This window comes from Peromyscus leucopus, chromosome 16_21 (genome assembly GCF_004664715.2).
Source record: "Peromyscus leucopus breed LL Stock chromosome 16_21, UCI_PerLeu_2.1, whole genome shotgun sequence".
Classification (NCBI taxonomy): domain Eukaryota; kingdom Metazoa; phylum Chordata; class Mammalia; order Rodentia; family Cricetidae; genus Peromyscus; species Peromyscus leucopus.
The window spans coordinates 56,615,518-57,761,478 of NC_051084.1; the positions used below are offsets into that span (position 1 = coordinate 56,615,518).

The following is a 1,145,961-nucleotide window of genomic DNA, read 5'->3' on the forward strand; positions in this document are numbered from 1 at the left end:
ATTACAGTAGGACAAGAATATAAGCTTGGAATTCAAATGGGTTGAATTTACTCCGGGGTTGTAAAACAAACCAGAACTAACAATAAGAACCAAAATAATGGCTAGGACCACCACAATTGAATTATCTTCTCCTCTGTATTGCCACCTAAGGGAAAAAAATAGAAAAGTGCTGTACCATAGGACAGTCTTTCTTACACATTGTAGTGGAATTTTCAGGGATCCTTCCTTCATGACTCATCCTTAACTTCATCCTGCTTCCTTCCAACCATGTCCTCTGACAGCTTTTCTTCAATAAATATCATAGATACTCATGTCTCACTTGATATCTTTAAGAGACCCCACCCGCAAAGAAAACACCTGTGTCTGTATATGTCAATTTCTCCCAACACTTTCCACTTGTTCAATGCTTTTAGATAACTCAGGAGGAAAAAGTTCTATGTGAAATAAGCAGTGCTATGATTTGAATGTGAAATGCCCTGCTACCCTTCACAGACAGACAGACAGACAGACAGACAGACACACACACACACACACACACACACACACACACACACACACACACACACAAACACATGTTCATATGTTTAATGCTTCAACATCGATAATGATGCTGTTGGGACAGCTTCTGGTTGAGATAAGACAAGAAATAGTTCATTAGGAGCATCATTATAAAGTTATACATGGTCCCTGGTACCTTCACCCCTCCCAGTCTATACTGAGATAAACAGTCTCTTTTTCAGAGTCCAGAGTGCTAACCATTACACGATGGAACCCACAAACAGTCTCTTTTTCATATGCTTCAGCATTTATGTTGAATGCTTCTAAGAATTACACTAAAAGATTCTAATTATGTGCTGGAACTTCTGAAATACCGAGTTAAAATGAATTTGTTGTCCCAGATAGTCTGCTCACACCTATGTAAAAGTAAATAATAAAGACATGAAGCTGTATAGTTGAATGAATGCACTGTAATTATAGACAATTAAGTATTAAATCATAGTCAATATGGTATAAACCTACCTGAAGTAAAGACTTCCATAAAGAATTAGAAAAAGATTTAGGTTATTCTCCTAATTGTATTAAAATGCTCAAGACTTTCTTATTAATCTCTAATCTCCAACACAAACAACGCCTGAATCTGTGTGGGGAAATATTTTTATTTAATAAAATGATGCCTAAATTATGTAAAAACCTATGAAAAATAAGGTTGACAAGTCACGGCCTGACATAACACCATTTCTTCTCCTGTTTTTTATTCCAAGCATAACAATATGTTTAAGAAACCTCTTTCACATTAAAATTTAAAATTATGTTTTAATGTATATCATAATAGAATCCCGCTTATGGAAATATGAACATGATATTTCCCATCTATATTAATAAAAAATAATAATGTATTTTCTGTACTATAGCCTGAAAGAGAGTATCTCAAGGCATCTCAGCTAAAAATAGAATGTGATTTTGGCACAAAACTTTTCTTAAGTTACACAGCATAGATATGCTTTCTAATTTAAAATTTCAAAACATCCATTAACATTTTTCTAAGCCAATATAAGAAGAAAAAAGTCTGAGTTCTTTTAAATTTAACATGAAGCAATTAAAAGGAAAATAAATTGATACAAACTTACTTGGCCATTTTTAAATTATACCTTACATTGGGAATTTTTAAGGTGAACAAGGTTAGTTTAAAATATGGAAAAATATTTAAAGCAACCATCCAGAAGAAGTTAATGTATTTTGTGCAAAATACAGACAGTATGAGGAAGCATATGTGTATACACACAGAGACATACATTCACATGCAGACATAGACACATGCACAAACAAATGCACACATGCACACAAAAACTGTTCTGTTTTGGAGATAAATGAGACATATCAAAATGGCTATGCATCCTTAAGTAGAAAATAATCAGATATGAAAATAAAAAAGAGTCAAGAAAGAAAAGAGAATTCCTTTCCAAGCTCATCATAAGAGCATTTTAAGTAAAATTGATTACCATTATAATGGATGTATAAGTAAAGCATTCCTGGTTTTTGTCATATCATGCTATCATTTAAAAGTGTAAGTTTTTTATATAGTAGTACACTTCTTTTTCCTAAAGAGAGGTCACTGATCCCTCATAAAGCATTAATTATTGGCATATTGCTTGAATAATTCTCTTATGCCAAGAATTTTAAAGCAGAATTAATAATACTAACATTGGGAATGTAATTGTGAATAAACTCAAAATTACACACACAATTGCATTTATTGAACAAATAGTAATTATTATTAATGGCATTAATTATGCTTTATAATGTTCTTCCTTTCTTGAGTACTCACATTAATTTGTAACACAGTGGCAGAGCTTTGTGTACACTCTTCAGTAACTTAGGAGAGCAGGTTAAAAAGGTTAAGATTAGTCATGCTGCTTTGGAAATCTGTGGTTATTATGGTAAGAGGCAGTGCTTTGGTTGCAAAATTACAGAAGAATTACAAAGTGAAAGAAATAAACAACAATGAGAAAAGGCAAAATTTTTATTGGTGAGAGCATTGAAATGAGAATTTAAATAAACCATACTGGCCAGGTAAGCTATATATTGACATTAGGAAATGAAAAGACTGAATTAGAATGGTAAAAAGTAACCATGAATTGAGAGACAAATTGTCAGGCTGTTGCTGCTTGGAAGAACAAAAAAATCTGAAATCGACTGTTTGTAATGTCTAATTACAGGAGGATGGGGCAGCTGCCAATGCAAACATCTATTGCTCTGCGGTATTTCAGTGACAGGCTCTGGGAGGCCACACCTGCAGACAAAGTGAAAAGCTGAAGCGCCACTGGGCCTTGAATAAACAAAAAGATTTCCCCTGTCATGGCTTTGAGAGAAAATTAATGAATGAAATTATGCTGAAACACAGCAAATAAGACTCTGGAATATATGTGAAGCTACAAAATTAGAGTATTTTAAAAATAATGTTAAGCATGAAATGATGGATGCACCTGTCTTCACATTTCATATTAAACACAGTGTCTCCAGTCAGAATCATCATGGCTTTGAGAAGATTTGAAAGCAAGTGCATTTTCTGGTGGATATTCTCTTAGAAATAATTTTCTTGACCACATCTCACGCAGATGGATAAGGTAAAATTTTTGCAATGAATTTTATAAAAGATCTTCATGATATTTACCGTTTGGCCTTCCAGAAATGACTTCATTTGGTGTTATAAGTAAAAAGAAATTAGTTCTAATGTGCAATACATCAATTATAGAAATATGTAGGTACTACTCTTAAAACGTTTCTTAAATTGTATTCTCACCAATGAAAACCATACGCATGCAATGAGAAAGCAAATATGTACATTCATGGTGATGCAAATTCAAAACAGGTTTCTGAAAGCATAATAAAATCCATGTGTGACTGTGTCATATTTCAGTAAATGTATTGCAGAAATTGTATTTTTCTTGACTTTAGACTACAGTTTATATTTTGTGTTTATCCATTTGTTTCTTGAGACAGTTTCATACACTACAAGTTTCTCTGGAACCTTCCATGCATCTGAGACTGGCCTTGGATTCCTGATCCTCCTACAATGCCTCGCAAATGTTGAGATAACAGGACCATCATACTAGTCCTGTGTTTTGTAATGTTTACTACATTAATGTGGAAATCAAGAAACTACATTAAAATTCAAAACCTGGGCTGGCAGTAATGTCAGTAGGTCGAGGTACTTAATGCCAAATCTAACAACAGAGATAGTGGAAAAAGAAAATTAACACCTATGAGCTGTCTGTAACCTCTGCACACATGATGTAGTCTTTTCCTACATATGCATGCACACACACACACACACACACACACACACACACACACACACACACGCATGCAGAAACAGAGAGAGCCAAAAATTCTGCTTTTCTACAAAGACATTTATATCCATACACACACACACACACACACACACACACACACACACACACACACACACTGTGGACTGTAAGCCAATGGGAAAAAGTATTAGTGAAAACTTCTTTCTCTCCTTCAAATTTAGCAATTTTATTTTAATTTGAACATTCTAAAAATGGTAGAGACAGGCAGCCACTGAACATACCCTACAGATGGGACTGTAGCCATGGCAATCAAGTATGGCTTATAAATAATTGATCATTCAAATTTGGGTAATGCAGTCCATCCAGGAAAGAAAGCTTTGTGACAGGAGGTCTGTACTTTTCCTCCTACCAACACCAGTCTCCCCCTGCACACTTCTTTCCATCTTTCTTTTAAGCTCCAAAGACAGACAGAAAAGTAGCCACAGAAGAGCAAGCCTGACCTCATAACAGTTTTAGAAAAAGACTGGAACTCACCAGCCGGCAAGCACCAAGATAGTCAGATTAATCATTAAACATTTGGAACATTCCATTGCTTTACATAATACCTTCTTAATAAATAAATGAACTTATTTGACAAAGCATCTATCACTGACTTACTTAGCCAGGCCTCCATTGAGGCACTATGGGTACTGTGGGAGCTAAAACACAACACCTACAATTATAAAAGCCAACAGTGTGGCAAGAGATATGTTTAATATACTAAGCTATATAGTTTCAGAGAATAATAAATTATCAAAAACATATAACAAATTAAAGGAGTAGAAGAATATTCACACTTCATACTTAGGTGGGAAGATTTAAGATTAAAAAATAATTCTCGAGTGGAGTTCATGTTCTTGAATGTTTTTAGAAGTGTGGCAACATATTGCCAGTATGGTGAGGTAATGTCACCACGGTACCAAGTCAAAGAAAAGGAGCCAAGATTAGATGGCTTTGTGCCTCAAAATAACCTTCAGTTTTTTAAGCACCCATGAAGAGCCTCTGTTAGTGTCTTAGAGTTTCAATTGCTGTGATAAAACATAATGACCAATCTCAAATTGGGGAGGAAATCTTTTTTTTTTTTTTTCATTTTGTTCTTTGAGTACCAGTCTATCACTGAAGGAAGTAAGGGCAGGAACTCAAGGCAGGAACTGAAGCAATAGCTATGGAGGAGCACTACTTCCTCGCTTGCCCCTCCATTGGGTGCTCAGCATGCTCTCCTATACCATCAAATGACTAAGCCCTCCCACATCAATCATTAATCAAGAAAATGTCCTACAGAGTTGACTACAGGCAATCTGATGAAGGCATTTTTTAATTGTCTCTCTTTCCAGATAAGTTGAGGTTTGTATTGATAGAACCAACCAGCACAGCTGCTCTTTTTGTCACTGTGACCAGACACGTGACACAAAAGTAGCTTAGAAAAGAAAGGGTTTCTTTTGTCTCACAGTTCAGAGGAATCCAGTTCATCATTGCAGAGAAATCCTGGTATTGGAGATATAAGAAGCTGATCTCCTAGAGTCCCCATTTGGAAAGTTGCGATAAACAAATGCTAGGACCCTGCTCACCTTCTCTTTTTTTTACTTTTTTGTACAGTAGGTGTCCCCAGCCTGTGAGTGGGTGTTACTCACATTCAGAGTGTGTATTTCATCCTCAGTTAATGCTTTCAGGGCTGGCAGATTCGTGTGTGTGTGTGTGTGTGTGTGTGTGTGTGTGTGTGTGTGTGTGTAAATGTATTGTATAAAATTGTGGATCTCATAAACACTTAAACCTCAGGGTACTACACAAAATTTAGAGTCCTTGCAGTTATATAAACAAATAGATAGTTTTTAAAAAGAAAGTTTTTAAAGAGACAATAAAGGTAGTATAAAATAAGCCACGTAAAGATGCATATTACACAGAGAATCTGGATTGTGTTGTCTTTGGGATTCTTAACTACAGAAAAACATTTGATTGTAAAAGCTGTTGAGTTAAGCCAATATGTATATTTTAAAGGTACCTTGACTTCAAAATTTGTATCTAAGGATATGTTGCTTTGGAAAGGAGGCTCTTCTTTTGTTTCCACAGAAAGCCACAGGCTATCCATTTCTTCCAGATTAAGTTATATCAGGTTTGACCAGCCAAGACCCACTGAAAGGTCTCCGATGACACCATGGCCCAGATGATCCAACATCCACAATGGTTTCAAGACAACTGGCTCAGACAATACAGCCTCACAGACTACCCCATAAACCTAAAATTTTCTTTGTGTCCCCATAAGATACAGCACCCTTCCCATCCAGCAGGAAGTAGTAAGAAAAGATACGCCCAAATTCCCCAATATACGTAGCTGGCTTTGAAGATGGAATTGGCTCACTCCTTCTCTAAACCCAAGCATATTATTAAAAGAAAAAGTTAAGAGATTCTTGTGTCCCATATCAAAAGAGCCCTCTGATGTGGGACAGAGAAAAACCAATATTTTTTATTTAAAACAGGTTGATTATAAATGCAATCTCTTTCTAAGAAGAAAAGGGGATATGATATAGATATGATGGAATGAAAGGGTAGATTATTGAACATACTTTTAAAGAACAACAACTTGTTTAGAAATGTTTTACATTGCTATAGATTGTAGTTTATTGATACAAAATTAGAGTTGATTTTGTTATACTGTATATATTTCTACTCTCATTGGAGGTATTATGTTTATGTAACTAATTTAAATTGCAATACATAATTATAATTAGTCTCCTATGATAATCAAAATTATAGTCATGTTAGTTTAGTTTTCTAGGTATATATAGATATATTTCAAACAGATAGATGGTCTTCAAACACTTCAAAGACCTACAGAATATGGTATTTAAAATGTTTTAAAAAATTTAAGCTCTCTGGACAATGAGACATGTCTGCTCCTGGCAGCACTGATTTACTTCAGAGAGGAGGATGAGCATCGAAGACACTCTATATGGAGTTTATCTTCTTCTTGGCAAAAATAGCCATTTGGGCAAAAAAACTGTTCTTGTCTGGACTGCTTGATCAACTGGACATGCCAGACCCATGGGAAGGTGACCACTGAACTTTGCTTGGCAAAATGGTCCTTCAGGTTCCTGCTTCATAGAGGAAACGGCCAGACATTCTACAGGACACAGAGAGAAATGGCTGAGAGACTCTAAGCCTGTGGGCTGAAGACAGATGCCCCAACTTTACAAAAGAACATTAGGTGACTGTCCAGGCTGCCAGCTGTCTCTGCCTACTCTCCCAAGACTCCTGAAAGTTGCTTGCATCCTTCTCCCATTTCTCAGGTAATATTATATCCTTCTGAGGTTTTGATGTAGTTGAGGACTAGATAGTTATAATTTGCTTAGTTATGATAAAAGATAAATTAGATATAAAACCTTAGACTCACAAATATAGGGTAGATAGGATATCTTCTTTAATTTTGACAAATACAAATAGACTAGATGTTGTAGCTGTGATTCTTGCTTGATAATTTTTTGTTGTATGTAATTTTACTATGTTGAAGTTGAAACCTTCCTTTTTGAAAAAAGACAAAAAGGTAAAGTGCTATAGAGGATTGATGATTAAGTAAAGCACTGATTTGCCAGTAGCCAGGCAGGGAGTATAGGTGGGACAAAGAGAGAAGAGAAGGGGGAAGTGGAAGACTGGGACAGAGAGAGATACTACCGGCCACTGCCATGAGAAAATGTTAAGATACTGGAAAGCCACGAGCCACATGGCAACTTATAGATTAATAGAAATGGGTTAATTTAAGATGTAAGAACAGCTACCTAGAAGACTGAGCCATTAGGCCAAACATTTTGAATAATATAAGCGTCTGTGTGTTTATTTTATAAGTGGGTTGTGGGACTGTGGGGTCTTGGCGGTACCCGGAGAGGAACCACCAACTACAAGTCCTTTCTTTTAATGTCCCTTCAATAAAACTAGATAGTCATGTCCCATCAAAAGGAGCTTCCTTTTGACACAGATGCTCCACATTGGGCTGGTAACTGGTCACCAGATAATGTGCTGGCTGTCAAGCCTACACACCTGAGATCATCCTTGCAACCCAAATGGTAGAAGGAGAGAACTAAATCCTACAAGTTGTTCTTTGATGCACTTCATGAAAGTGTGTGCAACATGTGTGCAACACACTCACGCCCTCTCCACATATAACATGCATACAAATAAATAAACATAATAAAAACATATTTAAAAATTTTTAAGTTAAAAAAATCCAAGTATCTTCACGTTGGTTAAGGATATGATAAAACCATGACAAGGCAAGGTATTATCTACAGTTTGAAGTTTATCATAAAATATACACTAGGTGGGAAAAGAACCAAATATTTATTCTTTAAAGTTTTAGAGGAGGGAAATGTAAGATTAGAGTGCCATGGTCATGTTCTTCATGATGACCTTCATTCTGGGTGTTACATGGCAGCCTGCTATGTATTCCCACTTGGAAATGAATCTTTTGTCATCTGCTTGTATTCCTTAAGTATATGAGTTACTATTCTGTTGCTGTGACAAAATAGCATGATTAAGGAAACTTGTAGAAGAAGGAGTTTATTTTAACTTACGGTTCCAGAGAGATGGCATTCACTATGGCTGGGAACATGACACTGGGCAAGGCTGCATTATAGAACAGGAAGCTGAGACTTCACAGCCTTAATTACAAGCGTGAAGCAGTGGGGAGGGGGTCCTATCCTTGTGGCCTAAGTAGACAACAAAAGCTCTAAATTCCAGCTCATTTGTCATCAGGGCTTCAAGTCAAGAAAAATAGAATATTTATAAACATGAATTTAGAAATGCATTTTTATTATTGTATGATTTTTGCCTTGTTTAAAATACGTAGAACATAGTGGAGGAGAGATGACTTAGTCCTTTTCTAGAAGGCCTGTACTTGATTCCCAGCAAAGCACACAATCATCTGTTTGTCAAATTTCAAGAAATCTGACACCATTTGAGCTCTGCTGGCACACACATGGTACACAGATATCCATGAAGGCAAAAACACACATATCACATATCTATAAAATATAATAATTATTTAAAGAATAGTGTAAAAACACAGAATATGACTTTTCATCATGAATATATTTAAATAGATTAAACAGCTATATTAAGTAATAGAGTATATATTTATATATACATATATACTAGTTATGGTGTATCATTTATAATATTTTCTACTTGTTCAGATCTATGTACTGATGGCCAAATATAAGTACAAATCTATAACTTGCATGCATTTACATAGCCATTAATATCATTAGTTTAAATTATATGTTAATTAATATTTCCTTCTAATTTTATGTTGATAATAATTTATAAAAATGATATAAATATGAGATAACATTTGTCAAATAAGTAAATATCTATAAGCATATTCATAGAGTTCAACAAGGGGGAAATGACAATAGAACCTTAGCAAACAGTTCAGCTAAGATGGGGAAAAAAACCAAGCAAGATGAGAAAATTATTCTCATTGTTCCTACAATGCAGGATCAAACCTCTAGTGGGATTAAGGGGAAAGCTGAGTGTTTTACATTTTTCTTGGAGAAAAGAAAATGAAGTCATTTAAAATCCTTGGAAATACTGCCTGGTGTCTTAGCTCCCTGGGCATTCATTGGGATTACTTTATTGAGCTACATAAACTCTAAAAAGGAATTGAAAATGGCAGGTCCCACAGACCACCACACTTTAACAAAATACTTGCTCTTAAAATACATTTTAAACTGCATCAAAGAGATGTAGGCAGATAGCTCTGGCAAGATATCATGGCAATGATTTAATCAACTTTCTTTTTGAATATTTAAATTTTAAATAGGGTTAATTGATAGAACTTTTATATTTTATATTAACAGACAAATTCATCAGGAAAGGAGAATTTTATCATTGGGGCTACATTAGGTAAGCATGTTAAAGCTCTTGCTCTTCATGAGGTGTTCCAGTTAACCATACCTAGGTTATGCTTTCCTAATATTAAAGAGGCCATTCAAAGTGCCAATTTGGAAGCACTGTTGAGAAACAAAACTAGATGAAAAAAAAAGAAAGAAAGAAAGCCTGGCCTAGAACAAGAGCTCAGTCCTTTACTAAAGTGCTTAGAAGCAGGCAGGCGTGCACCTGATCCCCTCAACCCACATAAAAACACTGGGCATAATGGCTTGTGCTCAAAGTCCCAGCACACGGGGGAGACAAGTCAGGCAGATTCCCAGGGCTAGAGCCCAGGGCAAGGAGATACTCTTGCCTCAAAAACAAGGTGATTGGATTCTGCAGAATGACACTTGAGAATGATTTCAGATTGCCACATGCGTGCACATACATCTGCACATATGAACACCCATAGGAACATATACACACACATACATGCCCACACACCTACATGGACACACAAAATTTAAAAAATTAAAAGCACATAAGACCTTCCCCAAAATCTTTCTAGCATGTATATAAATGTAGCATCTAACACAAATTGAGACAAATTCCAGGCAGCGTGTACATGCAAATCAGTAATTTGTTGTACAGACATGTTAGAGCAGAGACTGCATATGGTAAAGGTCAATGTCAGATGAAGTGATATAGATCCCATATTACTTGTTTCATTGGCCCTGTGTTTTCTTTAACCACATGAGCTCATTTTATAGAGGAGGACGGGGATGGATACCTCTGTTCTTTGAAAATGAACAGGAAAGCCATTGCTTTGCGTCAGAGATGAAGGAAATAGATTAAGATTGAGCTCTACTTCAGCTTAAGAATTCTTGCTTGCACTTTCCTTTCTCTGTACATAACTCCATAAAGCCATTACAACTTTGAAGATAATATGTAACTCAACCGAAGATGAATATCAAAATCCAAAGGGCATTTTGATCACAGCATCATTAACTATGAAAAATTCTGCTATAGTAGGACACATTGTCTAATTTTTATTGAAGTTCTGACAGTATGTGATTATTCTACAAGGAGCCTCTTGTAGATCACAGACCTTTATATTTAAGGAAGGTCTAAGAACAGGTGATGTAATTAAACATGATCTCTCTCTAACTTTTGACCATTAATTCCAAGTTCCAGGTGCAAAATCTTTAGAGTTGATTCAAGTTTATTGTAATAAAAGCACCTCCCAGGAGAAAGAACTCTCCTACTTAGATGAGATTGAAGAAAACAGTTCTATTCAGACTTAAAAATAATTCTTTGTTTTATAAGTACCATAATTAGTGCTTAACTAATTAATATCTTTGCATATAATTTATTTCCTAGAATTTCTTCTACATGTGGATAGCTAGTATGCAAAAGGCTGCTAGTTTTATCTTTCAGAAAACAAGGGCAGAAAGTGGTTGGGCATGACTTTAAAGGTGACTTTTTCTGTTAATATTATAGAGGTCCTGGTGGACTGTTTTCTCCTTCCCATTTATTACTATAATTAATAATAGCTGAAGTCTTCATATAGTATTTCTTCAGGGGAATTCAAAGCACGATAGTATTGTTTATGCCTCTTTCAAGAAGCAAAAATATTTCCTCAATAACTTAAAATATTAATCATCCACAACCTTATCCTTTATTCAAGGACACTAGTATTAATCGGTGTTAAAATTCAGGACTGTGACCAACTTTCTTGTTAATATTGCACAAAATGACATCACATTCACTATCAATGTCTTTAGTCCATGAAAAGAAATGCAGGGAAAAACCAGGGCTGTGTTTTTGTGACAAGGAAAGCATTATTTTTTCCTATTTGAAAGGTATGATGAAATGCTCACCACAAGTAATAAAATCATTATTAAATACAGAAATAAATGAATTAAAATAGCTAGATAGACCTTTGATGATATTTCTACTTAGCGCATTCATTTCCAATTACCTTCCTTTGATTTGGAATCAGATCCAAACAGAACAGATGATGTAGATCAAAAGCATGCATTTCTCCTGGGTGTTCTGTTTCTAGATAAGTTGGAAAATTCTAGCAACACCCATAGAAGGACTAAAATCCGTGAAGAGATGATGGCCCTTGTTTCCTTTACTATTCAAAACAATACTGACAATGACTCAGCAGGGACACAAATGAAACATCAGTACTCCTAGATTCAAATAACATCCACAAAAAATAATAATAAAATAAATAGCATATAAAGGTGTGGTGCCCAACTTTACGTTGCTAAATCCTGCAAAGCAGTAGGCAACCTTGACTAGCACAGTCAAAACAGACAAACCCAAATGACTTTGCCTTCAACAACTTGCGAATGGCTCAACTATCTTTTCATTGCAATTTCTGAAGCTACTGGATTAAATAACAAATTCCTTCAGACAAGTGTAGCATAATGATGCAGCAGTGGCAGTATCAAACAATTTAAAATACTACAAAAGCTCTTGCAACCAGTTTTAATTAGGGGGACTTTATGTTAACTGACTTAGCAACACTATATAAGTAATAAAATTTAAAAAGTTAAAAAGTAGCTATATTGAGTCAAAAACAGGACTCTTCCTATACTGAGTATTGATGATAGCATCACTTAGGAAAGTAAATTTTACACATAAACCCAAGAAAACTATTATATTTCTATATCCACCTCAATCTTTAAAGTGTAGGTAATAAGCATAATAACAGATTTTATATTAAAATGGAGAGTTATGAAAGAGCAAAACACATCACACAAAGCAAATTATAAAACTATAAGTGAAGTTTCCAGGAGTTCCCAAAGATAACCCCAGCTTAGACTATTAGCAATAGTGGAGAGGGTGCCTGAACTGACCTACTCCAGTAATCAGATCAGTGAATACCCTAACTGTCATCATAGAGCCTATCTCCAGTAACTGATGGAAGCAGATACAGAGATCCACAGCCAAACACCAGGGGAGCTCCAGGAGTCCAGCTGAAGAGAGAGAAGAGGAATTCTATGAGCAAGGACATCAAGATCATAATGGGGAAACCTAAAGACAACCAATCCAAACTAGTAGGAACTCATGAAATTTAGATCAACCGCTGTGGAGCCTGCATGGGACTGGACTAGGCCCTCTGCATAGTGAGACAGTTGTGTAGCTTGATCTGCTTAAGGGCCCCCCTGGTAGTAGGATCAGGATCCATTCCTGGTGCATGAGCTGGATTTTTGGAGTCCACTACCTATGATGGAACACCTTGCACAGCCTTGAGGCAGGGGAAGGGGCTTGAATCTGCCTCTACTAGATATACCTCCCCATGGGAGGCCTTACCTTCTTATAGGAGGGAATGAGGGGTGGGTTGGGAGGAGGAGGCTGGAGGAGCAGAAGGAGGGAAGAGGGGGATCTTTGATTTGTATGTAAAATGAATAAATTTTTTTCTTAATAATATGTAAATAAAACTATAAGTAAATTTGAGCATCTCTCTGGTGATCACAACGTTGGTAAAGCACAGTATTTTCAAAGTCCTTTCTCTTGCTGGATAAAATTCTGTTTTTTTTCTATTGTGTAGTGAGTCTTCTCCTCTTGCTTCGCTCCCAGCCTCTTGTTCTATTTTCCTAGATCAGAATCATGTGTATTTCACACTGTGAAATCAGAATTAAGGTAAGCTCTTGTGTGTCGTGATTTTTGCTTAACAAAGCACATGTTTCTAATTACTTCACTGCAATGTAATACAAGGCAAGCAGATGCGCAAGACTGGCTTGCAACTAAAATTAACCTTCTTTGCAGCAAGGGAATATGTAATACAACCACGTACACTGTTCAGTTTATCTGAAGACTTGTCCTAACAGTGGTATTTGCCACTCATGTCATAAAACCATATAAAGAAAAATAATTTGACTTTTTTAGAATTGAGACATCTTGTAAATGTCATTGTATTTCTGAGATTGAGTTTATTGTCTTATCAATTTTACTTATGACTCAAGCAATATTGCTGAGGATTTTTAATTAATAGAGGTATATAGTATGTGAGTCTAAAAACTCATCTCAACTAATTATCTTAGTGTCAGTCAATAAATAACATCAACTTCATCTGAGCTTTACAATACTTTAAAACTTTTTCAGTTGAGCACACTGGAACATAGTACTTTCAACTCAGTCTTTCCTTTTACATATAAAATGAATTGTAACCTCAGTAATACATTTCAGATGATTAAACCCAACATCTAAAAATAAATAAAATCATTTTAAAATAGTCTAAAGCTAAAAGCAATGGCACAAAAAGTTGAATTATAAAACTGAGAAACTGTACCTGCAGGCAGTGTTTCCTGTTTTTATATATTTGGAAATGCTGTTTTATATTATTTTCTCTAGGGAGGTAGCTTTAGAGGACGATGATTCCATCCACATTTCCCTTCTTTAGAGATGGGTATGGCTAGAATTAGGGAGCAGTTTGAGTAGGGCCTAAGGTCTCACTTCTTATGTGTTTAGAAATAGGGCTCTTTCCTCTTGAGTAAGTTCCTTGTGTACTGTGTTCTAGTAACCACACTGTTCCCTTAAGTTCCGTAGGTGGTATTGACTTCCAGGTTTGTAATACTGGGTGATACTTACCCCAACTGCCATCACTGGGTAGTATTATCCTCCAGGAGGTATTCCTTGGTGGTACTAATGTCAGGTGTTAGTCTTGAGTACAGGTGGTTTCACTAGATGGTATTGATTCCATGTGGTAGGATAGGTGGTATTTATTTGAGGGAGTATTAGTGATGTGCTTCCAGGTGATGTCACTGTGTAGTATTGATTTCCAGGTAGTATTACTTCCTTGTTCTATTATCATTCCTTAACTCAGCACTTGATAAAGAGTGTCATATCCCTCTTGAGGAAACTGTAATTTATACTCTACTTCAATTCAGTCTTAAAGGGAATATAAATGCAGTGTCTTCAGAATATGCATGGGAGATGTGATGCAATTATATTTATTGTCATGTTCTCTCAACTTTAGTCTCTATAACACTCCTTTTTTTTTTAGGACAGTCCCTGTTTTGGTAGTTGGTTTACTTAAAGCTAATGATAAGTAGCTAACATTTACCAATTAAAAGAGAGATATAGACTCAGCATAGCCATAGTACAGTTTACAAAAACAATTTATGTGTTGGAAAATTGCTTAGGAAATTGCTAATATTAATTATAACCTTACACATATACAACAAATTTCTATATCTTGGGAAAATAAAGAAACATATTATGGGAAAACACATTCATCTCATTGTAATGAGATTGTGCACAATTAATAATTCTGTGCTCCCAAATGAAATTTGAATTGACATTGTTTTCAAATCATTAATTTTACTTGTTGATAATAATAATGAGACAACTAAAATACATGCTTACTAACTTAACTCCCCAAACTGCAAGGCATCAAAATTTAATAGATTATTAAAGGTAGAATTGGTATGTATAATAAAATAACATTTTATTAATTCTTTGAGAATTTCATGCAATTCATTTGGATAGTATTAACTCTCTATCCCAAACTCCTCTGAGATTCCGCACCACCCCACTACCAAACAAATTTCCTTTTCTCCTTTGTCTTATTTTCTTGATCTTTTAAAACTCATGTAGTCCAATTTGAGCCACTCAAATGCTCTTGGATGTGGAACCTGCCCTGATAAGCGGCCAGGCTAACAGTGGTCATTCTATTAACAAGAAGATGGCTCTCCTTTCCCAACAGGTATCAAGTGTCAGTATTTCCTCAGAGAAGAGCAGGACTTTGTACCCATCTTTCCTGATCTATGACAGGATTGTTGTCTGGCATGAACTTGAGCAGCTCTTGTACAAAATGGCACAACAACTCTGAGATCATATGTGCAACTACCTGATTGTACCCCCCACCCCGCCCGGCACAAACATTTTTATTTCTGATTCATAGTCTTTCATCCTCCCTCATCCTCTGTGACACCTGAGACTCACAGGGAGGGCTGTGAGATAGAAGTACCATTTAGGGCTGATATCAGTACATTGACCAGTTTAAGATTTCTGTGCTAGTTCCCATAAGAAGCTTTTCTTTTTTTTTTTTTTCTTTTCTCCCTTCGATATATTTTTTTATTTTATTTTATTTTACAATACTATTCAGTTCTACATAACAGCCACAGATTCCCTTGTTCTCCCCCTTCCTGCCCCCTCCCCTTCCCTCCAGCCCACCCCCCATTCCCACCACCTCCAGATCAAGGCCACCCCCAAGGACTGAGATCGACCTGATAGACTCAGTCCAGGCAGGTCCAGTCCCCTCCTCCCAGACTGAGCCAAGCGTCCCTGTATAAGTCCTAAGTTTCAAACAGCTATCTCATGCAGCTTTTCTGATGAGGGTTGAGAGATGCCCTAACCTGTGGGTAGAACAATTAGAAGTCATTTTGAAACTGTGCCCACTTAAAAGATTAATAGTCCTAGGTTGTTGTGGGATATTATTTTAAGGTGTGTTGCTTTTTCTATGCTGTAGAATATTTGTTTAATGATGCAAAGATGTGTTGCATTCCTTTATGTTGCATTTGTTTAATTCTATGAAATTGTGTTACTTTGCCTGTCTAAAACACTTGATTGGTCTAATAAAGATCTGAAAGGCCAATGGCTAGCCAGGAGAGTGATAGATGGGGCTGGCAGGCAGAGAGAATAAATGGAAGGAGAACAAGAGTAGAAAAAGAAGGAGCAAGAGGACAAGGAGAGGAGGACACCAGGGGGCAACCACACAGCCAGGCATGGAGTAAGAGTGAAAGTAAGATATACAGTAGTAAGAGAAAGGTAAAAGCCCAGAAGCAAAAGGTAGATGTGAGATAATTTAAGTTAAGTAAAGCTGGCTAACAACAAGCCAACCTAAGGCCAAGCATTCAAAGAAAGAATAAGCATCCGTGTGTGATTTATTTGGGAACTGGGTGGTGGGCCCCCAAAAGGGCAAATACCAAAGAGCAAAAGAGTGGAAAAAAATAAATAACCAACACTAGGTTCTTCCTAGGACCTATAATTCATCCAGTTACATGTTCTTGGCCCCGACAACAGTTCTATATAGGGGTTCTATCCCATAGAGCCAATCAGAAAGCGTTTGGTTGCTTTCATGAAACTTGTGCTACTATTGTGTCAGTGGTCATGTCTTGCCAGAACATATATTATAATTCACAAGGTTTTCAGCTGAGGGGATTGATTATGACTTTTCTCTTCCTGTTGTGTGCATAGCACTATAAAAGCTAGCCAGCAGGAATGGAGCTTCCTGATCAGTAGCAGCTTTTTATCTTCATTCTTTGTGACTCAAGAAAGTGGTGTCTTCCATAACAGGATCTTACTATCAAGTTCTGGAAGGTCACCAAGAGCAATGAGAATATTCTGTAATGTTTGGGGTCTATGAGACCTCACTAGCCAAAACTCTAAAGGAAGTAACCCATTCCTTTTACTGGGGGTTTTATTTACAAGCATGTGTTATCTAGTAAAGGCATTATTTTTTCCCATAATAGACTAACTCCATTTAAACTCTTGCTGTATCTGAATATGCATATATTTAGTAAGCATCTATGGTAGTAGTTTTCCACATGTCTTTTTTAAAAAGCCTTTCATGTCAATTGTCCTTCCCATTATTCCCTCCTCTACCCTACCCTTCCATCCACCACCCAAGGACTCCTCCCTGTTCCATTGTTCCCCTTTAACAGTTTATATAACTGTTTTGTATACCCTCCATTGAAAGACCATGCTCAAGGGCCAAGTACTAGTTCCCTAACATCCAAGTATTCCAAATGAAACACACATTTCTAAAGATTCAAAGCTAACATCCACTTATGAGAAAAAAAAATTTAATATTTGTCAATATGTCTCTGGTTTGCCTCATCCAGGATAATTGTTTCTGGCTCCATCAATATTCTATTGTATAAATGTACCACAATTTTATTATCAATATATCATCAGTTAATGGATATCTATATTATTTTTATATACTGGCTATTGTGACTAGAGCACAATGAACAAGTATGAGCAAGTACCTCTTTAGTAGGATAAAGAGTCCTTTGGATTTATGCCAAAGAGTGCTATAGTTTCATCATATTGATAGATGTATTTCCAGCTTTTTGAGGAACCTTGTTTCAATAGTGACTGTCCCAGTTTGTACTCCAACCAGGAGTAATAATGCCAGTTTCCCCAAATCCGTATCAGCCAATAGGGTCATTTGTTTTGTTTACCTTAGCAGTTGTGACTGGGTTGAAATGAAATTCCAAAGTACTTTGATTTAAAATTCCCTGATGGTTAAAGATGTAGAACCTTTAAAAAACTATTTCTAAGCCATTTGCATTACATCTCTAGAGAATTCTGTTTAGTTCCTTGCTCCAACTTTTACTTTGGCAGTTTGTCTCTAGATGCTTGGTTGGGTTTTGTGTTTCTTTTTTTTAAGTTCTTTATATATTCTAGAAACTAACTTCCTGTCAGACGTAGAGCTGGTAAATACTTTCCCCACTTAATAAACGGTCTCTATACATGAATGGTGGCATCTTTTGCTGCACAGAAACTTTGTAGTCCTTTATCCATTGTTGGTCTTAATGCCTAAGCTGTCAGAATCTTTTTCAGAATGTTCTTTCCTGAGCCAGTAATTTCAAGTATATTTTCTATTTTATTCTCCATCCTGTTGAGAGTACCGAGTCTTATGATGTTAAGGTTCTTGATCCACTTAGAGATGAGTTTTGTTCAGGGTGAGAGAAAATGATCCATTTCATTTCTACATGAAGCTAACCAATATGACCAGCACCATTTATTGAAGAAAGTAGCCTTTATCCATTGTCAATTGTTTGTCTCTTTGTTGAAATTCCGGTGGTCACTGGGATGTGGATTTATTTCCGATTCCTCAATCTATTCCCATGACTAATGTGCTGTTTCTGTGTCAGTACCATGCTAATGTTACTACTTCAGTTCTGTAGTATAATATAAAATCAGTGATGGTGACACTTTCAGCATTTTTTATTGTTCCAAATTGTTTTGGCTATAATGTTTCATTTTTGTCTTTTTTTTTTTGCTTGTTTGTTTTGTTTGTGTGTATGTTTCCTTCAGAAATTTAAGATACATTTTCAATTAATAAATAATTGTGTTAGAATTTTTATGATGATTGTGTTGCATCTGTAAATAAATTTGGGTAAGATGGTCATTTTTATAATATTGTTCTATTAAAATATGAGCATGGGAGTTCTTTCCGTCTTCTGTCATCTTGTTTAGTTTCTTTCTACAATGTCTTAAAGTTTTAATTATTTAAGTCTTTCAATTCCTTGGTTAGATCTATTCCAAATTGTTTTCCCTTGAGACTATTGTGAATGGTACTGTTTTCCTGATTTCTCTCTTGGTATGTTTGTTGGTGGTACACAGAAATGCTACCAATTTTGGGGTGTTAATTGTGTATTCTGCTACTTTTGTGTGTTTATCAGCTGTCAAACTTTGCAGTTGAAGTCTTCAAGGATTTTTATGCATAAAATTATATCATCTGAAAATAAAGATATTTTGACTTCTTTCTTTCTTATTTGTATCATTCTTATCACTTTAATGTGTTATTACTCCAGCTAAGACTTTAAGTACTATGTTGCATAAAAGTGGGAAAAAAATGGACATCCATGACTTATTCCTCATTTTAAGGAAATTGGTTGGGATTTTCTCCATTTATGATAATGTTGACTATGGAATTCATGCAGATCGCCTTCATTATTCTGAGGCACTACTACCCCTATTCTCTCCATGACTTTTTATCATGAATAGATGTTGCATTTTGTCAAGGGATGATGGTGTGGATTCTGTGATGTAGCCTGTAGACTTGGTGTATTACATTTATTGTCTTACATATTTTGAACCATCCCTGAAACTGTAGGATGAAGCCAGGTTCATAATGGTAGAAAATATTTGCCATTTGTTCTTGACTGCACTTTGCAAGTGTTCTGCTAAAAATGTTTTACATCTAGGCTCTTCTTAGAGACTAACTTCCATTACTCTTTAATTATTGATTCTTCTTTGGTTTGGGTATCAGAGTAATGAGAGTTTCATACAAGGAATTTGGAATTATTTCTTTTCTATTTTATATTAAGGAGTATTGATGTTGGTTCTTCTTTGAAGATGTGGTAGAATTCTGTGCTTCAAATTCATTTACCCTGGGACTTGTTTGGTTTGGAGAATTTTTTTTAATTACTACTTCTTCTTATCTGTTGTTATGGGTCTACTTAAATTATTTACTTTATCTAAAATGTATATATTATTTATATAAGCATCAAGAAAGAGGAAGAGAGTGAATTTATTCATTTTATATTTTCTAGATCATAGGAATGTAGGTTTATTTGATAATGCCCTACCTTCATTATTCACATTATTTCCATCCCTCATTCTTCCCCCTCTGACACCACCTGTGTCCTCCAATGCCCTTTCAAACTCATGACCTTTCCTCTTTATTATCATTACATACATATGTATAATATATGTTTTCTCTCTATATAAAACCTGCATAATCCATGTAATCATGTATGTACGTGTACATGTTTAAGGTTGATTACTGGGGTTGAATAACCTATTAGGGCTCTCTTCTCTGGAGAATACTGTTTCCCTCTTTCTGAAAACCTTGTTTACCTATATTTCTTCACTTAGGGCTGAGGCTGTATGTGATTTTATATACCTGAGGTAGTTTATCTACTCATGTTATACTCGTCAATAGGAGGGACTCCTACCTGGTACTGTAAACCTATCCAACTACCCAGAGCTGGTGTGATCATAGAGATTTAGAGGAGAATATACTACTCTTACTTCCTTAGGGCAGTATAATTTTTAACTACATTCTAAAATCTTATCCTTATGTTTATTGCACTGTTTAGCTATTTAAACTTGACACAACTAGAAGGAAGAAGGGAACTCATCTAAGGATTGTTGAGGTACAGCTTCAGTGTCATATATAAAAGATACTGTCTCCAAGCATATGTCCTAACTCTCTGGCTCTAATAATCATTCTACTCTATAGTTGATATATTGTGCACCCTAATAAACTTATCTGGAGTCAGAGAACAGAACAACCACTAGATATAGAGGCCAGAAAATGGTGACACACGTGCCTTTAATCCTAGCATTTCAGAAGGAGAGATCCGGCTGGATCTCTGTGAGTTTAAAGCCACACTGGAAACAGCCAGGCTTGGTGACTCGCACCTTTAATCCCAGGAAGTGATGGCAAAAAGCAGAAAGGTATATAAGGCTTGAAAACAAGGAACTAGGACTGGTTAAACTTTCAGACTTTTGAGCAGCACAGTTCAGCTGAGATTCATTCTGAATGAGGACTGAGAGGCTTCCAGTCTGAGGAAACAGTATCAGCTGAGGAATTGGCAAGGTGAGGTAGCTGTGGCTTGTTCTGCTTCTCTGATCTTCCAGCATTCACCCCAATACCTGGCTCCAGGTTTATTCTTATTAACAAGACCTTCTAAGATTCGTACTACACTACCTCCTCTTCCAAGATGTTCTGTGGGCTTCAGATGTAGGGGTTGCATTGTGTATTTACTGATGTGTTTGGCAACCTCATAGTCTATTGTGTTTTGCATCTTGGGCATTGGTGGATTTCTGTAATAATGTCTATCTGTTTTAGAAAGAATTATATTTGATGAAAGGTAAGGTTTACACTTATTTGTGGGTGTTTTAGTTTGTTTTGTGTAAAACTGACATGTAAAAATGTCTAGGGAGCATTTTATTGACTAAAGATTGATGTGGGAGTGGGCATCCCCTGTAGGCAACACTACCTCTGGGCAGGTAGGCTTTAGATTTACAAAGATTGAGCAAAGAAAAGCAAGCCAGTAAACAGTGTCCCTGTGTGGTCTCTGCTTTGGTTTTTGCCTATAGGTCCCTGCCTTGAGTCCTTACTGTGAATCTCCTCGATGATGGTCTGTAGTCTGTAAGCCAAATAAATCTTTTTCCTCCTCAAGTTGCCTTTGGTCAGTGTTTTATCACAGCAACAGAAGGCAACTTAAAGCACCCACAAATAAGTATAAATCTCACCCATCGTCAAAGACGGTTCTTTTTACAACAGATGGTCAGTATTACAGAAACCAACCAATGGTCAAAGTGCAAAGAACAATAGACTGTGGGATGCCCAACCCAATTAGTACAAGTATAATGCAACCCCTATGCTGAAAGCACAGGGAGGAAGGAGTAAAAAGATTTTGAGAGCTAGCGAACCAGGACACCTACTTGGAGACAGTATTTTTTATATAGGACACTGAAACAGCACCCATGAAATCCCAACCATGTTGTCACCTAAACAAAACCTGCATGACGAAATATAGAATTTTTTAAAAGTATATCCTTTTGATTCACAAAATGTCCTCAGTATTTACTGTATCATTTCCTTTCTTATCTCTAATTTTATGGCTATGGTTCCTCTAACTCTTTCTTTTTGTCCATGTGCCTAAAACATTTATCAATCGTTTTTATCTATTCAAATAAAATACTTGTCATTTCAATGGTTATTGCATTGTTTTTTTTTTGTTTTTGTTGTTGTTTCTATTTCATTAATTTCATTCTTTATTTTGATTATCTTTTACCATATACACTTTTTTGAATTCTGTTTGTCCTCCACAAAGATTTCAGGTATATCATTAAACTATTAATATGAGATTTCTCATTTTATGGAGGTAGGCACTTATTGCTATAAATTATTTTCTTAGGAATGCATTCATTGTGCCCATATATTTTAGTATGCTGTTTTCATTTTCATTTAATTATACACATTTTTCTTGATGTTTTTCCCTTGATCCAATTTTCATTCAGTAGTCTATTGCTTAGCTTTCATACATTTGTGTACTTCTTAAATTCTCTATTGCTATTAATATATAGCTTAATTCTTCGTGATCAGAAAGAATGCTGGATGTTATTTCAGTTACTCTAAATTTGCAGAGACTTGCTTTGTGTCCTATCATATGATGAATTCTGGAGGAATTTATACAGTCTTCTGAGATGAAAATGGATTCCTTGCCATTGAATGTAATGTTCTGGAAATGCCTGTCAGATCCATTTGATTTATGGCATCATTTAATCCCAGAGTTTCCCTATGCAGTTTTTGTCAGAATGGCCTGTTATGTTGGTGAGAGTGGTGTACTGAAGTCACCAACCATCATTATGTTGAGATCAATCCATGTTTTTAGATATAATAATATTTGTTTTATAAAATCGGGTGAGACTGTGTTTGGTGAGTAAATGTCTATAATTATAATATCCTGCTAGTGACTTTTTTCTTTGACAAATATGAAATGTCAGAAATGCTTCTGACTAGTTTATTTTGTCAAAATATTAGAAGTATTTCATTTGCTTGGAATACCTTTCTCCATCCTTCAAGCCTGAAGTGGTGTCTGCCATTGATCATCTTGTGTGTTTCTTATAGGCAGTGAAAAGATGGATCCTATCTTCTAATCTGTTCTGTTTACCCATTCCCTTTTATTGATGAATCAAGGCTATTAATATTTATAGTTATTACTGAATGTTTATTAATTTTTATGTTTATTGTGCTGTTGGATTCTTAGACCTCTTTAATTAACTGTCATGAAATTGTTTATTCCTTGTATGCTCTTGAGTGAGCACATTCAGTCTCCTCTCAATAGCAAAATATTCCTTCTAATATCCTCATAAAGGGTGGCTTACTGGACATATATTACTTAAATCTTTAATATCATAGAAAGTTTTTTCTCCCTTCTTTTGTATGACTGATAGTTTTCTGAGAATAATAATCTAGTTTGGCATCTGTAGTGTTTTAGAACGTGTAGAACATCAGACCGAGCCCTCCTGAATTTCAAACTCTTCATTTGAAAGTCAGGTGTCATTGGCATGTGTCTACCTTGCTGTGCCCCTAGCCCTTCTTTCTCTCTCTGCTTTCAATATCCTTCCTTTGTTTTGTGTATTTATTCTTTTGATTATCATGTGACAAAGAGAGTTACATTTTTGGTCCTGTTGATTTGGTGTTCTGGATTCATCCTATACCTTGATAGGTATCTTTTTCTGTAGATTTGGGGGATTTTCCTCTGTGTTTTTGTTGAATATATTTTCTGTGTCTTTGGCCTGGGGACAACCAAGAGTAAAAAGTAATAGCTTACAATGTTTTGTGAGTCTCTAGGACAATCCTGAACAAAAAGTCAGCAGAAGGACTTTTCATACCTGGTGTTGGGATTTTTGTTAGATAATCTATGGCTCATGAGGAAAGCATTGTCAGCACAAATGGAAAATTTTCATTTATATCAATCTATATAATTAATTTATTTATTATTAATTTAATTTATATATATGCAGAGAGAGATACATATATGCATTTTGAGGTAGAGAGTTTATAGTGTGATTCCTTATGACTTTTTCAGTCATCTTTACTGTTATTTTACTCCCCTCCCTGCTTCTTCAGAATTTATCTCCTCACTCCATAATTAAAGCCCACCACTTTTCACATTGCCCGCATCAGATCACTCATGCCCTGTATTCCTGTATCTATTGCTCCCTCATCTCCCCACATCAATGGTCACTTTTTACTTTCCTGATTTCTGGAGTTACTACAAGTTATTTATTCACATCTGAAGATTTAGATCAAGTAAAATCAGATGAGAGATACCACATAAATTTGTCTTTCTGGGTCCAGTTTACATCAATCAAAGTGATCTTTTCTAGTTCTATCCATTTACCTGCAAATTTCATCACTGCATTTTTTTAACAAGTGAATAGTTTTCCACAATGCACATGTATCACATTTTCATTGTATATTATGGACTCATAGAAATAAAAACAGTGTGGTATTGAAAGAAACCAGATATCTTAACCATCAGAACAAAATCAAAAGTTTAAACATGAGTAAACATAGCTACAGCCACTTAATATTCAAAAAAAGAATCAGAACACTGGAGAAAAGAAAGCATTTTCATCAAATGGTTCTGGGAAAACGAGATGTCCATGAATGAAATAAAATCTGTATATATCACATTGCACAAAAACTAAGTCCATATGAATCAAAGAGCTAAATGTGAAACCTGAAACACTAAAACTGCTATAAGAAAATACAGACAATAATCTACATGATATAGATATAGGAAAGGATTTTCTAAATAAAATACCATTTGAACAAGAATTAAGGCAAGGAATCGACCTGTGAGACCTCATAAAACTAAGAAGTTTCTGTACACCTAATTAAGTATAGAAAAAGTCCATATAATTGAAGAAAATTTTTTCAGTTACACATCTAATAGAAGATTAATATGCAGAATATATAAAGAGCTCAGAAAACAAAGATTCAAAAAAGCAAATAAACCATTTGAAAAAATGTACTTTAGATCTGAATAGAGTTCTCAAAAGAAGAAATAAAAATGGCTAAGAAATACTCAAGAAATGTTCAATATTCCCAGCAAATAAGGAACTGAAAATTAAAACAATTTTGAGATGTCATCTTACTATAGTCAAAATGGTAAAGATAAGCAAAAGAACCAACAACCAATTCTGGAGGAGTTGAGGGAGAAAAAGGTAACATCCCTCCATTGTTACTGGAATTGTAAACTAGTCCATCAACTCTCAAAATCAGTGTGGAGAATTCTGAAACAGCTTAAAATAAACATACCATTTGAGCAAACCATACCACTGTTCTGCATATGCCCAAAGAATGCAACATCCATCAGTCAATAGACACTTGCTAGTCATGTTTATTGCTGTTATATTCATAACAACTAGGAAATGGAAACAATGCAAAAACTTTCTTAAAAATAAAATAATAGTGAAAGTTTTACTTCTTTCTTTCCAATTTGTATCCCCTTGATCTCCTTTTGTTGTCTTATTGCTCTGGCTAGAACTTCTAGTACTATATTGAATAAATATGGGGAGAGTGGACAGCCTTGTCTTGTTCCTGAATTTAGTGGTATCGCTTTGAGTTTCTCTCCATTTAATTTGATGTTGGCTGTCAGCTTGCTGAAAATTGTTTTTTATTATATTTAGGTATGTTCCTTGTATTCCTGATCTCTCGAAGACCTTTATCATGAAGGGCTGTTGGATTTTGTCAAAGGCTTTTTCAGCATCTAATGAGATGATCATGTGTTTCTTTTTTTCTTTCAGTTTGTTTATATGAAGAATTACATTGACAGATTTTCATATGTTGAACCATCCTTGCATGTCTGAGATGAATCCTACTTGATCAGGCTTGATGACATTGATGTACTCTTAGATTCAGTTTGCCAGTATTTTATTGAGATTTTTGCATCAATGCTCATGAGTGAGATTGGTCTGTGCTTTCACTATTTGCAGATGATGTGATAGTATACATAAGTGACCCCAAAAATTCTACCAATGAACTCCTACAGCTGATAAACTCCTTCGGTAATGTGGCAGCTTACTCAAAAAGATCAGTAGCTCTCCTATATATAAATGAAAAATGGGCCAAGAAAGAAATCAGAGAAATATCACCCTTTATAATAGACATAAATAATATAAAATACCTTGGGGTGACTCTAACAAAATGAGTGAAAGATCTGTATGACAAAAATTTTAAGTCTCTGAATAAAGAAGTTAAACGAAATATCAGAAAATGGAAAGATCTCCCATGCTCATGGATAGGTAGAACCAACATAATAATGGCAATCTTACCAAAAGCAATCTACAAATTCAATGCAATCCCCATCAAAATCCCAGCACAATTCTTCACAGACCTCAAAAGAACAGTACTCAAATTCATATGGAAAAACAAAAACAACTTGATATTGGCATAAAAACCGACATGTGGACCAATGGAATCGAATTGAAAACACTGACATTAATCTGTACACCTAGGAACACTTGATTTTTTACAAAGAAGCCAAAACTGTACCATGGAAAAAAGAAAACATCTTCAACAAATGGTGCTGGAATAACTGGATGTCAACATATAGAAGATTGCAAATAGATCCATATCTGTCACCATGCACAAAACTCAAATCCAAATGGATCAAAGATGTAAACATAAATCCAGCTACATTGAACCTGATAGAGTAGAAAGTAGGAAGTAACCTAGAATGCATTAGCACAGGAAACCACTTCCTAAATATAACACCAGTAGCACAGACACTGAAAGCAACAATTAATAAATAGGACATTCCTGAAATTGAGAAGCTTCTGTAAGGCAAAGGACACAGAAAATAAGACAAAATGACAACCGACAGAATTGGAACAGATCTTCACAAATCCCACATTTGACACAGGGCTGATCTCTAAAATATATAAAGAACTCAAGAAACTAGACAGCAAAATACCAAATGATCCATTTTAAAAAATGGGCTACAGATCTAAACAGAGAATTCTTTTTTTTTTAATTTATTTATTTTTATTTATTTTACAATACTATTCAGTTCTACATAATAGCCACAGATTCCCTTGTTCTCTACCTTCCTACCTACCTCCCCTTCCCCCCAGCCCACCTCCCATTCCCACTGCCTCCAGATCAAGGTCTCCCCCGAGGACTGGGATCGACCTGATAGACTCAGTCCAGGCAGGTCCAGTCCCCTCCTCTCAGATTGAGCCAAGCGTCCCTGCATAAGTCCCAGGTTTCAAACAGCTAACTCATGCAACAAGCCCAGGACCTGGTACCACTGCCTAGATGCCTCCCAAACAGATCAAGCCAATCAACTGTCTCACATATTCAGAGGGCCTGATCCAGTTGGGGGCCCCTCAGTCTTTGGTTCATAGTTCATGTGTGTTCCATTCATTTGGTTATTTGTCCCTGTGCTTTATCCAACCTTGGTTTCAACAATTCTTGCTCATATAGACCCTCTTCTTTGTCACTAATTAGACTCCCAGCGCTCCACCAGGGGCCTAGCCGTGGATGTCTGCATCCAGATTCCTCAGTCCTTGGATGGGGTTTATGGCACAACTATTAGGGTTAAACAGAGAATTCTTAACAGAAGAATCTCAAATGGCTGAAAGACATTTAAAAAAAATTCCTCACCATCCTTAGTCGTCAGGGAATGCAAATCAAAATGACTCTGAGATGCCATCTTCCACCTGTCAGAATGGCTAAGATAAAAACACTGATGACAGCTTATGTTGGAGAGGATGTGGAGCAAGGGGAACACTCCTCTACTGTTGGTGGGAGTGCAAAGTTGTACAACCACTTCTCAGTAAAGGTGTAATCAATCTACCTCAAGACCCAAGGATATCACTCTTGGGCATATACCCAAGGGATTCTCAATTATACCATAAGGACACTTGTTCAACTGTGTTCTTAGCAGCACTATTCATAATAGCCAGAACCTGGATACAACCTAGATATCCCTCAACTGAAGAATGAATAAGAAAATGTGATACATATACACAATGGAGTATTATTATTCAGCTTAAAACAACAATGAAATAATGAAATTGCAGGCAAATGAATGGCACTAGAAAATATCATTCTGAGTGAGATAACCCAGATTCAGAAAGACAAAACATGGTATGTACTCATTCATAAGTGGATACTAGATGTAAAGCAAAGGATAATCAGACTACAGAGGAGACTTCCATGAGTAAACTGGGAATGAGGGAGGCAATAAAGGAGAGGGAATGGGGGATGAGAACATGAGGGAATGGGATGGTTGAGCTGCGGGAGAGATGGAGTGGGAAAGTAATGAAAGAGATATCTTGATAGAGGGAGATACTATGGGGTAAGGGATAAACCTGGTACTAGGGAAATTCCCAGGAACCCACAAAGATGACCCCAGATTAGACTACTAGCAATAGTGGAGAGGGTTCCTGAACTGGCATCCCCTGGTAATCAGATCAATGATTACCCTAACTGTCATCATAGAGCCTTCATCCAATAACTGATGGAAGCAGATGCAGAGATCTACAACCAAGCACTAGGCTGAGCCCCAGAAGCCCAGTCAAAGAAAGGGAAGAGTGACTATATGAACAAAAGGAGTCAAGATTATTGGTGAAATTATTAAGGCCACTCCACGTAGTTAAAAGGAAGATTTATTTAGTGGGTAACTTACAAATGAAGGGATAGGTAGGTCACAGGGTCTGGGGAAGGTATATTGCAGTCCAGTGGTGTTCTTGGGAGCTCTGCTAGGTCCACCTCCCCCATCCAGGGTCAAGGAACAGAGAGAGTGCTGGCCCATCCAGCTCTCGGGTCTCCAGGCACCTCCCTTGGCCCTGCCTTGTAGGCGTGACAGTTGCTGAAGCCTCAATGGGAGTTGGAACTTCTAGATCAAAGCTGGAATGGCTACCCACAACATCTCCCCCTTTTTGTCTAAATAAGAAGGTTCTAACCTAATACAAGACTATATACAAAGAATGGTTATCAAATATTATCCAGGAATAATGAGGGATAATGACCTAGATAAGATGGAACTACAACCAATGCGAACAAAATCAAGCAAGTAACACATACTAAAATCCAGAGAAGTCTAGATCATGGGTAAATGACCTGTTATAAAGATCATTTCAAAAGGTGTCCTATCCTAAAGAACCTGAATCTAATACTATCTAAGATTTTATATATATACTAAGTTGTAACTATAACTGCTAATCTGGATTATGTTGTCTTTGATATTTGTAACTAAAGAAAAACATTTGATTGTAAAAGCTGTTGAGATATGCCAAAATGTATATTTTAAAGGTACCTTCACCTCAAAATTTAGATATAAGGATATTTTGCTTTGAAAAGAGTCTCTGCTTTTGTTTCCACAGAAAGCCAAAGGCTATTGATTTGTTCCAGATTAAGATACATCAAGTTTGACCAGCCAAGACCCCCTAAAAGGTCTCCAGTGACACCATGGCCCAGATGATCCAACATCCAGAACAGTTTCAGGCAACTGACTCAGACGATACACCCTCATGGATTACTCCATAATCCTAAAATTTTCTTTGTGTTCCCATAAGATACAGTGCCCCCCTCCAGCAGGAAGTAGTAAGAAAATCTACACCCAAATTCCCAATATACCGAGCTGGCTTTGGAAATGGAATGGGCTCACTCCCTCTCTAAACCCAGGCGTATTACTAAAATAAAAAGTTAAGAGATTCTTATGTCCCGAATCAAAAGAGTCCTCTGGTATGGGACAGAAAAAAAAAACTTATTTTTATTTAAAGCAGGTTGATTGTAAATACAATCTCTTTCTAAAAAAAAAAAAGGGGGGGATAGTTTAGATATGATAGGATGAAAGGGTAGATTAATGAAACTACTTTTAAAGAGTAACAACTTGATTAAAATGTTTTATATTTGGTATAGATTTTAGTTTATTGATACAAGTTTAAACTTAATTTTGTTATACTGTATATATATTTCTATTCTTGTTTGAGGTATTATGTTTATGTAACTCATTTAGATTAGAATGGATAATTAAGTAGATTAATAATTAGTCATCTATGATAATCATACTTATGGCCATGTTAGTTAAGTCTTCTAGGTATACATAGATATATTTCAGATAGATAAGTAATCTTCAAACACTTCAAAGACCTACAGAATATGGCATTTAAAATGTTTTAAAAATTTAGACTTTCTGGACAGTGAGACATGTCTGCTCCAGGCAGCACCAATTTACTTCAGAGGAGGATGGGCATCGAAGACACTCCACATGGAGTTTATCTTCACCTTGGCAAAAATAGTCATTTGGGCAAGAAACTGTTCTTGCAGTGGACTGCTTGATCAACTGGACATGCAGGACCCATAGGAAGGTGACCACTGAAATTTGCTTGACAAAATGGTCCTTCAGGTTCTGCTTTGCAGAGGAAACTGCCAGACATTCCACAGGACACAGAGAAAAGTGACTAAGAGACTCTAGACCTATGGGCTAAAGATAGATGCCCCAACTTTACAAGAAAACTTTGGATGACTGTCCAGGCTGCCAGCTGTCTCTGTCTACCCTGCAAGACTTCCAAAAGTTGCTTGCATCCTTCTCCCATTCCTCAGGTAGTATTATATCCTTCTGAGGTCTTTGATGTGGTTAAAGACTAGATACTTAAAATTTTCCTTAGTTATGATAAAAGATAAGTTAGATATAAAACCTTAAACTCACAAATATAAAATAGATAGGATATCTTCTTTAATATTGTAACTGTAATTCTTGCTCAATAATTGTTTTGTTATATGTAGTTTCACTATGTTAAAGTTAAAGCCTTCTTTTTTGAAAAAGAAGAAAATGGGAAGTGCTGTGGATATTGCTCTATGTAAATAAACACTGATTGGCCAATAGCCAGACAGCAAGTATAGGCGGGACTAACAGAGAGGAGAATTGTGGAAGGAAGAAGGATAGGGGAGACCACCTGGAGCGCCGCCAGGATAAGAAAGATGTAAAGTACTGGTAAGCCACAAGCCACTTGGCAAAGTAAAGATTAATAGAAACGGGCTAAATATAAGAGTAAGAGCTAGACAATGATAGGTCTGAGATAATGGCCAAGCAGTTTAAATAATGTAAGAGTCTGTGTTTATTTTATAACTGGGTTCTGAGACTGGTGGGACTTGGCGGCGGGAGCTGGAGAGAAATTCTCCAGCTACACAAGATCATGATTATAAAATCTTCAGGGACAACTGGATGAAGCTCATAGTAACTTTCAACAAACTTTAGACCATGATCTGTGGAACCTACATGGGATGAGACTAGATCCTCTGCATATGGGAGGCAGTTTTATAGCTGGGTCTGTTTGAGGATCCCCTGGCAGTGTGAGCAGAATCTATCCCTGGTGCATGAGCTGGATTTCTAGATCCCATTGCCTATATTGGGACACCTTGCACAGCCTTGATGCAGGGGGAGGGGCTTGGTCCTACCTCAATTGAATGTATCACAATTTTCTGTCCCCCCATGGGAAAACTGTGGTGATATTGTGTTCTCCAAAATATTGTGCATCCTAATAAATTTATCTGGGGTCAGAGAACAGAACAGCCACTAGATATAGAGGCCGGAAAATGGTAACAGACACATGCCTTTAATCCCAGCATTCCAGAGGCAGAGATCAGTGTGGATCTCTGAGTTCAAGGCCACACTGGAAACAGCCAGGTGTGTTAGCAAGAGCCTTTAATCCCAGGAAGTGATAGCAGGAAGCAGAATGGTATAAAAAGCGTTGTTAAAACCAGGAACTAGCCTGGTTAAGCTTTTAGGCTTTTGAGCAACAGTTAAGCTAAGATTCGTTCTGGATGAGGACTGAGAGGCTTCCAGTCTGAGGAAACAGGATCAGCTGAGGAATTGGCAAGGTGAGGTGGCTGTGGCTTGTTCTGCTTCTGTGATCTTCCAGCATTCAACCCAATACCTGGCTTCAGGTTTGATTTTTATTAATAAGACCTTCTAACAATTCGTGCTACAGAAGACTTACCCTTTGGGAAGAGGGAAAAGGGGATGGGTTAGAGGGAAAAGTGGTGGGAGGGGAAGAGCAGAAGGAAGGATGAGATGGTGATCTGTGGTTGGTATATAAAATGAATAAAAACGTTTTTAAAATAAAAAAAATGCAAAAAAATAAAACAATACTAAAATATAGTAAAGGAGCAAGAAAAGAAAGAGTTCAACTTGGTGAGCCAATGAGTTTTATTTGTATTATTTGCAGGAGTATGGGTGAGGGGTTACATAGCAGAGCAGGAATCGCTCACAGACAACTTCATCACCAAAGCCTACCTCAGCATGAGCTCCTCAAAGCTGGAAACCCAAAGCATGCTGCCCAACTTGCAGGCAGCCCAACAGACTAAGACTGTCTCTTTCAGGCCACTCTGATTAGCCCCTTTCAGGTAGCTCAGTTGATCTCGGCTTCTTGTAGTCAACTTCTACTGTTTACCACTTCTTCCAGAGGCTTGGCTGGTCTCTAGTTCTTCTGGGTAGCTGAGTTGAAATTTCTTTAGTGACTCTCTTCAGAGTTAAAAATGTTAAATTCCAATACAACCAAACACAGAAAAGGAAATGTTTTGATTGCACTCTCTTTTGGGTATATTTATATTTATATATGATCTATCAATTATGTCAATAACTGATTCCAAATTCAAAAAATGATGGCTAAGTTTTCAAGATATAATAATATTTCAGATCTTGGGAATAAGTTAAGCCTTGAAGGTTCTGTGATATTTTGTTTGTGTTCTGACAAATAAAAGTTGCTTGGAGTCAGAGGGCAGAGTTAGTCACTAGTTAACCATAGAGGTTTGAAGGTTGTAGAGAAAGAGACAGGAAGTGTTAAGGAGAGGCTGAGACAGGATCTTGGCTCTTTTGGACTGGAGGAGCAGAGGAGGTAGAAAGTGACTGTGGCTGCACCCCTGCTTCTCCGATCTTTCAGGTTTTTACCCCGATACCTGACTCCTGGTTTTTATTAATAAGATTAATTAGAGTTATGCTTCATTTGAATGTATTTCAAATATCTCAGCTTCTTGAGAAAATAGTTTGTTGGCAGACTCAAAATCAAGTACTCAGTGTTTAGTCCCCAAATTCCAATAATCAACAAAGCAAATACCAGACCTCTTTTTACAGTAACTTTTATTTGAGTTCAGAGACAGGAGCCTGCTGTAGATATGTCAACAAAGGAATTCTATGCAGTAAAGTAAAACACAGAGGCAGCAGGTCTTTCAGTCAGAAACAAATAGCTGAGAGTGGATTATAAAAAAAGTATGGTTGTTATTATTCCTATACCTGCAAATTAAAATAAATAGTACCGTGACTATCAGGGGCATGTAAGAACACCACAGAGTTGAATTCACTTGCAGAGACAAAGTGTACCTTATATCAACACTGAAAGAAAAACATTGACTTAAAATTCAATAAAAGTTTACTTATCTCAATCCAATTTATCCAAAATATTTCTACTATAACAAAATTATAGCCCAATCATACATTATTTCTATTAAAAAGAGGAGTCTGGTCAGATTAGCTCTACATATAATTTGTAATTTAAGTCTCTAAATTGAATCTTATATTATATGATTACTCAAGCAGGTGTGTACTAAAGTGAACAATGATGTGCAGACTAATAAGCATTAGAGTTTGAATTAATTTCACTGATGACCATATAGTTGATGTAATATTAGAGTTTGTATGGCAAATTAAGTTAACTAAAAGCAATAATTTCTAATATGAACAATTAAATTTAGAATTAAAGTCAATACATATTTTCCTATATTAATCTGCTATATTAGGAAAACCTAGACAAAACACCAACTCTTGTTAAATGAAGTTGAATCTTAACCATAGAAACACACACATATACACATACATACATATATACATAAAAATATATAATGTTTTATATGTATAGTTATATATATAAAATTTTAAGGCATGTTTATTCTTCTTATGGTTATAATCACTTATATAGAAATAAATAATCCAATATTTATATAACAGAAAAAAATTGTTAAAATGTAAAAACTGCATACTTTAGGCCCATTTGCTTGGTATCCTACTAATTAATCTCACAATTAAACCAGAGTCACTCTTCATAGTACTTCAGTGTAGATGTAATTCTGAATGGTCTTATTAATTAAGAAACACAGAGCCAAATGCCGAGTTAAAAGCCCAGAGATCGAGCAGCAGCCAAGAGCTAAGACCACATTCTTAGCCCTCGCTGTCGCTGTCACCTTCCCTTCAGAAAGAGATCTACTTCCTATGTGTCTGTATTTTTATTGACTTTCTGTTCTGTCTTCTCATTGGTTGTAAACCCAACCATATGACCTCCTTCCTCATCACTGCCTGTCTATACAGACCTCCAGGTCTCTATGGTTGGTATTGAGATTAAAGGCGTGTGTCTCCATGCTGGCTGTGTCCTTGAACACACAGAGATTCTGCCTGTCATGTGATTGGGATTAAGGGTGTGTGCTACTACCACCAGACTTCTGCTAAATGGCTTGCTATTAGCTCTGACCCCCAGGCAACTTTATTTATTAACATACAAATAAAATCACATTTCAGCACAAATAAAATATCACCATACTTGAGGATCTCTATAGGTGATCAGCATTGCTGCATATACATTTCAACATGGATGAGAATGAATCATGGCTGTGGGCTCATTAGCAAATAACTATAGCAATAAAAATAAATACAATGGTAGTTGATTATCAAAGGCAGGGAAAGGATGAAAGAAGCTGGTGTCCAAAAGGCAATGCTGCTATATAAATGCAACAACACCCATTAAAAAACGAGCTGGATTTCCATTTGGTACTCATTATGTTTTATTGAACCTTAAACATGTAGACATAAAGAAATGTGTCTGGATTGTTCTGAGAGGTGTGACACCTAGAAAATGGCAGGGATATTTTAACTCCAAAAATAGTGCCAAACACACAAAAAAAATAAACTAAAGGAATCAGCATCAGAATTTTCAGAAATCGATTCTCAGCTTTCCAGTAAGCACAGGAGTATTAACTAGTACACAGGTCATTAGTTTTTATATGACTCTTGTAGTTTTGCTCACTTGCTGGTCATTTCTCACTGTCTAGCATATTGGCCAGCACTCCTGATACAGGTACTGTCCACTTTAAGGTATGTGCTTTAACATTCAATTAGCTAGATTTCAGGGGGAAAGAACAGTATTTCTATAGTTGCTGTTTTCCTTCCTTAAAAATTTTATTTTAATTAATAAGTCTCCCCTGAATGATTAATGATAATGTTAATAGCCTGAGCAAAAATGAAGATTCCAAAGTCGGTTATTCCGTATTGCTTCGGTCTCTACTTTAAATCTTACGTTCATTTAGTCTACCAATGTAAGCATCTTTGTAAACATGCTTCCCTTTGCAACTCTGTTCTCTTTCATGTTTTTAACTTCTTTGATTTTAATGACTGCAGGATCCATATATTCACTTGAGCACTCATTCCAAAGCACCTCACTAATCTAACACTTCAGATTTACAATCACTTCAAATTTAACACAATCTATTCATTTGTCAATTGAACAAATAGCTACTAACTTCCTACACAGTGGGCATGATGCCAGTCACTGAGTTTGCTGATCAACGTAGTTGAGAGATGGTAAGCAGAAGTTTCCTGAGTCCCACAGCTGCCTAGTCATATTCTTTTCAAACTTTCTTCTGCTAAAATCTGTACTTGTTATCTTCATGCAGAAGTCTGGGAATTATGCTGTCTTCTACTCTTTATCATATTTCACATGCATTTTAAACAGAGTGACTTCAATTTGTTTCCTAAGGATTTCTTTGACTGCCTTTTCCATCTTGTTCACTGCTCATTCCTTTGCCGTCCACTTTTGTCCTAAATTGCTACAGATTGCCTCTGGGCTTCCACAGCATCTTTGGAATGGATTTCATCACCCATACTTTACCCTAGTATAAATCTGATTTGTATGCTGTAGAACAACTTACTAATTTTGACTAAAAGTTCAATCATATCCACTTGTAAAAGTGATACCTTAAGTCCATGTCATCTTCAGATGCTGGGGCAGAGTGCTTCAGGATTGCAGGCTTGCACTCTACAGTCTAACACAGGAGGGGCTAAACCTATAATCTTGTCAAGCTTTGAGATGAAGAAGAGAATCATGTGTCTGAGACCAACCAGGAACATGGAGTGAGTTTCAGGAGAACCTGAGCAACATAACAAGACTCTTTTTCAAATACATATATTAAATTAATTAATAAACACATATAAATATTTACAGTTTTATTAACCTCTTTAAAATGTTCCCACACAAGTGTGAATTTCTTAATTATATCTTTTCTAGCTAAAATTTATGAATATTTTCACCCAGTGCAAATTGTATCCTTGCTCACTTTATCACTTAGCTTAACTCAAATCAGCTTACTTGAAATTTATAATTTACCAGTCTATCATAATTTGCGCCATCTTCTCTAATGGGTTTATTTTATGAGTAAATGAATCAATTTATCTCTATTGGTCATTTCTGAATCCCCAATGTTTATATCTAATGATTGGTATATGATAAGTATTCAATGCTTATTACGACTGAACGAATTCCAACAAGATTTTTAATTATAAAACCTGCTTTAAATAATAGCCAAAGGAGCAATTGTGGTTCTTGGAGTTAAATATGTCCCCTCCTCCTTTGAAAACTTGTGGTTCTGTGGTATCTGTGAAGGACCTTAAAACCACTCAGAGTTTATTACTACAAGGCCTCATCAGGCTGACATCTCCCAATTTATCATCTTACTTCACTAACTCATAGGGTAGACATGCCGAGCTGCTTATTCACCCGATCTAAAGTATTTTATTATAGCATCAGGAAAGGATTGAAAGACTCATCCTGCATGAAGTTATTCCCATTTTATGGGTGAGGGGACCTAAGCACATATATGTTTCAGAAAACAGAAATTATAAGAAAGAAGTAATTTCTAGAAAGTTAAGAGGCAATTTAACATGACCTCAAACACAAGGATACTCTTGGTTCCCACTTTGCTACCTTGAATCATGATTCAGACATTTACGAGTCTAAATTTGCTTAATGATTTCCCCGGAACGTTCTATGTTCTGGTACTTCATATATTACACAAATGTGCATTATATAAATCCTATAGAAGAGTACATATCACATGCCACCTAGGGAGATAGATAAAAATATGCCAAACTAACAGAACTCACAAAAGAAACACATAGGAAACATTTTTAATGAGACTGGTTCTTTTTAAAATATTTTTTAACTTATTTTTATTTTTAAGCTATGTAGATGTAACCGACCATCTTATTAAATAAGAAACACAGAACCAATGCAAAGAAGCAAGCCAAGAGATCAGAGCTAAGAGCCTTACCCATCTGTTGCACTAGCCCCTTCAGCCAAGAGACCTACTTCCTGTGTTTTTGTCTTTATGTAGACTTTCTGTTCTGCCTTCTCATTGGTTGCAAACCCAACCACATGACTGCCTTGTCACTGCCTGTCTGTACAGACCTCCAGGTCTTCTATGGTTGGTATTGAGATTAAAGGCATGTGTCTCCAATGCTGGATATATCCTTGAAGACACAGAGATCTACCTAGCTCTGCCTACCAAGTGTTGGGATTAAAGGCGTGCACCACCACCGCCCAGCTTTTGCTATGGCTCTAATAGCTCTGACCCTCAGGCAACTTTATTAACATACGAATCACATTTTAGTACAAATAAAATATCATATAAAGCTATATGTCTTTGTTTTTGGGTATGTATAGAGACCAGGGGTGTCTGCCCCCTCTAGAGATGTATGTATAGGTACCTATGAGCCACAGAATTTAGGTGCTGGGAATCAAACTCGGGTCCTCTGAAAGAAAAGGACATGCTCTTGACAGGTGAGCTGTCTTTCCAGTCCCAAACTGAAAACCATTACTTTAAAAAAAAATCTATGAATATAAGTGTATAACAACTATTTTGGACAAGATTCTGATAATTATTAGAAAAATCTACTAATTGAAGTTCAGTTTTTAACTAGGGTAGTTGAAAACTTTAAAGTTTAATCTGGTCACTCTTTCTTTGATTTTGATTGATTTTTGTCAGTAGAAGTTCAAGTTTAGAGAACAAGGGAATAAATGTCAACCAGAGGTGAAAAAAGCAGGTTACATTCAAGAAATGGAAGCTCTCATTATCCAAAATTGCATTATTAAAACCATTAATATAATTGCATTCATTTGAGGAATGCTACAGTGTAGAAATACAGGAAGAGGGATAAGTTACTGGTTCTCCACTGGAACCAATGATGATAATGGTGTTCCACTATAGGTATACATGAATTTAATGTCTTCCTAAAATGTCATGCTGATAATCTTATTATATTAAGATAATGTTAAATGTGTCATGCATTTCTCTCAGAAAAATACGTTTTTTTTAAAAAAAAGACATTTATTTGATTATCCCAGTGCATCAAAGCATCAGGCATCTGTAAACAAAGAATGCTGCAGGCCTAGTGGGCCCAATTTAACAAAAATAAAGAACTCCATCTCTGTGAATACCTTGTTGTTAAGCACGATGATGATCTGAGGCATTTTCCCCAGCAATAGAAAATTAAGGAAAATTAACTCATTGTCGACAGCATGCGGTTCGATACATTTCTCAGATAGAAAAACAAAACAGTATGACATGCTATCAGAGTATTTATTTCTTCTAACAAGACATCTTTTAAGCACAGCCAAAAATGTACTCAGCTCCCAAAGCCTGAATTTGTGTGACAATTTGCATATATGTGGAAATACAGACAAAATTAGCTGGATAATAGAACTGAGGTCTGTTGCTTCGATGTTTGTTAGGCATGTGCAGTTGTATGAGTTTATTAACCTCTTTAAACTCAATTTCAGTTTTCCTTTTAAACAGGGACAATAAAAGACCCTGACTTGGCGACAGCCATTGGCTTCAGTAAGTTGATCAGTGTATAATTCTTAGATTAGGCATTTGGCAGCTGACAACTATTGTGATTATTATATCTTTGCTCTGTTTTTAAGCAGAAAAGTTCTTCCCAGTGACCTCAATTTCTGAAACTTCATAACCACAAAATAAACTTACCCTCAAAATATTAACTTTCCAGAAACTTACAGATGACAAAGCAAAGTTACCATTTACCTACAACCAAGGAAACATACAGGTTTAAAAGAAGCCAATAAATGCCCTTACTTTATAGGGTGGCACACTTTTTACTATTAAGATTAAGTCATCCATCAGTCTGACCCTCATGGGTGGTTTGGACAGATTTATCTTCCCACCAATTTACATTATTTATCTTCCCACCATTGTACAGAGTCACCCTGAGTCTGTGTTTCTACTCAAAATGCAGTCAAATGCTGCTTATAAAATGAAGTCTATCATGCCGAGGCACAGCCTGAAGGACTACAGTTTTACACAATGTACAGTAATTTAGACTGGGGCACAATGCCTTTGACTCAGAGTCTGGATTTAAGCAATACTTTGAAGAATAATCTACTATTTAAGGCTGAGCTACCTGATGGCCTTAGAACCAGGAGCCATCAGAACTCAGGGATCCTTATCTCAACATGCCATAACCCTGGTGGAGTGGGGCAGATGTGGAGAAGGGGATAACTAGATGCTGACTGTCAAGTAGTTCAAGCAACAGAAAGCTCCACTCGGGCAGTGATGGGTATGATGGGGTAGTGGCTTGAATGATTATGGCTCCCATAGGATCATATATTTGAATGATACATCACTAGTTGGTGGAGCTGTTTGTAAAGATATAGGAATTGTAGCCTTGTTGGAAGATAGGTGTTATGGGGCAGGCTTTGAAATTTCAAGAGTTCATGCCACTCCCAGTTACCTAACTCTGTCTCCTTCTTGCAGATAAGGAAGCAAGTTCTCAGCTAGTGTTCTGGCACAATGCCTGCCTGTCTGCTGTCATGCTCTCCAGCAAAATGATTATGAACTGTAACCATCCAGAATCTAGAGCCCCAAATGAAGGAGGCTCTTTTATAAGTCACCTTGGCCATGGTGTGTTATAACAGTGATAGAAAAGTAATTATGATAGACAGGTATTAGCCTCATTCTCACCTGCTATGAGCTGAGATCATTACCTGAAGAACACTATAAAACCAGATAACTACAAGTCTGAAGTCAATGGGTACATTAACCTGTACAGATCAGTAGAACTAATATTGTGAAAATTACCATTATATCAAAAGCAATTTACAGATTAAATACAATACCAATCAAAATAACCATGGACATATAGACCAATAAAATTAAAGCCAAAAAAACCCTTCTCTTTCTTCCAGTAGGTTGTTTAGTTTTCAATGGTGAGTAGGTTTTGACAGTAATTTTCAGCTTGCACATTTGTTTCCACAACTCCAAACACACTTGACAGACATTCACCACCCAGAGCTGTAGTCCCCCCCCCAAGAGTATATGAAATTGGGAATTTCAAAAGTATTTTATTCTAAATGGAATACTCAAAGCAAAGACAATCCCATTAAAATCAGAAACGAGGCAGGGCTGTCCACTCCCTCTACTCTTTTTCCATATAGGGCCAGGAGAACTACCTGAAACAATAAGACAAGAGAAGAAATGGATTAATGGATACAAATAGGAACAAAAGATGACAAATTATGTCTATTTGTAGATGATATGATATTAAATATAAGAGATCCAAAAAAATTCCACCAGACAGCTTCTAGAAACAATTGACAATTTCAGCAAAGTGACAGGGTACAAAATCAACTTACAAAAATCAGTAACTTTTCTTACAATAAAACACACTGAGAAAGAGATTGAGGACAAACTCACATATACAGTATCATCAAAGACAATAAAATATCTTGAAATAGGGAGCTGGAGAGATGACTCAGAGGTTAAGAGCATACTGGCTGCTCTTCCAGAGGTCCTGAGTTCAATTCTCAGCAACCACATGGTGCCTCACAACCATCTAAATAAATAAACATTTTTTTTTACAAAATGTCTGTATAGGACAAAAAATATATAATTCTTGAAATAAATCTGACCAGGGAGGTTAAAGACCTCTACAATGAAAACTTCAAATCTTTAAAAAAAGACACTAGAAAATGGAAAAACATCTCATGTTCTCAGATCAGTAGAATTACTATTGTGAAAATGACCATTATACCAAAAGCAACTTACAGATTAAATGTATTACCAATCAAAATGGCACAGCATTCTTTCCATACATAGAAAAACATCCTAAAGCCCATATTAAACCAGCAAGGACACTAAATAGTTGAAGCAATCTTGTACAAAAAGAATTCTGGAAGGATTACTACTCCAAACTTCAAAATATATCATAAAGATATACTGATAAAAACAACCTTGGATTGGCACAAAAACAGACATATAGACCAATGAAATAAAATAGAAGATGCAACGATGAGTACTTGTAATTACAGCCATCAAATATTCAACAAATTGACAATAGGCATACATACACTAGAGAAAAGAACACTGTCATCAAATGATACAGGGGAAATTAGACCCATATCTATCACCCCACACAAAAATTGTATTCAAGTAGAACAAAGACCTCAATTTGAAATCTAAAACATTAAATTTATAGAAGAAAATATAAACAGCATCCTACAAGATATAGGTGTAGGGAAGGACTTTCTCAATGAGACTCCATTTGCCTAGGAATTAAGGCCAACAATTGACAGCAGGGACCTCATGAAAATAAAAAGCTTCTACGCGGCTAAAAGGAAAAAAGAAAGAAGGAATAAAAGAAAACAACAAACCACAGTTGAGTGAAGAACACCACAAAAATAGGAGCGTGTACCAGAGGACATAGCTGACAGGGGATCAATATCCAGAGTACACAAAAAACAGATTCAAGTGAGCAAATGACCCAATTTTAAAATGGGCTATGGATCTAAACAGAGAGTTCCTAATTGAAAATGTAAAAATGGCTCAGAAATACCTCAAAAATGTGTTCGTAATCCTAACTTTCAGTGTCCATTTTACCCCAATCAGAATGGCCAATATTAACAGAACAACAAGCTGTCCACTTGAGACTTGGGAGGCATGGGAGGGGCCAAAGGAAGATAAGTAGGAAGGACTGAAGGAATAAAAGAAAGGAAGGTAAAGAAAAAAAACATGCAAAAATTAAAAAAAAAAATTGTTTGCATAAGTAGTCTGACATGGTGGCACACAACCATAATCCCTGCCCACAAGGGGGAAAAGCAAGAGTTAAGTGTCAGCTTCGACTACTCCATGAGTTTGAGGCCAACTTGTACTACCAGGGACCTTGTCTAAGAAACAGCCCAACAGTGAAAACTAGTTCATTTAAGTGCTATATTGTTTTCATGAATACACTTTGTAATTATAAATTAATTAAATTAAAATGGGTTCTCTCCCCCCTGCAAAAAAAAAAAGTCAGGGTCTCACTTTAATGTATTTCAAACTAGTGTGGAACTCACTATGTAGCCCAGGCTACCTCAGATTACCAACAATCCTCTTTCCTCAGCCACCTACCTGAGTACTTTTTTAACATGTAAGTTTACAATGTATGATTTATATTTAAAACATCACATAGTTTGCCTGTCTCATAGGTTATATTATGTATTAAAATACTTAGCACAGCTATCAATTTAATCTGTCTTTTTTAGTATTTAAACTTCTAACTTAGTGTTTATACTGCAGATTAGATAGTAGGTAGGTAGGTAGATAGATAGATGATAGATAGATAGATAGATAGATAGATAGATAGATAGATAGATGATAGATACATAGATAGATAGATAGATAGATAGATAGATAGATAGATAGATAGATAGAGAGATTTACTTTAAAAAATTATGTGGGAGAACCTGGACAGCCCACAGTCCACAGAGCTAATTGGGGCCAGCAGAGGCTCTTGGTACATGCAGAAAGAAGATAGTAAGCTGAGGAAAGCCATGGTGAGAACATGACACTACTCCAGCCTGTGCACAGCAGGAGCCTAAATAGTAGGAAAGACAAGAGTCTCCAAGGTCAGTTGTCACACATCTCCACATGGTAGACACTTATTTTTAAAGGACCAAGAAATCACCCCACACACTTCATCTTTTTAGAACTACTTCCTCCTCTTTCTTCTATGTTTGGGAGATTGCTTTTGCTTGTCATCGGAACTGTCATTGCAGCGTTGGATACACAAACAAGATTGGATATGTGAAAGAGTTCTGTCAGCAGTGGACATTTGGCTTCATGTAGAGGCTGTGACTCTGGCAGTATTACCTCTAGGCTCTATCTCCTCATTCCTGCTAGCTGTAAACAAACAGGATAGCATGATATGGACTCCTGGCTTAGGGCTGGGTGGGCAGCTGATCTTTCAGTGGTGCTCTACAAACACATGTTCCTGATTTGAAGCTATCATTGAAGTTATCAGACAGTCTTATAAATTAAGATGATACTCTGTCTTCTGTCATAAACTTTATGATACTTGGGATTGTGGAGAGGGTAAAACATGCCTATAAATTGAGTTTACAGTTTCAGAAAAGTTTGGAGAAAGTGAACCATATTGAGCCCAATTCTCTAGTGGTGGTGTCTAGACTTTTCTAAGAATAACTAGGCTCAGATGTGGTGTTTAAAGCTATCACAGTGCGTGATGTGCTACTGCAGAAGTCCACCAGAAGAGATATTCTTGTGACATGCTCAACTGCTAGCTGGGAGGAGAGTTGAACAGTTTGTGCCAGGGAGTAGACTCAGAGCCATGAATCCAGAAGTTGAGAGCACATATGTGGTTCAATCCTTAATGATAACATCATTGTTAGGAACAGGAGGAGAGGATGTGGATCATCTCATCACCTGCACTGAAAACAAGCTGCTAGTCCCATCTTGTACATGACAGCTACAAGAAAAGTTCAACAGGAGGCAGAGCAGATGGCAGGGCTGTAAAACGATGGCCCCAATTTGCCTGGCACAGGGGTTATGTAGTATGAATGTGCTAATGATAATTCATATAGTTTGAAATCAGATACAGAGGTGGGGGAAATATACTGTGGAGTTCTGAAAAAATTAAATGAACTAGAATTTGACATTACATCCAAACTGGGCTCATAGCATAATGGCTTAAATGTAATTACATCAACATGGCAGGTTATGATATAGATGTTTCTATGCTAGTAGAGACCAATGGAGTCACAGACTGGGAAGTAAAGGGAGTTCAAGGCTTCTGGGAAACATGACAGAAGTTACTCACAAAGGAATGCAAGTTTATGTTCCACAGAAGCAGACAGAAGAGGAACGGCTTGAGGAGCAGACAGGTGTATGGTAGACTCTGTAGTAGGGTCCATGCTGAAGTGATTTTTCTCTAGTCCAAGCTCCACAAAATGGGAGATGTTTTAACTTAGAAGCAGGTTCCCTGGAGTCCACAGAACATAGTATGTCTACAGAATACAAAGTATGGGAGGGTTTTGTTATTGTTTTGTTTTGTTTTTTATTCTCAGCCTGGGAGAGGCAGCTTCACTGGCTCTCATTTCTGAGTGGGGCCTGAGGTAAAACAGAGCCACTGTGGTTAAAAACTTGTCACAGGTCACAAGCATGTTTACTTCAGCCTTTACTAAGTAGTGCAGCATAGCAGATTGACATTAGACTCTTCATGGTATCTTCTAGATAGTTTTCAAATAACAACAACAACAATATATATATATATATATATATATATGTATATATATATATATATATATATATATATATATATATGTGATGCTTGTAGGGTCTCCTCCAAGATCCATGCATGGTTTTACTAACCCTGGGTGGTTGACTAGATTTTCAGTACCAGGCATGATTTTCCTCTTGCCCCCACTTCATCAGACACTCACAACAGAGGTCCAGACTGGAAGCCTTTTAACTAGCCCTGAGAGGCTCCTGGGCTATAAGACATTTTCCTGAATTAGGTAAACACTTGTCTAGGAAGCCAGAGTACAGCAGCCTAGAGGCCACCTGTCTTCTGCAGCCACATGAAGTTCCCACACCACAGACCATCAAACTGAGGTCTTGTAGAGCAAGGCCCCGTAGGCTGGGGATGACTGTATGAGTAGAATATCAGAGAATTAAAGATGAAGTTCAGTGTTACCTTTGAGACTGTGCTAAATCTTGTTTGAAGGGAGATAAAGTTATGTTGAAAATGTGAACTATGCAACATAGTAACATGAGAGAAATTGCAGGTATTTGTGAAGTAGGGCCTTTAAGCATATACTTGCCTGAAAACCAGACTTTCTAGTAGGTCAACTGATGATTTCATGTGTAAGTAGGAAAACAAACCACTTACTCTCATCTAGTCTGGGAATGTTATTTCTCTATGTTACCACAAACCCTTTTTGTTAAGAGAACACTTGGATTGCAAGTGTCTGCCACTGGAAACACTTGCAGTCTTTCTTCTGAGCAGAAGGATAAGTGATCAGGTTGCACAGTGATTGTTGGAAAAGCATCTCATATCAAGACTCTCCTGGTTTGCCTTTGTATTCAGACTGGCTTAGTGAGTATGATGTATAGTCAAGTCTGGCAGACACCTACCTTAGTTGGTACCAAGGAATGGGTTTCAGTTGTACCAGGAGTGTCAGAGGCTGTCTCTAATTATGTTTTACCTGGAGACTAGGTCAGACCTGTTTCAAATGAACATGACAGAGCTACTAATGAAGACTCTCCACTTCTAAAAATCTTTTCTCCATTTATACATAACTTTACAAACAAATTTAAAGACTTATCTTTTAGAGCAACTGCAAAAATCTCTCCTTCACCACATGTGTGTATTATTAAATGTTGCTAAAGCTTTTAAATTGGCACCCAAGTACACTCTGTGCTGGGTGTTTTAAATTTCTTTTTTATTTATTATAATGCAATTGCATCATTTCCCACTCCCCTTCTTCCTACCAAACTTACTCACCTTCCTTGCTGTTTTTCAAATTTATGGCTTTTGAAAAAAATCCTACAATCCTACCCAGTGATGATGCCTATGAACCACAATGACTGGCATGAAATAACATTCCTAAGGTTGCAATATTGATATATATAACTTGGCAGTAACCAACACCTCTCCAATTGGACATAAGACCTGCCCAACAAGAAAGAAATCATGCCTGGTACTGGAAATCTAACCCAGGGTTAGTAAAATCATGGATCTTGGAGGATAACCTACAACTAACACTCATGTCTTTTATTTGTTTGTTCATTTGGGGTTTTTGGTATTTGAAAGCTTTCTAGAAGATACCATGAAGAGTCTAACACTAATATACTATGCAGTACTACTTAGTAAATGCTAAAGTAAACATGCCTGTGACCTGTGATAAGTTTTTCACTACAGTGGCTATATTTCACTCAGGCCCCACTCAGAAACAAGAGCCAATGAAGCTGCCTCTCCCAGGCTGAGAATGAATTTACAACCCCAACCCATTTCTATTCCCCAAAACAGGGCATCACCTTTTGGGTGTTAACATGTGGCCCCTGTGCCTTATCAGTCCCCCAAAGTCAAGCAATGGAAGAATGGGAGGTGCTGGGGTTTCATACTAGGTTTATAGAATGTAGTATTGAAAGCATTAGTTGTTACCACATGAAGCCTGTAATTACATTGACTTAGTGTGAGTTTTCAACATTTGCCAGTTGTCAGATTTCACTTTCCCTCTTTATGTTACTGGAAGCGATTATTTGGTGCAATGAAGTATATCAGATAATAGAGGGGAGGAGTAACTGTCTCTTTTAACAAGATTAACTTTTAACTGTTTTTATATAATTGAAACTGTTAAATTGGTTTTATTTCAACAGAGTTTTATCCTTAAGATACTATTTGAATGATGGATTAAATGGAAAATCTTGAAACTGAAAGTCAGCATTATGAATTAATGTTAAATACAGCAAGAAAATTAAGACCTTGGAGAACAGCAACAACTACAATTGTTGGAAATGAAACATCAACTCATTAAATCAAAATAATTATAGAAGGCATCAGTAAAAGCCTGCATCAAGCAGAAGAATACCAGGGATGAAAATAATGACTATGGAAACACTATGTTGTTGAGATGTCAGAATTTTTGAAGGTGCCTGTTCACAACTTTCAGGAACTCTGAGACATGATCCAGAGACCCAACCCAAGTAACCTATGGGATAGGAGGAATGAGATAAAAACTAAAGACACAGGAAATCTATTCGTGGATTTAGAAAAATTCCCAGTTCTGAGATGCTCAAATGGCATCTAACTTGAATGGATGTTTTGAACCATAAATAGATATGACCAGAGAATAACCTCCATATCATGCATGACAATCAAGTAGCCAAAACTAAAAACAAAAAAATATTAAAGCTTAAAGGAAAAAAGCAACATTATTGCCAAAAAAATTCAGGAAATCATTGAATAATAGATTTCAAACCATGGGAGTAGATAACTGATTGCCAAGATTGTTATACCTTGCAATGCCATCACTTAAAATTCACTGACAAATAAATACATTTCAATACAACTATGTCAATTCATGACCACAAATCCAGTGTTACAAAAAGTAGTTTGCAGACTTTTATACATAAAGAAAGAACATAGCCTCAATCACAGAAATGATAAATTTTGTGAGAGAAATAGTTAAACAAAGGTTAACTAAGAAAGACTTAATAATGGTTAGCACATTAAATGAGCATGCCCATTTCAATAATTACCTCCAATGTCAATGACCTTACGTGTTCATTATAAGAAAGCAGAATGGCTGATAGAGCTAAGAAAAATGAAAAAGTTGCATAAGATGCAAGTATTTCTCATCTACAATAAATGTGCCTTATTGGTAAATATACACACAGGCTCAGTGTTAATGACAAGAACTCAAGGTTCCAACAAATAGAAGCCAAGCCAATAAAAGATAGCCATACTTACACCCGATAAAGTAAATTTCAAGTCACAGCTAGTCATAAGAGAGGAAGTCAGAGATCATATATTCTAAATGGAAAAAATTCTATGAAGATGATATAAAAATGGCAAATATATGCAGAATGGGTGGTTATAGATATGATTTCATAAAATAAATAATAGACAAAAGCTAGATCCCATATATAATATAGTAATAGTGGATAACTTAAAAACCCTATTCTCAATTAATAAATCATCCATCTGATTCATGACAAAGTTGTCAAAATCAGACATTAGAAATGATTTTGCCTCTTTAACAAATGGTTCTGGGAAACTCAGATGTCTAAATGTAGAAGAATGAACTGGATCCCTATCCATCACCCTGTAAAAAATAAATTCAATATTTTATCAAAGATCTCAGTGTAAGATGAGAAACTGAAATGACTAGAGGATAATATAAATGAAATACTTCAAGATCTAGTCATAAGCAAGGGTGCTCCAAAACATACTCCAATAACTTGGGAAGTGATTCTAATAATTGACAATGGGTTGGCATCCTGTTAAAAAGCTCTGGCCATCTGAGGAGAAAAGAATCAGAAGGAATAGACTGCATGCACAACAGCAGAAAATGTTTGTCAATGATACATATGAAAAGGGCTTAATACCAATATTCTATTACTGACTTAGAAATTAAATACCCAAACCAAGTAAGCAGATACTTGTCAAAGTAAGAAACAAAAATGACAAATGAATAATGAATTTAGCTGGAGTTATCTCCCCAGTCCTGCCCAGGCCCACAGCTGGTCAGACCCAAATAAATACACAGATGCTTATATTATTTAAACTGTTTCATCTAATGGATCAGCTTCTTGCTATCTAATTCTTATATCTTAAATTAACCCATTTCTATTAATCTATGTTGCCATGTGGCTCATGGCTTTCTGGTACTTTACACCTTGCTTTTCATTGTGGCGGCTGGCAGCATTTCCTGACTCAGCCTTCTACTTCCCAGAATTCTTCTCTCTCTTTGTCCCACCTAGACTTCCTGGCTGGCTACTGGCAAATCAGCACTTTATTTATTAACCAATCAGAGCAACAAATTCACAGCATACAGATATCCACAGCAAAATGAATATATATTTTTAAGAGTTTAACATTCATTTACCATCAGGAAAATGCAAATTATAGCTGTATTTGGATTTCATCTCACTCCAACTGAATTGCTATCATCATGAATAAACAAAAACAAACATACAAAAGTAAAACACTTAGTGGTGAAGAATATTGGGATTAAATGAACCCTATACTGTTCTGTTGGTTATGCAAACTGGTATAGCCACTATATTTAAGTATATATTAAGTATTCAGTATTTAAATTATACAAAGAATAAAATAGATTTACTATATGATGCAACTGTACCAGTCCCAAAGGAATCTTAGTCAGTGCATCACAGAGGTTCATGTTCCCAATCCATTAAAAAAGAAAATGAACTAAATGTCCATAAACAGATGAATGCATAAAGAATGTAGAAAATACAGTATATGTACATTTGGAGTAGAGTTTTATTCAGCCTTCAAGAGAAATAATAATAACTAAATCATTTGAGTTAAAATGATTATAAATGAAGGCCATAGTATGAAGCAGAATAATGTAGACTTAAACATATACTGCATGCTATATCTCACACGTGGAACTTATATTAAAACACATAATATATATATATACATATATATACTTTAGGCAAATATATATATATATATATATATATTAGGCAAACACAAATAGATATAGACAGATGATAGACACACACACACACACACACACACACACACACACATATAATGTGGACAAATAGAACCAAATCACAATGATATGCATACATGTATGAAAATAACAAAGAAAACACTTGTTTTGTATGCTAACCAAAAACAATAGTTTAAAAAGGTATGTCAATTTTATTACAATTTATTTCATTCCCAGACTGTCTCCATATGCTGCCCTGCAAGAGCCTGAGGAGTAATTTTAGCCAAGAAACAAAAAAAAAAAAATACTTTGTTAACCTATGATATAAATTCTAAACTGACCTATCACATTTTGGCATCCCACTATGTTTTTATTTTTAGAGAATCTTTATTGAGAGACTTTTGTATATTTCAAGTCAGTGACACAGTCCTCATAAGAAGTCAAAACATTAGGAAGAACAGGGAGCTCTGGAAACCAGTACTTCTATCTTAAGTTCTCCAAGTTCAGAAAGATATTGAGAATGACAGACAGTTCTTGAAAGAAAATGGTACCCAAAGGACATAGCACTATTAGGAGGTGAGGCCTTGTTGGAGTAGGTGTGGCCTTGTTGGAGGAAGTGTGTCACTGTGGGGGCGGGCCTTGAGGTCTCTTTTTCTCTTTCCCTCAGTGTGACAGTTTAGTCAACTTAATGTTGCCTCTGAGTCAAGATGTAGGACTTTCAGCTCCAGCACCACGTCTGCCTCAATGTTGCCATGCTCCCTGCCGTGATGATATTGGACTGAACCTCTGAAGCTGTAAGCAAGCCACACCAATTAAATGCTTCCTTTATAAGAGTTGCTGTAGTCATGTTGTCTCATCACAGCAATAAAAACCATAACTAAGACAGTTCTCTTCCACCCCACTAGTATTTCTAACCATACACACACACATAATATATATATATATATATATATATATATATATATATATATATATATAAATTTTTTAAAATTTATTTTACTTTTAATTCAAACATAATTACATCATTTCCCTGGGTCTTTCTCCTTCCTTTAACTCCTCACATAAAATCTGCTCTCTCAAATTCATGGGTTCTTTTTATTTAAACATTCTGCACACACACACACACTTTTATATTATATTTATGTATTACAACCTGATGAGTCCATTTAGTGTTACTCTTTCTTTTTTCCCTAAGACTGATTATTTCAGGACTGAACATTTGGTGTTGGATTACCAATTAGGTGACCTAACACTGAAGAAGACTAATTGTCCTTCTCACAGAAGTTGTTAAGTGCCTGTAGGTCTTCATCTTAGTGTTGGTCCTCTTTAGATTAATTCTATCTACTTTGGCATGTCAACTAGAGTCAATGTTCACGTCTTGTTTAAGTTTACCATATTGTTAAAACTTCATGGGTGCAGCTTCCAGGCATGTCTAGAAGGTACCCTTTCTGCAGAAGTCCTTGAGTTCTTAAGGATTACCCCCCCTCTCTTCTATGGTATTCCTTGAGTATTCGATGTTGGGATTGTATTGAAGGTGTATCCATTTTGGCTGGGAAATCCATAGTCTGGCTTTGTTTGCATTTTGACTCATTCTACCTTTCTGTAACAGTCCCTTCTACTACAAATACATACATACACACACATATATATGTGTATATATATGTGTGTGTATGTATGTATATACAAATATCCTTGATGAGATGTAAGAGCTATACTTTTCGGTGGGTAAAAAGATGAGAAAAATAAAACTATTGAAAGGAGGTTTAAATCAATTTTAGTGACTTCAAGTAACATGCTTTTAATGATGCATTTCATTTTATAATAATTTTGCAAAACATAACTCCACTAAAAGAAGTAACTGTTTTTAGCACCATTTCATTTTCTCGGTCTTTATGGATTTTCATATATGTAAAGTTTTAAGTTTATGCAACATATTATTCCTTCCTAACATTTAATTGCTACCTTCTACTGTCAATTCTAAAAGGTATGTTTCCTGGCTTTAAAATATGTTATGAGCCGGGTTTGCTGACTCATGCCTTTAGTCCTGGCACATGGGAGGCAGAAGTAGGTAGATTCCTTGTGAGTCCAAAGCCAGCCTGGTCTACATAGTAAATACCTTACCAGTCAGAGTTACATAGTAAAATCCTGTCTCAACAACAACTGAAATTATAATATGAATTTGTGCAATTTTGTCCATGTTTTGAATGACTGAAGTATATCAAATATGTTCAAATGTTGCACTTGTTATTTATAAAGTTAATCTATGCTATTATTTTTTATACAGCTTCCAAATGTATGTTCAAATTTGGATCTATCAGAAGATTTAGCTGATCAATTAAGTCAGAAAATTTATGATCTTATTTTCTCTGGAAATGCCCTCACCCAGATATGTACTTTATTAATCTCCTAGTATTTTTAAACGAATATATATGACAATCTAGATTACAATCACAAATATTGCACAAGGACAGTTACCTCACTGAGTAGTAGACAATGACTTTACTTATATCAATATATATTTAATATTTATTTATTTATTATGTATACAGAGTTATGCCTGCATGCCTGCACGCCAGAAGAGGACACCAAATCTCATTAGATGGTTGTAAGCCACCATGTGGTTGCTGGGAATTGAAATCAGGACCTCTGGAAGAGCAACCAATGCTCTTAACCTCTGAGTCATCTCTCCAGCCCCATAAATATGTATTTTTAAAGCATTTATATTCTAATTCAAAAGCAATTAATAGAATATACTCTGATTCCCCATTGTCATATTTATAATTTTTCTTGCCTGTCCTTGAGAAACCAACATCTTTCTATTATATGAACTTCTTTATAAGTTCTAGGATATTTGAAACAGTCTCTGAACTGCTGGAACATCAGGGACACCCATGTGAGTGTGGAACTGACCATCAGGCACAGCTCCATGCTCACAGTGAGTTTCCATTTGCCACAGGTCACCTTCTTTTTTTCATTTTTTATCCTTTTATTGAAAATAGTTTCTTTTCCCACACAATATATCCTAATTATCATTCAGCCTCTCTCTACCCCTCCCAGTTCACCCCACCTACCCTCACCTCTGGATCCACTCCCTTTATGTCTCTCATTAGAAAAAAAACAGGCTTCTAAGAGATAAAAACCAAACATGACAAAATAAGGTATAATAAGATGAAGCAAAGACTGAAGAACGTGAGAGCCAGAGGGGATGAGGACACCAGAAGAAAAAGGCCCTCTCAGTCAATTAAACAAAGCACATATGGGCTCACAGACACTTAGGCAGCAGGCCACAGGTCACATTTCATGTGGGATGGGAAATATCCATAACAGTGACATTCTGACAGAACTGTTCCTTGGAGATGAGGACATCATGAACAGTTGACTTTGGCTCCTTTACAAATAACTTTGACAAGGTTCTTTTCTTAGTCCACACAGCAACCAAAGTAGATTGAGTCTCTCTGTCTTTTTCTTTCTCCTTCATTAGTGATCAAGAGAGACTGTAGAATAAAAAAAACATATCAAGCAAAATTATCTAAGATGAAATCTCACAAGAAAAGGAAGAAAAGCCAAGGCTCAAAGATATTAAAGAATATCACTGAATTGTGAAGTAACTAAAAGAAAGTAATGAAAATATAAACAAAGTCTCCAATTGACAGGAGAGACACAGACAAAGGTGTGAAAAACTATCCATTCCTCTGATGAGGGACATCTAGGTTGTTTCCAGTTTCTAGCTATTATGAATAGAGCAGCTATGGACATTGTTGAGCAAGTGTCTTGTGGTAGGATGAAGCATCCTTTGGGTATACACCACAGAGTGATATAGTGGGTTCTTGAGGTAGATCTATTCCCAGCTGATTTCCAAAGTAAGTGGCTATACAAGTTTGCACTCCCAGTGTTCCCCTTGCTCTACATCCTCTCCAGCATGAACTGTCACTGTGTTATTGATCTTAGCCTTTCTGACAAGTATGATATGGAATCGCAGAATCATTTGGATTTCCATTTCCCTGATGGTTCAGGATGTTAAGATGTTCTTTAAGTGTTTCTCAGCCATCTGTTGAGAATTCTCTGTTTAGATCTGTACCCCATTTTAATTTGGATTATTTATTTTGTTGATGTCTAGTTTCATGAGTTCTTTATATATTTTGAATATTAGCCCTCTGTCAGATGTGGGGTTGGTGAAACTCTTTTCCCATTATGTAGGCTGCCATTTTGTCCTATTGACAGTGTCCTTTTCCTTACAGAAGCTTTTCAGTTTCATGAGGTTCCATTTATTGATTGTTGATCTTAATACCTGTACTACCAGTGTTCTGTTCAGGAAGTTGTCTCCTGTGCTAACATGTTCAAGGCTGTTTTGCACTTTCTCTTTGATTGGGTTCAGTGTATCTGGTTTTATGTTGAGGCCTTTGAGCCACTTGGACTTGAGTTTTGTGCAGGGTGATAGATACGGATCTATTTGCATTCTTCTACATGCTGGCATCCAGTTAGGCCACCACCATTTGTTGAAGATGTTTTCCTTTTTTCCCTGTTGTATATTTCTGGCTTCTTTATCAAAACCAGGTGTCCATAGGTGTTTGTATTTACATCTGGGTCTTCAATTTGATTCCATTGATCAACCTGTCATTTTTTACCATGTGGTTTCTTTTACTATAGCTTTGTAGTAAACCTATTGCATTAGAAACTCTCTGCAATCTATGAGAGTAACCCTAGAGAATTTTCCTATTATTAGGGGATACAGAACCCAAACCAGTCAGCTTCTATAACCGGGCAAGGTTCCCAGAAGTAGAGCTGGGATATGAATCCAGGCAAAAAGCCTTTGATCTATAAACTGTCCTGCTTATAAGATGTCCTGGGGCAATAGTGGTAAAGAACTGTGAGAGTGGCCAACCAATGACTGGTCCAACTTGAGGCCCATGCACTTAGATGGAGCTCATGACTTACACTGTCTGGGAGAGGCTAGACAGCTCAAAGACACAGGATAGGGTCAAATACAACTGGCAAAAAAGTCCATTAAATGATTTCTAATGATATTCTGTTATACTCATATATCAGTGCCTAACCCAATTGTCATCAGAGAGATATCATTTAGCAACTGATGGGAGCAGGTGCAAAACCCACAACCAAACACTAGGTAAAGCCAGAGGAACCCTGCTGAAGATGGAAAGGTAGGATTGAAGGAGCCAGAGGGGTCAAGGACACCATGTGAACACAGTCCACAGAATCAGCTAATAAGGACTTACTCAGAGGGGCTCATAAGATATTCAAGCAACAGTCTGAGGTATAGGTCTGAGGTATAGGTCTGAGGTATAGGTCTGAGGTAGGTCCTCTGCATATACCTTGTGGTTGTGCAGATTTATGTTCTTATGGGGCTCCTAACAGTAGGAGTGAGAGGATATCTCTGACATTTTGCCTACTCTTGGGACCCTTTTCCTCCTACTGTGTTCCCTTGCCCAGCCTTGATGTGAATGCTTTGTGCCTAGTCTTATTGTAATTTGTTATGACATATTTGGTTGATATCCCTGGGAGGCCTGCTCTCCTTTTCTTTTTTTAAAGGAAATGGAGGAGGCATGTTTCTGTGGGAAAGTTGGGGTGTGTGTGGAGGACTGGGAATTGAGGGAGGGGAAACTGCAGTCAAAATGTAATGTATGAGAAAACAATAAAAAAAAATACTTATGAAGAAATAATGTCCCCAAAGTTACAACTTAGGTAACAAAAAAAAAATGAAGACAAGAAAATGAAATAAGGAAGACACTAGGACTCTCATAGAGTTAACAGCAATAGAAAAATAGTGTATCATTATAAAGATAGACAAAAGAAAGGAATATAAATGAATCTAGACAAAGGCAGAGATATGGATAGGCAACTTATTTTAAGCAAAGGTAATTTTGTGGAGAGTTATCTTTTCAATATTCTTGAAAAAATTCTATATCCACAATCAAAAGTGAATTTATAAGTAAATTCTGATGCATAGAAACTATATGTTAAAATGAGTTCAAAAGAGATTTTTTAGAATATTACCAAAATACAGAGAACACCATTATAGATTTTATCTTAAAACTAGTTTCTTTCTTTATTTTTTTTTCTTTTTAGTTTTTCAAGACAGAATTTCTCTGTGTATTTTTTGGTGCCTGTCTTGGATCCTGCTCTGTAGACCAGGCTGGCCTCGAACTCACACAGATGTGCCTGGCTCTGCCTCCCAAGCGCTGGGAATAAAGGCATGCACCACTGCCGCCTGGCCTAAAACTAGTTTCTTTCTTAAGGAAATATTGTGAGAAGCCACAGGGATCCTCCTGGCTCCACTTCTCTGGTGCTGGGATTGCAGGTGCACATCATTTTCAGCTTTTTCCAATGGCTCTGAACATTTGGACTCAAGATCCACATACTTGTAAGGCAGAAGACTGACTGGCTGAGCCATCTCCTGAGCTATCTATTTTTTTAATGGATGGAAGAAATATGAGCATTATCAATTATCTTCAGATTTTCAGAACACAATGCAAATTTTGTTTGTCTCTAAAAAGTTTCTATTTTGCTGTTCTGTTTAGTAACCTCTACCTTTCTGCCCTGTACCCCATGGAAATAGTATTCATTTATAAATAGTGTGTGAAGCTATATAGTGCTTTTTGTTTGTCTCTAAAACATTTCCACTTTGCTGTTGTATTTATTAACCTCTACCTTTCTGCCCTGTACCCCATGAAGATAGTATTAGTTTATGAATAGTGTGTGAAGCTATATAGTGCTTTTATGTGCTTTTAATAAAATTCAGTTTAGGCTTTTCATATTTCTTACCAATTATTGAGTTTCCCAATCACTTTTAGTGTAGTCCAAATGCATATTACGGTGCTAAAGGTGCCACTTACATTAAGGTTTAATGTTAAAATGGAACAAATCTCTGATAATACGACTCTAAAATAATGGCACTTATGCTACCATACATGTAATCTCTGTATTCAATTTCTAGCTAATCTGAAAGAAAGGGAAAAGCAGAAAGGTTGTTTTGATGGCTGCAACTTCTTCCAACCAGTTTGTATTTGGTTTACTATAAGAGCAGGTATGTAGTGTACTGGTATCCATGGAACAGAGGATGAGAACTCATGTCTCTGAGGATTTCTGCTAGCTATGAGCATTACATATTTAATACAGAAAAGAGATAAGAAGCAGGGACTTGTGTGAAGAACTAAGTGTAATGCACACAGCTCAACACTCAAACATGTTTTTTCTCAGTTTTTCAATATGCATTTTTTCAGTTTTTCAATATGCATTTCTTCGTTTTTTTCTATATATATTTATGTTGAGGCAACAGTAAAAACACAGCTACTGGAAGGATAAAAATGTAATTTAAACTTGATTCTAAATTACCTTGACAAGTCCATATAAAATTACTTTTTAAATTTTTTCCTTTATTCTGTCTGTTATACACACACACACACACACACACACACACACACACACACACACACACACACCATGCACTCACATCAATATAAATACATTTAGTAGACTTTCTGTCTTGGCTAACAAATTCTGAAAATCTACATCTGCTTTTCTGTCTGTATTAAAACAAAATTTTGATTGATCTAAGCAGCTGTGTCTCTTCATTAGCACTTCAGATAAAATAGTATATGTCATTGAAATATGCCAGGCTATTTTGAGTACTACTACTGATCTTCACGAAAATTACACGGAGATGTGATCCCAGAGTGATGGACCTGCCACATTGGGGCTCGTTTCTTGTGAATTTCAAAGCAGAGTACCACACCACTTTTCATTTCACATGTCTAATATTTTGGAGGAGCTAATAAAAAGAAAACAGGACCAGCCAATCATTCTTTTCCATAGTGTTTTATGTGTTCTAGGCATCATAGGAAATGAGCTGTTTTATCATGGAAATGTACTGATATGAATAATAATATGTTTTATTCAAAACTGTGATATCTATATAGCCACTTTATTATTTTAGTTAGACAATCCCCTTAAAACATAAAGACTAAAGAGGCATGGGGAAAATAAAAGTCCTCCTCTTTATTCACTCATATTCATTGGCCACTAATGATATAAGCATATTATGGAGGTCATTTTGCAATTAAGTTAAAGGAAAATCCAAGTATGAAATAAACTATATAACTCATATATGTCATCTAATTTTGAGTGCCTTGAAGAAAATTAGCTTAAGTATTTAATGTCTTTTTCTTCCCCATGTGGAATAGACACTTACTGAGCTCTGAATATCTGAAAAACGCCGTAACAGATGTTAACAAATACTTGAATATATATTCCCAATAACTATTCTCTTGACTGTGTTTTTGCTTTAGGTATATTCAGCTTTGCTTTTTCATTGATTGACAATTTTTATAAAAGTTAATTAAAGGTTGTACCTTTGTCATATTTCTTAATATTCTGACAGTATATAAGGTTATTGGTATATTAAAATTCTCATTGTTAGCATAAGAAACATGAGACTGAGACTAAGAATGGGCTTCAAAAGTCAGAGTTTCATGGCTCATACCTTCTGAAGAATAGTAAAGAATTGGTACGTGGAGCCTCAGAAAGCCAGTATACAATGCAAAACTTTCCCCAGAATTGTAGGGAGCCATACCACCCGCACATTTCTCCAAGGTAAACTTGAGCAGGAGCAGCATGAAATATTAGATAGACGACTAGAGAAAAAGAGAGAAAAAACACAGTATAGCCTCAGGAAAGCCTGGATCCTAATACATTGGGCCCAGACTGTCTCTGCCAAAGGGCTTTTAAAGGAGTGCCAAGGGGTGGAACAAAAGACCTGCCCCCAGCACAGTCAAGTACAGACCACTCCAGCCACCTGGTGACCATGCACTTGGTCAAGCCATTCCTTAATACAGCCCTGCTGTGTAAAGCAAACTCAGATCTCACTAGGAAAACTCTGTGGACCCCAACACAGGATCATGGATACATGAGTTATTTTATATATACAATGCAATATTATTCAACCTTATAAATGAAGAATATCTTACCATCTGGGACAATATGCATAATTCTATAGGATATTATACTAAGCAAAATCAGCCACAGCAGAAGAATACTCTGAAAACTTGAAGAATACTAAAACATAAAAAAAACTGTTATCATCCTGCTGGGAAAGAGAAATTGATTAAAAGATACAAACTGGCTATGATGTAGGATGAATAGATATAGATGTTAATGGGCAGAAGGCAAACACAGGGGTTATAGTTAATACCATTTTATTATGATGTGAGTACTTATCAAGAGTAGATTTTACATACTCTTAACAAAAATTAGCTTTCACTTTTCCAAACCAGCATAATTCCTTACTAAATCTTATTCTTTAATAAATCCTTACTAAATTCCTTACTAAATCTTATTCCTCAAATTCCTTACTAAATCTTATTCTTAAACCCACAGAGAAGTGGGGTTAACATCCTCAACTAAGAAGCTTGTCTTTAAAGCAAATGGCAACCATCATAGAAAGTCACAAGTGGCACAAAACAGAGATCAGCTGCTCGTGGGGATCCCAGCTCCAATAGATACATCTACAACACAGTTCCTGCAACTATGGCTCAGGGAACATCAGGCAAGAGGGGGTAAAAGGGTTATTAGAATAAGAAGACCAGGAAGTTGGCCATGAAATGGTCTTTCCTGGAAATAACTGGAACCATGTCACTATCCCTTAGAAATTAGTCTTTAACATGGAATGAGGCCCCTTTTAGGTTACATGTATACACTAATAACTACAACAGAGAAGTTTTATTTATTTGTGTATTCATATGCATGTATGTAACAATAATAATAAAAGGAAAAAGGCTTTCAAATTGAGGGAATCATGGAAGTTTTAGAGAAAATATTCCTGGGAGGGGATTGAGGGAGAAAGAGATGGAGGAAACTGGTATAATTCTATTTTAATTAAAACTGAATAAATATAAAGATGACTATTAGATAGGAACCAATACACAGACTCACACTGGACAGTGTACAGGGAACGACAGTCTTTAGGACACTCAGTCCTAAATGAAAAGTCTTCATCTAACCCCTCCCCTCAGACTTCAGGAAGCTGTGAGGAAGAAAAGCCAGAAAGATTTTGAGATCCAGTGGGGGATGGAAGAAATCAAGGAAACAGTGTCTCCAAGATACAACAAGACTGACAGACATATGAACTCACTGAGACTGTAGCAGCATGAATAGGGCCTGCAAAAATCAAAACTAGATAGGATCCTAGCTCTAAGAGAGTAAAGTAGACATGAGCCCCATCCCTAACTAAGAAGGACTCTCCATTTGACAACTAATCTCTAAGAAAAAAATTAGGTTTTTCTGATGGGGTCTCACTGGGTATATTAACCACACTTATGAGTAGGACCCATAGCATGCAGTAGGTGGTCAACACAAAATGAACTCAGTAGTGTTTCTGTAGATTTGGGGGGGGGGGTCCTCATAATGCTTTGTTTAGGCTTTTTTTTTTTAAGTTGCTGGGTTTGCTTCTACATTATGGTTTCTGATTCTCTGTTTTTATGATGTTTGTGTGTGTATGTATATGTATGTGTGTGATTTTTTCTTTTCTCTTTTTTATTGTTTGTTTGTTTGTTGTTGTTGTTGTTTACCTATGGCTTTCTGAAGAGTGTAAGAAGACATGTACTTTGAATGTTGGAGGTGGGGAGGATCTAGCTAGGGGAACGGAGGGGAGAAGTCATGATCTGAATATATTGTATAAAGATAATTTTCAAGAAGAAATAAACAAGAAAATTAAATAAATAAGGAAAATTTCCAAAAGAGAAATGTAATTACCCAAGATAATAAGCAACCTACTTTTCTTGAATACGAAAATAATTTCACCATATGTAAAAGAATGTCATCATTATTGAATTATCACATTTTGTGCCTTAGTTACATATACAGGAAATTATTTTAACACTTAATTGATATATACACCATATTCATGAATTAAAATCATAATCTGAATAATTAAATAATTTGAAATTTTCATAATGTTATTATATTAGCCTATAGATTCAAAACAATATCAACTACACTGCTAGCATTTTTGGTTTTTTACAGATAAAGCAAGGCTGGATCTAAAACCAGTACAGAAAGCAAAAAATGTAGAGTTTTTTTAAAAAAAATAAATACAAACAGGCTCTCTGCTCCTCCCTGTTTCAGAGACAGCCGCATCTTTCCATGCATTGCCAGCCTCGCTCCTGAGCCACCATGGTGAAGGTCGGAGTGAACGGATTTGGCCGAATTGAACGCTTGGTTGCCAGGGCTGCCTTCCAGTCTGGCAAAGTTGAAATTGTTGCCATCAATGATCCCTTCATTGACCTCAACTACATGGTCTACATGTTCCATTATGACTCTACCCATGGCAAGTTCAACGGTACAGTTAAGGCTGAGAACGGGAAGCTTGTCATCAATGGGAAGGCCATCACCATCTTCCAGGAGCGAGATCCCGCCAACATCAAATGTGGTGAGGCTGGTGCGGAGTATGTTGTGGAGTCCACTCGTGTCTTCACCGCCATGGAAAAGGCTGGGGCCCACTTGAAGGGCAGGGTCAAAAGGGTCATCATCTCCGCCCCTTCTGCTGACGCCCCCATGATTGTGATGGGTGTGAACCATAAGAAGTACGACAATTCACTCAAGATTATCAGCAATGCTTCCTGCACCACCAACTGTTTAGCCCCCCTGGCCAAGGTCATCCATGACAACTTTGGCATTGTGGGAGGACTCATGACCACAGTCCACGCAATCACTGCCACCAAGAAGACTGTGGATGGCCCCTCTGGGAAGCTGTGGCGTGATGGCCGTGGGGCTGCCCAGAACATCATCCCTGCATCCACCGGTGCTGCCAAGGCTGTGGGCAAGGTCATCCCAGAGCTGAACGGGAAGCTCACGGGCATGGCCTTTTGTGTTTCTACCCCAATGTGTCCGTCGTGGATATGACATGCCGCCTGCAGAAACCTGCCAAGTATGACGACATCAAGAAGGTGGTGAAGCAGGCCTCGGAGGGCCCACTAAAGGGCATCCTGGTCTACACTGAGGACCAGGTTGTCTCCTGCGACTTCAACAGTGACCCCCACTCTTCCACCTTCGATGCTGGGGCTGGCATTGCTCTTAATGACAACTTTGTGAAACTCATTTCCTGGTACGACAATGAATTTGGCTACAGCAACAGGTTGGTGGACCTCATAGCCTACATGGCCTCCAAGGAGTAAGAAGCCCGCCCTGGACCACCCACCCCAGCAAGGACAGCAAGAGAGACCCTCAGCTGCTGAGAAGTTCCTGTCCCATATCAGTCCCCGATACTGAGCATCTCTCTCACAGTTTCCATCCCAGACCCCCAGAAAAACAGGAGGGGCTTAGGGAGCCCTACTCTCTTGAACACCATCAATAAAGTTCACTGCACCCATAAAAAAAAAAAGAAAGTATTGAAAATAAAGAATTTAAAATGTTCTGTATTATTGCAAAACTTACAAAACATTGTTCAGGAAATAAAGTAGTCAGTCTCTTAACAATGGAGTAAAGAGATGCAGTGGCTGAAAAAAGCAAGTACCCAACCTTTACCAGTCTTTTGGACGATTACCTAAAACCAATAGGAATCCCTGAACATCAATGAAGGAACAGATCCAAAGCTCTGGTGTGACACTGCTTTGAAATAAAGCTTACTACCAAAAAAGAATAAATTCCGAGAAGACGTGAAAAACTGTCTGAGTGGAGACACAGCTCAGCCGTGGAGAGAACTTACTGCTTTTTCATGGGATTCAAGATTGATTCCAGGCACTCACTCAGTGCCTCACAGCCATCTGGAACTCCAGTTGGGGGGGGGGGGGATCTGGTATCTACTTCGCCCCACACGAAGCATGCACATGATGCACAGACATACATACAGGCATATGTATGTATAAAAACATATGTGCAGGTGTCAAAATCATTTTGCAGTGTAAAGAGTTTTTTGGTTCTCTTTTGCATTATCTGAATTATTTATCTTTACCAAACAAATATAAAAAATATGATAGAAAAAGTTCTGGAAAGAGACCACTAACTGTGGCTATCCTAGAGAGTCGCAGAAGCAAACATTTTAGGTAATGGTAATGAGCCAGGCACTACAGAGGTTTGGCAAAATTCATAGAAACATGCACATCTTACTCATACATATTACTTTAATTTGATTCTCAATGTAAGAATTGCAAATAAATATTGAAATATATCTGATAATACACATACCAAAATATTTATAATGATTTATTGATATTATTGATTAATTTTAAATTCTACAAAATAATAAATTGGATTGACAGGCCAACAATAAGTCTATACTAGTAGCACATTAGTAACAGGAGTAGACCAGTGACTGTATAGAAATTCAATAATTTTGGCTATTTGACAATTTTTAGATAATACAACACTGGAAAATCAAGTTTAAAGACTAATAGCAATACTTATAAAGATTATTTGGAGAAGTTTGGTTCTGAAAGCTGAAAGTCAGAAAGCAGTCTAAATTTGATTAGCTTGTGAATGAGAAACAATTTGTGGTGTTTTTTTCAAAAAGGACAAATCAATGCTAGACATGCAGCAACAATAACAGACAAACTCAAAAAGCAGCTTGCTGTGCAAATGAAGCTGGGTACAGCAAAGTGTACTGTGCTGTTCTGTTCACAGAAACATCTAGAACAAGAGAAATCCAACCTATTGTGGCATACAGCCAATCAGTTTTTGAAATGGGGGGATTTTACTATAAAATAAATAATATCACTTTAGGATGTGACAGACATATTCTGTAGTTTGATCCTACTATGAGTATATGCATGTTTTAATTCAAATTCACTTCAGAAACTGGTAGATTATACTTCAATAAAACTGATAAGGGAAAACTAAATACTTGTGCTGATAGTCAGTACAACTTGTCTGAAGGTATTATAAGATATTCCCTTCTTGGTGAGAACTTCAGTACTCCATCATGTTGACATTCTCTCAAAGCTAGCCATCTCTTTGACCTCAAGCTGTGTGTCAAATATCCTCTTAAACCAAGTGCTTTGCTCCTTTGTAATAAAAACTCTTAACTCTTCAGATCGGCTGATGGGGTACTCACTGCCTCCTCTAACTCTGCATCCCTCAAACTGACAGTTTTCTCAGACACAAGTGACAAGTTATTCACTCAAACTTTAAAAGGAAATACATTGGCTTATGAGACAGCAAGAAGTCTGAACAACACACATGTTCAGTGGAGGATTGGGATACCAGCTTACACTCAGGATGACTGAAAAGTATATACACTAGGTAAATCTCCTATCCTCAAAGGCTCTTTCAGCATCTCCATTTTTTATTATTTACTTAATATAATTTAATTTATATTTCTGAGGAAAGGACTCTCTATGTAACCCAGGATTGCCTTAAATTCATAATCTTATCACTGTCTTTCAGGCAATGGGGTGTGGATTGTACAATGTGCCCCCATGTCCAGCTTATCTTATTTTTTAACTTTTAAACAGTTTAAAAATATTATAATTATTTTTGTTTTATAAGTGTTTTGCCTGCATGTATATTTTAGTATACCAATGAGACTGCGGTGCACACAGAGGTCAGAAGAGGGTGTCGGATTTCCTATAGCTGGAGTTATAGGTGATGATGGGCTGGGAATCAATCTAGGTGCTGAGAATCAAACTCAAGTCTTCTGGAGAGAGAAAAGCAAAAAGTGCTCTTAACTTCTGTGCTGTCTCCTTGGCCATTTTGTAGAAAAGGGGAAAAAAACTACTTAAAAAGATTCAAGTTAATTAATTTATTTTTTATGTGTATGAATATTTTGTCTGCATCTACTCTTATGCACAGTGAGCTTGGCTGGTGGCTGACAAGGTCAGAAGAGGGCTTTGGATCCCATAGAATGCCATTACAGATGGTTGTGAGCTACCTACCAAATAGGTACTAGGAACTGAATCAAGGTCCTTTGCAAGAGGAATAAGAGCAATTAACTTGCTAAACAGACTCCCCATGGCCTAGCCCTTCACTGTTTATTTGAAAAGTTTCCATGGTTGGTTTGGTTCGCTTGGTTCAGCTCTGCAACCGCAGACTCTTTCTGCATTTCGAAGCTCATGACAAGGTTCCTGAATTGGCCAAATCTGCGTTCTATGACTTCACTAACCAGGAAAATTAGTTTGATGTTGTCCTCAGTACTAATGGCAGTTCTTGCAGAAAGGGCATCCTCGGCCTAGGTTAGTTGATGAGTTCACAGAACAGTGGATGACTCATTCTTCCATGTGACTCTCTGCTAATCACTGTTGTATCCACAAACTGAAGAACGTGCAATAGACAGTCTCTCGCCTCCCTATCATGAGAGGTCATTGGCTGTCACCTTGTCCCATCTTCCTTCCTTCACATAATCAATGTTCAAAGATAGATGTTTTACCTGCCAATGTACAGAAAAGGAGTAAAATTTAGATTATAAAATGATACATTCGGTGATAAGATAAAGGTTCTGTAGTTCAACTTCCAAAGCATAGATAACATTGAATGCTTATACTATCATAATTATTCTCTTTATTCTTTTTTATTTCCCCAGCCATGCTGTGAGTGATGCTAGTACAGAGTATTTTGTGGGATAATACTACACAAAATTAAACTGAAAATAAAATATTCAGTTAATGGAGCATTTATTTAATTATATAATAATTATAAATTATTTAATTATTTAATTAAGTAAAATTATTCTATTGCCTAGATTAAATGACTGGGGTTGTACTAACTAATACTTTTGCTGAGATTCTTTTATAAACAATTAACATAAAGAAAGTACTTTTTTGAAAGTATAATAATGAGTGATTTGATAGTCTCAGCAAGTTTTACTAAAATCTTGATTCAACATATTATGTCAATGTAATGAATCTAAAGATTCATTAGAGATATATTTATGTAATTTGGGGGGTTTGGTTTTTAATTCAATTACTTGGGGGCATCTCTATAAAAGTATGAATAGCCCAAAGTAAATATTATGAGATGTATTTTCACAGCAATGCACATTTAATATAGCACATAAGTTATGTATTTTGTATGTACAGTAAATATATTTTAATCAAAATGTTATGGATCACACCTAAACTCAGTACTCATAAGGCAGGTGTAGGGAGATCACCAGGACTTCAAAGCCAAACTAGGCTGTACAGTGACTTCCAGGTAGCCTGGAATGCAAACTGAGACCCTGACTCAAAAAACTGAGAGCAGGAGTGATTTTTTTTTCAAATAAATATATGTAAATTCATGCTGTTTGTTGCCTAATTCCAGTATAAAGTGGGAAAAAACCCACACATATCCTTTCCAGTTTTTACATTAGGTTTGTGAACATTCTCATTTATTTTATAATATTTATTTTCTTTTTAATTTTGATTTAGTGTGTGTACACACCTGTGAGCATGGGTGCCTGAGTGATCTAGATGAAGGAGTCACATCCATGAAGCAGCATTTACAGCTCATTAGGAGCTGCTGACATGAATTCAGTGAACCCAACTTGAGTCCTCTGCAAAAGCTGTCTACATTCTTAACTTCTGAATCATCCCTCCAGTTCCTTTAATTATAATTTTTAAACACACTGTTATCAATATTTCTATTATTTTAAAATCTTCATTCTATTTCCGGAATGCAGCCTTGACCTTAGAATGTGTAATATTTTGCATTACATTTTACAGTAATCAAATAGCAGGTATTTACCCTTGGTATCCATTAAGCTACTATCCAACATTCAATATTAGCTTTTGTCCTTCAAATTAATCTTTACCTGAACTTTTGAAACAGAAACTCTGGGGCTGGAGAGATGGCTTAGCGGTTAAGAGCACAGGCTGCTCTTCCTAGATGGACCTGGGTTCAATTCCCAGCTCCCATATGGCATCTCACAACTGTCTATAAACTCCATTTCCAGGGGATCTGACACCCTCACACAAACATACATGCAGGCAGTACACCAATGTACATCAAACAAAAATAAATTATTAAAAAAAAAAAACAGAGTCCCTTCAAGGCTATAGAGAAGTAAGTCGGTCTTCAATTATCAAAATTCAATCTAGAGATAGCTGTTTGTTAATAGATTGATATGCCAGATTATAACATTTCAATGTACGTTACCCCATAATTTATCTAGCAAAAATTCACAAGTTGTTCCTCTCATAACCCATAAGAGTCCTATAATCACTAAAGCACAGCACTCTTTAAATTGATGGCTGAGAGCAGAGTTTCCCCCAGTGTCATTTGGAGCAGACAGCCCAAATGCTCTCAGTTGAATAGGTCCTGTCAGCTACAATGGATCATTTTCTCAGAATGAAATAAATGTTCTGAATTTCATGGTAAATTTTCTGAGCATTATCTTTCAGTGTTTATGGATAGCATTTTTGACATTTAATTTTAAGTGTTCTAGCTACTCAGAAATTAATACTACCTAGAAATGGCAAAGTACATGAAAATTCATGTACGGAATTAAATGCTAAGATGAGTGTTCTACAATACAGAGATTTAGAACATAACTCCAGAGTGATTAGCTTTGGTGTTATAATCAGAGAAAATTATAACTCTTTGATCTTCCAATAAGCATTAATTTGCAAGGAAATTTACATAGTCATGTTGTGAAAATATTCTTTTGATCTTGGTAATGTAATGTGTGGACAAAATTTTGTTTTCTAATTACAACTAGTTAGCTGCAAATAGTGAAAAGAACAGTAAGTTATAGGAATAATTTCTTTATCTATTACCTACAAGAAGATTGGAAATAATAGAGTATCCCTCAGCATCTAAATCACACTTCAGAGCAGGTATCATGCCCAGCAGTACATGGTCAACAAGAATGAACTTAATGGTATTTTTGGAGATTGTTTTGTCTCTATCATTTTGTTTGGGCATTTTTTTAACCTTACTGATCTTTTGCATATATATTATGATTTCTAGTTTTGTGTTTTTATGGGATTTGTTTGGTGTAAATACTTTTCTTTCTTCATTCATTTTTACTTTTTGTTTTGTTTTGCTTGTTTTATTATAGCTCTTATTGTTTTTAATCTGCCTGTTATTTTTCTAACATAGGAGAGATAGTAGGCATGGAGTTGGAAAGGTGGGCAGTGAGGAAGATCTGGGAGATGAGGGAGGGGAAACCTTGACCAGATTATATTATATGGAAAAAAAAAAACTTTTATTTTCAATTAAAAGAAAATCTTGGAAGAAAAGATTTGTAGATGAACTAAGATAACTTCAACTGAGCCATCAGTGACTGAAATATTTAATGTTGTGATCTATCATCAAGGCTGACTTGCTTTCTCACTATTACCTCATAATCCAAGATGGGGTCTGCAATTCCAGCATTAGATGAGAACTTTGTGGATGAGAAGATGGGATGGAAAAGACTCTGAGCTAAGAGACACCTCAGCTGACAGAGCTCTGTCTTACAAGAAAGAGGACTGAATCTGATGCCCAGTGCCGACATTAATAGAAAAGAATGGTGTGAGGTTGTACATCTGCAATTCCCGTACTGGGACAACAGAACAGGCAGAATCCTGTCCCTACCCCCCACCCCCGCCACCAAGCCTCAGCAGCCAGCTCAAGGTCCCATAAGAGATTTGTCTCAAAAACCAAGGGTAATGACTCTTGAGATTTGATACCCAAGCTTGATCTTTGACCGCCATGCACACATATATACATTTGAACACACATTAGTACATACACAGGCATCAGCGCACGCGCGCGCGCGCGCGCGCACACACACACAGACACACACACACCACATGTGCAAACAGAGAACTGGAAAAAGAAATTCCTCACAATTAAAGTGACTGTGACTACCATTACTGGAAATTTCTTCATGCACTTCTCTCTTTTATTTCTTGAAAAATTTCTCATGCATCTCTTTTTCTCTTTTTCTTCTTGAAAAGAAAATGTTTTAGGAACCATTTCTCTATGTGTATATGTATCACCATTTTAAACCATTAGTTTATTTTTCACTCAGTATTTTTAATGGCAAGAAACTGATCAAAAATCTGTTACATTATTTTGATACCCATTAAAAGAAAGTTTAATGAAAAAAAGCTCACTGTAATTGACATTGTAATTATGTATATTTATGGAGTACAAGGTGACATTTTAATACACATATGATCTATGATGATAATATCATAGGACTCATACATATCAACTAAGACATTTATTATTTTATAATTTATGTGGGTTTTTTTCAAATTCTCTTCATGTATCACTTGGACAATCAGAATTATCATTGCTTGGAATCATTGTATTTTTCCATGTCAGTATTAAAAGTAAGAATATTTCTGGATTACAGAGACATTTAGCTATTAAAAGCACATATTGCTCATCCAGAGGACCTGAATTCACTTACCAGAATCATTGTAACACATGCTTCAGGGAATTTCATGCCCTCTTCTGGCTTCTTTGAGCAAATATACTTATGTACATATATACCCCCATATTTACACGCTTAAAGTTATAAAAAAAATTATTTTTAAAAAATATAATGATGGACAAATACAGATACGTTTGAGTTTATACTATTCTATGCTTTCATTATTACCTATCATAATTTATTGTTTGAGAATTTCACACATGAATACAAGTTATGATCTGTATGCACACCCTATTCCCTGCCCTCCATATCTTTCATATCTCCTCATTACTTTCCTTCTCAACTTCATCATTCTTTTTTTTTTAAACCACTAAGGCCACTTAGTGGTGCCAGTATGAGTATGGGTTTAAGGCCATCCATCAAAACATGGGTAGCTTATCAGGGGCTGTATCTGAAGTAAATGAACTCTGTCTTTCCCAGAAGTCATCTCCTAAGCTAGGAGTAGAACATAGCAAATACATCCCCATCCAATGCTGGAATTGAGGATGTCTTCAATTTAAACTGCTCTTCTGTTGTTATCACGGCCACTGTGACATCATGTGTGCAATGGCCTCTTGCACACTGCTTCACATGAGTCCTCTACTTTGGCTCTCAAAATCTTCCTCCCCCTCTCTTCTATGAAGACTCCTGAGTTTGGAGGTAAAGAGTTTTAAATAAGTAACGCATTTCAGGTTGAGCACTCCACAGTCTTTTGTTCTTTGCATATTGAGCAATTGTGAATTTCTGTATCAGCTTTCTTCTCCTACAAAAGTGAGCTTGTTTCATGAAGGCAAAGCATTAGACTAATAAATAAATATAAAATATTTTTATAATGTAAGCATATGTATGTATTTTATGTTTTCATTTATTAAATTTTTGAATTTTACTAATAATTTAAATTATCTAGGGACACACATGTGTATGTACATCCTATATTTTGAAAGATAAATGGATTCTATATTTCTTTTCCAAACTTTATACATTTGGTATTCATATTTTACTACCTTATTGTGTTGACTAAGACCTGAAGTAAACTATCAAATAAAAATATGAACTGCAGTTAGGAGCATGCTTTGGTCTTTGTCTTACAGGAAACAATCAATAAATCAGAATCTAGGATATAAGCTGGAGAAAATTAATAATTGCCTTATCATATTATAAGAATTCTCTCCAGTGTCAATTTATTTAAAATTTTATTGATAATAGATATTGAATTTTGTTAGCTATTTACATTGGGATGTAACAAAGTAACCATACAGTATTCTCCTTAATTCTTTGATTGTAATGATTATTTTCTTTGCTTTCTCAGTATTGGAATAACCTACATTTCATAGGACAAGCCACTCTTATGGACATTACATGCACACATATATAGAGAAAATTATATGTAAAGATACATATAGTTGAAAATATATAGCATTCCTCAACAATGCATTAAGATGCATATGTGTATGATTATTAAAGATTTTGCTTGGCCACCTTTGTTCTTCTGGATTTTTCATATGTTTTTCTTTGCATCTCAAACTAATTCTTACACCACAAAATGAGTGTTCTCTCTGATCTATTTTAATGAATTTATATATGATTGTTATTTTAAGCCAGACGTGATAGCATATGCCATTAATACCAGCATCCACCAATGAGGCAGAGGGAAGTGGATCTCAAAGCCAGCCTGATCTACATAGAGAGTTCCAAGACAACTAGGAATATACAGAGAAACACTGTCTCAAAATAAATAAATAAATAAATAAATAAATAAATAAATAGTTATTTTATTCTTATTGTTAAATTATTTAATACATTGGGTATATTTTACCAATGAAACAATACAAAGTTTCTTTGTAAAAATGGTTTCTTTAACTTTTCAATAAATATGGATTCACAGAAAGCAGCAAAATAGTAGAGACTGTATGTACCCTTTTTTCTGGTTTCTACTAATTGATTGCATTGTTTAGTAGCTATAGCAAAATATTAAACCAAAAAAGTAAGATTTGTAAAATTTGTATATGCAATTTTCTACTGTCTTATCACATATGTAGATCCATTTAAAACCATTCTAATGATTAAAAAATGAACAATTTTGTTGCCACAAAAATTTCACCCATACTTCTTCATTATAATTACACCCACTCATCATCTCTACCCTCTAGTAACCACTAATCTCTCTTCAACATCTATAATTTTGTCATTTCAAGAATGCTATATAAATTGAATTGTACCACATATGACCTTTCAAAATTAGCTTTTATTCTCACTCAGTGCAAGGCCTTGAAATGCATCCAACTTATTGAATGTGTCAGCAACTTGTTCAGTTTGTCATTGAGAAGTATTGCATAGAATAGACTCAAACAAGGAAAGCCCTGTAATTTCCCCAGCTACATTCTGTAGTTAATTTCCAGGCACATTGTACAGAGTAGCATGTAAAATGAAGCTGGCATCTCACTGAACACAAGTTCCAAATACTGAAATCCAACAATGCTGAGGCTGGGAGGATTGGAGCAGAGTACATCTGTCAAGCCTTTGAATGAGTGATGTGTTCCTGGCTTGAAACTCCCCATGTAGGAAGAAATAAATAGACCCAAGTGACCCCATAGCTCACACACTCAATAGTTATTCAGCTTTGCTTAGAAAAGAGAGATCTTCTCATACAGGAAACTAAATAATACTCTGTAGCAGACAATTGTTTAGTAGTCAAGCTAAATCAGAGCCAGAACAATAGTTTATCTGGATTAGGGTTAGCAAGCAAAGATTACTCTCAAACTTCAAAAATGTTGAATTGTTTCTCAAACAACATGAATGCATATCAGAGCAAATCTAAACTTCTTTAAAGGAATTCAGCAAGGACCATTTCATAACCATAAAGTACGAACAATTAAAATGTAACAAATATGCAAAGAATCAAGAAAAATTAATCCACAATCAGGAAGAAAACCTATCATAGGAGTAAAAGTAATAGAAATAAGGTAGACGATACAGATTTTTAGTCTAATTTTCATTCAAAATAAACTTTGATATATAAACAGCATGAAAAATAATGATAGTGTGAGGAGTTCTGAAAACTGAAATTAAACTGGGAATAAAAGTACAGTGTCTACTGTAGAAACTGATAATGTCCATCAAAGGAAGAATGGAAAGGAAACTTGTATGCTGTGTAATCAAGAACAGATCCAGCCTTCATTACAAAGGAGAGCCTGTCATTTGGCAAATATGGAAGGCTATACTAGAGAACATCACAATAAATCAAGAAATACAGACAAAGAAAGGAAAATATTGCAAGATCTCACACACGTATGTGTATCTGAATACAAAATGCATTAAGTTGAAGAATAAAAGTGGGAATTAGTGTCAATAAAGGGGTACCAGAGGAGGAGACATTGAGATAAATAATTCACAAAGGAGTATAATCAGGTAAAGAGTCTAATGACCTTATATAGACCACGAGAGCTGTAGTTACTAATAGACTACATGAAAACTTGCTAAATGAGTGGAATAGGATAGGATAGGAAAATAGGCATCTATGCTGAGCGGTAGATCCATTAATTTACTTCATTACCAGTATTATATATATGGTATTTAATCTATAGATATAACTCTATACAACTAATAGGACCAATACTCCAAAAAGTGCTTGTCATTATACAAAAATCTATGAATGTTCTAAAAGAACTGAATTATATCCACTAAGGGATAAACAACATGTTGTAGAAATTGTGTCTGTAATGATGAAAGTATCAAAATGGAGTATCCTAAAATGATATTTGATTTCTGATTGATTACACAGTACATGTAACAATGCAGTGAGAAAAAGGCATAGCAATAATACTTATAAAAACAGAGAGAATGCAAAAAAGCTTGGAGCAATATTAACCAATATAACATACATGTTATTATAATATCAGGATAAAAGGTAGAGATAAAACATGTATACAAATGTTGGACTGTAGTGTTTGCCCAAATATGATAATATTTAGAAACTCATGTAAGAACCCCTCATGAATTCAAGCAGGATAATAAGAAAACCCACTTACATAGATCATGACAAATTCCTAAAACCCACTTGTAAAGACAAAATTTTTAAAGCATCAAGGATTATAAAGGACACACAAAACAGGAAGAAATAGCAATAAAATTTTCATTTGTATGTATATTAGTTGAAAAAACAGTAGACTGATACCAATGGAATGTCAAATTCACATTCATCAGTAAGTATTTTCTGGGACTGAAGAAATGGCTCAGTGGTTAAGAGCATGTACAACTCTTGCAGAGGACCTGAGTTCACTTCTCAGCACCTACATCAGGCAATTCACAATCACCTATAGATCTATCTCCAATGCTTGTTGGTTCTATGTGTGTCTGCACTCATGTGAACACACCCACAGATATTCAATCATATACATAATTACAAAATAACAACTTTTCATATTTTTCTTTAAGAAGCATAATGAAATCAAGAATTTAAAAAATCAGAATATGTTTAGAATATTTATCAGTAGCAGATACAATTTACAAGAATTTTAAAATAGAGGTTTAAGTAGAGGGAAACTATATAAAGTAAATTTTAGTCTATGAAAAGTAATAAAAGCTGAAAATAACGGTAAATATATAGATAAATATAATATATTCCTTTAGTCCAAATATATGGACATATGTGTGAGAGATAGAGTATATTATTTGAAGTGTCTAGAGATTTGTATCAAGTGATGCAATTTTATTATTGCTTAGAATGGTGATAATAAGGAAAAATCAAACATTAAAAATAATTGATGATAAGTATTGATATTGTTAGGAATGTGGCCTAATGTGAGAGCATTTGTGTAGCATGCACACGGTCAATCAAATACTGAGCCCCATAAGGAAAAAAATATCAGTGTAAAACAAACAAATCAGTTTATTCAAAGAAGACTAGAAAGAAGCAGCAAATAATATCAGACACGGAAAATTGGTACTTTTAGCTCTAATCACACCTATAATTACAGTAAATATAAGTGGTTTTACTATTGTACTTGGTAGATAGTGTTCAGAAAGCATCACGCTTCAAATATATAGATGGAGATGTTTCTCAAAGACAGAAAAAAGGTCTCCAGGGAGCAGTAATCATAAGACACCAGATTGGCTCTAATAGTATCAGATGTAGACTAAAATGTAGGTTGTCCTGTGGTAAAGAGTAATGCTTCATAATGATACAGTATGTGATTAATAGAGAAGTCATAACATTGTATGGGTGAATGTATAAATTAACAGGTTTCCTCCAATGGTAAAATATAAATTGCACTGGAAGGAAAAATCGAGGAAAAATGGTATCATAGAAGATTAACTACTCTTCCTTGAGTTATTGAAAAGCAAATTTTTGAATTACTTGGGACATTGACCTTATTTAAAAACCCTATCTACCAGGTCAGCCTAAGTATCATTTAAAGAACACTTACTCCCCTGGTATGCATACATCATTGGAATAAAAACCAATATTCTGTGTAGTAGGACAGGCCCATAGAGTGGAGGAAATTGGTTCAAACTAGTTGCCAAGTTGTACACAAAACCTACTTCCTTATGAGCCAAACTGGAGTCTGCCTGAGAGCCTAGCAACAAGCACTGTAGGAGTTCCTGATCATGCCCAGTCAATGAGGGACAACCATACAATGCCAGCAGATTAGGACATGGCTTGGGTGCTGGGAGGAGGCTATATAAGGCCTTCCCTGTTACTGAATGAATTGAGTCTGCTGTTTGCCTTCAACAGACTTCTGGTGTCTGTGTCATTGATGGCACGCCTTCTCACTCCCTTCCCCCAAAGGAGCCATTAGAATCCAACAACTATTCTGAATTTCAAAGGAGTTAAATCATATAATATGATATGTTCTCTAATTGTAGTGAGTTAAAAGCAAAAATCAGTATTCAGAATATATGTAGAAAATGCAGGAATTAGAAAGACAGCTCTGCAGTTAAAAGCACTGATTATTCTTCCACAGGACTTGGATTTGATTCCTAGAACCTACAGGGCAGCTAACAAGGCTTCTAACTCCAGTCCTAGGAATGTAACATCCTATTCATACCTCTAAGGGCAGTGGAGACAGGCATGCAGGCAAGACATCCATACACATAAAATAAAAATAAACAAATCCTTTACCAAAGAAAATATACAAATATTAGGAATATGAACAATCTACCTACAAATAGTTTGAGAAATTTCTAAACTATTTTGGCATGGAAATATGAAATGAAATAATTTGTGAATAAATACAGTAGTTCCTGGTAAAATAAAGAATAGCAGTTCTTGAGAGAAAATCATACCAATCAATATTTATATATTTAAAAAGAGGTAAAACTTAATTATTTTGGCATTTCCTTCACAATCTAGGAAAAGAAAATCAAATGATACCAAATATAAATGGGAAGGGAAAAATATCAAAAATGGAGCAGAAATTAGGAGATAGAGAAAAATCAATAGAGAAAAATCCAATGAAGCCAAAATTACCTGCTTGCAAGGCTTATCAAAATTAATCAGCTGCAACAAGACAGCCTTGCCAAAATTAGAAAATTATGTTCTTATTTTTTGTAGCCTAAGTGACTGGAGGTCACATACAAGGTCATACTATTTTACACAAATGAAAAGATACCTTAATAAGCCTCATTTTACATTCAGTGCAGCACACAAAAGTATTTTTAAAAACTAAACTGTAATAAATACAAATCCATGCCGTCACCAAACAAATGGTACAGAAACTGGGCGTTTTAAACATTTTAAAAGGGTGAGGTGATGCGTTAAGTGCTTTTATTGTCACTGAGACCAAACTATTTGTCAAAAGCAACTTATGGGAAGAAGTTTATTAGGATTCACAGTTTCAAGGTATACCGCAAAGGTATCCATAGTGACAGGAGTTTCTGCCATGCCTTGCTCACATTGTAGCAGATCATAAAAGAGACCTCAGACTAGATCCAAGAATGATATCACCTTCAAAGGAGCAAACTATTGGTGAAATTATTAAGGCCACTCCACGTAGTTAAAAGATTTATTTAGTGGGTAACTTTCAAATGAAGGGATAGGTAGGTGGCGGGGTCTGGGGAAAGTGTATCGCAATCCAGCGGTGTTCTCTGGAGCTCTGCTCAGTCAACCTCCACCATCTAGAGTCCAGGAACAGAGAGAGCGCCCAGGCGCAACCAGATCTCGGGTCTCTCTGTGCCTCCTTTGGCCCCGCCTTATAGGCGTGACAGTTGCCGAAGCCTCAATGGGGGCTGCAACTTCCAGATCAAAGCTGGAATAGCTAACCACTACAGCTAACCCCAGAGAAAAATTCCTTGGAGCTAGGCTACAGTCTAAAATCAGCCTTTGAAAACAGAATCATAAAAAAAATAAAAAATAAATAAAACAGAATCATAAGCCGGACATCAATTACTCAAACACTTTAGCCTATGGATGACCTAACCCATCAACACCATAGAAAACAGAAGTTTAAGTGAGTTGCTGATAACAGGAATAGTAGCTTTGCTCCATAGCTACTAAGAGCGTGGATACTGTTCCTGAAAGAAAACTAACAGAGACAGTTACAGCCTCCTCAAATGCAGATGCATCTGACTCCTCAGAGCATTTAGTTTCTTTTTTTAAATTTATTTATTAAATTTAATTCTACATATCAGCCATGGATTCCCTTGTTCTCCATATCCTCCCCTTCCCCCCAGCCCACCCCCCATTCCCATCTCCTCCGGGGCAAAGACTCCCCTGAGGATTGAGTTCAACTTGGTAGATTCAGTCCAGGCAGGTCCAGTCCCCTCCTCTTTCTTCCAAATTGGACTCCTGGAGCTACACCTGAGGCCTGGCCATGGATCTCGGCATCTGGATCCCTCAGTCATTGGATGAGGTTTCTAGCATGACAATTAGGATGTTTGGTCATCCTATCATCAGAGTCAGTTCCGGTTGTCTCTCGACCATTACTAGTAGACTATTGTGGGGGTATCTTTGTGGATTTCTGTGGACCTCTCTGGCATTTTGCTTCTTCCTATTCTCATGTGGTCTTCATTTATCATGGTCTTTTATTCCTTGTTCTCTCTCTCTGTTCTTGATCCAGCTGGGATCTCCCGCTCCCCTAAGCTCTCTTTCCCTCCACCCTTGCCCTTCATTACTCCCACTCACATCCATGTTGTTCATGTAGATCTCATCCATTTCTCTGTCATTGGATGATCCATGTGCCTTTCTTAGGGTTTTGTTTTTTAGGCAGCCTCCCTGGAGTTGTGAGTAGCAGTCTAGTCATCTTTGTTTTACATCTAGTATCCTCCTATGAGTGAGTACATACCATGTTTGTCTTTCTGAGTCTGGGTTACCTCACTCAGGATGATTTTTTTCTAGATCCATCCATTTGCCTGCAAACCTCATGATGTCATTGTTTTTCTCTGCTGAGTAGTACTCCATTGTGTATATGTACCATGTTTTATTTATCCATTCTTCAGTTGAAGGGCATCTAGGTTGTTTCCAGGTTTTGGCTATTACAAACAATGCTGATATGAACATAGCTGAGCAAGTGCCCTTGTGATATGATTGAGCATTCCTTGGGTATATGCCCAAGAGTGGTATAGCTGGAACTTGGGGGAGATTGATTCCCAATTTTCTAAGAAAGTGCCATATTGATTTCCAAAGTGGTTGTACAAGCTTGCATTCCCACCAGCAGTGGAGGAGAGTTCCCCTAGTTCCACATCCTCTCCAGCATAAAGTGTCTTCAGTGTTTTTGATCTTAGCCATTCTGACAGGTGTAAGGTGGTATCTCATAGTCATTTTGATTTGAATTTCCCTGATAATTAGGGATATTGAGCAATTCCTTAAATGTCTTTCAGCCATTTGAGTTTCCTCGTTGAGAATTCTCTGTTTAATTCTATAGCCCATTTCTTAATTGGACTGTTGGACATTTTGATATCTAATTTCTTGAGTTCTTTATATATTCTGGATATCAGTCCTCTGTCAGATGTAGGGTTGGTGAAGACTTTTCCCATTCTGTAGGCTGTTGCTTTGCCTTGTTAACCATATCCTTTGCCCTACAAAAGCTTCTCAGTTTCAAGAGGTCCCATTGATTGATTGTTTGTCTCAGTGTCTGTGCTACTGGTGTTATATGTAGGAAGTGATCTCCTATGCCAATGCATTCAAGACTACTTCCTACTTTCTCTTCTAGCAGGTTCAGAGTAGCTGGATTTATGTTGAGGTTTTTGATCCACTTGGACTTAAGTTTTGTTCACAGTGACAGATATGGATCTATTTGCAGCCTTCTACATGTTGACATCCAGTTATGCCAGCACCATTTGTTGAAGATGCTTTCTTTTTTCCATTGTACAGTTTTGGCTTCTTTGTCAAAAATTATATTCATAGGTGTGCGGATTAATGTCAGCATCTTCAATTCCATTCCATTGGCCCACATGTCGGTTTTTATGCCAGTACCAAGCTGTTTTTATTACTGTAGCTCTAAGGTAGAGCTTGAGGTCAGGGATCATGATGCCTCTAGAGGTTGTTTTATTGTACAGGATTCTTTTGGCTATCCTGGATTTTTTGTTTTTCCATATGAAGTTGAGTATTATTCTTTCCAGGTCTGTGAAGTGTAGCTAGAGTTTTCCTGTGTGGCCCACAGTCAGGACAAATCTCTGTCACCCGCCAGTCCCACAGCCGTTCAGACCCAACCAAGTAAACACAGAGACTTATATTGCTTACAAACTGTATGGCTGTGCAGGATTCTTACTAAATGTTCTTATATCTTAAATTAATCTATTTCTATAAATCTATACCTTGCCACATGGCTCGTGGCTTACTAGCATCTTCACATGCTGCTTGTCATGGCAGCAGCTGGCAGTGTCCCAATCAGCCTTCCACTTCCCAGAATTCTCCTCTTCTTGTCCCACCTACTTCCTGCCTGGCCACTGGCCAATCAGTGTTTTATTTATACAGAATGATATCCATAGCACTTCCCCTTTTCCTTTTTTTTCTTAAGGAAGGTTTTAACTTTTACACATCTCCAAAGCCAGCTTGGTATATTTGGGAATTTGGGCATAGCTTCTCTTACTACTTCCTGCTGGAGGAGGGCACTGTATCTTATGGGGACAGAAAGAAAATTTTAGGATTATGGAGTAGTCCGTGAGAGTATATCATCTGAGCCAGTTGCCTTGAAATGGTTCTGGATGTTGGATCATCTGGGCCTTGATGCCATCGGAGACCTTTCAGGGGGTCTTGGCTGGTTAAAACTGATGTATCTTAATCTGGAACAAATCCATAGCCTCTGGCTTTCTGTGGAAACAAAAGCAGAGCCTCCTTTCCAGAGCAACATATCCTTACATCCAAATTTTGAAGTCAAGGTACCTTTAAAATATACATTTTGGCATAACTCAACAGCTTTTGCAATCAAATGTTTTTCTTCATTTATGAATAGCAAAGAGAACATAATCCAGATGGTAGCCATCTTTATGTGGCTTATTTTTTTTTATATTACCTTGAGACTATTGCTTTAAACTGCAGCATTCTAAGACTGAAACAGCACTGTGGCTGCTGGTTCCATCCACTTCAGCTTCCCAACATGGCTGTGGTACGTTTTCCCCCTGCTCTGGGAGCCATTAACTCTCAGAAATAGTGGGTCTATGCTTCTTTCAAAGCAGCGTGTAGCCCAGAAACCTCTTTTTGTTTTGTACTAGCAAAGGCTAAATCCACCACACTATGTAATATGCTACTTGCAGAGACCTCATTCCCACCATACTACAGGTCCAGTACACCAGGAACCCGCCATAGTAGATAGTAGCTCAAACACGCAGGCTGGCACTAACTTGAAAGAGACAACTAGGAACTATTTTTAGCTGTGTTTTAGAATATTTTTAGTCAGGTTTTAGGTGGAAACTCTTGCCAACACATTGGGTGCCATTTGTAGCTAGTTTTCCTGTATGGCCCACAGTCAGGACAAATCTCTGTCACTGGCCAGTCCCATAGCCATTCAGACCCAACCAAGTAAACACAGAGACTTAAATTGCTTACAAACTGTATGGCCGTGGCAGGATTCTTGCTAACTGTTCTTATATCTTAAATGAATCCATTTCTATAAATCTATACCTTGCCACGTGGCTCATAGCTTACCGGCATCTTCACATTCTGCTTGTCATGGCAGCAGCTGGCAGTGTCTCTCCCACTCAGCCTTCCACTTCCCAGAATTCTCCTCTTCTTGTCCTACATACTTCCTGCCTGGCCACTGGCCAATTAGTGTTTTATTTATACAGAAGGATATCCACAGCAGTGAAGAATTGTGTTGGTATTTTGATGGGGATTGCATTGAATCTGTAGATTGCTTTTGGTAAGATTGCCTTTTTTACTATGTTAATCCTGCCTATCCATGAGCATGGGAGATCTTTCCATTTTCTGACATCTTCTTCAATTTCTTTTTTCAGGGACTTAAAGTTCTTGTCATATAGGTCCTTCACTTGCTTGGTTAGTGTTATCCCAAGGTATTTTATGTCATTTGTGGCTATTGTAAAAGGTGATGTATCTCTGATTTCCTTCTCAGCCTCTTTGTCAATTGTATATAAGAGGGCTATTGATTTTTTTTGAGTTGATCTTGTATCCTGCTATGTTGCTGAAGGTGTTTATAAGCTGTATCAGTTCCTTGGTTGATTCTTTGGGGTCACTCAAGTATATTATTATGTCATCTGCAAATAGGGAAAGCTTGACTTCTTCCTTTCCAATTTGTATCCCCTTAATCTTATGCTGTCTTATTGCTCTAGCTAGAACTTCAATTACTATATTGAATAAGTATGGGGAGAGCAGACAGCCTTGCCTCATTCCTGATTTTAGTGGAATCGCTTTGAGTTTCTCTCCATTTAATTTGATGTTAGCTGATGTTGCTGTAAATTGCCTTTATTATGTTTAGGTATGTTCCCTGTATTCCTGATCGCTCCCTGACCTTTATCATGAAGGGGTGTTGGATTTTGTCAAATGCCTTTTCTGTATCTACTGAGATGATCATGTGGTTTTTTCCTTTGAGTTTGTTTATAAGGTGTATTACATTGACGGACTTTCATATGTTGAACCACCTTTGCATCCCTGGGATGAAGCCTACTTGACCATGATGGATAATTGTTTTGATGTGTTCTTGGAGTCTGTTTGCCAGTATTTTATTGAGTATTTTTGCATCAATGTTCATGAGAGAGATCTTTCTGTAGTTCTTTTTCTTTGTTGTATCCTTGTTTGGTTTAGGAATCAGGGTAATTGTAGCCTCATGGAAGGAGTTTGGTAATGTTCCTTCTCAGAGCACTTACCTTCTTGAAGACTAACGCCCTTTGAGGAAACCCACTCTCCAAAAGTTGAACAAATGTGCCACTTATTTTTTTTCCTGTGGCATCTTATGGGGCACTAAATTTTGTATTGTCCAATGTTTCTTACAGATTTTGTATAAAAAGGAACTACATAATGCCCCCACTATTGTGGGAAAGAAAAAAAGGGGGAAGAGAAAGAAGGAAGTGACAGAAAACTGTCAGTAACTCAGTTACCCTCAAGAGAACATGTAAACACAATCTGGATGACACTTCTTCAGATTTGTCACTGAGGATGTGGAAGGGGTCATGGAGGTTGTTTCCATAAATGGATGTTTCAAGAGATGTCTTCTGGAAAGCACCACTGCCTAAATCTCACCCTCATTCTGTAGCTCATTTGCAGCTGTGTATCATCAAGATCTAAAGAGACAAGGCATAGAAATGAGGAAACGGAAGCATATGATTATTTACAGCAATTGAACATGTTAGTTTTAGGCATTTGAATCCAAGTACAGCTAATAGTTGGCCTTTGACTAATCTATTCATATTTTAATTGTAAGAGTATCCATCCACACAAAGAATGATTTTTTTTTAATTTTCTATTGATAATTTAAAAGTCCTTCTACAGAATTATCATTTCACCCAAAACTATCATCCTGTAACTTTGCTATGACAAAATTTATTTGGGAATATTTTTCTCTTACAACATAGAGATGTACAATGAAATATTAAAGTCTATCTGTATTAAACTTTTGCTACTAGTTGCATTAGGAGGCTAAAGGCTGATTTACATGTTTTCTTTAAGAAGTTACAGGAAAAAAATTCCCCAAAAATGTATTTAGAATTACATGATATGGTAGCCATGATCAAAATCTGAAATTTTAATGGTCCTATAGAAATATTAACACAACTTTATTTCTAAAATGTATTCCATGTATTTTTATTTAGTGACAATAAAAAGAACATTAGATCTACCCTTTTAGCAAAATTTCAAGTGCACAATATAGTATGGCTAACTATGGGCACCATAACATACAGTAAGCTGTAGAATTACACATCTTGTAAAACTAGAATTGTGTCTAGAAGAGCAGCTCCTCTTTACCCCACACATTGACCACTACCACTCTTCACTTTCTTTGTATTAGCTTGAGGTTTTTTGATTATTCATGAAAGAAAATCATAAAATATTTGTCTTTTAATGACTTAATCCACGTGGAAAATTTTTCTTCTGTTTCATCTATGTTGTTACACGTGGTAATTTCCCATTTATTTTAATTATTTTAAGTGTGTGTGTGTGTGTGTGTGTGTGTGTGTGTGTGTGTGTGTGTGTGTGAGAGAGAGAGAGAGAGAGAGAGAGAGAGAGAGAGAGAGAGAGAGAGAGAGAGAATATATACATGTATGTGTGGATGCTTGCTGAGCCCAATAGAGGGTGCCGGATCCCCTGGAGCTGGAGTTATAGGTTGGTGTGAGACCTCTGATACGGACACTGGGAACCAAACTCTGGTACTCTTCTGGAGCAGTATGAAATTGCAACTGCTGAACCATCTCTACAGTCCCAATCTTCCTCTTTGATTAAAGTCTGAATATTAACTATTGAATACAATGTCAAGACTTCCATCCATGCAGAGTTTGCTTCGGTGTGTTGGTTATTATGCTCAGTGATGCAGTAAACCTAGAAGTACAGTTGCCTTTTCAATATCCAAATTTCAATTAGCTTAGAGGCTATTCTTCTGTAATCAGATGTGATACTGCTGGATGACATGACTAGTCTAGTTTTCATTTTTAAAGAATCTTCTACTTTCAGTAGTGACTATCATTTTCCTATTCTTATCAATAGTATAATTTAGCAGAAAGGTCTCCACATTCTCAGATACATGTCCTCTATCTATCTATCTATCTATCTATCTATCTATCTATCTATCTATCTCTATCTCTCCTCTCTCTTCCACCAAAATTTATGAGAGAAAGAGAGAGAGAGAGAAAGAGAGAGAGACTATCTTGGGTTGATTTCTGTTGCTCTGATGAAATGATACTATCAAAAGCAACTTAGTAGAGAAAAGTGCTTATTTCACCTTATATTTCTAAGATCCAGTCCATCAAGCAAGAACTCAAGCAGGAACATGAACAGAAAATGTAGAGGAACACTGCTCTAGTGGCCTGCTCACTGGCTAAAACTCAGTTAGACTTTTCATACAACTCAGACTCATCTGCCTAGAGATGGTGCCGCCAACAGTGGGCTTGGCGCTCCCATATTAGTCATCAATCAATCAAGACAATCTTTCACAGACATGACTACAGGTGAAACTGCTGAAGAAAGACCTTCAGTTAAGGTTCCTCTTCCCAAGTGTCTCTAAATAGCTTCAACAACAACAACAGAAGCTAATCAGGACAGATAGAGATGTAGATAGATAGATAGATGACATAGATATGGATAAAGATGGTACAGGTACATATAGCCACCCTAGCATGTGTAAGATTATAGCACATTTTTGTTTTATGTAAGATGAAAAACCATAACGCCGATTAAAAAAATAATAGTGAGAAAATTTCATTACACAGTTGTAAGCACTGAACTATTTCTCAGCTATGACAGCAAAGCTGTAAGCAAATAGATTTAAAGAAAAATCAGAGAAATTGTCATACAATAAACTAAAACGTTTTGCTAGCAGTGGAAACAATCAACAGAGCAGTAACACATCAGATGCAGTAGTGAAGGCATTTGCCAGCCACCAGAAGTGGCGTAAATGTCTAAATTTGTAAAGAATGTCTACCTCCCAAAGACAAAATAACAACCTAATTACAAAATGATCATAGAACCTGGAGAGCCATTTCTCCATAAAGGACATGGTGTAAGACAGTTCTCATCATCTCAAAATAAAAAGAACTTTCAAAATCCCCACCATTGAAATTAGCATCTGTGACTGAACTGGTGTTTTGTTGTAATTTTTATTACATACCCAAAATCCATTACTTCTTCCTTTAAATAATAAGCAGGTACTAGTTATATAGAAGAAAGGAATTATAAAATTCATTTTATATGTAAATGTAAAGAGAGGTAATAGGTTTAAAGTATGCCACCATATACAGAAAAATATCACATTGCTTCTTAAATACAATATTGCTTCTTAAATATTTCTGGGTAATAAAGTGAATATATGAACTTTGTAATGATGAAGTAGATCTTGTTAGTTTTTTTGTCTAGTTGATACAACCTACAGGCACCTAAGAAGAGAAAGGCCTAATTAAGGCATTGTCCAGAGGAGATTGGTTTGCAGCTAAATGTCCGGGGAAATTGTCTTGATCTTTGGTTGATATGGGAGTGGTGACACCTCGGGTCAGGTAGTTCTGTGTTGTAAAGGAAAAGTAACTGATCCCATGCCAGGGAGTAAGCGACGCAGCACAGTCCACTGCTTCTGCTTGAAAAACTGCCTTGACTTCCACAGGGATGAGCTGTGCCCTGCGGATGTGAAAGAAAACAAATCTTTCCTCCCTAAATTATTTATTATCATGATACTTACCATAGCACCAAAAGTAACTAAAGTTAGTATACATGCATTTGCCATTTATATATAAAATAGTTTTAAATTCAATTTTTAGATGAAACCACTTGTAATTCCTTATTTTTGGCTGTGCCAAAGATAGAATCCAGAGCCTTGGATATGTTAGCAGCCATTCTACTACTGAGCTCGACCCCCAGCCCCCAGTCTAAAATTATTTGTTATTAGTGTCCTTTAAAAAACTGTTCTAACATCATTGCTAGTGAAATGCCTATCTACGATGATAGTGTCTGGTTATTTTTATATTTTCATTCTGTTTCCTTGGGATGATACTAACAAGAAATTAAATGAATGTTCATTTCTGAAATTTGATTTGATTTTAAAAAAATAGGGAAATAGGAAGCCATTGGTATAATGCAGTTTTCCCTAATTTCAGAAATTAGCAAAAGGTAAAAATATCAGAAAGTATTCCCCATCCCACAGATTGTCTTTCCCTCTTCGGAAAGCAAATATTAAAGTCAAGCACTAGAGCTCATGCTGGAAGTTTGCCAAATCAATTAAATAACTATGCTAATAATTGAAAACAATACTTTATTCTGACCTACTAAACAATGATCATTTCCCCTCTTTTCATTTTTTTATTAGATGTGAAAATGTTCTCATGTGTGGACATATCTGATTTCCTTTTCATATTTATTTCAACTGGTAAAGGCAAGGAAATTAAGGACCAAACTCACTCTGAACTTCATATGGTCTATAAATTATTCTGTGACATGATCATTTGTTTTGTTCTGACTAACTTCAATCAGTTTGTCTAACTAAACATACTCTTCTGACTTCAGAAGCCCTGGCCTGTAACTGGATAAACCAAACAATCTTGCTTGGGTTTTGGGTTTGCTGATAGAACAAAGAGATTTCAGGAATTCAAGATGCAGAATCACTTCAACACTGGTAAACTTGGATAACAGCATATTTGCATTTATTTAGGAAGCAACTGTATTTTCTCATAGAAAGTAAGTCTGAGAAGCAGTAATGTGTGAGTTGAGTTATACTGTAGAACTCACTGTAAGGGAACATACTCAAGACTCAAGTTTCCCAGAAGAAACAAGACAAATATTACAGAAAAAATGGTTAATTGTGTATTAAAAGAAGACAAATGGCATACTAGTGACATGGGCCAATGTATCAAACAGTGGGATCTGGAGTGCAGGAATCGGAGGGGAAGGAAAATGTCCATGGAGTTATGTAGGTCCCAGGTTCTTGTCTTCATTCAAACTATCTTCCTCCTGGTCTTCAAGCCTTTTCCATTCAGTCTATGGTTGAAGGAGCCAAATATTGCCAGGGATTTTCTGTTAATTCATCTGATGGAACCTCAAATAGTAACTGAAATACTGTTACTGTACCTAGAAGAGATGAGGAAATGTATGACAACATCGAATCTTTTACAGATTTTGATATTCCTCTTCAGCATCCTGGACATGAAGGTAAAATCACCTAGTGATGTGAAACATTGCACGTAATGTAGTATATTATGCATCTTTTTATTACATAATTCTCATTATTAGTATTTTCGGTATTCACCATTGTTGCATCAAATAATTTATATGTAATTATCATTCAAGCACTCTGAGTCATGTTTTCTGAAAAATGTAATTTTATATTACGTTAGGACTATTATACACACACACACACACACACACACACACACACACACACACACAATCCTGCACATCATGTTTGTGGGTGATTGTGCATGTGAGTTTGGATCCACCGCATCCTGGCCATCATTGTGCTTCATTTGTATTTCTCACATTTATATATTCCTAGGTTTTGAACTACAATCAATAGCAGCTATTGTTTCAATAAAGGAGCATTGCTCCAAATACCTACATTTATTCTAAATGTGAATTTACTACAATTCTAACTAATTCACGATGAGAATATGTCTGAGACTTTTTTTGTTTGTTTGTTTTTGTTTTTTGTTTTTTGGTTTTTTTTTTTTTTTTTTTTTTTTTTCGAGACAGGGTTTCTCTGTGTAGCTTTGCGCCTTTCCTGGAACTCACTTTGTAGACCAGGCTGGCCTCGAACTCACAGAGATCCGCCTGCCTCTGCCTCCCAAGTGCTGGGATTAAAGGCATGTGCCACCACCGCCTGGCTTGTCTGAGACTTTTGTAGGTGTTTTGGTCTTCCTGCATTCAATGGTGAAAATTGGCTGTACACTAGTTGCAATATTTATGCAAGTACATAAAATTCTCTAAAATTGTGTTTTGTAATCATACTGTTTCTGTAATTTCAGTATATCCAGCATTTCTGGGGGGGGGGGAATGTAGAGTATTAGGGGTCCTGTGTTAGGATTCTGGAATTTTTGGCTATTATCACCTACTGACTTGAAACTTCTACTAAGAGGCAAGTGATGTCAGGTGAAAGATTCCAAAATGAAGGGAATCACTTTCCAGCATGGCCCCAAAGCAGTGTCATGTAGAACTAACAAAACAGCAGAAGTCCCAGAGAGTCATACACCGGTTTAGATGCAGAACCTGGAACTAAGTCCTGTTTGAATTTAGAACAGGAAAGAAGCATCAAGAAATTATGTTAAAATCTTTTTGAATTTATTTTCCTTCTGTTTTCTTCATTTAAATAGCTTTATTTATCATGTGTTTGTCCTCTGGTTCAAAATTACTTTAGAAAGAAAAAAGTTTAAGACAGAAAAATAAAAAATAAATATCCAAGTATATAGCTACAAGAGTGAAATCTTCAGGGCAAAAGAGATAAGACTTCTCTGGATGAAATACTAGTTAGTCAACATTTTTTTTCTTCCGTTTCTTTTTTCCGCTTGCTCCTTTGGTCTCTAGAGAACTGAAATGATATGTCAAAACTTCAGCAATGATTTTATTTTTACAAAGAAAAAAGCGTACATTTCAACTTTGTGAGGAGAAACGGCTACATACACCATCAGGAAAGGTAAGTTCCTTGGACAGAAAGAGATTCCAGGCAGCATATGCTTCCCTCAACAGCTTTGCCCTGAAAGTCTGCTTCTGCAGCTAAAACAGGCTTGCCATTTAGAGCAGGTGGATTCTGCTATTGTTTTTAGACTTCTTCCCTTTAACACCTTTCAGGAATAAGAACTTAGGTGCTGCCAATCTACCTTCCTTAGACAGTCATTTCAGTTCCCTTATGAAGACCTCTAAAATCATAGAAGAGACTTCTCAAGGTGTGGTCGTGTGTTAATAAACATCGTATTTATTTCAGTTCACATACAAGGAATTGAAAGAGCAAATAAAACAAGGAGTTCTTGCTGTAACACAAACTAAAGGGGTTGTTCATAGATATGTCACAACTTCCAAAGCTATATTAACTTTTAGAAGAAATTTCCTTAAGAACAATGTAGTGAGGTAGATTGCCCGAGCATAGATATTGTCTATTTATTGGTGTTTGGGATGTATAATGTGTGAGAGTAGTCCTGAAGATGATATTGTGAGTAACCCAGCCACTGCACTCATTTGAAGTGTCTATTTCCCTCATAGACACATAAAATCATTACCTCGTCACATGGACCTGGAATCCTCCCACACTCCCTTCATTCACATGTGCAAGTCTCTCTACTCCTTTTCTGCATCGCCTTCATCTTTGACAATCTCCTGTCATTACCAAAATAAATAAATAAATAAACTCCCAAAACCCTAGTGCTTGCCAAGTTGACAATCTTGTTCCAGTCCATTTTAAAACCCACTTATTAGTCAGACTATAGCAGATAAGTAGAGTCCATGTCAAAATTGAAGCCTATAAGCTTATTTCTTTAAGACACACACACACACACACACACACACACACACACACACAAATATATATATATATATATATATATATATATATATATATATATGGGTGTGTATTGTGTATATACATACATGTATGTGTATACATATTTGTGCATGTGTGTGTGTGTGTGTGTGTGTGTATGAAGCACTATATCAAATTCTATATATTAGGAAACTGATTTGGGGTTAAAAATTTTTTCAGTAGGTAGAAAAGCAATTCACTATTATTGTCTGCTCAAAAGTTAAGCTCCAAATGCAGTTTGCTCTCTGGATCTTCAAACAAGCTCTTTATACTTTAGAAATGCTGAAAATCAGAGAATATAGCATTCTCTGTATGATAAGACTTGAGGAAAATAGATAGTTGTACAGAAATTATTTCTCTGTAAAGGACAAGGAATTTGTGTTTGGGACAAGGAATTTGTATTCTGGTAAGACATAATTTGTATTCTGGTAAGACAGAGTTTGTACAACTGGGGTCAGGGATTAGGGAGACATGAGGGATGCTAGGAGACTAGCAAAGGATGAGCAAGCCTGGGAGCTACTGATGGAAGGGCATGATGCCAGAAAAATGAGATATGTCTGTGATGGATAAAAGGTCATATTGCTTTCAGAACATTCTAGAAATTGTTAACAGAGATACAGAAAATAAGAAAAGCAAACCAGTAATAAGATCAAATACAGTACTTGTATTGGAGTAATTAAAGTATCCTTCAGGCATTTAGGAATGAGGAAGTACACATGGATCTACCTGAAATGTCAGATAGAGTTTATTACTGGAAGTAAGACCACACCATAAAAATGCAGGATAGGTTCAATTCTCAATAGGATTACTTACCCTGTTTTTAGTGTTTAATATTTCCACTTCATACATTCTTGGTGATTTTCCCAGTGAAACAAGGCAAGTAAATTAACAAAATGTGTAATCCATATAGATAATGGCCCTGTATTTCAAAAGGGTGGGGATTCCTTAACAGAGAACACTATTGAATTTATAGAAAGTTACCAGAGGTATATGTCAACTGAATAACTATGAGTTTATTATGTAAAAACAAATTACATTTAACATTTAAAAACAAAATAAGAGGCTTTATAATATACAATATAAAAAACATAATAAAAATGCAATGCTTTGCACAACAATGGATATATAAGACAGAGAGACCACCAGAGACTCTTTTAGAACACGAATAAGATCCAGTTGCTCATCTGTATATCATGCAATGGTTCTTCCATTTCATTGGGTGTCTTCACAATGTTCTGTATGCAGACGATTAGACCTGGGTCATCTTTAACTGCCCCTAGCTCCTCTCAGGACTTAGTTCCTCACTCAGGATAGCCTGGCCACATTGCTGGCCTAGATCATCTCAAATACCCTGCCTCAATAGATAGGTACCCTTTTCCAAGATAGCCTCCCCAAATTTCCTATTTCTAGTTTGTCTAGACTAGTTAGTAAAACAAATCCCTCACCATTATCACATCCAATATCTCTTTTCTGTCTCAATTATCCTTTTTCCATTGCACTCACACTATTTTTAAAATACATAATCTTGCACATCATTTTTTATCATTTGTTGTCTCATTTATGTAGAAACATAAGCTCTTCAGTGCAGTAATTTCCCATGGATATATTCCAATTGTTGAGAACAGGGCCTGCCTTAATCACTCAATAAATATAAGTATTAATTGAAAGAATTATTTAATAAATGATCATCTTATTATTCAGGGTAAACTAGATTCTGTATTTAAGGAAATGATGGTGTCTGTACACACGCATTAGTTGACAAGAGAAATGCAGACTATAACACTATTTTGTGCATTAATTTTTCAGAATTTTCCATTTTTTTCAGTTTTTGATTGGGCTGGTCATTTTTAGTACAAAAAAGTGGCGTACTTCTCAAGACACTGCCATTAGCAGGGGCATCTTTTGAAATTGTATATGCAGGGAAAACAATCACGACCACTTCCTTCTACAATTCTAAGCCCAACTCTCTCCAAACTTTTCTAACCTAAGAAATTATTAAATAGCTGTCTCAATCCTAAAATAGCTAATTCCAAGAGTTTTCACTAACTGGAAGAGTAGGTTAAAATATGAAGAAATAAATGACTCAACCATTTACTTATAGGATCCTGGAATAAACAAAGTGAACCAGTGAGATTGAAATTCCTTCAGGGAAAGCTGTCAGAATTAAAAGAGATTTCAAGGCTCTGCAAAAGAAAAACAACAGCCTTTAAAATTCTGTTCTAACTCAATATGAAATCAATATATTACTATAACTCTACTAATATTATTTACATATGAATTAAGACATAAAATTCACATGATTGAAAACATTGCTTTATATGATCTTTTCCCATTTCATTTTAAATGAAATTCTTAAAATACATTTTTTGGTTTTTTTTCCAACACAGGGTTTCTCTGGATCTCGCTCTGTAGACTAGGCTGGCCTCGAACTCACAGAGATCTGCCTGGCTCTGCTTCTTGAGTGCTGGGATTAAAGGCATGCACCACCACTGCCCAGCCCTTAAAATACTTTTTAAGTGAAGGAACTGTGAAGGAATTACATATAATGGTGTCACAACACAGATTGTTGTCATTGGAGATTCTAGAATAATGTCTTCTCAGAAATATGCACTATAAGCATATGCTATCTTTGTATTTCTCTGTGTGTTGCATGTTGCATATATGGAACTACCCACAAAGCTGCTGTTCAATAAATATGTATTAAGTAATGAGAGGACAAAGTTAGTTACCATGAAATATGCTTGAATTTCTTAACCTTGAGGATATTTCTCATAAATTTTTGAGAAAATGAGATTTTTTTCAAGTAGTTGCCTTAAATGGGTATTACTCAAAAGCTATTTACATCAGTTTCAATTCCCATAAGCATTTGGATTAACCCAATTAATACTTTATCCATCCATTATCCCAAATTGTATTTCTCTTTTATCAAACCTATAAAGGCAAGTACAGTAAATGGCTCCATGCATTTATATCAATTTTATACACTGCTCAGACTTTACTGAATAAAATGCAGTCTCACTGTTTAATATTTTAATAAATTTTGTAACAAAAAGACTCACTGTTGCTTAAAAGTAGAAGCAAAGTATCTTAATGTTTGATCACATAATTATCAGTTTAAGGTGTCCCTAAAAAGGAATTATAACATTGAAAATGTGGTTTATTGTGCTAGATTGAATAGTACCCACCAAAACTCTATGTCTTTCCTGGAATTTTAGATTGTAACTCCACTGGGGAAAAAATGTGATTATAGAGTAATTAACATGAGGTCTTTCTGGACTAGGGTGAGCCCTTAATTCAAATTGGCTATTATCATCCAAAGAAAGAAAAAGGAAAGGAAAGGAGTAAAGATACAAACAAGGAATACAGCCATGTGAAAATAGAGGTATCAGGCATGATTCCCCTATAAGCTAAGGAAGGGTTAGGCTTGACTGCAGCCAGCAGTTAGAAGGAAGCAGCAACAGCACCTTGCCTGAAGAAGTCTTCCATACTAAGCTAGCCCTGCAAACACTTTCACGTTGGGCATGCAGACTCAAGAATCAGGCAAGAAAAAAAAATCCTATACTTTTTAAGTCACTATTATTTACTATTTTGTAATCATTTGTTTTATTCAGGACTCTGGCAATCACAATCACTCACTCACTGACAAGAGCATTAACATACAGCATGTTCTTAAATTAATGAATTCTTGGTTATTAAAAATATCGGTGGACTGTTGTGACCTTACTAATTCCACAGCAACTCCTTATAAGAAATATTGTTTTCATTTTCAAGCCTGAACCACACCAACTTTTTCTCATGCAATATAATTTATGAAGTTTATGCACTTATAAACATGTAACAATGATAATTTTTTCTAAAAAGGCCATTAGTTTGAGAGGTGTTGGGGTGACATGGTAAGAGATGGAGGTAGGAGATGTAGGAGGGCTTGAAGAGAGGACATAGAAGGGAAAATTGATGCAATTGTGTGTGTGTATACATATATATACGTATATAATTCTTCTCTCACATATTACATCCTGACCTTAATTTCCCCTTCCTCAGCGCCTCCCAGTTCTCCCCACACACCTCCTCTCTTTCCCAGAACTACTCCCCCATTTTCCTTCAGAAAAAGAGCAGACATCCCAGGGAGATCTAACAAACATGCCATAACAAGTTACAATAAGATTAGGCACTAAATAAAATTTCTATTAAAAATATTTATAGGCACTAGAACCCAGAAATACTAAAATTGTAAAATATGATGTCTTATGTGTTTAGATTACTTTGTTTCATACTTCTTATGTTTGCCTTGAAGGCACTTTTCTTTTGTGTTGACAGCATAAATTAATGTCATACATTGAACCTGTATCTAGAAACAAGTCACTTTTATATTAGAATTATCTCTATATTATATTTATTTATATCGACCAAGAAATTTTATATTTTTACTTATTTAATGGCAAAAATTATGTAAATTATGCAGGCTATAACATCAAGCTATAAACACACACTAAATTGTTAAGAAATATCCACCTTGTTTGGAGACCACAAAGTCACTCTTCCCTTTACCCATGCACATTTTTGCTGAACAAAACACATAAATATTGTAGCTAATTGTGGCCACTATAAAAGACACCAAAGAATGTTGAATGTGCTACCGAAAGTGAGGTAAGAAGGTATTTACATATTAAAATGTTATCTTTTGAAGGACCTTATAGTATTGTCCCTAAAGGATCACATATATAAGGCTTTGTAAAATGTATGATAAAATTTGTCACAATTAGTTTTCCGTTGCCTGAATCAGCATCTGGGTTAATTCTTGTAGAATAATTATTATCTTTAAGCAGACAGGCTTAAACTCAATAATGAATTAATTGGCAACAATAAAGAAATACCATTTAATTATTATGAAGTGAAGTTTTCCAGATAAAATTTTTACAATTTTGAGAGAAATATTCTCCTGTAAATTTTATTTCTAAAAACATTCTTAATAGTGTATGAGTGCTTACTTCAACACCATAGACTTAAGATTTAATTAGTGCATGGTCAGATTCTCCTTGCATTGTGGGCTTATTTGACAAAATTCTCAGCACTACCAAGTTTTTATACTTTACGAATTAAAGGCAATTGGACAATTTTTAAGAAGTTGGGATTCCTCCAAGGGGAAATGGTGTCTAGAAGAAGCACATTTTTATACATTAGACTGTAGCCATTAATCTCATACAGAGCAGACTTGAGAAGTTCTCATTAGATTTCCTCCCTGCCCCATGGACATGATGATTCTCAAAGGTTAAACTGAATCACAAGCCCTAGCCCACAGAACTTCCTCAGATTCTGCTTCCTCAATGTCATAACTGTCTCTCCCAACTAATTAGGTCTCTGTTGTGCATCCTATTTTTAATTCATGGATAATATGCAGTCTTGCCTTGGCAACTTACACTTCTTTTCTAAAATCAAAGCTTCCCTCTCCCTCAGGCAGGAGAATTATTTCCACTCATTGAACCAAGGCCTCTGCATTTCTTTCTCTGACCTCTACATATTAACTCTTCATCTAGGACCTAACATGTCATTACTCTATACTTTCTAAGTATCCGAATGTATCTGTCACTCTGAACAAGTATGTCATTGGAAAAATGATACCCTTTTTCAATATCTACTTGCCAGGGCATCTCCAGTGCAGACCCATCATGTGTTCTATTATATCTTAAATGAAAGCTGATGCTAGATTATGTTGTGCCTTTACATTCCATTGTTGTTTGTGTTGATCATGTACCAACCCTAATGACTGTATTAGGAACGTGCTCAAGCAAACAGATTATAGCAAGATTATTGCTATTGTTTATGACAAGATTATAATCTTGTTTCCAAGAACGTCTATTACGGCACAACAAATATCTGTACCAACAAGAACTGCTCAGTAATCTCTTGCTGCCTGGAGGAGCTGTCTCTCAGAGTGAGAATACTAGGAACATATGAATCCAAATCAAAGCATGAATCTTGGAAATTGCATACAGACAATAAGTGATAAAAATCATATGAAGTTTAAAGCAGATGAATAGGTTAGATTTTCTTATTTAGTTCCTATGGATATAGTAGAAATGGGGGAATACAGTAGAAATTTTGAAAAAGAAATTTGAAAAGTCTAGATTATGGGCAAAATTGATGTCCACTTGTACAACATGGCCAACAAAGACAGTTCAGCAGAGATACTTACGTACAAGAAAGGCTTTGTCCTAAGGTGCACATTTTGAGGAAGTGACATAGACTAGAACTTCCTGTATGCATTTCTAAGTCTTTTGCTAGTTTCTTTGCCTCAGTCAAAATTGGATTCACAGGAGGTGAATGGCCAACCCAGTGCTGAATAGAGAACTGCTAAAGACAAAGGAAACCAGGCAGGGGCTGACAAAATTTATCATTAAATATGGGCAGACATAAAAGAAGCAGCAAGCTTGAGGGCAAGGAATAAAGGTTAGAGCAGGTTATAAAACGGTTATTGCTGGTTATGTCGAGTTTTAAATATTGCAGGCCTTTCAGGTAAGTGCTGGCAGGCAAGTCCAACCTTTTGGCATTACGACATGATATGGTTGTCAACAAAGTTCACACTTGAGGACTGTATTATGGAGTTATAAAAGAAAATCCACCCAAAAATCTCATAATGTTTTAAATAAGTTTATGATTCTGTGTTGGGTCACATTCATAACTCTTCTGGAGCTCAGTGGAGCCTGAAGCCTGCCAGTTGAACATACCTGTAGAAAAAAGTGAGCTCATGAATGTGGATTTATGGAGAACAGGGTAGATTAGATGCCATAGAGTCATGAATACAACAGAAAGGAAGATTCCAGATGGAAGTGAGAAGCAGCTTTGTCTCACAAATTGCAAAGGTTTCATGGCATAAAGCACAAAGGCCAGCCACTGATTGACAAGCAAGAGGTTCCTAGTGGCCTTTTACATGCTGTTCCTATGGTATGTTGTGAAGAATGGGAGACTAGCTCTGAATGTTAATAAAGGGAGAACAAAATCAAATTGACTTAGTCAATACTTAGGAGAAATTTTATATCTTGGGAAAAAGTTTAAAGATTTTTAAAATATATTTTTTTAGATTTGAGTAACTCAAGAAAATTAATAAGCTATTTTTCTAATAATTAAAAAATTATTCAGAAACGTTTGTGTACTATCTAAAAGTAACTTAATAATATGATCTATACTATAAATAGTAGTATATTGCAGTACTCCCTGGATTCACTCCTAAATACATATTTAGATCAGGTCAGAAAAAAGACGTATAAACACGTGTACAAGAATGTACTGTAAATGGACAAATTGGAAATAGTTTTAAGAGTCGTGATACCAACACTGAATTATTTATGTGTGGACTTTAAAAACAAACTCAGAAAAATAGAGAATAGATTTGAGGTTACTAGAAGCAGTTTCGGGAGAGAGGATTTTGAGACATTGATCAAAGATACAAATATTGAGTTAGCAGGGTGTACCAATTCTGACTATGTATTCTATGATTATGATATTGTCTAGGGACTATAATTAATAATAATGTATGTTCCAAAATTGTTATGAGAATAAGTTCTATGTATATTCTGCCTCCATAAAAAAAAGTTTCTTAAAGTGTAGATGGGTCAACTTATAATAATCAAATCAATACAGAGAGAGAGAGCACATTACAATGTACCCAATAAAACATATAATTAAATTTGCCAAGTAGAATTACAAATAATGTTTTTAAAGTTGGGTACAGTTGATTTTGAAGACTGTATTTTCTAAAAATTAGAATTCTTAATCAGAACCATATGTATAACCTAATAAGGAAAATCAATGTATATAAATTATGGCAATGGATGAACACAGGAGTGTTAAGTCAGCCTTGTGTGCATTTTTATTTGAAAGAACTAATTTGAATGTATCACAGATAAAGGTTGGCAGGAAGGATGCATAAGCATGCTTGAGAACAGTTAAGAGAGCCCTGGCTACTAGATATTTCTGGGATTGGCTTGCTGGTGGTAACAACAGGGAAGAGAAAACCAACTTTAAAACATTTGGAAGCTAATAGAATTTCATGAAATAAGGTAAATGAGATGAAGCTATTAATTATACTTATTGCTTTGGCTCTTGAACAATAAAAATAATCGGCTAATTGTGATCACTAACTGCAATCACAACAACAAACATTCTTATGCTTCCTCCCTTGGGTGCATAACTGCCTTGTACATGTAGACATATTCACACGCGTATACATATGTTTGTGCTAGTGCACACGATTATGTGTGGAAGCCAGAGGTTGACATCAGGTGTTTCCTCAGTCATTCTCTCCATGTTTTTTTTTTTTTTTTGAAACAAAGTCTTTCACTGAAGCAGGAGTTTGGTTATTGGGTTGGTTAGCTAGGCAGCAAGTCTCAAGGATATTTCTGGCTCTAAGTTCACAATGCTTGGGCTCAGACATTCACATCTATTCTTGGCTCCTTGCATGGGTACTGAGTATATGAACTCAGATCCCCATAACTGCACTAGCACCTCACTGACTGAGTCATCTCCCTAGCCCCTTATATTTCCTTCTTAAGGATTCAGAAGTAGCCTCAAGATTTTTGCAGCATTATTAGTGGCTATATGATTTTAGGATCTCATCTTTCTTATATCATTATTTCTTCTCAACCTCCTTCAGAGACCTCTGCCATACTATCAATATAACAGTATTAGTATCAGTAGTTTAACTTCCACAGTCAAAGTCCCTAATTGATATACTCTTTCCAGGTCAATGTCATTAAAATTTTGTACTGTGACCAATAGTAAAGTAATTTTAAAACCTGTATTGCAGTATGGAACATATGCATGTTTTATATATAATTTAAACTAAAGGTTTGTAAGATAATTCTTAACTGTATTCATGTAGTATATGATATTTTGTACAATATAAAAGTATATTTTTAGTCCTTTCAATTTCCTTATGGCTTACAAACAGTAGGTTGCCCATTATGTGAAATCACAGTTTGAGAAGTAAGTTCTTACCCACTCCAACAACTTCAATTTTTTGTTGATTAAACACAAATTTGAATCTTTTATAAAAAGTGTCTTCTCGAGATGAGAAATTATCAACTTCCTTATTTTATAACTATAGTAAAGGGGATTACAGATCCTTCAAGTTCAAAATCATTACATATGAGCCTACATATTCCTCTAAACCTACCCCATGCCAAATAATTCCTACCTCAGCGAGTCAGTAGCATCTGCACATTGTACAGAAAATAGAGACTTCATGTTTGTGGCATCTGACACATCCTTCTTCATATTCAGCTGTTTTGAAAGTACCATCTATTACACCTTTTCATTATTTCCTAAATGTGTACTCATCTTCAAACCCCTATAAATATAGGAACTTCTTAGACTACATCTATGGATTTTCTACCTTAAACCAAGCCCATGTTCTAATATACTGAACCCAGACAAATTTTGAAAGAAAATTATTTGAAATATTTTTCCATATTTAAAATACTGAATATGTTTATGAGTCTAGTAATACAAGTTTCTTCATATGAAGCTAATTTCTCCCATTATCACACTTAGCTTTTTCTCTCTCCTGATCAACACATTTCTCCCTGTCCCTTTGTCCTCAGATTCTCTTATGTGTGTGGATTCCACAGTGATGTTCATGTAACTACTCTTCCTTTCCAATCCTCAAGGACTCATCACTCAGGATCGAGGAAACATAAATGGAAACTTAGTCATTTCCTTTGTACTTGGTACAGATTATTGCTCAAATTCCAATCTCCAACCTTCTTCTTACAGAACTAAATATACTGTCTATGCTGTCCATTATTAAACATCTCTTTTTAGTGAACATAATTATTATTACAATGGTCTTTTTCATCACCAAAAACCCAGGGCATGGCAGGCAGTGATGATCACAATGTGAAAATATTCCCTGGCATATCATAAAACGAGTTATCAAAAAATATTGAAACAGTGACATTTATGTCTAAGATGCACATGAAATTAATGCCACATTTCCCAACATTTTATTAACATGCTCATGATGATGTGTCAAATCAGAAGAGGGATCTAATTTTACATGCCTCTTGACACAGAGTATAAGACTAATAAGAAGTATATATGCACTAGCCATGGGAATAAATATATTTACTCACTTATTAATGTAGGAAAAATAGTGTTAAAATTATGCAAGACAGGCTATAAATGAGGGTATGACATACTAAAAAGTTATAAAATATGAGGTTAATTTGTAAAACATGAAATTCATGATAACATAAATAGAACTTAGGATAATCATGACAAGTTTTATCATGTCCTCTTCTTCGCTTAACCTAGATCAGTGTATTTTTCTGTTACAGAATTTCTTTTTCTTTTTTTTTTTTTTTTTTTTTTTGGTTTTTCGAGACAGGGTTCCTCTGTGTAGCTTTGTGCCTTTCCTGGAACTCACTTGGTAGCCCAGGCTGGCCTTGAACTCACAGAGATCCGCCTGGCTCTGCCTCCCGAGTGCTGGGATTAAAGGCGTGCGCCACCACCGCCCGGCTCTGTTACAGAATTTCTATTTAACTCTTGCTTTTGTATTATCTCCTGAAAAATCTCATTGTAGCATTTATTTCATTGTGCATATTAAGCATTCAGGTCTTTTTCTATCAGCTCCATTACCTGAATTCCCCATGGTTCTGTTTTAATTAGCCACTATTTGGTATAGCTTAAAATTACATTGTTATATTTCTTGACATGTCTGGTTAATTTTGATTGAGTGGTGAATATTGTATGAAAAGATGGAGAAAAAAATCAGACTTGTATAATGTTATTTTCCTCGATAGAGAATTCACTAGGCATTTGCCTGGCTCCTGGGAAACATAATTCTGGAAGAGCTGTGATCCAGCTTAGCTCACTAAGATGATTTAAAGCTGAGATACAGTCCCTGTTAAGTCATTTCTACTCCTGGATAACCATTATTCCAAGAGAGCTGCCTTTCCATCCAACACTCAAAGAGCATATTTGTGAGGATTTGATACTTGATCGTAGCCTGATTTCACTATTCTTATCTTTAGCTGTATGTGTTAATTGCTTCAGAATTTTAGTTTCCTCCAAAATAGACAAGGTCTCCCGAATAGAAATCAGTCCTTGTCCTGGTCCTGGGTCTCTGTCTGTCCTATCTTCATCAAGTACTTCTCCACTGTCCTTCTGCTATTCTCTATCTTCATGTAAATGATTCTACATCAGTATCAAGCCAGGTCAAGCCAAAGTCTGCACTGATCCCACTTTCTCATTTGTTATGTGCCAGAAGATTCATCAGGCTTAGAGTTCACCATCATCAGAAGCATGAATTTCTTGAGTTAATGTTGAAGAAAGTGATCCATGGGAAATCCTACAGAAACTGAATGGATCCTGTTCTCTTTATGATTCTTCATACTTATAAGGTGCTTGCTGGGAGACATATATTTTACCTAATTGCCAATTTTCTTGCTTTGTAGTCCATAGAGGTTTGAAACCTAAACATTTTTCCTCTGAGTCGGAATCTAAACAGAATGTTGAAAAGCCTCATTCTGCTGGCACTGAGAACTTAATGCCTGGTGTACTGGTATTACTTCTTTTTTCTCCATTACGTTCTATGGATTCATGTAATGTTTTGTTCTTTCTCCCAAGAAGATGTTAAAAACCAAACGTGTTATTTTCAGAAAATAACTGGGTAGAATGACCTCACCTTTATGTCAGGTACTCCACCACTAACATTCTAGCCCTTTATTTTATCTGCAGACTCTGAGTTTCTTGTTCCTTGAAGTCTCGAGTGCTCATTATTAAACATTTCATAAAATTTATCTAGTGTCATCCAGTGCTTTATAGCAGACACAGTCACATTAGTTTCTGAGACATTGATAGAATTTTTTTCATTGAAAATTTACATGAACAGTATCGCTTTCATAACAAAATGAACAGTAATAACTCACATAAATAGCTATGAAGATTCACAAAATATCATGTCATGGTAGCATTGAAATGCAGTTATGAGTTAATTAATATGTTCTAAACAAGGAGTGACTTCAAGAACTTACCTGTGACCAATGTCTCCTTTAACTCAAAACTAGATTATCTGGGTAAAACAAGCTTCATGTTGAGTTTATACTGATCTTAGTTTTAACTGGGTCAAACATGCTTCACGTTGTGTTTGTATTGATCTCAATATTACCAGTGCATCTTGTATAACAATGCATCTTGTGAGAATTACACTGAGCTCAGTTCTTAAGACTGATGACTAGAAATTCTAAGAGCCATTCTAGATTAGAGAAACAGCGATCACCCCCTTCTCTGTGGGTACCCTCTGACCACTCTCCACTCTTCTGTTTTGACCACATTCTGAACCCACTACTTCTTATGACTGCTTACATGCTATAAATGCTTCCATCACTGTACAGTGAAGAGAGCCAGCATTCAAGGTTTGCTGCATCTGCAACTGAGTGAGCCTCACAGGTGTAAGACTTGCTTGCTCATTCTTCGGTATCTGCAGTAAAACATCTCTATCACTGAAGACTGAGACTGTCAACTATGGTGTTTTCACAAACTCATTTTAGTAATAATAGAAATAAGAATTGCATATTATTGCACAATAATTTGTTTTCACAAAGAAAACGAGTGTTTCAGACACTCCTAAACTACACAGTTTAAAACTGAAAAGCATTTCAATCCCACTCAGCCTAATGTTAATGTATATCAAAGAAAATTTACATTTTGTCTGTGGGCCAACATCAGTCCCTATGTAGAACTATCCTACTTTAAGATGAATAAATAAGAAACAGCCTGGAAATGGAGAAAAAATAATAACATAATCTGCAATATAAGAAGGAGAATTGTCTGAAAGAACATGACACAAATATAATAAGTATTTTTACAGGCAATAGAATAAATATTTGGAAAGCTTGTACTTCATACAGCTATAAGACAAACATAAGATATTGTATTCACTGTGAAATATGATTAAAGAATCTTTCAAGATATATAAATAAAGAGATTTCAATGAATACAGAAAAGGAATTAAACCTATCTAAAATGAGACTTAAGAATTAAGTTTCCAGCAAGTTTTCATTAAAAAGGAAATTGAAATGAATGAGTGACAAAGTGAGGAGCCTTCCTAAGAATCTAAGAAAAATCAAACACAAACAAGTGAAGAAATTAAATACATATATAATACATTTTTTAAATTACTTTAAAAATTAAAGCAGTAACACTTCAGAAGACATGAGTTTATGGAAGAGAGAGATATGATACAGAGTTTGGGAGTCTGGAGAAAGGAAGTGTGGGATGACAAGACAAGGGTACACTGTTTACTGCTCTTGAGGCAGTGGGAACTGGGACAATAAAGCCTAAAAATCAGGTGGCCTAAAGTCTCATGCAAGAGCCAACTTTATTCAGAGAATCAGACAATTTATACTCTAAGGGCTAAGAAGAGTCACGTGAGTAAAGCGCACAGTTACAGGGACTAGCAACATGCAGCAGCGAAAGTATATTTTCCCAAAGAGGCATGTAAACAAATAATGATAGGCAGTTCTCATGAATAATCTGAAGTAAACTCACTCCATCTGCTATACCTGAGAGGCACACCAAACAGTTCAACAACAGTTCAGTGGGTTTTTGAGGGGACGGGGGTTGAGACAGGGTTTCTCTGTGTAGTTTTGGTGCAGAGATCCACTTGGCTCTGCCTCCTGAGTGCTAGGATTAAAGATTTGTGCCACCACCGCCTGGCCCAGTTCTGTGTTTTTTAAAAAACTGAGATCATGAGACTCTTGTCTGCTTTTCTTGGAGTTTTCTAACAAACACCCAGAATTCTCAAGTGACTCCATTCTTGGACCATGTTCCATATATGTAAGGCATTTTCAAAACTAAAAAAGTGAAGAAAAAAAAAAGTCCACGAAGAAGATAAACAACCCATGAATTATAGATTTTGTTGAAGACTGAGAATAAATAGAGCAAATGCAATAACCATTAGTAAGATATAAATAATGTTTTCTAATAATATAATAAATTGTTCCTGTGTGGGGTGAATTCTTTTTGCACACTGTTGTGACCACAATATTATGAGAAATTACACTTAGTCTAGGATTACATAGAAATAACTTTGGAATTTTAAAAAAAAAAACTTAAGCACAAACTGCTTTTGTTTTTTAAGTAGGTAAATAAAAATATCTCTACATTACAGAAAACAGGAAGAACATATTTCATAACAAGAAAACAGTATTAGTTCTGTATGCATTCACTTCTGTGCCTCACTATGTCCTGAGAACTTTAAACATAACTGTATTGACTTCTCACAAGAACTGTAGGAGCTAGGAGTTCTGAGTCCTCTTGAACACAAGAGTGTAAAGTGATGCCTGCATTCACACAGACAAGAAATGATGAAGTAAACTTTTTTATGAAATTCTTTCATTTATTTTACATACCAACTACAGTTTCCCTTCCCTCCTCTCCTCCTTTTTCCCTCCCCCAACTTCCCATCTATACCCCAATCCATTCTTCCTCCATTTTAAAGTTAGCCAGATAGTACCTGGAACTGCACCTAAACCAGTATAAAATATCATCTGTATTTATTTTTAAATATTATAAAATTTCTCAAACAAATGTTATAATTGACATATTAAATAGGTAAATATTGATTAAAAGAAAAATTGAAATCAATTTCTTCAGATTGAGAGTTTAAAATACATCAACACATGTCATCATTTGGGTCAGGACTCAAATCTCCTGACACATACAATGAAAAAGGAAATGTAACGTGACTGTTCTCCATATGAAGAGATCCAGGGATAAGAGGATGCCCCGGAAAATGTAGTTTCTCTTATCATTATCACTTAGTGTTGACTTGACTCATCATAATCTTTAGATGGTGACCAAGATGTGTGAAACTACAGCCATAGTTTTTAAAATTCTTAGTCATTAAAGAGTCCCCCCAAAATCACCAATAATTATATATCTTTTTCTGAACAAATCACTAGTCAGATCTGTGGAATCACAAGTGCCCTCCTGTGGCAACATAATAACAATAATAATATAATATAATTAATTAATTAATTAAAATTAAAGTGCCCAATTAATGGCACCTGAAGGTGAAATGAGCCACATTTTAAAAAGAAAGATAGACAAATCCATAAAAGATGTCTTTAACCATTGTTTATAATGGCAAGAGAATATTATAAAAAGGTTGAAACAAAAAGAAAATATACAAAACACATAAAGCATAAACAAAATAACATTTCAAAACTAACAAACTTTTAAGCAAAACCTACCAGCATAATAAAATATTTATACTAGTGAAGGTTAAATATATGAGAAAAACATAACATTAACACATTTGAAAATACAAATTGAAATATTGTTCAGGGAAAATAAGATGTTGCCATAATGACAATTATAATAAGTGAAATAATAACAAGAATTTTTTATAACAAATCCTATGAAAATTGATAGATATAACATAATAACAAAGAAAATAATAAGTTTAAACTTTATAGCTTAACAAATAAATTTCTTTTTTAATTCTTTATAGCACATTTTCAAAAGTTGGTCATAAACTGGCACATACAGGTAAAATTTTAAATTTCCAGAACATAAGTTATATTGGCTAGAATTACATATTAACAATAAGTTTTATGTTAATGAATTCAAAATAAATGAAAAAATGTAAACATCTTAAAAATTGCCAACCTTATATGTCTGTTTCCAGGATTTGCTGAGGTGAAAACTAGGAATGTGGATACATTAAGTTAATGAGTCCTGTGATATTTAGATTAAGTGAAAAATTATCTATATTTAAAATTAATAACCAAGCCAACAAGTAAAAAATATGAAGTGATTGTACTGAATTTAATAAAATTTACTTTAATCAACTTAATTGTGTGCTTTTAAGGTCCTAATTCAAGTTTCATTCTATTCCACATAGTCAATACACCAAGTATTTCATCACAGCTCTTCAGAAAAGATTAATTTCCTTAGAAGATATCAACCATACCTACCCAATGACACAGACAATAAAATTTGGCTAAAAGCCTGCATCCAATTTGACTCCCTGCTAATTAGATTTTATACTGATTATTAAAATGCAGATGATGGAAAATTTTTTTATCAAAAGTCATCTTCAACTTTAACATATTTCAATTAATCTTTACTCTTCAATACTAACACTTTTTTTTTTACCCCTGAGATTCACTGAAGTTCCTAAATAACAATTAGATTTCCAAATGAACTTGGCAAAGCCTGTTACTAGAGGGCGGTGAAGGCTTGCTCTATGCCGGAAGATCACCGGCACAATTAGCCCTCGCAGGACATGTGCTGAGCTGCATGATGCAACTTGCAACTTTGCTTCCTGCCAACTACTGAAGTCTTTCTGCAAAATCAATTTGATTTTAATATTTGCACTTTTTAAGCAAAACCCGATCATTTGAATCTGCTCAATTAATAAATGGTAACTAGCAAGCCAGCCACTGAAATAAGGGTAAAAGTAGGCTAAAGTGGTCTATTCTTTGCAGAGTATCTCACGCAAACACCTTCCCCAAAAAGCTAGCTGCTCAATTTATTTTAAGATTTCCATAAATGATCCCAAACGAGCTAAACAATTATCTCCTTTAAGATGCCCTGAACATTTACTATAGAATAAGCAAATTTTTAATATTTAATTATCCATTGCATAGACTCAATAGAATTATGGTACTCCAAAGAGTATATGTAAAAGGAATGCTTTAGTTGCCTAGCAATTCTCAAAAAACATTAGCTGAGACGCTTTGTATACTGTTCAGACATTTTTGTTAAATGTATTCCTGCGGTGCAGCGTATTAGGCCAGTGAGCCTTGTGAACAGGATTTTAAGAGTCAGGAGATGTGACTGTGTTTAAGATTCCTTTTTCCAGTCACTAGTTCATTGTCAGCAGCAGCTACAGAGCAGCTTGCTGTGTATTCAGAGACCGCCAGGAAGTTAGTTCTGCATGACTGAGTCAGCGCGGCCGCCCAGAGAAGGCGGATCGCCTGCTTCCTTTAAGCCATTGTGTATTCTTTGTTGTGGTAACAATATTAGATAGTGTAACTGCGAAATAACGGTCATGTCACTACACTTCATGGAAAAACTAAGTTACCTGTGAAAGAGTGACCCAAGACTAACAAACTATGTGAAGTTTAAATGAAACCTGTGGGCACGTTTCTTCCCTTCCTGCTCCCTTCCTAAGAGCTAAATGGCTGTGGGTGGTTTGTTTAGTGTAGGCAAGTCTTCTCAACTACGAAAGGAGAGAAATAATATGTCAGGATAGCAACTGCAAGAAAAATGAATATTTCAACGAGCAACATCCAGAATTCAAATAACATTTAAAACTTAGTCAAATGTTTTTGTTTCCATGGTTTTCAAAAAAAAAAAAAAAAAAAAAAAAAAAAGTATGTTGCAAAGATTTCCAGTAGTCCCAAATTAAACTAACATTGGTCTCATGTGCTTGACTACTTACCCCATCACTGTTCACAATTCATTCTCATGCCCTATTCCCTAAACCATTCATGTTTTATCATTTATTTAAAAGATAACAGAAACTGTTCCTATGCTCAAAGCTATTACTAGCTATTGTTTTGATTCAAGTTCTTTTCTTTCTTTCTTTCTTTTTTTTTTTTAAGACTTGTTTACTACATATACAGTGTTCTCCCTGCAAGTATCCCTGCAGGCCAGATGAGGGCACCAGATGTCAATACAGATGGTTGCGAGCCACCACGTGGTTCCTGGGAATTGAACTCAGGACCTCTGGAAGAGCAGCCAGTGCTCTTAACCTCTGAGCCATCTCTCCAGCCCCTCAAGTTCTTTAAGAATGTTCTTGCACATGTTTAAGATTGAAAAGGATAACTTTTCTCATTATCATAACTATATATAATGAATTCAGACATAACCCTGAATTCTCTTAGATATTCTGTATACTGTATACTTTCTACGAATATAATAATGTGTCCATAATTTCAGAATATTTTATTTACATAAATATGCACAGAGGCACACAAACTTGATGGGTGATGTTGCTCAGTATGCTGAGAATGTGTTGCTCTGATAGGTTGATAAATAAAATGCTGATTGGCCAGTAGCCAGGCAGGAAGTATAAGCGGGATAAACAAACAAGGAGAATTCTGGGAAGAGGAAGGCTGAGTCAGGGGAGATGCCAGCCCTCTGTCCAGGGAGCACACAGGGAAAGCCACGGAACATGTGGCAACATACAGATTAACAGAAATGGTCTGAGTTTAAATGTAAGAGCTAGTCAGTGGTAGGCCTGATCTAATAGCTTAGCAGTTTTAATTATTATAAGCTTCTGAGTGATTATTTTATAAGCGGCTGCAGGGTCCATGGGGCTGGGCAGGGCCAGAGAAAACTTCAGCTATACAAACTTACCTGAATTCATAGATATGATTAAAGCCTAACAATTTGTGAGTCAATTCTAGATATTTAAGACCAAATTCCTGTTTTCATTTTTCATTGTATACCATGCATACATCTGCATGCACATACTCTTATGTGTGTGTGTATACTGCATGTATCATACACGTATGTAAAGGGTAAATATACTTGAACCTATTTCTAAAGTTCCAACAAAAATCATTAGCTGTCACTTTAAAGCCTGGCAGAGTAGTATGAAAGTATAATCAATAAAGTAGCTCAAAACTTCAGTTCAAAAGAAACTTACTAAGCACACACTGTGGATGAGACAATTGCTAATTCCAGTGATAAGCACAGAAGCTGATGACCCTGTTCATATTTTGAAAGCTGTCTCCATAACAACACGAAAGATATCAATTTATCTGTCAGTAACAGTATCTTTATGTGAAAGAACATGGCAAACAAAGCAATTTATAAAAATGTTAGCAGCCTAGAGTACACTTTCATAATTTTTTCAGATTGACCAAATTTCCAATTCATGATGGAATGATGGGCTTCCCAACACAGGGAAAATAGATGTGTATATTTGTAAGACTCAGTGACCTTTCACCACACCATCAAGTTCAAACTGTTTATTTATGTTTTCTAGAGCTAAAGATACTAACAGTGCCATAAGTTGCTCAATTACCCTCTATTCTGTAAGCTCTAAGTACTCAACTTTCTTTGCTCATGGAAGACTTGACACTTAATCTTTAAGCTGTAAGCTTACATGAGTTTTCATTCATTATCCTATGTTGTATTTGATACGTGAAATAATGTTCATGTGATAGGGTTATCACCCTTGAAAGAATTGGTGGGAGTCTGCACCAAAACTGGTTGGAAAACTACAGAACACATTTTATATATGATCTCTTGATTGTTGTAAAAGACACACATTGCTTTATTAAGAATTAACAGGCCTTAGGCTATTCTGGCGTTTTTACTCAGAAAAAAAGATAAGACTGGGAATATAGCCCAGTGGTGAATGCTTGTCTAGCATTTGTATTAATCCTGATACTGGGCAAAAACAATAACAACACACATTTAAAAACTACAATATAATAAGAAAATAGGGCAAATAAATGAATTCAGTTGGTAAATGCACTTACCACCAAACCTAGAGATCTGAATTGACCCCAGAAACCACAGTAGAAGGCTCTCTTGTGTTTCCTGCAAGTTGTCCCCTGACTTACATACAGAGATGATGGCATGCAGTCACCCACAAAGAAAATAAATGAATTTTTTTAAAATTTAAAAGAAAGTAAGAATTTTGAAATATTACAGAAATGTAAAAGGAAAATAACTTTCTGGTCAAATGGACAGCTTAACACAAAGGTGCTCCAATCTAAATACTGGATGGTGAAGAACCAATCAAAGAATGTTTTATTCCAATGATATATCAAGAAGATAATTATAACCATGATTGCATACTCAACACAAGAAATTGTTCCTACTAAATACTATAGAAATTATTTAGCATGTCTAAATACCTTCAAATGAATCAGCAAAGTGGTACCCTACTGTCCCTTCACTTTAGATAGCTATAAAATCAGGAAGGATAAGCATTACTCTGACTGAGTCATACTATATGCTCAGGCTTCATGAGCTCTTATGTTCTGAATTATACAAAGACTTCAATTCAAATCAGATTTTTGCCTTTATTGTTCTTTCTGTTTTACTGGAAGCATGGAATAATTGCTCGTGAGACAATTGCCATATATTTTATTACCAAATATTTGACCTATGAATGGTTGGATAAGTTCTTCTTTTGTGAACTGTTAGCAGAAGGGAAGATGAATAAGGTAATTCCACAATGCACATTTTCTACACCTCCAGGGAAAATTGGAGGTTTTCACTTAACTTCCTCAACTTAGCAATTGCAATCTAATTGACTTGCTCTCCACTTACTGCCATATTTTTTACTTTTCTCAAATATTAATATTTTGTTTTTAATCGTTTTCTAAAGACTACACAGGGTGTTATATCTGTGATCCAAATAAAATTCCACTATCTCACAAATTAAATTAAAAAAACATGTGTTTATCTAAAAGCCATAGAGTAACAAAGAACAAACAAATTCTATATTTAATGGCCCTGTAAGATTCAAAATAAGACTACACGCACAAAGCATCTTTGTTGCCAAAGTCATTTTCACTTTTCTTCATTACACTAACTTTCACAGAACTAAAAATAGTCATGACATTGAACAGTTAGACTAAGTTATTTTTAAAAGATCACCGGGTAACAAAAAAGGAACCCAGTGATGAAGCATTATAGTATAAGAAAAAAGAGAATACATTAAAAGTGGGTAGTGGTGTTGTGAATCAGTGAAGAATATCATCAGATAATGAGTAAAAAAATGATTGAGGACTTTGGAAGTGCATAAATTAATAGCAGAAACATCCATACTGTTTCATTATCAGTGTCCCTCAAAAGTGGGGAGAAATCATGGAAACTTAAAGTTGTTTAAGGTGCCTTAAACAACTTTAAGAGTCAGATATACTATAGTAATGACTTTTTGTCATGTATAATAGTTGAAAAATGTGTTTTTAACAGAATAATATAGATTGGAATCTTGCTGTTTACTTAATTCTTCTGAACCTAGATTTCTCATGTTAAAATTGAAATAATAGTGTTTACTTTGTAATGATGTTGTAGACTAAATGCTTAGAAAATCATAACACAGAAGAAAAGTGACACTTGACTCTAGCTATTTTACAATTTGGTCAATAATTTCTCTTGTGCTAAAGTTTTCTCTATCGGAACATTAATTCTGACTCATTCGGATCTGCCCTGGTAACTTCATTGGCAATCACTAATAATGGACTTGCACAGTAACAGTAAGATGGAATAAAGGGGGTGGGGCCAAATAGATTGGAGTCATTTTTAACCTTTATAAATCCATGGAAACTCCTAACAGGACTAAATATACAGAACTATGGAGGATAATGTGGGTTTAGACAGCAGTGTCAAGAGCATTAAGAAGAAGCTGAGTAAAATGATATTAAAAACGTGAGAAACCACAGTAGAATTGCAAAGAGATGAAATAAGGTGATATGATATCTCTAGCATTATTATTTTTGTTCAGAATTGATTGGTTTTTAAGATTTAGTTGTTTTATATGTATGGATGTTTTGCCTGCATGTGTATGTGAGCATCCTGCAAATGCAGTTCCTGTGGATGCCAGAAGAGGGCAACAGACTCCCTGGAAGTGGAGTTACAAATAATTGTTAGCTGACATAATGTGTGCTGGGAAGCAGACCCTGGTCCTCTGTAAGAGCGGTCAGTGCTTTTAGCCCCTTAACCACTAGACCATTATTCCATCCCCAGTCTCCTAGCTTTCATAGTTTCTGCTGAGAAATCTGTTTTACAACTGGTCCTGCTTTGATAGATGGATTGGTGTTTCTATCTTGCCACCTTTAATATACTTTCTTATTCTGTATGTTTAGTTGTTTAATTATAATATGACCAAGGGTCCTTCCTTTTCTGAGAGCATCTGAATGCTTTCTTTATCTGTACTGACATCCCTTTACCTAATTTTCTGTACATTTCCTTCTGTGATTTCGTTGAAAATGTCCTCACCTCTTTTCTTATCTGTGTGCTGTTATTTCATTCTTCCATAAGACGCCAAGAAGCTGGAATACTTAGTTCCATACCATTACCACAAACAACAGTCTGTGGACCAGCCAGATGGAGATGAATTCTATCTTTTCTCACCACTGAAAAATGTCCTATTATTCCCCGATTTTCCTTTCCATTCTGATATCTATGGCTGGGCTGGTTGACAGACCCAGTGATGATACAATGTTACTACCTCTTTGAAATTTCTGCCTTTCTTTCCCCACCACAATGGACTGTAACTTGAAATTGTGACCTAAAGTAAAGAAAACAAGAAAGCAAACAAAACGAGTAATCAGACAGAATCCTCTTCTCCTTGGCTCTTTCACCCAAGACAGAGAAGGTAACCATGGTGAACTGAAACTTAAGTAAGGGATGTTTTCTCTGAGCCATCAGCAAGGTAAAGTGAGCGTTTGTGGTCAATAGATTTTTACTGTCATCCAAAGATTTCTTTCTTAAACACTGTTCCAACTGCTCTCCCCTGAGCACAGCTTTCCTGCTCCTTCAGCCTCATCTGTACTCGAGTCTAGGGATGAGCCCTCCTAGATTTTGAGACATCAAACAACCTTTAGCCTCCAAGGGTAAAAATGTCATGTATGGCAATCTTGAAGAACTGTGAACTAATGTTCAAAGTGGTGGTGTGGCTTTTGTTAAGGATTCCACAAGGCTGACTGGCTGATAAGAACATCTGTGTTTGTAAGGAGCTAAAATGCTACAGCTTTGAAGCCAAAATTTATTCTGAGATTTTTGACCTTCTAAAATAGTCATTATTACATACTTCTGTTTGTGACTTAACATTCTTATGGTTATTATGTAAATCCTTTTCTGCTGACAAATCTTAAAAGGCCCAATACATTCTAAAAAAATATTGTCCAGAAAATCAGATTCAATTGATATCCTAACAATATACTTTTCACATCAAAGCCCTTGGGGAGTTCCTGTATGCTCGATGAGTCTCTTGGTTACTCTTGGTCCTCTTGTTCTCAATAGTTTATCCTAGCTATTATTTCTCAATTCTCACTCTCCCATTCAGGGCTGTTCAACATGTCAGGTGAGAGCCAGCACAACAGTTTCATCTATAGGTAATTTTTTCACCAACAACTGCCAGGAGTAACAATAGAGAAGGACATTTATGTGGCTGTGTTCAGGAGAAAAGTCTAGTACACCCTAGACCAGAATACTAAGTAGTTTTATAGATGCTCTCCAGTGAGGCCCCTGGAGATAGCACAGTTTATGGACAGACCAATTTTTAAGGATGCACTATTGTTTTTTCCTACCCAGTTCTATGTCCTTACTCAACATGAAGCAATTCCAGAGAGACTGGCCTGCCTTCAACAACCCTAACCAATTCGGGAGAAAAGCTTCTCAGGGGAAGTAAATATGGGCTTGAAGAGATAATAGTTTGGCCCCCTGGGACTCTACTTGGATTGGGCTATGCACACACCCCTCTCCCAATAACGTACTTGGCAGTCTGAGCTCTTTGCCTGCAATACTATGCACATATCTATGCATCCTAACAATGGATCTGGCAACTTGCTACTAGACCCTGCTTGCATCAATTGGCAGATGCACACTCTCTTTGAACAACAGAGTGAATTTCTCCTCCCTTTAATGACCATTAAACTGTGAGTCTATTTAATTGTACTTCACTTATGTCCAAATATAAGAATAGGAAAACCAATGTAGTCTAAACAATACTTTGTCTCAAGCACCATAAGACCAAATTGTTCCCCATGGTGAGCTTTTAAAGACAATCCCCTATTTACTATCTTAGAACATGTATCATGCAGCTTTCACAGGATTAAAACCAGATTAGTTATAAGAAGGGAAATGCACAATAGAGAAATATTTATGCAACTTAGTCTGTCAATCAAAATAGAGGACCACCCTAACCAGGTCTCTATTTTTAAAAATCCATCCTTCCTGACCCCAACTTGGAGTGCTGGCAGCAGTCTAGAGGGTGCCTGGACTGGTCTACTCTGGTGACCAGTCTAGTGAATACCCTATCCATCATCACAGAGCCTTTGTCCAGTGACTGATGGAGGCAGATGCAGAGATCCATGGCCAGGCGCTAGGCTAAGCTCCAGGAATCCATTTGATGAGAGAAAGGAGGGATTCTACAGGAGGGAGACATGGAGATCATGATGGGAAGATGCCAGAGATGACAGGCCACACTAGTGGAAGCCCATGAACTATATAGACTAGTGTCTGTGGAGCTCCCATGGGACTGGACTAGGCCCTCTGGATATGGAAGACAGTTGTTTGGCTCGAACTATTTGGGGGGCACAAAGGCAGGATTGGGATCCATTCTTGGTGCATGGGCAGGCTTTTGGGAGCTTGGAGCCTGTGGTGTGACACCTTGGGCAGCCTAGGTGCAGTGGGGAGGGGCTTGGACTTGCCTAGGCTTAGTGTGCTAGGCTGTGCTGACTCCCCATGGGAGACCTTGATTTGGGGGATGTGTGGATGTGGGATGGCTTGGGAGGGAGGGTGGGAGGGTGGGAGGAGGGAGGAGGGGGTATCTGTGGGTGGTATGTAGAGTGAGTAGAAAATTTCTTAATAAAGAAAAATGAAAAAAAAAAAGAAACAACAAAAAAAATCCATCCTTCCTTTAGACTCCATAAAAGAAACCGCTGAGGGCCTTGGGAACTTTTGTTCATGTGGCTCATTGTCAATCTTGGCAGTATATTCCTTTCTAAACATTAGCACTCTACTTTGCATAAAGTTCTCTGGTTACTTTGAAGTTTGTGTGCCTTCCTTTCATCCTTGGAGAAGGTGCCAAGAACGTGGAAACACACAACCATGACCAACAGAAACAGACTGACAGAGAAAACGTGGAGGGAGAAGTACATATGGGAAAGGAAAAGATAGTAATAAAAGGGATGCAGTAATAAAAGGAGCAATTTGACTGAAGGATGACTTCGTAGAAGAACAGATAAGAAAGTATGATGGAAAAACACAGAGCATTCCCAATTCTCAGGAGACTGAGAGGCCAAGATTTCACATATCTGATGAGCCTCTGTTCTCCGGGGGAAGTGAATTTAAAAGAGGAAATATAATGGGTAGGAGGGAGATAGGACAAGAATAGAGAGGAATGGAGTTGGCAGGACAACTTAACACTGGGTATTAAATAAAGGAAGAATAATTGTAAAGAAAAGAGAGCTGGTGTGGTTGCAGTGTATGAATGCCTTCTGGCCTGTCTACTGCTTTGCTTCCCTCTGTCTTAAATTTGAGTCTCCGGGAATGCTTTCCCAAGTTCTCAGAAACCTATCTCTCACTGGAAAATCTTGTTCACCTCTCTGGACCTTGCTTCAGGAGATAATCTACAGATGTCATATGGTTAGTAGGCAGTGCTTCACAGGTAAAGTTGCAGATGTTATGAAATTTCTGGGTGGTCTTTCAAGTATATGGTTGCTGTTGAAGGCCCCACCCTTATATGATCCTTCCACTGGGATGGGTTTCTTATAATCTGTCTTGGAGTTCCCCTGGACGCTGCAGCATCTGTGAAGTTTTCACCTCATGAATTACTCACTCGAGGACGTTTTGCAGCTTTGCAACAGACTTCTGCTGACTGAATTCCCATTATGATCCAGTGTCACTTGCTCTGAGTTTCTCAAAACTTGAAGCATTTTTCCCCATAGGATGCAAAGCCCTATGCTAACTCAGCAGGGTTCCTTTCAAAAATTGACACGGATACTTGTTCCAACCAAGTGGCCAGATATCTCCCTTTACAACGTCCACTGGCTATTACTTGTCTGGATTATCTCTCTTTACAATCTTTAAAATGATCCTTGCTGGGAGCTGGAGAAACGGCTTAGCAGTTAAGAGTCCTTGCTTCTCCTGCAGAGGGCTTGGATTCAGTTGCCAAGGATCACATGGTGTCTCACAACCCCCTGGGACTCTGGTTTGAGGGGAACCAATACCTTCATCTGACCTCCGCAAGCACTACACACATGTAGTACCCATGCACAGATGCAGGGAAACATTCACACACATAAAATAAAAATAAATCCTTAACACCGAATATACCTTACTGAAAGTGCCGAACAGATATCTGACCCAGTCCCATGTCCTGAAATTAGGGGTTTACACTTCTTTCTGTGAGCAAGGATCCCACAAAACCAAGCTGACCTCTCTGGAATTGTCTGATTGAATTGTCTCACTTGCTTTGAAAGATACTTTCACATTGTTATTAAAGCTAGAAATATCCAAATACCATCTATCTGTTCTAATAGCATTTTTTCTATCGTTCTCCAGATTATTCTTTGGAAATTCTAAAAGCACACGCCTGGTACCATTCACTAACTTCCTTTGACCTCGGGGCTTTCTTGTGTTATTGATTTTTTTTTTGAACTTGTTTCTTTGTATGTTTCTGAATGTCCTGTTGTTTCAACCTTTTCCTGCATTCCTGAAATTCACCATTCTCTTTGTTTTGTCTGTTGATAATTCTTTTCACAGTGTGTTTCATTGGGTTCATCAGTTCTTATGTTTCCAGAATTTATTAGGTATTATTTTTCATTATCTGAGTTTTCTTACTCAATGCTTTTGAATTTCTCTGCTAAGTTACTCTTCACTTCCTTCACTTTTGTAACTTCTTTGTCCAGGTACTAAATTGATTTCCCTACTTCCTTCATCTACTTATTTGAGTGTTATTTATGGTCACTTATTAATCCATTTTAAATGTAGAACTCTAAAATCTTCCTCTGACATTTCAGCTTTATTATCTTTGGTTTCCAGTTTGAGGGAGTTGTAAGCTGAATAGCTGGGTAAAGGGTTCTTATTTTATATATCTGATAGGGTTTTTTTCTTTTTTATCATCTATAAAGATAGTTGTATTCTGATTTATGTCTTCTCTCTCTTTCTCTCATTCTTTTCCTTTGTTTTATTTCCATAAGTCTTCCTGGATTTATGTTCTGAACTGTGTTTAGAAGGAAAGTGACTATTCAATAGATAGAATGATTTAACAACAGACTAATGCTTAATTACAATAGAAAGCTATTGTCTATTTTATCATGTCTTGAACAAAGTTTAGGAATGGCACTTTAGTACTTGGCAGAGAAAATTTAGCGTATCAGTCATTTATAGAGCTAATACTATCAGTGTGTAAATAGTGAAATGAAATAATAAAAACAAGGATGTAGGGAAGTGAAATTAGAATTAAAGAGAACATATATAGGTTATGGATACAAGAGTGGTGCAAATAAAAAAAATCTATTTTAAGTGTAGAAAAAAACATTTTATTATTTTTATTAAGAAATATTTTCCATTCATTTTACACACCAAAGATCCCCCTTTTTCCTCCTCCCGCCCCCAGCCTCCCCCTCCCAAACCACCCTTCACTACCCCCCACAAGAAGGCACGGCTTCCCATGGGGACGCACATCCAATAGAGGCAAGTCCAAGCTCCTCCCCCTGCCTCAAGGCTGCATGAGATGTCCCATCATAGGTTATGGGCTCCAAAGAGCCTGCTCATGCACCAGTGATGGATTCTGATCTCACCGCCAGGGGGCCCCCCAAGCAGATCAGGCTACACAACTGTCTCGCCATATAAAGGGCCTAGCCCAGTCCCATGCAGCCTCCACAGCCCCTGAACCAACTTTCATGAGTTCCCACTAGTTTAGTTTGGTCATCTCTGCAGGTTTCCCCATCATGATCTTGATGCACTTGCTCCTGGAATACCTCTGAGAGACTGGACTCCTGGAGCTGTCTGGTGTTTGGCTATGGATCTCTGCATCTGCTTCCATCAGTCACTGGAGCAAAGAAAGCTCTTTGCTGACTGTTAGGGTATTCACCGATCTGGTCACTGGGGCAAGCCAGTTCAGTTCAGGCACTCTCTCCACTATTTCCAGTAGTCCAAGCTGGGGTCATCCTTGGAGATTTCTGGGAACTTCTCTAGCACCTGGTTTCTCCCTATCCCCATGATGTCTCCCTCTATTATGGTATCTCTTTCATTGTTTTCCCACTCCAACAGGATGGTTGAAAAAAATACAAGTGAAGAGACTTAAAGTACAGCCCAAAAAAATGTTTTCTTGGGTATGAAATAAAAGTTTGAAAACAATCTGACAAAGTAAAATTTGCAAATAACAGTAATAACAAAACAATAACCATAACAATAAATGAAACTAAGAAATAACATGAAATAAAAAGTATTATACCCCTGTTACTGGAATGGCATGCTTTCTCCCTCCCTTGGGCTGTCGTTTGTCCCAGACCCCACAGATGTTATTGGGGAGGCTAGTAGTCTCAATAACTCAAAAGATTTAAGTTAATACTCCCTTCCAAATGAGAAGGATTTCTGTGACCAAAGTCCACTTTCTCCCAGAATTTCCTCTTCTGAGCACCCCCTCCATGCTCCTTATGGTCTCTCTGCTGTGTGGTAGATCTTCTTGCCTAGGACTTTCATTGACTAAGGAAGTAAGGGTACGTGGAAATCCCACCACCACACACACACACACACACACACACACACACACCTGGAGTGTCCATATATTGTATTATCTGGTGATGTCCCAGGTTTGCAGCACATTTCTATTGACCCCATGGGTTTTTATGTTTTGAATCTTATCCAGAAGTTTCTTTTTATATCTTATTTTCATAAGATGTGTAAGATCTTTAACTATATTTATTGGGGTATGCAGAGTTTCATATATTGAAAATACCATACTTACATAATTATATCACTATTCACTATTGTCCCTTTGTCCAAAACTAGTAAACTTTAATTTTGTGAGTCCATTTTGGACTTCATTTTACCCAAATGTTGTAACTGTCAATTATTTTGCCAATATCATACTCTATTGAGCAATGTAACTTTATATTGCATCTTCAAGTGAAGTAAAATTACTTCTTCAATTGTTCTTCCTTTTCAATATTGTCTTGGCTATTCTGGTATTTGGGCTCCTCATAGGAACTATAAAGTGAATTTGTTGATATCTAAAAATAAGTTGCTGTGGTTCTCGGTGGCTCTGTGGCTTACATGGACTCTATCCATTAAGTTTGAAAGAACAGACATCTTGGTACCACTGAGTCTTTTTATCCATGATGTCTGCTTGTTGTCGTTCCATCTTTTGAGTTAGAAAATATTATTATCATAACTTCTGTTTATATTCTCATGGAAATTATGCAAATATTCTTGTTTGGTTTGTACTTATGTACCAGTGGAAGTGTTTACATGAATGGTACTGAGCTTTTAATTTCAATATTTACTTACTTATTTGTGGTATATAGGAAAGTGTTTGGCTTTTGTATGTTAAACTCCTATCTTTCACCTATATCAAACATATATGTGTATACATGTATATGTATGTGTGTGTGTGTGTGTGTGTGTGCATAGACACTTATCCATATATCCATTTGGATTTTCTACAAATATGGTTGTTGTTCATGCACCATCCAAAATTCATATTGGAACATAATACTCAGTATGATGATGTGGAGAGCAGTATCCTTTTGAAGTGATTAGAACCTTTAGAAATGGTTGGGAAGGATTAAGCTGAGTTTTCTCCTCTTCCATATCATGTATGATCTGGAGATACAGGAGCATTCATTCCCTATGGAGACTGCAACCACAAGGTAGATGCTTAGACACAGACTTGCTCCTCACTAAACAGCAACTTGCCACCATTTCAGCCTTTGACTTTCAGCCCCCAGACTCATACAAAGTTAATATCTGTTGTTCATCATTTCCAAATCTGGAATAGATTGCTATAACATCAGAAACATGTATGTTCTTAGTCACTGTTCAATTTCTGTGAAGAGATACCATGACCAAGGCAAATCTTATAAAAGAAAGCATTTGTCTGGGGGCTTATTTACTGTTTCAGAGGGCAGGAAACATGGCACTGGAACAGCAGCTGAGAGCTACATCCTCATCTGTAGAAAGAGAGAAACTGGACTTAGCATGGGTTTTGAAACCTCAAAGCTCTGGATATTTACACAGAAATTAAAGAAAATACACTGAATACTGTTTTGTTTTGTTTTTCTTATTTTTATCCTGACGTGACCTGAGGGCCTGGGAATTGAACCCGGCTAGTCTTAAAGCCCAGGTGCTCTGGCTGAATATTGTTTTTAACGAAATTCAACTTAAGACCTACCTTTTTTTCTCTACACATAGCTGTGAAATAGACTCATAATTTCCCCTAATTTTTACCGTTGGCCTTAATCAAGTAAGTCACTATATTTTTTTATTACTTGCACTTTTGGACACATAATCAATAAATGCATTACTAAAAACTACCCTAAATGACCTTCCTTTAAGGAGATTTGGATCGAACAGTAACAATCAGAGTCTATCTAAAGTTCCCTATTAAGTTCCAACCCTGGATGGAAGCAGATACCTTGTAATTTATTCAAAGCATATTCTCAGCAGGAACCTCTAAGGGAATGAAGGGAATCATAGCAGAATAAAGACATAATTTCTAGTGAAATCTAGATTCATCACGATCCCACAGCGCATGATAGAACTCCAGTGTTTTCCAGAGTCTGTCTCAGCAACAGTTGGCCTTCCGCCTGGTGGCTGGGGAGGCAATTCCAGGAGCTCAAGATAGATCTTAAAGGAAAGTTTAAGTAAATCGAGGCTTCAGGAACATCCAGAGTTGGTTTCCAAGGGTTCATCGTGAATGTGGGTAAGGCACCAACTATTGTCAGTTATAGACCTCTGTGATTGGAACTCTTTCCCTGAATATTAAAGTGAAATCATTTTGGATGCATTAGACACAAGGGACGCATGAAAAGGAGAGATGGCATCTATCTGGTGTCTCCAAGGATTTTTTTCCCCTTTTCTTTCCAACGCTGATTTCTCACAAATATAACTTAGCAACTTCTGTTAATCTTTTAATAAGCGAGAAGACAAGACACATTCTGTAGATTTTTCTCTCATATGTGGAGAGCTTTTCTGGCCTCTGCATCCAGCTCTGGATAATGTATCTCTAAGAATATGACGCTTATTCTTGGCTCTCCAAATGTTCCTGAAACAAAACTGGAGGAAGTACTTATCACAGCTTCATAAATGAGCAAGCCATGATCTAGGGAAGATAGACTAATGCCAATCACATTTTCCCCTTGGTCTTTTCAAAACGTGGACCCAAATTTAATTCCTGATCCACTGTCTTTCCACCCTGCTGCAACCTCCAATTAAAAGGATAACTCCACTTTTGAAACGTTGTCTGCCTAAAATACTCCAGCATTAAACATATGAAAAGGGCATCCTTTTAAGTACATTATGAGATGACTTTTAATGACATAAAGAAAAGCACTTAGAATCGGGAACATTTAAGATCTACACATCACTTACTATGTGACCACAGACACTTCATGCTGAGTTTCCACTTTCTCCTTAGAAAACTGACAGGTAATAAAAACACCTTAGCTGTGAGGTTATATGGTTATATTTGCAAGAGATTAAATGTATATGTATTATAAATATTATCAAGTATTTTCATTATCATTACCTTCACTTGGCAAGACAAAATGATACATAGTTGTTCCCAGATGACCACTATACCTAAGTTTTAAATTTATCACTTAGAAGGTCTTAATATTCACAAATAGTAGGTTCCTAGACATGAATTTATGATCAGGGAATATCTTGTCCATCCTAATGCCTCAAAAAGTTCACTCTCCTTTCATTGCCTGGAGTTTAATGTCACTTTGATGTCAGGTGTCCTGCAGAGCTTGAAAAATGTACAAACACTTTCCCGATGATTTGCCTTCTTTTTTATGTAAGTGTATCATTTACTGACTGAGTACCAGATTTTGTCAGTACTGTGAGGCTGTTTTGGAAAGAAAAATCTTTAAAGTCTACTGTTTCCGTTTCCCTGTGACCTCAATTAAAACTTTGAATAGAATTCACAAGAGCAGTTTGATCTATAAAAGATGAAACACTATATGTTTTTTCTTTCAAAGGAAAATTCCAAGGTTTTAAAAGGGGTCTGTAACTAGTATTTTTACAACATGTGCCTAATGCAAATTATTTTTCACCCTGGACGGTTAGTTAATTGGAGGTTCTTACAAGAGCTAGATTACAATATGGACCATCTATGTCTCCATCACATATCCACCAGAAACTCTGGAGATGGGAGTAGTCACACCAGCATTCTCAACAACGTTAATCTTTTCACTATTAACACAGGATTCTGTTCAAAGCTAATCAAATGCCATCATAACTTGAGTTTTTTTTTTTTAAACCCAACTGTCCTGACTTGAAGAAAGCACCTAAATAAATTCCAATATCTATATGTGATGCACTTTGTAATAGAAGAAAACATTTCCCTAAACATGTAGCCACTGACACTTGACCATCTATGATTTGTCTTTTGTTGATCTGTAGAGGTGAGTTGGAACCAGCAAGGGATGGCTATGTGCGGGCTAGTGATGTAAAGGACACGTTTATACTAAGTGTGTGCCATGTTAACTGTTCTTGTTGATTATTCCAACTCCAATACTACACATAATTCAAAAGAAAAGAAAATGGATGGAAAAAAGACAGGAAAGAAAAGAGAGGGAAGATAGGAGGCGGGGGAGAAGATGGTATCCTGGAGATCTTGGGACCTTCTGCCACTGCTTCATGAAACCTACAGTGCCTGTGCCACCCCCAGGAAAAAACACCACCCACACAGCGAGGGTCAAGTCCTTCAGTTTTGTTTGAGAACAGTAAAAACAGAGCAACCGGACTTTTATATGAAATTGAACTTATATTTGAATACTTGTGTATTTTCAAAATTTCATGTCAAGCTGTGAGATAGAAAACAGTACACTAGGTCAGGCAGAAGATTCTCATTTCCTTCCAATTATTTCAACACAGGCTCTACCTATAGTCCCAGAATTAGCTAATTATGCTGGTTCTCTAAAGTGCCATAATCACACAACTCTGTGTTCACTGGCCTCACTAAAGTCCACATCGATTCCTAATAAGGCCACTATCCTAGAACAACTAGCTCAGGATGTGTTGACTCCTTCACCATGATACACTTTAAACATTTCAAATCCATTCAGGCTATTTTTAATTAATTTATAGTTCTAAGCTATATGGCATTATATGCTTTGATTTCCATAAATCAAAAACAAATGTTTCAAATAAGGTGGTAATTATTAACTATTGATGAAATGGAAAGGTTTTTTTTTTTTAATTTAATTCTTATAAACCAAAAGGTAAAAGAATATAACAGCATCGAAAATGGAGTTCGTTAAACAAAGAAATAGGTTGTGTGATTCTCTGTTATAAATCTCAGCCTTTGGCATTGTAAACAAGAAAATCATTAGTGTCTACTTTTCTATTCTCTTTTATAAGTCTTAATTTAATGAGGAAGGAAACAATATTTTATTTATTAGTAGACATTAGATAGTCATATGGTAGCACCCTCTTTGCTTAGGTAATAGTAATTCCATCCATTCATGTGTTAAATGAAAGTTAAAGACCTTTCACTTTCAGGTCCTCATCCTAGTTACATAGATAAAAGGAACTTTTGCAGTAATTTATCACATGCAAACCCATACTCAATCATCCTAAAGACTGACTGAAGACCCAGACTAGACTGTATTTCAGGTGACTTCTGAGTGACCCATACTCCACTACATCAATTACATCCCATATATGATATATTAATTCATTTTAAAAGAAGACAACAAACAAAATAACATTTTATTTGTGGTACTGGAGACGGAACACCAGAGCATTCTTTTTTATTCATGTCTTTCGGTTCTTTATTTCACTTTAACCTTTCTGCACAGGCTACCCTTAAACTTTTGACGGGTTGTGGTCTTGTTGAATGCACATTACTATTTTGGTATGTTTGCATTTTTAGTTTTCATAAAGTTAGGGCATTTATGAATTGATATCTCTTGGACTTTTCTAGCCGCTTATGTTTAAGATGTCAAGGTGCCACAATAACTGTGAGGTCTATTTAATATTTTCTCATGTCTTGGCCACAAAGATATTTCCCTCTTATTTTATCTTGTTAACTGTATTCCTCATATCGCACATGTGGATGTTCAAAACACCTCCCATACACATATGAGTGATTCCATGTATCAAAAATAATGCACTCAGCTCTCCGAAAAGAGCAGATAGGTGTAAAATGTGGGAAGGTGGCATTGAGAAAGCACACGTTATAATAACTGAAAAGAGAATTCATTCACATTGGAAAAAGTCAAATTGGTGACAATTATTTTTAAAAGTCACCTTCTAAAGTAAGTCTATTTTCAGACCTTCACTGATGTAGTCTCAAATAAACACAAAGGTAAAGACATTTTGCAAGGAACTATATGTGAATTCAAACAGGCATCAGCAAGTTCTGCATAGGAATGTCATTGAAGATAGGTTTAGTATTACAATCACAGGTATGCTCCTTGGTATGAACACAAAATCAAACTCTCTAGAAGTTCTCTGCACTTACAGAATTAGACAGGTTGAGAACCACTGCTCTAAATCATCTTTCTATTACCAAATTTATTAATTTTTTTTTAGAATTCTGTTAGGAAAAAATTACCAAAATAACTTAAAAAAAAAAACCACATTCACAGAATGATTTCCTCAGTGAAAAAGGGCTAACAGTGGCTAATACCCTCGTAGGACTTGTAAACAAAATGAAAAGACAAACAGCAATCAAACAAGACCAAAGGAACCAAAGGCCATTTGCTTTAGTTTCACACTACTATTTGGAAAAACTATCAATGGTGGCCTAGCAACATAAACGTATCACAGTAATACAGATCAGAAATTTAATATGGATCTCACGAAGCTAAAATTAAGTCACCATTGTGATGGCATTGAAAGAGTGCACTCTTTCACACAGACTCAGAAAGCATTTTCAATATTTTCATCTTCCAGAGGCTGCCTGCATTCATTGGCTTGCTGTTTACCTCCCTGTATCTTCAAAGCTAATAAGGACAGTCAGTTTCTTCAAATTCCGTATTACTAATATGTTAAACGCTAGGCATTAAAGCATAAATATTTGTGAGTATCTTCATTCTATATCTGGTATAAATAACAGAACTAATACTCAGGATATTTGTAGGCACTTGCTACAAAAGAGTTAATCATATCAATGTCATGGTGATGGGGATTTTTTAGTTCAGCAAATTTCATTGTGGAATGTAAGAAGTGGGCAAATTTTAACAATACAAAGCAAAATAAACATTATTTTCAAATTCTCTTGAATTTGTTCATTTATATTTTGAGAATTTCAGGCACAAATACTCTTACATCATTTCTACCTGTTACCTCTCCCTTGTCAAATCCTTCCCAGTGCTCCAATGCCTTCTCACATTCATGAGCTCTTCTTATTTTCATTACTACGTGTATGCCGTACAAAGTCCGTTTGCTCAGATGTACATGTGTTTAGAACTGACCAATTGATATTGGATAACCCATCATGGAAAAACTGATTGTCCGTCTCCAGGAGACTGTAACTCTTCATCTAGGGATGGATCCTTGTGAAATTTTCCCCAACCACTTTGACATATCAACTAGTATTGTCATTATGTAGGTCTTGCTTAGGTAGCCTTAATGTTGAGATTCCATGATTATAGCTTTCTCTTCATATATAGAAGTAATTAGCAGTAGATGTTTGGTCCTCTGGCTGTTACAGTTTTCCAAATCTCTTCTGTGATGGCGCCTGAACTTTATGTGTTGGAGTTGCATTGCAAATATGACAGTTAAGGAGAGGCACAGAACAGTGGCTTATCCACTGCATTTTAACCAGTTCTAGATCTCCGTCAGAGGCCTAGTCTGCTGCAAAATGAAGCGTCTTTGAAAAACAGTGAAAGCTACACTTTCCTGTAGCTTTGAAGGGTCTTTGGGTTGTAAGGATAAGTATTCAAAATGCATTTAAAAATTGTATTGGTTTAGGAAACTGGAAGTAGTAGGTTCTCTTTTAGGGTCTCTGACCTTTCCAGCCACCATGTTTCCTAAATGAATCAACAAAAAATTAACACGTGACAGAATAAACACGATTAACAAAAATATAGTTAGGCAACCTGGACAAATTATACTTAAAATCGGATGTGGAAATGGGAGACATGACAGACAGATTGGAAGTGCAAAAGGCATTAGGAAATTAATAATTGAATAATCCCATGCCAACAAACTGAATAAGCTAGAACTAACTGATAAATGTGTAGACCTAATGTACCAAATGTGTAGACCTAATGTACCAAAAAAATTATAAAGAAACATAAAATTTTCACAAGTGCATGATGACTAAGAAGATTAAAGCCTGAGGAATCTGGTGACTTCATTCTACCCAGCTTTCCAGGCATTCATAATACTTACCTTCTAAATTTTTGTTTAAAAAACTGAAAAATAAAGTAAAATAAAGTAAAATTCTATATTAATTTTGTAAAGCTGACATTGACCTTATAATAAACCAAGAAAGATACTATAAGAAAAAATATCACTGGTTGTGTTAACCATGAATAAAAAAAATACTCTAGAAATCCTTTAGTCAATCATGTTAGAAGGAATCATTCACCAGGAACAAAGGGAATTTACCCATGCTTGTAAGGACAAATCACTGTATGCAAATCAAGGAAAACCACATGACTAACTCAATATATGGAAATGACTCCGTATATATGGAAATAAACAATTACTCCTTCAGTTTATTGTTTGTTTGATTCGGAATTTTTGTTTGGGAATTATTTTATTTTTTATTTTTATTTTTGCAAAATTTTTCAATGTAAATATCATGAATAACTTTGGATGGTCTCTAGAACTCAATGGGAGGAAGAGAAGCTGTATCATTAGCTCAGGAGTTAAGAAGAGCACTGGCTGCCCTTCCATAGAACCTGGGTTCCTTCCCCAGCACCCATATAGTGGTGGTGTGCAATTATCCAGACTTCTCTGGGGATCCAACACCCTTTTCTGAACCCTGTGGGCAATAGAAATACATATGGTAAATATAAACTCACTCAGACACATACACACACATATAGAATATTTAAGAAAATAATAATAAAAAAACTCAACGGGAAAGTTATTGGATCCCCTGGGCTTTTCACTTTTAGATTTTTTTTTCTTTCTTAATTACTGATTCAATATCTTCATTTATTATGGGCCACTGAAAATGTGTTTTTGGCACAACCCCATTCTTTCATGATAAGATCTCTCTCTCAACAAATCAGGTGTAGAAGAAATGAACCTAACAGAGACCATCAATAAAAAGCTCACAACTAGCATCAAATTGACGTTGACAGTGATGCATATACTGCCAATTGTGTTCAACATATTATGGGCGGTAGACAAAAGACAGAAGTCAACCAGGATGTAAATTCTTACTGGATGAATTTAAATTCTCCTTGTATGAGGGTGATCTTATATCACACACACACACACACACACACACACACACACACACACACACACACACAAATGCATGCACACACCTACACATGCCCAATAATCGTCTATGAAGAAAAAATTTTAAAGAATCCACACATACAAAATAACCACTAAAATAGGTTCATTTAGTTAAGTAGTGGTGTATAAAGTCAGCGTTAAATATTTTAAGTGTTTTTATTTATTCAATTTTTTATTAAGAAATGTTTTTATTCGTTTTTACATGCCAACCACAGATCCCACTCTCATCCTTCCTCCGGCTCCCCCACAACAGCCTTCCACCCTTCGACCCACAACCCAGCCCCCATTCCTTCCTCCAAAAAGGTAAGGCCTCCCATGGGGAGTCAGCAAAGCCTGGTACATTCTGTTGAGGCAGGTCCAAGCCCCTCCCCACCCCACCCCCACATCAAGGCTGTGCAAGGTGTTCCACCATAGGTCACAGGCTCCAAAAAGCCAGCTCATGCACCAGGGATAGATCCTGATCCCACTGCCAGCAGCCCCTTAAGCAGACCAAGCTACACAACTGTCTCACTTATGCAGACGGCCTAGTCTAGTCCCGTGGAGGCTCCACAGCTGTTGATCTAGATTTCATGAGTTCCCACTAGTTTGGTTTGGTTGTCTCTGTAGATTTCACCATCATGATCTTGACGTCACTTGCTTATAAGAATTGCTCTTCCTTCTCTTCAAATGGACTCTTGGAGCTCTGCCTGGTACTTGGTTGTGGATCTTTGCATCTGCTTCCATCAGTTACTGGATGAAGGTTCTATGATGACAGGATATTCACTGATCTGATTACTGGAGTAAGCCAGTTCAGGCACCCCCTCCACTATTGCTAGTCGTCAAAGCTGGGGTCATCTTTGTGAATTCCTGGAAACTTCCCTAGTATCAGGTTTCTCCTTATGCCCATGAAGTTTCCTTCTATCAAGATATCTTTTTTATTGCACTCCCACACTATCCCTGTTCCAGCTCGACCATCCCATTCTCTTATGTGTAGCAGGAATTCTAAAAGTTCTTATTAATAAAATCAAACCCGAGGCGAGTTATTGGGGTCCATGCTGGTAGATCAGAGAGACAGAACAAGCCACAGCTATCTCACCTCGCCGGATCCTCAGCTGGTCTTGTCTCCTCAGACTGGAGGCCTCTGAGTCCTCATCCGGAATGGGTCTCAGCTGAATTACTGCTCAAAAGCCTGAATGCTTAACCAGCCAAAACCTTCTAGTTTCTGGTCCTCACGCCTTATATATCTTTTTGCTTTCTACCACCACTCCCTGGGATTAAAGGCTGGCTTTCTGGGATTAAAGGCGTGTGTCACCATGCTTGGCTATTTCCAATGTGGCCTTGAACTCACAGAGATCCAGAGGGATTTCTATATCTGGAATGCTAGGATTAAAGGTGTGAGTGCCACCATTTTCTAGCCTTTGTATCTAGTGGCTGTCTGATCTCTGACCCCAGATAAATTTATTAAGGTACACAATATTTTGGGGAACACAATACCACCACACTTATGTCCTCATCTCCCACATCCTACCCTCTATTGCCCTCCTTTGCCCCCAGTTTACTCAGGAGATCTCCTCTGTTTCCCTTTCCCAGGGCCATTGATGCATCCCTCTTAGGGTCCTCCTTGTTAGCTAGCTTCTTTGGAGGTGTGGGTTGTAGTCTGGTTATCCTTTGCTTTACATCTAGTGTCCACTTATGAGAGTACATACCATGTTTGTCCTTCTGAGTCTGTGTTTTCTCACGCAGGATATTTTCTAGTTCCATCCATTTGCCCGAAAATTTCATGTCGTTTTTCTCTGCTGAGTAATACTCCATTGTGTATGTATACCACATTTTGTTCATCCATTCTTCACTTGAGGGGCATCTAAGTTGTTTCCAGGTTCTACCTATTATTTATAATCCATATATAAATGTAGTTGAGCATATGTTCCTGTGGTATGATTGAGTATTCCTTTGGTATAGTTGAAGAGTGGTATCATTGGGTCTTGAGGTAGATTGATTCCCAATTTTCTGAGAAACCTCCATACTGATTTCCAAAGTGGCTGTACAAGTTTTTATTCCCACAATCAGTGGAGGAGTGTTCTTGCTCCAAATCCTCTCCAGCATAAGCTGTCTTCAGTGTTTTTGATCTTAGCCATTCTGACAGGTGTAAGATTGTATCTCAGAGTCATTTCAATTTGCATCTCCCTGAGGACTAAGGATATTGAGCAATTTCTTAAATGTCTTTAGGCCATTTCAGATTCTTCTGTTGAGAATTCTCTGTTTAGCTCTTTAGCCCATTTTTTAATTGGATTGTTTGGTGTTTTGACGTCTAGTTTCTTGAGTTCTTCATATATTTTGGAGATCAGCCCTCTGTCAGATGTAGGGTTGGTGAAGAACTTTTCCCATTCTGTAGGCTGTTGTTTTGTCTTATTTACTGTGTCCTTTGCCTTATAGAAGCTTCTCAGTTTCAGGAGGTCGCATAAATTAATTGTTGCTCTCAGTTTCTGTGCTACTGGTATTATATTTAGGAAGTAGTTTCCTGTGCCAATGTGTTCAAAGCTACTTCCTACTTTCTCTTTGAGTTTCCATTTAATTTGATGTTGGCTGTCAGCTTGCTGTAAATTGCCTTTATTATGTTTGTTTATGTTCCTTGTACTACTGATCTCTCCAAGACCTTTATCATGAAGAAGTGTTGGGTTTTATAGAGGACTTTTTCAGCATCTAATAAGACAATCATGTGACTTTTTCCTTCAGTTTATTTATATGGTGTATAACATTGACAGATTTTTGTGTGTTGAGCCATCCATGAATCTCTAGGATGAAGCATACTTGATCATGGTGGACATTTTTTGATGTGTTCTTAGATTCAGTTTGTCAGTATTTTTTTTCCCTTTTATTTTATTTTACAATACCATTCAGTTCTACATATCAGCCATGGATTCTCTTGTTCTCCCCCTCCTGCCCCCCCCGTTCCCCCCAGCCCACCCTCCATTTCCACCTCCTCCAGGGAAAGCCTCCCCCGAGGACTGAGATCAACCTGGTAGACTCAATCCAGGCAGATCCAGTCCCCCTCCTCCCAGACTGAGCCAAGCGACCCTGCATAAGTCCCAGGTTTCAAACAGTCAGCTCATGCAATGAGCCCAGGACCCGGTACCACTGCCTAGCTGCCTACCAAACAGATCAAGCCAATCAACTGTCTCACCTATTCAGAGGGCCTGATCCATTTGGGGGCCCCTCAGCCTTTGGTTCATAGTTCATGTGTTTCCATTCGTTCGGCTATTTGTCCCTGTGCTTTCCCCAACCTTGGTTTTAACAATTCTTGCTCATATAAACCCTCCTCTTTCTGTTAGTCTGTGTCTTTGTATAGATGAATTCAGTTCATTGATATTAAGAAATATTAATGACAAGTGATTGTTAATTCCTATTATTTTTTGGTGGTAGTGTGTGTAGATTTCCCTTTTTTGGGATTTGCTGCTATGGGAATATCTATTGGCTGTGTTTTCATGGGTACATCAAAGTTCCTTAGGCTAGATTTTTCCTTCTTATGCCTTCTGCAGGGTTTGATTTGTGAATTGGCATTTTTTAAATCTGGTTTTATCTTGGAATATATTATGCACTCCATTTACGGTGATTGAAAGTTTTGCTGGGTATACTAGTCTGGGATGGCATCTGTGGTCTGTTAGTGTCTGCATAATGTCTGTTCAAACCTATTGGCTTTCAGAGTCTCCATTGAGAAGTCAGGTGTTATTCTGATGAGTCTGCCTTTGTAAGTCACTTGGCCTTTTCTCCTTTGTAGCTCTTAATATTCCTTCTTTAGTCTGTATGTTTAGTAGATTTATAATTTTATGGTAAGGGGGAGGGTCTAGTGTATTTGGTATTCTTGTATCTAGGTTTCTTGTATCTTTATAGGCAGTTCCTTCTTTAGGTTGGGAAAGTTTTTTTTTTTTTCCTGTGATTATGTTGGATATATTTTTCTGTGCCTTTGAGCTGGTATTCTTCTTCTTCCATCCCTATTATTTTGGGGTTTGGTCTTTTCATGGTGTTACAGATTTCCTGGGTATTTTGTGTTATGACTTTTTTGGCTTTAGTGTTTGTTTTCTTTGATGGACGAATCTATTTCCTCTATTATACATTCCATGAAAGAGATTCTCTCTTCCATCTCTTGTATTCTGTTGTTTATGCTTCCATCTGTAGTTCTTGTTGGTTTACTCAGATTTTCCATTTCCAGCATTCCCTCAGTTTGTATCTTCTTCATTGCTTCTATTTCAATTTTCAGGTCTTGAACTGTTTCCTTCACCTTCTTAGTTTTCTTGACTTTCTTTAAGATATTTATTGATTTTTTTTCCAATTTTTTGTCTATACTCTATTTCTTTAAGAGAATTTTTTAATGGCCTCTATCATCTTCATAAAGTGATTTTAAAAGTTGTTTTCTTCTACTTCTTCTACTTTGTGATGTTCAGGTCTTGCTGTCATAGAACTGCTAGGTTCTGGTGGTGCCATATTGCTCCCTATGTTATTGTATGGATTCTCGCACTGACGTCTACTCATCTCTTTCTCCAATAGATGCAAGAGGTGTTTGTGTCTGAGAGAGCTTCTCTTGGTCCAATCTGTGCTGGCTGTGTCTATGTCTCAGGGAGCTGCTCTTGGTCCATTCAGAGCTTTTGGTCCAATAAGAGCTGGTGGATTGTGTGTCTCAGGGAGCTGCTGAGGGTATCTAAAGTATTTTTATTCATTAAGAATTAACTATATAAAAATAATTTAAGAAAATGGTACTTGTCATAGCTATAAAAGAAAATTAAATAATTACAAACAAATGTAATCCTGAGAGAAAGTTTTTAACAGAAAATGACATTTATAAAGAAAAAATTGAAAAGAACTTAATAAATAATAAACACAGCCCTAAAATGTACTAGGAAAAAATATGCTAATTTCTAAAGAAATATTAAGAAGTATTAACAAGCTCAGAAGAACAAATCCTACTTTACATAGTATGTACTACAATGTTCTAGTAACAAAAACACATGCAAGTACACACATAGATCAATATATCAGATTAGAGAGTCCAGAAATAAATCTACATTTTTATAAAGAGCCAACTGTTGATAATATGTTCTTAAACATGCATTAAGAGGAAATTATCTTTAAAAAAATGGTGCAGGTAAAACTGAATGCATTTAGGCAGAAAAGTAAAATTCAGTAATTATCTCATGCATTATAGGAACCAAAGATAAAAATGATTAAAATATTAGATGCAAAAGCTGAGAGTATAGAACTACTAGAAGAAAAATATAGGGGACAAATGCTAAAGTCTATGAATAATGTTTATCATAGTCTGTGAATATTAAAGTCTATGAATAAGGTCTATTAGCCTGAACAACTTTTTTGATATGGCAAAAAAATTAAACAACAAAAGCAATAATAAATAATTAATTATAAATTAATTAAAAATAAATAATTAATAATAAATAATAAAATTGGCCTATTAAATAAAATTCTATTGTATATTTAAAAAATATCGGCAGAATACAGAAATCACCTATGGAATAGGAGGAGAGTTGTGTAAGACAAGTGTGATGGCTCATGCTTGTAACTATTTCATCAAGAAGCTGATCAAAGGGATTCCTGCAAATGCAAGCCTACTTGGACCACATGTTGAGACCTCATCTCAAAACAAAAATTAAAGAAAGAAAAAGAAATAACAAAAAAATTTAGAGAAAAACAAAAAGTAAAATATTTTAAACAGTTCATCTAATAATGAGTTGATATTTACAACATGTAACAGGTTCAAGCAATTCAGTAACAAGAAAATAATCAGATTGAAAATTAGCACAAGGGCTATACAGAAAATCTTAAAAGGGGCATATATGATCAATAAGCATAACAGAAAAATGATCAATGTCTCAAATCACCAAAGAAATGCAAATTAAGCCACAGTGGGATGTGAACTCAGACCTATTAAATGGCTACTACAGAAACATAAAAGATATTCACAGTTGTTGAAGACACAATAAGAAGGACCCTTGTAAGTACTATTTGTGGAAATGCAAATTAGTAAATTCCTCATGAAAAAGCCTCAAAACTAAAACAAACAAAAATAAAAATAAAATAAAAAACTGTGGTATGATCCATCAACTCCACACACACATACACAAATGAAAAGTGAATTAAAATCAGTCTTTTAAAAATAAATCTATTTTCCGTATTCACTACAGCATTATTCACAATAGCCAAAATATGGAGCAATCAAAGTGTTCCTCCATGGGTAAATCAATAAAACATGTTGGATATAAACATAAATATTATTTGACCATAAAATAAGAAAATTCTGTAATTTGCAACAACATAAAAGAATCTTGAGGGCATTTTGTTATGTGTAATAGGTCAGGCACAGAAAGATCAATGCTGCAGTAAATTATTTATATGTAGAATCTCAACACTGTTGAACTCATATAGACAAATAGCTCCATGGTGGTTAGCAGAGGGTGAAACTGGAATGGGAAGATGGAGAAATTAGAAATAGTGGATATAGTATACATAGCTTCAGTTGGACATGAAATGTAATTGATAACCTCTTGCTCAGCATGATGACCATGATTAATTCTACTGTATTGTATATTTCAAACCTACTAAAATAAAATGCATATATTGAGGAATGGGTTCGAACATACCACTGTGAACACAGACTCTTTCTAGCTTGGATCACCACAGAAATAATGATATCTGTACACACACACACACACACACACACACACACACACACACACACAATATCTGGTGCCATATTTTGAATACTTAGTACCTATTGTCTAAAAGAGGAATAAGAGAGGGATTACAGGATAACTAAGGAAATCCAGAATTGTACTCTTCAAAGCACAAGTTAAGGGGCTGAAAGATTGCTCAGCAGTTCCAGCAGAAGGGAAGTTTAGTTTCCAGGACCCACATCAGGCATCTTACAACCACCTGAAAATCCAGTTCAGGGGAATCTGACACCCACTTCTGCCTTCTCCTTGGGCATTGCATTCACATGCACAAACCCACACTCAGACACAAACATATTCACATAATTTAAAATAATTTTATTTTTTTCAGCACAAGTTTTTAAGCCTAGAATATACAGTTGCTATGCAACAAGTTCTTAACACAAGAAGACAAAAGACGGCTTGAAGGAATTCCTCCTGATGGTCGGGTTTGGAACACTTTGATAACCAAAAATAATGACTGTAATGGATCATTATACATTGAATGTATGCCATAAAGCATGCATGCATAGTTATCAAATGTGTGTGTGTGTGTGTGTGTGTGTGTGTGTGTAAAACTTAAATTATTAAAGATAACAGAACACAATGGAATCTGCAAGGAAAAGTGTTAAATGTAGAGCATAGAAGAATGTGTGAGGAGGGAGGTGGAAAATCCTTTTTTTTTTTTACATACAAGGTATTTAAATCATGCTTTCCCTTCCTCCAACTTCTCCAAGATCATCTCCATCTCCCTACCCACCCTATTCTATGTTCTTTCTCTTTTGCTAAAAGAACAAAACAAAATCCAGCAAAAGAATGAAAATCAAAATAAACAAAAAACCAATAAAGGGACAATATGCCAAAAACACACAAAATGAAACAGAAAGCGCAGAAACAAGACAAAACAATAATGAAGTTAACTGTGTTGACCAGCTACTCCACTACATGGGCCATAGTACAGATGACCTAAGATAGAAACAGTGATTCCATTGTTCATCTTGGTATCTCACATTGTGTCTTATAGAGAGAGCAGTTTAGTGCATGTGCATATCAATCCCAGGTAAATTTATGGCAAGTACATATCCTGGCACAAGAAGGGGGAAGAAAAATATCGTGATGTAATTACTGGTTAGAACAACAAATAATTTTCCTCCAAAGAAGAATAATTGCATTTGAGTGGATAGGGTGAAGAAAAATGATGAAGCATCTGAAAAGATTAGTCTATTTAATATTGTATGTAGTTAAAGTTGTCTTGATTGGAGACTGTTATTTTAAAATAATGCATTGGGACAAACACTCCAGAAAATATGAACAGAATTAATTAGAGAGCTAAAAAGAGGATGCCATCAGAAGCTGTAGCATTATCTAGATATGCAGCCCTTCATTCAGCCCAACAGCCTTCTGTCTTTGATTATTTCCCTTGCCATTTTCTGGCTTTTCTGCCTCAGAGTTTGAAGACCATGAGTATAGTCCAATTCCAAGAAACTTTTTTTTTGTTTTGGTAAAATGAGAGCTGATTATCTTTGTTTTTCACCAGAATCAACCCTTTCACTTTAGCAACTGACCTTTTCTGTTGTTTATTTTTGAGATTGTTAATATAATTCTGTATTGATTCTCTGGGAATTTTGCAGCATGCACACTAACCCCGTTCTCCACCCAGTCTCTCATTATCTGCCCCTCACCCCTGCAGAATGCCCAACCAAAAGAAGCTTCCCACCCAGAGTTAATTAAAAAACGAAACAAACAAAGAATAAAACTTCCTGGATCCTCCATCTTCCCAGCACCTCTGCATTCATCCTAGTGGCACTGGAAGCTGCGGTGTGTCACACAGTACATACCCTTTTGTTCAATCAGCCCCACATGCAAAATGTCCATTGCAGTGAGTCATTGGTCTGGATGAAGGCCTCTGGCACACGATCATCACTGGATCCTCACTGAAACTCCTCCTAGATGTCCCACTGCTGCCCTGAGTCACAGACATCCTGTGGTTATCATTCCTAAGAACCAGTCCCTTCATGCACTCCAGCAGGCTGAGATGGGGTAGATGTGAGGGTGGGCCAACCCAAGGCCCAAAATGTGGGTCTGGGTGGTAGCTGAGCTCATCAGTCAGAACCACTGGGACTGCCCCCCATCTCAAGTGAGGGGCAGAGCCAGTTCTTCTAGGCCCAAGCTTTTGAAACAAGCTCTGTGATAGGGGGTGCAGCCAGCTATTCCAGGGCAGAGTCAGCTCAACACAACTCTCGATTTCAACAGGCATGGTTCCTATGACCCCTACAAACCCCATATTCCAGCTACAGCAGGAACAGGGACCCAGACATGGCCCTAGGCAGCAGCTTTGGCCAGATGTCACCAGGGCCCAGCACAAGCCACCCAGATCAGTATCACCTGGCAGCAGTAAGGCCCTCTGTAGTGGGTTCCAGCTTTGACCTGGAAGTACTACCCACATTAAGGCTTCCAGTAACTGTCACACTTACTAGGCAGGGCCAAGAAAGGAGCCTTTAAGAACTGAGTTCCAGATGTACCAGCTCTCTTGGTTCCTGGATCCTGGATGTTGGAGGTAGACCAAGCAGAATTCTCCAGAGAACACCGCTGGACTGTACTACATCTTTCCCAGACCCTGTTACTTATCCCTTCACTTGTAAGTTACCCCACAAAATAAACCTCCCTTTTAACTACATAGAGTTGCCTTAAATACTTACATCAATAGCTCTCAAACACCAACATGGTTTGAGACAGTATTTTAATTACATTTTTCCCTTCTCTTTCTTCCTTTCAAACCCTGCCTTAAACCTTTCCTCACTCTCCTTCAAATTCATGACCTCTTTTTTCAGCAATTATTATTGCATGCATATATGTATTTGTATACACCTATTCATTTCTAGATATAACTTATTCAGTCCACATAATTATAGATGTAATTCTAAACAGTTCTAGTAAATAAGAAACGGAACCAAATACAGAGCTAAAAGCCCAAGAGATCAGAGCACTAGCAAAGAGCCAAGACCACCTTATCCTACCACCTGGCCGCCGTCACTTCTCCAGAGAGAGAGAGAGAGAGACCTTCCTATGTGACTTGTCTTTTTATTGCCTTTCTGTTCTGCCTTCTCATTGGCTCTAACCCCAGCCACATCACTTCCTCATCACTGCCTGTCTATATAGACCTCTGGGTTTCTATGGTTGGTACTGGTACTGGTTCAGGTCACCACACTTGGCTGTGTCCTTGACCACACAGAGACTCTGCCTGCCATGTGATCAGATTAAGGCATAGGCTACCACCACCTGAATTCTGTTCCTGGCTTGCTAATGACCTCTGATCTCCAGGCAAACTGTATTTGTTAACATACGGATAAAATCATATTTCAGCACAATTAAAATATCACCACACATAATATTATTTGTGTGTATGTTTTCAAGGCTGACCATTTGGGACTGGACAACTGATTGGTATACACTTCCCTGGGGAGAGTCACCTGTCCCACTTCCAGCTTTTTCTGTTACCTGTTGTTCATTGTGTGGAGTTGAGACCTCTTGTGCTTTCCCCATGTAGTGTGACATGTTCATGGGTGTTCTTGTTTAGCTCACATCTGGGTGATCATGCCGGTGAAAAATCATGAGTGTAGCTTCTAATGTTACAAGGAGATGCAATCTTACAGCAAATTCCCTGGTCCTCTGCCTCTTACAGTCTTTCTTCATCCCCTTCTGCAATGTTCCCTGAGCCTTAGGTGCAGGAATGTGGTATGGATGTGTCACTGGGACTAGGCTCCACAATGCTGCATATTGATAGGTTGAGGTTTTCCATATTGCTCTTTTGTCTGTTACAAAGAGAAGTTTCTTTGGTGAGTGATAAAAATGTTTACAGATGGTTACTAGGGATTTTGCTGGTTTGATAAATTAATGACTGTAGAGTGACCTCCAATAATCATGAGTTCACTAGCAATGAATAGTATCTACTGTAGCTGAAGCTTTCTTGTGTCCCACCTGGCCTGCAGTCAGGACAAATCTCTCTCACCCACCAGTCTTGCAGCCACTTGGACCCAAATAAACACACGGAGGCTGATATTAATTACAAACTGCATGGCCTATTGACTCAGGCTTCTCAGTAGCTAGATCTTACATCTTAACTTAACCTATTTCTATAAATCTATACTTTGCCACATGGCTTGTGACTTACTGGTATCTTTACATCTTGCTTCTCATGGTAGTGGCTGGCAGCATCTTCTCTGTTCTGCCTTTCAACTTCCCCCTCTCTAGTTAGAATGTCCTGCCTAACCCTATTCTGCCTCATCACTGGCCAAACAGCTTTATCAACCAATCAGAGCAACATATTTTCACAGCATACAAAAAGACATTCCCCATCACTTCCCCTTTTCTTTCTAAACAAAAGGAAGGTTTTAACTTCAACCTAGTAAAATTATATATATCAAGCAAGAATTACAATTATAATATCTAGTCTATTTGTATTTTGTAAAAATTAAAGAAAATACTCTATTCTATATTTGTGAGTCTAAAGTTTCATCTCTAATTTATCTTTTATCATGACTAAGCAAAATTATAACTATCTAGTCTTCAACTACATCAAAGACCTCAGAAGGATACAATATTCTCTAAGTAAACAGGAAGAGCACAGTAAACAACTTTCAAAAATCTGTAATGACAGAGACAGCTGGCTGCCTGGACAGTCATCCAAAATTCTGTAATGTTGGGGCATCCTTCTTCAGTCCACAGGCCTAAAGTCTCTCAGTCACTTCTTGTGTCCTGTAGAATGTCTGGTAGTTTCTTCTGCAAAGCAGAAACCTGAAGGACCATTTTGCCTTGCAAAGTTCAGTGGTCACCTTCCTATGGGTCCTGTGTGTCCACTCCATACATATTTTCAAGCAGACAAGGAAAGAACATTTTCTTGCCCAAATGGCTATTTTTTTCCAAGAAGAAAATAAAGTCCATATAGAGTGTCTTCAATGTCCATCATCCTCTCTGAAGTAAATCAGTGCTGCCAAGAGCAGACGTGTCTCATCACCCAGAAAGTCTAAGTTTTTAAAACATTTTAAATGCCGTATTCTGTAGGTCTTTGAAGTATTTGAAGATTACATAACTAACTGAATTATATCTATGTATACCTAGAAAACTTAACATGACTATAAGTTTGACTATCATAGAAGACTAACTATTAATCTGTATTTTTTAATTATACATTACAAATTTAAATGAGCTGCACAAACATAATAACTTAAACAAAAGTAGAAATGTATATACAGTATAGCAAAATGAACTTTAAATATGTATCAATAAACTAAAATCCATAGCAATATAAAATATTTTACACAAGTTGTTGCTCTTTAAAAGTAGATTCAGTAATCTATTCAATAATCTACCCTCCCATCCTATTATACCTATATCCTACATATCTATATCGTATCCCCCTTTCTTCTTTTAGAAAGATATTAACTATGACCAATAACAATTTGTAACCAACAACCTAAACAAAGATAAGCATCCATAATCCAGTTTTTGGGAATGTGGGCATAGTGTTCTAGGCTACTTCCTGCTGATAAAGGCGCTGTATTCTTATGGGGATCCTGAGAAAATTAAGAATTATGGTCAAGTCCTGACTGGTGTAGTCTGTGAGGCTGCATTGTCTGAGCCAGTTGCTTTGAAGCCATTTTTGGACGTTGGATGATCTGGGCCATCGTGTCATCAGAGACCTTTCAGGGTGTCTTGGCTGATCAAATCTGATCCATTTTAACCTGAAACAAATCCATATCCTCTTGCTTCCTGTGGAAACAAAAGCAGAGCCTCCTTTCCAAAGCAACATATACATAGATCCAAATTTTGAAGTCAAGGTACCTTTAAAATACACATATTGGTTTAACTGGGCAGCCTTTACAAACAAATGTCTTTTTGCAGTTAAAAATCACAAAGACAATATAATCCAGATTCTCTGTGTAATATCCATCTTTACATGGCTTATTTTTTAATTTACTTTTACTTTTTCTTTAAAGACTTTATTTTTTATATACTTTTTCCCTTTTATTTTATTTTACAATACCATTCAGTTCTACATAACAGCCACAGATTCCCTTGTTCTCCCCCTTTCTGCCCCCCTCCCCTTCCCCCAGCCCACACCCCATTCCCACCTCCTCCAGGGCAAAGCCTCCCCCAAGGACTGAGATCGACCTGGTAGACTCAGTCCAGGCAGGTCCAGTCCCCTCCTCCCAGATTGAGCCAAGCGACCCTGCATAAGTCCCAGGTTTCAAACAGCTAACTCATGGAATGAGCCCAGGACCCGGTACCACTGCCTAGATGCCTCCCAAACAGATCAAGTCAATCAACTGTCTCACCTATTCAGAGGACCTGATCCAGTTGGGGGCCCCTCAGACTTTGGTTCATAGTTCATGTGTTTCCATTCATTTGGCTATTTGTCCCTGTGCTTTATCCAACCTTGGTTTCAACAATTCTCGCTCATATAAACCCTCCTCTTTCTCGCTAATTAGACTCCCGGCTCTCCACCCGGGGCCTAACTGTGGATGTCTGCATCCAGATTCCTCAGTCCTTGGATGGGGTTTCTGGCACAACTATTAGGGTGTTTGGCCATCCCATCACCAGAGTAGGTCAGTCCTGGCTGTCTCTCGACCATTGCCAGCAGTCTTTTGTGGGGGTATCTTTGTGGATTTCTGTGGGCCTCTTTAGCTCTTTGTTTCTTCCTTTTCTCTTGTGGTCTCCTTTTCTTTGTTCTCCCTCTCTGTTGTTGATCCAGCTGGGATCTCCTGCTCTCTTTCCCTTGCCCTTCATTGCTCCCACTCATGTCCAGGTTGTTCATGTAGATCTCAGCCATTTCTCCATCACTGGGTGACCAACAGTCCAATTAAGAAATGGGCTATAGAATTAAACAGAGAATTCTCAACAGAGGAAACTCAAATGGCTGAAAGACATTTAAGGAATTGCTCAACATCCCTAATCATCAGGGAAATGCAAATCAAAACAACTCTGAGATACCACCTTACACCTGTCAGAATGGCTAAGATCAAAAACACTGAAGACACTTTATGCTGGAGAGGATGTGGAACTAGGAGAACTCTCCTCCACTGCTGGTGAAAATGCAAGCTTTTACAACCACTTTGGAAATCAATATGGCGCTTCCATAGAAAATTGGGAATCAATCTCCCCCAAGATCCAGCTATACCACTCTTGGGCATATACCCAAGAAATGCTCAATCATACCACAAGGGCACTTGCTCAGCTGTGTTCATATCAGCATTGTTTGTAACAGCCAAATCCTGGAAACAACCTAGATGCCCTTCAACTGAAGAATGGATAAATAAATTGTGGCACATATACACAATGGAATACTACTCAGCAGAGGAAAGCAATGGCATCATGAAGTTTGCAGGCAAATGAATGGATCTAGAAAAAATCATCCTGAGTGAGGTAACCCAGACTCAGAAAGACAAACATGGTATGTACTCACTCATAGGAGGATACTAGATGTGGAACAAGGATGACTGGACTGCTACTCACATCACTAGTGAGGCTACCTGGAAAACAGGACCCCAAGAAAGACTTTATTCTTTAAAAAAAAAAAACTTATTTTTTTAATATAACTGTCTATATCCCTTTCTCTCTCTCTCTCAAGCCTATGTACATTTTTACACACAGTGTAAACCATTTAGACGTTTATTTCATCTGAATCTATTATATTGTGAATCTATTGCTTTAAACTGCAGCATTCTCCACCCACCTCAGCTTCCCAAGATGGCAGAACTACATTTACAGCCAACTCTGGGAACCATGTTCCCACCGACTCTGGGAAGCAGTGGGTCTATGCTTCCATCCAGCAGCGTGTAGCCCAGAAACCTCTCTCTCTCTCTCTCTCTCTCTCTCTCTCTCTCTCTCTCTCTCTCTCTCTCTCTCTCTGTGTGTGTGTGTGTGTGTGTGTGTGTGTGTGTGTGTGCTAGCAAAGGCTAAATCCACCACACAACTAATGTGGAGGTCAAGCCCGCATGCCACAAACCCGCCATAGAGTAGCTTAAGACCGTATGTGGCAGCATTTCACCACCAGTATGAGACATGAAACAGGAACTTGGTTTTGGCTCCGTTTAGAATTAATTATTAAGTATTAACAGGTTTGTGGTGGTAACTCAAGCCGTTGGGCACCATTTGTAGCTGAAGGTTTTCTGTGTCCCACCTGGCCTGCAGTCAGGACAAATCCCTCTCACCCGCCAGTCCTATAGCTGCTTGGACCCAAATAAACACACAGAGGCTTATATTAAGTACAAACTGTATGGCCTATTGGCTCAGGCTTCTCACTAGCTGGATCTTACATCTTAAAATTAACAAATTTCTATGAATCTATACTTTGCCATGTGGCTTGTGGCTTACCGATATCTTTACATCTTGCTTTCATGGCAGTGGCTGGCAGTGTCCTCTCTGTTCTGCCTTTCAACTATCTACATTTCCAGTACCAGGTGTGGAATCTGTTACAGAGACTGAACTCCCTCCATTGCAATATTGTTTCCCATTTTTAGCATGGTGGAAAACAATCTCTTCTCTCTCTCTTTTTTTTAAAAAAAATTAATCCCCCTCCCCTTTAAGAATTCCCAGTTGTCTCACCAAATCTGATGATGATGACAGTGAAGTGTGAGGCTGGCTGTCACCACATAGCACAGTGGGGCAGAGAACACAGGATGTGCACAGCCTGGCTGAGGACAGCTGCAGCTGCTGTGTAGCTGTGAGCTGAGAGTGTGTGGTGGTTGCAACAATAAAAACCCAAGCAGGTGTCAAGCTGGCTACATAGTGTGGCAGCAGCCCAAGGAAGGGGTCCATAGAAAGCCCACAACCCACAGGGAGGAGCCAGCCATCTGAAAAGTGGACATGGGAATGTGCAGAAGAAGCACGTGTGGCAGGAACTGCCTCAAGGCAGAGGTGGCCGGTCATGGGCAGATAACTCCAGTGCTTGGAGCCCAGGTACCTGTGGAGTTTGGGGCCTGTGGAGTTTGGGCAGCAGCTGGAGAGTGTTGTAGAGAGGCTGTGATAGAAAAATCCCAGACTCCCTCAAAGGGCTTGGAGTAGAAAAGGAAAAGCCAGAGCTGGCTAGTGTGGCTCCAGCAGCTGCAAGCAAGGAGCAAGGAGCTATCTGGTGATTTCATGCCCCAAGTTGGATGCCTGGTGAAGTGTTTATCTAATTCTTTATCAATAAAAAATTGGGAGTCAAATATCTAGGTAAGAACCTGAATGATCAAAGAGGCAGAGAAGCCACCAGCAACCTCCTCTCTTTTCCATTCCTCAGTCGATAAGGGCAGAGATCCTCTCTCAGCCCTGCATTACTACTCCCTGTCTCCTATATGTCCTCAATCTCTCAGGACCTCTATGGTTAATTTTGGTAAGCTAGTGGCTAGCCCTGCTCTCTGATTCAAAGCAAATGTTATTGTCAGAATGTGATCAAAATATTACACAACAACACATGTTATTCCTCTTGTTAAGAATGTCTTAAGTTCAAATAAGAGGTTATCATGCCATGCCGGTTGTTGATGTGGTGGTTCATAGGCATCATAGCTTAATGGGACTGTTGGTGGCCTTTCTCTTTTGTAAGTTTGCCTGGTTCCTTCTGGTACCATGAAAGCTAGTCCTCAGGAAGAGAACATTTAAATCAGTTCAAGCTCAGGGACCTCTGGGCTTTGGTCTGAAGTGCATGCTGTCTTCAGCAATACGGACTTACCTTCCACTCTGGCAGGTAACAAAGGGCAATTAGCTGTGTATTTTGGGAAGTCTCTCAAACAATTGTGGCTAGCAACTCAAGAGAGGGCTCTTATATCTGATTTGGGGATTTTGATTAGGTGGTCTTATGTTCTTGGAGTGAGAAAATTGGCCCTAATGAGAAAAGTTAATTAAAATTCACTGTAAAAAAAATATAGCTATATAGTTTTAGTGATTTCCCTGTCCTTTTTCAAGCGTACTTGCTATAGGCAGAATTCTTTGCTTGACAATTGAACTGGGAGAGGGGTCAGGGAGGGAAGTTCTTCTGCTAGAGGCAACCTACTATTCCTTGAATAGATTGTTTCTTACTCAAAACATTTCTATTTCTCCCAGCCTTCTTCTTTTCTTTCATCTTTGTCTTCTAGACTTTTTATCAAAGTACTCATTTGATTGGGTTGGTTCTATTCAGGATAATCTTTTTTATTATCGTAAATCCAGTTAATTGTGCATAAAAATTATGTATGCTTCTTGCCTTATTACCAAATCTAGTGATTGGGATGATATCATTATATCTGCAGGTAGTACAATGGAGGCTATGGTAATATAAGATTTATGCAATAGTGATTAAGAATTAAACTTCGAAAATACTAAATGAACATAATGACAAACATTTCCTTTATCCCAGTGTGATGATGGATATTTCCTTATATGTAAATATCAAAGGAGAGGGAATATTAGGGCTGCAAATATGCAAATCCAGTCCTTACATTTGAGTGCAAGCACTTTTTCTACTGATCCCTCTCCACAACTCCAAGTACTTAACAGCCCTCAGAAAGAACAAATGGCATTAATACATTGATTTTGAACTTCTACCCTTTGCGACTGTACCATGATAAATTTATATTTTTAATCACCCAGTACTTTTTTTTACTGCAGCCATTCCAAACTAATAATTTACCTCTGTTCATAGAAGAAAACATGGGTCATATAGTTCTCTAGATTGCATCTTCCATCAACTCTTCCTCTTCCTAAAGACTATTTGTTTTTTTCCAAAAATACAGTAAGAATATTTTTATCCCAAGCCTTGGTAATCCAGTGTCCGTATATCCTGGAAAACTTTGGGTTTCAGATGTATGGTGGACTCGGTTCCCTGCTGTGGAGCAGATTTGCATGGTCTCACTGATGTCCATCTACTGCCTTTCATACAGTAAGATGGAGCATTTATGAGTCAAAACTGTGTTCAACTCACAAATGAACAGTAATGAATAATAGAAGCCAAAGAGTCATGGAAAGCTGGTTCTCTAATTCCTGGAAAGCTAATTCCAGAGGATATTTGATTTGCTCTGTGTACAGTTTACATTACAGCTTTCAGACTCCGAACCATTAAACCCTGGGGTTTACACCACAGGGAAACTTAATATGTGGGCATGGTTATCCTGTTCTCAAAGCAAAAGAGTTAGACTAGACTCTTCCAATTAATTTTACCTCATCTATGGGTGTTGCTTTTATTCCATAGTTACTCTGAAAAGAACAAGCAATAAAGGATGGAAGGAAAAGTTGGGTTATCCAAGACTCCTTGGAAGCAATTCCACACTCACTGAAGAATGTTTGGATTCTTTTCAAAGAATGGAGACACTTTTCTTCATCACCTGTATCAATCTTTTGCTCCATCTACTCCACCCTTATTTATTCCTGTGGCTAGGTTTCTTTTAAGGCACGAGACCCATCATTACATCATATAAGCACTTGCAGAGAAAGGAATTCTTCTACACTGCGCAATACATCATCTTGAGGTCTGTGAATAATTCTTAGAGTATAGTGGGTGCTCAAATGGTATTATCAAGTGAGAGATTATATGTGATAAACAACAGTAAAGAGCATGAGATTCTAATTCAGATTTCAGGCTATTGTAATTCTATCCTTCACTCTCATGCTGAAATTGCTGTTTACAAAAATAATTAATTTCATTCTATTAATGTATCCTCTTTAGAATTTTAATTGTATAATGTAAATTAGAAGTAGTAAGACAACTTGAAACACTCCTTAACTTTTTATCACTATGCCAACAATGCCAAAATAACAAATGTGCCATTTGTTTCACTTTATGTTTTCAATAGTATTTATGAATTGAAAAGTCCTTTTATTGCTAAATCACAATTTCATGACAAATTAAGAGTCATATCAATGCTTGAAGGAATTAGAATGTGACAAATTCAAGAGGTTGACTGTAGCAACAATATACTGTTAAAATCCTAGTTTACTTCACAAAGTATAAGTGCTACTTCAATTACCTTATAAAGGGCATTATTATCATTTGCATTTTTCAAAACAGAGAAAAACACCTCTTTGGCAGATACAACAATGATGGGTTTTGTTCACAGTATAATGGAAATATCTCTAATGGCACTTATGATCCAAGCAGTCAAATAAACAAAAAAATTGTCAGAAGAGAAAGAATACAAAGCGAATCTTTGTGCTAGAGCTGTGTCACTGCCCATCTCCAGTGTGTACTTAGAAGCTGAGTGATACAGACATACATGGATCTCTTGCTGCATAGTGGAGCAGAGTCCCAGCATACTCTCCCACCAAAGTATTTCTTCCCTTCCTCTACTTTCTTACCTCCAGCTGGGCTTTGTCAAAGTTGGGGCTTTGAAAAAGCTGCATGTTCCAATAGGGTAAATAGTATAGAGTAGAGTGTGATATCCTTAGCCTGCTGTCTAGTCCTTAAAGATTTTAATTATAAAGCAGATGTACATTCAAATGGACTCTGTACACTAGTATCAAATACAAATATATATCATAAGGATTTCCATTACTGATAGATTTGTTTCCTGATAATATGTGTATGACACTAAAGAGAACATAACCTTATTTTTAAATTCTAAATACTTGGATTTCCAAGTGATCTTGTATATATAATAGCTCACAACTATAAACTAGAACATTAACCACACACATTCTGCATTTTACATCATGCATCTTTAAAAGATCTATTTATTTTTATGTTGTGGGATTATTTGTCTGCATGCATGGATGTAAACCATGTGTGTACAGTGTATGTAGAGGTCAAAAATAAGACTCAGATCCACTGGAACTGGAGTTACAAAAGTTTGTGAACCTCTGTGATGTCCGGGGAACTGAATCCAGGTCTTCTGGAAGAGCAGCAAACATATCTTTTCAGCTCCATTCTTTAGGCATTTCTAGTGAGGGTTGGCAAACTTTCTGTAATAGATCCAATAGTAAATGTCTGGGGCTTTGTGTGCTGTACAGTTTCTGTCACAACTGGTCAGCTCCACCCTTACAGCTCTTATGTAACTATAAAATGTATATAAATGGCTGCAGCTGTGATCCAATAGAAATTTTATTTATACAAACGGGTCACTGGTTATATTTTTACCACAGGATCTAGTTTCCAATTCCTGACCATTAAAAGGAGAATAGTGATGCCAATGCTGGCATTTTTACAGAGCTGATGTAGCTGATCAAGTTCTTAGAAAGGAACAATCTCACATAATATAAACTGTAACAGTTGTACATGTTATTAATATTTTTATAGTCTTAGTTCTCACTCCAGGAGATACCTTTATCTAAAAACATCATATGATGATCCTTCAATACCACAGAAAATAACTTCACTTGCTTCCATGAGTAACCTGTTTCTAAAGCTGTCCATAATATTGAAATGCAGAACTTTGGGCAATGAAAGTTATCTTTAAGCATCAAACATTAATGATTCATCTATAAAGAATATAGGACATAAATGCATCACTGTATCTGATTTGCTTAGTGAAAACTAATGAAAACCCAGGATTAAATCATGAAAAGAAGTAAGATTGATGATACAAAATTAAGGGTGTGAAATTATGACACTCTTTTTCAGTGTGTTACCTTAAGGACATAGAATGTTCTAAAATGGATTTACATCAAGAGTACTAAGGGATGATGCTATCCATTTAAATAGATTTTAATTCATTTTAAATTATACTTGAAATACAAAGCACATGAGATGACCACATTAAAGAGTCATTGTGTAGCAAGTCAGAGCTGGAAAGCAGTTTCCCTCTCTGCCTGGGAATGCTGAGCAGAGACAATGGCACTTTTGCTATGGAATCTGGGAGAGCACGTTTTATGGACATCTCTGAGGAGCAATTAAACTAACTGAATTCAATTAAAAATTGGCCTTCAACCAAGAGGATATGAACTTGGCCAGGAGAATAAAGCCATGTATTTAAAAAAAAAAAACTGTATGTGAAATCAAGACACAAGGATCTCTATGATTCTTTCAGATGCTTTCGTGAGTGAGATGGCATTATGGCCATAATAGCAAATCATTTTAATAAGCAAGAACCTTCAGAAGTTATCTCCAGGTCACTGCTTCAGAAGCTGAACTACGGAACTGAGTAAAACTCTAGCCACATTATTTAGCTAGAAATTGCTTTTACACCTGTCTTAGTTAGGATTTCTATTGCCTTGAAGAGACACCATGACCATGGCAACTCTTTTTTCTTAATTTATTTATTTTACATCCCAGTAGCAGTTTTCCCTCTCTCCTCTCTGCCTAGTCCCCTCCCATCCTGCCCCTCTATTCCCCCCCAATACACTCCTCCTCCATTTCTGTTTAGGAAAGAGCAGGCCTCCCATGAGTATCAACCAAACATGACATATCAAGTTGCAGTAAGACAAAGCATCTCTCCAGTGTATTAAGGCTGGGCAAGGTGACCCAGTATGAGGAGTAGGGTCCCAAAAGCCAGTCAAAGAATCAGAGATAGCCCCTGTTCCCACTGCTATGGGTTCCCACAAGAGGACCAAGGTACACAACTGTAACATGTATGCAGAGGTCCAAGTCAGTCCCATGCAGGCTCCCTGGTTGTCAGTTCAGGCTCTGTGAGGCCCTATGAGACCAGGTTAGTTGATTCTGTGAGTTTTCTTGTGGTGTCCCATACCCCTCTGTTTCCTACAATATTTTTCCCATTGTCTGCAGGATTCCCTTGGGCTCTACCTAGTGTTTAGCTATGGGTCTGAATCTGTCTCCATCAGATACTGGATGAAGCCTCTCTGATGACAATCTATGAGTACAGCAGAAGATCATTAGGCATCATTACATTGACATTTTGGGGGTTTTGCCTCCAGTCATGTTTAGTTCTATCTTAGGTCTCTGGGTTATTCAACCTGTGGATCTTGGTGCTCCAGACAGTATTATGGGTGGACTCACTCTCCTGGCATGGATTTTATTGGCCACTCCCCCAATCTATAGTCCACCCTTGTCGCCATAGGCAAAAGAGACTGTAGATTGAAGGTTATATGGCTGGGTTGATTTCCCTCTCTCTCTACTTGAATTCTTGCCTGGTCACAGGAAGGCCAATTCAGGCTATATATCCACTATTGCTAGGAGTCTTATCTGGGCTTATCCTTGCAGATTCCTGGGAGTTTTCCTTGCACCAGGTTTTTACCTGACCACCACAGCAACTCTTACACAGGAAAACATTTAATTGTGGTGGCTCACTTACAGTTTAGCACTTCAGTCCATCAGCATCATGGTGGAACATGGTGATGTGCAGGCTGATATGGTACTAGCTATATCTTGATATATAGGCAACAGGAAGTGGACTCCATGTCACACTGAGGGAAGCTTGAACAAAAGAGACCTCAAAGCCTACCCCCACAGTAACACTCTTCCCCAAAGGAGGCCATACCTATTTCAACAAGGCCACACCTCCTAATAGTGCCTCTCTCTATGAGATTATGGGGTCCAATTACATTCAAACTACCACAACACCACTCAATTTATTCTTTTTTCTGATTACAATTTAAGAGATGCTACATATATCTTAATCTTCTTATATGATCTATACTTATTTAGGATAAATATTGGAGTTTGATGTGTGTGTGTGTGTGTGTGTGTGTGTGTGTGTGTGTGTGTGTGTGCGCGCTTCTGGTGTTGGAAAGTGAACCCCAAGCTTTAATACTAAACAAAAACCTCTACTACTGAGCTACATGCCTGATCCATGAGTGTTTATTTTTTATCTCATTCATCTCTATATTAATATTAATGTAATATTAATAAAGATACATTTTAGTATATACTTAATGTGTGTGTTATATAATATACAATAGTAAACTGTGAAAATAATCCATAAAGGAAAAGCATTCTGTAATATGCACTGAGAAGTAAACAACATGCATCATAAATTATCTGATTTGTTCAAAGAAGTTTTGCTCTTAAATAATAGTTTGAGAATCCAAAGTCATGAAATGGAGGGTATATTTTCCTTCAACAAATTTTTCTGTTTATTTGTCTATTTAAAAACATTAATGTTTTGTTTTGAACCTGATAATACAATAGAAAGGTCTGGCTTTTAGGGTTATTAATTATAAACTCTTTTTTTTATTTGTTTATAATATATTATTTGAAACTATCTTAAATAAAGACCATTTATTATAACTAATTGGTGATTTATTCAATAAACACTGTACATAAATAAAAACTGGTGTTGGATTGTTATTAATTGTAGCAGAAACAAGAGATGTTGTTTACTAGCATGTTACATGAAATGTGCTAAGCATTTGGAGTTTGGTCTTTTAGATTTAACATCACAATGACTTCATGGAGCAAGTACAATTATTATTTCTATTTTATATTTAAGGTACCTAAGTGCCTTTGATAAAATGTGGGCAGCCAGCAAGATCAATACTTTTTACAGCTAATGTCATAGCAAATACACAAGGACTGCATTATTCTTCCATTTCTACTGAAGAAGAAACTGGGGCTGAAAACAGTCAAGAAATGTAAGCAAGTGAGAGTACTATCAATTCAAATGAAGCCCCGAATTCTGCTCACAAAATTTACTCTATTAGACAATTCAATGGGCAAAATAGAATTACCAAAATCAATACTAATGTTGATATCAATCTTGCAACTGAATATTTAAGTAATAATTAATCATAGAAAATGTACTTATGTTAACTATAACAGACACCAAAACATTTCTCAGAGAAGACCTACACTTAGAAACACACATTTGAATGATTTCGAGGTAAGGCTTCGAAGTAGGGTATAAAGAATCTCCAAAAGGCAATGTTGTGTTTATTATTTGTGGAGTGGGGAAGAAACTCTAAGAACATGGAAAGGGGAGCTAGCTTTGGATAGAGGACTGTGACCATCTCATAGATGAACTGGTTTGTGAAATAATCACTCTTGGGTATGAAATTGGCATCCTAAAGCATTCTTATTAAGGTTTTCTGAGATGGAAGGATCCTAGAGTCATCAGATCTTCCTAACCTACATTGATTTACACAATCAAAGCTTTGGAATCAAACCTCCAACTAGCTTCCTTAACATGTTTTCTTAACACTGTGACTCATTCTCATTACTCACAGTTTCATTCATATATTTCATACGCATAAGCCAGTTTTGATACTCTTTTAATCTTATCCAACAAGCCCATCTCTGATATCAGTTCATAACTGAGCAAATTAAGGAAGAAAAAAATCAATGTCTCAGTCTGTAAAGTGCTGGCCTCACCAGCATGAAAACTTGGGTTTGCCAAACAGAACCCGTGTTAAAATAAAGGCAGACAGGACAAGATGGTGTGCACTTGCATGTCCACTGCTGTGGAGGCAGAGACAGGAAGATCCCAGGAGCTCAATGACAAGTCAGCCTTACCTCCTTGGTAACCTACAAGCCAATGAGAGACTGTCTCAAAAACCAAGATATAGGCTGGGCGGCGGTGGTGCATGCCTTTAATCCCAGCACTCAGGAGGCAGAGTCAGATGGATTTCTGTGAGTTCAAGGCCAGCCTGGACTACAGAGAGAGATCCAGGACAGGCACCAAAACGACACAGAGAAACCCTGTCTCAAAAAAACAAAAACAAAAGCAAAACCCAAGATATACAGAAACTGGGGGATAAAATCTGAAGTAATCCTTTGGCTTCTACACACATGTGCACACAAGTGCATGTGCAAGTTCACACAGGAGCAGGAACACACAAAGGGTCAAAGTAAAATATCTCTATAAGATAAATATCACATGTTTTACATAGGGAACCTAACCTTGAAAATACACACATACTACATGAAAGCCAAAAGGTTTCCGTGGGGAAGAAGATGGGAAGACAGGAGAGGGTTATGGGGATATGAACAAAGTACAGTGAGGTACATTGTACATGAGGTCCATTAATTTGTACACTTACTCGGAAGAGGTTTTCTTTCTTTTTTTTTTTTTTTGAAGAAATAAAAGTGTCAAAAGTGACAAAGAGATGACACAATAGTTTAGTAAAACCTTCAATTTTTTAAAATCTAAAACCTGTTTCCAATTTTCCATTCCAACAGAGATGAGTGGAAAGTACAAAGTGGCCAGAGACTCCATTAGATTGTTGAACTGAATTTGACACACTATTCAAGCATCAGGTTCATTATTATGTAACAGGGATCTAACCGTAAAATCCCCACTGAATTTCAATGGAATTTCCCAATGACATGAGCTCCTTGAACATTGGTGTAAGAATCAGACTTTTTTTTTTTTTTTTTTTTTGCTAAATGCTTATTTATTTAAAGACTATGAATATAATACTTTACCAATCCGCACAATGTTTTACCTTCAAAATAGTACAGATCACCCCTCCAAAGACTCAGGGAGAATTGTATAAAAGAGAGCAGAATGATTGTCAGAGCCAAAAGTCAGGGAGGATGAAAGCAAAACTGTCTTCTGGACATGATGAGGCCATTCCATGCATGAACACACAGCACCTTTGTGTTGTCTGCAGAAGATCTGTACAAGATCGATTGGGTCAATATTCTGACATGGGAAGAAAAAGGGATAATGATCCTCCACCCATACAGTTGTGGACAGTTGGTGGCTTCCAGGGAAAGATAGAAACTGGGCTTTTAAAAAATGTGGACACTTGTAGGTTTACCATACTCCAATGGAAGGCCTCATACCCGTGGGTATATTGGCAGCATAACTGAGTCATTAAAGAAAAGCACATGAAGTTGAGAATGAGTCAGGCCATGTAGAGCAGATCAGGGAAGAGAGGGGGATAGAATCAAATTGTGTTGTGTGATGTCCTCAAATAATTGATAAAAAAATTATATCTTAAAGTTCCCTTGGGTCTTCCCCCTTTTTTCATTAAAGTAATTGATGTACTCAAGAAAATATTCAGAAAATGAGAGTGTTGGTGTTGTATTAGATTAGTTCAGTATACCTGGTAATTTCTTGCAAAGAACATAGCAATTTAGAAACTCCTAATAATGACCCCCAAACACTACTAAATACCTTTTATACAACTTTAATACCTGTATCAGCTAGAGTTTAACCTCAAATTTTAATTCATGCAAACTAAGTTTCCAATGCATATTACAATCTGCCTTTTACTGCAAGCACAGAATGGAAACTTAATTTCCCAATTACTTGTACCTTATAATGGAAGCGCTCAATTACCCTGACAAGTTCTGCTCTTTGAGTGGCTTTCAGAGACTATAAGTAGTGTAGCATTACCTGGAGATCCTCATCTTAGAAGCAAATGTTACATTCAATGCCTCTTTCAATAAAATTTTTAATCACACAAGTAAAAATATAATGAAAATTATTTTAGTTAGCTTATATCTTGCATCTATTTTTGTGAAACTTTTAAAAATTTAAAATCATTACTATTAAATAATCAAATATATGAGGTGATCTTCATAAGTGTTCAAAGTGCTGAGAATAAGGAACTGTGAGTGTTAAGCCCTAAATGGAATATCTCTATCATACCACAGGGAAGGTGAAAAGAGAAGATGGAAAGAATGCTTACAGATGGGGAAGACCACTGTGAAACCCTACCTTCTGGGCATAAACACAGATAATGTACTCATGAACCCACAGCAGCTGCATTTGTCTACATAAGACCTACAAAATAATCAAGCAAGCAAAAATTCTAGCCTAGATGAGGGAAACCTACCCTGAATAGTTTTTGGCAATTGGTAACTGCTAAGATTCAATTTTTCTCTGGGAGTATGACCACTTGTGTGTCCATGTCTCAACCGATAGCCACAACCAATGTACCTATGGATAGCATTAAATGTCCTTGGTGGGTTATTTAAAAAGAGAGAGGAGAAGAAGGAGAAAAGAGAAGAGGAGATAAAGTTGAGAGGTGAACCTGTGTGGGAGATCCAGGGAGAATTTAAGGGTGGATATGGCAGGTTATATCATCAGATTTCATTGAATGCACATAAAAAATTCCCAAAGCATCACACAGAGAAACACAAACTCACACACATGTAGAAGGGGAACAGGGAGAGGCTTGAACTATTTTCTCACATATAGTATTTTAACATTTTAGTGTGTATTAAATAGTTTATTATGTCTTCTATCTTCACATACACAACCTAAAATTTGAGAATAAATACTAACAGTGTTCCTGAATTGTGAACTAATTGTTCATTACCCTAACTGATTTAATAAGATTGTTCAAAACCATGAGGGATATATTCAAATGCTGATTTCAAATGTCACAAATAACTAAAGTTTATATTTATTTATACATGAGGATAGATTTATATTTTAGATATAACATAGAAAATAAATCAGTCATATGATATAGATATTTTTTTTGAAAAGAGGCTGAATTTATTAGTAATCAGTCAGACTCCAAAATTTATGATACTCGCAGTTTGTTTCTACATCTAGAAAACCAATTCAAACAAGAAACCCTGTTGAAATCTGTGGTCTATGCTGCCACCAGAAATCATAATGAGATCCATGGTCCTTGATGCTACCAGAGACCATGTGGTTGTGTGTGGTCCATGAAGTGCTGTGGATATTGCTCTATATAAATAAAACACTGATTGGCCAGTAGCCAGACAAGAAGTATAGGTGGGACTAACAGAGAAAAAAATTGAGGGAACAGGAAGACAGAGGGAGAGACTGCTGGAGCAGCCGCCCCCAGGACAAGGAAGATGTAAGGTACCAATAAGCCATGAGTAATGTGGCAAAGTATAGATTAATAGAAATGGGCTAAATATAAGAGTAAGAGCTAGACAATGATAGACCTGAGCTAATAGCCGAAGAGTTTAAATAATGTAAGAGTCTGTGTGTTTGTTTTATAAGTGGGTTCCGGGACTGGTGGGACTTGGTGGGAGCTGGGGAGAAATTCTCCAGCTACAAATGGCACCCAACATGGAGCACGAACCCACGACCCTGAGATTAAGAGTCTCATGTGCAAGTCCATGATGCATGCTGCCTCTTGTTGTTATAGGAAAAAAGACATTTGTTACAGTGTTATTGATGACTTCGGACGCATAATTGAGAATGAGAGACATTGAAGGCTTCTGCAATAAACCTCTCTCCCTCCTATCACACCCCTAAAGAAAAAAGAAACAGTCTGGACAGGCAGCCATTGAGGAGAGTTCTTAAAAATTGTGATAAAGGTGCTGAAGTGTAGCTCTTCACAGTTGCTGGCTTCTGATGGTGGGATGGAAAAGGACTCGGTTATCTTTAAAGGGCTGGCCACTGGAAGTTTTATGATGCTCAGATGAGTATATTGGCAACATAAATTGTACTTGGTGTATTGTGGGGGGAAGCAAGGGTGGGTGGGGTGAACCTGGGAAGTATGGGAAGCAGCAAGTGTGATCAGGATACATTGTATGTATTTCCCAAATATTCAATATAAACATTATGTTGGAAGGGAAAAGGGGAAAGAAAAGCATGTATGAAATTCTCAAACAATAAAGAAAGAAGAGAACAATAAAAAAAACCTGCATTTATCTTGATGTTGTGATGTTACATGTCTCAACCTATTTGCCTCCAAATAAGTAAACTATTGTTGTAATAGCTAAGCATTATTTTCCATGTTCCACTCTTTTTCTACTGTTCTGTAGAGAACAACTCTATGAATTACCACACATACACACTATGTAGTTTGCTTTGATATATAGTATGGTTTATCTGCTGAACTGTTAGTCGATTAAATTTGTCTAACATTTGATCCTAGCCATAACACATTTCAATAAACACATTATGTTATTACTCAAAAAAAGAAAATTGAATCAAAGTATTTTTCATAGGCACATTTTATTTTAATTTTATGGAAGAATATGTAGTAAGGAAATAAGTAAGCTTTGTCATCAGACTTTCTTGGAATACCAGTCCACAAATAATGACAAGGAGACTAATTGTTAATTATGAAAGGTCAGTCTTAGCTTAGGCTTGTTCCTAACTAGTTCTTATAACTTAAATTAACCCATGACGTTTGATCTACTTTCTTCCAAGAGGCTCATTACCTCATCTCTGTACTGCTCATCCTGCTTCCTCCACGTCTAGCTGGTGACTTTACCTTTTTCTACCCAGGGTTCTCTCTGCCTGGAAGTCCTGTCCATGCACTCCTGCCTAGCTATTAGATGTTCAGCTTTTTTTTTTTTTTTACATCAATCACCACAATACATCTTTACACAGTTCAAAAATATCCCACGACAGACCTATAATATGCAAATCATTTATCTAGTCCTAATAGCTCCTAGTCGGATTTCCTTAGGTTATGCATCCACCCAAGGCATCTGTAGACCTGTCTTATAATCTTATGTACTAGTAGAGAAAAAAAAAAGATGGGAAAAGATTCCTTTGCAAATATTTGAGATTTAATTGGGAGCCATCAAAATGTAATACAGGAATGATGTTGAGACGTTTCATTACAACTCTCCCCTGAGAAGTCACCCCAACATTAAAGAATGTTTTCTGATTCCCTTTTTCTTAACCCTTTTTCTTAAAAGTCTTTGCTAAAATATCTTCAATAAGTCTCTAACTCTCTTTCATACTGGCTATTTTTGAAATTCCTTCCTTCACGAAATCCATGAGTCTCAGTTTGTTCTGAGTCAAGGTCCGAAAAAGGTTACAGTAACTATCACTTAGGGTCCTGAGATTGACATTCTATAGTGTGCCTCTGTCCCATTCATGGCTGACAGGAGTAATTTGAGGGCACATTTTTTTCTTTTAATGGGAAAACTCAGCTTACTTTTTTGTAAATCAAGGATATGAAAATCAGGAACATTTTATAATTAAAAATTGTGAACATTTATAATTAAAATTGTAGTTCTGAGACAAAGTACGATGGACAAAACCTAGATGAAATGAATGCTTGATCAAAGCTAATATTTGAGCTAATTTAGCCTTTTTTCTTAGTCTTAAAAATTTAGTTCTTACTTAAATTTTTTAATGTGTGTGTGTGTGTGTGTGTGTGTGTGTGTGTGTGTGTGTGTGTACAATTTCACATGCAGGTGCATATGTACCAGATGCACTTGAACATGAGGAACAGAAATTGACATCACGTGTTGACATCAGGTATCTTCTATTTCCCTCCATCATATATTTTGAGTATATCTCTTTTTGTTTGTTTATTTGTTGTTTTTGTTTATTTGTTTTTTCTCTAGATAGAGTTTTTCTGTGTGTAGCCTTGGCTGTCCTAGAACTCAATCTGTAGATCAGGCTAGCATTCAACTCACAGAAATCTACCTGCCCCTGCCTCCCAAGTGCTGGGATTAAAGTCATGTGCCACAAAGCCTGGCTTAGAATATATCTTTTAATCAACATGTGGTTACCTGCTTGGCTGGGCTAGCTGGCCAATAGCTTTAATAAATCTGTCTGGTTTTGTCTATGATGGGATTATGTCTGGCTTTCTATGAGGGATCTGGGGATCTTAGATTAGATTTCCATGTTTCAATGACTAAGACCAAGCATTTTACTAAAAGAGCCATTACCCAACCCTATATTTTTTTAGTTGAGATACAATCCCGGTCTCATTTATCATACTCTATGTTAGCAGAATTTTCTGTCCCTCCAGCCAGCTCCCAAATAACCACACAGAGAATTATTATTAATTATAAATGCTTCATCCATAGCTTAGGCTGTTACTAACTAGCTTTTACAACTTAAATTATCCCATACATAGCTCAGTACCTTTTTTCAGAAAACCCAGTTCATCTTGCTTCTCCCTGCATCTCCTGTAGTTCTGCCCTTCTTCTTCCCAGTGACTTCTCTCCATGTCCACAAGTCCTGCCTAACCTCTTTCTACCTAGCCGTTGGACATTTAGTTCTTTATTAAACCAATGAGAGCAAAATATCTTCACAATGTAAAAAAAGATTGTTCCCCCTTTTTGTCTAATTAAAAGGGAAGTTTTAAAATTAGAAATAGTAAAACCATATAAACAAAAGCAGTTATCAAGTAAGAATTACAGTTACAATATCTATTCCATTTGTATTTGGCAAAATGAGAAAAAATACTCTATTATTTCTTATCTTTGTAAGTCTAAAGTTAAATACTTAATTTACTTTTTATTATAACTATGGAAAACTATAAGTTTAGCTATTTAGTCTTTAACTCCATCAAAGACCCCAGAATGATGTAATATTACCTAATGAGAGGCACATCTGGCTGCCTGGACAGTCACCCAAAGTTCCTCTGTAATGTTGGGGCATCCATCTTCAACCTATAGGCCTAGAATATCTGACAGACATTTCTGAGAAGCAGCGAATTTTGAAGGATTGTCCTACCTTGTCTTGGCAAAGTTAGGTATTAGCTTTCTTTTGTGTTCTGTTTGTTCAATTTGGACAGCAGACTATGAGCAGTTGAGGCAATGGTAGTTTCTTACCCAAATATTTATTTTTGCCATGAAGAAAGTAAACTTCATATTGAGTATTTTTTGATGTCCATCATCTCCTCTGAAGTAGATTGGTGCTATGAGGAGCATACATGTCTTACTGTCATGAAAAGTCTTGGGTTATTAAACATTTTAAATACCATATTCTGTAAGTCTTTTAGTGTTTGAAGACCATCTATCTATCTAAATATATCCGCTCTACCTTGAAAAACATACCTAATATGACTACAAATTTGATTATTATAGATAACTAACTACTAACTTGTATTTTTAATAATACAATAAACTTTTAAATGACCTGCATAAGCACAATACCCTGAAACAAGAGTAGAAACATACATATAGCATAACAAAAATAACTCTAAATTTCTGTCAATAAACCCAAATCCATACCAGTGTAAAATACTTTGAGATTAATAGTTGCTTTTTGTATTAAAGTAGACTGAATAATCTACCCTTTTTTCTCATCATTTCTATACTGTATCCCCCCTTTTTCCTTCACAAAGCTAACTTCTTTTTCCTGACCATGACCAATATCAGCTTGTAACCAACCTCCCCTTAAATGATAACAAACATCTATAACCCATCTTTTGGAAATGTGGACATTGTTTTCTCTAGACTGCTTCCTGTTGTCTGGGGGCTCTGGAATCCTTGTGGGACTCTGAGAAGATCAGGATAATGATTAAATCCTGGCTGTAGTAGTCTTTGAGGCTGGACCGTCTCGGCCAGCAGACTTGAAGCAGTTCTGGATGCAGAACTATGAGAAAATTGTAACAGAGTCATTTTGAGAGCCTAGAACACCTAGGCCACTCATTTTCATTGATGTCTGGTCTCATTGCTCTGGAAATACATAAACTTTCATATATATAACCATACATATTTGCATTAATATAATTATAGATTATGCATCATACGTAAGTCAGCCAAAAATGACTTTTTGTTTTATGTTTGAGCAAGTAAAATATATATCACCTGCCCTGGAGGGTTTTGTTTTTGTTTTTGTTTTTTTTTTTTTTTTTTTTTTGGTTCATTTCTTTATGTCTGTAGGATTTTTCAAGAGGTCTCCCCTGATCAAATCTGATCTTCTTCAACCCTGAATGAATCCACAGCCTTTTGTTTTCTGTGGGAACAAAAACATAAACTGTTCCCCAAAGCAGCACACCCTTTGACTTCTATTTTGAAGTCAAGAGACTTTTAAAATATATAGGTTGGTTTAATCCAATAGCCAACACAACCCAATGTCTCTCAGCAGCCATCACTCATTCATTAGCAATCATAAAATTTAAAGTCAGTACAACACTATACAGGATCCAGAATCCCTATGCAATTCCCATCACTACATGGCTTATTTTTCATTATTATTATTATTTTACTTCCTTCTCTAAAGACTTTGCTATTCTTTGTAAACTATTTTTTCCTGTATCTATATCCTTTCTCTTTTTTAAAGCCTAATTACATTTTTAAACACATTATAACCTCTTTAGAGGTTTGTTTTTTTTCCCATCTGTATCTGTCTTTACTGAGCACCTGTAGTGTTCTCTGATTAAATGAGACAAATCCTAAACTGCTATGTCAGCTGCCAGCATGACTCAGCTTAACAGGTGGTACTGGCAGCTGGCTCCCCCCTCCCAGATTGGTTCCCTGAGAGCCTAGCCTCATGGTGGAGGTACCAGGAGGAGCCATGTTTATTTGCCCAGCTCTGGGAAGTTTTTGGGTCCATGCTGCTCTAGGCATTTCTACCTAGTCTCATGCCACCGAGTAGCCTGGCGCCTGCTGCTCATAAATCCCATACAAGTGCTTGGTAGCAAGGCCTCTTAAAAGAGCCATACCTCTGTTTGCCACTGGTACTTAGCCTACTCAAGACAGTGGGGTCACTAGCAAGCTGACTCCATGTTCTGAACTTTTTTTTAAAGCTTATTTTGGGTTTTATATGGATATATGTGCCCCACATTGGGCATTATTTGTTGGTAGAATTTTCTGTCCCACCAGTCAGCTCTCAAATAATCACATAGAGACTTATGATTAATTATAAATGCTTGATCAATAGCTTAGACTTGTTACTAACTAGTTAAATTAATCCATACTTTTAATTTATGTACTACCACCTTTTCAAGTATAGCAAGTTCATCTTGCTTCTCCCAACATCTCCTGCAACTCTGCCCTTCTTTCTCCAGGTGAGCTATCTTCCTGTCTGCAAGTCCCACCTAACCTCTTTCTTGCTAGATATTGGCCATTTAGTTCTATATTAAACCAATAAGAGCAACACATCTTCACAGTGTACAAAAAGACTGTTCTATAAAAAGCCTGAACTTAAACTCAATGGTGTGGCCAAGGATGACCTTGTAATTCTGATCATCCTGCCATTTCTTCCAGTCTTCATATAATACCATGACAATTTTTTTTTATTTTACAATACCATTCAGTTCTACATATCAGCCATGGGTTCCCCTATTCTCACCCCTCCCACCCCCTCCCCTTACCCCCAGCTCACCCCCCATTCCCACCTCCCCCAGGGCAAATCCTCCTCTGAGGACTGCGATCAACCTGGTAGACTCAGTCCAGGCAGGTCCAGTCCCTTCCTCCCAAACTGAGCCAAGTGTCCCTGCATAAGCTCCAGGTTTCAAACAGCCAATTCATGCAATGAGCACAGGATTTGGTCCCACTGCCTAGTTGCCTCCCAAACTGATCAAGCCAATCGACTGTCTCACCTATTCAGAGGGCCTGATCCAGCTGGGGGCCCCTCAGCCTTTGGTTCATAGTTCATGTGTTTCCATTCATTTGGCTATTTTTTTCAATAATTGAGTAAAACCGAAATTTATTATAAGCCACAGTCGTCCTAGGGACCTCCATGCTATATATATAGCCTCCATGGTTCTATAGGTTGTGGTCTGATTGTTCTTTATTTTATATCTAGAATCCACTTACGAGTGAGTACATACCATGACTGTCTTTCTGGGTTTGGGTTACCTCACTCAGGATGATTTTTTCTAGTTCCATCCATTTGCCTGCAAATTTCATGCTTTCATTGTTTTTCTCTGCTGAGTAGTACTCCATTGTGTATATGTACCATATTTTTTTTCATCCATTCTTCCGTTGATGGGCATCTAGGTTGTTTCCAGGTTCTGGCTATTACAAATAGTGCTGCTATGAACATAGCTGAGCATGTATCTTTATTATGAATCAGCATTCCTTGGGTATATGCCCAAGAGTGGGATGGCTGGGTCTTGAGGCAGTTCAATTCCTAATTTTCTGAGCAACCGCCATACTGATTTCCACAATGGTTGTACAAGTTTACATTCCCACCAACAGTGAAGGAGTGTTCCCTTTGCTCCACATCCTCTCCAACATTGGTTGTCATTGGTGTTTTTGATCGTAGCCATTCTGACAGGTGTAAGGTGGTATCTCAGAGTCTTTTTGATTTGTGTTTCTCTGATGATTAAGGATGTTGAGCATTTCTTTAAATGTCTTTCAGCCATTTGTGACTCTTATTTTGTGAATTCTCTGTTTAGCTCTTTAGCCCATTTTTTAATTGGACTCTTCAGTATTTTGATGTCTAGTTTCTTGAGTTCTTTATATACTGTGGCGATCAATCCTCTGTCAGATGTGGGGTTAGTAAAGATCTTTTCCCATTCTGTTGGCTGTCTTTTTGTCTTATTGACTGTGTTTTTTGCCCTGCAAAAGCTTCTCAATTTCGAGAGGTCCCATTTATTAATTGTTGTGCTCAGGGTCTGTGCTGTTGGTGTTTTACTTAGGAAATGGTCTCCAGTACCAATGCATTCAAGAGTGCTTCCTACTTTCTTTTCTATTAAGTTTATTGTAACTGGATTTATGTTCAGGTCTTTAATCTACTTGGACTTGAGTTTTGTGCATGATGACAGATATGGATCTATTTGTAATCTTTTACATGTTGACATCCAGTTATGCCAGCACCATTTGTTGAAGATACTTTCTTTTTTCCATTGTATAGTTTTGGCTCCTTTGCCATGACAAATTTTTATGAGGGTAAGAATCAAATCTAGGGCTTCCTGAATGCTAGGCAAAAATTACCTGTACCCTAGTCTCCTTAATTTATTTTTGAGTCATTAAAAATTGCTTTTTACTTAATAAACTAAAGATTATAATGCCATGTGAGCCTTTACTTGCCATCTGAGAGGCCTCAACTTCACAATATTGTTGACTTGAATGTGTTCTGGATCATAGAAAAATTCATTCAGATGCTGACATTGAAGGAATCGTTAAACGTGGGCATGTGGCTTTTTGAAAGACATAAGACTTCTAAAAGAACAGTAAAAATGCCCAAGATTTAATTGCCAATAGCCAAAAGAAAATATTAATTTTATTTAACAAAATGCTTTTCAATGAATTAGAAGTCTTAAATTCTCTGTAGTAGAGCTGGTAAGATGGTTCAGCCCAAATAATGCTTACTGTGGAAGCTCTATGACCAAAGTTTGATCTCTAGATCTCGTGACAGAAGAAGAGAACAGACTTCTGAAAACTGTCCTCTGACCTCTACACATGTGCTGTTGTATGAAAACACACACACCAGCCAACCCCACACACATACCCACAACTAATAAGTGAAAAATTTAAAAAATAATGTTCTCTATACTATTAAAATTTTGAATGCATATAAGGAATATTACAAATTGTCCTGCAAGAGTCTTGAAATATCTAATAAAGTAATTTATTACTGAATTAAAGATTAATATGAGAGAAATAAATTGTTGTAAAGTAATTATATATAAATTGTTGTCAATTAAGACCAAAGCAATGGAAGATTTTCAACACGTGGAACATAAAGGCTAGACAAAAAATAAATACATTAAACATTAAAAAGCAAGGCTATAGAAAGAAGGATTAAATGAAAACAAGAATTTTAAAATTAGAAGCACAAGAGTCCTAAAAATTTCTTATTGCCATGGCACAGAAGGCTTTGTGGTAATAGAAGGGAAAGAGAGGTATTATTTCATTTCCTCCTTGAATACAAAAGGGAACAATTTTTGATATTAAAAATATGGGCCAGCAATGGCTATGAGTAAAATGATAAGCAATGATTCATTTTTAAAAATCCCCTTATTCACTTCACGTTAATCCTACTATCTGTCTTGGTCCATAAAATTGCATCAAGCTTGAAGAAATTAAATGTTCCTCTGAAACTTTTTAATAATCTGAAAAAATCTTCTAAAATAAGTGGGACAGATGGAGATGATAGATGCTATATCTATTTTAAAAAGACACACTGATTTATTCAAAACATAGTTTAATAAATTCAGAACTGGCATCCAAATTATGGAGTAAATTTCTGAATGTGTGATTTGTGAATTTACAGAAACCAAAATGTTGACCCACAGAAGTCAAAATAGTTATGCCAAAAAGCCATACTGTTACCCTGAGACCCACTGCTGGTAATAGAGAAAAGAATTCGAGGCACCATGAATACGCTTTTTATTATAATGAATTTATCATATTTTTTCATATTCCTGGACAAAAGGAAGTAAACATAGGCTAGTTGGTTAACAACATTCTGCCACATTTACAAGACTCCCAACTGGTAAACTAGAAGGAAAATACTTACTCAGAACTGTCCAAAATGCCTGGGTATATCAGACAATACTGCTGCTTCTAGAAATTGGCATTCTAATGAGAAAATGTTCTGCTTTTGTTGTTGTCAAGGTGGCAGAGCCCAATGCACTTAAAGCTGGCCATTGACATGGGAAGCATATCAGCTATTCAGGCAATACTGATTATGGATGATACCATCATGAACAAACAAATCAAGGATTCACTGTAAACCATACATTTTAGCTTCCTCCCTTCCGTTGATAAAGTGATTAAATGAAGACATAGAGGCATAGCTCCCCTTCTCTGAAGTTCTTGCCCATTTTCAGTATTCTAATTTATGGAAACTTATTGACTGACAACTTCAAATGTGATGCTGTACCAATTTTTAGACAAAGCCTTTAAAATACATACATATCTTTCCTCCTTTATTTTGTAGCCCTTGCTGCTGGAGGACGGTGACACTAATATTAGAAAGCCAAGCATCCCAAGGGCAGGCCCAAATGAAGAAGTCCTAGCACATCCTGTGTTAAAGGTCTTACTGGTCCTCTAGAGAACAACTAGCACCAAGAGAAAGTTAACCAAGGAGCCATCCAGGACATAAACACTCAGATGTCCCAAGACAAGCCAGTGCATCAACAAAACCCTTCTTGATTTGCATATTTGAGATAAAAACAAATGACTAATGTTTTAAGTCAGTCTTCTCACACATCCACACATCCACATCCACACACATATATATTTATTACAAAGAACCCTCTTGTACAAGGAAGCAAGTTAACCACCATGTTTTACCTGTTTATCATTTCAATATAAACCAGCAATAAGCTACAAATAAAGTTTTGATTTATTGTGTTTCTATGAGAAGTAAAATTAAAAATTCCATTTGTTTCAAATTCACTCATTTTCCTCCTTGGATATAACTTATTAGAAGTAGATTAAGAAAGAATATAGAACATCAGGTAGAAGGGCCAAAGTAAAATCTATATCATTTGAAAGAAATAAAACAATGAAAAAGGAAACAATTCATAATTAGATTTGCATTTTTTGTGTCAGAGCTATACTACCTTGGCTTCATTTGAAGAGGCAACAAGAGATTAAATGGGCAAAAGTCTATAATTTAATTGAGTGGGAAGGAGGAAGGGAGGAAGAGAGGGAAGAGGTCTGGGAAGAAGGGGAGGGGCTGGGAGAGAGAGGGAGGAAGGGAGAGAGAGAGGGAGGGAGGAAGAGATGATAGATAGATAGATAGATAGATAGATAGATAGATAGATGATAGATAGATAGATAGATAGATAGATAGATAGATAGATAGATAGATAGATAGACAGACAAAATATTTAAACTAATCAATTCTATAGGTACCAGTGGGGTTTTTGTTTGTTTGTTTGTGTTGACTACAAGCCTTCAGCACCATGAGTGATAAAACAATATTGAAGGCAGCAAGTCTTTGGGAATTTACAGCAGCATGGAAAATCAAATCATGACAGAACAGGTAACACTCATCATTGAAAAGATATTGGCTGGGCGGTGGTGGTGCAGGCCTTTAATCCCAGGACTTGGGAGGCAGAGCCAGGTGGATATCTGTGAGTTCCAGGCCAGCCTGGTCTACAGAGGGAGATCCAGGATGAGCACCAAAACAACACAGAGAAACCCTGTCTTGAAATAAAAAGAAAAGATATTGGAGGTGAATAAACATATTTTCATTATTAGCTAGGTAGATACTGGTCTTATTAGGGTTTCTATTGCTGAGATGAAACACCATGACCAAGAGCAAGTTTGGGAGGGGAAGGTTTATTTGGCTTATACTTCCATAGTACTTTTCATCATGGAAGGAAGTCAGGACAGAAACTCAAACAGGGCTGGTACCTGAAGGCAGGAGCTGATGCAGAGGACATGGAAGGGTACTGCTTACTAGTTTGTCCATCACGGCTTGCTCAGCCTGCTTTACTGTAGAACCGAGGACCACCAGCCCAGGGGAAGCACCACCCACAATGGACTGGGTCCTCCCCGATCAATCACTAATTAAGAAAATGTTTTACTAGCTTTCATACAGCCAGACCTTATGGATGCATTTTCTTAATTGAGGTTCCCTCCTGTCAGGTGACTTTAGCTTATGTCAAGTTGACATAAAACTATACAGCACAATAGGTATGTTATTTCTTGAAAGAATTAAAAAACAAAAATAAAAACAAAAAAAAAAACATTTGTTTCCAGTGGTGAGTTTTTCTTCTTACTGTAAATCTTTTTGTTGTTGTTGTTTTGTTTTGTTTTTCTAGATAGGGTTTCTCTGTGTAGCCTTGGCTGTCTGGGAACTTGTTCTGTAGACCAGGCTGGCCTCGAACTCACAGAGATCTGCCAGCTTCTGCCTCCCAAGTGTGCCACCACCACTGGACTCTTACCCTAACTTTAAGACAGCTGTGATGCATGTTTAGAAGAGATGTTAATTAACTTACCATTTAAACATCAAGGGTTTAGAGGGGGGAATGTGGCTGAAGAACTATATGTGACTAGCACACACACACATCAATACATGTATGTATATCAATATTCTTGTCATGATCTTTAACATTAATAAATGTATTTTACCCATGTGCTGGTTTGAACAAGTCACTTCCCAATGTGTTCAGTGTGATTCTGGCTTTAGAAATCTAAGGTATCTCTCTTCAAAAATGAGGAAGTTGTGGATTCTTCTACTGCAGTTTCAGAGAGCTGCTGAGACAGTGCAGTGTGTGGAAGAGGCAAGAGTCCTCAAGTGGATGGTTCATGAAGCTAACCCCAAGTGCTGTGGGATGTTCTGTATGCTAAATGTGTTGCTCTGATTAGTTAATAAATAAAACACTGATTGGCCAGTAGCCAGGCAGGAAGTATAGGCAGGACAAGGAGACAGGAGAATTCTGGGAAGAGGAGGGCTCAGTAGGGAGATGCTGCCAGCCGCCGCCATGGAAAGTGTCATGTAAAGATACCAGTAAGCCATGAGCCACATGACAATTTATAGACTAATAGATATGGGTTAATTTAAGCTATAAGAACTAGATAACAAGAAGCCTGCCATGGCCATACAGTTTGTAAACAATGTAAGTCTCTATGTGTTTACTCGGTTAGGTCTGAGTGGCTGTGGGACTGGCAGGTGAGAGAGATTTGTCCTGACTGTGGGCCAGGCAGGACTGGAGAAATCTCCAGCTACACCCAAGTTATTGGAGGTTCTGGAGCCATGCAATGTCTGCAAAGGAGTAGTGCATACAGAGTGTAGAAGCAACTCCAGAGCGAGATGTGTGTTTCAGACTGCAAAGCTAGAGAGGAGAACTGTCTAAACCATTAGATGCCTGGCATGAAGTTATAGGATTTGGTGTTTGCTCTGCTGGGTTTTCATCTTCCCTAAGTCCACTATTCTTCATGAAACACATATCCCTTCTTTTGGGAATAGTAATGTATAGCTTGTGCCAATACATATTGGAAGTGAGTAATTTGCTTTATTTTACAGAGGGTTAAAATGATTATATTGTTTTAATCTCAGAGGATACTATAGAATTTTGACTTTTAAACAGTTTTTTTTTAAATGTCAAGGCTGTGGAGGGGCTTTTGGCGTTGGATTAAATGCATTTTGTATTATAGTTTGACCATAAGCTTATGGGGTCCAGGGATTGGAATGCTGTGGTTCGAATGAGAAATGTCCCCCGTAGGTTCAGGCACCTGAACATTTGGTCTCAGGTTGTGGCACTGTTTGCAGAGGTTGAGGAAGCATGGGAACTTGCTGAAGGAAGTATGTTGCTGAGGGTAGGCTGTAAGAGTGGATAGCCTCACCCTACTTCCAGTTTGCTCTTCTCTCTGCTACATGCTTGCTGTCAAAACTATTATCTCCCAGCTTCCTGCTCTAGTTGCCTGCTGCCATGCTGGCCCTGGCATTATGGAATCTAACCCTCTGAAACTGCAAGCCTAGATAAACTCTTCCATAAGTTACTTTCGATTGTGCTATTTTAACACAGCAACAGAAAAGGAGTGAATACACCAAGGAAATGATAGTAGAGAAACACTGGAAGTTAGAGCTAACACTTGTCCCTTCAAGGTCACATGGCTTAGAGACTAACAAAGGAGACTGGGCCGTGGTCAGGTAGATGAAATTATACCTGGAGGAAGGTGGTACAACAGAAATCAAAATCGAAATAGTTTTCAAATTGGAGCTCAGGACGGGTTTTAAACAATGCTGACAGTGGAAGATGAGGCAAATTCATTCAACTTTGGAACAATGTCCTTAGTGACCCTGGCTATGAACTTTCCCAGTGGAATTATGAGAACAAGAAGGGAGTCAGGTGAGAAATTTGAGGGAAATGAGGAAGTAAAGTGAATGTGGTAGCTACTGAAAGGAAGATTCATAATGAAAGGGAAATGTGAAATGCAAATTCTTGCTTTGAAGGTTTAGGACATTCATTACTACTATGAAATCTGTAAACTGATAAAAACAGTCTAGAAGTACTATTGCTACGAAAGTCAATAGGAGGAAGAACTGAGATGGCTCATTGCGTATGATGGTGCTTTCCACCAAGCAGGATGACCTGTGTTCAATGCCTGGGACCCAAAGAGTGGAAGGAGAAAATGGACTCCCTCAAGATGTTCTCTGACATCCACTTGCATGTAGTGGCATCTCTCCTTTTAAGATGAATAAATGTAATAAAAATAAAATAAAAATTTTAAAAGTAATTATCAAGTTACTTGTGGAAGACTCATAGGGAGTGGCACTATTAGGAGTTGTGGCCATGTTGGCGTAGGTGTGGTCTTGTTGGAGGAAGTATGTCACTGGGGGTTGACTTTGAAGTTTCAAATGCCCAAGCCAGGTCCATTGTCACTCTCTTCCTGCTAAACTCTCAGATACTTCTCCAGCATCATATCTGACTACATACCACCATGCTTCCAGACATGATGACAATGGACTAAAACTCTGAAACTGTAAGCCACCTCAATTATATGTTTTCTTTTATAAGAGTTGTTGTGGTCACAGTGTCTTATATTTGTTTTGTTGTTGTTTTGATCTTTACTCTTACCCTTTGGGGGCTCACCACCCGGCTCCCAAATAAATACACAGAGTCTTATTCTTACTTATAAATGCCTAGTTTTAGCTTGGCTTATTTCTAGCCAGCTTTTCCTAACTTAAATTATCATATCTACCTTTTGCCTCTGGCCTTTTATTTTTCTTTATTCTATATATCTTTCTTTACTTCTCACTCCATGGATTACTGTGTAGCTGAGTGGCTGGCCCCTGATGTCCTCTTCTCCTCTTTCACTCCTTGATTTCCTCTTCCCAGATTTCTCCTCCAACTTATTCTCCCTACCTGCCAGCCCTGCCTTTCCTTTCTCTTGAATAGCTATTGGCCGTTCAGCTCTTTATTAGACCAATCAGGTCTTTTAGACAAGCAAAGTGACACAGCTTCTGTTTGTTTAACACAGTTAAACAAATGCAACCTAAAAGAATGCAGCACATATTTGTATCATTAAACAAATGTTCCACAGCATAAACAAATGTAACACATCCTCAACTAATATTCCACAGCAGTGTCTCTACAGCAATAGAAACCCTAAGACAGAAGACTTCTGATATATGGACAATTATCGTTCTGAACACAGGAAGAAAAAGTATAGTTGAAGACATAGTAAAATTAATAAATCTACTATGTAAGTGGAAGGAATTCTCACCTGATGATATCTGTTTTATCTCTCTGAAGAATTAAGAAAAGTTTTAATTTATAATTGAAGGGTTGAAGGAGAAGTAGGGCTATAATTCCATGGTAGAATGCATACCCCAAGTCCCAGTAGTACCAGAATAAAAAGTTGAATAGGCTGTAACCAGTGTTGTGAGTCCATTCACATCTGGTTTTGGAATGGCATAGGTATGTCAAACTATCTAAGAATGCTCTCTACATATGTCCTTGATCAAAAGGGCTGTTACACAGTACAATATCCATCCAGTAAAGTATTATTGTACTTTGGTGAACATTGCTATGTTATTTATTGTAATCATGGGCATTGAATTCATGGAGTGTACATTACATATCTATTGTTGCTCAGAAGATAATCCTCAAATAAAGAAATTATAAATAAACATTTATTTTCTTATGTTTTTATAGGTCATGAATCCAGGATCATCTTAGCTGGGTGGCTTGTCTCAAAGTCTCCTGTATAGCTGGTGACCTAGGTATTAGCCAGGTGGCAATTATCTCAAGACTTACCCAAGGAATACTTCTGATCAGACTCGGAGGCTCATTATTTATAATCAAATTTAGACGTGCCTTTCTAAAGCATTGCTGGACAACGTGGTAGCTTGTTTAGCTGAGGAGATGTAATCTACAAGTAAGGACTTCCCAAGATAGAAAAATTATTTTTAGCTGGGCGTGGTGGCACACGCCTTTAATCTCAGTACTTGGAAGGTAGAGGCAGGTGGATCTCAGTGTGCTTGAGGCCAGCCTGGTCTACAAAGTGAGTTCCAGGACAGCCAAGACTGTTATACAGAGAAACCCTATCTCGAAAAACCATAAAAAAAAAAAAAAAGAAAAAGGAAGTAAAGAAAAGAAAAGTTTGTTTTTAATCTTTAAATTTGCAAGTGACATCCCTCTACCTTTGTCATATTATAGACAATGGAAGCAAGTTTCTAATTTTATCCCACATTCCTGTTATTGCTAGTAGAATGGGACTTTACTCTAACCAAAAATTAGCCTGAATGGGAGGAGAATTAGAATGGAGAGAACTTTCTTTCTTTTTGTTGTTTTTGTTTTTTTTTTTTTTTTTTTTTTTTTTTCCCCGAAACAGGGTATCTCTGTGTAGCTTTGCACCTTTTCCTGGAACTCACTTGGTAGCCCAGGCTGGCTTCGAACTCACAGAGATCAACCTGGCTCTGCCACCCGAGTGCTGGGATTAAAGGCGTGTGCCACCACCGCATAGCTTTCTGTGCAGGAGTAGATGAGAATAAAGAGTGGAAAGTTAAGCTTGCAAAGATCTGATGGTTTCAGAAACTGTGGTGGACTACAGAGACATTTCCAGGATGTGAGTGGAACAAATGTGATTATATCTAGCCTGGAAATTAGCTGCGTTTTCTCTTCTAGTTTCCATTTCTTATAAGATGCTCATGTGTAGCTATTTTCTCCAAATTGGAATGTACTGTTCAGGACAGAGGAGGGAGGTTCATGAGGCTCACCAATTAAAGGCGACTTAGAGGATTCAGGAAGCTCAGAAAGGTGCAAGAATTTTGTTCGTATTCCTCTATTTCCTTCTCTTGTTTACTCTCTAAAGAAGACTTCACACATCGCATTTAATAAGCGTGCAGAAAGTTGACCCCCTTGTTGACATCATTTGTTCCCAGATAAGTAGAAAAGCTGAGAGAGTTCCTTACTTAGTATATTATTTATTATAGCTTTGACATGCAGCCTTCATGATACAGAAATTTATTCCCTATATTCCTAGTATTTTCATGGCTTTTATCATGACCTGATGTTGGCTTTTGTCTAGCTTTCCACATTTATTGATATAGTAAATGGAAATTATTTTAGTTTTCTTGAATTGGGTTTGCAAGTGCTTTGGGAATTTTTGCCTCTATGCTAATCAGGCAGGAGTGTTATTCTATAATTTTACTTTTTTTCTTGACTGGAAAAAAATTCATATAGTATATTATGATCATGGTTTTCCCTCCCCCAACTCTTTCCAGGTCCTCTCACCTTCCCATCTACTCAACAATATGTCCTTTCTTTCTCTATCTTTAGAAACCAAAAGATAAACAACAACAAAAACAAACCAATTAGACACACACACACACACACACACACACACACACACACTCAAAACAACCCACAAAAGTCAAACTTAGAAACTTTAAAATGCAAGCAAAAGACAAGCAAGAAAAAAAAATATTCAAGTAAAGCAAAAAAAAAGACAAAAATTCTACAAAAATAACTAGGAGGAGTTCCTTTTGTGTTGGCCGTCTTGGCCGTCTATTCCTGGGCATGGGGCCTTACTCAAGTATGGTTAATATACTGGCGTAGAACACATGATGACCATTGCTGCTTGACAAAGTTCCAGCATTTCAACTTTGCAGATCACAAAGTTGATCTCTAGCACCTTTCATTTTCTTTTTTTTTCTTTTTTTTTGGGGGGGGGGTTTCGAGACAGGGTTTCTCTGTGTAGCTTTGCGCCTTTCCTGGAACTCACTTGGTAGCCCAGGCTGGCCTCGAACTCACAAAGATCCGCCTGCCTCTGCCTCCCGAGTGCTGGGATTAAAGGCGTGCGCCACCACCGCCCGGCTCTCATTTTCATTTTTAATGATTCTCACCATGTGCTATGGTAGTTCCCTTTTCCTTTGGGAAATTTTTTGTGTGCTTTGAAGGATGAAAATGTATAAAATGGTGGCCTCTCTAAACAAAATAATTTGTTGGAGAAAATCCCCAACTGTGGAACCATACATCATGATACCTCTGGCTACTCCCATACAAGTTAACACCAAGCTGCTAGAAAATTTAGATTAAGTAACTGAGAAGTCTGCCTGACTCCATTTTGAAGGCAGGAGCCTTTATTTTTTAAATTATTATTTTTAAAATTAAGTTTCTATTTACTATGAGAGTTGAGTTGATCTCTCTTTCCTGGAACTTGACCTTCCCCAACCCACAACCTTGATTTGTTTTACCCCTTAAAAGGGGTCCCAGAGATGGATTCAGGACTGCTTTCTTTAACCTGACTTTGGAGGCAGTTGCTGTTCAGCTCTTTGTTGCACCCCAATAAAAAAAAATCATGCTTGCTTGAAATTTGGCTCAAATTGTGGTTGTGGTCTTATTCTTGTCCTTGAGATTGTCATATCACATGCTTGATAAATAAGGTATATTTGATAAGATTTACAAATTCCTAAGGCCTGCTCAGGTTCACTCATAGTAATATTTGTCTAGCTTCCTCTTTGCTCACTTTAAGCTTTAGCCACGTGATATAAAAACAGCAATATTCTGTAACAGAGTTTTTGATCCCCCCAAAAAAGTTTTTTTTCCCAAGGCCAGACATTTAGACAAAAGTCCCCATTCCCTTGGGGGCTTGAGGAAAGTTTCTGCTTGCTAAAACGGGAATCATTACCTCTATGAAGAGGAACTTGTGGCCCTCCATTAATATACCACTGGTGCCTATTGGCAAGGTCAGTGTTAGCATCCTCAACCCTTGATCTCAAGCCACACCCCAGTCACATACCTCCTTTCTCCTGTTTAATTCCATGTATAACTATAGAGTATAAAAGGTGTGTTCTTTTATCAGTAAACTCTCATCCCTATTCACCATCAGACTGTGTCTGTCCCCAATCCCAGAACTCCCCCCCCCCAACTCTACACATCCTCTTTGGGACTTGAACCCCACCAGAGCTGGTCTCCAGCAATATACCCAGTGAAACTCTATTGAGAAAAAAAAATTCCTTTTTCCTTTGCAAGCATATGTCAGTTTCAGATAGCTTCTCGATTAAAGATGTCCACTGCCCATGTCCACCGCCCTGTCACAGCACTGGGACCGTATCTGGCATGAATCTGTTCAGCCCTGTGCCTGTTGCTGATGCTGTGAGCATCATTCCTGTAGTGTCTGGAAGATGCTTATAATCTCTCTCTGCCTCCTCTTCAGCACAGCTCCCTCAACCCTCAGGGGAGGGATTTGATTAAAAAAAAAAAAAAACATTCCATTTAGGACTGAGTGTTCCAGAATCACTCAGTACTCTCTGTACATTGTCCACTTGTGGGTCTCTATGTTAGTTCTCATGTACTGCAAAAGGAAGCTTCTTCTTTTCTTTTTATTTATTCTATGCATCTTTTATGTCTTGTATCTTGAGCCCATTCAATTCCCCATCCCTTAGCATCCTCTCTCTGCCCCTGCACTGCCCACTCACAACCCAAATATTAAGACAAAAAAAGGGAAGAAAAAAAGGGAAAAATTAAAAATCTTGTCATGGAAACTGCAGTGTGACACAGGGAGTTGTGTATCTCTACTGGCAAGTGTTCATTGCAAAGAGTCATTGGTCTGGTTCAAGACCCTGGTTTCTATTACACTATTGATGTTGGGCCCTCATTAGGACTCTTCTTGGATATCCTGTTGTTGCCCTGTGTTGTGGAGATCCTGCAGCTTTGGGTCTTCCGGACCTTGCACACTCCAGTAGAACATAGATGGAGTGGGTTTTAAGGTGGTATAGTGGTATTTGCTCCGCTTATGACCTTGGGCTATATGGCCTGAAAGAGGTGGTGCTTCTTGCCTTTGCACTTGACCTTTTAAAAGGAAAGAGAGAGGGGTCAAGTTTTCCTTCTTGAAGTGATCAGATAGCCAGGTGCATTTCCTCCTGGACAGAACAGAGGGTGACTTCAGCTGTTTACTCGGTTTTGTATTTGTAAGTGTATTTCCTCAATTTATATCTTTTTTTAAAAAAAGATTTATTTATTTATTATGTATACAGAAGAGGGCGCCAGTTCTCATTACAGATGGTTGTGAGCCACCATGTGGGTGCTGGGAATTGAACTCAGGACCTCTGAAAGAGCAGTTGGTACTCTTAACCTCTGAGCCATCTCTCCAGCCCTCAATTTATATCTTAATGTGTTGTTGGAGGGCTTCTCTCCAGGTTCCACCAAGTGCCACAGTCCCACAATCCACGTATAAAATAATCACTCAGACGTTTATATTACTTACAAACTGTATGGCCGTGGCAGGCTTCTTGCTAACTGTTCTTTTATCTTAAATTAACCCATTTCTATAAATCTATACCTTGCCACGTGGCTGGTGGCTTACCGGCGTCTTTACATGTTGCTTGTCCTGGCCATGACTGCAGTGTCTCCCTCCCCTTCTTCCTGTTTCCCCAATTCTCTTCTCTCTTTGTCCCGCTTATACTTTCTGCCTGGTCACTGGCCATCAGTGTTTTATTTATATAGAGTGATATCCACAGCACTTCCTGTTTTCTTCTTTTTTTTAAAAAAAAGGAAGGTTTTAACTTTAACATAGTAAAATTACATATAACAAAACAATTATCGAGCATGAATTACAGTTACAATATTAAAGATGTCCTGTCTATCTTATATTTGTGAGTTTAAGGTTTTATATCTAACTTATCTTTTATTATAACTGAGGAAATTACAACTATCTAGTCTTTAACCACATCAAAGACCTGAGAAGGAACATAATGGTACCTGAGAAATGGTAGATGGATGCAAGCAACTTTCAGGAATCTAGCAAGAGTAGACCAAGACAACTGGCAGCCTGGACAGTCACCTAATATTTCTCAGCATTGTTGGTGCATTCAAACTGGCTACAGGCCTAGAGTATCTGACAGACCATTTTTAGAAGCAGGAATTCTGAAAGACCATTCTACCCTGTCTTGGCAGAGTACATGGTCACTTTCCTTGTGTCCCACTTGTCCAGAAAGGACAGCATTGCATTCGTACTGTTAGCCATCAAGGCAAGGGCAGTTCTTTGCCCAGTAGGCCATTTTGTGCCAAGAAGACAAACTTCCAAATGGAAATGTCTTAGAAGCCCAACATTCTCTCCAGATCAAATTGGTGCAGCCAGGAGCAAATGTGTCTCACATCAACAGAATTCTAAGTTATTTAAATGCCATATTCTCTAGGTCTATGAAGTGTTTGAAGATTACCTATCTATCTGAAATATATCTATGTATACCCAGAAGACTTAACTAACATGGCTACTAATATGATTATCATAGATGACTAATTATTAATCTATTTTTAATTATCCATTACAATTTTAAATGAGTTACATAAACATAATACCTCAAACAAGAATATATATATATATATATATATATATATATATATATATATATATATATATACACACACACATATATATATAGTATAACAAAATTAACTTCAAGTTTGTATCAATAAACTAAAATTTATACCAATGTAAAACATTTTAAACATATACTAAAATCTATACCAATGTAAAACATTTTAAACAAGTTGTCCTTTAAAAGTAGGTTCATTAATCTACCCTTTTATCTTATATCTCTATATCCTATATATCTACATCATATCCCCTTTTCTTTGTTAGAAAGAGATCACATTTATAATCAACCTGTTTTAAATAAAAATATTGGTTTTATTCTGTCCCACACCAGAGGGCTCCTCTGATTTGGGACGTAAGAATCTCTTAACCATTTTTTTTTTAATATGTCTGGGTTTAGAAGGGGAGTGAGCCAATTTCACCTCTAAAGACAGCTTGGTATATTTGGGAATTTGGGTGTAGCATCTCTTACTACTTCCTGCTGGAGGGGGGCGCTGTATCTTATGGGGACGCAAAGAAAATTTTAGGCCTATGGGGTAGTCCGTGAGGCTGTATTGTGTGAACCAGTTGCCTTGAAACTGCTCTAGATGTTGAATCATCTGGGCCATGATGTCATCAGAGACCTTTCAGCGGGTCTTGGCTGGTGAAACCTGATGTATCTTAATCTGGAACAAATCCACAGCCTCTGACTTTCTGTGGAAACAAAAGCCGAACATCTTTTTCAAAGCAACATATCCTTAAATCCAAATTTTGAAGTCAAGGTACCTTTAAAATATACATATTGGTTTAATTCAACATCTTTTTTGATCAAATTTTTTTTTTTGTAGTTAAAAATCCCAAAGACAACACAATCCAGATTGTCTGTGTAATATTTACCTTTACGTGGCTTTTTTATATTAATTTATCTTTTTTGTCTCTTTTCAGCCTACGTATTTTGAATCTATTGCTTTAAACTGCAGTATTCTAAGACTGAAACGGCGCTGTGGCTGCTGGCTCCGCCCATTTCAGCTTACCAACATGGCGTTTTTCGATATTTCTGTGAGTCATCAAGTCTCAGAAATAGTGGGTCTGAGCTTTTATCAAAGCAGCGTGTAGCCCAGAAACCTTTTTTTTTTTTTTTTTTTTTTTTAATACTAGTAAAGACTAAATCTACCACACAGCGTAGTGTGCCGCTGGCAGACACCTCATTACCGCCATACTGCCGGTCAAATGCACACGCCAGGAACCTGCCAGTGTTCAAACCCGCATTTTGCAGAGTCTAGCTGCCTTATGAGACAAGAAGCAGGAACCTGGTTTTGGCTCTGTTTAGAATTGGTTATTAAATATTTTCAGGTTTAAGGTGGAAACTCGAGCCATTGGGCACCATTTATTGCTGGAGGGCTTCTCTCCAGGTTCCACCAAGCCCTACAGTCCCACAAACCACGTATAAAATAATCACTCAGACGCTTATATTACTTACAAACTGTATGGCTGTGGCAGGCTTCTTGCTAACTGTTCTTTTATCTTAAATTAACCCATTTTTATAAATCTATACCTTGCCACATGGCTGGTGGCTTACCGGCATCTTTACATGCTGCTTGTCCTGGCTATGGCTGCAGTGTCTCTCCTCCTTTTTCCTGTTTTCCCAATTCTCCTCTCTCTTTGTCCTGCCTATACTTCCTGCCTGGTCACTGGCCATCAGTGTTTTATTTATATAGAGTGATATCCACAGTAATAATGAGTCCCTGTTGCCCATTAAATAGACTCATGTGGATTGACCTTAACAGGGTGGGCCAAGTCATAATCCTAGTTCTGGGTCTGGGCAGTGATAGGAATTCCAACCACGCCCCATGGTTGTGCTTGCCCAGCGGCACACTTAGTCATCTCCCCCTAGTCACTTCCGGGTCATACGTCCTGCATGCCCCATGCCCCATGGTTACCCGGTCACGTAGTTGTCCTGACATGACTGCACATGGGTCTGTGTGGGCAGGTGTGTCCTGGCCTTTATAAGGCAGCACCATGTTCCCCTGGTCTCTCTCTCCTTCTGCACCTCTCTATCTGTGTTTCCTTTCTGCCAGGCCTGGCTCTCCTCCCTCCCCCTCCCCCTCCCTCCTTCTCCTAATAAAGCTCTAAAAGGTACCACTGGGTTCTGTCGTGATCTTGACCTTTCCACGCGGTAACCAGCGCCAGCCACCAGCGCCCTTTCTCCTTTCAGGCAGCTGTAGGGATGGTCTGCCAGCCAGTTTTCCAGTCCTCACCACCAGGGTGAGATCTCCAGCATTGCCTCAGCTGATTCATCTCTTGTGTGAATGAGTGAGTGAAGGGTGGGGCCGGTTCTCTGCCCTCACACCCTCAGGGTCAGCTCTCCCATACCTATACCATTAGGGCCAACTCGATTGTGCTGTCCCAGCGAGGTACAAGGGCCACTCTTCTCAGTGCTGCACCTGGTGAAGGGTAGAGACAGCTCTCCCACTCCTATGACCCCAGAGCCAGCGCTTGGGTGGCAGCACCACCTCAATCCCTAACACCCTGGCATCTCTACACCCAAAGAGTCTGGAATGTCCTGGTGGAAGATCCACCTCAACTCCCCTCCCCCATCTCGTTCCCTAAACTCGTCCCTTCAAAGCCCACCAAACACAGCTCCTCCCCCAAAGAGGCTCAAGGCCACTCCCACAGGGTATATAAGCTGCATCCTAGAAAACATGCGTGTGGTTTTCTGGTCTCCTATCCCTGTCTCCTCTCTGGGGGCCTTAGAACCACCCGGGAACGCTTTACCTATTAAACTAGGGCTTTACTAATTTGGTCTTATTTGGTTTGATTTGGATTGCTGTGTTGGTGGAGAGGCTTATCAGCAAAGACAAAAATTATCAGGCTTCTCCTCCACCTGTCTCGGGTGTTGATGGTCGGGATGTGGAGGAGAGCATCTCTCCTCTACCCATGCTACCACATGTCTGAGGAGTAATGGGGACAGCTCTCCTTGGCTCAAAACATCAGACTGGGTCACCCTCACCTCTGCCTACCAGGCAGTTCTGCTATGCTGCCTAGACGAGGGGCAAGACCAGTTTCCTGAGTGCTGCAGCTGGTGAGGAAGAGGGGTAAAATGGAAGCTTCCTTGTTGACGGTTGAACAAGGCACTGTTCTGCATCCTAGCCCAGTGTGGCCACTCTATGGTTTTACTTTTGTGTTGTACTTTTAGCTTTGATATCAGAGTAACCCTGGGAATGCTTAGCAAGGATGTAGACAAGAGGGGAAGTGTGCACTCTGCCTGTGTTGATGTAAACTAAGTTCAGCAACCGTGGAAGTCAGTTTTGTGCGATCTCAACATGAAATGGCAACATCAGCAACAACACCCCACATATGCATCCCATCCTTCACTTCTGGGGATTTACCCAAAGTATTCAGGTCACCACATCACAGGGATCCTTGCACATCAATGTTTATCTACAGCACTATTTACAACAGCTAAATTGTGGGACCAACTGTGGTGTCCAATAACCAAGGAGGAGATAAGGAAAAGGTATTGTACATGAATAATGTTTTGTTTTTAGCAGATAGAAAGAAGAAAATGTTGTCATTTGTAGGAAAATGGGTGCCACTGGAGAAAACCATATTAAGTGAACTAAAACCATTCCAGAAAGACAAATACATCAAATCATGCATGTATGTGGGGCATGAGAGTAGAAGGGAAACTGTTCAGGGAAACAAAGGTTGATGGTGGGAGGGTGGGAGCTTCAAAGTGGAGGCGAGGGAACCTTAGAGGGGTGTACTGAACTTACATTCTATACTTTAACAACAACATGGAACACGAATACATTGTTGTTTATAGTTTCCAATGTTTATCATACGGACATGTGTGTGTGGCTGTGTGTGGCTGTGTGGCTGTGTGGGTGTGTGCCTATGTGTTCAAGCACAAATCATGGTGGATATGTAGAGGCTGGAGAACAACTTTTGGGATAAGTTTTTTCCCTTCTACCGTGTGGACTCTAGGGGTGAACTCCAGACATCAGATTTGAGTGGCCAGTGTTTCACCTGCGGAGCCCTCTCACTCATCCCAAAGGATATATTTTATATATTTTATAATTATTTTATATTAAAAATTACACTGGATTATGATCAGAGACTGGAAACTGACATTTTACACTTTCTGAATGTTTTACTTATGGACAGTGCATTTATTATTATTATAATCCATCTATCTTAAATATAAACTAAGCTGTTTTTCCTCTCAGTGTGTTAAACATAGTGTGGGCTGTAGAGAAACATACACAAAACCCAGAGTTGTAGTAATATTCTTCAGTCTCTGCACTTGCTTATTTCTCATCTATAATATCTGTGTGAGTCTTGAGTATGATGTCATCACTATTAGTCCATGATTTCTTTCAAGGAAGAAAGAAAATTACAGATTGACAAGATGGATGCTGGTAAAGAGCAGTAAGTGATTCAGGGATGGGGAGACTTCCACCGGAGATCCCTGAAGCCCCAGTTCTGGTTTACAGACAATCAGCTTTCTTGAGGCATGGGCTTTTGGGTGAGGCTGCTGTTTTTGAGTCACCTCTGCTCACATAAGTCACCTTTCACCCACGCTCCTGTAAACCACCCTAGTAAGATACTTTGGCCCACAAGGCTAGACTTGGTGGAGACTTCTATTTGTTTTGCCACTGATGCCTCAGCTGGGGATTTATTTATTCATGGCTATTTATTCACCTCTCGTGAGGAAAACTACTTAAACAACAGACACATTTCCTTACTTAGAAAATATTAGAATAAGTAGCAATTACTTATCCATCCCCTTCCCTGTGAAGTAAGTCTAGAGAGGCCACCCACAGCTTCATGTCCATAACCAGGTAAATTATTAATGTCAACTTCATGGTTAAAATAGCTTATTTCTAGGGAACTGAATTTGCACAGGTGAAAGATAATGTCATAATTACAATAACTTCAGGGCAGAAAAAAATTCAGTAACTGACAAGAACTTTGGGGTGAGCTATTTCACTGAAAACTTATATTCTGAGTTTCTAAAGCCTATATTTTCTGAATGACTCTGCAATACATTCATGAGACGACACGTGTGTTCCCTGAATACGATGGCTGAAACTGTAGAAATTGACAGTCAATAACTACCAATGCTCCAAACTTCTTACTTGGGTTACTATACTAGGAAACACTAACACAATTGAAAAGTGATACAAGGGGGTTCCCGGGGCTAATGCAACTCTGGTGGTCCCTACATTGGCCGAAGCTTTGCCCAACAAAACCGGAAAACTCTCTTGTTGCATCTTACCTCTCTCACTCTCTTTTCCTTCCACTGCTTTGGCCTGTGCTTTCTTTTCAGGGATATCTGAGAGGAAAATGACCAATTTATATTCGTATTGAGACTAAATCCAGCTTGGTTACCCAGATACTTTGTTATTTAAGAAAAAAAATAATTAAAAAAAATAATGAGGAGGAGAGTAAACTTGTCTCTGTTTGTGCTAGATATATTAAGTTTTAGCATAGCAATCCAAACTTGTAATATTTTAACACTTCATCATATGACTATTTAAACATTTGTTGATTTAGGTATGCAAGAAGATGATTTGAGTTCTGATCTCAGGAGATCCCAGACAAAAGAAAAGGAACCCAGGAGGAGAAGGCTGAGGAAGGGGATTAGTTTCCAAATCTTGTGTGTACTTCAGTAGAGACACCAGTTACTGAAACAAAAAGTGCATGGAATGAAAAACGAATAAGCTACATACAATGTATGCTTCATTTAATCTTACTAATAATGATAAGCTACAAAATTTGGAATGTGGCAATATAGTATTACCTAAAATACTATATGAGAAAGGGCAAGGAAAAGCTTTTTGTAAAATTGAGGTTGGAGAGATGGCTCAGAGGTTAAGAGCACTAACTGCTCCCGAGAAGGACCCAGGTTTGGTTCCAAGAACCTACTTGGCAGCTGACAAACTTCTGTAATTCCAGTTCCAGGGGAACCAATGCCTCTGAGGGCTCCTGCATGCTTGTGATACGCGTATGTCCACGAAAATATACACATAAAAGAAAACAACACTTTAAAACATATTCTGAAATGGGACAAATGTGTTCTAGAAGTATATTCTTATTAATTGATGAGAATTATTCAGATGGACACTGAATTATAGGCGATAATCCAGGAGGATCCGGGTTATTGTCAAATGTAGAAAGTTTAAATTTAGGGGAAAAAAAGTCAATTTAAAAATACTATAAATCAAAGCTGGGCGTCAGTGGCACATACCTTTAATCCCAGCACTTGGGAGGCAGAGCCAGGCAGATCTCTGTGAGTTCGAGGCCAGCCTGGTCTACAGAGCAAGATCCAGGACAGGCTCCAAAACTCACAGAGAAACTCTGTTTCGAAAACAAAACAACAACAACAAAAACCCAACTATACTTCGAAACATCATTTCCTTGGAGTGAACTTAATAAAACTGATAAATAAATAATAGGAGACATAATTGTGAAGATGTTCAACTTTAGATACCCTGGCCAATTTGAATTATGGTAATGTCATAAAAATACCAGTTGAGATTTGGACATGCTAACACTGATTTCTCAGTATTCCTTGTGAAAATCAACAAGGATATGGATAAAATCTAATTTCACAATTAATTTGATAGCTTTTGTGTAAAACACACTATTTGTTATAGATAATGAAACCTTTCCAAACATGACCAAATGAGACACATGTATACATACCATATAGACATATTTGTGCAGATAGACTAGAAAATAATTGATGCATGTGAAAACATATGTATGTATAATAGATGTATGTATGAAATGTGAAATATATACAAAGATGTACACACGTGAACTAGATAGTGAAATCTGGTAATTACCATCTGAGGACACAGAGCCCAGGGTGTGCTGTGCCCTGCTTTTTGCTGTTGGGTCAATGACAGCAAAGCTTTCCCACGGAACTCCACGCAGGAGGCATGAAACCAAGTAATGTCTTCCTGGGTTGGCTTGGATGGTGTTGCCGTCAGGGCCCAGAGACCAGATCCTCCTTGTATAGTTCCTCTTGTTATTCTTGATTGTGACCCCCCGAGGAAGTCAGATGAGCCCTGGGTTACTGTAGCTGTGTCTTGCTTGGCATATTTATCATCTACAAATCATCTGCTATAAATATACCTCAGCAGGATCATCATCAGGCCGGCTCAGTAGCCTGCAATTTATGAAGGTTATGGGAAACAGTGTGAAGGGTGAAGCGCTTTATTAAGAGTGGCTTTCCTTTCTGACCCAGACCCGCATTCTACTTGAATTAAAATGATCCTGGGAAAGAGTGCTCCTTTCCATTTAGGATTAAGCCTTTTTAAATTGTCGCCCTAGGCTGTTATTCTTACTCCACGGTGCCACGACTGTAGGGATTTCCAAGAAACATCAAAATCACAATGCTAAATGATAATCAAGAAGACACTACTGTGTGAGGATTATAATGAACTTCACATTATTTTTATGTATTTATGTGCAAACCATGCAAAGTATATTTTAGTCTCCATTTTTATTGCATATTTATTATGAATATTTTTGTTCTGGGTTAAATAACAGACTGACCCAAATGTCTTGCAAATATTATGACCGTTATGCCAAAAGTTTAAATAAATGAAACATTTCCTTCTTTTGTACTGCAGAATAGTCTTTCTTTTTTTTTTCTTTCTACAAGAAAATGTGTTCACTATATAGACTGTGTTTTGGGTTTTTGCATTTGACATATAAGACTCATTTTCTTTTCACATTCCCTTAAATGAATAAAAGCATTGTAACGAACTAAAAATGACACAAAACCAAAATGCCACCCAGGCTGCTCTCCCTGGTGATTTGTTCCTGGGAACATAGTTGAAGCCGGCTGGAGAGTGATTAACTGTTTCCTTTACAGGGGGTTCCTTCAATTCTTGTCCTAAAAGAAAGAGCCTCGAAGAGGGTCATTCTATTAATATGCATTAAGATGTAAAGAGCCAAAGGGCTAATTTTAATATTTCAAACAATTCTGGTGCATAAGCGATCATCAGCACCTTCCTGTTCTCATGATAGCCCTCCTTTGAAAACCGTGTTCTTGGCGATGCAGTTGCCCCAGGGGAGATGAACAAGAGGAGGAATAAAAAAATGCAAATGAGAGAGTAGAGCAAATGATGGAAAATTGCTTCATTCAACTTCACCTGGCGCTCAGGCAACTCACCCTTAGGAAGGCTCCGCTGCTCAAATGCATGGCCTATTATGTCTCCTCCCACCCCGTCACCACACTATTCAAACACTTGTTTTGCAAACCACCAACCGCGTCTACAAGTAGAGACAAAATTAGATGGCGAATGACCAGTTGCAGCCTGCATCTGAAGCCTACCAGATACTTCTTCAGTTGTCTGTACAGGAGGCAAAATAAACAACACGTAAATAAAACGGTGGAGGCGTGTAGACATCCTCTTTCCCCCTTCTCTATGGACAGCAACTGTAGCTTTTCCTCATTTCTTCCCATCACTTACCCAAACTTGCTACGAGGGGAAACTTGACAAGGAATAAATGCATTAAAGAAGGCAGAACGAATCAAAAGTTTAGAACCCGCACTATTGCCCCATCGCCATGCAGGAGGCAGTGCAGGAAGCCTGACCTCGGTAGCCCGCACAGTGGTCCTGACAAAGCCTGTTTCGAGCCTGAACAAATAAGATGCTAATTGCAGTCTGGCTCTGATCAAAAACAAAAACAAAACCAAACAACAACAACAAAAAAAACCCAACTATTGTTCCAGCGACTAGCCAGAAGCAAGCGGCAGCGGGAGGTGAGAGGTGGCCCCTCAGCTGCAGACTGGATCAATGCTAAATCCCGGTGCTGAATGACAGCTCCCCCGCTGCGTCAGGTCCGCACTGAAAGGCCGAAAGAGAAGGACGATCGAGTCCGGCAGTTTCCTTCCTACCCCTCCGAGTCGCCTTCCCGTCCTCCGCGCCCCCCTGCCTCTCCTCCTGGGGACTTTCTCCTACAGTTGGTGGCCACCAAGCCTCAAGCGGTGGGAACTGAGGATGAGAAAACCTCCCAGACGAAGAAAAGACCGGTTTTCCGGACGTGCTCGGGTTTCGAGTAGCGGGGCGCGCAGGCACGGCTGGGAGCCCCGGGAAGCCCGCTCCCGCCCTCCTCGCTCCCGCGCCCCGTCCGTGGAGGGGGTGGGGAGTCGGGGGTGGGGGGGTGGGGGGGGAGAAGGGAGGCCGGACTCCAGCCCCAGCGCAGCGCTCCGCCGGGGACGGGCGCGCGCCCCCACGAGCACGCGCCTGGGGCGGCGGGAGGGGGGGGAGGTTTGCCGGGCGGAGGGTGCGCGCCGAGGAGCGCGCGGCCCCCATCGCGCGCAGCCCCGGGGAGAGCGAGCGCCGCGCGCCGGCGCGCACGCCCGCCACCCAGCTTTACTATATCGCGCCCTCGCGCGCCTCCCTCCTCGCCGGGCATTCAAACAGCTTTCCGACGTCGCCTGGCAGCCCAGGATTTTCGCCCCAGCTCCTCCGCTGCGCTCCGTCCATCATCAGTACCTGGCGGGGAGGAGGGCCAGGGAGAAGGGCGCACCGAGCAGCCGGGCTCCAGTTCCAGCCTCGCCACCGGCCGGGAGCACTCCTGCCATCAGCCCGCCGCCCAGCCCGCCGCCTCGGCCGCCCGCGGCGGCCACTTCTCAGCGCTTTTTGGGCTCCTTGGCCAATCCGTTTGTTGGGGCGGGTGGTGGGTTTGGGAAAACACATCTGCGCTCTTAATCCACTTCCATTTTTTTTTTGTTTGGTTTTTTTTTTGTTTTTGTTTTTGTTTGTTGTTTCTGTCGAGTCTCCCTTCAGGGGGCCTCTCCCCGCCTCTCCTTTGGAGGCTTCATTCACTTGGATAAGGCGCAAGGCTCTGGCCACTGGGTACCCCCCCTCCTTTTTTTTTTAATCTCCCCCCTTTTTTTGCTTCTCTTATGCGTGCATTTTTTTCCCCAATAATAAATCCTGATATTTGAAGCTGAGCCGAGGGAAAAATGGGCAACGGTGATTGGGACCGAAGGGGAGTCTCTCCGTCACTGTTGTTGGGACGTGTGCCTGTGCTGGTGTCTTAGATCAAAAGCCTCCCGGAGCTTTCGGAGTGGAAGGTAAGGAAGGGGGCCTAGGGGTCACCTCTGCCTTCTGGGGTCGCCCTGGAGAGGCTTGGGCTCAGTTTTGGGGGGAGGGAAGTCAGGGCTGTTGCTGGTGGATGGAGAGATTCTGAGCTTACTTAAACGCCGCAGTTGAAAAGTTAAGAGAAGTCTGGTTTTGAAGAGGTGTGCTGGATAGAAAGGAATAGGGAGAGAGACCCAGAAAATCTAGTAACTCGTGCGTGATTGAGATAATTTTAGCGGTGGTGGTGGTGGTGGTGGTGGGGTAGGTTAAAAGGAAGTTATGATAGAGTAGGAAAGGGTCTTCTAGTGGGGGAAAAAATCAGTGGAGTGATGGCGCCGTCTATGTTCGGCTAAACTCAAGTGTCGCCCAGAAGATCAGTTTTGAGAATAGCTAAACTCAGTGCTGGTTTACCTCTCAGCAAGAGCCACATAAATAAATAAATAAATAAATAAATACAACGTCCTGGAAACCTCGGTGACCATCCCTTAGCCAAACCCCTGGCCCATTATTTTCCTTAGACAGACAGACAGACATTTGTTTGAACAGGCCCTGCAGTGGAGGTGGGGGGGGGGAGCAGCAGTTCAATGATTCATATTTATTATTATTTAGAGGGAAAAAAAAAATCAAGACTTCGCACACCAAGGCTGATTAAAAATAAAGAGCGTTGCAGGAAGGGTGCCTGCTCAGGAGAGATGTGCCAGCAGCTGTTTCCCACTTTCCGATCACTGATAAGCACAGTATTGCAGACATTCATTGTCAAATAAATGGAAGCAGAAGTATCGATTTTATAAGGAAAAGAAATACGACCTCCTTTTGAGTTCCTGATTATAAAATGAAGCCCCCTTTCATGGTTGGAATTCCTAATTTAGACACTTACTGTCACATTGGCTTTCAACGCCTACACTATCCTGAAGAACACTGCGCAGACCTGCATTGCCTGCAAAGTGCTACAGCACACACACACACACACACACACACACACACACACACACACACACGGATGACATTGTTTCCAGATTTTTGTAAAAGCACACATTTTTAAGCTCTAAAAGATCATTGCCTTTATTTATTTATTTCGACTGGAAAAGGCATTACTCATTGAGCTGTGTGTTTGAAAGAGAAAACGCTATTCCGGTAGTCCTATCAGCTCTGGTGTTATTTTAAACTGCTGCTGTATAGAGATTTACACTCGGGGCTGTTTAGCCTCTCTCAAGACATAGTATGTGAATCATAATCTGTAAAATGCAGATCTGTTCAGGGACTCTGGCCACCGGATTGGGAGTGCATGCGTTGGTGTGTTATGCAATGGTAAAGAAGGTTTTATGCTTTGGTTCAAAGAGGTCCAGACAGAGAAGGCATGAAAACTCTTAACTGTCTATATGTCTGTCTGAATATCTGTGCGTAGAGAACAGTGGAAGAGACTTCAGCCGAAAGCCTTTTAAAATTAAGTTGACATCACTTTAATCAGCTCAAAGGCTGGAGAGAGAGAGAGAAAAAAAAAAAAAAAAAGCACTGTCATTTATTCTGAGAAATATTCTTAAAGGTTAAAGCTGAAAAATATTTAAGTTATTTTTGGATAACAACTTATAGAGGTAAATATAATTAAGGATGCTTTGGTTGTGGGTAGAAATAAATAAAAAAGAAGAGCTCTGGAGCACTTGTTTGAAAGGCAGAAATTCAGTAATTGAAATCAAGTAGGGGGAAAAAAGATGCTAATTTTTTTTCATCTACCATGTGTAAATCCTCATTTACAACAGATAATATTAGATAAAACAACCACAGTTTAAAAAGAAAATCCAAAAAACTGAAGCAAGCTCAGTTACTGCAGTTCTGGGATTTTTTCCCCCCCTGACATCGCCTTTGGATACAGATACTAATACAGTGATCCACTTTATGCATCCCAGGAGGGCATGTCCTATGAAATGACTGCCTCAAATCTGGTACTCAGTGGTGATGCTGAACATCAAGACTTTCCTGTGTATCTACCCATCCATGCTCTTTCCCAGATGATGGCTTTAAAATCCTATGAATCCACAGGAGTGCCCACGTTTTTGCACAGGAATTTCTCATCAGTTCTCATGGTGGCCCCCTGCAAAGGCAAGTAGGGGCATTTGGGAGACAATGTTCCATCTGGAGCAAATGATCATTTGTGCTTTAAAGTGCTGGCTATAATTTATCATGATTACTTTTCACATTTAAGAGAAAAGAAATAATGTGATGACAGCTGCTTCCAGATTATCAGATTAGATTCTGTGTGGTGGTGTTTACTGCAGGCAGCAGATGAGGGAGAGGAAAGGTTGGGTATCTTGAGTCAGTATCTCAGCAATTGACATGTAGGTTACTCAGGAAAAAAACACATTTTCCCACTTCACTTGATAGAATGATAATGGATGTGCAGGAAATCCTGGTGGATAAATTAGGACATAACTATTAATAATCTATTAAATGTTATTTTTAAATTGAAATGTTGAGAATTTGTCCATCACCAGTAACCACGTGAGGGCGCTGTTCACACAGCAACTGATAATTTCCCAGCGTTATAAAATAAAAATCACCTGCCCTTCTTTTAAAAAGGGCTTTTTACGGAAATCTTGAAAACAGCTGGCTGCAATATTGGAAGGGTTTTGTTTTCTCAATGCCTGTGGTCCTCTGCTTGCATTTCACTTCCGCTGCCATTTTTACAGGCCAAATGACATAGGATGAAGGCTGTTCGTACCCTGCTGATTTATATATTTTCCACCTATCTCCTGGTTATGTTTGGATTTAATGCTGCCCAAGACTTCTGGTGTTCAACTTTGGTGAAGGGAGTCATTTATGGATCCTATTCTGTAAGTGAAATGTTTCCCAAAAACTTTACAAACTGCACTTGGACGCTGGAAAATCCAGATCCAACCAAATATAGCATTTACCTGAAATTTTCCAAAAAGGACCTTAGCTGCTCTAACTTTTCCCTTCTGGCTTATCAGTTTGATCATTTTTCCCATGAAAAAATAAAGGATCTTTTGAGAAAGAACCATTCTATAATGCAACTCTGCAGTTCCAAGAATGCTTTTGTTTTTCTACAGTATGATAAAAATTTTATTCAGATACGTCGGGTATTTCCAACTGATTTTCCGGGATTACAGAAAAAGGGCGAAGAAGATCAGAAATCTTTTTTTGAGTTTTTGGTACTGAACAAGGTGAGCCCAAGCCAGTTTGGTTGCCATGTCTTATGCACTTGGTTGGAGAGTTGCTTAAAATCGGAAAATGGGAGAACAGAGTCCTGTGGAATCATGTACACAAAGTGCACCTGCCCTCAGCATTTGGGAGAGTGGGGGATTGATGACCAGTCGCTGGTTTTGTTGAAGAACGTCGTGTTACCCCTGAATGAGCAGACAGAGGGCTGCCTGACTCAGGAGCTGCAGACTACTCAAGTCTGCAATCTGACCAGGGAGGCCAAAAGACCACCCAAAGAAGGTAAGTGCCCAGAGAAAGGGGGGAATGGGGGCTGGCAGGTGGGGGAGGCTTTGCATGGAAGTAACCCTTGCTGGTTCACTACTTAAGCCTAAATAGTGGCTCCTTTATTCTGTCAACTTTGAAGTGATTTGATTTGTGGTCTTCACTGTGGAAGGGCTCTTAAGCTAGGTTTAGCCTTCATGGCATTAGAGACGAGCCTAGATGGGCAGCTCAGCAACGTGCTCCAGAAGTATCGGTAGAATATTCAGAAGAGAGATACAGGAATGAAGCCAGTTGGTGTTGGGGGTTGGTAAGGAGGAAAAAGTGTGCTTTTATTCAGGCTTGCAGCCTAGGAAATCTACACATTCTCCTAATGTGAAATGCGTATGCAGACTTCCTCCTGATCAGCAAATGTCCTCTTCCCTTCCTTCCTCTCACCTGTTTCTTAGCCTCTCTCCTCTCCCTGTGACTCCAGGAACCACTCAACAGAAAGCCTGTGTGGACTTGGAGACTGCCTGTCTCCGAAGTCAAGAGAGACCATTTTCACCCAGCTCCTTGTTTTTGTGCAGAGTGTTTTGCACAATAAATAAATCCCTGTGCGTGGTGTTTGGCCAGGCGAGAGAAACACATTGGAAGCCACAGCTCCCTGGGTCTCTGCCTCTGAAGTCAGCAGCAGAAGGGAGGGGGTGGCGGCAATTAAGGCACATGCAGATTCTGAACTACGCGAGGTGCTTCTTGCAAGTCTTTTCTCATACTTTCTTGGTCCTTTGTTGATATATTCAGAGAGAGAGAGAGAGAGAGAGAGAGAGAGAGAGAGAGAGAGAGAGAGAGAGAGAGAGAGACTCAGAAATGAGCTAAGTAGGGAAAACAAAACAGTGCAACGGAAATGCAGAGGAAGACTCCCAAGTATCACCGTGACTTGTAGCGTTCGCCCATCCTCAGTGGGGGAGCTAGCCAAAGATTTAAGATTGTGGATTTTTTTTTTTTTAATAATGTAAGAAAGCAAGGCATAGTTTGGGAAAATGACTTTTGCTTGGAAGGTTAATGGCTCTGCTCCGTTCCTTAAAGGACAGAGCCAGTACATACTCTTCCTTGTCTTCCAGCCCTGCAAACCAGTGAGTGTGTTGATTTCTTATGCAGGAAATGTTTTCCGATCACCACAAAGATCCCAGTCTGTGGAAAGGGACAGCCAAGCTCCAGGCCCCCTTTCCTCTCCCTCCCCCAACAGAAGTTGCCTTTGTGGCCAATATAAAATCGACACGTTGTTGGAGAATTTTCTTTAGGGGTAGCCAAGGCTTTGTAGGAGAGTGGAGCCAGCAAGGGGAAAGGGGAGGGGTAGAGGAGCCTCGACAGCTTAGTGCTGTTTCTCTGCTGGCTGCAATTTGGGGGATGGGAATTATGGAAAAGCAATGACACCAGCACCCCCCCCCCAAAAAAAAAAATGAAAATAAAAGCAGGCTCATGGCAAGGAGAAGAGGTGGAACCTTTTCAGATTTCCACAGGTCAGTGTTTGGCTAACAGCGGTGACTGAAGAAAACAAAGTAGTTTTAAATTACAGGAGTTCTCTTCTCTAGTAAAAAATCCCAGAGAAGCACTTACAACTGCAGGGATGGTATTTAACACCATTTAAAACTAATTAGTGTCCCCTGGAATAAGAACTACAGTACACACAGAAACTGACGCCACCAGCTCACTAAGGAAACAGTGAACATCATCAGAAACTGAGCTTGGTGTGTGTCTCCTCGTTGTTTAAATGGGAATTGTAAATGTATTTCCGCCATTGTTCAAATTTGCTAGTCAACTTCACCCCTGATCCTACTGAAAGCAGAGAATCAATCCAGTTTTGCAGCCTGTTTTCAAATGAAAAGTGGCAGAAGAAAAAGTTGTTTCAGGGATGTGGCTGGTGGCAAGCATGGGCTGTGGGTGAAGACAGTGCCGGATGTGTCGAGGCTACAGGAGACATATATTTCATTTGTACATGAGTGGGTTGTAGGCACTGTATTATGAAGCATATGTAAAATACATATTTCTTATTGCTGATCAGCTGTAGAAATGAGAAGGAAATAACTTGCATTGGCAAATACATGTTTATCTTGGAATTTTATGATCTTTATGGAGCCAAACCACTAAGTTTATATAGTAGAGCAGTTTTTTATGCTGTATCAATAAAATTGCACAGTTATGGTTCTTTGTAGTCTAAATTTATGCTTTTTAATCGTCCAGGTGCTTGGAGTTAGGAAGGCCAGGAGAAGTAGTTCACTGTGACACGTTGTGGTTGATGCATTTATAAGTAATTCTTTAAAATATGTATCATAACCTTCCTGGTCTTATTCAAAGAAGGCTTTTTTATTTAGGGTGCATTGTAGAAAAGAATGAAAATTTAGACTCTTAATTCTGTACCCTTTATGTAAAGTATATTAACTCTTAAATATTTTATATAAGTGACATAAAATACTATGCTAAGAATGATTTGTTTAATATTATTTCAAGTAAATCATATAACTGCACCCAGAGATTTAGGTTAATAATTACATACTGAATTGCTGCTCATATTTAATTCAAGATTTCTTCATTTTATGCGATAACTTGTAATTCTAGTTTATAAGAGGAGGTTTTAAAACTTTCACCTAAGCTTACATTATTTGACAATCATACTTTCTATGGAAGAAAGTGTTCGACTCTGCTGAAGATGTAAAGAGAATTAATACAACAGTGTCTCCACCACATTCATTGTGTATGTAGTGACGAAGGTCAGTCCTGAGCGGATCTACCCAGATTGCATCGTAGAAGCGGCACAAAATTTGTCAGGGGATTCTCCAAACTTAGCAGACACAACTCCAGACTGTTTTGCATGGTACTGATGTTCATGACAAAAGTATGACAGTTACTACTGTGAATGTGCCCACTTTGCTTAAAAACAAAAAGGAGTTAGTACTGAGCAAAGAGTAGACTCTCAACAGTGGATGTCTACTCTGGGAGAGGTGTTTAAAAAAATAAATGTAATTCACCCACATGCAGAAATTGTTCCCCTTTCTTGTGATACCAACAATTAGAAACTAGACACACAGCAGATTTCCTGCACTGGTGTATCACTGAGCATCTCATCTGAGTACATTTAAGAACATTACTATTTAAAGTTATTTTTGACATAGTTGGGAGTCACATCTGCTTAGAACGTTAGCTATCATTCACTCCTGTTTTTTTTATTTGTTTTTTTCTTTTTGAAATCATGAGACTAATTTTAAAAAATGACTTTTTGAAAACAGTGATTTGACAGTTTAGACAGCATTGGATTTCTAAAACTATATCACACACACACACACACACACACACTTAATATTGGTATTCACCTGATCTTTGCATGGAATTCTGGGAACAGATTGGCAGCTATTCACAAAATCATTTTCACATTTTCAGTAATATGCTTTATTACTGAAGATGACTCTGGACTATATAGTTAGGATGGACATTTGGCCTCAGATCTTATGTCAGTACTTCATTTAAAATGACAGCATTAAAATAGTTTGGATGTCCAAGTCATATAAGAAGCCTTAAAGGAATCTTTGTTTGCTGCTGACATCAATGGCTCTACTTATGTGAAGGGAAGTCAGGGTCCCTGTATAGATTCCAGGAAATCTGCACACACTTACCCATTTGTTTTTCTAGACTGGCTATGCTAATACTGAATATCCCAGCTCCCAAGGGAAGAGTCACAATGTGCCTGGGTAAACTCTAGACTCCCTCTTTGTGTGTGTGTGTGTGTGTGTGTGTGTGTGTATGTTCGCACATATTTGTAATCTTGAGGGATTTTCATCTTGGGCACCTTAATTCTTCTCTTGTCCGGGTTGCCCTTACATTACTTTTTGACCCACCTTTTCTCTTCTTTACTCCTTGGGTCTTGAGTATTTTGTGAATTATTGCTATCATTGAACCTTCTTCAGCAGAAGATAGAGTGCATCCATCTTTCCTTGAGGAAACAGATCTTGAAGTTTGCCTGTCTTTGGCTGAATACCACAGCACTTTGCAAATACTGTAGTTTTGTTCTAGCACTTAATTGCCATGCTGTGAGATTCTTCCACTTATATTTTCTTCTCCTTCTTTGGCAGATTTTGAGTTGAGTAACAAGACTGGGCTTTTGAAATTGTAGCTCAGTCTACAGTTTCAATTGGTGACTGCAGGTTGAAATGAACTATAAGTGAATGAAAGAATAAAGTTCTAAAAATGAAAGATATTAATTGCAGTCAAGAAATACTGATGAGTCACTTTGGAAAAGCAGTCACCTTCTACTTTCTCTTCTATGAGAAGATGAATACCACTCATAACCTTTCCTATTTCATTAATGTATTGTTGATGTCAGAGACTGATCTCCAGGGCATTCTAATAATGCTTTGAAAAGAACAAGAGGAATACAGGCAACTTACTTAGTATTATTATTCCACCATTTTTATGTGGACATATGAACGGTAACCATGACTTGTTAGGTATTACCATCTAGAAGATAATGATAATAAAATTGTACGTTTCTCTGCTCATATCTCTGTGCATCTCTTCAACATCTTGCTATAGTCATAGCATTTCCAAAAAACTTTCCTTGCAGAGCTTGATAACACACACACAAAATAATGCTTACTTGTATTTTAACTCTAAATTAGGAACTATACATATTATAATGGCAGAAAATTATGAAAAAATGAAAAATGCTAGCCCATAAATGCTGATTTTTTTTCCTTTTTTCAATTTTAGAAATTTACCAATTTAGGAAATACTTCACATATGCAGTGTTTATGAAAGAAAATCTTGCAGTGTGGTTTTTATAAGCAAATGGTTCATGATACTGAGAGACTTGAAAAGTAAGTGAAGTGTGCCTTCATGTCAGGCTTGCACATATAAGGCAGGCAGCATGCGATTCAATAGGTCTTTGTGACTGCTGCAGATAAATGTATTAAAATTATGTTGCCTCAGAAATTAAGGTAGGCGTTTTCCCTAATGGTTGAGCTCCATGCATCCTTTAATTTATTGTATTTCTCAGTTTAAGGGATTATATTGTTAGTCATTTTTTGAGATAGTTATTTTGTGAAATACAGTTTCTTTTAGAATTAACTTGGTCTGTATTGCCTATAAAAGTCAACTGGCTCTTGAATCAAGAATTAGTGTAATTAAAAAACAAATTTCCTGGGGTTTGGAGATAGCTCAGTCAGTAAAATATTTGCCACATATGACCTGAATTAAATCCCCAGGAACCCTAATAAAAAGCTGGGTTTGGGGGGGTTTTAAATCAAGAACTGGGGAAGTGGAGATCTAACGATTCCTAACCTACGTGGAAAGTTTACATGCCAATGAGAGATGCTTTGTCAAAAAAATAAAAAGATGGATGACTGTCTTGATGAATAACATCTGAGGTTGACCTCTGACCTCTACATGCACATATACACATGCACCTTCCCCAAAAATTACACACACACACACACACACACACACACCCTCTTTTTAAAAATAACATGTGCTAGGCTTTCAGATTATGAATCCAAAAGATCATAATCTTTTAGCTATCTTTTCATCTGTCCTTTGACCTGAAAATGATATCACTAATATATTTTTAATTTAATTTATTTTTACATTTGTAATACTTTGTAATGCTTATTTCTCAGGATATAAGAAAAAATTATATTGAGTATAAAAATAAGGAATGAGACTAATGATTGAGTATTTTAGTTTCTATCAATATGAAAAGTTCTCAATTCAGTTTCCCAATGTATTTTTAATGTATCAGAGGTATATTTTCTTTAATTAATATTAGAGATACATTAAAATGTCTAGATTTGTTGCTTCATTGAAGTGAAAGCAGAAGTTTGATGTGCATGGAGCTGAGTTTATAGAATGACTCAGTCATCTTTGACAAGTAACTAAACTTGACTCATTAAGAAGCTGGGAATTACACCTGCGATAATAGAGTTGTATTCAATGAGATTGTACCTATCGATACTTAGCACATTTTTCACGTTATGTTAGAACATTAACAAGTGTTAGTATTTTTTTTCTCTGTCAATATTCTCCTTTTGGTGGTTCAAAACAGAGGGTATTTTTTTTATTGAAACTCATATAGTTCAGAGATTTATGATTGTAATAAAATATTCTTCTAATGTGATTAACACATTTTATAATATTTTTATAATTGTGCACAATAATAGACATGATGATTTAGGTGCAAGATAAAGCTAACACCCAGTGTTAAACTGAATCTGCCTATTGGTCCATATGTTTTCTTTTTTTTTGTTTTGTTTTGATTTTACCTACATTGGTGGTTTGCATTGGTGTTGGGTCCCGTGGAACTGGAGTTACAGATAACTATGAGTTGCCTTGTGGGTCCTGGGAACTGAACCCCAGTACTCTTGAAGAGGAGTCAGTGCTCTTAACCACTGAACCATCTCTCCATGCCCCTGGTCCATATGTCTTCATTGTTGGTGCTGCCTTTTGTCTTTTAGTGTCTATAGAAAAGGCTGGACGACACTTTACTGATTGTTCTTACTAGGAATATCGAGTAGACACTAGGAAAAGTGATAACACCTAAGATGTTAGGCAGGCTGCAGCTGGGGCATCAGCTGCCATCTTGCTTCGTGTGTGTGTGTGTGTGTGTGTGTGTGTGTGTGTGTGTGTGTGTGTGTAAAAGAGTAATACCATTGGTTTAGAAACATTCTTTCCTTAGTTATTTATTGACGTACAAATATTTATTTCAAGGCTACGTGTATGCTGAGTACTTGACTGTAATATGTTGTGTGTGAAATTCTTTCTTTAGTGAATGTAGCCCTGTAAGAAAAAAAAACAAAAACAAGCACACAAACAACCCAAACAAGCAAGGAATTCTGTTGAGAATTTTAGGAAAAGTTTCTATTATTTCTATGTGGATATGGTTGAAATTCTGAATGAGCAAAACACAATTCAAACAAATACTGTGAATTCTAATGTATAAAGTACAGCAGAGGAGTTGCTTCCCTTTATGATAAATAGGCCATCAACATGTACAGCATGGAAGTCTTACAAACTATGCATTGTAAGTGAAATAATTTTTCACTGGGACACATTTTCATTAAGGTTTAAAATCTGCTTATAGTACAGTATTGTTCCTTACAGCTGCAGTGGTTTTGATTGTTGAGTGCTATTTATATAACATCAGCATGTGGAATTCTGTTTATCTGGTTGTTTATCCTATCTTTAAAATTTTCTTGTTACACATTCATTTCAAAGATTCTCTTTAAATCATGGAGATTTTGAAATCCCTTAAAACTCTTATTCTTTAAATAATCATAGGGAATTGGTAATATTTTAGATGTAATTATTTGAACTTGTCTATGAATTTAGGACATTTAATAAAGGACCATTCAGCCTCATGAGTGTGTATACATTTTGAATTCAATGAAGAAAAGACAGCATCTTTATATTTCTGCATTGATGGAGGCATGACTAATACTTCAAATAGATCAAGCTAGCGGTGTATGACTCATCTCAGCCTGGAAAGCTGTCCTTTGGATATCTTTGCTTATAAGCAATCAAGCTATTTAAGTTAAATTGTTTCCAAGTATTTTAAATTTTGCTGCATTGTACAAAATGAAAATTATATTTGGAGGTTTGCCTTGCAAAGGAGCTCTCTTCAAATGCCAAAGGATTCTCTTTCAAATCTGTTTCAAATCATTTAGAGGGAAAGTATGGCTTTGTTGGCATGACTTTTACTGAAGTATGACCAGTTTTAGTAGGACAATGAGTCCCTCTCCAACTTCTTACATATTCAAATATTTTTAAGAAATAAAGTGGATTGTTTTAAGTTTTTTTTTTTTTTTAAGACAGGGTCTCTATGTAGTTTGGAGACTGTTCTGGAACTCTCTCTGTAGACCAGGCTGGCCTGGAACTCACAGAGTTCTGCCTGCCTCTGCCTCCGGAGTGCTGGGATTAAAGGTGAGCACCACCATTGCCCAGCTTGTTCTAGTTTTTATTTGAAGATTTTCAACTTTTTTTAAAAGGAAAATTATAAAATGTTCTCTGTATAATTCCATTACATGCTCCATTTATAGTTAATCTTTAAGTTGTGATCCAAGAGTTCTATCATTATCCGAAAATAACCCAGCTTCCTAGTTATAAAAGATTGATCATTTATCGTCAGTTAGTAAATACAGTTCATGAAATAACAAATTCATAGGAAATACAATGTTTAAAACCAGTTGAATAGATAAGAGTTTTTTGTTAGGTCATACATGTTTGCTATAATCCCTCCACCTCAATTTAGCACAAACTAGAGTCATCTGGGAAGAGGAAAGCTCAGTTGAGGAGTTGTCTCCATCAGGTTGGCTGGTGGGCATGTCTGTGGGGGTATTTTCTTGGTTAGTGATTTATATGTGATGTCCTAACCCACTGTGGCTGGCACCCAACACTGGACAGGTAGGTGGCCCCAGTTGTGTAAGAAAGCAAGCTAAACAAAGGAAAAAGAAGCAAGCAAGCTGAGCTACCATCGGCAGCGAGGCAGCAAGCCCATATGGAATGCTCCTTGAGGTATTCTGTCTCCAGATTCCTGTTTGCGGTCCTTCTTGCCTTGACTTCCCTCATTGATGAACTATAACCTGGAAATATAAGAAGAAATATGCCCTGTCCTCCTCAAAGTTGCTTCTCTACAGTGTTTTATCGCAGCAATACAGAAAGCAAAGAAGAACACTGTCATTTAGTTTTGTATTTGAAATTACCTTATCAAATGGATGGTAAACAGTGTTTGCATTATGTGAAATGAAATCACTAACTGAGTGACCTAATCCTAAAATATAATATTCCCAGACTTTTTTTTAGATCATAGGTTTCTTTGGAAACTGAAAATTGTTTGGAAAAAACAATGGAAACTTGGGCATGGAAATGGTATTTGAGTGCCAATGGGACAAGATTACAATGTTTTAAATACATGTAGACATTAATCACAAAGCAAAGGGAATTTGGACTCCAGCAGAGAAAGTTATAAGGGTGAAAAGACTTTTTGAAAATTAATATGAGTAAATGGTAAAGTGACACAGAAAAGCTTGCCCTTCTGAAAAAATTTTCCCAATGATCCTTTTCAGGCAAATTTTTGAAAACAAACTGATAAATTTTGGAAAAATACCTTCATTTCCACACTTGCATGTCTAAAACATAATCATTTTATTTATGTTATACACTTTGAATGTTTAAAGACTCTTTGTTTGGCTGAGCCTTTAATTGCAGCACCCAGAAGGCAGAGCCAGGCAGATCTCTGTTAGTTCGAGGACAGCCTGATCTACAGAGCCAGATCCAGGACAGGCACCAAAGCTACACAGAAAAGCCATGTCTCAAAAAACAAAACAAAACAAAACAAAACAAAAAAAAAAAAACAAAAAAAAAAAAAAAAAACAAAAAAAAAAAGAAAAAAGAAATAAATAAAAGGACTCTTTGTTTACAGAAATAAAGAAGTAAAGTGAATAAACATTTCATGTGTTAAAAGAATACAGCAAGCCCTCCCAATCAAGAAGTACAAGCTTATAGCTCTCTCTTGCAGGCACTGCCTATTTGGGCAATGACAGTGTGAGGTGCATCCTATTTATACCAATATTGTGTGGCCTAAATAATATGATTTATCAAACAGGTAATATAACTGAAGAAAATGTAATGCACAGGGACCTGGAAGTCTTAGTAGTTTCTCAGAGTTTTTGGAGCACTTGAATCTAAGTCTCACATTCCCAGAATTCTAAGAAACTTTCACCATTGCCTAATTAATAAAACCTTCCTTTGAAAGTGTGTAATGGGAAGAATGCTTCAATTGACCATCACCATTGTCAGAATGTGCATCCAATAACATCTCTGTATCATGAAACAGCACAATCCTGAAGGCCTCTGATCAGACAATGATTAGAATCAGAATTACGATAGGACTGCCATAAAGAATTCATTGGTTCCATTCATTAGATTACGGTTCTGTTTTGGCATGTATTTAATTTTGGTATGGATGGTGATATATTTACTGAAATACATTTTTTAGTATCAATTTGAGTTAAGCAAACTACGTATAAGAGAATGTGTCTCAGGTTCATTTTGTCTGTGTGTCTAGGTTTCCTAAGATGATCTATCTAGTACAATTAATTTTCTATTAGTATCTGAGAAAATCTGTGGTTTGGGGAATCCTGCCTTTTCAGTTGTTTTTCTTTTTTTAATCTAAGGAGACCTTGAGGAATGACCACTCTGAATGGGAGATTGGGGAGGTGAGGGTGAATGCTCTTTCTTTGTTCCTGGTTTGGGTTACTTTGGGTGGGCTCCGTGCCTCAGCTGAAGACAGCAGTGACTGCTGGGTAGCCTCTCCTCTTGAGGTTGTGTGGTCCCCGTCTCCTTATCACTTAGACCTACTGTTAGTTATGGCCTTGTCATTGTCTAGCATGACCTGTGCCTTCCTTGCTTCTCACATTACCTTACCAGAGGACAGGCTGTTGCTTCCTGCAGCTCTTCAGAGGTGGTGCACAGCTGTGGTAGTGAAGTGGTCTCTTAAAGCCTCTGAGGTTGATGGGAATCCAATGCTGACTTTTCATCCTTCCCTTCAATGTGCTAAAGGATTAATAAAATAATTAATCCTTTGTGGATTGGTACATTGATCACTCAAAGTGCATGGAGAAATAATAATTGTCATTTAACTGCTTTTTTTTTGAAAGCTCAAATGCATAGTAATATTATAATCATACAATTATTAGTTCAACCTGAGCATCTTTTATATGTTATTCTTAATCACTACTCTTATATTCTCTTAATGTCTTTCTGTATTTATCATCTGGTTTGTTGATTATCTAGCTCACGTATAGACAGTTAAGAATAAGTACCATTTTGTGTGTTTTAGTGTATGGGATGTGTGTGTGCATGTGAGCTAGGGCACACACATGCTGTGGTGCACTTGGTGGAGGTCAGAAGGCAGCTTTCAGGACTTAATCTCCTTTTACTGAAATCTGAGGATGGAATTTAGGTAGTTAAGCCTGTGCAGCTACTGTGATTTCCCGCTGACCATCTCACCCAGCCTCGGTGTTTTAATGTTAGCGTGAACGTGGGACATTTAAAGTTTCACAGACATTTGAAGAAGACATTTCTGGGGATGACAAAGAAAATCAAATTGCTTCAAGATTTCAAAATGAAATGAAATTGCTGAAATAGGAAATCAGTTCTAATGTGATGTCATTGAGAAAATGGAAAGATAAAGTGAAACCAGAATTTCAGGTGTTAATTCAGTTTTATTTTGCACCTTGGTCTTACTGTGGCCCTCAGAGTACCACAAAAGCAAAAACACAATTTCCTAAACTTCTTGGTTATGTACAAAGCTACAATAAAACTTCCTAGTTTTCCCTTAAAGTTTAGTAAGAATAGCATATTTATTGCTTCTTTCATGTTTAGCCATTAACCCTTTTTCATATATAGTAAGGGACATGAAAAGAAAAATAATTGACTTTTCTTTTTCTAAGTTTACTCATACAGCTTTATGAGTGTTTGTGAATTAGAATAGACTACATACTGGGAAATATTTTTAAATTGACTACTCAAAAAAATAATGGTGATATGGAAAGGAGGGCACCTTGGGAGTGCAAAATCTGTTTACTTTATGTAATCTTTCCACATTAATCTGGCAAGCTTTCAAAAACCTGCTAGTGCCCCGCAGACTGAGGAATTTCTGTTGACTTTGGCTTCCCAGAGAGGTCAGCCTCCTTCCAGATCTTTCAGCCTGTGGTCAGCCACTTTTGGCTGGCCTCAATTTTTATAATTTAAAAGCTAAACAGTGTATATGGCTTAAGTGACAAAGAATGCCTAAGAAATTAATACAGTATAGTGGACCTTTATTTTTAAAAAGCTTTAATTTCAAATATGTAATAAAATAGCTAGAGAGCAGCTTTTAAAATTGTATGTATATTAAAAATCTACTCACCTGGAAATATGTGACTTTTTATCCCTTTGTGGTTTCCTTGGAATTTTGTAATGACCATATGTTGGTGTTGAATTGCTTGTAAAGGGCATAAATGAATTCTAGGCATAATAAATAGTTCATGTGGTGGCCTCTGGTCTCTGTCATGAGACCACAGAAACCACAAAAATGGAGCAATGATATTATAGAGTAAAAGTAGTTTCTCTAACTGACAAAACCAATGAAGGCAAGAGAAAGAAGTAACGGCAGACAGTGCTGTCAGACACAATTTTACCTCAGCATCAGCAATATGCACTTTTCTTTAAATAAAAGTCAACATACCAAATATTAAAGGAACAACCAAAACAAGTTGTTTAGTTGAAGCAATTAGAAGGCCTAGAGTCCTGCTAGTTAGTCCCTCTCAGCTCCCTGTGCTGGTCCCAGAAGCAACTTCATTTGAAAAGGTATTGCAGTGTCTCAGCCTGCTTAGGGCAGAATTTGGAAGGGTTAGTACTGTGCACATCTGCACATCTGTAAAACTACTTCCATGTCACAATCACCAAGAACACGTAAGAACCGCCATTGTGTTTTATTATGCTCTGTGTAGAATAGAATCCATAATCTACCTAGGATCCTATGACCCACACATCTGTTCTGACTCCTTTCCATACATGTTTCTCCCCACATAATGTGCTTGCTACTCAGGTTTATCTGAGACTAACCTCCAGCAGTTGCACCACCCTGCAGCCCCGTGTGTGTGTGTGTGTGTGTGTGTGTGTGTGTGTGTGTGTGTGTGTGAGATGATGTTTAGACCTACTGAAGGGTGTGACATCAGTGTTCTGTCACGTCTCCACCAAGTGTCATCTAGTCTAATTGTCCCTATTGTCTCCTCTCAAGCATCAGTCCACCAAGTCATTTCAAGGTTTGCTTGGCAAAGCATTATGGTGCTGTGGGATGGTCTGTATGTCAAGTCACACTGATTGGTCAATAAATAAAACACTGATTGGCCCGTGGCCAGGCAGGAAGTATAGGCGGGACTAACAGAGAGGAGAAAAGAAAGAACAGGAAGGCAGAAGGAGTCACTGCCAGCTGCCGCTATGACCAGCAGCATGTGAAGATGCCGGTAAGCCACAAGCCACGTGACAAGGTATAGATTTATGGAAATGGATTCATTTAAGCTGTAAGAACAGTTAGCAAGAAGCCTGCCACGGCCATATAGTTTGTAAGCAATATAAGTCTCTGTGTTTACTTGGTTGGGTCTGAGCGGCTGTGGGACTGGCGGGTGACAGAGATTTGTCCAGACTGTGGGCAAGGCAGGAAAACTCTAGCTACATTATGGGATAGAATCCATGGGAGGTTTATGTCAAAGGTGAGATCCCCTCTTTACTCTGTTTCATTGTAGTCAAAGAAATAACCTCCCGTGACCTACATGCCATGAGACACTGCTTTTAGAGCAGTGATTCTCAACCTGTGCATTGCGACCATTTGGGCAGCTCTATCTCCAAAAAGATTTACATTAAGATTCATAACAGTATCAGAATTACAGTTATGAAGTAGCAACGAAAATAATTTTATGGTTGGGGGTTACCACAGCATGAGGAACTGTAGCTGAAAGTTTTCCTGTGCTGGCCCAGCACCAAGGTCCTACAGCCAATTATAAAATTCCTGTGTCCAGTGTGGTCCCGCAACTGCTCAGACCCAAGTAAACACATAGAGGCTTATGTTAATTACAAACTGTATGGCCTAATGGCTCAGGCTTCTCACTAGCTAGCTCTTACATCTTAACCCATTTCTATAAATCTATACTTTGCCACATGGCTCATGACTTACTGGTATCTTTACATCTTGCTTCTCTTGATGGTGGCTGGTAGTGTCTCTCTGCTCTTCTTTTTCCTTCCTCTTTCTCTAGTTGGAATGTCCCACTTAACCTTATTCTGCCTCACTGCTATGGGATGTTTTGTATGTTAAATGTGTTGCTCTGATTGGATCAAGAGATGCTACCAGCTGCAGCCATGAGTACCAACATGTAAGATACTGGTAAGCCACAAGCTATGTGGTAAGGTATAGATTTATGGAAATGGGTTAATTTAAGATGTAAGAACTAGATAACAAGAAGCCTGCTACGGCCATACAGTTTGTAAGCAATATAAGTGTCTGTGTGTTTATTTTATAAGTGGACTGTTGGACTGCCAGGGCTTGGCAGGACCTGGAGAGAAAATTCTCCAGCTACAATGTCACTATTGGCTAAACAGCTTTATTTATCAACCAATCAGAGCAACATATATTCACAGCATATAGACTGACATCACCCATCAAGGAACTGTATTAAAAATTTACAGCATTAGGAAGGTTGAGAACCACTCTGCCTTAGCATATGGAGCCTGATAGTCTGTATTTGAGAGAGGACACTATGGTTGTCCATTTTTCTAGTTATCTAGATTTAGGCCTCTTCTCACACGACTTCCAGCCATAAATCCACCTGAAAACTTACATTACTGTAAGCATTTCTCTTGTTCACGTACTGTTTTTCTGTGACAAACATGAATACTCATCTCAGACACATTTAACTCTAATATAACTCATCATTTTATTATCTTTTTGTGCATTCCTGTCCTCAGTATGTGGATGTACAAATATGTGTGAGTATGTGCATGTATAGGCCACAGGTTGATGCTAGGTATCTTCCTTGATTGCCCTTCCCCTTATACATTGAAGCCAGGTCTCCTGTTGACCTGTGAGCTCACAAATTTTGATTGGCTATCAAGTCAGCTTGCTCCAAGGATTCCCTGTTTCTACCTCCAGAGGACTAGGATTGTAGCCGGGCTGCTTGCTGTTCATGCTTGACATTTACATCAGTTCTGGGAATTGAACTCTGAGCCTTGTGTTAAGTGCCAAGGCTTTTATGAGATGATTTATCTCCTCAGCCCCCAATTATTTATATAAAAATCTATAAACAGATTACATTGTGGTAGATAACATTCTGACTTTCTTTTATATTATTTTGTTAAGTTTCAGTTAGTTGCAAACTGATATTTTTAGTTCTCTGATTATTTACTCACAGTGCCTATCTCTGATTGAAGACATTTTATTAAAGCAAAACCAAAAACATTATTAGTACTGCAATTCCATTGATACAATTAGATGATTGGAATATCATTACTGTTCTACTCCACATAGTTCCAGACATAGACTGTTTGGGCATGTTATTGGAATTGTATTTATATACGACTAGTTTTTGCATGGGATTATTTGAATAGCTCTATCCAATCACTTATAAACAAAGGTAATAGCATTGATTTCTTTGCTGGAGTAAAGCTATGAAGTCTCTTACTTCTGGTATGCAAACTTGCATATAGTGAAGGGGCTGTCACATCAGCCCGAGTTATTAGTGGGTGAGAAGAGATCTCACTTTGAACCTTGATCAATCTGTGATGGCCAAGAATCATGGAATTGATCTTTGTGGCTTAATACACAGGGTCCGATTGGTGTTGTAGCTTAACCTGACTATTACGATTCAGGTAATGACCATCTGAAAAGGACTGTGGAAAAATCATGGTGATTGTATTCAATGGTGCTTTGACTTCTTGTTAATGTGTTAAATAATCCAAGGTAGTTGTGTGATGACCATGATCTTGTACAGTATTTGAGGGAAGGATCTAACACATATGTAACACTGTGTGTGCTCTGGAGGTGGCTGTGTTTGCCCTTTATGTCAATGTCACTCTGAAATTCACTTTTCATTTATCAGAATAGTCTTTCCTAGCTTTTAAAGAGCTAATCTTAAATTTGCTATGAAAAAATCTTGTCTTCTAAAGAAACCATTCGTTAATTGTTGTATATTTATTACGCATGGTACTGGACTTCCTAAGAACATCCTCATAAAAGTACTTAATGCTCTTTAGTCATACATGCCCCTCAAGCCACAATTCTTTTTCCTGTTAGGCCCCTGATTCCTGTAGACAGGGTGACTTATTTTATGTCATACACATGCAAGATTTTATGTATCTATATAAAATGTAGGAACCACAAAGGAAAGAAAACATGGTTTTTGTCCTTTTGATACTGACTTAATTTGCTTTATATGATAATTTTCAGTTGCATTTATTTTTTGAAAATTATGTAATTTTCCTTCTTCATAGTTGAATATATGTCATAAATGACATATGAAATAAAATGCCATAAATGACATTTTGTATTTATACCACATTTCCTTTGCTGATTTTTCTACAGATCGATGCTTAGTTTGAGTCCATGCCTTAGATATTGTGGATAGTGCCTCAGTACGTATCAGTCTTCAGGATTTGTTGATTTAGAGTCCTTTGGGTAAATATGTGGGGAATGGTATAGCTAGGTCATATGGTAGATTTGTTTTTACTTTTTTGGAGGACTCTCTCTACTGACTTATCGTGTGTGACTCGTATTTGAAAAGTTACTTGAAACTGTCTGTGTCTTAACACTAAACTAAGCAAAGGATATTGTTATCCTTTGATGAGTCATTATCGCGGCCTAGTCAAGTGAAAACTGTTCCCTCTAGACTGGTGGTTTCAGTTGCAACTTGTTCTGTTCTCTGAACCCTTTCTTTCTGCTCATCTTCCTTTCTCCACCTTATTTTCCCTTCCTCCCTTTGCTCATTCTCATTCCTTTCTCTCTCTGTTCTTTGACTTTTCAGTAAATACGCAGCGGAGGACCTAGAGATGTTGATCCATCGATTAACCATGGTGACAGTTTACACAGCCTCTGTTATTAATAAATGTTGATGGTTTTTGTACACAAATATTTCTATAGAGGTTCCCCGGGAGTTGGTAATCACTTAGCAAGCACTGCTTCATTAATCCTAGCAATTTTCGTGTGAGGCTAATTATGTAGCGTTAATTAACCACCCCTTTGAGTAGGTGGGTTTTTTGTCAGGGAAGTATTCTTACCTCCCCTGAGAAGTGGGAGCGAAAGAGGAGGCTGGTGTGAACTTTTAACAAGCCTAAGGGTTGTTTCTTGGGAAGAGAATAGTTCTCACTTGATAGCGGAGTGTTGTCAAGCTCAGGTCTAAGGTCTGCTCCTCCTTTTCCTGGTTTTCATATTTTCAAAACATGCAGGTTATGATATACTCATTAATTATAAGAGGGACACTCCAGGGGTCAGAGGAGAGTATATAATCCACTGGACAACTGAGAAATTAAAATAGAAAGCAAATATATTTTGCTTTTCCCCCTTGATGTTTTCTGAAGAAAATCCAGGGGTGGAGCCAAGTGCTTCTGTTTTGACATGTGAGTGCATATGTGATACACATGAATACACATGTGTTCACATATATTTTAAAACTGTGTGGCATCGCCTGCATCTGTATAATAAGAAAAGACTAACATTTTCCAATAGTTTGAGTATATCCTCTGTGAAGTTGCACTTACTGACTTCTAAATATACTCGCCTTTAGAGAATGTAGTGAAGCTAGACAGAAGTGAAAATAATATTTGAAAAATTTTGAAAATTCTCTTAGAGTCTTTCTAATAAAGAAAGAAAAAAATAGTTCATGGATTTCCTTCAATATCAAAGATGATAGATTTTACTTTGGACTTAAAAATCTGCCTTTTGTCAAGGAGTTTCCTAAAATCTGAAGACTGTTCTCTGTTTAAAACCACAACCACCTCCATTGAGAGTTCAGAAGAAGTCACACATACCGTGTATGGAAAATCAGAGAGTATCTAATTCCCTTCAGCCATTGGTTGTTCTGGAGGAGAATTTTATGTTCTAGAGTGCACAGACTCCAAATCTGTACTCTCAGGTTCATGCTTTAGCTCTTCCTTATCAAAGTTGATTTCAATAGTAAGCAAAATTTGTGCAAGAGACGTTTCATAGTGTTCAGAGTCAGATTGCCCCGATTCCACTCCTGCTTCCTCATTTCTGGCCCTGTGCACTTCAGAGTATTATACATCTTTCTAAACTTCAGGGTTTCTTACCCTCCGTGCTCACAGCGGATAATCTTAGTGTAGAAGTCGGGAGATGGAGCGAGGCAGTTCTTGATGCTTGACTGTGTGCACATGGGATGCTGTCAATGCCTGAACTATGCAGTGCAGACTCAGTAAATGTTATCAATTAGGTGATCCCAAAGCACTTTACTGTGCTGGAGATTTTGCTACAGCAAATGAAATTTTGATTCCTAATAAAAAGTAATCCATTTATTTAACAGGCCCCAGAGAAATTAAAAGTGTCTCCTGGAGTGTTCAGTATATGGAAATGTGTTGCTTATATTCTTTCTTTCCTCTGTTGCTGAGAAAGCTGTGAGTTAAATTGACATACCTGTTTTCCATTACTCCTCATTTGAAAGAGGAGCTATTCTGTTCACAGCATCACTATTCTTTTCCTTTGAAAATGAATTAGTCAGTGATAATTACATTAGCCCATGAAAGCAACTTTATCTTCTGAGTACTTTTCCTGTCAGGTGTATGTCCAACTAGTCTAGGCCTTTCTTGATAGTGTTTGATTTAAGTGGGCCATTTTACTGGTTCTATCAAGGTAGAATCTCAGGACTAGTACACGTCTTAACATGAAGCCAGCTGTCACTTCTGTCTCTGAGTTCCATCCATCTTGATCTTTCTGAAGAGTGAATTTCCCTTGAAAAGTCTCTTATTTCTGCCTCTTCCCTAACATTTGTTCTTAGGCTTAATTAAGGAAGATAGTAATAAAATGTAACTGTGCATTTGGTTTCCCAAGTGATCAACTCGTTTGCTTCCTATTTAAAAACAAAACAAAGCAAAAACTTTATTTTTGTGTGATGTCACAAGCACAAAATCCAGCCAGAAACACATCACCAGCTTCTTAATTCTCTGGTCTTTTAAGAGCTCCTGGTTAGAAGCTGAGAAACTGCCCTGTGGATGAGGCCTTGCCTATGGCTGGCAGCTTTCAGCAAGACCTCTGTGACTCATAGGATTCTATGACATGGAGACCAGAATGCACATAAATGCCATTTGGGAAATTTAAATCAGTGTCCAAAAATGTTGCTATTATTATCATCATTACTAACATAAACCTGTGTATTTCATTTCATGTGTTTGGTTCATTGGTGTGCGTACTTTGAACACAATAGCCTTCTCCTGTGATGGTATCATAAATTGCATGGTTTTCAATATACTTGAGACTCTTCAAGAAGATTTATGTGTTGTTAGGACAGTTTTAGTTTCTTTATATCAATGTCAGGGGGTAAGAATTTTGACTTCACATGGAGACATTTAACTGTGTGCTTGCTCTATCTCTGGGAATCAGGACAGTGTGTTTTATATTAGTGCACACTTTCTGTCCTTTCAAAGCAGGGTCACATGTATGTACTTTCCTTTTTTTTTTTATGTCTATACAAGACAAAACACAGTTAATGCATAGGTATTCTCCTAATTTATTTTTAAGCAATGTAAACCTTAAGATTTAGGCTTCTTCCAGTAAATGAGGCATGATGACTTTGGTTTTATTCATGTTCAGCTTCCCTCCCCGGTAGAGAAAGATCGGAAATTTAATGAATCATTTCACAATGAGCTTCCACTCTTACATAAACCAGACAAGCAGCTGAAAAATAAAGACGTCCTTTCTTTCCTTTGGATTCTTCACAAAGTCAAGAGTTAGTACTAGAGGAGAGTGAGTATAGACGATCTCATCAAAATTCTGTCCTGACTACTAGGAATTGTAATGTTACAGAAATACATTGTCTAGGAGGCAAAGACTACATACTAAACACCAATCTCTGTGCCATATGAAGCAATGAAAATTTATATGTGTCTCTGTTTAAGGAATATCAATTTGGTAAATTAGAGTCAAGCTTCATGAAATTTGTGGAGTATTGTTTTTAGAAGTTAGTCCTCAAAAGAGTACATACAAGAATCTGTTTTCTAAAGGACAAAAGTAGGACTATTTTAGAGAAATAATTTGAACTATTCATACTAATTTAATCTATTTATTGATAGAGTAACAGTAAATTTAGAAGCTAAACAGAACATCTGCCTCTTTCTACTGTTGGAATGCTCAATTTTTGAAGAGTTTTAACAAACCTAATCACTTCATAAACATCTTGTTGAAGCCTGTAGTTTTATGCCTTTGAACACATGCTGCAATATTAATAGGTGTGTTTATGTTCAGCATTTTTCAAAGACAAATTTGAAATGAACTATTCTGTTTTCTCTCAACTTGCTGAAATCAAGCAATATCAGCTTAACATTTATTTTGACTAACTAGAGATACAAATAGGTGATACAGCTGTCCTTTTGTGCAATAAATGTTTATGTTTACCAGGCAGCACATGAGCGATGGTTAGCACAGTGAATCTGTTAGCAGAAATTTCTTACTTGCAGTGGCTATTGTAAAGAGAATCTAAATGAAAGAAAACGGTCCCCTAAGCCTGTTTATTTCTTTGAAAAACTGTCTACTTATATGTTTTGCAATATGCCCGTGAATCCCTTCCTGTGTGTGGGAGCCCCATGAGAGGTACTTACTAAGTTAACTTTTATTGTCCACATATGAAAACCGTGACACAAAGAAGGGGCAGAGCTGAATTCAACCATATGTTCTTAATCTACCCTTCTGTGGAGATAAATGCAGTCTAATACTTTAATAATTCAAAAGGTGCTCAACTTCTCAACCCTTTGTTGCTATGGGAAGTTCAAAAATGCAATGAAGTTTTGTTCTAAGCTTTCTAGAGTATATTTCTTCAACCATGCACAGCAGCTTTGGATTTCTAATCCTTCTTCCATTTTTTTTTTTCTTTCCTAGTGTGTAGGTTGTATTCCTCCATAGTAATAAAGGTGAAAGTGATTAAAATTTTGACCTGCTATTAGCATACAGAGCTCATGAATAGGTTTTAGTCATTTATATGAATTTTAAAGACTTTAGGTTTTTCATTAATGTAAATATCCACTTAGGTCTAAATGCAATCTATTTTGAATATTCTGTACTAGAAAAATATGAATGTTTTATGTTACGGGGGCAAAGACTTTGCTGTTTAATTGCTTTGAACTCCACTTAGCACCACATTAACACAACTAGGTGCTTAATCTGTTCTATAATTATAATTATAGAAGATGAAAATAAAATAGAACTACAATTACCTCTTCTTGTATAAAGTAATGATTTTAAGTTGTTAATATGTCATTTATAGTCGACAAAAATATAGTTAGTTCAGCATCTGTAATGGCAAAAGAAACAGGATATCTATAAAAAGAAATAGAGGTAAAAAGTTCATTCCTTAGCTGAGGGAATAGTTTATTTAATTTTTCTCTTTTAAATAATTTGTTAAGTTCATTTTACATCCCCAGCTTTCGTTTGGCTGGATACTGAAATTGAATACTATCTTATTGTGAAGAACAAAATAATTTTGGGTCATTCTTAATGTCAATTTAGGGATGGTCTTAATTGTAATAGCATTCAATTATTGGAAACCAATTTGATTCAAGCTCTCTACTTTAAATGTTAATGATTCACTGTGGTAGGGATATAAACATTTAAGAGAAAGCAATCAAAACAGTTATTTTTCTTCACAGAAAGATAGTTACTTATTTTATTTTAAGATTTTTAGAGACCATTTGTAGACCTTTGGCAGGCAAAAACTAAAATCATTATTTGAGAAGTACATTAGAAAAAGTTTTTATTTCCACTTCATTAATTTTATGTCTTTGAATATCTTTTCTATTTACACATGCTAAAAAACATATCCTCCAAGAAGTAAAATCTATTTTCATTGTAATTCAAATTTAATGTAATTTTGTATTCTATTTGGATGAAAACAATAACATATATCAATGATAATAATTATTTGTATATTTCATCATCAGAAGAAAACCCTATTTGAATAAATTCAGAATTCTTGTATCATGTTCATTATGTATAAAAATTTTTAGGTACATGCTTAAAAATATTTCAGCATTTGCAGAATTTAGCAGATTAAGAAGAATTTAGAAAACTATTCCAGAGCAATTTACTTGCTTTGAACATCTGGTTAACAGCTGGAGTAATGAAAGTCAACACAGCAGCGCCCATCTTTTACACTGATTCCCCCATGCACACACAAGCTCTGGGAAGGATTAACTACTGTTAAGTCTTGCTTCCTCTTTCCAGAGAGATTTCTTTACTAAAGGAAAGATTTTAAATTCTTAAGCACATCAGCTAAAATATATGGGAATTATGAATAATACTGATTAACCCCAGATTTCAATTTCATATAAATTCCTGGGAATGCTGTCTTTTAACAGGTGACATTAGCATGTTATGCTTAACTCTCTCTCTTTTCTTTTTGGAAAGTAATTTTTTTATTTTTTTATTATTAAGAAATTTTTTTATTCATTTTATATACCAATCACAGACCGCCCTCTTCTGTCCTCCTACCCCTCCAGCCTACCCCTCCAACCTACCCCCATTCTCTTGGTAATTCAGTGAACACACTTAACGCCCAAATGATATTGTGTCAATAGTTCCTGATGTATTCGGCTGCATCTACTTACTGAATTGACTAGTTGGTAAAGCCTGAGCTTACCCTGCTAAGGTGTTTAACATATTAGTTAGATTATAACTTTTGGGATGGGTAATATGTACAATTATCTAAATTCCAACATTTTACATTTTTACTGTTTCATGTGAATCTATATTTTATTGTCAATTATTGTTTTCATTTAGTGTGCTGATAAATCTGCAATGCATTCAATTGAAAATGTTGAAGAGATTCCCCCAGCTCAGTTCTCACTGAAAAACACTTCATTTTTAAAATAAATGTTATATGCACACTTACACCTCATATGGAATGTTAGAAACAGCTTATATGGATCAGCCCTTTAATTCACTGGTCAGCCAAAGTCACCCAAAGTGGTATTCCTTCCATTTAAATTGTGTTCCTGCTATTGAAATTTGTATGACTAAATAGGCATTTTGTATGACTAAAAAGTCATACTTAAAGATAGGCCTGAAAACCCCATGAAACCGAACCATGGTAGTCTTTCTGCCATGTGTCATCTCCAGTGATAAAACAAGCACAGATTGTTTTAGAATTGCACTTCTGTACTAATGCCATTTTGTAAGTGTTTTTCCAGGGGACTGGAGTGAGACGGTAAAAGCTTAGCAGGAAGTTAATTCAGTCAGGATGAGTCATAAAAGCTGTAGACAGAATATATGTACACAGTTTATGAAAAATGATGCTTGATAAGCAGCTGAAAGATCGTGCTTCTTGGTGCTTTCTTTTTTCCTAACCTAAGATTATTCTGTAAAGAACTATGTATATCTGCATGTAACAGCTCACAAAGGAACAGTTCTTGGTATGCAGACACTGTAGGGGTTCACCTTGACCTGGCTGCAGCCACCTTCAGTGATAACTGTCATGATTACTCTGGGCTGATTTTCCTGGAATAGTTTTTTCAGCGTGCTATATGCAATAAAAGGAAGAGTGGTATATGGAACTTTGTGACCAGACTCTGAAGCTGCCCGTGTCAGAAATATACTGCTGACACCTTTAACATTAGCGTGAGATAAAGCAGGTATTTAGTGGCCTGGATATGGTCACTTTAGTCCTGACTACTAGCTAAGCTCCCTCCGTTCTGAACTCCTAGCTGCATCCTGGTCTTGCCTGGGAGAACTATGATCTTTCACCGAGTGTCCAATGAAGGCATTTGTGATAGAAGTCGGAAGGAGTAGATACAAGTCATAATGAAGAGGGCAGAGATTGGATGCAATGTAAGCAAGCTGAATTGAAGCATCTGTGCTAGGGAGTAGGGATTCAGTAGACGTTGTGAACAGAGACTATTTCCCTTTATGTGATTGGTACTTAAAAATTTTAGAAAAAAGTGTGATTCAGCTGAGTAAGTGGTTAAGGTGATAGAAAATAAATATTTCATATTATTAAATAAGTTTTCTATGATGAAGAAAAACTTGAGGTGAGGCATTGAGTATACTTCAGTACAACCCTAAAACGAGAGGCTAACTCTGGGATCCTGAGAATTAAATAAAGAATGTTTGCTGAGAAATTAAAAGCTATGGCTTCCATGGCCAGGCCCCATGTGGAGCTCTGGGAGTCCACTGAGAGGGGGGGGGGGAAAGGGAGGGAGGGAGGGAGGGGGAGGGGGGGGGGGAGGGGGAAGGGGGGAGAGGGGAGAGGGGAGAGGGGAGAGAAAGAAAGAGGAGGGATTGTATGAGCAAGAGATGTTGAGACCATGATTGGAAAAAGCACAGGGACAAATAGCCAAACTAGTGGAAACACATGAAATATGAACCAATAGTTGAGAAGCCCCCATGGAACTGGATCAGGCCCTCTGGATAAGTGAGACAGCTGATCAGCTTGAACTGTTTGGGAGGCCTCCAGACAGTGTGACCTGGACCTGTCCTTGGTGTATGAGCTGGCTGTTTGGAGCCTGGGGCCTGTGCTGGAACACTTTGCTCAGCCTGGGTAAAGGGAGGAGGGGACTGGACCTGCCTTAACTGAATCTACCAGGCTGAGCTGAATCCCCAGGGGAGTCCTTGCCCTGGAGAAGGTAGGAATCAGGGGGTGGATTGGGGGGAGGGGGAGAGGAGGGAGGACAGGGGAATCTGTGGCTGATATATAAAATTAAATTAATTATAAAATTAAAAAAGAAGCTTGAAAAAAAGAAAAAGTTGAATTTTGTTTTGTAAACAAGTTGTATTTTCTGTTCAGTATATAATTTTTACTGCTGTAATTCATCATTCCTATTTTACAATCTTGTAAGAGTGCTTCCTGATTTCTGAACAAAGTTTTCTCTCTTTTTAGATTTTCAAAAACTCTATGGTTTACCAAATGCTTATACACTTAATTATAAATGATACAGAGTCCATTTCATTCCTTGAAAAAGTCCATGTGCGTGGTTTTTTTTTTTTTTTTTTTTTTTTAACTATTTTTGGAATTTTAAATTTGAGGTTGATCAGATAAATTTTTTTTTCTGGACCAAGAAATCATCCTCGTGGCTAATCAATAGTACAACTAAAAGTAATAAATAAATGAATAAATTCATCTAAGTCATGCAACTCATTTTGTGCCTTTCAAAAATGCTCGTATTTACTAAAATCTACCTAGGATCTTTGTGCATTCTGCTCATCATGGGTTGCATCTCAAAATTGTTCTTCAGCAGACAGTAATAGCAGTTTTTTTTTTTGTTTGTTTTTGTTTTTGTTTTTGCTGTTGTTGTCTTTTCTTTTGTTTTTTCGAGAGGGTTTCTCTGTGTAGTTTTGGTGCATGTCATGGAACTCACTTTGTAGTCCCCCAGGCTGGCCTTGAACTCACAGAGATCCACCTGCCTCTGGGATTAAAGGCGTGCGCCACCACCGCCCTGCAAGAAGCAGTTTTAAAGAGCAGAAATTTTACACCTCTCAGTGAACAAGTTCCCTTCGTTTCAACAGCAGTTAAAGACTGGGTGGACACGTCAGTCAACCTTTTACTGTCTCTTCTTTGTCTAGAAACTATTAGAGTTGAGAAAGCCAAAGGGGATTCAAGCATTTTAGTATAATAGAGACAGTGAACTTAGGGTAAAGTTAGCTAGGTCACGTGTATTTTGTAGAGGAAATTGTCTGCAGTGTTGTGATTTCCATACAATTTAATTCTCCCTAAAAGCATCATAGTCAATAGAAAAATCACTATGTCAGCAAAGCTTGAGTATGGAAATTCCCTTCATAGGATAAAAGGATTAGTTTTAAGTGGAAAGAAGTATCACAAGTGAAACTTATCTTTTAATGGTGAGTGTGCTCCTTTGTCCTGTCATTTTTTCCGAGTGTTTCTTAAATGTGTAGAGGATAAAGAGTGATTTTTAAACACATTTTTTTGCATCATCATCATAACTCCTCAGGAGTCATCACTCTCAACAACTGTATTTGTGAAAAATAAAAATTTTAGGTATCTTTGATGTTTGGGTTAAATATTTGTATGATCTGTTTTGTTACACTAAAAATTTACATATTAACATCAAACCCACCCCTATATATATAATAGACATAATAGTGCTGTTGAGAAAACTTAGTATAAGTGCTTGTAAGGAAAGCTCTAGCACTTGACTTTAATCTCCAGAACTTATTTTTAAAAGGTCAAGGTAGGCATGCTGTTTTTGCTCTTATTCCCAACTTTTCAGAGGTAAAATGGGCAGATCACTGGGGACTCACTGGCCAGCTAACCTAGACTGTGTGACGAAGTACCTTGGACTCCCTGACCAGTTGACCTAGACTGTGGGACAAAGTACCCTGGACTCACTGCCAGAAAGCCTAACCTTTTTGGCTAGCTCCAGCCAGTTTAATAACACATTATGAAACATTAAAATTAACATCTGAGGAATAATACCCAAGGTTCTCCTCTGGTCTTTACATCTGTACACACAAACTTGAGCTTGTGTCCGCATTCAGGTGAACACACACACACACACACACACACACACACACACACACACACACACACACTCACGCACACGAGTGAATATGAAAGAGACAGAGACAGAGAGATTACAAATCTGAGTGTGCTAATATTTGGGGTAGGTGGTTCAAAGGTAATTAGGTTTAGAATATAACCCTTAAGAGGGGCGATTAAAACTGGGCGGTGGTGGCGCACGCCTTTAATCCCAGCACTTGGGAGGCAGAGCCAGGCGGATCTCTGTGAGTTCGAGGCCAGCCTGGGCTACCAAGTGAGTTCCAGGAAAGGCGCAAAGCTACACAGAGAAACCCTGTCTCGAAAAACAAAAACAAAACAAAACAAAACAAAAAAAAAAAAGAGGGGGATTAGTTGCCCTTATTTTAGTGAAATAGAGCCCAGGGAGCTAACCAATTCTATTTCACCATTTGCGAATTCAGTGACAACCTGGTAGTCTACTGTCTAGAAATGACCCTTCTCCATAACATGCTGCTGCTGGCACCTTGATCTCAGACTCCAGGACCTCAGAACGGTGATAGTAAGATTTCTGTTCTTTATAAACTAGCCAGGCTGTACAGTTCTGTGACAGCCACTTGAATGGACTCAAACACATATTTATCATTCTCACGTTTACATGCTGTTCTGGCTTGAATGAGGAAGTTGAGGAGGAGCTGTGTGTGTTCAGGATTCAGAGTGCCAGAGACGTGATTTGATTCCAGGCTCCCTGTGGACAGAACATGTCCCTTTCTCTGCCATGTTGTTTTTCTTTTAAATACTTGCTAAAACTAACATAAACAACAAGGACAACCTTTTGTGGGATGGTAGGGATGTGATGAGGGTGTGCTTGCAGGTGATTTAGCTGGGGAAGCTTCTATCAGAGGGCATGCACTTTTACCCATTTGTAACTAAGTTCTTCTTTTTTGGTGATTGGTTTGGAGCGTATCTGTCAATATTTGGTGTTCATATGCCTAGTGGCTAAACAAGATTAGAGCTTTTGATTCCCAGTTTTTCTTCCTTTCTACCGAAATCTGGCCTAACTATTGCCCTCCTTATGGACTAGGCTTTTAGGGCACTTGACCTGCCTATTGCAAGGAGAAAGCCATTCCTTATCATTCCACATTTATGCATGTATAGGTTCTCTGAACTTTGTGTTTGGGGCAGATTTTGGTTTGATTCCTTTGCTGTAAATGGAAAACTTGTCCTTCCCTTTGCATTGGCTTTGCTTGCAAACTCTGGGGGCTTCAGATACAAGAGACTTATTTTTTGAGGTTTTTAACTGCACTCTAAAATATTTGCCCCAAAACAGTTTCATCAAAACTAAAAATTTAAACTTTAGGGGTCTTGCATATATAACTTGCATACCTATGGAGGAGCACAGGGGAAAAATGTATGATAGGATTCTGTTGGGTTTAAAGGACTAGTAAGTATGCTGAATTTTTAGCTAAGTAGCAAAAACAGTGGTAATAGCACAGTGCTGGCCAGTTGTTATCCGCATCATCAGCATCATGCATTTATGCTTAATGTTGCTAATACTGTGTGAGATTCTGAATTAATTAAAATGCATGTTATTATCAATGCAGTATTACTGAAATAAGATAATCTCCATAAATTGTAATTAATATTTTGAGTATAATTGTGCATCATTGTGTTTATATAATGAATTTTATATTGTTTTAAAGTGTATATATTGTTGTTAATTAATGTCACATAAACATCATTGTTATCTAATTCCTCTGAACTCAATTTTGACAGAACAATCTGGTCTATTAAAAGTTTCTTTGACTTCAAATGATAAAGGTGTTGTCTTTAATATATTATCATTTAGTTATTTGCATATGTATTTTAGCTAGAGTTCTATTTATTTATTCATCTACTCTTGACCTCAGTTAGGTAGGGCATGTTCTTTCCTAGAATCTTAGGTTCTTTATATTAAAATGTCTCAGAGACATGTCTTACATTTAGGAAGAAGCAGATCCGAATCTCCCTTGAGAAAAGGGGGATTTTAAAATTTCCAGTGTCTCTATTGAATTCTGTCTTTTCCACCCATTACAATTAGCTTGTGTGTGGTCACTTTGTACTTTTATATTAGATATGTGACTACCGCAGGAGCCTGAGTTTTTGATTGTGGAACCTACCTTCCTAATGTGGCTTCCAGCACTGAAGTTGTCAGCATTCATGTGAATCTGACTCTTTGGAGGAAATTTGACAAAGCAGTTTTTATTGGCAGCTCCTGCTCCTGTCTCACTTTTAGATGAATAGCAGCAATTGTCATTTTTCTCCCGGGAGGAAAAAGCTATTTCTGTTTTGTTGCTGTCTAAATCAAGCATAGGCACCAAAGAAGAGCACAGTTTCACTCATATTCATGATTTTGCTGTCTATAAAGATACTTCGAGAATCAAATAAATATTCTTAATTTTCTGTGAATAACATAACAGATTGAAGTGTTATCTTACATTTTCAATTATTATATTGGCTAATTTCGTTTTTGAACTAACTTTTTGAAATATCAAAGTATAACATCCCTTTAATCTCATAGACATAGTTGGATGATTACCTCAAAAACTGATGATAAGTGATGGTGATTTAAAAAGTCTTATAAGTTTGACAGCTAATGATCAACATAGTCATGCCATTTTAGAAAGAAAATCATTTGTATTCTTTGGGAAATATGCCATACTGAAGTCAGTATGTTTATTTTTAATATTTTAAAATATAACACCAACTTACTATTACTAGTGTTTGGAAAACTGGAGCTACATATGTGTACCTCTCTTGGATTATTTTGTAGTCAAACTGTTTGCTATGCAATGGCAGGCCTCTACACAGAACTGGAGCATTGCTTTAACCTTGTATGGTAAAAGATGTAAAATTAAAGTATGTTAAAACTTAACGAAGTTCAGCTTATAGCTAAAAGGTAGAACCATGAAGTGACTGAGAAAATTTATTACTTAAAAGAAAACTTTGATAAAGCTTTGAAGTGAGTATTTGCTAATGGCGCAAGGCTACTGGAGTGCATACATTGTACATTTAAGACAGATATCAAACCACTGCCTTCACTTTCACTAAATTTGAATTTGTATAAGAATGTGCCAACTTATGGATCTTCCTCTGCTTGGATGTTATAGACTCTGTTTAACCCAAAGTAGCACTCATAGACAAATTTCAGGAACCCTGAACTCTGAATTTATAACCATAGAGCTCTGGAGAGTAAAATAATGCTGAGAATAATCACATGTTCTGGATAAATATCCTTTAATCCCAGCACTTGGGAGGCAGAGACATGCAGATCTCTGTGAGTTTGAGGCGGGCCTGGTCTACAGAGCAAGACCCAGGACAAGCACCAAAACCACATGGATAAGCCCTGTCTCGAAAAAACATTTAAAAAAAAATTCAATACCAGTGTAGTAATGAATAGTAGAATCCCATAACTACCTCCTGTCATAGCACAGTGTTGCAGGGCTCCAAAGAGCATTTGCAGTAACTGCAAGACCTTTTTATAGTTAGAGTCCCAGACTGCCTGTTATGGTGCCATGTCCTATTTGTCAAAATAAGTAATGAAACCAGCTGAGATTTAAGCGTGAGAGAAACAAGACTCTTAATGGGAAGACCTGTAAAATATTATTGCCATGTTTTCAATGAGTTATGTCATAGATTTTTGCTTTAGCTAATAGAACATTGGGAAAAATATGCAATTAGGGCGGACTTTTGGAAAAATAAAAGATCAGAGAAGTCTGTTAACTGTAAATCTTGCTTGGTAACTGTTCTATTATATGTAATTTTACTATGTTAAAGTTAAAACCTTCCTTTTTGATTAGACAGAAAAGGAGAAGTGCTGTGGAATATCATTCTGTATGCTGTGAATGTGTGTTGCTCTGATTGGTTGATAAATAAAATATTGACTAGCCAGTAGCCAGGCAGGAAGTATAGGCGGGATAAGCAGACAAAGAGAATTCTGGGAAGAAGAAGGCTGAGTCAGGAGTCACCAATCAGATACAGAGGAAGCAAGATGACTAGGCAGAACTGAGAAAAGGTACCAAGCCATGTGGGTAAACAAAAATAAGAATTGTGGGTTAATGCTAGTCAGTAATAAGCCTGAGTGAATGGCCATATAGTTCATGTGTTTATTGGGGTCTGAGCGGCCATGGACCAGTCAGGACACAGGAAAACTTCCAACTACAGAAGTTGGCCCTTGTAATCCCAGTTGTCCTAACTAAATCTTGTGATCTTTTCCCTACTACCCATGATCCCCTAAATGTGTCCATCCTGCTGGAACTGTCCATAGATGAGAAGAAAAATCTATTCAAGCCACACAATCTTGAAAAATTAAGAACAATTATTGTTTTAAGCCACATAGGTATAATCAACTAAAAATGAAGCTATCACCACCTTTTTACTGTGGAAATTGGTATTATTTCTATGAATTAAAAATAAACTTTCAGGGGGCTGGAGAGATGGCTCCAAAGTTAAGAATGCTTGCTGCTCTGGCAGAGTATCTGGCTGCTCTTATGGTTTTCAGTACCCATAATTAGCTCAAGGGATCCAGTAGTGTCTGCTGGCTGCTGCTAACACCTGCACTCATGTCTATATACTTGCACATAGACATGACACACACAGAAATACACACATTGTTACAAATAAAATAAATCTTTAAAAATGTAATTTTGTATGTAAAATTTCTGATAGTTTTTAAATGAAGGAATGATACCATTTTCAAATGTGGTCTGTTTCTAAGATAAAATTCCCTTTCATTTTCTTTACTTTGGAGTGGTAGGAAAGTCTCACCCTTTGTACAGGTCTCATTATTGCCACATTTTAAATTAATACTTCCAAGATCATACACATGTTTTCTTTTCATCCTGTGCTATAATTCCCTATATAGTTCCCTATAGCATAACTCTAGGGAATTGGATTTGACTATGGAAGATAGGGAATAAAGAAATAACAGACAGACAGACACACAGGAGTAGTAGCTGGAGCTGGGTTCTGGAACTGGGCTGTCGGATATTGGACACCTCAGCATCTGTAAATTCAGCTCATTAGAATTGAATGGGGATGTGAGGTTAGGGTATACAGCTGAAAAAGGATGTGGATTATTGTATTACAGGCTTTTGGGTTTATTTTATACAGCTGAGTCAAGGAAACTGTTTTAACTAATCTCAGTAGGAGGAGTATATGTAGAGAAGCAGTCTTTAGGCCTAAACACGCCTAAAACAGGCAAAGAAAGTTATGATGGATCTTTTCTGCACACACTACCAACTTTACCATGTGGACCAGAGAAAAGGTTTTACACCATCTGAGCCTCGCTCAGGGAGGTGTGGGTGGGATTTGACACTCTTCCATGGGTCTGAAATTAATGTAGTCCGGGATACAGCCTTGCCGATGCCAACAGCGATGGCATACATTCACTGAGGTCTTCACTCACACAGGGCTTCCACAATCCTTACCACCACGACCTCTTTCCTCTTTCTTCTCTCTACACCTACACTTGCCTTCCCATCTGAATACTCTTTCTGAAGAGAATTTCTCAGAGTTCCCAAATGATTAACTCCCTTTTTACAGTAAGAGAAGCCAATTATAAAACAAGCTTTCTATATAGATTTTTATTTCCTCCTAAGTTCTGGTGAAAAGAGACCGATAAATTTATTTTAGCGGGACAATATTTAGCACAGAGGTAGCAGTAAGGACATATTGCATAAATATAGCTAGATTAATGGATAAGACTTTATATCCTCAGCTCTCTTAATATTCCTGTCTGCATTTTCCAAGCGACACAAACACCCTGATAGACAAAACGGATAAGGGAGATCTGGGTTGAGCTTGCCTTGAAATATGGTTGGTGCCCTTTGTATTGGGTGTGATGTTTAATGTTACGTGTATACTTGGCTTTGCCACGGGATCCAAATTTTGGTCAAAGACCAGCATACTGGTCACACTAAAGATAGTGTTTAGGGGTGATTGATACTTAGATAAACATTTTACAAAGAGTATTATTCTTTATAATCATTTGAAGGCCTTTGAGAAAAAACACATTTCCTAAAGAAGAAAGTTTTTCTAGATTACTTTTAATGAAGCTACATCAACCCTCATCTCCTCCCACAGCCCAGAGGAGTGCCCTGCATGTCTGAAACTGCCATCTACAGCTGCTTCCTGACACTAAATGACCTCACTTCTCCCTCTGGTCTCTACTTCTCCCTCTCTTCTCAAACCTATCCCACTTTTTATACTATCTGCTGATTCTGTTTCTTTGATGGGCCCTGTCCGACTCAAATACAGAAGAATTAAGCTACCAAGTAGAAAGATCTCTACTTACTAATATCTTAACTCTAAAATAAACTCATCAAAGTGTGTTTAATTTTTCTCACTGACCAGGTTAAACTGAGTCTCTGAGAAGATAAAGGTATAATTCTATATCGTGTGAAACTATGCTGAGAACTCAGGCACACCACCTTCATAGACCTCAAGTTATTTATTAGGAACCCAGTATAACTCTCACTGCTCTCACTAGGATTTATTATCAGTGGTTTTTTTTTTTTTTTTTTTTTTTTTTTGTGTGTGTGTGTGTGTGTTTGTGTTTGGGGGGGGGTGTTGTTTTTTTGTTCATTTATTTATTTTCTGCTACTGTTGTGGACTGTGAGCTGCCGAGTCCATTCACAGTTCTGTTTATCTTCAGACCTTTGTATTTTTTTTTAATGCATCAATGACTTTAGAGATATTTTTATTTTCTTTCTTTCAAAATGATTACTATTTTTTCTTAAAGGGAAGAGGAAAATCATTGCTGTTGGATATTGTATTGGGGCTTGCTTTATCAATTACTTTTCGCACTGATGACACAAAATACTTGAGAAGGAGCAATTAGAAGGAGGGAGGGTTTGTTTTGCCTCTTGGTTTGAGGATGTTCATGAGAGGTTGGGACATGAAAGTGGGAGCAACACTCAGCTGTGGTGGGAGGAGAGTGCAGCAGCTGGTTGGTCCCTTTGTGTCTGGAGTCAGGAAGCAGAGAGCGGTGAATGCTGGGACTTTGCTTGCTTTCCCTTTTTATTTAGTCCAGGACCCCAGCCCACAGAGTGGTTGAGCCCACATTTAGAGTGAGTCTCCTCACTTCAGTTAAACATTTCTGGAAGTTACCTCACAGATAGAAAGAACCATGTGTGTTCTAGATGATTCTAAGTCCAGTCCAAGTTGACAATGAAAATTAGTCATCACAATTGTCCTCGCACAGCATCTCACTACTGCCCAGTCTGCTACACATATATGTCTTTGAGTAGGAAAAAAAAATGGAAGACTAGCCTAAACTACATTACCCCTGAGGATAATGAAAGGAGATTCAGAATAGTCGGATTCTTTATGTTATAAAATAAGGGACAGCCTTTAATATCCAAGATAAAGTTATTTCAAAATAACTTAAGTATTTAGAAAGCTTTTGGAAAGAGTCATTACTCTGTTTTTAGAACTGTTAGCACGATATGACCTTAAGGTGTTGTACTAGACAACATTTTTCTTAGTGTGTCTGAGAGTGACTCACTTAGATAGAGGAAGAGTTTCCTGACATTAATAATGTACCTTTTATGATTGGTTTTGTTTACATTTCTACCAAAATAGTCTAGGTGGGAACATGAATTAGTTGCAATATAACATGGTTCTAAAAAGTTCAATATCTAAAGAAATAAAAATGCAAGACTTAGTAAAAAGGATATTTTCATTACCACAAATGCATAAAATAGAAAATATTAAGTATAAAAATATCTTTATATAAACATGTATAAACAAATACACCTGTTTTCATGGGAAATTCACATGTACATTATATTTTTCTATTACTGTGACTTCATACGGTAGGGTAAACAGTTAAAAAGAAAATGTTAAAAAGCTAGAATTTAAGTGCAGCGGAAGGAACTATGAGCATGGTATTATCTTGTTTTATCATGCAAAGATAAAAATGGTTTAAAGGGTAGGTGTTCACAGAGCCTGAGCTGGGAGAGGACGCAGAGCTTCAGTGAGTCCATCCTGATGCCACTCCTCCTCAGTGGAGGTGCCACCAGGAAGAGGGAGGGGACTGCATTCATTTGACTCTGACATGAAGGAGTAGCTCAGCTAGTAATTTGTTCAGAACACCACAATCAGTTCAGTAAAGGCAAAATTAAAATCAAGTCCTTGTAGCTCTGAATCATAAGGAACTTTCTATGGGCTCATAGCTTAAGCTGTAGCTGAAATATAAGACGGCATCAGAATTATAGAAGGAAAGCTAAAGTTTGGACTCTCTCCTGAGAGTGTCTTGATTGTAGTTAACTGGTACATGATAGACGTTTCCTCTAATGTGCTTGCTAATGCTGCTCTTCTCAGCAAAGGAAATTATTGACAGTCAAAGAGATCTTATAGAACAGCAGAAAAGTCGTCGTAGTTATACATCTGATGGGAATTATAACCAGAATATATAAAGTAGTGACAAAGTACATTTCCAAACAACCTAATCAATCAGTTGGCAAAAGAACTGAACAGTTCTCAATGTCTAACATCCTTTGCCACCAGTGAATGCAAATCATAACTACAAATCAAACCCCAGTCATAATGGCAATATCAAGGAATCACACATTGGTAAGGATGGGCAGCTGATAGTTAAAGACTGGGTGGCAATTGAAATTACTGTAGCCATTTTGGAAATTAGTGTGTAGGTTCTCCAGAAAACTAAAAAGAGAACAAGTCTATTGTGATGGCTCCTTTTGATTGTCAGCTTGGCTACCTCTAGAATCAGTTAAAACCCAAGCCACTAAACATAACTCTGAGGGTATTTTCCTGATGGGATCATTGTAAGAGGGGAGATTGGCCCTAAATATGGATCATGTGAGGTCAGAAGAGCCACCTGGAATTTGGGCCAAGACTTCAGGTGTCAGCCCACATAAAAGGACATGGAAGAAGAAAGCTTCTGCTTTTCATCTGCTTGTCCTCACTCTTGCTGGCAAGCTCCTTTGTCTGAATGCGGAAGCCTCCCTTAATGGTATTAGAAGTACTTCTTTGGAAATCTAAAGTATAATGAAAAAAATCGGAGTCTTCCAGCCTCATGGCCTCAATAGCCATCAGATTCTTGGCCTTTCTGTCTGGAGACAGCCATTGATTGACTAGCTAGAGTACATGCTGTAAGCTGCTCTGTTAAATCCAACACACACACACACACACACACACACACACACACACACACTCTATAAGTTCTCCTACTATTAATCCTTATAGACTAATGCTTATATCATCCAGCAATACCTTATGGTATTAGGTATAGTTATACCTATTCTAGCATTCTGCTGAGATTCGTGCATATTCATTTTATTGATATAGTATTCATAACAGCTAAGATACGGAAAGAGCTTAGATATTCACCAACAGATTAGTAAAGAAAAGGTGGTGTCTGATGCATGGGTGTGTATGTGTGAATGAGTGTGTGTGTGTGTGTGTGTGTGTGTGTGTGTGTGTATGTATGTATGTGTGTGTGTGTGTGTGTATTTGTGTGTGCACACAATGGAGGTTAGTTTACCCACAAAGAAGAATGCAAATATGCCATCTGCAGGAAGATAATGGAATTGGATATCATAATGTAAAGTAAAATAAGCCAGACACAGACAGGTATGCCATGCTATCTTTGATATATGGAATTTAAATCTCTCTCTCTCTCTCTCTCTCTCTCTCTCTCTCTCTCTCTCTCCCTCCCTCCCTCCCTCCCTCTACCAGTGTATATATATGCCATGAAGGTAGAACAGGAACTACTTAGGGAGAGAGGGAGGTGGAAATGAAGTCATAGACAATACAGTGTAATGGGGATTATTATGATCAAAGCACAATGATAAATATGTATGACAGTGTCATAAAGAAACCTATTGATTTGTACCTTAGATATACTAAAATATGTTTGCAAATACTGAAATTGACCCATGAGTCTTAACTTGGATGCAGTTCAGTTGGGTGCAGTTGGTATTGTCAGGGCAAATTATTTTTTCTTCTGCCCCCAAAGTTGGAAAGCAAGAGGGTAGCAGAAATAACAAGTTGGAAGTGTGTCACTTAGCTGACATTGGTACTCCTTCTACCCATTCTTTCAAGCTTGAAACTTGGTGTCTATCAATACATCAACAGAGTAAACCAGGGAAAAATAGTAAACTGGCAAATGACTGCCACAACACTGAAGTTCAGTCTTAAAATCAATTTTTAAATAAAGTATAGTAGTTTTAGGGTAGGTGAGAGGAGAGGCTAACGGGAAAAGGAAAGAAGCATTACAGTAGGAGTTATCATCCAAATATGATATTTTGTGCTAAGAAATATTAGAAGAAAAATAACTTGAAATCAAAATGAAGAAGCTGAACCATATGTAAAGATGAGGAGAAACAGCTCACAGACAAGCTGAAGGGCTCAAAGATTTGAGATGCGGAATGAAAAGAGGAAGCAAAAGGAATAGGAAGAACATTTCCAGGGACGTGGGCTTCCTGGGCAGTTTTTCACAGGAGCCTCCCTATGGCTCAGTTCCCAGCTGTTTGTGGAAGAGACTGAAGAAAAGGAGGCTCTGAAAGACTCTCGGTATCTAGTGATTTCCCAGCTTAGCCTTATCAAGGAAGCTATCACAAGATCTTTGTAATTTAGTACAGGCTCCAAACTCCAGATAAGTCAGGTGCTAATTGAAGAAAGTATACTTGATGATTGTATTCAGGATATTCATATTCTCTCTCTCTCTCTCTCTTTCTTTCTCTCTCTCTCTCCCTCCCTCCCTTGCCCCTCTCCTCCCCCCTCTGTTTCTCTGTTGAAGATTGAACCCAGCAGGTTAAGCTAACATTTTTTTATTCAAAATATTTTGACCTAAATAGTGTTCTTCTTCAAAGGAAAGCTTAAAGCCCATCACTCATGAAGCTGAGGCAGAAGGAGGGCAAGTTCATGCCAGCCTGAGCTAAATAGGGAACACTGTCTCGAGGATAAATAAACAAATAAGCATAAAGTCATCCTGCAATATTTTGTTTGTTTCTTAAGTGAAAGCGTGCCACTGTGTGGAAGCTGTTACGTTTCTTGAATGCTAATGCAGCCATGAAGCCATAATGAAGCTAATCCATGGCAAGAGGCTGTCTTTTAAGTATCTACCTATGTTGTGAATCTCTTTCCCGCTGCATTTTTATGTACTTGCTTTGGTTTAATAATATTTCTAGAGTCTTGTGTTCTTAGATAGACTGTAAAATCCCCCAAGACAGGGACAGTATCATATTGCTTTTATGACCTGTGCAGCTTTGAGGATAGTGCTAAGTAAAATGTGTTTTTCAATGAATGTATGTTGGATTATTTACCCAGTGCTTGCATCATACAAAGAATCTTGTGGCATTTCCAGGTTACCAAGGCTTTCAAGTTAACGTGCATTTATTGAAAGCATCTAGTTTGATTAAAAAAGATGAGATTTTTCTAAATTGTGATCATTCCTAATTCAATTTGAAGGGGAAAAAAAGAATGGCAATACCCTTAGAACAAACATTTTAGAATGTTGTCATAATTACATTTTCCAGCTTGGTTCTAGAAATCATAATACATCCTACTTTAAATGCATCCATTTTCTTTTTCTGGCAGTGTGAGCACACCATCCATTAATTAAACCAAGACAAGGATACATAGGATATTGGCATAGTGTGGTGGTTTTATTACAGTGTTTGTATTTCTTAGAAGATCCACAACAAACCAAAACAATACAGAAAACACATCCTCTGGAGTCCCTTCTTTATGCTGCTTGTGTGTTTCTCTCCTGCCTCATGAAAGATGAGCTGTGCTCGCTGCAGGGCTTCTGGCTTGGGCGCGGACCCTTTTGATAACTCCGTTTCTGAAGTAGTGTTGCAGGTTTTTCCTTCCTGTCAGAAGGAACTGTAGGAAGAGTCTTTTTCTTGAGATCTCATTCATTACTTTCTTATTTCATGATTTTTTTTCCACCTGCAGCCTGAATGTTTCATCAGAACATTCAGGATTTGTTGATATAAAGAGAATCATAGGAACTTCCAGAACTTTCTAATTGCAGAGGGTCTCATGGAAAAAAAAAAAAAAAAAAGATGCATCCAGGTTCCCTTTTTTTCCTTCTAAAATGTGGTGACATACATGAACTGTGAACCAAAGGCTGAGGGGCCCCCAACTGGATCAGGCCCTCTGAATAGGTGAGACAGTTGATTGGCTTGATCAGTTTGGGAGGCATCCAGGCAGTGGTACCGGGTCCTGTGCTCATTGCATGAGTTGGCTGTTTTAAACCTGGGATTTATGCAGGGACGCTTGGCTCAGTCTGGGAGGAGGGGACTGGACCTGCCTGGACTGAATCTACCAGGTCGATCTCAGTCGTAGGGGGAGGCTTTGCCCTGGAGGAGGTGGGAATGGGGGGTGGGCTGGGGGGAAGGGGAGGGGGCGGGGGGGGGGGAGAACAAGGGAATCCGTGGCTGATATGTAGAACTGAATGGTATTGTAAAGTAAAATAAAAGGAAAAAAAATGTGGTGACATATAATCTTGGTGGGGAGGAGCAGTGTTGAACTCTCAGTAAAGGAAATCACCCTAGAAAATAATTTCTTTTTGGCACAGTAAGTCAAATGAGACACCAAGTATCTTTCTTGTACTGAAGTATAAAATATTAAAATCTATTTTATGCATATGAATGTTTGCTTGTATGTACTTTGGTGGTGCATGTGCATGCCTGGTGCTTATGGATGTCAGACCCCCTGACCTGTAGTTTTGATGGTTGTGCGCCTTGGTGTGGGTGCTGGGAACTGACTCTGCTCATGCTGGAAGAGGTGAGCCATCTTTCCACCTCACCAACCGACTTTCTAAAATATGATGTCTTCACTTATGTCACCCAAACACACTCAGTCGTTCATAAATAGGGCTATCTTTAGAACACAGGTCACAAATTGTATGTAACATATTTTGAGTGCCTCTCAGGGTTTCAAAATCTAACCAGTTTCACATTGAACTCTAGATTTTATATTGCTCTCAAGAGATTTACAGGATTCAAAAGCAACAAGACAACAATTTCCCCCAACTTATTGGCCTCCATAGCCCTTCCTATCAGCATTTATGAGTGCTTTCATTTGAAAGTTTGGTCTGCTCTGGGCCGAGTAGCTCTCATAAGCAGCGAATCAACCTATTTCCACTGGCAAAATGAGTTAAAAATCAATTTGGGGGACACAGCCTCCTGTGTTTCATGACAACTCCTACCAAGCCCAGCGAGTATAACCCATCTGCCACTCTGTGGACCTCAGTGAGCCTTTGCAATTGTGATATTTGCTCTAGAACTTATGAAAGATGGATATGTGAATTAAAAAAAAAAACCTAGTTTGAAGTTGACTTTGTTTGCATTAATAGTAGAAGTGTAATCAGAGTAGCATGGCAACATAAAAGGTCCAACTGAGGAATGTGTCCTGGTTTTAGGGACTCTTTTTTTTGTAAAGGCATTTTTACATATGTTTTTTTCATGAGATGCTCAAATTCATTAATTGTGTGATTGTTGATATGCAAGATTGTAAGTATTATCACCATTATAAAACTGTAACACTTCATTAATTCTGAGAGTCAGAATTAAATCTAGGATTTACAAATTAAAACAATAATACTAATGTTGCTACTAAACATCAGAAGAATATCATCATAATAAAACATTTCAGTAGGGTTATTACTTTGAGTTGTCTAATGACTTAACCTCACAGATGTTTTGATATTATGTACATGTATGCAAATGCTGGCTTTCCTTCATTTTATTTTAAATTGCTTATTCCAATTTAAAGATTTGAAAAGAATTTTACTCTCTATTAGTTCTCGTTAAAATATTTATCTTGTGAAAATTTCTAAATAGTATTGCTTTTCTTGCATCAAATTAAATACTTGCTAATTAATATGAAACGCAGCACTTTAGATCATGCATAATGTGTTAGTTTTGGCAAGGTTTACTGGCATTACAAACTACAGTTTTAATGGTTGAACCCAATAGGATTTCACTGTTCAGGTAACCAGTTTGTTGAAGGTAATCCTGACTAGTGGATGGCTTTCCTTTCTGAGACAATAGAATTCAGAATCAGTCCATGAAGATCTGTATATTTCGGGGCTATAAAGTCCTGGGAATCCACACAGAAAAAGGAGAAAGTGCAGAGATGTAAATTTGCTTCTTGTGGACCAGAAATTCTTAGCCCACATTTTCCTTGGCAGAATTTCATCAGCTGTCAACATTTAGACTATATAGTCCATGGTTGAGGAGCAACTACTGGGAACACTCATGTTATATTTAAGGAGAGTCACAAATTTTGTCAATGTGTTGCTTCTCATAGGCACCCTTGCCTGTGATCATTAATGCATCCTTCCTTTGAAACTTAATTCCTTACTGACAAGAGTAACTTTGGTGAGCACAGAGCTCAATCGTTCTTTTTTTATTTTCTTCTTTTTCAACAGAGAATGAAGTAAACAAAATTCAACTTGAGTCATATGTTCAAAAAGAAAGCATTATTCAAAGATGAAAAATTATTTTTTCCTATAGAAGAAAAAGTTGATCATTATAAATAAAACACTTAAAAATATTGTAGTATGAGGCCAGCCTGGTCTACAGAACATGATCCAAGACAGGAAACAAAACCACACGAAGAAACCCTGTCTTAAACAAAAACCAAAAAAAAAAAAACAACAACAACAACAAAAAAATTATAGCAAGCTTAGTATGGTATCACATGTCTGTATCTTCACACTCAGAATGCTGAAGCAGGAGGTTTACCCTATGTCCAAAGCCAGACAGGGCTATCTGTTAAGATCTTGTGTCAAAAACACACAAGGAGGTCAGGCATTGGTGGCGCATGCCTTTAATCCCAGCACTTGGGAGGCAGAGCCAGGTGGATCTCTGTGAGTTCGAGGCCAGCCTGGGCTACCAAGTGAGCTTCAGGAAAGGCGCAAAGCTACACAGAGAAACCCTGTCTCGAAACCCTCCCCCCCCAAAAAAAAAAAACACAAGGAAACAAAAATAAACAGTAAAAACTAAAACATTGCAACAAAATTTGAAAAATATGCTTCATTTATTGTTATCACTTAAATGTTTCATCCCAATGAATTTAAATAGAATTGAAATTTAACATCCAAGGTGATAAACTGAGAAGGCAGAACCTCTGAGAACTTGGTGTGTGGAAATGGGGTCTATCAATGGCATTACTGCCTAACACAGATACTTTGTCCCTTCTGGTATATTTAGAAAAAATTAGGAGGCATTGTCTATGAAGCAGAGAATATTATCAAGTATATATAAGTTTTGTCTTCAGTGTGGATCTTAGCCCTAGAAAAGTGAGGAATGAGTTTCTGTTGTTTCTAAACTAGCCAGTTTATTCTGTAGCATCAAAAAGGGATAGGTAATTTGTCAAGTGAATATAGGAGGAAGAAAAAAATGTAACCACAAGAAAAAAATTCCAATAAAATTAAGCAGAAAAATGCTGTGGATATCTGTATGCTGTGAATGTGTTGCTCTGATTGGTTAATAAATAAAGTGCTGGTTGGCCAGTAGCCAGGCAGGAAGTATAGTATAGGTGGGACAGAGAGGAGAATTCTGGGAAGTGGAAGGCTGAGTCAGGAGATGCTGCCAGCTGCAGCCATGAGAAGTAAGATGTAAAGATACTGACTGGTAAGGCATGAGCTATGTGGCAAGATATAGATGACCAGAAATGGGTTAATTTAATATATAAAAACTAGATAGCATGGCCATACAGTTTATAGGTAATACAAGTCTCTGTGTGTTTACTTGGGTCCGAGCGGCTGTGGTACTGGTGGGTGACAGAGATTTATTTGTCCTGACTGTGGGCCAGGCAGGACCAGGAAAACTTCAGCTAGAGAAAAAAGAAGTGGGAAGGAGAAAATAGCACAAAGAAAACCATACAGACTAAGTGGGGGAAGAGACTGAAAGAGCCCCACAGCAGACAAGTACAATAAGGCAAATTTTGCGGCATGTGCTGGAGGTTGGGCTCCGTTAAGCTCTTTATTAATGAGCTTTAGAACATCCTGGACTCCTTCTAAAGGGTTGTAGAGCTGGTTAACCTTACAGAGAGCTTTTCAACCCCTTTAATCCTAAAGCCTTTCAAGTCTCCTACTGAATGGAATAACTAGAGGAAGCCAACAGGATATGGATTAATTTTCAAACCTTGGGATCAGGAGCCAGAACTGTGTGCAGTCAGTCACAATTGGGTCACAGCTCCCCCTTACTCAGAAGCGTACAATCAGGTATCAATGCATAGCGCTTTCAATGAATAGTTTAGAATAACTGGGAAGGGAAAGAGGCATTAAGATACTTCTCCGTCTTACTCATTGAATCTTTGCATTTCTCCTTGTCTACCTCTACCAGCTAAAATGAGATACCCATTACTTGAAATCTGTACACTTAAATAGCTCCTTTTCAGTCTCACTTTATTACCCAATAAGGATTAAGCACCACACAAAGTTATTGATATTATTTTTTCTGGTTTAAAGGGTAAAATTTCCGAGTGACAGAGTTGGAAATACAATTAGGACATTTTACAAAAGGACAAATTATAAAATTAAAATTTCTTTTGATTTTACGCATGAGTATTGTATTTGCATTATTTCTACCCCTCCCATTTCCCACTTACATCTCCGACCATCATGTCCCCCCACATCTGTCTCTCAAATTCATGACCTCTTTTTCTTTAATTATTGCTACATGCACACACATGAAAACACACACACAAACACACACACACACACACACACACACACACGAACATATACACACATTATGGAATCCATTTAGTGTTGCTCATTTTGGCATGTGTTTAGGACTGACCACTTGGGCCTGGAGAACCTATCAGGGGGCCTTGTTCCTGGAGATGGAGAATCTCAGAGTTCTCCCAGAAGCTGTAGATTGTCAGTAGCTTTTCACCCAGAGATAGGGTCCTATCAAATTTCCTCTATCACATTGACTTGCAACATGTATGATCATTATGTAGTTTTTGCTTACCCATATTGTTGAGATTTCATGGTTGTGGCAGCCATGCCATGTCTAAAAGACATCTCACTGGTGTCCTGGGCCACTGGCTCTTAAAGTTTTTCTGCCCCCTCTTCCCTGATGTTCTCTGAATCTGAGGTATAGGAATTGTGTTGTAGGGGTACGTATTGTTGCTAGGCTCCTGACAACCACTTGTTCTCTGCCTTTTGATCAATTGTGTATGTTTGTAGAGAACCTACTTGTGGGCACCCACAGAGGTTTCCTAGTGAGATCTGAGCTTGCTTTACCCCGCAGGGCTGCATAAGGGGATGGATTGACTATGTGCATGGTTACCAGCTGTTTGGAAAGTTGTACACTGGACTGTGCTAGGAGGGAGGGCTTTTGATGTACCCCTTGTCATTCCTTTAAAAAGTCCTTTAGAAGAGACAGAAGGAGCTGGGAGATAAGGATTCAGGCCCTGCTGAGGCTATCCTCTCTCTCTCTCTCTCTCTCTCTCTCTCTCTCTCTCTCTCTCTCTCTCTCTCTCTCTCTCTCTCTCTCCCTCCCTCTCCCTCTTCTTCTCCCTCCCTCCCCCCCTCTCTCCCCCCTCCCTACTCTATATTTCTATCTAAATCTCTTATCCCTCACTCCTCAAGAGTACCTTGGAGAATTAAGGTGGGGGAGGGTCCCCCACACCTACCACTGCTATTTTCTTAACCTGATATAGTCTCTAAATATATTTTATACACTTACCCTTAGACCCACAAATAAGTGTAGCTTTTACCCCTCACTTCTATTTTACACTTGCTTTTTATTTCCTTTTATCTGAAAGACAAAAATCTCTTCAGTAACTTGCTACTGCTTTCAACTATTAAAATAACCTTTCCAAAATAAGTAAAGATGGAACAAACTAAATTTAATTTATTTCTGTTAATGAAGCCAGATTTATAAAAATTTCAACTCCTTAGCATCAAGATATTTGGATTCTGGGGTGAAAAAGTTAATGAAGTTAGGGAAAGTGCTGTCACAAAGATTCTTCCATTTATTATTATAAGACATTTTTAGACTGAGCATGCTCTAAATTATAGTCATACCAGTCATTGTGATATTTTGGATTTTTAGACTGATAAATGTTCTTCTGAGCTGTACAGCACTGCTATCATTTGGAAGTGATCAGACCTCTTATCAAGAAAGCTTGAAAGCTACAATTTTATATGCTATGGTAGATATTATATAATAGTATCTATAATCTTCTCAAAGGACTACAGTAGAACAATATACATTGCTCTAACAAGTTGCCCAAGGGTAGCATTAAAGCACTTCAATTTCAACAGATTTATTAACCTTGCCATTTTAGTGACTAAGTCCAAAGACCAGCTCTGAGAAGCCCTATGTCACCGTAAATAATGGTGTCACAAACACTGGAATATGTAGAACAGAGCACATGTCAAGGCAGAAAGCCAAATTGTAGGAAGAATCAGGGTCACTTTTTTTATGGCTACTTGGAAACTCTTAGGAACTTACCAGTCTCTGAGAGAATTGCTTTTCTTCTTCTGAGTTGGGTACTCTAAGCATTTCTCCCTGGACCTTACCACAAATACTCCTTACCACCACTTGATTTCTATACTAAGGACCAAACATCCAACATATGAAATGGTGGAGAACAAGCCACATCAAAACCATAGCATAGCCCTAATACTAGGTATGATGCTCTTTAAATATTTCTAAAGGGAAATCTGGACTTTACCAAAGGAAAAAGGTTTTTCTGAATTTCAGAATGGATCTTGAGTTAAAACCAAGTAGTGAGTGAGTGCACTCATGACTTATGTGGCCTCTGAGACATAACCCCAGAGGAATAGTTACCTGCCAAGTTAATTAATTGTAGACAGGAAAACTATGAAACTTTGGAAATGCCTTACTTTTATCCTTATTATAAATTATATATTGATGAGTATTATTGTCTTAGTTATGGTTTTTATTGCTATGAAGACACATCATGACCACAGTAAGTCTTACAAAGAAAACATCTAATTGGGGTGGCTGGCTTACAGTTGCAGAGGTTTAGTCCATTATCATCACTATGGAGAGCATGGTGGAGTGCAGTGAGACATGGTACTGGAATAGCTGAGAGTCCTACACATCTTTCAGGCAACAGGAAGTCAACTGCCAGCCACAAGGAGGGGAGCTTGAGCAAAAGAGACCTCAAAGTCTGCCCCCAGAGGACACATTTTCTCCAACAAGGCTAAACCTCCTAATAGTGCTACTCTCTTTGGAGGCCATCTTCTTTCAAACCACATTATATATGATTTAATAATTACCTTAGGAGCATGTGTATTTACTGATTCTGATCTCAGAATTGAATTACAATGTTGTTCTGAGTAGAAAGTAGTCACTACTAGGGCAAATAGAGGCAAGAAGTCCAATGCTAAGAAGCCTAGGATAGTCTGTTGTCAACACTGTACATGAATCCAAGGATCAAAGGAAGAGATGTTAGGGGTGGAATGATAGACATCATCCGAGTCAACACTGAGAAGTGAGTCCCTGCCAAACCTATTATGTGACAGGTATGTCCTTAATAAGAATTTAGCAAACTTTCACATGAATCATTTGAACTTTGTATGATGAAGTACTTCAAGTATGTAATTGATACAGTCTGTTTTTATTTGAAGTAATTTTATCTTATTTTGTTTTCCTCAACATAAGGGCGCATCTTGTTTGAAGATGAAAAGTAAGAAAATATCACAGTAGTCGAAAGGTAGAAATCAAAAGAAAACAAATTTAATATCTAGAATACTTTAATTAATTTTTGTTTTGATAGATTTTCCTGTCAGTCATGTAATTTATGATATGTTAATTATCAGGAAAAAAAAGTTAGCTTCGAAACTCAGCCCCAGTATAAAGTGATCAGTTTTCAGAACTGCAAGTTTTTTTTTTCCTTTGAAAAAATTATGGAGATCCATAAATTTATTCCAGTCTACAAAATTTAGGAAATTTGTATCCAATACACCATAAATATAATAAATAACAGAGGCTACATAAGTAGTTGAATCAGTTGAACAAGCATTGTCAAACAATAACCAGTCCTAGTTAAATGAAGATAACTTTTATACTACTAGAGTAATGTAAGGAAGGTAAGTTCATTTGCACGTGAATTTTAAAATATGTAGATTTATAATTTTGTTACCTGCTGTGTATCCCACAATCTATAATGTTAATCAAACATGTAGTATAGCTTATTATATGCTCTTCTTGAAGTCAAATAATCAAGTTACTAATAAAGTAATATAAGAGAGATTTTCAGTACTTTTCTGATATTGCAAATTTCTATCATTATTGCCTATCGTATTTTTATAAAGTTGATTTGAAAATATTCTATGAGTTAATTAAGCAAGTAGATTAGAATGGAATTATTTTACCCCTTATGTTTTATATTTTGCATGCATTCTACAGTATGTATTGCTTTGTGTTAAGAAAATGCTCCTGGGCTCAAGTTTATTCTGTGCTATGGTATTTGGAATTGTGTCAACATTACAACTTTGATTCAATTTGTCTTGAGATGTAGGAGCAATGGCCAGTTTGGAGCAAATAAGTAGCATTACCTGACTTACATTTATACATTCCTGGAGTAGATTTTTCATGAAGCCCTTAAGGCGGTTCTCTCTGTGCATGTGACTCCACTAGGTGATGGTGAAGGCAGTGGGCTACATAGATTAGCAATGTAAATAAAAGGAAAATGGGTGTCAGGGTAGCCTCATAGGAATGACTACACCGAGTTCATCAGTAAACTGGAGGACACATGTGCTGCCCAGATTCACAGGACTCCTGCCCTTTGTAAGTGGAATCAAATTTATCTGCTCTGACATGTTATCAAGAAAGTTTAAAGCTCCATTTTTATAAGGATTCTTAAATGTGAGATATATGGCACCAGACATGGAATAATTCTCCCTTTGAATGTTGGCTTGAAGGCTGTCATTTTCTCCACCGTGCTCTCTGATACTATTTGGGACAGCCCAGAATAATCTGGATATCTGCATATCATATCTGCCCTCCAGTTTTCATGTCACACTGGAGTTGATCTGTGGTTTTTTCTAGCTGCCTGACTATCTTATTTGTTGGTCTGTTTTGTTCCACAGAAAGCCTTCCTAGCCATTCCCATCTCAGTCTTTATTCTGCTGTATTCTCAGTTACAAAGTCAGTTAAATAGAAAAAAACAAATAGACCCCAGTTCCTGGATTTTTTAATAATCTTGTTAGCCTAGAAGCATAAGAGATTTTTTTTTAAGTTGTAACTTTTGGAGCCCTGACACTATGAAATGCAGAGAATGACTATTTCTTGAGATTTAATCTCACATTTTATAACGGGGTCACAGAAATCTGAATAGAGATGTCTGGCCTACTTTTAATTAGGCCTTCTCTTTTAATATATCCTTTATTAAGGGGATTTGATTTCCATTGGGAGAAAGTTGTGAGCAATATGATATAAATTGCAATTATGAGAGATTCTAATGTTAATACAAGGGACATTTTCCAAAGAAATTTTGAGTGTGGTTTTATGACATGCCAGTTGCAGTTTTTAAAATTTTTTTAATAAAACTGGAGCCATATTCAACATAGCAATTGAACTTAATTTAAAAATTCTTCCTATTTAACTTACCATATGTATCTGATCCTTAAAAAGAAGTCTGTGCTTTGGCATTAAAAATATAAGAAATGTGGAACTGAGAGAATGTTTAGACTGGGCTCGACAGAATCACAGGAAGGGGGAGGGACATATTAGAAACTCTTACAGAATGAAATGATTCGTAGTCACGGAGGCAGCACTTCTCTTTTCTTCTCAGCCAACCCCAGCATTGGTGGCACTCCCCTTCAGGGAAATACAACGTAGAAACTGAGTCAAGCCAGGCCATACGTGAATGTTTAATGCCTCCAGTGAAAAAGTCGTGTTTCTCTAAAACCCATCGACTAGGCACAGCATGCACTGATGGGCAGCTTCCAGTAAACTCCTTCAGTGCTTTGAGGAAAAATAAGTCCAGAAAAACCTACTATTAATAATTTAAACCAAGTAGAAAAAAGAGGAAAGGCAGATATTCAGAGAATAAAATATCAAAGGCTATAAATGATTATCTCAATTAAAATAAAAATATACATTGCATTTCTGAAACAAAAACAGTTTTGTAGTTTTCTGGAAGAATTCAGAGAACAAGGAAGATCTACTGGCAAGTCAAAATATGGGAGTTTAAATAAAAGTTCAATATACAAAGTTAAAATGCAAAATTAAAGTAAGAGAACATAACAATGTGATAAGCTCTAGAGTCCGAAAGGCAAAATTAGAAACGCAGTTGTCTTCTGCCTGCCTATAAATGATGAAGTAGAGACACCTGAGAGGTGCAAAGGTCACCACAACCAGAGAGTAAATAAGTACACTTGCAAAACCCATCCATTTCCATGTGATACTGAGGATCAGGGTATAATAAGAGAAATATGAAATCTGTCAGTTAAGAAATAAAGATAGAAATAGTGCTCCCCTGGTCCTCTCTGTGGTTGGAAAAATGAATTTCAAGGAGTGCCTGCTCCCAAAGATGTAAAAGTGAACAGTCAGGTATCATCAATAGGAGTATGCATGGGCTTTGGATGACGATTTGATTGACAGCAGGAAAAGTCTGGTCAGCTTTACTGTAGCCCATCAGATCAATGTTAGTAAATAGTGCATTCTGTGGTAACACAAATCCAAATTCCCGAAACATCTACAAGATCCAATGTGTAAAAGGCACTTGAAACTAGGAAAACACAGTAATCAGAAAGTAGAATACATTCTTATAAATGAGGACAGATGGGCACAAGTAACCAAATTCGATCTCACTACCCACACAGTAAATTGGATCTGTGGAGGAGGTATTTAATTATTAATTCCTGAGATAAAAGACAAGACATTGAAACCTTCCAGCAAAACAAAATCAACAACAACAACAAAAATACAAAGCTGGTAATCTCATAAACCTCAAGAACAATCTAGCTGGGTCGTCACTTCATGCCACACTGTAAACAAGCACATAGTGAAAACTAAAATGAGTTTTCCATCCAGCATTCTAATTCCAACTCAATAATCAATCAAGCTTGGAGGCTGACTGAAGGTATTTTCTGACTGGAAAAAGCACAAAAGTTTGTCTTCAAGCAGTTTATCTCAGGAAGCAGGTAGGTGATGAACAGGAAAATGAAGTAGATACTAAGGAAGAGGGGGATATGAGGTCCAGAAATTAATAGTCAGAGGAAAGAAGGATTTTGTAAAGTCTCACATTGTAATATGTGCCCAAACAAGGAACATGCAGTCCAGAAACGTCCAAAATAAAGCCTGACTCTAAGAGCAATAAGCAAATCTCAGATATAGTAGCATATCTACCAATGTGGCAAAATCCACACTTGCCAGATGGTATCCTAAATATATTTGTTTTCTGACTTTATGTAAAATAGAAGCAAGGCCAGAACAGATCCATCCATTTCTCATGCACCTATTTCCCTGTGCTTATTCACATGGGTTCTCTTTGTTGTGGTGGGTATCCGCAGGGCTCTGGGTGCATGGCTCCCTCCACTCCGTCTCTATTTCTGTCTCTGCATCTTTTACTCCATCTCTGTCTGTTTTTCTGTCTTGCTTTGTATGTGTGTGCAATCTAGTAGATTGTGAGGGGTTAGAGGCTTTATTTAAAAATCCATACATCAGGCCGGGCGGTGGTGGCGCACGCCTTTAATCCCAGCACTCTGGAGGCAGAGCCAGGCAGATCTCTGTGAGTTTGAGGTCAGCCTGACTACAGAGTGAGTTCCGGGAAAGGTGCAAAGTTACACAGAGAAACCCTGTCTTGGGGAAGGAGAGAGAGAGAGAGGGAGAGAGAGGGAGAGAGGGAGAGAAGGAGAGAGGGAGAGAGAGAGAACAAGAGAGTTACATCTACTCCAGATATCCCTGCCCTAATGCCATGGTATTTCCGTCCCCTTAAGCCTATATATAAAATGAAGATTTTTTCATTTCTCTGATTTTTTTTTTGCAGTCATGTGTTCTAGTAAATAACTGTGGAAATACTCTTGTGAGGTTTTTGTTTTGATTTTCAGTTTCTCTCTGTATTAATTTTATTCAAAACACATCTATAGCCTGAGTGTCATACAGAAGTAATACATGACATGGAAATGGAGCTGTATTTAAAGACTTTTAACTTTATTTTCTAGTTTTAGTATTATTATTCATTCTTTTGTTTTTAATACTAATTTGATGTTTATCTACTCATTTTGTATGTATGTGCATGTGAGTGTGAGAGAGGGAAGTAAATTAATTTAGCTGAATAATCTCTAATTTTATTGTTACCCAGTCTGAAGTTTTACTTGATTCTAAATACCTTTCAATGAAAGAGAATGTAAGAATAGCTAAAAGAATAAAAGTTTATTTAAGACAAACAGTTAAGATCTGTTGTTTTCTGAAGGAAAACGGAGGAAGGAAGAGTTGATCTAGGGGAGAGGGAGTGTGGAGGGGGGACTGGGAGTAGAGGAGGGAGGGGAAACTGCAGTGGGCATGTACTATATGGGAGAAGAATAAATAAATGATAAAAATAAAATTCATAGTAATTTTGGTATTTATAATAGTTTCTTATTTCAGTCTTTAAAACACTTTTCTCCTAGTTTTCAATGTTTTATCCTAAGGAATTGATTTTTTTTTGTTATTTCCCCAAAGAAAATAGAAAGACAATTTAGTTTTTTCCTATAACATGTATTTTATTACCGGCTACAAGTTTCCCTTTTCCAGGACTGCTGCAGGTTTATGCTTTACAAATCCCATGGTTCTGATAAATTCTACACCGTGAAAGAGTCAAGGAAAGAGTGTGGCGTGTTTATGAAGTGTGTGTGTGTCACTGGAGGAGAAAGAGAGCCGCTCTGCTGATTTTTTATTTGAATTTTTAAACTTTTATAAGCCTGATGATCTTAGTTCTCCCAGAACTCACTTCTAGTTCTGCGTAGCTCAAGATCTTTTTTCTCCTGCATTCCTGAGTATGGGCAAGAGACATTCTTAGAGTGAACCCTTCATTCTGCTATTTCCATGAGTTGATCAATATAAAGATTTCATGGACCTATTTCTATCCTGAGAAGAACAGGACTGAGACATTTATGAATAAGGCCTGTGTATATATGGGATGATTTTTACTTCATAATAGGACCCATAAAATCCAAATAGGTCCCAACTTTTTCTCACTAGACCTGGATGTCAAACTTTGCCTGGTCATTGAATTTTCAGCCTATATAATTGTGCTGAATAGTTTGTCAATTTGGCCCAAACTATGGTCACCTGGGGAGAGGGAACCTCAATTAAGGAATTGCCTCTTCCGATTGTCCTTTGTATCATTTTCTTCATTAATGCTTGATGTGGGAAGGCCCAGTCCACTGTGGGAAGTTCCACCATTGTGGGAGTGGTCTTGAGTTGGGCACCACTCCTATGTTATAGATTATATAAGAAAACAAACTGAGCAAGTCATGTCATCTGTAAAAGAAGCCAAGAAAGCCTGTAAGCCAAGTACCTCCATGGTCTCCGCTTCAGTTCCTGCTTCTGGGTTCCAGCCTCGAGCCTTGAGTTTCTACTCTAGCTTCTGTTCTGTGAAGTGGAAGTACAACATATTAGCCCTTCCCTCCTGATGTTGCTTTAGGCCAGGTTTTATCACCACTCAGAGAAGACATCTAGGACAACTGTAGGGACAAGGGACAGCTAGTTGATATATTGTGTGTGTGCACATTTTCGGTAAAATTGAGTCCAAAGTTAAAATGTTGCTAGTTCTTCTGAGACTTCAGGGACCTTGGAAGGTCCATGCAGGTAAAGCTATGGAGCAGAGAAGGCTCATTGTCTTTGGGTAAATGGTCGCCTGACCTCTGAAATTTTAAAGCAAATACATAGCCACCCTTTTAACTGGCCACAATATCAAACTGGAAGCTATTTTGAAGCCTTAATTTTTCCATTAAATGGTTTATGATTGTGTAATTTTTTTATATGACAATATCATGATGAATGCCCCCCCCCACGACAAAGTACATAAGGATTCTAGCTGGAAGCTAATGACACTCACCAAGATTATCTTTTGAAGTTTAAGGAGGGACCCATTTACCAAATTCAGAAGGCACTGTCTAGAGACAAATGAGAGTAGGGATTTCTCAGGTGAGAAAGAACAAGTAGAGAACACTGTGACATTGGAGCCTGGAGAAAACTCAGGGTTCTAAATGGAAGGGGAAATTCGTCAGGGCAGCCGCAGTGAAGGAGGGCACTGATGAGTCACCAAGTTCAATGCCTGCTGCTTGTATTTACAAGAGTATGAGGCCATCCACGGGAGCATGGGAGGCGTACCAGGCCACAACCACAAACATCATGATGTTTTTCCCTCTGTAAATAGCTTGCATGTGCCCATCGATCCTTGGTAAAGAGTGAGACCTTGAGTGTACTCCCCCTCTCTATGCCAGGACTTTGGCTGACTCGATCTTGTGCATAGCTACTGTGAGGTCATGAATGCTATAACCACAGCATGTCCAGAAGAGACTATTTTCCAGCGTTTCTCTCTGTCCTCTGACTCTGACATTTCTTCTGCAGCCTCTTTGGTAACATTCTGGGTGGGGTTGGGAGTGTGGGGTGGTGTGATTTGATAAAGATGTCCCATGTAGAGCTGTATTTCATCGTAGAAATGATTGAAATTCTGCAGTATTTTAATTTAATAAGAAAGACTGTAGTAACATAAGCTAACTTCAGGGTATCTAACACTCTAATCCTGACGAGACCTTCCAGGTGACTGCTGCCAATAACCAGCTAGGGGAGGGATGCAGAGTGTAGCCCAACATCAGAGTGAAGTAGAGGATTGCAGACCGAGGAGCTGGAGTGTGCGCTGGGGCAGGTGTCACCAGTACAACCTTTGGTGGCTTTAAGATGGATCTGTGGTGAATGTTGATCACTATTCCAAAGCTGGTACATGTAGATATGAATTTATGAGATGATCCATAAATCCTTTTACTGGTAGTTAAACATCCATGGATAATAGGAAAAAAGGAACATAGTCATTTTTAAAAGTCCATGGGGTTCGTGCTCTGAACTTTTCTAGGCATGAGAGGCTTAGTGACACTATTGAGCATTCTTTGTGAAGTGTATATTTTATCAAGAGTGTATGAAGGGTAGCTAACGCACCAAATCCATTACTCAGCAAACAGAAAGTCAGGAAATCACGAAATAAATTACTTTTTTTTTTCCAACAAAAATTCACTGTCAACATTTGCAACCCTATCTTGTGTATGGTGTCTTCCTGTTCTCAATATGCTTAGCTTCTTGACGGTTATAGTCACCACTTCTGTATCAAGGTCATCCTACACACCACTCTCTATAGAAATGTAGGCTGCTCATAGACTTGAATGGGTGTGAAATGAAGCATTTCTTTTACCCCTTGGCTGAAGCGCTGGCGCAGGCCTCACAGGAAGTGAGTGGGAGGCAGTCTCTTCTTGCCTCTCCCTCCCCTTCTTGACCTTACTGAATGAAGTTTCCTCAGAACTGCCTCTTCACAGGAATTACTTAGCAAGCTGCAGGAAGTACACTTCAGGACTCACTGCAACTCTGCGTGTGTCTGTCCCTACAAAGCTTAGAAATATAATGAACTTTTGCTAGTTTGTGTACCTCTGAAGAGAGCTTAAAATATGTCTAAGGGTTGTAAGGTTTTTCTTCACAGAAGGTGAAGTCAACAACAATAATTACTCTTTTGTGTGACATTGATACTTTTGATCATGTGAAATGAATGTTTCTGCCATTCTCATGTAAGTTCCAGTGTATCTTAGATTTACAGTAAAACTAAACAAAAAACAAATAAACAAAACATCTGCAGAGATGGCTCAGTGGTTAGGAGCGCAGACCGCTCTTCTAGAGGACTGGACTTCATCTTCTAGTATCCGCATCAGGGAGCACCTGACAGCGTGTAACTCCAGACTCAGAGGGTCGCTCATTTTCTTCTTCACCCCTTGGTCATCTGCAGTCATGTGCACATGAACACATGCACAGACACATCCACATACAATGTTAATAAAAGTAAATCTTAAAACTAAGAAGAAGAGTTTGTATTTCCAGCCCTTCAACCGTTCCGTTACATCAGTTCCCCCGATGTAGAAAGCACAGACTTTGGACTTGATGAATTTGATTCGGTTTTCCAAGTTTGTGAGATGAGCCTAGATTCCCTCATCCATGAAATGTATCAGAAAGCAATACCTACTATAAGCATTAAATAAAATTCTATAGCTGAAACCTTTGACATCCATCATTTGGTTGGCAGCAAAAATATAGCAGATCTTTGATTACTCTTTATATGTTTTATTACTTTGTTTTATTTATTTCACAGAGAACCACACTAGGTTGCAGTTTTCCAAAGGAAAAAGAGACTAAACAGTTTTAAGTGCTAATATTAATTTTATAAACAACTAGAATGTTTTCCCAGAGAGCCACATGCTTTAATGACAGTGCCACATTCTTTGACACATACAGCCACAGTAAATGCCTTCTATTGGTTTTAGTTCATTTGTTTTGACTATAGACTTTAGGATAAAGCAGGTTAAACGACTTCCTCCATTGTGGTCTTCGGGCAGTCGGTTGGCTCTTCGGGTTAATCGCAGCATGTCTGCTCTGCAGAGCACATGCACTACTGTTTCTTTCACTGAATTGTGCCAGACATTGTGCTGGATTCTTCACCCTGTGTCCGCTCTTCTCAAAAAATGGCTGCTGACTTTGTAAGAGTGCTAAGTCCCATCTCCACAGTTATGTAAGCGGCACAAAACAAGGACCAGACATTTGCTTGACTGACAGAATATTCAGTGTCTGGGTTCTATCCCTCTCAGGGAAATTTTGAAATTGATGTGGCTGTGGCTAACAGCAGTGTGTCCCTGATGTCTGGGCTTCTTTAATACTAAGTATTTTAGCTCACTCCTTAATTTCTGACAGTAGATTTAAACTTAGGAACCATCATGTAACCATGTAAATGTAATGTGTTTGAATGCATTAATTCTTTAGTTTCCACTCTCTTGCCCATCAGTGTTTTAAATGATGGGAATCATGAAAACACAGACCTTTAGTTAGTTTATATTTTCATACCACTGAGATACATTTTTAGGGAATGACCATCAGACCTTAGATTGTTTCACTTGGTAGTACTAACTACAATGGGTATTAATAGAGACAGCTAATTGATAGTATTATAATAGATCATACTATAGTTAGTGTCAAAGTTCCAGTTACTATTTCTTCTCTACCTAGGGTAAATATAGTATTAAGCTTTCACTAAAAGGATCTACCTAGCATCTGTCCACATACGTATGTGGATTTAAGTCCCATTAAAATTGCTATCCTGGTTGATTGTAAATTGCAAATGTATACTATGTTTTTTTTTTTTCCTGAAGAGATCCTAAGGAATTCAATGGAAGACACTCCATCATGTATTAAGGTGTCAGCATCTTGCTGTCTTGCCCAATCTGGGCTCAAACTACTTGGCACAAGTGGTCCTCTTGCCTCATTTGCTGCGTTGTTCAGACTGAGAGTGCATTCCTGCTCCGCCAGCTAGAAGCTGAACGTTAATTCATAAAACAGTGCTAATGTATAAAATACTGACCAGAGCTGCCCTGTGTCTCCAGTGTATGTTACTGGGTAGATACAAACACTGTCTTAGCTTATATGCACTATTATACTATATTATAATCACGAAAATATTCAATATGTATAACTAAAATCGATGTCAAATATGATCACCAGAAAAGTTATAGAAAGACAATTTTTTTTTTAACATTGAAATAACAGTGTCAGATCTCTCGGAATCAGTTTTATGACCTGTTAACTTTGATGCTATTCAAAGTGATGTTTATATATGGGATGATTCTCTGATTATCCCTAAGTTAGTTTTGTGTTGAAAGCAACAATGGCTTGTTCTTTCCACATTTGAAATCACGCTGGGGACGTGAAGTAAAGGACAGAGGTACAGCAGGCTGCTGTGCTGAGCCAGCAAGAGCTGTCCATCTCAAAGTGTGTCTCGTTTGTCATCTTCAACTCTTGCCATTTTAATTTTTTTCTTTCCTATTTCGGCATAAGGAACATTAACATAAATATTCTGTGGGTTATGCCATCTCTGTACTTGGTTTGAAAAGTAAAGTAAACTATCACAGGATTTCCCAAACCCTATACTGTAGGCACCCCTGTGCCCTGGAAATACATGCATGGCAGCCACGTGCCTTACCCAGTGCCGAAATGGAAGCAGCAATGAAGCCCTCGGATGCTTCACCGTGGGTGTTTGAGACCAACATTGTCTGCCGAGGGCTCCTTCTCTGTTGTGTTATGTTGTCGTAATTTTGAAATTGATTGAATTTTGAAACTCAGTATCACTGATTTTAGAAGTTTGCCTTTTGACTCTCTGTTCTGTTTAGAGAGGTTGGGAAAATGATTTTTTTTTTTTTCCTGCAGCATGGGGGTTGTAAAGAGAAATGAAAGCGCTAGCTATTAGTGTAGAGAGAGTTGCCTCCCTGAAAAATGTCAACATTGAAATAATGTGATGGCAAAGGCACGTGAAACCACATACTTTGTAGCAAAATGAACCTTTAAAGCCATCACTGAGACTTTTCAACTGTACTCAGCTTTATAGAACCAACTTAAACTCAGAAGCTGAATATTTATGTTATTCAGTTCCAAAGCAATATTAAGTGATTGAAGTAATAGGATAAGTGATAGGGTGAGTGATTGAAGTCAAATTTTTAAAAAATGTATTGCTTTTGTTGATTCAATGAGTGGTATTTTCATCTGTGTGCCCATGCGATCTCAACTGTGGCTTTTAAACTTACAAATATTAATTGTAAAACTGGCTATGAATAAACAGTTTATAAAGCCATCTACTAAGGTGTGCCTTTGAATGAGTACATCGAACCTTGCCTTGTTCTGAGTGTTAGTGATGATTTTCCATGTTTTGAAAAGTTACCTCTATAACTTTGCAATTTTCTCAGACAAATCAGTTTCCTAGAACATGGAATAATACTTTCTTTTTTTTTTTTTTCATATCACTAATGGCTTATAAAGGATTTTGGTTCTTAAACTTAAGTATGCAAGATATATTTTATTTTTGACACCCTTTCTGTTATGTATATCGTTCTTGTTTTTCACACGTATTTATATCCATGAGTTGCCAAAACAAAATTGTCATCCGATCTTATCATATCAGGGACAGGATGTTCTATACTAATTGACAGATTAGATGCACATTAATCACCAGGAACACATGGCATCTACCCCCAAATTTGGAAAGCACTCAGAAGTGTCATTTGTGAATTGGGGATCGCTGACAAAACGGGCAGTTTTTCTTTTCAGAGGGCTGGATGCCAGGGCTCTGGTGAACTGATGTATTGAACCCTCTTTCTAAGAGACCATAAAGATCATGAGCATCGTTCCCTTTACCAACTTGGGCAATGAGACAAAGAGCCATTTAGAATGACCATTTCTCAGTGTAACAGAAACCTAGTAATGTGAGTTTCTTATGTACCTCACATCTCTTTGCTCAGATTTAGCCCCTTTCCAGGGGCTGCCTGGTGTCAAGGCATTGCCAGGGAAGTTGGTTGAGGAAATGTGTGAAGGAGACTAATCCATCCTGTTCTGAGGTCCTCTGCCTGTGCATACACAGATGTCTGCTCAAATATCCACCATCCCATATGGCCCTGACTTATTTTTCAGATTGGTTGCTTCAGATGCATGCTGTTTCCCCAGTCCAACTCATAAGGTCAGTTGCTCTCTCCCTTTGCAAGCTTGGTAGTTTTTTTGTTTGTTTGTTTTTTGATTTTGGTTTTTTGTTTTAGACCACAATAGGCTGAAAAGGTAATGTGAGCTTTTTTGAAGTCCCAGCAACTGCCCCTCCTCCCCCATATCTTTACTCTGTTTCTTTCCAATCATCTCCTGGGTCATCACATCAGAAGCTCCTGGTTGTAGAGAAAGCTTCAGTTTCTGTAAGTTCCAGCTGCCTAGATGTTGAAGCTTTCCCTCAGATTCCTGTCTTTGTCCCTTCATGGCTTCAAATAATTGAGGAATAAAGCATTGTATATTCTAATGTGTGAAGTCCCTTTTTAAAAATGTTATAAACCTCATTGCTAAAAAACAAAAACTTGCACATACATGAGAACATCGCACATCAAATTGAACCCGACCGGGGCTATACAACTCAATGAATGTCTGCATCGCTAGAATTGGCATTCAGAATTGAAGCTGTGAAGCTTCCTGTCAAATTTTACACTGAATTTTACTCTATAGGAATGCAGAGTGTAGTCCTTTAGTCAAGAAAATTGCCTTTTATCTTTCTACTAGAGGAGGTCAGCTTTAAACAAAGCTAGAAAAGTGTAGTTTGCTTTCTGTATGAGCACTTGCATTAAGAAACATCTGGGAACCCCAGATTTCATTGGTAATTAAAGGACTTTTCATTCCCCTGCTAATTGATCCTATTGTGCAAATCTCTTACAGAGCAGGACGTTTTGCTCTTCAGAGAATTATCACCTGTGCTGTTGAGTCAGATCAGAGAATAAAGAGACTCCAGGGAACCACAGAGAATCCTTAAAGGATGCTGGCAGGAACCCTGTGGGATGGATCAAACCTGAAATAAAATGTTTGGTCCTGATTTTGTGCTGAGAAATGTGACATCCCATAGTTTTGTTTGAGTAATTTTATACTATCTTTGGTGATATGTTGTTTTTGTATTATCTTGACAAAGAAGAATCTTATAAGTGACTGCTTTAGTTTCCATGAACTTGTTTTTATTATTATTATTATTATTTTACATTTCAGATTTATTTCTTAAATAAGCCATTGGAAAAGAAAGAAATGTTATGCATAGTTTGCTTGTGATCATTGTTACACATGTCCTTGATTAGTCTGAGTGGCAGATGAAAGGCTTTTTTTTTTCCTGATCAGCAGTTTATCTCCTTTACAGTGTGTGTGTGTGTGTGTGTGTGTGTGTGTGTGTGTGTGTGTGTGTATGTGTGTGTGTGTGTGTTTTAAGGCCTTTATGAAAACCATGGAGTATTGCCCTCTTCTGTTCGACTTGTAATTCCTGCCAGTGTACTGGAGTGATGCATTTAACTTGGCACTTGAAGATGGTGTCCAGTCTCCAGAACATAGCCTCGGCCTTCTTGAAAACTGAATAGCACTGTCACTCATTTGTAGTGATACAGACATTGGGATGGGAAAACTCAAAACAAACAGACACCCCCAAACAACCTAAAACAGAACAAGACACAAAACAAACAAACAAAAAACAAAAATAGAGAAAACAGGTTTAGAGACAATGTAAAAGGCACAATAATCATGTAGGAATATGAAAGTTTTTTTGTTTTTTTTTTTTAAAGAAACCAAAGAGCAAAAACCAAAGCCTTTTAAATGAAAAGCTTAAATCTCACAGCAAAGAATTGGATTGAGTTTTTCACATAAACAGTTTATTCATGAATAGGATTTTCTACTGCTCCACTTTATTCATTTTATTTTATTTCGGTAGTTCACTTTGTTTTCAAACTATAGTTATTTCAGCTTCTGTCACTAGATATCTACATGTGATTGACACAGATGTGTATTTCTCTTACAGAGAGGCAGTAAAAACAAATTTAATAAATTAAAGAGAACATGGTTGTTGATAAGGAGGCAAAAATATACTTGAAAAGATGATCCTAGGAAAGCAAGCAGAAGAGATCATAATTTCAGATTCTGTCTTGAGGAATTCTGTCTTCTGCCATCTAAGTAAACAGTGATGTGTTCCTTGATATGTAGTCACAGCCTTTATAATAGTTATAAAGACATCAAAGATGTTACATCAAAGCTAACCACTTAGATTTTCTAACACATGTGTCTAAGCACAGGTGTTATTTGAACACTGTTTCTCAGGTGATTTTGACTCCTATCTAGAGCTCCTTTTATGTCCACACAGAAACCTCAAGCTTTTTCTAATTGTTCCCCAGCGAAAAATTAAGACGTTGTTTCAAAAACAAACACTTATTTATAACAGAAGCATTTTCTTAGTGTTCTTTATATTTTGAATATGAACTTTTCCAAGTCTAATCCTATAGTATTAATGGACACATGCATCCTTCATAACAGCAATTAGGGAAACTTATTGTGTGAATAAGCACTTTACAATTTGCAGATATTTCAGACCAGTAAGTCTGATCTGACCAGACTGGCATATCTATTTGTGTAAATTACTGTTATTGAGACAGAGAAAAAGACAGCTTTGTAAATGAGGGGAGTCTGAAGAAACAAATCCAAATGCTTTGTTCTTAGAATTTTTCAGAGATCAATATTTCAAAGAACTTCCATAAAACTAGACAAATTCTTGTGATATAGTGGTTTATTCTGAATACTTATAAAAAGACGAGTCTGTAGTTTCAGTAATAAAAGTTTTAATATTTGGAAATATCTTTGTAGAAACTAGAAATATTGTCTTCAGTAGCTCATGGTACTCAATTGACTGTTTTAATTTCTGCCTAGACAATATGTTCCTTCAATGTCCTAATGATTCCTTTGGAATTAAAGGGACTTTCTTATTTGGAGACTGAAAGCCAGTGAAGATAATAAGACATCAGTCAGAACAGCTGCACTGGCCAATAGGCCAGAGGAGGTCTGTCGTGATCAGCCACTCTCTGGTACTCTTGCCCTATACTCAGCTTTAAACACTCTTCTAAGAGATCATGGTGCCCAGGACAAATAGACAATAGAGTCCTCTTTCCCAGAGAGCTGTGGGGACAGTGATTCCAACAAAGGGCGGTCTTCAACACTGGTAAATGTGGCTTGCCCCCTATTCTCAAAGATGTCCTCATCTTTCACTTTGTGACTCCAAATATTTCTTTACCATGGAGGACTGTGGATGTCTATTAATTGTTTATATAGAACTTAGACAACAAACATATGCACACATACACAAACTAAGCAGGAACTAGAGTAGACAGGAAGGTAAAATAAAAATGAAGTCAGCAATGTTCTCCAGCTTTGTACAGAGGTAGATATCCATACAGTATCAAAAAATGAATCAAGCTGTTGGGTAGAGGAGGAGAGAATGTTTCTGAACATGGAGACTGGCAGAAGTTTCATGACTTAAGTACTTGTGTCTCAGGAAGTTTTTATATAGATATTCCATTATAAAACTACCAGTTGCTTGACTTGTACTCCATAAATGCAAACATGTTATTCTCTCTATTTTATTTCACCCATCTATTTATCTATCTGTCTGTCTATCATCTATCTCTATCTATCTATATCTATGTATGTATGTATGTATGTATCTATCTATCTATCTTTACTGTAATCAATCAGAAGATGTAGAAAGGGAAATCTTTTCAGAGTTGGAATTAGGAATAAATTTAGTGTTTCATTAGTCATTAAGATGGGATTTGGAAATATAAAAGACCTCGTGTAGTTTTCAATTCGAACTCCTGTCAGTGAAACAGCTTTAACAAGTCAGTTCAGTGATATTTTAATGTCTTTTTCCTTCTGTCCACTGTCATTTAAGCAATTTCAGTGTAAGAAAAATATATACAAGTCACTTTCTTAGAAGGCTATTGATCTTTTAAGGAAGCTTTGATAGCCCCCTTTGTAGCTAAGGTATAGAATTTGTAAGATTTATTCTAGGAATTCTATAAGACGTGTGAAAAGCCTAAATATTTCAATGAATACATTTAGTACTGTGTGGTGCTAGAATAAATAATTCTAATTATGAAGAACATTTCAAAATGATTTGAACAACTAATTGTAGGAAATTACCCCTAGAAGCCTGCTGTTTACTTTGAGTGCACGACAATGTTGAAAGCCACACCGTGTGAAAACCAAGTAATCACTTGTCCTGCCTTAGTGTTTCACAGCCAGTGACTAAAACAGAGTTCAGATAGTGTCTGTGCCAGAACTCATGAGCAAATATGACTCTGCTAATTCTGTCCATCCTCTCCAATATCAGACATCAATCATTAGTCAAGCATTCTCCCTCCCTGTTCCAAATGGATGTCTACCATTCTACTCCATGCAGGGTTTCATGCTGTCATTGCTAATTGATCAAAGTGGACACATAAGACGAAAGGCCTTCTCCAACAGTAGAATTTAATCAGCAACAGGAAAAAAAAACCTCTGCATTTGCTACCTACTTGTGACCACCTTTACAATTTCTCCTCACTTGCGATAAACAGAATATCTTAACAAAGCACTCTTAGATTTCTAATGTTTTATCGTGTCTTGGCTCATAACTTGTTTTGATTGACAACCTGAGGAACAATAGCACCAAAGCTGGTACATTTTTCTCTGGTGCTTTGGAAGCTGTTTTAATTGGTTCTTATTACTGCTCTGCCTCAAAAAATGAAATCAGAATTTCCCCAAGCCAAATGCTACAGCCACGTGGCACCAGACAACGCCTTGTTTGTTGTGCTTCTCTGTCATCTAATCACTCTTTAAAGATAGAAATGGTGTTCATAAACATGTGAGGCTTTATTTTCCGTTTGTTGATTTTTATTTTGTTAGTTGACTTAGACTAGGAGAAACAAAGGAGGTTGTACAGGCACAACTACAATCTGGTTTGGCAGGACTGATAACTTGTTTCTGAGCCTGCATAATTTAAAGTTAAATAGTTCGGCAGCATTGACTCACATTATAAAACTATTTCTCATCTTCTGATCTCATCAACTTGAGTGCTAGCAAGGCATCCTGAAGGAGTCAGTCTTTCTGCCTTGGAAAGTAGAACAGGAAGGGTGGTCAGAGAGGATCAGAGTCTAACATGACTGAGGGAGTATCATAAAAAGGCCTTCCAAAAGACAGACATGTCTAATATTCCAGACTCCTCAAAGAGTGTTCATAAATGTGAAGAAATGATTAATAAACTGAGAACCAACAAAAAGAATCAGTAATCATCTCATGGTAATATTTGTGTCCATGTGTCTGTCTGTCTATCATCTATCTATCTGTCTGTCTGTCTTTCTATCTATCTATCTATCTATCTATCTATCTATCTATCATCTATCTTTATCTAGTGATCATTGAGAATAGTTTGATTTTTTTGACCATTTACTGACCATTTACTGACATACTTGACTATAATGTAAATGTGTAGACTTGCTGTTATTTTATGAATATATTTTATGTATATAACTTATGCACCTTTCATGTTACTGTTCATAATTTCAGAGTATTACAGCTGGATCTATAATGCTTTAAGAATACTTTTAATTGAGATTATTTAGATACTAGAGATTCAGCAATACTGATTTTCACGAAAGAGCATTTAAAAGAAAATGATTGATAACTGTTTTGGATGGTTAACAATGGATATTAATAAACACAAAGTTAAATGTTGATAGCAGATGAAGTTTATGGGTATACCAATTTTCTATAAGACTCTTCCAACTTCACTCTAGATTAGAAGATGGCCATAAAAAATATAGGGGAGAATGTAACTTTTGGAGACCCCAATTTTATTTTCTATTAATCAAAATCAATAATTTTAAGGTACAAAATGAATATTTGCCAATCATAAATTTATAAAACTTAATAAAAATTAAGTAAAAGGAAACTCAAATATAGTTTTAGCATTTTCTCATAAAGTGCTATCATGGGAACTGAAGAAGTACATCTTTGAAGATTCGGTATATGATTTTTATCCTGTAAAGGTCAGATTGGTGCTTGAAATTTTAAAAAACTAACACTACAGAAAGTGATTATTGATTACTCATTTTCTAAATTTATGGCTACCTAAGGAAACTTTATGGTTCCAAAGTTTTAATTAACATTTTTATAGAATGCCTGTGGACTAGAGTGAGCATAATTCATCAAGACTAGTTTATTGCTACTGATCATTGATTTACTGTATTTATTATTTTATATTTTGATTTTCTTTAATTTTTAGATAGGGCCTTTCTGGTAACCCAAGCTGTCCTTAAATTTGTTATTTAGCAGAGGCTAGCCTCAAATTTCCTATTCCCCCTTCTTAAGTCTCCTAAGTGCTGGAATTGTAAGAATCCAAGGAAGATGTACTGCTTTTAGGGTTGCTAGAGAATGAAGCACATGATTGGGATGTTTTCAATATATAGAAGTTGCCAGTGGTTATTGATAACTACTTGATTCTTTGTATTTTACCACTGAGTACTATTTTGTCATTGTAAATGTAAGTTATTATTTATTCCTGTGTGCATTTATTTCAGAGATCACCTGGCTTTATTATTAAATGTAAAAAAGTCCTGAACTACTGAGGTTAGCATAGCATTATTGAAAACACAGAAGCTTGTCAACTATACATGTTATGTCCCCATTGCTTCAAAAGTTTGGTTCTGTTTTTAGATTTGGGGCACTTAGAGAATAATGCCAACCTGATTATCATTCTCAAGTGAGCTTTCAAAGGTTCATTAAAAGTTGAGAAGAGAACAGCATGCTCTAGGAGGCAGCTATTTTTAACAGCACCAAATTTGAATCCACCTACTTTAAAGCTTTTCATTGTTTTTAGAAAATATTTCTATAAATAACTTTTATATGCTAAGTCCATTGAGGTCACAGTTCACTGTCTCCTGTTGGAATAAATTGACATTCTACCTTCCTATTGAATTAATAAGAACCAAGTATGTCTGTTCCAAAAGCAGCACCAGTTGAGAAAGAGCACATGCAGGTTTGCCATGCAAACAAACAAACAAAATCTCCAAAATGGTGAGGTCAATTGGAACCCACCAGTATGTATAATCGTGCTTTGATTTGATAAGTTAGTGATAAATATTTGTGTCATCAGAAACCACAACTTTATGTTAACAGCTTCCTTTTAAAAGAGAATGCTTAAAATCCCATTTAAAAATAAAATCCTACCATGAGAGTTATAATTTTTTTCTTAAATTTAAGTATAAAAATCGTTTTTGAAATCCATAAAAATATTGCTGTAATTTATCTGTGTCACAAACTTAAGTAGATCTTAGGACAACTATTTTTGTAGTAGTTCTCTACACAATTAATAGTGTAGCTAATAGACAGTGTTAATAGCCAATGACGACAATCAGAGAGTTTATAGAAATACTGGAAACGTTTTAAGGTGACAGTATTTAAGGAAAGTTGACACATGAGAATGCTGGTTTTGGAATTTTTATTTGGTCTCCTTCTTTGCTTATCTCTGCTTGTCTGGCTATTGTTCATTCTAACATAACAGGTTAGTCATCACCTCTTCAAGGTGGACTTTCCTGAACCAGAAGTCTGACTCAGCTTATCACTTCTAATAGATAGCTTTGCAGCTCTTACTTCAATGTTTACATGTATTTGTTCTCCCAAAGAATTCCAGCTAAAAGCGTTCAGGGACTGGGATTTGCCTGATGCTTATCATTGCAGGTTTTTTTTTTCCTCTCTCCATACACAAAGTAAACACTGATAAATTAAGACATTTGACTTATGTTCTGAAGCCTTTCCTTAAGAGTCATTCTAGTTCATATCAACATGTCAGTTGTTTTAAAATGGAGTGAACTTATGTAGGTGTCTCCTGAACTCATGTAGGTGTTGACATGCTCTAGAGATATGCTCCTTCCTAGGATCTTACCTGTATTTATAATTTCTTAAGAATAATTTGAGTAAATATTTCCTACATAGAAATGTACAAATCATTTGTGTGTATGTGTATTCTGAAGCTATTTTAAATACAATATGTTAGTGTGAAAGTGATGCTCTGTGAACAACAAATGAGTTTATTTTCATGTTTATACTAATTGTTTTCATGGGGCATGTTCAGTTATACAATGTAATAAAATCAGGTAGTATTAAAATGCAATTCCTTGTATATTGAGCAGGAACAGAACAATTTAAAAACCCCCAAAATGCTCTGGATGCTCAGAGGCACGGTGGCAACTTCTGCACTTAGGATCTATGAAGTGGACATGTCAGAAGGCCTTTGTGTACTTGACCAGGAATAACGAAATCCTTTGTAGACAATTTTGACAATGAAGCTCCTTTCTCCATTAAAAACAAAAGATTATTTCGTAACAACTACATCATTACAAGGATGAATACAACACGTTAGATCGCTTTTATTTACATCCCTTTGTTTTTCTCAGAAAGGAAAATATTTCCACAGGTACCTAAATTATCATGGGTCCTAGGCTCCATAACTCCTATGCACAGTCTTGTTATTGAGCATTTCTGTTATCTGTGTTCTGGGGGAAATGGTATCATTTGGGGCAATCCTTAAAGGTACAACTTGTGAACAATTAAAAACTGTAAAATGGACAGATGTCAATTATGGCACACTGTTAGAGTTACAGAAAGCAAGAGTCCAATGCATCTAGTTAGAGCCACAGAATTCAAAAGATATCTGCGAATTGGACTCCAAAGAGGAGGGTTTGTATGAGCAAGAATTGTTGAGATTAACGTTGGAAAAAGCACAGGGACAAATATCCAAACCGAAGGAAGCACATGAACTATGATCCAATAGCTGAGGAGCCCCCAACAGGATCAGGCCCTCTGGATAAATAAGACAGTTGATTGGCTTGATCTGCTTGGGAGACATCCAGACAGTGGGACCGGGTCCTTTCCTCAGTGCATGAACTGGCTGTTTGGAACCTGGGGCTTATACAGGGACACTTAGCTCAGCCTGGGAGGAGGGGACTGGACCTGCCTGGACTGAATCTACCAGGTTGAACTCAATCCTCAGGGGAGTCTTTGCCCTGGAGGAAATGGGAATGGGGGGGTGGGCTGGGGAGGGGGTGCGGGAGGGGGGAAGAACAAGGGAATCCGTGGCTGATAGGTAAAATTAAATTTAATGAATAAATTAAAAAAAATACCAAGTAATAAAAAAAACCCCAAAAGATATATATCTACGATCACTATATAAGAACTGTTTGAAATTATTTCAAGAATATACAACAAGAACAGGTTCATATGCCACCCTTGGTGCATATCAGATTTGAAACTTGGTTTAATTTATTTTTGAAATAGTTTAATCTTAGAAAGGTTTTAAGGAATAGTTCTGACTAACACATGGTATGTTATAAAATTCTGAAAGTTTTTTTAAGGCGCTTGATTAATATCAATGCCTATTTTCAATCTGTACTTGAGGCCGTTAAAATTAAAATCACATAATAACATTGAAATCAGCAAAAAGCCTCACTGTGCTGTGTTCATTGGCACATAGACGGGTTCTGATGAAAGGAACTGCATTTTGCATGCACAAACACATTTGTTTAAAATGTAGGTTGCTCTACTTTAAAGCTCAATGCTCTGGACATTTTGAACCTTTTGCTTCATTAACTGCATTCATTCTAAAATACCTTTCAATTTAAAACAGGAGATAATTGTAATACCTTGAAGCAAATGAGATGTTATTGCAATAATTAAATCCAAAATGAGATGCAGGTACTTTAGACCTGCTGGTGTTTCGGCTAGTTAATAGCAAATAACATTTCCATTGGTCACAGTGATTTCTTTCCAGAACTCTTTCCAGTTGCAATAGAGTACTGCATACTAATCATATTCTAATATGTTTTACAAGAGGTAAAATGTGTCAAAGTCTCCATCATACCAGTCTAAATTAGCCCTGCAGAACTTATAATGATATGACATGTTGCTTTCCTCCCTTACAAAAATCCATCAGATTTTAGAAAATAATTTTACATAACAATAAGGTTGCTTGAATAATAAGTGCTTGCTTTTCCACTGATGAATTGGTTGGTGGAATGGAGGGGGCTTTTATGAGCTTTCCCAGGCTTCAGAGTCTTTCAGTATTTAAAATGTGTCTGTGTTTCACAGAAAATATGGAGATGTTACTGTGGTTAGATGTGTAGATGGTGCAGAAAGAGTTACAAATAGCAGAGGAATTCCTTCCTTCCTTCCTTCTCTCCTTCCTTCCTTCCTTCCTTTCTTCCTTCCTTCCTTCTCTCCTTCCTTCCTTTCTTCCTTCCATCTCTCCTTCCTTCCATCTCTCCTTCCTTCCTTCTCTCCTTCCTTCCTTTCTTCCTTCCTTCCCTCCTTCCTTCCTTCCTTCTCTCCTTCCTTTCTTCCTTCCTTCTCTCCTTCCTTCTTCCCTTCCTCCTTCCCTTCCTCTTTTCCTTCCTTCACTTCCTTCCTTGTTTTTCATTTTCATGGAAGAAATATAATTTCCATCAAGAGCACAGCTCGTATTAAAATGTTAAGCTAAGATACATTATTTGTATCAAGTTACATATGCAAAGGGAAGTTTCTGCTTGTAGCAATGGTCCAAATACAGTATTTCTCTTTAAAAAAGAAATAAATGGATCTTTCAGTATAGCTCATAATGCACTAGATCTTTGAGTAGCTGAAAACATTGTGTTTTGTGTACCCCTCATTTTAGCTGCTCACCTTTTTTTGAGACAAGGTTTCATTATGTTGACCAAGTTAGAGTCCTGGAGAAGTCCCACAAAGACCACCACCCACGTATGCAAGCAACAAGAGCGTTTATTATCTGGAGAGTAAAGGTACCAGCATGCTGGGGCCAGCATCAGACAAAAAAGTAAGATGACAACTGAGAGAAGCTTGCAGGCTCCTTTTAAGCACAGCTAAGGGGAGATCCTAGGGCAGTTAGGTCCTTTCGGATATGATTGACTTAAGCAAGTGGCAATCATATTAGTTTGTTCTAATTGATTAGGGCTAGCCAGAGGCCGTTTAAGGCTACAGCTTTTCCATTGTCAGGGGCAGGCCTGGACAAGTCCCAGGCTTTGTTCTTATTTGGTTATTACCTTGAGTTATTGACTGTGGGGCTGGCTCAGTGGCCCAGTCTTGGTACATACTATCTCCCATGTCTCTGCTGTCAGGGGTGTTGAAGATTAATTGTCCTTTGTTTGTGGCTTTCTCAGAAACTGGTTGCTCAGTCTCAGGAAACTGAAATTGAGGCCTGATCTCTGACAGAAAGCTGAGCAGCCTGTTATGGTGTCTGCTCTGTCCTCTCAGACCAAACTAGGCTGGCACTTATTTTGTGGCCCTTACTGTCCAGGAGTATGGCATCCTCATGCTTCAGTCTTTGAGTGGCTGAAATTCCAATCTAGAACATCTCCCTGAGTCTCTCTTCAACAATAATGATAGTGGTTACAGTCTTGGTAGCTGCCATTTGTGAATCCACGTTGAACACTTAATACTTGGTAATGTGCTGACGTGTATTTTGAAATAAAGTCACTCTTAATTCTCCCAAGAGACATACAGTGGCTGCTTTTATTAGCTACATTTTATATATACACAACAAACTCAAACAGAAATACTAGGGGTGAAGTAACTAACTGAAGTCCAGTAGGTGGTCAGCAGAGGACACTTTTGAACCTAGTAGTCTAGTTCTTCCGCTCAAGCTCCAAACCTCCCCAGCATCTCAGGACTTCAAGTTCAGCAAGAAGAAGCTGGTAGGAGAATCAGAGATGTAGGTATCATTTTAGTGTCTGGAATCTAACTTTAACTTGAACATTACCAAAAATTACAGGAGAATCTCATTCCATACTCAGATTTCCGTGTAATGGCATTAAATGCTCTTCAACAGTGCTGCTACCCTATGAGGGCTTCCCATTCCTGCTCCCCTGACTCTCCATGTTCCCCACAGACTGTTCACAACTCTTGCTTTGAACTTGTAGTTTCAGTATTTTTTGTGTTGACCTTGGTATTTCTCAATGACTAGTGTCGTCTTTTATTTGAGTTTATCAGGATCCTCTCCTGGATATTGATAGGTTCTGTTGAGGGTTAAGAAAAACCCACTTTTGTTTCCCAGGGTCTCATCAGACTGTATTTGTAGCATCTCTAGTTAAAGGAGATCCTACTGTCAGTCTGTTATGGGGCCCTTCTGGGATGAGTTGGGAATGTTAACAATGTCCTAGCTTATTTGTAGGATCCACCTGTACCCTGGCCTCTGAGATCATTCCCTTGTAGAAAACTGATGATTCAAGGGTACCCTATCTACTATACTAGGTTTAGACTCCTAGAATTGGGTGTAGCTATTAGTTCGACTTTTTACAACATGTCTTTATTTTAGGCTTTGCTGGATGCTATTCAGGAAAATCAAACTTTTGGAGTTGTTCATTCAAGAGCCTGAGTGTATGGCTCAATTGTTTTCTTTGCACACATGTACTTCTTCCTGCTTTTCTCCCTCCATCTCTCCTATAGACTGTGTTGCAGAGAAGTTTCTCTTATCTTCGTTTCCTCTTCAAATAATATTGTGAAATTAACCCAAGTAGGTCTCTTTATGTGTCTGTATATTTTTTAGTTTTCTACTTAGGGCAGATATTTCCTTGCCAAGTCTCGGCATCCTCATAGAATGAGGCCAGTGGACACTATCTTTGTCTTTCAGATCCTGCATATGTAACACAAGACCTTATTTCTTTCCTCCTATCAATAGTGTGACCTACTTGTAGCTTTCTTTCCTCCCCTTGACAGTTAGCATTTTCTTCTTTCTTCCAGAATGCCAGCAAATATTTGTAATTTATGATCCCAAATGGTACCTTTTCTCTGATAAGCAAATAATACTATTTTTTAAAATGATGACATATTTTTTTGATAGGACAAAATTAGAATTGAAGAAGTCTTCAAATACTGATGTCGAAGCTGCCTACAGTATGTTGTCTTAATTCACAATGGAATGGGAGTTAGGTGTGCTTTCTAATATTCCAGGAATCCACCCTGACCTTAAGTTTCTCCATGAATGTTCCCTTGTCGGCATCTGTTCCTTTTGTTTGTGTTTTTTTAAATCTGGGGATTCAGCCAGCCCAGTAAAGCTAATGCCATTGTGTTTAGCCTCTGCAAAAGTGAGTTTGACTTGGCTGCTAGGTCTGGTGTTAGACCCTCTCTATAGAAATAATCGTTTGATTCTCTTTTCACTTTTGTAGACATTTTGATTCACTATTTCATACCCAGGACTTCAAAACCCATGAAACTTAGATATTCACAGTTGCTCATGTGACACAAAATCCATGCTTCTTCCTCATTAGTCTAATTACCATTAACATCTACTGAGGTGAAAATTGTGTCTCTGGAGGTACCTAACCTAATGAGGTGGGATTGGGATGGGTTCCTTTCAGCAGCAGATATTTTTCTGGGAAGCCATAGTTTTAACATTACTATATCTTAAAAGATTCTTACTGTTCCGGCCTTGAAATATTATGGTGTGGAAACAAAAGATAACTCCAGGATAAATATTCTTAAAAAGTAGGGATTAAAGTTCCAAAAATAATGACTTAGGGCAAAAATATTATTAATAAATTTATTGACTTCCAAAGTGCACTAAAATTTTTATGAAGCAGGAAGTTGAGCAGTAGCTTAATTTATGTGTGGAGCATCACTTTGCAACTTATCCAAGTTCAACAGAGATAAAACTCCTCTCATAAATAAAGAGGCAGCGATTTGGGGTGACTGTGAATGAGAAGGCAAAGGGCACAGCTATATTAGCAATTTTGGTCTTGATCTACACCACAGGCATTTCAATAGCTGCTATTTCAAATTCATTTAAAAACCCACTTTTTGCATTTTAATAGCTTTTTTCTAACACTAGAATGCAAATGTGAATTTGCCTCTAGCATGCTTTATTCCTCCCTTGTCAGAATCACTAGAAATCCATATTTTTTCCTAAGGTTGCCCTTCCTTTTTCAGAAGTCTGGAGAAAGAATGTGTGAGTGTGCTGAGATGAAATGAAAAGGATCTTGTAAACAGGGGACATGGGTAGAAAAGGAGGTAGAATTATAGGATGGGACACAAAAATGGGAGGTACTGGTCATGAGGAGAACCAGGAAAGAAAGATTTAGCAAGTTATCTCTTTGTATGTTGAAACCAGATGAATGAATTTTGATTTTTCTACTTTTTTGAATAAGAAATATTTTTGGATTGCAAATCTGACTCACTAGGGAAGTGTCTGCTAAGTAACAACACAGACCTGAATTAAATCCCGGGTATTCACATAAAAAGCTGGGCACAATTGTGTGTACCTATAATCAGCTCTGGGGAGGCCGAAACAGGATGATCCTTTGTGTCGGCTGGCCAGCAAGTCTTGATGTTCCTGAGGTTACAGTGGGAGGCATGTGCACACACACACACACACACACACACACACACACACACACACACACACACACACTAAAACACACACACATGTTTCTGGAACAGTTTTGCTCTACCACAGGCTCCCTACTATGATCTGTTCCTCACCACTTCCCAGACCCAAGGGAGCAACCTGATCTTGAACCAAAAGCTCAGAGTGAATGAGCCAAAGTATATCTTTCCTTCTTTAAGCTGATTGTTTCAAATAATTAGTCATTGTGATTGAAAGCTGACGAACCTAGGAGTCTTCACTATTTAGCATTTAAGGACCTCTCTGGATGCAGTATGCCATGCTTAACTTATAATGAATGTTACCGCATTCTCAAAATCTTTTGAAATATTGGCAGCTATATTGGTGAAGGGAGTATTTTTATGAAATTCATTTTGGATTGTTAGAGACTTTGATCATTTATTATATGTACTTAAATGCCTCTGTGACATTCAAATGCTGGCAGCAAAGCCTGTTTTTTGATTACTAAGGATGACTTGTACCCAAACAGAGAAAGGTTATGCTTTACATCAGCATATATTTTCGTTTTACATCTCAGCCTTTTGTTTCTAATGAAAATCAGGTTTATGGTCTAATTAGAGATAGCATATGGCATGGACAACAGTAACAAAATGACACTTTGGTAAAACCAAGAGGCTGTGAGATAAATTGATTAGGTCCTTTACTGCACTTTCCCATATTTGTGAGCCAATCCCCAGGAGAGTGATATTCTGATTTTTAATAACCACAGTCTGTTGCATTTGGTGACGTGCTCCCAGCAGTCTGTGAACCACATTGTCTAGAAGTGTTTTACTCCGCAGTTTTTTGTTTTGTGTTTAATTTTGGCTTCCTCGCATTAGTGATTTCTAGTTCTTAGAATAACAGAAGTCATGTGGAAGGGCTGAGCTGTGGACTAAAAGGAAAGAATTGGAGATTGCCTTAATACTAACGGCAATTATTGTTTTGTGTATTGAAAGAGAATGGGAGGCCTGGCTGGGACACTTGGGGATGATGGGGTTTCTGTGCTCTAGTTGGGAGCTCCCCAGATTCTTTATTAGATTCCCCTCAGGTTTTGCCTCCTTTATCTGGGATCCAAATGATTCACATATTGACTAATGGTGCTTTTTTGTCTATGAACATTTCTACCTCAGTTTTTTTTTTTGTCAGAAAATACATTGCTTTCTGAACGAATAGACCTTTGACTATTGCCTCCACCTTAAAATCTTTCTTGCATTACAAACTGCACTTATGTTTGATTTACCCTTATTATTTTTATGACAATTTGTCTGTTAATAGGCTACCCTCTCTTTAGTTCTATATGATAATCTCCCATCTAGCATCTTGTCTTCACATGTATGATTGTGTGTGTGTGCAGGTGCACTTGGATGTGCAATCACACATAAGGATACATGTGCATGTAGAAGCAAGAGGAAAATGCCAGTGTTATTCCTGAGGCATTATCTACCACCCATCTTTTTCCTTTTCCCCTTTTCTTTCTTTCTTTCTTTTTTTTTTCTTTTCTTGAGATATGGCCTCTTATTAGCCTGGAGTTTGTCAACTGGACTAGACTGGTTGGCTGGCTAATGAGGCTCAGGGATCCTTCTGTCTGCCATATAGCTTAGATGGCAAGCACATTCTTTCACCCCTTGCTCTATATACAGCTTCTGGGGATTGCCTCCGACCCTTAGGTTTGCTTTGCATCACTTTAGTACCCAAGCCGTTTCTTCAGCTCCTATCATCTTTGGATGGAACACCTCAAAGATAAACATCTGTGATTAGTTATTTGTTAACCCATTTTCATAGCCAAGTTAAAAATCTCTTTTCACCCTATGAATTTTAAATTAGTATGTCTTGTCTTAGAATAATTTATTTGACAATATTTATCTGATAATTATAGTTGTTGATAAATTTTATATGACATAAATATTAGGTTTATTATCATATTTATATTATAACCATTTAATTATCACAATGGCCATATTATATATTAATACAGCCTATATATTTAAATATACAATTTTTACATAGAATACTATGAAATAATTTTAATTGACTAGAGGAGGGAAAAATAACACATTTTAAAAGAACATTTTGACTAAAATCTAAGCACTATGTAGTCATACTTACAAAATTTAAATTATTAATTAAAACTTTTTGTAAAATATTTATTTATTTGGTAGTTTTAGCTTGGACTTCAGCCTCAAGCTTGGATATTGTCTTTTGAATATAAAAAAATATTAATGATGCATTATTTTCAATTTTTTGGATATTTATTCATGTAGTCTGTTAATAACATAGGAAAGATTTTAATTGCAAAATGTCAAATCATAGAATTAACTGATACAGAACAACGAGTAAAGATCAATCATTCATAAAAATTCATAAGATTATTGCACAAATAATATCTTTCATTCTGCTCAAATCACAAGGCTTTACTGCTGGTCTATTCACCATATGGTGACAGTTGGATTGATCTGTACAGGTGTGCACTCACCACTCCCAGAATCATTTATTTATCTTACCTAATAGACAGTCTGGAAAGTAATTAAAAATACTGAGATAACTGAAAAACATAGACTGACTGAAAGTTATGTGCACCCTACTATAGGGGACATGTTGACAGATTATGTTGAAGATTCTTTCAACATTCATGAATGGACAAAGAACCAAAAAATAAAGGGTAGATTTTTTTTATAGGGCTCATAAGATGACATGTTTGTTAGAGAATAAATTATGTAACTAGATAATTTTTAGGCCTAAGTCATTTCTGAGACAGGGACATGAACACTTTTATGATCTAAATGTATCTTATATTTAAAAAATAGCAAGTGTTTAAATGGATGGGCTCTAAAAATCCATCTGTGTTATTTATTTATTTTTTTTTCTGAAAATGACAGTTTTCTAATCATTGGAAAATAAGTTGTCTGAGAGTAAGCTTATTCTTTTCTATAAAATAAGATTAATGTGGTCTATATGACATTTGCGGTGTGAGTATAATCAGATGAGTTAATGCATACCACGTGTTTTAACAAAGTGCTCTGCTGTGCAGGGTAGCTATCTTTATCATCATTAAAGTTTGTCATTTAATAATTGCCTTTTATTTATGACAAAGCATAAATGACCTTGAGGCTCTTTATTTCATGATAAAGGGCAGTTGGTTGGAATAAAGTATAATCTGATAGTAAAATAATTTGAAATGACTTTAATATAGAAACTATTACAATTCTATGGATTGAAATTGGCTCAGAGACATGAATGGATCACTGGGGAGTATAACAATAGCTTCTAGAAGCCTCTGCTTGGTAGCTGTCCTGATTCTTTAGCAGGTACCTGCTGTATCTTTCTCCCTGTTCCTGTGCTCTCCCCAGTGTGAGAGCTTGTGCGAAGGAAGGTACTGATGTTTAGGAAGCATCACGTATTAGGGAGATGTTTTCACTTTTAATTCTGCTTCTCAAAACATGAGTTTTTTTCAAGCAGGAAATGTTATATTCTTGTACATAAATGAACACCTAATGATTTTAGAGTAATAACTTGTATAAAGTCATATGTTATTTTTGTATTAGGGCCAAGGTTTTCTCCCTGTACATCCATTCTCGCATTAATCTCCATGCTACTTCCTATGAGCACAAACTATGTACATGTCATTTTATTCATAATATCTCATCAATATTGGTCTGTTTAAATTACATACAGAAAGTTCAGAATGATATGAATTTCCAGGCTTTAGAAATAGTAAACTAAACACTCAGACATAAACTTTTTCTGATATAAAATCTGTACCTTATGTCATGACTGCATTAGTCAATTTTTGATATAAATACCTTCAGAAACACAGGAGTTTATATATTCATCTGTTTGCTTCCTTTATATGGTTGGTTTTTAAATTAAAATTTTATACAGTGTATTTGATCATGTTTTTCCCTCTTGCATTGTTTCCCAGATCCTCCCCACTTCCATATCCTCCAAACCTTTTGTTCTTTCCCTCTCTTAAAACAATTCTTTCAAAACAAAATTTAAAACAGATAAAAAACAAACAAATAAGACAGAAAAATGCAAATACAAGAAACCCACAAAAAAACAATAAGAATAAATAAAAAAAAAATATTCACACCTATCCAAAAAACCATGGAGTCATGTTGGCTAACTAGTCCCGGTCATGGGACTGGACCTAAAAGTGTGGTTGATGTACCTCTGACACACCACTGGAGAAAACTGGTGTTCTTTTGCCAGCAGGCATCAGTTGCCAGTGACTTCTTGGGGGGGGGGTGTGGACTCCATGCCCCCTTTTCCCTCTTAGTGCTGGGACCTTGCTTGGATTGAACAAGGGCAGAAGTTGTGTGTGTTGCCACCGTCTCTGTGATTTATATCTGCATTAATTCTGCTGTGCTGAAGACAGTTTCCTTAGAGTCGATTTCTTTAATTGTTACTTACTCATTTATGTGTGCATAGTTGTATGAGTACAATATATATGCACATGAAATATATACATGATCGCGTGAAGCATGTGGAATTATTTTCTTATTTAATCCATTGCTACGCCTTTATTAATGAAATAAGGCTGAAGATCCTGAAAATCTTTCCAACTGGGCCTTTTAATTATTACATTGATAGTTAAAAATACTTCATTTCAGAAGTACTTACCTCAAAGGAATTGGCAAATCCTTCAATTGAGATCTTCCCCTTGCTTTGTTGAATGACTACCACATGCCCAGCACTAAAAGCCACAACTATTAAAATTTCTGCATCCATCAGTCCTTTTACCGCTGACCAGGAAACTTGCAGATGTGGGAGAAGTTTCTCAAGAATATAAGGAATATAATTTACCGCCTGTTCCAAAGAGATAAACTCTGGCTTTGGGAAATCATTCAGTTACTAGAGCCTTTAAACATAAATATTGAATACATTATTTTCCTTAGTATTGGATCCACAAATTTATTCATGTCTTTATTTCCATAAAGGCTAGCTTTCTTTACTTCTCCGTAAGTACTTATCTTTCAACTTTTTTGTTTTGTTTTGTATTTACTAGAAAATGATTTTATGTTTATATTTATATGGACAGGTATCATTACATCGTAATGTTTTAAAAGAGTGAGAGGATCATTTTTGCTCAGAAGAGACACACACTGCAGATCCCTCCCTGTGTGGCCCCTACCAAGGATAACATAATGGCATCTTCTGCAGTTTTGAATGTTCCTCATGGGTAGTATTTATGACAGTGCCCAAAACAATGGTTCTATGCAAAATTCAGAAGATTGTATAAGTTCGGATTTACATTTTCAGTTATAAATGATAATGTCTCCAATTCAAAGTCCATCCAATAAAAACATTGACCTTAATGTGATATTTTGTAGGATGTCACAACAAAATAAACTGTAGCTTAGAAGAATCTTAGATACCCTATATTATTTTGTAAGTATCTTCCCAAATAGGTAAAATGAAAGGAATTTTTCTGTAGTTAATTTTGTTTAGGTTAAAGTGGGTCTGCTTGGATGCATTAGGTTAGAGAGACCTCCTGTACCAAGCTAAAAGTGGGAGGACCTAGTTTTTCTGTGTTTGTTGTTGTAATGAATTTGTGTATTACAATGATTCCTTGTAATATCTGTATTTAACAAAGATATAATAATAACCATTAACGTTTCTTTTTGACATTGTGAATTGGTAAAGCCTTATTACCATGCTACATGAACTTCACTGATGTGTCTCAATAAAGAATATGAGGCATTCCACTAGAAAGATGATTTGCTCAAAAATATGAGGACAGGAAAGTAAATGAGAATAACTAAAGAAAATTATTTCTTTAGTACTGAAAAGCAGAGGCCCGAAAGTGGAAATAACATCTCAAGTTTGAATATTAATCATCGGGATAGGTTGAATATATATAGACTGAGGTCTCCGATAAGAGCTAGCTTGAACAGAGATGGAACTATTTACATTAAAGAGTGACTTGAAACCTCTAGGGCTTTTTCCATGACAAAGGGTTAACATTAGACCATGCTCTTAGCATAATTCTAACTGTATTCAGCCTGTCTTGAATGGTTAGCCTGTTTTAATAGCATGAACTGTTCAGCCTGTCTTAATTTATTAGGGAAATGCAGTTAGAGGTGTTTTAACTAACCATGTATGTCAGTGGTCCTCAAAGAAGAATTAACCTCAGAATCAGGATACTTGTTCAAAATTTTTAAGCCAACTATAGAACTATTGAATTGGACTTTCTGTAGATTATGGTACAAGAATCTACTTTAACAAATATCAGAGATACTGAAGGTGAGCCATGGATCACCTAGAAAAATACTGTTTTTTTTTTTTTTTTTTTCTGTTGGTGCCAAAAAAGACAGCCTAGTCTATACTTAGAAAGCATGACTGCCTCCTACTAATATATACTCTGGTTCCTCTGTCAACTCCAGTTACAGTGATCTACTACCATCTCATTGAACAAGTCCTGTGCTGTTAAGCTTTTGTCTTTTCTCAGGTTGTTCCCTCTTGCTGAAATTCATTCTCTCCTTGCTTACTGAGGTCATACTCATTTACCAATATCCATTTCATATCTCACCTCTTCTGGGAAATCTCTGCCAGTTCACTCAGTCAAAAATCTGTCTTTCAACCCTGTGTCCCCATAGATTCTGAACATATTATAGCATTTATCACAGAGTACCTCTGTAGAATTCTTCACCTTGCATGTAAGTGCTTATCTATCAACCTGAGTAGGGGTTGACAAATTACAGTCTGCAGGCAAAGTTCAGCCCACTGCCTGTTTTGTAAATGATGTCTTATGGGAACACAGCCATGTCTCTTCCATTACACATCGTTTAAGGCAGCTTTTGCTCTATGGCAGTGGAGTTAAGTAGTGCTGACAGGGACGAATGGTTCACAGAGCCTACAGTATTTACTGTGTGGTTTCTAGTTTGGCAAACTCTAAATTAAGGTATATGATGTTGGGGACTAATTATACATTAACGCTCTCATGTTTTACTTAGGTAAATACTGAAAGAATGAAGAAAGAATTGGGAAATTTGTGTTTCTGAAAGCTTGATTTCCCACCTCAGTTTGCTTCTTATTCCTTTTGTCGTGATGTATATTCAGTGCTCAATGTCTTCTGTGGTGAGGGAAAATGCTCTCTGCTAGTACTGCCCAATGCAATAGCTGCTTGACCATGTGGCCACATGGGACAAATATAGTTAAATAACTAAATTCTCATTTCATTAAATTTTAATTAATATTGATTAAACTATGATAGCTAATGGATGTCATATTGGACAATGCAGATTCAGGAAAATATTTATAAGTAATTTCCACTGGAGGGAAACAGCTTTGATTAAGAGTTATGGGGCAGGAACTAATTTGTTATGCCATAAAATATTTGTAATAGATTCGTGATGCTTTTGTATTGCTAATACTTACTCTTTGAAAAAAATTGATCTCTGTTTGTATCTTGGGTAAATGCTCTTAGAATTTACACACTGATTTAAAAGTTACACTAAAATGTACCTAGGTACCTTTCTCATTTTTATGTTATTCATTACTCTTGAGTATATAGGGACACAAAAATGTACTTACTGAGGTTTTGTGAATTTTTTTTTTTTGCTGATAAATTTTCTTCCATTCATAAACCAGTGAAGCCAGAACACAAGTACAATGACATGCACCTGTAGTCAGAGTCACTCAGATGAGCAATGGGAAGATGTCTTGAGCACAGGAGTTTAGATTCTAAATGGAGAACATAGCAAGACCTAGCCTGGAGGGGAATGCAGAGTGCTGGAAGATAAAATTGGTTAAAAAGTTACTTGAAATAACTAAGTATTCTTAGCATAAATTCTCCCTGTGTGTGTGTTAAGGTTGAATGAGCAGTGAGAACTAATAAAGACAACAGCAAAGGGGAGGGGTTTAATTGAGCGTCCTGGGGATGTTATTACCTATGAAATTTCCTTAGTATATTTGTGCAGTTATCATTGTTGTAACTGTGTTTACTGAGCTTTAGTTAAACACTACCACTACAGTGTATGTAAACATAATTGATAAGAATCACATGGCTGTGGAAAAATATAAGTTGAAAGAGTCAATTGTAAATTGATAATTTGCACTAAGAGATCATTCTATATTTGAGTGTTTTCTTTGATATCTAGGTTTTGTTATGATGTTCATGATGCAGGATTTTCACTCCCCTAGTTGTATATTTCTATGGATCACTGGGGCTATTGTGGATGGAGTTGCCTTCATGTTATTTTAGTCTCAAATAAATTATCAATGATGTTCAGGAAAGGTTCTGATTATTGTACAAAGGTTCCATATCCTGCTATTTTTATTGAGCTTATGTGTAAATTCTAATGTGTTAGTAGATTCTTAGGGTTTTTCTACAGATAGCATAATATCACCCAAAACCAGAGATAATTTGACATTTTCCTTTCCTATATGTTAGAAAGAATCTATTCTCCATGTTTGTGAATTGGGAAACTATGGTTAAACTCTCTATAATGTACAGAATTATATACAAAAGAAATTCCCCTTCCAACAAAATACCAATAACATTATTTACAGAACTAAAAAAATCCTAAAATTTTATGGCAACAGAAAAGACTGGGTAGCTAAAGCAGTTTTGAGCAAAAGAACGAAGACAGAGGTGATACAATTCCTGATTTCAGGATATAGAACAGAACCATAGTAACATCTACATGATTTTTGTTTTCATAAAAAGGATTCCCTGGCCAATAGAAAATTATAGAGAGTCCAGAAAATGTCAACACAACTACAACCAATTGATTTTATTTTTATTCAGCTGCTAGCAATGTGTACTGTAGAAAGGACATCCTCTTTTTAAAAATACGGTGATGAAAATTTTGCACATATATTTACATCAATGAATCCTGACTCTGTCTTTCACCCTATATAATAATTAATTCAAAATGGATCAAAGACCTTAATGTCAGGTGTGAACAAAAAGAAAAAAAATTCCCAAATCAAAAGATAAAGGAAGCAGATGATGGAGAGAATGAGGAAAAACATGAACCTTCATATGCTGTTAGTTGGAGTTTGAATTTGTATACTACTATTGAGACAGTATGGTGTTTTCTCAGTAAACTGAAAGAAGTTCCCTATGGTCCAGCTATAGCTCCAGAGTAATTATACAAGGGAATGAAGTAAGCTTACAAAAACAATATCTGCTTATGCATGATTATTGAAGCAGTGCTCACATAACTAAGGAATAAAACCACACTTCGTGTCCACCAACAGCTGAATAGTTAAAGAAAGTATGACATGCACACTATGGAGTATTCTTTAGCTTCCAAGAATAGTGAAGTCCTGCCCTTAATGTAGAATAAATGGGGCTAGAGACGATAACCAGGTTAAGCAAAACGAGATAGACGGCAGAATGATAAATACCATCTGCTCTCTCTGATGTGGAAACCAACAAAGAAGACTTAAAATTGGAGGAGATCTTACTATGAACTGTAGGTTTGCAGAAGATGGCGAGCAATAAAAATGTCACAAAGGCCAAGAGACATGGTCCATACATAATGTGTGCATGTAGTACGGTACAGTGAAACCTAATAATTTATAAAATTCATATGTGCTTTTAAAAGGTCTATAGCCCTCTTTTCTGGCAGGGAAAATAAGAAACCTAGATCGCATGTAACAAAATGGATTAGTCATTCTGGAAATTGATTTTCGTGGTTCTTAAGTTGATAAACTGAAATGTGAGAGAGAAGTAGGTCTTTTAGAACGAGCTTTTAAGACAGCCCTAAATTCATATTCCTGGTATGGATGCAAAACAAACCTCTCTCTTGTCCAACACCAATCATGTCTGGGGAATTCCTTTTTAAAGATTGTGGGATTTTTCTTTTCCAAACTAACTGGACCAAAAACATTTATCTGAGTAACAATACCGAAGGGATCAGGTGTTCTTTAAGATTTAAACCAGAAACTGTTGCCTCTGGAAGGGTTCCTATGACATAGCAAAGTTCCAAGAAAGATTAACCGAGTGTGCCAATAATAGTATGATTTCTCAACTCAAGGCAGGAGATGAGTGCTAGAATTTTGAATCTATTAATATGTATAAAACCTGGTACATTCTTTATATAGAAGCCAGTCTGAACATCAAATATAAAAGTGAAAATGAGAAAAATACAAATGCATTTGAGTTCTAAAGAGTCGAACTGAAACCACAGCAAATGCTTGTCTGCCTATAGTACCCTTGTGCAGACAGAGCCACCCACCATCCACACACCTAGCGAGAAGAGGGGAAGTTGAAAGCTGTTTACATTACCTTGAAAGCTGTGATGAGCTTCCACATAACCTCTTAGCCAGAGGAGAGTGGTCCTTGTCTTTTGTCATACATAGTATTTTCATATAATACTTAGACATTTTGCTCTTCCAAATGGATGAGACATGTCCTTAAATTATCATGTCAACTTCATTATGGTATACATATAATATATATGATGCCAGTGAATGGAAAGCTGTTCAAGTTCATATATAGGCAAAAACTGAAGTCATAGTTATGTAAATATACATGTATATTTACATTAAAAAAGTATGGTCTGTCTTCACAGGGAAAAGGGGAGGGGAGGAGAGTGAGGAAAGGGGAGAGGAAGGGAAAGAGATGAGAGGAGAGGAAATCTGCCTTCCCTGGGTTTATACTTTAAAGTAAGCTGCTTATGGTATTATGTGAATTCATTTTTTTTTTCCTGTAGAAAGATGTTAAGATAGAGATGAAGGGCCCAGAAAACTTTAATAATCTTTTAGAAAAGTTGACTATCACTTTAAGTTGTGATACTTAATTTGTTAATGCAGTAACACAATAAAAACACTTTCTGGCAGTATCAATTTGCTGTGTTTTTACAAAACAATTTCTTAACTTTTTCACCTGCATCTTGTACAGCTGCATTTCATTATGGCATCTACAATATTTAAGACATTCAACACAAATTCCCCTACTTCCCAGTGAATGATTTGAAATGCATCACCTTTTGTATCTGTATAAATGTAGACTAAATTGCATATTTATTGTCTAAACAGAGGACTCTTTATATATATATGAACCACTAATGGTACTGCTACTTAAAACATGTCTACAACAGAATCTCTGTGAGTTTGAGGCCAGCCTGGTCTATAAAACAAGTTCCAGGACAGCCAGGGCTGTTACACAGAGAAACCCTGTCTCAAAAAAACAAACCAAACCAAACCAAAATAAAAGCATTAGTCTCTATTGTCTTGAATGTTGAATCAGTTTCCTTCCTTCCTCCCTCCCTCCCGCACTCGCTCTGCCCCTCCCTTTGTCCCTCTGTCCCTCCCTCCCTCCCTTTCTTTTAACCTGATTTTTCATTTCAGTGTGTTAGTTTACTTATGTGTTCCAAGCAGTCATTGCTTTGGGTATTTTGGATTGTTGCACATTTTCCTTTTGTTTTAATGAAGCAATTAAAGCTTGCTTTTAAAGACTAACACCAAGACATATTTTTTCCCTAGGGGTATTTTGGTTTATATTTCAATGAAATTGTGATGTTAATCTAAGAGAGGGTGAATATGAAAAAAAATGAATGGTAATATTTCATGAAAGAAAACGTATGTAGCAAAAGTCCCACGTGACATGTTGGTCTTTGGGGTGCCACTGTAGAATGTTACTAAGCCTCATATAGTGGCATTCCTTTGTTGGAATTTGCCCCTGGACATGCTTATACTCAGATAAATGTTTGATAATATGGAATATTCTGTCATATGACTGTATTCTGTTTTCTGATTTCTTGCTCAATTAACAAACTTCTGATCGTTTGGCTTCCTATATGGTTTCCTTATAAGAAGATAAGGGAATGTGTGACTTGTGAATGTGTCCTAACAACCGATAATTAGTATGTGGATCCCCTAGATCCCAGATTTGCCTTGAGCACTTTCCTTTTTGCTCAATTCTCTGAACTGGGGCACTTCTCCTTTCCTGTTTTTGTCTCTCCCTATATGACAATGCAGCCAGTGGAATCACAGAGAAAGCTTGCCATTCTAGGGGCTGTGGGCCTCTCTTTAAAATAACTTTTTATGACTTTGATCTTGTCTTCAAGGTGACAGTCTAGTAGTTTAGTTAATGGTGGACATTGTACTTTTCACTTGCAATGAGACTGTAAATCACTCTAGGAAATAGCAATAAAACTCACTAAAACAGAACTGGTGGTATGTATAAGCAAGGAAGCCAATTGCTGTTGGTTTTGAAGGTTTTATAGAAATGGGCAAGCACTAAACTGTTAGTACTTGTCAATTGGATATACCTTGGCCTAACACACTTATTTTAAGGTTCTTGAAATAAAATACAACATACAGTTTCAGATCTGAGACTAATATCATTTAGTGAGGGCCAGTGATACTACTAGACATACCTAGCAATTAAGTAATTGCAAATCATTCATTTATTTTTTACCCTTCCTTGTCCATCTCATTCATTCTCCAGTTCTCAATTGACCCTTAGTTTTTGAAATTGTGATTTGGTAGTTCAGGATGGTACATATATCAATTAAGTACACATGAATTAAAGTGAATTGTTCATCTTGTACTTTTCTTGGGGAGTTCTTATTGAGAGACTTTCCCATTCTCTTTTTTTACTTTTGTCACTTTGAAAAATAATCTGAGTATCATTTGTTATTGATTAAATCCTTGACTTACTGTGCATGAGACTATAGATTAGAGCAAGAAATGGTCTTTTTTTTTTTCAGAAGTACATTCACAAATTTCATACCAACATACATACCAACATACCAACATACAACATACCAACATACAGCTGCTGTGTATTACAGAATTTTTACAAGGGCCTTACTATTTAGTAATCCAAGCTATTACTCTCATAGAAGGATTTATATTTGTCCAAAAGTGTGACATATAAAGGGAACATCACATATTATGAAATGATTGGACAGTATAAGGTAACATGAATACGTCATATATTTATTTAATAAGATATACTTGTGTTCCTCTCCTGGTTTATTGAAGAATTAGAAGAAAGTGGAGGTAAATCCAGAACTTAAAGGATATTAAAGGGTACAGTATGAAAGTCAGGATTTATCTTTTATACAATTTAGATTGTTAAAACTTAAGACTGTGACAAGGACGTGATCTCATCTTTGCTTCAGAAGGAGAATTTCAACAGTAGTTCAGGTGATGGATTAGACAGAAGGAAAACTAGCTTGACAGAAATTAATTAAGAAGGTATGGCAGTCATACAGATGCCATAGAAACCAACCAGATGGAGATGGAATCAGGCAAGATTGTCACCACAAACTGAAAGGACTGATGGATTTGATGTCAGAAATGGGAAAATAAAGCATGGGCTTCTGGAGCGTGTCATGATTTTAATGTAGGTAACATAAAGATGCCGCAGCCTATCAAAGAACTGTTTGGAGAATGAAGATATCTTTTGATTGCCTAACAGGGGGGAAGTGACCAGATCACCAGGGAGAAAGTAGAAGATGTGGATCTGAGAATCATTAAGAGCCACAGGTGGTGATTCTGACTGGGAAACAGGCTGAGTCAACTCTAGTCCAAACATGAAAGTGGGATGGTTGACAGAAGGGTAAGGGTAAGGGGTGTCTAGTAAAAGAAGCCAAGAGTCTGAAATGGACTAATCGCAGGATGGTTCCCGGGAAGGTTGTCTCTGTATTTAAGACTGAAATGTAAGGGTGGAAGGTAAGTTCCACTATCAGATTTTATCGATTATGTGAGAAAGAAAAAGACAATGAAAACTTTGGACAATAGGAAAGCATTTTTTTTTTTATGTGATAACTATGCATTTTCCCCTTATAATCTCAGGATATAGTTAGGGTATCAGAGAGTCTGATTAGTTAGTGTTTAAGTGTTGGAGAGTTACTGTTTCTTTTAGATTATAATTTGTGGAAAGATTATTTGTCCAAATATTATATGCTGACAACTTTTTCTTCGTGATCCTTCATTATTGTGATCAGTTGAGCGGTTTTTTTTTTTTTTTAAATATAAAGGTCTACAAAACTTCATAAAAATAGGGAGAAAAGATATGCAAAAGGGCTCTGTAGCTTATCTTATCAGCCTACTCAGTTTGAGGTGGAGGAAAGTTGAATAAAAAGGTTCAGTGCCTTACCCAATATGTGCACATAGTCAGTTGTAAAACCAAATCTGGGTCCAGTCTCCTGATTCGTGGTCTGGTGCATTATCCATTATGCCGTGAGCAGAAAGCTAGAGGTCATTTCTATGCAGAGCAAAGCGAATGAGCTGTGTCATGGCAGAAATGTTCTGCATCATTTGCTGCCATCTGTCTTCAGGCTCAGTCTGGACTCCCAGGAATGGAGACAGTGTGCTGCATTTGGAGTGACCATGTGGAAAGAGCAGGGTTTGGTTATCTCTGTATGTGGAAAATGGGATGCATAAAACTTCAATGAAAAAGTTCAGGGCTCAGAGCTATGGAGTCTTTCAGGATTCATTTGACAACCTGCTCTGCAAGATCCCGGACCTATGTGTTTTAGACCAGTTGTATTTTATGGAGTTGGAATATGATGTTAAACATTGATTTTTTAGGTAAAAAGTTATGAATTAGAGAGTACTTGGAATTCTGTAGCTTGAATTCTGGCCTGAATTGCAATACTGCTTGCCTTTAGACGCTTCAACCTCTTAAAATACTTCACTTTCTTTATTGATTTAAATCAAGGTGTAAAACTGGAGACCTCTTAAGGACTTCTGAAGACTTCTTTGGCTAATTCCTCAGATCTTTTGGGATCTTAATATATGTAACTAGGGAGAATTAGATTTCCTCAGTCCTTTCAACCTGACTCTATATTGTGGCCTCTATAAGCATTTAAGTTTTATATTTCTCATGTTGTTCTTCCTTTCAGTTTTGTTATTAATTCAAGTTTATTAATTTTTATCAATTCTTCATTAAAAATTACAGATTTTTAATGGGGTTTTGTGGTTTTATGGGCTTAGGATCAAAAGTGTTTACTGATTGTAAATAGAGAAAAGTTCATATAATTCTCTCAAATAAAAGACACAGGAATAAATAGAGAATTATTTCTACACTAATTATTTGTTACACATAATGATTAGGAATACTGATTACCTTTGTCTATCACTGTATGTTTATGTTTATCACTTTAAAGAAATGCTATGAGTCTGTATTCTTTCACTCAAACTTTCTCTACTTAGTTAAGATTTTTATTATCTATAGAATATTGAGGCTGTGATCCTACTAATATATGCATCCCAAATGCCATGTGAGAAACTACAAAATTGATTCTGAGAATGGTTTGTGTGAATTTATTGAGGTATCCAGTTGACAGCAAACCTTTCAGGGAGATAAAATGGTTGTCATCTCGAATGAGTGACATAAGGCAGTTCTCCCAAATCCATTTAATTCCACCACAATCAATTGCTGATGAACCTTTAATTTTAATAGATTTTTGAAAAGTACATAGTCAAGTATTTGTTTGTCAGAGCTTAATGTAAAGTTTCTTCTATTTTGTTATTTAGGTATTTTTATTGGATTATATTTGATTTGGTATTTCTGAGTCTTCTGTAAGAATGACATTTTAGTTATAAGTTTCATCCAAATGACATTTTAATGTTTTAACACAATAATGAAGTTCCAGACAGATAGACTATATTCTAAAATATAAAATATTGACAAGTACACTTCATGACTATTTTAAGATACATTTGATTTCCTTTGCAGCTTGATAATGCCTTTGCTGATATTTGTTAGCTACCAAAGCCACACTTTCACTGTATATCCAGATGATGTTTGACAATGTTGCAGTACATCTCCTGTATCTAGATTTATGTATGCAAATAGCGTTCTTGGCAGTCAGTGAATATGTAGAAGCTCTCATCTTCCAGCCTAGGAATATGGGACAAGAAAACCAAACCAAACTAAAACAAAAAACACTGCTTTCTGAAATGGTATAGTGATGAGGGATGCTCTTCTAGACATCTAGAAGTATATGGACCTTACAAAGAATCTAATTTGTTTCACTGAATATTTTATTTTACAAATATCATCTATTCATACACATAGACACATAGTACTTGGTTCCCAACACACACACACACACACACACACACACACACACACACACACACACACACACACAAGTTTGCTTATATTACTCATATTATGGATGAAGATATAAAACAGATGTAAATATAGATATTGATAGCTAGATATTACTATTTTCACTTCATTATTTCTAGATAGAGTCTTTATTACAGAGAGTATCATTTGCATTGTTTATAAAGGAGGACATTGGACAAAACAGATTGAGTGATGGTCTAAAGTTGGACAGTCAACAGTAAAAAGCAGAGCCCAGTATGAACATGACATCTTGGCTTCAGCATCCTTTAAGCTTCTCGGTAAACTGTGCTGTGTATCTTCCCTTTAAAGGAGCAACCCAGGATTCTGGAATAAGTTCCTAGTAAGGGTTTTTGTTTGTTTGTATTGTTTTATTTTGTTTCAGAGAGGTTCTAATAATCATAAAATTTTATTAATTTTAAAGAATCTCATATTTGCATACATTGCAGTTTGATTATACTCCCCCCCTGAACTTCCATGTCCCTCCGCCTTCCATCCTCTCCCAACTTCATCCATGATTATTCCCTTTGTTTCTTTATATACTACTTATTCTTGTTAGTGCTGTCCATGTATTCATGGGGGTATGGCATCCAGAGGGACAGGGTTGACTGACAGGGGGTATCCCTCCAAGAAGTTTAACTCACTCCTCCTCCCCACCCCAGGAAGCCTTCAACTGTGACAATATACTTAATGGAGTTTCTCACTCAACACATGGTTTTGGAGTCCACACTTTTCCATTTCACGAAGAGACATTCAAATAACACGTTCCTTCCAACTGGCACAAACCTAAGAGAGATAAGGAAATCTGATATAGTTAAGGAATCTAGAAGATATAAGGATGAAATTCTAGTGAGCCTATTGGGAAAATGTTTCCACTCATGCCTGGTAACAGTAGATGAGTAATTAACCCATAATATTAGTCATCCCATGGAAGTTCCCTCTCCCTCCACCCAATTTTGCTGCCCTGGTCCTTACTTTAAACGGCATTCCTGTTGTGGAAATTTTAGCTTTTCTTGGGTTATCAATGCCTCATGTAAAGGTACATGTCAGAAGCAACCATGAAAGGAAGTACCAAGTATATATTTCCTTAGAAAACTGTACTGTGACTATTGTACAGAAATACACTGCTAGCTCACCATCTACCCAGAAACAGAAATCCAGGGTCTTTGTTCATGCTGGAGAGGATGTGAATACTTCAAATGTCCAGTGTCTATCAAATCCTAAAGGAATTTGTTTTCTGTAGATGTATGTTCTGAAGCTTTGTGATGGAGTGTTCTGTTGTGGAATATTTAACTATGCAAAGATGTGCTTCATTTGTTTAGCCGAATGGTCCATAGTGAGGGAGGAGGTATAGTTAGAACTTCTGGGCAGGGAGAGTAAGCAGCTAGAGGAATTTAGGCTGGTGGAAGAAAGAAAAGGAGACGACAGGAGACATGAAGACAGCCAGCCAGACAGGAAGGAAGCAGGAAGTGGGACAGAATGAGAGAAAGGTTAAAAAGCCCAGAGGCAAAACATAGAATAGAAAGTGGTTAAATTTAAGTTAAAAGAGCTAGTGGGACAAGCCTAAGCTAAAGCCGAGCATTCATAATAAATAAGTCTTCATGTCTTTATTTGGGGGCTGGTTGGTGGTCCAAAGAAAATTCCAACTATAGTGTTTTTTGCTACCTGCCAGGTTAAGCACACTGAGCCAGGCTAGGGCCAGAGATGAAAGCCTGAGAAACATTCCTACACACTAAGTGTGTGCAGAATTAGGGCCATAGGTTCAGTTGTGTGGTGTTGCAATCACGGCTGCTCTTACACTGGCACTTTTCAGAAAAGTCAGCATTAGTTTTGAACCCAGGGAAGCACAGTAAGATAATGACTTTGTCCTTGGTTTATGGATTCTCCATCTAAAATACATGTTTTTCAATATCCTTACAGTATATGTACCATTTCTTGCAGCAGAGAAACCTATGATAGTGAAGTACTTGTCTCAGATCTAGGGATACAAAGATGAGTAAGAAAACCTACTGCCTTAGAGAACTTATAGTCTCATAGCAATGGCTAATTTAAAATCAAAGCAAATGATTACAGGAAATAAGACTGTGTTTTATCTATCTGTTTCCACAATTATTAAAAACGCTAGAAAATGGGGCTGGTGCATTATTTATCATTTTATTTCCAGAACATGGACATACATATCTCTCCAAAAACTGGACCCAGTGAATAAATTCATATATCTAGTTAAACGTATGATGAATTGAAAATTTTAAATTTTAACTGATTCTTATCATTGAACAATTAATACTGTAGCTTCATGAAAGTCATTTCCATTTTCTAAACTTCTGGCACTATCATAAGAGCTTGATGAACCATCACAAGAGGGAACAAAATTAATCCATTAAGTGGAGTAACATTTTATGGGTGTAAAATGTTTATCGATATCTGCAGTGTCAGAGCTAATCTCTGTGCCATAATGTCCCTTTCCTTTAGAAATTAGCATTTGAAGATGGACTTATGAACCACATGCCTCAAATGTCCAGTATAGATGATGACCCAGACAATATGAGCCAGAACAAGTTAGGAATTATGGGCACAGTAATAGTGAAATGACTCACATGGAAGAAATTCACATGCAGTTGACTGTGAAACTATTAGATAACTGTAAATTATGCAGCATTTTATAAATCCTCCCATTTTAGGTCTGGTTTTTATCATTTCCAGACTCAGTATCTTGTAACTAAGCATTATATTATAAGAAGTAGAACTCAAGATGATCAACTTCATGATTTTCAACAACTCAGCTATAAAAAGGAGTATTTGTAGAAGATGCTCAGATCCCTGATTTAAAATAAACCTTAAAGTATTCATTCATGCATGAGTATACCTGTCTTATGCTTACTGTAGTTAACCTTTATTCTAGAAGTTATTTTCCACATTGAACATATTTAAAAAAAAAACTATGAGAACATGTTTATTTCTACTCTGTCTTAGTTAGGGTTTCTATTGCTCTGAAAAGACACCATGACCACAGCAACTCTCACAAACCAAACATTTAATTGGGGTGGCTCACTTACAGTTTCAGAGGTTCAGTCCATTATCATCATGATGGAGACCATGGTGGAGTGGCGACCAACATGCTGCTGGAGTAGTAGCTGAGAGTCCTACATCTTGCAGGCAAAAATAAGTGGACTGAGCCATTGGGTGGTATCCTGAGCACAGGAAAACTCAATGCCCATCTCCACAGTGACACACTACTTCCAACAAGGCTATACCCACTCCAACAAAGCCACACTGATAGTGCCACTCCCTATGACATTATGGGGAGCAATTACATTCAAACTACTACAACCTCATTATTCATCAGCAGATTGTAGAAGAATGAAAATTTAGTGTATTTATGATATATAATACTAGTTTGCAGGATATTAGATAGACTTAGAATATATACTACTAAGTGAGATCGCACAGTCTCACAAACATGTTCTTTCTCATATGTCAAATACAGCCAATAATTCCTATATATATGTAAACAAATGTGTACTTGGGTAAAGTATAACACAGAAAGAACTAAATATAAGGCTAAATATAATGGAATGGGGAAGGACTGAATGCAGCTAATAGACATTTATATATAAAGCTAAATATTTTCTAGATCTAATTCTGCATTTTGTTGTTGTTTTGTATTTTGGATAACTATATAAAATATATCCGATACAGAAAAATTAAAATTTAGTATGAAATTTGACTATTTCTGATTGTATAGCAGTTTATGAAATTGAGTATGGTTAATTTGTGTGACATTTTTATTTATTTCCAAGTTTTAAAAAACTTGTTTAAAAGTAAACATTTAGAAGAAAAGAGCAAAATCCGAAGTTAGGAAGGGGCCTTACTTTTGTCATTTCAGCCCTTGAGGAGGGAGGCAGGAGGATTGAAAGTCTGAGGCTGACCCCAATACACACACACACACACACACACACATACACACACACACACATGCACATAGAGAAAGAGACAGAGACATACACACATATATACATATATATCATTATATTAGACATACATATATACATATATATTGAATTATACTATATTTTATACATTATAACACACACACATACATATCCCCTTTAAAAGATGTCTTCTATGCATCTCTGTTGCTTCTGCTAACAGTCTTAGAATGAAAGATGCCAAGGTAATTATATCAGATAAACCTGGAACGTTATGTTGAGGTTATTGATCCTGAAAGACCCCAGCAAACTTGCTTAGCCTAACACCATTTTGAGCTAAGCCTGAAAAGTACAGGAAAGTTCAGGGTGTCTGCGGTCGGCCACCTGGCCCCAGAAAAGGGTACTAAAGGTCAGAAAAACAACTTGGAGCCAGACAGCAGGCGTGTCGAGCTCGGGGAGAACCCACGAGCTGTCCTGAGTTTGAACCTGGCCTCATTTGAATCGTCCAATCAGAACCCACGAGCTGTCCTGAGTTTGAACCTGGCCTCATTTGAATCGTCCAATCAGAACCCTGTAAACCGAGCTCCTCGTGCTCCTGCTGCCAGACCCTATAAAAACCCTCCACTCCAGCCCGTGGGCGCGCCAGTCTCTTGAGCCTCTTGAGGGACTGTGTTGCCCCGGGTACCTGTGTTCCTGAATAAAGCCTCTTGCTGTTTGCATCTGACTTGTGGTCTCGGTGTGATCTCTGGGCGAGGGTCTCTCCAGAGGGAAGACTGCCTTCGGGGGTCTTTCAATCCCATCTTAGAATTTCTCATTCAGTAGGACCAGGTTAGAAACAAGAGTTTGCATTTTTCTCTACTCCAAGGGAATGGTGTCAGTGTTGGTCTGAAGATTCTCCTTGAGAACTATGGCTGGACACCTTCCTTATGAGAATTCTGTACAAGATGATCATAATAACAGGTATTTTATTAAGTTTTTCAAGAAAGAAATTAGTGTCATAAGTTAGGACATAAAAACACAACCTTGAAAATGGAGCCAAATTTATAGAAATACTTTTGAAAACAAACTGGAGAATTTGGCAAGTTTCTTATGGAACTTGTGAATTAAGGAATGTTTATGGTGCATCTTATCAGAGAAATGTAGACTATTTTGAGCTGCAAAGGGGACAAAGAGTGATGGCATCTCCTTTAAGTCCCTTAGATGAAGATCTGAATGTTTCATTTTCAAGTATTCCTTTCTTGATGGAAACTGCAAATTTAGGGATTTTCTGTGTCAGCTCTGTCCCTCGGCATACTTAAGGATTTACACTTGAGAATTAAACTCTTGCCCTTCTATCTTGGACAACATTCCTATAGATGGAAGCACATTTTTTTTTTTTTTTTGCCAGAAGTGAAAGTTTCTTATGTTTTCCTATTACCACTTCAGTGTTTTAGAAACACCAGAGTCAGATACCAGGTCAGGAGGTGAATGATCAGACTGTGGCACTGGGCATTTCCCTCTCTCATGTGATTCCTTTCAAGCCCTGAGACTGTTTAGAATGGAAGACTACAAGAGAAACATCAAATGTCTTTTATTTCTTCATTTGAACGAATGTTTAAGATTAGCATATGATTTTTTTATCATGGTATTTTCAAATTCCATGTCACTTTCAGCTTCTCCCAAACAGTGCCCAGCCTGTCTCACATGTATTTCATTAGCTTCCCATTAAGATCACCTGCTTCACTCTCATTGTCCTTCTTATACTTTCATGTCTTTTATACACAAAACAAAACAAAAAACTTTACATCTAGGGTCTACATATGAGAGTAAGCCTACCATTTCTTTCTATGTGAGTCTAGCCTGCTAGTTAGCTATTTAGATTTTACCCAGTGTGATTCCAACTCAGAAAAAAACAGATTGTACATGGACATTGAGCAATTTCCTGGACACTGGAAGATGATTATACAAGGAGGAGGTTGGGATTGCCAGGCAACATGCCTAGAGCAAATGGAGAAAGGGTAACTTGGCTGTCTACTCAGTAGGTTTCCTACCGACATCGAGAAATGCTGGAGAGAATGCTGGGACTGTTGCTGTAACATAACACTTGAAAGAATGGTAAGCTAGAGCTCAAATATTTTAATGAATTAGTACGGGAAGAGAAATCTAGATTTTATTTAAGTAAAGAGATTAAATCTGCTTAGAAAATCAGAGGTCAGTATTTGAGGCTACTGGAAAGAGCTGGGCTTCCGTTCAGGAGCACAGGATTGAGTAAGTGTGGCTAAGTGATACGTATGGGCATCACACAGAGCCAAGCCATGCTGTGGAAATGACCCATGCTGACACAGAGGTCCACAGACATTTTTTTAAACTTGTGATAATTGTGTCACTGGCAGTGTTACTCCTAATTTAAAATCCTTGGGTTCTCATGACAAATGCACATTAAAAATAATCTTGTTTCACCATCATCTAGTTCAAAATCTAATTCATTTGCTATTTTATATCCAGCCTATTGGTGCTCATTACACTACCTAGAAATTCACCTGATTTCTCATACCCACAGTCTGTCTTTTCTCTTGGAGTGCTGGGCTCACCTCTGTGTTGCTCCTCTTTATCTAAATCGATTGACTGGATATACACTCACAATTGTGTTTGTAGCTTTTATCACACATGTTTGCAGTTGTTTAATGATTTTTCTCTCCGGAGCTTCCTACCTCCAAGAAGCAAAAGAAACTTACTCACAGCTGTTTGTGGAATGTTAAATACATAAAATAAGACAAGATATAGAATATTACTTGAGTAAGTGAATAATTAAGCCAGATTCTGAAGTAAGGTTTGAATAAAATATAAAATACGGATGAATGAATTTGAGACACACTTGACATAAAAATATGCTTACTCAATTTCTGAAAGACCAATCAATATCTCGAACAGGTGATATAGTTTACCTTTATATGATTCAGAATAAAATGAAAACTTGGTGGAATCTGAAAGGAATCAAATTAAATTATAATTACACACTGTGGAAATATATATTATACAGATGGATATAGGAAACAGCTTATTAAAATTAGAAATAAAGACACACTAATTTATTGAGAAATATTTGGAAATTATCAAGATCTTATGCTTTTTCCCATATTAAAAGGATTTATAACTGTAGAGTTGTCTAATTAAATTAATTACAGATTTTGGAACATTTTAATATGCTTGCTATTTAGATTATACAGAATTACAAGGAAAAGCTTCTGACCTGGGTCATATAAGGGTTGTCTTGTTTCCATGCCTACCACAAACTCACCATCTTTTTAAAGTCATTATATGGAATATACTTTATTTTTTAATAGGAACACATCAACATTAGACTATATTAGGGAAAAATTCCTGATTCATTTTCTCTTCTAAAATAGATGAATTTTTAGTTTTAGTGAAAGATTTCACATTAAAAATTTTTTGACTCTTCATAATACAACAGCCAGTGAATTCTCTTAGAAAATACTGTATTATCTTTTTTTGCTTTGAAGTTTGCCTCATATATAAAGAAATATTTGGGCTTAAAAAGCTCATCCAAGTTTTAGGATGAAATGGACTTATTTAGTTAGTACTTTCAAACTCCATAAGAATCATTTTTGTCCATTTAGAATTAAGTTTAAGTTTAAAATGTCATATATTCATACTCTATTGACATCATTCCTCCATCCCTAAAATCCCTCCTATTCCTTCACTGAGCTCTCAAGTTAACAATCACTTTTTCATTACTTGTAATTTTTACATATGTAAGAATGTAGGAGTGAATATATATATATATATTCACTGTTGGTTCCATGTAGTGTTGCTCATATGATATGTTTTGAGAACTGATCCCTGGTTTTGGATAAACAAGTAGGGGCTCATCCTTGGGGAAGACTAATTCTCCTTTCTGTTGTCTATATTGCCCACAACTCTTCATTTAAGGATGGAGATACTTGAGGATTCCCCCCATCCACCTTGGCATTTCTACTGGTGTCCTTGTTCAGTTCTTGTTTAAGTTACCATGTTGTGGAAACTTCATGGGTTCACTGTCCTACCATGTCTATAGGATGCTACTGTTTCTCAGCCGACATCCTTGGTTTCTTATCATATTTCCTCTCTCTCCTGTGACATTCCTGAGCCTTCTGTGTTAGGGTTGTATTGTGGTTGGGCCTATTGTAGCTGAGCATCCAACAGTCAGGTGTTCTCTACATTTGAACTAGTTGTAGCTTTCTGTAATTGTGTCTGTCTGTTTGGAAAAGTGTCTTTGATGAATAATGAGAGGTACTTTTATTTGTGGTATATAGATGAGCTTTTACAGCAAAATTATTTTCCTTTTTATTAGAGTAAAAAGGAACTGGAAAATTATTCATCAAAATTTATTATGTAAATAATAGTGAATATCTCCATGAAAATGAACATATAGTCACAGATGTCTGATTCTACTTATCCGAACTTGATGATGCAAGTTCATAGAAATATTTTTGTCATAGTTTCACAAATTTACTGATTTAACTTGATTAAATGTAGCTATCTCATTGCTGGGTGTAAATAGTGGCATGACTGCCATGGGAACACTGAGAAAAGACCTCTGGATGTGTAGGTGCTAGAGAAGGATGGGAGTCCGGGAGAAGACTCCCAGATTGGAAGAGATGCTGTTTAGAAATCTGTGTAGTTAGTGATGATCTGAGGAAAAGGAGATTTAATTTTGTGAAAATATTAGGCTTTGTGTTGAGTAATAATTTCAGCCCCTTAATGTGCTACATTTGAATTTATCTACAAAGCTAAAAATAAGCAAGCTAACTAGAAATATTGCTGTTACATGTTTATAATGATTAAATATTTTATGCTCATTAGTATCTTACTCCTTATGAGGCAAGTTACTGTTCTTAAGAATTTTAACAAACAATTGTCCTTTGATCACGAGCCAGAGCTTTTCTTTCAGAGGAGTGTCAATGTGTAATGTCATTTGGAATAAAAGACACTCATACTGTTTAATTTTTGCTTCTAATTTCTAATGGCACAATATATTTTCATGTTTCGTTCATCTGTACATTTTTTCAATGACATTTGCTATGGTTCATATTACTGTCATTTTAAATAAGAGGAAATTATTGCTGTTATCTCTTATTGGCTTCCTAGTTATGGTATGAAAAACTGAAATTAGTCCTTCAAGCCTAACTAATTGAATTGTATCTATGTATACCTAGAAAACTTAACATGACTATAAGTTTTACAATCACAGAAGACTAATTATTAATCACTATTTTTAGTTATTCATTACAATCTAAATGAGTTACATAAACATAATTCGTCAAATGAGAGTAGAAATATATATAGACGGTATAACAAAATTAAGCTTAAACTTGTATCAATAAACTAAAAATTCACAGCAATGTAAAATGTTTCTAAACAAGTTGTTACTCTGAAAAAGGTTTATTAATCTACCCTTTCATCCTATTATATTTATATCCTATATTTCTATATCTATATCCCCCTTTTTTCTTTAGAAAGAGATTCCATTTATAATTGGCCTGGTTTAAATCAAAATATTGGTTTTTCTGTGTCCCACACCAGAGGACTCTTCTGATATGGGACAAAAGAATCTCTCAACATTTTCATTTAGCAATATGCTTGGGTTTAGAAAAGGAATGAGCCAATTCCATCTCCAAACCCAGTTTGATATATTTGGGAATTTGGGCATAGCATCTCATGCTACCTCCTGCTGGATGAGGGCACTGTATTCTTATAGGGACATGAAGAAAATTTTAGGATTATGGTAGTCCATGAGGGTATATTGTGGGGAGCCAGTTGCCTTGAAACTGTTCTGGATGTCGGATCATCTGGGTCATGGTGTCATCAGAGACCTTTCAGGGCATCTTGGTTGGTCAAACCTGATGTATCTTAATCTGGAACAAATCCATAGCTTCTTGCTTTCTGTGGAAACAAAAGAAGAGCCTCCTTTCCAAAACAACATATCCTTAGATCCAAATTTTGAAGTCAAGGTACCTTTAAAATATACCTATTGGCTTAACTGAGCAGCCTTTACAATCAAATGTCCTGCAGTTAAAAATGCCAAAGACAACATAATCCAGATTCTCTGTGTGATATACATCTTTACGTGGCTTAATTTTTATATTACTTTTAAATTCTCTTTAAAGACTTTATTTTTTAAAACTTTCTATTTCTTTATATAACTGCATATATTACTCTTTTTTTCTCTCTTTCAAGCGTATGTACGTTTTTACACACATTGCAAGGCATTTAAAGTCTTGTTCCATCTGAATCTGCCTTATTGTGTAACTATTGCTTTAAACTGCAGCATTTCTAGGACTGAAGAAAGCAGCTGTGACTGCTGGCTCCGCCCACCACAGCTTTCCAACATGCTAGAGCTACATTTACTAGCAGCATTGGGGGAACCATGCTCACTGCTGGACTCTGGGAGGCAGTGGGTCTCTGTCTATCAATGCAGCTTGTAGCCCACAAAACTTTTCTTTTCCTTTTTGTACTAGCAAAAGCCACATCCACCATGCAGTATACTGTGCGTCTGCCATGCTGCAGGTCAAACTCGTAAGCCATGAGTACCTCAAGCACACAGACTGCAGCTAACTTCAGAGAGACAACTAGGAAGCTATTTTAAGTTGTTTTAGAATCGTTTTTAAAGCTTTCTCAAGTTTTAGGTGGAAATTGATACCCCACATTCTGACGCCATTTGTAGCTTGTGTAAAGAATAACATTGCCCGCGTAGCATTAGGTATTATGACCAAGTATGTGTCAAGAAGCAACGAGTCTATTTTAGCTGACAGTTAGAGTGTGCAGTTCATGATGGGGAGGCCAAGATGTTAGGAATGTGAGGGAATGATCACAATAAGTCTGTCCTCTACCAACAGAGAACAGACAAGATGTGTGGCTGTAATAGAAAAATCTCTAGGGTCACCTCTAGTGACTAGCAAGGCTGTATTCCACAGCCTTCTGAAGCATTGCCACCCACTGGAGACCAATTGTTGAAACACAGCAGCCTGTGGGTGTCATTTGAAATTCAGATCATGGCATCAGTTTTACATCTTAAATGGTTCTTCAATCAAAACACTTCTTGGTGTAAGAGTAGAAATATGGATACCAGTTAGGAAACAATTTCTGTAGCACAAATAAAATCACAGTGAAGTAAATGAAGATATAACTGGTGAGAAGAAAGTAGTAGAGATGGAGAGAAATTATTAGAGTCAGACTATATTTTGTGAGGAATCACAAATTTCATGAATGGTTATATATAAAATATGAAATATGAGTTATCAAGAAATATGTGTTCAACATTGCCCTAAGGAACTGCAAAATGAAGTTGCTATTTACTAAGTTGAAAAGACCACAGAAGCAACTTTGCTGCAAGAGTTCTAGTTTCTCATGCATTGTAATAAGCATAGAAGTTCAAATAGATTAAACACACCAATTTGGAATTTAGAAGAGACATTCCAGTCATACACAAGAATATAAAAGTAGTTACTAGCTACTTAACATTATGAAACTTTGTGATCTTATCAAGACAATGATTGTAAATAAAAAGAGACTAAATTATTAGGGTTTCAGACTTCCCACCATAAAACCCGGGGTGGGGGCCGGGGAGATAGCTCACTTGTCAGAAGCACTTGCTCTGCAGACATGAGGACCTGTTTGAATCCTCAGAGGCATCATAAAAACTAGTGTAGTAAAAACAGTTGATGTGTTCCCAGCAATCCAAAACGGGTCTGGGAGGGGGGGACAGATAGAAAAATCCTGGAAGCTCACAGAACACTGGATGGCATATCCACCATTTGATAGATAGGTAGGTAGGTAGGTAGGTAGATAGATAGATAGATAGATAGATAGATAGATAGATAGATGATAGATAGATAGATAGATAGATAGATAGATAGATAGATAGAAAACTTGCTTCGAACAAGATGCAAGGTGATGATCAATACTGGATGTTGCCCTCTATCCTTCATGTATGTGGTATTCACACCTTAATTTAATAACATGCTCACACATGCAGGCTCATGATCACATCCACAGATGGAAGAAACAAAAAAAGTAAAGGAACTAACATGGGCATGTCAGGTGTTTAAAACCTAAGAACATGGTGGTGTCCTTTATGCCAAGGACAGGACAGAAAACAGGGCAGAGTGAATAAACATTTACCATTCCATTGCTGATCAAGAAAAATGAGGGCAGATCTGCGATTTCTAGCTCATAAGCAAAATGTTTACTAGTACACTTGCCAAGAGTGCCTCTGGGGTAGTTTTGAAGAGCAGAAGTCTGAGTGACCTAAATAGATAGTAATTAAGGGTAAATAAGACAAGATAAATTAGAAGGAATGAATGCAGATCTTTCTAGAACCCTTGTTAGAAAAACAAACAAACAAATGAACTGGATATTGACAAGCTAGACATGGCCAAGTGAAATAATTTTTGAGTTAGGCTTTAATAATGCTGGCTGAACTCAGTTTCACAATGTAGCCAGTGATGGCCTTGAACTCCTGATTGTCCTGTTTCTATCTATGTAGTGCTTTGTGCCATCATGCCTTGGTTATGTTCAAGAAAGTTAATCACAGTTTCTGTGCTAAATAGTTACTTGGAGAGAGATAAATTGATTATACTTTTTATTATTTAAAACAATTATTAACTTTAAATGTATTTGGATCATAGTTTTCCCCTCCCCCAAGTCTATCTAGATCCTGAGAATGAAGCTTGTTTTGGAGTAGTGGAAGGTAGCTCAGGCACAGTTGGGGGCATTTTCTTCAGAGAGGAGTGTAGAGGAAGAATGGAGAAGCCAAGCTATTGGCTCAGGCAAGAGTAGTGAGGACATAATGTGAAATTCTTTGACATGCTTGTGTTTTGAGATATTGTGAAGCTGAGACTGTGTCTATGAAGCTTTGTCTATCTAGAGAAGGAAGATGATAAGTAGGTGATAAGAAAGATAACTTATTCCTTAGCACTTGCCTGCTTTTTTTTTTTTTTAAATCAATGGCACTAATTGTAAACCAAGGATGTTTGCACATTCAAATTGTAAGTTAATTATCCATAGCCATCCAGCCATCCATGATGTTCATTGTAGAGTGTATGCTAACACTAATCATTTACTTTTATTATCTCTCCTATTTAGTTTTAATTAACTTTCTATGATTTTGTTTAACTTTCTGGACTACTGGTAGCAAAAGGTTGTAGCTTATTAAAGGAGATGCTCATTTAGCATTTTCAATTTATCAGCAGTAGGTATCACTGTAGTGACTGTCACCAACCACTCAGAAGTTGGGGCTCTGTAAGAACCTCCTGACACCTCTGTTAATTTACTGGACACTTTATTAAACTTATCTAACCACCTCTGCATCTTCTGCTTTCTGTTCCTGCGCTGGAAAGAGTAGCTTCCCTGTATTAATTACTCCCCATTCTCGTATCTGTGTGTATTCCACTTAGAAATGCCCAAAAGAGGTCCTGGCAATCAAATACTATTCTTTCATAAAGTCCATTTTATTCACACTGGTGAACAAATTATAGAAAATAGGCAGTAAAAACTCGAAGGATGACATATTCTTCCCCTCATTATTACTGTGAAATCTGACCAAATGTAGGGATCTACTGTTGTTTTGTGTTATTAGAACATTCTGATGAACAGCACTTCTCAATTATGCAGAAAAACAGCATTGGAAATTTTTTCATAAAATATTAAAAAAAATCCTCCCCCCCCATTCTTTGGACTTTGCTGAAATATTTAGAAATGCTAACTTCTGGCCCAACCCTAATTGGAATCCTGTAGTAAAGAGTGAGGGAGGAGCTTGCTTATATCCCCTTCAAGCTCTCTATACCGCACAGCTATGAGAAGGAATATCTTGTCACACCTTACATTTAGTTTCATCAGCTGCTTCTAATTATAGATATTTTGTTGAAACAGACATTGGCTTAGCGGGCTGGGAACGTAGCTCAGTGGTAGTGTGTCTGCCTAGCAAGCTAAAACCCAGCTTGGGTTCAATCCCCAGCACTGCCCCCCCCCCCCAAAAAAAAAAACCTCACCAAACGAAAGTAGAATCATTGGCAAAATTATACAGTGTTCTGAATATGCTTTTAAGGCTGATTAGCATACTCAAGTGTGTATTTTATAGGGGTATTAAAACAGTTGGCCTGTACTTGCTAGAGTAGAGAACCTCATCACACATATAATTTGTAAATAAACAGATTCCAATTATTTACAGAATTCCTAAAACCACAAGGTTTTAACCAGTTGCATCTGTGCCCGAGATTTACTGTTACTGGCTAGGAAGTCCAAGCCGAGCAGTATATAACAGCCTGCCTCCTCGCATCAGAGCTTAGGTGCATGCTCCTTGAGGGCTGAATTGGAGTGGAGAGGCTGCTGTAACAGCCACATGTCCACGAACACCTTAGGATGATGGCTGCTTAGCATCCCACTGGCTGTTCAGAAAGGCTTTCTCATGTAACTCAGCAACTCCTATACTGAGAGACAGGCAAGTCCCCAGACACTTAAGAACAAATGCTGAAAGACCTAAGCACAAATGATGCTGAATACTTTTTTAAGCAACAGTTTTAACTGTCTTAGTTAAAGCAGCATTATTGATTATTTTAAATTCATTTTTTAAAATTAGAAATTTCAAGTATAGCAACTTTGAAACTGGAATGAATGAGTGTTTATTTTCTATTAATAAAAACAAACTGTGACAAAAAATTTATTTTGGGAGCTACATATATACATACACATATACACTCATATATGTGGAACAATTTACTCTTCCACCCCCAAAAGAATGAAAATCATAGCAATATGTTTTCTATAATAAGTATTGTAATTATCGGGTGTTTTACTGATTTTGATGCCTTCTAGCTGACTTGGAGAAATTTAGAAGATAAATTGCTTGTCATATTTCTACCAGTATTATTGCAAATCTTAGCTAATGAGAAGCCTCTTGGAAAATATTTTTAAATTCTGCATATATTGTAGATTCTCAAGGTTCTAATTAAGCAGAGTGTTTATATGCTTTATCTCAACATAAAGGATTCTGGATGGAGATTTCCAACTAGTCCAATGACAAGTGATATACATTTTAAAGAAAACTTGACACTTTTCTTATTTCCTCTGGGACTTGACTCTGACAGGGAGGAGAAAAAAATAATAACAACACCAATTATTTCATTCTTTGAAAATTGAATTGGTATACTTGAAAGTGGACCTATTTAGAATTGCAAGATTAGAAATTGAGTTCTTGATTGTCTGCCTCACACCTCTACAAACTTAGGGAGCCACTGTGTTATAAAAGAGAATAATGAATGCCTATCACATAGGTTGTCTATGAGAGTTAAGTTGACATGAAGGAGATATGTCCATTTGAATGCATTACTTAGCAATCAACAAGCAACCACTTCACTTATTAAATTTTCGTATGACATTAATTGAAGTCATAGGATAAAATATAGAGAAAACAAACTCATGTGAGCTTCTACTTGTTTATGCTTTTTCCATAATAGAAAAAAACAAAAATTATTGTGAAAATTAAAATATATATGTTACATCGCTAAATTGCAGCTGATTCTTTTAAACCAACTTTCATGATTTCCTTCAATTTCTCAAATATACATGTTGCAGATATATTGATTAATTACATCTTATAAGCAACTGCTTTTGTTCTCTTTTCTGCACTTATACAGAACATTTATGTTGTTATAGCTCAGGCAGTTTCCCAAATATGTCTAAGTATGTATTTATTTTCTAGTACAACTAGTTTGGATTTTGTGAACCCTTTTTGATGTACAGAATCATATATTTCTTTAGTTTAGAAAACATTGCTGCTATTAAGTAGTTCTTTGTGGCATTGTGTCTCTCTTTCTTTTTTTTTTTTTTTTTTTTTGTTGTTGTTGTTGTGGAATTCCTGTTCCCTGGGTGTTAGGCTCTCTGGACCTACCTCTTTCTCATTCCCCCCTCAGTTGTCTTTGAATCTCCTTATGGAGGTCTCAAAAATGAGTATTCTCACTTTCAGTCATTTCTCTTAAGTCAGGCAATAGAAATCATCTCCTTGTTCATTTTTGGTAGATATTCAGAGATTATTTATAAAGGAATACTGAAAGCCTCTAAGTGAGTTGGGCTTTTTTCCCCTTCAGGTGTGTGTTCATGATTTGAGTAGTTTTGTTTCACTGGCCATGAAACTTCTAGTGATGTATTTTCTGTTGTGTGTTGAATGCTTGGTTTGTAAATGAGTATAGTATATGAGTTTATATGAATCTTTTTTAAATTGTATTTTATAATTTAATTTAATTTTACATATCAGCCACAGATTCCCTTGTTCTTCCCCCTCCCTTGCCCCCCTACATTCCCCCCAGCCCACCCCCCATTCCTATCTCCTCCATGGCAAAGACTCCTGTGAGGATTGAGTTCAACTTGGTAGATTCCATCCAGGCAGATCCAGTCCCCTCCTCCCAGGCTGAGCCAAGTGTCCCTGCATAAGCCCCAGGTTCCAAACAGCCAGAACATGCACCGAGGACAGGTCCTGGTCCCACTGCATGGATGCCTCCCGAACAGATTAAGCTTATCAACTGTCTCACTTATCCAGAGGGCCTGATCCAGTTGAGGGCTCCTCAGCTATTAGTTCATAGTTCATGTGTTTCCATTCGTTTGTCTATTTGTCCCTGTGCTTTTTCCAACCTTGGTCTCAACAATTCTCACTCATACAAACCCTCCTCTTTCTTGCCAATTGGACTCCTGGAGCTCCATCTGGGGCCTGGCCGTTGATGGATGCATCCAGTTCCCTCAGTCATTGGATGAGGTTTCTAGCATGACAGTTAGGGTGTTTGGCCATCCTATCACCAGAGTAGGTCAGTTCGGGCTGTCTCTCGACCATTGCTTATTTTTTTAATTTATTGTAAATTTTTTCTTTTATTGCTATTAGTTCTTTGAGAATGTGATGCAATGTGTTTTAATCATATTCACCCTTCTCCAAATTCCTTCCAGATCCACCTCTTCTTTCCTACCTACTAGACAGTTGTGTGTGTGTGTGTGTGTGTGTGTGTGTGTGTGTGTGTGTGTCCTACTTTTACTACCCATACATCATTGGATGTGCGGTTGATCCATCAGGGGAAGGACTCTTGAAGAAAACTGACTTTTCCACTCTCCACAGCTATCACATCCATTAGCACATCAATAGGTATGGGACTTTGTGCCTAATTTTTGTCTGGGTTGAGCTTTAACAGGTCTCGTGAATGCTTTAACATCTTTTGTGAGTTCAATTATACAACTGCCATGCTATGTCCAGAGAACACTGTTTCCTCATAGCCATCCATTACTTCTTGCCCTTACAATCTGTCTGGCTCCTCTTCTAGAATGAGCCCTGGGTCTTCTGATGTGGGGATGTGGTGTAGATATCCCATTTATGGATGAGCATTATGTAGTCTCTTATTCTCTATACTTTCACTAGTTGTAGGTCTCATTGTTAATTGTTAGGATCTGTGAGAAGTCCCATAAAAGACCACCAGTCATGTGTGCAATCAACAGGAACATTTATTAAAATTTTCAACATGCTGAGGTGGCAAATGGCAACCCCCAAAGAAACATGAAGGCCCCTTTTAAGCAGGGTTAGGGGAATTCTAGGGAGGAGGGATTAGCCTGCAGGAAATTGGTGGAGGAAAGATTCCTCTGGGGCTGATTGGTGGGAGGCTCTAGTGGTTAGGGACTTTCCAGTGGCAGGGTAGGGAAAGCTATCTTTAGCTAGCAGAAGGCTGTGGGGCGCTTTCTTATTGGTTACCCTTGAGTTGTGGTCTTCCCAAGAACTGCTTGCTCAGCCCCAGCCAGTTCTGGTAAACCCAAACTAGGCCTGATCTCTGACAGAGCTACTAGTAGAGCCTGCCACGGGCCTTGTCTGGCTCTCTGGCCCTCTCATTAATTCCAATCTTTTGCAAATAGAACCTTCTCTTATGAGGGTTGAGGCATATATTAATTTATGGTATAATGACAACTCTTTAAGAATTATTTTAATAGTTTGATCCTGTTTTCATTTATCATAATAATAGCAGTTACTCTCCTGGAGCCTGTGACTTGCCTAGCAACTGATTCTTGGCTCTGATAATAGTATAGAGTATGAATTTCATTTTGTTGACTAGAACTTAAATCAGAAAATGGTTGACTATTCCTATGATGTTTTTGCTATTATTGCATTGGTGGACATTTCTTACAAGGCCAGTACTTAGATAAGATTGGGATTACTTTTCTTCCATAATAGCATGCATAGCACCATCAAGCACTATGACTGCTAGCCAGTAGAAATGTAGCTTCTAGGCGAGTATCAGCTTGATTCTGTGGCTCAAGTATATGGGTCTTCAGCAATAGGTTCTTATCATCAAGTTCTAAAGGGTAAAAAATAGCATTCGTAATAGCCCGTAATATTTACGGCCTGAAGGACCTCATTGGCCAATAACTTTAAAAGATATAGCTCACTCTTGACATTGAACTTTATATTTGTTACCCTGTGTTGTCTAGTAGGGACATTGTCATCCCTACTAGACATAAAATAAGGTAACTCTGTTTTAACTGTTTTTATATATTTATATGTATATATTTTAGGAAATTTCTATAGTAGTAGGTTTCAGTATGACATTTTCCTTTTTTAAATTGGCTCTGGCAATTATTGTTACTCTAGACATGCACATTCTCAAAGTAGAGAATTCCTAAGAGAGCAATGCCTGAAAAATCAAAGAAAAGAATAAGCATGGAATTTAACTTAATTTATTAACCAATTAAATATACTTTACAAACTTTATTTAATTTAGTAGTGAACTTAATATACTTTACAAAGAACATGATGACCAGAACTTTGCTGAAGAAATATAAACTAAGATGAGATTGTATTTTATATTAACAAGCTGTCATAAGAAAGGAAGACCGGGTCTGCTTACAAACAGCTAGTGAAAATCAAAATTGAGAAAAATAACACCTTCTACAAGGCTGTCTTCAATCATTTGAAATGTAAAAGCCTGCATATAGATAGATGTCTGAATGTGTATTTGTGTAGGACCATAGAAACATGGAAGAGTGGTAAGTGGTGACCAATTATAGACGGTGTTTGCATGGTAAATGATGTTTGTATGGGTTCAGTAGAAAAAGTGGAACGAAAGGAGATAGTGTAGCTAGGGCTGAGGTAAAGAAAAAACAACAAAAGTTTTATTTTATCTTACAGACTGATAGAATCACTTGTTAATATTAAAAGTAGAACATTTGTGTTTCTTAAAAATAGAGAGGCATGCCAAATAAAAAAGGAAAGGTGCTGGAAGTGGGGGGAGCATGCCTTTAATTCCAGCATTCAGTAGGCAGAGATATGTGGATCACTACAGTTTTAAGGCCAGTATCTAGACTAGTTAGTGAGACGTGAGATCATATTTCAAAAAGAAACAAACAAAAACGATGCCTCATGCCTCCTATTTTCTGTAACGTCTCTTAGCATCCAGGAGGTGGGAATAATCTGCCTGTCCATGAGCAAATGAGTGGATAAAGAATGTTTCGTATTCACACAATCCAATATTAACCCTAATTTGAAAGGAGGGAGTCCTCTCCCCTTCTGCAGCCTTGATGAGCCTTAAGTATACTACACTAAGTGAAATTAATTTCCCAAATTATAAATACTGTATGATTACACTCATGTGAATCACCAAAAGTAGTCAAATACATAACAACAGAAAGTTGAATGGTAATTATCAGAGGATGATACACAGTGAAAAGAAGATTCCTTTAATGACTATGGAGTTTCCTATCAGCAAGATAGAAAAAGTTATGAGATTTAATTTAAAGTAATATGAATATACTTAATATCCTTAATCCATACTCTAAAATAAGTAATGTGGGATATGTACATGATGCATGGATACATATATGTGTGTATATAATCTGAATTTAAATATGCATTTTAATTGTATATAAATATATCTGCATTTGTCATGTACTCATAAGTATACACATATCTGCTTATGCAGAGTTGATGTTTACTCCCTAAAGATATGACTTATTTTGTGCAACATTTATCTTATTGCATATTATATTACAACACAGCTCTCCTTCCATGTCTTTGTACTTCCCATTGTAATCATAATTCTTTTATTGTTTGACAGCATAGTATTGACCAGGCTCCACCGGTCAGTGAATAGGCATACACACTGTAACACCATCTGCAATTGAACAACTGTAAATTCTCTTACCTATATTCCTATGAGTGGAATTCTGAATCACAGATATTAGTATTTACTTCTCTTTCCATGTAAAAATATGAATCCTGCCGAGTTAACCTCCAAAGAACTAAAGAATACCCTTTTTAGTACAGTCTGCTAAGTTGTAGAAAATGTCAGTCTCATTTACTTATTGATATACTTAGAAATTATTGTTGATGTGATTTTGTTTTATCATATTATTGAGGTGAAAGTATTTTCTTATATTCACTAGTGACTTCATTTTTCAAGGTGAATTTTTGAGGATGTTATGAGCAGTATTTTTTACACACTTCTACCTATTCCTGTCTTCTCCTCTACTCCTTCCATGTCACCCCCCACTGCCTCTCAAAGGATTGACTTCTCCTTCTTTAAATTAACATTTTTTTTTACACACACAAATCTCAATGAGTCCATTTAGTATTGCTTGTGTCCATATGTGTTTAGAGGTGACCACTTGGAATTCAATAACTTAACAGGATGCTCTTCCCTCCAGAATACTTCTTCTTCACCTCTGCAGCCATTAATGGCTTAGCGCTCTTCATCTAGAGGTGGGGCCTTGTGTGTTCCCTATATCTGAGTTAGCATGTCAACCGATGTTTTTATTATGCAGGTTTTGTCATTCGGACATATTTGTGATAAATTCTAGATGAAGCCTCCTTATCAGATAGACTACATTATCTAGTGGCAGAAGTCTAGGTCCCATGGCTCTTAAAATCATGCCGTCCTCTCTTCTGTCATGAGCCCTAGGTGCAGGGTTTGTACTGTAGGTAGATGATTTGGGTAGGATGTGGCTCTGCTCCTTCCTGGGGATTGTCTGCAGGTCTGTGATGCAGGAGGGAGCCACAGTGGGAGCAGGGATCTGATGGATATAGATATGTTAGAGATAGTCCTCTGGTAGATGACTTTAGTGAATCAGCTCAACTTTATATCACAGTATTGGAAATAATTAGGATTGAGAAGCCTGAGGGCATGCCCTAATTTGCATTAAGCAATAGGCTGCTATCATAAGGCTGGGCTAGTGGCAGTAGGTTCCTATAGCAAAGCTCCTAGTATAAGTCTTACTTATCATATGTAGAGCAAGAGGAAAACTTCTGTCAGGAAACTCTGCCAGAGGCATGCTAGAGATAAATCAGGAATCCAGGCTTAGAGAAGGCTTTTAGATAAGGTCAGTCCTCTGGGCCTAGAGACGTTCTTCAGATAAAAGCAGGTAAATAGAAGGAAGTCTCATTGGGGACTGAGTCCCTCATATTGTTGAGCTTTGGAGAGAGCTGCCAGGCCATGATAGATTGCAACCTCTGACCATGGAGGCCTCCCACCAGTCAGGCATCCCGCAGTCTGCTGTTCTTTTCATTTAGAACAGTTGTGGGTTTCTGTAATAGCTTCCCTTTGAGGAAAAAGAAACATCTTTGTAAAGGGGTGAGAGGTACACTCATCTGTGGGTAGCTCAGTGGTAAATGACCTGGCTCATTCCTCATCTCCAGAGATAGTAAAAAAAGAGTGACTTCTGCTTATTCTGAGTACATCTTATTTATATTTTTACTTACCCAGTTCTGTTTAGGTTTTTGTTGTTGTCCATTAACAATCATTTCTGTAATTGTGTTTTAAAATAATCTCACTATAAAATTGCTTGTAAGTTTTAAATAATTAAATAAACTTGTGTTGTGGATATTGCTCTATATAAATAAAATGTTGATTGGCCAGTTGAAAGGCAGGAAGTATAGGCAGGACAAGCAGAGAAGAGAATTCTGGGAAGTGAAAGGCTGAGGCAGGGAGACGCTGCCAGCTGCCACCATGACAAGCAACATGTAAAAGATATCAGTAAGCCACAAGCCATGTGGCAACTTATAGATTAGTAGAAATGGGTTAATTTAAGATATAAGAACAGTTAGCAAGAAGCCTGCCATGGCCATACAGTTTGTAAGCAATATAAGTCTCTGTGTTTGCTTGGTTGTGGGACTGATGTGTGACAGAGATTTGTCCTGACTGTGGGCCAGGCGGGAAAACTCTAGCTACAAATGGCGCCCAACATGGGTCAAGAGTTTCCGCCTAAAACCTAAAAAAAAAAAAAAAAAAAAAAAAAAAAAAAAAAAAAAAAAAATTGTAAAACGGAGCTAAAAACAGCTTCCTAGTTGTCTCTCTCAAGTTACCGATAGCCTGTGGGTTTGAGCTACTCTATGGCGGGTTCATGGCATGTGTAGGGCTTGACCTACGTTATGTTACACAAAGGTATCTCCAAGCTGTACACTATGCTGTGTGTTGGTTATAGTTTTTGCTAGTTTAAAAAAAAAAAGGCTTCTGGGCTACACAAGAGTTTGAAGTACATATGGTACTGTTTTGTAATTGGAATCCTGTTTTATTTGTGTCTTACTAGAGTTTATACCATTGTGCCCCATGACAGGGATGTTCTCTCAAAGACCCCTTGATTTTGACTGTATGTAGCCGGAAGTTTTCTCCAGTCTCTCCCATCCTCAGGGTCCCACAGCTGCTTATAAAATAATCATTCAGAGGCATAATATTAATTACCAATTGCATGGCCTCTGTATGGCAAGCTTTTTGCTTGCTAGCTCTTATAACTTGACCCGTGTCTATTAATCTATAAGTTGCCATGTAGCCATAGCTTACGGTACTTTTACATCTTGTTTCTCCTGGCTGCGGCTGACGTCTCCCCTTCCTCTCCTTTCTCTTTTCACTATCTCTCTTGGTTTTTACCGCCTGGCTCCATCCCGCCCTGCCATAGGCCAATGTAGCTTTATTTGCCAACCAATCAGAGCAACACATATTCATAGAGTATAGAAAGGCATCCCACAGCAACTGTACATACAGTTCTGCTCTGTCACTCTCTTTCTAATAGAGTGTTTTACTGTTTATAAGCTTTTCCCTTTTCATGTGTATTATTTTTCTACAACACATGTCATTCTCCAAAGACAGTTACTTGGGTTCTTTACTAATTTTTGACTCTATAATCTTTAAAATAGCATTTTATTTTATTTTATTTTATTTTATTTATTTTTTTTTTTTTTTGGTTTTTCGAGACAGGGTTTCTCTGTGTAGCTTTGTGCCTTTCCTGGAACTCACTTGGTAGCCCAGGCTGGCCTCGAACTCACAGAGATTCGCCTGCCTCTGCCTCCCGAGTGCTGGGATTAAAGGCGTGCGCCACCACCACCCGGCTGCATTTTATTTTTTTTTTTTAAATTTGTTTTTACAATAATTGGATTTCTACTTCCTCTAATATTTCACCCGTGTTCGTTGTCCGCTTGTCAGTTTTCTTTCCCTTGTGGATTGTTGAATAGACTCAGTTATTAGATTACGTTGTCTTTTGAGCAGTCCGTATCAGTCACAGAAGCCTTAGTATCATTGTGTAGCTTCCATAAGTCACTACTTCATTAAGGCAGCGTGTGTTTGCCATGTTTCATGCAGGAGATACTGAGCCCCTTGTAAATGAGAAATCAAATTGAGTTCAGTGAATTACATATAGTGGAAGCAGGAAAGAGAGAGGAGAGGAAGACAGATGCTTTAATTATGGAAAGATTTACCCTGAAGGAAGAAGGAAGGCAGGAGGAGCTAGCTGCTAGCTCTAGAATCCTGGCCCATGTCTTCACTAGCACTCCTTAGTAAAGAAGGATTGCCATGTGTTTAAGGCCAGTCTCTACTATGTACCCAATACACACATAGCCAGTAGATTGTAACAAATTCTTTTTCAAGAAAACACAAGAAGAGGGATAAGAGGAAGATGAGGGCAGAAAGAAGAGGGGGTTGTAGAGAAATTGGATGAACTACTGAGAAATTTTGCTTATAAGGTATTTGGCTGATTGATGGAGTCTGAGCATGTTGATCGAACATTTTTTTTTGTATATGTTTGGTTTCTGTTGCATCCTGGAGATCAGTGAATCACCTGAATATGTGCTACAGAAGCACAGATAGTGAGTTCACTGACAAACATTCCTACTCATAGAATTTGCCATGGATCAAGTAATGACCTTCTGTTGTTGGAAATCAGGTGGCTTTCTTATTCATTATGTTTTTTTTTTTTGTACATTTGAATATAAAGAATGCATTCTCAAGCTCAAAGGGAACCTCCTGGGGTTGATTCAAAACCTGAACATCCTATTTCCATATATGTTAGCATAATTCACTTAAGTACTTAAATGGAATCATTTCAGCCAATTGCATTTGCAAATTTGGCACTAAACATGAGTAGAGAAGAAGATTGATATAAAAGTGTGAAGAATAATATATAGGAGATTTTGAAATCTAGAAATGTCAGTTATGAATTTTCTTGGAAACAGATTGTCCATAGCCCTCATGGTACTATTTGGCAAAAAAAAAAAAAAATTATATTTTTTAGTGTTCGTGTTTTTTTTTGGCAATACTACATGTAAATTAGTACAGATTTATAATACTTAATAAAAAGGTTTCAAATAAGTTTAGCATTATAAGTTTTATGTCACTGTGAATTTGTCCAGTATAGCATATTTGAAAAAAATGCTATTAAGTTTTGTAAGTCATCGAGGTTTAATTACTATGATTACTTGATTCAACATGCCTTTAGCAGTAATCATGACACTGTTGAAGGATACATAAAAAAGGACCATATGGCTGGTGACTACTGATGAATAAGACAAATAATGAGACATGGAGTTAAGCTCTCTCTACTATGGGCATTAGGCAACATATTGCAGACTAATGAAGACAGTTATAGCTGTTTGAGGACCCAGGCATAGCAGTGGCTCTAGAATCAATGAGATACTAAACTGCTTATAACAATTGAAGAGGAACATCTGTTTTAGTGATCTATTGCTGTGATGAAATACCATGGCCAAAGCAACTTGGGGAGGAAAGGGCTTATTCAGCTTATGCTTCCATATCTCAGCTCATCATCAAAGGAAGTCATGACAGGAACTCAAACAGGGCAGGAATCTGGAGGCAGGAGTTGATTCAGAGGCCATGGAGGAATGCTACTCACTGGCTTGCTCTTCAAATCTTTCTTAGCCTGCTTTCTTGTAGAACCCAGGACCACCAGCCCAGGGATGGAACCACCCATAGTGGGCTGGACTCTCCCCAATCAATCAGTAATTAAGAAAATGCCTGCAGCCAGATCTTAGGGAGGCATTTTCTCAATTGAGGCTCTCTTGTTTAGATGACTTTAGCTTGTGTCAAGCTGTCATAAAAGTAACTAGCATAACTAGGATAGATATCTGAGAAGTAAGAACATGCTCTTGTTACTATCAGTGCAGCCTGGAAATACAAGTCTGATGACAACTCCGGTCTGTGTGGTACTTCCAGACTCTATAAGACAGTGATAAAAACTCGATCCGTTTATCAGAAGTCATCCATTGCTTACAATCCTTCCATTGTCATTGGTCAATTTAGCCCTCTCCATGAAAAACACATAATCAGACCCCAAACCCATTTAAACCTAGCTTCTCTCCAAGTTCCTATATTTTATTTATCTTGCCCAGTCCAGATAAAACAAACTGGCACAAATGCAAATTCATGGAGAAAGCAAGAAACCTATTTACAAATATAATATTGTGAAAAATGATTGTCTCCTAACTAATTGTTCCCAATGAAGCCTCTTGCCCTTAAATATGTAAATTTGAGTTTATACATAAGCAAGGCATTGACATAATTTAAACAGGCCAAACTATTTGAAATGAGAAAGGGAATCAAGATGATGGACACTCAAAAATGAAACTGAGCTTTCATGATTAAATTCAAGAGTCCATATTTTAAACTCTGGGTCCAAATCAAATACCCACAAGCTAAATTTGATTCACTGCTAAAAAATTGCCGTGTGTTGGTAATACTGGTGTCCACTTTTGAGACAGGAGAGAAATCAAAATAAAATTTCACAGGATCAAGTAGACTTTGAATCATTAGCTTTGAAAATCATTAAGGAACTGTTAATGAAATGTTGTGTTTGGTTGTATCAATGATGGCATTTGAGCTAGAAAGTAGGAAGCAGAGGGACTTATTGAAGTTCTGCTTGTGCAAAAGGTACCCATGTAGTGGTTTAACATGTTATATGTGACTCCCAGGGAGTGGTGACTTCGTAAACAACAAAACTAACAATGAAAATGGAGAACTTTGCTTGCCAAGTAATAGTCAAATTTAGATATAGGTTCACCATCAGAAATTGACTTAAAATGCTTTGGACAACACTGAACTTGAGATAAACCTTTAGGGAGCCTATGGAAAAAAGAGAAATGGGTATAGTCATCTAAATCCCCTAAATGTCTGAGGAAGCAAGCTCTCCAAGAATTATTCAGGGCAGGGACAGAACACTAGATAGGCAATGTAGACATAGAAATTGGGAATTAACTTTCTGTTAAATGATGCCTCTGTGAAGCTTTACCAAATAATGCTGATGTGAAAGGTATTTTGGGGAGTCATGATTACTTGAGAAGTACAAATTACAGGTCTGTCTAGCATTTATTATATAGTTATAATAAAATAAATGATTCTGTCAATAGATGGGGCAGAGTAATAATGTATTAGTATTTTAAATTGACATGGGCTTTGCTCATACAGATCATCAAATGGACCAGAAGAGATGATACTTAAGAAAGTTGAATACCTCACAGTCGCATAGAAAGAGAATACTGAGAACATGGGATGGATGCCTGTGCGCCTGTATGTGACTGCCTGTGCCTGTCTTTGAACAGTTAAACACAGCTTTTGGCCCCATAAGTGTGGGAGAGTATCTCCCCAAAACTGCGGTGCTGTTGCTAGCCACTGACCTGAGTATCCAGTAAAGCCTACAGGGATGAGTACAAGTAAGCTTTTGAAGTTTTGAGAGCTGAGTTGACTTTTGGAGTGGAGAATTGTGGCTTTGTTAGCATTAGCATGTTTAGAGATAGAAAAGAGGGGCTGGAGAGGTCTATGGGTGAGCAAAGTGATTGCTCTGCAAGCATAAGGAGCTAAGTTTCTATTTGCAACACTCCTCTAAAAGCTGGTTACGGGTGCACAGTCTAAAGCCCCAAATCTCTTGTAGAGCCACGGGGAAGGAGTTGGTAGAGACAGGCATCTCCAAGAGCTCATAGGCTAGGCTGTCTAGTTAGTTGGTGAGCCCTGGGTACAGTGAAAAGACCCTGTCTCAAAAGGTAATATAGCGTTTAATAGTGGGAGGCATCTAATGCTACCTTCTGGTCTTTACACACACAATCACAAAGTGCATACACATATGCTGTGCATGCCCACTCATAGTCACGTATACAGATATGTATAGTTGTATGTATGTATGTATATATATATATTTAATATGTATAATCAAACATAAATGAATATATACTGTAATATATATACATATATACACATATATATCAATAATGGAACCAGATATGTAGAACAATAGATATGCTGCCATTTATAAGGATAAGGGACCAGAATGCTTAGCGGAAAGTGGTGCTGAAGTCAGACAATTTCACAGAGAAGGAGGAGTTAGGAAGGATACTGACTGAGGCGGAGGCAGCGTTAGGAATGAGCTCACAGTACAGGAGATGCTCATCTATTTAGTTTTGGTCTTTTTTTTTTTTTCTTTGACTATTACAAGGTAAGGCCAGCTGCTGAGGCTGAGGCTGATGCTGATCTGAAAGTAAAACCTCTTGAGACCAGCCTCTCTGTTGAGGTGATCACTAAAATAAATAAAGATGGTGGAGGTCTAAGAGGCGAGGAGCCAGAGGTCAGTCCAGGGGAACTGACACCCTCCTTGTTTGAGGAAAGGAAGAAGCATCCTCCACAGCAGGGGTTTGGGGGAGAAGACAGGGAGTCTGAGTGTTTGACAGAAGAGGGAAGAGCAGAGACTGAATGTGAGACATTTGTTTGCAAACACTGCCCTTAAGACTTCATAGTTTCTGATAACGGGAGAGTGTTTTTTTTTTTTTTTTTTTTTTTTTTTTTTATTGTTGTTGTCTGGTTTTGTGACAGCCTTCCAATGTAGACATGGTTCATTTATCTAGCTTTCCACTCTTGTTCTGCTTTTTTCCTTTTTTTTCTCAACAACAAGGCTCTAAAAGAACATAATTCTCAGGTAAAGGGAAAATCCCTCTGCCTTTCCTAGGCTCTGCAGGCCAGAGCTTTTTAGCAAACACTGATATATTTGTCTCGAAGCTTACAGTTCTGATTAATGGGCATGCTGGCATATTTCCCCTTCCTTCACCTGCTGGCCAGCTCGGCTCTGGGAAATCTCTTCCGGTCACATTAAGGGGAGAGGACAGAGTCTAGTGCCCCAGGAGACAGCTGTATATAACTCCCATTTAAATGCCACCCATGAAAAAAAAATTGTCTTGGTTTAATTTAAAGCATTTGGTTAAGGAGAGAGTTACTTTATAATTGAATAACACTGCTTCCTTCCCATCTATCCCATGGGTATGAGAGTTCAGAACTAAAACAATCTAATAAGATAATATTTCAAGGGCATGGAGTACTTCCCTTTCCATACACAGGGCCCTTTAAATCTCATGGCACTTGTGTGTGCAGATGCTAGTGGCAATGCGGGAAATGAGGCTTGCAGAAGAAGGTGAGACCAACAGACAAACACAGAGTGACTCGAAAAAGCGCAGGCTCCTTGTTTGCGCAATCTGTTTCCTAGAATGCCGATGGATTGTTGCCCTGCCGCGCAGGTGCTCCCATTACTGCCGGGCATATTCAATACCCCAAACTAACATCACTCAAAAGCTCCAGGGGCTTCCTGTGCTCCACAGAGACCAGATGGGAGCTCAGGGCTGTTTGGTGTATCACATGGCTTCCAGTGTTGGAAGAAGTTGCTGCAAGGAACAGAAACTGTTTCCTTCCCCAGCCGTGGATCCTCGAATAGGTGCAGATAGACTGCTTCTGCGTGGAACGTATTTTCATGTCTGTGGAGTGATTAAAAGTGTTCTTATACAGCATTGCTCCTGGTGCGATAACAGACATTTAATCACGTAGTGGGCTCCATCCACTTCTGAAATACCATGTAGCATTCAGCCAAATTTGCAGCGCCGTTATCAGCTCTACTTGTCATGTGGATGGTACACTTTCATTTCTCAAAACGCTGCTTCCCTGTTTTCCAGTTCCTCGAACACTTTCACACTCTCCTACACTCCCGAATCCCAATGCTCTGAGAAGTCAGGAGACTATTTGTGGAGGATGACATATATGTCTGTTATTTATCTCTCCTGTTTTGTTTTCCTATAGAAGTGCTTGGGCCATTTCTGAGCATAGCTTTTTTTTTTTTTTTTGGGACCAGGAGCGTGCCCTGAACTTCAGGTGCTGGTAGAATTGAGAGCATCATTTTTCTTGAATTCCCTATCACTTTACTTTTCTCACCTTCAATTTTTATAAAGACTATATATCTACCACCATTCTGAGGGGGAAAAATTGATTGATTTTCATGCCTGGTGTTCTTTGCTGGGCAGAACCTCTGAAGACTGTCTGAACCCTGGAGGTTGCCTTTCCTTTCCAACTTGGTTCAACTAACTTGTAGTTTAATTCATTCTGAGCCAACTTGTTAACTTGAAAAGAAAACCCTTTAGCTCCTATACCTAGGGCTTGGCCAACTTCCCTGCCTAAGCTTTTAATCCCGGCTAGTGTTGTTTCTACAGTACGGGGCCTCCTCTTTTCCCATGCTCTCCTGAAAATTGCTTCAGAATCTTTTATAGCTATTGTTCCATAAGCCAAGAAGACAGTTTAGACTACTTATCATAATAAACCTGTACACAGAACAGCAAGTTTTGAAAAACCGTTTAATCTTACTTTCCTCCCACAAAACAGAACCTCGTTTCTCCTTAGCTACCTCGAAAACAATTGGTCACTCACCATTTATCTTTTGACCAATGAGAACCTGGTCTCCATATTAACTTTTATGGCAACTGTTTTCTAGCAGGACCGTGGACCTCCATAGTCACTGACTTCAGGATTATGCCATAGCACTTCTAACTAGCTTCTGCTGTTTGTCTACTCATTGTCACCCTGTGCTTCACTTCAGAATCTGTGTCTCTTGCCTAGTCAGTGATGGGAAGGAAGCACTAGATGAACAGTCTAAATGTTTGACCTTTGCAGCCATGGAGACCTACCTTTCAATTCTGGTCTCCGAAAGTGTGTGACCTTAGGAGAACTACTCAGTGCATCCAGGGCTGATTTATTCATCTGTAGGAAACAATGGTCCTGACAGGTTCACTGTCAAGATTAGAAACTGTGAATGTTTTGGTGAGAAAGTTATTAGTACAGGAGAAGCGCTCACTAAATAGTTGCTTCATACCCAAGTTTCTGTTGTCCACACCCCACGGCTACCACTGTAGTCACCATCGCCACTCCCATCCCATCAGGATAATTACTTCTGTGATCATGCTCTTGTCAAGCTCACCATATTAAATAGATCAAGGTTCCTTATAGTCTTGTTGATATTGTTAATTTCTCTAACTACTCCTATAACAAACACAGGAATAAAAAGAGCTTCACTATCCCACTTTCCTGTAAAGACAGTTGTAATCCATTTCCTCCCAATACATCATCAGTGTCATCTAGACACTCTATCTTTATTACTTATATAGCACTCCGTATACCCCATGTTTAAGCCACCTTGGTTATTTGCCTGTGGAGAAAAATGTACTCTGTACCTGCAGTCTTGTTGAATTATTAACACTGTGAAGTCATTTTACAGCCCCCATTTGGAAATGAATAATTGCATATTCCTCTCACTGTGTTCATTCAGCATTTTTATAACATTTTGGCATTTACACTGTTTTGCTTTGTAACATAACAAATTGCTGCTCTGTCTGCTGTCCTTCTCCTAACCCTATAAGCAACCTTAATGTAAATAAGTTGCTTCATTCAGTCTTTTTTTTATCAGAAGCCTTTTGTACCTCAAAGATGTTTCCCGAGAAGGACAGTTTCATACACATCCCACAATCCCAAAGGCTTTTAAACATAGTCAATGTATAGACTATGAAAGCTTGGACAATAAGCACTGTGACCTTGACCAGCCTTCATGGATCATTCTGGAAGATTCATCCATGATGAAGAGTTGTACAACAAGCATGTTCATTGACAATTTCTATACCTGCTGAGAAATAGATACTGAAGACCTGTGCTACTTAAACAATGGTTCACGGTTTACTAGCGTAGAGAGAATCTACCTAGAGTTTTTCACAACCAACATTTTTTTTCATATATTAGAGTCACATTTAAGATAGAAAAACTTATTTTAAAATATTTCAGTAAAATTAAGATTATATTAATTCAAGAACACTTGCATATTCCTGTGAAGTTTGTCATTTTACTTATTTGAAAGGTATCATTCATGTATCATTCTCTAAAAAAATATTTCCTTCTCAGTCATTATGTATCTTATCTTTTTGTCTCGGTTGCCTGTACTAATACCAAGCTTCCACTTCTTTATTTGTAATTTTATAATTAAAAAATCTAATTATTATGTGTGCCTATGTAAAGGTGGGTGCATGTGGAGGTTCAGGGATGACTCTGTGGTGTTTGTTGCTTTTGACCATTTACATGAGCATGGGTTTTACATTTACATGTGTTCTGGGGGTCCAATTCAGATCACTGGGCTTGCACCTTTCCCTCATCAACGCCCTAACCGAGCTCTCTTATTTTTAATACATTCACAATGTGTGCAACCACAAGCTGTTGCTTTCGTTACTCTAGAATTACTTTATATGGTGACGTGGTCTAATGTTCTAAGAAGTGGTCTTACAATGTATGTATATGAACTAATTATTTTGTGTCTAAGATATTTCCAGAAAATATATTTGTTTATTGGAAAATTTTATATTTAAGTTAAATGTAAATATAGACCAACCTTTGTGGTAATGAAAATCTCCTTAGTATGTAAAATATAAATTCTCTCTTGGAAAAAAGAAACTATGCCAACTGGGAGATAAAAATGACATCATTGGTAAAAACAATAAGAACACAAAATATTTTATTAGCATTATTGTTTTTTTAAATAAAATGTAGCTGAGGAAATCCCATGAATTTTTATTCAGTAACTAAAGTAACATCTTCATTGTTTGGAATTATTTGTTTTTAAATTAGATTGAGTATCATAGTATGCCTTTGGTTTCATTCAATTGAATGTATCCTTTACTTGGAAAATTATATTTAATTATACAATTTGGTCAGTGGACCCATTATTTTCTATTATATCTTACTTTAAAACATAAGATAGAAACCGAAGTAAGAGAGTGAGTATACATAAACATTATTCAAGTTATTTTATCCAGCTTATTATATAGAATAATTTATTAATTTAAAACAGGAATAGCCATTTATACAACACATACTCACACACACACACACACATACACACACACACACACACACACAGAGAGAGAGAGAGAGAGAGAGAGAGAGAGAGAGAGAGAGAGAGAGAGAGAGAGAGAGTGTTCTCTCCTAGGAGTGGTTGTCATATGATTTAGTAATGGAGATTAAATTCTGAGTAGTTATTTGAATAGATCTTTTCCTAAAAGAGAAGCTAAAATTCATTTAAAACTAATTAGAAATGTATATAGAAGGCCAATTCTGCATGTTAAGCCTTATTAGAGTGAGATAAGTAATTCATAAAGAATCACAGCTTTGCTCTGGACAGAATCAAATAAAATGACAATGCCAAGCCTGGTTCACTAATAAATTTCAGAGCACAAAAGCAAATCAAGGCAAAAATCTCAGGTCCAAGTCGTCTTGCCTTTTGTCAGGGGAAAGCGACACACATCATGCCCACACAACTCTATTAAAGAGTGGCTTCTGGCATAGGTTCCATAAAGTAGCAGCTGTCCATGCAGGTGGACTGCCTCCCTTTTAGTATCTGAGCTGGAGAAAATCATGCCATTTGCCAGGATAAATTTACCCTCAGTGAAACATAACTGGGTATGAATTCTTCCTAGATTCAATGACCAATTACTGAGCCTGCAACAGGACACTATAATAGCAGTATGTCCAGCTCTCTGAGTAAATCTGTCAGCTGCATTCGACTGCAATTTAGATACATGGCATATAGTGGGAATGAAAGGAAAACAAATACTATAATTTTTATTTTGCTAAACTTAGATCTGTATCCTATATTAGCATCATTTTTTAATCTGCCCTTTTAACTATGTAGCTTGGGTTATTTCCATGTTGGAAAACTTAAGCTCTTTTGACATCCTTTCCTGTTACCTCCTACGGTGGGTGTTCTCACTTCTCCTTGCTTGTCCTAGTAGACAGGACATCTGCTGAGTTCTGTAAACAGGAGGATAATCCCTTGGGTCCCAGCTCTGCTCACATGCATTGAAGGCAGTGAAGAACAAATAAGAGAGGCAGCAAGAAGCTGGGAAAGGCAGGCAGTGCTGACATTATTCTCAAACAAGTGCACTTAGAAGTGGATATTGATAAGAATGCCCGAAACCACTGCATCTGGTTTCTTGTTTTGATCCTATTCAGGTTTTCGGTTAGTGCTCTTAGCAGTGACTCTGGGACATGGCTGATTTGTTTCTTAATACCGCTTTGGATTGGGGTTCAGTAGTGACTGATAGTTCCCACTAAATATCCCAGGATGACATTGGCTTTGCTCTGATGTCTTCAGCAGCCATGATCAGTTCATCTGTGCTCCTTGGATGTTTTGGTTTCTTTTCAGTCTGTTTTATAATGTAGGTGTTGATGTCACATTAAGGAATGAAAAAAAAAGAGTGACTTCCTCTTTGAGTAGATTCTCTACATCTTTCTTTGTCTTCCATCTGTTTGATTTGTGGTTAGTGGCCTGTCTGTGTGTGTGTAATTCATCCCTGTTGTCTGTTTGTTGTGTCTGTGTGATCTCTTTTTCATGCCTGTCCCTAACAAAGGGCTTTGTTATGTATTTATTGATGAGCGTGAGAAGCTTGCCATGAGAATTTTTTTTATAGAAGTCTTTAGCAGAATTATACAAGAAGTTGGTTTGCTGACCCTAACTGACCCAGAACAGCACTCAGAATCACAGATGTAATTAACCTATATCTACATATTGTTTTCAACATTTTAAAGATTGCTTTTAACCTGTTGGCTGCTTTCAGCAAAGATTACCACAATGAATATTTTGATTCAGACACATGGAGGAATATATATCAGAATATTAGAGATATTCATTTTGCTCAGGCTATAAAAGCTGATTTCATTGGAAATCCAAGACATAGAAGGTTGACTGCATTGTTCTTTCTTTCTCTCTCTCTCTCTCTCTCTCTCTCTCTCTCTCTCTCTCTCTCTCTCTCTCTCTCTCTCTCTCTTTTGTTTTTTCAAGACGGTTTCTCTGGGTAGCTTTGCGCCTTTCCTGGAACTCTCTTTGGAGACTAGACTGGCCTCAAGCTCACAGAGATCCACGTGCCTCTGCCTCCTGAGTGCTGGGATTAAAGGCGTGCACCACTACCACCCGGCATGCATTGTTCTCTTAAAGGACAGTTAAATCTAAACAGGTGTATACACAGGAGAATAGCAGGTTCAATACATAAGTCTTAGTGATCTCAAGGTCCATCATTAACTTAGCTGCAAGGTCCAACAAAAGCTGCCTCTTTAAAGGCAAGTGATATTTAAATGTACTGTCTCTATATACATATATAGACATATATAAGCACATACATATATATGCTTATATAGTATATATGGAGTATATATATATCATGTATATATGTATGTATGTATGTGTATACGTGTGTATATTTTCACTTGCTCACTGTTGGTAGAAGTATAAAATAGTGGAGCCATTATGGAAATCAGTTTAGATGCTTCTCCAATAACTAAAAATTGAGCTACCATGAGACACCAACTACAGCTCTTATATGTATATCCAAACGACTTTACATCCTATGATAGTGATGCTTCACATCAATTTTTAGCACTGCTCTATCCACAATAGCAAAGAAGAGAATCTGCTTTGATGTCAGTCAACAGGTAGATGTATAACAAACATGTACATAGACAGCGCTGAATTTTATTCAGCTGCAAAGAAAATAAAATAAGAAAATTGGCAGGAAAAATGATAACGTTGGAAAATGTCACATTAAGTGAGGTAACCCAGGATCATAATGATAAATACTTTCCCAGATGTGGATCCTTGCCTCTGACTTGTATCCAGGTGAGAGGATGTGTGTAAAATGGCCAGGAAACTAGGAGTGCAAATATTGAGGAGCGCTAGGCGTTCAGGGAGGAGAGCGGGCTGCACTAGAACAAAGTGGAAGACGAATACTGGAGTGGGGCAGTACGGTAGGAAAGGAAAGGCAAAGAGAAAAGGCATGCAGTGGGAAACTGCGGAAGGAGGGAAAGAATGAACCAAAAGAAATTATATACGAAAATCTCATCGGTAAATCTGTCACTTTGTAAGCATATCCCATTACATACTTAGATGACACAAATACTCTCATTCTTTAAGTTTTCCTTTCGTTCAGCTATTGTTTCCTTGGCTTTGTAGGAATGTGTTTTATATACCTTGTAAGATGTGTTTTATATACTCTTTGTTTTTTTTTCCCATCATCTTGACATGTGTGGTCATAGAAAATTATTTTCGTGAGCCGTCTCAATTGTAATATTATTGTTAGTTTTTTGAATTTTCATCACCGGTTTTAATTTTTTACCCCTGTGTTCTTGTTGTTTATTGTTTCATTTTTAGCTAATTCCACTGGAAGATCTGATTATTAGCCTTCAGTTTTTGTGTGTTCTATTAAGTCCTATTTTGGCTAAATATTTCTCTGGAGATACTGTGTGTGGCTTCATATATAGTAAAATGTTCTTATTTCAAAAATACTTACAAACCCAATATGTGGAGGGATAAAACTGAATGGAATTTAGTACTATTTTTTGTATCTAGAATTATAGAACTTAGAGGAAATTTGTACTTTTAATATCAAAAAAGATATAGCATGTTTACATTTATGTGTTTTATAGGATTTCCTTAGCAAGAGTGCTTTGAATATAGTTTTATATTTATTTCATTTATTATTTCTTAATTGTTTTAACATGCAGCTTTCCTAAAATAATAAGTACACCAAAAGCCTCCAATTTGGAGTTTTAAAAACCTGTTTTGACTTGGCGCGTCATCTTTAAGATACTGTACAATCAGGCTTTGCTGTTCTCCCATGGGAGCACTTACCCTTTTGGAGGAGGGGATGGGGGTTGGGGCAAATGGGAGGAGGGATGAGAGAGCAATCTTTGGTTGATATGTAAAATGAATAAAAAATTTAAATAAATAAATGATACCGTACAATCTGAGATACACTTAAATAATCCTTAAAGAGAGACAGTCAAATAAAATCCTTCTCTATATAAAAGTTTTTGTTTTAGCCCATGGTTATAGATAAAATATCATATTACTAATCACAAGGACAAAAAAACTAGTGATACAGAGATAAAATTATGCAATTGTAATATGCTACTGTATAACCAAGGATTCCCATATTATTTCTTCTCAGGACAGCCTCTTTTTTGAGTAATCGTCTGAACTTTATACACATAGCCATCATTTTCAATGTCAGGCAAAATAAATGTGCTATCTTTACCCATATAGATTTCCATAGAATAGTCTTTTTTTTTTTTTTTTTTTTTGGTTTTTTGAGAGAGGGTTTCTCAGTGTAGTTTTTGGTGCCTGTTCTACATCTCACTCTCTAGCCCATGCTGACCTTGAACTGGACAGAGATCCGCCTGGCTCTGCCTCCCAAGTGCTGGGATTAAAGGCGTGCGCCACTGCTGCCCAGCAGAATAGTCTTATCTTAAAAGGTTCTTTGTTTTAGATCCTTAATCACAAGTTTCTAGTTTGTAATTTGAGATACTATTTACTCATCAACTGACAGAAATAACCAGAGTATGTCAAGCCCATTTTATGTTGTGTGAGATGCAATAGTTAAAATTACAACGTTAATGTACTGCCAGAGGAGGATATTGTAACTTCCGAATATCTCGGATAGGATGCATAGCTAATTTCATTGTTTAAAATAGTAGTATCCTGTTTTTTATAATAAGATTCTTAGAACTAACTTAAATATTTATACTATTAAGTATATAGTAAAATCATGACAGTTACACTTTATGAATTATTATAGCTTAGTTTTTTCATAATCCAAAACAGAAAGCAAAGGAATTGTGCAAGATTAGCTCGTATAACTGTTCCATTATGTGAAGTGATATTGAATAAGAAAATCTATATGAAAATACATTGCCTGCTGTATTTTAGAATAGCCTTTGTGCACTAAAATTCAGTTCTACTTTCATAATAGTGTGTATGTGTTTGTTGAATGAAAGTTTAAGAACAAAAAAGGATCAATTTTTTTTCTTAACAATTTTAAAATTAGAGCTAGAGGTCAATAGGTATGAATATATTTCTAAACTTCTCTTGCTCAAAATGAAGGAAGTCTTAGGATCATCACTGGGAGTGAATGTCCCAGATTTTTAATGACTTCCTGTTGAAATTAACTAAAGCTAAAATAAAAAGCAAGCCATGGCATATCTTCATGCTTTCAATACAGTATTTTGAGTTATCCAGGCTGTATTCATTTTCAACTGACAGCCACTGTCTTTTATTATCCTAATAGAATGAGAAAAAGAAATCTACATACTTTGTTTCTCCTGTTTCATATACAAAGCTCAGTAATTGGATTCTGAGACTTCATTCTCATTTTATCCCAGGGCTCTTATTGATTATTTGGCCAGGGAGACAGGACTCTGGAAGGAATACATTCAGGGAACAACAGCTCTGTCTGATAAGTGCTTGCCAAAATCACTGATGTTGTAATTTTGGTAATGTACATCTTTGTCTCCAGACAGAAGGCTGGCAGAATGCAGACCTTCTTCTCTTCGTGTTCTGAATTATGTGTTGCCTTTCTTCCACTTATTAGCGTCTGGAGTGAGATGGGGGTGGGAATGGGGAAGAGAAGAGACAGAGAGAGGTGTGGTAGGGGAGAGAGAGACAGAGACACAGAGAGAGACACACACACAGACACAGAGAGACAGACAGAGACACAGAGTCAGAGTCAAATTAGAATAGTTTGGAAACATCCTATTTTTTCATGTGAGTGACATGTACTAACTCCATCACTTTCTAGATGAAACTGCCTACAATTTAGGTGAAATCATTTTATCTCTATCCAGCTAATGTAGTAGTACATAAATGATCCAGCAGTTATTTGAAAGTACTTGGACTCTATTTCTGTTGCTTGAATATACTTATGCTGTATTCTAAAACTGAGAATATGTTCTTAGTTTCAAGGACATGATATCACCTAATTCCAAATTCTGATCTCCTTTTTTATTTTTATTTTTGCGAGAAGAATTCTCAAATACTATCTACTGTTATCAACAGATAAGAGGAAATGGAATTTTGGGGGAATGGAAAACTACAGTGCTGGGGGAGGCTGGTCTGGAGCCCGTACCCTGGGATCTCTCAAAATGAGCTTGCCTTAGTATGTCATGAGAACTGACCCTGGCATGACGTCTGCGCTCCTGTCTGTAACATTTTTGATTCCTTGGTTTGTGACATTGTGGAAATTCTTCTGTTCATGCACATACTTACTTGTATTTCTTACTAGACACTATGGTGTAAGTTAAATTTGCTAAGTTGCCTTTTAGGATTGCTATAAATTCAAGAATGTGGTACGGGCAGGGTGACTGCTATAAAGCTAAAAAAGATATTTAAACACTGTCTTGTCTGTTAGATTGCAAAGATTGCATTTATATGCAGATTACATTTCAATGTAAGAGATTTAAATGGATGTACTCGATTGTGTCACAAAGCTGAATATGATCACAACTATTTCAATTCATTCATTTAGTGGATAGTTATTGTCTACTCCAAGACATGTCCACATTGTTCTAGTTACTGAAAGTGTAGCAGTGGAAGAAACAGAATCTCTGTGTAGAGTGAGTTTACAGTCTCCAAAAGAGAGGCAAAGGATACACAAGCCAACAAGCAATTTAATTGTATGGCATTTTAAATGACATGGAGAGATGTGCATCGGTATGAAGAGATACCAATTGGTATGTCCTGGGCAAGCTATGTTAGAATGGACAGGGAGGGAATTCTCTCTCTCTGTCTTTATGTGGCACAGAAAAAAAATTATATAGAGCTAGGAGGAAAAGTGATTGCTTTCCAGACACAGTTGTGATCAGGCCACATGGGATTTCGAGTGCTTAGTAAGAAGTGGCCTTGTGGGGAGAGGGATGACATTAACGGCTCTGTTTATTGCTTGCTTCTATTTATAGGCAAAAAAACTGCTGTGGAGAGAGTTGTCCTTTAAGAATGGGATATTGCTGCATCAGCACTGTATAGAAGAAACTGGAGTAGGAAAGGATCCAAACTAGACGAAGCAGTTAGGGGACTTCAGCAGGACTCTCTGCAGATGGGTAGTGAGATTGTAGTGCATATTATGTGGAGCTCTGCAGAAACAAAACTTAAAGACCCACTAAGGGCAGAGGATGGAGGACACGGCAGAGATGAAGAACGTGAAAGCCAGAGGTGCCTCTAAAATTTAAGACCAAGAGAAGTGAAGAGTTGGTTAAGCTGTTAGGGAAATGTGGATTATAGTTTCCCCTCCCATTACTCTTCCCCTCCCCTCCCCTCCCCTCCCCTCCCCTCCCCTCCCCTCCCCTCTCCTCCTCTCAAGATCCACTCTCTTTCTGTTTGTCATTAGAAAAGAATAGGCTTCTAAGAGAAAAACAACCAAACATGACAAAATAAAAATATAAGATGATGAAGCAAAACTATCATAATGGAGTTGGACATGGCAACCCAACGGGAGGAAAAGAGTCCCAAGAGTAGGCACAAGAGTCAGAGACATACTCGTTCTCACAGTCCGGAGTCCCATAAAAACACTAAACTAATAGTGATAGTATATACACAGAGGAACTGGTGCAGACCCATGTAGGCCCTGTGCTTGCACTTCTGTCTCTGTGAGCTTATAGGAGCCTTGCTTAGTCGATTCAGAGGGCCTGTTCTCCTGGTGTCACCCTCCATACCCTCCATGCCCTCTTCCATAGGACATCTTGAGCTCTGAGGGGAAAGGTTTGATGGAGATGTCCAATTAAGACTCTCTCTCTCTCCACATAATATTTGGCTGTGGTATGGGTCTTTGAATTCCTCCTATCTGCTGCCAGACGAAGCCTCTCTGATGATGATTGCATAAGCACTGATCTATGAGTATAGTAGAATATCATTAGGAATCAGTTTATTGGCTTTTTTTTTTTTTTTTTTTGAGTCCTGTTTGATTTTTATCCTAAGTCTCTTGGCTATCTAGTCTCTGGTTCTTGGCTAATCAAGCAGTGTCAGGTATGGGTTCCTTCTCATAGACTGAGCCTTATGTCAAATAAGACATTGGTTGGCTACTCCCACAAGTTCTGTGCTACCATTTCCCTAGCTAATTTTGCAGGCTGGACAGATTGTAGGTCAAAGGTTTTGTGGCTGGGGTGGTATCCACATTTCTCTTTTGGTAGCCTTTAGAGTACCTTCCTGAACCAAAGAGACTAGACCACAGGGGTGAAGGCTCTATGTAGGTACCACTCACTCCTCCATGTTCAACGTGTTATATGGATGTCGTCCTCAGAAATGGAACCCCACTGACAGTTTGCCAATAACAACCCTTTGTCTTAGTATCAGCCTGGGTTGTTTGAGAATTTTCATGGGACACAGTTGGCTAGAAACTCAACTGAATGCATCTCAGTCCCTCCACTGGAAGCCTTGCCTGGCTATAAAAGATGGCCAGTTGATACTCTATCACCCATTACTAGAGGTCCTCATTAGGAAAACCTTCATACGTTCCCAGAAGTTTACACTACAGTAGGTTTCCACACCATCTCCAAAATGACCCCAATTTCTGCTGTTTCTCCCCATTCTCTCCTCATCCATCCCTGCCTCCCTCACCTGATTCTTCCTGCTCCTGTCCCTACCTGACTTCAGTCCACCTATAAAATCTATTAAATTTCTCCTTCCCAAGGAGATCCCTGAGTCCCCCATAGATTCCTCTACTTTACCTAGCCTCTCTGGGTCCATGGATTGTAACTTGATTATCATTTACTTAATAGCGAATAACTACTTGTAAGTGAGTATATACTATCTTTGTCTCCTATATCCATTATTGAATGAGCTTTTATTGAGCATTTGTTCATTTTTAACCTTAGAAATTCCATGCAAAAGAAAGTAGAAAGAAAGAACATCAAAATTAATTCTTTCCCCCATCTGTGTAAGATTTAATGAAAAGTAGAGATAATTAACACAAATATTTTAAATACTTTGTAGTAGGTCATGTCATGGGGACTCCATGAGCCCAGAAATCAGAAACAGCACTTAGTTCAGATTCAGAGGGACAGTGAGGACTTTTCCTTGAAGAGTAATTTGTAAGAAATATATGGGAGTGTGATTTAGAGTTAAATTAGTTTTTTTTAAATATTTATTTATTTATTTATACAGTGTTCCACCTGTTAAATAAAAGCTCATAGAGAATTGACAGTAGTAGAGATCAACTTCAGTCAACACAAAGTGATAATACAAATTAGAAAAACATACACATCACTTTTTGGCATTTTTGGGTGAGATCAAGTGAGAAAGGTAGAGTGGAGGAGTGACCACATTAGTGAAAGACTATTCAAGGCTCCAGATTATCATTAGAGGCTCCTTTGATAGCCTTCCATAGAGGGACGAGTTTGTATGCTGAATGGTGTCTCAAGGATAGTTCTCTATTTTGATTGCGTGATTGTGTAAGTCTTTTCTTACTGAGCATGCCCCTTTTCTAGGATGCATCTAACTTTAATCATATGAAATCCAAGTTATACATCTGTTGCTTGCATTTTCAGAAAAAATAATGGATATTTTGTTATATATCACTTATTAAGAAACATTCCTTAATATATGAAATATGTTTTTATAAAGGCCTCCCTAATATATCTCCATGAAACATTAACTATAACGTAAATCAAATTTAAAGCGGTATAAAATGAGTCAGAAGTAAATGCATCTCTAATTAAACAAAAACACTGATTCAGGGGGCTGAAAAGATGACTTGAAAGTTAAGACCCCTAGCTTCTCTTCCAGAAGACCAAGGTTCAATTCCCAGCACCCAAATGATAACATACAACTATCTATAACTTGAATCCCTCAGAGCCAAAACCCTCATTTGCACACTGCATGCACATGGTACATAGACATGCATACATGTGAAACACCCTTATACATAAAATAAAAATAAAAGTTTAAAATTAAATGAAACACTAGCTCTGGTTTTTAAAATATATACCAATTCCCGAGAGGAACCCTGCTCTGTCATATATGCCTTCATTCTGTAAGGTGGGAGAATGAGGAATATCAGAATGGAAAATTTATTTTGGAAAAAAATGATTTTGAAGAGATTGACTTAGGCCGGTCACACAGTCGGTCTGGCACTCCCTAATATGCTCATGGCTGTGGCCCCTAAGATGGAAAGAGAAGACTTCCCTGTCTGTATTAAAGGAGATAAACTCCCATGAAATCCTCACCCCCATGTCTTTCCCAAGCTCTTCTTGAAAGGGTGGGAGACACTTGACGTATCGCTGCACACTTGAGCTACATCCATCCATTCTTCCCTGTGGTTCCTAATGTCACTGAGTAATCAGGAAGAGGCAAGATGAAGGAAGGACCAGGCAGGTATGTGAACATCTGTACAATGCTCCCTGTTGGGGAGAATTATCATTGTTGTTGTCACATGTGTCAGAGGACATAAAGGGGCCCCATATCCTGTAGGTCAGTAGAGAGGGGCAGGGTGAGTAAGAGGTGCTTCTTGGAAGGAGAAAGAAGTAGGGTTAACATAGTTAATCCATTTCTCCAAACAAGTGACCTCCAGATATCTGGCCAGAAAAGGTTTGATGTCCTACTTGTGTAGTGGGTAGCCATTCCAGCTTTGATCTGGAAGTTCCAACCCCCATTGAGGCTTCAGTAACTGTCACACCTACAAGGTGGGGCCGAGAGAGGACCCTGAAGACCCAAGATCTGGATGGGCTGGCTCTCTTGGTTCCTGGACCCTGGATGCTGGAGGTAGACCAAGCAGAGTTCTCCAGAGAACACGGCCGGACTGTGCTACACTTTTCCCAGATCCTGATACCTATCCCTTCACTTGTGAGTTACCCCACAAAATAAACCTCCCTTTTTACTACGTGGAGTGGCCTTAATAATTTCACCAATAATACTTCCTAAGAGGTTCTTGGGAAGCGCCCCATATCTATCCAGGGTGCCCACCACTGACATCCACTATGAGCTGTCTCAGAGACTGAAATTGATCAGATAACCGCTCTCTACTTTGTTCTTTGCATCTTTTGTTTGGTGTCATCACAATGGCTTTCCTGACCCCCCAGTCTTGATGCCACCACCAGGGACTTCCTCTCTTCCCTCCCTCAGCTCATTTTCAATACAGACAACTAAAAGAGCTGTCTTTCTCTTACTTTGTGTTTGAAAGAAGCACCCAGGTAATTTACTGCCAAGCCATTTTATTCATATAGCACCAATTAAAGACCGTGTTACATTGAAATGCTTTTATCAGTGTCGCAGATGAGAATTTGGGGAAACAATATAAAGTTGCCACTTCATTGGCATGGCTGAGTCTTCTGTCTGTGCTTCAGTATGTAAAGAGTACCTACATAGTCATTATCCAGACACTAAAGCAGGATGGTACTGCATTACCTCGGCTTGCTCCATGTCCCCCGGTTTACTGGCCATTTCACTGCTTAATACCTTCCTATTTGAAGGAGATATGAAAGTGAGGAAAAGGGAAGCAAGCATTTCCAGTTCCATCCACTGTGAAAAAGTCTAGTAGGAAGTCTAGGGCATAAAGACATGCTGTAAAAGTAACTCCTTGCAACCTGTGTACCTGGTACATCCTTTAATCCTCTACCACAGACAGCTTAGGAGGGGTTGCATGAATTGAACTTTATACGCAGGAAATTGCTTCATCTGTCCTGGGTAGCTGAGGAATAGTAGGAGTACCTGATGTCTGTGGCATGGATGTGATATGACCTCTATGATTTTATTTCAATATTTGATTCTGCAATTTGAATGCGCAATTTCATATGCATTTATTCAGAAATATGTGTACCCAGACTTCTTTCTTCTAAATGCAGACACCCACTTTTAAATACTGGTGAGAGAAGCCTGTTAACTGACATTTGCATTTTCAGGATGGTATCGTGTGGGAGAGGGAACTGCCAATCATTTCTGCCAACATCACTCTCAGGGGAAGTTTAAATGAAGCTAGCTTGGCCCAATTAAAAGAAGCAATTATGAATAATGGAAAGTAAACAAATGTAAGAAAAATGATGTTACAGATTATAGTGTATAGGCAGAATGAAATTCTGTCATGCGTAAGACTCACCTTTGTCTCTAAAGCTGTTAATCTTTGATTTCCTTTAAAGTCTTTGTGTGAAATAATCAAAAAGAAATCCTCAAGCTGCAATTCATAGCCGAACAAAATTCACTTTAGTGGAAAAATTAAAACGCTTTTTACAGATCCTTAATTAGGTCAATTCTACATGGCCTTTGGGTTAAGAAAATATATAAAATATTATTACACTGTGACCCATTTAGCTATTTTATTATAGAAAACCTTGCAAAACAGCCTAAGTATGGCTGAATCTGTAATAACTTGAGTTCTGTTTTTGTGCTATATTGTAATCCAAGCGATGTAAAACATAGATTTTTGATAAGTTACTACCTTCTCTGTGTGAGATATATTGAACCATGCACCATGATCACATGTATATGTGTGCCTTTATCTCTGAAAATATAGTGAAAGAACATTTTGCTGTTGTCAACCAGACTTGTGTTAGACTAGTTGACCACAGGTTACATATGCTCTGATTCAGTTAGCAATTAATATCTTCCAGTATTGACATGTTGGTTGCATATTCTAAATAGAAAAATATGCCTGCCTTAAAGTTCTGGGAAGATATAAGGTATAGTTTTTTTCATTTTCAAATAATTTATCACTTTGACATTGCCATATAAAATAATATTCTATTAGAAAGCCAAAGCATAAACTTGCATCACCCACTAGTGGTAACTGGAAGGCTTGGGGTTTAAAAGCAAGAGATCCAAGAGCAAATGCCTGTGGACACATGGAAAATGATGGCAAATGGTGAAGGTAAGAATAGTCCTTCCTCTTTTTTTACTACTGGAGAAACAGTAACCATGCCAAAAGGAATGGGAACCATCACTATTTCTTTGAGAGTGAAGAAGTCCACCACTGATGAACTTACGCGATAACATATCTGTAGAAAATATTTCCAGCCATTTCTTAAAGGTTTCAAAGCTGACTCCCAGCTAAGAAGAGAGGGTGGTCCAAGGAAAACTGTTCAACTTCCTTTAGCCGAATTTGAAGCACACTGACAAACAAAACAAACCATACAAAACAACAAGAAAACTTCCATGATTAGCAAAGAAAGGAGGAAAACCAAAACGAACAGACCCTAATCTATCCATTCTACTAAGCCAGCAATCTCTGAAGCCCACAGCCAGATGTGTGTTTCAGTGTGTTTCATTCAGTGTGTTTCAGAAGGCAAAAAAAAACCAAATGTGAAGTCTACCTCTTCATGGGTATGAAACTGGCCGTTGAGGCGGTGATGGACATCATGTCAGACATCCTGAAGTAGATGCTATTTCATTAGCATCACTGACTGCCAGCAAATGACATAGGCTTGGAGCAGAGCCAAGATACTGACATGAAAGTTACATTTAACACTCTCGACTGGATTCCTCTGAGAACCAGGAGAAAAACTATCTAGTCTAGTACATGGAAAAGGCTGATCTGAGAGACAGATGGAAAATGTGCCTATCCCCCTTGTGGTTGACAACAAAACAAAACAACAACAACAAAACAAAAACAAAACTAGACTTTAAATTCCGTTCTCGCAGGGCCTATGCTCATGCTTCAGGTACAGACCCATATTCTCCCTTATTTTTGTGGGCAGAGTCTCAACATGGCCTCATTTTCCAAATGACAACAACAACAACAACAACAAAAAAAAAACCCCAGTCAAACATTAGGGTCATTTTTAACTACAAATAAGAAAATCTATCTAATCTAATTCATGTGTGTGTATGTGTGCATTTTAAATTATGTCTATGTATATGTCTAGGTGTACATGTGATATGCACATGTGATTGCAGTTGCCCATGGAGGCCAGAAGAGGGCATAGTATCCCCCGAAGCTGTAGTTTAAGGCAATTGTGAGATGTCCAACATAATTTGTGGGGACTGAATTCTAGTTCTCTAAAAGAACAGGATACTCTCTTTAACTGTTGAGCCAAAACTCCAGCTCTCAGAAATATATTTGGAACACAAACTTCATGCATCAGATTACTACAACTAGAAACTGAATACATTCTGTGTTTTATAGATTTGCTTCCAATTTTTTCAATAGCCTTGTAACAAAATACTAGGTTAGTAATCATATACTTATAATTCAGCCAGCCTTGATTGTTTTTGTTTTGTTTTGTTTTAATGTTGTGTAACACTTGCAATGAGTTTGTATAAAATGCCTATACTTTTTTTTCTTATTGAACCCACCTTCACACTTTTCAGATTTTTCTCTTTGCAGGAAATATCAAGGTTACATATTTTTCTATTCAAAGTACTACTGCCCTCCACCCACTCCACCTTCATATTTACCCCTGTCTTGATGCAGGCCTGCCATCTGGTGGAAACAGGAAGGCACTTCTGATTTGGACTTGTGATCTTATTTCTAATTTGGTTTTCCATAGAGTGAGAGGGAACAGGAGCTCTGTTTCTTGCCTTAAATGAAGACGAACAAACCATGAAGAAAGGAGAGATTGCTAACAGTTTTAGCAGTCTTGAGGAGCTTCAGGGATTGTGATTGGGGGGAGAGGGGTTAATTGGAAGGCACATAGCCCAAGAAGAGATTCCTCATTTATTAGCCAAAATTTAGAGGTATATGGTTATATATATTATATGCAGAATGTCTAGATTAAAGAAATTAAGGAGAATCACAATGGAAATAATGTGATAGCAAAGACTTGGAGTAGTTGCCATAATTTCTTTTTCTTCTTTCTATATCTGCTAATCTCTTAGTCTCTCTGAGTCCTTAGAATCCTGCCCATGTATCCTTGCCTCTAATAGCTAACAAGAACACATGCTGCCCTATAATCTGCCTACGTAACATGGAGTATCAGCAGATCCAAATGACTCAATAGGTACTCTGCTACAGCCCTGTGTTCCTCAGAAATCCTGTTACCATTGCCAAACACTTTAGGTGGCGGATCATGGGCTCCTATTGGAGGAGGTGTTCAGAAGTAATTTGATGTTGTTAATCATGAAAGGAATCAGCACCAATAATGAATGAGAAGAATAGAATAAGGTCTTCCTGAGCAGTGGTGTGTGCCTTTGGCATCCTGTCTTTCAAAAACGAAAGCAGTTTCTTATGTGTCAAGCACTATCATATTCATCCAAGTTAATCAAAGACTTCAAACAAAATGTCTGATTATTATTAATATGGGGCACAACTGCAACTTCTCAGACTGCAGAACTCATATATATGAGAGAAGCTGCAATCTTGGATATTTTTGGATATAGGCAAGTAAATAAGAAGTGGAGAGAGGAGAAGTCTCTACTAACTTGAGCTGCACTTGTGGAGTGGGACTAACATTTTGAAGGCAGATAAAATCCCACAAAAGTATTGTAAAGAGCAGTTTCCATAAAATTATTCCTGTTTCTTTGAAAATGGCATCATTAAGATTGAAACATTCTGTTTTATCAGAGAAAGAGATGCCTGTATCCCTTTTAACTGGAAAAAGATGAAAACAATTGGTACAAAACTTTTTCTGTTTGCTTTTACTGTGAGAGCAGGGGTCATACATTCTCATGATATCTTAGATATTGAGACTCCAGATGGAGTCACTTTTTAAGATCATCAGAGCCCATTCCCCAAGTGCTTCATAATTGGCAGTTGATTCCACTAGTGCTCTAAATATTCCTTCTTGTTGTACAAAGATGAAGAGTTAAGTGACCAGTGCTCATGTTTGGTAACTGAGTTTTGGAGGATTTGGTGACAACTTCTGCAACATTCATGAGATGTACTAACTATCCATGACGAATTTAAGATACATGAAACCCAATGGCAAATCAGAACAGAAGTAACAGAAGTATGAAAATGAGAGAGAGAGAGAGAGAGAGAGAGAGACAGAGACAGAGACAGAGACAGAGAGACAGAGAGAGACAGAGACAGAGAGACAGAGAGAGACAGAGAGACAGAGCGCTGGTGATACAGCTCAGGGCTATAGACTCTGGGTCTAAAATTGTACCATCAAAATTAGGTGAAGAAAGAGCATCTCCAAATTGGAAAATAATGTCGGAAAGAAATTCTTACAACTTATCCAATGCCTAATGCTGTATATAATATGATCGTATTCTTGGTTATGTAACAAATTAATAATTATATTTCCAGTTTCAGGTAGACAATCCAATTATGGCTGAAAATTTTGACTTCAGCTTTTGGATTGATTCTCATAAAATAAGCCTGGGCTTTTTTTAAATTTTAAAATAATTTTAGATTCACCAGAAGATACAGGAATAGGATGAAGTTCCTGTGTATTCTTCCTCTAGTTTGTTCAGTGCTAACTTCTTATATAACCTGAATATTTTATCAAAATGATAAAACTGACATTGACAATCTACTACTAGCTACAGAACTTATTGTGGTCTTCCCATTATGCATGTTTTGGAGTATTATTCAGCATGGCTTTATTATTGCCTTAATTATTTTATTGTGTAAATTGCATGTCCTAATTCTCAACTAAAATCTTCTTCAATTAGGGTTTCTTAAGCAATGATTTGCTCTCAGCTTTTCTGTTTTGCATTTTTTCTCTTTGTGTTACTCTCAAAGAGATGATTAGTAAAACCTTCAGTTGCTGCAATTCTGTACAGTTTACTGTGATTGTCTTTATGTGAATTTTTGGCTTGCATCAAAGTTCAAGGTGGAGGTTCAAATGTTCTGGTGGTTATTTATTTTAATTAAAAGCACAATTTAAATGATTTCTATCAGTGTAATCTGAGTTATAAGCTTATCAATTTTCTTCTGTGTCTAAGCCAGGTATCTCTTATGTATTGTGCTCTTCCTATGTACCTATTATTAAGTTTCTGGCATTGTGTCCAATGAGATCATTGTCTTTTAGACTATTGATGATTCATATTGGGAATATTGGTAAACAAATGTGTTTCTTCATAATTCAAAAATCAATGCTCAAAAGTTGTATTTGTGTAACTCATGATTTCAAAATCCTTTCATGGAGCTTATCATAGTGACACATACTTGTAACTCCAGCACTCTAAGGCAATAGGATTCTGAACTGGTGGCCAGCCTGGGCTATGCATCGAGACACTGTGGTGTATAGGGACTCTCTATATAACAAAAAGTTCAGTGTTCTGTGAGTACATATCTATGAAGAATATGCTATAGTGATGATCTTTCCTAGAATCAGAGAATACATGCGCGCGCGCGCACACACACACACACACACACACACACACACACACACACAAACACACAACAATGCATGTGTGTGCACATCACATAAATGAATTTGAATTTTTTTTTAATGTCACCAAATGGGTAAGAGTCATCAGAACAGGGCAGCAGTATCAGTCAGAGAGACTTGGTTTTTCAGTGTGGTTACTGGTGAATATTAGAGAAGAGTAAGAGGTATCTGGGAGCAGGAATTTTTATAAGAAGAAAGCTTAGTGACATTGTTCGAAGCCACACCATACCCAGGAGATACTTCCCACTCTAGACAGTGAGGGGCTGCTCTGATTGTGTGCGGGGAAGAGTCCCAGGTAGATTTGCTTTGGAAATACCAATCTGCCTATGGCATATGGTGGCCACTATGTGACATATTTGGTGAGCATATGACGATTGTTTGGGGCACTAGAATAAATATCAAGGGAAGAATGGTCTTGTGTTTAAATGTCATGTTAGTGCAGTAGCAAGGCCCCCAGCACAGTCTAACCTTTCACCATCCTGTCTTAACTTCTACGTTTCTAAAAGGTGATGATCTTGATAAGCAGTTAAAGATATTTGAGAACCGGATTACAGCACTTTATTAATTTGGTTCAAAATCATGGCATACCTGTATTTACTTTATTAGTAAAACTTCATATATGTATGATTCTTGACTAACTCTTTCAAGAGCACAGATAGGCTTCCTGTATGTGAAGGTGATATATATGAGCAGTGGCACAGGGGAGGCTACTAACAGGGGGCTACTGAAAGACAGAACCAAGACTATAACCAGGCATCACTCATGGTTCAGCTTGATGCGATCCACATTACCTCACCTCCTGTATCATAGTTATATGTTTATTTATAGAAATTAAACTTCTATGTCTTTCCCATTCAGTTTTTTTATATATTGGTTTTCTATTTATAACACCCTTTATGTTATTTCCAGTGATCTATTTTCTGGTGGAAATAAAAATTTTATTAGCAATCACCTATATCTCAGAATGCTACCTGTCAAATATATAAATTTCTTCATAAATTTAAAAGCTGTTTAATCTTGTTATATGAGCTTTAAACTTAGATTCACCTGCTTCCCATTGTATTGCAAAGTATTTTAAAAGCAAAAATACATTTTTTGGTCTGCTTTCTAACAGGTGAAAAATGATTTTCTTGCCTTTTTTTATTTTAATTTCTCACAGGTACTCATTTGTATTAAAACGGGGTAGCTTCAGATCTGCGAAGCAGAAAGAATTATTATTATTAAAATAGTCCATTTCCCTTTCTTGCTTTCTCTTTATTCAGTTTAATAATGCTCATTTTATTTATTTGAATGTTATAAATTTCTTGGTCATTATAATATACTATGATTAAAGTTGCTTAAGTGATTCGGAGCGAGTCATGGCTGAGCTTAATTCTAGATAGTAAATGCATGGGGATGAAGTTACAAAACCTCTGATTTGGTGTGGTATAGGTAGTATTGTGGGAAGGATGGCTGCCTCTGGAAGCCTCGAATACTCCTGGAACTTCATCAGTACTACCTCTATAGCAAAGTAATTATTGTTAATAGTTTTATATTGTTATTGTTTATTCATAAAAATCTCATGTACATGGCAACTTATATCTGTAACTAATAAAATTTTAGTAGTGTCTTCTTGTGATCTTGCTTTAGGGTTTTATTGAGAGGGAAATGTGTTTTGTCAGTATTAGGACGTTGAATGCAGTAATCATTCATGTCTTTCCATACTTGCATCTATGTGCATAGTCACAGAGAATTATGATGGTATAGCTGAAGATTAGAATAATTGTTCCAAATGATTATTATCAGAAAATGTCGACTTCACAAACCCTAGTGTCACATGAGAACTAGGCCTTTGGGTGTGTCTGTGGCGATAATTTGATTACTTTCCTTGTGGGAAGGTCCTCCCACTCACTGTACACAGACTGGGATCCCAGACTGGGTGAGTGGAGAATAGTAAATGAATAGCAGTTTGCATTCATTCCTTTCTGCTTCCTGATTTTGAAAACAATGTGATCAGCTGTTTCAGGCTGAGGCTTTCACTCCATGATAGCCTTGTAACCTTTGAGCTGTGAGCCATAAGTTCTTCCTCCCTTAAGTAGCTTTGGTCAAGATATTCAATCATAGCAGCTGGAAAAGAAATCAATAAAATGATTATGTTTTATATAAGTAAATACTATATAAATGTAATGACTATATGCATATTGGAAGTATGAAGAAAATCAATTGATCACATTTATTTTACTGTTTTTTTATGTTCCGTTTTGATGGAAATTGGTTGTTTAAAAATTCAACTTCTGACTGGATCAAAATGCAATGCTTGGTGGTGGTATATAGACATTAGATACTCTCCAAATTGTAGACATGTACTTCACTTGTAATTCTGCACTTCTGAATAACTAACTGAGATTTAATGATGAAATTCTGCCTATTTTTCCATATATTGAAAAATGTGTCCATATCTTCAGAGTCTGAAGTTGTTTTCTGGAAGACAGATAAAACAATGCACACGGGAGACTTTGTTGATCACATTATTATTTTTATTTTTTTTTTTAGGTTACACATTTAAAATAACTTTGTTTATAGCGGGCAAGTTAGAATTTAATTGATGTGGCAATGAAGAGCTCTTTTAGACTCAATTCAAGAAAATTATAATAAAGTTTAAATAAGGTATAGGCGAATACGCATTACAGTTTTCAAACCTGGAAAGATGGATACAAAGTTGAATAAATGAAGTGGAGGATGTTGTTAGTGTAGCTCCTAGTTTACCAGAAGTAATCCCTGCTAAGAATTTGGTTAAAAGATGAGAATTACTTTCCTCCCTTTACCAACTCTAGGTCTAAAGTCATGCTTAGCAGAATTTTAATACACTGTCTGCCTGGTAACTTTAAGGAGTCTTTTACTCTGAGACAGAGGCTGGTGCATATATCTGTAAAGGACTGACTATTCTCTCCTTCATAAAGATCCCACAGTTTAGTTCATTGTTGAGAACACATCTGTGCCCTCCTTACCTAAGAGCATATAAGGCACCAACTAAGAGCAAGGAGAGGATGCTTCTTCATTCAAAGTGGCCAGGGATAGTGTGTCCTTTTCCCGTGATTATATCACTTGGGTGATACAATCAGGAGGGTCAGGAGCTCAGGGTTGTCCTGTGCTATATAACATCTTAGAGACTGATCTGTGGTGCATGAGACAGCAAAAGAAATAACAACAAACCCAGGAATGTCCTATGACTGGACAACTTTGCTACCGCTCTGGGGGTTTGGGAGCTCTCATGGCCAAGTTTCTTTGGCCCCTGAGTCTTGTGCTCACAGTTCCTCTAAATCTCCAGTGAGACTTTGCTTTACTTTCTCTATGATCTACAATGTGCTGGCTGCCCTGGGGTTCTGAAAGCCTCACTGCCTCACCCTGGAGTTCCTTCCCATGGCTGTTTGTGTTCTTCTGAGGCTCTACTTCCTGTGAGCCATCAGCATGGCCCCTTTGCTGTCAAGGGGCCTGCACGTTCCCTGGCTTTGGGGAAAATATTTCTTTTGATGGTTTGAGTGTGACAGGTACATAAACCTTTGCTGGACAGCAGTGCTCTGTGGTGAGTCTTTGTTCCAGTAAACAACCTCTGTCTGTGTCTGCTCTCCATCTTTCTCCAGCTCAGGTGTATCACAGTTGGAACACTCTTTACTTTCTGCTCTGTTTTTTTTTTTTTGGTCACAGTTTCTGCAAAAAGTATTGCTCTGGAGGGAGAGGGAAGCAAAGAAAAACAAAACAAAACAAAAAAAATACCAAACAAAAAACCCACAAAGGAACAAAACAATAACACCAGACTGTAGTGTCTTGTTGAGTGCCCTCTGTGTACCCAGGCAGGACTGTACCTGCCTTCCTATTCCCAATGCCCGGCTTTCTCTTACCTTCTAACCACCTTTTCCTGACCTTTGGTTTGTATACAGAATCACAACCTGGAATGCTCTTTTCATTAAGTTAAACCTGGCATGTGAAGTGTTTCATTCAGATGTCTTAGCAAACATCTAGGCTTATCCATGGATAATGCTCACATAATCAACCAACTCAGAAAATGAAACGCCACGACCAAACCACATGGGGAGAATGTGGTTTATTTTACTCATTGTCCCCTATAACGGTTCATCATCAAAAGCAGTGAGAGCAGGAACCTGAAGGCAGGAGCTAATGTAGAGGCCATGGAACAATGCTGTTTTCTGGCTTGTTCAGCCTGCTTTCTTATAAAACCCAGGATCACTAGCTGAGAGATGGCACTACCCATGATGGGTGGAGTCCTCTCACATCAAACACTAATTACCTACAGCCCCATCAGATGGATGAATTTTCTCAATTGAGGCTCCCTCCTCTTTGATGACTCTAGCTTGGATCAAGTTGACCTAAAACTAGCCAGGACAGAAACACTGGTCAAGAATTGATTATAATTTCAAAACTTACATTGTAGGCCATGTTCTAAGGAACTGTATCTTTTTGCTGTTGTTTTTCATTCCTCATCATGGAACATTATTCTTGGTACATTTTTTTTAATTACTTTATGTCGTAACACTAAAGCATTCAGTTTTCTGATTTGTGCAGGATCCTGAGAAAGATTTCAGCAAACCATGGTAAGTGGAGGGAGATAGCACAGGTGTGCAAGAAGCATGTCTCCTGAGAGAGCTGCATATCACAGGGTTCCACGGAAGCCTTAGTTCCACTGGTGTAGGCTCATATCTGGATTTCTGTCTTGAATATGCGCCGTCATTTTTACCAAATAAAACCAGGCATATCTCGAGTGTTTTCTTATTTGGAGTGCTGAAGCTAGAATTTAGGTCCTTTTGTGTACGAGGCTAGCACCATACCACTAAGGGGCTAAAAGGGCTATGGTATCAGCCCCTACCTTTTGTATTTTTCTTGTGAATTGCATATTCTCTCACTCTCTCCCTTTTTGTGTATGTTTCTGTCTATCTATTTGTCTATATATAATACCTGTTTTATAGTTATATATGATATGAATTTACTCTCTTATCTCTCTTAACTAATTAACAAATTAATATTTTAATCTTCATAAGGGTCACAGTCACTATTGTAAAATTTTAGTTAGGAGAAATCATTGAACTTAGTAATTTATACTGAAATCTTATTTACTGCAAAAATATTTCATATTTTAAATCTTGAAACTACATGCATACACTTAGTGAGTTATTTGCTGACCTTACATCTATGACCCAGTGAACTTTTGCACTACTGCCTCCTGGTGATACACATAAATCTGTCTTATTAGAATTCTAAATGCTAGTCACGTTGTATACAGTTTGGGACTTCAATGGGAGATTCAGTATTTCAGCTCAAATATCTTCTTTTATGCTTTTCACAATATAGCAAAAGCAATGTTGTGTATTGTAGATAGATTCACTTCTTAGGTATATGGGCAGATTTTGTGCATTGTTTCAATTGTAGAAGCTACAGCCAGAACAAATATTTAAATCAAAATATAATCCGTTCAGGGACAGCCATGTAATATTAGCTTTTCAATATTTTGAATACATTCACATATTTACACATATATAGTACATCCATAAATAACTCATACTTATGTGGCAGAGTAACAGCTAAGAATTGGTCAGTAATAAATGTAAGATTTATTAAAGATATAGAATCAAGTCGAAATGCAAGCCAATTCATTTTTCTCCTTTACAAAATGAGATGCAACCAGGTGAAGAAATCGATGCTGTAGAAATGGCTGCAGCATATTGCACCCATAGCACATACCATTTGATGTGATCATATTTTAATATACACAGCAACTCTAACAGGAAGTCATTGTTAGTTCTTTACATGGAAGGGGAGAATTCAATAAATGAGGTAGTTTATTGAAGACATGGCAGTTAGCAAACCTACAGTTTGGTAGTCTGTTTCAGTGGCTTATTCCCTCTCTAGTTTAGAAGGAAATTAAAGGTAGTGTGATGAGATGAGCAGTGTGTAAGGTAGGAACAGCAATTAGCAAAAGGCTGAATCAAACTGAGGTTAGAAATTCATCTTTTTGAAGAGGTTTTGTGCAGAAATATATTGGAATTACATCACTGAAATCTAGTTGGATCTTGTCATGTGCTCAAGAGTAAACTGATATTATGATTTAAAACTTTCCACCTTGTTAAGTCCTAAAAAGGCAGAGAATTGAGCTTCCCACATCAATTCATGCAGATGAGCCACTATGTTCTTGATTGATGGGCCATGGTAATGCTAAAAATAATTCTCATGTGCTCCAGTGTCTTAACCCTCGTCACCTTTTGATGATTTGGAGATTATCTAAAATACTTAAGTACATAGATGGTACCAAGTAATGAGACATTACATACAAGCCCCGTGACAATGGAGGTGAACATGTGTAGAGTTTAGAATCTCTATCCCTGAGCTGACAGGCGGCTTCAGTGATTTTAACAATTATCTGATCTCCCATGCATGAGCTAGGAAACTCATCATTTTAAATTATCAACAGTCTTCAGACATGCTAGCAGTCTATGTTGTCTTTGAAGAAGGCAGGTAATAGCAGAAAATTAAAAGTGCCTCTGATAAATTATGAGTAAATGAAGTTATCCCCCTAAAAAAACCTACCTTGAAATAGATGATATATTCTGAACTTTTAAGACAAGTGAGATTAAAAAAAAATTAGTTAGTTCTCCAAGAAGCTAATGATCACCATGAAATACACTAGGACAATTAAAAATTTCTTCTCTTAATAATCTGAATCAAGGACATAATTTAAAGATGGAAAAAAAAACCTGTTTTTTTATGGTGCTCTTAACTAGCTAGAGGCATAATAGATATTTTACTGCAAATTAAAAAATTCAGAATTTTTCTCATTCAAGTTTTATTTTTATGGCAAATATAAAAGCTAAAAATCATCAGAAGGAATTGAAAAAGATGGACTCAAATAACATTGAATGCAGAATGTTTTTTTAATGGGTTTGAAGTTGTCAAAGGATACATTGAATTAAAATGCAAGTCTATGTAAGAGAAAGTTTGCACAGTATATTGCATTTTCAAGGGAGTCCAAAATGTAGGAAACATTTCTCTCAACTGATTTTTTTTCTTTTTCCATTTTGTTTAAAAAAAAAATGCCAAAAAGCTAAATGCCAATAAGCTAATGACATTATGCCTATTGGATTTTACTGGCTTTGTTTAAAATTATCATATGCTGGTTTAGCTTCCATCTTCAGAAACTCCTTCTGTTTTCATTTCCAAGAGAAATGATAAGCCCACAGTTAAGAACCACTAGAGTGAAAAAAGTAAAACACAGAAAACAAAGCTTTGATATGATGTAAATTTGTAAATTTGAGTTCAAAATGATCTCTACAACTTGGTTAGGCTCCATAAGCTTTTTTAATTTTGTCATTCCTTACTTTTAATGATGCCATTTTATAGCGAAGGCCTATAAAGAATTAAATGGGATGGATATGTTTATGTGTCTGCACTTGCACACTATTTTGTACCTAGGCAGAACTCTATCTGAGTCTAAATGTGTTTCGTGTTTCCCGACTTATCAGCATCCTCTTCTGTATTGCCTACATCCGGGGAGCTTCCTATATACGCTTTTTCCAAAAGTTTTATTTTGAAGTCTTCCATTCTTTTGTTAGAAGTCTAAGGCTGATATTCTAGGGTTACAAGTGTCCCCATTATTTTCATCATTCCTTTGAGACATTCATATATTTTATTGACAGCATGTCTATAGTTATTGTATTACCAATCATTCCAGATGACTTCTCAGAATTTGCTCTTCTGAATGAAGGCTTCCTTCAAGTATTTTCTGAATTTTGATCATCAGGGAATATTGTTTCCCCATTTTTGAGGTTCACTGAGTCGGGCTATGTTGTCTTGGTGACAGTGCTGTTATTGTGACCTAAATTCAAAAACCAATCACATGAAATGTTTGCCTCTATAACTTTGGATACAATCATTCCAGAGAATCTTTGTCCATTTATAACAGCTTAGACGCAATTATGCCTGTATTTCATACAGAAAGAAAAGCTGCTTTTTGTAGACCACAGTGAAGCTATTTATGTGTAATAACTTTGGGAGCAAATAAGGAGAAGAAGAGGCTATGGCTCATGTGTACCTATTTTTATGCTAATCATTGTCCTTTGCAAAGTCAAGGAATAGAACCTCCCAGGTCGTAGTGAAACGATAAGAAAAGTGTATCCAGAGATATATAAAGTACATATTTATCGAAAATCCTAGGTTTGTTTCAGGGAGAAATATTTTTTGGCTAGAATGTGCTCTTCACTTGTCTGAATACACAACTATCAGCCAGGTGTAACACATGACTCAAATGAATGAGCCACAAAGACAACCCATCTTTGCCATGCCTACACCCATTCATTCCACACCCATATGTGCATTAAATGTATAGCATGGCTCGAAAAAGAGTGGTGGAATATTCTTGCACACACAGGAAGAGAATATGTTAACATTTAACTGTCTAGTGAGAGGAGACACATGTAGGTACAAATGAGCTGTTGGAAATATATATATATACAAATGAGAGCAGAAAGCCCACAGATGAGGAGTGGGAAGAGGGCTGGAGGTTGTGATCAGAAGACTCTTGACTTGCCAAGTTGCATGGTTGGAAATATGACAGTAAACTTATGAGTTAACCTGGAAATTAAGAAAGACTTCTGAGAAAAGGAATTTCATTATATTTAAAAACTGCAAAGGATTACCTAGCATGTGTGAAACCTGGCATGCAATACCCAACATTGACAAATAGGTAAGTAAATGAAAACTGGCAAGGTGTCTTCTAAAGGAGCAGTTATGTCTACCAGTTGCTTATGGTGAAAGAGCATCCCGGGCAATGACATTGGGTAGGTTGAAATGCATAAATTACTCTGAAATGTTGAAGTAGCATTCTCAGCGCCTCCATATGTAGATAAGGTTGTTACAGTCAACCTTTGAGAGGAGTCAGGGCAGGAGCTCAATTAGAAAACAGCTTCAGAGTTCAGAAACAGTTACACACAGTTGAAAGGATAGACAATACTACATTAGGATCATATGGAAATAAGGCCGGGAAAACTTTTTGACAGTAATAGAAACAGGTTACACATTGCATTTGAGAAAAGAGGAGTACACAGTACAAGATTACTTCCACATTTCAAACCTTTGAGAAAAATGTAGAGAAGTACAATCTGCCATCCAGGAGATAAGGAAGTACTAAGTGTTATGGAGAAAAAGAAGGTAGGTGATGAAGTAGAGAAAAGCCACAGCCTGGGAATGTGTTACATGTAAGATAGATTGGAAAAGGCCTCTTGGAGAAGCAGTATTTATTAGAATAAATGAATGAGGTCATTTCCATGTGATGCCCTCAAAGACAGTGTTCTCTGCAGGATCATTTCTGTGGGAAGTTGTCCTTGTTAGTTTCAGCTGTCAAGTTGATACAAACCTAGAGTCACCTGGGAAGAGGGACCCTCAACTGCAGAAGTGCTTCAATCAGATTGGCCTGCATCCGTATCTGTAAGCCATTCTTATTTGCTAATTGATGTAGGAGAGCTCCCTCAAACAGGAAGGTCTAGTCCATGTAAGAAAGACTAAGGAAGCAAGCCAGTCAACAGAGTTCCTCCATGGTCCTGGTTAATTCCCTGTCTCCAGGTTCCTGCCTTGAGCTTCTTCCTTAGCTTCTCTCAGAGACTGACTGTAGTAACCTATAAGCCAAATGAACCATTTTCACCTCAAGTTCGTTTTTTTTTTTTTTTTTGTTTTTGTTCTTTAGGTTTTGGTGTTTTATTATTTTGGTTACTTATTTGTTTTGTTTTGTCTTTTCCCTCCTAGCAGTAGAAAAGCAAAGTGAGACCGAAGCAGAGAAGCTCAAGTTGGACAAAGGAGGAGAGCGCAGTGATGGGAAATGAGTTTCACAAATGTCAGAAGTAACATTACAATGGCAAGGGATTGTAGCTCTGCTATTTAAAATGAAGGGATTGAGAAGCTCTGTGATGTGTTTTTAAATCATCACCTAGATGCTGAGCATTAAAAAAAGGGATTGTGGAGGTAAAATTCAACCCAGAAACCACCTTGGAAAGCTAGGGTAAGAGGTTGGGAGGAAGACCCTAATATCTTGAAGACCCTAGTGTTTTGAACTTGGGCAATATTAAGGACTTGGGGGGCATTTGAGGAATTATATGGGAGGAAGAAATTTAAGTCTGTTAAGGCTATGTTAAATTTGTGACTCCTGAACATTCACAAGGAAATATCAGGTCCAAAGGAAGATACCATTCTCTGGAATTATGAGAGAGTTCATGTTGGAACAGCAAATGTGAGACTTATCAGCATATTCGTGTACAGAGTCACCTGGGATGGGGGAGTACAGCAGATGGAAAAAGGGCAGAGAGCTGTTGAGACTGGAGGCAGACTGCAAAAGGCGGAAGGAGGAGGATGCTGGCAAAGGAGAGTGAGAAGAAGGGAGACCTGGGGAAACGTGTGTCTCTTTCAGTAATGTAAATAGTAGTAGAGAGAGCTTATAGGAACCATCAGTTGCCGTGGAAAGATGACATCAGGTAAACATTGAGTCATCTTCAGTTTTAAAAATTAACTGACTTCTACCTCTCAATGAACTGGTTTGCTGTGGATATCACTCTATATAAATAAAACACTGATGGCCAGTGACCAGGCAGGAAGTATAGGCAGGACAAGGAAAGAGGAGAATTGGGGAAACAGAAAGAAGGAGGAGAGACACTGCAGCCACCGCCAGGATAAGCAGCATGTAAAGACGCCGGTAAGCCACCAGCCATGTGGCAAGGTATAGATTTATAAAAATGGGTTAATTTAAGATATAAGAACAGTTAGCAAGAAGCCTGCCATGGCCATACAGTTTATAAGTGATATAAGTGTCTGAGTGATTATTTTATACGTGGATTGTGGGACTGCGTTTTTGGTGGAACCTGGAGAGAAGCCCGCCAGCAACACTGGTTCCCACATTAGACTTTGATATCTGCACATACAAATCGTCGTCCAAAATGACAGATCCAAACTGCTGTTCTGGAAGCACAGAGGAAAAGTCTCTTTACGTGAGCTAAGGAAGGCAAAGAGCTATGTATACAAGCATGAGTGTCAGAAAAAGTGTGACTTTGTGGACTAAAGACTGGCTTGTACTGCACACAGGTATAACCTCAGACAAAAAGGATTTTGTGCAGATGAAATAATGTCCAAGTTTTTTGTTGTTTTTTTCCCTCTAGTTTGCCACCTCTGTGTACAGACTTAGTAAAAATGCATGAAATTTGTTTCAGTTTTCACTAGTCTGTCCCCTTTGTCTTTGAGGGAAAACGTAGTCACCACTCTTTGCCCAATGCTGTTTCAAGGATCACCATAATGCAGGTTACTCAAATAATTTGTTCTTCATAGAAACATTCATCTTCCTTACTCAGCACCAGGCTTGATATAAACCCCGACCACCATTCTACTTCAATCTGAGATGACACTGTTCTTAAAGGGTTCAAATTCAGAATGAAGTGGTCTCTTCTCTCTTCATTTTAGATCTACTTAATGGTTCTTAACTTTTATATGCAGGAACTGTACTAGTTTTTTGTTTTTTTTTTTTTTAACTTAAAACAAGTTAGGGTTTGAGAAGAGGGAACCCCAACTGAGTAAATAACTCCATAAGACTGGTGTGTGGACAAGCCTATAATATATTTTCTTGACTAAAATCTGATGTAGAATGGCCTAGCCAACTGTGGGTGGTAATACCCTCAGGAACTTGGTCCTGGGTTGTAGAGAAAAGCAAAGTGAGCAAACCATGACAAACAAGGAAGAGGTGTCCTTCTATGGCCTCCGTTTCAATTCTTGCCTTCAGGTTCCTGCCTTTAGTTCCTGCCTTTCAGATTCCTGTCTTCAGTTCCTGCCATGACTTCCCTTCATGGTAGATTGGTCAGCTGATACAAACCCTTTCCCACTAAAGTTGCTTTTGGTCATGGTTTTTTATTACAGCATTAGAAAGCAAACTAGGTTTGGGACAAACATTGTGTTTACCAGCCATTCTTCAAAACTCAAAGAATGCTCAGAGTGTATTAATAAGCTTTCCCTCATCTGCATGACTGGATTAACATATACTTGGCAATAGCCATGACCAGAATTCAAGTGAACTTTCTCCTCATGGAGACTGAAAGCATTCAGTCATGAAACAGAACTTGCTCCTAAAAAGACAGTATCTTAAACCTTATGCAAGGAAAGGGACTAGTCACACCCCTTGATTCTTTACTTGAAGAGAGCAAAATCATATTTTTTCAACTACTCATCTAAGGACACTGTCTTGGTCATCGTTCTGTTGTTGTGAAGAGACACCATGAGCACAGCAACTCTTGTAAAAGAAAGCATTTAATTGTGCCTTGCCTGCAGTTTCAGAGATTTAGTTCTTTATTGCCATGGCAGGAAGTACTGCAGCATGCATGCAGACATGGTGCTGGAGAGTAGCTGAAAGCTCTAGATACAGATCTGCAGGCAGCAGTCAGAGATAGTCACTCAGCAGCTTGATCATTTGAAACTCCAAAGCCCCCCTGCAGTGTGTGATCCCTTTCAAGTAGAGCCACTCCCTAATGACCAAGTATTCAGATGCATGAGTCTATGGGGGCCATTCCTAATCATTGCACACATTTGCAGAAATCTGACATGGCCTTCAATCTTTTACATACTAGCTGATCAATTTCATTTTTTAACAGAGTGCACACACATGTGTACATACACACACACGAACACACACACACACACCACAGCAGGAGTTTTTTACAGTGCAGTTCTATTAATTAAAAAGATAAATTATACTCTGTAGCAGGAATCTTAAATGGTCTGATGAATAAAATCAAACCTAAGGCCAGTTACTGGGGTGAATGCTGGAAAATCAGAGAAGCTGAACAAGCCACAGCTTCCTCACGTAGCCAGTTCCTCAGCTGATCCTGTTTCCTCAGACTGGAAGCCTCTGAGTCCTCATCCAGAATGGGTCTCAGCTGAACTGCCAAATGCTTCTAGTTTCTGGTTCTCACGCGTTATATACCTTTCTGCTTTCTACCATCACTCCCTGGGATTAAAGGTGTGAGTCACCATGCTTGGCTGTATCTTGAACAGATGGATTTCTGCCTCTGGAATGCTAGTATTAAAGGTGTGTGCTACCACTGCCTATCCTAAGTATCTAGTGGCTTTTCTATTCTCTGACCCCAGATAAGTTTATTAGGGTACACAATATTTTGGGGAACACAATACCACCACAATACTCCATACTCGTAAATAAGAACTCAAAATAAGATGGGGAGAAAATCATGGTAATACATGAATATGTTGTGTTATGGATAAAAAAAGAAAAGTAAATCTTACTTAGTCAAGGTATCTGTATTTCAAGTTTCAAGCTTATTCCCTTGTTATGGAGAAACTATTTTTGAGTAACTATGCTGGAAAAAAATGAGAACTCAAATATTGACAGTAAATTAAACATTAGTATTTAATATCTAAATGTAAATTTTGTATTTAATAGAATAACTAATTATTCAAGTGATTTGTGTTTATTGAAATGTGATCAGTTTAGTATAAATCTAAATGAGGTAATCATTTGATTAATGAATCAGCTTAATCAGTAGAACTCATGGCTGTGTGAATAAGTTGTTAGTGCTTTTAGAACTTGCTTTTGTAAGTATGAGCATGGTTTCATGTAAGTAGATAAATGTGGTCTGTATCATTCCACTCTGGGTCCTAGCATTGCTGCCAGAATTTTCTTCATAAAACCCCCAGAGTAATTCAGTTGCCTTATTAAAAACCTCCGTCTCTGTCCTGTTTCCCACAGAATGGGTTTCAAACTTCCTTATATGACAGCTATCTCGTTGACTTCAGCTCATCCTTCTGGAGCGGTCACTGGCACCTGCCACTGCTCTCATTCTTCTGTCTGGCTATACTCTCCCCGCCCTATCCCTTTGTCTCTTAATTTCTACTCTGTACTTGTTTTAAATAATTGGATTACTATGGCGTGTTTATGTCACATCCTTCCTTTCTGTAGGAGCTTCTAAGATGTCTTCCCGCATTCACATCCCATGTCGCCTAATGTAAGAACCTTTTCAGCTTTCCCCTCTCCCACCCAGAGTAAACAAAAAAAACAAACATCACTGTCTGCATGGTCCATTTGTTTTCCCATGTTCTCTCTTCAGTCTGGTAGACTGCCTGCTCTTGTTGTACCTGTGGTATCTTTTCTGTTCTTGTCTTACTATCTGCCCAGAATGCCCTCGTCTTATAAATATTTCCCCAAATCTCAGCTTCTTCCACAAACTGCTCACGTTTCGCTTCTCTTGCCTTTTTAATTCATGAAGCAGTGTGTGAACAGAGCTGGTGGACATGTCCTTGTGTGGCCTCCGTTCACATCTCTCTTCTGGGTATCTTGTGTTGCTTTCCTGAACTCGTGCAGTGACTCCCTCTGTGCCTTGCTTTAACCCTTTCCTCTTCATTCCCAGGATCTTTACTTTTCTTTTACCCACCATTAATGTTACCTAATATCAGCCCTTCCCTGAAATATAGGTCTCTAAGGATGTTGTCTTTAAGGATATGGATCCTCAAGAATCCTTACTCTTTTAACTTCTCTCCTATATCTTGGCTTAAACAGATATGATCTTCCTTCTCACCAAAATCTAGTTGGTGGTTCTCCTTCACAGCCATAGCAAATCTGCATTTTATGCGACCTTTGTAGTAGCCACTTGAGAAGGCCTTGGAAATAGCATGCACATTATACCTTAGAGCTTTCAAGATACAGTGACTGCACTCTGGAATGTGATTTCACACTTTGCAACTTTAGAAATCCGTGCTTATCTGCAAATTATCTCCCAGTATCTCCCCACTGTGCCCCTTGCTTTCCTTGGTTGTTACCTGGGTAATCAGCAGCTGGCTTTGTGTTGCTTTACTGTCTTATGTGCCTTAAAAGACTTCAGAATTGTCAACTATCACACACTGAAATATTTTCTCTGATGCCTAAGGTTACAGGGCTTTCTCCTTAGGTGAGTGTCTACAGAACCTTATCTCATTCACAGCACATAGTGCAGTGTAAGTAAACAGTAAATATTGATCTGCTTTTGTCTAATTCACTTTTACTTCATGTGCATTAGTGTTTTGCCATGGGTATCAGGTGCCCTGGAACTGGAATTACAGACAGCTGTGACCTGTCATGTGGGTACTGGGATTTGAACCTGGCTCCTCTGGAAGAGCAGTCAGTGCTCTTAACCACTGAGCCATCTCTCCAGCCCCTTGATCTGCTTTTACCATCAAGTATTTTATTTATTTTTTTCTTTGATGAGGGAATTCTATGATTGCTCTCTTTATCACTTATCTCTATATAAATAATTAACAGAATTTTTCCTGCAATTTCAATTAGTTTTTAGTAGTGGGTAGAGGTGCTGACTTTTGAAGAAATGAAATTAAGCATTTAAATTGATATTTCAAAACATTAGCATTCCACAGTATTTGCATCATATGTCTGATCGTTTAAATTGGATTGCTGTGACACTAGTTTCCCATATCATGTGATTTGTCATTTCTAACTTTTCTCTGGATTCGCTTGTTGTATTAAAATGTGTCAAGTGCAGTTCTGAAAAGCTGCCATATTAGAAGGAGCCTGAGCCCATATTCTGAAATCACTGCACAATAAAATGTGAACCTTTTGCAGGATTTCATTTTCCCCATATATGGAATGCTCATCTGGAAGTCCATTTTTCTGCAGTCTAACTTCCCATTGTTCACTTTATCCATCTCTCCATCTCTCAGGTAGTGTAACTGAGTGGTTCAGTAAACCCAAGATGAATGTAAACTAAGTGCTATTTTACCTTCACCCACCAAAATACTCTCCTATCCTTCAAGTAACGTTCTGGAATTGTTATTCACCAAAGGCCTTGAGACCAGAATTAGCCGTTCACAGTATCTACACCCTCTCTGAATTCTGCAAGGGGTTTGTGGCAAATGTTCACCAAACAGAACCTGCTGTATACTTGTCATGGATCCTATCTTCTGTGACTGAGAAGACATAATGGGCTGTGCTTAGACAGTATACTTGTTTGCAAGCAAATGAATGAGAGCATCAGTATTTGTAGGCTCAGTATAGTCTACTTCCTGGTCACTAAGATTGTGAGAATGCTTAAAAATCGTGTTTATGACTTGATAGAACATTGTCTACTAAATTTCAAATATTTATGATTATTTTTTTATTGATTACATTTATTCTTTGGCTATCCCATGCATTTATATAATGCCTTCGGATTATTCTCACTCCCCAACATCTCTTCTCTCTCTTCCACCCCTTCCATCTCCCATCCTTTCCACAAGTTCTTTCCGTCATCTGTGTCTTTTGGTTTTGTTTCATTACTCGGTGAGTTAAACTAGGGCCATCTGTGTGACAGAAGGTTCGGGATAATCCATTGCAGCATGGTGGTCTCACCATTAGGAACATACTGAAGACAGTCCTCCTATTCAAATCCACCCAGTAACCAATGGTTCAGTAGAGAGAAGGGCCCAGTGAATCTCTCCCCAGTCCATAAATGACTATTGATAGGCACAGCCTTGTGCAGCCCCAATGCAGGCACAAGCATTTGCTGTGAATCCTGTTTGCAGTGGCCGTAATACCCTGAAGACAGCATTTCACAGTCCACTTCACTATTATACAAGTATTCCATTCCTTCTGCTAACTCGCCTGTGTCCCCTGACCCTTAGAAAGACTGGTATAAATGTTCTGTATAGGCCCGAGTGCTCAGTCATCATTTATTCTCTGTACCTTGAACAGCTACAAGTCTTTGCATTTTTTTTTTAAATTTATTACCCACCATACACTGTCTGTAGTTGGGGGTCGAGGGTCCCATGCTGGTTTAATTTTTAACTTTTATTCTGTAGTTGGTCTCTCATATAGTCAAAACCAGATTTCCAAGTTTGTAGTCAATAGGGACTTAACCTATTTACCAGATGTTCAGAATTAATGAGTATGTGAACTCTGTGAAAATCTAATATTTACATACTGGTTCTTTGCATGCATACACTGGTTCAAACGTTATTTTACAAACAACATGCAATAGTATTAACATTTAATGTAGAGAAGAACAAATATACCCATAATCCATAACTGAGTAAATCAAGAGTTTCCATTTTCCATCTTCCATTCCAGATAACTAATACCATGCAGCTGGAATGTCAGCATATTTAAAACACTGTATTCTGCATATTCATATATTGTCTGAAAAGTTTTCATGTTGTCAAAATCTTTTAAACTATTAATTTAATGGTATAACAGCCTGTAATTTGATATTAAAAATTATGCTATGATAGTATTTGTACCTAGTAAAAATTGTTTTTGTTTATCATAGAAGTATAACTATTCGAACAGCCTGTATTAAAAATAGTTATTTATCTTTTGACTTCACTGAAAAAAATTATTATTAGGGCAGTTATTCAATATTTTAACTGGCTATCTTTATTTTCTATCAAAACAATTTAAATATAAACATAAATCTTATACACTAAAACATAATCATTTAATTCATAATAAAATGTAAATTTGATGAGCAGAAAATTTGTTATATTATGACCATATTTTCAAATTGATGCTTCCTTATTATACATATGGTATTTTCTTTATGGAGCATACCATAGTTAACAATAATACTGGTTAATGTTCTTTAAGAATGAGTCAGTGGCTAAAAGCATTTTCCACTAAGTCTGAAGACTTAGTTTAATCCTGGGGACCCTCATGATTCATTCCTGCAAGTTGTCATATGACCTTCACATGTATACTGTGACATATGCTTTTGTGGTACTCATGTGTTCATGCGTGTGCGCGCGTGCACACGTGCGCACACACACACACACACACTAATATATAAGATGTAATAACTAAGCTTAAGGTAGATGTTTAATTTCTTGTTACTTTAACCTGTTACAGTAAGTTTCTTTACTGTTATATAACAGTGTTCTCTTAGGATAACCTTTAGACATATTAAAATATGTTTATTTGGTTGTGTTGATACTTGCTTAGTGAGTAACCATTAGAGAGGTTATGCAAGATTAAATTTCAAACAGTGAGTTATAACAAAACATTTCAACATTTAAAATGTATTCTTTAGGCTAAATAACAGAACTAATGTAATTTATAAACCCATTACTATATATTTTATTCAAATAAAACCCAATTTTAGTTCCAGACAGTGCAAGATAATGATTATGACTCTGGGATTGCAGTCTGGACTCCCCTTGTCTCCCTTATTTCTGTGATTTCTTTCAGACAAGACACACCAAATGTCATGTAGAAGACAGAGTGTGTTTAAAAAGTAGAGCACACTCTCAAGAGGTTAGAATGGACAATGGCCTTATCTACATTTTAGGCAAGCTTTATGCTGTTTTTAAAATCTCTAAAACTAGCAACTTATCCCTAAGCATCTTCTCATGTCCAGGTGATTTATATACCCATTGGAATTGGCTACTGTAAGAAGGGGCAATAGCAAGTCTTTGTTCTTTATCTGAAAGTCTTCTATTAACATATAAGCTTTTAAGACTTAGTGCCCTAGGAACCATGTTTAGATAGTTTTCTATTAATGATCTACTAGGCACTTGGATTTCATTCCTTTGCCTAGTAATAATTACCACATAGTGTTAGTTCTTGTCTTTTACATGCTCTTGGTTATGATTGAGGTTATATGGAGTCCCAGTGTTCTCCAAGCCCCATATATCTAACCAGCTCCCTAAGAGTTTTGTTGAATAAATCACAAAAGAATAGATCCCAGCACTGATTAATTATATACCCTTTGCCTCCTCTAGATCAGTGGTTTTCAACTTGTGGATCATGGTCCATTTGGGAGTCAAACAACCCCTTTCACAGTGTTTGCCTAAGACCACCAGAAAACACAAATATTTACATTATGATTCATAATAGTAGTAAAATTAGTTATGAAGTAGTCATGAAAAAAATTATGGTTGAGGGTCACTACAACATGAGGAACTGTATTAATGTATTGCAGCTTTAGGAAAGTTGAAAACCACTGCTCTAAATCATAAATTCAAAAAAGAAAAAAATCTAGAGACAAGGTTAATGATATACAAACAGCTGCACCCAGCAATCATTAATTTGTAAACAGTTATTTCAAATTAAGCATTTAAGATTTTTTTAAAATTGCATGTATGTGTGAGGGGTAGTATGTTGTAGGTAGAAGTTTTTGTCCTGCCAGCAACTCCCAATTACCTATCTGCTGCTTTCCAAACTAACACACAGAGGCTTATGTTATTACAAATGCTTGGCCAGTAGCTCAGGCTTATTACTAATTAGCTCTTACACTTAAATTAATGCATAATTCTCATCTGTTTAGCCCATGTGGCTTGTACATTTTCTTAGTATGGCATTATCATTTTACTTCCGTTGTTTCTGGCTGACTTCTGACTATACCCTCCCTCTTCCCAGCATTCTTAGATTGGTTGCCCCGCCTATACTTCCTGTTTGGCTACTGGCCAATCAACATTTTATTAGACCAATTTGAGTGACAAATCTTTACAGTGTACAAGAGGATTATTCCACAGCATTATGTGCATATGAGTGCAAGTGCCAGGTCTCCTTGAAGTTGGAGTTACAGGTAGATTGTAAACTCCCAACTTGGGTGCTAGGAACCAAACTCAAGGCCTCTACAAGAGCAGTAAACACTCTTAACTACTGAACTATCTTTCCATTCCCAAATTGAGTATTTTTCAGATGTTTGTATGTACTCCACTCAAGTGAAAACTCAGATCTGTGAAGCTTTATCTGTGGAAACATATGGGTTAGTTTAGTTGCTTGAACTAATCATTTGTTAATAGTTGCAAAAATGTTCTGACCTGAATATTATTGAACTATATACTATGTATGCATAGTTCCCTTGATTCTCCTCAGTTTAATATCTATGACAACAGTCTTTGTGAAGCTCTAAAATGCTTGTAGCACTAGTTCAATAATGATATTTTAAGGTCAGATGGATCTAATTTCCTTTTTCTCCGGGAAAGATAAAGCCACATAAAATTGAATCAGACTCCCTGGATTCCTATATGGTTGTTTCCGATCTGCATTTAGTGGCTTCAAAAGTTCAATCTAAGAGAAGAGCGCTTGTTGTGGAAATATCATCCATCACCTTGTCATCTGGGTAGAGAGCAGACTTGTGTTTCTACCTCAGATAACATTGTTTGAACAGCTGAGACTCACAGAGTTGTACTCCAGGAAGAGAAAAACCGTCATTCTTTAAGGCCTCTCTTTTGCCACCTTTACCTCTATTCACTACATTTAAGATAATTTTCAGATGTAGCCAACTTTAAAGCTATGCAGATTGAATCATGTTCTATCAAATAGATTTAGGGTTGGGGGGGCACGTAATTTTATATGCTATAAGTGAATAAAATGGAAATGTCAAATTAAGTTGTATATAATAGCTGCATATTTCTTAATATCTCTAAGAATCCCTTATAATATATATACAATGCATTTCTCATATACAGTGCATTTCTCAAGGGTAAAAACTTTCAAGAATGGGAGGAAGGAATGCAAGAAGGGCTAGTTAAAGGGAGGAAGAGAAACAATGAATGACCAACAAATAAGGGTAGGTCTTTGTACTATTGCTATTAGCAGATCATTGTGAATTTTTTTCAATTTTGAGCATGGGATCATTTGACAAAGGGTAACACTATACCTGATGAAAATTGCAGTTCTCATCTGCTAGCCCATACCTACTAAGACTGAAAACATATCAATGGAGTTCATGACTCTGTGTTCGTGTGCTAGTGTATATACATATACATGCTTGGTATTTACTCCACACTGTTATGAGCTATAAGCAGGTGCTCCACTGAACTACACCCTGAGTTCCATGGTTCAAGATTTTTAACAAACACTAAATCTGAGTCTTGGGCCCACTGAAGTTTAAGATCTATTAAAGGCTAAAGCTAACTGAAAATTCAGACCTTTGGCCTTTGTTATTTTTTTAATTGTATTAGCTTTGAAAAAATGTATGCATATAAATAATTTACATTCTAAGGATCACAAAGCATATATATTTCAAGAAAAAAATCTAACAGAAACTTGTGGAGAATGCTTGTAAGTAAAAACTAATGGGAGCATTTTGACTGTTCATTTCTCTTAGAAATGACAGCAAGAGTGTGAGATATTAATGCACAAAAGATTTTACATAGTATTTTTAAAATTACTTGAATGGTGAGTGTGATAAATGCTTAAGTAAAAATATGATTAACGTGTAGATACAGTTACTTAATAACTGAAACACCAAAATTTAAGAATCAGGAAACTAATCAGTATTTAAATACCAGCATATTCCTGTAAATTGATTGATATTGGAACGTATTATCCCATATAAACACTGTAAATATAATCTAAATAATAGATAATTGTAGTTGATATATATATATATATATATATATATGTATTTCCTTAAATTGTAAAAATTGTAAAATAGGGTCATGTTATAATTAAGACTTACGAGATTATACTCTTATTTCTTAATATAGTTTAAATAATGTTTTTTTTAATCTAGGGGAAAATAGCATAAAAAAGTAACAGATGAATTCAGTCCCCGTAGATAACTTGCTAATTTCATATTTCCATCATCAAAATAATACTGCAAGTACCAGTGCCAAAATTATTAATTAATGAGAAATAGATTTTTTTAATGAAGCTGAGTTTGACATGTGCATTTTAAGCTGTGTTAACATTATTTTCTTCCTTTTTTCCCTCCAGTGTTTGAGGGTGAATTGTAACACAGTAGATTATGCAAATCGAGACAGTTCTTTCCCAAAGCCCTGAAAATTTAATGTCAGAAAATACATATTTTAGCATACATTATTTCATGAAAAGTTCATTTTTATTTTTCTGCAAAAGTGCTGTGAGCTTTGGAGGAAATCTTATGGTCTCTGGTTAAGCCATATGCTTCAGAGCATTTAACTTCCTTGCATTTACCCAAAAATGGTAATACTTGGTTTCCCCTGGCATTGGACCAGCCATGTTTCTTATTATTGCTTGTGCTGACATTGTTACAATTTATGTGTGAACAGAAATGGGAAAATTACCAATTGATAAGTGATCAAGAGCCACCTTACTCATGGCCAATGATTTTCATGATTTCTTTGACTGATGGGTTATGTCCAAGTCCTTAGTGGAACAGAATGAGTTTATTTATAATAAAAATATAATACAGTGCTTCTGAAAATAACCATAATCATTACTAAACATTACCCTAGTCAAATTTGAGAATCTTTACATTGGTCACTATCAGCAACAGAATCACCTTTGGCAAGTTTTTCTTAACAAGACCTGCCATGAAGTAGGTACTTAGCCAAAACTTGAGACTCAGTGGATATATGATTTAGTGGGAGAATCAATAGATCTTTCTTAGGCCTTAGTTTCATCTTTTGAGAAGTGATTTAAGGTAGGTTTTATTTTATGTTTGTTTTCCAAAGTTTGCAAAATGTACAGGGATTATAGGTAAAACACAATATATATAGTGATGAGATAGACAGTAATTGGAACCTTACATTAAAAGTACATCAAGTTGAAGAAAGGGCAATTTGAAAAATATTCAAAATTAAAATATGAAACATGTGGCAGAGAAAAGAGGAAGATTGAACAATAAGCAAATGAATTCAAATGAAATCATCATTTTAAAAGAACAGGATAATGGATGCCATTTTATGCAGGTGTCAAGGGAAACATAGCCTGGCAGCATATTTTCCACTTTGTGTAAATATTCAAAAGTAAGTTAATCAAATTATAGAAAATATGGTTTTAAAACATACCTTCTTTATTTATTTTAGCTATGAAGTTTTTCATCCTTTCCTACAAATAGCGATAGTGTTGGTACATTAATTTTATTTTTCTGCCACAAGGTTATTTTCTTCATCAAAGTTGTTCTTAGACCGTTTCACAGAGGTGGTGCTTCCTGCACAGCTCCAGGGGTTGACCTCACTAGGATGCTGAGGGAATAAAGAAAGGACCAACACATTGGCACACAGGAAAGCTGGGCTCAGGTGGGCTGGGCTCTCTGATGGAGGAGCTCCCGCACCCTGGCAGGACAGAATGTTTATTGTATATAGTGGAAGGAAGAGGGAGGCAGGGTTATTATAGAGCAACAAGGAGGCAGGGTTATGATATATGGTTGAGAGGGGAGGCAGGCTTAGCTAATTTTAGTAGGCACAGTCTCTGTAGCAGAACAGTCCTCAGGCCATATATATCCCTGGGGGAAAGCTACAGTGGACTTTTTTTTTTTTTTTTAGCATACTTTGAACATTCCTTCTGAATCTAACCCAGGAAGGGATTTGCCATTCTCTTGTGCCTGAGGCATTGATCCTTGCCATGGCCTTGCCCAAGTCAGCAGCGCACATTCACTCAGGTTTTCACTTGCTTCCTATATGCATGTATACAATGCATACTAAGTTCTTTCACATTCCACCCTTTCCTACCTCACTACCACACACACACACACACACACACTGTCCACACATATAAGTTTTAAAGAGTCGTGAGTGTTCTATGGGTTTTTAATTACGTGGTGTTGGTTTATTCTCTCATTTCAAAGAAATTGTTTTTGACACAAAAGCACATCAGAATGGGCAAGTCACTTTTCTAGATGCTGTGAGTGATGTGAGGTGACTGAGATAGGCAGATGCACACAGTGACCTGTTACCTTGACTTAATTTGAATAGGTAACTGTATCAGTGAATACTCTTAAGGAATTGGTGAGGTAGAAAAGTCAATTTTGGTTATAGAAGAAAGGAAACTTTATAACAGAAGAATTAGAATTACTTGATTCATGCTTCTTTGGATTGTGATGCTTGAATGAATGGGGCCAGGGAATGAGATAGGAATAAAAGCATCAATTATTGTTTCATAGTGTGGTTTTAGAAGCCCTGTGTAGAATGGTTGAATAGACTTCTTAAAAAGGCTGGTGTAAGTCAAAAAAGAACAAAAAAGGAAAAAAAAGGCTGGTGTAAGTAATGGTGAAGACAGGGAGAAATCAGCTATGAAGGAACTTTAAGTGTTAGACAACACAATAATACTTGAAATTTGCCATATAGACAGTCATGATCCCATGGATAACATAAATATTAACAATGTTGCATGTGCTTGAAGTTCACTTCATCTGCAGTCTAATTTCTTGGTTAATCTCTTTACAAAATCATCATTGTGAATATGTATACTTTGGGAGTATATTTTTTTCATTAGGGTGATTGTATTGCCAATGAATACAGAATAACTGTATTTTAAGAGTATTTTACAAATATGTGTAATATGCTGTTAAACTATTTATTATCTCTACCTTATTAACATGACCAATGCCCATGGAAATAGCTATACTATTAAATAGCCTCCAGATGAAGGATACTTCTCAAAACAGAAATCATCTAATAGAAACTTCATTGCGAATGTTGCTCCCACCATGTGATAGGACAAGTTTGCTGTCAGAAGTCTTTAAGAATAAAACCTGAAATGAGGAGGAATGAGAGAGTATAATGGTTGGATTATCAAAGCATCTAAAATATGTTCCATACAAATATGAGGCTTTCAAAGATTTTTTTTTTAAATGAGCCTGGAGAATCTAAACAATGTGGAGATCTTCCTCTGCAAACACATACATGCCCTGTATTAGGTTGGGCTTGTGAGTTTAAGGTAAATGTGCTAGTCATTACAGTACGAATTTAGCTTGTCTTGCAAAACCTTTGGCTCAACTGCTGTGAGCCATCTAGAGTTCAGTTACAAGTATAACACAGTTTTTAATTTAATATTTATAGTACTAACAAAGTACATACTGAATTTCTAGATGGGCCTGATTGATTCCTGTGTCCTTCTGTAAGGTAACAATAACATCAAAACCTTAGTCACAAGGTAAGGTTGGCAGTAAGCTGAAATCACATATTACTTATGCAAGAAACCCATCAACAGCATACTATGTAAGTTTTTGCAATAGATTTTGTAGGAGATGCATCTTAGCTACCTTGCAATGAGGAAATTTATCTTCTTGATATTGTTTTGTTAGTAATTACTACCTCTGCTAGTAAAAACAAAACTTTTAAGATTGATCTGATTATCATGAATATTTAAGTGTATAGCTTGTACATATGTATGTAGATCCTATTAAATGTAGTAACATGAAAACTCATCTGGAGTTATGACATTCAGCCAGGGAATAACTATTGGCTTTAAATACATTTACATATATAACTTGGCCCCCTAATAAGATATGCTCAAGATGTAAAATCTTCTAAATAACTTTAACATTCACATTGCTGTATGTATTTCTTGTAATATTATACTAATTTGGATGATGTATGTCATGCTATATTTTGACACTTTCTAAATGTCATAATGCACATATTTAGTACACTCCATGATCTATTTATTCACAAGACTTTTACATTATTTTATGTAGTGAGCAATATTAGGCTTTTCATTTGCATGGCTTGCCATTCTCAGGGTAAAGAGATCCAAATCTTCTGCAGTCTCTCTGACATCATCATGGTCCAATATGTTATACCCATTTACATAAAATGGGCTTTAAAATCACATAATGGGAGACTTTCATCTTTTGAATAAGAAGCTTTTATCATGGGTTCTCCAGGGTGCTTTGGCTTCAGCCTTTATTTTGTGTACAAGTGTTTTTTTGCTTGAAAATGGTTTCACTAAATCTAATTGTCTTGAATTAGCATTCCAAACATTATATGGCAATAGAGAAGGTGTCTTACAACACCTTTGCCTCCTTTAAAGCTTTCTAAAGTCTCACTAACACCAGAGTCCTATTCCTGAAGCCACAATGGCATAAAGTTAAAGATAAATGCAATAAACAAAAGCTTCTATTAGAAAATAAAGAATTATCTGGTGTAGGATGAGAGAAGCATTTTTTGTTGTTTGATTCATTTTTTAATTAATAAATTAGCTAATTTTACTTCAAAGTACTAAATTAAACACTCATTAACAAATGAAATACATTGAATTTGAACTAGACCTATAAATATTTATCCTGGAACAAGTAGCCGGTGTTACTTGGAATAAAGAATATGATTATTTATTTTCATTAAGATGATTAAGGATCTGTGCTGAGTTGTGACAGTATTAAATGAGTTATTAGAGAATATGGCAGAGAATATTAATAACTAATTATATAAAATTGATTTGTAATTGTTTCTACAGGAGCACTAAAATAATTTCTGCTGTATAAATGACAACCATATTCAAAAGGAAAGCTTATTTCTTTTTTCTCTAATTACTTTGGTTTACAAAGTCTTATTTATGAAACAAATATACTGTTTATCATCTGGTAGCTGTAACTCCCAAACCATGTGTGCATTGTGTGGAGGTTTCTGTTGTCTTACTTTGCCTTAAAGATATTAATGAAATCACACAAAATCATGAGAAAAGGAAAATATAAACAGACTCAACTCTAAGTAAATCTATGAATTACACATTTAGAAGCATTGTTTTATTTCATATTATCACATGTCCCAATCCTCTTCAAACATAGGCAGCCTCTGGAGGTACATACTGTTGCAGCACTATCAACTCCACTGGGAAACCTGTCCTTTTCCTCTGGGGTCTGACCTTTGACCCTGCTGACACCCAGTGCCCCAACAAAACCCAAGTTAGCTAGATCCCTTTTCCTTGTTCCTTTTCCATGGTCATCTTGATCTGATATGAATCATGTAATTCCCTGAAATACTATTGGAGACATATTTGGAGAAATGTCCTGTCCTAAACAAACCTGTACATCCCCTTCACAAGATCAAACATCTGTCTATATGCATGTATCTATGAACATATGCACATACATATTTTTTATTCCATTCTTCCCTGTAAGACTATAATCTATGAAATTAGCAACATTTGTTTATTCACCTCTGTATTCTTCATAGACTAACAACACTGGTACTGTATGCTTATCCATTGCTAGTATTTTATAAAAAGTTCCCAAATAAATAAAAGAACTAACAGTTTATATTCAAGAGCTTATTTCATATAGTTTGAGAATCTAATAATGAAAAGTTTTTCATCCATCAATTTGTCCTTGTTCATATGAAATTAAGATTCTATATTTTACACATTAAAGCAGTATTATGATTCTTCTAGATAATTTTTCCCTAATTCACTTCTCTTTTTCCAGTTGTTACCTGTAAGTGTTAACACTTGTTTAAACAGTGTGCTTCTAGAAAACTAAAGGAGAACCTTCACCTTAAAGTATTGTGAGAATTCAGACCTAGAATACATACAGAGAAAGTCCAACAGTGATGACAGATAATCCGCATGGTACTTGCAAGGCTTAATAAAAATACTTGCAAAAATCTGCCATAGCTCTGAGGATTCTAAGAGGCCATAAATAAATTATAGCTATAGTTGTGGTTCTTCCTCATTTTCAAACCCAAAGCATTTACCTGTGGTAGAGAAGCAATTGCAAATAGTGATGTGCGACATGCGGAAATGTTCCTTATTAGAACTTACAGCGACCAGAATAAATAATTGCTCTTTTTCTACACACTGCCATGTACTTGCCCATTCCTACGAAATAACCCATGCTGATCTGAAAAAGTGAGAAATACATCTTAGGTGAATGAAGAAGAGAGAAAGTATTTAATCAGCTTTCTCATTGATGGGATGAATATCTGGGAAAAACCTAATGGCAAAAATACTTTTCCTGGTGTTTTCCAGGAGTCTGATTCATGGTCACTTGCCTGTATGTAGTCGGATCTTATTATGATGGGGTGTTTGGTGGAGAGTCCTTCCTCATGCCAGAGAAAACAGAAAGAGGCAGTGCCTCAATGGGCCAGGGTAAAATGCAGCCTGGAAGTACAGGGCTCCAGGGACCCAGTTCTTCCATCTAGGCCCTGTCTTAAAGTTTTCACAGCCTCCAAAGCAAAGCTGTAAACTAGGGACAAAGATTCACCAGCAGTCTGTAAGGGACGCTAAATATGCAAACCATAGCAAAAGTGAATATGATCAAATCAGTTACCATCCCTCCATCCATTTTTTTAATTTGATTACCATCACCATATATTTATTATATATAATATTGGGTTTCATTGTGACATTTTCATATATGTATATAATGTATTTGAATCATTTAGTCTCCTCTGTTTCCCTTTCTTATTCTACTTCTGCTTATCTCTTCTATCATACCAAGTAGTCTTTTTTCCATACCTTTTATTATTTTCTGTGTGTGTGTGTGTGTGTGTGTGTGTGTGTGTGTGTGTGTGTGTGTGTATTGGTCGTGGGTATGGGTATTAATTTGATAAGTTTAGTGTTTCTTACGTGATGGGGGGAGAGATTATTTATAAAATCATGGACAACTTCCCAGTAGACATAGCATTGAAAAAATGCTCTCTCACATCCAGTAACCATTAACTATACATCCTCAAAGAGAGATGGGGCTTCATGAGTCCCAAAGTTTCTCCATGATAGCATATTGATGGGCCAATCTTGTGCCAATCTTCTGAAGATGACTACAACTTCTGTGACTTTGGGAGGAATGGGCTTATCGTGTCTGGAAGACAGCATTCCACAACACTCCTCCGCATCCTCTGGCTCTCACATATTTCTGCCTCTTTTGTCATGTTCCATGAGTCTTGATGGAAGTGATAGAAATGTGCCATTTAAGGCTGAGCATTCAACATTCACTTGTTCTCAGAACTTTGAACAGTTATGAGTTTCTATAGTAACAGCTACCCACTACCAGAAAGAAGGGGATGAGGAGGAGGAGGGAGAAGGGGAGGAGGAGAGGGGAAGGAGCAAGTTGTTTCTCTGACCAAAGCTAAGAGCAGCAAGTACAGGGAAGAAAGCTACTGTCTGTCTTGTATCTAAGGCCTGTTCCCTCACTGTTCACTATCCTACCAGGGAGGCTCACAACCCACGTACTGTTAAGAAAATGAGAACACCACACTGCATATGGGTTCTCTGCATGTGAATTCACCTTCTCCAGCTGCACACTCCTCTCACAGTTCAAGTGCAATAAGACAGTGTTGGAGTTGGACCTTAAACCTCCTGCTTTTAATGTCACTGGAGAGTCATGTGAAATACCAGTCCCCTCGGCATTTGCATTAATGAGAAAGAAGAAAGCCCACAGTTGAAGGTGTCTAGCAACAGATGCTGTGGGCACCATTTTCTTCCTCTCACTTCTCAGTTGCTCCCTGACATGCCCTGATGTGTAAAAGCATTCTGCAACTGAGGCAATTCCTTGGGTTGGTGGGAACTTTGATTTTTGAGTCCCTATTTACTCAGCATGAGATTTCTCACAGAAGGAAAAGAAGTTACATTCTACCTTTGTCCTTAGAGCTATGTATTCTTGGACCCTCAAACATTTTATAGACCTGTTATTTTTTTCCTCTCAGATGAAAGGTAGATTTAATTATTTATCAGTTGCAGTTCTATCTAGTCCAAAATGAGGCTTCCAAGTTTTTCCCTGAGGCAAACAAACAGAAAACAGAGTTATTTTATTTTGCCAATAGAAAATTTGACATAGGGAAAATTCAAGGACAAGAAAACCTTTTGATGTTTTACATAATCTCTCAGACTCTCTGTTTCTCAAGACTTTAAAGAAAAACCAACTCTCCGAGGAAAGATACATTTCAGAGAGAAGTACAGGATTTCTAAAAGATTGACAAGCATTATGTTTTACTTTGTGAAACATTTGAATAAAAAGAAACAACACTCACGGCAGATGCTTCTTTATCTTGAAGATTCACAGCTGTCATCTGGTGCAGTGATGATCGCTCAATGAGTGAAAGATTGTTTATCCCATGCAGAAAATTATCCAGTCTTTAGTTGACAGATAAGCCTCATTTCCCCCAACTTTATGGCCGGAAGCAAGGACATACCTATTTTTTAGGTCCTTACTTGCTAGGGCCTAGTAGATGTGAACTCATTCACCACCTTGGTGGTCTGTCTTTCATCCCATTGAAAGAACTAGTTTGTATGGGAATGGCTGTCTAACTCCTGGGTCACCTTTCTTCTCCCTCTATTTTACATCTCTCTGGATCTTGTATGTTTGGTTCTTTCTATAAAATGCTTGCACCACTTCCATTTCCACGAACTGCTGTACACGATTTTTCATTTCCCCCCTGCTCCTTGTCTTCATTAGTAACCGGACTTTCTGCTCCTGTTGTACATCCTAACTGCATCCTCAAATATCCTCACCCATGTAAACTCTCTTTCTTACTATGTTCACTCAGTACCATGCGCCACGTTTTATTTGTACCTTTAGGGATCCAGACCCAAAAGTCTGTATTTGATGCTGTTCCTGGGCATTTCTTCCTGGGAGGCACCACTATATACATCAAAGCTTAAAGTTCCTAAACAAAACTTCTTATTCCACCATGGAAATTTATTTCTTCTTATTTTTCTTGTCTTGTTAATAGATTTTGAGACTTGAAAGTACACAGAAAACCCTTATTTACATAGTTATTTATTGTGTGTTTGTGTGTGTGGTCTGTCTGTCTGTGCATTATGCATGTCCCTGTGTGTGCCACAGTCCACATGTGGACAACAAAGAGCAAGTGTATGGATTCAGTTACCTCCTTTCACCAAGTGTGCTCCATTGATGGAATTCCAGGTGTCAGACAAGAAGCAAGTGCCTTCAGTCAACCTGCTGAAACTTCCCACCACTCCCATTTACCTCTTATTTTACTATGCAACTTCTTATTCTACATATTAAAAACAAAACAAGTGAACAGCCAAGAATGTTGAGAGTAGATGAGAACAGACAGCAGTAAGTTCCAATAGAAGAGGCCGTCAGAACAAAACAAAGCATGCCCTGTTGCCTTTCTTACTCTCTAGACAAAGAGGCCCAGTTTCCAAATAGCCACAACCATGGATGCCCTTCTTGTGAAGAGCAGGAAGCAGTGTGGAGCTGTGCAATCAGGACTGGTGTGTTGTTCAGATACTTTCTCTGAATATCAACTGGTTCATAAATGCCTTTCCAATCCCTTGGCTCCAGCAAGAGTGCCAAGTTCATAAAGTCAGTAAGTTTTGCAAATTTTAGATTTGTTTTTACATTCCATATGCTTTAGGAACTTGTCAAAGTGAATTTCTTTTTTTCTTTTTTCTTTTTTGTAGTATTAGGGTTAAACCCAAGACATGCCTGCTCTATCACTAAGTTACACCCAGTGTGATTTTAGTATAAATCTCAATTAAATGATAGATTGAAGCTACTAGTTCTATATACTTATTATACTATAATATATTCTTTAGTTGTTTGTATATTTATACTTATCCTCCATTTAGTATGGAAGCTATAAATCTACATTTTAATTATTTTTATACTTGCATTGTGTTTAATTCAATATGTACCACTCTCAATATTTTTTTAATTTAGTGAGCAATATTTATTTATATCTATCTTAATGTGTGTACATCCTTGTAATAGTCACTACTATTGTCATAGTTTGAAAGGGGCTTCATCATATGCCTCTTTACAATGTATTTTGCAGTGACATAATAGACTGACTGCTTATTATCTATTTCTACAAAAAATTATGTTTGAGGCCTGAGTAGATGGTTAATGAGGTCAGATACTTGCAGTGTTAGAATAAGGAACTGAGCTCCGATCACAGAACACATGGAAAAAGCTGGGTATTGCTTCAAATGGCACTGCAGCTTTGCAGAGGGCACAGGAGGTTGGTTTTGCTGAGATTTACACACTACCAGGCTCATTCTAGGCCCAGTGAAAGATCTAGTCTCAAATCAACATGCTAAAGAATGATAGAACAAGACACCCCAAGTCCTTCTCTGGCCTCCACACATGTGTGCATGGGTATGTGCACTCTGATTCTCATGAACATACACAGCATACCACACACACACACATACACACACACACACAACACACACAACACATGCACACACACACATACACACAACACACATGCACACACAGGCATACAGAGGGAAAAGGCAGGGGAGAGGATAAAGGCCGTTGTCAATTTCTAAAGTCTGTTTTTATTTTACTTTTTCTTTCAAACTCTAGCATGTTGTTATAAATTAAACGCATTTGGAGAAGAATTGCTAAGTTTTATGAATTTATTTTACAGAGAAGCAAAAATTGTTTTATTCAAACTCTTGTGGGCATGGTTAGTTAAACATTTCTTACACTTATTTTATGAAAAATGAAACCACTTAACTCTCTGATGCAACTGGATATTTGAAAATCTGAATATATCAGTATATGTTTATCAGAGCAGACCCAATGGTGGACTCATGTACAGCAGCATTTGGTAGGTGAAGAAAGGCAGTGTGGTGATATTCTGATATCAGAGGGTCTGGTTCCTATTACTTGTTTCTCCTATTTCTTCCATATGAGGTAACTGGTTTTTTTTTTTTTTTCCTTTTTTAAAAAAATATTTTTCCATACAATATATTTTAATGCTTTTATTTTTGAGTTTGTATCTTTTCCTTTTTAATCATACTCTTATCCTTCTCCCTCTGTTTACCATGTACTTTTTATATAATATATTTTGATCGTATTTATTCCCTTCCCCAACTCCTTCCAGATTCTCCTTACCTACCTACCCACCCAACTTCATCTCTACTTCTCAAAAAGCAAAACAGTATAAACAGTGAAAGGAAAAATGATGATAGTCATAAAAAAACCAGTAAACCTAAAAAACAACAAATTTTTAAAAAATAGTGTACACACACACACAGAGGAGATTATTTTCTTGGCCACTATTCCTGCGTGGGGGGCCTTCCCTGCAATGTGGTTGATATGTTTGTTCAGTGACACTCCGGAAAAGAAACAGTCTTTCCCTTTCTCACAGGTACTAATTACAAATAGCTTCTAGGTTAGGGGTGTCCACTTCTCTTCAGTGTAGGCATCTTGTCTGGGTTGAACCTGTGCAGGTCCTGTGCATGCTACCACAGTCACTGTGGGTTCTTATGTACCTCAGTCGGGTTGTGTCTTCTAGATACTGTTTCCTTGGAGTCATTCACCACCTCTGGTTCTTACCTCTTTTCTTCTTCCTCCTCGATTCAATGCCTGTCTTGTAATTTGTTTATATTGCCATCGATCTGCTGACATACAATTAAAGATACTTCAGTAAGAGTTATTGTGTGTTTCGAAGCAGTATTTCTAGTGCTTAGGGTTTTTTCTTATTGAAATTCCGATGCTGACTTCCAAGGCCCTTCTGATGTCTCCTAAACCGTAAGATCTCACACTGAAAGAAGACCTATCAAGATTTTGTTTTTTAAGTTTATTGTGTAAAGTTTTCATTTTAGAGAATTGAGGTCTAGCTTAGGAATCCTGAAATGATCTTAAGAAACAGAAATTGTCATCAAGCATTTTATGAGGCACATCAATTTAGGATCATGATGAAGTGACTGTGGTCATTTAAGGTAGTGACAATTTGTGAAGCTTTGTTGCTTCCTAGAGCTCTTGGAAGCATCTCATCTTTTTTATATCTCCCCCCCCCAAATGGTGTGCTCATTTAGGACAAGCAGGAAATATTTGCAGTGATTCTCACTATTGACAAATTATTCACTGTGACAGAAGAGGTCCACAGCCTGTGGGAGGCAGATATTGTACAATTGCACAGTGAATATTATGAATTCACTAAAAGATGCCTCTGATAATGATAATGTTATTATAAAGGAAAGAGCAGCAAATTCTGCAGTACATGGCTTATTGGTCCAAAGCTCATGCATAGGAAAAAAATAAAGCCATATTACTGTGGAAATTTTTGTACTTTTCTGTGATTTTGTTTATATTTTGAGTTTAAAATGCTTTTGTGGCACAACTTAAATTTACTTTAAAATGAAGTAGCATATTGAGCCAATTGACTATCATTTATGTCCCACCTAATTAGGTGGGTAGATACATACTTTTATATTTAAAAATTTTGCCAGGTGTCCCATAAATATTGAAGACCATGAAAAGTTTGTATTCATGTTTTATACAAATACAGGATTTTCATGTCAAAAGACAATGTGCACACGTATCCACATGTACATGAAGAATAACAATGAGTTAAAATCTTCTGCAGCTGTGAGATGAATCAGTCAGGGAAGGCACTGTTTATGGAATCTGTGAGATCAGTGTTGAATCCCTGGATCCCATGTGAAAGGAGGAGGGTGGGAAGGACTCCACAGTCTTCCCCTGACATCCACATGTGTGCTATAGTGTACACGCACATACCCACATACATGCAAACACTCACAGGCACACACACACACACACACACACACACACACACACACACACACACAATGTGCACATGCATACACGTAGAAGACTAAAGAAATGAACCTCTTTGACCTCATAGATTGAAGAAGAGAATTTTACAAGATCCATGTTTATGATAATTTTTTAGGACATGATTCCCCATTCTTTTTTAGTTTCCTTAGATTTTTTTTTCTGTCACAAAATAATCTGTCTATTTACATTTTCAACAGATATTTACTAAATGGACACCAGCTTCCAGATACGATTCTAAATGCTCACCAGAGTGTTTAAAAAAAAAAAAAAAAACTCCTGCCCGTTGAGAGTTACCATCCTAGAAGTGACAAGCGTTAAAAGAACTAAATTATGCACAGTGTGGAAAAACTTAACAGGAGGGTGTAACGAGTATCGCTAGAGGCAGGCATTTATTTATTTTTTATTTTATTTTATTTATTTATTTATTTATTTATTTATTTATTTATTTGGTTTTTCAAGACAGGGTTTCTCTGTGTGTAGCTTTGCGCCTTTCCTGGAACTCACTTGGTAGCCCAGGCTGGCCTCGAACTCACAGAGATCCGCCTGACTCTGCCTCCCGAGTGCAGGGATTAAAGGCGTGCACCACCACCGCCTGGTTTAGGCATTACAATTTAAAAGAGAATGCATGAAGACCTGGCTGTGAAGAAAGACCCTAAGAATGGAAGTAAGTGAGCAGTGAAGTTATGTGAAAGAAGCTCAGGCAGAAGAGCAGTGGAACCAAATACTTTGAAGGCTAGTCTAAAGACGGAAGCACTGTGGACGCACTTGACGGTGCACGGGGATTACAGGAAGAGTGAGAGCAGGCAGGCGGGAGAAACCTTCCTGGTACTCTTTCGGTTCTTGGAAGCCTAGGATATTTTTAGGGGGAAAGTAGTGTCTGTCTGACTTAAGCTGAAAGAGATCTACCAGACTACTCTATTACAATCCACTGGACTATTACAATCCACCCACCAGTAATAGCAATTCAAAAATACTGATGGCTTTCCAGGAGCCATAGCAGTGGAGGGAAGCAGGGGGCAGGTTCTGGAAGTGCGTTTACTGCATAGCCTACAGGATTTGTTTGGTTCATTAAGTTCGAAGTATCAGAAGAGAGTTAAAAAGTGACCACATTTACCTAGTCCAGGTGACAACAAGCCTGTCATGTTAAGCCTGGGGAGTCTGAGACAGGAATGTCACGAATTTGAGACTCTGTCTCAAAGAATGAATGACCAAATGATTGAGTGGACAAACAAAAGAGAAAGGAGGGTGGTAGGAGAGGGAGTTTGGGAGGGATGGAGGGAGAGAAGGAGGGAGAGAGGGATGGACCATATTGCTTTTAGCAACAACTTCTAGGTTAAATGTGCCTCTAACTGAGATGGGAACGAAATGAAAAGAATTTGTAGAAGTGAGTTTCTGATTACTATGTTGGTGGTACCTCTCAATTAACCATACTCAAGATTCAAATAGACAGTTAAGGCAGGGCGTGGTAGCATGTGGAAGACAGAGGTGGCAGATCTCTATGAGTCTGAAGCCAGCTAGCTCTACAATGTGAGTTCTAGGCCATCCAGGCATGCATAGTGATACCTTGTCTCAAAGACACACAGGCAAACAGAAAATCCAATAGTCAATGAGCACAGTAGGCTACGAGATGTGAATTCGCCTGGCATCAGTAGGTAGATTTTGCTTTAAGCTCTGATGTTGCACTCCACTCCCCACAACCATGAATGAATGGAAGGAAGACACATGCTAATGACTGAGTCCTGAGGGCCTCTTGTGGTGAGGCCCACAAGATGCCAGGTAAGCAGAAAAGCAGGGTGAAATTAAGCAGCCCATTAGTTAGAGAGAAAATGAATCCTAGAAGTTAGGACATCAATGGAGGGATCAGGTATGTCAAGTGGTAAACACTGGGTAAGTGAGGGGTTACACTTTGACCATGAGGATAATTGTAATTTGGAAGTGGGTTTAAAAAAATAAGCTAATTGGAGTGTGTTCAGTAGAAAATGGGAGCAAATAAGGTAATTTTTCTTTTTTTAATGAAGTGTGAAAGTAGAACATAGCTAGAGAGGAGAGGGCTGATAAAACCATTATTTTCTTTCACAATCTGTAAATAAGGCAGCCACAGGTTCTCCCTCATCTGAGAACTCTATCCAATAATATATTTATATATGTATACAAATATGCATGTTGGCACATTATAACATGTAGAAAAGAGGAATAAAGGGTACTAGGAAGGACCAAATGCAGATAATGAACACAAGCTATGAACAAGGGTAGAAACCTAGTTGTTTTCCAGTTTTAACACTGTCATGGATTCTTCACTTTTGGTGGTGGTGGATAAGCACACAGAAATGTACTTGACAACAAATGTACAATGTTCAATGGGAACCACCACAGCTTCCATTCTGAACGGCCAATTTGACCATATAGAAGTTCAGGAAGTTCAGTCAGTTTTATAGGTTTTGTGTCTGGTTGATTTTTTTTTATTTACAATATTTTTTTAATAATAAAGTTTAAAAATAGAATGTAGAGTGAACAAAATGAGTTGGAAAAAAATTTGATACAAGAAAAAGAAAAGCTATTATGTCCTGGAATACACAAAAAGAGTGAATGATGTTTGCATGGGGGTCTATTACCATCCTAGCACTTGACTTAAAAGGATGTTTGATGGTGTAATCAGCAGGTTTTCAGGAAGACTGAGTCTAAAAGGGTGATATTAATGCAGCCCTGAAGGATTGCTTCTCCTACCCCTTTCTTGTGATAGTCCATTCACAGGGCCTTTTATTTACTGATTTCTTCCTATACAAACTCACCACAGTGCCCTTGTGAATTCTTTCTGCCTCTTATGGCAACCACCCCATGGTTTTATTTAGATCAGACTAATGTATTCCACAGATCCAATTCTATTACTTTATGTGCTCATTTGATTAATGATAGTCTTTATCATTGGCCTTCAATCTCAAAAGGATAGAAGCAAGTCTCTTGGAATGTATAAAAGACACAAAGTATATCCTGAATAAGAGTAACCAAAAGTGAATTCTATTCTTCAACAAGCATAATATTAACTAAATATTTTTTTAAATATACTAAATTTATTGCTAAGTGGTAACAGCTAACTAATGTTTCTGTCACTGATTTTAGTTGCCTAAGTGGAGTCTAGACTAAAATTGTCATCATAATTGTGGGACGCTATAGAGATAACATGAGTAAGCCAACTGTGATCAGAAGAAGTCAGAAAGTAATATTGCAAAGAAATATATTCTGGAATTTTTATTTCAAAAAGAACAAACTGTATCCATATAGAAAATGTTGCTGAAACATTTGAAATTAAGGTTTAATTTTAGAACCTTTAGCTACGCTCCTGTAACTTGGATCCTGCACTACCTCAAGTGTTTATCTTTTTACTCACTGAAATAGTGTTCACTGGTTTCGGAAAGTATGTGTCCAGTGAATCATGGTGATGCTGTTGCTGAAAGGTGGTGAGAGATGTGGGAGAAGAGCGATGGGAGCCATTAAGCCAAATAAATAGGAATCACTGACTCAATACATCTTCACATGTGTATGTGAATATAACCAATAAAGAAAGAATGAAATGGAGCAGCTGAGTCACATTTTACCAGTGTTTAGAAATCAGGAAATTAAAGTGTCAGTTAAAATCCAAGAGCTTAGGAGTCAAATGCAGTGAATATACTTGTCCCGATCGTTGATCCTTGTGTGATCAATCACAAGCCCGTGCAAACCCTGACCTCAGTACAGTAACTGAGGGACTAAGGAGGTAGGATCTGTTTATATGTGTCCATTATATGACCAACGTGTATGAGGCATGAATACACAGTATTGCCCAGAAAGAGGATGCTAAATCTTCATCAGTACTGATATTAAATATTATAACTGTGTAACTTGAGACCAGATTCATCATCTTAGCTGCTGTCCCAACTCTGTGAGTCTTCAGTAGAACAGGTAAGTTTTTATAACTTAACTCTTAGACCTTTTCACCCCTTCACTTAACTCTTACAATGCCATGACTGTGGTACCAAGCAGAATCACCCCCTGAAAGCTTTTTATCAAAAAGAAAGATTTTTTTTCTGAAGTAATATCAAATGCATGAGGAAATTAGGTGGGATAGGCTGTTGCATATTGTTTCAATCTTTATTTAAGCCTCCATTCCACATTGGTATTGATGATGGGGGTAATTTTAATATTTTTACTTAGAGCCTATCATATTTATATTAATAGGCTATAAAGAAGTCTTCATTTTTCAAAGACATACTTATTTTGGAAATTTTTTTATTATGATGAATCATGTGCTAGTTTAGTCTTTGGCATGTGTTGAATCAAAGTGAGCAGATCAAAATTCCAAAAGGTTATGACTAGTGACTAATGGTTAGATGATAATTTAATAAGTTACAAGACAAATATTAATTATTGATTATTATTTTACTAAAGTGATTACTATCCCAAACCTTTTTAATAAATATAAAACAGGACAAATGTTTCTGATGTATATTTCATACGTGCATGTATACATTTCTTCTGTGGAACTGCTTTCAATAGAAATGTAGTCAGAAGAGTTCACTAAAAGGTCAAATTATTCAGGATCATCTGCATTCATTTTTCTACATTTATATTTAAATGATTATCATACATAAAACCTCTTTTTTTCATTTTGGCTACAATATAATGTAATGTTCAGAATGTAATTTACTGGTTTTGGAAACTGAAATAAAATGATCTCCTGAAATGGAACTTAATACTGAATAGTTGGAAACAAATAGCTATGTTTGTTGTTCAGACAAACTGAATTTCCCGAATTATCAGGGCCTCGAATAATCCCTTTCCGAAGGATAGCAGCAAATTGCTCAAGTGTTATCAACAAGGCATGTGAAATATGTGCTATCTAAATTTTTGTTTTCAGGGAAAAAAAAATGATGCTGACAAAGTTGATGGATTTAAGTATTGTATCTTATGAATCTAGTACCATAATCAGAGTCAATTAATTGTCACATTCACAACTGTTATCTTGACATTTTCAAGTCTGTACCAGTATCAGCACTGGAAATGTCTAGTCCTTGATACACACACAGACCGTAAAAGACCTAGATACAGAGGGAAAAGAAAAGCAACCAAGGAAGCAGATGTCCTTACTCAGACTCGAGGTTTGCCACTCATAGCTACTCTTCCTCTCTCGAAGGCTCTCCGTCTAACAAATGCAGTGTTATCAAAGGACATGTAGAACCTGCACCTTCTGCCTTAGCTCACTTCCTCTCCTGGTATTTGCTTTAGGAAAGTCAGCAATGGTGCCTTTCACTTTAACTTACAAGTTAATGGACCACTGATGAAGCGTCATCATTACAGAGGGCAGAGAATAAAGGGACACATTTAAAAGTTAAGGAGGAAATAGGTCTTAAAAGGACAGATAAAGTATCAGATCTTCTCCGAAGGCCTATGAAGTGACAGTAAGTTATACTCTAAAGAATAGGGAAAATACTGTTATACTAATTTTATCCTGGTTTTCATTCTCTGCCCTGAATTGTATTTCCACCCATCGTGATTAGCAAGACAAACACTAAGATGGCTGTTAAATTTTTGCCCCTGTCATCAACTCTTTTCATTCATACTAAAATTACTTGAGCTATAATGGACATACTGTTTCAGTGATAATATTGTTAACAGTATCACATGTAATGACTATGCACGGCGGACTTTTCAGCTACTGTTTTGTTAAATTCCAGGGTTATGTCGTTTAAATAAATTTATGATATGTTAGCTGCTAATACATACCTAAAAGCTTATATTTTAAATTTAAACTTTATGTTCAACATGTATAAGATTTAGCTATCCTCAAGAAAATTAATGTAGAAATTACTAAGGTTGTTGACATAAACAAAAGAAATATGTTCAGGAAACATTGCATAATCACTATTTATCATTTATATATGTTAAAACAGCTGCTTTTGTAAAGATAGATAAAGAAAATCGTATTATATTTTCATCTACCTAAAATATTGGATCATTGTTGTTTAAATAACAATCCGATTTTGGGGGGCCGGCGTGATGGCTCAGCAGATTAAGTGTTTATGCCACAAGCCAAAAGACCTGATTTCAAGTCTCCAAACCCACGTACAGGCTGTAAAGGTAGAAAGAGAGAAGAAATTCACCAAGTTGTCCTCTGACCCTCTCATGCAAGCTGGGCAGAGCGTGTGGGCCCCTTTTCAACAAAATTTAAAGAGATAATTTTTCTGCCTTCTTTTCAATTATTAGACCAGCCATTTACTTCCTCCATTAGAATCAGTTTTAAGAGTATATTTTAATGAGTATATGTAAATTGGCATCTGAATAAGTATAAAAGACTATAGGATTTTAAAATATAGTTGTTTATATCTTCTTATCCTTGATAATAGGGGTGCCCTTTTTTTTGTGAAGGTAATACTGTATATCAAATCAGCTTATGGCTTTGTAAGGCCTTGAAATTATAAGAATTAAACTGAATTGTTATGCTGTTCATATTATCAAGCAGTGAAAAATAAAAACTCCCCCTGCTATTTTACTAGGTGATTATTCTTCCAGAATGAAGAGATGGTTGAAATCAGAATCTCCAATGTCGTCATGCTTTATTGAGATCAATTTATCAATTAGCTAAATATACTTTATTAAATAAAATTAATAATTTCACAATTTATTTAAACCATAAAAAATCCATTTCTTCAACTGCCTCTCTTAAAATAAATTTATAACTTAAAATTGATTTAACACTAATATTACTGAGAGAACATTTGTGTTTATTATACCCAGGAGAATGAAACCAGCTGTCTTGTATGGATTTAAGAAATATGCGAAAATTAAAACAGCAATTTGTTTGATAAAATAGTGAACTCAAAAGGAAAATGCTTTCCTTTATGGAAGAGAGAAACTGTGTAAGTCTTGGCTTTGTCTGATCAATTCTCTGCAATATCCTCTCCACCCTATGCAGTGCTTATAACAACGTGCAGGTATAAGAAGTTTGTAATGAGTGAAAAATGAATATGATAGTCAGGAAAGCAACTCTTGTTTCTAATCAATATGACCATGCTATATAAAGAAAAATAACATGTAGACTTAGTCTAAATTGTGATCTCTGAGATCCTCTTTTTCGACTGTGATCGATTTCCTATTCTGTCCCTCACTTGAAAGCCACATGTCCTTACTTCAGCGTATGGAGATTCCTAATACACTGCACCTTTGATCCTGACTATAAAGATGTCAGAGTGAAGGTATGCATGGATGAACACCAAGCCAATAAATAACTGTTTATGAGTATCCGAACTGACTTCAAAGATGCCCAGTATAACAACTTAAAATAAGAACAGAAAAGACACTTCCTGTGAAGTGTCAGAAACCCAGAAGACAGCCTCCGAGTCACCATCTTCAATAACAGAAAGCTTCAGCGTGCTTCTCCTCAAAATTCCTAGTTAGGTTTTCTGAGTATATTTGTGGCTATCCATCTGTTCTGTGCAGATACAGCCTGGATGATTATATTTATTTGTGGCCACTAACTCCAATCTGATGAGTAAGTGGAAAGTACGAAGGTCATGCCTGAATTTAGCGAGGCATATGAAATACTGTCTACTAAACAAACTGCAAGATTCTGCTGCGGATGTAGGTCACTGGTGGGGCACTTGTCTAGCAAGAACAGGGCCCAAGTTCAATTCCCAGCACAAGAAGATATAAATAAACCTTTACTGTTTAACATATTTATATATAGAATTTCAGCCCTAAAAATATTCCACATGTCCTACTCAAGGACAATTTTGGGCAGAAAATTCATTAAGTTTTGTCAACCTCAGAACACTTTAAGCTATGAAATTAAACAATGAGACTTCAGGGTAAAATGCCTGGCGATGGGTTTGTTAAAATAAGTGGACATTTTTTTTTTAACAGGCTTTCTGTGTAGATGCTAATTTCTTGTAGGTAGGTCTTGGCCAGCCTCAACAAGGCCTGGACGGTTTCGCTGGTCTAGACTAACTCAGCTGGGATTTATATCATGGGAACATGGCCTAGATACCTTTCTATACCTGAGGGAAAAAAAAAAACAAAAAAACAAAAAAACAAAAAACACCTTGACCAAAGGAACTTGGGGAGGCGTGTGTTTATTTCATCTGTCAGCTTACACTCTGTCACTGAGGCATGTCAGGGTTGGTACTCAAGGCCTGAAAGAAAAGATGGAACTGAAACAGAAACCTGTGCTGCTGACTGGCCTGCTCCTTATGGCTTGCTCAGTCTACTTTTTTATAGGACCCAGGGTTACCAGCCCAGGTGTGGCACAGCCCACTGTAAGATTGGAACTCTCATGCCCAACATTAATTAAGAAGAAAAAGCAATATAAGATTTCCCACAGGCCAGTCTGGTGGGGGCATTTCTTCAGTTGAGGTTCTCTCTTTTCAAATGACTCTAGCTTGTGTCAAGTTGACATAAGACCAGCCAGCACAGAGTATATGAAATAGTTGATGTGTAGAGTTTATAATCTGACAAAATATATGCAAAGGTATATGCACTTCCTTATAAGAAGGAAGTTTCTTCAACATTTTTTTCATTTACCTTGGAGTGTGACTTCAGATGATATTAAGGGACCAAAATCCATCTCAAACTCATATACAAGGAGTAGGATCCCAGTATCTTTTTTTTTTTCTCTTTTTTTTTTCTTTTGTTGTAGAACTCTGTTACTTTGTTTTTCTCTTTGAGCACTTGCATGAGATTTTAGATTTTTTTCCTCTTTTAGAAAGGCTACAACTTCTGCTATTATGTAGATGTTAAGATGTCTCTTTACAGCTATTGTCAGCTTCATAGGAAAGATCCTTGTATGGAATTTTCATGTAGCTTTGTATTTTCATGTTCTTTTTTGTGTTAAAGAATTACAGTTTTTTTTTTCATGTTGGTTAGAATATTTATGATATTTTAGTGGAAATTACTGATTTTGATGTTTTAAGAACAGTGTTGATATGAGCTGGTGGGAGACGAGGTTTTTGATGCTATATGTGTACCTTCCACTCTGATGAGAGTCCATCTATGCTGTTGCCTAGAAGGTCTGATGGGCAGAGTGATGCTTTGCACATCACTTTGTTGTGGCTTGTCTGTTCGAACTGTATCTAAAGTACAGCTGCAGAGCTGTCTTTTGCTCCTCCGTGTTTTAAACGGAAAATGTATTCTATTCCAAATGTATTGGACATATTTTCACACCCAGCCTACTTTGCTCATCGAATAAGCAGCTCAGGGATTTTTCACATTCCTGTTCACATACCTGGGACTTCGTCTCTATAGGCAAAAGAAACAGGTTTATCTCAAGTGTTTTTGAGAGCTACATTACAATGGCGTCACTCTGAACCCTTTCCCTGAACCATGTCTGATGTTCATTGTCATGACAACAAGCTTTTCTACTTGAGTTTTTTTTTTTTTTTTTTTTTTTTTTTTTTTATCTAAGACATAGTTTTCTTTCCTCTGTTTTCTTCTTGCAAAAAGAAACAGTTCTAGATACTTCTGTGTTACCATCTCTAAATATAATCTCTGGACTATGCTTAACTATAAGTTAAGTGTCATCAAGTAAGTGGCATTTTAAATTCAGGTGAGCTAACTGTTACCAGTATTAATAAATGGGTGAAAAAATGTTTGTTTGTTTTTTTGTAGAGAACAACAGTGTATTAACTTTGACTACCACAATCCTCCTCATAATTTAAGAGTAACATGTGTAAGATTGGGAAGTTATACATGAAACTATGGAGCATTCAGATTGAAAATTATTCCTCAGTTGATTATTAAGTGTATTAAAAACTAATATCACTTCAAAAATTAAATGTGGCCTCTCTTTGGCAGATGGTAGTTTAGAGAAGTTTAAAAACTAAGAAGCTTTCTCATTGGGCAACTTCTACCTACCAGCCTACCTGCTAGCCCTCTCCTGGGTCCAACTTACCCTTTGATAAAGGAATGCACTTTCGGTATTATCATATGTACCCCAATATCATGATCTGTATAAAAAATAATAAAATAATAAAAAACTAAAGCCTTTTCTCCATAATTAGCTGATTATTAATCTTTCCCATGTGCAGGAAATAATCCATAGCCTTGGCTTCTAAGGCTGAGACTAACTATATCATGAGGTAGTTGAAAAATATAAAAATAAAAATAGTAGTAAGTTAGGAAAATTAGACTAAAAGTGTGAACAATCAGCAGTAGTTAATACAGTCTTAAATTGTAATTTACTAAATTATTGCTAAATTCATATTACATTTATCACAACTAGTAATCTAATTGTTGCTAGTACAATACTCTCATGTCTTTATTCATAATGTGTTAGAGTTAATCTCTGGTTGTCATAATGTAAAGTAGATGGAAGGAAAGTTCTTGAAGTCCAAGCACTCTATGAAGGAAAAGGACAAAAGGGCGAATTATTGATAAATGCTTTCATTTGCTGCTTTTGAAGATGTATGTAGGCTAGAAACCAGGTCCCGTCATTCATTGATAGTTTATGTCCCACCTGAAGAGATATAGGTCTAGAGAAGGTCTTTCCAAGCTGGGACTAGATTCTTTCTTCTTTGAAAAAGTGCTTTGGTCTCCTAAGGGTTATTGCAGGCTTTGTGCCAGCAAAACTGCCCCCTCAGTGCATTTCTAGTTCAGAATCCCCTCCCTTCCCAATCTTTCTTCATGAGGAATGCCACAGTCAAAGGGATTGATGGGGTTTCAAATATATTTGTAGTAACAACTGCCAAACCTTTTCTTCAGATGAGCTTTAAGGAAGCTCATCAAAGTGAGTTTCCAAGGCCATTTTGATAATCATTGCCTTGATTCTGGACCTTGATTTTTTTTTCTAAGCACCAAAGTCTCTACTTTTATGTGGGAAAAAAAAGCCAGAGAGGCAAAACTAGTATTTGGAAAGAAAACATGTACAAGGAAAATGTTAGCCTAGAACATCTAGAGTAAGGACAGCACTTCTGCAGGCTGTTTCTGGCCTGAGTCCTGTGGATGTAAGCTGCCCCTGGCCTCAGCCATGGTCTAGTGACCCAGGCTCACTTCTCTTGTCTTCTTCTTTATTTTTAAATATTTTTTATTTTATATGTGTGAGTATCTTGCCCGTATTCATGTCTGCACAACTTGTGTGCCTGGTGCTAGGCTAGGGAGGAAATAGGATCCCCTTGAGCTGGAATTACAGATGGTTCTAAGCTACCATGTGGGTGGCTGGAATTGAACTCAGGTCCTCTGGAAGAACAGCCAATGCTCTTGACCACTGAGCCATCTCTCCAGTCCCCTTCCTTTGTCTTCCTTAAGTGGAGGCATTATCATAGACAAATTGGAAGTATACCATGTATGCCTAGGTGAATATTGTCACAGCTGCTTTCCATCACCTTGATGAGTGGGTGACTTAATTGTTTGCTATGGAACTAGAGAAATATAAATCCTGAGAGCACAGGTGGTAGCTCGCCTTGTTTTCTTGACTCCAGTCTAGTGTTACAGGATTTCGGGCTGGAGAGATGGCTCAGCCGTTAAAGGCTAGGCTCACAACCAAAATAGTATTACAGGATTTCACAATGAAAAAACAAAACCAAATATCTCATGAAATTACTTGAACTTACTTCATTTCCCATTTTCTCTCTTTGTTCTTCAATGACATGTTTTCCAAATTCTAGCAGTAAAGAAAAGTAATAACATGTTTGGTTAGCCAATTATTGTTATTAAATATAAATTATTGTATTTCAGTCCAATGATTTAACTGGAAAAAATATTTTTAAGGTAGGGATCAGTATCTCAATTTTGAGTTGTAGATTTCTTATCTATTTGCTGGTTTGGTTTATACAGATTGCTTAGCTTTTCTCGATTGAAACACTGACCTGCAATGTGCATCTGGTCTTTCAGCTCAGGCAACTGTATTAGTTGCTTTTCTGTTGCTGTGATAAAACACCATAGTCATGGCAACTAATAAAAGGAAGTGTTTATTTTGGGCTTATGGTTCCAAAGGAGTGAGTTCATCACCATCGTGGTGGGGCAGTATGGCAGCAGGCAGGCATTGTGGCTCACATGTCAAACTATAAACAGAAAACAGAGCGAACTAAGAATGTTCTCTTTGTACTCTCGAACTCTGTACCCAGTAACACACTTCCTTTTGCAAGGCCACACTTCCTAATGCTCCCCAAACAGCTACCATTTGGGGACTAAGTATTCAAATAATTGAGACAATGAGCAACATCTCTTTGAAACTACCATAACAACCAATGAATACAGATACATACTCTGTCTGTTGGAATTTATTACCATGACCCACCTATGTCATCAAAGAATCTTTTGGAAGTGTCCAACAATGACACATGAAATACTAATCAAAATTAACTCAATGCAAGGACTAAACTAAAGGTGGAACTAGGCTAAGTATATGATGCTTGCCTGTCATCCCAGTGCTGGGGTGGTTGCAGCAGGCTGATTCTCTGCAAGTTCGAAGTCACCTTGTCACTCCTAACAAGACCCTGTATCAAACAAACAAAGCTGAGCCAAACTGACTGCTTCCTAGAAGTCATAAAGAAACATTGACGTTTTCCTGAACGTGGGAGACATACATGCTTAATCTCTCTTTGTGCTGTGACTAATCATCAAGTTAATGGCCCAAATTAGAAATATTTCTATCCTCTTTGTTGTTATATAATGTAGATTCATAACTTTGCTGTTGTATGTTGTAACGTAAGCAGAAAGTTTCTATCATTTCCTCTTGGGAATTTCAAGCTGCCCAATTTCTCTGCTGAATCGGGTAACAATGCATTCTCTCAGCCAGTCTCTCCTTCTGTAAAAGCCAGTGAAATCAAAAGAAGTAGGAGAACTCTTGCAGGTAAGTCAGAGCAATGTGTAGAGCATTAGATTTGGAAAGAATGAGAGTTTAAAGAAAGGAGGGAAAAGGAAGCAAGAAAGAGGTGATCTTCAAAGCATGGATAATTTAAGTCTTAGAACTGAGAAATCAAATCCAAACAAGTGAACACATAAATAATTCCTGAAAAATATAAGGTAATATTTGTTAACAATATTCTATAACTAAATAACCAGTTATTAAAAAGAAGTCAAAAGTGTAAAAACTTTAAACACGTAAGAATGAGAATTATTTTTTTTAATTACTTTAAGAAAAGGCAGTAAGAAAAGATATGAGGGAAACCATAAATCTTTCCTGCCAGTTATTCAGTCCAAGGCTCTATTTAATTTATCCTGCACCTTTGTAATTAATGTATACAAAAGAGGAGATGCAGTTCTTGCTACAAACAGCAATAATAGCAGCACTGTTTCTAAAAGTCAGAAGGAAAAATAATCCCATTATGAAAGAATGTTAAACAATGAAACATAAAAATTCTCATTTTAGAAGTATTCCTTTCAAAATGGCTGTTAGGGCTGAGGAGACAGCCCTGAGTAAAGCACTTCCTGTGCAAGCCTGGGTACCTGAGGTGAAAGCCCAGAACCCACAGGAACGTTCTATGAAGTAGTATGGGCATCTGTAATATTGGTGCCAGTCTATGAGGAGATGGCAGCAGAGGCAGGGGAATCTGAGGAAGCTGGACATCTGCCGCAGTGGACAAGGGAGAAACCGGGACTATTATAAGGTGGGCGGTGAAAATCATAACACAGGTTGACCTCTGACCTTCACACCCACAAACATACACATATATGTCTACCTGCTGTGTACATGTGGATGGGAGAAGGTGTCTCTGCAAACACCAGAGCTAAGCAGAGTGTTGATCTGTGTGTGGCGAAAAGGAAATCTGGTTCAGTATGATGCAGTAGCCAGCGTTGGTTCAAACATCTATTCTGACACCAGCCGTTCATTTTAGGCATACTTAAGCACAGCACAACTGAAAAAAGAAAATGTTTCCTGATATTTGACTAAATCCAATGTGTACAACAAAGCTTAAGAATGCTTACATCAACCCTTTGCTAAGTACATATGTAATCTTACATAAAGATGTGTTCTATAGACCGAGAAACAATGTTCAAGATAAGGGTTTAGGGGAAATGACCAAGATAAACATAAGAGTCTGTGGGAGCCAGGTGTGGCCTGGTCCTACAGGTAACACACAGGTCACCTAGGCTATTATACAGTACATGTGACCTCTCCATAAGGATAGATTCTATTGATAGAGAAATAATACACAGGTTAAAGGTCTAGGGAGGTAGAATCTTGGATAAACACAAAAGTCTGAGAGAGTCAGGTGTGCTCTGGCCCTGCATATAACATAGACTGTCAGACTTTCAACTACATCTATTCCCATTCTTCTGGGGGGGGGGGTTATACATCTCTGCTGTTGTAGAGACAACCCTGTGTATTTAACAATCCTGGTTTTCCTAGTGCTTATCTTTGAACACAAGGATCTTGTGCTCCCTACATGCACAACATATGCATCATATACATAAAATAATAAAGAAGAATAAAAACATCTTTTTTATTTAAAGATTTTTTCATTTTACATACCAACCATATTTCCCCTTCCTTCCCCTTCTCTTGCTCCTCCTCCACCTCCCCGCATTCCACTCCCATCTTCTCCTCGCTTGGGAAGTCAACACAGGCCCTATGGTGGGATGGATACCTTGCACAGCCTTGATGTGTGGGAGGGAGGGGCTTGGTCCTGAAAACATCTATTAATGAAAATATTTTACTCTCAGAATGAAAATATCAGAGTTATAAGATATTGTCATTTTATATTGCATCAAAACAGCTACAATGTTTCATTTGTGAGTTTAGAATCTTACTCAGAACCATAACATTTTTCCATGAAATTTCATGTAATTCCACAAAAACATGTTTAGACTTTTCAATGTAGTGTGTTATCATAATTTCTAAACCAATAGAACAAAGAAACATTGAGACCTAAGGCCAAAATTATATAACCAGCATTTTTGTTTCATTTGCCAAAATTTTCCTCATCTTGAAAGCTAAATGTTTTCTGATGACAGAAAACATTTAGCTTAAGATTTAAGCATAAGAAAACTTAAGGACCATTGCTTGTTTGCAAATAGCAGGCTTCTCGAGATTGTATTGGTATTCTGTAAATTTTCCATTTCTTTTTGAACATTGACAGTTCAAAGATATCATTGACTTTTGATGTATCTTCCCTGTTAACGAAAAGGCCCTGTCTGAAGTTTGTGCCAGGAGAGAAGGAGAGGCACAGATTTCTCTGCCAGCTTTATTGCTGAAAACTAGATAAGTTAAGTGCTAAGGCTTACAGCATGACTGAACTGTTAGAGTTGTTTGTCAGGGTTTTGCAAAAGCATAACATTTGCTTTGATCTTCAGGTGAGAAATAGTCTTGAATCATGCAAAAGGGCTGCAAGAAAAATTCAACGTCCTTGAACTAAATTGTCACCAGTGGAAATGAAGCATAATTTTTAATATCTTTAAAGATGCTCTGTAGGAAATTTACAAGGGAGGCCAAGGAATAGTCTCTTTTAACTTACATACTTTAACTTACAATTTAAAGGTTCAGTGACAATATCCTCATCTATCTATAGTAGAGCAAAACCCAATGAGGGCTAGATGAGATACAGGTGTATTCGTGTTCAACACCTGAATTATTTAGAGTGAGCTTGTGAATAATCTTTAATTAGGGATCAGCTACAGAACACCAGAACATTAGCTCTTTGCTGAACGTTTCATTCTAATTCCTAAACAAAATATAGTTAGTCGTTTTAGAAATGCAAATAATACTGAAAATTTCACATGAAAATGTAAATCCTTCCATTCCCAAGCAACTATTTTAATACTAGCTGAATACCATCTATGCACCCCTCACCCCTACAATTCTACCCACCTCTTCAAAACCACAGCAAGATCTTTGCAGATGTGGACAGGCAGATTGATAGATACATGAAATACAGGGTTGATTTATTTTGAGGAAATCATAACATGCATGCTATTTTAGATAATACATGGACATTTCAATTTCACTTGAATTATTCGGTAGACAAAAAAAATGCTAAATTAAAGGAGAAAAGAGAGAAAAGGACAGGTTGGGGAAAAGGTAGCAGGTAATGGGTGGAGAGACAAGTTAACAGAGGGGTATAAAAGATGAGAACAGGGACGTGGTTACAAGCATATTTTATGAGAGTCAACTTTTCAGTTGGCTGTTGACTTCCATTTTAAACATAATAAGTATTTCTCTTCATGTGAACAGTACTGGGCATTATTTTTACATTGCTCAAATGTGTGCTCTTTGTGTTTTCTTTCATTTGTAGTTGTCTGTGGAACTGAATTCAGGATGCTTCACTGTTCTTCCACAGTGAACCCTGGGTTTCTGCATGTGTGTTTCACTTATATTTTAACTGGTTGTATTTCATAAGTAGTCAAACATTTCAATGATTTTCTCAAAAAGGCTCCTGGATGTTGTATTAGATCTCTTTATTTGTTGTTGAGAATATCTATCTAGAATGGTTTTGGAATTTTCCATTCATTCTCCCATAGGTAGATACAATTTCAGTCTTTCCTCCTTTGAGTACTGGAAGGATATGATATTATTGTTTCACTTTGTGTTGCCAGGGATCTTGTGGGTACTGGTATTCTGTAGGTTGTATAGACTTACAGGAGCACTGATCATTAAATACCAGATTGCCTTGAAACATGGTATGTCTTTTGATGTTTAGATTCATTTCTTTATCTGGTACTACTGCAGGTTTAAAATACATTCCTGCCTTTTTGTGGAGTCTAATTTTTGAACAGGACTTATCTTTTTGCTATATTCTCTTTGTCTCATTTTCTTATCTGTTTGCTTATCTCGAATCCTTTTAATCCTTTTCATTAAAAAAATCATACTCAGTATATAAGCCCCAGCAACATACTTATTTACATGATAAGTGATATTAACCCCATCTCACTTATTTGATTTTCCATCAAATCAGTCTTGTTTCTAATAGCTCTAATTATGTATTGCTATATAAAAGAAGATTGGATTATCAATATTTGTTCATATGTCTTTAATTTTACAAAGTTTTTTCACTTTGTCTTTCAGTTTGTTTTTTATAATTCACATTATTAATACTTTATTTTATAGTGCTAATACTTGTGAGAAATTCTTTTGCTAAGCAATGCTTTATTTGTCTTCTGTTGGACCCTTGGCCTTTCGTTCTGTTTTCTGTCTGTCCTGTGAGGAGTTCTGTGGAATATTTCTGTCTGCTCTAGAGAAATCTTGGAGGCATGTTTGCTTTGTTCCTGTGTATCTCAGACTAGTTGTCTTCCAAAGTTGTGGTCTGACTGCGCCTTGTGTCTGTTTCAGTATTTCATTTTTGTTTTCAGCTGTGTTTCTTACTAGCTTTTTTTATTTGACTGTTATATTCATTGATCTTACATGTATACTGTTGAGAAAACCTTTTTACCATTTAAATTATTTCTGCTCATTTTATTTGTTGAACAGAATTCTGATACTATGGATTTTTTTTGACACATTAACCCCAGTGGTTTTGGGTTGATATTTCAGTTTCTGTATATAGATTTTAAAATGATTTCTCACAGATAACACTAAAATTTTTATGATTGTCAGGTTTCTGAGACAGTTATGCTGGATGATTTATGGAATTTAAAAAATCTTTTATTTTTAATATCTCTCTCATGATTAAGAATATTTATAATCCTAGCTCTCAAGAATCTGAGGCTGAAGGGTAATGGTTCAGTGACATCCCGGCCTATGGAAGGAGTCCCTCAGTCCAAAAGTAAAGTGTCCATCATTCATTATAGAAATACACTGTATTACATCAGGATGGTCTTTAGACTGTCTTTGAATTTTTCCTCCTGTCTTTTCATGGAAATGAAATACTTTGGAAAACTTTCAGCACAGTAAAAAGGTGTTGCCGAGAACTTGGTAATCTCACAGAGGCAGTTCTGTTTCTGTAATTGTCAGTTGTCAAAAAAAAAAAAAAAAAAAAAAAACACTAAGAATTTAATTTGCATTTACTCAAAAGAGCTGAGTTTTCGTCACTTTTATGATTACACACACCCTATCTATTGATGAATTATCAGTTTCAACATTGGCCATTCTAATTTATTCCTGTAGGTTTTTAAACCTATTGCACTTTAATACAATTGTTAATTTTCCACATCCAAAAAATGTTAACCACCTCTATCTCCTCTTAGACATTAACATTGGTACCTTATGTACCATGCATTACAAATGTATCTTAATTAGGAGTGCTCAGCTTTATCTCGTTATTTAGTGATGGCCTTGAACACCATGTAAGGATCATGTTTGTTATTTGTGTCTTCTACTCTTAATAAATATTGAAGGATTTTTTTAAGAGGTTGTGGGAAAGTATATAATAAATTTACCATTTGTTATATACATGAACAGAAATGGAACATTGTAATGGATATTTATTATAGTATTCAAATTTTATAAAATTTGAGGAAAATATTGATATTGTCAATACATACACAATAACATGTCTGCCATTCAAGAGTATAGACATAAATTTTAGTTTTCATCTAAAGTTTACAGAAGCCACACATGCTTTCCTTTTTTCAGAAGTAAATAAGTTTTGCCTTCATTAAACATTTTGATATAAAATTGTAAAATCTTTTTATGATGTAAGCAGCTAGAAGAAGCCTGTATGAACATCTCCCATTGTGTTTAAAGTTATTAACGTATTTTTCCCTTTAAAAGAAATCTATAGACTTCAGTGCTGCACACAGTATGAGCACAGGCTGTCACAATTGAAGTCATAATTTAGCTGGAAGTGAATTAACGCTGTCTGTGAATCATGCTAAGTTTGTTAGAATTTAGTCTGAAGTAAAAAATGTTGGCCCTAAGTATAGCATAATGAGTTACTTCTTCAGACTCTCTGGACCTTGTTACCTCTGTGATTGGAATGTTAAATAGTAAGCCATGTGCACTTCTCAGAAGCAAAACGTTTTTACTGACCAAACCTGATGTTTATCCTCATACATGAAACAATGTCTAGAATTAATTGCATGTATTCAGGACTCCCAAATTTTCCTCCAGGGAATCTTACTCATTAACGTTTATAATATACTTTTATCCACAGGCAAAGTTTTAATCTTTTATTTAGTCATGGTAGACCAAAGCAGAACAAAATATGTATAATAGTATCTGACAAAGAAAAACATTTTGGAGAAAAAGCAATTTACATATACCATAATTGAGTATTCATAACCTGCATTATTTCCAAAAAGATTTTAAAGCCTGATATTTAATAACCATGGGTTTGAAATAAATGAATGCTCTCACTCATTTTTTTGACAAATAATTTAAAATGTTTCCATTCTGTGCTGATTCTTATCTTCTTAAGTGAAACTGAAACATTTTTCATTAGTGGAAATAATATAAAATGTTATTAAACAGAATAACCGTGAGTAATGGAGAAATGGGCTAAAATCGTAAAAATATATTTTGATTCATTTTCTCTTTGTGTATGTGTGTGTGTGTGTGTGTGTGTGTGTGTGTGTGTGTGTGTGTTAGTGAGGGCGGGCTTTTTTATATTACAGGCTGATGTAGACCTTCTTATGTAGCTAAGGGTAAACTTGGCCTTCAGATCCTGTTTGTGCTTAAGTGCTGATATTGTAGATATGTGCCACCACACCCACCTTAGTCAATGTTGGGAACCAAACCCAGGGCTTCATGCTCATGGGGTATGCATTTTCCTAACTGAGCTACATCCAAGCCCAAAGCCGTAAATAATTTTTTATAAATATTTAGCTTTTAAGCAGTCACGAAGTCCACCCTTAGCCCATGTATTTTGTTGAGTAGTACAGTCAGTACCTGCTCAGCTGTTTGTTAGCTTGTGGTCTATTTCAGTCATGCTTAAAAGTTATGAGTAAATCTTGTAGAAAGCTAGCCTAAAATTATGCAATAATGATTGGAATCAAAGAGAATGGTCTTTATAATGATAATTTAAATTTCATTAAAGGTAAAGGCAGTAGCAATTATGAAAGCTATGATTTTATTCTAGTTCTCTACTATCAAGGAGACTGATATATCCAACCATGAATGTGTAAAGGAAGTTTTACTTTTTATACCCAATTTTGTGCAGAACTTTTCTTTTCTTTTTTTTTTTTTTTTAAGATTTATTTATTTATTATGTATACAGCATGTATGCCTGCAGGCCAGAAGAGGGCACCAGATCTCATTACAGATGATTGTAAGCCATCATGTGGGTGCTGGGAATTGAACTCAGGACCTCTGGAAGAGCAGCCAGTGCTCTTAGCCTCTGAGCCATCTCTCCAGCCCCATAACTTTTATTTTCTTAATTATGAGCCACCTATCATTTTTCTTATGTCAAGACTCATTCTAAAGTTTTGGCATCCTTTTGTTCAAGCCCTGTGTTCACAGCTTTGTTTCTTTGTGTTGGGAAGTCTTTGCAAATCTCAGGATAGTGTAACATGAATCTTAAAAGTTCTTATTAATAAAATCAAACCTGAGCCAAGTATTGAGGTGAGCACTGGAAGGTCAGAGAGACAGAACAAGTCACAGCCACCTCACCTCGCCGGATCCTCAGCTGATCCTGGACTGGAGGCCTCTGAGTCCTCATCCAGAATGGGTCTCAGCTGAACTGATACTTGAAAGCCTGAATGCTTAACCAGCCAAATGCTTCTAGTTTCTGGTCCTCACGCCTTATATACCTTTATGCTTTCTACCACCACTCCCTGGGATTAAAGGCTCACTTGCTGGGATTAAAGGCGTGTGTCACCATGCCTGGCTGTTTGCAATGTGGCCTTGAACTCACAGAGATCCAGAGGGATTTCTGCCTCTGGAGTGCTAGGATTAAAGGTGTGAGTGCCACCATTTTCTAGCCTCTGTATCTAGTGGCTCTTCTGTCTCTGACCCCAGATAAGTTTATTAGGGTGCACAATATTTTGGGGAACACAATACCACCACAGAACAGGGTTGATCATTTTCTGGAATTGTCTCCTCTATTTATTTTGCATCTTTTCAGGTTGAAGAAGTGAGCGTCTGGAGCAGATACTGATCATGTAAGGAACTTGCCTCACTTTATTAAGCAAAGAGATGGGCTATACAGAAAATGTTGCAGTGTTAATGCTTGACACTCTGCCAACTTTGAAATGTCAACTTTTATCCACTACTTGTCTCACTCTAAGCTCCATTGTCTCTGCCCTGAAGCTGGGTCTCTTTCGCTCGTAGTTCTCTGTGGAACTGGATTCAGGATGCTTCACTCTTCCTCCAGAGTGAACCCTGGGTTTCGAAGTCTTTGTTTCACTTATCTTTTAACTGGTTGTATTTCATAATTAGTCAAACATTTCAATGATTTTCTCCCTATGGTATTAGCTGTTTACCTTTGATGCCTCACTCCCTTTCAAAAACTTAAGAGCTCAGGGTCTTTCCCAACGTTCTCTTCATCTCTGTCTGGGCAAGGTATCAGTAGGCATCTGTGAGCTAGTTGTTCCTGCTCTTGCATGGCCTCACCCCAGAAACTCACCTCCTATACTTTCCCATTCAGCTTGTTGCCCATACTTATCTCTACCCAAGGAGTTAGATCCAGGAAGGACAGTGTTTGTAGAAAGGAAACCGATTCCAAGATTATTCAAACACAAAATGTTTTCTTCATGCCCAAAGTCTCCTTCCTCTTTCTCCTTTCCTCCTCCTCCTTCTCTATCTCCTTCTTGTTTTGATGTGGAATTCATTTACTACTTCCTTTGTGAATGTTAATTCACAATGTTTTTCTACTTTCTCTAAGAATATAAACTAAATTCCTTTCAGCATTCACAGAGGTGGTGATTGTACACCATGCTTCTGAAACAGTGAAAACATACATTTAAATACATGGAAATAACAAATATATCCTCAACATTCATAGTTTTCAAAAAATTCCATATCTAATCTCCACTGAGGTTGCTAGAATGAGTTATGTTAAGTGTAGAATTAGTTTCAAGCCTTTAAAGATAAAAAATGAAAGAAAGAAAACTATTGTGGCTATAAAAGGATCTTACATGAATATTAGTCGATAGATATATATTTATTGGATTATCCAGAGTACATTTTCTCACTTAATTACTGTGGTGGTTGGACTGAGAATAACTTCCATAGGCTTATATGATTGACTGCTTTGTCCCCAGTTAGTGGAACTATTTAGGAAAGATAAGGAGGTATGGCCTCGATGGAGGAAATGTGGCCTTTGTAGAGGAAGCATTTCTCTTTGGGTGTTGACTTTGAGGTTTCAAAAGCCCCTGTCATTCTCATATGGGGTTCTCTTTGCACTCCCCTCGCCACCTTAAGGATATAGAACAGACACAAGCTCTCAGTTACTGCCTCAGCACCATGCCTGTCTGGCTGCTGCCATGCTCTCTGGCATGACCACCATGGTCTCATCCTCTGAAACTGTAAGGCCCAATTAAACTGTTCTTCTAGGAGTTGCCTTTGTCATGTTGTCTCATCATGGCAGTCGAAAAGGAACTAAGACAATTATTATGTGGTGCTATACATACATATAGTTAACTCTATCTGTCTATCTATCTATCTATCTATCTATCTATCTATCTATCTATATCTATCATCTATATGTCTATGTATCTATCTATCTATCATCTACATTCTATAATCAATCTATCATCTATCTATCTATATCTATATATACATATAGTTAACTCTCTATGTAGATATGATTAATTATCATGTAAGTGATATCTTAGCAACTGCACGTTTACTACTCTTCTTTTTGTATTCTTCTAAGCTAACACAGTAGGAGTTCACATTTTCAGCTGAGGTCATAATGGCTAAGAAGAAGCCTCCATCAGACTTGATTAGAAGCAATGGGTTAGAAACAAGGTGTGCCATTTTCAGAGCACAACTTAAAAGAAAGCAGTGTGGAATTTCTAGCCCTTTCTTCAGCCCATGGCTAAGAACTCAGAGCACGCTGTGGTGTACCATTTGTGGTTGATGATCACATCCCAGGGATAGTGTAGCAAAGACAACAGTCATTGAAATGGGGACAAAATCAATAGCTTCTGTTTTCTTGTACTCACTGTTATTTTTGTTCTGTGCTATATGTCTGCTAAGTGACCATATTTAGTAAAAGCAAATATAGTTAATGGTGTGAAAATAGCATCCTCTGTTCTGTGTATTAGCAAGATCATTATTCATGGAAATCCAGCTGAAACTAGGGCCCTGAAAGATAATCATTATGGTTTTCAGAAAATGGGTGCTTGTTGTGAAAATAGTAATTTAAATGACATTATAAATAAATCAACACTACCTAATTACAGCTGGTCTTCTTACATTTGGAGTCTATTTGAATGAAGGGATGATAGACTGACCCTTTTACTCATCAGGATAAAGCTTGATCTCTTTATACTCCTCTACTTTCTAAGTATACATTCAAAAATAAAATTAAGTAATACTAAAAAGAGATAAATGGTTATTGACATATAGTATGATCTCAGTGTGTGAAAGAATTTTGAGTTGGTTATAGAGTTAAATGTAAGTGGTCACTTCTCTTTAAGTTTTTAATCACTATAACCCAATAAAAATAGTTCATAGAATATGCAGTTATCTATGACTTTGATTATTGAAAATCTAATTTAGTTAAATTTTAATTTAAAATTTCTTTTTCCCTTGTTTTCTGAGCACAAACCTGGCAATGGCTGAGGGATCTGGAAAAGGAAGGCTCTGCCTTTATTTCTTTTGCCATTCATACTTTTCTAGAAAGAGGATGGAATGTCTACTGTGTAGTTTGAAGGGTACTGCAAGATTTTTCTTCTATTCATTCTAACAGTAGAGGCACAAGATCATTCTGGTACATGATTCTCTAGTCATCTTTAATACTCAACACTGAAGGAATAATCCCACCTTCATGTTAAGATGTTGTCATCTGGTATGCAGCTCAAGTCTCCACCCTCAATTTTTGCATGATCATGGAGCCTCATTTATCTCCTAGACTTAAGGCTCAGTATATAAGTGACTAGTCCTGCTCCTCTCCCTCTGTCCTCCCTCCTTCTTCTTCCCAGTTATTCTTTTTACAGAGAAGCACCAGTTAATCAATAAATCACCTAAAAAGATATCCAACTAGACAAGAGAGTGAGAATCTCCCTGCTACTTTCCAGTGTGGCCAAGAGAGGTGATTGTCTGATACCACAAATTTTTCCATAATGCATTGTAATTGTATGGTACCTCTGTTTTCATCCATATTTTACTAGATGGGGATAAGAACAATTCTCTTATCTTTTGACTCTTGGAAAGCCATGGGAGATGAATCTGCTGCAATTGTATCTCATTTCATAAGAAGAATTACTTGAACATTCTCTGTGTCAGAGTTTGGCACAAATCCCAGTAAACATTCTGTTACCTTTAGTAAGGTATTCACAGTGGAAAATCAATCACATACTTTCTTACGCACAATATTTTCTTAAATCAAACAGAAACTTGATATAAGCAGTTATATGTTAGTTTTATAGCAGATATTAAAAGGATAGTTATTTATTTTCCCTTGTTCCTGAATTGAATATTTTTATTGAATCTAAAATGCTGCTATTTATAGGAAAGTGTAGTTTGGGGAATTGTCATAACCTTGATAACTATTATTATCTTTCTCTGAGATGTTTTGAATAAATATTATGATACATATTTGTACACTATTTCTGTGTAGGCATGTCAGATGTGTGGTGATATGCAGCTTATATTACAATAATGCAGACTCCTGGGAAAGGTTATGACCATAGAACATTCTATATTCTGAATACAGTTCTATAAACAAACTTCAGATAGTATTATCTGTTTCTGTGTGCACGTGTGTGTAACTGCTTGTGTTTTAACTTCACATAAGCATTCATCTCTAAAATTCTCTTTTACTTTTATTGATAGCATCTCAAAACAAAATAATCCTAATATACTGGATCCCAATAAACTAATCCATTTGACTTCAAAGATTGACCTTCTCCCATAGTCAGCTGGAAGCTAACGTACACGTGAAGAAAATAATCATGAGAGCTTGTGCATTTTAATTCTTGCACATTTATCTTTGAATTTCTGAATTCCATGCATCTTTCTTTTGTTAATTGTAGGATAATAACAAAAATTTCCCATTTCATAATCCTATAAGAAATGTAAATAATCTGTAGTTGAGACATATACCTTAATATTTATAATTTACTCATAATTAAAACTATAGTTAAGATTATTTAGTGATTTTCTAAAGTGGGAATTTTAAGGAATATCCATATTTTGCATATGAAAAATCATGCTTCAAATTTAGAGTGATAATTTTGTCTGTGGGCACTTATACTTGCTAGACTTGAAAATCTGGAATAAATCCCTGGTGCACGAGCAGGCTTTTTGGAGCCCACTATGTATGATGGGACATCACACATAGCCTTGAGGCAGGGGAAGGGATTTGGAGTTGCCTCTACTGAATGTACCTCCCCATGGGAGGCCTTACCTCATTGTAGGAGGGAATGGGGGATGGGTTGGGAAGGGGCGGCTGGAGGGGCAGAAAGAGGGAAGAGGGAGATTTTTGACTGGTATGTAAAATGAATAAAATTTTTTTTAAAAAAAAAATAAGGAAAATCTGGAACAAAAAAAGCAAAGAGTATTGAATAATAGTTTAAGCATTTAGAAAGTGAAAGAAAAAGAAAAAGAAAAGAAAGGTGAGAAAGGTGACTTGCCTCTAAATGAGATTGGTATACCCAAATCAATTTGATGATGTGGTTCATAAATCTAACCAAGTGCAGACTGCAGCATTATAAAGACAGAGAAAATAAGGAGGAGTTTCATTTATTTAATAGATGTAGATGCATTCCTATATACAAAAAAGCACAAACTGTTATTTAATTTCTTATTTTTATGTAAGGGATGCATATAAACATTGCTTCAAATAGAATGGCAAATGATTTTTCTGTGAAAAAGAATTCGTCCTCCTTCATATGTTTATCTACATAATTTTCAATGAGTTTCCTGTGAGAGATGTCCATGGCGTCATCTTCTTATTTTTCCCATTTGGAATGACATTAACATATTCTGCCACAAACTCATTATGCTATTGGAGCCATGGCTCTGGATGGAGCCTGAGAACCTGTCTGGTAACAGTTATCAACTTTGTAACCTCTAAAAATATTTGAGTGTTTGACCCTTGATTTAGTCCGTCTTTTACAACTGAAAAAAAACCAAGTGGAGTGACACACACCTGGAATCCCAGCACTAAGGAGGATCAGAAGTTCAGTGTCATCTTTGGCTACCTATCTGGTCCTAGGCCAGCCTGGTCTACATGAGACTCTGTGTCAGAAAGTGGAAAAGTTTGGACTGCTCTTTCTGGTCATCTTCCAGGTGCTCCTGCTTCATGTGGCCAGCATTCTTAAAGAACACGATTTTCAGAAATCAGTATCAGTTTATCTTGACAGAACACAGAAAGAATCTTCATTGTTTAAAATGTACACTAGGAAAGCCTGTTGCTTGAAAGGATAAAACCATCACATGACCCCCAAGGACAACACATCTTCACACTTAAAGCAGATAGGGCCTCAACTTTGATTTAGTCCCCCGGGAGTACATGTTTTAAAGTTACTCTTCAGATGACTCTCCCTTTGACCTTCTGGAGAATTTAAACTATTGTTCAAGAACCAACCACTCCTTAGTTTCCTCGAGACCAGCTACCACATGTCACAGGGACTCCTAGAGATAACATTTTGATGACAAACCCGGGTGCCAGTTTCTGACTCTAGGATCACCAACTGAGCAGCTGACATATTAGGAAGAGGGAACGAATTTGAACTTGACTCTACCAATGCCTCAGTTTCAGCAGGAAATAGCAGAATCAAGGTAGGTAGGCGCGCACAAAAGCACCTTGGGCACAACCTGCAGCTTGGGCACAACCTGCAGCTAGCATCTATTCTGTGAAGTTTCGTTCCTTTTTTTAAAATATAAGGAAAAAAACCCATAAAAACAAAAAAAAAAATAGACAAAAACTGAAATGAATCAAAATCACCATGGTAGATATTACTGTGCCTCATGTATCTCATACTTTCCTGAACTGTTAACTTCTTACCTTATAGCAGCCCCAAGATAAATGCAAGACTATAATAAAACTTCATAAAGCTCTGCCTTTTATACTATACTGTACCTTCATTGTTTGTTGTTGTTGAACCTAAACTTCACCTCCTCTAAGTTTGGAATCCCCCTCTACTTTAAGCTCAGAGAACTACTCTCTCCTCTAAAGTCTGAAAAATAAGATATTTCCTTTTGATTTGTGTGTTTCTGTTGGATTCCAGCTTTTTACCACTGTGGGTGGTCAGCATTATTAAAGGACCCAATTACCTGAAAGAAAAAAAAAAAGAACAGTGTAATTGTTAGGAATAATTTACTCCCTTAAAAAAAAAACCAAAAAAAAAAAAAAGTTTAGGCTATTAAAATTAGTTTTGATTTAAATCTTCATTGCTCCATTAAAAGAATAAAATATTTCTTTATTCCACTTCGATTTGAATAATATGTAATTAGTATTAACATTTTGGAAATCAGGAAAAAAATCACTCTCTGAGGAAAAGGTGAGGGCGTGAGATGTGTTCAACTCTGTTCAACATATTCTTTAACTTGGTCAGGTGCATTTAATGGACTCTTAGAATTATACTCTCTACAATCAAGAAAGGTTCTTTTGGGTGAGGAGGTTATAAATAATTTCACACTAAAAGAAAAAACAACTCCATGTAATTTTCAAAAAGCATTTATAGCATTAAAAAATAAGCATTTTTCTTGTTGCTAAGCTTGTTGTTATAGAGTTGAACATTTGTATTCCCAAATGTCCCTATCCCACGTACTAATTTAGGGTTGACATGACTGCCTGAACACCAGCTAGAATACTTTCTTTTCAAAGACATGCTTCCTATTTTACATAAATGGATAGAATAATAGAATACTTGTTCATACATGAGTCAGTTATCTGGCAAAAGAAACATAAAAGTTCTTCGTGTACAGGGGAAATTGTGTTCAACAGATATATATTTGAAATACATTCAATTATAAATTTATGGAACTCCATTTCCTTTCAGTAAATAAAATATATTTACAATCTTAAAAATGTATCCTTTTGTGGATAAATTATATAAGTTATGCAATCTTATTGTAGCTTTTATATTCAGAAAGCATGCAAATTTCCATGGGTTCAAGACTTTGTTTGATACTCAGAGAGCAGGTAGAAGGCATACCATAGTTCTGTTATGGAAACAATAAGACATTTTTAATTCTTGTCAGTTTCCATGGAGTGCAATATTATCTTTGAATACAAATTCTTAATAGCTGGCATTTACTAACATGATAAACATGATGTAATGAATTAGTCACCTGTTTTTATGTTCTGTAAAGATTTTACTAAAAGCTATTGCTTTATAAAATGTGAACAGAAGAGTTGTTAAGAAGGTATTACTACTTGAAGAGAATAAATTGCTACGATAATTACCTTCAAAGAAGGTAAGAAGAAAAAGGTAAAATATAGTGTACAGTTTATTCAATTGAAAGTGTGTGAGCCATTTGTTAATGTTCATCTTTCTTTAGTGATCTTAAGTAATAGAATTATTCTACTTTCTGATTAGGAGTTGCCAAAAATAGGGCCTTCACAAATGAGCTCTTTATTGATCTTGTGATTTATGCGATCTAATCTTGTGGATTAAGTATATATTTCTTGGAATAACATACCCAAACTTTAGTAATAAATGATTTTATGATGCTTGTGTTTATGTTTTTGTTAAGTGTCTTTAAATAGGATTTGGAACGGACATCTAGTACTTACCTTCTCCATTGATTCTATTGGCCTGTATGATAGCACAGTTAGAGAAATTCTAGAGTCTCATTTAGAATTTTTATGTATTTTATTCTTCCCTGATCAAGAGACATTTTTAGAACCCCTTTAAAAAGAATTATAGATCAAGACTATGAGAAAGAAGACACATTTTAATACTTGTATGTTAGACTTACAAAACACTAAGTTACTGTAGACTAATCATTCTCACTGTAGACTAATCTTTCTCTATTCCAAGCTGGAATTATTGAAAAGTGAAAGAACCAAAGTGGAAACTTATGAATTAACTTATGAATTTTAAATTTGCTAAAAGTGTTACAAGTCCTTCATGATACTTTAAAATACCTGATATTGATAGATAATAGAATTAATGTTCCCCCATTTGGTTTATCAGTAAAGGACCTAGATAAAGACTAATTCCTAAACAGCAGATGAATGTATTCTGGTTTTAGGTTTGGCTAGTTTTGTGAGACTGTAGCTTGGATTTCAGCCATATTTCATGTATTTTTCTCTCTGAAAGCTAATGAAAATCCCCTGAATGTAATGCCATTAATCCCTGGAGAAGAAGGAAGTAAGGCAGCATTTTGTGTAACAGATGTGATTTCTATATGTGCCAGAGATAAAATAGGAGTCAGTGCATTAGGCATGGGATTAAAATAAGGAACACTGAACCCTGCGACTAAAGATTGTGTTTGTTCTAAAGGTATCTGAATGATTAACCAATGCCTGCCTGCCTTCCTCCCATCTATCTCCCCTTTATCCCTCCCTCTCTCCTGACCTCTGTCCCTCCCTTTTCCCCTCCCTTTTGTGTGTTTATATGTATCTATGTGTGTACTTGTTAATGGGGATTCATAACTACATCATCATAAATGTCGGGCACCTCACTCCTCAGTAGCCATCTGCCAGTTTTTAAAGACAGGGTCTCTTGTTGGTATGGTGATTATCCTTTAGGCTGGAGTTCTGGCCTAAAGTGAGGCCCAGACAGTCACCTGTTTCTGCCTCTCTAATACTGGGCTTAAAAGTATTATGTTGCCAAAATTTCTTTCTTTTTTTGTGTGGGTTCCAGGGATTAAATTCACATCCTTTACTTTATATAGCAAGTGCTTTAGTGACTCCCAAGCCCCTCATCACTCTTAATAATATTTAAGTAATAGCACTAGGACCCACTGTCAGGGCTTGACTAGCTGATAGTGAAAAAACAAATAGAATGTATGACACATACGTTTTCCATCACAGACACAATATTAACAAAGTATTGGCTTATGGGGAGGGAATGAGAGGAAAAATAAAATAATGATAACTTCATTATACTAGGAATTGGCATTAAATATTCAAAATGCTTTTATTACGTTTCCCTAAAGGTAATTTAATGTGTTTGAACTAGAGTTTTATTTTATTAACATATTAGCATATATTATTTTTTTATTCTAAATTAGTTAATATAACTCAGAATACCCTAAATATTAAATGAAAACTCTAAAATTATATTGGATATTAAATAATAGAAATATAATTGTTGAGTACTGAAGATGCCTGAGTAGTTTTTACATACATCTCAATTTTCCTTACTGCAGAAATTTGACATTCAAGAATGTTACCCATGTACATTTCTTATGGGACACTATTTATAGTGTTGGACTTTCTTCCATGAAAAAGGTTTCCTATAATAAATGCTATTATTTAAAATGTATTCTTGCTGGGCAGAAAAAAATATAATTTCATATAAATATTAGTACTCTGTTTTTCTAAAAATGTGACCTTCTGGGAATAACACGTATGCACTCATGATTTATTATTACATTTCCAGGTAACACTTCATTTCAAGGCTTGACTTTCATAAGTATAAATTTTTCATAACTACACATTAGGGATTATGAATAATGAACTTCTGACTATTAAACATGCATTTAAATATCCCTGTCTTTAAGAGTATGTAGTTTGTGTAAAACCCAGGCCTCTAAGTTAATTATACATACAAATTCAGTCAACTTCAAATTAGTTTATTATAATGAATCACAATATATAGGCTCACATTTTGGCAAATTTGAACATGCTATTTATATAGATTCATCAAGGCTAGAGAGAGATGGTTCAGCAGGTAAATTCACTTGTCATTCACTGGAGACTTGAGTTCTGTCCCCAGAATTCATGTAAGGTAGAACCCAGTCCAGACAGTTTTCCTTTGACCTCCACACACTCACTGTGACACATGAGTTCACACACACACACACACACACACACACGATGAAAAATAAATAAAAATTTTAATTTTATACCTTGGGAAATAACCGCATAATTTTAGGAAGACTAAAGCTACATTAATTGTCTATATGCCTATATAACTATGTCTAGTCAAATTCCATACATGAAATTTTGATGTGCAGTATAAATGTTAGTTCCTTCTGTTGAAATTGCTAGTTTGTCTAATGATGCTGTCCAGAAATATGTGGATATTTTCACATAAATTTTCAATCATGATATACTGGACAATTATTTTCTAGAAGAGTGTGAGTAGAGCTCACTGCATATGGAGCAAAGTGCTCTGGTGACCAACATGATACCGTGGACAGCAAAAGTAATATTTCAAGTTGGGGAGTATTTGATCAAAATGCGTTGGGTGCATGGACGAAATTCTATAACCATACAAAAATAGCCGAGCTTGTGTGCATGTCTGCTGTTGCACATGAAAACATTAATGTAAATGCTCCAAATTGGGATAGTGGGCATCTCTTGTTCTCTGAGAGTCTTGAGGACTGCCTGCCTCGCTCTCTGTTTTCCTAAGACTGTGTAGTTTTGTCTCCACCTTTTATCAATAAATGCCTACATCATCTGATGCATTTGATAGGGCTAAGCGGGTCAAGCAAATCTTTATTCCACATAGTACAAGTGGTTTTTCCTAGTTAAAGATGTGGCACTAAGAACACATGTACCAGCAAATACCAGTGAGCAGTAATACTGAATTTAGCATATGGGGCACAGGGCTGAGGATGGAACCCAGGGCCTTGCACATGGCTGGCATGCTCTACTGTTCAACCTCGAAATAGCCTAGATGTATTTACTTGACAGTCTCTTTGGCAGGATTCAGATACTTCACTTCTGTTGTGTTTTGCTCACACAATATTCAATGAGTGTGGTCGTATTATTATTATTCAAGTTTACAATAAAACAGTAATTTCTTACTCAGTAGAATGGTGAGATCCGTTTCTAGGTTTTCTGTGTAAAATATTCTTGTATTTTTTTTATTTTAAACATGTTAGAAAAAAGATAAAGAAAAAAATGGCAATCATCCCGCCCTTTTAAGTAAATCATTTTGCTGTTAAAAAGTCAACATTTTCTGGGCCTTGTGAGAAAGCTCAGCAGTTAAACTTGCTTTCTAGTCTTGTGAAGGGTCAAAGTACAGTTTCCAACACTTACTTCACTTCTCACAGGCCCACAGCTACCTGTTCCAGCAAGGGCTGATGCCCTCTACTGGCCTGCACATGTACTCACATACATATGTCATAATCCACTGCATATACATGCATGTGTACATATACATGTGCATGAATGTATGTGTGTACACATGCACACACACATGTGTAAAAAAATAAAGAAAAAAGTGAATTTTCCTGAAAATATTTGACAGAAGGTTTAATTTTCTAAGGACTCAATGGAGCATATATTAATGTGCACTGTATTTGCCAAGTGAAATCACAAATGTTGTTACTATCTAAACATATAGCAATATGAAATTGTTAGTGTTTTCTATTGTATTCCATGCTAAAATGTTAAAACTATGACGATGTTTGGTAGAAGTTATTTTTGGAAAACTAACTTACTATATTTCATGGCTATTTCTATGAATGTGTGACTTAAGGAACTACCTGATCTTAATTTTATTATAAATCACTTATGCACTCAGTAAATATCTCTTGAGAATGCCACACTGGAACTGAGTGTCAGAGTGAAGAGATGTACATGGCTACTGCTCTCAAGGAGATTATTACAACACTTATATTACCAAGTAAAACCATGTCATCAGAAATGTGCTCTAGTGCTCTGGGAAGGACACCTCTATTATATGGCCTTGATGGAATATGCAGTCTTCTTTGGGATATCAAAAGTGAACTGTATCAGTTCACTGAGGTGGCTGAGGTTGATTAATAGAATCATTTTAACCACAGTCTTATGTCAGGGACATAGAAAGAAAAGTATTATTATGCTCCTTTCTAGCAGGTGACAATAGGCAATACATTTATAAAAAGTTAGTTGGAATTGAAATGATTACTGGAAGGTAGATATACAATCAAAGCAATGAGATTATCAGACATTATCAATGGGCAATTTTTCCAAACTTGTTAGCTCAGATCAATGCCTGAAATATATATTTTTTTCTTGACCAATGTGCTTTTCTTTTCTAGATATTATTGGTGGCAAGTGTTGATAAATCATTGAAGGTTTTTTTTTTTTTTTTAAATTAGTTTGAGTAAAGATCTCATGTAGCCAGAGTTCTCTTCAAAGTCTGAGTTACTAAAATTGGCCTTGAAACTTCAGTTCCCTGGCCACACCCTCTCAAGTGCATTGTTTTTTATTAGTTACCAAGCATCACTGAAAATACTAAGTGGGGTCTAGAAAGATGGCTCAGTAGTAGGGCTTGGGTTCCCAGCACTCATCTGGCAGTTCACAACTGTAAATAACTTCAGTTCTACAGCATCTGCTGTCTCTTTTGGTTTCCATAGTAACCAGACACCCACCTAATGGACAGACATACATTCAGGCAAAATACATGCATAAAATAAAAATAAGTAAATCTTTGAAGCATTAATTAATCTATGAATTACATTTGTGCATTGCCATTCTCTGGAAACACCAGACTTAGGATTCCATAAAATTTTTATGAATTTTGATTTATATAGGTTTTAACTGGTTTACATGTATAACCTTTTCCTAACCTTGTAGCAAAATTAAAAATATTATTTTGTATAGAACATAATAAACTGACAAAAATGGGACTCATGCAATTATATTAACAAGTTATTAAACACTTTTAACATATTTATTATTGTAAGATGCCATAAATTTTTTTTTAATTATATTACTTATTTTATTTTGCATTTGATACTTCTATTTCTTTGGCTAAAGTAGTAGATAAAATACTTATTAATTACTTAACTGGTTATACCTCTGTTTTCATCCAGTATATATCCTGGTATGAATTTATGTATGGATTAATTAGATTAATATTTGGCTATAATATGATAATTCACTTTTGTTAATAGAAGTCTTTATACTTTAAAAAAAGACATTGCTAGGCTGTTCTCAACTTTACCTTTAGGTGGCAGCATTTGAGAAGAGTTCTAAAAGTTGCCACCATTTAGAAAAAGATGTTGAAAATAATACCTGTTTTTGAAAGAAAGAATTTAAATGTATGGTGTTTATATTTATATAGCCCTTGCACTGTCTCCTCCATCCCTATCTTAGGATCATGATTTGAACACTGTAAAATATCTGCGTATTCACACAGGCTACTCCTTTCCCATCAAAATCCATATTTTTTAAATGCCATTTTCAGGATTCCGGGTATTTGCAAATGGATATGTTCCCAGCTTCTCCCAGATATAATATATTTGAAGTGGTTATACATATCTGAAAATTCCTTCTGAAGTATTGAAGATAAAAAAGGTTTTGTGAATTTTGCTTTAAAAGTACTTTATATTTATGTTTGTGAGAGATGAGAAGGGAAGTACAGTTCAAAATGAATTTATAGCAATCCTGTTGGTTAATAAACCGTCTTAGTTGCTAAATAGGCTAATCATCACTGAGAAGCAATTTTGTAGAAAAGTATGTTATTACTCTGTTTGTCTGATCTTTAACTCAAGCATTGTCTTATCCTTCAAATATTAGGGTGATCCAGTTTTATTTTAGTAGCCAAGTTCCTAACCAGAATCAGGCTATATGTGAAACACTTTAATTAGAAATATTGGCCTCACCACAAACCATTACCTTTCATGGGATCTGAGTGTTTAACTTTTAAGTAGGGTTATGTTAGTTTTTCCATGACTCTGATTCATATTGCTATATGATTAATTTTTATCAGATTAAACTCTAAATTACTTTATTTCTCTCAATTTTATTTTAGTATAGTCAAGTAAATCTTGTGGAATAACTTTTAAAAATATAAAAGAGTGTTTCCTCTTTTTATTGACTTTTATTCTTATGCATTTGTAGAAAATGTTCTAACATTTTTATCCCTATTTAAGATAAGAGGATTTTAAGTTCATAATTAATTATGTAAGACATACATACAATATCAAGTAACCTAATTAAAGCTAATTTTAGATGTAGGTGAGCAGAAGACTAATGAACATATTTATTTTGTACCTGTAAAACATTAGTTTTATTGAAAATGGGGCCTTTATAATGGCTTTTAATGGATTGTTGGAAATTTTGTTTAAAAAAATCTCATTGTGTAATAATTATTTAAAGTTTTGAGAATTTTATACATTAGTGCTTCATAATTCAGATGCTTGTGTCTATGATGATTTCATTAAAGAATTGGAAAGTATCTGAAGATCTTAATGGACAGACAAGGTAGGCCATCGATTTATGTAGTTAAGGTGTCTGCAGTCCCCATGAAGGAATACTATGGAGGTTGTGTCCTTTGCAACCAATTAAGTTTTTGTCAGATTCTCTTATTTCTATGAGTTGCTAAAAAAAAATGGCTCCTGCAAGGCAAAGGATTAACCAACATTTGCTGAAAAGTTCAGGGACTAAAGACTTGGTAAAATCAGATGCTAAATTGATGTCAGAATCTCACCCCAAGTCTCCCTTCTACATTCTAGTGTCTTTCTGTTGCTTTTATTCTCATTAAATCTGGAAGCTGGAGAGAAGATTCAGCAATTAAGAGCACTTGCTGATCTCGGAGAGGCGCTGAATTGAGTTCTCAGCACCCATCTTGGGTTGGTCACATCACACTGCTTATAACTCCAGTTCAGGGGACCTGATACCCTATTCAGGTCTTCATAAATACCTGCACTCATGCACAGATACCCACACAAACAGATAAAAATAAAAGAAAACACATTAAACTTTTTTCAACATGTAAGAAAGCTTCCTGCTAACCCTAAACAATATCTTTCTAGTGTCTCAGAGAAATTTCTAGGGAGAACATTCATTGCAGCACCCAAGTAACAGTGTCATCCTGAACCTTATTATCATGCTGAAGTGACTCTCATCTATGGCTGGACAGAACAATTGTTTGCTTCTATGGAAGGCCCAACTAGAGATCTGAATTATGTTTAGCCTAATCCCGACAACAGGAACTAAGCAGGAATAGATGTGGTTTTAAAAAGAAACCTAATGTCTTTTTTTACAAAAACCCAAGTGCATAGAAATTCCAAAGAGACAACACTAAGAAATATTCATGAAGTATGTTAAATATGCTGATAATTAAATTATACTGAGGGAGAAAATTAGAAATAAGATGCATGAATTAATTGTTTATGAACTCATAATCCATTGGTAATGAAATCAAATATTAAACATATTATATATATAATGCACATTTCTATGTACCTAAAACTTAGCTGAATTTATTTCCCTTCTGCATTTAAAATAGTTTGATGGTCATGGCTTTGCACCCATCAACTTTACATTAGCATAATGCAATACTGGCAGAAATCTTGTGTAATATTTTAAAATATTTATCACCTACAATTTCTGTGCAAATATAATGTTATAAAGGGGAAGTTATGGCATAAGGGAATAATCTCCAAATTGAGATATTTTAAGGTAATGCAGTCATAGAATGTTCAATTTCTCTCTGTATTTACTTTAACTATAATTGCCATGGAGCTGCAGAATTTGCTATAAAACCTAACTACGAAATGCAATTTCCCGTTTAGTAAAACAGGAATAGAATATACTGCCTTTTATAAAAATTTAAAAGTTCCTAGCTATGCACAGTCACAGAAAAAATTCTTAAAAATTCAATATCATATACATTAAACAGATTTAAATTAAGATTCAGTATGTTCTTTAAAACATAAACCAATAATGACTTTGAAGTGAGTATAAGTTAGGCTATATAGATTCTAAACTCTTATTTAGAAAAAAATCCTAGGATTAAATGGCAATAATTGATACAGAAGGAGTGTGGAAAGAGGACAAAACAATACGTCAAAATGATATGTGACTGTCCTCTTTTCTAAGTGATTTAGTCCTGCTTCCTTGTTTTCATGAGACGTCTATTTCCATGAATCTGCTGTACTTTTATTAAACTTTTTATTGAAAACATATTTCATACAATATGTTTTGATCATGTTTCCCCACCCCCCTACTCCTCTCAGGTTCCTCCCCACCTCCCTACCAATTCAAGATTATGTCTTTTTCTCTCTCTCTTAAAAACAACCACAAAAATGTCAAAAACAGAAAGAAGAAACACACCAACACACAAATCCCACAAAAAATGAAAACCAAAATAAACAAGCAAAAAGAAAAAAAGACCTATAAAACAAAACAACAAAATGCCCAAACAGAGAAAAAAAATCAACCAAAAGTCTACCAAAATATCAAGTTCATTCTGTGTTGTGCAACTTCTGGGCATGGCGCCTACCCTTAGGTGTGGCTAGTTAACCACTGTGGATTCCACTGTAGAAACCTGACTTTTCTTTTGCCAGTGGTTATGGATTGTAGATAACTTCTATGAGGTACTGGAAAGTACTGGCAGAATAAGACAAAGAATTGAGTTCTGAATTCAAACAGTCTACATTTTAACTCATGCATGGTCCCAGTCATTTGACAGAGTCCATTGAGCTGTGTGTTCAAAACCACTATGGACAAATGAACCAAGGCTGCTCTTGAGGCTTTCCACTCCGTGGGGCGGGGGGGGGGGGCACTTCTACCTGGTGCAGTCAGACTCATCGTGCATCAATAGGTCGAAGTGAAATGAAAACCAATTTACATTAACTAGAATTGTATCTGCTGTGAAGCTTTGATAATGGAGGCTGGGGGTTACATAAGGTATAACTACAGGGATCTAAATTCAAGCCCCTAGCACTCATGTGGAATGCTAGCCATTCCTGGCTGCTGGTGCCTGGAAACTCAACAGTGGAATACAGAGACTGGCAGAGCCCAGGAGCTCATTGGCCATCCTGCCTAGCCAAAGGGTACACTTCTGGTTCAGTGAGGGATCCTCCCCACCCCTCACCATCCCAGAAAGTGGTGGAGGAGAAAGCAGAACAAAAAATTAAAAACAATTGATAATTGTAGCTAGATATGGCCAGGTTGTTTGAAAATCATTCAAAAGGGAGCTATATCTGAATGTGGACGTTGGCATATTACCCTAAGGTTTGCTGTGCCCACTTCTTGACTTTTGACTGGAGATAGCAGAATCATTGCCTGGGGAAGAAGGAAGTACATCATAAAGAACTGTCTGATGTGTTTAATGCAGTGTCCATCCTTCTCCAGTGAGTCCTGCAGCAAAAGCAGACATGGTAATGACTTGTGCTGAAGCCTCCAATTCCTGAAATTAATATGTATTCTCTTTTTTAACAATGGCGACCACATGCCATTGTTATATATATATATATATATTGTTATATATATATATATATATATATATATATATATATATATATATATTGTTAGGCTATGAGAATTTGATTCATTAAGTTTAAAACACTGTCTTCTTCACTTACCCCTCCATGAATCCCTCCCTACCCCAACTTGTATCAACTTCATGTATCATTACTTCACGTTTGCTACAGCAACCACAGGTCTCCTAATACATAGTAGCATCCTGTAAATAAGTTCTGGGTGAAAGAACTTTGACACAGGGCTTCTTACTCTAAGAAGGAGACATGTTTAAAATCCTCCAGTAGTAACTTTGCAGCTAAATTAGATGAGGGAACGGTTGCAACTCCAGCACATCCAGGAAGGTAAAAGTCAAGAGTGCTATTGTCTCTAATGACAAAACAGTGCATTCAAGAATCCATTTTTACCTGTATTAGTTGACTAAAATTATAAGCAGTGCTTTGACATTTTATTCTTCCTCATAGAAATAGGTGTTTTATCTTTTAAAAAAGAAAACTATGAAATACAAGGCTTAAAATGTTCAGTGCCCTCTGTATTGATTAACTAATTTAATGAGACATTTAAAACGGGTGAGGAATATATTTCCTAGTATGTATTGGTCATTTATTGATTGAAGACTAAAGACAGACAATTATCATCAGGGACAAATCTTGAAGCAAAGCACCATTATGGTGCTATCTTGTATCTTGAAGATATTTGGGAAAAATAATTTTGAAGCTACCACTCATCAGTTTTTGAAGGTATATTTAAAGGTGTGTGATATAATTCTATATTTAGTATCAAGTAAATGAAGTGTCTTGTAAATGAAAAAAGTACTTCCCTTGCTTCTTTCCCATCTTTTGTCAGTGATGAAGGTGATCTTTCCAAAATGCCACCCTATTTAGGGAAGTGTTCTATTTTTCAACCTTCAATGTCTCTTCTCTCATCTTCATTATCTGCCCCTGTTCGTTGGACAGACTTCGGAGCATGTGCTTTATTATTTATCCTGTCTAATTTCTACAGTGTTTTTTCAGATCTCTTCCCACCCACTCCCATATCTTGATACTTTGAGCTTCTTTCAATTCTTCTAATAAACAACATGTTTCATTTTTATCTTGTATTCTACTGTAAACATTTCTGGATTATTGTGTACATCAAGTCTATCTTTGCCATTATGTCTCCCTTCAGAAAGGCTTTTCTTACTGTCCTGATGACACACTTCTCAATCTATATCCCACAGCATCCACTAGTACATTCCACTGAAACTGTGCTAATACTTCATGTCAAACATGGCTCCTTTAAAGACAAGCCCTTTGTGTTTTCCCTGACTACCATAATGTTGGTACAAGGTGGATAAATGTTGAATAGGTGAACTCTGTTCAGTTAATCAGATATTTCCTGAGTGAGTCAGATCTAAGCAAATGGAGATGGGGACTCCATCTCAGAAATGAGAGATCATGAAGTCTCAGAGATTAGTATTTGTTGCGGTGCACTTCGGTTCTGTTTGGGGAGATACTTGACTTCAAAAGTGAGCCTTTAGTCATCTCTTTCTATGAATGAACAAAGCATGCTGTTTCCTTTATGATGGTATCTTGATTTAATGGAGTGCTATCACCATGCTCCTCTGTTCCATTATAAAGTCGGAAATATTTGATATATTTACACATTGCTGTCATTTCAGTTTTTGTTTTTAAGTTACATCTAGATTTTCTGTGCACAGGTCTGTGATCCTACAATCTAATTTTCATTGCTCTTGTGAAATATCCAAATCCCCTTTCATACACTGGTGTCCTCCCAGATATTGGTAATCTAGATCCATTAGCAATCTTTAATGTTCTTTTATAGTTCTTTGACTTTGATTTAGATATGTTACATTCCTATTCACCCCATAAATATTCTCTAACATTTTTCTTGACTTGGAACATAATATGGATCTTATTTCTATAGAAAATAATGGATAAGTAATTGCTCTATTACCTCCTGGAAAAAGACATTTGGATTATAGAGTCCCAGAATATTTCACAAAATAATCTTTTGAAGTAGTGATTCAATATTGGTAATATATGTAGTTTGCATACAAATAATAGCTATTAAACTATTGAGGATAACATTTAAGCCACGGGATACCAAGCTACTTGTTTCCTGTTGGCAGTTTTCCATGGAAATGTGGAATAATTCTCTGGATATGTAATCCTGTCTCATTTTATTAAACAGTGCAGTGAAATCATAGCATTTTGTTATCATTAGCTTTGTTATTAACTTGGAGATCTTAAAAGACTGGTGAACTTCCTTCACATTATGTCGCCTTACCGTGTTCTGTAAACATATCCTATATATTTCTCCCTTGAATTTGAACTTTGCTCTTTGAGTGGGCTATCCTCTTCCTCTTTAGTGGCTTCTGGACTCTTCTTTATCTTGTGGCAGGTAAGACCTCAGTTTTTGTGGTTAATGAAAATTATTTCTGGCTGAATCTTGGGCCCTGGGAGTGGTTGCTTCATCGTCGCTGTTCCTTTCTTTCTTCTTGGGAAATGGTCCTTGCTAAGTTTCTCTGGTTGGTAGTGAACTCATGAGGTCAACCACTCGTCCCACCTCAGTTTCTCAAGCAACAGAGGACAGGCGTGCATCACCATACACAGCTACTGATTTATTTTAAACAGGGTGTGCAACAACTAAAAAGACATTTGAAATAATCTCCTATTAAAGTGATTCTTAATATTTACTCTGGAGAAAGATGAAATAGGGTAGGATGCAGTTCTTTCATCCATCATTTCTGTTAGTGGATCTTTAAGTCTGAAATGAGAAACAGTCTCAGATCAGGAAGTGATTACGTTGAATGATTCATCTAAGAATTCTATGAAACTGCTCATATAGAAAGACACTGAAGAGGAATTAATTTCCTTAAGTATTTCATAATTGAACATGTTATAATGCTTATCTTTGCTGTTCTGTCTTTTGTGGAATGATTAAAAGAGTGAACAAGTCCCTTCTTAAAATGTTGAAATTAAAAATAAAAAGGTATCTAATCGTCATTGCTTTTGATATTCTTATCTACACTATATATAGTGAGAAACACTAGAGCAAGATGGCTTTAAAAGTAGATGCTGCTAATTTGTTACATTAAAATTCAATTAAGGTTGCTTGAATTCAAACAAGAATTTAAGCATGCTCCCTTTATTATTTTTCTGTCAACATGTATCTGTGTAATGATATATTATACATTAAACAGGATTAGAAGAGCATTTGCCTGGAACTTGAAATATGACACTTGGGTTTCTGTCTTGCCTCTTACTGTGTATAGGACCAAACTCCTCCCAACTTAAAATGAAGTCCTGCTTTGATTTCCACAATTTTCATGGGCCACCTAAGTCTAAAAAACATGATTTTATTTTTAGCAGCAATGTAATCTTAAATATAAGCTTGCAGATATTTAATGATACTAATCTAATATTTTGTGAATTCTCCCTTTATGTTAGACACACTGATAGTTTCTTTGCTCATAGACTCAGTGTCCAGGAAAAGAAAGACACTACTACATAACTACACAAATGAATAGGAACTGATAAGCACTTAAAGACAGCATAGAGGATATCTGGGAAAAAAATAATACAACGGTTTGAAACTGAGAGTCAGGACTCCCATGTTTCTTCTGAGAGGAAGAGCTTTACACTAAGACCTAAAGAGGAAGACCAACAAAGCCTTGGAGAAGTAAGAAAAACTTAATGTCACAGGCCAAGGAATGAGTTCACAGAGGAACCCTGAGACACATTCCTGGGCATCCAGGAGATGGTCTGGAATAAAGTTGCAGACGTTACTCTCAAATGAGATCAGAAAAATCCTAAGATCAATGTAGGAGCTTTTATCATAAATGCTAAGAAAATTTCTCAGAGCTGGGAGATGATAGGTAATGTTCCACAAAAACACGAAGTCCACACATTGGAGATGTGTTGTGGATTTGCTTTTTGATTAAGGCTGGGTCCTTAGGGAGATTATTATTAGACAAAATGTATGTGGGATTTGAAAATGTTCTTTTAAAGTATTCATATTTCCATACCCTAAGACAAAGATCACTGCTGTAAAAACCATCGCCTAATGTCAGAGTTGTAAGATGGGTAGAAAGAAATGACACAAACCTATGAAAAGATAATTCACCCTAAAAGATCAAATAACAGTGCAAGGCAATGCAGGGGAAGTGTACTAGCCAAGCCATGTATAATTGCCATAGGTAATTGCTTAACCATTGGGCAGACTGACTAGCAAGAAGCTTGTGGTGCTAAAAGAATTCTTGAGGGCCTTTTAAACAGGGACAGTTTTGATGTCCTGAAAGGATTTATGCAAGACCAAGTAATAGTGGAGGCTTATGGAAGGGGTGATTGGAGTTAGTTTAAGTGACTACAATTTGTTGTCAGGATTAGAGGATGTTATGATTACAAATGATATAGATTCCAGTCTTTAGATCTAGGGATTTTCTTTATTTTTTTAAATTGATACACACATATTTGTGATATATATACATTATATATATATAACATATATAAAATCTGTGATACAATGTGCTGTTTCAGTTTGTTTACTTTGATGAGTAATAACCTACCTGTGAAGTCCATTAAATTAAATTCTTAATACTTTTTCATTTTTATATTGTTGTTTATATTTTAGTGTAGACCTAAGTAAGTGTGTATCCAAGTATATATGGAGGCCAAAGTTTGGCATTATGTATCATCCTCTATTGTATTCTGTCTTGCTTTTTGAGATAGGGTGACCCTATAACGTGGTGATGGGCTATACTGGTAGGCTAGAGACCTAGGTCCACCAGTCTCATTCATAATAGTGCCTCTCTTCCTCAGAGGCACTATTATGCCCAGGGTTTACATCTGTATTGCTCACATTTAACAGCTTTAATAGCTGATCTGTGACCACATCATTTGTTTGATGTGGTAAAAATATTAAAAATCTCCCTTCTTGATTCTAAAACATGCAGCGCATTTCTATTTATTATATGCTAGGTGAAGTAAGCCAGCCCCAGCAAAACAAACACTGTGATCTCATTTACATGTGGGATCTGAAAATTTGACCTTAGAAGCACAGGGTAGAGTGGTTGTTGCCGGAATGTGGGGAGAGTTGGAATGGAGAAATGTTTTCAAAAGGTAGAGAGTTTCAGTATGACAGGCTTCGGATTTTATCATTTATTCCAAGTGTCACAGGGATACATTGTAGCCTTCAGAATAGACAAACGGTGGGATCAGATTGACAGAGCAAAGACAGTGTGAAAGCCTGGCCAAAGGTTAGAGAATAGAAACTGTCAAATATATAGTAGAAATCCTGGCCTCGGGCCAAGAAAGCATAGGACAATGGATATGAGAATGCAAAGGAAAGAAGATGTAGAGGCACCAAATAAATGGGAAACAAAACAACAGCAGAAAAAGATGGGATTAGAAAATTATTGGCGTGTAAATACATGAGGAAAAAAATGAGGTGTTCTACATTAGCAGAAGTTTGCAACTCATAAATTTAGGAAAGGGTTTTGTGACTATATAATGAGTTGGAATGTTTGATGAACTGTGACTCAGAAAATCAATAATAACACTTCCCAATAAAATGCATAGCTGGCCTGCTAACTATAAGCATTGCCTGTCCTGAGGCTGCACCCTCAGTTGTTTTTATAACAGCAGCTCTGTTACCATTGCGCATTCCAGACCCAGTGTACCCGATTCTCCACTGTTGTCCAATTCTGATACTTCATTTTGCTAGGACAGCTGGTGGGCATTTTCTGAGTGTTAGTTCCCTTCCTCCCATTAAATGTCAGGTTCATAGACCCAGAATACAATACCCACTATTAGGGGGCAAACTTCTTTAGTGTATGTCTTCAGGTATCTCCCTTCTAACAAGTGCGTGTTGGCAATAATGACCTCAACTAATGCTGGCCAGCATTTCAGTGCCTAGAAATTGAAAGTAGAACATTCATTAATCAGAAATAGTTTCATTCATATATGTGTGTTCACATTTGTATATTCCCTCCTTATTTTAATTTATTAATTACTTTCCATACTTGTACTTAGACTTAACCATACTTCATTTTCAAATAATGAGTAATAGTGTAATAAAATCTTCTACAACCAAATGTCATCTTATTGAGAGGCAATTTTTCAAAATAAATATCTGAACAAATTCTATGCTAAAGAAATCTAGATAATACAAGTAACTACAATTAAAACCATCCGTAATCGTAATTGTATATAACTAGTCACTATTAATATTAATCAAACATTTTCTTAACTTATACCCTAATCACATACATAAAATATAAATTTTGTTACAGAAATGTGGTCTTTTATATGCTGAGAAGATTGATACTTTATGCTGTTCCTGCTTTACTAATCACAGTGTCTTTTTTTATTATTATTATTTTCTGGATGGCATTTTAAGGAACATTTAGAGAAAAATACCATGCTCCCTACCTTCATGGATTTTAAGTACCTTGATTGTTTTGTGTGTTTTGTTGGTTCATAATAATCCTATCATGAATGCTAGTGTTTAAAACCATTTGTTGGTCCAGGGATGTTGGATAAATATCCCTGATAGCTAAAGGACAATAGTGCCTCTAGAAATGAAGCAAAGGAAAATGAAGGAAAAATAAAGAAAGGCCCTGAGATAAGACTGTGCATAGCGGGCTGGAGAGATGGCTCAGTGGTTAAGAACTCTGGCTGTTCTTCCAGAGGTCCTGATTTCAATTCCCAGCAACCACATGGTGGCTCACAACCATCTCTAATGAGATCTGGTGCCCTCTTCTGGCCTGCAAGCATGCATCTAGGCAGAACACTGTAGACATGATAAATAAATAAATAAATCTTAAAAAAAAAGAGTGTGCATAGCTACATTAATATGTTAAATTATTATTTTGAAAGTCCTATTAGTTTGTCTTTACACTGCCTTATTGATAATATTATAAGATTAACTCCAAATTATCGAGCATAATTCCCACTGTTTCATAACTGCATACATATTTTCAATACATTCATCCAGTCTTTCATATCAGTAAGTCCTACATGTGTAGGTTCAACCAGAATAAGATAGAAAATATTTAGAAAAAGCATTTGCATTCATTATGTATGCAACCCCTTTCTTGTCCTTATTTCCTAAAGAATAATAAATGTTCACCCAGGACTTACATTATTTTAGGTTATACAGTTAACTTAGAGTACACAGCATTGCATGTAGGTTAGATGTAAACACTACACCATTTTATTTAAGGGACTTCAGCATAAAAATACTTCAATGAGGCGGGGGTGGCTAGAACTAATCCTTCCATTCTGAAGCATGATTGTATTTAGATGGAGATTATAACTGCTAATTAATATTGTTGTAAGACTCTAATTATGACATTTTATTAAATTTCAAAATATTTTCAGAGATTTACACAAATAATAATACTTGAAATTTCTTGTGCAAACAGTTTATGTTTTAACTTCTGACAGCATTTTCTTCCTGAAACCTGTTCTGATTACATTTTAAAGACAAAAATCAAAATAGTGCTTAGCTCATCAATATCTCAGTGCATTTATTCTTCATTTTTACCACACATATCAACAGAACTATGCTAAATGTCCACAAACAAATCATGGTTTTGACATTCTCGGGTATCAGTTTGGGCTACAGAATCTGAGAGTGAAATGTTGACAAAGGTTTGCTTCTGGGTACTAGTCACTTGAGAATTTTACACGATATTCAATTTATCCTTAGCAAATACATTTGCCATAACAAAACAGAACATTTTATGCTTATTTCCACAGGTAAAAGAAATCCATTGGAGTGTCTTCAAAGTGAATGAAGGCTTCAGTTCCCCTAAGCTTTCTTAAAGGACATCTTCATAGCTATATTTGAATCACCTTTACAGGAAGTTTTAGACTGACTTTGATGCTTTGTCTATCAAGGGAAGCTATTTCATTAAAATGAATTATATCTCTAATAAATTTAGTGCCATTATATATTGTATAAGATCAAGTTATCATTTTAGATACTTCAAGCTCTATAAATCTGTATACAGGATTGTTGGTCTAGGTTTGAGTTATGAGATATTAATCAACACTGTAATGCAGGGGGTATGCAAACTCACAAAATAAATCACTAAGTGAGGGAAGCTGAGCTTTTTAATGCAGTAGAAATCAGTATAAGACACTAGTATTAAAACTAAAAGAAGACTTCTTTGAGCAAGTAATGCTTACGAATGCCTTTAAATTAGTCTCTTATAAACATTAATATTATTATTGTATGACTCTGAAATGTCCTCCACAGGTTCATTAGTTTAATGCTCCTTCACCTTCTTGTGTCTCTATTGAAGGATATGGAAGCTTTAAATGTAAGCTTTAGGAGAAGAGGTGTGCTACAGGAAGCAGTTCACTAAGAGTGAGCCTCTGAAGCAATGCTCATTCCTGTTTCTGGCCACTATCATTGCTTCCCAGGCTGCACTGAGAGGAACTGCTTCCATCCACTCCTACTCTCACACACAGAGCTTCCTCCCTTCATTTCTTCCTTGACACATTGTGCTGAGAACCTGGAATCTATAAGTCTATCCTCCCCTACATTGTTTCTGTCAAGTATTTGGTCACAGTGATATAAAAGTAATTAAGACAGTCATAAATTGGGATGGCCAGTTTAGCAAGTAACAGAGAATAATAGGAGCAAACTTGAAAGAGAAGAGGCCCTTTCCTGGAATAAAAAAGATGAACTCCAAAGAAAAAGAAAAACAATGACATTGGAAATGTGAAATTGCTATGACAACCTTGTAAATAGCATGTATCTACAAGGTTTTTTATTGCAATGTTAGTAGAATAGTTTTCCAACCAATCTTATTTAGAATTATTTTTCCTGGAGGACTTAAAATAACACAAATAATAATCAATTCACCAATAAATGGAAATAAAAGTATATTAAACCCTATTAGTGTGGATTATATATGGTTAAATGGCCATTTTGAATTCCTGCCTGAATGAAATGGACAGATAAGAAGGCTTCCAGCTGGTGAGCAGAAGATTGGCAAAATTCCTACTAAACGATATAGGAGTCAAGAGACTTTCCTGAGTATAGGGAAACAAAGTACTTAAAACCCCTTCAATTCCAACTGCTTTCAATATCATCCTCGGAAGATGAAACATGATTTGCTGAGAAACTGCATCTTCTGTAGATATGGAGGTGCTGGATGCGGTCAGGGAAAGGAGGCAGAAATGTGATCAGTGATGCCGAGGAAGAGAGGAAGAGAGAGTGGATAGAGGTCCTACAGCTGGACTCTACCATTAGAAGGTGAAGACCTCAAGAGCAAAGACCTGGAAGATACAGATGGTGATGTAGAGCACTACTGCCTTCAAACTGTCCTGTATGTGCTGCCCCATAGGATGAGCAGCAGCCACCTGTGACAGATTAAATACTGCACCCAGCGAATAGCTGTTGGGTGAATAGGTGCAGCTACAGAGAATGTTTGTCTTGTCTCACTATAGTTGCTTTTCTACTTGGCCTTCAAGTGAAATCTCTAAAATATAAATGGAAACATTATTTTTTGCTTAAAACTTGCCAGGGACATTTCTCGGTTTGTTAATAATTTCTATACTAATGCATGGTTCCAAGGAAGCATCTCTGATCCCAGTGTCCCCAGAAAAGCCACAGCCTCATCAATTTCTGGCATCTCCACAAAGGCTGGCAGGTTCCTGGTGTGGGCCTTCCGCCTGTCTCTTTCCATTCTCCATTTATTCATGCTTTCTGCAGTGCCCATGTTTTTCATTCATTCACATCTCTATTGAACTTGACACTGAAATTATTATTATTTTTTGTTCCAAATTATACCCATTACCTGTTCATTTCCCTCCGCCCCTGAAGAGCAGAGCTCTATGTAGCTTGTTTTTTCTCAGACCTATAGCTGCTTATCTGTGGTATATGAACAGTTACCATGGACTGAGTATGCCTCATGTATTGGGCAAACTCTCTGACTCAAGAATAGGTAGCCATTAAAGAGAGGTTTCAACAGATTAGCTTTGTTGTTAGTTAAATAGCATAAAAAGAAATCTCAGACAAAGAGTACTTGGGTAGACTTACGATGAATACCATATTATAGCTAGAAAGCCAATTGCACAAAGAGGGTAAAATATCATCAATTAAAAGATACTATTTGAGCAGGGCGGTGGTGGCACACACTCCCAGCACTTGGGAGGCAGAGGCAGGTGGATCTCTGTGAATTCAAAGGAAGCCTGGGCTACAGAGTGAGTTCCAGGAAAGGTGCAAAGCTACACAGAGAAACCCTGTCTTAAAAAAAAAAAAAAAAAAAAAAAAAAAAAAAGATACTATTTTTCTGGGACATAAGAGGGATGGAAGTCACATAGCTTTTGTTGTTCATGAAGTATCAATATAAGCCTTTGTCATTTGTGGTCCCTCTGGAGCTTACTGCAAATGTAAAGAAAGTTTGTCTCTTGACGATTTTGATGATTTATATAATTACTGCATCAGATTTATTCTTTAGACTTCTTTAAAGATAATTTTAGTACATTGTGTGTGTGTGTGTGTGTGTGTGTGTGTGTGTGTGTGTGTGTGTGTGTAGGGTTGTATGCATAATACGACATGCATTTGGAAATCAATGTACTAGAAGCGTCCTAGGGGTCAAACTCATCTTAGGCTTCGTACCCACCGAGCCATCTCACTAGGTTTGTTTCTTAAAGTTGTGTGAACCATGGAAGCATTGGATAATTTCACTTCCGGGTATTTTCTGGAATCTCTGTCATGGGGGAAGGTGAACACTACTGTCATTTACCATGTAGACAACAAAACAACATCAAAGCTATGGATTCTAGATTTCTTGGAATGGCAAGAAGAATAAGGATCCATTTATCCCCCCCCCAAAAAAAAATAGCTGTTTACTGTCATCGTGTGAGTGAAATATAGCAGCTGGCATGTGGAACTGATTCCATAAGCACAGGATTTTTTAATAAATTTCATTACACTGGGAATGATATTGACAGTGCAACATTAAAGGTTGCTTAAATAAGATACTGTTTAAGGTATGTATTTTTAAAATTAAATATAAAAAATTTATATACATGAAACATATTTTTTAACATTTGGAACAAAACTATATATCTTCTGACAAAGGCAAATTGGAAATTTGTCTCCTAGACAACCAGGTATTTTTCAATTTTTTTTTTTAATTGTTGACTGTGATTCTCCATATTCTACAGCTATGAAGTGTGTGTGTGTGTGTGTGTGTGTGTGTGTGTGTGTGTGTGTGAGAGAGAGAGAGAGAGAGAGAGAGAGAGAGAGAGAGAGAGAGAGAGAGAATTAATGTGGAAAGGTAGAGAAAGAAGAAAACAATACCAAGAACACATAGAAATACGCCCTACTCGAGTATGCTAGTATGGAGTGAAAGTGATTTTTTTTCCTAAACTATGAGTTTAATGATGTTAAATTGTTTTCAGATTCAAGCTGAGGATTAAGTTGAATGTATTTAATGACTCAGGTCCAAGCATAGTCTTAATTAATACCAAGAGCCTGGGAAACAGCATTGAATTTTGAAAAGAACGATTCTCATCCTATCTCTACTTAAATTTGCATGTCATTCTTCATTCATGACCTGTCCTTTGTCCAGATGTATAATTCCCGAAGTCCAAAGGAAAAGCATAACAAATCTATAGTGGACATAGGGAATATATGTTTAGATAACATAAGATTTAATTTTAAATGATGCCATGATATAATAATGTATACACATATAAAGGAAATCCTAAGGGTTCTTCACAAATTGTAAATGGCTTTCTGTGTGATGCCATTGAATGTCTCTCTTTTTGAAATCCATTTCTTCTTTCTTCATCTGTCCTATCCACTGAGTCAAACATAACTTATTTCAGGATCAGTTGCATAATAGTGTTTATTGCAGTAGAGGCTACTCAAACTTTCCAAGTAGGAACCTAGGATTTCCTATTAATACCCCTTGCTAAGGAAAAGCAAAATGTGCCTCATTCCTAGCTTTCTAAATAGTTATTTGGTCTACATACCGCTGCTTAATATCTTTCTGCTTTACTTGTTGAATTTCCAGTATGTCTCTTCTAAAGAAAGACTCCCTCGCCAAGTTGGTTACAAAGTCTTGCCTCTGATTTGTTGCTAGGATACGCCTCCATAGGTAGGGAGAACTTGAGAAGATAAAAGACAGATGACTCCCAAATGGTGACAATTACAGAGTAAGTCCCCAAATGACTGCAAGTGGTTCCTTTATCTGCTTCCTTTGCCCAAAGGGGCATATTAGAGAGCAGATAATTACCTTATGAACTCATGTTGTATACACAGATGGATTGGTTAGTATGAAAAAAAATTCCATTAATGGCCTGTGAAATGCAGATGAAGTAATTATTTAGATAGCTCCATCAAAACACGAACTTGTTCTCATCTCAGAAATTCAAATGAGTCTAAGGAGCATGTGGTGTGCCCCAGTAATTTGGCATAAACATTTCACTTCAAGTTGTATGAGTTAAGATACAAGCTTAATTTGTTACTTCAAATAACTATTAATCCGCTTGCTTTGTGAATTAACATATTTTTATTTCACTGTTTGGTATGCATAATCAGACAGGATTTCATTTTCATTTTGTAATAACTGCATGTTTTAAGTTATCAAAAAAAAAGCATTATGTTTGAGGAAAAATAACTGAACTTAAAGTCTTGATGTTCTCAAAATCAAGATTCATACAGTGGTAACAAATATTAGTAGATAACATAAAATGGTATTAAGCATACTTTTTGAACACAAGGCACCAAAATTCTAGAAGGTACTCTTTTCTGATATAAGTCATTAAGATAATCATCTTTTCCCAGAACACATTATTTTTGGCATAACCTTCTTCATGGTTCAGCATCCCCATGTCCCTGCTGCTGGATCTGTTGAGATTGACTTTCCCTTAGTTCAGTGTTGTGCAGACTCCATTTCAAATTGAAAACTTTCAACGAGGTCATGCTGACTCTAAGTATGAGGTCTTTTGTGCTGTGAATTTTTTGTACATTTAGTAAGTGCATATCTGGCATTCAGGGTTCTAAAAAACTCTACAATGCCTGAAAAGATTTTTTTTTAAGTTTGGGAAAGACTAAGAAAGTGGAGTTGAACAGTTCTGTCTCTGTGTTACTCCACAAATCTGCTTTTTTCTATGTGAGGGAAAATATTTGTCACATTCTTTGAATGCGAAGATCGAAACTAAACCTCTCTTATATAAAAATATTTCGTACTTTTCAACATGAGTATATAAACATTGTGGATGCTGTAAAAATGACATTGATGAACTACTGCTGTATTGCACCAAGTGCCAACTATTCAGAGCAGTGTTTCAAGAGGAATAAAATCAGTAAATCATTTATTAAATTAAAAAATATCAAGACCCACCTGGTATCACTAGAATCTGAATGCCCAGATCTGATACTTGGGAATTCACAAGTTGTTGGTTTTTCCTCTAATTATCTATTTGCCTTTTTTTAAAACTTTTTTTTATATTTTTTATTTATTTATTTTATTTTACAATACTATTCAGTTCCACATAACAGCCACAGATTTCCCCGTTCTCCCCCCTCCCTCCCCCCTCCCCTTCCCCAAGCACACCCCCCCTCCCACCACCTCCAGATCAAGGCCACCCCCAAGAACTGAGATCAACCTGATAGACTCAGTCCAGGCAGGTCCAGTCCCCTCCTCCCAGACTGAGCCAAGCATCCCTGCATAAGTCCTAGGTTTCAAACAGCTATCTCATGCAGCGAGCCCAGGACCTGGTACCACTGCCTAGATGCCTCCCAAACAGATCAAGCCAATCAACTGTCTCACCTATTCAGAGGGCCTGATCCAGTTGGGGGCCCCTGAGCCTAATGGCTGAGAGACAGCCGGGACTGACCTACCTACTCTGGTGATGGGATGGCCAAACACCCTAATAGTTGTGCCAGAAACCCCATCCAAGTACTGAGGAATCTGGATGCAGACATCCATGGCTAGGCCCAGGGTGGAGCACTGGGAGTCTAATTAGCGAGAAAGAGGAGGGTTTATATGAGCGAGAATTGTTGAAACCAAGGTTGGATAAAGCACAGGGACAAATAGCCAAACGAATAAACTTTTTTTTTAACTCCAAATATCTAAAATGTGTTTTAGATTTTGGGAAAAGATAATTTCCTCTTTTGATATTCAGCTTTCTTTGTAAGTATTTTTTTTAATTTAATTTAATTTTATTTTACAATACAATTCTATTCTACATACCAGCCACGGATTCCCTTGTTCTACCCTCTCCCGCCATTGGGCGATCCCCGTGTCTTTCTTGGGGTCCTGTTTTCTAGGTAGCCTCCCTGGTGATGTGAGTAGCAGTCCAGTCATCCTTGTTCCACATCTAGTATCCTCCTATGAGTGAGTGCATACCATGTTTGTCTTACTGAATCTGGGTTACCTCACTCAGGATGATTTTTTCTAGATCCATCCATTTGCCTGCAAACCTCATGATGTCACCTAGATGCCCTTCAACCGAAGAATGGATAAATAAAATGTGGTACATATACACAATGGAATACTACTCAGCAGAGAAAAATAATGACATCATGAAGTTTTTTTTTTCTTTTTTCTTTTTTCTTTTTTAGATAAGGTCTTGCCCTTTTGCTCTAGATAATCTTGAATCACAACAATCCTCCTGCCTCCATCTCCCAAGTTCTCTGATTACAGGAGTGGAGCACAACACCAGGACTCTTCCATGTATATATTCGTAAATACCTTTTTATATTTTTGGTTGTGAACCTAGCCTTTAACGGCTTAGCCATCTCTCTAGCCCCGTAAATAACTTTTTAAACAAACCTGGTCTCTGCTACCTATCAGGGAAAAAAAAAACTTACAGATTATTGATTTTTAAATAAAATGTCTGATTTGCTATTTAAGACAAAAGGGAGTTCATATCTGGTACTGTAAACATAGTCAAAAGCCCATGAATAGAGGGGTCATAAAAATAAAATTAAAAAAATACATATAAATAAATAGATAATTTGAAACACATAAACTATGGAGCAGTAAACACCCGGTATTTTTAATAGCAGTCTAATTGGAGAAATTTAAAATGTAGGTATAACAGTAAAACTCATCTAGTTTGTTCTCTCTCCCTGTGTGTGTGTGTGTGTGTGTGTGTGTGTGTGTGTGTGTGTGTGTGTTTGAAGCATAAATAAATTTGTCACCTTTCTTTAAGAGGAATATAGATATGCAATAAAGAGCAAGAGGATTTTAGAGACTCATGTACAGGTAATTCTTGAAAACATCTCTTCAAATAAGCTGTTGAACTGATACCTGACGGCTACACAGAGTTTTGAAAACACCTTATAAAAGTGAAGAGTTTAATATGGGTTTGAAATATCTTCCCTCCCCTGACACATTCTATGTAGAAGGGAGACCAGAATAAAAATCCAAATAAAACTGAGACCATGGTCAGGAATTGTAAAGGTGGTATACAAATTTTTTTCTCTGCTTATGCTAATGATATCGGTTTATATTTTTAAAGGATAATTAAGAGAATTCTTTTCAAAAATGGCCAATGTTGAAATAATGAAAATATTGATAAGAAATTATACGTTGATACCATTTTTATTTAGCCAAGATCCTAGTCTTTTGTAATTGCCCATAAATTTTCCCAAGTTTAATAGTGTTCTGCCATTTTAAGCATGGCACCAAAGGCAGAAGCATGTAAGTATCTACATTTAAGTGACACCAACCTGCGTCTTTTTTAGTCTAAGGGAGAAAGAAAGAGTAATGGAAATGAAAGGAGGTGGTCATTGAACATTTGATGCTGCACTTGGAGTTTAAAGCTAAAGTATCAGATCATCTCCTGATCTGATCATCAAAGGTAAAGATGTCCCTCTGTTAGGCTAGACACTTCTCAATTCACCTTAATACTCTCAGCATCTTTCTGTCTAGGGAAAATGATTCCCACTATATGGCTTGTGGGATTGGAGCCTATAAATATACAAACAAAAATAAATTCTTATATCTGAATACACACACACACACACACACACAAACACATATTTGTACCCAGGCCACACCAACAGCCACAACATGGACCACCCCTAGGGACTATAAAATCTGAGAATTTAATCTTTAACCACATCAATCATGAAAAGATGCCTAGCAGTATGCCAAACAACTGATCTAACTAGATGGAAAAGTAGTGTTATCAATGTGGCTAGACCTTGGAGAAGGACTACAGAAAACAGCAGAGATGAACATAATTTTGTTATATAACAACAACCTGGATTTAGTTTTTCTAATCCAAAAATGCATAGAAACATCTGCATTGGTCCATATTCTCCAGGGGTTGGGTAGGCTGGGACAATAAAGAATGGAGGGGATTTCTTGTAGGAATGTCCTTATGTGATACTGGAGGTGAGAAAGGTCTCAGGACATGACATCTTCAATGTGATAACAGGTGTTGTGGAGCTTTCTGTGTCCCAGGGGCTGATTGCTGGAGACAGTACTCTGGTCATACTTAGAAAGCCACAAAATCTCGAGGTCCAAGATCTAGAAGATGAAGATGAGTGCACCAGTTCTGAGAGATCCAACAAGGTCCCTTTTCTTCTTTTATTCCAGCTGAACAAAAGCCCATCCACTGCTAAAGATAATTCCTTACCATCTCTGTCAGAGCGGATCTTCTTTGTTCAGTTGGCTCAATTCAATGATACTGTCTTTGGGGAGAGTCTTCAAAGACATCCAGACATAGTCTACCATTTGAGCATATCTTACCAGAGTCAAGTTGATACTCAGCCTCCACTATGTTATAGTAATAGTCCTTTGAAGTTGTTTTGAAGAACAACTTATTTCTGGCACATTTAAAAAGCAGCGTAGACAGTACAAAATAGGAGCAAAGGGAGAGACCAGTTGATAGGAAAAGTAGGTTCTAGTGCTCGGTAGCACAGCAGGTTAAGTATAATCAACATTGTATCTCTCAAAATAGAATAGGTGGTTGTGAATATGCAGCATAAGGACATTTTAAAAGTTTAAACTGGGGCTGCAGAAATGCTCAGCATTTAAAAGAGCATTTGCAGCTCTGGTTTGTGTTTCTAGGATCCACATAGTGGTACCAACTGTCTGTCATTCCAATTCTGGGGGGTTTCAACATCCACTTCTGGCTTCCACAGGCATTGCATACACACTCTGGGGATTTCAACACCCTCTTCTGGCTTCCATGGGCACTGCACATACATAGTGCACCTAATATGTGGGCAAAACACATATACATAAAATAAAAATAAATCGTATTATTTAAAAAATTAACGTGATATGTATGCTAATATATGTAAATTTGTCATTATCCATTATATACATGAATCAATATGTTTTGTTCTCATAAATTCACATAAATATTTCAATTATAATAGAAAAACATTTAAAATATTATTAGAGGAGGTGGAGCTAAAGGTGATACTTTTATTGGTATGTTATAACAAAAAGACACTAGATGTATCTAAGGAGATCTGAAAGATTTCACCTTAGTTAATAATGATTGGTAGATATTATGACAGTTGTGTAAACCTCATTTTGCTAGATTTAAGTGACCAGAGAGAAAATGGTTGATAGAGAAGAAATCTCCCTCAGTGGCAGAATACACACCGACAAAGAGTAAGGCCCTTGCCTCAAGCCTGGCATCAAAATCTTTTTAAAAGAACATGATTGGAATATTCACAGCAAGAGGGACAGAGGAAAAGGTGAATAGACTTCTCCAAGTAGGAAGTGAATTTGGAGATATTTGTATTACATATGAACGCTCACCAATGAATGACTCTGTACCAGTCTTTCATTTAGGCCACCAAGCAGCTCCCAAATCATGACATGGAGACTTATTATTAGTTTTGAATGTTTGGCCTTAGACTAGCTCTTATTTTAATCTGTTTCTTTTTATCTACATTTTACCTAAGGGCTTTTTACCTTTCTTTATTTCTGTTTTATTTTTATTATTATCTTACTTTCCTGCTGTCTCCATGTCTGGCTGGCAGCTTTCTGGCTTCTGCCCCAGGCATGCCCGCCCCCCCACTCTCTTTATTCTCATTCTCATCTTCCTCTAATTCTCTGTTCTTAGATTTTTCCTCCTATTTTTTCTCTCTGCCTGCCAGCCCTGCCTATCCTTTCTCTTCCTGGCTATTGGTCATCCAGCTTTTTATTAGACCAATCAGGTACCCTAGGCAGGCAAGGTGAAACAGCAACACATCTTTTCATAATTAAACAAATACAACATAAACACATGTAACACATCCTTACATTGTTAAACATATGCAGCATAAAAAAAATGTAACACACCTTTACACAGTTAAAGTAATATTCCATAGCACAAACATATGTAACACATCTTTACATAGTGAAAATATTCCACAACCATGACTCCACCTCTATAAGTAGTTATTAAAGCAGTGGATTGGGTGAGCCAATGTGTGGAATTATCCAGTCTCCTTCCTTTGTCATTGCCCAGTGAACTTATGGATAAAGTAACTGTTAGAACAGTGAGAGAAGATAGACACAAGCTTAGCAACAGGAATTTTTAATCACTAACTGTAGTCTGACTATATTCTGTCCTGAGGACTTATGTACCAGCAAGAGAGGCAAACAATGTGCACGTCAGAAGGCTTATTCCAACTGCTTTGGTAATTGAAGTAGCATTAGTTTTTACTAATGTAGACAAAAATGCCTCTTAACTTGTGCTGGTTTTCTGTACTTACAAAGCCACTTTGTTTTGGAAATATTGTAACTCAAAAATGCATATCATACAAAACAGGAAACTTAGCAAAATGGAATGGAGTAGATCATTGATTCTGCATTCTCATGCCCGCATGCCTGGTAGGAGCTGCTTAGTGCTGCCACTGCCCAACATCAGGTACTGTGCTGCACATCATTAGCTTGAGGTCCAAAATCAAATTGAAATATGGCTTCTGCCAAATTCCTATCACCTGTGGGAGACCCTGCACATGTCATGATTGGTAGGAAAATGATCCTCAGACAGGCAAGAATGAAACTTGTTTCGGTACGACTTTACTTAGCCAGTGCTGGTTCAATCTTCTGGAATCTGACACCAGATGGTTTATTTTAGACATATTTAAGTACAGCATAATTTTGGGAAAAAAAGTTACTTGATGGTAATTAACTAACTCAGCCTTGAATTTACAACAAGCTGAAGACATGTTTACTTTGAATCTCTTTACGAAGTACATATGGCTTCTTCTGTAAAGATGAGTTCTGTTGACGTCTATAGGAACAATGCTCAAGATAAGGATATAGGGAGAATGATGCAGTAAACATAATAGCCTGTGGGTGTCGTGATTGGCCTGTCCCTTATGTAAAGGAAATTATACTGTTATAATGTACAAATGACATCACTCATATGGAGGGGTTTTGTGGACTGAGAAGCAATGCCCAAGACTTGGGGGCAGGTGGAAAGTCTGGAAAAAAAAAAAGAATATTCTGGAGGATTCAGATGAAGCTTGGCCCTACAGATAGCAAAAGATCACCAGGTTGTAAACTATATCCTTTTGCAGCATTCCAGGTGGGGTAAACATCTCCCTTCTTTGAATATATAAGCATGTGTATTTAACTTTTTCTGGTTTCTCTGGGGCTTACATATGAGCACAAGTACCTCTTGTCCTCTGCTTTCACCTGCGCTTCGTCATCAAGTTGAAAAAAAAATTAAGTCAAATCACCCTATTTTAGAGGCCCCACTTTGCTTGCCCTCAATTTCTATTGTTTATACATTTGCCTTCCTTCTCCATAAGGCTTCTGTTGTATCTGTCATTTTTCCATTTGAATATTGTCTTGACCACTGTTATGATACTACAGAAAAGTGTCACTTTTCACCCAGGAATTTACTCTTTATTAGACAATGGAGGACATCAATGACTTTTTAGTGGGATTGTTGCCATTTCTATGAACTCTACTTCTGTTCTCCCAGTCTCTAGTTGTGTATACCTGGATACCATTCTCTTTTAATTGTCTTGTTTAAAATAAGAGTGTCCCAAAGTCCCACTCCTAGACAAAGGACTATAGCAACAAAGGAGTGCTAGGAGTGGGAGGATCAGTGTTTCCCAATGATGAGTCCACTAACTGATTATCCAGTACCAAGTGGTCAATTCTGAAATCCCTGTCTCTGTCTCTGTCTCTCTATTTCTCTCTCTCTCTCTCTCTCTCTCTCTGTGTGTGTGTGTGCATGTGCAAGTGACTAACGCACCAGGTGGTATTTAACATGTATATAATATGCATTTGAAAGGGAGTGAGGGATGCAGTTCATGGGAAAGATTAGAGAGAAGGAAGGGAAGGGGAAATAATACAATCATATTTTAGTTTAAAAATATTAATACTTTGTAGGCCTGGCTTCATCTTTACCTGTGCTTCTCCACTGGACCACAAAATGATAACTTACTTTTTCCAGGACAAACTAGAAAAGGGAGAATGAGATAAATAAAGACAGAAAAGTCCAGATTCCTCATTACCCAATACTCACCATGGGATCTACTGCCCTTGTGATCATCTTCTTTACAGAGAACTAGGCAATAAGTAAAGCAGGAATATACACAGTTTAGGGAATACTTATCAGAGCACTGGAAGCCATTGTGGATAATACTTAGCAATGAATGAAAAAATAATTGAAAATGGATAAAAATACTACTTTTATCATTACATATAATAATACTTTATAATTTTAACAAATGCAAAACAATATGGATATAAATTCACATATTAAGGTACAGGATATTTTGAACATAGTAACACTACCTATCATAATGAAAACTTCTTAGAAAATAAGTAACTGTTATATATTTGCCATAAAAATATTGATAAAAAATCTTGCTCTCAAATATAAATTAATGTTAAGAACTTATACAATAATTTTCATGAATGAAAGTCTGAATGGCTTCCTATCCATACATGATTTTTAGCAGCATTAGAATCTATCATCTAGACTATTAGGATACACACAATATCTTACTGCATGCTTTTTTATCTTTATGTTAAAAGATTTATCCAAGTAGGTGGATGCTGTTCATATTATGTAACTCTGATTCAAAATGGGAGACATAGCCATAATTACTCAACAATCTTATTCACTGAAGATTGTGTCTGTTGTCACACCAACAACTATAATAAGAATGGAGAGTTAATTCCCTGCAACCTTTTTAGGACAATCTATCAAGCCATCTGTGGTAATGTTCTTTCTGCTCAGGAGTTGATTGTTAGCATATGGCAATGTCAAATGATTTTAATTTATCTTTCATTAAGCACAAAACAACATGTCATCTCTTCAGTAGACTGGAGATTGTTTGCTTTTTTCATTATGAACCACTACACAAAGGATATTATCTAGTCATTTCCCTAGTGTTATGCAAAAAAGAAAAGAAAAGAAAAAAGAGTCTTGTTTCCCTTAAATATACATAAACTAACAGGTTCTAAAGAGTAACTTTACAGAGAAGAATTTACTTGTTCATATTTCAACACTAAAGTTGTCTTAAGTACCTGGTTGTATAATATTGAAAGAACCAAGGGAAAGGAAATAAATTTTCAAAGAAATAAGGCCTTGAAGAGACTAACCTTATATCTTGGTAGAGAAGTGAAAGAAAATTATGTTTAGCCAAATATAAATATAACAATCATTTTCTCTTGAGATGCTGAATAAAAAATTTCCCCCGAGTGACCTAGAAGTGTCAGATTCTGCTGGACTCAGTGGCATGACTGTGCTGGACCCTGTGACTAACAGTGCTTGGAGCTAGCTTCTTATGCTTCTGATATGTTTTCTGCATTTGCTAACAACAAGGAACCACATCTCTAACTTCTGTCAAGTTCCTTTGCATATGAGAGGTGCAAACAAATAGTAGTCTACTTTATCTGATAAAGTTTGACGTGCTTCTAGGCAAACTTAAAATTGATGCCTTCCAACATACATTTCACTTCTCTCTTGAAATAAATCTCTTAGGAAAAGCCAATGATGAAGGGTCATGACATTAGATAGGCCAAAATTAAAGAAAGAAATATGATTGTGTATTCTTGTGTATCTAAATCTCTTATAGTTTAATATCAACAAGTAACTTTTTTCAGTGAAAAAAATCCCATGAAAATCATGATTGCCAATTTTCTTTCAATAGAAAATTGTACTTGCCCCTGATGTTAAGTGAACATATCCAGACTGGATACAAACAACCGGTAATATGGTCTGTAACATTCGCAGCACCTTCAACTCCCTCAGACTGGTGACTAAGGCATTTTTATTTATTCCATCTGAAAATCTTTAATAAACTCAGATACCATTTGATGAATTGATAATTTACTTAGGAAAGCTGGCTTTCAGTAGCATATATAAGATGCATTTGCCTAAGTTCAGCCAAAAAGTTGAATATCAGATTTGAATTATAAGATTAAAAAGGTACATTAAATATGAATATAAAAAATCTCAAAGCCTATGGTTGCTAACAGATAAAATTAGTAAACCTGGTTAAAAAAAATCGTTAGAGTTCAGTCTTGCCGTCTTGGATTGAAGACCATATACTGAGAAGACAAGTTTTTGTTTGTTTGTTGGTTTGTCATACATGTCCAATGCTTATTTGCACTGATGAGTATACTAATACTTAAATAGAAAACTGAAGTACAGATGTTGTATGATGTTGTATGAAGCTTCATAATGGTTAAGGTGTAGATAATCCCAATCCAAATACTTCTGTGGATGGTTTTTGATGGCTGTTAAGATGGTTCAGTTCTTTAACAATTACTGCAATGAATGGCCTGATGCTTGTTAAAACAGCATCACCCAGGGGCCTTCCAGTAGAGATTCCAGCTCAACCTGTCTGAATTAGATCCTAATGTACATATTGGAAACATCCACTAGGTGTTTCTTACTAAAGATTTAAAGATCTATAGTGTGTATTCTAATCACTAGAAACTGAAAGGTGACGGAAAGGGCAACAGCTAATGCAGGACCTCATAGGGAGATGTGGAGCGTGCCCCATTCCTCTGTGAAAATGTGGCTTTCTAGTGTAGTAATTTCAACATAACACATGATCTCTCACAAAGCATGTCTCTGCCTGGAGCAGGGACTAACGTGGGCCTAGATGTTTTCATCTCCTACAACATATGCTGCCTCCTAATCAGTGGCCTTAAGAAGAATGGTACTTATGCATGAAAAGACTCATCTTCAACATCACAGTCTGAGGTTCGGTGAAGGACGGTGTCACTCAGGGTAGTGTGACAGAAGCAGTTAGTGCACTGAATGAGGTCTGTGGAAGTGACTGGGCCCCAGCGAGACCCTCCCTCCTTTCAGTATCTTCACTGAAAAACCGAGTGAGCTGTGCAATAATCACATGCTTCGCAAAGCCAGAGGGGTGCCTGGGAGATGAAAGTGCCTATGCTTGGCTGCCTCCTGCTGTAACGACCTCTCTCTCAGTCACAGTTCGCTAATACTCACCTTTTAAATGGTCACTTCTAAAGCCACCCCTGGCTTTAAATTGCTTTCTAAATAATAATCAGCCATTGCACCTATTTAGACTTATGACAATGAGGGTGCTTTTGTGTGTTCACGATGTTAATAGACATTTTATTGTAATATGCAGGCTTTTAAGAAATAGTAAATACTGATTGTTTTAGAAAGTATCACCTTAACTGCCACATGAATACATCTTTGCTGACAAAAACTAAAAAGTCATAATACTACAAGAATGTATTGACTCAGTGACATGCTACTTCTATCTGGCTCCATGCCAACAAGGTAGCCAGTTAACAAGTGTGTGTGCATGCATACAAACACACACACACACACACACACACACACACACACACACACACACACACACATTAGTGAATTTCTGGAAGTAGTATGGCGAGTCAGGGGACAAATGTACCATAGAGATTTTTCCAATTCTTCTCACATATACCTGCCTCATGTATAATCCATACAAAATACTCTGTGTTGACTGTGTTGTAAAGTATGTAATGACTGATAATTCATATATAACTAGGTCATTTCTTGGATATTTGTCTGACCATGACATCCAGCTTGGATTTTCTGATTTCACACAGCTCCTATATTCTTTGGTATCCATATTGAAATTATTTCCAAGGCATTCATGCCCTAAGCATTCAAACTAACCAATTTATACCATGATATCTATCACTTTGTGGTACTAGGGCAATTAGGGTGTCATTTTTCCCCCCACGGTATCAAATGAAGCATGATTAAAAAAATAATAATGTCACATGGGAATTAAAATTCACAACATATTTAAAAGATGAATATTACCAATGTATCAGACTTTGGCTTTTAGTGTGATTTTTGCTGAGAAAATATTTGCTTAAGGGTCTTGGCGGATGGCTCAGCCAGTACAGTGCCTTGTCTATAAGCAGGGTACCAGAGTTCACATCGCCAGCATCTATGTGATGCTGGATGTGGTAGCACACATCTGTAACCCCAGCACTTAGGTGGGGGTCCTTTGGAGCTTATTGTCCAGCCTGCCCAACCTAGTCCATAGGTTCGAGTTTCAGTGAGAGGTTGTCTCAGAAAATAAGATACCTAACCAAGTCATTTATCTCCAGATTCAGAACGAGAATATAGTAGGTGAAACACTGGGAAAATACAGTGACTCCTAAAGCAGAGCAGACAAGCAAAGAGGGAATTTCCCTTCTGGACACTGAGTTTTCCCCATCTGCTGTTTTCATTTCACTTATTCAATCACAGACAATTGTTTCATTTGAAAAGACTTTGGGTGTTAAACAGTGCTGATGCATGCTGTGTTAAATCCCCACTATGAACACCAAAAATTGAGCCATAATCAAGTGATCCAAAGGACATGGTACGCAGTGGAACCTAGGATTCAATAAATTCTTCAAGGTTTACCATACTGCCAGTGCTTTCAAAAAGCCTCTCTGGTGTTTGTTTCTCATTTAAATCAGATGTGAAAGGTTAAAAAAGATGTGGTAGAGAGAAGAGAGGAAGATGCTTGTGTGGCCCTCTTCTTTCACACATGTAGGCACTTTGTGAATGCATGTACACACATATGTGTATACCCCCCCCATACACACACACACAATGGAGAGAGAGAAAAAAAAAACTTGTTTAAATCATTGGGGTTACCCCCAGTGTCTTACATTTCATGTCTAATTCTGGAATAATTCTTAAGTTTTACATTTACGTGGATACCCAAATAGTAGATCTGAAACCATGTTCTGATTTATTAAGGCATTATTCCTATAAAATCTAATCATTCAGTTTACTAATACGGGGTCTCCCACTGGAGCCTCAGGTTTTCATGGTTACTGGTATTCTCATTCTTTCTCTGGATCACATGAACGCAAAGCCCTTTCTTCACAATCTTTTTTTAAGAATAATTAATAATAAGTCTGCTCTTTTAATAATATAAAACATTTAACGATAAAAAAATTAAACAAAAACACTTAATTGTGGATGTGGACTGAAAATTTAAAAAAAAAATCACATGCAGATCGATGTAGTTTGAAACAGAATGTGTTACTCTTTATTTTGGTAGCAATTACAACTCTAGCAGACTTCCCTTTCTGCTTGGTTGGTCAAGCAGACTTACCTGTGTCCTACTTGAGAGGCTGCCTGCTTCAGGCTGATCCCCGACCTCCATCTACAGCCTTGCCATCTCCAGGAACGTGTGGAAAGAGGACCAGCCCCATGTTGCCTTGCTTCACAGCAGTCCTTTGATTATCTACGAACTGTAAATGAGGTTTCCAAATTAGGTTAAAAAGTTTCCCAAATATTCCATTCTAATCTTCCCTCCAGCCATTGTCCCCATTTGCTTTTTTCTTGTCACAAAGTTATAGAAGAAGCAAACTTGGAAATTCCTACATTTTATCATCATCCATGTCGACGCACAAATGCAATTCTCCTCACTGCAATGTTGTAGAATTGTGCAGAGCTACAGCTGTATAAAAGATCCCTTTCCTGGCTTTAAAAATTATATATAATCATTATTCAAAACCTTCAGAAGCACTAAATTATAAGGGTACGTAACATTATTTATGGCCTCAAAAAGATGAATATTGTATATTATTTGTTTTTAGTTATTTTTTGTGATCAAAACACAAGAGCATTTCCTTAGCCCCTAAACTCTCTTGGAAAACAAATTATTAATTTCATTATTACTGGTTGCTGCTTACATATTTGTTGGTACAGAAAACTTCTGTAATAAATAATCATATATCAGACACATCTGTATTTTAATCGTGTTCGAGAGAATGACTGACTAGGTTAAAAGTTAGCATTTTAAAAGTTGTTTGGAATAATTTTGACTCTAAATAATGTAGAATTTAGAAGCATAGGAGGCATGTGTTCTTCACATTTTCCATGTTTCTCTTAGAAAATTTGATTTTGTTTTTAAATTTTGCAGATGTCATAGATAAAAACAGCACATGCATGTGTATAGAAGTGAAATAACAATTGTTATTGTTGTATCCTTCTACCAAATACAGTTGCAAATGAGAGTGGAAAGGAAGGTAGCAACCCTTTCTTAAGAAGAGACAAGGTATACTGATGTTTCTGTGCGTTGTGAGTTTCATTTAGAACAGCCATTTTCCTGGTAACTTTGTCCTGCATGTCCTGATAGCTTGTACTGAACTGTCTCAAGGTAGGACCTAAATGGTCCTGATCATCTTGTATTAAGACAGTCTGCTGCTGGAAGAATCGAATAATTCTTTGGGAGCATCACTGTGCAATCAGAGGGCAACATTAGAGGTCAAGACAGTGAGACACAGACCTGATTTGAATGCTGGAATTACTAAATTCACCGAGACAGTCTGGGTACCAGCATTTACAGAGGCTCTGAAGGAAGGTTTTGTGATTAAAAAGAAGATGCAAAGTTGTCGATCCAGGTTTAACCGTGTTGTAGAAGTGACAGGAAAATGGATGGAGTGTTTGTATGTAATCCCAGCACTTTACTGATTTCAGTAATAATGGAAAAAAAAATCAAGGGCAGTAATTCCTTTTTTAGCTCATAATGTCTATTCATTTGCAAATTTGTTTCTGGGAAAGTTTGAATTTTGGCTTTTTGGAAAATGGCTTTTTATTCTACACAAAGGTCATCCTAAAATGTCAACCATCATGTGGTAGTTGCTTGTGTTTCTCTCCCCTCCCTTCCCCCCTTTTTTCTTAATGTCTGAAAGAATATTTTTCCAGGATTGTTTTGGAGATCAAATTAGTGTATGTGGTAATGGGAAATTCTTGTTCCTTGAAACCTTAGGCTTTGAGCAAAATATAGAGTACTGTTACATAGAAGAATTAAATTCTTATGTGATTCAGTTGTGACCTTTATTAAGTGATTAACAGATTGTCTGCTGGAGGAGTTCAGTTCTTTCTCAGACATTTACTAAGAAGAATTGAGTACTGCTCTGGTAGTTACATTTGTTATTAGAGTTTAAAGCCATTGGTGGTCTCAAAGGACACTGGAATTAACACCAATTCCATTTAAGTAGCTTATGGATCTAAGGAATTCGTGAATAATATATTATGTGTGTCTGTTTATTTTTATTCTACTTCCAAAATGAATCTAAGGTAGCTCAGTACTCACACTTTCAGATACTTCATTTGAAATGTAGAATTATCTTGTTCATATTCAATAAAGTTATCACTGGTTGAGGCAAAATTACAAAAGCATCTGGTTGACAATAGTGGCCACAGCAGGGAAGACGAATTATAAACATCACTCACCAGCAAAGCATCTTAATATCACTTCACATTGTGAGACTCTTTATTTAGCATCGTCGCCTCCCTGTGACAGATGACATAAAAACCTACAAAAACATTTAGGAGGAGCCTACAGCTGAGACGGAAGGTCTCAGAACAGACATTCACCTGATTCTGTATTAATTACACTTGGGTCTTTCCACCATGGAAATACCACACAGCTGTGCATCAGTTAATAGAAGAAATTATGCAAAATTCTAAGCTTTGGGTATCTCAGTGATCCAACTTCCTGTTGATGACAATGTGAGATTAATTATGACTTGTACAGCAGTGGGACATAATTTTTACTCTGTTTCTTTTTTTTTTAATTATCAGACAGAGCACATATTAGTGTGTGATGATGGACAAGTCATGCAATCTATTTAAAACCCAATGTTACCATATATAAAATAGTAGTGATATTAATATCAACTAATAAAGAAGAGAACACTAAACTGCCCTGCCTACCAGGATGGAAAGTATTCCAGTTACATAGCAGGAGGACCTCTTGTAAACAAACAAACCAAATCAATATAAAATAAACATTACAGCATAACATTAAAGTGTTTAGAGTGAACTTATGCTTTCATCATTTAATAATCCAAATCAAGAAATTTATTGCCATGAAAGGACACTTGTAAATTTAACAGTAACATCTTACAGAAATCTATTGAGATGGTAGGGAGAATACTGTATAAGATGATAATAAATGAAATAAAATTAAAGAAGACAAAGTACTTCAATCTTGAAAATGTGTTAAAATACACAAGAATCAGCAGATACACCCTAAAAAACAATGTATTCAGAAGGTCCAGGGAGACGGTGCAGCAGTTAAGACTGTGTGCTGCTTAGGTAGAATACCAGAGTTTCGGTCCCAGCACCCACTTAAGGTTACTTACAAGTCCTGTAACTTCAGTTTATGGTAATTTGATCCTCTCGCTGGTTTCCTCTGGCACTGCACTTACATGCTCCAATTCATATTCAGACACATGTATACAAATAATTTTTTAAATTAAATATAAGATCTTTTAAAAATATATACAGAACAGGAAAACAAAACAAAACAAAAAACAATTTGAACTAGAAAAATACATAAATTTAAAATCATTTTTAGAATGTATAGGATCAAAAAAATGATATAGAAAGGATAAACAAACAACAGAAGAGTGGAGGGGAAGCAGATCTTTAGGCTGATCATTGTTAAAAAGTTTATGTTCATTCCCAGCATCCACCTGGCACATAACAGCCACCTATAACTCCAGTTAAGGAGATCTAATGCCCTCTTCTGGTGTCTATGGTCAACTACACTCATGCACAAATACCCACACATATGTACACAGAATTAAATATAAAATGTCATTTTTTTTTAAAGGAAGAAACAAATTTGGAAAAGTAAAACAAATAGAAAGTAAGTTTATGCTGGGCAGTGGTGGCGCATGCCTTTAATCCCAGTACTCGGGAGGCAGAGCCAGGCAGATCTCTGTGAGTTTGAGGCCAGCCTGGGCTACCAATTGAGTTCTGGGAAAGGCACAAAGCTACATAGAGAAACCCTGTCTCAAAAAACAAAAAACAAAAAAAACAAAAAAAAAACAACAACAACAAAGAAGAAGAAGAAGAAGAAGAAGAAGAAGAAGAAGAAGAAGAAGAAGAAGAAGAAGAAGAAGAAGAAGAAGAAGAAGAAGAAAGTAAGTATAGAACCATTGTAATTTAAGGAACTCAGTAAATTAAATACTAATTTGGGGACCTTATCTAGAATACAGTGAGTACAATTAGGTGGTACAATTTTTCAATAAAAATGACAGAATTGAAAAATAAAGGGGTTTCTTCTAAAAACTGATAACTGGAACTTAGAGAATAACAGAGTGCATTGTTTGTGTTTGGTAATCAGCCAGGGTCACTTAAGGAGGTGACGCTTTAGCTTAAGTTAGAATCACAAGAAAGAATCAGCCATGGGATGATTACTGATTTTCTAATTAAGGAAATCAATTAGCACAAGGGAAATATGAGCCATACATTTTAAGCAACTAAAATAAGGTTGTTGTGGCTGGGAAGAATTTGCATTGTGCTTAAAACACTGAGAAAGCCATACAAACAAGAAAACTCCACGGGAACTTTCCACAGTCTGTTTTATGTTTAAAAGAAATCTGCCTGCCTGGCTGCTTTGTGAAAAATGGGTTTGAAGCAGAATAAATCGTGCTCTTAATGACAGAGGTAAGAGGTAATGTTGTTGATGGGGGTACTAGGAGCAACAGTCCACATGATGAATTAGTGGACTTTGGACTAGTGTAGTTATAGTGGAACGCATGAGCCATTGACTAGTTTTGAAAATGTAAGACATGAAAGGATGTCAGGAGTTTCAAGTTGGTAGAAAATGGATTCCCCAAAATGTAGGAATTTCAGCAACTCCAGGATTCAGAGAGATATCCACTTAGGGATTATTAGGATATTCATTACCCACATGCCATCTGCGTAAGAATTTGCAGAGATCAAAAACTCAATCCTTTTTATGACCAAACTTTCCTTTTTCATGCTTCACTAATAGAAAGTTCTTAGAGATTTGGCTAATGTTTAAAACTCTTTTCTAATAAACCATGTAGTTTATTTCTAACCCTTCTGTTACAATTATATTTAATTTAGGTTATCTTTCTTCTAGCCATATATAATGAATTCTTAATTATTAAGAACTATTAAGAAACTATTTGTATAATGCCGGTCTTTATAGTTCAATATTTTGAGTGTTTGATAATTTGATAATCAAGTTTGTTCTTGATTTCTTACCAGACTTTCTTGTCTACAGCGCTTTTGCTTCTTGGCTTACAAGATTCTTTCTGAAATCAGCCTGGCACTGAACTGCACTTTTCGAGGCAGCCTTGCTCCGAGCGCCTTTCTTCATACACATTTTATTTATCAATATTCTCCAAAATAGAGACCACAGCCAAATGCTGAGTAGTCTACAAGTTCTTTATTTCATGCATTCATTTAAAAATGTAACCTGCTGAAGCTGGGTGTGGCGGCAGTACACACCTTTAATCCCAGCACTCAGGAGGCAGAGGCAGGCAGATCTCTGTGCTTTCAAGGCCAGCCTGGTCTATAGAACGAGATATAGGACAGGCTCTAAAGCTACACAGAGAAACCCTGTCTCAAAAAAACAAAATTTAAAAGAAAGTAACCAATTACTTGAGCTTCAGTATAGCTAACTTTTAATATTGCCTCTATTCTTTTAGTCTTAAACAGGCAAAACTTAAAAAAAATCAATAAATTATCTTAAAACCAATGTATCCCAACTGTTTTCAAACTTATGAGAAGGAATAATATATTCAGAGTATACATTTGAATAGAGATTATAAGTAACTAGAAAAATGATATCTGAAGCAATTTTTGAGTTATAACCCAAATGAAGACAGTTTTTCATTACCAAAGTTAATTGTAATTATTTCTTTCACTTCTTAATGGTAAAGCTCATTATAATTGAATAATCAGAGTTAGTATCTCATGCATAATTTGGAATATTTGTTGATTTATTTCTAATCCTTCTGTTACATACCCAGTTTCCAAATATGCAAAAATTAGGATTTTACTGTCCTGGTTAATGGGCAGTACCAATTGAAGTCCCCCCAAATGTAGTATTTTATGCCAATTCTTAACCATGTTGGATCACTAAGATTTTCACCGATGTTTCAGTGTTCTAAGGTAACCTTTAATTTCATAATTTAAAAAATCCTTTTGCAATGCTCTAGAATTGGTACTGAGGAGTTCAAGTTCCTCTCAGTTACTGGAGTTTCTTTGAGGGAGCAGATATATATTCATACCTGGCCACACTGCCCAGTCTAGAGGTATTTCGTTTTCTATTGTTGCTTAGTATTTTGCTTCTGGAGAATTTCACCTTATTGCCTCAAGTCAGTCTCAACATGAAACCAATCTCTTTTTCTTTAATCCCCATGTTAAGTAGTTCTAACAAAATGCAAGAAGATTTTGTGTAATACATGACTAGTCTGGGAAGAGTTGAAAGAGAGAAATATGCTTATATTTAAGTATCACTATTTTTAATATAATTATTAAAGTACAGGCAAGAATCCTTATTCTTTTCCGTTTTTACTTTGAAGATTTTCTGCAACCACTCCCTTATTCTTCCTCATGATTTATGTATTTATGTATGTATGTATGTATGCATGTATGTATGTATTTTGCTTTTTCAAGACAAGTTTTCTCTGTGTAGCCTTGGCTGTCCTGGAGCTAGCTCTGTAGACAAGGCTGGCCTCCAACTCACAGAGATCTACCTGCCTCTTCCTCCTGAGTGCTAGGATTAAAGGCATGCACCTCCACTGACCACTTCCACAGGATAACCTTAAGCGCTCTCTCAGCTGGCCCCATGAGCTCTATCTACTTCAAGTGGCAACCTCAACTAAATTAAAATTGTTACTCTTCTATTAGGCAAACAATCTTATTTATGTCTTTGGTTGTTCTGATTAAGATCCAGTTTCTTTCTATACATCCACAAATAGTCTATAACGATGTGATGTTTTGATAAGCCTGACGTGTTTTCTATACTATATCTGTTTGACATATTTTTACTCTTCTACTTATTTATTCATCAAATGTTTATTTTGGGAACTGAAAGTTTGTTAAGCAGAAATTTAAAACATACAACAGAAGCAGCTGTCCTAAGAGAAATATTTAGCTTGTTTGTATAAATGCTAAGTTTGCATACAGAATATGCAAATATTTAGCATAGGTAGTTTGGAAGAGAGTGGTGGGCCTCTCAGTATCAAAGACAGTTGTGTGCTTAAAAATCCTATTTGGCTGGGGTAGAGTGGGATTTCTGAGGGAGGCAATGTTGAAGCAGAACCCAAAGTCATAGCATTATTTAGTGGAAGGAGTACCTAGGCAATGACAGTCACTGGGAGGGGAGAGGAGGGAAGGAAGAGGAAGAGAATTAAGTCTGTCATCTTTGCAAGCCATGGGAGGTGAGCTTTGCAAGAAAGGTTGTGGGGTAGGGAAAGGCGGGAGGGTGTCAAATGCTGACAGGATCAAGAAGAACATGACAGTTTCTAAGAGGTAACTCACTTTCAAGAGTTTCATTTAAGGAAAAAAGTCCAAAGTCACATTGCTTGATGTTATTGGGTGAGTGGGAAGAGAAACCCAAGGATAGTGTTGTCAAAGTTTTCCATTACAAGAATTGTTCAGAGAATGAAACAGAAAGTAAAGATTTTTCTTAGTTTTTATATGCATTCTCTTATAATCAGAAGCCAGGAACTTTTCCTAAAGAACATTTTTCATGAGTCTAGAGAGGCTGGCATGAAAGTAGACTTGAGATAGTCAGAAGCTCTACAACATAAAAGTAACAAAGAAAAAAGGAAAAGTAACAAATAACAAAGGAAAGTTATTTAAGGTGAGCGTATTCCAGGCACACTGCTGAAGTGCTGGTGTGGAATTGCAAGGGAGCATCGCGTGCCACGTATGCTCAATGAACAAGAATGCCTGGATATATTGGCAACATTTCACAACTCCATGGGTACCAGGAAAGATCCAAGGCCTGCAGTTATTTGAAGGATGGATGGAGTGGATTTTACTTAACATGTGGAAGGTACTGAACTCAATTCCCAACAATATTTTCTCAATGCTTTCAACAAGAAACAGTTTCATGGAAAACTAATCAAGGTAGAATTGTCTTCAAAGTTCAGTGGAATGGGAAAAATAACTTTTGATCTTCTATTTCTAGCCCTGTTATTGAAGTGGGATATCAATATAAGTAACCAAATGGATTCAAGAAAAAGTAAATGAAATCAGAAGATCTGATAGTTCAGTCTAAAGTACTGATACATAGGGTGAAGATATGATTTTGTGGATATAAATGTCATACAGGTGCCAAGGCAGAGGAAGGAACAACACATCTCAACTTCTAGCTTCGTTTATGTTGGCATAGATGCTGAATACAGATGTTGGTAAGGTAAAAACTCACTCTCCTGTGCATATGAAACAATAAGTATTCAATTTTTGAACATCTAAATTAAAATTCCTTTGAGAACATATAATCAAAATTCCTTTACACCTCAAAGAAATTATCAAGACAGAAAAATAAAAGAGTAGAAAAAGCTTGCTAAAGAGAAACTTATGCACATTAAAAGTAGGCTTAACTTTTAATGCATGTAATAAATATAATCATTTTAAATTTCCAAAAAGGAGTAAGGTCAGAGATAATTTAAAATCTCCAACTATATATTCATGTACAAGATCAAATGCACAGCTAGGAGTTGGAAATGCAGATACAGGGAGTTACAATGCAGGAATGATACATCCAGTGTGGGGCAGAGCTGGAGTCAGTGTGAAATCACTAAGTCGGGGATGCTGAACATCTGTAACTGTCGAACACACCAAGAAGATGGTGATCCATGCCTTCCTTTTCTGTGCCTCTTGTAGTAAAGCATAGCAGATAAGTGCTTGAAAGAGATTTGTGAAATTATCCATCACATTCAAACTATCCTTCCTCACAGGAAACGTACTTCAGGATTCTTTCTTTGGTAGCAAAATTCTTACATTTATCTTTAATATATGTTAACATGTGTATATACAAACATATAGATGGCATAAATTTATAGATAAACAGTTATATCTGCATATCAATAGATATAAGCTATTGTGTTTTATTTGGGACTGGTGTTGAACCTATGGCCTCAAGAAGTAAGGAAGGCCATCATCTATCGATCTATTAGCTCCAGCCTTGCTTTATTTTTTATTTGGAGATAGCTTCATTACTTTGCACCACTGACTTTTAATTTCCTATCTGCCTTCCTCAATCTCCAGAATATCTAAGAATACAGATTTGCTCTTCGTTGTTGTTTTGTTTAAGATACCTCCTTTCTACATATCCCTACCAGGTTTTAAACTAACTGTTCATCTCAGGCTGACCTCAAATTTGGAATTCTCTTGAGCTAACATTCCAAATACTGAGATTACAAAGTCATATCTCTGAAGTAGAATATTATTTCAAGATGTGTTACTTTTGTTTATATTGTATTTGTTTAATTCTGTGAAGCTGTGTTACTGTGCCTTTCTAAAACACCCAGTGGTCTAATAAAGAACTGGCCAGTAGCAAGGCAGGAGAAAGAACAGGAGGGAATGGCAGGCAGAGAGAATAGATAGAGAGGGAGAAATCTATGGGAGAAGAAAGAGATAAAGGATCAAAGAGAGATGGAGGAGATCTAGGAGCCAGAGAAGGAAGAGGACTCCAGGGGCCATCTACCCAGCTATACAGCAAGCCACAGAGTAAGACTAAGATTTACAGAAGTAAGAGAATGGAGAAAAGCCCAGAGACAAAAGGTAGACGGGATGATTTAAGTTAAGAAAAGCTGGCTAGAAATTAAGCCAAGCTAAGGTTGAGTATTCATAATTAAGCATAAGCCTCTGTGTGTAGATTTATTTGGGAGCTGGTTGGCAGGCCTCCCCAAAAGAGTAAAATACAAACAACAACATATTATCATGTCCAACTGCATTAAAATATATTTATTTCCATGTATAGTTTCCAGAAATAAAATAATTAAATTATATAAAAATAAGAAATGAGAAAGAAAAAAAATGTTTTCTTATGAGATTCACAGGGACTAAGTTAGCACTTAAAATCAAATGAATAAAAAATAGGAAATTGAAATGTGATGACATGAATACGATGTCCATGGTTTAAATATTTATTTAACAAAGACATCAAATAATATTGTTGAAGTATATATTTACTTGAGCTCTAAATTGAAGCACTCTATAAACTAGAGCATTAAGTAAAAGTCATTAATCTGAATATGTATGGTAACTTATAATCTTTATGAAGGACTACCTTGTAAAGTTAATGTTTATATATTTCTTAATCTTATATATCTGACTAAGAGCAATTGCAAGGCCTCTTTCACACATATAAAATATCTTTTTTTAAAAAAAATTTACTATCATATCTCCAGAATTTAGAGTCTCATCTGGGGTTTTGTGGATATATATTTCATGTTCATATATTCCATCCATTCTCAAATACCCTTGAAAAATACTCCTTTTCTGGAAAAACTTCATCCAATATGTAGACGCTTGTAAGAGTATGCTTGCTATATTTACTTCAGTATACACTATAAAGTCTGGGGTTTTGCAGGCAAGATAAATCATACATAATAACTTGAAAATGGATCTAGAAAACTCCTAAGTACTGACTGGATACATGATGTTTTGAAACAACCAAATAGCATTTTATGTACTGAAAACAGTCACATATATGAAGGCATGTGCGTAAATCTACATGACCTTCCATCACACTTGGGCAAGGACTTTTGATCTGAGGAGGTAGTCTGTGAACTCAAGGCCCGAAGTCCAGTCTGAGACTTCAGAACAAAGTGATTTTAGAACATAGAGAATTTTCCAGAACTTGCCTTTGCAACAACTTCAGGCATCATATTCTGAAGTATGAGCTGCATACCCTAGTTGCCCATTTCCTAGTCTTATCACCCACCCTGAGAGTTAGCCTACATGCCAGCTCAAGTGGCCTTCAATTTCTTCATTGTGTTAACCACTGCTTTGAGAATGTGCATCATTCTCAGATTGCTGTATAGAACTTGGCCTTCGCTAGCTATGTTGCTTGCTTAGGGAGGACACCTTGATTGAATGTTAACTGATGGTAAGAGTAGTTGATGTCTTAGAAAAATGCAGAGATTGTTCACCATCTATCTTTATTTGTCCCTGAAAAGTAACCTACAAGATTAAGGAAACACTGAGTTAGTGTCCTTGTTATCTTTGAAACCAAAGACACTATGTCTCAGAATCATTTTCATTAAGAAATTTGGGCCTGATATCTGTTTTAGTAAATGTATGCCATGCATATGTATAACATATATGTATGTGTTATATATATGATATATACTGTTCTGCAGTAAGTGATAGAAACATGAGGGTGGTAATAAGATGTGACCAGAACCACTTACTTGATAATTTCTGATGCTCCGAAAATACATCTCTTCTCCAATAGAATGAATAAGGTTTAAAAAAAATACATCAAAAACAGAAAAACCCCTTTCTCAGGAGGAGAGATTTTATGAGCTAGGGGGAACCCACAGACAGCTGACTTGAGCTTGTGGAAGCTCATGCCTGGCATCTAGGGAGCCTGCCTGAGACCAACCTAGGCCCTCTGCATGTGTGTGACAGTTGTAGAGATTGGTCCTAGCAATGGGATCAGCACCTGCCCTTGGTGCTTGAGCTGGCTTTTGGGAACTTATTTACTATGCTGTGTTGCCTTGTCTAGCCTTGATGCAGGGAGAGGTGCTCCGTCCTGGCTCAACTTGATGTGCCATGCTTTGTTCAAACATATGGGAGTTCTGCTCCTTTCTGAACAGAGATGGAGGAAGAGTGGATGGGTGGGGGTGTGGTGGGAGGAGAGGAGAGAGAGGAGAAACTGTCAGAATGTAAAATAATTTTAAAAATTTAATTAATTTTTTTAAAAAAGGAGAGAAATACCCCTCTCTCACTTTCAAGGAATAAAAGCAAACCTTGAGACCTGGCAACTCTAGGTACCAGTATTTTCTATAAAAAAGAAAGTATCTGATTTATTACCTATGGCTTATATATTTACTTGTTGGTCAAACAACGATTTATATAATATTTTAAATTTGGATAACATTTATTTTCTATTAATATTATAACAATAAGGCACAATAGCTTATGAAATGATATACTAATCATTTATGGAAGATCCTATTAAATAATGCCTTTAAATAATGTAATATTTTTGTGGAATAGCTTGTAAAATTTCCAGTAAGCCTAAATGTAGTAACATTGCTTTAAATCAAATTATTCTATGACTTGCTGTTAAAATAATAAGTGAGAAATAACTTGGCACATTTTAAACTTCCATATAATGTGAGCCATAATTTAAAATTATAGAAGAATAATTTTATTACAATTTCTAAGAAAATACGTATTACTGTAAAGCATATGAGAGTAAGACCTATCAAAATATCAAACTTAAGATTGCCTTAAAAGTAGTAGACTTCTAAATGGAAAGTCTTTGTTGGTGCTGTCAGTAAAGTGAGCAAGCATGAGAACCCTGGAGCAGATTCACAGCACACACATAGAAGCCTCTAATTCCACAAAAACAGCACCTCTAAGCCCAATGCTGAGCCTGGAAATGGGAGGATTACTGGGTATGGCAAGGCAGCCAGCAAAGCTAATCAGCATGTTTAAGACCAAGAGAGAAACTGACTCAAAAAATATTGGAGAGAACAATTGAGGAAGGCCTCTGACATCAACCTCTGATCTCCATACATTTACACACATGTTCATGCACACCCGTACAAATATGTACATATATATACCCCCACAGAACACAGGCACAAATGAAAATAAGTGAAATTCTATTCTTGGAAACATTTGGGTACTGATGGTTTGGTTGCCAACACTTTGAAGTTAGAGGTCCAAAGAAGGACTCAACCTGCAGGATATGGGTGTGATATGAGTAATTTTTCTAAAGGGAAACCATCTACATGCTTATCCACACGTAGGAGCTTTCAGCAGATTGCTTAACAGATCACACCCTCATGCAACCACAGTTTCATATGATAAGTTTGGTAGCCTTTTAGCAATTTGGCTGCCTCTAATTTTTTCTATCCTATCTATTCTCCATTATTCAGTTAAAGTACATATCTGAAATTCAAGTCATGAATCTTTGTCTCCTGTTTAAATCTCTTAAAATCTTTCACATTTTATCAGGTACAGCTTAGTTTCACAATTTCTAGTAAAGCAATAGGTGTTTTCTTTTCTATCCACCTGGTTTCCCCTCCTTCCTACTGTCCAGGAACACTCCTTGTATGTCTCCTCTTAACTTTATGATCAATTATTATTAACTTGGTGTTCCACAGAACCTTAATACATGATTGCTTCCAGTTTCCATCACTGGCTAGAATGAGAGCTCAGTGGTTAAAACACTAGCTGCTGTTGCAAAGGACTGGCTTTTGGTTCCCAGAGCCAACATAGCAGCTTACAACTGTCTGAAAATACAGTCCATGGGGAATCCAACACCTTCTTCTGGACTCGACAGACACTGCAGACACATGGTGCACATAAAGACACACAGGCAAACACTCTTATGGATAGACTAAAATAAACTATCTTCAAATCCCTATGTCCTCTAACCAAAGCTTTAACTTCCCTGATCACTTCTTTTTCCCTTAAGAAAATCTGGCTTCACAGACAACATCTGCCTCATACTCCTTTGTGTTTTGTTTTGCTGCTTTGTTTCCAGTGAAGCGTGAGGGGACAAATCTCTGTCTGTCACTGTCATACCTTTGTGGCCCCCTTTGAAGCCTCTTCATACAAGACTCCTCTGCATGTCAGAAACTTGGCCAGAAAGAACCCCATCTCTGTTCTAGCTTGGAAAAAGCAGAAATAATTTCATCTAAAGACTGTTCAGTTTGGTTATATTTCAGATTCTCTGAGATCTTGTCAGGTCCCATTAATATCAAAGCTTATGAAAATAATGTAAGAGGTTTTTTTTCTGAAGCAAAATGTACTAGAACAGGCAAGAAGAAAGCATCATATTTTGGCACTGGTATGCTGACATAAATGAAGAAAGAAATATGTTCAACTACTGGTTTACTAATGAAATTGTACTGAATTGTAGCATTGCATTTATTATGTATGTGTTCATATGTCTGTTTTCTTCATTACTAATCAATAAAAATATTTTTAAAGCAAATCACTGTTACTGGTTTACAATCATTACGTAGTTCATGCATGAAAATATACAAAAAGGCCATATACTTGGATAATTTATAAAAAAAAATATTTACCAAAAAATTTCTGTGTGATTGTGCACATTGATGATTTCTAACATGGGACTATATGTCCTCCTTGCTAACCTTTCACAGAAGGCAGTAAGTGAATGAAAATGGTGATATAGATGATATGGATGTGTCACAAATTATCTGTGGCCTTTGCACATATTTTACATGTGATTTTCAAACATATATTTTAAAAGTTCCAGGGAAATACATTGTTTTATAAAGTTATTTCAATATTTATATTTGGGATAAATATAAATATATAGCTTTATTGCAAAGGTATATATGTGTGTACATACATATATAATATCATGTAAATTATAAAACTTTCCAACTCCATATATGCTCTCACACACACCCCCCCGTGAGTATGCTAGTAGCACATGCTTGATTACTTAATGCTTTATCTATTTTAAGAAGCATCTTAGCTACCTAATAAAGTAATTTCTGCTAGAGTATTTGGCAAAGTAAAATTCTATTTTACTAGTGTGAGAAAGAACATCTTTATCTCTATTGTCAGGCATATAAATTTGATAATGAAACCTAAAAATAATTTATAACAAGGACTAACCATTGACATCTTAAAATTTAATGAGTTTCTTGGGTTCCTAGAATTTTAAAAACTTCTTTATTTCATTTAAATATTTTCCAGTATCTATCAATTTATTAAGCAGCTTTAATTCTTGAGCTCTTTGGAAGTCATCTTGTAGTCATTGATTCTGTTCTTTAGAAAACTAAAGTATTTATAATTAACGGTAAAATTGTTAAAGTATTTTTTTTATAATCTTAGCTAGTGTGTATAATTTAAGATTATAGTGTATATAATTTAAAAAATTATAGCCTTTGATAATGCATGCTACTTCTAGAGACACTTTTGATGGTGAAAATGTAAATCTTTGCCTCATTCTCCTGTCTTTCATAAAATGTTTGTATATATAAGCACTTAGCAAACACTTGTGAAGTGAGAATATGCAAATATCAAGTCTTCATACATTTCAAAAATTTAGAAAACCGCCGAAATAAAAGAAATTATTCTAATAGTGGTGTTCTAACTTTCTCTTTAGGGTCTACATATTTTTTTCAAATTTATTATGCAGAAAATGTCTTTATATACAGAATCATTGTGCCAAATTTTTCCAATTAATATGAAAGTCAACAACAAATTCAAAAGTTATACGGCAGCCAAAATGTGAAATACATTAGCTCTCATCAACTTGCTTCATAGAATATGTGGTGGCTTCTTGACAGAATTTACTTGTCCCCACTACCTTATATCAAGCAAATGATCGACCTTTTTCATTTACCAACAGGCAATGTATTTGATATTCTCTCCTGTTACATTTTGATAAATAAAATCTCATTAAAGTTTTCTAGTTGTGTTACTTAAAGATACATTGGGGGGCGGTGAATATGGTGTTCAGTGGTAAAGTTCAAGTTTATCCTATGTTATATGGCAAGTTCCAGGACAGCCAGGGGTATATGAGATCCTTTCTGAAACAAACAAAATGAGAAAATAGAAGTTCATATGTAATAGGAAAAATAATATATAAGTATATCTATGTAATATACATATATACTTATCTATACATAGGTGAAACACAGATTTGTTGGTGGTCGTAGGCAAATGATTATTTCAAGGAGACAAAGACAACTCCTTAATATTTTCAGGTGTAAGTGCTTTCTGGTGCTGTTGTTAATATTGAAATTCTAGAGGTGCTTTACTACGGGCATTACTGGAGGAGTGGATCTTTCTCTTGGAAGCAGTTTTGAGCAAGAGTATAGCTCCCCATCCCCTGGCAAAAAGTAGTAGAGTTCCAACATTGTATAAACAGGGCATAACTTTTGGGTTTTGTGAAAAGCAATGATGGCCTGGATTAGGGTGAGGTTGGTGGAAATGCAAAAGAAAGTCTGCAAATTGTGAAGCCAGTCTGTGTATTAAATGATACTTTTAATGCCTGCTGCCCAGTATCGTCTGCTTGTCCATATATTTAAAATAAACACTTAGTAAAATAATGAGTAGATGTGTTTTAACTTTTCAATAAATTAAATCACAAATTAGTGTCTCCCTCAACAAAATTCCCATAACTGATAATTAATGTTCAAAAGTCATGTCTAAAGTCATTTGCTTCCTAAGGATCTCTCATATTTAATCAAGTCATAGGGCTAGACTTAAGGGAAATGACTTTCAAGGCCTCTCTTTTCACCATCTAACATTCAGAAACTTCTGCTTTTAGCAAGTAGCACAGTGAATGACTGAGGGAAGAACCCTAAAACTTGCTAGTCATCTTCAATCATTTTGGGCTTTCTACATGAACAGCTGTTTACCCACTGCCTCATCAATGCCATCAACATAAAGACAGAGGAAATAACTCGCTGTTTCCATAAGCCATGTACCATATGCATATATGCACTATTATGCTGGACTTTTTCATTTGATTTCACAGCTTGCTTTTCATTGCTTTCACCAGAGCAAAGCATCTTTTTATTTGGTTATTTTCCTTGTGTAACTAATGTAGTATATTATCTTTGCCAATGCAGACTGTATGAATATGAATCAACCATTCATGAAGATTTATATTATCCAGAAACCATAATACTACAAACTACATTGACCACGTGAGAGCACACTAGTAAAATAGCTTTGTCTCTTACATTTGAATGATCTGATTGGCCTTTATTTTCATTAGAAGGAAAGATAATGCCATCATCAAAGAAATGAAAGGCAACATAAATGTTTTGAAAATAACCCATCATGAAATGTGGAATATTTGTTGTAAAATGTTTTTTATTAAAATTAAACAAAAGAGATTTATATTTTGTAACAGGTTGGAATGCAGATATTGAATAGAAATACACCTGGTTAGGTAACAGCATATTTCATTTTCAATTTGACACTTTAATCTTAATTAATACACCTAGAATATTTTTAAATGCCAACATAGGTGTTTATTTGCCTTCTAAGAAAGGAAATCAGTGATATATCTTTCAAATTATAGGTAATTTGTCTATAACAGGACCACATATTAATTGTCATTTTTGGCTTCAGCTACAGCTCAGTGGTAGAGTGCTTGTCTAATGTACATTAAAACTCTAGGTTTGATCCCCACTACAAAAACAAACACACAATGCTCATGTTTAAAAACTTGCCAGTTAAATTGTATTGCCACAATAATCAACAATTACACTTTAAACTTTTGTTTGTGTATGATGTAATTCAATCTATAAATATTTGAAGGATTTATTTTCTTAGATACTATAACCAAGGATGAAGTATCTGCACTAATGTTCATTAGGATATAATGTTCATCAATAAATATCAATGACAGATGGTCGCTAAACATGAATACTGAAGTATCATTTGTATTTTAAATATTTTTGAGATATAGAAATTACTTGGCTATAAATACAAGATAATAACCTAAATTTGGTTTTAAAAACAAACATTTGACTTTTACTTGTGTTTGTGAATTTGTTAGAAATTTAGTGATACTCTTTAACTTATCCCACTAGTGAATTCGCAATACCCATAACCTTAAGCATCAGGATCACATACTTCCCTTAATGTTGCAGTATTTCCTCAGAAGGTCCATTAAAGGCTATTGCCATACTGCCACTGAGATGAACAATGGTCTTCCATCAAATTGGTTCTGTCATTACTTTGTAACTTCAAAGTTGTATACATGGGATAAATGTTTTCTATCATCCTTTTATGTTCTTGTGTCCAAACTACCTAAGTGTGGTAGTAGAACCCCCAATGGTATTATGGATAGTTATACTCTGATATAAATATGGAAAAGGATTAAAACTTGCAGAACATGCAAGTTAAATTATAATTTTAAGTTGAAAGGTGGTGTATAATGTTAATAAAACTTACCACTAATATTTGTTTGTTATTGAAGATACAGTGACATTTCAATTGCATAACAGTTTTAAATTTACAATAGTGAATAACTATAGGTAAAATTTTATAAATAGCAAATGTAGTGGTAATTAGGTACTTCTATGCTCATTGAAGAATGGTTTATACAGCACATAGTTTAAACATGAATGAATGAAAGATGTTGGTAGGAATATAAAAATAGTGATGGATTTTATTTTATCAAGTAAACTGACATTTTATAAACATTTCCACTTTCTATCCTTGGATATTATCCAAAGTGACAAAAGGAGACACATATGTAGACTTCTCAAATATCTCTGGATGTGAATTCTTTAGTGGAAGACCTAAAAAGACTTTCTCGGGTCATAATTGGATGAGATTTTGATTGGACAGACAACATGCTAGACTTTTTTTTTTCTTACATAAAAGACAAGAGTTGATAGAATTGCTGCTAACAAAATACATTGCAAATAAGTTGTATTTTAGCAGAAATACATTTAAAAATTGAGGAGAAAAGGGCCCAGGAGTAAAACTTTTTGTTAAATTTTCACTCTCAACTTTTGAGTATTAAGTATCAAGAGATCAGTAATGTAATAGCAAGTACCACAATATCGTTCTCAGTAGGAATTTTCTTCCCTACCTAGGAATTAGAGCCGTCTAGCATTCCATATGCTAGGCTTGGTTTTTACTACATCACTCTTAACAGTTCAGTGAGCACAGCACTAACCTGGAGGCCTGAGGATATAATCCATTTAAACACATGAAATTTTGTAAATCCACTTCACAGAAACTGAACCACGGATTGAATAATTTTCATCTCCACGTATCCTTTCTAATTGTCTGTTAGGCAGCGATAATATTTTTGTCTTTATTTGTAGCTTTATTTCAGAACATTTAAATAACAAAAAACTAGACTCTTTTATTTGAAAAATTTTAAAAACAAAACATAGCTTTACATGTGGTTAAAGAAAGTGTGTAATTGGTTAAGTCAGGGCAGGGAAGAATCAGAATTTCTGAGGCTACCAGTTTTTGTGAGCCACGAGGCAAACCAAGGCTACCTCATCTTTGGATTAAAAAAAAATATCCATCCTCTGAATACTCACCTTAGAAAGTTATTCCTTTTGAAGATACTGGAAACCTTGTTGGGGTGACAAGCATTTAGCCAGAGGCAGCAGAAACCCAGTCAGGATTATTTTAAAAACAACAGTTAATAGTGTGGTTGTATTTTTTTTTTCTTCTGCTATGTGGCTTCAGAACATTATCAAGAGAAGTGTACAATATGTTCCGCTACTTGAGTTGACTTACCATCGGATGTATCACTTACTGACTGTTATTCTTATGTCTTAAAAGCTGTTCATGATGCAGATTTTCTAGCTTAAGTTTAGACATATTCCAAGCAGAACAGACAAGACAAGTTAGAATTGTGGATTTATCATCAATAACTTCCAGGTCTGTGGAGGAACATGTTGCATGAGACAGGAATGTAATTTGTGAGAAATGTCTACACACAGGCTTTCATATACCTTTATTCTGTCTTTAGAATTTGGAATGATGGGAGATCATACAATTAAAAGTCAGCGACCTCGATCTGTCCATGAAAAAAGGGTCCCTCAGGAACAAGCTGACGCTGCTAAATTTATGGCACAAACTGGTAATACGTTAGTTACATTTTTCTATTGATTGTTGTTAATTTAATGGAACCACTGCATGTTTTCATGATCCTTTGCTGCACATTTGTCAGTTTTTGGAGCTGATTTTTTTTTTGAGCCATTTTTTTGTCACCAGTTAAAGTCCATAAATAAAGTAGCTATGAATGAAAAGTACACAGAAAAAAAAATGTGTAAGACTTACTTTGCTTTTGGTTTAGGATGCTTTAGGAGTTACATATTATTATTTCCTTATGTTAATTAACCACTAAAATGCATCATTACACTCTTAAAGGACAGCAAAAAAGTTACTTTTTCAAGAATTATTTGATTGAGACTTTCATGAGCTATAATTTAAATAGGACTCAGATGATGAAATTTAATGTAACAAAATTTGATACATTAAATATTATTCCATATGTCACATTATCTATAAATATTGCTTAATTGTTAAAATATATAGAAATTAGATATTTTATAATTTAATATATGATTTGAAAATAAATTTGTTGCAGAAGATAAATAGTAAAAAGTTGACCATCTAATTAAATATCAACAAAACTGACTTTCTGGCTTATAAATATCTTTAATCCTACATCAGTCAAATCATTTTTCAAACTCCCTACTAATTTGAATGTGACTGAAAAGTATGTCATTTAACACAATTTTTGAAATTCACAGATATATGTGAATAGATATAAACATGTAGAGTTTATGTTTTAATAATCTATAGAGTTTGACAGATCCCAGTGGGTCATAATTTGGCTGCTCATAGTAAGTATTGCAGATTTCTGCCCAGGAACCCTGCAGGGGAACACTCTCCCAGCTGGAGTTGTTTACAGCTGTGTTGCAAACATGCTCAGCTTTTGTTCGCTTTTCTTTTACAAAACTTAGAACTCAGTTTACCTGTGTTTTCACACAGTTTTGTGCATTCCATTCTTGTTTGTTTTATCGTTAACAGGAAACCATGAGTATACAACCAGATCTATGACATGATATTCAGACAGGTTTTAACGAAATTCTCCAAGAGAATGAATGTGCTCTTCAGTTCATGTGTTTTTTGTCAGAGTGTTTGCTTAGAACACTGTACATGAACTTAATGCTTAGAAATTCAAATATTAATACTGAATTGGATTCTTGGTAATAGATGAATGGTCTATTTTAATATATTAATTGTAACTCAGCTTCTCAGAGCAGGATATGTAGAATTAATATTCTATAAGTGTACAGTTTAAATTTTAAAAATAATATATGATGTGGCCAGATCCAGAAATGATGAGAATTTCTTTGCTGGATTACCTCTGGTGTACCTTACTTAAGAGGAGATTTATATTTTAACCAGTTGCTTACTCAAGTCCAAAAATGGATTATGTGGTTCAAATGGATTTCCAAATTTCTAAATGTGTTTTTGTCTGATACCAAGAGCAAAATAATTGAAGCAGGGAGCAGAGATTTGGGGATTTCTACTCTTAGTAGAAGAGATAAAACGTGGGCTGACCACTCAGTCCCTTAGGCATCTCCCTGTGAGAACACATCTGCTGTCTGAGAAATGTTTCCTTCTTTTATGCCAAAGACATAGCAAATATTGGTTTACCATAATGCTTAAAACTTGTCACCACAGGGAGTGAAATGGAGAACCATAGGTTTAAGTTTACAATGCTCTAGTAACTTTAGTTTGTGCATTCAATATTATGCAATTTTTGTTTAAATTCTGTTTATTAATATTTGCATACATTAAGAAAATTCAATTTTTTTAGCCAAAACATTTTGAAAAACTCAAATGTTAAGAAATATTGATTTGTAAAAAGAGGAATTGGTAATCACAATTTTTACATGTATTTCTGATTTTCCAGTCATTGTTTTTCTACACTATGTATATTCTTTCACTAAGAAGTGATTTGGTAAGTAGATGACACACAGATTAAATAAATCTGGGGCTAACTTTAAAGCCACTTACACATACTGTTATGTTCTCAGAAATGTGATGCCATATTAAAGTTCTAGAATTGATTGATGCCTGAATTTGTGAGAAACAGAGTAATAAATTTATTTTAAAACAAACATTGCATATGCAAATATAGACACATATAGTACTTACTTTAATATTAAATTACCATGCTGAACTAAGAAAGGAAAATTCACTATATTATTTTTTATGATTCATAATTGAATACTAAGCACACTTAGTATTGCTAAAAGAGAGAAGTTCTTTCTTAAATATTGTTTCTTTTGATGTTAACATAGACTAAATTAATAGAAGTACCAAACAATAACATTTTACAAATGAGGTTTTATTTATATAACTTGTCTATTTCTCAAATCAAGGTATTAATATTGCATGTAAACAGTCATGAAATTTTGCTAACCATAATTTGAGAACAAAAAAAAGATACAATGGAGGGGAGTTAAATAATACAATTATAAAGTACCATAATATGTTATATCTCTCATTCAAAAAACAGAAAGCAAAAGCCACCACCACTTATTTCTTTTCAAATAAGTGAAATGGCTTCACCAATCAATACAACCAGTAACTATTTTCATTTTTAAAAAAGCTTTACCCTACCTGGTCTCCAAAGTAAGTTCCAGGAAAGGTGCAAAGCTACACAGAGAAACCCTGTCTCAAAAAAACAAAAAGCAAAAAACAAACAAACAAACAAAACCAAACAGAGGCAGAGTGAGTGAATATTTTTAAATAAAATTTTTATGAGGTAGCGTTATTATTTTATTGGAATAGCTAGTGTTATTGCTAGTACTAGTAACTAAGGCAAGTCTGAACATTAATTAGGTTGTTATAGAAGCATAAGATAAGGCTGGAGGGATGTCTCAGTGGTTAAGAGCACTTACTACTCTTGCAGGGGCCACATGTTGAGTTCCTATAATCCCCATAGTAGCTCCAACCACTTGTTAACTCCAGTTCTAGGGATCCAACACTCTTCTGGCCACTGGGGGCGCTGTATGAGCATAGTACACATACATATGGAGCTAAAACCTAACACACATAATAAAATAAAGTAGAATTAAAACCTAAGTTAGAAATGTGTATATATAGTTAAAGAAAATGAAATAATAAATATGTATATTTAAGGGATAAACCCAAGCTAAATGCCAATGAGCTGGAATAAGATAAATGTTAGTGATTCTTACTTTTTTGGCAACATAGGCATGAAGTGAGTTTATAAACAGGTTTAGAAAAGCAACCATTTATTACATGAAGGAAATGGCCTGTATTAGGAACATATGACATGTAATGTAAAATAAGAACATAACATTAAATGTGTTTCTAATTTCATGATTTTAACACACTAGCAAAAGTTATATTAATGCCTTGTTCATAATTTTAAATTCTCTATTGCATATGATCTTACTCAATTTTCAAGTAGCTTTTGAGGTAGGTAAATTATTAAGAGTAAATTATTTTAAAAACTGGACTTTCTCAAGGACCCAGAGTCAGTGTAGAATTGACTGCAATACATTCCAGTTTCCTTCCAAGATTTTTTTCCAGGATAAAGAAATTTAATACTGCCTTATGTAGAATGTTTTCTACATGAACTTTGACATGTCTTCTGAATTATACATTGACTAGATCAGTTTGTACTATCTCAAAAGATTATATATATATCTCCTGAAAATGGTGCTTAGTCTAGGCTTTACTATTTCAGTGTCATTAAAATATCTTTTTTTTCAAGTATATTAACTATTTCTAACATAACTCAATGTGCTTTACTAGATAACCCTCAACCTTAGGGAAAAAAGGAAATGGCATAAAAGTTGCAGTGCAAATGTCAATTGAAATAGCACTTGAAATACAAGATCAAGTTGATGGTTAGACCATTATTTTAGTGGCCAATTTTGATTCTAAATTTGAAATGAAATTTATTATTCATGTTTATTTTAATTTAAATTTTCATCTGCAAAATGAGCTGTGAGGAGGCTTCTCTTAGCATTCCTGATTGATGTCTTATGACGCAGCAACACTGCCAGTCTTGCTCAGGGTCATGCAGAATCATAGTTGTAGAGACAACACAGATTTCCAAATACTTGTATGAGGTTGTACTTTAAATTGGGCCTTGATCTGAACTCATGGCTAAGTTTAATTTTTAAAATTGTCTATCATTAAAATGCAAGAGAGAAAGAAAAAACTGTGTTTGTGGCAAAGTAGAACTAATTTTTTTTCCTCATAACCTTTGTCATGTCACTTACAGAAATCACATTGTTCTTAACTCCCTGGCTTATAATTGATAATATACAGCCATAATATTTATACTCAGTCTCATCACAAGCAGGTTGGCATGTCATTAAGTATACATTACTGTTCCCTAATTTTGAGCTTAAAGTTTTCATTATTAAGTATGCTTATATATGTAAATATATGTGTAGATAGTTTAAATCATTGTCATATTATTGGACTCACAAAATGATGACATTTGTTAAAATGTAATTCAATTTAATAGAGCAAATTATGACCTATAATATCAAACACTACTCAGACAGACATCCAAGTAGATATTTATGAAATTAGCCATGTATAAATTTGTAAAGGTAAAAATACTGAAGTAATCAAGAGAGATCTATTACTGTACATCTAGGCTAAACGTCAGTTTCAATATTTAAAAGAAGTCCTAATTAATGTGAGCTGACATCCAAGTTACCAACATGTGCCATTCTGATAGATAACCAGGTTTCAATGAATTGTTATCTCTGCCTCTGCATGCATAATGTTAGACCAATGTAAGAACACATCTTCATGGTCCTGCTAACAGAGTTTTGATAGCACAGTGTTTCTCTAACAGAGTTTTGATAGCACAGTGTTTTTCTGCAAACTGGTTGTTGTGAGCCCTCAAGAAAATAAGTAAGCAGGTTATAGCAGAATATAAAGTCAATATCTTCATCAAATAGGTTTTCTAGCAAGGGACTCACATTTAGAACAGATTTCTCACTGAAGAATGTCTTGCCTTATAATCTGGTACACGCCCATTCTTTCCTTCAGCACCAGTTTGGAGATCAGTTACTTGATTAGCCTTTAATACACTCCTAAGTCACTGACCAACTCTCCAAAACAAGATAGATAAATGGATTGGCATTTCTGTCTTTGGAATTATATTCCAAAGGATTATTCTATACCAAATACATGATATAGAGCTAAATTGCTCCTAGCCCTGTATAATTAGTGATTCAAATGTTCTGAGAAAACCATCCCTTGTAAAAAGTTTGGACAACAGCATGTGTGCTTAATGTAAATATACACTGCTGGGCAGACATGACTGAATTGGAATTTGGTGCAAAGCAAAGGCAAAATTTCAAGTCAGGTTATAAAATCTAACCTGGACGTGATGCTAGACTAGAATTAGAAGCTCACTCTGGTGGTTTTTAAAATTGATGTTTCCTGTCTCCTTGTACACTGGTTTTAGATAATGAGAAAACTAGGCACAGTTTCAATGTGATGCCAAGCACCACCATTTTTATGAAACCCAACACTAATTGGCTTCATAGGACCCTGTTTTGGAGTAAACTTTAGTTCTATGTGCTGTTAATATAAATGATAGAGAAGCTTTCATTCACTTGAAGTTAAAAAACATCACCTCTTCAGGTGAGGGTGAAATGGGGAGCAGAAGGATATTAACAAATTACTTCAAAGTAAATGGCTGAAACAGTAGGAAATCCATTTGGAATAAATTAGCAACTTGCAAAGTAGTTTTCATGTACAGTCAGTCTTTAGCAATAGAAAGGGCTTTCCACAATAAAGAACTAGGCAAGAGCATATCAAACATCTCTGCTCACCAAAGCCTCGGAGTATGATTAGAAATACATTCTGCCTCATTGGACATCAAATGAAGAAATCTTCAATTATTCTCGCTGAAAACTATTGACTACTTCATTCACAGTGCTGATAGCTCAATGGACTTTGCAAAGAATGGTTTTGCTAACAAGGTCATGACAAACAGTCTTTGTATTAGCATTGTACACATCCCTCTAAATTCATTTTCCTATGAAATGCTTTGTACCTTTGTATGTACTGTCATATAATTAGATTTACATTATTCATGCATGTCCAGTGTTAGTTTGATATAGTGCTTACAGGATGAACAATCAAGACAGTATTTCATGTTTGTTTGTTGTCTTGCATGCAGGTGAATCTGGTGTGGAAGAGTGGTCCCAGTGGAGCACATGCTCAGTTACTTGTGGTCAAGGGTCGCAGGTGCGAACCAGAACTTGTGTATCACCTTACGGGACACACTGCAGCGGCCCATTAAGAGAATCAAGGGTTTGCAATAACACTGCCCTCTGTCCAGGTAGTGTTAGCAGCAACTACGACTGTGGATGTTTTGAATTGTGTCATGCTACGCATTTGGAACCATTTGTTATTTTCATATGATCTGGGTATAGGCATTTTAATTAGAGTCTATAAGTGTAATTATTCTCAACTGTGATATTTTATTCTGTATGTGATTATTTCAGCTTTCAGAGCAGTCAGGATGCTAGATAAGTGACTGTCTCCCTACTGCAAGTAAGATTGGAATTTGTAGAGCTATTTCAAATAGTATGCAAATTCAGTTATTATTCTTGTGTTTTTAGGTGGTAAAAAAAAATCCAACTGCATATTTGAGGAAATAAAATTTTCAAGCATAGTAGAAATATGACATGTGATTGACAGTTTTTCAGTAAGCAATTCTCCTACTAGCCATCTGACCGTATCAAAAAAATAATAATAATAAGTATAGTAGACCTAAGAATGATCTTTCATTTTACTTCATAAACAATCTTGAAGTGATTCTTTTCATCATGGCTATCTACTGCTTAAAAAGACAAGAAAGGGCTGGTTAGAGTCAATTTACGTTACATCAAAATTGTATTATTTAATGATGTTCATGGTCTTACTGTGTTTGTTTTACCATGTCCAACCGATAAGGTCTTTTTTTTTTTTTTTTTCAATCAGTCCCAAAGGAGGAGTTTGGGTTGTGCCCAATCATTTGATGAATGGTTGACTCTAAACTACATGACTGCCGGAGTTGAGACTAGACTCTCATAGACCTTACAGAATCATCTGAACGGGAGATGTTCTAAAGAAAGGTCTTGCCACCGTAGGCCTTCCAACCTCCAAGTCATGCTTAAACATTCTCTAGGGGGTAGTCTCCATTCCCAGAGTTAACTGATTCTCAGTTGCTAAAACCAAGAGTGAGGGTCCTGGAAGAATGATCAAGAATAATGCCAATTCCCCAGCAGAACAGGCAAATGTAACCATATAAGAAATGTTGGAATGGCTGTTACTTAGTGGGTATGAAACTTGAAATTTGCAAAATTGAAGATTTCTGGTGGTCTGTTTGACTGCTGCATGAATATATTCAATACTGTTGAATTGTAAACTCAAAATAGTTTCCATAGACAATTTTATATTATTTATTTCTTAAAAAAAAACCAAAAAACAAAACTAGAGATCCTGGAGGAAAGAGAAAATGAAGGGGAATGATGCAGTGAGTTGTAAGAACCTATTGTGTAAGAAGTAGAAAAGCAAAAGATAAAGACAAAGTTAAACAGAAAGAAACCAAGGCTACAAAGCAAAGAAGGCACAATTATCAGTAAAAGGACAATAATTACTGCTGAGAGTAAGTAGAAGTCAGTTGAGACTGCATGATACAAGAAAGAATTGGGAATGAAAAATAATACAAATCAAAGAAGAAAAACATAAGGGAGTCATTGAAAAATGATGACAAAAGACTAAAAGTAGAGATCATAGACGAAACACATTTCAGTTACATGAGCTGGGAAAAAAGGCCAGGGAGATAGAGACTTACAGTGTGGTAGTGACACCTTCAGCCCTCAAGCGTAAACGCTGTGGATCCTTATTGGAATAAAAGAGAATGGCATCTTCTGGAGAATACTTACCCAGGAAGCCTCACCACAGTATTTACATGATGATTTACAGGGTCGACTTCCCTGTTCTCAACAATTAAAATAGTATCAGTAGAGCATTATGATACAATTGATATATACATTTATCTTATGGCTATGCACAAGGAGAAGGACAGGGTCTATTGACGAACCTATTCCTAAGTGGGAATCAGATTGGTTTCCAATATCCTTTCCATTTTCATAGCTTACCTTTCAGTGACCACTTACACACATGTGTAAAGTTCATGTATGGAAGTCTCCATCCCTCTTTCAGAGGGGGATGATTAGGCCTTCAACTGGGAACTGAGAACATCCGTGGGAGCATCCAAGTCTCCCCCACATGTGGAATTGCTAAGTTTTCTCTCCTCATGTTTCATGTCAATAAAACTGAGTAATATGTCATTGACAGCTTTTTTGATTTCTTAAAATTCTTACCCTTTCCATGCATAAGAATGTGAACAGTTTCTAGTCTGTCTTTCACCTTCATGTATAAAAACTATTTCTCTCTCTAAATTTTGCTTGAATTTATACATGAAAAGTATATCATTGTTATAATTCATTTTGTTAAAATGATGATCAATTTTTATTTTTAATTTTCCAAATACAAAAGATAATTTAGCAGCTTCATTATTTTAAAATGTCAGATAAATACAGAGTTATAGGAAATAGTTTCTTTCATATGCTATCTTTTTTTAATTTACCATATTAGTAAATGTTATTTTTAATATGATATATAATGAAAGCAGTAAAAATCAGGAGTAAATTTTTAAATGTTTTAAAATTGAAGAAGTATTTCAACCAATATAAACATCTTTCTAAAATAACAAATTCTGCTTAAATTTGTTCACAAATCAATACCTGACCTTGTCATCTAGAGAACTCTAATTTTTTCTGTTATGTAATGAACAAAGCACAAGAAAAGGACAAATTGACTATTAAATCAACTCTTTACAAAATGTGTGGAATGGGAACATTCTAGCTTAGATTTATTTGTACTATAAAGGAAACTCATTAGCATGACAAGGGACTTACATTTTATTAACTCTCAAATTCTTCTTTTATTCAGACCCACTGATACAGATACACCCTGGACCTTTTGCAAATTTTGTGCTTTGACATTTTTTTAAAATTTGGCCGGTTGTTATTATTACTATTATTATTATTATTATTATTATTATTATTATTATTATTCAGAGTAGAAATGTATGGAATATACTAAAGTAGATTGGGAAAGTTAGAGAGCAACTTTTCAATTATCTAGTTAGTGTTCCAGCTGAATTTCCGCTCTATATTCCCCTCGAGAGTTCTCAACCTCTGTTAACTGAACACCAGCGTTCTGACCTGGCAAATCTTTGTTTCGAGGGGGCCATCCTGCTCATTCGTGTGCTCAGAGGCTTCCTTGGCTTCTACCCACTTGATGTCCATAGCACTTCAGTTCCTTATAAACTGATGCAACCCAAACTGTCTGTGGATATCAGCAAATGTCCATGTGGGTGGAGTTACCGCCAGTTGACAATCTCGGATCTGTACTGTTTGGAACTGAATTAACGGTAGAAGTTAATATAGTCTATGGAATGGTTTGGTTGTTTTTTTTTTTTTTTTAATGAATGTCAGAGTTGTCATATTCATTTGTTTCTAGAGTAAAACTCTTACACTTAAAAGGGTTATTTTATATATAATGCAATCTAAAGCATATGAACAATTCTAGATGTTTATTTCAAAACCCGGTGATAATGTGTTGTGTATTATATATATTTTATTTTCCCTTTGGCTTCTACAAAGTAGGGACATGACAATATATCTGGTACCAAAAATCAAGAAGAAAACTACAAAAATGGATGAAATTGATGAAAATTAAATGACTTGAATAGTATTATTTTTCAAATTCACTAGATAACTAATGAATTTTTGTGTTTTCCTGTAAAATAAAAGATCTTATATAACAATTTCACATTAAATTGAAAATTTGATCTTAACATAAATTTTATAATTAGACTAATATAAATCTTATATAATCTAAACATTATAAATACATGCTACAACTTTCTGCCAACTCAATAGTCTTCAAAAATGACAAATTTTTAATAATTTCTTATCACATAAGAAATTAGCAACTTAAATGATATGACTGAATTACAAAACCTCAATGTATAACAATAAAGACTGCTAAAATGCCTAAATAGCATTAATTTTCTGATTCCAGTATCATGATTTACCTACTACTAAGATTTCTTGTCAGTTTTTGTGGTTCACAAAGAAAAATTTTCCAATTTAGCAGTTTAATGTTTTCTAATATTGTGCTATGTACATTGAGTACTATAGTCATTTGATAAAAGATCATACTGTGTCGTGAACACTGTACATAGTGGAGCTGGTTATCATTAGTTTAAAAAGTTTGGTAACCAGAAATAAATGCAAGTATTAATAACATATAACTAAAAATAAAAAATAGTCATATAAATTACTTGGAGAAGTCTTTCTATGATTAATGTTTACATGGATGTATGTACATATACACACACATATTTAAAAACTATATAATACTTATATGTACATTGCTAAATGCAAATATTAGATATTCTGTTATTAGTATATACTAATTAGCTTTGGTTTACCCAGATTGTCATGAGGTAGATTAAAAAAAATAGTTTTCTCCTCTCTCTGATATTTTTCCTAAATATTGTTTTTTAAGAAACTTTCTAGTAACTTTCATAGAATCATTAAATGACTATTATTGAATTAGACTCTAATTGGGTTGCTGTTTTCAATGTTTGAGCACATTTTCAAAACTTATTGCAATAAGGAAACAACATAAATGGAAGAAAATGGTATATCTCATAAAATTGTCATTTTTTTTGTGGAATTCTTTTGAAATGTAGTCCAGATTATTTAAATTACCATGTAAAACTCTGTGTTGATGTGATGTTTTGAGGTATATCTACTTACACTGTGGTACAATGAAGCATTAACATAGCTTATAAAACTATATAATATTCTTGAAAGACCCTACAAGAACAGCTGTTAAGTACTTTAACCACAAAACTAATAGTAGCCTGTGGTAAGGCACTGGCTAACCAGTTGGATTTCAGCTTTAAGGTAAGAACATGAAGAAAATTGTAGAAATATCACATTTACTTATAAAGTACCTATGCCATTTTTTATGGGCTTGTGCGTAGATTTGCCAGTTGGAGGAGGAAACTGAACCTCCGTTTGCCATTTCTGTGTGAGTTTATACTCCCTCACTCCTCCCAGGAGTGATCTCAATCATCCATGCTCAAGACAGTGGCAGAGTTCTAAGGCAGAGGGTCTGCACCAAGACAGAGGGTTCTCAAGAGAACTTTTCTCCTGGCTTCTCTGTATTCACTTTATTTGTGAGGCAAATACCCTAGTGTTGATAATTAGGATGAGAGCAGTAATTTGACATTCAGAAAATAAAGCATTTAAACTTTTAAGTGCAGTGAGCTTTTGTAAAATATGCCAGTATTCATTTACACAGCATCCAATACTCATTCAAAAATTAAATTTAAAAAATTCATAGTATTGCTTCCAGCCAAGTTTGAATTATGGAAAATGGGATGTTTGAAGTATTGGTATTTTCATGGTTACTTTAATTCTATTTCTATTTAATTTGGTTTTTGTGGCTGTGTTTTAGAAATATAATTAGAAGAGTTTCCAGTTCCATCAAACTGTCAGAAGAGGGAGATCATCTTCTAGTTCCATGACTTTGAGAAACATAACGTGCTTATCTTGAAATGGGAGAGGGGATGCTGTGGGAGTAGATCCAGTGATTGAAATATCCTGTTGCTGAAAAGATCATAAATTTACCTCCTAAATTTTAGATGAGAAAAGTATTTTTAAATGCCAGCTTAAAAGCTATTTAAAACATATACAATTTTCAGGGATTCCATTTTTTCATTTTCTAACACAAAATATTTCTGAGACTTCACGGGTATTAGAATTAACTCGGTCATTAGCTATTTAAATAAGAATTTCTCTTAAAAATTCAGCTCTGTTAGGAGAAATTTAACTTTCCTTATTCTTCATAGGTGGCCATGCTTTAAAATAGCTCATGAATGTTTTATCAAGAGAAAGAAAGGGGAATTTCCTTTGAAAGAGGTTAAAAATGGACTAGTTTAAAATTTATGGTTCAGTTGTAGAAGAAAAGCGCATACAGTTTTCTGTTATTGTAACAAATTCAAAAATTAAATTTAAAAGTTTAAGTCTGATAAGAGTTGTATTGAAAGTGAGTTTTCCAAATATCTTCACATTTTACTTGATGATTTCTTTTCTTAATTATACAGAAAGAAGTCTCTGACTTTGATTCCTTTCTTTGTGGCTGAAGCTTCTTTGCTTTATTCCAGTACATGGAGTTTGGGAGGAATGGTCACCATGGAGCTTATGCTCCTTTACATGTGGCCGAGGCCAAAGAACACGAACCAGGTCATGCACACCTCCTCAGTATGGAGGGAGGCCCTGTGAAGGACCTGAAACACATCACAAGCCTTGCAATATTGCTCTCTGTCCAGGTAAGCATATTTGGCATTTGCTGAAGCTTGCATTAATGTACTTCCTATATTGTCCATGGTGTAACAGGACATATATAAATAATATACCTATTATGGAGCCTTCCTGGAAAAGTGTTTCCACTAATTAATGTCTCTTATCTGGATGAAACAGGACAATTTCCCTGCTTTCTGTGTTTGTGGTGACACTCATTTTCTTGAGTGGTACCAATTGGTGTTCATCTTCCCTAAATTTCTCTATGTATATACATTGGTGTTTTAAAACAAAGGTTTATTTGTGCAGAATGTTTCATTGTGAAGAGTCACAATGAGTTCTTGGATACTGCGGACAGTTGTTACCTTCCGATATAACTAGTTAAGACTTGGTTTAGAATTGTTTCTCGTGGTGTTGCTCTTTACAACCATTCAGTCAAGGGGGTCACTTGGCACTGATCACACGAGAACACTGCCAATATTTTCTGAGAAGTATCATAGGACAATATGCATAGTCTTCCTTAGAATGTATTTGTGTTATCCTAACACTCTCCTTTGCCTGATACTCCAGTTCTCCGACATCCAACTTTGCTAATTCTGCCCATTATCCCATAGCCAGGTCTCCAAAATATTGTCATTTACATTATTCAAGCATCAATCAAATAGTTGCCTAAAGAATAAGAAATTCTAATCTCTGGTTTCAAGGGGCTCAAAATTTAGGGAATAATTGTATGTTCATAACTGCATAAGTGATAGAATCTCCCAGGAAGATATAACCCAAGACCATGAGTGGCAAACGGCTAACAAGAATGACAAAAGGTAATGTTAAAAACAGAAATCCCTCCTTAGCTCTTTGGATGGTTTCTTGTTAGACCAGTTCATAAACTATTGTGTATGAAAGCAGCATGGTGGAACTCCTCCTGGTGCTTTTCGGTAAATGTATTTTCCAACACAGATTCAGTTTCTTCTATACTCTTAAATTATTCAAGTCAGTGGTCTAGGTTATGAGGCAATCTTTCAATGTTTTAAAAATTATATGACACAAATGTAACCACTAGAATAAGTCAGAGGGAAGTGGTGAGAAATGATATACAGTACAATGTATACATATATAAGTTTTTCAGAGAAAAAATAAAAAAAAATATCTAAAAAATAAATAAGATTTTTATATAGTTCTATGAAAAAATTCTATGAGTTCCATGAATTTAGTGAGTGTGCACATCAATAGTAATTCAATTATGAATACTAGGGCTCAAAATCATAATTTATTATTTGCAAATCATTCCCAGAAAATCCATGCATGATATCATTGATGTTCTTTCCTTGTGCATACTCCCCACATGCACAATTATATGAATACTGCTCTCTTTCCTAAGAGTTTTCAAAGCTTTTTCAAATGTTTTTAGAAATCTTCCCCAGTTCATATTCTTTAAGTCAGCTTTATATACTTAAATTCTTCATATTTTTTCTCTCCTATAATTTTTATTATTGAGTTTGGGTATACCACAAACGATGCAAATTCCTGTACTGTATCTCACTTTCCTTACTCTGAATTGGAATTCTTATAGCTGTGGCTTTTCAAAATTTTCATTCTGTAACAGAACTTTTTCTCGTATGATTAAAAAATATACAAGATCTATTTGGCACAAACTCTAGGAATTCTCCTTTAAAAGAATTGTTTTATAGCTAAACTCCACCACCTCCATTGCCCACAAAGCCATTATCAATCAGTACCAGTGAGGTGCAAGGCATTGTCAAAAAGAATACATACTCCATAATTTCAAGCAAAGATTCATATATAAATGTATACAGTGTTGAATGAAGTACAGTAGTCTCAATGAAATAATGTAGTTTAATGGTTGTAGGGTTTAACCTTACATATCCTAAAATCTTGCTATCCCGGATCCCTTAGACATGATCTTATGAGATACAGATGTGATAGGAAATGAGCCACTAGTACAGTCAATGGTTACACCTGCACTATATCTCCTTGGCATGATCTGGAATAAAGTGCAGAGAAAGACAAAAGAAAAGTACAAAACCACAAATTACATCCTCACTACTGTAAGATGTAACATGTGAGCTGTGCTAGTGTATGGTGATTTCTTTTATTCAGTGAAATATACAAGGATTTCAGAGCCTTTCTTTTAAGAAATGTTCCTAAACTTTGTAAGATACTTTAAATGTGACGTAAAATGGGAATCAAAGAATGAAATACTTTTCACTCATGCAGTTTGGTATGCAACCACAAGTACTTAGTATTCCATCAGATGCTTTCCTTAGGCAAGGTCCAGTTTCTCTCACATCTTTTGAGGAAGGGAGAGCCATTTGCCTGACATCTAAACAAAGAGAAAAGAGAGGAAGGAAAGAGGAGCTACAGCATTCCTAAGTTAGTTGGTAATTACTGTCTTTGTGTCTTTCCAGGTTGCAGTGGTAGAATACCCGGACGAAAATAAGTTCAAGGAGAAAGGGTGATTTGGGCTCACAGTTCAAGGTGTAGGTCCCCATGGTCAGGAAGCCAAGGCAGGGTTTTAAAGCATCTGGTCAAACTGCATGTAGTCAAGAAGCCAAGCAGAGTCAATGAATGCTTGGTAGTTCTCAAATGGCTTTCTTCCCATTATTCAGTCTGGGATCTCTGGACCAAACAATCATCCTGACAATAATTAAGGTGGGCCTTCCCACATCAATTAATGCAATCAGGATCATCCCTCAGAGGCATACTCAAAAGCTAACCTTAATATAAATAATCATCCACAGGTATGCTCTGAGGGTTATCACCCAGGTGATTGCAGATTCTGTCAGGCTGACAATTAACAGCATCACCCTTACTACTTTAATATCTTCTCTGAGAACAGCAGCTGCTGTTGATGGGGAAGATGGGCTGAAGCATAGAGCAGCAGCAGGAATCAGCTGCTTAGAGTTACTATGGAAGTGTGTGTGTATACTCGTAGTGTTTAATTGCCCTTGTTGTCTTTCTTATCCAAATAAACCTAGAACATAGTCCATCCTACTTTGTTTTGGTTGCTGTTTTCTCTGAAATTTTATTGCTTGTAAGTAATTGAGCATTCAATCCATGGTGGTGACCACTGACATCTTGGAATATATAGAATTTCTCTTCATTTTCCTTCCTATTTAAGCAACTTGGTTCCTGGTATTTCTCCAACAAATTACAGTAAATGCATATTCTTTTCATATGTGTGTGTGTATGTGTGTGTGTGTGTGTGTGTGTGTGTGTGTGTGTGTGTGTAATATATATAAAATCTCATTTCAATTTCTCTAATTATATTTTCTACATTTGTTTCATTATCGTAATGGGATGTGATGATGGGATTTGTACTTTCATAAGGACATGTTTAATTTTATGTTTCTCTTAATCTTTTACTGTAATTCTTACTCTCTGAGACTTGCCAATGAGACCTTTTAGAGAGAATTAGAAAGGGCTTATCAAGGGATTTGGCCTTGTGTGTTAAGTAATTTGGTGAGAGACTAAGAAGAAAGAACACAGTTCTGGATTGGATTGGGTGTTGTTAGGAAGGATTATTCTTTGATTAGGTATCATATATATTATGTAGAGTAAAGGGAAGAATTTTTGTAATTGGTAAAGAAGTACCAGTCATTCATGTTCACTGAGAGATGAATATTTTGTACAGTGGGTGATTGTATTAATTATATAACCTTTTTTTGTACATGGGAGTGAACATAGCTGACAGTGATATTCTATAGATTGGGTGGCTCCAGAAATGATAACACAATCTCCAAGCATAGGCAGGCTGTTAACAATGGTAGGTTCTAACTATGTCAAATCTGTCTTTGGACTTCTCCTATTGGTAAAAGCTTGTTATTAGTGGTTTTGACTTGTATTGTTATTTAGCTACATAATTATGTCAGATATGATGTACCTTCAATTCTCTTGTATACCCAGTATGAAAATGATATAGGCTGATAGCTTCAAAATAAAATCATGCCTTTGAAATTAAATCTTAAGTTTTTACTCAAAATCTCAATATTAACAGACATATAAATTGACTTATATATAATGTTTAAGGATGAGAAGAATTAGGGATTCAAAAGTACCCTTAATTTTGTTTCAGATTTAGCATTTCTCAATCAGAAATATGTTCATATAGTAAAGTACAACTAAAATAGATCAAGAGTAACTAATGTGTAAGTGACAGGTACAAGACCAAATTACACGAAATATTTATATATTCTAAATCTATCTAGCTATAAATATATATTAGATACATTCTCTCTCTCTATATATATATAGATAGATTATAAATATATCTCTATATATTTAAATTACCAGGTATACAATATATAAAAGCAAATTTAATTGTATCATTTAGTGGGAAACAAATGTTCTGGAAGCCAGATCACATTCAGTTCCAATTCCTAATTAGTGATGTTTACTTATACAACTTGTTATTGCCTTTATCATTCCTCGTTTTTCTCATTTATAGATTGACCATCTATATGACAGGAATGACATGCTTAAAGTTCAGTAGAAACACTAAAAATGTATAAAATGATCGATTGTGGAAGAGACACAACCAGATTTGCATAAGGATATTACTTTAATATTAGGGTCTTTCAGAGGATATGTCAAATAAACCCGAGATGTAGTTTTTGAGCTCTGTAGCCTTATCTTAGAGTCAAAGAGATTCTTCTCCCAGGCTTGTCCAAGTATTCAGCAAACACCTGTGCTGTCTGTGGGGCTGAAGTGTCATTCTGCTCTCCTGTCTGAGAAATGCATTCCTGTGGTGCCAGACTCCCTGCCGTGGAGCCTTGCCCCAGGTCTGGTTTCCTGGCACATTTGCATATTTTTGCAAATCCTGATAGGGAACAAGCTGTATACAAAGGATAGTTGCCCAGACACCCCTGTTTCTGTAACCCGCTGACCTAACATTTCGCTCCTTAGCATTCACAGGAGAGTAGGCTGCCTGTCCCTCTGCAGGGAGCCCTTCTGGTGATGCAGTGAGTGGGATGACACTAAGCACTTGTGTGCACTTGGTTCAAAAGGTCTGCAATTCCCTCTGCTTGAGGATGTTACAATTTGAAGTTAATTGCTGCCCCATTAACGTGTTTTTTTTTTTAATTAATTTATATTCATCCTAATATTCTGGCCTGTTTCATGGTGATTGTTTGTTTTATAACATTTTGGGTTTTAACACTGTGCCAGTATTCTTTAAGTTCATAACTTATAAAAATTTTCTATTAATTGTATGCTATTTATATAAGGGTTTGTATTGTGTTACTGTTTTTTTTTTTTTAATTTCAACTTTCTTCCTATAAGAGTCACTCACTTATATGAATTACAAACTTCTAAAATAATATTGTATTCGATTCTTCTTTTATTATATAGTTCATTTGAAAACAGCAAATAGGATACAGATTTTTTTTTCTTTTCCTGTTCCTTTCCAAGGCAAGAAGTCAGGCTTTTTTTTTCAAACATTTGAGCCTTGTGTTATGAAAGGATCTTTCAGATTCCTGGGTGACTCCTAACTAAATGCAAATAGGAGCTCCCTGGCTTTTCCATCATTAAGTCAGACAGCTTTACAAGCAGATGCCAGGATTCTTCTGCTCACAAGTGCTCTCTGTCTGATTTACTCATTCAGCAGTATTCAAATGGAATCACCGCTGAGATAGTTTTGATATCCAAAATAGACAAGACCTAATGAGTGGGATGAGATCCACGTTACCTATTCTGTGACCTTAACTCCTCTTCATCTAGATATGCAAACAGACTAAAAACAAAACATTTTCTAAGATATCACATAAACTTTAATAGGAGACAGTTATTATTTCTCCCAGATTGGCTTGGTTGTGTCTGGCAGGATGAAGTCCCTCCTGCAGTGCCAACATGTCAGCCTTTGCCACTGTGGCTCTTCCAGCCCTAGAAAATGGGGGTAGGTTGTCGTATTGTTTAAGTGACGTGTAACTGTGTCCTGTGACTTCGGGGTGTAAGGAAGCACCCTGCATAGGGGTTACAAAGTTTGCTCTCTCAGATTTTTCCTGTTTCAGAAGAAAGCCTTACTGTTCTCTGTTCTAGTTCCTGATTGTAGAATGGCTCCTGAAGCAACAGGTGTTTTTAAATTCAAAGATAACATTTATTTAAAAAGTAAAAAGAGTCAAACTAAAATGCTTGTCATGAAATTGAACAGAACTGAAAGGGCTTAGAAATTGATGACTCTGACCTGTGTGCATTTCCTGGAATAAATTATGAGGTCTCGTGGAGCATTTGAAAAAAAAAATGGTTTTCTCTGAGGGGCAAAGAGAGGAAAGAGTTATATTTTAAGTAAAGTATGAAGGCGGGTTTTTATTATCATCACCCTCGACACCGTAGAAAGCATATCAGAATGTCTTACCCCTATCTAAATGTAATAAATTTGTCCATCAACATATTTTTCCATGACAGTCCCTTCCCCTTATGTTCCTCAGCCCCTGGTAACTAACATTCCATTCTTTTTTTTACATTTTTGAGATTTTTATTAGGGCTTCATCATGAAGATATAATCCATGATTAACAGTGGTTAATACAATTTATATGAGTAAAAGGCTGACATTTGCAAGCTTTAATCTTGCTGAGTCCTTTGGGTGGCCAGGAATCATTTAAGATCCCACAAAGAGTCATCTCCTTAGAACAAAAAATAAAAAAATAAAAACATTATTACTGAAGAAATTCTAAGAGAGTTGAGATCTCTGTGTTAGAGACATCTATTATTCTGAATCTGAGAAAGACCTTAGGGGTTCCATTACAGAAACAAGGGACAATCAAAAGAAAGAAACGGACATTTAAATGCTTTACAATTCTATATGGACACAGCCAGAGCAGAACTTCACTGACACACATCATGGTCAAAATGTCCGAAGTACAGAACAAGTACTTTTCAAAGGTACTGTCTATACTTTAGTTTTTTTTATTTCCAAGCTTCAGAATTTCAAAACTGATGGATAATCTCATGAGCTCCATTCTCAACTCTTCCTTTTTTTTTATCCTGTTTATTTTTTTCTTTTATTTTACAATACTATTCAATTCTACATAACAGCCACAGATTCCCTTGTTCTCCCACTTCCTGCCACCCTCCTCTTCCCCCCAGCCCACCCCCCCATTCCCACCTCCTCCAGAGCAAGGCCTCCCCCAGGACTGAGATCGACCTGATAGGCTCAGTCCAGGCAGGTCCAGTCCCCTCCTCCCAGATTGAGCCAAGCATCCCTGTATAAGTCCCAGGTTTCAAACAGCTATCTCATGCAACGAGCCCAGGACCTGGTACCACTGCCTAGATGCCTCCCAAACAGATCAAGCCAATCAACTGTCTCACCTATTCAGAGGGCCTGATCCAGTATTCTGTTCTTAAGATCAACACATTTAGATTACATAGACATACAAAGTCATATGACTGGTGTCTTTTTATGTCTGGCTTATTTTGCTTAACCTAATGATCTCCAGTTTGATTCATGTTGCAAACCACAGGGTTTTATTTGCTTTACCAATGAATACTATTCTATTGTGTTTGTACCACACTTTCTTTGTTCATCTATCACTTGAGAGGTAGTTCCATTTTGGGGCTCCTGGCTCTTCTGGTACTGCTATAGTAGACAAAGGAGTACAAATGATTCTCCAATTTACCAGTTGTTGGATCCTATTCTATGATCACATTAGAAATTTTGTTTTTTGAGAAAAGTCTACAACATTTTCCATAATGGATGTACTAATTTGTATTCCATATGGCGGGGTATAAAGATACTCTTTTCTTTTCTCACCATCATGATAAGAGCTGTTTTAATTTGGGCTTTTCTTATTCTTTTTCTATATACATGCCAGACATTTGTCTTCTGTTGAAAAGTGTCTAACTAGAATGCTCTAGAATGCTTGCTTTTTTTTTTTTTTTTTTTTTTTTAAGAACTTTGGCTGTTTGTCTTCTCAATATTTGAGGAGTTCCTTTTATGTTATAGATGCCAACTCCCTCTTATGCGTAGAGTTTGCAATTTTTTTTTCATCCAATAGGTTACCTCCCCTTTCATGATCGTGCATTTACAGTGCAGAAACCTTGGTTTTATGTAATGTTACTTGTCAGAGTTTTGTTTGCTCCGATTTTTGTCCATTGCCACATTCCAAAGACTTTCTCCTGTGTTTTCTTCTAGTAGTTTCTTGATTTATACCTAAGTCTTGGTTCCACTTAAGTTGATTTTTTTAAATGGCAGAGTCTAGTTCCATTCTTCTACAAGTAGATATTCACTTTCCCATTACTTTTTCAAATAAGGTGATCCTTTCAGCAATCATGCTTGTTAAATGTAGTTAGAAGCTCTTTTGGCTCTACATTTATGGATTTACTTATAAGCTGTCTATGGTTTTTTTGTTTCATTAGCATATATTATTCCAATATCATGTTGTTTTGGTTATTGCAAGCATACAATACATTTTGAAAACATTGTACAATGCTTCTACTTGGTTCTTTTTTTTTTTTTTTTTAATCAAGAGTGCTTTTGTTATTTGTGGTTTTAGTGATCCATTGAAATGTAAAAATTGCCTTTTCTAGTTCTGTGAAAACTGACATTGATTGGTATTTTGCTTGGTGTATCAGTTACTTGTGGAAAAAAAAAAGCTGGCCAAGCAAGCTTTATAAAGGAGGGATTTATTTTGGCTCAAAGTTCAAAGGCACAGTAGTATATCATGGTGGGAAATTCTTGGTGGCAGCAGCTAGAATCGGCTGGTCACCTTGTATCCACAGTCAGGAAACAGAACAATTAATGTGATTGCTTGGCCAGCTTTCTTCTTTGTGTTCAGTCTAGGACCTATACTTGTTCTACATATAAGGTGGGTCTGCCCACCTCACATGAGCTGATCTAGACAATTTCTCATAAGCACACCCAGAGATGTATTGCCATGGTGAGTTTAAGTCCTACCAACTGAACTATCAAGATGAAGCATCACAGTCCCACCCCTTATAGATTTGACACCCAAACATATCACTTTTAAGCTAGAATCTCCCACTCCTTGTCCCCATGTATACACCTGAAAATGCAAAATACACACTCAGTTCAACTTTAAAAGTCCCATTGTCTTTTAAATTCTTCAACCCTGCTTATCATAAGGGTTAAATATAGTGCAAAGTCTAAGACTTGACCTTAGCTCCATCCCCAGAACCCACATAGTGGAAGGAGAAAACTGACTTCTGTAAGCTGTCTTATGATCTCCACACACTCATACATACTGTGGCATATGCCTACCATACAAAGCAATAAATGTTTACATTTTAAAAAACAAAACAGGCTGTATGTTTCTAATATTCAATGATAGAAGTAAACATTGCATGTGCAAAAGGGGAAGAATGGGAGCATAGCTAAGAGTTATTAGACAGACAGCCATCAAAGCAAACAACAAATCCCGCAGCTCCGTGTATGTCATCTAGGGCTTGTGATGGAATCATGTAGGCTCCAAATGTCTTGTGCAGCACCAATTCTCCACCTTTGCTGCCTTAAACATACTGCCTGTCTCTTGACACAAATCCACATCATACCTTCAGCCTTCATTGGCAGACATCTCATGATCCAACATCTGCAATATCTGAGGGTCACTCTTGCAACTTAGGCTTCATTTTTTTTTTCACAGCTTCATAAAGTGGCCTTTGAGGGCAACCTTGAGGGACTCTGACCCTGCCACAAAACACTTAACCTCTGCATCTCTCTGGATGTGTACTCAAGACTTTCTGATTCCTACAGTCCTTCATCAGCCATGCCTTCAAAACTGGGATGATATGGTCAGTGTGCCAAATTCATCTATCAGCTCAGAGGGGTCATGCTCTCCTGGATCACCGTTGCATTGACCTCTGTGTGCTCATCCTGTGGTGAAACATTGCCCTGTACAATTGTTTTTTTACGAAGGGAAATCCTTCAATTGGGATCTCAGTTCAAGCTTGTTTCTTTCACATGATTAACCATTTTCAGAAGATGAATGCTTCTGTGAGTAGGATCTTGTCTCCATTTCCCATTGCCCCAGTGAAAAACACTAATCTCTATAACATTACAGATATTTAGTCCTCTGCACCCTTCTTGTTTAAATCATCAAATGTACTCTTAATACCTTTCCTTTCAAAACCCCACAAATGTCTTATCTTTCGTTCTTCATTGTTCTCTCTTTCCCTGTCTGATGAGATTGGAGCAATGAGCAGTAGTCATAACTCAGCCTGAACACTAACATATCTTGAAATTCCCTCAACCAGATAAATAAGTCCATCACCTCTGAACTTAGTCTCACTAAAGTACTTTGGACATGGACCAAATACAGCCAGATTCCTTACCAGAGGATGCATGCATAGCTCCTAACCCAGTTCCTGGTACAGCCGTTGTTCCCCTTTTAAACCACATAAGAAAGGCGTCCACTGTCCACATTTATCTCCTCGCTCTTTTCTTCTACCCTCTCATGAGAATTACCCATTGATCTGCTGACTGCACTCAAGGGCTTTTCTAGCCCAAAGTTGATCATGACAGGGAAAATATGACAACAGGAATTTGACACAGCTGCTCACATTTTGTCTGCAGTCAGGAAGCAAAGAATGGCGAATACTAATGCTCAGTACATTTTTTTCCTTTTAATTCAGCCCAGAATTTCTGCCGGTTAAATGGCCCTGCCCATACTTAGAATAAGTCTTCCCATTTCAAATAACCTAATCTAGATACTTCATCACAGACATGCCCAGAGGTAGTATTACATTGTTATTTCTAATCCCAAGTAGGCTCCCTCAGTATTAGTCTTCACGGTAAGGTTTGTGTTGAAACTGTAAATCATTTTGGATGATATGAACATTTTGACAGTATTTATCCTTTCAATCCACAAACTCAGGATGTCTTTCTTTTTCTATGTTCTCTTCCATTTCTTTCACCAATGTTCTGAAATTTTCATTGTAAAGAGTATTTAGCAGCACCGCTGATTTTTGTATGTTGATTCTGTAAGCAACAACTTTGCTGAATTCATTTATTAATTCTAATTCTCTCTCTCTCTCTTTTTTTTTTAGAGTCTTTGATTTGTATGTATATAAGACCATTTCATCTGTGAACAGAAAGGATTTGACTTCTTTGTTCTTGGAATGTGTACTATTTCTTATTCTTTCTTGATTGTCTAGACTTCCAACTCTATGTTGAATATATGTAGAAAATGTTAGTACCCTTGTCTTCTTAGAGATCTTAAAGACAAAGCTTTCGACTTCCTTTATCCATTTGATTTAATTTCAGCTGTTTGCTAGCTTGGTATGACTTTTATTACATTTAGGAACCCTCTTTATATTATGTTGAAGTACCCTGCTTTTATTATGTTGAGATATTTTCCTTCTGTACCTGATATGTTTAGCATTTCTGTCTGGCAGTGATGTTGGATAATGTCAAATGATTTTTGCTACTGTTGAGATAATAGTATAACTTCTATTCTTTGTTCTCCTGATGTGGCCTGCCATGTTTATAGATTCAATTATGCTGACCCACCCTCCATCACAGAAATAGATCCAATTTGAGTATGTTAATTAATTTTAATGTGCTATTATAATTGTTCTTTTGTATTATCAAAATAGTCTTGCTGAATAATTTTGCTTCTATGTTTGAAAAAAAGAATATTAGCCTAAGATCCTTCTTCAATTGTGTGTGTGTGTGTGTTTTCTAGTCTTGGAATTACATTAATGGCAGATGTACAGAATGTTTGTGTCTTTGTAACTGTTCCATTGCTGTGAAGAGACACCAAAACCAAGGCAACTCTTATAATAGAAAGCATTTAATTGGGGGCTTGCTTACAGTTTTAGAGGTTTAGTCCATTATCATCATGGTAAAGAGCATGGTGGCATGCAGGCAGGTGAGAGAGGAGTAGCTGAGAGATCTATATCCTGATCCATAGAAGAGAGAGAGAGAGAGAGAGAGAGAGAGAGAGAGAGAGAGAGAGAGAGAGAGAGACAGAGACAGAGACAGAGAGACAGAGAGAGACAGAGAGAGAGAGGGTGGTGGTGGTGGTGGTGGTGGTAGTGGTGGTGGTGGTGGTGCTGGACCTGGACCTGGCATAGGTTTTTGAAACCTCAAAGCCCATTCCCAAGACAAGCTTCTTCCAACAAGGCCACATCTCTTAATCCTTATAATCCTTTAAATGAGTTCCACTCCCTAGAAACTAAGCATTCAAATATGTGAATGAGGCTATGGGGAGGCATTCTTATTAAACACAACATTTTTTATAACTATTTCTTCTCTACTGCCTCATAATAATCTGAGAAAACTTAGCATTTCTTCAAATGTTTGGTAGAACTCAGCAGTGACATATGGTCTAATTTTAATTTGGTTTTGTTTGGCCTGTTGTTGCTTTGTTTATTCATAAAAGACTTATGAATGACTCAGTCTCATTAATTTTTATTGGTGTGTCTAGGTTTTCTATTTCTTCTGATTCTGTCTTGGTAAGAAATATGTGATAATCATTTGTCCATTTCTCTGGGACGGGCAATGTTGTTGCTATATAAGGTTGTTCACAATCTTCCCTCATCGTCCTTTTAATTTCCAGGAAATCATTGTAGGGTCTTCTTTCACATCCCTTGTTATATCCATGCAAGTCTTGTTTCTACTTAGTATGGCTTATGGTGTGTCTACTTTGTTTTTCTCTCAAATAGCCAGGCCTTTATCTTGCTAATATTTTGTGTTGTTTTCTTTTCTTGCTGGTTTTGATCTGACATTTTTTCTTCTTCCACGATATCTCTTGTTTTCTCCTCGCTATTAAATATGGGGTCAGTGTTTTTGTGTGCTGTTGTGAGCGGCAGTGCTGTGCTGTTTATTTCGGGAATCCATGCTTTATTTGGTGTAGAAGTTGACCTCTGTGAGCTTTCTCTTCTGCCTGCTTTTGGGCATCAGCCTTTGCTACAGTGTGTCTCTGTTTTTCAGTTGGAGAAATTTCTATAATTTACTTCCTGAGTTAATATTTGACCATTCTTGCCTTTTCTTACCAATTTTGATTTCAATCTATTTCATTTGGTGCAGGCGTGGCTATCCTGCTTTCTTTGAACCTCACTATATGGAACGGCCTATTGTGTTTTTCACTTTTAGCCTATGCAAACCTTTAGAGGTAAAGTGAGCTAATTTTATAAACAATATGATATTTAAAAAACTATCTTTAAACTAGGGAAACACCATTTTTAAATTTAATTTTTAAATTATTTTAGCTGTGTGTGTATGTGTGCATATGCATGCGTGCGCACTCGTGTGTGTGTGTGTGTGTGTGTGTGTGTGTGTGTGTGTGTGTGCTCGTGCGTGTGCATCCTCCTGGGGCTGGGATTGCAGGTGGTAGTAAGCTGCTTGACATAGATCCTGGGAAGCAAATTAGGGTTCTCTGCAACAACAGCCAGCATTCTTAACTGTTGAGTCATTTCTTCACCCGAGGCACAGGTTTAAACCGAGTTTATTTGATGCAATAATTTCTGTACGAGCTTCTAAATTCAATATCATAAACAGAAATTTTCTTTTTAGGGCTGTGTATGTCTCACTTGTTTGGAAACTGGTCAAATAAATAAAGGAATTCCCAATAAAGGAATCTTCCTTTTACCTATGTGAGTTAGCAAAAGCATCCATCTGGTTCTTTATTATGGTGTCTGTCTGCTCACCCTCCAGAGAATCCAAATATTAGCCTTGCCTCAACCATAATATGGAACCCCAATTCCTCTGACCCCCAATGTTCTTGCCCCTATGTAGTCTATTGTTCACAAAACAATAAACCACTTCAGTTCTAAATGAAAATTATTTCATGTGCCTACTTGCATATTTTCTCATAGCTACACATCTTTCTTGGTCTCATGGCCTTTGGTATCCTGTTGATTTCTGGCTGCTATACATCAGCTGAAACTATGTTCTGTACTTTCTGGTCTCATGATCTCTCCATATGCCTTAACTTTCTCTCTTTTTCTGACAGACATTTTCCTGGCCACCAGAGTTTCCAGTTACATGGAATTACAGTAGACTTTGCATGTTGCCTCCTTTTAGTGATGACAGTCTGCCATTATACTGTCTTCCAAGAGAACTGATAGGGGATTCCCCATAGTGTTGTTCAGTTGATCATTTTGTTTTCGTAACTCTAAGATTAAATTCATCCTCATCCATATATGTATATTTTTCATAGCCAAGTAGAGCTTGATCGATCTTAGTCAAAACATCCCTCCCATGGTCCTGAAGAGTGACCAGTTACACCATAAATTTTCTGGAACCCTTCAGTTAAGAGTGCATTATGAGCTTCCTTTAAGGTTTTGGAGTTTTCCATTTTACTGGCTAACCAGGGAACAATTTTCATGACAGAATACCAAGATATGAATCAGAGTTCAGCAGAAATAGTTTCATAAGAGAACAGATCATTGTGCTCTATTCAAATTTCTTAGGTTGCCGTGACTCTGTGAGATTCATCTTATCTGTGTGACAAGCTCACAGAATTCATTGAACTGATTCTAGGGAAGAGGAGACTTTGCCTGTCTGCTGTCTTCTACTAGAGCAGGTCAAGTACAAACCCAGCAGGGGTGTTGAAAGGGAATCAATTGCTTTTCCACTTGTCTCCCCAGTTAAACTTCAGATAACAGAGTTATCCATTTTTTTCTCTAGTACCAAGAAGAATATTGTTTTCAAATCAATAGAACCCTGTATCTTAATAATTGGCTTTTAGCTTTTGGGATAGCTTAAATATCCCAACATTTACCCCTGAAAGAGAGTGTGCATTCTCTATTTAGGGTGCTTAGAAGTCGAAAAGAAAATTTAATTTCTACTTCCCAGACTCATGATCCATTGTTTCCCATTCAATAAAATGAGACTACCAGCTCCTGAAATGCTTAGGAGCAGAGATCCTTAGGAAAACATAGTAGTAAATATTTTTTAAATCCCATGACATTCTATGAAACTAAAATCAAACAACAGAAAACATTATAATATGGCGAGACCTCACTCTGGCACTAAGGAAATCCATGTGTATCTGTGACATCTGTGGATCTTTTCTCATCCCTCTATTTCTGCTTATATAATAGTGTAGCCAACACACTAAAAGAATGCACATTGGGATTTTTGTCCTGGATTTTGCATTAATTTTTCTTTTTTTAAATATAGCAAGTTACTTTATCAAGTCAATCATTTCAGAACAACTCAACTAATATCCAATAAAATGACCTTCTAATTAATAGAATAAAATAAAACAGAAATAAAAGTCCAGGTGATTGATAGATCTTCAATTTCATTATTTTTTGTTGTAACTGTAATTTTGTAAATGAAACTAGTCACATCTCAAATATGTATTTATGGATGTTTTGACAATGTTTAACCTCAAAATGTCCCTCAAGTTTCTAATATTAACTCATCCTTGAATATTATGTAAACCCAAAAATATTTACACCATTAGGAAGTAGGGAACAACTCACATGAATATATGAAATTGAGGTGTTTATTTTTAAATTGATAGCAAGACATCTTCTATGAGGAGAATCCTAATAAGTCAACAGATCGTCATTTTCCCTAATCCTTTTCCCACAAAATCTTTTTTTTAAACTTTTTATAGAAATAAAATCCCAGTCAGATTATCTTCTCTCTTGTGACCAAATTTGACTTGTTTATTCTTATTTCCATGTTTTCTTAGCTAAATGCTTTGTGTGTGTGTGTGTGTGTGTGTGTGTGTGTGTGTGTGTGTGTGTTTTATATTTTGCTTTGCTTTGTTGTGTTTTTCTTGCTCTTGCTGTTTAGTCAAGGGTGTATTACTATAATAGTCATGATGAAACATGCTTAAAACTATCCTAAATCAGAACCTCTGATGATGCCAAACAACCCAGTCTTCTCTTACCTTAATTCAATTGCCATCATCAAATTTATCTCCACTTGTTTTGTGGTGATATATTGTGTACCCCAATAAAGCTTGCCTGAGGATCAGAGAAGCAGTGCAAGCCACAGCCAACCTCACCTCACCAACTCCTCGGACTATTTCCTCACACTGAAAGTCTCTGGGTCTTCACATGAAGAATTCGTGTCCCACATTGGGTGACAGATTTTGTTTAAATCTTAAATGGCCTTATAATAAAAAAAAAAAAAAAAACTCAGAGCCAGATATTGAGGTCAAAGCTGAAAGATCAGAGAAGCAGGACAGCCAGTTACTAGCTTACCTCTATGAAATCCTCAGCCTCAAGAGAGTGAGTTCCTGTCTCTTCATGCCTTTTATACCTTTCTGTGTTCTACCATATTACTTCCTGGGATTAAAGGCATATGTCATCACTGCCTGGTTCTGTTTCTCTCATGTAGCCCAGTATGGCCTTGACCTCACAGAGATCCAGACAGATCTCTGCCTTCTGAGCAATAGGATTAAAGTGTGTGCCGCCACTGTCTGGCCTCTGTGTCTAATCTAGTGGCTGGCTCTGTCCTCTGATTCTCTGACAAGTTTATTAGGATACACAATATATCACCACATTGGTTTGCTTTTGGATATTGAAAGTCAGGTATGGATCTGTACACTCCTTTATCAAATAGAATGCAAAGTACATACAATGAATCTGAATTTTTCAAGGCATTCTCAAATTGCTTGGAATAGCAAAAGTTCATAATGGAAATTCTGGATGTTCTTTCTTTTAAAAGCAAATCCAAAGTGAAAACTACATTTGGCCTGAAAGCCAAAAACAGAGGATATATTGATAATTTGTAATGTCCCATTGATTTACGAGAACTTTCGTTTTGTCTGGCAAGTGTACTACATGGCCAGATAAGATTGTATCAGGTACTTTTAATAAAACAAGACACTAAAATTACATGAATGGAATGATTAAATTAGCATTTTGTGATTTTTAATCTCACACAGGGTTTATTAAGTACAGCTAGATATCTATTCAACACCCCTATTTAATAGCTGCTACACATGAGCCTTGAAATTACCTACTCATTCTGTCAGACTCTGGTTTGCCTGAAAGGATTTTCACAGCAATATTAGCTTCTGGTGGAACTTGGGATTGACTGTAAATTCCCTTTCAGCCATAATCAAACTCATTAAGAACCATGGCGTGGTATTAGAAAAAGTAGACAGCCATCTATGAGTGCTTTTATGACATTCATATGCTAATTTGTACATTTTAATAAGGTGTTTTTGGTTTAATCCTCTGCTGTGTTTTGTAGCATTTGTCATTTCTGTCTCCTTTGTATAAATTAGTCAAATACCACCACCTAGCAATTATCCCTTATATGGATAAGATCCTGTGACACCCTGCAAACCTCATGGACCTCATGAAGAACACACTTGCATTTGACCATTGACTTGTTTCCATGCAAAATGCAATAATGTTTAAGATATCTGGCGTTGGAACTTCAACTTCTCATTTCTCTCATCAGCACCAATCACAGATCAGATAACTGGTTATCAAAATCATTTGAGTGAAGGAGCAGGTGAATGAAGCTCTAAAGATGAGTCTAATGCAGTGGCCTGCATTCCAGCCATCAGACACAAGATACCTTGGAGTTACTACATGCTTTCTCTGCTTTGTTTCCAGATTCTTCCCTTCGTTTCTCTGAGCACCACCTCTTGGTAGCTTCCAGATCTTTCCAACTCTCTGTCATCCTGGCCTGACCTTCCCCTGTATTTTCCAAAATTGTTTTCCAAACACTTCACTAGCTCTGACCAGCTTCTTCTCCATTTAAATACTTCAATGCTTTCTTCGTGGCCTGAGAACAGTGGCTTAAAATATTAACCCAACTGCAAAACTTAGTTGGCTGCCTTTGACCAACGTCTTCTGCCTCTCTGAACTTAGATCTCTGGGTTCTCTTCTTGATGGCTTTTATCTTGTTCTAGGAAATGTCCATCTTTATTCTGTTAAGCACTTTGGCATGTCCTTTTGCAGACAACTCTTACCCAATTTCTTTTCTCATTATCCTCACTGATTATTTGGAACATCAGTTTGTCAAGGAAGATGTTCCAGTCCCTCAGGACCTATATCTCACAGTACTCTTAAATTACCCAGTGCAGCACACTATAAAACTTTTTATTTCTTTTGCATATCATTCGTTGTTTAGTTTTTAGGAGCTGCTTTTCCAAAATATGAGCTGTGTGATGTGTTGGCCAGTTTTCCCCCTCAGTCACATTATCCTGTTTCTGTATTCTGAAATCTACCTCAAGGTCTTAAATTTTCAATGAATCAACATGTTAGGGATGAGGATGCTAGTTATAACTGGTCTTATTGCTGTGACTCAATACCCAACAAAGTCAACTTAAGGAAAGCAGGGTTTACATTCAAAGGGATCTAACCATCAGGCCAGGGAGGAGTGGTGATAGGAACAGGAGTTGCCTCAGCTTCTTGTATCCAGTCAGGAAACAAAGCAATGGACACACTGCTCAGCTTCCCTTCTCCTTGTCACTCAGTCTAGAACCCCAGTCAGTAAGTTGGTGCTAATCACATGGCGGGTGGGTCTTCTCAGCTTAGCTAACCAAATCTAGACAATACCTCACAGACGTGTTCAGATATTTGTTGCCATTATGATTCAAAAGAACATCAAGTTGATAATAGCAACTAACCATCATGATGAAAAATACATAAAATGAAGTAGAAACAAAAAAGTGGGTAATAACATCTCATGATCTTCAATGACAAACATTCAGAAGCCTTGACTGGGATTCATCTTTCAGGCAACTGTTACCTTGTGCTCACTGGCTAGCCTTTCCCCACTGGGACATCTCATGCTGTCTCTCTTTCTGCTTTGCTAGTTGATGGACAGTGGCAGGAATGGAGTTCATGGAGCCACTGCTCAGTGACGTGTTCCAATGGGACACAGCAGAGGAGCCGGCAATGCACCGCGGCTGCTCACGGAGGCTCCGAGTGCAGAGGACCCTGGGCGGAGAGCAGAGAGTGCTATAACCCTGAATGTACAGGTAAGGCCACTTGCTCTGTGCAAATGACACCCGCAGCTCATAAAACCTCAAAGCGCCACACCAAACAGTCATAAAATGAAAGCTAATTATGTATTCATATGTACAAAGCCAACTATGTTAGGTTTTTCTACTGCATACTGTAATACTAAAGTCAGAAAAATCTGGAGATTCTGGGATCGAATAACAACTAAGTTAATGAAGTTTAGCGCTAGGCTTACAGTTTTTAAAAGTAAGTTCCCTGTGCATCTGAAGAGTCAGACACACTTATTTAATGGTTCTAATCACAAAACGCACAGTGTTTGACCAGTAAGTCAAATATTTGGACAATGTTTATTCTTGACAGCAGATTAATAAAAACTGAAAGGATCTTAATATCTCCAGACTTACACCTTTACTAAAGCAGTGCATGCTGCGACCGCTGTTAAGCGAGACCCGTTTCTTTCAGCCAATGGTCAGTGGAATCAGTGGGGTCACTGGAGTGGATGTTCCAAGTCCTGTGATGGAGGCTGGGAGAGGCGAGTGAGGACTTGTCAGGGCGCAGCTTTAACAGGACAGCAGTGTGAAGGAACAGGTGAAGAAATAAGACGGTGCAGTGAGCAGCGGTGCCCAGGTAAGAAGGACCTGGGGTGTGTGTGTGTGTGTGTGTGTGTGTGTGTGTGTGTGTGTGTGTGTGTGTGTATGTGTGTGTGTGTGTGTCCTGTTGAGAATGGCACTTCCTTGGTTAGAAGACTGAATCTAGTAACTGGCAATACACTTGTTTTAAAATAGTATGTGATAACTTCTCTTGGTATGTCAGAATAGTCCTGTAAGTTTTAATTTATTTGTTGTAAAGTGACATTGAAATACATGATAGTCAAAAAGTATCCACAAAGGAGAATAATTAGGTTGGGTATGATTTATATCATTGCAGTATATCTTTCTACTATTTTATGAAATTTTCTTATTGAGAATACAAAGGTGTTCTTAAATCTTAATACTTTGCTTAAGTATTAAGTGAATAAAATGAAAAGGTATTGTTGAAATTCATATGCTTTCATTTTTATGACTGATTAATGTCCCCTTGATGGATGACCTTAGACATCTCAATTTACCCATCCTTGTCCAATTTTCAGTCATACAAAAAAAACACTATGGGTAAAATATCAAATGTAGTGGCTAATGAATGTGGTGTGCATGTAAGCACAAATGATAACATGGGCCAGACAGACACTGTCCAGACTTGAATCATTTCCAGCAAAGACTCCTTTAGAGTACTAGATTCTTTCCTTAAAGTCATTGTGACACACTGAGAACTCAATAAATAAGTGAAAATCACGATTTTAGGATGATACCATAGGTGACCATTGACACAAACATGCAAGAGAGTGATAAGTTGGTCTTATAATTGCCCAGTGAAATGAACTCAGAGAAGGCGAATGCCCTGTTGTGTTTATCCCATAGATGTGTTGGTTTGAGTTGACTGCAATTGGGATGGATGTAGAGTCACTTGGGAGACAGATGTCTGGACTGAGCATGTCAGTGAGAAATCAGATCTATTAGGTTAACAGAGGTGGGAAGACCCACCCTGAGTGCTGGACAGGATACAAAGGAGAAAGCAAAGCAAGCCCCAGCATTCACCTGCCCCTGCTTCCTGATTGTGCTTACAATGTGACCAGCTGCCTCAAACTGTAGCTGCACTGTGTGCCGAAATAAACTCTGCCTTAGATTGCTTTTGTCAGAGTATGCTGCCCCAGCAAAGTGTTCATTAACTAATGCAAAAATTTGGTATAAAGAAGTAGTGTCATTGTTACCATGAAACAGACCTTGCAGTTCTGAGGGCTTTGGAACTGGTTAGTGAGAGAAATATGGAATAGTTTTGATCTGTTACCTAGAAGAACCCTCAAAAGTGTAAACATAGCATGAGCCCCACTGATGTGAAGGTAGAAGAGTAGAAGATGAAGAGAAACGTGCACCGTAGAAGCCTTGCCCATAGGTTTCGGAGGTGAACGTGGGCACCATCAGAAATTGGATAATATTCTGCATGGCTATGTGTTCAATGATCTGGCTGTAGTGTGTCCGTGCTGTGAGTAGAGTGAGGCTAAATGTATTAGACGGATGTGTTTGTTGGAAGGAACTTCAGACAGGATAGCCTTCGGCAGGCCGGGCACTGCTCCTGCTTACTGCAGTCATTCAAGTCCACAGGGAGAAAGCCAAAACTAAATGAGAGTCCTAGGGATAAAAATGCTTTCTATCCAAGCCTGGCAACTTAGATTCTATGACAGGACCCACAGTGGAAGGAGAGAACCTGCTTCTCACAATACAGCATGCATGTCACTGCACTTACATATATATAATCATAGAAACTCATGCACATGCACACATACACATACACACACACACACACACACACACACACACACACACACACAGCTACCCAGGAAGCATACACAGACACACACACATAATAATAATAATGATGAAACACTCTTAAGTAAAGCAGAGTGATATTCAGAACCGTGTATTTAGATGATGAAAAGTATATGGACAAGTTTAAAAATAATGATAAGAAGAATGTAGACAACAAAAAAAAAGTTGTCTACATTCTGTCAAAAGTTCAAAAGTTCTGTCATTGAATTGTTGAATAGATTAGTGCCACTAAAGAGTGACTTGACATTCTAAATTGGGACAGGAGCATAGGTTTCCTGAGTGCAAGACTTTCCCCATCAAAGGCTCCTTCCAGTTAAAATACAGTTTCATTTGAATGAGCGAGCCTAAACTAAAAATGTCACTGAAAGGATTCCTGCTCTTTGAGAGCACCTGAATTGGGGCGTTTTCATTGGAATCAGCTCACAAAAGTTGATGTGTGTTTCAAGGTACTCAGTCTCTGTCCTGAGCTGGCAACCCAAACTTGGCAGAATCACTTTGTACTGGTTAAGGAAATTTGAAAGATGCAAGATTGGAGCAGTCACAGAGGCTTATGCCATGATGCCTGAGAGCTGATAAACCCAGGCAGTGTGTCAATTTGATTACCTGCAAAGAGGTCCTGAGAAGCCACTCCACGAAGCTGTGATGGTAAAGCCAGTGTTGTAGTGGAGCCCTCTGGTGGTCAGAGATGCCAGAGATGCCATGGGACCTCCAGCAAAGAAGGTTGTAGACATGAAGCAGGGAGGAGAGAGACTAGGTTTGCTACAGGGAGCAGGGCTGGAAGGGCAGGGATGCTCAAGCCCTTTGGAACTCCCTAAGTAGAGCTGCAGGATTTATTGTCTGAGCTTGTGGGTTTCCATCTTGGTTTGCCTGATTGTTCCATACTATCCTTCCATTCTCTGCTTTATAATGTGAATACTTCTCCCTGCTAGATTGTTTTGAAAGTGTGTATTTCCTTATTTTATAGGTGCTCACCATTATGTGTTGCCTTGAGTCTCCAATGACACCTGGATTTTGTTATTTTGAACATATTAGGACTGTTTAAAATTATGAGACCTTTGAAGTTGGACTGAATGCATTTTGCATTATGAGATGGTCATTAGCTTATTGTGACAGGAGGTGGATGTTATGTATTAAAGGTGGTGTGTTCTGTGTCTAGGTGACAAATGGCAGGCTTGTGATGACTTGTATTTGTCAACTAGACAGGAAGAAGAATCACCTCAGAGACAAATCTCTGATCATGTCTGTGAGAAATTTTGTAGAGTAGATTGTTGTAGAATATTACTTAAAGATATGTCACATTTGTTTATGCTGTGGAATATTTGCTTAATGATGCAAAGATGTATTGCATTCTTTTATGTTGCATTTGTTTAACTCTGTGAAGCTGTGCTACTTTGTCTGTCTAAAACACCTGATTGGTCTAATAAAGAGCTAAATGGCTAATAGCAAGGCAGGAGAGAGAAATAGGTGGGGCTGGCAGGAAGAGAGAATAAAAAAAGAAGAGAAATCTGGGAAGAAAGATCAAGGAATGAGGAAAGGAGTGGAGGATGCCAGGGGCCAGACACCCAGCCAGACACCCAGCCAAACATGGAGTAAGAAGGAAAAAAAGGTATATAGAAATAGAAAAAGGTAAAAGCCAGGAGGCAAAGGATAGATGGGATAATTTAAGAAAAGCTGCCTAAAAATAAGCCAAGCTAAGGCTGGCCATTCATAGGTAAGAAAAAGACTCTGTGGATTTATTTGGGAGCTGGGTGGCAGGCCCTCCAGAGGGCAAAGAGTAAAAACAACCAACTACAGTAGATTATTTGGGGTGGGAAGATCCACTTTACCTGCCTGACCTAATAAAAAGAAGAAAGGACACCTACCACACACTCCCTCCATGCTTCTTGATTATAAATGTAATGTGACAGCTACCAAGATGAGCTGAAAACCTGCTATTCCTTATATTACCTTTGCCAGGGCCTTTTGTTACAACAGCAAGACAAGCAACAATGCAAAAGTTTCCTGATCTCCCTGTTCTGGTCACGGGTTTTTGGTGTTTCTTTGCAGTGTAGAAATTAATGATTTATATCTAAAATGACTATGACCTCAGTTTAAAAATGCAAGTATTCTAAGAGTTACCCAGTAGTCAAAACATTGTGTTTCTCCATAACTAAAATGCTAAAAGAACTTTTTCATTTCAATACTAATAATCACATCAGAAACTAGAGTCTTTATTTTTACTCATATTGCATTTTCTTATGTTATTGGGGTGAGTGTGGAGGCCTGCCACAACTCACATGTAGAGGTCAGGGGACAATTTGGGGGAGTTAGTTCCCTCCTTCCTGCTTGTAGGTACTGGGAGGTCATCAGGCAAGACAGCAAACACATTTTACCCAGGGATCCATCTCTCTGGCCCAGAAATGAATTTCACGTTTTGCAGTTTGTCAGCAGGTCTTCTGTTGGCACGAGATCTAAAATTAACTTTGCTAATTCTTCAGGCCATGTGAATTCGGAATGATAAGAGACAAATAGCATGCAGCACTCTGCTACGAAGGATGCCTAGGCAGATTAACAATGAAATCCCTGCACTGCATGAGAATTAACAAGCTTTAAACAAAAACATTTGTTTTGCCAAAGGAGAAATTTCATTAGAACAGTAAAGCATGATTAAGCAAGACCCTCTTAATAGTTGAAGGTATCTGAACCAGTTCTAGCATATGAAGCTTGTTAACTGTCCACAACTGCAATCTCATCTGCATAGGAAAAACAGAACAGCTGCGATCAGATTTACAAAGATTGCCACCTGCTGTTTGCAAAACATTTTACAGGTCGGTTTGTAGAAAGAGTGCATATTTTTCCTTGTTACGTTCATTTGTTAAGGTTCATGACTTAAGACAGGTCAATAGATTATCACATAAAACCAAAAATGATTTTAGATGATGCTGTGTTTCTTGGTATTAGCATTCCATTTCTCTCTCTTCTGGAAGGTGATTGGGAAACAATGGCAATGTTCTCACTGATATATAGTTCCCTGGTGAAACCTACTTCTTGAGTCAGCCAAATAATTTTTAAGATTAGTGCTTTCACAGTGACAAAAATGTTCCATTTACAGACGTAGCTGTATCAAACTTTTTTACTATAATTTAACCTGATACAGTTTGTATTATGCATTAAAAGGTGTTCCCAACTATTAATTTCAAAACTTTGCGCCTCTGTTGAGGATAGGATGTTTTTATCATAATATTTGCTGTATCTATTCACTAACACCTCATATGTAGCCATTTTATCAAAAAGTGGTATTTATAAGTAATTATTTTACAGTTTTACAGGAGAACTGACATACACTAAATTCTAAGTCTTAGGACTACACAAACCCTGCTTGACCCCTCATCATGGTCAACATTCTTCCTTTTGTGAATAGTGGTCATAATTCCAGTCAAGATATTGCTTCAAATCTACACATTGAAAAAACATATTGGGGAAGTGTTCATATCACCCTAACATTTATGAAGGTGTTTTCATTTTGTCGATAACAAAGCTTCAACAAGTATTTCTTTTAAAACAGTATTTTTCCCAGTATTATTTTTAATAATTCTCATTCTTGATTTCTTTTTGCGGGGAGAGTGGTCCTGGGAAGAACTAGTATTTATTTTTATGCTTCACTTAATTTGAATTCAAAAATAAATTAATCAACCTTGGCCAGAAACCCTCTGTTGTCAAAAAAGAGAGAAACATATACATATTTTGATAACTAATGAAAAGTAATCATCTAGATTTAATCAAATGCTATTACATTATCTACAAAACATATCAAAAGTGCTCATCAAGATTAGGATTTTTCTTTATGGGTAAACAGAGTAGGACAATGCCAAAACAGCATCATTGACACCACCACCACCCCTGCCCCATAAGATGTTTCATTTGTTTTCCTAAGAAAGGAGAACCATAGAGACCAAAACTTAAGACACTACTGGTTGTGAAATAGAATCACTCCAGGGGAGATAATGAAGTATCCCAATTTTTAAATTGGTCTAGCTCACCAAATAATGATTTCACGTATGTCAGTTTCATCATACACCCTCAGGCTCTGATGGGTAAATGTTGGGATGGTAATAACTTCCCTGACTTTGCTCTCTATTACAATGTGAAACATTCATTCAAATTTATATTTTTCCCCAATTTTTTTCCTGGCCATTATACAGAAATCAAATATTACTAATGGACTGACTAGACTTAACTTTTTGGCTGCCTGGGGACATTCTTACTAATGTCCATTATTCTTGAGTCACTTAATTACTAAATTGGAATCTTACCACTTCCAGAAAGGTATGACTCTTCATCCACAAATCAAGTTTTCTTCTTAGGAATCACACTTGCTCTGTCTGTGGTGCTGACTGAAGCCTGCTGGTTGACTGTGCTCAGGAACACTAAATGTAAAGGGAGGCATGAGGAGCCAGGGAGCTGGGGAGGCCATAGATGAAGTAATGGTGGTATTTTTCTCTAGCTCTCCATGCCAAAGGAGGGCAGCAGTAGCAGCAATAATGCAAAAACATGTCTTCAGCACTGCAGTGTTTTTGGATGAACCTCCTGCACACTGTCATGTTGTAAACAAAAGCGCTGCTTCCCTGCCCATTTACAAGTCATCATGTGGGCAGAGAAACTTCATTTTTGATTTTTTTCCCCCCTCAAGTAAGACCGTCTGACAAAAGGATTAAGGTATAGGACTTTACTTTGTGCCTATATCTTTGCAGAGGACCACCTATATCACTGTTGAAGGAAATGCTTTAAAATATTTAGTGGGCTTCAAATTCATGCAGAATACTTGTAACAGGAAGCCGAGCTTGTTGAGTCCTGACAGAGCATCAGACACTCTGGTTAGGTAAAACTTGTGTGAGCTTGAGAATTTACATTTCTAATTGCAACAAGCTGCTGCTGCTGCTGAAAATGGTCTCCAGATCATCTTTTAGACTGTGCTGACCTACTCAAGTTAAATAATTAGGATAAAATTGTGATTAAAAATGAACGCAGAAATGAAATGTAGTCCTTGACTTCAGCTCCACAGGTGAAAAGTTGACGTACTGCCCAGACACATTGCAGAGTGTTATTTAACTCAAGCTTCTTCACAAAGGATGAAGGGTGCTCTCTGTAGTGTGTTTATAACACAAATGCAGACAAACTCATTTTTAGCTTTTCTGGTGTCAATTTTTAACAAAAAAAAAAAAAAGACATCTCATGGCCATCATTTAAAGAAAAGTAGGACTATAGCCTTTTTATAATAAAGGGTCATTTATTGTCCAATTCTCAGTTCTCATTATTCCTGTTCCATAAAGAGCAAGAAAAGAACTTAATTAGCATTAGAGCAAGTCTGATGTAAAAATATGTAGTGCCCGGAAGCAGATCTAGATTTCTACTTCAGTCAGTACCCTGGTTAGCTTTGGGTCAACTTGACCCTAGCTAGAGTTGTCTGAGAAGAGGAGCTGGAATTGAGAAAATGCCTCCCTCAGATTGCTTATAGGGAAGTTTTAGAGGCATTTTCTTGATTGACAGTTGATATGGAAGAGCAGAGCCCACTTCGAGTGGGGCCAACCCTGGGGAAAGGAGGCAATCCTGGGTTGCATTAGAAAGCAGGCTCAGCAAACCACAGGGAGTAAGCCAGTCAACAGTGTACCTCCCATGTCTCCACTTCAGTTTCTGCCTCTGGGTTACTGCCCCAAGTTCCTTCCCTTCATGAGGGACTGTGAACTGGGAAGTGTTAGTCAAATAAACCCTTCCTCTCCAAGTAGCTTTTAATCACGGTGTCTTTATTATAACAGCGTGTGTCTCTTCCTGGTGTTTCTCATCTTCCGGAGTGAGACACTGCAGGATACTTATGCAGAATTTCTGTCCATGGTGTAAGAATGTGACAGTGGGGAAGGTCACGTGTCCAGTTGTGCTCACTTGTTTTATGCTCAGGTGCCACTTAGTAGACTGATAGGTTGATAATCATAGCCACTAAAACTATATACGTATATATTTTGTAGTGACAAGTGTAGGAAACTTAACAAATTCAGCTGTTGTAAGTTGCATGTGCCACTCCATGTTGAGGCTAGATGTAGTCATTTTCATAAACCCAAATATGTCAGTTTCAAATGCTCATTTTCTTATCCACAGAAGAAACTTCTGGAACTTTTTACAGGCTACCATGAACTGTGTCCTTTGACTTCACGCTGCCTTGAGTGCATCATAGATCCCCTGAATTTCTAGTATTTTCTGCTATTACATGTTATCTTTATAACTTATCAGGAATTATGTTGTTATCTGGTGAGTTCTTCAAAAGGTGAAAGCAATTGTTTTAACCGAACATATTTGGCTATGGTGAAGAGCAGCAAATAATGCCATGCCCAAGTGTTCACACCAGCTATTCACCTAAAATCAGACACTGAGTTCAGTGTTGACAGTAGATGGCACTAGGTATTGACTTCTGATTCTCCTTGTCAAGCACCTTAGGTATGTTTGAAAGAGCAGAGATGTAAATAAGAAGTTGATGATAGCCTTTGACTGAGAGAGAGGTCTTATTGCTCAATAAATATCTAAAATAGTATTGAGTCCTCCCCAAAGCACAAGTGTTTGATTATTTTTACATAATCTACTCTACAGTTCTGGAACAAACCAGCTGAATTTTATGGGCAGAATAAAGGAAGACACACTGAGGGCCAAAGGACTAGGTTTAAATTAGATGGCACTATGGGTCCTTTACTCAAACCTGTTGCTATGGAGATAACTATTATAATAATTCATCTTAGCAGATTGCTCATCAGAGAAGACTTTGAGGAAACTCACAGAGGTTATTCCAGGGTAGGAACTTAAAAATCAATTTGGTCTAATCTTCTATTAGCCACCTTGTCTGATTTAGAAATATTTGGCAACATCCTCAAATTGAGAAGAAAATTAAAGAAACACGTATTGCTATTTTTTTTTTTTTACTTCTTTCCATCTTGAGTATTACTGTAGTAAAAGAAGTAAATTTTAGGATATATCTAACAATTATCTTAAGTCAGAACATCAAAATACATTTGGAGGTTTTAATTAATATAACTCTTTTGTTTCCATGCTCACAGAGGCACTAACCTCTCATATTAAATTTGACATTTCTCTTCCTCATTGATTCCCTGCACAACCTGGTGTGAGTGACCTCCCCTTCAGCACCCACTATTCTCTTTGTTTTCTCTTTCTAATCAAAAGTAAAGTCTTTGGGACATGCCTGCAGATCTACAACTTTGTCTTGCACCTCTCACAGATTCCCAGCATGCTTTGCCAGCAGTCATCTGCCAGGCTCTACCAGAGAAGAATTTTCTACTTGACAGGCAAATCCTTTGTGTCATTTGAACCGGTTATTGATCCGAGCAGTCACGTTCCTAATGACAGATCCTCAGTCATCTATTTCTTTCCTAGGTGGCCCTGTGCATGCCCCTTGCTAACACCTGTTAGTAATAGAGGAACACAGAAAATAAAGTGTGGAATATGGAGCCCAGCGAAAACTGGATTTTTGTTCTTGGTGTCTTGACAATTAAAATGGAACCAACATGATGTGGGGAATTGCTTCAATGTGCTAAAACATTAAAGCTAAATATGGATGATAAATGGCAGTTGATGAATTCTATGTTACTCATATCAGTCATACCTCATTATCTGTTCTAAACAGGTTTGTCTGATTAGTATGGCCTTAGCCATATGACTCACTTGGTTTAAAAATCTTGCATACATTCTCCTTACTTGCCAAATTTAGTGTATACTCTTAGAGTCCTGATATTCTGTATCCCAATGTCAGCTCCACTGGCTTTGCAACATTACTTCTTTCTTCTCAATTATAAACATATACAATATATTATATGTAATGAAGTCACACTTGTACAGACTGTTTTCTGGAGGCAATAAGTGGAACGTGTTCTTTCTACATACTACAATTTTTATTACTAGCCATCTGGACCACCTTAGTGTTGATGCTACCTTGACTTTGATAGTTAGCATGGGAGCCTCTTGGGAGTCAGTTCATTAATGAGGCTTCTCCTTTTCTCCCTCTTATGAGTGTATCTTTTTCACTGAAACCCTGTAAAGTTAGTCTGTGCTCCCATTCTTCTGTCTTCTTAATAGTCCATCTGATTGATTATGTTAGCTTCAGTTCCAACATATTCATGTGGACAGTGTCTTTTCAGCCTGACATCCCATACTCCATGTGGAGCCTCACTGAGCATAATAGGTCACTGGATTTATATTTCATACCATTAATGCCATAATGAAAGTAACAGTAATATTTTATGGTCATCTAAATAAACTAGGTGGTGGCTATGATATTAATATGTACTTTATAATTTTTAACTCTTTCAGAATTCTGTTATCTCCAAGACTCATTCATTGAATGGCATTTTCCCCAAATCTATAATTTTATTTTTAAGTTATAATTTGTAGAATTATCTATCTTCTTTTATAAATAGATACTTGATAGATACGAGATAGGAAAATACATAAATTTCCTTGCTCAGCTATTCTGTTTCTCCAAATCTCAACCCCACTTGTTCTTTCTGGCCAGAGAACTTCAAGGCAGCTCACAGTAACCTGTAAAGCTGATTGGTCAAATGGGTTCAAATAATGTCCTTGAAGAACTGAGTCCATGAGTCCATCCACAAAGGATATGTGGCCAGTGGTCTAAATCTCAAATAGTCTTGTCCATTTACTCCAGTGTACCACCAAGGAGTAGTTTTGTACATGTACGTTTGGGAACATAGTTAAAACTAGCTGTTCTTAAAAACATATAATGTGACAAGCAAACCCAATGTTCTTGGAAAATTGTGTGTGTGCTCTCTTAGAACTTACCGAATAGCTTAGAGCTACGCTTCAACATTAATGTTAACTTCTCTCTAATTAAATTTGCTAAGAAATTAAAGCTAAAGACAATTTCTCTGCTAGACTGAAATACATAATTTGCTTGCAACATGTAATAAAATACTGTCCAAACACTATCCCATACTGGTAAGATACTGCACCGAATCCAAATAGGCAACCTATAATCACAAGACAATGAAGAGCTGAGGTATTTTTTTACTTCAAGACTCAAAAGTTTTTTAAGAAAAAGATAAATAAGTAATTCATCAACAGAACAATAAAATGCTTCTGTCCTTGGAGACAAAGGAAATATCCCTGAGCATGGCCTGGCTAGTTGACTGACCATAGGTCACTACTTCCTCCTTGAGTAGCTTCAGGTTAGGTACTTTTTTCTACTTTGATTCCTTGTTTAAAATGAAGTTCTATTCAAAATTAGCAAGATATTTGATGCATTTAAATACTTAATATACCTAGAAGAGTCATGTTGCTGGAGGGCTTCTCTCCAGGTTCCACCAAACCCCGCAGTCCCACAATCCACGTATAAAATAATCACTCAGACGCTTATATTACTTATAAATTGTATGGCCGTGGTAGGCTTCTTGCTAACTGATCTTATATCTTAAATTAACCCATTTTTATAAATCTATACCTTGCCACGTGGCTGGTGGCTTACCGGTGTCTTTACATGCTGCTTATCCTGGCGGTGGCTGCAGTGTCTCCCCCTTCTTCCTGTTTCCCCAATTCTCCTCTCTCCTTGTCCTGCCTATACTTCCTGCCTGGTCACTGGCCATCAGTGTTTTATTTATATAGAGTGATATCCACAGCACTTCCCCTTTTCTTTTTTTTAAAAAGGAAGGTTTTAACTTTAACATGGTAAAATTATATATAACAAAACAATTATCGAGCATGAATTACAGTTACAATATTAAAGAAGATGTCCTATCTATCTTATATTTGTGAGTTTAAGGTTTTATATCTAACTTATCTTTTATCATAACTGAGGAAATTACAACTATCTAGTCTTTAACCACATCAAAGACCTGAGAAGGAACATAATGGTGCCTGAGAAATGGTAGATGGATGCAAGCAACTTTGGGAATCTTACAAGAGTAGACCAAGACAGCTGGCAGCCTGGACAGTCACCTAATGTTTCTCAGCATTGTTGGTGCATTTAAATTGGCTACAGGCCTAGAGTATCTGACAGACCACTTTCAGAAGCAGGAATTCTGAAAGACCATCTTACCCTGTCTTGGCAGAGTACAGTGGTCGCTTTCCTTGTGTCCTGCTTGTCCAGAAAGGACAGCATTGCATTCGTACTGTCAGCCGTCAAGGCAAGGGCAGTTCTTTGACCAGTAGGCCATTTTGTACCAAGAAGACAAACTTCCAAATGGAAATGTCTTAGAAGCCCAACATTCTTTCCGGATCAAATTGGTGCAGCCAGGAGCAATTGTGTCTCATGTCAAGAGAATTCTAAGTTATTTAAATGCCATATTCTCTAGGTCTATGAAGTGTTTGAAGATTACCTATCTATCTGAAATATATCTATGTATACCTAGAAGATTTAAGTAACATGGCTACAAATATGATTATCATAAATGACTAATTATTAATCTATTTTTAATTATCCATTATAATTTTAAATGAGTTACATAAACATAATACCTCAAACAAGAATAGAAACATATATATACACAGTATAACAAAATTAACTTCAAGTTTGCATCAATAAACTAAAATTTATACCAATGTAAAACATTTTAAACATAAACTAAAATCTATACCAATGTAAAACATTTTAAACAAGTTGTTCTTTAAAAGTAGGTTCATTAATCTACCCTTTTATCTTATTATCTCTATATCCTCCATATATCTATATCATATCCCCTTTTCTTTTTTAGAAAGAGATCATATTTATAATCAGTCTGTTTTAAATAAAAATATTGGTTTTTTTCTACCCCACACCAGAGGGCTCTTCTGATTTGGGACACAAGAATCTTTTAACCATTTTTTTTTTTAAGCAATATGTCTGGGTTTAGAGGGGGAGTGAGCCAGTTCCACCTCTAAAGCCAGCTTGGTATATTTGGGAATTTGGGCATAGCATCTCTTACTACTTCCTGCTGGAGGGGGGCGCTGTATCTTATGGGGACGCAAAGAAAATTTTAGGCCTATGGGGTAGTCCTTGAGGCTGTATTGTGGGAGCCAGTTGCCTTGAAACCATTCTGGATGTTGGATCATCTGGGCCATGGTGTCATCGGAGATCTTTCAGGGGGTCTTGGCTGGTCAAACCTGATGTATCTTAATCTGGAACAAATCCATAGCCTCTGGCTTTCAGTGGAAAGAAAAGCAGAACCTCTTTTCCAAAGTAACATATCTTTATATCCAAATTTTGAAGTCAAGGTACCTTTAAAATTTACATTTTGGCATAACTGAACAGATTTTACAATCAAATGTTTTTTGTTTAGTTACGAATATCAAAGACAGCATAATCCAGATTTTGTGTGTGATAGCCATCTTTACATGTCTTATTACCTTTACTGTTTTTTTTAAAAACAATTTATTTTTAGATTATATTTATTTATATAATGACATATTTTTTTTCCTTTAAGCCTACGTACATTTTTACATGTATTATAAACTATTTTATCTGAATCAGTCTTATTGACTGTAGCCTTTTAAGCCTGAAACGGCGCTGTGGCTGCTGGCTCCGTCCCCTTCAGCTTTTTAACATGGCGGTGGTATGTTTTTTTCAGCTGCCCAGGCCTTTGGAATTTGCCCCAAGTTAAGCGCCAGATATTGGTGAAATTATTTTGGCCACTCCACGTAGTTAAAAGGATATTTATTTAATGGCGTAACTCACAAATTAAGTAATAGGTAGGTCGCAGGGTCTGGGGAAGGTATATTGCAGTCCAGTGGTGTTCTCTGGAGCTCTGTTCGTTCAACCTCCACCGTTCAGCGTCCTGGCACAGAGAGCACACAGAGAGAGCGCACAGAGAGAGCGCTGGCCCATCCAGCTCTCAGGTCTCCAGGTGCCTCCCCTGGGCCTGCCTTGTAGGTGTGACAGTTGCCAGAGTCTCAATGGGGGTTGGAACTTCCAGATCCAAGCTGGAATGGCTACCCACTACAGAGTCATTCATGGAGATACAGGCATACAAATTAAGATAAAGAGGACGTTCTACAAGAAGACGGTAATTACATCTGGGATGGTGGTGTGTGCCTGTAATCGCACTGTTTTGGGAGGCAGAGACAGGACTGTACATTCCAAGTCCAACTGGGCTACATACTACGGCCCTGTTTGAAATGTACAAACAAAATACCACATGAAACTTCATAAACTCCTTTTCTTCAGACCTTAGTAGCAAGCGGGATGAATCCTTCACAGGAGTATGTCACATGTCTGAAATCAGAATTGGAAGCCCTGCAAGCTCAGAGACCAGCCTCTTCCCCCTTTTCCATTTCAGCACAAGGAATTCACAGAATAACAGTGATTCATGATTTGCCAGCAAGTACAGCTTGAAACGTGGGGGTCATGAGTAGTGTGTGTTTTTCCCCCGTCTTCCCCATACCAGCTCTGCAGTTTAGTGTCAATTTCCCTTTAATGTTCAAATTCAAGCATATGAGGGGGAAACTAATTCCCCACATCAAATTGATTTCAGCCCTGTATAATTTCTGCTATTTTTAAGAGACGGTAAATCAGTTTGAATAGACAGATTACCAGCTAATCACTAGGTAATTGCCACCTTGTTTTAAGCAAGCATGCTAACTACATACTTGTGACTTCAAGTACAGTTGTATCTTCCGAATGAACTTTTATCTTCGCAGTCAGGGTGCCAAGCAGCAGATCTTGCAGCTGATGAGCAGTTGGTATGGCAGTGTGTTAAGACATAAAAGTACAAGATGCCTTCATACTCTTGGGAAAAAAAATTCAAAACCCTGTATATTTTTATTCCTAGGCCATTGTGGTATTTTCTAATTTACAAGGTAAACAGAGGTAACATGCTTCAGAAAAAAAAATAATAATAACATGAGCCATCAGCTCAACATTCCTTCTTGGGCATGGTTTCTATGTACCAATTAAAATTTTAAATTATTATTCAAGATTATAATTTAGTTAGATCATTTCCCTTCCTCTTCCTCTCCCTCTAAGCCCTCCCATTTGTGCCTCCTTACTTTGATTCAAATCCATGGCTTCTTATTTCATGAATTACACACACACACACACACACACACACACACACACACACACCCTTTTCAGTATGTATAATGTTACTTGTGTGTGCATGTTTGCTGGGCTGACCATTTGGTATTAGATAACCAATAGTGAACTCATTCCTGGGGAAGACTATTTCTCCCACTCTCCCTATCCCTTCGTTGCGTTGCCTATAGTTCTTTATATGGGAATGAGGCTGCTTGGGGCTCCCCTGCTTTCCCCATCCACATTACCATGTCTATCAGTGTTGTCCTTGTTCAGCTCTTGTTTAGGCAACCATATTCCCTAGGCTTCATGGGCATAGTATCTGGCATTTCTAGAAAACACAACTTTACAATTTTGAGGTGGAGGCTTAGATTCAGGAGTTGTATTGTAGATGTGTCCTTTGGGACTGGGTTCGATAATTCTGCGTTTTGATTGCTTGTGGCTTTCTGGAATAGTCTCTATCTGTTGCAGCTCATTTTTGATAACACTTACACATGTTCAGGTATCTCAAGTACAAATTGTAGTCGTTATCCCCTCCCCAGAGCTTTTTCTGTCCTTATACTGGAGCTTAGGATGTAGCACAGTGGACAGTCTCCTTTGAAATCTGTCTTCATCCTTTATTTTTGAAGCCTTTTCGCCTTTTCCATGCAGTCAGCCACGGAACTGAGCAGCTTCCCTCCTAAGTGGATTTGGAACCCTTCCACTTCCTATTACCACCCCCGGGATTCTTGTCCTCCACCTCACTTGCATCATGGAGATTACTCCAGGTCTCTCAGACTTGCTTTCCTTCACCCTGTTCTCCAAACTTCAAGTATAGCATTTAAAATATTATAAATTCCCCATGTGTAAAATAAATCCATCAGGACAGTTATATGAATCATTATTTCATGATGATCTCATCCTTTCTGTGTTGTCCTGCTGCATTCTGTGACCTCTACTCATACCTACCTTTTGTGACACAGCCCAGTCACCTGAGGAGGGAGTTTCAACTGAGGGATTGCCCAGATCAGATTGGCTTGTGGGCACGGCTGCAGGAGATTTCTTCGATTGTAAATTGATAGAGGATGGGCCAGCCCACTGTGGACAGGATCATTGCTGCATGGATGGTCTTGGGCACTGTAAGAAAACTACCTAAGGGCTGGGCGATAGTGGCACATGCCTTTAATCCCAGCACTCAGCAAAGCCAGGAGGATCTCTTTGAGTTCAAGGCCAGCCTGGTCTACATAGCAAGATCCAGGACAGGAACCAAAAGTACACAGAAAAACCCTATCTTGAAAAACCAAAAAAAAAAAAAAAAAAAAAAAAAAAAAGCAGCATTACTCTATGGTTTCTGCCTTGGAATTCCAGCTTGAATTTCTACCCTGTCTTCTCTCAGTATGGACATAGTAATGGACTATGACCTGGAAGCATAAGCCAAATAAATTCTTTCCTCCTCTAAGCTGCTATCTGTCAAGGTATTTTATCACGACTATAGAAAGGAACCCAGAATGCTCTTGCATCCTATTCCCAGGTCTTCCAGTAAGTAGTTGTTTAATAAATGAATTCCAGAAGTGCAACTAAGGTGGAAAAATAAATCAATATTACAGTGTCTAGGGCGCTTTAGATTTTGATATGAGCACAGATAGATATCTTTCTTAATGCCATTAAAATATAATCATCAAAGAATACCAAGTTGTCTTTGATGAGTAATTAGTTTTGACATTATTATCCAACCTGGAAATGCTGGACTCTGCCCTCTACCTTTTTTTTTTTTTCAGTTGTCTACTGAGTTTCTGTCTCCAATAAATACTATTAATCCCAAACTTCAATAATTCACAGTGCAGCAAAACAACATCAGTGAAAGCAGGGCTGTCTCTGATGCTTTGGCTGGCTCTTGGGAACCTATTCCTCATGCTGGATTGCCCTGCCCAGCCTGAATACAGGGGAAGGTATATGGCAGCTTGTGTGCCATGCTTTGCTTGTGGGAAGCCTGCTCCTTTCTGAAAGAATATGGAGGAGAGGTGGATTGAGGCAGGGGTGGGGGGGGTGGGGGGTGGGGGGGGTGGGGGGTGGAGGGAAGTTGGGAGGTGGGAGATGGAGGAGAGGAGGGAGAGGAGGCTGCTGTTGGGATGTAAGATAAAAACAAAACAAAACAGAACAGAACATCAGTTGATCTCCCTTGCCTTTAGAAAATTGCTATTGTTTTATTTGTTTGCTTTATCTGGGTATAGATTAATCACTAGGCAAGTCAGTAATTGAGTATTGTGGTTGCACCACAAAATAGTATGCAAGTGACTTCATCCTTTCCCTTTTTAGGATGTGTGTGCATGTCACAACAGGATATCCCACCCAGGAGTCCACAGGCTCTTGGTCAGCTGAATACCTGAACTCCATACCTGCCACCTAGAAACCTTTAGACTAAAATGAAATCTAATAGAGTAGCTAGCCTCTCTTTCTGCTCCTAAGTTGAATGAATATGGTCATACAATTTTCCACATGTAAACACATCCACATGCACACGCACACACACACCATCTACATTTTAATGAGTCACCATCAATATCTGTAATCTTAGAAACCATTGAAAAATAGATCTAGCCAGAACAGACATGAGTGAACTGGGAGAAAAATATTTTGCATAGCAAGGTGATAGACAAGTGCTTTGGAAGATGAGAAAGCAAAGGTAGAGGCGGTATTTAAGGGGCGGTCATTTAGATGGTGAGATGTGAGTTAGGATTAAAGGTGATGATCTGAGCCTCTCAGGTGTCCGAGGACAATGAGGAGGGACAGCCGAGACAGGAGTAGCAGTGGATGAGCTGTGATGTGAGAGCCTGACTGGAGGATTACACAGCCAGGAGGCCAGTGTAGTGGTGGAAGATGTTGAGAATGGAGAGTGTAGACGCTAGTCCTTGACCCAAGCATTCTACCACAGCTTACTTTAAATATTATACTTCCTTGAAAATAAGATGTTCTGTTTTTCCCTAAGCAGTATGTATTTTCAAAATATTAAGTAGTGACACCTATTTCTCACCCGATCGTTGCTGCAGTTACCCACCTTGATTTTGAACATCAGTTCTGATGCAGACCCACAAGCAAAGCAATTGTCCCTCTTAGCCCACCATTGCCATCTAGTGGTTGATGTATGCAATGACCACACATTCTGACCACAGAGGGAAGGGCACAAAAGGGATGTGCCTTTCCAATAATACACTAAATGAAAAGGCTTTCTGAGACCACTACAAGGACATGAAGTCTCTCAGTGTGCAAAATTACTCTTCCATTGGTTTATATAGAGTCATAATCAGAAAATCCTGGAAGAAAATTTGAGATAGAAAGCACTAAAAACAAAAGAGATGTATGATGTGGAAAGTGAAAGTTAAAAAAAAAAAAAAGTGCCGGGCGGTGGTGGCACACGCCTTTAATCCCAGCACTCGGGAGGCAGAGCCAGGCGGATCTCTGTGAGTTCAAGGCCAGCCTGGGCTACCAAGTGAGCTCCAGGAAAGGCACAAAGCTACAGAGAGAAACCCTGTCTCGAGAAAAAACAAACAAACAAACAAACAAACAAAAAAAAGTGTAATGGAACGAACTTGGATGTGCAGATGGAACAAAACATATTGAAGTCTAATAGTCATGTTAGATAAACGATAGTCAGAACCCTTAAAATAGATTTTATATAGTATTTTTATGGCATTAATTTATGTAATATACTCAAATTGTGTAGACTTTAACTCTTATTCTAATTTTCCATTTAAAAGTATTCTATAATTTTGGGGGATTGTATTTACATTAATAAAATAGTTATCTATTATCAACAGTGTCCAAAAATGATTGCTATTTAAATCTCTACTAACATTAAATGAAATTTAAAATCTAGTCCTCAGACCTACCAGCCATATTTCTGGAACTCCATAGTCAAATCTGGTTAGCGACCACTGCACCAGACAGTGAAAATAAGGGGCAATTCTGTCATCACAGAAATTTCTAGGTGGATGTTTTTGCTCAATAAAAATGATTTAACAGATATATTTTGGGTACCTCCTGCACACAAAGCACCTGTGGAGTTCATTATAGCCGACAAAAGAAATAAATGAAGTGATTTTAGCATCCTAAAATATATCATCTTGGAAGTGGTACATGCACAGCTAAATGCTTTCAGTCCACTGTGAGAAATGCTAAATTTATGCACTCAGTGAGGCACTGAGAGATGCTTTGTGGAGAAAGGGACATTTAAGCACAAAGGAAACGTGTTATATTGTAAGTGCTACACTTGAAGTTTTTAGAACAGATTAAAGGAAAGTCAGACTAAAGCCAAGAGGCCTGGGACAATCGCCATGATGCCAAGGAGGCGGAGAGAAAGAAGCATCGGAAGTGACTATGGGAGGCAGATGGACTCCAAGTATACTGAGAAGGCAGAGCAGCTCAGTTCAGCAGCTGACGGGATGAAAGAGAGGAGGAAGCTTAAGAAAGAGACTATGGAAGTCAGGTTGCAATGAAGGATGCCCAGTGTGCTACACCCCAAATCCAGCACCTGAGGGAGAGTCCTGAGGGACAGATGATGCCATCAGTTTGCCTTGGAGGTACATGAGCACATCGAGTTGTTATCACAAGCCAGGGCGGTATATTTAAACCAAGCTCAGGTAAGAAACCTGAGGTAGAGAAAAGAAATTCTTGTTACTTTTTTCCCCTTTTGTATGTTACCTATATTAACCCTGGATTCAAAATGGCCTATGTACGTACATCTATAAAAAAAAAAAAAAAAAAAAAAAAAAAAAAAAAAAAGAAAGAAAAGAAAAAAAGAAAAGAAAAGAAAAGAAAAAGAAAAGGGAACTTTACATTTACAAGAAAGAAGAAAGATTGTTTTAAGTAAGATATATAGAAGATAGAAAAGTATGAGTGTGGGATATTTGGGTGTGAACATTAATTCTGTGAGGCTGGTGTATTGGAAATTAAATTAGAGTCATTACAGATTAGAGTTGCACTGAGCACCCTTTCATCATAGCGAGCACACTTACCTTTGTCCTACCGAGCTGCAGAGCCATGGGAGAAAGAGTTTTAAGTAGTGAGTTAGCATCTCTATCCATAGTTCTTCTGCTCAGATAGCAGGAATACTTGAACTCTGGGTCCTCTTCATTCCTCTAATTATTTAGTTACCTCCTGGGTTGACTTTGCCGCTTCAATTGTTTTCCTCTTCAGTCCAACCATCATTTCCTAACGCCATCATGGTGCGGTTTCTTTCGCTTCCCCAAAGGTCTTTGCCATCTAGTCTATGTGAAAGCAAATTAGTCTGAAGGTTGAAAACTGAAGCATACCATCCTTTGCCTGGATATTTGCAGCCCCAGAACCTACAGTGTCCCTCTGTCCCCTCACACCATTGTTCCACCCTGTCTATCCTGTTGTCCTTCATGTCCCACTGTCACTTACTGCATTTGTATGCATGGCTCCCTCTGCCTGGAGCACTCAATGGACCTCACACTGACCATCTCAGTCAAATGTCACTTCTTCCAAAAGTCCCGCCCCCTTTTAGAGTGAAGTGGAATTTTCATTTAATGTGTGAAATGGTTTCCCTAATTGTAGTTAATTTTTCCTCAGCTTCCTCCCTTTGACTAAAAGAACCAGGAAGCAGTCTGCTATCCTTCTGCACTACTGGTTTTCTTTAGCTCAGGCTAGCAAAGTGCAGGGGTAAGCCAGTGAGCTTTGGTCCCCAATTCAGCAGAATAAGTACTTGGGTAAGTGGCCAGGGTAGAAAGAAAGATTAAGGGAACGGGGGATGAACAGATGTTTAACCTGATGTTTTGAGTTATGGGGAAAAGTAGGACAAGTCTCCCAGATTACATCTGGACATGAGTGGCTATGACTACTTGGCTGATTGTGGCTGCTGGAATTGATATCCCCACTGTTAAATGAGCTACTTGGGGAAGGAAAGGTGCAGAGAAGCTGCTCCACCCTTACTTAAGTTTGACCTTTTCCGGGTGAGTTATTTTGTTTCTTTGTATATATGATACACATATATGATACACTCCAACCTATGGATCTCTACCATTCCCATGACAGATTCAAGGATAAAACCCGTTTTTTGAGTACCAGAAAGGGACACTGACTCAGTATAACATATGTGCCCTGTGTTACAACTGGTACTTTTAAGGAGTTAGGAAGACATTGTTTTTACTATTGATAGGGGTAAGGACAGGGTACCCTGGCTAGATGACTCTTTTTTCATTTAGTGACCCCCGTGGACTTTTATTTTCTCATCTAGAGTTAACATATAATAAAGGGGATGTTTGGATTCTGAAGAAAAAAATCAAGTTTATTTGCCTCTTTGTTTTCCTACATGGTATATTAGAGTAGTGTGCAACTCTAATTCATAGTTGGGGAAATTAAATGGATTCAGGGATAAGATTCTAAATGAGGGCTAAAAGGTGAAAATTGCTATTAATTTTGGAATTATCTAAAGAGAGCATTGCACATAGCATTGATGACCATGCAGAGAACATTCAGAATATGGACACAGGAAAATGGCACACATATTAGGTGGATGCCAGAGAGAAGAGAGCTAAGATCCTGAAGAAAGGAATTCCCAGTAGATAAGTCCCAGTCTAAAGTGCTGCAGGGGAAGGCCACTGAGTTCAGGCTGAGTTAAACATTTTAGCAAAACCTTGGGGAGATGAAGAAGATGCCATTAGAGAGCAGGCTAATGAAAGAAATATCAGCTACCAAATCTTTCGTTATGCAAAGACCTCATAGAATGAAAACAATAACTTGTGCTTTAGTGAGAATCTAGAAAAAATGCACAAACACTAATTCAGAGGCAGAAGGATGTCATGAATGACGATGTTTAGAAAGCCCAAAGAAACTTCGGAGGAGTTAGGACTCTAGGACCCAAACTTTACTGATAACTCCACCTTGTCTATCACCACAAGGAACCCTCTTCGTGGTAGCCTCAGGGCCTCATCTGTAATGGAGATAGAAGAGAGGTAACCTGTGTGTGATGACATGTGCAATTCTGAAATATTAATCTTTGAAGAAAAAATATAACTTAAAGACCTAATGTGTGCAATCTCATTTTTCATCAACTAAATATTGAAATGTAAAGTGGGTTCCAAAATTCTGAAGTAGAACGTACAGTGTTGAATCTCATTATTTCATGATTCATTATACAGACTCAGCAGGTTATACATTTGTATACACACACACACATATACATGTAACAACAATTAATGGAAAAAGAGACCATGAATTTGAAAAAAAACAAAACAAAACAAGGAGAAGTATGCAGATGGGAAGGTTGGATGGAGAAAAGGGAAGGGGAAAGGGGTGTAATTATATAATAATCTCTAAAAGAAATGATTAAAATAATAATTCAGTATATAATATTTAAAATTTTCCTTTCTGTCTCTTTACTCTGTAAGTAAATTGAGATTATAAAAGCAGTATGGCATAAAGATCAAATCAATATGCTTTCATAAAGTAAACCATGACTACAATGGTTATTCCTGAATGATGAAATAAAATGTATCTTGGGCTCAGTGGTAGAGCAGCTGCCTAGTATTGCTGGACTGGTATGCGTGTGTGTGTGTGTGTGTGTGTGTGTGTGTGTGTGTGTGTGTGTGTGTGTGTGTCTGTGTGTATGCATATTTCTCAGTGCTTCAGTGCTATTAATAATTGCAAAACAGAACTGGTTTACTGGAAAATTAACATCTATAGGGTCAATAAATTTTTTGTTAACATATTTTAGTGTGTCCATTTATTTGAAAACTCCATTGTCGCCTCAAAGCCTGTACACTAAGAAGCTTTCCAAAAACCCACAAGGGTTTGGAGACTATTAAATGAGACCTGATGGTTTCTTTATAAGCACATATCTAACATGTCAGTTAACTCCATTATTTACAGAAAGGAAATAATTCTGCATCTGGATGCGTTTGACGAACGCCTATTGCCAGCATTTGAGAACATAAACTCTGCTGACATTCACATATCTGTATTTAAATTCCAGCACCTTATGAAATATGCCCAGAGGATTATCTTATATCAATGGTGTGGAAAAGGACTCCTGCGGGCGACCTGGCATTCAACCAATGTCCACTGAATGCCACAGGTACAGTAAGATGACCCACCCAACCCTATAATGTTTGTATCCCAGAACTGCATGCTATAGGTTTGCTTAGTAAGTCACTTAGAAAGACCTTGCTCTATAAAAAAAAAAAAAAGGTCTGTCCAATAAGCAGTTGATGGAACCATTTTAGTAAAATGCTTTGTAAATGGAGTTGAAGAAGAGACTTCAAAAATGTTGCTGATGCATTGCTTCCTCAGTATGACTCATGAATTATAAAACTATTCAAAACAGCGATTTCATGATGCGCATGTTTCCTAAAGCAAAAAGAAAACGTCGAAGCCCAGTTTGTAGGCTGCCTCCCAGTGCTCTGCTTCCCAGCATCCTGCTCTAAAGCTTTTCTCTCTGTTCTCTGTGACATGCAGGCACCACTAGCAGACGCTGCTCTCTCAGTCTTCAAGGAGTGGCCTTCTGGGAACAGCCGAGCTTTGCAAGATGCATATCCAATGAGTACAGACACTTGCAGCATTCAGTAGGTGCAAAGTCAGCTTTACTACTTGCTCTGTTTATTCTTTCCTAATGATCACTATGTGAGAATGTAACCTTCTGTTGTACAATCAAATCAGTAACACTCTGAAGAAATGCCCCAAGGAAAAAGGGATGTGTTAGGGAGCTGATTTCTGTGACTCGGAGGTAAATTGTTTTGTTCCTTGAGCCTGTGTTTTTAACAGATCCTGACAATTTAAATGAAAATATTCCTTATCTGCCGGAACAAAGATCTGAGCAAAATCTTCCTCAGTTTCACATGTAAGAATTCAACTATGTATCATGATCAATTCAAGGCTTCATTAGATACTACATGATAATTTCAAAACACTGTACATTTTTTAATCAAATGACATTTACTATTCAGTAGTTGGAGAATGACAAAGCTGTGTGACTTAGGTATCAAATTTCTCATGCAGTTAAAATATAAGGAAAATGATAGTTCATTGCACTACAGAAACTTAATTACTCACAAAAGATTATATGGCCAAATTTTCCAAAATATGTCTTTTTTCCCTGATACCATTGAATTATTCACAGAATGTAATATTCAAAATAGCAGTCACATTCCTGTACTTTAAATTCCAGAATCTTATGAAATATGCCCAGAGGATTATCGGATGCCGATGGTGCAGAATATTTTGAGCACAATTCAATTTTGCTTGGTTTTGTTGAAGTGCAAGTCATTGTCGTTATTCAGAGGCTGCTGCCATTTTGTCCTGGCAGACATGAAGTCCTCTATACACAGGCAAGGTGAACACTCTAGAAAACAGAAAGGAAAAAAAAAAGCAGGAGCCAAACACAGTGACATTAAGATCCTCCATGCTTTACTGGGCTTCTGTTGGCTTTTCATGTTCTCACTGTCAGTCAAAACTACACATTGTGTAAATATTCTTGCTTGTGCATGAAAAGAACAGCTTATGCAATAACTGTACCAACCAAGTAGAATTAGTACTTATTTAATTACCAGAAAAAAAAAACCCTCATTTTAGAAAGTCTAAAACCAAATGCTATGTAATGCATTCATATATCAAATTGGTAATTATCAGTAATGTAACTGATAATCATTTAAGTACATAGAGTCTTATTTCTTTCACTGTGCATACAAATGTGTGTTTATATGTTATACACCAGTGAATTATTGGCTATATGGAGCCTTATTTTATCACAAAGATACATTCATATGCTACATAAATGTTATCAGAAAAATACACAATTTTTTTTTTACTTTCTACATAGCCAGATAAATGTCAATTCTGTTGCTGATTTGTTATGTAGAGGTATTAGATAACATTTGGTTTTGAAATTTTAAAATGTAAATTTTGTATGTGTATATATATACATATATGTGTATGTTTATATATGCTTTTATACATAATGGCAACATATTATATATATACCTTAATTTTGTGACACAAAATTTAAGAATATAATATGTAAACTATCTGTTATATAACATTTGTCACTGATTCAGATCATTATATTTCAGAATTATAAGCAACATAATTTTATGTGATTGATTTTTTTCTAGTGTTAGATAGCCTACTTTAATCCCATTGGATTTTTGTTTCTGTGTGCATCTTTACTTTTACTTTGCTTTGTTTTGTTTGATAGTATTGAGGATTGTTCTTAGGGCTTCATATAATTTAGGCAAATGTTTACCAAAGCCCTTTATCATCAGCTTTCTTCCCTTTTTAATTTAAATATGTCTATATACAATTCTTCTTGTGGCCATGAATAGAACGGTGTCAGGAATTAAATAAATGATAAGCCAATCCTTACAAACTAGGTAAAAGTGAATATCACTTTTTCATAGAAAATTTTTGCTTTCTCTATTTAATTTTTGCATAGAATAATGAAGGAGTTTGCATTATTTGAGTGCAGGTCATCTAATAATGGAGGCAGATACACTCTATGAAACAGAAGAAATGAAATTTCAAATTGTGAATCCTGTAAGAATTAAACATTTAAAAAGTTAATAAGCAACTGATGTGCTTATGCCCTTGATAAGAGAGAACATCAGCCGTGAGTGCTCCCTTCTTAGTTGTTACAGGAAAGGAAGATCTTCAAGAAGCAGTCTACTTATGTGAGGTGAAGAGTGAAAGTTACATCCTGGGCACAATTGTTTCGAGACCCATTCTCTCTTCTTAAAGCCACATAGCCTTCTGATTTTTTGATTAGAAATCGTCTGACCTAGACTACAGTGCTGTGTGCAACATGTCCTCAAGATAGTCATATGATCACATTCAAGTCTTGGTTTGCTCTTTACAGAATGGAAGTAGCATCATTTTAGTATTTTTGAGTGTGTGGGAGGGAGTAATAGATGAAATATTTTATGCTTTATATTTCCTGTTTGCAAATTATTATTAAGTCAGGCAAGTATGTTGAATTAATATCTTCGTTGAATGAAATTTCATACTGAGTTTTAAAATCACTCCTCAAAATAAAATTTAAGAAACCCACACATTGCTAATTAGCAGCTATGGATAGATAAGTAGATAAGGAAAAAAAACTGAGAAAAGATGGAAGATAGATGTCGCAAGTATTTGACACATAAATTATGATTACATATGAGAATACATATTGGTAGGAATGCATAAACATACGATCTATGCATTTGAAAATACACAGACCTAAGATGCCTATGTATACAATCTCATTGCTTATGTATCATGACTTTCACATTTACATGTTCCAGTCATATAAATTGATCTGCGTTTGAAATGACAGTTGTCTTATAGTCATCCTCATTTTCCAATCTACGAAGTCTGTCAGAAATAGAACACAAGTTCTCTGAAGACTTACTCTTGTTGTCCCCCAAAGTCCTACTTTAAGAACCAGCACTCAATAATGCTTACGATATAGAGCAATTGAGACTCTCACAAATCATAGTTACTTTAAAGATGGTATCTTTTCCTCTGGAGGAGTTTATCACTTCAACATTTAATCTTCAATGGATTTTATTGTCTTACATTTGTAGGTATAAATAAAGCTAATTAAATTGCAATCAATTATTTATAGTCTACTGCAAGAGTTTATTCAAAATAGATAGGCTGATAATTTCTAACCTTTTAATGTGTAAATTACAGTATATGTTGCAAACAAAACACACATAGACACAGTGCATGCATATAACAGTTTCATAAAAAAGCAGGCAAAGACTAACTTTGAAATGAAATTTTATCATCTATAAACAATAGCTGAGTATGTCTTATGAACTCTCAGTTATAAACTAGTTAGAAAAAATTGGATCATTAATCAGTTTAAAATATAAAATTGGTGTTCAGTCATGCTGAAAAATTGGTTTGAGTTATTTAAGGGTAAATACTATGTTATTTTAGTTTGCCTTTCCCTAATGTGGAAGACAATGCTGAGTGTAGATAGTATAGATAGTCCAAAAATGCTTATTTTCTTATTTACAGTAATCTATTGACAGCTGAAGAGTTCAGGTTCATACATTTCATTTGTAGTTTTTAATCATTTGAAAGGAATATATCTTACCACACAGATGCAGTTTTTCCAGTCCAATAATTTGTAGAAATATGGAGCAATTGCTGTCCTTACATTATGGACTCCTTTGGTCAATACAGAACAACTCCTACCAACAAATACCTGTGATGTTTACTTGGACACCTTGTGAGATAAAAAGTTAAACCCAGTCATCAAAATGCTATTGTTTTCTTAAACTTCATAAACAAACATACACACACCCCTGTTTCGTTTTCGATCTTTTTCTTACATACACAGACACGCACACGCACACGCACACGCACATACATACCCCTGAAGAAACAGGCTTTGTAGGTATATCAGAATATATGTCGCAGCAAAAGAACATCTCTTAAAGCAAAGGAAATGGGAACAAGCTTACGAAGGATTTTTTTTCCAAATTCATTAGGCAGGTATATCACTCTCCTTTCCCTGGAGAAGAGTGAATGATGGTGTGAAGGAGGGCTGAAAGAGGCTAACAATATTATCCTAGTGAAAGAGCCTCTATAAAGAAAGAAGAGTTATAGGTATACATTTTCTCTCTTAGAATTCTGATCCTGAATTCTCTGGCCCTATTCCTCAGAATGTCATTAAACAAGCATACCATTGAAGGCATGCTTTATCTAGTCATTGAAAGTTTGACATTCTGGTAAGAGACGTCAAAGAGGTTGAGTCTTGATGTAAGGCTGTCGTTTCTCCTTTACTTTCACTGGTTGCACTTTTCAAAAAAAAAGCTAGAGATGAAAAGAAACAGACAAAAAGAAACCAAGAGAGGGAGGCAAGAATGTGCAGAGATAGAACATGAGCATAGGTTAGTTTATTTTGCTCTCATGTTCTCTATCTATGTATAGCTGAATTTTTCTCCATTACTACAACACACACACACACACACACACACACACACACACACACATCACAAAGTTGCCAACTACTTCATTGCCCAAATTTTCAGCACATTATTTAGAAGAGGGTTAATCTACTTTATTATTAGATCTTAATTAAGGGAAAGGAAATAATATCCCCAATAGATTATTGTGGAGCAGAATTTAGTAAGGCAAAATGTATGCAAAATTATTGTTTCTATAATGAACAAGAAGAAGCCAGGACCCTGGGCCAACTGGTACAGACCTAGCACAAGTTTTCAATTTTCAAATATTAACTGTGTACAGTAGTCTTAAGAAACAGGAGCTACCCATTCTGTTTTTATAAATGTTTTATACAAAAGCTAGAACATAGCAAGCAGCAGAGAGAGAGGAGATCAGTAGTTTTGATCATGGCTGAGCATTATAATCACATGGGAGTTTTTTTCACTGAATCAATAAGCAGTCACTCAAAAGCCATTAAGTGGGATTGATATCAGTCATAGTATCTGTTATTGTGAACTAGTATCAATACTAATTACAACATTGGTTGACTTTGATACCCATGTATTTCTAGTTTCTTTGGCCTATCTTGAAGGAATGTAGATACTCTCGTTCTAACTACTCAAGACCAAGCATTTAGTTACCTTTTCAGTAATGTTGCCAAACTAAGAATTTGCCTGAGTCATGTCCTCTAGAACTCAAATAATTATTTCAGTATTCAGCAATGTCAAAGAAAGCTAAAAAACATGACTTTTTTAAGATGGGCAGAAGCCTATTTATTTTCCAAAAATTCATACAGTGAAGTTTTGGGATTTAAGTTACAATATTTACATCTTAGAACTGTAAATAATTTATATGTCTAATTTTATAGCATTTTCAAAATCTAATAAATTTTCTATTATTTGATTTTTCACAGTTCCAATTTAATATGGAATAATTAAGCTGTCAAGATTTTTTTCCATACTGACAAAATAGTAAATGTGGTCGACTTTATATGTGTCTTACTCAGTGTTCTATTGCTGTGAAGAGACACCAAGACCATGACAACTCTTATAAAAGAAAGCGTTTTGTTGGGGCTGGCTTACAGTTTCAGAGTCCATTATTGTCATGGCAGCTCACAGGCAGACATGGTATTGGAGAAAGAGCTGAGATTTCTACATGTTCTACATCCTGATCCACAGCCAGCAGGAAGAAAAAGACACTGAGCCTGTGTTGGGCTCTTTGAAACCTCAGAGCCTACCTCCCAGTGACACACTTCCTCCACACATTCTAATCCTTTCAAATAGTACCACTCGGTGAGGACTAAACATTCCAAACTGTGAGCTTATGGGAGCCATTCTCATTCAAACCATGACATGCTATGTGGATTCTATTAAAACCAAATATTTGGCTTTATGACAATTATAAATAATACATAAAGAAATGGAAATAGCTGTATTTCAGTAAAATTATTTAAAAAAAAAAACAAAAACAAACACTCAATGGACTCAACTCAAACTGCAGGCCATTGTTTACTGACCCCTAGAATAATACATACCTTTTTTTAAGATTTAAAAGAATATATAATTCCTTTGGAATTCTCCCTTATAAAATAGGCAAACTATTTTTGATTTTGTTTTGTCTATTTCCTCCTCTATTTTCTTTAGCATTTTAATAATACCTAATTTAGATTTCCTACCATTTAGCTCTAATCTCTAGATAATTTGTGCCCCCATCCCCCCACCCCCACCTTCTTACCCCTACCCCCACCTCCCCATTCCCCCTACCCTTGCACCCCCCACCACTTCTTTCCTTTCTCCTTTGTTACTAGTCAAATCTTCCAGCCTCTTTGCATATGTAACAATGTTTATGGAGAGTTGGGAATTTCATCAATGAAAATGCAGTATTTTTTCAGACCATGCTCTCTCTATTCAACAGAAAGTATTCTGTTCCTGTAATAACTAACTTTTTTAACACAATTTCTTTATTGATTCTTTGGGAACTTCACATCATGAGCTGCTCACCTCCCAGTCTTCCCATATCTTCCTCTCACCCCTGCAGCATGCCCCCCCCCCAAGATAATTTTTAAAAATTCAAACCAAAGCAAAACAAACAGACAAACAAAAGAAAGAGAAAAAAATCTTCTTCACTTCTCCTTCTTTCCTGCCTCTCCAAAACCTCTTCATCCTGGTGGCATTGGAAGTGGTGTGTCACATAGTATACCCTTTTGTCCAATCAGCTTTGCTAGCAAGTGTTCATTGTAATGAGTCACTGGTCTGGTTCAAGGCCTCGGGATTCTAGCACACCATCATCACTGGATCCTCACCAAAACTTCTCTCTGATATCCGCAGGCTGATTCGAATCATGGAGATCCTGTTGGTAGTAATCTACAGGACCGGTCCCTTCATGAGCTCCAGCAGGTCCTAGATGGTGTAGATGTTAGGGTGGGGCAACCCAAGTCTTGGCTGTGGGCATGGGTGGTAGCTGAGCTGCTCAATCCTGGCCGCTACGGCCACCCATCTAGGGCAAGGGAACAGAGTCAGCACCCCTATGCCCATGCCTTCAGGGTTAGTTCTTTCTTGCCTATGATGAGGGGTGGGGAGATCTCTCCTGAGTGCAGGGGCCAGCTTTCCTGGTAAGGGTCAGGGCCAGCTTTCTTGCTTGAGCGTCCAGCAAGAAGCAGGGTCAGAATAGCTAACTTTTTCTCACTGTGATAAATCCTTGACAGAAAAAGAAAAATAAGACAAAGTATTTATTTTGGCTGATTTCAATGGTTTCATTCCATGGATGTCTAATCCCTTTGCTAGGACTGTTCATTAGGCTGGACATCATAACAGGGAAGCATAAAGCAGACTTGCTTACCTCCTGGAGACCCAAAAGCAGAAAATGAGGTGGAGGAAAGCCTAAAGACCAGATACCTTTCAAAGAGAGATCCCACTGAACTGCTTTTCCCACCTTGATCACATCTTCATCAAATTCTGAATCCAAAGTGAATGAAGTCCCTTGGAAAGATAAGAAGAGTCCCTTAAACCAGTTACCCCTTAAATATTATATCCACCTGTTCTGAACTAAGCCTTGCACACATGATCTTTTACAGGGATACTCCATATACCTTTCCTTCTTGCCTATTCAAATATATTCAAGGATTGTGTGTTTTCATTCCAATTGGGGACTGATCTTGGACAGGGCATTTTGGTTTTTTAGTAGGATTGTGCATTAGACAGAGAAGACCAGCTGTAGCCAACTTATGAGACTGCCATGCTGCCTTCTGCACTAAGAGGGCTTTGGTAGCCAACTTAAATGTAGTAAAGGTTTACTTTAACTCACAGCTAGAGTCAGTAGTTGCTTGGTACTTGATTTGTGACCTATGGCAAAATAGTACATTTTAATAGGAGAATGTAAAGGATGGGTTGCCCTATAGTGACTATATATAGTCTCATAATAAGTATTCAAATCATATGACATTAATAGTCTAGCTTCCTTGCACCTATGTTCTATCTCCTAATGCTTTCTCTTGCTTGCAATGGTGCTGTGAGCTAGAAACCAAACCTTTAGACATGGATCTTTAACAGGCACATCATCCTACTACAGAGTCTGCTCAATGTTCTTTTTTCATTATTTCACTTACAGACTTTGAATGGACAGCATATATATGGCTCTCCTGTTAGCTCTGAGGATATAGGAAATGTATCTGTGACTTTCACTGGGTTTCTCACTCAGTAATCCAGATTGCTTGCCAACCTTCAATCTGTCAACTGTCTTCATGGGAATAGAGTGGCTGCTCAAAGTTTCCTTGCCAGGCATTGGTTTGAAGTACTAGAAAAGATTTAGAAAATTATGCTTCTGTATTAAAAATAAAAACTTACCACATGCATTTGTGTGTGTGTGTGTGTGTGTGTGTGTGTGTGTGTGTGTGTGTACAAGTACCAGGGAACATATGTGCAGGTCAGAAAGAACTTGTAGAAGTCTATTCTCTCTACCATGTGAATCTCCAATATCTACCTCATGTCATCTGTCTTGGAAGCAAGCACCTTTACCCACTCAGCCCCATCAGTGACCCACATCTGTATTTTAGAAACACTTGTCCCAACTCTACAGCATTTCGATACTATAACTTAGGATGTCGTATTATGAGATGCCCAGTAGATATGTAAGTAACTTGAAAGCACTACAAGTGAATGCCTTTGATCTTAAAAATATGACATCACCATTAAATGAATTAAAAGTTATGTTTAGATTATTGTTTTATGGGAAGAAGTTTCGTGTATAATTATCTTTTAATTGAAGCCACTCAGAGCTGTGAGAACCTTTAATATACCTTACAGATGGAAGGTAGGAGTTACTGTTGAAATAATATATAAATATATAATGTATCAAGTGTATCATTTGCAAAGAGCAGCTATAATAGACCTTTTTTTAGGCTTGAGACAATGGAGGTAACTGTGGCTGGCAGTGGGTAGTATAAAAGGGAAAGAATAAATTTGCTGCAGAAATATGCCCACTCTATAAACCATGAACAGCTTGCAGTAATGCTTTCTTTATAAATACCAACGAGGTTTAATTCAGAACTATCAAAACCCCCAACAATTTCATATGCTATCCCATCCTGTTCACTCTTACCCTTGCAAATGACATGTGAGTGTCACAGCAACTTTTCAGTTTGTCCTTTGAAGCAAGTATCTCTCAGTGTTGCAGTGTAAACAGGGGTAATTACTGATATTATCATTTTAAAAGATAATACTAAAATTATAAAAAAAAACATTTCTGACATCTCAGGTCACTAAATTAAGAAAATAAATAATTATTTCCCAGGGGAAATCAAGTATTTGCCCCACCCTACTTTATTTGAATAAAACTACATACAAAATATTCTTGTATGTACTTGAAAAGAGTTGTGGGATCGTGTACACATTATATGTCAAAATTGTTACTACTGTTCAAATAATTAGAAGTACCTCAAAATGTAGTAGATTTCTTAGAGTTCTATATTTCTCATGTTTTTTATTCAGGAGAAACAAAAGATTTTAAAATGTGAGGAATTGGGAATGGTGTATAAATAATTAAACCCTTTTTTGGTATTTTTTAGTGAAAAATGTGTTACAAAACATGAATTAACCATGCTAATACCTAAGAGACAGGCATGCCTCGGACTGTGGTAAGGAAGCTCTTGGGACCAGCACTGCTTAGGGTTCTGGAGTCCTGGTATCTGATTGGGGCCTACTGCCACGTGGAGAACTGTGCATGTCTATGGTACCTACAAAGGATCATACTAAAACTCAAATATCTCATGAAGCATTTCCAGTCCTGGACTGGCCATATAGAAGGTACTTACTTGGAAAATTGTGTATTATTTTTCCTATATTTGTTTTTAAAAGGCAGAAAGTAAATAACTGTAAGTATAGACACTTAAAAATTTCAAAGTCATAATTCCAAATTCTAAAATTTCCAAATCTAATCACATCAATTTGATGCTTTTTAATTATTAATATTTCTGTTTTTGGACTTTAAAATATAAAGTCCATCATTTCTTCCCTATTTCCATCTACCAGACCCTCCCATACACATCTCCTTGCTTTCTTTCAAAATTATGGCCTCTTTTTTCATTCATTATTGTTACATACATGCACACACATACACACATATACACATTTATAATATACATATATATGCATATATATTCCAAAATACATAAATACAAACTGCAAAGTCTGTGTAATGTTAACTTATATGTATATATTTTCAGATCATTTTGTATTGGATAACCAATTGCTCTGTTCTTCTCTTGGGAAGACTATTTTAAAAGGCAATTCTGTCATGTAAATGTTATCTAATATTCCATATTTCTTCGTATTGAATGATAATCAGCTTCCACCTTTACCTTGTAAACACGTAAGTAGCACAGTTGCACACAAAGAAAGGAAATCTTTCTTTAGTCTCACTGCCATTTAGCAGGCATGTGGAACAGCAGATGCCACTGTGTTCTACATGGCAGAGATTATAGGGGACTCAAAGATGATTGTGAGCTACAAGCCCTTCAGGAGGTTGGAGTCTAGTGGAACGCATGAGATAATGCAATAATATGACAATGCCATAAGATAGAACAGGATTACTTCCAGGAGGCATGAAAGTCCAGATCATGGCATGATTATACTTATCTGAATAGAATTCATGAAGCAGAAAAGAAATGGAACAATTTAACCAGAGGAATTGTCAACAGCATGTAAAATTAGAGAAGACAGTGAGTCAGGAAGCAAACATGAATTCCATGTCATTTCTTTTGGAAGAGGTAAAGAGTTTGAATAAGATGTCATTGGAAGACCAGCAGAAATACAGGAATCATGGGTTAGGCAAAGCTGACTCTCAGAGATCATACTGAATGACAAGTATTTGTTTTCACAAACAAAAGTATAGCTGAGCTTAAAAGAGAGAGTCTGTACATACCAAAAGTGAAGGAAGAAAGAAAACTAAACAAAGGCCAAGTTACAGAGTGAAGCTGAGGGAATGTCATGGTATATGAGAGCCCAATGCACTGGCTAGAGGCTAAGATTCAAAATCCCTCATGGGAATGCTTTCAGGACCCACCACCTTCCACAGAAGCAGAGGGACTCTCCTGCAATAACCAGACACCCCGTTGCTATCCTGGCTTCATAGCTAAGAAAACTATGTGAACTCTCAGACCTAGGGCATTTCTGTGAACTGTGTGACTCAGAAAATTGGGGGAGAGAGAAAAAAGAAAATACTTTTTAGAAATTGAAATTCCTAGCCTGAACTAAGAGCCGATGGAATTCACATGATAATCGGCATGAATTGCAACAGGACCATCAAACTGCCTGAGAACTCCTCTGTTGGAAGTAAAGGAATCTGCAACTGGTCTCCATGATACTTTACAAACACTGGATTGGGGCCCTGAAGAATGAGAGCATTCCACAAGTTTATGATAATTATTCATTGTTTTAGTTAAATTCCATGAGCTGAAAGCTAGTGCATGTAGGAATCAGGAGAGTTAGAGATGCATATATGAAAAAAAAGCTATTTGTCTAAAATAAGAGATGAGAGGAAGAATAGAATATAGTTAAATAATGGGAGAGAATGTAAAAGATTAGGCACAACATTTATTAGTATGTAATTGAGTGTTTCATTGCTGTTGTAAGTATCTGAGGAGGCACCATCATGAAGGAACATTCTCTTGGCTCACAATTTCTTACCATGGTTGTCTGGTGGTATTATTGCTGAGAGCAGGACATCCTGATTATGACAGGGAACATGTGATACAGCAAATCTGCTCACATTGTAGTAAACGGAAGTCAAGACATGCAGACAGGAACAAGCCGGTGATGACAGTAATTCCCCAAACACATTCCCAGGGACATTTTCTAAAACCACCTTCCATTGAGCCCCACCTCCTGAAACTTCCAGTACCTCTCAAAATATCACCGTGAGCTAGGAGCCATCTTATACCCGAGGCTGGGTGGGTAAGGGGGGGTTTCATTTTCAAAGCATAACAAAACGGGAAATATTGTCACACCAATCAATAATTAGAATAGAAGGCCAATTAAATCCAGATGAAGCAATAATTACTGAGCTGGGTGTTAAATACATAAAGTTCTAGACCAGTATACATTATCTAATCAGAGAGAAAAGAGGAATTGGAAGTTGAATCATGGAAAAGTGCAAGATATTAACCAATACCAAAAACAGGACTTGTCCTCCTTTTTTACAGACAAATCAAATAATCTAGAAGACAGAAATTTCTTCAGTCCTCCTAAAGAATAAGTGGCAGATTCACAATTAAAAGATTCCAGGAAAGGCGCAAAGCTACACAGAGAAATCCTGTCTCAAAAAAACAAAACAAAACAAAACAAAACAAAAAAAAAAAAAAAAAGATAGGTTTTAGAACTGCACCTACTCTGAAATCTTTAACGAGATTTCCAAGAATGATCACACAGTATATTCACTGTCCATTAACTGGAAAGCATTTTTCAACTCAACATGTTCTGGGAAGCAACATGTCTTCTCTGAATACTCTTTATTCTCTGTGTCAATGCTATGCATAGTCTACACCAGCACGTAAAAGTACTGCAAGGTGTTTGCCTGGGGTCTTTTTTAGTAACGATGTCCCAGAGGATGCTAATTACTGCCAATTGTGAGAGCAGAAATGATCTGAGCGACTGTTCGCTGAGAACTGGACTGAGAACCGCTCATTCGACATAAGCCTGCTAAGCAGCTGTCAGATGGCAATGATGCTAATTTAATACTAACTCAGGCTAGATGTGTTGCTGACACAGATGAGGAAGGCTGCCTTTCCCAGCTCTGATTGGATGGTCTGTTCAGTGCCTCCCATAACTGTTTCTATTGCAAACAGAAATCATGCCTGAAGGTTTTCTTCTTAAAGGTTCAAGTTAATTCTGTGAGGGGAAACACCCCTAAGATCTGTGACATAAATATCCCTCCTAGACGCAGCATAGATTGTAAAATAATAGATGAAAGCAGTCAGACCTCATTCAGAGTGGTAGCTGTTGTTTCTGCCCCAGGTGGAGAAAAATCTAAGTCCTTTGCCCCTCTGAATTGCACGTGTCAGTACAGAACTGCAGACTGAACTTGTGACATTTTAGGCCTGATCCCATTCACTTTGTTCCTATCCAGAACTCCCTAAACCTCCTCTGCTGAGCCACACGTTTTCCAGCCTAGATATTGTAGTATCCCTGTAAGTCAAGAGGGTTATATGTCTCAAGATATTGGTTTGTCTCAAGCTATTGATTGAAGTGTTTGATGTTGACAACGTCGAGAAGTAAGATGGGACTACTCTGATGTTTACTGGCTTACTCCTATGGTCTAACAATGATGAGAGAATATAGGACTCATCCATTCATCTGATTAACTCACATAGTCAGTATCTGAAGTCATGTTGATGATAAAAATGACAGTACACCAAATGGGGAAAATATGGCAGGTAAAGTTGCTCATGATGGACTGGGATATGGCGATTGAAAGGGATGAGGAAGTCATTTTTTATAGAGCTTTCTGAGAAGGTGACCAATAATGGCATATTAGTTCAGACAGAAGGGAAAGCAAATGGAAAGGTCCCAGAGCAGGGATGTCCTCTTCCCTCCTTGAGGAAGAGGAAAGGATGAGTGACTCGACCACAGAAAATGAGGGTGAAGTTGCTGCATGTCTTGACTTCTACCGTGAGGAGCTTAGTTCATGGGACAGCAAGGGCCTTCTTTGTATAGTTTCTGCTGCTGATTATCTCAGGTTCGTGCCAGTGCATTTGAATTAACAAAACGACTTTTAAAGCACTATACTGCATGATTGTATTTTTTTGAATCATAGGAGAGGTAGTAAACCAATCTTTCTACCAATGACAAGATGTATACTTCAGAGCCTGGGCCCTCTTGGCTCTGAAGTTCTTTTTACTGCATTACATTGCAGAGGGATAGTTAGTGCATAACAACTGAATCTGCTCTGACAGATCTTTGCTGGACCATATGGTAAGGGTGTTGGGACAGAAAGGTGGACAACAATGATGAATAGTCAATGTGGTAAGAATGGGAAATGTACAGGATGAGAGAGAGCACAGGGAAGGACTTTATTAACGTTGTTTGTCTATTTCGAATAATGAGGAACCAATCTGAGTGCCTTGTAGAAAATAAAGGAAGAAAGAGATAGAGTGTCATAGCACAATAACAGGAAGTCATGCAACATGTGACCCAAACAGAAAATTGTAAATATTTCTCAGTAGTTTAGGAACAGAGCAGTAGGTCAATCTGTCATTCTGGCAGTGTGATGGTAAGGCAGCGATAACCAAAATTGATGTTGAGAACAAATATTATAAAGTAATTATAATCTCTCTGTCTCTGTCTCTCTCTCTTGGTTTTTCAAGACATGGTTTCTCTGTGTAGTCTCTGGCATACTCGCTTTGTAGACCAGACTGGCCTCAAACTACTCACAGCAGTCCTGCCTCTGCCTCCCAAGTGCTGAGATTACTGGCATACACCACCATCTCTTGTTTATAAGCTCATATCTGATCTTGCTCTTCTAAATAACTTCCCAGACTTGTTATATGTAAAAGTAATTTTTAAAAATTTTCTGCACTTGGGAGGAGGGGACTGGACCTGCCTGGACTGAGTCTACCAGGTCGATCTCAGTCCTCGGGGGAGGCTTTGCCCTGGAGGAGGTGGGAATGGGAAGTGGGCTGGGGGGAAGGGGAGAGGGCAGGAGGGGGGGAGAACAAGGGAATATGTGGCTGATATGTAGAACTGAATGGTATTGTAAAATAAAATAAAAGGAAAAAAATAATGAAATGTAGCAAATACAAAAAAAAAAAAATTCTACACTTGAAATATATTTCCCCCAATGCATTTATTGTACATTCTAATTGAAAACAGGAAGACTGTCAATTCTGAAAAAGATACACAATGTTCACATTAGCTTTTGTATTCTGGACTGTTAACCCATTAAACTTTAGGATATATAGAATTTGCTGTTTTTTTAATTAACTAATTAATTGATTTTATATCCCGACCACAGTTTCTGTTAGTTCTAAAGTAAAGAACAACCATGCCACAATCCACAGACCCAGGGAGCCTAGATAGCAAGGAGGGCTCAAGGGGGTCATTTGGATCTCCCTGGGAAAAAGAAATAGAAGAAATTCTGTAGTTGAACTGGGGGCAGGTGGGGATGGGAACATAAGGGATCAGGCAGGAGTGGGGTACGGGGAGATTACTGAAAGAACCAGATGGAAAGGAGGGTCATTTCAGGGTCAGGTAGAATCCTGGTACAAGGGACACTTCCAGGAATCTACAAAGATGACCCCAGATAAGACTCCCAGCAAAAGGGAATACATAGTCTGAAGTGGCCACTTCCTGTGGCCAGGCAAGACTACCAATGGAGGGATTGGAACACCAAACAACCCACCTACATAACCTTTGACCTATCATCTGCCCAGCCTATGGGATGTGCTGGGGTAAGGGTGACACACAGGTTCTGGGAGTGGCCAACAAATGACAGGTCCAGTCTGAGACCTCAAGAGTGAGCTCACCCAAGCTAACAGTGCCTTGAACGCCAGGACCCTGAGGCTGGATGACCCGGACACTTAGGATAGACTTTACTGTTTTTAAATCCTTCTAAGTACCACAACACTGTTTTAAAGTTTACTGAACAATTTAAAAATAATTGCTAATTGAAGAGATGGAGAGAAACAGTAATGGAGATTCTGATGTGTTTTCTGTTCTTTTGACCATAACAGATTAAAGAGCATCTTGCGAAGGGGCAGCGGATGCTGGCAGGTGATGGAATGTCCCAGGTCACCAAGACACTGTTGGATTTAACCCAGAGGAAAAATTTCTATGCCGGTGACCTTCTAGTGTCTGTGGAAATACTCAGAAATGTGACAGATACATTTAAAAGGGCAAGTTACATCCCTGCGTCTGATGGTGTCCAGGTAAGAGAGACGAAACCAGAAGGACAAGACCAGTATAGATGTGATCATAATTTGCCTCCCACCCCCCCCCCCAAGACACTGGTATACTCACCTTGGAGGCAGCTGGGCTGGAAGGAAGGAATGCTCACAGCTTCATAGGAACATCTTTGCTGTGTATAATGTGGACTTTGTCAGTGACCTCAATTCTCTTAGAAATGCCACCCCTCAGTATCCTAGCCATTAAAATGCTCACATTAAAGCTCAAGGAAAGACCAAATGAGCGTATGCGTGAGGTGCTTTGAGCCCGCAGATGAAAAACATTATCGCAAATTCAAGGTGGTATCATGGATGTTTTATGCCCACATTTAATATTCCCATCTTGCCATAGGAGACTATTAACAGTGCATTAGGTATAATGAAAGCATATTAAGTGTAGCATGCAAAGAAGACACATCATAACATTTGTTTGGGAACCTTTTATTTGAAACAGGAAAAGCATATTTAACATTGAGAACTCTTGCCTGAAAGTATAAGGCACATAAAGGATTATTTTAGATGGAAAAGTAAGAAATTCAGTAGCTCCTTGAGGCCCTCTTGGCCTTGCCTTGGAAGACTTTAGAGCAACATCATTTACCTCCACACCAGAGTCTAAGTACTGACCGACTTGAGTGTTGCCTTGCCATTAAAACAAAGCATGGCAAACAGCATATTTAATGCAAGGCCAGTGTGTACTTTAGATCAACTCCTTTTCTGCTGTAGACTAAAATGTACTCCTGCTAGGCTGATTTCTGTATTTCTAGAAAACTGCAATTCTGCTATCTATAAAAACACTCAGTCATTAATGGAGTCAATCATTAATGACGCCAATGCTCTGATGTGTATGTAGGTGTGAATATTCCTAAGACAATCCCATAGACAAAGGAAAGCTTGTATATGTAGGAATGATCCATGCTGGGTTTCATACCATACAACCAGTGTCTGCCACCTTAGTGGCAATAATGGAAGAGATGTTGGATAGAGAATTAACATCATTTGAGCATTCTGAACATAGGACTTTTCTTATAGAAATAGTCTAGTCTTTTAAGAAATTAGGTAAGTGACATGCATCTTTACCCCTAACCTTCTGAAAATTCCTATTAGCACTGACCTAAAAAGGTAGCATTTGAAGCCCTTGACATAAAATACAATAAAATATATTTTAAAATGAAAAATGTGAGACATGTGCTTATAGAAAAATTACCATGAAACACATTAAAGTTTCTAATTTGTAAAAAATATAAGGCGTAGAGGTTTTTAGTCCTAAAGCTCAAAGAATTAAGACTAAAGGTTTGCATTAGAAACATGTTTTGATTTCTTTTCTTTCTTTGTCCCTTCGCCCTATGGTCTACCTATTTATCCCTTCTTGGTCTGGAACTCACTGTGTATACCAGGCTAGCCTTAAATTCAGATGTCTGTGTGCCTCTGGGATGAAAGGTGTATACCAACAGACAATGCTAGAAATACATTTTTATTGAGCTACTTATTATATAGACTTCAGTCATTCAACACGTAATTTAACCAGTTGTCCCATCATGAAATGGGTAGATTTGACTTGCAAAAATCGATCTTCCTGTGTCATTTGGTGTAGTCTGAATTATGATCCTTCATTCCTCCACAAGTATGCAGAGTGCTAGGAACGTTAGTGTCTTCCTCCCTCCCTCACAAAGAGGTGTGTCTCTCTGTTTTATTGCCTTTACTGGTAACAAATTTTTCAGCTACCTGCAATACCCTCAATCTTCTTCTGGAATTCTCCATTTATATCTAAGCCTATTCCAATTCAAGTTCCAAAATTGTAAACCATTTCAAAGGCCAGATTAGCAAGCCCTGCCCAGTTACATTAGAAATTAATTTTGGCTTCTAAAATAATTCAGAAAAAATGCACCTCTTTTATTCTACTTTTAGTAATCTAATATAAAATAATTTGCACATGCCCATGTCTTCTTGCTTCATTGTAAACTCAGGTTATGGCTGTGTTCAGTATCCCCTGCACTTGGTGTAAACTCCAACTTTCCCTGTCTAAGGTCTCCTTGAACATTTTTTGATGGTATGATATAGCACTTCAGGTTTAATATAATATCAACTAATTTTACCCTGAAATGTAAATGGTCATACATTCCCTGCTCTTCATTATAAATTTACCAGTTCCTAGTCAGTAATCACAATATCATCCAGATTTTCTTCATTTTGCTTTCCTGTGGGATCTGCCTTACAAATCCTCTCAGTCGGTCTTGATCAGTAGTCTCACTGTGGTCCTAAGCCTGCTTCTAATCATCCCAGCCTAGTTATTTCTGTGGCCTCTTCCCTTGGTTCCCCTTCACATCTTGGTCTAATTTGTGCCCATGTTGCACACTGTTCTCTTATGTGTTATCCTAGAACAGCTCTTGATATGTCAGCGGAACTTCCATGCTCATTGAGAATCCTTGACCTTGGTGTCTCGTACACTATAGATTCTGTTCATTACCCTCTGTGCCCGTTCAGGCACAGTATAGACCATCACTTTGGTCAGATTAACCACTTACTGATTCCCAGATGTACTGCAAGTCCTTGGCTCTGTGACATTATTTCCTCTGCTTTCAGACTGCCTTGACCTTGCACGTTATTCTGAGTCCAGTGGGTTTCAGAAATCCACTGCATCTTCTCCCTACATCTCATTACATCTTAGCACTAAAAGGAGAATTTTCTGGAGAAAAAAAGAAAAGCAGTTATTGGACCATAACAACACTCCAACTCATTACTCAAAATAAAATTTGGTATAGACTCTTGACTCTAGAAGGAATTCAACAAGTATTTTGAGTTAATTACAACAAAACCAACAATTTTTTTGAATAATTGCCTTTGGATTGCTTTTGTCTCCTGCCCTCCTCACTAAAATTGGGAAACAATTGACAAATTTCAAAGGAAAATTAGGTAAAACTAGATAAAAGGTTACATTCTTTTGAATATAGTTAGATGCAGGATATTTTATTTGAATAGCTGGTAATTCTGACAAGAATCAGAGATTGATTTGCTGTGTTGATGAGTTTCACTATCACCTTTACAGACTTATCTTGGCTGAAAATCTATCCATGGAAATTTGCATTAATTTGAGTTTCTAAATACCATGAGGGCCTTGTGTCTCAGATTTTTATGTTTACTTGCTTAATAATTATAGTTCCTGATCTGAAAAAATCCACAGAAATATATTTAATGAAAAATCCATAGGACTATTAACTTACCATTAAATATATTAAATATATAAATCATGGTTGTTGCCTTTCCTCATCAGCTCATAGGAAACTTACTGCTCTTAATGTAAGCAAGATATTTTCTCTTTGCAATTTTTAAAGTGAGTGTGTGTGTGTGTGTGTGTGTGTGTGTGTGTGTGTGTTTTGCCTGCATGTATGTCTATGAATCAAGTGTGTGTAGTGCCTGAAGAAGAGAGACGAGGGCATCTAATACTCTAGAGTTGGAATTATGGCTGGTTGTAAGCCACAAAGTGTATGCTGGGAATTGAACCTGAGTCCTCTGGAAGAGCAACCAGTGAGCTTCACCACGGATACATCTCTTTCCCTATTTTGTTCACTTTTGAAACTTTTCCTTTAGGATGTGTGGTTTGACAACTTCATAAACCAGAATATTGCTTTCCTATTAAAAATAAAGTAAATAAAGTAATATATTCCCCAGATTATTAATCTTACTTAAAAGTATCATTATTATCACGTCAACCATCCAAGTGTATGTTTTTGGAATGAATGTTCTTTTAATTATTCATGAGCAATAGTCTGCTGCCTTTACAAAGGTAAAAGCAAGCAAAATATAGAACCTATACACTTATTAAACCTGAAAAGTATGGGACTTCTCCTTATGAAATTATGATAATTAGGACTTGACAAACTTTATAGTTTATCTTAAGGATAAGTTATATTTGTCATTAATTTAAAGCAAATCAATGGCTGGATCCCTTTATCAATCCAAATTTTATTAAAATAGATAGATATTTAGCAAGCCACACGTTTAACCCCAAAGCAAGTCGATTCCCCTCCATTGCTGTCTATCAGCTGTTGTCTATCAATGTCTAGCATTAAAATGTATGGAATATCTAGCCTCCAATTTTAATGCCAAAAAATTGAAACACCACAAGAGAGAGGCATCAAAATATAACAAAGTAAATATTTTATGTGATTGTTAGTACTATAGACAAGACCTCACCATCTCAGTAAGAGGAAAAGTTAATGTGGTACCTGCCAGGCATACCCTGCCTGGTCAAGTGGCATATGGAAGGACAAAGCTTCTCTTAAAAGTATGTTGTTTTTGTCTGGATATTTCCCTCTTTGGCTATGACAGTCAAACTATGCTTTATCCTGGTGAAATGATGCCAACTATAATACACATGACAATTTTGTGTCTTTCTAACAAAGAGGAACTGTTCCATAATATTGTGCTGTTTTTCACTTTAAATTCCATTTTAATTAATACAATAAAAATTGAAAAATATATGTTTGTATTTCTTGGAGCAATAAGTTATAGTATCCTTTTATTTTCTGAGCCAACAGACCATCTTCCAGAAGCATTTGTCTCCTGGGTCTGTTCTTCTCCAAACCTCTACACTTGATCCTTACTCCCAGAATACAGTCAGTACTTGAAGTGGCATATCCTTTCAATTTCCAAACTGACATTTCTTCTTCAAGGTTTGGCTCACCAATGATTTCTTCTCAAAGGTCTTCTCAACAACTTCTACCTGTGATTAGAATTTTTACCACCCCTCTGGCCTTTTGAGACCTTGTGAACATCTTTTATACAGCACTCACACTTAACATTGTAGTTAGTGTTGTTATGTCTGCCCTCGGTCATAAATTGTAGTCATATTGGAGATATTGGAGATGGAGATGTCTCTGGAGCTTTACCTAACACATAAAGCATAGTAGACATTCAGAGTTTGTTCAAATAAATGAGTCAAGGTAATATTAGTGTTTGGGGATGTCTATGACTTCTCATACACAAAATAAAATAGCTCAATCCAGCTGAGAGATAGAAGTGTCTCCATTTATAATTTTTTTAGCCATTGGAAAAAAATCACACCAAGGCTCCTTCTATCCACAGAGGACTGAGTTTGCATGCCTTCCTGGTGTACTTATTCCAGCAAGTATAACTTCTAACAAAGTGAAAACTTAGATATGTGTATGTCCTGATTTGGCTTAATCCCGTATCCCTTTCAGTATTTCAAGGCACTTTTCTTATGGTTTTGTTATGTCATTTTCTCATCTCTAAAATGCAATATAAAGGTATAACAGTATAGTTGATTTTCATTATTCTTGGAATTATATAAAACAATAGCAAACACTGAAGTGACACTGAGTCACTGGTCCCTAGCCAAACAGAGGTTTAGGTTTCTTTGAGAATCTGGTCACAATATTTTTATGTATTGATCAAATTAACATTGATTGTTGTGGCTTCCTGCTAAAAGACACCCAATTTAATTCACATTAGTGATCCATAGATATTAGTGTACCCAACACATGCTCTTCCTCTGTAAAGCACACTATATGCTCCTTGTTCTTTAGATCACTAGGGAGCCCCTTATCACACAATGCTATGGCCATTTTATTTATTTATTTATTTTTTTGGTTTTTCGAGACAGGGTTTCTCTATGTAGCTTTGTGCCTTTCCTGGAACTCACTTGGTAGCCCAGGCTGGCCTCGAACTCTCAGAGATCCACCTGCCTCTGCCTCCCAAGTACTGAGATTAAAGGTGTGCGCCACCACCGCCGCCCGGCGCTATGGCCATTTTAAGCAGTGAAACGCTCTCACTGTGTGTGGGAGTGTGTGGGGTAGGAGTATGCTTGTACATGTGTGTGTGTGTGTGTGTGTGTGCATATGCATGTGTAGAACATAGAACTGCATAAACTATTCAAAGGGCACTTGTTCACAGCATGAGGATGAAAGAAAGAGTGAGGACAGCATGCCCATTTTAGACCCCAGCTGGAAGTATGTGCTTTGGGCAATCAAAATTGTGCACATCTCCAAACATGTCAATGATCAACCATAACAACACTGTGTTGATTTGTGGATTACAGCTCCATTCTAGTAAGTAAATAAACTGACATAACATTTCAAGAGGTTGTGAATAATTTAGATTGTCTATGTCTATTCTTTAGGATTGTTGTGACACCCAAAGCCAATCAGGCTAGATGCATGATTTACCACAGAGTAGGTACACTTTACTGTTTTTATTGTTAGTATTTTAATTTGCAATACAAACTTAAAAGCTGAGCCTTGCTGTCAAGCTGCTTACAAAGTCACTGGGAAAAATAGCATGACTAAGGCTAGACTGTAGTCATGGAGAAGAGATATTTAAGTACAGTATGTCCCAATTTTGGAAATCTAGCAAAATAAAGATATGAACTCAGCAGTAAATAAAATATTCATGGGAGTATTAGGACTTGAGAATAAAATTTCAAGAAACACACAATTTACAAAAGCACTCAATGAATAATCAGAGTGAATGATCAAAAGCACAGCAGTGTTGTAAACATCGAAAATCCAGGCCAAGCTTTCTTAGAAATGGGCTGCACATTGGACAGTACAGTTTCTGAAGATAGAAGGGTGAAAGCAAAGAAGAGTTTGTGTTATTAGAGTTTTTATGGTAAAATCCAGTGTCCTGTCACAAGCAATCAGCTGACTATCCCCATATGCCAATTAAAAAGAATAATACTCTGATAACAGGGGGAAGAGATTTGTACAATGTGACTGTATTGGGAAGATGAGGGAAAAAAAGCTTGTGGCCCCCAGTCTGTTATAAGGGTCATTGATGTGAGGTTTAGATTTACAGGCCAAGATATATGCATAGTTAAGCAGAGTTGGTTAAGCTGTGGCCTGGCCTAGAAATTACCATTATCATTGTCTTGGCTCTAGAATGTCCTGCAAGGTGACTTGATAAGTTGTCAGGATTGTGTGAAGTCTCTTTCAGGCAGACACATTCCTTCTTGGATTGCACCAGGCCTCAAGCCTTTGTCTTTCCCCAGTATGGAAGAGAGTCTTAACTCTGGGATCTGTTCATCTAGTAGTCCTATAGTCAAAGGGAAGACTTAACTTCTATTTACATAGCTCCTCTCCCATCAGACAAATTACATTTAGGCTTGATTCTCCATAAATGAGATTTCTAAATATTACTGTTATTTTTAGAAAAAGAAAAGGTTTACCAAACTTGATAACTACTAAGGAGAGGAAGAGTGTTGAGCTGACAGATAATCCCCTGGGGAGGCAATGGAGACATGGAGAGAGAAAAGGGAAAGGGCTTTTAAGGACAAGGAATCAGAAAGCAGAAGAGAGAAATCTTTAATGAAAGAAATTCTCATAAGGTTATCTATTTGGGATATTGTCATTTTTTTTTTTTTTGAGATAGGGATTCTCTGTGTAGCTTTGGCTGTTCTAGAACTCTCTTTGTAGACCAGGCTGGTCTCCGACTCACAAAGATCCTTCTGCCTCTGCCTCCTGAGTGCTGGGATTAAAGGAGTGAGCCACCACCACCTGGCTTGACATTGTCTTTCTTACTTTTCCATTGTCGTGACAAAGCACCTTTACCAAGGCAAGTTATAAAATAAAGCATTTAATATTGGGGCTCACAGTTCCTGGCGGTTAGAGTCTATGACTATCATGGCAGCAGGCAAGCAGACATGGTTCTGGGGCAGCAGCTGAGAGCTTACATCTCATCTACAAGCAGGAGGCAGAAGGAGTTACATTGAGAATGGTGTGGACCTTAGAAACCCCAAAATCCACTCCCAGGGCGATGCCTCCTCCAACAAGGCCATGCCTCCTAATCTTTCCCAATCAGATTCACTAGCTAGGGACCAAACATTCAAATATATGAGCCTGTGGGTACATTCTCATTTCAACCACCATGAAGAAATAAATTATTGAAAGACTCTACATACTGTGGATCATCAAATATGCCAGGATCATCAAATTCATTTGACTATAAAGGCTAGCCTTTCCTCACATCATCAAATTCATTTGATTGTAAAGGCTAACCTTTCCTCATGATTTTCAGGTCCTAAATAACAAGTCTTAGTGACACTCAGTGTTTTCCAGCTGATTTTTTTCTCCCATTTGGCTCATTCTAAGACATAATTTTTAATAATAGTTAATGAAATGTTCAATTTTAAAGTAATATTCACCTTATGTTTATTACATACTGATGTTTTCTTCTCTATTTTGTTAAGAAAAAATAAGACAGTTCTTTATCTAGTCATTGACATGTCACTTGTGCTTGAGAATTTTATTTATTTAATCATTGAGATTAAATAGGAAACTCTTACCTCAGCTTTTCAACTTCTCTTTAAATCTAGATCATATTCTAAAGAAATGCAGAACCCATTAATCAAAAAGATATATTGGAAAGAGAGATTCTGATTTAAATGAAATCCAACGTCATTGTTACCAGGCCTTGGGGTTCCTACTAGAAGACAGGTAGAGGAGATAGTGTTATTCTAGTATGGGTTTGAAGACGTTTTATTCATGTGTGGGTTTGAAGAACTGGGAGGGACAATTTGCTTCACAGAAGGCCTTTCTCCTTTTCAAAAAGAGGTAAGCACCTTAGAACTTTCTAAGATGTAATGGGGAGAAGGTTCCAGTGTGTGGAAAGTTGATTCCCTTGTTTGGAATTTTTCACTGCTCTCTAAATTCTTTGAATTGTTGGCCATGGTCTTCCTCTATCTTGTTCTTTGGAATTTCCCTCCAGGCTCCAGCTTTCTGATCCTTGCTCACATACTGATATGGCAAGTGAAAAGGAGATGGGCAGGAGGAAGGGAGTACCACACTGAATGTCTCCTAAGAATTTAAAGCACCATATGGAAGGAGTAGGTTGTACCAGATAACTATGAAAAATGGAGGAAGAAGAATTGGCAGGGCAAATTTTATAATACATTTTAAAGCTCAGTAAAGAAATGGCTATTCTGTCTTGGTAATGCATGACTTCTTTTTATAAGTTAAACTTTTCATTATTTTCTGTAATTTTTAGCCTCTTCTGTTACATGGGCATGGAGAGAACTAATGAGCAATCATATATGGGGGAGGTTGTCTGATGAGAATAAGTACATTATCTCATTTAGGTGATAATGATTTCACCCACTGCCTTCCAATGTCTTCAGATGAATCCACCTCTGGAGGAATGGTCTCTGGGAGATTGGTAGACCCAGCTGAATTAACCCTCAAGGGACAAGACAATAGAATATTCTAGTCTTTGCAGCAGATCAGAATGTCATGTATCTGTAGCCAGAAGTTTTCTCTGGTCCTACCAAGCTCCTGCAGTCCCATGGTCCACTTATAAAACAATCACACAGAGGCTTAATATTATTTATAACTGCTTGGCCATTAGCTCAGGCTTATTACTGACTAGCTCTTACACTTAAATTAATCCATAATTCTTATTTATGTTTAGATACATGGCTTGGTACCTTTGCTCAGTTCTGCCTTATCTTGCTTCCTCTGTGTTTGGCTGGCAACTCAGCGCTTCCTCTTCCTAGAATTCCTTTAGTCTGTTCACCTTGCCTATACTTCCTGCCTGGCTATTGGCCAATCAGTGTTTTATTATACCAGTGTACAAGAGCATTATCCCACAGCATTTCCCCTTTTCTGTCTAAACAAAAAGGAAGGTTTTAGTTTTAACATAGTAAAATTACATATAATAGAATAGTTATCAAGCAAGAGTTACAGTTACAATATCTAGTCTATTTGTATTTGGCAAAATTAAAGAAAATATTCTATCTTATATTTGTGAGTCTAAAGTTTCATATCTAATTTATCATTTATCATAACTAAACTAAATTATAACTATCTAGTCTTTAACTACATCAAAGACCACAGAAGGATATAATATTACCTAAGGAAACAGGAAGAGCATTGTAAGCAACTTCTAAAAATCTAAATTGACAGAGACAGTTGCCTGCCTGGACAGTCACCAGAAGTTCCTGTGCAATGTTGGGGCATTCTTCTTCAGCCTACAGGTCTACAGTCTCTCAGTTGCTTCTCTCTGTGTCCTGTAGAATGTCTGGCAGTTTCTTCTGCAAATAAGGAACCTGAAGGACCATCTTACCTTGCAAAGTTCTCTGGTCACCTTCCTATGGGTCCTGCATGTCCAGTTTATATAACATTCTGTCAAAAGTCAAGGACCTTTTTTCCCCCCCAGTGGCTAACTTTTGCCACAAAGAAAGCAAATTCCATAATGAGTTTCTTCAATGCCCATTATCTTCTCTCAAGAAGATTGGTGCTGCCAGGAGCAGACATGTCTCAATCTCCAAAAAGTCAAAGTTCTTAAAATGTTTTAAATGCCAAATTCTGTAGGTCTTTGAAGTGTTTGAAGATTACCTACCTAAATGAATTACATCTATGAATAACTAGAAAACTTAACTAACATGACTTTAAGTTTGACTATCATAGAAGACTAATTATTCTGTATTTCTTTTTTGTTGTTGTTGCTTTTTGGTTTTGGTTTTTGAAGACAGGGTTTCTCTGTGTAGTTTTGGTGCCTGTCCTAGATCTCACTCTGTAGACCAGGCTTACCTCAGACTCACAGAGATCCGACTGCCTCTGCCTCCCGAGTGCTGGGATTAAAGGTGTGTGCCACCACAGCCTAGCAATCTGTATTTCTTAATTATTATTATAATTTCAAATGAGTTGTACAAATAAAGTGCTTTAAACAAAAGTAGAAATATACATACAGTATAACAAAATTAACTTTAAATTTGTATCAATAAACTAAAATCTATAGCAATGTAAAACAATTTTAAACAAGTTGTTACTCTTTAAAAGTAGATTCAATAATCTACCCTTTCATCCTATCATATTTATATCCTATATTTCTATATTATATCCCTCTTTCTTCTTTTAGAAAGAGATTGACTATGACCAATAACAATTTATAACCAACAACCTAAACAAAGACCAACAACCATAGTTCATTTTTGGGGGAATGTGGGTGTAATTTTCTAGGCTAATTCCTGTTGATAGAGGGTGCTGTATTCTTTTGGGGATCCTGAGAAAATTAATAACTATGGTCACGCCCTGAGGAATAGTCTGTGATGCTGTATTCTCTTAGCCAGTTGCCTTGAAGCTGTTCTGGATGTTGGATCATCTGGAGACCTCTCAGAGGTCTTCCTTGATCAAACCATATTAACCTAGAAGCAATCCACAGGTTCTCATCAACAGGACAAAAATCCGAACCTTTTTTCCAAAGCAAAGTATCCTTAGACAAAACTTTTGAAATCAAAATATCTTTAAAATATACATATTGATTTAACTCAGCAGGTTTTACAATCAAATGTCTCTCTGCAGTTAAAAATCCCAAAGAGATTATAATCCAAACTTTCTGTGTGATTTCCATCTCTACATGGCTTATTTTTATATTACTTTTACTTTCTCTTTAAAGACTTTATTTTTTAAAACTTTCTATTTATTTATACAACTATCTATATGCCCTTTTCTCTCCCAAGTCTATGTACATCTTCACACACATTGTAAACTGTTTAGGGTTTATTCCATCTGAATCTCTCTTATTGTGAATCTGTTGCTTTACTCTGCAGTGGCTAGTGCTGAAGCAACAGCCTTGGCTACTGACTCAACACATATCAGCTTTTCAACATGGCAGAGGTAATTCACCTCCAGCTAGCCCTGGGAGACATGCTCTCCACCAACTCTGGGAGGCAGTGGGTCCATGCCTCCATCCAGCAGCATGTAGCCCAGAAACCTTTTTTTTTTTTTTTTTTTTTTTGGTCTGTACTAGCAAAAGCTAAATCTTCCATGCAATGCACCGTGAAGCTTGGAGACTCCTCTGTGTACCATGGCAGGAATCCGCCATGCTGCAGGTCAAGCCTGCACACTGCGAACCCGCCATAGAGTAACTTAAGCTGGCAAGCTGTGGCTGGCCTGAGAGACACATTAGGAAGCTGCTTTTAGCTCCATTTTAGATCTTTCTTTTAAAGCTTTCTCAGGTTCTAGGTAGATACTATTGCCCCACATTGGGTGCCATAATGTAGCCGGAAATTTTCTTTGGTCCTGCCAAGCCCCCACAGTCCCACCTGCCAAGCCCCCACAGTCCCATGGCCCACTTATAACATAATCACACAGAGGCTTAGTATTATTTATAACTGCTTGGCCATTAGCTCAGGCTTATTACTGACTAGCTCTTACACTTAAATTAACCCATAATTCTTATCTATGTTTAGTCATGTGGCTTGATACCTTTTCTCAGTTCTGCCTTGTCATCTTGCTTCCTCTGTGTCTGGCTGGCGACTCCAGACCCAACATTCCTTTGGTCTGCTTGCCCCACCTATACTTGCTGCCTGGCTACTGGCCAATCAGTGTTTTAGTAAATCATTTATACAATCATGTATATCTACCCACGGACAGGGGGTTATATATATATATATATATTTTTAACAGAAGGTAGTAGTTTTGTTTTAATGAGCCTCAACTGGATCCTGGAATTTCCACCTTTTTATATGATAATTGGAATCTTAAGGGGATGTTGTGGCATGTCCCTTTCTAGTATTATGGGAGAAACCTATAGGAGGAGAGGTCCAGTGGTGACCATGAAAGAGGAATCTATCCTGCAATGACTGTAACTCTAGTAATACCTGTCCCTGCTGGCTGGGAGGAAGAAACAAGCTCCCAAGGGCAAAGAATACAGCAGTTATGTGGGAGAGGAAAGAAAGCAGAGGAAAGTTGACCCTATACAGTGCAATCTATTAGCTAGTCCATAACAAGTAACTATTGAAATAATTACATTTATATTAATTTTTTAAATAAATTGAATTCATTATGACTTTTTATATACACACGTAACATATATCATTCCCCTTTTCATTTCCATTTTTTCTCCTCTCTCCCTTGTCCCCTTCCTTTTTCTAAAGAGCCCCTTTTTAGTTTTATCTTTTATAAGAAATCTAGTCTAGATTTCATATGAGTTCTGTCTTTCCAAATCTGGCTTATTTTGCTTAATATAGTGATCTATAGTTCCATCCATTTTCTTAAAAATGATGTGATTTTATTTTTTAAATTCTTTTTATTAAGAATTTTTTTAAATTCATTTTGTACACCAATCAAAGACCCCCCTCTGCTGGGTGGCGGTGGTGCATGCCTTTAATCCCAGCACTTGGGAGGCAGAAGCAGGCGGATCTCTGTGAGTTCGAGGCCAGCCTGGTCTACAATGTGAGTTCCACGATAGCCAGGACTGTTACAGAGAGAAACCCTGTTTCAGAAAAAAAAAAAAGATCCCCCTCTTCCCTCCTCCTGCCCTCCAGCCTCCTCCCCAACCCAGCCCCTATTCCCCTCTACAAGAAGGCAAGGCCTCCCATGGGGAGGCACATCAAGTAGAGGCAAGTCCAAGCCCTTGCCCCTGCCTCAAGTCTGCATGAGGTGTCCCATCATACGTAGTGGGCTCCAATAAGCCCCCTCATGCACCAGAGATGGATTCTGATTCTACCGCCAGGGAGCCCCCCAAGCAGATCAAGCTACACAATTTCCTCACCATGCAGAGGGCCTAGTTCAGTCCCATGCAGGCTCCACAGCCATTGATCCAACTTTCATAAGTTTCCACTAGTCTGCTTTGGTCATCTCTGCAGGTGTTCCCATCATGATCCTGATGCACTTGCTCATAGCATCCCTCCTCTCTCTCCTACTGGACTCCTGGAGCTCTGCCTGGTGTTTAGCTGTGGATCTCTGCATCTGCCTCCATCAGTCATTGGAGAAAAAACTCTGTGCTGACTGTTAGAGTATTCACCAATCTGATCACTGGGGCAAGCCAGTTCAGTTCAGGCACTCTCTCCACTATTTCTAGTAGTCCAAGCTGGGGTCATACTTGGGAATTCCTGGCAACTTCCCTAGCACTGGGTTTCTCTCTATCCCCATATCTCCCTCTATCATGTTATCTCTCTCATTGCTTTCCCACTCCATCCCTGTTCCAGCTCAACCATCACATTCCCTTATGTTCTCATCCCCCATCTCCTACCCTGCATTGCCCACCCCTCACCCCCAGTTCACTCATGGAAATCTCATCTATTTCCCCTTCCCAGGGTGATCCATGTGTCACTCTTTGGGTCTTTCTTGTTAGCTAGCTTCTCTAGAGTGGGTTGTTGTCTGGTTATCCTTTGCTTTACTTCTAGTATCCACTTACGAGTGGGTACATACCATGTTTGTCCTTCTGAGTCTGGGTTAACTCACTCAGGATATTTTCTAGTTCCATCCATTTGCTTGCAAATTTCATGATGTCATTGTTTTTCTCTGCTGAGTAGTATTCCATTGTGTATATGTACCACATTTTCTTAATCCATTCTTCAGTTGAGGGGCATCTAGGTTGTTTCCAGGTTCTGCCTATTATGAATAATACTGCTATAAACATAGTTGAGAAAATGTCCATTGGTATGATTGAGCATTCTTTGGGTATATGCAAGAGTGGTATAGCTTAGTCTTGAGGAAGATTGATTCCCACTTTTCTGAGAAACCACCACACTGATTCCCAAAGTAGCTGTACAAGTTTGCACTCCCACCAACAGTGTAGGAGTGTTCCCCTTGCTCCACATTCTCTCCAACATAAGCTGTCTTCAGTACTTTTGATCTTAGCCATCTCTTAGGTTATAGGGAGAGAGGGATCAATTTGATAAAGAGGCACTGTGTCAAATTGTCCCCAAGCAAGGGGTTCGTTAACATGACAGCAGCTAGATGATAGATCTGAAGCAGAGATTCAGCACAATGAAAGAAATCACGATGTCATCTTTTTAAAGTGGTTTTTTTTTTTTTTTTTTTTTTTTTTATGGTAAGGGAAGTCTTGTTCCAAGAGGAATTAGGTTTGTGACCTAAGCTACACGACAGAGGTGGGTGAATGCAGTATACATGACTTAAACCATGTGATGGGGGCCATTCTTTCTCTGAGTAGGAAAATAAGGCTTGGTTAATGGTGACTCATAGTATTCGACAGTAGTCAGGCTGTGGCTGACCGTTCAGAGGCCACAAACTTGGGAACATTCTTTCATTGCTTGCAGCCTTCTTTGTTTAGGTCTTGATTAACTCGGGGACCTCAGTTCTCTAACATTTTCAGCCTTTATGTTTATATAAAAGAAAGATGTGAGATTAGAAGTCAGAGATGTCAAAAATCTCTCTTTGGTGGCTTCCTGTTAAATTGGAACATTGTGGTATTGGGATATCTCCTCCCTCAGTGGTGAATAGTCAAACGGTTGCCTTTGAGTCACAGTCTGATAAATGAATTTAAGAATCCATTTACAGACAAGAAAGGACCGGTATTAAGTAGATGAATTAAGGATAGAAATGGCATTTGTTAGAGAAAAGAATATCCACAAGACCCAAGAATTTGCTTGTATTGGCTTTTGATATTTCATTGGACCTTTACTGATTTAAATGAATGAACTGGACCCTTTATAATATATGTTAAAGAGTATTTAAAAGGCTTGTCAAAGATATTCTTAAAAGTTAACCTCAGTTGTGCAATTAAGTACCTTTAGACTTCCTGCTAAGCAAATAGATCTGCAGAGATTAGCAGACAAAAGCCACCTGTGCTGTGCACACAGAGCAGGAACTTGGTTAAATATGTGAACGGCAGTGTAATCCAGAGAAATAAAGTTCTACTTGTCGCCGATTTGTGATTAGAGCCAGTTTTAGCTCCTGGATCCACTCTTACTGTTATTCTTCTTTTGCAAGAGTCAGAGCCCCCTAGTGGCAGAGAGCTAGAAAGCCTAATCTGGTGTGTTTACCTCCAAGATTCCAAGTCTACTCCGTGGCTGCCTGCAGCTCTACGTAGGCCCAGCCGAGTGGAGAGACACAGGGTCAGAAGGAGTGGTAAGATTTCAAAGAGAATTCCAGATGTGACACCTCTGTTTTGTGACACATATAAACAGAATGTCAGAATCAGAGTACAAAAGAGAAAAATCAGACCTGGATCGTGATAGAGAATAGATTTGATATGACCCAGGGGATTTCTTCCTTAATAACTTCATCATTTGGTTCTTTTTTTCTGAAGACTGTCATCCTGCCTGCTTAACCTCAACTATATCAGATCCTAGGAATGAGTTAGATCATAAACAGTAGCCTCTCTGCACACTTGCAATGGGGGAAGGAACAGAAAAGTCGAGAGAATGTTTCGGGGAGGAATATTTATGATAACAAAAGAAAGAGGAGGCTCAGCTAAGGTGGTCCCTGGCACAGCAAAGAGTTAATCTACTATAAAAGAATGAGCAAGCCAGTATGCATAATTCTAGTGTAAGAAAGATGTGCTGAGAAAAACTCTGACCCAGAACAAGGTTTTCTCAGAACGTTCTGACCAGTTATCACTTATGTTTTTCATGGCAGGTTGTCTAAAAAGGTATTTCAGATCTTTTAATGGTTCACAGGAGAATGTTGTCTGAGCCAAGCTGCTGAACTCATTTTTTAAAAAGTATATTTATTAGTTCCTTTGCAATTTTCATACAATGTGTTTTGATCATATTCATCCCCCATCCCCCAACTCTTCCCAGATTCCTACTCCCTTCCCCACCCATCCAACTGTGTGTCCTTCTTTTTTAATCCCATCAAGATGAATGTGTGCTGCCCAAATACTCTTGGATGTGTAGTTTCTTTCCCCTTGGAGTGAATGTTGGCTTACCAGGGGCTACACCCTTCGAGAAAACTGACTCTCCTCCCAACATCGAAGGAAGGCCAATAGCAGCTTAGTTACAGGTGGGAATTGATACACAAGCCCCTTCTTCATGCTGGGAGCTTGGCTGGGTTGAGCTTGCACAGCTCTTGTGCATGCTGTTTCAACTGCTCTAAGTTCATCTGAGCAGCTGCCCTGTGATGTCCGGAGCACAGTTTTCCTGTAGTCCTCTACTGTCTCCGGCTCTTACAGTCTTTCTGCCCCCTTTCCTGCTCTGCTTCCTGAGCCTCAGGAGAAAGGGGTGCAGTGTATATATTGCATTTAGGGCTGAGCGTTCTACAGTCCCTTATTCTTGGCTACTGGGCTCGTTTGGGCTCATGATGGCACAAGAATGCCAGGTCATATATGTGACTTAGGCTATATTACAGGTGTCATTGCATTACTATAGTTAGGCGTGCCTGAATTCCCAGTGCAGCAAGGTTACTAGATGCCTTCTTACCCTGCTTGCAGCTCTCTCTACTTACTGTCTGGTTACCTAGATGGTTTGAATTCTCTAAGTAGCCTTACTTAAGAATAAATGCTTCCATGTCTTGATGCTATAGTTATGTTTTCCTCGCTGAATATTGACCATCCTGTCCTACTGCCTATGGGTGAATAATCAATATACTATAATCAGCGTATGAGTGTCACTCACTTCTTTATCTTTCATTTTTAAATGAAGCTTGGGAAAGCAGTACCAAGCATATGCCCTAAAGTCCCAATAATTGAATATCCCCTTCTTTTACTACACTTCATCCCATCTGCATCATCTAAAAGGTTGACTTACTATGCTACCCCTTATTGGAGCCTTTGGTCCCAAACATATCCCAAGGAGACTGGTAGCATCATCTAAACATTGGTGACTGAAGCTATTAAGTACCTCTACAGGTCAAGCTGTCTTGCTTCATAGCAGAGGGAAAAAAATGTGAAACACAAGTCAGTGGATCCTAGAGCAACATCCTTCTGCTATTTTCAAAATGAGTCAGAGTTTCTGTGAGGATGCGACTAAAAGAAGAGCAAGGAAAAACAAAATGTGTCATTGAAGACTTGTTTTCATCTAAACAAGCACATAGTGGGAGAGTGATGTCAGTAGTCTGCTCTCAAAGCATTCCAGATCTGAGGGTTTGATGTGGTCCAGCAGGGGCATCAAGGCCTGAAATTGGAGGCCTGTGCCCACAACTATCAGGTCAGGTCATTGTGGAAGCTATAGACCCCCCCCCCTGGAGCTAGGTACCCCACACCCTCAGATGAGCTCAGCCATTCACCTGGGTTTTCATGTGCTTAATTGCTTTCCCTGAATCATATGGTTCATATGTATTCAGCCCTGACCCTTGCAATAGGATGATTTGAATGGTCATCTCAGTCTGTCTGAGACCTTGATAGCTTCTCCTTGCCTAAAGCCAGTAGATATGCATCTTGGATAGATAATCTGGATAAAACTCTAATGTGCATTATTTGGTCTGGTAAATTCTAAATTATTTTTTGCTCACTTGTCTTTTATAAAATACACATAGGTTGTTCAAGCCGCACTTGAGGGGTTGTCCACTTAGAAACAAATAATGTGAGAGCAGACTCAAATGGATTCATACAGTAATGTTGCTTGCAATCAATGCCTTTTCTACATAATTTCCCAAATAGGAGCCTAAGAAGTAGTGTCACACATCTCAGAGAATCAGCAGTCCATGCGTTAGTCTAGTCTATATTTGTGGTGTGTTCATAGGTGTGATGCATGTGCTCAACCATGAGTAGACATGTTTTGAAAACTGAATTCTATTGTACTGTATGTTGAGTCGCCTTTGGGTGTTTGCCTAGCTGAAGAACAGTCTGTGTGCCTTGGAATTCATCTCACCCATGGAACAGCTTCCAAATGTGTTTTATTCTGTCACCTGTCACTCTTGCCTCTCGTCCCTCCTTACCCATCTCATTTAGTATTCTTCCTAGTATGCTTTCCTCCAGTGTTTAACCTTGACTTTACCTATTCAACTCTATTCTTGGTATTCATATTCTTTATCCCAAAGGGCTCCTGTTTTCAACTATGATTAATTCTTCACATTACTTTTGTCTTTGGAGATTTAGACTTAAGTCAAGCTGTCTCCCGGGCCTCTTCCCTCGGCTGCACTGTAGAATCTTAACACTCAAGCAGATCAAAATGAAGCTCACTTTCTCCTTTCCAGTGCAGGTGTTTCTCATGTAGGACGCAGCCTATGGAGCTGCACTGCAATCCTCGGTATCCTGAGCCAGGAACCAAAGATGGATGTTTGATCCTCTGCTTTCTCACCTGTGCAATTTGTCATCATGTGTGGTTCTCGGAATCAAGCTACCATCTTTCTCTGTCCTCGGCACTTGGAACTATTTTATACTGTACTGCACTTTATATGCTACTCAGCATCCTAAATCTGACTTTTATTTTTAGCTAAACTTGCTGCATAACCATTGTGAGTTGATGGCTCCTCTTTCTCTAACCCTTGTCTATTTCACTCTCCATGAATAGTCTTGTCTACTCTATTGAAGGCCAGTTTAGAAATATTATGTCATTCATTCTGTTTCTAAAATTTGTTTAGATAGTTTTTATTCAGGAAGCATGTGCTCTCTCTTTCTCTTCCCACTTATATTTAGTGGGGAGCAAATTATCTTTTTAAAGGCTGTCCCCTCATCATGATGGTCTCAAGTTAGATATCACATACAGATAAAGGTTTTGTTTCTGGCTAGTCAATAATCCACCCATCACACATATACTCTTTGTCTCTCTGTTTCTTCACACACAGTCTCTCACTCTCCCCTTCCTGTTTATCTCTCCCCAATCCTTTCTCTTTTTCCTCTGCCTTCCATGTCTCACTATAATCTACTATATTTTAATCTCCCTTAGTCCATTTATGATGTTTCAGCAAAATAGGGAAGCAAAAAGAGGCCTCTTTTTCTTCTAGTACCTAGGAGCTAAGTCCAAGATGAGTCACGGGAAGTTCACTTGTCCTATGCAGATTGCTCTGTCTTCCAAGATGATACCTTATTATTACATCCTCCTGAAGGGAAGAATGTTGTGCCCTCACATGGCAGAGTTGGCAGGGTAAGGTAGCAAAGTTCTGCCTAACGCATCTTTTAAAAGTGTCTTAATACCTTTGAAACAGCAGGAATCATTCTCAATCACTACCCGAAGGGATCACCTCAAAGTGCCCTCCCATCAACAACATTTAAATCTTTTACTTTAATTGCACATTCAACCATTGTAATTAATATCTGATGTCATTTTTCTTGTTTGTTTATTTTTTTACTGGTGAGGATTGAAGTCGGGGCTTTGGAAATCCTAGGCAAGCACTTTACCACATTCTTACACACCTGTCTTAGTTATGTTCTCATTGATGGGATAGAATAACCTGACAAAAGCAAGGTTAGCAAGAACAGGTTTATTCTAGATTATAGTTCCAGAGGTATATGGGAGAGAAGACAGAGAAGCCATCAAGGAAGCCATGACAGCAGAGGCAGGAAACTCTCTAGCCAGATTGCATCTCCACTCAGGAAGCAGAACATGAACAGGAAGCCTTGTGACTTATGCCCAATGACCCACTTCATCAGTGAGATGCCACTTCTCATAAGTTTCCCAACCGTCCCAAACACCGCTGTCAACTGGAGATCAAGTTTTCAATTACATTAACCTATTCCAGGTCTTTCACATTCAAACCACAACTCCAACCCTAAAGTCATCATGTTAAGTGTATTTATTTACTGACTGTCTTCATTTTCCGGAGTTGAGGATGGATGAGTTCAGAGCCTCACATGACTTATTCACAGTAGAGGATATAGGGAAAAAGTCATTCTCTATATACTTCTTGAATAAGTAAATATACTTCCAATTGTTTTCTCTTTCCTTTCTCACCCTTTCATCCTTATATCCTTTCTTTCCTTTGGTTTTCCAAAAGCCACTACTTTAGGCGGTAAAGCATATTTACTGATATCTTTATCTTTATTCTTTGGCCCCCTACACTGTGATATCTGGGTAATGCTTTTATAATTTTCCATACCTATTCTTTTGCTGAGAAAATGAAACATGTTCTCCAAATGCATTCGGGAAGATAAGGAGTATTATGGGTAGAGATACGTGGCCAAGGTTCTCTGTGTTTAGTAATCTGTGTTGGAAGTTGCTTCATTTAATCTAAAGACTGTATTTGGACAGCCTTGTTACCAGAGATTTTAGAGACAGAACATGGGCCCTGACAACTCTAATAAGCAAAGCTTGAGTACTTGTCCATAATAGATCAAGGCAGGTAATGCTATTTCTTCAATGTGGCTGTATCAGAAAGAGGCAAAAAGAGTTTGAGCAAACCTCTTAAGTGCCAAGTCCATCTCCAGTGCCCTCAAATGAGATCAGAGTTTAAATGAAGAACCAAAGATATCATATCTAAGCAGTCCTAGGCAAAATGTGGTCCTGTTCACCACTGACTCATCATTATCTGGGCTTCAGCCTCAACCTGTAAGGTGATCAACTGTTTGAGATTTCTTTTAGGAAAACAAGTTCTCCTCTGGTTGACATCCTTTCCTTTTCCAAGCATGAGATTCCTGGGGAAATTTCCATTTCTTTGTGGGGGCATTGTTTCAATAGTTTCATATTCAGATTGTGAGACACACTTTGGAATATGTTCATGTCTTCCAGGCCAGTTACAACATAGAGAACAGGAAGCAGGGCTATTACTTGTATTTGTCTACTGACACGACTGTATAATTTGTGGGCATGAATAAGTCTGATACACCTAGGTTATAGACAGACTATGAGGGGAAAATGAGGACAGCAGGAATCTACATCACACATGGCTTTGTAGCTACCCAATCTCTAGGTTGACGATCAATCATTTATCCTATAGTTTCAATACTTATAGTAGTAGATGGTCCCTTCTTCCTAGTCATTCAGCTTTTCCTGGCGTTATCCTCACACAATTGAACAGGGCTAACAAAATGTACCAAATCTTTACCTCTGTATTATGGAATCTTCTCCTTTAGGGATTATCATTGTCCCTTGAAGTCCAAACATTTTGCTCCTGCGTTAAGATGGAGGGGAACATTTCCTGTGGCTTGGGGGTCATCAAATCATTAGCCTAACCTACATTTCCATTTCCATACAACTAGAACCTCTTTTATGAGTCATACAAGATGATGTATGGTCCATCAAAAATCTGCCAAACAGAAGCCAATCAGAGGGACAGCAAGATGATTGACTACTACCCAATAAATAAAACATTCTTTTCACTCTTCTTCCATTCTGGGACCTTGACTTCAATAGTCTCAGAGGTGTTTGTATTTCTCCATACATGATGCATTTATTTCTCTGTTTGTCTTCCTATCAAGAAGACATAGTCATACGAGTTTGACCTTTGTGCCCCACGGCCATTTGGAAGAACAGCACCTCTAACTGAACAGACATCTGGTAATCACTAGACTGTACCAAACCCCTCTTACCAGCTATATTCTGAGAAAAGAGACATATCTATTGAAAAAAATATAGGTACTGATGTCAGTATTTAACTGGTTCTCTTTTCTGCCTTTTGCTGCAAGAGTTAGAGATCTTCAAAGAGGGTTGAGGTGAACTTGAAAGTCTTTACCAATGATAGCTATGCATTTGCTATAATGTAGTAGCAAATACTATTCATGTAGCCAATCATAAAAAAAGATGATATGGAAGAAATGCAATCATAAAAGGTCCATATATTAAACACTTTACCAGTGTTAGGGATTACCTCCAAAATTTACTTATCTCTTCCAGGTGGCTTTTACATATTACAGAAATAAGGTAGGACAGGGACCATGTAGTTAAAAAAAATCAAAAGAGAAATTTTCGTATATATATCTGCTCCTTCAGTTTTCATACAACTGAGACTCTGCCAAGGACTTTAAGTTTTTGAAATGAGTCCAAGGCATGGGATCAGTGAGTTAAAGCATGAATGTTATCAGAGCACACAGAAACCAAAATAGCAGGATCACCGCTATGCACGGTCTAGAGCAGGATCCAGGCTTGTCACCACTACATAGCAAAACACTGTTTCAAAAAGGCACACGGGCGCGCACACACACACACACACACACACACACACACACACACACACACGCACTTTAAAAGAAAAAGCTACTGTGTGATGCATATCACATATTATATGTGTATACTATGAGTATATATACATATATGTATATATTATGAGTATATATACATATATGTATATATACTATGAGTATGTATATACTCATAGTATATATACATATATGTATATATTGTATTATATAGGATATCTTTAGCATGCAAGAGCGTTTAATGAACACTGTCAAGTGGAAGTGTCTTCAGACTGCTCAGGAGTCATTCAAGTGTCCAAAAGTGTTACCAGTCTCCTCTTACAAACATTGTCTTGTTTGGTCTGTTCCATTCTGTCAGCCTGCTCATGTATGGCAAGTCAAAGTGAATTAAAACATATAACCGAAGTTAGTATATATGTTTTTCAGAGCATTTGACACAAGCATGAACTGTTAGTTCAGAGGAAAGATGCTGAAATGTATTTGCAAACCCAAGACATTCTGGCTTGGTAACACTTTCCTCTAGTTTTGAATTTCACTAGGTATCGTCTATGAGCAACTGATAAGGATAAACTGATGCACGAAAAAGACTCATTTTGCCCAAAGACGCCTTCCACATCACTCCAGACAATAAATGAGGTTTAACTCATCTCGCTGTGTCCTCCATGGCCTGCATTAGTCAGAAAGCGGCTGTTGATTATTCTGAAATACGATCAGCAATGAGATCACAGGGGAACTTTAATCTGAGCTGCCTTCCTACTCTGATTCAATAAAGGCCCATTTATTGTCCCTGAAAAATAATACAAAAAGTTTGCTACATTCTGTGCTTGCTTAGTTTAAGACTCGGGTTAATAATTTATGTTTTTATGTTCGTCCTTTGGTTGTTCAAAACAAAAAAAAAAAAGCACTGAATTCATTATTTTCATCAAGGAATTGCGTATGTGCAGTGGCCTTCATGTATAGCAAGAAGTCACTGACCCGCTCTAAGGAAAACTTGCTTTGTGAAGTGTTTTTCCAAAAATGGAGATGCATTTGCAAAAATTGCTTCCTTCTTTCTCTTGGTGTCTCTTGTTAGCAGCAGAATGCATTTTGTACAATGGCCGGAGGAGTTAAGATGCAGAGACCAAGGTCATGGACCTCAACATAGCCATCTTGCAGGCACAGGGACGAAACCTACAGCCTTTGCCTCATTAGCTCCCTATCCCCTACTGAGTTAACCAGCCATAGGCAATTGGAGAACTCTGAAGGTTAATTCTTTCTGCCCATAGGTAGAGTTACAGCTCAGTGGACTAAGCCCTTAAAATGTTAACCCTCCAAGCAAGAAATTTTAAGTGGTAAAAATGGCAGGTAGAACAGAGAGGTTAAATGACTTGAAAATGAGTTTAAAGCAGACTTGCTACCCCCCTCCCCATCTCTGCCCCCAACAGTTGCATAAAATAGCCTAAAACTTTCAAAAAGGTTATAACTTAAAACATGTTTTGACCATGTGCTTGCCGGGAACTATTAAAATAAATAGCACAAATAGGGCAATTAAATATAGATACTAACAGCTTCAAACCGCAGAAGAGGAAATGAAGCAGTCTTGTTTTTCATCTAAAAACACCCAGGTGATTTTATTTGGAAGGAGAGCAAATGCTTGTTTTGAAAAGCTGCATATAGAGAAGACAAACAAAACTGACAAATTAATATTATTTCTGCCCACAGGGGAGTCCTGCCCTAAGCCAGTGAGTCAGTGTGCTGCAATGTGCCTGATTACGTACCTACAGACCAGTCAGATAGGCTACAACTAAGGACACAACCAAGCAGCAACCATCTGGGTAGCATGCCTCTACTGGACACTGTGGAGGTCTCAGATCACCACCCTTCAATGGGAAGCCTTATTTCTTCTCCAGACTACTTTATCTTGATGGCACAGCGTACTGTGAGAACACAGCCAAGTCTTTCTGGTGACATCTCACATAGGAAATTATCAGTGGCAGAACTGAGTTGAATGCAGTAGTCAGTGTGCTCAGGGTGAAAGAAAAATGAACTCAGAGTGAGCTCGTCTGCTTGCAAAGAGAAAACCAGACAGTCATTTGCATAATTATAGATGAAGATAAAACCAATAGGTCTTTGTCCATTAGCACCGAGGATTCTGGTAAGAATTTAGAACTTTAAAAAGAGCATGTTACGTGTTGACCCATTCAAAAAAACAATCAGGGATAAAAACCAGTGATTCAAAAATTACTGAGACTTATTAAGCATTGTTACATGTGCTCTTTGCCAGAAATTTTGAATGTTTCTTTACTCTTTTCAATAGGTAGTTGAAAAGCAAAAATACAATAACTAGGAAGGGCAGAACAAGAATTTCAACTAGTCAGGCTGCCCATTGTCATGGTCACACTAAACTGTTATTAGAAACAATGAAATAGCAGTCCTGGTGTTCAGTTCACAGGATATCTTGAGGTCGACCAGTACAAGCAACTTCTTTGAAGGAGAACACAGAAAACATTTGCAAGGAATAATATAATGACATTACACAGTGTAATATAGGTGACAATGGGACAAATCATTGTGAACAGGTGGTGTTTTACCTATTCTGGTTACTTCTGGGATACAGATATGAAACTGTGTAAAGACCTTAGAATTATGGTGCTAAAATATCCTCTTAGAGATCAAGAATGTGTCAGGATGTAAAGCAGTGTTGCAAATATTCATATGATGTAACCATTTCCAACAAGTGTTGTTGAAAAGTACATTCTCACATATAAATACTAAACTTTTATCTAATTTAATTTGCAGAACTTCTTTCAAATAGTTAGCAACCTTCTAGATGAAGAAAACAAGGAGAAATGGGAAGATGCGCAGCAGGTAAGGCGGAGATGATTTTAGAATTTATGAGGAAGTCGGTGAGATACAGTCTTTAAAATACATGAAAAGTCAATAGTTTGATTCTCCAAGAGTATAAGAGGATTTTGGAAATCACTCAGGATGACAAAACAGTAATTTTACAGAAATCAAGTCATCTTTTAAAATATCAGCCCATGGGAGGAATTTTGCGTGAATGTACCAAAAAAAGGAAAGGGGGGGTGCACATTTAGCTAATCTGCAACTTCAAGAAACTAATATATGGCAGTTTTGTTCTTTAGTAATAGACTTCTTTCTGGTTTTTAGACAATGGGAAAACAAGACAATCTAACAGCATATATCTCAGTAGAAGTGATGTGCTATTTGCTAATGAGAAAATCAATTGCAAGGAATTCATGCTTCACAGAATCTGCTTCATGTATACAGATGTGAATTCTTATTTAGAAAAGAGTTGTGAACGTAAACTCTCTTTCATAATCATGTTTAGACCTTTCTTTCTGCCATACTTTATCAATTATCAAGCTTCGTTAGTGACTTAGGCTTTTGAAATTGCCTCGTTCTGCCATCCTCCCCTAACTTTAAGACTTTTTTCTAAAACAGAAAAAGTGCGTTCCAGATAAACAGGAGGGAAGTCTAGTGTTCAAATTTCCATGGGCATTTAATGTAACTGAGCGTGAAACTTCTTTAAGTTTTCTACTTGAGTCTGTTTAAAAAAATCCCAAGATCAAGGCACTCTTAAAAAAAAAACAGAGTGAGCGTGTACAGAAGTTCAGGTTAAACCATCCACTCCCTTTCTCTTTTATAATCACAGTTGAGGCCTTCAGAAGTGAAGCATGCCCTTTATTCGAGTTATGATAGGAAACCCACAAATAGCACAGCATGGCCAGCCTCATTATCAGGTACCAACTCTGTGCTTCTGCCCAATGCAGGGGGCGGGGGAAATCAACTTTTAGTTTAAAACCTTGGCCTATCTTTTTCTGCTCCTATGAATTATACACTTGTCCTTGGCCTTTGTCTAGAGGGCAGCTTTGTTCCCTAACTCTAAGGAAGTGGTGTCGTCAACCAGAATACAGCTGTTGTAGCAGAGCATATCTTTCTAGAAAGCTAGAGACTATTAATTATGGATATATTTAGAATGAATGTATGATATTCTATTTAAAACAAGGCTGCAATTCATCACATGGTGTTCTTAGGAGAGGTCAGAACTTGAGCAAATAATAAATGGTATCGGGCATTCTCATCCATGGAAAAATCATGAATCCATGATCTGTTTAGTTGTGGTTTGAGATTGATTCTATTCTCATTTTTAAAATATATTTTTCAATTGGAATGATCCTTAATGATGCTTTAAAAATGACTATTTGAAATTGTAAATGAGGCTATTTTGTAGCTTTTACTGAAAAAAGATGTTTATCATAATTACAAGCACATGGTAAGCATGTGTGGCACGAAAGGTGACTTATTAAAAAAAAAAGAGGGGTTAAAAATCTACCAAAATAATCCCTCTGATCTCTCTTTATCTTAGAGAAATAGACCTAAAAAAATTAACCCTAAAAATAGATCTTTATGTGAATTAGAAAACTAAATGAGTAACTCTGATATCAGAATCTTGCAAATAGCCTGTACATTTCTGAAAAATGCAGCCAGCCAGAGCCCACTGGTTATCTATCAACCCCAGTTAAAAAGATTCCAACGGTATTTAAATAAAGACCCCTTACTGAAAATCTAGCCTACTGAAGTGAAAAAATATTGTGCTTTATAACAATATACCACACCCATACATAAATACACACACACATACAGAGAGAGAGAGAGAGAGAGAGAGAGAGAGAGAGAGAGAGAGAGAGAGAGAGAGAGAGAGAGACTGTGACAGGTGTTGACAGTGGATTTGTCTTGTAATTTTTTTCTAAACTTCATATTAGAAAGTCCACTTTCATGTCCCTGGCTCAGGTGGGTGCAAATGACATCTACTCAACCAAATCCAGCCAATGTCTATTATGTAAACAGCATTGTTCATTACCTGCTACCAGTGGCTGTTCTGCAGCAAGGAGAGAAGTGACATGTTTCACTAGAGTCCCCGTGATCTGAAATGTATAAAGTACTTACCCTTAGGCCCTTATCAAAAATGCTTGCCAGCCCCTGTTCTATAATATTTGATGGCTATTGGAAAATAATAATAATTAAAAACAAGACCCTCTGCCAACGTGAAAAGGCATTCAACAAAGATGGAAGACAATGATGAGGTTAGCGCTGAGCAAGCATGAGGTCAGAGGTCACACATGTTACAAGCAGCCACAGAGACTGGAGCTCCTGCACCCTTGGGAGAGCCATAAGGCACAGCACTACATATGTGTGTCCACGCTAAACAGTAGCTGGTCCTGCAGTAGGGACCTTCACAGGCTTTTTTGTCATACATGCATCATCATAAAATCCCTTGGTAACTGGGCCATCTATCTTCTTTTTAATTGGCTCTCTCCAAAGGAAAATAAGCCTCTTATATCCTTTCAAATGGAGACCGTTTTGAAGCTTGAAGCCCAAGTTTATGTGGCCATTGATTTAGGTCCTATGCTCTCAAAAGACGCTGAGGGACAGAAACACCATCTTCCTTGATGTTTTCATTTCAAAGAGAGAAATTACTGGATCTTTAAGATGGTAGGAAGCTTTTTTTTCAGTTTAAAAAGACTCACAAATATTTCAAAGAGACTGAATGAGCCTTCCCATTACTAGATTTCTAAAGTAAATACTTTAAGAAAAATGAAAGTAAAGGAGATGGAGATGTTGTTTCTAAGAGTGAAAAATTAAGACTCTTATTTCTAATTTGCATTCATCCCTATACCAAACAACATCCACAATCTTACCCATGAAAATCAACAGGGCACAGTAGAATTAGGAAGCTTTGGAGCCCAGAGGAACTTTATTCATGCTTGTCTATGGGGTGATGACTTTTCAGAATTCCCATTTAGTAACTGAGCATACAGGTAAGAAAAAAGATGGACCTCCTAAATATTTCTAGTGTTAAATATTTCAGTTTTCTGTGGAATATATGTATATGCAGATGGATAGATGAATTTTGTACATATGTGGTATTTGATTTTTAGATGCAACAGCTATAGCCCCCTGCAAAAATACACATACAGACTTATAGCCTGCCCTGTTGATCCCTTTTCTTCCTAATCCATTCCCTCACAGCTCTTGCCTTATGCTATCCAGCCAATCAGATCTTTTCCTCTCCCACTCTGGCATTTATAAATAAAGTAACTGGAACACAAACCACTTAATTTTTCATGTTCAAAAGCTGAAGTGATTGCCGAGTGGTGGTGGCACATGCCTTTAATCCCAGCACTCGGGAGGCAGAGCCAGGAGGATCTTTGTGAGTTTGAGGCCAACCTGGGCTATAGAGCAAGATCCAGGACAGGCTCCAAAACTAAACAGAGAAACCCTGTCTCGTGGGGAAAAAAAGCTGCACTGATGAAGATGTTTACACATGATAAAATGCATATGTGTTCTTAGATGTCTTTGCTGTTACATACGGTATTAGCTTTTGACAGGTTATGGTATCTCTGAGAAACCAGATCCTTTTGTGTGTACCATAGTATTGGCTAATACACTCAAAGCATGGAAGTAAATTGACTTGCTCATAGATAGATGCATAGGTAACTGGGTACATAGGTACAAAAGCAGATAGGTGACAGATGAGTGAATGGATCCTGCATGGTTACTAGTAGACTGACATAATGCTTTTAGCTACATTGCTAGCCTCCTTGAGATTCTGTTTTTGGCCTACAATAAGTATAATATTCTCCAATAAGTTTGTTTCTTTCATGTGTACATGTAAATTATTTATATTATATCTATGATTATATTCCTGTAATTATTGCTAATTTGTTCATACAGTTACTAATTCAATTATTAGAAGTAAATATTTCTCATAAGTTATTGATCATACAGTGAATTTACTGTTTTTAAATATCTTCATGATAGCAGTAATACTTGTATTTTTCTTCCCATGTTCTCCATATAGATATTAAGCTAAAATGCTGAGTCCAGTTTTAGTGTTTTATTATTTAAGCAAGGGAGTTTATTGAAAATAAAATTACATTATTTGTGTGTAAACAATCTACTAGACATTTTAAGGTTTTTTTTGAGCTTCTTGAGAGATTAATTAGTGTATCATGTCACTTCCAAAGCTCTTGCTGCATGACACCTGGTATCAGAATCAACTGTTAATTTAAAAGCTAACAGATGACTCCAGTTCAGACATTAGAGAACAGAACTCATTTGTGGTTTTCTATGTCAAATATCTTACTTTCTAGTTCTGTAGTCCATTATAAGGACTTTTTGTCAAGTCTAACTTGCACTTATTTTTCTAGATTTACCCAGGCTCAATAGAGTTAATGCAGGTGATTGAAGATTTTATACACATTGTTGGAATGGGGATGATGGACTTTCAAAATTCATACCTAATGACTGGAAATGTAGGTAAGAAATAGGAGTATTCCTCAAAACTTTCTGAAATTAAATGCCACAGTTTGCACCACACATTTTCAAGTATAATGTTTTTGTTCATGACCTTAAGTGTATGTGAAGAAATATATTGGGGAAATTTAATGGCTGTGATTTAGGTGGACCAAGCACCACATACAAGTGTGTACCCCTGTTTAAATATGTACTGTTACATGAGTTTCCTCAGGGAGAGATAAGCAAACATCTCTTCATCAAAGGTAGGGCACTAACTACAGAACAAAATGATATCATTTCACCCAAATCTAATTTGGGGAAAAATGTGTCTTCCTAGATCTATTTCTAGGAGCCTGGATCCCTATGTTTACAAAATCATGGGTAATCTAAAAGCTGCTGCATCAACCTATCCCTGCATAGATGACAACATATGAAAGCAGTTTGCCTGAGCTTCCTACCAAAACTGCAGGCAATCCACTCAAAAGTCTCCTCCTTCTCCCCACTTAATGAAGATCACCTGAAGGGTGGGAGGGGGTGGGGGAGTGGGTCTCGAGTCTTGTAACTTTCTTAGCTTCCTGAGTCTTGTAAATTTCTTGAGTTTCCTGAGTCTTGTAAGTTATATTAGCTGCCTAAATGATTTGATCTCCTTTCTTCCTCCTTCCCTTCTCATCCTTCCTCCCCCCCCCACTCCTCTCTCCTCCCTCCATGAGGGAATGTTTTAATGTGACACAAATCCCTACTTAAAATTTCTTCCCCTGGCTCTTACAAGGTTTCTGTTCCCTCCTCCATGATGTTCCCTGAAATATGAAGGGGGTGATTTTGATGTCTAACGGTTTTTCCTTCCATTTTGGGCCAGCCTGGAACCACTAGGCCACAGCAATGGTCATTTAATCTCAACATCTTAGATAGTTGGTTGCCCATAGTAACCACTGCCCATTGAAAAAGAGTAGGTTTCCCACCAAAGGGAAGGGGCTTCTGAATCATTTCCAACTTTATTTCTCTCTGTTCTAAGCCCAAATTAAAGTGTCTGTAGCAATAAGAACCTACAGTATAGCCGGGCAGTGGTGGCGCATGCCTTTAATCCCAGCACTCAGGAGGCAGAGGCAGGCAGATCTCTGTGAGTGCAAGGCCAGCCTGGGCTACAGAGTGAGTTCCAGGAAATGCGCAAATCTACACAGAGAAACCCTGTCTCGAACCCCCCCCCCCAAAAAAAAAAAACTTACAGTGTAATTCTGGTATGCAACCAACATTCAAGTCTCAATAGCCTTCATGGCTTCTGGGGCTTCAGGGGAGGTATGATATTGCTAGGGGTGGGGTCTTCCCCCAGGAATCTCATGGCTCCTGTGAGTGGCATTTTCCAAAAACAGTGTGCCTTTTTTTAGACTCTTAGGTTTTTGTCTTTACTGTTGTCCTAAGCTGTTCGAAAATTTGTATAACGCTCAAAGATTAGCATTATATGATGAAACGATTTATAGAGGGTGCACAGGATTTCAGATTGACCACTGTCATTTTGAACAAATGTCAATGGGTTTGGGGATTTGGAAGTAAGCAGGTTAAAAAAAAAGATTCTAGATCCAATGAAGCATCACTTACATTAACTGTTTTATCAGAAGAACAATGCTAGTTACAGTGGTGTAGATGAGGACTTCATTCCATCTAGGCCTCCATGATTCATAGTCACTTTCCACTAACAACCCTTAAGCCTTCTCATTCTGGGGCACAACTGTGTGGCTATGACATAGCTTTGTACCCATGATGGTCATGGCAGGGCTGGATCATACTGCTTGGCATACCTCATAACTAAGAGGGAGCAAAGTTATGACCTAGCTTGTTCCTCCCACATCTGGACCAATATCTTGGAGTCTGAGAGACTCTAGGCATTGCACCATGATGGCAAACTATCTGTTGGCCACATAAGGCAGCTAAAATGTCCCTTTAAAACATTTGTCTTAAGTATATTTTCTACTTGGGAACTCCAGCTCAATAAAAATCTTTTTGACAAAAGTAAAATCACATTCACGTTTGAGCAACTTTGATAGGATCCATTGTCTTTTTTTCTTTTTAATATCTTTACAAAATTTTTCATCTCCTCCTGAGTGCTTTGGTTTCTTATAAAATCAGTTTATATGCCAGATCATCCAGATCTGTTAGAGACTCTTCTACCTTACATAAAGTTCAGCCCCCATCATGATATTAAGAAAAGCCACTGAAGTATCAAGCAAGTCTCAAGGGCCCTGATGAATTAATTTCTCTATTCTCCTAAGACTGCATTTCTATCAGGCCAGGTGAGCTGGGCATTGAACACCCCCTGTCAAACGCACATTTCCCTCACTAATATTGTTTTTTTCCTGTTATTATCCAGTCCCTAGTACTCTTGGTGACCTCAGCTGGCGATAGCTAACTGTCCCTAATGGCTTTTATGAGCCAATCTCTCAGGGACTAATTTTCCCCGTGCTGCCTTTGATTATTCAGCCTTTGTCTCGGGGAGGCAGGAGGAGTTGGTTGAATTATTCAGTTTTTCTACATCATGGCACTCAGACTGATCCCATCTGCAGCCATGTCCCACAACCACATGAGCCAAACTTTGAAACCGTTCATTTCTTGTTCAAAAGCCTTTCACAATCCGAGCAATTATCATGACTTCCTACTCTGGATTGTTAGTAAGGCCCACGTCTGTTCATTAGACCATGAATTTTCCCTTTCTGTATTAAAGGTTAGACTTGAGAAATACCACTATTATCTCCATCTCTGAGTCTTCCCAAGGTTCTATGTGTAGGGATCCCAAGAAGGACCCTTTAGTACAGATATAACCTGTACTTTTTTTTACTCTTACTTATAGCTGGCTATAGGAAACAGCAAGCCAACACTTCCATATCATCATCTGTTTTCTATTTTTCTTGCTTCTGAATCAGAGACTAGTACAGAAAATAGTGTCTCCGTGTGTGTTTACCACTTGCGCTTCCTTCCTCATGAGCACAAATTCTTTCTAGGCAGAAACATGAGCCTAAGTTGCAAATGTTTTCTATCACCCAGAGGAATGAATGGCTGTGCAATTGTTACCACAACCTGCTGATAATCCCATCTCCTATGTGGTATCTCCAGGGATCACAATTCCAATTATAGGTCATTTGGAGGATTTCCGTGTCATCACATGAAAACCACAATACCACATAGAACAAGATAGCCCCCATCCCCCCATGGGATCTCCTCATCCCAGGATGCTCTACTATTAGATAGCTCCGTATATGCCCATTGAATGTAATACCTTAGCCACGGGCACATACCTGTCACTCCAGCAAGGAGACATATACCCCATATCCCACGGGGAAAGGGAGCCAGTTTGGAATGGTCCCTGAACCTTTCAGTCTTGGGTACATGCTTTATCACCTGGTTCAGGAGCCGTGCAACTGCTCTTTCCGAACACAGCTTTGATTCTGTGAGCAAGGGTTCAGACTGTAGTTGTGTTATACAGCTTTGCCCAAAGACATGTTAAGAGGGCCTAGTGAACTGAGATGATGCACCAAGGACGGGCTTAAAAAGTGTTCCATGGGAACACAGCTGGGTGAATCAGTGTGTTTACAGGGCTTACTTACAAGAACGTGGGTGAGCAGTTATTCGGTTATTTAGAGGGTCATCCGAGGCAGCCTCATGACTGAAAAGCCCATCCCATTGTGAATAAAACTCATGAAAGGCACATTCCTGGATCTCTACCCACCCTGCAGGTGCCTCCATGGAAGAACTTGCCTTCCTCCTGCAGCAATTGTCCGCTGCATATATAACCTTATGCAGAGGCTTTCGAGAATCATAACTTTCTGCATATCCTGAGTCTTAGAAGTTTGTGAGCTTCTCTAGCCTTGTAGGTTTCTTTGTCATCCTAAGTCTATAATAGTCCTCTTCTATCCAGGAGTGAATATTTCAGTATAAATGAAGCAGCTAATACATACTTATATAGGTACATACACATACACACATACATACATACATGTTTCCCTCTGCATGTACTTGTATAGAGTATCCATAGGTCTACTGTGTGTTTCTCTACACATTTCTCTAAAGGTTAATATATGCTTATTTTTACATTTGCTAAGTGTTCCTTGCTATCTATCAAATACAATATGGAATATTATACATCAGTGATTTTGAAAAAAAAAATGAAGGTTCCCTTTCTTCCATGAATTGCTCATAGACTGTTGAGTTACTTCCTCTCTAAGTATTCTGAGCATGTGTGAGATTTGTGTGGAACATTTCAGAATGTGTCTAGGGGACACGTGGGTATGCTAGTGCCGTGATTTTCTGAAACACCTTCCAGGGAACAATGGATTGCTCAGATTTCTGGAGTGGATTCTAAAATGATAAAGACACACAAAACAACAGGTTTACTTCTTTTAGTTGAGGTTACAGTAGTATTTCATTATAGTCTATAGAGCAATAAAACCCACACAATGCTTTCTACTGAGCCAACAGTAATTGTATTATGCAAATGGCATATTTCTCTTTGCAGATGAAAATTGGTTAAGAACAAAGAAATTGTCTTCTTAATTATTACACAAATTGATTTCATGAAAATTTTCAGTTTTATTACTAACTTAAAGCTTCCTGTCTTATTTTTTGTGATTCAGAAAGATTTTTTTTATTTGCCATGCTACAATTATAATCACATAAAAACAATGGAGCTCTGGGTAATATGGGGTTATTACTATTACCAATCTCAACATTTGTCTGTGGTGTTTGAGGCCTGTCTGTTTGATATAAGGAAGTTTCAAAGATAAAAAATAAAATATATTATCAGGTCAATATCAGTCATATTTTGAGAATGTATTTTAAAATTACTATAAAGGAATCAAAGACAATTTCAGAGTCAAATATGTTTACATTTTGGCGTAACATCTCAGAAAAATAACATATCAAATTACTTATAGTATTACTATTATTGTTAGCTACAAAGTATTATGTCCATAACTTAAACACCATAAGTAAACATTTAATGCTTACATTTATTTTGATTCATTATTATTATATGTTTGAATATTCTGTATATCTCATTTGCAATAAGATGTGTTCACTACATTTGTCTCCTTTCTTTTATATCACTTAATTGCCTTTAGTCTTGCATAAGAATAGTATAACTATTCAGCTGTTTGATTACTTACATAGTTTCAATTATTCATAATCTGAAGCTTATATTCTGTGAATAAAAAACACAAACAGTATTATTGACTGACCACTGAAAAGGACTATGTATCGATGATTTGTCCCCAAACACTGCCTGGGACCTTAGTATAGCTTGGTGGTTGGAACTGGGAGCTGTCCTGTACAAATAGGAGTTTCCCAAGTTTTGTCTACTAGCATCAAATTGCATAATATGGATAATTGCTGAATGTACCACAACGATGTACCCTAGTTTAGAACCCATAATGTAGGAACTGATTCCTAAGACCTCACTTTTGAGAAAGATAGACTTTTTAAAAAACATTTAACTTATTCTTCTCTCATACAATGTATCTTTACTACAGCTTCCCCTCCCTCCACTCCCCACTACTCTCCCACCCCCACCCCATCTCCTTCAGAAAAGAGCAGGCCTCCCAGGGGCATCAACCAAAAACAGCACAAGTTACAATATGGCTAGGCACAAACCCTCACATCAAGGCTGGGTAACCCAACCCAGAAGGAGCAAAAGGATCCCTCCCAGATCAGGCAGAAGAATCAGAAACACCCCCACTCCCACTGTCAGGAGTCTGCCCCAAACACCAAGCCAACAATTATAACACATGTGCTGAAGAACTAGCGCAGACCCAAGCCGACTCCATGAATGCCACTTCGGTCTCTGTGAGCCCTGCCACCCGTGAGCTCTGCTTAGTTGATTCTGCATGCCATGCTTTCCCGGTATCCTTGACCCTTCTGACTCCTGCAATTCCTCTTCCTTACCCCTCTGGTAGTCTTAAGACTGAGGATAATTTGTAGAGCAAAGGATACGGTCAACAAGGCAAAGCGACAGCCTACAGAATGGGAAAAGATCTTCACCAACCCACATGTGACAGAAGACTGATATCCAGAATATATAAGGAACTCAAGAAATTAGACATCAAAACGACCAACAGTCCAATTGAGAAATGGGCTTTAGAACTAAACAGAGAATTCTCAACAGAGGAAACTCAAATGGCTGAAAGACATTTAAGGAATTGCTCAACATCCCTAATCATCAGGGAAATGCAAATCAAAACAACTCTGAGATACCACCTTATGCCTGTCAGAATGGCTAAGATCAAAAACACTGAAGACACTTTATGCTGGAGAGGTTGTGGAACGAGGGGAACTCTCCTCCACTGCTGGTGGGAATGCAAGCTTGTACAACCACTTTGGAAATCAATATGGTGCTTTCTTAGAAAATTGGGAATCAGTCTCCCCCAAGATCCAGCTATACCACTCCTGGGCATATACCCAAGAAATGCTCAATCATACCACAAGGGCACTTGCTCAGCTATGTTCATATCAGCATTGTTTGTAATAGCCAAAACCTGCAAACAACCTAGATGCCCTTCAACTGAAGAATGGATAAATAAATTGTGGCACATATACACAATGGAATACTACTCAGCAGAGAAAAACAATGACATCATGAGGTTTGCAGGCAAATGGATGGATCTAGAAAAAATCATCCTGAGTTAGGTAACTCAGACTCAGAAGGACAAATATGGTATGTACTCACTCATAGGAAGATGCTAGATGTGGAACAAGGATGACTGGACTGCTACTCACATCACCAGTGAGGCTACCTGGAAAACGGGACCCCAAGAAAGACACGGAGAAATGAATGATATCTACATGAACAGCCTGGACATGAGTGGGAGCAATGAAGGGCGAGGGTCGAGGGAAAGAGAGCTGGAGATCCTAGCTGGATCAAGAAAAGAGAGGGAGAACAAGGAATAGGAGACCATGGTAAAAGAAGACCACATGAGAAAAGGAAGAAACAAAGAGCTAAAGAGGCCCACAGAAATCCACAAAGATACCCTCACAAAAGACTGCTGACAATGGTCGAGAGACAGCCAGGACTGACCTACTCTGGTCATGGGATGGCCAAACACCCTAATAGTTGTGCCAGAAACCCCATCCAAGGACTGAGGAATCTGGATGCAGATATCCACGGCTAGGCCCCTGGTGGAGCGCTGGGAGTCTAATTAGTGAGAAAGAGGAGGGTCTATATGAGCGAGAATTGTTGAAACCAAGGTTGAATAAAGAAAGCACAGGGACAAATAACCAAATGAATGGAAACACATGAAGTATGAACCAAAGGCTGAGGGGCCCCCAACTGGATCAGGCCCTCTGAATAGGTGAGACAGTCGATTGGCTTGATCTGTTTGGGAGGCATCTAGGCAGTGGTACCAGGTCCTGGGCTCATTGCATGAGTTGGCTGTTTGAAACCTGGGGCTTATGCAGGGACGTTGGTTCAATCTGGGAGGAGGGGACTGGACCTGCCTGGACTGAGTCTATCAGGTCAATCCCAGTCCTCGGGGGAGACCTTGATCTGGAGGAGGTGGGAATGGGGGGTATGCTGGGGGGAAGGGGATGGGGGCAGGAAGGGAGAGAACAAGGGAATCTGTGGCTATTATGTAGAACTGAATAGTATTGTAAAATAAAAAAAAATAAAGGCAGTTAGTTCACAAAAAAAAAAAAGACTGAGGATAATAACTAATGCTTAAAATCATGCCTTCAATTCATCAAGATAAGAAGGTCCGTGGTCCAATTAACTTGGTGGGGAAACAGGCAATATATCTTGCAATAGTTTTCTTCTAAAATAATTAAGTAAAAAGTTTCAATGCATCTTTAATTAAAAAGTGTCTCCATGTATATCAGTTTCTGGCAAATGAAGATTTACCCTTTGCTAAAACATATGAATAGGAGAATGTCCAAGTATAGTCAGATTTTCAAAAGATAAATAATATCAAGAAATTTAATAGAGCATTTGGAAAAATAATTCTACAAAAAAGAGTTAAGTCAAAATGGAATGAACTAAATTTCACACCCCACCCCAGGAAATCTTGTGTCAGCTCAACACTCATTTGAGATGTAATTTTCACAGTAGCATCATGTAACATATTATATTTACTCACATTATCAAGACCAAGATATTCATTTATTTTTTTTACTATGGAACATTTCACAAATTTGTGTGTCATCCTTGCTTGGGGGCCATGCTAATCTCTGCATCATTCCAATTTTAATGTGTGTATTACCAAAGCGTTCACAAGACTAGTCTATTCTTTCTAACTATGGGTTTTCATTTTAGACTTAGTACTAGACCTGTATTCATTGAACAGAATCCAAAGGTCAGTGGTGTGTTATTTGTTGTTAGCCAATGGATTATGTTCCATTACCAAAAAACAAAATGACAATATTACTTACTAAGCAACACCGTTTATTGGTGTCACTAATACAAATGAATTGATTCAGACATTGTGATACTTACCCATAACCCCAGCAGTCAGAAGCAGAAGCAGGAGAATTGTGAATTCTAGTGCAGCCTAAACCCTGAGCAAGATGATAATCCCACAATTTATAATGTAAACAGGGTTTTAGCCAGCAAGCAAATTTGGTTGGAGAGGAAAAAAATAATTGTATAAGGAACTGGAGATATGGCTCAGCAGTATGGTTTGCTTTTCCAGAGGACCTGGGTTCAGTCCCAGCACCCACATGGTGGCTCACAACTGTCTGTAACTCCTAGGGGATCTATCGACCTTGTCTGTGAGTGCCAGGCACACATGGGTGCAGAGATGTCAATGCAGACAAAGCACCCATACACAAGAATTTTTTTTTCCAAATCTTTTCAAAATTATATAAATAATAAACAATCAACATGTTTTGTGCTTACCACATAAACCAAAGGATGGAAATACACCATTGAAAGGCTAAGAAATAGTTCTGCAGAAGGATGTATTTGATCATTTATGCTGGATTTTAAAGGTTTGCTGGTTTTTTGTTTGCTTTGTTGTTGTTGTTATTGTTTTGTTTTGTTTTATCAAGATGAAACAAAGTGATTAGCAAGCAGATGGTTACATTTCACACCATTTTTTTTTAAATCAAAGATGATAAAGAGGTGCCTGTCTAGCTTTAAAATTTTTCTTTGTTTATAACTTTAGCTTTAGAGGATCAATGCCCTCTTCTGGCCTCCGTGGGCATCTGCATGCATATGGTGCACAGACCTACACTGTAAATCCTGCTCTACTTGGCAGGAGGTTATAGCAGAAAACAGAAAATGTTACAGTTATTGGGAAAGACTGCAAACATAATTAGTATAAATCGAGATAAAAAGGCTCTTAACTGCAATTTGCATGACTTGATGAAGAATTGAATTAGTAATCGTTTGAATCAAGCCTAAATGTGGGCATGAATTTCAGATTCTCCCTGAGGTTAGAACTGATTGGATTCCATAACTGATCATGCAGTGAGAGAGAAGGGGGAATTGCGTTTATATTTATTCTAAGAACATTTGAAACTATCTCTCACATATTGATATTTAGAAAAGGGCAATCCCCAAGTGACAACAAACAAGAGATTTTGAATTTTAGTTCAGAAGTCAAATCACTAAACACACACTGTGATCAACTGCATCCAACCATTATTTAAAGGTTCCATCTGTGGACATGTTTTCAGTGATCAAGACAGCAGTGTGATGTAAAAAAAAAAAGGGGCGGGGAAGTGAGGTGATGCCTGCTCTGAAAATAATCAGGGCGGTGTCAGAGGATGACTGCTTAGAGGTAGTTTGTACAAGAATTCCCTGAATAAGAAAACAGTCGGCGTCAATTTTAACAGGAGAAAGAATGTTTTGAAATAATATGTGTATTAATGTTCAACTTCTAATAAAGTTTAGAGTGTTGGAACTTTTTTAAGTCCTTAATTATTGATGGCATAACATGGGCATTCTAAGGAAAAGTACAGACACAGTGAATGGGACTTAATTTTCCATGTCCTCCGTGGCTTCAATGTAATTGTTTTCTTTTCTTTCTTTCTTTTTTTTTCCCCTCTTTGGGGGCCTGCCACCTAGATCCCAAATAAATACATGGAGACTAACTTATGAATTCCTGGACTTAACTTACTCGTTTCTAGCCAGCTCTTCTAACTTAAATTATCCCATTTCTCTTTAACTACATTTTGCCTTGGAGCTTTTAACCTTTCTTTATGTCTTTCTTTCCTTCTGACTCCATGGCTGGCTGTGGGGTGGGTGGCTGGCCCTTGGCATCCTCCTCACCTCCTTTCCTCACTCTTCCCTCCCCGCCTCACCTTCTAGATTTCTCCCATTTATTCTCTCTTCCTGCCAGCCTCACAGATTTCTCTCTCCTGCCTAGCTGTTGACCATTCGGCTCTTTATTAGACCAATCAGGTATTTTAGGCAGGCAAAATAATACAGCTTTACAGAGTTAAACAAACGCAACATAAAAGAGTGCGACACATCCTTGCATCATTAAACAAATATTCTACAGCATAAACGAATGTAACACATCTTAAACGAATATTCCGCAACACTTCAGTGGTCATATCCTTAAAATGTTGATTCAGTTGTCTGCAAGGGTGTGCTTTGCACAGATGTGTGCTGCTGTACACACGTACTGGTACTGCTGTCTCACAACTCCTAGGAATTATTCAATGTTGACAATATCAGGCAAGCAGGGAATGGTTTTCAGGCTGATAATATCTTCGAATACCGTATGTCAGCGTTTTCAACTGTAAAGAATTTCAAGTGTTATTCCTGAAAGACGAGATTCTTGAAAATATAGCTCCATTACTTCCCCAGCACACAATAAAGCGGTGTCTCAGACACAGTAAAGTGAATATATTTTTTTTTCTTTGTGAAGTTAAGTATCAGAGTTTATTCTTGATTTAGAAACAAAGACTACTGGGCTTTTCAGAATGAACATTCATACTCAATAGTCTTTTGAAACTGAATCTGAATAAAGACATAACATTTTCAACATCTCTTTTTTCCTCCATGGTGTCTTTTCATCAACATAAAATCCATGTAATTTTTAAAATTCACTATGAACTTGAATAAATACTTCAGTACCACATCTTGGTCTTCCATGGAGGAGCAACAGCCTTGCAGTCTGATGCTGTAGCTGGGGGCAAGGCCTGGCTCCTCCCTGGAATCTTATTTTCCTCCTTTTACTGCTTAGCTGTGTGCTTCACACATCTCATCACTTGCTTTGCTTCCTTTCCTAAAAACAAGACACATGTAGACACTAAGCCCCCAAAATAGAGACATTAGCATTTTAATCTTGTACTACTGATGTCAGTTCTGTTAGCTAGACTAGGTGGGAAATGTGTAAGGTTCTCCCAGTCTTCCAGCCCTCTACGAGTCTTGCTAGACACCTAGAATAAATGAGTAATTTTTTTTTAAGCCGGAAAAAAAATTAAAGTACTAGTTTCTTACCATCGTACAGCTTCTGTTGAGAAAATAGTTTAAGTCTTTTGAAGATAAGACTTGGTATGACATGCAACACTGAATCCTTAAATTATCTCTTTTTTATTCAATAGAAATTATCACACACAATATTGACTGATCCACTTAACATCTGATCCACTGATCCACCAAATGTCTTGGGGTGGAAAGTGTGGGTAGGTTAATGCAAAAAGTCATTTCAACTTTTCTGGGCACGAGCAATACAAACAACTAGGGGCTTATGAATGGGCTCTTGTGCACCAAGCTAATATCCCCAATTTAAAGTGTGTCCCAGGGCCAGGACAGTAGGTTGGTAATGATTCACATATTTAATTCACTTTATATTTTCTCAGTCTCTCGTTAATTGCCTGTCATGTTCTGTTTTCCATTCTAAGGCTTTGTCAGTGAATGAATTTGACAAAACTCTTGCTCTTGTGGAATTGTGAAATTTCTGTTTCATATTAATGAGACACATGTCAAGCAAATATCATCCAATATGCTCAATGGTTATAATTGCTGTGAAGAGAAATAAAGCAATCTACCAGGTTTAGAAATACAGGGTGAAGACAGGGATCCCATTTCATGAGGGTCAGGATCAGCCTCCGACCAGTGATATTTGAAATGGCAGGAAGACCTTGAGAACCTAAGCTGCCATGCATGTATAGACAGAACACTTCAAACAGAACAAAAGCAGTATGTAAAGACCATGGTGCACACAGAGTGCTATACACTCGAGTATCAGGAGAACTCCAGGAATGTTGATGTGGCTGAAGTGTGACCATGAAAGAAAGGCTGTCAAAGAGGTGACAAGAAACGAGAATTGGAAGGCATTTGACTGAATACCTGAAAATAAGAAGAAAAAAAAGAAAAGAAAAAGAAAAAACAGAGAAAGACAGACAGACAGAAAGAAAGAGAGAGAGAGAGAGAGAGAGAGAGAGAGAGAGAGAGAGAGAGAGAGAGAAAGAAAGAAAGAAAGAAAGAAAGAAAGAAAGAAAGAAAGAAAGAAAGAGAGAGAGAAAAAAAGAAAGAAAGAAAGACTGCAGATTTGAGCAGAAAAACAGCATGATTTGATCTGACATTTAGTGGATTATTGTGACTACAAAGTGGGAAATAGTAAGTTGTATGGAATGTGAGTGATGTAGCTGAGAGCACTGAGAAGATGCAGGGTTTTGAGGTAGGTGATGCTGGAAATGATGAGACGTTATCCAGGCAGTTAGTCTGGCAGATTTTACAATAGTTTAGATGGGATGCTAATGAAAGAGGACATTCTTAGCTGGGCAGGGTGCTACATCCAAGGTCAAAGCTATTGTGGATGCTGATGCAGGAAGTTCTCATGAGACTGGGTATTCAAGATTGTCTCAGGTAAAACAAGAGACACAAAATAAACATTCAGGGACATTTCCCTATAGCATATCTAGGACAGTTTAAGTTAGAAATCTATCATGTGACTATCAAGTGTCTCTAAAGTTTAGAGTCCAGTATGTGCGTGTGTGCGTGCGTGCGTGTTGAGTTTTCTCATTTACATACGAGTCCTTCCTCCTACTGTTTATGTTCATTTCTCTTGTGTTTTCAGAGAATCTGATCAATTTTTCCAGGGAAGTCATCACCATCATTCCATCATGGTGGAACCCTTGGACATGAAAATAGTTATGAAATGGTTTTATAAAACTGTGCCTCAGATTAAACTGCCAGTTAAACAATGAAATAAGGCATGTTTTCCCTATGATATGGATTTAAATAAGCCATGTTTGGCCTGAAATGTTAGTGTATCTTCTTATACTTAAGTCATGTGTACTTAACAATGGAAGAACTCCTAAAAATCCACCATGCCCAACTATGAGCCAGTCAACTGTGTTACACTTTGTACTTTGTAAGAGCATGTGTTAAGTAAAAACTTTTAACAATTATAAATATATGAAAGTTGCTTGTTGTGTAACTGAAGGATGGTTTTGAAAGTATTTTAACCCTACCACTTAAAATATTATTTGTGAAAGTACTAATGTCACAGTTAGAACTCTAGACCTCAATGTAGAAAACACTAATCTAGTTATCACATTGTAATATCAGTAGGGCTTCCAATTTCTAAGTAAATTGGTGTGAAAAGTAGTTACATAAACATCCATGCTTTTCTATCTGTCTTATATACTTACATTCAAAAACACAATTATTCATCAAATCATTATTCAGTAATTGTAGCTAGAATTTTCCTGCCTGGCCCACAGTCAGGACAAATCTCTCTCATCTGCCAGTCCCACAGCCACTCAGACCTAACCAAGTAAATACAGAGACTTATATTGCTTACAAACTGTATGGCCGTGGCAGGCTTCTTGCTAACTGTTCTTATATCTTAAATTAACCCATTTCTATTAATCTATAAGTTGCCATATGGCTTGTGGCTTACTGGTATCTTAACATCTTCCCATGGCGGCAGCTGGCAGCTTCTCTGTGCTTCAGCCTTTCACTTCCCAGCATTCTCTTCTCTCCTTGTCCCGCCTATACTTCCTGCCTGGCTACTGGCCATCAGTGTTTTAATTATTAACCAATCAGAGCAACACATTTAACATACAGAACATCCCACAGCAAGTAATATTTTTGTCACTGAAGATCTTTAAGCAATATGAATAGGTATTCTCTCTTATTTTAAATAACCCAAATCTCCCAAGGTTTTCTGTGTTATCCTGATATTATCCCAACTTCTAATCTGAAAAACTGCTCTGCTGTATTATCATATATAGTCATTTCTAAATCTCTGTTTAATAAGTTTTACTCATTTTTCCTCATTTGTCTTGCCACTAATTAATAATAGAATGTTTTGGAATTTTTTAGGTACCTTAGGCCCACATCTTTTGAGTATGCAACTTAATGACAATCCATAAAGCACCAAATAGAAACTATTGGTCCCAAAAATCTGTTTTCAGAAGTCTCATTTGAGCACAATGTATAGAAAATGTTTCTCTTTCCTCCTCATTCCTTATGCTTAAACAACAAAAGCTTGGATCCCAAATTAATGATGTCCAGATATTCATGATGTTATTTGTCTTGACAGCCTTGTGAGTGTGGAGGGCACTCATGTGGTTTGTCCTGTATCAGTGATTTGTCTTCAGAAATAATGATTTCTCCTTTTGCATCCCAGTAATTAAAAGTTAAAGATTTCTTTCATTACTCTGTTCAGCCAGTCACCCACTAACCCACTTCTGTTATATTAAAAACTTTTTAATATGACTCTTGGGAAACATACACATATGCTCTGCTTTTGTACATCAATAGTAAATTATTCCTGACCATTTGTTTTCTTTTGTACTAATAGCCTTTATAAATACTACTCCATTAAAAAACTTTTTCCTGCCTAATTATACATATTAAAGGATAACTGAATTATCCTTGTTATAAATATTTTATAACATATCTTAGCCAGGGAAATATTATGAGCATGTTACTTATTCGGTCCTGATTCCTACAGTTACCATCCAGCAGAGAGCATGTTGCTATAGGAACAATTCTTTGTGTCTATCCCATATTATTTATTTTGTATTTATTTATTCTTTAATTTTTATTTTATAAATGTTATTAATAAAAATATTGTAATAAAATAAACATCATACACTAAAATTAACCAGATTCAAAATCTATACATCTCAATGAACTCGTGCATTGTTAGTATAGTCGTTTTGAAGCTATGGAGCTTCACATTTGATTTTTGTACTTTCATTACTGAATATATATTTATGCACTTATCCACACTGAGATGAACCTCTTAATGTCTAAAACCTAAGGACACACAAACCACACTTTACAACATTAGCAATAGAAAATGCATAATAATTTGCAAGAGCTTTGAGAAAAACATGGGAAAAGAAAGCTGAAACTTCCATATTTCCTTCCAAAGGCATGCATGTTCAGCCTGTAGGAGGCAATGCATGTTAACAGAGATGGTGAAGGTGGAGTTCATATTTAATTGTTCAGGGTAGTTATCTTTTAGTAGAGAACCAAAACCTCGAAATGAAATTCTCTGATAGAATATAGCATAATTCTTGAATTTCTCATGCATTGACACATATACCTAGTCATAAAGGTTTTTGATTCATTTTCTTTAGTATCTGCAATGAGGTTGTTGATCAGTTTGAAGCTTTTAGGAAGCTATGAAGAGGCACTTTGCAGGGCTGAGCAGTTGCTTTGCTTCTCAGTTCAGGAGATCTGTCAGGGCCTTCAGCCAGTGAAATGCTTTCTGACATGGGAGTGAGCAGAAGGGTGATCTGGGACATGGAATGGCTTTTGGTTTCCATGGAGAACTTCTAGCTTTTCCCGTGGTGGGTTCTTTCTTTCTGTTGAAATTCCTTTAAAATCAGCTAGATTCACACTTGTGAGAATAAATGGAAAGATAAACTCTAAAGCTTCCTGAAAGGAGGACTTGAGGTTTTAGGATGTTCTGGTCTCTTCTGGTTTGTGCAATATTGTAAGGATTTAGAATTAGTAGAAGTACCATATTGCATCCTTTGCAATTTCACTCTTCAACTAAAAGGACTCAAATGTCTATGCCACTATGAAAACTAATCTTGTTTTAGCTGTTTCTATGGCAATAATTGCTTATCTCTATGACAATAGTGGTCTGGCTCTGTAATAATAACCATGTGAGAACAGAGGCAATGAGTCCCTCTTAACAATTTATTTTCATGGTTTTTTTTTCCTTCTGTTTTCATGGTCTTTCCTGCTTTCAAAAGTCTGGCTCTATTTGGCAATACCAGGAAATCTGTGCTGACTTTGTCATCTCCATCTTCACCAAAATCCTCTTTACCCAGTATGAATGAGGCTTTGAGCTGAATTTGCAGACTGAAAAACAGTCTCAGAAAAGAAACCAGCACTCTGCCGTCCATGTAGGGCGGGGGAGGATGCTCTTCTGTATCTTTTCAAAGGTGCTGAGCAAGAATGAGGGCACACTCCTGTAATCTCAGAACCAAGGCTTTGAGGCAAGAAGATGGGGAGCTCAACACCAGCCTGGTCTACATAGCATGACCATGACTGATCAGGAAAAAAAATAATAATGAAGTAAAATGTGCTACCTTTAGAGTTTGACACGTGGATAGCAACATTCCATGACGAGCAGGCCTTCGGCAAGTCACTTCGTCACTAGTTTTCCAATGCTCCTCTCTAAAATAAAATAACTTCCCTAAGGATTTATTGCCATGATTCTATGTTACATATATTTGGTATCTGGCAAGGAATGGGCCTTTTATTTTATAATACACGAACAGGGGCAATTATGGGTTCTATTACTGCCTGGATATGTAACTAGGGTGACATTATTCTATTCCCTCTAACCATAGTTCATTCCCCTAGAAAACTTTAAAAGTACTGCTAAAATTTTCTGCCTTGTATATTGAAAAAGTAAATCTAAACTTGCTTGGTGCATACCTTATAATGACTTAAAGGATGTTATACTTCTAGGCAGATATTGTAACTAAACAGCAATGTGCTATGTGTTGTAGCTAGAGTTTTCCTGCCTTGCCCACAGTCAGGATGAATCTTTGTCACCCGCCAGTCCTACAGCCGCTCAGACCCAACCAAGTAAGCACAGAGACTTATATTGGTTACAAACTGTATGGCCGTGGCAGGTTTCTTGCTAACTGTTCTTATAGCTTAAATCAATCCATTTCCATAAATCTATACTTTGTCATGTGGCTTGTGGCTTACCGGTGTCTTTACATGCTTCTTGTCATGGCGGCAGCTGGCAGTGACTCCCTCTGCCTTCCTGTTCTCTCAATTCTCCTCTGTTAGTCCTGCCTATACTTCCTGCCTGGCCACTGGCCAATCAGTGTTTTATTTATTGACCAATCAGAGCAACAGATTTGACATACAGACCATCCCACATCAGTGTGTTTTAGAAGGAGCATATGCTACAGTTGCCTTCTGGAGTGTGATGACAACAACCAAGCGTAAAGGCTTCAATGACAATCACTGTCTATTGGGGGGAGTTTTCTTCTCCATTCATTTATTTGTCATGAGTCACATTGCAGCTCCATTGAATGGGTTTTAGAAGGCAGGTTTTTTTTTTTTTTCTGATTTAACTTTATGATATCTAAGCATTTGTCTGCCAGATTTTATTCTTTTATATACATATCAAATGGCCCTATATTCTGCAGAATTTATAAATGTTTTAGTGTCCCTCGTTCTTAAGGTCTCTTGTGTAGTTAAAGTGTTGGTGAGCTTTTCTAACCTACAGAAATTTTCTCCTGTCTGTGAATTAATCAGGCCCAGCCTCACTTGGCTTCAGAGGTAGGATGCTGCCAGGTACTTTCTAGGTGGTATACAACAACAAATTTTCTGTATGAAGAATTTTAACTTTAGATTATAAATTATTTCTCATAATGCTCATAATGTTTCTCTGCAGATCCTATGCCAGTCTTATAAGGGCAATAACTTTACTGTCATTATTCACAGATGCATTCCCAGAACCCATCACTGTGCTTTGCATAGAATCGATACTCACTTAGTGTTTGCTAAATAAGTGAGTTCTCCATGTTGTTATTTTACATTTCCCATGTTGGAAAACTTATTTGTATCTATATCCCAATTGTTAGTTCTAACACAAAGGCGTCCAATTTATATTTTCATATAATATAGTGTATTAATCTTATTAATTAATCATTTGATTATTGAATTAATAATTTAATAAATATTAATTAATATAAATTTCCAGGTCTTGTAACTTCCAAGATCATGTTCATCCTTGTACCCTACCTAAATACTCAGCACTCTGAATATGGCATTACTATTTATATTAACACGATAGCAATTATTACTATTAATATTATTATCGAGGTTACTCTGGGATATCTTTAGTGTTCTTATCTCTCACCGTTTCTCCTATTCAGAATGTCCTTCCTTTTTTTCTCTTCTCTGTATTGTTCTGATGCCCCTGGAACATAATTGACCTTTAATAAGCCCTGGGACCACACAGGCAGTTCCTTTCTCCTTAGCTCAGACCTATCTGTTAAACCCACTTCGGACAGTCCTGTTCAGAATGGCTTTTCCTGATCTACTTCCCTACTTCCGGTTGTCCACCTCATCAGTCATTTCCTTCATGGAGGCAGGTATCACAATCTGGAACACTGAGTTGTCTTTTTTCCCTTGAGGATTGGATTTATTCTTTAAACCAGACTTCAACACCTTAAGGACAAAGACCTCATGTGTTCTGTGCAGTCACTAAATTTCAATGGTAAGGCAGTTCTTGGAATGCTCTGGAGTTTGATGGAAGTTTTTTGGATGAATATATTCACAAATGAATGTTTAAGTCTCTAATGATGTCTTTACTCCTATCAAGATTAAGTACTCCCCATACATAGAGCTCCTTGGGGAATGTGTGACTCACTATCAAGGAGGCCTACTATTGCTGAACCATAGTTCCTCAGAGGTTCTGTGCTCATTTTCTGATAGGGTTTAATCAACCTTTAGCTTCAAAGTAATAAGAAAAAGTGTGAGAAAATATTAATGCTTCATTTTCCAAGCCTCCTATTATTTTATACTTGGTTAATTATAATTGAATGCCCCTTTTTCTATAGAAATTATGTTCAGAATTTCATAGATTAGACAAAGAATGGGACTTTAACCTAAAGTGTGTTCTGAACTGGTTTTTACTACTTAGGTATATATGCAAAAATAACTTACCATCTCATATGTTACTCTGTATTCCTGATAGGTTTAAAATTCTGAACTATTTGTGTGTTGAAAATGGGAATTAATGTATTTTCTGAAAGAACACAGACATACCCTTTTTGAAACTGAAAGGAAATTGATATAATCAGTGGGCATCCATCTTCTCAACATTGTTATTTGTAATATGGAAAGAACACAGTAGTCAGAAAGGATTTGCAATGGACACTAGAGTAAATGACAACACTAAAATGATTTTTGTTCTGACTTGTTAAAGAAAAACAGTCATTTTGAAACACATATTCTCCAAAATATATGTCTGGAATGGTGTAGTTAAGCCATTTATTGTAAATGCCTGGGTAGTAAATATTTTAGGATTTGTGAACCACACCATCTCTGTTGTAACTGCTCAACTCTGCCATTGTGCCCTGAAAGTAATAAAAGGCCATAAGGACATCATAGGTGTTGCTGAGTTCCAATAAAACTTTATTTACAGCCACTGAAAATTTAATTTCATATAATTTTCACATGCCAAGAAGGATTATTCTTCATTTTTCCCATTGTTTAAAAAATGTGAATAACATTTTTAGCTTGTAAATGCTAGAAAAATAGCCAAGGGGACACATTTGTTGTAGGCTGTAATTTACCAGTTTCTGGTCCAGACAATTCTACTGGAACAAGACTCAAGTGCATGGCCTTGGATCGACCCTCATGCATCAGCATTCTCAGTGCTGAACAAAAGAAAGTGAAGTTCCAAGGGGTTAAAGGAGTTCCTCCAAGAGCACCTATGCCTTGAAAAAAAAAGAGAAGAAAAAAGAAAAAGAAAAAACAGAAATGCATTCTACTGTCCAGATTCCAGACTTGAAATGGGTAATGGATGAAAAATAGAATGTGAAGCTAATAACATAAAAATGATTTAGAAGAGTTTCTATTTTCATACAGGAAGAGAATCTGAAAATAGTTAATTATTTAGTTTGAATACAGCATAGAGTATTTAAGACTTACAAAGCTGAAGAAGGAATGAATAAAAGTCCCACATTGTTAGTTATTTTTAATGCCACATCTAGTTTACTTACAGAAGATCTTATCTTTAAAAGGAGGAATTGAGAACTTGTAACCACAAGGAGATTTCTTATCTAAATTTTACACAGTGCCCACAGGAGTTAGGCATCTTATACTTGGTACTGGTGGTGGTGGTGGCCATGGAAATGATGGAGCTCACTGGTCCAAAGCATGTCCTGACCACTGCTGCTGTCTCCAGAGAAGTGACAGCTGAGCATCACACCCTCAACCATCCGTTTCTTTCTCTGTGGCCTTCAGCATTCTAATCCCCACCTTTTGGGAACGAAGATTATGCTGGTGGGGAACCAAAGTGGAATGAACAATTCAAGTTCTATCTCTTGAAATACCTGAACGTTTCCTACAGATCACTGTGGCAGCATCTTAAGATGGGATTGTTCATGGAGATCTTAGAACATAAAGACGGTGCAGGCAAAGGAAAGTGCATATGCTACTTTTTAATCCATTGTTCTTCAATGACATTAAGTTTGGATTTGATGGACATGTGGGCCTTTTATTGCTTCTGACTGCATTACTCAATCTGCCTTTTGTTCTTAGTGAGAAACAGTACAATGAATCAGAATACATTTGTTGTTAATATGCTAGATAAAATCAAACTGTACAAGGCAGCATGAATCTGAGGAGACAAACTGGGATTTGAATCCCCATGACACCACTTAAAACCTTGGCATAATAAATTAAACAGAGTCCGATTCCTCATTCGTAAAAACAAAAGCTCCAATAATAACAATGAAGCTTAAACAGAGTCCGAGTCCTCGTTTGTAAAAACAAAGGCCCCGATAATAATAACGAAGAGACTGATAAACATAATGCCCCCCGAGGTGAGTTGAATGCTAAATGAGATATCATGTCTAAGGTTTCTGGATAAGTGGTGTGTTAACAACAGTGTCTTGTACAGAAGAGAACTTTGACAAATACTTGATGGATAAATTAAGGAGCAAATGGAAAGTGCCATTCTCCTAACAAATGTCAGCAAGTGTCAAGGAAAGAGCTGTCCTTCTTTTCTTCTTAGATATTCTCACTGTTTTACCAAAGATTGAGCATTGTATAGAAATACAAACTGCAAGGTTTTTAACTGCTGTGTCTGCAGAGGTTACAGAGAAGTGCATCTCCATGGGTCTGCTCTCTGTGAACACACTAGCAAACCCAAATGATATATCCCAGCATATCCAAACAAAACATCATTTTTCCCTGCTCCCATACTCTCCTTTGACAAGCTGCAGAGACTACCTAACAAACTTGAGAGATGTTTTCCACAGGAAATTCCGTTTTGATAACTGGAAAGTTTTCTAATACTGATGCATAAAGGCCCAGCTTGCCAGTTGTACCCTCTGAAGGAACATGAAAAAACGATGAAAACTTCAAATATGTCTGAGACTCAACACAAAGACATAATGAATGGAAAAGGCAGTTTTAAAAACAGCCTTTAAACATATCTGTATTCCCTTACACATATGTCCATGGATACAAGGCTCCCTTGCCTGGATGTTTCCTCTGATCATTGACAATGAGTGGTCCAAAATGTGACTCACTACATTGAGCACTTAGGATCATGCTTGAAAGTAGAGCTTCTGAAGGACTCTTTGCTGTCTGGGGTCTTAGCTCCTTTAGAAACACCGAGTTTGTTACAATGTTTATTCTCTTTATTAAAGCAGTACATTTTTAACCTGAATGGTTTTCTACAACCCCTAAAAGCAAAGAGAAAACATGTATTCCTTCCAGCAAAGTCAGTCTGAAAAGACGAGCAAGAAAAAGAATATAAGAAAATGAAAATGAAGGAAGAAAAGTTGTGGGCAAAACAAACAGTATAGAGTACACAGGACTCTTCTTCATCTCCCTGGATGCTACATTTTAGCACTAGAGTTTGAGTCTGCTTATCTTCAGACCAGTTCCTGCCTATGGGCATATAAATGTATTTAACATAAAACACTCAAGAAGTAATCTCTTGCCTGTAGTCACTCAAAAAAAAATAATAATGTTGAAGCCAAAGTTAAATACTTCATTATGATACATAACCAACCATGGAGTAGCTTTCTTAAACATAGTTATATGAAAATTGGCTCCCATAGTAATAGCCAACACTTCCACAGAAGCTCCTATGTTCTGGGTGTACTTTTCATGTGGTCCTCTCATAGCTCAGCCCAGCCAGCTAGTTAGTGCTAGACCTGTGTTACAGAAGTTGCTGTTAAGGAACAGAGAATGCAGTGAATTTACTTAGCTACACAGTTTGTAGAATGAAGGTGGAATTTGACTTTATTTATAATTGTTACTGCTTTTGATTTTTTTTTTTAATACTTGAGATATACTCTCATGTTGCCCAGGTTAGTCTCTACCTTGCTATGTAGTTCAGGAAGATCTTGAATTTCTGATCCTACTGTTTGCACGTACCTTATGCTGAAATTACAAGTAAGTGCCACTACTCCCAGTTTATGCATTGTGAGGGATGAGACCAAGCACTTTGAATATGCTGTGCAAATAACTACAGACACTGAAAATTATCTTTCAAACTGGTACTTTTGAGATGGACAGGGGGTTCTATTAATACTTACCCCAAACTGTAAACAGGTCTATGAAACTAAGAAACACCCAAAACCCAAGTCAAGGGCAAAAATGGGTTCCCAGGTTAAAACAAGCTGGTAGATGGCTATATTCTTTACTAGCTTTGGTTTATCTATTTTTCTCATCTCTGCATCATTCATCCATACACTTTGCTCTCTTGCTCTCTTGTTTTCTTTTCTTATGCCTTCCCTCTCTGTCTAAAATTCAGGTGATATATCAAGTTTACTAGCTCTAGTTTGTACGTGGAACACACTCACTACAATGGTGAACAATACAGAGTCTTTATTCTCTTTAACTTCCACAATAGCAAAGGGTAAAACCTTACAAGCTCCCTGAGGAGTAAGTCCTGCTTTGCTGAAGCAAAAGGATCATGAAGGAAGAGAACTCATACATTTTTAGACTCATCTACAGAAATTCCCTTGTGCTTCTGATTAACAAAACTCTTAAAAGAAAGATAATGATAGTTGAGGTTGGGAAGGAGATGTGTTGGGGGTACTGAGGAACGCTGGAGGGAGAAAATGAAGGTAAATACGATTAAGATATGTTGTAAACTTACATAAAATCTGGAAGGAATACATTTAATACTGTTTTTAAAAGCTAGAAATGGGGGAAACCCATTTACACTGAACCTGGATCATTTTAGAGCTTGGTCAATAAAGACATGATATTAAACTCAATCTGCTATCATTAGTCCAAAGTTTACCATGAGTCACCTATTTTACTTCATAAGAGATCGAATCTTGTTTTATAGTGAAAGCACAGTTTTCTGAATTCAGGGCAATTCTTGGAGCATTGAAGATGTCTCTATTTATCCAGAGACACTCTATCCTTTCACATTTCATCTCAGCTCCATAAGCTGTAAAACATTCTTATTGATGAAAGCCTGTCTATCTTCTAATGCTTACGATGACTGGATTTAATAACCAGTTACCATAGAAGCACAGCATATACTGTGCGTGTGTGCTTTGTTTTTGTCTCATAAGCAAAAACTCACATAGTTACTAAGTTGTAGTTTAAGGAATTAATATTTGAATCTTACCTCCTCAGTAGTCCTCTAACACGCTCTTCCCATTTCCTTAAAGACTGACTGATTCCCAATATATAAGGGATTTGGACAGTTAAACTCAGTGAAGAAGGGCAACTGAAGTTAGAGTCAAAGACATTTCATGGAATTTTGCACATTATAATTCAACAACCAAGGACATATATTTACCAATGTGTTGACTGTTTTTCTGTACACAGCTGAAGTTTTGTGTCCTTGAGCACATTTGAGTAGGGTTATTTATGAAAAGAAATCATCTTGGTTTTAAAAATTAAAAAAAAGAAACTAAAATAATTACACTCGTTATTCAAAAAATGGCATTTAACATCCGTAACTAATTTATGTCTTATCCAGTACCTTTTTTTCCTTCAACGTTTAGTTAGCAAATCCTTTTTAAGCTTAATATGTCAAATTGCAGGCCAAATGAAATTCCATCCTGTGCTGATAATGGATGTGTATAATAGCCACAAAGAGCTTTCATAAAGTATAATTTCACTGTGCACTGCCATAATACATAACCAATTTAATTTGAAACCAAGCCAGGGGTGCCGTAATATATTTATACAACTAATATTGTTAAAATCTTAATTTCATCCTCTCTTGTTTTAAATTACAAGTTCCTCCAGAATAAAATCCACTTCTGAAGAGCCTAATGGTTTTTACTTTCTCTTTCCTATTGTGATAGCTTTTAGAGTTTGCCCATCATCTTTCCACTTATATTATCCATGGAACACTTGAAGCATTAATGTAGAACAGGTGTGGGCCTATGGTAATTTGCCAAATTACATTTCTTAATTGTAAAATGTATATAATATATAATTGCCTAAGTATTTATCATCTTAAACCTTATTATATACATTATTGTAAATATAGGTACATGTACTATACATTTAAAACTACTATTACATAAAATAAATACACTCAGACTTCTCAAAACCTATCATTTATGTTTCTTTCAACATGCATTTCAACATGCATTTCTAGGGGATGAAGATAGCTTAGTGGTTCAGACCATGGGGTTCTTTTCCACAGGACCTGGGTTCAGTTGTCAGCATTCACATGATGACTGACAGCCCTCCATAACTATGGTCCTAGGGGATCCGATACACTCTCCAAGCCTCTGCATGGACTGTACTCATAGTACCCAGACATACATGCAGGCAAAACACCCATATACATAAAGTAAAAGTAAATAAATCAAAATTATTTTTAAACTTGTATTTCTAGTAGTAAAAACACACCTCTCAGGACACTCCCGTCACCATTGACCATCATTGTGTGATTTCGAATCAAAGCCAAAGAAACCTGGTAGTAAATAAAAGAGTTCCCAGCCTGAAAGAACTATGCTGTCTAATAAATATATATATTTTACTGCTCTGCAAACTTACCTCAAAATTTACCTCAAAACTCAATTTTGAGTATACTCAGATTTTATTTGATTTCAGTGACATTTAGAGCAAGATTTGCTGATTGCATTCTTTCTTTTTCAACTAGTGGCTAGCATTCAGAAGCTTCCCGCCGCCTCTGTTCTAACAGACATCAACTTCCCAATGAAAGGTCGGAAAGGAATGGTGGATTGGGCAAGGAATTCAGAAGATCGAGTTGTGATTCCAAAAAGCATTTTCACTCCTGTGTCATCAAAAGGTAATAGTGATGAGTAATATGAGCTGTGAACCAAACATTTCTGTCAAGGTCACTTAGTAAATCATATATGTCTTCATATATCACATAATATTGAAACCCCTTACAAACATGTTTGTAAACCTAATTTGTAAATGTAAACAGCTTGTCATTGGTCTTTAACTAGCAGATTTTCTTACAGAAAGGATTTATTAGAGTGGGGGAAATATAACCACAAACTATTGATCTAAGCTTGGTGTGTTCTTATTTCTCTAACATTTTCATCCCAAAATAAACTACATGGCCTAATACTTTAACTTTAGATGTGAAAATGTGATTGCATTTTATCTTCAAAGTCATTTTGTGTATGTTTGCTCATGTCTCTTCTTAAAATGCACTGTTATTTGCAGATATTATTTTGGTGTAAGTAACACATCTAAGAAAAGACTACCTTCTACTAGTATCTTAAATTCCTTCTAATATTAGCTTCAAAAGAATTGTAGTCTTATTACTCACTTTGGTGATCCTGAACTTAATCTTAATGCTACTGAAGATGCTGGCTATTTCCCCCATATCACTGAGAATTGAAATCCTTTTCATGGACTGGAGGAAGGTTCTAATCTTAGGCGGGTCAGGAAAAAGATTGATACTTATTCAAAACCATCAAAACCACTGTTGTCTACAACTATCTGGGCAAGGTGATGGGGCTCACTTACCCTAGGCATGACCAAGACTGAATGAAGTTCTGCTCCCTGTCTTTCTCTTTGCCTTTAAATGAGTATTGAAACGACCTAGTGATTAATGGATTAAAGTTTATATGGTTGTAATTTTGTGTGGTTTTACTAAGAGTTTCCCCCTTTATTCTTCCTAGAATTGGATGAGTCATCTGTATTTGTCCTTGGAGCAGTCCTATACAAAAACTTAGACCTAATTTTGCCCACTTTGAGGTAAGCTACAAAAGAATAAGCTGTTGTAATCTTTGTAATTTATTTTAAATGTGATTATAGTTCATTCTCTGAAATAGCCAAACTAGCTTTACTAATACAAAGGGTTTTTTAAAGGAAACAGAAAAGAGAAATTTAATGAATACCTTATTAGCATATTATGTATTTCAAAACAACTACCAAAGACAATTTTGGTATCTGATTAAAGCTCCACTACTCTTTTGTAACTAATCATGAGTTGCTGGAAGATTAGAAAGAGAAAAAGAAAAAAAAAAACCCTCACTGCCCTCTAATAGAATAGGCCATTGTAAAATTCATCTGTCTTCCCCTTTTCTTTGTAATTAATGATACTTTTCTCTGACATTATAGGAAATTAGAGTCATGGTAACTGGGAAAACATAGTTTTGTTCTTCATTTGCACAAGATCTCAGTTTCCTCCAAAATAAAATCTCAATTACAGCTACATTAAGAATAAATGCTCCTCAATTAGAGACTATTTTTGGAAGAAACCCATCTATTTTTTTCACTCAGATATTAAAAAAAGTTCAATTAATAATTCCACCAACATTCATCCCTGTGTTCTATTGTCTTACCTACTTTATTAAATTGCACAGGGAATATCATTTGCATCTATTTGCATAGTGATCATATTACTCAAGATGACTTACTTCCTGACAGCACCTCATTCTCAAGGATGGAGACCAAGTTTTATTCTGGTTAACACAGCCATACTTGCTTTGAACTCTCCCAACATACCCTCATAAATAAAGCCTTATGTTTTCAGGGAGGAGAAGATATGAATAATGTGTGCAGTTTTATCAGAGACATAACAAACAGTCTAATAAATAAAAACAATTAGAGTTTAACCCAGCAGAAATGGCCTCCTAACAAGATAGCAGACACTAGTCATTATTCCTGGCAGACATTCTCTGTGATCATTCCTAATGTAGGTGGTAGGGCATGGTTGATGCGTGGTCTCTCCCAACCACATAGTCCTTCTCTGGATTGAATTTGGACTTGTTTGATTGGGTAGATTTGAGTTGGGTTGTGCTCTTCTAGAAAAAATATTTTGAAACTAGTATGTTTATACTAAACCTTTTTACTGGCTTAGTATGTATAGATACAGATAAGCTATATCCATGCCTGTAAAACTCAAAAGAAGAGGTGTTTTCCAAGGTCAAAAGTGCTTAGATAAAGTTAGATCCTTACTTCCGAAGAGAGCTCACTTTGTCACGTTTATCACTGAATAAGTCTTGTCTAGACACTATCAGGCGCCTTGTTTGAATTTCACTTGAACATATTAAAAGCTTCCAAAACTTCTCTAATCTCACAGTAATTCACTTCATCTGCCATCGGCTCAACTTTAAATAGAAACCCTTCAAGGATGATGCTTGTACTCTTTGCTGCTGAGGTCTACAGGGAATAAAAAAATATATCCAACCTAAAAGCATACAGTGATTATTTCCTTGATTATTGTGATCATTTCCTTCCTGGAAAGGCCAACAGACTTGCATGGTTAATCCAGTTCTTAATAATCTAATTAAATATTCTCACTTGTACAATGGGGAAGGCACATCGTTCCAAGTTCCAGAAATTCATATAGTCAGGAAAATTGGAAATTTGTCTAGGGATATGCCAATTTTACAAAAGATAAAAAATATGGTCCAACTTTTTTTTTAATTGTGACAAAGACAATTGTTTCTTATGATGTATAAATAGAGTAATGGGTCCATGCTAAGTTATTAAGTGAATGGAGCAGAAAATCATCTGGAAGGCTGGCTCTCCTAACCCACTTGTGATACAAACAGATTCAGATAGGCCCTGGGGCAAGTTACTATGTTTTCATATGAAAAATGTGGGAATTGATTTTAAAGATTTTTTTCAACTTCCAACATTCTTTTTTATTGTAGAAGGTAACTATATTTTCTGTAGACCAAAGACCTTAGTTACCTTTGTCTAAGAGCTAGAACTATATGACAAGTACAAAGTCATGGGCAGATAGAGAAATAGATAATGTGTTTTACTGCACATTTGATTGACTATTGATTATAATAAAGACTGCCTATTTTAAAATAACTGGAAGAAAGGATTGGGAATGTTCTCTTCACAAAGTATTGATTTTTTAAAATGATCAATATGCCAATTATTCTGTTAGAACATTACACATGTAAACAGTATCGAAGCATCTCCTAGTCTTCATAAATCTGTACAATTATATCAAGTAAAAGTGTTTAGATGTTAAGCATTATATGTAGTTATTCAGTAAGTGACTGTAGGAGACACTTATGTGTCTGTCATTATCCAGAAATGACATTAATAGAAAGCTCAGGATGAGATGTCTTCTTAAGTGCTCTTTGAATGAAAAAAATGCTGGTGTTTAGTTTTCATTTTTGGCTATTTAATATCTGAAATGTATCCACTAAGCACTCACAGTTTTGTTTTTCCACGTTTGAAAAATTCTTCCAGAAATGTAAGATAAACCATTAAGGTCTCAGAATTTTATATTTTGGTATAATTATTTTCAAACAGAACTAGGAATTATAAAAGATGATGAGATAATGGTTCAAATAAACATAATTAAGAAAGTTTCCTTCATATAAGAAAACAGATTGAATTTGCATGTTCTTTTTTTAATTTATGTAGTTTTTTCCTCTTGCTTCAATGTGCTTCCAGCCATGATTTTTATTTTGCTACATGACTATCTTCCTTTGTAAATTTGAGAAATTTCATAGGCAGTGTGATGGCTCAGCCTACCAGCAATCCTGATGACCTGGGTTTGAACCTCAGGATCACCAGGGTGGAAAGAGAAGAGTGACGCCTGCAAGCTGTCCTCTACATGGATGCTGTGACATGTACACACACACACACACACACACACACACACACACACACAAACACAAACACATACACACAATGAGTAAAACCTTTTTCAAAATGAAAAGATAAACTTGAGATGGTTTGAATGGTTCCTTCAAGTAAAGGAAATACGCTCCAGTTGAGTCTAAATTATATAGTTTTCATCCTTTTTAAAAACATGTTCTTACAGCTAAAACTTAGACAAGCCATCTAAATGTAGTGGTGCACTACTAGAATTCTATCGTATATAAGACAAGGGCAGGAGTATTGAGAGTTTGAAGATACTCTGGGCCACATAGTACAACTCTGAGTCACGGAATATGCATATGTGTGTCCCAGGAGAGGACAAGAAATGGGCTCTCTTTGGTTGCTCTGCTAGTGACAATCTGGCCTGGTACAACCAAGGCCTAGGTTTTCCATTTCTTGCCACCTTTCTGGCCATGGGAGAGCCTAGAAAGCTAAGTTTGCTAGCCTAGAACATAGGGTTCATTGAGGGAGCTGATACAGCTGTACATAGACCCTACTCATATCTAGAAATTCCTAAGTCTACAGCCTGGCTAGCTCAGTAGCTGCTGTGGAAAGTTTATATCATGCCGTTACATTTTTAGAGGCCAATTTGGCAATGTCAAGAAACTGAGAAATGTTATTTCCTTGATGTAGCTACTAAAAATTTATCTTAAGAAAATTATGTCTAAGAAAAAAGAATACTGTATCCAAGCATACATCAAGCCACAGATTCTACAGAATGTTGTAAAAATTCATTTAATTGATCAGGTTCCACGTTTTGTGAGGAAACCATTACTCCTGAGTATATGAAGAGTGGTAAGACATAGGGAAATGAAATCATGTGTTTAATGTATTTTAATGTTGATGTTAACATGTGAGATAACAAAAGGAGTCTAACTAAAATTTTATTAAATTCCATTTATTTTATTAAATTTTATTAATATTACTTTATTAAAATTTTATTAAATTCCATTGCAGTATTAAAATGCTAGGAATGGTCTAGAGATATGACTTAGCAGTTAAGATTACATACTACTCTTTCTAGGACTGGAGTTTGAGTCCTGCACTGAAGTCTGGTGGCTCATAACTATCTGTAACTCAAGATCCCGGATTCTGTTGACTTCTTTTTGTCTCTGAAGGCATTGTACTTACAAGCACAAGCCCACATACAGACACACATGTCATTTAAAAACTAATAAAATCAAGCATTAAAATTTACTACATGAAATAAATAAAATGCCAGAGATAAAATACAGAAGAATAAAGAGCTACAGTGTTTTCTTGTAGAAAAGGAATTAAACACAAATGAGAAGAGAAAATTATCTAAATATTACTGGAAATAATAGAAACAAAGACCATCACTTTCACTATCAGGCATTCAGAACAGAACTTGAACCACTGGCTTCCTCAAGAATGAGTATTCCATAGTCTGAGATCCTCAACTACGAACCACCCTGCTTTATTCTCAGTGTGCAAAGAAATGCTTTCCTTTTATGAGTTCCTGAGTCTTTCTTTGTGCCATCATAGAGACATTTGATATTAAAATTATCCTTGGTACCAAATTGACATGACTAATTGTATAAAATAATGTAGTGCTACATTATGCATAAAAATCTAGGCTTCATGTAGCCATGCCTTTTAAAACGGACTTACATCCCAGAGCATTATCATTTTTTGAGATTCTAAATTCTATATCTGTTAGAAAACCACACTTGAAATCAAGTCTGTCACCTCACCCACTCCACCAAGACTGGGGCTTCCAAACTTGAATGTCTGATTTGTGATTTCTAAGCGAAGCACCTATCATCTGATTTTTAACTTAATCTGTATTTGTAGAGTCACTTATTTTGTCATGTTGTGTGTGCATGGGTGTTTTCCGTGCATGCATGACTGGGTACCATGTGTGTGCACGGAAATCGTGGAGGCTAGAAGAGGGCTTTTACTTCACGGCGACTGGAGTGACCGATGGTTGTGAACCACCATGTGGGTGCTTGAATTGTACCTGGATCTTCTGGTAGAGCATCCAGTGGCCTTCACTGCTGAGCCATCTCTCCAGCCCCTGGTTGTAATTTTCGAAGTAAATGTGTTTATCTTGTCCTGATGAAGTCCTTTGATTACCAGACTATGCCAAGTTTTCTATTGTGTATTTGGTTCAATCCAAATTGGGGTCCTTATTTAAAGCCATTAGGATAGTTTTCATCTTTAAACCTCATGAATGATCATTGTAAAAATTAAAAGTGACTAGGGATGTTGAGAATTGTCAATAAGCAGTTAATTTTTTTTTCATATAATGATGGGCTATACTTTTCATGTGTCATCTATTTTTCAGTCCCCTTCACCTGTTTTTCTATTACACACGACATTAATTTTTGTGAGAAATGGCCATAACATGAAATTTGTCATCATAAATATTTTAAGTGTCTGACACTGTAGATAACTATGTTCATCTGTGGTATAGCGCTCTAGATTTTCTTTCTTGAAAAACTGAGGAACTTCTCTTTCAGTTGGCTTCAATTTTATAGAAGAGTATAAAGATTGGAGTTGGCTTTTCTTTAAATGTTCTAAGAATTCTCCAGGCAGCCATCTGGTCTTGAGATTTCATAGGTGATAATATTTAAAAATTATCATTTCTAATTAAATCCCCTTACTAGTTTCATATTTTATGTAATATAGTTCATATATACATGTGAACACCTATCCATATGTACATATGTGCATGTGAACATATGTACATATATAATATATTAATACATGTATGTATAAATATATACATGTATATCATTATATTTATGTAGATCCATAACCATAGGTCTTTTCAGATATTGATTTCTTCATGATTTAGTCTTGGAAGACTACACATATCCAAGAATTGACCTACTTTGTCCAGGGTATATTATTTGCTGGCACAGAACTAATTATTCATACAAATTGTAGTCTTCCTTTCTTCTGCAGCTAGATGAAATATTTCTTTCTTGATTTCCGAATTTTATTATTAGAGGCTTTTCATCTTTAAAATATATCCAGCTAAGAGCTTGTAAGTTGTGTTGATATTATAGAATGCATCTTAGTTGTGTTGATTTTGTGTTTTCAGTTTTAATTCCTATTTTGACTTTTTATTTTTAGTTCCTGAAGGTATAAATTTGTGTTTTGTTTTTTATTTGAGGTCTTCCTTATTTTAGGTTTACTATTCTAAATTTACCTCTTAATACTGTTCACACTGCATCTCAGAAGTTTGGTTTATGTTTTATTTTTAGTTACCTTAAGGAATTTTCTAGTATCTCTCATGATTTCTTCCTTAACTCACTAGTTGTTTTTGAGTGTACATTAATTTTTGACATATTTGCAAAATGTCTTGTTATGCAATTGATTTTCAGTTTCATGTTGGTATGAATTCAATCTTTTTCATTTTATTAAGGCCAGTTATGTAGCCACATGGGTGACTTATCATGGAGAATGCTTAATGAGCATTCAGAATAATCTGTGATCTTCTGAAGCTGCATTAAGTGTTCTATGTCTGTCTTCAGTGTTGCTCATATACTATTGTTCCTCTTTATCTTTATTTGGCTATTATTGAAGTGTGCTATGAGAGTTCAGATTACTGAGTCACTTTCTACTTCTCCCTTTAATACTGTCAATATTTGCATTGTGTATTTGTATCCTATACACCTAGGAGTGTGTGTATTTATAATTGTCATATCTTACTGGTGAATTGACTCTTTTGTCTCTATTTAATGTTCTTCTTGCTCCTACAATAGTTTTCAACCTTATGTCTACTTGTTCTGGCATTAATATAGCCAAGACTGTTTTCTTTGGTTACCATTTGGAATGTTTTTCCATCCTTTTATTTTCAGCATGTGAATATCATATTGAAAATGTCTTCTATATATGTCTGCAAGGTAGTTTAATCCGCTTTTACTTTCTTTAAGAATAAGTTGATTCTCCTTTAAGTGAATACCAGTGCAAATCTCAAGGACACAGAAGAACTTTATTGCTTTAGTCATGAAATCCATTTGGCTGTAAGATATGCTTTCTTAGCAATGTATACCACTGTGCAACCAGCCAGGAAGCATTAGGAGATCACAAAGCCTGACGTGGCTCATTGGGAGCCAGCTATTCACTTATGCAAATTATAATAAATTGATGGAATAAATTAAAGCTAACTTTGTGCAATATATACATTTTTAAAAAGGAGCCATTGCATAATGTAAATCTGCCTATTTTTACTTTATTAGGACTTTTCCTCTGATATTGCCATTACAGTTGAAATCAACTTAATAAAAAGATTGTTTTCTTTTGAATGTGCTATTCCACAAAGTAATCAAATGGGTTTGAGCACGGAAATCTGCCTGGTGTAATGAAAAATGAAACTTTATTAATGTTAGTAGTCAATCTTGCCCTCCCTGGACTTAGACTCTTATGGAAGGAAGCATGTAGGTCTGCTGGATGCTGTAATAAAGCTCAATGCATGTTTCTGTGTGATGTGTGAAGCAAAGGGCTAGCCACATAAATGAGACAGGTACACTCATAGGCATAACTTGACACACAAAATTTTTCAAATTCCAAATATGCTTTAATAGCCGCACTTCATCAAAGCTGTTAACATAGACCCTCCCTCAAGTAACTGTGGAGCCTGACTCAGCTAATGCCCTGTACAGAAAGTTCATCTTTGCTTTATTTGCCATCGATCGTCATCCACATTCTCAAACACAAAGAGAACTCATAGGCATCTTGCTAAAAATATCAAACACCTACATAGAATACCCATTTTTCAGTCACTTAGTCACTTAGACTGAAAATGATGGAAGTACATCCCTATTGTAAAAGCAACCTAACGTAATTGTAATGATCATGCTTTGTGTTTTATTAGTAACAAAAAAAATTGTTCAAAGCAGAACAAAAGTAAAGGAATTTGATGAACCCATCAGTATTTTATTTCCCAGAAACTAAAGAACTCGCACACATTCAGGCTAACCTGGGAATGAACTTGTATTTGCAAGCTCAGGCCTGAGCAACTTTCGTATGGGAATCATGCAGTGTTGTTTTCTGGTAGTGAAATACATTTTCCTCCAGAATCCATACTAATGTGATCACTCACCTGATGCTCTTCCAGATTTCTTTTTCCATTAATTCTCACCATAACCTATGGTAACATCTACCCACAAAGGAACAATAAATTGGCAAGGAGAGCTCTTGACTTTTACCATTTGGTTTTATAGCCTCTCCAGTGCAGTTTCCCTTTAATCGATATGTTAAATGAAATGGGATTAAAAACCAACTCTCCCTGTTTATAATCACTTTCCCCAACAGGAAAATAAATTATACTAAGGATACATTTTTGGTTTTCTTTTCCTTTTTCTTTCCAGAATATTTTCTACCACACTGGATGCCTTCTTGAGTGTTTAAGAATATTTAAGAAGTTATTATATGATAATGCTAAACATCTGAGAAATGAGTTAAAATAGTATCCCAGACAAAGTATGCTTCTTATCCATCTGCTATAGAACAGTCTAGCATTCAATGGGGTGAAATTGTACATCAAATAGCATACCTGAAGAGAAAGGTTACCACAAATAGAAAAGGATCTGTTGTTTTACCTTATCATAATTCTAGGAATCCAACAATGCAGGTACTTCAGAAAACAGAGTGACTCCTACATTTAAAACACTCCTTTACCATATGATTAAGCAATTCCCAGGTATTTACCCAAGACATTAAAATATGTGTCTACACAAAGTATATATCACAATTATTCCTAATAGCCACCCATGAATACCTATAAAGGCTGATTTACCAGAAATGATTCAATGTTAGCTTGTTGATTTGGTGAATTCATAAATTGTAGGATAGCTGACCTGAATTTCAAAAATATACTGTGAATTAAGTCAAACACAAAGTCTGTATGCTATATTGCTAGAAAGGTGGGATCATCTGCAAAGGAGTTCAAGGATACTGCTTAGCAGCATCAAGGAGAAATTTTCTAATTTGATGGATGGTAGTCCTTGCATGGTAATATGGAGAAGCATTAAAGTATAGTTAGGATTTGTGAGTTTTAAATGCAGTGTTGGGAAACAAATAATTTTTTAAAATGAACTCATGTATGATACTTATATAAATTCTCTAAAATAGAATTTGTCTATTAGAAGAACAAATAAGAACAATAGATTTATTTCAAACCATCAATAAGGCATGAATATACTTGTTTCTTCAAAATGTGAAAAACTACAGTCAAATTTTTAAACCTATAAATAGGAGATGATATATGACATATGTTTTATATAAAAATATCCATATAATTTTCTTTCTTTTTTTTTTTTCTTGGTTGTTTGAAAACAGAGCTTCTCTGGGTAGCTCTGCCTGGCCTCAAACTCACAATAATCTGCCTGCCTCTGCCTCCTGAGTGCTGAGATTAAAAATATATATCATCATGGTCCAGCTAATAATAATTTTCTAATTATGTATATGATTACATATAAAGTCTTTGTGAGTGCTAACCTGGCAAGGTATTTCAGAAGAGAGATGTTTCCCAGATTGAGAACATTGTATTAAAATTCTGCATGCTTTCACCTTATATCACATTACAGTTTTCCATCTTCATGTATTTGGGGGAAGTAAAAACACAAAACAAAAAAACTGCCATGGCAGCACTTGGCAAGGTGAATATTTGGTCTCCTGGAGAATAAAGCTGTGAGGTCTTCCTTGAAATAAATGAGTTATACTCATTCATAGATTGGCTGATATTTTCAATTCATAGTTTCTTTCCTTTTTTTCTACATATAAAATGATTAAATGCCTTTACTTCTCCCCAGAATTTCTAGTCCCTGAGAGAGCTTATTCATAAGATTGCATTGACTGCGTCTTTCAGTGAATAATTTACCTGGGTCTATGCTTTTACTGAGGATGCATTACTTAATGTCATCTCAACAGGTATGGAGTGGCATGAATCAGTTTCCATCAATCATTTCTCTTTTTAATCATTATTATTCTGTTTCAGAAATTATACTGTCGTTAATTCTAAAATCATCGTGGTCACAATCAGGCCTGAACCCAAAACAACTGACTCATTTTTGGAGATAGAGCTAGCTCACTTGGCGAATGTAAGTATCATGTCCTTGACATTGAGCTGCTTACAGAATTACCCTTGAATGGAGTTAATGATCATTATTTTAACCAATAAAATCAGAGCACATTTTCTGTCTTTCTATAATCACAAATGAATTTACTCATTATGAACATGTATAGAAGCAGACAACCATGTAATTCTATGCTTTCATTCATGATAAAACTGTCTTCAATTTATCCAAGAGGATAATTAGTAAATTGTTCATTTGTCTGTGCATGTGGGTTTACTGAATTCTTGTTATGTCCTGGGAGTCAGAATGCAAATAAGAATCTATCTTACTATGTAGTAGGGGAAAGTGATGTGGATTTAAAAATCATTTAGCAGTCAAAACTATGAACAATTCCAAAGCAAGGAATTAACTTACAGGATATTATGATATTTCAATACTGAAGGTAATGGGACTGGAGAGATGGCTTAGTGATTAAAAGCACTGGCTACTCTCCCTGAGGATTCAAGTTTAATTCGCAGCATCTATAAGGCAGCTCCCAGTATGGAACTCAAGTTCCAAGGGCTCCGATGCCCTCTTCTGGTCACCATGGCCACAAGGACCCCATAAGGTGTACAAATACACATGCAGGCAAAACACCCATAAACATAAAGTAATTTTTAAAATTGATTTAATATATAGGGTGGCATGTAAAAATGCTAATACTTTTACTAATCTTTTTACTCTTACTCATACTTTTAGTAAGGAATTGTTAACCTTACCTGGGTGCTCTGGCACTCTGAATTGTGACTGTTCATGCCAGAATGACGAAACCCTTTCCCTAAATCAATCCAACTGCAGCTGAGTCTTGCAACTGGGTCTTATTCAGCCTGGCATAAATGTAAAATTACTTCCTATCATTTCTACATTTAATTAAATAATTAAATAGTTAATGGATTAAGGCAAGGAATGTGGTTCCTTTCAAGAGCCTCCTTATAATACCACTTCCCCTCTTGTATTAAAAAGGACCATCACATATTTGCATGTTTTTAATTTATTTTATTTTCCTATTCCTAACAATGTTTCTGTGAAGTCAATTTTTTGTAGTAAAGAAAACAAAAAGTGATTGAATTGTTTTCTCAAGTACATGTAGTTGGTGAAAAAGAGAGTTTACATCCAGCTCCTTTGGGCTATAAAACTCAAATGTTTGTGCTATTGTGTAATTTCTGATTTCCCCCAGAAATCAGACTTAGTTTTGTAGAAAGAGATAATCATCTTCCCTGTGTACTACATTATCATAAGAGGCCGCAGGCTTCAAGACTGTTTAATGAAACTGCAAATCTTTCTGTAATGGCTTTCCAGCATTGTAATTAATATTTAAAATATTAGATCTCTCCTGCTTTTGATAACATGTGACCAAGCTGAAGATTTATCCTTAGTATCTCCTTCTTCATTACTTTACTGTATTGAGAGACACATTAGATTTTTAATAAGAAACCTATTTATTCGTGTGTTCAAAGTTCTGTGAGATTTATCTTTTTTGTTTGTTGTTATAGTTTCTCTTAGACATGTCTATATAGTTACAGGAAGTAAAGTGGTAAGAGTTATTATTTGCAACGTAATTCTAGGACTACCAAATAAGTAGTACAGCGTTAGAATTTGTACCTTGCTTCCTATGCAAAAGATACTTAGAGAAATGTATTCTAGTGAATAGAAAAAGAATAATTGCAAATATAATTTCAATGAAAAAGTTTTTATTTTATTTTCTCATCCCTATGAACAAATATTTCACAAAACAATTTCAGCGAAAAATGATTCACTTTGCCTCCTGGTTTTGGGGGGTCTGGGCACAGTTGGGTGGCTCCACGAACTTGGGCAGAGTGGTGAGAGCTGGAGTCGAAGCTGTTCTTCCCTTCTTGGTGGTCAGGAAGTTTAGAGAGGAATGGGATGCCATTTATAACCTTCAAAGGCACAATAACCGCTGCCCTACTTTTTCCTACTAAGTCTCTCCTCTTGAAGGTTCTACAGCCTCCCATTGGCTGACTTACATATTGATACATGAGCTTGGGAGGGACATTTCATATTAAAACCAAAACACACTCTTATAAATTTACTAAGGCTATTGAAAATGAACGTGTTTATTATATGAGTCAAAGTTTTCGGCAAATATGTATTTGTCAGTTGATATTTTGAATAAGGTAGACCATATATAAAGAAATCGTTGTCTATGTATAGGAAGCAGTAAATTGTAAACAATTTTGTTATGCACCAACTAGATCCTGTAGTGTCATGAAAGTCAGCATAGAAGTATTTCACTTAGAAATGATTCAGTGGTTTTTAAAATATTGTAAATAATTGTATTGGTCAGATTCCATCCCCCAATTTTTCCCATTGCAAAATATCCATATTGAGGACAGTGTAAACAAAGTTATTAAACGAATGAGGCAAAGAGAGACTAGGCTGCTGTAAGGCTTATTAAACTAAAGGGGGCGTGATTTGATGTCCTCCTGACTTTCTGTTTGGCTGAGTTCCTGGTTTCAAGCATGACTCCAGCTAGCGTTTATGGACTTGTGCTTCTCTGGACAATCCTGTACTTCCTCTATTTTAAATATCTATTAAATTGTTTTTACAGTATTTATCGCACTTTGGGCTTATTGTTTGGAATTTTTTAACTCTTATTACATTTACATTTACATTACTACTAAAATTTGATTTTGAAAAATATTTTATTCTTCACTGAAGAAAAGAATATGTGACTGATTTACTGAATATCTTGATATTTATTGCCAGTCATATGCTGGCATTTCATATACTGATATTAGTTTATTTCCATTAAAGAGATAATAAAATAGCCAATATTGAAATATTAAAATCTCAGATAGAATGTAACAAAATGCATTTTCATGTGAACACTGAAGCAAAAATTAGCTACAGCTTTATTATTTATACAGACATCTGCATATCCGTTGACTTTATCTTTGCAATTGAAGTATTTGGAATATAAGAAATCTATAGTGACAAATCTGTCTCTATTTACGTATTTTCTTATAGCTAAAGTGTCTGGTGCACTGCTCTGAGCTCAGCAAAGGATAACAACTTGCAAATGGAACGTGCTTCATATGTCAAGTGAATAAAACAGAAAATGGGGATTAAAAGTTATAGCGAGTCTAGGGAAAAGCCTATTAACATTTTGTAAATGAAATCTGTCCTTTTAAAAAGCTTTTTAACAAATAGCATTTATAGTAATGTTAAATGTAATAAGGCCCTTGGGAGCCCGCAGGAATAGGAAATAGAATATGGAACCACGCCATCCCAAATGATATTTAGCAAAGTCAATTGCTGCTCTAACTAGCACAGTCATTAATGAGCAGTGCACCATTATCTGCTCACCTTCTCAGTGTTGACAGTTCACTTTCGTAAGCTGTAAAGTAAAAGTGCCCGATGCCCAATGTTTACACATAGCAATCACTTTGTTTTTAAGCATTATCAGTGTTACTTTTCCCAAAAAAAGACATTTGCATTATGTATCACTGTTGTCATTCAGTGTCATTTATATTTTACATATAAAAATTTTAGATTCTAAGAGATATATGTGAAGTTAATAATTTTCTTGAAAATAATTATTGAGATTTAAATAATGACAGTAACATGCATCTATGTATATACACAATTACATACACATACACTCACTCTGAGTGTTCTTTGGATGATAATCTAGACCTACTGTGTCTTTCCAAGGTGGATGGCACCCATGTATGTAAAGATGAGTAGGAAGATTAGACAGTAAATGCATTGTAGTTATGTCATGTGTATCAACTTTGCAAGTCTGAAAATTTACTCTTTTTCCAAATAAAATATAGTTATGTGGTTCTTTCTGTTAAGGTGGAAATATGGTCTGAATTGTACTGGTTTGCAATCTAATCTTGGAAAAAGCAAACCAACAAACAAGCAAACAAAAGTCAATCCTGTAGGTAGGAAGCTACTGCTTCTTCCTATGAATGCTGTGAGGTGAATCGTTTGAGAAATTTGTAGTTCCTGAAGTAGATGTATGTGAAAATTCTCATGGGAATTTGGGCCTGTGTATTTTACTTCCTTTGCTATATTCTTATGTGATAACTCACCAAGCTTACCAATGATAAAATTTGATATATGTGTATGAATAAAAATTGATTGCAAGCCATATCATTTGTAAATCATAGTGGGAAACATGGTGGAAATGTTCAGTGCTTTTTGCCATCAATAAGCATGAAAAACAATAAAATTAAATCCCAGCATGCACAAGTATTTCCATGATTATCAAAGTCGATAAAGTACTGGAAATCATTTCCCAAAGCTGTAGAAATCGCAGTCTATGAATCCATGACTTTCGCAAGCGTCACTTTTCAATTGTTTTTCTATCCCAACTTTTGTCTATTTGGAAGCAATTTCTGATACTTTGCCTGGCTAAGGCTCTTGGTGATTATTTTGTTGGAAAATCTTGACATGTTAACTAGACAAGAAGGTGGATTGTTTGCCAATAGCTAAAAGCGAGATGAAAATCGTTCTCTAGTTAAGTTACTTCCTCGGGTTATATTCCCAGTTTCTCAGAATGAGCAAGGGTCCTCCTCACATTTTTCATGTAGTTTATTTTTACAACATCTATTTGATATTATTCCAAAAATATTTTAGACTAATTCTCCTATTTTTGAAGCAAGGATCAGCAATTTTTTTTTCAGTGAAGAGGCGGGTAGTAAATATTTCATATATAGACACCTAATTATTTTTGTCACATGTACTCAATTATGCTATCATATTTTGAAACTAGCCACAGAAAATATATAAATAGGTATTTATATATACATATATAAGTAAAATATATAAATAGATATGCCCCTATCCTGATAAAATGTAATTTAAAAATAGCTAGTAGTCCAGAATGACCTTCTGTGTGGGAAGCAGAATAAAGGACCTTTTAAAACTTCCAGCTCCTTCTCCCCTAGAGCCTGCAAATGTGTTATATTACATGTCAAATGGAACTTTTGTGTGATTGTATATTCAAAAATACGTATTAGATATGTACATGCATGGTACGTGTATGTTAGAAGATAGAGACACTGAGGCTGGGGAAATGTCCCAGAGCTTCTGAATAGATGGAATTTCATTAAATGAGCCATTGGATGTAAAGAACTTCGCCCAGGTGTGGTCAGTCAAAAACAAGGTAAGAAGACCTCATCTTGCCACTGCTATCACTGAAGGTAAAGGAATCAGCCCGAAGTCCGGATGTGATCTCAGAAGCTGATAGCAACCCTTGGTTGCTAACTAACAAGTGGGACCTCAGTCTTAAAACTGAAAGGAACCATTAATGGACTCATCCATATTCTTTAGAAAGGAATGTGGGGCTACTAGCACTTAGATTTCAGCCATGTAATATCCTTAAGCAGAAACCTGTCCAGGTTGGGTTATGTCAACTGGACACAATTCGAGTTATTTGGGAAGAAGAACCTCATTTGAGAGAGTGTTGTCATCAAATTACCTCCAGGCAAGTTTGTAGGGCATTTTCTTGATGATTGATGTGATAGGGCCCAATTCAATATGACTAGTCTTCCCCTGGGTAGGTGGTCCTGGAATTGTATGAGAAAGCAAGGTGAGCAAGACATGAAGAAAGTCAGTGAACAGTGTTCTTCTGTGACCTATGCTTCAGGTCTTGTCTCTAGATTGCTACCCTCAGTTCCTTCTCTGACTTCTCTTCTAACCCCAAGTTGCTTTTAATCATGGTATTTATTCACAATAATAGTAACCAAACTCAAACAAACCCCAACTGAACACACTCCAGACTTTTGACCTGTGGAAACTGGTCATGTTATTCTGAGCTTCTGTATTTCTGGTAATAGTGTGCGTTGGAGCCCCTCAAAATAGTTATAAGATGAAAGTAATCTATATTACACATTGAGACTATCATTCAGAATCAACTGCACTTAAGTACACTACCCTTTCTGCTAAGAATCACCTGCCTAATAGAGTACATCTTACCTAGATGATTGTATTAGCACTGTACGAACATGACCAAAGGAGTCGTCAGCCAGGGAGAATGGTCAGTGTCAGATGGTGGTGGGATAATAGAGACAATTGAAGGATGTCATGAAACAGCATCACCTAGACAGCATGAGATGACATGCACAAAATGCTAGAAGAAGACGGCGTGAAATCTGTAATGACACTAAGTTCCTAAAGCAACTTAACTAAACTTCTCTGTGGGCAGTGGATAGACTGCAGCTGGGCAAATCACCTCTGCCTATTCCTATCTCTGCTACAAACTCATGTAATCCTTCTTATGACATGTTTTTGAATATAAACAGAAATAAACCGAACCTATATGGAATCTACTTAAATATTTTTTATTAAAGTTTCTTGCTATTTTAAATTATAGGAAATACTTGGACTGTTCAACCCTAGAAGACACTCTATTTGCTAAAATAAACAGATAAATAAATAAATACAGCCTGTTGAGTCTGTGCAGTGTTCATAATGAATAACCAATTAGGAGTCCTATTTCTGGAGAAAATAATTCTTCCTTGCTCAGCAATTGTTAATTGCTTATCGTTCTTTGTCTAGAGGTGGGGACCTGTGAGATTTCCTCCCTCTACATTGGGATGGAATTTTTTAGTTGCTTAGGCAACCATGCTGGTGAGATTTCAGGCATGTATCTCCCCTATGATAGCTAGAACACACAAACTTACAGGAGATTTCCTGGTCCTCTGGCTCTTACCATCTTTTATCCCCCTCTTCAGACATGTCCCTTGAGCCTTAGGCACGGGAGTTATGATGTAAGTTTATCTTCTGTGGTACAAAAAGAAGCTTCTTTGATGAGGGGTGAGACCTGCATTTCTCTGTGACTATAAGGATTTAGAATGAAGTTAGGAATTATACAGGTTTAACAAAGTAATGGTAGTATGTTTTACTCTTGAGTTCTTTGACCTCTCCAGCTACAGGAAGCTGGCTAGTTTTATGGCACCAGGCATGATTCCTCCTGGTGAAACTCAACTCAGCCCCATCTAGCCTATGTGTGTGTATGCGTGAGATTTGTATATGTATATATTGTGTATGTGTGTCTGTTTAATGTATTCCTTGTTCTGGACTGAAGATTGAACATAAGTTCTTATACCTAAGTATGTTCTCTACCATGTTATTTTTATTTAAGACCTTATTTTGAATTTAGAAAATGAAGTAAAGATGATCCAGTATGAGTTGAGTAGTCCCTCATCCACACTGAAAAACTCAGTGTTCACAACACCCGAAAATGTGACAGAAAGAAGCGTTCTGGAACATCTGACTCAGAGGACTGGAAATGTTAAAGTAGTTAAGATGAAGTCACTGTCCTCCATTGTGCCCCTTCTTTGTGGCTTTGGCTATTTATGTCCACATCTGTTTACTTGCATTGTTCCCACAGGCAAAGGCTGTTTTGATTCGAGAGGGCTATGAAAGGTGCAAGAGTTGAGACATTTCTGATAGGCAATTTCCTATGACATGTACAACTTATGTCTGTAAGCCTTTAGAAGTCTGGATGAAAACAGACAAGCCAGCTCGTTCCTGGGGAACACTGACCTCTATTTGCTGGTTCTTAGTCTCACAGATTAAGAAAAAAATAATTAAAAATTAAAATAAATAAATAATGCTCATTCAAAAAGAAGGTCTAATTCAATTGTATTGTGGTTCTGGAGAACAACAGTGCACAGTGCAGGAAGACTGTAAATGTCAGAATCCGCCTGGAATCCAGAAGGGAAATGGACAGGAGGAAGGGAGAAAGTCAGGCATTTGAGTTACAGATAAATCTGCAAGCACTTACAGGTGGTTGAGGAACTTTTAGTGAGGGAAAGAGACTCATGAGGACCAGGGCACTCAGGTTCGGGCTTTGGTTGTATCCAAACAAGGGAGCCATAAAAAGTGAAAGGAGAAGTAACACTTTTCAAGGAGAACTCGGAAGGCTTCCTCATGGCAGTGATGATGTGCAGGCAATGACCCTGAGGAAGGACTCTCTGGTGTGTAGAAGTCCATACTTTACGAGGAGACAGTTACTCCTTTTTGACACGTCTTCCGCCGAATCAGCTCTCGGGAAGGGTAGTCCCCTGACAGTTAATTGTAATCTTATAATTTTGTCATCTGTTTAGAATGTCATGTATCCATCAGGGCCAGGAGATGAGTCATATCTCATTCTTTGGACCAAAGTTTGTACAACATAGATTTTGTTTGTTTTGTTTTCCAAGACAGGGTTTTCCTGTGTAGCCCTGGCTGTCCTTCTAACTCCCTATGTAGACCAGGCTGGCCTTGGACTCAGAGATACAACTGTCTGTGCCTTCCCAGTGCTGGGATTAAAACTGTGCCACTACTGCCTGCTTAGATGGATTTTAAAACTTAAAGAAAATTTAAATTTGTATGATAACCATGGATTACCAGGATGAGATAGTTTTCCCTTGAGACCTTTATTTGACCCAACAAAGCCCTAGTATCTCCACCCTTTAAAATAGTATTTTCAGTCTTTAGATGAGCATTTGGATGCTTCTTTCTGCCTTGCCCCTGGCAGAATTTTAAGATAAGCAATTATGATACTTCCTCTTTCATAAATTGTTGTGTTATCAGGAAAATGAGAGGAGGGTTCCAATGCTGATTGTAAGGTTAGATCATCCTAGATGGCCTACAACCCTGCTAATTTTCTGTTTAGTTACCTGCCAATACTTATTTTTCTTTTTACATTTTATTTTTAATTGACAAAAATAATGATATATCTTTATGGTTACAAAGTGATGAATTGATACATGTAAACCATATAAAATGATTAAATCATGCTAATTACCACATCTATCACCCCAAAAAGTTTCATTCAGACAGGCAAAATAAATTTCAGTGATCTATTGCACAGAATTGTGACTATAGTAAATAGCAATAAACTCTACATCATCAAATTGCTAGATGAGTAGATTCCAAATATAAAATGTAACCATTTTATTTCCTTTAAAAAATAATTTAAAAATGTATTATTTTGGTGGGGCACACCATAGCACAGGTGTGGGGATCAGAGAACAAATTTTTGGAGTCAATTTTTTTCCATCTTTACTTGGGTTCTTGGGTAGGCATGGGCACTTTATATCACTTAGTACAGTTTTTTTCATGTCATTTGCAGTGTGGGCTTTCAGATCTTTTACATGCAACTTTGTGATTGCATGTCTTATTGATATCTAAAAATTAAACCTCTGTTTTAGCTTTTACTAAAAGCTAAATACAGTGAGTTGCAGGGTACCTTCAGACACTCTAGAATGCCTCTACATCTGAGCCAATATCTCCAACCAGTTACAGCCAGCCTTGGTGCTTGGCAAGAGGGGCATGAGTAAGGTTCCAGCTATTCTTTTTGCAAACAGATTTTTTTTTTCACAAGCTAATTTTGTAGGCTTTATGAGGCTTCACTGACCCCTTTCTCTGCCTGCGTTTTCCCCCTCAAGAGTTAGATGTACTTAACATATTCTATTAGAGGAAAAGAATCCAAATATGAGGACCACTGTAGAACCATTTCACAGTATAAGAGGATGTCAAGTCCTCTGTACCCAGAAAATGAAAAGAAAGAATCACCCAAATGAAACACATTGAGCATGCTGACCATATGTCCCACTGTTAAATAAATACACATTTTGGTTGGCATTGAAACAGAGAGAAATATAAAAGAAAACAGTGAAGCCACTTTAAGTTAGAGTGTAGAATATCCGTAGTACTTGTCAGGAAAGCAGGGGGTGAGACACAGCTCCACCCTGTCACCCCCATCAGCTGAAGCATCCCCTAAATCGTTAGGGACTTCATATGGGTAAAATAGTCTCAGTGTCACAGTCAGAAAAGAATTTCTTTTCCTGTGTAAAGGAGAGTTGAAGGTCAATAAAAATAGAAAGAAAGGTGGATAGAGAAGGAATAAAACACACATGAAAGCATGGGTGTGGGTACTCAAAAGAAGAGTTTCAGTTTATTAAAAAACTTTTTAAAGACTTATTTTCCTGGTTTTTGTTTTTTGTTTTTGTTTTTGTTTGGTTCTTTAGTGTGTGTGTGTGTGTGGGGGGGGGGTGATGCGTACAAGTGCCCACAGCGGCAGGAAGGGAGCTTTGGATGTTCTGTAATTACGATAGTTTGGAACTTCCTGATGTGAATGCTGAGAGTCAAACGCCTGTCCACAGGAGTAGTAATTTCTCTAACAGCTGAGCCATCTCTAAAGACATTTTTGACATGGATTTTAGGGAAGGAGTTTAGGAGAAAGACTGTCAGGGAAAGAACAAGACCCGTGTGTGAGTGTGGGCTTCTCGGTGGAGAAGAACCATTCAAATGTCCTAGTGCTGGGTGTCTAAAACGTTTTCGGGAAACTGTTGGATTTTATTGTGGAATGGGTTTCTAAAGGATCCTCCATACCTACACCATGAGTCACTGGGGTGACAGAGGAGTTTAGGATCTGTCTTTTCTGTAAAGGAGGCTTCTGGTGAGATTTCTGGTACATCTCAGTTTTACAGCTGGGAAAAAAGGGAAAGGCCTTGGGCAAGGTTTAATTGTGCTGGAGTTCTTGACTCTCAGGGGCCCAGAGGCTTCAACCGGACTCCAAAGTGAGAAACTGCTTTCCATGCCCAACACCCTGTACTTACCCCAGTTTTCTGTCTTGCCTTATAAATAGGAAATTTCAGCCATGTGCTTCTTGACAATGTTTAAAAGTGTGTAACCAAGAGTTTGAAAATTGATTTGAATTGTACTGTTTTGAACAGAGCCTTCAGAGGCAAATTATTTGTTTGTTTTGATAAAAAAATTTGACAATAACAGTGTATATTTTCTAAACTTTCTCAAGTGTATGCAGTTTCAATGCATTTAAGTGTCAATTATATAGACAGATTGGTAAATTAGTCCTTAGCCCATCTGTCCCGGGTACCTGACAACTTTCGTTAGTTAATGAATTTAAAGCCAGCTTGTGTGGGTTCTTTCCCAGCTTGCTTACATTCTGCTTGTTCCTCTCCTCACATTTTCTTCCTGCTTTCTGTAAGGCTCGCCATTCCATTATTGATTCCCATAAATTCCTCAGGACAGATCTTGTAACACAGTCACTTTGACAGAAGTATCTGAAAAGTATAACAAATATTTACAAGTAGTTTCTTAGCAGAACCATTCATCTCATCTGGTTTGGGGGGTTACTTCGTTGTTTTTAAGAGTTCATTTGCCATTGCTCTTACTTCATACTTGCTCTCATATTCCTTATGTACCTGGGTCCATCTAAGTATTAAGATAACTGTACTTTCTGTTCTGTGTACTTCCAAGACTTCAAATGCTCAATTATGGGTGATAGGGCCTAAGTCTACACAGTGGTAACTGCACTACATGACCTGTCTGGAGAAGCATTTGCCTATTATGTGCATGTCAGGTAGGATGGTACATTTCACACCAGTAGTAATTCTCATTGGTTGGTATCCTAAGCACAGGAAGTGAGAGAAGCATGAAATAGAGTCTAAGAGGTAAAGGGGTGGGGAAACTTGAGGATAAACTGAGTGTAGAAAGAGATGTGGAGGAGGCAGAGCCAGGCTGATCTCTGTGAGTTCGAGGCCAGCCTGGTCTACAGAGCGAAATCCAGGACAGGCACCAAAACTACACAGAGAAACCGTGTCTTGAAAAAAAAAAAGAAAAGAAAAGAAAAAGAAAAGAAATAGATGTGGAGGAAGACTAGAAGTCTTGACAGCTTTATCTAAAGTTTGGGCACTAAAAGAAAAGGGGTATGCAATGCTTTAAGATTAGGTTGATTTGCTTTCTAATATTATTTTTCTCTTGTTTCAACCTTCAATGAATTTAAATAACTTAAAAATACCAAGCACTGATGCTGGAGAAATGGCTTAGCACTTAAAAGCACTGGTTGCTTTTCCAAAGGACATAGGTTCTAGTCCCAGAACCCAAATGGTGGCTCAAAATTGTTGGCAAGAACTCCATTTCCAGAGGATCGCATGCCTATCTCTGGCCTTCGCAGGCCTCAGACACACATGTGGTGCACAAACATACATCCAGACACACCACTCATGTATATAACATTTTTTTAAAAAATCAAGCATATAAGTGTCTTGTGTCTATAAAAAAGTTTAAATTTGGGCGATGGTGGTGCACACCTTTAATCCCAGCACTCAGGAGGCAGAGGCAGGCATATCTCTATGAGTTCGAGGCCAGCCTGATCTACAGAGCGAGATCCAGGACAGGCACTAAAACAACATGGAGGAACTCTGTCTCGAATAAAAAAAAAAAAAAAAGGAAAAAAAAAAAAGAAACGTTTAACTTAACTTATAGATGTCTAAACGCAGATTTCTTACCTACACTTGGTTTTAATATCCATGAAATGTACAATTCCAAGTCCTCTCATCTATTGTGATAAACCATGGATAATGAGCTGCTGTGAATAAAACATTAGATAAATACAACAAAACTACATGATATTGTAGCTATTTAGTTTATATCAGAAAAATTGCAAAATTCATGAATCCAAGAACAACCAGATAAGATCTGATAAAGAGAGGAAAAAAAATCAATGTGGGACACTATTTCATTCCCCCGTCATGAATAGGAGATACACTTTTCCCTTAAAAACCTGATGGGGATCTATGCCTTCCAGAAAACCTGTTCTGGCTAGCACGGACTGTGTATTGTCCTCAGGAATATCAGACTTGTGATATATGCATCTCTCTGCTTGTTATATAAACATTCTGGACAGTATGTTTCTTATTTACCTTTTATAGAACTATGGCCATTTTTTTTCAGGAAAGGAAAGATATATATGATATAATACATAGAGCTTAAAACCATAGTATTTGGGTTTGATTGTTTGGTAATAAGATGCTTTGAATATCTTAATTTGGGAATAAAATTGTGATATTATAAGTATTCGAGTTATTTTTAAAATGGTTAATAAATGAGGTTAAGTGGATTTCATAAACTTTAATGAGACTGATTTTTATTTCTAATAAAATTCAAAAGTTGACCCAGAAAATAACACTCGTCCCACAATGATCACTTCTGAGACATTCAGGATGCTCCTTTCAGTCCTGTAATTACAGATTTGGGGCCCTAAAGACTGGGTTATCCTTGCTTGTTTCCTAGGGAAGAAGTGTACATGGAAAAGAAACGCAGTAGCCCATATCAGCACTGTACCTTTTAAACTGTGTTGGCCTGTTCACTATTTTTACCATTGACTTGGTGGGATATGGATATAGTCATGTTTGTATCTTAGCCCTGTGATGATTCAAAGCTTAGAAACAATAGTGAATGTGTGGGATACTCAAGTCAGAATTTGAAGTTTCCCAATAGACCTCTGTGTGTAAGAAGCAGTGTGAGTAAATAAATACTACTCCAGTTCAGGAAGACATTTCTTTTTTTTTTTTTTTTTTTTTTTTTGGTTTTCCGAGACAGGGTTTCTCTGTGTAGCTTTGCGCCTTTCCTGGAACTCACTTGGTAGCCCAGGCTGGCCTCGAACTCACAGAGATCCGCCTGCCTCTGCCTCCCGAGTGCTGGGATTAAAGGCGTGTGCCACTACCGCCCGGCAAGGAAGACATTTCAAACTAGCTGATATAATTTTTAGTTTACATTTTTATAAATTTGTTGTCTAAGTTGGAGAGGAAATAGTACCACTTTGCTCTGCACAGATTGGACACAAGTGAATGATTTTCCTAAATGGACTTTTAAGATGTGTCTCCAGAGTGTGCATCATGAAGAATAGGAGAACGTGAAACCACAGGATGTATTTAATGGATAAGGAAAATCTCTTAGGAAGCATGATAGAATTTTTTAGGTACGCAAATATTTTACAGAAAGAATTGAGTTAGTTGCAAGGGGTGGGGGCTATTTGAATAGACTAACAGAAAGAAATCATTTGTCAATATCAGAACTCTTCAAAACAAACTACTTGAACTAACTCAGTGTAGAAAACCCATCATATTAACCTAAAGGCCATGGTGGGTAATTAATACATCATTACTCAAATGCATAAAATCTAGTACCTCCTTTTCTTAGAGTTTCATTACATATGACCTCACTGAAATATGACCTGTTGATTAAAGTTCTGTTTGTTATACGAACAGAACAGTCCCTGGAAGTGGACTTTTAGCACAATCCCCTGTTTTCTAGGAAAAGCCAATGAGAAGATGACATGGTGGTGGTGTGTGTACATGTGTAATGCAGGGCATGTCACTCTAGCATAAATGTTGTAAACACCTTGGTCTTCAGAGAGGATGTAATTGAGCAATTATAATCAGAGAAATGAGTGTGACATAGAAATAACCATAACATGGATCTACAGTATATGCTTTCCTTTTCAACAAACTAAATACTAATTATAGTTGGAATCAAGATATTATTTTGCTAGAATTTTACAAAATGAGTCACAAATCTATGAGAAAGAAAATGTAAAATTTTACAGGGTGGGAAACCCTTTTGTGGTATATCTTTAATATGTCTTTTACTATAGGATTATAAAGCCATGCTTCATTTTGTATTTCACATAATTCAACAATTTTTTATATGTATCCTCATGGTATATTTTATTCTCTGTTTATTTTCAGGGCACGTTGAATCCCTATTGTGTGCTATGGGATGACTCAAAATCGTAAGTGGCAGATGTTTTGTGATAATACATTGTGATAAATATTCAAAGAACATTAAATTATTTTAGCTCTCTGCTAGTGAGCTGGACTATAATCCAGTGGGATGCAAGTTTTACTCTGAAGAAACTCTCCCTCTTGAGTCTGCAGAGCAGCATGATGAATGGGTTTTCATGATGGTGATACCATCACTTACTTCTCCAAATAAGATTGTATAATGTGTAAGGTGTATTGGTTGCAAATACTGTGGGGATTTTTTTTTTTTTTTTGGAAAAGTTCCAATCTTTTAGAATTATAAAAACTCAAATGTTGTCTCCACATCATGCCTTAGTAATTCAGGTTAGCGTCATAGCAGAAAACAGTACTCTCTCTGGCCATTTAGGAAAAACATGCATGACCAGAAGTCTGTTATCAGAAGAATAAGAAATTTCTATGGACATTCTGAAGGGTACTGTTATTAAATGGAATGATATTTAATATTTATTCATATAGTTTATGAATTAATGCAGACAAAAGAAAGTGGTGGCACTAAATAAACATGAGTGATTCTTCCATGTTTTCTTATTGTTGCTGTTATAATTAATTGCAGTGTCTGGTTAACCTCATCCTCAGTGCTGTGATAACTCAGGGATTTTAATCTGGAAAGAAAAAAAATATGTAGTTAATTCTTAGACTCATGTGTATTCCAAACTTTTTGTTTTGTTTTTCTTTGCTTTGTTTTGTTTTGTTGAATGGGGGCCCAATAAATGCTGAATGTGTCCCAGCAGATAATATTGCCAGATGTTTGTTCTTAAACACGTTCTGTGTCATTCACTCTAAGTATGATGCATCTTTAAGATTTTTATGATGTTACAGTTTCTCACTAGAAAATCTTAAGGGGAATGTTTAAATTCTAGGAATCATAATTATGTTCAGCCCTAGAATATTTAGTGAAAATTTTTTAAATTAGTTTTTTTTCATGAAGACAAAGAAGTCAATAATATTAATTATTTGGGGCATAATTTCTGATACCTTCGGGGTTGTCTTCTCAGAGCCCTAGTGCCATAAGAAGAAACCAAACTCTCTCTGGTGACAACATGGGCCGAATGCTCTGATACATACCATTGGCGCTTTCATTTTGAAAATATTGTTGAGAAATTTATGGTAGTAAGATTTTCCCAAACTTTGCTGTTTGGGAAATTGCTAGAAAAAAATGTTGATTGTGTATTCTAAGGAGTAACTTGGGACCTTTTGTGGGCAAGTGAAGGGTCAAAGGCTGTAACAATCTGAACGTTTTCTGCTAAAGAAGAATACAAGGTATTTTAATTTCTTTACTGTTGCTATTTATGTATGTCTGTGAATAATAAGCAGTTTGATTTAGTTGTTTTTTTTTTTTTTTACTTTTTTTCCTGAGTAGAATATACTTCTGTATTGATGCCAAAAACCTGATAATTAAAAAACAACAACAACAACAAAAAACTCATTAGGACTGCTAAAGTGGCACTCCAACATGACAAGAAGCATCCCCAGGTTGATATCTTCTTTTAGCTTGCGCTCAGAAAGCAGGTGTTAGTTTTAATTTATCAAGCTGTTGGAGTCTGAGGTCAGTATTAACCTCAGAAATCAATCACACACTCCATTTTCTCAGCGTCTGCTTGAGAGTTGACTGGTAGCCATCTCAAAGAACATCAGTAGCTTGACAAAATTAAGCTTGCACATGGTCCTTGAAGAAAACTGTTGAAGAGGGAAGGTACATTTCCTTGCATCACAAAACAAATCATCTCAGGAGATCAGTATAATTCTCACTTACTTTCCTAACAAATTTGTTAAAAGGATCAAAGAATTTCCCACTGTGACAGAATTTATCACATCACGCTTTTTACTGGAGGGTTTTCTTGCTAAAATCCTTTCTTAGGTGAATTTCAACTGTGAATTGCAAGATAATCTTAGACCTTTTTTTCACATCTATCCAGTCTTAATTATATTTCATGTTAAGATGTACAATGATTTTTTTGTGATCCAATGATTAATTTTGAGGATAAATTTTCTAAGGTTAGTTAATAGTGAATAGATAGTGATATTTCTTTCCATATGGGAAAGAGAAGACATTAAAAAATTTTGTTATTTGTTTGTGTGTGTGTGTTTTCAAGACACTGTCTCTCCCTATGAAGCCCTGGGTGCCCTGGAACTGTTTATATAGACCAGACTGTTCTCAAACTCACAGATATCCTCCTGTCTCTGCCTCCCAAATGCAGGGATTAGTCAATTATGCCCAGCTTAAATGATAACTTTATGATTGTAATGAAGTTGAAATTATAAATTTTTTTATTTTGGTTTATCAAATCTCCTTTTAAAATTTTTAAATTAGTTTTAATTGTGAAACCAATGCATAATTGTATATTACTTGATCAGCTTTAAAGCAAGCTACTAAGGTAAAAAAGTCCCATTGATCTCACTTTGGTTCTCCATGTCTATTCATCAACAAGGCCACCCCTACTCTCCAAAATTTCTGATATCCATTTTTATATTTGTATGAATAGACAGATATAAAAACTATCTTGTTTGTTTGTTTCAAGACAGGGTTTCTCTGTGTTGGTTTGGAGCCTGTCCTGGAACTCACTCTGTAGACCAAGTTGGCCTTGAACTCACAGAGATCTGCCTGCCTCTGCCTCCCAAGTGCTGGGATTAAAGGCATGAGCCACCACTGTCCGACAAAACTATCTTTATATAAGTATTACATTATATGTAATACTTGAGAGCTTCAATTTTAAATTTAACTGTCTTGGAAGTATTTATATGCTACTATTACATTGAATCCCTCATACTGGCTACAAAGTATAAACATCTCATACCTCATATAATATTCTCTGGAGCAGGCTCTTTCTTTTTGGGCCACCAAATGGCTCCCAAATCATGACATGGAGACTTATTATTAGTTATGAATGCTTGGCCTTATTTTATCTCTTATTTTAAGCTGTTTCTCATTATCTACATTTTGCCTTGATCTTTTTACCCTTCTTTCTTTCTGTATGTCCTACTCTCCTGCTTCTTGTGTATGGCTGCCTGGCTTCTGGTCCCAAGTGTGTCCCTCCCTTTCTCCCTCTTTTGCCTTTCCCTCTTCTCTCAAGCCTAGCTCCCTCCTCCTACTTATTCTTTCTCTGGCTACCAGTCCTGACAATCTCTCTCCTGCCTAGCTATTGGCCCTTGAGCTTTTTGTCAGACCAATCAGGTGCCTTAGGCAGGTAAGGTGAAACAAATGTAACACATCTTTAAGTAATTAAACAAGGGCATCATAAACAAGTATAACACACCTTCACATAATTATAGTAATATTCCACAGCATAAACAAATATAACACATCTTTACATAGTTAAATATTCTACAACAATTCTCTATATTGTTCTTCACTCCTATGGACTCAGAACTGTAACCTCAGCCTTTTAGGAAGCTGGAGCCAGAGGATCACAAGTTTAATATGCTCCACATCATTGCGAGCATGAGCTGCCACTTGTGTTATTGATCTTAGTCATTCTGACAGTCGTAAGTCATTTTGATTTGTATTTCCATGACGGATAAGAATGTTGAACATAATTCTTTAAGAGTTTCTCAACCATCTGAGGTTCCTCTATTGAGAATTCTCTGTACAGATCTGTACCAGCTTTTTAATTGGATTATTTGTTTTTTTAATATCTAGTTTCTTGAGTCCTTTATATATTTTGCATATTAGACCTCTATCAAATGTGGAGTTGGTAAAAAAAAAAAAAAAAAAAAAAATTTCCCATTCTGTAGACTGCTATTTTGTCCTATTGATGGTATCCTTTGCCTTATAAATCTTTTCCACTTCATGGGGTCCTATGTATTTGTTTATCTTAGAGCCTATGCTATAGGTATTACATTCAGAATGTCTTTTCATGTGCCAATGTTTTCAAGGCTATTCCCCACTTCCTTAGCTGTCAGATTCAGTGCATTTGACTTTATATTGTGGTCCTTGATCCATGTGGACATGAGTTTTGTGCAGGGTGATAAATATGGATATATTTACCTTCTTCTATATGCAGACATCAAGTTTGATTGGCACAACTTATTTAAGTTGATTTTTTTTCCTGGTGTATATTTATGGCTTCTTTATCAAAAATCAGGTGTCCATAGATGTGTGAATTTTTGTCTGGGTCTTCAATTCTTTTGATCAATATGTCTGTTTTTATGGCAATACCATATACTTGTTTATTAGTATTGCTCTGTAGTGCAACTTGAAATCATGGATACCTCCAGCAGTTCTTTTATAGTTCAGGATTGTTTTAACTAGCCTAGGTTTTATGTTTTTCATTATGATGTTGAGAATCCTCCTTTAAAGTTCTATAAAGAATTGTGTTGGGATTTTAATGAGGATTGCAGTGATTCTGTTGATTGGTTTTGGTAGGATGACTATTTTTACTATGTTAATCCAATCCATGAGCATGGGAGATCTTTCTATCTTCTAATATCATCTTCAATTTCTTTCATTAAATACTTTAAGTTTTTTAATAAATAAATTTATTTATTTACTTTTACATCCCAGCCACAGATTCTCCTCTTTCCTCTCCTCCGAGTTCCCCCCTCCTACCCCACCTCTGTTCCTACCCCCCAATCCACTCCTCCACCATTTCATATAGGAAAGGGCAGGTCTCCTATGAGTATCAAAAAAACATGACATATCAAGTTGCAGTAAGACTAATTACCCCCCCCCCCATATATAAAGGCTGGGCAAGGCAACCCAATATGAGTAGGCTCCCAAAACCAGTAGATCGGAGACAGCCCTGTTCCCACTCTTATGAGTCCCACATTAGGACCAGCCTACACAACTGTAACATATATGTAGAATGCCTAGGTCAACCTTATGCAGGCTCCCTGTTTGTTGGTTCTCTCTCTTTGAGCCCCTATGAGCCCAGGTTAGTTGATTCTATGAGTTTTCTTGTGGTATCCTTGACCCCTCTGGCTGCTACAATCCATTCTCCCCCTTTTCTGTAGGATTTCCCGAACTCTCCCTGTTGTTTTATCTTTGACACATTGGCTGTGCCTTAATCTACTGTTATTTTAGCCAGCAATTCCAACTCCGCAGTTATGGGCCTGCTTCTCTAGCAGTGGCCTAGCTGCTCAGGCCATAGCCTGGTGGGAACTTTCTTCCCACAGGCACTGGCCCTGTTGCTGCTGTTAAAGATATCTTTAACTAAATCTCTCTCATTCTATTTCTGAATAAGACTCACGATTCAAAGGCTGGGGTGAAAACCTGCTAGCTTAGAGAGGCTAAAAAGCAGCTAGCTAACCCTCTCCCCTTGCTGACATCTCTGAAAGGCCTGTGTTGCTGCTTTGCCAAACCAGAAAACCCTGCATCACTCCAAACCCCACCCTACTATTTCCTGTGTCTCTCCAGATGCCATCTGATGCCCTATGATTACTTTCTGTCAACTAGTTGCTAATGAAGCCTCCTGAACCAAGGTTAAGTATATTTAATTAAGGCAAATGCAAATTTTGGGTTCACAGTGTGATCAAATATCTTCCAACATCTGCTTAATGTCTGGCTGTGGGTCTGCTTTTGTTTCGATCAGTTGCTGGATGAAGCCTTTTTTATGGCAATTGAGCTAGGCACCAATCTGTTTAAGGCTACATATTTGCTATTGCTAGGGTCTTCGCTGGAGTCATCCTTATAGATTCCTGGGAAATTCCCTTGTACCAGATTTTTTTTACCTGACCCTGAAATTCCCCCTCTTTCCAATAGTCTCTTTCAGTACTCTCCCCCTCTGTCTGCCCCAACCCGATTGCTTATGTTCCCATCCCTACCCACCCTCGGTCCACTTGTGAAATTTCTTCTATTTCCTCTTCCTTGGGAGATATGGGCACCCTGTCCCCCCCCCACCCCCACCCCATGAACCTTCATTGTTACCTTGCTGTAGTTGGAAGATTTCCTGTGCCCCGGCCTGCCAGCAGTCAGGACAAATCTCTCCCACTCGCATCCCCCAAGTGAAAACACAGAGGCTTATATTAATTACAACTGCATGTCCATGGCTCAAGCTTTTTGCTAGCTAGCTCTTATATCTTAAATTAGCCCATAACTATTAATCTATGTATTGCCACATGTTCCCTGGCTTTACCTGCGTCCTGTTACAGGTTGCTCCTTGGGCAGCTTGCTAGCATCTCTCCCTGCCTTCTTCCTGTCTCTCTCTTTGAATTTCCCACCTACCTCTAAGCTGCCTTGCCATAGGCCAAATGGCTTTATTTATCAACCAATCAGAGCAACACATATTTGCAGCATACAGAAAGACATTCCCCCATCACTTTGCTTTTCTGGGTCTGTGGACTATAGCAGTTATCCTTTATTTTACTTCTAATATCCAGCTATGAGTGAGTACATACCATATTTGTCTTTCTCAGTCTGGGTTACCTCACTCAGGATGATTTTTTTCTAGTTCCATCTTTTTGCCTTCAAATGTGATGGCGTCCTTGTTTTTAACAGCTGAGTAATACTCCATTGTGTAAATGTACCACATTTCCTTTATCTGTTCTTTAGTTAAGGGACATCTAGGTTGTTTCAAGGTTCTGACTATTACAAATAACACTGCTATGATCATAGTTGAGCAAGTGTCTATGTGCTATGATTTAGCATTCTTTGGGTATATGCCCAAGAGTGGTATAGCTGGGTATTGTGGTAGATTGATTCTCAGTTTTCTAAGAAAGCACCACACTGACTTCCAAAGTGCTGTACAAGATTGCACTCCCACCGACAATGGAGGAGTGTTCCCCTTGCTCTGCATCCTCTCCAGCATAAGTTGTCTCTTGTGTTTTTGATCATGGCCATTCTGACAGATATAAGATGGAATCTCAGAGACATTTTGATTTGCATTTCCCTGGTGGCTAAAATTGTTGAACATCTCCTTAAGTGTTTCTCAGCCATTTCAGATTCTTCTGCTAAGAATTATCTCTGTAGATCTAAACCCCATTTTTAATTGAATTATTTGGTTTTTTAATAACTATTTTATTGAGTTCTTTATATATTTTGGAAATCAGCCCTCTGTCAAATGTGGGGTAGGTGAAGATCTTTGCCCTTTCTGTAGGCTATTGTTTTGTACTATATCGATGGTGTACTCTGCCTTACAGAAAATTTTCAGCTTCATGAGTTCCCATTTACTGTTTGTTGATCTTAGTGTCTATGCTATTGGTTGTCTGTTCAGGAAGTTGTGTCTTGTGCCAATGTGTTCTTTCTCGTCTGTCAGGTTCAGTGTATCTTCATTTATGTTGAGGTCTTCTATTAGAACTTGAGTTTTGTGCAGGATGATAGATATGGATCTACTTGTGTTCTTCTACTTGCTGACACCCAGTTAGATCAGCACCATTTGTTGAAGATGCTTTCTTTTTTCCAATTGTACCACTATAAGTGTGTGAGGGTCAATGTGTAATTTATACTGTAGTAGAGTGTGTGTCCTTGTGTTCAGGGCATAGTTGTTAAGAATTGAAATGTCTTCATGGTTGATTTTTCCTTTGACATTATGTAGTGTCCTTTTTCATCTCTTTTTGATTAATTTTTGTTTGAAATCTATTTTGCTAGATATTAAAATGGCTATACCAGCTACCTTCTTAGTTCTATTTTCTTGCAACATCTTTTTAAAAGGTTTTTATTATTATTATTTTTATTATTTATTATTATTATTATTATTATTAAGTATTCAGTGTTCTGTCTGCATGTATGCCTGCACTCCAGAAAAGGGCATCAGATCTCATTATAGATGGTTGTAAGCCACCATGTGGTTGCTGGCAGTTGAACTTAGGACCTCTAGTAGAGTAGTCAATACTCTTAACCGCTGAGCAATCTCTCTAGACCTTGTAATATCTTTTGCCAACCTCTTACCCTGAGATAATGGCTATTCCTTAATGTTGAGGTGTGTTTCTTGTATGCAGCAGAAGGATCGGTCCTATTTTTGTATCCACTTTTTAAAATCTGTGTCTTTTTATTGAGGAACTGAGACCATTGATATTGAGAGATATCAATGAACAATGATTTTTAATTCCTGTTATTCTGTTGTTGTTGTTTTATTGTGGTGGTGGAGGTGGTGTGTGTGTCTGTGTCTGTGTCTCCTTTCTTTTGGTTTTGCTGCTGTGAGATTATTTACCTTCTGTGTTTTCATGTGTGTGGTTAACCTCAGAATGTTGGATTTTTCCTTCTAGCACTTTCTGTAGGGCTGTATTTGTAGATAGATATTGTATAAATTTGACTTTATCATGGAATATCTTATTTTCTCCATTTATGGTGATTGAAAGTTTTACTAGGTATAGTAGTCTGGGTTGGTGTCCATAGTCTCTTAGATTCTGCAGCACGTCTGTCCAAGCCCTTCTGGCTTTTAGTCTCCATTGAGAAGTCAGGTGTAATTCTAATAGCTCTATCTTGGTGTTACGTTGTCCTTTTCCTTTGCAGTTTTTCATATTCTTTTTCTGATCCGTATGTTTAGTGTTTTGATTATTATGTGATAGAAGAACTTTCTTTTCTGGTCCAATCTATGTAGTGTTCAGTATTCTTCTCGTACCTTTATAAACATCTACTTATTTAGGTTAGGAAAATTTTCTTCTATGATTTTGTTGAAAATATTTTCTGGGCGTTTGAGCTGGCAATCTTCTCCTTCCTCTATTGCTATTTTTCTTAGGTTTGATCTGTCCCAGATTTCCTGAATATTTTATGTCAGGAATTTTTTAGATTTAAATTTTTTTGGACCAATGTATTGATTTTTTTTTCTATTGTATCTTCAGTGCCTGAGATTCTTTTTCCCATCTATTGTATTCTGTTGATGAAGCTTACCTCTGTTGTTCCTGTTTGCATTCCTAATTTTTTTTTCTTTTAGGATTCCCTCAGATTGTGTTTTCTTTATTGCTTCTATTTCCATTTTCAGGTCTTTTAACAATTTTATTTAATTCCTTCAACTCTTTGTTTTTTCTTGGCTTTCTTTAAGAGACTTATTCATTTCCTCCAATTGTTTGTGTTTTCCTACTTTCCTTGAGGGGTTTATTCATTTCCTCTTTAAGGACCTCTATCATCTTCATGTAGTTAGTTTCGAGGTCTTTTTCTTGTTCTTCAACTACATTAAATATTCCGCTCTTGCTGTTGTAGAATTGCTGGGCTCTGGTGTTGACATATTGCCCTGGCTGTTAATTGATTTTGTTCTTATGATGGCATCCATGCGTCTGGGTTTGGGGTGATTATAGGTCTAGGTGGCCATGCTGGTTTCTGGGTTTGTCTCACTTGATTGGGAGTTTTGTTCCTTGGTTTCTGTTTCCTCTCTGGATTTTCAGAGAGTTTGTTGACTGAGTATTGCTTGTTTTCCTAGCCTGCTCAGTAATGTGTTCATGGGGGATGCTTACTGGTGTTGGAGGCTGGGTCAGAGGGGAGGCCAGAGGGAAGTAAGCAAAGGGATCCACCACAGGCATGGATGGGACGGAGCAACTCCTGGTGTTCTGTTGCAATGCTTTGGGTGACCCAGAGAATTGGGTGTGGGGTAATAGAAAGAGTGGGGAATTTCTGCTGACAGCCTACCTGGTCTTCTGAAAGGGTTGTCATTTTTTTTCTGCTTTCATACTTAGTGAACTGTTCACTTTTTGTCTTCCTCTAGCACTGTAAGAAACAAGTTTTATATTTCTTATACATTGCATCTTCAGTTCCTGCTGTATATAGCACGTGGCATTACACATCCAACAAATACCTATCATCTAGTTTTGTGTAACGATGAAGGCTTTCCTATGTCCTGAGTATATTCTGTAGTTAAGAATTAGTCCCATCTCTGCTTTCTTTAACTGTCCAGAAATGTTTCTAACAGTTACTAGAAACCAGGACAGATCAAATGTCAGCCTCTTATATCTTATTCTTAATTTCTAAGATAGTATATTACCTGAGTGATGTCAAACAAAGGCGGGGTTTTTGTTGTTGTTGTTTTGTTTTGTTTTGTTTTTTGAGGTTGTTTTGTTTGTTTCTTTCCTCACACTAGACACTGCGAATTTAGACAATTTGAAACATTTTTTGTTCTCTCTTTGGCTCACTATCTATTCCAGAAGGTAGACGCTTCTTTTAAAAAGCTTAAATGGGGGCTGGAGAGATGGCTCAGCAAGGAAGGGCACTTGCTCTTATGAAGACCTGCATTCAGTTCTCAGCACCCACATGGGGACTCACACCCGCCTGTACCTCCAGCCCAGAAGATCTCTATGAAGACCAATATGGTCATCATAGCAAGTTCAAAGCCAGACTCTTTCTGCAAAAGGGAAGCAGGCAATGCAAAATATTAATTTCCTTTCAAAGTTATAATATCAAAGTTTCACTGGAGGAATAAACTAAACTAACCAAAAAAGTCAATATTTTTGTTTTGCTTTTCTACCTTACTATGAATTCTTTTCTGATGGTATGAGTACCACAGATACATGTTTTCTCATAAAGTCATGATACAAAATTACTGTTTCGACTATCTTCAGAAAAGTTTTTCTTTATATTCTTAGATTGTTAAAAAAAAAAAAAACCGATGTTTTAAATTGCAACATAGATTCTTACATTATTACCACTGAAGTGCCTAACTTCCTGAATAAATTTTCTTAAATGTGTTACTATATAAAGGAACCCATTTTAGCCCTTCTTAAAGTTTACATAAGTGTCTGTAATACTGGTGGCCCATTGTGTTCACTGCCATAGTTCCTTCACCTCACACCTAAGACAAGTGAAATTCGGCCTTTTTTTTTTTTTTTTTTTTTTTTTTTTTTTTTTTTTTTTTTTTTTTTTTTTTTTTGTCTTGCCTTAACCCTCTATCTTAGAGGTTGGAAAAATTCAGCCTGTGGCATAACTCATCACTGTGTTTTTCCTTTGTGAATGAAATGTTAGGAGGCTGTCCCTGCTTCCTTGTTGTCTGGGGCTGTTGTGCTATATATAGCTGCAGAACTGAGTCACGACAGAAGCCACAGTGACCACAAATACTAAAATGTGTAGTGTAAGTCTTTTATATGGTAAACAAATTGCCCACTCCTGCCCAAAACACTGCTTTCAAGCGTTTGTTCCTCTTCTGGCACACAGGAAGTATTGATTATAGTTGACATCAGGATAAATTAATGAAAATGTTTGCAAGCTTGGGTCAGCATGTGGTACCCAAGGGTAGAAAGAATCAATGTTTCATTACATTGGGAATCAGTCATCTTTTCAAATACACCTTCCCCCATAATCTGTCTCATCTTCATCTAGAATTCCGAATGTTTTCTCTTGACCTCCTTGTCTCATAATCTCTCTTTGATGTTTCTGGTTAATACATTTTTTTGATTCCTCTGCAGTGATTTGGGTAGTTTTTGTTCATGTGTTGAAATTAAATTTCTATTGCACAGTATCAACAAGGTGGGAATGACGTGACTATGGTGCTCAGAGGATAGGCCTTTGGATATGATGGATAACACATAAGATTGTCTAACTGAGCTCCATGACTACATGGCAGTGGCGAGCATGATCAAAGGAGACATCTATGTATGCTGTATGCCATCTCTTGCCTTGTGGTGCCTTGTGCCACCCCAGGACTGCCAGGTTATCACCAAATACAGGCTCTTAACCTTGTTCTTCCAGAATAAAGTTCTATTATGTTACTCAGCCTCAGATATAATGTTGTGATACAAAAGGGAACTCATAAAGTCTCTTATTTATCCATTTAAATGGTCAGTTCACTAATTCTCTCTTCAAATTTGAACAAACTATTAATCATCCACAACGCTTATATGAAAATTAACAGTTTTCCCAATTCTAGAGACTAGCTGATGATTTTTAATCTACTCCATTACTGTGGTGGTATTGTGTTCCCCAAAATATTGTGTACTCTAATAAATTTATCTGGGGTCAGAGAACAGACAGCCACTAAATACAAAGGGTAGAAAATGGTGGCACTCACACCTTTAATCCTAGCATTCCAGAGATAGAAATCCCTCTGGATCTCTGTGAGTTCAAGGCCACATTGGAAATAGCCAAGCATGGTGACACACACCTTTAATCCCAGAAAGACAGTCTTTAATCCCAGGGAGTGGTGGTAGAAAGCAGAAAGATATATAAGGCGTGAGGACCAGAGACTAGAAGATTTTGGCTGGTTAAGCATTCAGGCTTTTGAGCAGTAATTCAGCTGAGACCCATTCTGGATGAGGACTCAGAGGCCTCCAGTCTGAGGAGACAAGACCAGATGAGGATCCGGCGAGGTGAGATAGCTGTGGCTTGTTCTGTCTCTCTGATCTACCAGCATGGACCCCAATAACTCGCCTCAGGTTTGATTTTATTAATAAGTACTTTTAAGATTCATGCTACACATTACTTTGCAGAGATCCCTATTTTTCTGAAGGTGTATTTTTTAATCTATCTATTTTATGGGCATAGATGTTTTTCTTTCATGTATGTCTATGCACCATGTGTACGCATGATGTCTATGGAGGATAAAGAGGGTATTTGGAAAGACTGGATTTACAAATGGTTTTGAGCACCATGTAGGGCGCTGGGAATTGAACCTTGGTCCTCTGGGAAAGCAGCCAGTAATCTTAACCACTTAGCTATGTCTCCAGTTTCACATTTAAGTTATCCAATTGATTAGCTTCTCAGTGGGAAAAATAACCAAATAATACCTAGTTATATTTCGTATTTTTACCATGGTTCTCAGGCTACAAAAGAGTGACCTTTAAATGAGTCATACACCTGGAGGATGTCCTCAATATTGGTGAGGTAAAAATGACTGAAGAGAAATAAGGGAAGGAAGTGTCAGTCAGCTATACCTAGATGTCACAGAGCCTCTGCTAGTGTCTACATCAAAAGGAACACTGGACAAACTACCCTGGTGCCTGCTTAGTCTTCATTTGTCTTTGGAAAATCGTCCAAGTCAGTTTTCTTATTTACATACACTGAATGTTACCTCAAATCAATAATAACCAATTTCAAAATTCATCTGATATTTAATACAAATTTATATTATTCTTCGGGGCTCTGAGATGTCCCCCAACAGACTCTTCTGATGGAATTTACAGTTTATGTGGTTAAAATAGTATTAAGCATACTATTAATAAGGATATGCTGGAGCTGGCTGGAAAGACAGGCCCCTGAGAAGCTTCTTAAGTTAGTAGTATCTGTGATTTAATTTTGAAAAGATGAAAGATTTAAGTTGCTTACAATTCTGATTAAGTACTCTTAGAACTTTATTTATTTATTTATGTTGCCATTTGAATGATTCAAGCTAAAATTTCTGTTTACTTATATATCTTATAAACAACAGACTGGACATTTTCCTTAATATTTATTCTGCTGTTTACTACTTCTATTTTGAGCCTTAGAATTGTCTAATTGTACTATAGAGAACTGCTTTACAAGTTTGTGCCTTAAGTTCTCAATAATCATACTTAGCTGATGGATATCCTTAGGTGTTATTGAACAGGTGTTACTAGTTTATTTGCTATACTTTAATGAAATACTTGAGGCTGGGAAAACTATATAACTCACAGTTCTGATGTCTGAAAGTCTAAACAAAATAGAATTGTCTCTGGCAAAGACATCTTGGCAAATGACTTGACAGAAGCTGGAAAGAAAGGTGAACCCCCAATGACCTAATGACCTTCCACTAGACTCCACCCCTTAATAATCTTAATAATCGTGAGAGAAAGCTTCAATGTGAATCCTTGAGGATACATTCAAGTAGTATCCAAACCACAGCAGCAAGTGGTGATATATATTTTTTTTTATTTAGAATGTTGATGAACATTCTTCTTTAAAATAAATAAAGAATAGATTGAATGAACATTAATTAATATGAGATCAATGTATTCTGGTATTTACTTAAAAAATTAGGAGTTGTAGATCTAACTTTGAGGGTTTCTGGGGAAAAATTGTAGCCTAAAATGCGTGCAGTGGTAATGATTTCGGTAACAACTAAAGCATTCTGTTTAATCCCTTTTATTTGTTGGTATAATGGACATGAAGTAATTATACTTGAGGGGTATAAATCAATTCACAATATTTTACAAATTACACTTGAAGTCAAGCTGAGTTGCTATCACAGATGAGAATTTGCAAAGGCTAAAACCCAAAGAAAAATTTTTTAAAAAAAATATGAAAATGTAGTCTATGAATAGAGAGTAATTTGGAAATCTCTACTTTGAAATATATTGGTATCTCAAAGGTGAAGTACATATAAGTCTGTGTAGCCACTCTCCTGATTTATACAGACAGCTCTGTTAGTGTGAACCTACAGTCTACAATTTCTTTTGTGTGCTATCAATAAACTTTGTTTTTGTGAAAATCAGGGAAGTTTCATTGTCCTGAAATCCCAAAAACACCACAAGGCCAGCCCTGTTCTTGGGTAGTATGTTTAGTTGTCTATGTCAAGGAGAATAGGACAGTTTCTTGTCACTCATTAAGGAGGGTGACACTATCTCCTCTCTTCAGTGGTTGCAGGTATGTTGAAAAGATAAAGTTGTGTGTACTAGGTTTTAAGAAATGTTGTTTATAAACACAGACAAGGACTTGAAACTTGGTCCCAGGATTTCTGTGTGTTGTTTGTTTGTTTGGTTGGTTGGTTGGTTGGTGATGGGGGAATAGGAAGTTAAAAAACAGAAATAGGATTGATTTGCATTTCCCTGATGATTAGGGATGTTGAGCAATTCCTTAAATAGGAGACCATGGTAAATGAAGACCACATGAGAATAGGAAGAAGCAAAGTGCTAGAGAGGCCCACAGAAATCCACAAAGATACCCCACAATAGACTGCTGGCAATGGTCAAGAGACAGCCTGAACTGACCTACTCTTGTGATGGGATGACCAAACACCCTAATTGTCGTGCTAGAAACCCCATCCAAGGACTGAGGGATCTGGATGCAGAGATCCACGGCTAGGCCCCGGGTGGAGCTTCTGGAGTCTAATTAGCGAGAAAGAGGAGGGTTTATATGAGCAAGAATTGTTGAAACCAAGGTTGGATAAAACATAGGGACAAATAGCCAAACGAATGGAAACACATGAACTGTGAACCAATGGCTGAGGGGCCCCCAACTGGATCAGGCCCTCTGAATGGTTGAGACAGTTGATTGGCTTGATCTGTTTGGGAGGCATCCAGGCAGTGGGACAGGGTTCTGTGCTCATTGCATGAGTTGGCTGTTTGAAACCTGGGGCTTATGCAGGGTTGCTTGGCTTGGCCTGGGAGGAGGGGACTGGACCTGCCTGGACTGAGTCTACCAGGTTGATCTCAGTCCTTGGGGAAGGCTTTGCCCTGGAGGAGGTGGAAATGGGGGGTGGACTGGGGGGAAGGAGAGGGGGGGCGGGAGGGGAGAGAACAAGGGAATCCGTGGCTGATATGTAGAACTGAATTGTATTGTAAAATAAAATAAAATTTTAAAAAAAGAAAATTATCATAAACATAAGTTGTATCTTTAAACATTAATGAGTTCAAACACAAAATTGAATGGGCTCCTCATAGTTGTAGGTGGACAGAATCATACTTCTCTTTTAATATAAAATATAAGGAGGAGTAGATCGGAATGGAGTGTTCGGGATTTTGGAGAAATGGAGGGAAAGGAAATTGCAGTCAGGATGTTTATGAGAGAATTGAATAAATATTGCAGAATGTATATGGAGTTCTAAGTCCTATACATAAATGCTAAAAAAACAAACAGAAATAGGACCATATATACCTATGTATTTTCAACCATGTCAAGGAGTGCAATGGTAGTCACTCAGGAGCTGCTACATGTGAACACATGTATGCTTACAAGATACATCCAAGAATTTTATTAACAGAACAAAATCCATAAAATAAATGGGCTCCATTGTGAGAGCAATGCCTTGCATACAGTGTAAGCAACTCCATTAGACATTTAGTCATAATAATAGGTATATGCTCTCAGAATTTAGTGCAGCAAAGTACTTCTTACCAAAGTCTGCAGGCAGTCAGCCTTCTTCCTGAGATTAGATACATGAATGTATCCTCTGTAGTTATAACTTGAATATAGACTGCACATGGAAGACAGGAAAGAGACCTAGGCCATTTCAATATCTGCTTGCTGCAAAGAGAATCTCCCTTATTATGTTTCACTTTTATTTAGTTTAAGATTTAGAACAAGATAGCCAAGAATTAGAAGTCATTGATTGGACCTTAACTTTGTAACCATCTACTGAACATATAGAAATCTAATGCAAATAGATCATTTGGTTACCCTAACAACTCTGACATACTGAATGGATGCTGGTGCTTTGGTTGGGATATTTGCCTCTCCCAAATTTCCTGTTGAAGTAGTCTGCATGTGGTAGTGTGGGGAGATCGAACAGTGTGTCATGCATTCTAAGAATCTCAAGAGAACTTATTTGTCCTATTGTCATGTGTGATGGTCAGTCATCATTGCCAAATTGACACGGCATGGAAAGAAGCTCCAGGGTGTGCCTTTAAGGATGTTTTCAGAAAGATTTAAAGGAGGAGGGAAGACCTACCCTGAATATAGCTGGCACTCTCCCATGAGCTGGGATTTCAACCTGAAGTTAAACTCTGGCTTGCTGCAGAGTGAGTGAGAGCCATTGTGCCTTCCTATCAGAAGGGACTTGTCTACCCTTTTTAAACCCACAAGCCAAGTTAATTTTGTCTTCCTTTCAGTTGCTTCTGTCAAATACTTTGCTACAGCATTGGCAGCGGCAATGAGTACATGGGAGAAGGCATGGGGCGTGAGAAATAAGCCATCACCAGGCACTGAAAACTGGCTCCTTGGACTTCTCAGCCTCTGGAGCTATTAGCAATAAATTTCTGTTGTTTACAAATTGCCCAGTCTATTAGAGCTGTGAAAATAAGTGAATATAATGAGGAAGTAAAGGAACTTATGTATGCAATAGGAAACTACTAGAAAAAGACCTATAAATGGATAGACTGTGTTGCTAATGAAAGAAATAGCAGGCCATTTTCTAGAATGAAGCCAGAGGAATCGTGCCCCTGTGTTACAGTTGAGCAGCCATACTGTAGTCGTCTCTATAATAAAAAGACAGTTTAGCTCGGCATAGTTCTTGTGCTGATAAATCGTTCAGCCTGACCTGATTTTTTTTAATGTTTGCTCTGCTTCAAGTACTAAGCACCAGAAATTATATTTCTGAGAGCTTCATGCACATAAGATTTGCCTTGATAACATTAGCTTTTTCATGATGAAGACAAGGAGGCCTGTCTTCATCATGAATTTATTTGGATCTGTGGCTTTTTTGAGCCCATTTCTGTTTTTCTAATACATGCCACAGTGCCTGGACCATAGTATTTAATAAATATTTGCTGAGTTGAAATGGAACAAATTATTTAATATTATATCAAATTTGCATAGCTTTCCCTTTCCCTATATTGATAGAAATGCTATGCAAAATAAATGAACAGATACAAAGAGTATAAAGTATGATTTAAAAGTGTATAGTTGTCTTGTTCAGTGTACACATTGTACATACTGCTGTGTGTTCTTGTAATTTTAAATGTTCTTCCTATGTTCTTTCAAGAGAGAAGTAAGTTGTTTTGCCACAGAAAATACAAAATGATTCAGTGTTCACAGGACAAATTCATAATTCAGGGTCTTATTTTCAAACTACCTTTCAACAACACCTACGCCACCCAGAATAACAATGTGCTAAGCTGAGGTGCTGCAAAGAATTTCAATGTAAGAGGGAAATGATTTTCATAATTACTGATAAGTTCTTAATTTGTTCTGCTAAATGGTAGATCTACTGCAGTTGGTGAAAGAAGTGATTATTGTGCATTGATAGTAAAGTTTTCGAAAAGGAAGCTTCCATTTGCCTTGAAACACTAGAGGGTAATCATTTAATTTTAAGGACACAAATGATTAATTAGTGGAGGTTATTCAATGCTCTAAAGAGAATTGTCATATTGCTTGATAGTTCAAAATGTGTTGTGAAGTCATATTCTACAATTGTGGGTAGACAAAACTGTATTTGGGGGACAGTGGGGACTCCAACCCAGGCTTTGTGTATGCTAGGCATGTGCTTTTCATCTTACCGGCAGCTTCCATATTCCCAGACTGGAAATAGTATTTGTTTCAAATATTTATTATTTTTTTATTTGTGTGTGTGTGTGTGTTTATGTATGTATGGGTAAGTGTGCTTGTGTGTGTGTGTGTATGTGTGTGTGCACGCACTAAGAGAACAGAAGAAAACATTAGGTGTGCTTTTCTACCGCCTTCTATGTATTTATTTGAGGTAGATTGTTGGAAATAAAGTTCATGTTCTGTTGGATAGGTTGAATGCTGTAATTTCCAGGGATCTTCCAATCTCCACCATCTTCCTCAGATGTAGTTACAGGTATTTGCTGGCCGTGCATCTTCTACATGAATGCTCATCAAGTGCTCTTAAATACTGAGCCATCTCTCCAGCCCTTACCAATGCATAAATCAGTTGAAACTATAATTAAATTTGTCAAAAATATCAACAAGAAATAAGATTATGCTGTGTTAGATTTTTTAGTATATCCTAAGTACTATCACTAATTATGTATTAAAGGGAGTGTGTGTGTGTGTGTGTGTGTGTGTGTGTGTGTGTGTGTGTGTGTGTTTTGGTGGCCAGTGCCTGGGACATTGTTTGTTAGACAAATGTTCTACCAATGAACTACATAGCCAGCCATGAAGAAACTATTTGTTAAAAGAGTGCAATGAACATTTGCATTAATTTTGTTTGGTTGAGTGGTTGGGTGGTTGGTTGGTTGGATTTTTGTTGTTGTTGTTGTCTGGTTTATATCATTGTCACCATTCCCCCTGAGCTGCTCTCTCCCTTTCAGGTTACTTAGAAATAGAAGCTACTGTATTTGCTTCTGCTGTTAAGTAATTGATGATTCACTGATACTTCAACCCAACATCACTGGAGAATAAAGTACTTTTAGTAATGGAAGTTCTAGTGAAAGGAATGCCTCCTTTAGAACCACTGTAAACCCTGCACATGAAGCTGAGATTTTTTTCCAGGATTTATTCAGCCTCCATGTATCTTTGTCGTGCACCCAGGCCGCATGACTCGATGTCACTGCCTCTGCCCTCTCTGACTTTCCACCACATAGCAACATCTCTTGTCATGATAGGGTGTCAGCAGTATCCCTTGCTTCTCCTCACTGGATGCCAGGAGCACCTGTTGTGGGGATTTAGTAAGGCAACTCCACATACTTAAAAAGGAAGTTTATTTTGGGGAGTAATTTACAGCTAGTAAAGCGGTTGGTTATAGGATCCAGGAGAGGTAAGGTGCAGTCCAGTGGGGTTCTCTAGAGAACTCTGCTCAGTCTACATCCAGCATCCAGGATCACCAGGAACCATGAGAGCCAGCACATCCAGATCTTGGATTTTTTTTTTTTTCTTCTTCTTCTTGTTTTTTCCAGATGGCTTCTCTGTGTAGCTTTGCACCTTTCCTGGATCTCGCTCTGTAGACCAGGCTGGCCTCGAACTCACAAAGATCCGCCTACCTCTGCCTCCCAAGAGTGCTGAGATTAAAGGAATGCGCCACCACCACCCAGCCAGATCTTGGATCTTAAGGGCTCCACTCTCGGCCCCACCTCAGGGGCAAGTCATTGGTAAGCATGACTGTTACCAAAAGCCTCACTGGGGTTAGTACTTCCAGGTCAAAGCTGGAACAGCTACCCACTACAGGCACCCCCAGATATCTTGGGCATTATCACCAAAAATGAATCCAAATATTAGAAAATTCACTTCTATATTGAAAGGAACAAAATTATTCCTTGTCAAGAACAACTGAAATAGAACTTACTGAAAAAATGAAGGGTTTTTTGGCCCTAACTTAAATCTACTGCCTAAAACCTATGAGATAGGATCTGTAGATATTGTGGTTTGTTTGTAAAGTACATTTTTCAAAGTGTATCTGAAACGTTAAATTTTTACATTATTATTCAAGAGAACTGACAGCTTCTAGCTTTTAAAATTCTGCTAATTACATGGAAAATAAAGTAGCCAAATATGCAAAGTTAATTTATTTCAGAGCCCTTATTGCTCCTGTGGGTCATTCGGTACTGTTTCCCAAGTAAGTGAATAGATGCTCCATAAAACCAGAGGTTCCTTCAGTATGTTTAATTCTAATGCTAAACCTGGCATGAATCCTTGTTACGCTGAGATTTGGCGAAAATGATGTCCTGTACTTAACAAGGTGAGAACTGATGTCACTGGACAAACCATCAAACCATCCTTTCTTAGAAGATCAAGGGATGGTGTGTGTGTGTGTGTGTGTGTGTGTGTGTGTGTGTGTGTGTGTGTGTGTGGTTTTGTTTTGTTTTGTTTTTCTAAATTAGTGAAAGAAATTGGGCTAGAAAGAATACTCACCTGGTAAAGGGTTTGCCACACAAGATACTGACAACCTGTGTTTGATCCCCAGAATCCAGGTAAAGTAGAATGAAGGAGCTAGCTTCACAATTTTACACACACCTTACACACACACACACACACACACACACACACACACACACACACACACACACACACCATTTACATACATTATAATAAAATAACATTTAAAACTTTGATCAATAAGTAACAACCACAGTGGTGAGAACTTAAGAGTCATGTATTCATCCACTCAGTCATTTGAATCAGTTACTGCTGACTAATGCATTCATGACTTCATTTATTTGACCACCATCCACTGGGTCCCAACACTGCATTGACACTTTATTGGTAAAACAGAGTGAATAAAGTAGCAGATGTGTAATATCGAGACTGAAATAGATATGTAACCACAAAATCAAATGAAGTCTATGTTCTCATTAGCAAGAGGCTATAACTTAGCCAACCAGCTATAGAAGCTTAATTAGCAACTTATCTATTCAGCAAAGGAAATAGTAAGCTGTCTAGGAAATATAATTTAATGTGTAATGTGTGCTCTGATCACAGTTAATGCCATAGGGAAAATTAACAGTGTTCTAAACATATTTCCTATATTCTTACTATTACAGAGAAGAAACTTTTTGGAATTTAATTAAATCAAAGTAATATTTCAATTTCAGACATACAAAGATATTAAAATGTAGAGTTCCATATCTTGCATTAATTTGAAATAAAATTATTATGATGAAGTCTAGAATATTTTTGTATAAGACTAGAACATATTTTAAAAAATAATTTGGAGACTCCTCAGTTCTCACTTGAACAGTGACATGATTCTCTCTCATTGTGTGGGCCTTGCCCTCCCTACTGGCTTTTCCTGCTTCACCAAGGAAGAGCTTCTAAAAAGTAAACAAACTCCTTCAAACCCCAGTAATTTTACAGCCATCTTCTCAGAGCTGCATCCTCTGCCTTACTCTTTACAACGCTTCTCATGGTCAACGGCTGACGTCTTCAAATACAGAAAGCATTCAACACTCATGCCTCTCCCCTTGTTTTTCTATCATGGAAAATAAGAACTAGCAGGGCCCCTAATCCTGTCTGCTTATTGAATGATTTACTTGCAGTAACATTTCTAATATTCTTTGAGCCATAATTTTACTTTTTAGTTCTTTTACCTCTACCTCCATCTCAAACCCATGACTACCTTTGTATGGTGTAAGTGAACCAAAAAGAATTTAGGAGTTTGATTTGTTGATAATATTTTATGTGCTAGTCACTGCAGTGAACACTGAGAATACAAACAAAGACAGATCCTTCAGAAGTCTCCTTTAGTGATGAAAACTGAACACTGAGGAACACCTGACAATAGATCAGCAAGGGGACATATAGGGACCTATAGAGAGGGGAAGCCATACTGGTTGGAAATCCAGGGAAGGTTTCCCAGATGAGATGATGCCTGCATTGCTTCCTGAAGGTACTAGCCTACCAGTTGCTGGGAGATGAGGAGGATGAGGGAGGAGAAAGTGTCCACAACAGAATGCACAGCATAGTAATGGTAAAGAGGGTGGAGTTCAAATGTTTTCTGAGGACACATTTAGTCCAGGCTGAGAGGACCAGGTTGTAGACAACCCTAAGAATTAAAAATAGTAAGGATCTTATGAGGCAAGTCTATATTTGCCTCACTAGGGAGTTTAACTTCTTCCTAAAGGTGATGGGAAACCATAAAATTTGTTTAAGCCAGAGAAATATATAAAGGTACACACAAAAACCAAAAACAGTCTTAGGTGATGGTAGGGAAAGTGGTCAAGAAGGATCAAGGCTACGGTTAAGAAACTGTTCCAGGCTCCTACAGGAATCCAGACTAGACAGTAAAAGGAGTAGACAGTAGAGGTGGTACAGAGGTGGGGACCAGTTAGAAAGGCACCTATGACCTAAAATTAAGAGAATTTGCTGACTGACTAGACAAAAGATTATGATATTTATGTGATTAGTCCAGGGATTTTTCAACAAATTATCAATGTACATTCATCACTTTGCAAAGGAAAATTTGCTGATTTATTGGCATACACACCAAAATTAACATATGTCCTACACCTTGTAATTATTTGAATGATTAAAGACATAGTTTCTTTTTTCCAAACCTGTTCTCTTACAAATTGTCACTGTATTAACAGATGTGATGTTGGTGACATTTTTCTATGCCACACCACTTTCTGTTTTGGCACAAATAGTAGAATAATTTGTAATAATTAATATGACCACTTAAATATCCAGTTTTATATGGCAATGGCATCCAAAAAGTGAAAGACTGACTTACTCGGTCAAGGTTGCAAAGCACTGATCATTGTGTATTTAACATTGTAGTTACCCAAAATTTGTTTCCACTACTTTTTAATACATTTTTATATATTATTAAAATTATCAAGATTGGCTCTCTACAGAGACCATAATATTAAAGGGCAGTAACATTAATGATCTATGTTTTTATTTGTTTATTGAGATGTATCTATATATGAAGCTATGAATGGCTTAAATTCATAAATATCTTCAGCCATCAGAATACTGGTATTATAGGCATGTACCACCATAATCATGTAGATTAAAGGGCTTTGATATATCTATTTATATAAAAGGTTTTAAAACAATCTGATTCTCCAGTCAAATGACATGGTAGGAAAAAAATTGTAATACCTTGGTATTTGTAGAGATCAACTGTATGAAAAGCTGAACACTTATTTAAATTATTTAGAAATGCAAGTGTTGGCATACTTTGAAGAGGTCTTAACACAAATCATGAGTATATATAACTTAAGCTATCAAAAAAAAAACCCACAAACAAAAACAAAAGCGCTGGGCGGCAGTGGTGCATGCCTTTAATCTCAGCACTCGGGAGGCAGAGCCAGGTGGATTTCTGTGAGTTCGAGGCCAGCCTGGTCTACAGAGTGAGATCCACGACAGGCACCAAAGCTGCAGAGAGGAACCCTGTCTTGAAAAACCAAAAAAGAAGAAGAAGAAGAAGAAGAAGAAGAAGAAGAAGAAGAAGAAGAAGAAGAAGAAGAAGAAGAAGAAGAAGAAGAAGAAGAAGAAGAAAAAGAACAAAAGTTATGAACCTATTAGAAGACATCAACATAGCCTTTCTACCTTAGGAGTTTTGCAAATACACAAAAGTTTAATCCCCTCTTCGGTACATATTCCTTTCTCCTAATTATTACAAATCAAAATGAATAAACTTGCTATCTTTGAATCATTATTTAGAGAATGCTTTTGACTTGCGATGTCTAGTAAATCTGCAGATTGTTCTAATATGGAAAAATAAACCAAAGTAAAACCAAAAGGGTGAGGGTAGTGAATTAGGAGTGGACTTTATTAAATTGTTCTTGAAAATTCTTATTATTTTAAACAGAAGCTGAAATTACAACATTGGTTCATGGCAAGCTTTCAGTGAAGAATCCTGAACTAGATCTCATAAACCTAGAGTGTCCTGCCTGCACGCTGACCAATAGCAATGAAACTGGACCATTTGACTGACCGTGACTCATACCTCAAGAAGGAGGTATAACATATCCAAAGTCACACCAACATATCTGGTGGAAATAATAAATATTAGTATGAAATGCGAGGAGCATTGGTCAGTGAAAATTAAAATTCAAGCTAAGATTGAGATTAGCCATAAGAGTTTTCAGTTTGCCTTGCTGTTTTGTTTTGTTGTTGATTAAATTTTAATCACTATTTTGTTATATTCTTTTTTATTAGTTTATTTTATGTGCATGTATATATGTATGTCTTTGTATGTGCATTTGAGTGCAGTGCCCATAGAGGCCAGAAGAGGGCATTGAATACCCTGAAGCTGTAGTAATAGGCAGTTGTGAGCAGCTACGTAGGTGCTTGGAACCAAACTTGGGTCCTCTGGAAGGAGAGCAAGTGCTCTTAACCCCTGAGCCATCTCTCCATTCCCCATTCCCATTCTCGGGGAACCTCTTCTTTTTCTCCACAACCCCACCACCATAACTCCCATCATGTCTTTTTTTGTTTTGATTCTGTGACCCACCGAGTTTAATTAGGGTAACTTTCATGAGCATAGATGGGTGTTTTTTCCTGGAGCATGGACAAGTTACCAGTGACTCTAAGACTGAAGAAAATGATTTCCCTTCCCCCAGCAGCCATTATCTCCAATAGTTCTCAGGGCAGGGTGGAGCCTCATGAGTCTCTCCTAGTGCAGGATGGAATGTTGACAAGTCACACCTTGTGCAAGTATTTCTTCAATGATAAACCTTCTATCTCTCTACTTCCTGTCTCCTACAAATCATCCATGCCTTACTGCGTTTTCTCGCTCTTGACAGAGGTATGCAGTAACACACCTGCTGTGTGGCCTTCCAGTCCAACTTCCCACGTCAGCTGTGAGCAAGTTCAGGATAAGCTTGGAGTTTAGTTTTCTCTAGTGCTCTCCTGCCGTGTGAGTCCTGGAGCATAGGCTATCTCAGGCTAGAATACTTGGTATAAAGCTTGTTCACCCCACTGAATACTTTTGAGCAAGAAACTTCCATTGTCCAGGAACATACAAGTCTGTCTCCTTTCTGTTCCAGTTTCTTTTTATGCTCTATATTCGGTGGATGTCTCCTCCTCCTCCTTTCTTCTTCTTTTGCTTGTTTGTTTTCAAGACAGGGTTTCTCTGTGTAGCTTTGGAGCCTTTCCTGGAACTTGCTCTGTAGACCTGGCTGGCCTTGGATTCACAGAGATCCACCTGCCTCTGCCTCCTGAGTGCTTTGGTGTTTTGTCATGGGTGTTTGGTCCCCTGGATCTGGAATTACAGACAGTTGTGAGCTGTCATGTAGGTGCTAGGAATTGAAGCTGGGTCCTCAGGAAGAGCAGCCAGTGCTCTTAACCACTGAAGTGTCACTCCAGCCCCCTCTTCTAGTATTTTCTACCTCAAGGCTTCTTCATGTCTCTCTATGGCCATGAGCCTGTGACTTATCTAAGCATACTCTTCTGAAGGGTAATCTCCAGTCAGCTTCTTCTGTGTGAATGGGGCGTTATTTTCTTTTAGCTAAAATATGGCGCCAAAACCCAGGTTTTGTGTGCGTAACCACTACTCTGTGAGGCCATGAGTACAATAGCCACATCATGTCTAGATGGCAATGCTTTTTTTTTTTTTTTTTTTTTTGGTTTTTTGGTTTTTTCGAGACAGGGTTTCTCTGTGTAGCTTTGTGCCTTTCCTGGAACTCACTTGGTAGCCCAGGCTGGCCTCGAACTCGCAGAGATCCGCCTGCCTCTGCCTCCCAAGTGCTGGGATTAAAGGCGTGCGCCACCACCGCCCGACCTAGATGGCAATGTTTTACAGCACTCTTCCCCAACCTCTGGCTCTTTCGTTCTTTCTGATTCCATTTCCATGATGTTCTCAGCGCATCTTGAATGCAGTGATATTGGTGTTTTAATTGTTTTGTCTGTATCAGTCAAAACTAGTGCTTTGGGATATTTTTGTGTGTTCACAAGTTCTAGCAATATGAAAGGCATTTGTTTACCCCTATGTAATCAGGAAGTAGTTTTTGAAACTAGACAGAGATGGCTATTGAAATTCATTGTTTCAATACCATGGGATTGTACAGTGCGTGTAGAAACACATTAATTCAAAGACCTTGCTTATGGGCACTGTTTATTACATGTTCTGTTTTCGGCCTTTCTGTGTGTTTTAAGATTATTTCTTTGCTAATAATGTATAACTATAAAGCATATATGAATAATGGAACAAAAGCCTAATGAAAGAGCAGAGACGTAGAACACCCTTAAAAGCAATTAAAAGCAAGCATTTGTATTCATTGTTTCCTTTTTTGAGTTTTCTATGGCTTCTATTGCCTTTCTTTGGTTGAAATTTCCTTTACTGCCTGGAACTTTAAAATATTTCAAGTGGAGTATTCCTAATGTAGCAAAATTTTAGCTTTCCTAATTTTTCTTTATAAACTGTTATAGTCAACAGTTTAAACTTTAATTTAGCATTTTCCGATCATGATGTATAGCTTAAGGATGTAAAACCAGCCCAAGTCTCAAAGCTCGATGAGCTTGCTCTAATTGAAGGCAATTGCATTCTGCCTGTGGGAGAATATTTCTTGCCTTTCCTTGCTTATCATTATTAAACATATCATCTACGTTATCTGCATTTTCCCTGGGAGTACAAAAAACATTTGCAATTATCCTATTTGACACCATTAAAATATTTCTAAATAAAAAATGTCTCTACATATCAGCTCTCCCACAAGCCTGTTTTAAAGTCTCTAAGCTCTGAAATATACTTAAAAGCTTGTTTTTCCTGAGTCAAGTCAATATAATTTTTTTCGGGAGTCAGTGCTGAACATTTTTCTCCATCAGAATATTTTTATTTTCTACTCATAGGGTTCTGTGACCCCGTTGGTCAGTTTTACACATTTCCAGTCTCACCTGAACACATTCATTCAGCCTCAGCTGCACTACAGTCTATAACAATACCTTTCTGACCTCAATAAGAGCCTCATTCAATCTCAGAGAACATGTAGCACCCAGAGATTTTGCCCTCCTGTGTTTCAACCACCTGACAGACTGCGTTTCAAGAGAAATGTGAAATAAATCTCAAGGTCTCTCAGGAATCCAAATGGAATTTGCATTGAGTCTGTGAAAGAAAGTGAAATCACATTTTCTCTGTGAGTTAGCTATTTAAAGTCTTGCTTTGTATAAATACTAGAAGCTGACCTTGGTGTCCTCTAACATTAAACTAAAAGGAGGACATGTAGAGACCAAATTCACTTTAAAGCGATAGCTGGTAATGAGAATCAAATATTACATTCTGTTTCATTTTTATCTCTGAGATGTTCAATAATGTTGAAGGATAGGTCATGTTGATGCCACTTACCATGTTATGAGATTAGAATATCTGTGACTAAGATTAAGCTATACACAATGGCCAGCTTAATAAGAACACTATGAATTATTTCTGAGTTGAAACGCTTAAACTGCATGATGATATTAAGTCGAATGATTTCCTGAGAAGGAAATGCTTTTCTTCAATAACTACTGTAGGATACAGAAATTAATTTATCATTTGCTTAAACTGCATTGTATTTTCATTGGTCTGTGATGATTATAGCTTTTCTGGCTTTGTTATGAGAAGCATGTCCTGCATGTCAGTGCTACACATCCATCCAATCAACTGTATGTTGATTGAGACAAATTAGCTCTATATGTTCAATATATACAGTGGTTCCAATAATCCTACATTTCAAAATTATCTCCAATACTTATCCCACCATATGCTTAAGGATGCACTTTGGAACTAGTTATATCATTATAACATTATAAAATGCAAATATTGGAAAACTATGAACACACCAAGTACATTGGAAACACTTTCCAGAGTGCTTTTTCTGTTCTTTTATTCATTATTAAAAGTACTCTGGGGCCGGGCGGTGGTGGCGCATGCCTTTAATCCCAGCACTCAGGAGGCAGAGGCAGGCGGATCTCTGTGAGTTCAAGGCCAGCCTGGGCTACCAAGTGAGTTCCAGGAAAAGGCGCAAAGCTACACAGAGAAACCCTGTCTTGGAAAAAAAAAAAAAGTACTCTGTGTAGTGTGTGTATGTGTGTCTGTGCACACATGTGTTGTATGAGTGAGGGTGTGTGTGTGTGTATGTGTGTGTGTGTGTGTGTGTGTGTGTGTGTGTGTGTGTGTTTGAAACTACACATGCACATCGAGTCCAGAGTTACATTAGAAAGTCTTCATCTCATTTTTAAGAGACAGAGTTTCTCCCAGTACTGGTGCTCATCAATTGGCTAGACTGCCTGGCCAGCCGGTCCCTGGCTCTGCTCCCTGAGTACTAGGCTTACAGGTACATTCAGTCACACTGGGCTTTTAACATGCATGTTAGGATACAAACTCAGCTCCACATTCTTGTGCATCAAGCTCTTTATGCATAGATTCATCTCCTTAGGCCCTTATATATTTCTTAAGTAAGCACATACATTGTGGGTTCAATTATGGCATTTCATACATGCATGTCATTATACCTTCTGATTATCCTCCCTCACAGCTCTCCTCGCACATTATTGCTAGTCCCCTTCTCCCTATAAAAATCCTCTCCTTCTGGTTTCATGTCCGATGTAGTCTCACTCTGCTTCCATCCCTCAGATCTGTTCCTGCTATTGTATATTCCATTTATTTCTGTGACCTATGCACACATATAAGAGAAAACTTATGGTATTTGTCTTTCTAATTATAGATTATTTTGCCTAACATGGTAGTTTCTAATTCTATCTATTTTCCTGCTAATGTGATTTCACTTTTCTCTATAACTGAATAAAATTTGTTGTGCAGCACATTTCTTTATTCACTCATTTGTTGGATGGTCATCTAGGCTGGGTTCATTTGTTACCAATTATAAAGAGTATATAAATAATAGATGTGAAAATACTTACATTAATTTAAATTCTTTTATGTAGGAGCTGGAAACATGACCCAATGGTAAGAGCTCATAATGCTTTTACATAGGATCTGAGTTTGGTTCCCAGTGCCCATGTCAGGAAGCTCACAACAGGCTCTAACCCCAGTTCCAGGGGATCCCATGGCCTCAGATGTCATTAGCACTCACATGCACATACTCACACTCACACACACTCAATACACATAATTAAAAATACAATTAATAAGTCATTAAAAATAAAGTTCTTCAGCTATATATCCAGAAATGGTCTGGCAGGGTTAGGTAGGCATTTTATTTTAGTATTTTGAAGAACCTTCACACTGTCTTCCATGGTGACTGTAACAGGTTACCTTCCTACCAACAGTGAGTAAGGGTTCTCTTTCTTCCACATCATTACCAACATCTATTGTCATTTGCTATCTTAATGATAATCATTCTGAAGAGACTGAACTGGAACCTCAAAACAGTTGCTTCATTAATCCATTTTTAAAACTTTTGAGGCTAGAATATAATTTCAACACTTGCCCTTTCCCTTTCCTCCCTCCAGTCCTCCTGTACACCTCTCCTTACTCTCTGTCAAATTCATGGTCCCTTCTTTCACTAACTGTATTACATATGTATATGTAAGTACATATACATTCCTACATATAACCTGTTTGGTTTTTAATGTTACTTATATGTGTGTTTTCAGGATTGAGTGTTTTGCACTGGACAACCAATTTGTGTGCTCTTCCCTGACCACTGTCTCTTCCATTCCCATCTTTTCTCAGTTGCCTATATATAGTTCTCTGTGAAAGGTTGAGGCCTTGTGGGCTTTTCTGTGGTCTACTTTGGTATGTCTATGAGTGTTGGCCTCGTTCAGCTCGTGTCTGGGCAGTTATTTCGGGGAGAGTTTTGGGGTGTAGCTTCTGAAATTACTAGGAGACCCAATCTCACCGGAAACTCTCTGATCCGCTGAATCTTCCATTCTTTCTCTGCCATCTTCTAAAATGTTCTCTGAGCCTTGGGTGTGGAATTGCTTTGTAGATGGCAAAAGTTTTTAATCTGCATTTTCCTGATAGTGGTGCTAAAACTTTTTCAACTCTGTATTGGCCATTTGTATTTTTTTTTTTCATATGAGAATGGTCTGGATGCTTTAATAATCTCTCTGCTGATTGGATGTTGGATGATTTGGGGAGGGTAAGTTTTGTAGCTCTTTATACATTCTCAATGTTCCCTGTCAAATGTATAGTTTGTAAAGATTTTATTTTTCCCATCCCACTGGCTGTTTCTTTACACTAATAAAAATACCACCACCAATAACAACAACAAAAAACTTTTCTATGGATAAATAATTATAGTCTTCTCTCAAGCAAACAAATACCTCCCAATAAAGAACCCACAAAGTAGATACACATCTTTACTTTAAACATTTATTATTTGTTGTGACTGGAAACCACAAAACTTTTAATCATAAGCATTCACAAACAAAAAATCAAAATATCAAACCATACACACTACCATTTATTATAAGAGGTTACAATCTATATGAAAAGAAAATGTGGAAAGAAAGTAGCATTAAAATAAGTTATTCTCATGCCGGGCGTTGGTGGCGCACGCCTTTAATCCCAGCACTCGGGAGGCAGAGCCAGGCGGATCTCTGTGAGTTCGAGGCCAGCCTGGGCTACCAAGTGAGCTCCAGGAAAGGCGCAAAAGCTACACAGAGAAACCCTGTCTCGAAAAACCAAAAAAAAAAAAAAAAAGAAATAAAATAAGTTATTCTCTACATAGCTGGCTTTGGGTAGTTTAACTAACATCAGCTTGTTCTGTGTTTTTGTATTTCCCAGGGAATAATTTCTGACTTCGTTAAACCCTCAGCTTTGCTGTCTCGGTTGTTTCCTGATGCTCCATTTCACATGTGACTCCTCCTTCCCTCTATCTCTGTCACTGTTTGTGTCTTCACACAAACACACAATGTGTGTGTGTGCCTGTGTGTATACAAAATAAGAACACAGATTATCTGAGTTTACCATTTTGAATTCAATCATAACTGAGATAAACCACAAACCACTAATTCACATATTCTTCATTTAGGAATCAATGAAGACATTAAAATAATGCATTAAGAATGAAATCATATTACATCTATAAATTAGTGTTTGCTATGTATTAACTTGAAATGTCATGAGTTTCTAACACATGAATATCGACTTGTTATTTTCCTAGTAAAATCTAAAATAATATGGTATGTTATAAAAAGAAAGGGCATGTTCAACATGAAATTCCTATTTAGAAGTCCAACAGAAAGTATGTTTCATTTAGCTTTGAAAAAAGTCATGTTTGTCTTTACCTTTATAATTTCAATTCATCTCAAAGGAAAAAAGAATTGAGACAGCTCCTCACCGTGTAGCTGTCCTGGATCTCATCCTGTAGACCAGGCTGGCCTTAAACTCACAGAGACTCTCCCTGCTTCCGCTTTGCAATTCTGGGATTAAATGCAGGTGCAACCATGCCCATCCTCAAAGTAATTTTATCAGTACAGACTACTTCCCTGAGAAATGCTAGATGACAATCCCATAGTTAATATAAACAACTTCAACTATAAAAATATAATGTGTGAAATTTGGGTACCAAAAACAAATTATTCTTAAGTGAGTCATAGATACTTTTGGCATCTGTCAATGTCTGTAAGCACTTGGGGTTGTCTTATTAGAGTAGGGGTACCTCTGGCATCTACTGTACAGAGGTTAGGCATGCATCCCCACAAACTACAATGCACAGAAAAGTCCTGTAACAAAAGGTATATGGTTCAATATGTCCTTATTGACAAGTGATCTAAGGACCTTGTAAGACCCAGTAGGCAAACTGAGTAAGACAGTAACAGGTGTGTGTGTGTGTGTGTGTGTGTGTGTGTGTGTGTGTGTGTGTGTTTATGTGTGTTTCCCTGATTGATCCTAAATTTCCCTGCTTTCTCTGTGTTCAGATTCTAGTAAAACTTCCTTATATCGTATGCTCATCTGTCTACAATATGACTGTTTTAGAAATTTCTGCTGTGGTACTGTGGGCAGAAAGACCTTCTCTTTTGCATATGCATTAGTGCTAAGGTCTTGGCATTAAAAACCTCTGCAGACTGCCCTAGGGAGGTTGCGTTCATTTCCGACATGTCAACAAAATGATAGCATAGCTTGTTCCTCACTATGCTCTACTTCCTCCTACTAAGTATTCATTAAGGAATTACTCCAAAATATCAACCCTGAATACATTTGGATTGTCCAAATGGGAGTCTGAAATGAAAATAGATTTACATCATTCCCACAGAGCAGTACTGCGGTCTTCATGTTAGAAGCATAATATGGTATACGGCTTTAGGGGATGATTGTATTTAACCAGCCCTTACCCAGGATCATGTAGCCTCATGGCACCCTGCATATATATGTATTTATATAAGAAACATGACTTTCTCCAATGTGTGCTTCTTTATCTGCATACATAGAGTGAGATAAGTACAGATACTGAGAGTAATGTCTATGCTGTGATTCATATCAAGTTTGTATGTTTACCCAAATTAAGTAATAGTATTTCCTATAGGAAAATAATCCTACTAGAGTTATTTTGATGTTTTGGGGATACATATTTACACAGGTCTGGTGTGTGTGTGTGACTGTTTTCTTTTATTGTAGAATATCATTCCCTGTGACTTTTGTAGACATTTATATTTAAAATATATATTTGTAAGTAATCTTGTGTGCATTTATACTTTTGAAAATGTCATTCTTCTTTACTTTTTCCCCCATTTTTTTTGTTTGTTTTTTTCTATCTTATATAAAGTCCTGATATGTCGTTGGCTGGCCTTGAACTTACTATGTGGAAAGCTAAAGCTAGCCTCCCACTCTTACTTCCATTGATTTTGCTTCCTACTAGCTGAGACTATAGATATCTGTCACCATACCCAGCCTTCCTTGCTTTGAAATTTAGACTGATTATTATTCTTTACACTCTGAAATAGATATTGATCACTATTTGCCTGGACAGTTATAACTAAAACGAAACCCCACAAAACAAAACACTAAAAATATTTTGAAAAAAACTCAAATGTGTTTCTATCAATGGGATGTTTACTAAGAAAATAGTATTGTGAAAATAAATCTAAAAACTTCATTATACTCTAATGCTCTATAACCTGCAATAATCACGTATCTCTTGTGTGATTTCATCCAAGTTGGTATAGTGTACATCCATTTCATTATGTTCAGAATGATCATGAAAGAGGTATGAGGCTCTCAGCTCTGTGAGTCCAGCATAAAAGATGACAAATGTCTGTTTTTATACACTAACGTTTCATATGACATTTTCCTCTATTTCATATTTTTATAGAGTGAGAGCTAAATCTAAGTTTTTCCCTTTCACAACTGAGAACTAACAAGTCTTTACTTCCAAGAAACAGCTGACTGTTCTACCTTAAATACTTTTTGCCTGTCTGGTCAATGGGAACATAACATCCTGAATCATGCTCTAAGCTCTTATTTCACAGACAGTGGGTCTCTTACTGTTCTAATTGCTAGAACTTTCCTGGAAATAATTTAAGTTTATATAGTAACTTCAGTAACATAGCTACTATTAATGTTTTGTCATTTAAAAGCTTTTGAATTCAGTGTTCTTAGAAAAAGTATAGATTCAATGAAACAGAAGGAGGGAGTGTAAGAGGGAGGCAGGGCAGGAAAAGTAAAGGGAGCAGGCTTAAGTTCCATCTGTAGACCTAATGCACATCCCTAGGCATCTGATGACTGCTGATAATATTATGATTCTGGGAACCAAAAATATAGCATCTCCTACGTATTAAAATGAAATTTCATTTTCTATACTGAGCAGGGACATGTAATATAACCACATTTTAGTAGTCTCTACAATGTCTAACAATGCCCTGGCCCAAAACAATTAAAATATTTTTCAGGGTGAAAACAAAACCAAAAACTCTTTTAATGTTTTAAGAGCAGATTGGAGATAAGGAGAAGGATAATGTATATGATGATGTTGATGCCTTGTCTTTAAAGGCTTATATGGAAATGAAATGAAATTTTGTCTAAAGCTTTTTCTAAAAATAGTTGTATTTATTTGGTTATATTCAGAAATTTATTTGGAGAACTGTAATAGGCTATAAATAGAAGTATTAGCTATAGTATCAATTATTTGTACTACACGAGAGTGGGCAAAGGAGAAAAAATACAAGTGTGCAACTTGAATTGGCACAGTACTAACAAACTGAAAAGCTCTTGGATTTTCTTTTTGTTTAGGTTGTTCCTTGATATTTTTTTATTAAAGTTTATTTAGACTTATTTGGGGTGTGTATGTGTGTGTGTCCAAGTCATGATCAGCAGAAGACTTGGTGGAATCTGTTCTTTTCTTCTACCATGTGTATTCCAGGAGTAAAACTCAGGTAATTTCTTAGTTAGTTTTTATTGTTGTGATAAAGACCTTGACCAAAATAAACTTTGAGGGGAAAGGGTTAATTTGGCTTACATATCCTGAAGGCAGGCTTGGTGCGAGGCATCTTTGCCAACTGAATCAGATCTTTGGTTTGGGGTTTATCTTTTTTCACAAATAATAGCATCTATTATTTTCCATTCTATGCACGGGACTTTTATATGATACTGTATATGTGCAAGTCACTATTCTGAATGATTTTCTATAATACAAAATGAAACCCAAAGACTTATAAAGTTTACCCAAAATCATTACGCTAGAGAAAGGAAGGAGGAATTTGAACAGTCTACTCCAGCATGGATACTGGAGTGTCTCCTGATACATTAGATGTCATTTAAATGAGAATTTGCATACTCTGATACTCTGACAGTTGGAAGCCTTCACGTTGGGATCGTTCTCATTTCTCATAGTGATCCCAAGCAGCTGAAAAGCACTATCCCTGAATTTTTATAAATAAGGCTGAGCATATCAGTGCAGCAAGTACCCTAAGATACTAAGCTTTCCAGTGTTTTACAAACATGCCTGTCTTTGTACATTATCAATATTTCTAATTTACATCTAAGGCTGTCTTTAAAAACTATGTCTAAAACGTGTTTTAGTTTTTAAGAAGCGACTATTAAAAATACATGAATTAAGGGCTCAGAGGCATGTAATTGAGGCTGCATTCCCTGGGCCAGCCAGGAGCCAAGGCATTCATGTCACAGGGTTATACGGTGAAGTTAAGGTATGGATCGGTGAGCAGCGGGGCCGCAGAGTAGGACTCAAATGGAAAAGAGAGCTGCAGTAATGTTCTACTGATTGCCTGGTAGAAAAGAGTCTACCCAGTGCCACATCTGATTTATGGAACAGATTGGAGTTGTAATGAGAGTCCAGGTATAGCTGACCTCATTCAAAGGCAGTCACAACCCTTTCTGATAGACTTCATGTATGGAATCATGAATAAATTAACATGATGGAGCTTCCTGTTTTATGCTGGGGCTCATTTTTGTTGGATTTATCACAATTCTCCATAAGAACAGCCAGCCATAGAGTCCACGATATAATTCGTTTCACTCTTTTACTTCCCCTTCCCTACTGTATCCTTTGCTTCAGAATAAAGTTCTGTTCCATATTGTATATTGATTCTCGTAATAAAAATCTGGAGAGAAATAAATATGCTTGAAATGGGTTCATTTCATGGTATTCTCAAGATGAAAATCTTAAGATGCTCAGATGTCGTAAACTACTTAAAAATAACCTGAGCTCAACATGGAGGATAGCATAACCCTTGTTGCAGAACGCACATGGGACTTTCAGATGTATTGAACTACGGAGAGTATAAAAGGTTCTGGTGTACTGAATTTCATTTTGTTCAGTTGAAAAAAATATGATATATAACAATACAATGGTTGTATTTTTGCCACAAGTGAAATTTGGGCCAGAGCAATTCATAGGGAACACTAACTTTTATTAAGCAAAGTAAGTATTGAAAAGTGCTTTATTAATATAGAGCACTGCCTAGGTGAGTACATTAACCAGGTTATTTTTATAAAATTAATTATGCATTGCATAACTAAAGCATACCAAACTCATGTCTCAATAATCACATTTTTAATATATTGGTTGAAAAAAGGAGGTTTCATCTGGACGTGAACTTTCAGATATTTGCTCATTATAATAAATTCATGGCTTTATCTGATTTTGAAAAGCCTCTGTCTTGTCTTAAAATGGCTTGAGGACATTAGACAGTCTTACTTGTGGCTTCCATCAATATTGCCATTTCATAAGGAAGGCAAAAGTACTGAGCATAGGTCATTGGGTGGCTCTGCTTCCATCTAGCCTCACAAATGCTGTCTTGGGTGATAAAGAGATGGATCAGTTGTTAAAAGCAAATACTACTCTTACAGAAGACCTGAGATCTGTTCTGAGCACCACATGGGGTAATTTGCAATCACCTACAACCCCAGTTCCAAGGAATTCAGCACCTTTTTCAGGTCTCTGAGAGCACATACTCACATATAGGCCAGTTCACATAATTAAAAATAAAATTATTTTTGAAAGAACAATTGTCCACCTATATATTAACGTAATCAGAAAATAAAATATATTAAGTCAGAACCTTGAGTTTGACAATTATCGGATAGTGACAGTGGAGACCTTGTAAACAAAATCATTAGCAGTCAGGCTGTATCTCTCAATGCTTTCCTATCTGATACTTAAGCTTTATATTAATATGCATGATACTGTATAACAACTGTTATGAAGCTGGGGTTTTAATTATGTCATTCAGACTGGTCTTAAACTTGCAATTCTCCTGCCTCAGATCTCCAGTGCTGGCTTTACAAGCATTTACTACCGCTAGCCTGCAATTTATTTTGTGCTCTAGGTTGGCTAAAACTTCAGGCTTTGATTAGCTTTTGGTCAAAAATGAAGCTGCTTGTTAAATGGACATTTGGGGATTTGCATCTTTGCCTGAAAAAGTATGTACATAATGAGCAACACAGAAATGTATGACATCTGTTTCAATAAAACCTTTCCCTCTTGCCTAATAATTTAATATGCTATCCTTGTGTCTCCTCGTTTCCTGAAAATTCTTTCCTATTAATGTTAAAAAATAATTTGTATTTATTGTTAGTGACATAGATATTACAATGTATTAAATATTACAAATAAATGACATCCATTGTGATATGTCCATGTGTAAACACATCAATTATTATCTATGTTCATTCACCCCTCTTTCACATTCAGCCTGCACGCAGATCCAATCTAGTCCCATCAACTTTCTCGTGGATAATGTAATTACATTCTTCTTTAGGGCTAAATAATATTGGATTTTATATATCCAATACATTTTCTTCATTTGTGTTTTGACGGGCATCTGGGTTAATTCTCCGTCTTAGCTATTGTGTTTAGTGCTTTGGTAAATGTGGGGATGCAGGCAAGTGCCTTATAGTCTGACTCCATTTCTGCTACGTCTGTCTGTAGAAGTGGGATACCTCCGTGATATGGTGCTTTTCTTTCTACTGTCTCTAAACCTCCATGATTGTTTCTCATAGTAGTAGTTTTACATCCCCACAGTGTGTGAGCTGCTTTTTCTCCATGTTCTAGCCAGTGTTTATTCTTGATACAACCCATTGTCACTGGGGTGAGATGAAATCTCATTATAGCTTGATTTATATTTCCACAGAAGTGAATGATACTACAAATATTTTCATGTTTTAATGGCCAATTGCCTTTATCTTTTTATAATTTTCTGTTCGGATCATTTGTCTATTTTAAATATTAGATTACTTTTTGTTTGTTACATTTTCTGAGTCTTTTATATATTATAGATATTAATTCCATGACATATGAGTAGCTGGTCAATATTTTCTCCTATGCCATAGGTTTTATTTTCACTCTGTTATTTTGTCTGCTATACTGAAACATTTAATTAGACACCATAATCCTCTTTATTAATTTTTATTTTCTCCCCTGTGTTTTTGGAGTCCTAACTAGAAAAGTATTATGTTTATTCCTAAGCTTTTCCTTTCAAAACTTCATGTTTTTATTGGATTCATCTTACCAAATCCTTTTTGTTACTCTATTGAGATCATCAGATGATGTTTGCCATCCATTACATTGTGTGACATATTACATTTACTGACTTGTATATGGTAAGTAATTCCTTATTTGCAATGAAACCAACTTGATTATAATGTTGAATCTTTCTGGTACAGCCATTGAATTATATGCACTAGGATTGTGCATCCCTATTCATCAGGAATATTAATCTATAATTTTCTTTTTTGTTAAGTTGTTGTCAGATCTGGTAATAGGTTACTGCTGACCTTATGAAATGGGTTTGTAATTATTTTTTCTCTTCAACTCTGTGGAATGCTTTGAGAAGTACTGTGGGATAGTTTTGATGAGTACTTTGGGAGAATGAGAGGAGTGTTGTGGCTAGGTATTTAAATGTTTAAAATTAATTATTTAAAAGTCATCAGGAAATAAGTTCAGGGCTTTTATTTGTTGGAAGATGGATTACTACTGATTTTTTACCTCACTACTTATTCTGTACTGGTTTTGCATCTTCTTTGTTGAAATGGTTGGTCATAAGCGTCCAGAAATTTGTGTATTTCTTCTAGAATATCAAAATGTTGGAATATGGATTTTCAGAATAATTGCCAATATTCTGAATTTCTGTGGTATCAGTTATAATATCTCCTTTTTATCTCTGATTTTATTCAGTAGTGCCTTCTCTCTTTTTTGTTTATTTAAACTAAGAGTTTATCTTTTTTTTTCTGTTTTCCATATGACCTATCTTATGTTTTCACTGAACTTTTGCATAACTTCTTACATCTGCTGTGATCTTCACATTTTTATTTCTGCTAATTTGGATTTTGAGTTATTTTTTCATTTCTGATGTCTAAGGTACATCATTGGGTTGCTTTCCTTTCATTTTTAAAAATATTTTTTTTGTTTTTGTTTTTGTTTTTGTTTTTGTTTTTCGAGACAGGGTTTCTCTGTATAGCTTTGCGCCTTTCCTGGGACTCGCTTTGTAGCCCAGGCTGGCCTTGAACTCACAGAGATCCACCTGGCTCTGCCTCCCGAGTGCTGGGACTAAAGGTGTGCGCCACCACCGCCCGGCTCATTTTTAAAAGTATTTTTAAAGTAATTATTCATTGCCTATAATTCCCCTTTATTACTGCTTTTTGTTATCTCAAGAGGTTTTGATGTATTTATTTCCATTTTCATTTTCTTTAAAAATCGTTTAAATTTTTCTGCTAACTTTCATAGGAATGAGCTGTTGGCACAAATAGGTAGAGACATGTATGATTAATCCACATAGTTTGTCCTGTTTTTTTTTTTTTTACTGCTCATTTCTCTCCATTATAATCAGAAAATATACAAGACAAGATTTCCATACATTTCAATTTGATAAGAGTTGTTTTTAGACTATTATGCGCTCTATTAGAGAGAAAGTCCCATACATTGATCAAATGTTTCTGTAGCTGGTAGATGGAATGTTTCACATAGATCTGCTATGTCATATAGTATAGATTAACTGATTTTTCATTGATTTTTCTCATCCATTGGTAAAAGTGTAATTTTAAAATCCCCTACTGCTTGTGACTTGGAGTGTATACCCCAGGCTCAGTAACTTTTGTTTCAAAAATTTGGTGGTCAGTTACTGAGTGCGTATACATTTATGATCACTATATTTTCTTTATAATGCCTTAAGTGTTCTGTAGTAGCCTTGTTTATCCGTCTATTTTTTAGCCTTAAGTTTATTTTATCGTATTACCCCTGGCCCTGATGGCATAATTGTCTGCTCTCCACTTTGATTTTTACTCTTTTACTGCACGAGTGTCTTCTTGATGACAGGGGTAGACTGATTTATAAATTTGCACTTTGTAACTAGCGTTAAGAGTATTTAAAATTATAAGTGAAAGCTGTGGGTTTGTGTCAGCTGTGTTATTGATTTTTCTCTTAGTTCTTTGGAATATTATTTGCTTATTTCTAACTCTCTTACATTTGTGCTTTGATAGTTTATGCAGATTGATAATGTCTGCCTCTTTTCTATTTCTCTCTGTCTCTCTCTGTCTCTGTCTCTCTCTCTGTCTCTCTCTCTCTGTCTCTCTCTCTCTCTCTCTCTCTCTCTCTCTCTCGCATTCTTCTGGGGCTTATACTTTTATTGTATCATGGTGATAGTTAACTTGGTTTCTCTTCTGAGTACAGGGCTGAGAGATATTCTGTAAAGACGGTCTGGTGGTCATGAATTTTCTTAGTTATTTATTATCTTAGAATATCTTCTCCAGTTCCTCAGGATAGCATGGCTAAGTAAAATAATCTTGTTTTAGAATTACTTTCTTTTTAAACTTGAAATATGTCATTCATTTTCTCATCTTAAATTTCTGCTCAGAAATCTGCTGTTAGCCTAATAAATTTGATGGGAAGTGTTAGGGAATATTATTTTAAGGTGTCTTACTTTTGTTTATGTTACATTTGTTTAACTCTGTGAAGCTGTGTTACTTTGCTTGTATAAAACACCGATGGTCTAATAAAGAAGTGAACGGCCAATAGCAAAACAAGAGAAAGGATAGGCAGGGCTAGCAGACAGAGAGAATATATAGAAGGAGAAATCTGGGAGGAAAGAGGAAGTAGTCAGAGAAGGAGGAGGACCCAGGGGCCAGCCACCCAGATACAAGCAAGCCACAGAGTAAGAAACAAAGAAAGATACAAAGGAATAAAAAAAGGAAAAGCCCAGAGGCAAAAGACACATGGGTTAATTTAAAGTTAAGAAAAGGTGGCAAGAACAAGCCAAGCTAAGGCTGAGCATTCATTATTAAGAATAAGCCTCCATGTGTGGTTTATTTGGGAGCTGGGTCGTGGGCCCCCCAAAAGAGAAAAAACAAAACAAAACACCACAGGGACGTTTTGATGGGTTTTGTTGTTGTTGTTGTTGTCTTGTTTTTCAAGATGGTTTCTCTGTGTAGCCCTGGCTGTCCTGGAACTCTTTGTAGACCAAGCTGGCCTCAAACTCACAGAGATGCTCCTGCTCCTGCCTCCTGAGTGCTAAGATTGAAAGTGTGTGCCACCACCGCCCAAGTGTAATTTAATATTTGTATCACCCATGTTTCTGTAGACGAAGAGAGCTGAGACTAAGAGCTTTCTGCTATTATTTCACGAGAGTTTGTTTGTTCTTTGATGGCTTCCCAACAATCTTGAGTGCTCTCTTCAGTCTTTATTGTTTTTCCTTCATTTCTGTGAAAGTCATATTTCAAAACACCTAAATTCAATCTCGAGGTTTTTTTGTTCCATATCATCTAGTTTCTTGTGGAGGCAGCCAATCAAAATTTGCACCAGGCTTAATGGAGCTCTACATCAGCAATATTTGATGTCGATTCTTTCCCAGGGTCTCTGACTCCTAGAACAGTCTAAATTAAAAAAACTAGTTCTTCCTGAAGGTCACCCATGGCTACAGCCCCTTGGAGGTATTCGAAGTGAATTCCTTTTCCAAAGTCTGATGACTGTGAATATTGCAGATTTCTTTCCTTTTAGGATGTAAGCCAGGAATGGTTGTGAAATGGTTCTTTTGCATGTATTGTCACTGTGTGCACTGACCATTTGCTGGGACTCTCTCTTTGGACCTTACCTCCCTGCCAGGGAAATCCCTCTCAGCTGTGGAGTCCGGGCATCAAGTCCTGAAATATTGTTTCCCTTGCTCTCCTGCTGTCACAGGTCTCTGGATATAAGTGACTCTTACTTCCTACTGTTTGATTCCAGTAGTTAGTTTCCTGGGGTCACTTACATTAATACATAGCTATACCCTGTTCTTTTGGTTCTTTTTTGTGGAGTGGGGTGCCTCAGCCATTTTACAGCTCTCAGAGGATCTATATATTTTTTAAACATATGCAGATTGTTATATAAATTTTATTTCAATAAATCATATAGGTTATCAGCAATGCTCCATGTTGCTCCCTTAAAATGATAGTAAAACTAAAAGAGCTTAGATACACCAAGACACATGGCCGCTGTAAGCATCTTGGACCATAGTACACTTAACAGATTCTAAAGGGTCATGGTCTCCTATCTAGTCATCTTCCAGCACACTGGTGTCCTTTCTACCTGTAGATCTCACAGCACCTGAATAACTGGGGCTACAAATATAATCACTTGAGTTTCCAGGAGCCATGGAAACTGAACTGAAATCAATAATTCATATGTAAACAATTTATTCGCAATCTGCTGCAATAAAATATGAGCAAATAAATGTATGATGTTTTACTGTTTCACCTTCTGTTCATTTTTTATTCAAAAGATATTTTCTTATTGTTGGGAAATAGGTAGCCCAACCAATATATGAATTGTTTTGCGATTTTGTTAACATTTAGAAAGTGAGCATGCTTTTAATGTTGTAGATAATATCAAATGACTTAAAAATTGACCCTTAAATAAATGAAGTATAATAGTCATTTCAAGTCAAAGCAATAAGTGATAAAGGAGTTGGTATGCAATGGATATCACAATATCACGTGTAGTCAACAAACTTGTATTTGTACATTTGCATATGCAACCAATACTCAGTTTTTTTTTTCCCCAAAAGCAATTATAATCTGATTCCAGACCCTAGTCCATCCACATCTTCATCCTAGCCTACAAAGGGCACAGGAAATCAATGGGAACCTGGGCATTTCCACTGCTACCCTCCCCACTAACTACCACGGATGGTCATTGTCATCTCTGCTGCCTCCTTTCCTCTTGTTTGAAAGGAAACGCTTACCATGTGACTCAGATCTCCCAGCATGCCCCTGTCTTGATTTCTTCTGCTGGTGATATAACAGCGTACTCTTCAGTCCCACATGGTCCTCTGCCTTATTCTTACCTTCCTGGAAACTCTCTGTTCTCAGGACCAAGCTTGTTCATCTCTTCATTCTTTCCTCCTCCCCACTCCCTCGATGTTAGCCCCATTTGTCTGTTCTAGCAGTTTTCCTCAATGAATTTAAGTTTTATAAGAGAAAATACTAAAATCTAATACTAATCTAATACTAAAAATAACCTCGTGGTGGGGTTATATGTTTTGTCCCCCTTTTGTGGATGAAAATCTAAGGGCAGGATGGGTTGAAGAGTATACCCCAGGGCACATGGCTACTCGGTCAGTGGCAGTTTTGAGCAGTCCAGCAATTGAGGGTTCTAGTTACCTTGTTAAACACAGACAAGTCAAATGCTACAAGAACAGGGAACTTAGAAGTAAAGAATTTTTACACTATTTTGCATTTGTGGCTGGCATGTGAGCTATCCCTAGACAGCTGTGCAGTTCTAGAGGCAAGGGTAACATTGGTACAAACAGCAGGACAAACCTTGCTTGGAGTTGGCTTTCTGCTACTTTGTACTTTTATGGGTCTTATTTCTGCTAACCCTGCCAATACTGAAAATGCGCTGAGATACACTTGTGTGTCCTCCACCAACCTGTAAAAGAAAGTAACTTACCCTTTGAAGTAAGTGCAATTATCTGCCCTTCAGCCAATCCATTTCATTTGCCATCTCTGGTCAGAGCTATTTGTTCACCAGGAGAATTCAGTGGGCTCAGCAGTTTTCTGGAGAGACACATATCATGTTCTGTGATTATAAAGGCAGAAAAGGCATGTTCCTCAAGGGATTTCTATTGTGAAGGATTGTGTGGCTCGGACAATGTTCCTCTGCATAATTTCTAATGTAGAGTTGAACAGTGTGCTGTTGCTCTGTAAGAGATGAGCAGAATGTCTAACTAGCTAAAAAGGTAGATGACATCCCTATTTAATACACTCAGAATCTTTTGCTAGGGGTGCACTACAGGAACACATATATACAACCTAGTATTTTCCTACTGTTAAAAATCAAAATAGGAGAAACTTGTTCCCGTCTCAGTATTAGATTTAAACAATAACCTGGCTAAATTTTCCAACCCTTAAAACCTAGTATTACTTCATCAGAGATCTGCATGTTATTATTACACATAAATTTGTGCAATAATTATCTTCCCCAAAGAATTTCTAAATAAATCTATGATGGTATTTCTAACTAGCAAAACAATAGAGTGTGACTACTCTTTGTTACGCTTCTGTAAGAAAATTATATGGTGTGCATAAGGGCATTTTCATCATAATTAGTCTTTTTTTAATAGAAAAAATTTAAATGTATTTCTGTGTAGGTGACTAACAAAGGATTTTAAAAACCCAATTGTCCTAAAATTGAAGATTTTCTTCTAGTTCACTCACTGTTTATACAAAGATTATTTTCAAATGCATGCCATTTTAATGTGTAATATTACATGTACCTTACAATAAATTAAAATCACAATTTAGTAGATTTTTTTTCATTGTCTTATTTGAAAACACTGTTCAGGTTGAAAGAATCAATTTTTCTTCTCATATCTCTTTTTTTGATGGTAGGTTTCTTACTATGAGAAGTGGATGGATGTCCAGCAACCATAGAGTACAATGTTTATTATTTACGCAATGGAAAAAGTGGTAGATGGACAGCAGATACGGGAGATACGAAGTGGAATGGAGTAATTACTAGGATCAGTCAGTTCCATGTGTGATTAGAAAGTTTGCGTTTTCCATGAATCCCCTCTGGCTTGTGGGTAAGGAAGCTGACACTGTGGATTTGGATGAGACAAAACTAAAATGTTATATGTCAAACATGTCCCTTCTTCCAGTTCATTGTGTGTGTACATATGTTTGCACACACATGTGTCCACATAATGGCAAGTTGTGATATGGGCTAAATAGTAAGGAACAAGGTGTTAAGAAAAAGAAGGATGGGGTAGAGTTCATTTTTTAGTCAGGGAAATCCACCAAGTTATTTTTTAAGAAATGAAATCAGGCTGAGGTTTTCATGACAAGTGGGACATACTCCCTCTGCCCTCAGGGAGAGTTCTGAAGAAATGCTGTGAGGCCTAGGGCAGGAAGCAGTATGCGGCCTGCAGGAAGCTGGAAAGCCAATGGTGTGTTTCAGAAAGGGGTGGGATGTGGGTCTCCTCTAGACGGTGCACACTTGTATTAACAACTAGAAAACTTGAAAAGTGAACGTTAATTTTAAATATTTAAAGTTTAAAAATGAATGAGGTAGTGTAGAAAAGGGCGCAACATTAGACATTGAAAAAAAGAAGCATAAACTGGAATTCTCACCAACCTGCACCAAAATGCTAATTATCCATAGCAAAGAGTTAGTCTTTGTTTCCTGAGTGCAGTAGCAGACCACAGATGGATTTTTCAGCCATAGGATATTATCTGGCTTGTATCTTAAAGAGAACTACCCACTGTGCTAGCTCTATAAGTTTCTGGTTTGGTAGTTTTTTTGTTTGTTTGTTTGTTTTTTAAGGTTTGTTTATTTAATATGTATACAGTGTTCTACCGGCATTTATGCCTACTCGCCAGAAGAGGGCGCCAGATCTCATTACAGATGGTGTGAGCCACCATGTGGTTGCTGGGAATTGAACTCAGGACCTCTGGAAGAGCAGCCAGTGCTGTTAACCTCTGAGCCATCTCTCCAGCTCCCGGTATTATTATTTTTTTCAGTTTAAGCAAATTAAAGAGAGTTGATAGTATATTTTGCTCATTGTGCTTTTTCACTAATGAAATAAATAGAAAAAATTCAGGAATATGTTTTTCAAAGAGGTATGTGACGTTTCCTCAGATACACCTCTTTGGAGGTGCTTTCAAATTCATTTGTTCAGGGGCAATGAGCAATATATCATCAGTATTTTCAAATATTTGTATTTCTCCCAGGTCCCCATTTCTTTGTCCATTTGTACCTAAATATGTGCACCTACTAATCTTTTGTTTTGTTTGTTTGTTTGTTTGTTTGTTTTTGAGACAGGGTTTCTCTGTGTAGCTTTGCAGCTTTCCTGGAACTCACTCTGTAGCCCAGACTGGCCTCGAACTCACAGAGATCCACCTGGCTCTGCCTCCTGAGTGCTGGGATTAAAGGCTTGCACTACTCTGCCCAGTGGACGTACTAATCTTTAAAGGACTCAATAGAAAAAAGAAGTTTCAATTAGTCATATTTTATGGGTTGCATATAAAGTGTACTACCAAAAGATGCATTCAGAGTTTCTTCCCCAACTGGAGACAGTATTGAGAAACAAGATGTATCGATAAATCTACATTAATAGATTGATTTCTTGGTGAGTGGGGCCTAGTTGGAGAAAGAAAGTCATTGGGTGACATGTTTTTGATGGGACTGACACCTCAGATCTTTCCTCTTGGTCTCTTTCCGGCTTCCAGGATCCCGTGAGACGATTAGAATACACCACACCCTCTCACTATCAGGGTGTTTTAGCTGGACCCAGCCTCTTGGACTCCAGGACCATGAACCCAAATAAATCATTCCTCTTTGAAATTCATTGTTTTTCATGCATTTTAGCACAGCAATGAAAAACTATTGAATACACCATCATGCAGGCAATACACCATACTACAGGAAACAAACTGTGGGTTTTAATTCTTATTTAAATAACAAATGTGGTACATTTTATTACCTCTATTTTGTATAGAAAAATATCAGTCTTAAATATCAGTTTTTGTAGTATGTAAGTGAATTGTCTGAGGATGTAACTAGTAAGTGAAATGCTGAAGTAGGCCCCCAGGATTCTGATGGAAAGTCTCCTATTTCAACTCTCCATATTTTAGATACAAGTAAGTCTGTGGCTACTTGGAGCTGTTGTGGCAAGGCCCTGAGAGTAGAAAGGAGATAAATAAAATGCTTTTGGCAAATGTAGGTGCAGCAGGTCTAGTTCTGTCCGCATTTCTCCCTTCTGCTGTTTTACTGGAATGAACTCATAATTGACACTTGTCAACTTGTAATTTTGGGGGAGTCTACCTTATATTTTTGAATGTTTGCATTTATTTTTATTAGTACATATTTATATACAGGATGGGTTTCATGGTGGCGTTTGCATGCATGAGTGTAAAGTTTTTCACCGCATCATTCCTGCTCTCCTCTCTTGTCCCCCTCCCACCACTACTGACTGACCTACTCTCTCTTCCCAACTTGTCTTTTTTTTTCCTTTCTCGCCCTTTGTTCATCTCGCTTTGTTTTGTTTTGATTTGATTTGATTTGACTATTCACTGAGGTTCTTTAGTATTGCTCAGAGGAGCATGAGTGGGAGAGTTGTTTACAGAATCAAAGAATCTTACTTAGAGCTACCCCATTGAAGAAAACGTTTCTCCCCTTCCCCAGCAAATGTTAACTGTGAATTTATTTCTACAATGAGTAAGTAGTCCTGTACTAAATATTTGTTCTGTAACCTATCTTGTTCTTACCTTTTTTTTCTCTCAAGTGGCAGAAGATAAGTTATTTGTAAAAATAATAAACCTTTGAAATGTCTATCTAAGTCTATTTTGTGTTATGGTAACACCACAGATAGATAATTTATTGTGACCAGGAATTTATTAAAATCCATAGATTCTAAAGGCATTGCATCTGTTCAGGGCCTTTAGCTGTATCATCTCATGATGGAAAGCAATGCAAAGCGAACAGAAAAGAGTTCCTTATGCTTTTGCTATCACTCTTGTGATAACAAGCTCACTTCCATACCAGCCATTACAATTCATCCATGAGAACCCTTAGCGTAGCCACTTCTTTGAGACCCATTCTCTGAACTGTTACATTAGAGAGGGTGTTTCCTGAAAATAGCTGGGTTTGACTACTCCTACTCATCGTCTTGGTTCTCAAGAGGCCGAAGCCAGGAGATGACAAGTTCCAGATCAACCTGGACTACATAGTAAGTTCCAGGACCACTTCTCTCAACAAACCAGCAAATTCAACAACAAATGACTTCATATGAATTGGGAGTGAGCGACCCATGTAATTACTAGCAACCATCTATTACTTTTAGTACAAAATCATCAAATCATAAACATCTAGTAGATGATTTTTTTTGATTGTTGTTAGATCCAGGAGTTTGTAAAGAAAGCAAGACAAAAACTAACAATCTTCCTGTGTTTATTATAATTTTCTTCATTTTACATATTGAAATCTTGATTTTTGCCTTCTCAGTAGACTATGCATGGTCACAATTTCCCGTTGTGGAAATATTCAACCTCACAAAAAATAACATGTATTTAGGAAGGAAAAAAAATCTTCTGAAATAAATGGTTTGTTTGTAATCAATTACTTTATTTCATTGTGTTCATTCACTGTGCACAGCATTGTTCTACATGAGGACATTTTTAAACATGTATTTGTTGTGCATTAGAGCACATTCCTCATTATGTCCACCACCCCCTCCTAGCCCATCCCTGCCCCCTCCTGTTATTCACTTTTGCTCAGGTAGTTCTGCCTCTGCGTTCACTTCATATATGCATACATGCTCATGATACCAGGCTTTGTGAGACTTCATATATACATACATGCCCATGATACCAGGCTTTGTGAGACTTCATATTTGCATACATTCTTATGATACATGCTTTTGTGAGACTTCATAGACACATCTATGCCCATGACACCTGCTTTTGTGAGACCTCATAGATACATCCATGCCCATGGCACCTGCTTTTGTGCGACCTCATAGACACATCCATGCCCATGACACCTGCTTCTGTGAGACCTCATAGACACATCTATGCTCATGATACCTGCTTCTGTGAGACTTCATACATACATCCATGCCCATGACACCTGCTTTTGTGAGATCTCATAGACACATCCATGCTCATGATACCTGCTTCTGTGAGACCTCATAGACACATCCATGCCCATGACACCTGCTTCTGTGAGACTTCATAAACACATCCATGCTCATGACACCTGCTTTGGTGAGACCTTATAGACACATCCATGCCCATGACACCTGCTTTTGTGAGACCTTATAGACACATCCATGCCCATGACACCTGCTTTTGTGAGACCTTATAGACACATCCATGCCCATGACACCTGCTTCTGTGAGACCTCATAGACACATCCATGCCCATGACACCTACTTTTGTGAGACCTCATAGACACATCCATGCCCATGACACCTGCTTCTGTGAGACTCGCTGAATTTGCTTATATGATTCACTCAGTTGTATCTATTTTGTAGCAAATAGGACAACTGCATTCTTTATGGCTTAAAAGTATTCCACTGTGTATTAATATCATATTTTCTTTTTACATTCCTCTATTTTTAGACACTATTACTTAGCTATTGTGAACAGCTCTGGAAAACATTAATGTGCAATGTGATCTTGATTCTTTGGAGTAAATAAGCAGGGGTGGTGTAGCTGAGTCATTAGGCAGGCCCAGTTTCAGGTTTCTTGTTTGTTTGTTTGTTTTTTCTTTTAGCTCCATACTGATTTCCGTAAAGGATGGACTGGTTTACATTCCCACCCACAATATATAAGTTCTTTCATCCACATACTTGTCAGCATTCTACTGGCATTGTTGCTTTCTACTTTATTTTTAGATTAGTTTCTATTTTTATTGATGTGTCTGTATGTAGGTGCGGCTGTACATGTGACTGCAGGTGCCCTGTGAGGTCAAAAGCCCCAGATTTCTTTTCTTTTTTTAAATTTTTTTAAAATTTTATAATTTGATTTAATTTTACATATCAGAGACAGATTCCCCTGTCCTCCCTCCCCATTCCCATCTCCTCCAGGGCAAAGACTCCCTTGGGGATTCAGCTCAGCCAGGTAGGTTCAGTCCAGGCAGGTCCAGTCCCCTCCTCCCAGGCTGAGCAAAGTGTCCCTGCATAAGCCCCAGGTTCCAAACAGCCAGCACATGCACTGAGGACAGGTCCCAGTCCCACTGCCTCCCAAAAAGATCAAGCTAATCAACTGTCTCACTTATCCAGAGGGTCTGATCCAGCTGGGGGCTCCTCAGCTACTGGTTCATAGTTCATGTGTTTCCACTAGTTTGGCTCTTTGTCCCTGTGCTTTTTCCAATCTTGGTCTCAACAATTCTCACTCATACAATCCCTCCTCTTTCTCGCCGATTGGATTACTGTAGCTCCACCTGGGGCCTAGCCATGTGGATCTCTGCATCCACTTCCATCAGTCATTGGATGAGATTTCTAGCACGACAATTAGGCCATCCTATCACCAGAGTAGGTCAGTTCGGGCTTTCTCTCGATCATTGCCAGCAGTCTATTGTGGAGGTATCTTTGTGCATTTCTGTGGGCCTCTCTAGCGCTTTGCTTCTTCCTATTCCCATGGGGTCTTCATTTATCATGATCTCTTTTTCCATGTTCTCCCTCTCTGTTCTTGATCCAGCTGGGATCTCCCGCTCCCCTAAGCTCTCTTTCCCTTGACCCTTGCCCTTCATTATGCCCCACCACGTCCAGTTTGCTCATGTATATCTCATCCATTCCTCTGTCATTGCAAAAGCCCCAGATTTCATGATACTATCTTATAGGAGATTGTCAGATTCCTCACATGGGTCCTGAAAACCAAACTCAGCTGTTCTTCAATAGCAATATGGGCTTCTAACCATCTCTACACCACAAACATTATTTTCTTAATGATTGAAATGCTGACTGGGGTGATGTGGAATCTCTGTGTAGTTTGTTTTAATTTGCACTTCTCTGATCACTGCTGGGGTTGATAATTTCTTCACATTTATTAGTTATTTATATTTCATGTTTTGAAAACACATTATCTATTATCTACTTTTCAATTTTTACTCATTTTTGTATTAGTTGTTATATTCTGGATATTAATCCTGTTTGCTCTATAACTAGCAAATATTTTCTTCCTCTCTGCTGACAGTCTCTTTACTCAATTAACCGACTTCTTTGTGTGGTGATGATTTTAATTTCATGAGTTTCCATTTGTCGATTCTTGGCATTTTTCCTGAGTTATTAGAGTTCTATTCAGAAAATCTTTGCCTATGCCTATATTTTCTGTTTTCTTATTACTATTTTTTCTGCTAATAGTGTCAGAGTTTCGGGTGTTATATTCAGGTCTCTTATCTATTTAGAGTTGATTTATGTGCATGATAAGAAGATATAGTTTTCTAGTTTTACATATGGTTATACATTTTTTCTAATATTGTTTGCTGAAGAAGCTATCTTTTCTAATATATATATATATGTGAATATATATATATATATATATATATATATATATATATATATATATACAAGGTTTCTCTGTGTAACTTTGGAGCCTTTCCTGTAATTTGCTCTGTAGCCCAGGCTGGCCTCAAACTCACAGAGATCTGTCTGTCTCTGCCTCCTGAGTGCTGGGATTAAAGGCGTGTACCACCACCAGCCAGCTCTGAAATGTATATTTTTAATCTTTATTTAAAACAATCAGATGGATGTAGCTTGACATGGTTATATGTGGATACTCTTTTATTCCATTGATTTACTTGTCTGTAATTATGCCAGTACCATGTTACTCTTGTTACAATGGCTCTGTGGCACAACAGAAAATCAAGTACGGAGATATGTCCAGCTCTATTCTGTTTAGAATAACTTTGGAAATCCGGGTTATTTTATATTTCCACATGAATTTTTAGATTTTTTTTTCATTTTTTTGTAAAAAATGTTACCAGAAGCTTGATGAAGATTCTATTGACTACATGGGTTGCTTTTAGTGGTTTAGCTTTTTTTCACAGTATTAATTCTTCCAGTCCATGAACATATGAGGTACACTCCTGTCCCCTTCAGTTTCTTTCTTTCAGTTATATTCAAATGTTTGGGAGGTGGTGGTGGTGGTGGTGGTGCATGCATGCATGTGTGCATGCGTGTTTGGTTGGTTTTGTGGTAATCACGAATGGGATTCTTTCTCTGCTTTCCTCCTGTCATTTTTGCTATTTTACTGATTAGTGCTTATGATGTTTGCTTTCTGTCAACTTGACACAACCTGGGATTCCTCTGAGAAGGAATCTTAGTTCAGAAAAGGCCTCCCCAAGATTGGCCTTTGGGTGGCAAGTCTGTGGGGCATTTTCTTGGCCAATGATTGATGTGAGAGAGCACAGCCTGCTATAGGTGACATCAACCCTGGGCTGGTGATCCTGGGGTCTGTTAGAAAGCAGGGTGAGCAAGGCACGAGGAGCAAACCAGTAGCCAGCACTCTGCCGAGGCTTCTGCATCAGCTGCTGCCTCCAGATTCATGCATTGCCTTCCCACTTTCATTTCCTTAGTGATTGGGTATGACCTGCGAATTAAAAGCTGAAATAAACCCTTCCCTCCCCAAGTTGCTATTGGATATGTTTTATCGCAGTAATGGAAACCCTAAGATAATATTAATTGTTAAATTGACAAGATCTAGAAGCACAGAGGTGAGAAACATACTGGCACAACAGGAAATTTTGTGGGTAGGACAGCTTCTGAACATGCTTGTGGGGAATTATTACTTTTTTAGGTGGCACAGCCCACTGTAGGTGCCATAAACCCTTGATAAGGTGTCTCAATTGAGACAATCTCCTGACAGACAGGGCCAACCTTGGGTAGACAATATCTCACTGCGCCCTTCTTCCTGGGTTTGTTGACTTGACACACAAAAATACTACTTTCAAACCATGAACTTCTGGGTTTTTTTTTTTTTTTTTGGTTTTTTTTTTTTTTTTTCTTGGTTTTTTCGAGACAGGGTTTCTCTGTGTAGCTTTGCGCCTTTCCTGGAACTCACTTGGTAGCCCAGGCTGGCCTCGAACTCACAGAGATCCACCTGCCTCTGCCTCCTGAGTGCTGGGATTAAAGGCATGCGCCACCACCACCCGGCTATAAACTTCTATTCTTTCACCCAACCTCATAATGCAAACTACAGTCCACCTTTAAAAGATCAAAGTTTCTGAAAAAAAAAAGAAAAAAAAAAAACAGTTAGTATATAAACATATAATGGCACTGACTAGCATTCTTATTATGGAAAAAAAAACAACAAACAAACAAAAAAGAAAACAGGTCATCACAAGGAACAATCAGACCAAAATAAAACCAAAATCAGGGCATTTATCAAATCCTGCAGCTTCATGCCCAACATCTGGTTCTCACCTTCTAGATTCACAAGGCTTCAGTAGTCCTACCCATCCAACTCTGCCATCTGCAGCACACACAGCTTCTATCTTAGGCTGAGGCTGGCCCCATTCCACACCTGCAGCTCTCCTTGGCAGATGTCCCTTAGTTGTGGCATCTGCAATATCCCAGAGTCTCCGTTGTTTGAGGCTTCACCTTCACGGCTTTATGTAATTGTCTCCAGGGGCCTCTTGGCAAGGACTCCTACTTTGCCACACACTGTCAGGCCTCAGGTTCTCTCTAGGACCACCTCTGTCCTGAATCTTTCATGCCTTTAGAACCAGTACATACAGACAATGCTTACATTGTCAAGTTCTTCTGCTATCTCAAGGTGTAGCCCAGCCTCCTTGGACCACTGATACATCAGCTTCAATGTTTCCTCAAGGAAACACTTCCCTATTGTGCCAATGAACCACAGGAAGTTTCACTTTAGTGGTGCTAATAATGTCTTTAATAATCAGAGCTGCATCCTCAGCACCTAGCCTAATTGCCACTCATAGATTCTTACCCAAAAGTATCACGTGAATAGCACCATCCCTGTGTCTGATTAAAAAACAAAAACAAAAAACAAAACAAAACACAAAACTCTGTTCTTTTCTAAAGTGTCATAAGTCAAGACTTGTCTGTCCACACATCTCTCTGAATTATTTTCCAAGGTTTTTCTAAAACAGTTCATTAGCCTAGGCTTCCAGTATTCAGTGGCTTTTCTGACCCAAAATTCCAAATTCTTCTACAACCAATAACAGTCCATAGTCCACGTGACATGAAAACCACATATTCAGTTTTATCACAGTAACAACCCCACTTCCTTGGTATCAATTTCTGTCATAGTTTCATTTTTGTTCTGGGATAAAAAACACCCTAACAAAAAGAAACAACACAGAAAGAATGTGTTTATTCCAATTTACAAACCATCACTGTGGGGAAGTTGAAGCAGTAGTTTCAAATGGTGTGTCATATCACATCCAGTCAAGAGAAGAAAGAAATGAATGCATATATGTTCACTTGCTTGCTTAGTCTTCTTCACTCATACAGTTTAGAAGGCAGCCAGGGATTGGTGCCTCCTACAGTGAACTGGATCTTCTAACATCAATTCACTTAATTAAAACAATCCCCCAACCTAATGTAGATGATCCCATATTGTTTATCTCTTCCCAGGAGATTCTAAGCATTAATTGTGTCAAGTTGACAATTAAACCTAACCAGAGGCGGGGGGGGGGGGTCATGGAATACTGTTCCATAGGTTCAGAGACCAGCAGAATCTAGGCAATGTGTACCTGGCCAAATTTTCTACAAGGAGGCCATGAAATACCATTGTATGAAGCTGTGAGTGCGAAAGCTTAAGTTGCTATGAAGAGTCCAGAATATTGGAAAACTGGAGATGCTGGGCCTAAGTACATATGCTGATAAAATCCGTAGGCATGGAGTAGAGTTGGCCTCAGGGAGAGGTTATGTATACTCAAGTAGTCAGAGCTGGAAGAGTGGGACTACCCATGACCTTTGGAGTCAAAATAATTACATTATAAGCCCTGGATACTGAATACTAGCTGTAAGAGTTGGTGTTTGCTGGATTTTGATCTTGCTTTGATCAAGTAATCCTTGCTATGCCTGATAATTCCACTTTGAAGTGAGAATGCTTACTCAGTGTCATTAAAATATGAGGAGTATATAGTGTGTTCCCTATTTTTTGGAGCTTACAATTGTGAGTTTTCCTGGAGCCTCTGATGAGATATGGACCAAACTTTTTTTTTTCATTCGAATTTTTTTATTTTATAATTTAACTTAATTTTACATATCAGCCACGGATTCCCTTGTTCTCTCCCCTCCTGCCCCCCCCAACTCACCTTCCACCGACATCAACCCCCAATTCCCATCTCCTCCAGGGCAAAGACTCCCCTGGGGATTGAATTCAACCTGGTAGATTCAGTCCAGGCAGGTCCAGTCCCCTCCTCCCAGGCTGAGCCAAGTGTCCCTGTATAAGCCCCAGGTTCCAAACAGCCAGCACATGCACTGAGGACAGGTCCCATGGACCGAACTTTTGAACTGTTGGAATTGTTGAAAGAAATTTGAATTTGGATTATTTTTTATATCAGGAGATAAAATTGAAACTTTGGAGATAAGAGATGGAGGATTATGACTTGAAGTGATGAGTTTGGGTAGCAAGTGGACAAAGGGTAGAGTTATACATGTTAGTGTGATTTGGCAGCTTCACAAGATCTAGAACCAGTTACGAGACAAACCGGAGGCAGAGCCATGAGGGAAATCGTAGCTGAGATTATCCTCTGGGTATGCCTGTGATGGATTATCTTTACTAGTTTCATTGAGGTAGGAAGACTACCTACTGTGCGCAGCATCAGTACCTGGGATGGACATCTGGACTGGATGAAGAGGAAATGTGACATATGCACAAACACTAGTTGGTCTCTGCTTCTGGACTGTGGATGCGACAGGATAAGCTGTTTCAAGCTCCTGCCCCTTGGATATCCTCGACATGATGGACTGTACCCTGAACAATGAGCCAGAAGAATGCTTTCTTCTTTCAGCTGCCTTTGTTATGATATTTTATAATAGCAAGAAGAAAGGGACATAATGCATTTGATGTAAATGATGGCTACTAAATTCTTTATAAGGCTTCCGAATCCTCCCACTTTGTTGGAAGAGTTCATCAAGTCAAAAACTTTCTTGAAGAACCATGTTGACGAAGAGTAGAGAATGTGGACACCCTTGACTTGTCCCTGATCTTAGTGGAAATGCTTCTAGTTCTCTCCTATTTAATGTAATGTTGTCTATAGACTGGTACATAGACTTTATTATGTTGAGATGTGGTCCTTCTCTTCCTAGTCTCCTCACAGTTTCAACAACAAGGCATATTGTTATTTGTCTTTATTGCATCTGTTAAGATTACAGATTGTGAATTCTGTTTGTTTATATATTACATTTATTGGTTTGCATATATTAAGCTGTATCTGGATTTCTAGAACAAACACAACTTGATATGGTGAGTGATCTTTGTGCTGTATTTTTGAATTCAGTTTCTAAGTAAAGTATTTTACTAAGAATATTTTTTATTCATGTGTATCAATGAGATTGATTTTTAATTTTCTTTTTTTTGTTGTTGTTGTGTTTTTATCCAGTTTTTATATATGATTAATAATAGCATCATAAAAATAGTTTGTTAGCATTCTTTTCTTTTCTATTTTATGAACTAGTTTGACAAGCTTTTGTGTTCATTCTTCCTTAAAGGTATAGTAGAATTCAACAGTGAATTCATCCATGTCTGGATTCTTTTCAGTTGGAAGATTTGTTGTTGTTGTTTTTTAATTAACAGTTCAATATTGTTGCTCATTATAGATCTGTTTAAATGGCTTGTGTCATCTTTGTTTATTTGCGGTGGGTTGTATGCATCTAGAAATTACTCCAATTCATTTAGATTTTATGTTAATGGGTTATACATTTCAGAGTATGTCCTGATGATTTTATTAATTTTATTGATATCTACTTTGGGGGGGGGCGTTCCAGACAGGGTTTCTCTGTGCAGCAGTCCTGACTGTCCTGGAACTCGCTTTGTAGGCTGGCCTTGAATCATTGATATTTCTTTTTTTTTTTTTTTTTTTTTTTTTTTTTTCACTTATAAACTGTATGGCCGTGGCAGGCTTCTTGCTAACTGTTCTTTTATCTTATATTAACCCATTTTTATAAATCCATACCTTGCCACGTGGCTGGTGGCTTACCGGCATCTCTACATGCTCTTCTCCTGGCGGTGGCTGCAGTCTCTCTCCCCCAGCCTTCCGCTTCCCAGAATTCTCCTCTCTCCTTGTCCCACCTACCTCCTGCCTGGTCATTGGCCATCAGTGTTTTATTTATATAGAACAATATCCACAGCACTTCCCCTTTTTTCTTTTTTTTAAAAAGGAAGGTTTTAACTTTAACATGGTAAAATTACATATAACAAAACAATTACCGAGCAAGAATTATAGTTACAATATTAAAGAAGATGTCCTATCTATCTTATATTTGTGAGTTTAAGGTTTTATATCTAACTTATCTTTTATCATAACTGAGGAAATTACAACTATCTAGTTTTCAACCACATCAAAGACCTGAGAAGGAACATAATGGTACCTGAGAAATGGTAGACGGATGCAAGCAACTTCGGGAATCTTGCAAGAGTAGACCAAGACAGCTGGCAGCCTGGACAGTCACCTGATGTTTCTCAGCATTGTTGGTGCATTTAAATTGGCTACAGACCTAGAATATCTGACAGACCATTTTCAGAAGCAGGAATTCTGAGAGACCATCTTACCCTGTCTTGGCAGAGTACAGTGGTCGCTTTCCTTGTGTCCCGCTTGTCCAGAAAGGACAGCATTGCATTTGTACTGTCAGCCGTCAAGGCAAGGGCAGTTCTTTGCCCAGTAGGCCATTTTGTGCCAAAAAAACAAACTTCCAAATGGAAATGTCTTAGAAGCCCAACATTCTCTCGGGATCAAATTGGTGCAGCCAGGAGCAATTGTGTCTCACGTCAACAGAATTCTAAGTTATTTAAATGCCATATTCTCCAGGTCTATGAAGTGTTTGAAGATTACCTATCTATCTGAAATATATCTATGTATATCTAGAAGACTTAACTAACATGGCTACAGATATGATTATCATAGATGACTAATTATTAATCTTTTTTTAATTATCCATTACAATTTTAAATGAGTTATATAAACATAATACCTCAAACAAGAATAGAAATATATATATATAGAGAGAGAGTATAACAAAATTAACTTCAAGTTTGTATCAATGAACTAAAATTTATACCAATGTAAAACCTTTTAAACATAAACTAAAATCTATACCAATGTAAAACATTTTAAACAAGTTGTTCTTTAAAAGTAGGTTCATTAATCTACCCTTTTATCTTATCATCTCCATATCCTCCTATATATCATATCCCCTTTTCTTTTTTAGAAAGAGATCACATTTATAATCAACCTGTTTTAAATAAAAATATTGGTTTTTCTCTGTCCCACACCAGAGGGCTCTTCTGATTTGGGACACAAGAATCCCTTACCCATTTTTTTTTTTTTTTTTTTTTTTAAGCAATATGTCTGGGTTTAGAGGGGGAGTGAGCCAATTCCACCTCTAAAGCCAGCTTGGTATATTTGGGAATTTGGGCGTAGCTTGTCTTAACTACTTCCTGCTGGAGGGGGGCGCTGTATCTTATGGGGACATTTTAAGATCATGGAGTAGTCCATGAGGCTGTATTGTCTGAGCCAGTTGCCTTGAAACGATTCTAGATGTTGGATCATCTGGGCCATGGTGTCATCGGAGACCTTTCAGGTGGTCTTGGCTGGTCAAACCTGATGTATCTTAATCTGGAACAAGTCCACAGCCTCTGGCTTTCTGTGGAAACAAAAGCAGAACCTCTTTTCCAAAGTAACATATCCTTATATTCAAATTTTGAAGTCAAGGTACCTTTAAAATATACATTTTGGCATAACTCAACAGGTTTTGTAATCAAATGTTTTTCTTTAGTTATGAATATCAAAGAGAACATAATCCAGATTCTCTGTGTGGTAGCCATCTTTATGTGGCTTATGTTTTATATTACCTTGAGCCTTGAGCCTATTGCTTTAAACTGTACCATTGTAAACCTGAAACAGCGCTGTGGCTGCTGGCTCCGCCCACTTCAGCTTTCCAACATGGCAGTGGTACGTTTTCTGCCAGCTCTGGGAGTCATCAAGTCTCAGAAATAGTGGGTCTAAGCTTTTATCAAAGCAGTGTGTAGCCCAGAAGCCTCTTTTTTTTTTTTTTTTTTTTAAATACTAGTAAAGACTAAATCTACCACACAGCTTAATTTGCCGCTGGTAGATGCCTCATTTCCGCCATACTGCCGGTCAAACGCACCCGCCAGGAACCCGCCAGTGTTCAAACCTGCGTTTTGCCGCATCTAGCTGCCCGTATGAGACAAGAAGCAGGAACCTGGTTTTGGCTCTGTTTAGAATTGGTTATTAAATATTCTCAGGTTTAAGGTGGAAACTCGAGCCGTTGGGCGCCATTTGTTGCTGGAGGGCTTCTCTCCAGGTTCCCCAAGCCCCGCAGTCCCACAATCCACTTATAAAATAATCACTCAGACGCTTATATCACTTATAAACTGTATGGCCGTGGCAGGCTTCTTGCTAACTGTTCTTTTATCTTATATTAACCCATTTTTATAAATCTATACCTTGCCACGTGGCTGGTGGCTTACCGGCATCTCTACATGCTCTTCTCCTGGCGGTGGCTGCAGTCTCTCTCATTGATATTTCTTATAATCTATCCATTTTCACTTCTAACTTCACTCATTAAAGTTTCTCTCTATTCATTCATTTGGCTTAAAGTGTCTTGATTTTGTTTATCTTTTCAAAGAACCAGTTATTTCATTAACTTTCTGTATTAATTTCTTATTTGCATTTCATTAATTTCTGCTCTGATCTTAACTAATTATTTCCATTTATTCATTTTGAGGCAAGCCTGTCCATGTTTTCCAAGACCCTAAGTACACTGTTAAATTATTTGAGCTCTCCTAGTCTTTTTAAAGGAGGCATTTGCATATTAAACTTCCCTTTTAGGACTGCTTTCATTAAATCCTATATTAGGTCCATTTTGTTTTTATATTTGATTCAATATTATTTTATTTTTTGATGGCTCACTTCTCACTACCTACCATGTTGATGAGGCTTTCTACAGAATTTCTTGATAGTCTTATTATATTTTTAACTTTCAATATTTGTTTGTCTCTTTTTAAAACTATTTATTTCTCCTCATTGAACTACATTTTCATGGCTTGTATTCACTTCCTTGTTTCATTCCTCTATGTTTGCCTTCTCTTGGAATTCATTCAGGTATTTGTATCCTCTTTGCTATCATTGGATATATTTACTTATTATTCTTCAAACTTTTCATCTGAGATTTTTGTCTAATTCCTTCTCATTGGAGGAAGTTAATGTGCAGAGGTCATATTGCCTGGATTTGTCATGTTTCTTGTGTTTTTGCATTTAGACATAAGCATTTATAGTCAGATAGGTTGATTTTTTTTTTTAATCACTGTTGCTCTTTTCAGGGATGTACTTGTAATGTTCATAGGGGACTGAGTTCTGGGCTATAGTGGGGTTGGGTTGAGGTATCTTTTTCCTCAGCTAGACTGATGTTTGGGGAACAGGACAAAAATACCTAAGAGTAGAATATTGTTTGCAAAGACAATCACTATCAAAGAGTGGGGCCACTGTGAAAATACAGGAATAATCAAATTAGACACTATCACTTCTTAAATCCGAATTATTTAATGAAATAAAGGAATGAAATGCTAATCAATGATGTGAACAGCAATGCATTTGTTTCTGTGGATACAAGGTGGAAAAAAAGCAGAGTGAGACTAGTGATTAGTATGGAGTTAACAGAGAGAGAGTAGAGGAGGCACAAGGAGATAAAAGGAGAAGGTAGAGACGAGTTGGGGAAGAAAAGTAAGGAAATGGAATCATAGATCTAAAACAGTCTGAGCTCTCTGGAGACTGAGGCATGGCTTCCCTGCAAACTGGGCTAACCTATGTTCTCTGGGAAAGCCTGTCCAAAGCAAAATTATAAAGAAGAAGAAAAAAAGAAAAGAGAGGAGAAGGTTTTAAGAAAAAACAGGGCAGTGTTGGCCTGAGGTTGTGTTTCGCCTGGAAAGATGTGAGAGCAAGCATCTATTTAACCCAGAAAAGGCAGAAACAACAAACCGAAGAAAGTATTCCATCAGGTCTAGATTAGTGAGCACATGACTTTATTGGTATTACTTAGAACAGGATAGGCATTCTGCTGTTGTTCTCCTTAAAATGTCTATTACTGAGAATTCAGTGGTCATTTTTTGTGGCTCTCTGTCTCAAGTACAGTGTCAGTCATATTTGTCCCTGGGCGGGGAAGAGTTCCCCAGACCTCTCAATCCCTCTAGGCAGACGCTGGATTTCTTCTTTGTAATACTCCCTGTTTCATGTCGCCATTAAACTGGGTATTTTTTTTAGTCATCACTACTTCTTCTGATCATTGTTACTCAAAGTTCTCCAGTTTATTTCCTGTAACTTCTAGCTGACCATACCTGTGTGTCACCTGGCATCATCCTTAATCTAATACTTACTTTAAATTGTTTATTGTACTTATTCAGGATATCAAACAGAGTTGGTTTCACTTTTTAAATTAGATTTATTTAAGTATTTTGATAACGATTTTGTTTAATTAGCAAATGGGATAACTTCATACAGGAACATTAGAATCACATCCCAATTAATCACACTGAAAATCACTTAGAGACTTTCTAAATCAACAGGGGTTGAATTATATCAAGAAGTGTTTTGCTATATAGAGTAAATTCTGTTTCCTCTGGGAATAATAGCACAACTGTCAGTAAAAGCAGTTAACCATCTACACAAAGTCTTTTGCTTTTCAATTTGGCCTCATCTCTTATAAAAGCCATGTGTATATTAACCAACTTAACTCTTAACAATGTTATTTGCTTGAGGGTAGGAACATGACTTAAGTACATTCAAATGATTCAAGACTTTTTCTAGAACATCAAATCTGTAACTGGAGTCCTTCCTCTGTCTTGCCCCGTCCTGCAGCCATTTCCAAATAATCACTCAGAGGCTTATATTAATTATAAATGTTTAGCCAATGGCTCAGGCTTATTACTAGCTATCTCTTACATTTAAATTAACTCATTTCTGTGGTGATATTGTGTTCCCCAAAATATTGTGTACCCTAATAAACTTATCTGGGGTCAGAGAACAGAACAGCCACTAGACAGACATAGAGACCAGAAAATGATGGCACTCACACCTTTAATCCTAGCCTTCTGGAGGCAGAGATCCATCCAGATTTCTGTGAGTTTAAAGCCACACTGGAAACAGCCAGGCATGGTGACTAACGCCTTTAATCCAAGGAAGTGAGCCTTTAATCCCAGGAAGTGATGGCAGAAAGCAGAAAGGTATATAAGGTGTGAGGACCAGGAACTAGACCTGGTTAAGCTTTTAGGCTTTCAGCAGCAGTTCAGCTGAGATCCATTTGGATGAGGATTCAAATGTTTCCAGTCTGAGGAAACAGGATCAGCTGAGGAGTTGGCAAGGTGAGGTGGCTGTGGTTTGTTCTGCCTCTCTGATCATTCAGTGTTCACCCCAATACCTGGCTCCGAGTTTGTTTTTATTAATAAGACCCTTTAGAGATTCGTGCTACACATTTCTATTAATCTATATCACCACATGGCCCATGGTTAACCAGTTCTCTGACATCTTGTTGCATGGGCAGCTGGATCACCATCTGCTGGACTCTGCCCTTCTTCATCTTCATCTTCAATTTGATCATATTGCCTAACCTTGTTCTGCCTGGCTATTGGCCAAAACAGCTTTATTTATCAACCAATGAGAGCAACATATATTCACAGCATATAGAAAGACCATCCCACAGCACAAATCTCCTTTTGTGAGGTCATGAATAACACAGTGTTTAGTCCTAATGACCACTTCTAGGTGCCCTGTAACCTTGAGAAGCCAGCATTAGGATAAAACTGGATAGTGTTGAAGCCAGGAGACGCAGCAGAACAAAAGCATATCCTTGGTGACAGTAAAAAGCAACTGACCCCAGTCCACCTGAACTTAGTAACATCGCTGGTTGTTAAAGTTAGGGTTTGAACTGCTGGGACAAAACATCATACCCAAAAGCAACTTGGAGAGCAAAGTGTTTGTTTCAGCTTACAACTCTCAGATTACACTATGTCCCTCAGAGAAGTCAGGGCAGGAACCTGGAGGCAAGACCTGAAGCAGAGACCTTGGAGGAGTGCTGCTTACTCATTTGCTTGCATTCTCATTAGCTTGCTCAGACTAGTTTCTTATACCATCCAAGACCACTACCCAGGGTTAGCACCACCCACAGTGGGCTGGGCCCTCCCATGTCATTCATGGATCAAGAAAATGCCCCCACAGACTTATCTGTAGGCCAATCTGATGGGGGCATTTTCTCAAATGAGGTTCCCTCTTTTGAGACTAGGTTGTGTCAAGTTGACAATAACTAACCAGGACACTAGTTCTTCAGCTGAATGACCTAATGTGTTTGCCTGGCTTAGTCACTTTGAATTCAGTTTTCTGGGACATAGCTCCAAAGTACTTGTAATTGAAGCAATGAGCTGTTTTGGTGAAAATTCTGTCTCACCTCAGTCACATACAAAATACAAGGAATAGAGCAATGGAACATGCATGAGCCAACAGCTGTAGAAAAAAAGAAAACCCTCTCCAGGATAATCTAGATAGAAAAGGAATCGTTTCCAAGTTTGATGGCATATTTGGCATGTATTAGGATATGGATCGTCTTCAATGGATGTGGAACAATCATTTAGAGTTACACTAATTTGGAATCCTTTCATGAGTACTAATGACTTGCAGGCAGGAAACTCCTGATGGCAAGTGGGCTCTGTGATTTTGTTTTTTTTTTTTTTTAGGGGACAGATATAGACTTTGTTGCAAACAGAGGTTAAAAATTCAGGAGCTCAAAACGGAAGTTTTGTGTTCCCTTCTTAACCATCCATGTGCAGATCAGTGGTCTAGCAGCAATAGCTGGCACCAGCCCTCATGGGAACACTTGAACACCCTCTCTTCCTGGCCAACCTCCTTTGTCATCTTTTACCTGGCTTCCAATTCTGGTCCATCCTTTTCTAGCCTTCAGAAGAAAAGAAAAGAGTGAGAAAAACCACTTTCCTTTGCATATTATGATTTGGCAACTGGTTGTTTCCAATATCTACAATTTAGTCAAAATCATATGGCTTGCCTGGATGCATTCAAAGTTGAGGATGGTAGTGCCTGACCAGAGTTCTCTATTGTCCTTATGGTATAGAGGTGTGACAATGGACAAAATCTGAGTGTGTGTCACAAGGATATTTCTCCAGTTCCTTATAAAATTAAAAAATATTCCTATATGTCTACCTATATATCTACCATCTGTCAATCTGTATGTGTGTTCGTTCATATCCCTCTCTAGTTATTCCATATAGGAATTCTAATTCTCAAGTGATATGACACATTAATGATAACCCAATTTCTAAAATAGGAAACTAAATAAAACTATAGTTAGTAGCTATAATATAATATGTTTCCATTAATTTATAATTTTCAGTGAATTAAGGAAAAGAAAGATTTCCATTTCAAAGAATTGTATTTACATAAAATGACTAAGTATATTAACATATTTTTTGAAAAAAAATGAAGAACTATTTATTTTTATTTTATATGTATGAATGTTTTTCTTTAATATAAGCCTGTGTGCCCTGTGTGAGCATGGAGCCTGCAGAAATTAGAAGACCATGTTGGGCTCACTGGAATTGGTGGTATGGATTGTTGTGAACCACAATGTGGGAGCTGAGAACCAAACCCAGGTCCGCTGCAAGAGCAGCAAGTATTCTTAACTGATGAGCCATCTCCCCAGCTCCAATATTAGCTTATTTCTTTATTTCAAAAACTTATGTTTTTTTTTTCATTTCCAGGCATGAAAATGTGCTAAGGATGAGTTTATTTGAATGAGGCAATTAGTCAATTAATTTTGCTTCTGGGAATTATTTATTCAAAGTGTTTTTCATTAGGAGCAGTGGGCATAATTTTTATCTTTATGGCTTTTCCCAATAATGTTTGTATCCAATAATTGAAAGACTATGTCTTTCGGTGTGATTTAAATGCACAATAGTGACATCATGGAAGTCAGACTAGGTGGCTGAGTTAGAAAGCAAAGGAGCTCTCTGTTGAATTTACCAGGACAGAGGTCTGCATTCCCTAATTTCCTAGCTCCCAGAGTGTAAGTCTTAGGAGCTTCTCATAGGATAGGCAGTGAAGGTTCCAGGTAACGTCATTCTAGGAGAAAAAGAAGAAAACATTCTGGTTGCCTCCTGCTGGATTCCATATTTTAACTTTTTTTTTTTAATTTTAGATCACTGCACCTTTAATGTCTTAAGTTCTCCACTTCTGACAACTCTTCAGGTAGTGGCACTGCCAGTGTCTTGCAGATAAGAAACCTAGGACCTTGATCAATGATAAAATTGTTCAGAAAACAAAACAGAGCAAGATCTCTCTTTTTTTTTTTCTTTTCTCTGACTTGAGTCCATGCTAATTACACCAAGTTTGAGAGAAGAGGAAGCAGGAAGACTGAAAGGCAGTGGGAATGGTGGGATGGCACAGTGGTTAAGAAAGAATATTTCCCTTGGAGGTGATCTCCTACCAGCATCCCTGGTTCATGTCTCACAACCACCTAAAACTATAGCCCCATAGGATATGATACCCTTTTCTGGACTCCGTGGGGACCTGTACTGACTGTCACATAATCACAGAATCAATCTCTCCCCCCACGTCACTCACTCACTCAAACATACACACACATCACATCACACATGCATACATAAGTGCAAATAAAATTAATCTTTTAATAAGAAAAGAACTATGGAAGAAAGGTTTGTCTTGATAAGAAATGACTTGCATGAATTTGGAACTGGCAAGTCTAAAGTCTGCATCCTATGTAGCTAATGCTGGATAGTGCAGCCCTGGTTTGAAATCCATGGGGCATGTCTACATGTGATAAATCAGGCAAAATTCTATGTAGAGTCCTGAGGCAGAATTCCTTCTTCACCAGGAGCCCTTGTTTTTTACACATAAAAGGTTCAGTTGGTTTGATGAGGTCCATCTGTTGTATTGAGGGCAACTTCCTTTTAAGTCAGTTGATTGTAAGTGTCAACCACATCTACAGGAGCATCAAAAATGATCAAACACCTCAGCATCATAGACTAGCCGGGCTGACACACAATTAACCATACTAGACTTCCAGAAAACACCTCTCACATTTATGCTTTTCTCCTGGACTTGTTTGAATGACGACACAGAAGCAAAATGGAATTAAAGAAAAGGTATTTAGGTTCCATGTAGGTTTTTGAGGAGATTATACATGAAGGAGATTTTTTTTTTTTCAAGACGTAGATTGAGTTGAAAGTCATGGGAAAAAAATAAACCTTTCTTTGATGATGTCCAGGTTAGCAGTCAGAGGAATTTGGAAAAAAAGATAACGGATTACGGATGTCTATGCCTCTTGGTTGCGGTAAAAACTGAAGGCATTTTCTTGCCCCAGGTGGGATTAAGGAGGTGAATTTCTGAAAGATGTAATAATAAACCACAGCTGCGCCTTCTTTAGGGTGAGCACTGCTAGGGGGAGATGAAGGTACAGGGTATTCAGAAAGGAGCTTTCATTAACAAACTGATATTTCTTGGGCAGGTGCTCCTTGCCTGGGGCAGAGCTTTGTAAAAGCACATTACCACAATGGCATGCTGGGCTTGCTAATGTGCTGCTGATGCGCATGCTTCTTTAGAAGTGCTTCCCATGGCTGCCTAGACTGTCCCTTCCTTCCACTTGAGCTATGCAGACTTCAGAACTTAAAGCCCTGGGACACTTCCTCTACTTTCAACTAGTTATTTTTTATTGGAAAAGCAATATATGTTCTTTGAATTAAAATTAGGGGAATATGACACACTGTATCTGTAATCAAACCATTAACGTTACAGCGTATTTTAATGAAAGTTCTAACTTAGTATGGATGTTAGTGTGAATTGGATTTTGTATATAGGTAGAATATAGCTACCAAAAATGGGTTCAGAGCTTATATATGCCTTTATAGCCTGCCTTTTCCTCATTTATATCATTGGTAGAGTTCCTTGTCAATTTACATGCTATAGATTTTTTAGGGCTGAATAAAATTCCATTATCTTAACATTCTCAACAGTAGTACAATTCACTGATAAAATATAAAAGTATGTTATTCTTTAAAAATAAACATTCCTGAAATGTTGTAGCTTTCAGGATACCTGTCTTTAAACAGGAAATATAGGGAAAAAAACATATTAGTGTACCTTAAATCATTGTCCTCTAATAAGCATTGGATTACATCAAGCAAAATTCTTGGAGGCAGTAGGTAATACTTTAGGAGTAAACATTAGTTTAAAATTTCATTATCTCAAGTTCAGAAATAAGAGTGATGTGTCAAGGACAATTCATCTTTAAATTTTTCATTATCTTTAGCTTTGAGGCGGCAGGCTCCACAGCCAAGACAAATTTCCAGTGCCCTCTAACTATTGTCTTGTCATCTTGTGTCTGAGTAGGATGTGTTTTATTGAATTAGATTAAAATTAAGTCTGGAAGCTTATTATGCAACAGTCTCTAAAGAACGCATGTTCCCCCACCGATGGCTGCTCTATGAATTGCTAATACTCACAGTGCAAGGCTGTTCTATTCATCTCTAGAAAGACTATCTCAAAACATGTAAAGATAACAGTGTTATCTAATTGTAACAACCAAGTTTCTCTTCCCTGTTTTTCTTTAAATTCTTCTATCAGTATATGCATTTCCAAAGTCATAAAGATAACCTCCTAATTAACAGTTTTCAGTCTGTAGGCTATATGATATAGCAATAAAGCAGGAGCTCCTGGAGGTATTTGACTGTATTATCAATCAAGCTGAGGAAGCTGCTAGCTCCCAGCGTCACTATTTGAAACATACAGTGACTATGATATAATGGTGTTCTTTCTTGGAGACCAGAGCATCTCCACCTAACTTAATGCATTGCATCATTGACGGAGGATGAGTCCTGGGATTTTGTAGTCATCAGAATCAAAATGCCAAGAAACAACCCCCTTTAGCAAATTGAATATACAATATTAAACAAGTTTCTGGATCACCTAGGATGAACCTAGAGAAGAGACTCACAAATCTTCAGCATAGAACATGCCAATTCTATTCCAGTGAAAAAGCCACCTGCAAAAAAAAAAAAAAAAAAAAAGAAGTCTCAGACTATGAGAGGAATGTTCCAGGAAGAGTCTGCACCAGCAAAGCAGAAGGGTCACCCTGCTGTTCTTCTTATTTGCCTCCCTTCAGCTCTGCACTCAAGTAGGCAAATACAGAAGTCATGTTCAGAAGCCTCGGTTGCCAGAATCCCTGGCTCATATCACATGTTGGATGGAATCTTAGTTTCCAAAGTAAAGGGCATCACAAAAAACAGATGATCGGGTTAATGTTAAGAAAATTAGATCATAGCCCTAAATGTGCTCAATATTAGTTTGATATTAGAAACTCCTAGAGAGCAACTGCTTTGTCAAAAATTCCTCCACCTCTTAGAAAGTATAGACTTAATTTAAATAAGAATATGTTACTATGTAAAGTTTGGGAACATACTGCTTCATAATTAAGAAAAGAACTTATATTTCAGCCTATATAGTATGACAAAATTGCTTCCTGATACCAATATTCCAAGTATTTTCTATGAAATGCAGAATATATGATAATTGCACCTTAAAAGAGTTTGACACACCTTTAATTCCAGCACTCACTTCAGAGAAAGAGACAAGCAAATCTCTGTGAGTTCAAGGCCAACCAGGTCTGCAGAGTGAGTTCCAGGACAGCCAGGGCTGTCACACAGAGAAACCTTGTCTCAAAAAAAGGGAAAAAAAATGACATGATTTACCTATAATTTTGTTCCGCTCACCAAAAAATAGATAATTGACTTGTCATTATAGATTTTACAAAATTGAAATTTATTATTAATAATGTTTTAAGTTTACATACCAATATGTAAATACCCTTCTCCCACTTGATAGCTGTCATAAAAGGTTTCTGACTTACGTAGATGTTAGAAATTATTGATATTTTACTATATATATATATATATATATATATATATATATATATATATATCCTAGTTAGAAATTTATCACAGAGAAAGTATGGATTGAATGATTCTAACAATGATCATTAGCATGAAACAATACTATATGATGAAGTGTTAGATTGATATGAAATGTTATTCATACATTTAACAAACGTTGATTCATGCTTACTATGTATGAGACACCTAGTAGTGGCTTGGAATAGTTCAGTGACCAAAACAATTATCCTTATCCTCTTGGCACATCTGTTTTAACCTGTGTAGACAATAGACAAGAAGTGTTATATGTAATCAGGAAATGCTAGCAGGTAACAAGTACTTTAAGAAAGTAAAAAAATGGCTGGAAAGATGGCTCAGTGACTAAGCGAGTTTGTTGCTCTCATAGAAGACCAGAGTTTGGTTCCCAACACCCATGTAGGGCCGTTCACTACCGCCTGTAACTCCAGCTACTCGGAATTGACTCTCTTCTGGCTTCCAAGAGCACCCACATACACACAGACCTATACACATACCGACAAATGTACATAAATAAAGTAGAATTAATCTTTTGATTTTAAAAAAGAAAAGAAAAAGATGAAACAAAATTATGTGATAAGGTTGTAGAAGGGTCTGTTCAACATAGTCCTTGCTGAGTAGGGGCATTTGAAGACAGACTTAAAGGGAATGAGAAAGTGTACATGGGGGAGTATTCGGAGAAAGAGCCTTCCAGGCATTAGATGGAGGAGCAGGAGGCTGTATGGCTGGGTGCAGTGAGCATAAGGACCTTGAAGCACCTGGGCTTGAGTTCAGAACACACACAGTCGTTGGAGGTTATGCAAGTATCACTTGGGAAATTGTAGCAATCAATCCTTGATCTATTCAATGAGAAAGTACTAGCAATTAGTCTTCTAACTAGATTTATATTTTTACCTACACAGGGCAAGATTATATCTCTGAGTCTTAATTTTCTATAACTTTAAAGATGGGTAGATGGCATGAAGATTAAGATTGACATAAAGAGCCAGTCAGTGTAACTACCTGTAGTGATATTTTATTTGTGCTGTAACAAATAAAGCTTACCTGGAGATCAGAGGAAAAAGTCAGCTACTATATTAAACATAGAAGTCAGGCTGTGATAGCACACGCCTCTAATCCTAGCATTCAGGAGGCAGAGATTCATCCAGATCTCTGAGTTCACGGCCACACTGGGAACAAAGCCAGGAATGGTAGTACCCGCCTTTAATCCCAGTGCTAGTTAACCATAGAGGTCTGTAGGTCTGTATAGACAGACAGGAAGTGATAAGAGCAGGGAGGAAAGAGGAAAGTGATGTAGCTGGGCAGAGAGAGGAAATTAAGATGGCAGGGCACAGAAAGGTTTGCAGGCATGAGTATGCAGGAATTAGCTCTCTCTTGGGCTGAAGATTTCCTAGCAGTAAGAACTTGTGGCTTGGCTCATTCTGTTCCTCTGATCTCTCAGTTTTCACCTCAATATCTGGCTCCAGGTTTTTGGGGTTTTTTTGTAAGACTGTTTAGCAATTAGTGTTACAACTACCTACAACTCAGATTCCAGACATGCATTGGGAATAAGTAATAGCAGAGGATCATAGTGGGAAACAGAATTTTCCTGTTTTTATGTCCTTTTAAGGAAATGGTAACCATTCCATGGGGAAAAAGTAGAGTTTTTGTTTGAGTTGGTTAGGCCTTTAAAACATAGGTAATAGGGATACATGTCTACCAGACAGCATGCTGGTGATTCTCCTTGCATGGTCCAGGAGAAAGCATGGCTGCTTGAATGTAATCATTTCTTCACTTCACTTCATAAAAGAATAGTGTGTACTTTTTATTACAATGTACAAAACTATATTTCATTGCTAATTTGTTCCTCCAAGTTTAAGCCCTTATCATTTTATCTCTGTTTAAATTTGGCTTATAATCTGGAATTTGATTTCTTACTTTACAAAGTACATTATGGTGTCTATGGTTTTTATAGATATCTGCAGATAAGTTAAAAATAATGTGGGACACAGAACCATTTCCCTAGGAAAACTCATTATCCATTTATTCTGTTTAAAGAGAGGATATTCAAGCTGTGTAAGTCTATGTAGTGAGAAAGCAATGGTTTAGGCATTAGAGGACTTATTATACAGAAATGTTTTAAAATATAAAGTCACAGATAAAGCCTCTAGTTGGCTGTGTGCATTTCCTTAGTTTATGATGTATTTATTGCATGTGATTAAATAATAAAGGCTGAGAGCAGGAGAAATAGTCTTACCCAGAGAACAACATAACAGTTGGTTGTCTAATACCAAGTGGTCAGCTCTGAAAACATACATACAAGTTACGTTATACAGACTGAGCAGGTTATATAGAGAAATTTATATGGATATACATTTTATATATATTCATAACAATTTATTAAAAGTGGGATATGAGCCGGGCGGTGGTGGCGCACGCCTTTAATCCTAGCACTCAGGAGGCAGAGCCAGGCAGAGCCAGGCAGAGCCAGGCGAATCTCTGTGAGTTCGAGGCCAGCCTGGACTACCAAGTGAGTTCCAGGAAAGGCGCAAAGCTACACAGAGAAACCCTGTCTTGAAAAAACCAAAAAAAAAAAAAAAAAAAAAAAAAAAAAGTGGGATATGAATTTGAAAGAGAGCAAGAAGGAGTATATGGGAGGGTTTGGAGGGAAGACAGGGAAGAGGGAAATGATGTACTTATCATCTCAAAAATAAAAGAGATCATAAAAATAATAAAGTGGTATTCAAAAATAATGTTTGCTACGTATTAGTACAGGTCAATCTTCTTTTTATTACCTTGGAAACTTTTGTTCCTACTTGTGAAATCATGAAGACATTGCTCTGCATTCATTCAGGAACTGTATCCTGAGTCCCTGGAGTGTGTCTGGCATTCATCTGAATCCTGGCTTTGTCCCAGTGAACTAAATAGACACACAAACCAGCTCTCCTGTAAGTTACACATTCAGGAAGACAGTAAACAAGAGGAGGCGTATGCCACATCTCTAACTGTGATGTAGAAAGAGAAAATAAGGGAGAATATTAGTCCTGAGGAAGGCAGTTTTACAGAGTACCCAAGGAAGGACTCACCGAGAAGGGGACACTGAGCATGGACTCCATGGAAGGAAGGGAGTGGGTCGGGAAGATACTGGAGGAAGGGAATCCTTTCAAGATGGTGTTACTATAGAGCTGTGGAGTTGGAACTGCAAGGTTGTCTTTGTGTCCGGAGAGTGAAAGTAGCAAACTGAAGAGATGAGAGCATTCAGACACAGTGTATGTAGCACCCTGCAGGCCTTTGTAAAATTGAGGAAGACTAAAACAGAGACCAGCTGACAAAGCTTACACAGTGTGGATTTGTTGCAAAAACACCTTCCTTGCACACTGGCACTTGATTTACAGCTACCGTGGGATAAACTTGAAGGGTTAATAGCATATCGCCCATAAATTCTGTAGCATCACTGGTGCCAGCCACACTGCATAACACATGATTTGGAACTTTTAGGTAGCATCATAAATAGTCTTTTCAATTTTATCTAATGTTTGATAGTTCACATTATTTTTACATTTTACTCAGGGAAGTTACCAAGTGAATGCCTTTTTCTTTTTTTCCAAAAGTTGTCACATAAGTAAAAATTCTGACCTGTCTTCATCTCAATAATCATTCCTTTTATTATTGATTTTACTGTTTCAAAAAAAAATCTTATTATGCATACATCCTAATGCTCCTATAAAAAATCCCGATGTTATTTTTGTGTTTCCATACCTTTTAACATTTCCTTTTATGATTCCACATGTTAAGTTTTATCTACACTAGAAAATACAAAAATTAATGTGTATGTCCAACCTTGAGCTGATACTTTTCTTTCTCTGCATTTGCTATTCTTCCTCTAGACAAGGCTAACCATAACAATACAGTGTAGGAATATTGTAGAGTTGAATTGTGACTAACATTTGTGACTGACTTTTAGATGTCTTGAATGGTATGACAATGTTCATTTCACTGTTCAAGGATGTTTTTTTTTTCAATATTACCTCTCTTTTCTACCTTGCATCCTGATTTGCATGATGAGATGCTTTCAAATCTTCTGAGGGAAGAAATAAAGTTTTCTTCTCAAATTAATTATTTCTCTTTCCTCTAGAGCCTGCCATTCCATTTTCATCTCCTGGAATTTATTTTTATTTTTATTTTTGCCATGGATTTTCTTCAAGGGCTTAGAGATGCTTGACTCAGAAGGAATTACTAGAAAAGCATGTGAGTTGATAGCATCTACATTGCTGACCTGGAGATTACTGTGTATGTATGGTACAAGTCTTTTTTCATGCACAGCACCTTTTGGGACAAGATGCTGTCTGTGGTGTCTACTGTACCTGGGAGGCAGGCTTCCTCCTACAATTTGTGCTCAAGGAACATCCAAGCAGGTCATACTAGTGCAAGCTGAATGTGCTTCTTAAACAGCATTACCTTTCTCTACCTGGGTCATGCTTCTACATCATTTGTGGAAATCCAGACTTTCCATAGAGTTGTCTCCACACAGATTAGGACCTTTCTTTTGGGGGCTTCTTGGCTTTAATAGAGCCATTTTGTATACATCTCCTATAGTCTGAATGTTTGTATCCCCACTCCCTAAATTCATGTGTTAAAATCCTAACACCCAAGTGATACCTTTCAGAGTTGGTGATGCCTTTGGGGGGTTGTGAATTTTGGCCCTTGAGAGGTTAGTGCCTTCATAAAAGATATCTTGAAGAATGCCCATGCCCCGTACACCATCTGAAGCTATAGCTGGAAGGTGCTATTTACAAACTGGGCACCAGACATTCCAGTTCCTTCATCCTGAATTACTTAGCCTCCAGGATTACAAGACGGAAACGTCTGTTGCCATTAAGCCACTAGAGTATTGTTTTGTTGTATCAATGTAAACATCTAAGACAGTAAGCTAAAGAGGAACAAGCACCTGACTGGCCCAACAACCTAACTTCTGAAACGACTCCTAGAGTTCTTAGTGCTTCTTAAAAACAATACAACTTCCCTCCGGCTTTAAAGGCACTTCATTTTGTTCTGATTTCTGTTTTAGCCTGTTTCCATCTGTATCCACTTCTCAAGAGTTACTGCTTGTCCCTTAGGGCCTGTTTTTAAGAATAAATTCTATACCATCTTAGTGAGTTAAGGAAAACAGCCAAAGGATGGTGAAGCCCGTATCTGTCGACCATTTGGGTTGTAGTCCAATACATGACTCTTGTTTGTGACTCCTGTGTTTTCGCTCTGGTTAGTCATTCTGAATATGAACTACATATGTCTGTGGTCTAAAGTAAGCGTTTATAACACAGGTGTATGATATCAGGAAATTGCTTCCGTGTCTTACTTCAGGCTTTCCATAAAGACAAAACAAAAAGAGAGAGAAATCCACAGAGATAAAGAGATGTGAGATAGATGATAGATAGGTATGTAGACAGACAGACACATACATAATACATACATAACATAATACATATATACTTGAAATATAGGTAGATGATAGGTAGATAGATACATACATACATACATATAGTACATACATGTACATGCAAGAAGGAATTTATTTAAGCAAAAAAGCTCACAGAATTATGAAAGCTGTGCATTCCCATGCAAAGAAAGAACCAGGAAGTTGATAGAATATCTGTGTCAAAATCTGAAGGCCTTACAATTATCAAAGGTGATGCTAAAAATCCCTGATACCACATGCCTAAGAACCTAGGAGGCTACTAGAATAAGGTCCTGATTCCAAGTTTGAGAGTATGGATTGCTGATCTTCAAGGTCAGCCAAAGATGACCACTCACAGAAGGGAAAGGTGGACTTCATCATTCCTCCACATTTGTATTATTTGTCTGTGAATTTATTGGATGGTACCCACCCAAATCAAATGAGGCTGCATCTTCTTTATTCATTCCACTGACTCAAATGGCAGGTGTAGGAAACTCTGACAGATATTTCCCTAAATGATGCTCACTGCCAGCTCCCTGGGGATCCTCTACTACAATCAGGTTGAAACACAAAATAAACCATCATGCTCCTCTTCGTTTAAAGTGTCTCCTTCCTGACTCTAAACTGAAGGTGCTAGATCACCACACTTAAAACAAGAGGGCCACATTCTCACATGTAGCCATTACCAGTCAATAAATGAATGAATTATTACTGTTAATTAGAATTTCTCCCACGTAAGCCAGGATCTCTTCTTTAGTTGAACATGAGACAGAATTGCTTTCCTAGTATTTACTGCTAGGAATTTAAAAGTAGAAGGAAGCAAGATTAGTTTGGAGGCTTTAGTGAAAAGGGGAAATGGTTAAGACCAATAGGTGGGAAATAAATGTGAGATACAGTAACTTCCCATCACTACCCATTGGGATAGGTAGTAGGTATGTTTCTGTCACCTCTCAATATTTCAATGACAAGAAAATTGACTTAAATGCTGGTCATCTTAACGCCTTCAACATAAAAGAATCAAAGGGATAAAGAAGTGATAAAAATGAATGGAAAAAAAATGGTTAGAAGTCACCCTTCCCTCAGTTTTCTGCATATTGAAATGAGCATGATTGTTTTTGTTTTTCTATGTGTTTTCTATGGAAGGTGGCCATGAGTTCAATCACACACACACACACACACACACACACACACACACACACACACACGGAGAGAGAAAGAGAAGGGGAAGAGAGAGAGAGAGGAAAGAGAGAGAGCATGAAAGCTCAACAAACGGGTTCTATTTCTTACCATCCTTTGGAGTGATGAGCTAAGTCAGAAGCCTACAGAAGGGGTGCCATGCCAGCTACCCCCAACCCCCTGAACAGCAACAATAGCAACTAAGAAGTGGGGTATGTTCTTTGGCCAGAAAAGAGGAGGACAGGAGAATAGGAAGTAAACAAAATGCACCCCAAAGCCTTCATCTCCTCACCTCTTTGTGGATGCAGCCAGCCTCCCAAGTCTGTTACTGTGCATTGGACTGCTTTGAGGAATGTTTTAGTCTAGTGGGAAGGAAAGGAAAATGGAAGGAGACATTTTTTCATAGAAGAGAAAAACAGTAATGCTCAAATATGAACATGTATTTATCCAGGGGACATGATGGCTTTTGATCTGGAATTGGCTGGGAAACAGTAGTTCTCCAGTAGCTCTATAAGGTAGAACAGAATATGTTTCTTTCCCATTCAAAATAAGTATTAAATGAAGCTGAGACCATATTAAATAAGAGAAAAAACATTTATAAAATATATGATGGAGTTTTATATCCAACCACAGCCTTGTATTTAGTGTATGTTTTTTAGCCTATATATAATAAAACACTATATTAATGTGTGTTGTGGGAAGACAACTTTACAGATGCTGCCTAATAAAATATTTTATTTATAATTAAATAGTAATTGTTTTTCAATTCTAAGAGATAATATACCGGAGTATGTCTCCATCTTGGATTAAATTTAGGGACTGTCTGGTCATTCATAAATATCTTTACAATTTCTTACACCTCGATAGATGCATTCATCACACAGATTACTCAAATATCTCTCACAACTAATCTCAACTATCAAATGCATAGCTGTAGAAACTTAAAAGGAATGCTGGGATGAACCTCAGTGAGAGACACATGCTCAGCATGCACAAGACCAAAAAAAAAAATCAAACACCCACTATCATCACCCATAACAAAAAAAATTAGAAAGCATTCATTATCATTATGAGCCACCAAAGTCATCTTATTTATTATCACTCTTACTTAAACTTCCAAAATCAAGATATGGGCCATGACCTATGGATTCATTTCATATTGGATGTGATTACATTAACAGTGTGTTCACAGAGAGATACTTGAAACAAATCAAATTTCACTTTTTTTTTTTTTTTTTTTTTTTTGAGACAGGGTATCTCTATGTAGCTTTGGCTGACCTGGAACTCATTATGTAGTTCAGGCTGGCCACAAAATCACAGAAATCTGTTTGCCTTCCTAGTGATGGGATTAAAGCTGTGTATCACAATGATGCCCCACCAAACTTTTACCTCCTATCTTTATGTTTACCTGTTATTGAAGTGGTTGTCTTGGTCATATTTCTAATCATGTGAAGAGACACCATGACCAAGGCAACGTATAAAGGAAAGCATTTAATTGGGGCATGCTTACAGTTTCAAGGAGTTAGGCCATGATCGCCATGGCAGGATGCATGTCAGCAAGCAGGTATGGCGTTAGACCAATGTCTGAGGGCTTGCAATTTATCATCACGTTGGAGGTGGAGAGAGTAAGCCTGGACCTGGTATGGCCTTTTGAAACTTTAAAGCCCACTCCAGTGACTCACCTGCTCCAACAAGGCTTCACCTCCTAAAGCTTCCCCAGATAGTTCTACCAACAAGAGAACAGCATTCAAATATATATGAGCTTATGAGACCATTCTTATTCAAACCACTACAGTGGTATTCTTTTTTATTTTAATTTTTACTACTTTTAATTAAGCATCTCTATCAGTGCAGGTGAGACCTGTAGAGTTGACCAGAGCTAGTATTACAGGTGTTTGTAAGCTGTCCGATGTGAGTGCCAAGAGACAAACTTGGGTCCTCTAAAAGAGCAGTCTGTCCCTTAAATATGGAGCCATCTCTTTAGCCCTGAAGGGGGTACGCTTAAATTGCAATCCCACACCTGGATTCTGTAGTCATCTGCTATACGAAAACTGAAGTGCCCAGCACTCTGCAAATATCCTTTTGGTTCAAAGTTATCCATTTGTCTCTATCACAGCAGTGTCTGAGCCATGTCCTGTCTTTTTTACATCTGTTTTTGATCTCTGACTCCTGCAAAAATTGATCATTGTATGCAGGTCAATCTGACCCATACACTATACAAATTGTTTTTGAGATATGAAGCCTTAATATCAGACGGTGTCTAAATCAGCCATAAAAACTTGCCTTGTGCTTTCTGTTGCACAGAGTGTAATTATCTCTTTCATAATTATATAAGGTCTCGATGACTATGTTGCTTTGAAAACATTATGAGAAGGAAAAAAATGCCTTTTCAAATTTTAGCTGGATGATGCTTTTCATTTTAGAAATTAAATACTGATATCCACTACTAAATGGACACTTTCTTCCAAAAATTTTGTGTACTTTATCTGAAAAAAATGACTTGCTGCTGCCACTCCCTCATTGACTTACGGGTTGTACTTTTACACCACTGAACACAAGAGACTCTGCCATGCTGGCAAGCTTCCCACATTGTCTGCAAATAATTCAATTAGTTAAACTGACCCTTTATTTAGCTAACAAATGAGGGTATGGTTGTGTGGTTGTTTCCCTAGATTTAAAACTGCAGATTCAGCTTTCTAGTCCAGTTTCTATTTAATAATTGAGAGACTAGGGAGATGCCATTTGGCCTTTTCTGTGTCTTACTTTTCTCTTTTATAAAAATGAATATGTACCATTATCCATCCAAAGCAAATGTAGAAAAAAGAAAAGCACTGCTGGATCTTTTTTAGTTTTATAAACACGTATACTTTTCCTCCTTTTTTTTGTGACTAGAAGAATGTACTTTTATTCTAAAATAGGCAAAAAAAACCCTTTCATTTATTTATGATCCCCACCTCTGTGTGTGTGTGTGTGTGTGTGTGTGTGTGTGTGTGTGTGTGCGAGAGAGAGAGAGAGAGAGAGAGAGAGAGAGAGAGAGAGAGAGAGAGAGAGAGAGTAAACATGTGGCTGTGGGTGCACTTGCCCTTGAGTGTATGCATGGGGGACAGCAGTTGATGACAGGTGCTTCCCTCTATTGCCTTCACATGAGTTTTTGAGATGGGGCTGTTGAGCTGGCTCTGTGGGTAAAGCACCCGCTCTGCAAGCATGATGACCTGAGTTCAATCCCTAGAACACACTTAAAGTAGGTAGGAGAGAACCAACTCTATGAAGTTGTCTTCTGATTGCTAAATTATGTGTTGTATCATGTATGTACACACACACACACACACACACACACACGCACGCACGCACGCACGCGCACACATACAACATAACCAAGAGTTACAGTGTTTAAGAGGAGCAGAAGGTTTCTCATGGGACCTAAAGCTCACAGTATCATCAGGACTGTCCTATAGTTCCCCCGGATCATCTTGTATCTGCCTCACCAACTCTATGGTCACAGGCTTACACCACCATACCAAGGCTTCACTTGGGTACTAAGATCCAGACTAGGGCCGTCTTGCTTGCCAGAGTGTCATCTGTTCTGTATTTTTTTTTTTCTGTTCATTAGAAAGATGATCTAAGAACCATCACTTTATTTGAAAGTCAAATATATTTTTGCATTTTTACCACATCGATTTTACTTTAAAATCTAATACCCAAAGCCAGTGTGACAAAAATCTACAGCTTAAGTCATTCGTTAAAATTTAAGGCTGAAGTTTAAGACAAAAGGGCAGTTAACAAATCCGGTAGCCCACAATTTAAAGATAATTACTCCTTAAGAATAATGCAGATAATTTAAAATGTTCCTTTTCTGACTTTGATGTATGGTGATTATAAGTGCAGTTTATTCCTAATTCTTTTCTGCCTTTGGTGGATCACACAGATATATACTAGCTTTCCCTGTAAAGGGGAAAAAGAAAAAAAAAAAAAAAAAAAAAAACTTAAGAAATCATTGATCCTAGGCTTGAAGCCAAGCAATCTATTTTTAGTACTTTCTCAGCAAAGAATACAATAAAAATGTAAATGGGATGGTGCTACTTTGGCCTAAGATCAATTTTTTAAAGTATAAATTTGGCATTGTTTAAACTTGTTTTCAGACTGTCTTCAAAGAACTTGGATACTTTAGGGGGTCTTCATATTGTAGTTTCACATTAATTCTAATACTCATATTTCTCGAAGGTTCACAATATCCAGCCTTGATTGAAATCTAAGGATCGACTTGATAAATGTCCCACGCCGGGCTGCTGAATTAGCGCTCTGTCCGTTGGATCTCTCTAAGCCTTCTTGCAACTGATAAACCAGTTCTTTTCGAGTTGTGATTCTTGTCTTCTCCCTGGTACTCATTTTAGCCAGGCTCTTCTTAGAATAGGCAATTCAGCTTTCTGAAATACCACTAGACTACAAACTCCTTATGAATCTGGAACTGTGCTTTATGTCTCTTGCGGTCACCGTCACAACTTCATTAGATAGGCCTGAAATAGTGTCAACTTCATAGGTGAGGTAAGCTGAAATGGCAATGAAAAGTGGTGTGACTAAAGCCATATTCTAACAAAAATTTGAACCAGGGAGCTCTTAAAATATGTCTTTTGCTGCCAGGGTAGGGATTGGGGCATGTATCATCAATCAAACAAGTTTCCATGGAAACTAATGGAACTTCTTGAAATGGTAGATAATGTACATGAGATTAGGACAGAGAAGAGAAAGAGATTACTAAAGAAGTTGGAAGGTTGCATCAGAGAAAGAAAGTATTAACAAATGACACAGAATAACATAAAGCGTTGAAAAGAACTTGAGAAGGGGGCACCAGGTGCAAGAGAGGAGAGTAAATAGAAAAGTCTCGAAACTATTGATGAACTATGAATAGTATGACACATTGAAAATACAAAAGTTTTTCAAGTTTCATTCTTAGAAAGGCTCCATACCACAGTTAGATGCTTATGCCCCAGGCTGTACTTGCCAATCCCGCAGCATCTCAATTGTAGCCCCAGTTCACACCTGACACGTGGGAAGTCACTTCACTGGGCTCCAGCTGCTGGCGTTGCCACTGTTCAATGAGTTCTTCCATTGTACAAAATAGAAAAAGAAGTATGCTCCTCTGGGCCTTCTCTTTGGTGCAGACCACCACCAGCCCTCTCCTAGAACAGCTTGCTTAGCTTCCCTTCGCCATTTTCCAGTAGATTTTGTAGAGTTGGGTCTTTGTGAAGTGGATAGGAATTCCCTTGCTGTAGTTCAGAATGAGTAATTCATAAACAGCAGGGATGTAGAAGCTCAGATACCTAAAAATGCTGTTCTAAATTCCAGGACTAGTGATGACCTACCTGCTGGAAATACCCATCTCTGACTTCACATGGGGAAGAGGGGGGTGAGTTTGTGGGTCCCCTTTATAAAGGCATCAACCCCACTCAAACGCTGTTCTCTGCAGAAATCCCACCTCCTGAATGATCACATTATGTGTTAGAATTTACACGTAGGAATTTTAGGAGAGACAGCTATTCAGACCTTAGCACCTTTTTTCCTGCTTGACAGGTAGTCTTCTCTGTCTTGCTGTGCCTAATTTGTAAGTCACTCCTTTCCACATGAGGTTTGGGTGCCCCCATACTTGACATAATTGTTCTTCCAGGAAGGGAGAGGTCACTGTGAATTAAGTAGAACTGGACACCACCACCACCACCACCACCACCACCACCCATGTGCACATGTGCATGCACGCAAGACACACACACACAAACACACACACACACACACACACAACCACTGCTACTACTACTACTCTACCAGGGCTGTTTCCTTCTTTTAGAGTAGCTGTTTCCTTCCACATTGCTTTCCTTTGTTCTGGTGCTGGGGATTGAACTTAGAGCCTTTTGTGTGCATGCTAACCAAGCACCCCATTACTGAGTTACACCTCACCCGTATTTAAATATATGGATGTTTTTATTTCTTTTTTTTGCACTTTTGATCTCAGATGATCTATGCAATATTTTTATTTTTGTTTTTATTTTTAACCTTAGTTGACCCTTTTATTTTAAATTGGAAACTTGATTTAACACAGTCTACTGTGGATCAGTATCACCACCCTTTCCTGTGCAATTGTTAGCTGTCTTCATGTCCTCTTTATTGGCCCACCATTATTTTCCTAACTTTTTTATCTATATTTTATGATGCTACTCCAATTTTTAATCCTTATTTGTGTTTTTAAATATTATATCTATGAACATTATTAATATAGTCTCTTTTTTCTCTTCATATTTCATTCCTGCCTATGAATCAATTTTCTATTGCTTGAGAACCATCTTTTAGTCATTCTCTTACCTGGAAAAATCCTACAAGTAGCTTCTTTTAGTCTTTCTTCAAATATATTTTTGTTCAATGTTCACTATTGAATGTTGTAGGACATAGGACTTTGTGCTAATTCTCTCCAATTTTTGATGGCAATTTTAATGAAAATAAAATCTCCAGATGAAAATTAGGAACCATTAAAACAGAATGATGTTTGAAAAGAAGCCATGAATCTCAAGTGTTGGAAGAAAGCCATTAATTATTTTGAAATTAAAATCTAATATAAATTCACTTGAAATTAGGAAAAAAGAGTGTTTAACTAAATACTTTTCAGTATAAGATATTTAATTAAAAATCATGGAATCATTATAGAGGTCAAATAGTAGACTATTGAAAGCCAATATTGAAAATCATCTTTAATTAAAATGGGAAGATGAGATGACAGTGAATATTCTCATTATGTGTGGAATCAAAGAGAAGAAAGTGTTTATAAGTTTAGACACGAGTCTGACATAGTCTTTTTTATTACAATTATTTCTGTAATGAAATATACGAAGTTACTTTAAATTGGAAAGCTCACAGTTTTGGAGTATGGAAGTCCAAGAATGGAACTGGTTCTGGGCATTTTGTCGAGGGTCCAATAAAGGCCCTAAATTGGGCATCCTCTTCCCAATTAGTCTCTGTAAAGGTCTCATGGTGATTAGCGTGGTGGTGGTATGAATTTGTAGAAGAGATCCATAGCGACCCAGGAATCTGAAGGCATGCTCTGCATGCTCTCTTTCTGTAGTCGCTCACTCCCAGACGCTAACTAGATCCTTTCGGAACTACATCAGCCTCTTCTGAGGGCAGCAACTCCAATGCACTAGCCACCTTCCTTGAGACTACACCTCTTAAAGAGCCCTCCACCTCAGCCACTGCACTGAGGTCTAACCTTCTAGCATGTGACACTTTGATGGACATGGACCATTTGCAAACCATAGCCAAGTCTCTGGTATACAATCTCAAGCAGCCTAGTTTCAATGCACATGTTCACCATGTCAGCATGAGGATTTATCTGGACCACTTGAAAATTGTCACTCTTACATTACATTTTACACTCTTACATACACTCATACATTAAACATTTTCCGTGATGCAGTCTACTATATTCCTATCTTTTATTTTATCCCCATGTATACTTTCTACCACTAACTCAACTCTCCCTACCCTGGGGGCTCAAGTTATTTCATTTCGTCCTGACATTTCTGTATCAGTGTCATTTTAGATTCTAGAACCTGAATTGTTTACACTGGACATACATACCCATTGTTGTATCAACTACTGTTCTGTGTATTAATTGCCACTTGTCCTGTGAGAACACACCTAGCGTTTTTGTTTGTTTGTTTGTTTGTAACCACAAGGAACTTCATGTGTCATCCACACAAATAACTTTCAATGTGTGTCCTAGTCCAATAGTAAAAGCTGAATGGTGACAAGGCCATGGCAGTTTCTGCCCTTAACTTAGTAAGGTCCACTCTAAGGGGGCACACATACCTATCTAAAATAATTGAGGATCGATGTAAAATAATATGTATATGTGCAGACACAAGAATAATACAAGCTGGCTAGATACGCTTCAAAAGAATTTGAAGAGTCCCATCTCTATAAACTACAGTAGCCAGAGAAAGTTGACTAGATTTTAGTCAACATTTTTTTATAAGATTAAATGCTGCTTTGTAAAACATCCCTGTGTATAGTGTCATTTTTCTTCTTTTCTGAAGATTGTGTATGTTCGCATAGATGTTAAAATAATGGAAAACTTCCCAATTCCAAATGAGTAATGGCTCTGATTGTGTTAAGAAATGACTTTTAAAGCTGGGCAGTGGTGGCGCACGCCTTTAATCCCAGCACTTGAGAGGCAGAAACAGGTGGATCTTTGTGAGTTTGAGGCCAGCCTGGGCTACCAAGTGAGTCCCAGGAAAGGCGCAAAGCTACACAGAGAAACCCTGTCTCAAAAAACCAAAAAAGAAATCACTTTTATTGACCATTTAAAACTGTCTATTTTCTGTTTTCATCTGGAAGCAGTCTAACATATGTAAATACTACTTAACAAAAATCACAGTTGTACTTTATTGGTCAAGAATTTTGATACATTAAAAAAAGCTCTCAATTGTGTTTTTAGATTTTTAACTGGTGACACTGATTCCAATTAGGTTCATGAAAAAACAGTCTATAAGCTAATTATTAAAGAAAATTGATTGTAGCTATCTTTAAAAGAAAAAAAACCAAACTTCTTTTCATTTAACCAAACAGGCCAGGCGGTGGTGGCTCATACCTTTAATCCCAGCACTTGGGAGGCAGAGGCATGCAGATCTCTGTGAGTTCGAGGCCAGCCTGGGCTACAGAGTGAGTTCCAGGATAGGCTCCAAAGCTACACAGAGAAACCCTGTCTCAAAAACCAAAAATAAAAAAAAAAAAAAAGAAAGAAACCAAATTTAACCAAACAAAAGTATTGTTATTTTAGTCGAAAGAAAAGGCTATGCATAAATTAACTTCTGTACATTAATTTGTAAATACAGACAAAATGACATTATACTTTTTATATATTTTTTTTTAATTCTTGTCTTGGCTCAAGAACTTGGTGCACTAAAGCATAATAATTACTAGGAATTTGAAGTTTCTTGTGACTAAATGATGACAAAGCAGCAATTTCAACTTTAACTTAGAAAATTCAGCAATTCTTGGGGTTTTTTTAATTATGGTTACTGTTATGGTTTGAATAACAATGGCTCTAATAGGCTCATATATTTGAATGCCTAGTCATAAGAGAGTGGCATTATCTGAGGAGTAGGAAGTGTGACCTTGTCAGAGGAAGTGTGTCACAGGGGTGGGCTTTGAGGTTTCAAAAACCCATGCTAGACCCTGTTTTTTCTCTCTTATATTCTCTTATATATATGTAGCTCTCAGCTACTACTTCATTGACAAGGGGAGAGGAGAGGGACCATGCACCCTGCTGTGATGATAATGATCTAAATCTATGAAACTGTAAACAAGCCCCCAGTTAAATGCTTTCCTTTTTAAGAGTTGCCTTCATCAAGGTGTCTCTTCACAACAATAGAACAATAACTAAAACAGTTAACAAAAAGTCTGTTTGAGGATAAATTTCCGTAATATACAAGAAAAGGGACTGTAGGGGCAATTAGAGCAATAAAAAGTGTCAGATGTTAAATCTAGAAAAATCATAATAGGTTAGCAAAAAAAACAGGAAGAAAAACAGAAAGTTTTCCCTCTACAGGATACCCCATGTGTGGTTGAACTGAAATGCAAGGAAATATACCAAAGCACAGCATTGACTTTGTCAACAATGAAGAAGGAAGACAATGACAGTGACTGAAAAATCAATAATACATGGTGTCCCTTTCCTTGCATGCTCTTTAGTAAGGGTTTCAGAAATACTATATATAATTATGAATATTAGATATACACATATATGTGTCTACATGTATATAAGGTGTGGTATGGCTGCCACCTCACTGAGTTCAAAACATATCTCAGTCTCTCTCAGTTATCTTTCTTCTTTTATAAAAGAACACCTTTTTTCAATAAAAATTATTTTTCTTCTCACCATCAGTCTTAGTTGGGGTTTTTTATTGCTGTGAAGAGACACCATGACCATGACCACTCTTATTAAAGAAACCATTTAATTGGGGCTGGTTTATAGTTTCAGAGGTTTAGTCCATTGTCATCATGGTGGGAAGCATGGCAGCTTGTAGGCAGACACGGTGCTAGGGAAAGAGCTGAGAGTCCTACATCCAGATCTGCAGGCAGCAGGAAGAGACTGTGTGCCACTAGACCTGGCTTGAGCTTCTGATACCTCAAAGCTTACCCCCTAGTGATGCACTTCCTCCAGTAAAGCCACAATTACTCCAACATGACCACACCTCTTTTGAGCCAATGGGGACATTTTTTATTCAAACCACCTGACTAATGTAACACTGTTTCATTTTTTTCTTTTCTTTTGTCTTATGGTAAGTTCTCTTTATGCCTCAAATGTGAAATTAAAATCAATGAATATGTAGTCACTTCAAACTACATTCTGCATTCAGTGTGGATTCTTAGTCATTTCTCCTTTTCTTTGCACAGACTTATTTTGCTTTCAAACTGTGTTTTTACCCTTTTCCAGTAGATTCTATTTTAGTATATTTTCAGCAACTTTCCTCCTTTGTTATTTATACCAATATTTATACATTGGTTCACCATGTGACAGTAAACTTGCCAATGATGTATTTCCTGTGGTTGGTTAGACGTTGAGGTTGACTGCCTTATTCTGTGTTAAGTTAAAAACAAACACACATATAAATCAATCTTAATCTCTTAAAGTCATTTCTGAAACTATGGTATTGAGTGTATTAATAACAATATGGCAATGTCTATTAAAATAACCCCTTGATATAAAGTGATTCAAATGAATTGAGCATCTTTCTCTTTCTCCAAAAATAGAGCAGGTGGGTAAGAGGCTGATAGGGTACTATGTCTCCAGATTGCATTGAGCATCTCTGCTGATGGACACATGGACAATATTACTGACACCACTGAAGTTTGCTTTCTGGCAAATGCATTGAAGAACTAGAAAGTGACACACTAGAGCAAATATGGAAGGTTTAATTGGCATGGGCCCAGATGAGGCAGCCATTACCTCCATGGACTTATCGGTTAAAACTGTCAAATGACCATACTGAACTTCAAGGGAGAATCTAGAAAACTTGATAAACTTGGGAAGGAGAAAAAAAAAATGGAGAATACCTTAAAATCTACCACACCTATTTTTTCAATAACAATGTTGGCTCAAAACTGGGAAAAGTGGGGTAAGAAGCCATTGGCTCTATTACAGCCTGTGGTTACCTAGGTCAAAGCCTCCAGTATGTCCTCGGTATATCTACTTGCCAATTCCAAGATTGTTTGGGAGCTCAACATGGCTGCGTCATAGTTCTGACAGGTTCCCACCTTTCTTCTTTACAGACTACTGGCAAACTTATTCAGTGGCAGCCAATATTTAAGTATTCACCCAAAATTAGAGTGAGATTTAAAACAAACTTTAATAAGCCCTGTGCAGTGGCAAGTTACTAAAGTTTTTCCCAAGTTCTTTCCTTGGAGGCGGAAGCTGGCTCACTGTCAGCTTTCTGGTGGTTAAAATGAGTTATCAGATACAGTGAGTGCTTTTTTATTGAAGGTGCTATTTTTTTTTCTTCCCTGAATTTCAAATTAATGAGATTTATAATATGAAGTTTATAAAATGCTAAGTTTAACGAATTATAATGAGAAATAAGAATGTTTCATTGTAAAGCTGCCATTAATACTGAAAGGGAGAGCTATATGAAGAAACTCACATCATAATTCAAGTGACTAAGCAAAGGTTACAAGAAGAAAAATATTAATGTGAGAAAATTGCTTTACACCCATCAGAAGACACAAGAGGGAAAGACTGCTTGACTCTCAAATGAAGCAGTGTGTGGCTGGAGTCAGGGGCAACAGATCCTGTTTTCTACTTTAATCCCGAGAGTTTCTATTTGAAGACACTCAACACAAATCGAGTGTAAGGCTGTAAAATAGACCTCTTTACCAGTCCTGCCATTCTATAATATAACTAGTATTTTTTAATTAGAAACTATTTTTATACAATATATTCTGATCATACTTTTCCCCTCCCAATCTCCACAGCTCCTTTCAACCCCCCTGCCCACTCAGCTCCATGCCCCTTGTTTCCCTCTAGTTCTAAAACACAAACTCACGAATGAAGCAAATGCCTAGCAGTAGATGAGAACTAACACAGAGACCCACAACTGGACCAATGCACAGAAAGTGAGAGATTTTGGAGCACTTGGTCCTAAATGGATTGCCTTCGTTGGACCTTCTCCTCAGGGCTCAGAGACCTATGCTGAAGAGGAGGTGGAAAGAAAGGAAGAGCCACAGGGCATGAATGACTCTGTGCAGTGTCGTCCTCCTGACTCAGCAGGGACTAATGCACAAATGAATTCATAGACGCTGTGGCTACTCGAACGTAAACAGCACAGGATCAAGCCAGAAGGGATCCCAGTGCTGAGACAGGGAAGTGACACAGACTCCCACCTCTGACCAAAAGGTTATCAGTAACTGGAAGTACCTTGCAAAGGAAAAATTCATCTTTACCAATGGACTCTCACTGAGTACATTAACCACACTTTAGGGTATGCCTATGCCCAGGAGTAGATGGCTAACACAAAACGAACTATTTCTATTTTTGTAGATATTTTTGTAGACATTTTCTCACATTGCATTGTTTGGGCATTTCTGTGATTTATTGGTCTTTTGCTTGCATATATTTTGGTTTCCAGTTTTGTGAAGAGAGAGAGGAGAGAGAGAGAGAAAGAGAGAGAGAGAGAGAGAGAGAGAGAGAGAGAGAGAGAGAGAGAGAGAGAGAGGATATTTTGTGCCATGCCTATTATTTTTGACATTAGACACAATTTCTCATGACTCCCTCCCTCTGCCTCTCACTATATGGGACATTTGATTGCATATTATAGTTGAAAAATTTCCTATGCCCCAGCCTGCCAGCGGTCTGGATAAGTCTTTCCCACTCGTGACCCCCAAGTAAATACACAGAGGCTTATATTAATTATAACTGCATGGCCATGGCTCAAGCTTTTTGCCAACTAGCTCTTATATCTTAAATTAGCCCATAACTATTAATCTATGTTTTGTCACATGTTCTGTGGCTTTACCTGCATTCCATTACATGTTGCTCCATGGGCAGCTGACTGGCGGCTCCCCTGCCTTTTTCCTGTCTCTCTCTTTGAATTTCCTGCCTGCCTCTAAGCTGCCTTACCATAGGCTGAACGGCTTTATTTAATCAACCAATCATAGCAACACATTATCACAGTGTACAAAAAGTCATTCCCCCATCAGCACATGATGGTGCAGAACTTCCCTTAAGACAAGGCTTCCTCCAGGGCGTTATCTTTCAGCCTGTTCCTGTGGCTGACCCATATTCACTTATCACTCCTCACTATCAACACTCATCTGTCCTGGGGGTACTCCCATGAAAAGAATTTACAGATACCCAAATGACAGTATACATATGGAAGCAAATGATGTGAGGACTGCTCTGTTAGTTCTGTCAGTAGAAAAAAAAAAAAAAATACCACCAATGCAGGTATGTCAAGCATACTTCATTGGGGAACTATTTTATTATGTGTATATCCTCATTGTTAGGACCATATATCATCTTGATATGTCTGCATTTTATGTGAAGAATTGGCTTTTCTATTAGATTGCTAATGAAGTAGACTAATTTATATAATATGTAGAAATGAGTAGAAAAAGAGATACTAATAGGTTCCTATTTGACTCTTAAATCACATTCACCTTTCCAAGTATTTTGTGTTACTAAATTAACCCTCTTAGAAAAGGCTTATGGATTTTCAGCTCTTGTTTTACAAGTCAGGAGATAGGTTTTTAAGTTATGCAAATTGCAGAAACTTACCCAGTCATAAGTAGGAGATGAGTTTAGAGCATAGATGTGAGATCATCTTAGAACAGCTGTTATTAGCTGTATTATCCGCTGTATAGAATTGAGGTGTCTCTACTTCAAGGTTACCTAATTGCTTAGCAGTCTGGCACAGACTAGAAGAGTCAGTTTTCTTGCATGCATCACAAGCTGCCCCCCGAAAGAGAAACTCAGTGATTCATCACACCTGCCATTTTACAACATGCTCTTTTTTCAAAACTTGCCCACTCAGCATTTTAGCATCTCAGGTGCGAGCATAACAGCCTGGAAAATTTGGAAAGAATTGAAACTAAGTAACAACATACTAATTGGCATACGATAGCCTTAAATTTATATGTTGAATTCAAGATCCTAATAATAAATAGGTCAGTATATAAGAACTGTCCCTGGATTCTGCCTTCATTAAGAGCATAGGGAAAACAAACAGGAAATGCAATCTTACTTGATCATGTCCTGGATTATGATATGTGCATACTTGCACAAAGGTACCCACTGAGAATTCACCTTTCAGCAGAGCTGAGGAGACATAGCAAGAAAATTACTGTTCATTTGCCTTGTTTGTCATGAGCCAGAGAAGTACCCAGCCAAACACAACTCAAGACCATTCAGTGTGTTACTTGGGAATGTTAGGAATGTATAACCATTTTTTCACAATCACTGTGAAATGTCCTGTATGCCATCAGCAATTTCCTTGTGGGTACTCCATCCTTCTTCTGGCTAAGAGCATGTATCTTTAGACAGTTGGTCAAGCCTTGGGATATCTTCTCCAGCTGTATTGGCCAAGGTATAAGCCTGCATAGGAAAGAGCTAATGCTCTAACTTAATTAGCTTCAATCCTTAACCAAGTAAACTAATTGACAATGGTTGTCTTTTCCAAGAAGCCTTGCCTGTGGCAATCACATACAGCAGTAGAGAAAAGACCGCCCTTGGATTATGCAAATCACAGAGGTCCATCATAGGCCACAGTCAATTTTTGAGGCCATTCTAAATTAACCCACAAAGAAAAAAATAATAATATGAGGACAGATCGATTTAACTACTTGAAATTTTCCTTGTGGAACATGTTCTGATTAATGGCATTCAATAAATGGAATTCCTACCGAAATCAAGATCAAAGTATAATGTTGGAAAATTTAATTTCTTCTAACAGTTTGTTAATGATTGGTCATATTAGAGGCACCGATGCTGAACCCATCAATCCTGATATCATGTCTCCTTGAAGCTAAGGCGCCCCAACCAGGGGTGAGTTTATGAACCTTTAAGTCAGTATGTGAAATGGAAGGAGGATTCAGCTGCTAGGCCAACCAGCTTCTTGCTAGCTGCTCATGCACAAATTCCAAGGGCTTCAAACTTTGGTTTCCTTGGCCCTCGATGGAGTACTTGGATTTAGCTATTACTAAGGCTAAGGCACCCTAATTTCTTCATTTCTTACTTCTAAAATTTTGTGCACTTTTTCTCCTCTTTTTCATGTCATCAGCGTACAAAGTCCTTTCCACATAACTTACAGGAAAAAAAAAACAAAAAACCAAAAAAACCACCTCCATCCTTTTTTGTGTTCTCTTGAGCTGCCTGCCACAGCTTTGTCCCCTCTTAGCTTCCTGCTGTGCATCTTCTCTTACTACTTCTTAGCCTTTCCCCAGTCCCAGGCACCATGGCAAATAGCCTTTGCTCCTACTAGAAAGCTTTGCAGAGGTACCTGTGTCTTCTTTTTCATTCTCTTAGCTGTTTACTCAGGAATCCTCTGGCCACCCTTATGAAATAACAGCCCCCAACACCCACACACTGACTCATTCTTGCTTCCCAATCTATTTTCCTGAGCATTCACTGCCCAAACACTGTGTGTGTTTCTTATTCATCCTACTTATTAATTTCCTCCTGCTACTATGAAAGGTGTGTGTGTGTGTGTGTGTGTGTGTGTGTGTGTGTGTTTCTATGTTTATTCAAGTTTCACCCTAGCCTACACAAAGGAAAAGCTACATCCTTAAAATGTGACCTTCAAAGTTCTTTATGCTCTGCCCCACATCATTTTCCTCTTCACTGTTTCATCTAAAACAGTGCCTGTCATAAACTCAGTACTCATGAGATGTTTCTTTAGATACATGAAATTCATGTTTCTTAACATTTCTTTCTAGGGCCTCTTCTCCACATATTTTTAATACTGTAAACAGTATGACTATACTGATTATATTATTCTAAGCTGTGCAACAACAGCTTACTAGTGCATTTTATTTTTGCTTTTTAAACAAAAATCTTTTGTGATAAGGAAAGGGTAATCTTATTTATTTCAAGCTCTAAATCTGATTTTTATGTTTCTGAAATTCATGAATTATTCTATAATGATTCCCTCAAAATAGATTGTTCTTATGAAGCCATTGCTTCTTGTAGCTTCTACAGCATCCATGGAGAAATCTTGAAAAGATAGTGTTTAAATTCATGTCCCAAATGTAACTCTCCTTAATGCAAATCAAGTATGAATTTATTAGAAACCATTAGTGGGATAAATGTTCTCCTATTATGTAAATCTGTGCCTTTAATCTGAAATGTGGAAAGTGAATTGCTTTGTAGAATATCTAATCTGCAATTCTGTAATTAGGAGAGCAGGTGGTTAATCACAGGTGCTGTCAATGACCTGCTCCTCATTGCAGGAACACAAATAGCTAATTCTATGCATCCCAAGTCAGCCACAGGGCAGTTGTGTTGGGGGACACAATTTTTAAGTCCACCAGCTTGTTTAGTGCCTGAAGACATCACAGAAGTAGGCATGTTGTTTTGCTTTCTAAATATCAAATTGACAATTTACAGCAATGTATATTACAGGTGTGTGTGTGGCGGGGTGGCATTTGTATGGCCTTTTTTTTTTTTTTTTCTTGAGGGAAATCGTCTTTTGAGGTAGTGTCTTACTGTGTAGTCCAAACAGACCTGGAACTCTCTGTATTACCTCCACCAGTCTCAAAGTTGAAGCAGCCCTTCTGCTCCAGCCTTCTTTGTGCTGGGGTCTAGGCTTGAGCCACACTGGGCTTTAATCTCATGGAAAATGTTACCAGCCATGTTAGGCTGAGTATCTAAAAGCTAGTGTAATAGGCAGAGGAATTGGGATTTTCTACAGCTTTCAATACGATATTATAGCAGTATTAAAAAGAAATATAAATGACCTGTTTAACACAAGGCACTACAATTTGATATTAAATTGAGAAAATGGTGTTACAGATATAATATATGCAGATATAATGACTCATGTTAACCCCGCAAAAAAGACCCTTTGCATCACTCTGGTCAACTGAGAGATTAAACTGCAAGTGGATACTCTCCTTAGCGTCTTACTTGGTTTTCTATTGACTACATCACAGAGGTAAGGAAAAGATTATAAAATGTGCTCAAGAGTTGAGCATGGAGTCATAGTCAATAACATGGGATGATGTAAGTGAATTCTGCATGAAGGGTCCTCCGACATACTAAAGCATTCTGTTTAAGATGGGAAATGGAGGAGGAGTGGATCTGGGGAGAAAGGGAGGAGGGTCTGGGAGGAGTGGAGGGAGGGGAAGCTGTGGTGGGGATGTATTGTATGAGAGAACAACAACAACAAACAACAAAAAGATACAGTGTAGCATGAATCTTAAAAGTTCTTATCAGTAAAAACAAACCCAGGAGCCAGATATTGGGGTGAATACTGGAAGATCAGAGAACCAGAACAAGCCACAGCCATCTTACCTCGCCAATTCCTCAGCTGATCCTGTTTCCTCAGACTGGAAGCCTCTCAATCCTCATTCAGAATGAATCGCAGCTGAACTGTTGCTCAAAATCCTAAAAGCTTAACCAGGTTATAGTTCCTCGTCCCCACGCCTTAAATGCCTTTCTGCCTCCTGCCATTACTTCCTGGGATTAAAAGCGTGAGTCACCATGCTTGGCTGTATTCTTGAACACACAGAGATACAGGCAGATCTGTCTGCCTTTGGAATGGGAGGATTAAAGGCGTGTGCTACCACTGCCTAACCTCTATGTTTAATAATGTGGCTGTTCTGTTCTCTGACCCCAGATAAGTTTATTAGAGTGCACAGTATTTCAGAGAACACAATACCACCACAATACAGAAAACTTGGGAATGGAAAGATGGCTCAGTAGTTAAGAGCTCTACCAGCTTTCACAAGGGACCCAAGTGTGGTTCCCAGCACCAAGTATGAGGCTCACAATCACCAGTAGCTCCAGGGGATCAGACACATTCTTCTAGCTTCTACAGGTACTGAATGTACAATATCACACACACAGACACACACACACACACACACACACACACACACACACACACACACACTTAAAAAACATCTAGAAAATAGAGGAAACTGTATAAAGACAGATTTTCAATTCTCAAATCTGTTTCAAAGGTAGGATATATTTAAGAAAGACTGCATACTGTGGGAGTTGAAAAGCTAACCCATGGTGAAAAACTAACAAACAGCAAAGTTTTCTTAAAGGACACCTGCTTCTAAATATATGCCTTTGACATTCAGAGAATTATAATAGTCCCTTTTCAAGCTAATAATGCTAAAGATTTTGAATGATAGACAAATAAACGGACTACCACGGGGGAAGGGAAGTTAGGAAGAAAATCTCAGAAGCGTAGAATAATGAGTTGAAAGTAAGTAGATGATAATAACAAGGGGTTGATATCTTGACCTTGCTCTTGTTGTCTTTGAAAGAAAAAGGAAGTTGTTTCATCAAGGTATAAAATCATGGGTTTCCTCTAAAGAAGAGTTGATTGAGCATAATGCTATGACTGTATATGAACATGAGAAATTTTGAATGAGGTGCATCAGTTAACTGGCATTTGACTTATCTTAGAACAGCTTACCTCCTCCACCCCAAAAAATTGTCAATATTGCAGTCTGGAAAGAATAACAAAATACTTTATAGTCATAATAGTAAAAAATGGGTCTTGCATAATTTGAGATAAACAAAATGAACTATGATGATGTATTAATGAACCTGATTTCAGGAGACACACATCAAAACTCTCTCCTAACATTGACTCTCACAGATCATAGTCATGTTGACTATATACACCTCTTTTGACCACAGTTTGTACTTGCCCATTATCTCTATTATAGGTCAATGTCAAGACTTTAGGGTGACTTAGACTGTCTATGTTGATGATGAGAAACTTTCACTGGTAATCAGTAATTGCAATAGGCAACATTATATGACCTTGTTCTTTGGCTCTCACATCTACTATTTTTCTACCAAAAGCTTTTCAGTGATTCCTTATAAATTCAAATTCATTATATTAAGTATAGATGGGTTCCTTAGCATGGTTTATAAGACCCTCCAGGATCTACCCCATCTTCCTCCCCAACTCTTCCCCTTTATGCCTCGATCTTGGCATTCCAAGTAGCTGGCCACTTGTGATTCTCCTAATAATCATGCTGATTCATACCTTTATTCCTCATGTTGCCATTGCCAAAAATAGTCTTCTCCATACACATCAACTTTACCCTTTGGCCAATTCTGGTCACAACTCCACTTCTTACCTTTTATTTCCAAAACATCCTTCACCTACCACACATAGCACATGGTAATAGCAATTGTATCATTGGCAGTTCCCTGGCGAGCACAGGACTAAAAATCAAATACATGCCCAATTGATTTCCTTTTCCTAGCACCATGCCTGACTCACAGTAGATACTCATCATATGTTAGACCAAACCACACATATAACTCAATCTGTACAATATCCCATCCATCCGCCTAAGCAGGTATTGGCTTTTACCTTGTTTACCACAGTCCTTGCTATTTTCTAAGATAGTAGAGACTTGTAAGTAGAAAATGATTAGCTTAAAAGTTCTTAAATTGCAATAGCTTTGGCAGTTTAAAAGTGATAAACTGAACATAGAATATTGAAAATGCATTTTGCCCACATCTGGTTATTTAAGTAGCAGTGGAATACATAATAGGCTTTACAAGTATTCTAAAGTTCAAAACCTGATTTATTAAGTTAAGTTTGAGAGTTAATACTACACAGCTAATAACCTAATATGAGAAATTGCCTCATATGGAAGGAGATGTCCAATGTACATAATAAAAAGAGAGAAATTAATAAACTGAGCACCTGACGCCTTGATGATGCTGGCTTCTCAGACACATCTTCCAGGACACTACCTACATTAACTGTAAAACAAGACAAACATCTACATTCTGGAATAGGCCACTAGCAAGTTTTGTTTGTTTGCATCTTCCAAATTGGAAGTAATAACCTACAATATTTTGTTTGTATCACGGAAAAACAAAGAAAAGGAATTCAGAGCATTATGCCTTTAGATGCCTCAGCAAATACCTCTTGTTCTTTATCAAGATATAAGACAGATTGTAGACACTAACAAATTTAAACCAACAGTAGTTTCAAAGGATTATTAGAGGCAGGGATCCACTGAATCTTTCTCAGAGCAGCCAACTCCCCCATCAATTCCAATCAGTTATCCCACACTCTCTTCCAACACTGAAGCTAACAGAGATGTAAGGCATGGAAACTCTGTCGTAAGAGATGCTATTCCATAGTCCAGTCTGCTTCTACAAACACATCCATTTCAACTGCATTTAGAAGAGGATGAAAACAGTTCTATACAATGAAGAAATCTGCCTGGGTTTGTTTTTTTTTTAATCATCATTGTTCTGTTTTGTTTTCTTCTTCATTAGGAAGCTTCAAGTAGGAGAAATGTAATAGTAATTATTTTAATACTATTATTTCAATAACATCTAAAGAAAATTGGTCCCTGTTACAGAAGTAGTTTCTATATATGCTCTCCTGTTTCTTGTTGGAGTTTAATGAAAGTCATAAAATAAACATGAAACAAATTATAATTATAACAGTAACTTTGTTTTATATATGCTTATTCATTTAATTTAAAAATACTTGGTTGATGGGCTGAAGATATAGCTCAGTGATAGTGTACTTGCTTGGTGCTCTAAGTCCTGAATACAATAATAATAATGATAATGATAATAATAATAGCTTATTCTTAATTTCTCTCCACATATTAAAATTGTCTTTTATAGTAATGAGAAGATCTGTTTCAATATAGATCACTGCTCTAGGTATAATCTCCATAGTGATAATACATGGGCATAATCCTTCACTTCAAATTAACAAGATAATTTTGGGAAATGAAAACAAAGAAGGAGAGTATGATAAGGAATGATTTAATCAGCATAGCAACTGAGAGGGCTGGATGTTAGACAGCATATAGTCAGGAAAGGCCACTGTGAGGGACATTCAGTGTGAAGTCTGAGTGATGGGCCAGAGTGCTGCAAAGAACTGGATAAGAGTGTGCGCCACTGCACACACACAGCAGAACACTGGCTCCAGGCTAGAACTGCCTTCGCTCATCAGAGAATGTAAAGAAGTTCTGAGGTGGCTGGGACATGTTAGGTGAGAAAAGAGTTAGTCAAGCCATGCAGGATTTTTAGGCCATGGTAGGACATTTGGATAGTTTCCAAATACACTGAGAAGGAACATGGGGCTTTTTGCTAATGGAGCTGGAAGGCTTAGTGGTTTAATTTTTTAAATGATCTCACCAATTACTGTGTGAAGAATGGATTGCAACGTCATCAAAATAAGTGGAAAGGGGGCTGGGGATGGAGCTCAGTCGGTAGAGTGCTTGCCTAGCACGTTCTACAAATCCAGGGTTCTGTTTCCAACTGCACGAATTAGGTGCAGAGGTACCACCTGTAATTCTATAACTTGGGAGGTGGGGCCAGGAGGCTCACAAATTCGAAGTCACTAAACTAAACTGAAGCTCAGGGAAGCTAAGAAAGAAAAAAAAATTGCTGAATTAAGCCATGCCATTACCAATCTCTTACTGTCCTACATGCATGTGAGCTCTCTTTCAGACCCTCTTCACTTCCTAGGCTGTGGAATGATGCTCAAGTTCTTTGTCCTTGTTGAGTCTCCGACTGCTCATCTGTAAGCTGTCCTAATGATAAAGTACCCCATGGCCAGGTTGGAATCAAGATTCCATGAGCAAATAAATATTCACAATACACCAAGAATCGCACCTGCTAAGCTCTGTGACAGAGGAAAACTATAAAAGAATCACATAGTGCTAAATTGTGGTAGGAAATATCATGCTTACTCTGTTCTGCAGACCTGGATGAAATAGATGTGCAGAGAGTTTTGTACTAGGAACACTTGAGAAAACATTCAGAGTTATCAGAAGCATGAGCTACACACAGCCTTCCAGGAAGTAGTTTGATGTTCCTGGAAGCACCACTATTAGCTCCCTACCCCAAACCATTTCCTTTCCTTTTAAAAAACTAAAGAGCTCCTGTCTCACAACAGAAACCCCAAGGAGCATAGGGCAACATGTCTGTGTGGTACAAGGAAGAGGTACATTTGGATAAATTACTTCTCTGATCAGAGAGGAGAGGAAGTACTCATGCTATTTCCTTTCCCCTTCCTGAAATTTGGGCATTTGTATATGAGGAATCGATGGTTGGATAGATATAATGTTATGCACAGATTGCAGGGACCCCCCAAAAGACCACCACAGAGACCGAATTCCATATGTAAAAGCAAAGAGCTTTTATTTCAAGCTCAGAGCTTGGCCTCTCCCTCTGATGATGTGAAGCTGTGAGAGCAGAGAGGCTCAGCCCAGGCAGGGTGGGGTTTTTAATCATAGCAGAGATGAGGGGATTTCCAGGGTTCAGGACCCTGATTGGCTGACACTGGTCTAGGGTATAGCAAATGTTTGGAATGTCAGGTATTTCCCCTTAGATGCAGGCCCCACTGGGTGGGGTCAGCTCATGGCTTCTCCTGGATCCCAGTGTTGCCTGCCAGTAAGCCTGTCACAGAAGCTGTGTCTGGGCCTCTAAGCCTGTCATGGCAGTTGCTTGGTCAAGCTGTCTCCCCTCCCCCACCCCCACCAGGTGGCAGCCAACTGTGATCATGAAGAAAAAGCCCATGTGTATTTTAGACGCCTACTACCTTTGACTTGTTAAACTGCCCAGCTACAGTTTACAATCTCCAACATGGGGCAGAAGTCCTAAATGTGAGTTCTAAAGGAATTGCTCTGCCTGTGTGTCTTTGGATTGGTGTTCTGTCCATGTCAGTAGGATCATCCTGATTGATGTAATCTCCCTGGTCATCTCAACTCTTAATTAGATATGCCTAGTGCAGAGCTCCTGCCTGAAAGAGATAGAAATCCTGGTAGGATTTGTGCTCCTGCTCTTATTCAGTGACTCTGAGCTACCATATTGTACATAGCCTGGAGTTAGGGATTTTATTTTGTAATTTATTTGTTTCCTGCCTCGCACCTAGGCAACACCTGCTGAAGTTCCTTAAGCACCAAATGAACTTGATTAATGCTTATTGAATTGTATAGTCAATAACTTTGGGTAATTGCATCCTCCTTCCCTCGTCTCTTATAGCTATGACTCCATAGAACCTTCGGTGATTAAACTGAAATTGAAACAACATGTATTGCATTAAGTATTAATTTTCTCACTCTCCACTAATGTTCACTTTTTTTTTTTTTAGAAAAATTGGCATTTTAAAATGAGGCTTTAGCAGTCTTAGAATCAATGTGAATAGATGTATCGCTTTAATTGAAAGACATTCTGCTGAGAATTATGCTTCACTGCAGTTAAATACGGCCTCATTAAAAAATAGGAAAAGAAAAATAAGACTTATTTTGCATTTACATTATTGATAAGCTTTTTTTATTGCTGCTACTCATGAGACTGTCTGGAGGGAGGGTGTCCCTACATCATGTCTCTCAGTCCTGGAGAAACTTTCTTCATGAGATTCTTTCATTTGCTTGCACTCATCTTTTTCTCATATACTTCAAAGTGAACCTAAGAGCACTTTCCAGAGTAAGCTCGTCTTCCTGCAGCTCCAAAGAGAAAAATACAGTAATGCATACTATAATATCATTTGATTATGACAATTTTTCAATCTTTTTGAAGATCTGAATAAGAATTGAACTCCTAATTCTACAGTTTTCTTATGGCATCATCATTCATCTTTTTTTTTTCTCCAGGGTTTCAGTCCCTTCCTCTCTATCTTATGGTGTTAGTCTCAGGGGCCTGAACACTGAGAAAGTATGACCTCATCTAATGTGGGTCCTTTGTATACCTAGACAGAAAAGAATGTAAAACTCCTAAGTAACTGGATCTCAGCTAACCCTGATGCATTCCCTCTCAATGTCTCTGAAATTCTTTCCAGACATTATCTGACTTATTTTCAATATACATTTCCAAAGAAATCTTTCATGATTAACTAAGATTTGGGTATTCTAAAGGAAAATGTGTGACCATCCTTTCCATCCCATCTCTATTGTAACTATATTATCCTGCTCAAATAGGGAACATATATTTTCTTACCCAATTATTATTCGATAATAGTTTATCCAAAAAACATGGTTCAAAACTCTGTTATATGTATGCAAGGTGCATAAAATACAAAACCATATGTAAAGGCATTCTACTTCACATTTCTGGTTAGAGAAAGAAGTAGCCACACAGGCAATCCAGGACTGGTTGTTTGCCAGGCATTCAGTAGATATTTAATAAGTGTTTAAGAGGAGAAGTTGACTGAGAAAAGCTTTTGTTCAGGAATCCTTGGTATATTACCCATAATAATCCCCTTAAAGATTTCACAGAATCTCACAGTCTTAAATATTAGGAGTAAACCAATGCTTTGTACATATTTTTTATATCTTTTATCAGTTACTCCCCAGAATGTGAGTGCATCTGATTTTCCATTTGGACATCCCTTCTTAGATACACTACTCCTTAAAAATTTAGCATTTGGTCCCCAAATTGCTGAACTCCTCCAGTCACAGGAAAGCCTATGTGATTTACACATTCTGCCCTATCTCAGTGAAACACAACTCCATCTTTTTATTGCTCAGGAGTGAGACAACGACTTAATTGTCCATTGTAACCCAAATGACATCTTCCTTTCACTACTACCAGCTTTGCCCATCATGTATCCAGAATGCAATAATCTGTTTGGACTTCCATCCCATCATTGTAGCCCAAGATTCCATGGCAAGTTGCAGACTGAAATAGCTTTGTAGGTGTATTAATTGATCTTACTGCCTCCACCATTTCGATGCCTTGAATTTCCAAGATATCAATCAGAATTAATCTATTGAGGTTGAAATTAAATTAGGTCATGCATCCTGTTCTCCAACCTTCCATGATTCCCATTTCCTGCACAGAAATTTCTCATCCCTTCTAATAGTTTTGAAGGACTTCAAAATCCTCCCTTCACCTTTTGCTTTCTCTAACCTCCTCTGCTATCTGCCCCTTACCTGGCTCTACTTAAACAACACAGGTCATCTTAATGTTCTTTGAACTTTTAAGTACCCTCCCACCAGGAGTTTACACTTGCTGATAATCTACTCCATACTGCAAGTTGCCTTTGCACAAATCTTGTCTTTTACTGTTTAATATCAGAGCCTCCATTTATCAGCTTCAGTTTTTCTCCATTTTTAATGCTATAGTCTTTCTTCTAGAATAAGGGTTTGTGCTTCTTATTAGCTGTTAGATTGCTTTGTGCTACTGTAACAGAATTCCTGAGACTGGATAATTATATGAATAGATATTTGATTCTTCTAGCCTAGAAGATCAGCTTCCACAGTTTAATGGGCAGGTATAAAAGAAAGATGTTCAGGACCTTCTTGCTGATCATCTCCTGATGGAAGATGAAACCAGGAGACCATGCCTGAGAGAGAAAAGGGGCCAAATGCATTCATGCATTCAAAAAGCAAATCCATTTTCATGTTAAGAAAACCTCCTCCAAGATAATGACATTAATCCATCTATGAATGAGAGTTCTCATGACCTAATCCTTTTGAAAGTTTTACTTCTCAAGATCACCACACTGGGAACTAAGTTTTCAGCAGGACAACATTGGCAACAGATCAAGCTATGTGAGACTGCTTCTTTCACCCCTAGAATATAAACTGCAATGCAGTGATTTTTTTTTTTTTTTGGTCTCTTCTTTATCCATTCTTCTAATGCTAATTTATACTATCTGGATATTTTCCAGGGATATATAATGAATATTTCTTAAATGAATGATGAATGCATATGCACTGTGGGATAATGGCATTATGTTTGATCCTGGTTTTGTGGAAGAGGTCTTCAGACTTGAAGAACCAGAGGCAATTTAAGGAACTATGTTCTGAGAGACAATGCAGTTCTTTAGCTTAAAATGCCAAGTTCAAGGTCAGGCTTATTTCAAGTCTGGCCTCACCAGGTAGCGGTCATATGCTTTCAGGCAAACTGCTTCATCTCTCTGAAACTTATGTCCTTGATTGTAAGTTGAGATAATACTGGCATTAATCTTGTAAGTGTTGGTTAGGAAGTTGTATTACATAGAAAGTGCTTATGATAAAACTTGATATGTAGTGTGCAGCATCTCTCATTACTTTCATTAGTAAATGGAGTATTCATAATGTAATTTGGGCAGCTAATAATATACTCTGTGGCTATTAGAATATCTTCAACTATAAACAAAGCTTAATAAGATATGCTATCAAATTCCCAAGGATGACTAGCACAGGAAAACTATGCTATCAAATTCCCAAAGATGACTAGCACAGGATTAAGCAAAGGTTTTCGTTTGATTTGGTTTGGTTTGGTTTGGTTAGGAGGAGTTGATATAGCATTTGTCTTTATTTCTGATTGTGCTTTTGTCTTTTGGCCCGAGCATGGTATCTTATTTGTATGTAGTACTTGTACATAGTGATGAGTTTCATAAAAACAGTTTCTTTCAATAACAGCGTATACTCAGCCCGCATTCCCTCATCACACCCTCTCGGTCCTCTCCTCCCCTCATCACTCCTGCTAGGCTTCTGCCTTCCCTAGTCTCCTCGTGCTCTCACTTCTCCTTCCTGTTGCTATTGTGCTGCTTTTGAAGTTGTCATGAAAGAGCCTTGTAGGCTGAGCTACGGATTTTAGATTTCGTCCTGTAAATGAACAGTGCTCAAACCCAAGATGCACCAGAATTGTCCAGGAGGCTTGTTAAAACATGGATTACTGATGTCAGCTCCCGGAGGTTCTGAGGTAATACATGAGAAATAGTTCTTCAAGATTCAGACATGGAAAACATTTCAGATATGTTAATTGTGAAGAGCTGCTTAACAAATCATCTCAAAAATGTAATGACTTAAGAAGGCAAATGTTTGTTATCTCATAGTTTTTGTGAATCAAGTCCTAATGGAGATTGCAGTCATGATGTCAGCTTGGGCTTTGGTTTCCTCTGAAGCTTGGGAGGAGAGACATCTACCTGAAGGTCACTGGTGAGGTTACTGAGTTACTGACAGGGTGGGTCTCTCTGCAACTGTTAGTCTCAGTTCCTTGCTGGTTGGAGACTAATGATGACCTTATAGTTGTTACGCGATTACCCTTCCATAGAGCAAGCCACACTATAGCAGCTGGCTTCCTTCAGAGTAAGCAAGCAAGAAAAGGAACATAAGCTCCAAGGGAAAAGCCACAAACATTTTGTACCTGCTTTTGAGAGTGGCACCCCATTGTATCTGGTCCATTCTGGTCGAAGGAAGGGAGCTCTGATCTCTAATTCACATTCAGTGGAATGGATGGGATTGGATGATGGTTGCCAGGATGCTGTTAAGGTTAAGGACAATAATCCAAAAACTATTGCTGTGTATATTTCTAAGCACCTGGGTGAAGAAGATGAATCTATCATATAAAATTGATAATGCAGCTGATGTCAGGTAGGAAGGAAGCCATTACAGAATCTGATTGATAACATTTATAGCTAGATAATTAATATTAGTTTATATTTATAAAATCAGTATACTTTTCAATAAACATTTTAACCATTTAACCTCCAAATTTTCATTTAAATTTCATCCAAGAATAAGATTACATTTTTGTTTATTTATTAATTGGCTGATTGATTTCTATATTGGTAGACTATGTGTATATGGTGGATATGAGATGTGTATGTGAAGGGTATACCATGGTTCAGGTGTGACATTCAGGGACAACTTTCCAGAGTCAGTTTTCTCCTTCCACCATGTGGGTCCCAAGTATGGAGCTCTGGTGATCAGGCTTGGCAATCTACACCTTTAGCTTCTGAACCCATGAATGAAATATTGAAACTAACTCTTAAGCCACATAAAAACTACGTGGAGCTAAATTTCATTAAAGAATTTATTATACTCTTGCCCATTTATTATTAAGCTCATGTGTAAACAAAAATAGCCTGCAGCATAGAGTATGAGGAGAGATATTTTGGGCTTGGAAGGAACTGTATTACAAGTTGTAGGCAACTGATAGAAGTACAAACATTTAGTTCTCTCTCTCTCTCTCTCTCTCTCTCTCTCTCTCTCTCTCTCTCTCTCTCTCTCCTGCTCCCACCCTGTTTTTTTTTTCCTTTCTCTCTTTAACTGTAGCTTAGACTACCAAGTACATTAATAAGGACACAAAAACTATTAAAATTTCCAGGGAAGATTAACATAAGAAGCAGAGCACATTTCATAAAATAAGGTGCAAGCGATTTTAGTTCAGAATCCACAGGTATGATTCACAGCTGCAATCCTAGAGATTGGAGCAAGAGGTCTGCCATGAGTTCAAGGCCAGCCTGGATTCCATAGTGAGAACTTATTTAAAAAATCCAAAGAGTCAAAAAGGACAATTAGAAGTGATTTATTGTAAAAGGCTAGGGAACTATGAGACATCAGCTTGATGCGGTCTTGGTTTTAAGCGATTGTTTTCCTAGAGGACTACATGGTATGCTATATTTTTCAAAAGCTTCTCAGTCTAGTTGAAATTGTGACATAAAGCTGTCTTCTTAGCTGAGAAGCGCAGGTAGTTGACCCCCGTGCCCTTCCCACCCTTTCTCTGATAGTTGGTGACATCTAGTTCCAACAGCAGGTTTAATAATCCTTTGCTGCTGTACCAGGAGGCAGTTTAGCTTTTTCCCAAGTGGGAATCCTGTTCCGTTGGCCTGCTTATTTGTCTGAAGTCAATTCACTGGCCTCAACCTGTTCCTACCTCCTGGGTATCGATTTGGGCTGACATTTAGTTCAACATGTTATCAATTCTCTTAATCATCTCAAAGAGAGAGAGGGGGGAAAGATGCCCTAAGTATTACCCATCACATCAGCGCCTGACAGCTCCAGGTCATCGGTTCCCCAGACAGCAGCTCTAGTGAAAAGAACTGTTTTCTTTACCATGACTTCAGCGGTGGCCATGACAATGAAAAAGCTAACTCATACACTCCAAAGTGAATCCAATGCCCGACTCCACTTTCATCAAGCAATTTTATTTCCTTCAGGAATCCTGCCCTTCTTATACTGCCATGGGATAAATGGTATAGGCTCAGGAAAATGCAAGGAGATATAATTTTGAAAAGGCTAAATACTGTTTACAAGATGAACAAGCAAAGCCATACAAACCATATGAGGAAAAAAACGTGAAGTCAGAGTAAAGCAATATTTTCAACCTGGCTTTCCAAATGCTAATCAGTTCAGCTAGAGAATTACAGGTGTAATGAACTGCTTTGAGAAGAAAGACCCTAAGCTCACGTGAAATGGAGCAGGAGTCTGGGACCAGTCAACAAGAAGACTCAGGCTAGACTAAGGAGCTGACTGAAATGTAAATATTGTGTGCCTCTTACTCAGAAAACAAATAAACAACAATCTCCCAAGTTTTTCCCTGCTAAATTTAAAATGATTAAGCAGCCAATATTATATCTTGCAATGATTCGATGGTGAAAGTTCACTGGGCATTTGCAAAATGGATTCGCCTTATCAATTCTGTACAATTGCATTCAACTCAATCTCCTTCAGGCATCTGCTTAATGGAACCATATCTAGTTTCAACCATGGCTTTCTCTGAAGTTCCAAGTCATTATTTCTAAGTATCTAAGGAGACATCTCTCAGGTACCGTCTCATGATCCTGCAGTGTTCACCACCTCTTTTAAAAGCAAAATCATCCCTCTTGAGAGGTCTTGGGAGGCAGGATTCATCCAGTGCCACTTAGTGTCCTTAGCACTTTTACTAATGTAGAAAGGAATTCTACCCCACCCCTTGTTTTATATCCTTGTTGATGGTAATTTACTTGGGCGTCTGTGTCTTTATCAGTTCCAGTTAAGGGAATTGTGGCTTCTTTATCTTTATTATCCCTGAACCTAGTAGAGTGCCTGGCACGTGAAAATGCAGAGCACTCCTGCTGAATGAAATGGGAAGACCAAGGCAGAGCAGGACAGATCAACTTAGCATTCACAGTTGGTCATGCCAGGGAGAGGAAAACATCACAAAGGGCTGAGCAGAAGTGTGAAGGGTCAGAGGTTAGCAATGCTGTCACCTTCCCAAACACTGAAGTGGTTCCCAGCGGAACCTGGAAGAAACACAGCTATTACTTGCTGACTTGTAAACTTCAGGTTAACTTATGATTTTTCCTTGGCAGGAGACAAGCCTAGCATCAGTATAGACATCTGTATAGGCATGTTTATTAGCAAGAAAGAGAAGTATTCAGACATCACAGAAGGTGCTTTAGTTACCTTTCGATTGCCATGACAAAAATACTATGACCAAGGCAATTTGTGAAAGAAAAGGCATTTAATTTGGGGCTTATCTAACTTGGACTCATTTGATTTGGGGTTTCAGGGGTTTAGAGTCCATTACCATCATGGTGGCAGGCAGGCAGGCATGACACTGGACCAGTAGCTGAGAGCTTACATCTTGATCTATACACATGAGGCAGAGGAGTTAACTGAAGCTGATGTGAACTTTTGAAACCTCAAAGCCCACTCCCAGAGGTACACCTCCTCGACCAAGGCCACACCTCCAAGTCTTTCTCAAAGAATTTTTTAAATAATTTTAAAGAATTTAAAAATAATAAATAAAATTATTAACTTTATAGTTAATGAGTATTCCTTGTTTTGTGATCTGTAGTCTAACAACTGAATTGCGTTCATTCGTGTGTGTGTGTGTGTGTGTGTGTGTGTGTGTGTGTGTGTGGTGTGGTGTGTTTCTTCCTGCCCCCTGCACTTTTTTCTTTGATTCCTTGTTTTGTGATCTGTAGTCTAACAAGTGAATTGCGTTCATTCTTGTGTGTGTGTGTGTGTGTGTGTGTGTGTGTGTGTGTGTGGTGTGGTGTGTTTCTTCCAGCCCCCTGCACTTTTTTCTTTGAAAAAAGGTGTTTGTTTTGAAAAACACCAAAAGCCTACTAGAAAGTAGCTTGAGAAGGTTGAAGAGCTCTTTTTTTTTTTTTGAGCTTTTTTATTCTGAGCACTGTGATGAGTCATTAATAAGAACTTCCTTTCTCCAAATACATAAGTGAATATTTGCAACATACAGTAAGTCAGTTTTTCTATATAATCACAATAATATCAAGGAGAAAAGGAGATTTACAGTGATATATTAAAGCCACCTAGTCACAGACACACACCGTTCAGGGTTTGGAGAACTGTTCCATTTTGAAAGAACACAACCCAGGCTCTCATTAGGGGCCATGTTTTTGTTGCCTCCTTTAATCAAACCAGCTCCTTGGTATTTTCCTGTTTTCATAACTTGATGGTTCTGTCAAATTCACATACAGAATGTCCCTAAATTTGCTTTACCAAATGTTTTCTTATGATTAGATTGAGTTTGTGCTGTTATGGGAACACTAGGGTAATGATTTCACGTTCTTATCTCATGGGAAGAGATAATATATCCTTTTATTTTGTCTCATCCCTAGTGATGTTGACTTCGTTGTTTTTTTTCTGTTCCTTTTAAAAAGACATCACTGATGCATACAAGCGTAAAAACTGACATAGATTTATGATGCACCCTGTGATGTTTCAATACATGTGTACATTGTGTAATTTCTAAATCAAGTTAAATGGATTGTCTTACACACTTATCTTTTCCTCATTGTGAAAATAATCAAAATCCTTTCTTCTAGCTTTTTGAGATATTCTGTACAACTCTGGTCTGTAGACAGCTTTCTGTGCCATAGTGCACAAGAGCCTTTAACTCCTAACTCTAACTTGTGCCCATTCATTACCTTTTCCCAGTTCTCTACAGACTCTCTTTTACCAGATTCAGATAACCACCATTTCACTCTCAACTTCCAGAGAGAGAGAGAGGGAGGGAGGGAGGGAGGGAGGGAGGGAGGGAGGGAGGGAGGGAGGGAGGGAGGGAGAGTAAATGAGATCATAGGGTTACTCCTCATCTATCCATGTCTCTCTTATTTCTATTAACGTACTGTACAGTTCTATATATGTTGTAAATGACAGAAGCCCATAGAGAAGGTCAACTGTGGTTGTTTATAGAGAAGTTCATTTGTGGTGGCTGTTACTGTGGTTTGAGGATTCTATGTCCTGTGTCCTGCAATGTCTGTGCTAATTCTAACTGACAGTGTGCAAGGGTTCTCTTTTCCTCCACACCCTGGTTAGTACTACAGTCCAGAGTCTTTTCAACAAAGCTCAGTCCTACTGAGATAAACTGGTTTCTCATTATGCTTTTGATTTTCATTTTCCTAATGACTAGTGATGTGGAAATTTTTAAATGGACTTGTTGGCAAAGTCTTCTTTCAAGAAATTTCTAGGTCTACTGTCCATTTTTTTAATTATTTTATGGTTTTGCATTTTGGAATCAAGTTTTTAAAAATTCCTTTGAGTATTTTGGATCAGAACCTTTTATCAGATGTGATATATTGAACACAGTTGTTCTTGATTGGATGCTATTCTGTTCCTTTATATTGCATATCTTATATGTTCTGCTGCACTTTTACTTAAATTGTAATGTTAGGAGAGTAGCACGCCTTATTTCTCTCTCCCTGAGTCCTTGGGTACCTCATTGCTCCCCAAAGACTGTGTATAGAGATCACCATGAGCAGAAGTATGTTTATGTACATGTTTGAAAATTGACAAATGGATCATTGTGTCTGGAGAGATAATGTGGCTACAGAGCCAAATCAAATTTCTGAAGACCAATGTAGGGATTATGAACTTTATTCTGTATTTGGTTAGAAGTCATTGAAATTTTTAGGACATGAAATGACTTAATTAGTGTGTATTTTTAGAAAAGAGAAATTTCCAAAGAAAACTTCAGGTTTTCAAGAAATAAGCCTTTTCCCTAAGTCTCATCACTCTGATTTAGACAACATAATCTTAATTAGTTAAAATTAGGGAGTTGAGTTTTGTTGGGGGTTTTTTCCCCTCTCACATCAATTATAAATAATATCTTCTTGAGTGAGATAATAATAATTTCTCAGATATATTTGGAAGTATAAGGAGAGAAGGGATGTGGGCCACATTCTCAAAAACCCAGAAAAATCCCAAACTTTGGATCTGCTCTATAGCAAGGTACAGAAGCCATATCACAGAAACTGATGGCCTGGTCTGGTCAGATTGATCTAGGATCTAGGCTAACCTCAGACAGGTCATACTTAATGGTATCAGGAACAGAGGAACTAGACTGACGACCTAGAACTAGACTGATTGGGCTACTCTTCTCAATGATTCAATGGCTTTCCCACAGCCATGAGCATTTTCCAGTATCCCTATGAACAGAAAAATACCTAAAAAGGGAACTGGCTTGAGGCTGGCTACACAGCAAGGTGCAATGCCCATGCCATATGAAAAGTTTTTGCATCTCTGAGATGTGAGTGCAGGTTTGAGGCTCACACCTTAGGAATTATGTTTCAGAACACAAAAAGGGATGTATACATACATCATCGATTTTGATCTACGTGGACCTCCTGCAGAATTGGGAATCCAGTAAATGATGACTGAGTATTGTTTAATCAGTGTTATAGCAGGTTGTTAAGTGTACAAGGACAGGGTAAATAGGTTCAATTTTATGAGTTAGAAAGCAGTTTTAGGCTAATGGGATTGTAGTTACCTAATAATTACACATGGAATTAAGAGCAGAATTCTAGGATAGAACAACAAAGCTATGAAGAAGCAACAAATAGAGCCATATGGCAAATTAATGTAGAGGCTTGCTAATTGCCCTGATAACCAGCCTCATCATGGAAAGGATGAAGAGCCAAGGGTTACTGTAACTAAATATCTGTAAATGTTAGTACACTCGTGACTGTAAATAATCTCAGATATTGGAGGTAGAACCAGAAGGATCACAAATTTGAGGTATGCATGGGTTATATAGCAAGCTGAAAATGGATCAAGACACTTTCCAATTAATCAATCAATCAATCAATAAAGGAAAAATATTCTGTAACAAACTAAGTGATTTATAAACAAGTTCCCACTTTAATAAATCATAAAAGGGATTTTCCTTGCCATAAAATACCATCTTTTTATTATTCAGTCTACCTCACTTATTAAGGCTCATACAACACAACTATGTCAATGCTTAATTTCAATGGAAATCAAAGCAGACATGATGCCACATACCTTTACTCCCAGAACTCCTTTAATCCCAGCACTCAGAGGAAGATGGATCTCTGTGAGGTCAAGGCAAGTTTGGTCTATATTATGATTTCCAGGACAACCAGGGCTACACAGAGGAACCATGTCAAAAAAAAGTATTCAACAAGTTCAAATTTTATAAGATCTCTTTCTGTGAAATTTCTGTAAGTAATGTTATAGAATTATTTGAATCCTATATGAGAAATTATTGGCCAAGATCACTGGAAGTTTATAGAAGGCAGAGCTGAGTTCATCTGTAACCATTCTGCCTAGAAACAAATATAGCCTAAAAAGGAGTGTGTGATGATGGGGAGAAGTTAGATCAGCTTGATGGAGGTGCTGGGTAACAAGTATCTGCTTATTACAAATCTACATTATATAATCTTGCTCTGGTTGCTAGAAATACAGCTTATTTTAAAGCATAGAGCCCACATCTAGCAAATACATAGACTTTCCTGGTATATATGCATACCTGGTATATATGCATATAGAACTTGCTTACTTACTTGTATTAGTTACTTTTCAAATGTTGTAACAACATGGCCTAACAAAAGCAACTTTAGGAAGAAAGGTTTGATTTGAGCCCACTATTCAAGGATATAGTCTATCATGGCTGCAAAGTCCTGGAATCAGCAGTTTGAAGCAGGTGGTAACATTGTGTTCATAATCAGGAAGCAGAAAAGGGTAAGTGCTGTGTTTAGTTCACTTTCTCTTTTTCCTACAATCTGGGATTCAAGCCTAAGGAATGTTGCCACCCACAGTGGACAGGTCTGCTCACCTCAATTAACCTAACCAAGGAAAACTCCCACAAGCCAGCCCAGAGTCCCATCTCCTAGGTTATTCTAGATCTTACCAACTTGACAATTCAATTTAACTTATCACATCACCCTTACTTTCTTTGTTTACTTTTCTTATTTACTTTTTTTGCAATGTTGTTTTTGTTTTACATTGTTTACATACATCTCTTTTATATCATTTACATTATATATCAATGCTATAAGCTATCCCATAATACTTTAGTTATAAGCTGTGTTATAAATTAGATAAATCAGATATTATGGCCTTACCAAGAATACAGCTAAATCTGTTGATGATAATGTTTTTTACCTTAAAGGTAAGCATAATCTTCAGAACAAAGACTCAAAGAAGGATAATATTCTATAATTACTGGTTTGCAATTTAAGTGCTGGGAGAGATTCAAGGTTTGCAATATTGCAGCTCATGAACTTTTTCCTGGCAAGGATGGCCGGGTAGATGATAGTGTACAGCTTGACCTTGAATTGCACTCTCATAAGCCTCTGTTCAGTCCTAACAGCCTTCAGGGACTTACCAAGAAAAGTTCAGGCACACTCAGAACTGTCCAGAAGGCTCTCTGGTACACTCTTGGGCCATAATAATGCTACCAGGAAGTCAGCTCAAGAGGTCTACACAGGATTTCAGAGGCACTGCTAATTCTAATTACCATTAATGAGAGGAAGTTGACCCTAAGGAGAAGTTTGGAATGGATTTTCTTTACCCTTGCTCTTGAGGGACCCCAGAATGTTGAAATGTCAGGAGCATTTTACTAGTATTTTAGACTGAAGTGCTTTGAGATACTCAGAAGTAATTTTCTAAATTTTTATAACATGGCCAGGTATAAGACTTTCCCTTTAAACCATTCCAGCTCAAGTGACTGTTGAAAATAAAGTGTTTGCTAAGAAGACCCCTGATCTGCACTCTTCACATGGTGCAGATGCTTAGCAGCATACATTTGGCATTCATAGCAAGTGATTTCTCTTTTACTTCATATCACACAAATAGTATCACTTTCAAAAAACCTCTGGGCAACCTTCTCTTCCTAAAGCACTCACTATAATCTCTCAGCCTTCCTGTTTGAATTCTGCCTGAATAGGTCTGTCTGATCCTTTTGTTTCCCACTACAGCACTCTGTATTCTCTTATACACTGGTATTTATTTAACTCCTATCAGAGCCAAGAGATTCAGGGAAGACAGAAAGATCCAGAAGCATAATTTCTGCTCAATAAAGAGATCATGAAGTCAATCAACCTGTTAAAATCATACAAATACTTCACTGTATTATGAAGCAAAGGTTGCTCCCTGCTATAAAACTATACAGGTAAAGCTGTGTTGTATTGGAGAATGGTAAATGATGGCTTCCTATTGGGAAGAAATCATTGTAAGGGATGGGAACAAAACCTTGAAAGGTGAGACTGGATGAGCAGTTCAGGCATGGGGTTAGATCATGACAGTTGCCAGCAGTTCAATTTTACTTAAAGATACAGGACGTCTAAGTTGGACGTGCACCTGAAGGAGTTTATTTGGAGGTAATCAATAGCTTTTCTGTAAGTGCTATCCAGCTGAAATATAATGCAAATAAATGACATAATTTGTAATCTTCTAGTCACCTTTTTAAAAAGTCAGAAGAAAGTAAGTTTAATTCTTACAACATATTTTATTAAGACCAATAAATTATCATTATAACAGGTAATGATTATAAAAGTTTAGTAAAGAGCTATGTATATCTTCTATTAATAATAAATATTTGAATAGTCATCAAATCTCAATTCCAAATATCTACGCTTCAAATGCTCAATAGCAAGCAATGACTGGTGACTTTCACTAAGACAATGTAGTTCTTGTCTTGGTTTTAGTAAATGAGTATAACTAAAAGGTGAATGAATGGATAATAATAAACAAAAATAATTAGTATGTGACATTCTTTTTAATCAATATATATATTTTGTGTGACTTGAATTCAGAAATATGTTGTGTCCCCAAATTGGCTGTAGTTACTTGGATTGCCAACAAAACATTCATGTATCCTACCCACAGTTCCCTTGCTTTAGAGTAAAGTTAACTATTTCTGGTTCTGTAAATGTACATGTGATTTAGCTTAGGGTTGATCAGATAAATGTTTCCCTGGACTCAGTTACTGATTCTGATATGAACTATGAGACTAGAGACTTTTTCTAAGGTTTATAGGGGATACAGTATCCCATCTCTAATAAGAAAGCAACCTGGGAGGCTCTCCCTGCCATTCCCTGGATATAAATAACAGACTATGAAGCAGCTATGTTGCAACTACTTGGAGAGAAAGCCTGAGAACACAGAATGAAAAGGAGTTACATGAGGAGGACAATAAACTTCACAACATACGGAACCCTGTATCTTATCGAAGAGGTGGTTATCTGTTTTCCACTTTCCTCTTCCTGGGCAGTGCACCTTGCTTAATTCTGACACATCATATAAAACAAATATTACCTTACCTCCCCAATGTAACATCTAGCTTGCTGGATGTCTCATCCATCATGACTAGAGCTGTAACAGCTGTCTGGGCCATGCTGTGACCTTGAAATTGAAGGTTGGGCAATGAGGAGAAAGAAAGGGGCAGAAAAAATTGAGCCTGTGTCCTTAGCAAGATCATGGGATCTCCTGCTGTGTTTGAACATCTATCTCCATACTTATTTGCATGAAAGAGACACAAACATCTGTCTTGACACAAATCATGGATATTTGGAGTCTTAATGTTATAATGCATTATTCTGATACAATAGTGACCGATATAGACAGATCACAAAATATAGTTCATTATAGAAATAATAAGTAAGAAGCACAAAGGAGGGTTTTTGTTTTTGATTTTTGGTAGAAACAGGAACAGGGCTGCTGTATACAGCCAGGTCAATCCTCCACAAGGAACAGACACTCAAGCTATGATCTTCAGGATAGCCAGAAGCCTTTAAGCCAAGGATCTGGCCCAGTCACCCCAGGCTTTGAGAACAGACAGACTAAAGACCAGAGGGAATGCCAGTGTTTCTGGGACACAGTGAATACAGAATACAGGAAGTAAAGAAGCAAGAATTATAAGTATGTCCTTGATCAGATAGAACTCTCTGGAACAGAAAAGGCATTTGAGGTTTTTTTCTTTATAGAACTTGGAAGCCAATGAATAATTATTTTAATTAGAAAAAAGCTTGCTTTTTTATTCACTTTTTTGTAACAAATTATATTTTTCAGGTCATCTAGTAGACAAGCTAGGCATAAGAAGACTATTTGCAGTCTTCTAAGCACAAAACAATGCTAGCCTGAACTTAGATGGAGCAAGGAAAATGAAGATGGCCACATTTATTTCTAGAAAAGTAAAGCATTGAATAAATGGGAGGGGTATTACAATAGTTAATTAACCTTGTGGCGTTGATTTTTTTTAAAAAAATCTGATAGTGAGTCATTACTATTCTTTGTCCTTGCTCTACAGAGCATGACCCGCAGGGAATAGTGGGAAGAAGAATAGGTTAAATAGTGGCCAATGGGTAAGAAAGTTTTGGAGAATGGGGCAGTGTAGGAGAATTGTCAGGACTCCTAGGATCAGCCTGAGGACAATCAGCAAAGCAAACAGTGATGAGGCTTGCAGAAGGGGTTTTAGGATGAGGCTGAAGGAGGCCATGGTAAAGAGTGATACAGGACACACACACACAGGAAGGAGATTGCTCGAGTCACATACCCACCCAAGCATTTCTTATAGAAAATATGTCAACTAGAAGATTCAGTTAGAGCATGCAGTTCTCTGAGAGGTGTAGAAATAAATCTTCTGCCAATTCCTGGCAAATAGTATAGCTCATTTTTCTCAATGAAATCATTCATTTATTTGTATTGACATTTTATCCATTACCTATTCTTTTAATTCTAGAATTCTTGATGTTTTTTTTTTTAAAGAGAAACATTTTCCAGTTAAACAGATTGAAGTAATAATTCATTTTTACTTATTTATTTTTAATCTCTGAAGGTACTATGTATGGACTATGATAATACCAAAGATGCTAAAATTCATCAAATTCAAAAGAACCAGAATTCTATTACTAAGTGGTTAAATTCTCTTTGAAGTTTTGTTTGTTCGTTTGTTTTCCTTGGGTGTGATGGCACATGCTTTCAATCCCAGCACTCAGGAAGCAAAGGCAGTTGGAGTTCTGTGAGTTCCAGGCCAGTGTGGTCTACAAAGTAAGTTCTAGGATAGCCAAGGGTATACAGAGAGTCCCTGTCTCAAAAGATAAAATAAAAAATTCTTTTTCAAATTTTTCCAAAATTTTACACAATTAAGACCATGTACTTTTTTTAAAGTTTTATTTTTTTTTGCTTCATTTCATTTCATATTTATTATTGAATGGACATAATGCTGTGGTTCTAAAATGCTTTCATTAAAATAATCTTGATAAAATACATTTAATGACATTGTTATATTTCAATTTTAGTAAATATTGTCATTTCATGACCATTGAGTAGTTTTCTTATCACTTCAGAAATTGTAGCTACTTAAGTCCTTTTAAATGTTTCCGTATAATAAACAATATTGAAGTAAGCATCTTCATGCATAAGTGTGTGTAAGTATGCCTTTGTGTCATACAAAACCTACTTTGCTTGGGTTTGACTACCAAAGCAGAATTTTGAGGCAAACATACAGGCTCAGTCAGACAATTTTTCAATCATTCTTGACTCCACATTCCTCTCTAGAGTTTGTCTAATAGATAATTCCTAAAAATTCCATTTGCTGTCCGAGTTTTCAAATCAGGGCCATCTCTCCCTTTCCACTGCCACAGCTCAGGACCTGAAATGTAGGACTGAGGAGATGGCGGAGTGGTTAAGGGGTCATAACTCTCTTGCAGAGAACCCTAGGTCAGTTCCCAGCACTGCATTCATATTCACAGACCCTTGCACAGAAATATGCTTGTACATATTTTATATTCACATATATATGCACATATACATGCATACACACATACATACATATATATACACACACATACATATATATACACACACACACATACACACACACACACACACACACACACACACACACACACACACACAAAATTAAAAGTAAGAAAAATAAATCTTTTCCAAAAGACCCAAACTGGTTGTAAGCATAATTCCTGCAGTAATTTCCCCTGGAAATGTCTTAAGCTCTCTCTTCCCTACTCAAGTCAGCCCTGCATCTTATACTATCACCAGATCGACTCATCTCAAGAGTGTCCTTAATGCTCCTTGTCTACTCAGACTTCTCAGCTAAATTCTTTTTTTTTTTTTTTTTTTTTTTTTTTTGGTTTTTCGAGACAGGGTTTCTTTGTGTAGCTTTGTGCCTTTCCTGGGACTCACTTGGTAGCCCAGGCTGGCCTCGAACTCACAGAGATCCGCCTGGCTCTGCCTCCCGAGTGCTGGGATTAAAGGCGTGCGCTACCACCGCCCGGCTTCTCAGCTAAATTCTAACAGCTCAGTCTAACAATCACACACTAAGGTGTCCATGGTAACTTTTCCCAGAATTTCTAAGTGGCTCCTGCATCCCAGCCTGTACAAGGAATCTGGCCTGTTAGGCTTCACTTGTGTCAAGACATTGGAAGAACTTGAGATTCATCCCTACTTGCACACAGACTATTAAGCTGTCCTCTTACTGGTCTGTGCACTCTGAAACTGTACTGAAAGAGACTGGGTCCGAGGCAAAGGGAGACTTATAACTCACTGCAGACACAGGAGACAGAGTCTCAGCACTATTATAGCCAGCTCTTCAAACTGCGCTGCACACCATGACATGAAAAGTACCAGATGATACTTGTGCTCAGAGTGGACTGTGTTACCAGTGAGGAGTGTAGCGCTGAGCGGGGACTTTTCATAATGGACTCGGAAGATTCATGCTCTTTCATCCAGAAGGCAGACATTACCTGTCTTGAAAACACAGTCCATGAAATATGATGATCAGTGCCCTGCTCCTAAGCTGTGCCAAAGCATGATATGCTCATTGAGAATTTTTCTTCCAACAACTTCCAGATTCTTCTGCCAGAATGGCATCTTCTTATGTTTTGTTTCTATCAATAGATATCTGTCCATGAAGTTCATCTAAAATAATTTGGCTGGAAATTGCCTTTCTGTAGCCAGAAATACATTCTCCCTCATATGAATACCCATAACACCGTCTTTACATCCCTCCTATGCTTATATTCACCTTGTTTCATTTAGCCAGGCATTTGCTAAGAGGGATTGTTCGAAGCCAACTAGAATGATAATTTCTAGTACATGAATAATTTTACTTAACTCCCCCCCCCCAATTAATGGAGAAGATGCTCAACAACAAACTGTACAAAATTCAGTTTTTTTTCTAGTAAGACTTCCATGGTGTAGGTTGCTTACAGAGATTGACTTCCTAGATCTCCCAACCTCAGTCATTCTGACTTCAACAATGTGGAAAGAAACTATTTGGCAATAAAGACTGAAAATGGAGAGCTACATGCACAGTAATGCACACAGGCAGGAAGGGGTCCTAAGGAGACATGTTTAAAATAAGCTTGTGATTCAAAAACCACAAGTAAGATAAACCATGTATGAGAGCGGAGAGAGTTGAACACTAAGAGAGTGGAGAAGCAAGTTAGGACTTGGCAAGTTGATACAGAGGCAGCATTCCAGGGACAGTAGCAGATGCTAGCATTTAAAAAGAACCTGGTATGGTGGTACACACTCTTAATCAGCAGTGAGGCAGCAGAGGCATCTGGGACTGTGCGAGTTCAAGGCCAGCATGGTCTACATGAGCCATTGTTACATGGTGAGACTCTGTCTCAAAAGGAAAACACACACACACACACACACACACACACACACACACACACACACACACACACAGCTGACCCTGGGGTTACCTTAAACTTTGAGTTACTGAAATGTTATTATTTTGTTTATATAATGGCACAATCTTTTAAATGCATGTTTGTTTAGATGTTACCAGTTTTTTATATAAAGTTATTTCAGTGATTATCCCAGTCTTCAGCAAGCTTTTCTGCCTTCCTTTTGACCTGAGACTCTCTCTTCATCTGTAGATCATTTTCCTTTATTATTCTCATCAACAATATTATTCCCACTTTACTAGAAGCAACCTAAGTGAGCTACTCCTCCACTCCATACAACAAAAAGGGCCTATTACAAAAAAATAATTGGTTATAACAAGTGGTTGCTGATATGTATTTAACAACTGACTCTCCAAGGAAAAGGCCCTCATTTATAACATTGCTCAGTTTTCCTGGTGGAAATATCCATACTATGGCTAATTTTAAACTCTGAACCTGAGGCCACAGAATGACACAACACCAGAAAGTTGTACTCATATAATCCTTTATGAATTTACTCTGACATATCATAGAATGAAATGCTAAATAAACTTCAATAAATCTCTTTTGTTTTTAAAAATTACCTCTTTGCAAAACACTGAAAGACATTCTGGGCTGTTGTATTAAAGCTTCATATTTATTGTCATGTGAATGTTACCCTCTACCCATATACCACTGTTTTATACCAACTAAACAATTTATAGGACAATTTAGCTTCCTCTTATATTTCGGAGGTATCATATTATTTTATGTTTTTGTATATTACTCTAAGTATATTCCTTTCATTTTGCCATAGTTTGGTTAAATTTGAGATTACTTAGTGTGTTTTGAATTGCTGTACTATAAAAGCCTCTTGAGTTGATTTCAAATTGAAAGAGTTCAGCAGAAACAGAAAAGCAGTAAGTACTTAGTGTTTTATGCCCTGCCCTACACATGCTGATTTGGAATTATCATGGTACTTTCTTTTTCTGTTATAAGTACCTCTCTTTATAAGTAGTAAGGTCTCTGAACTTAGAAAGTAGAGTGCTTCATGTCTTTAAGAAATCTCTATTCTTGGCCGGGCGGTGGTGGCGCACGCCTTTAATCCCAGCACTCGGGAGGCAGAGCCAGGTGGATCTCTGTGAGTTCGAGGCCAGCCTGGGCTACCAAGTGAGTTCCAGGAAAGGCGCAAAGCTACACAGAGAAACCCTGTCTCGAAAAACCGAAAAAAAAAAAAAAAAAAAAAGAAATCTCTATTCTTTCCAATTCCAATCTGTTAAGGACTCCAATAACTTTTATTGCTGAATGCTATAGACCCAAGATTTAGATATCCTGTACATATAAAACAGTATAAGCTCTTTAATAGGACATGCATGGATTATTGATTGAACATTTTTTATTATTTTGCAATTAAGAATGATATGTGTAATGAATAAAAGTAGATCCATATTTTAATCTTCCATGTTAAAACACATTTAAAAGTTTTTAATGTTTCTAAGATATATATGTGTTTGTATTAGAGTTTCCTGAAACACTACAGACTTGGAAAGATATGAATGAAAATAAACTTGGTATGAATGAGCAAACTCATTTTTAAGGAAGAAAACCTCTTACAAAGATACCATATGCTTCATAGTTCTAACAATGTAAACAAATTGTGACCCTGATCTGCCCTGCATTATATTACATCATATGGAAAATTAAATGTTACAATATTTTTATATCAATTGAAATAAAAAAGTTCTCAAAAATGCATGCATAACTCTAAAATGTATTATAATGTGTAGACAACAGGGGAGCTAAGCCTTTTTCATACTCATAACTCAAGTAGGAGTGGAGGCTGCTGACCTTTATATTTCTCTCTCCAGCAAAGAAATAGATTGATCAGTTTCCTGGGTCTACCATCTCTAGCTGTAGTGGGTCATGACCGATCAGTGATTCTCTGATGGTCCATCGATTACAAAGAAAGAAGTCCCCATCTGCTGACTCTGAGCAGCATTTCCAGCATTTGGTACATACTGCTGTGAGAATATGACAGATTGGTAATAGTTTGCCTATTCTTGTATAACTTGAGAAAAAAATGTAAATGTAGTTTTCTTCTACCCTCCCAATAAAACCCACCCCCTTTATAGTTACCACCAAAACAACCACCAACTCTTCCAAAAGAGGAACAAAGTAAGAAAATTGAAAGTAAAATACTGTGAGAATACATCCACAGCTTGTGCCCATGTGTCTGTTAGACAAAAGTTATTGCCCTCAAATCTTTGTAACATGCACGAGTAATATTGTGTGCATCTTCGTTTACGCTGCAAACTGTCTTGATCCTGCTGACTTACTAAATAAGGACTTTTGACTTTATTTTGACTTTTAAAAGGTTTTAGCTTACTTGGTTTCTTTATAAATGTAGAAATCTACATGGATCTTTGTCAAAGATAAAAGGTGCTTTCATAGGAACTTAGATGAAAATTTCATCCTGAGTGGGAAATACTGAAAATGAAAATGCTTTGATAATTATCTGTATTACCCCAAATTTATAGTTTTAACGGATTGTATTTGTTGAATAGAAAATAATGTTTTAAACATTATTTAAAAATTACTTAAGAATTTATTTTTTAAATATTTGATGTGAATTATATTATTCAAAGTCAATGGAAAAAATAATACTGTCTGTAACAAAATAAACTTGCAGAGAGAAATGTACATTATATACTGATAAATAAGACTTGCCAAAGGGTTTGCATACTTCTTTAAATTTTTATTTTATTTTATTAATGTGTGGGGGGGGTAGGGTGTGTGTGTGTGTGTGTGTGTGTGTGTGTGTGTGTGTGTGTGTGTGTCTATGTTCATGTCTGTACAGGTACTCATGGGAGCTAGAAGAGGGCACTGGATGCCCCGGAGCTGTAGTTACGGGTGGTTGTGAGCCACCATGTGTGGGTGCCCCTGGAAACTGAGCTCTGATCCTATACAAGAGCTGCAAGTGCTCTTAACTATGTCTTCAGCCTGATGATTCTTTTTCATTCACTATTATGTAAGTTCTTTTCAGATTTCCTAGGCTAGGACTAGTCTTCAAAGTGCTTCTTTTCGAAAAATAACTTGCATATGGAAAAACAAGAGAAATAAGTATCATTTCAATTGTTTTGAAAAAAAAACTTTAATGAATATTCAGAATCTAATAGTTTCAGTGTATGGATTATTTGCCTTCTCTAGCCCTGTTAGTAATGAAATGTAGGTAACTTGCCCAGAACAAAGAACGGTGGAGCATAAAATCTCATCTTGCAGATTCATAGATGTTTATACATGGACATATTGCTTTAAAATGTTGACTATGACTCTTCTTGCCCATGGGGCTGCTTGGAGAACACGTAAGCCCTCACACATTCTTTATGAAAGGAAAATTACTGTTACTGCAATGCCAGATCCAGGAACATTGTCACACAGAACAGAACATAGCATATCCTTATGAGTACAAGCACACTTTTTTCTTAGGATGGCTACATTCATCTTATCCTCCACCATTCACACTACATGCCCTCTGAATAGTGAATCGCTTTCTGAACTCTTAAAAGACCACGTTCATTCTTATCACTTCTTTTACAAGATACCTACGTTGATCTTCTTTCACATTGCTGTACTTAGGTCTCAATTCCTATAGTTGAAGGAAATAAAATGTGTATGCAGCTTATCTTTCAAAAGCAGGCCTTTCTTATCATTGACTTTTAAATTGTGAAGACTATAAGATGACTTCTGTACCTGCTGAGAAGTAATTAGCATATTGTGAATTCCCAAATGTTAAATGACAGCCTTATACAAGAATCCGATGTCAGATGCATTTTGAAATTGTGTTTCCAAGGATGTATCTGTGGGTTAAGTCTACGTCTATACTTTAGTTATAAATATCATGTCAGCATGGGCAAAAAGATCTAGAGTGAACCAATGAAAGACAAGTAGAGTTCTAGATTTAAAACTACATATTGTGTTGGAGTAATTGGAATGGGGTGGTGTGTGGGGTGGAGGGAGGGCACAGATAACCAGTTCTCTTGGTGAAGACATTTGTTGATGTAAGCTTCCTCAGAGGAGCAAAAGAAACTGAGTGTCCTCCATCAGGCATTCAAGTAACTCCTTAAACATGTTACCAAATGAAAAAGCAAAATCAATCCACATTAACCTTGTAACACTTTACTGTCTAAATGGAATTTAAAATTTTATCTTTGTTATTGGTCACAGCGTCACTAAAAGACACTGTTCAGGCTTTTACCAGAACCACGGTAAATTTCTGTCTTCTGAAAAACCAAAAGGAGTGTTCAGTATATCTTTGAAAGTGTAAATACTTGTATACAATTGGGTTCTGTCTGCTGCTTGGATATTTAATCCCATGTATGCATCTGAATTGCTTCTTCAATGTTTGTATGAAGCTATGGGACAATAACTAGGATGCTAAATGCTAGAACTGAAATGTAATTATCTTCTTTGGTTTCTAAAAATGAAAGGATCTCAAAATCAATTAATATTATATATTTATATATGTGTATGCATGTATGTATGCAAGGGGATGGATGAGGGAATGGAACTGAGAGAGAATATAATCAATTTTGCCTTTAAAAATATGCTAAGTAAGTAATTTTTCTTTTTAAGGAAATGGTTTACTTTAGTTTGCAGGCTATAGTGTATCAGGTGGTGGCAGCACACGCCTTTAATCCCAGCCCTCAGGAGGCAGGGGCAGGTCAATCTCTGTGAGTTCGAGGATAGCCTGATCCACAAAGTGAGTTCCACAGACAGCCAGGACTACACAGAGAAACCTTGTCTCAAAAAGCCAAAAAGAAAAAAAAAAAAGAACTTGAGCACAAAACTTAATTGTTTACTAGTAGTATAAAATCTGAAAACTAAAGGGTGATAGGTAAGAATTTTACAGACATGGGGTTTCAATGAAGGACACCTTTGTTTGCATGAGGTGTCTACTGATGTATTAAAATTATAACAGGCCATCTGCATAATGATAATATCTGACAGGATTAATAGCCAATAGCCCATACTACATGGGTCTTTATGAAATGATAGTTTTATTGAAAATGAAATTATGTGACTCATGATATTCAAATACAGACAGTGATGTACCTTCCATGATAATGTCATTTACCACTATTCATACTGTGGCTTATCATCCTCTTTGAAGAGATTACTTAGTAAATGTGTTTCTTGGAGCTCAGCCAACTAAAAGCAGAATGAGAATCAGCTACTTCTATTTCAGCACAATTTGGGGAAACATGTTTTCTGTGTAGACATGCACCATCCAGGGTCTTTCAGAAGCTCACCTTTCTATGATGACAGCGAAGGCTCTTGAGATGGGAGACACAGTGGTGAGAAAGGGAAGAAGCAGCTAGAGATGCCATGGGAGGTAAACATCAGCTTATGACCCAGTTCTGCTCACCCATATAGTCCTAAATCACCTAGTATGATGGAAGACCTGGAGGGTCTCAAATACTTTTAAGTTTTGCTCATTCATAAACTGAATTACTATGGCAGTTGTCCAGGCATGGGCATGTGATTGGCTGACAAAAGATTCTGATTACTTATAGAAATCATGTGGGGATATATATATATATATATATATATATATATATATATATATATATATATATATGGATAGTTCCTTGAACTTCTTAAATAGCTGCTATGTGATTATTTTTATGTTGTTTTTAGGTAAAATTTGAGAGTAAAAAGTGTCATAAACTCTTTGAAATCTGTGTAGTGAAAGATAAAATTTAAACTTAATTGGAAAGAAGCATGCCCATGTTCTTTCTTCACAGATGCACTCTGTGGCATTATATCCTTTGAGTTTCTTCTGGAACACTGTGTGTACTTCCAAAGGGCTTTAAAATGGAAGCAAAAGTACATTTCACAATTTGGAGACACTGCATGAATGTCAGAAACTACTAAATTAATTAGCAATTTCTTTTCTCTGATAGAATCAGAATAGGAACTGGGGAGATCATCAGTAGATGCGGTGCTGTGAGTTGGTGGCTTTGGGACTCTTCATGTTTGGGACTCTTATAACTAGTTCATCTTCAACTCGACGTTGGCATTTAGACCAGCACTTCTCATGTGGTACATTCATACCACTGTCTATCCTCAGTGCTGCTGTTCCACATTACAGGCTTTGTTTGTATCAGTAATGAAACATTTTGGGATTCATTACCAACACAACTTAAGAAGATGAATATATATCTGTTGTTTCAGCTATATGACGTGTTCTATGGAAATATTAATGCAACTCTAATCAGGGTCTGCACACATTAATACTCACATTCATTCCTGTGAAGAAGAATTCTGTCTGAGAAAAAAAAATGCCATCTAGCTCAATATGGCTATCCTTAGGGATTCTTTCAGAATTATAAGCAGGGACATCTATTATAATTTAGGTCAATTTCTTCTACAATGATTCAGCAGTTGACTTTAAATGGTTCATCAATAAAATTCAACTATCTTTACTTTGTAAGATATATACAATTTGTTCAATTTAATTTACTAATTATAAATGCAATTTTATTGTAAGAAAGAAAAATTTTTTGTAGATTCTAACCATAAAGTCTCATATTTATATGCTGTTGTTGTATTTACAATATACTTTCATGTACTTAATTCCATTTGATACTTAATCTGATCCACCAACAAGTATTTCTACCCATTAGAAGTGAGATACCATCCAGGCAGTGGCAGTGGATGCCTGTAATTACAGCACTGGGGAGGCAGAGGCAGGCAGAACTCTGAGTTCAAGGCCAGTCTAGTCTACAGAGCAAGTTCCAGGACAGCCAGCGTTATACAGAGAGACCTTGTCTTGAAGAAAACAAAACAACAAAAATGTGAGATAGCAGCCTCCTACTCTTTTTGGTTTTTTTTTTTTTTTTTTTTTTTTGGTTTTTTTTTTGGTTTTTCGAGACAGGGTTTCTCTGTGTAGCTTTGCGCCTTTCCTGGAACTCACTTGGTGGCCCAGGCTGGCCTCGAACTCACAGAGATCCGCCTGGCTCTGCCTCCCGAGTGCTGGGATTAAAGGTGTGCACCACCACCGCCCGGCTGCAGCCTCCTACTCTTACGAACTGACTTAAGATTGCACAGCCTTGTTGAACCTTAGACTGGAACCAATGGCTTGCTTTGATATCTTTCTTTTTCATACCACATTGTGGCTTCAACTTAAAAGTCAATGACAATGATTCAAACTTTAAATAATTTGAGGGTTTTTTTTCCACATATAAAGGAATTTACTTCCAGGTAGATGGCTAAGAAGTGATAGCCTTTATCTGAAACCCATACGAACAAGGAAAATTATAGACCGATTGATTTTTTTTTCATTGGCAAACATTAATATATTCGTATTGGGTTGGCTTTTCAAATTAGCATTAGTGTTAAAAACGAAATCACTTTTGGTGTGGTAGAATAAGGAAGTGACTCTAATGTGTTACTTTTATGTGATTCATAGTAACAGCAACATGATTATGCAGTGTGCTTGCTCGCAGATGCTTTACCATGTTTTTGAAATAATTACTTCCTGCTTTGATTAGCTTGTTGTGGAACATAGATCTGACAGAGGAAATCTGGACTCTTCTGAGCACATTGGAGATACATTGTAATTGACTGGACAGCCTACTATGTGCGGGTAGCTTGCTGTGTGCTGTACTTGTGACTGTGTCCTGGCTATAACAGAAATACAAATTAAGCGAAGGTAATGAGAGAGCAGGAAAAAAAATGATGAAAACAGTGAAGAAACCATTTCCATGCGTTGAGTGCTAAGATTGGAGCGATCAGTAACAAATGTTTGGAAAGGAGGCTATACGCCCTTATGGGTAGCTATGCGTTATCGCTTCTGTGTCCAAGTCGACATAAGAACATAAAAACTAGATTAAAGAGAGTGTTGGAAGAACAGTCTTTCAGGGAGTCTCCTAGTGACCTAAGAATCCTTAGCCACAATCCTTACCCTTCCTTACAAGTTTTAGCCTATGAGTTTTCTCTCATTAATGTTATTTTTTTTTTTTTTTTTTTTTTTTTTTTTTTTTTTTTTTTTTTTTGGTTTTTTGAGACAGGGTTTCTCTGTGTAGCTTTGCGCCTTTCCTGGAGCTCACTTGGTAGCCCAGGCTGGCCTCGAACTCACAGAGATCCGCCTGGCTCTGCCTCCCGAGTGCTGGGATTAAAGGCGTGCGCCACCACACCCGGCTCTCTCATTAATGTTATAAACCAGTAATATGACTGAAGCTTTGAATTTTGGTGGCTTTGTTTTCTTACTGCCCTGTAGGCAAAACTAAGCGATTGATTTCTTTGGGTGTACATACAAATCTCTTGTGAGATCTTGCTTCCATCTTCTTTAGTTCAATTTCAGTGCTAGGGATCAAAAAAACGGCACTGGCAATTCTAGGCAAACATCTCATCATTGAGCTACATCACTTGCTTACATCTAAGCAGGCAAAAGCATCCATGCACACTTTAAGATTTTTGCCATATATATTTGTCATGAGTTTTCACTCTGCAACATTTAGGTTGTGGTACTGAGAAGAATATTATTATCCAGGTTATTTTTTTCCACAGAACATAAACATATTTAGGGGACATAAAACTGATAGACATTCATCATCTTGCCTTTCAATATGATGAGTCCCAAGACTTGAAGGTGAGTTATCCTAAACTTTATTTCTCTCTGGTTTTCAGAGAAGGTATGGACTTGCTCCCTAAAACTCACTGGAGGACTCTGTCACTTTCAGATAGCCCATGCCTGTGTTTTGTATTTAATCCTTCCCATTCTGTCATACAGCCAATGTCACCAGCCATGTTCATCCAGGTCTTTTTAGGACTCAGTATTCCATCTTCCGTCAGCTCCTTCCTTGCTTGCAAAGATTAGGCAGCTATGATAGGAAAGAATGGGATGGCTAGACAGCAAGTATCTTCCAGGCAGAAAAAGACCACTGAGGATGCACAGTGCAACTTAAGAGGACATTATTTCAGGACTTGATGCATGGGGAACCCAGGCTGGTAGGAAAAAGGAAACGGAATCAGAGCAAAGGGAAGCAGCTCCTGCTAGGTTACTGCTCGGCTCTGGCTGTTTGTTTCCCATTTCCCAGTTGTCTCCATTCAAATACTGATTTTGTTTTGCTTTTTTTTTTTTTAAATAAAGTTTTCTTTCTGTTTTTTTTTCCTTTTATTTTATTTTACAATGCCATTCAGTTCTACATATCAGCCATGGATTCCCCCGTTCTCCCCCCTCCCACTCCCTCCCCTTACCCACAGCTCACCCCCCATTCCCACCTCCTCCAGGGCAAAGCCTCCCCCCAAGGACTGCAATCAACCTGGAAGACTCAGTCCCAGCAGGTTCAGTCCCCTCCTCCCAGACTGAGCCAAGTGTCCCTGCATAAGCTCCAGGTTTCAAACAGCCAACTCATACAATGAGCACAGGACTCGGTCCCACTGCCTAGTTGCCTCCCAAACTGATCAAGCCCATCAACTGTCTCACCTATTAAGAGGGCCTGATCCAGCTGGGGGCCCCTCAGCCTTTGGTTCATAGTTCATGTGTTTCCATTCATTTGGCTATTTTTTTTTCAATAATTGAGTGGAACCGAAATTTATTATAAGCCACAGTCGTCCTAGGGACCTCCATACTATATATATATAGCCTCTATGGTTCTATGGGCTGTGGTCTGATTGTTCTTTATTTTATATCTAGAATCCACTTATGAGTGAGTACATACCATGACTGTCTTTCTGGGTTTGGATTACCTCACTCAGGATGATTTTTTCTAGTTCCATCCATTTGTCTGCAAATTTCATGCTTTCATTGTTTTTCTCTGCTGAGTAGTACTCCATTGTGTATATGTACCACATTTTTTCCATCCATTCTTCCATTGATGGGCATCTAAGTTGTTTCCAGGTTCTGGCTATTACAAATAGTGCTGCTATGAACATAGCTGAGCATGTATCTTTATGGTATGAATCAGCATTCCTTGGGTATATGCCCAAGAGTGGGATGGCTGGGTCTTGAGGTAGTTCGATTCCTAATTTTCTGAGAAACCACCATAGTGATTTCCACAGTGGTTGTACAAGCTTACATTCCCACCAACAGTGGAGGAGTGTTCCCTTTGCTCCACATCCTCTCCAACATTGACTGTCATTGGTGTTTTTGATCGTAGCCATTATGACAGGTGTAAGGTAGTATCTCAGAGTCGTTTTGATTTGCATTTCTCTGATGATTAAGGATGTTGAGCATTTCTTTAAATGTCTTTCAGCCATTTGTGATTCTTGTTTTGTGAATTCTGTTTAGCTCTTTAGCCCATTTTTTAATTGGACTGTTCAGTATTTTGATGTCTAGTTTCTTGAGTTCTTTATATACTGTGGAGATCAATCCTCTATCAGATGTGGGGTTGGTGAAGATCTTTTCCCATTCTGTTGGCTGTCTTTTTGTCTTATTGACTGTGTCTTTTGCCCTGCAAAAGCTTCTCAATTTCGAGAGGTCCCATTTATTAATTGTTGTGCTCAGGGTCTGTGCTGTTGGTGTTTTATAAGGAAATGGTCTCTGGTGCCAATGCGTTCAAGAGTGCTTCCTACTTTCTTTTCTATTAAGTTTAGTGTAACTGGATTTATGTTCGGGTCTTTGATCCATTTGGACTTGAGTTTTGTGCATGATGACAGATATGGATCTATTTGTAATCTTTTACATATTGAGATCCAGTTATGCCAGCACCATTTGTGGAAGATAGTTTCTTTTTTCCATTGTATAGTTTTGGCTCCTTTGTCAAAAACGAGGTGTTCATATGTGCATGGATTAATGTCAGGGTCTTCAATTAAATTCCATTGGTCCGTATGTCGGTTTTTATACCAGTACCAAGCTGTTTTTATTACTATAGCTCTATAGTAGAGTTTGAGGTCAGGGATGGTGATGCCTCCAAAGGTTGCTTTATCATATAGGATTCTTTTAGCTATCCTGGGTCTTTTGTTTTTCCATATGAAGTTGAGTATTTTTCTTTCCAAGTCTGTGAAGAATTGTGTTGGGATTTTGATGGGGATTGCATTGAATCTGTAGATTGCTTTTGGTAAGATTGCCATTTTTACTAAGTTTATCCTACCTATCCATGAGCATGGGAGATCCTTCCATTTTCTGATATCTTCTTCAATTTCTTTCCTTAGAGATTTAAAGTTCTTATCAAAAAGGTCCTTCACTTGTTTAGTTAGTGTTATCCCAAGGTATTTTATATTATTTGTGGCTATTGTAAAGAGTGATGTTTCTCTGACTTCTTTCTCAGCCCTTTTATCATTTGTGTATAGAAGGGCTACCAATTTTTTGAGTTGATCTTGTATCCCGCCACTTTACTGAAAGAGTTTATCAGCTGTAGGAGTTCCCTGGTAGAGTTTTTGGGGTCACTTATGTATACTATCATATCATCTGCAAATAGTGAAAGTTTGACATCTTGTCAATTTGTATCCCTTTGATCTCCTTTTGTTGTCTTATTGCTCTAGCTAGAACTTCTAGTACTATATTGAATAAATATGGGGAGAGTGGACAGCCTTGTCTTGTTCCTGAATTACTGCTCAGCTCTGGCTGTTTGTTTCCCATTTCCCAGTTGTCTCCATTCAAATACTGATTTTGTTTTGCTTTTTTTTTAAATAAAGTTTTCTTTCTGTTTTTCTTGCCCTTCTCACTTCTATTTTTGAATCTCAAACTATCAAGTTCTGTCACTTATTGTCTCTTTCGATTCCGTATTAATTCTTCGGGGGGGGGGAGGTACTATATACTCCTAAAGCAAAACAAATGTAGCTTCATGTTTGAAAGATATATTTTATTTTAGTTAGGTGAGTAGAGAGAGAGAGTGGAAGGTGGAATATGAGCATGAGAGTGCAGGTGCTCAGAGTTGAGAGGTAGGTGGCAGATATCTTGGAGCTGGAGTTAGAGGTGGTTGTGAGCCACCCCGTGTGGGTACTGAACTTAGGTCATCAATAGTCCTTATGTACTCATAAATGCTGGACCTTCTCTCCAGCCTTCACTTTAATTTATTGAATGTAGTAAGCCATATAGTGGGAAAAGGAAAGACTCTTACCCAAAGTAAAAGTGCACTGGACGTCGCATTGCCAAACACGGTATGACTACGTGAAGGGTGAGACCTATTGTTTCTAGTGTGACAGTCGTGACCACTGTCCTCCCACCAGGGTGTTCATATATGGTCACGGTGGTGCTGGCTAAGTTACATGGTTGCTCAGGAGGCAGGGAACACCGTTGCTGTATATTCTGACTAGAGGATCTTTAGGCTTTCCATGACTTTCTTGATACTTTTTCTAGTTCCTTCTCAGTGAAGATGAAGTTTGGCAGCTTAAGACAAAGAAGTAAATACTCCGAGTTCCATCCTTGTTACCATCAGGTTCTTGGTTATGTGAGAAGGAGCCTGGAAGTGAGTCATGTTGGCTTCTAGATGTAGCCCTACCGTTTATATTACCAATGTGGTGATAATCAAATCACTTGACCTCTTAACTTCACTAAAAGGATTTTAATGTTCAAAAAATCTGAGACCAGCTGTAAGGTGGTTGGCTTGTGTAGCCTTCAGTAGTCAGTATCTCTCACTTCAGTAGAGCAAAGCATAATTGCACTACAAAATTATGACATTTTAATGTGTTGCTACATATAAAGTGTCTGGTACATATCACATTCTTATATGTTAGCTGCTAACATTTTACACTTATTTTGTGGACAAAGGGCTAGAGAAGGATGTGTGCTTGTAGAAAGTTGGAACCAGCAGAAACATTGATCACAGTATTTATGAGCAGCAATGTAAGTGGCAAGACATCCCCAAATGTCCTGGGGACTAAAGGATAGACCCCCTCACCTCCTCTGGGATCTCCGTAGAAAACATCACACTTACAACATTTCTGTATCCCAAGTTTCACTGGTGGAAATACTTCAAAACTATAAAATTACAGGCACTACTGCCCTCCCCACATTGAAGACACTGTGTTTTCAGAGGATGAAACAATTTAACTGAATTAGTTTCATGATTAGTTTTGCACTCTTCTCCTCACGCCTTCTTATTGACTCCTCTAAGGGAGATTATTGGTTTTACATTTTAGAGAAATTAATACACAGAGGTTTCCTGTGTACAAGGCCAGACCAAACAGAATGCAAGCACTGTTTATGGGCCCTGTCTCCATCTCTCTGAGCTATACCACCTTTCCAGATACAATTTTAAATTGAACTCCTGGTTTGTTTGTTTTTTTTTTCTCTCTTGCAAAAGTATAAATGTCATAGCAAGGTCTTACTTATCTTTTGAAGTCTTTGTGTTTCCGGAAACAAACACTGATTTAGAAGAAATGCTGAATATTCTGAGAAAAGTCGTAGATTGCCTCGACAATATTAAATTATTTCTGAATAGAAGTTTCCATTATCTTCTGATGTTTGTGATGCAAGGCCCAGGTGAATAAAACCACAAGCCTTTGCATAGTAAGTATCTCCCTTCCCAGTTTCATGTGGATTAGTCTTAATGAGAGTTCCATGTAGTAATTTATCCATCACATCGGTCTTCATGAAGTATCAAACAGGTCAATCTTCCTCTATAGTTACATTTTGAGACCCTGGGATGAATCTTCAGTAGATGAATTTTAGGGAAACACGATTCAGTCTGCATCACTTATATAATGGGAAAATGGAGCTCTCTGGTTCATGTGTTTCGTTTTTATTTAATGAGGCAATTCTCTAGTTTATCACAAAGGGTGATCATCTAATGAGAGGAGGTGCAATGTAGTAGAAAGGGCACGAGACTTGGGGTCAGACAGATCTGAATTGAATCATTACTGCCGACAGGTTGTTACAGCTTCTGTAAGCTCCAATATTTTGTCTGCAACATGAGGATAATACTACTCTTCTGAATGTTTTGAGATTGAGAAATAATTATACTTTAGCACTCTGTCAACCACATCTGTATGTGTTGTGTGGGTGTCTAATAGTTCCTATTACGTTGTTAATATTAACATTATGTATACTTAGTATCCCTTGAGTGCAAGATAGAAACTACATGATAGAAGTCCTGCTAGTATTATATTCAGCCAGTTTATTGACTACTTTTTCTTTGTTTGTTTTTCACAAATTTATGTGGTTTACTTATGGCAAGTGCTTATATTGTTACATATTGTGTCGCACTTGGTAATGAACTAATATTTGGGCCTAGATTTTTTTAAATGCCTAATGATCATTGTTTAAAAGACTTCCATGTGTTTTAAGGTTGTTGGAATTTTTTTTTCTTGCCTACTTAGATGACAAACTATGATAAGAAATTGACTCATTATCATACTTCATAGTAAGAAAATATGTATTTATAGTCACTTATGTCCTTGAGAAAGAGAATTCAAGGAAAAGACATAAACAACACAGTTAATCAAATGCTCCATGAACTTTGCACTGATGACATTTACAATTGTGAAGTTCCACTCACCTGTTCTAAACTTGGGATTCCCGGATCCCTCTGTCATCTAGTCCATGTTCCACAGCCGAGACACAGGGAGTTAGGAGCCACATGTTATTGAAACTCTTTATATTAACATTACTAACAAGTGCAGGTGCTTCACTGATGTGGGTATAGTGTTAACTGAAGGTAAAAAAGCTAAGCAATATAAAGAAAGACAGGAAGAGATAAGACAGTTTAGAAGACTGGCTGATTGCTGGAATCCTTTGGGAAATATTTAATCTGCAAGTGCTTTTTCCTCTTTGTACTCATCTATCCCCCCTATCTTCCCTTAACTCAGACTTTCTTTTTTGATACCCAACCCAACTCTTCTCTGGGGATTTTTCTACTTATGTCATTGATTCATTTGCAGGCCGGCATAAGTTCATCAAAGCAGGTATGTTTTATGCTTTTGGCATTTGTGAGCTACTTAAGGAGAGCATTCAGTAGACTAACTCATTGCTTTTGATGTAATAAATAATAAATAAATAGAGGATCCAAAGGTAGCTTTTATTAGCCTTCGACACTTGCCTATAAACAGGATTTTGTCAGGGTTTTTGTGTATAATTTTATCTCAGAATCTAAAGTAAAGATTGGAAAACACTAGACACCCAAGATTGAAAGGATCAGTAAGCCACTTACTATTCAGGGCGTTGTTGGTGATCCTCATAAAGAATGAAGTACGATGGGGAGAATTAAGTCATTATGACTAGACAGCAGCAACTCCATTGTGCTAAAGCAGGAATAAACTCGGCACTTTTAATGAGAAGAAAGCAATAGGAGAGCCCAAGGGAAAGTTGTAAGCGACAACCCTGGAGTAATTAACTGGGGATAAATCCTGTAGTGCTTTCTATTCATACAATAGAAGTTGTGGGTTTTATCTAAATCCACTGAGAATCTACTGAATGAATGAGTGAGTGGTTGAGTGAGTGAATAAGAAAACAGACGATGTACAAATGAGATGGTGTGTGTGTGTGTGTGTGTGTGTGTGTGTGTGTGTGTGTGTGTGTGAAATGTGTACCACTTTATATCATTTGTATAGCCTAATTAACCCACTTATCAAAACTCAAAAGAAATCAGATCATTTAACATGAATCAAACTGCTCAAGGCATGGGTTTCTTGGAGACAATGATGAGAACCACAAAGCATGTGACTAAATGCAACCCCTTTCCTCGATCCTGCCAGAGCAGACAGAGTTGCTGTTGGAGGGAAAGAGCAGATGTGCTAGAGAGGTTGCTCTCTGGAACAACTGGGTGTCGTCAGTCAATGCCTCTCAATTCTGAACCTCTAGCTCTTTCATTTGTCTTTTTATTACTCAGCTGGTGTCAGTGAGAATTTCCCACATTACTGTAACAGTAAAAGGCAGCGATTTCTTAGTAGAGCAACTGCATTCTGAGTATTTTATTTTTTAGGTTAACCACCCAGGCTCCAGAGTTATGGCTACTTGTGAATCAAGATGGATGACCTTGTACAGCTAAATTATCATTGTCTAGTTCTTATGTTCTTGAAGTGGAGTTGATAACAATAATTTTTAAAACATTGCTATGAGAATTTAATGAGACAATCCATTTACAACACTTTGAGTCCCCCCCCCACACACACATTATATTCAGGAAAAAGATAACACTTTCCTGGCATTGCATCTTAAAATTATTATTTCTACAGGCTTCTAAAAGTCTAGTTTGGGTCAGCCTCTTTGTAGAAGAGTTTATCCTATTCTCATACTAGAAGTTCAGTCAAAACATTCTTCTACTAGAATGTGGTAACATTCTCAGAAACAAGAGCATGTTGCTTGGCATAAATGAGGATTATAGAAAGATCTTGAGAAGATGCCAGCTTGAGCTGTTGCTTAGCTATCTGCTTTATTGATGAATCATTGGCGATTATTTGAACACTAGTATTCATGGCCTTCCCTACAAAATGAGAGCTGTCATTATTGTTGCCATCATCATCATCTTAGAAGAGTTTACAAAACTTATAAGTGATTATGTGTATAAGTCTCCCAAGAACCCATACAGACAGATGCAATCTGATGGAGTAGGAAAAGATGCATCATTCTGGTTCTGTAGTTTTCTTTGTGAACTAGAAGTGAAACATTTCTCAGTTCAGGTAGTGAGAACTTGATGTTCGTTTTCTAGTTTATGCACATTTTCACCAGAAATAGATTTAATTTAAAAAATCAGAAAAGCATATTGGATCTGGTATGTTCTTGTGTGAAGTATTGATTTACGCAATGGTTTTTCAAAGCTGAAATTCAGAAGCCAAATAGTTAGAGCATTTCCTTCATTTTATGAGAGCAGCTATTTTGGTCATGGTAACTTGAAGAAAATCTCTAGATACCCTATGCTTGACATTAGTTTGGCAAGCATATAGCACAGATGTGGCAGAGAGAACATTAAGGCTAATTTTATAACATCAATCTGTTGTCATTGGTATACAAATGAAATTAAACCCACTTTGACAGATGAAATTAGGAAAGGGAGACATGTGGACTAGGAAGAAGCAGAGGCCTGTGACTATAAACCCTGGTGACATCTGAGAAGAGGTGTTTGAAGACATAGTTTAAGCCCCAACAGGACCTTCTCTATGTACCATTTTCATTCCATTAAAGCTTATGACCGGAGCTTTAATATTTCTGTTCAAACTGGAAATTAAGCATCTGCACAAAACAAGTGGATTATGATCTTCTGGAAGCTTTGGTGTCTTGGGCAAGGCCCCTCCACTGTGTTTCCCATGTGGTTTTAAGAGTTAAGAAGTCTATAAGCACATGCTGTGGGAAAACCGGAAGAGTCAACTCCTAGGTCCTCCAAGGGACATTCTAAAAGCATGCAGAGATGGAAAGAAGAAATGTCAGGAAAGGTTTTCAAAACCAGTGCCAGAACCCATTATATTCGCAGTTTCAGGGGGACACTTTCTGGGTTTGTTGATTTGTTATAGAAATGGGGAGAACAAAAATGATTTAATAAGAGCATATGGCTTTATGGCTCTACCAGAGGAACCTGTGTCTTTTTCCATTCTCTTTCCCCCTGCAGCCGTGCCTCATAAAACACTCGTCACTTTCTCTCGATTTTCAGAAATCTCTACCTGGATTATTTCCCTTTTAACAAATAACACAGTAACAACACAGCATAATCCACATGCTTCCCTTGCCTTAAGTATTTCTCGTGTTGCTCTTGGTGTATTCCATTCTGAAAATCTCAATCGCAAATTCCCCAAGAGATTGCTGCCATGTGCTGCTCTTCCCGTCACCCTTCCTCATTTTCTCCCTCGTCCCCCCCCCCCATCTCTATCTCTATTTCTCTTTCTTCTTCAGGTAATCTAAATTTTTATTTATCTGAAACTGCTTCCATTTTTCCTCAACCTTCCTTTGGAAAGGTTTTTCCACTCCCCCTTTGCTATCCCCCACCTACCTCTTACACACACACACACACACACACACACACACACACACACACACAGCCTTACAAATCCCAGTTCCCTGTCTATTATTTTGGGTTTTGTTTAGTATACCACAGAGTTTTCCTTAGGTTATGTGTTTGACCCTGAGTTATAGGACTAACTGTTGGAGCCTGGTGGGCTCGCCAGTGGGAACACAACTGGACACTGTACCACGCTCTCTCTGAGAATATGATGGGTGCCAGTAGATCACTGGTATGTGGTTTTCCCATCCACAGCTGATTGTTAGGAGCATCCAGCTTCTATATATCAAGTGCCAGTATGCACAGCTGCTATGAGGTCATGGTTGCTATGGTTATCCATTCCAACATCTCATCTATCAAGAATCCTATTGTTTAAAATTGCACAGATACTGTATCCAGAAGTCTGTCATTATTGTCACTAATCAATCACGCTATGAAGGAAAACACTGCATCTTCTTTTACTGTTCTTTTTTGAAAATGACATTAAGACTGTGCCCACGGTAATACACTATCTCTCCTTCCTTAGTTGTTCTGGCAGTGTGATTTTCAGGCACTCGAGAGTACTCAAAACCATGAAAAACTGAACTCGGGCTTGATAATATATTGTTTCCGTTAAATATTAATCCACTAGTGAAGCCATGGTTTAGTTACAAACATTGAAGTGATAGGCAAACATTAATATTTTAGGTTTTTAATTTGTTTTTTTATGTTGACAATAATTCTGAGATTGAGACAGTATCTAATTGAGAAGTTATTTATGGTACCCATAAAAGATTTCTCTAGCCTCTGTCCTTTTCTATACTGAAATGAATTCTATATTTTCTTTTTAATCTCGACACTTAACCAGTTGCATTATCTCATTTACCTTAAATTCTACAACAATCTAATCTATATTTCCAACTCCATTTATTAAAGAAATGCATTCTAGACTTTTCCTACCTTTGTCTCAGAACCATTTGCTATTTTATGCCTGGAGGGTTAATAGGCATTTGCATAGGCAGAACAGAATATATTCTTCTATAGACATAAAGTAACCTAGCATAGTAAGAATTAAAATACTATTTGGAACTAAGTGTCTGACTGGTATATGAAAGTTAAGAATAGGTTGCTGAATTTGTATAAACACCATAAATGTATGTATATATATTTACAATTGCTGAAATAAGAAAAGCTAGGTAAGAAAACATAGGGCATTTCACTGAGAGTTATCAGAAATAAATACCTACTGACATCAACATCCCTGGTTGAAAAGAATGATGAAATCTACAGAAGCCTGAAGAGTTGCCAGAGAACCATCTCTGGCAGAGCATGCAGGAGGTAATCAAATGCTTTCACAGGACATTAGAGTTACACAACCTTCAAAAGTAATAGCCAAGTAATAAATTAGTCTTCCCAGCTGCTAGTGCATAATCATAACAGCAAATATTACATGAAAATGAGCAGCATAAAGGGTAGTTTTGTGGCATTGCATAGTGCTCATAATCACTGAAGGATAGAATACTGGGGTCCAAGAAGAGCTTAGTGTAACAATAAATTAATCAAAGAAAAAGAGGCTATCAACTTGACAGGTGACATGGGAGGTATCTGGGAGGGACTAGATGGAGGAAAGGGGGAAAAGATACAATTCTACTTCAGTTAAAAGCATATTTTAAAACTATAGGTATCTGTAAAATGTAAAATAAAAAAGTACTTGTGAAATTAGTGCCAGGTGATGTTCACAGGCTTTGAAAGTTAGTTCTAATCTTCTGGAGTGCAGGGTCTGCTGCTCATCGGATCATCATTGTCATGGTTTTGTTGCCAGGACCTTAAGTAGATTCTTAACTGCTGCATCTTGTTGTAAACTATCAGCAGTGTGGATTCGTTATTGATTTTGGTGATAGGAGGAGAAAATAATTCCCTATCTCTTATTCTTCTTCCTTTCTCTGTCCCTTCCTTAAAAGGCCATCCCTCCCTTTTCTTTACTCATTTCCAGGTCCACTAAGATTGCACACATATCTGGGATTGTTGAACTCATGTCATTCTCCCTCAGAATCCCTCGGTATTTTGCATCATCTATAAGAAAAAATAAGTACTTGTCCTGGACAATGTAGCCACCTAAACTCCACCACTAAGAGGCTCCTGCCCATTAATAAGCAGAAATACTTTGTACTCCTTGACACATGGATTAATTCTCCACAACACCTATTCTTTTTGCTGAATCTTTCTTTTAACTTAGCAGACATATTGATATTGTCATGTGTAACCCACACAAACTGGCACCATATGCCACCCCAACAACCTGGAAACCTTTCTTAATGAAATATATTGTTTGCAATTTCATGCTTTAATTTCCTCCTGTTCAGCATCAAAATTGTATGAATGAGTAGAATTCTAGTAATACTTACTTCGGTTTTGTGCAGACATGCAGTGGTCTGCCCTGAGTTTTATATCTATTTTTAGTTTATTTCAATGCAATATTTTCATGTTAAAATGGTCTCTGTCCTTTTTCTTTTGAGACAGAGTTTCTTTGTGTAGCTTTGGCTGTGCTGGAACTCAAATTCAGAGATCTGCCTGCCTCTGCCTCCTGAGTGCTGGGATTAAAAGTATGTGCCATCACCGCCCAGCCTCAGTCATCCCTTGATAATCGGTCATTTTGACAAGAGAAACATACCTAGGCTTTATTTTTTGCACTCTCAGAGCTCGGCGTTTGAACACATCCATTTTTTAACAAATGGTGTTTACCAACTGACAACCAATCAGAGGTGCACTGAGAACAAGCACTAATCTTTATTCTGAACACAGTAACTTAATTTAGGAACCCTCCCTCTCAGAGACCTGACCTTGCTTCCACCCCACAAGTTCTGTGCAGAAATGAAAATGCAGAGCCATCCCAAAAACTGTCCCTCTTCCATGAGGCAAAAGTGTCTCCACTGAACTTTGTACGTTTTGCTTGTTGTGTGCATTACATTTTTTATGCCAGTAATGAAAATGATTAATTTTTAATTTGAAAAAAAGAACCTAAAGTATTTCACGATCTGAACAGTCTATAGAAAATTCAGCCGTATATGTACCGGTATGATAAATAGATGTCTTGTGTTCCCTTTGCTTCTGAATTTGTTATTTTAAGCATAGTGAGAGTTGGGTTCATAAAATCCATCTGTTCCGTTATTTTTTTTTCCTAGTTGATATTTTTGCTTGCTACCAAACAATTCATCTGAAACTCAACCTGCCTCCTGGCTGCCACCATCAGTTCCTTTGATTTTAGGGACTCTTTTAACCTGTCTGTCCTCAAGTTACCACGGGTATAGAGCTAGGAAACTGCATGAAGTTGTCCCGAGTTTCTTTATGGCTCCAGCTGCAAAAGGAAGAGCTAAGTAATACCTACCAAGAAATAGTCAGTAATGTATACTTCATGGGATTTTCGGTTTCTAAGAAAATCATGATATGACACTTCATACAGTACTAATGTGCTATTCAGCAAACCTAGTATAGTAATGTGACATTCATTTTAAATTAAAAGTATGTTTCATGTTTTCTTGATGTAAAACATCACTTGAGTAAATACTAAATAATAAAATATTTTTAAACATCTTTAAAGCCTAAGTATAAACAAGCCACATTAAAACATAATTGATTTAAATAGTACTTTTAAAAGCATTGATTGACATGTGGGCCAGAATATTACCTAACATTCCCGTTGTCAACACTGACGGAAGCAAGTAATAGCCAGACTCCATGAGAAGGTTTTATTTAATTCAGATTATCTGGAGTGCCCATAGCTAAAGTTCTTCTCGGCCCTCTACAAAGATCAGAAGTGAAGCATACCCAGGCTACTCTAATCTAGAGGGACAGGCATCCCATGCTTGGAGTTCTTATGTAAAGTAAACGTGAGCTATATTAGTCTTATATAGCAGAAGCTGAGCCTGCCACCCGTAGTCTACCTCTTTCTCTATAATAAAAGATCTTTTATTTCCAGCTGAGAATGTAGCTTCATAATTAAAAGTAATAATATTATCGAGCCTCCCTTTAATCTAAATCTAGTTAGTCAATGATGCAAGTAGCAATGATATTTGGCACTTTCGGGAAATAGTCTCAAGTTAAGGGAGAAAATCATCTTCTTAGTTATGTTTCCATGCTTACTGGAAGAAAAGAAGTTGGGCTGTTGGGAACTAGATCCATCCTCCTGGGGTTTGAATCAGGTCATGCAGGATAGAGCAATAAAACAGAAAGGGACCTGTGCTCCTGACACAGTGAAATACCATACCAGCCCTAGGCTACCTTCCTTCCAAATTTATATGGAAAAGAATATTTTTGAGGACTTCTGCCAAACCTAAACCTGTAAATCTTTAATGTTTTTGAGTGCATATAAGTGCCAAACCCTGCCTAAGCATTTTACCTGCATTATATTTTTTCTTCACTCTGCTGCCACAGCCCAGTGAAGTAGGCAGAGTCATAAAAGATGTAAAACTAGGTTTAAGGAGGCCAACTTGGCCAGTGGATGCCCTGGGCCTTCTCTGTCACTATTCACTTACCTGTTCTCATTTCTATGACAGTAGGTACTTACTGATCTACAGCATCACCTGCTTCTCTTGTGAGTTTTGGGCAGTATCTTTCATCACTATGACTTCTTAACTTAGAACAGCCTGGAACAGTATCTGTTCAGTACATGGACTTCAAACTCATCCATTGTTAACCACTGATTCATATGACTATCCACTATTTCTTCCTTCATACTCAATCCTGCATAGATTATTACTAGGCTACCTGTATTTGGCAACAATAACCCCTTTTTTTATTATGGTATAAATGTTTAGAAATTGCATGATCCAGCAAATATATCAAGAGAAAGAGAAATAAATTCAATACTTTAATTATTCTTCATGATGGACTATTTTCTATTCCTAAATACAAAATAAGGTTAATATTTTCTAACCTCTATAAATCCTGATGTGAAAGTACAATTACTTTCCAGTATGATTATAATGAATTTGCAGGAATGAAAGTTACTGTAACCTTACTTTGAATATTACAGCGTTGAAAAGTATCAACTCACTCTCATTGCTGATTTGCTCATAAAATGTGCTTTGTGAAGACCTTTCCCAGTATTGCTTTTTAATTAGTTTTGCTGAATTAGTGAAAAATAAATCACAAGGAGCTACATTTTAAGAATTAAAGTAGAGGCACTGAAATGGGAGAAACACCAGACCTTGTATTTAAGAGTTATTCAGATTATTCTGAGCTCCTATTTTACATGGAGCGTTGAATTTTTCAAAAGAGGACCAAACAAAAGAGCTAATTTACATTTAAAAAGCATTTTAAGGTCAAAGATAGTTTTCTATTTTGTTTTTTTAACAAACTTTTTTTTAAAAGAAAAAAAAGGTTAAAAAAATGACACCCCACCCCCCCAGTAGAAACTATATATACTCCTTTCTTTTATTCCTTTACCATAATGTATGGTCCCTTCCTTAATTTGGAAGGCAGAATATTTGAAATATTTAATTGACCAGTAATTCCTATTTCAAATCACATCACGGACAATGAAACTAGTGGTTTGGTAAGAAAACTTAATGTGCTAGAAAAGAAGACAATCTGTAGACTGATTGAGGGTCTCATTGAGGTCTCATTTATCAGCAATCAAAACAAGGTTCTCATTTGAGAACTTTTCCTTTACCTGTGAGCCTGAGATACTTCTCGGTTGCGGAGGGGTAGTGGGAAGGAGGAAGGAGATATGATTTTAGTGCAAAATTTATAATGGACCAAAGGAGACAACTGTTAGTAGCAAAGCTAATGTATAGCTTGACATGAGCATTCCTGGAGTGGGAGGGGTTCACAAGGCCTGACCCATTCATTGAGGGTCAATAGGCAGTTAATGTTTGCGGAGAGAGGCAGGAACATTTTCTTCAGCGGTGTAGCCAATGGTAAGATACCCATGCTCCTGTAAATAAACCTAATTAAAGACATTACATCATGAAAGCCAAAACAAGCAAGATGCAAATAGAAAGTCATTGAGAAGAGGAAGGAGATTATTGAGAATGGGATGGGAGCAACATAGGGTAATAGGTAATGAATTTGGTCAATATATATTATGAAAATATAATGCATAAATACATATAGTCAATATATTCTGATAAAATATATAAAAAATTGTTCCCTGATTATGAGCACAATTTTAATTTAGCCCTCTAATTTAATGAAGATGGGAGCAGATACATGTTATTGGTGAAGTATGTATTTCATAGTGAAGTCTGTTTTTTGTGTGTGATGACTGAATCTTTAGTATAAAATTAAAGTGTATTCCCATGACAAAACTCAGATAATTGTTCACACACCATTCACTCCTTTGCACCTCAAAAAAACCTTTTAAGTGAACATGATTTTCTTCTCTCAATATATAAACTTTAGGAATGAGAGCATCTTACAAATATGCTAATTAATATGAACTTAACTCTTGTGTTGTATTTATCTAATGATACATGTATTGCCTTGATTTCTGGGAAGCATTGTTTCAAAATCCTAGATGTAAACAGGAGACAGTTATAAACATTGCTTTAGCAAATCTTGACTTCAATCACAAACATATGATTCAGAACTATTATTATGGGACTTCCGTGTGTGTGTGTGTGTGTGTGTGTGTGTGTGTGTGTGTGTGTGTACACTGTATGTGTGGGTACACATACAATGTATGCTCATGTATGTGGAATTCAGAGGTTGCCATCAAGTGTCTTCCTCAATTGTTCTTCTCTATATTTCTTTTTTCTTTTCTTTTCTTTTTTTTTTTTGAGAGAAGGTCTCTCTAGACCTCAATGACTAGGTAAACTGATTAGTCAACAAGCCCCTGTCTCTTGTCTCCTCTTCCACAGCACTAGGATTACAGACATGTGCCACCATGCCTTGCTTTTTCCACAAACCCTGGGGATGCTAACTCAGGTGCTTGTGCAATCATTCACAGCCTCCTTTTTTCTTTTGAAATTAATATTTGCCATATATCGATAGACATCATTACATGGCGTATTTTATAACACTGTTGTATGGTCCTGTGGGGTTCATAATATTTAGAGAACTATTGATAGTTATCGGATTTTGCTTTATAATCATTATATTTATTACAAGCATAATTTAGATCCTATCTCTAGCAAGAGTATAGTAAAATGCATTTTGCCTAATGTATTCCTGGCTCCTTTCTTACATGCTTTCTTTTTAACATCTGTGTTTGTTTGTTTGTTTTTGTCTGCTTGGGGAAAGGTCTGACTGCAAAGCCCAGGCTGACCATGTTGGCCTCAAACTCAGAGATTCACAGGCCTCTGTCACCTGAAGTCTAGGATTAAAGGCAGCATTAGATTTATATTCTATTGTATATTTATAAATGCCACTTTAAGTCTTCCTTTTTTTTTAATTTTTGAGATTATAATTACATATCTCCCTTCCCTTTCCTCCCTCCAAACCTCTTTCAAATTCATGGTCTCTGTTTTCATTAATTGTTACATCATGTTTAGGTATATAAATTGTATTTATAAATATAGCCTGTTCAGTTATATGTCACTTGTGTGTATGTTTTCAAGGATGACCATTTGGTAGTGGATAACCAATTGGTGTGTTCTTCCCTGCAGAAGACTCTTTCTCCCATTCTCAGCATCCCTTAGTTGCCTGTAGTTCATTGTGTAGGGTTGGGGCTTGTGGGCTTTTCCTGATCCATATTGGCATGTCTACTAATGTCATCCTTGTTTGCTCATTTTTAGGCAGTCGTGTTCTTGGGACTTCATGGGTGTATCTTCTGACATTGCTCAGAGACACAATATCAGAGAAAATCCCCCGATCTTCTGGTTATTCAATCTTTCTGCCCCTTCTTCTTCAATATTCCCTGAGACTTAGGTAGAGGAGTGTTTTGTAGATGTATTCATAGGGACTGGACTCCTCAACTCTATATTTTGATTATTTGTGGATTTTTTTTTTTTGTGGTGGTGGTCTCTGTCTGTTGCAAAAAAGAAGTTTCCATGATGAGGGGTGATGACTACATTTGTCTGTTACTATAAGGGCAAATGTTTATAGATTGTTATTTGGGATTATGCTAGTTTATTAAAGTAGTGAATATTGGTTCTCCTTCAATATCCATGACTTCACTTGCAATGATTAGTTTGTTTGGTTTTTCAGTCCCAGGAATGTTTTCCCTCTTGTTAGTCTTAAGTTCTATTAGAGAGCTGTTGGTTACCACCTAGGTTTATGGGCCAGTACTGTTCCCTTAGGGCTGTCATGCCATGCTGGTGATTGATGTGGTTCATAGGCATCATAACTGGGTGGGACTGTTGGTTGCCTTCTTCTTTGGAAGATTACATGGCACCTTCTGGTACCATTGAAATTGAGCCCCACCTCCACCACCATAGGAGGCATTCAGATCAGTTCCAGTTCAAGGGCCTCTGGGACCTGCTCTGAAATGCATAGTATCCTCAACAATAGGGTTTTATCTTCCACCTCTTGCATCTACCAGGGGCAATAGCAATAGGCTATATGTTTTGGGAGTCCCTTGGACAGCTCTGACTAAAATTTCAAGAGGTCTTCTCATATCTGGTATTAGGGTTTTTGATTTTTTGTCTTTGCTTCTTGGTAGGAGCATTGTTAACCCAGATGAGAAAAGTTCATTAAAACTATATATGTATATCTCTATACAGAATTACATGTGTTATAGGTGGTTTTTTAGATAAATAGTTAATAGTATGATTCTTTATGACTTTTTCAGACATCCTTATTGTTATTTTACCTTATCTTCCCTTATTCTATATTTACCCCCTTCCCTAAACAGCCCCCCTTTTCTCTTTTCCATATCAGATCACTTGTACCCTGATATTCCCCTCTCTATTGCTCTTCACCCCATTCCCCATCCTAGCAATGGTCCCATACTCAAAGCTATGTGCTCACATCTGAAGATTTAGAACCAGGGACCTATGTATTGAGACAGATATGTGACATTTGTCTTTCTTGGACTGATGTACTTCACTCACTGTGATATTTTCTGGTTTGATCAGTTTACCTGAAAAAGTTCATGATTTTATTTTTCCTTACTATTGAATGGTATTTCATAGTGTATATTACCACATTTTCATGATCCATTCATTGGTTGTAAGGCATTTGGGTTGTTTGCATACCCTAGCAATTGTAAGGTGTTTTAAACAAGTATCTGTGGAGTAGAATGTTGAGTCCTTGGATATATGCCAAGGAGTGCTATAGTAGGTCATATGATGAACTTATTTTTAGTTTTTTTTTGGGGGGGGGGAGGATTCTCCACACTGATTTCCATAGTGGCTGCACATGTTTGGAATCCACCCACAGTGAACCAGGGTTCTCTTTTCCCCACATCCCCTTTGGAATTTGGTGTCAGTAGCTTTGATGATCTTTGCCATTCTGGCTGGGGTAAGATGAAATCTAAATGTTGTTTTGATTGCATTTTCCTAATTGTTAAGGATGCTGAATTTTTTGAGATATTTCCTAGCCATATTTTTCTTCTTTTGAGAACTCTGCATTCAGTTGAATTGTTCATTTTTTTTTAATTTTTTTTCAAGTTCTTTATATTTTATGAATATTGAACCTCTGTCAGGTGTATAACTGGGAAAGATTCTCTGCCATTCTGTGGGCCTCCTCTTTATCCAATTGATTGTTTCTTTAGCTATACAGAAGCTTTTGAGTTTTATAAATTCATGGGTTGGGGATTTAGCTCAGTGGTAGAGTGCTTGCCTAGCAAGCACAAGGCTCTGGGTTCGGTCCTCAGCTCCAGAAAAAAAAAAAAAAAAAAAAAGAGTTTTATAAATTCCGACTTTCCGACATGTCAGTAGTTGACCTTAATTCTTAGGCAAATGGAGTCCTGTTCAGAAAGTCTTTTCCTACACCTATATTATATAGGGTATCGCCTATGATTTCTTCTCAAAGTTTCAGTGTTGTTTCATGTTTTAGTGGTCATTTTTGTGCAAGGTGATAGACATGGCCCTAATTTCATTCTTCTGCATGTGGACATTCAGTTTTCCCAGCACCGTATGTTGAAGACACTTTCTTTTTCACTTTTTTTTTATGTTTTGGGGATCTTTGCCGTATATTTAGTAGCTGAAGTTACATGTGTTAATGTTTGGGCCTTTGAGTTGTTCTATTGGTCTACATGTCTGGTTTTCTACCAGTACTATGCTGTTTTTGTTACTCTACAGTAGCTAGATAATATCTAGATTATAACTAGCTCTATAATATATCTTAAAATCTGGAAATGTAATCTCTCCAGCATTATTTGTTATGGCTACCCATATGGTTTCATATGAATTTTAGGGTAGTTTTTTTTCCTATTTGTATGAAGAATGAGGTGGGAATCTTGATTGAGATTATAGTGAATCTATAAATAACTTTTCATAAAATGGTAATTTTCACAATATTAATTTTACTGTTCAGTGAAGATCAGTTGTCTTTCCATTTTCAAGTATCCTCTATCTCTTTCTTCAGAGATTTAAAGTTTTTATCGTAGAGGTCTTTACTTCCTTGTTTAGATTTATTCCTATATAGCTTATTTTCTTTGATGCTGTCATTGAATAGGAGTATGTCCATGATCTCCCTCTCTGTATGTTGGCATATAGAAAAGTTATTGATTTTGCTAGTTGATTTTGTATTCCACCACATTGCTGAATTTGTGTATCATTTCTAGTTTTCTTGTAGAATTGTGGGGATCTCTAATGTATAGTATCATGGCATCTGCAATTAGGGGTGGTTTGACTTCTTTTCCTATTTGTAGTCTCTTCATTTTATTATCTTGCCTTAGTTGCTCCAATTAGTATTTCAAATACAATATTGAAAAGGGGGAGGGGCAGTCGACATCCTGGTCCTATTGCTGACTTCACTAGGGTTACTTAAATCTTTTCTCCATTTCAGATGATGATAACTGTGGGTTTTTCATACATAGCTTTTATTGTGTTGAGGTATGTTTCCTCTTGCCCTCCATTCTCTAAGACTTTTAAAATGAAGGCATGTTGGATTTTGTAAAAGTCTTTTTCTGCATCTCTTGAAATTATGATGTGATTTTTTTTCTTTAAATTCATTTCTGTGTCTTATTATATTTATTAACTTTTGTATGTTGGCCCACCCCTGCATTTCAGGGATAAAATCAACTTGGTAGGGTGGGTAATCTTTTGTATGTATGTCTGTATTGTGTTTGCAAGTTTTTTATTGAGTATTTTTTGAATCTATATTTATCAGAGATAATGACTAGTAGTTTTCTTTTTCTTCTTTTCTTTTTTGAAATAGTTTAAGATAGATTGGCTGTAGATATTTTTTGAATATCTGGTAGAAATCTGCTATGAATCCATCTGGCCTTGGACATCTTTTAGCTGGAAGGCTTTGTATTATACTTTAAATATCCTCAGTTGTTATGGGTTTCTTTAGGTTGATGACATGTTCTTGGTTTAAATTTGGTGGTTTGGCTGAATCTAGAAATTCATCCATTATCTTAGGTTTCCCAGCTAATGAGCACAGGCTTTTGAAATAGTTCCTCATAATATCCCGGATTTCTGTGGTGTCTCTTGTGATAGTCCCCGGTTCATTTCTGATTCTGTTAATGTGAATCCTCTCTTTCTTTCTTTTAGTTAGTTGGTCTAAGGGTTGTGTTTCATTTTTATTTCATTCTGGAAATGTTTTATTTCTTTCTTGATTTCTTCTTTGACCCACTCATCATTCAGTGTTTAATCTCCATGAGTTTGTGTGTTTACTAGAGATTTGTTTACTGTTGATTTTGTGATTTATTATAGTGATTACAATACAAGGAGTGATTTCAATCTCTTTGATTGTGAAAATTTGTTTTGTGTCCCAGGATTTGGTCTATTTTAGAAAAGCTTCTGTGTGCTGCCAAGTAGAATGCGTATTCTTTGGTGTTTGGATGAAATATTCAATAGGTATGTTAATTCCATCTGATATATGGTGTCAATTAATTCTGTTGTTTCTCTAATTTTTTGTCCTTATGACTTGTCTATTAAATATTGTGGGGTATAAAAATCAGCTACTATTGAATGACTAATGTTAATCTGTGTCTTTAAATAAGTAGTAGATTTTTTTAATGAAATTAGGCTACCTAGAGTTTGGTGCAGTATGTTTGGGATAGTAATGTCTTCTTGGTAAAATGCTCCCTTGATTAGAATGAAGTCTCCCTCTTTATCTCTTCTGGTTAATTTTAGTTTGAAGTTGATTTTGTCACATATTAGGATAGCAAAACTGCTTGCTACCTGGTCTTATTTGATTGGAGTATTTTCATTCATCATTTTACTCTAAGGCAATGTCTATCTTTTTTTTTTTATGTTTTAGCATTTAATGTCTTATTGAAACCTGGGACTTATACAGGGACGCTTGGCTCAATCTGGGAGGAGGGGACTGGACCTGCCTGGACTGAGTCTATCAGGTCGATCTCAGTCCTCGGGGGTGGCCTTGTTCTGGAGATGGTGGGAATGGGGGGTGGGCTGGGGGGAAGGGGAGGGGGCAGGAAGGGGGAGAACAAGGGAATCTGTGGCTGTTATGTAGAACTGAATAGTAAGGCAATGTCTATCTTAAAACTAAGAATTATTTCTTGTAGACAACAGATAGATGGATTCTGCTTCTTAATCTGCCTGTGTCTTTTGATTGGAGAATTGAGAGCACTGATATTTAAAGTTAAAAATGTGTTAATTGTGGTAACCATGTTGTTGATTTTTGGTGCTGTTTGTGTCTTGGTGGCATTTTATGGCATAATAATTATGGCTTCATATTTCTTTCTACAGTCTCTCTGCTATGCTCATTCCCCTCTTCAGCTCAAAATAATGCTTTCTGTATTTTCTTTAGGTTTAGTTTGTTGGTTATAAAAAGGTTTTTGGCTGCTTCTATTATTAGATGGTTTTTTTTTTTCCAATGATGTCACATAGTTCTTCTGGGTATAATATTCTAGCTTGACCATCATAGTCCTCTAGGACTTAGGATGCTTAGCTCCACATTCTTCTGGCTTTCAAAAGTTTCCATTAAGAAATCAGTTGTTATTCTGATGGGTTTTCCTTTGTGAGACTTTTGTTTTTTAGCTTTCAATGCACTTTCTGCATTATATTTACTTACTGTTTTAAAAATGGCATGCTGTGGGAATTATCCTTTCTGGTCTTCTCTATTTGCTTCCTGCATCTGTATGGGTTTGTCTTTCTTTACTTTGTTCCTTTACTCTGGGGACATTTTCTTCTGTGATCCTGTTCAGATCACATCTGTGCCATTGACTTTGGGACTTCTCTCTCATTTAGGCCTGTGATTTAAAGGCTTTTTTTTTCATCGTTCTCTACTCTTTCTTGTGCACTCCTATTCTCTCTCTCTCTCTCTCTCTCTCTCTCTCTCTCTCTCTCTCTGTGTGTGTGTGTGTGTGTGTGTGTGTGTGGTAGGTGGTTGTTTTAATTTTTCATATTCCTTGATTAATTGAATTATATCCTTCACTTTATCTTCAAGTTCTGATATTCTATCTTCTTAATTCTTTCTACTTGTAAAGCTTTCCTTGAAGTTTTCTGGTTGGATTGTTGGGCTTTTTGATTCCTTCATTTCAGCTTTAGTTCTCCTCAACTTTTCATCTCCTGACTGAGCTCCATTTTCAAGTCTTGGATTATCCTTGTCATTTCCACCCACGGTACATTTACTTGGGTATCACACGGGCATTCATTTATTCTCTTTAAACTTACTCTTTCATTTAATCAAGCCATTTCTTTGTTAAACTCCTTGCGTTCTTTGGTAATGTTTATGATTTTTCTTTTTAAATACTGTGTCCTGGAGTTCATCTAAGTCATTCTCATTGGCAAACATTTCTAAAGGATTGGTAGGGTGTTTGTTGTTGTTGTTTTGAGAGAGAAGATACTGGTTAATAGTTTTAAGAGAGGTCTGAAGATGTAAGTTTCTTTTGTTAGTTCTGAGGTGGTTGTAGAAAGACCAGATTGGGGCAGAAGAGAATGTATGCAGGTGGGGTCAGTCGTAGAGTTTGGAAATGGCTTGGGTTGAGCCCGGTGGTGGTGGCACATGCCTTTAATCCCAGCACTCAGGAGGCAGAGGCAGGCAGGCAGATCTCTGTGAGTTCAAGGCCAGCCTGGGCTACCCAGTGAGTTCCAGGAAAGGTGCAAAGCTACACAGAGAAACCCTGTCTCCAAAAACCAAATACCAAAAAAAAAAAGAAAAGAAATGGCTTGGGTTGAATAAAGTTGTGTAGACAGAGGAGAGGGAACTGCCTGGGATACAGGATGTGCTTCCTGGTCCAAACCTGGGGTGTGGGGATAGATCTGGCTATGTAGAAAAGTTGGATATGGTATCTGAGGGTCCTGTGTCTTTTTGTACAGGTAGAGAGGGTCCTTGCTGAAACATAACTCTCCGTTGGGGTTCAAGTAACAGAGACCAGACTAGATTGATGTAGTGGTTGTAGTATCCGACCTAGATCTCATGGTTTGCTGAAATGGCAAGGATGAGGATGTCAGGGAGACTCCCTTACTAGACCTTGGAGGAGGTACATAAGAGGCCTGTGGATGGTTGCAGGTAGGGGAATCCTGGCAGAAGAGTAGAGGTTGGCTAAACCAGAAGAGAAGGTGGGTTGTGGAAAAGACGTGAATGGAAAGGTCAGGAGGATTCACTAGCCTAGGCTCTGAAAGAGGATGTGGGAAGCCTGGACACTGACCAGAGTGCTTGGAAGCAGTGCCATAAGTCTTTCTATTACCAAGAATATAAAGCTAGATTAGAGGATAGATCAATAAGTAAATCAATAGCAAAAATGTGTCTCATTCTTTACTATGTTAATATTTCTTGTTTTCGTTTTGGGTTTGGGGTTTGAGGTTTTTGTTTGTTTATTGTTTTCTCATTAGCTCAAGGAACATTTATTTGCCACTAAAAATGCCTAAAATTATACATTGTGGTTCTGAGTAGACAGATATAAGCCTCTGGTATTGAAAACTTGAAAACTGAGTGGTAGAGAAGGGATTTTCACAACTAACCCCTGTGCCATAAATTCTCTCTTATAAATGAATACGTATAAAAAAAATATTGTCAAAGCACAGAGAGCCCTGGGCAATGCTGTGCTTGAACTATCAGGAGAAGTTTTATAGAAGAGAGGGTATGTGACCTGGGCTGGGAAGAAATGCTTATAGTATACACTGGGGGAAAAGAGGTAAGAAAGAAAAGACACATGGATATGAATGTATTTACTGGGCATGAAAACTCCCTTTTTGCTCCAGTTGTTATTTGAGAGTGATATTGCATCATGATGTCATTTTAGTCATAAATTACCATATCCGGTACCAGTGCAGATTCTTCAGCAGACCTTCACTGCTGCAGTCTTTGACGCCTGACTAGGTTAAGAGTTAAAGCATCCCGTGGCTCTGCTGATTCAGACATACTTCATTTTTCTATTAAAAGGAGACAGCCATTATATTAATGGAGCAATACTTAAGAGCTATATTATATTAATGGAAAGAAATTCTGGCAAAGGTCAACCAAAAAGTGACCAAACAATAAATTGCTGACTATCTATCTATCTATCTATCCATCCATCCATCCATCCATCCTTCCATCTATCCATCCATCCCAAGGCCCCAAATCTGCTTAAGTTTAAGACTAAACACTGGGGAAAGGAATTACGGTATGGTAAGGTCTTGGGGTAATGACATTGTAGCATGTTGGGTGTCAAGAAGAAATAAAAAAGTATCTTATTGCCATAAGAGGTCCAAATACCACCCTCTCAATTTCTAAAGTACCACCACGCCCCTCAAGAGATACTGACTAATTACTGATGGAAAAAGTGAAGAAAATTGCCAAATCCAAATCTGATAACCAAGTCATCAGAGCTCACATCACCAGAAATATGAATACTATAGATCATGTGCTTGCTGATATATTATGCTAAGGAAAAACAAAACATCGATTCTGTGATATTCCTGCCAAAAATGCATAACCTCAAACTGTTATTGAGAAATACACTGAAATCTAAATAAAGAAGCATTCTGCAACCTAAGAGGCCATTTCTCCTCAAACTTATCAATGTTATGAAGACAAAGTCTTTGAACTTTCTCTGTCTGAAGAGTAAGTACATAAAAACAAGTAAATGCAGATGGTGGCTGCGTACATGCCTACAATTCCTGTGCATGAGAGGCAGAGGCAGGAAGATCACTGCAAGGTCAAGGCCACTGTGATATAGTTACTGGGTTTTAGGTAAGCCAGAACTATAATGAAACCTTGTCTCAACAATGAAAAACAAAACAAAAGACAAATAAATGAAGTGTAAAATCCTAGGATAGATACTGGATGATACAAAAGGACACGAGGGGCAAACTTGGAGATAAGTTAACAGTATATATATTAATATTAAATCCATAAATTAAACTAATTGTATGGTGGCTGTGTCAGATTAAAACATGAAAATATAGTTCAAGGCTCTCCAGATAGTCTATATACTATGTAAGTGTCTGTTGTCTAGATTTTTTTTATTTAAAAAAATTTATTTCCTGTTACATGCCAACCCCTGTTCCGCCTCCCTCGCCTTCTCACGCTCTCCCCCTCAATTACCCCCATCTCACCCCCATAGAGGGTAAGGCCTACCTTGGGTAGTCAACACAGGCCAGCATACCAAGTTGGGACTGATGTTGTCCAGATTATTAAAATAAAAATATTTTTTTTAAAAAGGAAACATGTCCTAGATCCTCTCACCTTCTTTATTTGCTAGTTCTACCTTTAAAAACAGAAGAGGACAACAAAACAAATGCATAATACATATTTCCAATGTATCATGCTGTAAAACAAATGTCCATTGTTTTCAAGACCTACGTACTTCCTTCTTAGGAAAAATATGAACTAAATTTAGTTTTCCTCTCTTGAATTAAGAGTTGTAAGATTGACAGGACATACCCTACCCCTCCATTTCCTGAAGATTCAAGGAGAAAATAAGACATTCCAAAGCCATTTATTTTGGCCCTACCATTCCATCATAGTAATATTCCTACAGATGATTTCTTGGCCTCTTCCTATAATGAAAACAAAATTTTCTGATTTCTTGTTAGAGTGAAGAAGTGTCCAAATATCTAGCTGTCTTTCACTTAGTGAAATAAATTTCTTAGGTCTTGATAATCCTTACAAGGATATGGATAACCCCTTTAATTCTTTCCCATAGTTGATTCAAATGGTGAGAATTTGTTCAAGTCTCTTGAATTGATTTCTCTACTTTGACTTCTTCTGAGGGGGATTTTATTATCTAAGTACTGTTTATTTCACCTAGCATATTTTTATGGAGCTACTAAAACTGACTAATACTTTAAATATTTTAATGGTATTGATGGCAGAGGGTCTTTTTCATCTCCCTAAATGCCTCGTAAATGCCTGACAATAGTAGGTACTTTAGTAAGAAGACAGATGGACATCCCAACCTAGAAGCACTTATGTGTCTAAACAGAACTACAGCCCATCTCTAAAGTCTACTGCCTAAGGTCATTTGCAACAGAAAATACCCAGGATAATACAGAATGGGTTCTCAATGCTTGAGTCCTGATCAGGTATTCCACACAGAAAGAAGCTAAGAAATTATACAGGCTCCATGCTTTAATAAACAAACATGTCACCCACAGGGCTCTGTTGGGGCTACAAGTAAGTTCTTCTGACCCCCTCCACACACACACCAAAAAAAGGACAGGATAGACATAAATAAGGCTGAACAAGTTACTCAGTGTAGCACCTTTAAGAAAAGCCAGGATGGACAGCAGTCCAGAATCATATTGCCCTGGGAAGATCTGAAAGAGGAAGAACTTTGGGATAAAGAGCCCCAAATCAAACTCCTTCCACAAACACAGAAAATGTGTTTCCCATGATAGACACAATTGTTTCTTTATTTTTAAGATTTACCTATTTTATTTTATATTTATCAATATTTTGCGTGTCTGTATGTACACACACCACATGCATGCCTGATGCCCATGAGGTGGGAAGAGGGCATCGAATCCCCTGGCACTGGAGTTACAGATGGTTGTAAACCACAGTATGGGATGCTAAGAACAGAATTTAGGCCCCCTGTAAGAGCAATAAATGCTCTTAACTGCTGAAACATCACTCCAGCAGGGTGGTATTTGCAATTCCAAGGAGAGTAATGGCGACCCTTTTCATTTCTTTATAATAAATAAGGAAGCATGAGGTGAGGCCTAAAGCTGATTTACAAGGGAGTGGTCCATCCTCAATGACCTTCAGTTCTGCTCATTTCTAACCAGCCACCTAACACAGGGACTGAAAAAAAATGTTTTAGAGCATGAAGAGGTAGACAGCACACAGATTAGAGTGCAAGACTCAGTATAACTTCTGCTTCTCTTTCCCTTATGTCTCAGTGTTGCAGTTATAAACTATCTATAGCTCTGTAGCACGGCTGGTAAGGGAACCACCTTAATACAGCAGGATGCAATGCTCTGTTCAAGGAGGCCTGGCTCAGGAAGAGGAAGTATGACATTACCCAGTAGCTCAAGGGCTACAGTGTGTCCCCACATGGGTACAGCTGGGACTTGATTTGCTAGAAAGACACAGTCACAGGTGAAGCATGTGTTGCCATGTTCCCTCATTTGAGCTGTTAAATGAATAAAAACCTTGATTCATTTCCATTTACAGTCAGATTTTGCTGTCAGGTTTCTATCTTTCGGTCCTTGGCTCCTTCCTAAGGATGCATGAGTTAACACTGAAACTAGAAAGAATAAGACTTAGAGAGATGGCTACTTCCACCCATTTCTGTACAGGATGTCCTTTTAGAAAAGGAACAGGTCTGAAATAGGTGATAAGTAGTTTGTCTCAGAACAGTTTATTTTTAAGTAACACCCTCTAGCATCCAAGAAAGAAGGTCTTGAATGGATACTTGTGCACACAACATTAATGACTTTGGTGAATATCTGCAACTCTTATTTCCGTCTGAAAGAATGATATAGAGCAACCCAATCTTACAGCTCAAAAGGAAGTAGCCTTTGTGATATTAATGTGAAACCTTTTGTTCTAAGTTTCCGTAGATACATAGAGCTGAATATGTGGAACCCATTAGTGTCAAGACTAATTCTGCTAGCAAAGGAGTAACTCACATTTTAACTAACAGCTCAATTTTGAGCTCTGTTAGTAACTTTTGCCCATCTCTAATGTTTCTTTTGCATTGGGATTTTAGATAAGCCACAGCGGCTAGCAGATTATGCGCTGGTTTAGATGTAGAAACCAGAATTCTGTTCATCTGTACTTTGTCTCTCTGGAAAGAAGGGAGAGGAGAAGAAAAGACAAGCTGAGAAATCATGAATAGCAGTCTTTTTTAACTTGCCACATCAGATAGGAAACAGACACTAATTCTTAAGATATGAATAAATAAATACCATAAGATGTTTGCACTTGCTATTAGTTCAAAGACAGAGGGCCTCAAAAAGAAATTCTTCCTCTCTTGTGCTTGACTTTCTGTAGATCCTCGGCCTGTTTTTATAAGAGACTTTGTTCTACAAATCTGGTAGCTAAAGGAGCCTAGTTAGGTACCAAGACATCTGGAAGAGAAGGAAGGTCACTGTCACTAGACTCAACTTGTGATCCTCGTGCCTCTGCCTCCTTCAGCAAACCCTACCGGCGTGCGCCGCCACCGCCACCACCACCACCACCGGCTAGACTAAACTTGAGTTAAGGAGAATTTGTGTCATCACACATAGTGAAGTACATGAATCTTTTCCCCAAGCTGCATTTAGTTCACAGGATAAGATCACCATCACACAGGCATGCTGCTATAGACTTCTATTAGCATTTCTCCTATGTTGATGCTATAAAAGCCACTTTAGTCATGTGAAACTGTTTGCATTTAGTTTTGCATAACTGTGGCCAAAAATACCTGAGAGAACAGCACAGAAGAAGATCAATTTATTTGGGCTCACAGTTTTTGAGGTCTCATCATCTCCATTTAATCTGGGCCTGTGGTGAGGTAGAACATCACAACAGCAGGAGTGTGTGGAGGAGGCAGATAGGCAGGAGAAGAGGGATACCTCTAGGACCTATACCCTAGGACCCTCTCCAGTGAAGGCAGCCTCTTAAAGTTTCCATAAATTCCCAGAATAGTACCACAAGAACCAAGCATTGAGCACATGAGCCAGTAGGGGACACTTCACACTGAAACAGGAACATGACTGCTTCAGGATATTTTGCTTCTCAAGGCTGTTTCCCATCTGAGTCTGTCCCGGAAAAAAAAAAACGAGCACATTTAAACTCTAAACCATCATTTAATGGCCTCATTTAGAGATGTTTGAACACAGGTAATTTGTTTTTGTCTTGACACTGCAGAGTTGGAAGTCTGCTATTAGCAAAGTCAGTTTTATGTTCCACTGTGACACTAAACAATCTTCACACCAGTCTTCCGAAAATGTATCCTCAATAGGAAAATCTCTGCTTTTATGGAGTTGTCTATGACTCGTTGATAGTTAGCTACAGAGTAGGCTGTTCCTATCTGATAACGTTATGTTGTCATCTGCTTCTCTGTGGGGAACTTGGAGTCCCCTTCTCAACATAAAGTCTGCATCTGTGACAGATACCATATGACAACTATTCATAAAACCAGTCAACTAAATACGCAGGCATTTTTACATGTTAACAGAAAACCAGAACTGAAGGACACAAGGAACATGACTGGAGTCTGCAGCTCCGAAAGGATTATGTAACTCACAGGTAGATGTGCACAGTGTCCTTGGTTTTATGACTGAGTCAGTAAGCAAAATTAAAGTACTGATTGAGCTGCTTCAGTATCTAAGTGGATTTATTAATGTCCACGTCTCCAAAAAGGAGGTGGATGCATGTAGTTAGTTTAGCAAAAGTTATATTTTATTATGCGGAGGGTCATTACACAAGGTTCACATTCTAAATTCCTATCTTCCCAAGGCTTCTCACCTGTGTGAGCTGAATGTCAGATCCAGTCTCTCAAAGAAGCCTCCGATTCAAGGGTCAAGATCCTAGGGGAGACTCTTCATCAAGAGCAGATCAAGGTGGCATCTCTCCAGATGTGCAGAGCAGAGCAATGTTCTTGGGCGTCCTGGGGTTCTAGGACTGTATCTAGTTATCTTGAAGGACTGATATCACTGTGTTCTGGTTATCAGGTGCACTCTTGGGTGTAGTGGGGATCCCGACTAAGCTGTTTCTACAAGTCTAAAAGGCTTTCTATACTCATTGCATTCCACATCTTCAGTGAAAACTCAAGTTAAACTTTCTTGTTACTGGGAAAATATGTCAAAAATTTTGATTCCCCACTCTTGCCTAATGACAATAAACCCTATAGTGTGATGTGTTGTTATACCAGTTTTTGCGAAACCCCCAGAGACCACCAAGGAGCGGGTGTCTAATGCAAGCACTTAAGGGTCCTTTTATTGTCAGGTTCAACCTGAGCCACCACCAGGCACAACCTGAGTCACCTCCAGGCAGATGGAGGGAAATGTGGTGGCCATGAGCCCAGGTGTAGAGAGTTTTTACAGGAAAAAAACTACAAGCCGGGAATTACATGCTTGGGATTGGATAGAAGGGATATGGGGCAAGGTGATGTTTGGAAACTATTGGTCTAGACTTTTGGTGTGAAGCCACATTTGAAACTACTGGGTTAGACTTTTGGTGGGGAACCACAGCCTGATGAACAAGATTATCTAGACTGCTCAGTAGGATGATCTAGATATCTTCAAGGGCCATAAACCACCGACAGAATGTCTGAAGGAACATACTGTTTTGTATCTGTTCAAGTTGTCATGGCACATTCCTGAGGTCCTTCCTGGAACTGAGTACAGCAGGTGGTCTAAGATGGTAGCCCTACACTAAGATGGGGTCTGTATTGCCTTCACAGTGTATGTACTGTGCATTTTAGTACTGGACCTAGAACAGCCAGGAGTGAATTATGACAACAAGAGCAGGCCAGGTTTATACCTGTGGAGGTGTATCACCTATGACAGGGAAGACTTTGGCATTAGAAGCCTTAATTTAAGATGCTTAAAACTTTCCCATAGGAATTTTTCTCCTGACAGTGTTTGTTTGTTTGTTTGTTTGTTTTGCCTAATAATGAAAACAAGAAGATTGGTGTTTGATATTTTGGGAGGATTTTTATCCTGAAATAAAAGTGGTTTTCGATGCACTGGTACTTAGCTTTTATATACTTTATTTTCTGAAGCCTCCAAAGAAATCATTTTTTGTTTTTTTGTTTTTGTTTTTGTTTTTAATGACCTTCAAAATTGTCTCCAATGAAGAAATTTAGTACTATTGGAGTATTATGCAAAGTCTGATTTCCAAATAATTAAATTACAAGCATTATCCAATCCCTCCTCTGTGAATTGTTTTGTTTCCAATATAGCTGTTAACCCACTGCACCTTACAAATGAGAACTCACAGTGACTTGGTCACTTACAGAATATTAGCCACTCCAGAATTGTCAGTGTTGTGGCTAACAGTGTCTGCAAATGCTAAAATAGAAACCAGAGCTGAAAAGTGACATTGGGTTCTCATGCAACCCACTCAACCACAAGAGAACTTTCCTAACAATGGAGCAAGCAGGAGGCCACGGAAGCTATGGCCTGGGTGATCACATTTAAAAATCTCGCTGAAGGAATCCCCTTGTCTTCTGAGCTCAAAACACTGAGATCCACTCAAGAGACAAATGCCTTTAAGAGCCAAAACACAAAAGGCTTTGCCTGCTCATTAAAATGTTAATTACGCCATTGAGGGCTCAGTGCTGTCCTTGAACCACGAAATTTCACTCTCTGCCTTATTGATTAACTGAAGTATCAGCCTGCTGGCCTAAGCAGGGAGAGAAACAACATGGCAGTAAGGAGACAGGATGCACCTCTTCATATTGCAACGTGTATTTCTTTAGGCTTTTGTTTGTTTGTTTGTTTGTTTGTTTGTTTTTGTTTTTTGAGACAGGGTTTCTCTACATAGCTTTGCACCTTTTCTGGAACTCACTTGGTAGCCCAGGCTGATCTTGAACTCACAGAGATCTGCCTGCCTCTGCCTCCCAAGTGCTGGGATTAAAGGCATGTGCCACCACCGCCTAGCTTCTTTAGGCTTTTTGAGAAATGGGTTTCTGTACTTCTTTCTGTGTGTGTGTGTGTTATCAGAGCGATGGTCAGGATCCTACAATTTCTAATCGGAGTATAGATTTTACAGTTTTCTTAATAGGTACTTAGTGTAGGTGAGGTGTGGACTTGACTCCACATTGGAGGACAAGACTTGGATTTTTTTTCCAGTCTTTAAAAGTCTCAACCCATGGCATGATGCCAAACACACACACACACACACACACACACACACACACACACACACAGTAAAACATTCAAATTTTTGTTTTCAAATCAGGAAGGTGAAAGTCCATTTTCTTTAAATTTTGAAAGTATTTTAGGACATCTAAATTGATGTGTAAAAAAAAAAAATCTTCATTTCACTTACCAGTAAGTTCATTAAAGCACTTTTGCTCCTTCAAATTTTCCATCAAATTTGACAAATCACCTTGTATGGAATCTGAAAAATAAAAAGCCATGCTATATAACCCTTTTATAAATGTTCCTGCCTATTCATTACTCTATTCTGTATGCACTCTCATTAGTTACGGAATTCGACATGGGCTCCCAATGCCTTCTGACCATTACTTTGTGGTCAAGTGACCGTTTCGTTAAAAGTTTATTTTGGCAAATCACTCAATGGTTCGGTGGGTAGTGGGGAGTTTTAGGGATGTCTGAGGACTCCAACCAGTCAGCAGAACCTGCTTTTCTACCATTTCTTTTAACATCAGTCCTGGCTGGTTTTATGTCAACTTGACACAAGCTAGAGTCATCTGAAAGGGGGCAGGGGTCGGGTTGGGGGGAACCTCAATTTAGAAAAGGCCTCCATAAGATCTGGCTTCAAGGCATTTTCTTAATGACTGGTGGCAGAGGGCCCAGTCAGTCCATTGTGGGTGGTGCCATCCCTGGGCTGGTGATTCTGGGTTCTATTAAAAGGCAGGCTGAGTAAGCTCTGAGGAGCAAGCCAGTAAGCAACACCCCTCCGTGTTCTCTGCATCAGCTTCTGCCTCAGGGTTCCTGCCCTGCTTGAGTTCCTGTCCTAACTTTCTCTCATGATGAAATGTGATGTGGAATAAGCAGAATAAATCCTTTCCTCCCTAAGTTGCTTTGGTCATGGTGTTTCAGCACAATACTAACCCTAACTAAGACTGTTAGGGAATGTTAGCATTCAGACCTGCCCTTTGGGGACCCGCCCAGAGTCCTGACCATGTTATCTTACATAAAGTCCCCTTTAAGAAAAAATTCCTTCCTCTTCTCTCTTCTTTCCACCCTTCCTCCCTCCCTCTCTCTCTCTTTCTCTTGCTGCCTCCACTTTCTCTCTTTCTGTCTCTTTCTCTCTCTCCCTCTTCCCATCTCTCCCCTTCTCTCAATCCCCCCCCTTAATAATAAAACTTTCCACGTGGGTGTTGCCTGCATAGTGTGAGTGACTTTCTGCTATGCCTCCTTGCCCGACACCCACTGTCTTCCTCACCCACTGGGCACCTTGGCTCAAACCCACCAAGACCTCTCATTCACCATTTTACAACAAAGACAACATTTTACTGTTTAGAGGGAGTAGGTAAATTATGAACTCTCCACAAGAGATCTATCTTAAAGTTTCCCCAAAGGCAGAAGTTTATAAAATTCAATATGTCATGAAACATTATGTATAATTTTTGGGAGTCATACTTCTCAGGTTATTATTTTAAATGCGCATTTCCAAACTTTGAATGAAAGGCTTCCATTGGGAGTCTATTGGTAATGGTAGTGTTTGAGGATGGCAAGATTACATCCCTTGCATTTCATGCCAGGATATGACATAGATTCTTTTCCCTGGTGGTATATAATTTTTCTTCGGATATTATGCTGACCACCCATGACTTAAAACATCATTTAGCTGTTGGCTGTGTAGTTCTAGAATCCCAAGCAGATTTGCTAACTCAAGATTCTGCTTCTCAGTATGTTTATAGTGACTCAAAGAACTCAGTTAAAATCAGTTCTTTTGTTCTGTTTTCTTTTTTTCTTCATAGATGGCATCAATTACTTATTTCTCTAAAATGTAAGTGCTTCCCCCTGGACTCTGATATTACCAGAGACATTTTCATGTGACTCACTCTGACTGTACAGCCCACGATGACCTTAAACGTCTGATTCTCCTCCACCTCCTGAACCCTGGAATCACAGACCTGTTCTGCTCTATCTCATAAGCAATGCTAGCACTGAAACCCTAGGCTCCTGGCATGCTAGGCACACTACCATGTGAGCCACATCTCCACCCCTCCCCAGAGAATTCTGATAGACAAAATTGTTCATGTTGCCGGATACTCAAACATAATGCCCTTGCCAATAACATTATGCTGTGATGGTGTGATGATATATTGTGAGGGTTTTTTGTTTGTTTGTTTTTGTTTTTTTTTTTTGTTTTTTTCGAGACAGGGTTTCCCTGTGTAGCTTTGTACCTTTCCTGGAACTCACTTTGTAGACCAGGCTGGCCTTGAACTCATAGAGATCCGCTTGCCTCTGCCTCCCAAGTGCTGGGATTAAAGGCGTGCGCCACCACCGCCCGGCTATGTTGTGTTTTTTATAGACCTTTTTTTTATATTTATTTTTTGTTTTGTTCTGTTTGGAGGGGTACTTGGTTGGTTGATTTTTTTTTCTTTTCTTTTTTTTAAATGGGACCACACACAATGGCTGAGGCTGCCTAGAAGTCAGTATTCATTCCAGAACTGGCCTCAAATTATGACATTCCTCCTTCCTTAAGCTCTCATATGCTTTGATTACAGGCAGAAGCCATCACACCCAGTTCATTTTCATTATTCTTAATAATGCTTGACACATTGAACTATTAAATAAATCATTGGCAAAGATATCCATCCTGTTGAGTTTCTTGATCACATTCTGTTGAATTTCTTGATAAGCATAATAAGCAAGTGTCTAGTTGGTAACAGGGACAATGATTCCAGGTTAGACAGGGGCACATTCTAGGTGGCAGCACTCTAGTGGCACAGATGAAATTAGAAAACAAGTTTCTTATTGTCACGGTTATGGTTTTATTTTATTTATTTACTTTGATTTTCTGAGACAAGGTTTCCCTGTGTAGCAATGGCCATTCTGGAACTCACTCTGTAGACCAGGCTGGCCTCAAACTCAGAGATCCATCTGCTTCTGTTTCCCAGGTGCTGGCAATAAAGGCATGTGCCACTACGGCCTGGCCCACAGTCATGACTTTAAAAACAATGGATAAAAACTTTGTGCAGGAGAAGGACATTTATTGTTCTGTAGACTCTACAGTGGCTACAGCAGAGATGAAAATGAGGAAGTGCTTTTGAAAGTGACCACAAGCAAATCCAAGTTATGATTTAAATTAGAGGGGGGAAAAGTAAGAATTGTCTCTGGTATTTGCTGAAGCCATTGTTAACAACTTTTCATTGGGTTGAACTTATCTCTATTATGGAGTAAGTAAAAAACATTTAAATCCTGGCTTGTATTGAATGAGCTATTTCACTTTGAATACTGCAGTGCTGGGGTATTGATTAGTTCTTCAAAGAATTCAATACTTGCAAATGAGGGATATTAGGATTAATATAAAATTAATGTGTTAGTTTTAGATACATTGTGGTGAAGCACTCATTTTGGGTGGCCTATTGCTTTCTTAGTTAACATTTTACTAGCATATTTAGACCTCACTTGGTCTTATATCTGCATGTTCATGAATAGTAATACCCTGTTCAGCTGCTCCACTCATCCCTGTTCCCTCTCCACTAACACCCAGGTTCCCAAAATGGACAAAACAGCGTGAGCACAGACACATCTCTCTCATACTTGGGACCCCTGCTCAGAGTTCAAAAAATATTGTTGCATTCAAATTGTCATTTCAACTAAATAAAATGTCCAATGAACATTTTTTTGCATTATCATTGTAAGCAATAATTGGTCATATTTTTAAAGAATAGTTATCTCAAGATCTACCCTCCCAATTTTCTTTTAAAGTGATTTTCATGGCCCTCACAGAACTAATATGTAACGATGTCGAGTGACTCAAGGCTACAGTCTTAACTAGCCCTTCAATTCCTTGCCTTAGCAACAAGTTGTTTAGAACTACAACTCCTTTTCCAGATTTGGGTAAGTGCTACAGGCAGGTGCACATGTATGTAATGAGCACAAGGCTTCGGAAATATTTGCTTAGTGATTCCTTTGAATTTCTTGTTATGACATCTTAGCTCATCAAAGACTGTTGGGCATCATAGATAGAACTTTTGCTGCTTTGTGAAAATGCTTCCAACATATATTTGATGGCTAAGGATCAGCGTTGTAGTGAGTTGCCCTAGAGTTGCAAGGTATCATGGGGAAAGCCACAGCTTTTGTACTCTCTTCCCAAGGTATGTAGCACAGATGTTTTGAGAAATGGTTGGCCTTAATGCATCTAGACTTGTATAGTCTGTTATACCAGGCATGTTTCCTAGATGTTCAAAATAACAGACATATTTTAAAGATATCTGTTTGCCTTATCACCACAAATGGGTAAAGATTATTTGTGTAACTAAAAAAATATCATTTTCTGATGGTGTCGTCGTATGTAATCAATGGGAATAAAATAAGTCATAATCTGTGAACCAAACTCTTACTATATCACTTCAACAACACACGATAAATCTTACTGTGATATAAAAGAAAATATTCACATACTACAAAATAACTTAACACTTGAGAATAAAAGAGACCCTATTTAATATTGGAATACTCATATCCCTAATCCACATAGAATGACATGTAACTTTTGAAAGATATATTAATATTCCTTTTAAGATACATCTTTAGCTTTCTTGTGAAGGAGGAATTTGGTTTAAGTCATAAAAGTCCTTAAGAAGGAATTTATTTTCTACAAATGCATACTATCACTCAGATATTAGCCTGATTTTGTCTTATTCCTTTTCCTTTATTGATTGATTGATATTTCAAGACAGGGTTTCTCTGTGTAGTTTTAGTGGCTATCCTGGATCTCGCTCTGTAGACCTGGCTGGCCTTGACCTCACAGAGATTTGCCTGGCTCTGTCTCCTGAGTGTTGGGATTAAAGCCTTTTCCTTTTTTTGAATTTCAAGAGTTTCTGGTGATAATGATAATATAGTTACTTGGGATAAACAGAAAAACCTAAAAATTATAAAAGAGCAAAGAATAGTATTTGTAACTCAGTACCCAGAGGCAACCATTATTGTCTTTTCAAATTTATTTCCACTCTTTTTACTATGTGTATTAAAGTTGGGATTAATCCTGTACAAAAGGAATATGAAGTATAACCATTAGGATCAGGAAATGAGTGAGCTGATATTAAATTAGTGGGACCTTGGATGCACTTTGTTATTATTTTACAATGGTCTACTCAAATCCAGGACTGGCTTTTTGTCCAGATTATTAAGTAGTGGGGAAAGTAGCATATGTTTAAATGTGTTCTATTTTATTTCAGTAATTCTGCTTTTTCAGGGTTGTGCATCTCAGCTGTTGCAAATTATGTCAGGCTAAAAATTGGTTACCAGCCCAGATAAACAGCTTTTTTGAGGGAAATAAATCCAAATAGAGTGAATTGTTTTGTGATTTTGAGATTAGCTAACACTCAATGTCCAAAGCATTTTATAATGCTTTGAAAATAAATAAAATAATTTATTGCCTATCCCTGCCTACACTCAGCACTCAAAAACAACTTTGAAAGTCTTGCTTGCTCTAGCTATGTATAGAAATAAAATATATTTTGTTGTTCATTAGACTTGCCATTCAAACTTCAGTTAGCTGAAATCTACCAACATTTTCAGTGTCATTAAAATTTCTATTTCCAAATGATTTTTCTTCTTCTTTTTTAAATCCACAGTCCAAATTGTGCCTCATAAAATGGGCAATACAAAAGTTTTAGAAATTTCTGAGAAAAGCAAGAGTGGCATAATGAAACTTTGATATTGGATTTTCTACTATCTTATTGAAAAACAAATGATGTTCTTCTCACTGTAGTTTCCATACAAGATAATTTTTCTCTCTCCTTTTTAACATTATCATTGTGATTATGACTCCGAATCAATTTGGAAAGTCCTTTCTCTGCCTTGCTGCCTCCTGTTTTTATTTCTTGGTGACTGTTTAGTCCATGTCGTGAGATGTTAGGATATTGATACCTCTGGTGGCTTAAGTGAGAGTGTGCATTCCTCCGTAGGCTCAGGCATTTTGACACTTGGTCCCCACTTGGCATCTCTGTCTGGGGAAGTGACAGGAGGTGTATCCTTGCCACAGGAAGTGCACCATTGGGGCGGGATTTGAGTTTCAATCCTCACCTCTCTTCTATTTCGCTCTCTGCTTGTGCTTACGGTTGAGGATGTGATCTCTAAGCCTCCCAATGCTGCTGCCCTGCCTGTCCCCTGCTGTCCTGTCTCCTTGTGATGACAGACTCCTATCCCTCTGGAATCTAAAGACCAAATAAACTCTTCCATGAGTTGTCTTTGGTCACCATGGTGTTTGATCACAGCAACAGACAAGGAAATAACACACCACCGTGAAGTAAAGGCTGATTTCACAAAGATTTCATTTTGGGTTACTTGACTTGTGTGCAGTCTTTTCCCCTTCTGTTGCTGAACTCTTTGATGTCACACAGGTCTTTTTGTAACTTCCAGCAATTTAATTTCTGTCTGACCTCTACCACACTGTTCTCTCAGTGTTCTCGGTAGCCTCCTCCATGCTCACAATAACCATTCTTAAACTACATCTATAATTTAACCTTCGACCAATCACTTTGTTCATGCCTCCCCGTATGTTTTCTTTTTTCTACTGGATTTTAATTCTCATTATTCTTTTCCCCTTTGGAATATTCTTCCTGTGTTCCTAACTTTGGCTGTGCTTTCTCACTGTGTTACCCCATGCTGACAGGAGAGAGGATGGGGAACTCAAATCCTGGCCTCAAATCCTGGCACAGCCGAGTATCATCTGGGTGTCCTGAGGAAAGTCACAGCCTCTGGACTCCATTTATTTCTTTTCAAGACAAAACAATAGCACCAAAGATAGGCATTCTGGGCCTTATCTAGGCATATTAACTAGGCTGAGAGATTCAAGCAACTTTTAACTCTAAACTGTTATCACTCATGTCTTCATATCCTAGATGGAGGCAGAAGCTCCATTTATCCCAGTTTTTCCCATGTGCAAACAGCATTTTTTTTAATGCTTTGAGATGGGACATAGGAATCTCACTATATTGTTGTCTAGTTTGTTGTCAAACTTGTGGACTCAAATGATCCTCTATCTGCAGCCTTCTATGTAGCTAGAACTATCATCACTAGTCATCTCTCACTACCATGTGTAATTCAGATTTTGTTGTTGTTGTTGTTGTTGTTTTGTTTGTTTGTTTTTGTTTTTGTTTTTTTGAGACAGGTTTCTCTGGCTGTCCTGGATCTCACTCTGTAGACCAGGCTGGCTTTGAACTCACAGAAATCCACCTGCTTCTGCCTCCCAAGTACTGGGATTAAAGGTGTACACCACTACCATTTGGTTGGAAAAAAGATTTTTAAAAAGCATTTTTTAAAAATATGTTTTAAAAGTATTTTTATTTCCTATTCCACTAGAGTACCTAATACTGAGTAGATACTCAATAAAATGTTAGCTGTTATTTTCATTAATAGGATTATTATTATTATTTGCTTATTGCATAATTAATTATGACAGCTAGCATATTTTAACCTTTAATTATTAATAAATCATGATGAAGCACTTATACATATTTATAACCTATCTTCCTGAATGCTGTGCCCACACTCCTTTCTACTCTCATTATTTTTAATTTAAAACAGTTACAAAAAAAAATGTTCCTGGCAATAAAACTGGTGCTACCATTCTTGTAAGTGATACTGGGTTATCGCAAGAGTGACATATTTTTGGTTTCAATGTGTATTTTATGACAAAATGGCAGCAACAATGTACCTGAAGGAAAATGTATATGGCGGCTCTCAAGTGCCAAAAGGCAAAGTGGAATTGTAATACCCCCAAAATGACTTAGCCCATTGCCTGGGGGAGGGGGCAAATATTTGTTTAATTCATACATAAATGAATTATATAAGAACGTCCATCTATATATAAGTCAAAATCTGTACTAGATATTCACTCAACAAATATCCATTAAGCAGCTGCCCTGTGCATGCCAATGGCCATTTTGGAATCAGAATACAGAAATAAACATAAAATTTATATTCTAATAGCAAAGTCCACCAAAGCTGGATTTAAAACACTCAATTTAAGATATTATGAATTTGGTTCTGATGACTACAATAAAGCCAACATTTCAGTAAAGGTATACAAAGGTTCTTGGTTTCCTAGTGCATATAAAGGTTGTCCTTACATTATACTGTAATTGATACTATGCAAGAGCATTATATCTTAAAATTGCTTTAGTGCAAAAGATTCTAATGATCATCTGAGCTGTTGGAAAAATGATACCAATTGAAGTGCTTGAGGCAGGGTTCAATTTTTGAATACATGTCATCGACTGTATAGCTCAGTATGAGTTGTATCCATATGAAAATCAGATGTGCTCCAGAAAGCCAGCTCATACACCAGACCCTGATCCCACTGCTAGGAGCCCCTCAAACAGACTAAGCTCGCATATGCAGAGGGCCTAGTCTGGTCCCATTCAGGTTCCACAGCTGTCAGTCTAAAGTTCCTGAGTTCCTAGGAGCTTGGTTCAGTTGACGATGTTGATTTCTCCATCATGATCTTGACCCTCCTTGCTCATATAATACCTCTTCCCTCTCTTCAACTCCCAGAGCTCGGCCTGGTGCTCATTTGTGGATCTCTGCATCTGTTTCCATCAGTTACTGGATGAAGGCTCTGTGATGACAGTTAGGTATTCACCAGTTTGATTACCAGGATAGGCCAGTTCAGGCACCCTCTCCTCTATGGCTAGTAGTCTAGTCTGGAGTTGTCTTTGTGGATTCTTGAGAATTTCCCTAGCACCAGGTTTCTCCCTAGCCCCATAATGTCTCCCTCTATCAAGATATCTCCCTGGTGCATGAACCAGCTTTCCAGAGCAAGGTGTGGTGGACACCTTGCGCAGCCTTGATGCAGTTGGGAGGAGCTTGATCCTGCCTCAACTGAATGTACCAGCCTTTGCCAGCTCCCAAGGAGAGCCCTTACCCCTTTGGAGGAAAGGATGGAGAGTTCATGGTGGGAAGGCTGGGGGATGGGGGAGTGATGAGAGGGGATGGGATCTATGGTTAGTATGTAAAATGAATAAAAAAAAATCTTAAAAAATAAAAAGAAACCTAAATATATATATATATATATATATATATATATATATATAGAGAGAGAGAGAGAGAGAGAGAGAGAGAGAGAGAGAGAGAGAGAGAGAAGAGAGAGAGAGAGAGAAGGGAGGGAGGAAGGAAGGAAGGAAGGAAGGAAGGAAGGAAGGAAGGAAGGAAGGAAGAAAATCAAATGTGATGTATGCAATGGGCAACACAGCTCAGAGTAAGAGCAAAGAGAATCTCAAAAAGGCTGAGTACTTTTTCCAATGTTATAGTTACAGAACAAACTGAGTATCATTGGTTTACAACAATTCTATCAGAATTCTCTGGTTCAAATATTGGGTAGAGCTTTGCTTATCTGTTGTGATATGCAAGGCTCTATCTTACAGGTTATCAAGTGGATACATGATTTAATATAGCTTCACTCATATGCCTGCTAGATGGAAGAAGTCTCTCATCTTCAGTGAGGCTAGCCTGGACTATTTACCATCACAGTATCAGTTCAAGACAATCTTGAGGCATGGTTTCAGAAGTCATACAGTCCTTCACTACAACAGTGTCAGAATTTGTGACTATTTGAGAGATGAATGAATGAAGTGAACCTCTTGATGGGAAGGGTTAAACAGAATCTGTACATTTTTTTTAACCAACTATGGATAGAGAGTTATTAACTCACACTGTCTAGTCAGTGACCAGGACTCAGATAGGGTACGATGAAGGCAGAGACTTTCCCACTGTTAGGGAACAGTGTATTTACAACTGAAAAGTACATTCTGAACTGAGGGAATAGCCAACACAGCATGCCAACGTGAGCCAACAAGGAGCTCATTGTAGTTGGAAATGACATGCAAAAACGAGTGTTTAAGAGATGGTGATGGGGAGACTGTGGGGGGCAAAACAGTGCAGGGGTTGAAGACCATTGTAAGGACTTTGTATTTCACTGTGAGCCGGAGGTGGGAAATGAAAAATAAAAAAGACAAGAATAATTGACAGAATTTTTACTGAGTGATATAGTTTGACACTAGAATATTTCTGGCCCCTCTGCTTGGGTTGGACTTGAGAGAGGAGGCAAAAATGGAAACAATACACCAGGCAGCAGATTGAGTTCAAACAAGAGATGCTGGTGATTTAGACGTTGAGGGCAGACTCGACAGCATTTTCTGCAATAATTTGTTGACTTAATAATGTAGAAACATATTGTAGGATTGCTGGTAGTCATCCTTAACAGACTTTCAGTTTTCTTTAAACAACTACATTTGTTTTTATGTGTCTTCTCCCTCATCAAGCATTTGAAAATCATTCAATAAACATGTATTGATGTGGGCCTCTCGATTGGAATGAACATAATTACCAAAGAGATGTTGAATCTCTCAGAGATTATCACTAAATGATGACTGAAGCCAGAGGCAAATAGATGAGTCTATTAAGAGCCACTGGTACTCCACAGATTCTATGTCTGCTTGGTTCTGAAGGACAGCAAGTAGATTAGAGCTAAGACAGTGTACCTGGAGGAAAAAGCTTCCCTAAAACTGCCCCAAAATTCATGAAGTTAATGGAACATTTATTTTTTCAGTAAGTCTCTACTAAGTGTAAAGCAGCAAATCAGGGATTCAAACAAGATGTATATAATCTTTATATATAAAATGTATATGTATATCATATATTTAGATCTGGTTTTTATAATGTTATAGACATGTCATAGGGCAGCTTTATTGTATATTGTTTTAAAACACATTAGAAACTGGGACTGGTACCCTGCACCTATAATCCTAGCACTCAGTAGGATAAAATTGGAGGAATCTTGTGACTTTATATTATGATAAAAATTAACATTTAAAAGGAAAATCAATAGGGGTCTAGGGAGATGGCTCAGCAGTTAAGATCACCTGTTGCTCTTCCAGAGTACCCATTTCCCAGAACCGAAGAAGGCACGTCCAAACCACTTGAACTCCAATTCTGGTTCCAGTAGATCCAATGTATTTGGCTTCTGTGGGCACCTGTACTCATGTGCAAATACTCACATGAAACACACACACACCTACACATATTTTAAAACAATAACAATAAAAATATAAATACATTTAAAGAAATCCCTAGCCTGAGAATAAGAGAACAAGCCTTGCTTTTTTACTCTTACTTAAAACAAGTGTCCTAAGTTTACTGCTTCATTTTCCTTATCCATAAAAGTGTTCAGGATAGACCAGTGGTGCTGAATAATAATGCTCAAGACCCACCCACTGCAAGCTTTCAAAGCCTTCTGTGTGATTTTAATGAACAACAAGGGTTGAAAATTGATGTGCTAAATGGTCACTTAGGTAACAGCAAAACTCTCTGATTTTATGATTCATCCTGTTTTGACAATAGTATCAATTGCTACAGATAGCAAACTCTCAGGATTTACAGGGTCCCAAATGCAGAGACTATAGTCAAAGACTTTCTATTCAGAATTAAGGTCAGTTTCTCATTGGAACTCTATATTATAAGCAACTTATCACAAGAACCATTTATACATAACTATTTGTGTGCAATGTATGTTTAAATAAATCATGTCAATAACTTAAGTCTTAGAAACAAACTATTAGAAAGTAGGTTCCTTCAGAAGATGTGCTGTTGGGAGGGAGCTACTCATTGCTAGCTCTTATCTGCTTGAAGCCTTCTTTTTTCTACTGTGATGCTGGATAAAGAAGGTATAACTCTTCCTGAGAAAGAAGTGTAATCAGAAACTGTATATTAGAAGTTACTGTTGTAACTTTCGATTTTTAAGTAAGTGGGCTCAATATACTAGGTGGTAATAAACTTCCTAAATTTTAACTCCTATTAAAAACAGTATCCTGGGATACATGAAAAAGGATGGCTGATTTGTAGAATAATAAAGTAGAATATCTATTTGTACTGATTTTCACAAGATTAAATCCACAATATCCCGAAACAGTTTTGAAATGTATCACTACAAATTTTGCTAGTATTTTTTTTAAAAACTAAACAGATTTTATAACAATCAGCAGATAATTGCCCCTTCAATTTAGTTTTTATGTAATTTTAAGCAATAGAGGATATATGCAAATGCTATATTTTTTAAAGAATAAATTTTAAAATTGCTACCAGTACTGAGATCCAAAAATCATCCAGGTAGGTGCTCAGAAAATTGGATAAAGACTTCAAATAAATATTGTTATAAAGCAAACACAGAGTCCTTATTCTTACATTCTATTGCTTTTTTCAGTTCACTTTTAAATCCTTGGGGCAAGAAAATGTTCTCCTTCTTTTAGCCAGCCTAATAATAGGAAGAAAGACATGTGCAGGTGACAGCTAATAGCTTACACTGATGAATGTAGGTGTAGCCAACAAAGAATCCACTGGTTGTGTGGAATTTCTGCAAGCCTAGTTATGTTTAAAGACTATTTGAAAAAAAAATGCATGATGTACAGAAAGACATTATGAAAAAGAAGTGTATGATTTTCAGTATAATATAGTTGCCTGTACCATCATTGCATTTACTTCTGACATCATTGGTCTGTTATTCATATTCTATCTTTACATTTCACACATATTTCACTGTACCTGATGTTTCCCTTGTGAATGACAACCTGAGCTTCATAAATTTTAAAAAAAAAAATCACAGTTGCACCTTTTATTGTAGCAGGCAAATTATGACACAAGAATAATAGTGTGGTGGCCAGAACAGTGAACATGTTTGAAGAACCGTGTCCTATGCAGCACAGGACAGCTGTTTCGCTTCACATTAGCTTAACCACTTATCACTTTGCTCTATAATATAACCTTGAAATCAATCAGACATGTGTACCATGCTTTCAAAGAGTGTTCTACAGTGAGAGTAAGCCTCGGAACGTTTGAAAATATGGGCAATACATACCAGAGGGTTTATAATAACAGTTAGAGATACACTAGTAATTGAAAACCAACTAAAGTATTTATGAGGTTAGAGATGTAGCTCAGTTACTAGTGTTTATACAGCATGCACAAAGCTCTGAGTTGAATCACCAGCACTATATAAACTGGGCATGGTGGCACAAACCTGTAATCCCAGTAAGTAGAGGCAGGTGTATCAGAAGATCACCATCATCCTCAGCTACATAGGGATCTTGAAGCCAACATGATCTAGGTGGGAGCCTGCCCCCTCAAAAGAGGAGTTTTCAGTCATAAAATTGCAAGGTGTTGTATGAAATGATACATATTTTAGCATCATAATGACATCACTCTTTTATGACTCAACTTTTAATAGTAACCAGATGTAGAAATTGACAGCTCCTCTTTCACCTTTCAGATCATCTCTCCTACCACTTTTTCCAAATTCTGGCGTCTTCATACCAGATTTAGCACACTGTGTTTTGCATTTTTCTTTTAAATAAGGAAAAGCATGATAACCCATATTTAATAATTCATACATTATTGTACATAAGATAAAGTCATTACAGGGGTGCTATTTTGGAGAAAGGTCAAAGGTGATATAGCCATGAGAGGATCCACATGAGAAAGACATGGAGCATTTTGAGAAGGAGCACAGGGAGGAGGGAAGGGCTGTCACTTAGAAACCAGAGTTAGTTACCTCTCAATTTTGCCTGGAGCTAGGGGAGGTCAGTCATGCAATCATTGTACAGAGAAAAGCAAATGGACCCACTATTCTAAAGATGTCTTGTAAAATTTACATGGTCTTCAGAGTCTAGCAACACTGTATTGAGTCCACACTTTACACCTGACATTCAGAGTATAATGATGCTAATATCTTGAGCCATGAACTCTCATTACATGTATATACATATGTAACGTTGTCTCCTTTGAGGTCTTATTTCCAGTAAATGTCTTTTCCTTGTTAAGATACTGGATTCATTTATCGGACATAAATTCATCGTGTGGAAGTCATAAGTAATAGACTCCATCTTGAGAGGACAGTTACTGCATTAAGTAAACCTGACATCCATAGTTAATAACACAGTTGGAGTGTTTTAAAACATGTCATATTCTTAAGTGTATCTTCTTCCTTTGAACTTTGACCAGCTGAGATAAATGTTTTTCATTTGGCCTTGATTGTTGGTTACACAACACACACACACACACACACACACACACACAAGAGACATATAGCTAATGAAATAAGTTGTTTGCTACATGCCTATGATTAGGTAGAATTGTCATTTGAAACAGTTATACTGGAAGTAAAGCTAGCTTTAGTTTTAAAATATAATTTGGCATGGTTGAGAGCTATCATGGAAGACTTACAAAATTTTGACATGGCCAAGACTTTGAGATTTTTTCATTAAAATTGGTCATAATTTTGCCTAATGGTTCTCAAATATAGTGTGTTCCTTTTTTCATCTCAACCCATGAATATTAAAAAGGCACAGCGTATACACACCAAAATGGGACAGTGCAAACTGTACTCTGTAGCTTAAGTTAGACATCTAAGTGACAGAGAGAAACCTTCAGTGATCTCAAACACACTGTATGAGCACTTAACCCAGTGGCCTCCAGCATTAAGAAATGTAAAAGGCAAAACCCCAAGTACATAGAAACTAACACTAAGCCATGGGATTGTTTTGTTTTGTTTTGTTTTTCCTTCAAGTTTCAGAGTCATTTTTAACATATATAGTAACTTGACTTAAATTTTAAATACACTCATACATACAGGTTTCCTAGCTGGAGAGTTTCCATGCCTGGGGGAGGGGCGGTGACAATTGGTGCATTCTAGCCAGAGCACGTGTAATGATAATAAAGTTGATTGGTTGAGCCTTGTAGCTCCCCGCTTTTCTCTCTTTCTATAGAGTAGTTCAGCAGGGGGTGACAGGGCTCTCCCCCATCGCCACCAGCTCTACTAACAAGACGTAGGTTGATACCATTTTTATTGTTCTGCTGGGGTGGGAAAGAAACCATATGCTTGAGCATTTTAAATGGCTACACCAAAGGAAAAAAAAAAATTGAACCAGACCCCTCCCCCATCCTGCTGGACTTTGGGGTGGGTTTATTCTAAATAATCAGTGGACTTGGGATTAGCGCAATGTTTCTGCGCCTGGACAAAGAGTCTTGAGGGGAAGAAATATTAAGGGCTTTAGAGAGGCATTGGACTAAGTGAAGTGTGGAGTGGGAAGCTTACATGTGAAACCCACCCCTCCCCTGGATACCAGGCAAAGGCAGTGAGAGTCGGAACCAGCTGATGCCTCTTCCCGTTTCCAGGGTGAAATTTTCACAGCAGCTAATTCTAAAGGGAAGAAAAATCCCTTTCCAGCCGCGGAGAAGATCCTATCACCCAACCCAAGCTATGTAACCTTTTAGGCAGGCTTTTCGGAGAAATCCGCATTTTTTTTTTTTTTTTTTAAAGGCAGCATTCACGGTCCAAACCACGGGCCTGGAATCAGAGCTGGTATGAAAATATGAAAAGCCTCTTTACACTCTGAGTGTTTGAAACGATCCGATGAACATAGCGAGTGGCTGCCAACGTTCGGCGGCTTGCTGGTGCCGCCGCTGCCGCCGTTCCTCGCAGAGGGCTGGACAGAGCTAGTCCTGATTTCAGCACCTCCAGCGCTGGACAGCTCCCTGCACGCCTCACCACCGCCTGCTTGCTTTTTTCCCACTCTCGCCTTGCATTACTGGAGATGCATCTAAATTACGTCCTGTTCAACAACAAGTAGATTTTTTTTTTCCTGTACGGGAATTACAGTAGGCGATTCTCTCAATTAAACTGCATTTTCTTCTTTACGGACTTGGCTGTCAGGCGTATTTATCCCGATCTCCCCTCCACCCCCTTTGCAGGAACGAGTCTTTGGGAACGTGGTCCACCCAGGGATGTAAAACTGTGCTTACCGATGCATCCCATACGAAATGCTTATGTGATCGGCTCTCTACCTTCGCCATTTTGGCTCAGCAACCTAGAGAAATAGTAAGTAACAAAGGGAAAACACGGCTTTAATGAAAAGGCAGGGACATTGTGGCGAGTATTTCTCCAGGGAACTGCATTTCAAAGGGGGAAATAGAAAAGGTTGCAGGGTGGCAAAAATCGGGTTCTTCTCCTCAGCTACAGTAGCTTGGTGAAATGAATTCTAGTTGGTGTGCGATAACTAAATTCCACTCAATTTTATGTCTTATAACTTGCTATTTTTGCAGTATAGTGCTGAAGATGTACTCTGATATCACTAATATTCTGCAAACTTTCAAATAAAAATAATTGCCAACTCAACGTTTATTTTAAAGCTGGAAAGCTGTTCTGGGGGAATTTGTGACAGGGCTGTTAGGATAGAAAGAAGACCCCAGACACTAGAGCTGAACACATTGCATATCTGCATTGGATATTTTCAGTACAGGTTTTCTGAGGGTGTCCTTGGATACATGTGTATTTTTAAATCAAATTAAGTTTTCATGGAGACATGGTTGTTTGGAACTGTAAAAGCATTCCTTAAAAGCATGTAGATTTTTTTGCAAAAAGAAAAAGAAAAAAGAAATAGTTTCTGAAAGAGAGAGCTGTACAGAACAGTCCAAAAGAAAAGGGATATTCTCACCAAATGTATTTTGAGAAAATTTTACAGAAAATAGAAATAATAATAAATAAGTATCCTGATAAAATATGACTTTCTGCCTAAATTTGGCCTAAAAAGAATCACTCCTTTTACTTGTTTTAATGATGCATATAACTAATAATTTGATACAGATTTTGTGGCATACTTAGTGCATTGCTTCAAACTTCTAATATAAAAATTTATGAAAAACAGCTGATTTCATTAGGTATGGTCAGGCTACTGTCTAAGAAAAGAAGCCATTTGGATCAGTGGGTGTTTGTACTATTTATATAAAAGATTTTAAAAGATATAAGCTTATTTTTCAAGGTCATGGCTTTAGGGACTGATACTGGCGCTATGCAAATTATCTCCACATACTTTGTTCATGGGAAAAAAACATATTTTAAGGTCTTAAGTTTAGCACCCCATTTTCTTCTGTGTACTTGGAAGCCAAGCAAGTAAAATTTAATGTGAGATTACTTGACTCCAAACAAAGTTGTCAAAAGTCTGAAAGTTTCCATTTTTTTCCCAGTCACTGTGTACCATAACATAATGATTTATAAATGAGAGTAGCAAGGTAAATCTTACCAAGAGTCCAGTGGCAAAATGACTAAACTGTACTTAGTTGAGGGGGAAAAAACATGCTACTTCAGATTTTACTCAAAGAAAATTTCACCTATGAATGATGATTAAGTTGTAGTTTGGGGTCCTTTAGAAAACTTTGAGTAATGGGCTCTAACCAAACATTTTAAACTCTGAAGACTTTATGACTTTGCAGTGTAAGAAAAAGGGGAGCTAGAATTAGTTCTTTTAGAGCTTGAGAATATGTGAACTGAGTGTTCTGTGGTTAATTATCTGGTAACTGTAACAACTATTTATGCTATTCTTGAGTGATAGCTTAGTTTCTCTTGAGTCTAGAATTTATTTTTATTCATGTGAAATTTCTCTTTCTTTTTCCCTTTCCCCCCCTAACTTACAGGTCATGGAATCTTCTGGGACCCCTTCAGTAACTCTAATAGTAGGCAGTGGCCTCTCCTGCCTTGCCTTGATCACCCTAGCAGTTGTCTATGCAGCCCTATGGAGGTATGTAGTTAATGAGTAGACTTGAGATGAAGATCTTGTGTCTGTGTGTGAAAACAATGAATGCAACAACGCATGTCCACTCTCTTCCTCACATATTGAAAGCAGGACCTTTATAACAGTATTAGAACTTCTGTAATAGAACTGGAACACACAGGAACTGGGTTGACCTAACTTTCTCCCCTTTATTTGTCTGTGGTAAAAAGAAACAAAACACATAGGCATACCTTTCTTCTAGCTCACGTTACTGTGTGTTTCAACACATTCTTCACATGTAAGCACAACATTCTTAGGTCACAAGTTCCTTCTCTGTGATGTATTGTTCATGTCACCTGCTGTGGAACCTCAGAACTTAATTGGTACAATCAAAGTTCTCTCTACAGGAAGAGGATATCCAGTTCTCAAGTGCCAAACATGCTTTCAGTATGTCCTGCACAATGAGTGACACCTTCTCTGATGTTAAAAGCATTAACAAAATCCCAATGTTCTCTACAAAAGGTCATGTACTCCAGTGTTTGCTGTGAGTCAGATTTTGACAAGTTTGATAAAAGAATATCATAAAACTATGAAAAGGAAATGTTGGGAAATTTTTGTTCTCTCATAGTTTAAGTTGAATCTATTTAATAATCTGTAGAAATTTAATATTTTTTTCTGAGTAATTTCTAGGTAATTGCTTAGGGTACTAGTAAGAATTGGGTCTGTGAGGTTTGGTATGGCTACTCATGTATTTACAATGTAAAGATAACATGTGACCAAATTTTTAAATGGATTTTATAATTTTAGCAGTTAAAGGCCTTATAACCATGGTCATTTTTTTTTTTCTGGAGCTGAGGACCTAACCCAGGGCCTTGTGCTTGCTAGGCAAGTGCTCTACCACTGAGCTAAACCCCAACCCCCCATTGTCATTTTTAAGGTGGTCTAAAATGCAGTATTACTTTAGTATGCAGATTATTACTTATTGTTTCCTGAATATTTGATATATTTAAAAATTGCAAAAGTAGATGTCCCTACCTCAAAGACTTTTATGTTTACCTAGGGCTTTATACAATCATCCAAAAAAATAAAAATCAACTACTGTTTAATAAGGGATACTTATTTAGAATAATATTGACATTTAAATAAAACATTACTGTCCATTATGGCTTTCACTCTTTTGGAAGGAAGAATTAATTGTGAAATATATTTAAATCGTCAATGATATTAGGATTATTCATGCTTTGTGAGAGAAGAAAGTCTGTATCTGTATATATTTTGGCCCAGGTACATAACAGAAGTTCTTCATCACCGTGATAGTTTGGTACAGCAGAGAAACATTGGAAGAGTGATAAAAGAGAGGAAACTTGAAAAATGCCTACTGTAGGGATGATGTTATTGATAACAGAATTGTATGTTCAAGACTGGATCAGGCTGTTGTCCTGTAAAAACAAACGGACAGGCTTGGAAGAATCCAACTTCCCAAATTGAGTTAATGATGATGCCTTTTTTAAAAATGAAGCAATTGGCTAAGATACTAGGTGATCCTGATGACTTTGTAATTCTTATCCTATTGGAATCTTTGTATTCCATTTTCAACAGTTTCTGCTCATGTGTCAATTCCCGCTTCTGTTACACCCCTCCCCTCTCTTTCTCTCTCTCTCTCTACACACACACACACACACACACACACACACACACACACAGCCAGTATCAGTTTATGACACATTTGTTGATCCACCTGAAGGGTTCTTAAATTCAGAAATGGCAGGACAGTCACTTACTATAACAGAATTCTAGGAATTTCTGAAAATCATTAAAGAGTCTATCAAAACCTATCTTGAAGTTGAAAGTTACAGAAAAGAGTACCAAGAAACGGCACAAATCTGTATTCCTAAGAATTAAATGGTCATCCTCTATCCATAGGAGAATTGAAATAATAATTACAACTTGAAAGAAGTGTCCAGACTCATGAATTTCTAAATGGATCTTGTAGCGTGACTCATTCAAAGTGCTTCATCAACACCAAGTGCATACACCCTAAAACATGCTGGTTCAGCTCTAAGAGTTCTGGGAATCTGCCTGCTTTTTTTTTTCTCTAATAAAAATATGTAGGGTTAAAACTTTTCTAGTGATTTCTGAAATGTGGTAGCATGCGAAGTACTTTATAGATAGTATGCTGTTTTGAAATTTGTAGATGCTCCATGTAGTTCACTACAGATGTCCCTTCACAACTGACAGGGCTGGATATGGATCTCAGAGCCAATGCCTGCCTTGCATTTGTGATACTCATAGTTTCAATTCTCAGAGATAATCACTTTCTTTGCAATTAACACTATTGGTAATCATGACAATGATGATGATGATGATGATGATGATAATACATTAAGTGGTTTTCTCTCCATCTAGCCATACAACAATTTTGACACACTGTTAAGTCAAAAGGCAATCCAGCATGTCCTCTCAGTCAACTTATTGACATAAAATTTCACAATTTTTTTTAAAAAATATGAAATGTCATACAACAATGCTGAAAGTAGTGACATTTCTTAGCAGAACTTAGGGCAACAATATGACTCAGTATTGTTGAGAAAAGGAAACATCTCGATAGTGTTCGGGGCAGCCAATTGGTCTTTTATTACTCTATTTTATTTTGTTTTTCTATTTATAAACAGAAAATGTCACTGAAATCCTTTTGATAGTGTCAAGATGTGTGTTTGTATTATCATGGACTCCTTTAACATCAAAAAAGATTTATAGCCTTCATCCACAAGAAAAAGAATAATGTAATATTTGTTGCTACCTTGAACACCCCCGTGTGTGCTTTATCATATGTTTAGATATTCAGAATGCAGGAGTGATGGCCAACAACCCTTGAAGCCCATTTTTGCTATGTGTCAACCTCACTTACTCCAATTTGGGTTTATCTTGCAAAGAAAAATTCTTTTACATTAGGAAACCTAATTTTTGTGTTTTGGCGTTACTGGTGCCTTTAATTTTCTTTAATTTCTGGAGTATGTGGTTGCTGCCTACATACTCTTTAAAGATAAAGTGGGGAAAGAAAGAACTTGGTGAGATTATATATTTGAAAAAGTACATCTAGATCTTTGATTTCTCCATCTAGCACTGCACAGAATATCCTGTGTCTGCTGTGGTATGGGGCCCCATGTTATAATACAAATAGAACAGGCTGAAACACACATCATGTGCAAGGTTCTCTTACAGTTACTTAGTGATTATCACAGGGTACAGTTAAGCAAAATAGCTGCAACCCTTCCAGGATAAACAGCTGGTAGAACAGTTGATTCTGAACAATTTTTGCTGTTTCTTACATTCTTAGTGCATTTTAAAATCATATAGCATGTTATATATACAGTTTTCATCCTAAGGGAAAAATATGGCAGTCGTCAAGAATGGTCCATTCTAATAGTGAATGATGATTTGAGGAGTGCATTCATTTTTATACATACAGATTTTTGCTATTTTTTTTTCTTGAAAGAGATACTCCAGGATATAAGGAATAGCCTAGCTATATAAAAATGCTTGAGTGGTTACTAATATTCATGGTGTCACAAAAAGTAATGCATCCTTCTAGTATATAGGAGAATTGCTTCAAAATCTGGGTGGGGATTTACTGTTGGGCCTCAGTGTTTCTACTGGTTGATACAGATATTATAAATGTATATATACATATGTAAGAAGGTGATTATAATGATTGATGTAATTCCAAGAAATTTTATACATCTAGGACAAAATACTACATTGTTCTCACATATGTACAATTTAGGTTCTGTCAACTATGACATACTACAGAAAAAAAATAAGTCTAAAGTTTTCGTGTACATATCATATACTCTAAAATTGGGTACTCAAGAAAATATATATGAAAAATGGTTTTCCATATCTTTATATGAAATCTAGGGTCAAAACTTTTCGTTAATTCCACCAATTACACAATATGAAATTTGTCATGTTTCTTTCTCTCTCTGACTAGGTACATCCGCTCTGAGAGGTCCATAATTCTAATTAACTTCTGCCTATCTATCATATCATCCAATATTCTCATACTGGTTGGACAGACCCAGACACACAATAAGGTATGACTGCTAACGCCTCTGGTTCTATTTGTGTTTTTGTTTTGCATATAGTTGGTCACTGGTTTGTCTTCAGTTTTTATTCTAAATAACTATTAAAATGTATGATTTTAATTACTCCTTTTGTTTCTAAATAAATGTATGGCCTATTAGAGTCCACAAAGATTCTTCTGTTGCCTAAGTTCTTTAGTGCTATTGACTGTATAATATTCAGAATACTCAGATTATATAATACTAAGAAGACATTACATCAAAGCTGTATGTCTTCAATGCCTTGAGACACCAACAACCAATATTTTTTATTTATTGTCCCAATTTTGTAGCATTCAAATGGAATTCACCATAATGTCTGTGTTTAGGTCTAATTTATTAACATACCAACTACTAAAATGACTGTATCAATGAATTATAATCATAACATCACTGAAAATCTACCTCCAAAATAGTGTATACACAATAATCACAGAATTTACAACTAGGTTTAGCCCTTTCAGAAGTTTTTCTTTACTGAAAGCATTTTGATACTTAAGCAACATTGTAGCTATTTAAGCATATAACCACTTTTTGTCAGAGTGTGGAATTATATGTCCCATTTTTAGGAACTGACCAATATATATTGGCTGAATATCATTATTTTCTTTAATAAATGACTATCTTTACTGAACTATTCTGCACTAGTTCAGGAAACCAAATCCAGCCTCAAAATAATTTACCCGGGACTCAATATTTTAGAAGTAATTAAGAAAAAATCTTATTTCAAACACCAAAACCAATAGTTAAAAATGCTCTTTTTTGAAGTTTTTTTCAATAGATAGTCATAGCACATGTATGAAGACTGTAAGTAGTCTGGTTATCCTGCTAGTTTATAACTAAGATTCATAATTCCCACCCAAAGAATCTATTCTAGTCCTGGATCGGGGCTTGGAGGTATATCTTTCTCTTTGAACCACATTGCTCCAGCCAGGAAGACCCAAGGGTAAAGCCACTAACCATTAAGACAAACCAAAACAACAGCCCTTTAGACAGCCTATAAAAGTAAAAACTAATTTCATGTCCTTGGATATTTTTAATACATTATTTCTTATTTCTTTTTCTTCATAAAGAGACAAAAGAATAGGAGATTTATTAAAATCTGGTACATGGCCATGTTAGGAACAAGTAATGTAAAGTTTTAAAAGAAGTAGATAGCAGGATGGAAAACCGAGAGTCAGAGTAGAGGACCAGAGGTGAACAAGAGACCAATAAGCATTGGGAGGAAGAATGAATGCATGAAAGTACCTGAGCTGGAAAGATGAAGGTGAACACAAGTCTCAGATGAGTTGGAAGAAGTTAAGAAGGAAGCAGAGAGAAGGAAGGAGGGAGGATGTGGACACTCAGTTACCATGCCACCCCTCTCATTCCTTCTTGTGTGCTGGGCTTCAGGTCCTCCTTGCTCACTTAGTCCCTTGTCTCAGTTCCTTAGCTGGCTGTCTTTGAACTTCCCATGCAAAATAAGTGCCTTTTCCTAAAGCAGGAATTGTAAACTGAGTTCAGGAACCAGGAAAAACAAATCAAGCCAGAATCTGTGTGAGCCCACTTTGAAGATTCCCATATAAAATGCTTATTTCGCATCACTTTTTACACCCTAAATTCTAGGGTTCTGCCTCTCATTGGACTATGGGGAACAGTGATGCTCAGTATGGAATAGGCTTTTGAAGCCGTTTCATGTGCTGTAATGTGAAACTACTAGGGCAACTAATAAATAGAAATAAATTCAATATTTTTTATTACTGTATTGAGGTTATGGCCTATCATGCCTGACCTATAGGAATACATTGCAAACCCTATCTATAGCTTACATTTTTAATGACGACATTTAAACCAAGTGAAAATGAACACTTGAAATCATTTAGATATATTATATCTAACTCATTATACCTATAATATTACTATTTAAACATGTAATTAATATAAAATTATTAATGGAAATATTTTTATCACCTCAAGTCTTCATAGTCTGGTGTATGTTTTATACTTAAATTGCCTCTCATTTTTACTAGCTAGATGTCAGTTGTTCACTGATGACACACAGCTAATGACAACCATATTGTGATTGTGTATATCCAAATGTTAGCAATATCCACAAACTAGAATGTTCAAAAACAAACAAAATCTCCATACGTGTCCATTTTGGCCTATGCAAGGCTTTGGTGTCCTCGCTTTAAAAATAGTATCTTTTTTTTTTTTGATGTTTTCAAATATTTTGAATGTTAGAAGCAAGATAAGACAAGCCTTGTTTTCCTTTTCATTTCTGATTGTGAGAAATGGCTGGTTTGTGTTTATTAAAAACTAAAGAAAAGTTTTGTATGGCATGGTTTCTCCCCAGGAAACCAACTACAGAATAGATTTCATGTGGTGTTGGAACCATAGTGGGCTTGTTCCAGATTGACTATGCTAATTTTTGCTGCTAGTTTATTGATGCTTGTGGGAGGAGTGGATAGTAGGTGGTGGTGATTATGTGGTTCTCTCTTATTCTACATTAATTTTGTGTTATTGTTTCTGCATTTATGTTCTTACAAGCTTAGGACTATTAATATTAGAACTAAAAGGAGATAAATTGGAAAAAATGAAATTTATTCCAAGTCATTCTCAACAATATCATATTTCCTAGGGGGAGCAATTATGGATCTGACACATGTTTTGAGCCTAATTAAATTGGATATATTTGATTTTATATGTGTTTTGGTATGTGATATTGTTTCCATACAACAAAGTGAAAATGTATATTATTCATATAAATATAATCTATATAAATTCAAAGGAAGTAAAATTTAATAATTAAAAATATTGATTAGTGACCAATTGTGTTTTATTTGGATTTTGGGTTATATGTAAGGCTTTAGCTACTATAGACAATTTGTAATTGGTCTGATCCTACGTTTGACTTTCCTGACAAGTTTTGACTAGTGCTTTAATATTCCCCGCTTGGAAAATAGAAACATATGAGAAAGATTCTTGATGAGCAAATTATTTGGTACTACTGTCTTGTCTACTTTGTGTGAAAACTGGCATTTGCCGCTGCTGTCCAGAATCACGCTGAAGTGTTGAAGTGCCGTCTCTCCCGACTCTGTGCTGAAACATAATTGACCTGATTATCATGCTGTGCTCTCTGCTTGCTTTTGAATTGGGGTAGAAACAAGCCCAAGTAATCCACTGTTTAAAAGATGAGTATACTCAATATTTAAACTATAGATTCACCAGCTGGCAGTAAAATAAGGAATCAAATGCACTATCTTATCTCTCCTCTTAAAATGTGCTTGTAAAATTTAATTATGACTTGCTACATTGTATTTGAAGCTTTTCTCATAAAGCAGCTTTGACCCTTGGTCTCTTTATACATTTAAAAACCTCAACCAGGATATTCATGTTTCACTCAAATTGACTGGCCATGAGTTTATGCCATAAAGAAAGCATGTGTAATTGTGTAGTTTTGTAGATTATTTTTGATGCTTATTGCTACTTTGCAATAAGCAAAGAATGTTTCAGATAGAGATAAATTCAGAAAATAGTTTACCTGGTTACCAAAATTACCCCAAGTATATTTTGTTCTGTTCCAAAAGTCTGTGATGTGCTTTATCATTCCAAAAATTCCATAGAACTCAACAGAAGGAAGCAGAGTTGGACAAAGTCATTTCCGGTGGTGGTGGTGAGTTAAGTAATGACAAGCAATCAAGAAGTTTAGTGTATTTGGAGATAGCTCAGGGATAGCTTCTCGACCTCACTACTCAGTTATAATCCAATATCACATACCCAGAGAGTTATTAGATAAATCATTATTAATAAATCAGAAGCAAAACTTCTTCTGGAGACTCAGGCAGAGCTCGGGTCTTTTATGTCTTGATGCTTAGACAGTAACCTGTACAGAATATCCTCTGAAAGTAGACATACCACTGCTTCTATAACAGAATTCTGTGACCTTTAGTCGCCAAGACTCAATCAGAAATATACCTAATCCAATGTCCTGTACAGAATGATTGGGCATAAACTTGTGGCCCTTTCTCTAAGAGATCCAAGATGCATGTCTCAGTGGAAAATTAAAGATATTTCATTCAAATGAGAGAAATAAGCAGAACATGGTAGCTCTCACATTTTTAACTGCAGCACTCAGGAGGTAGAGGAAAGGGGGATTTCTGTGAGTTAGAGACCAGCCTATTGTATTTAGTGAGTTCCAGGGCAGCCATGGATTCTTAGATCTTGTATCAAAAAAACAAACAAACAAATCTAAAGGAAGAAATGACTAATGGTATTAGTCAATCTATATAAAATGAAGTGCCTGTATTTTCACCAAAGGGAATCCATTAATGTACAACAGTTAACCAAATGCTAACCTCTTAGTTGAAGCCAATCTTTTGCATTGAGTTTAGAAGTGAGTTGTATATTAATTATGTGTAGATAAAACTAGATCAGAATGACATGTGGTTGCCTCCTTTGAAGTGTGGACCTTCTGAAACAATGCCAGTTGATCCTTATGACTTGTACATTATTGGAACCCTACTTGATGAAAGATTAAACTAACTAGTATTATATCATATGGAAAGTACCAAAATATAATAAAATAAACTTAAGCCATTTGATCCAGCACAAAAGATTAAAGTTTTGAAAACTAATCAAATACATAAGGGAAAGATTAAATGCTAGCTTTAGTCTTAGAAGACAAGAACTCAATCAAAAGTCATCATTAGCTGGGAAATGGAAACTTCTAAACTACTTGGTATGCATGCTGTTTTCTCAGTAATATTTAGACAGTTTGATCTCATAAGTTTTTATGTGTATAGTATTGGATTGTATAATTAGATGCCTTTTAATTTAAAACTGTAAAAGATACAGAGGATTCTGTCTTGGAGAATTAAAAAAAAAAAAAAAACCACATACTCTCCAAGTTTACCCCTCTTTGTCTTGTGTTTATTTTAGTTTTCTAAACATGTTGTGCTTTTGGTCATGAGCCTTGCCTTTAGAAGCTGCGCCATCTATCTCTCTAGTCTACCTGAGGTATTTTAATTCTGTAGTTTTCAATGGGACATTTAATAAAGATGGACCTAGTTAGAAGATTATAGGCAATGGAAGAGGTATTTCTTTGATAAGACTTGAACCTTTTCAAAATGAAATTCTGCACTTGGAGATCTTAAATTGTACCAAGCCCTCTTTGTGTTTCTCCTAATTCCCCTAAGACATTCTTTGACCATAGACAAGACTTACTCACATTCACTTAGATGCCAGGCCTGTGACTGCCTATGCGCTCTCTGCTTCAGAGAAAGGACGCTGAACATGTGCCTCACAGTTTCCATTCTGAACCCACCGAGAGCCACAAAACCAGAATACCTGCACTGGAGTTCAATTTTTCTGCATCTTGCGCTGGGAGAGCTCAGTCTCTCTCTGTCTCTCTGTCTCTCTCTCTCTCTGTCTCTGTCTCTCTCTGTCTCTGTCTCTCTCTCTCTGTCTCTGTCTCTCTCTCTCTGTCTCTCTCTCTCTCTCTCTCTCTCTCTCTCTCTCTCTCTCTCTCTCTCTCTCCCTCCCTCCCTCTCTCCCTCCCTCTCTCCCTCTCTCTCTCTCTTAGAAGGCAGGTGGTCAAGAGTGGCTTAAGTAGGATAGCCTAAATGTTCCACTTCTAGTTACGTCTACACCTTAGCTTTTATCAAGGCTACATGAGATAGTACCTGTGATGTTTTGAACCCAGAGCCCAGTGCTTGGTAAGCATTCCTTGAGTGTCTGCTGTGGTCATAGTGGTGATAGTGATGGGTTCTGACGATGATGTTCATCTGTTTCTGTTCTCTTTTGAGCTCAGGTTTTCTCTTATCCATTTTCCTCCTGTTAGCTTCACTATATCCTCATTCCACAGTGACAGAATTTTTAAATATTGAGTCCTTTGGGGTGATCTCTAACCAATCATATATGCCAGAACTTTGGAAATTATCCCTAATATCTCTGCTCACCCCATACAAGGCAAATATGTCATCTACCTATGCCAGTTGAACTCTCAGTTCTTCAGCTCAGCCCTGTCTCTGTCAGGAACAATTACTGCATCTAGCATCATTAAACCCAATCTGCCCTGTAGCTCAACTGACAACACTAGAATTCAAATCTGATCCGTGCCCATGTGCATTGTCTACCAAACTGTGACCATATGAAAGGAATGGACCATGGTTTAATCATGTTTCTAGTCTTCATTAGTATATTAGAACTCATAAATAAATTTTGCTTAAGAGTTTTACAACTTACAAAACTGGAGAAAACGTTGATCTTCAACATGATTCTCCTGGCCCCTCCATTCTCTTCCTATCTTATTGGGATTTTTTGTCACACCTGCAACACCACACTGCTTATGGCTCATCAATGTCAATCAATGGCTTCTTGCTCCATGTGATACTTCATCCCAAAGCATTGTTCCTCTATTGCAATGCCCCCCATTGGTCCAAAAGACTTGATCCAGGTCATGTGCATGTATACTGTGTGTATTCCCACATTTAGATCCCTGACTATCAGTGTTTACCTTCCATTGTGTGCAGCATTACCTGTTTCCAGCCTCACTCTAGCACCTCTGGGGTTAAGACTTAGTTATACTCATCCTTAAATCCATTGTCAGTATATATGTCATGACAAATGTTTATTAAATGAGTGAATTGTGATGGTTAATCTTAAACACCAACTTGAATACATTCAAAATACCTCAAAGAGGAGGTATTAGTAAAGTTGACCTCTGACTGTGTCTGAGTGCATTCCCAGGATGATTCATTATAAGGGCTATGACTTAATGGGTGTTTTAACCTATGACGGGTTTAAAACTCGGGTAGACTTTTTGAAACTGTGGAAGGTGGGCATGAAATGAAGGGAAGGGGTCACGGGGGTCTTGTGTTGGGGGCTGTACCTATGGGTTAGCTTGCTGCCCATCCACCCCCACCCCCGCCCTGCCTTGAAGCCAATAACCTCACCATTGTACCTGCTGTCAGGAGATCCTGGGTCAGGCCCAGACACCTGGAACCAAGGAATGTGGATTGAAACCCCTAAAACCGGGGGTGAAAATACATCTTTCTCCCTTAACAATGCTGTGTGAGATATTTCTTCATATGGCACAGAGAGAGCAAATACGTAAAGGAATTTATATAAACCCATCTCTTGGGTCTATCCAGTTAGTAGCTACAGTAGGTTTTACAAAAGCTTAGCATTTCCTACTCTGGACAGTATCTCAGATAATTTGATAAAGTTGTGTTTTCTTAGGACCTGTTTTCTCCAAACTGGAAGTGAGAAACAGCATGCTGTGACGGAAATCCAATTCCTAGATTTTAATCCAAGAGACCCTAACACCTAACAAATATGGAACTTTTCCTTGATAACTCATAAAATCATGTTTATAACCTTTCAAAGTGTACCTACTTAAAATTCTTTTCCTGTAAAACAGCTCCTGCCAATAATTTCCCAAATGCGTGTTTATTATCTCTCAGATATAGAGGAATCTAATGGCTGAAGCAAAAGCCTCTTATTTAGATTTATTAAAATCTAATTTGTTGATTGGCCATGGTGTTTGTAAAAGGATTTAAATGTAATCCTTCTGTATAATTCATTTGAGTCTATTTTAAGGCATTCTGCCTTCTCTTCTGGGGTTCTTAGGAATTCCTTAAACTAACTAGAGAAGCAAATGGTTAGTTCATTTCTTAAATTCCCCAGTGCCTGGCATTGAAGGACAGGATTTCAAAGACCTTTTTAAAAATTTTTATTTTATTATATTCCTCTGTGACCATGTGGAATAAAATAAAATTAAAATAAATGTCCGAGGCAGAGCCAGGTGGATCTCTGTGAGTTTGAGCCCAGCCTGGGCTACCAAGTAAGTTCCAGGAAAGGTGCAAAGCTACACAGAGAAATCCTGTCTCGAAAAACCAAAAAATAATAACAATAGTAATAATAAGAAATAAATAATAAATAAACAAATGTCCAAATTTCTGCAGAAAAAGCCAGAGTGCACATGAAAACAGAACAGAAGATACCAGGAAGGATGGGTTTAAGATAGGCAAAGATGGTGGATGCAAGTAGAGTTGTTTGAAAGACGGGAATTACTAAATGTTTGAGATGTCAGGAACAAACTAGCTTTCAGAGACAAGAAAGCCGGTTTGGATGTTCAGTGAATGTTCCTAATTCCAATATAAAAACTGAGAAAAACTGCCCAAGAGGGAGCACTCATTCAGCAGATGTCAGGGCATTGTGCAGACAGTAGCTGAGCACGTCAGGTGTACCCTGATTACCAATTGTCCATTGGCCCTCAGGGAGTGGTGCATTGCAGAGACTCTTTGCCTGAGACAATCACTGCTCTCTCTACCCTCCCCCACTGTAGACCTGGCCGTCCAAACCTCTCATTTGGATGACCAGCCCATCTGTGGTCTGCTCCTCTACCTCTTTTTCATAGCAGTTTGGCTTCCATTTTCCGCGAGAATGTTCTTACATGTATTGAAAAACAAGCACTTGATTTGGTCATCCCATGCTTAAGCTCTTCTTTGGTGGTCTAAAGGGGTCAGGAGGTGACCTTTGTATTCTGAACACCACTGCACTCAGGGCTGCTTCTGGGATGTCAGTAGGCTTTGTAGAAAATGAAAAAAAAAAAAAAGTGGTCCTTCTGAGATGAGTTAAGAAAATAATCGTCTTCATTAAGGCTGCTAAGGTCTTCATCAAGATCAATGGCATGACTACAAGAACTGAATTTCTCAGAGGACCCATGTCACAGGAACCACCATCCAAGCATTATTTTCCTTTGCTTGACAAACTTCTATCACACCTGAGGAAATGCCATCACGGAGCTGTCTTACTAATGCTCCTTCAACATGCCCTACAATCTGTACCATCCCTCTGCTTTTCCAGGACTCACTTTCCATTCTAACTTCATTTGCTGATAAACACTGGCCACTCTGATTCTCAGAGCTGTGCTTCTCTACTTCTAGACTTTAACACTCCTAAGAATAGTATTATTTTATACATGACAGGAAATGAATAATGTCACATGAATGCATGAAGTTATGGCTCTGCTAAGAGGCATTAAATAACAAAATGGAAGTCACTTCCACACTGGAGGCCCTATTTGGAATAATTGCAGCCCAGTTATGTTTTGATGATATTTTTGTTATCCTGTGGTGAGACAAAGGAATTGGGGGGAGCGCAGAAGACTTAGGGGATACTTTTTGTGTGTATTTTTAATTTTTTATTCATTTTACATACCAATCACAGATCCTCCTCTTCCCTCCTCCTGCCCCTCCAGCCTCCCCCCCTACAAGAAGGTAAGGCCTCCCGTGGGGAGTCAACAGAGCCTGGTACATTCAGTTGAGGCAGGTCCAAGCCCCTCCCCTGCCTCTAGGCTGTGTGAGGTGTTTCACCATAGGTAGTGTGTTCCAAAAAGCCCACTCATGCACCAGGGATGGATCCTGATCCTACTGCCAGGGGCTCCTTAAGCAGATCAAGCTATACAACTGTCTCACTTATGCCGAGGACCTAGTCCAGTCCCATGGAGGCTCCACAAGTATTGGTCTAAATTTCAGTAGTTCCCACTAGTTTGGTTTGGATGTCTCTGTAGGTTTCCCCATCATGATCTTGATGCCCCTTGGTCATAGAATCCCTCTTCTCTCTCTTCCACTGGACTCCTAGAGCTCTGCCTGGTGTTTGGCTGTGGATCTATGCATCTGCTTCCATCAGTTACTGGAGAAAGGCTTTATGATGACAGTTAGGGTATTCTGATTACTGGGTTAGGTCAGTTCAGGCACCTTCTCCACTATTGATAGTAGTCTAAGCTGGGGTCATCCTTGTGGGTTCCTGGGAACTTACCTAGCACCTGATTTCTTCCCATTCCCATGATTTCTCCCTCTATGATGGTATCTCTTTCATTGCTCTCCCACTCCATCCCTGTTCCAGCTCAGCCATCCTATTCCCTTATGTTCTCGTCCCCCATCCCCAACCCTCTATTGCCCCCCTCACCCCCCAGTTTGCTCATGGAGATCTCATCTATTTGACTTAGAGGATACTTTTAAGAGCATGTGTTGATGGTAGATATTTTGAGTTAAATAAGATTTTTATCTGAAATAGAATTGAGAACTTGAGTGCCTCTCTGAGAATCTTATAAAGAGGTTGAAGATTATCTTGTTCTCCCATGTAATCAACAAAACCAATAAAAAATAATAAATGTATGATTTTTTAACCTTTTTCTATGTGCGCGATATGAACTGGTCAGAGTTTGGCTAATGTTGAGAAAGATATGCCGAAGTATAGCTGCCTATTAGAATCCCTAATGTACTGTAAAATATTGATGTGCTAAATAAAACCACAGAAAGCAGATATGAGTACAAGGGAACTGAAAGTAACAGGCACAATAAAGACTGTTTCCCCCTGTAGTGCTGGAGACTGAACCCAGGCTAGGGAAGCACTCTCCCACTGACACCCAGCCCTTATAATAGAGTTCTCAGTGGTCCAATATGCTGATGAGGTTTTCATTGAATATCTCTTAAAGACTGAAATGATGTGAACAGTAAGACAGCAAGCACCATTTTCATGCATACTCCAAGACCTGCATGCAAGATTGGCAAACTGTAGGGTAACTGGACACCGGGTGAACGTCCTTGGTTTTATTGGCTTTTGCAGTCTTCCCTGGATCCACTGAACTCTACTAAAGCAGCTCTCCTCACACAACTTCACAAAGGAAAGAGTGTGGATAGATTTGATCTCAAGTCACTGTTAGCCAACCGTGGGCAACTTGAATTTTCAAAAAGGATCAGTGTACATACAAGCAGAAGAACTTTGGTGTAAGTTAAGGCCAGCCTATATTTAGGCTGATGCTTTTATGTAAAAACGACCTCGAGTTCTGAAATATCTACTTAAGAGTGAGCCCGCATAGCCTGCAGAACTGGAACAGGGAACCAATGACAATATAAGAAAAGGCTTCTGCAGAGATGAAAAGAGTGCAAACCACTTTGAATTTCTTTTTTTTTTTTCTTTTAGAGCAATACCCGAACACAGAATTCCTTCACTTGTAGTGACCATTGGTTGCCAGTATAGAAAATACAAAAGCTTAAATCAAATCACTCAGAACCAAGTAGGGCATTTTATAAGTTGAAGAAGCTGAAAGTACCTACCAAATACCCAGTACGTGAAACAACAAAGCGCGCTTCCTTTGAAGAAGAAAACTTTCTAAAGTAGAGCAGGAAACATTAAGTCTTTTATTAGAGAAAGTCGCTCATCTGACAATTTTAGCAGAAAAGTAATATCAGAAACAAAAAGGAAATTTCTGCAGAGTACTGTTAATCTCTGCTTTGTTCCCTGCCCCCGCCCCCAGAGTCCCTATCTACCTCTCTAGCCCTCCTTCTGATATTATTATGTATATTCTCCTTCTTGGCTATTATTATGAATATTAGATCACAAACATTGCTACAGCAATCCAAAGGACTAAAGAGCTATAATCAGGAATAAAACTAGGTACACATGAATGTGAAGATTAAAGTCTGGTTTTGAACGTTTGTGATGGCGAGTCAGTTTGTTTTTGAATGCCATGCCTTAAAAGAGTGACATGGGATTGAGCTAAAGCCTGTTCTGAACCAGGAAATTGAATATGTATGAAATTCAAAAAGGAGTAAATGGCAATATGTGTACTTATTCTAGGCTGTTAGGCTGAATCAAAAGTTAAGGGTTTAGCTGTTATGTAAAGAGGAAGTGATTAGTGTTGACATTAGAAATGTAAACAGAAATATAACTCATTAATGTTCAAGATGCCCTCTGCTATGTCAGACTAGAACAGGCTTCGGTTTTTAGTCTATGTCTCCATAGAGTGTCTTTAGTAGATAGTGCATCTGTATATATGCATAAATAGAGCCACAGAAGTTTCAGATGAATATGATTTGTATTTCTTTAAAATTCCCACTAGCAATTAGATTCAGTTGTGTTTTAAAGGGATCTTTCCTAATAGATAAGAGTGATGTTTATTGCTTTTGCAACATACAAATTACTTCTTGTTCTCTTTTTCATATAGATTTTTATTTGTGTTTGGTTTTCTTGCGGTGGTTGTGAGTAATAATGAATATATCACTGTTTAGACTCTTATGGGATACATTTTCCAGCCTGTGAAAGAAAGCTATAAAATGGATTCCTTATGCCTAAGGGGTCCTTTATTTCAATGAAAGGTATACTTGTACTAATTAATGATTGCTACCTAACAAATTCCCTGAAACCTCGTGGCTTTCAAAGGTAATAAACATTCTCTGTCCTGTTTCCAGGAGTCAGGAACATGGGACTGATGTAGTTGGACAGTCCTGGACCAGGGTCTCTGGCAACATTGCAATGCTAGGCCTTAGCTGCAGCAGCAATCGGAAGGGTTGGTTGGGAATGCAGGGCTGACAGGACTAGTGGTTCCAGCTGAAATGGGACCTTCCCCAAGAAGCAAGAAGCTCTTCCACGCTGTTCTGTGCTGTTTGCTGGATTACTTCACTGTTCACCACAACCAGCCGTGGCAGACTTTTGCATTGTAAATCAGATCATGATGTGTGTCTGTTGAAAACCCTCAGACTAAATGAAGCTTCATTACACTCAGAATGAAATTCAAAACTTGTAACACTGCCCTCAAGTTCCCACATGTCTTGGCTTCCACATCCTCCCACCTCATTACCTCATACACCCTACTTTCCCCTTCTTTCACGCTATTTCTGCCATACTGACTGTCTAATGCAACAGTGGTCATCAAATCACCAGCATGGTGGCCATACTCCTGATTTGGACTTACTAAGTGCAATGACGAAAAGTCTTTTTGAAAACGTTCCCATCTGCTAGCACTCTGCCTGGCATGAGACTCTTTTTTCCACTCCCCGACTTTCACACACACACATACTTCCTCTGCCGCAAGCCATCTTCCATCCTTAGGTTAGTCTATTCAACATGAAGTGCAGTATTCTCAGAAAAGCTATTCTTGAAAACTCAGTTCATGCTAATCAAAACACGGTAATGGTTTTTCCATGACCCTAAGAACCAGGCTTTCCCCACCATCTTCATAGTTATTTAATTGATGTTGGCATTCTTATTTAATTTAAAAAATAAATAAATAAATAGCTTCTGTGTGGTGATTTCCATAATTAATACATCTGTCATATAACAGTTAATGTTTTTGACTTAAGAACATGTGCAGTTCACACTATTAGTGAATTTCAAGTATACAATTATCAGCTATTCTGTGTTGTACAGTAGCTCTCTGGAACCTATTCCACTTGTAAGTGAAAGTTTGCACCATCTTAACGGAGGTAAAATTTACGTGCAGTGAAATGCCAGTGAATAACATCATGGGTTTTGACCCATGCCTACTATATAACCAAGACCCCAATCCATTTGTGGAACGTTCCCACATCCTAGACAGTCTTGGACGTCTCTCCTTTCAGTCAGTCCCCACCAGTGCTGATTTATGTCCTCATACATTAGTTATGTTCATTTCATCATTTCATATAATCGGAACCCTAAGATAACTATTGTTTTTGCTCTAGCTCACTTTTACTAACATTCCTGTAGAGATAAAATCGTGTTACTGTTATCAGCAGTCAATTCTTTTATAGTCACAAGAAGTATTATGTTGTGCCACAGCAGAAGTTATGCGTCCACATCCAACTGATAGGCATTTAGACTTGTTATCCTTTTAATTTTTTTATTCAGAATTTCATACTTGCACATTGTGTTTTGAACAAGTAATCTCCCATTATCTTCTCCTCAATTTCTCTACTACCCCTTTCCTCAAAACTTCATGTGTTTTTTTTTAACTCACTGTGCCTTTTGTTACTATCAATAAACCCATTTAAAATTATGAAAGTCTAGATATGGATATCTACTTTCATTTTTTTTCCTGGGCTCGGTACTTTAAAAATGTCCATTTAAAGAAAGACTAGAGTATGTCTAACCTAACACTAAGACTGTTTCCCACCACGGTCACACCATTCAGTCCCCTTTCCAGAAATGCCTAGCCATCTGAGTGTTTACGCCATTGCCAGCATTATAATTTGCACTCCCGTAATAACTGGTGAGGTTCACCACCTTGCTGCAAACTTGCTGGCCACTCCACATTCTCGGCTGTGATTTCTTGTCCAAGTGTTTCCTCAGCTTATTTTTTTGTTGAAGTTTTTGTGTGTCCTCAGCCATGAACATACCAGTGGAAGCCAGAATCCAAGTTCAGGCATCTTCCCCTATTGCTGTTTTACTTAATTTTTTTGACACAATGTGTCTCACCTAACCTGGAGTTCACCATTTCAGTCAGACATTTCATTCAGACTGGATTGTCATCAATTGCCTGGAATCTGCTTGCCTCCACCCACCAGGCACCGAGGCCTTAGATATCACAGTGAAACCCAGCTTTTTGTTTGTTTGTTTGTTTGTTTTTCAAGACATGATTTCTCTGTGTAGCCCTGGCTGTCCTGGAACTCACTTTGTAGAGCAGGCCGGCCTCAAACTCACAGAGATCCGCCTGCCTCTGCCTCCCAACTGCTGGAATTAAAGGCATGTGCCACCACTGCCAGCCTGAAACCCAGTTTTTACATGAGAGCTGGGGATCCAAACCTGGGTCCCTCATAGTCCCATGATAAACACTTTACTTATCGAACCTCCCCAGACCCTCTACTTGTTTATTTGTTTGTTTGTTTGTTTTGTTGTCGTTGTCTTTTTTTAACTTGAATTGTTTGAATGACAGTTTTCTGTAGAGAGAGAAAAATCTTGGTCCTTGTGTGAAAGAGAGAGGAATAGGGAGGGGTAAGCAGAACAGAGGACAGAACAGCTTGTTGAGAATTTATAAATCTTATAACTCCTATATATTTTCTTTTTGAATTTGTATTTTGTGACCTCTCTGTAAGAGATCATTTTACTCCTCCATATCATAAAAATACCTATCACTATTATTTTCAAAAATATTTATCAGTCTTATAAACCTTTTTTGAGTCTTGGCCTTTATATAGATTTAGGATTTCACATAAGATTAGTTTTTGAATTTTGAATATGATAGAAAGTAGGGTTTGGGTTCATCTTATTTCATGTGAGCTTCCAATTTTAATGATATAAGATGTTGGAAAGCTTTTCCTTTTCCATTGAATTGTTTGATCCCTTTGTGAAAATCGAATGCCTATGTGTGTGAGTCTTTTTCTGGAACCTTTATTTGTTGACCTATATACATTTCATCCTTATACCAATAGTAAGGTTTCTGTTACTATGGCTTTAATATTTTCTAGAAATCAGAGTTTTAGTCTATGAACTTCATTCATCTTTTCCAAAGTCATTTTGATCATTTGGTCTAGATGTGTCTGATCTAGGTCCTTTGGGTAGTCTAATAAAATTTAAAATAATCTTGCCATTTTCTAAAAAGGAAAATCTTGCTTCAATTTTGTTAGCATTGTATTCAATCTTAAATTATATTAGAGAGTTAAAATTTGTTTTCACTAACTGTTATTATTCATCTATAGGAAGTACATATGAATTGACTACACAAAAGAGTCACTAACTGGTTATGACCAATTAGAAAAACACTCTAGAGTAAGATGCATTGTGAATCCACATTTGAAGTATCTATAGTGTGTCCTATAAAGCTGGTGAAGTTGAAGGGAAATCACAAGGCCCTGGAGGGACTTTTTTCTGCTCTGGAGAGAATACTCTGATAAAAATAAAACTTTCTTTATTCTTGTCCTTAAATGCTTTGATCTTTTTTGACGTTGTACATGATTGCATCTTAAGCATATCCTCTTTTCTGAGAAGAACATTTGCCTTCCAGAATACTACACAATTCCATTGCATCAAAATAGCCAATGCAATTACAGACTGGCTTCTTTTTCTACAAGTGTCTTGAGCTTGTTCATTACCAGCTAAGGGACAGCCTATCTCTCAGATCAAATGATCATAAGTACCTTTTCTCATTAGCATGTGAGAGGCACATCCTTTCACTCTAGACAGAGAAAGAGTGTGTTTACAGAGCTAAGAATAATCTTTCTGGCCATCAGAGGTTGGTGATGTATATATCCTGTGGAATCAAGATAGTTCTCAAATTAAGAAAAATGTCCAAAAAGCTGAAGGACTAGAACTTAGGTTGAGCAAATGTTCTTCCACTTTTCCCAGTAACTGCTAAGTTTAAAGCCCATTAGTGAATATGCATCTTAAAACCATTGATGTTTAAGGTGTAATTTTTTTAAAAGAGTAAGTATAGGAGATATTCAGTATCCAACCACTTCTAAATTTCTCAGCAACCAAATGTCTGAAAACAGATGCTCACTTGCTTATTAATACAAAGATAACGATGTTAAACTAAGACATTTACCTATGTGTTATTAATCGAACCCAGTTTCTTATACTAAAGAAATAATAGCACGTGTTCCTTGTTTTTTTTTTTTTTTTTTAAACAGTGGAGAAATCCTGTGGGGGTATGGATTGTGTTTTATTCTTATATAGCATTTCTGTTTTGTCCATGAAGTTGTTTTCGTGATATGGAAACATGAGTATATGGATAACTGTTATCTGTATTATCTTTTTTTAACTTTATATACTGCATGAAAAATGATATATTCTCTTTGAACATTAACTCCTGATGCTATAAATCTTATACTCATGTCACAGATAAACCTTATTGAATGTCTTTCCTTATTCAATTAAAAATGTTTTTTTTTAATGTATCTGTGTTTCATCCTGCACCTGCTATAACTTTCCCATTTGGCCTCATTAGCTCTTTATTGTTAAAAAAGCAAACTTTTTTATATTTATTTATCCCAAGCACCCATGGTAAAAAAAATTTTAATGTCATTTAAAGTAAACAAAACACTGCATACCTATTCCCACAGCTGAAGAGTGGTGACAAACTCAATTGAAAAAAAAATGCATTGCACAGTTGGAGAAGAAGTCCCTTCTTTTTCATCTTGCCTGCTGACTATATTCAGGATTTACTTGACTGGTTTGCATCGTGTCTCAAAGGGAGATAGTCTGGATTTTGTGAGAGAAGTCGATTTTCTAGGCACATTCTCTAGTGGACATTTGCTTGTAGTTTATTTTGATGCTAATAGAGTTAAGCTATGCACATCAAGGGAAGATGAGATTCTGCAGAGTACCCTGCAGGGAGCTCATGACAGTGTCCTTAATGCTTGTTGGCAGACCTGCCTATCTGTAGAAACATGGTTGCTCTTCCATACTGGTGATGGCCGGAATGTGCTTGTGCCCCTCCCCCACCCTCATGCCCAGCTTTGAAAAGGATATTTGCCAAGCTTTTAAAGTTCATTTATTAGAAAAGAGGAGAATTTGAATGAAATCCCTACAGCAAACAACACAAAAAAAGAAGATACCTACGCTCCATTTTCAAAAATCAAATTGTATTCACAGAAAAGGATTTAAGGAGTACAAGTCTTTTTTTGCCGGTATAGGGGAGCTCTAGGAAAAGTAAAGAAATTTCTGCAGATTAAGGAAAAGTAGAAAGACAGCAATGGAAAGTGATGCAGATGGAGAGGGAGTCCATCTTCATACTCTTGAGATCTCATCCTGCATGGCTATTGCTTATTCTTGGAAATCAAAAGAGACATAACTAAATATCACTTAGAGGTCGTTTTTCTTAGAATCTTGACAAAGACTTGTCAGTGGGAGAGGTATCTGCATACTGAATCTACATGGATATAGAAGTGAACAGTTTGTAATTATCTAGTTTATAAAAGGCATTAAAGTTATTCTATTCAGCAAAACAAAAAAGTATGATGTCATTAAAAACATCAGTTGCCTTTATGTATCAAATATGTCAGGACTAACATTGTATTTCTAAAGACTATGTGTTGTACATTCTAGAGTCTCAAAGGAGAAATGGTTAAGGGACAAATATTTCAACAAGGAGAATAATTAAGGGGAGTGTACTCAAGAACCAAGGTGCATAAATATGGAACGGTATTCAGACACAGTGTTTCTAACAAGAGTAAAGTGAATTGGATATTGGGGCCCACCTGGAGAATTTCTGCCCCCCCCTCCTTCCTCACAGTCCGCTGTGCCTTTAGGATTGGTAGGAATAGATTGAAACTGCTCTGTAGGAGGCTGTGATAAGGATCTCCATTAAGAACCACTGCAACAGAAGCTTGCAGCAAAAATGGAAACGTGGGTTAAAAAAAAACAGAAGCATGTCTGTCAATACCTCTCCTGGGTAGGTGTGCCCCATGTGATCCTCTACTTACCTCTGCTTTACTCCATGTCAAATAAGGATAAAAATGCACCCCAGCAGTGGTAGAAGGATTGCTAAACTCTTTGACCTTTCTAAAAAAAGGGGGGTGTTCGGGAGCACAAGATATTAAGAGAAAGGAACTCAGTAAAGCCAAAAATAACATATTGTTTCAAATTTGCTTAATAAGAAAGTGAGTCAGAGCAGTATAAATTGATGCAAGCTCTCAGTTCCAGGCAGGAGAGATTCAACAAAAGCTGAGCCCACGATGGGTATGATTTCAAATAACATGTACCTTAGAAGTCATCAATAATTAATCACCCTGAAGCCAATTTTGTTGGCCCTCACCTATATTTTTTCAGTGCTTACTCCTGGGTCTATATTCAAGTTAGTTGACAATTGTAACCTTACATTTCTAAATAAGATTGTTGTATATTTCCCTTCATCATCTCCACTTTTAATAGCATTTTAGAGAAAAGGGAGTACCATTATATACATGTAATCCTGATAGACACACATTAACAGACCTGTGTATCTCAGATCATAAAAATATAGATTAATAATTGAACCCATTAAAGTGGGTAGGTTGTCCTTTTAAGTTATAACAAGGCATATGCTCCAAACTACTCAGTCCATAGATCATGAGACTCTTAATCTCAGGGTCATGGGTTCGTGCCCCACGTTGGGCACCAGATATTGGTAAAATTATTAAGGCAACTCCATGTAGTTAAAAGGGAGGTTTATTTTGTGGGGTAATTCACAAGTGAAGGGATAGGTAACAGGGTCTGGGAAAAGTGTAGCACAGTCCGGCGGTGTTCTCTAGAGAACTCTGCTTGGTCTACCTCCAGTGTCCAGGGCCCAGGAACCAAGAGAGCTGGCTCATCCAGATCTCAGGTCTTCAGGGTCCTCTCTTAGCCCTGCCTTGTAGTCGTGACAGTTACCAAAGCATCAGTGGGGGTTGGAACTTCCAGATCAAAGCTGGAATGGCTACCCACTACAATTTTACTTAGCAAAGAGAGAGGAGTCAATCAGAGGTTTAGACATAGTTATGTTTAACTCAAGTTTACACGATTGGAAACATCTCTCACATAGATATGCTTTACATAAAGTCTTTATTATACAGTGTGATATGTATTTTCTTGGACAAATGTGTATGAGGTGAAAAGTCTCAGTTACCGAGTTTTTATCAGTAATTCTCTATATTTTGCTGGGAGATAGGGTATGAATATATTAACAGTCAGATTTTTAAATTTTTAGTGGAATTTTTTTTTTTTTCGTTTTAATGTCTAGTAGATAAGGCTGAATACACTGGTATCAGGGAACACCGGTTTTTTTCTGTTTTTTATATGATGGATGTAGGTACTTGTATAAGTTCACCAGGCTTAAAGGGCAACAATTCAGACACACAGAAGGAGTACTCGGCCTGTTCCAAGTGCTTGTGAGTGCCAATGAGCACTGGCAGCCGAGTGCCTTCCCTCGCTGAGAGGACACGTAAGTGAGCCTGCTTCCACTAGTGTTAGCACGTCCTTATAGTCATAAATTCTGACTCAAGTTGTTATAGCAAAAAAGAGTGCCAAGTAAAAGAGGACTTAGGCAAGTCTTCCAGCCTGCTCCACACCTATTCCTTAACAGTTGCTGGAGGCTGGGTGGCTGAGGTGGACTGGGAACAGTCTTGGGCTCTGCTAAGAAAGCTTAAATGGACACCTTCTCTATTGCACTACCACACTACAATCCTACGAGCTTACCCACTGGAAAAATGAAGTTTCTTTTCTCCCCATGTTTGGATTGCAGTTTTTAATGAATATTCTATGCCGGATTCTGTTTTTATTAATAATTTCTGAGATTTTTGTGCCCTCGTATTTTGAAAGTCAACATCTGCAATTGCCACTGTATTTTGCCGTGATTTTGCAATGATACATGGATGTAGTAAAGATGGAATCATTTTGTTGATTATGCATGTACAGCAATCTTGTAAGTATTTAGGAACATTATCTCCCTGCAAATGGGCACAGTCTACCCTCAGTCTCTTACACGAAGATGCTTCCTAAAGGAAATTGTCAGTGACTACATAGAGAAGCAAAACTGTGTCTGAAGTCATGGCAGTTCACTTGCTTGCGGGTGTTTTTGCATCATCTCCAATCTTACAATAGCCTTTGTATTTGAATAATTATTGGCAGTTGCACCACTGAATAGAAAATTATCAGAAAAATACCTTACAAAGGAGAAAATGGCAGCAAGGCTAATATATAGCTGTGGCCTTTCCTAATGAGTGTTGCTGGAAAACATCTCAGAACCCTTCAGGAAAAGGCATGTTTTTATAAGAAAAAATGTCTCCAGCTGTTAGAATTGATAGAATTTCAGAAATGCCATAAGTCAGCTTACAAAAGATTTGTAGGTTTTCTCAGCAAAATGAAAGAAAAAAAGACAGAAAACACTGTGATGTTTTCTTTTGGAGTCAAAGTTCATGTAGAATGAAGTGTGATCATATGCACTAAATTAAAAACAGGCATGACTTCTAATATACTCCAGGGTTGCCAGATGTTAAAAGAATTGTAATAAAATATGCTAATTTCTGTATATTTAATTTTGTCATTTTGAAAATTGCTCAGTCTCAGTAAAACCTTTTGAAAGATTTACTTTTAAAGAGCTATATAAAATAAGAAAGGCTTGAATGAATAAGCATGGTAATAGTTGAATCTATGTCTCAAGATAGAACTATTTCTAAGTCATGATATACAATGATATATAACATTTGGACATGTGTCATAAATCAACGCTTTGTGTCACACAGGGATTTATTTCAACCATATGCATTGAAAATGAAAGCAAAAAATATTTTTGCAGTTTTGAGAAAAGGAAAATTCTATGACATATGTTCAAATATGACCAGAATTAGAGGAAGTAAAGGTTAGTTGAAAATTCCATATGCACTTAGGCATTTATGTTTAATACTAGAATAAGTATAAGATATATAATGTTCTGTGAAAAGATGGGGCTCTAATCTACAGTTAGAGAGCCTTTATCTGCGAGATTATCAGCACTTACAGTCAATGTCAGCTTGCTTCGACCAGTACACTCTGTATCTTCTATAAAAAAATATATCTTTTTGCAAAATTAACATATTATAAAAAAACAAAACCACCCATTTCTTATCCTTAAGTCAGTACACTTTGGATGGAGTATGAGATACAGGAGCTTACCAGATTCTCCTTTGTGACCTAGGACATCACATTTTGAGTGTCACAGTGGTACATTGAGACCTTAAAAAAAAACTAATAATTCTTTATCTGCTCATTACCTTATTACACTTGTTTTCTAGAGAGGCTTAATTTTTGGTATTGTTGACTACAAGTTACTTAGTAGGAAAGATAAGCATACTTGAAATCAACTGGATGGCAAATAGTTTTAAGAAACAGTTTTTATTCTTATTCTTCATTTTCTATTTGATTTTATTAATATTGGTTCTCTACAAACACAAATGGCTTTCTCACCCACTTATTAGTACCAGGGGCAAGACATACTACTTTCAGTTGTTCTATTAAAAATTAACTTATCATTTACTCACAATTTCTCAAATATTCTTACCAACCTACTATAAAAGTTTTAAATATAGCAATGTGTCTGAGAGTTCATACATAGCATTTTGTAACAGTGAGTCTTAAATTTACACCAAAGAGGGGTATTTGGGACTTGGCTGACTAGAAAAGTTTAAGAATCATCATAATTTTGACTCTTGATTGAAAAACAAAGTGATTAGATGTTAACTGTAGATATAATTTTTCTCTGTTTTTAAAGTAGTTCTCCAGAGGTCCTGAAGAATAGTACACAGGATTACTTCTGTGACATTTTTAGGTTCACTTTCTTTTAGAGAGAGGGATGAGGGGCTCTGTCTATATACCAGCTTAAGCAGAACCATTGCTTAGTCAGTGAATTTTTTATATTAGTACTGATACACACCAGAGATTAAAAAGCCTCATTCTCATTTATCTGTCCATATATATATATATATATATATATATATATATATATATTTAAAATTGGACATTGTCTAGAAAAATTTCTCCCCAAAATCATGATGGTGGCACAGGAGATTTTGACCAGAGGAACATAACTGCCTTTCCAAACATTTCAACATAAAGAATTAATAACTCAGGAGTGAATCCTAGCTTCCCCTAAGCCCAGCATGATGTTCATAGTAGCTCTGGAAGGCCAAGCATTCTGATGGAAATACATATCATCTTTGATTCATTTGCAAGTCTGTCTCATTTTATGATTAGAAATCCAGCCTAGCTGGGTGCTGGTGGCACTTGGGAGGCAGAGGCAGGCAGATCTCTGAGTTAGAGACCAGTCTGGTCTGCAGAGTAAGTTCCAGGACAGCCAAGGCAACATAGAAACACTCTCTCAACAAAGCAGAAGGAGGAGGAGGAGGAGAGGAGGAGGAGGAGGAGGAGGAGGAGGAGGAGGAGGAGAGGAAAGAAAGAAATAAGAAAGAAAGAAAGGAAGGAAGGAAGGAAGGAAGGAAGGAAGGAAGGAAAGAAAGAAAGGAAAGAAGGATAAAAAAGAGAAAGGAAGAAAAAAGAAGAAAAGAAAAAGAAAAGCATCCAGACTAAACTTTTTATGTGACCCCAAAATTTCTGAGCCTATTTGAAACATGGGTGATCAGTTGTTTAATTTTGATCTGTTGAAGAGGCTTCTTGGAGAAGTGAAATGAGGAAATGCTGAGGTATACCAGGAGACCAGGAGAGTTCTCACCGAGATTCATACAGTGTTGGGAGAAGGCTGACTGATTCACATCTTCCAAGCACCTTGTATTATATATAGGAAAACTGAAACATACACGGTTGACCAAAGCAAGTATCAGCATCACAACCGGAATAGCAAAACAGCTCCCTCCAGTTGTAAGATGTGTCTGATGATGGATAGCATTTCCATATTGTCTGTGAAGATTTTGATGGATAGTTTCATACATGTATATATTGAGTTTATAGAGTTTTCACCCCAACTCAGTCCCCTGTCTTCCATCCTCATCTTGTTTCCACCTCCCAACAATGCCATTCATACTTTGATATGTTTCCTTTTCTTTTTACTTTTTAAATTTGTTTTTGATACACTGATTATAACTGAGGCTGCTGTCATGAGCACGAGTGTGGGGTTATTTACTATAGATATGCCTTTCCCCTGGTACCCATTAGTACACTCAGTCCATCGGGAACAGTGTAGCGAGAGTACCCCCATGCCTGATAAGATGGAGACAGGTCTAACCTTGGACAGGTTGTGTTCAGTTAACCACAACTACATTGACTTCATGATTGCATGGCCATGCCATCTAAAAAAGACAGAGTTCCACAGCACTCCGCCCTGACTTCTGGCGTCTTCATTCTTTCCTCTCCTTCTGAGATGCTCCCTGAGCTTCAAAGGGAGTGACATATATGTCCTGTAGGACCAAACATTATATCAAGTTACTCCACATTTGCAACAGTGGTGAATCTCCGTATTAACCACCCCCCAACCCTGCCATACACACAAACACATCTACACACACAAGCACACCCACCCACCCACCCACACATATACACCCCAAATATGAACTCTCTGATGATGGTTTAGAGCAGCAATGATATGAATATAGCAATGCATATTTAGAAGACAGCTTAATACCATGTCCATTAGGCAAAACAGAATAAAGTTCTCCCCTAGCGCCCACGACTTCTCTAGCCACAGGGGCTTGACCAGGTTGATAGTACCAGGCATGAGTCCTCTCCTATACAGCAGGCTTCAAATCCAATCATAAAGCAGACAGTTACCAAAATAATATTCATGACTTTGTTTCAGTTGTAGGCATACATTGCCAGGCAGATCATGGGGTACACATTTGGATAGGACCACTGATGACTCTTCTCCTCCAAACAGCTTGCATAGTACTTTATGACACCATGAGAGTTGTCCAGCAGGATGGAAACTTCTAGCTAGGATGCAGCTTGATTTTCTAATGTCTCGCAACCTAAGCTTTTTTAAAAAAAAAAAACATTTATTTTTATTTTATGTATATGAGTGTTTGCCTGTATGTATGTGTGTACCACATGTGAGCCTGATGTCTGCACAGGACAAAGTGGGGAGTCAGATTCCCTAGGTCTGAAGTTACAGACAATTGTGAGCCTCCATGTGTTTGCTACAAACTGAGTCTGGGTCTTCTGCAAGAGCAGGAGATTCTCTTAACCAATGAGCCATCTTATCACCTTGCTTTGTTTGGCTATTTGTTTTTTAATAGACTAACAAAATAGTAGGCATCCATAGGAATTTTTCATAATCTTCAATTTTGGTTAACCCTTCCCATCCTCCCCTCTTCCCTGTACCTTGATCTTATCCCACACTTAAACTTTTCAATCTTCTTATTTTGATGAGACTGTAAACAACTGCTATATTCCCTAGATATACTACTCCTGGGAATATACTCCAAGCACTCTGAGTCTTGCTGTAATGATGCTTGTGCATCCATGTTCACTGCTACTCTATTCACACTAGCCAGAAAATGGAACTGCTTGTCCATCAGCTGGTAAATCAAAAATGAAACTGTGGTACATCTACACAATAGAATTTTATTCAGATATAAAAAATATGAAATTTGCAGGAAATGAATGGATCTGGGGAAAAAATTACACCAAGTCACAAAAACACAAATGCTACATGTACTTTCTAATGCAGATCCTGGCTTCACATAGTGTATTTAAACTGGAGTACTTATGAAAAAAAAAAAAAAACCAGGATGCTAGAGATGGGCATTTTGGGGATGAGGGAAGGGAAGGGTGATAGAAGAGCACATTTGTGTATTTTATTAATGAATTAAGTTTCTGGAAAGTCTGAATCATTGCCCAGAAATTATGGCCCCACTGGTTTTCTCCTAGTCAGATCCTTATCCAAAATATAATTGTCTGAGCACTCTCCACATTCTCCATCTCCTGTGTCTCTCACTAGAGTTCAGATGATACAGCCTTTGCCAGAACCAAACTGAGACATTACCTTATGCAGCGATTCTCAGCCCTGTTCTGCCCACACTCCCCAGTGGAACCTTTGGTGGCTAGAACACCCCAGGACTGATACTGAAGCTGACAGGGTTAAGGTCTTTGAGGGGAAGATAAAGAAAGGAACTGAGTTGGGAAAGTCCTCACAAATAACTCTGATATGCAGCCACAATTGAGTCACATAATAAAATGGGTTATTTATTGATTTCTTTATTGTTATTAGTGTGTGTCATTGCACAGTGGCAGGTTTCATTGTGACATTTCATTCGAGCGAATCATAAACTGTGACTATGTTCACCCCATTACCCTCTGCTGTCTCTGTCCCCTCTCCCTGTGTCCTGCTGGTTACCTTTCTGAAACTGTAGGATACTTTATAATCTGTGGTTCAGTAAAAGTTAACTATCTTCACACAGTCTCTCTTCTGTTAATCCCCCACATTCTGCCTCCATCCACAAAAACTGTTATGTTTGTTCGTTTTCTTTGTTTTGGTTTTTCAAGACAGGGTTTTTCTGTTTAACCCTGGCTGTCCTGTAGCTTGCTCTGTATTACCAGGCTGGCCTTGAACTCAGAGATCCACCTGCCTCTGTCTCCAGAGTACTGAGTGCTGGGATTAAAGGTGTATGCCACCAAATCCAGCTTCACAAAAACTCTTCAGTGGCCCAGCTAAACTTGGTCACACATTTTATTCTTACAGAAATATTGTAGGTTATGCCTTACCTGACATGTTCAAGATGGAGAAGTTTCCTGGTGCTATCACTGGCTTTCTTAAGAAGAAGAAGGAGATACATACATACATACATGCATATATATATATATATATAATGTATAATATATATAAAAATAGATTAAAACATGTCTTCATTATGAAGATGCCTTTAAAAGCAATCTGATTTAGGCAGAAAACTACCAAATTATACATCCTAAATGAAAGAAACAACTTTGAGCCAATGTTTTAAAAGTCCAGAACCCCATTCCTCTACCCTAATACTTGGATAATTTTGAAATCGGAAATGTTACCGGTCACTTTGTTTCTACTTTGTTATTTTCCTCAAATGCCATCTCCACATGTGTCCTGAAGAACATTTCCATTAGCTCCCCCCAATTCTCTGGTGAGCTGACACTAGCCAACCAGCCTCGCAGCTGGTAACGGCCGCTCCTCTGCAGAAGTCAGACAATGCCTTCAAGGCAGGCATAGTTGTTTTTTTGGTTTGTTTTTTTTTTTTTTTTTTTTTTTTTCAGTCTCGGCTGCATTCCGTGCCCATTATGCACATATTGAATAATTGAAAAGAAATTATAGAAATGGTTCAAACTACTTGAATTACTTCAGAAACTATATAAAGATTTTTAAAATTAAGAAATGCTGGTAACAGCTTTCTTAGAGCTTCTTTTTAAAATGCTGTTTGTTTTCTTGTTGAAAGGACAATTTTTATATAAAATTCTGTTATTTTGTGGAATGATTCATTTTAATAATTTTAAAAAGAAAACCTGAATTTTTGAAAAAAACATGCTGTGTTTGTTCGCTTTTTATGAAAAGGGAAACCGTTAGTTTTCCAATGGGTCTGTGTGATTGTGACATGGAGGAAGAACAGCTCAGAGTCTCTGTAGGCATTATAGTTGGATATATATGTATGTGTGTGTGTGTGTGTGTGTGTGTGTGTGTGTCTGTCTGTCTGTCTGTCTGTCTGTCATGAGTGCGTGCACACGCACATCCTCCTTGTGGCCCAATACACCTTTTTATAGCTAGAAATCTCACCCCAATGTCTCTTCTCAGTCTGTAAAGGATATCTTATGACAGGTAGACTATAAGAGCAGTTTGAACTTGGGCAGGCAAAAGGGTCCAAACAGGAAAAGGCAGTTGCTGTCAAGCCTGATGACCTGAGGTCAATACCTAAAGCCTACATGGTTCAAGGAAAGAATAATTTCTGCAAGTTGTTCCCTGATTCCACTATGTACACTGTGACACATACACAGGCACTCTTGCATACACACATGCACACACACAAATAAGTGTAAAATGAAATTAAAAATTTGTTAGGTTACTAATCTGTTTACTAGTTTCATTATATTTTAGTAATGTTCCAAGTATCTTTCTTATTGGACTTTATAAAAATTTATTATTATTATTATTATTATTATTATTATTATTATTATTATTATTATTTGTGTGTGTGTGTGTGTATGTGTGTGTGTACATGTATGCATGTGTATGTGTCTGTGTTTGAATACTGGCACAATGCATGTGTAGAGATCAGAGAACAATTTCAGGGAGTTGGTTTTCTCCTTGCACTGTGGGACCTGCAGAATCAAACTCAGCTCATCAGGTTTATATGGCAAGTACTTTTACTTGCTGAACCGTTTCAAGAGCAATAAACTTTCTAAAGGCCACATTACAATGTGTATACACAAATACATAATACATATATGTAGGCAGTATAACTTGATACAGAAAATGACACATTCATTTTATGTAGAACATATTTGGGCTCAAAATATTGCCATAGTTGAGTAAAATTTATTTAAGGTTGAACTGAAAATTGATTTTGGTTCCGTTTAATTTTCAATGAGATGCAAATTCAGCACTTTGTAACTAGGCTTGCCATTCATATCACCCTGGTATTAGTGTCTCACATTTCCTTTCTAACTCCTTGGCAAGAAAACCATTGCCCTGTCCCAATCAGTCACTTTGACAACTGTGGAACCTTAAATTGGCTCTGAAAATTGGAGCATGAAGACTTTAATGATATTTTTATATTGGTTATTTCATTAAAAAATATAAATTTTGAATAACCATAGTGGTATATTTCTGATAGTTTCAAAACAGTCATGAATGTACAATGCATTTATTTATATACAAAACAAATTCAAAATTGCTTTTATTCCATATTTGTTAAACATTCAGATTTCAAGATTTCTTTTTTCTTTTGACTAATGCTAGAAAGCAAAAAGAATGCTCTTAAGAGTTATGGCATTTGGGGTTGTATTATTTCCTTGACCTTATGATCTTGTTAAAATAGTGATGTGGTATCCAATGCTTGAACCATATTGTGAGTACTTCAGGATTTCTCATGTCAGCTTTCCAGTGTCGCGTAATGTGCAATTGTAATTATAAAATCCTCTTTTAATGGAGTCAAACATTATCATTGAACTGAGACTCTCAAGGAGCTTCCCTGGACATGGAAAAGAGGTCAGGCCAGGCGATGACACTGAGCAGTCATGACATTGTTTCCAGTTGCATCTACTGCAGCTCCTGTTAGACTTCTGTCTGAGCAATCACTGCTTTGACAGGATGACCCCACTAACATTTTAAGGCAGCCAGAGGGAAGGTTTGCTTCCAGGCTCCTAGGCCTTTTCAGTATCCACACACAAGTATTGACATACCCTGGCTCAGGGGAGGGAGATGGTCCAGGCTCTTCATTCCTCTGGCTTTGAATTTTCTTGTTCTCAGCATGGAAGAGATCGTTTAGATAGAAACTTCGTATTGATTTTCGGAGCAGTCAATAAAGTGATTTAACTTTCCTCTTCTGTCATGCATGATCAGTCTCTGTTGATTAGAGAAAAGCATCCTTTCACCTTGACTTTATCATGGCCTTCTCTTGTTGTGAGTCCTGAAATAGGCTGGCTGGGAATCAGGGCAAAGCTAGATATAGGGAGAGCACTTTACAGAGGAAAGCTGGCATCCCAGCATTGGCTCTGAGCTGCCTTTGGCTTTGGTGCTGTCTCCCAAAGAACTGGGTGAGCTCTAACTGCAGAGGTTCATTCCAATGGTGGTTTCACACATGCAAGCTGAACTGTCCAGCATCCTGCTCCTATTGGCAGGGCCATCCTCACCTTGTCACTATTACTTGATCACTTACGAGCACATCTTCTTCAAGGTCCTGAGCATTGTGTGTCAGCTGTCATATCAGTCTACAAACAAATCCGTATTTCTCTTTCTAAATTTAGGAACTACAGATTTAAGTGTCTTGCCCTAGGTTCCATAGCCAATACAAGGTAGAACCACGTATTGAATTTAGGCTTGTAGCTGTAGAAGCAAGGTTTTAGCTACAACACATAGAGGTGATAATTTAAGATGAAAACTGAAGACAACCTTCATCAAATGCTGGTGTCCCCTGAGATTTCTTCATAGGGCAAAAATATTAAAATTCTTGATCATTTAAAAAGTCTTCCAGTGTAAAAAAAAAAAAAGTCATCTTACAGTGAAAGTTCGTTTTACAGTTTAAAGTAAGCTGATATGTGTGTTTCCATAGTTTACATTTGTAGCTGTGCATTCAAGATTAGTTACATTTCAAGTGGCTCTCCTTAATCAGAGCTAGAATTATATAAATATGCAATCTAGCCAATAATTTTAGCAGTCCTTTAGTTAGCATTAAGCCTTGCTATTTCTGTAAGAGTTAATTCTAGCCCTAAATCAATTACATTTCAAATGCAAAGACATCATGACTGCCATTCACTGGCCCACAAATGATCACTGGGCATTCTCATATGATTTTATAGGTATGCCTAAGAGGTGGACCAGGTAGCAAAATTCACATGACTATAAAGCTTTGGCCCAGTCTCATTCTTAGCATTTTAGCTCTATCAAATATAATTTTTTGGATAATACTATATAATAGCTTCTTTCTGAAATAAAAAAGATCACATTAAGTGTAGAAGCTACATTATATTTCACTGTCCTACACAATACTTCTCTCATCAAATATTAAAGACATTTATAGTGTTAATAATTATAAAGGCTGTAATATTAAAGATTTGAGGATGATTTCGATAATGTAGGGACAGTTTTTCTATAGCATATAGATAAAAAGTACGTTGTTCCTTGTTTCTCCTTTGCTCTACTGTACTAGTCACACACTCAGCTAACCAACTTTTGCAGCCATTGACGGACTTGTATTTAATGAGCATGCTCACTCCCCAATGCCTGACATTTTGATATGAGACTTCCAGCAGTGAATTCTTGTCAAAAATGGGTTTTCAGATCACTAGGCTTTCCATGATTAGAGCTTTTGGCACAGAATGTCAAGTACATTCATCAGTTAAATGAATTAATTGTAAATGAGCATGCTGATGGTAACAAGAAGAAAGTCTGCCACAGAGAAAAGGCTGGGGAAAGTAGAATGTTCACTCTGCTGCTTGGGAACCTCAGCTCCCACTTGGCCAGGGCTTCTCACATGAACTTTAGAAAGGTGGTGAAGACCCTCTCTTTCCTTTCTGCCGCTCCTTCCATCTGCCCCCCTCCCTCTCTCTCTCTCTCTCTCTCCCCTCTCTCTCTCAATAAAGCTCTAAAAAGGTTTAAAAAAACAGAAAGAAAGGTGGTGAAGAGTAGACTCGTGGTGTGATCTAAACAAATTATCATTACTATAATGATAACATATATTAATCTATAAGACTTTAATATTTAAAAAAACAAGGCTGTATATTATCTTGAAAGACTATATAAACAATCAAACTGACTTTTAAAGGAAACCACAGTAATTATATATACTTTGCTGAGAATAAAATTAAAGAACAAATTAAAATCCAAATCCATTGAGTCTAACAAAGATTAGGTCTTTTTAAGGAATAATTTGAATCTTGGGTCAAAATCATATTGAAAAATAACAATAATGAAAGAAACCAGAATCTCAAATTCTATTATTACCCCATTAATTGGTTTAAAAAAACCCATGTTTTATTCCAAATTAATTTGCTTTATCATCAATTTACAAAGTTGATGATAAGCAAATTTAAATTTATTTTCCAATTGTGTTTTCATATTATTTTTTATCATTTATGAGGCTAAGAAAATTTTAAAAGGAAAAGAAAAAATTTAGAGAAATAGTCACACCCCCCACACACACCCCCACACCCCACACCCCCCACCCCCCTGCGCCAGGCAAACCATTATGCTGGTGACAGATTAATGTTCTCTTCATTGGTTGTTGTTGTTGTTGTTTTGTTTATTGAGGGTTTGGGTTTTGTTTGTTTTTGTTGATTGTTTTGGTGTGTGTGTGTTTGTGTGTGTATGTGTGTGTGTTTGTGTGTGTGTGTTTGTGTATGTGTGTTTGTGTGTGTGTTTGTGTGTGTGTGTTTGTGTGTGTGTTTGTGTGTGTGTGTGTGTGTGTGTGTGTGTGTGTGTGTGTGTGTGTGTGTGTTTTGCCTGCAGGCATGTCTCTGGACCACGTGTACCTGGTGCATTAGAAGGCCAAAAGAGGAATTGTAATTACCGACAATTTTGTGGAGCCATGTGTGTGCTGGGACTCAAACCCAGGTCCACCAGAAGAGCACCAGCACCCTTAATTACTAAGTCATCTCCCAGCCCCATCAGCATTGGTTTTAGATTAGTTGACAATATTGCCCTTCACACAGTCAGGTTTCATAAAGGAATATATAATCTTTCTTACATTGGAAAAGCCTTAAATTGTATTATTAATGAAAGAACTCTCCAAGATTGTTCTATAAAAATCAATGTCTAAATATAGATGGTAATACCTGTGAGAATATATAAATGTTAAGAAAGGCAGGGAATGGTCAGAATGATAATTGGTGGCCACTGCAAGTTGAGAAAGTTAAGGAATTGTTTAGAAGATGATGAGATGGCTGAGGAGCAGACGTTTTTTAAGACCCCATTCTCATGGCGGGTGGCTGGGGTATAAGAATCCATTAAATGCATGAGTGACTTGGTGATTTAAAAAAGAAAGCCATGCACACATTAGTGGCAAAAATGTTCCAAAAGCCATGGATTATGATGAGTCTAATAACTTACCAAAAATAAGAAAAAAAATGTGCTGGGATTAAAGATATGCACCACCACTGCCCAGTGGTATTTTTTTAATTAACAAGAAAGTAACTAAGTTTCCTTAATTTCATGGCATTTTCTACCGAATATATATTTTCTTTTTAAAGCTAAAATATTATCCTTACAAAATATCATCTAACCTATTTCAAGTCAGAAATGTAAACATTTTGGGCTGGAGAAAAAGGAGGAAAAAGTAGAAAGATGTTTTTCCCTTTGCATGTGTCTCTGTTATCTTTTATCTCCCTTTTACCAGTCAGATTGACCAAACACATGTTCATTTACATGCACACACACACACACACACACACACACACACACACACACACACGTACACACAACATATACACATACTTCCAAAACCAGGAAGAAATATTAAAATTTGGCTTTCCTGGTTCAGCCTTTTAAAATATGAACATTGATTACAGTACACCATATTACAAGTATTTGAGTCTTTCATACAAACAAAATCACAGTGAATAAAACATTCCATATTGCTTTTCATATCACACATCTCTTACTTACTTGAAAGAAAAGGTAGCTCAATAAAAATGTCAAAGAATTAAGAATATCAAAAAAGTAAAAACATGTAAAATTAAGAATCACATATGTACACACACACACACACACACACACACACACACACACACACACACACACTGGCCGGTACGTAGGAATAGGAAAGTAAGTTTGGTTTGAATGATTGCAGGACTTTGAAGTGTTCTGAGATTTGTAGATTCCTTCTCTCTGCCTCCCTCTTCACTCGGTACTAACAGTAGAGAGACAACGAGGTCTCATTCTCTGCTCTGTTGAATATAGCCGGGGGCAGAGAACAATAGTGGTGTGGTTATTGTCTTGCTCAAGACAGGCAGGAGGATCTACCCAATAAAATGAGAATGGAGAGGGACTGCTAGGGAAAGGCCCAGGATGGAATGGAATTGGAAAAATAGCTAGTGTAGAAACTGGAATTTGCTGAGGGAAGAAAACCATGATGAGGTAACCAGCAGCCAGGAGAGCAGCACCATTTTGGAATGGTCTAGAAGAGCAGCAGGGGGGAGGTGTCCTGGGACTGGTAAAGGTGGGCCCCAAATCTCACCATGATAATGAACAGGAGTTACAAACGTTGGCTTTAGTGTGAGGGATGGATATGAATGAGGAGAACTGGTGATTAAGAAGCAAGATGAAAGTCAGCCCCAGCTCCTGGGTCAGAAATGGCGCACTCTTGGGCAGAGCGGCTGGAGAGGGAGTGGTGATTTGGGCCAGCCGAAGTGAAGCAGACATTCCAGTATCTTTGCTGAAGTAAGAGCCAGGTCTACTAGACATAACTTTTGGATTATTTCAAAATGCCACAGTATCTCTTCCATTTTATAGTCTTCTGTTTTATTTTAAATTTGTCTTATTCCATTGAAAATTAAATATTCTTCCTTGGAAATCTACTTCTCTGAGCATTGGGTCTGGCTAGATTCTTCTAATGATCATTTACTGTTAGGGCAAGGTATGCAAATTCCATTTATCATGCCCTGTATAAGACAAACATGACTGCCTAGAATAACACTTTTACTGGCCACATATGTCATGTTTAAAAAAAAAAAAAAAGGCAGTTTAGCTATGTGGCAAAGTTTTATTCTGTGTAGGTGGTATTATAGGTCTGAAAATCCTTTCTATTGAGTACTTATAGTACTCAGGCATCATAAAGCTCATATCAGTATAAGAAAGAACGAATGAAGCAGCAGGTTGGAGGTCATGTACTATAATAACTAAAGGGCACTTTCCTCTTGTAGCTTGGGTCATTTTCTCTGCATATTCATTTGGTGGCGTTTACATGCTAAACAACACTTAAAAATAATGTGGTCGCTTTCAAGTTCCTTTGTGTGATTCCCCAAAGTGATGTGCTGCAGGAACAAAAGACAACCTTCAGTGGCTGTGGAGGGTTCACAGAGGTTTCAGGTGCTCCATATTTCTGCTGCTGATGCGAGGGAGGACCCTGCTGGTCCCTGAGCTTTGTCTGGGTTTCCACCATATGGACTCTGATTGAAGCAATGTGCATCAGGAGTAAATTTTCTCCGGCACCAGCTGCCTGAGATACACACGACGCTTCAATTGGAGTAAAAATAGATACCTCTGGAATGTGAAAATGGATGGGATGGAGAGGTGGTCCTGGATTCTTTCCAGAAGGTGAGTAAAAGTGTGAATAGAGATATCTAGGATCAACATATCACCATCTACACATAAAAGGAGGCGAAGTGAGCATTTCGAGCAAAAGGAGGTCAAGGAGATGAAGAGATTACCAGATACTGAATGTTCACAATTCCAGGTTATAGTTGAAAATGTCTGAGAAGGAAAATAAAAAGAAGAAGAAATCAATGTTTGTTATACTAGTACACAAACCTTTCACCTCTGGGAAAACTCTCTGGATTCAATGTCAAACCAATTTTGTGAGATTTACCCTTCAATCACCAGGTCACAAACAACAAAACATTTGTACCTGACTTGCAGTGTTCATGTCAGGAAACAGAACCTTTCTAGTTCATTATAGAAGCAGTGGCATTGGGACTCGGGAAATAACATGTTCAGAGAAAAATGGTGGTCTCCCATATAGCTCTTTTTTCTCTCCCTCCCTTTTTCTCTTCCCCTCCCTTCCTCCCTCTCTCTCTCTCTTTCTCATCTCAATTTCACCTTCAGTTTAGTTGGATAGGAAAGTTGAAGCAGAACCCATCAGGCACCAGTGGTATCTGCAAATGTTTTCTTGTACCTTCTTTGCTGTATGCTTTTTGTTGTAGGAGGGAGGGTCTGGACAGAGCAGCCAGAAAGCACCAGTGGGGTGATTGGGGGAAAAAATGAAGCCAAGTCTTAAGTCTTAGAAACACACTGATGTTCTTCCTCTGTGCCCCAACTTATCTCATGCACTATTAGCATTCTTCATTTGCAGGACCTTGTTATTAACTATCACATAATCCCCATAGGTTTTTATAGAGAATTGGTTTTCTTCCTAGGGAAAGATGGGATCAAAGGGAGAGCTTGAGATGCCATGACTGTACTAAGAGTGAACATCCCATGCCTCTGGTGTTTATTCCATGTCCATGATGTAAGGCTGAGATGTCAAGAACATTGCAATCTGACTAAACCTAGCTGTTTCTAGAATCAGACCCATCACACTGAATTGGATCCCAAAACTTGGATCCCTCATGCTGAATATCAAAAGTGCTTAAGAGTTCTCATTTTCATTACTTTACAATTTGTTCCACATTTACTTAAGTGAAACTCTTTAGGAAGAAAATACATCTATTTTTCATTTAAAATAAGCGAAAAAGAAAACTAAGAATAAGTTCTGTAGCTTTAGCAATTGTAATTCCTCATTGTCTTGGAGATCCCAACTATAGCCTCAGACATTCATTATTTCAGAGAAGCAGAAACTCAGATTAATTATAGATAATTATAATTTATTTTTCTTCTTCATTTCATCAAGGCATAAACAATATATTACATAGTCATACCAGTACAATAAATATTCAGAAAAATCTGTTCTTATCAAATATAAGAAATGATCTGTAACTTAATTTTAAATGTGTCTTTTGGTTAAAGAGGGCCCTCAAGATTAAAAAAAAAAATAAATAGAAGTTATATGTTGAATAATGCCTGAGAATAGCTACGGCTCTAAACAGTTATTTTCTCAGTGCAGAGGATTTACAAAAATCCTTATTTGTGATGTCCTCTGAGTATTTTGAAGTTAATAGAATGAATTTTGCCTGGGTTTCTAGGGCCAATTCTCACTGAAAAGAAGGAGAATCCATCAAAATAAGAAAAACATCGCATTCAAACACATATGCCATGAGATTCATTATCACATCACTGAAGCCGAGGGGAGCCCAGTCATTCTCTTGCTCTCTAATTGTTGCATGCACATGATAATTAAGCATTCATCACATTTTCTGCATTCAGTAGTGAAATTTCCCTTCACTTTTCTGTATCATAAACCTTGGATTTCTCATAAGGAAAAACTGTGGGGAGATTGTGGATGGATGTGATATGAACTCCTTGAGTGACAAAGGTTTGTTGGAGCTTGCACATTACCTGCTGTCTGACTAAAGGGAGCGGAAACCACCAGGGAAAAGGGACTGTCCTGATCACATTCACAAATGATACCAAATGTCTAGACATCCACGAGCCACCAGACAGAAAGGGCGAGATCAGAGCAAGTGACCGCATGAAGTCAGGCTCGGTCGGGGGACACTCCAGTGAGTGTTTGGAGAAAGCAGCACCTAAACATACTCTCCAAATCTGAGTCTATTTAGAGTAAAGCATGCCCTGGTGTGTGTGTGGGGGGGGTAGTTCTCTGCAAAAGAGAAATGCTCAAACATATTTCCATCAAAATAATATCTATCTATATATGTAGTTATATATTTATTATTATTATTATTATTATTGTTATTATTATTATTATTATTATAAGATTTCTAGTTTCTAGTTCAAACCCTTCTTTTTCTAGGCCCCATGAAGAAGCTTTTTGAGGTTGTTCCATCAGTGACATTTGGAGGATCTGGGGCAGGGGAATTCTGATTGAATAAATGCACAGGATAGAGATGATAGGAAATTAGCTTACCTACTGCCTTCCCCTAGTAGCTCATCAGCCTAAAAATCTTCTGTATTGTAAAAGGTACTTTAAGATCAATAAATCTTTACAACAGTTGGCACTCTAATTTCATCCATGCACTTCAAAACTGAGTTTTGGAAGTTGTTCTGTACCAGTTACCAACATTCCTCTCATAAGCACCCTTTCCTGTGACTCTGTGTTCCATAGGTATCCAGCATAAACACCAATTTGACACACTGGTAAACACAGAACACCAGACTGCATAGTCTTCATGGAGCTGGCACAGCTCAGGGATGTGCCGTAGATCTGAAGAGTCAGCATTGGACTTCACAGGGCTCTGCAGCTGTCAGCTCATAAATTGCCACAGTGCCAGCCTGCAGGAAGCCTCATTTTTAGAAGCAATCCTACCAAGGGTTTGCATGGATTTAATGCTCCCTCTGCCTCCAGTTGTGTGTGTGTGTGTGTGTGTGTGTGTGTGTTCGCCTAGGCACATGTGGAGGTCGCAGGACAACTTTATGTATTACCTGTAGTTTCTCACCTTGTTTAAAACATGGTCTCTCTTGTTCACTGCTGTATGTGTATGCAGGCAAGCTGCTATCCCTTGAATTTCCAGGGATTCTCCTGTGTCTACCTCCCATCTCACCAGAGGAGTACTGGGATTACAGATGTACATGTCTGGCTTTTACATACCTTCAGAGGATCTGAACTCAGATCCACACACTTGTGTAGCAAGTGGACCTATGGAACCATTTCTGCTACCCCATCCCTATTCATTTTTATGAAATAGAATAAACGTGTTAAAGAACGTAGGTCCAGGAGTATAGTACCTGACTCTAAAATATATTCTGAGACTTGGAAATCTACTCAGTTGCTCTAGCTGTGATTTCAAAATCTATAAAACACAGGTTAGTCTATTGGTACTCACTTCGTAGTCTTATGGTAAGCATTCAGTGATGAAATACAAGGGACATACTTACAAACTCATCTGGCATGTTATTAAGGGATTCATAGTGTTAACTATGATTGTTTCCACTGTTTCACTCTTATGTCACGCACCAAGAATGATGTTCCTTGCAGACACTGGAGACATTTGTGCTTGCTCATGCTGATCAACCTTACACAAAGTATTTTCTCTTTTTATTACATCTTTATGGAGCTGTGTTAAGGGAAAGTTTCCTTCAAAGAATGGAGTTTTGAGATGTGAGGTTCACAAGTATACTTTCAGAATTCTAATGTCATTGCACCTTGTGACATATTGTTCTTAGGATTTTTTTTTTATACATCGTGGCATCCTAGAAAAGCAATTTTAATCTGCTCTCCTGATAAAGGCATTCATACGTTCAGATGGGTTGCTTTTTTTGAGAAGGCAAGAAACGCTTTGCTGTAGCTGCTTCCTCATTTCATCAACATATTAAAAGAAGGTTAAACACCAGAGGTTTTAATTAACTGAGTCCTGATCAATTCACAGGATACATGGCAGTAATGTATTAGTGATGAATTAATTCAGTGTAACAATTGAGGTATTAGAATTCCCCTATTATCTCACAAATTGCCCCCCCCCCCGCAACCATTGTTTGATACTCTGTCCCTCTCTTCCTCTCGCTCAGTCTGATTTTAATGAATAGCACTGATAGTTATTCATAAGCACATTTCAACAAGTTTCACGTTAACTCTTCCGTATATGTCACTCTTTGGGGTTTACAACATGCCAATCGGGTTTACTGACAATCAGTGAGCATCTATCTATTCCCAGCACAGAGCAAAAACCAAGTTTTGTCACAGTGAAAAGGTGAGTTCCATGTGCACATTTCTGTGCCTTCAATTTCCTACTCCAGCTGACATGGCTTGGTTGCATCCTTTGTAAACTGGCAGCAAAAACATTGTCTGGGTAACAGAAGGTTACCCCGAGGATAAAGATAAGAAAGAATATGAAAGTTCCTGTCATAGAAGAAAGTGTTCCTTGTATTTTAACTGACTGATATTACATTTAGATATAATCTAGAAAGAGCAACAGACTACTTGGTAAAGAAAATGAAACCTTTGCTTACATGTTTTTAACCAATCGCATTCCATGGAAATAATAAGAATTCTATTCCAAGTATTCTCTTCCTGCTTTATTTCTTCTGCAATACTTCACATGGTACTTACATATGTGCTCACCTATGTATAAATGTGCATGTATATGGATGTACAGCTATCCACATGCATATGGTGCTTTTGACATAGTGGATCACATACATGATGAAGATCCCATCAGATTATGTTGCCCAGTGATATCATAGCTTTCTTAGTTGGTGTAAGTACATTCTGGGATATGTGTACCATGATAAAATTGATTAACAATACATTTCTCAGAACTGTTCTCTCATTGAACTCATTCATGATGGTATAGAGGGTCAGGTTAGGTTCTATGAGTTGCTTTTAAAAGTATCTAGCACATGGTGAAGAATGTGGTAATAGACTTTCACTATTATTATAACTGCTCTTTTATCATATTGTTCTATACCAAGAACAATTTTCTACATTTGGAGATATTTGTTCTTGCTCATGCTAATCTTCTTTTGCATAAAGGTCACTTTTTTCCTTATTTTTTTTCTTATAAAGTTATTTCTTAATTAATAATAAAGTCTTACTTACATTTAAAAATTGACACCATCTAGTTCATGTCTATCAGATATTAATTATATATCGCATACATTTGCACAAATAACTACATTTGAAGTTTTAGAAAAAAATATACTTAATCCTGACATCACCAGTTTCCAGGCTAATACCTGCTGTCTTGACTTGTTCAATTCAATGTGAACAACATTGGGCCTGTCACATCTACTCTCCTTGTCTATAGAGTCCACCTCTGTCAAGGAAAGATTCTAAGTTTTTGTGGGGGAATCTAAAGAAAGACCTGCTCAGTTTGCACTACCCTGAAACGGCCTGGATTCCTGGATTTTCTATCGTCTTACACTAGGCAGCCAGGCCTCCTTCTTTGTGTCTTGTCTCTTCAGGGTAGCCCTCCAAGGAGAAAAAGATTTATGAAAAAGCCTCCTGCAGTATTCAGTGGCTAGTGTCACAGGCCTCCCACAGCTGTGAGGTGGCGGGCCCCTGTCTGCTGGTGACCTGCAGGAGATGAATTCCTCAAAGAAGAGATGTAAGCCAGAGCAAGGAGGGGAGGGCAAACCCTAGAGACTTTTACAAATGCATATCTTGGGTTTTGTGTTTGCTCCAAATCCTAGTCTACGCAAGAGAATAGAATTCATTGTAATAGAAATCTGAAGCCAGGCAGCCTGTGGTTCCTGATGGAAAAAACCACAAAACACTCAACATTGTGGACTATGGACTTTAAAGGGTTTTTTTTTTCCCTGACTTCATAGGTAGAATGACCTGTCTTTGCAGTTCCCATCTCTATTGTGGAATCCAGTCTATATTCCTGAGAGGTGTTATTTTATGGCTAAAATCAAGAACTGATCCTTACAAGTGCTAAGTTGTAGATCCTGACTCTCTCATGTCTTATCTGTGTGACCCTGAGCATATTTTCAGCTTCCCTGTCTCCAGTTATACTTATCTAGATAGTTGGAATGCTACTACAACTAAATCTACCTCGTCTTGGGGTGTAAAGATTAAGTAAGTTCACAAGCATAAAGCGTGTAGAATGGTGGAACATTCTATAAAACTTTTGCCTTCATTTCTTTTTTTGTTTTTTAATTTTTTTAAGTTTTTTTTTCCTTCATTTTACATACCAATCCTAGTTCCCTCTCCTTCCCCTTCTCCAGTGCCCCCCTCCCCCAATCCCAACCGCCATCCACTCCTCTGAGAGGGTAAGGCCTCCCTTGGGGAGTCGACAAATTCTGACATACTAAGTTGAGGCAGGACCAAGCCCCTCTCGCCCTGTGTCAAGGCTGAGCAAGGTATCCCACCATAGGGAGTGTGTTCCAAAAAAGCCATTTCATGCACCCAGGATAAGTCCTGGTTGCACTGCCAGGAGCCCACAAACAGATCAAGCCACACAACTGTCACCCACATTCAGAGGGCCTACTTTGGTCCCATGCATGTTCCCCAGCTGACAGGACAGAGTCCATGAGCTCCCACCAGCTTTGGTCAGCTGTCTCTGTGGTTTTCCCCATCATGATCTTGACCTCACTTGCTCCTGTGATCCCTCCTCCCTCTCTTCAACTGAAGTCTAAGAGCTCAGCCCAGTGCTTGGTTATGGATTACTCCATCTGCTTCCATAAGTTACTTTGCTTCCATTTATTGAGAGAGGGGAACAATTTTGAGTCAATCTTTCCATTTCCCAAACCTCAGGACAGGAACAAAAGCCTAGCACATACTATGAGTACTGAGCCTAGTTCTCAAAACTCCAAAAACTCCAGCATAGCTTTTAATGGCAAATATATTTTTTTCAGTAAATACACACACACACACACACACACACACACACACACACACACACACACAACCATGAAAAATAAAAAACAAAATTCTTCTGTCCCTGTAACAGGAAACAGAATCTCCATGGGATTGCTCTTCTAGCAAATGGAAATGTCCTAGTAACCAATCTTTCAAAATCCCCTTCTGAAATGCAGCAGCAGGCCAATTAATTAGTATGAAAGCGTAGTCAAAAGGACAATGGTACCTGGAGAACTGAGCAATTCAGTCAGCCTCGCAGCATTTAATTAAGCCACGGACCATGGAACAACTCAGTTTGGTAATTTAGAGCCTACATTTGCACTGGAGCGTGCTTTCTGATTCAGGTCTCCTGCAGAAGTCCCTTTCTGCCTGTCGTATGTGTTCGGAAAGAGAGAAACAAACAGCACACTCTGTTCATGCTGTGGATACCACAGAAATGAACTCCCCGGTTCTCATCCATAGGTGGCACAGGGACTTGGAAACTCTCTTCATACACAAACACACAGAGGACAAGAGTGGATTTGCTCACTTTCCAGGAAACTGGGGAGAGGAGCCAGTGGCGTGAGAGAACCTGAAGCAAATTGGAACCAAAGAGGAATGTTTTGCTGCACAGGGAGCTGCACCCTGGTGTAGCCCAATTCTGTAAAAGCCTAAGGCTTCTGGCTCCAGTGGGTGGGAGCCCTTAGGTTCTCAGCCTGCCTGCACCTGCTGCACCTCACTCTGCAGTGTTATAGGTTCAGCCAGTCTTGAGTTTTCCACGGTACTGGCAAAGGCACTTTAATTTGACTGTAGCTCATCCTGCCAAGACCCAGGATTAGAAAAGTGAGGCCATGGCAAATGACTCACTTTAGGCGAATCCACTCTTTTAGACAAATGAAAAAGCCTTCCTCGTTGTTGGGTGCCAATTGAAACCGCATAATGGATACTCGTGACAAAAAAATAAAATAAAATGCATTTGCTTAACTTCATACAGCTTATCTCTGGAGCAAGAGAGGAGGTTCCTTGGTGGCCAGGCTGAGCCAGCTTCCTTTGGAATGTAATGCCATCCTGATTTGGCCACGGTAATAAGAAGGGTACAAAATAAAGCATAAGACAGGGCAGCTCCCCCGTAGCCTGAGATTAGCTCCCGAGGCTCACACAGAGAAAGGGCAGATGCCCATTATGTTCCACCCAAAGAGCTCTCTTATGGTCTTGAGTTTAGGATGGGAAACTGTGCCCCTCCAGACCCTTGGAGGGGGTCTTGCTTCTGCCTCCCACCCAGTTTCCTCAGGAGAAATGTATCCAGATGAAACACATTTGGTAAAGGAAGTGAAAAATCAGGATTTTAGCGTCTGAATTGCAAAGCTGTTTACATGGAAACCCACCCACTGTTTGGAAAAAAAGCAAAAAAAAATCTTGAGGTTTATTCCCAGAAGCAAATGATGAGATGGTCTTTGCAAGATTAACAGGATACTAAGCAACAAAATAAAGACAGTAGAAAAATTCCCTCAAAAATATAGTCAAAGGCTGGAGTAAAGAGATACAATTGAATTTAATGTATTGAAAGTATTAATTAATATGTTTATTATTGTATATAGTTATATACGGTATGGTGCTATATGATTAATTAACCAAGTATTATGCATTATATGTATCAGTTCAATATATTGAATGCATTGAAGAATCTCAACAACCTTTATAAAAAGTGAATTGAAATGTACTTGGGTTACTCCATATAAACTCTGATTTGTCAGAATTTGACATTTAAAATGTGCACTGAAATTTTAAAGTGTATTTATAGAGCTTACATCAAAATAATAAAGAGTTCATTATGTTTCACAGTGTATAGCTGAGGGTGGTAGAGAATAAGTTAAAAGATTACTGTGGGACCAGTTATTTACTGAGTGACCAGAAATGGCATAGAACTAAATGTGACTATGGCACGGGAGCACAGCAAGTAAGGTTAGTCTGTCCAAGCTTTGTCTCTCACTGGGCTAAGCCTCGTCTAAAAACAGAGATATAAAAATCAACCTAGGAGAATCCGTGCTCTTAAATAGCTTAAAATATAAAAGAAATGTCATCCCATGAGTCAAGGCGTCTCAAGACATAGAGTTGGAAGCATAACTCAGTGGTAGAGAACTTGCCTAGCATGCTTGAGACCCAGCACTACCAAAAGATAAATCAAAACCAACAAACAAAACATTCGGTAAGATGTCTCAGCAGGTAATGGCTTTGCTGTCAAGCCTGTCCACCAGGGTTCCACAGGAACTCATGTGGTAGAAGGAGAGAACAGACTCAGGCCAGCGGCTCTCTGGCCTCCACATGTGGACAGGGGCACATGCCATCCCCCAGTACACACACACACACACACACACACACACACGCACACACACACACACTGCATGATATAGGTAACTGTAATATTTCAAAATACCTGCTACAGAGCATTCTCAGTCTATGACTGTTAAGTGAGGCTCAGATTGCATTTGCATGTTGTAAGCACAAGGTAGAGGGTGAGAGAAGATTGAAGACATGTGACTTAGCATCAGAATGAGCTGGAGAATAATAGACTAACAGTGGAGAGAGAAGGTAACAGAGCACCATCTACCAAGAACAGGATGTCTAAAGTGGAACAGAGGAAGAAGAGCCCAGGAAATGATTGGGAATCTGTGCTATAGGAAACTGCCAGTGAGGCTGGGAGACTGTTTTGCGACAGGGTGGCGACTATTGGTGAAGTTATTAAGGCCACTCCACGTAGTTAAAAGGGAGGATTATTTAGTAGTGTAACTTACAAATGATGGGATAGGTAGGTTGCAGGGTCTGGGGAAGACGTAGCGCAGTCTGGAGAACTCTGCTTAGTCTACCTCTAACGTCCAGGGTCCAGGAACCAAGAGAAGGCGGCACATCTAGATCTCCGGTCTTCAGGGCCTTCTCTTGGCCCCCGCCTTGTAGGTGTTACAGTTACTGAAGCCTCAATGGGGGTTGGAACTTCCAGATCAAAGCTGGAATGGCTACCCACTGCAGGCGACACACAAAATATTTTTCAGGAAGAGATTATTAGACTGTGATGAAAATCAAATAAGACTGATAAACCAAGGTTATCCCCAGAGAACCGCCAGGCCCCGGGGACCCCTCAGACAATTTCACATTTCACCCCTTTATTTCAGGGCTGAGAGGGAGTGTCCCTCTCCAACCAGATGATGGTATGAATGCTTGCTTTGTTCTGAGGGCCGGCCCTCTTACAGTAGACAGCAGAAGACCTTTCAGAGACACCGGGCCTGGCTATGGTTCCAAGTGGTGGGACCTGTGTTTAGATTGTGATCCTGTGACTTGACCTTTTCATACCTCAGTCTTGTCTTGTGAAAAAAAAAAAGTGGCACGTTGGTAGAAAGCCAGTCAGCCAGTATCTGTGATTAGGAATAGAGTTATGAACAATCTGTGTTCATGGGTATTTGTTTCTGTGAACTAACATGCATTCTGCTTCACTTGGGATGCACTCATGTAGAATGACAGCTTATCTAGGGAAAGTCTCAGTAAGTCCTCAGCACTTTGAACTGTGACGTTGCTGCGTCAACAAAGCGCGTTTAGGTATAGTAGTGTATGAAAGGTTGAGCTGTGTATGCATTTGCCCCGCCTCAGAAACCAAAGCAGCATGAGGAGTTCCTATACTCTGCAAGCTCTTCCCTGAAAAGAGAGAAAACAACTGTGACTCAGAGGCTGCTAGCTTGTTTCCCTAAAGGGGCCCCTGGAAAGATGCCTCTGCCTTACCCCAAATTGCTTCTGCTGCTAAGCTTTCTAAGTGATGAAGAAGCCCCAGCGCCCACTGGTCTTAAGATTTATGCTCTTATACTAGTCAGAGGCAGGAGGGAATTGATCATCTGTCACCTTCCACCTTACCTGGCAGTGCTGGCTGGATGTGGAACCCTGATTCTTGTTGATCCTCGGCTCACACCCACAGTTCATCTCTTCCTCTGGCACGCTGCCTTTATGTGCACACTTTACACAGAGTCATCATATTTTTCCCCCCACTACATTTGTAGTCTAGCTTTCCTGGCAAGAAAAATAATTGATCCCGGCCGTGTTCTTGGTAAAGGTCAGAAAACAGAATCCTAACAGCTCACTTGATGCTATTGACAACCAGCGTCGTGATCCCTGCACCAAACTTGAAACAGGTGCAAAGTCAGAATGAATGGTAAGAGAGGCCGAGCACTCAGCAGAGACCTGACGGGCATTATAGGAAATTGGACAAGGAGTCTTGGAAATTGCTTTTTAACATCTGGCTGTTTACCTGGATTTTTCTCAAAGGAATGCAAACGTGGGTTGAAGCAGGACTTCATTTCTATTAACATGGTGTATCTCGCCTTCAAAATTAAGCTGAGTTTGAGTTGATTCATATGAACTTGGACATGTTAATTTGACAGGTGACTAAAGATCATTCTCAAGTGTCTGGTCACTAGTATACAAGCCTTTTGTTTTTCTTGTTCAATTGAATCAAAATGTTAGCAACATAGAAGACAGGGAAAGAATATTAAAATGGGCTTTTTGGTAGGTACAGAAAACCAGCAGCGAGAATCAAGAATTGTAAAATAAGAAACTTAGAGAATGAAGTTCAGATTTTAACATAAATTTGGCAAGAAAATCCAGAGGAAAAAAGCTTTAAGAATATAGCTATTCATTGAAAATGAAAAAAATGATTAAAGTTAACACGAAAAACCATACAACCCCTTTGGGGCATAATAAGATGTTCCGAGAAAGCTTTTGAATTTATAGGTTCTTACTTTGAGTTTCTTTGCCCAAGAGGTATAAATACTTAAATAAACCATAAAGATTGATGTGTGATACCAGCTCCCTTAGATACCAAGATGCTGAGGAGAGGAATTGTGTAGAAGGAAGCAGGGACCATGCTCTGCATCATTAGACAGTGAACAAAAGCTAGCCTTCAGGTCTGTGCCTGGATAAATTCATTTGTAATCTCATCTCCTGAACTCGGTCTGCACAAACCCGGCTCATTAAACAGGCAGGCAGACGCATCTGGGTCCAAACCCTCTTACACCTGTTTCCGATAGTAATCATCTTGAAATAGTCTTTTCATTGTAACAGTCTCTGCCCACTCAAAACCAACTTTCAGCCTTCCGTCCATATTTTGAGATTTCTGTGTGATCTCTCCATACTCTACCTCCATCTGGCTTCAGCGCAGGCTTCCCGGAGCAGAACTAGTACTTGAATCTGGTCTCCTCACACCATTGGCTGAAGGCGGATGCCAAGCCTCTACCACAGGCAAAGGGTTTACCTAGGTGTAGCCAGGGGCTCAGCCTGTTTAAAGGCTTCTTTGGTTAAATGAAGCAAGACTCACACCTCTCATCCCAAAGCTGGCCTTCTGGTTACCTTGGGCAACTCTTCTTCATTACAGCTTCTTGGAAAAAACAAAAACAGTCTGCCATATAAATGAGAATCATTTAGAAACGAACAGTGTGTCCTGAGACTCACATGGGTTACGTTTGTTGTTGTTTGTTAGTTGCAGATACTTTTTAGAAATCCACCCTTCATTTCTAAACTCTGTGTTTCCATCTCTCTTGGACATCTGCAAGATCACTGGCTCTCTCCTGACTTCCCTCTTCCCTCTTATCTCTGCGTCCATGTCCTACTTTCCCGCTTCCCATCCTATTTCCTCCCACTTGAATTCTGGAGCTTCTTGCTTCCCACCATCAAGGGCTGACTTCTGGTCGCAGCGGGGGAGCCCTGCTTTTCAAAGGAGACACTGTTTACCTGTCCTTTCTTAATTGTCATGTCACCAGTGTTTGGGGCGTGTGCCAGACATCCCAGGTGCACTGAGACAGGGTTGGCAGCTGGGACTTGAATGAGCTACATATCCGATGATACAGGTCCAATGGAACACCTGCCAAAACACGGTTCTGGATCCAAGTGGTGAATGCAGCCGTTACCACCATAAATATTAGACCAACTGGAGAGAAACTATGTTGGAGTCTTTTAAAAATGGAAACCTGAATTTAAAAACAAAACAAGTGTTTTAAAAGTCACTGTCTCTAAATCTATCACAGATTCCCATCTAACTCTTCAATCGAGGGCAGTCTATTGTAATGGAAGAGAAGGAATATTGGAGCTAAAAAAAATAACTAAAATTCCTATAAAATCTTCACATCTTAATGAGAATTAAATTTCCATTTAATACCTATGGTGTTAAATATGTGATAATGGTGGCCGATATGTTAGCCTTTCTGATAAGATTAAGGCCAGCAGAGCTAACACATTGCTGGTTCTCTTTAATATTTATCAGTCTCGCTGATACACGAGGCCTTGCAGCATCTAAGGAAGCCCTCTGTGTGAACAGCCTCTAAGAATACTGTATTCAATTCACACACACTTTGTATTATGTGATTAATACAAATCCAGATGAAAAGTAGAAACAGTGTGAAGATTGAAGATTTTTGAGTGTGAGTCACATGTGTATGGCCATGTTTGCTTCCCCTCTTCAGGGCTGTGCAGTGTAGCCAAAGTTTCTTCAGTCCCACCTGCCCCCACAGTCCCGCAGCCACTTACAAAATAACCACTCAGAGGCTTACTATTAATTACAAACTGTATGGCCTATGGCTCAGGCTTCTTGCTAGCTAGCTTATATAACTTAACTCAACCCATTATTATTAATCTATGTATCATCACATGTTCCCTGGCTTTGTCTGTGTTCCATTAATGTTGCTCCTTGGATGGCAGATTAGTGTCTCCTCTCCCTCTCCTTTCTTCTCTCACTATCTCTCTTGGATTTTCCCCGCCTGGCTCCCTCCTGCCCTCTCCTTCTTCTCTTACTATCTCTCTTGGATTTTCCCGCCTGGCTTCCTCCTGCCCTGCCATAGGCCAATGCAGCTTTAATTATTAGCTAACGGGAGCAACACATATTCACAGCATCCAGAACGACATCCTATAGCAGTGCGTCCTCTGTGGTTACTTCTGAAGCTGCCCTTTGCCAGCACTGTAACACTTTACAGAGTGGAGAATGGCTGCAGTGTGAGCAAGGTGAAAAAGTCCTTCAGTCTCCAAATGCGTGGAGATTTGCTATATGGGTTTGGGGTCTGGAAGACTTTTTAACATGTAAATTTCATCATTAACATAATTTATAATCAAGGAAGAAATTATTCCAGGAAGATAGGCTGGGTATGTGGTTCAGTTAGTATAAATCTAGCCTCGCATGCATGAAGTTCTAGATCCCACCCCTAGGACCAGATGGCAGTGTGTGCTTTGATTCCAGAACTTGAAATGGGCAAGCAGAAGAATGAGACACTGGAAGTCATCCTCAGCTATATAAAAAGGTTGAGGCCATTCTGAACTTCATGAGACCCTGTCTCAAGTTAAACATCACAGAAAGAAACAAAAAAGATTGAATCTATTCTGTAGTAGGCACCAAGCCAGGTATATTACCAAATACTGATTGGTTGACATTCCCCCATGTATTTCAGACAGCATAACTGTTTTCAAGAAACTGAGGATCTTGCAGGCCAGTGCCACAAGCGGTAGAGCTAAGAATTAAATGCAGGTGCCCTGGAATCCACGGCTCATGCTCTTTGTAATGATATTCACCCTCTGAATAGGAACTTACTTCAGTTTCTTATCTAATAATGTCAGACCGAATTGGCCTTGTAGATGAAAGTGACTTCGATGATTGCCTGAATTTCAACTTAAATCTTCTATCACTGAGAATTTTAGTCAATATGTGGTATCCTCAGGATTCTTAGTGATCACAATTCCTGTTTTCTATTGTTCATCAAAGGTTACTTTAAAATTTATACCCTTAGAAAGAGTAGTGATTTGAATTCTCAGCATGTTCTGTTATTTGGGTGGCTGAAATTTGCAGAAGCATAAGACTTGGTTCCTGACAGTGCCTTTTATACTGCAATTGAAACAGCTTTCTTTTTGTTGAGTTTCTTCCTTTTCTGTTGTCTAGCAACTGGACTGAAATCTCATTCTGATCTTTTTGCTTTGCTACATCTTGAAAAACTGGTTTAGGTTTCAACAATCTAATGGCTATTCTTGCATATATACCTCCCCAAGAGAGCTGTTATCATAAACACTGCTACATTTTGGGACAAATGTCTGGTTTTATTGTTCCCAGTACAATGGTTTGTCATGTAGGCCAGGCTAGCCGCTAACTCCCTGTGTAGCCCCCAAAAGGACTTGCACTTCTGTCACCCTACATTCACCTCCCCAGTGTTGGGATCATAGATTTGTGCCACCCTAACCAGCACTTTTCTTTAATTGAAGACTTACCTTGATGTGCTATGCAAAGTTTGAGTAGCTATTAATTAAACCTGTGTATAAAGATATGGCAGTATGAGGGTTCAGTGAGGAAGAACACTTGCCTGGAAAGCCTGACAAACTGCTTTTGATCCCTGGAGTCCACAGTGGAAGGAGAGAACTGATCCCTGCACACGTCTCCTCCTCTGGCCTCTACACGTGTATCCTGGCATGCATACGCTCACTTATACACGTGAGTGTGTGTGCATGCACACCACACACACACCATACTTTACAGAGCAATAATAATAACAAATATCTTTTAGACACATAAAGAAATGATAACAGCCCGAGGAGATGGCTCAGCCAGTCAAGTGCCCGCTGTGCAAACCTAAGGACCTGTCTTCCAATCTCAGCTCACAAAAAGCGGAGAGTGTTGGAGTGCACTTGTCATCCCAGGGCTGTGGAGACAGAGATGGGAAACAAGTGCTCACTAGGCACCCAGCCTTACCGAACTGCTAAACATGAGGCTGAGGAGACACTCTGTCTCAAAACAACAAGGTGGAGGGCTGCCGAGGAATATCACCTGACATTTTCTTCTCGCCTCTGAATGCCCGTGTCCCATTCAACCAAACAGGTGCAACTGGTCTCACAGGCATGCACATGCAGATCTCAAAAGAAAGAAAAAGGAATGACAGAAGACAAAACTACTTTCTGGCGCGAGTTGTTGTTGTTTGTTTTGTTATTTAATGCATCAAGATGTCTATTGCTGTTAACAAAGCTGGTTGTCCTCCACAGCAACAGCGTTGTCAATCACACTCCATACTTGCCTCTGAGTGACGTTTCATTCCCACAGGAAGCCCCTCAGTAAATCATCTCTGTCTTATATCAGTACCCGTATCTGTATTCACAATAAAAATATAGTTAGCAAATGAATTAATACAATATTGGGGGAGGAAAGCTTACTATTGAAAGGACATTTCAGACATGACCTCCGGAGGCCGAGTCAACTTATCCGCACAAAAGAATGTTGCTGGTTGTGACCTGTAAGCCAGCCACACAGTGTGGGTTAAAGGGCATTTCGGTATGCTGCCTTACACATTATACCTTTGAAGTAGGGGCCTGAATTTTAAAGGCAACCCAAGCTGTGCATTTAATAGAACTCTGATATGAGTGGAGGGGCTTTATTACCTCCCCCCTTTCAGTTTAGGGCCCCACATTTGAGGCAGCCATTCTTATTTTTGTCTCCAACTCTCTAATCATACGGTCCCATTTGTGCCTCACCCACACACCTGCCTGTCCCTGGCACCAAAGACAGCTTTGGCTGGGTCTACATGGAAATGACAAATTAGGACCAAGGTTTTTGATCTTTGGCAAAGGAATGTGTACTTTTCAGCTCCCATAAACATCAATTGCCACAGAGTTCCGCCTCTGCTGTAGATAGATACCTAAGCAGCCGGAGCAGGGAGAGCAGTCTCTCTCTCTCTCTCTCTCTCTCTCTCTCTCTCTCTCTCTCTCTCTCTCTCTCTCTTATTTCTCTGCGGTGCTACTTCAGTGATGTCCCTCACAGACTTGTGGTACTGTATCTTGCTGGCCTTTGGCTGTGGAACATATCCCTCATAGGATCAGTGTGTGACCACACTCAGAAGCAGTACCGGGCACAGCACTGAAGAATCACTTCTGAGCCGTTCACAGGCAGCCTCTCAGCTGAGAGGACAGGGTCTGTTCAGAACCTACAGGCAACGGAACTCTTATTGGAAGCTCCAGATTTGATTGATTGTGGATGCACACACATCTCCAGACCAGAACTCTGCCCCAGGTCTGGCCATGAATAAACAATTTCCGTTCAAATTGCTAACGAAAGGAGAGAGCAGGGAAGGATTGAGTCATCTTTCATTAATATAACTGGATGTTACAGACCCCCTTCTTAGGAGAAACTCCTGACAGTAACTGGCCATTGAAATATAAAATAGAACCCTGAAGCAACCTGCAACAGGATCTATGCTTTGCAGCTAATAATAGCAAGGTTAATTACAGCAGGGAGTTTCAGGAACAGAAAGCACTAATCTCACTGAGCAGAAGTTGCTGCACTGGTGGTTCAAAATAATTAGTAATAGGGTCTGATCACAGAGTAGCTAGTGATAACCCTTTATGGACCGAGGTTAGAGATGGAGAGGGCATAGGTCGTTCAAGATTGAAATTCAAGTTTGTCTGCTACTGTTGTGATAAGTGATAGCTGCTTGCCACTCCAAGTCAAATTCTAAGTCCGTAATTATGTTTGTCAGTGTATGGCTAACCCTCCTTGCATTCAGAATTTGTGATACTCAATAGTCATATAATTCTGTATCTGCGTTATTCTCTGACAAGAAATAAACACTAAGATAAAAGAATTAACATGTCAAGCTAACATGTAAATAAATTTCATAGTGGATGTCTAGCCAAACCATAGATAATGACTTTATAACCACGTGAGTCTACCATATTTGATGTCACTTGCAGAATCTTCATTCATAGTCTTCATTTGCTTGGCTGGGAATTAGTAGTGGGGGCTACTTGAGCCTCTGTGTTTGTGTCCTCGCTCAGGTGTGTCTCAGAATTTCACAAATGCTAACTTGATTACTATTGTTGTGGTTGTGGTCTTCATCTTTATTAACCATTCCTTGAACATCTTCTATATGATAGGCATGTAATACACTACATGCTTGGATCATAACATGACTAATGCACTACTTTTATTACCCCCATTTGAAAGAGTGTGAACTAAAGACGTGGGATTTAGTGTCCCCTTGAAGACACAAGGACCACTAGTGAGCAGCACAACTTGGATGTGTAGTTGAAGCTTGCTATGCTCCTCTCCCAAAGTATCCTGCCCCTCTTAATTTAATTTTTATTTGAATCCCAACTTCATTTATCCCATCCACATTAAGTAACTATGGATTTTGCTGCTCAGAATTGAGTGGTCCATAAAATATTTGTTGTTGAAGCCTGGTTTAGAAGAGCTGCTGTATCTTGCTTAAGTCACGGCTTCTTCAATGAAGAAAGCTTATATAGAGGCCGTTCTCATGTTAAATGAGGAGGTTCCAGATACACTATCTCTACACATATTTTACACCAGAGGAATATCTGGCTTTCCACTCTGCCTTTCTTCACTGGAGCAGGTCATATGAGATGTAAGATCCTCAGACTAATGTGAGGGGTATCCTCTCTTTATGGAAAGGAAAGGAGCATCCTACTCTGAAGATGAAGGGGATTGGCCTGCTGAGGTTCCCCCAGATTATTAACACGAGCTCAAAACTGTGCCCTGTCACACTTCACTCCAACTGCCTATTCTGTATGAAACCTACCACAAGAAGACATAGTTTAGGTGTTTCTTGGGGATCATATTTTATCATGATGGCTTTCACAGCATATGGTACTTACATTAATTTAAACATAACATTTTCCTCTTTAGTCCACCTTTTATTTTAGGCTCCTTAATCATGATTCCAAAAAAATTATTTTTCTCCCCCAATACAAATATTTTCTATAAATAGTAACATGAATAATTAGTATTATGAGATCTAGTGAGGCCCTGTAAATTAAATTGTCTACTAGATTGCCTCTATTTTTCTTTTATTTTGGAAACAATTGACATTTAAGGTAAAGAATGTATATATATATATATATATATATATATATATATATAGAGAGAGAGAGAGAGAGAGAGAGAGAGAGAGAGAGATCTAGCAGTCAGGCTGATTAACACTAATTACTTCTTATGTGACAATTTTTGAGAATACTTAAAATCTACTTTTAGGGGTTTTCAAAACAAAATATATCATTATTGAATATAGTCAACTTACTCTTCTTGTCTCACAGAAATGTTTGTCTCATTTGTCCAAACTCTTGCCTCCAGCTTCTGATAGCCACTACCCTGCTCTTTACTTCTATGTGAATTTTTTTATATTCCAAAATAATGAGGCAATGCACTGTTGTCTTTCTGGGCCTGGCTTATTTCATTTAGCATAGTGTCCTACAAGTCTTTTCACAGGATTCATTATTTTTCAAGGCCAAGTAAGTGTCTCATTAAGTATGTGTTTCATAGTTGCTCTCTTCACTCATCCATTGGTTGACAGTACCTTAAGTTCATTTTGTGGTATTAAAGCATAGTACCAAGACTGTGTAATTTACAATAATTAAAATTTTATTGTTTCATGATACTCAGAGGTAGGAAGTCTAATTCAAGATACCAATCTCTCATATATCATCCCGTGTTAGATGCTAGATAATTAGGATAGCATGAGGGTAAATAAAAGTGAGGCCAGACTCCCCTTACTCACATGATATAATGCTTGATCTATTCACTCTGCCCAGCTGGCCTAATTGCTTTCTACTAGTACCTACCTTCCAATGGTGTTGCACTGGGTGTTAGATTTCTAACACATACCTATGGAGGACACATTCAAAGAATGTAGATACTTATCTTGGCTCATGTAATAAAGCTGCCCTGTACCTGGGAGAGTAGCTGTCTCTGTCTCTTAGACATATAGACATCATATCCTTGAATATATGCCCTGTAGTAAGATTGCAGGATTATATGGGTGTTCTATTTTTAATTTCTCAAAGAGCCTCCATACAGCTTTCCATAACAGCTACACTAATTTACGTTCTCACCAACAGTGTCCAATGCCGCCCCCTCTTCTGCTTCAGCTCCAACATTTATCTTTCATCTCTGTGATAATAGCCATCCTAATAGGTGTGAGATAACAACCCATTGTGGTTTTAATTTACATTTCCTTGGTGATTTGGGAATGTTGAACATTTTTGGTTTCATATTCCTTTTGGGCTTTTGTTTGTCTTCTTTGGAGAAATGTCTGTTCAGGCCTTTTGCCTATTTTATAATTGGATTATTTGTTTTCCTACTGATTAGGTGTTTGTGTTCCCTCGGAGAGCTTATAAACCAGATCAAGTAGCCCTCAGCAGAATGCGTTTATTTGTTCTATGTGGCATCTCTGGCATCTTCTCCCTTTCACTCTGTGTTGCTTTCTCTGCCATGCCTCCTCCAGATTATAGGAGACCACACATTTGTCAGCTTCTGTTGCTTTCTCCTTCTTCCTAGGCAGTAACATCAATGTGGTGCAGTGGTGGAAAGGGGATGATGAGGGGAGGTGGGGAGAAGTCAGAGCTTCTACTTTGTGATTCTGCTTCCATCTGGGCTTCCTCCACTGTGGATTTCCTAACTGGAAGCTCTCTGTGAGTCTATTTGGCATTGGATAGGCCCAGCTTCTGGGTTTGGGCTCTCTTGTCCCGACATGTGCAAGACCCTGGGTAAGAGAACATAAGGAAGTTCACACACATACATAAGCTCAATATGTAAAAACGCAAGACAAAAGCATAGTGTATTTTTTCTGTTTTGACAAATATCTTCAAAATGCTATATATTTTTAAAAACCAGTTGCTTGGGAATCCACAGAATAAACAACAGCTTTCTCTTACTCATTAGGCAAGGGGGTGGAATTCGGCTACTCACCCAACTATTCATCCTTCCATAACTTCACTGTCTAGGAATTGGAAAAATGAATGGGATATAATATTTCTTTGCCATGCCAGGGCTCTCAAGACATGCACCTGACCTCTCTTTTAGCTTTCCCACCTGTAAACAGATACCTCCTCTTGGCCATCTCAAGGCTCTGTGGTTCTGGGTTGCTCTGAGGAGGGAGAAGGTAGGACTAGGGAAAGGCGTGTTCAGGATATGGTACTAGACTGTTTGAGCTGTTGCGGAAGGGGCGTGGTCTGAATGGTGATAGCAGAAGCTGTGTGGTTATGCTCTCCTGACCCAGTTTCTTACACAGGAAAGAAACATGGATGCCAGGAGCAAAGGGAGGGCTTCTAAAGTGCTGATCTGGTGCTCTGGTTTCAGAGTATCACCAACTTTGAAGATCCGTGGTATGATGTGGTTGTATCTCTCTGATTTTGCTGGGCTCTTGGTTCTATCACTGCCCAGTACATGTCTTCAGCTTTTCACTGACCTGTTCAACCAACCCCCTGTCTCAAATTCTGTTCTTGAAACAAGTAGAGACCTTTCTACCTCCCTGGCTGGCACTTCTCTGATTAATATAAATTGATTAAAGATATAAAATATAGATGGTAGTAATATTTTCTTGTCTGTTAGTTGGTTTCATCTAAGCCAAAAAGAAAAAGCTGCATTACAAAGTTAGACTCAGAGGAATAAAATGTTTTCTGACAATTTAAATCCTTCCCTAACACATGTGCATTTCAGAAGTCATTTTTCCAAAAGGCATTGTATATTTAGCTGGACCTAAATTTGCATATGGAGTTACAAGGTAAATAGGACAGATGGAGAAAATAGCAGTGGAATATTTCAGCATTCCAGGCAGAGGGGCAAGAAAGTGATAGTGATTCAACTAAATGCTGTGCCTTACCCAATATAGAGCCTTTGATGGCAAGCTGCAGCCTTTGGGTCCTCTACAATCCGCTCCGACACTTCCCACACTGGATCCCTTTCACGTGTCATTCTACTAGGGCAGTGCTAGCTCTTAAAATAAATCTTACACATATGGTACTTATATAATGAAGACAAAACCTGTGCACAGAGGCTGGAAATATTCGCATGTAGTCTCTGGATAATGCTTGAGGAGAGATCCTGCCTGGGTTACGCAACAATTCGATTCCTAGGTTACATTTGTTTGTTTGGTTTTTCCTAGAAGGCACGGGAATTTGATGTGCACCAGACTTTTGTTCCTTGCCATTTTCTCCTAAGAAACCAGATTTCGTGGTTTAGGGATCATGATTCCAGTAACAAAATCTTAAAACTCTACGGTTGATGACATAATGCGATATCACCCTTTCTAATTCATCTCTGGTAACACTGTTGCTAGGAGGAAGTCAAGGATCTGTTTGGCTTTGTTCTGCCACTTGGGTTTCTATGCTGCTAACTCTCCCACTGCGGCAAGTCTGCTCTGGCAGATGCAGCAGACGCTGCCGAGGGTTGGCAAGAGAAAGAAAGGGAAAGTACTCCATTGCCTGATGTTACTAAAATCTGCAGCCAATTTCCAATTATCCATGTCAGTAAATGCGAGGATCTTTTCTATCCAGACCTCATCTATAAATTATAATGCAAGAAGAGAAACAAAACAGTGGCGTTTCATTTGACCGAATAGTTACTGTCTTTTCCCTGTATTTTTTTTTTTTTTTTCAGTTAAAGTTTCTAAGCTAGAAAAACAGAAGAAGCCTGATTAAGATCGGCACTGTGGCTCCTGGACCTAGACAGAGGAACTTAGCCATCATTTTTTAAGGAAAGGGTATCGGCTACCCCTCAGGATTTCTAAATTGAAATTACTATCAGGGTAATATAGCAAGAGCAGATAGGGAACCTGTTTCCTAACAGAGGGTGAGACCCTTGCAATGGCGAGGAGAGCCCTCAGCTTCCTCCACAGGCTGGGCCAAAGATCCATCATTACTACAACGATGCCTAGAAGCTACCCAACTGAGGAAAAGGGGAGGGAGAGCCCCGGCAGGCATCACTGACAGCACCGCTGTATCCTGGGAACCGAAGCATCACACGCAAACACCAGGCAGGGAGCATTGTTTCTCTTGACTCTCACTCATGAGCTATTAACAATACATAAAGATCCAACTCTCTTTTCAGAAGTGACTGGAACGTTCCTGATGCACTCAGAGAAGAAAAACCAGGAACCTGAAAACAATTATGACTAACCACAGTGCAGCTGAGAGTTGGCACTTTTCTTTTATTGGCTTCCATAGTTCATTCTCATCTCAACGATGTTATCGCCATTATTCATTCTTCTCAGACAAGATTCGCATAAGTCTATGAATCAGTAAATCTTGCTAACATCTTGGGGGAAGTAGGAGAGATTATATCCATGCTGGTAAACTAGTAATACCATGATTGCGTGTACAGAATGGTTTGCAGCCCTTTCCAGTTGGTCTGTATAGCTCTGGTATCTCTTCTGCTTTGATTGGCATTTAAGCAACTGTGATGTCAGCAACCCACATCAAACATGGAACCCTTTCTTATAAAATTCAGGTTAGCCAAATGATAGATATTCAAAGAGACATCGGGTTATTGTTAGCCGCTATCATAAGTAGTATTTCAGTGCAAATTTTTAGGGATCGAACAAACCCTGGTAGTTAATTCCACTGAATACTTCATGAGGATGGACACTTCCTAGTCTTGATTTATCAAAAACAAGACACTCTGCAGTGTCTATTACATCCTTTGTTACCCACTTATTTCATCTTCGCTTATTTGTCTCACTGATCTTCATCTCCCAAATGTCCATTTTGAGACATGGCAACATTTTTCACATGTTAATATGAATTTATTCTTCCCTTGGAAATAATTAGAACCCTCCACATGTCAAAAATTATGGGATAGAGTGCTGTTCAGCTTAAGTCCTGTTCCAGCACATGAGGCGATAAAAACACATTATCTGAAAATTGCTCCATGTAAAGTAGATATTTGTGTTCTCACTTGAATTCTTCAGAAACAGATGGCCACTTTCTTAGTAATAAAAATAATTCTCCTCACTTTGAAGACTTTTATTGGAAAATATATTCACTTGAATTGTGTCAGATTATCATCATACCATTCCTGTGGGTGAGATAGAGATCATAGTACAGGATTTTATGGAGTCTTCAGCAGGAAAGTCCAAAGCAACCTTTCTATTTGTCATCACCTTCAAAACACCACCCTACCCCGGATCCTTAGAGTTCACAATAGGATGAAGATTGATTCATTTCTTGGCATTGTTCTATGTGAAAATTTATTGCTGCTGCTTTTTATCAAACATATTAAAGCGAATGTGTCAACAAGGTAAAAAATCAAAGCTGACATTGTAACCATATTTTCTTGCCATGTGTGGGTAGACTTTCATCTTTCTCACATATTCACTCAGTGGTAAATGTGGCATGCTTGATGTAGGACAGTATTAACAGTGGAACTGTGGGCTTTTGTGAGCAACTAACTGTAGATCCTAGAAGCTCTGTCAGTCAGTATGGTAAGAGTGAAAGCCCTGAGGTTTAGGTCTCACAGAGATAGTTTACTAATACATAAAGCCAATTATATATATCATGCATAAGCTATATATATTTTATATATCATATTTAAGATATATATATGACACAATGCAGTAATATATATGTGTATATGTATACATGTATGTATGTATAAGCTCAGTAAGGGCTAAGTACATAAAAAAGTGAGAAGAAAATTGTTTCTAAAAGGTGACTTGAACCATACAATTTGAACCAAGAAGGCCATCAGTTGATATGTTATTTGATTTTTTGTTGCTGTGACAGAATATCTTATTAAACAATTTAATAGGAAGTATTTATTTTTCCTTGGGGTTTTCGAAGTATGAGTTCCTGGTGAATTGACTCCATTGCTTTGACCTGAGGCAAGCAAGAACATCTTGGTAGAAAGGCCATGATGGACCAAAGCTACTGGTAGCAGGGTAGTCAGGAAGCAGAAGAGAAAAGCAGAAAACACATTCTCAAGACGATCCCCAGGGACCTATTCCCTTCCAATATGGATTACCTCAAGTAACCTACTCCTTCTATTATGTATTACATTTTAGCTTCCACCACCTTCCAATAATGCTATGAAATTATGATTTTGTCAGTGGATTAACCCACTAATGACATCAGAATCTTGCTGATTCAATCATTTCCCACAGCCCCATGTATGGTAACCAAGCATTTATTTAGCACATGAGCTTTTTGGGACATTTCGTGGTTTGTTTGTTTGTTTGTTTGTTTGTTTGTTGTTTTTTAAGTCAATCTATTTGTCTATCTATCTATCTATCTATCTATCTATCTATCTATCTATCTATCTATCATCTGTTTTTTCCTAGTCACAGTTTCCCTTTCCTCCTCTCCTCCCAGCACCTCTCCCCAACCCCATCCCTCTATTCCTATCCCCCAATCCACGCCTCTCCTTTCCTTTAGGAAAGGGCAGGTCTCTATGGGAGCCCATATCTGAGCTTGCTTTACACAGCAGGGCTGCATTAGGGGGATGGCTTGACCATGTGTGTGGTTACCAGGTGTTTGGGATGGTCTGCACTTGGCTGTACTACAGGGAGGTCTTTTGCTCCACCCCTTTGCATTTCTTTAAAAGCCCTTTAGAAGAGACAGAAGGGGCTGGTGGGTTTTGACCCAGGCCCTCCTGAGGCTATCCTGTGTTTCTGTCTGTCTCTGTCCTCTATATTTCTATCTAAATCTCCTAGCCCTCTCCCTCAAGAGTCTATGAGGCAAATAAATGTAGGAACTGGTCTCCCACAGGTCTCCCATGAGTATCAACAATATATGGCATATCAAGTTGCAGTAATACTAAGCACTTCCCTCTTTATTATGGCTGGATGAGGTGACCCAGTATGAGGAATAGGGTTCTTTTGGGGTCATTTTATAATTGAGCTGTAACTATTGGTAATTTGGAGCTTTTTTGGAATGAAAGAAGTAGTCAAATAAATCAATAATGAAGTATGCCTATCCTTTAACTCAAAATAGAAAATTAAGTTTTGTTTGTTATGTTTATTTTTAAACAAGAAAATTACATTCAAAATAGCTGCCTCTCAAATGACATTATTCTGTGTACCATTTCTGCCATTATTTTGTCTCCTACTATAGCAACAGTTGAAAGAACTTGGTCTTATAAGGAGAGAGCTCATAGGTTGAATTCCTATTCTACCACCTACTGAGTATCTTTACTTTATGCTTGTCCTCTGGGAGAACTTGTTCTCATACTATTCGGGAATTACTGTGGGAGTCATTACACCCTTGTTAAAAACAACAAGGAAGACTTCTCCTTTCAGCAGGGGGAGAGGGAAAGAGAGACTATTGCAGTAGAAGTGGGAGGCTGAACACAACTGTTCTGAAGCAAAAGACTCAAGGATTTTTTGAAGGCTGGAGAGAGATAATGGAATACTTGCAGAGGACAGAGGTCAGCATGAGTGGCCATCTGTATTTGCTAATTATGAGACTGCAACCCTCTGAAGAGACTTAGAGCTATGGCACCAGATTGTTAAATGTCTTTCAAAGTGAAAGAAGACTAAATACTCTGGTCACCCTTCTCTCTTGCTCTGTCCTCTGGTACATAGGGCATCTCTTCAGCTGACCATACATTGACCAGTCTCTTCGGATCCCATCTCTAATTGCACTTTCTTCATTTACCTCCTTTTTTTTCTATATTTTAATCTATCTTCTGGATACATTGGCAGACATTGTTTGAAATTTCACATGAGACTGGCCTGTCTCTAAAGAACCTTCTGTGTCAGAAGGGGCTGGGAAAAGTGGCTTTTATGACCTAAGAGTCTGAGGTGTTGTGTAGACATAAAATAGAACTGACATTAGCTCAATAGCAGTCCTGTTGTGTGAATCATGGCTCACCCTGAAAGATGTTCCCATTGACCTGAGAGTGCTTTCTAGGATGCAATGCTTCCACTCAGTTGATTGTCCCCTGACTCTAAAGTGGACACACCTTCCGCTATCTACACTCAGCCTTGTGTTTTCCTTCCTTTAGCCATCTCATCTCAGCAACAGCATCAACCAAACCAAACATTTAAAGAAAGTGAGATTATAAATTACTTCCTAATTTCTAAGTAAAACGTTTTCACAGGTCATTGTTTGTTGTGGGAAAGTAAGAGAACATAAACCTTTGGCTCTGGATGTAAATTTACCCCTGAAAGTCAGTAATTAATTAGGCAAAAGTCTGTTAACTTTCTATAACTTTTGAATAAAATATATGTTGTATGTACATGAGCAGATAAAGTGCCAGGATCTGGAAACTTAAAGACTGATAGAAAAAAAATACTTTTAAAAGTTTTGTTTTTGTCTTTGGTTTTTGGTTTTTCAAGACAGGGTTTCTCTGAGTAACAGTTCTGGCTGTGCTGGAACCTGTTTTGTAGACCAGGCTGTCCTCAAGCTCATAGAGATCTGCCCGCCTCTGCCTCCTGATTGCTGGAATTAAAGATGTTCGCCACCACCACCTGGCCCTTTAAAGCTGCTTTTAAATCCTGTAGAATGGATTTCTTAGACTCTTTTCCTATAGTAACAGTACAGTAAAAATAGAACTACTGTATGTAAGTAGGTGTCACAGATGCTGCAACTCTATTCTCTCTGTTTTAGTTACATTGATTTGGAATCCCAGCTACATTAGTCATAAGTAGCAATCAGCTCAGTTTCCTTGGTACTAGCTTTTTCAATCTTTTGCATGTCAAAGGTCAATGTCCAATTGTTTCTTCTGCTGCTTTGTTTGGCCATATTGGATGCAGTAATTAACAGTAGAAAGCTTGGAAATGAATTCCCAGTTCCCATTTTGACTTGTAATATCCGATATTTCTGTATTATTTCCATTGTATATGTACCTAGATTAAGGGAATTTATTCCTATAAACTTTATGTTTTGAAAGTATATGCTCGTGTTCCTGTTTCCTAAAATGTTTTCCAAGTGGAAAGTTCTATCTAATTTCATGTATGGTCTTCGTGTGTGTTATGGAAAATGTGTGCATCTATAGTGTTCAAACATTTAAGGTGAGGTATACAGTTATATTTATTAGAACACAGATTGACTAGACCCTTGGGTCTGTGACTGTTATATATTGTTATGAAGTAACTCACTGTATCTGAGACCCATTTTTTTCATCATCATATGATAATTAAAAAATGACAGTACTTCCTAGAAGAATTATTGCAGAGGCTCCAAGTGATGCAGATAAAACTCTTAGCACAGTGTTTGGCATGTAGTCCTCACTCTAAACTAAACAACAACTCAAAGAAGATGACTATTGAAATAGAAATTTCCTAATTCTACATATACTTGATCACAAAACAAAGGAACATCATTTAAAACTCCCTTTTCCAACTAACAGGGTGTTCAAATTGTGACAGTACCATGAAGATTATTTTAGTAATTAATATTACTTTGACAAAATTCTCTTTTCCAATTGCTAGCTGACAGAACAAGGTATTTTCTTGTTAGGGAATTTTGAGATCCTGTCTCATTTATTGGAAGTTAGCTGAACTTGTGCTTTAATGAGCATGCTCTTGAAGAAGTGTAGGTACTTTTTCTAGGACCAAGACAAGATTTATACTTTTGGTATATGTAGTCCTTCACAGTTGCTCTGGGATCAGTTAATTTGTGTGTGCCACATCACAAAAGAAAGATATGGATTCTTTGTAAACAAATTAAAAGATGCTCAGCATTCCTAATAATTAGGAAAGCATATATTAATACATAAAGGAGGCAAGGATACCCACCCACTGAATGTCTGAGATTAGTGGAACTGCCCACATCCTGTATTGTTCAAGATGTGAAGCCACTGAAATACACAGATGATAGGATTCTAAAATGTTGCTATAGTCAATTGGGAAAACTGTCAGTTTCTTGAAAACTTATGCATGTACTGACCATGGAACCTAGCTGGATTAAGGACGTTTCTCCTGGCTGTGACCTAATACCTGATAAAGGTGACTTGAGAAAGGAAAGGCTTAGTGTGGGTCACAATTTGAGGGCATGGTTCATCATTGTGGGGAAATCACTGTGACCAGAGTGTGAGGTGGCTGGTAACATGGAGTCCGCAGTCAGGAAGCAGACAGATGAATGCTACTGCCCAGCTCACTTAAGCCTTCTTAGTCAGTTTTGGACGCCAGACTCTGAGATGATGTTTCCCATATTCATGATGATTCTTTCCTCCTTGGGAACACGTTTCTGGAAACGCCCTCACAGATACATTTCTGTGGTCATTCTAAAGCTATAGACTAGTCATTCCAGTAACTTTACTCCCAAATGTGTAGCCAAGAGAAATAAAAGCTTGCGTTCACACAAAACTTATATACAAATACTTTATCTTTTATTCCATATAGTGACACATTACATCAGTGTCACTATATGGAATAAAAGATAAAACCTTTCTCTTGGTGCAGTTTAACCAAGATTGATCCCAAATTGGAATGTTCCACTTTTCTCTCTGCCTTCCATCTGTCTGCAGTTTGTAGTCTGTGGTCTGTCTGCGCTGCCAGTCTGTTGTGTGTGTCCGATCTGTCGGTCTTTGAGACTGTCTGTTGTGCCTGTCCCTAACGAAAGGCTTTGTTGAACAGTGATGGAAATGACTTATAGGAAAGGAACAAGGAATTCACCACAAAAAAACTTAACAGGATTTTACACGGGAAGAAGTTACTTTACTGACCCAACTGACCCAGAACAGCACTCAACATTCTACATGCTGCTTCCAAATTTATGGGATATTTATGTTTTTGAGGTTGCTTTTAACATGTTGGCTGCTTTTAGCAGATGATCACTACAATACACAACACATTCTGGGACAGGCACATGGAAGAGTATATAATTTATTATTAAAGCTATTCACTTACCTTGAGGTTGTAAAAACCGATTACATGGGACATCCAGGATATAGTCCAGCTGCTTGCACTGTTTTCTTTATTGTAGGTTAAACTTAAACAGGCTGAGTACATAGTAGGGCAGCAGGTAAATGTATAGTCTTTAATAATCTCAAGATACATTATTAACTTGGCTGCAAGGTCCGGTAAAAGTTTAGTTTTGAACTTTAAAAACAAGAGATATTTTCAGGAAATACAGGAACCTCACAACAGCCCATAACATCCACTTTCATAATGTCTCAAAACTGGACATAGTTCATCAAAAGATGAGTGTGTATGTTATATTTATATGATTTGTACTATACAGAGAAGAAAATGGAAATATTGAAGCTTGTTATAAGCAATGAGAAAAAATGCAAAAAAAAAAAAAAAAGCCTAAAGAAAATGGCTACCTACTACACAGCTTTGTTTCTATAAGGTGTCTAAAAGAGGTAAATGTATAAAGCAAACAGACTAGTGATTGTCTGAAGCAAGGCTAACATTAGATAGTGTTACTATAATTCCTACTTGATAACTATTTTGTTATATGTAATTTTACGATGTTAAAGTCAAAACCATTCTTTTTGATTAGACAGAAAGGAGGAAATGCAGTGGGACGGTCCTTCTGTACACTGTTAATATGTGTTGCTCTCATTGGTTAATAAAAAGTGGACAGGCAGGAGGTTAGGCAGAAAAGCCAAACTGAGAATGCCGGGAAGGAGAAGGGTGGAGTTAGGAGTTGCCAACCAGATGCAGAGGAAGCAAGATGAGAATGTTGTACTGGGAAAAGGTACCAAGCCACATGGCTAAACGTAGATAAGAATTATGGGTTAATGTAAGTGTATGAGCTAGTTAGTAATAAGCCTGAGCTACTGGCCGAGCACTTATAAGTAATATTAAGCGGCTGCTGGGTATTTGGGAGTTGCTAGAGAGACAGAAACTTCTGCCTGCATATGGCAGTTTATTATAAAGCAATATAAATGAAGCGTTTAGACTGATATTGTATATCTTCATTATGGAGACACTTGACTGAATGAATGGACTCACTGAGCACTGATTTGTTATATGTAATATTATCTGATAAGGCAATTAATCTAGAATATATTAATAAACAGTAAATAACAAACTCGAGAAAAATATTATGTTAGTCTATTAGATTCATGAAAAAAACAAAAACAAATAGCCCATGTAAGGAATAGACTTACACCAAGGCAAATTGGCAAAATTCTTTCCTAAATGATGATGAGGTCTAGCTCCTCAATGCTGGCTATTTCCTTTAACATAGACTTTTCTTCTAGTCTCTAAGCTCTAATAGCTATTATTGATTATAAGTACATAATTGTATTAGAGTACAAGTTAGTAAAGTGCTATAGATTTTCTTTTGTGACATAGAAATTCAAAACATGATAAGGAATTATCCAGCACCATCATAACATCATCTACACAAACTCACTTACATGTGGATATATTGCTATTCCAAATGTAGCTTCTTTATAACTCAGTGCCACTGACAGCATCATTTGGGATATCTTCAGTATCTAGTGTCTGTCACACCTCTTGCTTCTCACTCCTACCTCGAGTAAGTTGAGAGCCTGGGTACCAGGCAGAGCAATGCAGAGAGAACTGACTTAGGTACTGAGCTTCAAAGAACTTTCACTGTAGGCACTAGGAGATGGCTCAGCAGTTAAAGCAATTGTAAGATCAGGTGTTCAGATCCCCAGCACCCATGTGTACTCTACAGAAAAGAAAATGTAAATACTGAAGCTTGTTATGCATAGGCGAACACTACACTACACACACACACTCATGCACACACGGAAAATGGATAGAAAGAAGAAAGGAAGCTCACATCATGGATATGAGCCAGTTCCTCCAGCAGCTATACATACTGCAATGCAGAACTCCAAAGTTCCCATTCAGTCAGTAGTTTACCCACACAGTCACTCATTCATTCTGCAATGAAGCCCCTTTGTTTCTGAATACAGGTCAGCCTCAATAGCCCATCCTGAGATTAGTCATGGATAGTAACAGCAGTCATGTATCAAATAAAAGGTCCATCGTGGATCCTTACATCTCAAGTACCTATGTGGTGGGGAATGTATGGGGATGTGATAGTGAACAGTGGAATTTGCTAATGGTACTTACAGGGAGCCACAACGTCCAGCAGATCATGGGAAGTCTTGTCACAGAATTTGGAGGTCAAGATTTCCCAAAATATTTCATTGAGTTTGTTTCTATTTACCACAAGGCTACTCACTGCTGCCTGGCTGCACTGCAGCTCATAACTCACATGCCTGCTACTTCCTTCCCTTCTTGTCTTCTGTGTTTTGTGTTCGAGATATTGTAGTAGATACAATTCTTAAAAAACAACACCTCTTTTTCCCTGTTGAGTTTCTTACCATCTCCCCTCAGCTCATCTAGAGTATTAAATACAGCACGGTGTTATCTCTCCAGTACCAGCTCCTTTCATTTTCGTCATGTGTTTGATTTGAAAAAAAAAATCTATCCTCATATTATTATCATCTATAAAATTATGATAGTAAAGATCTAAACCCATTCTGATCTGACTAAAATATGTATCATAACTGAATTTCTTATGGGCTTCAGAATCACACTTATGCCAACTGCTACATTTTAAACACAGCTAAGAGGTTTCCAATTTGAGCGTTTTACATTAAATAAGTCACGTTTTTTAAAAAGTGAAGCATCGTCATCTCTGGCTTATGAGTGACTTGAATATGGGCTCATTCAGAGTCTCCGCAGCATCCTCTTTGAGTATGGCTCTTCTTTGTCTTTCTCTAATGCTTTCAATGTCTACTTGACCAAGATTGGTTTTGATTCACCTGCTGCCAAACTTCTTTTCTTTGCATCTTCTCTGGGTCTTGTGGTTATCACGAAGAGCAGAAATGTGTGTTTTCCCATGAGCGTCTCTGTCCTGTATCTTAGATGGGTGGTAAAGACGGCAGGATTGTGGTGTGGTTGTTTTAATTTGTTACAGTGTCCTAGGTTGGCTGTGTGTCCAAGGTGAACACTAAGGGTAGTGGTCAGAGGGCGTGTGGCTGGTACAGCACTTACTTCGACATTACCAACTCCTCAGGCTCAAATAGTGGATGGATTTGTTTAAAGTATGAGTTTAGTATTAAAATAGAAGAGGAAATTCTAGTGGAAATATTGTATCCGGGATAAGCTGAGGACTTAGAAATTTCGTGTTGGGTGGCACTATTCCTGGGAGTCCATGAGCTACAAAAGTCCAACCTAGTGAACTCATGAGCTCATGGGAGGTCACTTACAGAAGACGAGGGGATGGTAACTTAAAGGAACAGCGGAAATGTCTTTAAAGGCAGCTGCATCCAAGAAAGCCCATCCCACATTGGGGGCGTGGCTAACAAAAGCAGGAAGCACAGAACACTCCGCCCAGCTTACCAGCAGCTCTACATGTGTGAGAGCTGTGAGAGCGTCTCTTTCAGGCACCTCATCAGAGCTCTGCCTCTTCCAAGCACCAAGTATGGTCGGAGACTGTCTTTCAGCATCTTTACTGCTACATAAGCTTGGAGATGGAGGGATCTAGTGCATCTGGTAACTTTCAAAGATATCTTGATGCTTCTAAGTTGTTTACTGTCTAATTCTTAAAAAGCCTCCCTATAGAATATCCTAAATTTTAAGAGGCTTCCCTCTAGGATGGAATGTATCAACTGAGGGGATACATTCCTAAAATGTATTTTTTTTATTATTTGAGATAATATAATTATATCAATTCCCCCTCCCTTCCTTCAAACTCTCCCGTGTAACCTCTCTTTTTCAGACTCGTAGCCTCTTTATTCATTTACTGTTGTTTTACGCATGCACACACACACAATCTGCTCAAGTCTGCAGTGTTACTTTTATGTATGTTTTCAGGGCACCCGTAAAGTCTCTCCAGCAAGGCTGCCTATATGATTTGAATAAGGACAATAATAATAGATAGGCTAATATGGATGGGGAAAGCCCAGGAAGCCTTAACCCTACACATTTTACTGCAGGCAACTGCAGAATACTGAGATCAATTTTTTTTTCATTTTAAATATTTTAATTTTTTGAGAATTTCATACATGAATATACTTTATTTGCATATTCATACCATTCACTCTCCTGCCTCAAGCTCTTCCCTCTCTTCCCCCAACTCCCTCCAAGATTCTTGAGCTCTTCTGTATTTATTATACACACACACACACACACACACACACACACACACACACACACCCTGCTGAATCGATTTGGTGTTCCTTGTGTGTATATGTGTCTAGGGCTGCCTGCTTAGGATTGGATAACCTATCAATGGATTTGTCCCTGGGGAAAATTGATCATTCCCCTCTCAGCACCCATTAACTATCCTGTAGTTCTTCATCTAGTGGTGAGGCCTTGTGGATATCCATCTATCTCTTTTGGTCTGTTGGCTTGTATGGTCATTATTCAGGTCTTCTTTGGGGAATCATACTATTCAGGTTTCGTAGGTATAACATCCCTGTTATGTCTAAAAGATACCATCTTATAGGAGGCATCCTGGTCCTCTAGCTTGTGCAATATGTCTGGCATCTCATCTGCAGTGGTTTTGTTGTTGTTGTTTGTTTGTTTGTTTTGCCTTAGGTGGAAGGGTTGTTCTGTAGATGTACCAGCTGTGGCTCTTTTTAATAGCCTCCATCTACGCCAAAAAGAAGCTTCTTTGATAGGACTTATGACCTCTCCAACATTGGCTAGATGACTAGGTTTACAGTACCAGGCTTACATTCCCTCTTATTGAGTGGACCTTAAGTCCAATTAGGCAACTATTGGTTAACCCCCAAGACATAGGTTGTACTATTTTTACCATCTGGGATATCTTTCCAGACCAGTCATTACTGTGGTCCATAGGCTTTGCAGCTAAGCAGAACTACTGATTACTTTTCTCTCTTGGTACCATACACAATACCTTCTAATACAGTGAGACCTAGTCCTCAGAGAAGAGGCTTCCAGGTTAGTAACAGCTCAGTTCCTCCAAGCCCTATGTTTTAAGTGTGTTGTACCTTCAGCAGTAGGGTACTCGTTTCAAGTTCTGGGTGATAACCAGGAGCAATGGTAATAGCCTATATTGTTCTATGGGTCTCTTGTACTCCTCTGACCAATGACTAGGAAGCAGTTTTCCCTTGCTTGTCCTGGTATATTTGTTAACTAGACTGTGGCTCCTGGGGAAAGCATTATCACCCAGTGTGGTGTAATCTCATTTAAATTACACACATATATGCACATAAACACACATTAACATATATTTTAATTAAGCTTATAAAATAATGTTTCCCTGTCATTTTTTCTATGATCCTTACTGTTATTTCTCTCTCCATCTTTCCTCTCCATCTGTTACTTCCCCTCCCCTGCCCTTGTTAAACCATCATTTTCCCCTTCCTTTCTTCATAGCACCTGCGTCCTGCTTACCCTGGCTCTAGAGTTCCTGTAGCTTTCCCTCCCCAGAGTTCCTTTCTACTTCCATGCTTCCTGCAGTTCCTTTAGATGATATACTAACATCTAAGATTTGGAGCTGGCAAACAATGAGGTCTTTGTCTTTCCAGGTCTGGGTTACCTCGCTAAGTCCAATATTTTTCAGATCTATGCATTTACTTGGAAACACAGATGCCAGGGAGGCAGAGAGAACCAAGAAGGGAATCTTTGTTAGTGTAAAGCTCTATGTTGCTGGAGGGCTTCTCTCCAGGTTCCCCAAGCCCCGCAGTCCCATAATCCACTTATAAAATAATCACTCAGACGCTTATATCACTTATAAACTGTATGGCCGTGGCAGGCTTCTTGCTAACTGCTCTTTTATCTTAAATTAACCCATTTCTATAAATCTATAGCTTGCCACGTGGCTGGTGGCTTACCGGCGTCTCTACATGCTCCTCTCCTGGTGGTGGCTGCAGTGTGTCTCTCCCAGCCTTCCGCTTCCCAGAATTCTCCTCTCTCCTTGTCCCACCTACCTCCTGCCTGGTCATTGGCCATCAGTGTTTTATTTACATAGAGTGGTATCCACAGCACTTCCCCTTTCTTCTTTTTTTAAAAAGGAAGGTTTTAACTTTAACATGGTAAAATTACATATAACAAAACAATTACCGAGCAAGAATTATAGTTACAATATTAAAGAAGATGTCCTATCTATCTTATATTTGTGAGTTTAAGGTTTTATAGCTAACTTATCTTTTATCATAACTGAGGAAATTACGACTATCTAGCCTTCAACCACATCAAAGACCTGAGAAGGAACATAATGGTACCTGAGAAATGGTAGACGGATGCAAGCAACTTCGGGAATCTTGCAAGAGTAGACCAAGACAGCTGGCAGCCTGGACAGTCACCTGATGTTTCTCAGCATTGTTGGTGCATTCAAATTGGCTACAGGCCTAGAGTATCTGACAGACCATTTTCAGAAGCAGGAATTCTGAGAGACCATCTTACCCTGTCTTGGCAGAGTACAGTGGTCGCTTTCCTTGTGTCCCGCTTGTCCAGAAAGGACAGCATTGCATTTGTACTGTCAGCCGTCAAGGCAAGGGCAGTTCTTTGCCCAGTAGGCCATTTTGTGCCAAAAAGACAAACTTCCAAATGGAAATGTCTTAGAAGCCCAACATTCTCTCGGGATCAATTGGTGCAGCCAGGAGCAATTGTGTCTCACATCAACAGAATTCTAAGTTATTTAAATGCCATATTTTCTAGGTCTATGAAGTGTTTGAAGATTACCTATCTATCTGAAATATATCTATGTATATCTAGAAGACTTAACTAACATGGCTACAGATATGATTATCATAGATGACTAATTATTAACCTATTTTTTAATTATCCATTACAATTTTAAATGAGTTATATAAACATAATACCTCAACCAAGAATAGAAATATATATATATATATACAGTATAACAAAATTAACTTCAAGTTTGTATCAATGAACTAAAATTTATACCAATGTAAAACATTTTAAACATAAACTAAAATCTATACCAATGTAAAACATTTTAAACAAGTTATTCTTTAAAAGTAGGTTCATTAATCTACCCTTTTATCTTATCATCTCCATATCCTCCTATATATCATATCCCCTTTTCTTTTTTAGAAAGAGATCACATTTATAATCAACCTGTTTTAAATAAAAATATTGGTTTTTTTCTGTCCCACACCAGAGGGCTCTTCTGATTTGGGACACAAGAATCTTTTAACCATTTTTTTTTAAAGCAATATGTCTGGGTTTAGAGGGGGAGTGAGCCAATTCCACCTCTAAAGCCAGCTTGGTATATTTGGGAATTTGGGCGTAGCATCTCTTACTACTTCCTGCTGGAGGGGGGCGCTGTATCTTATGGGGACGCAAAGAAAATTTTAGACCTATGGGGTAGTCCGTGAGGCTGTATTGTGTGAACCAGTTGCCTTGAAACCGATCTGGATGTTGGATCATCTGGGCCATGGTGTCATCGGAGTCCTTTCAGGGGGTCTTGGCTGGTGAAACCTGATGTATCTTAGTCTGGAACAAGTCCACAGCCTCTGGCTTTCTGTGGAAACAAAAGCAGAACCTCTTTTCCAAAGTAACATATCCTTATATCCAAATTTTGAAGTCAAGGTACCTTTAAAATATACATTTTGGCATAACTCAACAGCTTTTGTAATCAAATGTTTTTCTTTAGTTATGAATATCAAAGAGAACATAATCCAGATTCTCTGTGTGGTAGCCATCTTTATGTGGCTTATGTTTTATATTACCTTGAGCCTTGAGCCTATTGCTTTAAACTGTACCATTGTAAGCCTGAAACGGCGCTGTGGCTGCTGGCTCCGCCCACTTCAGCTTCCCAACATGGCAGTGGTACGTTTTCCGCCAGCTCTGGGAGTCATCAAGTCTCAGAAATAGTGGGTCTAAGCTTTTATCAAAGCAGCGTGTAGCCCAGAAACCTCTTTTTTTTTTTTTTTTTTTTTTTTTTTTTTTTTTTAAATACTAGTAAAGACTAAATCTACCACACAGCTTAATTTGCCGCTGGCAGATGCCTCATTTCCGCCATACTGCTGGTCAAATGCACCCGCCAGGAACCCGCCAGTGTCCAAACTTGCGTTTTGTCACATCTAGCTGCCGGTATGAGACAAGAAGCAGGAGCCTGGTTTTGGCTCTGTTTAGAATTGGTTATTAAATATTCTCAGGTTTAAGGTGGAAACTCGAGCCGTTGGGCGCCATTTGTTGCTGGAGGGCTTCTCTCCAGGTTCCCCAAGCCCCGCAGTCCCATAATCCACTTATAAAATAATCACTCAGACGCTTATATCACTTATAAACTGTATGGCCGTGGCAGGCTTCTTGCTAACTGCTCTTTTATCTTAAATTAACCCATTTCTATAAATCTATAGCTTGCCACGTGGCTGGTGGCTTACCGGCGTCTCTACATGCTCCTCTCCTGGTGGTGGCTGCAGTGTCTCTCTCCCAGCCTTCCGCTTCCCAGAATTCTCCTCTCTCCTTGTCCCACCTACCTCCTGCCTGGTCATTGGCCATCAGTGTTTTATTTACATAGAGTGATATCCACAGCACTCTAGATGTCTAGGACTTGCTCTAGTTTACTAGATTTAGATAATAAAGTAATGCCTAGCTCACAGATACCTGCTCTGACCACACTTGTACAGGAAAGCAAGTGAGACCCGGGACAAAACAGCAGAGGTGAGTTTAAGTCTGGGCTCTGATGCTGTGGTATGACTTTGAAAACCTACCCAGGTTTAGAAGGACGATTCTGTGCAGCCACAAAATTAGTCATAGGAATTATACTACTTTCTTATCGAACATCGGAATCAAAGGATATTGTATGTATTAAACTATCATGTAAAATTACCATAGTTCACAAATATCATTAATCAGTTGGAGAATTGAAGGGGAATTTTGTAGAAATGAGGAAGATATATCTCTGAGTTTATTAAATGAAATATCAATATTTGGCTTAATTTCAGAGTGTCGCAAATGATTCCACTATTTTTCCTTGATCCACAGAATGCATTCACTCAAGCATCATATGCAATATTTTATTAATTCAGGACAAGATAATAAATGTGTTTTGTATTTATTGATACCAAGTATAGCATTTAGATTTAATTTTCAGTCATAGGAAAACTAGAAGAGGAATGACATTTTTTTAAAAAAGGTAAATTTGTCTTTCTCTCATAAGCATAGGTAGCTCTATGATGTTCAGGGATGAATGGATTCCTTTTGATTTTTATTCTGGGTCTGGGGCAATTACTCCAGATACAGCCATCACGTATATGTTCTTTCTGACAACACAGTGGAAAATGGAAAGAGATTGGTATGCCTTGCAGTCTCGAATACTCTCCTGTTTATCTTCTGTATCAGGACTATAATCCTATGTCCTTAACCTAAGTAAATTATGGAAAATTCAGTTTTCATTACAGGAACCCATGTGCTTTTAAGATTCTATCAGGAGAACAAAGAGAGAAAAAATATTGGGAGAAAATAGTCCTCTCTACAACAGAGATTAGAGATGCTTCTCCATCACGTGCAGGCAATAGCCCATCTATTCCGACCAGAATCGTCTTTGAAGTTATTGATAGCAGAGTTGATTTCCTGGACATTACACATGTGACAGATACTACATTGGACATAAAAAGGAAACAGACCCTTTCTCCTTAGATTCTGTAATCAAAGAAATAATAATAATTAAGAATTTCCAAGTGGAAGTATAATGATATAAAAGAAAATAATTTTATATACGTGCGGGGAGGGAAAACCAAAAGTGTAAGATACTGTGATACAGTCAGTATTTGCTGTTGTCATGCATCAAATGTCACCCTAGGAACCTGGGGAAATGTGTCTGTCTCTTAGTAAAGTGTTTCATTCACAAACAAGGAGATGCTTCATGCATTGAGAGGTTGTAATAATTGAGAGCCAAATGTGAATCATAATCTAATTTCTCTGAGAACTTGAGATCGAATTGAGTGTGATAGACAAGGAGGCACTCCGATAGTCTTTGTATAGTGTTAGTTTGCTTTGAAAGAGTTCACTTATTTATATCGCTTTGGGTTCATGGGTCTAGGCAGACACTGGAGTGAGGCATCTTACCTGCAGGATTCTGGAGGTCAAGCCGTGTGGCCACAGTAGAAGGACAGGTCTTTTTCTTCTGTCTTCCCTGCCCTAAAGCAGGCTCTGGCCACGCCTCTCCTCAGAAGACAGAAATGTATGGAAAAGAACAATCAGGCAAGGTTGGGGGTGGGGTGAGAGGAGGAGTTTTCACCCACTTAGAATGAAGAGAATGAAATTACAGCTCTCCAGCTAAGGCGGGAACACATTTCCCCTTTCTTTCCACCCCTCTCCACCCTCTTCCCTTCAGCCAGGGCTCAGAAAGCTTTCTTCTGCAGGCACTACTTTTTTATGCTTGAGAGTAAAAATGGAGGGAGTTTCTCAACTCATCCACCCAGCTTTAAATGGTATAATTTAAAACTGTGATATAAAAATAAAGGACTCTATTTAAAATATTTCGTAAGATCTATTTTTTGACCAAATGGTCTTTTGGATTTGGCTTCTCTTTTCCTATCGACACATCTTCCTGTTCTGGCTTCAGATCAACTTAATACGTGAGCAAAGGCAATGGCTTAATAGGAAAGCTTTGTTTCAAGCCCCAAACTTGACCCATCTGTCACCATCCCTAATCAAATGAGAAGCTAATGGATGGTAACCTATTCACTTCTCATGCTCTGAAAATAATATAAAGTGGTTGGCTTGGCTCCTTGCTTCTTTTCAGTGAACTTTTTACTAATCCCTTTAGTCTCTAGATTGAGAAGTGAGTTGTAGTGACAAAATTTTGGTATGGTCTTTATTGATAAAAGAAACTGGGTAATGTGAATAAATTATTTTATGTAGCATATCTCCAGTAATATGAATTCAAAATTAAAAGTGTCTTCAACCCCCCTGACCTCACTAATCTGAGTTGAACACCCGTGTTATAATTGCTGCCAGGTGTTTTTATATTTACATCGTCTTTATGTGCTTTTATTCTTAAGTAAATCATTTATAACCTATTTAAGATTTTCTGAGATTGGGTATGCAATAAGTATTTTGACCCTAAGTATCTTAACAGCAAAACTCTCTTAAGGTGTGGTAACAAGAATATCTAGAGTTTTTCTGGAGGGAGATATTCTTTCCTTTAAATGGATATTCTTTCAAAGATGTCTGCACCCCTTTCCTGCAAAAGCATTGCTGCTAAGCTGGGCATAATCGTGTATGTCTTCTTCCCCACTGCTTGGGAAGCAGAGGCAGGTGGACCTCTGTGAGTTTGAAGCCGGCCTGGTCTCCATGGTGAGTTCTAGGACAGTTAGTGTTACATAATGAGACCCTGTGTCAAAATAAAGCAAAACTTAATGCTGCTAAAATAATTAATGGTTCATTCTGGTGATATTATTTTGATATCACCAGATATTATTTTGATATTAACAGAACCCTTATCATAGCTATAGTAAAGTACCAAACTTAGAAATATAATGTTTATTAAAAGATAGCAAGCTTGAGACACCTCTTTAATATCCTGTTGGAACAAGAGATTTTCTGCATTGAGTTCAGCATTTCCCTACCAGTGGACTGAACTTTGTTTTTGATTCTGCTGATAGTTTAAAGGACATCAGACCTGTGTAGCCCTGGCTGTCCTAGAACTCACTCTGTAGACCAGACTGGCCTCAAACTCACAGTTCCACCTGTCTATGGGAGATCAGCTCCCACCTTTTGAAGAGTTCTTATAAGTGGAGGAGAGAAGAATTAAGAAATGATAGAAAGAGAGACCTACATGACAAGAAGAAAGAGAAACACAGGATAGCTTTTGGAGGGCCTGGACCAATACCCTCCAGCTTCATCCTTTATTCAAAAGAGGTAATGTACAGCCAAGTGTAGCCCCTTCCAGACACCTGGTAACCACGCCCGTGGTCAAATCATCCCATTATGCAGCCCTGCTGGGTAAAACAAGTCCTGATTCTCTGACCCTGAGTAAGTTCTCACTAGAGAGAACACCTGTCTCAGCCTCCCAAGTGCTGGAATTAAAGGCATGCGCCACCACTACACAGCAAGATTATATCTTTTGTGGTACCTTATTGGGGAATATGTCAGAAATCAAAGAAGGGAAAAGATGGGTTTGTGCACTGAGATGGCTTATTAAAGGCAGAAAAATCACCAGTAGCATATGCCTTTAACCCCCTCGCTCAGAAGGCAGAAGCATGCAAATCTGTCATTTTGAGACCATCCTGGTCTACACAGAAAATTCCAGGACAGCCCAGTTTACATAATGAAGCCCCATCTCAAAAACATAAAATAAATAAATAAACAAAAAAGAAATTCCCAAACAGGAGAGGAAAATCAATATTACTCTGCCTGTGTGGAGAGGAATAGGATCTGTGATTTTATGCCATGAGTCATTTACCCAATGGTAATGAGCTGGTACAAACATGTCCACTGATCTCACACTGCTTCCTGCCATCTCTCTCTGTCTCTCTCTGTCTCTGTCTCTGTCTCTGTCTCTCTCTGTCTCTCTCTCTCTCTCTCTCTCTCTCTCCAATCATCTACAGAAAGAATTTCCAATCTCTTCACATGTATTCAAACCTCCGATTTCTCATTCTTAGCTTTCACAGCTGACCCTATTCCTACTTGAAGAACAAAAGTGGAAGGCATCCCAAATTGAGTGTCTCAACTTTCAGCCACAGAGTATGCTAATTCATTGGCATGACACCCAGCCTTTGTTACCTTTCATCTGCTCCAAACTCTTCTTTATCAGAGACTAGTCCTTCTGTGTTTCAGATTCTATTTTCTGTGCTCTCAGATTATCATAGCACGTGTGGCTATTACCCTCTTCTCCTGATTTACAAGCATTTCCCTGATTCCTCACCTAACATTTAAACACATTTAGCACTTCCCATTGGAAAAATCCCGTGCCCACCTCTCCTTCCATTAATTATAAATTATAAAAAGCTCTGACAACCAGAGCTTATAGTGATTAAGTGCTTAATGTGTGCCAGACATACAGATATATTCTATGGCTGTTGTTCCATGAATTTGTTGAGAGAAGGGTGCAGGCATCCCACCAAGGTATGCCCAGATTAGAAGCTTCCACTTCACTCCTACTGATGGAGATTGAACCATGGAGTGGGGTGGGGGGTTAGTGTGGACCTTCCTCTTCCATTGATCTTCCTTGAGAGACTGAGAGATAGCCTCAGGTAGGGTTCATAGGAATGAAGAGACCATGGATTTGATGTGTCACTACTAGATAATTGAATAGGAACTGATAATTGATTAAATGTGGAAACATTTCAAGGATGATATCTTGTTAGTGTTAATAGGGTCCTTTCTCTGCTACCAATTACTGGAGAAAGAACAGGTTCAAGAGGGAGGGCGGCGGGGAGTTCATTTTGAGACACGTTGGACTAGAAATATTCGCGTAGCACAGATGTAGGTAAATAGGAATGTGGAAGATAGTCACAAATGGAAGGAACCAATCTCAAATTGTTTCTTTGGAAACAGTTTCTATCCATAAATCGCCACACTCAAGATTCCAGACAACGCCCGATATTGGCAGGTAGCATAATTCAGTTGGTCAGTTGGTTAGCAACAGGAATTTCCTCCCACATGTTTTGAGGGTGCCAAAGCAGAGTCAGCTGTAGACGGCTTTCTTTCCTGCACACTGCCAATGACAAGATTACTATAATTTGCCTTTTTTTTTTTTTTCGTTGTTCTAAAATTCTCCGGAATATTAGTCATTCACTTAATGATTTCATTGCAGGTTCTGTAAGGAAGTCTGCCCATTTAAATGGCATTCTAAATGAGAGTATGCAACCAAGGCAAATGTTTCATTTCTATTAATCTTTCTAGGGTAACGTCAGAATTGCATCCAGGCAAGGTACTATAAGAAAACCGAGAAGATGCATGGTACCTATTACTAATAGTATTGAGATTCTGCCAACCTCTCAGAAGTTTGCAGTGATACAGTTAACTGTCCATCGTAGATATTTTCTTTACTTTGTACAGGTAAATGAAGGCAGCTGTGAGACGCTGGATACTTAGTGGAAGATCAGACATTTGGCAGCTTCTGTCGCCAAAAGTCAGTCTATGACTGAACTGCTGACTCGGTGCCCTGGATGCCCATTAGGGTCACCTGGGAGCCTTAGGAATTCTGTTGCTTAAGTTGAACCCCAGTCAGAAGGCAACGGTCTGAAGCCCGGCAATGGAACTAACGCACTCATGCATTTTTAGAGATCCCAGTGAGAGGAGCGTACATCGAGGTCAAAAAATACTAGTGTGCTGCTAAAACATAGGCTCTTTTCTCCCCCACTCCAAAACGTAGTTTCACTCCACATTCCAGCAGGACCCTTGAGAAAACATGATGAACAGTATAAATGTCTTCTTGACAGTAAAAATGTTCTTCTCCTTTATAAGTCATCCAAGAAGCATTTTCAAAGCCTGGGTATCGCAGCAACTGTGCTGCCATTTTGTTTGCTGTGTGCACTACAAGCTGAAAACAACTGTAAATGCTTTCAAGACACACACACACACATATACATATATATGTAAATATATATATTTACATTTATTTGTTGTGTGTGTGTGCTGTAGCACATGTGTGAAGGTTAGTTGACAATTTGTGGAAGTCGGTTCTGTCCTTCTACCATCTGAGGTATTTTGACATCTATGGAACAGGTTTTACTCTCTGCTCACACCTATCTGGCATCTATTTTTTAATACCACTGCCTTATTTCATATGAAATTCATAACTAGCAAATAAGATATTAAAGATTCTCATAATTAACACCGCTTTTATAATTCATTCATCTAATTATTTTGTGTTATATTTCACTATCTTTTCAATTTTATACATTTAGAGTTTGTCTTCTGGCAGAGTTCTTGATTATGCAGAAAATAATGTCCTTCAAATTTCATAAAGAAAGTGGTGGGAGATATTATGTTGTTTCTTCGGTATAGCTCTGGGCGATTTCTCATTTTTGTTTGTTTTTGTTTCATTCTATGTTCTTTGTTCTGTTTTGTTTAGACAAAGTTTCACAAGGTAGCCTAGGCTGACTATGAACTCAAGAACCAATTGCCTTTGCCCTTAACTCTTCAAGCTCCACTTACTGGTGAACAAAATCTCACAAGCGAGAACTAGAGCTCATCGTAGCTCTTCCGCTAATGCTTCCCATTACTTCAAAGAGGATGTACAAGACCCGAGCTAAGTATTTGGGTCAAGGAGAAGTATTGTTAAATGCCTAAAAATAATAGTGTGATCAGTATGTTACATGTTACAGCAATTATGGAATAAGAGAAATTAGATACCATGACATTAATATTGAAGTTTCTGTTTGGATTCCTCATGTAATAGTTTCCATTTAATTTTATGAAATAGTGGACCTTTTTTCCTATTGGATTTTATGAATTATGCCATTATGATTAGGTCCTCTCTCCAGGTGACCTCAAAGGATATTTGTTGGTGGCATCTATACAACAACAAAAATACACTTGAAAATGGCACATTTATCTGTTTTCTTTAATGATGATTTGGATGATAATCATTTCTACATTGATACACATTTACCAGCTATAGTCACTGTATGTGAAAAATATTTTGGAGTGACTTCAAATGTATTACTTAGCAGGGAGTCAACATTAGCATACTCGGAGTTCTTTGGCATACAGGGAAGTACATGGTGGTCAAAAGAGCGTATCATTCTTCTTTTCTGACCTAGGTATCTTAGTTATGCCATTTCTCAGAGCCCCACTGCCTCCTGTGGCAGATCTTCCCATTTCAGTGCTACTACAAAATCAGTGTTGAAGATGGAAAGGTTTCTGATAAGTTAGGTTTCCCATCATCCATTAGAAGGTAGTCAAATATCTTCAGATGTGTTTGTTTTACCAATGAAAAATTCATACAATTGACTAAGCTCCTAATGTGACATAATTATTAAGCAAACTCACACTCATTGAGTATATATTACCTTTGTTTAAAGCCTCTTTTATCCATTATCTTATTTATCCTCACCATAATTTATTTTTAGATTACAAGAACTAACATCTTCTGAAAATGTAAATCCACATTTATTAGAGTCCAAACTTAAAAAAAAAAAAAAGCTACCTTCAAACTTGTTTTGATGACTAGTAAGGATGTCTCCTCATGCTGTCAAGGAATGGCCTGTATTCCAAGATTACAATGTTCATGTCCCACATATGTGAGTCTCATAACAGATGTCATTTTAATTAAGTTTTTTCTTTTTTTTTTCATCTTTTTTTAAAATTATATAATTTAATTTAATTTTACATATCAGCCATGGATTCCCTTTTTCTCCCCCTCCCCCCGCCCCTCCCTGCCTTTCCCCCAGCCCACCCCCCATCCCCATCTCCTCCAGGGCAAAGACTCCCCCGAGGATTGAGTTTCAGTCCAGGCAGGTCCAGTCCCCTCCTCCCATGCTGAGCCAAGTGTCCCTGTATAAGCCCCAGGTTCCAAACAGCCAGCTCATGCACTAAGGAGAGGTCCCGATCCCAGTGCCTGGATGCCTCCCAAACAGATAAAGTTAATCAACTGTCTCACTTATCCAGAGGGCCTGATCCAGTTGGGGGCTCCTCAGCTATTGGTTCATAGTTCATGTGTTTCCATTCATTTGGCTATTTGTCCCTGTGCTTTTTCCAATCTTGGTCTCAACAATTCTCGCTCATACAAACCCTCCTCTTTCTCGCCAATTGGATTCCTGGAGCTCCACCTGGGGCCTGGCCATGGATCTCTGCATCCACTTCCCTCAGTCATTGGATGGGGTTTCTAGCACGACAATTAGGGTGTTTGGCCATCCTATCACCAGAGTAGGTCAGTCTGGGATGTCTCTCGACCATTGCCAGTAGTCTATTGTGGAGGTATCTTTGTGGATTTCTGTGGACCTCTCTAGCACTTTTCTTCTTCCTATTCTCATGTGGTCTTCATTTATTATGGTCTCCTATTCCTTGTTCTCTCTCTGTTCTTGATCCAGCTGGGATCTCCTACTCCCCTAAGCTCTCTTTCCCTTGACCCTTGACCTTCATTACTCCTACTCACGTCCAGGTTGTTCATGTAGATCTCATCCATTTCTCTGTCATTGAGCGATCCCTGTGTCTTTCTTGGGGTCCTGTTTTCTAAGTAGCCTCCCTGGAGTTGTGAGTAGCAGTCTAGTCATCTTTGTTTTACATCTAGTATCCTCCTATGAGTGAGTACATACCATATTTGTCTTTCTGAGTCTGGGTTACTTCACACAGGATAATTTTTTCTAGATCCATCTATTTCCCTGCAAACCTCATGATGTCATTGTTTTTCTCTGCTGAGTAGTATTCCATTGTGTATATGCACCACCTTTTATTTATCCATTCTTCAGTTGAAGGGCATCGAGGTTGTTTCCAGGTTCTGGCTATTACAAACAATGCTGATATGAACATAGCTGAATAAGTGCCCTTGTGGTATGATTGAGCATTCCTTGGGTATATGCCCAAGAGTGGTATAGCTGGATCTTCGGGGAGATTGATTCCCAATTTTCTAAGAAAGCACCATATTGATTTCCAAAGTGGTTGTACAAGCTTGCATTCCCACCAGCAGTGGAGGGGAGTTCCCCTAGTTCCACATAACTCTCCAGCATAAGCCGTCTTCAGTGATTTTGATCTTAGCCATTCTGACAGGTGTAAGATGGTATCTCAGAGTCGTTTTGATTTGCATTTCCCTGATGATTAGGGATGTTGAGCAATTTCTTAGATGTCTTTCAGTCATTTGAGCTTCCTCTGTTGAGAATTCTCAGGAGGCATCACGATCCCTGACCTCAAGCTCTACTATAGAGCTACAGTAATAAAAACAGCTTGGTACTGGCATAAAAACCAACATGTGGACCAATGGAATCGAATTGAAGACGCTGACATTAATCCACACACCTATGAACATATAATTTTTGACAAAGAAGCCAAAAGTGTACAATGAAAAAAAGAAAGCATCTTCAACAAATGGTGCTGGCATAACTGGATATCAACGTGTAGAAGGCTGCAAATAGATCCATATCTGTCACCGTGCACAAAACTTAAGTCCAAGTGGATCAAAGACCTCAACATAAATCCAGTTACTCTGAACCTGCTAGAAGAGAAAGTAGGAAGTAGCCTTGAACACACTGGCATAGGAGATCACTTCCTAAATATAACACCAGTAGCACAGACACTGAGAGAAACAATCAATCAATGGGACCTCTTGAAACTGAGAAGCTTTTGTAGAGCAAAAGATATGGACAACAAGGCAAAACAACAGCCTGCAGATGAGAAAAGGTCTTCAACAACCCCACATCTGACAGAGGACTGATATCCAGAATATATAAAGAACTCAAGAAATTAGACATCAAAATGCCCAACAGTCCAATTAAGAAATGGGCTATTGGACTAATTAAGTTTTTGTAAACAAAACAACAACAACAACAAAAAAAAAACCAGTAGGTTAATCCATGAAACTACATAAATAACTAAATAATTTGGCTCATGCACTAAAATGTTATAGAATACAGTATATCCTATAGATGTGGTCTGTAGATGCTACCACTTTTTCTGAATTTCAAACATTATGCTGAAACACTTCAGTCCATTATTCTTGTTTTTTTCTTTATATTTTAGCAAAACCAAGTTTCTCTGTATTCTATATTTCATGTAATTTTTGCATTTTGTATCTCTCTTTAAAAGGCTCATTTTTTATTTTTAAAGTATCTACAAGCTAAATGTATAGCATTGCTTAATTTCTTTTTCGCATTTAAGTGGTAGGAATGGGGAAATCTTATTAGACTCTTGAAAACCTTTCCAAGTAAAAAGCAATAAAAAATTCTATTTCACACTAAGAAACTCACCTCTGGAACTGTATAATATTTTTCAAAGTAAAGCTAACCAATAATTAAGGATTGAAAAAAATGGTAAAAATAGACTTCCTAATAAATCTCAAAGAAATAAAAAAAGCAAGCCTGCCTTGTGCTCCCAATACTCAGAAGATGAAAACTAGTTCAGGGAAATCCTGTTTCAAAAAATAAATAAATAAGAAGGAAAGAAAGAAAAACCATGAGTAAGCAACATTAGAAATGAAATGGTTTAAGTTGTAATAAAAGAATTGAAATTCACGTGGCATGGATAACTCCCTTGGAAAACACAAATTTCCAAAACTAACTCAAGAGCAAATAAGTCACTCATTGAGAGCTTTAATTAGATGACTTATGGTATTCTAGAGCTTTCAAGATACAGAAGCATTTAAGACCATAGTTTCAAAAATCATAGTTCAAGTTTCAATGTTTTAAAAATTCTATTCATTAGCATTGGAAATCAGAATTTTTGTGGAAGAAGAATTGAAGGAGATTCCAGACATCAAGGATAGGAGAGAGTCATAAGGAAACTGATGTGTAGCTTAACATTTCAAGAAATTTGACCACAATTGGAAACTAAGGGAAAACAAAAATAACAAAAAGGAGCTTTAGTTGGCTTAAAAGAGATCTTTCAACACATTTATTTATAGGGGAAGATGTTATACAAACAAGCTATCTAAAGGAGACTTTAAAGTTGACCTATATGTAATTAAGTATAAGCACTGTTTCTGATGATAAAAAATCAGAATAGTGGTTACCCTTGGATGGACAGTAGTGACTGACAAGCACGCAATGCTCTACATTTTGGCGTGTCTAGTTATATGGTGAATTCATTTACAATATGTCATGTGTCTTCTGTCATCAATAAGTCAATAAGCATATAGACTTGTAGAATGTATTAAGCTTTACTACATTTCATGATACGGTAATTTAAAATTCACCCTTTCCCCCAAAAGAATACTTGCTCTGAATCATATTTTCTACATGTATGATGTTGGGTTTGTTTGTTGATTTGTTTGTTTGTTTGCTTTGAGAAAGGGTTTCTCTGTGTAGCCCTGCCTGTTCTGCAACTTGCTCTGTAGACCAGACTGGCCTCAAACTCAGAGATCTGCCTGCCTCTGCTTCCTGAGTGATTGAATTAAAGGCATCCACCATCACACCCAGCTTGTATGACGTCATTTAACTGTTACAGCCATTTTATGAGGTGGATTTTCTTAGCCTTAATTTTCAGTGAGAGAAAAAGCAGCCCAGAAACTTCAGTAATTGAAACAGGCAGTGTGTGGCTGCAGAGCTGAAATGCCTGCTTACCCTCTTGCATTGTGTAATGGAAGGGGAACATGTGCTTTGGGCTAGGGAGGAGCTTCAGACTGGAGGTATGGAGAGTATGAAGAGGTGGTCTGTCCTTTATCAATAACATAGGAAGTGAGACCATATCATAACAACAATAAAGAGCAGCACTGGACTCTGAGAAGGGTAGCGGTTGTGAGGACCCAGTGATCATGAGGACCCATACTACCCTGCACTTACTCTATCCTGCACTTGTCTGCGACTGACAGCTGGGTCCCAAGTCCTTTTTTATACTCAGCTTTCCTTCTGGCCACCTCAATTTTTGTTTCGTGAACAGTCATTACTGTTCCGGAAGCTGTGTGACTTGTAAACACTTGTCACTGCTCGCTCCTTACACCAGCACGGAAAAGCCCCTCTTCACCTCGCTTAATGTTTTTTATCTGATGGGATCACTGTCACATCTGCTTTCTGGATATTATTAGCATTTGATTGATATAGGTCTTTCTACCTCTTAATTTCCATCTTCCTGTGTCAGTGGTTTTGGGACTTTTTCACAAAACCATTGCAGAAATGGATTTTTTAAATAGAGTATGAAAGATTGGTTTGTTTTTTTTGTTTGTGTGTTTATTTGTTTGTTTACTTTTTATTAATGAGTTTAAAGTGATTGTGATTTATATTATTTAGAAAAATTTTCCCTATTATCCTGATTCTGTTTCTTCCCTTTTTCCTTATCTTTAATTGAATTGATGTCTCTTAGTTTTATTTTTCTTTACTTACTTACAACTGCATTCTTTCTACTTTATAATGATTACCTTAATTTAACCGGGTTATCATAAGTGTTCAAATATATCTGTTGTATGTCACTCAGTCTCTCTAATATTCCAGAAGAGAAAAGGAGGCTTGGCCTGTTTTATTTTCCCATGTTCCCTTGCAGCCCTCATGTCTCTTCCCTTTTGGCCCTTGCTGGTATTATTTTGAATTCTTTATCTAGGTAGCTGTATTTTTAAGAATAAACAAAATATAGTAGATAAAATTTTATTTAGATTCAATATATTTTATTGCTTTTGTTTGCTGTCTGTCACTTAGCCCATTTCTTCCTCTTGAAGTTCTTATTGGTGGTTTTTATTGTCCAGCAATTCTTTTAGAGAGAACCTTAAAATAATCAACTTCAAAGTGCCTTTCAATTCTAAAAATATATTTCTGCCTGTCACTTGGATAATAGTTTGCCTAGGTATAGAATTCGAACTTCAAAGTTCTCTTCCATTAGAACAAGGACATTTTTTCACTTGTCTTCTTGGATCCTGCATGCCTCACAAGAAATTTAATATCACTCTGATTCTTATTCCTTTGTGAGTTACTGTTCTTTAAATTCTGACCACTTTGGAATTTTAGTCTTATTCCAGATGTTAACAAATTTTACGGCAGTGCATCTAGGAATGTGTATTTGTGTGTGTGTGTGTGTGTGTGTGTGTGTGTGTGTGTGTGTGTGTGTATGTGTGTGTGTGTGTGTCTTTCCTGTTTAATCTACCCTCTAGCTAAGATTGTATTCAGTTCTGAAGAATTCTTCCATAATATTTCCATAAATGCTGTCTGTGGTTGATATATTGTGCACCCCAATAAACCTATCTGGGGGTCAGAGAACAGAACAGCTATAATATTAAACATAGAGGTTAGGCAGTGGTAGCACACACCTTTAATCCTAGCATTCCAGAGGCAGAGATCCATCTGGATCTCTGTGAATTCAAAAAGCCACACTGGAAACAACCAGGCATGGTGACTCATGCCTTTAATCCCAGGAAGTGATGGCAGAAAGGAGAAAAGTATATAAGGTGTGAGGACCAGGAACTAGAGCTGGTTAAGCTTTTAGGCTTTTGAGCAACAGTTCAGCTGAGATTCATTCTGGATGAGGACTGAGAGGCTTCCAGTCTGAGGAAACAGATCAGCTGAGGAATTGGTGAGGTGAGGAGGCTGTGGCTTGTTCTGCTTCTCTGGTCTTCCAACATTCACCCCAATACCTGGCTCCAGGTTTGTTTTTTATTAATAAGACTCTTTAAGATTCATGCTACAGCTGTCTTTCTTTCGATTTCTTTATTGTTTTGTTTAAGAATTACTATTGAACCTATTTTAGAACTCCCATGACATTTACATATTGTCACACTTTTTCTTTCTGTGTTGTCCTTATCCAAATGCCCAGCACAGGGCTGAGCTATCTACCTTCAATCTGACTTCTTCTACTTTTGATTTTTTTTTTCTACAATTGCTTGTAGCTTCTGGTTCACTACAAGTAATATGTTTTCATCAGTTGCCTCCAGAAAATATTTTCTACTGTTCCTAAGAACTGGGGATAAAGGCTACCCATCAAGAAAAATGAGTAGTAAAAACAGAGTTCAATTTACTAAATTGAATTTGCTTTTGAGTCTTGTAATATAATAATAGCGCTCGTCAGCTGTGGCCGTTCAAGAGCAGAGCCGAGTTTGGCAAGGCAGGTCAAGCAAATTGTGATGATGAACTTGAGGGGCTAGTGAGTCTTAAATTTGGAACTGTGATGTATGAGGACCGGAAGATCGTGGGAGTTAAGAGCAGACTAAGAGAGCAAAGAAAGGGCTTTGTGACCCCAAGTCATTGTGGTGGATCAGGTGATTGCAATGATTGAAAAAGTGTCAACATAAGAACCTGAAAGAGATCATTCAAGTTGGAGGCTTATCAGTGAGAAAAGCCTTAGTACTGAGAAGACTTAGAGAACTGATCTATAGGGGTTGTTGAAGTAAAGTGTGCAGTGTATGAGGAGAAGAGATTAAGGAATCCTAACAATCACACACCAGAATAATGATGCCTGTGGAAACTGACAACATTTATGGAAAATAATGGCAGTCCCTTGAAAATTGCTCTTTATGAAAGTTGTCATTTACAAATTATGCTATTACAACTTGGCAAATATAACATGTGAACAACAACAACAAAAACTAGTGTGTGCTTTATATGATTCTTAAAAAATCTTTGGAACAGACAGCTTTCCTGAGGGGTGCTTTCCTGCCCACTGATTACAGGCCCATTTGTACTGACTCTTAAAGAAGGGAGTGACAGTTTGTCTTTGATACAGGCAGGACTCCGTGGAACCAGTTGTCAGTTAGGCAGTTCAAGACATCAGATCTCCTCCCTGAGACAGAAATATGGGTCAGATTGGCATCTTCCAATCAGGGCTAGACTCCTGCATTTCCTGACTTTTGTTTTATACTCCGGTGATTATGAGGGAGGAGTCCAGCTCTAGTGCCTTCAAGCCTGCTAATATCTAATTAGCACCCTAACGTCTTTAATTTTTTTGTCTCTTTTCAATTTCTGGAAAGGCTGACTGACGAAGGAAGAAATTGATTCTGTTGCTGGTTCTGGTTTATGAGGAGTTGTATTACAAGATGTACACAAAGAAGTCATACCAATGGGGAAATAAGTAGCAGCCTTTACTAAAATGAAGCCGCCGGTCATTTGCACGCAAGGCACGGCTAATGGCCTCACATTTAGGATGATTAGATTGCAGGAAGAAAAATATCTATGAAATCATAGCTGTGTACTGCCAGTGACTCAATTAGCTTTTCAGAATTACGTGATTAAGACGGGCAGGGCAATGTAGTAACATCAAATGCGACTATTAAATACTTCACAATGCACCCCACCTTTGCTGTAGACTATTGGCCAAACCTTATGTTGTATTTTGCTGTTATAACTTGGGTATCACACACATGTAAAAGCAAAGTTGTTTTTCCTTTCTTTTGGAAAGCTTTTGAGCTTGCCAGTATAATCTTCATATCAACACAGATATAACATGAAGAAAAAGAAGAAGAAGAAGAAGAAGAAGAAGAAGAAGAAGAAGAAGAAGAAGAAGAAGAAGAAGAATCATTATCATCATCGTTGGTTAAATAAGAGAGATAAAGAATGTAGCCAAAACAATTATACATGGTGTCTGCAACTTAAAGAAAGGACCATTTCCATAATTTTGTTTAAAAAAATCAACTGAAGCAGTAATTTTAATTTTCCTTGAGTTGAAATGCACAGTGTGGGTTCTCCTCATTAAAGAAACTGAGAACACAAATGGAATTAGGGCATGTATTTTTGTGTTGCACATATTGTATGAAGGATAGAGACTAGAGACAGTACGGTTTCTAATTTCTGTAAATAGTTTCTCTGGCACTGAGGACTTTTATGCGAAGTAAAAGTCCATCAGAAGTTTACCTCTTCAAGTGGGAAGTAGTAACAGATCCCTGTAGCCATAGAACTCAGGGGGCTGAGGCAGGAGGATGGCAAGCCAAAGGCTGTGTGGACTACATAGTGGGCTCTCCTCTCATTTGAGAACAAAGGAGAAGAGAGGACAGGAGGGGAGGAAGAGAAAAGCCCAGTTCCCTGAAACGGAGGTTCCTGCCCAGGCTGAGCGTATGTTTCCTTCTGCCTCCACAGAGCATCTGTACGACCACCACTGCATTCCTGCATTTTTTCTTCCTGGCTTCATTCTGTTGGGTTTTGACAGAAGCGTGGCAGTCATATATGGCTGTAACTGGGAAGATCAGGACACGGCTTATAAGGAAACGCTTTCTGTGCCTTGGATGGGGTAAGCATATTAATATACTTTTTATGCTTCATCACTATGACACTGAGAATAACATCATAAAAGTTTAAAAAGAGACTGTACCCAGGTTACTAAGGTGTCTAACTTGAAACATGAAGATGAAATACATGAGAGTAGCCATTTTGAAAACAGCCATGGGGTCATTTGGAACTTTATAAGGGAATAATTAATTAGCAAAGTTTTAGCTAGTAAACTAACACTCAGTGTACCTTCATGGTATACCTTGAGACCTGAGCTACCTAAAGTTGGAAAGACAATGTGTTCCCTACTGATGTTTTCTGAAAATGCAAAATGCTTTGAATTGTTTGGGCACCCAAATCATGTTATCCACAGGTTATATAATAAACCCTAGGTAACCTCTAAGTGTTCTATTTCCCCCCCCCAAAAAATCTCCAGACTGTTAAAAAATGAAGCATAGGGGAGGAGGAGTGGACCCTCAGTGAGGCAAGGAAACTTCACATGTCCTTAAGGAGTTTCTCAAAAGTAGACATGTACAATCTCTGCCAAACTAGGAATTCATTCATTCATTGCCCATCATTGGGAAACCTTTCCAATTGCTTCATGGCAGAGACATCTCAATGATCAGTGATTTCATGGGACTAGTTTGAATGAAAGCATAGTTAATTTTTTAAAAGCTAGTTTTAGAAAACACACAGATATTTCTGATGTTTGCCTTTGAGTTTTAAAATCCCCATAATGGGCCGGGCGGTGGTGGCGCACGCCTTTAATCCCAGCACTCGGGAGGCAGAGCCAGGCGGATCTTTGTGAGTTTGAGGCCAGCCTAGGTCTATAGAGCAAGATCCAGGAAAGACGCAAAGATACACAGAGAAACCCTGTCTCGAAAAACCAAATAAATAAATAAATAAATAAAATTAAATTAAATCCCCATAATGGGATAACTCTACATGAGTATATACAGAGACATACATGTACACATACACACATGCATCAGATGATGAGAACAGGTTTTTAAAAGGAACCTGGGCAATTCTGAGCTAGTGAAGTTACTACAAGACCAGAACAATTCATCCTGAAACACAGGATCAAAACCACTTAAAGATTATCTGCCAGCATTCAGCAGGAGTGTATCCATACTTAGTTGATGTATTAGGACTCTTTGTAGAAGCAAATGGGAAATTGAAGAATATGTTCTACTTAGAGTTTTGTAAGATTTTTGTCTAGATTCCATGACAAAGATCTTCTAAAATGATGGCAGTATTGAACCAAGGAACACTTTTGTTGTGAATTAGGACCATAGATCGAAGGAAAAGAGTACAAGTGCAGGAAGCTCTTTCTTAAAGAGTGATGAGTTCCTTGCCAGTAACCAATAGCTACCTTATTTAATATTGTTGTTAAAGATTTTGAAGAAAGGGTTTGCAGTTCATCTCCAAAGTTATAGGTAATATCAACATTCTCTGAGTAGGCAAAGAGTTATATATAATATCAGTGGAGAGAAGCACACCACAATCAATTTGGAAAACAAAGGAAATCCAATTTATATGAAATAAAGATTATTAATTCCTTAGGTGTTATTTAGGGTATCCATGTTTGTGTGTTTATTTCTAATGAACTCCATCCATTCAATCAAAATATTCAGTCAGCAAATGGAATGTAGGATGAAGGACCTCGGGAGGGGGAAGAGACAAAGAGTGCCTATGTATAATTTATGTTATGAATGTATAGCTCTCAGTCTTTATTTTAAAACGTGGTGACTTCCCTTGGTGTGCTCTTCACCGTTCTTGTCTTTAAAGCTGGTGAATGTACAGACTATCAGTAGATTCCCAGGAGAAAGAAAATAGCAAGAAGTGTGGGAGATAAGAAGAAAGATGACAGGCAGAGGGGCATGACAAGGGGATGATTAACTGAGGGGCTTCGTTTTAATAAAGAAAGCAAGCATGTTCTTCTTAGAAATGCTGCATGTCCAAATATGTTTATATGTGCAGTAAAGGAAATCTTAAGAATTGGTTTGGATTTTCAGGTAATTGAGTTCTCTATTCCTACATCCTTATTGTTATAAGTAAGTTGAAAAGAACGTGTTAAGTGAAAAAATTACTTTTGGGGTCTAATTATAAGTTGGACTTGGTATGGTCAATATGTGGCCAGCTGAACATTCCACTCTTCCAACAGTCCATCACACCAGGGCATCCAGTTTTCTGCCTTTCCGGTTTTATAACTATACATTTCCATTATATACTGCAAACCCCTGGGGGGGGGGATGACTTAAAAGATATCCTAAATCTGTGTTATTGCTTCTCTTGAAAACCAGGTGAGATGCAGTGGTAACCTAGCAACAGCAGGGCAGAGCACCCCGTCAGAAAAATCCACCTGACCTTGTAGTTTTGCACTTGAAAGTTTGTGATACAAGCATGCCTTGGGAGGTGACTCTTCCCACCAGAGTTGCTGGGATCTGAGTATTTGGAGTTTGTCCAGGCTCATCCTGGGCGAGTGTCCGCACTGTCTGTCACTGAGTATGAGATGTCACCTTGCTTTCCTTGCAGGACTGCCAGCTTTAGTCGTAGCCACATCTGTGGGCTTCACCAGGACGAAAGGATATGGCACGGATCACTAGTAAGTCTGTCTATGGTGCTAACCGTGTTGATAATTAAGGAAGTTACCATACAGGTTTTATTTGTCTTGCCTATGGATGTCATTCACTTTATCACTGAGACATTAACAATGCTAGAGGGTGGCTTATAGGCACAGAAGTAAGGAAGGCAATGCAGCTATTCAGAATCCTTGCTTCTGTTTCCAGTTCTTCCTAAGACCAGTATATTTTCCTTTAAAGATACATCAGTATGTACTATACATGTCAAAACTTAAGTACTCTCTGTTAGAATCAGTAAAATCTTGATGCTATTTTTCTGCTATGTTTTAGGATGTGACTCTTCCCTCAGCTTCAAATATCACTGATGTCTGTATCTATTATCATCAGCTATTATTACTTCAGGTTTTGTTGCTGTTTTATGGTGACGCATTGCAATTGATTAGTCAAGAGCCAGCTTCCATATTAGAAGATGCCTAGGCTATAGAAGAAATTAGAAAGGGGTATGATGGCCCATCTTATGCCTGTGATGCTCACAAAGTCCATGAAGCAATTTCTAGCAAAGATTAACTTTACTATTTCTAATTTGAAGCAATACACTTTCACCGTTTCCTACACCAGTTTTCATATTGAGTATATAATTGAGAAATGGAAAGTATGCACATTATTAAATAGATAAACATCACAATGTGACATTCTGTAATTGTTTCCAGGTTTAAGTTAGGAATTACTGATAATCAGGCCACATGTTGTACTCACCAAATTAAAAGTATATAAAAGGACATCATTTCACCTGCCCATCACAAAGACTTCTACTTAGAGCTGGGAAAACTCCTAGTTTTGGAATTCTTTTTTTTATTCAATCAATATCACTGAAAGAAAGTCCTAAGTGTTTATTTGAGGACTCTTATTTACTATAGAACAACTGCTTTAAGTTATTACTTTCTCTATTAAAGTAACTATTTAGGTGTAAATCAAGGATTTATAAAACACCTTACTGGTATTTATGGTTCCTAAGTTCAAAGGCATACCAAGCCATGTTTATCTTCAAACAAATGCACACATTTGTAAATGTGCATACTAATGTTTCTGCATGTATATATAACTAATAGATTAGAATTTTAATTAAGGTGTAACTCAGAGAGTCACACTGATGCTCTTAAATGTACTATGTTCTGAGTCTTGGCAAATACGTTCATTATGGAACCATGCCCTCAACAATTATAGAGCAGGTCATGGTTAGACAAACCACAGTACAGTCACTGCCCCATGGTCTAACTATTGAAGGCAGCTCACTGGTTACATGCACTGGGATGGTGGGAGGGACAAGCACAGTCCGTGAAGCAACGGCATGGCTGCTCACCAGTAGTGAGGTCCGGCCCCTCACGCTTTCCTCATCGCTCTCCCGGACTGAGGGCATCCCATGCTCCATCTGCACACAGCAGTGCTGTGCCCTCTGGCCGCTTCATTTCCTTTTGATTCAGAGAATGAGCATTTTTACTGGAAAGAATTCCATAGCCCCATCAGTGCAAACCTCCATCTCTTGGTGAAGTTAGTCCGTGGAACAAACACAGCTGCACTCATTCTAATTCACAATCTTACTCCCGTGAATTTCTTGGTAGTCTGGACAACAGTAAAATCAAAGGGAAAAAACACACACAAATCTGAGTTATCCATTTCTTGCCTTGATATCTTTTTTTTTAAATTTTTTAAGAGAGATTTTTCTCTTCATTTTACATATCAACCACAGATTTCCCTGTTCTCCCTCCTCCTGCCCTCCAGCCTTCCCCCCAAACCACCCCCCATTCCCACCTCCTCCAAGGCAAGGTCATCCATGGGGAGCCTGGCACATTCAGTTGAGGCAAGTGCAATCCCCTCCTTCCTGCACCAAGGCTTCACCAAGTGTCTCACCATACACACTAGGTTCCAAAAAGCCGGCTTTTAAGTTACTTTCTCCCAGTATCTCAGTGACCTCAAGGAAGACTTTCTAGACACGGTGACTGTTTTAAAGTCCCTCTGAAGGGGTCAGCCAGGGAGGTAAATCAACATTTCTTGTGATCATCTCTTTGCCATGAAAACAAAAGAAGAAATTGCAATATACAAATAATTTGTCTAAAACATTTTAACTGCCTCCAGGTAAAGCCCAGTGGTGAGGGGTATGTAGTGTTTCTTCCCCCATGAAATGCTCTAATTCTAGTGTTCCTACAGCTTCTAAGGTTTAAGTTATAAATCTTGGAAAGGCGCCAATACTACAAGGTCAGATTCTAGCCAATGCTGTTTGCACCACGATCCAGTGGCCTGATGCTTATCACTGATTTTTGTTAGTTTTATCTAATGCTATTTTTAGCTGCTGGCTGTCTCTTGAAGGAGGACTGCTGTATGCCTTCGTTGGACCTGCAGCCGCTGTTGTCCTGGTAAACTCTGAAATTCACTTACTTGATTGCTTAGCAAAAAAGAATTATTGCAGTGGTTCACTTAGAATGGCAATTTTGATGAAGTGTTTGGTGGGGAGAAATTTTAAAGTCCAACTACTTATTACTTTAATTTCAATATCAATTGCTTTCTATCTTATATTACTCTAAAATATTCATATTTAAGTACTAAAGATTATTAAACTTGGGAGAGTGGAATTCCTATTACTGTGATTTCAGATGTGTGAAGAAACTCAAGTGAACTTCAATTAATTACTCCTCTTCAATATATAAAATCCCATTCTTTATTATCATTGAACCTCTGTATTATTTTGTATAATGTTTTACATATGAATAGGAAGATTTATTCAAGAACGCCACTCCCAAATGTCTTTACCTATCTATCATCTATCCATCTGTATGTATATATATGTACATGTCAGTTTCACAAACTCAATGAGACAAAAATTTTAGAATGGATGTTTCATTGTTCCAGTCTGTTCTGTGTATTCTAGTATGTTCAGTAGCATCCCTCCCTCTGCCTACCACATCTCCAGACATTTTTTATATTCCCTATGGGTCAGTATTATTCCAAGTTAAAAACAACCAATAGATGTTAGGTACAAAGAATTTAATTATTTTCTTTTTAGAATAACAAATTATTTCCCTAATTAAAAAAATATAAGATGCAGAATCTTCTACCATCTTTCCATTCTCTCTCTCTCTCTCTCTCTCTCTTATAACCCCCCCTCTCTCTCTCTTATACCCCCACTTCTCTCTTATACTCACACATCATTCTGATGAAAATAAAGGAGGAAAGAAATGATATATTAAATATAAAGATTCACATCACTATTCAATTAGACTATCAGTTAGATAATTACCCTTCACTTCCTTGAGTGCTTCATTCAATAACTTGGAAGCTGGAAATGTCTTCCTTAATAACTCTATTTGAGTCTTCTTCCTTTAAAGATTGTTCGTTCTTTTAAGCTGTAACAGGGAACAAAAACTGCCCATGATTCACAAGAAAGAAACAAAACAAAACCATACCACTGAAGCCATAACTGTTACAAAAGAGCATAGGGAATTTGAAACTATTGCGAACACTTTTGTCTGTTGCATTGGATTTTTGTTAAATCAATTGAGTTCATTTCCTAGGCTGCTAGGTTAACATACATATAACCCTATAGTGAAGAAATGACCAGTATGCATATAATTGGAACACCAATACAATGTATCTCTACTGGTCATAAATCCTCTCATGTTTAAGTTGTGAGTTAAGAGAATCTATAGAACTTAAAAATGAAGTACAATGTGCGTTCTCTGGATGAGTGGTGTATTGCCCAGACACTGAGGGACATCTCCTAAATCACTGCCTAACAGACATGCTTTGGATCTTTCTCATATCAGCAATGGGACAGATTTCAGTCTTCTCTTAACAGAGGAGGAACAGTTGCATGAGAGTCTGTAGCCCACTGATCATAGAGGGTAAAGGGCTAAGTTAGGTGAAAGAGAAAGACTCTCTTCTTTGATTTTCTTGGTTGTCACATGGGGATGGGTATTCATCATCATCACCTTCTACTCATGTGCCTCACAATTTTACTCAAAAGAACATTTTCTTACTGATTTTGATTCATCCCTATTATGCAAATAAAAAAGTGAAAGTAAGGAAGTCTGAAAAATGTTGATAAGTGCTCAGGAGAGTGTATTTTAAGAATTAATGCCTGTCTCCATCTCCTGATGGATTCTGGAGATTGAATAGGCTTTCCCTTCTTAGAGAATATAATGTATCAGAAAGCCCCTGACCCTGGGATAGAGCAGTCGCATAGCTGCTATGACCATCTAGCCATTCTGTCTTCGCTGCTGGGGACAGTGGCAAATCCCAAGTGCCTTTGCCTGCCTAGACTCAGCCCAGCCCCTTACTGGAAGATTTAAAATACGTTGGCTTTTAAGCATAGAATAAAACTCATTTAGCCCATCATTTTATTCAAAGTTTCCTCTAAAAGAATAAGACCAGATTAATTTGGGGGTTTGGTCCCTTTTAAAAGTTAGGCATTTGAAGGTTAATTTTACCGTGTTAAACTGCAAACCATGAAAATAAAATGTGTTTGGTGGATGTATAAATGTTAGCGGCACTTACCACTGTCCAATTGCTTATTACTCCTTTAAGAAGTCATTCATATCAGTCTTCAGAATCAAGGCCTCCATAGAGGGTTAAGACATGTTTACTGGAGAGATGAGGACCTGATCCCCTTCAGTATCATTGAAAGGTCAACTTTGTTTCTATTTGACAGGTCAACATGGTGATTGGCATTTTGGTATTTAATAAACTTGTTTCCAGAGATGGAATCCTAGATAAAAAGCTCAAACACAGAGCCGGGTAAGCTGCCATTGGTAGATTTTGAAGGTTCTTTACAAGTAAATCCTGTAGTCCAGGTCCAGGTTGTCACTTATGTGGGGCTGTGCCCTGAACTCTGCTCTTCATGTACTAGTGTGTCTGGTTTAAGGTTTTTCTGGTATAACACGATATTCAACAGAAGTAATAAATCAGACTGTTAAGAAGATGTGGGTGTACATATTTCTTGCCCATTTATTAAGATCAAACACTAACTCTAGACTCCAAATAGTTGTCCTGAGGTAAGGGATTTCAAAACCCAAAATCTTTTGCTCACAACTGGGACAAGTAAAACTAAATAGAGTGAAATAGTGGTTTGTTTGTTTGTTTTTTCCTCTCTAGCTAATTATATAGACCAGAAAAAACAAAACAAAGCAACAAAAAAACTTCACTTAAAATAGGTACTTATCAAACATTATTCTTGTCATATAGTTTTACGTTTAAAATATAATTTGCTAGAACAATTATTTGTAATTTTCATGTGTGGACTTTAGCCATTTACAAAACCTATAAAAGCAACTACTCCATTTTTACTGTTACTACAATATCAACAAGCACTTCCTATATAGATTTATAGAAGCATTTTAGGTTACAGCAATACCCCACTCTTAAGTATTTGTAGAAATTTGAGTGAGATATTAATGCCCTTGATGTCCTCATGGGTCTTTTCTTGAAAAAAAAAAAAAAAGGTTACAGCTTTCTTCTTTCTGGAAAAAAAAAATGTACCTTCATTCAAAACATATTCCTATAATTGTTTTTTTTAATATTTTATGATATTTTTAACAGTCATAATATATAGTCACTCACTGGTAATAAATTAAAGATCTTTCTGTTTTTGTAATATATGTGATGATTATAACATAAGATAACTCAGGTAGTTCTTTTCTCTAGTAAAAGACTAAATTTAATAGCTTTCAATAAAAAAACAACTCAATGTTGTTCACATAAGTCCCTAGAACTACAATGGTATAATCAAAGTATGGGTCCTTCCTGGCACAGGGGCACTTTTTAAATTACATACTGTTTTTCACTACAGATTAGTTTCTAAACTTTCCTGAGCTAGTTGTCAACACTGAGTTTTCTATTCCACCTGAGATGAGCTTTTCACAGAATCACCCTTGCTAGCTTGCCACATGTGGTTGGGATAGTCACCATTTCTTCTGTTGATCAGTCTAAGTACTGGACAGAGAAAGTTGGCTCTGGTCCCAGTGGCATGAGCATTTCCTAAAGGAGGTATTCGAAGTCAAAACTGCAGCACAGTAGCTGTACATGTGTCTTCGGGCCTGTTACTTCATCTTTCTGAAGCCCTGTCTCCTCGTCCATTAAATAGGAAAATTGCTTTCACCTCATTAAATACATGAAGTAATGTGCATAATGGTTTCAGAAGAACATTCGAAAATGGCAAGGCCTTACTCAACAAACAGTGGGTCTTATGATGGATGAAATAACATGGGTAACAAAGGTCCCTGACCATGATCTCAGCATCCAAGACACGGAGGTCAGAAAGGGAGATGAGCTCATTAAAATGCTGAGGATTCTGCGAACCTGTGGCCAGTGCTTCTTTTCACACTTCATTATTTTGTGCATCCTGTCAAGTTTGATTCACATTGCTCTAGACTTAGCTACCATTGCTGGAGCATGAATTTAAAAGTTATTGCTCTTAATCTTCATATTGGCAATGATAATTATAATTGAAAACCTCTAATTCTAAAAGCATTCTTAGAAGTCACATGGATTTCACTGGCAAATCTGCCTCAGTGTCTTCCTGTTCATATGGGGACTTCTTCAAAGATGCTAAAGTCTTTCTACATGTAGAATTGTGGTCACTGTCCCAAACACAGGAGAGCTGTCAAGGTAACGGCCAAGTTTAAACAACATTTGTTGAATGGAAGTTCTAAGGTAGACTACGTGTATGTAGATTCAGATTTGGTCTCTAATCTCAAGTGTGAATAAAGGAAACTTAAAATACTATGGATGTGTGAAGTTACTTTTAGTCCTCAGAGAGGGAGTGAAGAAAGTAATAAAGCCTTCAAAGAGGAGCTTAATCAGATGCACCGAGAAAGTGTTGAGCATGGTTGATGCTGACTGGCTTAATAATTGATTTCACTAATTGTAAAGTTGACTATTTCAGGGTGGTTGAATATATACATATAAAAATGTCTATATATACGTATAGAGAGGGGCATATTTTGTGAAACTAGATGATGTTATTTAAAGTAGAATATAGGGCCTAGTTATTCATTCTTCCATTTTTTTCTATTTCTAAATTTATTGCTTTTTTATACTTTATAATCACTTATTAGAACTATCCAAGCATATCTTTTGTGCTCAATAAATATTTATAAAGGAATGAATGAATAAATGTTTAATAAATAATAAAAAAGCTTTAAAAGCTGTGTAACATCCAAACTATATTAAAAGTTTTCTAATACATAAAATATATTTACCAAGGGTGATTTATTGACAATAACAGTATATCTTATATAAAATGATTAGTGGAAATAGCTAAAAACAATATAAATTATGATGTATCTTTTTAGAATATCTTTAACCAAAAATTATATTTTCTCAATTTTTTGCAATGGAGTTTTCTTGTATACTTTATTAAACTGCTCTGCCATATCTACTTGAAATCAAGGATGTTAGCTCAGCACACCCTTTACACACTCCATGAACTTTCTTCAAGTAGAGGAGTGAATACTTTCTTTCCAGGGAATCTGTTAGATATTAACAATAAAATAGTCAATTTTTTTTCCCTAAAACTAACAGAAGGCATTGAAAAGGGAACAAGAGCAGCGGACTCCAAGTCTTGTGGTAATAATACAGCAGACAGAACAATATGGGGAGAGTGGGGTAATAATCCACATCTTGTTCCCCAGTGGTGATATATTTATCAGACAATATGGACAAGTCAACTTTGTATTTCATCATTGCTTAGACTTGCAATTTTATGAGTGCATAATTTTCTAGATAACAAAGAAACCTTTTATTTTACATTGCAGGAACTCAATTTAAAATCTAATATATGTTTTTTCCACACTTCATTAATTTATATACAGATCACATATATTTTTCAGGATGTTTCACTCTACTCCATCCCTGCCTATACTATGCCAAAGCTGCAAAACTGATTAGCTGTAAGGAAAGGATGTGTAGGCCTTTTAGCCCACCCCAGATCTCAAATAAAGACAAATAAGTACTTTGAACCCTGCTGTAAATTATCAGAAAATTTCATACTTAAATCAGGTTTTCAGGATTAAGACCTTTGTTTCTTGGGTATTTACCATATTATTATGATTACCATTATTATTATTATTTATTATTATTATGTAACCTTTGGTTGTTCAGTTTTGTCTCAGAGCCCAGGGGAAAGGTATCCTAAATTTGAGAAATAACTAGTATCATATGATTATCTTCTGTGATAAAAGAAATAATAAATGATGAATATGTGCCATTTAAGTAATAATGTGTTTAACAAGGAAGAGACTCGGGTGCATGCTTAGGGCAGTTGCTCTCATTCCTGCTTGTTTACCACAATAATCTATGAAGCTTTAAGAAGGACATATGTCTGGGTCCCCTGAATTAGAATGTTTGGAGATGAAGAAGGTAGATCTATGCAGCGATGAGAAAACTGAACCAGGTACTGCTCTGGGGACAAGTCTTGACAAGCTCATAGGACTATTCAGAGAGTAAACTACACACCATGCTACAAGTGTGTGTACATGTGTGGTAGTGAAAAAGACCCTGCATTAGTTACATCAGTGAAGTGAGCGATTACAACCTACGTGCAAACCTTTGTTTTGTTTTCCTCATGAGATCTGCTGATCAATCTGTGATATAATTCAGGTTTTATTATCCCTTCTAAGCACGATTTACAAATGCATGTACTCACTTAAAAGAAATCAGGCATTCTCTCCTCCCCCACTTATTCTATATAATAATACAGCTCCACTATAACATTAATTTAAAAACTTCCCGGGAAAACACATTTTAGACATATACACCACATAGGAATGGAGTACAAAAGTATACCACAAGAAAGCTTTGAATTTTGACTCATTAATTTCTTTTTGTTTTTCCTAGGAGGTTTGTCTATTAATAAACACATAATGTTTCAGGGAAAAATTTTGCAAGGGGAAATACATGCAAAGTTTTTCTATGTAGCCTCATTTTGCTTCTATAAAGTAGTAGATAACAACTACATAACTAAATTCTGAATTCACCTGCAAAATGTCTTGGGCCAACATAGATCATTAAATGTTGTATGTTTGAATCTCTTACTTTGAACTTAATTACTGTGATAAATATGTTTTATGTAGAAAATAGGTGCTCTTTTATTACATAATATTTTGTCAAGTTTCATCAGCCCCTGTATTCAGATCATTCTATAATTTGAAAAGATATTGATGCTACAAAAAAATTTTAAAATAAGAATCTGTACAGTTAGAAACTACATCTCTTACATTTGAAGATTATATATATATATATATGTATAAATATAATATGATACATACCTTACTTTCTTAGATTTCATGCCATAATGTTAACATTTCTGGAGGTCTTCCTGATATTCGAAATTTCTTCATATGACAATTAAAAACTTTGAAGCTAAGAGTTCTCACATGTTTGTTTACCATGGGTCTGAATAAAGGGTTATTGCTGTATGTCTATGCAAGCACATAGGTGTATTTAACTCAATGTATTAGCCAATTGTATTTTATAGACACAGGGCCATCTGTCATGTAAGTAATGGAAACATACTTTGCAGGCTACAGAGGCCCGCAGTGTTAAAAGGTGAATGTTGCAGAGATGATAACATGGTGTGACGGAATCTATAAAGTGATCTAGAATGTTCCTTGATAAATATACTCTTTCTGCATGAAATCGTATTTAAAAAACTAACTTGCGGCTGCCACTTCTTTGGTGACCATTCAATATTTTTGTTCTTTTTTTTGTGGGTGTTCTGTTTGTTTGCAGTCAGATGAGTGAACCCCATAGCGGTTTGACGCTCAAGTGTGCCAAGTGTGGAGTAGTGTCTACAACAGCTTTGTCAGCCACCACCGCCAGTAACGCCATGTCAGTCCCAATCATTGACATCTTCTTGTTACCAGTTGTACATGTGCATGTGAGAAAATGCTATGATGAAAAAAAAAATTGGGTTTGCTAATCCTTGAGTGTTTATCATTGGCAACTGCCTTTATAATGACTGTAAAAGAAAAGTCAATTTCTCAAGTGTTATTGGCGTTGTGCTTTCCAAGTTAATGGTCTTGGTGCCACGCACAAGAATGCTTTTGGGGAGAGTGAATGGGGGTTTGGTTATGGCCTGGAGCATGGCGTGCAACCGCGTAATATTGCTGTCTTTTCTGTTTCGACAGGGCCTCGCTTTGGAGCTCCTGTGTGGTGCTGCCCCTTCTGGCTCTCACATGGATGTCTGCAGTGCTGGCCATGACCGATAAACGCTCCATATTGTTTCAAATCCTTTTTGCTGTGTTCGATTCATTACAAGGCTTCGTGATAGTCATGGTCCATTGCATTCTTCGGAGAGAGGTGAGGAACAGAATTCTTTTGTGAAAGAGAAAAACAAAAACGGGAAGGTGCATCTTAATTAACCAGTGTGGTCCTTTATTGTGATCTTCAGACAAAGTTGATCTTCTCCACTGACGGTCGCTTAAGATGCAAAGCAAATAAAAGAAGCTTTAAGGCAGAATTCATGAGGCTTTGACACTCAGAAAGGGTCAGATGGAAATACATGGGTTTGTACAAGGGAAACACACCAGAGGTGCTAAAAACCAGGAAGAACAGACTCAAGACAGATGGAGTAAGCTAGGTATGCTGGACAAACTAGAGGGAGAAAGGATAAGGTGGGCATGTCTTAAATGGCACTCTTCCTAAACATCATATTGTGCTGTTTCTTACCTATTTCTTAATCTAGCTACTACACAGAGCGTATCCTCGGTCCTGTTATTAACTAATCTTACTTTACATGCAAATTGCATTTTAAAGTTTCTAAAGATAAATGGTCTTGACTTGTATGTTTGTGCCAACAACTACAGAACCTGCATATAATAAGGCCTTGTAGGCAGTATTTGTCCATAAGAACTACAGGCCTGCAATCAAGGCACATCTCTGGGTCACAGTTGGAGTTTATTTTCCATTAAAGGAAGAGGACAGTCCCTCTGGACTAGAGACACTGAGCGGCCCCAAGCTCATCGAAGACAGCGAGAGACTGCTGATTTGTGTTGTTTAGGGATAAAATATTGTTTTCCAACTAGTGTGAAAATGATCTTGAGTGCTTGCAAGCACTGACACAGTGTTTACAAGGTTTATGAGTCATCACAGCGTTTGCTCTGGGGAAGAGTGGGGACTAAAGAGTAAGCCGACACCATGCCATGTGAGTGGTTTTGAGAGCAGTCCACTGTCAGGCCGCGTTAGCTAGCTTGCTTGAGTAGCTGGTTGTGCCGAGCACACTACAGAGTGCGTGTGCATCTGAGCATACACCCCACTGTTTTACAGTGATATGTGAAGGTACTGAAAGGCCTTAACCTGATTTATTAGGTGGGAAGAACAGTATTTCTACCTTATTTCAGGAAGGCACAGATGTCAGCAATAAACTCACAGGTGTCTTCTAAGAATATTCTATGACGAGAAGCCATGAAAACAGATGAAGTGTGACTTCTTCATCTTGCAAGGGGGAGATATTTCACAACTTCAAAATCTAAAGTAGCTTACAACTGTCAAACCTTGTTCACCAACTTCTACCTAAAATATCATTTCTAAAATCTCCCAAATATTGAGTTCTTTATAGAGCAAAGCAATAAAGGTTAAAAAGGAATTGAATGATAATTTAGATTATATTCTTTTCCAATTATGACTATCTTGTAAATCGCCTGTATTAACATTCCTCTATGACTTTTAAGTAACAGAATTCTCCTAAATTAATAGGCACATAGCCATTTCAATTGACAATTAAGGATGGACTATTGCAGGCTTTAAGCAAAGTGCAAGACATATCTGCATGCAATTTTCAGAAGAAACTAATTCCCCAGTTATTAAGGCATAGACAAGTACTCTACCTTTAAATAAATTCTCTCTCTTAAAGACATGGCTTTATGGAGCATACAGTAACCTCAGACTTACTATGTAAGTTTTATGTTGTGCTAGGGACTGAACCCAGGGCTTTGTGCATGCCAGGTAAGCTCTCTACCAGCTAAGCCACATGCCCAGCTCACGTGTCTTTTTTAGACAGTGTTAGGTGATTAAAATAAACAGAATTTTAAGTGACAGATATTATGATGGCTTATTAACAAATTTTTGCTACTTACTGGGAGAAAAAAATTGGCAGAAAAATTCTTGATACCAATCAGAACTTTTTAGTACTTTCTAATTAGACTGTTGACTGTCAAAAACACGATTTAAGTGCAATTAAGTCAAATCATGAAACAAATGCTTCCAATAAATAAGATATCTGTAAATCCATGTTTTCTCTATTAGCAGGAACAAAAGCATGGCCATTTTCTCTGATACTGTTCAGTGGATAATTCCAACTGAATAACTCTTACTGGTAAATTCATAGTGAATTGATACAGCATTCTTTAGTTCTAACATTAAAAGGAACATATTCTTTGTGGGTTTGTTGTTGTTGTTGTTGTTGAACCATAAAAACACTCTGTAACTCTGCTAAAAATGCATACATTTTAGTTAAGGACAAATGATCTTCAGAATTCCTAAGAGAAATTTTGTTATTAAAGAAAGAAGGGGTTTTTCAATTTGTAAATTGAATGCAATTGTGTACATTACATGGAACGTATCATACATAGCAAGCTTCCTTAGAAGCAAAGCCTCTTTCTACTCTACATGTGTATGACCTGACTGTGGGTCTGTCTCATGTAGCCATGTTGCCCTAACATTGAATCTAGTGTAAGAGGAAAGAAACCCCTTTCCCATGTCCTCTGTGCCTCCCATCAGCACTCTTTCCATTAAAAAGTACCATAAAAAAAGTGTTTGTGAAATGCTGAGTTGTAATGTGTGGCTCTGAAATACTTAATTTGTAATTCTTTTTTTTTAAAAAAAGATTTATTTATTTATTATGTATACAGTATGTATGCCTGCAGGTCAGAAGAGGGCACCGGATCTCATTACAGATGGTTGTGGGCCAGCATGTGGTTGCTGGGAATTGAACTCAGAACCTCTGGAAGGACAGTCAGTGCTCTTAACCTCTGAGCCATCTCTCCAGCCCCCTTAATTTGTAATTCTTAGCTGATAATCCACAGGAGACCTAAATACAGTTTTGTCTTTCTTTCTTTCTTTTTTTAACCCTTTTATTTCTCTGCTCTTTTCTTCAGAATAATTTCATATAATTTGTATAGAATTTTTCTTTCTTAAAAATATGCAAGCCATGTAAGAGATACTTTTGGTATAGAGCCTGAGTACATACATATTCTTATTCCTGTCTATTTTTTTACATACCAACATAATTTGCTTCTTTTTAGCTATTGCTGTTTTTACTCATATTGACTTGCCCAATCTTTGTGGAAGAGGATGAAATATAGCCTTGCACTTACGGGAAGAATGAAAGACTGCAGGGGTGGCATTGAGGATGTAATATACAGAGAATGTTTTAGGTGTAATTTTGCTTTTGACAGGCTCAATTGTCAAAGAAAAAGAATTCCGAATCTGGAAACAAGGGAGAGAGAATTGTGCTGGCGCTGACATCTGAATGTCTGTGTGTTTACGTGGCTGTGGTAAATGTTCATGTGCCAGTGCACTGTCTATGTACTCCCATGTGGAGCCAAAGGAGAGCTTCAGGGGTCCTCTGCCCTTCTCTGCCTTATTGCCTTGAGACAGACTCTCCCACAAAACCTGAAGCTCCACCTTTGGCTAGGCTGGCTGGCCAGCGAGCTCTAGGGATCCTCCTGTCTCTGTGTCTGCCTCCACCCCAAGGGCTGAGATTACAGGTTTACAGCTATGCTGGTTCTTTAACACAGACACCCAGGGATTCAAATTCACGTTCGCATGCTTGCAAGGCAAACATGCTTACCCACTGAGCCATGAGCCCAACCCCCTTATTTATTTCTATAAAAAGGAAATTGACTATCTAAATGCCTATTCCTGATCTCTAGACCTGACGAACTTAGCATTTGAATACCATTTTTGTTTTCTTAACAGGAGAGTTGCTTCTTTTAAAACATCCTTGTCTTTTTGAATTGTTTTAGCAAATGTTTCTAAGTGGGGGCGGGAGAGACAAAACTAAAAAAAGAGAACAACCGTTTCAAAATAGTCAGACATCACAATACATTACACATGACCTAGACACTAATGTGTGTTCTAGACAATCAGATTGAATCTAGTAGAACAAGTATAGATGTTTTCTGCATTCGTTGATTAGAATTCATTTGGACTGAACAGATAAGAACGCATACTATTTACTATTCTTCTCATTGCTATGGAAATGAAACTACACAGAGTTAGGAAACCTTTGGAATAGTTCCTGTTGCTAGGAAACCACTTTCTTGGTTCCTGCACATTCTTCTCATCTCTGTCTCTGGCTGTGCCAGGCTCGAAGACAGTCTTGCAGCTTGATGTCAGAGGGGGAAAATAACGAGATTGTGGTACTAACTAATCTAAAATAAAGCCCTGCCACTAAATGGAAGGGGAAGGGGCAGGGGCTAAAAATTTAAGCCTTAAATGGATGGTCTTGTTGTGTCCCGTGTCCCTGTGTAAGCATCCTGTGACTCTTCCATGACATTAGTATCAGGGCCAAGATCTTCTTCTCTCTCTCCCAAGCTCTGGCATGAAGGCTGGCTGTGCCAGATGAGGCCTCAAATACTCATCCAAACCTGTGAAGCAATTTTGCAGGAAAAATCATTAAAATAAACATGAACTGTGTTCTCTCTCTCTCTCTCTCTCTCTCTCTCTCTCTCTCTCTCTCTCTCTCTCTCTCTCTCTCCATCCATCCATCCCTTCCTCTCTCCCTCCTCCCCACATATCACAGTTCTAGTTAGAGCATTGGATGGCCTTGATGACAGCTACTTACACCATGTGGTATCTGAAAAGCAGTGAATGTATGTTATAGAGCTAGTAAGTGGCCAGGTGTGGAGAGAGGGCTTGACTGGAACATTTCGCTTGGAAGACGGATAAATAACACACCGATTGAGAAACGGTCAAGCCATTTACCTACACCTTCATACTTTTCAGGCTGAATTTAAAATTCCCAAAGAAAATCATTTGAAGAGTCGGTGGTTTCGCTTTGTTTTCGGTAAAATAAAATAATGTGCCTTGAGGTTGGAGAATGGCAAGAGGCAATGAGACAAGTCTCAATTGGGATGTGACATAAGCCAGACTGATGTTTTCAGTCTTACATTTCCTCAGAAGCCACCAACCTCACCTCACTCTGCATCGGGCTTGTTAGACAAGGATGCGTCGTCCATCTTGCTACTTCTAGATCAGGCTTTCCCATGCCATCATCATTCCGATTATAGGGTGACCATCTGCATCCTTCTGAATCTTCAAACATGTGTCCACGTAAGGCACGTAAGAGGTTAACAGACGTGTAAACGCTGCTGAAAGAGATGGCTTCAGTGAACAAGTCCAGACATGGAGGGCTTCAAACACAACGTGATATCCCGGCATGCCTAGCAGGGGGCATCCAACTGTGATTTATGTTACTGAATTCTTCCAGTTACATTTTCCTCCCAGCTACCCCCTACTCTGGGGAGCAGCATCATGCTGCTGTCTGGAGTGAGAGGCTGGACACCAGCAGGTTGACAGGCAGCTCCCACTCCCCCAAGCTCTCACCTTCCAGCTCTGTTATACTGGTACAGTGTGTGTGTCTTTTTGAAAGGAATCCAATGAAAACGTACCTGGCTGTTCCTTTCTTAAAAACTGTCTTTTTGTTTTGATTTGTTCCTTGGCTTAAACTATTCTCATCTTTGTTCGGTAAATTTGAAAGGCTAGAAATAGAATGATGTTCAGGAATGAGGGCTTTCAAAGCAAGAAGCCTAAGTTCCGTTTTCAGCTTTCGTCGCCTATGGTGATAATGTCGGGCGAGTTCCTTGCAGTCGCTAAGCGTGATTTTGCTCTTCTGTGCATCGCCAGGCTGTCTATCTCAAAGGCTGTGGCACCAGGCTGAAATGAAATGCCTCCTGTGAAGGTGCGAGGCATGGTGTCTAGCACACGATTCTTTCCTCTCACATTTGCACACTAAAGGAATACTGCTACATTTTTTCAGACCGCGTGTTTGAAAGATCATCTAAAGAAGTTTCAGTGTGCCCCAAAGAGGGCTATAAAAAAAAACTAGCTTGAAGGTCAGTCAAACGCACAGACGTTTCAGATAGCCAATGGTAGATCCTTCGGCATTGGGGGAATCCCAGTAAAGATTCATCAGGGTTTGAGGCTGAGAGTGAATTCCGAACTTCTCATTGTAGAGCAAAGGACAAAGCTTCCTTTTTCTTTTTATTTCACTAGGAGAAAAAGTCAAGTAATATTTTTTTAAATGTTAAGTCACATGTGCTACTTATGTCAATTGGCATCATATTTGTGAAACTGAGGCTTATTCATTCATTTAATGATTAAACATAAAAAACATCATGTTGAAAAGAATCTGTGCCATTTGTTCTAGTTTGAATCAATAGATGTGATTGTGGACACGAGACTGAAGAAGACACATAGCATGGGAGAAACCCCTTTCCCCAGAAATCATAACAGCTGAACACGAGCATAAAATGTGTGTGTTCCTGACTTACAGTGACCTTGTGAGTTCCCAAAAATTCACAAAGAGTGACTTGAGGTAAAGCTTCTCATCTCTCAGAGGTGAAGATTTGGGGTCTGAGAAGTTCAGCAGCTAAATCCAGAGCCCGTTCCAAACTGTGCAACTCTTCCCAGTGAGGCTTCGAGGATTTGTAACACTGCCAATGTGCTGGGTGCCCCTCTCCCGCAAACCTCTAAATCTGGCATGGACTTTGCACAGTGATTCTCTGCCAGCTGCCTCTAGAGTGAGGACCAATTGAGAAGCTCTCGGCTTTCTGCTGCTGCTGAGAAAACCCAAATGTCTCACCCCATGATGGAGAGGCAGGAGCTAGACTTTCCCTGCAAACTACTTTGAACCCAGATCTCATCCAGGAAACCATATGCACTGAGAAAGACCAATTGTCTCTCTAGGCATTTTTTAAAGCAGCCCCCTCGCTGTTCTGCACCTTAGTAGAGACAGCCCCGATGGCTATCAGATGTCGCCTTCTGTTCTTTCCTTTATCTCCTCACAGACCATCAGGCTTCCTTAAAGTCCCCTAAATATTTTAAAGGTAGTGACGTATCTGTTCCTTGCTGTGCCCTCTTACATTTAGCCCCATCTGGGTCATCATTTAGAATGACAGACCTATTTCAGAATGTTTCAAAGAGAAGACATTTTATAATCTCGATATGAAGTTTGGCATAATTAATGTTAAATATTTCACGGTCCCCCCCCTCACAGATTCATTTAAAAATTGGGTTTACTGGCCTCCAGAAAGGTTTTGAAATGTTAATTTCACAGGAACTCAGATTTGTAATGATAATATATAGTAACAAACTAATGTTAACTGTTTTTAAAAAAAGCTGTTAACTAAATTAAGTAATTAGTTCTCTATAAATAGTAAATAAAGGACAGTTACTACTCATCATCATAAATATAATGTTGGTATAGGAGATCCAGGGGGACTTTAATTTTAGTATGGCATAGGATGACCTGTTTTTTCTTTTTGTTATTTATTTTCATGTTTGTCTAGAACTTGAATTTTAAGCAGTTCCAGTTTGTCATTGGTATAATTCACATTAATTCCCCAAGGATAAAACTCTTTGTTTACCTAATTCATTTATCAAAATGTTTGCACTTGACTGAATCTTTTTCCAGATACTATCTTTCTTATGCCCCTCTGTGGTAAGGAGATTTGCCAAGTGCATCTTGCCTCAACATCTCCTCCCATGGTGTTGAGCAGATATTTAATGCCAATTCATCTTGATAGCCTCAGTGTATTTTTAGATTTAAAAAAAAAATCAAATAAAGCATTTGGAATGAAATGAAATTTCTCCTGAAATCCTTATGAATGAGAGTTGTGCACTAAAAATGTCTCGGAATCTAATTCTTATATTTGACACCTGTAAGAACCTTAAAGTGACCTTGAACATCGTGGAAAGTTTGCATGCTTTTCTGTCTTCTCTCTCTTCCAAGCAGCACTGACTGACCGGTAAAGCTGATGTCAATCTACAGTGTAGACGTGCCCTTAGCCTGCTGTCGCTTTGGGAGTTGTGCAGTCAAAAGTATTGAGTGTGCGCGTGTCTAAGTGTATGTGTTGAAAAGGAGATTTCTTTTATATATCCTTCAATCACCCAAACAATGGTTTGGAAGAGAAATTTATAGAAAATTTGCTTTTCCATGTTGTTTAATGTCAGCTGTTAAAATCCTTGGCAACTTTTTTGGCGATGGCTTCAAAATAAAGAACACTTAGCAAGGACCAGAGAAAATAATACTTACCATCGCACCTGTCAGTTCAAACACACAACTCTCACCCTTTCGAAGGAGAGAAGTAGTTTATTCTAGAGCCAAATATGAGTGACAGGGACCCAGGAACACAGATTTAGGTCAGCCAAAATTCCATGGTCCAGCACGCTAACACTCTGGTGACGTTGTTATAGTAACAACAAAGTACGCATCAAACCACCTCTCATCTACATCGATGGAAACATCACATAGTCAGTGGAAGCAAAACGGGGAGCTGCTGATTTAGTTTACATGGAAACTTTCATTCCCACAGCAGTGTTTCCTATTTTGTAGATGTTGGTATTTAGAAGTAGGTTTAAAGGGAATCTTCATGTGGCACACTCCCCAAAGACAATGTTCCTAATGTATTGTGTGTTTTCCTTTATGAAATGTACTTTAATTGTTGCCTTGGGTTATAAACAGAGTTTAGCCTGACCCTGTGTTTCTGACAATGGTTTATAAGGTTTTAAAACAGCAACAACAACACACATTTACTTTGTGGTTTCCCTAATTCAGATTAAAGAATCACAGAAAAAGAATGGCCATCTGGTAAACACTGAACTCATTACCAGTTTTCTCTTGTTGATGTATTATTTTATAACCTATAATGACTTCTTGGTCTAAAAAGGAATCTCCTGAAAATATTCATGATGAAAGAGTTTTTTGCTCTGTCCTGGGTCTGTCTGCCTCACTGGGAGAAGCAAGATGATTCAGTCCTTCTGTTCATCTGAGTCTTCGGAAAAGGAAACAGAGTAGATTAAAGTCCAACCGGACTCTTAATTGATATGTTGGACCAAAGAAATGTTATTAGGGAACTGATCGTTCTTTTGGAGGACTCTGAGATTAACAATATTAGCATTGTAGAATGGAAGCCATCAAAAGACACCTGCTCTTAGTCCGACTTCACAGATCCTGGCTGCACCACCAGCAGAGAACTCTGGGTAGAGAGATGATGATGTGTGCGCAGGTCTCTATAGGGGCCGGCAGGCAGTCTGTGAGAGCAACTACACAGGTCCACATTCCAGACCCAAACTGCAGTTTGGGGGAGAGTATTGATGACTCAACAATGGCAGGAAGGAGACAACAAATGAATGGACTCAGGTTCTGATCCATTCTGTTCTGTGTTGTTCTGTTTGTTTCCTGGCCAACATATATGTTTTGTACATCTCATGTCAAAACTGAGACCGGATGGTATATAGCTGTGCTTTTCAAAAGAGAAGACCCACATGTGTTTACCCTGCAGTCTCTATAAGAGTGATTCAATAGAGGGGAAACCTATGTTTTCATAACAGTAAAACAGATTATAGTAGATGAGAAGGAGAATATCAAACACATGAAGGCATACAAACCAAGTATTAAAAAATGACTTGGCCATTAATTTGGGATAAGTAGCCATCTGTGAACATATTCACCAACAACTTGAGAGCAGCCCAAGGGACCACAGAAAGGGGGATGTGCATTCTGATGCCGAGGTGTCAGAAAACAGCAGTTGCTTTTGTTACACAACCAGGGGTGTTCCCTTTTCCGCTCTTTGCCTCTGCTGAGATTCCGTGAGAAAACAATTAACGTGACATTCTTAGAAACTCCTTGTGATAGTTGATGCTGCATCCAAGACTTGGTGGGTGGTCTAGGAAGTCTGACTGAGCTAAAGAATTTTGATCTTTCCTACATCAATCAACCAGAAGTCAAGAGATGTGTTTTATATTGTTCTGTTATTTCCTTTTTTTTTTATGTCTGGGGACGCAGACATAAAGGAAGAGAAAGGAATAGTCTTCCCACAAGTTTCTTACGTGAGTCAGGAAAGGAAAAATCCTAAATCAATTCTAGTCAAAAAATTATTGAGTGATTTTATTATTAAAAATGTTTAAATCTGTTATGGATCTTACACAATAGTAAATCACACACACACACACACACACACACACACACACACACCAGCATGCAGTGGTTTGTAACAATAGGAGAAAAACCACCATATGGTAACAATGCCAAGGATCAAGCCAGAAATGGCCATCATGCTTTCTCAAGAGTTCCAGTACTAACTTGGTAGATGATGGCAAGTGATAAATACCCCGGGCAGTGAGGCAAGCCAAGTACACCTGTATTTGTATTAAGAAGTAAACAGTGTCAGGCATGGTAGTACTGGCCTTAATCCCAGCACTTGGTAGGCAGATGTAAGTAGATCTCTGTGAACTAGAGGCCAGCCTGATCTGCATAGCAAGTTCTAGCCCAGCCAGGAAACAAAATGAGTGCAAGTGAAGATAGCATTTTTTCATAATTAAGAGGCTATATGGACAGTATCTAGTTATTATGAAGAAAAAAAAAATTGATGGTTTGTTTTCCTTCCCACAGGTTCAAGATGCATTTAGATGCCGGTTGAGAAACTGCCAGGATCCAATCAATGCTGATTCTTCAAGTTCTTTTCCTAATGGGCATGCACAAATCATGGTGAGCTTTTATTTTCTTTCAGGTTGATAATTAGGTCATGGTTTCTCAAGAAAAAAAAATATATATATGTGTGTATATATATATATATATATATATATATATATATATATATATATATAACAAATTCCTTGTTAATAAAATCGTCTAAAATCACAATTCTACATTAGTTCCTTAAGACTAATACTTTGGAAGCTAGGAAATGACTTAGTGGTTAAAAGTACTTGCTGCCTTTCCAGAGGACTGGAGTTCAGTTCCCAGCACCCACATCCACAGCTCATGAGTACCTGTAATTCCAACTCCAATTGATGGCCTCTTCTGACCTCCATGTGCTCCTGCACACATGAGCACACACACACACACACACACACACACACACACACACACACACACACACTACATAAATAATAAAACAAACATTTAAAATAAATACTTGGTACTTTGACGTCCAATAAATGTTCTTTCTGGATTGCCTTCGAATCAAGGATCTGCCACCATTGACTTCCTTGGGTGTTTAGAATGGTGCTCTGTACAACAGTGGAGAATATTTTCATCTTGTCTGGAGTTCAGTTTAAGATGGTTTTTACACATGAGCATTGTGGACTTTCTCATTTGTTTTTTTTTTTTTTTTTCTGTGTGTGTTGTAGGTTTTTCCCCTTTCTCTCTTTTTTATTAATTTTTGAGAATTTAATAAAGCAGATTTTGATTGTATTCCCTCTCCCAACTCATACTTAGTTGAATACTAGAATCCTTAGAGTAGCTGCAACTCAGAGCAGTTAAATATGTATCTTTAAAGGTGACCCCCAGGTGATGGTGGCTCCCCTGTATAGCCTAAAGAAAACACCAAGAGACTAAAACACAAAGAAAAGGCCCCCTTGCGGTGATGACTCCATACTGTACATGAGCCCAGAGTACTGGTAGAGTTAAGGCTGCTGTAGGCATAAACACTTTGTCAAACTTTAGAAATGAGATAAAATTACTGTCATCAAAACAGAAATGCATGTTAGGTGTTGTGGTGCATGCCTGGAATGCCAGCACTGGCAGGGAGGCGGAGGCAAGTGGACCCCCCCCCCCTCAAGGGCACTCCGGACTGCCCTGCATGATTCTGTCTCAAAACAAAACAACCAACTAACAACATGAGCAGACCTGAGACCGAAGAGGAGCGAGCGTTCTGTAGCATAACTATTCCATTGTTAACATGTTTGGAGTAGGGAACATAAAAAGTATAGCCAAGCAATATGTAAGCAGCTATAAGGTGAGAAATAATACGCCGTTCCTTACAAAAATCAGAGAGCCATAAAAATCTCTGTTTCAGAGCCTGATGGTGGGCTGGCCAGACAAAGGTAAAGGCGTTTGCTTTGCAAACCCAGTGACCTGGATTTGATACCTAGGATCCACTTCAACTTAGGAAAGAACCCAAACCACCAAGTTTTCCTCTGACCTCCACATGCGTATGCATCTACATACACACATAGTACTAATAGTCATAAGTGGTAATAAAAATGAATATTAATAAGGAAAGGGATATAATTGAAAAATGTTTCTTACAACAGGCTAACTTGATTTTACCATTAAAAAAAAAAAAAGCTGATTTGTTTAAAATATGAATTTGGGGGAAGGTGGTACTAATATCCCAAAGATCCCAAAGATTCTAGGCCTAAGGAATAGGTGTTTAACCATCAGCTTTAATCTCTGTACCTGAGAGCCTCTGGTCACAGTAGAGGAAATACGATTCTGTACAGGTGTGAGCATTAGCAAAACTACATCAGAGGATATTGCATCATGGGTAACACACTGAAACTGGAAGCATAAAATACAAAAGACAAAGACATTTATTGAAGGATATTTCTAATAGCATACCTTCTGGTTGCTTTATTAAAGTTAGGCTATTTCCTTCCATTTCTGGTCCTGTTTTTGTTTTGTTTTTGAAGCTCTGGAGAGTGAACCAAGGCCCTGTGTGGCCTATAAGCACACCCACTGAGTTACAGCCCCCGATTTTTTTTTTTAATTTTGAGACAAGATCTCATGTAGCTTAGGCTAGCCTCATCATTTAGCCAAGGATGACCTTGAACTTATGATTCTCCTTCCTTCACCATCCCAAGTGCTACATTACAGAGGTATGTCACCACTTACCCTTTTATTCCATTCTGGGGATTGAACCCAGGGCCTCGGGCATGCTAGGCAAGCACTCTACCAGCTAAGCTATGTGCTATATCCCTATCCCCACCCCTTTAAACTTTTAGATCAAGCATGGTCTCACAGACCTTGACCTCGTTCTCTGGCTCAGGTAGGCCTTGAACATGTAGTCGTCCGGCTTCATCTTCCTAAGTAGCTAAAATGACCACTGGAACCACCAGCAACAGCTAAAATTCTGTCACTTTTATGTGGTATTATGTTACCATATCAAAACTATGCCATTTTCGAGCCGGGCGGTGGTGGCGCACGTTTTTAATCCCAGCACTCGGGAGGCAGAGCCAGGCGGATCTCTGTGAGTTCCAGGCCAGTCTGGGCTACCAAGTGAGCTCCAGGAAAGGCGCAAAGCAAAGCTACACAGAGAAACCCTGTCTTGAAAAACCAAAAAAAAAAAAAAAAAAAAAAAAAAAAAAAAAAAAAAAAAAAACTATGCCATTTTCCATGGGTTTTATACACCATTTTGTCTCTAGAACATTCTGATTATTCCTTGAGAATCTTCTGTTGCGCAGAACAATAAACTGATCCTGGCTAGCCATTACATCTATAAGCTTCAGAAAATTTGAATGTTAATAACATTTGAAATCTTCATTAAATAATGATTCTGTGCCTTATTATTTCCTGTTACAGACAGACTTTGAAAAGGATGTAGACATTGCTTGTCGATCTGGTAAGAATTCTTTGATCTTTTAACTATAATCTGTAGGGATGTGAAATCATTTTGTGGGTTGTGATGTTTAAAAAGGGCGGTGCTTTGTACATCACACTCAGGTGGGTGGATAGTGGCATCTTCCAATGGATGTAACATCAGGGATCTATGTACAGAGGGTACAGAGAAGGAATGAGAACTGAGAAAGAATAAGGAATGGATGGTGGAGAGCATCATAGCAGCAGAAAGCACTAGACATGCCATAGACTTCCATCCTCATAGAAAGAGTGTGAATCACTACTGGTGAACTACCAGTGTGTGTGTGTGTGTGTGTGTGTGTGTGTGTGTGTGTGTGTGTGTGTTAATGGTAGCTGTCCTCTAGCCATGGCAGATTTTTCACTAGAGAAGAGGCTTGTAAGTTTTAAAGAAAATTGTATATTTTCTATTTTGGATATTTTTTTCCCTAGTTAGGACATTGCCTCCCAAAGCACATAAAAATGTGCCACATTTTATCTTTTATTTGTTTTTCTCTGTGCTGTCTTTTTTCATATTAAAAGTGGGTGTATATATATATTTCATCTGAGTATCCAAATATTTGAAATCAAATATCAATTAGTTCAATCAGAGTGCTTTTTGCCTTCAGATTTAGCAGCCATGTGCCATCATTCATTTCTAATAGCATCTTCCAAGGCCTGGTGCTGAAATAGCCCCCAATTTGTCAATAAATTTAAATTATAGTGTACACATGTATGCATACACATCCAGCTTTCATCACAGTTGGCTGTTTTCTTGTATTAATGTGGTCTACACTCACATCTGATTTATGCTTCAGGACAAGTGTCAGCTTGTCATCTAAAACCTCTAAAATGTTTTATGGGTACTCTCAGGGATTCTCTTAAGATTATATAAAAGTTATGCTTCTGGTATGTTTTCCTAGAAAAAAAAATAAACTTCTGCATTTGTCTCTATACACTGTCATCTTAACTTCTTTCAGGATAGCATCTATTGGAGATTGTGTGGCCATTGAATATTTGACGTAGTACCTTCTAAGTTTCCATCCAAACTGTCCACAAAGGAGCTAAATGTCATGACAGCTATTGCAGAACCGAGAAAGGCACCCACTTTGTACCTTCCAGATTCCCTTATGTGTTGTTTTCAGATTCAACTCAGAGCCATTACAATCTGTGCAAATGGCAGATCATATTTCTTGCCATAACCACAGTCACATGGGAAGCCAATCTTGAATTCAATCAAAACACTCTGGGTATGGTCACAGCAGTCGTAAGCTAGCAGCTATGATTTGGCAACCCATAGTGGGCCTGTGAGGGGAGGAGGAATTATCTATTCCTATAGAAAGCAACCTTATCCATCTTCTACGATCTCTAAAATTCACAAGCCATGGCACAAGTTTCCACATTTATAGAATACAATTTGGCTGTGTCGGGAGGCTTAAACTTATTTTAATGGTTAGGTATCTATTTAATTCCTAATTATCCATCCTCAATTTAGCTTCCTTGCCTCTCTTCATGAATTCCTTGGAGTTCTTGACAGAGGAATAAATGAGAACAGACACTTTTGTCTTCTCCTTAACAGCTATTTATGTCAAATCAGTGCTTCTCAAAGTGTGGTACTCAAACAAGCAGTGTGCTACCTGCCACTTCTTAGAAATGCAGTTTTGAAGACCTACCTAGACCTTCTAGTCCAGAAACTTTGGGCCTGGGACACAGTAGCCAGGGTTAGAAGTCATTCAAGTCACTCTGATGCATTGTGAGTGCTGAAAACTCCCATGTCAGACCCTCTTCCCAGAGCTGTACTACCCAGCCCTTCAGCATGTACAATGTTGTCTTTTGGATAGATTGTTCCTTTTTCCCAGTCTGTACTGGAGACTAGGTTAAGCCTTTTCAGCACAGACTAGTACCACTATGTTATTAAGAAACAACTGACAATATACAATCTGTTTTCGTTTTTAGCTAATGCCCTTTTTAGTTGGGCTCATCAGGTGCTTCCCTCCGAGTTTTTCAAGAGATGTCTACATGTGTTGGCTGTAGTGAATTTTAAAGTCTCAGTTCCTAGGCTCTGAGCAGTCTGTTCTAAACTTTGACAGATGCCAGAGTGTACATCTGCTTGTGCTAACTCTTCAGAATGCTTTCTGTGTGGTTTGGTTTTTATTTTCACAACTTAATAATTTATCTCAAAGGTCCGGCTTCAACACTATTGTCATTTGTAGGAAGTTTATATTCAAAGCTTATTTACATTTAACCAAATTGAAGAAGCAGGCTCATCTCTCACATACGGTGGACACTCCATAAAAATAATCACACTTATCAAATGTTTAATGTATAGGGAGCATACAGTAAAAATCTAAATGCATCTTGCATTCAGATTGTGAAATCAATACTCATTACCAAGGTTTCCATCATAGTTTACAACCTATTAATAAAAGTGGGAAACCATCTACACATCCCTACTACAATGCAATAGGTTCTCAGAATATGTATTTAAATTTTAGTGCTTTTGATTTTGAATTAATTTTTGTGTAAAGTTAGGAACTAAAACTGTTCTTCTGTGAATTTGGAAATGCTTTAAATATTGTTTTAATTTTGACTATTATTAAATTAGTCAATACACTTCACCCCTTAAAGTTTAATTCATAATTATTTCTAGAAATTGCAATGTATTACTGCTCTCTTATTATCTTAAGAGGTTTGGGTTTTACTTTTTTCTTACTTTTGCTTTTACAATGTGTAAGTAGCCAAGGCTGCCACAGCCTTCCAAGTGCTATGATTACACACTACCAACATGCCAAATTTAGAAATAACATCTTAAAACTTAATCTTTTCTTATTTTTATATATAAAAATGTAAAATATAAAAAATTTACAACCACATTGTGGATTCATGAAAAACATATATATGAATATTTAACATGATGGTATGGTATAGGAAACAAAGAGACAATAGTACAAGATTAGATACAGCATCTCTAAAGATAACAGGTGTTGTATGAGTGGTTCATGCTTTGGAATATTTCAAAGGCTTCATTTCCTCATTTACTCATAGTAACAAAAGATATTCATAATCTCCTGGTTTTCAACTTCTGTGCTAATTCATAATTATGATTCTGTTCAAAACTTGGACAATAATAGGCAAAATTCACCCTGTCTGAAAGTTTTCATGCTTCCAAAAACAAATGTTCTATAGTTACCTATACATGATGAAGTTTTCTACAATAGTTGCTTTGCTTGGTTAGAATCCTACAACAATTTTGTTTTGAGACTGTCTCACTATATAGCTTTGGCAGTCCTGAAACTCACTATGTAGACCAGACTGGCCTCAAACTCACAGAGATCTGTCATTCTCTGCCTCCCAAGTGCTGGGATTAAAGGCATGAACCACCACACCCATCCCTCAAGAATCCGTTTTAATGAACAAAACTTCTATAAAACTTTAAAAGAAAGACTTATATGAAAGTAACAAATATGTGTGAACAAAACTGTATTTTTAGAGAAATGCTTTGAAGTAGATTGATGGAGAAATTTTCTTTGGCAGTCTACCCTTTGCCTTAAAATTAATACAGAAATTTTTTCTCCTGGCAAGACATTGAGATTTGTTGAAAGCCAGTTAATCAACTTTCAGATATGCTTTCTCTATGCTCATTATCTATGCCAGCATCAGAGAATCAATAAGAATTCAGTAATCTGGATTATGAAGAAACAAGTGCAAATAATTTGTTAAAAGATCACTTTTCTTTTGCTTTATTAAGAGTGTTTCCTAAGAAGATAAATAATAGTATATAGCGATAAAAAGAAATACTTTCTTTTTACTAACTATTGTGGTCTAATTTGCAGTGCTTCATAAGGATATTGGTCCTTGCCGAGCAGCAACAATAACAGGAACACTCTCCAGGATCTCTCTAAATGACGATGAGGAAGAAAAGGGAACGAACCCTGAAGGGCTAAGCTATTCAACATTGCCTGGAAATGTCATTTCCAAAGTCATCATCCAACAGCCCACGGGCCTGCACATGCCCATGAGTATGAATGAGCTGAGCAGTCAATGTCTGAAAAAAGAGAACACTGAATTGCGGAGAACTGTGTACTTATGCACGGATGACAATTTAAGAGGGACCGATATGGACATAGTCCACCCTCAAGAAAGAATGATGGAAAGTGACTATATTGTGATGCCTAGAAGTTCTGTAAATACCCAGCCATCAATGAAAGAAGAAAGCAAAATGAATATTGGCATGGAAACCTTGCCGCATGAAAGGCTATTGCACTACAAAGTGAATCCTGAATTCAATATGAATCCCCCTGTAATGGACCAGTTCAATATGAACTTAGATCAGCATCTTGCACCCCAGGAACATATGCAGAGTTTACCCTTTGAGCCCCGCACAGCTGTGAAGAATTTCATGGCCTCCGAGTTGGATGATAATGTAGGGCTGTCAAGAAGCGAAACTGGATCAACTATTTCTATGAGTTCTCTAGAGGTGAGTCCAAAGAGGTTAACTAGTTCCATGACAGTTGAAGGGCCTACAGGCTGATTCATGTAATGTTGGTGTTAGGAAGATCCATGTTAGTTTGGGCAGAGTTTCTGATAGGTGCCTATTAAGATTCTGGACTTACAGGTTTCCTAGTGGTACGTTGGAATCTCCTGGTTCAAGATGTTATTAAAATGTAGAGTCCAAAGTGTTTAAAGTGATACTAATCAGTCTTAATTCTCTCATACTGGGACTCAACATGAACTATGCATAAAAATACAGCAGGTCCTCCTGGGGTTTCACTGATGTGATAGGGCATTTTCCAATATAAAATAAAAACTGAATGGTGTTGCAAATTCAAAGCTCAATCTAAATCTTTTTCTACAAGGCAATCTGTTAATATGAAATTGAAATGTTTCTGTGAGTAGTACCATAACACTGGTTATAAACATTATTATTATATCAAATCAGTATTATTCAGAATGAATGTCTTGTTCTTAATCCTATGGAATGGTGACCATTAAAAATATTGGTCTTTAACTGTTAAGTATTCAAAGTATATATTCTAAGCATACTAAGACTCAGGACTAGGAGGCAGACAGTGGCCTTTGCCCTGCACAAGGCCATCAACAGTAAACAATTATACCACTCTCATCTTTTTCCTTTCCAAGAAAGTAGAAGGTTACTAAGAATATTATTACCATTCACGCTGTATTATAATTAAACAAGTAGGATTCACAGAATCCACTATCTAATTTTCTAATGATGTATCCCATTACCCTGGTACTGATTTGTATGTATCCTGTATCCTGAAGTCTTGCTATAAACCTACTACTAAGATATATAGTTTATATAAAAAATATATTTTTATTTATCACATATATGCAATTGTTTTACTGTATTATATTATTGCATAAGTCACTATTTAGATAAAAATCACTGTAATTTGTTGGATGGCCTTTCCATCAGAATTATTGTGATAATGCATTTCTAAGATGCAAAAGTCCCCAAAGGCAGTAGCTCTTCTAGATTCCCCAAAGCCATACCTTTCACTCTGTCTAAATTAAAATGGATCATGAAATGTAGATAGATCTAGTTTTCTCAAGCAGAACAAGAAAACTCTAGACCAAAACCAGCATATAAATATACTCCAGAAGAAAGTCTTAAGTTTTGGATCAGCCTCAACTAGAAGAGGGTTTCGACAGAAATCTACGTAAGAATTCTCAGAATCAGAGGTATCAATAGGGACGGCAAAGCAAATTCTGTTCTAGAGTAGCTGTCATGCCCGCTGGACAAAAGCTTCAGTTCTCTTGACTAGTAGACTTGCTACCGCTACCCCATCAGAACTTTATATCGCAGATAATAACTTGTCTATGACAACCATGACAACATAAGCATCAGCTGCAAAATGTTCATGCAAAATTGCAAAGGGGCTTAAGAGGACTGAGTAAGAGTATACATAAGGATATGACATCAAAAGTAATCAGGATAACGGGGGCACTGTTTCTATACAATGAATATTTTAAATTACTAAAGAAATCTGAGTGGAATTGCACTAAAATAATAGGGGTGTTGTGAAATGTTTTACATTTAACATCTAAAACCTACCTAACTAAGGTTGATAGTATGCAGGTGTTTTGTACTTGAACAATAGAGTGTATTTTCCAAATATTGATTAATTTACTTTTTAATTTTAATTTCAAATTTCCATATCCTTATTTTAAGCATAAATATTATATATACACATATATGACAAAAGATCCACATTTTAATGACTTGGAGATCACAAAGCTTCTATTTTGAAAAGAAAGGAAATTCAGAGTAAAATTTAGTTCCTTGTTCATTCTTTAAAAGAGTTTAATTGTAACTGCTTAGGTGATCTTTTAGGGGACAAATGAAAGAGAATATATACATGATGGAGTGGATAATAAAAATGGCATTTATATAGAATTTTTCATTAGCAGATCCTCAAATCACCTTAAAAACATGAAGTAATTGATCTTCACAACATTTAGAAAAGTTGTTATAATCTTCCAAGTGAAGGCATCTGTTCAAAAACACAGAGCAAGTATCTAAGAAATAAAGCTATCGAGTCCTTGGCCCCTCCCAATGAAACAAGAGGTTCACTATGCAGGAACATTCATCCTGGAAGGCTGGTGCAGCAGAACATGACAAGCTGTTGCATGCCCTATTCATAGATGTACTGTAAAGCTGTGACATTAACTCAGGAGTTCTCCTCCAAAAGAGGTGACGGGGAGCTCCGGAAGGGCACACGCTGCTGGTCGATAGCCCAGAATTCAGTAGTCCTGAGCAAACAGCACACAAGCAAATGCACAAGTTGAGGTAGCAAAAGAAGAAAGCCAAAGGGTGAGTGGGTGGAAGCCTGTATTCAAGTAAGCAAGAGGCATCAAAGGAAGGGGCCGGCTCCGACTGCGGCTGCACCATCAGAAGAGGCTCCAGATTCCACGGGAGCTTGTTCTCCTAACCCCCAATTACTGGGCGTAAATGTTTAAGACATTCATGGAGTTCCTTGGCACAAAAGAGTATCCCGATTTTCTCCATGCCCATTATTACATGGTGCCTTTGTTTCTGTTACATGGTGCCGCCCCCAACTGTGGTCATTCCCAGAATGAATCTGTTAAGCCGCTTGGAAAATTCTTAGAATTTGAGCTTTGTAAAATTATGTAAAACTTGTAATATTAAGTTTTCATAAGTGGCCTAGCCCAAGATGTCCTCTAACTGCCTCACTTAGGGCGAAGATAAAATGGTCTTCAGCACTCTAAATAGTCACCTTCAGGTAACTGAATATATCGAGTGCATGATGTGTACATGTGTATGGAAGGGGACAAAGAAAGATTCAACAATGACAAGGCTGGGTCATGATCCTAAGCACTAGTTTAAACTTTAGAAGGTGGTCCTTTCGACCTATTGTCTAAAAATTATAAGTACATTTTTACTTATAAAAAGGCAAGTCAGTTCGGGACATTACAGGATGGCTACACCCATGAATCCACAGCAGCTGTGATTGCCCAAACACGATCAAACCAATCAACATTGCAGTGTAGAGGGGCTCATAAGCCCTGAGCCCTAGCTGAGGAGCTATGACTTCTGGGGGAGCTCAGAGAGTTGGTTTCCTTTAAGGATGTGCCCCCCTCATAAGTTGATCATGCTCCATGGGATGGTCCCACACTGGTGAGTATAGCGGTAACACAAATATAGGGATAGGACTCAGTGGGCTATTAAAAGAGAGAAGAAGATATGAAGTTAGGAGGGATTGAAGAGTAAGGAACAGGAGGAATTAGGGAGAGTGAATACGATACAAATACATTTTATGAATTTCTCAAAGAATTAATTGAAATATTATATTTTTTAAAGGAAGTTCAGCACAACCTCTGAATTGTAGTGTGTGGTGATATTGTGTTCCCCAATATATTGTGCACCCTAATAAATCTATCTGGGGTCAGAGAACAGAACAGCCACTAGACAGACATAGAGGTCAGAAAATGGTGGCACTCACACCTTTAATCCTATCACTTGGGAGGCAGAGATCCATCCGGATCTCTGAGTTCAAAGCCACACTGGAAGCAGCCAGGAATGGTGACTCATACCTTTAATCCCAGGAAGTGATGGCAGAAAGCAGAAAGGTATATAAGGCGTGAGGACCAGGAATTACAGCTGGTTAAGCTTTTAGGCCTTTGAGCAGCACAGTTCAGCTGAGAAGCATCCAGTCTGAGGAAACAGGATCAGCTGAGGAATTGACAAGGTGAGGTGGCGTGGCTTATTCTGCTTCTCTGATCTTCCAGCATTCACCCCAATATCTGGCCCCAGGCTTGTTTTTATTAATAAGAACTTTTTAAGATTCATGCTACAGTACTGCTACCTATTGGTTTATTTTTTCTGAAATTTTACATGTGCATTGATGTCAGTTAAAGTTGGGCAGAATTTGCTCTGAGTCTGAATCACTGACAATTTATTGAACAGCGTGTGACTGTGCATGTCTTACATCTGTGTGGTCAGGACCAGTTCTTTCCCCTTTTCCCTGATGACTCAGGGTTAGCACGGGTTGTGTATCACTGGTTTCTTGCTGGATTCAGCCAGCATGAAGCACTGGCCAGAGTCTGGGTTTGAGGGAAAAATAAAAACTAAAGAGAGCTCTACTCTGTTCCTGCTTTTGACATTCCATTTGGTGTGCCCCTGTACACTTCCTGCTTCTGCCAGGTGTTCCACTCCTGGGATTGAGTCCCGCTCTCAGCTTCCTTTGCCCATCCATCTTAGCATCGGTTGGCTTCTTCTGATAGTCCATTGGTCACCTCAGAGTTCCCGTTGTGGCTTCTCAGCTTCCCTATCACTCGAGTTCTTAGGGAACATGTTCTAATGTAAATGCAGAAGTGATTTCTGTTGCTCTCCTGTCAAGTCTTGCCTAAGTGCCACTTATCAACAAAACATTTGCATAATGGAAAAAGGTTTAGATAGAACAGTACAGCATTATGTTATTACATACAGAAAATTTTGCTACTCTAGTCTCTCTGACTGCTTCTGTACATCAAAGTATCCATCTATCTGGATACGATCTCAGATAAGTCTCACTGCATTTATTAATGGGGTGGAATGAGATACCATTCTAGGCTTTCCCGCTGGATACAGAATACAGAGCACTCCCCATAATGGTTATCAAAAGTAAAATATTTTAGTGATAATGTCACTTCATAGTGACTGTCACACCACCTCGTGCTGGTATAAGGATCATACTACACGAAAACCTTTTGAAGATTTGAAGGAGCACTTCAGATGTAAGGCTATGTTATGATGATGTCATTACTGTCACACTCTGAATGTCTCTAAAGACACTGGAACACTACTAAGTCAACATTTGGGAATTTAGAAAAAATGTTATATGGCCTCACTTGTGCATTAGGAGGTAGGGTCTCAAACAGAAACCAGATAAAACTGACCATGTGCAGAAGCTTTGGTTCATTTTATATATTTTTTTTTCTCATGTTGATCTGGTAAAAGGAAAAATTTCCCATCTTTATTGCTTTGTTTTTGCTCCTGGATTGTAGAATCTTATCTTTTATGCAGGCATACAAACAAAATTAGCTTGAATAAAAGCCATTTCAGAAAATTAATTATTCCCAGACTTCATTGCCACAGCTATTTTAATGGATTTGTTATCAAAGCTTTCTTCCTGTGAGGGAGTCCATTCCTCACCCTGTAATAGAAACTTTTAATAGCGTTCATATTGCCATTCATTAGTCAATGGAATTCATTACTTGCTGTGAATCGTCTAGTGTCTTGTCCAGTTTAATTTTCAGTGACACAAATAATGACATAGTTCCTCTGAGAAATTATTCATCGTTTCACAAGAGTTGCATGTGGAGGCCTCTCTAGGCACACGTGCACTGAGTGGTCCTCTTAGCCTGAGACCATGACACATTTTTTTCAACTTTTAAATCATCTTAAAGAATTTCTCCCTTCTATCAGTAAAGGTATGTCTTCCTAATAAATTGTTTTGATTCTCTCAGCTGCCAATCAGTCCACTTTGAGTGGTTTTCTTTGTGTATTTACATCACTGGGTTATCCACATTCTTCCAGGTTGTTCTTTAAAACAATAACAATAAATCAAAAGCCAGATGAGTTGAAGTTCTGGGCCTGTCATATACATCCCTTCAATCCTTCCCCAATCATTTTGCAGCTGCAAAGATGTGACATATCCTCTGCTAAATGCTAAGGCTATGCAGCTAATTAAGAGAGGATTAAAGAGGTGAACATGTAGGTAGCAAAGAGGAGACAGACAGTTACCTTTCAGAGATCAAATAGGCAACCCATGATGGATTTAATATGGAAGATGAGGGATATGTATAAAGGAGGGGCAATTCGAAGCCTTTGTCTTGGTTGACTAGTTATTAGTATTGTCTGTGATGAGAAAGGCCATGTAAAAAAAGGATATTTGTACAATGACAGATGGTATTAAAACCTAAGGGATAAGCCATGTAATCCAGGAAAGCGTACAGGACTCAGCAGATCTCAGAGCTCCACATTTAGAAAGAACAGGCATAGGAAAGAGCCAGCAAAGGGGATTTCAAAAGGAGCCACAGTAAATGAAAGAAGAAAAAGGGGGGAAAGAAAAAGCTGAGAGCTGATGAGGGCTTTAATGAGGAAGTGATTAACTTTGCACAGCTTCTCAGAGTCCAGTGAGCTGAGGGTGGAAAATCGACCTTGCTGTTTGTCCAAATGGAGCTCATTAGAGGCCTTTGACAAGAATTTTAATGCAGTGTTAAGAGCATCACGCGGTTGCGATGAATTCTAAGTGGCAGATTTTGAAAATGAAACTGCATAAGAGAGAAGAGTGTGTTTCAAGTTACTTGGAAATGAAGGATACATAGACAGAAAGATTTGTATCTTCATAAAAACCAACATCACATTGGCTTGTTTTCATTTTACACGTAACATTTTTTAAATGATCAAATTATTTGTAAAACAAAAAAGTCATGTGGCTTGGACACTTAGTTGATTCTCTTTAGATATATGGTCAGATAGGTAGATATATGGTCAGAGCTGAGAGCATGGGTCAGTCAGGAAAGAGTTTGCATTGTGAGCATGGCGACTTCATTTCAGCCCCTCGAACTCACTTGTAAACAAAGCCAGGCACGGTGTCACATGGTTATAACCCCAACACTGGGAAGGTAGGAAACAAAGAAACCATGGATGGACAGACAGTACCTGGGAGATTCCTGAGGTCTTCTAACTTCCACACACATGCATACCCACACAGGAATGTGTACACACATGTGAACACATACAAAACAAGCAAACTCAGGCACTGTCTCTAACCACTTTCATGCCTCACAGAGGCATTCTACAAGGCACACAAGAACATTGGAGTAAACATGTGAGTCACCATCTCAGCAAAATTCAGCCTCAAAAGACTTTCCCAAACATTGCATATATATGCAGCTAAGGGAGAAACACACAACAACAAAATGGGTTGGAATTTTCCTGGTTTCCCCCCTCATACTACCAGTGTGTCAGGGTCTGACACATAAGATAAACTGAACATTTTGGTAGCAATTGTTACGTCTGTTTGCTATTGTAGCATTGTTCATAATTGGCCTAGTTGAATGGTATTACATTTTTTTGTTTACCCAACACAGATTTTCTGTGAAATAAGCATCCTCATATTGACTCCTTCTTTCTTTCTTTCTTCTTCTTCTTCTTCTTCTTCTTCTTCTTCTTCTTCTTCTTCTTCTTCTTCTTCTTCTTCCTTCTTCTTCCTTCTCCTCCTTCTCTTCCTCCTCCTCCTCCTCTTCTTCAAAATACAATTTGCCTGAAAAAGTTAATCCATTTTATCTTGCTTTATGCTTCCAAAGAATCTTAGTACCATTGCTGTGACTCGTGGCCTGTGGCCTGTCAGGGTTATCTAGTGTGACTCTTGCTCAGTTCCAGAACAGTATACAAAATATCACAGGCATCTTGTTTGTCAAATAGTATCCTGCATGTGTGAGCTAGTAAGACATCACATGGAAAACCACGGGCTTAGAATCAGACCTGAGTTTTCACAGCTCATTTGCTTACCTCCTGGGTGAGTTGGTCAAACTACTGGCTCTTAGTAATATTCATTTATAAAATAACACTATTTTCACAACCATTCCACAGAGAGGTTAGCATGTTCAAATGTGAAATCACTTTATAAGATACGCAAGGTTGCAACAGCCAGTATTGTGGGGAAGTGAATAGTGTCACACACACACATTTATTTCCTTTGGATTTGAAATACCTGACACATTTCCCATACTAGCTGATCTTTAAACCTCCCTGATTTATTTGGTCACCATCCCCACCCCACCCCACCAGGTCTTGATTAAAATCTGTGTGATTCATTTGCTCATGCCTTCATCTAATCTTGCAGACTGCCAGACCCGCTATGCCCTTTGTTTGCATTTAATTTTAATGAAATTAAATAGGGGAGAAATGAGGAAGAGAGCGCTGTTTATAGGAGCATCCCTTTTCTTTGCCATGTCGCACATTGACATGGGTGGCATTAGTATTCGGAGTTGGAATCTGTTGCTGGGGCTCTTCAGGTTCTTTCCTATCTTTTCCCCTAGCTCCTACAACGTGGAGCCTCTTCAGCATGTAGGCATCGGAAATCTCCAGTTCCTAGGCAGCACTGCCTTGTGATCCAAAACAAATGCAGTAACATATGGCCGTTTTCACCTTTGGCAATGGAGAGCCCCTCAGTGCGTGCAGCAGAAGCCTCTCTCCTTCTAGCTGACTGAACCTCTTCTAAGATTCCACCATTTCATTTTCAGAAGGACTGTGAGGCTCAAGACAAAGGTTTCATAGTAATTGCTTTTAACTAGATGTTTCCATGCTTTGATTTTTCTGTATTATAAAGAGTTTTGCTTAACACACGTATTTATAGGGGAAAAAAAGAAGCCTTGCTGAATAGCAATGCCAAGAAGACAAAGCATCCATAGGATAGAAGGATGAAAGCCCTGACATTCAGTCTACAGAATGCCGCCAAGAGCAGTGCCCAGCCAGATTTGTTTAGATGTGTTCTCACACTCCTGCCTCCCCCAAGCATTCACCAGCATGAAGGTAGCATGCTGTTGGAGGCAAGGCGGAAATGAGAGCGCATACCGTACCGTTTGAGCTCCTCTTTCAGTAAGGCGTTTCCTTTCTGCCCTCCCCTGGGTATCCCTTCCAAACTGGATTCCCCGTGCTCAGCAGCTTCACCACAATGAGATTGCGTCAGATCTGTCCCGGTTTCCCCCTTTAGTCTTTCTGTCTGCTGACACGTGTTCTGAGGGTAGGCTGCCCAGGAGGTGCTGGTTTGATAATGCCAAGTTTAGCTCTAGCTGCAGAAAATCACATTTCGTGAGTGCTTTTTTGTCTTTCCTGGCGAGCTGACAGTCATAATAGCAACTAGATCTGCCATAAGTCTGCAGTGTGACTGAACCCTGAGAAGCTAGTGACTTTAAGGTTATGGGCATTGAGCTGTGAGTAGGGATAAACAAAACACACTTTGCCCAAAAGGCTTGCATGTCTCCCATATGTGTCTTCCCCACCCACCCCCCAAAGGGGGAGGGGGATGGCAGAGGTTTCCTTTGTACTCTAAAAATGCGAGCATCTTTGTATACATTTACAGACTCCTCTCCCTCTACACCTCATCCATTTTAAGAATCCGTGACTCCCTGGAGCAGATGCTAAAAATCCGACCCCCATATTACTATCATAAAAACCACATCCTCTCAGGAGCTTACATTCATTTTGTTTTGATCCTATTTCCTGATTTTATCAAGCCCACTGCCTAATTACTTTATTTCATCAATGCGTGTGTATCTATAACTAGATTTGGATGTTGTTTAACAGATTTAGAGTCAGAGAGAAAGACTGTTAGACACTGTGTTGGGGTGTGGAATATCTGTGGTTTGACCAGATAAGAATTAAAAGAAAAATGTCTAGCTCCTAAGAACTAGTAACCAGAAGGACTTGGGTAGGAGATGATCCAGTTCTGAGAAATTTGTGCAAGACTGACACAGGAACTTCAGAACCTAAACAGACAGGCAGACTGGGTTTGCCTGACATGAAGTGAGGTCTCAGCACTCTGGAAGCTGAGGCATGAAAATCCTGAATTCTGAGAACAGCCCAAGCTACATAGCAAGAGCCTGTTTAGAAAATAATCTGGATATCTGTTGGTAGAGCTGTCAAAGTACCTAGATTATTTTTCTGATGCAACTTTTAATCCTCCATGCCTTCAAAGTGTTTTTTTGCTAAAACTAGAATCTCTTTCAAGACTGAATATAGATGGGCTTTTTGCTTAAGAAGCAGCTTTCCTGGCAACTGATGTTAGAACTCAAGGTGGAGAATATCTGTGTTTTTCCAGCCTTCCATTTTAGTGGAAGTTCGGGGTGAAAATGAAAACAATGTAGCTGTTTTTGAAATCAGAAAAATAATCTTAATGAAATGGTATAACACAAAGAGGAGCGGGATTATTTTCATAGAATGTAATGACTTCCACTGGTTTATCTGACTAAACATAACTTTGTTGCTTTTCTCCTTCTTCTGAAAACAAACTAACAGAGAAGAAAATCACGGTATTCTGACCTTGACTTTGAGGTAAGTCCCTCTGAATTACTTCATAAATTTAATTATTGAACTCAAGATTGATTTATAACTACTCAAACAATTAGCTCTGTGGATGTAGTCCTGCCATTGTGTGATCATTATTTAAGGAAGCCACAGTTCTGAAATTAGGATCCTCCCTCTATACACGGTTGGAAGTAGATGGTTTGGCATTCTGACTACTCCTCTAAGGATGTGCACAGCTGATGTTTTCTAGACAAGCAAAGGCCTCTTTCTAACAGTTGGAAGTGATAACTTGGGAAGTGAGCCTGTCAATCCAGTTCGTTGAGAGGTAGGAATGACAATTTCTTGATTTTTTTTTTTTAACCTAAGCCACTTTGGTCCAGTTTTACTTCAATGACTACCTGTAGAAATCCCAAGGGGATGCTTTGGCTAGTTAACAAGGCTTAGTCTGAGACTTTGCTTATGTTGTGCTCCTCTTCCTGTCCTGAGGGTCTCTGTGGTACATTCAGACTCGGGTTTTCCGGTAGCTAGTGTTGATTCATTGTGTGCCTGTGTTTAGTAGATATCTTTTCACAGATATAAACAAGATGAAAAATTTCATTGTTGCATTGAATTTTATATTGGTGCTGGAAGTCACTAAAACAATACCATCTACATAGCTTATGCTCAGCACAAACTTAATGATGTTTAAGTATCACATAAATGCACTTATGCAGCTTGATAATTGAATGTGATTCATAGCCTGCTGACATAATTGGGTATAATATATGATAAATTTCTCCAATGTATTTGTACTCTTGTGATGCACAGACAGAGCTCAATACTCTTAACTGATATTTTGAAATTATAGAGGCCTCCCAGAATATGGAAACTTCTGGTTCAATCTTTCCATTTGCGTAAGTGAATATTGTGGTCCCACAATGTACAATGCATATCAGTGTCCAACTTAGTGATTTTTATCTGTCATAATGGTGGAGGATGCTTTCATGCTGAAAGGGTGTCCAAGGAAAATGATTTTGTTTAGTAGTAACTCAGTGTGTATGCCGCAAAATAATGATAAAGAATCCAGCTTCATTGCTTAAATCACAAATATCTAGGCAGCTCCATTGTGGTCACCTATCATGAAATCTGTATTTTAATGAAACCTAAATTTTTAACCAAAAGTACCAAATGTGTTTTAAAAAAAATCAAACAAACTATTTAGCAATCTTCACATTTGAGTCTTTTGTGTCCTTTAAGGAATAAATACTGTATTAATCCTTTAGGTATCAAAAGAATAAAGAATCAAACTGTATCTGTTTGTATGTGTTATGTACAGCATCCCCTTTCCTGTGACTACATAAAGTAAGTTTTGTGTGTGTGTGTGTGTGTGTGTGTGTGTGTGTGTGTGTGTGTGTGTAGTCCTGAAAGCAATTATCTGTTATGTTATCAGAGAAGAACGAACATACACATAAACCCACTAGACCAGTGACAAACACAGTAAAAACCTAGATCTAACATTAAGCCTCACTACAACCAACAAGTTATGTAATAGCAAAACCAAACATTGAGAAGAAATCCTAGCACTCAGGAGGTGGATCTTTGTGAGTTCAAGGCCAGCTTGAACCACATAGCAATGTGCAGGCCAGGCAGAGTTACATGGTAAGAACAAAGCTGGAAACAAATTAAATCACATTGTGTTACTGAGATCGTTAGAAGAAAACTGTTCATTTTTTATTCCCCCATTTACTCTCTATGGCAACCGCTCGCAGCTTCCCTAAGCAGATGCTGTGCCTTGTATCCACACATCAAGCCATAGTGTTAACAAAGATATGTTAGTGGAGAAAAGTTGCAACACAGAACTGTGTGATTTCCTTAGCTCTGTAACCACTGTAGTCATCGCAAGGAGGAGTTGAAGCTTGAGGGGCAGGGAACACTCAAACATTATTTTTCCCTTATTGACCATTTGGTGTTCCTCCTTTTCAGCACATATACAATTACAGGGATATGACAGATATTGACAGATATCAAAAACAAACAGACAAACAAAAATGGCTGTTTTTAATTTTTTCATGATGCTAACACATATATGTGTAATTTGGGATTGTCAACAAGGAACAGAATACCTCCCTGTCCCCTCTTCTTAATTCAGACTGGACTAGTTTGACTTTATGTCAAGGTCCCTGCTACCCTTCTTTCTGAGTGGGATTTACCATACAATGATCACCTTGGAAATTTTACCCTTGCCAGGCTGCCTTGTGGACTCCTGAAAGCATTGTCCTGTCAAACTTTTTCCTTTACACACTACCCAGGGATCATATACAGTTTTAATATTTTGTTAATGAATTGTCTTTAAAACATGAAGATTTCTCAAAAGATTCAGAACAGAACTATAGCATGACCCAACTCTCCCACTCCTAGGCATGCATCCAAAGCACTCCATGTCCTCTGTTTACTATCACATTGTTCATATTAGCAAGGAAGCAGAGCCAGGCTCTGTATCCATCAACACAATGGATAATGGAAACAGGGTATGTAGATACAAGGAGTTTTATTAAGCCATAAGGAAAAATGAAATTTGGAATAAAATGGATGGGTCTGGAAAACATTACATTAAATGGGGTGACTCAGACTCAGAAAGAGTTTTTTAAAAATAACACTCTGTCTCCTATATGCGCATTCTAACTTTTAATGTTTTTATGCACGTAATAATGGGGTGTGAAGGTATAGACCTTGAAACTTGTTCTACCTGATCAATCTATACCAAATATTACTAACATAGTTCACCTTTAAATTATTTGTCAGATGGTAACAGGTTACTTCCCACTAGTAAACAGATAAAAAATCATAACATATTTGGACCCAGATATGGACATAATTCCTGGGGAAGCCAGCTCTGTCTTGTGGAAGTATTGATCCACTCTGACCTGGTATGGCCCCTCAATCACCAGCCCCTCACAATATGACTTAAAAGAATTAAGCTTAACCCCTTCAACATACATATTTTTATCAATATGATTACTTACATTCTCTAAAGATATTTTCAAAAGGCCACTATAGAGAGGTGAATGAATGTACAGAGCACTAATGAACAAACCTAGCAGTAGGTTTGTCCAGGCAGTCTAGGTCTATAAAACTTCTAAGGCTGGAAATGGTGATTCCCCAAACTTGTTTCTTTTTTTTTTTTGGTTTTTCGAGACAGGGTTTCTCTGTGTAGCTTTGCGCCTTTTCTGGAGCTCACTTGGTAGCCCAGGCTGGCCTCGAACTCACAGAGATCCCCTGGCTCTGCCTCCCGAGTGCTGGGATTAAAGGCGTGTGCCACCAACGCCCAGCCCCAAACTTGTTTCTAATTCATGTGAGCATAGGTTCCCCAGGCCCTCTGCTCTAAGTTGAATTAGGAAAGTTTCTGACATTCTCTAACAATTCACAGCAGCTTAAAGAATCCATACACAGTAGTACATCTTCTCTTTATAGTTCAGACTTTTTCCCTATAGTTCAAACACAACTCTGTGGTTCACACTTCTAAATTTGAAAGTGAAAATCACCAGTTTATTGCAAATCTACTTGTCAGTTCCTTCAAACCACTTTTGGAGGGGGTGAGAATGCATAACAGGATGAGACTGAGAAGGCAGGGCTCCTGCCTGAAGTCATTATCACCAATATGCCTTGAGGCTCACCCATGGCTCACAACAACCTGTAGCTCCAGTTCCAGGGGGCTTTCTGTGCCTCTGGCCTCAGCAGGCACCTGTACTCATATGCAAATACCCTCCTTCAGACACACATGTGTACACACAATACTAAAATAATTTTAATGGACTGGAGAGATGCCTCAGAGGTTAAGAGCACTGGCTGCTCTTCCAGAGGTCCTGAGTTCAATTCCCAGCAACCACATGGTGGCTCACAACCTCCTAATGAGATCTGATGCCCTCTTCTGGCATGGTTCCCTCTTCTGGCATGCTGGTATATATGCAGACAGAACACTGTATACATAATAAATAAATAAATCTTTAAAAAAATTTAAAAGTAAATATTCCTTTCAATGGAGAAATGTTTTTAATGGGAGGAGAAGATAACATTTATAGTAGTTTTCTATGATTTGGGCATCCTCCTTGCTTACATGCCTATGCTACCCCATTCATTTCATTTATTCAGTTAACATTCACTAAGCATCTGCTAACTACCAGACAGTGTGTTAGGTGTCGAGGAGGTACAGAGAAAGCAATCACTGTCTAGGAGTTGTCCTGGTGGGGGGGATGAGTGCCAGCATTAGAAATATTGTAGTACTGCAAAATAGTTTCAGGTACTCAATATCTAGAGAGTGGGGGGCCTACTACAGAGATGCATAACCCCTCCTAGCCCTCTTTTCTCCCATCTGAATGGAGCATAATTTGAAACCCTGAGCAGTCTATAGCAGGATGCTTTCCGAATCTCTGAGATACACCTAAGACAGCAACATGCTGAGCTGACTTGGAGACTCAGCTCACTTACTACTTGCAAGAGCAAACTGCCTCCTTGTGCTTCAGCCCAGTCCTAGTCAATGAAGTGGAGGGAATGGCTGCTGCCTACCAGGGTTACTGGGGAGGGGGGAGGCTTTAGAAAAACAGCAATGGCTGCCTCCTCTTCAGTGGCTCTTGTCTGTGTGGTCCACTCTTAAATGTTTTACATCCTTTGTAAAATCTTCATGAGAATCCTACAAGGTTGCCTCATTGCTGAAGCTGCAGCGACAGGGAGACCCGAGTTCCTGCTCCAGGCCACGAGACTTGAAACTGATGGAATTTCCACAGGTCCAGAGCTATCACACTTAGTATACTCCAAGAATTTAAAGGGTCTTCAAGAGTTCTTAGGATATAGTACTTGCTTAAGACATCAGGTTATTTTATAATCTCTTTTTTAAAAAGTATCCAAATTATAGTGAATGTGCTTTATAACATATCACTATTTCTCTAATACCAATAACTAACAGGTTCCAAAGGTTGCATTTTTTAATTATAAAAGTATAAATTGAAAGAGTTTCCAACACTAAAAGAAATTTTGTTTTTGTTTTTTGTTTGTTGTTGCTGCTGCTGTTAAATGTTTTTAATAAATAAATGAAGAAGAAATAAAGGATTAAGCTGCTTGGGAAAGCATATACATGTAGTCAGCCTGGTGGTCATCTTGAGACAGAGATTCATGAATCTTTCAAAAATTGTTAAATGATATTAATCTGAGTGGAAAGGAATATTACTATGCACTGATTTTTATTGCAAAACACTCCTAAAGTATTTGCAGTGAAATATAATGAAAGTAACTGAATTCTGAAGATATTGCCAAACAGACAATACTTTGTGTTTTTACATAGAAAATACATGTTAGTGTTTTATCATCATTTTAAGAGTTTTAGAAAACCGAGGTATAAATTGAGTTTTTCATAGAAGTTGATTTATTTGAGAAACAGGATATTTCAGTCACAAAAGAAATAAAGAAGTGAGCAAAGCCTTAGGTTAGCCAGGATCCGGGAAGAGTCATCGAAATGGACCGATAAACTTTAGAAGCATGAAAAAGTCTACCTAGGTCTCTAAGATCATCAAAAGTATAAATGCCACACATGAAAAGTTTCTCAAGCAGGTAAGAGGAAGAAACCCTTAATATTTTGTAAAATCTGAAAGTGTGGCTAAGTTTCCAGCCCAGAACATTGCTGGATAGAAATCTGTCGCCATTCACATGTAAAGCTAGCATTCTCATCGAGGGAACCTCTCTCATTCTCAATGAAGGAAGGAAGACGTACTTGAGACCATGGCGAAGGAAGAGTTATGCAGGGGAAGCCAAACTGAACCTGTCAGGGACAGGAGCTGTTCACCGCAGCTGTAGTTGATGGCCCTTCCAGAATGCCGGCTATTACAGCTGTGGTGGTTCCTGGCAGAGCCACAGGGGCCATTTCAGTTCAAAATGATTATCTGGCAAGAGAATATATTTGTCACTAATGTTCGCAAGTAGGGAAGGTTCTATATTTCTGCATCCAAATTACCATTTGCCTCCATCTTTACTGCAGGATATTTTAGCTTTATTATTAGAATACCTTTCATGGAACTATGTGAAATATTTCAAAATGATCTCTGTTTATATAACATTGGCAGCCGCCATAACTTTATATTTTCCACTGTATATTTTTAGTGTGTCCAACCAATCTAATTTAAAAAAAAAATCAAATCCATCAAATTCAGAATCAAGTACCGCTCATTCAAACAGATTGTATCCAGAAAACTCACAGTCTGTTAAGGTATCAAGTTTCCCAATGAGACGTTTGACATAGACATTGCTTTTTAAACATTCTTTATAGAACAAAGGTATTTGATGGCCAGAACCATGACAAGACTTTAAATAAGACACAAACACAAACAAAAAGATTCCTGTTGGAAAGATGTGGACTCGTTCAGCTCTTGGCTGGGGAAGAGTAGCAAATTTGATTGACATTCCCAACAAGGTGGGACTAGAGAGCTTCACCCAAAACACAGTAACATCAGCTCACAGGGTAAAGTATAAACAGAGCTGCCTGAAAAACATAATCATCCGATGTCTGTAGCCAAAGTGTTGTTCCTTTGGTATCAGGCTACTTCCAGAGGATGCATTGCTCTTCTTTAAGGAGGAATGGTTTTGCTAAGGGGAAGAGATTCAAGAGCATGGTTGAAAATAGAGCTAGAAATCAGAATATTCAAACTAAAAGGAAGAAGAGAGAGAATATAGACCACCAGAATCATAATTAATCATTTTTAACTTAAATATGAACTTGTGACGATTTGGCAATTGTCTTATTTGTGTTTCCCATAGTTTTCCCCTAACTTATTTAACGTCCACGTGTATTTAATCACAGCTATAAATTTCCATTTATTTGAATTACAATGCAATTAATTCTGGTATTCTCCATTAGACTTTGAACTGATAGGAAGCAGTAATCTAGCATTTAGCACGATGTGAGTTGTTCATAAGAATGCATTAAATGATGCAGTGAAATGTGCTGAGTGAAATGATGGTGGTGTGACGTCACCCCCACACAAAAGGAAATGACTGTGCGGTGATGTTCATTGCTATGAAAATGTAGTTTTTTTTTAAACATTCTGTGTGTCATAGGGCTGTAATTTAATGACTGTCTTAGGACCTAGTACTTCATAGAACTATTTATCTACCAAGCACGGAGTATACTGAATTACTTTGCTACCTACCATGGTCCTCAGAATCCCTCCACTGAGTTGCTTATGCAAATCCTCACTCTCATAAATCACCATCAGCCATCACTAGTCAAATTATGTTTGCCTGGTGTTTCTTGCTCAATCCCACAAACCTGTTCATGTCCTCTCTTTGAGACTGATGGGAAGTTAATGGTGCTTTAATTGCTTGCTATGTTTCATGCCCTATCATGAGTCATGCTGCCGTGTTCATCCTCAACCACCTGATTTTTCAACAGCCAAGTCCTAGAGCTCCAGCAGCAAGATGGAAATTGGCTACTGCATGACTTAAAATGGCAGGATTCTATCACATGAATGTAGGGCTGTAGAAAATCAAAACACATCAGCCTCACAGTGAATTACCAAGACACTGCTCACGGAGTTAGGAGACTCAGGTCTGCAGAGGAGATGATCGGCTTTGGCAATATGTTAAAAGATTCAGTTTAACTTTCCGTTTGTCCTTCTCCCTGTGTGTCCTCTTTGTAAGCATCTACTTAGAAAAAAAAATGAAGTGTTACCAGTCTTTCCCCAAAAGATATATTTATTTTTCTCAACAAATCCTCACGTATGAAAATATTTGCTAACTAAGACAGTGGGCCAAAAGTTCAAATCAGAGCCCAGACATCAATCTAATAGCCTCATTCAAACCACATTAAGCAAATGGTGTTCGGATGTGTAGGTTTGAAAATACTGTGAACTCTTAAACATGACACCAGAGTCCTGGAGAATGACCAAAATGCTGATTCATAACTTTTGAAAATCAACATCACCACAGAAGGCACTTGTAAATATGGAGAGTTTATTCTCTGACTTTTCTACTAGTGTCCTTTAAAAGCTTTATAATAGGAAAATATTCAAATGCCCCAAATGCCCCAAGATCATTTTTACTTACAAGCCCATTGTTGGGTTATAATGAAATTGAGAGAAATGCATGTAACTCGAGAAGAAGGGAATTAATATACTTGTACCTGTGATTTTAATAGCCCATCCGCCACACAATGTGTGCTCCAAGCCGTGACTGCTAAGATTCTGCACCATCTGGTAAACAAGTATATGACACCTATGGGCCAGATTTCCCTTCTGCAAATCTCTGCAGTTTTATCCACGTGGAGAGTGCAAGGTCTTAGATCCCACACATCTTCCAGGCTCTTTAGAGCTCTGAGTCAGCATTAATGGCAGGACCTGGGATTGTGTTCCCCCTTTAGTACAGTGAGCTCCGTTTGTACTGTTTATAGGAGTAAGACATAAAGAAGCAATATTTCCCATAACAAACATCAAGGGCTCACGTGCTTTACCAAGTCCAAATTTTTAACATTTTTAAATTACTGCAACAATTTTTGCAGAACAGACTTAGCTTTTAAAGGATGAAAATCTTACACAGGAATGATGGCTGTGTTTTAATACACCCATCAGAAGAAGAAACTTACTTTTTTATAATCTTGTGAGAGGAGAGAAAAAGCCCCTTCTTTTTCAGAAGGAAATAAGAATAGGGAAAAGGATCTGGGACATGTCACTTGCAAATGTGGTATCTTTGGGGACTACTGGCTCCTGCCTGACTTAGTTTCCCTTAGTATTAAACAGCTTTTAAGAACATGTGAGTCAAATTAGGAATGAGAGCCACCCTGTTCTCTCTTGCAGAAGGTCATGCACACAAGGAAGAGGCACATGGAATTGTTTCAGGAACTAAATCAGAAGTTTCAAACTTTGGACAGATTTCGGGACATACCAAATACAAGCAGTATGGTGAGTATATTCTGCATCCACAGTGCCCCACGTCAAGCTGGGCCACATGTGAGGCCTGCTGTGACCCTTACCCTCCAGGACAACTAAAGAACAAACAAAACAAAAAAGCAAAAAAAAAAAAAAAAAACTAGTGCACACAGGAACATTAACAATCCCAAAATGCACTTGGGAAAGGTCACCAGAAATGACAAGATTCTTTAGGTATATCATTCTACTTTCAAAGGTCTTCCCTGATAAGCTTTAATTAGGATTAGGTATATATCAAAAACAAGTTGGTTTCATATGGCCATTTTCCCACCAGTTAAAATTCAGTTCAAATCTCCAAAGAGTTTGCTAAATTTTCCCATTGTTATTCTGATGCCTGCCATTTTAAGGCCACAAAAGATAATACTGGTATAAATAAGAAAGCTAAACCAGAATAGTACAATTTTATCTCCAGAAGCCCCATTTGTTTAGGGATGTGAATTTTGGATAAAGGTCAGCATCAGGAACTTGGGTTGTTGGTTGTAACCATTTCCTCCTCATTCATTCATACCACTGCCATCCTAGTATAGGACTCCATGAAATTAACTCTGCGCCGTGACTCAGGGCACGGCACAGTCATCGCTTCAGAGAAGGCTTCATCACCACTGGTAAGTGTACTCTGCCAGGACTCTAGGAATTTGAACTACTTGAAATGGCAGCAAGCAACTACTTGAGCTTGAGCAAGTCTTGCAGGTCTTTGCTCCTAAAGCTTGACTTCCTCTCCTTACATGGGACGCAGAAAGTGGCAATGGATGGTATGTACTGGCTTCAGCCCTCGCGACATTCCAAAAAGCAAAGGTGAGGACGCTGGGGTAGACTGGGGTCTGCTGCCTCCCACCAGCTCTTCAGCTCACATGTGGTGTTCCAGGGGCAATGCAACCCCTGGGTAGTTCTTTACCAAACAGTAATAGATAAATGATCAGATCAATGATGTATGGATGGATGTAGGTAGATGGTAGATAGATAGATAGATAGATAGATAGATAGATAGATAGATAGATAGATAGATAGATAATAGATAGGTAGGTAGATAGATAGATAGATAGATAGATAGTAGAGATAATAGATAAAATGTTAGAGGTGTATAGATAGATGAAAGATGTAATGTATATTACTTATACCTATATTACTTCTATTCTCAATATATATGAGTAACATGGTGTTTGATCATCTTCTAATGATTCGTCTATATGTATCTTATGAGTCAGTCTTAGCCAACTGTCTAAGGAAATTAGTTCATGAAAAGCTAAAGGATGAAACACAGACATCCTCATATTTTTTCTTCATTCGTCTCCGTACTTACACATTCCTGGTCATGGTAAGTTACTGGTAAATGGCAAACATGGATTTATTTCACAGCAATAATAGCTCAGTCCATTTTTAACATCTCTAACACAAATACTAGATATATTGAAGATGTGGACACTTTGTGTCTTGTGAGTGATTCATTCTCATCTACTTCTCCAAATATTAAATCATCAATTTTCAGCTAGCAGCAAATGAGAACAACACCACTGAGATTAGACCTAAATGCATTAGCTGCTCATTTCAGAATATTGAAAGCTAACATGAAAATAAAATGAAGAAACATCGGAACATCATTTTTTTTTTTTTAAGCAGAGGTTGTGTTTACAAGTCTGAAAGGCTTATGCAACAGCTACAGCTGACTAGCTGCTATAATATGATTGTAATTTCCCCTTGTTGTGTAAATTATGACAACAACTGGTCTGGGTATTAAATCATTAATGGCACAAATGTCTGTGTCTAGGTTTCCTAACAACCAAAATAGTCTACTAATTACAGCACATCTCTGCAGTAGTGTACCTTTTCCAGAGGAGAATTATAAATATTTACCATCGGGGAGTGGGGAAGAAACAGTCGTTATTGCTGCTTGACTATTGGCCCAGATATCCAAGAATACAAAGAAAGGGTCCTTTATTCAGCCCTGATTAATAATAAACATGCAAATGAGTTCATTATCCTTAATTCAGGCACATAACTTGTAGGGATACATTTGCTAATGAAAAACTGTGTAATTGGGAAGAGAAAGACATTTTTAAGAGAACTCAGTTTCTCTGTCTTGAGGGGAGGGCTGCTACTTGTCAGCAACTGCCCACCACTGCTGATGATAGGCATTATGCAGAACAATAACAGATGGAATCAAAAGGACACTAAAATATAATTTTGTGGTGGTATTGTGTTCCCCAAAATATCGTGTACCTTAATAAACTTATCTGGGGTCAGAGAACAGAAAAGCCACTAGTTAGGCAGTGGTAGCACACGCCTTCAATCCTAGTATTCCAGAGACAGAAATCCCTCTAGATCTCTATGAGTTCAAGGCCACATTGGAAACAGCCAAGCATGGTGACACACGCCTTTAATCCCAGAAAGCCAGCCTTTAATCCCAGAGAGTGGTGGTAGAAAGCAGAAAGATATATAAGGCGTGAGGACCAGAAACTAGCTGCATTTGGCTGGTTAAGCATGTGGCTGGTTAAGCTTCAGGCTTTCAAGCAGCACAGTTCAGCTGAGATTCATTCTGGATGAGGACACAGAAGCTTCCAGTCTGAGGAAACAGGACCAGCTGAGGAATTGGCAAGGTGAGATAGCTGTGGCTTGTTCTGTCTCTCTGATCTACCAGCATTGACCCCAATAACTGGCCTCGGGTTTGATTTTATTAATAAGAACTTTTAAGATTCCTGCTACATAATTTAGTCCATTTTCTTACTTCAAGGCAGGAAGATATATGCAACACCCCATGAAGCAATGGGCACTTCTAGATAACCCCAAGATGAAACTCTTTTACCCTGAGTGGTTTCACAATTTAGTCAAGATCTCTTTCCCCCAAGCAGCTTCTAGGAATGCATGATCTTTTAGAACAGTCATCCTCTCTTTTGCTTTGTCTACAAAGGAGAGGATTGGCAAATGAAGGAACCAAAGAAAGGATGATAGTAATGAGGAAGGAACAAAGTAGAAAAGAGATTTGAAGGGACTTAGTCCTACTGGACCTTTAAGGCATTCCTGGCTCCATCAGCTATTAAGGATGTTCAAACAGCCTGCCATGCTTGGGATGGTTGTGAATTCTCATATTCACCTAACTGATGTGTCCTGGAACCAAATTTGTGTGTTCGGAAGCTCTATGTATGTTGACTTACAATGGCCCTGTAATTACTAGACTTTTAACACTCCATTGAACCATCTCCTCCTCCTATACGTGAAGTCAGAAGACAAACAATGGTAGTGCAAACTCAGGAACTTATACAAGTCGCATCATTTCATACCATTATAGTCAGGCCTCCGTTGAAGCCTTTTCCAGCCTATGTAGCTCTCTCTGTAGAATTCAATGATCCCTTTCAGCTGTTTCACAGTTCAGCATTCACTTGAGCCACAGAATATATGAGGCTCTTTCTCTTAAGAGAGTCTGTACACTACTCCCATTGCCAGACCCAACACACAGGAAGTTGAGCAGCTTGTGGGCACTGGCCCTGTCCACTGGCCACTAACTCACTGCCTGCTTGTAGCTGGGTCCTGCAACCATTCCACACGGAAGGACATACCTGTTGAAGGGCCTACCACATATTCATAAATGAGAATGAGAACATGGTCAAGCTGGGAGTGCCTTAGGATAATAACAGAAGTTAGTAAGAAAGCCAATTACAAATGAATACTGAATGTCCCGGAAATTCAATTGATTACACACTGAAAAATAACACTATGCAATTGGTAGCTAGATAGTTTGCCAATGCTTAAACTTGGCGATTTTTGTTCAAGTGCTTGACCATTAACATATTTTTTAAAAGGGGAGAAGGATTCCATCTGTTCAAAACTTAACAGCAAATGAACTAGCATTTTGAATTCCTGTCAGAGTTGGTATTATTGGATTTTCCAACACACTGAGCAGTCCCAGAAATCTCTTTTAAACACTGCTCTTGTCTAAAATAGATGAGTTCACTCTGGACTTGCTGTGGCAGAATCCATAGTGATGAATCTTTCCTTTGATGGTTGGTTGTTCAGGGCCCCACAGCACCTCCAGACTTTCAACTATTTGCTTCTGTCTACAAAATAAATTCCAAGTTGAGGAGTTTGCTACTCCAAGACCCTGATACTTTGGCTCTGTTCATCATCTACATGTTTTTGTTTCTGCTCCTTTCTTTCTCATGCCAATTAGAATGAATAAAAGTGACTGTTACCATGGTTTGCCATCTCAGCAGTCCGGGTTTTGATATCCTGTATAACCACCCAGCCTCAACCACACATATTCCTACCAAGCCTACTTTTCTGTGCCATATTGAATGCCACTGTTCTAGGAAACGATGATGTGCTTCACACAGATAAGCCATCCCTGGACTTCCCTTTGATCTCCTGTATCACTTTTACTGGTACACAGACGTGAAACAGACAAGGAGGAAGTGGGTAAAAGAAGAAGATCATAGAAGGCGAAATTATGATCAACATACATTATTTGCTCAATAGAACCATTCCTTTGTGAAATTATTTTACACGAACTCAAAGTATGTAACTTTCTTTTGATTATAATCACCTTCCATAATAAATATACTTATTACATAATAGGCATGGATTTAGTTCCTCACCGACACTTAAAAACTGTTTTCAAGTACACAAAGAAGGTATTGATTCACACATGGCATTAACATCTTTACCACACAATACAAAGGCTATCTCTGTTATGAAAGTATTCAAATTCAGGGTTTAGGTAGAAGGAATGCGTTGCTCAAGGTCACATTCATATTGTGAGAGGAACTGGTATGTGGACGTATGTGTATCGGACTTTTAATCTTGGGTTCGCTAGTGGACCGTTCTGCATTTCCAGATGGGATTTATTATTTTTGCCTTTGGACCTAATATAATAGGCAGGCAAAAGCATCTGGTAAAGAGTACTGGTTGAAGGAAACAGGGCTGAGACATGACATTTTTAGCATGTAAAGCTGAATAATCTCCTTCACCTATCCTAAAAGTTCACACTTCGTTAGATCTTTACTATTAGGTATTTCTCTTTGATTTCTTCGTAAGACTAATTCCAGAAAACATCTAATGTACTCAGTATTTTAGGGTTTAATCTATAGATATAACTACTTCTATAGACTATTTTGCTTGTTTATACCTTGATATGAGGTTTGAAGTACTGAGTGGAACCAATATAAAAACCAAGTAACACTGTGTGTTCCACTTAGTAATTGATCATAATGAATTGAAGACCAGATTTGGGGAGGAGGCTAAGGCATTTATGACAACCAGAGTATTTTTATTAATCAGAGTCTCCTATAAACAAAGAATGAGAACACAATTTCAAACGATCTTAGTAATCTTGGAGAATGAATTCAAGGGCTAATCGAAACTAAAAAGAGTTGGAAAGGAACCAGGGGTATGCAAATTGTTTAGTGCAGCCAAGTTCAGTTGTCTCTCATGAATAATGATAAATTTAAATGAAGTTCTGTATCCAATTAAAACCTGGACTAGTGTAAAAATGACAACCTTCACTTGACATTTCCTCTTGCAACATTAAATAAATTCAGCTTTAATCAATACTCTACTTAATTTGGCTTCCTTCAGATTAACTGCTGTTTTTTTTCAGTGTTTGGGTTTAATCTTCTTCTAAGGAGTTTTCAGTCATGATTTCCATCTCATTCTTTAATGATATTTAGCTTATTCTGTGCCATTCAAATTCCCCCACTTACACAAATATTTAAGTGACATTGGTTTAAAATGAATCGAATTCACTAGTAAATCTTAGACTATCAGATGAAGGCATTGCTGTGGGAGTCGATTCATTTACTTACTGAGCTCTACAGGATGGCAGCTGTGAAAGCCTGCACACTAAAGCTTGTTTAGTGTGGATCAGTGGGTATACACATGTTGAAATGTTCCCCAGTATTGCTGGATGCATTTTCCATACAGCTGTGATCTTTAAAAGGAAGGACAATGGGTCTGTCACTCCACCACATAGAGTATCATAGAAAGCAAACATCCAAAAAGCACAAAGCAAGAGATTATAACAACATATGGATATTAAAATATGCTAATTCCTTGAAGGAGAAAAAGGACTTCGTTTTTTAGTGAACTACTACTAGGTTGAATGACTATTTGGCATTAAACAGGATGTCCTGAGAACTAGATTCAGATTTGTTTACTTTGCTAAAATTTCTGCCACAATCTTTAGATTTTCTACACTTAATCTTATCAATGACTTCACTCTCTTTCATATTTCTTTGAACAGTCATAATGACATTCAGATATATCATCTGCTTTGCCTTCCATGTTACTGTTCACATCTTTCAATTCCTGAAATATCTTTGATAACTAAGAAAGCATATTCTTCACTTTGTCCCATGAAAGAAAATTTAAATTTAAATTGAAAGTACCCTTTGCAGCTACCCTCAATTTTCAATCACCTCTGAATCCTGTAAACTGTATACTCTCTTTCTGGGAACATGAGCAAGCTACTCATCATCCACTAAACAGCTTTGTTCTTCTTCTCAACAGGAAAACCCAGCAGCAAACAAGAACCCATGGGACACTTTCAAACCCCCCAGCGAATACCAACATTACACCACAATCAATGTCTTAGACACAGAGGCGAAGGATGCTTTGGAGCTGAGGCCTGCAGAGTGGGAGAAATGTCTGAATTTGCCTCTGGACGTGCAAGAGGGTGACTTTCAAACAGAAGTGTAATACCATCAAAGTGAACTGAGGTGGAGACACAATCATTTGACACTGACACTGAGATTGGGAAAGCCTGACATTTCCACCTGGACAGTGTGACTTTTCTCTGTCAGGACCTTTCTGTGCCAACATCAGTGTTTGCATATGGTAATTTCTCACTGGTCAGGCTAGTGTACAGTTCTCACCACCCTGTGTTGTAAGTACCCGTGGAATGGATTTGAAGGTAATCTTTCTAGATAAACCTCAAGCAACGATTCATGTTGTAACAGCTTCATGTGGTTTAGTTTTCAGAAAACTTCACCATGAAGCACAATGTATATATTTATGCAGTTTTTAAAGTTTATAACAGTCTGTTTGGCCATTACTACACTTTTTACTTTATAATATAAAAGCAAAGTTTTTGTCATTAAATGAATGTTTGTTGAGCTACATTCTTCATTGCTTTAAATGCAATAAAGTAATAATCTCACTTTTATATGAATAATATATTTCACATCTTTATTATTGCAGTTTTCTCTAGAAGGCTCTGAGTAGCTTTCTCTGCTGCAGCTGTGTATAAAATATTTAAAATGTTGTATGGTGTAAATAAACTTTTGTCTACATATCAGTTTTTTAGTGCATTTTATTTTGGATTTGTTGAACAGGAATTTACATATTTATAAAGTTTTCTTTTTCAATACCGACACTGAAAATGTATTCAGAGTTTTAACAGCATACCATTATTACTCCTTTGAGCCTAATGATTTCTCAATGTAATGACAGGTTTGCATAGTGCTTCTGTATTTCCTACTTAGACACCCTTTGGAACAATGTACCATGTAAATGGGGCTTGTCAGAAATCTGCGACCATCATCCTCTTCATAACGTTATGTTCTTTTCTGTCTTCTGGCAACATGACAAGTGGCAGAAAACAGTAGTTTACTCAACAGAGAATGATGCAGGGAAAATGTGTGAGGTGATTCAGTGTGTTGAATGTTTCACAGAAAACCATTTCTACCGGAGTTCTTTATAACATAAACATGAATGAACTTCTTTAAGACCTTAAATATCCACTCTGCATACACTCCAGCAGAAGGAAAAGGAGAATGGGTGTAGCTGTCTCTGGTTTGAAAGTAAGAAGCCTGAGATTAGCCAGTTGTACAAGCAGTTCCCAGTGCCCTCTCTCATAGTGATGCCTCTTGCTTGCTCAGACACATGTTCGAGGAAGGTCAAGAAGGCATTCGGCAATTGCCAGGGCCTTTGGGTGGCTGGAGAATGTATCTTGCAGTCCGAAGCATTGAAGGTAATGGGAAGAAGATGAGGGGTATCCTCAAATGTCCTCAAATGCTTAATTTGATTAGCTTTCAGTTACACCTGAGCTGTGTGGTCTGTGTTTGGAACTCATGTAGATCAGTTCCTTCTCCTGGCAACCTTGGCGACCTTGAGGGACCCTGGGGGACCCTGGTACTTAGGTTGCGAGGGAGAGACATTGGTGCTTCAGTCTTCAAGTGCGCCTCTGAGCTGGAGCCTTAACCACACAGCTCAGGCAGAACCCCTGTCCCACGCTGAAAATGTTCTCAGTGTCAAGGTGTTGAAAGTATATTTTTAATCAGATTTTAAAGATAAAAGTGGTATCATTATGCAAAAAAGGAGTATAACATAAAGATTTTTTCAATAAATTAAATGCTAATTATGATATAATTGTAGAGTCTATTGAATTTATAAGATGACTTTTTTTGGTGAGAAGGAATATTTGATAAATCTTCCCCTTCTCTGACTCTTTCTCCTTTTTATTCCACCCTACATCTCTCTCTTACATATGTACACACACGTGTCTCTTTGTGTGTGTGCACATACATTAGGACTCATAGTTCTCTGCTCCATCTCAGAAACCTATAGCTATGAATGCAACTGTATAGAAAGTCACTCACTCCAATTTGTAAAATCTAAAAGTTTTTGAAAAATTGCATTAGTCAGATGTTTCAAAATATAAATTCAATAAGTTTTAAAACATAGAAGTTCAATACATTAATGTTTCTTCTAAATATTTACTATCCTAAAATAAACCCTTACATTTCTCGTAATTCAGTATTTCATGGCTGTTAATTGGAAATCGCTTACCAAAATAACTGGGGCTGGAAGTTTGGGTTTGCTAGGAGGCATGCCAAGTTACCAGCATGGTTGATTTCTCTGCTTTTTTTTTTTAATCCATATTTTAAAAATACAGATTGAAAGGTCCTTAGGAATCCAAAGTTCAGGAAGCCTCATTCTAGGCGGTCCCATTCTTTCCCATACCTGTGTGCATGCACACAGGCGCGCTCACACGTGTGCGCATACACACACACACATCTTCAAGGCTGAGTTGCAGCTGTCTCCTTTGATGGGGACTACCATCCAGTCTTGGACACTTCCTTCCCAGCTGATTTGTACTCAGAACCCTCCAGGCTCTTTGTGCCCTCGCACTAGGCAGTTTTTACTCTTTCCACATGTCTACATTTCACTTCTACTTCAAGTGAAACATGAATTTCATCTTGATGACGTTTTCCACGATTTCCTGAGCTACAATGAATTCCTCTTGTGAACTCTCTGGACACTGTTTCTGTACTTCTTTTAGGACCTCCCAGCCTTCTACCTTGTTACTTTTTCTGATATCCCCGGTAGACTGTAAGTGCCTAAAGGGCAGATTTCATGTTGGATCCATTTTGTATTTCTTAAGGGACCTAGCACAATAAATTTCACACAATAAATGTTTGTTAAATTATTTGTGGCATTTATTTTAGTATTTCTTAACAGTCATGTACATCAAGTCAAACACTAAAAAGTATTGAACAACTATGATGGATTTGCTACTATCTCAGGCAGTTAGAATTCTGTTGGATCTATGTTTTAGGTAGCTGAAAATTGATTGGAAATATCAGACACTCGTGCAAAATAAGCAATATTATATAAGCATTAATAAATGCTTATTACCATGCACCATCTCCTTCTGTTCTTAGGAATAACATGTAAACCAACAAAAAATTATTCTGTGGGACTGGAGAGATGGCTCAGTGGTTAAGAGCACTTTATTGCTCTTTCAGAGGACCCAGGTTTAGTTCTCAGCACTCAGGTGGCTCACAACTACCAATAACTGTCTCTTGGCCTCTGGCCTCCAGGGGTTCCACACACACATACACATATTTATACAAATACACACTTAACACACACATACACATACCTACGGACCCATACCTGCACACACACCTACACACACACATACCTATAGACACTTACCTACATACATACATACCTACACACAAATCTACAAATACATACCTACATACATATACCTATAGACACACACACACATACCTACAGATACACACACACACACATGTACCTACACACACACATACCTACACATACACATACCTACACACATACATACACATACCTATACACATACCTACACACACACCTACACACACACACACACCCGTTCATGTATTGATTATCATAAATAGCGAGGCTAAGAGCCCTGCTGAATCTCACCATAAATAAATGATGCCCCCAGTATGACAGCTAAGGTCTTCTGGCTCCTAGGCTGCAGCCATTTCCCTGACAGTGTTTTTTCCACTTAGCCCCTTCAGATGATGAAGTTCTGCATTTTGACTGCACATGTTCTGTGGGAATATTTTCAGATAAGAAACAGAGGCTTTAGAACAGAAACATACCAGCTGTCATAGAGTAGAAGAACTGGAGTCGCTCTAGGAGAAATCTGTCACCTGTCCAGAGTAGCAGGCGATCCTGATTGGATCTGCCTGTTGTCCTCAGTGTGGTTTGATTTGTTCTTGATCTAGGTAGAGATAATATTCCAGTGGTTTTGTTACCACCCATTCATGAGCAACACGAGGCCAATAAACCAACTTGAGCTTCCGTCTTCAGCCCATCTGTAGAAATCAGCCGTCAGGATTAAAAAGTCGGTTATTAAACCCATGCTTCAGAAAGTTTAGTGTGTAGATTTAAAATCCTCCTCAGTTTCTCAAAAGAAAAAAAAAATGGTACCAGTCTCTTGTTTTCTACAGTTCCCGTCAGCATCCACTAATGAAATTCCACACATTCCTCATAGGTCATGAAAGTTACAAAACGAATGTGTCTCCAGTGTCTCTGTCTACACAAAGGTTTCCATGGTGACAAAACCATCTTGTCCCTGAGATCCTTCTAGGGTCAGATTTGCAGCTATAAGTGCAGCGGTAAATAGATTTCAGGACCAAGAAAATTAGAATGTAGGAATGGACAAAAAAAAAAAGAAGTCTGGAAATCGATGAGAATGAGAATGTTAATCAATTGAATGTGTCAAACAACCAGTGTAGAGTTAGAGAAAGAGATTCCTTTGAAATATTGCTATGGGAGCCAGGGCCTTGCTGCAAGGCTAACAGGCCAAGCATGTCAGAGATCAGGCAGAACCTTTTCTTTGTGGTTGTCGAGAAAAGGAGAATCAAAAGCCAGGTGTGGGAGGGAGCAAGTCAGGGAATTCTCTCTTTTTATGCAAAGTCATGTGGTGGTATTGTGTTCACCAAAATATTGTGCACCCTCATAAACTTATCTGGGATCAGAGACAGAACAACCACTAGATACAAAGGCTAGAAAATGGTGGCACTCACACCTTTAATCCTAGCACTCCAGAGGTAGAAATCCTTCTGGATCTCTGTGAGTTCAAGGCCACATTGGAAACAGCCAGGCATGGTGGCACATGCCTTTAATCCCAGGGAGTGGTGGTAGAAATCAGAAAGGTATATAAGGCATGAGGACCAGAAACTAGAAGCATTTGGCTGGTTAAGCATTTGACTGATTAAGCTTTCAGGCTTTCTAGCAGCAGTTCAGCTGAGAGCCATTCGGATATGAGGACTCAGAAGCTTCCAGTCTGAGGAAACAAGATCAGCTGAGAAGCTGGCCAGGTGAGGTTAGCTGTGGCTTGTTCTGTCTCTCTGATCGTCCAGCGTTCAACCCAATACCTGGCTCAGGCTTGTTTTTATTAATAAGAACTTTTAAGATTCATGCTACAAAGTCACCTCTGAGAAGGGGGTTCTTCTACCTCCCAGAGCTTGATTGCTTTTTTAAAAAACTTGTTTAAACTCAAGGATAATTCAAAGATCAGAGCCTGAAGAAAACAAGCTGCCTAACTACACTTTGACTAAATTATCAAATAGTCTGTTCAGATTGGTAGCAGGAAGGTTCAGTTTCTAAGACCAAGAGTAGGAATTTGGAAGGTCTATATCTAGCCTCCTCATGGAACTTGTAAACAAGCAGTTCATCCACAGGCTCGCCTAGGAAATTCAAGGAAGGAGAGATCTTTGTAAGAAGCAGTTTCTAGAACACAAATGGCTAGGGAATTTCCTGATGCTTGCTCTTTTCCAAATGCATAGTATTCCAGAACAGTCTCGCCCCAATATATGAAAGCTGGATGCAGAATGGTAGGAAACTGAAGAGTGACAGAAGGTTTCATGATTGCAAGGAGTACAAATTTGGGAGGGACTTCCAGAAGCATGATCCTGGGTCAAGGATCAGCAAGACCAAGAGGGTTAAAATCAAAAGAAGAGGGGTATATATTGGTCAGGACCAAAGGGACTTCATCCTAGGCAAAATGCATCTGCCTTCTTTCACTAATATCAGAGTCACTCGTGGGACCTTTGTCCAGCTGCGAAACTCTTAGCTTTCAAATGTTTATGTGTTTGTAATTTTTCTAAATTTCCAAGAGTGAAACAACTCGGCTTACCTTCAGACGATCGGTGCAGTTGTGCCTTACAATGGATACCATAATGCCAAGACGAATCCATATACATAGGCTCAGATAAAGTTCAAAATGACCACGGATAGAAATTAAGCCTGTTGAAATGAGAGGAATGATTTCATAATTGCCATTGTTCACCCAACAGTGATTAAGAAAAAGCATTGTCTTAGGGGAAAAAAAAGGCATGGCTCTTTAGCAGAACTAATTCCAAAGTGACAATGGTAAATGCTACCAGTGAAAGGACAGCACCTACTTTTGTTTTTAAAAATGCATTTACTTTTCTTTTATGTGTATGGGTGTTTTGCCAGCATTGATGTCAGTTCAGCACATGAATGCAGGTCCCTCAGAGGCCAGAAGAAGGCACAGATTCCCCAGAACCGGAGTAACAGATGGTTGTGAGACACCTTGTGGGTGCTGGGAATCAAACCCTGGTTCTCTTGACAATCAGCTAGTCCTTTTAATCACTGAGCTGCCTTGTCAGCCCCAACAGATGCTGTTATTCTGAGCTTGCCCATCACCTCTTGACCTAGACTCCTGCTTGTTTCTGTAGTGTCGGGATGCTGTTTTGGACATGTTGAAAAGGTGCAACTCTGGTTTGTAAGTCAGTCCTTAAAATGTCAGGAAGAGCTTACATCTAGGGACAAAGCCAAAAGTCACAATGGGAGCAATATTGCAATAAGAGAAAGGTCTAGAACTCAGTCTGAGTTGAAACAAAGGACTGGAAAGCTTTTAAGAGCAGGGAGGTAGGTATAAGTGTGTCCACTAATTTCCCAAGCAACAAAAAGTCCCTTCTATTTTTATGTCAAGAGACACAAAGCTTAAACTAGCAGTAAGCCTCCTGACAAATGAGACTGCTGCATCCCATGGAATTACAAAGTGGACACACGTTCTTCCTTGAATATTACATTTCAAAGGGATGGTTCCCACATCCTTGAGAAAAAGCCTCTGGCAGGTAAAACGGGTGTGAATCTGTTTTAAAATTTTATATCCCAGAGAGGCAGATAAAGAATTTACAAGTTTTCTAAAGCAAAGGCTGTAAGAAAAGTGAGATCAGAGAAATAGTGCAGAAAGAGACTTGTCTAAAGTTTAGTCAAGTTGGGGAGAACATTAAGGCACTCTTGGTACAAGTCAACTAGGAGAGCAGTAACAGAAAAGGAGGTATATTGAAGAACCCTGTCACAGACTTAGTGGTACAGAACAGTCACCTCAAAGCAACCAGAGCATCTGCAATTCTTCACTTTCCGTAAGAACAGAAGTTGCTGTGTCAAAACAGATCTCCTCTTGGAGACCACCCACACAGCACATGAAGACTCTTGGAGAACCAAGATCTGCCTCAAAACCACCCACTCACAGTTGAAGGGCAGACCTCCATTCTGGGGTGACTTTCCAAAGAAGGAAAGAGGCAGAGTTGACAATCAAAGGTCAGCATTTCAATCCCCATGCTTTTGTTTTGCCAACTCAAAATGTACCCATTTTCAGAAACAAACAAAAATGCCTGAGCTAGTATGGATCTCTTCCTACACCCCAGAAATTTAGACTTATGCTCTGAAGGTCATGAGACATTTTAAATATGTGCTGGAATAAAATATTATCCAAAAAATAATAATAAACTTGTGTTCTATTCTGAACTGGAGAGGTGGGTGACTTACAAAGATATATACATTAATTTATTCAACACATTTATTTCAAACCTGTGGCAGGCATTACACATCCTTAAGCCCTAGTGATTCAATCATGAACAAGAAACAGTACCTATTTTCAAGGGACTTAGCATCGTTGAGAGCACGCAGGCAGACAGAATTTTAATAACATAATAGAGCTGCATTGGAGAGAGGAGAGGATGCTATGAGAACACTGGAAAATGTCCAGATACATACAAATAAAAAACACCAAGAAGGATAATCAAGGTGACAGAGCTATGCCAGCCCTAAAATGGCTGCCTTGAGGTCCTAGACTCTGTCTTGGGGCCGTGCCATGTGATGGCTCTGAGCTCCAAGTAACCAGTGTAAATATAGAAACCGCAATTAGTTGTGCAGTTCACAGTGTCTCCAAGATAGATGCCGGCATCTCCTCTGTGAAATGAAGACTCAAGAAGAGCTTCTTAAGAAGTGCCATGCTCCATTCCATGTCAACAGCAGCAGCATTAAATCTGTCCTGAGTACTACAGAGGTATCTTTATATCCTGTCTTACACAACAAGGTGGTCTGTAACTTAAGCATCAACACGAGTAGACCATAAACATGGTGTTTATTTACTCACCCTAGACATCACTTTCCTGGTATTTTTGAAGTGAGATTAACATTTAAATTGGTAGACTTTGAGAAAAGCAGTTTATTCCCCTGGTGTGGTGGGCCTCATCACATCAGTTAAAGAGGAAAAGATTGATTTGCCTTTAGACATAGATTCTTTATCCTAACTACCTCCACTCTACAGCTTTGACATCAGCTCTTTCTTGAGTCCTGCTGCTAGGTTGCCCTACAGACTTGATTCTTAAAAGTAAATCTCTCTCTTTTCATGTATACACATTTTCTTATTCTTTTGGAGAATCCTACAACTAAACATATAACAATGAATCACATTTGGAAACATTTTCAGTCAAATCAAAAATGCATAAGAATAAAGGCCCTTTTATAATCTGAATAGAAAACAACAAAACAAGCAAACAAACAAACATAGAATACCTCTTTCTTTTCTGTAGCTGAAGTTTCTCTCCACGTCCCACCAAGCCCCAGCAGTCCCACTGCCCACTTATAAAATAATCACTCAGAAGCTTATATTAATTAAAATTGCTCAGCCATTAGCTCAGGCTTATTACTGACTAGCTCTTACACTTAAATTAACCCATAATTCTTATTTATGTTTAGCCACATGGCTTGGTACCTTTTCTAATTCTGCCTTCACATCTTGCTTCCTCTGTGTTTGGCTAGTGTCTCCTGATTCAGCCTTCCTGTTCCCAGAATTCTCTTCTCGTTTGTGCTGCCTATACATCCTGCCCGGCTACTGGCCAATCAGCATTTTATTTATTAACCAATCAGAGCAACACATTCACAGCATGCAGAGCGATATCCACAGCACTTTTCCACATGGGAATTCACTCATGCTCAGGAACTCTTAACATCAAGCCTCTGGCAATAATTAAACTCCTTCCAAAAGATTATGATCTGTGTACAAATGTTCACTTAATAATAAAAATTAACCTAATAGCATAGTCTCTCACTATTTTTTATTTTGCAAAGACAGACTGAGGTCTATGAAACAGGTGATGGGTGGTTCAACAAAGTCTTATCATCAATTGAGACAATTCAGCCAGAAAAATATTGAAGAAGTCTGGAAGAATGACTGAGAACATCCTCAAAACCCAAGTTTGAGTTTGATTCAACCTAAGAGCATAGGTGACAGAGATCCCAGTTCTATATAAAATACAAAAAGGGTGACATTTACTTATAGTATTATCATGTATTCAAAATCGGTTTGTTTTTAAGTTCAGTGTTTAAGATACATTTAATCTTTTAAGTGGGCAGGGATTGCTGGGGATGGAACCTATGGCCTTGGGCATGACCAGGTGAGCATTCCAAAAACTGAGCCACATTCCCAGCCCAGCATATGACTTTTAAGTGATGCAATTTTTTTTTCACTGATATGTACAGGATAAACTCTCTCCAAAATACAATCCAGGGTAATTAGTATTAGTTTCTCAATTAGACAAGTAGGGCATAAAAATTGTGAGTTTAATGTTGTTTGTGACAATAATTCGATAATTGTGGAGAAGAGATCTGTTCTACTCGTTTTATTTCATGGCCATAACATCATATAGAGAGAGAAGGATGCTGCAGGAGGTGACTGACATCTGTCAGTTCTGTAGACTGGGGAGGAAGACAACATAGTCCATCAAGAAATCACAGCAAATCGTTAATAGAGAGAGGAGATGGGAGAGTTTGACTTTGTCCCACAAGGGATTACCTGGTATTTCCTTGGAACATTATGGAAAACTTCAACTCTTGGGGTATAATTAAGACAGCTTATCAAGCAATCATAAATAAAAGGTACATATTGTCTTGAGGAATGTTTTTATTTATTTGGGGATCTGTTTCTCCTTGTAGAATTGCGATTAAAGTGCGGGAGGAAAAGAATGCAAAAGCAGTCAAAGAAAGATGAGTTGTGTCCCCACAGCTCACCAGCATTTCTATCAAATGCTGCTCTAAGTCCAGTTGTGGTACTTTTTTGTTGTTGTCTGGGAACTGAAGCAAGGACCTTGGTCATACCAAACAAGTGTTCCACCACTGAGCTGCATTTCCCAAGCCCTGCCTCATATTTTTCAATGCAATGCCTAGCGACTACTAGTTCTAATTCTTACAAAGAATAAAGTGCTGTCCCCCCAAAATAAAAACTACATCAATAACTTTCTTCAATATTAGCCCAGGGAAAGAGTAATTCTGGAGATAGAAATGTCAAGTGGGCTGTGTATATTGGCAGATAAAGTTTGGTATCCTCCACAAAATGGTAATCCACAGTTGCCATTTGTGTTACATAAACAGGACAAGATGAACGAGTTTAGATCTATTTCTATACGAACGCCGACTGCCTGCTGTCTTTAATTACAACAGCTAAGTGTTTACCCAGTGAGTTCTGTGCTGGAGTCTGACAGGGTTTTTCCGAGGCTGCCCTGGCTTCATTTTCTCCTTCACTGGAACAAAGGGAAACTGAGCACCAGAGGCAGCTGGCTGCACCCTTCTCCAACGACCCCCATCCTCTCAGCGACCCAGAGCTCTGAAAAGCAGAATAAGGGAAGCAGAGCCACACCTGCCTGCATCTAGGCATCTCAAGACTCAGCAGGAAGATTCCACTACCTCACTATTCTAAAAACAGGAATATTCTCGAGGACCCTCATCAACTTTTATTATGAGGTTATTATGGCAGGAAGTACCCCTTGCTTTTATTTTAGGATCTTGGGGGCATGGTTTTAGGAGCTTTTAGGCAGCTGTTCATTTTCCTCTATATTCAAAGTTCTGAAGATCCAATCTCCAGACAGATAAACTGTATCAGATGCCCCATCTGATGAGTGGAGTTGAACAGAGCATCTCTTGCGCAATCTCATCCCTGGACTGTCATCAGATGGCTGACATCTGGTCCCACTTTTCTTCATGGAGTGGGGCAAGCAGTAAGCCTACCCATTTGCCATGCTTCAGATTGATACTCTCAACACTAGCGTGGGCTCTCAGCATTGCTCACCTGCGCACTCCCTTGCCAGGAAGCTCATGTAGTCGGCTGCTTTAGAGAGGAAGGGGGTGAGGTGCGTATGAAACTGTTCTGGCCACTCACATGAGTGGTGCTTGTGATGGAGTGCCAGTCTCAGCGAGGACCGAGTGCTTTGCTCTTAATGCAGAGAAGCACGGAGGAGGAGGAAGCCAAACAAACCTCTACCCTGCCAGGCTTGGCAGAGAACCACAGAGCACTTCACAGAAACCCATTCTGGTCCTCCTCAACAGGGACCAGACACTGGTTATTGGCACTGTTTATTTGAATTGAGGTGCAGAATATTTTATCTGATGAAAAAATTTTAGGCTCTCAAAATACGCAAATTTTAAGTCGCATGTGATATTTCTCAGGACAGGCCCCAAAGCATCAGATCCTAGAGAGAGATCATTTCACATCATTTCTTCTAAAAGATAGTCCAAGGAAATTAGTATTACCATTCTCAGTAACCATACGGCACACATATTTCTCAGGAACTCAAGCAGAGAACCTCGATGTTTATGCCACATGTTTCTGGGACATCACAGAGCTGAGGCTGCACATCTTTCTGTTGAGATCGACATTATGACAGCCACGTGTTTATGAGCAGAATGCTAGCCCTCGCCTACAATTCCAAAAAGCTTCGCTTCAGCACAGCTGTGCAGAGACCTTCCTGGACCTGTTTTAATTAGTATCATTAACTTCCTATTTTTCAGCCCTCGCATTGTAGAGTTTCCAGAATTTATTTGACACTCAGAAAAAAAAATCTCTGAATATCATTTTATCATTGGGATAAATTCTCCTGCTTTATTGGTGCATCCAAAGAAAAGTCCTAGACACTCACCGGCACTTATCTAGCTGCATATAATAAATAGTCCTGCATATTCTGTATGCTTGTATGTCCCCTGATCAGACAATGGAAGTCTAGATATATTTGATGTGTTGAGCATGAAGAGAGCTGAACAGTCTTCTCCATTTCTTGTTCATAGCCAAAGATCCAAATCAAGGTCATTTAGACATGGGTCCTCTTCTAAGTCCCAAGTTATGTTTACATACACCTCATCATTTCAAAATTCTACATATTAGAAGTCCTAATGCTAACAAATTTATTTTAAAACATGATGGAAGATACTGTTTTCAAAATACAAATTAGATAATAACATCAATTTACGAGTCTGCCTGGTAATCAATGATTTTGTTTTTTATGATCATTATTTTTAGGGACCAACGGACGAGGAACTAGACAGAGGAAGAAAGGCAGAAAGAAAAGGAGGGAGGAGAGAAAATGAGAATAGGAGTGAGAGAGAATTGTCAGCTGAGTTGAGAGAAACACAAAGGTATATATAGAAAGCAATCTGGAGACAAAACAACTCTGTGCTTCTCTCCTTGCCAAAAGCATGGAAGACTCCTGGGGACCACAAAGCATCCACACTGTGGAGGGAAACTGAGAAAAAGAAGGAGGTGCTGAGGTGCAGTGGGATGGCAAGGCATGGTAAACCTTTGAAGGGGAAGAAAAGTACAGGTGATGGAGACCTTGATAAGTCACCAGCAGGGATGGGGAACCACCGGGTGCTTTCAAAGGCTGGCCTCGGGGCCAGCCCAGCTGTGTGCCAGCTGTTATTGTGAGAAACGAATGAAGCTCCTGTTTCTTCTAACACAGAATTTTCATCTATGTCTCTAGAGAAAACTGGTTCTCTAGTAGTGCATATTGTCTTAGTTAGGGCTTCTACTGCTGTGATGATACACCATGACCAAAAAGCAAATTGGGGAGAAAAGGGTTTATTTGGCTTACACTTCTATATTGCTGTTCATTGTTGAAGGAAGACAGGAAAAGAACTCAAACAAGGCAAAATCCTAGAGGCAAAAGCTGATACAGAGGCCATGGAGGGGTGCTGCTTACTGATTTGCTTCCCCTGGCTTGTTCAGCCCACCTTCTTATAGAACCCAGGACCACCAGCCCTGAGATGGCACTACCCTCCGTGGGCTGGGCCCTCCCCCATCAATCACTGAGAAAATGCCTTACAGCTTGATCTCATGGAGGCACTTCGTCAACTTCCTCTCTGATGACTCTAGCTTGTGTCAAGTTGACACACAAAACCAGCCAGTACACATGGTTTAACGTAATGGCAAAAACATTATTGCACCATAGAAACATTAGGAGTGTCTGGAGAAAATCACGCCATTTTCCAAGCTGCTTGAGGTACATTTCTATATATTGCTAAAGTAGCAATCAAGATTAAGCGCACAATCACTCAGGCTCATTTCCTGACTCCTTGTAAGAATAAGCACTTTATTCCCAGTGGGTTGAAGGGAGCAATTGTTCTGATTAGCTATGTAGGAAGGATTAAAAGAGTCTGTCGGACAGAAAAATATGTGGCCAAGGAGAAAAGGAGAGAGAAAGCAGAGAACATGGGCATGTTCCTACTTCCTGGGAGTGTAGGAGATAAGGCAGCCCAGTGGATGGATGAAGCACAATATACTTACTCTGTGGTCTCCTGAGAGTCTAAATTAGAGTCTACAATTCTGATGAAGAATCTGACTCCTAAAATGTATATACACCATGATTCATTAGATCAGAAAAATATCCAAAGGTAACATTGATGACATTTGCATCAGTGAAGAAGGAATATGACTGTATTCCCACAGCAGAAGTTCCTAAACCCTAGGTCTTATGGGATGCTGCAGTAATGTCAGCCCTGGTTAGAAGGAATGTCCACAGTTCTACACTTCCTTCCTATGGGGAGATATTCACTATCATGCATACCTCATCTCACTCTTAAGTAAAAATAGCTTAGAGCATTATTTTTCCTTTACTTAGTAAATGTTTCTTTTGAATGATAGTTTTTTTTAATTATTTTTTAATGCTACTGAATGCTTCAAAACTCTCTCAAAAGAAGAGAAGAAAATATCTTGTATGGTAATCGTTGTAAACCACTGTATTACAGGAGCCAGCTTGGCATCCATCACTTGGTCACATAATCTAATCAAAGAGGCCTGAAACTCCTTCTTCCTCCTGAAAGAGTAGATGGTCTTAAAAACAAGATAAGATTGAAGGAGAAGAGAGAGAAGGAAGATGGGGAGGAGGAGGAGGAGGAAGTAGAAGAAGGAGAAGGGAAAAGGAAAAAAACAAAACAAAACAAAATAAAAACAGTCTTTCCTCCCTGACTAAAGTAATGAAAGCAACTGGGAACTAGTTTGTTGGAAACATTTTCAGACATTTCCTGATATAACGAGAAAGATTAAATGGGCAGATTAGGGTGTTAACGAGAGAGGAGAGAGAGAGAGAGAGAGAGAGAGAGAGAGAGAGAGAGAGAGAGAGAGAGAGAAAACCTGTGCTACCATTAGTTGGTAATGGGGTGACAATCCTAGTGAGGTGATGTCATCGCCTTGTCCGTAAGAGATTTTTACATTCATTGGTTCCAAGGCAGATCAGTTTTCTAATCTGAAATGATACCGTTCAATATAAATTAATTGTGGTGATCATTTATTAATTTCTGCCTGAGGCCGGCTCCTGCTGACTTGAACTCTGACCCCTCCTCTGCAGAGCTAGCAGGTCCGATGTGAAACAGCAACAATCATCTAAGCTTGTGTTGTGCTCAGCCTCATTTGCCTGCCATACCAACCTTGGGAATGTTCCAGAACAATTTCCCCAGGGCAGTGATAAACCCAAAGTTCCCCTCACACAGGAGAATATTTGCAGCCTTTGCTACAATTGCATCTGCTTTTTAGCCACTGAGTTTGTTCTGGTGTTGCCAAAAGAAGCATTGGGCCTCTGCTATTTACAGAAAGAATAGGATCGAAGAGAATCACTTGCCCTGGCTTATGTGAAAATCCACCTGTAGGTAAACATGGTGGACCCTGATCTAGTAAAGGCTCACAGAGACTTGTAGATACTTATTGTCTGTCCCGTAATGAAAGCCCATGCTGAAATTTCAGAGTGTTACCTAACCACGTGATAATAAATATCATTAAAACTGCTTCAACATCTCTCTGTCGTCCGTGTTGAAAAGAGAAAAGGCACAGCATGTTTCTCTACTCTAAGACGTTTGGGGGCACTTGGAGAATTTCAAATAATAGAATTTTTCTTTTTCTTTTTTTTTAAATCCAACTTATGCTTGCATCACAAGCAAGCATTTGAATTATTTGAGCCACTGAAACACACCAGGGCACTCTGCCCTCCCCGTCACCATCCGCTGCACCAAGTGAGTCGGGAGGTAAGCATCGCTGCAATCAAGCGCCCCATCCAAGCGCTAAGGAAGATGTGTTCCTCTCGGAGCCTGTTTTTCAGATGGTTTTGCCTTGAATGTCTGAAATCAGAGCTTTTGTGGGGATTGCTGTACCACTGTTTTATGATCAGCATAGCCCCACAATGAATTCTCCACTTTTCCAAAGAAAAATAAACGTTTTTATTTGAAGTTCAAAATGGGAGTTGCAAAACTAATTCTGGAACAAAACTTTCCCTAGCACATTTACTACTTCCCCTCATGATCACTCACGTCCTTGAAAAATTAAAATAAAGCAAGAAAGAAAACATGCTGACAGGAAAATTGCTTCTGAATTATCATGTACCCCAGACGGGAAGATATTTAAGAAAACAGTAAAAGAATAATTAAAGGTTAAAAAAAGTTTCTAGCAAACTGATTTAAAGTTTTGCTCCATTTCAGCAATAGGGCCAACACGGGAAGCTTGAGCCACAGAAGCAGTGCCCCACAGAACACCGGAAGCTGTGTTTTCTGGATCTCAGCTGGACTTATGCCATGACGACCCATCCAGAAGCCATGCTCGCTGTATTCAGAATGCTCAGACACTTGATATAACTGTCGATTTTCACAGGGTCTTGAGCTGTACCCAGGACTGGCTTCAAACTGGCAGTCTCCATACACCTGGCTGGGATCACCCAGAGTGCAATGCCACCCCAGACTTTTAAAATAATCCCAATGCTCTTCTTCTCATGGTATTCAGAGACTACCATGATATTTTGACACACAGGAGAAGCATGTGTGCTGCCTTTGCCATTGTGGGTGAAATGAAAAGGACAGGTATTTAAGCGTGGAGGTTCATTACAAGAGATCATTTTTGCAGAGCCATTGCTGTGGATGATTGATTGATAAATAAAACACTGATTGGCCAGTAGCCAGGCAGGAAGTACAGGTGGGACTAGCAGAGAGGAGAACTGAGAAAAACAGGAAGGCGGAGAGGAGGAGACGACAGCCTACCGTCCAGGGAGCATCATGTAAAGGCAACAGGTAAAGCCATGGAACATGTGGCAACATGTAGATTAACAGAAATGGGCTGAGTGTAAGAGTAAGAGCTAGACAATGGTAGGCCTGAGCTAATAGCCGAGCAGTTTAAATAATATAAGCATCTATATGTTTATTTTATAAGTGGGCTTTGGGACTGCCAGGGCTTGGCGGGACACGATGAGAAAAACTCCAGCTACAATCCATTAATGTGATTTATCTGTGAACCTAGTATTGCACTCTGATTTTCTTTTTTTTTTCCCTTGAGTATCTAGAAGTAATTACAACATAGTGATTTTTACCACCAAGGCTCTTCCATGATTAGTGGACAAATACCAAGAGAGTGGAAAATACAAAGACTGTCTTGGCATGGTGATAGAGCAGTGTTAACTTTGAGGATACACCAGGATCTCGGGGACCCTTGGAGCCCAGGCACCCACCACACACTGCAACAGCAAAACCACCTTTTATCAAATGGTAATGGGAAAATATACAGTAGGGATCACATGTTATTAACATTTGCCTCGTTAAGATATCGGGATAATCGATGTTAATTTAAGTAAATGAAATGACAATATAACTTTTGCAAAGTGGAAAAGAACAAAGCATATGCTGACGATTCTGTCTTACAGACTAAGATCTCCTTAAATGAGAAGAAATAAACCACCCGACTTAAGACAAGCTCAGCAAAGGGAAATTATGCCTGGTACTGTAAGGCTAGCTATCTCCGCTCACCTAGTGAGGTATTGAATCTAAGGGGAGAACCTACCTCTGTCACCTTCCCAAACCATTATCATTTTTAACTTCATTCTAAATATGTATCATTATACCCACAGATAAGTGTAGCTCTCTCCCCTCACCCAAAGAAGGGAGAAAAAAAAAAGCTTCCTTTGACAGCAGGTAGAGACTATTACAGAAACCCACAACTGGTGAAAATACAGACAACAACTGATCCCGAGTACCTAGACCCCGTTGATAGAACACAATCTCTATACCTGAGGCTTAGGGAACATTACGGAAGAGAGGGCAGAAAAATCGAAGAGCCAGGGAGCCTGGAAGTGTGCTCTGAGACTCTGCCTTCTCTACGTGACAAAATGTGGTCACCTAAACAAGACTTGCCCAGTGACAACACCAACTGACATGCCAGTGAGGGTGAGGGAGCTCTCACAGAGTCTCACACCTGGATGAAGAGATGCAGGCAATTAAGGATATCTGAAAAAGGGAGGAAGAATTAGCCTTCCACTAACTGGTTATCCAATGCCAAGTGGTCAGCCCTAAAACCATGTGTGTATGAGCAACACTAAATGGACTCAGCAAGCTGTATTTATATATTTATTCATGTATGTGTATAACATTAATAATTTTTTAAAAGCTGTGAAGTTGAAAGGGGACAAGGAGACAGGAGAAGGGATGGAGGGAAGGAAAATATTTTTTAATTAGAGCCGGAAGATGATGTAAATACAGTACATATGTGTGAAATAAAAACTAAATTTAATGAAAAAAAAACTACCTAAAATCTACAACTAAAAAAAAAATGCATCGTTTGTCCATAAAGTATAATAAACACCTAAAGAAACTCAACGAGAAGGAAGAAGTGTGTTGACTATCATTGTCTTATGTAAGCTGTGCCTCTTGCCTGTCTGTTCATCTCTTGCATTACCTTGACCTGACTCGGCTCTAGCTATGCTGGTTTCCATGTACACAACAGGCATCACTTCATGCTTAGAATGGTCAGGCTGGACCACACACAGCTAGTTCACCATTGGCTTAGGCCTTTCTCAGTGAAGCTCATGTGAGCACCTGTTGTGTGTGCACCTCTTTACCATGATCAGGGTCTTCATCATTTTGTTCTGTTCATTCCATATGGCTTCTGCCACAACCAAACACATGATATATCTTCTTGTTTGCTATATTTTTGTATAGTTTCTGTTCTTACACTCTCTGAGAAAATAGAAATCCCCTAAATGCAGGAGTTTTAATCTACTCTATTACTGATGCATTCCATGTAGCTAGAATAGTGCCCGACATGTAGACAATGCTCAGAAAATACTTTTTCAATATGAGTTTGAATGAACAACAGGAATAGTGACACAAAACGGCTAAGGTTGCTATTTCTCATGAGAGGCCCTAGAGAACTATTTGAGTTTTTATCTTGTGCATTATTATCTTAATAAGAACAATAAAAAATTTATACAAAAGGGAGGCATTAAAATTTCAGAATTAATAGAAAATATAAATTTGAGTGTTGGGCAAGAAAAAAATGAGAGGGAGGAAGGTAGGACAGGATTTATGGAAGAAGCAGAAAGAGTTAGGTAATGGCATTGAGAATTGAGCAGTAGGAAGTGAAAGATCATGACAAGAGAAGCCTGATAGAGGCCCCACAAGAGAACAGCATGGCTCTGGCTCTTATGACTATTCTTAAAAAATAGGCTTATTGATATATACATAAATGTTGTAAAATAATCCTTCTGTACACTGAAGATGTGTTGCTCTCATTGTCAATAAAGAGCTGATTGGTCAATGGCTAAGCAGGAAAAGATTAGGCAGGAGAGCCAAACTGAGAGGATGTCAAAAAGAAGGGCCAAGTGACAGGGGTCACCAGTGAGAAGCAGAGGAAATAGAAAATAAATATACTATGCTGAAAAAAGGTACTGCCACATGGTAAAGTGTAGATAAGAAATATGGGTTAATTTAAGATGTAAGAGCTGGTTAGTAACAAGCCTAAGCTATTGGCCGAGCATTTATAATTAATAATAAGTCAATGTGTAGTTATTTGGGAGCTGGATGGCATGACAGAACACCCCACCTACATATAAAAATACATTTTTCCTCATTCCAGTAATTTTACTTACAACAGAATTGGTTTCTTTTTCCCCCAATCTTTAGGGACACTTGGCATTGGCAGCCAGAGGGAAAATCTGCAGTAAAGTCAAATTCATTCTGCCCTAGTCCCAGTTTGGGCATCTCATTGGCTCAGTCCAGGACCAGTTCTGCTGTAGCAGGAGTCTTAGAAGGTCTTGTTAATAAAATCAAACCTGTGCTACGTATTGGGATGAACTGGAAGATCAGAGAACCAGAACAAGCCACAGAGAACCTCACCTGGCCAACTTCTCAGCTGATATTGTTTCCTCAGACTGGAAACCTCTGTGTCCTCATATCTGAATGGCTCTCAGATGAACTGTGCTGCTCAAAACCTAAAAGCTTAACCAGCCAAATGCTTCTTGTTTCTGGTCTTCACGCCTCATATATCTTTCCTTTCTACCATCACTCCCTGGGATTAAAGGTGTGTGTCACCATGCCTGGCTGTTTCCAATGTGGCCTTGAAGTCACAGAGATCCAGAGGGATTTCTTCCTCTGAAATGCTAGGATTAAAGGTGTGAGTGCCACCATTTTCTAGCCTTTGTATCTAGTGGCTGTTGTGTCTCTGACCCCAGATAAGTTTATTAGGGTGCACAATATTTTGGGGAACAGAATGCCACCACATTCTGCTACCAGAGGCATTAGCGACTCCTCATCCATGGAGTCAGAATCAATGATGACAGTGCTCTGGACACTGCCAGGAGAAATTAATCCAGCCCTGCCCTGCCCCAAAGACCCAGCTATACAGGGATCCTGCCTCCTCTGGTCGGCGGCTGTGGCCCAATGATAATTCTGCAGCCATATACTGGCCAGCAGGTGAGGGACAGGGTACATGTTGAAGAGTAGGGGTTTGGTAGGAGGAGTAGCAGTAGAAGAGCCTATTGGAGATGGTAATCCAGAGGAGCTAGTATGAACCCCATTGCCCGTTGGCTTTGGCTTCATTTGAGGTGGCTCCAGTGTTGGGCAGGATGGCCACTGCTTTGAGATCTCTCACTCCCAGGTTAGAGTAGGCCAGAGAGTTCATCCTCTACTTGGCATCCTCCTTCACTGAGGTGGTACCACCCTTGACATCAAGTGCAGGCCTCAACACAGTTGGCATTTCAGAGTCTGGGCAGAAGTCAGATAACTTGGTAGGAGTTAATGTTGCTACCTGGAGCTGATAGTCTTGGCAAAGCTGGTGCTTGGGAGAGAAGGAAACTCATAGGGCTGCAGAGGTTTGGACCAAAACTACAAATTTATAATATATATATGACTTGATTAGTTTGAGCACATGCATATGTGTGAAAATGTCACTGTGATCAAGAAAATAAACAGATATCTGTGTTCTTTTTTTATTTTTAAGATCAGAAAGACCATTTAGAATGAAATTGATTGAGTTAAATGTTTAAATGCACAATAGATTCCTGTTAGGCATTATCTCTTGTAGCAGATCTCTAGAACTTATTCATCTTGCATAACTGAAGTTTTCTACCCATCAGTGACTTTGTAAGAGCTTGGAAATAGCAGGATTTTTATAGGTGAAGGCATACACTCATAGGGCGCATGACTTCACAAAGCATGCACTCGATGTTGCTCAGACATGTAATCCTGCATAGGAAAAAAACTTGCAGCAGCCCTCATGGGCTGAATCCTGGGGGATATCAGTGACAACTGAATGAGTCTTCCTGACCACTGGCAGACCTCAAGAATGAGCTGCCAGCAGCTTAATCCAGGAAGATGACTATTCTCTCCTGCAACCCAAGCTCAAAATAATAGACGACAAGGCAATGTGAAAATGACAGCTACCAAAGCCATGCCTGTTTTATTAGAAGGAAGCAGGTTCTAAAAATGAGAAGAATCGGACCAGTAACCACAAGGATAAAAATGCCCAGGAAGTCAAGAGTGAATGCATATTTACCATCACTCATTTCCCTGTGTAACCAGAAGGGAAAGAGTTTAACGGAGGGAAACAGAAAAGGACGGCACCACATGTAGCCAAGGAACACAGAAAGGGCAGAGGAGCCGTAGCAATGATTCTTAGAACAAAATCTGTACTGTCAGCTTCCTGTGGACAAATTAAAGGCCAAGCAGACATCTTGTTGTTTATGGGTACAAACTAATGTCTACCCCAAACCTATACATGCAGTTATAAAGAAGCACCAGTCATAAAAGATTCATTCCTGTCATTGATGCACCCATCCATTCAATAAATGGTCATCGAATGCCTCCTGTGTGCTACGAGGTTTGCTGAGAAGTAGAGCACAGTGGTAGCGGAAAATGAATATGGTGCCAAGCCTTGTGGAGCATGAGGTATTGTGAAGATTGTGAAGTTCCTCCTGAATTCATGAAGTAAAAGAGTTCCATGGACAAGGGAAGGGCTAGGACACAGTGCCATGAGACATTATCAACAAAGAATTTGACTTGTTTGTAAATTTAGCTCATATTCACAGACAGCAGTGAATGAGCAGTGGTCTGAAGATGAGTACTTCAGTCTAGTACAAAGGCCTTGGGACTGGAAAAACAAAAAGAATGGGTCATCTGAAGAGGACCATGTACTGAAGGATACAGAAGAGCTGCTGATGAATTTGAGACTTGGTAGTGGCCACACTGAATGAAACATTGCAACTGTAGGCCACCTTGTAAAAGGTTGTCTTTATTCCCAGAAACATTTATTTCTTTTATTCAAAGAAACTTTGAAATATTTAAACAGGGAAGTTCTGGTCTACCTTTTGACATCATTATATTTCGAACATGAGAAGAATAGACTAGGTGAGAGTAGATGGGAAAGACAAGTTAGGATGTAACATAGTAACAAAAGTCAACTGTCTCCCTAGAGAATATGGTACATGTAGAAATGTGTGTTCAGATTAAAGTGTTAATTAAGTGGTTAACTTACCTGTACTAATGGTTGGTTGGCTAGATGGTGGGGAAAAAAGGAAGCCGTGAAATATGACTACAATGTCTAAATTTGGCAGTCAAATAGATGGTGGCAGTATTTATTGTATGAACAGCACTTTAAGTGCTACGATTAAAAGCAGAATGAGAAATTGCAGAACATGAGTTTGATTGGGGGTTTGTCAGATGTTTTGGGGAAGATCTAGACAAGGGGGTGATTAAGAATGTATTCAACAGAAAATATTAATGAGTAAGTATATCTCAAGAAGTCTTGCTTTGGAGAACACATGTGCCATCCATCTGCTCATGAGTGGTAGTCATTGAACCAGAATAATAGATGTCATCTAGAGAGTAGAGTTAGAAATTATATGGGAACTGTGACTTCTACCATACAATAAGGAAGTCAAGGAAAGGGTACCAGAATTCATTCAAAGATCAAACAAACAAAAGGAGGAGAATGTTGGCACAATAGGATGCTGACAGCACCATCTGACGTGGCAGCTTCATTGGAAAAGGAAGAAGACACTCAGGATGCTTTTCCAGGATTGGTCTGGTGATGAACAGTAAAAGATGCAGTGAGATTTGAAAAGTTGTTCTTGTCTAACAGTTTATTCTCAAGGCTTAATCTCAAATATAATAGGAATGTGGTACATATCATAGACAGTAAGTCATAAATAGCAAGACCAAGACCAAGTAGCACTCAGCAACCTCCAATATCCTTGACTTCTAGCAAACACAAACAAAATGTACTGAGAAGAGTCAGTACTGACATATTTGAAGAAACATTCTGTGGAGAGCTAAGAATCATGAATTATGCATTGTAAAGAAGTATAAGACTAAAAAATGTACTCAAGTTCAATAGAGCAAGGCTGTTTAAGATCAATTATAAATAAATAACATATCTGATAAGTAGAATATGAATTCCAGAATGATGAAAAGTCAAAGATAACTTTTCTCCTGCCAGAAGTGCATTCTTTCCTTTCTCAAATAAACCCAAGATGTCTGTCTAACTATTTGTAGTGATATCTACTCAAAGAACTGCATGTCCTGATGTCTATTACAGATATATAGGGCCATGTAGTATGAATAGAAATCCTGCATGACATGGGAACATCTAGGAAGTCTCCTTATACATGAAGGCACCTTTCTTTTGCTTTTCTCTCATTTCTGTTGACTGAAATTCCCATGTGTCACTGGAGCAGCTATCAAGCTCTATGAATCTCATTAAGCTCAAATGCCCACCGGAGAGATGCTTCAGGGCTGCCTGGTATGTTTGCAATGCCACCAGAGATCTTGTCTGCCAGTGGACCCCATTCACGTGTGAGGACAGAAATGGTACCTAGATTATTCCATTGCTTTTTTGATTGGTTTTCATCATACGAATCTTGATCTTAGGGTTCCGAGTGAGGTATAATCCATGAGGAATTACAGCAGAATATACTTTTCTGATTTTCATAAAATTTAACCCTATCTCATTTTTCTCTAGCATAATCTATTTCATAGTACAGAATTAAGAGAGTTTCTAGGATGAGGAAGAAAATTCAAAATTTGAATTTCAAAACACAGGTGAGAAGATAGGGGCAGATCACCAGGTCCCTTTAAATGTACACGAACCTGGGAGAGCAGGTTCTTAGAAATACCAGGAGACTGCAGAAAAGAATTTAGAGTTTCTGTGTAGTCAGTGAAGATAACAGAGCCTGGGAAATGGGTCAGGTATGAGATGGGCAAAGGTCCCTGGAATTATAGAAGCTATAAAACAGTGAGTTAACATTCATTTTCTTGAGAATTCTAGGCTAGATTAGTAAATGAATGGCTTGTGAGCAATTTAGGGAGCAAAGTCTTTTAAAGAAGTGACTTAGTGATGGGCCGAAGTAAAATGTTGTAATTCCTTCTTGTCCTCTTGCCATTGTGTCTCCTCCTACTCTACCTCACCAGATTGCTATCGCCTCTCTCAGCTGATGGTACATTTTCCTCACTTGAATATCTTATTAATAGTTTAAGTGTAATTATTCAAGGATAGCCAACAAACAAACTGGTGAAATCCCACAGATTAAATGATAGTAAAATGTTTTAATATAGTTTATTCGGGGAATGGTATAGTATGCACACTGTAGGCCTGTGGGAGTAACCATTTCCAACTGAACACCATTAGGAAGCTAATCTGCCTCTGAGGAGGGGGAGGGACTAATTTTCAACTCTCAACTCAATGTTCCTCAGCTTTTCTTTCTTCCATCCCCATGACCTAAATTCAGAGCACATGTTGGGGATTCAATTATAGAGGAAGAAAAACCAATCATATGGAAAAGAATCATTAAGTAAAAGCTAAAAACACACATTTAGTATAATACATTTAGCATAAAGATCTCTGAATGCCACACTAATGGCTCGGTGCTAAAACTGAAATTTGATCAATTATGGATGAATTTATGAATAGTACCTTCTGGAATAGGAACAGTAAAAGCTGAAAGTAAAGAAATAATTATCATTATCACATTTGATTGAAGAACTTCACCAGCTTCATAATAAAGAAAATCTGCATTTAGAGATTGGTGAACACCTAAAATCATTTTATTGAGACTTTCCCTGACTAGGTTGAGCCAATTGTATTACCCTTCATTGCCTAGAGTGTGCAGTTATTTCAGCTCCTTCAACTAATCTCCCCTTAATATCCCAAGGAAAAATCTTTAGTAGTTGCTGTTGTTATTGGGGATACCTGGAGAAAGCAGACCCCTCCTTAGTGCAGCAGTTAAAACTCTACTACCCAGAAGGAGTAACCCAAGCAAGCTGTACAGTGTCCAGATGCTGGCTTCCAAGCCTCACCCCAGCCAATGCTGGTAACTGTCATACCACTGATGGATGGGTGGTTCACTAGTCTGAATCTGTAATCGGATTTCCACCTGCCTGTTCCACACTGCTATCAAAAACTCCTATGGAGTAGGATGGAAGACCTTGTCTTCCTGAGTATTTTTATCTGCCTCAGGCACTGGTGCCATCGTCTCCATCCATCCCATCTAATGAAGCTCAATGCTTGGACGTTTCCCAGTATCTGCCTGCTTCCTCCTGCCATTTCCATCAACCCCTGGTACTACTGCTACCTTCTCTAAAATTCCCATCCATCACTCAAGTCCATTATCTTCATTCCCTCGGCTGCTGCCCTAGTTCAATCTTCTTTCTATTGCTGTCTGAAGTTATCTTTCTAAAATAAAAATCTAATTATTTCACAGCCATGCTTTAGGAAGCCTTCCTTGGTTCCACTCTGCCAGTCTCTAATAAAACTTTCAAAGCCCTTCAGAATTGAGTTCTACTTTGTCCAGCCTTACCTCTCTCCCTCTCTCTGGTCCTCTTTCTCTACTGCATCTTCACAGAAACACACACACACACACACACACACACACACACACACACACACACACACACCCTATCTACTAATCACTAAGTCTACTAAGTAAATAATAATAATAATAATAATAATAATAATAATAATAATAATAAAGTCTTAACATAGAGCTTTCCCTGTGGTTTGTAAGCACCACTGATGTAAAGTAACAATGGTACTGCATGCTCAATCTCAGCTCAAATTCCATCACCTTTGAGATGTATTCTCTGGTTCTGTGGTAGTTTGAATGTAATTGGCCCCATAATCTCATAGGGGGGACATTATTAGGAGGTGTGTCTTTTTTGGAACAGGTATGGCCTTGTTAGAGGAAGTGTGTCACTGCGGGGGAGGGCTTTGAGGTTTCCTGTGTTCAAGATGCCACCCAGTGTCTCAGTCCATTTCCCGTGGCCTGCAAGATATAGGATTCTCAGCTACTACTCCAGCACCACATCTGTCTGCATGCCACCATGTTCCCCATGACAGTAATAATGGACTGAACCTATAAAACTGTAAGCAAACACCCTCAATGAAATGTTTCTTTTATAAGAGTTGCTGTGACCATGGTGTCTCTTCACAGCAATAGAAACTCTAACTTGGACAGATTCCTAAGGGCCAAATGAGTAATTGTCATCTTTGTGTTTTCATAACAAGACTACAGTGATGTCTTAATTCTTATTTTATGTTATGCTTGTAAAATACAAATACTATCCAAATGGATTCACAACTACAAGGGATAATACAGGACTAAGACCGGGATATTTGTTTGAGGTATTGCTGTCTAGGCAGAATATTACCCAGAGGGCAAGTAGTAGTATGGATGAGAGAAAAAAAAAATTGCATTCCATTGGTTTGGGGTTTTGCCTTGTAGTTCATCATGTTTAGCAGTTAATCTGTGGTTTTGATAATGAAAAAAAAGACATGCAGTGGAATACTCAGAATAATTTGAAGACATTGTTTTGGTGTTGTTGTTTAAGAGACTATACTACGACAGGCATTATGGGAAATAATGAAAGCTATTTAATAACAACTTGTATAAATTGGGCTCAGTTGCTGTCAGTAGCTAATATGGACTAAAATGGTGCTAAATAACTTACATTAACTGTCATTTTATGCTCATGTTGATACTATTATTATTCTCATTTTATAGATTATGAAACAGGCATACTGTTTAGACTTTGGCACATAGATAACAATGAAGGATCTAATATTTGACTCTGAGATCACGTAATTAGTGACCATGTAATTAGAGACGACTCACCAGCATGAGCCTGCAGGAGTGTATGGCTCACTACACTATATTAATGGACATACAGAGTATGGGTTGAAGCAGGTAATTTTCAGTTGTAATTGACTCTTCAGCATATGAGATATTGAGGTCCTTTCTAGAGCCATAGTCCCCTTTTCCACATTTTCAAAACACATTTTAATTGAAATAGAATTATATCACTTCTCCCTCTTTTTCCTCCCTCCAGAACCTCAAGTACCCTCCCTCCGGTCATTCTTCTACCACATCACTCTTGAGTTAATAGTCTCTTTATCTTTGATTATTATTGTTACATACACATATATTATTATTATTACATACACATATATGTACATATACACAAAAATATAAATACAACCTGCTGAGTCTGCTTTTGTTGTCTGTGTGCATATTATTTCAGGGCTGACCACTATGAGTTGGACAACAACTAAGGGGCAGAGATATATTCTTAGAAGACCATACATGGTACCCAGTGGATGGCAGTGAGGAACACGCAAGTCTTGGAATACAGAAATTTGATGGAAAAAAAATGTCAGACTAGAATATGATTATTCTACGTTTTACTAACAAAAAGAAAAATCAACATAAAATACCCAAGCTTTCTTCACCCAACCAGATGGAAGAGAGGGGACATGTGGCAGAGGAGTAGGGGAAGGGAACACAGAAGAGCAAAGTATGATGGCACATATGTGTGAAGATGCCATGATGAAAGCTCTCATTCTGTGAGCTAACCTAGAAAAAATGGTAAAAATTTGAAAGAACTTTTAAAAGTAAAGAAAGCCAATTACTGAGAAGGGACTGAATTTCTGCTATATTGCTATGTCGGCAAAAATTAGGACAGTAGATTGGAGTGAAGAAACCACTTTTGACTCAAAACAATGAAACACAAATAACATTTAAAACTGTGAACAAAGGAGCAAGCTTCCTGTGGCGGGAGTTCTGTCAGGGCACTGGACACAGTCTCTGTAGTCACACAATGGAGAAAACGGCTTTAAAAGAGTAGAGGGGGACACCGGGGGAGAAAAAATAACCACCACCACCAAACGTCACATCGTTTGAGTAAGAAATTGGAAGGTTGAGTGGACTCCCTCTCTCAAAGGCCATGTGTTGGTTCATTATGGGGGTTGTGCACATTCCAAACAACTTGCCTGTTCTGCCTTCCGTGTGTTCTCACCACATCTACTTTAAGGGCCCCTTATAGAAAGTCACTGGTAACCTGAAACCAGCTCTTCCTGCAACTCTTAGAAATAAAACTAATTCTTTGTATTGCCTCTTTGGGACCAGAATTAGGAAACCATCACACAGTTAATCTAGTCTTCTCCACTGGCAAATTCCTAGGGGAGTCTTATTTTAATCTAATACATGTGTAGTCAGTCCTGCATTCCTGATGAAAGGGGTGACAGGTAGAAACTACCAATCAAAGCAGACGAGCATGTCCAACACCCTACACAATGCTTAGACAACATGCTCTTGTATAGATATTCTTTGCATGAGGTAATACAAAGCCAGTAACTCTACTTCCCTGACACTCATTACTTTATTGAAGGCTGAAATAAACTTAATAGGGGATAATTACATTAATGGCTTTGGGTCTTTAAAAGAAAAGTGAGAGATCAGTATTACATTTGTGTGTTCTTAATCCCTTGCTCTTCTCAGGACTTTTCAAAAAATAATTGCTTGTAATTCTGAAAGTTCATGAGTTAATTTCCTTAAGACCCTAGAAACACACAGAAGACAGGAAGGAAGAAATAGGAACACCAACTGTAATAGTTTTCTTAATAGGATTATTAGAGATTCAATGATTAAAAAGATGCTTTGCCAAAATGAAAGAAATTAAGTTCATGTATAGATGCAGAAAACATAAACAAAACAATATATTATAAATTATTGGTGCCAAGTAGCATCTGCTTTAGAATTCATTAAAAACATACATGTATACATGCTTGGGTTTTTAACTATTCTGTTGTATTTTTAAATTGAAGGTGTATGGATGTTTTGCCTGTGTGAATGGAAAAGCACTATGTACATGCAGTGTTTATAGAGCCCAAAAGAGGGCATCAGGTCCTCTGGAAGTAAAACTGCAGACACCACGTGGGTGCTGGGAACTGGACCCAAGTCCTCTGCAAGAGCAACCAGTACCCCGAACTGTTGAGCCCGCTCTCCAACACCATGTTTGTTTTGTTTTTTGAAGCAAAGGGTTTTTACAGAAAATAACAAAACATCTCACCTTATATTCCACTTACATTGTACCTCAAACACTTTTTCCTAAAAGTAACTGCTATAGAAACATATATTCACCTGTAAATATGTATGTGTTTAGTACTTTCAGTAACACAAACAGTGGTTTTGTTTATATTATCTTATGCTGTTTTTACCTATTTAATATATTTTAGGTACATTTTATATATGTGTATATATATATATATATCAATCATCATATGTTGTAGATATATTGTATTCTTATTTATAGCTCCTTGTGATTTGGGTAGAAAATGGAACCCCCAAACTCTCCTGTGGAGTGCTCAGTCCATGTCTGGTAGCACTATTTTGGGAGGTAAAGCCCAGCTGGAGAAAATGGGTAACTCTGAGTGTCTTATATTGTTCCAAATCCTTCCTCTCTCTGCTTCTTGTCCCCTATTAAACATCCATGCAGACCCTAAAGACCAGTCTAGCACATGCAATCGTGAACTGGATCCCCAAATTAATCTTTCTGCCTTTCAAATTGTTTCTCTCAGGTATTGCTACAATGATAAAAAAAAATTCACTGATACATGGCTTTAGAAAAATATATGTATAGCACCAGTACTCTATTAGTGGAAATTTAGGTTACCAGGTTTCTGCTCTCATGATTAATATTTATTGAATATCCTTGAAATTCTGTTTCTGTATATAGGGAACATATTTGAAGACAAATTTCTATTAGTATAATTGCTGGATCAAAGGGCACATGTATTTTTAAAATATGCTAATTGTACCATGTATTTTATATTCACAAAGATAAAAATATTAGTTTCTAGATGAAATATATACCAAAGTATTAATTTAATATTGTTTGAGATAGAGTAGTAGTTATAATTAATAATTTGCTTTCAAAATATGAAGGACCTTAACGTGAATCATTTCATTTTTCCAAAAACAAAGGATATTACAATTCTTTGCTTGAACATTTTACTAAGTTTGCCACAAATAATAAGATCTTAAAAGCACTTTAAGGAGATACTTTCTGAATGAAGCTTCCCGTTTGCCTGTTTTGAAAGCTCTGGAGAAAAAGGAATAATGCGGAAAAAGATTATGTCATAAAAGTTAATTACCTGGACCATTAAAAAGATCTCGTCTTCAGTGACTAAAAGCCTGTGGTTCCAAATCAAAGTGCCATGATGCTTGGGAATTGGAGCGTGACACACAAACAGGACTTCATATAGAAGAGTAAGCAGAGCATGGGGCTCCACCTGTGTAGATATTTGGGAAGCATTTCACGGTCATTATATTCTAAGGTAAAATTTTTTGGACATGCCTAGTCACGCATGCATGAACTATGACTCACCGCCAAATTAAACTGTACCCCAACACAAAATGAGGAGTCAAAGCCTCAAAGTAAGTCCATTTTGTATTTTATTCTGTTCATATATTAGTTTTTCTACTTGCTCCATTCTCTAGGGCCTTTTCCATCCTCTTTTAATTAGTACAAGAAATTCAGTGAGAAAACTTTCTGACTATATTTCTAACTATATATTTAAAGGCAATCTGGATGGTAGATAGATAGATAGATTCTTCAAATTTTATATTTAATCACACACAGCTCCATTTGGGAGCTTTGGTCTCACTGTCAGAATCGCTAAATAGCAAGTTACAGGCAACCAGTGATGGCTCCCTTGTCAATCTCAGTGGGCATGAGCAGTCGCTGGAGCTTGCAGTATCAGTTGCTAGGCAACCTGTTCATCTGCTGAGCCTGGTATTTCAATTCAGCAGCAGTAAACGTCTGTTATGTTGAGGCCATTGGAAACTACTTTCATTACATAATATCAACCAGTATAATAAAGGAGTTCAAATGTTTAGGGGTGCGAGGGTAGTACGGAAAATCAGTGCAGCTGTGGCGACAAGATAACGTCAAATTAGGCTTTTTGAATATGAGAAAGCATAGAATGATGACATATTTAACACTCAGTCCTTCATAACATATCTCCAAAAAAGCACTCTGCCAGGCTATTTACTTGATGCTATCAAATGAAGTCTTGTTATCATTTAAAAAGTTTCTAACTGACATTGACATGAATGTAAAATAGAATTGGCCTAGAGAAGTAAGAATATTAATATTGTCGCTCTAGTAAATGAGAAGAGTGTATCCAGCCATGTTCTGTTCAAAGAATTATTCTGAAGAACAGATTTTCACAAAACTACATTTCAGTGAGAAATGCAGCATCTAAGCCATTATTCCCAGTTGCCAATTTTGCTAAAACAGATCTTCTAAAGAAACAGCCACACTTCCATGACATGCATCGGAACTGACTTCAAACAGTCCATTCTTTATCCGTGGACTTATTTTAGAAGAAGTGCATGATCATTTCAATATGAGGACTCAAAGCCAGATTTTATTCACTTATCCATTTTGTGTCCCAGTTTTTCCTATTTATAAAACAGAACTTGTTTTAAGTCATTCGGCTGCTATAACAAAAGGATCATAAATTGTGTAGCTCATAAACAACAAATGTGCATTTATTATCATTGGAAAGTTTGAGAATTCCAAAAATAAGATGCTAGCTGATTCCATGACTCTTATGAGGGCTCACTCTCTTTGGACAGTGCCTTCTGTGTGTCCTCACTTGGTTAAAGAAATAGATAAGATTCTCAGTCTCCTATCACAAGGTACCTATTCTATCCCTGAAGTGAGCACCCTTGTGACCCTGTCACTTTCCCAAACCCCACTTCCTACAACTATTAAATTGAAGGGTAGGTTTCAATATCTCAATTAGGGGATGGATACCAATATCCAGACCATAGAGGAAATATCCTAATTACAATGAATAGAGTGTAGTTAGACGATATCGAGAAAATAGAATTAGAATATAGTTTTGGATTCAATATCAAAAAGCTAGAAGTAACAATATCTTCAACAACATTGATAGGTTTTTATATTTCCATTAACTCTATAGTAAATCTATTCTCATTTTAGTATAGTAAATCTATTCTCATTTTGGTATTGCCACATTCCCTACGGTTTGTTTCCCATGGTCTCAGATGGCCATCAGAACTCAGTTGCAGTCAGTCAGAAGATAAAAGGACATGCATCCACTCTCCTTTCCATCAACCACAGGTTGTTGCACTCAGACCTCTACTCACACCCTATTGGGCTTAGCTGGAGCATGTCTAACTGCAAAGGACACTGGGAAATGAGGCTGTCAGTAGGAGGAGCATATTCTGTCCAGCAAAAACTCCAGGGAGCTGTTACTAAAGGAAGTGTAAAAGAATGGATATCGGTAGCTAGCTGTTTCTGGCATAAGAAACAAAATCAATTCTCAGCAGTATTGTATGGAAGTGATAAAAATGATTTTGACTGTAACAATAAATTTCTTGTATAAGTTGTAATAACACCCCTAGAATGGAGTAAAACAGGAAGGATGGAGATAACTGCACACCTGAGTTCAGTCTTTACTGTCGATTCTTTTTCAGGAATGATCTAGCATCCTGAAGAAAATCAGCCCGGAGATCAAAAAGCAATTTGGGGGTAATAGATGTACTCTATCACTTCATACTGGGGATGGCCTCATCCTAACGCACATATGTCAAAACTTAATGAAAGGTATCTTTTAAACATTTGCGGTTTACTGGATACATCAGCGATCTCACATAGGACTTGTTAAAAGGAGGCAGCATGGAATATGACCAAAGTGTCACAGGGAGGAAGGTGTCAGGTGAGTCACACTGAGTCACTCCAAGGCTGCATTCAGGTGAGAGACACAGTAATTATCATTAATCGACAGCCTTTGGTGGGGGCAGGAGCAAAAAATAAATAAATTCAACTCAAAAGAAATAAAAAAAAAAATGGAACTCGAGGGATGGTACCCTCACAGAGACATACATGCAGGCAAAACACCAATGTACATAAAAAATAAAAATAAAATAAATATAAAATAGTATTTAAAATAGTATTTAGAGAAACCCTGCCTCAAAAAACCAAAAAGAAAGAAAGAAGGAAGGAAGGAAGGAAGGAAGGAAGGAAGGAAGGAAGGAAGGAAGGAAGGAAGGAAGGAAGAGAGAAATACAGCCTAGAAAAGATAGCTGGAAATCAAATACCTTCAGATCAACTTATCCATTTGTTTCTGAAAATTTACTACTGAGTTGTTGATGTGCATTTGTTGTATATTCTGAGGAAGTCCAGAACAAGTAAAAATGTGGCAGAAGATTGTTCTTTTCCCCTTAGAGCAGAGAATTTCACTTTGGTGCATATCATCTGGAGTTAATTTTTATCTTCAGTTTAGAATAGCAAATGAGAGTAGACTTGGCCTCTACTTATCTTTGGTATCCCCTCTCTTCATGACTTCGTAACTTAAATAGAAGAACACAGACTGAAGAGTAGTGAAACATGCATACATTTGAAAACTAAATAAAACAAAAGCTAAAATCTTTATTGTGGTGCCAGGAATGTATTGAGATTTTAGGTTGATAAATGGTTCTAGAGCTACAATGGTGTCTTGTTTTACATATCTTATCACTGTTTCTCCTGTTGTCTTATCTCTCATCTTGTATCAGTAAACATATCTGAAGTATGATTTACTATAATGGGTCACATGTCCAAAGAACATGACATCTTTTAAACTACAGTGCCATCTTCTTCCGAGAGGGTATAAACATGCTACCGTGAATGAAAGGGGTTACCTCAGGTTCGACATTCTTTCATTCAGTCGGGTGTTAAAGTTGAAGCCCCTTTCTTTTTCTCACAAAGTGAACATGTATGCTTATGCAATACGGCAGAGGTAAGCTGAACGGCAGTTAAACAACAAGTGAACAGAGGTAAAATGAACACAGTGGAAACAGTCTTACATCATCCTACTCGATCTTTAAGGAGCCCAAGATTCTATTACATTAATTACACAAGTCAACTCATATGAAAGAAATGATTTATAATTTTAATTCTTTATTTCTCCTTTTTCCTAGTACACTTGCTATGTAACCAATTTTTTTTTTTTTTCTAAACTTGGGAAGCTCTGAAAAACTCTGAAAAAACAGGTCCACAGGTTGCTGCACAAGCTTGAGGGCCTGAGTTTGGATCGCTACCATTCGTCTCAAAAGCAAGGGACAGTGTCAGTTGTTTGTAAACCCAGTACTGGCAGACAGAGACAGAGAATCTCTAAAGACCAGTGAGCTCCAGAGAGACTCTGTCTTAAACAAACAAACAAACAAACAAACAAACAAACCACAAGGGAGTGACTGAAGAAGATATGAACTGTCTAACTTTGGGCTGTTCACATATACCAGAAGTACATACAGCACATAGACACACAAATACATGGTAGATGATAGATTAGATGGATGATAGATTAGATAGATAGATAGATAGATAGATAGATAGATAGATAGATAGATAGATAGATAAAAATTTCTAAACCTATTATAAATCATCACCTGCATGGTTGCATGCAATGTTTTTGTAACCTCTTAATTGAACACTTCATTTGCATGTGAATCAACAATGCATATTAAAACAGTTGATTTTGCACACTAGTATTCACTGTTGGGTAAGAGGATGCTTCCATCCCGATAGCACTTTGCTAGGTAAGGCTGTTGGGTTGTAATATCATGACTATGCTTGTGTAAGGAGACAGATCTGATGTTCATAGGTACATTTTCCTTGTTCTCACCCCTATGACTGGAAACAGAACTTTAAAGATCTCAGGCTTCTGATTATCAATGTTGCTATTAAAAACTCAGATACCCAAGAAACAATCACATCTGTAGGATCTAGCAATCCCTGTCCACCTCTATTAAAATCTCACTACCAAACATTTTCATCAAATGTAACTATAACAAGAAACTAATAGCACAAAACTCCAATGCATGGATATCACCATTAGTAAGATATATTTTTTCAAGAAACTGATAATGGTTATCTTAGTTTGAAATTACAACGAATTCCTACCCTCTCCCTGATCTGTGGTTTTTATCTCTCTCAAACAGCTGGGGATTCATAAAAACAATAATGCCCACAGCTGCTATTTCTCAAGTTCTATTCACTTGAATGTGCTTCGTGTTGATAAATTGGGAAGTTTCTTTACAAAATGACTGTTTCTCCAGTGCTTGCTCACGTATATGAAGAGGTTGCTGCAGTAAAATCTGGGAAGTGAATGCTCATTTCCCTCTCTCCGCCTCCTTTGGGTGTTATCGATAGTCAATTTTAAAGGGGCTGTTTAAAGAAAGTTCTTCCATTCCAAATAAGTAAGCTAAAATAAAATTAAGGATGATGTATTAGGAGCACCTGTTAGAGGCCTTGCCCTTGAATCAGAGATGCCTGCGTGATATAATGCAAAGAAGATTTGTGAACTGAAATTGTGCAGGACTGAAGGAAAGAGGGGAAGTAAAGTGGTTCCCAAAATACATGCCACACTGTACCAATTCCTTGTCTCCACATGGCTAGCATCCTCCACTTACCAACCCGCCTAAATTTATAAACATTTTGCATATTCAACAGAAAATCATGAGCCACATAAGTTATTTGGGCTTCAATAGGGAACACAGAAAAATATGGGCTTCCAAGTTCTGCTTGCAACTTCCTGAAATCCAGTGGGAAAGGCATATAAATTTTATGGAAAAAAAAGTGGCCAGAAAAAAAGCCTGAACAAGCATGCCATCTATATAAAATCTCTGATATATATATATATAGAGAGAGAGAGAGATAGATAGATAGATAGATAGATAGATAGATAGATAGATAGATAGATATAGAGATATAGATATGCCAAGGACTTAATAAATGCAAGCTTATCCTTAAGTTTCCCTTACTTTCTGCTTGCCTCCAGAATTTACATGTAGATATATAACTTTTGAATCACATAGTAGCTATTTCTTAGGGTACATAGATCATGTCTTATTCAATGGCAATACTACCAGAGTTCAACCAAGGTTAAATAATGATAAATAATAACAATATATTCAGAAACATTAATCTACTACAGAAACACTTGTCAACCAAAATGATTATGTATTTTATTCCACAGGCTAGTAACAATGCCATTTATGATGCATTACATATTATATCATGGAGATTAGAAACCAAAAGGCCTTTATAAATCACACCATCTTGCACCACTCATCCAAGCTGTAGCTTAGGGAATTTCAGTGTTGCTCAATTACCTAGCAGCAGTACTAGAAAGAGCCCATGCACACCTCACTCCTAACTTACAGGCCTCCCAGGACAAGGAATTTAAATATGTCTTTTAATAGTGTTTGAAGGTGATAAAGCAAGAAAGACTGGTCTTTTTTTAAGAGAGAATATCTTTTTCCTTGTAGGATGTGGGACAAGGACACTGTCAAAATATCAAGTTTTCCCTGCTGACAGTTTTGGTCTAGAGATATCTGTGTGCTTGAGAAGCTAAAATCTCTTTTGTATCCCCAGAGTCAATTAGGTTTTTCAGGAGCTCAGGGATCTTGCTAGAGACTGAGGAACAAACACACATTTATGGAGAGAAGTCCCCAGCAGAGCATCGTCACATAAGCAGAGTGAGAAGACAGATACAGGAAGAGAAAGGCTAGTGTGTGGCCAGGCACACAGACTGACGCGATGCTGGCTATTTGTGCCAACATCATTCTCTCCTACAACTACAATAAAGGTGACTGTGCAACTCCCCTCCTGAAAGCTGCCAGTGGACTTCAAGATATCTGCAAAATGGGTATCCAGGTGTGTGGTGGCTATGCTGGTTATCTATAAAATCACCTGGGAGACAAGCCACTGGCAAAGCCTGTAAGGGATCATTTTGGCTAAGTTAACTGAAGTGGGAAAATCCACCTCTGAAGTAGAGGGCATCATTCTTTGGGTTTCATTGCCAGGCTGATGAAGAAGTAGGAAGTGATCAGGGCATAAGCACCATTCTTTGCTGCCTCAAAAAGGATGAAACGTGACCAGCCAGGCTTCTCCTCTTCCCCCAGCACCACCCCTGCCTGCTGCCATGTCTTCCTTACCTTGATGGAATGAAGCCTTCAAACCTCAAGCCAGAATAGATCTTGCCTCCTTTAAGTGACTTCTTGTGCAGGATTTGGTCAAAGCACTAAATAAAGTAACTAAAATAAGATATAAGAACATAATCATAGGCTCTTGCTCCAGGAAACACACTGTATGTGGCTCTATCATCAAAAGAAACCACATTTATTTATATTGCGTTCTCATTCTAACACTCAGTTCACTGTGTTATCATTTTAAGTCCAGCTAATCCACGTTCCTTTCTTCTAATCCACCTCTTTTTCCCTTTGGCAGAAGCCATGAGACTTTCCAAAAGCTCATTTACTACAACAACAGGGTCCTTTTTCATCAGAAAGAGAAGTAGCTTATGAGCAAATGTGAAGGGGTGCCTCATCCCCACTCCCTGGATTCAATCATTTACTGAGCTAACTCCAAGGATTTCTTTCCAAATGGGAAACAATTCTACTAACACAATAAAACATGCCGGTGCTGCTCACTCATTTCTATTTGATGAGACTCCAGTTTATTGCCTCTGTAAATTGCAAAGCTGTGACCTTAAATACTAAATGTAAATGTGTGTGTATCTTTAGTGGGGGGGAAGGCCTAAAAATTCAGATCTGAGCATAATTTCTTTAGCTCAGGATTGGTGTCTTCTTTTCCTTTTCAAGAGGAGTAAAATGCATAGTGCAATGTATATGATGCTCAGTGTCCCATTGTGTTCATCCCACACTATCCCTTTAAGAATGTTTCTCATCAACAAGGAAAATTTTATTTACAGTATCTTTCCAGAGTTAAAACTAGTTGGAAAAAAATCAAAGAAATCTCTATTATAGATATGAGTGATGCAAAAAACCTTTATAGAATCTAGAGGTGTTGTCCAGTGGTATAGTGCTCTCTTAGTATGTTCCAGTGACCTGAGTTCAGTACACAACATTGCCAACATCAACAATAAACTCAGAAAGATATGTACCAAAACTATAGCTGATGGTCAAGGTCAGAACAGGTTTAGTGAATGTTATTGTTCTTTGCTTTTGTGATCTGGCCTGAAATGACCAGAATAAAGCAGGCAGAAAAATATGAGTAAGGGATTACCCGGGAGTAAGAAATGGATTCTCAGAATCTAAGGGCGGGCTGAAGAACTGAACTCCAACAAGGCTAGAGATGTGTGAAGCCTCATACTTGTGGTGATATTTTATTTGTGATGAAATGTGATATTTTATTTGTATGTTAATAAATAAAGTTGCCTGGAGATCAGAGGTCAAATAGCCATTAAACAGAAGTCCAGAGGTGGTAGTACACGCCCTTCATCTGATCCCATGGCAGGCAGAGTCTGTGTGGTCAAGGACACAACCAAGCGTGGTTACATGAGCCTTTAATCCCAGTACCAACCACAGAGACCTGGAGGTCTGTATAGACAGGCAGTGACGAGGAAGTCATGTGGCTGGGCTTAGAGCCAATGAGAAGGCAAAACAAAAAAAACAATAAAAACACAAGTCAGGCAGAAAGAAACTCTCTCTGAGGAAGCTACTGCTGGTGGTAAGCTAAGGCTAGTCATGGCTATTGCTCTGATCTCTTTGGCTATTTCCTCTGTATATGGCTCTGTGTTTCTTATTTACTAAGACTGTTTAGAAATTCGTCTACACATACTCACCTGAAACCAGGGATCTCAGTGAAGAACTCAAGGCATTGTTGTCATGTTCCATTACTGGCCTCATTCTCCTGCTTTCTTATTAGGCAGGGCATTTAAACACACTGTAATAAACAAAGAAACATAATGGCTGACAGCCCTAGCTTCAGAACAAAATATCAGAGATGGACACTATCATTACATAATATTCTCTCTCTCTCTCTCTCTCTCTCTCTCTCTCTCTCTCTCTCTCTCTCTCCCTCCCTCCCTCCCTCCCTCTCTCTCTCTCCCCTTCCCTCTCCCCTTCTCTCTCTGTCTCTGTCTGTCTCTCTGCACGCACGCACATGCGTGTGCATTCTAGATATGAATTCCTTAAAGGACTGACCATGTGCCCTTTGAGTACCACGTTGACCCTCTGGGTAAATCCTTATTATTAAGTAAATGCGATACTCTATCCAGTTTACTCCCAAGTGACCTCGTCTAGGCTTGATGTTCTCTGAGTTCATTGTGGCCTACATGTGTGTAGCAGAGCAACTTCTACATATAGTACAAATTCCTACCTATCCCACACCACCTTATGAGGTAGATCTACCTGTGAACAACAGAGCAGGTTTGGGATTTCTGGGGCTCATTGTTTTCTTTTCTCAAAGCTTTGAGAAGCTGGTAATCACTAGAGACTTTGAGTTAGGAGTAACTGACAGACAGAGTTTTTGAGGGCCTAGGAAAGACACAGGTGCATATAAACTCAGAAAAACTGATCTTGAAAGAAAAACTAAAGTAAGATGTCTCTAGATAGCGAAATAGGAGTCTGTGTTAGAAGATATATAAATTAGCAGTTTTTTCTGAGAAAGTGAAAGTACGTGAAAAGCTGTCCACTGTGGGTGCTGGGAATCAAACCTGAGCCCTCAGCAAGGGTACCAAGTGCTCTTAACTGCTAAAACATCCCTCCAGATACCAATTTTTTTTTGAAAGAATAATTTATTTCTGTGTAGAAATGAAGAATGTGATATTATAAAAAGCAGAAATTTAGAGATATAAATCTGAAACCTTCCAAATAACTGATTTAAGAGTTATCAATTTTGCTATGTAGTCATCTGCTGTGGGTAAAGAAGACAGGAGTAGGATTGGATCTGGGGAAGAGGAAGGCATCAAAGCATCAGGAACAATATATCCTGGACCAGTGACTGGTGAACAGAGGGCTGCTGGATGCATGGTGGGGCCCACAAAAAACAAGTCCCCACAAAGTGTGGCTGAGCTGGCTGCATCTGGAAATCATCTTGTAGACATAGTCATATCGCCATATTTATTTTGGAAAATGGTAATTTATTTACAATTGTACAACAAAGGATAGTATTATTATCTATTTTTATTTGAAATAGCTGATGCCTTTCACTGCTAATTGCAAAGATATTCCCCAAGTATTTCATTTTAGTAACAAATTCTACCATTCCTTTCTTATTCTAGTGTGTCAGAAACCATACAAGTTTAGTCTTTTTTCTTAATTCATGAGGCATTCCTCTGATTGGACAGACTTGAAAGTTGTAGAGAGTTCCAGGACAGAAATATCCTAAATCCAAATAATTTAACTTTATCATGTTGGCTTATATGATTAAATATCATTTAATGTCTTTAAACATGGCCTTTTTAGTTATGAATAAGATAAATGGAGATTATAATAAAATGAGTTGACCTGGATCCATTTAATTGCCATAAAGTCAGACTTTCATTTAAAAAAAAAAAAGCTTTCACCGAACTGCCAGTGAGCATATGTTAACGTGTGGTGCACTGCACAATAACCCAGTGGTTTTATTTTGCTACTGGTCGTGGAAGCATGTTGAGTTTTAAACCAGGCGTACATTACTACATTGATTGTTTTTTTTTTCTTTTCCATCTATAAGCCATATTTATTTACATTATTCAAATCTAAGGTCAAGTGCTTAATGCTAACAACCCAGACCTAAAAGTTTGCTTGATATCATCAATATTAATCAACTTTGAGTCCAGTTTCACTATCTAAATCCCTAAGCTTGGCAAGTGGAGGTTCATAGGTAAGAATGGAATTCTTAAAGTATGAAAAGAATGTTCAGACTTTAAAGGCAAGTATAAATTTCATTAATTAATCTAAAGAATGGTATCAATTTAATTTTTGAAAATTTCAACCTATCCGACATCCAAGAGTTAGTCCCTTTATTAAATTTTAACATTGGCATCTTCTATTTATATTTCATGATAGAGTTAATGATTAAATAATATAGTATCAGCCAGACCAAAGGCTTTTGTAATAAAGGAAACAAAATGTTTAGGTTTATGAAAAATGTACAAAACACCATAGCTATAATTTCAAATCTACTTTCATAAAAATAAAAAAAAATTCCCAAAAGAAGCCAGAGAGTAACTAGTATTTGTTAAATTTTGCTTTATTCACCTGAGTCCCAGAACACAACCAAAGCAACAGATTACACATATTTCATCTTGGCCCAGTATCTAAATAATAATCATGTGGAACTGGAGAAACTGATCAGCAGTAACAAGGACTTTCTGCTCTTGCAGAATTTTCTTCCTAGAGTCTGTTTCTGTTGGCTCACAATGGCCAGTAACTCCAGCTCCAATGAATCTGAATCTCTCTTCTGGTCTCCATGGGCACCCACACACAAGTGCATATATGAGTGTGAGAACACACACACACACACACACACACACACACACACACACACACCATTACCAATAAGATAAATATTTTAAAATTAAATAATAATATTGTTCTATTTCCTATCTATGAAGATTTAGTAAACTTAAATGGTTGTTTCCCCTACAATCCTAATTTATTTTGGCTAGGTTACTGGCTAGTTTTATGTCAATGTGGCATAAGCTTAAGTCATCTGAGAAGAGGGAACCTCAAATAAGAAAATGCCTCCCTAAGAACAAGATGTAGGCAAGCCTGTAAAGCATTTTCTTAATTTGTGATTGATAGGGAGGACCCAGCCAATGGTGGTTGGTAGTGCCATGCCTGGGCTGGTGGCCCTAAGTTCTTTAAGAAAGCAGGGTAAGCAAGCCTTGGGGAACAAGCCAGTAAAGTAGTGCCCCTCTATTGCTTCTGCATCAGCTCCTATCTCCAGGTTCCCAGTTTGATTTATTATCGAGACTTCCCTCATGGACCATAATTCAGGATATGTAAGCCAAATAAACCATTTCCTCCCCAAATTGCTTTTGGTCATGCTGTTTCAACACAGCAATAGTAACCCTAACTAAGACAGCTAGAGTGTGTGAGGCCATGGGTTTAGTCCCTGGCACCAACAAAAAATTAAAAATTAAAAATTAAAAAAAAATAAATCAAACAACCATCAAATAAATAGAATGAAAGAAAAGAAAATTTAATTTACCCCAATTTTAGCCCAGTATTAATTTCAGCTAACCAGATTGAATTCACTGGGGTCTGAGAGGGGTAATTCTAATTAGCTGTTCCAAAGGAAGGGACTATGGCTGTGTAGCGATTTCTGCATGACTCACTCAAGTCATTGTCTCGGTTGCAGCAGCCGGGGACACAGGAATAATTGTTCTGCTCTCAGAGCAACGATTTAAGAAATTATTCACATTAGCTGAATAGAGTGCTGCCTTAAAGGGCATAGATGTGTCAAATGGAGAAGCAATTTGGACTTAGGTAAAGAAAGACTCTACTGTAAAGGATTGGTGCTGTTAGAAGAAGGGAGAGCGCAGTTACAATGGGAGATACACTAACTGCCAGACCTGGGGCAGCTCATTAGACAGAGAGGATTTTCTCTTCTATTGTTTTGAAGCAGAGTTGGTTTTTTTTTTTAAATTATTATCAAAAGGCATTTTTAATATAGATTTTAAGCAAGAGGATTTAAGGAGCAAGATGGTCAGAAGAGAGTGGGAACTCGGGCATCATGAGTCAGCCGCGTTTTCTTTTACAGGAAGAGTAGACATGGGTGCACAAAACCACAGGCAGGAAGCCCAGCGAAGGAATGAGGCTTGGAGGCGGCAGGATAGGACGAATGGTCGAAGAGCATTTTACCCTGAGGTCAGTCACCCAATTCTTAGAAGAGCTCTCCCAGGAGCAAATAAATATATGTTGGCTCAGGTTGAGGTGGACCAAAGTTCATGGATTAGGTAAGGAGAGAGTTTAACTAAAACATAATCAGGTCTGATTAATGGACTTTATTCTCCAGGTGATGATTCACAATAAAACCATTTAGCTGGTTCATGGGAGACAAAAGATGGGCTTATCAGGGGCCTTTGGCTTTCTCATAAGTAAATAAAGGAAGTGTGCTTGAACTTGACCTGTGGAGATGAGTGGTTCTTTGCAATAACTTGTTTATCAAAACATAAAAAGAAAACCCATTACTGTTATTTAAGTCATTAGGCTGTGGGAAGGCTTAACATTGTTAAGGTGCATTGGAATCAGTCAGTATTACCCCATTCTATAATATATAAGAGGAAACAAAAATTTTGTAAAAGCTCCTGCAGTAGGAGTCTGAGTCCCCTGAGATTCCCACACCTCGGTGTTCATACTCTGCGTAATTCTCTTCCCTTGCATGTTATCAAGAGAGGGAATGTGTATAGTAATGTCAACTTTATATGCGTGTCAAGGTAAAATAACCACTCAGCTTTAGAGAATATAAAGAGTGTATTCTGAAACAGTATGATTGGCCATGGCTTAGAAACAAGGCTTCAAGTTATTCTGAATGGCATGTTCTACCATGGAAAGTGTTATAATACCTTCTGAAGTCATCAAAAAGTCATTATGTTTACAAAGCATAGGTAGACTCATCAATTAGGGGGACATAGTGAGGCAGGTAAATTGTTTCTATGGAATTTAGGTAATGCCTGTATTAATTAGGAAAAATCTCTTCTGTGCGATTCAGATGTTATAGTATCATAGCTTTAGGGTGGGTGGAGGCTAAATTTTTGTAAGGTTCTGCAAATATTCCAATAGTTTTACCTAGGAGTCAGGCAAACATTAGGTAATACCTAAAGGCTGATGCAAAGTGGCTATTAAAAGATGATAAAGAGGGATTGAGGTAGTTAGTTCTAAATGGAAAAGGTTTGCAGAGCACACCAACATAACAAGGACCTGAGTTCATGTAAAAAGCTGAGGATGGTGGTACATACATGTACTCTCTGTGCTGGGGACACAGAGACAGGAGGAGCTCTAAGAGATTAGTCAGTCGAGCCAAGGTAATGAGCTCCAGGTTCCATAAGGACAAACTGTCTAAAAAAAATAATAAAATAGAGAAATGATTTTCCAAAGACAGCATTGATCTCTGGCTTCTACATATATGTGCACATGCATTCCACCTCCCAAAATACAAAGAGGCTAAGTATGTGAACAATAATTTCCTCTTCTCTAGTCACATGCTAATAATGATGTAAGCAGCATTTTCTCTATGAGAGACAAGGCTCACACCTTTGTCTCTTCTAATTTTCCTTTCCTTTTTCTCATGAATACTGTGGTTGTTTGAATGAGCATGGCTCTCTGAGGCTCTCAGCTACTGTTCCAGCACTACGCCTCCTTGCTTGCTACTATGCTTCCTGCCAGGTGGCTGAGGACTAACTCTCCTACACTGTGAGCAAGCCCCAAGCAAAAACTTCTTTCTAAAAGTTGACTTGGTCTTGGTTCTTCTCGCAGCAGCAGAACAGTAACTGTGACACACACTGATCAGATGACTACTTGTTCCATTTCTGATAGACAGCTAGAAGCCTTGGGCTTTTGATTTGACAAAGCTCTTTAGAATTAGAAAGAAGGAGATGGAACAAATTAATTTTGAATCTTTGCCACATTTCTATCTCTGGAAAATCACGAAGACAAGATAGTCTTCATTCAGGCTGTTGAAGACAGAGGTGGATACTTCAGGGAAGTTCAGTTGACACAGGGTACAACTTTGAAGACATCATTCAGGGTGGGAATCAGTTAACTACTTCCAAGCAGAATGCAAGGCTTTTTTCTACAGTTATAGTCTAATATAAATCTTCACCGTACGCGGATCACTAGCCATCTGCCTGTCTACAGAGGGAGAAGCATAATAGAGCATCCATCCAGTGTTGTGAAAGACAACCACAAAATTAGACATCAGAGAACACACAGACACACAGACACACACACACACACACACACACACACACACACACACACACACACACACACACACACACGAAAAATACCACCCTTCATCTCTCAAGCTAAGCTACATATCTCTAGGAAAATTATGACCTTTTCTCTGCCTCTCCCCTCTTTTCTGTAAACTGGAAACAAACTACTCATTCCTCATGGAGTTCTAAGAAATGAACATTGATGAGAAAAGTGAGAGGAAACTAAAAGAGACCCACCGGCTTCTGAGACACAGCATCCCATCTAACCTATGCAAATCAGACCGAAACGATCAAAATAAGATGTGGGCTTTAAATAAGATATTTAACATCCCAACCTTTCTGACATAATTCTATTTCTACAGGGGAAACAAAGTTGAGACTAAACAGTTATTTTTTAAATAAGTCCCCTTTTAAACATACTTCCAGTGCATGGAGCATACTTTGGTGAAATCAAACCTGCATATACTCACCCTAATACACCTTCAATAAGCCTCTTTATTTGCTCAGTTGTTCATTTAGAACATCAAAGTGCTTTGTATTAGATTAGTGTCCCTGGTATCTTTTGTGCCTTTAAATATGCATAGTCTTATTATAACTTGTTGAGCCATGTTTGGTTCATATCCCTGAGAGGCCTGCTCTCTTTTTTGAATGAAAATGGAGGGGGAGTGGATTTGGGGGAGAAGGGAAGTAGGGGAGAACCTGGGAGGAGTAGAGGGAGGGAAAACTATGATAGAGATGTAATGTATGAGAGAAAAATAAGTAAAAAATGCGTATAACTAAAAAATATGTTAATATTAATAAGGTTGAAATAAACGGATATTTACATTTGCATGGGCAAAGGAAGAAGTAAGAAACTCTTTTTATGTACAGTATCAACAGTCTTTAATTAATATTAATGACTGGTAGCTATTAAAAGAGAAACATTTTAAGAAAGGAATAAAGAGGAGCTAGAGAGATGACTTGACATCGCTTGAGCGTTAAAGGTTGCACTGCAAGGACAATGTCATCTCTGCTTCATGGCATCAGGATGTGTCAAGCATACATGCAGGCTGAATACATTTTGATTCAACTAAAGGAAGAAAAAAATTTCAGCTTTTGTTCTCGGTATATCCCCCCCTCCCCATGCCACACATCACCTGCACATGTGTATCCATGCACATCAACACAATACACACATGCACACCACACACACGAAGATTCTAAATGCCAGTGATTACACAGTCTCGATGTTCTGCAGTGGTGTTGTGTGCTTTCATATTTAGTACTGGATCCTGTTTTGTTTTTTACTTTATTTTTCTTTTAAATTTCAGTGGAGATTTTAATTCCAACACAAGTGTAAGCAAAAAGATCTTAGAGCATTCAAAGACTTGCTCTTGAAACGACTTCAGTAAGTAAGATGCTAAATTTTACTTTTTTTTAAAAAAAAAAAAAAAGGAAGGTACCCTGTTTCAAGGCAATAATGAAACAATAAGATCTGTCAGGGTGCTGAGGAAGCTTGTTCTGTGGTGAGAATCAAACAAGCCTTCTATTAAAGCTGGATTTAAATGGGTTTGAGTGACTTGGCCACCAGGGCAAAGTAGATATAATTGCTTTCATAACTGTAATTTTGAATTATTTAAGAGGACAAAAATAAAACAATAAAATGTGAAGGAGATATTTTCCCAAGACTAAGTAAGAGAAATATTCATTTTTATTTCTGTCTCATTTGCTAACAGGGCTGCCTTCCAGCAGTGGGCATAGAAGGATCTTCGCTAATGAATTTGTAGGTTCTGATGTATTTTTCATTGGCTATATTAGCTTTCCCATTTAATCAAAACATCCATGTCCATTTTATATCCCAAATGAACACAGACGTTTTGGTATTGATGTGCCCTTCTAGAAAATTCTTTGGCTTCTGCACTTTGGTTTGAATAACATCTACTGATAGCTGATGATTCTTATTGGTCACTTAAAGACCAGGAAAACTCTCCAGTTGGAAACCGTTATCACTGAAGTGTGAGCTCATAACTGATCAGAAGATTTTAAAAAATGCAAAAGAGAGTTTCTAACTTAGAAGTGATCAGAATCACACAAGCAATTTGGATATCTAAGCATGTGGAAAAGGAACTACAGAGAACTCAAAAGAGGAAAGCAAGAAGCAAGGAGCTAATTCCCGGAGCATTTCTGTTTTCACTGTGGAAACCAGCTCATAATAGGAATCTCCTCCAGGCCTTCACCCGAGAACACTCATGGTATGACACTTCCCGTCTGTACCTTGGATGAACAGCAATTGAGTACCCTGTGGTCAGAAAAGGAGAACCCAGTGCTACTTCATAATTGATGGGAATTTTATTGCCTTCGTTATCACATATTTGGATACACGTGTGATGTAGCATACAACATTCTAGAAACAGGTAACATGGTATTCTAGAAACAGAGAAATCAATGCAGGCATTCTGTTCTGGTAATTTCTTGCTAAAAATGAGATCTATGTGTAGGCAGGCATAATAATTTCCTGGACTGGCAAAGTCCTGATACCTTACAATGCCCAAGTTTATCATCTTTGCAGGTACTTTTCATTATTATATACATTATTCCAGAATATCACATAACTGAGTTTCAGATTAAACCCTCTTGGAAATGTCCTTTTTCTTTTCTTCACTTGGTGTCTTTTTTATTAAAACAGTCTTTGACTTCTACTCTCCTGTGCTTTATCATCCTCCCTGCTATAAACAAATGCTCCTGGCTCATTTTTCAACTGCTCCATTAATTTGGTGTTTACTTCTTATTCAGATTCCTAATAAATATGCTAATTATGATCATATCTAACAGCATTTACTGAGGCTCCCTACAAGCTCCTCTCTTTTTCCAACTGGACCGACTCACATTTATCATCAGGGTTTAGTTTGCTATATTCCCAGATTGCTATATTCCCAAACGCTCAAGCCTGCTAAGCTTGATTTGGGAAATCAATCCAATTCCTAAGCTAGTCTATCTGCTATCCTAGCAAACTTCAGCCACAGAGCCACTTCCTGTTGGTTTATAAATGTGATACTATTGGCAAATAGAAAACACTATAGATAAACTATATTCTTTACCCTTTCTCCTTAATAAAATCATTTTTCTCTATATAAAGTATTTTCTACAGTCATCTTTCTTACAATAAATTCACATGTTTACTTATCTTCTGTGGTTCTACAAAAAGAGAGAGAGAGAGTTCTATGTTATGTAGAATTCTTGCTTTTAATATATACCCAAATTGATTTACATAACGTGTTAAAACACAGGCTCAATCTCCCTACTTTATTTTTACTATTCTTGTGCATTCTTGTTATTTTCCTAAAAGCTATTTTGACAAATTATCTCATGCTCTAAAATCGCTTTAAAAATGTGTTTCTACCAATTGACTTAATGAGCACAAACCACTTACTTTTAAAAAGTTAGCACACTCACCAGACAATCTTGATTCTACTAATTATAAAAATTTCCTTACTTCAAATTTCATGTTAGCCATCAAGATGATGGTTAATTTTTTTAACAGCATTTTATTTTTTTTCAGCAGTATGTTAGTTTTCTAATCCTATAGCAAAATATCTGAGATAATAAAATTAAAGAAAGAAAGGCTTTTCTTTGCTCACAGTTTTGAAGGTTTTAGTCTATGGTTAGTTGGCCCCATTTGCCTTGGGGCTTTGTTAAGACAGCACATTCTGGAACAAGCTGCTCACCTGATGGCAGCTGTGAAATGAGGCAGAGACAGAAGAAGAAATGGCTCCCACAATTCACTCTGAGGGGGTGGTGAATCCGTCTTGAACCAGGATTAGTGCAGCTCTCCAATTCAGCAGAGAAGTTCCTCTACATTGTATAACAGCGAATGCAGAAACCCACAACTGGTCACAGTGCAGAGGGTAGGTAAGTGACTTTGGAGTGCTCAGCCACAAACGGGACATCTTTATCCCAGAACTCAGAAATCATTTTGGAAGAGTGGTCTGAACGATTATGAAAGCCAGAGGCCAGGGACAACCAAAGCAAAACACCGTTGTCTAGACCCAACAGGACTGTTGTGCTCACAAGCTCATAGCAGCTGTTGTTGCCTGCAGGAGACCTGCACAGGGTCAAGCCAGTGAAAGGTCCAGCATGGGGTGTGAAGGAATTCATGAGCTCTGACCCCTAACTGATAGCTCTGACTGATGACTTCTAGGGGAGGAGAGTCGGTTTATTTAAGGGTAGGATGGCCACACTCCAGTAGATGAGACCATAACCTAACTATATGAGAATCACAAATTGAAATCAGTGAGTTATTGAGTTAAAAAATAAAAAAGACACAAAATTGGGGAGAGGAAGGAGGTGGGATATGGGGGTGAGTCTGAGGTATGAGGATGGCTCTGGGAGAAGTTAACAGGCAGATTTGGGGTGAATATAATCAAAATACATGTGTGAAATTCTAAACACTAAAAAAAAAGTCATTTGCAGGCAAGCCTTTAATATCCCCAGACCTCTCCTCAGCCCCGCCTCTCATAGTGTCCACCACATCATAATAGTCATGGACCACGGACCAGGCTTTCGGCACATGGACCTATCGGTGGGACTATTCTAAAATATAAATATAAACTGTAGAAAAATGATTTGCTGTGCCTCAAAGGAAGTGTTAGAGACAGGAGAAATGTTTAGTTTAATTATGCAGTCAGTACAGTTCTTGGCCTACTGGAATCAGGATGTTTTCACATTTCTTAAGATGAAACCACTTTACCATTTTCCCCAAATTTCCCTCCTTTCTCTCAGATTAGTTAAGAAAAATAAACCTGCCAATACACCACTCTTGAGTGTCCATTTGGATCTTCATTCATATCAACTGTGTTTTGTTTCTACCATATGCTGTATTGTCCAATCCATAGCTACCAATAGAACCACCATGGGTAAGATTTTATAAGCCACTTCATTACTAAAGATTCTAACACTTAATCCCAAATGTGCTAGAAACACATCTCACTATTTTTTATTTTCTTTCTATATTCAAAAGCAACAATAAGAGATTTTAATATTTTGATCCTTTCTAATGGCCACAGAGCAAACACGGGTTCCCTATTTGTTATTATGACTGCTTTGTATGATTACAGGGCATACAAGCATGTAATGTTTCTGTATTACTGTGCAATGTAAGAACTACCTGCAACAATCATTTGAAGTTCTTAAACACCAGTAGCGCAAAGTGTCCCCTGGTTATCTACTAGAGCTTTGTTTCCATGCTGAAGAGAAGTGAAAGAATTATTCATTCATTGAGGTTTGAGTATGCTGCCCCTTTGGGGTTTCAATTCTAATACTATGCAAAAAAGCATATTTGCCATGCCGCCTCTCCTGCAGGAAGCTTAATCTAAATGCTGTACAGGTTCTCATCTTCCTCCTTCCTGTACTGAACTCAAGTAGCTCAGACTTTGAGTAACACAGTTGTGTACTGTTCTCACATGACTGCAGATGTGTACATCACCCAGGAAACCAGAGACGCAATTTTAAAAGGCATTCTCCAGGGCTCAACAATGGACTCTGAACTCCAGTGGAGCCCAGCACTGAACTGCACCCACAGCTCTGTGTACACCCTAAGTCCAACCACGACTGTGTCGGGGCTGGAGGAGCCGTGGCCAATTTGAGGAGGGAAAGGAGCTCAGATGGAGCTGATGGACAGCCTGGTTCTCACACTTTCCGAGGTGGTCTAAATTAAACTTGCCACTCAAAGTATGAACACAGATCGTCTCCTGTTTGTTCAGAGCCTCGTAACGGCTTGAAAGAGGAAGTGACTGCCAGAGGGACAGAGCGACCAGAACAGAACACGAAGTTCCCCATCCTGCTGCACTTTTTATTCCTAGGAATGCTATTTGGAACCCCAAATGCATTTTCTCCCACAGTTAGTGCTAAGCATCATGGACAGACCAGCCCACAGAAACCTATTTAGCCTGAGAACAGCTCAACTGGGGTGCTACTCACAATGCAACGGTAACTCTTCGTTTTCTGACAGATTATTTATTCAAAATGCAAACACCAGAGAGTTGAGCAGAACATTGAAGGGAATTGAAAAGATCTACAGAAAATGCCTTTAATTTGTTTAGTTTGATTAGAAACCCAGATAAAAAAATAAAAACATGACTTGTAATTCTAGCACCCTAGATAGCTCTGTCATATTAAATGCATACTGAGACTTATTCTTATGTGAGCATGTACATCTGTATGAATGTGTGTAATATTATTTTTAACAAGAGTGTGATATCTGCACCCAGTGTTTGAAATTCTACTTATAATCACTTAACATATTAACCAAAAACTTATGGGAGGAATATATTGATCTATACTAAACTGTAATTGCTCATTATATAAAGGAAATGTAACTGGTAAAACAATTTTGATTTTGAGCATTGCTGTGCTCAGAATGTCCTACTTCTTCCCACCTCTACCCTCACGTTCATATATTGAAATCTTAACCCCCAAAAAGATTGTATCAAGAGGTGAGGGCAGGATCTGGAGTGCTTGGTAAGCACTTGTCCAAGCCTGAGGATCCAAGTATGGATGCCCAGGACATATGTAAATGATGGATGGAGGTAATACAACACTGTGCTCATAATACTCTGGAGGCAGACAGGGGATTCTACAGCACTTGCTGCGGGATGTCCTGTATGCTGTGAGAATACATTGCTATGATTGATTGATAAATAAAAAACTGATTGGCCAGTAGCCAGGCAGGAAAGATAGCATAGGCGGGACAAAGAGGGAGGAGAATTCTGGGAAGTAGAAGGCTGAGGCAGGGAGACGCTGCCAGCCGCCGTGATAAGAAGCAACATGTACAGTTTGTAAATAATATGTCTCGATATGATTACTTGGGTCTGGGGGCCTCTGGAGCCGAATAGGAACAGGATAACTACAGCTATAGGTACTCATTTCCACTGCCCCCCATCTAGCTAATTGGCTAGACTGGCCAAATTAACAAGCCCTTGTTTCAAGTGAAAGATTGCCTCAAAATATAAGGTGGAGTTTTTAGTGCCAACCCCTGGCCTCCTCATGCATGCACATATTTGTACCTACACACACACAACAGTGCCCACATACCACATATATATAAAAGTGAAGTGTGGTGATATGTTGTATATCCTAATAAAGCATGCTTGAGGACCAGAGGACAGAGCCAGCCACTAGATTAGATATAGAGGTCAGCAGGGGTGGCACACACCCTTAATCCTATCACTCGGGAGGCAGAGATCCGTCTGGATATCTGTGAGTTCAAGGCCACACTGGAAACAGAACCAGGCAGTGGTGGCACACACCTTTAATCCCAGTACTGGAAAGCACACACATGCCTTTAATCCCAGAAAGTGATGGCAGGGCAGAGAAAGGTAGATAAGGCATGAGGAAACAGAAACTAAAGGCAGTTCAGCTGAGACCCTTTTGGGTGAGGACTCAGAGGCGTTAAGTCTGAGGATTCATGGAAACAGGATCGGCTGAGGAGTTGGCGAGGTGAGGTTGGCTGTGGCTTGCTCTGCTTCTCTGATCTTTCAGCGTTCACCCCGACATCTGGCTCTGGATTTTTTTATTAAAAGATCATCTAAGATTTGAACAACAGTGAAGATTTGGGTTAGGGAAATGGCTCGCTGGACTTTCTGTGCAAGCAGGAGGATCAGAGATCAAACCCTCATGGTAGAAGTTGCCTCGTGCACTTCAGTGGTGACTCCCAACTGATTAAAGGCAGAGTGCTGTGGGGTATCTTTCTATATGCTGTGAATATGTGTTGCTCTGATTGGTTGGCCTACGGCAAGGCAGCTTAGAGGCAGGCAGAAATCCAACCAGATAGACAGGAAGAGAAAGGAGAGGCTGGAAGAGACACCAGCCTGCCGCCAAGGAACAACACGCCAGCAGACGGTAAGCCACGGCCACGTGGCAAAACATAGATTAATAGAAATGGGTTAATTTAAGTTATAAGAACTAGCTAGCAAGAAGCCTGCCATATGCCATGCAATTGGTAATTAATATAAGCCTCTGAGTAATAATTTTATAAGTGGCTGTGGGACCATGGGCAGGGCGGGACTGGAGAAACCTTTTGACTACAGCAGAGAAAAGCATCTGAGGCATGCTTAACTATAAATGAGACATCCATATCACACCCTTCTCCTCAAAGCTCAGAAGAGGAATCAGAAAGACTGTAAGAGCCAGAAGAGGGAGGACCAGATGGGGAAACAGTGTCATTATACTAAACCTTACAGATGATTTGCTTTAGAGTGTTTGAGCCACTGTTATTTTGAAGTTATTAGTTTTCCTTTTAAATGTAACTAAACCCAGTGTTAGCACCCTGGTAGCATGGAGGTGGAATCTGGGGACTTTGGCCTTTTTAGCTTTGACAAAACTGGCTACTTAAGCTACTATTGTCAAATTTTTGTGGAAATCCTGAGATGTTTTCCAAATACCATAACATGGGGAGGGACCAAGCCCATAGCTCTATTCCCAGTGTCCAGGCAACTCCTAACACTTCCAGGCAGCTTTTACTGGCGCTTCAGTCACTCCTGGCCCCCATCCTCCCGTGGGTCTCGTGGATCCTTTTCCTGCTCCACCCAAGTGTCTGTCTCTAAGCTTAACAAGACGCTGAGAGATTTGTGCACAGAATTTGGAGCTCTCCTGTGTGTCTTCTGCTTCCTGGAATTCACCCACCCTGTTCCAAACCACATGGCTACATCTCTCCACAATGAAACAAGGAAAACACAGTCTTCCTGCCAAATACTATGTATTCAGCTAACTGGAGATGGATCAGCTTAGTCTTAGTTATACTTCAACATGTTTCTCTAGAACATTTAAAAACAAACACTGCTTATTGATACATGTAAATGAAAGATAATTTTAATTACTTTCTTCCCATGTTGAAATTTTTAAGTTAAAAATCTAGACCATAGTTTTATTTTTAAAGATTAAAAAAATCAATACATTTAAATAAAATGTATTTGAGACAAGACTTCCCTGTGTAGCCCAAGCTGAGTTCAAACTCCCAATGCACCTGCATCAGCCTTGAGAGTGTTTACCACCATACCATGCTCAAGTATCATTGGTTTAATTTTATTTTTGGATGGTGTGCATATTCTACTTCAATAAATTTTACTGAAGCAGTATTTGAATATAAATTAGGTTTTGTTAATGTTAGACCACATTTCCTCATGTCTAATTATAACATTCTTCTTTGTGTAATAAAAAAATCAAGAGAAGAAAGTTGGTAAAATACTGTGGGTTGGCTGCGGCTTGTGAGAAAATGTCTGTATTGCTATCAAGGGATCGATTATTTCTTTCATAGCTATTGACAATTTATTTGGCCTCTAGTATTTGGTTCAACTTTTGTTTGAGATTCTCAGTCATCATCTGGTAAAAGGATCAAGGTCATATTCAACCTGGGCCTTAAACCTCAGCTACTACTATTTTAACACAAAATACTTATAGATGAAAGGAGCATTACATAAAGGCCAACACCACGCTGTTGGCAGCCTTTATAGTAAATGTTCATTGAGCTGGGATTATTGCATCTCAACTGCCAAAGGCTTCCATCTGACTTCCAAATGCAGGGTTCCTCTCCCTTCTCCTGGCATCATAATTTTCCTTGTCCTTCTGTCCTACCTCAGGTCCTTTTCATGGATGGCCTTGTGAAGTTTTCAGTCTTGGGGAAGCAGGTGGAAAGCAAATAAAGAGTCTAAGTATAGCTGTGGTGAGTTCAACAGGGGAAAAGTGGAATGAACAGTGAAAACATTTTGGTATGCAGGACTCAGTTTAGAGTCAGCCACATTTCTCCAGGGATGTGGTAACTAAGTTGAGGTGTAAAAGAAGAAGAGATGGTTTCTCCTACAGGAGGGGCATGGTGATCTATCTGGTCATATGAGTGAAATATGTTAAGTGGGGCAGAGATGATCAAGAGAAAACAAAGCAGGTGGATTGCCACCTTCAAGATTGGACATTATTTTAAGGGCAAGTGAAACCAGAAGATAATTTTAAAGAGGAAATGACTCTTTGTCAATTAAGGTTTGTGTCTTCTGAAATCATGCAAAGTAGAACTATGACCTTCCCTCCAACTCTTCTCTGCTTCCAGTAATTCTTATTATGAGCTGAGATATAAAATCTACTCATGCCCTGGCAGCCTTTTCTTAAATATGCATTTCACTGTGAGCTGTTTTCCTTAATCTGGCCCGCTTGGTACTGTATCGTGGAAACACATGGCTTGTTCCCAACATACTTTCCTATTTTCTAGCTGCTACTAAACTTTTTTTCCTTTTCATTGAAAATAGATTTTTCCCCCTCACATAATATATCCTGATTAAGGTTTCCCCTCCTATTCCTTCCAGCTTCCTGACACCTTCGCTCTTATCATGATCTACCCCCTTTCTGTCTCTCATTAAAAACAACAACAACAACAAAAAAAAAAAAAACCAAGTAGGCTTCTATAGGGGTAATAATATAATAAAATAAAATATAATAAGATAAAACACAAACTATACATCAGAATTGGACAAAATAAACAGAGGGAAAAGAGCCCAAGAGAAAGCACAAGAAACAGAGACCCACTTGTTCACACAGTCAGAAATCACATAAAAAAATACTCAAGTGAAAGCCATAGTATATATACAAAGGACCTGTAGCATAAAAAGTGAGAGGAAAAAATATAAATAAAATGAAATTAAAAATAAAATAAGATAAAATTGAAGAAGAAGAAAAAAGAAAGCGCCCTGACATGACCTTATAAAACAAAGAACTTTCAAAGATGCTGTTGCATTCCTTTTCTGTTGGCCATCTACTAATGGGCATGCAGCCTACCTTTAAGAGTAGTTTGTTTTCCCAGTGAGACTCCCTTGGAGGAAACCCAGTTTTTATTTGTAAGTGGTTATCAATTGGAGATGGTTTTTGGTCAGCAATGGAGAGATATGTCACTTTTCCTTTTAGCTCCAGGACCCCAACCAGTGCAGTCCTGTGCAGGCCCTGTTCATGCTGCCTCAGTGTCTGAGAGTTCATATTTGAGAACTCTTTGTTTTCTTGACATTCCCTCAACCCCTCTGTCTTTCCATCTCCCCTTCTGTGGGGTTCTCTGAGCCCTAGGTGAGGGGCTTGATGAAGACATCCCCTCTAGGCTGAGTGTTTCAAGGTCTCTCACTCTCTACATACTGTCTGACTGTGGGTCTCTCTGTATTTGTTCCCATCTGCTGTGGGAGGAAGCTTCTCTCATGATGGCTGAGCAAGGAATTGATCTGTAAGTATAGCAGAGTATCATTGGAGTCATTTTATTACTATTTTTTTTAAAATAGTAATATTTGGTCCTTGAGCTATCTAATCTCAGGTTCTTGGTCACAGTATCACATATAGGTCCCATCTTGTGGAGTAGGCCTTAAGTTAAATTAGATATTGGTTGGTTACCCCCCACAAGCTTTGTGCCTCAAGCACATTTTGTAGGCAGGATATCATTGATCAACATCAAAAGGTTTGTGGCTGGTTGGTGTTTACATTTCTTCTTTGGTTAGCATGAAGAGTACTTTCCCGAACCGAAGGTGAAGAAGTCTCTATGTACTAATCAGCCTGACTTCTCCATGTTCAATGAGTTGTGTAGGTGTTATCCTCAGCAAAGGGACCTTGCCATCAGTTTGTGGAGAGCAACTGTGGTAGTTTGAATGTAACTGGAGCACATAATCTCACAGGGAGTGGCACTATTAGGAGGTGTGGCTTTGTTGCAGTGCATATGGCCTTGTTGGAGGAAGTATGTCACTGTGGGGGCAGGCTTTGAGGTTTCCTATGCTCAGGATACCGCCCAGTCTCTCGGTGGACTTCCAGTTGCCTGAAAGATGTAGGACTCTCAGCTACTTCTCCAACAACATATCTGCCTGCATGCTGCCATTCTCCCCACCATGATGATAATGGACTGAACTTCTGAAACTGTAAGCAAGCCCCCTCAATTTAATGTTTTCCTTATAAGAGTTGCCATGGTCATGGTGTCTCTTCACAGTAATAGAAGCCCTAACTAAGACAGCAACTTATGAGACTTTTCCCTTTTAAAATTTCCCACACTGTCTTATTGAGATGAGAAGAGTGCATAAACGTATGATATTCATGTTTCCTTGTTGAGCCGAAACAATTTGCTTACAGATTTTTTTCCATATAATTTGGTGGTTTGGGGAACTGGCTCAGCAGCTAAGTACTCTTGCAGCTGGACTCAGGTTTCCTTCCCAGCATCCACATCAGACAGCTCATACATGTCCAGTTCTAGGGAGCTCTCCTGTCATCCATGGGCACTTATACAGATGTGGCATACACTCGAAATGACACACATATACAAACACACTTTTTTAGGAATCTTACTCCCCTAAAGCCTGAGAAGTAGTGAATTTGAAAGGATGGGGTTTCTGGGATACTAACCTCACAGATAACAGTTTCATTACATGAAATGACTACAAACACTTGTTCATTATAGGGCAGATGACTTTGCTGAGAAAATATTAGAAACAACCTCAATGTTATTAACAGGTGAACTCATGCCACAGCCACACAAAAGAACAGTGCCCAGCTGTGAGAGCAAAAAGAAAACCCTCTACACATATCAGTATGTAGAAAGATCACTAGGGTCAAATTCCAAGATGAAATTCATTATAAAACAAAAAATTCAGAACAACATAAGGGGACAGATGAAGAAATGGCCAGCCTTGTGACTGTAAACCTTTAGAAATGTATTAATTTAACAGACCGCTAGCTTCCACCAACCAAAGCCCTGAGACAGTATCCTAGGCCTATAGCACCAATCTCCTTCTTTGCTTCAAGCCACCTATCTTATGTTCTCACCAGCGTATTTAACAAATTCCTGAATTTATGACTTATTTTGTTCTGTTACTGTAAAAAAAATTCATAAAAAGAAGAAGGAATTATGTGATTATAGTATAATCTCAAAAATAAAAAAATAGTAAAAGAAAAATTTCATCCAACTGTTATCATGTTGGTACATGGAATTTGGCATGACCTGAATCTGTGTCTTAAGGATATGGTCACTTATACATGGCTCCAGAATAAATTTGAACTGAGAGCTGTGTGTTTCATGCATACAGAACAAAATTTAACTCATACCTTTTAACATTATTCTATTTTTACACATATTAAAGCATTATTCACTCAAAGCGCAAATTTACTATAGAAACAGCATAAAAATTAAAGGAGTGAGATAGAAGTTCTTGATTTTTTTTTCTTAAACATTAAAATCTATCTTTTTAGCAATGGAATCAATAGACTATTCACTTCCAGCTTGTTTAGGTTTTTGAACAGAAAATTGGCTTTGAAATAGGAGTTTCTAAAAATTCCTTTGAGGTTTTCTCTGTACCAGCTTCTTATTAAAGTAACTTTGCCTGCCAGTGCTTGTACCGCTCTATTCAGGTTTCAGAAAAGCAACAAGGTAAGAAAAAGGGAAATCAGAGGACTTGATCGATAAAGCCTAACAAGGCCACCAATACCTGGCTCCATGTTTCCTAACAAAGACGTTTAATGGGTTCTATTGTCACCTCTACCAGCTTTCCCACATCATGATGGACATTACAAGCTGTCACTCACACTCTATAAACAACCTTCTCTGGCTAGCACAGTGAAATGCCGCGATATAAGCTGTAGCTTGATTCCAAACTGAATACATTAAAGGAATATTGATCTTAAAATAGTAGTACAGTAAATAATTGAAGGTTTTGCCTGCTGGAATTGTTAGTTTTGTCTTCGTAATGGTCTCTCAAGCAAGCACTTAAACAGGGAAGCCCATTAGCTCTTTATGAGATCAACTTTGTCGACTTATCGACAGGTTTCTTTAAGCACAGATCTCCTTCTGGAGTCTGATTACTCGCACTGGCACAGTGATGAAAAAAAAAAAAAAAAGCACACCGTATTATACGAACACTCATTTAAGGCAGCTATGAACACCTGCCTGCAAGATGAATGCAGGTGCAAAAGAGACACACTTTCTCCCTGCCTCTTATTCTTGCATTATGCACATGCTTGTCTGCAGTCAAAAATAGAGTATTCACTGGAGAAACGGTAGGGCATGGTCGCTCCATTACAAATTGCCTCACTAAACCTGCATCAACACTTTTTTTTTGTTGACAGTCAAGTTGAAAGTCATCTTCTTTGTATAAAAGGCTTTCAGAAGATGCTGTTTTAAACAAAATAAATTGGACCATATTAGAATTCCCAAACAGAAATAGTTACAGCATATCCAATGGAAACACCTGCCGACTTAAGTCACTTGGTTATTAGGGAAGATGATGGAAAGATATCAGTGACTACAAGATGTGGACATTAATTTACAATGTGGATCTAAAGAAAAAAAATTTTTTTTCTGTTGGAAAAATTCCCAGGATGGCCTTTGCACTAGAAAGATTGGTTGTGTCATTTTTCCCTCCCCTCAAATTTATTTCCTGAAATCCTGATCCCCAAGGAGAAGAGTCTTAGAGAGGTAATTATGTCATGAGGCATAGCATTCACATGTGGGAGTGCTGCTGTTTGATGAAAACCCAAAGAGTACTCTAGACCTTTACCACCACTTAAGAATACAAGACTTTTGCTGTGTACAACCTGGAAGAGGTCTTGAACCAGAACACCATGACACAGTCGCTTAACTGACTGAACTAATAGTTTTCTTTCTTTCTTTTTTTTAAAAGAACTTATCTAAGGCTATAAGTGAGGAAACTAAAATAAAACTCTCTGAAATGTCTGAAACACTGCAACTTGGTAAGTTCATAGACTCCAAATCAAAACTGGGCTCTGAATTTGCCCCTCACTACTCTGTTGATCATGGATATTCCATGTCTCTGTCACACAGTTTTCTCATCCAATATAAATAGCATTGCATTCTACATCACAGAACAACATGTTATCATATATATATATATATATATATATATATATATATATATATCACATTTGAATTATTTGAAAAGAATATATTATGGTAGCATTTTGGGATTTTGCTTCTCATATAAATTACAGCATTATTTTGAAATGTCAGAGACCACATTAGGAAAAGCCTAATATTCAGCTCTTTGTTTAAAAAAACTTGCTGGTATGCATAAATGCTTGCATAATATATAACATTCCATAATTTCGCATTATGTAAATAGAAGCAAAACAAGCTGAATTCCGCACTTTGTGGTTTGTCCCAACATTTCAAACTCTAAGCAACAAAGGGCATCCATGCATCAGTCTAGCCCTCCTACTGCCAGAGCAGAATTTCAGAAGTAGGATCAGTGCTCTTGTCTCTGCTGAGATCTGTTTGTACTAAGAACGGGTTCTCTCAATCCGGTCAGACTAAGTGGAGCTGTCCTTCTCTGTTCAGCTCTTCTTCGTAGCCTTGATTTGATTTTCTGGTTCTGTTCACAACTATAATCAGTGCCTTCCTCAAGCCCCACGTGTTTCTTTGGGGTCTGTCCTTGGGTTTTGTTTCTATTGCTATGAAAAAATATCATGGCAAAATGTGACTTAGGGGAAAAAGAGCTTACCTTAGCTCATAAGTTGAGGTTCCAACCCATCACTTTGGGATAGTCACAGAGGTAGAAGGTTGAGATAGCTGGTCCCATCACCTTCTTGGTCAAGAGCGAAGAGAGAATAGATACACATGTGCTTAGCAGTCAGCTAGTTTTCCCCACTCTCATATAGTTCAAGGCTCCAAACCAGGGAATGGTAGCACCCACAGCTGGCTTGACCTTCCCACATCAACCAAAGTAATCATGACAATCTCCCAAACACATGGCCAAGGCCAAAGTTACAGAGAAGGAACACCATCGAGATTCTCTTCTTAGGTGACTGTGGGGCATGTTGAATTGATAATTTACCATTTGAGGCTCTGATATCTTACCTAGAGTTCACTATTGTCCTCCTCAAAATAAAAGGTAGATTCAGTTTTCTCTACCAATCTCACCTACTTTCCATCTATTCATGTCCAGGCACTGAATGGATGCCTAAATGGGCCTTAATTAATCTTGAAAAACTGTAACATTACCGCTTACCTATTAGTCATTAATTAATCCATTAATCACTTCAACTTAATTTTCAATTGTTGATAATACTGATTAAAATTAAGTCAATTAGAATAGAGCTTTCAGGCCCCCACCTGTACTTTCCCATATGTATTCTGCCTCCTTGCTTGCTACTAAAGATCAATTCTCCCTAAGCCCATCTAAACCCACCCATCTATGTGAGCATTGGAGTCTAATCTTTCTTGCCTACTTAAGGACATCACTCAAACAGTTCTCTCCACTCTACCCTACATCATCACACAGTTCATCCACTAATTAAGTACATTAGAATGAATGGTTATTTCTTGCATACTTAATAAACCTTTTCTTTCCCCCATCTGTCTACTGCCATTTAGCTCTCTACTACATTGATTTTGTACTGAAAACAAAATAAAACAAAATACTTCTGCTATACTCTCAACACTTCTTGTTTCACTGCTCTGACAAAAGATCCAAGGATTTTTGTTCACACACACACACACACACACACACACACACACACACACACACCAACTCACTTCTTCCACATAAATCCATTGTGTCATTACTCAATTCAATTGTAGCATCATCTACCTGAAGATAACACATGTTAAAGGATCATACACACAAGACCAACTTCTACTTTAGACATGAGATGTAAACAGTAGAGTCCCACTAGATAACCAGTTTGTTACAAAAGGACATAATCTAGGAACATCGAATTGGAAAAAAAGTCACACAAGATAAGGTATAAGGAAGGATCACTGAGCTTTCATGGCCCTTCCTAGGCCACTGTCTCTACAAACTTTTGCTAGGTCAGCAATCTGGAAGCTCTCTGAACCCAGTAAGAACTTTTATGAAAACCTCATCTCATAGGAAAGTTCATTTCTTAACTCAGGCTCTGGATTTTCTCATCTTCCTGGAGGACTGGGGGAGGGCTGAAAACTCTAAACTTCTAATCACAGTTTGTTCTTTCTGATAAGCAAATGTCATCTAGAATCCCAACAAATGTCACCTCATTAAAATAAAAGAGGCTCCCATTGCACAGAAAATTCTGGAGGGATGGGGGGGGGGTCTCTGTGCCAGGAGGCAGGAATGAAACCAATACATAAATTTCGTGGTATGATTCTCAATGTCACATTTTCCTAGAGAAAAATGCCTTGAAAGCATTATCTACATTCAGAATCAATTGTTCTCCTAATCACTTCTCAATCTTTTGGCTAAGATTAATCACAAATGACCTCTTACCAGCTCTCTTAGACCCATCCCTCTGTGTCTGTTTATGCTCAACTTTATAATAATAACTATTGTTAACTAGGTCACCTATCACATCCACTCAGCCGATTATCATTTCTCCATCCCTATCTTCCTTGAACTATGGACAGTGTCTGACACTGGTGAGCATATCATGATAAATTTTGCAATGTTCCTTTTCCAGTGAGAGAGTCATCTCTTGTTTTTAACATTCTGTTCATTCATGCAACTGTAAACTCGGAAATAATGCATAAAATGTTACATTGAAAATCAAATGGAATTTCAAAAACTCCCCCTATGAAAACAGGTTTCTGTGTTTACACCAGGGTGTGTGACAAAGACATTTAAAATGACCAACTAGCTTAAATGCCGTATACACACAGCCACAGACAAACTCTAAGAGCTTGATATTTCCATTCATAAGACTATGCTTGTTCTGCTTCAAATTGCAAGGTATGAAAACATGTGTAATGGAAGTGAGAAGCCTGGTGTTTGTTTGTTTGTTTGTTTTCAATCTGAATCTTTTGTCCATGGCATCTTTTATAGCTCAATAATTCTAGGATGCAAGAGCACCTTTGACAAGGCACTCCTTTCTGCTGCCTTGGTTCCAAACCCCCACCCTGGTTCTCCTAGGATCGCATCACTGCTGGGACCAGCCACACAGCCACTCTGATTCTCCATCATTTCCAGCGTGTTTCCCTTGGAAATAGGTTTGCTGTTCAACCCAATATTTCCCCCATCCTCATGTTCTAAACTAACATTATTCACAATACTTAACTCCACATTATCTCAAATATTATTTTGGCCAGCAAAAAGTGGTGTATAATTTTGCTATTGTTTTTACAGAGTAAGATGGCAACTCCATCTTTACTTCTGTTTTAGTGTTGGTTTCTGTTGATACGATAAATTATTCTGATGAAAGCAGTTTAAAGAAGAAAGTTTATTTGGCTCATAATTACATGCCACATCAAGGCTTGTAGGGGAGATGGAGTGGGAAGAACTTGAGCAGCTAGTCTAATTGCATCCACATCCAAGGACAGAGAGAAAAGAATTGATGCATGAAAGCTAGCGCACAGATTTCTCTCTCTTCTTTTCCTTCAACCCCCAGTCACCTACTTCCTCTAAGACCCCACTTCCTAATAGCACATTTGTTATGGCTGTGCTCTTAGCACCACACAGCACTAACTCTGGACCAAGCCTACAATAGCATAAGTCTTTAGTGGGCTGAGGGTGAGGTTGAGCCGTAACATTCCACCCTGACTCACAAATTCACTCACATGTTGATTCCAAAATGCAAAGTGCATTCTAGTCAACCTCTGAGGGTTCCCATAACCTATCTTAACAGTTTCAGTATTGCTGAAAGGTTTAAGCCCCAAGTCTCCTCTGAGACTCGGGACAAACTCATAACTCCGAGCCTCTATGCAAACCAAAGAGCACATGACATGCTTCTACCATCATGAAAAATCTCAACCAGCAAGAATCAAGCAAGTACCTGAAGAGACATGAGAAACTCTTTATTCACGTGCAGGCTGACGCTCATGGTAATGCTTTGGAAAGTCTGGCACTCCTCCCCCACTTTCTTATATCTTTTATAGGTCTAATCAGGTTGTTTTTGAGTCCCATGCCTATCAAAAGAATGTTTATCATAGGCAGGCATTTTTACAGGGACAGAGATCACAGGAATGAACATTCTGCAGGTAGATGCTTTGTAGGTAGCAACATAAGTACACAAATATTTTCAGGAAGCAGTAAAAAGAATTTCTTTCTTAGCAAGCAGATCCTGCAACACAACTTTAGTCCAGACAGTTGTGGTAGTCACTTCTTTAGGCAGTTTCTGGCAAGTGTTGGCCTTCCGACATAAGGGTTAGGGGCTTTAGCCTTCGTATAAGTAAAACTTAAACATATTTTACTTCTGAACAGTCTTACAGTCCTAGGCAAAGATGTTTATTAAGCTAGTATAACATAAAGTAGTAATTTGATTTTGTTAATTGCATACATGAGTATAAACTATTCATATTGTCTCTTCATAACAAAGTAAATCATCTTATTCTGAACGGGAGAAATGGAGACACAGTAAAGGACAGAGGAAATCAAAGCAAGATCAAAATATAAAAGGCCAAATATTAAATCAATAACTCTATCTCTGGCATCTGCAGCATGTGGCAACATCAAGTGAAGTCCGAAGGGCTTGAGCAGTCCGACCTCTACAACTTTAGCCATTGTAGCCAACACAGCACCTCCCCTAGGATGTCTCCATTCCTTAACAGATACCCATATTTCTGAGGTATGCAGACTATAATACATATGGTCTTTATTCTAGTTCCTAGCAGAAAGCTTGTGAGCATAGTCTTTATTCCCTACATTCTACCAGCACCCGGGTCTTCTAAGTTTTCATGAAAACTACCCATCAGTTTGTGCCTGTAGCATTCTAGTGTTCCTTGTGTTAAATCTCTGACCTTTTACTGGTTGCTGCTGAAAAACAACTCCAAAGACTTCTGAACCATGTCACGTGATCAGGTAGTGCAACAACCATCTTATATTCTAGTACCAGTGTTCTCCGTGCTTTAGCTTTTCAATTTCTGTGACATGATATTAGAGGGGGAAACATTAAAGGAGGAAATATTTGCTTTGTGTCACCATTTATTGTATAGCAATTTCCTCTGGATAGAAACATTCCATTCGGGAAGGAAACTCATTAAGAAGTTCTAAAGGGAAGTTCATTGTGGCTGGAAGGAGGGGCTAGAGAGCACATGTTACTCTTCCAGAGAACTGGAGTTCTGATTCCAGGACCTGCATCAGACAGCTCACAATGACCTGTAACTTCAGCTCCAGGCAATCCAAGGTGTTTTCTGGCCTCCAGGACACACTCACCTTTGACTTGAGCCACTGATTTTTGGAGTGTTTTCAAAGGAGCAGCAGACAACTAATATATAGACAGTTTTGGGGGGAAATGCTGTGAATACTTTTTTGGCAATTTAAGAGGCAGAGTTCGGCTTTGCCAATTAAGCATTAATGTTTGTGGAAGCATTTTATTTGCTTTCTAAGTTACACTACACTGTACTTTTCAGAAATAACATAAGCTCCAAGGATATCACCTGGAAATTTGCAAGGAAAAAAAAATTAAGAACCTGATGATATAACTCATAGAAACTGACAGTTAACATCCCAGACACTAATATATAACCATTCCTCTTTAGTGAAAACACATTGTCACAGAAGTGGATCTTTAGAAGGCTGTCCAATTTTGACTAGGATCAGCCTTCTCTGATGATGAATATGGTGTAAATGCTTTGAAACTCTGCAAGCCCCTAGGAATGAAAAGAACTTTTCACAAGATGAAGAGAATGGATTTCATATTCTGCAAGGTCCTTTCCATAATAGCACTCACCTTGCTCTTTCTCCTCCTATTTTCAATGGAGCCTGCTCAATTAGGCATAATAGTGGAGGCCGGTGATGGCCTAGATCATTGTTGGTCCTGATCCCAACACTTCATTTTTTCTGTGAGCTTCAACCTTGTTCTTCACTGCTTACCTTGTTTCCTACAGAAGTAGGCGATCTTGAATATTTTCCTACATCCTCAACCCTTTGGAAGGTCTTCTTTGAGCAAGTACAGTTGTTTCAAATGGTGGCTATTTTGAGAAAGATTGATCACAGGTACAGAGGAATTATATGCAAAACCAATTTTAAATCACTTAAGACTGGCTACTTTGGCTTTAAATGCATTTAGTTTTATTTATTTTAAAATCTTCTTGATTGAGACACTGTAAATTTACATTGTTCAAAATGGAGAAGAGAATCTCAAGTTTCATATGTTTTATTCATAAAAATAAGATGTTCAGCTTCCATTGTGAGCTCCCACATGTGAAGAACTTGAATGGAAGTAGTTCCCATGTGTTTATAAAAAAAGATATAGACTAAATGGAAAATAAGTTATTTCTGTAAATTCATCGAAGAATTAACATTACAGTATGAACTATGACCCTGAAATCTGGACAGATGAGCACAGGACTTTGAGAGGACACAAGCTTAGTGGAATGGAAAACTTGAGAGCCAGCAACGGGTAGAAACATGCATGTGATGTTTTGATGAATAACTAGAGGTTAAATGCAGACCAGCTAGAGTGAGACTGTCTGTTACCCTAGTGTTAGGGTGACTGGCCATCACCAATCTAATCATTTTCAAATAGTAAGACCCTAATAACTTCAACTACATTTATCAGTATAGATGTCTCTCTCTTTATCTATCTATCTATCTATCTATCTATCTATCTATCTATCTATCTATCTCTGTCTCTCTCACTCTCTCTCTCTATTCTCTCTCCTCCCCTAACCCCCGTGAGTGTGAATGGTATACAGGCATGGTATACATAAGATTGTGTGCAGGTAACATGTGCAGGTGTGCATATACTTGTGTGTGCATGTACATGTGTGTGGAGGCCATAAATTGACATCAGGTATTTTCTTCAGCCTCTTATCACATTATTATTATTATTATTATTATTATTATTATTATTATTATTATTATTAGAGACAGAGTTTCTCCCTGAACCTGGAGCACACCAATTTGCCTAGGCTTCTTGGCCAGTGAACTCTGGGGATCATCCTCTCTCTGACTTCCCAGCAGTTAGATCATGTGCTCATCACCTTGCTTAGACAGTATCTAAACAAATCCTCATGCTTGTGCAGTGCTTTGTTGGCTAAGTCATGTCTCTGGCCCAGTGAGGCTGTATCTTACAAGCATCACCAATTAGTCCAGGTAGTATTACTCTACTGAGAGGAGGTAGATTGGAGGAGCATAGGGAAGGGATTCAGCACAGTATTCTGTTTCTTAGTTTAGATTCTAGTGAAGTCTGCCTATGAAATCTACTGAGATATATGCTGCGGCATGCAAATAGAAGTTTGCAGAACGACAAGGCTCCCCCACAGGAGCAGTGTCCATAAACAGATCTTGGAGTTTTAAGTGGGTGAGAAGAGGTTTCAGCATGTTTTCCAACTCGATATTGAGACACAGGTGCTGTGGGATGTTTTGTATGTCCTGTGGGAGCCCTTCTTGGGTTCCTTGTGGCGTTACCCAGCAGGTCCGTATAGAGGATGATTAGGACCATGGGCCTGAGTGCAGGTGTTTGAGATGGTCTGCACTTGGCTGTGCTGGGGGATGGTCTGTATGTCAAGTTGTTCTGATTGGCTAATAAATAAAACCTGATCCGCCGTGGCTAGGCAGGAAAGATAGGCGGGACTAACAGAGAGGAGAAATAAAAAGGGACAGTAGGGCAGAAGGACTTGCTGCAGCCGCCGCCATGACCAGAGACGCTGCAGCCACCGCCATGACCAGCAGCCTGTGAAGACTCCAATAAGCCACCAGCCACGTGGCGAGGTATAGATTTGTAGAAATGGATTAATTTAGGATAAAGGAACAGTTAGCAAGAAGCCTGCCACGGCCATACAGTTTGAAAGCAATATAAGTGTCTGTGTTTACTTGGTTGGGTCTGAGCGGCTGTGGGACTGGCGGGTGGCAGAGGTTTGTCCTGACTGTGGGCGAGGCGGAAAAACTCAAGCTACACACAGGATTTTTCCCCAGCTAATTTTGAAGAAACTTCCAGCGAAATTGACAAGTCAATGTGACACACTGCAGAGATGAGCAGTGAGATGGGAACCAAAGCAGACTGGGATTCCAATGGAAGAAGGAGAAGTATGTGAAACAGATGAAGAGTTTGGAGATAATGAGTAATCTAACTGTTACAGTTCTAGCTCTCTTATTTACTTTTCACAAGACAACCTTGCACAGAGTTTTGATCAAAGAGATGCCTCCACATTTTAGTGAGTGTGTGTGTGTGTGTGTGTGTGTGTGTGTGTGTGTGTGTGCTTAAAAACATCAAGAATAAAGCTGACTTCTGTTGCTTTATGACCACAAGGACAACAGCCAAAACTCCAGACACAGTAGACACTGCCCTTCAAAGATATTCCTGAGACTACCACACTTAGGACCTGTGTTGAAGTGAGCCTCTACCATTTAGGACTACCAAACATTAAAACAATGTATATCGTTATACAAATTATTGATGAGATGTCACTAGAGATCATTAGCACATGGTCACTCCATATTATTATTGAAAATTTATCTTCTTAATATTTTAAATAACTTTTAAAATATTTTTTATTTCTTTTGTGTAGGTGATGGCACACCCCAGGGCATACATGGGGAGGTCAGAGGACAATTTTCAGGAGTCAGTCCTCTCCTTCTCCATTGGGTTCCCAGGATATACCTCAGGTTTCCAGCCTTGGCGGCAAGCACCTTCACACCCTGAACCACCTCACTGGCCCATCTTTTAAGAGCACTAAAATGTTATCACTAAATTAATAATTGAAAGTGTATTGTTTTACTCTCTGAAATGATGACAATAGTGATAGTCAATAATTAATTAGGATATTAAAAAATAGTTCTCTGCAATATTTTCTGAAATGATGATTCTTTTATTCAGAACACAGTGTAAGTTAAATACATTTAAAGATCATTTTAACATGCCTTTCACTGAAATGTGACTTTGACTTCTCTCTAGTAATTAGGATCAGATCTAGGGCCTTGTACATGGTAGGCCTTGCACATATGAAATGACCCCAGAGGTGCATGTGTCTGCATACTTGGTCTCCCCCTGGTAGAATTGTTTGGGAATGTTGTAGACATTTTAGAGCTAGAGCTTCATGGAAGGACATGTGTTGCCAGAGTTTTCCGGCCTTGCCCACAGTCAGAACAAATCTTTGTCACCTGCCAATCCCACAGCCGCTCAGACCCAACCAAGCAAACACAGAGACTTATATTGCATACAAACTGCATGGCCGTGGCAGGCTTCTTGCTAACTTTTCTTATATCTTAAAGTAACCCATTTCTAGAAATCTATACCTTGCCACGTGGCTCGTGGCTTACCAGCATCTTCACATGCTTCTTGTGCTGGCGGCATCTGGCAGTCAGTCCTTCTGCCTCCTGTCCTTTTATTTCTCCTCTCTGTTAGTCCCGCCTATCCTTCCTGCCTAGCCACAGCCGATCAGGTTTTATTTATTAACCAATCAGAACAACTTGACATACAGACCATCCCCCAGCACAGCCAAGTGCAGACCATCTCAAACACCTGCACTCAGGCCCATGGTCCTAATCATCCTCTATACGGACCTGCTGGGTAACGCCACAAGGAACCCAAGAAGGGCTCCCACAGGACATACATTAACATCCCACAGCAGACATGGGTCCCTGAGATGGAATACCCCAGACCCACTTATGGTCCACTTTCTGCTTCCTAACTACAGACTCAATGTAACCCGATATCTCATAACCTATAACCAAGTATTCTCAACTGTGATGGGCTATTTCCCTTACTGTGAGCCACAAAACTCCTTCCTTGGTTTAGTTGCTTCTTGTCAAGTATTTGGTTACAGCAAGAAATGTTGCCCTGATATTCTTCAACAGGACCTGGGTTTGATTCCCAATATCCACAGGGCAGGTCACAACTGTCTAACCTAGTTCCAGGGAATCCAGTGCCCACTTCTGGCCTCCCTGGAAACCAAGCAAAGACATGGTGCACAGACATACATGCAGGCAAACACCTTGCACATAAGACAATAAAATGAAAGATTGAAAAAAGAAAAGTAGCCTTAAATTGTAACCCTAACTCATCATTTCTTTTAATAAAAATGTATATTTACTTTAATAAAAAACACAAATTCTTTTTGTCACATTTTATACTTATAATAGCTATTTTGTAAAACTTGTTTAGCTCATAGTATTTTGAAATTATACATATCATTATCAGATCCTTTGATATGTAAATCACATATATTACTATGTCACATGACATTTAATATCTTGATAACTGAATTCAATACAATTGATTCTCCTTATTTTCCTAGATGTTATTTTTAATTATATCAACAGATTCTATTGCACAAAGAAGTGACTAAGAATCCTTGATATATCTCATATAATTATTATAATCTTTGACACTGATATTTTTTCTTTATTTTGGAATTCAGAAAAAAATGAAATATGAAAAGTCGAATTTTTTGCAAGTTCATGAGACAACTCTCTAGACTAGGATTAGACTCTGAATGCATTTTGTTGGCTTCAGAGTGTGGTCTCCGGACCCCTGGCCTGTGTATCTTGTTTTGACAGAGGCTTAACTGTTGTTCACAGATCCTGAGGTCCTCTGTGTGCTCCACTGGGCATTATGAGTGGCAGGAGGGGCCACACTGCAGGCACAGTGTGCCTTGTAGATAACTTAGAATGTCATTTCAGTTTCTACTTGTAAAACTTCTGCATTTAAATATTAAAATGAAGTTTTATTATTATTGCCATAATGTAACATAATAATAAGCAAATCTTATATTTATAGCCATACAATTAATTTAAGATTCAAGCATCGGTCAGGTGTTATCACCATCAGTCAGATGAGTCAGCTGAGGCTCCAAATAAATTCTTTCACTGGGTAAATGTGATCCTTCATGATCCTACTCTTAAAATCAACTAGAGACAGGCAGTGGTGGCACATGTCTTTAGTCTTAGCATTCAGGAGCAGAGGCAGGTGTATCTCTGTGACTTCAAGGCCAGCCTGGTCTACAGAGTTCCAAGACAGCCAGGGCTACATAGAAAAGTATCCTGGAGAGAGAGAGAGAGAGAGAGAGAGAGAGAGAGAGAGAGAGAGAGAGAGAGAGAGAGAGAGAGAGAGCCAACTAGGATTTTACAAATAGAAAATCTCATCTTTGTAAAGTCAACTAAAGGACAGAGAAGAACTTCAGTATTTGTCAAGACTTCTCACCCCAAGATCCTAAGTTTATTCTAGAATTTTTCAATACTCTAAATGGACTTGTAAATACTCTGAAAATATCTGTAGCTGACAACATGATAACTTCCCTGTTAGATATTTAACACGTATTACTCAACTTCCCGTCTTACTTTTGTTTTAAAAGTACTGTGCTTGGCCTTCTGAATTTCTCTGTGATTTCTATAAAACACTTCTAAAATTATATAATGCACAATTTTATAATGCACATTACAAGCACTTTTAGCTGTGTGAGGCTAATGTTTAGGCATGCAACCATCTTTAGCTAAGAAGAATTCAGAGAAGTACTGGGTACGGTGGCTCACACTTGTAATTTCTACCACTCCAGAGGCTGAGGCAACAAGATTGCTGAGGGTTCAAGATCACTCTGGGCTACTGAAGGACTTCCAGGCTGGGTTCTAGGCTAGCCTAGATTAGACAGAGGCACTATCTCAAAAAGATAGTAAAAACAAACTAAGTGTGTGATTGAGGTACAATCAGTTGTGTTCTGCTTTGCGACTGCTGCTTTCGTAGGTGTTATCTAAGCTTGTAAAGAGTAGAAAAGGGTCAGGAAGAAAGAGAAGGCCTTGTTTAACATGTCAGAAAGAAGTTTAGGGATTACTAAATCTGAATTAGAAGTTGAGGTTGATCAACTTTGCTTCCTTCATTAACCATCCCAGAGTTCCCAATAGGGTGGTGTTTGGTACCATAGACTCACCCACAACATGTTAAATGGGCCTTTGACTATATGATTCCAGAGTCCCCAAATATAGAGAAATACATGAAAAATAGCTAGAGACATGGGAGCTGATAGATGCAGTGAAGAATAGGATAAAATCAGAGGATGATATAATACATCTGAATATGATAAAACCATAGTCTTGGAGCACATCTACCCCAAAATGCTGTGAGAAAAAATGGAGCATCTCTCTATGGGCTTTTCACTGATCCTGGCTTCTTATGACGGCAAGCATCAGTAAAGCCTTCTTTAATCCCTGACTCGCCGGCAGCTTATGTATCTGCTTTGGATGGAGCTCTCATTACTTTGAAATCTCTCTTCTTCACACTTATTCCTGAAAAAAAAAAAAAAACAGTTCTCAGAGAATATAAATGATCTGCAGGTAGTAGTGTATAGTTTTTGGCACTTTGGGAATAATTAGCCTTCATGTTCTATACAGATGATTATCATAGAAATATAAACAGTGGATTTACTTAGCACAGCCTTCCTTATCATTAACACATTACCTCTAATTATCAGTCTTAAGAATGGCTAAATATCTTTTTCTCCATTTCCCCACCAAAATAGGAGATAAATATTAAATAATAGACAATAGATTTAAGCAAACATCCAGGAGACTGTTAAAGTTCCAATAGATGCCATGTCGGGTGGACAAAAGAGATGGGTAGGACCAAGGGCAAATTGCAGTAATGACACAGAAAAGCAACAATCTAGAGTTCTCAAGGGAATATGATCGAGAGAAGAATACCCGAGGCCTCCATCTAAAATAATTAACATCTTGACCTCCCAATGATCTAGCTCCGCAGCTCAATGCCACATTGTTTTCCATTTCTATCACGTCACTGTCCTATCTCGCCAGCACATTTCTCAACCCCAGACTGACAGAGTCAAATGCATAAGCCCACACCTGCTGTTTGCCATGGTATCTCCATACCCTAAGGCAGTGGTGGCATACAGCTGGCTCCCAATGTGTGTGTTGAACAGATGGATGAGAATAAACTGTTGGTCTCCCTAGCAGCCATAGTTATATATCGTATAAGCTCCACAATCACACATAGGCAAATCATTTTCAAGTGGAGATATAGGTAGGGAAGTTTTTGTAGATGGCAATGTTGACTTGAACTCTCATTGAGAGACTCATAAAAAGGAGGAAATGTGCAAGTAACAGTTGAGACACACATTTCTATTGGCTGAAATAAAGTATATATTCTACATGTCTACAGGAGAGGCCATCCCCGACAGGTGAATAGAGGAGGGAAGGCATTGTGGAAAGAATGACAATAGTAGTAGATGCTCAGTTTTAGACAAGTGTTTTATGTAATTTTCCTTACTCAACTCATCACTTCCTCCTCTCTTTGATTATAGGAATACTTAATAAGCCATTTGCATAGAGGTGTAAACCATGGTCAGGCAGATCTGTCCATATTACTAGTTAAATTGGCTCAGCTCTGGGGCACATACTCTTACCTAGATGCTCAACCTAATGGAATTTAAGCATTTACTTAGTATGAGGCAAATTCCATCATGATTCTCACTTTCCACAGGAACAAACTAAGACTGACAGAGACTGCCCAAGTTTCAAAGGTAATGATGAAGTGAAAAGACAGGGTAGCCCAACCTGAGAGTCTGCACATTAACCTGTATACAACAGAGACAAGTCAAACCCCACAAGCAGCTGTGGAGAGTAAACCATGTAGACGAGAGCACAGAAATCTAAAGCCAACTCTATTCTAACCATTTTAAAGCAACATGGGCTCTGTGAAACCTTTGTCTGAATGCAGACGTCCCCCTACAACAGAAAGAAAGTGGGTTTTGGCTGTTCAACAGAGAATTATTTGATACAGAGTCCACTATTTCACTGTAGAGTTCTGAAATCTGGCCTGGGGGTGGACATCAGAGTCCATTGACACAAGTGAATGTCAACTAAAGAAATGGATATTCCTTTCAGGGCATGTGCCAGTGTAGTCCCATTTAAAATAACATAGGACAAGTGTCGAAAGACATTGTCTAGTCAGCAGTGAAAGGCTATGAAAGAAGGTTTTGCATTTGTTCCTGTTGGAGATTGTCTTGTAAATGTTGCTCAAATAACTGGCTTCTTACTAAATTTCTGATATCAGCTGCTTCATAAAAGTGGACATAATACCTGCAAATCAAGGTTGATCCAAGGAGTTAAATGAGATGACATATTTTGGGTGCTTTTTACAGTGTCTGCACAGAATAAACACCCAATAAACAGCATCATGCCAAATGTGTGCAAACCATGACAATACTTAGTAACAGTAACCACATTATCAGTGGTTTACACAATCCGAGAACAAGTGATCTTGCCAAATGAGAAGAATGGTTGTACGGATGAGTGCCTCACCTGCTGATGTTGACCACATTGATCATGTTGTCAATAGCCATGTGCATCCTAAAACAAACAAACAAACAAAAACAGGCCCTACTGATTAGAGAAAAAGAGACCAGAAAACACGGTGCTAAAGATTCATGGGAGACACTGGCAATGCAAAGAAGTTATGAGAATAAGTGGATGTTCTGAAGAAAATAGTCAATCACCAAGTCAAAATTAAGGCATATTATAATGGAAATTCTCATTGCCATGGAAGAAAGGGTGGAGTCATGGTGACCGTTAACATTTGTAGTGGGATAATTAGGACATCTTGGGCCATTGTTAGGGGAGAAGCAAAGTGGCCCCACTGCTGCATAATGAGTGCCTTAGCACCTAGCTGCCATCATACTAAAGTAGGAAGAAGCCAATGGCAGTGAAGTCAAAGGCATTTCCTTTTCCCAGTAACTCCGATGCATCTCAAAGGCCTGAGAAAATAAATCTGAGCAGTTTTAGAATCCATAGAAAACTTACCTAGCAAAGAAAAGATGAGTGGTGGTGACAGTTTCTTAGGGCCCCCACTGCCACTCAAGCACTCCTTAGAGAATGTCAATTTTTACATTTAAAAAATATCTGATGGCAGGGAGACTACATGGATGCAATATCATCAAGGGAACCCTTGATATACTTTATGCTCATTTTTGCCACATAAACTACTCTAAAATCCAACTCTAAAACTACTCTGAAAAGTAAAATCTATCTTAGGATAGTGTGGCAATTTGAATGAGAATGGCCCCCATAAGCTCATAGATTTGAATGCTTGGTCTTCAGGGATTGGCACTACTTGAGAAGGATTAAGGGATGTGGCCTTGTTGGAGGAAGTGTGTCACTAGGGGGTGGGCTTTGAAATTTCAAAAGCCCAGCCAGTCCCAATGTCTCTCTCATCCTGCTGCCTGTAGATCTGAATTTAGAACTTTCAGCTACTTGTCCAATACCATGTCTGACTGCATACCTCTACACTCTCTGCCATGATGATAAGAGACAAAACATCTGTGTAAGCCAGCCCCAATTAAGTGATTTCCTTTGTAAGAGTTGCTAGGGTCATGGTGTCTTTTCACAGCAATAGAATACTGACTAAGACAGATAGGATCATTGGAAACATATTAAAGCAGACAGATATCCAGATATTATTTTATTGGAGACTACAAAAGAAAGATAAATATATTTGATCAATAGAGTCAGTTTTCCCTGGCATTCACAGCAGAGAGCCAAACCAGAGCTAAATTATTCCACCAAAGGCAACTTCTTTGGCTTTCTTACTTACTCTGTAGCATTCCTAGAGCCAGCTCAAGAAAGATTTCTTTAGAATGTTGGAACCAGGCAAAGCCTTCCATGGCATGCCAGCTAGGACTAACCTTTGTCAGTCAGGAAGAGGGCATCTTTGATTCTGGCTCTTGGGATTTTGTTTGTCTATCTGGGTTAGTTTCAAGAGTGATAGTTTTGCAGGAGGATTTTTACAAAAATGGCATCTTAGTGGCAGGGTTGCCCTAAATGGCAAGTCTAGAAGGAAGAGTTCCCTGGCAGTTCATAGAACTCTCCCATCCTTGAATATCCACAATTTATGCATTTTAAAGTGTTGCTTTCTGGTGTTCACAGCTTTTCCTTTGAAGTCTGTTCTTACAGATTTTTCACACCTACTTTGGTAAACTTTTTACATGGAAGCCTCAACATCTCAAAAACCATGTTGACAAAGGTTTTCACATTATACCATACCATCTCAGGTCTCAAAGACAGTATTGTCATTAATTCCATCTTAATGGCCTGACTGCCTATATTCAAAAGCCACTGAAGAGACTCCCCATGTTCTCTGGAAGTAATAAGAGAGTTCAGATTGTCAAAATGTTAGATACTTTATCGAGACTCATAAAACCTGTGTCTTCATTCATCCACCTCATCTCCTTTCAGATCTATGTATCACATTTTTGGTTCTTTCAGATAATGTCATTGTACCTTGTACCTGAGTAAGTAAAAAATGGATCAAGAGACAGGCTTCATGAGCTTTGCCAACCTCTCTGGTATATTTTCGTCAAAACAGTGTGGACGCATTGTAGAAAGTGATCCTCAAGACTCAGAGTTCTGAATAGCAACTAAGACCTGAGGGTGTATATCTCCTTCCTACTGAGGCCCATAGAAGTAAATGAAGTGGTCATTTTTATGTCTACTTGCCAGTATATTTAGTCTAATATTATCCTAGATGTTTCTATTAGGGAGTTATTTTACTATGAGATTAATATTCCAATTGGTTTATTTAAATGGGGCAGACTAACCTTCACAATGTTCCTTTAGTTAATGATTTGAAGATTTTAGTGGAAGAAAGATTGTCTTTTTCTGAGCAAGAAGGAACTCTTCCAGTAGCCAGCCTTCAGATTTGGGTGAAACATGACCTCTTCTCTGGGTCTCCAGCCTGCTAACCTTTCCAACAGATTTCAAATTTGCGACCATCATCATATAAGCCAATTTCTTAAAGTCACTCTCTCATATACTATATAGTAACCTATCATGTTACTGCAGCAAAATACCCAACAAGAAGAATCTTATGGAAGGAGAGGTTTATTCTGACTTACAGTTCCAGGTGATAGAGTTATCATGACTAGGGTGGTATGGCAGTAGAAATAGGAGGTGGCTGGTCACATTGTGTCCAGCCAGGAAACAGAAAGTACTGATCCACAGGAATCGGTGCAAATAATGTCATCAGTGTGCTGGCTAGTTTTGTGTCAACTTGACACAAGAGACACCCTATTGTCCTTGAAGAAAGTTCGAGTTGTTGATATGTTTATCAAGAAAACACTTTAACCACTAAGGACAATTCACACTCAAGGTGGCTGAAGTCTTGCCATAAAAGGGAATGAGGAAAAAAAGAGATATGAACAAGCTGAAGAAAAATTGGAACAGTGGAATAATTCATGGATGAAGATGACCTGTGGTGTTCTGAGCCAGGCACAGCAAGATTTATCTATAAATCAAACACTTAGGAGGTGGAGGCGGGAGGATCAAAAAATTCCAGGTCAGCCTCAGCTACAGACTGAGTTGGAGACTAGCCTGGGCTAATATCCATAGTGTTAGGAATTCCCTGTGAAAGCTCATTGAAATGTAGCGTTACTGACGGCTGTTAACCAAGATGAGGCCTTTGATTTAAAATCAGTGAATGATTCTAAACAAGCCCCAGAACTCTCCCGCTGTGATCACGATGCATTTCCTACTCAGAGGCTTGGGTTGCTTGCTCAGATTCATTGCCACAGTCTCTTGCTGGAATCTTGACCAAGTAGTTTAACTCAAAATCTGTTGAGCAAAATGTCATTTAGTAAAATTCAAAATACAGAACAAAAGCACAGAATGAATTTATTGAAAGCATATAAAGACAGAAAACCATTTTTACTATATACACTGAAATTTTGCAAGGATAAAATGCTATGTTTGAGTTTTTTAATCATTTTGAGTATGTAAGATAAAAACAGCATGAATATCAAATAATTCAAAATGTCCTCAAAATAATTTTGATAAACTCATTTGCAAATTTAAAAAAAGCCCTAGTAAAGCTGGAACTGAGCTGGAAGCTTCCTCCCTCTTGGTTGACTTTCATGATGCCAGACAATATTAAGCAAGGTATGGGCAGGGGGTCGGTGGGGGGGAGAATTTATGGACTGACTCAGCTATGATGAACACTATAAACTACAATACCAACCTGCCAAACAAGATATGCCCACTTGTGTGATAGTTATACAATGATTACAGAGGTAACGAACTGCCTTTTCATTGAATTTGAAGCCCTTTCCGTGGGAGAAAATGCATACCTGATAGTGATAAACCTAGTAAAAAAAAACATGTGGATGGGGAGATTATAGACCCCAGGGGATTTCTTACTGCTGTTGTTGAGTGAAATTGACATAATGTCAAACTGCCTTCTAAACCTCTATGTTTATACATATCGAGAAATGCTACTGCTCTAAGCCTTAATCAGCAAAGCTTCTCTTAGCAGTGAATGGTGGTAAATCCGGAGACCTAAAGTACTGAAAATAAATGATGGTGAGTATCATCATCCCTAAATAAGACATTTATACCAACCCCTCTGAGTGTCAAGGGACATTGCACATAAGGAAGAAGCAGAAAGAATACAAGCCAAAAGGCAGGTGGAAGAACAGCAAAATGTCGTTTTCTGGCCATGACACAGGCATTGCAAACACAAATACACAATGATTATGGTTGCCTGAAGTGGGCCTGCACAAGACTGGCCCCATTACCAGTCAGTCATGGGTGAGGGAAGTGACTGCTGGGTTCCATGCTTTCCTACCACAATATTGGGTACTGATGGATTTTGGGAACAGAGGATCATTATCTTTAGTTGTGTAGCCAGTAGTGAGACTCCCAGGAGGCAATGCATAGTTCCAATGCTATGGTCCCACAGCTGGCCTTTTTAAATATAGTGGGTCATAACACATAGCAAAAAGATACAAAGCTGGGAAAAACTTCTTGGTAGTGAATGGGGGCTTGACAAGAGTAGAAGAGAGATAAAAGAGGGTGAAGGTGCTCAAAATGATATATATGAATGAAATTCATATAATAATGAGTAATATGAATATGAAATATAAAATAATTAATATGACATTATCAAGAAAAAAACTTTAAAAATCCAAGTAACAACAATAGGAAAAATGCTTAGTAAAAGATTCCTTTGTAGGTCAGAGGTAGAGTGTATGCATTAGATCCCAGAACCACACACACACACAAAATCTACTATCAGAAGATGAAACCCTAGAATGGTACCCCACACATATTAGACACCTACAGTGTGACTCATCTTCTGTAAACCAAGTATAGATATAGATTAAAGAAGTAGTGTGGCATGTCCTAGTCAAGAATGATTAAGTAACCCCATTACTGTCTGCATCACTAAGATGACAGAAGTCATATAATTCCACTTTCATTAACCTGAGTAGCTTGTCTCAAACAGGGATCCAAGGAGAGCGGACTGGACCTCGACTTCTTTAAGCTGTGAATTGTGACCCCATATGGAGTTATTGAATATTGGTATAATGATAAAAACATGGCAATAGTAAAATTATTCAAGATGTGTGATGACTAAAACTGTATTTTAAACCATATACAAGTAACAAATCTGAGAGAATAGAATTCCTCATGGCAATTTCCTGTGCTGCATACTGTCTTCAATGCACCTTGGTTCTGAACCACACACATGCATGTTGCATTGTGTCAAGTCAACAAACACTGTCTGAAGCCCTTCTCCTGGATTTCAGACTACTACTGTGTGTCCATACAAAGCTTCCTGTTTTTATACAATTGTAGTGGTTTAATTATGAAAACAAATGGTCAATATTTTCCTAGTGTCCTTCAATGTGTAAGTATCAAATTCTGTGCTTTTGGACCATACTGTGTTAGAATGTATCCCTTAAAAGATTGACATTTTAATTGTTTACTTGAGCTTTATATTTTAAAATTGTGAGTGACTTTTGACTTGGGGTTAATACAGCCTGTCAAGCAATATCTGAAATAGCCCTAAACATATTTGCCATTTTTTAGTGTGTATATATGTGGCATTCTGAGAGGTGATGATTATGAAATAAAAATACTGATCAATTTTTTTTTTCTAGCTGCTAAATTGATTTTCTTATTGTGTACTTATCAGGCTTCATTAAAAGTAAATTAGATTGTCTCCTGTCCCATCGCCAACTGTGGTGGCCTCGCCTCCTATCACTTTGGCTGAGGACGAGTCACCGGACATTGATGAGGACGGGGGCGTCCACAGCCATGATGGAAGTGACTTGAGTGATGGTATGTCCGAGGGAAGTGATGATTCTGGGCTGCGTGGTGCTCGGCCAGTGCCACAGGAAGCAGGTTCGGAAGGTGGGAAGGAGGGGTTGGCAGTTGGAATGACCGAGGGAGAGTTTGTTTGTGTTTTCTGTGATCAGTCTTTCAGAAGGGAAGAGGATTGCAGCAGGCGCCTCAATCGCCATCTGGTTAATGTATACTTCCTTGAAAAAGCAGCCGAGGGGCAGGAGTGGTGAGCTGGCCGGTGGAGGGCGGCTCGTCACAGTTTGTAAGCAATGCCTCACTTTTAGTTTAAGGCAGTGGATACACACAAGCTCGATTTAATTAGTGTCCAGTGCTGATTTTTAAGTAACATTATTTCCCTAGGACTGTATGTGTTACCTAGTGACTTGCAAAAACCTTAGCAAATCCTAGGGAGTTAATGTAAGGAAACAGATACTTAATCTGTTAGCTTGTGCAGTGCAGTGAAGAAAGGCGGGATGGATGTTGAGAAAGATGCATCACAAGCACAGACTGGAGGCTGGGGGCTAGATGGTTTTGAGGAAGAGGTCTTGGTGGACTCTTTCATAGAGCAAAGGGAAGCAATGCCTTCTGGGATATGAGCTAAGTTTTAATCTAGTCTTTAAGATTAGAAGTCAAAAACAAAAATATTAAGGAAATGAAAACATAATTGATCTTTGAAGTATTGTTATGTGGAATTGAGTGGGACTTTTGAGGCCTTTCTTCCAGAAAACAAGGACTTGGTTGTCAGGCCTATATTAGGCCTAAACCTTGGTGTCATGTAGTTGTACTTAAATCATTTCAATGGAAAGTGTCTTAGTGATTGGAACTTCTAGTGCAGTTTGGAGTTCTTCCATTTGAAAAATGTGATATTTGCATGGATTGTTTTGAATCTTGTTTTCTAGTCCCTCCCCATCACCACCCTCATAGTCTGAAGGTAGATTTTTCTCTTGATAAAGGAACAAAAAAAGCTGAACATCTTGTTTGTAAATAGGTATCTAGTAACTAGTGGTAAACTTGAAATGGTAGAATTCTTTAAAGCCTAATTCTAGGTAGCCTTAGGAAAATGTATCTTAATTATTTTTGAACCTGTATTCACCTTGTTTTTTTTCAAATATCTTTAGTTATATTTTTTTTTCAGAGCTGCTTCTTATTTGGGGCTACTTTTTTTTTTTTAAATTGAGGCATAATTTATAAAAGGGTACATTGTTTGGATGAGACTTTTTACAACTGTGGCTGGATGTCTTTCTTTAGTTTTCCAAGAAGGGCCATTTTAGTTTTTTAGAGTTACTTTTTAAAGTCATGAGGCCAACAACTTGGACTACTATGCATGTAAGTGCTAATGCAAATTAAAGCCCAAGTTGACCTCCAGCAACAGTTCATTCTATGTTGACAGTGAGAGAACACTTTGCCTGTTAGGATACTGTTACTCGTGGATTGAAATGCTGAAGAAACCCCTCCCCCTATTTTGTTTTTTGCAAAAATCAAGTATATTCTAGGTTTCCTGGTTGACCTCAACAGATAAACTGAGAAGATAGTCTTAGTTCAGAAATGATCTGCATGTAGATTTACAGTCTACGTGTACAGCTGGCTAAGTGAGATTGCTTTCACAGTTCTGCATGTATCCCATCGGCTCCCCATTAGTCACTGAACTCTTAAAACTGGTATTGTAACATTATCACAATGTTTTTGCGCAATTTTATAAACTTTACAGTGCAATATGTGTTCCTTTTCTGAGGCAAACCAAAGGTATATTTCTCAAGGTTCTGCTGCTATCAGCAGCGTTGATGGAGGATTTTTTATACATTTGTAATAGATAGAAATAAACCAGAAAAAAAGAAGAAGAAAAAAGTGGTGGAGGAAAAAGTGAACACTGTAAGAGTACTCAAAAGGGCTGAGAGTTGCAAACACCAAGAATGGCTTTGCATAGTAAATGGAATAGAACAGCTCTGAACTATAGCTTACTTTTCCTGGTTTGGTCTGACAGAATGATTGAATGCTTTTGTACAAAAATCAGAGCCTTAAAAACAAGGATTTGGTGAGACTGTAAAATGGTGTGCCACTTTGGCAAAACAGTTTGGTGGTTGGTCAAAATGCAAAACATTGTTACTCTGTTACTCAACAATTCTACCCTTAGGAATATATCCTCAAGCTACTGAAAATGTGCACCTATGAAACATGTACATGAAGGTTTACAGCAGTGTGTTGCTAATAGTAAAAAAGTTAAAACAACTCAAATAGCTATCAAATACTGGAGAGAAATAAAATCTGGCTTATTCATACAATAGAATATTATTAAGACATAAAAATGAATGAGAAACTGACAGATTAAATGACTTTGGTGAACCTTCATAATTTCATTTGTAGATCTTTCCATTTCTAATTTATAAATACATTTGGGTTATAAATTATAAATGTACTGTCTCCTGTCAACATTGTATACTTCTATTTGATGATTTCTGTGTCAAACATTATATGGAAATGTTTCCAAGTATTTTCTGTATTAACTGTGAATGAATAGAACAAAATAAATTGCCTGTGATGAAAAAAAAAAAAGTAAATTAGTAGCATTTTTCCCTTCTGATTTTATGGAATAGTTTGAGAAGCTGGAGTCAGACTCTTCTTAAGGCTTACCTCTAATATATTATATTATATTAGAGGTATAGTTATTATATTATATTAGAGGTATAATATAATATAATCCTTTCTATTCTAAGTTTGGTCTGATGTCCTACACCTTCAAAGGTGCGTGGGAGCTTGGAAAAACTATAACCAGAAATAACGCATTGGGCTGGAAAATAAAATACTGAAAATGCTATACACTCCATAGACTCAATAATACTCCCAAGATTTAAATACTTTTGTAAAAATAAACATGGCCATCATATTTATACATAAGTTTGTTTTTTCTAGTAAATGGTAAATCGTACTAATATCAAAGTATTGACATAAAATAAACTTATATATGTTTTGTTATTGGTATACATTTGATTTATATACCTGTTTTGTGAACCTGGGGTCATGTAAAAATTTCTTGAGTGAAAAGGGCTATGAGTGGATAAAGTTTAAGATACCCTGGAGTGGACAACCTTAAAGGAGATGCTGAAAAGAATGTCCAACTAGGATAACACTGGGACTCGGGGTGGCAAAGAAGAGCACAGGTGGTATGTTTGCCTCAGTCTCGGAGTTAAGAAGAGTGTAGGCTGTATATTTACCTCAATAATAAGAGTTATATGCAACAGAGAGTAGATGTTTCCTTACTGAAGGGGATAAAAATGGAATCTATCAGTCAAACTATTGAAATAATTACTCTTGATGGCATGAGCAGAAGCTTCTGGATTATCAATGGCATTATCAGTTCCACTTCTTGCTACTTTCCTAAGAGTCTTTCATCTTTACCCATTTCCAATGTGACTGGTTACATCCTCCTGTCGGTGAATATTTTCCTGACCCACTTTTTTCCCCACATCAAGAATTTTAATGAGTGATTATGAGAGAATGTGCTGTATATTGTTACTGCTCAAACTACTTAAAAATTACTTAAATGTCCTGTTAAAATGAAGATTTGTGTTTCACAGGTCTCAGTTGGGTCCCTAGGTATTATATTTCTCCTAAATTCCCATGCACTTTTGAAGGTTCTGGGCATCAGACCAAAGCCTGACTAACAAGAATTGACATTAGAGATGAGCTTTAAGCAGCATCAGACTCCAGTCCTCCTTCAACTAGCTCATGAAATCAAGAAGGAAGAATGCTACCAATTTATCGTTAATGAAACCAGGTAAAGACACATTAAGAAAGTAAACTTATCGTGACTGGGGAAAAAAGTATCTGGTTTTCTTACATTTCTCTTGCTTTTTATCCTTTGCTACTAAATCATTGTGGTTGTAAATCTCAACTACTCCATCAACCTGAGTCCTGGACAAAGATGATATATGAGGCAGAACCACAGTCACCAACAGAAAATAAACATAAAATACATATGTATGAGAATTATTTGTTACTCCAACAAGGCTATCTACCTATCAAGACCCATGTGTGAATAGTCTCATACATGACATTCCAAATAATGAATTGTGCACATATTTGACATCTAGAATTTGAATTTGTGAATTCTGGCTCACACTATTGGTAAAGATGGCCATGTCTGTGTCAACCAACCATAGTGTACATTTTGAATGGTCCATGTGGACCAACAGGCCCCAAATTAGTCACATGCTGGTTGACATTTCTCTTTTCAAGCCTACATTCAGCTGATAGGTTTGGCTATTTGAAATCTGCTTCACAGTTCAAACAGAAGACATGCTCTAATGAAGAGTAACTGCAAGACCTAACCAGCACATAATACTGTCAAAGTGTCACAGGAAAAGGACCTGGTTTGGCCCGGGACAGTTTCTCACTTACAAGGAATTGATTTTTCTGCCAATTCCTAAAGGTTAAGGGTGGAAGACATTAAATAAACCATCCAAAGAAGAAGAGGATAAACACAGAGACTGCATCCCAAATCAGGTGCTTGCAGAGCACTTAAGAAAATGGATTTAGCATGCTCCTGCCACATACAGAAGATGTGAGATGACAGATGTGTTAGTTTGCTACACTGTCATAATTATCCCTTACATGTGTGCATTGGAAGAAAATGGAGGAGTCTTCAGGTCAGTAGTTCCCCAATGCTGTGAAAATCACAAACATGTATCATCTTTCAGTGACAAGCAGCTTCAGTGTGTGTTTGAGGTGATGACTACAGGACTTTACAGTTCCCAACAAGTTTAGAAGCAATTCTCTTGAGTAAATGAGAAAATTTTATTAAAAACAAAAGGGAATTAAAGTTTCCTCAAGAAAGCTTGACAGGAAATCTCTCAATACAGAATTAGCTAACAAACGCATTTATGGGATGCTGACTTTGGCAGGGTAGACGAAGACATGGATGTTGCCAACTCCATAGTCCAATCACTGAATTAACTCTGTTTTATCTTAATTAAACTTATTGCTATAACTGTCACCATGTGTAACTTTTCTTTGTCTCTAATATTCCAAGAGAATAAAAATGTAAGGCAGCAATATTCCATTAAATTGATTTCTGAGGAAAATTTGTAAATTACACTCCAAAATGGATATTTTCTATGGATTTACTCCTAGGATTTTATAGTTGGTTTATAAATTAGTTGGAACAATAGTAATTCATTTTTAGTAAAGTGTGAAGTCCATAAACAAAACCCAGTGATTTCATATTTATAGTACTAATAATTAACTCATCTAATCCATGAAACTTAGGTAACTATCTTTTATTAGACACATGTGAAATCCCCCATCACCACTAAAATGTGTCATTGATGTATATCTCTTGTTTTATATTGAAAATCTATTTTCAATAGATTAATTATATATTTTTCTGAATTGCAATATAATCAAATGATTATAGATTATATATTATAGAATCTGAAAAATTACCCTCTTATCATAAAATATGGTGATTTATACTTTAAAATGCTCTAAAAGACCATTTTCCAATTGTTTATGTATATTGTTAAATTTCCTCATTGAAATGTTTTTCATTTTGCAATGAACATAACCATATGCGTGCTTTTGATGAGCAATTCATTTACATGGGTAGATATAATATTCACTTCCTTGGAAATGAACTCCATATTTCAACAGTAAGTTTCTCCACAAAGCTAAATATGTTTTATGTGTCAAACAGTATATTGAGAATGTCTATAGATACTTAGCAATCATTCACAGCCATGGAACCATTTTTAAAGCAATAAAAATCAAGGATACAATGGGACAATGTGGCTAAAATAGACAAAACCCTCAAGTTCAAGTACATGTTTTATTTTAAAGCTTAAAGTTAGTCTGGAGGCTCAACAGTTAGTACTGCTCTTGCAGAGGACCTGAGTTCATTTTAATTCATGCATATCAATTGGATCACAAAAGCCTGGAAGTCTTGCCCTAAGGGATCTGATACCCACTTCTGGCTTCTGGCCTTTGTGGAACACACACACACACACACATACACACACACACACACACACACACACACACACACACCAGTAGATAGTTAAAAATTAAAACCGTAACTCTAAACTTCATTTATTGTTTTATTTCTCTCCTTGCCCTTTCTTTCTTTACTTAATTTTAATTGTTTTTTCACTTATTAACACTCAGAAAATTAGGTATACAGTAGCTTTACTAGAGAACATGATGGAGAATCCTGAGTTTTCTAAACATTCTAGATAATAGTCCACCATTTGACTCTTTGCTAAGGTTCACATCAACACAGTACTTTAGTTGGCGAACATTACTAGTCCATAAGAAAAATAATATTTATTTACTTCTCTAGAGAGCCACAAATTTTAATTAATTCTTTGAAAGAGCTTTTGACCTCCTTGAAAGTGTGCTAGCCTTTATAATAATGATCTCTATTTTTGGTTTGGTCATATTTTCAAAATCACCTTTAGAATGACTTCCATGGCAGATATTGCAATAAAATGTAAAGTAAATTAAAATTAAATAAGACTACTCATTTTTAATGCCCATTTGCATTACACTGCACATAAGGAAAGCAGTCCCTGTGACCTTCAACAAAGGCATAACAAATCCTCAGAATTCCATCCATTTGAAATGAGGCTATTGCCTTGGAGTTTCTTTTTTGCATTATTCTCTATTACTCAGATTTTTCTCACCACCAAACCAATAACAGAAATGACTGCATTCCAAGGTCTTCCTAAATACAGACATCCATCACTGATTAGATTGAGTTCCATCATAAATTATACTCTGTACCTCAAATATTTCAGCTTCTCCATATTAACTTAAAAATATGGATGTTTGGAAAAGGGATAGGGAAGTATTATTCTATGTTTATCTAATACAGGTATATTTTATGCTGAAAGAAGCTTTGCTACTTGAGGTGATAATGCTCCCCATAAGAATCGTAGACTAACAAACGTGACAGTGACAGTGCCTGGCATGGGAACCTTCTTGCTGAGATTTTTGGGGAGGAGTTGAACAGATTCACAAAATAATGCAGGCCATTGCTCTTGCCTTTGGCCGCCTCCCAGAACTTAAAGGTAACACCTACTGATGAAGACGCTATATGCTTTGGACACAGGTCTTGCAGGGACAGAACTGGAACTGACCTGGAGGCCTCCTCCTTGAGGATCAGCCTCATGGTATCTGGAGGTGATATGAAGCTTCCAAGGGAGAAAACAGTCAGTGGGCTGCCCCACCTGTAAAGTCAATGTATCATAACAATGACCACCATAGCAAGATACCCCTCAAGAATACTGCAGTGCCATGCATACCTTGAAGACAAGCAGCAGCTATCTAATTGGACTTAACACCTGTCCAACATGAGGAAATTCATGCCTGGTGCTGTAAACCTAACCAACTACCCATTGCTAGTGAGGTCACAGGCACTAGAGAGGAACCTGCTTCTGCCACTTTCCCCAAACAAGAACGCTCTCTAACTCTGTTCCAAATATTCATCCACAGATAACTGTAGCTCTTACCCTCATCAAGGAAGATCATTTTTGAAGCAGATAGAAATCACTGCAGAAAGACAAAACTGGTCACAATGCAGAGAACAAGTTACTGTTGGGGTGCCCAACCCCAGTTGATACATCTACGGTAAAACTCCTTCATCTAAGACTCAGCGGAAAGATTGTAAGAGTCACAGGATCAGTACATCTGCTATGAGATAGTATTTTTGACACGTGACAGGAAAATTGCACCCATGAAATCTCAACAATATGGTCACCTAAACCACACTTGCACAATGACATCACCAGCTAATATGTCAACATATGGATGGGGGAAATATCACAATGCCCCGTCCCTAAATGAAGAGTGCCTTAATTTGCTTTCTATCACTACATAAAGCATTCTGATCAAAATCAACTTGAAGAAGAAAGGATTTATTTGCCTTACATATTCCAAATTCCAGTCACAGTCCATCATGAGGGAAGTCAGGGCAGGAACTCAACGTAGGAACCTAGAGGCAGGAACTGAAGCAGAGGCCATGGAGGAACACTGGTTATTGCTTTTTTCTCCATGATTTTTCTCTCAGTTTGCTATCACCCAGGCCCACCTGCCCAGGACTGGCACTGCCTCCAGGGGGATGGGTCCTGTGCTGGATAGTTTTATACCAACTTGACACAATTTAACATCATCTGAGAGGAGAGAACCTCAATTAAGAAAATGCTTCCATAAGATCAGATTGTAGGCAGACCTGCAAAGCATTTTCTTAATTAGTGATTGATGGGGGAGGGCCCAGTCCAATGTGGGTGGTGCCTTCCCTGGGATGGTGGTCCTGGGTTCTATAAAAAAGCAAGCTGAGTGAACCATGGAGTGCAAATCAGTGAGCAGCACCCCTCCATGGCCTCTGCATGGGCTCCTGCCTCCAGGTTCCTGCCCTATTTGAATTCCTGTCCTGACTTCATTCAGATGGTAAACAGTGACATGAAAGTGTAAGCCAAGTAAACCCTTTCTTCTCTGACTTGCTTTTTGGTCATGATGTTTCACTGCAGCAATAGAAACTGTAAGACATGCCCTCACACATTAATCATTCATCAAGAAAGTGCCCCCACAGACTTGCCTATAGGCAATCTGGTGTAAGTAATTTCTCAATTGATGTTCTCTTCCCACGTGACTCTAGATTATGTCAAGTTGACAAAATATTAAACAATGCAAGCAATTACAGAGAGTAAATGATCGTTGAGAGAGGGAGAATCAGTCTTCTACAGGATCAGCCCCCTAAGAGGTTATCCAATCCCAAATGGTCAGTCATAAACAAATACACATACATGCAACATGAAATAGACTCAACAGACTGGATATATATCATCTATATCTAACACACACACACACACACACACACACACACACACACACACACGCATATGTCACAATAATAAAAAAGGGGAGGTCATGAATTTGAGAGGGAGTGTGGGGACCTATGAAGAGATGCATGGGGAGGGGGTGGAAATTATATAAACAGTACTCATTTATAAAATTAATTTTAAAGTTGAAAATATTAAAACAGAATCTGAACAAATTTCTTTTCCCCAAAATTAATTATATAAGCATTAATTTAGAGCACATGTCTAAAAATAACCTAAAAGGATTTTTTTTCCAATATTATACCTTCCTCATCTTTCTATCTCCAATAACTTTCTGTTTTATGCTCAAACCTATTTCATATCTTATTGTCTTCAGTTGTTTTCCCTTTATCTCTTCCTGAATATTAGGAAGCACCACAACAAACCAACATTACAGATGAATTATGCTTGCAGATTTAATTCTAAATACATGCATTTATATAAATGACATTAAAAACTGTTAGTAAAACAATGCTGTGACTTATTTCAAGAAGAAAATGCCTGCAATTTATTATTTCAAGTCTACAAATTGTGCATGCCTACACATTGCATCACACTTTCTTCTAAATTATATCAATTATTAATTATATTAAATGCACAGAAAAGTTAAAAGCATAGTCAAGAAGGATTAGATTAATTCTCTAATCTCACAATATGACTAATGCCTTTTCCTCCAAGAAGCAACTACCACTGTGAAGTTGTTACATGGCTCTATATCCACATTTCTCTAAACAACATAGAGTGTGTAGATGTAACCAACTGTCTTATTAAATAAGCAACACAGAACCAATGCAAAGAAGAAAGCCAAGAGATCAGAGCTAAGAGCCTTACCCGTCCGCTGCAGCCAGCCTCTTCAGCCAAGAGAAACCTACTTCCTGTGTGTTTGTCTTTATATAGACTTTCTGTTCTGCCTTCTCATTGGTTGTAAACCCAATCACATTACCTCCTAGTCACTGCCTGTTTGTACAGACCTCCAGATCTTCTATGGTTGGTATTGAGATTAAAGGCATGTGTCTCAATTGCTGGCTGTATCCTTGACCACACAGAGATCTACCTAGCTCTGCCTACCAAGTGCTGGGATTAAAGGCGTGCGCCACGAACGCCCAGCTCTGCTATGGCTTGCTATTAGCTCTGACCCCCAGGCAACTTTATTTATTAATATACAAATAAAATCACATTTCAGTACAAATAAAATATCACCATAAAAGTGGAAGTTGCTAGACTCTAGCCTGTGTGTAATATCAAGCCATGGGCTCTTTCTTATGGGTTAAAATAGTTTTCATTACTATTTTAACGATTCAAACCATGAAGAAAAATATATGGACTGGCAACAATAAGTAGCCTGAAAGGTTTAAATATTTATTTATTTATTGTCCTTTACAATAAAATTGACTCATGCTTAAAGCCAAGTCTTAGAGTGTTTTTAAATTTTATCTAGATGATATAATATCAAAGAAGCTTTTAAAGCTGTTTTTCCCCACCCAACATTGCATTTGGGATGTAATGAATGTTACCTACAGGTCTAATTTTTCCTTATAAACTATTGCACAGCTGAAATACCACTGAAAATATCACACTGTACTGTGTAACACTTTTAATGATAGCCTCTAGGCCATGACCAATGTCTGGTCATTAAAAATACAGCGTGGCTAGGCACCCTCATTCTCCTGTTATTGAAGTAGCAGACCACATCTGCTGTATCTAGGGCTTCCTGACTGTGAGACATGGTCACCAGCTTTGTCAGCTGCTGTCTGGTACAGATGTGCTCACTACACTCTTTCCAGGATGTGTGACTGTTCTCACTGGCATCTTTGGCAATACCTGATACTATCACTCCTGATGAATGCTTATCATTGGCATCTCCTTGCTATGTTACTTGCATTTTTCTGGTTGCCATCAGACAAGTTACAGATTTTCGTGACATTCGTCTCCAAATTGACCCTTTATCACTTTCCTCTGTACTATGAGAGCAGGATATGCCATTTCATGGCGAGCTCTGTTGCTAATCAAGGCCACTGGGGATTGCCAAGTCCAACCAGACAGAGGCTTCTCTTCCCAATCCATCATGCTTTTTTTCCCTAATTCAACATAGTAGGCAGTTACTGCTGTTCACAAGGCCTCATAGCACACATACCTGAGTGACTTTACATGGCTACTGCCACTCCACCCTGTGCCTGACTTGCATGTCTAGTCCAACCCCCATATGTCCTCTGGCAAGTTGTTTAGATAGTGGTTGTTCGATCCCATGCATCTGTTCCTGCTCATATCTTCTAGTTAGTTGTTCTGCGTTAGAGACAGAAAGAAACAGAACATTCTAAATTCATAATCCCTTCTTCATTTCTCTTCACCTGGAATAGTGGTTGCTTTCTATGTTTGCTACTTCTATAAATTCTCTTTATGTTCTTTTAGTATCTAACCTATTTTTACTTGTTCTTTTATATTCAAATTGCCCCCATCCAAAAAATTGATAGTATAGTGTAGACGGGAAATTCTAAACAGTCTTAGTAAATAAGAAACACAGAGCCAAATACAGAGGAAATAGCCAAAGAGATCAGAGCAATAGCCACGACTAGCTTTAGTTTACCACCAGCAGTAGCTTCCCTAGAAAGAGCTTCTTCCTGTCTGACTTGTGTTTTTATTGCCTTTCTGATCTGCCTTCTCATTCGCTCTAAACCCAGCCACATGACTTCCTTGTCACTGCCTGTCTATACAGACCTCCAGGTCTCTATGGTTGGTACTGGGATTAAAGGTTCATGTCACCACACTTGGCTGTGCCCTTGACCACACAGAAACTCTGCCTGCCATGTGATCAGATTAAGGGCATGTGCTACCACTGCCTGACTCTGCTTATGGCTTGCTTTGACCTCTGATCTCCAGGCAACTTTATTTATTAACATACAAATAAAATCACATTTCAGCACAAATAAAATATCACCATAGTATAGTGCCTTCCCAATAGTTCCTAACTGGTAAGAAGTACTGAAGTTGAACATATTATCATGTGTATTTGTTATTCAGCTTCTTAGAGTCACAAGTAATTAAGGAAGTAGATGGCTGAACAAATGATGGGTGGATAGATGGATGGATACGCTGTTTTTCTGAGAGTATAGACAGCTTATGGATTTCCCAGACTAATCTTTTACCTTCACCAAATCTGTGATTTAATCTTTGCACTTAGGTCTTTTGTCATAGAGAAATTGATCAATATTTCTACTTATGATTTGTGCATTTTATGTCCTATTTAACAAACCTTTCATCACCTGGTTGTGTCCCTGTTCAGCCACCAGATGTGAGTTGTTCCCCCGCCCCCTCCCCCTGCCCCACGCGATTGGCCATTGCACGCTGGTGGTCCTGAGATGCAGAGGGGCTGGGGAGCAGAGTCTCAGGAGGTGATGAGTACAGCAGGTATAACTGTACTACCAGGAGACTATTTCTGGCTTGCTTATATAGCTGGAGTCAGTGGGGAGGGGAGGAAAGAGGTCAAGGGAGGAAGTGACAGGGAGCGGGGACGATACAAGAACTCTTCAAGTCAAATTAGTTGACTTCCTGCCATATGGTTTCTGAGATGCCAATTTACTGGGGGTGGGGGTGGGGACTGAAGCTTGACTGACTTTATCATGGCCTTTGTCTCTATGAATTGAGTAGGCCCAAACTAGATTTAGAAAGGGAGTGGCCTCACACCTGCTGTGCTTTCTGAGAGATGTCCAGGGTACAGACAACATTCCATGGTCCCTCATTTGGCTTGGAAACCCATACCTGGTGTAACACAGACAACCCTCCCCCCCCCAATTATTTCACCTAAGTTAGAATTGTGCTTTGTTTTTTTAAAGTTTGTATAAAATTTTATGTAAATAATGTACAAACTGGGACTGTTATTTTAATTTTTCCATTTATATAATGATTCAGTCACACCACATATATTGAAATCAACACTACAGTGAAAATTCATTCTGTTACATTTTAAACAAATGAAGACCTATTTATGGATCTGAACTTTTTTTTTTAATTTGACCTAGTTCCATAATCTGATATCAATATCCACTGGTTTAACAATGACAGTTTGTAAGTGTTGGACCCTGTTGGAGTAAAAATTATGATACCTCATCTCATCTCCATTATTTTCTTCAAGATGTTATGAATACTCTTTGTCTTCCAGTCTTCATCTGAATTTAGCTCCACAAAAAGTACTTTTGGATTTGTCAGAATAATATTGCATCCACTAATAAATATGGACAAAACAGAAAATATTTACTATGAGGAGTTTTCCTACCAACCACATGATTATTTCCACCATTTATGCATAGCCATCTTCGATGGAGATTTAACTTTTTCTCCAAAACAGCCCTAAAGTTAGCATCTAGATACTATAGAATTTTTCTTTTGCTATATCAAATGATGTTTTTAAAGTTTTTATTTAAATAATGTTGTACATTTTGATCATTTCCACTCCCCCAACTCTTCCCAGCCCCTCCACCACCTTCCCATTCACCCATCTTCTCAATCTGTCTGTCTCAACAAAAACAAAAACAAGACAAAAATGAAAGTTAAAACAAACAGAAAACCAATAAGACAAAAAAAAATTGTCAAAACAAGAAGCCTACTGTGCCCCTCCCCCAAATAAAACATGAAGTTTATTATCTGTTGGCCATCTACTCAGAGCTAGATATATTATTAAATTTTAAGATTTATTTTTATTTATTTGTATATGCATGTGTCTGCTTATGTCACATGTGTGAGAGTACTTGCACGAACCAAAGGAGTATGTCAAATCCACTGGATCTGGAGTCAAAAGGAATCGTAAGTCACCAGACCTGGGTGCTGGGAACTGGCCCCATCCTCTGGTACCCAGTGAACCAGCTCTCTACTTTCCAATGCCGCTGATTTTTGTGAATAGGTTTTGTTTCCAACCAACTTGCTTGTCTCGTGTATAAGTTCAAATTTGCAGGCACTCTTGAATTTTCTATGTAACCACAGCATGTAATACTTTGCTTTATGCTATATTTCACATACAATTGTGGAAAAATCCTAAAGATCAAGGTACTCCCTCATGAAAATGGTAGCCAATAACATTGTGTCCATTAACTTCCATGTTTAAAACTAGTCTTAAAAACAAGTTTAACAGTGTTGAGAATTCTCATGTCAAAGCAAATGAAAGAAAACTTCCACTTATATTTTGTTTTGTGCACTGGAACATCCAAGAAGACACTGAGTGATGTGATCGATTCTGTTAGCTTTTACTTAAGTGAAAAAAATCTGTCTTAATTCACCTGTTTCACAGAGCAATGGCTTGTCGTTGTACTTTGGTGATGCATCTATCCTCAATCAAAGGTATAAAATGAAAAAACTTCCTATTTCTTGAAGATGAATTTCTAAACAGCCTTAGTAAATAAGAAACACAGAACCAAATACAGAGTTAATAGCCGAAGAGATCAGAGAATTAGTAAGGAGCCACTAACTACTCTTTAGCTACCACCAAGCCATAGTTTCCCACACGAGAGAGCTTCTTCCTGTGTGACTTGTGTTTTTATTGCTTTCCTGTTCTGCCTTCTCATGGCTCTAAGCCCAGCCACATGACTTCCTCATCACTGCCTGTCTATACAGACCTCCAGGTCTCTGTGGTTGGTACTGGGATTAAAGGTTCGTGTCACCATGCTTGACTGTGCCCTTGACCACACAGAGACTCTGCCTGCCATGTGATCAGATTAAGGATGTGGGCTACCATTGCCTGACTTCAGTTCCTAGCTTGCTATGACCTTTGATCTCCGGGCAAACTTTATTTATTAACATACAAATAATATCACATTTCAGCACAATTAAAATATCACCACAATTTCTTTTCTTAAATGTCAGTTTCTGGAAATGAATATACAAAGGCAACTGAAGACCAACTGGGCCCAACAGAAGAATTTAAACATATCTAAGCACTTGAAAAGCCAATATCACAAGACACTAAAGATAAAAGTTAGACTATGTTCACCCCTGTGAAGTCATCACAGTATGCTGGCTTTGCTGTTCATTCTGGTTTCCAGCTGAGTGGAGGAGGAAGATGATAGCTTGATTGATTGACTGATTGGTTCATTGATTGATTGATTGATTGATTGGATGATTTATTGATGGATTGACTGGTAGTATTCTTTGGGCTCAGAAAAAGTATCTCATGGATTCACTATGAACATATAAATGAGCAATTTAACACTTGAAAAAAAGCCTTGAAAGTATAAAAGCAACATGATCCAAGAATTTCCACCACAAAGCTTTTTTTTTAGAAAAAGTCAGATCTGTAATAAAGTTTGAGATAAAATGAGGCCAATGAGGTTTATTGGAGTTCATTAATTAATTATTCAATTAATTAAGAGACAGAATTGCTATACAGCCCAGGCTGTTCTCTAGTTCTTGATCTTCATGCCTTTATCCCCTGAGTGCTGATATCACATTCGAGTCTCATCATAATCCTCATGTCAGCATTATTGATAATGGTAAAGCCCATGTATATATTAAATAGATTATAATACAATCATCTGACAAAATAGCTTTTAAATGATACTAGAATACAATTTCATAAAGAACTATGTAATTTTCCTAATATATGTTAAAGTTTTTTTAAAGTCTGTATTTAACATCATCTTAATTATAATCAAGCCATGTATATATAATAAGAATAATAGCTTTTTATTTATTATGTTTCTGGCTCCTATGTGAGTAAATACTTTTTAAAAGCTTTCATAGGAATGCTATTAAAATGTTATTATTGTCACAACTTTAGAGATTAAGAAACCAAGACACAGGAAAATTCAGACAATTAACTGATATAAAAAATGGCAAAGTTGAGAACATGCATATACACGTATAGACACACAAACACATACAGAGACATATACATATATACATACATACACATACTGTTATGTGGCAGAGTTTTCCTAGGGAAACACAACACACATGTCTACTCACTTCAGAAAGAGAGCTGCGGACAGACCAAAGTAACAATTGCCTCAGTATCAAATTGATGAAATGGGGTATTTTTGACTGGAGTGACTAACAGAAGTATGGGTGTGGGGTTACTCACAAGGAGCAGGACTGGCTCAAAAGCACCTGAGTCACCAGAAAATTCACCCCAACATGAGTGATGAGTCCTAGTATCTCTTTCTTTCTGCCAATTGGCTGGTAGCGTCTCCATTGGCAGGAACTGTTAACCACATTGTATGCTGTTGTTGGTAATGGCCCTCAAGAATCCTCCGAGCATCTATTCTTCCCAGACAAAAGACCTTTTGTTTACTTCCTGTTTACCACCTGAGACTCATCAGCTTCCCCTTCTCTCTGGGGCAAATGTTTCAATTAGGAGAAAATGTTGCAAGTTGGAGGAATATGCCATTCAACACCTACACACAGAGTATGTAGACATGTGTACACATAAGCAACACATACATATACACATGGACACTCACAGATTTAGTTAAAAAATAACATAATAGTTATGACTACATTGTGAAATCATTAGCAATTTTGTTTTCAAGTTTGTATATGTTTTCAAGTCTCTAAATTTCCCAAATTAAGCCCTTACTAACTAATAAATATATATAAAGATGATTATTTCCTATAAGAGCTAAAGGAAAAAGGCCTACTAACCAGAGGTAGCCCAAGGCTTATTAATGCTTTCCATATGAATGTCTTTGTTGGACATTCTGAACACAGTCTAAGCTCCATGTTGATTTATGCTTTTTTTGCACAGAGTACATCTGTGAAAGCAAAGACAAAAGTCGTAAGTCATTCTGATGTGGCGGCTTTATTTACATTGTCAGCTCGCTTGATATTGGGGAGAGATTTCCCACCCTTCACAGCCTGAAATAACTGATGTGAGGATCCGTCTCCACCTGTGCACACTCATTACCTGAGCTACAAAACAATGAGTTCTGTGAAGGAAAAACATGGCCTTATTAAGCAAAGTGTCATCACGGAAAAGCAATCATTCTTTTTGATTTTTCCTGTGAGGCTACCTTAATAACTCACTCATAGCCGTTATCTCCCAGGAAACATCTAGTTCACAGAGGAAGACTGTTCAACAATATGAAAGTGGTACGAACAGTACAGGATGGATGTTTCCCACCATGAATATCTACGTTTATTAAAAGTCCATATAAGGCAAACCTCACTACTAATTCATAAAGAGTATTCTACAGTACTGTTTAAATGATTTTTAGGATATTGTTACATAAATGAATGATAATTTAACAAGCACGCTTATAGTAAATGTGTAGGATTTGCCATTATAAATAGTTAAATTTTTCAGTATAAAAAATTTCAAAATAAAATTAAATTACTTTTGCTATTTCTCCTCCAGATGCAGCCTGTCACACCAGAAGCTATCTGTCATCATCACAAAGGAAACTACGTAAAAACCTAATTGGCAAACGCAGATTTTGACTTGTGAGACCAAAGATTTATGAGAAATACTGAATAAATAGCATGTTAGGCAAGCACTATTTTAACACCACTAGACTAGAATCCTCTAGTGAAGGGGGGGAATCCATTTTATGGCTTCCAGCATGAAATTAAACAAGAAATTTCTGCAGACAATTACACTGAGCTCTTCATTAAAATGTAGCTTTTTATGGCTGTGGACACACCCCGTAGTCAAGTACACACACATACAAGCACACAGAAGATTGAAGCAGTTCCTAGGATTAGCCAGCTCTTGTACATTTTCTGCCTTTCATCTTTGCAATACTGATGGATGGTTGGCGAAAGAGAAGAAATGGAGAAGCATGCAAGAAAACACAATGGCCTGAGTTGCACCCAATTTCCCTGCTTTGGAACGGTTGTTTCGTTTTCTAAAGCAGAAACAGATTTCGTTTTCCCAAAGACGTTAGGATGGGGACTCATGCCTGTCAGTCCTCACAGTGGAGTCATTACCCACTATTGCGTAACAAATCAGCCTCAGAATTCAATAGCTTAAAACAATAAACTTTAGCATTTTGTAATTTGGATGGGTCAGGAAAGCAGAGGCGCTTTGTATCCTCTCCTCAGGGACTCTTAAGTCCATTAAATAAGGGGGACAATCAAGTGCTGGCAATCATCTCAGGTCACCTGAGGAAGAGTCTGCCTCCAAGTTCATGCACGCCCCTGGTTGTCAGACTGAGGCCTGTTTGCTGCTGGCCATTACAGAGTCTGCTCGTGATTCCTTACCACAGTGACCTCTCTCACACGCCTGCTGCATCAAAGTGAAAAAACCCGATAGTCCCAACGAAGAACTGGGAGGGTTCACTTCAGCTGGTTTGATTTGCAAAATCAATAGAGCAAATAAAGGTTTGTGTTCTTTTTGTTTTTGTTTTTCAGACTATTGTGTCTACTTTGAAGTGAATGGGTGTTGAAGTGAACTTATTATGGGAGGGTGCGTGGGTATTTGTGCAGGGAACCATGCTGGCATGCTGGGCAGATGCAGTGGCGGGCTGACAGGCGACCCACTCCATGCGGAAATGGCTGCGGCCAGTAATACATAACCCAGACGCTGCATCCACGTGGAGAGTTTATTATAATAGAAAGATGAAGAGACAGAGAGACAGAAAGAGGGAGACAGAGAGGGAGGGGGGATACACACCTCACCCTAGTGGGAGGAAAAGCAGAAGAAGAGAGGAGAAAGGGGCAGAGTTTTTCCTTAAGAAGAGGCTTTATGTCAGGACACAGAGCAGCCCCAAAGGGGCGGGATCAGAATATTAACAGGTGTCTCCAAGTTTCAGAGGATTTCTTTGCTCTGGGATGTACAGGTTCCCACCTCAGGTCAAGTCCACTAACAAGGAAAAGCTCGAGGATGCCAGAGGGAAGCGGCAGCAGGGAATTATATTAATCTGCCACGTGGGTTTTGATTTGAAGCATGAAAGCTCTGTAAACTCCCCCAAAGGATTCTGACTCACTGCTGTGCTGGAAACTCCTGATTTTCAGATTAGATGTGTGGTTAGTGTAGACACTGGACTCAGATCACAGCCTCTAGGTGAGTGGCAGTGGGTAAGCCATTACGTTGGATTTCAATTCTCTCCTGTGAAAAATTAAAATGTTTTATGCAACTTATAAGTCTGTTGTTAGAAGCTAATGTAATAGAAATACTTGCCTCTATGCCCTAAACATTAGAAATACCCAGTATAGGTAAGATGTGGTAATGATTATAACTATATAGGTGAGTGTAAGATAATAAAATGTTTGCCACCAATGGTTCTGTTCAAAGCATAATGTGTGATATTTCCTGCCAGCTCCCCGCCAGGATTATTCTTAGGATATATCCTTGGGTCATTTTAAGGATGTATGTTATAATACCTTTAAAGTTATTGAACTACTATATAAATAAAAGGGTGTGTAAAATTTTTTCAATCAATCACCTGAGACTATTTTAGATTGTTGGGGACACATAGGCCCCTAACCTAGAGCAATTTATATTCTGATGCAGTGACTCTCAAACTGTGGGTCTCACCCCTCCTTGAGGGCCAAACAACCCTTTCTCAGGGGCCACCTAAGACCATCAGAAAACACAGATATTGGCATTGCAATTTGTAACAGTAGCAAAATTACAGTTATGAAGTAGCAACAAAAATAATTTTATGATTGGGGGGGTCACCACAACATGAGAAACTGTATTAAAGGGTTTCAGCATTAGGCAATTTGAGAACCACTGTTAAAATGTATAAAACAGAAAAACAAACAACCATTATACTATGATAAATAGCTTTCCTCTTACTGTCCAAATTCTGAGCCAAATAAACTGAGTATCTCATAGGCCAAAACATCATTCAGATGGATGTGTGTTGGAAGATGTAGTGTATGTAGGTGGGCAAGTGAATTTCTAATCCTGAATGCCGGAGATAGTGAGCAGACATGGTGTGGCACCCGGACAGCTTTCTGTGCTGGTTCTGAAATGGGCAGAGCATTTCTCTGCAGGAAAAGTATGGCATCTGCCCCTAGCTCCTCAGAGAAAGGAGGCAGGAGAGAGCGTCCCACACTCCAGTTCCCTAAAGCTGTGCTGCAGAGGCCCCTGCTCATGCAGCAGGAGCCAGCAAGTCACTGCCCCTGGTACTAAATGTGGCCTGTCATGTTTTTTGTGGCCCACATGTTAAGAATAGTGTTTATATTTTTTGAAGACTGGAAAAAAAGGAATATTTTGTGATATACCCACATTGTATAAATTGAAATCCCAGGGTGCATAAATAACATTAGATTGAAACACAGATATGCTCAATTATTTACCCTACTGTCTCTATTTTTTTTTTCATACCACCAATGGCAGAGCGGGAGAGCTGTGGTCATGCCTGCATGATTGGAAAGTGTAGAATATTTGCTGCCTGAGCTTTTGTGGGGCAAGTTTGCCAACCTTTTACATAATGAGAAACCTGGCTTGAGGAAATGTCATTTTCCATCATGACCTTTTGCTGGCGGCAGATCCTCCCCATGTTTCTATCACTCTCTCAGTGCCCACCACCCTCTCATCGCCCACCACTTTCTGCTCCCCCCCCACCCCGCCTCCTCCAACATCCCATTCAATACCTGACAAGCACTTCATAACGTTTCTTAATGCCTCATGTCCAGGTGACCACTATTTGTCTTCTGTTTATTTTTCCTTTAAAATGTCCCTGGCATCATCTTTCCATTTTCCCTAGTACTTCTCACCAGGATCCTTGAAAGGTTTCCAATTAGACTTCTTATTTCTGGTACTTCCAAAGTCTTTTAAATTGAAAATAACTTGAGAGAGCCTCTGCTCAATCTCATCATTAGTAAAATTAGGAGACTGTTAGCCTGTGAGGCAAAACAACTTCCACAAATTTGCAAGTCTAATTTGTGAAGGACCAAGTCTGACTCCCCCTCAACAACAGCTCTGGGATCCTTCTATCCTGATCTTCTTGCTGTTCAAGTAGCATTATTAGGAAATCCTGATGGCTCCCGCTGATCACATCAAATTCATAATACAGGCCAAAGATCAAACTGTATTCTGTAGTACCATCTTTTTGTGAATAAAGTTTTATTGGAAGACAGCTTCGATTATTTGTTTGCGTATTGTCTGTGGCTTCTCTCTCGCTACAAGGACACAACTAAGTAGCTACACCAGAGACAACATGGCTCACAAAACTTAATGTTTGCTATCAAGTCCTTTGTAGAAGACATTTGCTGATCCCTGGTCTAGATCTACTCAAAGAGCTCTTCTGTATTCCTTGTCGCTTTCTGTGGCACTGGTGGCTAGTTGCTTCCTACATCCAGTGCTAACTTCTGTAGTGATAAAGGCACTGTGTTTTTAAGTACACAGAGTCTGAATTGAAGGTTATGCCTCTCATTTGCCTTTGAATCTTTATGTGGTCAATATGATCAGTGAGATATCAGTAGCTTTGGGTACCCACCTTCCAACAGGCATCTTTAAAGGAAGGGCTTGTGTTCCCTCCTCCCACTACCTACTGCTGGCCAGAATGATGGTAAGAAACCAACAAGGGCATCTCGCATGTAGACGACCTCATACATAGTGGTATCCTGTATGGCAGAGCAAAAGTTGGATAAGTCAGGTCAGGAATCCAAACCCTCCACATTGTGAAACTAGAATAAACTTGTAGGAGCATGTAGTGCAGAGGCATGAACAAGCCACGTCCTGAAGTCAAAGCCAATGTCTGTGGCCATCCTTCTCAGGGTAAGACATAGGGCTTCACCACATTTCTAAGTGCCTTTATAAACAGATTTGACGTGCACCACCGTCAGATGTGCTCAAAAAACGAGTCCTCTTTTATGTGGTACACCTGAGTCACTTTCATCAGTAAATCAGGTCTCCTGCTTGGTCATATTTTGAGCCAATGGCGTGTAGATTTGTGTTGGTGGAACAAGAATGAGTAGCTGCAGTGTTGTTTTTAACAACACTTTTCATGGGTTTAACAACCATCTTTTCATGGGTTTTCACCTGGCAAGGGGGCTTGTATATGTCTCTCTCTCTCTCTCTCTCTCTCTCTCTCTCTCTCTCTCTCTCTCTCTCTCCTTCTGTTCCCCATCTCCCCACTAATACATATCTGATACTGTTGAGCTAAAATTCCCCCCAAAGAAACCATATCCTCCACTGAACTTTCTACAAAGGCTGAATGACTGATTAGAACGTCAGTGATTATGGAGAGGTTGCAGTGTGGCAGATACAGAGCCAAATTATCCCAGGCTATCTTTAGCGCCCTCAATAGCTGTTCCTTGCCCACCTCTGTGCCTGACATACATAGCAACAGACCACTGGTTTCCAGTTCCCAGCACCCCACACTCTTAAGAATGTCAGAAGACTGCATCCAAAGCCTGCAGCAGAGTCCCTCACTTTGGTATAACCTATACACCTGGTGTTCCCACCAGTGTATTTGGGGAAATGTGTTGACCAGTGACATCCTTTGTTTTGTTACAATAGAAACTTCATGGAACTGTTACCACATTGGAACATGGAGTCTGGGTGATCTAGATTTGGGATACCCCGTGTGGTCACTCATATTTGCATCCAGAATAAATGATCTCTTACCCCCTCTTGAGGTGAGAGCTATGCGTCTACATTGTCAATGTTTACCCCTGGCACACTCCTTTCAATGCCTGTTTATTGATCCAGCAGAATTAATACACCTAAGAGAAAGATGGACTAATTACTGTGCACATAAATCAACCCCTTCCCCCACCCACCCCCCAAAAATAGTTGGAAAGAGTTCATTCCCTACCATCCTGGCACCACCATAGCTCTGGGTTTCCCCATGAGAAACGCAATTCCACAGTTAACCAGGCTTCGTTAATTAGGATTGTTCTGTTACTTGCCTTTAATCTTTTTTTAAAAAAAAAGATTTATTTATTAATTACGTGTACAGTGTTCTGCCTGCACATATGCCTATAGGCCAGAAGAGGGGACCAGATCTCATTATAGATCGTTGTTAGCCACCATGTGGTTGCTGGGAATTGAACTCAGGACCTCTGGAAGAAGAGCCAGTGCTCTTAACCCCTGAGCCATCTCTCCAGCCCGCCTTTAATCTTAAGTGACACACTTCCCAATACTTTTTCTTCTGGACAAGCCAGTATCCTTCTAGCTCGCAGCGTGAACTCTGCTCACTCACCTCCTCCATTGCTTCGCCCTTGCAGCTAGTTCATGCTGGACTACGCACTCTTGCCTCTTCTGCTTGGCCACACTTTACTAACTCTTTAAAGCAGTTCAAATTTTCCTCCAGCCTGGCACATTTTTGCTTGTCTTTGCATAATTAGAATCAATTGGTACGTATATGGTTACCCGATGTTGGAATACTTATTGTATTACATTCTTGAGCCATGTGATGTAGTCCTTTACAACCAATGACAATGTACTCTAAGAGTTAGGAATTGCTTGCATTTTGACTTTCCTTCCACTGTACCCACACTATAGGCCACCACAAAATAGCTGAGAAACTTATTTGAATGAGCTAGCCAAAAACACATATGAGCTCACAGGTTTGTACGCCTTACACCCAGAGACCTCTTCCAACACTGGAATCATAACGTGCTAATCTTCAGTTTATGACGAAGCACCCACAGAGTAGACAAACAATGGCAATTGGTTTCCCACTGGAGAACCCCTATGTCTACAGTCAAGGCGACATGATATTTGATTTCTCGTGAGGGTTTCACTCTGCTTCCAAGATGGCACCATCCTGTGATGCATCCAGAGAGGAAGCAGGCTGTATCCTCAAACAGTAGAAAGGGAAAAGACACAAGAATATGCCTTTCTTTTCAGTCTTTTTTTAAAAATAAAATAGTATTCAGTCTATTCTATTTTATAAACCTATTTTTTTTTTTTTTTGGTTTTTTTTTTAGTGTCAGGGTTTCTCTGTGTAGTTTTGGTGCCTATTCTGGATCTCGCTCTGTAGATCAGGTTGGCTTCCAACTCACAGAGATCCGCCTGTCTCTGCCTCCCAAGTGCTGGGATTAAAGGCCTGTGCCATCACCACCAGGCTATAAAACTATTCTTATGGGTGAAGCTCTTAAAATTAAATTACCCCACCTTCTTGGGTCTCATGTACCTCAGGGTGGCCTTGAATTTGCTATGTATGCAAGGATAACCTTGCTCTTCTGACCCCGTGGTTTATGAAGTACTGTGAATCTAACCCAGGGCGTCCTGTAAGCTAAGCAAACCTCTACCAACTAAACTATATGACCTTGAATGTCTCTAAATACTACCCCACTTGGTATTAGGGTCCCTGTATGAATTCTAGAGAGAACACAAACTATGTGTAATTCCACATTCAGTTTCTTCCTTTATTACTTATGACATGCTTCATGGGTCTAGAAACTGCAGATCCATGTCATCTCCTAACAGATCATTAGACAGATATATTTAAAGCAACAAAGAAAGCACTAATGAGCTCCTGTTTGTATTTGTCCTATGAAGTAAACATAAATAAATGTACTGGCTTGACAAGAACGTGAATGTCAGAGTCTGAACATTTCATGCTCCAGCATCCAGGCAGCAAAGTCCCCTGTGGAGCCACACAACTTATTTATCTACAAGGTCTAAGTCTATTTGTATAAGCCCAGCCTGCAGCTTTTAAATAGTGATGTGTAGTCTGTCTGCTTCCATTAGCTTACGGCAGAGCTCCTAGAGCAGCGGTACCAATAAATTGATTTCAATGTCAGCCAAAAGCCTACCTAGAGACAAGTGCCAGGCATGGCTGAAGAGAAAATGAAGGCAGAGGCATATGAAAACTGATGTTTGCTCCTTCGAGCATGTGAGGGTTGTTTGCCCCCAATTCTTTTGTACTTAACAATCTGAAGTGGCTGTGAGGATAGTCCTTCCCACCCTGCCCCCCAACCCCCCAGGGGAGGCAGACAGTTGTCTATCTGCAGAGAGACGTGAGATCATGGAACAAGAGAAACTCGTCAGATGGCTCAGGAACAGAGTGGCTCTCAAGACTTTTTGTTTGTTTTAGTAGAATAGTTCCTGTCCATATTCCCCCAAACCTTATTCCTCCACTGTTTCTGAACATTTGGTTCCTTGTCCTGATTTTTTGTCAGTTGCTGTTAGTTTTGTGAAGTCCTTATCAGAAGAAATGTTTCTCAAAAAAAAAGAACATGCCACATAGTAATGTCTGTCTGTAGATCCTAGAAGCATCTTACTCCTTTGCCCTGCCTTCGGCCAGCCCTGCCTGCCATGAAGAAAGCCATGGCCTGCAGAAGCCTCCTTTTTCCCCCCTTTAAGCCCAAAGTATCCACGAGGATGGTAGCAAAATCAAGCGCCCGCCTCGTATTCTAAAATAGTTCCTAGGTGTCGCAGGTTCTCTAAATTTTTGCCTGTCAACAACTGGGGATTTTAGAACGACTATTCTGCCTCAGTTTCTCTCCCTGTCTTCCTCAGGACCTCTCTGCTCTGTTGAATTGTTCTTATAATTCACACAGCAAATGCTATTCCCTCAGTCACAAACCCTCTCTTAATTGATTATGTTGAGGAAACAAAATTACAAACCAAATCTTCTCCCAGTCCACAAATACTCTGCACAAAGTTAATAACTGAATAAGCATCCAAAGCCTAGTCAAAGATTGCAAACAGGAAGTAATCACTTCCTTTTACAGAGTCAAGCAGATGCAGTTCCTAATGTGCACCATTTCAAGGTAAACAACAACACAGGAGTGTTTAAGAAGACTGTGTGCTGGTTCACAACCATTATTCCAGCACTAAGGAGGTAGAGACAAGACCATCAGGAGTTCAAGAACATCCTCAGCTACATCAGAAATTTAAGTCCAATCTGAATACATAGGACTAGGCCTTTTCAAAAAGGAACACCACTTTGACAGCATTGTTGGTCCACATAGGTCATCCTTATGATCAAATAACTGGGTAATCATCTATGTCAGGAACTGGTTTTCTTCAAAGGAAAAAAAAATAAACTCATATCTTCACGAACACATGCGATTTTGCAACTTGGAGTACAGAAACAGGGTGTAACAGCTCTAATAAGGAGTCAGTAGTTTAGTGTCTATGTGCCAGGCAGTAGGGTCGGTGCCCTATGCCCACAATCTTAGAAACACTCAGGAGTCGTCCTCAACATGAGGTACTCTTTCTACTCAGTAATGACTCTGAAATCCCTGAGAAAGGTGAGGCAGGGTCATAGTGCTGAGGAAGTCTCAAACAAGGTCTAGATACATGTTAAGAGTAGAAACCAACTTGTAATTTCAAGTTTCCTGCAGCAAATGCCTTAAGAAAAACAGCCATAGAGAAGCCCGCCTTAGTGTCTACAAGGAGGCACGCTCCTGTTTGTGTTTGTTCTTATACTTTAACTGTAGCATCGTGTGCCTTCTATCTATTATGTCAATGTATGAGGAACGGGGGAGGAGAGGAGGGGGGTCAAATAGGAGAAAGCTGCACAAGTCGGGGAGGAGGAAGAATAGGCACAGACCCACTCTGGACTTGGAGAAAGCCTCCTGAGTTCAGGAACACTTGCTGAATGTGACCATCCCGGGAAACATCTGGGCATAATTGCCAGGCCCTCCTTACACATCCTCACTCAGTTTTGTGAAGTTATGTCGCAGTCTCGAGAAAATTACTTTTTAAAAAAATTTTTTATATTATATTGTTATTCCTCATTCCCTTTCCTTCCTCCAAACCTTCCTATGTATTCCTTTGCTCTCTTTCAAATTCATGACATCTTTGTATTTAATGATTGGCGGGTGTGTGTGTGTGTGTCTGTGTGTGTGTGTCTGTGTGTCTCTGTGTGTGTATGTGTGTCTCTCTGTATGTGTGTGTGTGTGTGTTCCTAAATATCTAAATACAATCTGCAGTCTGTGGATGTATGTTTCATGGCTGACCCTTTGGTATTGGATAACAATTGATGTGCTCTTCCCTGGGGAAGACTATTTCTTGCTGTCAGCATTCCTTCATTGCCTGGAGTTCTCTGTGTGAGGTTAAGGCCTCCTGAGCGTTCCCCTGTCCATGCTGGCCTGTCTATTACTGTCATCCTTGTTCACATCACAGTTAGGCAGCCATGGTGGTGAGACTTTATAGGTTTAGCTTCTGACATTTCTAGAAGACATGATCTCTCTGTTCCTCTGGCTCTTAAAAACCTCTTCCAAATGTTTCTGCAATACAGCCAGGTTTAGGAGCTCTGACTTAAGATCTAACAATTCAAGCTGTTCCCTAGTTTCCTTGCTTATGCCTAAGCTGCTCCTAGAGAATTTACCCTAATAGACTAGTGTAAATGAGATAGAAATGTGCAATACTAATAACTTATAAGCAAACCAATATGTAAAGCCCATTCCCCTGGAATATGTCTAGAAAATGGAATTGGAATTCTCCCAGCATAGCAAGCAGATGTGTTACTGCAGACAGTTCCTCTCTTCTGCTCACCAGATCACAAGGTTGAGATTCCAACCATGGTATTGGTTTTTAAATTAGTTCTTAAATGGGTTCAATCCCTGATTCTACAGAAAAAAAGTTTTTTTTAAAATATAAGAACTTTACTTTTTCCGGGAAAAGAAATAGAGATCTTCAGGTTAGAAAAGGCCCCTGGGCTGCCACAAAAGCAGACAGACTTCACAGGATGTTTCAACATCTCCAGGAGAGAATACTTCCAGGAAATGGCTGAGGTTTGAGTGGGAATGGAACATCCAAGAATTTCCAAATAGGCTACACTGATGAGCCTGCCATTATCCTTCCCTACATCCTCTACACTAGCTCCATTTAGACTCAAGTTAGTGCACAGAGAGCCAAAGGCAGCATGCCTCGTCTGCTAACAGGTGACTGATGGCAGTAATTAAGCAGCAAGCTTGGTCAAAGACTTGGCTTCCTGAATAGCATTTGGATCCTTGGGGCTGAGAAAAAATATGAATTTCTTAGCATCAGCAGGTAAACCGGAAAGCCCACAAAAGATGTTTTCAAGAGCTCTTGGTGGGTGGGCAGAGCTGTTTGCCAGCAGGGCTCTGTCCATAGAGCAGGCAGCCTAAAAGTAGTGTCCTGCACACAATAGGATTGGGTGCAGCGATATGAAGACAAGATGAAAGTGTGTGGGAATATTTTTGATAAAGCAATATAATTTAATAAATAGCAAAGGGAGAATAAAAGGGATATGGTGTCCAGTGAAAGGATTTAAGATGCGAGATGAACTGAAATTATGGATAAAATTAATCATAAAAGATTTCGAGTCCTTCATAGCTCTAAATTCTTGATAACTCTGTCTACCACGTAGAAATATATCCACCATTTACTCCACAAAATCGGAATAAATATCAGCTTACATCACCTTGAAATGAAAATGAAACAAAGGGGCTGGGAGTAATTCCTATATACAATGAAATTAAATTTCATATAGTAATTATCAGGAAATATGGTCTCACAATTGTATAAACTGAGGACATGACCCTCCAAGGTAGGACTGGGGAAGTTTTTATTGTAGATATGAAGGAGAGTACAGCCAGAGGCATCTGAAAGAGTCCAGAACAGAGAGAGAAATTGGTGGAATGGCCAGCACACTGAACCAGGCCAAGAGAGCGAGAGCGAGAGCGAGAGCGAGAGCGAGAGCGAGAGCGAGAGCGAGAGCGAGAGCGAGAGCGAGAGCGAGAGCGAGAGCGAGAGCGAGAGCGAGAGCGAGAGCGAGAGCGAGAGCGAGAGCGAGAGCGAGAGCGAGAGCGAGAGCGAGAGCGAGAGCGAGAGCGAGAGCGAGAGCGAGAGCGAGAGCGAGAGCGAGAGCGAGAGCGAGAGACTAATAGAGAGGGAACCAAGAGAGTTCGTGACTGAAATGTCAAGGTTATATTGGAGTGAGAAGCTGGGGAACGGGAGGCCCATGGACTGGAGAAGTTTAGGGTGAGAAAAGCCAAGAGAAGCCACAAGTACTGAGTGAGCAGGAGGCCACCATGTGCTTTGTATGCTAATAGACACCATAGTTAGTTATTTGTCCCCATTTGTTTCTTTTGGACCTGAAAGCATTAAGAAAAGCCATGATGAAACCATTATTGGTTAGTGCCTCCTGTGTGCCAGGTAGGAAGGTAGGAACTTCATGCAAATAACCCCAGAAATCCCCCAAAATAATGGCAAAATTGGGCATTATTTCTATGTAACTTGAGTTTCTGAAAAATGACTTGCATAGATTATACAACTAAGGAATGACAAAGTTAGAATGGAAATTAAGGACTCTGAGAAATGGAGCCTTTTTATCTTCCCCTTGGTTTCTAGTCTAGAGTCTAAGGATTGGGTTTCCACAAGTGCCACTCTGGCATGGGTTCCAATAGCCGCAAGACAGAGAAGCACTATGCAGCCTTTCTCATCTAAACATGCCATCCCAGTAGGACTTTGGCCCCCAGGTATCTATCCACAGAAGGTATTCTCTCATTCTGATCCCTAGTTCTTCACTGGGCCAAGACTCCAAGACTTTTCTGTAATGTTCTTTGCTTATATCATACCAATATATACATATTACTTTGATTATATATGAATATGTGAACATATAAAATATGTTATAATTTTTATAGGCAGAATAGAATGAGATGAAAATAAAACTACTTTCAGTATAGTTATTCTAATACTTTTAGATACCCTGAATGCAGCATGGTCAAACATGTGACTTGATTTACTTACTATTATTTTATATTTTACTCTACAATAAATATGTTTCTAGGTTCAGTTTATGCTAATATATCTGTGAGACATTTCTTTTAATTTGTGGGATTCTTAAGGTTTACTTTTTAAATTATTTGTCTGTGTATGCATCTGTGTATGTGAGTGTGGGCACCTATGGAAGTCAGAAAGGGGCCCCTAATATCCTGGAAGTGGAGTTACAGGCAGTTGTGAATGTCCTTCATGAATGCTGGGAACTGAACTCTGGGACTTTGCAAGAGCAGCGGGTTCTCTTTACTTCTCAGCCCCCTCTCCAGCTCTGATTTTGATTTTCTGAATCAGAGTCTGCCTTTGTAACCCAGCTCATCCTTAAACTCAGGGTGTCGCTCCTGCCTCATCCTCTCTGGGTGGTAGGGTGGCAGACATAAGCTACGATGTCTGGTTTAAATGATGAATTTTCTATTTACCTGTGACAGTTATTAGACCAAATGTTCAGTCAGTAAATATAGATTTCTCCTGCTTTGAATCAGCTGTTGGTTAATTGAGCTTACTAAATACTGGTACTCTTATATTTTGACAAGTGGGTTTAAATATCCCTTATAAGGTAAAATATTTTTAAACAGTTTAAGATTTCCTGCTCCCAATTTTCTTAAATTTTGTATGTGACTGTCAATAGAAGACTTCCTGCTAAAATAGAGAAACACTCTCCAAAGGCCAGTTTTCACTCTAGTCAGTCTGGGGCACAAAAGGCAGCTGGTCTCTGTCCCTTTGCTACCATCATGAAATGTGCACACAGATAACTATGAATCTCCCCGGAAGCCTCTGTCAGAATTGGGGGGACTATCATAGCTTTTAGCATCAGAGTGACTGATAGAAGTAGCTGCTTGCATACATCTGGGAGTACATATATACCTCCACGATTGATAGTTTGAACTATAGACTCCATACTGATACTCATTAGAGCTTCTGTTCACTTTCGGAGGTATATGTAGTTAAAACTCAATAGTGAAATCTTGAAGTCTACCTATCCAGTAACATCAATGTGGTGATATATTGTGTAACCCAATAAAGCTTGCCTGGGGAATCAGAGGACAAAGCCAGCCACTGAATTAGACATAGAGGTCAGGCAGTAATGGCACACATCTTTATTCCTAGCACTCAGGAGGCAGAGATCCATCCAGATCTCTGTGAGTTGAAGGCCACACAGGGAATAGAGCCAGGCACGGTGGCACATGCCTTTAATCCCAGCACTTGAGATCTCATACCTTTGTTACCAAGTATTTGGGAAGCACATATGCCTTTAATTCTAGCACTAGAAAGGAAGTGAGATGGCAGGGCACAGAAAGGTATATAAGGCATGAGTAAACAGGAAGTCTCACCTTTGAGGCTGAGGATTTTGTAGAGTAAGAACATAGCTTGCTTGCTCTGCTTCTCTGATCTTTCAGCTTTTACCCCAATATCTGGCTCTGTGATTTTGTTTTGTTTTGTTGTTGTTTTTTGTTTTTTTGTTTTTGTTTTTTTTTTTTTTTTTTTTTTTTTTTTTTTGGTTTTTCGAGACAGGGTTTCTCTTGTGTAGCTTTGCGCCTTCCCTGGAACTCACTTGGTAGCCCAGGCTGGCCTCGAACTCACAGAGATCCGCCTGCCTCTGCCTCCCAAGTGCTGGGATTAAAGGCGTGCACCACCACCGCCCGGCCTTGTTTTATTTTTTATTATAAGAACTTTTAAGATTCGTGTTACGTATTACTGTGTGGCAGAGCCCTAATGAGAGATCACTGTCAGTCTGTGATGGGTTTAGAATAAACCTTGGTACAGGAAAACTCACTGCTGAACATAATACAATGGCATACAACACAGTAGCTACAAGAAGGATCTAGGTCCCACACATAGGTGACACTTAGCAAAGGTTTATTAAGTTATGATACTTTCACCTCATAGTAAGTGAACACCCACACCCTTCTCTAGAGAGCACTCCAACATCCAACTTCACCCACCTGCCCCACAGTGACTCTAAAAACTCATCCAACACAGAATGCTCCCACTTCATTCCTGCTAAAACCCAAATTCGGCCATTCTTGTTCCTATCTTCAAATATTGAAAAGAAAAATGCCAACCATGAAGAAATAATGAAGAAACACTTGCTAGGAGCATGACTATTTGGGGTCTAAAATAAGGAAAGGAACAAATTCAAAATATCAGCATCTTAACTCTTCAGCGTGCTTTTGTCAACTAAAAAAATGGACGATTTATTACAAATGTACACAAAAGGTATGATTTCACTAGTATCAAATATTTTAAAATGTCAATATCCTGTGAGAGAGATACTGTCTTTTTTGGTATTTGGTAATTTCAGAAAATAGACCGAGAATTTAGAAATGTTTCTGATATTTTAAAATAAAGGCTAATAATGTCACTTTTAGGAAGAAATAATCACAAATGTACCTTAGGAGTGACAAAAATTAGTGCAGTAAGTGCTCACTAATAATTTAAATACCTAACAATACATGATTGTAACAGGACTCTCAAAAGGTCTTGTTAAATAAAGAACCTAGAGTCAGATATTGGGGTGAAAAGCAGAGAGAAGCCAGCCACATTCTTACCCACTTGGAGATCCTCCACCAAAGAGACCTACTTCCTGTATACCCATGCCTATATGCCTTTCTGTTCTGCCATCTCATTTCCTCTCTGCCCAGCTACATCACTTCCTCTTCCAGCCCAGCTCTGTCCTGACCTCCAGACCTTTATGGTTAACTAATGTTGGAATTTAAGGCATGTGCAACCATGCCTGGCTCTGTTCCTAGTGTGGCCTTGAACTCACAGAGATCCAGACAGATCCCTGCCTCTCCAGTGATAAGGTGTATGCTACCGTTGAGCATGACTTCTGTGTTTACTATAGTGGCTGGCTTTTTCCTCTGATCCTCAGATAAAGTTTATTGGGGGGACACAGACAAAATATCATCACACATGATGAAGTAAATAAATTCCTGTAAATTCAAAAGATAAACAACCATGAGTATATTACAGTCTATATCTAGAGCCATGCCTGGAGATTCACACTTGTAGTCTCAGTATAGGGGAAGCAGAGGCCAGAAGATCAGGAGTTCCCAAAGTTACCCTTGGCCAAATGGTAAGTTAATGTCCAGCCTGTAGTATATAAGACCTTGTTTCAAAAAAACAGCAATAAAACAATAGCAAAACAACAAAAATGAGATTTTGAAAGAATATTTGACAATATGTATTTTTATACTGTAATTCTAAGTTTTAAAAAGCATCAATATAAAGAGGCACATAAAAGATGGTTATAGTGTTATAAAAACTAAATAAAATGCTGGAAATTAATAATAAAGCATGTGTTTTTAACAATGCATACCCCTAGGTAATAGAGTCATAATTGGTTTCCACTTAGTTTTTTAGTGCCTTTCTATTGTTAAATATTTATTATTAATGCATAAGAGAACATTTTAGTCACTATAAATATTTTAAATATAAGGTACTATTTTGGTTTTATTTGGCTGCACCCCATAGACAATTAAAACATATGACCTCAGCAAAACAAAGTTTATTATTTCACACTTAAAAATGGTCTGAAGGAGGCTCGGTAATTCCATGGCTATCAGTGACCCAGGGGCACTCGAGGTAGAGACTTCTTCCTTGGGGTCATCTCACAGCCCATCTGACCAGTCCTCTCTGCAGAAAGAATGAGAGCAGTAGGCAGCACACAGCTGCAAGCAGAAGTAATACTTTCTTGAGGAATGCCTTCAGACCTCACTCTACACCTCTCAGCAGCAAGCTGGGAATTCAAGTTTTCACTCCGAGGTAAGTTACCACTTAGGAAAGTCCAGAGTTTTTGCTAAGGGGATCAGAAAGAATAGCTGGTGGGTTTTTGCTAACCTGACACAAACATAGATGTATCTGGGGAGAGGAAATACGAATTGAGAAAATGCCTCCATAAGAAGGGCGTATAAGCAAGTCTGTGGGGTATTGTCTTGATCAATGATGGATGTGGGAGGACCCAGCTCACTGTGGGCAGTGCCATCCCTGGTGGTTCTGGGTTGTATAAGAAAGCAGCCTGAGAAAGCCTCTAGGAGCACACTAGTAAGTAGCACTCCCCTATGGCCTCTGCTTCAGTTCCTGCCTCCAGGTTTATCCTGAGTTCCTGCCCTGACTTTTCTTCAGTGGTGGATTGTGACCTGTAAACAGAAAAAAGACCTTTCCTCCCCAAGTTGCTTTAGGTCATAGGAAAAGTATGACAAATAAGCAACCAGAAGGTAATATAATACTTACAAAATATAATATAATGTATAACTAAATTCTAAATATTTGAAGCAACAGAAAAAACAGCAGAAGAGAAAAATGGAGGAGAAAATAAGAGATGCAGATAAGAAAAAAAATTACAGAAGTTAAAGAGTATTCTGACCCATAAGAGGAAGAAGAAAACCTCAGCCAGTGAGTTTAACTACAAACAACGTAAGGACAGCGAAGATCCCATTCTAGTTTCCAAAAACCAGTTTCAAAGACCAGTCATTTGTGAAGAGAAACATGCAGAGGTCGATGAATCTCAGCACACCATGCTAGCTTCATCTCTTTCTGGGGTTCCCAGGAGTTAATGAGAATCTTAGAAACAAAGGAGATGATGATGATTAGGATATAATCTTTGATCCTCCATGTGTGAAACAGAGGTGGACAGAGTTGATAGGTAATATGCAGATAGAATACTTCAGCACCATCGTAAATTGCTTTTGTGTGAATTTGACACATAGATAAAACTTAAATATATATATGTATATATATGTATGTATATATATGTAACTTTTAAGATTATAGATGCAGATATGTACTCAAGCTATAGCTACAAGGAAGTGGTCACAATAATTTCAATGGTCTATGAAATTATTTTAAAAGCTATATTGTATTGTGGAATTTGAATTCTATATTAGTTATACAATTTTAGAAAACCTGGTCCATAGGAGATAATAGAACATCTTAGGACTAAAAAAACTCAAAGCATTGTACCACTTTACTCATGCCTATCCCAATGATTTTGATTTCTTATATAGGTGAGAATCAACAAAGTGTGTATTTATGTGCAGAAGGGCTGTTTTACAAAGGGGAGATAGGTATAAAAGCACCTAAATAGTTGCTGTTCACCTTCCATGTTCAATAAAGGCTCCACACTGCCCACCTATGGGTGAGGGCCCCTTCCTGTCTATCATCAGAAAGTCCCTCCTCCCAAACAGAGTGGTCCTTTGGATGCTAATCAATAGCATGCTGATAATTGTTTTTCCACTGAGTGCCAGTAGTAAATTGGAGTACAGCAAGGCAACCATTTTCAGAAACCAGTTATCAGCCCATTGAAAAGCTACTAAACTATTCCATGGAATCTTTGAATTTATTGTTACTATGTGTTCTACTCAACTTGCCTGTGGGAGCAGAGAGCTCCTGTTTTCCAAGTCCTTTCCACTTGATCTTTTAGAATGACACACTTGAATAGCATTTATCAGAGCCTTTGGTACAGTGTATAATGTAGAAAATTTTACTGGAACGCCCATATAAACGTGGTCCTTGACCTCTGGAAGCTTTCTTTGTGAAAATAAGACCTTTCTAAAATTTTAAGAAGAAAAAGAATTTTCACAGCTGCCTATTATTGTGTGTTATTCCTCATCACAAATCATACTGACTGTGTCATGATAACCTGATGAAGCGGGCACAATTATTATCTTCATCTTGCAAATGAAGAAACTGAAACTCAAAAGTAAAATGATGGGCCAGAGATTACAAAATTGATGATAAATAATGCAGAAAAGCCCACATAAGAGCACAAGGGACAAAATGATCTATGTTGTGTACCAGTGTAGCACAGTCATGGCATGATTGCTTTAAAATATGCAGGTTTAACATACAAAATATTTTGAAATTATATATAACATTATGAGAGTGTTAGATATTATACTTAAAGCAGTATGTTTTATATACAGTTAGAAATTAATTATAAACATAAAAGGTTTTTTTTTTTTTTGAGACAGTTTCTCTGTGTAGCTTTGCGCTTTTCCTGGAACTCACTCTGTAGCTCAGGCTGGCCTCGAACTCACAAAGATCCACCTGGTTCTGCCTCCCAAGTGCTGGGTTTAAAGGTGTGCGCCACCACCGCCCAGCAAAGTTTTTAAAGTTTATACTTACATGCAGAAAAATAAAAAGAGAACACCATGAAATTGAAGTAAATATGGAGTTGGCTAATTGCATCTGATCTGCTAGATTGAAGCACGTTTTGTAAGTCAGTACTTAATAAATACTATTAATATTAATTTTCTTTATTACTACTAGAAGGGAATATATGGTTTAAGGGATAATCGAAATCTAGGGATAGTGGGCAGTGAATTACTCTAATGATTAAAATGCTCTTGATTTGAAACCTCAACCTGGGATCAAAATACAGCTTCTCTTTATGAAAATGGGCCAGTCCTGCTTTTCCTTCCTCCAAGATACGTAAAAGATAAAGTCAGTTCTCATTTACCAGTAGGAGACAAGTGGGCATGACAATGTCAGCTGTCAGTGCGGGAGACCCTGGCTTTCAATCCTTTACCCTCTATTCATCTTATGAAATTTCTGGATAAAGTCACTTAGAAATACATCACAAGTCTAGCCAGTTCTCACCACCCATCTCCCCATGGGTTGATCTTGGCCGTCTCTCCACTGATGAATCATAGTCATCCTTCAGAGATATTGCCATTAATGACAAAGACCCACAAGAACGTGGGTACCAGCTCTTCTGGGGTGAAAACATTATCTGATGGGGCTAAGGATATCTTGACCAACAGTCTTCATGACAGGAAAATAACTGAACCAAATGAACTCAACATTATCAAATTACAACATTTATTTCTCACTTTTAACTCTCTATAATTCACAGTTGATGATATTTCTTTTCTACTGAAAATGGATTTTTTTCTCACATAATATATCCTAATTACTGTTTTCCCTCCCTTTACTCCCCCCAGTTCCTTCCAACCTCCCCTACCATCCAGAACCACTCTCTTTCTGTCTCTCATTAGAAAACAAACAAGCTTATAAGGGATAATAAAAAATAAGATATACTTTGATTCCTAATGATATTCTGCTATACTCATGGATTGGTGCCTAGCGCAATTGTCATCAGAGAGATTTTCATCCTGCCACTGATAGAAACAGATGTAGAGATCCACAGCCAAATATTAGGTGGAGCTCAGGGAATCCTGCAGAAGATGGGGAGGAAGGATGTTAGGAGCCAGAGGGGTCAAGGGCACCACAAGAAAACCCACAAAATCAACTTACCTAGGCTCATAGGAGCTCACAAAGGCCGAACTGACAATCAGGGAGAGCCTGCATGGGACTAACCTAGGCCTTCTACATATTTGTGACAGTTAGCTTGTTCTTCTTATGGGACTCCTAACAATGCTAATAGGGGCTGTCTCTGACTCTTTTGTCTGCTTTTGGGACCCTTCCCCTCCTATTAGGTAGCTTCTTCCATCTTTAACATGAGGGAAGGTGCCTAGTCTTATTGCAACCTGATATACCATGTTTGGTTGATAACCCTTGGAAGCCTGCCCTTTTCTGAAGGGAAATGGAGGAGGAGTGGATGGGGGTGAGGGGAGGTGGGGGGAGGGACTAGGAGGAGAGGAGGAAGGGGAAAGTGTAGTTGGGATGAAATACATGAGAGAGTAAATTAATTAATATAAAACACACCCCTAACAAAACAGTGAAACTGGACAAAACAAACAAACAAACAGAATGAGTCCAAGAGAAGGGTTCACACACCCAGGAATGCCATAAAAACACTAAACTGGAAACCATAATATGTATGTAAAGGACCTGTATAGATGAGTGCATGCTGCCTCAGTTTCTGTGAGTTCATAAAGGCTCATGTTGATTTAGACAGGGCCTTGTTTTCTCTGTATCCTCCATCCCCTCTGACTCTTACATTCATTTTGCCTCCTCTTCTTCAGGGTTCTTTTTCTATGAGCCCTGCAGGGAAGGATTTGATGGAGACATCCCATTTAGGGCTACATGTTCCAAGGTCTCTCACTCTCTACATGTCTGGCTACGGGTCTCAGTATTTGTTCCCATTTTGCTGCAGGGAGAAGCTTCTCTAATTAGAGCTGAGCAAGGGGCTGATCAATGAGGCTAGCAGAATGTCATTCAGAGAGACTTTATGCTGAGCGGTGGGCGCACACACCTTTAATCCCAGCACCCAGAAGGCAGAGGCAGGCAGATCTCTGTGAGTTTGAGGCCAGGCTGGTCTACAAAACAAGTTCCAGGAAAGGCGCAAAGCTACACAGAGAAACCCTGTCTTGAAAAAAACCAAAGAGAGAGAGAGAGAGAGAGAGAGAGAGAGAGAGAGAGAGAGAGAGAGATTTTATTACTGTGGGACAGTCTTTCTGTATGCTGTGAATATGTGTTGCTACCATTGGTTAGTAAAGAAGTTGCTTTGGCCTATGGCAAGACATGTTAGAGCCAGGCAGGAAATCCAAAGATACAGGGAGAAGAAATGTGGAATCAGAAAAGATGCTGCAGGCTACTGGGGGAGTAAGATGTAATGGAATACAGGTAAAGTCATGAGACATATGACAATACATAGATTAATAGAAATGGGTTAATTTAAGATAAAGTAACTAGCTAGCAATAAGCCTGAGCCATAGACCAAACAGTTTGCAATTAATATTAAGCCTCTGAGTGATTATTTTATAAAAATGGTTGATGCCCAGGTGGGACCAGGCAGGACCAAGAAAATTCAGTCTACAGTTGGCACCCAACGTGGGGCAAGAATTTCCACATAAATATGAGAGCTTCTACAATGGAGCCAAGAACAGCTTCCTCATTCAGGTCTCATTATAGGCCATGATACAAAGAGGCTTCTCCCAACCACTGCCTGTGGGCTTAGGAGCACAGCCACAGGCTTAAAAACACAGGCATGCTACTTAATACTGCTTCCCAGAATTGGGGAGGTACACATGACTAGTTGGTACCTGTGCCATGTTGAAAAACAGAGCGGGGCAAAGCCAGCAGCCAGGACCACCACTTCTGTCCTAGCTTATCAGTTTAAAAACTATCCTGGTTAGAAAAGGATTAAAGATATATAATAAAACTGATTCAGATGGACAAAATCTCTAAACTGGTTACAGTATGTTTAAAAATATACATAGGCTTGAGAGAAAAAGAGAAAAATGGTAGATAAAGTGATTAAAAAAGAAATAAAGTGATAAAAATAAAATAAAATAAAAAATAAAAGCCACATAAAGATGGAAGATATACAGAGTCTGGATACTATATATTATTGTGTTGTCCATAGGATTTTTTTAAACTGCTATGAAACATTTGATTGCAAAGGCTACTAGATTAAGCCAACCTATATATTTTAGAAATATTTTGATTCCAAGGTTTAAGTCAGAAAATATGTTACACTGGAAAAGAGGTTCTGCTTTTGTTCCCACAGAAGATGAGAAACTGGATTCCTTCCAGGTTAATATGGTTCCATCAAGGAAGATCCCCTGAGAGGTCTCTAATGGTACTTATGGCCCAGATGATCCAATATTCAGAACAGTTTCAAGGCAACTGGCTGAGATGATATAGTCTCACATACTACTACAGCCAAGATTTAGCCATAATTCTAAATTTTCTCAGGATTCTCCTAAGATTGCCAGTGCCCCCAGTCAGCATGAAGTAGTATGAAAAGCTATACCCAAATTCCCAAAATATTGTTTATGAATGTTTGTTTTTATTTAAAGGGGGTTGATTATAAATGGTTAATGATAGTCAATCTCTTTCTAAAAAAGGGGGATATGATATAGAAATGGTGAAGAAAAGGGGTAGATTATTAAATCTACTTTAATCCAAAAACAATTGTCAATCTTACATATTTTATATCAGTATGGATTTTAGTTTATTGATACAAATTTAAAATTAATTTTGTTATACTATAGGTATATTTCTACTCTTTTTTAAGGCATTATGTTGATGCAGCTCATTTTAAAATGTAATATAGTTAAGAAATACAAATTAATAGTCATCTGTAATAGTCAAACTTATAGTCATGTTAGTTAAGCTTTTTAGGTATACAAAGATATATTTCAATTAGATGTATAATCTCCAAACACTTCAAAGACCTACAGAACATGGCATTTAAAATGTTTTAAGAATTTAGACTTTTCTGGACAATGAGACACAACTGCTCCTGGTAGTATCAATTACTTCAAAGAGGATGATGGGTATTGAAGAAACTCATTACAGAGTTTGCTTACAATATGGAAAAGGCTAGCCAATAAACTGGTCAATAAACTTTTCTTGCCTGGACTGCTTGACAATATGCTGTATAAACTAGACATGCAGAACCCATAGGAAAATGACCACTGAACTTTGCCAAAACAAGGCAGGATGGTCCTTCAGGTTTCTGCTTCACAGAAAAATCTGCCAGACATTCTGCAGGACACAGAGAAAAATGACTGATGAACTTTGCCAATAGGTGAAACAGTTCTTCAAATTTCCTGCTTCACTAAAAAGTCTGCCAGAGACTCTAGGCCTGTAGGTTGAAGACAGATGCCCCAAAGTTGCAGGGGAACTTCAGATGACTGTCCAGGCAGCCAGATGTCTCTGTCATTTCAAGAGTTTTGAAGTTGCTTGTAATACACTTCCTGTTTACTCAGATAATATTGTATCATTCTAGGGTCTTTGATGGAGTTGAAGACTAGATAGTTATAATTATAGTTTTCCTTGATTAAAATAAAAGGTAAATTAGATATGAAATGTTAGACTCACAAATATAGGATAGATGATAGAATATTTTCTTTAATTTTACCAAATACAAATATACTAGGTATTGTAACTGTAATTCTTGCTTGATAGCTGTTTTGTTATATGTAATTCTACTATGTTAAAATAAAAACTTTCTTTTTTGATTAGACAGAAAAAGGGAAGTGCTGTGGGATGGTCTTCCTGTATGCTGTGAATATGTGTTGCAACAATTAGTTAACAAAGAAGTTGCTTTGGCCCATGACAAAACAAGTTAGAGCCAGATGGAAATCCAAACAAAGATACTGGTACAAGAAAGGCAGAGTCAAAAAAGATGCTGCGGGTTGCTGGGGAAGCAAGATGTAATGGAACACAGGTAAAGCCACGAGACACATGATGATACATAGATTAATAGAAATGGTTTAATCTAAGATAAAAGAGCTAGTTAACAATAAGCCTGAGCCATAGGCCAAACAGTTTGTAATTAACATAAGCCTCTGTGTGTTTATTTGGGACTGAGCATCTGTGGGACACAGGAAAGCTACATTTTGTTAATACTTAAAAAAAAAATAGTATTTGGTTTTATCCAAACTCTCTGAGCTAACTAGTTTCAAGTTCTTGGTCAACCAAGCAATGTCATGTATGTATTCCATCTTATGGAATAGATCTTATGTCAAATCAGACATTGGTCAGTTACTCTCACAAGTGTTAGTCCACCATTGCCCTAGCATATCTTTCAGACAGGACACCATTGTAGTTTGTGGCTGGGTTGGTGTTTATTTCTCTTTTGGTAGAGTGCAGGTAAATTAGATATGAAACTTTAGACTCACAAATACAGGGTAGATGATAGAGTATTTTCTTTAATTTTACCAAATACAAATAGACCAGATATTATAACTGTAATTCTTGATAGCTGTTTTATTATGTGTAATTTGCTAGGATGAAGGCACCAGCTCTACTTCTCCATGTTCAACAAATTGTTCATGTGTTATCTTCAGCAATGGGACTTTGCTGTCTGTTTGTGAAGAACAACCTATATTCTTGACAACAGTCTGAGTTATTTGGGGATTCTCAGGGAACCCTTTTGGCCAATAACTCAATTAGATGTAACCCAGTCTTGGGACTGAAAGTTTCATTTGGTGGAAAAAATGTCCAGTAGGGCCTGTCTCCTCTGCTATTTGGTACTTTCATTTAGACTGTTTTTCTATATGTATATATTTTAGGAAGCTCCTACTGTACTAGGTTTCTATACCACCCCTCAAATGGCCCTTACTTTTAGTTTTCTATCCCTGAATTTCCTCTATCAAATTCCTTTACCTTCTCCTCTTGATTCCCGGTTCCAACTATCCCCATCCATCTGTAAATATCTGTTATATTTCTCTTCCTAACAAGATCTATCTGTCCCCCAAAGTCCCTTACTCTATACCTAACCTCTGTGGTTCTACAGATTGTAGATTAATTATCATTGACTTTATAACCAATATCTACAAATGAGTGAATATATACCATAATTATTTTTTGGGATCTGGGATAACTCACTCAGGATGATTTTTTTTTTCTAGTTCAATCCATTTGTCTGCAAATTTCATAGTGTCATTTTTTTTAAACAGCTGAGTAATACTCTATTGTGGAAATTTACTACATTTTGTGATCCATTCTTATGTTGAGATACATTTATGTTGCTTCTAATTTCTGGCTGTTATGAATATAATAGCAGTGAACATGGTTGAACAAGTATCTTTGTGGTAGAATAAAATGTCTTTTGAGTATATGCCCAAGAACAATATAATTAGATCTTGAGGTAGATTTCCATCTTCCTGAGGAGTCACCACACTGATTTTCATAGAGATTGTATAAGTTTGCATCCCATCAGCAATGGAGGAGTGCTCCCTTACTCCACATACTCACCAGCATGAGCTGTCACCTATTTTATTGGTCGTAGCCATTCTCATGGATATAAGGTGAAATCTCAAAGTAGTTTAGATTTGCATTTCCCTGATGACTAGGGATTTTGAACATTCTTTTAAGTGTTTCTCAGACATTTGAGACTTGTCTATTGAGAATTCTGTATCACATTTATTAGTTGGGTATTTGTTTTCTTGATATCTAGGTTGTTTTTTTTTTTTAAGTTCTTTGTATATTTTGGATACTAATCCTCTATCAGATGTGGAGTCAATAAAAAATGTTTTTTCCTGTTCTGTAGGCTTCTGCTTTGTCCTTTGCTGCAAAAAAAATCTTTTGCATTTCATGAGGTCCCAATTATTAATGGTTAATTTTTGTGCCTATGCTATAGGTATTCTGTTCAGAAAGTCTTTCCCTGTGCCAATGACTTCCAGGCTATTCCCCCACTTTCTCATCTATCAGGTTCAGTATACTTGGCTTTATGTTGGAGTCTTTGAGCTACTTGGATTTGAGTTTTATGCAGGTTGATAAGTATGGATCTACTTGTATTCTTTTATATGCAGCCATTCAAGTTAGCCAGCACTATTTCTTGAAGATGCTGTCTTCTTTTCCAGTGTGCAATTTGACGTTTTATAAAAAAAAAAAAAAAAAAAAAAAATTAGGTGTCCGCAGGTGTGTAGATTTATGTCTGGGTACTCACCTTGATTTCATTGATCAATGTGTCTATTTCTGTTTTAATGCCGTGCCGTTTTTATTACTTTAACCTTGTAGTTGTCTTTATGACTTTAGCTTTGTATCTTTTAGCTTTGTAGTTCAATTTGAAATGGGAAATGATAAGACCTCTTGCAGTTCTTTTATTTTGGGAGATTGTTTTAGCTATGCTTGTGTGTGTGTGTGTGTGTGTGTGTGTGTGTATGTGTGTGTGTGTGTGTGTATTTCCAAATGCAGCTGAGAAATGTCTTTTCAAGATCTGTGAAGAATTGTGTTGAAATTTTAATGGTGCTTACATTGAATCTGTAGATTGCTTTTGGTAGGATGGCCATTTTCACTGTGTTAATCCTATTTATCCACGAGCATGCGAGATCTTTCCATCTTCTAATATCTTTTTTCAGTTTCTTTCATCAGTGTCTTAATGTTTTTATCATGCAAGCCTTTCACTTACTTGGTTAGAATTATCTCAAGATATTTTATATTATTTGAGGCTATTGGGAAAGATGTTGTTCCCTGATTTCTTTCTCCGTCTGTTTTTCAGTTGTATATAGGAGAATTACTAATTTTTGTGAGTTAATTTTTGTTTCCCGCTACTTTGCTGAAAGTGTTTATCAGTTGCAAGAATTTCCCAGTGGAAGTTTTAAGATCACTTACATATACTATCATATCATCTGCAAATAAAGATACTTTTGACTTATTCCTTTCCAATTTGTATCCTTTTGATCTCCTTCATTTGTCTTATTGCTCTATCTAAGATTTCAAATAGGTATGGAAGGACTTGACAACCTTATCTTGTTCCTAATTAGTGAAAGTTCCTTGAGTTCTCTACAATTAATTTGATGTTGGCTATGACCTTGCTGCAAACTGCCTTTATGTTTAGATATGCCACTTGTATCCTTAATCTCTCCAAGACTTTTATCATGAAGGATATTTTATTTTGTCAAAGGCATTTTCTGCATCTAATGAGATGATCAGGTGGATTTTTTTTCTTTCAGTTTATTTATATGATGGATTACATTTACTGATTTTTGTATATTGAACCATGCCTGCATCTCTGGGATGAATCCTACTTAATCATGGTGGATGATCTTTTTGAAGTGTGTGTAAATTCAGTTTGCAAGTATTTTATTGTTTATTTTCACTTCTATGTTCATAATGAAAATTGGTCTATAATTCTGTTTCTTTGTTGGGTGTTTATATGGTTTAGGTATCAGAGTAAAATGTTGGGTGAAATGTTCTCTAACTATTTGTCACGTCCATTTGGTTTATAACATCAATTAGCTCCAGCATTTCTCTGTTTAGTTTTTGTCTGGAAGATCTGGCTTTTGATGAAAGTCAGATATTGAAGTCTCCCACCATCAGTGTAAGAGGGCCAACATGTGACTTAAGCTGTAGTAGTGTTCCTTTTGTGAACTTGGGTGCCCTTGTGTTTGGTGCATAGGTGGTGAGAATGTAATCCAGGTGGATTTTTCTTTTGATGAGCATATAGTGTCCTTCCATCTCTTCTGATTATTTTTGGTTTAAAGCCTAATTTGGTCAGATATTAAGATAGCTATACTAGCTTTCTTCTTAGGTCCATCTGCTTGAAATATCTTTCCCTAACTTTTTACCTTGAGCTGATGTCCATCCTTGATGTTAGCATGTATTTCTTCAATGCAGCAGAAGGATTGACCCTGTTTCTTCTTCAGTCACCCCAGGTCTTCATAGCATTTATTGTCCAGAACCTAGCTGTGTTTTCCATCTTTTGCAACCTTCTGTCTATTCAAGAACCAGCCTGGGATCCAGTTCTGGTGTAGATTCTGTGTACTTGTGACCACAGTTGCATATCATCCATGATGGGTTCTCTGGCCCTCTTGCTGAGGTTGGTGTCTGCTTTCCTAAGACCATCTGGACAAACTTTGTCCCATATATCTTCTTTATTCCCATGGATGACATCACCAAGTTGCTCAAACCAAAACTGCCTTTTATTCCTTCTTCTTGCTCAACATTCATCAAATCCATCCCCTCATTTGGTCGATTCTACTACAAACAGATCTTGATTCCATAACTTTCTCTTCATCACAATTGCCATTGCTATAATAGAACCCATTTCCATCCTTTTCTAAATAATTGTATCTACTTAAAAACCTGCCTCCTTTGCCCCAACCATGTTCAATAACGATAACTAAAATAGTCTTGTAAAAACATAAATCTCCCTGACCCTACTTCAACTAAAAATACTCCAATTATGTCCCATTTTCGCATGGAATGAAATTTAAAAAAATCAAATACAGTCTATTGCTGTGGGATGGTCTGTATGTCAAGTTACTCTGATTGGTCAATAAATAAAACACTGATTGGCCCGTGGCTAGGCAGGAAGTATAAGCGGGGCTAACAGAGAGGAGAAAAGAAAGAACAGGAAGGCAGAAGGAGTCAGTGCCAGCCACCGCCATGACAAGCAGCATGTGAAGATGCCGGTAAGCCACGAGCCATGTGGCAAGGTATAGATTTATGGAAATGGATTAATTTAAGCTATAAGAACAGTTAGCAAGAATCCTGCCATGGCCATACAGTTTGTAAGCAATATAAGTCTCTGTGTTTATTTGGTTGGGTCTGAGCGGCTGTGGGACTGGCGAGTGACAAACATTTGTTCTGACTGTGGACAAGGCAGGAAAACTCTAGTTACAGTCTATAAGGCTCTTATGTAATCACAGCCCTTCTACTTGAGCCCATTTTGTAGCCTACCTGCTCTCTTTAACTTCACAAAGCACTAAGGTCTTTCTGTCCTTCAAATCCTAAGATACTTCCTTCTGACTGGAATACTCTCTGAGCAACAACATGACTCATTTCAAATATTATCTCCCTGAAAAAGCTGATGGTGTCATCCTTCTGTCTAAAGGAGTTCTTGCTGCTTCCTACATTTCTATTGCAGCCATACTGCCCTCTACATCCCCCTGCCACCATAGCATCTTGCACAACCTGCAGGACATATATTTATTTCTTTGTATTTTGTTAATCCTTCTGCAACTAAGCAGAAACTGACAGGATCAGAACCGTCACGACTTTGCTCACCTTTGTATACACAGTGCACATTCTTCTGTTAAGTTTGCATCTTCTTGTTGTGCTTGATTCAGAAAGCTGCTCCTAGATGGAGAAATTAATGAGAAGTGAGGAGGTCCACTGGCAGGCTTTCTGTTGTGTTGAATGCTCGCCATATGCTAAGCCCCCTCCTTTTTCTCTCTTTTCTGTATCTTGCTGCACAAATAATTAGCTATTATGCCCTGCTGCAAAAATTTTATTTTCCTCTTTGAATGTTTAGTGGTACTCCGCTACATTGTCAATCAGCCTGGATGTCACTCTCTCTGGCTGGTCTAGCTGTATCATCTCCATCCATTTCCCACCTGCTTCTAACACGCTAATAAGGAATACTTTTCGTCTTCCCTTCAGTCTCTCTCCTTCTAGGGATGCTTTACAGGACAGTGTATGCTATTTCAAAAGCCCAGAACAAGTGACCGGCTACCATCTGTTAAACCATCATTCCTCCTTCATTAAAAATCGTTCTTAAATTTAAGCTTGTTTTAGAAAAAGTGTGAGTTTGGAAAGAAAGGAGATGCCACACATTTGCATTCGTGTGTCTGACAGTGTTCTGCATGGCTTTCTGGGTTCACTTAATAAGGAAAATGGGGGAAAGCTTACATGGAAAAATCATAATTTTTACATATCTTAAATACATGTAACCAAATTTAACAGATATATCTACTCACTCTATTTGGTACATGCTCCAGTGTGACAAAGTGATGGGAATCCAGAAGGCTCTATTCCTTTCCATGCAGGGACCGACACACTCCACACTCACATTATGTACTATACATATGTTAATATCCTAAATACATTAACACAAACACTTACATAAAAGGAGCAGATTACATACAATTTGAAAATGGTATTAAGCTAGAGACTTTTCTTATATATGACAACTAGATAACTCTAACTTATACAAAAGCTATCTCTTTAAAATAAGACCAAGGGAGCCAAAAATATCTGTCTTCTGTTTAAGTAAAGATTTCAGATACCGAATGAGGGAGGCCATCTTCACTTAAGTATAATAACAAATTAGAGATCTTCAACAAGGTAGAAACATAGCATTCATTGTAAACCAGGAGAAAATGGAACAATTTTACTAGGTATTTCTGATTCTTTGAGTTTTTTTTTTAAATTATCATTATGCATACAGTGTTCTGTCTGCATGTATGCCTTACAGACCAGAAGAAGACATCAGATCTCATTATAGATGATTAGGAGCCATCATGTGGTTGCTGGGAATTGAATTCTGGACCTCTGGAAGAGCAGCAAGTGCTCTTAACCACTGAGCCATCTCTCTAGCCCAATTTGAATCTAAAGATTTTAAATTGTTATTATTTTTAACGTACTCAGTCTAATTAGCGTTGCCCATTGCCTGTAGATGTGGTCGTCACCCACTGAAGCATGGACAGTCTACAAGTGGTTATTTGTCCCAAAGGAAAATAACTCTTCATTCCTACATAGCCATCAACTGCCTGTAGTTCCCCAGGTAGAGGTGTGGCCTAAGTAGCTCTTCCCCCATCCTTGTTGGAATGTTCACTGACTTGATCTTGTGCAAGCAAGCGCAGCTACTATGAGTTTACATTTGTAGTCACCATGTCATGTCTAGAAGATGGCATTTGACAGCTTTCTTCCATCCCCCATCCTCCTTCTCTTAACATTCACTCTGTCCTGTCTTCCACAATGTTCCCTGAGTCCTAAGGGAGGGGTGATCTAGGTTTTCAAAACTATGGCTAAGAGCCCAATGTCTGCATTAACTATTACCCACAGCAATAAGCTTCTTTGACCAAAGTTGAGAAAAGCATAAATCTATGGTTATAAGCAAATGTTTAGAAGGCAGTTTGATAATATGACTTTTTAGCAAAGCAACATTAGTTCTTCTCTCTAGGTCTCCTAGACATAGGTTTTGACTCTGTTTACCATACTAGCCATGAATTCCCTCCTATGAATCAGGCTCCAAATTCAATCAAAAGAGCAATTGGTTACCCCAACAGTCTTACCATAATTGCAATAATGGGCACATTTTGCCAATCCAGACTGTAGCACACGTACCAGAATAGATAAGACTATTGATGATTTTCCCCCCAGCAGCCTTCATAACACCTTCTAACACTATGAAAACTAGTCACCCGGGGGAGTTTCCTGTTCATTTCAGGGCTTCTCTCTCTGTAATCAAAGTATATGGCCTCTTTAGCAATGGGGTCTTAACCTATCGGTTTGGTAAGCAACCAAGAGGAACAGTAATAGCTTGCATTGTTTTGGTTACCTCTGATGCCTCTCTGACCAATAACTTGTAGGAAGGTAACCCATGTCTGGCATTGAGATCTTCATTTAATAGCCCATGCCTCCTGGGAGGAGCATATTCTCCATGTGGGGTGCCTCTGTTCAAACTTCTTTTTGCTTTTTCATTGTATTTGAAGTTATATCACAAGCTAGTGGGTTTTGTAAGGCTTTGTCATACAAGCTTAGTTTGAGTTAACTCACTCCCTAACCTCTCCTTCCCTATGTCTTCCTCCTCCATTTCCCATCTCCTGTCCTTATATCTGATTAGATTTTCAGTGATTCTTTAAATTTTTTTCTTAATAGTAATTTTGTATTTTAATAGGGCATGGGTTGCTATTTTCAGAAATGAATAATTATGATTAGAAAGATGATGTAGAGAAAAGGGTATGAAGTCAAGGCCAAGATAAAGGTAGTAAGTAGCCTTTTTTGCAATGGTGGATAATTTGAAGGCCATCATACCACCTTTTCAACACCATTTTCTCCATAGATCTGAAGGTCACCCCTGACACAATATGACACTGAATTTCCAAGTCAGGAGTTAGGAGCAGCTATCACTACATTTAAGCTCTGGAAACATTTAAAGATGAAGAACGTCATGAAGTAGATATGCCACAAATATTGTATGATGAGAAATTGTGCTCGTTAGACACAGGAGTCCCTATTGCCAGCCTTAGTTCCACTCAAGAGTGATAGATAGGGTCATGGATACAAATGTCACTATACTCTGTCTGATTCTGACACTTTTCCTTTTATATTAAGTGCTTACCGGCTCAGCTTCATTCTGACATTTACCTTTTTCTGCAATGGGAGCCCCAAATAGTATCTGTCATAGCCACAGGAAGTCCCGGAGCTTGGCCTTTAGGTATCACAGGAAGATTATAACAGTACTCTGAAAAAATATTGTACTTAGGAATTCATAAGCCTCTCAGTCACAAGGAGCATATATGAGGTGAAGGCATTGTAGCTGTCAGTTTTCCACGACTGTGACAAAATGTCTGAGAAACCCAAAAGAGGGAAGTCTACAGCCAGTCACCTAACTTTCTCCAATGACGACCCCCCTCTAATGGTTCAGTTACCTCCCAGTAGCACCACCTGCTGGCAACCAGTCCTCAACTATATGAGCCTTGGGGCACTATGGCATTAACAGTCCTTAGAGAACTATAAGAAGCTCTCATAAAAGCTATCTGTGATAAACATGTAAAACTACACCAGCTTACCAAATATCTTACCTATTTATGTACCCTACATTAATAATGGAATAAGGAAAGTAAGTGGAAATGCATTTAGTTCGTGTGTGTGTGTGTGTGTGTGTGTGTGTGTGTGTACATACATATCTGTGTGTGTACATAAATATCTGTGTGTGTTCATACATATCTCTGTGTTTGTACATACATATCTGTGTGTATGTCATCTACATGTGTACAGGCAAGATTGATGCCAAATGTCTTAACTGCTTTTCACCCTATTTTCTCGAAACGAGGCCTCTCACTGAACCCAGAGCCTTCCAGCCAGCCTCAGGAACATCCCTGTCTCCACTTCCCCGTGTGTCTTTGTCCCCATTTTCCTGTGTCTTTGTCCCTATTTCAAATTTTCTCCTATTTATAAGGAGACAGTCATATTGGATTCAGGCCAACTCTGTCAATTTCATCTTCGTTTAATTTCTTGGAAAGGCCTTAACACCAAATAAGGTCGCATTCTGACATACTAGCCATTAAGACTTCAACGTGTGAATTTAGAAGAGAGATTCTAGGATGGGGGTTGGGGAGGGGGCATGTCACCAGCAGTAAGGAGGAGAATAACCAGGAGGTGGGAAGGCTAGTGATTTATCCTGAGTATGATGACATCTTAAACAGGACCCACATCTTTTATATAAATTACCTCTTACCACAAGCTTGACCATTTATTTTTTTATTTATTTCCTCCATAGGTAACCAAATCATATCATCTTTAGCCAAACAGAAGCAATCGCATGGGCTTTTTCCCAACCTGGATCCACCACCACCCCAAAATAAATAAATAAGCAAACAAACAAACAAACAAACAAATAAATGAAATTCCAGTGTTCCCTGGTTCCTTCAGCTACCTCCTGATCCTGGGGCTAATAAAGAGTGCCGTCAGCAAAGGAGTTGTCACATGCACTGAATTCCTAGTCCCAGACCTGTGTCAGAATAGAAGCATCCATTTTTACCAAAGAATGGCTACTCTCTTCTCCAAAGTCATCATTAGATTTAGCAATTCCCTTCCTTGGAAGGACAGGTGATAGTTTATCGTCATCCGGGTCCCAGCAGAATCATTGCTAAGAGCAATAATCTGTCTAGAACATGAGATTCTTCATCCAGTCCAACTCTGATCCCTTTTCAGTGCCTTAAACTGCTTGCATTATCCTAATTCTATGTGTGAAATTTTCTTTAATAAGATGTCTAGTATCCATCTAAGTGGTTCAATATGGTGATATTTTATTTGTACTAAAATGTGATTTGTATGTTAATAAAGTTGCCTGGGGGTCAGAGCTATTAGCAAACCATAGCAAAAACTGGGCAGTGGTGGTGCATGCCTTTAATCCCAGCACTTGGTAGGCAGAGCTAGGTAGAACTCTGTGTGTTCAAGGATACAGCCAGCATTGGAGACACACGCCTTTAATCTCAATACCAACCATAGAAGACTTGGAGGTCTGTACAGACAGGCAGTGATGAGGCGGTCATGTGGTTGGATTTACAACCAATGAGAAGACAGAACAGAAACTCTATAAAAAAAGACAGACACAGGAAGTAGGTCTCTTTCGGAGAGGTACAGCGACAGTGAAGGGTAAGGTTTTTAGCTCTTAAGCTATTGCTCTGACCTCTTGGCTTTCATTTCTGTATTGGCTCTGTGTTTCTTATTTAATAAGACGGTTATATCTACAGTTCAATCCTATAATTCTGATAATATTACAGGTGGGTGGGTGGATATGTATATATGTACATATGTATGCATGTAAACAGAGAAACAACACTTGAGCAATAGCTCAACACCAAAGTTAACATTTAGAGGGGAGTTACAAAGATGGCCGATTATTGTTAGTTTATAAGAAAGAAATATAGCTTCAAAAAAGCCCCGCATATCATAGTGAAAGCTAGACTGTAGTGTCTACAAGCCAGATTATTTAAGTGCCTTTCTCTTTTCTTCCCCCTTTTCCCCTTTTTTATGCCTCTTCCTCTCATTCTTCCTTTCTTTAATTTTCATTGCCTTCCCATAAGAATGTAACGCCCTTGTGGCTTCTGATGGATCAGTCATGATCCAGTGGGTGGCACGCATGAAGTTCTCAAAGAGTTAAAGAAAATATCGTAGTTTTAGAAGACTATAGCCACTGAGTGGAGAGGCTTTGCTTTGTTCATTCTGTATTATCTGATGCCTAGACCTGTCATTGCCAATACACTCATGGAAACAATGAAAGAAAAAAAAAAAAAAAAAAACACGTGTAAGAACAGCAAATTTTGAAAGAACAGAAACCAAAAGATTTTCTTTTAAAGGCTCACAAATAGTTCTACTATCCAAACCCAACCGTTGTCAGTATTGAACAGGATCCTTTTCTTTTTTTTTTTTTTTTTTTCTTTTTCTCTTTTTTTTTCATGTGTGTGCATGTAGAGGGGTAAGGAGGCACTGGGGATTGAATGCAAGATTTATGCATATAAAGAAAGCATTCCCCTGGTGACCTGTATACCCCTAACTCCTCTTAACTATATTTTGTTGTTGTTGATGTTTTAGCTGTGGTCTGCAGTGTTTTGTTTTGTTTGTTTTGAGGGAGAAGTTCTAAAGATAAGTTTTCTTTGAGTAACTCAAGCTGGACTTGAACTTAAGCCATAGTCCAAGTAGGCTGTTAGCTTTCAAGTAGCTAGGATTACAGATGCGTACTACCACATCTGTCCAGGATACTTTTCTCTACAGATATGTGGCATGTTTTCTTCAATACACCCATATTCTCTTCAAAGACACAGTAGTATAAATTACAATATGATATGTACTATGCCTGAACAAAATGCTATGGAAGAGAAAAATATAAGTAATGAGTTCTATCTAGCAGGGTTTAGGGAGTGTAATAAAAGCTGAGTTTAAAATATGACAGGTTGTTATGTGACATATCAAAGGAAATTTCAAACTAGGATTCCTATGATACTATATACTGTTTGCTCTTATAAGAACCAATATTATTAATAAACATATGAGCAGCATTTCAAAGTAGGGGATGTCAAAGGCTGTGATACCCATTCCAGTCTGTGACCTATTGGCTTTCTTGTACTGTAGAGTATAGAGATTAGCATGAAGTAAACCTCCAGAAACCATAAAAAGCCAGACATGGCTGTGCAGGGATGGTGGAAGATACCAAGAGCTCACATGCCAACCAGCCTTACTGGCAAAGCTTCATGTTTAGAGAGAAAGCCTGTCTCAGGAACTAGAGTAGAGAGTAATAGAAGACACTTGCTATGTTCTTCACGCACGCGCACGCGCGCGCGCGCGCACACACACACACACACACACACACACACACACACACACACACACACGCACAAAGAGAGGTGGGTTAAAAACTTCCCATTTTCTACCCAATTCATGGTTGGGTTGTCTGGATTCCCTGCTATAGCTGATGCGCTGGCAAATATCTGCTTTACCTTCAGCTCCTTTTCTTTGTGTTAAAGTTCTTTTTTAAAATACAAATGTCAGTGGCTGAGGGGTGGGTCCGTGGGGAAGTGCTTCTGTGTAAACATAAAGACTTGAGTTTGGCTCTCTACCCGCATTAGGGTAGAGATGGGCAAATCCCTGGAGCTTGCTGGCCAGTCAGCCTAGCCAGACCAGTAAGTTCCTGAGAGTTCAAAAAAGTCAGATGGAGAAGCAACTGAAAAAGACAACCAACATCAACCTCTGGCCCCCACGTGTGACCACATGGGCAAAAAAGGAAGGGAGGGAAGGAGGGAAGAAGGAAGGAAGGGAGGGAGGGAAGAAGGAAGGGAGGGAGGGAGGGAGGGAGGGAGGGAGGGAGGGAGGGAGGGAGGGAGGGGAAGAAGGACAATGGAAAATTTAAAAACACAAAAATACATTTTTTATTATGTTTGGTTGCTTAGCACTCTATGAATCAAAAGAAATCTTTCATGAAAATTGAGGGAGAAGGGCTTTTAAAACATAAAGTAAATCATCAATAAGGATCTCTTTTAGGCAATTATAACATTACAAAACTATCTCTTTAAAGGAATTTCATATACACATGAAATCCCCATATATCCTTGAGAATGTTTAGATTTTATCTCATGCCATCATGTGGCTGTTATCACAGGGGCACTCAAACAGCAGACTACAAATAGGGTCAGCTGAACATATTCTATTTTGGTGCATCAGGAGGAGGCAGCCATGTCCCAGTTTAGTCAATCCCATTTTCTGTCTTGCAGGTCACACACCAGCCCTTCAGTTCATGAAGCTCTTCTCTATTTCTGGGATAAAAGCTTCCTTTGCCTGGAGAGCACTTCAACCATGTCAAGTCTGCGAGGAGGGAGCTGAGGGGACCAATTTCTCTGCGCTTGGATGTCGTGAGCAAGACAGTGTAAACCTGACAAGCTTGAAGATTCCAGCGAAATATCCCAATTAAAGTGCAGTTGAAATGCAAAGACCAGGGACACTAACAATATTTGCATGAAGAAAGGAAAGAGCATCAGTGTGTCCCATGTCACAGAAGAAAGGACATGGGCAAAGAAGTTCAAAGGGGCTTCTGGACACTAAGGAGATGGTAGACGACAGGATAAAATAAGAAATCACAAATCCTCGAACTGCACATAAAGCACTCCACTAATGAAATACACTGATGTATTTAGACAGGAAGTAAGGGGAGACTTCTTTATAAGGCTGCCTGGTTCTTATCTAAACAATATTTCCATTTTCCAATATCCATCTTCAATAGCCTGTCCAAGTTGTTATACTTCAACTGCACCCATAAGGCTTCTATGGGTTCATAATTCTTCTCTTCTCCTCCTTCCTCCTTCACAAACTCTAGTGGGAATCACTCCACCATGACCTTGGGCTATCTGGCCTGATGGAGGCAGTGCTTCTTATGTGCCTATGACCAACCTCCCAACCCGCTTAAAAGGGCAGAGACAGGGGGCCTTGCTCTCTTGGGTGATGCAGACCGGATCTGGCAGTGTGAAGCAGCGCATGATCAGTCCCCAGCTTTCCGGGGACTCTGCAACTGGATTTACCTTATCCTGCATCAGTGAGTCTGTTTTCCCCCGTAGAACCTCTTAATAAATTGATATATATAGAGAGAATTAAGGATTTCGTTACAACAGATGTCTATTTTTTCCTTCCTAATTATTCCCGTAACGTAAGAAGAAATTGGTGAGCAAGTTCAATTTCATCATGTAGACAAAGCATATGAAAAGTAGCCCACAGAAAGTGGCCCAGAGAAAACAGCATTAGTGACCAAAGCCCCTGCACTGGGATGCTGTAAATGACTAGGACATCTTAGGAACCCAAAGTCACAAACAGTAGCCCTGGGCGGCTTTTGGTACAGGCTATTTGCATTTTGTTGTCTCACACGTTATTTAAAATTTGAACTAGTTACCAAAATTAACAAACGTGAAGATTTAACTTAAAAAACACAATTTCTCATTTGATTGGGGCACTGCAGCTCTGCTACCTGCCTAAGCTTGTCTTATCTGTCGACAAGTTACATCACTTTTAAAATGAGCATCAAAAAAATAAATGAATAACCTACTTTATAGAATTTTCTGAGGCTTGAATGACTGCGTGACAGCGTGCTGAAAGAGCATGTGACAGTGCCGGGCACTGTATCACTACACAGCACGTATCAGATATCAATGCAAATAATGTCCTCTTGCTTTGGACAAATGATCGTATTAGTCACAGTTCTCTAGAGGAACAGAATACATTGACAGAGGTATAGAAAGAAAGAATTTGTGAGTTTATACTAAAATAGCAACAGCAGCTGAATCACACTTGAGAAGCTGAGCACCTCAGTCCTGCAGGATGGGTGGCTCAGCAGTTCCCAAATGGCTCTAAAAACCTGAAAGGTTCCTGGAGAGCCGCTGGCCCTTTGTTCATATGGAAGTCTGGAAACACTGGTCCTGATGTTAGTGAAGGAATCAGCAGCAGCATCAACAGCAGAGTAAATCAACTTCACAGCCAGAGGGAAGGCCAAGGGAGCAAAAGAAGAGAGATCTTCCTTCTGCCATACCAAAAGGTGTTTGGTCTTTTAATATTCTTTTTTTTTTTTTTTTTTAGCATCTCATAAACGAACACAGCATCTACATCCCTCATACCTCTCCTTCCAATTCCTTCATCCCTCCCCTCACAAATTCATAATCTCTTTTTAAAAATTAATGTTGTTACATGCACATACATGTGTGCATATGTGTACAGTTCAGTCTTCTCCAGGGATGAATGCCCGCATAACTCATCCAATCCCAAGTGGCCAGTCCTGGGCATTACCAATAAGCAAACCTAAATGGAATCAGTGGGGATCATGCCTGGAGGGGACTGATTCTCAGCCATCGCGGACATCCTGTAACTCTTCATCTAGGAGTAATACCATTGAAATGTCAAGTGGTGTTGTTCATGGGTGCATTCTCCCTGTTATGTCTAGAGGATGCCATCTACCTGCAGATATCCTGGGCTTCTGGGTCTTATAAGCTTCCTGTTCACTCTTCCCTGATTTTCCCTGGGCCTTAAGTTTAGTGGTGGCGTTGCAGATGCATCAATTAGGGTCAGGTAATCCATGGTCACTTATTCTCTGTATTTTGTTAAATTGTAGATCTTTGTAATAATCTCCATATATTGCAAAATTAAGCTTCTTTGATGAAGGGTGAGAGCTACATTTATCTGTGAATATAAAAGTAGGCATTAAAATCAGGTGTTATATTGGTTTAGTAAAATGGTAGTAGTTGGTTCCCCTTTCAAGTCTATGACCTCTCTAGCCATGGGTGGCTGGCTAAATTTACAGTATCAGGAATGATTTACCTCCTGTTAAGCAGATCTTAAGTCCAATCAAGCAGTTGTTGGTAATCCCTGAGATAAAAGCATCTCAGTTTCAGCATTGTGGGTATCTTCCCAGTCTAGTCATGATGATTCATAGGCTTTACAACTGGGTAGGATTATCAGTTGCTCCTCTCCCGTGGAAACTTCCATAACACCTTCTGACACTGTGAGAGCCACTCCTCAGACAGGAGGCTTCCAGGTCAATGTCAGTTTAATTCTTCCAAGTCCTGTGTCCTGAGTGCATCATGTCTTCCTAACTACAGCCATCTGACATTTGACAAAGATGCCAAAGACACACATTGGAGAAAAGACAGAATCTTCAACAAATAGTGCCGGGATAGCAGGATATCTGTGTGTTCAAGAATGAAATTAGGTTGTCACCCTTGTACGAAGATCTGTGCCAAATAGATTAAAAAAAAAAAAAAAAAAAAAAAAAAAAAAAAAACTCAATGTGAAACCTTAAATGCCCAAAGCGCTATAAGAAATCGTAGTCAGTGGCCTGCAGGATACAGGTGTAGAGAATGACGTTCAGAATTGGAATCCATTTGCCTAGGAATTAAGGCTAAAAATGATAAGTGGGACCTCAAATATCTAAAAAGCTTCTGTGCAGCAAAGGTAACAAGTAGTCAAGTGAAAAGGAAATCCACAGAGTGGGAGAGACTCTTTGCCAGCCATACATTTGACAGACGATTATTCTCCAGAATATATAATGAACTCAAAATACCAAGTCAAGAAAAGCAAATGAGCCAATTTTACAAATTAGTCAGTGCACTGGTTAACTTTCTGTCAACATGACACAAGTTAGAGTCATCTAGGAAGAGGCAACCTCAATCGAGAAAATGTCTTCACCAGATTGTCTGTAGGCAAGTCTGCAAAAACATTTTCTTGATTGATAAGTAATGTGGGGAGACTTGACCCACAGCTGGCAGCACCATCCCTGGACAGGTGGGCCTGGGTTGTATAATAAAGCAGGCTAAGCAAACCACAGGGAGCAAGCCAGTGAGCAGCACTCTTCCGTGGCCTCTGCTTCAGTTCCTACCTTGAGCTTGTGCCCTGACTTCTCTAATCATGGGCGAAAACTATAAGGTAAGACTCCCTCCCTAAGTTGCTTTTGTCCTTAATGTTATAGAACTCTGAACTAGATCAGATATGAATCTAAATAGGGAGTTCTCAAAAGAAGACATGAAAATGGCCAAGAAAGATCTCAAAAAGGTTTCAACATTCTTCACAATTAGGGAAATGTAAATGAAAACTGCTTTGAGATTTTATTGTACCCCACGCAGAATGACTAAGATCAAGAAGAAAACCGACAATAAATGTTGATGAGGATGTGGGGAAGGGCAGCCATCATTCATTATTGGTGGGAATGCAAACCGGTCCAAACAATTCAGAAGTCAATGTGGAAAATTCTCAAAAGGCTAAAAATAATAAAATAATCTACTGTATGGCCCAGATTTACCACTCCTTGGCATATGCCCAAAGGACTCAACATTCTACTTCATAGATACTTGCTCAGCCATGTTCATTGCCTTTCTATTTACAATAGCTAGGAAGTGAAAATAACCTAATATCCTTCAGTTGATGAATAGATAATGGTAATGTGACACATATGCACAGTGGAATTCTATTCACTTTAAGGAAGAACAAAATCATGAAATTTCCAGGTAAATGACTAGAACTAGAACATATTGTACTGGGTAAGGTAATGCAGACCCAGAGAGACAAAATGCCACATGTTACTCTTTGTGTTCCTTAGCGACTAGTGCTTAGATGTGAGTATATAAGCGAAATTAACCACTGAAACAAGAAAGAATAGAATAACTTGGTGTGGAGGGAATCTAGAGTGGGGAATGGTAGGACATAGATGCTATAAATGGAGAAATGGGGAAAAGAAAGGGACTTGAACTGTGGAGGGAGGAGAGGCATTAATACAGATGGAGGCTGAAGGATGAGGAACAAATACTAAGGGTGTTTAATAAGAAATAGGGAATATATATGTGTGTGTGTGTGTATGTGTGTGTATATATGTATATATGTGTGTGTATATACATATATATGTATATATATATATATATATATATATATATATATATAATTATCACTTGGTGATAATGCTCCCCAAAAAGCCATGGGCTACAGAAACCCCAGTACCAGACGTAAGAAACCTCCTCTCAAGTTGCTGGTCGGGGGAATTGAAGAGATTCTCAAAACAATATATGCTCTTACCTTTGCCCTGGGTTGCCTCCTAGAATCTGAAGGTAAGAACCTACTGCTGAAGATATGTCATGCCCTTTTTAAAATCTGGCCTGTGTGTGGCCTGAATGTATCATCCCCAATCATGGAAGGTCTTCTCAATTCAATCAAGGCAATCAGGACAGCTCTTTGGGTAAGAGGCCCTACTCAGGTGACTAATTTGTGACAAACTGACATGAAAAACAATCACAGAATTGCCCTTTTAGAATCACAAGACAAACGTCCAAATGAACATAGAAAACTGGGCTACAGTTTGTCAACAAGGTATATTTCATGGACTATATAAGTAATGAGATGTATAAACTTCTACCAGTGTTCTTTTAAAGAGGGCATTGCGCGTGCAAGATAGTTTGAAGAACTGCCTTTTGACAAATCTTTCAGTCTCAAAGTTGTACATAAATACAAATAATTGTGCACAAAGCAGCAGAGTTTTTATCCAGTATGAGTGCTCAGCTTTCTCAATACCGTTATCGTCACCAAGACTCACAGAACATTTCAGGAGAGGAGGTAGAAAAATGTAAGAACAGAACTCATACCTGCTGCAGTTACCTATGGAAAACCTACAGGAGACCCATCCAGTCAAATTCAAGCATAGATGACCTCCAGGTCCCATCCCTTACTGAGAAGCTTTTGACGGTTGCTGGTTGCTGGGAGAGGAAGAACCGTGTTTGAATGTGTTCCGCAGGTAGATTGCCCATGTTCAAAGGGTGGCAATGCCTTTACAGCTGTACACATAGAGGCAGCACTAATTGGACTTAGTAGATTATGAAAAAAAAATGTAGGAACAAAGAAGAAAAAAAGGAGAAAGAATAGGAGGAGGAGAAGGAAAAAGAAGAAGAAAACATGAGGTTGGGAGGGAGCCATGTTGAAAGGGTTGGGGAAAGTTGGAGGGGAAAATGGGGATAGATAGATCATGTTTCATTTTATACATGTATGAAATTCTCAAGAATAAAAATTTTATATTAAAAAAGGGTGAAACAATCTTTGTTTGTTTGTTTGTTTGTTTCCTGAGACAGGATTTCTCTATGTAACAGTTCTGGCTGTCCTGGAACTCTCTTTGTAGACCAGGCTGGCCTTGAACTCACTGAGATTCGCCTGCCTCTGCCTCCCAAGTGCTGGAATTAAAGATGTGCGCCACCACCACGTGGTGAAACAGTCTTCTTTAAGACAGTTTTTACTCATTAAAAAAAGAATGTGAAGCAACCCTGGGAGACACCATATCATTAGGACTCATGCAAGGTCACAAGGAGAGAATCCCAAGGCTTACACAAAAATCTCATCAACAGAGCTAGAGAGATGCTCCTGCAACATGCTGCTCCTGTACCCACAGTAGGTGACTCACAACCAGCTGTATATCCAGTTCCAGGGAACTCAACACTCTCTTCTGGCCTTTATGGACACGGGACATGCACACAGCATATCTACATGAATGCAGACACTCACACACATGCACTAAGTAAATATATCTTAATATTTTAACAAACACATTCGAAATAGTGTTATTCTAAACACAGTTTTAAAAATCCACAGTAAGTTAATGTCCTTCTTGATTGCATTCTTATCTAAAAACTTAAAATAAAATAATAGATAATCGTGTTTCTGTGAGATGAACATGTCTATCAACATATATATGTAAATGTCGAGTATAAGTAGAGTCTACAAATATATATGCCTGTAAACATATGTGTATAAATATCAAATGTAAGTTTGATATATATTTTTATGTGCTTGTATATGTATTCACATATATGATTTATGAATATATACACTCACATACTCAAGACTCAGGGCACTTTTGTCTTAATGAATATTCAGTATACTACATGATAACTAAAAGATCAAAATCCTCATTATATAATGAACATTCATAAATGTTGGACTCAATATAGTCCAATATCATAAAATTAAACTTAGTTATCTTTTTAAAATAAAAAAATATATCAATTAAGAATATTATATCCATACTAGTAAGCAATAAATGTAAATTGAACCCCCCAATGGGATTTCGCATTTCATCCAGAAGTTACTAGAGACATTAAAATTTAATGGTCAATGTTAATGAGGGTTATAAAAAAGGAGATGCTTGTCCATTGTTGACAACCAACACCACATGAGCTGCTTGCTATCAAAGACCATAAAATATGCCTAGTCTTCAATCCACAATTCCACTCTTCATCTTCCCCCCCACACACAATTAGCCATTGAGTGTGGAGAATTTGCATGTATAATCATGTTATTCCCAATACTTATTGTAAAAGCAAAGTCCTGGAAGCAGTGCAAATATTCAAATTAGAGACTCATTAATTATCTAATAAAAGAACATATGAAAGACCATTCCACAGTCTTTAAGATACTACCAGGGAAAATGAGCTAATAATGTATTCATTTTCTTCTCAGAGCTCTTGATTTTCAAATTTCCTAAAATTATTTTTTAATGAGTTTAACTTTCATTAACTTAAGTGTTATTTTTATAAAATATCACAGCAAAAAAAAATGCAGAAATTTGAGCACGAATAAAGTTCAGTGAAGCAGTTCCAAGAGGAGAGATTTCATGGATTTAAAAAAAAAAATGCTTTGAGCTCACAGCAGGAATAGTAGAGTAGAAACAAGAAAGAAGGTCTGCTTTCTGAATAAACAGTATACATCTATCTTCCTTGATATACTTGCTCAATAATGCAGAAAAACCATTCAAGATTTCCAATATTCTCTTCAGTGTGGTGAGCAATAAACATCACAAATATTGTCAAGAACACCATAGGACTACGCACCAAAAAGATTATTTCTTGGATCAGCAGCGAGAGGCACTGTGTTGTTTCAACGTCTGTAATGATAACATAAATTACATGTGCAATTATTTTTGATACACACATAAACACCTGAAAAAGGGAATTTTTACTTTTTGTTAAAGTCTGTGATATCAAATGCTAAACCCAGAAAACATTTCTAATGGCCAAGACAAAGAAAGAGGTTACATCTCATGGCCTTTGGCTGCAAAGTCCACCAGTCAGACACCTTCAGCTAGAATGAAAGGGACCAAGTTCACCACTGTGACAGATAGGACAATGATGGCCTTCTTCTGATTCCATTACTTTCAACTCCAGGTGACCTGCCTTCAGGCTGGGTCATCATCAGAACTCAAACAACTCATTTCTAACTCTTGGTTCTCTTATGCTCAGCCCTCAATAACACACAGTAGATTCAGAGACTAGGTGAGAGCTGTGGCCCCCACCCATGATTTGACAGAGAATTTCGAGGATAAAAACAAAACTCAAAAGAAATGCCTCCATAGAGCAACTCAAAATGTCTATATCACACATGAAAAATTATAAACTGTAAGTGGCAAGTGAAGAACTGGAAAAAAATTCTTGCCACAGACATATAAAAGACAAAATATTCTTAGTACCCCCAAAGCTCTTACATACCAAAATGAAAAAAAAAAAGCAAATCCTGACTTAAAATGGCCAAAATATATCCACAGACTCTTCAAATAAAGCTAAATGCAATGTTGAAGTCTATTGGAGGAAAAGAAATTTACTTATAGTCAAGTAAATTTAGATTCCTTATTTTACCACCTAGGTTTGCAATAAAAACATGCGATAATATTTTCCATTGGAACAGTGTGGTGCTCATCACTGATGACTGCATAAGTTGATGAAAAAACTGAGGAAGCCAGATGAAAGCCAACTTGATCTAGCACTGACACTTCTTGGAGTAACACAACTACATGCTGACAGAAGTAATCATCTCACTTGATATTGTCCTTAGTAACAAAAGACTGGAGATAAACTGAATACTCATTACCAACAGATGGTTTAATAAATGATATATACAATAATGGCTCTGTCGTGAAATACATGGAAAGACTAAGGCAGTTATACATGAACAAAGATGATCTCTGTATAATGATCATTAACCTTTAAGACAGTTACAGAACTATGGTGCACTTGATGCACAGCTGTTTGTGGAAAGTGCATCTGCTTCTGTCAGCATGTACGGTCCATAAATGGCTTCACAAGACAATCCACTGGTGGTAGCAATAGCTAAATTTTACATAGTACTTACAATAGCCTGGGTATTATCCTAAGTGGTTTATTTATAATATTTTATCACCTAAACCAGTGGTTCTCAACCTTCTAATGGTGTGACCTTTTAATACAGTTCCTCATGTCATGGCAAACCCAATCATAAAATTATTTTCATTGTTGCTTCATAACTGCAATTCTGCTATTGTTATGAACTGTAATATAAATATCTGTGTTTTCCGATGGTCTTCGGTGACCCCTGTGAAAGGGTCCTTCAACCTCCAGAGGGGTTACGACCCACAGGTTGAGAACCACTGACGTAAACAATGAAGTGTTTGGTACAGTTATTATATTCAGGTAAAGAATAAGTAATGTGAGGCATGAAGAGGTTAAACTATTTACTAACATTAATATAGTTCGTAATTACAAACTATAATTCAGACACAATGAAGCTGTCTCCAGAGCTGGTGTTTTTGATCATGAACTCCTTTGCCTTTGAAGCAGGAATCCAGAAATCAGAGTTGGGAGGGATAATTATTTCCCACTCTGTGTTTTGTACTTTCGTCATGGACTAATTTTTTAAAACTTGGGGGTAAAATTATTCAAAATATCACACAGGTATTCGAGCACAGCTATAAAAGGGAGGGAAAATCTCTCCAAATTTTGAATCTGTCTAATGAAGGACTAGCCCCACCCGATAGGAAAGGCAGCTAGAAAGACAGACAAAACAAAGCAGTGAAGAATGGACAGAAGGAGGTGGGGAAGACGGGTCAATTGGCAAAGTGCTTACGGCACAAGCATGGGGATTTGAGTTCAGTCCCCAACACCACATCAAAACAGCACCTTCTGCAGCATGCACCAGGGATACTGGAATCCTGCAATCCCAGAGCAGGCAGCCAGCCAGTCTACCTGAATCTGTGAGCTCCGGCTTCACTGGGACACACTCCCTCAAAGAAACAACTCCCTCAAAGAATAAGGTAGAGAAACAACTAGTAACAACACCTGACATTGACCTCTGCCCTCCACTGGAATGTGAACACGCACATACAGAGAGAGAGAGAGAGAGAGAGAGAGAGAGAGAGAGAGAGAGAGAGAGAGAGAGAGAGAGAGAGAGAGAGAGAGAGAGAGAGAGAGAGAGAGAGAGCTGATAGAATTAGCAGAGATCAAAGTGGTTAAAAAAAAAGATTTAAAAAATAATTTTAGAAAACTAATTCCATAAAATAGGACATTGAAATCTTGACAAAATGGGAGGACTAGCCAATTAATGTGACTGGATAAAACTGACTAAATATTTGGAAGAGCACTCATTTGAGATGTCACCTAATATCATATACAAAATGTACTGCCAGCTAAATAACAGCATGTCAAGGTAATGCAGGAAAATCAAGAAACACGTTGCTGGACCGGCTACCTTCCTACCAAAGCACACTTAAAGAAATAATCTGGGAGGCCAGAATCATTTTGTCAACTTCAATTTCTGAAAGGTCATATTTAAAATATAATAAGCAGGGGCTAGGAAATGGCTCGGGGAGTAAAGTGTTCGCCAGAGCATAGACCCACAGAGCCTATGTTTTAAAAGTCCAGTAGAGAAGGTGGGGAATTTGAGAGAGACTGGGGAGAAAATTGAGAGGAGTTGGAGGGAGGAGAGCGGGGGAGTTGGGGGGGGGTGAGATTACGTAAACACAGTACTGGCGTATGAAGTTCTCAGCAACAGAAAGCATGGTCTAGCTGAATGTGGCCTGACTACAATCCAATGCACAGGAAGCAGAAACAGGGTATCCATCCCTGTAGCAAGCTGGCTAGTCTGACTAATGAAACAGTGAAGTCAAAGTTTAGAGAAAACCCTTGCCTCAACATATGATGTGGAATGCAATCAAGAAAAACACCTGATGCCAACTTCCAGCCTCCACAATCATAGACACATAGATGTTTATGCAATAACACACATGTGAACACACATGCACACATTAAACGCACACTTTCAGAAAAATTTAAAAAGACATAATAAACACAAATACCAAGCCATGAACTGGGGATCATTTTTCCTAACAAACATAGTAAGGAGTTACTAGCGTTATATAGACAGCACAATTAAAAATAGAAAATAAAACACCATGGTGTTAAAAGGAGATGAATTGACCAAAGAAAAAAGCACAGATTACATGCAATTCATTTAATTGTATCTTCGATGTACATTTCATTATTTTCCCTATTTACAGGTAGAAACTGACAACCAGAAAGATTAACTAGTTTGTCCAATGAGATATGAACAACAACAATACACCTCATTTCACTCCAATGGTTCTGCTTTAAAAGCACCAAAAACAACAAAACACAGCAGGCATCCCACTCTCTGGGCCTTGCTGTGTATCTCTATACCGCTCCTCCTCCATTCAGGTGGGGGTATGTCCAGATGAACCCATTATAAACTGAAAAAAAAAAATGAAATCCAAAAATGCCTTTATCAGACTTGACCTACTAAAGACCCCATGGCAGAAGAAAGCACTAGGATGTCACCACGCACCCTGGTGACAAAGCAGGTCCAGTGCCTCATCTTGCTGCTGGCCAGTACTGCACACACACACACTGCCCTACATCCCACGAGCCAGAAAACCATTAAAGTGTAGAATGGGAAGTATGACTGTAGCTGCACCCATTTTACTTGCATGCCCTCTTAAAGACCAAACATCATCACATAAGCCGCCGTAGCTTGGCCACTGCACATGTGCATATGCCACTGGCGAAGACAAAATGGAAGAAACTTCTATTTCATAAAAGTAAGCGATGAACTCTTATGGGGGTGGCAGTCTATGAAGTAACTCTAACTGATTTAGGGAGCATCTTTAGAACTTCTGCTAGTGAGATAATCTAATATCCAGGTGAGAGTTTGCTCAGGGAGAGGAACTGGACAAACAAATCACTATAAATGCATTTCTGGTTGAATTATTTCTATATTCTATCTATGTAGCAACTTACCAGAAAGCCAGAGGCCAACTAGTAATAACCCGCTAAAGAATTCTGAGCCTACACAAATACAATTAAGCATGTGTTATTTCCAAGAAATGGAAATTATTTAAAAAGAAAAACAGCAATTTCTAACTTGAAATTTTCATTTGCTTGAATTACGTAGAACAGTTTTATAACCTGAGGCCATGTCGATGTTCATGGTCCATTGGCCAAGTTGATGTCTGTGGCCTGGGTTACCACCAAAAGCCATGTGATCTGTGCTGCTGCTGCCTGAAGTCATGCTGATGTCCGTGGATCAGGCTGTCGCTGGGGACCATATTGGTGTCTGTGGCACAGACTGCCACTGGAGACCATGCTGAGGTCCAAGGCTCATCCTGATGCAGGAGGCCAAGTGGATGTCCATGGTCCATGCTGTTGCCAGATAACGTGTAAGTCCTCGATCCATGCTCCTGCTGACTGCAGAGGACAAGGCAGCTTCTTCAGTAGCATTGATGACTGCACACTCAGTTCAGAAAGAGAGACATAAAAGGCTTCTGTGACAAATGCCACCCCCACCCTCCCCCCAAAAAGTAACAACCTAGACAGGAAGCTGTCAGAGAGGACTTTTAAAAATTGATAAGGATGTTGAGATGTAGCTCTCCACAATGGATGGCTACTCGTTGGGATGAGGAAGGATTTGCTTTTCCTTAAGGGTCCAGCCACCTGTAGTTTGATTATGATTCAGTGACTATATGGACAACACAAATTGGATCTTTTTTTTTAATTTTTTCTCGGGTGGAGGCCACAAGGGGGAAGGTATGGACCTGGACATGGGAGGCCTGGGAAGTAAGGGTGATTGGGGTGTGTTATGTGAACTTCCCAAATAATCAATAAAAATATGTTAAAAATGTTTGTTTATTTATTTATTTACATACTGTAAAATCTAAGCTATCAATGTATTGATTGCATAGAGCATTGGATCAGGCACCTTCAAAGCACAGGGCTTTTTTTATTCCAAGTACCTTCTCTTTCTTTTAATTAATTTTTCATTTTACATACCAATCCAAGATCTCCCTCTTCCCTCTTCCTGCCCCTCCAGCCTCCCCCTCCCATCCCACTCCCCATTCCCTCCTGCAAGAAGGGAAGGCCTCCCATGCGGAGGTACATTTAATCGAGGCAGGTCCAAGCCCCTCCCCCTGGCTCAAGGCTGTGCGAGGTGTACCACCATAGGTAGTGGGCTCCAAAAAGCCTGCTCATGCACCAGGGATGGATTCTTGATCCAACTACCTTCTTAAAGGAATAATGTACCCACAAGACTCACAACTCATGACTGCACATCATTTTCTTTACCCAGGTTATCTCTCCCATCTTAACAATAACTACAAACGTAATAGAGCAATTGCTCAATTGCTCTGGATATTGCTGCATACATTTGTTCAGCTGCTCCAAGGGATTTTCTCCTTTCTCATTTTGCATGCACTTTCCACATAATAGGTCCTAAATAAATGTTGATTTATTAAAATATAATTTTTAAGTAAAATAGTTTTGTAGCTAAATTAAAGCCTAAGGGTATTTCTACTAAAAAGTTAATATCTATATTCTGAGTTCAATCAGCGTTCTGGCCAAATCATTGGCTGGAAAAGCTAGATTATTCCTGAAACTGACCGAATTAACTGACTGCTAGACATGAGAATATATTGTTAACTTGGGTCGAGAGGTTATCCCTGAGGCATTTTATAAACTCTTGCCAAATCCAGGATCTATTTCAGTGTGAAGACAGCTGCTCCTCTGAAAATGGCCTCTCCCACCTCCTTCCTCCCTCCTTGTCTTCCTAGCCACCTGTTCCTTCAGCCTAGAGATTTCAGCATTCTCGATAGCAGGGCCTTTCCCCTACTATTTTTTTTTCTGGATCTTCACATCATGATGATGTATTTTGTGTTCCAAAATTCACAGATAGCAATGGAAAAGATACCAGGATCGTTATCTGTAAGAGCAAAAGATTAGCAATGAGAGGATGGGAAGGAAGGAATTCTGGGTGGTTGAATTACTTACGCATGTCCACTGTCACTGGGGTACATTTATTGTGGATAAAGCCCTAAGTGGGAGCAGAGAAGAACAAGGGGTGTCAAGTGCCAGAATTCAATCATCACAATGACCACTACTGCTAAGTGGCATGACTTCAAGTATCCCCTCACCAACAGATGGCATGAAAGTTCATCAGCAGAAAATTGACACTTCTTAACATTCATACAATGAATTAGATATCATAGAGTTGAACCTGAAAGTTTACACTGATTGTGTCCCACAATTGCACATCTAGTAACACAACTTTGAACATATAAACTATTAATAGTACACTCATTTAATCCATTTAAGCACACACCCTGGAAATACACTACGAACAAATACGGTAACATTTATGTCTCTGGAGCAAATACACTAACACAACACACTCTAAATAATGCTTTCAAAATCAAAATAGAAATTCATGTCAAACTTACTTTTATTCTGGGTACTGAAAACTTAAAAGAAAATTTAAAAAATAGGAATTATTGGAGATTCGTGCATATTTTAGTTATTAAGTGGGTACGCATACACACATTGATTAAAAGTCATGAATCTGTTTTCTTTTTCCATTGAGTTCTTTCACAGATGACAGCCCAAGTGTTTTTCATAGTGTAGTGGGTTCCAGTGTTTTTAAAAATCAGTACATTTCACCAGCCCTTTTCATTCTTTTCATAAATATAAAATGCACTGTATGTATTCCTAGCAATGGCTTTGATGAGAGGTGGACAGTAGCAAAGATTTCATCCTACTGATCCTCTGAGCAGCACTGAACAGTCCATTTCAGAAGTGCCATTGAGTATGACAGAACTGAGTCACCAGGGATTTTTTCCCCCTGGTGCAAGATTTGTTATTTGAAATACTGAACATTCATAGAGACAAAAGTGATCATATTGTATATAACATAATAAAGCAGATGTGGCCATTCACTGGCAATGTGCCAGAACATACTTGGTCTAAGTAACAAGGACCAAAGCTCACCTTGAGAAATTACCAACTCCTGGGTCTCTTGTACTTAGAGATCTTCACCTCAATGTTACATGTTCCCAAGGGAGAGTGTTTAAGAGACTTTTATTCTTAACGTGTTAAAGTTTGGGATAAAAGAGCAAAGAAAGCAAAATAAAAGTGTGTGTGTGTGTTTGTATATGTACATGTATATGTACTCTCTGTGTGTGTATACGTATATATGTATATACATACATATACATTACATATACATATAAAGAGAGAGTGAGAGAGAAGGGGGAAGGAAAGGGAGGAAGGGAAAGAGGAAAGGAAGGAGAAAAGAAAAGAAAAAAGATAAAGATTACCATTTAAAAAAAGGAATTTTCTTACTGTATGGACTGAATAAAGCAAATGTATTTTTTCTTAGGATAAAAAAGCCATTTTCATATTTAAGTACAGACTTCTGAAAAAGTTCAAACTGTCTGAAGGTAGTAGGGAAAGTGTGTTTCGTTGCCCCCAGCCACCCTTCTTTTGCCAAAGGCATTGGTTTTGTTGTTTCACGCCAGATATTTCTAAATGTAAGTGAGCAAACACACGATCTTTTTACTAACCATGTGGGTCTTACTAAACAAACCTAATAGGTTTTGTTTTTTCAACATTAACTCACCTTAGAGACTGTTGCACATCAGCACATCAGGAAGAACTCAGTGCTGAGCACTCACTTGTATAGGTGGACTTAGTTGTCAGTACCCTGCCTGAGAAATGTTTGCCTCCTCCACATCTGTATGATTATAAAGAAACAAAGCACTGTACAGAGCTCTGATTAGATCCTAAACCATCCGACCATTTAATAAATTGGTGGGAACAGCAAAGGGTCACATTTTCATGCTTGAAACCATCTTATCTGATCATTTTACTCCCTACAGTCCATTCCACCCCTAATCACCAAGTCTAACAGTAGGCTTTTACTGCATGTTAATTAAGGGTGATGAGACATATTGAGTTTCATTAAAAAGACAATGATGTACCAGTAATCAAAATATTGCTTCATTTAAGGAGATCTTTGACTTTCATTAGGGAACTCCCTCTGCATTTCTTTATATTATCGAGGGAGGGGCCAATGGTGTAAACCGTATTAAATTTGGTTTTATGACACCAGTTTTGACTGCCCTTCCCCATTTCAGAACTACCAGCATCAGTATTCAGGGCTAAACACTTAACTTTTGTGTCTCAGCATAGTTTAGAGACCTTTGAAAATCGAAATGGTTCAACTGTGGAATACACAGGCAGCAAAAGAATTTACTGGAAGCATGTCAGGAGCTTACAAAAGTGCCTAAAGACAAAGCTTTGTAGAAACAGAAACAGAAATGAAACTGACCGAAAGGTGAAAATGAAAACAACGAGCAGAATGTCCAGATGAAATCACACTTGGGCTCATTTGACAGAGTGGCCTGTGGTCATAACCCCAAAGACTTTCGCACCACACCCTGATGAATCCCGCTACCCCTCAACAGAAGTTTTCAATCATCCTTATCCAAGATGCACTCCAGGATGCAACTGTGCATATATGTGTTTAACTAAAGCAACACAGTTAGGCAAGCAATAATTCCCCTGTGCAGTGCACTCTAATAATATCATATATTCTCTTCTACTCCATTCTTAAATACCGATTGCAACCCATCAAACTGATTTCCAGGCCTAAAATGGGTCAGGATGTACATACAGTATGGAAACACTGCTCATGAGGGCATTGATTTGGACCAGAGTGCCATTACTAACAGTAAAGTGAAACTCACTCTTAGGGGAAGAGTCCTGTGTAAAGGAAATGACATGGAAGAGAACTCTGCATTTGGAAGCAGGGAGAATAGAAAGAATGGGATTGGAAACACACACATGCATCTTTCACCAGCGGGATGAAGACAGTATGACCCCAAGTAAAACTGCACCCAAGATCAGTCTGTACAGGTCACCACTGAGCACTCATGCGGCATAAATAATGGCTCTTATGACAGGAGGAAGGAAAGCTAAAAGAGAGGAGAAAGAAAGAGAGGAAAGCATGGAGTAAGGGAGGGATGTAGGGAGGCAAGCCAAAAGCAGAATGGCAGGGCAACATTTCAAATACATACTAGCAGCTGGCACCCAACACAAAGGCTCTGAGAAATCCCCCCTGATCTCAGAGGCAATCCTGCCTTTCTCTGGCCCTTTTCAGGTTTGCTAAACGACCTCCTTCCTCCACCATTTCTTATGCTCCAGACGGATTATCTGACACAAGCTGTCAACATACAAAGAATCATAGAATTAAAAAGAGTCATTGTACAGGATCCGGCTGCCTCCAGACACGCTCGCCCAGATCCCAGATGAAATTCTTGCTGCAGTACATGACAAGGAATAAATCTAAACTCAACCTTGAAGATCCGAGTCGTCGGGGCTCACCATGTTCCTAACCTCGTGCTCCGTTTCAAGGTCTGTCTGTGATTAGGTGACATTCTTTCAGCCTTGCTCTCGGTCCCATCACATGGTAGCTCTCTCTCTTTTCTGGGAGCAGCAAGCCTTCCTGCAAGGTCTCAGCCTTGGCATTTATCCCTCCACAGTTCTATAGTTAGTAGAAAAGTTGAAATATTTCATTTCCTTGATTATGCCTCCACTTTCAAATTACTCTCAGGAAATGTCAAAGCCAGAAGAAATATCTTAGAGACTGTGACTGAATTAAAATGGTGCAAAAAAAAGTGGCCCATCTTAATGAAATTACCCAGGACAGCCACGGTGGCTGCTTAGTCTTCAAAGAACACATTTCCTTGCTGGCTCCCGCCCTCAGGGAATCATGTAACCCTCTTTGCTGTCTGAATGCCCAACACTGTCCAGGAAAGGCCAGATGGAGTTTCCATGCTAAGTAGCCAGATCCCGGGTAGCTGATGTGCCTCACTTTCTTCACCAGAGAGAGAGTGAAAGCCCCACATCCTACGTCTGTTTTAGACCATAACACAACATACGCCATGATGGAAGTACCATTCAGGCCTTGGAAGCCAGCATGTAGGCAGGAATACCCGCCAAAACAAAGACAAACAGCTGATCCGTCAAAGTCCATAGCAGTGGGGAAGTCCCTAAATGTACTAACCTGACTTTTGGGCTCCTGTAACTCTGCTTATGCCTGTTTTTGCTAACTGAGGTGTTTCAACCCGGGTGTGGCTTTTGTGCTTAAAAGTTCATCTTGAGAAAAGCTCAGGGTTGCACTCTAGTCTGGAATACCCAGTCTTGTCACCAGCCAGCTAATAAAGACATTCCATCAGCTTGAACCGATGCCGGAGTAGCCTTCTCTGGTGGATATCTCACAACAACATTTATAACAATTGCATGAAAAATCAGTGACTCCTTGAACCGCTGTTACATGTCAGTTAGAGGGAGCAAATATAACTCCGACACTTTCTAGGTTAGAGCTAAAGAATTTCTCAGCAGGTTGGTGGTGAGAATTTGCACATCCTGAAAGCGATCCTTTCCCTGGATGCACTGTATCTGTAGAAAAAAATGTGAAACATGGTGTGCAAGCATGTTTGGCATTCACAGGTGACAATCAGATTCTTGGAAGCCTAATTATAGCAGAATGGATTAACGGCAAAGAGCTGGAACCTAAATTCGGTAGATGAAAGGCTACAATGACATCATGGTGAAGCTGGAGAGTCAGCCATACATTAACAAACACAAAACTTAACCATGTCTGAGGTCAAAAGAAAAACATAAGATGCATGGGGACTATATTTTCTGCTTTAAAAGAAAAGGGATTAAAAACAGATTGCTTCTAAATATTATTTCTAATTTCTTATTATTATTCATTGTAAGAGAGTATTTTATTGTTATATATTGTATTGTTTTGTTGTTGTTGTTGCTTGTTTGAGACAAACGTCTCACTGTGTAACCCTGGTTGACCTAAAATTCACTATGTAGACCAGGCTGTCTTTGAACCCACAAAGATCTACCTTCCCTTGCCTCCTGAGCATGAGATTAATGGTGTGTGTCCAAAGAGTAATACTTGTGTGTGTGTGTGTGTGTGTGTGTGTGTGTGTGTGTCCAGAAAAGGAAGTTAATAAATAATCAAGGATTTGTAAGAATACCCACAAGCTTAATGGTAAAATAAATGAATAAATAATAATTTAAATAAGTAAACAAAACCCAATTTAAAATAGACAATAGACTAGGCAAGGTGGTGTAAACTGTCAGTACCCGTATTAATCTCATCAGTCAAGAATAAGACCACAATTTAAAATCAAATTGAAGCAAGCTTTAATTAAATACTGGCCAGATTCATGCTCAGGGTTCCAGAAAATGGCCCCAAGTCATGGCTTGCAGGGGCTTAAAGTATTTCCCATCAAGTCCAGTCAGGGGCAAGAATACATCCTGCTGAATTTCCTGCCTGTGGACCTCCTGCCCACATGTGATCAAGTACATCTGGTTCAGTTGGCTCACACAAACTTGTTTAGGGTTTTCACTCTAAAACATGCAGCCTGTCATCTCCCATAAACAATAGCCTCCATTCCTTGGGCAAGGAGCTTGCAGATTAGAGGCATTTTTGTTTCATGGATCTCTTGAGCACAGTAATTAAAACTTAAACTATCACTTTGGCTCTCACAGCAAAGACAGAGATTGAGATTGAGAGGCAGGCGGATTCCTGTGAGTTTAGAGCACATTCCAGGACAGCCAGGGCTCCATGGGAGAGACCTTGTCCCAAAAACCCCAAACAAAAGCAGACAAGACCTAATTAGATGTTTTTAATTTATTTTTATTATGTTTTATTCTGTATGTATTTGTGTCTACATGTAGGTATATGCATGTGAGTGTTTTGGTGCCTTCAGAGATCAGTCCTTGGAGCCACTTGGAGCTGTGGTTACAGGCAGTTAAAAGCCAATAACCAAACTCAGGCCTTTGCGGAGCCATCTCTCCAGCCCCATAGTTCTTGTTTTGTTTTGTTCTGTTTTTAGGAAGAAATATAAGTGGCCAACAGATTTAAAAAAAAAAAATCAATGTCACTTATCACCATAGAAATCTAAATAAAAACAAAGATGAGAAACTATGTCAATTCCTCAGGAGGAGCTGCTATAAAAAAGGTAAGGGATAAACAAATGTCAGGAAGAAGGTTAGAAAAGGGAACTTTTGAACATTATTAGTGAGGATGGAAATTAGTGCCCTTGGTCTGTGTGGTAGTTTGAATATCATTGCCCCCCCCCCCCATCCCAAAATCATGTCACAGGGAGTGGCACTATTAGGAGGTGTGGCTTTGTTGGAGTGGAATGGCCTTGTTGGAGGATGTGTGTCACTGTGGGGGGCGGGCTCTAAGGTTGCATATACTCGGGATACCACCCAGTGTGTCCGTTGATTTCCTGTTACCTGCAAGATGTAACAATCTCAGCTCCAGCACCACCTCTGTCTGCACGTCGCCATGCTCCCCGCCATGATGATAATTGACTGAATCTCTGAAACTGTAAGAGAACTTCCTCAATTAAATGTTTTCTTTATAACAGTTGCCATGGTCATGGAGTCTCTTCACAGCAGTAAAAACTCTAACTAAGACAGTCTGGAAACAAGTAAGCAGTTTCCTCAAAAACCAAAAACCTTAACTAGCACAGCATCCAACAATCCCACTACTGGGGATGTATCCAAAGAGAAGAAATCAGTGTTATCAAAGAGACATCTGCGCTCCCATGATGACTGCAACACTGTCCACAACAGCCAAGAAGTGGAAACATTCATTCACTCTCCACCATCTTAAATGAATAAAAACCACTCAGTACATATACAAAATGGAATAGTAACCACAAAAAAAAACCCTGTAATTTGCAAAAACAGACATGAAAATGGAAATGATTTTGTGAAATGAAATAAACCAGACCCATAAAAACAAATGCCTTATGATCTTATATGTTGAATAATAGAAGGTTAATCTCATAGAAGTTGAAAGTAGAAATGTAGTTAGGTACCAGATGTGGAAAAGAGCAGGGAAGGGAAGGGGAGGGGGCTGAGAAGCACTGATCAATGGACACTGTGTTGGTATTTTATGTATGATCTGACAAATAAAGCTTGCTGAAAGATCAGAGAGATAAAGGAACAAGCCACAACCACCTCTCACCTCACCAACTCTTCAGCCAAAACGACTGAGCTCCTGTCTCCTCCTGCCTTATATTCCTCTCTCTGCCCAGCCATATCACTTCTTGTTTCAACCTCCCTAGTGCTGGGATTAAAGGTGTGTGTGCCTCCCAAGTACTGGGAACAAAGGCATGAGATCCCAAGTGCTAGGATTAAAAGTGTGTGCCACCACTGCCTGGCCTTTATGGTTAACTAGTGGCTGGCTTTGCCCTCTGATCTTCAAGCATTTACCCCAGTATCTGGCTCTGGGTTTTTATTATTAAGCCCAATTAGGATTCGTGCTACAGGACACTAAGTTACAGTTAAGAATAAGTTCTGATGCACTTTATCACATAACAGACGTCTATAAATGAAATGTAGTTTTTCTAATAGTAAAGAGAAGAAAAAGGATATTGCTGTAGGATATCTCTCTGTACATTGTGAATATGCATTGTTCAGATTGGTTGATAAATAAAGCTGCATTGGCCTATGGCAGGGCGGTACATGATGGAAGGAAGAAGGACAGAGTCAAGGAGATGCCAGCCCACTGCCAAAAGAGCAACAAGATGTCAGCAGACCAGTAACACCATGGCCACATAGCAAAATATAGATTAATAGAAATGGGTTGAGTTAAGTTATAAGAGCCAGCTAGCAAGAAGATTGACCCATAGGCCATATAATTTGCAATTAATATTAAGACTCTGAGTGATTATTTTATAAGTGGCTGTGGGACAGCAGGGCTAGGTGGGATGGGAGGAACTTATGGCTACAGGAGATTTATTCAGTGTGGCCACCTTGGGAAGAGAGGCAAAGAGACGCAGTGACCCCTCAAGTCCGTATTTGGGGTACTAACCCTAAGACTGTAAATTACCTTGCAACTGCTTCACCACAACCCTTCCCTCTTTGACAGATGATGACAGGCACCCCGCATTGTCTGTGCTGTGGGCGTCTCTAATCAACAGACTTGCTGATGCCACATCTCACTGCAGTGATATATTGTGTATCAAATGAAGCTTGCCTGAGGATCAGAGGACAAAGTCAGTCACTAGATGACTAAACATAGAGGCCAGGCAGTGGTAGCACACACCTTTAATCCTAGTGCTTGGGAGGCAGAGATCCATCCAGATTTCTGTGAGTTCAAAGCCACCCTGGACTACGTGAGACTGATTCAGTCTAGGAGAGAAACAGATCCAGGCAGTGGAGACACACACCTTCAATCCCAGTATTTGGAAGTCATATACCTTTAATCCCAGCACTTGAGATCTCATGCCTTTGCTCCCAGTACTTGGGAGGCACACACACCATTAATCCCAGCACTAGGAAGGAAGTGAAAAGGCTGGGTGAAGAAAAGGTATATAAGGCTTAAGAAGATAGGAACAAGAAGGCTTTTAGACTGAGAACTCGGAGGCTTTCAGTAAGATGATTCATGGAGATAGTTTCTCTAGTGGCTTGTTCCTTTGTATCTCTGATCTCTCAGCATTTACCTTAATATCTGGCTCCAGGATTTTATTATTAAGATCTTCAGGAATTGATGCCACATCTTACCCCTTCCCTGTCTCCTCCCTGGGGACCAGAATGCCTGGCTGCAGGTTCTTGCTATTCTTTCCTTGTCCTCAAAAAGTTCAGAAGAGATCCCTGCTTCTGCCACGTGGGCTCAGACTCTCTTCAGAACTTGCCATGCTGTTACTACCCTGTCTCTGCCCAGGAAGTTACCAACTCTAATAAATTCTCAGCTCTCCAGCAATCCACTCTTCTCTACAGCCTCCCTCCTCATCCAATAAATACCTGAGGCTAATGTAAAGAGGAGATTTAAATAGAAGTGAAGAGAGGGGCAGATTTAGGCCATCTAGCCAAGAGACTCCCTGCCCTCCAGTCTCACCGCTAAGTCCCAACTTCAAGGCCATTTTACAAGTAGTGAATCTTTCCCCTGGAGACAAGTTCCTCCTCCAGCTTCCCTCAGGGCCACAACATTTTCTTCCCCTTGCTGCAGGTACTAGGGAAGTTCTACTTTCTCTGTCCGTGGTTTCAGTAGTTTGATAGCCATAGAGATCACAACTGTCTGTTTAGAATATATTTGTTCCTGCCAGACAGGCCAGGAAAACTCCCCATTTGAGGTGATCTATGCCTGTGTCCAAAATAAACAAAACACAAGTGGGATCCAAGGTTAGAGCACATTCAGATAGTGTCAGGTTATTGGGTGTTAGAAATAAGCAGGGTCACAAAGAAAGAAACCACCACACTAACTGAAGTGTCTGCTTAAGTCAAACCTTCTTTCTTGATCAAGAGAGTGAGCTCTGAAGAGTGAATGCGATTTGGGAGATGCACTTGGTTTTTATTCTAACTCAGATGCTGACTGTCTTTTCACCATTGACTGGGGTTTGACCTCTTCTTGGATTGTCTAGTCTTAAAAGAATTGGCACCCAGGTAAAAAAGGAGGGAGGGGAAGGAAAGGGGTCATAACTGCAGGCCATCAAATTCTGGGGATGCAGCAGGGAGCCTTTGTGTTAGCAAAGGGAGTTTGGTTATAACATTTGCATAAAAATCTTACTAGGTGGGCGATTAAAGATTTGAATTCCTTGTCCTAAACACAGTTTTATAGTATTTGATAGAAAAGACTCATATTTTAGATTTTTTTGCACAGAGCATAAGAACTTTTCTGCACAACCTCTGGGCTCTAGCTACTGGACAGGCTGACCCAAGCCATGTCACCTCATTGCTTTGAGATAGGGTCTTTGCCACAGAGGTTTAGATTGGCCTTCTGCTCTAGATTCCTAAACTGGGATTCAGGCAAGTGCTGCCAAGCCCAGAGAGACTTCCTTTCAGTTCTAACAATGCTCCTCTTGTCACTGACCAGTATTCTCTGAAGAAGTTAACCTTCTGATTACTTTCCGATGATTTGTTCTCTACTGTCCCTCATTATCAGCATCAGATTTTTCTCTGTCATCTGATTTAATCTCACGTTGAATGCCAGCCACAGACAGCAAGGATTTAGTAGTCCCTGGAGAGTGCTTGCCAGCCAGCCTAGCCCTACGTGGTAAGCTTCAGGTCAATGAGAAATAATGTCTCAAAAAACAAGGTGTATGGCACCTGAGGCTGGAGCCTGAGGCTGTCCCAAAGCTTCCACAGACATGCATGCACATGCCCATTACGTCCATTCATTCACACACACACACACACACACACACACACACACACACACACTATAAAAAGGGTTTACTATCTGAGAATATTCAGATTATTTCTATTATTCCAATTGTTCTTGTGAGAGAAAAAATAATTTAAATCAAAGGCAGCTGACCCACCAAGGGCCAGTATTCCATAAATCTCCCCTACCTTGTAAAGCTTTTATGCAAGCATTTTAATCTCCCCCACCTAGTAAAATGTTGGTCACTCGAATGTCCCTGCTGTGTTCCCAGACCTTGATGCCCTGGAGTGGCAGACCTCTTGTCTCTTTCCTTCATTTCCTTTGGGCTTACTCTTTTAAAACTAGCCAACTCCTCAACACAGGAGGGTCAGGCCCCAGGCAGCGGGGAAAGGATGCAGTTACCACCTGTGTTAAAATAAAGACTAAGTGACCTTCCTGCCCCTGTGGGCTTCCTAACCCTGCTTCGAGAAGCGGGCACTCTTTTAGCAAAAAGAAATCACCTTGCAGTTACTTTCTCATTGCTCATGTACTTCTTTGTGTGGCAGCAAGAACATTTGTTTCCAACACTCTCACACTAATGCTTTGTGAGGAGTATCGATTGAAATCATCATTAAACTTTGTAGAGTGATTGAGTGATCTGCATGTTGATTCAGTTTAACAATTAAATAGGATAGGAAAGGTAAACTTTTTCAATAAAATAATGTGATTTTCACCAATTAAAACTGAGAAAATTTAGTGAGCAGCATGAGAACAATACTAAGTAAATTCTCATAGGTAAATACTAATGTAAAGCAGAATTTAGCACATAATGGAAGAATTGTGAACCTGTAGCAAAAAAAAAAAAAGGTTAGCTCACCAATGATGCTGAAATAATTATGTGGCTGTCTGCTTTCTTCCTTTACACTCATCTACCTACTCTCCCATACAATATAAGAGAGAGGGATTAAAGAGTTATCAATAATAAATGGATAATCAAGAATGGACTCTAATGAGATGTAAGGGTGCCCACTTGTAATCCTACTACTCTGAAGACAAAGGCAAGAAGATAAAGTTCGAGGTCAGTCTGTTCTACACAAGATCATGTCTCACCATGAATGGCGAAGAGGCTCCTGAAGTCCCATTCCTAGCCCAGAAGTCATTGGACATGGATGGTGATGGAAGAGGAAAGCCAGTTTTCCTCAGGGAGGTGCTACTTGAGAAGCTTCCTATCCTCCAGTAGATGCCCTTACACCCATGAATATACAGCAGCACTAAGTGGATTCAGTGAGGGTTTTTTGTTTTTGTTTTTTTGTTTTGTTTTGTTTTATTTTACAATACAATTGGGTTCTACGTATCAGTGAGGTTTTTAAAAGCACATTTGAGATCAAGAAGTGGTGGAGAGTGAGAGACTAGAGGGAAAAGCATGTGAGGTGTAATTTTTTAATAAAACATGTTATATGTATGTACATAATTCTCAAACAATAAAAAGTCTCAATTTTAACCATAAGTAAATTTACAGACTTCAGAGTTGGAGAGATGGTTCAGTGGTTAAGAACACTGGCTGTCTTCTAGAGGACCTGGGTTCAATTCCCAACACCTACATGGCGGCTCACAACTGTCTGTAACTCCAGTTCCAGAGGATCCGACATCTTCATGCAGACATACATGGGGGTCAAACATCAGTGGACATAAAATAAAAATAAATAAATCATTAAAGAATTTACAGACTTGATCACAAAGTAATTAAAGCTTATATATCAAAGGCATTATAAATAATACAAAAGACAGATTAAAAAGGAAAATAGGTATCAGTTATGAATAAATATATTCAAACTATTAACTCAGAAAGCAAAATATTAAGTAAGGAATTACTTAACATACTTTAAAACATACTTAAAATGTTTAACTTTAAGTAACATATTAAAAATGGGATGTCAAAGAAATGATCAGGAAACACAAATATTTTCAATATCAAAATACTGCTTTAGTCTGCCAGATTTGTGAGTATCTATGCATCTACTTATCCATCTATTTATTAATCTAATCATTTGTCTGTTAATTTCCATGACTGGTAGGAAGAAGGGAAATTTATGTTTTTACAATACAGAGTTAAGAATGAAAATTATAATTTATTGTGTAAAAGACTAAGTAGTAACTATTTCCAGCATTTGGGGGCCTTACAGTCTCTATTGCAGCCAGTAAATTCTGCTGTTGTAGAACAAAAAAAATGCATATACAAATAAACATGGCTATGTTTCAATAATAAAAGTTTATGGGCAAATACAGGATATATTTGGCCATAGAATTTAATTCATAAACTCTCATTGTGGATGATAAGAACCAACAAGCCTTTAGAATAGTGATTCTCAACCTGTGGGTCACAACCCCTTTGTGGGTCGCACATCAGACATCCTGCATATCAGGTATTACATTACGATTCACAGCAATAGAAAAATTACGGTTATGAAGTAGCAATGGAATAATTTTATGGTTGGGGTCACCACAGCATGAGGAACTGTATGAAAGGGCTGCAACATTAGGAATGTTGAGAACCACTGCTTTGGAGTAACTTGTCTACTATACACCAAAAGCCTTCAAAATATGTTCACCATTTGACTAAGCAATCTGCTTCTAGAAAACTATTGTGTTTATGATACTGGTATTCATCAAATAATTCCAGTATGCAATTCCCAAACCCCCTTCACCCACCCACCCACCATTTCTTTCTTCCTTCCTTCCTTCCTTCCTTCCTTCCTTCCTTCCTTCCTTCCTTCCTTCCTTCCTTCCTTCCTTTCCCTCTCCTCTCCTTCTCTTTCTCTGTTCAGGCTTCGATAACAAAATTTGGTGGTCAGTTCATGAACAGTCTAATTTTATTTTGACAGTTCTTACAGCAGAAAAGACCAAGATCAAAGGACCAGAGGATGCAGTAGCTAGGTAGGGCCTGCTTTTCTGGTTCAATGAGGACACCTCCTAATTGTGTCCTCACATGTCAGAAGGTACAGGGACCCTCTCTCATGTCTCTTTGTAATAACACTATCACAATCAGGAGGGATCTACCATCATGGCCTGACAACTTTTTAAAGGAACGCCTCCCAAAGTCAACATCTCCAGAATTAAGTTTTCACGTATGGGTTTGGGAAGTTATTTTGGAGATTTAATGTCCACCTCGATAGGTTCTGCACAGCTACATCCTGTTAGTAAACTAGAATTTTAACACTCCACGGGTGCCTCCTCTCTCACTTCCTCTACTCCAGCATGCTGACTCACCTTCCACTTTATGAACGATCATGTTTCCCTATCAATAAGTAATCCAAAACCTTAAATATGCTGCAAGGGTGGAGAAGTTGATGGATTCTGTGGTTAAAAGCATTTACTGCTTTACTAGAGGCTATATGTTTCCAAAGGACATGAGTTCAGTTCCCAGAACCCATCCCAGCTGACTCACAATTAACTCCAGATCTATAGGACAGGTCCCTTTCTTCTGGCTTCTGAAAGTACTTGCGCACAGTACACAGTGAGTGAGTTCCAGGTATCTACTATGTGGATGGAGATGGAAGTAGTAGTGTGGTTTGAGGGTGATGTCCATCGTGGCAGTTCACCACAGTCACTAACACAACAGTAACAACCAGTCTTGCTTAGGCCAGCTCCACAGTAATGCCCTGAAAGTGTTCCTGATGCATCAGCCTGTAGTGTTATTTTTCCAGTCCTTCTGATGATATAGCCCTTCAAACCTTTCTCACTGAAAATGATTAGAGGAAATGCTCCTCAGCCCATAACTAAGACTCTATAGTGTCTACTACAAGGCTTTGTATGCATTTCTTAAAAACTATTTAGATGAGGTTTGGACATTTTCATGGGCTAAGGACATAGTGCAACAGAATGAATACGGATGGGCAAGAAAAGACCATTATAAAATTTCAGCCATGAAACTGCCCCTTACTCAACACGAAATTATCCATTGTCAAATTGGAGTGCATTGTGCTCAACTCTGAAGACATAAACACAAATAGCACTTGCTCTAATTGTAGTCATAAACATCAGACAATAGGAAAATCGTAAGAATAACTGTACATCACCTGCATTATCTCACTTTGTCTTCAGCCAACCTAAAGGGTATAACGGCATCCATATTTCTACATTAAACTTGTGCTTAAAGAGATTTAGAGACTTAACAGCAGCTAGAAAGCTAAACATTGTTCAGAATGCCATTAAAATTCAACATCTGACTACAGACCCTGACACAATAGCACAATCTGTAGGTATTCACTCCGTCTGTCAACAGTACTTGACACTGGCTCTGGTCAGGACTTATGCTGAGGATCCTGAGAGTCGTTCAGTTTATAAAAACACATGAAGTTTGGGATAGGAAGTCATGGCAGGTGACTAGAGGCAGATGTGAGACTTGGCTAGAAGTTGAAGACAGTCTGGGCTTCCACAAACACACACAGAATTCAGTGGAATCAACGGTGTTCACTGAGTTCCTCTGAGCTCCAGGTTGTCTGCTTGAGGTGAAGAGAGATAAACACTTGCCAGGGCTTCCCTGAGTCACTCTCTGCCATGGTGTCAAGACCACACCTCAAAAGACTCATGCAAGTAGGGGAGAAACAATAGATAAGTTTTTATTGTGATGAATAAGTTTTGTAAAGAGGGCATTGGATAAGGGAATTGAAAGGTCAGATTCCCTTCAAGGGAGAAATAATGGAGCCTTAAAGAATGAGTAAGATTTTATAATGAGTCTTTTAGAGCAATCTGCCCCCTTGTAGCCTGTTTAGATTTCTTGTCAGAACTCTAAATTTTAGGGGTTTCTTAAGGCTCTGATTCTATTAATACAATTTAGGCAATGTGAAGGTGAATACTGTCAGATAAATCTTTCAAAGCTGGAAAATCATAGCTACGTATTTCCCGTATTGGGCCAATCTTTATCAAAATTATTTGTTATACACGGTGTCTTTTTTAAGCTTTAAGTATCTGCATTTACATATCTATACCTATGTACACATTCACACATTATAAATATAAATTAACACAATCATATATATATATGTACATATATGACCCCTCTAACTTTAGCAGTTTGCAACATCATACATTAATCTAAGTAACTAGAACTAAATATTGGAACACGGAATCATCAAGTCACCCTTCCCATCTCTATGGCATCAGTACCTCCATCTGGCCCACTTGCTGTTCCTACCCTCTCCTGCCTTCACACCCTTCCTGTCTCCTCTCCTTAACCAAATCCTGATAGCAAATGGTCTCAAAAAGCCCATGTCTCAGAAGCCACAGTGACAGACGAGTTTCAACATCCTCATACACTCACAGAAATAGCTTCATATTGCCTTGGGAAAATATTGAATAAATTTTTCAAAGTATGCTCCAACCTTGTAGGGCAGAAGGTAGTGGGATTCATCCTCTTTCATGGATAATGAAGCCAGATGGAGAAATTATGCCGAAGATGAAGAAACTGGGCATAGAACTCATGTTCCCATATATTGGGTTTTTTTTTTTTTATATTTCTTCTCTGTGGTTAAGCACTGAGTCTTTTATTTTGTTTTGGTTTGATTTTTGTTTGTTTTTTTGGCATATATTTTATTATAAGTAAGTAGTACATGGATCATTTGAAAGACAGTGTCAATGACAGGATTCCAGTTTTAAGGAAAAAGTGCAATGTCAGAAAGTTTTACATGCTGCCATTACTTTGCATACTTGAAAAACGTTTTGATGAGCTCAATGGTGGCAAAGCATTGACTCTTAAGATCGGTTAAAGTATGTATGGTTGAGAGGAATCAGATTTTGCTCACTGAAATAGTGCTTGTTTGACAGTCACAGATTGTTAAACATGCTCTTTTCCTTTGTCGCTGAACTCATGAATGCTATTAGAACTAGGAACAAGTATAATCTTGAGTATTTTTCCTATTCTAAATTGTAGTTCTGAAGCGAAGGAATAGTGAGGTTTTGTTAACTTCAAAAGACTCATTTCTGTGCTTGCTCACAAAATTATGGTGACTCTTGGAAAATATTTCATGAGGTCTTACTTAATTGTTTTTATGACAGCAATAAAGTGTTCCTCAGACATTTGGCCCATCTCACATTAGTGAGTCATATTCTTATGCTAGGACAGGCCATTTGATGTTCCTCCATTATGTTCCTTCTGGGTATATGATGACTCTATAACTCTATAGGTAGACTTGATCTGGAAAAGGTCCAAAGATGACATAGATTATAGAACAGTTGGTAATGTCAAAAAGTTTTGCTGCAGAGGTCAGCATCCCAGGACTGACAGAAGATTGTACTGCAGTTTATCGACTGTTCTTAGCTACAATGAGGGTGAGTTGGGAACATTTCCGACCTCATATACTGTATAACCACCAGTCCAGAGTACTTCACACAGGGTGGCTAAAACAACATACATTCACTCTCTCACATTTCTGGAGCCTGAGTGTTGAAAATAAAGTTTGAGCAGGACTGGTTCTTCTGAGAACAATGAGGAAAATATCTGTTTGCAGCCCCCCCCCCCCCGCCCCCAGCTACTGTGGTTTGATGGCAGTCGTTAGTGTTCTTTACTTTCTACATTGACCTGGTCTCTGCCTCCATCACTAGATAATGTCCCTCCTGTGTGCAGATGCCCCAATGTACCCCTTCTATAAGAACACCAGTCAAATTGGAGTAGGGGTTCACTCTACTCCAGCACCAGCTGATTTTAACTAATTGTATTTGTAACGACAGCATTCATGATATAGTCATGCCTTACCCCAAGTTGTACAGAATATGACCACATCAGAAATAGAATCACTACTTACAGTTTCTGGGCTACTCACTTCAACTTAGAGCATCTAGTCTTAGAGCTACCACTCTGGAAAAGTGTCCCAAAAGTGCTTATGACATGACTATATTTTCTCCCAATTTTCATGGAAGAAACAGGAACCTCTGGTCAACTATTTGAGGATCAGCTAGAGCCACATCAAGGGAAAAAGTATTCTGTACTCTGACACCATGGAGGGCCCAATGAGAGACATTTGGGACCCTGGTTAAGGTGAAAGCAGATGAAATGGCAGGTATACAGTTTTGTAGGTTCTATCATTATTATTGATGGTACCAAAGCATTACCTTCTGGAATGGCTGATTCTGTCCTTACAGATACAGCAATGCAATGTTGTTCAGGGAGTAGCAGAGTCTCTTGATATAATGTAGAGGAAGCCATTTAGAATTCCCTGGAGCCACATGCTTTTTGAAAATGATGAACAGGGTTGACTACCACTTTCTTATCTCAGTGTTCAGAAAAAGGGATAAATGAGTGAGGAGAAGAGCATTGGGAAGAGAGGTCTCATATTCCTCCTTTGAACTTTGGACTTTTAAATAGTCAGCTCTGTGTTCACTTTTGCTTGTTATATAGCCTGTTGCTGTTAACTTCAAGACTTCAAGAATTCTCTGTTTCCCACAGGCCTACTGGCTGAAACTCTGGAAAAGCTTTACAAGCTATTCTCCCCCAAGGTCTCACCACACAAAAACTAAGGTATTAAACTGGGATTTCAGATAGCATTAAAACTGGTAGGCGGGGCTTATGCTCATTGGTTAGTAACAGAATTGCTTCTCAGGCATCCACACAGCTGTCTTCACCTTCTAGCCAGTAATACATAATTCATTGACTCATCATATTTTTAACTCCTCTGGCTTTTTTTTTCTTTCTACTTCCTTTTTGGTATTTAAAGACTAATGAGATTACAGTGGGCCAAACCAGAAAATACAGGCTATTTGCTTCATTTTAATGTTGGCTGATCAGTGATCTTAATTATATCTTCACATCAGCCACCAGGCTAGTATAGTTGAAAAACCAGCAGGTGGGAATTTGGGAAGACCTCTTCTGCCAATCCCATGATTGGAAGACTTGTGATATTCATAATAATTAAATATTATTCAAAGTTAGTATTTAAGCAATAGAAAGAAAAAAACATTAACAAAGAGAAGTAAACTACAGAAATTGTTTTTAATTTTCTTTGACTTGCTCGATGCTTACTAGCAAAATCTTGAGTGACAGAATAAAATAAGTTAGAAAATAATTTAAATCTGGCATCTCACAACGCTGCAATTCCTGTGGACTTTGAGGGTTGTAAAACCAGTCTCTAAGGCTATATTCCCTCCTGTGTCGGTGAGCTTTGGTTAACGTGACACAAGCTAGAGTCACCTAAGAAGAGGGAAACTAAAATGAGAAAATTTCTCCATGACTGGTCTTTAAGCAAGCTTATAGTACATTAAAAAAATAATAATAATAATGGTTGACATGGGAGGGCCCAGCCCATTGTGGGCAGTACTAATCCTGCACATATGGTCCTGAGGTACATAAGAAAGCAAATTGAGCAAGTCAGTAAGCACCTTTCTTTCGTGGTCTCTGTCTGAATTCCTGCCCTGGATTCCTTCAAAGATGGACTGTGATAAGCAGAAGTGTAAGCCAAATAAATCCTTTCCTCTCCATGTTCTTCTCAGTCATGATGTTTATTACAGCAATAGAAAGCCAACTGAGACACCTCCCTTGCTTGTAGCATCATCAGATAAAAGGTAAATAATACGAATGCTAACGATGTTATAAGAATCAAATTCGATAATTTCTAAGAACTGCTTTGTAAATTATATACCCTAATGCAAATGTGGCTCATTACAATTATTATAGAACATCTAAACCTGATTCGGAAATGATAAGTGTTCTCAATCATCACTATTTCATTCAGTAAAATAGTAAACACGGAGGAAAAATGAATTTTGTGCACTAAGAAGTACAAATTGGTAGAAGTTTGTCCACCATTCATGAAAGGGCATTCATGTGTATGCTTGAATGTGTGTGTGTGTGTGTGTGTGTGTGTGTGTGTTCGTGTTCATGAGTATAGATTGTAATAGGAAAGTGCATGTTACAACTTGTACTATGGTAGTTAAATGGTTATCATAATAAAATCAGAGTCTAAAATAAAATAAGATTTTAAAAAAAAAAATTTATGTATGTTGGTGTTTTGCCTGTGTTCATGTCCGTGTGAAGGTGTTGGGCCCGCTAGAACTGGAGTTACAAACAGTTGTGAGCCGCCATATGGGTGGTGGGAACTGAACCCAGGTCCTCTGGAAAAGCAGTCAGTGCTCTTAACCACCAAGTCATCTCTCCAGCCCCCAAATAAATATTTTTTTAAGTCACAATAAACTCTGGTAAAAAGAGATTTAAACACAGAGAAAAGTCTGAAATAATCACTTCAAACCAAGCAAGTAGAGGTAATGTCGTAACAAAGAAAAAGATGAGGCATCTTCAGCCCTCAGGAAAGTCACCTGTTGTCACATTGGATGACATTGGCACAGCTCTGATCATACAGATGTGGCCAGGTGCCTTCCATGTCCCTCTAGTCACTAGCCCTTTTCTCAGCACATCACTGTACACACTCATTCCAGTTCTAATATTCTGCATCCTAAAAATTATTACATTTATGTACTGATATAACATGAATTATGTGCAAAGCACTGTTCTATACTCCTTAATATTAACTTAAAGTGATCATCCATCTTCATAACACCCCTATAAAGTTGGAACTGCCATTAACTGTATTTATAGAAAAATGTAACTAATTTGTTTTCTGAATCTTTTTCTTTTTAAACTGTAACTTTATTTGGAACAGAAGTTTCCGGATATAATATTAACATTATCAAAATCTTTGTCTCCTTTTAAAAAGGAGTATTTTTTTTCCAAGTGGTTTTCTCTGTTCATGGCTTCTACAATTAACATCAAGAAAGGATTTGAAACACAGTTGCTTGCGGCTTTATCCTCATGCAAATGACAAAACATAGTCAGCGTCACTTTACAGACATCTTTGAAGTGCACACAGATTACCCTCACATAAAATGTATCCTGATTAGAGGTGACATTGTGATTTTCTAAATAGTGTCAGTTTTAATGAAGGAAAGTTCTTTCTCCACAAAACAGAAGGCTCCAAGTAGTCCCCTTGTTACTCGCATGTCTCTTGAATAGCACTCATCTTTTCTGTATTTTAAAAGATCATTCTGTTCAAGATCTTTTAATTTATTCTTACTTTCACTTAATAAATATGATTAAAATCTGTCTTTCTTGTACTCTTAGCAGGAAAAGCATGTTCTTGACTTATTTTCTTACATTTTATTATTTTAGAAAAAAATTATCAAATTTATCTCCATTTTGCTACCTCAAGGTCAGGTTAGAAATTTTAAGAAAACACACTAGAATGGTAGATTGCTCTGCCCTTGTCTACGCTATCAGGTATTCAATTAGCCCTATGTGTGATCCTGACTAATAGACTACGCCTCGTCTGTTCTGAAAGCTCCTGGGTGCTGATGATAGACAGCAAAGGCCAGGGACTGGACTGAATGTACCCACTTATGCAGAAAGACATTTCCCTCAAAAGTTTCTGTAAACCTAAATTTCATTTTGTGTTTTTATCTTTAAGGTTTCAAGTATGTACCTGATATCTAAAATTCATATGAAGATATCATTAATATAAACAGTAGTTTAAAAATATTACTGTAGGCTGGAACATATGATACTTGAGACCAGAATACTTTTTATTTTATTTTAATTTTGAGACAGGGTCTTACTATGTAGCTCAGGCTGTCCTACAACTCACTGTGTAGACCAGGCTGGCCTTGAACTCATAAAGATCTGTCTGCTTCTGCCTCTCAAGTACTGGGATTAAAGGTGTGCACCACCATGCCTGGCTTAGACCAGACTACTTCTTTAAAAAGATTAGTTTTATTTTTGACTGGGGCTGTGTGTGTGTGTGTGTGCAGATGAACAACACTGCCTGCAAAGGTCAGAAGAGGTCACCAGATTCCCTGGAGCTGGAGTTACAGGTACTGCTAGCTACCTCACACCGGTGTTGAGAACCAAATGCAGTGCTCTGCAAGAAACTTAACTGCTGAACTGTCCATCTATCCCTAGACCAGAATATTTTGAGAATTAAATCTAACTGTTTGTCTTAGTTTGGGTTTCTGTTTTTGCAATGATACTGCATGGAGAAGGCAACTTATAAAACGAAGAGTTTAATTAGATGCACAGAGGGTTTGAGGCCATGACCATCATGGCAGGGAACACCATGGCAGCAGGCACACAACCATGGCACTGGGTGTCAGCTGAGGGTTCATAACCAGATCCACAAACAGGAAGAAACAGAGAGAGGTAACTGAGAATAGCACTAGTCCATCCCCAATGGTATACCTCCCCCAACAAGGCTGCACTTCCTAATCCTTCCCAAATAATTCCACCAACTGGGTCTAGCTACTCAAACATATAGGCCTATCATGGTGGTCATTCTCATTCAAACCACCACATTGGTAGATAAATTGTATTTGTGAAGTCAGAGGAGATAATGTTCATTGAGAGTTAACTTCTACAAAACATGAATAGTTTACTACTTTGCCTCTTACACTAATGTTTTCATAATAGTTAACAGTATATGCTCCACTGTGATCTTAAGACAATTGTCCCTAAGTAATAAAGTCTCTAGACCAGCCCCAGACTCCTGTGTGATAAGGGCCTAGTGAAGGCATCCCTTAACGCTTGATTTGGAAACTCACTCACCAGGCCCATTGCAAAGCAGGCTTCATGCTCTCTGATAGTTATTGCAAGGTATTTTGCAAACTTAAGTCACCATTTGAGTGAAAGGTGATCTAAACACAGAAACAGCAATAACAGCTAATGTTTGTTTCATGTTTACATTGCAGGTACTCAATTACTTTATAACTATTGGTTGTTAGTCTATTTTTATCATCCAGCTGAGAATTTTATTGGGAGAGTTAAGCCACAGACAGCCATGCTGGAGCCATAAAAGGAGAGAGAACCTTTACTTCCATTGGGCAAGGTGAGTTTCTGGCTCTTAGAAGTTTGTAAAAAGTACTGGTCACCACATGACCTAGTCTGCATGCCAGAAGTCATAAAGGAATCTACTAGTCAAGTTATAATCAAAGTTGCCTTGGATCTTAGTATCAGGAGAGGGCTTGCTTGCATTATTATAATAACAAGGTAAAATCGAGCTTCTTGTCCTTACTTTTTTAACTGAGGAAACTGAAGCTTGGGAAGTTGAGAAAACTGGTCATAGAGTCAGGCAGAACCAGGGTTAGGTCCTTGGAAATCTAGTCCAACATCTGACACTATAATCAATAATTCTTCATTGAAATCCTATCTCTCACATAGGACATTTTGGGAAAATGTGTCTCCAAATATCACATAAGTTATCTGTACTAGTCCTTAATAAACAACTTATACTGTGTATTTATGTTAGTTATGCCATGGTGCTTCATAAATTATCTCAAAACTCACTACCTCAAAAAAGATAATCATTAGCCTTACTCAGTTTCAAAGGGTTAAGAATCTCCAGGCAGCTTAGCTGGTTGGTTGTGCCTCATGACTCACATACTTCCTTACTGCATACTCACATACTGCAGTAACCTGATATCTTTATGGAGGCCAGGGAATGTGTCCTCAGGAGAGATTGTTGGCTCTTTGCTGTAATTCCTTCTCCTAGGACTTCTTAAGTGGCAAGGCAGTAATCTAAGATATAGCAAGCCAAGAGCCATGTGACACGTGTGTGTGTGTGTGTGTGTGTGTGTGTGTGTGTGTGTGTGTGTGTATGTGTGTGTGTTGTGATCTTTCTTTCTTTCTTCCTTCCTTCCTCCCTTCCTTCTTTCCTTCCATTTCCTTCTTTCTCTTTCTTTCTTTCCTTTCAGCTCCTTCCTTCCTTCCTTCCTTCCTTCCTTCCTTTCTTTCTTTCTTTCTTTCTTTCTTTCTTTCTTTCTTTCTTTCTTTCTTTCTTTCTTTCAAATTCTACCAATTCTTAGAGTTTAAGCACCATAACTTCTGTTTTAATCAAGTCAATTCACATGAGCTGCTAATACAACCCAATCTCTAGAAAAATAAGTCAGCTCTAACCTCTAAAGAGAGATCCAAAGCATTTTGAACAAATTTTAAAATCATCTATAATATTTAATCTAAATCAATTAGAGGGATTTCTGCCTTCACTGGCAAACTATCAACAAAATTTAATTTTATTTTTAATTGTCAGGGCCATTCTATTTATTTACAACATCTCATTTTAAGACAGGGAAAAAGTCTGACCTATGTCATCTTATTGTTACCTGGACTCCATTGTAACACACCAAGAAACACCGAGCTAATCAAGGATGGACACTGACAAGCTATTCCATGTCACCATGCCCTGATCTACAGCCATGATTCACTAAATTGTTAATGAATCACATTAACAAATATACAAAGTTTATTTCAGACTCAAATGACCAGCACTTCTCCCTGAATTATTGGATACCTTTTCCACAGGCTCTGGCCCAGAATGCCCTGCCCAGGGGTGCTCAGTAGGTAGTTTGATTTCTCATCTCTGTTTTCACCACTTCATTTTCACCTACACTAGTAGGACTGACCATTCAGTGGAAGGGAAATGTCCTCAGCTCTGGTGCTGCCTACATTTGGTACCGGATGACTCTTCTGTGAAGTGCCATTTTGCCCACTGCAACATACTTAGCAACATACCATACCTGTGAGATGCTAACATGTCTCGTTATTGCCAAATAGTCTTGCGGGGGAGGTGTATATGTATGGCAAAATTGCTTCAGATGTGACTCACTGGTCTAAGCTATTATGATTTGTGGTGACCTTTTATGTGTGCACCCCAATAAAGCTTAACTGAGGATCAGAGGAAAAAACCAGCCACTGTATTAAACATAGAGGTCAAGCAGTGGTAGCACATGCCCTTAATCCTAGCTTTCGGGAGGCAGATTTTCATCTGGATCTCTGTGAGTTCAAGGCCACACTGGGAACAGAGCCAGGTGTGGTGGTACATGCCTTTAATTCCCAGCACTAGTTCTGTAGTCTGGAGGTCTATACAGACAGACAGGAAGTGATAGAGCTGGGTGGAAAGAGGAAAGTGGTATAGCTGGGCAGAAAGAGGAAGTAAGAGACAGGGACAGAAAGGCATATAGGCATGGGTAAACAGGAAGTAGCTCTCTCTGGAGGCTGAGGAGTTGGTAAGGTAAGGTTGGCTGTTGCCTGTCCTGTTGTTCTGATCTCTCAGTTTTCACCCCAATATCTGGCTCCAGGTTTTTTTTTTTTTTTATTAATAAGACCATTTAGCAATTCGTCTTACAATGAATAAAATCAGATACTTTTCATGTCACATATTGTGGTATCTATTAGATATTCTTTCTTTTCTCTTCCTTTTTTTTTGAGATGGGGGGTCTCGCTATGTAGCACTGGCTGTCCTGGAACTCACTATGTTGACCAGGCTGGCTTCAAACTTAGAGAGATCCACATGCTTCTGCCTCTACCTCTGTCTCCTGAGTGCTGGGATTAAAGGCATGAAACATCACACCCAGCTTATTCTTTATTTCTTACATTAACCTTTCTGAGTAGCAGTCATATACCCATCTATCTATTCACTAAATATCTTATGAAAACATTAAAATTCACTTATTTTGTGCAACAATGACATATAATTTATTCCATTATCTTCTGCTGACACATGAAGACGTTGAGGCAGAATTGAAAAATGTCTAGGTTTCAGAGCTCTCTCTCTCTCTCTCTCTCTCTCTCTCTCTCTCTCTCTCTCTCTCTCTCTCTCTCTCACACACACACACACACACACACACACACACACACACCTATTCCCCCAGAGCTTTACTTTTCTTCCACTAGCATTCCTGACTGATTCCCACTGAGCACTGGATGCTTAAGAAGGGTCACAGATGTTCAGAAACCCATCTAGATCTCTATTAGGAGAACCAATAGAACCTAAAAACCTGGAAGAAAAGAAAGGCAATGTGAACAAGGTGAATAGCACTCCAGGGGTGAGACAGGTAGCCCTCTATTGATAGGGCTTGGAGGGACAGGGTCCAGTGAGACTGGCAGAAAAGAGGACCAGAAGGGTTTCACAGTAGGATGACATCATAGGGAAGGAAGAAAAGGAGAGTTTCTGTAAGGAAGACAACAGATACATTTACAAGACAACTCACATTTTAGTAGAAACTTGACCTATGGCCTTGTATGAAAATAGGAAAGCATCTATGGAAACTGTTGCCATCATTAAAATGTAAGAAAATGTAATGCATTCATTACTCACAAATAATTACTTAGAACCCACTGTTGTGTCAAGTGATGTCCCAAGTACACACCCTCCCCCAGCCCCTTGACCTTTCCCAAAAGCCTCCAGTAGCTGTCTTCAGACTCCTTTGCCTTGATGAATAAGGGTCTTCTCAACTTGACCCCACTCTACCATCTAGGCCCAGCCTTCCCATTTGATGTACAGTAGTTTGCTAATGGTATTTCCTTGAAATGTCTTTCCTACCTTTCAATCTTAGTTTTCTCTAAATATCCCTGTGATGGCTAGTTTTATGCCAACTAAACCCAGCTAAAATCACCAGAGAGAAGGGAGCCTCCATAAGATCAGGCTATCTTGTAGCCTGTAGAGTATTTTCTTAATTAGTGACTGATGTGGGGGCCCAGCCCATTGTAGGTGGTGACATCCTTGGGCTGTTGGTCCTTAGTTCTATAAGAGAGCAGGCTGAACAAGCCATGGGAAGCAAGGCAGTAAGCAGCACCCCTCCATGGCCTCTGCATCAGCTCCTGCCTCCAGGTTCCTGCCATGTTTGAGTTCCTATCCTGACTTCCTTCAGTGGTGGACTACAATGTGGAGGTGTAAGCCAGATAAAGCCTTTCCTCCCGGACTTGCTTTTGGTCACAGTGTTTCATGGCAGCAACAGAAATAAGACAGCCCTCTTCGCAGCATCTCCTCTGTCAAGGATTTACCATCTCTCAAGGCCCAGATATGATATTTCCTACTCTAAAGCTCAGTCTCTAGCTCCAGCTAATAACCACTCACAGGGACTTCCTCAATGCCCTTTGGACCTCTAGGAGGAACCTTTGGGGTTTTCCCTGAATTTTAATGAACTGTTTGTAGGTCCACCTAGACACTTACTAGTAAACCCCTTAAGAAGGCAAAGTTTTATTCACCTTTGCCTTGACTTTGAAAACTATGATGGCTATTCTTGGTAGTCAACATGACTGCTCCTGGAATTACTAAAACTCAAGTGGCCAGCTATACCTGTAAAGATTTTTTTTTTCTTAATTAAATCATTTGAAGTAGAAAAACCAACTTTTGATCCAAATCTTTTGAGGTGGGAAGATCCACCTTTAATCTAGATCTTTTGATGTGAGAAGATTCACATTTAATCTGGGCCACTCCTTCTGCTGCCATTGTTGGACTAGCTGGACAACAGATTGTAAGCCATTCTATTACATATATTCTATCATTCATATATATGTATATGAATATATATATATACATAATCTATATATTCATTCTATCAGTTCTGTTCCTCTAGAAAACCCTAAACAAAGACCATATGTGCTTAGTAAACGTTTATTGAATGAAATTAGAAGTTGAGTTTTCAACACCTCAATTTTTAAAGATTAAGCAAAACCTAAGCCAGCATACCAATTTCCACTTTCCGTGTACGCTGCCAAATATCTTAATAACTTTGGCATTTGAAGAACTTTATTTCATTTCTGGAGTGCTTTATAAATATTCTCTAATTAACCCTCCAATGGCGCTGGGATGGCGTATTGAGTGACTCTTGTCCCTTAGACTATCTATCGCTCTTCTGAAGGTATGGGGCTGGATCTTTCCCAGAGCACAGGCAAAGAAGGAAACCAGCAGGCTCCAAGTGCTTGTCAATCACACAGAGGGGCTGTGGCTAGGGGATTAACACACTGAAAGCAAAAACATTCCTTTCCCTTTCTCCTTTTTCTTTGTTACCAACCACATTCTGTTGACTTTTAAATATTAATTTTTATAAACTCTAGAAAATGATTCCAGTCCCCTATAGCCAATCTATTTTTGGAAAGACCAAATGTCCAAAGCAAAAATATAAATTTGTATATCTATATGGTTGTGTTCAGAGGGAGAGAAAAACAATGGTTAAATGCACTAAGAAGCATCTTTCAGATGCAGGTAACTTTAACCCAAGCCATTCTGGAAACCCATAGACTTGGTAGATAAGTATGTTCAAAAGTTAATTTTAACACAAACATCATGAAGCTGGCTCTCTGTCACAACATTAATTTCACACACAAAAATGAGTTTCTACACAATTTTATAGAATCATATCCTCTAGCTAAATTACACAGAATCATACATAGACAGCTTATACCTAAGAAAGAGTTTTCACCTCAGATTTACTGCTCTGAGATATCATAGAACTGTGTCTAATTTAATTTTCTCCAACATATTACACAATTCTTTTAACACCAATAACATGCTAAGCATATGTAAAAGCATATCTTGTGCTGTAGTTAAACATGTATAATAGTATTCCTAAGAAATCATAGGCAGATTGCCTACAAAGGCATCATTATCAGCATAGCTCTTGATTTCATGCACAGTAAAGCACTTAGTATTTAAATGGCATAACTCTTGAGCATACGTTCTCATTTAAGCAACGTTAAACTCAGAAGATATGATCTAGGGTTCAAATCAAAGAGGCATACAGTACTGATCCCTTTTATGAAGGGATCATTTTCAAAAGTTTTGGTGGATATCCAAAAGCACCAGGAAAAGTTGTGAACCAACACGTATGTAGTGCAGTGTGGATACACTGGACAAAGGGATGAGTTGTGGCCTGGGTGAGACCCATGGAGAGTTCACCATGCTACTCAAAACAGTATACAGCCTTAAACGTTTCAGTTATTTCTGGAATTTTCCACTTAGTATTTTTAGACCACAGGTGAATGGAGTAAATGAAAACAAGAAAATGAAACCACAAATGCGGGAATGACATTCTCTATTGAGTTGTTCAATGGATGGAATTAAGCTTTCCCTTCAAAATTGCTGTAGCAAATACATGACCCTAATCCGTATCCTCGGCCCGGCAGTGTGTATTCTTGATGTGTGTTCAGGATGTGTTGTCATAGACTAGTGCATATTCTTGAAATGATATAGCAAAGACAACATGTCACCTCTGTGGTCTTCCTCCAAAATCATGTAACTTTGATCTAGCAATCAAACACCAGGAGAGAGGCATTATATAATACATTTGACTAGTATTTTTCACAGTTCTCAAGATCAGTCAAAACAAGGACTGTCACTACCTCAAGGTCTCTAAGGAGACATGGCAATTATGGTTAATCACTTAGATAAAAACCTGGAACAGTAAAAAAAGAACATTAGGTGAAAAGTAGGAAACATCAGTAACACATGGCTTCATTAATATTAATGTGTCAGTATTGGTTCATCAATTATGACAATGTGCCATGCAAGTATAGAATATTAGTAATAAAGGGAAACAGGTATGGGATGCATAGGAAATGTTTGCACTGTCTTCACAATTCTTTTGTTTTTTTTTTTTTCCAAACCCCTAAAAGTTCTAAAATAAAAGCTCAGTTTAAAATAATTTGTACCAAAGAACAAGTGCCGATACCTATACCCAGGAAAGAACTCAGACACAGAATATGTAGAGAAAGATGTGGTGTAGAGGTGGCTCAGCACTTAAGAGTACTTGCTGCTCTTACAGAGGACTGAAGTGAAAATCTAATACCCAGATCAAGTGGCTCACAACCACCTGTGATTCCGGCACCATGGTACTCAACAACGCCTCTGGTCTCTTCAGGTACTGCACTCCCATGCACATTACATGCATGCACATACAAATACACATAAATTTAAAAAGTAATAAATCCTTATTTTAAAAATAACAAATTTGTGTAGCTAGAGTTTTCCTGCCTTGCCCACAGTCAGGACAAATCTTTGTCACCTGCCAGTCCTACAGCTGCTCAGACCCAATCAAGTAAACACAGAGACTTATATTGCTTACAAACTGTATGGCGTGGCAGGCTTCTTGCTAACTGTTCTTATAGCTTAAATTAATCCATTTCCACAAATCTATACCCTGCCATGTGGCTCGTGGCTTACCGGCATCTTTTCATGCTGCTTGTTAGGGTGGTGGCTGGCAGTGACTCCTTCTGCCTTCCTGTTCTTTTATTTCCCCTCTCTGTTAGTCCCACCTATACTTCCTGCCTAGCCATGGGCCAATCAGTGTTTTATTTATTGACCAATCAGAGCAACTTGACATACAGACCATCCCACAGCACAGCCAAGTACAGACCATCTCAGACACCTGCACTCAGGCCCGTGGACCTAATCATCCTCTATGTGGACCTGCTGGGTAAAGCCACAAGGAACCCAAGAACGGGCTCCCATAGGACATACAGAACATCCCACAGCAGATTTGTGTCAGAATATATATTTTAAAACAATATGCTGAGGAGGAACTAAAACATTTACAAAAGTGAATATGCCAATGGCAAGATAGAGAAGACAGTGATTAGCAACCACCCACTTGTCAAGAGAGAACAAACTAAAACTATAAGGAACTGGACCACTTCCACCCAGGTGATCACAGCTTTAAAAACCTAACAGCGCTAAATCCTGGTGTGAAGAGGGAAATCGTGACATTGATGCTGGGAAGGGGTATTGGTAAAACTACCCTGCAAAGCTAGTGTCTATTCAAATAAATGGCTTACATCCTGAATGCCACCACATGAATTATAATAACCGCAAATCTAAATAACCACAATCTACATCCCACCAACAAAGAAAATGGGTAATAATTTGTGCATGCACATAATGGGATATTAAACAATAACAAAGAGACATACAGTGACCACATATAAACATTATAAGTGAATCTCACAGAAATGAACAAAGGAGCCAGGCATACAAGGGTCCTACTATACTCTTGGGCAGAAAACAGACCTGAACTATGGAACTGAGAGATGAGAAGCCACAGGCTGTTTCTTGTTTTTGCAGACTGCCAATCTATTGTAGAACCCTAGCTCCAGCCTTCATTGTAAAAACTTCCATTTTAAAAATAGCAACATGTCTTAACTCTAAGACAGTATTTCTTAAATGATAACCACGGATTTTCAGCAGGCTTTAAAAGGAATGAAATATTTGTTAGATGTGAGGCAACCAAGAAACATATAGCTGTGTCTTGGTATCTATGTCTCCAGCTGGGCAAAACTGTCTCTTTGCTGTTAAACACCCTTCAGGCTGTAGATAGGCTGTTCTCATTATAGTTTTAACTAAGGACCAAGGGATGTTCTTCCATGTGTGTACTAATGAATGGTCTATATCCTCAAAAGACCTCAGCTTCATTATAATATCATTTGCATTGTGGTTTTGGCCTCCCCTCCCACTCTCTGGGCTTTTCTAGAGGATCATGGGAAGAAATGCTTTAAAAGGGAGACCCTGACGGCTACATCTTGAGATGGGAAAAAGGATCACTTTCCCTTATGAATGTGCCCTTTGCCTCATAAATATTTATAAAAAAAAAAAAACCATACCCATTCCAATCACCAGACTGTCAAAACACAATCTTTATAAAGTCATAGAGAAAATACGAGTCTTAGATATCTGATATTAAAGAGTTACTGTTTATTTGTAATACTAATCTTAGTGGCTACATTCTACATGGGCAGCCCTTGTGTTTTCTTTAATATAAAGTTTTATTGTTCAATTTTAAAGTTACACATAAAAGTAAATAGTCAGAATGATAATAGGATCTATTTTATGTCCTTGTTTTTCCGGGTTGGTGTACCAAGTAGTGGGTGTTATTACAGCCTTTGCAGGATGTTCCATTAATCATTCTCCCCAACTTCCACCACCACCACGCTCCTCCTTCATTCTCTGGAACTTCTCTTACTGTTCCCCTTAATTTCCAAGTAGATCCACTGGCCGCTTTTGTTGATGAGGACAGGAGAAAGACCCTTGAGGCAGTTAGACCTGGGACCACTCACGAGTCGCCCTGCTTCTTGTCCTTGACAACTAGTTCTGTCTTGGCCAGAACCAAGAAATACCCTTGCTTCTCTCAGCAGTTCTGTCCCAGGTGGTGACCAGAAATACCAGAAATAATCAAGTACCTTGATTTGTGTTCTTGCTTTTATTTTTCCTCTCTGTGCTGGTTACTTTTTGTCAACTTGTCACAAACTAGAGCTACCTGGTGCCCTAGTTAGGGTTTCTATTGTTGTGACAAAACACATTATGACCAAAAGCAAAAGGGTTTATTTGTTCACAGCTCCATACAATAGTTAGTTCATCGTCAGAAGCAGAGCGGGCAGGAATGTGGAGGCAGGAACTGATGCAGAGGTCATGGAGGGTGCTGCTCACTGGCTTACTCAACCTGCTTTCTTCTAGAACCCAGAACCTCCAGCCCAAGGATGGTACCCCCTACAGTGGGCTGGGACTTGATAACCCTTTAAGATAATGCCTTATAGTGGGATCTTATGAAGACATTTCTCAACTGAGTCTCCCTCCTCTCTGATGACTCTAGCTTGTGTCAAGTTGACCTAAAACTATCCAGCACCCCTGGGAAGAAGGAACCTCAACTGAGGGATTGCCTCCATTAGATTGGACTACAAAATGAGGGCATTCTCCTTTCCTAAACCAAATTAAGGAGCACAGCTGAGTAGAAGCCCTGAGAGATTGGATACATCATTGGCCCTAGAAAGTGTCCCTCCAACTCTGGTCTGACACCTGGGTGGAGAGGCACATGAACACCCTGAGGGTGTGACACCTGGACTGAGCAGCTCACTCCTATGCTGTGCCTCAGCCCAGTGAAGTCTTAGTGACTCCTAGATAGTGATCCTTCCTGTGACACAGGCATTCTTTCCATTACCTTCCTCCAAGGCTCTCACCTATAATGAAATCCCTTTCTGGAACTCACTCCTCCGCTGTCAGTGAAAGTCATTCTTGGAGTTGATGAGGAAAAGTACCGGAGGATACTGGCCAGGATGACATTGGTGGCCGTTTATTGTCCAAGACCCTAGCTCCCTGAGTTATGCACACCTGAAGCAAGAAAGCCTCCATCATACTCAAGGAGCACTGCCCCCAATTTCATCACCTACTTTATTACACTTTCTTTTCTACACTTCTAGCCCTTCTTAAGAATGTCCCCCTTCCTCATGGTGTTATGGTTCACTTTGCAGCGCTCTCTCTGTCTCTGTCTGTCTGTCTGTCTGTCTCCCTCTCTCTCTCTCTCTCTCTCACACACACACACACATCTAGATTCTGCATGTTACAGACAATATAAGGTATTTGTCATTCTGAGTCCGGCTTATTTAAAATCTCTGTTATGATTTCATATTTCTTTACAGATAAAAAAATTCTATGTCATGTTTTCTTTACCCATTCATCTGTTATATCATCTAAGATGGTTCCACTTCTTGGTTATGATGAGCAATATAACAATAAAAAACAAACATAAGCTAGTACCTCTGTGGCAAGTAAACTTAAAGTACCCTGAATCTGCCCAGAAATGGAATCTCTAAATCATATGCTAGTTCTACCTGCAGGGTTTTGCAGGCTTTGCACACTGATCTCTTTATTGGCTGTACCGTCTTACATGTCAACCACTGGTGTATAAGGGTTCCTGTTTCCCCACACTCTCTACCCATATTATTGCAACTTCTTTTCTTTCTTTCTTTCCTTTTGTTTTTTGTTTTTTTCTGAGACAGGGTTTCTCTGTGTAGCCTTGGCTGTCCTGCAGCTCACTCTGTAGACCAGATTGGCCTTGAACTCACAGAGAATCTCCCTGCTACTTATTTTCTTGATGATAGGCAGTCTGACCAGGCAAGGTGGATACAAAGAAGTTCTAATGTGCATTTCTCTGAGGGCTAAGAATGTTAAACATTTTTTTCAAACATGTAGCTGCCATTGGAAGTTCTTTTGAATATCTCATTTATTGATTGTATGATTGGAAAGTATATTTTAGTTTGTGTACTCAATTTTATTATTATATTTATTTATTTTACATCTGGGTGTTTTATCTGCCTGTGTGTCTGTGTACCATGTATGTGCCTGATTCCCTAAAAAGCCAAGAGCAGCCAGTGCTCTCTTAACCACCAAATCATCTCTGTAGTCCTGAGTATTTAATGTTTTTTCCTCTTTCTTATATATTGTAGATACTAACAGTCCATTCATTGTATCTCTGGCAAATATTTTTTCCTATTCTGTAAGCTACCTCTTCATTTTGGTGGTCATGTATTTGGCCTTGCAAATTCTAATCCATTTGTCAGTTCTTGGGCTAATTCCCTGCTCTATCCGAATATTTTTCAGCAAACTCTTGTCTGTGTATATATCTTTAAGTATTTTCCCTATGTTTTCCTCTAGGAATTTCAAAGTTTGTTGTCTTACATTAAGGTCTTCAGTCCACTTGGAGTTGACATTTGTGCAGGGTAAAAAATATTGATCTACCATCTTTTATGTGTGAAGATCCAGTTTCCCCAGCACCTTTTGTTGAGACGTTTTTCTTATATACTTTTTCTTCTTTTTTTTTTGTTTTTGTTTGTTTGTTTGTTGTTTTTTGTTTGCTTGTTTGTTTGTCGAGACAGGGTTTCTCTGTGTAGTTTTGGTGCCTGTCCTGAATCTTGCTCTGTAGATCAGGCTAGCCTCGAACTCACAGAGATCCTCCTGGCTCTGCCTCTCGAGTGCTGGGATTAAAAGGCATGTGCCACTGCCCAGCTCTCTCTCTCTCTCTATATATATATATATATAGAGAGAGAGAGAGGTTTGTGATTATGGCTCCGTAGGCATAATTCTAGAGCAGGAATGCTTGGGATTACTTGGGCTGCTCAGAGTATTTTGTACTTCTTTCTATATGTGTATTGAGATTGGTTATTTCTGTGAAGAACATAGTTGGAGTTTAGATGGGAATTGCATTGAATCTGTAGTTTGCTTTTGGTAGTACAGCCAGTTTTACATTGCTATTCAAAGATAGCCTTTGTCTTTTAAGACACATCCTGAGATAGAGACAATATATCACGTCTAGGGTCTTTACAAAGTCCTGCTCCCACGTAGGAATAGCACGTGAAGATGAAGCAAACATGGGCTATGGCTACAAGTGAATTTTTCACATGATTCTCCACTTTTGTGATTTCTTGATATTTATTGAACCAAAGGGAATTTTAAAATAGGAGTATTTTTTTTTTCAGTGAAAAGTGTGAGGATGAGATAGAGAAGAAGGAAGCACTCTTGGGGAATTACAGACAGAAGTGTACACTCCTCTGTCTAATATTAATCTCTACCATCTTCTACAGACAAAATTTCCCCATTTTTAGAGCCTGCAAAATTTGAAACAGAGAAATGAATCATCCTCTCTAACAATTTGCTTACAGCATTTAATTTTACATATATATTTTTAAAAAGCCTGCCAATGCAAGATACTAGTGTGGTATAATTCACTTTACAATTACCCAGGAGCATAGCCCTGCTAGTCTAGATTCCCAGGAATAATTCACCCAAGGAGTTAATTACCATCCAATTTATTGCTTTTCATATCATCTAAGCTGCTGAAGCAACTAGCTACCTGAAAAATCATGTATTTTTTTTTTTTTTTGGAATACTTGTCAAATTTAATTTGGTTGAGTTCTAAGGCAGAATTAACAAGCATTTTTCTACTTCTTGTGCCTGAAGAGTCACAGGTATGTCTGCTACAGTTGACTGCAATGTGCTAGAGTAACCTTCTCTAGGCAACTGTGCAGTCAAAGCCCCCCGAATTTAGCATCTCAAAGGGCACCCCTGTTGAAACCGCTATTGAGTATAACAGCTGTCAACAGCTAATTGCCTGGTAGCATACCTGGATTTCTTACATCACAGCAATTGATTTGAGCTTTGGGCTGGTGTTTGATGTGTTGTATCAAGGGCATATCCATTTTAAGAGGGAGGCTCTTTTAATGCAAAAATCAATGTCTCTTCCTTTTGCTTTCTTCACCAATTTGATAGGAATAAATTTGGCTGTCCTAACACTGAGAAAGGTATATTAGGGGACTCAGAAATTGTATTTGTGTGTTATGTCAAAATATAAATAGAAAGGCTGAGAACACAATTCAGTGGTAGAGCAGTTGCCTGGCGTGGGTGAGGACCTGCCTTAGCAATATAACTACCACTGATACTCAAGTACTGTCTTCTGACTTCTCATTGATTTGCATGATTTATGCAAATATCAAATAAATGTATAGCACCCAATAAATTTGAACTTCAGGTAAACAATAATAATATTTTCAGTATAAGTATGTCCTGTGAATATTTAATATATCTTATGCATATAAAGTACTTATGCAACATTCATGCTAAAGCATTTGTTGTTTACCTGATATTCAAATTTAACATTGTATCCTGTACTTTGTTTGACAATCTTAACCCTTCCCTACATCAACACTAGAAACTTAATTTCTCACACTCACAAGAAGATGAGACATTTTACATCATTTTAGTTATTTCTGGTCTTTCAGAGATAGTGTCTCAAGGGTACCAGGTTAACAGCCAGCCAGCTGTACAGACTGTTTCAAAATGAATTTCAAGGGCAGATCTTTACCGGCGAAGCACCTCGGTCAATTTGACAATAGATTCACTTGGAGAGAGAGTTGTCCTCATAGTTAGAGAACTTGACATTCTGCACAAAGCATGTCAGTAACTTTCCTCTGTGACTTGGGGGCAGCCACAACCTTGTGGAAGAAATCAAAGTAATCTTTACTAAAGAATTGCTTCTCAAACTTTAAACGCATGCAAATTACCTTGGGACCTTGTTAAAATGCAGATTCTGCTTAGGGGGGGATGAAGTGTGCATTTCAAACAAGGTTTCAGGTAATTCCAATACTGCTGGTCTGTGGTTTTCAACCTGTGAGTTGCAACCCCTTGGAGGATTGAGCGCCCCTTTCACAGGGGTCGCCGTAAGACCATCTGAAAACTCAGATATTTATACTATGATTCATATCAGTAGCAAAATTACAGTTTTGAATAAGCAACGAGAATATCTTCATAGTGGGGGGGGGTCACCACACCATGGGGAACTGTATTAAAGGATTGCAGCATTTGGAGGGTTGAGAACCACTGGGCTAGACTAAAGCAACCTATGTAAGAGACCCTGGCCAAACTGTGACACCAAGAAAAGCTGCTCCATGGTAACAACTTGAGTCGCAAGGGCATTCAGAATCAGGGTAAGAGATCTTTGCTCAGAACAGGAATATAGTCAGAATTTCATTAACGAATGATTGAGAATGTATGGGAGCCAGCCCTAACTGTATATATCTGTTGCCTGAGACAGATAAGTAACACAAATAAGTGATAATCACTTGGGTCAGAAAATTAGTGTTTGCAAAAAAATGGCTTAAAGCAAACGAATCCCTAAGATTCTCCAGCTCTAGGCTGGGGCTGTCACCTTAAGATCTATATGTCTTACTAGCCCTGGGATAGATTTAGGGACAGCACAGGAACCTCTTGACATCTTCCAAAATTGGACGCTAATGATGCATTACTGCTAATTAAAATATTTAACAAGCATATGGCTCAGGTGCAATTCCAACTGGAATGTGTGTCTGGCTGGTCCAGAGAGCTTCTAGCCTGTTTGCCATTGGGTGTGTCCCAGCTGCATGCACATCAGAGCTTGCCATTTCCAAAGCCACTTTAACCTTCATTCGACTCTTGGAGGAATCAGTGGTCCAGACAAAGGCCTGAGCCACAGCTGTCAGCAGATTGTAGTAGGCCATGGAAAGTAACACACTTCAGAAACTGAGCACACTATGTGATTGATGAAAGTCATTATTATGTGGGTATCACCATGTATTTTTCAAAATTGCTTTTGCTGAGTTAAATTAGAGTTAAATTGTCAGGTTTCACTGAGGATTAACAAGAAAGAGTCTCATGAAATTAGCTGTTACGAGTTTCTTAAAGCCCACACATAGTTTATTTCATTGTGTGGCCTAACCCAACACAGTTCTAGATCAATTGACTGTAAGTCAATTCAAGGAATGTCTAAATTCGAAAGTTGGTTTAAAAAAAAAAAACTCTTGTTACCATTTGCTGGTTTGGATGTGGCTTTTATGATATGATTAAAAAGAAGTATTTGGTTCCCTTCCCCCAACTCTTCTAACTTTGTAGAGAGTGCAACTATGGCTACCAGAGAGATAAATACTCAAGTCAAGAGTGGAAAACTGAAAAAGAAGGAAAACGGAGATGAGAATTCACTCCCACAACTAAAAAGAGACAAAAAAAAGTGATAATAATCTTAGCCATCTTTAGAGAAGTAACCCAAGAGCCATCATAATAGTATATTTACCTAATGCTAATTTATTGTGACTCTCCCTTGAGAAGCCTGCACCCACATATGTATATGTGACTTTCTGTGACTATCTGTTGGAGAAGCCCACACCCATGCTCACTGCTGTATCGTACTTCTTTCACCAACGACTCTTTCCCTTGACATTCATGCTTAAGCCTGCATTATCTTTTTTTCTTTATTAAGTTTTTTTATTCATGTTACATACCAACCACAGGTTCCCCTCCTGCTCCCCCCACACCCACCTTCCACCCCAAGCCCACCCCCCATTCCCTCCTCCAAAAAGGTAAGGCCTCCCATGGGGAGTCAACAGAGACTGGTACATTCAGTGGAGAGAGGTCCAAGCCCCTCCCCCTGCCTCAAGGCTGTGTGAGGTGTCCCACCACAGGTAGTGGGCTCCAAAAAGCCAGCTCATGCACCAGGCATAGATCCTGACCCTACTGCCAGGGGGCCCTTAAAGCAGACCAAGCTACACAACTGTCTGGCTTATGCAGAGGGCCTAATCCAGTTCCATGCAGGCTCCACAGCTGTTGGTCTAAAATTCATGAGTTCCTGCTAGCTTGGTTCGGTTGTCTCTGTAGGTTTCCCCATCATGATCTTGCTCATAGAATCCCTCTTCTCTCTTGACTGGTGCTTGACTGTGGATTTCTGCATCTGTTTCCATCAGTTACTGGATGAAGGCTCTATGATGACAGGATATCCACCAATCTGATTACCGGGGAAAGCCAGCTCAGGCGTGCATTATCTTTAATAAGATCTCCAACTCAGCCTAGTCACGTCTGCTATGTCTATTTCCTTACCAAAGTCAGGAATCCTGGTTTGGCCTGAACTGAGTCCCTAGAAGTTTGGAGAAACTCTTGAGGCTGCTGGGTGACCATTAAGAACTGTCTCTTTCCTCTCACTATGGACAACTGAATCTTTGCAGAAGTAGAGAGACAGGGATAGAGGAGGGGGCGTCTCTCAGGTTCGCACATCCTCACTGAGGGCAACAGGCTGTGTGTAAATATTTGCACAACTGTAAGAGCACAGCAAAGAGAATTTCACCAGATCACTCCAGGAAGGACCAACGCCCAGGACTCAGGTCCAGTCTGCTCAAAGTGGGGTTTTGTTTTCCTCTTTGGAAAGGTTTGTGAGTGCTGTGATTTCCTTGTTCTTTTTTTTCCCCCAGAAACTCTCAGACCTGTCTCTTTTTTTTTTTTTTAATAAACCAAGAAAAGAAACAAAACCAATGAAACTGACAAACAAAACACTCACCTCTGTGCTGCAGGGTAACCTAGTCAACCTTTAAATTAAAACGCCTGCAGTTTGCAACAGTCTGCCTCGGCCTGTTCTGCATGAGGCCTGCCTCCCTGCTGATAGGAGCAATTCAGGAACTTTATCTTAAGAAAGAAGGGTCTGGAACAAAAAGCAGCAAGGAATACAGGCGGAAACACAGCAGAGCATGAAAAGAAGCTGAGAAGATGGAAGGAAAATACGGCATTACCTGTGGAGGCAGTGGAAAAGGCAGCCGTGAAGCGGGGGATGGCTGGTTTGCGGTGCTTGTCCATAAATAACAGATGCCACCACAACCGCAACTTTTCCGTAACAGATTCTTAGATGCGAGATTTTGTACGCTTGATTAAAAAGGACTGGTAATACGTGTTAGGTGCTCAGTGAGTTATAAATGAAAGGCTGTAAAAAAGAAATTAGGGCAATAGTTTTTATAAACAAAGAAATGGAAGATGTACTGATCACATTTGAAAATGGTCTTTAAGCTCTGAGAAGAATGAAGCTAATAAGAGCCAATAATATCTTTTTATATAAAGAAATCTCATTAAGCCATATTGGATACAGCCAAACTTATTTTAGTACAATTTTAGCTCATAAATCAAAGGTTGAACTGATGTAGAAGGTGATTCAAAATTCATAATTAAAGCGATCTGGCCAGTTACTTTGTAGACAGAATAATCTTTCTATCTCTGTGCAGCTAGAATAAAAGTCCTTGGCTCTGTTCCTCCAACTTCTCTTTTGGTGCTGTCTTTGACTCCTCTTATTTCTTTCATTCTTTTGTCGTGTTACTTTTTTTTAAGGTTTATCTTATTAGTCTCATTTATGTGTGTATGTGTGCATGCATGTATGGTATAGCTTGGTATAGCTTCTTGTTTGTTTTTAATCTGATCATCACTTCTTAGAACATAAGATAACTTTAATCTGAGAAGAAAAAGGAATACGACTTTCCCCACTGGTAATGAGATAAGATATGAGACACACAGCACAAAGTTCCTTTGAGTCCATGCCAATATCATATGGCATGTGAGATGTTCGTTCCTCAAGCAGCCCTGGGAACAAAGACAGGCCTGGGTCAATCCAAAGCAGATGGCTATAGGGGAGATTTGTGATGGAAAGACAAAACAAAAGAAAACAACCCCGCTCCCCTGAAAAAAATGTCACGGGGACCAGCATTTTCATTTTCTCTGTACTGTCAGCATCAGAAAAGCCATGTTACATTTTGGGGGGTTTTGTTAATGTTTTTTGTTTGTTTGTTTTTGAGATGAGATAGTTTCACTCCGAGATTTTATTTTTTCCAAGGTTTTATTTTTATTATGTGCACATACCTGTGTCTGTGTGAACGTATGTCATGTGTGTGCAGGTGCCCATGAGACCCAGAAGAAGATGTGGGATGCCGTGCAGCTGGAGTCACAGGCCACTATAAGGCACCTGATGTGGGTGGTAAGAACTGAACTGGAGTCTTCTAGAAAAGCAAAAAACATTTTTAATTGCTGAGCCAACTTATGACCCCCAAGAAATTGTCGTTGATCAAAAATTGATCATTTTTAACTTGTGTTTTTAAATTTATTTGTTTCTATGAAATGATTTTTATTGTGATCTATACTCCTGACATTGTATATAAAATAGTTTTTGAAGAATTATTATGGTCTTTCCATAAAGCACAATCCATAGATGTAAGATGAAAGGTTAAAAAAAATATTATCAAGCATTTAGGGTCAATACTGAGCCCTGGCAGCCTTAACAAGGTAAGTTTAGCTACCCATCCTCAATCTGCCAATTAAAGAGATAAATAACAATGGGAAGAAGAAAAGGGGAATTTTTTTCTTCTTCTCTTGATGTGGCGGTGTTTAGGCTCAGTGACCCCCAAGTCCATCTTTGTTGTACTAAGATGAGGCTTATGCTTAGATAGGAAGAGAAGCATGAAGCATGCTTTCCTGGTGAAGGAGTGATACCATCCATCACTGACAGCATCTGTTACGCCAGTTATCAGAACTGTGGAAAGTCTCTCCTAGAAGTCAAGTTACTCCTGCGGCTGGCCTCTGGACATTAGCCTTTCCCTTCTCCCAACATCAGATTCCTGGGAAAACTTAATTCTTTAGACTCCACAATTTCAACAGTCTGGGGACAAAAGTGCCCTGCTTTAAACTATAGAATCTTCTGCCAGGAAGGTTGTCATCCCATTGAGAAATAGTACAGATGATACAGTATCTTATTGAAAGTTCACAGTTACCATCGGAATACAAAAGATCCTGAGGATAACTTCATTTATGAAGCTTACACTAGGAGGCCCCTGCTAAATGCCTTTAATTGTCTTACCTGATTCCTGAGAATAATACAGTGATAGGATAATCTCCATTGTTTGGACCAGGAAATTAAGATGTAGGAAGATCAAGCAAATGGCTTTGGAGCCATGGTCATTAAATTGATGTGAAATTGCTCTTTTTACTTATGAACACAAATCGTCATGGCTAATGTTGGTTGTCAGCTTGACTACTTCTGGAATCAACTAAAACCCAGGATGCTGGGCACTCCTAAGAAGGCTTCCTTTAATCAGATTATTTAAAGCAGGAAGAACCACCCTAAACCTGAGCCACACCTTCCAGATAAAGGGACCTGGAAGAAGGAGTTTTCCTTTGTGCCTCCCTGCCCCCACTCTCACCAGCAAGGTCATCAGTCCTGAAGAAATGCCTCAGCATTCCTTCACTGATATCGGAACAAACTTCTTTAGGACTCCAACATAGACTGAACACCTGCAGCTCTCCAGGAGTCCTCTAGGACTCCGGTGCCTGACGGGGACTGCTCAGACATCCAGCATTGTGGACTGAACCTCTACCAGATTCTCAGTCTTCAGTATGAGATAACAATTATTGAACCACCAGGAGCACACCACATCCTGTACATGTACATACACACACAAACATGCAAATATGTAATGTAAGCATATATATGCATAAAGACACATATAATTATCACGTTTGTTCCTTTAGGTAACCCTAATACACCAGTTAAAGTAAGGAACAAACAGATTATGAAAATGCTGCCTAAGGAAGCATAGCTTTTTTGGACCCAATTCCACTCAACTCTATTTCTGTGCCGACTCATCTCTCCAAGAAGGAGGCAGCAACATTAGTCAGACCTCATAGTGCAGAGACAGCTACCCTTTAAACCTCTGTTTACAGAGGTCATGGGGATGTCACCTGAAATGTTCTCCTCTGGTATCACGGTGTAGATTTGGCTGCTTCCTACTAATTTTATCAGGGTGTGTCACTTGGATGCACCCCAGTTCAGCAATCAGAATAACACAATGCATTAAATGGGCCCATGCTTGAATTTCCTAGAAAACAGAACACATAAAAATAATCACCCCTGCTGGAAACGGCCAGATTCTATGTGCAAAGAGGAAAATTAATGAATTCTTTCTTGATAAGCAAAGGATAGAAAGTCCAAGCGAGACGACCAAAATCCATTCTTTAATTTGCAGCCAAGTAATTAAACAGCAGTGAAATGCATCCTAAGTCCCTTGTACAAAACCCAACAAACAACCGGAGAGGGGAATGAGCCTGCAATTATTTCAAGACAGTGGAAGTTTGTATATATGCTAATGACATGATAGAAAATAAATCCCTTATCAAAAGAATATCTAACAACTGAGAAAAGTGCACAGCATCCCTATGATGAAAAGAAATAGAAAAATGTAGTTTTCTTAAAATTGTTGGTCTCTAAGTGCCGCTGCTCATCAGGCAAGAAAACCTGAGGCTGGAGACTATTCAGCTTTTAATCCTCATGTTCTTTCTTGTTCAGAATCGATCATAATACTTTGTTATTGTAGAAATGTAGTTCTTTGAGGCTTGAAGAATATTAAAACTTGAGTGTCAAACATCTCATTAAACTGGACAGTTTTACTTACTTCCAGACAACAGAATAACTTAAATTGGAGCCTGATATTTTTATTACAAAACCAGGGTCCTATATTTTAAGTATAAAGCAATAAATACATGTGTGTTTTATGTGTTCTGTATAAAAAATTTTCTCTGATAGCATTTTACACACTGTAATTATATAGAATTACATGTACTTACTGTTTGCAAAATTATAAATTTTAAGAAGAGGCAAGAGTCAAATTGTAGGCTGACATTTTAAAATATGCATTATGTACAAATTGCAAGTCGATTAACATGCACTTATATATTTACTGAGCTGTGATCTTTTGTATTGGAAGCTGAAAATGTATTCCTGTGTCATTAAAGAAAATCCCAAGCATATTGTCAGTTCTTTATTATGGTACATATGATGTATATTTATACTAACATTTCCTTTCCATTTCTACTTTTTGTTAAGATTTCCTATTCTATTCATCTGAAGATGTGTTTAATTCCTTGGGTAGATTAACATTCAATTCTACTCTTTTAGAAACAAGACATTTTGATTTTTGATAATTGCATTCAGGGGTCACTAATTACCTTTGGTTTTGTTCTAACACTTGACTCCCAGACTATTTTGCTTCTTCTGTTTTCATTTTATGTGGCTGCTCAGATTAGCACGTACGTGATTGTTGGCTTCTGCTGTGTGGTACTTTGAGTGAAAATGGCCCAGGATAGGCTCATATGTTTGCGTGTTTAATCCCCAGTTGATGAACAGCTGGGAAAGGAATAGGAGGTGTGTCCTCGTGGGAGGAGGTGTGTCCTTGGGGGAGGAGGTGTATCACTAGGGGTGGGTTCTGAGATCTCAAAGGCCCAGTGTCTCTGTCCATGTCTGTCTGTGTCTGTCTGTCTGTCTCTGTCTCTGTCATCTCTCTCTCTCTCTCTCTCTCTCTCTCTCTCTCTCTCTCTCTCTCTCTCTGCCCACTCCCTGCAGATCAGGATGTAAAGCTCTCAGCTACTGCTCCAGTGCCATGCCTGTCTGCTTCCCACCATAATGATCATGGACTGACCCTCTGAAACTATAAGCAAGCCCCCAATTAAATGTTTTCTTTTATAAGGGTTGCCTTGGTCATCTTATCCTTTTCACAGCAATAGAACAATAATTAAAACATGTTGTTATTCCCCTGATTTTGTTTTTTGTTTTTTGTTTTTGTTTTTCAGTAGTGAGAGACAGAGACCCAGCTTTCTACTGTCCTCTTCAACAGGCTGAGAAAAAGTCTTTGAAGGACCTCAACTCAACCCCATCCAGGATTCATGGCATTGATGCAGAAAAAGATTTCAGGCATAGCCAGTTGGATTCAGAGTTAGAGATTTTATCAAAAATAATTTCATGTAGACTTTAAGTGAGGGTTTGGAGATGGAGAGATGTGCATAAAGGAGCTAAAACATACTCAAGTGAGCTTCCCAAGGGAAAGTAGGAGGAAGGTAAGAGGTAGCTAAGTGTGAGTATGGGCTCCTCAAAGGAGAGATACTATCAGTCATCTTAGTATTAGCCATATATACTATCTTGGTGGCTTAGTTCAAAAGGTTGCTGTGATAGCTACTCTTGGTAATCAACTTGAGTTGTAATCTGAAAATAGAGGGCACACCTGTGCAGGATTTTTGCTTTTTTTTTTTTTTTTTTTTTTTTTTTGGTTTTTCGAGACAGGGTTTCTCTGTGTAGCTTTGCGCCTTTCCTGGAACTCACTTGGTAGCCCAGGCTGGCCTGCCTCTGCCTCCCGAGTGCTGGGATTAAAGGTGTGCGCCACCACCACCCGGCTTGATTTTTGCTTATTTTGAAGTAGGAAGTTCCCTTTCAAATCTGGATCTTTGAGGTAGGAAGACACACCTTTAATCCAGATCTTTTGAGGTAGGAAGATTCACCTCTAATCTGGTCCACACCTTCTGGAAGAGGGAAGTTTTTGCTCTTTGCCTGCTTGCTCTTGCCTTGCTAGCAAGTCCATTCCTTCACTGGCAGTAGAGCCTACTTCTTTAGGATTCCAGTGTCTACTGAAGACCAGCTGAGACATGCAGCCTCATGGACTGGGCAACCTCTGGATCCTTGGACTTTCTTTTCACAGCCAACCATTGTTGGATTAGCTGGACCACAGTCTGTAGGTCATTCTATAAATCCCTTTAGATAGATAGATAGATAGATAGATAGATAGATAGATAGATAGATAGATTCATTCTATAAGCTTTGTTATTCTAGAAAACCCCAACTAATACAGTTGTCAATAAAACTTATTTTCTTAACACTTTTTCTCTCTTTTGATGGAATTATAGGATGGTTCTGCAGTTGCCTTGAATAAAATTATAATATGATAAAATAAAACCAGGAGCCACACAGGCTTGCATGGAGGAGAGGGGATAGTACATGTCCTTTCTCTGTAAATGGGATTTCTAGTGAGATTCCTAGAAATTTTCAGGTTTATAGCTGGAAGGGAGTAAGGCTTTAAGAAGGAAGCTGTTAGTTCTTCTGGGATTCTTGCTTCTTTACTGATGAGAGGCTTCAGCTGGATTCCTGTGTGAGAAGCTCCTCTAAATTCTCATGTTCCCAAAAGTCCCCATCTTTTCATCCTGCCTTATACATACTCGTCAGTTCTGAAAAGGGACTTCTTAAGTTTGGCCAGTGAAATGCATGGATTAGAAGAAAGAAGAGTCATTATAATTCAAGTATAAATATTTTTATTGCCTGAAAAAGCAAAATCGATCCTTTATACAAATTAACAATAGTTCCATATAAGTGTGATCCAGTGTATCATCCATTGCTGGATTTTGATCTTCTATTCTTTGACTTCATCAGTTGCTGCTTCAAGCTGGATTCAGACATATCTATATTCTGTCAGAAACAATTCTCTGTAGTCCTCTTTAATTTATATTCACAGGGGATTTTATTTTATAATTACATTATTGATCTCTGAAACAGCATTCTACAGTGTTTCTGGACTAAGGGAAAGCTAATGAGTTTAGTGCTAGACCTGACTGGCAGGCATCAGCAAACCAGAGGTAGAAGGAAAAAGCAAAGCCACTTCCATCTGCCCATGGGGTGTGTGAGAGAATATTCAAATGGATCTCTGAGGCCCCTGTGACTTTCTAATTGCTGGTGTAAAAAGAGATTTTGAAGATGAATTTCATGGGACTACCCATTAATAGAAATGATATCATTGTTCCACTTAGGTTAGTGTGGATACGCTTCTGACTCCACCCCCAACTCTCACACATATGTCAATTCTCATAGCTTTTGATATCAGATTAGAAAGTCATCCAAGTCAAGAAGAGCCTATCATGAGAACTAATACTTGCTGAGGACTTAGAATCTGCCAAGTATACTTCTTAATACTTTAAAGATTTTTAAATTCCCAGAACAAAGCTTTCTGATCCCATCTCACTTGTGAAGCAATTAAGACAGTCAGTTACACAACTAGTACCATAAAGGAACCAACCTTGGACAGCTTTAGTGCCCAGGCTGTTAACCAGCACACTGTGCTTCTCTAGATTTGCCCAGAAACACACACACACACACACACACACACACACACACACACACACACACACACAGGCATACAAACACACACACATACACACTCACAGGCAGACAGACACACAAACATACAGAGGGACACACAAACACATATACAGACACACACGCATATAGACACACACACATCTCTCTCTCTCTCTCACACACACACACACAACACACACACACACACACAGAGAGAGAGAGAGAGAGAGAGAGAGAGAAGAGAGAGAGAGAGAGAGAGAGAGAGAGAGAGAGAGAGAGAGAGAGAGAGAGAGAGATCTGAAGCCAGGTACCCTGTGAATACATCAAAGTCCCTACTTTTAGATGACGATATAAGTGAGGGATGCTGTGCTAGATCTTCCATTAGCTCCTCCAGATTGACTTTATCTGTCTTTGTGTCTCATCAGCCTACTCTGCTATCCTGAGAAAGAAGGCAGGAAGAAGAACCCAGTCAGTAATTCTCCCACCTGTTTCATCTTACTGAAAGTCTCAGGGGCAGTCAGGTTCAGGTGAACATGTCTCCTTTGGGAGTTCCTGCCTCCTTGTAATTCCTCGAGTGTTTGTTGATCTCCAAGCCACCATCACCCTTGTTGCTTCTCTTACATGCTGCTCCCACCTTTGTGAAGTCCCTTGTGATGATTGACAAGGATCACCAACTTGATAAGATCTAGAATAGTGTAGGAGACAAACCCTGGTTTTTGGATTGAGTCAACTGAGGTAGAAAGCCCACCCTAAATTTGGGCATATCTATTTAATGAGGTGGAGTTCTGGAATGGATAGAAAGAAGACAGTGATCTGAGCTCCAGCATTCATCTCTCTCTGCTTCCTGACTGCAGATGCAATGTACGTAGCCACCTCACACTCCTGCTGCTATATCTTCCCTGCTGTGATGGGTTGTATCCTCTAAACTGTAAGCTCAAGTACCCCCACCCCTTCTTAAATTGCTTCTAGTTGGGTATTTAATTTCAGCAATGAAGAAAATAGCCAATACAAGCTTGGTGACTAATTGCCCCCATCAGTTACACAACCAGATATGGGCATTTTTTTTGTTAAGTGGACTGCTACCTGCTCTCCCCTCCTCCTCGACCCTTTCCAGTATCTCCAGGATGTCAGGATCATTAAGATATGTCAATATAGAAAGTGTAGTATAAGGTAGGACAGGAAGGTTTGAACTGTCCCCATTATTTTCACTTGCTTATTCAAAAATATTTTCTGAGCACTTATGACTAATCAGGCACTATGTCATGTGCTGGGGGGACAGCCACAATAACCACGACAGAATAAAGCCTTACTAGCATGCAGCTTACATTTCAGTGGGCGGAGCAACAAGTAGTCAGCAAACCATGTAATTTGATATGCTATGAAGTTTGCTATGAAGAAAACAATTATAATAGTGATACAGAAAGCAGCTGGAGGCTGAGGGAATGCTGTTTCCGCACGATGGTCAGCAGAGGTTTCCTTGAAGGGTTATCCTTTGAGTCCAACATGATGGAAAGCAACTGGTGATGCGGAGAGCCGGAAATTCGTATCATTCCATGCCAAAGTGATGAGTACCAAGACCACAAAGAACAGTAGCACTGTTTGGATGAAAGGAAAGAAGGTGAATGCGGCCTTGACATTCATGACAAGGGATGAGGGGAAAGAGATAGATAGGAAAAACAAAACAAAACAAACAAACAAACACATAGGGCCTTCTGATTTCTGATAGAAACTGTTCGTTCTTCGGCACCAGGAAAAATTTGAGATTCTGTGCAGTACCAACTTTGGTTAGGATGAATATGAAGAAATTTGCCTGAAAAGAGTCCAGCTAAGGGGAGCGATCCTGAAGAAACGAGGAGGGCTCGAAGAATCAATGGTTTTTCTAAAAGTTTTTCTAAAGGTTTTTCTAAGGGTTTATTTCTGGTGTGGTGTACTCCAGAGCCAATAATGAGCATTTATGAAATTAAGAGCAATGCTTCTTTTTCCCCTAAGAATAGCACTCCATGGTCTTTGGCGTTTCATATGGGGATTGGTCTTCTGGGAGACAAAAACAGCCCTTTAACTCATGTTTCCCAAAACATTCATTTCTTTACATTTTGAATCTCATATGGCTGGGACTCCAAACTTCAGATGGAATCTAGTTTTAGGGGCTGGGGAGATAAATCAGTTTATAAAGTGTTTGCCCTGTAAGCATGAAGACCTTGATTCAAGCCCCAGGCCCATATTATAAAAAAAATAAAATAAAATAAAGCTAGGTGAAGCAAGCCATGTTTGTGATCCCGGGGCTTTGGAGGCTGAACCGTGAGGACCCCTGGGGCTCTCTAGCCAGCAAGTCCAGTTGAATCAATGATCCCCAGTTCATTGTGAGACCTGGTCTCAAAAACCTAAGATAGAGATGGATATAGGCAGTTACCTGACATTGCCTCTGACCTCCATGCTTACATGCACTCATATATGCCTTCTTGCATACGCATGTTACACACAAATCCATTCTTACACTGTTTTTCTGTGTCAGTTCCTGAATACAAATTTGCGATCCTGTCCTGATTTGATGCATCAACTGTGAACCCACATCTCCTTACTCAAATTTAACATGGAAGACACAGAAATGGAGATTAATCTACATACTGACCATACTATACACTATAGACTGAAAGAGGATGCTTTTCTAACTGCAACTCTAGTGTAGGAAAGAAAGATGCTTTTGAATATTGTAACACGAATTGCTAAACAGTCTTATTCATAGAAAACCTTGCTAAACAGTCTTATTCATAGAAAACCCGGGGCCAGACAACTGGGGTGAAAGCTGAAAGATCAGAGAAACAGAACAAGGCACAGCCAACCTCAACTCACCAACTCCTCAGTAGATACTGTTTCCATGAATCATCAAACTGAAAGCCTCTGAGTCCTCACCCCTGAGGGTCTCAGTTGAACTGCTGCTTAGTTCCTGTCTCCTCATGCCTTATACACTGTTCTCCACCCAGCCAAGTCACTTCCTGGGATTAAAAGCATGTGTGCTTCCCAAGCAAAGACAGGAGATCTCAAGTGCTGGGATTAAAGGTGTGTGCCACCATGCCTGACTCTGTTCCCAGTGTGGAACTCACAGAGATCCAGACAGATTTGTCTCCCAAGTGATAGGATTAAGGGCATGTGCCACCACTCTCTGGCCTCTGTCTAATCTAGTGACTGGCTGTGTCCTGTGATCCTGATAAGTTTTATTGGGGTGTACAATATATCACCACAGAATGTGAATATTAGGATCAAAGCCTGATGAGCTGGGTAGGAAAATATAAAAGCAAAGGCGAAGTCCTTAGGTGTTGAAGGGCCTATGGACATTGTGCTACTTGAACTGATTTTTGTTCATTTGCTGACATTTTTAGGGTTTGGGAGGACTTGTCCCCATGGTCAATGTCAGCACCTCTGGGCAGTGAGCAAATCTAGAGATGACTAGAGTACATTTAGAGGACTGGGAGGTTTCATTTCTCAAGAGTCCTCTCCAAATCACATAGAGATGTCGTTCACCCACCTCTGCCAACACCCTAGCAGTGCTGAGACATGTTAATTCATTCTATGTTAATTCAGCACCCTTCAACTTGCCAGGACTTTCTGATAGGAACTCTTTTTTTTTTTTTTTTTTTTAATGTTCTGTGCCATTTGCTTTACTTCCATTTCTTATTTGCAAATGTTAATTTTTATATTTTTATTTATTTCCAAAGATAGATGAACAACATCCACTAGTGCTAATATATGTGTGTGTGTGCGTGTGTGTACATATATATGTATGTATGTATGTATGTATGTATGTATGTATAACATGAGCACAAGTTTGCAAGGTTGCCAATGCTGGAAGTTTATATAAGGAAACTTCACTTGCATGGCAAAGTGTGTTTTAGCTTCACATCAAGGTTGCATTCAAATCCCCTGGGACAAATCTCCCCAGTGAATAATGTTCCATATAGTAGTCCTATCCCAATCCTGCTGTTCTCACCGATATGCCTAAATACAGGAGCTTTTCCGTACCTCCCAAAGTTCATCTTTGCTGTGATGGCCATCAGCTTCTCTGAGACCCATGTGCTTGGGCCTATGCGGTGATTCACATGCTGAGCTCAACTGAGGTGGAGATAGGAGCCGACTCTGACAGACACCATTATTAATGAGCAATCCATCACTGGCTTCACTCCCGGTCGGAGATGTGCCTCTCTTTATCTCTCAGCTCTCCATAGCGCCATTTCTCATTTTCCCTAGCGTTTGCTCATCACATCTTTAATTGATCTACTCAAGATTCCTTTCATGCTCCTCACATCGTTGACATTTCTAGGTGACCTGCTTCATACGCTTAGCGCACTATGCAGCTCAGTAGACTCAATGAGTCTGTGTTTCACTGTGGAAATGTATCTCCAGATGAAGGAGAAAGGAATGTAAACTGGATCTTAGCTTTTAATAACTGAAGTGTTTGAAGGCATGAAGGTCTTGATAACGTTAGAATTATTTTGTTTTAAAATTACTTTCTTTCTTCATCAATGAGGTAAACCTATCATAAATGTGAGCAATGAAGATGCCGGTTTAAGGAAGCTAGGGAGATGGTTCAGTGGGTAAAATGGTTGCTATGGAAGCAGGAGGACCTGAGTTTGCATCCCCAGCACCCATGTAAACATTAGGTGTGGAGGCATGTCCCTGGAAGCCGAGCTCTGGGGTTGTAGAGTCCTGTGAGTTCATTGTCCAGCCAGTCTAGTCAAAATAGGAGATTTCAGGGTCAGTGATAGACCCTGTCTCAAAATAATAATAATAATAATAATAATAATAATAATGATAATGAGGCAGAGGGCCAGAGAGATGGCTCAGTGGGTAAAAATGTTCCCTAAACAACTCTAAGACTTGAGTTCAGATCCCTGAAACCCATGCCAGACATGGTAGCATGCACCTGTAATCCCAGCATTTCTAGAGCCAAGGTGGGAGACAAAGACAGGAGAACTAGCTGACCAGCCTGGAGTGCCAAGCACAGTGGCAGAAACATGAGTGGCCCTCCTTAAATCAACACACTCACACCATGGCATGCGTTAACATTCACACACACACACACACACACACACACACACCAGTTTGAATGAGTCTAAATTATTTTTAGTCAAGACAGTTTGTCAGAAGAATAAACGGGGACCAAAGAAAACATCAAAACCAAACTGGGTTTCAGAAGAAGGGGAGGGGTGTTTTTCTTGCCTTGTTTATTTGGCTAAACTATATGTTTGTAAGTAGTATTGATTTCGATGTGAAGAACCACCTGTGCAACATCAGCAAGGACATCAATATCATTTAATGAAGTTAATGAAGGTCAGTGGGTAAGAGCATACAACCCAGGTTAACTTACTTGTTTTGTTCCCTCCTCTAAGGTAAACACTTCAAAAGCAAAGTGGTTTCAATGAGCAAATGGATATTTTTCTGGTGTTTCCAGATACATTTAATAATAAAAAAAATCCAAATCCATTTTGAAGAGAGGTCAACCAGTGGGTATTTTGCAGGGCGAGCAGTGTTCTACTCCTGGAAACCTGAGAACATCTACTGAGAAAATCAGAGTTCCAAAACAAGTCAACCTCCATCATATGAAGAGCATCAGTTAGAGTGGAGAGTTCGAGAGAACAACAACAGAACACTCCTTGGAAATCACAGGGTAGTTGTTCCACAGGAGAGTATCTCTAAGTTCCTGGAGTTTGCTGCTCTGAAGAATAACGAACAAAGGGATTGCCCCTGCCAGGGTCGATCTCCTTTTCAAAAACACATATATTAATATGAGTTTCCTATCAGCCATAGTAGCAACAGACTTCTCAGAAGCATATTTGTGAGCAAGAAATAAAAACTATAGAGTTACATTTCAGTTACTGTCTTAAATGAATGTATGTGACCTTGAATAGTTGACACAAATACCATTTTCAACAGAACCACAGAAGTCCCTAGGTTAAATTCAAGGGAAGGCGAATAAACAGAAAACAGTAATCTGGGTCATTTAAACACCTTTCTCCCACCAGCATTTTGTCTACACTAAAGTGGAACAAAACCACAGGAGCTCAGAGATAAACATTACCCCAAAGTACGTTTGCTGCAAAATGATTTTAGGAAGAAGATAAAAATCTATTCTCAAGGAGATAAAAAAGTGGACAGGATATCCATTAAATAAGATAAATAAAACAAGTCCAGGGCAAAATAAAAACAAAATGGAATCCATAGTAGACCAAGTGAAGTCACTGTTGGAAGCAGCTATGAACTGGTTATATTGATAAGATGCCCGAGAGTGCTGTGGAAAGAATGTGAGAGCTGAGAGCTGGGCTGCTTGGATTGAAATTGGTTCGGCTACTTATTTATTGTATCATCGTGAGAAGAATCCCACAATGGCTGGGTTTTTTTTTTCTCATATGTAAAAGGAATTGGTAAGAAGCATGCTCCTGCACTGCCTTGAGGGTTTGAAGAACAGGGTGTCAGAGTATAGTAAGGTGGTCAGGTGAACTCCTGCTTTAAACAAGGAATCTGCCATGGAACCGCTTCTTAGCTCATAGTAAACACTTCCACACATGTTAATTATAGCCAAAACCATAAAAAATGCGGACATCCTGGCAACATGGAGAATCCACAAAGAAGAGGAAAGTAGTCACCATACTCTGGCTACTGAAGAATAAATATAAATACTTAAAACTTCTTGGAAACATGATGATTGAGAAGAGGAAATCCAGAAATGTATAAACGACAACCTTCCCGGAAGCACATGGACAAAACAGGTATTAGCATCACCATGGTTGTCAACTTGACAGTCACCACGGAAACGAACCCTTGTGTGATCGATCCTTCAAGGGATTTTTCAGACCTGATTAACTGAGGAAGGAAGATGAACCCCAAATGTGAGTGGAACCACCCATGAGCCGAGACCCATGCCTGAATAAAGGAGAAAGGGAGCTGAGCAGCAGTCTCTCTCTCTCTCAGCTTCTGGACTGTGGCCAGCTGCCTCATGCTGCAGCTGCCCATGCTGCGGCTGCCCCCGCCCCACCACAGCGCACTGCGCCCTGGAACTCTGAGTCCAAGTGAACTCTTCCTCCCTTAAACTGTTTTCATCTGGCATTTTCCCACGGGAATGAGACAGGTCATGTGACCCAAACGTAACAGCTAGGTTTAGGTATTATGGTGGATTAGTTTGACCGAGAGTGAGTCCAGATTTGAATTCTCCGCTTCTCTTTCTGTGTCTTCTGCCTGCCCCTAACAAAGTGTTAATCTCTGTATATATTGGACAGCACTGGAAATATGGTATGGGAAATAGATGAGGAGTTCATTACAGAGATTCTTAATAGAGTTTTACAAGGGAAGAAGTTACTTTACTGACTCCAACTGACCCCAGAATAGCAATTAAAATCACAACAGATGTTAATCAACCTGTGTCAACACGTTGATTACAGTATTTACAAGATATGTGTCTTAAGGTTGCTTTAAACAGCAAATGCTTGCATCCACATACATTATTCTGGGTTGAGGCATGGAAGAATACGTAACTTAAGATTAAAGCTGTGCATCTGATTTCTGGTGTAAAAGCTGATTGCATGAGATATGCAATGTATTGTAAAGTTGGTTGCTTTGTTCTCTTAGAGGCAAGTTAAACTCAAACTGAAGGACATCAGGCTAAGTGCATAGTTGTAAGAGACCTCAAGGTTTATTAACTTGGCTGCAAGGTCCAGCAGGTCAATTTCTTTGAGATCAAAGAGATGTTTTCAGAACGTTTGTATCGATTAACTTTTCAGATGAACATGACACCTGCAAAAACACTCATACTCATTAAATACTCGTGTGTGTGTGTGTGTGTGTGTGTGTGTGTGTGTGTGTGTGTGTGTATAGTAGGAAAGTTAAAAAATAAGAAAATTAACTATTCAAAAGGACTCTTAACCCTGGACCCTAGGGTTCCAGGACAGTAAGACCATGAAAGTAACTTCTTGTCAGCAAGTTTTAAAATGAAACATTCTATCATAAAACAATCTCAAACAATCTAAATTGACATTTACATATTTAGGAGTGATGGTATGAGTTAAGGTTAGGGTTACCATTATATTTCTAGAAGAGCAGAAAACTTTGAGTGTACAGTAAAAACACTGACACTCATTATCATACGTTAGTCCTGAATGTGATCTAAAGTGTTCCAGGCTGTATTGCCAATGTGTGATGTCATAGCGGGCACAGTACAAAGTACAGTTGTGTGCGCTGTGCTCAGAACCATGGCTGCAATAAAGTCTGCTCAGAACCAGTGACAATGGCCAACAAGTGTCTCGGATTCTTAAGCCTTTGATAGTGAATTAATCATTGGTCACTAAGTGTTTAAGAAATCCTTTACGTTGTGCTGGATTTTTTAATGAACCTCCCCTCCAACACACACACACACACACACACACACACACACACACACACACACACATTCAGTTATACAGCTCAGGATCCTGGAACACACTTTGTAAGTCACAAGTGCAGCACTTCTATTTAATCTGATAGCTGCAGCCAGCAGGCTGGGTATAAGGATTCCTGGTCATTCTTCATAGCTAGAACGGCAACCAAGGGACTGTTTATTCGGCTCCACTGAAGCATGAAAGAAGTCCAGGTTTTTACAAATGAGTTAAAAGCAAGGATTCTTTAAAGTATACGTGATTTATGTAAACACTGTCAAAGGATTAGAAAAAATTAACATTTGGCTTTGACTTACGATGTTAGGATTTAGAAAACAAATATTGACAGGCCACAAGTAGATTGATTTGTAGCAATAACAAGCACACTTGAACAAATTATCCACTCATCTTCAGTGGCTGTGTCCCACTTCCTCATGTTTCTTAAGTCCCCAAGGCAATCTGAATATATGTAGTTTCTAGTTTATAAATAATGTTAAAAACTTAATCAAATCTACTTTTCGAAAGCACCCCTTTTATCTAAATGTTCAATCCTATATTCCCATTTTAGTAAGATCTAGAGTCTACATTTTTAAAAGCAAAGTGTCTCTGGTTAAAAAGTTAAAAGAGGCAGTGGAGAAAATATGCCCTCCTTTCTAGAAAGTTGCTATGGAAAAAAAACTTCTTAAAGTTTAAGATAGATCTGAGATACACATTAACATCAAACTTATGGCATCGCCCTTACTGAGTGAGCCATGGACCTGACCGACCGCGTGCACGGTATTTTTCATATCAAACGTCTTACAGCTGTACTCAGTTTAGTTGATATGGTGAAGTCTGATATTTCCATGGCATTTCTCACTTTAAATGTCTTCAACCTTATTAAACTTTCATACATGGAAATCTGGGGGAAGGTTTTGTTATTAAAAGCTAAAGCAAAAGAGAAGGTTTTATATACTGTGCCCTCTTTAGCCATGTGGTTTCCTGAGTTTAGATCCCACACATGCTACGTAAGACCCAGGAAGCTCTCTGAAAGGCACCACACTTCCAGACTGCCAGACCAGCTCTCCCTCTTTAGCTCTCCTGAGTTTTGCTTTGTCCTTTTCAGCCTGTTTTTGTTTTCCAGACCAGCAAAATTATTCTCTTTTGTGACTATCTTCGCTTTCAATTGTCCATTGATTTTTGCTTGTTTGTTTTTTGAAAAAGGGTTTCTCTGCGTAGCCCTGGCTGTCCTGGAACTCACTATGTAGAGCAGGTTGCCCTTGAACTCAGAAGATCTGCCTACCTCTGCCTTCCGAGTGCTGGCATTAAAGATATGCACCATAGCCAGCTGTCTACTGGATTAAAAACTTTTGAGACAAGTAGTCCAGGCTGCCCTTAAATTGGTGATTCTGAGGATGATTTTTGGTTCCTATTCTGAGTGCTGGGGTTACAGGCATACACCACCACATCTGGTTTTTAATGGTGTTGGAAATGGGTCCTAGGGCCTTGTGTATGTTATACAAGCACTCTATCTACTGAGCTACAACCCCAGTTCCTATCTAAATTTTAAATTACTTGTCATACATATATAATTATGAATCTAACTTAATGATTACTATATTAGAAGTTACTGTAATTAAGAGATTATTTGATAAATATATTGCAATCACTTAAATGTATATACATTTTCTTCAGAAAGTCTATTTTGTACCCTAATTTGTCTCTGAAGTTTGTTTTAATGTATTTGTGTTCCCACTTCTCTATCAAAGAGAATCTGTTAGTCTACATGACCAATTTGGCCATCCTACACTTTTGGATTGTGATTTTTGAAGTTTAGAGGGTGGGAGAGGATCTTTGCCAATTCAATTTAAAGAACTCCAAAAGAGCAGAGTCAAAAAAACAGGAGACCCAATAAAAATGGTTAAAAGATGTTTCAGAATGTGTTGAACAGCCTCAGCAATTAGGGAAATGCAAATTAACTCTACTTTGGGATTCATCTTGCCCTGGTCTGAGCACCAGTGCTGGTGAGGCTTTGGGAACAGGGAACCCTCCACTTTGCAAACGGGTGCAGTCACTGTAGAAATTAGCATGGAGAACACTAAAACAATTTTTGTTTGTTCAAAGGTTCCTCAAGCTGTCTTCTACCTTCCTGTATCTCCTCAGTTTCCCTGTACCTACTCAAAGAACAATACTGTTCTTCCGGTATTCACAGTGTCTTGGAGTCTCTCTGTCATCGTCTGCAAACTATCGATTTTTGTGTGCCACAGTGGATGAACTGGCCGGCACTGTAGTGGGTAGCCATTCCAGCTTGGATCTGGAAGTTGCAACCCCCATTGAGACTCGGGCAACTGTCACGCCTACGAGGCGGGGCCAAGGGAGGCGTCTGGAGACCCCAGACCTGGATGGGGAGTGCTCTCTCTGTTCCTGGACCCTAGACAGTGGAGGTTGACTGAGCAGAGTTCCAGAGAACACCGCTGGACTGCAATACACCTTCCCCAGACCCCCGCAATCTACCTATCCCTTCATTTGTAAATCACCCACTAAATAAATCTTCCTTTTAACTACGTGGAGTGGCCTTAATAATTTCACCAATACGGCACCTCTGGAGGCGGGGGTGGGGGGGGGGATATTCATAGACTAATCACAGAGAGAACTTTTCAAGTTTGACTTTTGATGGTTTTTCGTATGTTCTAAATACATGTCTTTCCATGGTTTTCAAATATCTACATTCAGTAGTCTGGACTTTGCATTTTATTTACAACTTTTAAATAGTAGAACTTCTCAAATTTGATGAAACATGATTTATATGATTTATATAAATCTATTCCTTTATGTTTTGTGTTATACCTATAAAAAAAAGTTGCCCAAATAGTTTCTGAAAAAAGTTTGCCCTAAATTTTCTTCTAAATGTATTAGACATTTGGGTTTTTTTTTTTTTTTTTTTTTTTTTTTTTTTTTTTTTTTTTTTTTTTTTTTTTTTTTTTGTTTTACTTTTTGTTTGCTTGTTTATAGGAGTTGTTCCTTCCTTCCTTCCTTCCTTCCTTCATTCCTTCCTTCCTTCCTTCCTTCCTTCCTCCCTTCCTCCCTTCCTCCCTCCCTCCCTCCCTTCCTTCCTTCCTTCCTTTCTTCTTCTTTTCTTCTTTTTTTTACTCTTTTTTTTCCTTGCTTGTTGGTTGAGACAGTCTCTCTTGTAGCCCAGGTTGGCCTCAAACTCCCTATGTAGCTGAAGCCTATTTTGAACTCCCAATCCTTTATCTTCCAAAGTGCTGACAGAGGTGCTGATATTGCAGGCATGCTCTGTACGGGTCCAAGAAATGCTGAAGGAAAACCCCAGACTCAAATAGTATGCAAGGGCAAAGAGCATTTATTTACCAGCATATGCAGGTCATTCACCTGTACAAAATGGCGACAACTCAGGACAAAGGCACACAGGTCCTTTTAAGCATAGGTAGGGGAATTTCAGGAAAAATTAGGTCATCTAAAACATGGTTGGTTACATAAGCAGCAATTACATTAATATTTTTGATTGGCTGAAGTTTTAGTTTTTTTATCTTTGGGCATACTGGAGCAAGTCCCAGCCTGTTTCAAGTGGTTACAGGAACTGTCCTGTTTTGGTCACTGTCTTGTGATACTTTGGGGGCTAGCTCAGGCCTGTATGTGCTTCCCTCCTCATCTCTGCTGTCAGGGGTGGTGTTGACTAATGGCCCTTCGTTGGAAAAACACTTGTTTGCTCTTAAAAAGCTGAAACCTAGATCTGGTTGTAAAATGAGGAGAATTTAGACCTCTCAGTACCACAACCCATTCAAAGTTGTTTAAATTCATCTATGACACATCTCATATCAAACGCTGTGTACGGGATTGCTCCAGCACTGTGTGGAAAAGGCTATCCTTTAGCTAGCAAGTTGCATTTGTAACTACATTGATGCTTAATGTATGTCTGTTCATTTCCTTTCTCTGGAACTATAATTTGTCTTGATGCCAATATTATGTGCTTTGGAATGTTGTATAGGGTCTTGAAGAAAGGACAGTAAGTTGTAAAGCTTTCTTCTTTTATTACTTGTTTTGCTGCAGAGGAGAGGAAAGCCAGAGATTTAGCACTGTTGACCCAACTGGTCTTGAACCTGGCTCAGGCTTAAGTGATTCTGCCACATCAGCCTTCTGAATGCTGGAATTACAGTTGAGCATTTCCATGACCACTTAAAAATACTTTAGAAGTAGGCATGCCTTTAATCCCAGCACTTGGGAGGCTGAGGCAGGCAGATCTCTGAGTTTGAGACTAGTCTGATCTACAAGACAAGTTTCAGGCTAGCTAGAGCTGAATAGTGAAACTCTGTCAAAAAAAATATACTGGGATTTTTGATAGCGTTTTTCTGAATCTGCACATTGATTTGGGGGATAATTTACATCTTATAATACAGAGTCTTTAACCCGTGGGTGTCTTTTCATTTACTCAGGAGCTTTCTCAGCATTGTTTTACAGTTTTCTAAGTCTTGTACACATTTATCACTTCAAATCTTAAGTATTTTATGCTTTAATACTAATGGAAATTATATTGTTTAAATTCTGACAGGATGCTAGTTTTGTATAAAAAATACAATTGCTGTTTTATATCACCCTTAAACTTTTCGACCTTGTTTAATCCACTTTTTCAAGGATTTTCCTCATGGATCTTGCTGCAAAGCCATTTTTTCTTTTTTATTTCAATATGCATGCCTTTAATTTTTTCTGATTGCTTTTGAAGCCTTCCCTTTGAAGTATGTTTTCAAGATCACAAATGTTTGAAAGGGATGGAATTTTCTCCCACAAGTTTGGGTGCTTTCCTTAATAAGTGCCCCCTCTAGTGAAAAATTTCCCTCTCTATTTCTAGGCACTCTGGCAGCTCTAAATTCTGTCCTTTGATACCTCGGTATAGTAAGTGATTCCTTGCTTGAAATGTAATGGTCCTGTTCCCTGTGGGCTGAAGAGGGGTGGGGGAGCGGGCTTTGGGAAATAGTTGTCTAAAAGTGGGTTTTACCCAATCTACTTCTTTACTTTCAAAGCTGAAATTCCTTCAGATTTTGCTTGCTTTTGATCACTCTCCAACACCATCCATGTTCTTCTTCTTTTTTAACATTTAAACTTTATTTAGAATTCATCATTGTTATACTCAGGAGGGAGTGGGAAGGCATTCTCCATGATGTTATTTAACATTTAATGACATATTTTGTCTCAAAAAGTCTTCACAAGGGTATTTGAAAAGAGTCCTGAAATATACCGCTTCCTGCTCCAATGCATCGTGAGCAATAAGGTCTTTCGTTTTGACCTGAGTCTCTATTTTGGTAGTATGTATGGGACTATGGCAGGCTAACTTGTTATCTTGAAAGTCCAGTAAAGCTAAGACCTTCCACAGTCTTGACAATGAGCTAGTCCCTGTGCCTTTACTTCATTAGACTAAAGTCTGAACCAGTTTTTTTTTTTTTTTAATTTTTGTACTGAATATAATACTCCATGGTGTGATGATATGTTAACACATTTAACACATTTCCATATGAATGGACACTCCATTTGTCTTAATTTTCCTTGCTACCTCCCCATGCCACTCTGAATAATGTAGCAATATATATATAAATATATATATATATATACATATACATGTATGTATGTATGTATATGCTTTGTCAAAATTCCATTTCATTTTGGCACGTGTGTTTTTTTAGTTGCTTGGATTGCCAAGAACGTGGTTCTTCTTTTTTATGTTGTAATTGTCTGTGTCTTGACTGTTGTGTTTATTATCTTTTCACTACAAGAATATTTTAATGTTTGTGTAAATTAAATATAATTGCGTCGGTTTAAAGGTGACTATTTTAGCCATAAGAACCGAAGTAACTCTGTGTGCCACAGACAATACTTTAGTAAGCCATCCTTGTCCATTCACTTTCTTGTTGGACATGAATTGGAGGCCTGAGGGTCCTTCAGACTCTGACCTCTGAGCACTCCAGTCTGCTCTCTGCTCTCCCAGACCTGGTGATGGGGTGGTAGTGATAAGGGTGGTGGTGCCTTATACAATTCAGTCTTTGTGTCTTCAGTGTCGCTGTGCCCCCAGACCCTCCAACACTGTGTGTCCAACTTTCTACATTAAATGTTCTGTGTTCAGATGATTAGTATATGTCTTGCTTTCAGACCCTTCTATATAGTTATTTAACCTCCTAGAGTGTGGTGGTTGAGTAAGAATGACCACCTAGAGGCTCATCTATTTGACTGCTTAGTCATCAGGGAGTGACACTACTCAGAAGGATTAGGAGGTGTGGCCTTGTTGGAGGCAGTGTATCCCTGGGAGTGGGGCTGTGAGGTTTCAAAAGTCCAAGCCAGGACTACAGTCTTTCCATCTGCAGGTCTGGATGTAGAACTCTCACTCCCTCTCCAGTACCATGTCTGCATGCCTGCCATGCATTCTCCATGATGATAACAGACTGAGCCTCGGAAACTGTGAGCAAACACCAATGAAATGCTTTCTTTTATAAGAGTTGCTGTGGTTATGGTTTCTCTTCACAGCAATAGGACACTGACTAAAACTGAGATAAGTTTTAAAATATATTCCTTAAACAATAGTTTATGTTTATCTTCTCTTGGATTTTTCTATATTATTTAATTTTCTACACATTGAAATCTTTGATATATATGAAATTAGGTTAGAATTATGGTATAAGAGAAATTTTTAATCTTATTCAAAATGAATATTCTGTTAGAATAGTAATCATTTCTTAACTAAATCACCCTATGCTCACTGAGTCAGAATATAAAATTGTATTGTTAATTACTATACACTAAGATGTGTATGATTAACTTCTGAAACCTGACCAATTTTTAATTTTCTTCTGGTCTCCCTATGATGTGAAAACAAATACAAAGATTTAATATTCTGAACAATCTTGATACATATCAATGATAGGTTATGTTTTTTTTTTTTTTTATGAAAGAAAGCATTTAATTTGGGGGCTTGCTTACACTTTCAGAGACCGAGTACATAAACATCATGGTACAGAGGGAGTATGGTAGCAGACAGGCAGGCATGCATGGAGAAGTAGCTGGGACTTACATATGATCCTCAAACATGATGCAGAGTGTGTGTGGGGGGGGGGGTAACTGAAAATAACATGAGCTTTTTTAATTGACAAAATACATATTTTTAGAACACCATGTTATAGTTTTCTTTATGTCTCTATTGTACAATGTTCAGTTCAGCATTAATATCTTTCTAACATAACTTTTTCTGAAAGCATTCAAAAGCCTTCCTTCTAACTTTTATGTTATCATGGTCTATTGTCAACCACTCTTCCAGTGCAGCACAAGAACTTTTCTCTCTTTTATCAGTGTAACTGATTCTCCTTTAACCAGCATTTCTACACTCCTACCTCCCTCCCACTCCTACTGGCCTCAGTAACTACTATTTTGACTCTTAGTTTCTACAAGATCAACATTTTGAGATCCCACGTAAGGATGAGGTCATATGGTGGCTGACTTTCTGTGCCATTCATGTTATGCAAATAATAGGCTTCCATTGTTGTTTTTCCCCTTTAACAATGGAATTATGTTCTATTCTGTGTATTGTGATGGTTGCTAGATCCATTTATCAGTTGATGAACACTTAATTGTTTCCAGGACTTGGTTATTATGAATAGTGCCACAAATAAATATGAGCCTGTGGTGGATGTTCCTTTGAAGTAGTATTTCATATCTTTTAGGTGAATACTCAGGAGTGGGATTGCTAGGTCAGAGGACAGTTGTATTTTTTATTTTTGAGGAAGCTGCACACGGTTTTTCACAGGGGGTGTGCTAATATTTATTCTCCAACAGTGAACACGGTTTTCCACTTTTTTACATCCTCACCAGCTGCTTTCCTTCTTACCTTAATTCTTTCTGAAAATAGCTAGCACAACAGGTGTTATACCAATGGGGTTTTGGTTTGCATTTCCTTCATGGTTAGTTGTATTGACACTTTTTGATATTTGTTGGCTATTTGTATATGTTCTTTTGAGAAATGTTTAGGTATATTGTCCATTTTTACCTAGTTATAATTTTCTTTTGCTATTGAGGCTTTGGATATATATATATATATCCTGGTTGTGTCAGATTTTGTAGTTATAAATATTTTCTTCATTTCTGTAAGTTGCCTCTTCACTTTGATTGATATTTCCTTTGCTGTTCAGCGGGTTTTTATTTGATGCATTTATCTATTTTTGTTTCTTTTCCTTGTGCTTTGGGTTCTATAAAGGGAAGACTTGGCCATCCCAGTGTAATGAAGCAACTCTCCAGAGTTTTCTTCCAGTAGTTTCAGCTATTGTATTTTAAGACATTCATCTGTTTTGGTTTGTACCTTGGGAGAGATCGGCTCTGTTTTATTCTTTTGCCTGTGAATATCCAATTTACCCCCATACAAATTCATCAGAATTACCATACTCTCTCCCATGCATGTGCTTAGCATTTTGTCAAAGGTCAGCTGGCTACAGAGGTGCAAGTTCATATCTGGGCTCTCTTTCTCGTTCCAGTAATTTCTGTTTGTTCTCGTGCCTGTATTGTGGCAGTGTACTACAGTTTGTAGTACGTTTGAAGGTAGGTATTGCGATCCTTCTTCCTTTGCTGTTTTTGCTCAACATGGCTTTCAATAGTTCAGTTCTTTTGTGGTTCAATACAATTATCTATAGAATGCCATTGGTATTATAATTGGGATTCTGTTGAATCTGTGGAGTGCTTTGGATATTGAAGACATTTTAACAATATTTATTCTCCCAACCTATGAATATATGCTGTTATTCCATTTTTGTTATGCCGTAGCATTTTCAATATCTGTCATAAATGTTTTATAATTTCCTTTATAGAGACTTTTCCCTCTTTGGCTAAATTTATTGCTAGATATTTTATTATTTTTAACAGCCAGAAACGAGAATCTTTTCGTGATTTCTATTTTGCATAATTCACAATACTTATATGGAAATGTTATTAGATTTTGAATGCTGGTGTTGTATCCTGAGATATTCAATTTTTAGTTTATTATAATTCATTTCTTATGTTTTGGTGGAGTACTGAGGGCTTTTAATATGTAATATTACATCATCTGCCAACAGTGACAATTTGACTTGTTTAGAATTTTGATGTTCTCTATTTCTTTCTCTTGCCTAGTTGCTTTAAGATTTTCAACACTGTCATACGGACCAATGGAATCGAATTGAAGACCCTGACATTAATCCATGCACATATGAACACCTGGTTTTTGACAAAGGAGCCAAAACTATACAATGGAAAAAAGAAAGTATCTTCAACAAATGGTGCTGGCATAACTGGATCTCAATATGTAAAAGATTACAAATAGATCCATATCTGTCACCATGCACAAAACTCAAGTCCAAGTGGATCAAAGACCTGAACATAAATCCAGTTACACTAAACTTAATAGAAAAGAAAGTAGGAAGCACTCTTGAACGCATTGGTACCGGAGACCATTTCCTAAACAAAACACCAACAGCACAGACCCTGAGCACAACAATTAATAAATGGGACCTCTCAAAATTGAGGAGCTTTTGCAGGGCAAAAGACACAGTCAATAAGACAAAAAGACAGCCAACAGAATGGGAAAAGATCTTCACCAACCCCACATCTGACAGAGGATTGATCTCCACAGTATATAAAGAACTCAAGAAACTAGATATCAAAATACTGAACAGTCCAATTAAAAAATGGGCTAAAAAGCTACCAGAGAATTCACAAAACAAGAACTACAAATGGCTGAAAGACATTTAAAGAAATGCTCAACATCCTTAATCATCAGAGAAATGCAAATCAAAACGACTCTGAGATACCACCTTACACCTGTCAGAATGGCTACGATCAAAAACACCAATGACAGCCAATGTTGGAGTGGATGTGGAGCAAAGGGAACACTCCTCCACTGTTGGTGGGAATGTAAACTTGTACAACCACTGTGGAAATCAGTATGGCGGTTTCTCAGAAAATTAGGAATCGAACTACCTCAAGACCCAGCCATCCCACTCTTGGGCATATACCCAAGGAATGCTGATTCATACCATAAAGATACATGCTCAGCTATGTTCATAGCAGCACTATTTGTAATAGCCAGAACCTGGAAACAACCTAGATGCCCATCAATGGAAGAATGGATGGAAAAAATGTGGTACATATACACAATGGAGTACTACTCAGCAGAGAAAAACAATGAAAGCATGAAATTTGCAGGCAAATGGATGGAACTAGAAAAAGTCATCCTCAGTGAGGTAACCCAAACCCAGAAAGACAGTCATGGTATGTACTCACTCATAAGTAGATTCTAGATATAAAATAAAGAACAATCAGACCACAGCCCATAGAACCATAGAGACTATATATATAGTATGGAGGTCCTAGGACAACTGTGGCTTATAATAAATTTCGTTCTACTCAATTATTGAAAAAAAATAGCCAAATGAATGGAAACACATGAACTATGAACCAAAGGCTGAGGGGCCCCCAGCAGGATCAGGCCCTCTGAATAGGTGAGACAGTTGATTGGCTTGATCAGTTTGGGAGGCAACTAGGCAGTGGGACCAAGTCCTGTGCTCATTGCATGAGTTGGCTGTTTGAAACATGGAGCTTATGCAGGGACACTTGGCTTAGTCTGGGAGGAAGGGACTGGACCTGCCTGGACTGAGTCTACCAGGTTGATTGCAGTCCTCGGGGGAGGATTTGCCCTGGAGGAGGTGGGAATGGGGGGTATGTTGGGGGTAAGAGGAGGGTGTGGGAGGGGGGAGAATAGGGGAACCCGTGGCTGATATGTAGAACTGAATGGTATTGTAAAATAAAATAAAATAAAATAAAATAAAAAAAGAGAAAAAAAAAATAAACCTAAAAAAAAAAAGATTCTCAACACTGTGTTCATTCAACTGCTGAAATTGTTGCTTTGGTCCAGATCTTAGTGCAAAAGCTTTTAGTTTTTTTCCTGTTCAACAACAACAAAAAAATATTGACTGTTGGCCTTTATTACATTGAGATACATTCATTCCATTTCTAATTTATTCAGCAATTTTTATCATGGAGGTAGATGTTGAATTTTGTCAAATATGATCATATAATTTTATCATTTATAACTTTGACTTTGTGTATTGTACTTATATGTTTGAAACACTCCTTGCATTTCTGGAATTAACCCAACTTTAATCAAGGTGCTTAGTCTTTTTTAATATGCTGTAGGATTCCATTATTTCGCTGAGTTCTGCCATGTATGCTAATAGAGGATATTGGTCTTCTCCCCTTTTATTTTGGTTTTGATACCAATGTGTCTTAGGGTTTCTATTGCTGTGATAAAAGATTATGACCAAAAAGAAATTTGGGGAGAAGAGGGTGCTTCATTTGGCTTACATATCCCAGATCATAGCCTGTTGCTTGAGAGGTTCTCTCCAGGTCCCACCAAGCCCTGCAGTTCCACAACCCACATATAAAATAATCACTCAGACGCTTATATTACTTATAAGCTGTATGGCCATGGCAGGCTTCTTGTTAAGTGTTCTTATATCTTAAATTAACCCATTTCTATAAATCTATACCTTGCCATGTGGCTCGTGGCTTACCAGTATATTTACATGCTGCTTGTCCTGGCGGTGACTGGCAGTGTCTCCCCCTCCTTCTTCCTGTTCCCACAATTCTCCTCTCTCCTTCTCCCGCCTATACTTCCTGCCTGGTCACTGGCCAATCAGTGTTTTATTTATATAGAGCGATATCCACAGCAACAGCCCATTGTGGGAAACCAGTTCAGGAACCTCGTGGCAAGAACTGAAGCAGAAGAGGAGTGATGCTCACTGGCTTGCTCAATTTGCTTTCTTAAATACCACAGGACCACCTCACAGGAGTGGCACTGACCACTAGTGGTCTGGTCCTTCCCGCATCAATAATTAATTATGAAAATATTCCATAGATTTGATTACTAGCTGGACTTTTTTTTGAGAAAGTAATTTATTCAATTGTAAATCAGAATTTTTATTTAAAAATTATTTAAACATTACCTTTAATAACATGAATTTTTAAAAAGTAAGAAATTTCTTCAAAATACCTTTAACCTTTTTCTACATTTTCAGAATAGACAATTTCTTTGGTTCAAGACTTAAAACCATTAAACACTCCCTCTTTAGACAGGCTGTAACACAACAAGAGTAACAGAGAAGCAAAATTCTTGGCCAATGTGTGGTTTCCATTTTCTTTTCCAGTGCCGACTAATTCAAGATTTTTGTGGGATTTTTGTTCTTGATGGGTATAAATTTTTTTAAACTATTGAAGAGTAAGAGTGTACATAAGTTCTTTTTTTATTGAAACCCCTCACACTGTACATTAAGACAGTGCAATGGTGAATATAACATATACCTATCTCATTGAACATAGATAAATTAGGCTGGTGACTACATAAAGCCTTAATCCTACTGATTATGTTCATGCTACCAGAAGGTACTCTGTACACCACATGAGGAGAAAAGAAAAGCTACAAACCCTGCAATCTACCACAGTGACCTGTCTGAATGATATGCTAGTGCAACATTGCCACAAACATGCTGGGAGTAACCAACTACATTTTAGCTGGATGTAAGGTTGACTCTACAAGATGGAGCCCATGCCTCACACCACTAAGAACCTGAGACTCAGGAGATCATGGGCCTAAGGAAAAAGCAAATACAATTGTTCTGCTGAAGGAATACTGCAACAAAATGATTCCTAAAGACACTGCCGCACCCATAAATCAGTGCCTCATTCAAGCATCATCAGAGAAACCTCCTCTTGGAATAGAGAAAAACCAACACAGAGACCCACAACAGCACAATATGCAAAGAATGAGAGACCCTGGGACAGCCAGTCCTAAATGGGATGTCTTTATCAAGCCTCTACTCTCAGGGATCATAGAGTTATGCAGGAGGTAGAAAGATTGTAAGAGCCTGAAGTAGTGAATGACTCCAAGGAAACAGTGTCTTCAAGATACAATGGGATTGATGCACTAGGAACTGACAGAGACTGTGTCAGCAGGCACAGGTTCAAGTCACACAGGCTTCCGTTACTAAGAGAAGAAGTGGACATGGGCTTCCATTCCTATCCAAGAAGCTATCTCCAACTGATAACCTCTTGCAAAGGAAAAATTCTCTCCAATGGAGTCTCACTGGGTGTATTAATCATACCTGTACCATGGAATTGTACACTGTAAAAAATTGTCACTCCTGTTGGTTTAATAAAGTGCTAGGCAGGAAGTGTAGGCGGCGTTACCAGACTAGGAGCAGGCTGGGAAGAAGAAAGGCAGAGATGGAGTTGCCAGCAAGATGCAGAGGACATAAGATGAGAATGCCAGATTGAGAAAAGGTATCAAGCCATGTGGCTAAATATAGACAAGAATTATGGGTTAATTTAAGTGTAGGAGCTAGTTAGTTATAAGCCTCAGCAATAGGCCAAACAGTTTATAATTAATATAAGCCTCTGTGTGTTTATTTGGGACTGAATGTTTATTTGGCTCTGGGACTGGGCAGGATAGAAACTTCTGTCTACACCCAAGGTTAGGTCTGGTATGGAATAATCTTTTTTTGTACACTGTGAAGATGTGTTTTTGCCAAGGCACCTTGTGATTTGGTTTAATAAAGAAGCTGACTGGCCAATAGTTGGACAGGATAAGGTTAGGCTGAAGAACCAGACTAAGGACACTGGGAAGAAGGGCAGAGTCAGAGGGGTTGCCAGAGAGACACAGAAAGGAAACAGGAGGTGCAAGGTGAAAGAGAGATAACACCATGTGGTATAACGTAGATGAATAGAAATGGTTAATTTAAGGTCTAAGAGTTAGTTACTTATGAGCCTGAGCTATGGGCCAAACATATATATTGATTCCCCAGGGTCCAGGGGGGTTTGCTATGTCCGGCGTGGAATATCAGGGGGAAAAAAATCTACGTACACTATGTTCTTATGTCTGTTAACTTTATTCCTCTAAGACAAAATTACATCAATTCAGCTATAATTCCACCAGGCATTCAAGACAGGAATAACTCTAGACATACCAAGCTCTATATCCATCTACTTTATTTCTCTGGGTTGAAATCCTGTCTACATAACTGCAGTTCTGACCAGCTCCCTAGTTCATAGTCTAGCTAAGGACTAACGTCTATACTTTCAACCTCATTATCGTCCTCTGTATCCTCTTTCTCCATCTCTGCTACTCTCTACTCCTGGCACTCAGAAAACTCTACTCGAGATCTGCCTACCCTCTATGGAACCTTTGTTGTCTGCTCTCACCATGCTGTTCTGTTCATGTCTACAGACAATGCCTGCCTTTTCTTTCCCTGGGCACGGGTTTCCCTGCCTCCTCAGGAATGTTGTTTGATCTCTCACGTTGATATGTAAAAATCCCTTTTGTTCTCAGTCAAAATGCTCTGGAGAACCACTAGGCCTCCTCAAGGCCAGGGATGGTCTGAGGTTCATTAGCACAGGAAACAAAGCTAGGAGTCTCCCACCAGCCTGTCTCCTAAGCTCAGCAGGGCAGTTAGTAACTTAGTAGGTTCAGCAGGTCTGGGGAGCTGAACTGTTTACCAATTGGTCTGGGCATGCAAGGATTTCATAGCAGAAGACAGCTGGAATATGAAAGGCTGGGTAACACCAAACATTCATAATAAATGGCGTGCCTTTTGACAGACCCTTGGCTGGTCAAAGTTCAGCTTTAATACACAGCTGAATCTCTATGATATATTCTTGTAGCCCGCAAGACATATATAATTAATATAAGACTCAGTGTCGGTTATTTGGGAGCTGGCAGATGGGAAAGTCCTCCTACAAATGTGGGGTTCCAGGTGAAGCACTTATCTAATTATTATTTATCAATAAAAAAATCCAAAAAACCTGAGATCTTCTCTTAGCCCCACCTTACTACTTCCTGTCACCTATCTGTCATCAGTCCTCCAAAACCTCTATGGTTAAGTTTGGTCAGCTGGTAGCTAGCTCCATCCTCTGATTCAAAGCAAGCTTTATTGTCTGAATGTGATCAAAATATCACACAACATAGGTCCTATCCCCAGTTGTAGATAGTTATCACAAAACAAACTTATTTTTGTAGACTTTTCATCTCATTGCTTTTGGGGGCAATTTTTGTCTTACTGGCCTCTTGCTTAGATATTATGTTTTCAGATTTTGTGGATTTGTATTGTTGTGCCCAGATCGTGACCCCCAGAGAGACCACCAAAGACGAGCATGCCGGAATGCAAAAGCAAGGTTTAATTCTGGATATCCAAATGCCATACAAGCCTAGGCAGAGACTTCGTCCAACAGATCCAATGCAGTGGAAGCTGGAGGAAGCGCCCACCTGTCTGCAAGCTCAGTTTTTAAAGGGAAAAGTCACAAGGTTACATCATTTAGGGGTGCTAGTACAGGTACAATTCTGATTGGCTTGTGTCTAGGAATTCCAGAAATCACAATTCAGTTTTCCTTCTAAGGAAGTAGTTGCCCACCACCATTTTTCATTGGCTGCCCCCAGATGGGGGCATCTGGTGATTACACAGTCACTATGGAAACTAGGGTTGGGACATTCTATGGTCAAGCAGTTGCCTAGGGGGCCAGGGAGAGGACATTGCATAGTCCAGCAACCATTACCTCCTGACTACCTTGTGACTCTGTACTTCTACACTTCCTGGTTTCTGGAATCTGAACTGACTGGCTTCAGTAACTAATGGCCTATTCCCAAAAGGAGAAATCTTAGGCCTTAATTTTGGGGTGAAAGCATTTCTAAGATAGCTCATTTTGGTCTCACAGTATGTGTGTGTGTTTTCTCCTTGTTTCTATTTTCATTATGGTTTGCTTGCTTCTTTCATTTACCTGCTTGTTTTTCAAAGAGAGAGAGAGAAGGAAAGGGCTTGGTGTTAGATGGGTGAGGAGGTGTGGAGGAGCTGAAAAACAGAAAACTGGAATAAAATATATAGTATGAAAAATTTTTTCTTTATCAACAATGAAAAAGATAGGGCAACGGATCTTCAAATAAATTATTTGAAAATGGAAACAAATGACCTAAACTGGAAGACAAATATAAACATGTGCATATATGTATATGTAGTCTGACAACCTTCTTTGTATTGACACACTTAAGTTTTCACGTATGGGATATGACTGCTTCCCTCCGAGAAGGGAACTGAAGGTTCAGAAGCTCAGTCGTGGCCACTGTGTCTCCCATTGCTGTTCCCTGCTATAGGCCAATCTTACGGAGGTGTTTTCTAAATTGATTGTTTCTTCCCACATATGTCTAGGTTTGTGTCAAGTTGACACAAACCAACCAACATGTAAGGTAATGATGTTTAGAAAAATGTCCTTATTTTCTTAACTATTTTAACAAGAATTGTGGCAATTCTTCTTTAAATTTTTGGTAGAATTCAACAGTGAAACCATCTGGTTGTGGACTTTTCTTTGATTGGAGACTCCATGATTAAGTTTAGTTACACATCATTACTCAGTCCAGGATTTCTTTTTGTTCATAATTTAATGATGGTAAGACTTATGTATCCAAAAATCTGTCTTTTATTCCAGATGACCAAATTTCCTGGCATAGAACTGTGGTTAAGAAATTCCAGAGAGCCATCATATTTCCGTGATATGTCAATGGGGTCTTTCCCTTTGTATATATATTTTCTTTGAGTCTTGTCTCATTTTCTTAGTCTATTTGTCTATTTTGTATTTTTATAGAAGCAACTCTTGGTTTCACTGATGTTTGTGGTTTGTGATGTGCAGTCATTTGTTTATTCTTTCATGTTTTTTTTTTCCCATTCTAGTTTTTTAAGCTCCTGAGACAAGTCATTATTCAAGATCGTCATGTCTTTTTTGATGTGGACACTGAGTACTATACACTTACCTCTAAGTATTGCATATATTGTGTCTTAGAGGATTTGGTATGTCATCCCCACTTTGATTTATTTCAAGAAAAAAAATTTAATTTACTGCTTCAAAGCCAGGCAGGGGGATACGTGTCTGTAATCCTTGCTCTAGGGCATCTGAGGCAGGAATATTGCTTGAGGCTAGCATGGGATACAAAGTAAGTTCAAGGCCAGCTTGTCCTACACAGTGAGACTGTCTTAAAGAACAAAAAATGTAAAACACAGAAATTTACTTCTTGGTTTTTTTCCCCCCTTGAACCATTATTGTAAAGTAGGTTATATAGCAATAGAGAGATGACTCAGTGAACTCAGCTGACTGAGTGTGAAGACTTATGCTTGCCTCCTCAGAGCCTACACAAAGCTGGGCACAGCAGCATGCTTCCGTAATCCTAGGGCTCCTATAGTGAGGTAAGAGGTAGAGACAGGAGAATCCTAGGAACCATAGGCTAACCTGCCTGACATGTGCAGTGGTGAGCAACTAAGAGACAATGTCTCAAACAATGTGGCCACTGACTGAGCTTATGCTCTGACCTCTAGCAGTGTGTTCCATGGCACATACATACTCAGACTTGCCCAAATGCTTGCATGCACACACATTTACCACAAATACACACCATACACACATATACAGCACACACACTCACCACAAATACATATCATACACACGTACATAAAGTAGAGTATGTAATTTGTATGTATTTGTATGTGACTTAGTCAGGGTTCTATTGCTGTAAAGAGACACCATGACCATGGCCATGCTTATAAAGAGTTGGGGCTTGATAAGGTTTCAGAGGCTTAGTCCGTTGTCATCATGGTGCATAGCATGGTGGCATGCAGGCAGACATGGTGCTGGAGAAGAGTTCTACATCCAGATCCTCAGGCAGCAGGAAGAAGAAAGCCCCTGGGCCTGTCTTGGGCTTCTGAAACCTCAAAGCCCACCCCACCCCCAGTGTCATATTTCTTCCAACAAGGCCATACCTCTTAATCTTTCCAAGTAGTGCCACTCCTGGATGACAAAGCATTGAAATATATGATCCAAAGGCAGCTGTGTAGGGAAAAGGAGCTGGCTAAAGAAACCCACCCTGACCCTGAAGCCAAGAACCAGGGAAAGATGGCTCAGATAAGGCCAGTGAAAGAAACATAGTTTGGCTCAATCAGAGCCATCTCTGCTCCTGGCCAACTGATTTGTGAGACCAACCAATCACAGAGCAGGACAGTAGAAAACTGGGCTCTAGGGCCCAGGACCAGGGAAATAAACACAGCCTGGGTTTGGGACCTGAGCCAGAGAAATGAACACTTTATCCCCAAACCCAGAACCAAGGAAATATGCTCTGACTCTGAAACTAGTACCAAAATAACACTCTTGGTCCCTAGAATCAGAGTCAGTGAAAGAAATGTGCCCTGGTCTTAGATAGTGTCAAAAAGCCTAGAAAGGCCAGTGAAAGAAACACAGTTTGGCACTGAAATCAGGGCCATCTCTGTCCCTAGCCCACAAAACTGGCCAATCCCTGGGCAGAAAAAAAAAACTAACCAATCACTAGTTGATTCCACCACAAAGACATCCTATATAAACCTCCCTGCCTGGTCAGTTGTGAGCTGTTCTCTCTACCCTGGTAGAGGCAGCTACTCTCCTGGACTCCTCCTTCCCAAATAAATCTCTTTCTCAAAAGAGTTTTGGGTGTGAATACTTTCATTTACTGGCACAGAAGAACCTTGTTGAGACAGTCCTACAGTGGATTGAGCAAGGGGGAGCTGAACAGAAGAACCTGGGCTCAGGGTTCTCTGCTCTCAGCACTGCCTCAGACAGACAGAGACCAAGCTCAGGCTTGAATACAGGCTCTTTGCTTTTACCTATGAGATTCAGTCTTTGTGGTGATATTTTGGGCATCCCCATGATCTGGGCATAACATTGTGCTGTGGGATGTCGTTATGTATGTTGTGAATATGTGTTGCTCTGATTGGTTGATAAATAAAATGCTGATTGGCCAGTAGCCAGGCAGGAAATAAAGGTGAGGTAAGCAGACAAGGAGAATTCTGGGACGATGAAGGTTGAGTCAGGAGTCACCAGCCAGACAAAGAGGAAGCAAGATGACAAGGCAGAACTGAGAAAATGTACCAAGCCATGTATCCAAACATAGGTAATAATTATGGATTAAATTAAGTGTAAGAGCTAGTCAGTAATAAGCCTGAGCTAATGGCCAAGCAGTTATAAATAATATTAAGCCTCTGTGTAATTATTTTATAAAAGGCTGTGGGACTGTGGGCCACGGTGGACACAGGAAAACTTCCAGCTACAACATTGAGGATGTAACTGTCACCTCTTATAGTGACTGCTGTTCTCAAGCAAGTATCATAAGAATTCTGCTGTAATTAAAGACTTATCTAGATTTACCATTGCCAATATCTGCTCATAAAGATGGGCTAAGATATCTTCTAGGCAAGATCTCTCAAAAAACGGCACTTGTAGGCATAGCACACCAATTATCTCAGCACTTGTGAGTGGAGTCAGTAGACTACTAGAGTTATGGGCCAGCCTAGGATAAAGAAACAAGCCTTATCTCAAGACAAACAAAATTAAAACAAACAGATGAAAAATAAGACTCTCATAACAATTGTTCTTTTCTTTTTCACAGAAAGTGTCTGCTTAACCTTCAATGCCTAAATTTTCCCCGTAAAGGTAATTTTTATGCAGGTATAGTGGTGTCTGTGATGGGGAAACAGGGTGGAATGTTGTGGAATATTAATTTAAGATGTGTTACATTCATTTATGCTATGTAATATTTTTTAATGATGCAGAGTTGTGTTACATTAGTTTGATTAAATAAAATTATCCTGGGGTCAGGAGGCTTAGTCAGCAACTTGCTGACAGAAAATGGAAGGAAGGAACCATGTGTAGCTAGGGTTTTCAAGTGGGGGTGGAGCAGAAGGATGCTGGATTTGGGGGAGACCCGAGCTAGGAGAGAAGGTTAGCTACTTGCTATGCAGCCTCTCTGAGTGAGCAGAACTTCACCTCAGCCTTTGACTCCTGAGTTCTGTAGAGGAATAGGGATCTAGATAAGGTTCCCTTTAGCTGTGATAGAGCCTGTGCCTGAGGGAACAGAATTCCCACCTAGCTATGGCCAGGGCAGGTGAACCTGCTGCTGGTAGCTGCAGAGTTACAACTGCCAATTAGGACAGCAGCTGCTTAAGAGGCAGCTACTGAAGTTAATAAAACAACAACAGTGAAATCAAAGAACGAGCCATTATTCCATTGTGAAGACAGGGGGATGGGTGAGTCAAGTTTGTTTTGTGAGTAGGAACACCAATGTGTAAAATGATAGCTGATAGCTGTAGCATGAGTCTTAAAAGGTCTTATTAATAAAATCAAACCTGAAGCCAGGTATTGGGGTGAATGCTGGAAGATCAGAGAAGCAGAACAAACCACAGCTTCCTCACCTTGTCAACTCCTCAGCTGATGCTGTTTCCTCAGACTGGAAGCCTCTGAGTCCTCATTGTAGAAATGCGTTACTTTAAGATATAAGAATAGTTAACAAGAAGCCTGCCACGGCCATACAGTTTGTAAGCAATATAAGTCTCTGTGTTTACTTGGTTGGGTCTGAGTGGCTGTGGGACTGGCGGGTGACAGAGATTTGTCCTGAATATGGGCAAGGCAGAAAAACTCTAGCTACAAATGGCGCCCAACGTGTTGGCAAGAGTTTGTACCTAAAACCTGAGAAAAGAGATTCTAAAATAGAACTAAAAACAGCTTCCTAATTGTCTCTCTCAAATGAGCAGCAGTGGGGCTAAAGAAAAAAAGGGAAGAAAAAAAAAAAAGAGGGACTAAAGAAAAAGGACAAATGAACAGGGATAAAGGCCGGTGTTATGAAAAAAAAAAAAAAAAACTAAAGACAAAGTCCCTTAACCAAGAGGCGCTCCAATAAAGTGTGATTTGAGAAGAATCCTCGCGTGGTGGTAAAGAGGATTCAGAACTCAACACACGGAGCGGTGACGTTGGTAAGTTCTCCAGGAACGGTGACGTCGGTAAATGCCCCACAGTTCCTAATTCTCTCTCTCAAATGAGCGGCAGCCACCGGTTTGAGTTACTGGCTGGTTCCTGGCATGTGTGCTTGACCTGCAGTATGGCGGGAATGAGGCCTCTGCAAGTGGCACATTAAGCTGTGTGGTGGATTTAGCCTTTGCTAGTTACAAAACAAAAAAGGTTTCTGGGCTACACGCTGCTTGGATAAAAGCACAGACCCACGATGGCTGGTGGAAAACATACCACCGCCATGTTGGGAAGCTGAAGGGGGCGGAGCCAGCAGCCACAGAGCTGTTTCAGGCTTAGAAGGCTACAGTTTAAAGCAATAAGTTTGCAATAAGACAGATTCAGATGGAACAAGACTTTAAATGCTTTACAATGTGTGTAAAAATGTACATAGGCTTGGAAGAGAGAGGAAAAGGAACATAGACAGTTATATAAAGAAATAGAAAGTTTAAAAAAATAAAGTCTTTAAAGAGAAAGTAAAAGTAATATAAAAAATAAGCCATGTAAAGATGGATATCACACAGAGAGTTTGGATTATATTGTCTTTGGGATTTTTAACTGCAGAAAAACATTTGATCGTAAAAGATGTTAAGTTAAACCAATATGTATATATTAAAGATACTTTGACTTTAAAATTTGGATATAAGGATGTGTTACTTTGGAAAGGAGACTCTGCTTTTGTTTTCACAGAAAGCCAGAGGCTATGGATTTGTTCCAGATTAAGATACATCAGGTTTGACCAGCCAAGACCACCTGAAAGGTCTCCGATGACACCATGGCCCAGATGATCCAACATCCAGAATCGTTTCAAGCAACTGGCTCAGACAATACAGTCTCACGGACTACTCCATGATCCTAAAATTTTCTTTGCGTCCCATAAGATACAGCGCCCCCTCCAGCAGGAAGTAGTTAAGAGAAGCTACGCCCAAATTCCCAAATATACCAAGCTGGCTTTGGAGATGTGTAAAAAGTTAAAACCTTCCTTTTTAAAAAAAGAAAAGGGGAAGTGCTGTGGGATGTTCTGTATGTCCTGTGGGAGCCCTTCTTGGGTTCCTCGTGGCTTTGCCCAGCAGGTCCGTATAGAGGATGATTAGGACCATGGGCCTGAGTGCAGGTGTTTGAGATGGTCTGCACTTGGCTGTGCTGGGGGATGGTCTGTATGTCAAGTTGTTCTGATTGGTTAATAAATAAAACCTGATCAGCTGTGGCTAGGCAGGAAGGATAGGCGGGACTAACAGAGAGGAGAAATAAAAGGACAGAAAGGCAGAAAGAGACGCTGCAGCCGCCACCATGACCAGAGACACTGCAGCCGCCGCCATGACCAGCAGCATGTGAAGATGCTGATAAGCCACCAGCCACGTGGCAAGGTATTGATTTGTAGAAATGGATTACTTTAAGATATAGACTTATGGAAATGAATTAATTTAAGTTATAAGAAGAGTTAGCAAGAAGCCTGCCACAGCCATACAGTTTGTAAAGCAATATAAGTCTCTGTGTTTACTTGGTTGGGTCTGAGTGGCTGTGGGACTGGCGGGTGACAGAGATTTGTCCTGACTGTGGGCAAGGCAGAAAAACTAAAGCTAAACCTCATCCAAATGGATCTCAGCTGAACTGCTGCTAAAAGCTAAAAGCTTAACCAGGCTCTAGTTCCTGGTCCTCATGCCTTATATACCTTTCTGCTTTCTGCCATTACTTCCTGGGATTAAAGGTGTGAGTCACCATGCCTAGCTGTTTCCAGTGTGGCTTTGAACTCACAGAGATCCAGACAGATCTCTGCCTTCGGAATGTTAGGATTAAAGGGGTGTGTGTGCCACCATTTTCTGGCCTCTATATCCAGTGGCTGTTCTGTCCTCTGACCCCAGATAAGTTTATTAGTGTTCACAATATATTGGGGGACACAATATCACCACAGACAGCAGTGCTGCTAAACCCAAAGCATCACACTCGGGGCTTTTGTGGCTCCTTCTCAGAGTGAGTGTGTCCAATCCAGGCATGCAACTGAGCATCAGGTTCTGTCAGTTTCTGCTGCCATCCAGGCTGGTGGACTTCTCCAGGGTGGAAGTGTGGACCAAGGTGGCTGAGCTGCCGCGAACACGAAGGGGTTAGGTATTAAGTATTGTATTTTCTACAAACACGACAGTTTGTAGAAAATTAGACACTGAGGTGGAGACCTAAGTTTGGCGTGACAGCAGTTAAGTTTGCTTATCCAGGCATTAAAATCTAGTAAGTTCCTGGATTTTTCCCTCTCTGACGGTTGTAAAAGTGCCCGATGTTTAAATACTGAACATACTATTTATTTATCAATTCCAAAAAGATAGTCTGTACAGAAGGTGCACCTTTGAAGTTGCTATAATTTTCATCTAGTGAAAGCAAACTGGTCTCTGAGTTTCAGGTTGCTTTACTTGACAATTATGGTAGAGAGCAAATTCAAATATCTGTATAAATACGCTGAGTCAGATCCATTTCTCAACATCATTTTGATGTATATCAGAGGGGACATAGACCCTTTTATATCAAGCGAACTGGATCAAGCAAAAACTCTGCAACAGTCGTAAAGGAATCCATGAGAGTCAATGAGCTGACTGGGGCTTAGTCAACGCGAGAAATTGAAAAGGAATCACGCTGGGAATTGTGGGGCTTCCCTGGTTGAAAATTTCCCCTTTTCTGCTCAACCAAAGGGAAATGATCGTTTTGAAAGAAATGAAATTCCCCTGGAGAAATTACTTCAACTAAATAGGGAAAGATTGAGATGACAGACAGCTACCATGTTGGGAAAGCTACTGGAGGCCGTCCAACTTTGATATGCATGAAACTGGATCTTTTTCACAGAAAACTGATACTCAAAGTAGCAGAGATGAAACATCTGAGGTTCAGCTTTCAAAGCGTCGGGAGGAAGAGTGAAAGGATTATGACCGACGACGACAAGAGTTAAAGTCAGAAATAAAGCTGGGCAGAATGGGCTTCTGTGGTCTCTGGGAGCAGGAGGCTGAGGCTGTATGATTGCTCCAGCTCAGGAATTTGGGGCCTATTTGGGAAACATAGCAAGACCTATGCCCCAAGCAAAACCAACTGAGAAGAGGAAAACACAAATCCAAGACAAAATTCAGTTCATCGTATATTGATATTCTTATGCCTTTGAAATTTCTTGTACATCTGTTCTGGCCATAAAATGTCATTTTAAAAATTAACTTGTTTACAGTTTTATTGAGGCATAATTAGCAAAGATTTTTATTTTTTTTCAAGTGTACAATGTAATGTTTTGATATACATGAACATGGAGGAATGATTACCAAAGTCAAAATAATTAGCATATTTCTCACTTCAACTAGTGTGTCACGAAAATAGTTATATTCTACTCTTTACAAATTTGAGTATAAATCATTATTAATTATAATCACTGGTCTATAGAAATTGTTCAGATTGTAATTGAATCTTTCTATACTTCATTAGTAGCTCCTCCATCACCTGGTACCTGGTAATCATCTACTTTATTTTTATAAACTTTATAGATTTAATTTCAAGTTTTAGAAAAAAATCACTGAATGATAAGCATGTTTTGGTCAAGGCTATGCTTTGCTTTAGATAACTTTGTAGCCCTCTCTTCTGGTCAGTTCGTCCACAGGAAATAGTAACTGACCAAGGGTGAGGACATATATGTGCTTGGTTTCACCTTATGAGATGTCAGTATGTGCTTTGGGTCTTATAGTTTACTCATTTCATGTAGATATCTATTTGAACTCCAGTGATAGAGCCAAAGGTCCAGGGATCAAATTAATAGCCTTCTTGGAGCATATATCAGCCAGTGTGTGCTTTTACTAAGTGGGAAGTGTGGGATTATATATATCGTATCCCATGGCACATACATCCATTTTTGGTTAAAATCATGTTTTTCCAAGGCTGTACATATGCAGCAGTTATTGGTAATGTCAGCTGAGATGCTAGTATGTTCTGAATGCTGTGAATTCTTTTGATAATTAACAAAGTAGGAAATGTCTGTAGACAGGTTGTAGAAATAAAAATTGCTGCCCCCAAATGACCCAGTTACTAAGCAACTCAAGTTGGGTGTTGACCTAAGGTATGTCTTTGCTTTCTACTTATGCTATACTGTTAGTGGTAGCAAGCTTGTGAGGTATGAGAAAACCAAAGTCTATGTACTAAACACAAATTGTAGCCTGCAAAGTGACACCAAATGTTTCATTTAAATTTACTTTTTAAATACTCTGTAGTGATGGGACATGTACAAATTTCTCTTCGTCCCGAAAGTGGGGGGGGGGGGGGAGGAATGCTTTACAAATGTTTCTGAACTCGCAATGTTCTGTGAAGAACTGAAGAGAAATCTTTCAGTCCA

At 37.9% G+C, this 1,145,961-nt stretch overlaps 1 protein-coding gene, 1 non-coding gene and 2 pseudogenes across 5 annotated transcripts; 2 read left to right on the top strand and 2 right to left on the bottom strand.

Annotated features, from left to right (window-relative positions):
• The first annotated feature begins 60,761 nt into the window (after positions 1-60,761).
• Positions 60,762-61,968, top strand: LOC114692381 (annotated as a pseudogene).
• A 121,639-nt stretch (positions 61,969-183,607) lies between these two features.
• Adgrb3 (adhesion G protein-coupled receptor B3) lies at positions 183,608-922,156 on the top strand. 4 transcript variants are annotated; one of them, XM_028868112.1, is made up of 31 exons: positions 184,055-184,290; positions 186,982-187,753; positions 443,047-443,157; positions 449,284-449,445; positions 455,404-455,568; positions 474,251-474,415; positions 474,861-475,025; positions 497,821-497,922; positions 498,303-498,409; positions 514,000-514,194; positions 539,695-539,763; positions 544,131-544,239; positions 569,472-569,621; positions 570,469-570,544; positions 580,395-580,497; positions 595,026-595,069; positions 768,837-768,963; positions 770,556-770,659; positions 774,624-774,726; positions 862,915-863,065; positions 865,582-865,651; positions 867,973-868,039; positions 870,331-870,416; positions 875,409-875,507; positions 875,807-875,978; positions 886,294-886,389; positions 889,207-889,246; positions 893,073-893,716; positions 903,788-903,823; positions 912,610-912,714; positions 919,237-922,156. In XM_028868112.1, the coding sequence occupies exons 2-31, from the start codon at positions 186,997-186,999 to the stop codon at positions 919,423-919,425; spliced, it is 4,569 nt and encodes a 1,522-aa protein (XP_028723945.1). In that variant the 5' UTR covers positions 184,055-184,290; positions 186,982-186,996; the 3' UTR covers positions 919,426-922,156. The 4 variants fall into 4 exon arrangements, with proteins under 4 accessions (XP_028723948.1, XP_028723949.1, XP_028723945.1 ...); XM_028868115.2 differs by lacking the exon at positions 912,610-912,714 and having other exon boundaries at positions 183,608-184,290; XM_028868116.2 differs by lacking the exon at positions 443,047-443,157 and having other exon boundaries at positions 183,609-184,290.
• LOC114692401 lies at positions 552,358-552,466 on the bottom strand. The gene has a single exon (XR_003734410.1). It is a non-coding gene; the product is annotated as a U6 spliceosomal RNA (small nuclear RNA).
• Positions 922,157-936,737: 14,581 nt separating the features above from the next.
• LOC114692352 lies at positions 936,738-939,643 on the bottom strand (annotated as a pseudogene).
• Between the last annotated feature and the right edge of the window lie 206,318 nt (positions 939,644-1,145,961).

What these genes read in the sequence shown, in the direction of transcription:
- Adgrb3 (XM_028868112.1), top strand. Translation starts at nt 186,997, where the DNA reads ATGAAGGCTGTTCGTACCCTGCTGATTTATATATTTTCCACCTATCTC. An exon ending in CTTTCTGTGCCTTGGATGGG is followed by an intron (nt 863,066 to 865,581) that starts GTAAGCATATTA and finishes CTTTCCTTGCAG; the next exon opens with GACTGCCAGCTTTAGTCGTA. An exon ending in ATTCTGACCTTGACTTTGAG is followed by an intron (nt 903,824 to 912,609) that starts GTAAGTCCCTCT and finishes TCTCTCTTGCAG; the next exon opens with AAGGTCATGCACACAAGGAA.